Source organism: Coccidioides immitis (genome assembly GCF_000149335.2).
Source record: "Coccidioides immitis RS genomic scaffold supercont3.2, whole genome shotgun sequence".
Lineage (NCBI taxonomy): Eukaryota > Fungi > Ascomycota > Eurotiomycetes > Onygenales > Onygenaceae > Coccidioides > Coccidioides immitis.
The window spans coordinates 1,293,899-2,295,989 of NW_004504309.1; the positions used below are offsets into that span (position 1 = coordinate 1,293,899).

Sequence of the window (1,002,091 nt, forward strand, 5' to 3'; positions counted from 1 at the left end):
GTCAAGCTTGAGTAATATAAGATATGCAACTGATAAATCAAACAGTAATCATTTAAACAATTCAATAGATATTTAATCAGGCAGGTGTCTGTAGATACAAGACCTGATGAGAATGAAGAAAATGCAACAAAGATGATGAGTATAAGAATTAATAATAAGGAGGTTGAAGATCAGAAGATTGAAAAGAATAGAGAAGTTGAGAGTGTTAGCAGCAGTACTAGTGTTAATGACTATAATGATAAGAAGAAATATAATTCCAGCAATGGTGAATTCAAAAGCATGCTAAGTCTAATTAAATTAACCAGTGTGCTGGTGAATCAAATGAATCAATCAGAGAACAAGAATAATTTTGTATTAGGAGTTTGAATTTTCTGTTCTCTGCTTCCCAATCCAGACAGTATTACAGCTCACTGCAAACATTATACATATAATATTAATTCCAGCTTAATTCAAAAATCTATTTCATGAAGTGCTCAATTAATTTATGCATCTCTGAACAAAAATTATGATTTTGTCATGAAGAAATTGTGTCAAGTTGATATTTTTAATAGTGGCTGCAACATCAGGCTGTCTTCTTCAGAAGTCTGGAGAGTGTGCACTGCTTATAAGTGGAAAGCTGATAAGATAAGACCATTAGCACCTGGAAAATCTGATGAAAGCAAACTGGAAGACCTAGATAATTAGATGAATGTTTATTTAAATAAGTATTACTCTGAGAAGAAATGTGTTGTGTTTAATTGTAAATTTGATAACCATATTAGGTCTAGAATTGTGTCTTTTCCTGTTAAAGAATAGCTAATAAATAAGAGAATTAAGAAGCTCAAAATTGAATTTGAACTAACAAGTTGGGAGAAGAAATTTTTCATATCAGTTCTTTATAAATGTGAAGAGGTGTTGATGTAGTTATTCAAAGATTTATATGGTGTTCATTCTGAATACTTGCCTTTGCAGATTATTAAGACAGAGTCTCATGAAGCTTGGCAGACTAAGACTTACTGAATTTCTCATACTCTACATGATAAGCTAATTAAAATCATTCAGAACAGATTAGAAGCTAAAATATTAGAGTCTTGCCATGATTTATATATTAATTTCTATTTTCTGGTCACAAAGAAACAGAAAGATGAATATTGTTTAGTTAATGCAGCACATATGTATAATAAAGTTACTATTTGAGATGCTTTTATTCCTTCTAATATTAATGAATATGCTGAAGACTTCAGCAGACTTGTTATGGCTAGCTTATGTAACTTGTTCTCTAGATATGATAATTTTTCATTAGCTGAAGAGAGCAGAAATATGACAGCCATTGCAACTTCTATTGAGCTCTTTTGCCATATAACTTTAGTTCAAGGGGCAATGAATTCACCAGCTCAAGTCTAATGCAGGATAATGAAGATTATATGAGAAGTTTTTCTAGAGATTGCTCAAGTCTTTATGGATAATCTTGAAGTAAAGAAATTATGTATTAAAGATGAAACTGAAGTCCTTCCAGAAATAAGAAGATTTATTTATAATCATCTGCAGAATCTGAACTATATTCTATAGCTTGTTGAAATCTCTGAAACTAGAATCTCTAATGTCAAATCTCAATTCTGCATATCTGAAGTCAATGTTGTTGGATGGATCTGCAACTATAATAAATGATAATCTGAGAAAACTAAGATGACTAAAATTGCAAATTGGCCTACTTCTATAAGTGTTACAGAATTATGAGAATTTCTAGAGCTTGCTAGATATTTCCAAATACTTATAGAGTATTATAGTTAGATAACTGAATCTTTACATTATCTGCTTCAACAAAATATTATATAATTATGAACTGAAGAGCAAAATGATATCTTTATGCTTTTGAAGAAAAAGTTATATTCATTCTCTATCATTCTTTTAATTAATTATGGACAAGATTCTTTGCTTATTACTGTGACTGTTGATGCCAGTAAATTAGAATGAGGAGAATGCATTATTCAGAAGTAATGAAAGGCTCAACATTCTGTATAATATGAATCCAGAGTATAGAATGATTCAGAGAAAATATATAATGCTGGCAAATGAAAATGCAGAGCTGTTTTGAAAGTCTTCAAGAAAGTTCAACATCATATCTATAGAGTATCCTTTATCTTGGAAATCAATGCAAAAACTTTTGTCACCCAACTTAATAGAACTGCTACAGATGTTCCAGAAGCTTTAGTTACTAATTGAATAGCTTGGATATGTCTCTTTGACTTTACTGTTAAACATGTTCCTGGAATGAAATATACAGCTGCTGATGGACTGTCTTGCTGAGAACTAGATACTGAAGAACAATCTGAATCTGAAGAAGATAAAGATCTGTTTGTCTTTATAAATTCTATAAGAGTTTTAGCTGGCTGAGCTCTTAATAGTGAAGATCTTAGAATACTGGACTTCACATATTCAGAAGAATTGGAGAAAATTACATGATATCTAATCACTCTATCAAAACTATTGAGTATGAAAGGAAAAGAGTACACAAGATTCTGAAAAAAAGCAATTAAATATGTGGTGGAGGCTGATCAATTATTTAGATAAGTGGAATCTGGTGTGTCTTTAAGATGTATTATGGACAATAAAGAACAATATAAACAAATTTTACATATAATGTACAACAAATTTGATTATAAAGAGTGAGAGAGAACATACTCTACCTTACAAGCTCAATACTGATAGTCAGAAATATATAAAGATGTGTCTGCTTATGTAAAGTACTGTTCTTAATATTAATAAAAAGATTCACAAAGATTAAGTGAAGAGCTTTATTCTACCTGGACTTCTATCTGTTGAAAGAAAGTTGAAATAAATATCAAACACATGTCTTTCTGTTGAGAATGAAATTATTTGATTGTTGTAAGATGTGACTTTACTGAATGAATAAAAGCTAGAGTATTGAAGAAAGCAACAGCTGAAGCTGTGGCCAAATTTCTTTATGAGAATATCATCTGTTGATGGGGCCTGTCTGCCAAATTTGTTATAGATGGAGAACCAGAGAATAAGAATATTGTGAAGACCTTACTGAAGAAATTTAACATCAAATGCATTGTTATTTTACTCTATAATTCTTCTGTAAATGATATAGTAGAAGTTGATTATAAGTCTTTGACTGATGAATTAGCTAAAGCCACTAATAGTACTGAAAGAGATTGAATTAAACATCTTTCTGTAATTCTGATGGTGAATTAAATGATAACTAAGGCTAGTACTGGTATCTCCTCTTATAGATTGCTAATGGGCCAGGAGGCAGTTCTTTCAGTTGAACTTGAGATTTTCACTTGACAAATAATTTTATAGTAAAATATCTGAATGACTGAAGATCTTCTTCTGATATGTGCACACCAAATCAAATAATGAGATGAGAATGTTCTGGAAGCAGCATATCATCAGCTCTGAATGCATACTAAGAATAAGAAATACTTTAATAATACTTATAATATTTGAATCAACTCTCTTCAATCTGGAGATCTTGTCTTGCTTTACAATATCAAAAAAGAACAGAATATGTCTAGAAACAATACTCTGTACTTTTAATGACTAGAACTCTATAGAGTTAAGTCTGTTAATCAAGAACTAGGTTTCTATCATCTTGAAAAGTTAGATGGCACTGAAATCAAAGAATCTATTGCAGAAAGCAGATTAAAGAAGTATCTTATAAGATCTGAAATAAAGCAGCTCAGTGATAGTTCAGCAGATTCAGATAAAGAGATGGAGAATGTTTCTTAAAGATATGCTACAAGAAGCCAGTCTAATAATTTCTCTAGCAGTTTCTTGAATGTTAGCTTCTTAAATAGAGGAAATGACTAAGATCAGAGTGAGAGCAAAAATGAAAATGATCAAGAAGAAATGAAGCAAACACAATTATTAACTGTTATACCAGATGACTGGAGCTTTGCTGTTATTATATCTTTACAAGATGTTTAATTTGTTGTATTTTATTTGCAAAAATGAAGTTTTTGCTTGCTTTTTTGAAAGATTTCTTTTATTTATCTGTAAAGTGAAGTTTTTGCTTGCTTATTTGAAAAGTTTCTCTTTCTTTATTATTTGCAGAAGTCTTCACTTTTTCTGAATTTTTTAAAAGATATTTAAAGACTGATTTTTCTTTTCTGAAACTTCTACTGTCTTTTACATTCAAGCTTGATTCTTTTTACAGATTCAACATTTTTAATACTTCTTCTTGTCTTCTATTTTGTTATTCTGACATTTGCAATTCTTTTTAGATTACTGATATTCTTTAAAATGGCTGGATGAAGCAACTTGCCTTCTCTAGCTCCTGCACCTGAAAACCAAGGCCTGGTTGTTATCAGAGATAGTGAAGTTAATCTGGATGGCCATTTCTTCAATAATCTAACAGCAGCTATGAAATACATTGATAATCAAGCTCTGCACTATTGCTACAGCCTACAGATCAAGCTAATGAATACACTGATGCAAGTAACTGATATGATTACTGACTTAATGGCTTATTTCTATTAATATGTTGAAAGATCCAGAGCTTGATAACATGTTACACATGCCAATTTCAAAGCTAATTTTCATGATGTCTGAAAGATTACCCTGAATGTTGAATGATATTGCATTAATATGCAAAAGATCAAGAATAAACTTGTTGCTATATGGAGTATTGACAGAATTGATACTATATAATTAAAAGTAGAAAGTCTGTAGGCAGCACAAAAGTTTTGCCATACTTTAAATGTCTACAAGAATTGGGATAAGTTTGCTAATAATATTAACAGCACTGTACTCTGAAGACTAGATACTACAGAAGCTGGATATTGCTGGAGCTTAGCTATATTGCCAGACAATTATACTACAGCTGATAAAGAAGTTAACTGTATATGTGAACTTTCTTCAAGAGATGCTTTATGCTGATGAGATCTTACTATTGGTAACTATGATTTTCTACAGCTGCTGGCTCTTCTACAGTTATCTAGCTTCTAATATTCAATTCAGAATATTGCTAGAAGTTCTTCTACTGCAAGCAGTCTCTGAGATCTACTGAAAGAACTGCAGTCTTCAAGATTATTAAGAGATATTCCAATGAGTGGAATGCCTATGCCACATAGCTGTAATGTGTTGAGAGCCTCTATATATAGCATAATGTTAATTAGATTGTGTGAATTTGAAACTGGCCAATTACAGTCATCATTTGGATTTACCAGTGTGCTGGCCAATTTATTCAGCTAATCAGAAGCTCTGAAGTGCTGCAGTGAAAGAATTGCAGTCATGTTAGTACACCAAACTCTTCAAGACTTAGATGATAATGATGAGTCTGTTATTTCTTCTGAAAGTGATGAAGAGATATCTTGACATGAGCATAAAGAATCTGTCATGATAGTATGCTCTGATACTTGCTGTTACTGTAGATTTGAACAGCAACTTCTGCAAAAGATAAAGAGTATTAAAATATGTTCAGAATTGGAGCTTATTTGCATTCTGAAGCAATTAGAAAAGGTATTTAGTGATAAGAAAGCTGATATCTATCTATACTATAATTATGCAAAACTAATAGCTTCAAAACTCAGATTACAGACTCACATACTTAATAGAGAGAAGCTTCTCAACCATTTGGCTCACATTTATAGAAATTGTTGCAATATTAGCTCAGTCAAGATCAATAACAGCATCTACCTCTGGTTCCATTTGATAAATAGACTGGCTAGAGCTGAAGATGCTTTAGATATTTACAAATTCAAACATTAGTTAATTATCTCTCTGGTCACAAACATGAGAATGTTTGACTTTAACTGATACACACAGATTACTGAAGTTAACAAGTTCACCACCAGCAATCTTCAGAAGAAATGGGAGATCACTAGATCTGTTATTATTCTTCAGCTAATATACTGGTGGAATGATAAGTTATAAGATGCCACCACTACAGTACTCACTTGAATCAATAATGAATACAATATGTACTACTATCATCAGTAAATAATGGAAGATCACAACAATTACAGATGATTGAGAACAATGTATTACAGTATTGGCTAATAACTCATGCACCAGAACCCTGTGTACTATTTATATTATATGCTGACAAGATCTGACCATGCTTGGAAATTAATCTCCTATCCATATTATGTCAAGTATGCTAAGCCAGGGGATAAAACTGGATTTTGCCATATTGATGTCAATATTTCAGATGCTATTACTACTAGAAGAGGTATTAACATAATACAAGAATTCTTGATCTTAATGGCAGAAAAGCTTGATGACTGCACAGAAATCTTGCCAGAAATGCATAATTATCTAGAGAATTAGTAAGAACTAGTTGAAGAATGAGGCTTATTTACTGATAGCTATATTCACTGCATTAAGAATACAATGTATATTAAAGATGATAAAAGAAAATTTAGTATTAGATAAACTGATATTATTTGCAAATCTGACAATATTCAAATTACAAGCCCTCTGCTGCTCCATGAAGCTTACAGTTCATGCAAAAAGATTCAGTATATTATACTATTCTAGTATATGGTAATTCAGAAGAATCATGAACATCTTGAAGTTAATAAAGCTAGTATCTGATTACAGCTCTCCACCATATATAGAGATCTAGTTTCAGAGCCATCATCATCTTCTGGCCATTGAAACTGTTATACATCAGTTCCATATCAATTTCCTACTGCTATTCAATTGCAAGACTTAGAAGCTATATTGAATGTCTTGATAGACTAAATTAGGTGGAACAACTTTATAGTAATTAAGAAGCTTGATACTCTCTTTAGATCAGAAGAGAAGAAGACTCAGGACTTTATTAATAACTAGTATCTAAAGGCCACATGAATTGCTTTGAATGCTATTGTCAAGATATATCAAATTGAAAAGAAAGCTTTTGGTAACAAATTCTATTAATATTATATGCACAATAATATTAATCCAGTATCAGTTTAGCCTTCTTCTTCTTCTGAGAACTTGATGGAAGAAGAGAATTATGATAATCACTATTAGAAATTACTGCTGTCACTCTCTTTATTCTTATTTTCTATCTCTTTTCTTACCAAATTGTTACTAATTCTTAGTCTCTTATTTTCTTTACTAAATTGTCTTTGTTTTGTTTCAGATGTTGCCTGTTGTCAGGGGATACCAATATTGAAAGCTAGAAGAAAATGTAGTAAAGATTCTGATACTATATTAGAACAAAGATTGTTCTGGTCCAAGACACAAAATCTCTCCAGCTACTATCTCTAAGCTATATAAATTATCTATAGCTTCTGCATCTTACTCAATATCTTTGTGCATCTTTGTACTTTTCTACACACTTATTCTTTATTGCTAGTCTGGTTATTAGTTAGAGAATATGAAGATCTCTTGTTTATAAAGCTTGCTACTGTTTCTTATTAGAGCTGCCTGTATTAGTACAGGCTCTTTAGTACTATTATTTCTTATAAGCTTAGGTGTCTGTTAAGGCATGCTTCTCTGTTCTTACTACTCAGCCATTACCATTCTTACTATGTTGTGATTTTTCATCCTTCTTGCGCTCTCACCATCTCAACCAACTCGCCTACTTTGACGAGGCATCCCATCGTACCCCGCTTCATTGGCACTCATATACTTCTTATTCTGGATGGGCACAGCAGTCATCTTACTCCAGAATTTGATTATATCTGCAAAGAGAATAAGATTATTCCTCTGTGCATGCCAGCACATTCATCACACCTCTTGCAGCCTCTTGATGTGAGTGTTTTTGCAGTTTTGAAGCGGGCATATGACAGTCTAGTTGAACAGTGAATGCAGCTTGGAATCAACACTATTAAGAAGACAGATTTTCTGGATGCCTATTCTTATAGAGGCCTTCAAGGCTCAGAACATTCAAAGTGGCTTCATGGCTACTGGAATAGCCTCATTTGACCTAGATCAGGTTCTTCAGCAGCTGGATATTCAACTCTGAACCCCTACTCCCCCAGCTAGCCAATCTAGCAACTTGATGTCATCCTGGATCCTACAAACACCTCACAACCCCCAGCAATTGCATAGGCAGGTGGATAAGGTCGAATCTTATGGAGCAGGGGCTTGAGAGCTCACCCCAGGGCTTAACAGAAGGATTTGACCAAATTATCAAGGCCTGCAAATATGGAATGGTCAATGCCACTATTATGAAGAAGCAATATCAGAATATATTTGCTGCAAATGAGAAAGAGAAGCAAAAACATACAAGATCTAAGCACTGAATTCAATGTGGAGGAGGTCTAACTAGAGAAGAGATTGCTGAGCTTGCCATTCCACCTGCTTAACCTGTTGAACAGTCAGTTGCTCAACTCTCTGAGCCCACAGCCTCAGAGCCTGCATCATGTTTGCAGGCACCACCAAGGTGTACAAACTGCCATATTTTAGGCCATACAAGAAGAAGCTGCCGCAGTCCTATTGCAATGTAATTTAATCTATTTAGGGGTTGTTGAGTGTAGATATTTCAGGTTAAATTCTAGTTAGTTGGGATGCCTTAATTTAATCTTTCGCTCGCTTGCGGATTTCGCTCGCTTGTGGATTACATTAATAGTTAACATAGTAAAAGTTATTTTATTATCTTTTTACTGACATGTAAGTAAAAAATCTTCTGGCGAGTTTTGGCCTGCAGCCATGCATATCCTAATCCGGCTTAGCGCAATTCCCCAAATGTTTGTGCATCATAAGATCACCCGCCACTGTTGTGTTTCCCATTTTCACGTCACTCACACTTGACATCCTGCTGTCAGCGACGCCCGTATCATTGCACCTTCATTGCTCAGGTCTTCTGCATACAGGTGTTTTCTGCCGAGCTCCCCGTTTCTCTTGAAGCAAAACACTACCTTGCCTCCTTGGTGTGACAACCCGTCGTCCACCCTGATGGATCTACCCGCCACCTCTGTTGGACCACAGGTTGAATTTCAGGATGAGAAACGTCAGATGCTGCTGGGTAAATTGAAAGACACTCTGGATTGTACCGTGTCTCCAACGGCCTGGGCTTGTCTATGGCTTTCCGATATCTCGACTCTGGAAGAAAAAGTGGCGCCAGTTAACCCTTCCCAGCTCGAGATCAACCGGTCCTTCCTCGAGAACTTTGACCTTGGCGTAATAGTCCGCCAGTGTGTGTTTCCAATAACCTTTTCTAGGAACTTTCTCAGCTAATATCTCTTCATTTTCAGGGTCTCAACGGCACCGCTCGAAATCGACCACGTCAAGTCCTCGATCCACTCCCTCAGTACGATCCAAAGCCTCTTTGCCATCGACCCCACTGCAACAGTTGGCGAGAAGCGACCAACCAGAGGCGCAGGAATCTGAATTGCAGCCCGCAACATCAGTAACAATGATCACCACTCCAACTCGCGGTGTGAAGTGTAAAGTGGGGGACGTCGAGACCAAACCGACAATGTCGAAAAGAATGCAGGGGGATAATGAGCCTCGATCGATCATCGCCAAAGAAGAAGTGAGCACTTCTCTGACTGATGATAAAATTCCCACTAACAATATCATAGTGCCGCAGAAGAGATGGGGCCTTGTGCATTCTGACAAAGTATCCGGACCCCATTGATGTCGCCCATATCTTTCCCTTCTCTATGGGCAGTGACAAGCAGGATAAGAGCTTTTGGAACTTACTCAAAATTTTCTGGTCCCAAGAACGTGTCGATGCATGGTACAATGCGGTTTTCCAGCGAGGAACCGAAGTTTTAGAAAACCTGATGTGTTTCGCTCCACACGTGCATCGCTGGCATACAAAAGGACTCTTCGCTCTACAGCCTGTGAAAATGTCTGAAGACGGTAAATGCCTGACACTGAAATTTTACTGGCTCCCAAGGCGTTCAACTTCGGTTGAAATGGACATCATGGACACCCCTTCCATTCCCGAGGATCTCACTGGACTGCCCCGGAACCTCAAAGCCTGGAATGTGATCACCGAACGCAAAATCTGTTCAGGCGACGAAATACACCTCGAAACACCCGATCCGGATAATCTCCCTTTGCCAGATGTGCGGATACTAGACATGCAGTGGGTGTTGCAGCGTCTCATGGCATTAAGTGGAGCCGCTGAGCCTTGTGACAATTACCTCAACGATGACGACGATGAGGAGGGAGACCCTGTGAGCGTTGAGGGCTCACAAATCGACGAGGACGATTATGGATGGGTAAGCGGCTGGGTTCACAATCAGTCTGAGATATCTGTCCGTTGATAGATGGTGAGCTCCAAGCTCTGTATCGGGTGCTTGAGCAAGATGACCGAAGGTTGAGGATAAAATGGTCTCATTGTCTATCAATATGTTCATTTATATTGATAACTCTCTCCAACATCAGCAATGATGGAAGACTAAGCTACAAAGACTTCCCTCCATGTTATCAATGCCAACTCTATCAGGTACACTTTCACTCTCTTTGACACAATCCAGCGTCGACGGATATACAGACAGCCGCATTATACTCACAGGGTGTTTTTCTAAACCAAAGTAACCAGAAGGGATGTTTTTTCACCGCGGTAAAAGAACATAGTTTTGGCGGCGCGGTAGGCGCTTTCAGACTCTGCTGAGACTGCGGAACCGATCACTTGGCTAACTCAGCCCGCTTCTGGCAAACAGACTTTGAGGAGCTTCTTAGGGAAGCACGGATATTCTTGTTGACTGGAGATTGCTTCCCTGTACCATGTTGTCTGGTGTTCTCTTCGCGGTTGGGCTTGGGGTATCAAGACACGGCCTCTCTGACCTGCGGGAGCCTGCTTATATACTAGAAAGAGGTAAGTATTGCCTTGGGTCGAACTCAGTGAGTTAAAAGCGGCCTCGTTTGGCCGTCGGCTCGGCGTAAGACTGAGAAAGAGAAAATGGCACCAAGAGTAACCATTTGAGGCACCAGACTCGCCGTGTGATCAGTAAATTGAGTAAATTTACAAATAAGAGAGTTAAAATAAATAAAATTGATAAGACTGTTTATTAAGTGTCTATATACTCTACATATAAATTCTAAAGTCTATATTCAACAATGTTGTTGAGATATGAGAACAAAAAAGTTGAGATTTGTATGATGGTATGGTAATATGGATGTACCAGTGACCTTGGGAGTTGGAACCCTGACTAGATTAGGCTCGTGAAGGGCCTGGACCGTTTATGTTCCCTTCTTCTCTCGTAAGTGTGTCTTTCCCGGGTTTTGAGCAACGCCCTCGGCGTCAGTAACAGTGATAGCCCGCGAACGGAGGCACGCTGAAAGGACATCACACTGCACGCTTCGGTGGTAAACTTGATTCTTTATCGAAGCAAGCAGCTGGGCCGCATTCAAGGACTGCAGAAACGAAGCGCGCCTTGCCCCCGGGTTCAACCATGTCTTGAGCTGCTGTCGCCGAACCTGGGTCGCCCCTTTCCGCTGCACATGAGGGCGCTTCTTGGAGCCTCAGACGGAGCGTGACCTTGTGGCATAGCTAACGGAGTTCGGGAGCTTTATCCTTCAAAGTCTGCAAGCAAAAACACGGGTCATGCAGAAATTTAAAGTTCAGGTCTTTTACACTTTGACAAGCGGTCAGCGCGAAAGAATTGATTTTAAGCGTATTCAAGCGAAGCCTCGAGTATGATATAGAAATTAGCTGCCAGAATAGATCTGTAAAACCCCTTATCTGAGGTCGAAAGACGGAAACAGCACACGGTGTTGCCCCATCGTTGATTGCCGAAGCTGCTTGCATACGCGGTGAAAAGTGGCAGAATAGTCTCGCTGTGAGACCTCTGGGCGTCGCCAGGAAGGTTATTTTGTTGGGAGCTCGCATTCTCGCTCAAATCAAACGGTTGATAGGATTAACCATACATGAAATGACAATGTCGGAAGGAGGCGATGATGCACCTCCAAGACTAGAGTCCCTTCAACGAGCCAGGTCATGGATTCCCTCAGTCCCTGCACCCATCAAGCGCGTTTTCGACAAGTTTCCTCTTAAAACATACCCGGCGAACGCGATTCCTTCACGATCACTACCGGACTCCAGCGAACATCGTTTATATGTGTTCTCAAATGCGCGGGGCTGCAAACAGTCCGCTCCCTCGCATAATCCCCAGTGTCTTAAATGGCAGGTCAGTTCTTCGAACCCAATTCCGCTATGATAGCTGAAAATTCGGCAATGGTGTAGGCCTACCTAAAATTCTCTGGGATAAGATTTCGGATAATTTCCTCAAATAATCATGCCTCTCCTACCGGATCTCTTCCTTTCCTTCTCCCCGGCGCCCAATCGAGTGGGTCGAGTGAAGCGTTAAACCCCATACCATCTAACAAGCTGCAAAGATGGACAGTTGAGCAATTAGGCATTAAGGAAGAGGAACCGACTGACATGCGCTTTGACGCATACTCTTCACTTCTGGACCATCGCCTACGAAATGCCTGGGTTAGTCCAGATTTTGCCTCAAATTGTTTCGACTGAATTCTAACACGGAACGGCAGCTTTACACCTTGTATCTAGATCCCTTGAATTTCAGCTCCGTCGCGCGCAAGCTTTATGTCAACCCCTTCACTGCGAATTTCCTTGTACGAATGGCCATAGCCACAGAATTACAGGATGCTGCGAGAAAAGAGCTTCTAAAACGTTCGCCTTATATTGATGTCGATGACTTAATGGCAGAGGCCAACAATGCGTTCGAATCCCTATCTATCCTGCTGGGAAGTAACTTGTTTTTTTTCAACAGAGAAACTCCTGGTTTATTCGACGCGAGTGTTTTCGCATATACCCATTTGATATTGGATGAAAAGCTCGGGTGGAAACATAATCCCCTGGAAATGCACTTGAGGCGATACGACAACCTTGTGAAGCATCGACAACGACTACTAGAAGCATACTTCTAGGGTATTTTTGAGCGTGGCATCTTACGGCGATGATAGAATTATCGGTTATTATAGACGAGTGGGAAATATACTTTGTACGATACATGGAGAGATACGGGCACCTGTATACGATATCTGCTGAATGATTCTAAACATGATATTCTTCATTTCTTCCTAAAGCAGCCACCATACCAGACCCGCACTCCAATCCATTTTTTCGCGCGTGGTCCCAGCTTCTCCGCCAACTCTTCGTCTATGCTGCTTTCCTTCAATTCTCCAACCAATTCAAATCCAGCTATATTCGCCTCTTCGAGGGTTTCTGCTACCGTATGCGAATAACTTGTTGGCCTGATTTTAACCCCAGTTTCTGGATGCACAAACCCGGCCTGACTTATCCCTCCCATCTCAGAGTGCATATTCGTCAACAATAAAACTCCTCCCGGCCTCAGCATGGCAGCAACGGCCTTGAAGAATTCTTTGAGGGGGACATGTTCCAACACCAAAGTCGAGATGACACCATTGGCCCCAAACGCCGACAGTGGCGGAATGGGTTCCTTCAAGAGATTATATGTCTCAAACGAAACTCTATCCTTCGCCTCGTTAGGATCGAAACGAAGTGCCTCTGCGAAATATTCGGCGGTCTTCTTACGAGCGACGTCCAGCATCTTATTTGACGGTTCGAGTCCTATAATTCTCAGATTCTCCGCACCAGCACGGATGAGTGAAAGAGTATTTCTCCCCGTCCCGCAACCTAAGTCGATGATTTTCGGTGGAGATTCAGCGCTATTAACTTGGGAAAGAAAGAAATGGAGTAGAGTTTGCAGTTCCAACGTGTCAAGACGCTGGAGAAAGTTTCCATCTGTGTCGTAAACCTGTACGAGAAGGGACATTTAGCGAGGGTGTTGTGTATGGTGGTAAAGGCCATGTAGCTACCTCTGCCCATTGGTCATATGCCTCGATTGTGTCAAGGTATTTGATTTCTCGGGGAGGAGAAGGCGATGCAGGCAAGGCAGAATTGGAAATCATGGATACCATTTTCGTATCAGATAGGGTTTATTCAACTTGGACGAGGCGCAATCAGGCTATTACAAGTAGAAAATGCTCTTTTATCGTCGTTATCTCGTCTTCGTTTTAGGGCTCTCAGCAGCTTATATCTGAAATGGACAGAATATCCGGGTGGGAATCTTGCCATTCGGCCCTCGAGTCTTAGACTCTTGATGATTTGTAACCTATATATCCACCAGCCATGAATACGATCGACAAGAGCCCACCCGGCTCTGAGTCATGGTTATGCTCACATGGATGTCCTGCATCTAAAACGGAGCCAAAGCAGGGGCCAAATCGAAAAGGTGGCGGTCCATACGGAGTATCCCATCCTCCTTTGGTAGAGAAAAAAAAGTATGAGAGTCTTCACCTCCACGCAGACCTTTACCATACCTGGCGTCAAGTAAAGAATTTATCAGATCAAACAAAAAAAATGAAGGCGGCGTCCTCCGACAGGCTAAAAAAAGTTAACTTCGCTGTTCAGGTCCTACCCGGAATCGAACCGGGGTCAACGGAAGACTCCGAAATCAATCAGAATCCGCTATGCTAACCGCTACACCATAGAACCGCTTAGTAACCATCACCCAATATATAACATCATGTACCTCATGAGTTCTTCGAGGAAGAAACAAGAGAGGAAACTCTTCCGTGCTCAGTCTTCAGCAATTACCTTGATATTGAAACAGATCTCTTTCCGGCGACACGTCAAGTCATATCATACATTCAACCCCCATACTCCTCAAAACGCCATCGCAGGCTCGCAGCAGCATCCAAAACCATCAAAGAACCGCAAATGGTACTAACAGCTTAAGTATTCACCCACGAAAATCAACCCGAAAAAATATGGGCATCCACCTAGTACACCGTCCCGCCAAACGGTGCAGTTTCTTTCAAATCTTCCACGAGATCTTCAACGTTGCTTAGATATTTCCCCAGTAGCGCTTGCTTTTCCTCCGTGGTTTTCGTGTCTTGGGCGGCGCCGTCGCGTCCAGTATCCCCAGCTCCATTTGTACTCCTCGAGAACTTACCCCCGCCCTTTGGTGGAGCCAGGATTCCCGCATTTGACCCTGCCGAAGGGCTCGAGGGTGCTTCGGGCATAAGGTAAAAATATAGAAACTCAACGAGTTTCAGCTTAACCTCACGCGACGTAGAGCGCAGTTTGAACAGCGATGTAATAGTCAAAAGGCCATCAAGCTCTTCAAACGTCCGTGTGTTCGCGGGGTTGTCAAGGAGAGCGGTGACGAGTGTAAGGAGGGTACATGACTGAATTGCGGGGCAGTTGGCGGGCTCGAGGAGGTCGAGGAGAAGATTCATGTAAACTTCCCTGGCGAATAGAGCACGAGATGGTGGGTGAAGGAGCAAGACACCTTGTATTAAATCCAGAGCAGCAATAATCAAGAGGTCATTAGCACCATTGCTCCCGCGACCTAGGAGGTGTTCAAGGCACGAAATCAATCGTAATGCAACTATCCCGGTGTATCCGACAAGTCAGTCTCGGAGATTATTTTCCAACTGAAACAATAAATAAATAAACTAAAGAAAGAGAAAAATATATATATATATATATATACCATTCCACTGAAACCCTTCCTGCAGCTTATAAAACTCCCTAAACGCCGGGTCGTCGCAGAGTTCACTCAAGGATTTGGGCAGAGGGGGCGCGGCTCCTAGGGTAATCATCGACCGTCGCTTTTCCGATGCTGATACTTTTGATCTTGATAAACATATTTGCGCAAGTAGGCCTTCGACTTGACGCAGCCCTTTGCGAATCTTAGTCTGATCATACGATGATAGATAGTCAAAAGAATGCGCTAGAAGTGCCTCCATTGGAATGTCCGTGTCGCGACTAAGTGACGCCTATGAGTATTGTCGGTAAAACCTATTTCTCCAAAAGAAACAATATAAAAAATTAAGAATTGACAGGGAAAGGAAATGAAAATAAAAGACGCGATGGTTATTCCATTTGGATGCCTGGCATCCCGACTCGAGAGATATGCTCGGGACGTTGAGCGGCTTACAGAGTACTCCGTACTCCGTACTTGAATCAGCTAAACGTAAATAGGCCGGGTTGCTGGCACGGCAACTGCTTATGTAAACTCTGCAGCGGCTCACATCCCGCGGGCGCTGGACGGCGATCCACAGTCTACAGCGGAAACTCAGCTTCCTTGAGCCAACCGATGAGATCTTCTCCATATGCCCCGAGGGACGCGATGAGAGCGGACGCAGTGATGATGGGCGGGATTTTTTAAAGTGTGGCAGTTAACGGATATTGCAAATTTTAACGTTACGGGATCTGCGCCATCTCGTCTGGCCCGATTCAGCCACTGCGGGTTCTTTTCCAAGTATTGGATGAATTATCATAGCTTGTGTCGATGAGTTCTCCAAACCCATTTGCATGAAATGTTACGGTGATTGAAAGCAGAATGGTTTGTTTGAGAATGAAGCACAGGACGACATCGCGCAGGATCATTTCCTAAAACATAAACTTGACAACCGGCCAATTGTCCAATAACGGTAGAAAGTTGGAGGCTTGAACACCACAAGCAACGGACAGACATCACAGTTAAGACTTGAATTTTGTGGCCCAAACCTTGTGCCCATTAGGATATGCAAGGTACAAAGGCAAAATTGTCTCGACTTGACAGTCCAGAACGGAAAGCGCCTTTTACTTGCTGGTTAGCGATTTGGGTGCTCCAAGACTCCGTCAATGGAAAATAATGACAAAACTCTCCTCACATAACTAGTTAGTGCCTTCTCCGGCGTGCTTACATGGCCTGCCATGCATTATGATTAACTAGATGGGCTTTTTCCCCCCCCGTGCTTCTAATCGCCTGTCAGACCGCCAGCCCCGTCAATACTATCCACCCGACACCACTCGCTTGTTTCATGTATACAAAGGCATTGTTTTCAGGAACATGAGGCCAATAATCCACGGTTACATGTCCCTCTGTGGGAAGTGCTCCATACTGTATGTACGGAGTACATATGTACTGCACAAATTGCATCTTCGCCGCCCGCACCTCTTCTCCAATCCATCTATTGGTACCCCAATGCCGCCCTCAGATTCAATCGATCGGGCAGATCCAATATATGTCAAAAGGAACAGACCTTTCGTCAACAATTCTGTTGGCGTAAAGTACCGTTGAATCCCGCGATCCACAAAGGGGCGATACGAAATATCCATAGTCGTATGTGCCGCGACAGATGATCGCTGACCAGTGCTGCTTCAAGTGAGGGACAGAACTTTAAATCGGGTTCAAGAACAGCTCTGGAAGGCATCTGGAGCAGGTTTCTCGGTTGAACTGAAGCTCGTTCCCTCTACGATAGGGATTTGAGAGAATTTGTAAATACATAGGATTGAGCAACCAATGCTGGAGTACGCACACGTACTCACTACATGCTCCGTAGTTGCCCTCAGCCTTCGACCAAAAAAAAAGTAGCATAGAGAGGTTTGTTAGTTCGAATTCCGAGTAGTAGAGCAAGGTAAGTTGAGAACCGAGAGAACTCCATCTGATTGCGGCATTGAGATCCGAGAAAACCGCCTTGCCGCAGCATGGCTCGTATCGCATTGGTCTACAGGACTTTGTCGCTACATTGTTGCAAGATTCGCTCCGAATAATGTCATTGTTCTAGCATCGGTGGCGGCTCCAAAAAACTGCGCAATGTCTACGGACTATCTGCTTCAATGTAAATCTTCACGGCCGCCATGCACAAACTAGGCTGAGCGAACTTCATGTGATTATGATACTTTACCAGGGGGTTAGCTTGCTTGCGGTTTGATGTTTCCAAGACACTTGGTTTCTGCTGAGTGGAAGCTACTCCGCGTGCTGAACCAAAACCGTCATCCATGTACTCCCCACGTAGTACACATGCCAGTGTGTGCCATCTCGCACGGACGGAGGAGCCCCGAAGGGTTGCATTTCTGAGCAACACTTGGACCAATTCCCGGGCATCCAGATCCGTCTCGGGTGATAAGAAGTAACGAATCTCAGCGACATCGAAATACGCAGGGCATGCATTACCAACAGATAAAGACAAAAAACTAAACTTCAAAGACACCCAGAACACGGGGCGGAGACTTAGCCCCATAACATGCATGTCCATATGTATAAAGTCGGGTCGCCTGACAGGACTTTATCCCCTCGGTGTTCCGGGGCCATGGCCTCACCACAGCCAAGTTCCCAGTTTCTCTTCCAGTTCAGCCCAACCACCAGGGTAATGACTCCATACAACTGTTAATATTCACCCCACGCAAGAAATACTCTGAAGAAGCCTCGTCGAAGGTTTCATTTTTGCGCGCCCTTTTCCCCATGAAAGGTAGAGGTCTCGTGTGGTTGAGGGATATTTCGGCATTTGCTCCTCTGCGATCCGCTAGTACTCCACAGTAATATTATACCTTTCAGAAAAGGATCCAAGCATGAAAGAGACGAAGCTTGCCAGAGACCGGTGATAATAGTCCATTCAGCCAAACAAAGAAGAGAAGTGGGCCATAGCTCGCGCTAAGCCTACCTAGAGCTTATCACCCGTCACTCCACGCCGGGAACGGCGATCGTTTCCGTTTCGGTGTGTTCCCCGGCCAAGCTTAATTTCTTAGCGTCAGTCTCTCGCGTTCAAATATGTACATACATTTGATTTGTGACGGGGCGCCAAATTGCCTAAAAGAAAGTAAAAGGACAAAAGACCAATGATTACGGAGTACGGAGTACTCCGTACTGGTGCTCGAAATAGAAATTATTCCGAACATGGCGAATTAAATCCGCCAAGCGACAAAGCGCCAGAAAAAGGAATCTGGAAGGCTGAAAAGTTACGCTTGTCCCTTGCATGCGAGGTCAAAAAGTTTCGGTGAAAGTTCTCGTGCGGAGTTCTGAACCTCCTATGTTCCATGTACGAATCTCAGTCAGTTCCAAGCGTGCGACTTTTAACCATTCAGGGATGTTGCGAGGCGTGGACTCGAAATCTGCCTTATGGCTGTCATTAGCAGTTTAACCCTTGCCTTGAGGAAGTGGAGCAGTCATTCGGCGCGATCCGTGCGGGGGTTGTTGGGCTGTGACTTTGTAACGACATCACAGATGCTGTACTGTATTGTTAGTACCAAAAAAAAAAGGCATCCCTTCGACAGCAATATGCTATATGTCTGATCGCCCAAAAACGGCCAGCGACAAGATTCTGCAAATGCCGGCCACTATGAAAATCTGACCGGAGACAGATGGGGACAAGAAGCTTCTCTTCACGCAAACCAACCGTCACGCCACCCCCCTGTGCCTTGGCGTTAGCCATGAGCCGCCACACCGAAACCCGTATAGCGTTGCGGCTCACAAATAAACGATGTTCTTTGTGGGCTGTACTCCGTATGGAGCAGTCTCCAGCAGTTATGGAAAGGTTCCCTGTACAGAGACATCATTAGGAAGCAGATTCGAAGGGATAGAAGGCGAAAACATTCCCATATCTTTCAGGGCCGTTTAGGGTTTTGTCCCTCTCCATGAGCCGCCGTGCGTTCGACATGTAAATCCTTACAGAGAACGGTACATCCCGAGTTGTTTCCATGGTGCGCTTGTCCAGAGCTCTCAGCCCTGGCCCCCAACCGGTCTGGTGCTGTAATGACACCCACAACCTGGAAGAAATTCTCCAGAAGGCGCGGGAAGCGTTAATTTCTATTCGCGGACCATGGTTGGGTAACCTGTGTCCTCCATACTCCGTATACAGTGTATGTAACAATCCCGCCTTCTTTCATTTATCCATCCTCTTCGGTTCAGCTTTAAACCCGACAGGGATCAGTGCGGCAGAAAGGCTGCTTTTAGCCCAGAACCACAGAATATATGTACTGTACGTACGGAGTACGTACAAATGTAAATACATACATATAGCTTGCTCCAGCCGCGTTGTTTTTTTTCTTTTTTTTCCCGTCTTTCTTGTTCCTGGAGCTTCAACTGCTTTGGTTGCCGTTGACGCCGGTGGTCGCCCTACCCTTTTCCTTTCTGTTTTCTATCTTGCTCCCACCAGTCGTCAGCAACCTGGCTCTTCTTGATTAAAATGGCTGACAAGGAAGCTATTCGGTGCGTCGAACCCGTCCGCAATGGCGTTAGGACCCAGCAGCTAACCTCCGTAACAGCCATGACTCCGTCAGCGGCTTCGACCGCCGGGAGAGCGTTGCAGCAATGTCTCAAAACCTTACTGGGGAGTGCGTAACTGGATAGATCAAATCTCCATCAAAAGATGAGTAACTTCGCGAGGAATACAAATCTGATAATGTATCCACAGGATTCGAAATCCCTTGAGCGACATCCCAAAGGACCAATTGCTCAGAGATGTTGAAAATTTTGCAAGCAAAAAGAACATGACCGATATCCTGCCACTCCTCCAAAAGGGAGCATTGGTAGCCCAAAATCCGGCCGACTTCGAGAACATCCCCGAGCTTGATGAGTCCGATCGGGAGGCTCTGCGCAATGAAGTGACCCATCGCTGGAGACACCCATGGGCTCTGTACTACACCATCGGCCTTAACTCCATCGCAGCAGCTATTCAAGGCTGGGATCAGACAGGTAAATAGTTAGCTTGTGGATTTGAGGGCCAAGTATACTTTGCGCCACTTTGCTGATACATGCGCAACAGGCTCCAACGGTGCCAATCTCTCCTTCCCGGTTGAATTTAATATCCCCGACTCAGGATGTTCCGATGAGGCACTCTGCGATCGGAATGCATGGATTGTGGGATTTGTCAACTCGATTCCCTACATTTCTATCGCTCTGTTGTGAGTATAATTGTGTTATTGGGATCACCACCGTTTTGAGGCTCATTCTGACGATCGATAGCGCTGGCTGGCTTTCGGATCCCATCAATGACTGGATCGGCCGTCGAGGCACTATCTTTATCGCCGCGATTTTCAGTCTTCTCGCTCCAATCGGATCTGCTGTCACGCAGAATTGGCCGCAACTTGTTGTCTGCCGTATTATGCTGGGGATCGGTATGGGTCTGAAAGAGGTCACTGTTCCAGTCTTCTCCGCAGAGAATACGCCTGCCAATGTTCGTGGTGGTCTTGTCATGTCGTGGCAAGTATGGACGGCGTTCGGAATTTTCCTAGGAACTTGCGCAAACCTGGCTGTTGTCAACGTTGGAGCAATCACCTGGCGACTGCAGTTGGGCTCTGCGTTCATTCCAGCTGTGCCTCTCGTGCTAGGTATCTATTTCTGCCCAGAATCACCTCGTTGGCTCCTCAAGAAAGACAAGTATGCACAAGCATACGCGTCCCTTCTTCGACTCCGTAATACCCCCCTGCAAGCCGCCAGAGATCTTTATTATGTTCATGCTCAGCTCGTTCATGAAGAAGTCGTTCTTGAAGAATCTGGCCTTTCAAAGAGAAACAATATGCTCACGCGGTTCATTGAACTGTTTACTATCCCCCGCATCCGACGTGCAACTCAGGCTTCGGGTATTGTCATGATCGCCCAACAAATGTGTGGAAGTAAGTCGATTGCCCTGATAAAGTTAGTAGAGAATGGCCTGACAGAGGTCCTGTTGAATAGTCAATATCATCGCTTTTTATTCCGCTTCCATTTTTGAACAAGCCGGGGCTTCCAACATCGAAGCTCTTCTTGCTTCGTTCGGATATGGCCTGATAAATTTCCTCTTCGCCTGGCCGGCAGTGTGGACTATCGACACATTTGGCCGTCGAGGACTCCTCCTATTCACCTTCCCTCAAATGTTCTGGACACTACTGGCTGCCGGAATGTGTTTCTTCATCCCAGAAAGCAGCAAGGCCCATCTCGGCCTCATCGCCTTCTTCATTTACCTCTTTGCAGCCTTCTACTCCCCGGGTGAAGGTCCAGTTCCCTTCACCTACTCTGCTGAAGTCTTCCCGCTGTCCCATCGTGAAATCGGTATGTCTTGGGCTGTGGCAACGAATAACTTTTGGGCGTCCGTGCTCGCACTTACCTTTAAACGTTTGATCCGAGCGTTCACACCGCCTGGTGCATTCGGTTTCTACGCTGGTCTGAACATTGTAGCGCTAATCCTCATCTTCCTCTTCCTGCCTGAGACAAAGCAGCGTACCCTCGAAGAACTTGATTACGTCTTTGCCGTGCCGACGCGAACCCACGCCAAGTACCAGCTCACCAAGGTGCTTCCATGGTGGTTCAAGAGGTATATCTTGATGAGAAAGCACGCTGTTTGTCCTGAGTTGTACCACTTGGATGCGCCTGGACATGTGAACCAGCGTAGAGAGGAGCATGCAGGTGTATCCAAGGCCTGAACAGGATTTTCATCGTCCAAATTCCAGAACACCAATTGATGTTTTGGTGTCAAGGAGAATACGGTCGTGGCACAAAGCTCAAATTTCTTTGCGCCTAAATCTTTGATGACTGGTCGCATTTTCCCTAAACCTAAAATCCTTACCCAGTTCGCTTCATATGTTTATTTTTCATATACCCTCTTCCTGTCTATCATATTAGCAAGAGGCGAGTTTTGAGATGCGTGTGGCTGGCTTTTTTACCATTAGTAATCCATTTTCTATTAATTCCTTCAGAGAATGATAATGTACTCGAATGCAAATGCCTCAAAATTTGTTCTTCAACCTGTCCTTGTCAAAATGGAAGTCTGAGCCGAGCAAGTGGCCAAATCCCGCTGCCTCCCAATAGGATCCAAAGGAACAAAGGGACAAGGGGCCTGGAGAACAGGAAAGGATGATGCAAAACTTTGACAGGGCAGGGATTGTCCTGGTCAGCCGTGCGAGTTGAAATCATACTCCATACTCCGCGCAGAGTCTGCCATACGCGCAATGATGAAAACAATCTCACTACATTGTGCCAAACATGAGCACAAGGTGCTTGTTGTTAGATGCCACCGATATGATACGTTAACGGAATCCGTAGATGGTTTAAAGAGATGGGAGTCGAACCCGTCGGCTGTCTGGAACGAAAGGAAAAGTTATTGTTGTGGGGTAGAATCCACCCATGGCATGTGTTGATGGGTGGCTCGGGCCGTCAATCAGAATTCTCGCCTGTTGGACTGCCCAATTTGTTCGACGCAACAGTGCAGCTAAATAATTATTACGGTTTCCCGACACCTCATCAATGAGGATCTGCCGCTTAACTCTATAGTTAAAAAGCATCTACGAATCTGCATCTGAGCCGGCCGGCTTGTTGTAACCATGGAGGCTCCTGTGCCTCTTCGAATACTTCATGGATCTGATCTTTACGCTGGCGGAGCTTGGTTAATTACTGCTAGGACTATGTTCCTTCGAATACCACGGTCACCACCTGCCCACAATCTATCGCCGAACGGACACATCTTCAGAGCTTTCTTTTTCCGATGCCCTTTTCGAGCTTCCCAAGACAACTACAATCCTATTAACAGTAGTCACAGGGAACCAGTACCAAACGTTTCTAAGGATACCTTTCGCTTGGGGGGTGGAAGAAATATCCTGCATATCCCAGTTCTACACAACCCTTGGAAGCATTCTTCGAATACATTGAAGAGGACTGTTGTTCAACCTATGAAGGAGAAGATGCATTACTCATCCTGGCCTTGATGTCTCAACATCTCAAGCCACAGCACCTTGTTCGATCCAGAAACTGTCGGCCAATGGCGAAGACGGAGATCGCGCGCTGAAGAAGGTGGGCTGGGGATTCTCGGGAAGTTTCCATAAGCTGTTGTGCTCTGCTGATGATATCGAGTATATGATAATCCAATGCAAATGCTGGTCATATGGAAGGCTCAGAATGGGTAATGTTCCGCTGGCCAGTGCTAGAACAATGGCTTTTCACTTCTGCCCTAGAGGCATCCTATATGTTCATGACGTATGGAGCACTGAGTAGCGCAGATCCCCACAGCTCTCTGGCCGACGAACTGCCTCCGGAATTCTAGAGCGGTATACGGAGTAGAGTACAGGAAGTCCTGATGTCCAGCCTCACTGGTAATCCTAGTTTTGGCTGGACCAGCCGCCAAGAATAATATAAAGTTTAAGATGGTGAGTGCTCCTGATAATCACCACCTGAGAAATCAAAAGGTATTGTCTTTTGAGACACGGGACACATGACTGCATTTGAAATGCCCAAGGTGCCTTGTTCTGAAGATAAGTCGGAGTCTCGTCCAGCCTGCCGTGAGGACTCAGAGCTTCCTAGGATGGAGCAAAGGCTGCGGGGTACAAGACTGCCTGTTACTGTGAAGATCATATCTATGTAAACTATCTCATGAGACCAGCAGGAGATAGAAATCTGGGAGATAAGATTCCAGACCTTGCCTGGACTGCCTACCTCCATGAGCATACACACAATCGGTTATGCCGCTGCTAAGCTGTGTAAATTGAAGATCTCTCCATGACATTGTTATTTCCAAGTTTTCACTTATCTAGTTGTTCTTGTGATGACACTGGAGCTGGGTGGAATAACTAGCCTGTACTCCGTAGAGCTGAGCAAGTTCGTTGAATGTTGTGGCCCAAGCTCTTAGCATCATCGTCATCATCTGTTTGGGGGGGGGGTGGGTGGCATGTGATGCCAGTAGGGTTGAGACCACTTCTGCTTCCACCCTATTTTTCCCTGGTTGACACCCCTCTTCCTGCACATCATCTTTTGCGCCCTGATTCCGTCCGTGCTGCATTCTTAATTGTTGCCGTGTTATTTAAACCCCGATGCCCGCTTGAAGCAGCCCGCATCCAGGCAAAGCACGTTTCTCCGCAGTTGATACGAACTCCACCAAAACAGGCAGCTCTCAAAGGGCTCGATTCTCAGAGCATACGCGCCCGCAGCCCAGCGCGTTCGGTTCAAGAGTTCACTCTGTACCAGGCCTTATTTCCTCTGCTAAGGGACTCTCGAAACGATCGCCGGCATGCCTGAACCACTCTCGTCCCCGAACCCGATCCCTCCCCGCACTAGCTCAACCGGTGTCACAAATGGAGCAACCTACTCGCCTCCCGCACAAAATATAATACTGAAACCTGTCTCCGAGGAAGAATGGATCGCATCTTCGTCTAGAAAGTCGCACAACCGCACCTTATCTCCCAGCTCGACCAACGGCTGCGGCGCCCCCGGTGAAGCGAAGATCTGTACCAAAACGGTGATCAGCAATATCGACGGAATGTGGTCCGCGGAGAAGGAGAGGATCCTGCTGGGTCCTTATGAATATATGGTACACCAGCCGGGCAAGGACATACGCAGACAGCTCATCGCGGCGTTTAATCGCTGGCTACAAGTCCCCGAGGAGAGCCTGGCTGTTATCACCAAGGTCGTGTTGATGCTTCATACAGCTTCTCTGCTGTAGGTGTACGCTATTTTTCTGTTGCTCTCACGGCCCAGAGACACATTGAATGATAATGAATAGAGCTAATAGTCCGGTTTTGATGTGCAGTGTAGATGATGTCGAAGATTCTTCGGTCCTGCGACGAGGTGTACCGGTAGCGCACAATATTTTCGGGACCGCGCAAACGATTAATTCAGCAAATTATATATACTTCTTAGCATTGGATGAGATCCAGAAGCTGCGAAATGCCGATGCAATCGGAATATTTACTACGGAACTATTAAATCTACATCGAGGCCAGGGAATGGATTTGTTTTGGAGAGACACGCTCACATGTCCGACCGAAGAGGACTACCTAGAGATGGTGGGAAACAAGACGGGAGGATTGTTCAGATTGGCTATCAAGCTCATGCAGGCTGAGAGCGAAGTCTCCGTGTAAGCTCTGACATTATACCAGCTCAGACCCATGTTTTCTAACAACTGCTCGACAGTGACTGCATCCCCCTCGTGAACTTGATGGGCCTCATCTTTCAGATCTGCGATGACTATCTCAACCTCTCCAACCCAACCTACAGCAAAAATAAAGGCCTTTGCGAAGACCTAACAGAGGGAAAGTTCTCCTTCCCCATTATCCACTCGATCCGCTCCCAGCCAGATAACCTACAACTTATTAATATCCTAAAACAAAAAACGAAAGACGACGAGGTCAAGCGGTACGCGATTAATTATATGGAGAGCACCGGCAGTTTTGCGTATACGAGAAAAGTGGTCTCACAGCTGCGTGATAATGCTTTAGTGGTGATTGACGAACTTGAAACTACCTTAGAGCAAGCGCAAGATGGCCAGAGTTCCAAAGCTGAAGGGAGCGGGGAGATGGTGCGGTCGATTCTGAACAGAATCGTTGAGCCAACCCTGAAGCCATGATTGGAGGTCTAAAGTTCTTTTCTCTTATGCATAGCTCATATTTTTCGGTGGTCATACGTCCCGGTGTTTTCCTGTATGGGTCAGGGCTCGGGGGAGGGTGTTTTCATATGATATCAAATGGTGCGGGAAGGATATTTGGTTTGGAGAGCCCCTTTGAATCAAGGTTGTTTTCCTTATGGTATGGGCAATGGTGTTTCGCGTAAAATTGTCATTAGGCGGGGGCAACTCACTCATTTGCGTACATATCCGATATTGAGATTTCCGGATAGAAGCAAGCGAGTTCGAGGATATTGTTTCCTAGGCTGATCGCCTTTAAGCTGGTGTTTGGTATATATTTCTAAGCGACCCGCAAACCTAACTAAGGGTATCAACAAAATAAAATCCCTAAAGCAAATATGAAAATAAAATCCCGAGAATTCACCCCCGCTATCCACTTATCGAAATTCCTAAGAAGTCTAGATTGCAAAAGCAATTCCAAAACAAAAGCCCCGACACATCGACGTAGGTCTCACATAACGATGCAGCAAGCCTTCTCCAACTTTCGTAAAAGTGTAGGCACGGCCCTACGAACGGCCTCTTCAACAAAAGTATTTCCTTGCTGCTGCTGCTGCTGCTCATGGGCTTGGGGAGCATGTTGCGGGTAGTGATGCTGTGGCTGCTGATGTGGAGGAGGATGATGAGATTCATAGGGCGGCATCTGCGCCGGTCCACCGGTCAAATTGACGTATATCCTTCCCGCGTTTTCTTCCGTACAATATTGCAAGCCGAGATCTCGGCATACTTGCTCCACGCGCGGTTTCAGCTTCTGGACGTGGTTGGCTGAGTGGTTTCCCTTGCCAACAATCCTGCATTTTATCTCGTAAGTTTCCCTCCCTCGTGTTATTCGCTCTTCAACGCGTGCAACGCTCGAGCGGCACCAAACTTACACGTGAAGATGCGTCTGCCCATGCGCCTGCGCATACTTGATCCGCTCTTCTAAAATATCTTCCGCTTCCTCCATGAATTGACCATGCAAATCGATCGTGTCGTCCGGCACCCGGCCGTTGGCGTTGTTCTCGCGGAATATAAACTGGGACGCTTGTCGGTTGTATTCTTCCATCTTTCGACCGTGGGCCTTTCCTTGCTCGGAAAGTTCTTTGGCGAGGGCGCCATCGCCGGCGGCGTAGGCTTGTTGGGACTGTTAAGGGGCCTGTCAGCTTTCATGCTGATCAGGGTACGCATATACGGGGTACTGGGGCGAGAGTGAAGGGGAGTTGGGTAGGAGAAACGAACGCGCTCAAAGCATGAGGAGCGCTTTGCTGCCTCTTGTCTGGCTAAGTCGCGGAGGCGGTCATATTCGGCTTCAGCGTCGCTGCTCTGTTCATGGTTGAAGGCTGGGGTTCGAGGACAATGGTTAGTATTTTGGGATTGGGCAGGTGGCCTTTTATCGATATCGGGGAGACTCGGTGTATTGCTCACCTCTTGGGCCGAGGTACGACATATTATGCGACATAGTATAAATTGGAGTAGATGGGGTGAAATGGCTTGTGAGTATTCCGTACCTCAGCCTTCGATTGACGGTCGTGTCCGCTTCAATTAAACCGCAGCCCTACGAAAGTCCGGGGATGCGCAGGAGGAACACATTCCCGACCATCATGGGTCCAAGTGCGTGAGCGATGCTACAAACCTTAATTTCCGGTGGATAAAGATCTGGCCCGTATTTTGCAGTTCGTAAACAAGCCCTAGCGTGGGGTGAGTTCCCCGGGCTCGCTTCCTCTCGTTCCCATACAATTCCATGATCTTCTTGAGGTTCATACTATTATTTTAGCAGTCCTCATACGCAATGAAAGAGCACAGTACCCACAGAGACTGTGAGAGAATGGACCTTGAGGATACTGACGTGTCGAATGAGATACCGCACGAAATTCCTCGGCTGTTTGGGTGCATAGGCAGTAAGGGGAACGCCATCGGTAAACATATCCCAGGTGCTATGGGCATCTACGACATTCCCAGGATATTAAGGGAAAATAAGGGCCTAACTACCCCATTCCACGGGCGTCAAATTCGTCGTCGAGCCGAAGGCTCGTTTGAAGTGGCTATATGAGTCCAAACTAAAAGCAGCCGTCCATTTTATCGAAAAGCTTCTACTCCGCTTTTCCCTCCCAAGCGAATGAATCCTCGAAAGAGATGAGAGACATGGTCAGCGGCGCCTTTAGTACGGTAAAGTAACCACTACTTGGTTGATACTATATTTTATATCGTTTCGGAGGGCCACCTCAATGTTGATGTGGTGATAGGGGGTGGCCGCTGGTAGCTCATCTTTTTAACCATTAACCCAGCTGAGGGCTTCACTAATTTGACTCTCGTTCGTGCCTACGTGGAGGAAAAGGGCGCTGCTTCGAGACCCTCTGGGCATTCTGCGGCCCCTTGTAAGATATCGCTTGAAATGCCAAGCAGGGCACAAACTCTGCAATGTGTTGTTGGCAGCTCTCCCTTCCACAAGCTGTTTGAACTCCTATCGGAGGGATATCACGAGATGCCTCTGCATGTCTGAGCCACAAAATCAGAAGTTTGGAAGCCTGATCTTGATGGCGTTGTTTGATAGGTGCGCATGAAGCGAAGCTGCAATAGCTCATGCAGTAGTTCTGGAGTCTCAACGGGATAAACTATGTTTGGAGCATGAGCCTGGAACTCTGAGGACTCTCGCCTTTCCTTTTCTGGAGTGAAGGCTGCTGTGTGCCTCGTCTCGACAACTGATAGAGCTTGCTCGGAAGCTTCTTTACTCATGTTAAATCCCCATATATCCGGTCACCTGGAGTCCCGGAGAATAATCGGTATGAACAAAGTCATAGAAGCACCTGGGAAATGGCCCGTCTCGACGATAATTCCGCAACCTCCGACGTTGTCTATACTGGCTTTTGGATCGACTATGATGGCAGTGCCGTTGGCAAATATCGACTAACTTTGAAAACAAACCAGGCCCTCATGCTGTTGGCTGCACTTACAGTTCTAGTCACCCTCTCTGCCGGTCGCAGCTGGAAACTGTGGTGTTCAGCAGTCCACTATGTACTCCAGTATTGCCAGGCCAAGCCTTCTTCTCGCACATCCTCTATCCGACAACAACAGGTTGTTCTGCGAAATTCAGAGACCGCAGGTGGTAGTCTCTTTGCTCTCTTGGGCCTTGCGATGCAGAAGCGCGATCCCGCCAAACGAGGAAAACTAGTTCTGATCTCCTTATCTCTTTTACACTGGGGTATATTTGTCGTTCTCGGAATCCTGACGTCGCAGATCGCCACTGGGAGGACTGTAAGGTCGATAACAACGAATCACTGCGGGAGCTGGTTGGCAAAGGCTATTCCGCCACTGAATGCATCGTCGATGGAACAACGGGAAGCGTCTGCTACGCTCAACGAGCTCGACCTGAACTCAACGTTAGAAGCCGATGATTATGTCCGACGCTGCTACACCTCCAAAGTCGACGGTGCTGTCGGATGCAACTTGTTATTTAAACGATTTCTCCCTCATAAAATCGAGAACAACAAATGCATATTCTCCAAGGATGTCTGCGCAGAGGCTGATGGGATTGCAGTGTCATTCGACTCTGGGAATATCTCGTTCTCTGACCTTGGATTGAACTCCGCTTTGTCAGATCAGCTTTTCGTTCGCCGTCGGTCGATCTGCTCACCCCTACCTGCAGAACCTTTCATGTACACCAATGAGCAGGCGATCCAGTCACTGGGGCTGCTCAAGAGTGTCCTCGATGATCCAGAAGAGATCCGGGCGTTTTCGCATGTTAAATTAGACAAGCACACGAACTGGACCACCCATTACCGCAACGCCCTTTCTCAGACGTACGAAGTCTACACCGAACTAGCGGTGGATGCTAGCTTAGCATCTCCGCTCCTGCAACCGGAGAGACCCTCCATGCAAGTATCAGTGATCACGGTGATGGGAGAGGCAGTTGTGTTCTATGCACCCTTCTCCGACGCATTCTTTAACTTCGATCGTCGAATAGACACGATCGATACCAGGGGGAACAATTATACGTATTACAGAATCGGACGGGCCATAAACAGCGTCGCTTGCCAGGAAATGGTAATGTATTGCAGCAAGTATACAAACTTCTGCACGTCGTGGGAAGGTGTCTATACGGTCAGCAATTCGTATCATATCTTGGCCGGCGATCGCTTTTCAGACACTGTAATTGAAACTGCGTTCGCCGCTGTTAATCTGGCGATGGTACATTCGACCCTGTTCAAATCGATTAGCAACCGCGGAGCTTCTGCACTGCTCGCCACCCGCTTCCTCTCCAACTCAAACCAACTTCGTCTTGTCCCAGGGCAATGGAAAGTCGAAGTGGAGCGCTGGTTCCAAGTGGCACTTGCACGGATTCAGTTGGCAGTGCTAAGATTCGTGAAGACTCCGGGACTGGATAGGACGCGTGTCGACAACACCTGGGACTTGTTACCGGTGCTAAAGGGCGTGTGCTCGATTATTAAATTCAACTCTGCCGACCACACCACTCTGAGCAGTCTTGGAGTTCTGATAGTCGTGGCGTTCAGCGTATTGCTCACCATGCTGAGTATGTGGGACGTGATTTTCACATCACTAGTGTCTAAGAGAGTCCTCACTGCATGGAATAAGGACCATGCCCTTGAGCTCCTTGCAGCTCTAAATAAGGCGGTAAGTTGTACACCTATGCCCGGAGACAGGATAGGGGGTTTCCCATATCTAAACAGGACCACGCTCTAGGACGCAGAACAGACTTTGGAGCGTAACGAAGGAAGTGGCACGTTGGAGGACAAGAAGCCGCACGATATGGAGGGAACTGCGACAACGAATCTCCTGAGTCCATCCGAATCATTGAAGTCTGGCTTCTCTATACCACGGAAGCCAGTTCCCTCGTCATTGGTACCTTGTGCGGAAAAAGAAGATCACCGCCGTGCCCGCAGGTACTGTGTGCAATGATTGGAATGGAAGAAAATGGGAGTTAGAAACTTGCATTTTCGAGGTTTCTATGGAATAACCAGCACTCAGCATCGTAGTACGTCACGACATTTTCATCTTTAGCTACGGTCTTCACAGAGCATCCCATGCCAAACATCTGGCGCGCCGCCCACGGCAAGGAGCTGGAAAACGTCTTTTGTGTAGAGGCTTGGCGCCACATCTCATTGGCTGTCTGTTGAATTCAAAGTTGCAAAAAATGGATCCAATTGCGTCATATCTTGGCACAAATGCCAAGAGTTTTTAGCGTCCGTGTTTAGCGCATACACATGGAACGCGAAGGAACGCGGTATCATTGGCCAATTGCCGTGCTGGTTCATGGTATTGATGGTCATTCGCATATGCGAAATACGGAGAACTCTGGAGGATATTGATGAGGACCTTTGGCACGGAGAAGCATTCAGTTAACTGCAGCGAGAAGGCTGTATGTAGCCGATAGTGGAGAAATCAAACCGGAAAGCTGCCGGCATAGTGGGCAAGACCCCCCGACTCAAAAATACAGTCTCGTAACATACTCCGTAAAACTCTCCTCGCAGTTATTTTATTACCAAAGTGTTGAAGGGGATTTCAAAAGGATTGCCCCACCATTTGCTGCACGAGAACGGACCAATTTTGCACTGTTTGCTTCCATTGTAATCGCTGGGCAAAATTGCGTGATATCATTTCGTCCTACTTCATCACCTCCTAATAAAGGGAAATAGCTCAGCTTCAAGATATTGAAGCAGCACAATATCTACAGAGTCACACGTATCTCCTGCTGAAGAATAAGTCGTCCATACCCGAATTACCCAGCGTTGCCTGACCCTTCGACCACCCGAAATCAAGTCACCGCCAAGCTGCCCCACCGAAACTGCTCGACAAGTTGCATCGAGGGAAAGCCAAAGCGAAAGGGGGGCAGGCATCATATCAATTTCACCGTATCAAGGTTTTGAATCCCTGGTTGAACGAAAGCCGGCAGGACAAGGATATCTCGGGAGCTTTCATCGAGACGTTAATCACAAGATCAACGTGCCGACCGATCAATCCCAGCCATGGCTCCTCCGGTCCCCAAACCCCTTGTGATCACAGACGTCCTCCCACTCCCTAACTCATCGGTGAAAATACCTCGCCTGGGCTTCGGCGTCTACAAGTCTCCAAAACACTTATGCGAGAAATCCTGCATCACCGCGCTCCAAGTCGGATACCGCCACATTGACACTGCTCAATTCTACGGGAATGAGGCGGAGGTCGGGAACGCGATTCGCGACTCTGGGCTGGATAGGAGAGACATTTTCGTAACTACAAAGATAATATCAACGGCAGGATCTCCGGAGGCGACGTATGAGAAAGTACTGGACAGTGTACGAAAGATTGGTGGAAACGACGGATATGTCGACTTGTTTCTGATCCATTCAGCAAGCGCGGGGCCGGCTGGTAGAAAAGAAATGTGGCTTGCTCTTGAAAGGTTACTGGAAGAAGGAAAAACAAGAAGCATTGGCGTGAGTAACTATGGCGTGAAGCACATCGAGGAAATGAAGGCCTATGCGAAAACATGGCCGCCGCATGTCAATCAAATAGAGGTACGCTGCAATCCATCATCCCATTCTTACAAGGAAGAGAATTTTTTTTGGTTAACAGGACGCTTCCTTCGTTAAGCTTCATCCGTGGTGCCAACAAAAGACCATCGATGCCTATTGCAAACAGCATGGAATTGTTGTCCAAGCGTACTCGCCGCTGGTCCGGAACTATAAAGCCAATGAACCAACCCTAGTAGCATTAGCGCAGAAATATGGAAAGACCACGGCCCAGATTCTCTTGAGATATGCGTTGCAGAAGGAATGGGTTCCCCTTCCCAAGAGCGATAATCCAGAGAATATTAAAAGTAACGCTGATTTGTATGACTTTGCGCTCGCCGAGGAGGATATGGCAACCCTCAACGGCCTGGACCAGGGTGCGGATGGCGCAATTGTTCAAGCCGTTGAAAACAAGTAAAAAGTACATTCTATATTTTGATTGGTTATAGACGCTTTAATCTCTAATTTTATGAAAGCTGGATCTTAGTTTCTGGCCCGGGAATTCGCCCGCTATTTTCTCAGTCGTGTCTTTCCATGAGGTACCAATTGATAGATTGCAGCGTGGTCCGCGACGGGTTAACATCATGTTTTGATGACACTATCCATGCCAACCGCTGACGGATATATTGCTTGTTAATGGGTTTGCCGGATTGCAATCGTATGTAGGACCCTAGTTGGTGAGCCCAGCCCCCTGAGATGTGATGGCAGATGGAGAGAGCACCTACCATCGTCGTCGAAGAACAGACAGATTATCATAAGAGCTGTTCCAACAGATAAATCTTTCCCTGTATCGCATACTATGACCAGAGACTGGGACAAATCTTCTTCTAGGTTGCGGGATACGAATTTCTCAACCTTGTCTAGAACCTTTCGTAAATTGCGGCTCCCAAGTTTACCTGCGACGCAGCCCAGATTTAATATTGGACCCTGTGACAGGTTGGGGTCGCCATGACAATCAATGATCAAGTCGAAGGGGATATCCGGGACGTTGAGCGATTCGCTTTTTCCAACAAAGATGTTTTTGGTTGGTTTGATCAATGTTGCCTGCTCAGTTGAAGAAGTTTGACGTTCCTTCTCAACCAAGCCTCCAATCAATTCCGGTAGCGTCTCCTCCCTGGATTTGAGGAGAAGTTCTCGATTGTTCCAAAATATATCCGGCGTGAGACCACATGCCCACCCTTCACTGTCATCGCCTGCGCCCTGGATATACCCACCTTCTGACATTTCAGCACCTCGCACGCGTTTTGAGGCGGAACACAAAACCATTAGATGAAAATTCCTATTTTGGGGGTATTCAGGATAAAAATAATCCCTTGTTGCCCACGATAAGCGGACGGGTTTTCCCATCCTATTCTTCAGCGATTCCAGGTCCAGTCCCAGGGCCTTGATAACATATGATCAGATCGGCGCGACTCGGCCACGCTCTGTCAGAAAGAAGATGCTTACCTTGAATGCAGCCACAAACCCGTCAATTCGGCCTTCAATTTGTGACTCTTCGGAGGCGCCAAGGAAGTCTGGCGGGAACTGAACATTATGGTATGCAGGCTCATCGGGAAACAGAGTTTTGTTCATCACTGCAGCCCAGATAGGAGCAGTTTTCGAGAGGGCATCAGGGATTGCTAGAAGATGATTTAACAACAATGTCAGGGATATATATATATGAAGAAACAAATATTCCTACCCTTGCCCCTTCTTGTCGAGTCCACAACGATGCATCTGGGGCAGATTTTAGCTTTGTTGAGCTTCCATATACTCTATATGCCAGAAGGATTTCTTACCCTCCGTATTGACTAAGAACGTCGAGAACCTGTAGGTTGAGCCGACGGAGACTGAAGTCCCATTGACCGGCATGGCCATCGGTACTTTTGAAATACGCGCTTCCTACTTTTCTCTCGGGTTGAATATACCAACTGCCACACCGTTCGTTTGCTATTAATGGTAGACGATAGTGCTCGGAGACTCCCTGGGCAAACTGCGAATCACTTTCGATAGATTTCAGCCTATTGGTTATAGACAACGCTGCTCTCTTGAGATCCGAAAGGATATGCGACAGACTCTGAGCCTGGGAGGGAAACTCAATTTCGGAAATCGAGACCGGGTAGGCGGTCGATCCCGCCATGCCTTGGGGGCGCACGGCAATGGCTGGAGATGGGTGGGTTCAAGGCCGAAACGCTCCGAAATTTAACTCAGTATTCTCCGGATGTGGACTGCAACTGACACACTGGTTCGACACGTGCTGGGAATCTGCGAGCGCAGCCAGTACAAGGGAGTGAGAGTACGGAGGATTGCGAGTTTTTCTCTAATCTCCTACTCCATCTCAAAGAATCTCCTCCAGACGACACGATTAACCAAATTAGGCATATCCAGGCAAGGCGTTGGGGTAGTTAATTATCCTGTGAGCATCTAACATGCCCCCTCTTCAAAACGTCAGTGCCTCTTCCAACCTTTTTTTTTTTTTTTTTCCCTGGGACGTTTGGCTTTGAATTCTACCCGAGGAGGGGTTTCTCCACCTCCCGCCGGCTGGGGCGAGTGTGCGGCTAGAATTGCGCGGTATGGATCTCAATTTCGACGCCGTGGATCAGGCTGGGTCGGCGAATGACGACAATTGGGCTGTTCAGAAATTCAAATCAAATTCAAAGTCAACATCATGTTGTCATCCTTGCATTCAAAATGCGAGTATTGTTGCCTGCATTCCCGTTACTAGAGCAAAATCCACACCATACATATAACCCGGTGACGGTCGCATCCATGTTGCTTTGCGATCTAATGTAGCGCTGCCCCTCCCCCTCCAAAGGCACTTTATCTCGCACGCGGCGCCACCAGCCCCTCCGAACGGAACTTTCCCAGTTGTTTGCTGTTTATTCTCACGCATTCGAAGCTTGTAGGGAAAACCTTTTTAATCTTCACTCACCTGCCTAGAAATATTCCTCACTTCTCTTTTTTTCTTTTCTCTGCCAACTCCTCACCTGTCAAGCACTTCTCCAGCCTGCCCTTCGCGCTTAGCCCTGGTGTTCCTCTATACTTGTCCCAATTGTCCTCAATATCCATCAATCTTATATCGATCAACGGAATACGAAGACCAGCGGTCTAAACAAAGACTTCCACCATGCCGAAGGTTAGTTCTCCATCTCCCGCACCTGATTGCCAGGGAATGATCGTGGTTCCATGTCCACTCACTGCATGCCGGCGTGTGGGTGTGGAGACCTCTAGTGGGTTCATGCTGCTGACTTTGTTTCTTCCTTTACCTGTAGATCACTGAGATTCTCTTCGACTGCGACAATACCCTTGTCCTCTCCGAAGAACTCGCTTTCGAAGCATGCGCCGATATCGCCAATGAGATCCTCGAAAAGAACAACATCGACCATCGCTACACCGGCGACCAGCTCATCGTCGACTTCGTCGGCCAAAACTTCCGTGGGATGATGGTCTCGCTGCAGGCCAAATTCAACTTTACTCTGACCCCAGAGGAACTCGAGGCCTATGTGAAGGAGGAAGAAAACCGTGTAATCGCCAAGCTCGTTGCCAAGGCAAAGCCCTGCGTTGGCGCCAACGAAGAGCTCGAGAAGCTCGCAAAGTCCGGAAAGTATGGCCTCGCCGTCGTCTCTTCCTCGGCTCTTCGCCGTGTCAGGGCATCGATCGAGAAAGTCGACCAGGATAAATACTTCCCCAAGGATCACATCTTCAGCGCTGCCACCTCGCTCGAGAAGCCCACCACCAAGCCGGACCCAGCCATCTACCTGCACACCCTCAAAGTTCTCAACAAGGAGCCTACCGAATGCGTTGCCATTGAGGACAGCAAGAGTGGTGCATTGAGTGCCATTCGTGCTGGAATCCCGGTCATCGCTTATGTCGGCAGCTATAACGGCACCACGAAACAGACTGAAATGGCCAAGACTCTTCTTGATTTGGGTTGCAAGGTCGTTATGAAGGACTGGGCCGAATTCGAAAAATGCCTTGCTGAAATCGAGGCCGCCTAAAGAAACAAAGAGGTTTTATGGGGACGCCTCTTCATAGCGCTCTACCCTCGCTTTTCGCCTCACGACGGTAACACCTTGAAACGATGGAAAAAGAAAAAAAGAAAAAAAAGGATGAAAAGTTAATAAATAAACGCAATGCCTGCCGATGCACATGTTGCGATACACGCGATACAGCTCCTAGCATTTTTATTTTCTGATCGCTCTAGGAACATCGATCAACAATCGCCAAGGAAAGGCGTACTGGAATGTAATTTCATTCTACTTGCATTAGACAGGAAGCATAACGAGCAAATCAAATAAAAACATAGATGCCGCACCACCAATTCATTCCAAATACGCAGTACGGAGTACTTCCGTACTCATTCCGTATTCATACTATTAATATGTGTGTGTCGCTAAAAAGGGCCTTCAGCCTTGTTAGCGATGGAGCTATTAACTATGTACACCCGCACTCCGCATTCCGGAAAAAAATTCGTCTCGCAGTTCGGGGGAAAAAACAAAAAAAAAAGACGAATCTAGATCTATCAGTCAGCTGCATCTCACTGGGCGAGCCTTTCTGCCCGAAGCAAACAACTGCGCCGCACTCTGCCGATGTGGTCATCCCAACAGACGCGAAGTACTCCGTACATAGTTCCTCAAAAAAAAAAAAAAAAAAAAAAAAGAAAAAAGAGAGAGAGAGGAAGAATAGCATGACACTGAATCAGCAGGATCAAAGCGCAATAGCGATAAATGCCGTGTGCTCCGTACTCCGTAAGACTTTCGCCTTTTTTTCAAGAATGAAGCCTGGGATGCGGTGGGAAGCTCTATGGAGTAGTATTAAATTCGTCCGTGCGACGGGAAAGGGGGGAAATTGAGTTTTGCGCTCAGTCGAGTCGGCAAGCGGAGATAAGGTTGGCGGAGTTGAAACGAAATCCCGTCCCACACAACGTTAATACATAGTCCCTCAAACCAACGCATTCCCTCCCAAGTAAATGGTACGGATACGTTGAAAGAGATAGGATTGGACCTTTTGGAAAGAGTGCATTGAATTTGGAGCTATTATGAATGCGAATGGAAGCAAGAAATCCTTGTTAAACCCTCAACGCCTTGGCCAGAGTCGCCCGCCTGCAATTCCAAAAAGCGCCTAACGTCGAGTTATATCTACATCAAAATGATCCCCAGTGCAGAGGTGAGGCAGGAAAAAAGGATAGTCCAATAGTGGGACAATGCCTTTGAGGCCGCCGAGGTTGGAGTTGCCGGATGGGAAGAACTTTCTGCCTGCCTTTGAAAGCCGTTAGCTACGTCAATTCTCCAATCGCTGAGAAATAACATACCTTACAGCCTTCCCACCTTCAAAATACGTTATGGTCTTGCTCAAAAATCGGGTAGTCGGCTCCACTGCCAAGGGAAGCGGGTAGCGTTTGAGGGAGCAGGTCTGCAGAGCACCCTCGTCAGGAAAGGCTTCCACATATGCTCCCGCTCCCAAATCTATTGACGTGGGCTTGAAGAGGAGACCTTTTGGATCCGGTCCGGACGGATGAGTTGGCATCGATATCGAAGTTGGCTGTGGGAAGGACTCAAACGGGACAAATGAGGGTATGATCGCGGTCACGCAGGCTGTCTCGTCATCTTTTTCGGTTTGTAGCCTCCCTTGCCAGGTGTATCCATCAGCCCAGGAGGTGAAACTGGTCGGAAAAGCCCTGCTGATATCTTAGCTGAGTACCCCAATCTATGAGAACCGTTGTACTAACAGGACGGTGGTCTTTGTCGTGCCTTGCTGACTATATGTAACTGTTGTCACTTGGGTCCCATCGTCATTCGTCGCGGGAGGAGTGTATCCGCTTGGGAGATCGTTGGATATTGTGGAAGTTCTGGTTGTCCCCGCCAGTGTGTTTACAATTTCAATTACGGTAGCGGCCACGACCGTCGTGGAAAATTCCATTGGATACCACGTAAACGTATATACGGGTTTAACCTCAACCTTGCAATACGGTGTGCAGTTTTCAAGTTGTTGTCGCGCTGCGATGGCTTTGGCCGCTCCTTCTCCATGACTAGGATATTTTGCTGAGAGCAAGGCTTTAGCCAAGTCATACAGAGAAATCGCGTCAAAAACAGAAGAAGACTTACTCTGACCTGAAAGGGCGCCGAGAATAAAGGTAGCGTAGAGAATGAGCCGAAACATGTTGAACCAGTACGGAGGACATGCACTTCAACCCGTTTCTACATTGACGATGCCAGGGAGATTCTCTAGGTAGTTATACCATGGAGGAATGACACCCTGGGCGAGTGAGCGAGATTTGGACAGAGAGATTCATTACAGATCCTCCCCCGAGCTCGCAAAAAGAAATAACGACGGATCCACACACGCGGTTTTTTGGGGTGATGCCCTCCTCAAACTGATTGGTGAAGAGGTTGGTGGCTGGCTATAGCCTCGTGCATTGCGCATCTCAAGGCCTGGACACGCCGTCCTCCGCGGAAGATGATGATCTGGGGCCAAAAATATCTATATTCGAGAGCATTCAGGCTCTTTCTCCCGCCTCCCAGCTCATTACTGGAAACGGTGATCACCAGCTTGGTGCTCTTCTCCAGATAAGGACGAATAGGGCTTGGAAGCATCAGCAAATTCGCCACTAGTAACCTGATTCGCTAACCGTCCTGGGCTGTGTCTCTTTGAGGAGGGCGATGTCGGGCCAAAAAAAAAGACTGTCTTCACCACGAGTGTGGAGAATTGTCTTGACGCCCTTGGCTGGCACGATATCATAGGGCAGAGAGGATGCTGTGGCGCCCCGTGTCAGCCAAGGATTTCCGATTCTGTGTTAAGAGTGAACGGGCCATGGGCCCACAACGGCACACGGAGACAATCTTATCTTATTTGAGCCGCGTTCGATTCCCAGGCACCCTCTCCAGTGCTCACGCGAGAGCCTTGTCGCGCAGAATGGCGGTGATCAGTTGGTTGCATCCCAAATTCCACGGAAGAACTCCACGGTGCTCACATATTTTCCCGAGTTTCTGCGGTGAAACGTGGAGACGGGGATGGGTGATCATTGATTCGTTCCTGAGTTGAGTCGTGACCCTAAAATGCTGCATCGTAGAGTCGCTGCAGAATCCATATATATCATTGGAACTGGGCCAGAAAACCCCGTGTGCGCAGTGGAACCGGCGATCCCACTGCGTCGTGGTGAACAAAGCTCTTTTCACCAGGCCATATTATTAACTCCAGTCTGATCCTCTCGTAAGAAGCTGAGGCCGTTGATAATTGCCCACCACAGGATTCTGCTGAACCATGTCGCACTATTCACCCATGGAGACTGCGGACCTGAGGACCATGAGCGTGTCTTCTGTTGCAAATGCCGACTTCGAAGCCAAATCGAGGTCTCGTACTCGTCGTTTGCAGAAAACGTTATCAAGTTCTTCTCTCCCTAACTTGTTGTTATGGGCAATTCTAGGAACTGTGCTCTTTGCCGTCACTGCTTGGATCTCCCAAGCTAAACTCTCCACCAGTCGAACTCTTACGCTCCTTCGAGCCTCCCAAAGTCTCTTATCGGCCTGTTCTGCGCTGGCACTCGCAAACGTGTTCGAGCTGGTTCAATGGGCCTTTGCAGGGAGGGATGGCGGACTAAATTTCCTGAGCCTTCTTGGGTTGACTCCGACCACGGGGTTCTTGGGATCTGCAAAAGTCATCTTCGCGAAGACCGCTACATTTACTGATAGGCTTTGGCCTTTGTTAAAGTGCGTTATCGATTTCAATTTCGTATGACCTAACTTGAGGATTATTTAACTGTAATGTCCAATGCAGGATCTCACTTGCTTGCGCCGTTTGGTTATCCGGGGTCCTCCTCTTTGGTGAGCTATTTGCGACCCCTCACGAGCGCACGAAAACCTATCTTGCTAAAAGTCAAACTTAGCAAACACCTCACTGATGACCGGTTATGATTCTGTGTATACGTATAATGCGACCGCCGGTGTTGGCCAGTTCAACGGCTCGTTTGTACAGCCCTATCTACAAAAGCTGCAGAATCTATCCCCTCAATACCCATATCGTGTCGTGCCATATACAGCACTGTCCATGCTCTATGACTTTGTCGTCAATCCGATGCATTCGGTAGTTGGCGACCCCATTGCCTGTCATGACAAAGACTGCGATTCATATTTGCTCACTGGAGGGCTCATCATGACAACTCCATGGCCACCTTTGAGTCACCCCTCGGAGTCTGTCATTAAAATATACGACGTGCCTTCAACCCAAATTGAATTCAAGCGTCGTATATCTGAGAGAGATATCTTCATGGATAAGGATTGCATGGTTTTTGGTGACGACCAGACACTGATCGGGCTGAGATTTTGTTTAGCAAATAACCCGAAAGCCAACGGATCAATTACGGCCGGTATGTATATAACTCGGTTACCCTGAAGGAAGTCACTAATGTTACTCAAGGCTTATATGTGTGTCCAAACGGCACCCAAGCGGGTAAATGTGAGGGCACAGGTATTTTTCCAAATCTCACGACGACATTTTCTGTTTACAGTCGCAAAGCGAATGTTGTCGCATCCCGGTCAAATTATAGCGTTGTCGCGATCTCAGAGATTGGGGAGCCCACCAAAAACACCGATATTGATCTTGTCGGCTTTAAAGAGGCTATAACCTGGCTCCTAGACTATAAAGCCGCCCAAATTCCTGCTACGTCTTCAATCGCAGAACATTTCTGGAGCGGTCAAGACCAGCTCAGCAACAAGTATTGGTCCAGAGAGCTATATCAGACGTTTCAGAGTATTCTTGCGTTTCCACTCTGGAAATTCAATCCCAACAACTTTGGCAATGTGGAGCTGTCGGCGCAAGAAATCACTACATCGCTCCCTCCAGAATTTCACACAAAGGCAGCGATTGCTACGCCGTATACGAGGATAGTTCTCAACAAGTCGATGTTTATCCTTTTCCTCCTGTTACATATTCTGGTGCTTACGTTCGTCTGGGCAATGCTCTTATGGTTGGTGATTACTCGGCCAGATTTGCCAAAAATTTCATCCTACCCCCTTTTCGATTTTGCGTTTAAGACAAGGTACACAATGCCATCCGATCCTCCGCCTCGGCACCAGAAGTCAGAAAATCCTCCGAAACATATAGTGAGAATTGGCGATAAGGAAATACTTTCGGATCTAAGTCAGCTAGAAGTATTTTTGCGTGGGAGGGGAGCTGGGTTAGATTCGCGGCAGACGCCTGAAACTCTCTACAGTGTGCTTTTCAACCTACCAGCACAAGCACAGATTCTGACGGATAGTTCCCATGAGGCCCTTGTATCAGAAGCTGGAGAGGACGAGAGGAAGAAGTTTCTTTCCCAGGCTCACCCGGCAAATATTTCCTAAAAATTATGGTCTATAGAGGACGCAGTTATGCCGTCTGGAAAGAGGTAATCAGAGCCGTCTCTTGAGCGTCAGGATGTCGGGATGAAATGAATGCAGAGAGAGCAGTCCGTGTTTCTCGACCAACCATCTTACGTAACTAAACCACTCAATCCTGATATTTGATCAGCCCGCGAACTATTCATTTACCCAACATCTAACGAGGTACTGACTCCCAAGATTCATACATACATCTCTATTGTTTATGCAGCTTACACAGTAAACACAGCTGTTGGGTCTATATAAACCCTTTGAAATTCTTCGTTTATCGCTAGCATTTCTAGCAAATAAGTATTTAGTTACTGCTTGGAAACTTCGTTAAGATCTTGCCCCTCGCTAACCGTCGCTGCCCAACATCCATCAGCATGGAGAAAGAGAAACTTCTCTCGATAGAGCCATTGGTATGATACTTACATCCGAATTATTCTTCAATCTTATCGGGCAAGAAGAAGTTCAATACAAATCCTTATTTTTCCTGTTCAATTACCTTATTGCGATCTTTCGCTCGCTTTCTTCCTAAGCCCCGCTACGGCTGTATTCGCCGTACACCGGGAATATATCCAAACCCTATCTCCTTATCCCTCATTTTCCCTTTCGAATCACGATGCCTGTCATTTAGCCCTGTAAGTTATTCATGCAACTGGGGCTGATTTTGTCCCAATCCTCGGGCGTATGGCTCCGAATAGGATCCCGCCCAGGCGCGATGGATTCGGCTTTCGAAATGTACCTATACGGATCCAAGGGGAACTGTGCGAACTTGGGAGAGTGCTGAGAGACAGGTAGGTACAGTATATGTTGTTCATTTCCCCCTCCTAAAAAACAAAAGGCCCCGCTCATTGCTGAATACATTAAGATCAATATGCTTTGTGGGTTCCATGGCAAACATTTGGGAATGGGGTTGTATATGAACACCTGTACATATGTACTATTGTATGTGTATTTGATATGAAGCTAGAAACTAACCGTTCATCGACAGACCCGCCCTAAGGACTGCTTAATCGATGGCGTAGGCATTGTGGCAATATTAGAAAAGCCATCGGGACCAGAACTCTTACTCCAAAAGCAGTACCGCCCGCCAATCGACAAAATTGTCATTGAAGTTCCAGCGGGGCTCATAGATGCGGGTGAGACGCCAGAAGAATGTGCGATCAGAGAGTTAAAAGAAGAGACGGGATATGTTGGGGTTCCTGAGCAAACTAGTCCGGTTATGTGGAATGGTATGTATTCCGTATAGGCTCCTTGGATTGGCGTGGGGCGGGAAACCGGGGCAGAGCTTACATTTTTCACATCACAGATCCCGGGTTTTGCAATACAAACCTCCACATGGTGCATGTCCGTGTGGATATGTCTCTCCCTGAGAACCAAAACCCGAAACCTCAGCTGGAAGATAACGAATTCATTGAATGTTTCACCTTACCACTCAAAACACTGTTTGCTGAGACGCAGCGACTGGAGGCAGAAGGATATGCGATCGATGCTAGGGTTGGAACTCTAGCAGAGGGGATTGAGATCGCGAAGAAGTGGAGTTTGGTTGGATAGATACCTTGGAGGACACGTGCCGCACGTACGCCCCAGATCCGACTGTTCATAGATGATAGATAGATTCGATAGAATGATGACACCAATCAGGCTTCTTTTGGCATGCATTAGTCTTCGAGATGCCTCTGACCTTTTATATCTTCCCCTCAGATTTCAAACCGTTGTAGAGGGCCCAAGCAGCCAACGACTTGCCGTCCCGCGCACCCTCTTTCCACAGCTGTTCCAGCGGTACCAATTTCAGCGTAATTTTCTCGCCTTCCTTTCTCAGTCCCGTCAACTGGCCCTGCAGTTGGTCTATTTCAACCCTTTTCATGCGCTTCTGGCATAAAAATAGGGGAATGAACTCATCGCTTCCTCCAGGTGATGGGTACACACCAACCTGCAGCTTTTCCTTGACTTCATTCTCCGGAATTGTAGGTTCTCGAGTCGTGGGACCGAGAGTGAGGGCGGTCATGTCGAGCAGCTCGTCTTGTTGAATGGAGAGGCCCGTTTCTTCTTGGATCTCCTTTGCCGCTCCGCCAGAGAATGTCCCGCTATCATCGAGCATACCGGCGGGGATTTCTGGGAAGGCAAGCGATCCAGCGGGAATGCGGGGTTGGATGGTCAATATCACGCGTTTCTCGGGGTCGGAGTCGGGTGGAATGTCGTCAGGTTGGAGGATAAGCTGAGAGAGAGCAAAACGGCATTAGTCGTGGTATATATGAACGGGAGCAGTTTGGAGCATATTCTACCAGTATCCCTACACTCCCGCCTCTGAGGAACACGCTCCCGGGGAGCTTCTCCCCACTGTCATTCGAGACGTCAGCTCGTAGCTTCACGAAACCTAAACGGCCCCGACCAAAGAAGTCGACCGCTTGTACTTCAATTTTCCGAAGTGCATATGGCGCAGAATTGAATTCATGCTTCGCGCTCCCCTGCAGGAAGAGTGAGTGTTGCAGAGTCGAGAGCCAGATCTTGAATGCAGGAAAGGAAAGAAGTTGGCTCTCAGTTACATCCGGAGCCAACTGGACGGTCACAGGAGGTTTGGTATTAGGAAGAGTAAAGGTTGACATCCTACAACGAGGATGCTGAAAATGGCGGTAAAGGAGGTGAGTTCTCAGCCGCATGAGGGAGAGAAATGTGGTTGATGAAAGGATGCAGATTGCATCATGCCATCGTTGCTGGAACGGGGAGGGTAGTTTTGACTGGGAGGTTCACCAGTTGGGCTACTTATATCATCCAGGTTCTATCTCGAACGCGTCGAGGACGACTCGGCGCCAATATAACAAGCCTTTTCTTTATTTGGACATAGAATATCTCCGTTGCGTAAGCACACCCCGTACGCGGTACTCGGTAATGGCTGCGGAAGCTTTGGCTCTCGATGATCTTCTCCCGCATGCGCGTCCGTCGACTGCTCAAAGGGGCGGCGGGCGAGATGAGCAGCGCAAGTGCTGACATAAGCAGTGATGTTCGGGAGGGTTAACTGACTAGTTAGTAACTTCGCTCTTTTAACGTTACAACTGTTGAGCGATTTGCTGTTCGCCGGTGATGCATCAAGCAGACACTCCTTGTCCAACAAGATAAATCCAGTCCACTGAGCACTCGAAATCCGTTCTGGTTTGGACAAACATGGCTATTGATTGGCTGATTTCTCAAGCAATTTGCCATCGGCCGCTGCATGCGTGTGATCATCCGCCGTAAACAACCTGAAAACATCCCCAGACTTGTTCATTGTCTTGCTCAAGCCGGCTACGCATTTGTCATTGGTTCCTTGCCGGTCGATGCTTAAGGCTGGAATTGACCGAATTCACACAGCCTGTTGCATTCTCCCAAGCTCTGACATGGTTAAGAACATTGACCGGCGAGAAGCATGAGCGACGAAATCCAGGACCGTGCCATCGCCGACCCCCACATCTTTCGAGTCTCCAAAGGCAGGCCAGTTCGTCTCCGCGCGCTCGGCTCACCTTTCCAGGCGATCCGTCACAGTCGCGAGGTCAGGTGGAAAGGCTGTTTAAATACGGATGTGGGACCGTTTTGTTCTTGATATTTTATCATCATCATCATCATTATCGTCATCATCATCATTATTTCCCAACCTACGTTGCTCCACGCCACACAGTTTCTGCATCATTTATTTGATGAGACGCTGTAGTGTTGTTTCATTTTCTCTCTGAGCTTCCCATCGTCTAAACTATCGATACCCATATCGAGTTTTTAAGCGATGTCCATTCTTTTGCGTCCGAAAATTCGATAAATAGAGGATTTTCGGATTTTCTGTCATCATTATCCTTACTCCTTTGCGTAACCGTTCAACTAAACCAGAATATTTGATGATTATTTCCTTTTTTTTTCTTTTCCTCTTTCCCTTCCTAAGGTTCCTAGGGATGGTATTTTATCCATTCGCTGAATCCCTCTGAAAGAATTTCAGTCATAGATCGGGTGGAGGAATGGTGGCGCAGATATAGAATCACAATATACCCGAAACTGGAGCCCTCATTAGCAGACACAGAAGAGGAGAGGCCTTGAAAGTGCTACTCCCGAGAACAGTCACACTCGGGCCAGATAGTGGTGTGTTAGGCTACTCTTTCTTCAAGATTCGGATGGATGCTAAGATGGGCCGATAGGATAATGTCTTTGCTTGCGGTAGGACTGGATGGGAGCATAGAAGACCACAACGTGCAAGAGACAACACAGACGAGAAGCCCAAATTCTAGAACCATAGATAAATGTGTCAACGGACCTGACCCTCCCGCCACGCGACATTCCCCGCGTCGCGGAATCGCTTGTCCGGAGCCTCCGCCTTCAAGTCGTCGACCCGGCCATCGAGCTGCAACCCGGTCTTCTGAGCCCGCCTCGTCCTCTCCATTATATTGTGGTAGGTATGCCGCTGTGGTTGCTGGCCCACGCCATTTTGCTACGATGATTCATACTCGGCTTCTTCCGTAGAAAGATCGGATGCTCTCTGAACTCGCTGACTTATTTGTGCGTAATAGGTCGCGCTTACTCCAAGGACAACCATCAACCTCGCCCTCATCCTCATACTCATCCCCATACTCTCCCACATACTCATCCTTGTCCTCCTTCTTCCTCTCCGCTAAGCCACTCCCCGTCTCCGAATCGCAGTTCCCACGGAGATCCGTTCGTGGCCCGATCCCAATCTCATTCAGGCACGTCCTTCCCGCTTTCTCACCAGCCCAGCCGCTTCCGTGAGCAACAACCGCCCGTGTGTCCACTTGTTTCTCCGGGAGACGATGCCCTAGAGAGGGCTAATTCTGGGCTCCGACCGTCCTCATCGAGTGAAGCCAACGTAGAAGTGCAAAGTTCTCCGCCCCACTCGCCTTCGAACTTTCCTGAAGGATCTAGTGCTGTCCGGCCTGAATCGAGCCTTGACGGCATGGCCGAATTTCCACACGGGCAGCCTAATGGCCAGTTAATTTCCACTGTTAGACAGAATCACAGTCACAACGAAGCCGAACAAGAGCGTGCCGAAACATTTAGACAAGTCCATGTCGCAGAATCGCCTGCTCTGCTTAACGCTCAAGGCAAGTCTCTGTGCTTGATGCTGATCGCGTGGAATTATACTCATATGTGACTCTAGGCGAAATATCGGGAGGCCAAATCTCTACAGCATCCTCCAACAACTGGAATATACCGACAACGGCTCTCGAGGCCGGGGCAACAGATAGAACTGCCCTGCATCCTTTTAGTGCTGTCCAGTCCAACCCGGAACCGCAGCTGGGCGACAGCACAACTTCCAATGGCGCTTCCCGTGAAACTGTTCCCGAAAATAACAATCCCCAAGCTTCTCAACCTCGCCTAGATCATTCATTTCAAAATTCATGGGATGCATTTATTGCACAAGAACTAGAGCGTCGCGCTGCATTTGCGCAGGCTAATCATGTGCCAGTCATGGCAACCATGAACCCAAATCTGTACCATGGTCAATACTTCTATCCTGGACCTATGACGACAGCTACGGATGTTCAACTTCTTAACCAGACCCAGGTGCCCGGAACCGCGGATAACGGGGCCGCTTCTGCTAACGTGTCCCCGGCAACGAGAGACCCCCATATTCCTCAGGGTAGTCCCTCCCGCACACATGGCGTAGCGCAACCAGAGCAAGTCTCAGGACCACGACGTAGCCATATGGAAGCGTTTACAATGGACAACAGACACAACACGGGTCCGTCGGAATATCGGAATACTCGTCCTCGCCTTCTACCAGGATCGCAAGAGGCTTCTTTCGCAGCGCAGCACGCAGCATTACAGCGTCAGCTCGCCGCAAACGGAACGAACCGACCTTTATCGAGTAACCAACAAAGGGCCACTTCCCGCTATGTGAATGCAGCTCTGCGACATTTCACGTTCCAACATCGCGGACAGTCTGTTGAGCAAGTAAATATAGATCTTAACCGATACGCCGCAGATTACTCAGGAGCTTCAACGGTGAAAAAGGGACTCGATAACCAAAACGATGGGCGACCGAAGCCTAAAGAGAGCTCTGAAATGAAGATTGATTTCGATTGCCAGATCTGCCGGAGTCAGACGGTTGACACTGTTATCATTCCATGCGGCCATGCTATTCTTTGTCAATGGTGTGCAGAGCAGCATATCCCCACGTTCCCTGCATATCCCACCAGACCTCGTGAGCATGCGAATTGTCCACTTTGCCGGAAACCGGTTCGTGAGAGGGTGCGGTTATTCCTACATGCTCTGGAAATCTTCTCAGCAATAATACTAATGGTCTTATAGTACCGGATCTTTACTCCCTGAATGGCCTGTACCTTCATGATCCGCCTTTTTCAGTTCCTTCTCATACTTTCCTGTGATATTATGGACCAATGATGATATATTTGCCGTTATACCCTGCATATACCAATATTGCGGTTGATGGCCGTTTGCTTTGTTTTGTTTTCCTTCCCCCCACATCGTCAAAATCATGAAGTGGCGTTTTAAATTTGTTTTTCGGTATTTCTGTGCTTGCAACCATTTCTTTTGGTATTTCCTTTCCCCAAGCAAGACCTGTAAGAATGTTTTCTGAACTCACATGGAAGTACGGAGTAAAATGGGTCCGTATTTACTCAGTCCCTGGCATGTATGATTTCACTCCCCCCCACCTTGCTGGCCTGATCACTTGTCTGTCGCCTTGATTGAGATTTCCAGGATTAGTCTTGTCAATAATAATGACCGGAGGCCGTCTAAGTTGTTGCAATCCTGTTGGTGGTTCAGAGTTGCCATCCAGCTTTTCCTTTCAGCAGCGGGTGGGTGGGAGGGCAACACCCACTTTTGACTCAGCTGGCAGACATGGATCTGATTTGCTCTCTATTGAGTTTATGATACGACATCTCGGATCCTTGAATCCCAAATACATACTGGTGATCTTATTCATTCCATGTGTTCCGAGAGTTTTAATTTAATTTATTTTGTTTTTTTTTATTATTTCTTTATTTTTTGCGGGTTTGCAAGGGAGTCCATTGTACCCTGTACATAGCAGGAAGGGGGAGAATCTCAGCCGTCGCCTCAAAAGCGCGTGCCAGTGGAATTGAAGAACGTATTCGCTTGTCTCAGTGATTAGCATTGCCTTGCTGTAGGAGGCTAAACATGGCTGGTATTTGGAAATATAACTAACAATAATCCCTAAAGAGAAAATTGTAAGAGCAATTGGGCGGATGGATAGGGGGTGCGGGTGGAGGCTTATACCATTCAAGGGAACGAACAGCCTTTGAATGCTGCCAGGTTGTTTACAGGTCATAGCTACCGGGCGTGGGGCGCGGGCAGCGTGATTGAGGCTGGGTGACTCTGACAGGTTTGAATTTGCAAAGTTGCAAACGGTCATTCGCTACTCTGTAGTCTGTAAAGTTGGATTGCAAATATGATGTATCAAATGGGGTGCGAGTACACTCTTCCGTGCTGAAAAATGCGTTAAGGTTGTCACTCCATATTCTGTCCTCTGTATGTGTTCTTATCTCTGTCTCTGTCCAGAATGAACCCAGACTAGTGGTGAGTCCACCGTTCTCTTTAGAGGGAAAGATCTTCTCGCAAGAGAAGGATGCCTTGCATTTTGTTGTTGAGACGCTACAGTCGCCACAGGAGTTTCTAAGCAATGCACACGAATCAAAGCTCCCTTCGCCACCAAAGATGGATTGGAGTGGCATACACAAAATATTCTTCGTCGATGATGAGCAATGATAGACTTTGGCGGTGGGCCTGGACTGATTGGGGTGCCTATCCAGGCGGCGGAGACATTTTTCTTGCCTGATACTGAAAATCTCTTGAGCAGGCTCGCTTCACCCTCTCCAGCAGCAAACTTTTGGATGCGCCATGCGAAAGCTTCCCTCCCAGATTGGCTGCCATGATATGGATATAGGTATCATGTGCCTCTGGAAACTTGTGTGAACGCCAGAGCCGAATATCTCAGACATGGACAAAGGAGCAGAGCAGCCTCTTATGTCGCAGATGATTAGGAGTGGCTTGCTATGGCCCATGGTTCATTGGATATCTCAAAAAACTCGCAGTGCGATGGTGCATAGAGGCTAGAGCACGGCCTAATAAGTTAGCCCTTCACAGCATAAACAGGCCACACCGAGATTACATTTCGAGACTCTGACTAGCAACCATTGCATTGGTTTAGGCTTTTGGTCTCGGTTGAAGCCCTGTTTTCCTTGCCTACCTAGAATCGAAAAAGGGATATTTCTTTGAGCTGCATGCGCCAGATGCGCCGCATGCTGTGTTACGAATTCTGTTTGGCACCGTTTTTGGTTATCAAGACGGACGAGGAGTCACCGCAGTTTCTTCAGATTTCAAAACAACCTAAATATGGCGCTATTAGCCGATCCAAACGGGCGCCATCTTTGACTGCGGCCTGGGGAGACCTGGCCGACTGGGCTGAAAGAATTTTGTCCTCCTTCTGGAGTCTGCATGCCACAGCACCTTGAACCGATACCAGCGTTCCCATCTGCCTGCCTTTTCCGTATTCTTTGCGACGATCGATGCAGACTCCCTAGCGTTGTGCCTCGTTACCCTTGAAATACGATAAAAAGGCAGCCAGATCCGCCTTTGACAAGCGGTGGGCTTCCGGCAGCGGAAGAAGCTCCGAACATCCCACAGTCCAGCGTACGGAGTACCCACGTAATTAACTCAATTCGGAAGCTGCTCCGATTGATGTCTCTGGAGAACTTCATACTAAGTTCGAATAGCCTACGAGCCTAGTGGGTCCTTAATACATAGGGAGCTCACAACAAAACAACGCTTGGGATAATCGTCAACAAAGTGATAACACGCCATAGCGGAAGATATGGAGACCTCTTGGCTCTGTAACCATCCTAATACTCTCCCTCAGACAAAAAATTGGTGCAACACAGATTCTTCGGGTGTAAGGTATGGTTCCCCCTGCTGCCTCAGAAATGATGCTTAGGATCCTTGTGCTTCCTGCGTCTTATACCGCCTATTTAGATCCCCCAGCTTAGCTGTGTTCGATGCTGCAACGTTCAGCTGCATAGGAATCCCGGTATGCTGTACTTGGAGCCTTGTCTGTCCGTAGGGACACTATATCCTGAAACATATGTCATGACTAGCAAATTTATGCACACCATCAATTCTGTTGTGGTGCTCAGACAATGACTCTTCTGCCTGGCAAACCCCATTAGCTCATCCTATGCAAATATCGCGGCCGGCAATTCCTGGGTCTTCCATTCGCTGGGCCTTTGAACAACCATTCGAATGTTGTTGTTTTACTCTACTACACATATCAGCCTGCACAGAGGGGTGGGGGATGGTTGCGTGGACAGCGCTTGGGCCCTCAAGCTCAGTGCTGCGAAACGCCCTCAGTCACATCAGAGTTAGGTAGCCTCTCTCCTCGAGGTAAGGGGGACAGAAGAATTGTTGCAGCTTTTAAATCGAATAAAATCGCGGAACATTTCGTTTGTTAGCGATTCAAGGGGGACAACATAACCTTAGCTTTGGACTAAGCTTAGGAGTTTTCCAAGAAGCAACTCTGTATTGAGATAGGAATGAATCCCAGAGCTGTATTTTTGAAGCAGCCAATGGCCTGAGGTCTTCAAATGAGAGTTGGAGAGTGCCATTAGGATTTCTTGCCAGATGAAGTTTGATGCCGAACGATTGTTGGAAAGTAATTGATATTCTTTAAGTACCTCCTGGTGAAGGAGATTCCAAGCTAATAAGTAGCCCAGAAACGAAGCGAAACGGCGCACACATACTTCGGTCTAGAGAAGTCGTGGCCTGTGTCTCGATCCAATACTCGTTCCCAGAAATTTCAACCACTTGATGCCCAGCACAAGCTGCACTGCAGGCGCTTCTCTAATGGGCCATAGGCTCGCGTCTTGGTGAGGGGGGGTGCCCCAACCCTCCGTCCATCTGCTCTCGATCACTACTTAGAGATGCCCGTTTCCTTTTTTGATTCGGCATACGATGGGCTGAAGTTTCGAAATACTATCTAGTATCATTAAAGAGAAGATATGCATTCAATCAACTGGGAGTCACTCACTGGTGCCTACAAGGGTGTCTAGAGGGCTGCATTCATCAAATGTGATGGCATTCGATACAAGACATCACGCCAGGGCATTCTTGATCCATTGTTGAGGACAATCGTGCAGACAACTTAAGGCATTATTCGAATCCAAAGACTAAGGGTGTATAAGTCGTAACTAATTCTTGCGCTGATTGTCAACAGTATCTCTGTAGGCACGGAGCCTTCCTCTGTACTCTGTACTCTGTAGTGTTCGAAAGTTAAGCCACTCCACGGGACTCCCAGCTAATTACGGAGTACGGAGTACATAGATAACTATGTATGTACATAGAACGGAGTGGGGCTAAGTTTTAGGGCTACCTGCTGCGGTACACTCTGCTCGCCATGGAGCGCTCGTGACCCTTGGAGACACTGGTGGTGGTGAATTGTCAAGGAACTGAGAACCGTGTCGATTCAAGTAAGGCTCTGGAGGGCTAGCAAGGCTCAATACCTTTTGACTACAAATTGGAATGACCAAGGCGATTTCGAATTTTGCGGCTCAAAAAAAAATAAAGCTCTCTTCCTTGAGAGAAGACAAGTTGAAGGTGGGAAGTAGGCGATTGGTCCCTTTTGTTTTGAAGAGAACCTCAGAGGGAAAGCCGGATGCGACGATTGAGGAAACCGATCTACAGTACTCCGTACAGTACGGAGTACGTTGAAGAAATCTGGGGTAAAGTACGGAGTACTCCAAGTTTTTAACTACATACAAACCTCATTAAGTGCGGGAGACTCAATATACGCATATTTAGTGGGCCGGATTGTAATTGCTTCTTTGTACTCCGTATTCTTTAGGCTGAACTCCACCCCTTGGGGATTGTATTCCTAATTTCTAGGTGATCGTTGGATAAGGCTGCTTTTGGTTCCTGACCAACCCACGGTGTGCCGAGCTTATTATATCATGTGACTAAGCAAAGTTCATTGACCGTAGTTTAGTTAACATTTCTGGTCCTTACTGGTAATATTACAGGATTGTGTAATATGACTAGGTTGACAACCGGTCAACAACCAGTTGTAACTAGTTATGTAGATATAGAGGGGATTATCAAGGAAGGTTAGGGTAGTTATTAGGTGGGCAAAAGTACGGAGTACTCCGTAGTAGGTATGGATTAGGGATTAGGGTAGCTTAGGGAATGATTAGGGAGTATGGAAATGAAGTTTTAGGTGACTGAGGAGTAAATTTCAAAAGTCACTCTGTAAGTTTGGTTTTGAACTTTATATTTCATTACAAACAGTTGTATCGTGGCTCAGGACACTGTGAGTTGAACTGTATCCTGCCGCATACCAATTTGCTTGCCAGCAGGGCTGCGCTGGCTGCCGGTTCGCTGGTAGTGCGCCCCGATGATCAGGCGGCAGCCAAGATTCTTAAAATCTTGAGCACCAAAATTTCATATATAAATTCAGAAATTCAGGTTTGACTGGCGACCTCGAATTATCGAACTTATCGTTAACTCAAGATTGCAAAGCAGCGGCGCGCTCTCAGTGTCCTCTCCTACGCTGCCCTTTTTCCCTTGGTGCCATCACCGTCGCGGCCAAAATGTCGTCCCCAGCGACGACCGCAGCCGCCCTCTGTACCGAATCACGTAAATCCCACGTGGCCCCGGAGGCGGACTATCTGAGCGCCGACGCCACTAGCAGCGCTTCTCCAGAGCAACGGTGAGAAACGCCCCTCTCTCCGCTCTGCTGCCCTACCGCAGTTGCAGGCAGTCCTCCTGACATGTCAATTAGAAGCATTGTCAACCACACGGCTGAGCCCTATTCCTCCGCAAGTCCTCCTGAAACCCCGCGCTTGGAAGACCTCCAGCTCCGCGACAGGTCTCTCACCCCAGGAAAGTCGCGCAAACGCCAATTGCCCCAGGAATCAGCTGCTGCTGCCAGCGCTCCCATTCGTCCACGGCCGCAGCCCAATGTCTTCACTCCAAATTATGATGATGGAACCCACAGGGTCTTTGCTGGTGCCAGGAAGCACACAGCTTATGACTTTGACTCACCTGTTGCCTCAATGTCAGTGTTGGAGAAGAGATCACAGCCCACAAATGAGATACCTGTCAACAAATTGACCCTGCAGCCTGAGACCCGTCAGATCACAGAAGAGCAGTTGATCAATGAAGTTCGCACCATCTATGCTGGCCTTGTCCTTGTGGAAAGAAAATGTGTTGAGATTGACCGCCAACAAGCCAACAATCCTTCAACCCTGACCAATGAACAATGGCAGGCTCTCACGGCCTTGCATAGGACCCTTCTACACGAGCACCATGATTTTTTTTTGGCATCCCAGCATCCGTCAGCAAGCCCTGCCCTCCAGAGGTTAGCCAGTCGCTATGCTATGCCTGCAAGGATGTGGAGACATGCGATTCATTCATTCCTGGAACTTTTGCGCCACAGGCTCCCTGAGGTGCTGGACCACATGCTTGCCTTCATATATACCGCCTATTCCATGATGGCCCTGCTCCTTGAGAGCGTTCCCAGCTTTGAGGATACATGGATTGAATGTTTGGGGGATTTGGCCCGGTATAAAATGGCTGTGGAAGAGTCAGATCTTCGTGACAGGGAGGTCTGGGCTGGGGTGGCAAGGTATTGGTACAACAAGGCAGCTGACAAGTCTCCCATGGTTGGGAGAATTCAGCATCATCTTGCTGTTCTTGCCAGACCCAACATTCTTCTTCAGCTGTTCTTCTACTCCAAATCCCTCATTTGCGTCCACCCATTCCCAAACACCAAGGATTCTATCCTTCTTCTTTTCAGCCCCTGTCTGGAACAAAAGGAACCACTTCACCACCCTCCTCTGATGTTATCATTTGTGCGAGCTCACGGAGTTCTTTTCAACAAGCAGTCAATACTTTCATTTCTTGAGTACGGGTATGAATTCATATCCTTCCTGGAAACACAGATTGGCCGTGTGGGGTCAAAATGGAGGGAACAGGGAATCTACTTTGCTTCTGCAAATTTTGTCTCTCTTTTTGAGTATGATCTTGGCTCTTTTATTGGCAAGGCATTTGTTGAGACCACCAACTCCCCTGTCAACATCTCTGAAATTAAAGATTCCTACTACACCCAGCATAGTACTCCTGCTTCTAAACTATCCTTGCACCCTGTGTCTCATTCTGGTCATTTCCAAACCTCTGTTGAAGTTATTTCTTATGCCTCTTGTTTTGCATTCCACACTCTTGCATTGGTGCTAAAACATATTGGTGATAAAAATGTTCTCCCCCATGTACATGTCTCTTTGGCATTTCTGTGGTCTTTGGCATTGGTTCCTGAGGGTATGTCATATGCTCAGTCTGAAATACCATGGCAGGCGTTGGTGACATTCCTAAATACACTAAACACACAGGGCTTGAATGAATCTCGTTTGAAGAGTCAAAGTTTTCCCATGCCAGAAAGTGGAATGAAGTGCCATCTTCCAGAAGATTTCTCTATGCGTGGATTGATTTGGAGCCAACTATATTATCCTTCCGGGTTTTTCAACTTTTCCACTTTGGAAGATGACGAGGAGCGGTCTTTGGAACCCCCCAGCATTACAGCACCAAGAACTGAAAGGTGTCTCTGGATTGGCCATCGTCTTGCATCTGTGAGTTGGGAACTAGTATTCTAAGTATTCTCACCATGCTGACTATTGATTTTACCTATTTCCTTAGCTTGATATCTGGATCTCCTTTAATGAACAACAGAAGAAGTTTATTGTTAAAGATTTCGCTCTGGAGCTTGAAAATTATGCACAAGGCCCGGCACTTTTTGATGAAGCAGGTCGATTCTTTAGCGAAAGAGAGCGTGTGGAGACAAAATGTGAAAAGAAGGACAATGACATGCACATGATGGATATAGGGCCTGTACAAATGGCTGACCATGATCCTCGATCTGTTGACGGCACTTAACACCGGTTGGATATTACAGGATCAAGTCACAAAGCATACACGATGACGGTAAAACACAAGACAAGTACACCGCCGACAGCCGGACGAACCTAGTACAACAATGCCGGAAGAAATGCACTACATGGCTCATGCAAGCATCGCATCGGCTACTTAGTTTTGCTCAATGCCGGTTTAGGACAGAGGGCGCTTGGATGACAGTGCGGCTGGGTCGGTGCTTACAGACCGAGGTGGTTTTGGATACGACTTGTTCAGGAAGACACTCTACATACATGCCATTTATTATTCTTATTATGGGATTGGATATTACATGGCGTTCGAACTTTAGGCCGCTAAAGGAATGGAGTGGAGGGGAGTTTGCTTCTGGGGAGAGAGGAGAAGAAGGTTGAGCAATATTGGCTTGGATTGATGGGGTTTGGGTTGTGTGGTGTATTGTAGTGCAAGCTGGTTTTCTTTTTTTGAAAAAAGAGTTGGAATAAAAAAAGAAGGGAAAAAAAAGAAAAATAGTAACCAGGTCTAATAATTTTAGCACAGTAGTATATATTTTTGTTTCGGGCTCACAGTAATTGGACTTGAGAACACCATATCCATCTCCTGTCTCATATTCCTTCTCGGTTGGATCAATATGCTTTCATCCCAGGCGTGGACTGAAAACGTATCCATCGCCAGATCCCCTACAACCTGTTTCTGGTGCGCCAAAAAAAAAGGAACCTTGTGGCACGCACAAATGTAGTTTTGTGCCTACAATAGTATTTTATTTTACAGACACCCAACCCCCCCCTCTCTTTTTCCGGCGGCGGAATTTCCATATCCCAATGTCCCTGGTGAGACAAGGCTGCGCAAAAACAAACTAAATGCGATTCTCGGGCGATGACTCCTTTTGAGAAAGGAGTATTAGATCTCGTTGATTGGAAGCGGGATGTTTTTCCGGCATCGAAGAATTGAAATAGGCGGGATGATATGTATGTTTTTTAATACTTCCTTCCCCACCCCCCAATACCCCCGCTTTAGTGGTGTCATGCAAAGGTATACCTATTCTGTGCCCTTTGGCTCTGAGAATCGCGGAGGAGGATCGCGAATGGTAGCTTTGAGGATTTTATCGGTCGGGGTTTAAATCATTTCTTTAGTTAATTTTGAGGTGTTATGGCATTGCTAACCGGAAGATCCCTGTGGTTCCACATAAGATATGTTTGTGGTAAGGCAACCGAGGGAGGGGAGCCATACATGGGCAAGTAGTACAAAAGAAACCATGTTAATCGGTGAGTGAACCATAATATTGATAGAATATGACGTGTTAGAAAGGGGCGGAAGAAGGCCGGACTTCTGGGTTAGGATATGGGCTGACAATCCGGAAAAGGCGTCAATATGTGTATGCACAGTGTGACCGGACGAATTCTCGAATTGTATGTGGAGGGACAACTGGGGGTCACAGATTGACAAGCCGTAGAATGAATAGGGCTTCATTGGCGTGGAGGTCACTTCCGCACCTGCTGCCGGACAATCTCAGATAGAGGCGATAATATTTCAACCAAAGGTCTGATCATAGGCCCAACAAAGATGGAGGTCTCTTAAGTATCAGCATACATAACCCCACCCTTGTGCAACATAACGCACTCAACCATCGCTTGCGGGAGAGAAAATTGGATAAGGCATCTGAAATTGAATCAACTTCGGGACGCAGCTATCCCGGCAGGGTATGACGGACATGGGCGACGGAGCGCATCAGGCTGTGTATTTTTCCTAGTCATGCGCGAGGTCCCAATATCAGGAGATAAGATACGGACATTAATCAGTCCGTCGGGTGTCTGAGCTGAACCCTAGGCGCGGGTCTGGTGGCAAGGGAGCGTATTGTTGTAGCCCTTCATGTTGGGAATACCGTTCAGGGCACCGCCACCGACTCGAGGTGACAGCCAGAAGGGACTCAGGTTAGCTGAGCTGGGAGCCAACCTTTGCTGATTCCTGATTACTTGTACAGAATTCAAGTGGTTTGTACTCCGTACTCCGTAGTAGAATAGAGGAGAATGACCAAAGGAGCGAAATATATTGAACTATTAGGAAAAGACCATCAGCTATCATCAAAACAGATGATACGCAACTTCACTGCAATAGCTAGCTTCGAAGGGTCGAGTAGTAACTAGTTCATGCAAAGGGTGTAGTGGACTAAACTACTAGACAAAGAGCGGTAGTGCCAGATGATAATTTGAACAGGATGTATCTGATATAACGTATGGAGCAGTGAAGTCGAAATGGCTGCTTCACGAGGACCGAAGCCTCCACAGCTTGCCGCTTTGGCTGGATGGTGCGCTGCTTTAAGAACCGAGAGGTCGCGTCCAAAACGCTCGCGATCGAGGCCATTTTTCCATGTCGCTGAGCTAGAAAATTGAGGGACGATTTAAACCCTCATCTTCGAGATAACATGTCCTCGTCTATGCCCGCATTGGGCATTCTTTCCAATTCCCTTGCAACACCCACGCAACTCGCAACTTCGTCCTCTTCCCTTGACGGGATTCCCGCCGACCTTGAGACGTCGATTCGTTATGCTGGTGTGAGATTGACTCAAGCCGCTGGCGTGCTGCTTCGACTCCCGCAAGACATTATTTCTCAGGCGATTGTTTTCTTTACAAGGTTCTGGATTGGTCCAGAGGGAGGGAGTCTGGCCATACATGGTGCGAAGGTACGGGATACGGGTACCAGCCCCCGGCGGCAGAGTTGAAAACTAACAGTGCATTGAATGTCTCTAGGACATCTCCGCCGCGTCCATCTACATCGCTGGAAAGCTTTCTTTAACTCCCGTGTCTCCCCGTTCTGTAATCAATGTCTACACCTTCCTTCTTTCCCCAAAGTCCTCACCATTGCGCTTTGTCAATCCCGCAGGGCCACCGCCCAGGGCAGACCCAGAAAACTACTATGTTTCTGAAGGAACATACCAGTCTGAACGTGTTGCGCTCATGAAAATGGAATCCGCTATCCTCCGCACGCTTGGTTTTGACACCCATGTCGCCATCCCGCACCCTATCGCTTTCACATATCTCCAGACTCTTGGCTCATCGACCCCCGCTGCTGTGAAGCGTACAATCGAGCACCTTAATACTGCCTTACTTTCTCCACAACTACTATATGTAACACATCAGCCAAATGCAATCGCCGTGGCGGCAATATACCTAGCTGCAAGGGAGACTGGGGTGAAACTGCTAGACTGTGAGTGGTGGGAAGTATTCGACGTTGATAGAGAGGAGCTGGGTTTCCTGGTCGTCGCGATGAGAAGCATGGAAGCATTCGCGCAAGCGGAAGAAGAGAAGTGGAATGGAAGACCGCTGCCGCTGACTGTGGCGGATGTGCAGAGGGAAATTGAGAGAAGGAAAATAATGGAAGAAGAGGGATGAAATGCGCCCATGGGGACTTCCTACTTCTCAGATCTCACGATTAGGATAGGCTCGGTGGGTATGCTGATCTATGGATACTTATGAAAGGAGCCATCCTCGGTCTTGACGTTTCCCCCCACCTATGATAAAGATGCTACATTTAGGCGATCGTGTTCCCCCAACGGCTCCTTCGCGGACTAGTTTGGACCTTGAATGGTAGCATGGGCGCCGTATCCCGGTAACTACTCGGTAGCCCAGATGGAGGAAAATCGGTTGCGCTAGGTCAGTTGGCCAATAATCTACCGCTTCCCACAAAGATACCGGAGCCCATACCGTATGCACTTCGGTGACCGACCTCGACCGCGGCCACGCCTGGCAAGGCTAAACAGTAGCCTAGAATCCAGGATACGACAAGTAGCGTACTGCAGCGCGCCTTGTCCACCGGAAAGGGATTGCTCAGCGGATGTTGGCATATTCATTTTGATGTCAGTCGGCCCACTGCCAGGTACACTGTGAAAAAGGGCTCTGTTTTAGTATTTTTGTGTTTCTAGTCACGGGAGACAGTTTTCATCATTCACTGGCAACACCTGACCTATTCACCCTAGTGTATTGAGGTCCCGGGGAATGTACATATGAATATATAATACATTTCTGATGAAAGTAGACCTGCCTGGTGGCTTATGCGATCTCTCATTTGGTAGAATCTCAAAGCTTTTGAGTTTGATAACAAAAAGGCGGTTTGCAGGTTTGGATCCGTGATATTATGATCACGTGGATGGCATCATCATTGAACCTCACTTTCATGCTCCAAAGGTGCCTGGCTGCCTATCTGCATGATATGAGGGGCATCATCCTTTTGCACAATGCCAGACAAACAAACCGTTAACATCGGGTTCTAAGGTTAAATTGCTCCGCTTTGCAACTGTTAACACATTTTATACAGAGCAGCATCATTCCGAACGTCTTCTCAGACACCTGGAACCGACAGTACGCTTCCCCACATTATGAATTACATCCGTACCTGGCGTGATAAGCTCGCGCCGATCTCTCACACTTCCACATTTCGCTCCACCGGCCAGATAACCCCAGAAGAATTCGTGCTCGCAGGAGACTATCTCGTATACAAGTTTCCCACCTGGTCCTGGGCCGATGCCCCGCCCGCCAAACGAGTCCCTTATCTACCGGAGGGAAAGCAGTTTTTGGTTACCCGCGGCGTGCCGTGCCATAGACGACTAGATGAAAATTTTGCGGGAGATGCTGGTAAAGAGGATGTTATGATTAAAGATGGACTGGGGTCTGGTGATGGAAAGGAAGGTGAGGATGAAGATTATGGGTGGCTGAATACCGGCGGCGGCGGCGGCGGTGGTGGTGGCAGCGAACCCGTCACAATGGGAAGCGAGGCGAGAATAAAGGATGTCAGGACGGTAGATGAGGCCGGAAATGTAGGGGAGAAGGAAGAGGAGGAGGAGGAGGAGGAGATTCCTGACATGGAGGACGAGGAAGATGATGAAGAAGCGATAATCAGAGAACCGCTCGGGAAGTCGACAAAGGCGTGAGTCTCCTGGGTTCTCACCATCTCGAATCTTTCTTTCTGATCAGATGGCAGGCCGCTACGCACTTACTCCCTCTACATAACCTATACACCTTGGTATAGAACCCCTCGCCTATATCTGTCCGGTTATCTATCCCCGTCCGAACCCCTTACACCTCAACTCATGATGGAAGATATTGTCGGCGACTACAAAGACAAGACAGTAACCCTCGAAGACTTCCCTTTTTACGACGGTGGTGTGAAAATGGCTAGCGTCCACCCTTGCAAGCACGCCAGCGTCATGAAGATCCTCCTCGATCGCGCCGACGCGGCATTGAAGATCCGGAGGCAAAAGCTGAAACGTGCAAATGCTGCCGGTGAGCCGGCAAAGGTGGAGAGTGGACTGAAAGGACTAGTGGATGACACTGCGCAGCTGAATATCTCCGGAGGAGGAAATAGGGCCGGAAATCCACCTTCTGGTCAGAATGCCGGTGATGAGTGGGAGGTCTTGCAGCCTGAGGGAAGCGAAGAGGACGAGGATGATCAGCAAGTCGCTATCCGTGTCGACCAATATTTGGTTGTGTTTTTGAAGTTTATTGCGAGTGTTACCCCAGGGATTGAGCATGACTTTACTATGGGCGTTTAAGCCTATGTCTCACCCTTCTCTCATGAGCAGATAGGTGGCTCACCCTTACTTTTCGAATTGGCTGGTACATGTAATTTCTGCTTTGGCTGGTTTGTATGATAATTCAATATGCTCCTGGGCAGTACCTGCATTAGAAATGGAGATCATATTTCTGACCCAGGGCTCTGGCCTCTGTATTCAACATGAATGTAATACACGGAATTAGATGATTTTACTTTTTGAATCCGAGAGAGATTCAAACTTCTCACTTGTACGGGATTTAAACCCATTGGTATGAATAGACAACCATAATCAAGAAATAGTACAAGCTAGTGCCGCTTAGATTTTCCAGAGCAGAGACATTTCAGCTTATGCGGATTCCAGAGGTAAAATATTTTCTCTAACCGAATGGCACCAGCATAAATGGATGCTCGAAAGATTTTAAAGAGGGAATTAAAATGACCTTCAAGAATCAGGCAAAATTGCAAACAAAACGAAAGGAGATCTCAAATAGATATGAAGCTATGTTTCAAAAATATAGGTCAAGAGCGTGATCCAAGTTTCTTCTGAAAACCAAGAACTTGCCGCCAGGTGCAGAAGCAATACCCGCAAATTCGTCGGCGAAATATGTTATAAAAAAAAAAGGTCCGTATATATAGCTATCTGATCCAGCAGATGCGCAAACGCTATGAACCAAGTTGCGTTGATCCAAAGGCACTCCCAAAGTTCGTACTGCGCTTGAACCTTATTTCTGGCTCCGGTTCGGGCGGCTCTCCATCATCTTCTCCATCTTCCTCGTCCGATGAGAGAGAGGGTCGAGATAGAGCTCTTTGAGCTTCCTTTAAGAGTTTCTCGTCTAGCTCTTCGAGGAATTCCAAATCCTGCTCGATGTCATTCTGTAAACCCAGTGTGCCTTGGAGAGCGGGATCGTCATCCAGCTCTTTGTGGTAGTGAGCTGTGTCGAGGCTCGCGACTGGAAAGAGTGATGGGAATGGAGCATGAGGCGATTCGTTAGGCATTGACTCGGCGATAGGGAAAGGAAACATAGTTTCCACTGCTTGATCGAGAGGTACCATTGGAGTGCGATATGTGTCGCTTGGGATGCCGCCGTGAGGGGACGCTAAGCAGGGTGGTTCCTGTGATGGCAAGCCGGGTTTGAGCTCTGTGTCCACTGGCTTATGGAAAGGCGCGGGATCACGAGACCCGAAACTTGTCAAGATCGGCGGGGAGACTCTGGCAGCGATATCGGGTGGTAGTGCTGTAGATTTCAGTGTTATACCATCCAATGAGCTGTCTACGAGCTCAACTGGAACGGGTACGTGGCCAGATCGGTCAATCGGACGAGATCTAGGGGACAGTGCATCGTCTAATGACGGGGATAACCCGGGCCCTTCTGATTCGGGTTCCGCCTGCGGCACATCTCCTGGGAATACTCGTGAGGGTCTAGCTGTCGGACTGGAGCCTTCCCATACGTGATGCTGCTCTTCCGCCTGGGGTCCTTTGAAAAGGTTGACCTTTGGCCCTGTTGCTGCTGCAGTGCCGGCTTTGCCACCTGGCCCTTCAAGCTCCGCGATTCTTTGCTGCATGATACAGCGCTCCTTTTCCCACAGCTTACGCTCCTCTGCAAAAGCTGCTCTTTCACATTCGAAACTTATTCGCAGGCTTTCGAGGGCCAAACCACCTTGTTCAATATACCCCTCTAAGTCAAATGCGCTTCTGGTTGGGATAGGGTGGGATCTTGGGGGAGCGTGTTCGGGATTCGACCTGGGGGGACTCATGTGTAATTCGGAGGTACTCTCCGCTTAAGAAAGTGGAACAAGGGGCTATGAGATCAACTGACGCGGTGGAGGGAAAGATCAGATGGTCGCATTCATATTGTCCACTCACCCCAGACATGGAATCCCGCTGATGTTTTTTTTTTTTAAGCTGGGTTTATAATGATGCCAAGGCAAGGTTTGACCCAGCTTTCCTCTTCAAGAGAGTGGGGAGTGAGATTTAAGGTGTCTCCAGAAGATCATAATAGCAGCCTGAACCCACAGGGACCATCTTCAACGCAATATCATGACTTGCTGTTCTGAAGTGAAGACTAGAGCTGTTTTTCTGGTGTGAAGGATGCCACAAAGTTCAGCCAAGACCAAACTGCTGCTAGTGCCGATCTGGAATAGTAGGTAACTTGTTTACAAAATTACCTTACCCACTGGAGGGATTTGCAGCCGCAGAGGGCCCACACGATGTATGAAATGTGTATTAACTAATAACTCAAATTGCAGGCTAGTTAACCCTGGCTCACCTTAGCCCTATCCAACCTTGTCCTTTCACCAACCTCGTCTACCGCTTTGAGCTTCCAATGTTCTCCTTCTCGATGAGTTTCGATCACTGATTGATGCTGAGGATGATCAAAATAGCAGCTTGCTTGCTGGATGCTTTGCCCTGGTTCAATCAGTGTCTTGAGTACCTTTCTTTAGAAGTTCCAAGCATGATACCGAAATCATTCTGTTTTCCGGTTGCAATGGTGACATTGCTGTGATCTTCTTGGAATATGTTGCAGCCTGTCTGCTGTTTGCACTTCTGGGTAGTTCTGACTGAGTGAAGTTGCGTTGCAGCCTGTTGGCGGCTTGGAGTGTGCATTTATTGGGCATGCTGTCTCTGAAGAAACACATCGCCTTGCACTATGGATAAGCTTATGATTTGTCATGTTGGCCATAAAGCTTCCTAGCTAGAAGTCTGATTCTCAGAAAAAGCTTCTTGTAAAGTCTTTACGTCACCGCCCAGGAACTCCTCGGAGCTGATTCTGCCGCAACTCTTTCCTCCATGATCTCAATATTCCAGGTTCCATGATGGTCCTAGAGCGATAGGGTATCGCCATGGATTCTTCAAGGCCCAGTTTTATATTCCCTCGTTGAAGGCGATGCTCGTTTCGTGGCCCGATTGCCAATTTACTGGCATAAGAGCCCGTGTCAATGGACACCTCCGCGGTCCAAGTCCCCCGAAACAATTTGACTGCGGCGCAACTCCATTCAATAGATATTGCCGTCCGAACTTGTGCCTCTGTTTCAGTTCTGGCCTGTATCCTTGTCATTGGATGTTATATGTTTAGTCGTCGCTTTCACACTCCACTTAATCGCCTCATTTTCTACGCGACATGGGGAAACATTTTAGCACATCTTGCTGAGCTGATCGCACGCTCGGGACCCAGGGCTGGTGAAACTAGTTCGCTCTGCAGATTTCAGGCTTTTTTTATTCAATGGTGTGTTGTGAACCGAATGTTTTGCGGCTTTTCTTGCCCTACCCATGGGCCTACTAAAATGAAACTAGGTTTACATCTGCAGATGCTCTCTGGAACTTGTGTATTGCTTGGAATGTCTACTTGATTCTATTCCGCCATTATGGCTTGCCAGAATTGAGGAGGTTGGAGTGGAGATATTTTATACTTTGCTATGGGCTGGAGTTCGTTCCTGCAATAGTCTTTCTCTTTATTGAAACTGAATCTAAAGGGAGGGTCTATGGTGATGCAATTGTATGTTATCGCTGGTCACTTTTGGTAAGAATCCCTACTGATTCCTTCTTTTCGTCAGTTGTGGTGCTGGATTAGCCGTCCTTGGGGCTCACTCCGTCTTGGTGTGTACTACGGCATCGTTTGGTTCGCGTTTATTGTGACACTATCAATTTATACCGCCGCTGGAATTAAGATGTTCTTGCATGAACGGGGGATTCAGAGTATTACCGCCACTGATCGGCTGGTCCTGAGTGCCCCATCGCCGCGACTCTCGGACGAAATTCAGCCCTCTGAAACTCCCCAGCTAGAAGATGGTCAACTTCCTGCAAACGGCCAAGTGATATTGGAAAACCCGTCTATGTCAAGAGACCAACAGACATCTGAGCCCCAATCCTCTTTCGACCCTGCATCGATTCAAGGGAGTCGGTTAATGTCTGGCAGTCGGGCTCCAGCGGCGAACTCCTCATACGATACTTCGGCATCCACACCCCAAGAGGGACAGATATCTGACCATATATCGGCTTCCCAAAATAATTCAATGTCCAGTAACCAAGAAGCCTCCCAAAAATTTTCAAATGCCGCTAGCATCGAACCCCCGGCCCAGGCCCACATCCCAGAGCAGCCTGGCGATGAAAGCTACAGTAGCCTGGAGACCCTCCCTGAACTAGCAGATTTGAGACGCCGTCAAAGTCTCGCAAATATTATCGACTTTGAAAGACGACTGAGGGCCTCGACTGAGGGCCAAGAGAAAAAAGCGAGAAGATTATCACTGGAAAGGCACAATGCTGCTAGAGCTTATGCAAAATTTGCATCCATATATTTCGTCTCTTTGATAATCACCTGGGTATGGGTTGCCGAACCTCTCCTCTGAGAAGTTCCCCATCTATTTTGCTGCAAGGCTAACGAATCATCTTAACGCTAGGTCCCTGCTACGTCAAACCGGATATACATATTCATACACCCACTAACACCAAACTTCGGGCTACTCCTTGCAGCAGCGATTGGTCTGCCGTTACAAGGCTTTTGGAACGCCATCATCTTTTTCACCACCTCATGGAGTGCTGTCAAAGCCGTCTCTAAGATATTGATGTCGCCCAAAGACTGGACTCTGCGAACAACATTTAGGCGGCCCTTGGTGTTCTTTCAATTTTTGAAATCTTTAAGGGGACAAAAAAAAATCCAAATCCAACTACCAAGGAAGTGATCGAGGCTCAAGTCTTTTTGACTAGTTGCGAAACCGTTGAATGCTGTATTGGGTCTTTTTGTTGGTTCCACCGAAGGAACTTCAGCCTTGAAGGCTATTGACAACGGCATCGTCTTCATTTGAAACGCAAAAGCGAAAAAGGTAATTGTGCATTACGAAAATGATCTGAGGGGAGTGCACTCGAAATCTGAAACTGAATTTGTTTTACAGGCCATTTGTCTTGTTTATTTTACGTTTAATCCTGCTGATGTCGAATAATTTGGAAAGTTTCATCATGTTCCTAACTTTTGTGGGAGGGTCCCGGCGCTTTGGATGTTAGTTTTGGTGGGAATATTCTGATTGCTGATACCCCAGTGCTTCTTCTATATGGAAGGTAACGGGAATTCCTTGATGGTGGTGATTTTGGACATGGTAGTTTGGTATAAGATTATAACGACATAATAAAATTTGATTGCTTGCAGATTAAGGTTATATAAAGAATGATATCTGTCCGCTCCCTGAGATAAAGTGTACGACATATCTAAATGTAGATGGATCCCTGCGTATTATGTGACATCTATCAGTACACGCCCCGTCAACCGACAAAAAATATGATAACAGGGATAATGGTATATAGATCCAACTCGCGCTCCAGACTCCCTGAAATGAAATAACTAGAAAAAGGCCCAGGTCTTTCTACCAAAAACCGAGTCCAAAGGCAAAATCAAGTGATCATACACGCCTTCTATAGACCCCGGATCCCCAGGCCGCTCTCAACATCGCTAATCCCCATGCCATCCCCAGACTATCCCAAACAACATTCAACTTGCTGCCCTTGACTTCTCTCCATCCTACTGGGACCTCGACAACGGGAATGTTCGCGAATTCCGCCAGCATAAGCATTTCAACGTCGAATATCCAACCTTCGGAATGCATATAAGGAACTATGTATGGTAAGCTGGCGCGGGAGAAGAGCTTGAATCCACACTGGGTGTCTTTAATTTGCGCGGTACGTGGAGGGGTAAGAAGACGGATTGTAATATGGAAGGCATGCATTAGAAAGTTGCGGAGTTTGGAGCGCTGATTGGAGTAGCATATTAGCAAGAGAAGTCTTTCTAGGGAGAGGGAAATATATGATGTACCTTGACCACAGCGTCGCTTCCGACTAGATGTGCTCTAGACCCTACAGCCACACCCCGCAGTTCGGAATCTTCGGCCTGTTGACAAGCCTGAACTAGTTTACCGAGATCGTCAAAATTGCTTGCGCCATCGGCATCGGCGAAAACGACATATTGGCCTCTAACATGCCGCATTCCATGTGTGACGGCGCCTCCTTTGCCCCGGTTTTGTTTTAATGTAACTACCCGGATCGTGCCCGGTGGGATGTGGACACCTTCTCTCAACTTTGAAGTCCACGGTCCAGCATGGCCTTTTGGATGGAGGGATAGCTGGTGATCTCTCGCAAAGGATAGTGCAGTATCGATAGTTTTATCCGTTGATCCATCGGACACTATTATTATCTCCCAGCCCTTCAATAAACCTTCCGATGTACCAACGTTGTTCGTTTTGCGTTTGCGCGTGGTTCCGATTCTGTCCTGCTTGGGATTTTCCCGCTTCCCTAAGCCGTTTATGTGAGGCGTCAGGGTTCCATATGCTCGCTCAAGATAGTTTACTGCTTCTTCTAACATCCCAGGCAAACGTTCTTGTTCATTGTACGCGGGGACTACGACGGACATAAACAATTCGGCATCCTCTAGGCTATCACTTCTGTTACCATCGGATGGTTGGGCTCCTATGCGGTCATACCAGCATGGCAGTGCTTTGGGTGGCGTGATAGAGCCATCTTCTGCAATTGTCTGGTACGTCTTTTCCTCAGGGAACGGAGGTCTCGGGACAGGTGCGAGTAGGAAGATGAGGGTGTATCCCTATAACGTAGCACGATATGATTAATTACCGAAGCAAAGTATCGGCACAGGAAGGTCATTAACGTACAAGAAAAGTAAGCCCAATAAGAGTCGAGACGACGAAGCCAATCAAGTATGGAAGTGGGATATCAATGATGGCCTGCGCACAAGAGAGACACACATCCCGAAAGCCGGGTACGTCCATGACTTTTCGGGGCTCCCGCAGCGCTTGTTCTGGTCAATTGACCAGAACTCAGGTTGGAAGTCCTACCAACAAATGTGACATTAAGTAATAGCCTTGGATCGTGAACTGAACTGCAGAAGAAGCCGGAGCGATGCTGTGCTCAGAGATAGTACTGTATGACGCTTGGGCGGGCGGGCGCCACAGTGTCCTTTAGCGCGTTGGAATGTCAGGGGAACCGGTCAGAACTTAGTTAGTCATCGCCATCCACGTGATTTCTTTCAGGGGAAAGGTCCATTGCGCTGACTCTGCCAGGCGCAGGGATCATATTGCAACATCCACCTGTTCAGGTTTGACGTTACCCCCCGCGGGGTCTCGTCTTATACATAGCTCGCTGGGGGGTATCTAGCTTGGTGCAGTGGGTTGGTTTGGGTTGGTTAGGGCCCCGAACACTCTAGTTTGATTCCTACTTAACTACGGAGTGCCATTGGTGGCGAATCGCCGATGACTTTTCCCCTGGATTCAATGCGCACCACTCCCTAGCTTCCCAAATTCATGTTCTATGATGGTGGCATATCGGCTTCAAAGACAAGTTTATTGCTTTGAAGAACCTATCTGCCGTGAGGATGTTCCGATCCCAAAGTCTCTTTGGCGCTTGGATGTGCTGCTGAAAGACGGTGTGGGGTACGGAGTACTCCACAGTTAGTTAGCTTTGCCCGCAAATAAATTTTCTGGGGAAAGCTTTGCCTCAGGGCAATTGGATCTATGGACCTGACCAAGGCCAATGCATCTTGAGTCCGGGGAAGAGCCAACCCATGCATCTGGTCATGCTCGAGGCTCATCGTTGTGCAGTTTCCCACAATATTATGCATGCTCTATTCCGTATGAGAGCATGGGAGAACTCTTCCATCCTCTTGGGGTTTGGATTTTCAAGTAGTTGCTGGGATTGGGTTCTCCGCTTCATTCTTTCAAAGCCATTCTATCTAATGAAATAGAATGCCAGTTTCATTTTGAATATAAATACACTCGCGCAACCCATAGCTGTGTTGGAGAAAGCCACACTTCTCTTAAATTCCCATACCCTTGTGGAGGCTTCCATCGTGCATCTCAAGAAGGCTGTTATTGGTACTTTTCTTTTGACCTCAACATGTGCATTTCCAAACCACGATGGAAACGATGCGCAAGGATTGCCATATCTACACCCGCGATTGAGAACCATCAGGTCGAACACAGGCGCTAGTATCAGTTTTACTGAGCCCGGCAAAGCTGGAATCTGCGAAACAACTCCCGGCCTGAAAAGCTACTCCGGCTACATTAACCTTAGCTGTGCCGCTCATATGTTTTTCATGTTCTTTGAAGCCCGGCAGGATCCTCATAACGCCCCGACTACCTTGTGGCTTGGTGGTGGTCCTGGAAGTGACTCTCTGAACGCAGCATCCAAAGGCAAGCCTACTGAAAATCTAACTGAATATTGTTGTACTGACTTGGCCTGAGTCTCCAGGCCTCGGGCCATGTGGCGTCACCGAAGAACTGGCTACGTATATAAATCATCATCCATGGACGGAGGTGTCAAATCTACTTGTTCTATGGCAACCTATCGGAGTTGGTATGAGAGTATTGCATGTTTGTAACCGCTTCTCACTCATATCGATTACCAGGCTTCTCTCATTCGTCGATTGAGCCAGGATCTTTGAATCCCTTAACACGGATATTCGAGAATGCATCGTTTGCTGGAGTCACTGGCAGATACCCTGTCATCAATGACGCAAATAAGGTTGGTGGGAAATTGACGGACCCGACAAAATTAATTTCGAATGTGTGCTTATATCTGTACAGGGATTACTCAAGCGGCTGCGAAAGTAGCTTGGGATGCCGTGCAAGCGTTCTATGGTGCTCTACCCAAGTTAAACCCTAGGTTGAAGTCAAGACATTTCAACTTATGGACAGTTAGTAACGGCGGGTAAGGCTGTCAATTTTTCGCTATTGGTCCAAGCTGACGGCATTTGCAGGCACTACGGGCCTACTGTGAGTCTGCATCGAAGTTGTTATATTTCTGAATTGCTACTTGTATCTTTATAGTTCTTCAGGTACTTTTACCACCAGAACACTAAGATCATAAACGGAAAACTCCGTGGTCAGCCCTTGGTATTTGATGCTCTGGGCATAATAAATGGTGCTATTGACACAGGGATCGAGGTAAGTGATTCTTCAACTTTAAGTCACGATCGGCCTGCTTACCGGATCTTATTAGGCGCCTTATTTCCCTGAGATTGTGAACCACAATACCTACAACACCAAAGGAGTTGGTTTCCCTTAGGCGTCCGTAGCCTTGATGCTACGACCGATAAAGAGCTGACCGTTAACTTTCTCAGGTAAACCAACCAGTGTATGATTATATGAAGTTTGCAAATTCAATGCCAGGTGGATGTCAGGATAAAATCAAAGCCTGCAGAGCGACAAACTATTCCTCTATAGCCGATTTTACCCTCTGCGTTCAAGCTGTGCATATGTGTAATGACAACGTCGGTCCGTAACCAAGAAGCATTGTGCAGGGTTGGAACGCCTAATGATTTATAGGATCTCCTTATCTGAACGCAAATCCTCGAAACATGTATGATATTCGCATAACTGCTGACGTGAGTACATATTTCGAATCTTTGATTACTCTATTTTGACCTCATCGCAGACTCCTCCTGAACCGGACTACCTAGCGCCCTTTTTTAACAAAGCCTCTACTCGGAAGGCACTAGGGGTAGCGCTCAACTGGGCCAGTATGAGCTACGACGTCTATTATGCGTTTTAGCAAACTGGTGATCTTGCATACGCCAGATCTCTTGAGGACGTGGAATATATACTCGATCTGCCTGTTCGGGTCACACTCATGTATGGTGACGCAGATTTCGTTTGTAATTGGCTAGGTGGCGAGGCAGTTTCGCTTGCAGCAAATTATTCTAATTCTGCGGCTTTCTGACGTTCGGGCTATGTTCCGATGACTGTTGATGGGAAGCAATATGGGGAGGTCGGTCAGGCGGGCAATTACTCTTTTGTAAGAGGTTACGAGGCTGGGCATGTGGTACAATGTATGGCTGATATCCTCCTACTTTCATTCCCAGATAGCGTCATGGATTGTTATGCTGACGGCTTGTCTCAGCTTACCAACCTCTTGCATCGCTCCAGATCTTTAACCGAACACTCCTTGGATTGGACATTGGGAGCGGACTCGCAGAGGCCACACTAGATTTTGAAACGAATGGGTCTCCACATGCAACACATATAAATAGAGGGCCATCACCTACACCATCTTAAAGTCATTTTTGCTTTAACCATGCCAAAAGCTGATTGGCCCATGTAACTTTCTTCCTGGCTGCATGCTCCGAAACACACCCAGGTCTTAGCTACCTCTTTGCCTTTTACAAAGGGGTGAGTTGTGAAATAGTACTACAAATATATGTACTATACACACATACAATAGGACTACAGGAATTGATGAGCCATACTCCGTAGCAGCGTCAGCTTCGAGTCTCCTGTGTGATTTGATTTTGCCAGCAGGGTCCATTCCTTATCGTTCAAGATCACACTCAACCGTGCATCATCCAATTCTATTCCACTTGCTATACGTACGGGATACGTAGCTGATCCATTTGCTTTTTAATGGCGAGCACAGAGTAATCAGGAACATATATTTCATATAGAATACTCCGGACTCCGTACAGACCCTGACTAAGAGTCATAATTTGTGGGTGGCTTTCCATGAAACTGATTGTCTCGTCATAAGCCAGCCTCATAATATGTCGGTTGCGTTAGTCAAAGGAGCGTGCTTATTGACAGGTTGGTTGTTAGCAAGAACGACCCTGAAGAAACCATAGCGTCCTCCATGCCCTCAGCTCTGTAGAAGCGAGCGGGAAATATAACGATGTATGGAGTAAAAGAGACGAAAAGCTGAGGAGCAGTGAGACGATGACTAATTTCACTCTGTGGTGGCTGGTTTAGTTAGTTAACTCTTTGGTTGTCCGAGTTGGTGATCCCAGCCACATATTTACCCGGACAATGGACATGGGTGCCCCGGCGACAAACCTGCATGCGCGGTGCTTCTTTAGCGTCCAGCATCAGCACACCGGATAGGCTTCGAGAGAGACGCAGCACTCGTTTTGAAACTCAGACGCATCTGCTGCTCATTCAAAACACGCAATTAACCTAGGAATCCGGTTTCCACTACAAATCCTATTCCCGGACCTGGATGGCTCAGCCACTTTTCACCCATCGAAAGCCAGCTTGCGCACGGTCAATTATTAGGTCGGCATTGCCATCTGGTGAAGTGGTGGTTCCCAATTGACCCTGTACACCAAATGGCTACGTGGAGTGAAAATGTTGGCGATCTAGCTGCCAAATCTTCCGCGAGACCAACGCCTACGGAACCGCCACGAGCTCTCCTTAGCGGCCCAACGACTGAGTCAACAATCATGCCTATCGACCCTTCTGACGATTTGTCGTGCCTGCGGCCTTCCCTCGAAACGAAACACCCATTCAAAGAGAACTCCATAGGTGAACCTGAACTCTCGAGGCCAGCGTTGGTGACAAGACAGTCTCCCAGACAGCTTCAATACCCCAGGTCTGAACAACGTACATCGTCACTCCAACCCACACATCGACGAGCGAGGACAGATCTATTTTTGCCTAATAGACATAGCATCGCTTCGACATATGCATTGGAGGATGTTGTGCTTAGTACGGATCAAGAAACGCCCAAGTTGAAATCAGGCAACGGAAACGGACTGTTTGGTGGGTTATTTCAAGGGGAATCGACACCTATTAGGCTTGGAATAGTTCCCTCGCCTACTACAGAACAAGATCAGCGATCTCGCGGATCCTCTCCGACACTTCATAGCCACTCTTCGTCTCCGAATAAGAAGATGAACGTGCCATCCCCGTTAAAGAACATCACATATTCGAGCCCGTTTTCATTTTTTGGCGCGAAGCAACAGAAGGAACAATTGCCCAAGATGCCGGAGCCCGCGGACGATGAATATTTGAACCTTGATATTGACGCTATTCTTTTCCGTACCGATATGCCCAACCTACCACCGGAAGAGGCGCTCGTGAATTTCCAACGAAATGCAGAAAACTTGGTTCGCCAATTACAAAAAGCCTACAAGCAACGTACATTCGCCCTGCACCAAGCACTCGCTGAGAAAATTGAGCAAAAAGAGGAGCTCGAGGAGACCCAGTCAAGATTTCAAAATATGAAATCCCAGCTAGATGGGATGGCCGCCAAAGTATTCGAGCAAGAAAATGAAATGAAAGCTCTGGTTGAAGAGCTAAATATAGAGCGACAGAAGCGGAAACAGGAAGATGAAGCGCGACGGCGAAGCATTGTGCCTGTTAGAAAGCTCGATGAGGTTCCTGACCCGGCCGGAATACAAATTAGCCCTACCAAGAAACACTCTAAATCCTCGAGCGGTGCTTCGATTATGATTGATTCTGGATTCGAATCCGCAGACGAAAGTATTTCGGAGAGTATTTTCTCTAAAGGAACGGACGATACCGCTCCGACAAGACCAGCCTCCATCATATCCACAACTCTTGACGTGCCGTCTCCTTCGACCTATCAGCCATCTCCGCTAAAACCTCGACCTCTTTCCCCATCGAGGCCCTCAGCCTATGATAGGGTCCTCAAGGGCATATCCGCAGCCGGCTCTTCTCTCAGCACCCTGACTTCTTCCCGGTGTCCCAACTGCCAAGGAGGTAGATCGTCGGATCCTGGTCATGTTGCTACTATACTGCAAGAGGAGAACCGCGTCCTAAAGTCACGAATCACCGAACTTGAGACTGCTATTGAAGAGTGTATTACTCTTGTTGGGGGATGACCGGTTTAGATAATTGTGTTGTGAAATTACTCGGATGGTATGCTCCGATGTTTGGAAATATTTTGTTCATGGATACTTGCCCTGTTGGACTTATGACTTGCCATTCCGACCATGGCTATACGACCTTTTTGCCAATACGATGTTTTCTTTGGCTCAGGATAATTATGATTTCTACGTTCAATTGTATGGTGTGGCGGTTCTGTGATATTTTTTTTTTTTGCCCCTGAAATTTCCTTTATTTGCAGTATAGACAGCTCTCCCTCTTGGAGCACATGCAAAATGACATTCCCTTCTTTTAACATCATAATGTCTTAAATGTTAGGCTCTTCTCAGAGCTAGGTGCTTAGTGGAAGGCGAAAGAGCCAGCTCATGTCTACAATACTTTAAGCTCCATTTCGAAAAATCGACACTCCATGGTCCCTAACTTCTTCAATGCTTGTGGAATAATACGAAACCATAACTATAACTCAATCATTACCGCCAATCCCATACTCCCTTTGCACGTCTACACATCTGACTCCTCTACCTTCCGCAATCAGTCCGAGCAGACCCTGGCCGATGTCTTTGATTTCGTTGTATTCGTGGAGAAGGCGAATGTGGCGTTTCACTATGAATGCTGGGTCGGGTGGAGGATCATTTGCGGGATGAGTTGCCCTTAAGAAGTTATTAGGATACGATTCATACGCAAAGTATTAAACCAACCGCATTTTCCCAGATCTGCCAGGCCATCGGGAGGGGTTTGTAGGAGTGTATTTACTTGTATTTCTCCTGAGCCTCTGAAAGAAGCTTTTCTGTTTGGGTTATTTGACATTGAAGCCTGGATATGCTTGCTTCAAGGGATCTCTGAAAATGTAATTTTCGGCATGTTAGCAGGTCCCTAGACCTTTCCATGCTTTTGGGGTGAGTATATGACACTTCACAAACAATCTAGCAGCATGAAAGAAAGATCCATTGGGACTAACAATTTTTCTCTCCTGTTGCGGAGTGAGCTCAGCAACTGGCATTGGGGTATTTGATTGGGGTGATGTGATGATGCCATTGCTTACTGCGGCCAGCTCAGACGATGGTCGCCCTTTTTTTGGAGGGTTCGACTGCAGTTGTGCGGGCATTTTGGAGTATGTGTACGGAGTAGTTGAGGCAAAATAAGTTGCTCGACTTGATACTTTTATTCCGGAGTGCTTAAGGGGACCCTCGGCTTGATACGGGTAAGGAGGCGTGCCGGGAACCGGTGTGGGCTGGTGTCCGCTGTGACCAACCGCTCAGTTCGTTTTACCAACGCTTGGGGATCTCCCGTCTCGATGCCTTGGCGGTGGCTTATTCAGCACCGAATTGTCTTCGTTATCCACCTTCTTCCGTCGGAACTTTGGGCTCACGATCTCTCATCTCCTTCTCATGGCCGACGACATAATCATCCTGGTAGTGGTCATGTTACGCGGTTTTAGGCAGCCTTGTTGTTGGCTGTGGAAACCAGATACATATTAGATTTTCTTTGTCTATCCCTCCTGATGTGTTCATTCTTTTCCCGAGCACAATTGACATCCGCAGTTCCCCTTTCCTCTTGAGATTTGTCTCTCAACCCTCTTCAACCCTCATTTCAGCTCAGATTCTTCAGGTTTCACTTATACTGTGAATACAGGCTTTGTTGATGAAGAAGATGGGCGGCCTCGGTGCTTCAGCAGCTCTTGTTGTGCTGTCACTGGCAGCAACTGTTCATGGCCATGATCATCATGATAGCTTGCCTGAAGGCCAGGTTATTTCTGCTGAGCCACTTGTGAGTTATCTCAGTTTTTTCAATTATTCTGGTTAATTTACTACAAACTTTTGGCTGACAGGTGTATGCCCTTAGGATTCGATTTTATGGACCCATATCCTGTTGATGGTATTGGCCTTCGGCGTCATTTTTCCTACTGGAATGGTCCTCGGTGTGAGTAACTTCAAGCCCAATTTTATGAATGCTTTCGCATATAATATTTCGGTTTTATTTTAGCTCGTTAGATCCCGTTGGCATGTCCCTGTTCAGATCGTCGGTGCCGTCGTTGCATTCCTCGCTTACTTCCTTGGCCATCTACACAAAGGCCGTCAATTCTCTACCAATATCCATGCCGCTTTTGCAAGTTCCTTGATGCTTATGCTTATAATCCAACTTGTTTTGGGGGCATATTTGAAGCTACATCTATCCAAAGGAATTCATGCTAAATTTCGATGCTATGTTGTCACCCTACACGGACTCATGGGCAAAATGATGCCTCTTGTTAGCTGGATTCAAATGTTATTTGGTGGCATAACTGCCTTGGGTTTCTGTCATGATGATCACCTTGGACAGTGCCTTGCTCATTTTATTATGGGAAGTGCATTCATTGCCTATGCGATCATCCTTACGATTCTTCTTTTGGTCGGGCAAGTTTGGCTCCGCAGAACGGGGCGCAGCCAGGAATTCTTCGACTCACTCGTCATTACCCTTTGGGGCTGCATTAATACATTTACAGAGCATCGTTGGGGCCAGCCATGGAGACACAATGATATGCAACACACATCCATGGGAATCATCTGGTGGTGTGCAGGTCTTTTGGGTCTCTGGCTCAGCAGAAGACGCAACGGAAGACCACGACGCAATATTTTCCCGGCAATTGTCATTCTTCTTACGGGCTATGCGATGTCTTCCCATCCACAGCACCTGCCACTAAGTGCGATGGTTCACTCTGTTTTCGGATATACGTTGATGGCAGCTGGAGCAGCTCGAATTGTCGAGATATGTTTTGTGTTGAAGGATCGAAGTGCTGTTAGCGATGATGGAACTGAAGCAAGCAGTTTTCAGTACCTTACCCCATTCGTAAGTCGAGACCATCGTTTCTTTGGCCGAATTTGTGACTCACAACATTTTTCAGTTACTCTACGCTTCAGGTTTCCTCTTCATGGGAGCAACTGAAGAGCAGATGGAACTCCTCTCAAATGCAGGAATCGATCATGTCTCTTACATTTTAGTCCTCTACAGCGTTGCATGCATAATGTTTTTATGTAAGAAAATCTTGCTCCTTGTTAAACCCCTAGTTGGTACTAACGTATCCTGCAGTTATCAACATCCTCCTGCACATCTACGGTGTTCACGCATTCCCTGAGACCGCTAAGTACAACCGGGGCGCCCGAATGGCACGGAACGGGTCACGCCAACGACCGCCTCAATATCGTTCTTCGACTTCCTTTGCCTTGGAGCGATTTCAGCTCGAGTCTCCACAAGTCAATGGGCTTATCCGCACTCCATCTCAGACCGAGCAAATTAGGGATGCACAGGAGTTTGAGCTCGAGGGATTAATTGGAGCTGCTGATAAGGATCGTGATGAGGAAGATAGCCCGGTTACACCCACCCCTCCTCCTGTTCCTCCCAAACCGGAGGTTTAGGCACTTCAACACCGGGAATGTAAAGGGATATTCTGACCCTGGGGGCAATTTTAAATTAGGACGGACAATATATCAGCGCTTTCCAGGGTTCGGTCGGGTTTTCTTTGCTGCACGACTTATCGATTCTTCTTCTACTGTGTACATCATTTCACTTTCATAAAATACACTTATACTGTTTTTAATTCTCCATCAGGTTCCTTGTTGCAAATATCGGCCGTTACAGCGTGAATTGAAACAGTATTCAGTACAGAGTACATTTCGCACATATTCGCGCGTGACTTTCAGCTCAATGTGGACAGAGTATCGCATTTGACTGGGGTCATGGCCTATGAAGAAGGCTCCTTACAGAGCACCCTGTGTTATCTGATTGTCTAGGGACAATACGGAGTATGAGCCGTTCTTTTGCAGCCCTAGCACGGAAGATTTGCGCTACTCTTCCGCCCTTTGGCGCCCTTTTCGGCAAAAGAACCCGTGAGATGAAGTGACGTCATACACAGCCTTGAGCCATTGAGCTAACGCCCAGCCACGGGTGAGACAGCCTTGGCATGGGAAGTTACCAAAACTCTGGAAAGGGGCAACGAAATGGCGCACGAGCATAAACACGCCTCTCAAACTATGTATGATTCTATTCTTTCAACAAGCTTTCCCCCACCCGCCGCCCCCAGGGGTCATGACGACAATCCTATCATTGGTCTTCTTCATCACTGTGTTCTTCCCTCCAATGTTTACAACCCTCTCAGTCCCGCTTTCAGTGTCCTTTGTAATCCATAAATTCAGCCCTGTCTGTCCATCTTCGCCGCCCTCAAGACCATATGGTCTATAGACTCTCCTCTCAGAAAGAATGGAGCATTGCAGAGGGCTCAAAAATTCAATTTCCCTGACCACACCTTCCCCGCCTGAGTGTAAACCCTTGCCGCCGGAGTTCTCACGAAGAGAGAATTGACGCAGGAGAACCGGATAGCGCTTCTCAAATATTTCGGGGTCTGTGATGCGCGTATTAGTCATGTGGACATGAACGCCGGACTCCCCGTGCCAAGTTGGGCCAGCACCGCTTCCGCCTGCGATGGTCTCGTAGTAGCCGAACCCGGGAATGGTTTTACCTGTTTCCGGATCAATTTTGGGGTCTCTGCCGAAAGTAAGGTTGTTGACACAGGCTTGAGAGGCAGCACATGCGCGAAGGGCCTTGAAGACGACATCAGTAATACACTGAGAGGTTATGACATTCCCACCCACAACTGCAGCTGTCTTTGTTGGAGAAAGGATGCTCCTCTCCGGAATGCGGATGTCGATCGCGGCCAGGCACCCTTGGTTCAGAGGAATGTCCAAATTGATCATGCAGCGGAGGCAATAGATAGTCGAGGAATGAGTAATGGCAACTGGTGCGTTCCAGTTGCCGTACACCTCGGGACCGGTATCTGACTGCATGAATTCGAAACGACAATCTTCCTATCCGTCGAGACCACCATCGAAGTTGTCGGAAATTGAATCGATATACGCTTTTATAACGGGGGTCAGATAAGCATCCGCAGCGGCAGACATGGCTCGAGGAACGATCTTAATCATTGGCTGCAATTTCGAAGATAGAGCGACGGAGAACCCCATGGACTCTGCAATTTCACCAATCTGCATTTCATGCTTCGGATAGGCATAAGAACTTGTCGTCTACTTACTTTTGGAAACAGAAATATACCGGAAAAAAACCAAGATCACGGATGAGTCTCCTGACATCCGTGCAGGGAATCATGAACGAACTGTCCGCCTGGTTACGCGGAATCCCCGACCGACTGAAAATCGACTTTTCTACATTGGAGGCACGCGTAAACAGAGAAGCTGTATCGGTATTTCTTCATCTCTATTCGTGCATCAACATGACAACACGGCTACTCTTTTTTACATTATCCAAAGGCGGCTCGACGCTGAATCACGAGGCTCTGCGACACGCAGCCGGCAGGATGGCCTCTCCAGAAATATTGTTGCTGTCATCGATTTTTCGATCAATGCCGCTCGTGCATGCGTTCATATGATGAATGCAGCTGCAAACCATAACCTTATGTGTAAGCTCGCGTTCCCATGCTTATTGAAATCCATCTAAAGGACTGGAAAAGCTACATACGGCTATCTCGACGGGGAATATGTTGATGTATTCAAAAGCCGGGTAAGGCTAGAGAAAACCCCGGCTTCCTACTATCCATGCGCAAGCTAGTGAGGTAACTCTGGTTTTTATGTATGGCCCACAGTATGTAGAAAACTTGCAGATGATTAACAGGGAAGGCATTGCCTGGTTCAAGCAGAAAGTCATATTTAACTTGATAAATATTCTCTATGACATGATAATAATATCCTTTCCTCGTATCTCTACTCAACTTAACTACCCATGCATTCCAGCATATCCACAAAACATATTCATAGACAAATTTTAGTTGGTCGATTAAATATTAAAATATCGGTGTCCATTGAGGTCATTGAGGGGTATAAACTTTTATTTTGGTTTCCGAAATAAAGAATTCTCAAATTGCGCCAGTATCTCCTAGATAGTGTCTCGATGTTAGAGCTTTGAGGCCAAAGGATGAGGAAAATCGCCAGTCTTGCTTACCATATCGTAAATGTAAGTTATAACTAGTCAATCCATTCTATCCACAACACAGTTTTCACGCTCCGTCTTCTTTATCGTTGGAGCATCGAGAAATAAACGGCGCGGCTCTCGCTAATGGCTGCATTTTTCAAAGCTTTCTTCTCCTTCTTTGCCTGGGACTGAGATACCTGAGAGAAGTCCGAGGTGCTTGTGCGTCTGCTGGTATTGGCTGAGGTAATTGGAGTGCTGTTGACAGACTCGGGGTTAAGATAAGAATGGAAGAGCTTGATATCGGTAGCGTGAGCAGACATGTTTGAAGTTCGGTGGCTGTGTTTGCTAGATTATGCTTTGCGATAGCGAATGGTAGTTTAGTTATTAGTTGTTGGTGTTATTAGATCTGCATCTCAGTTAGTCTATGCAAAACAACTATCCCTCGTGTTTGGAAGACTCACAACTAGCTTTTAGGATCGCAATTGATTTGCCCTTAATCTTGCAATTGTCTCTTTGTTTTTCGTCGGTCGAGGAATCTGATCAGAGCATATCAATCCTGTTCACTTGGGCATATTTATATCCGACTGCTCAGCCTTTTGACTACGGAATGAAGGCTCTGGAACCACGCAATCCATGCGTCCAGACCACCAAAACCCCTGGCATTAAAATTTTAATGCCAGCAACTTTGACTCAGAAACTGACAGACGCGATCCAATCAATGCGTCTGTCGGCGGCGGCTGTTTCTCAGTGAAATGTGTGGCTACGCGAGTGACGTCATTTTCGCGTTTAGACTTCCCGTCGGATTAAAAATGGCGAACTCCGACGCCAAGCGCAGGGCGGAACAAGCCCAGTGCTCCTCGGAATTGGCGTCTCGATCTCCTAACGACATGGATGGTGAGGATCGCCTCCAGAGACCGTCCAAATGACTAATGCAAGCCTTGTGGGCCGGCAAGGAAGATTTTGTGAGGCGATGCTTCTGGACATGGGATATTTTCCATCCACCCAAAGCATGCACAAGAACTGGTGGCTGATTGAAGTCATAGCCGAGTAGTTAGGGAGTACAATGCCACGCAGCTATTTTAAACCCAACGAGCCTTCCTCCTCTATCCGCCGTCTTCTGGAATTGATTTTCTTTGGAGTGGCAAAAAGAAAATCTAGACTCGTGTTATAGCCTGGTTCTTGCTCTATATTACTACAGTCCTACCAGAAACCCATGCCTGGTTTGCCTAGAAACAGTAGCCGCCCTTCTAGATTCAACATTCCCTAATGATATCCGCCCGTGCAACATGCCGTGGCCTATGCTCCATTATTATTCGCACTCGCATCGGGAAAGAAAGGGTGAAGGGAGTAGATGGGGGAAACGTTCCGCTCGCCGTCAAAGAGAAGAAAATTCTGAAGCGGTTGTTCACGGCCGCTTAATACATTAATTGCATCTTGCGCTAGATGCCCACCCAGGAATGCCGCCACTGGATTGATTTCGCTCCCGATGTTCTGCAAGAAACTGCGTAGAAATTCAGCTGTCAAAATGGAAGGGTCAAGCTTTAGCTCTAAATGACGTTCATTCGACAAGACGGTAAAGCGTTCCAAATCCGATCTCGAAAAGGACGGATAGACTCCGCCATTCTGGCGTTGAAATTCCCATAAAGCTCTAAGGCAGGTAAGGAGAGGAGTGACCTGCTTTCGTTTCCGGGGAACTTTTGTAAATTCCTCCGGTAAGGGAGATGTGTTTGCTAGAATCAAGGGCGTGTAGATCTCGCGCTTGGTTACCATCTCGATGACCTTTTCATTTTCTACCTTCGTGGTTATATGAAGAATTTTTCTTGTTCTCGTCTCGTTTGTGCGTGATGGGACGTTTGACTTTTCGCGCTCGATTACGAAATCGTGGCTAACTAGATCTGCAAAGATAAAACCGTAAAAGCCATGCAAACCAGCCATATACGACGGCCGGTTAGCAACCCGACATGCAGCATTGACAGTTGCAAATGTGTCAAAGTCGAGGTCAGTAGCAATCGTGATATCGAATGTAGCAAAAAATTCGGGAGGTTTGGATTTGACATCTTCAGTATCAACGTGGAGCTGTACTCGCGGGTTCATCTGTCTGATGCGCGGTGCTGCGGCTTCCGCCCGCTGTAGCAAGTATCAGTCCTGATTGCAACACGGAAACATAGAGTCCATACGTTTTGTCCGATGTTATCTTCAGAGATGAAGAACTGTGCTCCAAGATCTTCTTCGCGGACTGTCTCATTGTCAAGGATAGTAAGGGACCCAATTCCTGCAAGCACCAGATTTTTGGCTATTTCGTTGCCCAGTGCTTTAAGTGACACCAAAAGGATCTTAGCTGTTCGTATTCTTTGCAATGAAGTGTATTAGAAACCCTAAGTTGCTATCCTCAAAAAAAGGCTAAAGGTATATGTACTTTTCTTGGGCTTTTACACCCCATAGCCTAATCTGACGGTCGTACAGAGCAATTTCATCTGGGTTTGGTTGTTAGAAAAAGTCAAATCAGATCTTGGCTTCAAGCCTCACCTGCACTAATTTTGCTACTCTCAGTTTGTGCCATTGGCCTAAATCTGTATAAGGAGCTCGAATGAGGTCGTGGAAATGCTGTGTTGGAATACCAAGATATGATGTTATTGATCAAATGAAAGAGTAAGTTAGTTGGCAGAAGATATAAGGAGAAGTGCAATAAAGAGTGCAATTAATACTTCAGTTGTATTTGTCTCATTGGTGCCTTTGTTGGCTGAGTTACTCTTCCTTGTTGCTGCTTTCAACAATCTGGCGCGAGCGCTTTCAGATCGCGCTTGATAATGGAGCGTCACTGGCGGCTTGGCGCAATGATTAGATAACCTTCCGAGGCAGTAAATCACGTGCCTAAGTGTGGCTTAAGAGTGGGTCAGCCTTAAATTGATTATGTAATTAGGCAGCATGGATTTAGAGTTCGACACTAGTTAAAAGCGCCCTTTCCGATGACATAAGCCCCCCCGTCCGCGCTCTAACCGGCCGCTCTTGACGACACTCCATCCCCCGTCCTCTTTTTCGATAACTCTCCCTCCTCATTCTATGATATCTCCTTCTATTCCTCGTCATCATTTATGGTTTTGGACCCCTATCCGAAATCTTGTGGTTAGAGTAAAAGATACCCTGGAAAGCTAGAACGTTTTCGTGTTGTCCTCGCATCCACCCGCCGTCCTCACCTCTCCCACCTTGCACATGTTAGGCGACACCTCTGGCGTTGCATTTGACTGCCATCCTTTCATATCCTGGGTTGCGGTGAAGTGACGGCTTTTCTTTTTGTTAAGATGGTATTTACTGTGCACTCTTTGCTTTGAAATGATGCCACAATTCGTATTTGCGGAGTCCATAGCCTTTTGGTGGTAAGGCTAATGTTGTGTTGACACGTGCAGTCTGACAATTTTGACTACCCTCCGGCATCAAACGATCACCCCCCAAGACCCCAATTATCGCAGGCCACCCACGCCCGTTTAAATCTAGCAAGTCAACTACGACACCTTCGAGAGCTCATTGAATTTCATGACGGGGATGGAACACAAAGAGACCGTGCGTTGGACACCCTTAACCGTGAAGTAGAGGAGTCGTACCCTGCCACTGCGGCGTCTCGATTGTCAGATTACCGTCTTAATAATAGGCCGTCAGGGGATCACGCTGAACGCCGTGATCGTCTGCGACGTGCTATGCAAGATGCTTCAGATGCCGTTGAAACTCACCTGATTAGTACCGGGTCAAGAAGACCAAGAGCAGGATGGGAGGACGATTTATCGATGATGGTAGGAGCACGTAGACTTGCCGATATTAATGGACTGAGCGGCATTCAGTCGGCCCAGGAGCGATTGAGGGCAGCGAGTTCAACAATTCGAACCTTGTTGGATGATAGTAATGCGACCCCTGACCCTGCTTCCCGCGAACATCCTTCCGAGAGACAATCAAGCCGTCGACGGAATAAGCGGATCAAACTTGATTCCGATGATAAACGCGAAGGCATACGGGGTTTAAGCTACGGACACTACGGTCAGGTTGTGCCTGGGGCGCTGGAGATGGAAATTCTCAGCTGCGATGGAGGGGCTTATGGATTAAACGGTCGAACCTCGTGGCCACAGAATATCCTGGAGAATGACAATTCAGTGTTTAGTGCCAAGAACGAACGATGCAACATTATACTAAAGCACCACGGCCAAACCCCATTTTGTTTGAGAAGATTGGTTATTAAAGCTCCAAACTCTGGATATGATGGACCGTGAGTCTCGGGCTAGATATCTATGCAATACTAATCAGAGGATACGCTGACTCGTTCGGCTGATTCAGGGCTGGTATTCGTGAGGGGATGGTCTTTGTGACTATGGCATCGGATGAGCTACTCAGTCGTACGGCCCGGTATCATATAATCTATTCTTGTCGACCTTTGCGGCCACCGCCTCGCCGACATTCTTGGCAGACTACTTCACAACGATATCTTAGCGCTCTTCGAGCCTCGCTACAGTCACCACAACGCACAGTTCTAGTACACCCAGAACAATTATCTTCCCACGCAGATAATTCGACTGACCCCGAAGACCGTAGCCAGCCCCAAACGACTAGCCGACAGTTGTCGCCAGACCGTCGTACGGAATTTCATGTCACTCTAGAACAAGACGATAGGTCTGACGATGGATCTATACCCGATCAACCCTCAGAGGAGTTGACAGCTAATGCTGAAGGAGCATATGAGGATATGTCCGAGTATCTATATCCGGTGGAGTGTAGCACCGATAGTAGTGATGATGAAGTGAGTGACACGTCTGATCGTCTCCTCGACGAAATTCGACGTCAGGTGCGACAATCAATGGGTGTCGATTCGAGCAGTATTGGACTCAGGAGCCGATTACTACCGAATATCATCGCGCCTCCAGCAGGGCCGTACTCTGGCAACGCGGAGGCTACTGAGCCAGTCCCACCTGCAGAGGAGGTCCTCTCCCCACATGCAAGGTTTTTTATCAGAAGAGACAAGAGCTCCGTCAGTATCAAGTTCGATCCGCCTGTGTAAGTTGCCTTTTCCCCTCACGTTTACCCTTTAGCCTTTACACGTCCATCCCATTTTTGTTGTATCTAACCGGGAGAGTGGTAGGTCTGGGCGGTTTGTCCTCGTCAAAATGTGGAGTCCGTTCGGAAATGGCACAGTCGATATTCAAAACATCACTGCGTACGGTTATGCAGGTCCTCGGTTCTTCCCTTCATTGCAGTTCAGGTAGACCCTGCTGGACTTTACTGCCAGCTGGACTTCTCATTCAACATGTATGCTTAAGTTTTTATTCACTTATGCCCTGACAATTCTATGACGATGCGATGATGGAATTCATTGGCGCCTGTCTTTGGTATTCGTTTCAGCAATGCGGATCCGACGGCGTTGGCGAAAGGCTGTTGCATATCCCTATTGTTAAGTATCGCCTTTTTATCGAATTTGTAACCCAGGGTGATTGTCAGAGGGGCTCTGCTGTCAACAAGGACCATAGCATAAATGTAAAGTATTAGAATTATTCTAGTATGTACTCTATCTCATCACGTTCGCTATGCCATGGTAGCATCCAAACCCCGAAAGGAGAACTACCGCACATAGTTAAATAGATGACATATGCAGCACATATCCACCCAACACAAAACTGTGTATCACAATACCGCAGTTTATTTCCTTTTCTCTTTTTTTCCTTTTTTTTTTCCCCTTTTGTTAAATGATTGTCCACCCAGAAAATACATTTTTTTTTCTTACATTTGTTTTATAACTGGTATCTGTAGCTTGGGTTCAAGTCTCCCAGCAATTCTTTCTCTCTCAACTGCTCGGGGGTGAGGTCGCTGTCATCAACCACTTCTGCACCGGCAGCGGCAGCCTTGTCACGGCTCTTGTTACGATAGACAAGGAGGACGAAGTAGACGCAGCACATGGCTGCGGCGAGGGCAAGGAATCCAAGACAGATCGAGTGGCCGGGGATGTAGTTTGGTTTATCCTTTTCAAGGAAGGAATATGTTGCGATGATGCCGCCAACTAAAGAGGTTTGAGAAAGTTAGGGGATAATTCGACACTGTGTACAGGGATATGCCTGTTTTCTTTGTTGTGACGAAGGATGGGTGGGGCGCGCTTTGACTTACTGTTGCCGAACCCGATTTGCCAACCTGTTCCGATGCTGCGACGCTTGTGCCCACTTAGGTTCATCGCGAACCAGCATACGATGATTGGCATGGCGCTGTAGGCGCCCATGGTAATGAGGAATAGAGCACCGTATTGAGTGTGACGAGTTGTTTCACCGTGAATCGTTCGGACCATCGCAAAACCTGCGATTGCCATGCAGATGGGAATGACAGCGCAGAGGAAGCGATGTCTGACGCGGTCGGAGATATAGGCAAGAGTCATAGCGAAGCCAAATGCCGCAGCCCATGGAGGAATGGAGTAAAGCTGGGTTTTGATTGCTGCGGGGAGTTAGCGTAATGAGAAGCCAAAGGCGGGACATGGGACGGGAGGCATACGGCTGTATCCATATGTCTTGATGATCGTGGGAGCAAAGTAGGCATAGCTGTAGGCGGGAACGATCATGCCAAAGTACATCAATCCACCGACGAAGACCTTGTCTGCAAAAGAGGGTTAGTCCCTTGGAAGTCTAGGCTGGAGATCACAGCGACTCACAATCTTTCAACACGTCGAGCACATCCTTCCAGGTCAGAGAGATGTGATGGCCAGCACTTCCGACATCCTTGCTCAGCTTAGCACGGATGAAAGATCGCTCCTCCTCGTTCATCCATTTAACATCTTCGGGGAAGTCTGGAATCAAGAAGAACCACGCGACGGCGACGACGCAGGTGAGAAGACCTTCAAGGATGAAAATCCATCGCCATCCACGGTAGCCGGACAGCCCATCCATTTTGCCAATGGCACTAGCCAGGAGACCTCCGAAAGCACCGGCCAAAGTTGTGGAGCTAAAGAAGAAAGAGAAGCGCTTCTGGGCTTCACTTCGCTTGTACCACATTCCCATAAGGTAGAAACCTGTTTAAAAGCGTTTAGCTTCATAGATGTGGGAGTAACGACCGGAGAAAGGCGAGCTTACATCCTGGAAACATGCCAGTCTCGAAGAGACCCAAGAAGAAGCGCGTCACTAACAGGCCAGCATAATTTTTGACAAGGCCCTGGCAGAGCGTGACGAGGCCAAAGAGGAACATGCAAACAGACACTAAATATGAAATATGAGCGCCAATATTCTTCGAGCGTGGCCAGCAAGGGATCACCTACACCACACATGTGGCCGAAGTTTCTTGAGGAGGATGTTTGATGGGATCTGCCAAGTCAGTGAGCAAAACTGGAAAACAGTCTAGAAACGGAAATTTTAATACCTCAAAAAGAATATATGGTACGAAGAAGATTGTCAAGGCGGTGTTGTACTGTGTGCCAGAAACGATATTAAGATCCTCGCGTAGGCCAAAGATGACAGCATTGCTGATGTTGACACTGGAGGAGACATTAGGATCTCAAATCAACAGGATGCATTGCGATGGCGTACCGATCCAAGAAGGCAAGAAGGTAGAGCACGCAAAGGACGGGAAGAAGCCGAAGGTCAATCTTAGCCATCAATCTACGTTCCGTTGTGCTGGTGAGCTTTGGGACATCGCTGCCATTCTCGATGGAAGTATCCGAGGGCGCCTCAGCGTCCAAGACTATAGTGAAACTCAAGAGTTAAAAAAGGCATATACAAAGGCGTGAAACAGACAGAGGTAAGTAGATATCAGAGCAAAACACTCACCTTCTTTGCCCATTTTGATGGGTTTGTGACGCGAAGCTGGGCAAGCTACTGTCTGCGTGCGCTGAGAGTGGAAGTTAAAAAGGTTAAAAAAAAAAAAAATTGAACTTGTACCCAGTGATCAAACAATCAATGACAACAGCAAGTCACAATGAGTACAGATGGAGTACAATGGGCCAGAAAAAAAAAAAAAGAAATCAAATAAAAAAATTACTACGGAGTACAGGATAGTAAGAGCTGAAGGGCAAGAAAAAGAAAAACGCGGGGATCGACCAAGGCGAGAGAACCCGGGGTAACCAAGGGGAGGTTGCTTGTTTAATAAGAACAGCCACCTAGCACCAGAGTTTTCGCAGGACGCCGCCGATCGTACCTTTATTCAGTTACGAGCACGAGAAGCGCAGAGGGATCGCGAGAGGCACGCGGCGGGGCCGGATGGCGAGGAAATTCCAGAAGCCGGCTTTGCAATCTCCACAAGTCACTCCCTGGTCCCCGACTCGATCCCTGGTTGAGTAGTTAGCTCGTCGACGGCGAGAAGAGCGAGGAGAGCTATCCGCCACTGCTACATATGTAGTACTCCGTTCATAAGTTTAACTTGACTGCATTGACAGCACGGTCCATTGCGGGGGGTGGGAAGACTCCAGTTGGTCAGGTTGGGATCTGTTCTGGGGTTTGAGTGGGACAGGGCAACGCAGACCAGGTAAACCAGATTTGGATCCACCAGAACTCTCACACCACGTTTTACGCAGTCAACTTCCCGACCAAACAGCCGAGCGTACCTCTTGAGCAGTGGGATCGGGTCTTTTATCTGGCTGCCGGTGATGCGACGAGCGACGAGCGACGAGCTGTGCTGCCGCGGGTGTTGGCGTGTGTGTGCGTAACTGCCGGTCGTACAGGCGACAACTGCGTGAGACACGCCAAAAGCCCGCACGCTGATTGGCCAGCAGCCCCTTCCGGATCGGATGTTTCGACGGCGGACGGTGGAAATGCCAAGCCACCCGGCCGACCAGTAGCGGCGCTCGGACGCGGATCGAAGGTTTGCCAAGAGCGGACTGGTTGCAACTGTGGCCCGCCGCTAGCAAACTCTCCCAAGGCTTAACTGCTCTCGCACCAGCGGCGTCAACCCCAAGCACGAGGAAAGGCGGCGGCGGCCAGGAACAGGAAATGGATTATGGGACTGCAGTCCTGAAGGACCGGCAGCGGCTCCGATCTGCTGTTCTTTCCTCCCCCCCTTCCGGCGTTTGCAGGGGAAGCAAGGTCTCATCGGCCAGACGAGACGCAAATTACGTTTTGGTTGGCCCGTTTGCAAACCTTCTAGAAACACAGGAGGTCCGCTCTCGGAAGTAATTTTCGGGTTTTTCCTCCCGCAGGAAATCTTAAACTACAGTAAGTCACCAATAAACTTTTTAAGGTTAAAATAGTCGCTTTTCGGGGCTTTTTGGCGTCCTGCTGTGAAATCCTGCCGAGGGGGACAGCATTCTCGAATTCAAATTTCAGTCGCCAAGGTATCTTCGCGGGATTCTTCAAGAGCGAAGGAGGCTTCTGAGTCCACGTAATCCAAAAGCGCGCCTCTTTGCATCGATCTTCACTCTCCCTCAGACGAAAGATTTGCGCTCCTTGCCAAGCTCCCTTCTGAGCTTGCTTCCGCATGCCCGATGAGGGATAAACCTTTCCCCCACGCCCCCCACAGCTTTTGCCGCTCTTCTCTTTTCACTGTGCATATGTATATGTACATGCATATGAGCCTTATCTCCATCATCCGGCGAGTGGCCAAAAAAAAAAAAAAAAAAAAAAAAAAATCATTTTGAAAGTAAAATGGTCCTGTGGGATTTCGGTTGTGAGCGAAACACGGTTGGCCCGTTCCAGCTCCGACTCGAAGTGAGCTGGCCCTTGGCACGCTCCTGATGGATCCAGATTCCGAGCAGCTGAAATCCTCGCTGTCCGCAACTCCAGAAGATCCACCTTTCAAACCCCAGCCTTGGTACGGATCACTCTACTAGGCTTCGACCTATGTACCTCGTACAGAGGTACTCGCCCCATTCGCTGTGCCCACATCTCTGATATCTCCAACATCTCTATCTCAATCTATTGGAGTAGCGCACGTCCTCCACGACGTAAAGACTTTACGGTGAGCGCGACCGACGATTTGTCGTTTCGAGCGAAGTTTCGCTAAGCAAATGCGACAAAACAAACCTGCTAAGTGGCTCACATGTCCTGTGATCTTGGTGCGGAACTTACTCCGTAGGTTGGTTGTTGAGAGGACCGCCGTGGTGGTGGTGGTTTTTGGAAATTATAATTGAGTTTCTGTACGGGGGACTCCGTACGGAGAAACTAACTAAAAACTACTTTTAAAGACTCCCCCACCCCCACTGCGAAAGCGCCGTTCTGAAGGGTGCTTTGCAGGCCTGGAAACAACAGCTTTGCCTCCCAATTGTGGGGCCGACAGTTGCGAGCTTTTGCCACCGCAGACTCAATTTCGGTGATAAAACGGCGCCCGCGAACGTGGGCGCCGACGGCCGTCATATGAATTTGACCGAAGAGGCGATCTATCAAATATGCCCCATTTCTCCGTGCTGTGTGAACCCACATGTAAAATCTGACAGCCCGTCATCGGAGTCCAAGCTATCTAATTCTCTTCGACTCGCGGCCAGAACACTGCCAGAGTTACTCTTTTCGGTAAGATCTTGAAACTCAAGTGCCGACGGCCTCCGTGAATCCACGACGGACCGGTTGCTTGGGTGTGCTAAATGCATACATACTCCTAGTTAGCTACCCGGAGGTCATAGCTGCGATGTGACACGGGCGGCAGAGCTAAGAATCCCTTTCGGTACGCGTTTCTCAGAGCGACCTCTCACGAAGTGTTAGCCTGGCCGAAAAGCACATATTTGGCGTTCCTCTGGAGTGCTCCGCAACAAAGACCTGTTTTGCTTGTTGGGTTCAACCGAGGAACTGAGGAAAACAATCCCATCAAACCCAATGAACGAAACCAAACAGAACAGCGAGAGGAACGTCATCTTAAACTTGTTGGACATCATGCAATGCTTCGTTTCTCTACCTGCCTGGACAAAACGCAATACATTTGATACCCCGAAAGATGATCATCTTGCTATTATACCGACGGCATCTTTGGCTCTTGGAGCGCCTTGGACATGCGAGCCCAAGTAGTCTCGGGAAATTCTTTAGTTCCAAGGAACAACAACGGCCTTTTTTTTTTTTTTTTTTTTTTTTTTTTTTTTTTTGGTTTGTTCTTCCTTTAATGGCGCGATGGCTAGTGTGTACTTCGTTCCCGTGTTTCTCTGATGGTGCAGAACTTAGACGCGGGTGTGCACGGGTATTTTGGAAAGAAGCCTTCGGTGGGAGAAAACCGTTCGACGAATTACTTTTCTAGTCTCGCCTATTTGTATGACTAGCGGGTTGTTCCTCTCACCTGGAGGCGGTGATTACGTGTTGGTAGTCAAGACAGGAGCGGACACCTTGTGGGATCCCACCATTTCTGTTTTCTAGCCGGCACAGTGCTGCAAAGGTAGCGACCAGCTTTTGGAAATCTATTGGTTCAAATTATATCAAATAATACTTTTGCTTCTGAGTATGTATGCTGCGAGGAGCGGGGATTTGGGCGGGGTGGTGTAGTCGTTCACAGTGCGGCTGACTCGTCCAGAAGCATCCGTTGTCCCCCTTCAGCTGACGCATGAACCTACCAGGGTACATTCTACATTCAAGTGCACAGGGGGCCTCCGGGCTTTACAGATGCGCTTGATGATCTGTCGGTTCGGCAGGTGTCGTTGCAACGTCTTCGTAGGATTCTAACAACATACCGCCTCCAAACCCCTGAGTTATGTGTAATTGTGCAATGCTCGGTATAACAAATCTAGATGATAACCTTGTGTGACACCCGCGAACACGCAGCCCTCCAAGGAATAATTGCAACCACATAGTTAGGATTTAAACATTCATACTGGCCTATATACGCTCTCGATATATATATGAAACGTCACCGCCTTCAATAAGACCCAGCACACCCTCCCCCCTCCGTTGTAAATCAAGAGGCACTGGAAATCGCTGTAATGGGAATTCAGCCTTCTTTACCCGCCTGAACCACGAGCACGCTAGCCTTCACGTCATTCGCGTTCGTAGCCATTGATTCACCAAGGACACCTAGCGCCTTTCGAGCTTCCGAGCCAATCTCCCCAGACTGCGCAGACGTGGCAAGGCCGAAACTCGAACCGGTACCGTGCACGACACTGTTCCTGCCGACTATGACAATATCACCCCGATTTTGGTTCGATTTACCCACATCTAACTTGGCTGTCTGCAAGGTGGCACTGATCAGGTCGGTGGTCGTGACATGAATTGTCTGGAAGATGACTCGGGGAGCAAGCTCGGAAGGAAGAGAATCGCGAATGGTGTTGAAAAACGCACTGTCGGCTTCCTTTTCTTCTGGTGCCATGGTAAGGCCATAGAATACTGCCGGGTTTTTGGACGAAGAGGCAGGAGTGTCGGTGTCATCAAGAACGACATGTGCTATGGTGGCTGTGATTGTTGCATTTTTGGCAAGTTGGAGAACCAAGCGAAGAGCGACTTGGTCGTCATCGCCTCCAAAATAAGGGAAGAATATATGATGCCCATCTTCCATCGAGGGCATCATTGCCAAGTCATTTGTTCGATAAAGGCTTCGTCCGCTGATAGTGCGCTTCAGGTAACCTGGTTTTGGCTGGGTTAAGGCGGGTCCTCCAAAGCCGTTGTTCACCAGGATGCCAACATGGCTTTTCGAATTCTTCAGGATGTTGGAGATGAATGTACTGTGTGGGCCGGTGGCAAACTTCTCGCTGTTGACATCGAGGAAAGGAATCTGACGTTCGCTCCATGGAATGAGCATGAAGTCTGAAGAGAAGTCCCGAGCTTTGTTGACCAATGTTTCCGCGTATGCATGTTCCGGTGCAATAACGACTGCACCGGAAACGGCAACTCTATTCAGTTGCGCAAAGGTACGGAATGTGTTTAGAATAGGGTCGCTAAAGCTGTAGTCGTGAACCTCCGACACCTTCATGACACTAGAGTCACGATCAGTGAGCTCGATGAGTCGAATTCCATGAACTTCGACGGGTTTGTTTCTCTTTGCACTGGTGGATCGGTCAACCCCGTTGCTGTCGTGGCTATGATGAGTTTTCGAAACTTCAACAGTTGTCATATCATCGGCTCCCAACAAAGAAATAAACGTGAAAAGGCCTGGAAGATTGTCGAGGCGGAGGTAAACCATCAGCTTTCTGATGGACAAGGAACGGGCCTTCTGCTGAGCGAGATCTGAGCTGCCACCGCTGTGATCGCTCTCAGAATCGAGTACATTTCCATCCCAGTCGATTTCTCCACGCCTCCACCGATCCACCTTGGTTTGATACCATTCAGGGTATAACCACAGGGTAAGAGGCGTAGTAGCAAAGGTTGTAATCAGGGCCATTACTATAAAGATAGTAAACGTACGACTACTGAGGATCTTCGCCTGAAGGCCGATATTCTAGGTAGAAGTTAGTCGAGGTCAAGTGCACTCATATCATGGCCAATTGCCAACATACCAAGACAATAAGTTCGACTAAACCTTTGCAACTCATCAGCACTCCGATAGTTGCACTCTCCCTCCAAAGCAAGCCGTGAAACCGAGAGGCCAACATTCCACCAGTGACCTTAGCGATAAAAGCAATAAAAACAACAGCAAATACATAACCCCACACTATACCAGAGTTGAGCAAGCCGACATTGGTATTAAGCCCAGAAAGTGCAAAATAGAGCGGAAGGAAGAGGGCACCAATTACATCTTCAATCTTTTCAGTGAGTTTGATAGCAAATCCTCCGTCATGGGGACAGATAATTCCAACCAAAAAGCCGCCAAAGATTGCATGCACACCAATTACCTGGGTGAAAAAGGCAGCTGCCAGGGCTAAAAGGAGTGTTAAGGCAACGACGGACTGATTAGGACCATCGTGCAGACTGCCAGTTCGCTTCAAAAACCAGTGGAACACGGGGCGAACCGCATATATCAGGAACAGAGTAAAGCCAATGCAAGCCAGCAGCACCCAGAGTGCAGTTATACCCGTGTTTGCGTTGACGAGAGCAACGCAAAGAGCGAGAAGGACCCAGCCGACGACATCGTTTCCAACACCAGCCGAAAGAACAATAACTCCAACATTCGTGTTTAGCAGTTCCAGTTCAGTTAGTATACGGCAAAGCACGGGGAATGCCTAGATATAAGAGGTAAGGACGGGATTGGCTAGATGGAACTTTTGGAAGAAACACACAGTAATAGCCATTGCAATACCGATGAAAAGCATATAGGTACCAAAGCTAATTGGAGCCAGTCCGGGATCATTGCGGAACTCGTGGTACAACCCATATGCGATGCCGCAGCCCAGTCCAAACGGGAGAATCATACCGGCTGCGGATACGCCAACGGCAACTTTCCAATTGCTCGTGAGGGTTTTAATATTAGTTTCAACACCGATCATGAAAAGGAACAACACCAATCCAAGGTTAGCCACCAGGTTGAGATTTGGCAGCGACTCTTCTGGAAAAATGGCATCTCGAAATCCGGGGATCCTGCCCATCACAGACGGACCGAGCAGGATCCCACCGATCACCTCTGATATCACACGAGGCTGCCGAATCTTAGACAGTGGGAAATGTAAAAGACGGCAGAAAATGACGATAATGCTAGCCTGGAGAGATGAGCACGTTCAGTTAGTAGAAGGCCAGCATATAACCACCTCCACCAGTCCTCGCCTGTCGGTTGCATTTTACCTGGATGATGAACAAGGTAAGCGGGTTCTTTGGATCATACTGAGACGGGTTCAGATGATCGAATATACCACCCTGCGGAGTTGCTCTGTTTGTAGGTGCCGCAGGAGCTGCAGAGCCACCCACAGTGCCTGTCTGTGCTACCACCGACGCCATGTTGAACGGTCAGAGAGGACGGACAGGCAGGCGGCCTTCCCCAACAAAGTAAGAAAGACGTCGAGGGCAAACTCCAACTCTGCTCTCTCCGGGGAGGTGAAGGAGAGGGGAACGAGAAAATGTTTTGAGAAAATGGAGGGACGCAGGGCAGCTTCACACATTCTTCCCTTGCTGAGGCCAGGAGGCAGGCCGCTTGGACGGGAGGCCGAACGTGCGTTACGTACAGTACCCTGGGATCAGCCTGGCTGCTGCTGGATGCGGCGTGCTGGTCCCGTGGCCCGGTGGAACCCGCTCGCGGCCTAAATCGCAAACTGGCCAATCACCGCACGGGCCCAACACTGAAAGCCACCTCCGCACCCCACCCAACCGACCTACATAAGTAGAGCGCGTCCGCCTGGACGTGAAGCCGCCGCGCCATGTGCGATCAAGCTCACACAACCTTCGTCCCCGCCTAGGAACGTGAGCAGGCTGAACGTCCATGGTGGAGGGTCATGGATTCACGAGCCATTTCCCGCAAATCCGCACCAGCACACCGTCAGCTGTCAAATAAAATGAAATTATATGCAAGGATGACGTTTGAAGCTCGCACTGCCAACCATAAAATTGGTACTGTTGAGCTGCATAACTACGGGACGGAAGTGGGTCTATTGTCCGTACTCCGTACGGAGTACGGAGTACTCTATGCTCCGTATACTCTGCGCTTAATACCGTCGTTTCAGCCAGCTGAAACGAGCAACGTCAAAGCCGGGCGGAAATTCATTCCACAGTTATTGCGATCCCAACGCCTCGTCTATCAACCAATTGACCTAAAAAAGTAGAAGAAATAATGGCGCCGGCAATTGCGGAATCATGCTTATTGCAAGGTATATACATATATATCGTGAACTCATTGAGTAAATCCAAGACTCCATACAGCCCGCTCAAGACTGCTCAACAGCTTTACCCCACGCCTTTTCAAACCCAAAATCTCGCCCAGCTTCATTTGGCTCCGCGTTGGCAACACTGGCAGTTTCCGCCGAAGGTATTGGAAGCTCGATTATGCTGGCTTCGCCGCCAGGTGCATCCTCCACAGCTGTAGATGGACCTTCAGGCCCTATCTTGGTGCCGAGCATGGACATCGACGGGTTCAAGTCAAAATTGCTGCTATATATGACCGCCGCAAAGGCTTCCAACTCGCGGACTTCTCGCTCCATGATCGATAAATACTCATTGGGCGGATTGGTACCATTTCCTATCACATGAGACTGGCGGGAAATTACCGCTAATATGGAAGCAAGCTTCGTTTTTGGTGCTGAGGGCTCCGCGACGGGTACCATAGTGGCTGTGGATGAGAACGGTGGAGACTGATCTTTCTTTTGTGCCTGGGACAGCCCCTTAAAAGCCTCCGTTGCACATTTGGTGTCAATTAGATGGGAGAAAGCTTCGTTGTTCAAGAGAGAGAAAACATGGGTGAATGACGGCGAATCGATAAGGTCGGACGTTTCATCCAACAGATGCCTGAGGGTTGCAGCGCTCTGGGGACTTGCCTCCGTGGCAGAGAGGACGCCCGACTCCTGAAGGACAAAGTCTTCTTGTTCCCGGGGAGGTAACAGATAGGGGAGCCACTTCCGCACTCTGTAAAATGGTAGATTAGAATAGGCATCGCATAGTCCGAAATTGAGAGAAATAGACGACATACCGTCTCTCCCCACTTGTAGCTCCTTCAACCCTTTTCCGGACGGCAAGCGTTAACTCTGAAAGCTTTTCATGGGTTATATCCTCTCTCGGATTCACCTCTCCGAAGACATCTTTGACTGCGGCCTCGACTTCGGCCATTAAGTCTTTCCATCCCCGGTGCAATAGCCACCAACTGAAGGTTAGGTACCGCCTATTGGTTTCAAAGTCATTTCCAAATGAATGCTCGGGATTATCATCGTCTTCAAGGCTGATTGTAGACGGATTTTGCGGAGGCGATGCCAGTGCCACAACGCTCGAAAGATAATTTCGCCGACCAAGAAGATTCAGCTGAATACGCGTTAGGAGGGTGAGGAGCGAGAGTGTGTATAAGAGCGTAAACGATCGTGTGAGGGCTAAAGCAAATGAGAACCTAATTTAAAAGAACACTCTGGGACAAAGAGCACCTACAATTGATCTTCAAATCGTTCCACAGCTGTGTCCGCGACTTTGCCCTTTGCGCTTGCTCCCCCGTTGTAGAGTCAACCACTTGACTTGCATGCACGTAGTTGTCGCTTCTTAAGCTAGAAACATCGTCTTCTGTCATACTAGGTGGTCCAGAGCTCATTTCTGACCCTTGCATCTCGCTCGCAGTAAGCTTGGCCAGTCTGGCCGCTCGCTTTTGTTGAAGCTCGTTAGTTAGCTCCTCGACAGGAAGAGCTGCAAGGATATTTTCTGTAGCCGTTGGAAGAAGGGCGAGAACGGTAAAGGTGCAATCACTTTGATTCTGTTCGAATCGGCGACGGAGACTATGTGCCGATCACGTCGTTAGTACCATTACTCTGGTTCCACGGTCGATTTGCTTGGGCCACTACGCACTTCTCTCGGGCTATCCTCTCACTGCTCATCCGTTCGCTTGCTTCTGAGATCTTAGAAAAGACATATTGCGTGGCCAAATACCCAATGCCCACAACACCTGCTCCGATGGCAAGGCCTTTGCGATGCTGTCGCAGCCAGCGCCTCGTTGCGCTGATCATTTTCAAGGGGTGTGACTTGGGAGCTTGGCTGGTGACGCTATGATAACGGGACTACCATAATCAACTGAGAAAAGCAAAAACCGAAACGAAAAGTCGATAAGAAGCGTCTTCAATGCGGATGTCACGAGTTTGTTTCAGACGACTGAGGTTGGGCGCTGTGGAGGTTGATCTTCAGATGGAATCGCTCTGGCAGGAGCTCATTCCCCAACAGACGACCTCGGTTATCTTTGTCAGCAGTGGCTAGTGAGCCATGATGTAACTAACCACCTCCCAACGAAGGAGCTCACTAGCCACACATCTCCTTGTCCTTGCGCTGAGCTGGAGATTAGCAGATGCGGAGTCCTGATGCGCCGCCACTCCGAGCCTCCGTCATGACCTCAGCTTCGCGAGGAAACCCCCCCCAAGCTGTATTCGAGTAAAGAGCCGGCGAACTCCGCTGGAAATAGCCAGGTGACTGTACTCCAGACACAGGTATTCTCCATCTTTGATACCGATGATCTTTTCATCTGCCCAATCGCAGTGGACCTATGTACTCTCAGATGTCGGCAAAGGCCTTTGTCCTGCTTATCCCGTAGTTTACTCTGACATCGTAACCTCTTTGATCTAAACAGCAGACCCTGTGATGCGTGCCCTCCTCAAGCATGAAACTGAAGAAAGTCTAAAATGCAGCTAAATGGAGGGGCGGAAAGTCTTACTCAGCCCGGAGCTAAGGCACATACAGCTAATCCCCACCAAAAAATTATCCATCCAAGCAAAAGTCGTGGTGTGAAACGCTGGCCAGGCCGGAAGAGTCGACCACGACCCTGGACTTCACGACCTTGCCACCCCGCGTACACCAAGTATAATTAAAACCAACCCAATCTTCCGACCCAGCTGGTCTCCTACGCCGCTGGGTCACATATTTCCTCTATACCTTACCCTTTCTAGCATTGCAAAAAAATTTCTCCGCCGCCCAAATGGACCCGCGAAAACCCCCGGAACACGTAATCGACGTGTTCGCCGACCCCGCGTCTGTGAAAGATGTCCTCAAAGGTGGGCGCATAACCCCGGATTCTGCGCTCGACATGATTTTGTGCGCCGCAAAACCGCAGATATGGCATCTGCTACGGGCTAGTGGGCTCTGCAAGAAAACCGCAGGCATCCATGCTTTTGAAGGAAAGAAAATATATATATATTATTGCGAAACGAGCTAACCACCCGGTCGCCCCGTGTCTCAGGCATCCTCCACACCATCTTCTTCCACCGATATTTTCCCTGCGTTCGCCCCGACACCTTCGACGTTCTAGACTTAACCCTCCCCGCTGTCGACGACGTGGAAGTCGAAACCCTAATCGATTCTCGCATAAACACCCTTATTCGGCAACATCTTTCCCCCGCCTCGAACTCTCCCAACGGTGGTGTCCGCGGGCGCATAGCTGTGCAGTTCTTCGAAAAGAAGCGACGAAAAGGTGGACTCTGGTTCGGAGCGCTTGCTGGAAAGAATGAAGAAGCAGTGTGCTGGGAGATATGGACCGTTGATGTGACAATCGCTACACCGAGAACCGAGTCAGGTCAGTAGTCTATTGGTGGAAGCATAGCCCATCATAACGTTTTAGCTATAATAATCCTGGACATGAGCTCATCTAACTGAGCTTTACAGATCGGGCGAAGGTACGAAAAGCTATGGAGAAAACGTTGCAGAAGGCCGCCTTCAAAATTCTTGCCATTGCCAATCAAAGCAAGGACCATATCCCGCCCATTACGACAAGTGACGCGAATCCATTTCCATTCCAAATCATTTTAAATCCCAAATTGGACAATTGGGGCAACAAACTTGGGTTTTATTGACTGATACCCCTTTTTGTTGTTTGCTGTGATGTTTGGCATTTGAGACAAATACATGCCCACGACTGTACATGAGCCACGCTCAACTGAAAACCGAAATAGGGAAAGAATTTCCACCCTGAGCTACGCTATCATCCAGAGACGCAGATAATGTCCTATCGATTTGCACGATAAACAAGAAACCCGACAACAAAAAAAAAAAAACAGGAATGATACAAAACAACCGAACCAGCCTCAACAGCCGCCCCTTCTAATACAAATCCCGTCAAGGTTCGAGGCACTCAACCCCATCGAACACTTGTATATAAGCAGCTACTGCGTTCCCTCGATCTCTCTCATAAAGTTGTGCGTCTCCACGGCGCTGATCGAGCATTTGGACCTCTTAAGAACGGAGGAATCTTAGGACAAGCCAAAATTGGTTTTTTGCGGGCTTCAACGTCCTCAATCACTGATTCCTACCATCTACCAAGAGGCTCTTAGGTAGAGTGCTCCTTGGTGGCCTTATCGGCTTGCGAACGCAAGTTGGAGGAGGTGGAGCCGCTCTGGAAGTAGCGGGAGAACACCGGCTGAATGAAGGATCCGAAAACGATTTGGGCACCGCTATTACAGTGATCAGAGAATAGGTCTATTCCAAAGGCATGGGGCCATATGCTTACTGAGTCTGTGGAAGGGCCATCCACAAAATAAGCACAAACTTGAAAAGGTAGTAGAAGGCTAGGTATCTGTTAGCACCAATTTCAAAATGATACTTTGGCACATTTAGTGACATACGGAACCAGTAAGCAGCACTAATAGCGCTCTCGATGACAGTTAGGAAGGCATAGACCACCCAGTACTATTTCACATGTGATCAGCTTCAGGGTCGAAGGACAATTGACAATTCGAGACAGGAACGAGGTTACTAACAGTGAGCCACTGGAACCATTTGTCAGCGTCTGCCATACATAACAAGGGGAGTTTAAAGTGGGAAGACTTACCTGGGTATCATCGGTCTTGGTTGCCGTAAACAACGCGTTGAGTGAGTAGTATCCAGGAATCAAGAACCCAGCGAAGTTGACCAACAATTCCCCTGCGATATTAAAGAAAACCAAAAAGAAGTAAATTCCAACGAGGCCCAAGAAAGCATACACCTTCGGGACTGAGGTTTGCCTCTCAAGGTTGTTGAGGACAGGATACTTCGAGAGCTACAATAGCAGACGTCAGCTGCTGCGGGCAAAAGGGAGAAAGTTGGAACCTCAGCCAGCATAGAGTTTATTGCCTTCGACAAGAGCTCGAATGTCTCAAGCAGCTGTTGTTCAAGGGTGAGGAGAAGGTGGGACTTTCCGATATACTGACCTCCTTGTCAATCTGAGCAATCTGGTGCAGCGCACGGTCCTGGAACGACATGTTTGCTAAGATTCGGGATTGCGGACGAGTCCCGGCGAAAAAGGAGGGATCCAAAAAGGGAGTTGTGTCAGATGTAAGATGGCAATTATCAGCTTGTATGACGATCAACCGAGCAAAGGGCGTTGACCTGGGATGAGCTGGTGAGCTGGGAGGTTGGTGGAGGGAAGTTGGTGTTTTGGAGAGAGCAAGGAGGATCAAGACGTAATAGCCAAATTTCGCCAATAGTTATATTGCCCCGGTCCCGTGTGTGCCGTGGTCTGCTGTACCGTAATTTACACGTGAGGGTATCATGTGGCGCGGTCGTATGACAGCCAATCAGATGTAGTAGACTCGATCGATCTGTGGCTTGTCCACAATTATATGACTAAGCGACTACTGCCGGTGCTCACCGCTCCGCCAGCCACAGGTCCCGTGACTCCACCCCCAAAACCGAAAACGGCTGCGGCGTTTCCCCATCAACAAACAGTTGTTTACAGACTGCGAAGAGGCTGCATCGCAACGTCAGTCAGTCGACATCGGAACGGCGACATCGAGGACTGGAAGCTAACTGTCGAGCTCTATGGTATCTTTTATCGACTCGTCGCTCTCTGACGTAATTATTTTTACCTCAGCGCCTCGGCGCGTGCAGTGGGTGTCGAATCACATCGGAAAGACTTTGGATACAAACAACACATCGCCTTTGGAAAGCGACGCCTACACAGCGGATATTTTGGATAGTTAGCACAAACAGCCGTCATTCGCTTATTTGAAAATGCCACCTGACACGGGTAAGGTTCAAGATAGCGGCTGAATCAGTCGCGGCTTACTGCTACAACTCGTCTGATTGTTTAGCTGACCACAATCGGTATGTAGGAAGAGACCCCTTCCCTGCCCAGAGAGGCCAAAAGCGAACACGAAGCCGCCAGAGCACAGTAGAGCCAGGAAGGTCGCGCTCAAATACCGCAGCCTCCAAATTTAGTCGTCCGCCCAGATCCCGTGGTTCCACTGCAAGCATTCAGTCATGTAGCACACAATACATGCCTGAGCAACAAGTACCTGAAGGATACGAACCTTACATGCGTTCTCAGTTTGGGCCGTCGCAGTCGGTTTACCATGGCAATCCTGAAGAAATGCTAATGCGATTTGGTGACCAGCTTGCCAATTCCAACCCTGGGACCCTACTTGATCCTGCCCTGCAGGAAAACCACAACTCTGTTAAGCCTCGTATGGACGTCCACTATCAGGGCCACGATATCCATGTGCATAATGTCGCAGCACATGGGCTGCCTCCAGAGCTATCCCAACATGGCATGACGGGAGAGATGCATCCAACTCATTATCCGAATCTGTTTGACGGTGTAGAAAATCAAATTCCCGATCATATCATAGAAGATCATGAAGGCTCCGAGCAAGGTCCCCGCAAGAAGAGAGGAACAAGTTCGTCAATTGCAAATGACAACGAGCTGAGAAGACTTCTTCGACAATATGACGGGTATACCCTACGCCAAATGGCCGCAGAAGTGCAGAAGCATGAAGGAGCGGGTGGCAAATCAGAGAAGGTCAAGCAGGTATTCGCTATGATCTGGTATGTGAACTCCAGACAAAGTTGGAGCCTACCCGCTGATATTCATCCAGGTTGCGAGAAAACTGTCGTAAAAGCACTGGATCAGTCCGCAGGGATAGGGTATATTGCTGCTATGCTGATAAATGTGGGACGGAACGTGTCTCGGTTCTCAATCCAGCATCCTTTGGCAAGCTAGTTCGTATCATATTTCCTAACGTACAGACTCGACGTCTTGGTGTTCGAGGAGAATCAAAGTACCATTATGTGGATTTATCGATCATAGAATCTGAGCCAAAACCTGATGTGAACGGGAAAGACGTTGTGGACCAGACTACGGCAACTACCGGCGAAAACACTCAGGAGAGTCACAGGATGAGGTATGAGATTTTTGTTTCTGTGAAGAGTTTGCGTCTGATCCTAACATCGAATGTTCTAGCACAAGCTCTACTCAGAGTCATTTGGAGACAACAAAGACGCGACTTGCCAACGTGTCTCACTCACCACATCCTCAGGCGCGTTCACACTCTCATCAAAACTGTGGATGTCATTCATCTTATGCTTCTCATCCTGGCTCTATTTCAGATGTTGATTTCTCAGCCATGTCAGCCCAGGAGAAGCTCCATCTGATTCTTCACTTTGAGTCTGCAGAGGAATCCCCTGCTGGCGATAATGAAACCTTGCAGCTACCAAGCATTCATAGCTACCTGCCGCCAGGGTCTGATTCGGATGTTGCTGGTGCCCTCATGGCTCTCTATAGATCACATTGCATTTCTGTGATCGATAGCTTCAGGTTCTGCAAAGAGAAGAATCTTTTTCGACACATTTCCGCATTTCAAGGCACCCTTACCGTCCCCGTTCATAAGCTTCTCATTCATCCCGATATGGCTCCATGGATTGAGGAATGCGACTGGCTCATGTACCAGAAGATGGTAGCATTCATTGCTCCTTTGACTACGCAAGTCGTCCCAGAACCCGTCGTAAAGGCCTTCACTTCAATTTCACGGCGTCTTGTCCCACACATTGAGGATACATTTAAGTCACAGCCCGAGCACGTATCCACTGCGCGCCTCGTCCCTGCTCGTCTCTTCTGTCACCTTGTGAAGCGGATGTTGGAAGTGAATCAGTCTGCGAATTCCGCAGCGGCCTGGCTCTGCCATATTGAAAACCGAACAAAAATGTGGGAGGAATTCCATTCATTCTTGAATATAACGGACATGATTTGCAAAGCAAGAATTCCACGTTGTTCGTTACAAGGAATCGTTGATATCTTCAAGGAACATGTCAAAACGTTACTGAGTCCTCTCGATGCACCCCCACCCGAAGTTGAGCTCTATGATCAAGAGTTGGGATTCCAGAAGTTTACTTACACCACTACGGAAGGCCGCGACTATACGAATTTCCCAGATCGCTGGATCGCGTTTATTCTAGGACTTCCAAAAATGTTCCCAGGCCATGCTCCTCAATGCATAATCGACAGGGCAGATGCCATGTGGACGGCTATTCTTCACCGATTCACCCTCGAAGGTGCTGAAAGTTTTAGTGCTTGGTGGATGACAAAGGTTTTCTTTATGGAAATGATACAATGGCAAGCGGAAAAGGGAGGATTTATGCACTATTCTCCAAAAGCATTACGCCAGTTTTTACTAAACTCGGAATCGGCCACGAGTCAGCCCCCGGCGATCCTTGAGCAGACGAACGGTACAGCGGACTCTTCAATTGCCCCAAACCCTGAGAATGCGGTGACAGCTACGGGTGAATCGGAGGTGGTAGTCGGACGAGGTAGCTTGAATAATGATGATAGCGCTATCGCTTTGGATGACGATTCCATGCTCCTTTCCGGAAGCAAATACGCCGACATGACAATTTCAGACCCGGCTGATGCTGAAGGTGATGTGGTGGTTGTTTGACGTGACCTACGCCCGAATGATCCATGATTGAGTACGTGTGCTGCTTGGTTTTTCTCGTGTGTTTTATTGCTGCTTTACGGATTTGTCGTGTGGTTATGGTTATGTTCTTTGGAATCTTGGCCAAAAATGTGCCACGGAGTTACGCGACACGACTCAGCCTCTCGTCAACACGCCCATCTTACATCTTTCCCTTTCGCCACCTTTACCTCGAGGTTTGCATTACCTTTGTTTGTGAAACCTGCTCGTCTATGAGGCCCGATTACGCTGCAACACTGTTGAATTCCTCAATTTTTGATGTTTTCAGTTGGACAGTCATGTTTTGGCTTATCAAAATTGGAGGAACCCGGCATAAACTGGATATACATCCCTATGAATATCTGCGCACATTTAAACAGCACGCCAGCATGGTTGGTCATGGCCAGGGCGCTCGTCTGCATTTAGCGCAACAGTTTTAATCCAAGCCGGGCGGGGCTTCGGCTTGCAGTGTTTTGACAATACCCTCCATATTAGTACCTTGTATCATTTCCGAACCACATACGTACCTTTTTATTCTTTGTTTATGTTCCTATCTCTCTCGCTAGCACATTTTCCTCTTTTCCCCAATAGCCGCTGAGCTTTTACCGCCCTCAACACTTCTCAACTGTGAGCCTCTGGCTCCCTTCATTGTGGGATCATATGGTTACCGAGTTTAATGTATGAGTGTCATGGAATGCGCCTTGTTATGTATGGGTGTTACTGGCGAGGGTTCGATTGCTTATTTTTCTTGTTTCTTTGGGATGCATTCGCACTGTCACCCTTTCCTTTTCTTTCTTTATGCTCCTTTTTCTTTTTCCCTTGATTCTTTTCCCCGCTTTTTACATTTTGCACTGATAAAAAATTTTGCGAAAAAAAACAACACGGAGTTTCTTACCATTGGGTTTGCTTCCTCAACTTTGGCCGTCTGTTTTTGGGGCTCTTTTTCAGATTGCTTTTTTTGATTAATATTGCATGATAATCGCCATGTTTTCTATGAAGCTTATGTTAGAGTAATTACGGGCCACACGCAGTTACCAATGATATCTGAGTTATCATCTAACTTCTATGTCCCATCTAAACCTCAAGTTCGGGTAGAGGGTAACGACGTCCCATATCGCTGAGAAACAAACGAAAAAAATTATATAAAATTTACGACCTATATTCTTCCATCCATTATTAGGCTTAATATAGGAGATTGTTATTGAGTCTTCTTCTCAGTTTCTCGAGTTCTCTGGCCACGGTTGGCTCCAATCCCTGAGATTTTGAAAACGGCACCCAGCCTCCACAATATCCATAGAAATCCTGCTACAACAACGACAACAGTGCCGAGTTCGATCTGCTTAGCTTGATTAGTGGTCGACTGGTTATCCTCGTCCACTTGTAACACGGGGACTCGAATAGTTTCGACTAGTTTCAACTCTTCACGCGTTGCATCACCCGTTACCGGTCGAGGAGAGGGGTGAAATTGATAGAAAAATGTTTTCGGGCCAAAGAAATCATCCCAGCTCAAGTTCACCCGATCGAATGGGTTAACATCCATTTTACCCTGATCCTCGGACTCGCATGCCCAGAAGACAATGGGCCAGGGAAGAGAGACGTTGTGGTAGCCAGATTTGGAAGGATGGAGATAGCGAAGATGCAATGGAATGGTACTTGTCCAGTCACTAGCATCATCTGAATTTGATGTGGCTAGCTCCACGAGAAGATGTGAACCCCAGCGACGAGTTGTCCAGTCCGGCGCTTCCAGATCAGTTTCTCCAGCAACCTGATGGAGACCGCGGATGTTGTGTGATTGGAGGAAAAGAGGATCAGTGGTGGACAGTTGGTATTCGTCTGGGAAGATATACGACGGGAGAGTGATGTACGTGTACAATCTACACGTAGTTTCAGGCGGAGATGGAGGTGGTGAGAGCGCAGATCGAGAAATGGAGAGACGCAGTGTTGGATGGAGGCCGGTGGGTGAAGCTAATTGAGCCTTATATGTCGAAGAGTTTGGTAGAGAATGATGACGGGAAGGAAAGGAAAAGAGAGTTGGCTCTGTTTTAGCCGTCAGTACCTCGTTGTCCGAATGTATTCTGGAAAGACATACTGAATTCTTTATCCCGCCCAACCACAGCCAAAAGTCCACCAATTCGAATCTCGTCTGGATCTAAAGGTTGTTGCGGCGCTAGGATACCTACATCTATTTTGTCTTTGCTCGAATTATTACTGTGAATTGTATCTTTCCACCCTCCGTTCGCGACTGATTTGGACCAATATACCGTGACAACAAACGAATTTAACACACGATCGTAATCTATATCAAGGGTATCTGCGAAACGAATTATAGCAGCGCTATCTCGACATTCAGTGCTTTGATTCGAGCATATTGCTTCCTGGATATACGTAGCCAGCTGATCGAGCGAGGGGAGGAGCTGATAAAACTGGAGGGAGGACAATGCGCCTGACTTTGTTACACTGCTTGGAGCTATAAAAGAAGTCTAGGAAGAGGAGCAGGTAAAAAAAATTATATCAGTTTGGCTCTCAGATCCTATGGGTTTGAGGACCTTACCTCCGGGATGGTGCAATTCAGGCTAGTGTCGAAGGCCTTCTGTAACAAGGGGCACAGGTGTTTACTAAATACAAGCAGGTTAGATCATGAATAGGTGCCATAGAAGTTAATAAGCAACGTACGATCGATTAGAAGTCAAGGCTGAGAGAATAATATGTAGACCCGTAGGTAGCCTACTTGTGAAAGGTGTGATGGCTGAGTATGGGTACTCCGATACCCACCGGATATGCAATTCAACGCATTGGCTTAGAACTTGCTGGAACTGTTTATATTATTAGTAGTTTACCAATCATCACAAGGCAAGCTCCCATACCTCATTTGGGAGCTCCTCGAAGCCAAACGTTAACCTCTCTTGCCGGGCTCCGCGTAAGGATCGTAATGTCAGGGAGGTGGAATCGAGATGGGCCTGTTGCGGGTCAAACTCTCCCTCTCCTTCATGGATAAAAGTGACTCTTCTTTTCATTTTGCATCAACTGTGCTCTGGGAATCCCAAATGGCGAAGCAGCGGTGATGGTGATCATGCAGCCAGCTCTGCCAGGGCGTCGAAAGTCGCGCACCAACATGCAAACACGGCAAACATGATGCGCCGAAGCAAACAGGGCAAACAATAAACTAACATCCATCAACTAGTTATTATATGACGTCAGCTAAGAGCAGAATGGGCCGCTTGACGGAAGAGATTAAAAGCCAGAGGGGTGAGGGCGCAGGGACACAGCTTTCAGGCGCTGCATCTGTGATAGAAATAGCATTATGTTTCCATTTACCAGTGACAAGTGCTTGCTTCTCAAGTTTTCAACTTTGTGGTTCATCGGAGGAAGAACTTCATTTAGTAGTAGCTATGTACAAGTTCTTACAGAGTATCTACTGGGTAACGCTGACTATGAAGTCTTGGAAATATCTTCAATCTGGATCCAAAACAGGGCCATTTGTACGGAGTACGGAGTACATGTCAGGTAGAATTGAAACTAAAAGGAACATAGAACAACTGTCAACATAACAAGTCCGCCAAGAAACTCTCAAATCCTCGCCATAAACACCATAGCATGCATCCCTTCATGTTCACTTTCATTATAATATGCAAAATAGAATAAATAGGTATATCTGGAGTTGTGGGCTTTTCAAAGAATTTCTTTGAGTTTCGCCTTTTGCGCTGACGTTAGGCTAGTCGGGAATTTCACCTTGATTTGAACAATAAAGTTGCCTCGCTGGGCAGGATCTTTTGGTTTCGGCATGCCCTGATGTGGGAATACTTCTTCATAGCCCGGTTGTGTAGGTCCGCTCCCAGAAACCCGCAGCTGCTTTCCATCAATGGTGGTCACGGTATGGCTCCAGCCGGTCAATGCTTCTTTAAGGCTGATTTCGACGGTGGTAACCAGGTCGTCTCCAACACGTTTCAGCCAGGGATGCTCTTTCTAAATAGCAAAAACGTTAGTGTTAGCCTGTATTCAAAGAATATCATTCTAGTTTCAAGTAAACTTACCTCCTGGATGATGAAATGGAGGTCCTGTGTTCCTCCTTCTTCCTGGTCTCCTACGCCCTTGAACTTGATCTTACTACCCGCTTTTAAGCCGGGCTTAATGTCGAATTCCAAGATCTTGTCCTCCACGCTTCTCTTCCCTGTTCTTTCATCAAAGGTCTTTCTTTTAATTTTCATCTTCTTGTGTACGCCTTTAAAGATATCCTCCAGAGCAACCGGAAGCTGTTTCTCGACAGTGGTGACTTCAGGCGTGGGCGGCCGTCTCGCCTCAGCTGAAGGTCTAAATCGAGGCTGTCCACCACCCGCGGCTCGGAATGCTCCACCACCACCCCCTCCTCCTCCCATACCTCCACCTAGGCCATTAAAAATCGAGAATATATCGGGGCCTTCGCCGCCAAAGCCACCCGAGCGAGCAAATCCGGAAAATATGTCCTCTGGGTCGCTGAACTTAAATCCTCCGGGTCCACCTGAAGTTGAAAAGTGGAATGTCCGTGTTCCACCAGGCATTCCGCCAAACCCTTGGAATCCGCCGGGCATGCCTCCTTCGAAAGGCATTCCGCCAGGGCCTCCGGGCGGAGCTTCGGCGCCGCCGCGAAGTAAGAATTCTAAGCCATATTGATCGTAGACTTTGCGTTTCTCGGGATCAGAAAGGACTTCGTAGGCTTGGGAGACCTCTATCCTGCTGGTTAGCAAAGGGTTGAGAATCTCAGCTTAGCTACTCCACCCACAGGATGGAATAGTCACTCACCTTTAAATTTCTCAGACGCTTGAGGGCTGTCTCTGTTCTTGTCTGGGTGCCATTTCAATGCTTGTTTTCTAAAAAGACAAATATATTAGTAAAATAGCAATTGTGAAAAAATACATTGCTGAGAAGCTGTGCATACTTGTAGGCTTTCTTGATCTCATCTTGTGAAGCACTTGGCTGAACCCCAAGAGAATCATAGAGCTTGGTTTCAGCAACCATGGCTGCTGAATTGTGTTGATATTAATATTTGGGACGAGAGTAGTCTGTTTTAGAGGAAAAGAACTAAATCTGCTGCTCGAAATTGGACGAGAGCAAGGTGTTGAACTTGGTCACAAGTGTCACCAAAGTCAATGGTTCCAGCCGGTGAGGGGAGATTTAAGGTTTGGTGATGTCAGAGCCCTGGGAGTAAAAAGCAAACAATTTTCTATTTTATCTCACGGGAAATTAGCAAGAAGATACATCCAAGATGTAGGGATGCTATTTGTTGAAGGGCAAGCAAGAGGATGGTTCATTGCTTTTGAGAAGACATGGTAATGTGACACCGGCAGCGAAGCCATCGAACCTTCGCGAAGGTTCTATCAAAATATGGGTGATAACAGAACTTCGTATTCTGTGTTGAAATGGTGCGTTGAACTCGATGTGAATCATTGTTTATTCGACGGTGTATTTCGCTATTTTCTCTACAGTACTACGGAATTGAATGGCTTATGGGGGAATTGGCTGTGTTTGCCAGCAGATGAGCCTTGGAGACTGACAGGCGTGGATGAAGCCCGCAGTCTATCATCAACTAAAATATATTGTATAAGGATTTCTTGTCATCAGAGCAAACCGTTGATGCCGCTGCAAATTATAACAACTATTTAGTAACAATCGACACAACGTCCTCGTCTGCAACAGCATGACTCAGTCCGACTCTCTGGGGCACATGCATCGCGCTTTGTCCCCACACGAGCGCATACTTGAATGTTTCTTTGAGTGAGCGATGGATTTGGTCACAGACATCTTCGAGGGTTGAATTATTCCTAACAATGAGCGCCTCGCTGAAGTCAGGCTCAACTCCCTTTCTGGAATCATCCCGTTAGCCATGGCACAGCCCGGAGCTGGTGTAGGTAGCGAGGTTACGTACCGCTTGGTATATATTCGAATCAACCGCAACTCCTCCCAGCATCTATCGATGACATCCTGGACTCCTAGGTCTAACTCACAGCTCATCACGCACGTATTAGGTTCTCGAGCTAGTTTATCAAGGAAGTCAACGCTGACACTGTCTATCTTGTTATAAACATATAAGCTATGGAGATGTTAGCCCTTTACCATCGCCAGTGTCAAACAAATCTTACCACTTGATGTACTTCCTGTGGTCTTTCATGATAACGTCTATAAAATCATCAACCGTAGCTTATGGATTATTAGCTAATTACCAATTGGGGTGTGAAGGGGTCCGAGACAAACCGTTTTCATCCCGAACTAGGACTTCGCAATTCAAAATCTTATAATCTCGAAGGATATTGTAGAGCATCTTTTCATCCAAAATTTTGGGGGGATTCTGGAAAGTAATTTTCATTCCACCGGCTTTCTTCACCTTCAAGTAGATATTTCTATCCAATATTGTCAGTCCTTTATGTAGGAGAGATATTAGCCAAACGTCGGTCCAAACTTACGGTGGTTCACGATTCAACCGGATCCCAACAGCCTCCAATTCAGCTTCCAAGAGCGCTCTTTGCTCAGCACGTTTTGTCGCGTCAAGAACCATTAAAATCAGGTCACTAGTCTGTGTACTTATCTTAGTGATCCCGCCTAAAACGATTATCAACTTTTGAAGGACTTACTTTTGCAGCGGATATGACCTGTCTTCCTCTTCCTTTCCCCTCAGAGGCGCCCTCAATAATTCCAGGAAGATCAAGTACTTGAATCTCTGCTCCTCCGTATTCAAGTACGCCCGGGATAGCCGTTAAGGTTGTGAAAGAGTATGCAGCGACTTCACTTTTCGTTTTTGTAATCTTCGATAAGAATGTCGATTTTCCAACAGATGGAAATCCCACCAGTGAAATTCTTGCATCGCCGCTCTTGCTGACATCGAAGCCCGTTCCGCCGCTGGACCCAGAACCAGCTGTGGGCTCGAGCAGCTGTGCACGTAGTCGAGCGAGCTTCCTGTATCATCGTGGCAATCCGTCAGATCGGTTTAAACACTGAACTAAGGCATCCCCCATATCCACGGGCAGATATGTTAAGGCAGGTATCCGTGGCTGCTTTGGTAGAGATTTTCAATTCAATTCATCCAGGTGACTAGCAGTCATCCGGCTTGGCCTGATCCCATGCATGGAAAGGTCGACTTAATGACAAAAAGTAAGCAGCTCTGCAGTACGCACCCCTTCAAAAGACCAAGATGGTATTCTGCGAAAGGTCAATATGCTAATCTGCGGCAAGACTGGATGCTCATCATAACGCACCAGTCGCCTTGTTCTCTATGGCTTCGGTTAGCATATATTACTTTGTAAGATAATATAACACGTACTTTGCGTCCTCCGCATCTCATCCTCAATCCTAATGTCAAGTAATCTATTAGAATCCTTGGAGTTTGCCATATCTCTAGCGCAGGGCAGGTCTCACTCCTTGATCCTATCCGTGATGTTCACCATTTTGACGGTCCACTGTCAGTTACCACAGCCACCCTAGGATCAACAATACAACAGGAAAATGACCTTCAATGACTGTTGCAAATAACTTGGAATAAATATCATTCAAGCGATAGGCCACCCCTCGATCGAATTTCTAATGTCATCTTGATCTCAACCCCAGTCCAAGGCCCGCATTGGCGGAGTTTGCTTATGTAAGCTGAGCTTCGATCGCTCATCTTGGAGCTGTAGCTGCGCAGGGCTCGTCTGGAGAATTCAGACACCTCAGATTCAAGCACGGCTTGTCGACACAGAAATGGCATCTACAGACTCGATACCTTCTGTTTCAGCCACTCTCCCTGCGAACTCCGCCGGTGTTGTTGCTGACCCTGAAAATGACGCACCAACGACTTCCGCCCTGACCAAGCAATCCGACACCGCCCTAACCAGTACAGCAGCCTCCGAAGACCCAGAGAAGAAAACAAAGCGGATAATCCGCCGCAAGAGACGGCCTGCTCGCGTGCAAATCGACCCGGCCACAATCAAATCGGAGCCACCTCCTCAAACCGGTACGATCTACAACATTTGGTATAACAAATGGTCTGGTGGCGATCGCGAAGACAAGTATCTCTCGAAACACAAAGCGCCTTCGCGATGCTCTATAGCTACGGATAGTGGGTATACACGTGCAGATAAAGTGACCGGGTCATTTTTCTGTTTATACTTCGCGCGAGGGGTTTGTCCGAAGGGCCATGAGTGCGAATACCTACACCGATTGCCGGGCATACATGATCTATTCAATCCAAACGTCGACTGCTTTGGTCGAGACAAGTTCAGTGATTACCGCGATGACATGGGTGGCGTGGGAAGCTTTATGAGACAGAATAGAACGCTATATGTGGGAAGGATACATGTTACAGACGACATTGAAGAAGTCGTCGCGAGACATTTCTCAGAATGGGGTCAGATCGATCGAATCCGAGTTCTTAACAACAGAGGTGTTGCATTCGTTACGTATAGTAACGAAGCAAATTCGCAATTTGCCAAGGAGGCTATGGCGCACCAGAGTCTGGATCATAATGAGATTTTGAACGTTCGCTGGGCTACTGTGGATCCGAATCCAGCAGCTCAGAAGCGGGAGGCCCAACGAATCGATGAACAAGCAGCAGAGGCCATCCGAAGAGCTCTGCCGGCTGATTTTGTGGCAGAAATAGAAGGAAGAGACCCGGAAGCTAGGAAGAGGAAAAAAATTGAAGGAGGGTTCGGCTTGCAGGGCTACGAACCTCCCGATGAGGTTTGGTACGCTCGGAGTAGAGAACTCGAAGAAGCTGCAGAAACTCGACAACTTGAAGCCCCCGAACAGCCATATATGATCGAGGATGCCGGTGCTACTCAGCACACGTTTACTACAGCTGCTTCTACGGCAGACCGAGGCGGAGGGATTCTTTCAGGCGCAACGCTAGCAGCGTTGCATGGATATGGTGGTTCAAATATAATACAAGCTTCTACCCCACAAAATACTGGCCCTCTGGTAGCCTACGGCAGCGATGATGAAAGCGATTGATGTTTCGAAGCACTGTATGATAGACACCGACAACTAGCTATGCTAATTGAGCCTGGATGCGAAATGCATATTGTCATAGTCTTGAACCCTTTATTTCATCTAAAGCATGAAAATTCATCAAATTCATCAAATACATGATTATCCATCATTTCCCAAGCGTCAAATCATAATAGACACAATTACCATTACGATAATTGTAGATAAAGGCGTTTCGGTATCGTTCGGTTCCGTCCTGCTCCTTGCTCTCGCTGGCAAGCTCATACAGTAAGTTGAGCAGATCGGTCAGGTACTTCCTTTCCACCAATGGAACGCTTTGAATGACAACACGCCATGCGTCCGCATCAGCAAGGCGGGTGTTGCGAATGGCCTCGAGAACATCATCACGTATGTCGATAGCTGCGATAGGACCATCCAGTGCCTTGTCGGCCGTCTCGCGAGCTCGAAGTATTGCTAAACGGAAGATGACGGTTGTCAGGACACTTAACTTGACATCAGACATAACAGCTTAACATACCGGACTCAACCATATTCTGCCGATTTGTCTTTTTGCCTTTGTGCATTGGTGCAATAATTCGAACGTCCATGTCTCTCTCCCTACTCAAAGGATTAGGGTCCTGCGTTCCCTGTTTGGTGGATTTTAAAGTCTCTGCTTTCTCTTTCTGGTTTCGATGACGAATCTCAGCTCGAATCCAAGCAACGAGATCGCCACATCTGACATCGAATTCTTCCTTTCTAGCGAGACTCTTAATTTTCAATCCCCGATCTAAACTGTCCTGTTTAACAATAACCACCCAGCTGTGGTTATCGTCTCGATAACGAGTAAGAAGTTCTTCCAAGGACGAGGCATCGATAGCCAACTCGGCACTAATATCATGTGTCCATAGCTCTGATAAAATATCGAGAGCCAGTGTTCGGAGGACATTGCTATCAAAGCTTGCCACCAGGACGTCACACTGAAAGGTGATTAGCGCTGGCCACTGACAAAGGTGGTCACTATTTACCTTGCGTTTCCGCCAAATATCACCGATATCCGAGATGTGTTTTGAGGAACCTTTAGTTCTTCCTTTAACGAGATTCGCCATCGATGCCGTCAATTTATCGAAGCTGAGATAAAATCCAACCGCGTGGCATTGAGGTCGCGACGACATTATCTTCGGACGGAATTCTTGGATCAAACTATCATACCGACCACCGGCTGCGAAAACGTCCTTTCTCCTCGTATCGAAGATGCACTGGAACAAGATACTACCTCCGTAGAATTTGTTATTGACACTGCTTAGAGGACTAATATAAATCTTGCGTCGAACACGAAACCTCTTCAGGTAGGAGATAACAGCATTCAAGCGAGCGAAGATAGGGGTTAGCTTGTCGACAAATTCGGTATCTTCCATGATCAAACGAAGTCTCTTCAAAGCTTTTTCGGGAGAATCTGCACACTAATTAGTAGATAATACAAAACAAAAAAGGCATGAATTCCTTACCTCTGAAGTCAAACCGTGCCAAGTCATCAATTGATGTAGACGCTACTCCGATAGTAGGAGCGCGCAATTCAGTTCGAATCTTTTGCATAGTGTAATGTCCAACATTGAGCTTGCTGATCACCTCTTTCACAAGCGGTCTCTGCTTTGAACTGATGCGGCAAAACGCGATGATAGTATCGAGAAGGTCTGAATGATTGAGGTGGTAACACATCTGTGCCGTTCTCAGAGACGGAAACTCATCAAGGATTTCATCCAAAACCTTGATTGCTTCTGCCTCCTTCAAAGCAAGATCGAGGGTATTGTGGGAGACAATATCGAAGTCAACTTCATTGTGTGCACGTGGCTGTCCTCCATGGAGTGCTTCCCTGAAAACAGTTCCGAACGAGAACATCTTATCGATTGACGGATGTTGACGGGAGACGGACCGTGCATTTGGAAGTGTTAGGTCAAACGGCAGCTGAACTTGGTTCCCATCGGGGTCCAACAGTCTGACAACTCCAGGCCCATAATGGTTAGAGCGAGGAAATACTGTCTGCCTTGTGGTTTCAACTGCTCCATGTTTCCGGAATATCGCTATTAGCTGATCCTTCACTGCACCTTGCAGTACCATTTCGTTAGCAGGCGGCGACTCTCGCGAATCAATTTCCCATGCCAAATCTTCGAATTTGTTGGATGGCTGTGAGAATATTGCAGAGAGGATCTTTTTGTAGTCTGCAGAATTTGGATCCGATAGTAAACCCATTACGGCTTTTCTAAACATTTCTTCTTCAACCTGTAGTGGAATCTTTCCGCTTTGAAGGATCTCTATCGCTGCTGGCCGCTCCCCTGGGCGGTGGCTAATGAGTGACTCGATAATCTGCCCCTGGACAACCTTTTCCGGTAGTTCAAAAGTTTCAGGGAGCACATGGTCTTTCTTTCTAATTTCCTGAAGGGTATGGTCCCGCTCCATGGCAGTGTTGAGAGGGTGACACATTTCAAAGAATATGATCCCGAGAGAGTACATCTGTTTAAATTAGCAAAATGGTTGGGAAATGCTAAAATGGAGAGCTGAAGGCAATGACTCACGTCCACCTTTTCATTGTACTGGCCATCTGCAGCAGATTTCATCTCCGGGGCCACATAATACGTTGTACCAATACTCCGCGTGAAGCTCTCACCAATATCCGGGACAAAGGAGGACTGGATAGCCGTTGAAAACTGACCACGAGTTGCAAGACCAAAGTCTCCGATACGAGGATTATTGGTGACATCCAAGAAGATGTTATCCGGTTTCAAATCCCTGTGAATGATTCCATGCGTATGAATATGATTTAAGCCATCCAGGATCTGCCGAAAGAGTCTCCAAGAAGCATCAACGTTTTCATGGAGTCCGTCCCGAATCAAGTCGCGAAGAGTCTGAGGAGAACTGTCAAAAGCCATAGGAGAGGAGATAGAAAAATGACCTTTACTTACGTGCTTTTCACAATATTCCATTTGGATATATAGCGTCGAAGTCACCTGGTGTGAACTTCCGGAGTTAACTAATTGAAGTTCATCCCCTTCCTCACCTGTAATTGATTGCGTTGGCTCGTCCTCATTATCGTCATAATCATCATCGTCTTCACGAATGGTTCCATTGGAAGTGGTCCGACCCTCCCCATTTTCATCACCGTCGGGAGGTTGTTCGTCGCTGTCATAACCAAATTCAATTTTCGGATATCCTTTCGAACTCATAAAGTCGAGTCCGCTGGTGCTATAGCCAAATTCGATGTTTGGATGGGAATGTTCTTGGTCAGTCGACTCCACGGCATCATCTTCGACGCCAAAATAATCCTCTTCAAGCCAAGCAGTATAGTACCGCACGACATAGGGGTGGTTTAGTCTGGAGAGCAACATAATTTCTGAAAGAGTGTCTTTCAACGCCGCAGAAGACTTATGAGATATCTTTTTGACAGCATAAAACCGACCGTCGAGTTTGTTTCTCGCCTTAACAACCTGGCCAAATCCGCCTCGACCTAAACGGCCCACCTCGTCAAAATCATGCTCATAGCGTGAAAAAATTGGCAGCATCCCTTGGGAATCACTTCTCGCACGCCTTGGGTGAGGTGCTGAACTCGGCGTGGCTGTTGGCATTATTAAGGGCGAGTCAACCCGGAAAAACTCGAAAGGATGGATTTGAAAAGCGGTTGGTCGCTTTTTAGGGTCCACTTGGAAGAGTTCGCGCAACATATCCTGAAGAGGTTGGGAGAGATCCAGAGAAGTAATAAGTGAATTTGCCGACGTATATCGTTGCAGGACATCTTTTCCAAAACCCATTTGAAGGAAGACGATGCCCAAATCCCATACATCAGACTTAATACTTGGTTTCGCATCGTCCTGCATCAGCTCCGGAGGTTGCCAGAAAGTAGATTTTGAGGTATCCAAAGCCCTCTTCGCGCTGGAAGGCAATGGCAACGCTTCTTCAATGCTTCCAAGTAACTTTACTACAGTGCTACCGGTTGAGCTCCGAAAGAGCAGGACACGCGCAGAATGAATATTCCCGTGAACAAGTCTATGGCGGTGATAAAATTCGAGGCCCTCGACGAGCTGAATCATCCAGGCTTTCACATTCTCTGCCGGCAAAGTACCAACCATGTCGAGGAGTTCGGAAAGCGACCCCTTATTCGCATACTCGAACAGTGCAGAGACATGCCAGGTATTGTCATGGGAAGCGTACGGGTCGAGCGGGCTATATATTTTGTAGCCGACGAAATCGACCAAATTTGGATGGCGAAGAGACTTGAGAATCTCCAGTTTGTCCTCACTTGATCCTATCCTCTGTCTAACGTCCGAGATCTTTGTCTCCTTCTCGCGGATGAAAATTTCCTTGAGTACCAGGAGCGGAACACGGTGCGTAGCTCCTAGCACAACCGGTTTCACGGTAAATGTCTCTTTGTGGTGGGTATGGTTGATCAAAGTTCTCCCATAAACAGCCCTGAAAGTTAGCTGCCGCCCTTCGTTATCAATGACTGTCATAGGGCTATCAAAAGTTACAGCCCCAGGGGTATCGTCGCTCGGGTCTAGATGCTCAACGTCTTCGAATGTGGACCTGCTCTTCCGACGGTAATTCTGCTCTTTCTCACGCTGTCTGATCTTGATCTGGTTCTTGAATGCCGCCTCGTATTCCTTTTCTTCCTCCTTTGTAGCTTCTTGCTGCTTCCTCAGCTCTTCCTGCTTCAACCGTTCAGCCTTTTGGAGCGCCGCCGCCTCTTGAGCTCTTCGTTCCTCTTCTAGGCTTCGACCTGCGTCAGATCGTGCGCGCATAAGAGCCGCATCTTCCAGAATGTCTTGTATCGAGACGGCTAACTCATAGATCATTTCATTGCCGAGCAGCTCGGCAGGTTTTGTGACGACTACATTCTGGATGCGAGATTTAGCGTCACCACGCAAATCGTCAATACACTCCAAAGTCAGCTTCGGGGTAGTTTTCGGGTACGTCGCTGGCAGTTCAACAAGCAGGTCTACACCCACTTCACAGTTGGACGATGCCTTTAAGTGCAGCTTAAACGCAATATCGGAAGATTGCTGATCCGCGGCGAAACACACATAATTAGCGGGGAATCCCGGAATTGGTGAGACAGGTAGAGTGAACACAAAGAGTACAGGTGCAGAGACATACCTTCCAAGCAGACTGCCGAGTTTCTACATATTCAAAGCCATCAGCATAGATTGAACGCAAGGCCTCAGCCTCGTTCACATGGATTTCTCGGTAATTTGTAATGATGGCGGACGGAGAAGCTGCAGGGCCCGCATCTGAAGATAGTTGCGGTTTTTTCTTTTCCGCTGCTAGGTGCCCGTTCTTCCTGGTGCCTTTCTTCTGTTTGGCCGGCATGGTGAAAGTTGACTCGTGGAAGAGGTAGGCACGGAAATTGAGGAAGATTGAAACTGTTGCCCCGGATGAAGGAAGCAACAGAAAGGGCAGCCGAAGCTGCAGCCCTCTACCTTAGCATGATGTGATGACAGTTGACCAGGAGATAGAACAGGAGACAGTGGACGACAATATTTCACAGTGCAAGTTGGAGCTCAGACAGCGCCTGGTAACCTCTTTGGAGCTTGATGGCAGAACTGATAAGGCGGTGGGGCATCCGGTTGCGGAGGGACTCGGAACAACATTTCGCCGGTGAATCGCCTTGGAAAACCGCCCGCTCGTCTGTTTCCTGCAGAGATTATCCACCCCCAAGGGACAGCTGTCGACCCGCCTTGCTTGGCTCCATAAAAGGGCACAGTTCACATATCTACTGTCTACTCTGTACATGCATGCATCATCAGAAACTGGATACCATGTTTCCCGAAAAGACTGGTGGTCAATATGGCAGAGCGTGTCTCTACCCCCGTAGTGGAGGTGATGATCAGGTCCAGAACTGCCTCACTTTGGTCGGATCCCCGTCCGCTCAAAACAGTCACTGCTTGTCTCATTTTCCAAGGCCATGTGTCTGTACCATGTGAGAATTGCTGTTAGGCATCAAATCAAGGCCTTGCCGAGGGAACAACAAGAACACGTATCTCTACAAAAGATTTTGTTTTTATCTCCATATGAGTTTTCCATGCCAGCCTTGGAACACTTTCACCCCGCTGAAGTGAGATTAGGCGCAGGGCAATATTACATAACCAGGCTGCCATGGATATCCTGGCATCAGGCCATGTAGTAGGAATGTACGGAGTATGTATGGACATCCATCCGGCCCTGGTCTCGCTCGGACTATCATGGATGATCAAGCAAGGTCGTACCAAATCTTCAGGTGAGAGACACACCAGGTGCCAGGAAAACTACCAACGCGACTTTAAACCAGACAATATTACCATCAGTACCGAGTACTCCGTTCCCCATACTCCGTACGGAGTACAACCCATGCTTATCAATAGATTAATGCCTCTGTAACGACCCATCGACTCCCCTTCTTCTTCATCCTGCGCCCTCTTGACGTGCCCCTCCGCCATCCAATGCGGCTTTTGGGCGCCCATTCAGTATCACGTGACACACCACAGGGGGCCAGAAATTGGGCAGAGTTGCTTGGCGCCAGAAGCGGTTTAGCGCTGTGAAGCTGCCAATTGCCAAAGCTCAGACGGGCATCGAAACCGTGCAGCGTAAACAAACGTGGTTCCCTTCGCCGATGATGACGGCGGCACCACCACAATTGCATCCCGTCAATAAATAGCCGTCATACAGACGCGTCTTTACTTACCCTGCTAAATTTAAAACTGGTTTAGTGGCAAATGAACCCTTGTAGGAGTTGAGAACCGCAAATATGTTGGGATGGTTGGCAGGTGCCGGGCGCGGGGAAGGCGTCGGTAGGTTCTGAGAACAGCCAATCCACCTATCCACTATCAAAACCCGATTTCACTGTTACTGATTACCCCGAAGATGCACCTGAGACTCCAGCTCCTGCGTTCGCCTACAAAGCTTTCAAAAACGCTCTCCTCGGCACTCCCGCCGAGATCGACGAGGACCGCGAGCTTACCATTCCACTAAAACCACTAGAGAACACTTACCAGCGAAGCGATAATCTTATTAAAAAACTTGAGAAAGCCAGATCCGAGGCGAAGGATAAATCCCAACCGCGAGAGCCCTTGCCGCCACCGAAAGAGGCAGCCCAACCCATGGCTTCTCCGGCAAAAAGTATTCTGGTTACACCCGGAACAGCGGCGGGGCGGAGAAAGACTGTATCATTTGGTGAAGGCGTCATTGATAACGAGCGCAAACGATCTACCCTTGGCCTAAGCCCAAAGAAGGACCTACTCTCCGGAAACATCAGTCGACAATGGCCCGCTCCAACCTCGGACCTGTCAAGGAAAAATCGAAGCAAATCTTCCCAATCTTCCCTAAATGCGCAAGAGCACAAGCCCTGCGAAGAAGACGATCTTTTTAACATCACAGAGAAAAAGAAAACTACCCCTACCGAAAAGCCTGCCACACCTACTCCACAAATTTCCCAGGATCCTGTCGAAGAGACTGATGATGATCCTACCACAAATCTAAATGAGCCTCACTCGCAATCAGGGAAATTTTGGAAGGCTGAATATGAGAGCTATAGAACGAAATCTGATCGCGAAATCAAAAAGCTGCTCGAGTACCGGGCACTAACAAAGTCGTTTGCAAGGAAAAAAGATGAGCAAGTCAGCCGTCTAACGGATAAACTGAGGCAGGAGGAGGAGAAGCTCCAAGTTATGGAGCATCATCTTGCCGAAATTGCTGCCAAAATGGCTGACAACATCAATACTGGAGAACCCAAGGATGAAGCCATGGTTAAGGAGCTTTCTCAACAAACCGCATTGACATTGAAACATAAGCACAAGGCAGCCAGTCTACGACGAACACTCGAACGACATGGGGTCTTGGACAGTGATGAAAGCTCTCATGACGATGACCCAAAACAGGATGCTGTGATGCGGAAGCTTCGTGAAGTACAGGCAGAGTTAGACCTAGCCAACGCTCGGTTAAAATCTCAGGGTCGGTCGGATGGCCTTAAAAGGCTGCAAACACTTGTTGAAAGCTCAGAAAAGAAAGCTCGTGAGCTTGACAACGAGAACTTGTCTCTCAAACAAGATCTTGCAAAGATCAAAAAGGAAATCTCAACTTACGAAGGGAGACGGGTGTCTAAAGAGGCAAGATTAAAGCGGAAACAAGAAGATCTTGAGCGTCGAGTTAAAGAATATAGCGAGCGACTCAGGGATTCTTCAAAGGCTCATTGGGAAGCACAAGATGCACTAAAAAAGACATTTGAAGCCGAGAAGAGAGAAATGCAAGACATTATTGATTCATTAAGAAGCGAGCTAGCCGCAGTCGAAAAACGAGCTTCCACAAATAACTGCACTCTTCCCGACCCAGGCAGGACTTCAGGTCGACAGTCATCCCCAAGCAAACAGGAAGGTGATGCTACACAACATCGGGAACACAGATCATCCCACCAGAACGGACAAAGCCGGGCCAACCCAACAACGAACAACACTGAAAGAGAAAGAGAAAGAGAAAGAGAAAGAGAAAGAGAAAGAAGCGTACCGCGGCATTCATCCAGACCAAGCAATGCGGACCTCCGGCCGCAACGTCCTAGAGATAATATTCAGATATCTCCATTGCGCGACTTAAATAGCCGCGACGATGCGGCCATGCTAACAGATTTAGGCGGCGACGACCTCCCGCCTAATATACTCAAGCGCCGCCAGAACAACCTGGATCTTCTAGCAGCTGCTAAATTACTGCCTCCCCAACGCTGTCGTTCAGCGTCCCCGAAAAAGTCTACCACTCAAGAGGACTACGTGAGGACTACTCTCTCGCCCAGACCCTCCATGGTTTACATGGAACTTGATGAAAGGAAAAAAAGCGCCAACTTTCGTCCTCGCCCGGCAAAAAATACAGACGATAAAACTCCACGACAAAAAGCCAGCAAAACGTCTGGTTTAAATCGACAAATGTCCCTAGTGCCAGACTTCCATTTGCCCGCCAGTACTGCAGCCGAAGCTTTTGCACTCGCGCACCCTGAGCGGTCCGCGAGTGCGAAAGCGCGGCTTCAACGTAGCAGCGACGATGCAAAGAAAGCTCGGGCTCAAGGGAAAGAGAACGTATACACGGCAGTTTGAGGTTAATGTGGCTTTAATTGGCTATTGATTTGCATTCCATGTGGGGATCTCGGCGTCGCGTTTAATCTCACATCTCCTTCAACATATTCCAGATGCGCTTGTTTTGTCGATTTGTTAGTCTTGCGATGATACCAATTTGTGCATTGTAGTTTTTCATTGCATTCCTGTTGGCCAAGGAGAGGGGGTGTTTGAAGGTGTTCATGTCCCTGTTTCTCTGACTATCACTGGTTAATTTTATAGTATATCCTGGTTGATAGGCCTACTCTTCGTTTGCTTTCTCATAGGTGCTTATGTCCTTTTTAATTTTTTTTTTTTTTTTTTTTTTTTTTTTTTTTTAACTAGTTAGTTATTATTTTTGGCTTTATCGAGTTGAGCTCAGAATAGAGAGAGCAACTGCGCCCATAGAAAATAGAATATCCTTGGGCATAACAGTGCCAACTCTCCAGGTTAGATGCTCCACTATCTATGGCTCCTCTGTTAATGTGGCATTGTTGTACCCAAGTTTCATGTTCAGGCTCCATATCCATATTATTTTATCAATCTCCATGCTGCGCATCTATAGCTAAAGGGTATTCGTTCTTCGCGCTACATTTAGAAGCAAAGTCCCGGAAAATACCATTAACTCAAGCCTTTCCGTCGCAAAACTGCACAACGGCCCATTTTCCGCCCCATGCCCATTTCCGAGCCCCTGAATCTGCTCCGCCCCCTGGAGTCTGACGGATGCGCTCATCTTCGCCTTCAGGAAGTCCAACCACCACATCAGCCTTACAGGTGCGAAGGGCAAGAGTGCGGATTCCTGATCCGGGTCCCAGAGGGCCGATTGCATTAGAGAATGGCGTTGTTGGGTCCCAGTGTGCCTATATACAAGTACTTGCGTTAGTCGACTTGAAGGCGTAAAAAAAAAAAAAGGGGGGTGGGGTATAGCAAAGTTCTGTAAGGGAAGTGGTGATATTTACATCTCCGGTCAACTTTCTATAATTCAAGTCTCCTTTAAATAAAACTAGTTCACTCTCTTTCAGGTCATTGCACAAATCTGGCTCTTCGCTTGGGATTCGCCAGTAACTTCCTGCTGTAGTCCAGAACCGATTCGGCCGGATGATCAACTTCCCGTCCGCATGGAATTGGCTCCATTGGCTAAATAAAAACTGTAGCTCAGCAACTTCGTTTTCTGTGAGCGGCGGGGCAGGTTTATCGTTGCTCTTCGGATCGTGCTTGTCTTCTGGAGCTGTGAAGAAGGCTTGAGGGTCGGCGAGGACGGAAACTAGATCTCCGAAGTCCTTGGGTACCACATCGGAAACAAACCAAGGGATAGACTTGGGATGAAGGACCACCGTCGTGGCAAGGTCAGAGAGGAGAAGATATCCAGCGAGAATCAGGTCAACGAATAGTTCAAAGCCGGCGTTGTCGAGAACGATGTCCACGCGGCGCTCTTGGTTGTTTTTGGTCTTCCGGGCGTTATTCAAGACAGCAAATGCCGCGGGAAGATCATTGACTATGATATTCTCTTCAGCTGCTTTGCGCGCTTTCGCACCTTGGAGCTTCTGTATATCTTCGTACGTGAGTGATGTGAGAAGGGATAGATCAGTTGCATTTCCCCAGAGACAAATCTCGCACATTTCCGCGAAGAGTAATTCATCTGCTTTTTCTATCTGTTCGCCGGAATGATTTGCCTTGATCTCCTTGTCTAGATGTCTATATCTCGCACCAAGCTCGAGAACTGCGGGGCGTGACGACTTAAATGTAGACATTTTCTGACGCGCGAAAATATCATAGTCCTTCCAGTACTCTGCGCGCGAGAATAGGACGTTTATCCGCCTGTCTATGTTCCAAACAGTCAGAGATCATGGCAAAGGAACAGTATTGATGTTCGATACGCACAGAGATAGCATTCTGTGAAGAGCCATGGCGCATTGAACCAGGTCAATTCTCCTCTTTCCTCTAGCTCCTTATTGTATGTCTCGATATCGCCTTCGCCATCATCCTCTAAAGGCCTATATTCTCGTCAACGCGGGAACATCGAAAGAGCTTCCAGCTTCGCTGGTACGTAGTAGACAGGGCTTCCTCACGTCAATTTCCTATTGTGTAACAGTTCGTATTTCAACGCCGCGAGTTGCGAGACAATGTCCTTTCCCTCTTTGCGCTTGTCCTCTTCATGATCAGGAAGTTTGATGAGAGAGCGATGGAGGTCGTCAATGGCGCCCGTCTGTCTCCAAGAGTACCAATTAGCGGAATATATTTCATGCGCGAAGGGAATTGAGAGTCCCAACCAGAATAACAGGCCATCTCTCAAGCGCAGAAATATATGCGAACGTTTGTCGTTCCGATGTGAGAATCGGAGCTGGTTGTTTGGTGGGGTTAGCTTGTGCCCCTCACGGTGCGACAGGGCAATGACCAGCATACGGATTTTGGGATCGAATTCCATGATTTAGACAAGTGTTCAACTTAGTATCCTGCATGGAGGTTCTTGGATGACGCGGTTGTTTGAGGGATTAAATTGGATGCGTACAAGAACCTGTCACCATAGCGGGTGGAGCCGATGGACGAGGGAGCAATACAGCAGCAATAAAATCAGCGCGGAGCGCCATTTACGAAAAGCTACGCTTTACTTCTACGCAAGTAAATAGGAGCTTGCAAACTTTTATAGGAATAGGATACTACCCATCTTCTAGTATTGACGTACTTGAAAGCCCTGGAAACAAATGCAGAAGAGTACGAGTCTTCAACACAAATATCGATTGTTTATATCAACGGCGAACCACGATAGCTCGATTGTATATGCAACGCTTGAAAACAATCAAAAGCCACAGTCTGATATATCAAAAAAGGAACAAATCCCAATTGATACATAATTGCTCTATGCCAACCGACTCCGCGCTAGACACGATCATTAGGGCTCTCAAATCATATATCCACCAGATTCGTGATACATGGGCTCTGGTTTGTCTTAAGACACAATAGATTGATATAGTGTTTATCGTTAAGCTCTCACATCAGCGACATGATGGAATTTTGAGCGTACGCCTGGTGTTTAGAAGTCCAGTTAGCTCAAAGTGAACTGAAGGAGCAGAGACACAATATAAACATGACAAGCATACCATTGGTTTAATATCAGGATGAGGAACAGCATCAAACTTGTGAAATTCGAGCTCCAATTTTGGGTCAACATTGATATATGCGCCCTTGTTCTCGGTGTTGTCGCAATATTTAGGTGCGGAGAAGACTAAGTTTCGTCAGTGAATGCTTTCTCGGCATAATCAATCAGGCACAGGAAACAAACCTGTAATACACCGGCCATCGTGCTCAACCTCATAACCCTCCATTCTCACTTCGTGACTTCTGATGACGGCCTTCAAGCCGTTCTTGTCACAGAACCGTTTTGTCACGTCGGGACCAAACTGCAATCCCACACCTCGTTTACTTGGGCCGCGACCTGGGTCGGTTTGCGGATCGGTCCATAGCATCTCCATCATCAATCCAGACTGGCCGGGTTGTCTCTGGTTATGTCTGTTGAGCTTTCTGATATCGTCAAGAGTAATGTCGTCATCTGAGAAGAGACCTCCATGGAGAACCAGGTATTTTTCTCCGATCAACGTGGCGAGTGGAAGCGCGGAGAATGACTCGGAAAAGACTTTGAAGAGGCGCTCGGTGTATTTGGCCTTGCATTCGCCCTCGAATCCGTAGACGCGATTCATATCATCCGTCTCATGGTTTCCACGGTTTAGGAAGAATTTGTTGGGCCGCAGCCATTTGTATGCGAAAAGAAGAAGAGCGATCTCCGTTGACCAAGATCCTCTGTCGACAAAGTCACCGTTGAACAGGTATGCGTGAGTATCCGAAGGGAAACCGTTGAGTCTAAAGATTTCCAGGAGATCAAAATATTGACCTAAAGAGATAACAGTTAGACGAATTCCTAGGTTCGGTGGTCCCGTGAACATCTTCCTTACCATGTGTATCTCCGCAGACAGTCAGTTTTGTTCCCTCTTCAACACCAATTTCCACCATAGTCGGCTCGTCATAGACAAGATCCTTCACCGCCTTCACGATCTTATACGCGTATTTCTTATGGATCTTCTTCCCGTTCTTAAACCGCTCGATCATATCATCTATGAATTCTTGCGTCATTTCATCTCCGAGGTGCACGCCATCGTAGGACTCCTCCACTTTTATCGCCTCGATATCAAGCCCCTCAAATGCAGACGGCGGCTCCGCGACCTCGATGGCCTTCTCGAACTCAATCCTTCGCACCAGCTTCTCACATTCCGCCAGTTTAAGTTTCGCATCGCGATCGTTCGGGGCCTTTCTGACAACGGTTTTAAAGTCTTTCAGGGCTTCTCTGGAATTGAGGATGGCGGTATTCGCAACGGCTCGTCTCCAGTACGCCTGGCAAACCAAGATGTTAGACATGCGTCGATGTCACCAAGCTAGGGAGCATGCGCCAGACCTTGACATATGAGGGATCCAACTCGATCGCCTTGGTCGCATCCGCGATAGCATAGCCATACGCTTCCAGTTTGATGTTCGCCTGCCCAGAGAAGAAAGCCGCAATTAGCCCACATAGAACCATCCATCCTATCTCCCTTCTCTCACCACCTTTGCTTTTCTTTTGTTTTTTTGCAAGCGGAATCCACAAAAAAGTTCAAACTCGCGCATTTATTTCGTCCCTGAGACTACAAGGTCCCAGGGCGCGTTGCGTGACAAAACATACCTGCGCTCTATTGCACCAAAATGAAGGGTCTCGATCATATTTCTCGATGGCTTTTGTGTAGAATCCCAGCGCTTCCGGCCAGTCATGTTTAGCAAAGGCTTTGTTCCCCGCTACCTTTAGAGCCGTAGCGGCTTCGATTTCTGCTTGAGCCATGGGGAGGTAACGGAACAGCGGTGTTACGAGGTCACGAGCGGCGTGTGGGCGGGGAAGTTATTGATATGACGAGTACAAGCCAAGAGGGAGTGTGAACGAACGAGGAGGATAATAGGTAGATGAGATGAAAAACAGTATGAATAACTGCCGGTAGCAATTGATAACTAAGGAAATGTTATGGTGGGGAAAATAAGGGAAAAATAAAAATATTAAAATATTAAAATATTAAAAAAAATGGACGACGCAGTGCTACCTTTGCGCTTGTTGTCTCCGGTCTGGAGTCCGGCTCAGACACACCAGAGGCGGCTTTGGAACAATTCTTTTTTTAACTCTCGCCTTAAAGTTCACCAGTTAAAGTTCGTTCGTGCCCCTGGACCAACCACACGCGTGATCCTCATCAGATACTCGGCCCGACATGCCTCCGGAGTGCACGCTTTCGGGTGTGTTTGTAAAAATAGAATTTGGGCCATCAAGATACTCTGTACTCAGTACTGAGGACTTCACTTCAGAAAGATATAGATTTTTTCATTACATTTGACTTATGCCAGTCAGATAACCTTATAAAACACATGCCATCATTATTTTGAATCACTAAGATGAAAACCAATCGCAAATTCGCCCGGAAAATAACAAGTTTGTGAGGAACGCTAGACAATCAAATGAAACCCCTAAGACTTCACAATCTTCTCCAGAGATTCGAGGAGGATGTCGGCTAGAGCACTATTAGCAGGGTCCTTGAAGTTGGAAATCGGGTTAATTGTCTACTCACCGTGGTGTTTCTGGAAGATCAACATTGGTCGCAATCTGACAGCAGCCTCTCCGCAGCCTCCGATGTTGATTCCAACCTGCTTACCCTTCTTCAGGACAGCATCTCGCTGTGGGCTGTCCCAGGCGATGAATGTACCTTGTCCCTTGCCGCGGAGGTTCTGGAATTGGCCAGGGTATTGCTGAGCGAGGCGCTCCAATCCAGAGAAAAGATAATCGCCGGTGACAGCAGTGTTCTGAACGAGATTAAGCCGCTCAATCTCCTGAACGATAGCTCGGAAGATAAGAGCGCGAGCGGGATCACCCATCCAGGTGTTGAATTGGCGGAATGGCTTGTTGGGTCTTAGAGCTGGGTTACCATAAAAGTATCCCGCAGCTTGAGCTTTCTTCGAGAAGGTGACAATGTCCGGAGGAGTCTGAAGGTTCCAGTGGTCATGAGCCCAGAACTTTCCGGTGGCGCCAAGACCGGTTTGCACCTCGTCAACAATGAGAAGCACGTTGTTTCGCTTTGTAATTTCACGAAGGCCCTGGAAGAAGGCCGGAGAAGCGTGGTTGTCGCCGCCCTCGGATTGGACTGGTTCGACTACAACGGCAGCCACGGGGTTGTGGAACTCTTTGATGATCCTCTCAGCTTCCTGGAGGCAGCGCTGTTCCTCCTGTGCGTTCTCAGCGGCGAAATCCTCAAGAGGATATTTCAAGGTAGGGAAAGGCGCCTTGGGCCAGTCAAAGGCAGGGATATCAAGCTTGTGGATGGCCTTGCTTCGAGTAGTGGAAAGACTGCCGAAGAGACGTCCATGGAAGGCAGACTGGAAGGACATGATAGAGTAGTTTGGCGAACCGGGGGCCTGGTTGACCATAGTGGACGAGATTTCATCGTTGGTGAACTCGACTTCTGGTCCTCCACGTTTTTGCTGCGCATGATACATGAAGGCGGCCTTGTATGCGGTCTCGTTTGCGTCAGAGCCGGTGGTGGAGGTGAACACTTGATTCATGCCCTTGGGGGCGACACGGAGAAGACCAGTTTCCAGGATGTGAGCCCAGTCTTGCGAAGGGAAATTGCCCAAGGCCGGCCGATTGATCAAGGCACTGGCCATCTCTGGCGATTTTGTAGCTTCGAGGAGATTGGGGTTATTGTAGCCAACGGGGATCGAAGCAATCTGGGAGTACCTGGGGATTGTGCGTTAGCAAATTGAGCCTAATTCTGTACAATTCGCACTGGAAGTATGGAAACTTACACATCCAGCAGAACATTTCCATCGGGATCAGCGATACTAGGTGGTGAAAGCGACTCAATTAGCTTGCGTAACTTCCCAAGCGTGCTTCTTAAGAGTGTCGGGGTCCAACGCACTAGTTTCCGACCGAAGAGCTGTAGTCCACCAGCATATTCAGAGCTCTAGTATCAAAAACGCGATCGAGCTCCGCAATCTTCTGCTGGCTTTTGGGGCCAGGGATAGCTGTCTTGACGGTAGGCCCAGCGGGCTCATTGGGGAAAAATGGCTTCTCTGCGGATGTCCCAGCCTTGACAGACGCCGCTGCGCTAGCGCGGAGTGCATGATGTGCAGAGAAAGCTCGATTGCCTGTGCGGGCAGCAGCTCTAATTTGAGCGGATGAGCGGAAAATTGAGGCCATCTTCAAGTGTGCTAAAAACAAAAAAAAAAAAAAAAAAAAAAAAGACAAGGAAATGAGGAAAAAAGCAAGCTACGCTCTCAATTCCGGTGGGAAAACGCGAGCCGGGTAGATGATGATGTCACCGGGAAAGCAGCTCGCGCGGTGGGAGGAAAACGAGGAAAGCCAGCGAGGAGAGAGATTGAGATTGAGCGGGTTCAGAGGAAGGAAAAGTGGAAGAAGAGGGCGTCGGGGCACGAGGCGGTTCCTTTTTAAAGGTGCCAGAGTTGAGGATGTCGCCAGCATTTTCCCCTCTCTGCACCTTCGCTCGCAGCTCCGTCCATCGAAGCTCTTGTGCAATCTGGGGAAGCCACTTGTATCTGCAGCCAATCAAGCCACGGTCTCCACCTCGCGCCCAGTCTGGAGGACGGCAATCGGTGAGGCTGGCCAATCATGAGCTGCTGTGGCTGCCGAGGAAACAGCCTGCAGGAACCGCGCTAAGCCCGATTGAGGAAGTTTATGCCAGTGCCGACCCGGATCAACGATGTTCCCTGCCACTTCGGCAAAGAAAGATGGAAAGAACCGCCTTATCGATAAGAAGCAGACGAGGCCAGAAACAGCGGCTGCTGCTTGTCCGGTTCGAAGCGCCGTGCGTGTGTCACTGGAGTCTCGGTCTCGTGGGAAAATCTCGTCTCGGCTTCCTTGCCGGACGGAGCTCGTCACGATAGTCTCCTGAACGCCGATGCGAGAGAAAGTCCCGGATAGTTTGGCCGTTATCTTCAGGAACCCAAGTCGTTTCTGAGTGCTGCGCAGTTTGCAGACACTGCACAAGGTGCTGTCAGCGCTGCATGATGGCTTCCTGAGGCCGGAACACCGGCTCTCGAAAAGTAGAGGGTGGGAGCTATGACCTTTTAATCAGATCACAGGGCTGATCAGTGGCTGATTAAAAATATATGATTAATTTTGTAACCAGCACCGCGATAGATGAGCAGGTACGGGATACAGACAGGATGTGATGTCCCCTGTTATTTCCTTCGCTTTGAAGCCTAGTTCGTTGCTTTTTCTTTCACCTCCCCGCTAATAATCCCAAAATCTCAATGCCGGCAGCATACAGTCTCCATGATAGGCACAGTAAAATCGCCCAAGGATTAACATAAAATCTTTTTTTTTTCTTTTTACCATTTCAGTTAGGCATGCCTACGATTTCTCCAGGCCCCAATCTCAGAGGGCGGCCGACTTGACACGTGTTTGTTTTAATCCTCCGTCCCCTAATCGACTTAGCAGAAGTCGGTCTAAATAAAAAGTTCGCCGAATACGATGGGATTTTATCATTGCATTCACTTCGGATCGAACTCCTACGATATGCCACGATGCTGCTCTGGCAATCCGCTTAAAAGATCGCAGTTAACCAACTAATTATATATAACTGATAGATCGGATGCGAAACCTGGTGATCGTTTCTCAACGAGAATTCACGGCGACGGAGACACACACGGAGAACTCCGAATATAACCACACAAGGCTCTTCAACTCCCTCAATCACTACGCTAAAAATCGACTAAGGATCGTGGCCGGCCCGCTGTGCGTCTTCGCTTCGGGGTGCCATTGCGGCTGAACGTCCCTCTCCTGATTAGTAATGACCGAAGTACGTCTCTCGTAAGTAACTAATTAAGTGTGGCGGGATCTTTCCGTGAATGAAGAGCTCTCGGGCTTCCATCAGTGGCGGCGCCATAGCATGACAGACTGACAGCTGGGCCATACTGTACCGCCTTTTATGTCAAATAGAGGCTGTCAAGCATTTTACTTGCCGGGGACTGAAGCTGCAGGTGCCAGCCTTGTGAGGTTCCTGAGTCTCAGCCTCCCCCCTTTTTCTTTTTTGGCCGCATCCCGCGATTCGTGTCGCTTGCGGACGTTGGGGTCCACGAGGTAAAAGACAACGGCGAGAGTCTAGACTTTTTCGACTCTTCAGCGCCGTTCCATTTCCGGTGTCCTGTGTCCCGCTGCTTCAACCATGCCAACGCTCAACAGAAACACCAGGTTGTCTTGTGTTTCCCAAGACAATCTGTCATTTCTATGGCGGGTTTGATTCCACCATCTGACAAAAGGGATGAGAAAGCATGTCAAAATACACTGCCTTCGCAAGAACGCAACCGAAGCTTGTGGCACTGTGCTGTTTGACCCAAGCCCAACATGGGAGGAATAATTTGCTTTTCTACCAATAATGACGGTGGATGCTTCGGTTCAGCCCCTGCTCCTCCACTGTGAGCGAGGGCTAGCCCATGCATCCTGTGTTTCACCTTTCCCTGTTTGGATGGGAAAGGAATCAGAGGGGGCCAAAGCAGCTTTGGACATATTTTGACGACTCTTTCCTCCGCGCCAGCCGCTAAGTCGTCTTTTTTTCTCCATTCTGTTCTATTTCTGCATTCATCTTTCTTTTGTGCAAGATGTTGTGAGGGCAATACGTTTGCCTCGGTATCAGTATATATTCATCACTCCTTTGATCTTGTTTATATCCCGACAATCCTTTTCTGGGATTTTTCTCTCATTCATCCCCCCCTTTTTGAAGGAGAACGGAGATTTAATTTCCAAGCCCAGACACTGAATCTCAAAGCATCCGTTCCAATATCCTTGTTTTACTATCCCTTCATTTCATCATATTTCTCCATAGCACCCACCCTCAACCCGGTTCCTGTGCGCTGACATCCGAGAGAAGCCTTGATCATGGCTGATATGGCTATACATCATACAGAGCCGGCCCCAGCTCACCACCCACCTGCGAAGAGTGGTCAACAGGCCGACGCCGCATCGTCTACTAGCACGACATTCGATCACAAGGGTGCATCGCGTATGCCAACTTATATAAGCAGTGGCTCTGAAGAACGAGAAAGCAAGCTCCCTCAACAACTACTTTCCAGGAGATCAAGCATTGATATTGATGATTATTTTGTACGCATGACCTGCTCATTCTAACGGATGAATGTGACCCCCAATTGCTCGCCTTTAACCCGGGTTAACCATGACTGCTGAGTAGGTTGGACCACGAAACCTCGATCGACACTCAAAATGGCCTACTTTCCTTCGATTGCACGGCAGTGTTATGCCGCGTATGATCATTCCTTTGATTTTAATGTCCGGTTGGGCCACCTTGATCACTGTCATTACAAAATTTGTCCATAAGCGTATGTCTTGCATTCTATGGTGTTCTGAAAAGAAGGCGAGCAAGATATGCTGATCCTATGGCTTAGTGGGAGTGTCGTCCATTTTACTTACTGTTCTCGGTTTTGTCGTCGGTCTTTCTCTTTCTCTTCGAAGTTCAACAGCATATGAAAGGTCGGGCCTCCAAAACTAATCTCCGCATTTTTACCGTCACTGACATCCGTCAAGATATGCTGAAGGTCGAAAGTACTGGGCCCTATTGATGCAATCATCTCGAACATTGGCTCGCATCATCTGGATCCATAACGAAGAACGAGAGGGAGAAGAAGGAAAAGAAGATATATTGGCCAAATTGTACGTCTGATCGTGTGCGGTTTTGTTGGCTCAACGAGTCCCTCCTAACTCAGTTCTCAACTAGAACTGGGATTAACCTTATCGTCGCGTTTGCGGTTGCGTTGAAACATAAACTACGGTTTGAGCCTAATATCGCATACGATGACCTTGCCGACCTCGTAGGCCACTTGGATACATTTGCTAAGGAAGCCCATGACCCTAACGACTGCGGAACCCGAAGCGTTGGTGGCCTAAAGGCCATCGGACAATATCTTAGCGTCCCAATGGCAATTTCGAACCCGCGAAAAGCAATTAAGAAATCGAAGAAGCCTCTTGGAAACTTGCCAGTGGAGATCCTGTCATATTTATCTGCTTACGTAGATGAACTGATGAACGAAGGCAAGATTAGGCTGCCGGTTTACCAGTCTCAGGCCGGTAAGGATAAATATAGAGCTTCGAGGAGAGGTCTGGTGTTGACATGAAGAATCTAGGTACTGCTTTGTACGCTATGGAGGAGGTCATGACTGGCACGGAACGTGTTCTCAACACCCCACTGCCCCTTGCGTACACGATCCTTATCTCGCAGATCACATGGATCTACGTGCTCATTTTGCCATTCCAACTTGTTGAGGACTTGGGATGGATCACCATCCCAGGCTGTGTCGGTAAGGTTCATGTTCGCCAGTATTCCTAGCTTAGGAATGCACATCTTGCTCACATTTCCAATTTAGTCGCTACATACATTATCCAGGGTATCGCTGCCATCTGCGCCGAAATTGAGAATCCATTCGGCAATGATGTCAATGACCTGCCTCTCGACATCTTCTGTGAGCAGTTAGCGGCTGACCTCGATGTCATCACTTCCTCACCACCCCCGAAACCTCAAGATTTTATCTCCCGGCGCAACAATCTCGTCCTTCAGCCTCTAAGTAAGAGTGGTGTGGATGCCTGGAGACAGCGCAGCATCGAGGACCTCCGTGCTGCATTGAAGGCAAAAGCTACGGTCGCGCCAGCAACTATGGCCATTTCAGGTTCGAGAGGGCAAGTATTGGGTGCAAATCGTATCAGTTCCGATGTGCCGTAAAACCATCCACAAATTAAACCACCCGACCCAACAAAACAAACAAAAAAAAAAAAAAAAAAGGAAAGATAAAAGTTCCAAAAGCCTTTAGATTTTAATTCCGTTACTGAAACTGACAATTCTTTTGGAATGAAGTGTTCATATATTTATTTGAGTGTCTGGATATATGACTGAGGGTCTATATCCCTTGACCTTGTGTCATTTTGTTGGCTGAGGCTGATATCGAGCGTGGAGTTTGAGACGGGAGTTTTCGACCAGTGGACCGAAACATACATATAGCCGCATAGCGTTTCTTTTGAACATAATTTAATTTCTTCGCAGTTATTCTGGTCTTCATATCAAAAGAAGTTTCTTGTTATACCCCGAATATCAATGTAACCCCTCCCTCGCCTCATTGTATACTCTTGAGCTCCGGATACCTTGTTAATATCAACGCGTTATATAAAAGCCCTTGCGACACCTAGGGTTCTCGGGTAAACTTAGGAAGTCGGGTTTCTTTCCTAGTTGTCACGACGATGCGCCGCAAACGGAGAATAGGGTGAAGTGACCACTCAGATTATCTTCTAGGCCCTATAGCCAAAAAATGGACAGGTCTTGCTGGGAGAGTGTTGTTCCGTACGCATTAGGGTGTTACTCTTCCGAATGTAGCTCCTTGCTTCTGGGCGCTTTATGGAAGAGCAGCCTAGTAATGTGGGTTAATTGGACGGCTTGCTTATTTTTAGGGGGGGGAAGAAGGCAAAAAAGGTGTTCTCAAATGGGGCTAATACCTTTGTTATGTTCTCAAGTCATGGCCATCATTCAGAGAATTACTGTGCAAAAAGCTCTCTTCCCGTGCCTCCCACCAAGGCACCTAACCAGCTTCCCTTTGCCCTAATCTTCCACGCCACGCTTGAGCCTCCGTCTCCGCTTGAACCGCCCACCCACGAGCTCACGGCTGCAATTAGAGCTGCAGCATCGCCGTGAGGGACTCTGATCCATAGGGTATTCCGCGTCTTCCTTCTTGCCGATGCTGCACCAACGGGTAGGCTTTCGGCCTGGAGTTTTAATATATCAAAGGGTATGGCGGTACCCGAGAGGCCAAGGAACTGGGATAAGGCGGAGGTCAAATATGTTTTAGCGGTAAGGAGGTCAAGGGGTTCTGGATTGGAGCTGGGAGGTTGAGTTACCCTGAGATTTGATGAGAATGGGTTAGATATGAATTGCGGGTCGAGGTTCGTGCGAATGCTACATACAGCTCGAGATGTATATACGCCCATTCTGGTTTACGGGAGATGAACGTGATCGTTGTGTCGGGTGTTTTCTTTTGACCAGCCCCCTCGGCTGTACTGTTTCTCTTCCTCTTCGCCATGTCTATGCTGTCGCTCGTCAATTTTGATATTGGCTTTATTATCGTGTTCAGATGAGGCTTTTCAGTGGGCGCAAATATGCCGTTTGTAAAGTATCGGGCTATCGCAGCCCTTATAGCCTGCTGGGCATTTGAGTGTGGTGCCCTCGGCGTCACCAGAGCGATATGCTCGGTTCAATGGGCTTCGCTGCAATCCCCGACCAAAGGAGCGGTGCCGCCGGAAAGGTTGGGACGCGACACAAGCTTTCCAGCAGCAGAGAAACCAGAGAATCACGTGCCTATTATCTGAGCTTATTCTTAGGCTAGTCTGAATAAGGCTAGCGGAGTGGCTTGGGAAGCTGCAAGCGGGTGGCTTCCGTTAGCCGAACTCAATTCCAAAACTCTGATCAACGACTCATCAACACCCACGAACTCCGTACGGAGTACTCCGTACACAGCGCGGAATGCTAGGAAAATAGACAGCCAAACTGGACCACACGAGTCATTCTGAAAAGCCTTTTTTCTTTGTTCTTATGGAGAATTTTCCGTTTGAAAATTCCGCGAGTGATTCGATTTATTTTTCTCGTTGGTCTTTATCGATTCTGTCGACCTCCAACGCGGAACTCGATGTTGCCGCAAAAAGCATCAATATACTCCGTACCGTGTATAATATATACCTACCCCCGGGAAGGTGTTTCTACAAAAAAGCCTACACCATTTCTCCAGGGTAATGCCCTGCCTCGTCTCCAGATCCCTGATTTGTGTTGTCCGCGGAATGTAAGCCGTGTGGCTAGCTGGCTAGCCATTCTGTCCCTGAGCTATATGGGGGCTTTTAGCGGAATAAAGAAAGGCTGCCTCGTGGCATTTTACAACTTCTATGACTTTCTTCCTAAATTTATATGGATCTACCTGTCAATGCCATTCAACCAAAACATACAATGGCATCAAGACGAGGTAGCAGGGTAGATTCTATTACGGCCCCCCAATCACTTGTATATCAATGGACAGTGGATTGCTTAGCCAACGCATTTTAGCTGGTATTTGCCTCAATGAATGGGAATGAAAGGACTCTATTCCCCTATTGCTAAGCCATTGAAGGCAAGACAGGACTTAACGGTTTCCAGCCATCTCGGATCCTTTTTCCTCTTTCCTTCTTACCTTCTTGTCCTCGTTCGCTTTTTTTCTTTTCTCTTCTCCGTATCGCTTCGTCTGCTTTTACTACTCAGTAAAATTATATCTTTTGTGATAACCCATTTTTAGTTCTTCTAGTGTACATTACCTTGTTAAACGCTTGAGCAGGACTCAAAACTTTTGCACTTCTTTCTATTACGTCTTAAAAGACAATCCACCAGTGGCAGGGTTCGAAATTCACTGCCAGAATGGAGACTCCAACACCCACAGCGCCTGTGGCTCCCGTGGTCCGTAAATCGCTTCAAAACTCTACAAACAGTACTTCAAAGGACAAGAATGGAGATCAGCCAGAGCAAACTCGTAGGTGACAAAGGAAAATTCAAGGTTTTGATGAACGCTAATCTATAATTATAGAGAAAAAAGCCCCAAGGAAAAATAGTCAGGACGCGCAGAGCGCAGACAATATTACATTACCGGTGCCATCACAATGCCATTGGTCGTTGCATAATCTGCCGGATATCTTGTATCAGCTGAACCCGACAGACGGAGCTGCTCGAAAAAGTGATCCGGTACAATTAAAGCCATCTCCCTATTACGGTCAAGCACCAATCCGAGTCTTCGATATCCTGCCAGATAGAATCTCGTCAAACGTTGAGGATTGGCGTGTCGAAGCGTGGCTACGTCTAGATAGACGCATACGCCTTAAGGATATTACTGCTAGAATGGCTCCGGATTTCGCGATGACAACCAATGCCTTGCAGCAGAGGAACGTACGATTCCGCCAACTATTCAACATTGTCTCCTGGGGCAAGGGTAACAAGCTTACAGAAAATCATAGAGAAAAAATCCATAAAATGTTAGAAGAGCGAGGCATTGACCTTAGCCTTAATACAACCCGGGGTATAACCCCGGGCCTCATTGATCCCAATGACCCTGGCAAAGGGAGGATTCCCTTTGATAAAAATTACTTAAAAAATATCAAAGACCAGGAGGAGAGAGCCAGGAAAAGGGCAGCAGATAATGCGAAGAAGTCCGCAGCAAGCTTCGAGGTCAAGACGACGCCAACTTCAAGCCCGATCACGAGCCGCGTCGATTATACTGCTGGCCAAAACGGATATGCTGCGAATTCTCCTTCGGGTTACCCCGAATTCTCGGCTGCTGCGCAAGAAAACAAGGGCCATAACGAACAATGCGATGAAGATACTGAGGGCTCCAACAACGCTTATGCCGATGATATCAATGAAGATGGAGGCAACGAATATAAAGGCGACGAAGCCAATAGAGCCGATAGAGATCGCAGGTATGGCGCCAACAGTGAGGGAAGCGATGGCGGAGACGCCAGCCAATATAATGAAAATGAAGGGGGTGATGAGGACGGCGATAGTCACGACGACAACCCTAAAACCAATGGCGACGAGCCTGAAGAGTCGTCTGGGGATGAGAGCGATAGCAGCGATGACAGCGATTACGCTCCGGACGATGACGACTCCTCGAACAAAGCGAAGGCGGGCAACAACCACCACGTGGCAGGAAAGCACCTACTTTCCACGGGCGGCAAAAGACTTCCTGGACAAACAGATAATAAACAGATAGTCATCAAACGCAAGGCACGGGATGAGCATTATACGGGGGCTGGTCCTTCGAATAGCGCGAAACCGGCTCGAAAGAAGCAAAAGTTGACATTGCTTGAAGAACAACAACAAGCAGCTCATCAGATTGTATCCTGCCCACAGTGCGATCGGCAACTGAAACTTAAAGATGTTGAATTTCACATCCAGCGTTGTCGAGGAAGCTTCCAGGGGCCCAAGAAACTGCAGCCACCACGAAGTCTGCCAACTCCGTTACCGGCACCGAGGAAGCCGCCAACTAATTCTCAGATGCCCGGACACGCGCAGCTACCACAGGTCCGGCCAATTCATTTCCCAGCACCCAGCCGAGTAAGACATCTACAAAGTCAACCAGCTGCAGAAACGCCAAGGGCACAAATGTTTGCTAGAAGGGGATTTAAAATTCTTAAACCCCATGGTCAATCAATACAGTCAGCTCAGCCAAAACGGAAGCGTGAGGAACCACACGAACCGGATGCAGAGAGATGCAAGCGCCAGCGACAGAATGTTCAAAATCCCGAAAAGCCACCCTCTCCAAAGAAACCTGCAAACGAGATTCCGAATCGCCCAGAGCCACAAAATCTCACAAGGGCCAGAGACCTCACCGAAGCCGAAGAAACTGAAGAAACTGTTTGGGGCACCTTCGTATGGAAACACACAGGTATCAATACTCTGAATCCGCCAACAGAGATGCCCCCGCTGGTGCCTGATGAACCTTACATCTCGGCCTCTCCCTACGCCAACTATGTTCTCGAGGAACGAATGAGGTGCCTACTACCAGTCGCGGGAGCTCTTGAACGTGTGCTTGGAACTGCTATACAAATCAATTGGTCAGAGTGGTTGAATCTGCGAACTACCTACGATCCTCGTCGCCAAGAGAACATCCTCCACGAAGATCAGGAAATGTTAAAAGCGATCCTTACGGAAAAGGAATATTTGACCTTGATGTCTTTGTTCGGGAAATCAAAAGATATACCTTGGCCTGACGAAGTTGGGAAACCAAAGGATGCATCTTGGCTAGACAAGGAATTAGAAGATAGCCTTGGGCAAGATGAGTTCGGGAAATCAGAAGAAGGGCCTTGGCCAGACGAGTCCTGACGATGCTATACAACATCACTGCTTCATTACTTTACTAACAGGGCTGGTCCCTACTGTGTCGATGGTGCTAACGAATTTTCTCATCTGCGTGGATTCAATTTTGAGTCGAACGATCGAATTGTTTCCTCGATAAAAAGTCCTTTGAGTGCTTGTGCTGTTTTCCGACTTCTGTTCCTTGATTGACACTTTTTTTTTTTTTTTTTTTTTTTTTTTTCAATTCTTCCAGCTGTTTTCTTTTTTTTTTCTTAACTTTGCCTTGCTGTGTTATGCTATGTTACATTTGGTTTGGTGATTGGTTGCTGCTGTTGATATGCAGGAAGTCGATTTAAGGTTAACTAACTACTTACGGGACCGAAGCGTTGCGGGGACTGGAGACGTGGCGACCAATGTTTTTTGAGATATTTGAACTTCTTCTCTTCGACATCTTCATTCTTCGAGTTTGCATGTGTTTCTATCCCTATTATTCTTATCATTTACTAACTGAAAAGAAAACCCCCCAAAAAAGGACACTGTTTTTATTTATTTACAGGAATCTTAAACCGATATCATGCTGCCAGTGATTTTGTCAAAGAATGGCCTTGTTCCGCAGCACCGTGTGCTTGGTGGCTCTCACATTGCTATATCAATCCATCGCGGGTTTAACATAATAGCTTTGGGGTTGAAGGGAATTACCTGCTTCCTGTCTATAGCTTAATCAATTGAGATTAAGTGTTCCTCTATTCAGGACGGTGAAGGGTTCCATCTACCAAAGGACCATAGATAACTCAGGTCTGTTGAGTACCGTGCAATATGCCTATGCGGACCGGAAAGCATCCCAATGTTCAGTGCAAAAATGGATTATATAGATGTAATCTTCAATTGCTGCTCAATACCTTCCATTATTGAGCTAGTATCTTTGGTTTCACTGGATAATTGGATATACCCCCGGACCCAAGTTCATCCACTTCACTTAACGAAGATGTTTTGAGTGAATTATCTCAGCAACTCCCCAGTACGTATGATATCAAGCGAGGAACATTCCTCAATGCCCCAGCCTTATAATTTTTAAGGGGCTGCTTGATATCCACCCCTCTCTTCCATATCTTGCCTCCGACCTAATCCCATTACCACTAACCAGCTCCCTTCCACACATAACCTGCCACTTAGTCTTCTTCCCAACCGCTTTCTTTCTCTCACTTTCACAGCATACCGTCATTCTCTACCTTTCCTCCATACCTCACTCTTTGAGCCAACCATTTTTTATCTTGCTAGAAAGATTTCATCATTGTGATAAGTCTGTTGCTTTCCATTTTTTGCGAAAAGATCCCATTGCGTCAGCGATTATCTCAGCTATAATACAGCGCGACATGGCAATCGAACTGAGGTATGAGAGTGAAGCGTCTCCTTCTGCCTCAGAATATGGAGCGTCCCTCTTCAGCATTGATTCCATTGGGAAGAGACCTGCATATTCTGGCTTTACAACCCCTGGATCTACCAGGGATGTGAACCAGCAAGCCGACATAACGTCAAATCTGGCTGCAAAAAACTTGGCTCTGTTGTGTAGGACTCCTCCCCTCAACTCTTGCATTTATCCCCACTAATCGAACTTCACAAGCTTTTGGGCCCTATTTTGACGCAAATCTCTTTGGATTGAACCATCGATGTCACCGTAAGTAGTGTCATTGCCCCCTCAATCATCTCTCCCTGAGATAAAGGCTGATTCCTCCCTTTAGATGATATCCTTCCGGATAAGTTTCATACTTGTTCGCATCCATACCACTCGTCATACAATGAAGGCAACCTCCCTCTCCTTCTCTTTAGACTGGAGGCCCCAAAAGAAAGCCAGTCAGAGCCGATCGGATACTTGGTGGAGAATGGCAAAGTTGTTTTGGATTACCAAGGTAATCCTGTGCGAAACTTCCCCTTTCTACCGCGATACATCTCCGTTAAACCGTCCGGGTGGCTCGTCGAGTTTTGGATGCGATCGGACACCCGTCTCACTTACCGAGACATCAAAGCGAGAATGACGGCCGAGAATGAAGAGCTTCCTTCAGATAACGTTTTGAACATGAGGCGTGAACGTGATGCTCGCAAGCCGCTAGGTTTGTCTTGCTGGACAGCTCGTCGTGGGGGCATTACCAAGGCCGAACTCGAGCGTGTTGAGCGGTTATCGTCAGAAAACGTCAAGTATAACACCTCTCTAAAAGTGCGTTTCGACCTCCAACCTGCGGCACTTGAATCAAGGTCCTTCGACCCAAATGCGATGCCACAGTATTATCCGTTGGACATCTTCTTGGACCACCCTAATGACCTTCATAATGCGGGTCATCGTTTGGAAGATAGCATCGAGCTCCTATTTAGATTGCAAGTCTTAGCGTCAGATCTTGGTCTGAACGATTGGAAAGACCTACCAGAAAATGAATTGCCCCAGTGGTGGCCCAAAGCGAAGGGCAAGGCCAATGCAGACCTGACAAGTGTAAATCAGGGCCAACTGTCTTCCGCGTCTGGGTCAGTCCTTTCTACACCCAGATCAGTATCCAAGCGACGCATGAGCTGGAAGACGCCCCCGAAATCCGGATTGTCAGTTGCTTTCACCGCTGAGAACCCCGAATGCCCAACGCAGTCCGCAAGCCCTTTTGTGAACGCCATTTCTCCATCGGCCGACTTCTTCACTGGCGATACCGTGGGAGCGACCGGTTATACAGATCAATTCGACACCATTGCTCATCGTACGGACATAGACAATGCACTGGCTGCCAACTATTCCGAACTCGGTATGCATCAACCTCTGCAAGGACTTGGGGTCCATCAGCTGTGGACGTCTCCGATCAGCGGGCTGAACGGCCAAAACGTCGAAATAGCCACGGAATATAATGAGTCCACTGTCGTATCCAGACAAGCCAAATTTTTCCCTGCACCTTTTCAAGGCTGCCTGGACGACTATCATCTCTTCGATGGACCATACATCCCTGGCTATTCGACCCCGTACAACCAAGCTGCTTCCACTGAGCATCTCGCCAATATCACGATGCAAATCGACCAGCGCTGTCGGGCCTCGAACTATCCCCAGGGCATCAACAGATTTAGCCCTTCACCTTCGCGACTTCGGGCCCCCTCAAGCCTCTCCATTCGCCGCAACCATGCTCACAAGGTGAACACGAGCACTGGCGAGATCATGACTCGCAACTATCCGTTCCCATGGAGAGGACACCAGCGAAACATGTCTTCACAGCGCTCCTTCGAAAACTTCCTTAGGGATAACCTTCCCTACTAGGAATATTCGAGATTCGAATGTTTAAAGGAATCCCCAGATTTCGAAAAGACTTCTGCGCAATCATGTTCCACCGGAGAGGCGTATAAGCTGCATGAAAAGAAAAGAAAAAAAGAGGAAGAAAGATTTTTTTCTCCACAGGACCTGCTTGGCTTTTCTACCTTTTGCTTATGGTTCCATTTGTTTCCATGTTGATATTTTTTGACCTTTTTGCCTTCACATTTATGTTTGAGGGCGGTTACTCCCGGCCCTTCTTGCTGGGTTCTATCCCTGGTTCTACCTCTTGGCTGCGGTCCTTCCCGTGGTTCTTCATTTCTCATTGCTTATTGGGTGCTGATCCCAGCCCTAGAAGAGACACGGAACTTTCAGTAACTTTCACCTGGCATCACAGCGCTCTTTTCCCTGTATTCATGCCCTTGATGACTTGACTTGACGCGCTCTAAGCCTTTTTCTGCTTCTTTATCTTCTGCTTATCCCACTGGATTTTCTTTTCTTTTTTTTTTAAATAAAAAAAGAAACACCTAGATTGATACTTTATCCCCTGTATTCGGGTTCCCATGGACCTCACTTTCATTCTGAGATTCATATATGTATTCTTCTCTAGATTCAATGCCAGTAGGTCTTCAAATGTTCTGATTTCTAGTCAGCGACCACAATTTCTATGTACGCCGGTATTGCTAAATGAGTAATATACTATCGAGTGAAGAGAAACCCGCGGCAACACCACCTTCGTCACTGTCATCGGCCTTGGTTCTCATCAGCCACCCTCCCTGCTCATTGCGCATAACCTTCCCAGTCTCATTATTCCACAATATTGTGCCAAAAATACCCAATTCACCGACAACATTACCAGTCAGTACTTCACCATCACTACGAAGTGCAACGTTCTTAGCTGCGCTCGGTGGCTGGATGAGTTCCATCAGAATCCACCCCTTCCAGTCCTTCTCAGGCATGGCGCGTAGAAATCCCGGGATTGCCTCGCGGTAAATGTTGTTCCCACCGCCTTCGCGCTGGGGTTTGAGAACGTGCTTTGCGGCAGTGGATGGGTTGAGGGCGAGATCTTGCCCCTGCCCGGAGATAGAGATATCATATTGTGGAGCGAAAGTATCGCGTATTTGCTTGATGGTTTGAGGATCGGCGTTGGGGAGGAATCGGGCCAAGTGATCGGGTCCGGTCGGCTGAGCGAGGACCTGTTGGACCTTCTTGCATCCCGATAGTTGGTTGAGGACTGTGGGGCATTTGATTGCTGCTGAGCGTTCGAGGTGAGTACGCGCCTCCCATGCGCTTCCATCTTGGTAGTCTCTAGGTCCGTAGAAACCCCGGAGGTAGATAGTGGTGACCTCAAAGGAGACTGATGGGGCATATGGTGGGGCATATACCAGCGGGCGAGATGGGTTGTCTTGGGGGACAGACGTCAACCGTAGGACATCTGTAGTGATAACGCGGAAAACGGGTATCTTATGGAATTGTGTGAGACGAGTTGAGAGCTCATGCTGGTCAAATATATTCCGCTCCCCATCTTGAACCACAAAAAGAATGCACAGAGGCAGCGACGGTGATGATTTGGAGCATCCGTAAGCTTCGTGAGCGGCGGCAAGTCCTGCAGTCAGAGTCGCAACCGCCTTATTCTCTGGAATGGAATTCTCTTTCAATAATTGGTGTGGTGGGTATGCAATCGGAGTTCCCGGTGGGCAAGAGAGAAGATCCGAATGCATCTTGCTCACAAGGCATGAAAGCCCGCCAAAGGATGATGAGATGGTATTGAATTCCACTTGCTTTAGAGATGGTTCAGTGCTTCCTTCTGGGATGTGAAGCATATAGTCTGACCTGAAAAGGCCCAATGATAATGGCTGGACATAACCTTCTTGTTTAACGGCCTTGTGGACTTTCCATAGATTGGCAACAAAATCATCGACATCGACGAGGCTAAAACATGGATTTGGTAAGTAACATCTAAGTTATCCAGAAAAGGGCGGTATTCTCACTCTTCGATAATTTCCCCTAGCCATGCTTCATCTGCAGTGATCGCAGCATACAGCTCGTTATATGCGGTTTGAACGGAAACCGCTGACTGATAGCAGGATCTTGGGAAGAGGCTCGGGAACAATGTCACCGGCGCATTTGTTGCCAACACAGCATTGGAATCAGATGCCTTTGATACTAAGTCTGGAGATGGTCGGACAGTCAGTCCGTGATGTATCGTCCAGTCTTTCACTGTGGCTACTAAATACCGCCTTTGCTCTGGAGAGAGCTCCGGCGGATAGGTCGCATATACCGATTGGTCCATATTTTCTTTTTTTCTTTTTTTTTTTCTTTTTGGCTTAAGCGGACAGGATCGCCTACTTGCGTCTAAGGAGAGTCAGAATTTAAAAAATACAAGTTTATACTTGATCAAGAAGAGAAGAGACAGAGACAGATATCTACATCACTGATCAAGTGAAGATTCGGCGCAACCGTGAAAGAATATTAAGACCCAGGATCGAGGGGAAGAACTGGGACGATTATTCAGCGCCCCGCTTGGTCAAGCCCCGAGGATTGCTAAGCCAACTCCGTCTCGACAACAACGCCCGGCGGGTTGGAGAATTTCAACACGAGGTTCTCATGCTTTTCAAAATATCTAAAATGGACCTCATTGTTGCAGCATATTCCAGGGTGAGACCTACTGAGATTCTCTTACACTCAACTAACATTGCCCTCCTGCAAGGAATGACGATCGGTTATTGCAGAAAACTTAATTATGTAGGACTGGGCTGAGGACAGCCTGACAGGGCCTGGAAAGGGAGCGTGTGAAATTGGTACTTTGTCTTTCCTAGAGATGATGGATTTGAACAAGCCACGCGTATATAAACTGGATAGTACACTGTACTGCGCTGATGTATATGTAAACAACCTCTCCGTACTCTGACTAGCAAAGTAATGGAGTGAAGATGCTTTCCAGCACGCGTATCGTGAGTATAACTTCAAGTCAGCATCCCAGTCATGAAGACAGGATAATGCTGGGCTCAGACCAAAAAAGGTGACAACTACTGGTTACGAGTTAACTATGGAGATGTTAGGAGGTTAACACCATCTAACTGCTCTAGAGCCTGTTTCCCAAGCGATGTCAACGTGATTTTTCCAGGCCAAAAATAGGGCATCATTTTTCTGTGATTTCTCCGCAGTGATATTGCGCGCCAAATTGAAGCCTTTCCACATACCTACAGTCAACTGCTTAACCCGTTAACGAGTTGGCTAGCAGTGACTTTGTTAGCTTCTTCCTCGATAGATATTTCTTTTTCCAGTCTAGCCTCCTATCATTTCACACACAGTCTTACAAGCGCACCCCGCCTGTTCACTGCTGTTGCTGGCAGGGATTGTGCTTCCCCGTGTGGGCTTTGAAGTCCAATTCTGACACGTTCCAAGCCAACTAACTAACTGGGCCACAAAGCAAGCAGCGTGCTTCCCACGTGCTACATCACAGGTACCTAAACTATCTTATCTCACGTGAAAGGCGGTGGACTTCGTTATTCTGCTGGCGCTTACAGTCCAAGATCAGCAAAGGGAGGGAGATATAGTAGGTCTCTGACACTCTGTGCCCATCTTACTCCTGCCAACAGATCCTTACTGGAAATATCTTTTCCGGCTCATTCAAATGAGTACTGACAAGCCTACGCGAATTAGACAGCCTTCTCGTCTCCCTCCAGAAACCCGCAATTCCCACGTGTTTGCGCCCACTCGATTGACGAGGTGTCGGCTTGCAATGTCTTCAGTTTAGCGATCAGTCCCTTGACAAGGCCTCACCGATGGGTTTCGTAATGGAAAAGAATCCACTGGAGAATAAAGACCCTTTCGATTGGTCAATCGACGAGGTGGTTGCATATCTCTGTCGCGCCTCATTTGACTCTTGGAGCCATTCCAAGGTTCCCCCGCCTCGGCCCGCGCCTGAAATTTTAGAAAAAGCTCTACGCGAGAATGATGTCACCGGCTATGTTCTACTGACAGAGATAAACAAACAAACCCTCTCTGAAGAGTTTGGGCTGAAGTCTCTTGGCCAGCGAGCCACGATCGTTCGAGCAGTCAAGTATCTCCAGGGAACATCCCCAAAGTATAACGAATATGTTGGCCAGTTGAGCTCAGCAGATATTATTCCAGATCCTCACGCCTCGAGTGGAAATCCTACGCAATTATGTCCTTCTAAATATGATCAGCAAACCCCAAGCGTTGCACGTCCGACGACCCACCCTCAAAGACATTCGCTGCCAGCCGCTCCTTCGACCCTTACCTCTCTTCAACCCAGCACCTCTGTCTTTGTTGAAGCGTCAACGAACAACGCTGAGAACGCTTTATTCCAACCAGTTAGTTATGAAGTAGCAGATCACATTCCAATTTCAAAAGAGAGCCACCCTCCTTCGAGGTCGAAAGTGCGATCGCTTTCAACCCTAAATGATTCCGAAGCAAATACACGCCATGACGAGCATTATATTATAGATAAAAATGGGAGGAAACGGCGCAAATTAAACCTCAGCGCTCTGACAACTCAACAAAGTGAGCCCCAGCAGCTCCAGAGACGCTATTTGGACCACAGAAAAATGTCAATTTCAGGGGTATTTTACCCAGACAACACTATCAATGAGGATGAGAGCGGGGAAGATACATTTTGCATCATGGCGCCTGATTCCTTACCCACTGGCCACCGGCTTTTTGTAAACCAAAAAATGCAATACTACCTTCGACAAAGACCTCAATACCTAAAAACTAAGACAGGAAAACCCGCGATTGCCGTATTTCCCTACCGCGGCTCATCGGCGGTACAAGGTGATTCCCAATTCTTTTCCTTGTTTGTCAAAAATGGGAAAAAGGTCAACGTCACCAGAGAGAACATGTTTGACTGGCCAGAATTCGACCTAGGAAGTGACAGATTGCATTATTTACTTGCCAAATATCCGCCCCGAGGGGAACAGGATGCATTACCAGCCTATGGCGATTCCGCGTCTGAAGGCGACTACGATTCTGAAACTTGGAACGAGATTCAGGAGGAAATCGAGCAAAAAAAAGATAGCTCAAAGCGGTCAACGGATCTGTCTCCAGCAGCCGTTGACGCTATTATTGATGTTTGTATTGCCGACTATATTAGCAAGTGGCACCTTAAAAAGCGGCCAATCGAGGAAAGAAAGGCGAGGCGATTGTGGCGCCGCGCAAGGGCGAAACGAACTAGACTAGCAGGCATTAAAGCTGCTTCTAGTGAAATTGCACACCTGGACCACCGTCTAAAGGAAATCAGAAAGGCGATTAAAATGTCCCCCTGGTCTCAGGCTAAAGACGTACAACTCCAGTGCCAAGCTATGGAACAGACCGTTTTTCAACGAGAATTTCAAAAATGGACTATTACTGTGTTGGAAACTGAAAAATGCCCACCAAAGATAGCCAGCAATTCCAAAGCTTCCCGGCCAAGGCCCCCGCGGCATATTCAGCTGCCAGATGATGAGGAGTCATTAGGTTCTGACACTGAGGATAGTGGCAATGATACCGATGATTTCGTTGTTCCGGATGATGAGCCACCTGGTCATGGTCAAAGACCTGCTGATGCACTATTATCATCGTCACCCTGTCCTACTATTGAACCATCTGACGACCAAGACACTGTTTCTCCCAGGAAGCAAGTGAGATTTCGAGGGGACGGTAGGGGGCACGCCGGCAATACTGTCGCAGGCCGTGTTGAAGGTTCCTCCTCACTCCCAAGCTCACGTAACCTTGTCGGGGTTGAAATCGTGGATCTTACACGAAGTGACAATGAGAACGGAAGCAATATCAAGACCAGTCGAGAAAGGATTGCTATTCACGTGCGTACACCACCGATGAGCAGTCATAGGCGAGACGCTTCGTCATCACGCCTCCTTGATGACTCTGAAGGTTCGACGAGTGCATCAATCTCATCTACAGCTTCAACACTAGTTGCTGATCTGGATTTGGATCACATCATGAGCCTCACCACTGAACAGCTCCAATTACACCGAACACATTTGATGGCTTGGTATGCTCATTACATGGGTGAAGAGGACAGAATAGGTTTAACCCGTATTTTCAACACTAAATCTTTCAGATATTTGAAAAGCATCGTGTACAAGGGCCTGCAAAACTTGCTGGAACATCGTACTACAATTCCTGGCACCAGCGCCAAAGATTCTAAGCTGTATCTGAGAATGACTGTGATGTATATCTCTTGGATCGTGCGCAGGAAAATAATCGCAGAAAAGGGCATAAAAAAGCAGGATATTGAGCACTCAATGCGCAAGAAGAAAACCCGCCACTTTCTTTCTCTTGTCGCTGATATTCTACGGACTTATCCTTTTAAGAAGTCGAAGGGGCAGGAAGAAAAGGATTCTTCTACAGAAGCTAGCGCTGAGATGAAGACTAACTTGGACGATGAGCCTGACGGCTCTCCTAGGGACGAAGATGGTTTACCCAACTCTACTCATACACCACATCGGAAAAGAAAGCGTGCCGTGAAGCAAAGCCAGGAGGCATTGGATACTCAGAAGAGCGCGCAACGCCGAGTTAAGCTTCAAGAGCAACAACAACAGCGTCTCCTTCAACGACTTGGGAGCTCAGGCGTGGCCAACAGCGATCCTGAACGGCAGGCTGTCAGTTTCGATGAACCGGTTATCTACCTAGATCCGCACATCGGTCGCCTTGTCAAGCCTCATCAGCTACATGGAATGCAGTTTATGTGGAGAGAATTGATCAAGGATGATAAACGACAAGGCTGTCTTCTAGCCCATACTATGGGGTTAGGCAAAACAATGCAAGTGTAAGTAGTTGTGATCTGTAGCAGGGTCAACATGCCCTACATTTGCTGACTCGGCTTAGTATCTCGTTTCTTGTCACGATTGCAAAGGCTGCGAATTCTCCAGATCCGGAGATTAGAAAACAAATTCCGGACTGCTTTCGCGAATCTCGCACTTTAATTCTGTGTCCACCATCCTTGATTGAAAATTGGTCGGAGGAGTTCATGAGGTGGCTACCACAAGACCCTGCAACAAAGCGGAGCCTCGGTCCTGTGAGGAAGGTTTTATCAAATATTCAGTCCCGGGAACGATTGCAGGAAATCGCCGCATGGTATACGGAAGGTGGTATTCTTCTGATCAGCTACGATATTTTCAGAAGTTTAGTGCATAATGCTTCGACAAAACGCCGACCCCGCCCACTCGAGCCAAACCAACACGAAAGTGTGAAAAAACAACTGCTTAATGGGCCAAACATCATCATCGCCGACGAAGCGCACAAGATGAAAAATAGAACCACCGGAATCGCCGCCGCCGCTTGCGGTTTTAAATCCAAAAGTCGGATTGCCCTCACAGGTTCTCCCCTTGCAAATCACCTCGAAGAGTACTATGCGATGATTAACTGGATTGCACCTGGATACCTCGGCGATTTCGTACAGTTCAAAGCCAAATACATTGAACCCATCGAAGCGGGTCTATATGTCGACAGTACCCGCGCCGAGCGCCGGGAATCTTTGAAGAAACTCCAAGTGCTGAAAAAGGACCTGGATCCTAAAATCAATCGTGCCGATATCTCAGTCTTGGCAGGCGACCTTCCACCAAAAGTGGAATTTGTCATAACTGTTCCCTTAACTGCCCTCCAGGAAGAGGCGTATAAACTATACGTGGAGACCCTGATGGATACCGGAGACGATGTAGCGAGCACGCGTGTATGGGCCTGGCTCGCTATCCTCTCTCTTCTATGTAATCATCCGTCGTGTTTTATGGAAAAATTGCTGGGGAAGAATATCGACAAAAGGGCTAAGGCATTGATTCAAGATTCAGAATATGAAAGCTTCCCCGAAGACACTCCTGCCACCCAGGATTCGAGCCCTGAAGATACCCCCGTTACTCAAGTTTTGGCTCCCGAAACCATCAGTAAACTTAAACGTGTTTTCGACGGAATTAACGATCTCAAGTCCACTGCACATTCTCATCGTGCGGCGATGCTAGATCAAATTATTAAACAATCAGTTAATGCCGGCGATAAAGTGCTTATATTTTCTCACAGCATACCAACTCTTAATTATATTGAGGATGTTTTAAAGGTAAACCGCTGGAGATACTGCCGCCTGGACGGCACTACACCTATTACTAGCCGTCAATCTGCCACAAAATCCTTCAACAAAATTGATTCACCAATGCAGGTATATCTGATATCGACAAAAGCGGGCGGTCTTGGTCTGAATATTCCTGGCGCTAATCGGGTCGTTATTTTCGATTTTGCATTCAATCCAACTTGGGAGGAGCAAGCTGTTGGACGTGCATATCGCTTCGGACAAAGGAAGCCGGTGTTTGTTTATCGCTTCATTGCTGGAGGCACGTATGAAGACATTATGTACAACAAGACTGTCTTCAAGACCCAACTGTCTTTCCGAGTGGTCGATAAGAAGAACCCCATACGATATGCGACTAGGTCTAAGAAGGCATACCTCTTCCCGCCAAAGGAAGTCAAACAGCAAAGCCTTACTGAATTCATAGGCAAAGATCCAAAGGTCCTCGATAAGATTTTGGAACAGCCTAACTTTGTTCGAAAGATCACTCTCACTGAAACTTTCCAGCGTGAGGATAATGACAATTTGACTCCGGAGGAGGAACAAGCCGTTCAGGCAGAAGTGGATGACGAAAGGCTTAAACGTAATGACCCTGCCGCATGGGCACGAAAACAGAGTGAAAGACTGAGGCAAGCCGAGGCCACGCTGCCGATGGAGCAACCATACATGTTTAACAACAATGCTCCCTCCTCTCAGCTACCTCCCAGGATGACAATACAGAGGCCTATCATGTTGTCCATGGGATTTTCTGGCCCAGCTCCCCGTCCTCCCTCAGGTTATGTGAACCCCAATATCCTTTTCACTGCTCCTAGTTCCTCAGCCCCTCAATATGGTCCCCCAAACCCGGGCTCTGGGCCTCCTCCTTTACAGCCTGATACCAGTTTGTTTGCAACTCCTTCTTCACAGCCGCCTAATTCACGACTTGCAACTTTCACATCGTTATCAACCAATTTTCCTATTCCAGTACGGCATAGCGCGCCTCCGAGGTCTCCTACCAACACGACCCCCGTACCACCGGATGCCAACCTTTCCAACCCTGTGCACCAAAATCCCTTGATAAGTCCAACTAGTGCACCTAGCACTGCGCCCCCTACCCCATCGGTGGCCAATATTCCAGGTTCCAATCTACCTAATCCTTTGATCCACCCGGCTGGCGCATCTAAAGTTGCGACGCTCCCGCTGTCGACAGCAAGCATTGCTAATTCTTCGCACTCTAATGCACCGCAGCTTATGCGCCCACCTGTCAATGAGCCAAATGCGCAAACGAGAACATCGACACTAGCTTCAACCAACGAAGCCAGCACGGAAAGTCGACCTCCTGCCAATTTTGCGGCAGCCACGTCGAATGTGCCAGTGACGCCCAATCAGCCACCCAGCAAAGCTGCTACATTCGCCAAAACGAGTACTCCCTTGAGACCTGCCAACCGCCCAGCAGTTACACCGACCACGCAATCGGCAAGCAATACTTCTACTTCTAGCATGCCTGGTATCCCTTCCAAGCCTACCAATCCCTCGACTGATTCACCAAGCATGCCGGCATTGAGTTGCTCGCAGTCCCCCATTAATGTTGGTATTTCTGCTAAACCCATCGCTCACCCGGCCAAGCCACCGAACACGCCAGCAACAACATCCACACAGTCACCCAGCAATGTTGCTACACCTACCAGGGCGAATGCCCCATTAGAATCCTCCACCGACTCACCAGCAAATTTACGGAACGCACCAGCAGCTACACCAAGTAATGATCCTGACTTTGCCAAATCTGATGTTCCAAGCAATCCGTCTTCTCATTCACCCAAGAAAAGTCGCCCCGTTGGTTTTGACGGTGCGGATGAAAGAGAGCGGGAAAGTGGAGATGACTCTGACTTGGTTGATAACTCCCCAAAAACACCCACTATGGAGGAAGAATCTACTCGCTGTGCAACACAGTAAATTGCGAACTTTTCTCAAATCCGAAAAAGTTCGTCCTATTTCGCTGTGATTTTGTCTTCTTCAGATCGCCTTAACGGGAAGCTTTTCCCAAATTTCTCTTGCCGGATCTGCGATGGCCATTTTGCGCAATAATTGCAAAGGAAGCGAGTGGCATCACTTAGGTGTTTGTCTCGTGTAGGGCTAGTTACCAGTGCCTTGTCGTTTCCGTCTTATTTCTTTAGTTCGTACTGATCTGAGATGGATAGGTATGAGAATTGGAAAATGGGAAAGGGGGAAGGGAAAAGAAATTGATTCAAATTTAGAATTCCTCCATTTTTATTCTCTCTCCTTTGGCGTACATGGCATGCTGAGCTTGATTCGATACCCCTATCCCCCAAACTTGATATGGCATGGAGTTTCACAGCGTGCAGGTTATCGGTTGATCGGGATAACGCTTGAATTAGGCACGCTCAGACATTGTAACTTGTTATTTAACTATTGCGACCAAGAGGTTTGCTTTTAAGTTCGGTTGTTCCTGTTGCGCTGGGGACACCGTACTACATGTGTAGGCACTGGGCTACTCGCTGGTCTCGAGACAGTAGCTATTGCACAAAAAAGCAAAAAAGGTCATTTAACGATTCCCTAGATGCATCTCATATTCCCAACAAGCCGGCAGCATGCATGAAACCCCTAGCATTCCTACAGACGCTGCCTACATATGCTAAACTTTCTCCTTCAAAAACTTCTCTAAAAATTCCAATATCTCTTCAGTTCCCGGCACTAATCCCGGTGGGCACATAATGTATCCATGTGGTGCACCGGGCACAATTTTCACTATTGCTTCGCCACCAGCCATCTGCCATTTTGCACTCATGAAAATAGTATCGTCAAGAAGGACATCTTCAGTTCCGCAGGTGAATACTGCAGGAGGGAGTGAATTTCCCGAGGCGGTAAGGGATAGAAAATCGAAATATAATGGAGAAATCTTAGGGTCTTTGGGATCGGAAGCGGGACTCTGAAGGAACGCGTTCTGTAAATGGACGTAGTTAGTGTGGAGAAGCTGCGATTGGTGGGGAAATCAAACAGAGGAACATACGGTAGAATGGGTCATGGATTCGCGGTCGATAACGAGTGCTGGGCTACGCTTGAAAGTATATGTTGTCGGTGTGGATGAGAGGTCGAATACACCAAAATGGAGGAGCAAGCCTTTGAATTTGAAATCAGAGTATTTCGGGTTTTCATGAGAAAGGAGGTGTAATGCCGTCAACGCTGACAGATGGCCTCCAGCAGACTGAAGTAGCAAAGGTTAGATGCATTCACCCCATGGTCGTTGTCAGCGGAATCAAAGACGGGGGATCTCGCAGTTACCTCTCCGCCCATAAACTTCAGAGGCGCGCCAAATTCTTTTTCAGCATTCTCTACGAGCCACTCCGCAACATCGTAGCAGTCTTCCGGCCCGGCAGGGTAGGGGTGTTCGGGTGCAAGGCGGTAGCCCACTGATATAGAGACGAGGTTGGCAGCATCCGTATAATGCTTCAGCAGGGCATCTTGGCTGAAAGGGCTTTGTTAGCCGACGGAGCAGGTAGAATGTTTAAGGTATTCGTGTAGCCTTACGATTCCTCGTCCATCAAAACCCACCCACCGCCGTGAATATGCAAGAATACTCCTGACGGCGCAGAGCTGCCCTCCGGTTTAATTATTCTGCATGGAATATTTCGTCCGGGTTCGCGAGAAGGAATTGAGAATGACTGAGCGCAATCTAACAGAGCTGACGGGGGCATTGCAGTCTCGCCCCTAGCTCTCATTTCACGGAATGTTTGTGCGCCGACCTTGAGATCAGGAGAGAAAGAGGCAGCAAAGTCACGGTCAGCGCAATTGGCAGGAAACAATCTTGAAAACAAAAAGACTAAGAAGACGAAGCTCCGTCATACCTCCCACCATCTCGGCTTGCCATCCGCCATGCTCATTATGTGTTGGTTGACTGCATGGCTGGCTGGAGGAATCGCGCTGGGCTGGAACTTGGAGACATTAAGAGAGACGTCGCTTTTAAATACCATGGTGACAAGGGAGAAGTAGAACAGGGTAGTTATATGTTAAAAGTTTTGTTTGATTCTTGCTATAAAGCTCAGGCCGACAATCTTCACATAAAAGTCCAATCCGTCCAGCGACAGGGAATCCAAGACAACACATGAGGAAATCCAGGAGAAATATTCATTCTCCTTATATAGTGGGCTGTGCGGAGGGCGGGTTGCTCATGGTGCCGCCCGATCCCGCCATTTCCTCTCGATATCTGGGCTCAGTCATTCACATTGCAGCCCTATCTCTATGCAGAAAGGGGTCATCGGTACGTTGGATCCGAAGCTCCAACATGCACCATCACCATCAATACGGATCCACCGGGTTCCAACATTGAAAAAAAAAAAGAAAAAAAAAATTTATATATATATATAAAATTGCAGAACCGGCTATTGATTGTTGGCTCCAAGGGAACCTCAGCCTCGGCTGTGGGTTGTCAGCCCTGGATGCGAAGAAAAAGGTGAAGTGGTTTTTATTTCACACTCAGAATGACTCTCTCTCTCACTTAAATCTTAAGATGAGCGCCAAGGCTGTGAGCAGTGTGTGTGACAATTCATGTCGACATTCAGATGAAGGACTAGCATCAGTAAATATTATAGAAGATACATTACAAAATATTAAATCAAAGGGCCAGAACGCACTGTTAGCCATGTGTTCCACCAACCGAAAACGAATCTAGAAGAAGATCTGAAGGATAAAGAAGCAGAAAATCCACTCTTGCCAGAGAAATAAATGATCATTGGCAACAGTTCAATGAATCTAAAATGAAAAGGCAAATGGAAAGAAAAGGCTACCCGGCGAAGACCCCTAGAGGCCAAGAAGCATTTTGAGGGAATCGGAAAGGAGGAGGAGGAAAAGAACAAGAATCATAGAAGAACAAAAGGTGGAAGAGGTACTTAGATCTCTGGCTCGCAATGAAGCTGAACCGCCTACTGCAGCAGCTTTTCCAAATCCGCCAATCTCGCTCTTTGTTGCTCGCCCGTTTTTGAATTCTTCTCCCTAAAAGCGGTGGTCATCAGATCACGCTTGCGTTTCTGTATATCCAGTACTCGATCTTCAATGCTCCCCTCCATCACAAGCCGCCATACCGTAGTAGGTCGTTTCTGGCCCAGTCGATAGACGCGATCCACTGCCTGGTCTTCGATGGCAGGCGCCCACCAGCTATCTGTAAGAATAACTTGGTTGGCGGCCACAAGATTGAGGCCAACGCTGCAGACATTTAAACTCGCGAGCATGACAGTGCAGTTCGGATCATTGGTCAAAGTCGCCATGGCCACATCCCGTTTGGTGGAGCTCATCTTACCGTCGATCCGGGTAAAAGTGATATTGTGTTTTACAAGCTGCGGCTCAATCAGGTCAAGAAACGATGTCCATTGACTGAAAACAACTGTCTTGCTTCCCGGAGCCTGACCATGTGCCGTTAGAATTTTAATCAAAGCTTGAATTTTGCTGCTGCTTTCCTCAGGGTCGACATCCACCTTGCTGTCGTCTTCACCGAGAGCAACAGCGGGATGAACAAGATTCGACGTATCTGCGAGTTCTGCGCGGCAAAGGGGACATTTGTGTTGTCTTTCAATGACCTGCTCTATGCAAGAATAATCGAAGGTATGAGCACAAGCCGTGATCACTGGCTGATCCAAAGAATCGAGGCATATAGGGCACGTTTCTTGACTCTCAATGTTCAGTTGGAGGAGCGCCTGGAGCGCTTTTACATTTTCTGGTGTCAAAGATACAATTTTTTCCTTCTCCAACAGATCCATGAGGCTATTTATGCGGCTTTGGCACAATTTCCAATGGTTACAGACTTGTCGAAGGCGCAGGATAACCTCAAGTAAGTGTGAATAGGTAACATTCGACTTTTTCCCGTTAGAATATTCCATAAGGACACCCTTCGCCTCGGCCCTGGTAGTCATTTCGTTAGTTTGGGACAAGGGGTAGGGTAGAAGTTCACCTAGAGCTTACTGAAACATATCGTATTTCTCTTTCTCATGCTGGGAAAACTTGACATGAAGGATATTGCATGGGCGGAAGGCGAAGGTTGATGAATCCCATTTCCTTCTTCCGGCGTAGACAAATTGTCGCCATTAGAGCCTGGAGAACGAGATTGGCGTTGGGGTCTTCGTCTTTGAGCGGTCGGATTAGTGCACTGTTAAAGACAGAAAAATCTTCCAATCCACCAGATATACGGAGGTATCTAAGCTGTGAGTATAGGTCTTTCAGGTTATTAATGATAGGTGTCCCCGTCAGTGACCATCGAGAGTCGGCCTCCAGAGCGCAAGCTGCTCTTGCTCCCTTGGTCCGTGGAGATCGAATAGTATGCCCTTCATCTAGGACAACTCGGCGCCAGCGCATAGAGAAAAGGCCCTGCTTTGGTTTCAGGGCCTTAGGGCTTTTGCCATCAACTTGCCCAAATTCCATGGCAAGTGCACCATAAGTGGTGATTACTACATCGTATTGGTCGAGCTTTTCGGCCTCTTTCTTACCTGTCCCATGGTATACGAGAACTTTAAGCGCATTCTCCTGCTTGACATGGGTAGCAATCTGTCTCTCCAATTGCTCATCACTCCAAGCGGAGAGATAATCAGTGTGGTCCTCGAAGATTGAGCGGATGCCACCTTTAGGTCCGCTAGAATAAGGGAAATAGTCTGTATAGTCTTCCCAAGACCCATATCATCCGCAAGGATTCCACCGCTGGCAAGTGGAGGTGCCTGGTTTGTGACATAACCAGTTGCGATATTTTTATACGCCTGGGCCTGCCGCTTCCACAACTGCACCACATCCTCACGTCCAATCCCTGGTAGCTGTGGTGATTCCTTATCTAACATCCACGCGAGTCCTTGACGTTGATATGGTAACAATTCCGTCGAAAGCGAGGCCGGACACTCCGCCATCGGCATTGCTGCAAGTTCTTTCTCATCAGCGCCAAACTTTTCAACGACCTGGCTCATCTCCCTGGGGTTGAAGACAACGCTTTGGCCGATAATGTCGTCAATAGACTCTTGATTCTTATTCTTTTCGTCCGAATGCCCTCCGGGAGGAGCCATATTAACGCCAAAGGCATTGTCCGATTTGTTCCATTCCTCACCCCTTCCAATGTTTTTGCGTGCCCTGGAGCTATTGGCGGCGGCGGCTTTCAATTCCTGCAGCTGACGCTTCTTCCTGTCGCTGTTTTTCATGAGCAGCTCTGCAACCGGCAGCCCCTGCCTTTTCATTCTCGCTACGAGCTCTAGTTGCTGTCTGGGCTCACTGGTTCCATATAGTCTTAGGCTGATTGGACATTCGTAGACACCCTTGTTTCCCGCTAGAACACCCTCTACTAGTAAGTCCGCAGAATCCTGTATAATTGATTTTTACCCTTTAGTTTCCGCAACCCCAATGCGCAACCGACGGACTTACTATGTAGGGAGCCAATTTGCTAGCCAGCTGGCGAGGTAAGTGGCCGATTTGGTCGCCCATGACATTGTCGATCCGGATTGCATTGGAATCATAGGGGTTGCCAGGCTCGCGTCTAATGTTCACATATTCTCCTTTGGTCGCCTGCCCATTATAATATCTAACCCCGACTATTTTGTGGAGTAAAGTACCTTATATCTAGTGAGCAGAGTAAAGATTCCAAGGTGTTCAGAGAAATATGCTAGCCATAAAGCTCAAAGTCCGAGTAGGCGGAGTCATCTAACTCCTGGGAGGATTCAACAACTGCTGCAGCGTTTGCTTCTTCCTCCAGCTCGGCCTGGGTGTCTGGAAGCCTCTGGCTGAGTGAAAGAAAATTTTCGGGAGGAAGAGCAGGTTGGCTGAGGGTTTGGCTGGGAACATATTGCCTTGGCGCACTACGAGCCTGCGAGCTCAATGCCACCTCGTCGTCATCGTCTGCGGTCAGGTCAATAAGAGCAGGAGCTTTGCGTTTGCCTCCTCTGGACGCCCCTGACGATGAACCACCCGTTGCACGGATGTCGGGGTTTTTGAAGTTCTTCGGGGTGGCATTACTACTGAGAGACACCTCGTTTAACCCGAGAGACAACACACTGCATCGATGTGCAGTGCTACGGCGTGAAACGTATTGAATCTGCAGGATTCAAGAGCTGCACTTCGGATCTGCTCAAAGAAACGGCGCCAACGCGCTGCAGCCCCCTGGTCGTGACGCGACCCAAGCTGCTGGGCCGATCAAAACAACGCCAAGACCGCGCTTTCAGACTAAAGTCTCCACACACACCGATAACCTTAAATCCAACCAGGAAAACGGCTTGCAGTTCCGGCGTCGCGTCACAAGCGGTGCAACCGTCTGAATGCTCTGTTTCCTGCAGATGGCCAGCGCAGTCACAGGAAACAGGCCTCAAGGGCTCGTGTGTTTAAAAATGCATTGTTATCCTATTTGCTGTCACCAGGCTTGACTCAAGCCTCTGCCAATCAGCCAGCCACCCTGTGCATTTTCCTGCGCAATTTTTTTTTTTTTTTTTTTATTTATTTAATTTTTTTAATTTTGTCGTATAAAAGATGCCAGAGACGCCTCGTCTTTCACGACGGGAGTAATGTGGCCAGTCGACTCTGTCCCTTCGGGCCAACAATGGAAGGCTTCCCAGTCAGTCCTGGATACCGTGCCATTTTGGCATTGCGGGAAGTTGAATTTGCTGATCGCATGAAAAAGGGAGAAATTCTTCCACTCATCTTTCCTCACAATTTCATCTCTATTTTCATCGTCGTTGCAGTGTTACTTGTTCCATGGCCCCGCCATAATGCTTTTCGATTTGCTAGGCACTTTGCTTTTTGCGTGGTTTTATACTTGAATACGTTGACAATTGTCAATTGTCGTACCCTGGGTATGGCAAATAGCTACGGTGTCGGTATGGGCTTTATATGGCATACGATTTGGAGTGCAACTCTACTTGTGTTTAGGGACGTTCAAGGAGAGTTCAAGAGGATAGAGCGGACTCGTGAAGTTCGCGGGAGAAGGTCCAATGGTGTCAATGCTGAGGCAAACGGGCACAAGGACCTACAGTTCTGGGAAAGTGAGATATCCTCGCCTGGGAACGGCGGTCTGTCGAAAACCTCGGGCGAAAAATCAACGAACAGTCTTCAATGCCGAGCAAAATATAGATGGCAATCTTATCCTGAGAAGTTCTCGCATCGCTTCACCTGGGTCCTCGACGTCTCGATGTTTTCTTTTAGAGGAACTGGTTGGAATTGGGGTAACCCGACACTTCCACCCTCCGTGGCGGATCCTCCAACAAAATATGTGCTCATGTCGGTTTTAAAGAAAACATTTATTCACTATCTGCGCCTAGATCTTGTCAAAATCCTCATGGTGAGGGACTCCTATTTCTGGGGGCTTGTTGACTCGCCCCATCCGCCTTTCCTTGCGCCGCTCGGCCACTTCGCTGCCTTTTTCGCCCATATATATCGTCACTTCCTTATATATCTCGGTATTGTCTCGTCGCTTACGACTCTCCACGGTTACCTGTGCATAGCTTACTTACTCTTATCTCTCTTCTACGGCTCCTCTACCCGGATTACCGTCCCAATCGAGGCACCGTGGTTGTACCGTGGGCTCTTTGGTCCATTCTCTAGTGTATTCGACTATGGTTTGGCTGGTGGATGGGGCAAATGGTGGCATCAAATCTTCCGGTATGGCTTTGTGTCGCCAAGTGATTGGATGTTCCAATATCTTCCGCGTTCTCTCCAAAAGAAACCTATCTTTTTGTTCCTACGGGCAATGATTGCCTTTATGCTCAGTGGGCTCATCCACGCCTGTGGAAGCTACACCCAATTTGCACCTACACACCCCCTGTCGGGTCCGTTTCTGTTCTTCATTCTCCAATTTCTGGGAATTGTAGCCCAGGACCTCACATCACATCTCTTGTCGCATCTACCCTTCCCGCTGCCCAAATGGTTGAAACAATGGGGTAATGTTGCGTTCACAATCACCTGGATTTTGTTAACAGGGCCACTTGTTGCCAATGATTTTTCAAGAGGTGGGATTTGGCTATTTGAACCTGTTCCAATTAGTCCACTGCGGGGTTTTGGATTTGGAACCCCCGACGAAGGCTGGTGGTGTTGGCACGGAAAGTGGTTTAGGATGTGGAAAGGAGAGAAGTGGTGGCAGCGCGGAATTCAGATATTATAGACAAAATGTCCTGAGGCGCAAGCAATGTTGCCTCGGACCTTTTTGGCAGATAAAGTTCATTTGGCGATGTGTCATGAGCGCATGCTTATAGAACCATTTTAGTATTATACTTATGCCACGTAATTTAGACGGATTAGATTTTTATTTTAAGTCGTACACATATAACCACCTCGGCCAAACAGAATTGTTCCGCGAGTGCTTTTCGTTAAGGACAAGTCTACTATACAAGTTTCGTAAGCGAGGGTTGCTGACTCGACTCTGATGCTATTGCATAGAGACATCATCATCCTCATCGGTGTCTGGGTCGAGATTAAGTTGCGGAATTTCATCGTCAGACGCCATTTCCTCGTCATCTTTGGTGACAGTGCCCTGCTGCATCGTCGAGCATATCCTACTTTGAAAAGCATTGTGGTCGCGTGTTTGCTCCGGTAGTTCTAATGTCACCTCAGCGCGTGAAAGCGCTGTGCTGGTTAGCGACGATTCCAGAGCGAGTGGCTTATTATCCAATGGCTCCCTTAGAATAGGAGTTTCACTTGACGTATCTTTCTGTTCCGGGGCCTCTATAGATTGCAAAGGAGCGGCCATCGGTGAACTCGTCTCTGTGCGAGGCTTTTTATCTGGAGAAACGATCACAGGCTGTGTTTCTAAGGATGGTGCCGATATTTGAGCTCCGCTGTCGGTTTCATGACCTCGCTTGGTACCCCTGCTCTCAAGATCCGTGTCAATGTCCATTGGCTTAGGGATCGATTCCGTTAGCACACTATTTTCAGCCAGCAAAGTCGATTGTTTGTAAATATCACGGTCCATGGTGCCTAAGTCTTCGCGCTCCATCCTGATGTCTTCTTCTTGGGTCGTGAGTTTTCTTTTCCCAGTACCAGTCATGAGAACCGGCATCCGTGGCCGCAATAATCCTTCAACTTGCAGGTCGTCTATATTACTCCTCGCGAGGAATGGCATGATACTGGCATGACCTCGTTGATTGCTTGTGGGTGGAATAGGATTAAGCACGCTAGCCATCATAAGTTTCACGGCCCCCGTAAGGATCGCAGTTCGATCAATTTCCGCACGTAGGGACAAAGGGATCAAATCTGTCGGAATGCACGTGAGAAAGTTCGCCAACAGCTCGAGGCCAGGGAGTTGAATCTCCTTGGAGTTTGACAGTTTGGGATCTATGGCTTCAGACGCAGCATTCGTGCCCAAGAATGCGTCTGCATTAATTGCAGTTTGGCTTCCTTTGGTCTTAGGTGCCTTTTCGATCAACTGTGTGGGGTTATGTTGGGGTAGTAAATCGGCACATGCGAGTCGTATCGCTGGGGCCAGCAAACCAATTCCTGCTTTTGTAAATGTATACCCAATAATGGGCAATGTAGTTTCTATACACCCGTAGGCGGCTATCCGAACGGCTTTCTTACCGTTTGCCGCGTCGAAGATCCAGAGAGCCTGGTCAAGACAAGTTTGAGCGATCGAAGTACTCCCAGCTCCAATTGTTTTCACGACTGTAGAGAGCAAATTCAATACGGAAACATGGATACTTGGGAGTTCGCTGAATAAACTTTCCCGTTCATCCCGGCTGATTTCGCGGTTGATTAAATTTGATCTATCGTCGTCATTTTCCAAGACGGGAATACTGAGGGAGGCTAGCCGGGCTGTTAGGTCGAGAGTATAACCAATAGGAATGGACACGCTCGAATGTGTATGAGTCGATAGAAACTGTGACAGTAACCGCAACAAGCTAACCAGCCGACCACTGCCTTCTTGAACGCCATCCCAACCCTGAAGCCCGAGTGGATCAGGACCATCATCACCAACTGGGCTATTGTAGTCTCTAGATCTTCCGGGTCTGCGTTTTTCAACATCAACGGATTCCCATTGCTCTATGACTGCCCTGAAAAGATGATCTCCCACGCGATGAGCAGATGATATCGTTGACCGGTATGCTTTGACCCATTCGTCTCCAGACGTATTTTTTGGAGCACAGTGATGGAGAGACACGAACAGGCGTTGAGCCAGATATATAAGGGGTTCAGAAATAAAATCATTGGAGCCGAGGGAACCGATCAGAGGTACGAGCAAATCATGCAGCTGGGCAGAGAAAGGCCGGAATATTGTAGGGTGGTTAGGTAGAAGCTCCAAGAAAGAGCTAAATACTGGAATAATCAGCAGGTTATTCTGCTTCAATTTTCTGCTTCCATCGGATGCTGATTTGACGGATATAAGATTCAGGCACGAAGTTACAAACGACGGCAAACACGGGGTTGTTATTTCCCGTGTCAAAGTCGGATACTGGTGGGTAAGTCGAAAGATTCGAGTCAAGGTAATGAGAGCCAACTTTTTCGAAGATGATGGATCTGGTTTCTACAGGTAAAATTCTCCGTTAGCATTTCCAGACTTGGATGTCATATCCAGGAAAGACTTACAGCCAGGATAGCCAAAAGCGCTCGAACCCAAGGCTCACAGCCACGGAGTATTTCCCATTGACCAGCTTCAATCGCAGCTTTAGCCAATATAATTGCTGTCCACCGGCCTTCAATGCTTCGGTCTTGAAGTAGACTGGTAATTCGAGCTTTTAGCTTAGTTACCAGTAGCGCAGTATCCGGTGCGCCCGCTGCCTTTCTCTGGTGCTCTGGAGTGGACAATATGGCGCTACTTTCTCCTAGGGTCGACGCGAGATACGCTGCCATAGACGGCAGCTCCTCAACTGGGGTTATTGTTAGCCGGTGGGTAGCTGCTCGGAGAGCCATCGTCGAGGCCATTATAGCAAACAAGAACGCTGCCGGGCCTTTTTGTTCTTAGGGCCCAATTTGAGGAGAGCAGGAGTGTCAAGGACGGTGGATATATTTCCTGAGAATAGCTGCAGCCATGGATTGTTTGCGCCTTGGAGATTGGATGAATGAATTTGGTGCGGAAATTATTTATTCAGCTAATTTTCAAGGTTTAGCGCACCCGAAGATCACCACCGTCCACAGCTGCAGCAAGCGTTCTCTGAGGAACAACAAAGATGGCTCGAACATGGACTCATAATGACTCCTTTTAAGAGACCCTCCTTTTACTAATCTCTTCCCTTTGGCCCGAAAATGATTGCTACATTACACTTCCAATCCTGTGTTGTATTATATGAGAAACCATGACGGTGCGTACTCCGTATTCTCACGATCCAACACTCCGTGCAACTCCGGCTCTCCGCCCTTGCTCTAACTATAATTTTCTATAAGAATAGGTCATCACCAAAGCCCGTCGCTATATAGAGCTACTGGATACGGCAAGGTGCAATGGAAATTGGCATGAAGTCCCCGATATCCTTCGAAAGATATCGAAACATGCCCCTACGGAGAAGGGTATTGAGTCCCACCGACCCTAAACATTTGGACTCGGAGGCTAATATCGGATCCCTTCAACGCAGCTCTACTCCTAGTGGCGGAAACCGAGTTGCAAATCGTTAACCATGTGAAGAAGCGATCTGAAAGTACCACTTCTTCCGCTGCGCAGGATTCAGAACACCTCCTCGGACGGATATCCCCTGTGTTATCCGTAATAGAAGAAGGGGCGGATGTCACACAGAATACCTTTCAGGCCCAGGTGTGTCTTAGTTGGCTGCATTGGGAATTATCTGAACCGGAGTCAGCCGCCAGTTATCTGCCTCAGGATCTTCATAATGTCGTCAGTTTGCTCTCGGGAAACGGGGAGGTGTTGTCACCATGGACCGAAGTCTGTATTGTGAAGGCTGGCTATTTGAAAGGTATGAACTCTCCCTACCTGAGAAGTAGGATGGCATACTCATGTAGTTATTGTTAAGGTGCTGCCCTGGAATCATTGTCTGGCGTCGAAGTCGCGGTGGAAGCAATGAAACCCCTAGCCGCCCGAGTTTCCATTCCTACGTCGAATGCCCTGTTAACCCCGCAATATCTGTTCTGGTCCGAGCGTCTTTTAGCAAAGACAGCAGGATGTACTGGGAAGATTGTTACAGCTCAGGGTTCGCAAGTGACGGAATCTACTATCGAGTTCGCATTGCAATCATTTCGTGCGTGGGCATCCCACTGTGAGGTGAAGCAAGGTGACCCGGCGTCAACGACAGATTCTAGTGATGCCTCCGCCAAGTCAGGCCCCAAGGCTTCAACATGGCGCGCATACTACGATCTCCTTTCCCACATCCTACAGAAAAGACTCCCTTATATCCCTTCCTCGGAAGGTCCAAAGCAAGCCCAGCTTGTTTCCGAGTTTAGGCGCGTGGAAACGATATGCGAGAATGCTCTGCTCAGAAACGCGAAATTCCCGAAAGCCAGTTCCTCAAATCATGAGGTTGAACTCTGGGTGGAGCAGGTTGTCCGGAATTGGCAGATCTTGTGCGGTCCGGAATGGCAAGACGCAGATTTCGGGAAAGGTGGACGGGACGCGTTATCTCGTAATGTGCTTGATGTAAGTTGTGCCTCTCGGGCTGATTGCCTGTTTCCTCACTAACAATCATTGATCGCATTTTCAGATCCTTTACCGTGCAGCGACGAAGACGTTCCACTCAACCTTGATATTACGGCGCCTTTTCCAAGTGCACTCGGCATTGGCCGAATTCGACCTTGCTATGAGGGCCCTGGAAACATATATTCACCTTGTTGACACTGCCAAAGCTCGAGCGAAACAAGCTGGTAAACCGACTAAGGAAATTGAAGATGTGAATACCTTCGTCCGTACCTTGTCAGATGGGATCCTATTGGTGTGCTGTTTTGGTACCTACCAGAGAGCCGAAAAGGCTAAGCAGTTAACAAATCTACTCGAACACGCCTTAACAAGTGAAGGCGATGATAAATGCCCCTCTCCACAACTGAACGGCATGAGCTCGCCCAAGAATAATGAATTATTACCGGTGACGCTCGCCGGCGCATACCGAGCTATTGGTATTGGATTGGCAAATTGGTCAAGATGGACTGCGGAAACGGAAACCCGACGTGACTTACAGAATTCAGCCATATCGTCGCTGGAGGCATCTTTGGCGGAGGAATTGGGCCAGGACATGAACCCGGCTTCTATCTTTGCATTGAGTTTGATGCTTGCAGAGACCAGAGATCTAGGTGGTGCAATTGATCGGGTACGACTTGCTCTAAGCTCCGCGGACGTGATGGGGCATGGGCTTCTGAATTCAGATCAAATATCATACACCGGCGAGAGAGACCTCGTTCCGTTATGGCATCTTCTTGCTCTTCTCTTAACCGCGCGCGAAGAGTTCGAAACCGCTAATCATATTTGTGAAGCGGTTCTTGATACGGTGATGGCAGGTGATACCCACGACGGAAAAACACACTCAGGCGAGCAGCACCACGAGAAATATTCCCATCCTTCAACGGATGCCGGCGGCAAGCACAACGACACAGTATTTGAAGATACAGAGCTCCGGAAGAAGGAAAGTATGCTTGAACTGCGAATGACTCAGCTCTCCCTGATTGAGGTTCTGCATGGACCTGAGGCTGCCATTAACCATGCCGAAGAACTGCTAGGACATTTTGGTCGCGTTTTCGCAAACATAGGTTTTTTGGAGCCAGATCAAAAGCAAAAAGCCGAGCATCTTGCCCCTCCGAGAAGTTCAGGTGGGGTTCGCAGTATTCGAGGTAGCCTTTTCGGCCGAAAAAGGGTCCAAAGGGATTTTGATCACGAATCTGGCTTTGGTATGGATGGCAGCTCTCCGCCAAGGGATCGTTCCGTTTCTGATTGTTCGGTGGATGGTTCTAAGCCACCCATTCAAGTAACCGATGAAAACATGATTGGTTTTAAAGAAAGACCACAAACTGCCATGACTAGGTCGAGCTCTTTTCGTCTCAAGGACGGCCGCCAACCACAAAAGTTACACCGGAGGGAAGGTAGTATCGGCAAGGCCATCCGCCATCGAAGCTTGGAAAGACATTCAAAATCACAACTCCATCCACATAAACCACAGCCAGATCCAACGGAAGCCAAGGTTCAGGACGTGTCAACTTCGCCTCCCTATATGCAATCGCCAACCGCCAAGCACAATGGTTCGGTGTCCGCGAGGCAGAGCTTGCCGCCCGTTGCTCACAACACGAAATACACCAAGGAGCCTCCTCCAATTGGCCACCGGCAACAGCCACCTCTTCAGGATATCCGGCTACCGACCGCTGGTCGTCATGGTATTCAAGCGAAAACTTCAACGAGGTTTTCCAAGGATCACATTCAAAGGCAGGCGCTCGGTCTCCTTACTAAAATATGGCTTTTTGTGGCAGGTCTTTATAGGCGCGCTGGTTTATTTGAGGATGCTCTTGGGTCCTGGAATGAGGCTAAGCAGCAGGCGCAACGTGTTGAGGAGCTTGTTGCTAAACAAGAGTCATCCGCAAAAGCGTTTGCCGATCCAGGTTGGGGAGGAGCCAAGTCGTCTGATGAGCTCTGGGCGGATGTCTATGCTGAACGTGGATACATCTCTCAAGCCCAGTCTCAACCCTTTGAAGCTATGGAGCAATTTGAGGAGGCATTAATATACTTTCCAGATCATATCCGAGCGACAGTGGGACTGGCAAATCTCCTACTTGACATATGGGAGCAAAAGCTGCCCACTGAAAAGCCAGAGGTGTCGAGTCTACCTGATGTTTCCAGTCTCTCACTCTCAACCCTGGACGTTTCATTGCATGGAAACGGTATGGCGAAGGGAACATCTAAGCCCGCTCCACCACCATTAGACGATAAGGATTCCCCGGAGTATCTCGACCGCCTTGCTGCGCGAGATCGAGCCTATGGTCTGTTGTCTGCGTTGACAAAGCTGGGAACTGCCTGGGATGATTCCGAGGCATGGTTTGCCCTGGCGAGAGCTTACGAACATTCGGGCCAGATCCAAAAGGCCAAGGACGTCCTTTGGTGGTGTATCGATCTTGAAGACCGGCGACCAGTTCGACATTGGTGGAACGTTGGATCCGGTGGATACGTTCTGTAACAGTGTTTTGCATTCTTCTCGAAAATGATTTTTAAGTTTTCAGTATTAATTACCATCTAGATTATCTATCAGTGCACCTCTGTTTTCATCCGATACCCATGACTGCGGTATGTCTTTATTATGCGTTTGAGAGGCTCCCTTACGGCCTAATTAGCGAGATTTACCTAGTTCGCAATGGAATCACTTGTACAGAGATTGATCAGCTACCTTAAGAGGGCCCATGGCGCGGTTATATACAGTAATTTAATGGAGTATTTCCTGATGGATTGCTGCTTTGCTGTGTTACAAGTGAGCTATATCACAATTTTAAAATCTATCTCGGTTTCGCAACCGGGTCCCAAGCAGAGTACTTTGGTTTGGTCCTAAATATAAATCATCAGTAAAAGCTAAAGTTTCCGAGTGCCACTATCATCGTAGATAGACATACGTCGAATATGTTTTGAATGCGGCGCGGGATAGTGTCAGGTTCGGTCTGTGTTCGGGGGTTTCCCATGTCCGCACGCCTGTCTGCATGATTTTGTCTTCGGTTGGCGGTTTGTTGACCATGTAAGCCAGCCATCCGTGCCTTTAAATAAGGTGAGCCTCCGACTTATCCAAGTAGCGGGGGGAACCAAGACTCGTACCATCCGGGCTCGACATGAGAGGCATCAAGTTCCTTTTGCTTGTAGTCCACCCATCGTGTTCGGACTGGGTTCGCGAAAGGGGAAGCGGAAACAGTTAGCTAGAGCGTCCATTTCTTCTGTGACCCTTGCTCATGGACACATACGTGGTAACTCGGCATTGTTTTCATAGTACTTGTTTCCGTATCGGTCGATGGCGACTAGGGTCCCGGCTTTCGTATCGCCTGCATGGAACAAATTAGATCTGCCAGTCCATTAATCCGGTATAGCACAGTATAATAGAGACATACCCATGTACTATTAATCCAAAACAGCACGGTACGTAAGCGCTCTATCCAATTCGCTCGGTTGGCTCGGATGGGGTTCAACTTCTTCATACCTGCATTTGGTGGCCATATTCCTATTTTCAAACCGTCAGTCAAGTTTCTGAGGATTCGGAGAGAATAGCATACCTTAAATCCTATTCTCCAGAGGTTCCGGAGTGTACGAGTGATTGTCGACATCTTTGCGGCGAAAGGTGCCCTGAATTGACTGCGAGTGACTTTGCAATCGTTGATGTCGGCGTCGGTGATGAGCGAAGTACTTACAAGTCTCGAAAGAGTTTAGCGCAGGCCGATCGGAGATCTGATAAGATAAGAGCAATAAAATTGACGAGCAAGCTTCCGGCATTATCAAGACATGGACGGAATCAATTGAAGAAATAGAGACACGGGTCTAGCCAATTGATAGTTCCCTTGCACTCAATGCTTGCGCCCAGCTCCTAGGAATACCATGTTTAGTCGCATTGGAGGCCGATGCCTCCCATGCTGTCGCCGGCGAGCTCTCCAGGTCTCCGTCCGAGTCCGCAAATTCACATCCAACCCAGGTGCCGCCGCTGCTGCTTCTGCGAATCATGCTGCTTCTACATCCCCTCTCGGTGCTTTAACAGTTGAATTGGATCGAATTTCTCCGCGGTTCGAAATTCACGCGTCGCATATCAGGATTATCGAGTCTCCAGAGTCATTCTACAAAACCCTCAAGGTCTGTATTTACAGAGCCTTCACGAAAGCTTGCTCTTTTTGCTAATGCTAATTTGCCTTAAGCATAAAATAAGACATGCGAAACGTCGAATCTACCTCTCTACTCTCTACATTGGCAAAACCGAACATGAACTCATAACTGTGATTAGCGAAAGTCTACGCCAAAACCCTGATCTTACAGTTTCCATCCTCACCGACTGCCTAAGAGGCACCCGCGAATCGCCCAATCCATCATGCGCTTCCCTCCTAGCTTCGCTAGTAGCCGAACATGGGCCTGATCGAGTTGAAATTAGAATGTTTCATACCCCCAATTTGATCGGCTTGAGAAAACGATACGTCCCAAGAAGAATTAATGAAGGATGGGGACTACAGCACATGAAACTATACGGCATTGATGATGAAATAATACTTTCTGGGTGTGAGACCTCTATCCTAAACGGCTTTTATTATGGTGGTATGCTAACGCCCCATTCGCAATTAGAGCAAACCTCTCCAGCGACTACTTCACAAACCGCCTGGATAGATATCATCTTTTCAGCTCGAAACAATTGTCTGATTATTATGGCCGTATACATACGGCTATTTGCAACTTGAGCTTTCTCGTAATTCCCAGTGAAAAGCAGAAATCCGGCTACACCTTGGAATGGCCATCGGGAAATACAGGCCCGTCTCCCCTGGAGCGCCCGGAGGACTTTATTTCCAGCGCTTCAGCAATACTTCCGAAATTGATAACCCCAACTACTTCCACACTTTCAGTCTCTTCGTTTTCGGAAGATAAGACCTACGTATATCCAGTCGCGCAGTTCACTCCTCTTCTGAAGCCAGACGAATCAACAGAGTTTCCCGCCGTCATCAGCATTCTTGGTGCTCTTTCTACCAACCCTGCGTTAGAAAACTCCAAGTGGCTTTTCACGGCTGGGTATTTTAACATCCACCCTGCTTTGTCCTCTCTTCTTATCGCCAGCACATCATATTCCACATCCCCACATACACAGGGCGTCGTGCTCACAGCCTCGCCTTGGGCCAATGGCTTCTATGGTTCTCCTGGCGTCTCAGGCATGTTGCCAGCAGGATACACGTACCTCTCAGCCCGATTTCTTGATCGTGTTGCAGAAGCACAAAAGACAAATTCAATCCAGTTAAAGGAATGGCGGCGCGGCACTGTAGGTGAACCGGGTGGCTGGACCTACCACGCAAAAGGCCTTTGGATCACGCTTCCAAACGAGAAAACTCCTAGCTTGACGTTTGTGGGAAGCAGCAACTATACGAAACGCAGCTACAGTCTTGATCTGGAGGTTGGCGCAGTGGTGGTGACGACGAATGAACAGTTGAAGCAAAGACTGGGAGAGGAGGCGGCGTGGCTTCAAGAGGATGCCAAGGCGGTATCCAGAGAGGATTTTAGAAAAGTAGAGAGACGTGTCGGGTGGCATGTGAGATTGGCAATGTGGATTGTTAACATTGTTGGTGGAGCGATGTGACACATCAGCACTAGACAAAGCGACAAATAATCAAAATAGTATGTACTCTACTATTGTAATATATCACCATTTTAAAGTGGAAGGACACAGGAATTATGCAGGAATTTATTGGTGAATCAAATTTGCGGGTGACTTCGCCCATTCGCCGCTATGCAAAATCTGGTATAAAATGCTCATCGAAAATACTTTTTCAACCATCGACATGTAGAAACGGCACTTCAAGAATTATCGCAAGGACATCTCAAACCCTCCCTGAAACCTTCGCAGGTCCAAGTCCTTGCCGAATTTCATCTAACATTCTCATGCCCGCGACTTCATTGCCATTCTTTCCTCTCTTTCCCTTTGCCCCTTTTCTTTTCGCTTGCTTTCCGCGATCCTGCCACCCGCCCAGGAACTCGTCCATCACTGAATCGAAATCTTCCCTCATCGGAACATTGCCGCTCTGCGAAACCATGCTCGGTGTCTGCGAATACTTGGACATACCACTCATGATAGACACGTCATCCGCCATACTCGAGCCTTCATATTCCTCGCCTTCATCCAACGCATATAAAGCCTCCACCCTCTCGAAGCGATCGTCCAGGAGGCGAAGACCTTCAGTACGGGCAAGAGAGGATGAAGTCATGGAGTATGCGGATGGGTTAGTAAGTGCGCCTTTGCGCTTCTTTTTCCGAATGGGCGTTCCGCCAACTGTGAACAAAGTCGAGGCTGTGGTACGAAGCTCGGAAGCATTTTCTGAAGCATCAGTTGGCGAAGGTCTGGATTTCATATCCTTTTTGTATTTCGCGAAATTCTTAAGCCAATCTCCATCATCATTCGTGGCGTCCGGAATAGGTGCGTCGTGCGAAGGGAGCTCAGACTCCGTTTGAGAAGTGGTATATGCTTTCGAGTCGTCCTTCTTGTGTGATGTCGAGGATGACATCGGTTGGACCGGTGCCTTTTCTGTAGCATCTGAGTCCCATCCTTCATCATCATCTTCAATATACGTATCCCTCCACTCGTCCGGGTCGACCTCTGCATCGATTCCACCTTCCACAAGGGCATCAAATACATCCTCTTCACCTTCCTCGTCTACAAACGCCTCATCTTCAAGAGCCTCTAGAACCTCTCTTAACCTTGGATCCATATCTGGTTGAAATCCGGCTATCGCATCGGGAACATCTTGTTGATCCTGATAGGTGGGTTTTCTAACGTACGATGAAGCCGTTGACAGCATGTCATCTCCACCATAGGTCGAAGAGGCGTCCCTCAGAGAAAGTCCATCGAAATCGCCTTCAAGGCCACTCTCTGCTAGTGCATCTTCCAGCTTCTTCATTTTGCCTTTGCCCTTCCTGGCTGAAGCTTCGATAAAATGTGCCTCCCCACCTCCCTTGCCCAATTCCCGAAGGTGCTGCATGTAATCATACTCGGAATCATCGTAGAAGATACCGTAGTTCGCCGCCTCTCCTTCGTTTTTACGGGCTCCAGACTGGGCAAACTCCCTCTCCAAATCGCCCAAATGTCTTGTAGCTCTTGGACCGTTGGGTGGGTGGGATGGTCCGGAGACCTGGTGAAGAACCCGGTCATCCGCCTCAGGGTCGTGGATCAAAGGATCATTCTGGGATCTGTGAAAAAGCTGGTATGTTGTCGCGGTCTTCTTGTCTCTACAGGAAGCAACGGCTTTATCAGTGCATATTCACAGGAAATGAAAGGTGAGCGTAAACCAACATCCATCCTCGCTTCGGAGGCATCTTGGCTAGGAATTACGGGCACAAGTTTCTCTTAATGAAGTGGGTCCACAATAATAAATAATCTTGAAAGAAATGTCTGCATATGCTCTCCTTGTCTGCTCTTCCTCTGCGACTTTTTCGTTCCCAGAACTAATATCTGAGAAATTATCGTGTTATCGTGTGGAGATCACGTGAATTTAAGGTTATCGATAAGCCGATTGATAAGATCAGGTCAACCACCACAAAGCGTAAGTATGAAGTACTTATATATATCTAACCCACCAAGCGATTCAACCAAGGATATGCCCAGTGTTAAAGCAAAACAAGTTACAACCAAAACTCCATCTATGCGTGGGCAAGAAAGAAAGGTTTAACATCCACGTAACATCAAGCAAGGTGCATATATCATTAGGGAATAGTTTAACTCAAAAATCATCGGCATCTTTGGTATTGCCTTTCGCTTTTGCTTTCCTTTTTCCTCCTTTGAAGTGTTTCTTGCCAGAGGTCTGTACCTCTGAGACATCAACTCCCTTCTCCAGTGCTATCATCGTTCTTACCTTCCGTCCGGAAAGCTCCTTATGCCTCTGCTTGGCCCCCTGCTCGGTGTATACGTGATTGAACGGCATCTTGAGGTGACCGGCAGAACCACTCCCACCAGCGGTAAAAAATCCAGCATCAACGTTTCGGGACCGAGCGCCCTCAAATGGTGGCTGGGCTGAAGAGAGCGACATGACATCTGAATTCGTATCCACGTCGTTGCTGTCCGTAAACCCAGACACAGATGCGCTGGAAGATTGGTTAAGCAATGCTGCTTGTCTTTTAGGAGGAAGGTGCGCAAGGTCATATAAACCTTGATTGAACTGCGTCGGATCTAAAGGCACACTGTCTGCAATTGGCGGAGGAGGGTGGCAATAGAGCAGCTTTCCATTTACGTAATCTTTTAGAATATACCTAGCTGCGCGAGACTCATCAGGTTGCCCTTGCCCGGTAGTTGCAAAGCCCCTTGCGCGCGCATATCCTCGGAGAACTTCAGAAGAAGTTGGGATTCCTGTTCCTCCTTCTTCGATGGGGCGTGTGTGGATCTTCATGCCATATATAGCTTCGAGAAAGTGTTTTGGGATCCTCTGAGCAACGAGTCCTGCTGGGCCAGTATACTCTCTCAGTTGGTCGATGGGCAGAACGCCATTGATAACAAGCTCGGCCTTGGTGGTGGCAAAGTTTGGAAACACGAGACCAGGACAATCACATAGGACAAGAGTAGGGGAGAGGTGAAGGGTCTGAAAATGCTTTGTTTTGCCTGGGGTTGCTGACACAGAGACCTTCTTTGCCCCGAGTAAAGCGTTGATTGTGCTTGACTTCCCGACGTTCGGATACCCAACAAGCCCAATGGTGGTGACCTTCTTTGAGGATTCAGAGCCGTCAATTTGAGGGTCAGGGGTAGGTGCGGCTTCAAGGAACAAGGATTCGAGTTCGTCAACTGAGAGAATCCGAATTCTCGACTCACTCGGATCAGCCGGCAGAGGAATGCCACCGCTTTCGTCGGTTTCGGAATCGTCATCTTCAGAATTTCCCTCGGAATCGTCTAGAGCGGCCTTACTCGTACGCTTCACTAAATTAGCAATTACCGAAGCGTCGTCTTCCACCTCTTCGTCTAACTTCGCTTCATTTTGCTCTTTCGCTAATGCTGCTGAGAAGAATTTGTAGCTGATGCCCTGGGACTCAAAAAAGTCCGCCCAAAGTTCCCTTTGGTGTGGCGTCATCATATCCGCTTTATTGACTAACAGTAAATTTCTCTTCTTTGGGTCAACTTCCTTCACATATTTTTCCAAGTCTTCTGATCGGAAGAGTAGAGGGTTGCGGGCATCGACAATCTGTACGATCAAATCCGATCGCTCAATGACTCTCCATAATTGCCTCCATACCTCGATGTTTCGCTCGAAAGGCGTCATCAAAAGATCTTGATTTTCCTGCAACTCAGCCAGGCCTCTCCTCCATTCAATAAAATTTTCTCTTTCCATTATATCTAGTTGCTGTCGTGTTGTTTTCGAGTTCCATTTCGGTCGTCGCGGCACCGTCAGCCGATTTTTATTCCGCTGATGCTTGCTTACAGCTGTTCTTTCATCTGCAGCGGAAAGCAGGTAGGGATTTTTCTGGTCGGGGTGGATAATCTTGACGTTATTCATCTTCTCAGCAGTGAAATCCGTTCCTGCAAGCTCCGCCGTGCTGAGGAATTCATCTAGTGCAGCCTGCTCCGTAATGCTTCGCATTTTAACCCATGATGCTTCTTCTGTGGGATTCGTGATGTATGTTTCTCCTCCCGGGCCCGTTCGTCGAATTGCAGCAGCGTTGTATGAGACCTTTTTCCGATCTGAAGCTTTGCCTTTGCCGAAACGGTCATTCATCAGGCTGTTCCCCAGCCCAACGGCATTTCTGGATTTTGGGAGCACCATGATGATCACGTTAAGCTCTCCAGGCAATCTCTCTCGTCTTTGGGTGCTCTGCTATGAAACAGACGAGATTTGAAGTCCCAAGCACAAGGCGAATATTTCGCCCTTATCCCACTTTGCTTATTAATACCAGTGGAGCCTCTTATCTTATCGGTTTTTAGCGCCGAGTTTAATTTATCAACATTCAACTACCGACGGCTTCATGCAGCTTTGCTTGAGAACCAACGACGATCCGTTGTTTGAAATCCAACTTTGAACTTGCCACTTGTGATTTCACCCGGTGGATTGAAGCCCTAACTTATTATCACACCAGTACGGAGTACCTACTCCGTACACCTATTCCCAAAAAGACCAAATCCCATACCAAGACAAGGAGACTCAGCTAGGCAGGCTTCGTTAAAGAAGCAAAGAAATAGGGAATATGGCCTAGTTGCGAATTTTTAACCACTTAGGGTAAACAATCCTTCTATTTCTTTCTCCCAAATTTGATCCTCGTCAACCCTCAAGATTCGACATGGCCAAACGCTCACGTAAGGACTCTGCACCTGAGCCATCCGAGCTCGCGCCTACTTTTGCAATCGAGTCGGAACCTTTGGCTCTCGCCAGCCATTTGCCTCAACGCAAGCATGTGCACTTGGATGCGTCCGTGCAATCTCCAGAATTGATACGCTGTGCTTTCCCTCCACACCGGAAGCCCGTATCTTTTTCGACGTATGAAGAATATGAGATTCACTACAAGCAGTCTCATGTCAATCGGTGTTCGGAATGTGGAAAGAACTTCCCGTCCGAGTTGTTTCTTGCTCGCCATATTGAAGAGAATCATGATCCGCTTACTGCTGCGAGAAGAGAGCGGGGAGAGAAAACGGTGATGCTTTTTATCCTTTTTCACTTAGTTCCTCTAATGTGGAGATCCTCGCATGACTATGAGTTACTGACTAGTTTTATTGTGCAGTTCGGTTGTTTTGTGGAAGGCTGCGAACGGAGATGCTCTACACCTCAGAAGCGGAGAATGCATTTGATAGACAAGCACTCCTTCCCGAGAGTGAGTGCAATTTCTACGGCATCTCTTAATGAGAAACACCGTCAACTGTTTCGCTAACTATCACGGCACAGACCTATAATTTTTACATCATAAACGACGGTATAGATAAGCATAAATCACTTCTCAAGTCCAGTTTGCCACAACATAGACGAGTCTCGATACCGGCGTCTACGCAGCATGAAGCCCCTCGACGAAGGCTTCAGCCGTTCGAATCTATGAAAACCTCCACTCAGGCCACCCCAGCTCCCGCTGAACCTCCATACGTTCAGGTACCCAATAGCAAAACACCGAATCCCTTTACGTCAAACCATACATCGCCTAGGGATCAAAGTGAAACCGTACATATATGTACCTCCGACCATGATGTTACTGAACTCACAAACTCAATGTCAGCGCTAAAATTTATCCCGACAAGCGTTCTACTACGGCAAGATAGGGAAAAATCAAGTGCATCTTCGACAACGACCTGAAGACCACGATTATTCCTTTGGGATTCGTTTTGGGATTCTCGCTCAAAACACTACCTAAAGGGAGAGTTGAAATATTGAAATTGAATTATTCACTACTTGGGATACAAACATCAATGGGAAGTCTGCTCTCGCTAGGTTAAATAGTACGAATACTTTGTCAACTGTCCTACACAAGTGAACCAAATATCGTACTATCGAGAACATAAACGAATTCCCAGGCTATATCCATCTATGGAACCTCGAAGATTTCCTCTCCATATTGACCAGAACGACATACCAAAACGGGTTATAAAGATTTTGTGTACAAAAATAAACGCCAAAACACAACGGATATCATGAATTACCCAAGCCATGAATATCAAGTATAACTTACGCGTGACTCGCTTTAATGTATAAGGCTAAGTGGAAAGCACTTCTGACTTGTCTTCTATAAAGAGATGCTCTATGCGGGAAGAAAATCGGATCAGGAAAGCGGCCCCATTTCCAACAAATCAGCATAAATCTCCAAACTCGAACCAATCAAGTCAACAATCGGCCAGCTTGTATTCCCCTTGAAAGTTCTAGACCAGACGCGTACGACGGTGAGACTCAATTGCTTGACCTTTACCGGATCATTTAAAAAGTCCAACTCAGACGTGGCCTCCATTTCGACAGACATGTCCGTCTCGTCCATCATACTTTTGACCCAAAGCACTAGTTTCCTCTCGTGGTCCGAAAGCGGCTGCTCCGACTGCGTTGCGGGAATAGAAAGAAGCCATCGACTTAGCAAAAAAGCACATTCAAGGCTACATATAGAATGCTGGATACTCCAAAAGAACGAATGTGTTTTAGCGACGAAGTTTATGCCCAAGCGAACCGGGATTGAGAGCGCGTGAGCGGAATGTAGCAGCGCCATTATGAGCCGAGGATGGCGGCCAACCGGCGGGGAGTTTTTCAGTGCCTGAGCTATCTGCAACGGATCTTGGGTTACAAGACGGCGGCAAGGCCCGAGATTCACGTGAAGCCTAATATATGCTAATCCAAGAAGGGCGGTGGAGGTGAATGCAATCGGGCCAGCAGGATTTTGAGGATCGATGCTTGACTCAGGAGTTCGTCTCCACCCGGCTTTCCACGCACTTAGCGAAGCTTCTAAAACGCCAAGATCTTCTGGTCTGATGCTCGTTCCCGGCATCAGAGGCGCCGACAAGCATAATTGTCTTGCGAAAAATATCTGTTGGATAATGGCATGGATCAAGACATAATTCCCTAATGGCGAAATTGGGGTATAACCATTCGATTGAGGCGACTTGATAAAGAGCCTTGCAAATGCCTCCTGGAATGATATTTCGGTGCCAGCCCGAGAGCGGTGCAGCCGGCGCCAGTGAGAAGCCGTGGCTGCTTTCCATTCATCAGCCGGCGATGGCATGATGAGCTTCAATTCGGAGTTCAAGATTAACGGCGGAATATTATACATTATAGAATGAAGGTTGAAGAAGCAATAGACAATTAGTTTGGTTCGACGATCCGCTTCTTGACGAGCCCAGTCTTCCCAAGGCGCCGTTTCAGGAAGAGGACCAAGGTCGGTAAGTCCATGGTCGCGAACAAGTCGAGCAAGCGTGCTTTGCAAAGCTAGAATCTCTCTTAACAATTCCGGGTGGCGCTCCCACGAAGCAAAGACTGTAAGAAGCAGAAACGTGCGTATGATTTCCATCTGTGCCTCGGAATCCTCGCCGGGATGTACCACATTATCTGTCATTGGGATGAATGGTGGCTGAAAAGGACTGGTGCTTGGGTTAGATATGGAAGAAGACCCGCGGGACGTGTGCACGGCAGAATTCGACGTCGGAGTGACAAACCATTGAGGTGGGAGTTTTCTAATATCGCGACGTCTGATTCGCTCCAGGAGAATTGCTTTTGCAGCATGGAAGAGCTCGATACCGCGGGTATTTTCAAAGCGATAATGTGAGCCTGCTGCTGCCAGAGCAAGGCTGAGTTCTGGAGGAGAACGTGAAATCGAAAGTGTGGGGATATGCATAAATGGAAGATGCTCGTTGAGTCCATTAACATAACCGGCAAAATATCGAGACAAGGCATGCCTTGAAGGGGGTGTAAAGCCTTTTGGGAGGACATGAGAGAAGTCCTCTAATCGGGACACCAAAAGCTGGCGGTCTTGCGTTGACACATCCCAGGGCGCCCTCGTGGATAGCTCTTCAGGAAGGCCTCCTCGTTCTTCTGGCTCCTGTGGTTCAGGTTGCAAAGAAGGTAGTCGCGATCCAAAATTTGAAAATGATGTCGCCTCCTCAGTGTTGTGACGGTGCTCTACCCCAAGGTCCCTATTAAATCTCGGTGGACTAGCAGGCTGTAAGGGTATCACCGGCGGTTGCAGAAGTGGCTCCGCTTCAACTGCTGTGAACATTCCAGAATCCCAGTCTGAGGCCAAACCGACGCTTTCCAGGAACGTTGTGAAGTCCTGAACAGGGTCGCCTAAGTCTGCCAAGTCAAGAATGGAAGGTTCAACGCCATAATTATCTGTCATTGGCCTATCATGCGCATTCGATGCTGGTTTTCGAACCTGGACCATTTGCTCTTGCTGACCCTCGAGTGCGACATGGCTAGCAGCATGAGAGAGTAAATTCAGATCGTATCCCCACGACGGATTATATTGAGATTGATCTATTATCTGCGGAGTGGCTTCTGGTATATCCGATCGAGACACCGCAGGAGGTTGGATGTTCAAACGATCCGACAGGTCTAGAAGGCGGTGGTCATGGGAAGGGGCCGGGGGCGGTCCCGCAGATAGAGGGGCGGAAGCAGGCGTCGCAGGGATCTCAATTGCGGTTGCGGCGGGCCGGCTCTGGCCCCTGGCAGCTGCAGCTTCGGCCGGATGAACCAAGCGTTCGTGGCGCACCAGGAGGTCACTGGAGGACAATATGAGCTCTCATCCAAGCGAAAGAAGCTGCCGACAAACCTTCTAGCAAAGCTCTTGGAGCATATTTCACAGGAAAAGGGCTTTTCCTTTGTATCTACAGTTGGGGAGCAGGTCAGCTTATAGTCGCGGAACAATATTGCATGAGCTATCAGGTTTGGGGTGAAACGGGTAACTCAACGTGTGCGGAGATGTCGTTGGAGATGTTCCAGGCGCGCAAACGGCCTGCTGCAGTATTCGCAAGTCAGATTTTTGCGATTGGCCGTTGTACGTTTCTTCTTAACTTTCCCCGAAGCGGTGCGAGTCTCGTCCATTTTCTTATCTCGATTTGCTGAATCCTTCTCCCCAGCTTCCCCTGCAGTTGAGCGGAGAAGCTGCGATAAAGGTGAGGGGTTGGGGCGGAGTCCACGCGCCACTGTCACGTGCTCGGCCGTCCTTGGGGCGTCGAAGTGCGGGGAATCAACGCAGCCGCCGCCGCCCAGACAGCACAGGAACGGCGCTCTGCTCTTTTGGCTGGTGGTCTGGAAAATCAATCGAAGGTGTCCATGTCCACCGTCGGTGATCCAGGCACGGAAGGCTACCATGTTTCCCGACTCTTGGAATGACCTTTTGATCCCTGGAGAATCAAGTTTCTATTTTTAATAAAGGTTCCCTCAAAACCCCACTTCTCCGTTCCCTTACTCTTTTTGCTCTGAGAGCTTATGTCTCTTAAAAAGGCATCCAAATCCCGTAGCGCGCACCCGGTGAATTGTGTCATCTAATAGAGGTCTCTCAAAGGCTTCGTTGAGAATTACTCTGTACTGTATTTTGGGGCATGTCCCTGTGTCGTTCTGCATTTCACAATACCGCAAATAGCCACGGAGCTTGAGTCAATTCTTTTGCTGTACTTCGCTGCTCTAGCCTCTACTTGATTGTTCTCTTGATACTTCTCAATTGGTGTAAAATTTGGCTCTTTGAGACCCGCCCCGCGCATGGACAGCATCGACAAGAATATGCAACCTTACGGCTTATTGCAGTATTTGCTGCTGTTATCAAAAAAGTTGCCCATCGCCTTTTTTTCGAAGACTATCCTTTAGGCAAGACCTCAAGCAAGGTGGCGATATACGCGAGATGCTTTTTGTCGCCGTACCTACCATCAAGACAAGGTACCAGATCGAAAAGGCGCTTTCGTTTGGGATCCCATAATTGCGCAACTCAACAAAATCTGGGATCTGCCTTTTCCGTGTTTAGAATTTTGGTTTGCCCACTGCATACCCTCGGAAAAAGTGCGCGCGCACAATGATCATGGTTGCCGTTGGTGTAGCCTCCAAGGATGAGTGGATGTAGTTTAGAGGAGGCATTGGATACGACATCAACATCGAAAGTAAATACGTAGTGAACAGTTTCACTATTTTCATCTTTTAATCTAAGATACGAGCAGTTGCGAAGCCCCAGGAGGTGGCCCTCAGAAGCCGGTAGGCAAGGCTGGCGAAGGGAATCAGAGACTGAGAGCTTGACTCACATGGAGATATACTTCGCAAGGGCCTATGGATCCTCAATAGATGCGCCTGTTAAGGTATCCTACAAAGGAGACCGACGCGAGAGAAAGCACTTGCTGGCCAGCCGGTGCCACCTGCAATCACTTTCAATCAGGGTCAATGCTATTTGAGTCATATTGTGGGTTCATGGGCTAGGAAAGAAAGGACAAAATATACCGACCCCCCGCAAAGGTTGAAGTCCCTCGCTAGTATGCCCATCCCGCCGCAGCGGCCGGCTAAGGTTGATAAAGGTCCAACAATACACCTCTCCCGAGGCGACGTGCAGTCAGCGAGGGGAGCATGTGATAGTCGTTCGCTGCTCTCCGCCATGTATAACCCTTCTGGGAATCGCAGGAAGAGCATTATCAAACAGCCTCGTGTTTGAATGCCTCCCTTGACTAGGGTGACAAGCCCGTCCTAAGAGGCCCGGCAAATGGAATTTTTTGCGGGGGGAACCTTCAATGGATGTATAGTCTAGACCACCGAAGAGCAACGAAGTCCGGTCACCAGATATGATACACGGGGTGTATCCCACCGCGGTGTTCCAAATGAACTTTGTAGTGAACAGATTTTCGGTGAGATGCAATTCTCCCTTCACAACCATGCCATTCGCCAGACTTAAAAGGAGATATCCAGGCATCAGATGGCACTTCTATGGTCAGAATTGCCCAAACAGCGGAAGAAGGTCCACATGAAGGATGAGGAAGCTGCACACCTGATGAGCCACCTGCGAATCAAGGGGTTTTATACAAAGTATGCTATTAGAGAACATCCATATGTCTTTCTTCCATAGTAACGTTCAGCATTTGCTTGTGTCGCTGGTAATGAGAGAGACACACTGTGGATGTTAGGTACCTTGAGCATGCTGCACACGCATAAACTCTTTCAGCAAGCAGAAGCAGTTACTGCTTCATGGTAACCAAGCCTGAGACATCAACATGGTAAAATTCATGCACGCTTCCACTTGCAGTCATGAGCAAACACAGGCCAGGGTCGGATGAGACTCCCTTGGCCTTCTTCTTCTTGTTTTTTTGAAAAGTTCAACCGTTCTTTTCCTTTTCTTTCAGGTTCAAGGCCCTGGGTTGTATCTCCTCGGAGAGGCCATGGCAGTGTCAAACATCTCTAATCCTATTTCGTTCAATGCAGAAGAGGAGCAGAGCGCTCACGCATAATGGTTTATGCCCAGGGCGACCCCACTGTACCAGAATTAAATCCCCTGTTGATGGAGGGCATCTGGTTAACAAACAGAGCAGAACATGGAACAGCCACGGTACTCCGCGTTAGATGGGGCATTTTGTAAGGGCCAGAAATAGACAGATTGCTCATTCCCATAAAAATTTCTGGTTGAAGGATCGAAGTTGCTTTGAGCCAATGATGCCTGGTATAGTCATAACAGTTCCAGCGCTTAATTTTGGTCTTTGAGCGTGGATGCGGAGGAGAAAACTGAAAATGTAACTTGTACCCTGACTCTGGAACGGCGTTGCATGACGATCGCTGCAGCAAGATTCGTTTCAAGGCCTGGGCCTTGGGGGAACAACTCAGCGTTGCACTTTGCCATTGCGAGTCAGGCTGACTGTGGACAAATGGGCAGAAACATTGTACTCACCAACTTGTTAACTGTTAGTTAGTGGTTGGATACATATGTAGCGTCGAGGGAGGGCGTCCATTGAGCGGTGCCTCACGACAGGCAGTCCAGCCAGTCGCCGGCAGAGAGCCGACGGCTGATGGCCGAGGTCAGCGGCAATACCGTCCATTCTTGGGCCACGGTCGCCGTTTGCTCGCTTTCGGAAAATATCAGCGCTCGTCGCCAGAGAACGGATTTCAGGGTCAAGATCACGGTTGTTTTAAGGCGAGACCCAGGGGCTCACGGCCAATCACACTGCGGATTCTGTAACAAGCTAGGGCGTGGTTGAGTTTCGGAACCGCCCAACTTGGCCTAACAAAGCTATTCTTATCGCCAGGGCTCCTCCATTCCACCACCCACCGGCGAGGCTCCTCCAGCGATCCTAAGGGAGGTGACATCTGAGCATTCGTTCTCTCTTCTCTCGTTGTCACTCATTTATCCGACGCATCCTATCCTACACTGCTAGGGTTGAGCTGAGAGCTGGCCTGAGGTGCTGAAACTCTGTGGAACGTCAGCCCTCGCTCGTCTTTTTCCTCCCCCCCCGAGAACTCTTGTCTCATCCAAGGTTCACATGAAACACGATCGCGCTCCGACCTCAGCAAGTTCCCCAGTTTTTACGTTGTGAAGTATAAAAATTATAAAAAAAAATATATAATTAATTAAAAAAACGAAGAAAAAAGAAAAAAGCGCGCGTTGCCCCGCCGGGTTCTTTTGCCTTTCGTTTCTCGTCAGACGGATTTGTTTCGTACAAAAGTCCAAGTAGGTCTCGGCAAGAAAGCGGCCGTTCGCCTTTCGACCTTTTAGTAAGGACAAGAGGCACATCCGAGTGTTCTGAATTTCTCGAGAGTCCTTCTCACCTGTAAGCTCTTCCATGTATCTGCCGTTTTTGTCATGAAAGCAACCACAGCTAAGGTGTTATGTCTAAAAACAGCTCCTTCAAACATTTCTTCTCCATCAAATGACAAAATGAAAGTATTTCGTTCGAGATCCCAATCTCTCTGAAACTCCAGGAGCCAACAATTGCCCTATAATCCCCCAATTTCCTGGTCTGCCATTCCGGTCAGATCGAAACGGTCGTTCGTAGCGTCATCTTCATGATGCTAGGAACTCAAAACCCCTACACTGCCGTCCTGCCTTCCATACCATCAGCAATCTCGAGTACATATATGACCCTGCCGGGTAAAGGCCAAGCTGGCTCAATGTTGAATCGGGAGGGTGTGTTCTCCAGCCCAACGGAGTCTGAATTCTCCGAAGGCTGTGATGGATTCGACTCGGTTCGGTACGACGCCATGCCCTCGTTCTGTGACCATACTCCCTTTTGACAATCGACTGATATATGTTCACGTAGGTTATGGGACGAGAAAAAGGTAGCCGACTGGCTGCATAGCATACGCTGCGGACAGTATGAGGCTATATTCAAAGGTACTTGTCTAGGATAAGATGCCTCTATTATACGAATTTGTGCCGCTAACAATGCAAATGACTTTAATAGCGAATCACTTCAATGGCGATAACCTTTTAGACTGTGATCAGAAAATATTGCAGGAGATGGGAATCAAGAAGGTTGGCGATCGGGTCCGCATCTCTGTAGCCGTTAAGCAACTAAGGACCAAAAGTGTTTCGAGCCGAAAAAAGAAAAATAGAGTGAGTTGGTATTGGCAGATCAGCAATTCTTGTATATATATGCTGACGGATTAAGGACTCTTTTGTTGCCTTGGATTCGTCGAGATTCACCCCTCCCTCTGCCGAATCGCCACGCCCCTCTACGGCCCGTCAACAACCGTCCAACAGCCGCCAATGGCCTCGTCATGAAAACGGTAAAGGCTCGCCGAGAGCCGCATCGCCTCTCACTGAGCATGATCGGGGATTGCGGCCTTACCGATACGCTGGCGCAAGCCCCGTCGAAAGTGCTCGTCGAGAACAAGGCGGAAGCTACTTCTCCCGCCCCTCAGATCCTTCACAGAGCTCAAGGGCAGCTGCGCACATGAGACAAGCCCCAAGTATCGATGGACTTACCATGGGCGCTCTACCTCCAAACTCTCCGGTCATTAGAGTCATATACACTGGTGGACAGACAAAAGTGCTTAATGTAAAACATTGCAAGACCGCGGAGGAGGTGATGTTGGCCGTCCTCAGGAAGCTGCTGTTACCCGAGAGCCACTTCAGAAATTATTGCTTTTACGTTTTAGACGGTTTGGATCCCGATCCAGCAAACTGCAGGCGAATATCAGATTCGGAGTTGCTCCAGATATGTGACGGGTCTGGTCGATCCGAGCGCGGGCGTTTAATACTAAGGAAGCTCCATGCTGGCGAGCCTGAGGCTGAGGAGCTTCAGCGCGCTGCTCAACTTGCAATGGATGAGAACCAAGTAGCCCACATGAATGCGCTCAGCACTACCAACGTGAGGAACCAGATTAAGCTTCAAAAACTAACTGGTGAATCATGGCATAACATACGGCAGCCGCGGTCACCGTTAACAGCCACCGATCGCCACAGGGACGATTATCCAAAGATAGCTACAGCCAAAGCCGGTGATCGTCAGCAGAGCACGAAATTACGGTCCTTCTTTGGTGCTCGCCCGCCAAGTGAAATGATTATTCACGAATTAACGTCTTATTTCCCAAGTCACCAGAAGGAAGATATCGAAAAGACAATGCGCCTATCAGTGAGACGGTCTCAACGGCTTAGCCGCGCTGCCAGCCGCCTGAGTGTGGTGAGCAACATCAGCTTGGCATCAAGCTTAAAAGACGCACCGCCTATTCCGAGCATTGCTGATACGTGGTTGACGGGTGCCGGGCAACAACCGACACGCGGCTCGAGGCCCCTTTCAGTATCCAGATTCAATCTTCCTCAGGCTTCATTCCGTGATTCTATAGCCTCATCCAATTTGCAACCGTTACAAGAAGAGTCTCCGGTAGAACCCAATCGCAAATCCTATGTCTCCTTCGACAGTGCATCTGAAATTGCAGGTGGAGAATCGAGGCAAGGTTTCCTTGATGAGTCTATCTGCCTCAATGCTCCGGATACCGGGGGTTCGCTCAACGAACGCCTCAGTATAATTGTCGCCGAAGATGGTGAGGAAGATGATGATGGCTTAGCCGATTTCCTTGCCGGGAATAACTTCAGCAACAAGAATTGGATGAAAGGTTCTTTGATCGGTGAAGGATCCTTTGGCAGCGTCTTTCTTGCCCTCCATGCGATTACGGGGGAGCTCATGGCTGTGAAGCAAGTCGAACTTCCGTCAGCCACAAAGGGAACGGAATTTGACAACAAGAAAACGACCATGGTCAACGCCCTGAAGCACGAAATTAGTCTTCTTCAAGGCCTGCAACATCCGAACATCGTGCAATACCTTGGTACATCCACTGACGACCAGTACCTGAATATTTTCTTGGAATATGTTCCAGGAGGTTCCATTGCGACCATGCTTAAGCAATATAACACTTTCCAGGAACCTTTGATCAGGAATTTTGTCCGGCAAATCCTAACGGGTCTTTCATACCTTCATAGTCGTGACATTATCCATCGAGATATCAAAGGTGCAAATGTCCTTGTTGACAACAAAGGCCAAATCAAAATCTCAGATTTCGGTATATCCAAACGTGTCGAAGCTTCGAATATGCTAAGCGCGGGAGGCTCAGCTCGTCATCTGCACCGCCCGTCCCTTCAGGGAAGCGTGTACTGGATGGCTCCCGAAGTCGTGCGCCAAACAGCACACACTAAGAAGGCAGATATCTGGAGTCTTGGCTGCCTTGTTGTCGAAATGTTTATTGGTGCCCATCCTTTCCCAGATTGCAGCCAGCTCCAGGCAATATTTGCCATTGGAAATAACAAGGCCCGACCACCACCGCCGGAGAATGCCAGCAAGGAGGCCACAGCGTTTCTGGATATGACGTTTGAGATTGACCATGAGAAGAGACCCAGCGCAGACGATTTGTTGAATGACCCATTCTTGGAGACGATGATTGGCTGACGGGCCAAGCTGGCGCTGGCTATGTCTACTACCTCCTCTATACCCTCTACATGCACCTAATCTTGCGGTTATTTTTTCGTGATAATGTTTTGAATGAGCTATGTCTTGCATTTTAAGCCTCAATTTTTCACTTCATGACGACTTCACGGACAACAGTCAAACACACATGTGCTGGAACTTTATTGTTTCCCTCCCTTCTTAGACACATGAGGCATTCAGTGAAATTCTTGCAGCTTGCTAGGAGCAGATTTCAATGTTGCTCTGTTGGCCTGTATGTATGAGTAATCTCTTTATTGTAATTGCTGCTTTTCTTGATACAGAGATAAGTATACGCTCATTTGGCGTAAGAGCATTGTTCCGGAGAAATGACAAGAAGTGAATGTCAACTAATCTATTTTGACTAATATTGTACATAGACATGCATGGAGGCTATGATGTTGCTAGAATACATAAAGTACGTAAACTCAAACCCAGGTTTCCTATATAACACACGTTCCGACAAACATTTGGATCAGATACAGGCCATTTAAGGCTCGGAACAAAATATGGTTTATAACTGTGGTTGCCGCCAAGAAAATGAGGGAAGTGCCCGAGTAAGCTACGCTTGGGCCTTCTTAATCGACATATTTGCCATAAAACGGAATTCCCATGGCGTTGAGGAGTAGTCTGGCATCTTTATCCATCCGAGCACTAGTCTGGATGGTGACATGACAACCTGGAATCATTTTGGGTGGGTACCTTGAAGAAAAATGAGTAAGTTCCGTGGGCAATAATCCACAATTGGAACAAAAGACGATGGGAGGTTTGGTACTCACATATCATAGTTCACCTCAACTTCAGGGAATAGGGCTACCATATGCGGCTCAAACCCAAGGGTGATGTTACCACTGCTATCACCGCTGCTTCCCTTGACACCCTTCCAGTCCTTGATTCTCGGCATTACAATATCCACGAGTTTCCCAAAGAAGTGATACATGTCCTCCCCACGGAGTTCGACTGTGGCGGCGACATGAGATCTTCCAGGAGCAATACCCCATTTCGGTACACTGGTCCTGGACTTGTGCGTCTGTGCCCTTACATTGGTGATGGCCTGAAGCACCATGCCAGCAACGTGCAAATAAGCCGACCCGTCAGTCGCAGCTTGTTTTACATAACTGTGGACGGTGATCTTTTCGAGTTTCGGGATATTTCTGAAAGTAATCGGTTTGCGGAGCAGGCGGAGGACATCACCACCTCTAGGGCCACGGAGAGATCTGTTCTCGTGATATGGAGAGCTATCATCCCAAGATCGAAGACGTTCGGGCTTTGGTGGTGGCTTGAAACCCGGTGGGTTGTGGACGTAACAAAGGGTGAGAATGTCTGGAGCTATGGTCGATTCGTAAGTTTGTTCGACACGCGAATTGGTGAAGGGGCCTGGGACAAAGAGGCGGGATGAAGGGTCCCATTCTGGGGGAGGTCTGTGAGGATGAAGAGGGCCTTTATCGTATTTCGGGGAGCGATATTGGTACCTGAGTTCGAAATGTAAGGATCCCGTAGGAGAATGCCGCTAGAAGGAGGAACGGGTCAAAATCACATACCGGCTTCGAGGTAGCTGCTGTCGCCGCGTTCTGCTTCTCGAAATGGGGTCGAATTTCTTGACTGTCTCACCGTCTATCGTTGAGCTTTCAAAAAAGGAGTCACTGCCCAACTCGTCCAAGTCATTCGCAGCGGGAGGAGTGGTCGGTGCGTTTGAGGAGGCATTACGGCGCAAGGGGGGTAAGGGGGAACAGATTGATGGCGTGACACGACGGGCCAAAGCCCTCGATAGCTGACTTAATGGCTCATGGAGCGCCATTGCTGCAATTGTTGTGACTGCGGGCACTGCTGCTCTCCAGCTTTTCATCTTAGAAAGGAAATTTTGCAGTCCAACTTCAATATCACGTGGCTGCACCAGTTGCATTTTTCTGACATAAGCAGCCACTGATTAGTCAGTAGCCTTATGCGGGTCTCGTGTGGATCCTTCCCGGCCAAGAAAAGCTAAAGCATCGAGCGGCGGGCTGGTTATGTAAGAGGGGCAACGCTGGCGGGCGTTTGACGCGATCATGAGTGCACCAAGAGACCTGCTGGCACAAGGCAAGCCGGTTGTTAAGTTGTTACCTAAACTGCTGGACGGTAATACTGATATATTTTGCTTAGTTTCTTCTCCCATTCTCGTCTTTGTGACAGAAACAAAATTCGTTCAGCTGCCGGGACGCGGCTTGAAATTCAATGCAACTCCGGGGTGTTTGACCGTCGTATACGGCGGTCGCTAGATTATATCTCTTTTGACAACGGGCCCTCCACGAAGTATCAACCCTTTTGAAATTGATATCTGCATCGTGCGAGAATTTGTCAGCCTTTTATTTTAGGCATCTGACTTCGCCCTGCTGAGAAACGATCCGCTGACCTAGCTACCGTTGTGACCAGGCAGCATCCGTTTGGCTTCGACTTGATTGATCAATAAGAACACAGCGCCAGCCACCGTTTTACAATAATTTATATTATAATCTGAACAATTTGAAACAGTATTACAGTATGAGCGGTAGCATCCATCGATTCCTTTCAAAAAGGGAGAGGCTTCGTCGACGCAAGGATCTCCCTGGTTGGAGATCAAAAGCTTCCTCTATGGTTCGTAACCCGGTTACATCCTCCTACATATGTGAACGGAATACTGTGCCCTAATATTTATCTTGCGGTGAATATATAACAAAATGTTGGATTTATGGCTGAATATCTTTGTCATGCATTAGGCATCCTCGACTGATGTTTCTATGATGCAACCTTGGAGACTGTTCTCAGTCAGCCAAAAGGAAGCAGAGGGCAGTGGAAACCAAACTAAAATCACAAAGCAATTGGTAGGCTCTCCATCCCTCCTAATGTCCAATGTCGTACTAATTTTAATGCTAGGTTTCCAGACTAGAACAGCGCGTCTCAGCTTACGGCCTACCAAACCTAGGGAAGCAGCAATTTCAATATGCACTCCAATCCAAACATGCGAACGGAGATGTGGACAAAGCGTTTGAGCTTATAGTTATCATTGAAGATTCTATTGAAGGCATTCTTAGAACGTACAGACCGAGTACGAAACTGCTGGGGGCCGAAAACAGAGAAGGGGTGACCTGCTATCTCGATGCCCTTCTTTTTGCAATGTTTGCTCGTCTTGATTTTTTCGAAGGAGTTCTATACAACACTTTCGATGATGATCCCAGAAGGAATCTTGTGGTTTTACTGCGGCTTTGGGTAAACATGCTACGATCAGGGAAATTGATCACCACCGACATAGTAAGTATAGCTAAGTCTTCATGCCATGCCCCGTTACCTCGAATATTATAATCCCTTGATTCTAACGACCGGCGTCTCCGGCCCTCTAGACAAAACAACTTCAAGAAGCACTAGCTGCATGCGGCTGGACCGATGCAGCACTACTGCGGCAGCAAGATGCATCGGAAGCATTCACCTTCATCACTGAGAAGTTAGAGCTACCATTAATAACATTAAAGATGGATATCTTTCACAACGGCAGGGAAGAGGCGGGTGATGATCACAGATTTATAAACGAACGCCTTCTAGAAGTTGCCATTCCTCCACCAATGGATGACAACCCCGTCACTTTAGAAGAGTGTCTGGAAGCGTATTTCAATAATCGAGTTGAGGTCAAAAGATTCCTTGAACGCCAAAATACATTGAAATCCATCTCCTCGATGGATTCCATGTCAAAGGGATATGCTTCTCACGTGGAAAGCGTCGAAATTGACTGCTCTACAAATTCCTCTCCTCAACTGCTTGACTCCAATCTAGCTCCCTTCCCTGAACTTACTGAAGAACCGTCTCCACTACCCAACTCCGTAAGCTCTCCTATACGTCCTCCAAGAGCACACCGAACCCCCAGCATCGTTAGGGAGCGCTTTTTCCCCGATGTTGATGGTATCAGTAGCGATATTGAAGAAACCAGCTCCAGGAGGCTGGTCAATAGGCATAGAAAGGGAAGCGTTCGAAAAGAAGTATTGATGCCTGCATGGCAAATATTTAGCTTGATTCGTAAGCAACCCGTCTTTTGCATATAAGCCGGCTGCTCTAACCTATTCGATAGCTTGGTATACGGATAGCATTCCTACAAATGTCGCCGAGACAGCAGCTCACTTCTCAACGAGACGGCCCATATTAGGCATGTGCCTTAAAAGATATTCAGTATTGCCTGACGGCAGGGCCATTCGGTTGGATACTCATGTCGACGTTCCTACTGAGATCGGTCTTCCTCACTTTATTAAAGACGATAATCTGGAGGACGGTGCCCCTCTGTACGGGAATTTCAAGCTTTCTCTGCAGGCAGTAGTTTGCCATCGGGGAAACTCGGTCGATTCGGGCCATTATATTTCCCTAGTCAGGGGAACCTCCCTGACCGATTTGGGTTCGTCATCGAGTAGCTTTTCGCTAAGAGATGATTTATTTTTGGATCATAGCAATTACTGGTTGCGGTTTGATGATATTGCTCAAGAGCGTATCACACTCATTGATATCGACAAAGCATTGAGGGAAGAATCTCCATATCTCCTATTCTACCAAATCCTTCCGATCGATGCCGACCCCGCTGAATTAATTCCGCCGCCGTACGAAGAAACCGATAGATACAGCGGTTTACTGTTCGAGAAGGGCATATGTGAAACTTTAGATTCGAGTTCGGACAAAGATCCACAAGAGCAAAGTTCGCGGAATCCATTCGCTACTCTCACCAACCGGGTGTCGGAGGAGACACACGTAACCGCAGCGTCCTATAGCCCCCAGGATGCTTCCAAAGATTCCCGGAAGAAAGATCGATCTTCTTCCTCAGAGAAGAAACTCAGCGCTGCATTCTCATATCTCTCACGCCGGAAGAGCACTGAGCCCCTTTCGTCAGCGCAAAGCTTGGAACGTGTGAGTATTGTGCAGCATAGGCACTCGGAAGATATACCAAGGGATGTTGAAAGGATCATAGGTCCATCAGCGTTGAAGAAGGTGACTCAGCCTGATAGGGAGTGTGTGGTTATGTGATGAAAGATACATTGACTTCAGCGATACCCAGCTAACTTGGATAACTTACAGAGCTTTGGAGATTTTTATTGGTGTTATTTATCTGCATCACAGGCATAGCGTATATTAGCAATAGAATTTAGAACATGCGTTATACCTACACAGGGCCTTTTACACCTATTAAACATCCCTCACTGCATTGAGGATATGCTTTGGTGTGCCTCCCCCAACCAGGCTCGATCAAGGGATTGTTTACCAAGTTGGTTAGGTCGGCATTTTAGGAAACAAATGCCCTATCTTTCCCAAACACAGCCCCAAAGGTCATTGATTATGTAAGGATAGTTAAGCTGCAAGAACATCGTCATCAGGCGATGCCCAGAGCCCACGAGATATACAGCCACCGCTGCACCTCGCAATGCTATAGTGACTCCTTATTTCAGCGCATCAATGGCGCTGGATGGATCTAGCGGCTATGCTGCGTCCGGGAATTTGGCGAAGCTGACTGAGGCGTCTCTACCGATGTTCAACGTCGAACAAGTTCAGCTCGCGTTCTCGGTTGCGGCGGATTTCGTCGCTGCTCAGGTTGCCAACAATGTCATAATCCTTGCCCTTGCTACCGGGAGGATACTAAGAATCGACTTGAATAGCCCAAAGGATATAGATGGTAAGGTGGCATGCCCCGATCTTTAACCCCAATCTTGGACCGATGGCTCATGTCAACTACCTCTAGATATCGATCTGCCTAAGAAGTCCTCCGAGGTTGGTGTCATCCGTCGCATGTTCCTTGATCCTTCAGCGTCACATTTGATCATCACCACCACACTTGGGGAGAATTATTATCTTCATACCCAATCCCGACAACCAAAGCCCCTGCCACGGCTGAAAGGCGTCTCTATTGAAAGTGTAGCATGGAACCCTGCGCAACCAACAGCATCCACCCGAGAGATTCTAGTTGGCGCGGCAGATGGAAATATCTATGAGGTGTATATCGAACCAGCGTCAGAGTTCTACCGCCGAGATGAGAAGTACATGCACGGGGTATACAAACTTACCGGAATGGCGGTGACGGGGATCTGGGTAGATTTCGTTGCTGGTAAACAAGATCTCCGGCACGTTGTCTTGTCTTCAAATGGAAGAATACTTTACTTTAGAGGAAAGGTCGGCAGGCATGGGAGAGAAGGAGGCGGCTCGTTATACGCAGATTTGTTCCAGCGGGAAACGCCACTCGTCCATGAGCTATCCTCAGCATCTTTGTCCGCACCGTCTCTTTTAGCTGTCTTGCCTGAACCTCTTGATTGTACCCATGGCGAAGAACCGTTTGGTGAAAAGCATTTCGCTTGGCTCTCCAGTCAGGGCGTCTTCCATGGACCCATTCCTAATTTATGCGCTGACCCACAAGTTGGAAACCGTGTATTTGATAATGCGAAAATGATTTCTCGCTCAATTTTACCCGCCACGGAATCCGCCAGGGGCGGGAAAAAGCTCATTCAAGACCCAATAAAGGGAATGGTCATGACGCAATGGCATATCCTCGCCCTAGTCGAAGGCCGCATCGTCGCCATCAACCGGCTAAGTGGCGAAATAGTATACGACCAGGCCGTACTTGAACCAGGCGAAAGCTCCCTGGGACTGGTTTCGGATTCGAAGAAAAGCACTTATTGGCTTTTCACTGCGAAAGAAATATTCGAAATCGCTGCCAACAACGAAGACAGGGATATATGGAAAACATTCCTCAAAGAGCAGAAATTTGATGCTGCCTTACGATATGCCCACGACGCAGCTCAGAAGGATGCTGTTGCTACTGCTTCTGGTAACTATCTAGCTAGCAAGGGCCAGTTCCTTGACGCTGCTCAGGTTTGGGGCAAAAGCAGTAAACCTTTCGAGGAAGTTTGTTTAACGTTTATTGACAAAGGAGAGATGGACGCATTACGAAAGTACCTGTTGACTCAAATGTCCGTATATAAGAGGTCCTCAGCGATGCAACGGACAATGATAGCTAGCTGGCTCATCGAGGTTTTCATTTCAAAAATGGATTCCCTAGACGATGCAGTCTTAACACGGGCCGAACTATCAGAGGGATCCAATTCTGTGGAAGCGAAGAACCAGCTACAGAAAATCAAATCCGAATTTCAAGCTTTTGTATCAAAATACAAAGCCGATCTGGACTCTAAAACTGTCTATGATATTATCGGGAGCCATGGTCGCGAAGAGGAATTGCTGTACTTTGCAATCACGATCAACGACCACAACTTCGTGTTATCCTATTGGGTCCAGCGCGAGAAATGGGCTGAAGCCCTAGATGTGCTGAAGAAGCAGACTGACCCGGAAGTCTTCTATAAGTACAGCAGCGTCTTGATGACGCACGTTGCTACAGATCTCGTCGATATTTTAATGCGGCAGACGAACCTTGACCCATCCAAACTCATTCCGGCCCTTCTAAGCTACAATAAAGACACAAAGGTTTCTCTTTTGCAAAACCAGGCCGTTAGATACCTTAATTTCATTATCAACAACCACCCCGACCCTTCGGCAGCCGTGCATAATACCTTAATCTCCATATACGCCTCTCATCCTTCCAAATCGGAGGCCGGCCTTCTTACCTACCTTGAGTCTCAACCTATATCTCCGCCTCCATATGATGCAGATTTTGCGCTGCGATTATGTATCCAGCATGGTCGCGTTCAGTCCTGTGTCCATATTTATAGCATGATGGGTCAATATCTCGAGGCTGTGCAGCTAGCTCTGAAGCACGATGACATTGAACTAGCAGCACTTGTTGCTGATCGGCCGGAAGGAAATAACAAACTACGGAAGAAGCTCTGGCTCCTTGTTGCGGAAAAAAAGATCCACCAACCGGGGACTGGAATCAAAGACGCGATTGAATTTCTTCGTCGGTGTGAACTCCTTCGCATTGAAGATCTCATACCGTTCTTCCCGGATTTTGTCGTGATTGATGATTTCAAAGACGAAATTTGTACCGCTTTGGAAGATTATTCTCGCCATATCGATTCTCTGCGGCAGGAAATGGACAATTCAGCCCATGTTGCCGATGAAATTAGAAGAGAAATTGCATCTTTGGGCACCCGGTATGCAATCGTCGAACCGGGAGAGAAGTGCTGGATATGTTCGCTGCCAGTGCTCAGCAGGCAGTTTTTCGTGTTCCCGTGTCAGCACGCGTTCCATAGCGATTGTTTGGGGAGGAAAGTGATGGCTGCTGCAGGTGCAGGGAAGAGAAGACACATCAAGGATTTGCAGGCCGAAATGAGTAAGACGACAAACACCGCTGCGAGAAGGGAGCAGGTTATTCGGGAGTTGGATGGCTTGGTCGCCGAAGCTTGGTGAGACTCTTCTCTTTTCCACTTGCTGCTAAAATGCTAACTTATATCAATAGTATTTTGTGTGGTGATTATGCTATTAAACAAATTGATGAGCCGTTTATCACCGCATCGGATGATAAAACTGAATGGTCACTTTGAACAAGTGCCTGGATGGAGTGATTCTATGCACCCTTTGGATACTGATACGTTTACTCCGTACATATACCACATTAGACTCAAAATTTGTGGAATGTATAATAACATGATAATGGAAATCTGTGTTTCCATCTCATAACAAATTCAAACCTCATGCTCAATATCAGCTACACGAGGTACCTTATCAACCCTCACCCTCGCAAACTCCGCAACAAGCTCAATCTATACTGTCCATCAGCAAACTCCGCACGCCCCTGGGGGGAAGGATTCGAAGACTTCGGGAACAACTGACACACTGATGCACCTTCTCCACATCCTCCATACTCACACCCACCCTCCTCGTCCCTCTCAGATGCCAATGCGTCTCACTTCTCAGGTTCTGAATCATAATACCCGACAAGACGACCAATTCGGTCTCTACGTCATCGATGACGGAGTGGTCGGAGAGGTAGAGGCCGTAGGTGATTTCGTACGAGATCCATGCGAAATCCTTATGGGAGGCAAGCGCGTCGTTGATGGAGAGGATGTTGTGCTTGTAGATGCGGTCGAGCCAGGCTTTGCCGCGGGCGTGGTTGGCGGGCCCGGATTGCCAGTGTTCCCTGGTTGATATGCGGGTTAATTGTAGGTCTCTTTTGTTTTCTTCTTGCAGGGTGGAGAATATCGAATAAGCAACGCAAGACGGATATCTGGAGGGAAAGAGAGAGATAGACAGAGGGCGCACACGTAGACTTAGTACGAACCTGGAGAATGAGTAGTCCTTATCCTCCGGCCTTTCAATCTTTGATATGCCGAAGATTACTTCTAACGGGCGACACACCCCGATGATGGAGACGCATTTCACCAGCGCTTCTCTTAGGCGTCGGACCAGCTTCTGACGGGCCTCGGGTGTAGAATACTCAGGCTTCGAGGTGAGATATGTGTATAGCTGTATGGCGAATTCCGGCTGGCCGGAGCCAGGAAGAGCAGCAATCTAATGGAACCAGGAAAAGCATGGGTGCAAGACGCGCTTTAGCAAATGGCGCGTGGTAGTTCAACAATCTACAAAGTATTACTGGGTGTGGTTCATACAGGAATGAGGTACCATCGATCGTCTCCGAGCGTGGCAGAGGGGAATTTGTCCTCGATGACTTTGAAGAGGGCTACTGCGTCTTCGGGAGTTCGTTCGGGTGGGTGCGGAGTTTTTGCCGTGAGCTGGGACATTGTGGGCTGCGAAATGTATGAGCTGTTGGGAGGTGATAAACCCAAAGAAAGAAACGAGATACGAGCAATAGTGGCTATGGTTAGACTTGGGGGAAGTTGGATGGTGTGACTGATGCCGACCTCTTGGGATCGTTGGTTTCGGTCCAGACTGGTGTAACGACAACACGTCGCGGGGGAATTATGAAATCGACAAACTCAGGTTCATGACTGGGAACTAGCTCCCGGATCATGCAAAGTTACCCGTCTGGTTTTCGAAGTACGGCGGGTTCCGATTGTCACGGTTCCAGCACTGCACTCATTGTTTGGGGAGGGTGATGCTGTTCGTCGCGACAGCCATTGATCCTACGTGACCCCGACCCAGTATGACGAGGAGATTCCTATTATAGTTGAGTGTCCGCTTCAGTCTCGGGGTATGGGAGCACGATCCCGCCGAAAATGGGTCTTTCTCGGGCCATTGTGGCGGCCGGTGAGTGCTCTGCTGCCACCCTTCGTCTAGTAATACCCTTCCAGCAAGGATAAGAAAATACGTATATCCCATCGAGGCCTTTGGCGATCTGGGCTCTGCACCGGAGCAGTTAACGCCGCTGTACAGACTCACACCAACGGTTCCCGTTTAACTCGTTCTTGGAGCATGTGGTTGATCAACCCATGAACTTTGGCCAAGTTTCAATACAATAGACAAACACGGTGTTGAAAAAAAAAAAAAAAAAGAAAGAAAGAAAAATTAATTTGATATCAAGCTAATAGCCCGGTGAATATTCCTATCAAAGGCCGCATGCACGGCTCGAGAGTCCAATGCAAAGTTCACAGAGACGGGAGACATGGTGTGATCAGATGGCAAAACTGCACAAGATGATTTTGCATCACTCTGGGACAATGCCCAATGGGGGTGGGACAGTATGCATAATTTTTGCTCGCCTTTCCATTAGCAGCAGAAAAGTTCCAGCCACTGGGTCAGAAGATGGTGAGGTCTTTGGGTCGGTGATCGATAGTCCAACCCCGCTTGGTAGATCAGAAAATTGTTTGGCAGGTATGATGCACTGTCGCGCAAGCCTTCTTGAGTTCACGGGTCAACATCCAATTGAGTTCTACCCGCGGTGGTTGCGGTAGTGATGGTGGGTGGGTATCTTGTTTGTTGTGCAGTATGGAGTACTCCAAACAAAGAGAGGATAATGAATATGCTTTCCGGGACCCTTTGCCGGAAATCTCAATGAGAGAGTAATATCCAACCATGTGTTTCTTTCCAATCACTTGAGCATCAAGCATGCAATGGCCTGCATATCCCAAGGCCCCGAGGATGGGTGGTCCACCACGATTATTGGCTTCGCTGCGCGGAGGAGAGCAAGGAGTGATCATTATGCCAGAGAGATCCTGAAAAGTGAGCTACAGGCGCCGAAAGGAGGGTGAGGACACGAGCAGCGCATTCGGAGACCGGGCTGAAATGTCTTGCATACGTCCAGATGGCGGTGAGGTTGGAAAAAGGGAGTCGAAGCAATGAGATCCTACCATGCGCTAACAATTCCCGCATAGACATGCAGAGGTGTGCATATTAACTACGACGTACAAACACGCACAGCACGCCATGGTGCGCACCGATGCAACTGAAATTGGGGGACAGGTGTTTTTTATTGGACAAAAAGGAGGGAAATTTCGGGGAATCCAAGCCCCCTGCGCCATCAATTTTGGACAAGTGAATGAGGGGAAATGATACTTTTTCCCACAATCGAGGGCATGACCCTCTATTTTTCCTTTTTACAGAAGAGTTACCGCGGGTCAAAATCAATGGAAGAGTACCCGGACGGTTACGCTGAGAGGGTTGATTCAGAAGAGTACTGTTCTCGGTACAGAGGGCGCTCAGCTCGTGGCCAGAAAGTTGGAAAATGGACGGTCCGGCCCGGTCTGCTCTCCAAGAAAAAGACTGGGACTTGGGAACGATTGATTGAATTCTGAGACTGCGGAAGTATCAGCGTGCCCCCGAAGGATTGGATGTGAGCGCTTAAACGACCGGGAGGAGGGCTGCCAACGAATGATAGCTGCATCACAGTCCCAGAGACTGCGATCGAGACGACTCTTCTCTGGATTTCCTGGCAGGCATCAGCAGCGCGGAGTTGGCTGGCTCGAGATGGGTTTCAAGATTTCTTGGGTTGATCGGTGGTGGTCGTTGTGGATGGGAACCTCGCCGTTGCAACTGTCAAACCTGATTGCCTGAGGCTTCAAAAAAAAACTCCCCCCTCCCTTCTTCTCAACGAACGACGCGGCCCATCTGCCTAGACGGTCGATCGCCTGTCAGGTCGGACAGCGAGCTCCATTACATCATGTGGTACCTGAGAGACGCACTCTAAATGGGCGATAGCGCCAGGTACCACCTGATTTTGCGGAGAAAGCAACTCCATCGCAGAGTGACGAATGAGGCTGCGCATGTGGCGGCGTGGTCACCGGTGCGCTGACTCAGCGAGCTAGACCGGCTCCGGTTAGCGCGGGTGTAGGAAAAAGCCGGGCATGCCACAAAGTCCGGTTTTGGCGTTTTTCGTCTCGATGAAGTTTCCAGGCCATTCTCCCGCCCAGCTTGCCGCCGCTCGTCATGCGCCTCCAGCCATCAGCTCGCACGACAAATCCGTTTCAAGTACTCCGTACCGTGTATCATGGATGGATTGGATGGGTGGATGTATGTACATATGTATGTTTACTCCGTTCTCCGTGGGGTATATTATTATTATTATTACGACGGAGTAAAATTATTATTTTCATGGCTTTTCTTTACCCTGGCTTCAATGGCTGCGAATGGTCACAGCGCCGGCGACGGTTCCTCTCCTGGTTCCCCCAAGGAGCTTAAACTGCAGCCAGCGTGCGTAGAACCCCGCCAAGCCGAATTGACGGCCATGCACGAATTAGAGACTGAGCTGGGCGACGGGTTTCAAAACGTCGGTCGAATAGCGAGTCACCAGCAGGGATCACCTGGCACCCCCGACCCGAGTTTTGACCTCCGTGGTATGTCCCGAAACAGCTGTATCTCCGTATTACCGGTACCGGCACTTTTCGAGGTGGGAAGCTTTTTGCTGGTGATCCTGCTCAGAGTTTCGAATCCAATCACCTGCTCAAGCCAACTTGGCCGAAACAGAGGTGCAGATAATATTGATTGTTGTGAAAATGCGGGGTCGCGGCAAGAATGAACCTTGGGAAAATCAAAGACGATCAATGATCATGGGATGCCTTTTTCCATGACGATGGCGGTGCCCTTTTTTTTTGGTTCTGGGAGAGAAAGGGAAAAAGGAAGGTTAACGGAATTCAAAAAAAAAAAAAAAAAAAATTAAATTGAAGATACCTCTGGAGCGTTCATGGACAAGGTCAGATGCAGGGAGCGAAAAGGGTGGTTGTTGGCCATGTCAACCAGGCTGCGTTTCGAGAAATCCTGCATGACCCGACCAGGCTCAGTTTCCTTGGGGACACGTAAGTGGTATGCGGTAAGTGACCGTATTGATACGCCTCAGCAAGGTTAGAGCGGCATATTCGCCCGCAGCTAGCGGTATTACGTGCTGTCCTGCCACGTTGACCTTGCCGTTCTCGGCCAAGTGCGGGGCGTGGAAACAAGTAGATCCACGCACTTCTCCGTCCTTCTAGCGCCTTCCTTTGAGTAGACGTCACCAGCAAGCGGTACCTTTGGGGTACTGCTGCGGTGCCCAAAATGACGCGCCTGGTGTTCGTCTTTCATAGGGCAGGCCGGGTATCCGTCAGGTATTCCTGGGCCCGTCACTCCCGCCTCCCATTCGACCACGGGGGGGTTTTCTGCACACCGCCCATCAAGCGTGCACTACAGTAGCAGGCTTTACGCCGTACCAGCAACCAAAACAGTCATCCATCATCGTCCTGCTTTTCGCCCCCCCTTCACAACCTCACCTCAACCACTCACTCTCCCTCTCCTCACCTCGCTACTAGTCGCTGCACGCCCCATCTGCCGTCCTTCTTTCTCCTTCTTCGCTACCTCTACTTCTTTCCTCCTCTCTTCGTCTCCCCTTGTCCTCCACGCCTTCCCACATCCTTCCGTTCACGTAATCCAGCTTCTTTCGCCGTCCCATCCTCTCTCTCATTCTCCCGTCTTCTCTTCTTCCTCCCCCCCTTTTTTCTTGTCACTTCTCTTCGTCTGCTCTCCCCGTTCACGGTCCCAATCCTCCCGCCACCCGCCTCCTAAATCCCAGGATGACAGTGTGTTGGTAGAAAGACTAGAAAGCCGTCAATTCTACAGCTCTGATCTGTTCGCTCGCAAGCTCCTTTCTTCTCCTCTCCAACGCGTTTATCCTCTCCTCTTCCCTCGATCGATCAACCGAGCCGCTTAGCTCTCCTGGGACCTCGTCCTAATAACGAAACGGTCTCGATCACCATCACAACCCCTTTCCACCACCTGTCTCAATCCCCCCGGAGCCCTCGTCTGCGAGCCATTGCTCCTGTCTCGTCATCTTGTTCAACCACTGCCGCCTTTCCCCAGCGATTGAGCGGATAAGTGGATCTGGACAGTTGGCGGACAGTCATTGCTCCACTGCTCGAACCAGTTTCATAAAAGGCCAGCCCTTCCCTTTCCACTACATCGGCACGTCCCGCCAAGCTAGCTCCAGACCTGCCAAAAGAAACAATCTTACGATAGCTGTTGATTTGACACGTTGACGCTTCGTTTTGTTGCCCCGACGAAAAGGGCATTTGATGGCCTTTGCCACTTGGAAGTCGTGACTCATCCTCCAAAGCTCTCCTGAAATTTCGGAGGTCCACCTCTCTTCCGCCCTCCTATTTCACCAGTCCCGCCGTCCAAGAAGGCCTGCTATCTCTAACAGCTCTGAACCCCGTCAACATCACCAGAGCGCCCATCCACCTTGTGGACTTCACGACCTGTAACGAAGCGATATCCTTTTCCTGTTTTGCTCGATCTCATCCAACCTTCTGGTCCTTCTTGTTTATATATATATATATATATATTGTCTCTCTCCTCTTTTAACTCATACTTTGGCCAATCGAGGCTCCTTTTCTTTTACAAAGTCCAAATGCAATTATAACGATCATTAATTCCGTCCTTTTTCTTCGGTTGATTTCCGAGGGTGTCGTTCCTCCCTCTCACCACACGGTCCGGACGGCGGTATTTCTTTTGTATTCCTTCTGACATATTCCGAACGGTTTTCGAAACTTGCATTCTATGAGCATCTAAATCGACAATACGGTGTTTTTTTTCCTTTTCTCTTTTTGTGCTTTTCGCGTTTAGCTTTGGGTTTGGGGTTGCTTTTTCCTCTCTCTGTCTCTCATACGCACCAAGAACACACACAGTACTCGGCCAGCGGCGGAGGTCACACGTCCTTTAATCTCTCTCCTCGATTTTCTTTTCTTTGTTGGAACTGACTCGCTCCTTGATCGCCCTTACACTTTGCCGAATATGGATTGCTTGCGGGACAAGTTTGTTCAAGGACAGTTGTTGGATGGTCGATTCCTCACGGTCACCCCGCTCAACCATGGTTCCTTTGGAATGGTCTTCCTCGCCAAGGACACCTTGACCGGAGAACAAGTTGCTATCAAATGCTTGACCAAACAGGCTTCATCAGATTCTTCCGATCTGACCGTCGACGAACGTTCCGAGGAGATGGAGTGCCATGCTCGTCTCGGCTTCCACCCGAACATTGTCAATATGACCCACTCCTTTGAAACCAGGTCACATATTTTCTTGGTACTTGAGTACTGTTCGATGGGTGATTTGTACGAAGCTATCAGGGTTGATCGTGGTCCCTTGGAAACCGAACATGTCCGTGACTTTATGCTACAACTCATTGGCGCTGTGGAGTACATGCATTCCAAGGGATTGTATCACCGTGATATTAAGCCCGAGAATATCTTCCTGTGCCAGGATGGCTCAATGAAGCTGGGTGACTTTGGACTTGCGACGCGTGCCAATTGGTCTTTTGAGGCGTGCGTGGGAAGTGATCGGTATATGGCTCCTGAACAATACGAGCCAACTGCAGCCGGGTATTCCCCTGGTCAGGCCGACATTTGGGCCATCGGAATTTGCCTTTTGAACATTTTGTTCTCGAGGAACCCTTTTGTTACGCCAACTGAGTCCGACGTTCTCTTCGCCGACTATGCTCGTGATCGCCAGTCGCTCTTTGATGTCTTCCCCAATATGTCTCAGGATACTTTTGAGATTTTGACTCATTCTTTGGCCATTGATCCGAAAAAGCGATCTCTTTCTGCGATGCGCGAGGCCATTGTTCGTGCTGTCTCCTTCACAATCGACGACGAGACTCTGGACGACTATTGCACCGAAGACCGGAATGTTGTCCCCGCAAGCGGCTATCGTGAACCCCTTCGCACGCCATCAATCCAGAGTCCTCAGATCAACCAAGGCGATTCTTTTCCATGGGCAAAAGCTCTTCAGTCCACTCCCCAACAAGCTGTTCGTCAGTTGTCCGCAATTCCCGACTCTGAAGTCTACACGGAAGACCTTTTTGCAACATCGGCAGGCGAAGGCATGTCATGGTACACGGGCAATCACGGCTCGGCGTCTATGGTATCCACCTTTGATTCGAACTTTGGACCATCATTCAAATCTATGGCATTGCCCAAGGATCGCTATAGACAGTTCGACAAAGCTCCTATCAGTGGCTCTTTGCCGGAACCTGTTGGTGTTCCCATTCCTTCCATGTCCATCGTGTTTGGTAAGGGTAATGACGAGCAAGTATCCAAGAGTTGGAGTGATCTCTGGGATGAAGATCAAATGGAGAATGAGGCCCTTGAACTTCACAACCGTCAGGCTCACAATGCGCGTACTTGGAGTCAGGAGAGCAAGGAAGATGAGCTTGGAAAATCTGGGTTGACAGAGATCGACCCTACTTCTTCCGCTCTCAACTCGCGTTCGATGATCCCGAACGGTCAAGCCAAGAGCGTTCCAATCCCCAGGAAGGCCGAAAATTTCCGTGGCAACGATTCTCCTTGCCCTGGCAGTTTCACTCCTTCTAAGTACGCTCCAAAGCAAACGATCATGGACAAGTGGGCAGCCTTGGGCCAGAAGAGACGCAACTACCACCCGAAAGAGCAGCAACCTCTCCAGTGGAAGGCGAAGCAGATTGTCAACCGCAACTGGCGCAAGGATGCGGGACGCAACTCGTTCGGATCCGAGAATGAGCCTTGGATTCGCAAGGGAAGCAGCCCGAAACACAACCGAATCCGTCAAAACCAGCATCCACAGTCGCATTTGCTGAGCAAAGACTGGCGCCACGACCCCTTCCAGACGATCAAGCCGAAAAAGGACTCCTGCCCATTTTCACTTCATGATAGCTATCCCGATGATGAATTTGATTTTATTGGTGGATGGCAGGATCTTCATATATAAGTTTTCCGATTCCTGGTCTCTCCTTGTTTCTTTTCGTCGTCAATCGACCTTTTTCCGATTCCTCTCCTGACACATCGACTGCTGCAGCCTGGTTTCTTTTTCTTTTCCTCCTTTCTTTTTGTTCTATATCATAACCAACTTTGGAAGCATTCTCTCCTCATATATCTCTACCGCATAACCCCCCGCCCAAGCTTGGTGCACCGCTGACCATGTGGATTTCTTTTGAGAAAACAAAAATACAAAAACCCACTGTTTGTTCTAGACTGGAGAAAACTGCGGGTGTGGTGTCGTCTACATTGAAGTTTTGTTTGTACTATATGTGGCTGTCATTATCAAGATACACGGGACGGCACGGCACGGCGAAGTTGGGAGGCATCAACGGAGATTTGACAATTGGGTACCTTGTGGTGGCGTTTTCCTTTTTTATTTTCAATTCCTTTTTCATCGCACAGCGTGTTTGAAGTTATATACCTTTGTTTTCCTATGATTATTATTATTATTATCATAACACCAGCAGGCATTGCACAGTCTTCGAGTCGTGGAGGAATTCATCTCCCCTTTTTTGTTGATGCTAAGAGGCGGATATGCAGCCCGGGGAAAAGGGAGTCTGGAAAAGAAGCTTGTGCCAGCGAAGGCTTTTGCAGCCCTCATATGGCAGCCACCTTTATCACCGCTGAGAAAGGTGGAAGGAGAGAAACACTAGGACGGAGCTCTGGGTGAAGGTGTTTTTGTGTTCTGGCATTCGTTCCTCGCCCTCTTTTGTTGTTTGTTCACTCGCTACACGGTAGCGCTTTCAGATCTAAACGTTGGGAAAAAAAAAAAAGGAAAAGAAAAGGGAAAAAAAATGTGTACTCTGGGATCAAGCAGCCTTGGGGACTATCGTTTTGAGAGGCTGCTCATGTACTTTAGTAACATTGTGAGAGTTAGATCTGAAGCAAGAGAAAGGGAAAGGAGTAGGAAAAAAGAATATAAGGCATTATTCTACTCGGCCTTTTTTTTTTTTTTTATTTTCTTTTTTCGTTTTTCTGGCCCATTTCGCATCACGGCAGTTCGTAAGGAGCAAAGGCACTACCTTGCAGTGACACTCGTTTCATGTCCCCCAGTCTCAGTCTGCGGCCGTGCGATCCGGAAGCGTTGTAAGTCCGCAACGGTTGTTAATATTATCCCAGCCAATAGCTCTCGTGTCTCGATCCAATGCGAGACCCTGCGAAAAGGTTGGGCGAAGCTTTAATAATTCCGCGGGTGAGTCTTCCAAATTTAGGGATCTGGACAGCTTGGTCTTTTTGTCCTTTTCGGCGGCCCTTGATTTTTTTTTTTTTTTTTGCTTTTTTTTCTTTTTTTCTTCTAACCCGTCTTCCCTCATGGCTTTCTTTTTGCGGGCTGACCCCCAACCGTTTCCACGAACGCAGGAGAGAGCAGAACAAACCGTTTGCATCTGAATTCATTATATCTCTGCTAGTTAGTTGATAACCATTGATTACTATTACTTGATCGTGCTTTTGTAAAATATTCTTTTATTCTCCCTATTCTCCAAGCTCTGTACTTTGTACTCCCGTAGGCCTCTTTATCTCCTTTGCCTTGTTTCTGTGTGGAGACGCTGTTCCCAGCCTCTTCGCATCGGCATAACGGTCGCCGTTTGATATCTCCGACGCTGTTCTTTTCGGCTCTCTCAGACTTGACTTCTGGACTTGAGCCGTCCCATGATTTGCGCGCGCTGTTAGGCTTTTCTATATATGGCCTTGTGAAAAGCGTGGAAGCGAGAATTTCGATTAACGCAGTTTTGGCAAATGAAGCGCCACACCGGCTCAACGTGAAAGGGCTTGAGCGGAGTTTTTGGCGGAGGACCATTTTTCTTTTTCTTCTTTCTTTTCTTTTTTTCTCTCTCTCCGTGAAGGAAGTGCTGAGTGCCTGGAACTGGGTTGGTAAACCCCATTTTATTGATGATTTTTCTCTCCTTTTTTTCCTTTAATGATTATGATTGAAATGTGAGTCTTCTTGGATGCGTGCCCCGATGACCGGGATGCCGGCTCCCCCCCTCAACATATGACAAGTACAGATTCTGATCGCTATGGCTACTCTACAGGACCGAGTGACGTCGTCCTCCGCGAGTTTGATCTCTCACTCTCACATTCCTTCCTCCCCTTTCGTCACTCTATGATCGTCGCGCTATAGACCACCCATTTTCCCAGACGATACGCCTCGAGATGCGCGGGCGCTGGTCGTTTGTCTGTTTCGATATCGATTTTAGCGTGCTGAATGTTCTGATCTTACTATTCCTTCTTCCCCTGCTCGTTGCGGAAAATGGAGATTTTCAAGGACGGCGGCATCAGCCGCAGCCTGGGGGGGACGTTTGGTCGATGGACCACGGATACGCTGCGAGTTGCCCTGTGAGAGACTTTGTGGACGTTCAGGCAGAATACGTGCGGTATCCGGTGTGCTTGGGCTCGAGGCGGGCTAGTAGTTCTGCCCCGGATGGGATGACTGAAAGTGCGAGCGTGGCTACGGAACGAACGTCAGAGGCGCCAACGGCTTCTTCAGCGGAGACGGTAAGTACGCCTAAGGTGGAGTCGGAGTTGGACACCGAGAGTCCGTTGGATAATGAGAAGTTTTTATCATTCGAAGAATGGAAGAAGAAGAATCTGGCTAAGATTGGCCAGTCGGTGGATAACGTGCGCGGGAACAGACAGGCTGTTGGATCGACGGAGATGCGAAAACGGTCTCGGCCGGGCGAGATCAGCAATGCGTTGGATTCTCTCGGAGAAGAGGGAGAGATTGAATTGGGATTTGGTGGGTTTGGCCCAGGTGATTCAGATATCCCGCCAGTGGAGACGAAGGATGCCAAGTCCACCTCCTCGTCTGTTAATGGTGAAAAGCACGTCACCAAAGGCACTGAAGGTGAGAGCCAGTCGGACGGGGTTCCTCGTCGGGGAATTGCTCGCCGGAAAGATGCCGGAGTTACTTGCAAAGAGCGATTTAATTATGCCTCCTTCGATTGTGCAGCTACTGTGCTGAAGACTAATCGAGAATGTACCGGGTCTTCGTCCATCCTAATTGAAAATAAAGACAGCTACATGCTTAACGAGTGTCGAGCCAAGGACAAGTTTATTATCCTAGAACTCTGTGATGATATTCTTGTGGATACTGTCGTGCTCGCCAACTATGAGTTCTTTAGCTCCATATTCCGCACGTTCAGGGTGAGCGTAGCGGATCGTTACCCTGCAAAGCCCGATAAGTGGAAGGAATTGGGAACGTACGAGGCGGCAAATACCCGGGAAATCCAGGCGTTTGCCGTTGAGAATCCGCTTATATGGGCAAGATATTTGAAAATCGAGTTCTTTTCTCATTATGGGAATGAATTCTATTGCCCGTTGAGTCTTGTTAGAGTGCATGGCACAACGATGATGGAAGAGTACAAAAATTATGGAGACTCCGCCAGGGCAGAGGAGGAAGCAGTTGAAGCGGTTGTGCAGGCCCAACAGAACCCTGGCTCGGTTCCTACCATGAAAAATTCTAATCAAACACAAAGCGAGATTAGAGATCAAAATGTGAACATCTCTATTACCCAGACGGGTTCTGGAACCCTACCGGATGAGGAGGCCCTTGGCGCTTCCTGTTTCCCTCAGATAAACGAAATCGAGAGACTTCTACTGGGGATGAGTTCGGACAATATGAGTTCGATCTATGATATGGCTTTAGATCCTGATTATCAATCCGAGGCTCACGAATCTGCAGAGAGCGAAACCTGGGCAAGTAATGCAACAGGGTCAACCAGCTTGGAAGATACCTCGGTCTCGGACACGCCACCTACTATGGTAGGTGGAAGCGACCATCAGAGAGCGACTCCTGGGTCACGGATGGTCTCTACATCCGGCTCCTCGAGGTCGGAAAACGAAACGACTGCAGACAACCAGAGAACACCGGTGGTATCTCAGCCACCTCCACCGAATCCCGCAACCCAGGAATCTTTCTTCAAGTCTGTTCACAAGCGGCTGCAGATGCTCGAGACAAACTCAACTCTATCACTTTTGTATATTGAGGAGCAGTCGCGGATCCTTCGGGATGCATTCAACAAGGTTGAGAAGCGCCAATTGGCCAAAACTTCTAGTTTTCTCGAGAATTTAAACTCCACTGTACTCCACGAATTAAGAGAATTCAGGCAGCAGTATGACCATATTTGGCACTCTGTTGTTATCGAGTTTGAACAGCAGCGACAGCAATACCACCACGAACTTTTTGCTGTTACGTCGCAGCTCGCCATCCTTGCAGACGAGGTCGTTTTCCAAAAGCGGGTTTCTATAATCCAAAGCGTATTTGTCCTCCTTTCCTTTGGATTGGTGCTATTCTCACGGAGTGCCGTGGGATCATATCTCGAGTTCCCTAAAATGCAGAGCATGGTATCTCGATCCCATAGCTTCCGATCAGCATCACCCCCGTATGAAACGCCTTCTCCGAGCCCAAATTCACCCATGCAGAGCCCACCGTATCAAGAAGGCAGCCTGCATCGACGCAACCCGTCTGACGGCCAGACGGATTGTGAGATATGCAATCATACATTTCCATATTCCCCTCCTCCGTCGTCAGATACATTGAGTCCGTCGGAAGAAGAGGAAAAGGGATTGCATGATGTGCATTTGGAGTATTCTCGGTCAACGGCCAGTAATCTTGTGCCGGAAGAAAATCCTGCAGGTATAAAGCGACAGAGAAGCAGTCCGGCGGATTTGTGTGGGCATGATGAAGGGGATAGTGCTGAATTCAAGCTTCCCCAAGCCCCGTCTTAAAAATGTTTATCGTTGATCTGATCGAGGGGCCAAAACCCCCGACCATCACGGCGATTTAGTCTTATCACGCTGCATTGGCGGGTTTCTGCCACAATCGCAGACGGTGACAACATACCATAGCCGAAGGCCTAAGCGATATTACCCTGCGGAAGAAGCATTTCCCTGCGTGGGTAACTATCTTCCGCCTTCTAATACTCCTTTGGGTGCCAGCAAGGCGCTCGAACATCGGAATCGTGACGCTGCAAAAGAGTGGCCACGCTCCGCCTTATCTCGGGTAACACATAGGCACTAATAATCTACGCGTGCTATTTATGTGGCCTACAGTGACATATCTAGGCATATTATCGGGTGAGACGATGTCTTGTAATATTATCCCCGTTATCGTGTTTCTACTGTACATATTTGCATGAGCGACGCCCTGCATGAGGTGTGATCATTCTCTACCTTCCTTTCTACATAATAGCAATACACAATGATCTAGATTCGTGCTTCAGGACCTATGCCTCCGTAGCCTACTGCACTGTATGTAGGGAGTTCCACCCGCCACGGCACTCTCCTTCCGAGGCCTAGTGCTCGTAGGCCTATCATGGCTTAACGGGCTTGATAAATAGACGTTGCTCTAAGGAATTCGTTTACATTTAACGAGACAGGGTACACACCCGAGTCTTGCGTTTGAGAAAGTGGCAATGCTTTGTTGCTTCTGTTTACCTGGAATGATAGCCCATTTGGTGACATCATCGGCTCACACTCCATTCAAGCTCTCTAGACGGCGCTGCATAATTCAGTCCTTTTTTCCGTAGCCTGCGGACTAACGTCCCCAATACCTTTTGGGATGATGTCCCTATTTAATGATCACTATGCTTGCGTACCGCTTAAAATGGCGGAGGATTCTTGCGGCCCATCGCCTGGGTTCTCCTTTTCCTGTTGCTACGCTCCCCTTGTTCGGCAGAAACAAGACCAGGGAGAGCCATGTTTCAACAAATGTTCTGCGGAACGGACTACATAAACAAGCTCCTAAACATATAGAGTTACGGGGTCAATCAGGCCGGCATTATTTAATCAAGAAGGTCTTGCAGGAAAAGGAGCTTACCAGGCTGCGGGTGTATCTTGCTGTGTATGTTAAGCCAATATGGTCCTTTAGCTCTGTGCTCCGTACATGCACAAAAGATCAGGCACAGAAAGGGTGCTAATATCTCTCATTAGCTCCGATGAGCAGCAGTTCGTTTTGAAAGAAGTCTTCCAGAATGACTTTCACTACTACCGGAATATGCACAAGGATTTGGGGAGCCCGTATCTTCGGACATTGAGCGATACGATCCCAGAAGAGTCATTGTTCGTATATAAATATTTCACGGACCATCTACTAAGAATGGCACCACAAACTAATTTGCCCCTTGATATCACGAAACGTATTTTGAGAGATGCATTGCGTGGGATTGCGGCCTTACATGAACGGGACATTGTTCACACAGGTATACTCGTTGATCCCAATAGGACAGAGGAAAGGCTCACACGCCACAGATATTAAAGCAAACAACATTCTAATCAACTGGAGGATTGAGAAAGAAGACCCGAGGAAGATAGTCGTAGATCAGGTGCAGCTTTCTGACGTTGAAGATGCTGTGCACCTACACCCTGGTCGCTCCATAATAGGCAAACAACTAGGTAATTATATGTGGAGGAGCCCTGAAGCGCATGCGCGCGGCCCGATTAACAAGGCGTCTGATATATTTTCATTTGGCGTCGTGGTAAGCCGAGATCATGTTCATAATATGTTTCAAAATATGCTAAATTTTTGTCAGTGCATTTACGCCATGCTTAAGGAAGCCATCTTCTCCATGGACGAGAGCCAGCTTCCGGAAGGTGTTGAGCCTCTATCAGTCATTCTCGAGCGCCAATTGTCATATTTCGCGAACGCGGAAAGCTTGAATGGTTTTCTGGCGTACTTGGGAGACGAAAACCCGTGGTGCAATGCTTTCAAAACCCTTTGGGAAGGATTCAATGAGAGAAACCCGCGGAAACCATTCTCTATGTGCCAGGATATCGATAAAGACTTTAGAGATCTTGTTTGTGCCCTGATGCATTTTGATCCGCCCAAGAGGATCACGGCAGAGACGGCTTTGAAACATTCCTGGTTCACGAGGTGAGGAGCTGGCATACTATTAGTCGACGGGACACACCTTGGACAGAGAGAGTGCCCGCCCGTACCGAGTACTGGGAATGCCGCCGGAATGTGGTCCAGTATAGAGAAATTCTCCAATGCAAGCCGCGATCTCAGAGTCTCTCAGAGTACTCCATACTAGGGACCATGGCCAGAGGGACCACCACTGTCCACATCTCTTGAGAGAAACTGACAAGCACCGCCGAGACGTGTGATATTTCTCGCAGAGTCTACCGAAAAGCAGGGTTGTCATCGACGTATGCCGGAAAAGAAAGTCGCGCTAACTGCCCTGGGTCTCCGCTGCCAGGATCAGGGTAGTTACGTTGCCACGGCAACTATCACCTTGTCAACATGGATATTCAACGCAAAATTTCTTGATTTCCGAGCTCAAGCGCATAACTTCTCTGTCTGCATCCACAACTTAAATTGGAATTGGGATCCTGGATAGAACGCACCATTGCTCAGAAGTGGTTTGTTTACACCAACAATCTTCCGTTGTCTGTTTTTGGCCCGTATAAAGGCAAGCTCATCGCTAACACTTATCAGCCGCTGAAGCTATCATAAGACCATTCTCCGCGAATACCTGTGCGATTTCCACGGGCCCATCATACAATACCGAAAAACCCATACACTCCTCGATTCCCATCATGACAACCAACGCCACCAGCCCTTCTAGACCCTTTCCTCTTTCTGACCGCTCAACAAACACTTTTCTTCCTTCGCCTTCAAAAGATACTACCAAGGTCAGCGGTGACTGTGAAGCGGATACTAAAGCCGCGGCTACCAAATCCATGGAATATCACCGTCAAGTTTTAAAAGAAAAACTTGAAGGGGGGGCTCTGAAGTATGACTCCGATCTTGGATTATCTCGCCCGTATGTAGAGTTACACGCTGACTTAGGATTCGAACAGGGCTCCAGAGTACTATGTGTCTCCATCCGATGATATTATGAGTCCATGCACCAAGAAGATATGCGATTTGAAAGGAAAGAAATTCAAAAAGTATGTTCCGTTACTTTTAGTTGGCCATGAAAACAACCTCTTAAGACAAGATACTGACGATGGCTGCAGCGCAAAGCCTCAAGTCCTATTTGCAAAGGCCATTGCAAAGAAATCTTACGAGAAGATGAGCTCAGAGAAACCTGGAAATGACGGCGCTGATGCTTAAGGATTTCTGGCTTCGAGCTCGACAAATGCTCTAGGCTACCGTTCTCATTTGCTATGAATTTCCTTGTGTTATCATGACAGGCTTCACGACCACCACTTTATTTTCACTATTTGTATTTTTCCTTCCAATTTTTCTGGCGGTGCCTTATGGACCAGGTATGGCGTTTTTAGCGGCGCGGAGGGCCCATAGGATGGAATCAGAGCGGTGCATAGGGCACCTACAAAACGGGACTTGGGACATCAGGATATTAATGGCTGGTTGTGGGGGGTTGATATGGTGTTGCCAGGTTCTGTTACATTGCTAAGAATTGTCGAGAATCCTATTAATGACACAGAATTTGTCTACATCCCCCATGATGAAGAGCTTTGTTCCGGCGACTCCATTTTAGAACCTGTATCAATTCGCACTCTGACCTGGCGATGGCTTCTCCGACGGTGTTGGGCATGGCACAAGGAGTTTGTCGAATCTATGACGCCTAGCAAGGTGAGATGTAGTGCGGTTCAGGCCTCGACGATGTGGATTAGCTTCAGCTCACCCGCAGGAGCGGGTCTGAGTAGCGTGAAGCTTTACTTTCTTTGCGTAAACGGGGAAGCTAGCCAATTACCAAGGCCTCTGCCGGTTCTCCATGTCTGGTGAGGAACGATGGCCGAAGCCGTGAGGGAAACCCCCGTGCAGGCGGCGGTTAATTAACTCTTGGGCCTGGGGTAACAGTGCAATCGGTGCCGACCTACTCTCGCAAGCCGACGAGGATATAGCTGATATCTCGGTGCGGTTGGTGATCCCGTGCCGGGAACCCCGTGCAGTCATCTAGATAGTCTATCTTGAGCCAAATAGTATAGCGAGCCAGCTCAACTCCTCATTTATCCATCTTGATCCTGTACTTAACTCAGCCTGAGGGAAGCAATGAAGCCCAGCACAGTCCCCCAGGCTGCTGTCTACTGGCGGGTTCTGGGCTGAGTAATGCGCCGAGCTGGCACCGTCCGCCTCGCCAACAGCCGAGGTCCAAGTGCCGGCAAACCCATCAGCATCGCTTCGAGAGGGCGGTTCTAGGTTCTGCTTTTCCCGTCGTATGATTTTTGAACCCTTATTCTCTCTTTGGAGCTCGTAATACTTAAAGACATTGCATCCCATCTGGATTTTGTGCTGATCTTCTGTGGTTTATCCTCAAAGTACTCCGTTGGGCTGCGTTAAGAGTTCACTATATCTCCACACTTGGCAGCTCTTCTAAATTTCACATCTCCCCCAGCTCTGTCCACCATGTCTGCCTCTACCAGAATCCCGCCAATCGTTGCTCCGTTCGTCAGTGAACGGGCTAGAAAGACCCTCGATCTTGTAAGTTGACCCATCCCAAGACCTCCTAAGCGAGTCACCCAGGCCCAGCTGGACATGAAAGGGCGAGATTGGAGCTAACTATTTTCCCTTATCCTTAGGTCGAGGAGTTCGTCGAAAAGGAATGTATCCCCGCAGATGCTCTCTTCCAAGCACAGCTCGGCCAGGGCGAGCAAAGATGGAAGCGGACACCTGCGATTCTTGAGGAGCTCAAGGTCAAGGCGAAGAAACTCGGCCTGTGGAACATGTTCTTGCCAAAGAACCACTTCAAGGAAGGTGCTGGCTTCAGCAATGTTGAATACGGATTGATGGCTGAGATCCTTGGAAAGAGTCGTGTTGCCAGCGAGGTATGTTATGCGCTGGACCTGCATTTCTTGCCTGACATGCCGTGGCTGACAGTCTCCATGTAATCTATTAGGCCACCAACAACGCTGCTCCGGATACTGGCAACATGGAGGTGCTCGCTAAATACGGAAATGAGGCCCAGAAGAAGCAATGGCTCGAACCCCTATTGGATGGAAAGATTCGTTCCGCTTTTCTCATGACTGAGCCTGAGATTGCTTCAAGCGATGCCACAAACATCCAACTTAACATCAGACGGGAGGGTAATGAATACGTGCTCAATGGACAGGTATATTTGTTGTCTCAACCTTCATTGAGAGGCAATCTGCTAATATTTTACTCCTCTTATAGAAATGGTGGTCTTCCGGTGCTGGAGACCCCCGATGCAGTATCTACATTGTCATGGGCAAGACCGATCCCAACAACCCAGACACATACAAGCAGCAATCTGTCATCCTTGTTCCGGCCAATACCCCCGGAATCACCGTTCACCGCATGTTGAGCGTTTACGGATATGACGACGCTCCTCACGGCCACGGCCAAATCACCTTCAAGAACGTCCGTGTCCCTGCTTCTAACATGGTTTTGGGTGAAGGCCGTGGTTTCGAGATTATCCAAGGCCGTCTCGGCCCAGGACGTATTCACCACGCTATGCGTGCCATCGGTTCCGCCGAAAGGGCTCTCGAATGGTTGATTGTTCGTGCCAACGACGAGAACAAGAAGCCATTCGGTGCTAAGCTCTCTTCACACGGTGTCGTCCTCGAGTGGATCGCTCGCTCCCGCATGGAGATTGACGCTGCCCGTCTCGTCGTCCTCAATGCTGCTGTTGCCATTGACAATGCCAACGCCAAGGCTGCCCTTAAGGAAATCGCTGAGGCTAAGGTTCTCGTTCCTAAGGTTGCCCTGGATGTCATTGACCGTGCAATCCAGGCCTATGGTGGTATGGGTGTGTGCCAGGATACACCTTTGGCAGCCATGTGGGCCCATACCCGCACATTGAGACTCGCTGACGGACCCGATGAGGTTCATTTGAGCCAGATGGGTAGACGGGAGAATAAGCAACGCGAGCAGTCCGCGACCGCCAAGGTGACATGGCAAAAGCAAGAGGCTGAGAGGCTATTGATGGCAAATGGCTTTGGTAACCAATCTCACTTGTAAAATTGTGCATTTTAATGTTCCTCTCAGCTTTCCGGGTTTGGCTTTTTTTCCCTCGAATAGTGAACTGATATACGAGTGACTATTTCCACTCTCATTTGTTTCCATTTTATGATGCTGCATTTTTATTGGCTCTTGACGCCATTGCCGTTGCAGTGAATCCGAGTTTGTAAGAGGCGTCCAGTCTCTGATCAACTTAGACAACTCCATGACGATACAAATAAAGCATTTCATATCTTTTGGTAAAAAGAAAAAGAAAATCTGGACCATATGTCAACCGACGCCAATGCTCACGCGCGTTAAACATGATCTAAAACGAGTCCGTGATAAATTCGTTTCAAAACGCCGACTCCTGCTAAAGCATCCGAATCGAAAAAAAATAAAGAGAACAGCTAACCCTCCTCATCAACAGCACTTCCATCTCTCCTATTTTGATATTAGCAAGGTTCGTGTAACGGGAAGAAAGTGATGTGGCGATACATACGGGAAGTACTTGACACCAGCATCCTCAAGAGTTGCAAGGACTTCCGGCGGTAGCTACACAATCCACTCGTCAGCACTTCCAATCCCTCTTCTTGTCAAATGTATGGTTGAAGCAACACACCGTTCCAACAACTTTGACCGCATATGTCCCGCTCACGTAGCCATCTAACCTTTGCCATCGCGCAACCCACGACAACCGCTCGTTTGCTAGGGCGATCAAACCTTCGAACACTTGTGATGTGCATTCTTGAATGCTGTCGGCGTTGTTGCGGAGGTTCAGAAAGGGTTCGCAGTTGGGACAGCCGTCGCGCATGAATTTCTGGAGGGGTGGAAACGGATGTTAGTCCGCTGAAGGGAACCTGATGGCACGAGGAAAGGAGGGAGGCGTACACTGTGGAGTTGAACGATTGAGCAGACCATGCATGCGCGGAGAGTGCGCTGCTGGCCAGATGAGACATAAAAGGACATGACTGGAGCTCGAGGTGTGGTGGTTGTGGGTAAGGCCTTCGAGCTAGAAGATTTGAAGAGACAAGAGCTATCTATGCGACAGGACGATTGATGAAATAGCTAAAACCAGAATTTGATTGAGGCAAACAACACCAAACTGAGCAGTTGAACAAAGAGAAGAGCTAGAAAGGGCTTTGAAATCTTGCTCGCCAGTTAGCTGAGCTCGAACCTTGATCCTGTACAGCGTATCGCGTTGTTCTTCACCTCGTCTTCGCGTCGGTTTTATGCTGATGGGCGGCCTGCACGGAGCACTTGCAGCCGCCGATAAGTTATCACGTGATCCGATGGCATGCCAAACCGAAGTCATATTGGCATCACCATGAGAACGAAGTGACAACTCCACGGCATCGCGCGCTGCGATCCTAGGGAGTCACTGAATCCGTGATAATTACTATATAATTGAAATGCTCCATGGATTCCAGTCTCCCGCCTGTCTCTTCCAGTCATCGCTTGGATAACCACCCCGGCAAGCGCGAGCCCGTCAATCCCCGTCGCAAACGGTTGAAAAGCACGCAGTTTACCCCTGTTTTCCAACGAAGTACTGGCCGCGCCCAAGTCTACAATCGTCGCGGGACCTTTGAAGCATGGCATCAGGGTCTCAGGGGCGCGAACAGATGTGAGTTGATTGCTCGATGCTGTGCGAATTGTAAGAGAATGTAGGAGTCTGAGCTAACCGCGAACTTTCGTCCCGTGCTTTGAAAGAATCGATCTTCAAGGCGAGAAGGAGCTTCTTGAGGAACTTTCAGCAAGAGAACCTACCTTTCGGGAGGTCAATCGTTTTCTAGCACAGTGAGTATACTCATTTTTTTTAATTTGCCCCCCAAACGGCTTTCCCTCCTTTTCATCAGTTGCGATGATATGCTGACGCTCCTATCTAGATTCCAGCATTCCTGCCATGCCACCTGTAGGAACCTTGAGGCGGGAGCGGGCCCTGCTCCTCCCGAGGTCGAAAGCCGGATATGGGATTCGCATATGAGAATCAATTCTCGCTTTCGGAAACTTCTTCTTCATTTCCGTGACGAGCAGGCCCGGAAGAAACGCCCGGTTGAGGAACGAAAACTCAAGCATCAATATCTAAAGTTCATCAGTGGTGCCCAGCAGTTCTATGAAAAATATCTCAAGTTCATCCTCCTGCGATCGAAGGTGGCGCCGGAGCTTGCAGAAGCTGCAGCGGAGCTGCAGATCGTGCCAGTCGATGTTCCAACTCCGGCCAACATCGCACAGGAGTTGCGGAATACTCTAATTGAGTCGTGTTATTCCACTTTTATTAGACTGGGAGATCTCTCCCGGTACTATCAAACGGAATTGGTTGCTGATCCCAAAAGACGGGAGTGGAACCACGTGGTTAACTATTACGCTCTAGCGGGTTCCATCAAGCCCACCTCGGGGATATTCCACAATCAACTCGCTATCATTGCTCGTGCCGAAGCTGACCATCTGCAAGCGACTTACTATCTTTATCGTGCTCTATGTGCGACGGAGTCTCACCCAACCGCGCCCGGAAATCTTGAAATCGAATTCAGAAAGATTCTGAATGCTCGGTCAAATGGAAAGTTGGCCCAGTCAAAAGATGAGAAGGAGTCATTGATTTCTTCTTTTACCTTTCTTCATGCAATGTGTTATAAGGGTGTTGATTTCGCAGAACGCGATGATATTGAGAATGAAGTGCTTGACCAAATGGCTATCCAACTGATAGAGGGCTCTCTGGACGGTGACCTCCTTCAAAAATTCTGCTTGGTCAATATTGCTGCTGAAGCACATGCGCGAACTAAGCCAGATACCAACGGAAATGCACCCACTTTCTTCCTGCAGCTTAATGTGAAGACATTCTTCACACTCTTGCGGGTTCTACTAGCCGAAGTGGAGAAGCTCTCCAAACCTATTTGCCAAATCTTGCCAGCACTACGAAATTATAGCTCTTGGCTAGTGGTCAACAGTTTCATTCTCGTTTCTAAAGCTCGTGATTCGGCCGTTGGTGTGCAAATCAAGGAGTTCTGGAAGATCTATGCGAACACATTGACATTGCTTACCTCTAGCTTCAGTGTTCCAGATATACCTTACCTGGATTATCTCCTGCAGGAGGATCGCGACACGCTAGGATTTTCTCCATTGATGCAAGATGGCAAATCCCCACGCTATGTCGATGAACAGGGAAACATCAAACCCAGGTCAATAGGACCCGCTAGTGTTGACCGTGTGAAAGCGGAAATGCTATTTCGTGTGCGGGAACTGGTTACTGATGGTCTTGACTTGGTAGTCCGTAAAGTATGTCGTTCTCCCGATTTCGTGACGTTATTTCTTTTTATCTCGAAATACTTACCCAGCAATAGAAAATTCCGATCAGCCTAGCAAGCGGCTATGACAAGAATATATTCCTTTACGAAGAAGAGGGCTTTGCACAGTTTTCTACTACGACTAACTTTTCTTCGGAGACCGCTGAACAAGAAGTGACTACCCCGAAACAGTGCGATAATCATGTGGAAAATGAGGAGTCGGCCATGGAATCTGTTTCGCCATTTGACGATATGGATAAGATGGTTGATGCGCTTGTAAACTCTGAAGCCGATCCCGGAGAAAGCTGTGCATCCAAGAACGGAGCAGCAACATTCCAACCGTGGCCACGTCTATCGATTGATACCAATGGAGCGTCAATGGATTATCCATTTCCTGGGGATAATGTGCTGCGAAGCCCCTACAGTCCAACAATGCCGCCTGAGGCTGTAACATCGTATTCACCAGGCCCCCCGCTCCCAAGTATAACGAAGACGCCGTTTACGCCGCAACCAGGGGAAGTTTCCCCGAGAACGAGGCCATCAACGGCGACTCATAGTGGATTGCGTCGGTCTTCGGGATATGATGTGAACCCTATGTCGCCCTTGAATTACCCGCCTCTCCAATCCAATCCCGTAATCTCGGCACAGCATCGATCTTCTACTCCCGTAATGAGCCAGAACAGCAATGGCTTTACGCCAACGGGGAGTTCAATGATTAACTACCAGAATTGGCAGACTGTCCACCGATCATTCACTGAACGCGTTCCATGCATTGGTGTTCCTAATGCCAATGATCCACGCCTACTTTCTTCCCCCTTTAACCCGTCCGGTCATCCTCCCGGAAGCTATGCAACCTCGTCCGCGAGAGCCGCGGGCATTATTGGCCAAACACCTCCAAGCGGACAGGGTGGGTGAAAAGTGGATTTGATCAGGTTCCGCTGCCATAGCCTATCTCTTTATAGTCGTTGAACGTGAAGAGTTAAGTTTAGAATAGTCATGCCGGTAGCACCGTTTGAACACTTACCCACTTGTGGCAGAATCTGACGTAACGAGACTTACGTCCGAAGCCGCGCTATATGGCTTTCCTGGGATTATGGCCTAGATAACTAGAGGTCACCACATTTATTCTAGGCGAATCGCTGTTCACTGACTGGCGCCGGCTGTATTTAACAGCTGTCGAATTCTGGGCGGAAATAGAGATATTCCCCGGAGATATACAACAGCATTCCTAGCGCTGATAACCCGTCGTCCACCAGCCTGTCATTGTCATCCTCGGTGCTGCCGGTCTCCGAGTATGTCGGGAACTCCGTCTGACAACCGAAAATTTTTCGAATATTCTTAGCGGCATGAGCACCGTCAATTTTATCCCTAGAATCTAGATTGATACTACATTTATTTGACATGTACTATTGTTGTTCTGTTTGACGATTTAACTAATGGATTGATGCTTTATTTCTTGGAGCTGCTCTTGCAACTTTGCTGTCATTTCAGAACAGCGAAATTCCTAAGTTCCCTTAAGCGTGGACTTTATCAAAGTGATTTTTATAAATTGGCTTAATAATATTTAGACTCCGTAAGGTCGCATTAAATGCCTTTTTTATATATATATAATAATAATAATAATAATTTATTCATTATGGCTATCTATTTTGCTCTATCCATTTGTCCGTTCATCAGCTCGAGAGTTTTGGCGTTGTTGAAAACGTTCATCGCTTTGAGTATGTCCAATTCTCCCCATTGAGCCGGCGTTATGTGGGACATAAGTTTATATGAATTCCAATGTTACGCCGCCTGGCATTCGAATCAATATTCGGCCTGCGGCCATCAAAATGTAATGTATGTAATCGTTGAATTTCGGATCTCAGGAAAGAGGAAGGATAGTCGTGAGAGTTGACAGAACGGAAATACGAATGAGATCTTTGGGCCACTGGTGAGGTTGAAATCTTCTACAGGTTGCCTCTTCGGTTTATGATGTGTAAGTCTTCTTCGGGAAGGGGAATCTAGTAAAAAGGTTTATCGTGTGAGCCCAGGCTTCAGGAAAGAATGCTGCTCGAGAGGAAACTTACTGTGGACCCAATTCTCTGATGCTAAGGTTCGCCAGCCAGTGGCCCATATCAAGACATTCGTCAAGGGTCTTTCCTTGAACCACGCCAGCACAGAATCCTCCAGCAAATGCATCCCTGTTGGAAAAGTTAGCCTGCATCTTTCTCGCTGAAATCGAAAACATTAATTGCTATCAGCTCACCCAGCGCCGTTAGTATCATAAATCTCATCCTGGGAGATCTTCCGGATGGCGGTTGTTTTTACTTCAGCACCGCCGTTCCCGTCAGAGACAGCGGAGATAGTTGGCTCCGTGCCATGAGTGATGATAACGGTTCTAGGGCGCTGAGAGTTCTTCTTTGGAAGATTGGCCATCTTCTTGGCGATCTCAGTAAGATCGCTGATGCCCCATCCGTGGGCTTCGGAAAAGGCGAGTGCTTCCGATTCATTTCCAACGATGTAATCAGTGTATGGGAAAACTTGGTCAAGGGGATCCTTAAAGACAGCCGGAATGAATGGTGCGGAAAGAGAGAGAATAAAAGTCTGATAGTTTCTCCAGTTTTAGCACTTATTTTAGTGACTTAGCAACTCCATCGAAGTGCCCAGCATGAGTGTTGCAGCGCAATCTTCGAAATATAACCCAAGAAGCGAACATACACACCTTATTCTTCTCAGCTGCTTCTTCAGCCAGAGCCATTATAGCTGGTACACAGACAGTCAAGTGGAATCCACCAACGAAGAAGTATTTAGCCTTCTCGACTAGGGACCAGATCTCAGGTTGTTTGAGATGATCTAGCTTGTATTCATTGGCAGCAGCGAGGTGAGTCACAAGAGAGCGGTTGTGGCCAGTGATTATTACACCGCAGCGACCGGTTGGCTGAACATCATCCACTCTGTATTCTGTGCGGATGCCAGCCTTGCTTCCGGCATCTCTGAGAATGTCTGCGTACTTGTCCTTGCCAACGCAGCCCATGTACACAACGGAATTATCGGGAAGCATGTACTAATCGAGCAGTGAGCATTTATCCAAAGGGATGATCTGCCCAACTATAAATCTTGACAGAATTTCCGGGAAAATAGTACCTGAGCTCCACGGGCAGTATTTTGAGCAGCCCCTCCCGCAATCAGTTTCGCACCGCAATTTTGCAGGAGATCCTCGTAGAGACCCATATGTTTCTCTTCGGCAAGAATGGCATCGTTGGCCTTGACGCCATACTTCTCTAGCATCGCTTCATTTCTGCGTTAAGGGTGCATTAGCAATTGGCCACTGAACGAAATGTCGGAACTAGGTATTACCCCACGCCCTGGATATCTGCAAATGACGAGTTAGCCCTTGTATAGTTGGCAGAGGATTCAGTATACTATACCCAGGAGAGGATTCTCTAAGCAGAGAAGAGGATATCCTTCTGGGGCAGCCATTTTATCCGGAATGATTGTCAATTTGTTGTTCTGTTGACTCTGCGGGGAGATGGACGGAGAGAAACAGAGAAGGGAATTTTGGTGGGGGAAAGTTCAGGGCGCAACGAAATCCGGCCAAGCTGCCGACGTCGACTGATCAACTCCGAACAAGCTTCCTCCGCCCTCGCACTCCGACGCCCTTTCATCCTTTCCACCCTGCTGTAGACGCAAAGAAAACTTACGCAAAATGTCCGACCGTATGCGGCAGGTCGCTGAATCGTTTCAGACATCGTCTATAAACCAGCACTCTCCGTCCTCGCACCACGAGACGACCTCGCCCTTCTCTGCTTCCCACCGACGACACCATGAGAACACACTGGAACGCGTCCCGTCTGATGCGGAAAGTCTGTCAACGGGGATTGTCGACCCTAGCCGGATGGTGAAAAGCAACCACCATCGGGCAACTCTGCCTCCCTTGCCAGAATTACGATTTGAGCAGAGCTATCTCGCGAGCATCAGCGGAGCAGAGAGTTGGGGCCGGATTGCTTGGATCACCGTTCGAGACCAGGTACGGATCACATATAAGATCTATCTTATAGGGAAATGCTGGCCTGAAAACCGTCTTCATCTTGTTGAAATCTAATGTTGCTAATACTTGGGTTACTACTTTAGGTCCTGTTGCCTCTGATGCAAGGCACGCTTTGGACGCTTGCCCTCTGTGGCTGGAAATACTGGCACCGCGAAGCCCAATCCAGTGGCAGGACAGTCGGATTCACAATTCGGCGGTGGTGGTGGAAGTTGAACGGCTGGGATATGTCAAGGCTCTGAGCCGGATCGAGCTCTACTCCTTCACGTACAGCGCCTTATGATGGCTATACCGCACCGTCTGATAAATGAGAGCATGGGAGCACAGTGAAAAGCGGACGCGCGTCCTCCCAGCCTGACACTGGCACTGTCCGTCCACAAACTAGCCGCGCCAGGATACGGTATGGGTTACTCGGTAACAGGAGGTGCAAAAATGCAATACATATAGCCTGGCAAATATCCCCAAGGGCTGGGTACAGCAGTGTGGCTGAGAGAAACCAATTGCGGGTTGTTAACTACGCAATCATGCTACTTGGCCTAATCGGCCGGGATTCGAATCTTTTTTGGCTCAAGAAGTGCGTTCAGAGTCCGGAACGGCGCTTTATCCGCTTCCCTTCCAGTATTCCACATAGATCTTCTTTCCGCTCTATGCTGAAGCGGCCTGCTTGATATCTTTAATCGGAAAGCATATGAACTTGGGTGCATTGCGCACTGTTCAGCGTTCCATTGATATTGCTGTACTGTACATATAAGACGGAGGATAATATTGAAACCTAATCCTTCGATATATGATATTAGATTCTTTCAATATACCCACACCCATAATATACCCATGTAATCCCCTGTAGATCAATGGTCCATAATCACATGCTATGGGCTCCCTTTTCCAAATTAATGAGTAACTTCAACATGCATCAACACTGTAATCAGGACAAGCTTTTCGTCCCCTCAGATTGGTGGCTGCTGAACACCGTTTTGACCAGGCGGCATGTCATTCCCCTGAATAACGGTGGTTTGAGCTGGTGGTGATTGGACTTTGGTAGCTACACCCTCCATGTCCTTAGTAGGGAGGGGATGGGCCAACGGAGTCTGGTTTCCAAGTTGCACAACTGAAGTATTTGGTGAAATAATAGCGCCCACATGGGGTGATTTCACTTCAGGTGCCTTGTCACTGGCGAAATTCGTTGGATCAGGATTCGCTGGTTTCTGGTCCTCATTTCCTTTACCATACCTCAGCTGGACAACTAGACTCGGTCGAACTGTATCCTCTTCATCCAGAGACCCCACATCGCTCATATCCTCGTCTTCATCGACGGTGTTTTCATCTCCTCCTTCCCATTCTTGTCCACTTGAGACGGTTTCCGGCTCATCATCTTCATCCATTGCATCCACGGAATTATAACTCTCGGTCTGATAGCTTTGTGTTAATCCATTAGATCTTGTGCTTCGTTGCGGTCTACCGTTGATAAGACCAGCGGTTTGAGCCGAATCTGTTCGTTGTCGGGCTGTTATTGTTTCACCATATATACCCCCAACTCGAGCCTTGACTTGCCGGCCACTGGCGGTGAAGGTTGGGCCGGGCGGCTCCGCTGGAGTAGACCCGCGGGTTTGTTGCCGCGTGGATCTCCTTGAAGTAAGTCCTTCTGAAAAGTCTTCTTCATCAGAAAATGTATACTTGATCCTCTTTCCACGAGTCCGGCCTTCGTAAAGGGAAAATCCTGGTTCAGGACGGGCAAATGCTGCTTTTCGTGCTAGACGGTAGTCGCGACGTTTTCGTTTCTATCATACGGTTAATCGTCCATGTGGCTCAATGCTCGTCATAGTAGGAACATACCTCTTCAGACGCCTCAAAACGTGGTATACTGTTGCGGATCCTTTCGCTAAGCTCTTTAGCAGCGCGAGACTTCTCACTTCCAAGGGATTCCGCAACAGATTTTAACTCGTCAATGCTGCCCGCTACGCTCCACCACGTATTGGTTTTAAGCGCAGGATTACTCTCCCTATAAAGTCTGAAATGTGTGTCATCACGGCCTTCGATAAGCCAATATCGCCTTTTGTAGCTGTCGCTTCCCCATGGCTGAACAGAAAGCGGCTGATTACGGTCCCCCTCTTGTCTTGTTTGCTTATAGCTTTCCTTGAGCTTCGCTTGGACGGCGTCGGAGGAGGAAAGGGCCCATAGGATCAATGTTCGAAGGAACGAAAGCTGGAGAGAATAATTTAGCGACTAACTCCCACAGCACGAATACAGGATGCTCACGCGCTCTTCCGGCGACATAGTTGCGAATGTGCGCCCGCCATGGAGCGGATTCTTGCCCTCCCATGCCTTGGGCCACTGGCTATAATGTGTCTGCACAGCTTCCTCGAGAGCACGTTGATAGTGACCTCTTCTACACGCAGGGATCGCAAGGGTCAGCGCACAAATTCAGATTGAGTAGAAACAGCATTCTTGGGGGAATTGGAGCCGAGTCCGCGCTGTTCGAGTCAACGTTGGTTCCGGAGGTAAACGCACTCAACATCTTTCTTCCGATTCAGGATCAGGCCAATTAAGGCACATAACAACTTCTCAATGTGATCACCGGGTACAATATCCGTAACTCCTCTCTCAATATCTTGTGGGCCGTAATTGGGGACCGACTTGGGGAATACATCGCTAAATCTCGCGCGGAACATCACGATGAACTGGGGAAGAAAAAAATGTCAGGCGTTAGCAGCGCGTTCAACACGCAACCGACGCGTCTTAAGAAGACACATATCAAAGCCGGGAAAATGGAAATATGTCCGGGAGATTACTGACTGCAATATTTGGATTGTCAGCCAGCACATATTCGTGTGGCGGTGACGGGGCACGTTTCGGGGGCGGCGACTCGGTTTGTTTCTCGCGCTTGAAATATTTCTCGATGCCAACCGTGCGATTTATAGAAGCCGCCACGGCCTCATCTTCTATTGACACAGCAGATGACAACGAAGACGTGTCCGAGTCTGAGTGAGACATGGTGTTGTTGATGGTGTGGAGAAGTTGAAAGTTGGAGGTTGGCGAGAGGTGTTTGGGTTAAGTCTGGCAAGGACACAAGATTCTAGAGTGACTGGGAAAGCTACAACAGCAAGCGTGGGTGGAGCGCGCTTTGCCCGTTTTAAAGCGGCCATTCAGGAGGACGTATCAATTGCGATTAAAGCCACAGTATCAGCTAAAGCTATCTAAATCGAGTAATTCACTCTGCACCCCGAACATCATCCGTACAAACCCATCAGGCTGGCAGTTTCGATTTTCGAGAGGGTCTCAGCAAAGAATCCAATGACGTGGACCAAAGACACGGCTCGAATTCCGTTATCGCATCTGCAACAGCCCCGGACTGATCTTTGCTGCATGGAGATTGCTACAGCGACAGCTGGCATTCTCTCGTGATGCGTTAGAATCTGACCATCCGTAGTCCTGAGAAATATCGACGACGTGTGTCCGGACTAAGTCCCGAGACCACTTAAACTTATAATTTGCCATGTTGTTAAGCGCCGCCGGGGAAAAATGGCTCGGACCAGAATGGGTATCCTATGTTGAACCCTCAGCGGAGACAAAGCGGATCTGCGAATATCTTCGTTTAAGGTCTTCGCCAGGGCTGACATGAAAGGGAAAAGGGTCTCAATGGCGATGCCCTGGAAAACAAAGAAGACCATGGATAAGCCACCAGTGGCAAGTAAAACGCAAAGTTGCAACTTGCAACGATCTCTGAGGAAGGACAATATTGAATTTGCCAGCCGAGCAAGACAATCAATTTCATCCATCATAAGAAAGTAAACCTTCAGGTTAAGCTTTCGACTCCGCCAGGAGTGAATGGCGGGGTGAATGACGAAAAGAAACAAAATTATCAAATAGCGTTCAACAGAGGACTTTCTTACGATTTAGCATGAAGAAGAATAAATGCGTCCAAACAATTGCGATGCAGATGCTTTGGGGCAACAACACCGATAATGAAATGGGAAGAGTCTCCAAGACCGGGGTTGGCTATAGCGGTTAATGAAGGCAGCAGCATTTGCATCCCATGCTATGCCGGGTACAAAGCACCATCAAAAATCCGCCCGCAACCAGACACAATGCGCATCATAGGTATCTTCAGCAAAAATAGACCTGACGATTTCATGGCTTCCACGTCTAGAACCTAGCAAAAGCCATGGATGGCATGTAGAGATTCGAGGAGAAACTTGTGTCTCCTTTTTGGAGAGCGCGAACGATGCCGGACCTTTCAGTTCAAAGACCCAGACCACGGTGCTTTTCTCTGCGAGGTCTAATCATGAAATGGAGATTCGGCGACTCAGAGGGTTGCTGATCGTGATCGCTCGCGTCGAGGAGCTGGAGTTGAGGAGTGGCAACCGCGCTAGTACAAACTCGGCTAGATTAGCGACCACACACCCTACACAAACGACCACACAATTTTGGTTTGCATTTTGAGCGTGAATTCGCAACCTCACCGACCAGACGACAATTTTGCGAAGAGGTATGAAGCCACTTTCGACTCGACATTCCACGAAGTAACATCGCCTTTGCTGACCTTGATTTGCTATACAGTCAGACGCCATGGGTCGCGTGATCCGCAATCAGAGAAAGGGTCGTGGATCCATCTTCAGTACGTGATAAACCTGTTTTGCATCAAGAAGAGTCCGAGTTTGTCGATGGAAGGGAATTTGAAGATGGTGATTAATTGACTTATCTTTACCTCTTTAAACAGCGGCCCACACCCGTCTCAATAAGGCACCAGCTCAGTTCAGAACCCTCGACTATGCCGAGAGACACGGATACATTCGCGGAGTGGTGAAGAAGATCATTCACGACCCTGGCCGAGGCGCTCCCCTCGCTCAAGTTTCCTTCCGCCACCCGTACAAGTTCAAGGATATCACCGAGACGTTTATTGCCAACGAGGGCATGTACACCGGCCAGTTCATCTACGCTGGAAAGAACGCTGCTTTGACTGTCGGAAACGTCCTTCCTTTGGGCTCCGTCCCCGAAGGTACCGTTGTCACCAACGTCGAGGAGAAGGTTGGAGACAGAGGTGCACTTGGCCGAACATCCGGAAACTACGTCACGGTCATCGGCCACAACCCCGAGGAGGGCAAGACTCGCATCAAGCTCCCCTCTGGTGCTAAGAAGGTCGTGAAGAGCCGTTCCCGAGGAATGGTTGGTATTGTTGCCGGTGGTGGACGTACAGACAAGCCATTGTTGAGTACGTGGCCAAATACAACACGATTGCAATTTTTAATTTTTTTTTTTTCCCTGGGAATTTCGCTAACGTATGCTACAGAGGCTTCCCGAGCCAAGCACAAGTTCGCTGTCAAGCGCAACTCCTGGCCCAAGACTCGTGGTGTTGCCATGAACCCTGTCGACCATGTAAGTTTTTTTCGTCCCCTTACGGAGAACAGGTGGATTTTGACTATTTTTTCTCTATAGCCTCACGGTGGTGGTAACCATCAACACATTGGTAAAGCCTCCACCATTTCCAGATACGCTGCACAAGGTCAAAAGGCCGGTCTCATTGCTGCCCGGAGAACCGGTTTGCTTCGTGGTACTCAAAAGACAAAGGAGTAAACTTAATTGGATGGCGTATTTCATTCGGTTCGATTATGATAGGATGCGCGGGAATGCTTTTCTTTTTTTCCAATGGCATACATGTGTATTTGATGGGTAGCTGCCATAGTGCAGGAAATGAGCAAATCCATCATGTGGCCGAACCAGTAGAAATTTATTATGATTTCGCAATTACGCATCTCTTCTGCGGAAATTTAGGGCCTTCACTAATCGCCGGAGTAAATATCTCGCGGTCTAGTTCCCCGATGATGGGCCGTTGAGAATACGGGGATCATCTACAGTGACTCTAGGCAGCCTTGTGGAATGCACGATGTATGGAGCCATGACGAGACACGACCTTTTGTTCCGGTGTGTGGACTTTGCTGTTTGGCTAAGATGTGTAGGTGTCTCAATTGAATGGGGCTAAACTTACCCAAAGAGGGCCTAAGCACACAAGGGCGAGTGATCCCACCACAAGGAGGGTAGAGCGCAGCGGACTGGCCGGTGGAGGACCGTTTTATGACGTCGTGTCTTTAGCCGCAGTGTGGGGAGTTCCAGACCTCGGAGCGCCATCACCAATTCTGCTTCGCAGGAGACGTTTCCGCGGACACGAAACCAGCGTGCCCCCCGTAAATAATCCGATGTAACTCCGCGCGCTGACGAGCCGGGCAAAGCGGGGAGGGCTACAATAAGGTTCCGCCCTTCGCCAAGCGGGAGCGTGGAAATCCTTGCCCTTTCAAGACATGCTCCTCCTGCGGCTGGAACGCCAAGTGACCTCATGGTCAAGCCTCCCAAGAGATTCCTCCCCTCCCTCCCAAGCCGCCAAGTCAGAGCGGAAGACACGCGCTGCGTGCTACGGGAAGGGCAGACGGCGGTCTCGCGTGGGTGTGGGCGTGGCCCCGCCAATCACGAAGAGCCAGACCGCTGACATAAGGTCATCAGCCACAGGACACCCACCGCAAGCCGTGCCAAGGCGCGGTCGAGACCATTCCGCTTTGGTCTCGGCGAGACATGTGACCTCGACCCAAAGGGCTCTAGCGCGCGTCCTCGGCAGGCGAACATGACTAAGCCGCCACCTGCCGCACACAGCGTCTTTTGCGCGGCCCCGGTCTTGCTCCCAAACTGGCCAATCACGCACCCGCCTCGCTGCAGGCCGGGCCATTTCATCATCTCGCCGCGACGACGGGCTCTGCGCTGTCCGCCGGCAAGGGAGGCTGCTCGGCGCCCTATATATCTTGCCTGGCTGCCCTATATCTTCCACCTGTGGCTTCTCATTTTCTCATCCACACCCCCCTCCCCCCAGACCACCCTTATCCTCTTCAAGATCTAGCGATCCGCGCGGAAGTCTTGGAAGATATATCTCTCTTTGGCACCTTTTCTTTTTTGCCTTGGGATCCTTATCCACCCCTTTTATCTCCAATCCCACATCCTCCAACATACCTATACTTGAACTGCTCCTACTTCTCCTCCTCCCCCTTTATTGTGTGATATAAAAAAGCACATCCTCAGAAGGGTCAAAACAAACCTTCCTTTGAACGTCCACATGGACTCTTTTTCTCTACCTTCCTATCTAGATCCCAATATCAAGCAGTAGACACATCCTTTTTTGGCGCTTCTCCCCCCCAAAACGAGTGGTGAGCACAAGCAAGAAAGCGAAGGAGAAAAGACACGGTTCCTTTTTCCCTCTTTTTTTTTTACACCTTTCTTGCTTCCGGATGGACTTAAGAAGACAAATCTGTCAACGATATAAGCCGACCTCCTACGTACTTCCTCCTGTATACTCGTCTCTATAGACCACCTAGACCTACCCAATTGGGGAGCATAGAGTTAGCAAAAGATACTCATTCCTCCCCTAGCCACCTCACCCGCCACTCCTCCCGAACGATCCACATCCCGCTCCGCGATCTCTCCCTCGATTTCAGAAAAGTTTCCGCTCTCCTATCCCTCCCTTCTACCAAAAAAAAAAAAAAAAAGAAAAAGAAAAAGAAAAAGAAAAAAGATGACTACTCAGGCAGCTGACAACAAGATGGCATACGCCACACCCTCGGCCCGATGGCGCGCAATCGTCAACCGAGACGCTGCAGCTACATGCTTCGTGTACGGTGTGCGCACCACAAAGATATACTGTCGTCCACGATGTCCTGCCCGCCTGGCGCGCCGTGCGAATGTCATATTCTACGACACTCCCGCCCAGGCAGAGAAGGCGGGTTATCGACCCTGCAAGCGGTGCAAGCCTGAGGATCTACGTGCGCCCACGGATCCCCACGTCCGTCTGGCGCAGAAGGCATGTGAGACGATGACGCTGGCTGCCTTGGCAGGTGGGGAGAAACAACGGCCGACGCTGCAGGATCTGGCTTCGGAGGCGGGTTTGACCCCGAGCCATTTCCATCGGGTGTTCAAGAAGGTCGTTGGAGTGACACCCGGAAAATACGCAAGGGATTTGCTGGAAGGGAAGACGTTCCAGAAGAAATTGCCTGACGGGACCATCATCGGATGGCCTCCGGTGGGGCCCATCGGGACAACCACCTCAGCGCAGCTGCAGCCACAAACGCAGGCGCAAACACCACCGTCCATCCCAGTCCCCACGACGGTACCAGCCGCCGTGCAGGGGATAGGACTAGACCTGTCGAACCAATCAACGGGCCACGACCCAGCCGCCGTCGGAATTGATTGGAACGAGTTCGACCTCATGTTGGCCGCGACGACGGGAGGCGCGAGGCCGCAGATGGATTACATTGGCAACGGTGGGTTTTGCATATCTGCAACAGATCACCACCATCTTGACCCTAGTACTGTGATTGATGGATCCATGTTCTCTGCAAACCCGCAGTCGGGCAGCCACCACCACCTTGGCTTTCCGGAGTATGTCAACGATACGGTTGACTTCTCGCTGGGCACGCCGCTGTTTGACTCTCCCGCCCTGACCACGCGGCCGACTTCAGTGCCTTCTTCGCAGCAGTCTCTATCACCCACAGACTCGCCGCCTCTTTTCGACTCTTGTGACTCGCCGTTGCTATTTGAGGATGTTGATTGGATGGATAATCCTGGTTTACCCCTGACGTGGAAAGTTTAGCCGCTGGGATCGAGCTCGAGCGCGAGCGCTCTTCAGGAATGAATTATGTAAATATATATATATATAACTATATCCTCCGTATATGTTAATTATTTCGCTGATACTTCATTTTTCGATCATCCGGCGAGCCGGCGTCCAAAACGGGCCAGTTCTGGAGCCGCTTTCGGCCCTCAACTCGCCAAAGCCTTTCTCCACGCACTCTCTCAGGTACCATCCACGCACCACACCTCGCACCACACCTCGCGCACCACGAACCTAACAACCTCTTTGATCACTCGAGTGCTGCACCGGTCACCCTGCTTCACCCTGGGCACTCTCTCAACATCGTACTTTCCACAAGCTGGAAATGGCGTTGCATCTCTTTCTGCCCACCTGGCCATGGCCACAGCCATGATCTGCTGTGGCCTGTACACTCATCCGCTCACCCAGCAGTACATCATGATACACCCTGGCTTGTAAGCAAAATGTGAGCAAAGGGGGGCAACAAAAATGATGCCCTTTTGCTTATCTGTCAGGCCCCGCCATTGTCTGCTGGTGGCCATTTCTTTTCTTCTCTTACTGAGATATTTTATCCTGTCCTCACTGTTTTCTTTGGATGATAGCCACCAGCTATCCCCTCGTCCGGCTGCCAGGCAAAATTAGCATAGAAATTAGCGTGTACAGTAGCGTATTTAATACTGGAATTCTATTGGAAACTGGTGTATTTGGCGGTAATCTGTAATTTATTCCCTCTAAGCCTATTTTGATTATATTACGGAGTACGGAGTACAATTCCATAGAATGGAACTCTTCCCAGCAATGCCCCTTGAGACAGAGAGCTACTATACAAGCTGAGCAACCATGCAGTGATCTAGAGATCTGGCATTTCTTCATTTGACTCTGTTGCTTTTTAGACTGACACCAGGCACAAACTGCCATAGCTGATAATGTAGTTTGTGAATGAATAAGATCTGTATTTGATTGTTGTGGTGGTAGGGGATCAGTGGATTTGAAGAGAGCCTTATAGAGTTGTTTCTGGAATGCCATATGCCCAATTGGCCTAGTAGTACGGAGTAGAGCAAGAACAAGATAGCTGGTAAAGCATATAAGCATTGATTATCGCATGGTCAAGCAGCCACCAGAGAATTGGGTGAAAACATGTTTTTGAACATCAACACGAAAACCAGCTATGAACGTGTTTTGCTTAACCAATAGATTCCCATATATTTTAGTGTGTGAACCTATTGGTCAGAAAAACACCATTAATACAGAGTACTCCGTACGGAGTACGGAGTACTGTAGTTTGTAATCTGGTGCCAAGGCGCTAATTTTGCTGGCGGCCGGACGAGGGGATTACTTTTCAACCAAGCCATCAGTTCTCACTCTGTCATTGATCTCTCTCTCTCTTCCATGCTTTCTCCATCTTTCCCGAGGCAGCTGACAGAATGGCCATCTCTGGCACAGAGGACAATCCTCTTGCTTCAATCAGTGGTGTGCATATTGGTTCAGGTGATGAATGCTTCTCCAATGCTCGGTTGGTCTTGGCAGGGAAATTCTGGGAGGCTCGGCTCCCAGAGTAAGAGAAAGAATGTCACTGACCACCCCTACAGAAGATGTCTTCAACCTTCATGGATAACCTGATTGGAAGCTATAAAGATGCCGATATTGTGCGCTACATTACAGATTCGCCTCGCCTGTCATCTTGTTCTTCGGTATCTTTATTATCCGCCAACCTTGTCTCTAAGGAGTGCCAACCTGGTTTGATTGAAGATACGCTCCAGGCTATGGAAGTAGCCCGTCAGCTTGGCATACGCGTCCCTAGTGTCAAGAGGGTTGTCTATTTCGAGGGCATGGTGTATCTGATTATGGAGCGTGTTGATGGAGTCAGCCTGGAGAAAGCATGGAACAAGCTAGGCTGGATCAAGTCACTAAGACTGGCCCTGGAGCTTCGTGGATATATTCGCTCCTTACGATCGATGATCTCGTCAACCGCAGGGTCTCTAAAGACCGGCGAATGTAGGTCATTCTGGCTCGATGACCTCTATCGATTACCACTACGGTCCAGCTCAGCAAACCTGACATCGTTCCTTTCGTTTTGGGTCAACCTTTCCAATCCGCGGGCCGCTATAAAAGTCACTGAAGACCAGCTTCTGGCTACATCCTTAAAGAATTATATACCTTCGACAGCGGAACCATTCGTCTTCACTCATCATGATCTCGCACCTCGAAACATTCTCCTTGACAAATCCGGGCATCTTTGGTTGATGGACTGGGACATAGCGGGCTGGTATCCTTGCTTTTTTGAGTATGCAGCGATGCATAACTTCATCCCTGAAGGCTGGACCAGGCTTGCGCGGATGCGGTGGAACCTGCTTACTTGGATCGCAGCTGGGCGTTGGGAGAGGGAAAGGCGCGTGCTGGAACAGATCAGATCCAAATTCACTCGCTTCCGTGCTGGCCGTCGTTTTTATTTGTTAAAGCACAGAGGAATTACTCGCCAGCTCTTTTTACTCTTGACACCAACCTCTCTCGTTTTAACTCGCCATCATGGTCTATAAAATGATGATATATGTGGATGGAGCATGTCGACGAAATGGCTCTGACAACGCAATTGGTGCCGCTGCCGCCGTTCATAAAAAGCGCCATGGAACAAAGCCTCATTGTTGGGCCCGGCGGCTTGAAGCATATGAGAGTCCCACAAACCAGCGAGCCGAGATCATTGCCATTATTCTGGGCCTAGAGATGGCACTGGACAAACACCAACAACTGCGCTCGAACCCGGTGCTTGACATTACAATCCATTCGGACTCGAGATATGCTGTCAACTGCATGAACATTTGGGTTGAAAAGTGGATCCAAAATAATTGGATCAATGCTGAGGGAAACGAAGTGGCCAATCGGGATTTGATTGAGGAGGCCTCAGATCTTGACGACAAGCTCCAGGACCTAGGAGATGTTACATACACCTGGATTCCGCGATCGCGAAATACGGATGCTGACCGTCACTGCAATGAGGTATTGGACGACATGGAGAAAGCCAAAGATTACCAGTGAGCAGGGTATGGTGGCGAAATAGTGAACAAGAAGCAGTGGTTGAGGAGCGCTTTGACAAGGCGCTTCTCGAAGCTTACAACATGCCTGTGTCAACTCGTCCGACCCTGAACGACACCACCAGGATACAATGGGTACGATAGTTAAGACGAAGAACATGTATATGACGGCAGTCTTTCTCAAGGAGCACTTGCAGTTCTTCATATATACATCCCTTTCGATATTATTGCATGAATAATCGCCAACATCATGCTATGTATCTTCCATCTCTACCATAGCTGATACCGTGGGAATGAATGCTCCTTTTCACCGTGCATGGCCTCTTCCCAGAAGCGCACCCCGCGGAGTCGCCCGTGTAGTTGCAGCTTAATTGGGATATGGTCACGTAGAGTCAGCATTGTGTCAATTTTCTGGCTAACTTCATTATCAATGGGATCACAGATCTGGGGAGTGCTCGCAAGTTTGTCCAGGTCCATGAGGATGTCAGCGGGGATCACTGATGAAGCCTCATCAGTTGTAGTGTCAAAGCCAGCATCTTCATTTGTAACCACTTTGGTATGCTCATCATCAAGTTCCTGTATCATGATTACATCGTTTATCGCCGGCAAGCAGATGTATATGAACAGGAGATACAGGGTCTGGCGTTCCTTTAAGATGCGGTCATGCTCCACCGACCGTTGGTATATTGGTATAGGACTGAATATGACCACTGCTTCATGGCATGGACCTTCTGGGACCGGACTTGGAGCAACTGTTCAACTATTGCAAGCGCCGCTTCACCCTCAAGACACCCCCATCAGGTGTTCCCTGAGGACGACAAGCTTCCTGAGGACGAGGAGCTCCCTGTGTGAGATTCGGAAAGACCGACCCTACACTTTCATCCAGCACATATACAGCCGTGATCGGCCTGCTGCTCAACGCCCAACTTCATTTTGCTGTTATAAGGGAGGTGATGTTCTCTTTCTTTGGAAAAGAGCCGTTCTATACGTTCTTTCAGGCGCATGTTGTGCCCGTAAACGACCCTTCATCGCCTTCGTCGCCAGTTACTCTAGATCCCCATCCTTCAGGCACCCCTATGGAATCTGTCGAGTTAACACCCCCTCTGGCTCCAGGTTTCGAGGATACTGTCAGCGCGCCGTTTGGGAAGGAGATGCAAATCACAATCCACCGCAGTGCCAAAGATATCCTGCAGGAGTGGTACAATGTTGTCCCACCGCTTGTCATCTTCTTTCTGTTCACCTCTCGTTCCTACTATAAATTTGATCTAGGGAGACCAGATGTGATTGATTCCGCAATCAAACGGCTCTGCGAAACCCATTACTTCTTGGATTTGGATCAGGATAAGATCCATGCCCTGGAGCCTGATAAAATATTGGAAAAAGCATTTGATAAGCCACATTAACTATATAAATATATAAAATTAGAAGAAAGAATTTTGATTCAATTTATTCCTTTTTTGGTAAATTGTGATTCAAAGCATACGGAGCACAACGTATGTATGTACTTACCGTACATGATCCGTATATGCGTGTAAAACAGGTTTTTGGAGGATAAAGTGGCTGTACACCGCAAGCTGTCACGATCTAGACCGCCAGAACGAAATCCCCGGGGGGGGAGGATGAAAGCGTTCATCCTAGTGGTTGGACAATGCTCAGCCTGTGTATGTTTCACCAGTCTTAATGGAGAAATATTCTGTCCTCCGCATCCCTTCGAACGCGAATTGTTCCTTGAGGATTCGCAAGCGCCCGGAGCTGGATGACCCACATGGAATATCTGGATGTGCTCCGTATGTGCGTAATATGTATATGTCTGGCGCAGGGCGGCATTGGCTGCTGGTTGGCTCCAGCCCTACTAGTTAGCCCTATGTAGCAAGCTCCAAGAAGCGAAAAAGAAACCAAGAAAAAGCAAAAGAAAAAGGGTTAAAAAAGTAGAAAAAGCAAAGAAAAAGGCAGCGACAAGCCTTTCTCCCCCCCAGCAAGCGGGTGGAGTTTTTAACCAAACCCTGACGTGCGCGAAGGGTGCTGTTTCATCTGGGCTGGGCAGGCCAGTGCTCCACCGCCAACCAGCCTGCAGCGACACCGACGGTGCTTGACCAGGGGACGGGTTCTCGATCGGCGCTTCGATGGAACAAGAGAAGAACCACCTTGACGAGACACCGCAATCAAACCCACGGATCTCAAACGTCAGTGCAACACGGCCACCGCCCCAACCCCTACGGCCAGGACTCAAGCTGGCGGGAAACGATGGCGAATAGGGACGAGCAGAGCCGGGGGTGGAAGGGCGTTGTGACTTTTCATTTCCCTTGCTCGTTCGATTTGGCTTTTTACCGGAGACACCCCATGCCTGTCTTATGCTCTCCATGTTGATCACGGGCGGGTAGAGAAGAGATGCGCATTGCAGGAATAGAACACTTGGTACTTTGATTGACGGTCGCGTGTCCCTCATTCCAAGGTTCTTCAGTTACTCTCTCTCCCCTTTTTTGGCTCGGAGTATTTTTTATTTTTGTTGCTTGTTATTAATATCTGAATAAGGGCCCAACATCTGGCCTTCTCTCTCCCTTCCCTCTCTTTTTTTCTAAATCCTCCTGCTTACTTGGTGGTTTACTTGTTGCGTTCTGCTTTCTTCGCCCTTCGTTCAGGTCATTTCGTTATCTAGTCTTGTTTCCCGCTCCAGGGGCTCTTCCATCCCGTGCTGTTTGATGGAATTGTAAATCCCATCAAATAAAGCTAATCCGATCGAATATCATTTAATATACACTTGTGCATCCGTTCCCAATCCGCTTCACTATAGCTCCATCGTCATCATCTAAAGCTAATCAAGATTCGACGATTCCATCCCCGCACGGCGTCATGAACGTGAACAAGAAGCTCGGTCGCTTCAAGCAGTGGGCCGGAGAGCGTATGGGTGGCGAGGTGAAGACAAATGTATCGGACGACTTTAAGGCGATGGAAGCAGAGATGGCCCTGAGACATGATGGTATGCTCACCAGGTACCCCGCATCAGCCAGCCCGATAAACCCATTCCTGACACGGCTATAGGGTTGGAGCGCCTTCACAAAGCTATGACGGCCTACATACGGGCGATATCTAAACGTAACGAAGGGGATGGCGGAAAGCTCTTCTCTATAGGGTACCTTGGAGGAGCGATGGTAAACCATGGGCAGGATTTTGAAAGCAATTCCGAGTTTGGGCAATGCCTTATCAGTTCGTACTGCCCCAATGACGTTCGGTCTCATGGCGCGGAGAATGTTCTTTTCGGCTAACTTGATTGATTGATCATCAGGTTTTGGAAGAACCAATGAGCGTTGTGCTCGGATTCAGGAGCAGTACGTTGCTGATGCGACGTCGAGCTGGCTGGAGTCGCTGGATAGGTCGCTTGCTCAGATGAAGGAATATCAGGTACGAACTGGCTGGCTGTGCCGCAAGAGGTTCTCCGAGTATGTCTAACGATGGTTTCAGGCTGCTAGGAAGAAGCTCGAAAGTCGCCGTTTAGCATACGACACTTCGCTCGCAAAGATGCAAAAAGCAAAGCGAGAAGATTTCCGCGTTGAAGAGGAGCTAAGACTACAGAAGGTGAAATATGAGGAGGCTAATGAGGATGTTTACCGACGGATGCAGGATATCAGGGAGTCGGAAGCAGACAATATCTCCGATCTTCGAGCATTTTTCAATGCTCAACTTAATTACCATGACCAGTGCCGAGAGGTGCTGCTACAGCTGAGAGATGAATGGCCAACTGGGTAAGAAGTTGTCCTTGCAATCTCTTTTTATTTTTCCAGCTAACTTGTTATTTTATAGTCAAAGTCCCGTCCGTCGACCAAATCTATCCCGCAACACAACTGCACATTCCTTCCACGAGCGATTCGAGCCCGAAGATCAGCCGCTAGATGCCCGCCCCCCTATACGACCGACCCGCACAGCTTCCTCCTGTCTCGACTCTCCATTATACAAGCCCCCTCTTAGCCGTACGTCCACCTTCGAAGGACCCACCCAGCTTCGAGGTCGGGTATCCCCTCCACACTCAGGCCGGGTCGTCAGCGACAGCGCCTCTATAAACAGCACATCTTCCCATGCCCGCACGGCCAACGGCCGGAACTACGACGGCCATTACGGGTATCCCGACGACGGCATATCGTCACCGCATGGGAAAGTGAGCCCAGACCGCTTCACGTCTAGTTCTCTATCCGGTTCTTCCAGTAATCCGCTTCAAAGTCGGCCTGTGAGTATGGGGCTGTATAGTAATGGTAACAGAGTATCCTCCTCTCAATCGTCTATTCGAGCGAAGAAACCTCCACCGCCACCGCCTCCGAAGAGAAATGCACTTAGAGCGGTGGATATGTAGATGGTTCTTGGCTCGCTCCTTATTTATATGTATGAGTTGATGGGTAATGGCATGTTTTATTTTTAAAAAGGGGTCTCATTTAATCTCTACTACCTTTTTTTCTTTCTTTTTCCAGGTCGGAAAGCTGGGACCGAAAGCAGGTCAATGGAAACAGGCAAAAGAAAAAGACCAGTCTCTTTTGCTTTTCTTTCTTTTTTTCTGACGCAAGAAGCCGAAATAAACTCTTCTTTCTCTTGTTACTTTATCCCACAGTGTGGATGAAGAAACGGAGGTTGCCAACCTGTCTGGCTCAAGTAGTCCCGTGAATGAGAGGGCAGAAAGGCAACTTCAAAAACTATTTAAAACCTAACCCCCCTTTTTCTTCCCTGCGGCTAGCGTTCAAGTTGACTTTTTTTTACAACAATAACCGACAACAGCAACATCTCTACTCTCAAAGTTATGCTGCCTACATATAACTTTCTCCTGTATGTAGGTATGGTTCCTTAGCAATGCAGATAGGCACAAGGTTCCCATACAGGCGCCTCTTAAGCCTGGAAGGTATGTGAACTGAAGATAATGGAATTCCCTTAGCTAGAAGATAACTAACATACACTTTGCAAATGCAACAAAAGAAGACCACCAGAGCATAAATGGGATCCATAGAGTTAAGGATGCTTTAAGGCCACGTCATAGGCCACGGCTTACTGCTTGGCTTCTTTGAGAGTTCCGGGCATAGAGAACCTTAGGATCATGGGGAGAGAGCCAGTCTCGTTAAGGATCTGCCCCACGGCAAGGTGTAGGCGGCAGAGATCTGGAGAAGGGGGAGGGACGGACAAGCTCGCTTCGTTATCCCCGAGCACAACGGGCGAGTTTGGCGGTAGGGATGCGATCTCGGGGACCTGAAGGGCGGCAAGTCGTTCGACGGCGAGGTTGGATCTTGTGGTTCTGGGGGCTGTTGTTGCTGCTGGTTTAAGGGACCAGTAGAATTCTCGAAAGCTGTCTGTGATGGCTTCGGACATGAAGATTGCGTTTTCGGGCTTGTCGATTATCGATCGGATTGAGTGGATCCGTCCTCCGGTAAAGACTTGGACGAGGTGCTGGGCTTTGTCGTCGCTGCGTAGGCATTCGGGAAGGATTCGCATGGGGACTACCTTTCCAGGCGCTCTGTTGTTGAATCCAAATGCTTCGACGCTGTATATTCCGGTAATCGCACAGCGGTCCATCTCTCTAGTTGATACCTGTGCCCGGAAAGGTCAGCCGCAGGTTTAGGAGACGAATTGCTCCCCTGCCCGGGGGGCCGCTCACATTTAAGTCCAGCCTATACTCGCTGTCGGAGTCCGTGGACGAGAACGATTGCATATCTTTATCCATTACTACCAAGAGTCCTCAATAAGGATCCGGGTAGACTCGAAAAGGACCAGAAGAGCAGCAAAACTCACGCGGCAATACAAACTTAATCACCCAGAGATATACAAAGTTGATTATTGCGCGTTGGAAGTCCTTGTTGGCCTTGATTTGATGGGTAAGGGATTCGACTGTCCAAGGGGTTCTCTTGAAGCCTACAGCCTGCAGTTTCACCAGAAGTTCATCGCTGACAGCTGTGGGACAGATGCAGCGCTTAAGAAGGCTGAGCATGAACGAGCGAGTGTTAATCCAGGACCCAATCTGTGCATTGAGCTCTGTGTTCGGGAGATCTTGGGGCTGCAACAGTGTGAAAACCTGTGTCAGATGTTCAGCTTCTAGCACAAGGTTGTGAGCCATTATGGATGTCCTGCTGATGACTTGATATCTTGGTTTAAATGTACGGTTGAGAGAAAAGTCTTAATATTCAAAGGAGCAAAACAACTCATAAAATCTGGCAATATGAAGTCCTAGAGAAAGTGCAGGCAAGATATAATGAAGCATCCTGAGTTCAAGGTGACGGAACAGAGATGATGGATCAGGGTGAACAGACTGAGGGAGGATGACGCTTCCGAACCAAACTTTGCAACAGACTCCAAGTGAAGCAGAAAGAAATGAGGAAGGGAAATGAACACAGCCTAAGAGAGGAAGAGGATTGTATCACAGACTGTGCTTAGTCGTCGTTCACAGAACAGAGGAGCGGTTGTGGTCACCTGCAGCTCGGCGCTCTGCTCTGACATCCTGTTCGGGAAGGCAGAGCAGACAGACGGGAGAATGGGAAAAGGGAGATGCACAGAGAACATATATGCTGTGTGCCTCCTGGTTCGCGAACGGAGCTCTGGGTATTTGGAAAATGATCATTATCCCTGTTCAAGGGGTCCTTTGTAGCCATGGCCCGGGAGGGAAAACGTGGCATAGCAATATCTGTTTCTACTATAGTTTTCCTTGAGAGCTTTTGACAATATGTCTGTAACATCTTTCTCTCCATTAAAGTGACTGGGTTCCAGGTTAATAAAAGACTCTTGAGAATTGAAGAAAGAAAGGGGTCGGCTTCACCGACGAGTTATCCCCTACTAGATAGATTAAAATCGTAGTCCGGGTTCGATTCTCCTTTGAATCTGCCTCCACAGACCGCAGATTTTGGGCACGGAGGTCCTCAGCCCTTACTCCTGCCAGGCCCAATTCAGCCTCAGGTCTCCAGGCGCAGGGCGTGCGGCCAGCCAGATAAAATCAATACATACATACCATTTAAAGTCGAGGACATGCTTCAGGGGGGTGACCTGCGCTGACTCAGCAGCTGGTTGAGACCAACGCATCTTTCCCGTTCGGGCGATCGTGGCTGGCGAGTGGCGGTTGCGCTGACTCAGCACTTCTGCCACGTGACACCCCAAATCTTTGACAGGATTTGTTGCTGTTTCCCTTCTCCCATCACGGCTCAGCCCAGGTTCACAGTCCTCCACGGGAGTTTTCGCGACAGCTGATTCCCTCCATCCCCATTTCATCGACCAGAGGCCTGGACATACTACCCTTACGCGTTTCCACCCATTCACCGCCCCTGAGTGCGCGCCAGCGCCCGCAACCTTCCCTTGGCAACACCTTGCATGTATTTTCTATTTTGCCTCCTGTTGGTTCGGTGTCGCTCCGCCATAGCTTAGAGGAAATCTTATCTGCCAAGCATCAAAGAACATCGGATCTTAGTCCCGCGCCGCGCTTCAAGCCCGTACTGTCGCGTTCCGCCCGATAATCTCCGGATTCCTGTACAATAGTAGCCTTCGCGACCGACCCCCTCCTCCCGCTACGCACCCAGCGCCAAAACCGGATACCGGATTTCCCCCCCTTCCCTTGGGGCGACCGCCAATTGTTCATGAATACTCTCCGCCGATAGGCAATGGCTTCCCTTCAGGCAGGCCCCAATATGGCGGCCATACAGTCTGGTCTTCCTCCCAACCTTACTCAACAACATATCCAAGAAGTCTATCAGGTAAGCATGGACCGCATTCCTTTCATTCACCCTTGGATTCTTCCTTCATCTATGCTTCCCCCCAACCTCAACCATTAAACCTACCTAGATTTACTCCCAAATATCGTGCTAATTTTTGAAAAATAGAAATATCGGCATATGCAAGAGCAAGGCGTACGCCCGGATGATCCCGAGTTCCTCAAAGCGCACCACCTTCTTTCCGCCGTCCAGCGCCAACAGGCCATTCATAAGCAACGACAGCTACAGCAGTTGCAAGCGCAACGATTACAACAAACCCAACAGCAGCAGCAGCCACAGGCGCAACAGCACGTCCCACAGGCAAATGGAGTTTCGCCCGATGGCGTTCCCAATGGGATTGATGGTAATATTATTCGAGTTCCAATATGAGCATAAAACCATGGGATCCAGATGTCGCTAACATTCTTTTTCCTTGGTTTTCAATAGGTCGAAATGGATCCGCCAGCGGAAACGGCTCTGCAGCCCCAGACTCTGCGCCTGGGCAATCCGGATCGGCGACCACTGCGGCAGCTAGTCAAAAGAATGCGACCGCAGGGATGACTAGCTTTACACCGGAACAGTTGACCATTCTTAAAAACCAGATCCTTGCATTCAAGATGCTTTCCAAAAATTTACCCATTCCTCCCAGAGTACAACAGCAGCTCTTCGCAAATAAGAAGAGTATGCCCATTGGAGGCACCGATGGAGCTGTTTCACTTGACGGTGCGTCGGATGGCGCTAGCCAGGCCCGCGAAACTGGGCCTAAAGCGGATGACGCCTCGGCAAACATACCAAAAACTATGTACCAGTCCTTCCAATCTCCCTACGAGGCACTTCTAGCTCGCATCAGCTACGGCAGCCATTCAATGCGCAAATACAGACTTAGGATCCCGAGCCTTATGCCTCTTGGCATAGATTTAGATAGGTTTCGGGAAGAGAGAGAGATCATATTGTATAATCGTATTTCTGCACGAAAAGCCGAATTGGCTAAGCTACCAGCTAACCTCAGTGTGTGGGATACCAGCAAGGGAGACTCGCCAGAAATGGTTGATGACTCTCTCAAAGTGAGAGCATTGATCGAGCACAAGATGTTGAACCTTCTCCCGAAACAGAGAATTCTGCGCAACAAGCTACAGTATGAAATGATTCACTATGACAATTTAATTATGTCGGCCAACCGCAGTAGCCACCGGCGCATGAAGAAGCAATCGCTCCGCGAAGCGCGAGTCACTGAGAAACTCGAGAAACAGCAACGTGATGCGCGTGAGACCAAGGAGAAGAAGAAACAGTATGATCAACTGCAGGCGATCCTCAATCATGGTCGCGAAGTTATCAATGCTGGAATTCAGCAGCGAGCGCGATCTCAGAAGCTCGGCCAGATGATGCTTCGACACCACCATGACATGGAGCGTGAAGAACAGAGACGTGTTGAAAGAACCGCCAAGCAGCGTCTCCAGGCCTTGAAGGCGAACGATGAAGAAACGTACATGAAATTGCTTGGTCAAGCCAAGGATTCGCGTATCTCTCATCTTCTCAAGCAAACGGATGGCTTCCTCAAGCAGTTGGCTCGCTCGGTAAAAGAACAGCAAAGGACTCACGCAGAAAGGTATGGAGGAGATGAGCATCTGTACGAAGATTCTGAAATTGAGTCCGATGAGGAAGACGAGGAAGGAGAGAGCCGTAAAGTTGATTACTACGCTGTGGCCCATCGGATCAAGGAAGATATTACCGTGCAGCCGTCTATCCTTGTTGGTGGTACTCTCAAAGAATACCAACTCCGAGGTCTTCAGTGGATGATCTCACTTTACAACAACAATCTTAACGGTATCTTGGCCGACGAAATGGGTCTCGGCAAAACCATCCAGACTATCAGTTTAATCACATATCTGATCGAGATGAAGAAGCAAAACGGGCCTTTCTTGGTTATTGTTCCTCTCAGTACGCTAACCAACTGGACGCTCGAATTTGAGAAATGGGCGCCGTCGGTTTCTCGGATTGTCTACAAGGGACCGCCCAACAGTCGCAAAGCACAACAGCAAGCTATTCGGTGGGGACAATTCCAAGTCTTGTTGACAACCTACGAATACATCATCAAAGATCGGCCGATTCTGAGCAAGGTAAAATGGGTTCATATGATTGTCGATGAAGGCCACAGAATGAAGAATACTCAATCGAAGTTGACGCAGACTCTCACCCAATACTACACCTCGCGTTACAGACTTATTCTCACTGGTACTCCACTCCAAAACAACCTTCCTGAGCTCTGGGCGCTTCTCAACTTCGTCCTTCCAAATATTTTTAAGTCTGTTAAGTCCTTCGATGAATGGTTCAATACCCCATTTGCGAACACAGGTGGTCAGGATCGTATGGATCTCACCGAAGAAGAGAAGCTACTCGTTATTCGTCGCTTGCACAAGGTGCTTCGGCCGTTCCTACTTCGTCGATTGAAGAAGGATGTCGAGAAGGATCTTCCTGATAAACAGGAGCGTGTTATCAAATGTCGCTTCTCCGCATTGCAGGCCAAGCTGTATAAACAACTGGTCACTCATAACAAGATGGTGGTCAGCGACGGTAAAGGCGGTAAGACAGGCATGCGTGGTTTGAGCAACATGCTTATGCAGCTACGAAAGTTGTGTAATCATCCATTCGTGTTTGAATCGGTTGAGGAAGAAATGAATCCAGGAAAGGGTACGAATGATCTCATTTGGCGTACGGCTGGTAAATTCGAACTGCTCGATCGAATTCTGCCAAAATTCAAGGCGTCTGGGCATCGTGTCTTGATGTTCTTCCAGATGACTCAGATCATGAACATCATGGAAGATTTCTTGCGCTTCCGCGGTCTTAAATACCTGCGTCTCGACGGTTCTACGAAGTCGGATGATCGATCCGAATTGTTGAGACGCTTTAATGACCCTGGATCAGAGTACTTCTGCTTCCTTCTCTCCACACGAGCTGGTGGTCTTGGTTTGAACCTGCAGACCGCCGACACTGTCATTATTTATGACTCAGACTGGAATCCTCATCAGGATCTTCAAGCTCAAGATCGTGCACATCGTATCGGTCAGAAAAACGAGGTCCGGATTCTCCGATTGATTAGCTCCAACTCCGTTGAAGAGAGGATCCTTGAACGAGCGCAGTTCAAGTTGGACATGGACGGAAAGGTTATCCAGGCCGGAAAGTTCGACAATAAATCGACAAACGAAGAGCGTGATGCTTTGCTTCGTACCTTGTTGGAAACCGCCGACTCCGCAGACCAGGCGGGCAAAGAGGACGAGATGGATGATGACGATCTAAACGATATCATGGCGCGGTCTGATGAAGAACTCACTCTTTTCCAAAAGATCGACGAAGAGCGAATGAAAACCGATCATTACGGCCCCGGACATCGACATCCCCGCCTGATGGGTGAAGATGAGCTTCCTGATATCTATTTAGCAGAAGACAACCCTGTTGCCGAAGAACCCGAGGAAATTACTGGACGAGGTGCCCGAGAGCGAAAGGTCATGAGATATGACGATGGTCTCACTGAGGAGCAGTGGGCCATGGCAGTAGACGCCGAAGATGATACTATCGAGGAGGCCATCGCTAGAAATGAGGCTAAAATGGAGCGAAGACGACTCAATAAAGAAAAACGAATAAGAAAGGCTCAAGGTATAGATTCCTCACCGGAACCTTCTAGGGAACCGTCTGCCACGCCGCAACGGGCCAAAGGACGACGTAAAGGCCCCGTGTCCAAGCGGAAGGCCGATGAGGTAATAGAGGAGGCCCCTGCCAAGCGTCGAAGAGGCAGACAGAGCAAAGCTGCGATAGCAGCCGCTGCTGCTGCGACAGAGACGCTGAATAACGCAGATCGTGAGGTCTTGCAAACCATTCTCAATAAGGTTTACAAGATCCTCATGGGACTCCAAGCGGAAGTCCCTGCTGATTCTTCAGATACTGATGACGAGCCGAGCACGCGCCCGATCATCGATCCATTCCTAAAGCCACCACCGAAGAGCCAGTATCCGGATTACTACGTTATCATTCAAAATCCCATTGCCATGGATACAATCAAGAGGAGGATCAATCGAGATGAATATCAAAGTCTGAGAGAGTTCCTAGATGATATTCGCCTATTATGCAATAATGCCAGGACCTATAATGAAGATGGCAGCATTCTTTTCCAGGATGCGAACCAGATTGAGGTAAGCTAGGGAGAGCACTCGTTTTAATAATTTAAAATGCATTTCTGACGACCTCCCCCCATTAGGCCGCTTGCATCGCAGCTTTGAAGAAGGAATCTGAAAAGCACCCCGATTTTGCCGACTTTGACGAGTCCGTAGATGGGTCGACGGCCGCTGTTTCAAGTGCTGGAACTCCTCTTGCGTCTGGTGCCACGCCGTCACAGAAACTCAAATTGACGTTCAATAGCTCGAGAGCAAACGGAACTGACAGCGCTGCTGTAAGTGATGAGGAGTGATCGTGGGGTCTCAAAATTCTTCTACTCCGCTCCATCTCCCTTCCAAATGCGGTTCGAAATTGGAAAGTGCGTTGCGGGCCGTCTTTGGCGCCTTTTTCTACCGTCATGATCGCTGCCTTTGAACATCCTAATGGGCCACTCTACCATATCCTTCACGAATCTGCACCTCCTTGACTTAAAACTATGTTCTAGTGTATCTTCACTACAATTTTTTGGGACTTTATTCTTATTCTGATACCTCGTCGTGGTCCCCCACCCCATGCGAGGCCGGCGTTGGGCCTATCATCGAAATGGTTTCTTTGTATTCTGGCGAGAGGGTCACGGTTGGCAAACATTGCGGATGGCGGAACGAAATGAATATCAAGTTTTGTTACATATGGGGTGGAAAGAAATGCTTCTGAAATTCCTTATCCCTTTAGTGCCCTTTTTTTTTTTTTTTTTTTTACCTTCAGCGTTGCTCCCTGTGCAATTCTAGGTCTTCTTTTTCTTCTTTTCTTCTTCGATTTCTTTTCTCGGTCAAAATCGTGCTACATTTCTTCTTGTAGCCAGTACCCAATTAAGTCTTTGATATTTTCGTGTGGCTGGAATTGGCATCCGACTTTCTTTGTCCCCCAGTTTGTGATGTCTTTTAGATTTACTACGAATTGAGACAGGTGGGAAACGAAGAGAGAACCTTTGAGGATTAGGTTATCTATTAATGCATGATGTATTTTATGGATTGATTTGGGGATTCGAAAATTGATATAGTATGAGATCGTAGCACACCTCGCTGTCCACCACCCAACAAAAAGGAGCAATCCAGAGGCTCTATCAAAGCCTCGAGGGATGGAAGGATTTATTTCTTTCGACAAGACGTCTAGCCTGTTAATAACACAACTTTAGTACTCTCCGATTCACAAAGGCCCTTTTGAGCCGTGACTGCCGTTATGTCCACACAATGGTATCCATCGCACAAAGAGCTCCTTGCAGGAGATCCTCGCTAGAAACGGAAACATTCGACTATTATCTCACCGGGGCTGCTGATACGACACCTCAGCCGACAACATATCATACCGGACGCCGGCCACTGAACCGAACAGCACGGCTTCAACGGTACACCTTTGTCCATAGGCTCCGTCGAGTGCCCCCGTCGCATCAACAGGCAGGATGACCGAGCGGTTAAGGTGGTAGGTTCAAGTTCACGTGATCCCATGTGGCTTCGCCTCGTGAAGTGGCGGAAAATTCTACTGGGGGCAACCCCGCCAGGGTTCGAATCCCTGTCCTGTCATGGTCTTTTTGGCTCTTTGCGTTTGCTCAGCGCGAGGGTGTTGAGGGGAGCTCTATTTCTTTTAATATTTTTAACCCCCCTCTCTCTCTTTGGAATGGGTGGGCGGGTTCGCGAAAGAGCTTTTTGAGTTTCCTGTAGCGAGTTGTGCTCGATGCCACATTCTGGGGATGGGCCAGGTGGACAAGTCAAAACAAAACCCATCCAGACAGAAAATACACAGAATGAGAAAAAAAAAAAAAAAAAGAGAAGCTCTCTCTCCAAAAAAGAGACTGACCAAGCTGAGACTCGAACTCAGGACCTTTTCGGTGTTAACGAAACGTGATAACCAACTACACCACTCGGCCGGCTTGATGGTATATTTGCAGAGCATTGAACCCAAGACCAACCGCGGATACGAGAGGCCGGAAAAGGTTAATAGCGGCTTTTGCCATCCGGGATATCCAGCCGTGCTTTGCTGAGCAGAATGGATCCTCCCGCAAATTGCAATAGTTGTCCGGGAACATTGTTGTTCGGCTCTCTAACCGTCAATACCGGGTTTGATACAGAGTAGACTGGCGAGCTTGGCTGCGCGATTTCGCTGCTGAAACCTCTGGCGAAAAGAAGTCAGACAAGCAGCCTGCTGGCTGGCGTATCCTCCGTTGTCCTCGCCCGCGGTTTCGCTTTTCAAAACCTAAAGTGACACAGACTTATGATAAGGTTTTGCTTAGAAAGGGATAAAGTCTAATAAGCCAGAGATAATGGCAGGCTGTATAAAAGTACGCATCTCAATATATGTCACAGTGGTAATGCAATCAGGGAATCAAATGGGACTCTGGGAAGATAACACAAGTAAAAAATACATATGCTGTGAGCAGGAAAGTGGCGGCAATAAAGACCCAAAGCCGTCAACCTTAGATCAAGTCTCTCTTCACAAATTCGGCATGTAGAGTCTTTCCAAGAGACGCTGGGCTTCGCTCGACAATCACACCCGCTGATTCAAGGGCAGCAATCTTCGAGTCTGCTCCACCTTTACCTCCGCTAACGATAGCACCTGCGTGACCCATGCGGCGGCCTGGGGGGGCGCTGATACCGGCAATGAACCCGACAGCTGGCTTGTTTGCCTTGTTTTCAGATCTAAGGAACTCCGCGGCATCTTCTTCAGCGCTACCTCCAATTTCACCAATCATGATGATACCGTCGGTCTCTTCGTCCTCAAGGAAGACGCGAAGGCAGTCGATGAAGTTGGTACCAGAGAAAGGATCACCGCCGATACCAACGACGAGGGACTGACCAAGGCCAGCTTGGGTGGTTTGATTCACAGCCTCGTACGTAAGGGTTCCTGATCTGGAGACAATGCCAATACGTCCTCTCTTGTGGATAAATCCGGGCATAATACCGATTTTGCATTGGCCCTGGGGGGTTAAAGACCAGCAGTTAGCTGGTGTTCAATTCAGTAAACCCGTTCAAGAATGGATGCAACATACAGGGGCAATTATTCCGGGACAGTTAGGACCGACTAATCTGGTCTTGCTTTGGGTCTTCAAAATATCCGTAATGCGAACCATATCTAATATCAATTAGTAAATTTTTTCGCTGGATATCACAGTAATACACCGTACCATGCTGAGGGATTCCTTCTGTAATGCTGTGTCCAAAGTTAGTGTGTGTTGAATAATCACGGGGACACGAGGGTAACAAACCAGACAACAAGGGGCATTTCAGCCTCAATTGCTTCTTCTATACTTCTAGCCGCCACTGGGGGACTGAATTCTTGTCAGAAAAGAGGAAGGAGGCCTTAGAGGGCGAGAGGAAGCTCACGGAACGAAGATCGCAGAGGCATTGGCGCCGGTTTCCTTCATGGCATCTCTCACCGTAGCAAACACGGGGCGATCAAGGTGCATCTCTCCAGCCTTCTTGGGATTGGTACCGCCAACGACATTGGTGCCTAGAGTATATCAGATGCTGGCTCTCTTTCAAGTGTGGCAGAACGACGCTACCATAGTCAATCGCCTGTTGGGCATGGAATCTAGCATTGAGGACACATATCAGTATCAACGTCTCTTCTCAACCGCCTGAGGACATTGCCACACTTACGTTCCTTGCTTTCCAGTGAATCCCTGGTAGAGAACTTTTGTTTCGCTGTTGATCCGAAGATTATCGATCGTGGAAGCGTAGCCAGACGTAGGCTTAGAATATCCGCGCTGCTGGACGCGGACGGCGCTCCGCAGGGCAGACAGTGTGCTGCGTCTGAAGGACTGCATTTTTTTTAAAAGAAAAACTCAGAGCGTGAAAGAAACAAAAAGAGAGAAGGAAAAGAGAAACCAAAAGCAGAGAGAGCTCGAGTCGGCCCTTGGGAGTATTTTTTTGACGACGTTCGTGTTGACGACGGGATGGCTTCCCGACCAATCTTTGACGGTTCTTGGCTTCTACTGGGGGTGGAAGTGTGTTTTTGCGGTTCCTCCCACCTGAACCTTGTCGCGGAGTATCACGAAAATTATGACAGATCTTTGACGCTTCTCCGCCGTGCTCCACCGCCACCTATTTCCGCTCCTTTAATCGGCTCTTCGTGGTATCACTAAATCATAGACCGGGCCTCCTTTGTTTATTGTGTGAAGTTCTAGTTTTACGCTGCGTCCATAACCGTCAATATGGCGACGGAGACTCTGACTCTACGTCCCGCCACCCAGCAGCGCAAATTGCCCAAGGCTGCGAAGCTACCTCCCGAAAATGAGCGCTATATGAGAGCCTGTTCGGACATAGCGAATGCGCTGATTCAGGACTATGAGGCTCAGAGGGACTCAACGAAGCCCAAAAAAGATATCAACCTGAACAAGCTGCGGGGTCAAATTTCGAAGAAGCACAGCTTGAGCACTCAGCCTCCTCTAACAGCAATCATTGCAGCAGTCCCGGAGCATTATAAGAAGTATATTTTGCCGAAGCTGATCGCAAAGCCGATAAGTAAGTGTGGTTCGCTGTTGACGTCTCTATCATGCACTGATTATTGATTTTCTCCAGGGACATCTTCCGGTATTGCGGTTGTTGCTGTTATGTGCAAGCCCCATCGATGTCCTCATATTGCATACACTGGAAACATTTGCGTGTATTGTCCAGGCGGTCCTGATTCCGACTTTGAATACTCCACCCAGTCCTATACCGGATACGAGCCGACGTCAATGCGAGCTATCCGCGCCCGCTATGACCCTTTCGAGCAAGCGCGAGGGCGGGTGGACCAGATCAAATCCCTTGGCCACAGCGTGGATAAGGTGGAGTATATTATCATGGGTGGCACGTTTATGTCTTTGCCAGAGGACTACAGAGAAGAATTCATAGCCCAGCTCCATAACGCGCTCAGTGGATATCAAACAAACAATGTTGATGAAGCGGTCCAAGCCGGGGAGATGAGCAATATCAAATGTGTCGGAATCACGATAGAGACACGTCCAGATTATTGTTTGGACACTCATCTCAGTGCTATGCTCAGGTACGGCTGTACGAGATTGGAGATCGGTGTGCAGAGTCTTTACGAAGATGTCGCGAGAGATACGAACCGAGGACACACCGTGGCGGCTGTGGCGGAGACGTTTAAACTGGCGAAGGATGCTGGTTTCAAGGTCGTCAGCCACATGATGCCAGATCTACCTAACGTGGGGATGGAAAGAGATTTGTTCCAGTTCCAAGAATACTTTGAGAACCCAGCCTTCCGAACGGACGGTCTGAAAATCTACCCAACACTAGTTATCAGAGGTACCGGTCTCTATGAGCTTTGGCGGACTGGTCGCTACAAGAACTATACCCCAAATGCTTTGATTGACATTGTCGCTCGCATCCTTGCCCTGGTGCCCCCATGGACTCGTATCTATCGTGTGCAGCGTGATATTCCAATGCCTCTTGTCACATCCGGCGTTGAGAACGGTAACCTTCGCGAACTCGCTCTTGGTCGAATGAAAGATTTCGGCACCACTTGCAGAGACGTGCGGACTCGAGAAGTTGGAATTAACGAAGTCAAGAATAAGATCCGACCAAGCCAGATTGAGCTAATACGGCGTGATTACGTCGCCAATGACGGATGGGAGACATTCCTTGCCTATGAAGACCCGAAACAGGATATTCTCATTGGCCTTCTCCGTCTACGAAAGTGCAGTGCAAAGTATACCTTCCGCCCAGAGCTTACCGGTCAACAGACTAGTTTGGTCCGTGAGCTGCATGTATACGGTTCAGCTGTTCCCGTTCACGGTCGTGATCCTCGGAAGTTCCAACATCGCGGATTTGGAACCCTGTTGATGGAAGAGGCCGAGAGGATAGCAAGAGAGGAGCATGGAAGTGGAAAGATTAGCGTCATCTCTGGGGTCGGTGTCAGAAGTTATTACGCAAAGCTTGGGTATTGGCTCGATGGACCATACATGAGCAAGATGCTCGATCCAGTGGAGCCGGAAGATGCTGAAGAATAAGGTACTATACAACCAAAATCTATGGTCATGCTTTTTGATTGTCGCTGTGTATCAATCTATTAACGCCCAGATGGGCGCTTGTTTCCTCACTGGCGTTGGTTTGCTCCTTTATCTTTCGAAAAAGAGTAGGAAGAATTTGTCTGGTTATTGGGTTCACTGGTTTTAAAGGCGTTATCAAAACAAGGTGCCGTATGATGCTATCCAAATGGTCCATTTCTTCGGCGTTTTGGGTCACGAACAACGACAAAAGCTTATGTATATATGATGAATACCTGTTAAGGTTCGCTCCAAGTTTTGAATATAAATATTGCCTCCTGCTGTTGTTTGCACAGACAATACAGAATACTCTGCAATGGCATGTAGCTGAATCTCTATTGCACCACATGGATTGTGCATTACACTGAAGTAAGCTGCCGTCTGAGACCTCTCCATTGATCACAGGTCAACAAAGGTGAAGACAAGATATCTGTCGGTATAAACTTGTGTTGATCTATTAACTCGTCCATCAACCGAAGGGACGAAACCACCCTAGCATCATTAGTTGGGTAGATATCATATAATGTAAAACTTCCCATCAACCAAAAGCCTGGTTTCTGTAGATATACACATATAGTATGGAATATGACAAAACAAGATAAGAACCGAACAAGCCACGTTTATCACACGCCTATCAACTCGCAAAGGTTCTACCAGCTCTGCGAGGAGCAAAAGAATTGTAAAACTTAGAATCCTAGACAAGAAACAGCCGTATACTCCGCGATCCGTTTTGAAAACAAATATATCAAGGAAATCGTATTAGAATCGATGCAAGTGCATCTCATCACTGTTCATTTTCGAGTCACTTAGGACAAGGTTATCGCTCCTCTTCGACTTGATCGAACGTGGAGGTATGCTTGTAGACCGCAAAACACAGCAAATGCCTAGATGGATTTGGTCCATAGTTAGAATTCGATGTTCTCAGAAGGATTTTATCGAGATACATGGCAACGAGAGCGTATCACGTAGATAGGCAGTTTGGGATGGGGGGAAACATCGGAACTCCTGTGACGTACGGCATATACTATAACAGCAGTGAAAATGGACCCTGCGACTGCGGTACCATCTTTAGGGTCGTCTCTCGAGCCCATAAGCGAGTGGTGGTTGCGCTGGAAGTTGGATTGTTAGCCGATGATATGACTCCCGGGAGGTAAACAGCAGGCGCGCATCTGCGGAACGTAGCCGGAGGGTGGGAAACGTACTTTATACAGCGAACCAATGACGGAGAGAATAATGACGGCGAAGATGGAGATGATGAAACTGGAATCGTCCATGTTAGCCCTGGCTTCACGTTTTGTGCTGGATGGAGGGACGTCTTACCAACTCCACGCATTGAGCGCGGAGACGACGGGCTTCATGGTGGTTGAGAGGAAAGAATTTAAGAAACAGTTAAGGAAAATATAAATTTTGATATGTCACCAGGGAAATGATTGTTAGAGGAAATGAGAGTGCCCGTAGGGGTGGTACTGGTGGTTGGCTGGTGAAGGTCGAGAGAAGAGAGGTGGTGATGCTTGGGGCTTCGACTTAAGCTTGTTGCGTAATTATATTTTAGCTCCAAGGTTACGATGGATTTATATAAAACAACCTTGGAAAACACGAGAAGTTTGTGGATTTGTTTGAAGATATGTAATTAAAAATATGAAGAAACATATTTATCAAAATTCGTAATAGTCGCTTGTGAAAATCGTCAGAGCATAGAATCCTCTCTATATTGTGCTGCCTAATGCCCCCAGAGGGCAACTATATCGAGAGGGCTATGACACCGACATTGGCCTTGTACCAATGCTTCAGAATCCCAAGGATATCCTGGCAAGCCGATCGCTAAAGATATAGCATGGCAATTCACCTATCTATATAAGGCATATCTGTCTGATATTATACTAGTCTCCGTTGGCCTTATTCCATTGCACACACTCTGCAAATGTCACGCCACTCCCTCCAAAAATATCCAGCGCGCTGCCAATGGTCAGGTCGACCTTTCCCTTACTGCTTGTCTTAACACGGTCGAGGTCTGCTAGACCTCGTCCGCCTCCAGCGTATGTCACTGGGATGGAGCACCATGCCGCCAATTTTGATACCAGTTCGTCGTCGATTCCTTGCTGCAACCCCTCGACATCAGCGGCATGGATCAGAAACTCAGAGCAGTAGGGCTCGAGCATTCTAATCGTTTCTAGGACAAAAAGTTAGTCTTCATTTAGTCCCATATCCGGGTATCGAGGACGTTGTGCATCCATACCCTTATTAATTTCCATTTCCGTAATCGTCTGCCATCTATTCATAGCAACAAACCAAGTATTCTCTCTCCTTCGGCAGCTTAAATCCAGTACTAATTTGGACTTGTCATTCCCAAGCGCCGTAAGGATTGCTTGGAGTCGCTGCATTGAAAATTTACCCTCGGGAAATAGGAAAGATGTGATGACGACCTACTATTTTCACGTCAGCCGCCAGTACACGCCAACGCGATAGTTGTGATTGCAGGGGCGCATGGATGAGAGCCCACCTTTTCAGCTCCAGCATCTATCCAGTACTGTGCGTTTTTATCTGTGATACCCCCGGCGACATGTAGCCCTCCCGGCCACGCAGCTAGCGCTTCCCTCGCCGCATCATCATTCCCAGGCCCCAGCATGACCACATGCCCGCCCGTTAAGCCATGGTCCTTGTAGAGCTTTGCGAAGTGCCCCGCCGGAAGCGCAGAAACGTAATTCGTTTTTAGCTCCCCAAGCTCGGCGGTCAGAGTGCCGCCAACAATTTGTTTTACCTGACCTGCATGGAGGTCAATGCAGGGACGAAACCGTGTCATCCTTCAACGGGTGAAGCAATGTTCATTTAATCCGGCCCATCAAGGACGCTGGTAATTCGACCACTACCATCCGCCGCCGCGCATTATAGTCACGTGATATATTTCAATGACATAAGCGCAAGTCTGAATTTTTGCCTATCAGGATGGGAGCGGAAGCTGATCTCGAGATACCTGCATCAGAGAAAGGTGAAGGAAGCTGAAGATGCTGGGGAAACGGAAACGGGAGGCTACAGTGGTCTCCCGACCTGCTGAGCAAGAAGGTGATCCTCTCGCCGTTCCGCCCAACTCCCACGACCTTCTCCGAAAGTATTTTGAAGATCAGTTCGAGCCATTGGACGTGCCGCAGAAAGGAAAGGCTTCTGTCGCGAATCCTCCAGATACGGAATCTGATGATGACAAGGAAGATTCTGAATGGAGTGGCATCTCCGACGATGACGGGGACGATACTTCCCCTTCCGACACGGCTCCGGAGGTGGTCGATCATAGCACTTCTCACAGAATAAGTAAAGATGGTTTTGAAAAAGAGCTTCGGAAACAGTTCATGGTACGTCTCACGAGTACGGGTGGCAGGCGGATTAACACATTTGGCTTATTCTGACCATGTTTACGTTTCTTTTAGTCGGCAAAGCCGCCGTCCTCGTCTCAGATGAAATCTAAAACCACAGCAAGGCGGAATACGAATGCATCCGACGGCGACGAAGGAGCTGATGATGCGATGAATTTGAAAAACGACCTTGCCTTACAACGCTTGCTAAAGGAGTCTCATCTCCTTGAGTCTGCCGACGACCTCAATCCTACCGGGAAAAATCGTCACCGTGCACTTGATATTCGTATGCAAACTATCGGAGCAAATGATTCGATCTATATGCAGAAAAAGATGCCAATGTCTCACAGAAAGGGGATAGAAGCTAAAGTAGCAAAGAAAGACGCGACAAGACGACGGGAAGCAAAAGAAAATGGAATTATTCTTGAGAAGCCTACGCCGAAACGGAAGGTCAGCAGTGCGAGAAGGGAACGGGGCGTTGGCGGACCATCCGTTGGAAAATTTTCTGGAGGCACACTAAGATTGAGCAAGCGGGATCTCGCGGATATCCAGGGCCCACGAACAATGAGCAAAGGCAAGAAAAGGGGTCGCAGGTGACCAGCTTAGCGGCTAAAGAACAGATCGCCGCTGTATCCTCCTGCCACAAATTTTGAGTTAATGTCAAAATGATTTGATAGGAGCAGCATTCTATCACAATCTGCGCCCTTACTTGACTATTCCTGAGGTTAAAATCCACGTGTTGGACGAGCTATCTTCGCCCATCAGCGGACCCGTATCAGAAACTTCAAGCCACCGCTTCGAATCAAGACATGCATGAAGCGTGTGAGGCGGAAAAATGGCTGGTTTCAGGCGCTCGTTCCTGGCTACTGCGTGTCAGAGATTTGCAGAAATGCTGTTGAAGTGGTGCTAGTCATGGCGCCGTCGACCACGCTAGATTGGATTTCCCCGCAGATATTCAGCAGCGCGTGGCGCACTAACTCCGTCTGGATTCCGGAAAAGTTGACGAGACAAGAAAAAGAAGAAAGTTTCTTCCGCTTTGGAAGTTGGGACCTTTTTTATTTTATTTTATTTTATTTTATTTTTTTTTTTTTTGACTACTAGTTAGCGCAAACAAGCCGGATCAAGCGGCTACTATGATGAACCCGTCCTTTCACACCCTGAATGTTGGCTCTTCTCGGCAGCCTGGTCTCCCCGGTGACGAATTTGCCTTCTTTTGCTTGTAGAGGGGTGATCTTGGTAGGAGGTGTTGAAATGGGTCCAATTCGAGACAAGAGCTTGTATTTCTGGAGCGTCGCGGCCGGTCCTCCCGACTTGGTACTATTTTCGACATTGTCAGAGAGTTGTATGAGAAGCAGGCGATGATCGGCACACGGTATCGGACTGAAGTCAGCTTTGTAGTTAAAAGTTGTATTCCATTTGACAGCTATCAGTCATCTCTGCTATCTGGAGCTAACTTCTGTGCTAAAAAAGTGCTCAAATTCTAACCCCACAATGTCAATGTGAAGATGTGCATCATCAAGTGATCTGATTGAGGTCCACACGTTCTCTTTTAGCTTACTGAGATTACGAGGAGAATGTTTGATTGATCATATGAGGCGAAGCTCGCTAGAAGGACGGTCGAACTACTAAAGTATTGACCACTAAGCTCTGCACTATGTTCTCTATGAGCTGGTTCGTCACTTGGGCAAATCGCAAGCTTTTTGGGAGAAGTCCTGCGAAGTGGCACACAGGATTTGCAATCTTTATCTAGTAAGCTTCCCCATCGACATGCTTGTTACGGCATGTGGATTCCTCCGTTCTTCTTACTTCGGCACTCAAATCGCAAAACCGGACGTTATGTAGGACGAGATTTAGCGGCTTGACGCAGGTACGCAAGCTAAAATGTGTTGACTTTTTCACGCTGAAATTTGTCAACGGACTACTCTGTACTCTGTAGGGTGGTTATTATTCTCACCCTGTGTCGACTCCCATCGGACCCAAAGCCCCAACGAACATCAATTGAAATGTCGTGAATTCTCCTCTACATGTAGGGCGGATACCGAGTGCAAAGGCCATGTTCACACCCCTGGTATTCGGCTTCCCGTCATCGAGTCAGCCAGTCATCGACCCAGCAGGCCGAGTCGCGTCCGTCCTCGGGTGTGCCTGACAACCCCGACCCCTGGTTAGCGCTCCAGGGCACACACGAAGCCCCGGGCTCGCTCGTTGGGGACCACCCGTTGAGCCGTTGTTCCAGAATGGCAGTTGGCCTTTGGAAGCGCTATTCATCCCAGCCGAGATGCCTGAAAGATGCATGCGGACGATGATGTGATGTCAATGAGGGTTTGGGTTAGGCTCCTGTTGGCAGGTGGAGAGGGAGAGGAAGTGGGCTGCGAGCGTTGTCTCAGGGCGATGATCATGCAAGCGCTGAGTGTGGATATGATGTGCGGTGGTGTTTCAGATTAAATGCCAAACTTTCTTTCTGAGGAGGCTGGGTGATTCCTGTCTGGACGCTGATTTGTTTGAATTTTCCGCTGGGTCTGCACTTTGATCACGTCAAGGGCGCTTTTGCGCTTCGACGCCTGCATTGAAGAAAGTGGTCAAGCCTCCCAACTTCCTTGGAGGCCAGATGCATGAAGACAATGGCTATGACCGAAAATTGTATTCTTCTTGCATACTCCGTAGTTAACTGCATATTCAATGGTTTTATGTACTCCGTATGTACGGAGTAACTGTACATACATATTCGAAAGATATGCGACCCGACCGATGGGCCACAAAAGTCCAACAATGGGAGACGTTGCAGCAAACCCGCATGTTGTTGAACAATGAAGAGATACATCCTCCGTAGTTCACGACGGAGTTGATGGGCAGTGGACGATCAGGAATGCGCATTTCGCGTTCCTTGAACATCCCAACTCCGCTGCAGTGCCTCTTATCCCGCGCGCACACACTCTCTCGCAGCGGTCCCGTGTCGTAACTATGCTCAAAATTACGCAAAGTGCTGGCGACGGCCGCTGGCTGGGGCCAACGCAGGCTAAACCATTTTCTGCGCTAAAAGTCCGGAGCGCGAATCTGAAACAGCGATAAGCCCCCCTCTCACCCATCCCCCTCTCGTTTGAGATGACCCCCAAAACAGCCGACAAAAATAAATGCATGCATGCACTCGCCGCCAATCAGACCGCATGGAGCTCTTCTAGCGTGGCCATTGGCTGATCAGTGACTCGCCCAACACAAGAGCCCAAACCCGCCGCCCAAAAGAAGTGACGCGAGGGAGAATTGACGTCGGGATTGGAGAGGGGATGCGGAGGACGGCATCTCCCCACAGGCTGTCGGCCGTCTGATCCCAATTTTGACGGCTTGTGCAATGAGCTTCGAGTAACTAACTCCCCCGTAGTTAACTGGGCGAAGACCTCAAATGGGATGAAGTCGAACTACGTGTCCACAGGGATCATTGTTGATAGATATGACAGCGAGGTGGACGGAGGACTCTTTAACTCTGTATGGATGAATATGCAGGAAATAATACCAGACTCCATCACCGCCTCTTGACTGCCCTCCCCCACGAGCGCCTCTTGCGCACTAAAACGATATACCTCCTAGTAGATTTCGCTTGCGCGATAGTGAGTTCGTATTGCCGTTGATGGCTCTTCCTGTCATTCCCTCTGCCCTTTTTTTCTTTTCCTTCTTTTTTTTATTTATTTTTTGGGGAACCATCGAACGGCGTCCAGGTCGGTGGCCACCACTCGTAAGATAGGCTCGAGACCTTGGAAGCTGGGGGACCGAGATCCTAGTGACTGATGGCATTATCCCTGAAGCCGCCATCGAGGACGGAGGACCGATGAGAAGATTAACATGGGAAAGTTAATCCGACACGGGTCTCACAGTGGGTGTGACTCGCGCATCTCCGACAGGGCAGGCCAGCGAGTTTATTCCGCCTCTATCGCGGTTCTAGAAGCAGATCAGCTTCGGCGCTGAGGTGGAGTTTAGCAGGATGGGGAACCTTTTTCCCGCCGTCTATTCTTCTTGCGATGGCGACCGCCCTTTTTTTTTTTTTTTTTTTTTTTAAATTATTCTTTTTTTTTCTTTCTTTGAATAGCACTAAAATTTGCGCCCGGGTCTCCGAGCAGGGATGCGAGAAGAGGAGCGACTGCAGGAAAAAGGCCTTGTATTACAGGAGGATACCCAGATTACCGTAGCCCAATTCTCGTGACTTGGCGCAGGGGCCCAGCCATCAGCGTGGGTACCGAAAGTACCGTATTGGCGCCGTACGTATTATAACGCCATCGTCCCCTTCCCAGCGGTAACGAAAACCCAGCCGGGGAGTTAAATCAACCTTCGCCTGCCCGTTCCCAAGACGGCCTGCATCGAAACCCAGCGTTATCACACCCCCTCCCTCCCTTCAATCCTCCCTCTCTTCCCCCCTCCCCCATTCCATGCCATATCTGATTCTTCTCTGACACATCCCTTCTAAGGAACCTCTCTCGCTCATCTGTCTCTCTCTCTCCCACCCTCACTCTCTCTCTCCCCCCATTTTCAGTCTGTTTCCCGCCATCCCATCATTCTGTTACTCTTTCGTGTCTCTTTCTCACCTTCGTTTCGATCGTCTCCCAGGACCGAACACTTAGGGTAGTAATACACCGGGCAGGCCCAATTCTTTCTTTTGCTCTCCTTTCTCTCGACGGCAGTCGCATCACCTGTGTCTGGTCATCGTTGAGGCTGGTCCTTTCTCAGACATCTCCCGTACCGGTTTCTGAACCTCCACGATCGTTTACGCTCTGCCGGTGTACACCTCTTTTCGCCATTCTTTTTGGCCCTTTCGTTTTTCTGCTACATCGCTCCGAACTTACTCGCCGTCGCACCTCTTCTTTTTTTGATCTAATAATTTTCACATCCTTTTCCCTGGCCCTGACAGGTTCGTACCTCACCCGTACCTCTCCTTCTCCTTCTCCTTCTCATCCTCATCCTCCTCATCGTCGTCGTCGTCGTCGTCGTCGTGGCGTTGACTTCTTGCTTGTGTCACGTCAGACCGCGATTTCAATGAAACTTTCATTGTTGGTTCCTGCTTCTAACGCCTGTCTCAGAATCGGTTGCTTGTGTCCGTGATGTATTCTCAACATGGTGCTTCAATGGCACCGCCGCAGAAACCCGAAACTTTTATGCTTTCCAATGAGGCCCAGCAAAGTCTTCCACAGGATGCACAGGTTGCGCTCCAGCAGGTCGACAATTGTAAGTTCCTTTCTTCGTCTCATCTCTCTGGAAGCATCAGTCTTTGCGCCTCATATCAGACACCTTCGGAGATGTTTGATAGGTCATTGTTTAACCCTCTTTTGATCTCCTATTTAGTAAAATACTTCCTAATTTCGGCCCCCGTTGACTGGGCGCCGGATCAACTCATCAGACGTTTCCTCCTTCCTACAGGTGACTATGTCTCTTGCGTTCTCTGGTATGTGTAATCCACGCCGGTTGAATCGTGTAATTCGGTCTAACCTGGGGACAGGAACAATCTCTTTCACATCTCGGGGACTGATATCGTGAGATGTCTTTCTTTCCGCTTCCAGGCATTTGGCCGACCTGTCAAGAACACGAAGAAGTTCGAAGAGGGTATCTTCTCAGACCTCAGAAACCTTAAAGCTGGAACAGATGCTTCACTCGAGGAGCCGAAAAGTCCCTTTCTCGACTTCTTGTATAAGAACAACTGTATCCGTACGCAGAAGAAGCAAAAGGTTTTCTACTGGTACAGCGTGCCGCATGACCGGCTCTTCCTTGACGCTCTGGAAAGGGATCTCAAAAGGGAGAAAATGGGCCAGGAAGCCACTACAGTGGCCGTGAACGAGCCCGCTTTATCGTTCCAGTTCGATTCATCCCAATCTCTGTACGAGCAGTTGACAAAAGCACAGCAGGCGAACTCCTCTTCGTTCTCTGCCCACGCTAGCACAGCGTACCACTCTGCGTCCCCGATGATTCGAACCACCGATTCCATGCCTCCTCCCCAGCTCCCTCCAGCGATGCCTATTGTGCCTGAAGAAACACATGATCAAGGTATCTATAATTCAGTAGGCCTTACCAGTGCAACTACTACCATGGGAACTGGCGGTATCAAGGCTGAACAAGACTTTGGTCAGGTTCAGTACGATCGTAACGGCGTTCCTGTACCGAGAATCCACCAGCGCCACACGTCGATGCCGACTTACATGGAATACTCCCCTGCTCCGTCCTTTGTGTCGTCCCACTATGATGATTATGGCCATCGCGGCATCAGCTTTGAACCCATCACTCCACCCCAACACAACGTTCAACTTGGTTCAGAGCCTGCATATATTGCAAATGAAGATACTGGTCTTTACACCGCCATTCCTGATATTGGTACTACGGCAGCATTCAACGCCATGATGCAGTTGCCTCCTTCGAATTTCGCTGCTCCTCAGTTTTCCACTGCCTCACGCACTTTTCCATCGACGAATGTTTATTCTGTGATTGAAGGGTCGCCCACATATAAGCAACGAAGAAGGCGGTCTTCAATTCCTCCTGGAATCACTAATGCCATCGCTGCTGCTACTGGTAACGGGCAGACTCATTCAAATCCCCATGCTGCGCATCGGCCAAGCGACCTCCACCATTCAATTTCGGTCCAGGACGGAGATGAATCGAACCCGGAGTCTCCACCCGGCCTTACTCATAGCTACAAGGCGGAGGAAACCCAAAAGATGCATTCCCATGAGAACTCAAGATTGGGGACTCCGCTACCAACTTTGGACGAAACACAGGCCGATGACCATCTGTCTCTGATCAATCCCCAACCCGAGATGCCCATGTTAACCAGTGGCGAGGCTCTCGAAAGTTCGGGTTCTTCTAACAGTCGGTCAAATGTCCCTGGACCAGTTCGTCGGGCCAGGAGTGCAACTATGATGGAGCTCGGGCCATACCCGCAGAAATCCCATTCGTGCCCGATTCCATCATGCGGACGGCTGTTCAAGCGCTTAGAACACTTAAAACGGTATGTTCTATTTCCTGTTTTCCTCTAATCACCAGTTTCTCACCCCGATTTCCCTATTGGCGCGCTTCGAATTCGTTCCTATATCCATAGCCGCTGACGCTTTCTTGGCATCTAGGCATGTTAGGACTCATACTCAAGAGCGACCATACCCCTGCCCTTATTGTAACAGAGCGTTTTCACGATCAGACAACCTTGCACAGTATGTGTTTATTCTGCATCTTACAAGACCCTGCATGGTACCCTTTACTAACGCTCGCTTTCCACGGATTAGGCACCGTCGTACCCATGGTGCTCAAGCTGGCCAGCAGCCATCTGCCAACTCCAACGAAGAGGACCGCGAACAGCAGGAACCCGAACATGAGGCCACGGATCAGGAGCATACCACTCCTGATACCAGCTACCTGCCCACTACCGTGAATATGGCTAGTGTTAGCATGCCTTCGATGTCTATCCCTAACTTACCGTCTATGGTTGCTCCACAGATGATCAGCCCTCAGCTCCTGCAACAGCAGATTTAAGTACATTCCCCATTGTGGGGCATGTGGCAGGGTAGAGCGATACAATGCATCTGAGTGAATGGAGACTGTCTTATTTGAGGGGCATTAAAACAAATGTGTTGCTTCCCCCCCTTTTATTTTGCTCCCATGATACCCCCCTCCCCTTACCCCCCCCCAACACAAAGATCATCCCAATTTCCTTCTGCATTCCCTGCAATTTATGGCGCCAGAAGTCTTTCCATAAATCCCTCCATGGTTCGAGATATGGTTTTTGGTACACTTGTTTAACTCACTGCAATGTTTTCTGGATCTATCTGTTGTTCATCTGCAACAAAGATATGAGCCATCAATCATGTTATGCTGCATCTGAAGAAGACACGGTCTCTTCAGTGGTTATCTCTGAAATTTTCCTTAGGCTCGTGAGCCATGCTTCTTGTTCTTGAACACTCTTCAGAGTCTTTTCCGGTCACGCTGCCGAGGCATATTCATGATCCAGCGGGTCTCAATCTTTTGTATCAATTCCCAAGGCATGCATTCTCACTTCTCACCCCAATATTACATTTTTAATACACTTCCCCTCAGCTTGCTGTTTCTCTTTTACATTCTGCCATGGAGTTCCTACCCTTTTATGAGGCTACCGCCTTTCCTTAGCGCTAGAAGTCGCTACACCACTGCGACATGCTTTTTCTTTTTTAACGCGAGTATGGCTTGACATGATGTGTCGTGCTTACGATTCTGATGGTGCGATTATGGGTTCCTCGAAAAGAGGCAGGGTGGAATGACGAAAAAGGAAGCACGATGTGGGTTTTGGTTTTCTATTCTGTACGGTTTAGATATCATGTCTTGGGCATTGAGCTCCAATCTTCATATAGATATCAACACACCACTTGGTTTATTATTCAAAGTTTCTTTATTTTCTTTTCTAGGTGTATACTCAGGAAGGGCTTTTCATGGAATTGTTTGGGTCTTATTTTTCTATTCTGCCTGTGTTACCTTTTTCTCCTCGTGTAATTTGCATGCTACTTTTGTTGTCCTTCCCATGTTCCTGGTTGATGAGTGTGACGTTGGGCTAGCTATATAGACTTGTGTGAAACGTGTCGATGTTATGAGTGATGGGGCTCCTGGCCTAAAGAGGAGGAAATGTCAAAAAGTTGACTGAGCATTCCTTGTTCCGGATCCCAACGCTCTTTGGTATTCCCTCGAATTCGCTGAGTGCCAACCATTTTGGCCAGCAGAGCATTGCGTCACACGGATGGGATTATGTAACTAAATAACCTTCCGCCGAGACTTTCGAGAGCCAGACACCAAGCTTGATGGGCTCGAGAGGCAAAAACTGGCTCTGCTCGTGGCTGGTAGAAGGGCCTCGTGACAAGGCTCTGTCCGGGCTACTTATTGCCGAGCGCCATCTTCTTTAGAGGGTCCTCTTTTGTGTCCTAAAGCTATGGGGAACCGGGACGAGAAAGGCCAAGCTATATCGCTGTCTCACAGGAAACAGCAGCATCAAGCCCGCAGCGGCGTTTAGTTAGGAGACCGCTTAACTACCACAGCCCAAGCAAAATAATATTGTTATTGAATCTATCCATTCAAAACCGGGTGGCTATCCCCGATTTGAAAGCTATTTCCTTGGGCCGACTTTCCCCCAAGCTTTTTTCTTTTTCTTTCTTCTTTTTCCTTTTTTTTTCTCCTCCTTTTCTGGCCTTCCCGACGACATCTTTTCATCCTTTCTGCTTATGCGTAGGGATGGCATATCCACCTATTCTGCGGCGACAACCTGCGTAAAGCTTACCCGAACCTGAACTCTCTCTCACTCACACACACACTCTCTCTCTCTTTTGCTGTTTTTCTCTCGGAGGGAGATCTTTCCCTTCGTTTCTTGCCACAAACCGGGCCGGAGATGGGCGATCCCGCTTTTGAGGATCAGATAAACTTTGTCATTTTAAACCCATACATTCGACTTGTTCGGGCTTTGCTTATATATCTATAACTGGAGAAGGTCTATTGACCTCTTTTTCGTCTATACTGCCCTTCGTTCGTTCTATTCTTCCTTGACCGTGGTGGGGAGCTATATGATAAGATCGGCGTCTTTATTTCATCTGATAATCCCGACCGTGGATACCGTATCTGGGCTATAGGTTCCTGTGTCTTAGTGACCTTTTTGTTACTTCTGGCCGGGAGTCTGTCGATATCTGCCTTCTCTCTCTGTTGTGATCTTGTCGGGGACGAGTCTAGAAAGAAAAAGAGTCTTCACTTTTGTTGCCCCATTAGATGCCGTCGTCAGTGCCAGCTAGAGAGGACGTTAGGTCTCCTCTCCTTACGGAGAACTCAAGGCGATCTGGGGAGGTTTGGGAAGATGCAACTGCTATTGCAAGACAGTCCGATAAAGAGGGCGAGTCGAAGAGTAGCTGGTATTTGTTCTTGCTGACTTTAAGTATTGGCGGGTACGTCTTTCCTTCTTGTTCCGAAATTTCTGGTTTTCGGGGTGCTAATATCCCGTCTTTCTTGCAATAGGCTGCAGATTGTCTGGTCTGTTGAACTATCAAATGGATCGGTGAGTTATTGCCGTCCCACAAGTTGGAACCCCTGCCACTTTTTTTTTTTTTTTTTTTTTTTTTTTTTTTGGCTGATTTTCGTTCTAGCCCTATCTACTTTCCCTGGGAATGAGTAAATCCTTACTTGCATTTGTATGGATTGCTGGACCCTTGACTGGGACACTTGTTCAACCCTACGTGGGGATTCGCAGTGACAACTGTCGGGTTCCATGGGGAAAGCGAAAGCCTTTTATGATTGGAGGTGGGATTGCTACGGTAATATCTCTGATGGCACTCGCCTGGGTTCGTGAGATGGTCGGGGGAGTGTTGGGGATATTTGGGGCCGGCGCTCAATCTCAAGGCGTCAAAGTGACCACGATCGTGGTGGCAACTCTCTTCATGTTTTGTCTCGATTTTGCTATAAACACAGGTCGGTAAAGCCCATCCTACGTCCGGTAAAGAGATGTTTTCTGATATGCAAATTGTGTAGTTCAAGCAGCAATACGTGCTTTTATTGTTGACAATGCGCCTGCGCACCAGCAAGAATCAGCGAATGCCTGGGCTAGTCGGCTCACGGGCATTGGCAACATTCTAGGTTATATTTCAGGTTATCTGGATTTACCTAAAGTCCTTCCCTTCTTCGGGAATACGCAATTTAAAGTGCTTTGCGTGATCGCCTCTCTCGCATTGGGAACCACTCTTCTCATTAGTTGTTTATATATTCAAGAACGAGATCCTCGACTAGAAGGCCCACCTCGCAGCAAGAATCCAGGGGTTATATGTTTCTTCAAACAGGTTTTCGCGTCCATTAAACGGTTACCACCGCAAATTCGCAAAGTATGCGAGGTCCAGCTTTGCGCCTGGGTGGGGTGGTTTCCATTCTTGTTTTACTCAACTACTTATATCGGACAGCTCTATGTCAATCCGATTTTTGACCAGCATCCGGATCTCCCTGAAGACGCCATATCAGCTATCTGGGAGGAGGCCACGCGGGTAGGCACCTTTGCTCTCTTGGCCTATGCGGTCACGTCGTTTGTTGCGAGTATGGTCCTTCCGCTACTTGTCGTTCCCACTTATCGTCCGGCTTTAGCGCAGGATTCCGATACCGACACCACGTCTAGTGATCGGCCCTATCTGAGTCGCCATCCATCAACTTCGACTCTCTCGTTCACCGCCTCGGCGGGTGCGGCAATCGAAACGAGCCATGAAGCTGTACAGCCCTCCGAAAAATACAACGTTCTCTCTAAGCTCCAAATACCGGGTCTTACACTCCGAAGATTGTGGTTTCTTTCCCATGTCTTGTTTTCTTTGTGCATGTTTAGTACGTTTCTCATATACTCCCCCCAGGCTGGAACTGTGGTAATCGCCATTGTTGGGATATCCTGGGCCCTCACCCTTTGGGCTCCATTTGCGTTTATTTCGGCAGAGGTTGCAAAGAGTGATGCGGAGAACCGGGAGCGAAGACATCAGCTTAGGCAGGGTATTCCCGACCTCAGTCACGGTCATCCAGGCTCAGAATGCGACGAGAACGGGAGCAGCGAGGAAAAGGTCGATCAAGCTGGAGTAATTTTGGGGATTCATAATGTCGCCATCTCGTTTCCACAGATTGCCTCGACGCTGATTAGCAGTGCAATTTTCAAGGCGCTGCAAAAACCTAGAGGAGAGCCGTGGGACGACAGTGTTGGCTGGGTCTTGCGTTTTGGTGGCTGCGCAGCTCTGGGTGCTGCATACATTACAACACGGCTAGGCGAAGGGGCTGGTGGCAAGACTTCTGGAGAGAACGGGGATATGGCGTAGCTGAGCTCTTGACGATTTATATATGGACCTGGACATCTGGGTATGTATGGAGTAATTGTTTTAGTGATTTTTTTGAGTTCACACTGTATGGAATCCGCAATATATATATACATATCTACTTTTGTAGGCAGCGTGTATTTCAGCGTCCGAAGACACTACTCTCCCTGTCAACGTCGCTTATGCTGTGTTACCCGCGTTTATCCCCCAAACGGCCAACGAACGGGTTCGGGCCCAAGATACGGACCACGTGACACGGGGCGGTCTCTCTGGCCATCATCGTCACGGACGCGGAGATCCTCCCCAGGGCTCCTGTGATGATTCGCACAGGTGAGCACGGTCGCATTGTGGTAGCAAAACGAGTCGTTACTCCTTGTTTTAACCCCGGTCTACACTCTGGTATTATGAGCGCAGTCTTCTGCCCAAACCGACTCGCCATTTGTGCTTGTCCCATATCATCCGCACCGCGCCATCCTGCCAACCCGCCATGATGGCATCCGTCTTACAAGATCTAGCGTGGGGATCGCTCCGTATGTATATCGGCTTTTCCTGCCCCTTCGGTCAAAGCCCATCTTCCCTTCTCGTCTGAAGTTTCGTTTTGTTGTCCTGCAAAAGCCCAATACTAATCAAACGTCGTTGTCAACAGGCAAGAGAATGGAGGAAGAAACCGACCCCGATGGTTCGATTGCGGCCCTGCGAATATCTACTAGGCTTGTTCGGATTTACTGACCTAGACGCCTTGCAGAATCTCCCGAAGCCGGAGAGCAAGAGTTTTGGACCTCTTGGGCGCTGTTTATACTCATCCTGCTGTTGATCGCGGCGCTGTTCACAAGCTATATGCTGAAGCAGAAGCGTGTTCAGGCTGTACATGAGACGGTTCTGTCGATATTTTCTGGTGCGCGCGCAGTCTTCTCCGTGGTGATACTCACGCCGTTGGCTTTCTCGAATTCTTTACTGACTTGTTGGCGGAGCCGGACAGGCATGGTCGTTGGGCTGATTATTCGAGTGAGCCCTGGGACATTGATTCAAAAATCTGTCAGCTTCAATTATCAGTTTTTCTTCAACCTTCTCCTTCCTCCGATTATATTGGCGTCGGGATACGAGTTGCATCAGGTCAGTCACTCAACAGCAGCGCTTTTTCGGTGTCTCCTGCCTAGGCTTGGGGTATGCGGCTATTTTCGAAGAGGACCCTACTGACCCGGTATGGATTTAGGCCAATTTCTTTAGAAACATAGGGGCCATCCTCACCTTCGCGTTTGCGGGGACATTTATTTCGGCGTTAGTACTGGGATTGATTTTATATCTGTGGACGCGAATTCCCCTGGATGGCCTCAACATCTCGTTTGTGGAGGCAATATCAGTGGGCGCCACCCTTTCAGCGACGGATCCGGTGACTATTTTAGCGATTTTCAACGTCTACAAGGTTGAGCCGAAGCTTTACACCGTGATATTTGGAGAATCTATCTTGAACGACGCTATCGCTATTGTCCTCTTCGAAACCGCACAGAGATACAAACCGGGCAGTACAGCCGGGTCGTTGACTGTACTCAGCTTATTTGAGGCTATCGGCATATTTTTGCTCGTGTTCTTTGGCAGTTTACTCATTGGGGTCGTCGTTGGGGTTGTAACCGCACTGGGCCTAAAGTACACTCATGTACGCCGCGAACCAAAAATTGAGAGCTGTCTGATCGTGCTCGTTGCGTACGCAAGTTATTTCTTCTCAAATGGGGTTCATATGTCAGGTATACGTTTTACTTCCATCAATGCTTTATAACGGAAGACTAATAGCACGCAGGAATCGTGTCCCTCCTATTCTGCGGCATTACGCTCAAGCACTACGCATATTACAATATGTCCCGAAGGACCCAGCTCACGACCAAATTCATTTTCCAGATCCTAGCTCAGCTTTCGGAGAACTTCATTTTTATCTACCTTGGCTTAGACCTGTTCACTGAGGAGAATTTGCAGTTCAAGCCTCTGTTTATCCTGGTGACAGTGGTTGGTATTTGCGTCGCGAGATACATGTCAGTTTTCCCGCTATCCAAGGCGATTAACTGGTTTATTCGATATCGGGCGAGACGGCGTGGCAAGGACGTTGCCGACGAACTTCCCTTTTCTTACCAAGCCATGCTCTATTGGGCTGGCTTACGTGGTGCAGTCGGTGTGGCGTTGGCTGCTGGCTTAGAGGGCACCAATGCTCCGGCATTAAGAGCTACAGTCCTTGTTGTCGTTGTGTTGACTGTGATAATATTTGGCGGTACCACTGCGCGAATGTTGGAGATCCTTGACATCCGCACCGGAGTGGCGGAGGAAGTTGACTCAGATGACGAATTCGATATCGAGATGACCGACGGAGGTACGTACTACAAGAGATCCGGGACCGGAATCGGCCATACCCCGCGCCGTAGCGACTTCACAATCCCACTGGACTCTGTGCACATAACAAATGGCCTTGATTCGAGTCCTCACGCAGGCGAAAGTTACGCGACTAGCAGACATAGCGGTCCTTCACCCCAACCAGGAGACGGAAGGGGCAATCTCGCCTCAAGGAAGCCCGCAGGGTACAACCAGCGAGACCGCAACCCACGTTCCCGCGATGCAGCCTCATCACAGGCTCTGCTTGGAAGTCGCAGCGTCAGCCAAAATGGCAGCGCGAGCGGTAGCAGTGCAGATGAAGCAGCGATGCACAGCAGGAACCGCGCCACGTCTCGAGCAGCATCGAAGGCCCTAGCGGACACAGACCCGGATCTGGAGGACTTCGATTTGGAACTTGATTCCATATCTGATGACGATCATCTCCCCCCGGCGGCTCCTTCGCACAGAGCTTCGCGCACGCCTTCCCGCTTGTCAACTCGCGCTCCCCATGAGCCGAGCCCAGTATCAGGCCAGGCCGCTTCTTCATCGTCACCGGCACCGGCGGTGACAGCGGGACAAGCGCAAAGTCAACAAGGACGGCCTATTTTCTCCGGTGCCACAAGTGCGTTTCGAGATCTACTGTCCGGTGCGGGATCCAGGGACCATGCAGAGTGGTTCAAGCAGCTAGATGAGGAGTATATCAAACCGAAGTTGCTGCTTGATCAAGGATCTGGGCACAAGGAGCCTGGAGCGGCGTGAGCATGTTTTGTATATTCCACTTGGAGGCTTTTTTAGGTCCGCTGCCTCTCTTTACTTTTCTATTTTTAGGTTGTTTTACATTTATCTTGATGGAGACGGCGGAATATGTAATTTCATGGTTTGATTCATGTAATGCTGTTAGACCAGGGCCACATACCCTATCGAACTGTTTTGCAGGAATTTGCTTTAAAGTTAGTTTTGCTTTTCTCCCTAGAATCAGGTTACTGTAGTCACTTTCTATTTATGGCATTTTGAATCCTGAATTCATAAATTGAAGTTGTACATACACATCCACCAATGGTTCTTTAGAAGAAGCAGATCGCAGCACTGACAGCATCGCTTTCACATGGCTCGACGGATTGTTTACTGACTTGAGATTGGATATCCAGTACTCCGTACAACATATCGTATTGGAGATTGTTCTCAGTGAAACTCAAAATGCGCCAACAAGACACTCACCCCACTCTAGGTATCGTTCATCACACATGACTTACATACAATATACAGAATATATACAACTACCAACATCACAAATTTACTCCGGCATCTTGAGCACGTAACGACCGGTGACCTTTCCTTGGCCTAATTTATAGGAATAAATCCGTTAGCCGAATATACGCCGTATAAAATAAGAGGGTACGATGGTATTTTATCTCTTTTTTCGGTACTTACGCATCAAATCATACACCTGCGGCAGCTCTTCAAGTGGTACAACTTTGTACGGGAACTTGATCTTGCCCCTGGAGAAGAAATCAACTGCCTCTTTGCCATCACGTCGGTTGCCAACGTAGCTGCCCTTGATCGTGATCATTTTGACCACTGTCTCGAAGACGGGGGCTTTCAAGAATGCGTGCGCCGGGAGGCCGATGGCTACGACGGTGCCGCGTGATCGGACGTAGCTGGCCGCTTGCTGGAATGGGACTTCAGACACGGCGACGAGGAGGACTGCGTGCGGGCCCAGGCCGTCCGGCGACGCGGCTTTAACATCACTGACGAGGTCCTTTGACTTGGTGTAGTCGATGAATTTCTATTTGGGAAAGGTTTTAGATTGCGATACGTTGATGATAATAGGGGAAGGTAACCCGCAAGGACCCAAAAAAAAAAAAAAAAAAAAAAAAAAAAAAAAAAAAAAAAAGAAGAAAAGAGAAGAAAAGAAAAGAAAAGGAGAAAGAAAACACATACCTCGCATCCTAGCTTCTCACAAGCCATTCTCTTCTCATCACCGCCATCGATGGCAATGACTCTCAAACCCATGGCCTGGGCATACTGAATGGCTATAGTACCAAGACCACCACCAGCGCCAACAATTGCAACAGCTTGTCCAGGACGAGCCTCTGATTCTTTCAAGCCCTTGTACACCGTGATACCGGCGCACAAAATGGGCGCCACCTCTTCTAGGGACACAGATTTAGGAATAGGGGTCAAATGGGCAGCCTGGGCAAGACAGTATTGCTGGAACGTGCCATCGACGGTGTATCCCGAGAGCGAGGCGTTTGCACAGAGCGGCTCGTCACTGTTCTCGCAGAAATCACACGCCAGGCACGATCCGTTGATCCATTTGACTCCGACACGGTCGCCCAGCTCGACGTCTTTGACCAGTTCGCCCTTGGCGACGACGACACCGGCCCCTTCGTGGCCTCCGACCAGGGGCATCTTGACCGGAAGGGGCCAGTCGCCTTGCATGGCGTGGAGGTCGGTATGGCAGACGCCTGAGTACTTGATATTGACCAGGGCCTGGGTTGGCCCCGGTTTGGGGACGGGGATCTTCTTGTATTCAAGGGGGCCGCCCACCTTAGGACAGACCTGCGCCCATTGTTCCTTAGGGAGATCTGGGATTGAGGTAGCCATGGCTGTTCAGTGAGTTGGATGGATTGATTTGTCAGATTTATCTGAGTTGTCCTTTATATAACAATATGGGAAATTGAGAATCCTGTTTTGCATAGAATGCAAAATGAGATGAAAGAAGAGAGTATGATGTCAACGATCCCTCGGGGACCGCCTGTTATTTTATACTCCAGCGGCACATCCTCAATGGCGAAAGTGCCATTGCAGTTTAATCCGGCCTGGAAGGGAACGCACGAACGCATCCGAGGGCACGCACCCGGCAGTAGACCCTTTACACCGGGCGGGGTATGCCTGTCAAAATATCCCACGGCGGGGAGCTTCAAAAAAAAGCTCTCCTCACAGCAGAAGTGGCTGAGATAGGACGAAAGGACTCAGAATTGTCTCATTTTGCGAGATGTTGGAACCCATGACGGAGACATGGACTTGAGCTGCCGGGATGGAACCACCGGACGAAAACGCTGTGGCGATGATGCGGGGTAGCAGTCTTAGCAGTGGCAGAACACTGGAAAAGAAATACCCAGTACTCTGTAGGTGTTGATGGCTTTTTGATCGTATGGGCCCGGGGACAGGATTTTGGAAGCTTGGGTCCCGCTCTTCCTTTGCGCATTACATCAGAGTTCGCCTTAAAGCATCAGCAAGATTTGTCTTTCTGTGACCCCCCCATCCCAAAGCTGTTATGGCTGAAGGAGCTTGGGTACGGAAGAGAGCAGCTCCCGTGGGATCAAACGATGGAAAGGTCTCGTCCAGAATCCAGAGTTGGTTCATTATTTATAAGCGGATGGGGAGACGTATGGAAGTAGACGCGACGAGAATTTTCTTTTTCCACGCATCTTAACTAGCTTTTTTTGTTCCTTTCCTTCCCCCTTTTCCTTTTCCTTTTTTCTTTTTCTTTTTTTATATTACCTTTTTTTTTTAATTCCTGACAGCTCTGGAGCGACGGCTGGGGGATATTTCTTTCGGCGGCGGATGGCCGTGCGTTTGTTGAGGCGGTGGCGGGGAGAAGACCCCATTCGGCCTAGTCCCGTCGTGGGCGTGATGACTTCATGGCCTCAGCTACATGCTTAGCGATTACACGGTTTGGTTGAGGTGAATGTCTAGGTCACATGGATGTTTCGGATAAGAGACGAGCCAGCGTTGAACGGAAAATGGATCGATGTGCTCTCCCACGCCGTATGCATGGGCCTCTCTCTCTCTGGAACGCCCGGGCCATGCGAGAAGGGAAATAAATGCCCACAATGGCGAGACCTGCCGCCGTCCTACACGGGAACGCGAGCTCGATCTGTGGGGTTGTTGGGACAGGGAACTGTCAATTGGCAGTCCTTCCCATGCCCGAACGCAACGGTGTCCCCTCCATGGAATTGGGGGCTCTGGTGTCGTATATCCTGCCGGTCTTGGGAGATGCAGGCTGGATGTTCAAGATTCGAACAGCTGGCAACCATTGCTGCAGGCGAGCAAGCACTAAAATAAATAAATCAATGCCGGGACCACAGCCTTCTTGAAATTCAATTTTTCTGTGCCATGCTCTTGATAGGGTGTTTTATTTATATACAACATATATATGTACAGTACATGATGGGAGGGGATTTGTCACTGAGTGAGTAGCTCGCTCCTCCGTCCCACAGCTATACATGCGTCTTTTGACGTGCGACAGAAGTTCGCCAGCGCATCTCAACCCCCTTTTCTCTCAGTTCCATTGATCGGCTGTGGATGGGATATACGGGGACAGGCAGAGAGCACACCCTTCTGTCGGGCTGGCGTCCATTTGCATGCGTCGTGGCTCTCGCACTCTCGCTGTGGAGGAATGGCCCGCCCCGTTGTCGCGCATCCGTGAATACAAAGTTTTTCTCCCTCCAACGAAGCGCATCTGAAGCCGGCGTTGGAAGCTCGACAGGCTGGGCGATGAGGTAATCGAAGGGTGGCGAGCCTGATTGGCTGGAGGGATGTAATTTATTTAAAGATCGCCTTGTAATTTATTTTGTCTGGGGTTTGCTGGCACGTTTAGCTTCGCACAGCTGTCAGGGCCATACAGTAGATTACTAGTGCACCCGGAGCATGCAGGTCAGCGCGAGCAGCAGGGCGCACGTTTATTGGCTGCAGCCGGCAGACGGCGATCAGGTGCTGTAACAGAATACCGTCATGGCAGCCCCGGAGGCCAGAAAAGGGCGCGTGTTGAAAGTTACAGAGTTACGCGGTTTTCCCTGCGCCAGACTCCACCGTTACGCTGGAACCAGAACTTTCACGGGGTTGCTTTTGGTTGAGCGGGAAAAAGGCGAAGTTGCAGCAGAAGGAGGAACAAGCAGAAGCGCAAGGGAAAAAAAAAAAAAAAAAAAAAAGGGAACGAACAAAACCCCCCAAGCAAAGGAGCAAAAACATAAAAATAAAAACTAAAGTATGAGGCCCAGCACACCTCATCATCATCATCATCATCATCATCTGGCCATGATTCCATCCTCCTTCCATCCACAACCACCCCATCTCCATCTGCACCACGCCTGCGACCATCTCTGCCATCTCCCCATCTCACAATTGTAGTCCCAGACCAGCTCTTCCTCCTTACTCAGCTTGGTCCGTGGCCTGTACCCTCTCCCTCAGCCAGGCATGGTGGTTCACCTGTGAGGGTTTCTACTCTCTTCTCATCCAACCTGTTTTCGCTGTGGAGCCCTTTTTTTTTTTTTGTTTTGTGAAAGCAAAACTAGGGAAGCGGTAGAAACTGTGAGAAACCCTTTTTTCCCACCCAGTGCCGAACTCCAGCCCAGAGCACAGTGGCCACATCACTCCTGATTTGCCCTTCAATTCCCTTTCCCAACTTTTGCTTCAGTCCTCCTCACCCTTCGCTCGCCGTGCCACCTCTAAACCACATCCACCGCCGGCCTGCTTTTCCTGCTGCTAATATATGGACCTGTATCGCAGGAAACCCTTTTGCGGTCCTCTCTACTCTTCTCTCTCCACCTGGCTGCCATTCCCCTATATATTTCACTACATTAATGGCAGCTGCTTGAAAGCCCTTGCAGGACAGCATATTAATAGCGTTGATACAGCATAACACCTGAGAATCACTTTTCTTGGGGGGTGGGGGAAGCAAATCGGACCGAAAGTGACGAGACACCCTCTTTTGTTGAACATAGTCGTGAACGCGTCGCGATGGCGGGAGTTCCGCCGTATGGCATGCACTCCCCCACACAGCAGCCTCGCTACCCATCCTACTCTCCCTCAACGAGGGATCGGCAGCCCTATTCCGGCAATGATCCCTATCAGCATCCTCCCCGTACTCCGCCAAGCTTCGCGCCTCCATCCTCCCTCTCCCGGAGTCCGCACTTCGCTCGTCCTCCATCTCCGATGAATACAACCCTACCCCCGTTGAACGGGACAGTCGTCAACGCGGACGGCTCCCCGCCATACCACGGCCATTCCGGCTCAGCGACGTCAGGGTACACCCTGCCCAGGCCGTTTGGCGGATCTCTGATGTCGGCCACCTCTCATTCGCCTCCGCCGTCCTACAGCCACGCGTCTGGCTCCCATTCCCATCCTTCAAACATCCCCGATTCATTTTCACAGTCACCGAAGCGCGAATCGGAGCCCTACGATGTGAGGTCTGATCGCACCGGCCCCGTATCCCAGACTCCGGCGAGGCCCGCTTCTCCGAAGGAATCGGTACGCGTCTGTCCCTTCCTTTGTATGAACTTTTGGGGGTCGTTGCTTACTGTTTTTATGCAATTTTCAGAAATCCGCACGCTCAAACCCAATGTCCTTCGCCAACATCCTCTCCGGACCAGCAGACGAACCGCCTCCCCGCAGGTCGTCACCACCGCCCCAAACGTATAAATCCAGCACTCTGCCTCCCATCGCGCCCACCCCGAAAGTCGACAAGGAGCCGTTGTCCGAGCCGGAGAAGCGTCGCGGAAGCAGCCATTACGAAACTGCTTACAACGAGATGCCTCATCGCCCGGCGATGAACGGCTTCACGCCCGCAAAATCACCCCTAGCCGCGATGCCATCTCCACTCTCAAAATCGCGAAAGCTGGTTGACGAGGAAGAGATCGATAAAATTTCTAGAGAAAATATCGCCAGGGCGCTGGAGCAGATTGATGCACTGGATAATAGCGACGTCGAGGCACCTGGTTTCGAACAGGAATGGGAGCGATACATGGCGAAAAGTAGGAAACGGGCTCGAGAATTAGATGCTATCGAAGGACGAAAGCGTAAGGTAGGTCTCTCCTCCGCCCCAACCTCCCCCCTCCCTCCCTTCAGTTGATAGATTTATGGGGTGACTGACATTCTTCTCCTCTCCCTCTATATATAGCGCCGCCGAACTGAATTTCTGGGGAAACTTGCAAAAATGTTTGAAAAGCAAGCACTTCAAGGGATCGAGCGATTCAACCGCATCCACGAAGCTGAAGTGCAAATGGAGGTGCAACAGAAAGAAATACAAGAAGAGAAAGAGAGGAAGAAGGACATGCAGAGGAAACGACGGCGCGAGAATACTGTCCGCCATGAGATGGAGAAATTGAACGCAGCGCAGAAGAAGGCCAATAAGATCGAGGATGAGGCAGAGAAGCAGAAGCTGGCGAAGGAAATTGCCAGGTCAAAGAAAAAGATCAAAGATACCACGCTTGCGCTGGAACGAGGTGAGGCCTCTCAGGAGATCTCCGAAGTCAACCCCCTCGCTCCAAATCTTGAAGGTGGCACCACAAGTTCGTTTCATATTCGCACAAAATCCCCTCCTCCTCCAAAGAAAAGGGCCGCCAAGGGTACTTCTTCCAGACCCAGAAAGTCAAAGGAGAAGAAACAGGCTGAGAAGGACGCCGCAGAGGCGGCTTACGCTGCTATGGAGAACGAAGACCTGGTTCCTCTGGCGCCAAAGGAAGACCCCCGCAAGACATCCTTGAAAAAGGAATCGAAAGCTGCACGTTCCAAAGAACCCAGTCCCGTCCCTGCTACTCCATACGACTCTAAGGGTTACAACCAGTTTTACGAACAGCTCTGGCGAGATATTGCCAGAAAGGATATCCCAAAAGTTTACCGGATCAAGGTTGTATCTCTCAGCACTCGCCAGGAGAACCTACGAAAGACCGCGCAACTGGCCGCTAAACAGGCTCGGAAATGGCAGGAAAAGACAAACAGGAGCATGAAGGACACTCAGGCGAGGGCGAAACGAACTATGCGCGAGATGATGACCTTCTGGAGGCGAAACGAGCGCGAAGAACGTGATATGCGCCGCTTGGCCCAGCGACAAGAGCTCGAGTTGGCCAAGAAGGCAGAGGCGGATCGCGAAGCGAACAGACAACGACGCAAGCTCAACTTCCTTATCTCCCAGACCGAACTGTACTCTCACTTTATTGGCCGAAAGATCAAGACGGATAAAGCGCAAGACAGTGGAGATGCCACCACTACTGCTGCTATCGAAGGAAACGGGGAAGGAAAGGTCCCTGATAGTTTAGTCCCTCTCCCAGACGGTGGCGCGAAAGTCACCAGCTTCGATGATCTTGACTTTGACGCGGAAGACGAGACGGCTCTGAGGCAGGCCGCTATGGCCAATGCTCAAAGCGCTGTGCAGGAAGCCCAAGATCGTGCCAGAGCTTTCAACGGCGAGGAAAATAAGATGGCCGATTTCGATGAGGGAGAGATGAATTTCCAGAATCCTACCAGTCTCGGTGATGTGGAAGTGTCCCAGCCAAAGATGTTGACCTGCCAGCTGAAGGAGTATCAGCTCAAGGGACTTAACTGGCTAGTCAATCTTTACGAACAGGGCATTAATGGTATCCTTGCCGATGAAATGGGTCTCGGTAAGACCGTGCAGTCAATTTCAGTGATGGCTTACCTCGCTGAAGTGCACGATATCTGGGGTCCATTCCTCGTCGTTGCACCCTCTTCGACCTTGCACAATTGGCAACAGGAAATCGTAAAATTCGTACCTGACCTGAAGGTGTTACCGTACTGGGGATCAGCAAAGGATCGGAAAGTTTTACGAAAGTTCTGGGATCGCAGAAACATCACATACCGCAAGCAGTCGGAATTCCATGTCCTTGTGACGTCTTACCAATTGGTCGTTGGCGATGCTCAGTACTTCCAGAAGATCAAATGGCAATATATGATTCTGGACGAAGCCCAGGCCATCAAGTCTTCTCAGAGCTCGCGATGGAAGAGCCTTCTCGGAATGCACTGCAGAAACAGACTTCTCCTCACTGGTACCCCGATCCAGAACAACATGCAGGAACTCTGGGCGTTACTTCACTTCATCATGCCGACCCTGTTTGATTCTCACGACGAATTCAGTGAATGGTTCTCTAAGGATATTGAGAGCCATGCCCAGAGTAACACGAAGCTCAATGAGGATCAACTTAAGCGGTTGCATATGATTCTGAAGCCGTTCATGCTTCGTCGTATCAAGAAGCACGTGCAGAAGGAACTCGGTGATAAGGTCGAAAAAGATGTGTTCTGTGACCTTACCTATCGCCAGCGGGCGTATTATACGAGTTTGCGAAACCGAGTTAGCATCATGGACCTCATTGAGAAGGCCGCTATTGGCGATGACACGGATAGCACCACTTTGATGAACTTGGTGATGCAGTTCAGGAAGGTATGCAACCATCCTGACCTGTTTGAGCGTGCTGAGACGACGTCCCCGTTCTCTGTGTGCTACTTCGCGGAAACTGCGTCCTTCGTCCGCGAGGGTCCGTTTGTTGATGTTGGATATTCTACTCGTAACCTGGTTGAGTACGACCTGCCGCGTCTGCTCTGTAGCCCGGAGGGTCGCTTGGATGTTGCTGGGCCCGGGAATAACAAGGCTGGTTTCGAAGGAAGGTATCTTTCTCACTTGATGAATATCTGGACTCCTGAAAATATCCGGGAGAGCATGAGTCATAACGACGCCTTCTCCTGGCTGCGCTTTGCGGACACGTCGGTTGGCGAGGCGTACGAAGTGTCGCACAAGGGTGTCTTCGAACGCGCGGTGAGAAGGCGCGATTATTCGACCCGTCTTTCGTTGTTGGATGTCGCCTATGATGCCGAGGATGGCGTCAATATCAATTCGGTTCACGTCCACTCGCTTTTCAATATCGTTGAGCGTAACGACCGGCGAGCATTGGCGGATATCACTGCCACTGGCTATATGCGTGAACTGCTCAATGTTGCCAGCAATGTCGCTGAAAGGGGCGGTATTCGCACTATCGAGCCCTGCGCTAAGCCTGGCGCTTCTGCACCCCCGATTACAATCTCCTGTTCGGGACAAGCTGCAATTGCAGAGGCGCGGGCAACTTTCTTCAATACGGCCGTTCGCCATGCGCTTTTCGCGGCTCCAACTAAGGCTATGGAGGAAGAGATTCTATCCAACAAGTTAGATCCGGCGCCGTACTCTTTGCGCCCGTTGCTCCCGCAACCTGGCTCGATGAAAGGACGGTACACGAATATCACTGTGCCTTCCATGAGACGCTTCGTCACCGATTCTGGAAAACTCGCCAAGTTGGACGAGCTCCTGCGTGAACTCAAGAATGGAGGACACCGTGTACTGTTATATTTCCAGATGACCCGCATGATTGACCTGATGGAAGAGTACCTCACGTATCGCAACTACAAGTATTGCCGGCTTGATGGGAGCACCAAGTTGGAGGATCGTCGTGACACCGTCTCCGACTTCCAGCAGCGTCCGGAGATCTTTGTATTCCTGCTGTCGACGCGTGCCGGTGGTCTTGGTATCAATCTGACGGCGGCTGATACCGTCATTTTCTACGACTCCGATTGGAATCCGACGATTGACTCGCAGGCCATGGATCGAGCGCATCGTCTGGGTCAGACGAAGCAAGTCACGGTCTACCGTCTCATCACCCGAGGCACCATCGAAGAACGCATACGTAAACGGGCGTTGCAGAAGGAAGAAGTGCAGCGCGTCGTTATCTCCGGTGGAGCCGCCGGCGGAGTGGACTTCAACGCTCGTAGCCGCGAGAACCGGACGAAGGACATTGCTATGTGGCTCGCGGACGATGAGCAGGCCGAGATACTGGAGCAGAAGGAGAAAGAGGCGCTTGAGAAAGGAGAAGAGCTTGGTGCGAAGAAAGGGAGGAAGGCTGCGGGGAAGAGGAAGAGAGATATTACGTTGGATGATATGTATCATGAAGGTATGTACCTTTTTTTGGTTTTCTCTACCTTTTTTTTTGAGGATGATACGGAGCCAGTTGCTGACGACAGATGTGCAGGGGAGGGACACTTTGAAGATAATAGCACCAAACCTTCTGGCGCGGCGACTCCCGTATCCGGAGATGTGTCTGGCGTACCGGGAGTCAAAGGTCGTCGCGGCCGCGGCGGTGGTGGTGTAGGCCGTTCGAAGAAAGCCAAGACGATGAAAGAGAGACTGAGGCTGGTGGACGGCGAGGTCGATTGAGGCGTGATCGATACCTTTTTTCTTTTTGACACGTTTTTCCTTTTCCCCTTGACCTGGAGTTGGAGAGAAGGGGGTCCCTTCCGGAATACAATCCATTCATACATATTTCATGGGTATTTAGGCATGTTGATTGTTCAGAGTTGCTTCTCGGCTAATTATGTTTTTGTCCTATTTATTCCTTTTGAGTTCTCATTTTCATATCAACACCAAAAAAAATATATATATATAAAAAAAAAAAAAAAAAAAGAAAGAGAGAAGTGGATGAGTTGGGTGGGATACGGAGTAGTGGCTGCATCGTTGCATCTGTCCTTTGGACTGTTTATTTCCGCACTGCCGTCCGTGTCATTTTTTTTTTTTTTGTGCTGTTGGGGTGACGCATTGTGCAGGTTCGACTACATGCATTTTTTTTTTTTTTTTCCCCTTGTTCGCTTTTTCTTTTCTGCTTGAATAATAAAACCATAGCATGTAACAATAGAGATACAACATGTGCATCAGGACAGGAGAAAAAAAAAAAAAGGGTGATATGCAAACTGATCAGGATGATTTTCTTGTATATACTCTTTGAGTGTTTATATAGTACTCCATGCAGTAACAGTACCTTCCTGTATTGGCATCTCTAACTGACAGACTGCGACCCTCAGGTGCCTGCCGTATTCGGCGACTTCCCCCCAAGGAACGGACCAGAAATTGCCGCAGTGGGAAAGAAGATCCGGTGGCTGGGCTTGTTTCTACTTTCGGCAGGCAAGCCCCATGGAAAACGCCGACTTTGGGGAAAGGGCGATCTCGGATGTACTCTTCCGCGGTTTTTTCCCCGCGCGGTACATCGGCTTGCACGTGATCGGGATCTGACTGTGGGGGTTTGGCGCTTTACCCGAATAGGCAATGGGTTTTACCTCTGCCAGGCAGAGCTGACCAATCAGCGCGTGCTTATTTATAACTGCGCCTGCAAAATCTCTCCGGCTGGCAAAATCCTGGCTGCCAGGAGCAAAAACGGCCCCTGCAGGTTATTCCGGCGTCATCCATTTATTTCCATCCCAGCTTGGTCTTCTTCGCTCTCCTTTTTTTTTTTTTCCCTTTTCCCTCCCTCTTCAATTTGTGAAAAAAGTACATTAAAAAAAAAAAAAAAAAGAAAGGGAGTATTAAGCCAGAGTAGGGCTTTTTTTCTTCGAAGTCTTGTCGCTCACGAAACCTAATTCATACCGTTCTACGCTTCAAACCATGGAGGCCCTCCTGCAGCAGTCTCGGTCCCTGTGTCCATTCCTGAGCAAGACGTCCCCGTCTACCCTGCGCTCGCTGTCCACCAGCACCCGTCCTCATGCCTCCAGCCCCGGGGGTGGCACCATCTCCAATCTCCAGGTCATTGCCAAGCGATGCCCCGTCATGAGCAAGGCCCTGGCCGTGCAGAGCTCGAGGATGGCTGCCGGATGCCCCATCAAGGGACTCGGCGCCGCCATGAGGGTCTCTGTTCATGGGAAGAGGGCAATGCATACCAGCGCAGTGAGGCATGCCAACGTTAGAGATGAGGTGAATAAGAAGGCACAGCGAGGTGAGAGCATTTTCTTTTTTTTCTTTTTTTTTCTTTTCCTTTTTTCCCTTTTTTTTTTTTCCTTTTTTTTTTCAACTGCTGACTATGTATGGGTGTTTGCAGTGCCTCCTGTTCTCTTGAGCAACAAGCCTTCTGATGCTTTGAAACGTGACACTGTCTGTCCTGGCCCCAAGCCGGCGGTTCCACCGGCTGGGAAGTTCAACTACGAAGCGTTTTATGCGGCTGAGCTTGAGAAGAAGCACAAGGACAAGACTTATCGCTACTTCAACAATATCAATCGGCTTGCCCGTGAGTTCCCCAAGGCCCACATGGCAACTTCTGGGGATAGAGTCACCGTCTGGTGTGCCAACGACTACCTTGGCATGGGGCGCAACCCGTACGTTCTTCGCACCATGCATGAGACGCTGGACAACTATGGTGCCGGTGCCGGCGGGACGAGAAATATTTCCGGCCATAACCAGCACGCCGTTGCTCTGGAGGACGCCCTTGCGAGACTCCACAGGAAAGAGTCTGCCTTGGTGTTCAGCTCTTGCTATGTCGCCAATGATGCTACTTTGGCCACCCTGGGATCCAAGTTACCGGACTGTGTCATCCTTTCTGACAGCCTGAACCATGCCTCGATGATCCAGGGCATTCGCCATTCTGGAGCTAAGAAGATGGTGTTCAAACACAATGATCTTCAGGATCTGGAGAACAAGCTGGCTTCTTTGCCTCCGTCTACACCGAAGATCATTGCTTTCGAGTCTGTCTACAGTATGTGTGGGTCGATTGCTCCTATCGAAGAAATCTGTGACCTCGCCGAGAAGTACGGTGCGATCACTTTCCTCGACGAGGTTCACGCCGTGGGCATGTATGGGCCGCACGGTGCTGGTGTCGCTGAGCACTTGGACTACGATGTGCATGCTTCCGCCCCTGAGAACATCAAGGGTACCGTAATGGACCGGATTGATATCATTACCGGTACTCTTGGTAAAGCGTATGGTTGCGTTGGTGGTTATATCGCAGGATCGGCCCGGTTTGTCGATACAATCCGCTCCCTCGCTCCCGGTTTCATCTTCACAACCTCTCTCCCTCCTGCCACGATGGCTGGTGCAGCTACCTCGATCAAGTACCAAGCTGGATATGGTCGCGACCGCACCCTCCAGCAGCTCCATACCCGCGCCGTCAAAGCTGAACTCAACGCAAGCGATATTCCTGTCATACCTAATCCCTCTCACATTATCCCTATCCTCGTCGGTGATGCAGAAGTTGCCAAGCGCGCCTCTGACATGCTCTTGGAGGATTATGGCATCTACGTCCAAGCTATCAATTACCCCACCGTCCCTCGTGGCGAAGAGAGGCTGAGAGTCACGCCTACTCCAGGCCACATCAAACCTCTCCGGGACCATCTTGTCGCTTCACTCAAGCAAGTCTGGGAACGCTTGGGTATTCGCAAGACTAGCGATTGGAAGAAAGTTGGTGGATTTTTGGGCGTTGGGGACGAAGCTGCCGTAAAGGACGCCAAAAATCAACCCATGTGGACTGATGAGCAGCTTGGTCTCGCCCAGGGCGAGGACGTCGAAGCTGCTTTGCGGCGAGAGCTTCAGGCCGAGACTATCGATAAGCAGCATATGCTCAACGAGTTGGCTGAGCCGGTTGGTATGTCCACCCCTGTAGCTCCAGCCGTGAAGGTGACTGCCTAAAGAGAATTTCGGGAATTCAACTGTTCTTTGACTTTGATTTGGCGGACGGGTAATACCTTGGGTTTCATCTATACATTCCTTTACACAATTTCAGATGTGACAATTTACCCACATATTCCAACAAATCCGGTCAAATATCAGATATCTTTTATTTTTGCAGCTTCTCCCTGTGAAGTATTGGCCTATTTTTCCCTTTGGCTTGTATTCACGCGCCTTTCTTTTATTGTTCACAACGTGGATTTAATCCACCTGGGAATTCTCCACATATGGCCCTCCAAAATTCTCATTGTCTTGGAGATTTTGAAGGCATCCTTTTTGGAATAACTAATGTAAATAATGCACAAGTGCTCTTTGATAGGGCCAAATAAACATTATTCGATCTTTTGATATAAGTTTTACTCTTTCTTTGGGTACTCATCGACGTAGTTAACACAGTAAAGACAAGCTCTTAATTTGGGTGCGTATACTCCATACATCCAGGCTGTAAATCCTAAATCTCGCTCTCACAAAAATATGCTATCCCCATCGCGATTTCACCTTCTGCCACCACGGCTCACTTTGGGAAACTCCACCGGTATCCTCAGTCTCGCAATTCGCTTCATTGCAGCCTCCGTCTTTCCTTTCTTAATACCCCATTTCGCATATTCACTCTCCCGTGGCTTGTCGATCCGACAGCCCAATTCCTTAAAATACTGCAACGCAGTCTGGTTCTCCAGACTCAAATCATCGCGCAGATCCGCAGGATCAGTGGCCAACTCATTCGGAGCATGCGGCGCCCCCGACGCCGGCGGGATGTGCAGGGTCAGAGCACAGATCGTGGTGAGCAGGAAGGTGATATCGTTCCGCGCCAAGATCGCACCCTGGGGCACGAACTTCCTGCGCAGCGAATCGATCAGCGAATCCGTGACGAACTGCGGCGCCGTGCTGTTCTTCGGATTGGTCGCCTCGGAGAGCTTGCGGCGCAGGTCTTCGCGGAGAGGGAGCTTCTTGCTGCCGGGGCTAGCCTTGTCGGCGCCGCGGGTGGGCTTGAGGCTGCCGGCGAATTCGATAAGGAGGAGGATGAATCGGAGGAGTTGTAGCTGCGTTTTGTCGCCGGATTTGCCCACCGCCTCGACGCGACGGGAGACGAAGCGGGATCTGGTGAGGATTGCTTCGGATTTCGCGAGTGAGTTCTGCCAGTCGCGGATTGGCATGGAGTGCAGTGTCGAGAGGCCGCCGGGGATTAAAGAGTCGAGAGAGTATACGTCTGATGGATGCTGTGCGGACAGGTTCGGTTGTGGAAGCGGTTTGGCGGCTTGGATTTCTTGCTGAGCTGTCTTTTCGGCGGGGACGGTGGATATTTCGTCCTTTGGCATCGAGGAGAGCAAGGCGGATTCTGCGGCGTTGGGCGCTCCGCCCGGCGCGTTGGAGAGTAGGGCATTTTCGGCGATCGATTGTATGGCCTTGCGGGATTGCTTAGTGCCAAAGGCTTCTGCCAGGGCAGATCGTTTGGAGAATGCGGTTTTCTAGAGCGGAAAAGATTTCCCCTGTTAGCGATCCTGGTCTGGAGATGAGAGGTGGATAGGAAACTTGAAAAAAAAAAAAAAAAAAAAAAAAAAGGACTTACGACTTCTTCATCAGATTCCTCTTCTTCGTCAGGAACCGCCTCGCGCAGAGAGCTTCTCACAGTGACCTTTCTGGCCTCAACCAATTGCAACGCATTTCGTTTGGGATCGTAGATGGCCACATAATGATTCCACAACGAATCCAATTGATCCACACCTTCCCTCGCAGTAAAATCCAGCTTCGGATGCGAAGACGAATGCAGGAGTAATTCGGAAGAAATGACATCAGAATTGGTAGTAGCCGTGGTGGAAGCACGCTTTGCACGCGGTTTGGTGTAGGCCTGGAGAGAAAGAGACTCAGGGAGACGAATTCCCGGCGTAGAAGCTAGAAATGGCATTTAGCATCAAGTCTTCTTCTTTCTATCCTTAAGATACCTCTGGTTTAAGCTGCAAGGAAACATATTCGACATACCAATCACTGGAACCGGTCCAGCGTCGTTCTCAATGAACTTGACCTTTAGAGGAGGCATGACGGACTCGATAGCCGGTTTTTTGCTAGGCCGGTCATGTTTTTCTGAGGCGCGCTTTCTTTTCTTTTCGGGGGTTCCGGAGCCCATTTTTTCAGATACTACAAAGAGGAATTAACTGCTATGGTTGCGCAGGATTGGAGTTCTATCAGACTCGCAATTGCGCTGCAGCTTGAACTAGAAATTGGAGAAGTTTTTCGGAAGATTAGATTTCCCGGCGTCGCGCTCCACTGCCGACCTTTTTCAACACAACCGAAACCAAGAACGAAAATAAGAGAAATAACAAGAATTAAATGATTGCTGAAGGTTTCTTTTGATTTACTGAAGGAATGATATCAAACGACACAAAGAAATAGTACTCCGTAGTGAGTTTTCGGTTTTGCTTTTGAAGACTGTCCACTTTCATTCCGAGGTCAATCCGCCCTTATCGGCAAGCTATTTTGTAAATACATAAAAGCCATCGCACAGAAAGACACCAGATCCAGCAGGACAATTAGTAAACTCTTCAAGGTACAGCCCCGTAGTTCGGATATTTCGCCTTTTTTTTGACTAGTCTCCCATGATAATAAAAAGTCTCGAAGTAAACTCCTTTCCCCTGTTTCCCTCAAAAACCGCAGCCTCGAATAGTTAACACACAAAGAGAATCGTCATATTACCGATCGTTTTCGTAGCACGTTGTAGAGCTCATGACAGGACGCAAGAGTCGTCAATACAATTAGAAAGGGGCGCTCCGAATCCGACCGAAAGAAAAATTTTCTTCTTCGAGAATGCAACTTTAGGCAGTCCAAACCGTCGTGGTTAATTCTTTTCTTTTTTTTTCCTTGTTGATTTAGTCCGCGAGGGATTGAGAGAGAAGGATGCTAGAAAGCCATGACGGATGCATCGCGTGACTCGATAGTCATTGAAGAACAGGCATTGTTTTCAGCGTTCGAGGTCTTCGTCACGGAACGACTAAGACAGAGCCGTGAAGATGTTTACTTGCTGCAGGAAGCAGTCAGTATAAGGCCTCTCATTCTAGACGAGGTGATGGTGATTGATATTTGAGAAAAACTAACCTTCTAGCCCGGACCTTTCTTCTCTTACGCTTCAAGCGTCGAACGCGCTTCTTTCTCCACTTAGCTCTCATCTTCGTAAAGTATCAGAGACTGTGAAGTAGAGCAGGTTAGATACAATCAATGAAGCCACATGCTGAGGGGGGAACAGGATGCTGCTAACTTACACTTCGTCGATGAGGGGATGGTTGGAAGAAGGAAGAAGTTGAGAGCAGTGGAGAGAAGCTTTGTAGCCGGCCGTGTTGTGGGATGCTGACTAAGGCCGCAAGCGCGCTAAGGGCTAGGCAAGTCGGAAGCGAAAATTTACACCATCGAATTATGTAACGCACTTGGCGGGACTGACTCACGACTCGGGCGTCACTTTGTCGAAAGCAACAGGTAAGGAGCCCGCTGTTTTGTGATAACAGTTCCGACACTTCTTGTGAAAGAAGCATACAAATTTTATGTGTTTGGGAACAAGTGCATATGATTACAGTTTTGGAAAAGGATCGTTTGAATGGTGTTCTTGATTTAAAATCTCTCTTGTATTGTCTTAACTTGATATCATAAGGCGCCGAACGAACATCTGTGGAAATACTTCAACTCCACCCCGAAATTGTTAAAAAAAAAAAGCATTCATCATGAGAACGCAAAAAACAAAGAAACATAGCACCAATTCAAGAAAAAAAATCATTAAGCTGCAGCTGCCATCGTGGGAGAAATAGGAGTCTCGAGAACTGGAGCAACTGATTCAGGGGTGGACTGAGTTCCAATGGTGGTTTGGACGCCAACACGTTCATTGCCCAAGAGATCAGCAAGGAGCGGGCTCGGGCGGCTATCCCGTCCAGGTTGGAACGCAGCCTGGCTTTGCTTGTACTTCTGAACGCTGTCAAGATAGATATCAAACAGATAGGAAGAATCCAGAGGTCCTCCCTTCGCCTCGGGATGGAACTGGGTGCTAAAGATTGGACGAGTCTTGTGGATCATGCCTATTTCAACGTTAGAACAATCTCTTATTTTTCTTAAAGTTAAAGCGGGACTTAATAACGTACCCTCGTTGCTAGAATCGTTAAGATTGACAAAGTACGGTTTCCAGTCGCTAGGGAGGGTGGAAGCGTCAACAGCGTAGCCGTGATTCTGGCTGGTGATGTGGCAGCGGCCAGTGGTCAGATCCAAAGCCGGGATGTTGTGTGCCCGATTTCCGTACTTCAACTTAATCGTCCGAGCACCAGCAGCAAGTGCGAGGAGCTGATGACCGAGACAGATACCCATGATTGGCAGCTGAGACACTTCCATCAACTTGCGAAGATTGTGGACTGTCTTCTGGCAGTGGGTTGGGTCGCCAGGGCCGTTGGAGATGAAAACACCATCGAAATGATGTGCGACTTTTTGGATCGGGAAGTCATATGGGAAAACGGTGATACTTGCACCCCTGTGGACAAGGCTACGAAGAATATTCTCCTTGACTCCGCAATCAATGACAGCGACATGTGCGTTGCTGTTTCCAGGGTTGATATGGAACGGAGCCTTGGTGCTAACTTTGGCGACTAAGTTGATCTGCTCAGGATCAACAAATGCTTCGTCCTGATCGGCATCGTACTCTTCGCCAACGGAAATTTTAGCAAGAGAAGAACCCTGCTCTCGAAGATAGGTCACAATGGCGCGGGTGTCAACACCGGAAATAGCAGGAACGCCTTCTCTGATACACCATTCGCTCAAGCTCTCGACGGCGGTCCAATGACTGTACTTTTCAGCGACATCTGCGACAACAACGCCAACTGCCTGAAGGCTGGGGGACTCAAAATATTTCAGCAAGCCGTTCTCATCCTTCTCCGCAGACGGGACACCGTAGTTCCCGATCAGAGGCTGTGTGAAAACGAGAATCTGACCGCGGTAAGAAGGGTCACTAAGAGATTCGGGGTAGCCGACCAGCGAGGTGGTAAAGACGGCCTCGCCAGAGATGTTCTTTTTCGCTCCAAAGGACTTTCCGTGGAATACAGGACCATCTCGGATCGTGAAAGTGGCACGTTCAGGAGCAAAAATTGCACTGTTAGGCTTTGGGGTGCCCTTTGCAACTGAGGCCATGAATCGAGCCTGGAGGACCTGGGGCTTCATGGCCCAGTTGGCCCGTGGTGGAAATGATTTCAAAGCTTTTGAAAACATGATTGTGTGAGGATTGTTGTGAAAAATATGGATGTAAAAGTTGGCTCGATGAAAGATGACTCAGTTCACAGAGGCTTTCCAAAGATGATCTAGTTTGGGTTAGCACATGCCGAGAGAGGTAGCGGCAGGAGAGATCCAGTCATACCCGAGATGTAGTCCTAGAGTGAAGAGCAAGTGTTAGCCAACGAATGTTCCATTAAGCTCGCCATCAAAGAAGTAGTGAGCCCCTTAAAGACAAAGGAAGTGCTATCTCACCTGGGAAGTGAATTCAGAGGGTATCACGCGCATAAGCACCAACAGTGCTGTTCAGCACTGAATCAGTAATCTATTAAATGGAGGATATGGGTAAATTTGAAGCTGCTGGGACTGATTGTGAGGCTAGGGCGGCTGGTCGGCTGGTTTTGACTATGAGTGAACAGAGGAGAGGAGAAGAAAGGGACGGTGAAGGCGAGAAAATCCGAATTAAAGACCCAAAAAACTAAACAAATTTTTCCGGTTGATATTCCGATTGACCAATCACAGCTCAAATATTTCACAAAACATTATGTATTGCTTTTGTAAATACAACATCATGTCCGACACTTAACACGAATATGACTTGTAACGTATTGAAAACCCGTTTGACAGGAATGCCCTGGATCGGCGGAGCAAGCCAGCCACGTCCTTGATTTTCGAGGGCGAAAACCGGCGGCACCATTGACTCCACTAGACCGCTTCTCAGGTGAAAAGGAGGCGGCATGATTGTGACAACAGGTGCATATACTCCGTAAATGGGGTTGGCTCTAGGACGAATTTCAATCAACTTCCGTTAATACCGCGGGGTCAAGATCGATATCGGCACGTATCCCTGTCGAAGCTCCAAGCTGGCTGGTCCAAGCTGGCGTGCAAGACAGGGACCCTTGACAGACACACACAAACGGCCATTGCTTCTCTTGCCATCAGTCCTCCAACGCCTGTCAACCATCAGCACGAAAGCGATGCGCTGAGGTCGGCCACCCCATGGATTTTCCCTCAGGGGACGGATGGGCGCGCTATATCCACAGATATAGTTGCGGTTTATTTCTTTTTTCCTATGTCATCCATTATTGATCATCAACCAGGGGTTGTGCTATGTGATTTCCAAGGTTTGATGCATCTATGTTGTAAAGCCCTATTAGCAGAACCCTCTATTAGAGTGGTCAGGGTGTGTCTGCAAAGACTATGTTGCCATAGCCTTGCTGAGCTCTCTTGCAGGCGGAGCACTCCTGTCCTGGTGGTGGCTGGGCCCCAGCTCAAGTCACAAGGATTTCCTCACAGAGCTGGGCGCGAACAGCCAACTGGTTTGGATTATCCAAACCAGCAATAAGCACGGGCCTTTGGATAGGCTCGCAACACCATGCCCTTTCACGGGCGGACAATGCTTGTGGCTCTGTGTGGGGTGGAAGGCCTGGGAGGACCACTGGATTGGCCCGCGAAGACCCAGTGAAGAAGGCAGCCAGGAGTAACTGGTTGAAGGTGGTCTGGGACCACCATTGTTGATCTCGCGCGGGGGGGCGCGGGGGGCGCTGGGCGGTCCCAAGCACCCCGTGGGACCATGGCACCCACAAATCCTGCCGGGGCAGGGGGAACAGCAACCACAGCCTAGAGAGGTTAACCATGAACTGAAATATGATAGAGGATACTCACATTACTGGCTGGGGCCGGCGCAACAACAACCGCCCCCGGCGGGGGGGGGCGGGCAGCAATGCCCTAGAACTGTCAGTCGCGAGCACTTCCCAACTTCTCAAGACTACTCACCGAAGGCCCAAACATCTCTACCGCGAAGGGGTGGGGGGTAGGCGTCCTCCCGAGGGAGGAAAGAGGAGACGAGTCGCGAGAGGGGGGTGAAGGGGACCGCGAACTGGCATGAACTACTAGCAAGCATCAGTCTCATCCGCGAACCAAACCCCACGCGAAGGCAAAACCCTATGACCACGCGAAGCAAAGGCACAATCATGGGTGAACTCACCAACTTGTGGCCTTGTGGTCAAGCGAGCAGAATGATGGGGAGTAGCCATATTGATTCTTCCAAATCATCAGACACCTCCCGCGAGCCTGCCTCCCACACGAAGCAGTGCTTAAATGGTTCACTTACCTAGTGTAAAGGTGATATAGACTAGAGAAGGAAGAGAAGAAAAAAGAAGAGAAAGAGAAAGTGAGAGAAAGCTCTCTCTTAAGCTAGTGCTCATTATCTAATAGTGACACGGGGCTAGTGAGAACAATAGAGGCACTCTACACATTGTTGTGTTATTGAACTCTGTTGTGTTGTTGAACTAGAGTTGTGTTGATATCACATCTCTAGTGAGGCTGTACGCTTTTCCTTATGAGGAAATTTTTATTTTTCCCAAGAGGTTTTTTGTTTTCTACTCATGAAGGTTTTTAATGAGACAGCCGCCTTGAGGGACCAAGGAGCAATGCCAATGTTATTTTCATGGATGGGATGTTGGCTGTGTTGTAACACATCCGTTCTGGCTAACTATGCTGGCTGAGTACCGGACATCGCTTTGTCATCTGCTCACTACCCACACCTTCTACTATGAACGTGGACATTGCGAGTGATAGCGACCCTGAGCGCCGTCCCTGATCTTCACGCGCCGTTATTGTCTTGCGGCTCGAATCCAAAAGATCAGAGTAGCGGACTCTGCTCGCTCCAGGGTCGTGCGCATCCGGTGCGCCCTGCTCTCCCGGTCGTTGCACGATCAGAAGTGCACTTCGAAGCGACTATCAGCGGCGATGAGGTCGATCGCGTCGCACACGTGCCTTGCCAATCGAGCAGCAAGAAAGGGTGATCTGGGGGCACTTCCCCCTTCGAGCCTAGCGCCAGATTGGGGTATATAAAGCTCCCTTCTGCCCGCTGCCTCGTCTCTTCTCTTCTCTTCTTTTCTTTCTCTCCTCATCCTTCTTTTTCTTTTTTCTGCGTTCGGGTCAACAGACTCTGCTTTTTGCCTGTCTCTTCACCTTTCCTTGCTTGTTCTGTTTGAACAAGCTTCACTGCTCACTTTCTCATCTCCTCTCTTCACTTTGTTCCTCATGTGAACAAGCTCCTCTTCTTACATTTTCTCTCCCCATCTTGTTCCCTTTGAACAAACTCCTTCTAGCTCTTCTCTCTCTCTCTCTCTCTCTCTCTCTCTCCCCCCCTCCCCCCCTCTCTCTCTTTTTCTCTTTCTTTCTTTCTTTCTTTCCCTTCTCTCTTTTTGCTTAACTTGTCCATGACACCATGAACAAGTTTGTTGTTTTCCTTCTGTTCCGAGCTTGCTCGTTGCATTGTGAGCAAGCCTTTTTTTTTTTCCTTTTCATTGCCTTTCTCTCCTTTCTTTTTTCCTCTTTCCCTCCTGGGTTGTTCATGGGGCAACATGAACAACCCAGGAGGGAAATTGAGTCTGCATGGGGACCTCTGCATAAATCACACAGGCTCTCCCATGTAACCCCAGTAGCACTCCTTACTGAAAGGAACTGCCAAGAAGATCAGAGCTTCATGTTACGTACTGTACAATAGGTGTTCAACTCTTAAGTAGTTACAGCTAATGGAAATTCCTATCGATCATTCAATCTTGCCTGAAGAGACTGTAAACAACACACAGCTATGCTTCTTGAGGCTGCATCGGACATAAGAATTCGGTTAGCTGCCCCTCTCCCCTTCATATACATCTTAGAGCTCAAGAATCTAACTTGTTATATATGTATATATATATACACTTGCATTGCCATTTTTTGAAAATTGAATTCTCCCGAAAAGAAATCCGACGACTTCCGCAGTTTCTTATACCTAGTCAACGAATCTCCGTCGACAGGGATCTCAATACGTTTTTATCGTATTATCAAGGATTCGGTAGGTCCAGCGATTCCCACACAAGGTTTCCTCTTAAGACTATATCTTCTATTCGAAGGCCTTTCTAATAATATTTTACTTTCTGCTTTTAGATACCTTTGAATACATGTGTCCTATGCACTTGGCTGCCTTGACGGAATTGTTCATGCGCCACCAGGCCAGTCTCCGAGACCTGCGCCTCCCTGAAGGATGGGGTATATTCAAGGATGGGCTCCCATTTATGGGTGTTCTGAAAGCGTCTTCCTGATCACCTAGGCGGGTCACGCCTTTGCCTAGCCAAATGTCGACTTGATGGTCTGATTGAGAAAATGTGGATATAGCGAACTTGTGTTGCCGAGCTGGAACCATTCTCGCATGATGAAGGCTATTTCCTAATTGATTTGGGAGGTTCCACTTAGGATGGAATAGTTTTAACTTTACAAGTGAATCAATTAAATTTATTTAGAAACCATCCCTCTCGCTAGATGACCATGTCATCGTTTCATTTCGCTGCAATTTCATCCCGCACCCTTTTGACTCTGCCTTTCAGGCGTCCGGCTTCGTTGCTCCTTGCCTCTTCCGTGGAGAAGACCGGGTCCCAGAAGATCCATGGTTCGCAATTTGATGGCCTAGGCTGTCGCAAGTCTCGTAGTATGGAGACCTGGCCGATAAGCGAAGGTAGACACATTGTCGTTCTGGGTTTCACGCGCGCCAGAATGTAGATGGATGGGTATACGTGGCCATAGCCAACCTTTGGGCGGCTGATAGTGCAGTAGATGGAAAAAAATAATATGGTCAAAGCTTTCATTAGCAAAGACAATTCACCTCCAAGCCCATCGTAGAAAGGCTCCAACATAGTGTTGTTGTTGCTGTTGCTCTCGTAGGTAAGTGCTCGTCTAAAACCATCAAGGATTTCGCGATGTTGCAAGTTGGCGCCAGGATTCCACAGGGGCCGTGGAAGGGAAAATAATCAGTAATCAACTGGTCTATGTCAGGCAATATCGGTGTACGCGTTAGTTATCAGCATTGCATTTTCGCGGCGTGGCGGTTAGAGAGATACCAACGGATCGGAAATAAGCATTGATGGAAGAAATCAAGGCATGCATTCGAGTTCGATAATCCTTGTCACGAACATTTTTACAAGAGACAGAAAGTCGCTGCATAGCAGCAATCGTGTGGCGAAGAGCCAGTGGAGTCAATTCGCACGTCTTATCATTTTTCTGGCAGCGCGAACATTTCGCCCATTTATTGGGCTTCGTACAAACAATAGAAGGCTCGTCGCCGTTTGGTAATTCTGACCGTAGTACTGGGTTGATAATTCCGATAGCTTCATAGGAACAATTTTATATGCTGGTAAAGTAATATCCTGAGAAATCCTGAGGTGTATATAAAACCAAGCAAACCACGAAAGCACCAGGTGACTCGAGAGTCATGACTTGATGGATTATAGTCCCACTTGCCCGACGTTGGTATGCTCAATGAATTGCAATATTGATTATGGGTTCACAATTCTTTGTCTTGCATTAGGTTGTTCCTGAAACCTCATTTTTTTCATGGTTGCAGTGGCCTGATTATTGCATCTCCAAAGGCATAGTCTGTGTATCTTGAAAGAATCATAACAAAATGTCATTGGCCTGAGATTCTTGCATATGGCCTGGCTGGTGTTGTTGCTGTTGAGATATGTATTTATGAAAAGATTAAGAATCTCAGAGCAGCTGGCTCCCTGAAAATTGAGCAATGTATATGACATTCTTAGAGAAAGAAGAGTAAAAAGGGAGGTGAGAAAGCAGAGTGCTTATATAGCCATCCACAGTATCGCTTCTCACCTAAGCGGCCTAAGTAATGTAGTGAATTCACTGCTATAAAGTAGATCACTAGATGCTATAGTGAAAAGCATTAGCATGCCGAGCCTGATGCTGCCATTAAGGACCGGAAGGCATTCACTGGGCTATCAGCTTTTAACTTATGGCAGTCGACAGTCATTAAGCCTGAGTAATTGAATTCAAACCACCACATACGGAAGAGGCTTTATAACCACAACTAACTGGGGGAAGTTGAATAAGAATGACAGACGAAAATGTCCAAGAATTTGAAATTATTAACTAATTGAAGCCGAATATGTATAAAGAAATAGCGAAAGGTAACCAAGCATCATCCTCATGTAAAAGAGATACCAAGAACCATAGTCACAAAGCTGAGCAAGCCCACCGAGAAACCAGCTCTGGCACCTGCACCAGTAGCAGTAGCTGACGGTGCTGTACCGGTCCCAGTTGGAGTTGCACCATCTTCAATCAAAATGTAATTCCTGATCAGGGCATCTCCGCTTCTAATCTTCTCGACCTGCTCTCTGGTACATGTGGAAAGTTCGAGGATATAACACTGAGGGGCGGGATCCGGAGGTGGATTATTCTTTATATGGAAGGTTGACTCTGTGCCGGAGGTACCATAGTCTCTTCTCTGGGCCGTATCAATTGTGCCAGTTGCAATGTCTTTATTGAATTGGATACGCTGGAACACCTGGTACGATGCTTCTGGCTGATAAGCGGGGACCTCGTGGCCAGCTTGGTAAATTCTCGAAAACGAGAAATTGCCATACTGCCGAACTTGTCCTCCAACGAAGGAAGAATTTACCTGGATATCTGTATACCCAGCGGACCTGAACATGTCCGATTCAGAATAGTCAATCGCAAGACTGACCTCCTCGCCTCCGATCCAATTGCATATATAGTCTCGATCTCCATAGACCAAAGCAACCTTGACCCCTGAATCTAGAAGATAAGCAATATCTTCAAGATAACCACGGACATCGTTTCTTGGATAGTCTCCAGTCGCAGAGAACCCGCTGTAAACAGCAGTGGATGATACTGTAAAATTAACGGGAATACCCATGGCAGCTTGCACATGCGCCTGGCTCAGGTATCCCAGGTAATAATTTGGCGGGAAGGGATCGGCACTGGGGTGACCGATGTCGTAAACTCCTCTATCGCCATATAGAATATATAGCAGCTCGACGTGCTCACCGCAGTATTGTTCTGTTCTCATACAGGCCTCGTTAACCGTTTGGTTATTTCCGTACATATATGGGTCGCCTTCAGCAGAGAGTTGTCGACAGTTATTGATCATATCGCGACAGCCTCCGGGTTTCTCCCAATCTTCAAGCCCAGTATTGAAAACAGTTTCGTTGATAGCTTGGATTCCATAGGTATTGTTGTAGGCGTAATGGAGGTAGGACGGCGCTTGGATAAGCAGATCGACACAGCCGTTGATAATGCCGAGAGTGTCCAGATTAATGAGGTGCATTTCTCCATCTCTTGTGATAGTCCCATTCCTAATCTTCTCATTTTGCTCTTGGAAGAAGGCAGCAAAAGATGGACCGTACCGACCTCCATAGGACTCAGTCCAGATACTCACCCTGTCGTCATTCGGCCTATACTCTGGGAATTCCTGGAACCACACCTGGGCAAAATGCCACAGAGAACGAGCAGCGTTCATGGTAGAGTTTGCAGAGTTACGCGAGTTTTGAGAACTCGTGGTGCCAACGAAGAATGTATTGTTCTGCTCAGGCACTCCCTGAGAAAAATCTGCAACTTGCCATTCACTCTCCTCAGCGACGGTATTGCGGGTGACGTTTGTTAACGTGTCATAGCTGAAACCAACTTGATTCGGCTGATCAATGTACAGCATATTCACCTCGTTATTCCACGACCAAGGATTCAAATAAGTCGAATTAGAATCATCATTGACGAAGCATGGGCCGTTCTCTTGGAACAGGCCGATCATGGAAGACGAACCAGGGCCGCCGTTCATCCATATCGACAATGGGGCGTTTGCCGGATCTTTGCGGGACTCGAAGAACCAGAAAAAAGTATTGATAGCGTAGTCTTGGTCGACATTGACGTCGTCCAATGTATGGGGTGGTAGGTGGACATATCCGGTATAAGACCTGACTCCCTCAGTCGTCTCACAGATATCGTTCTAAATTCGCTTTGGTCAGAATTGGACGGTAAATCGCTCCAATAAGAGCAGTGGGATGCTAGACATACTTCTTTATAGGATATCTTAATATCTTCATCGTACCTGGAGTTCACCACCCTGACACCTTCTGGCGTTGGTGGGAAATACTTCCCAGCAACAGTCCGAACGAGCAGGATAGGAAGCGAAAGGCGCGTCGACACGCGCATTCTGGCCGGTCTTTGGGCCCTTCTTCGAACAAAATCTCCTTTCAGACGATGTAACACGAAAGCGCCAATATATAGCACACTTAAAAAATAAAGAAGTGTTGGGGGGAAAGACACAATCGATCGAAACAACTAAACTCCTGGGGAATGAAGACTTATATTTAAGTCGCGGGAAACGCATACTTCTGCTGCTGCTCGGTGCGGAACAGACTTGCCGATCCATGGGACATATAACCCCAGGGATACGGAGTAATCCGCTTTTTACATTCCATACGGAATACAGGGCTTGCATACCGATGCGGACGAAGAACACAAACAAGCTCAAGTAGCACAAGTGTGGAGGTAGCCCTGCACCAGCCACTATGCCTTCATATGAAGGGCAATGAGAATTGATAGATCATGAGGGTAAACAAGTTGCCATTCCCGTCTAGGAAAAGCTTCATAAAGCTTGACCCCGCCTTAGGGTGGCATTCAGCTTCTGATATGGAGAATAAGACATTAAACTCTATCTTGCACCCCTGTGCGACGGTGTTGGACAACAGGGATTCGAGATGCGTCCATGGAAATTTTGCGGGTGTGTTCAATCCCGTGTTGAGGAGGCGGGCTGACATACACTTTTTGCTCTTTAGCGAGTAAGAAACAAGGTGGAATATCGGTTTCCCAATCCATGTATCAACGTGAATGCCTATTTGCTTTGAATTTTTTTAACGGCTTCCCAGTGTCGCGCATATTCGTATACCCCTGCCTGCGGGGAACTTTACCCCGGTTGGTTGATGGCAAGGGTTTGACCTGTTAGAATTGATTTGGACGGGAATGGGGGCAAAGGGTTACCCGGTCGCAAGGACGCAACATAAACAAGGGATCCAAAGGAAAATCGGAATCCCAGAGACAATTGTCTCGTAAGTCCGCCCAGAGAAAGCTCGGGCTGTGCTCTTGGTACGGGGTATCGTGGAAAATATTTTGAAACGCATCAAATTTAACTAACACCAGAAACAAAGTTGAGACACCAGCTCCATGCTTAATAGCGGATCCAAGAGTCGGGGTTGAAAATAATTCTAATGACTTTCCAATCACGACATACCAACGCAAAATAAATACTTAATCCTGATCTGAGCCACATCATAAACAATGTACTCGTTGTAATACAAACTCCGATTCTGACCATCATCGCATGAGCGAGGAGCTTCCGTCGTATCTGGCATCAGCACTCCAGCAAGGTCCTCATGCACGGAACCAGCATCTCTCCAGCCATATGGAACAGTGCGACCCATGCCTAGTGTTGCCAATTTATTTTCATCCTTTGCACGGTCGCCCGCGTGGTAATCGGAGTGTGTCAGTTCCAACATCGGATCACCAAGTTCCACGTCACAGAGAAGTAGGAGACCTGTATTGCCACTGTTGTGATGGCAGCAGTAGTTGGCCGATTTACTGGAAATATCTGCAAAGTAAACGCCTTTGCCGAACATATAGCCTGTGACCGGCGCCTCCGGAGGAGCAATGCGCAGCCCTTGGCTCAAGATACCACCATAGTTGGTTGTACGTGAGCCATGCCACAAGAGCCGCCGATTGCTGTTTTTGATATTAGCATAGGGTGAATTCAGGAAACGATCATTCTCGTCCTTGCGTTCAATCCGGAAAATGTATTTTAGCTGCGTAAATTAGCCTTCTACCCGAATAGGATCCCAAGGGACGCGCAGCGATGGGTGTCTTACGTTGTACTTAATGTAGTGAGTATCACCGTGTGTCTTAATCAGATAATCCTCGAGCTGTCTGTATTCTGTTCCCTCAGGATCCACTAATTTCGTCAAAGTTAGCATTTCAAGCATGCTTAGCGAAAGGAGCTGCAAATCTTACAAGGTGTCATTTCCTGCAGGCCCAACCCAGCAAATTGTTGATCAAGCGGATGAATAGGGTCGGCCGCGTCGCTCTTCTTCGAGCCTTTCAGGATTTCGTTTGCAATCTCCATATCTGTCAATGCCTCAAGAAGTGCAATCTCCTTTTTGATCATCCGCTCGTTGTTGATTAATGGAATACGGCCGCGGCCAAGAGCGTGCGGTATGACGGTAAAGTACTGGTTATTGATGATTTCGAGCGCCGTTCCATGAAACTGTCCGTTATTCACCATATCTGACAGGTCCTTCAGGAGCTCGAATCCCTTTTGGAGCGTCCGTTTGCTGAGTTTTCCAAGAGGGAGTTTGTTGGCATCGTAATCCAAGGTAGCCATAGCGTTCGCCCAATACGACTGATTGAAGATAAGGGAGACAACGTGCTGTATCGGCTCTGACAACGTGCACTCTGCCATCTTCACTTCGACCTCTTCCTCTTCTTCGTCTTCCTTCTTAACCTTTTCCTCTTTCTCATCCTCGGACTCGACCTCATAATCACGCTCAAGGAACATGTATTTACCAGCCTTTGGGCTATCGAATCTATTTTTCCAAGAAAGGCCGGACTTATCTTTGAACTTTTTCCCAAAGGTCGATATGGCTGCTTCCAAGCTCTGGTCTTTGTAAAAAGACGACTGACCAAACTCTCCCACTCTTCCCCAGCGCATCCATGTCGTATATTGGCCACTCATATCGTTTGGCTCAAGGATCTGAATAAAGTAGAACTTGTTGTTGTTGTTCATGCGGTTTGTCTGATTCAGCGCTGCGTCGTATATAAGACCGTCCGGATCAACGTAAACATGATAGTTCTCTGTTAGTCGCTCGTCAGTTCAATATCCCATTCCATATGGGTCAAGTGCAAATCATACGTCTATTTGAGAAACCAGAATCAACAGGGATATCTATCTTCCTCTGAGTCTCTGCTTTTGTCTCTTTTTTCTTCTTTGCCGGAGGTTCTGTGTCGGCCTGTGCAGTGTCTGTGATAGTACCACCAGTAGTGGAGTCTAAGGCGCGCTTGTTATTCTTCTTTGGCGCTTTTGCTTGGGATTTTGTCTGATGCTGAGGCTGAGGCTGAGACTGAGGTTGTGGTTGAGTTTGTGATTGAGCTTGGGCCTGCGAATTGCGGGCGGAACGCCTCGGATTAGTGGCAGCCGTGGCATCAGCGGTACCATTTGGTGCGGAAGTCGCAGCAGCCTGGGTCTTATTCAGCGTGGACCAGAGATATTCGGATTCCTTTTTGCATTTTTTGGACGAAACCGACTCGAATAGCCAGGCCGATGAAACGATGCTGATTCCAGTGATGGAGGAGGCCTGTTTATCTAATTTTGGTTTTTCATTAGCTACTTGCTGGCTCTTAATTGCAATAGTCTGTATGGGGCAAACTGCTGTAGATATGCGCGCATCTAAAAATGGAGCAGCAGCTTCCTTTTCGTTGCTTGACATTTTTTTCTTTTTTTTTTTTTGGGGGGGGGGGGGGGGGCCTGGTCGGGAACCTACTTTTGGTGCCATTGTTTTCGAACTCCTTCTGGGTGCAGACAAGATGAGTGCAGTCGTCCGTCACCTTCGCGCTAAATGTTCCGCCATTGGTCTCAATTAAATTCTTTAGGTCGGCTATATCGACGCCATCAAGAGATTTAGCAATTCGAACACCAAGCAGCTCCGGTTCGAAGCAATCCGCCGGTACTGACCCTGCTTATAACCTGGAAAGGTGCCGCTCAGGACCACGGTTTTATTCTTGAAGACCGCAGGCATGACGTGACGTCAACTCAGAACAACTGCAGATTGAATTGTAAGATAGCTCGCGTAAGAAGGCTGGAAAGATGCAATGCGTTTAATAACCAAAACACAACTCAATTGGGGGGAATAGAGGCAGCGAAGGGGCATGGCAAACGACTGAAGAGGTGCTGGGAAGACGAAGAGCACGAAGCGAGGGGAGGGCGGTCGTCTCTGTCTTTTTAAACCCGTTGCGCAGCGCACAGTTGGAGCTCGTTTCCCGAACGGTCAACAGCAGGCTGCCACGGGCGATGATTGGCTGGCTGGGACGGATGGCTGGCTGCGACCCACACTTACATAAGCTGCCCCTGGATGCCAAGATGCCGAGGCTCCGTTGGTCTTATGTCAGCTACCGTATCAGGACTAGCGCAAGCGTGGCGTTCCCCGCAGTTCAGGCAGCGCCAGGCAGAGCCGCATCCACCGTGTCACCGCCGCCAGGCAGACGCACGCCAGCACGGACAGTCCAGCTCTGGCGGGAGTCGAGGGCTGCTGGGCGACAGCCACATCATCCCAAACAACATCGCGGCGTCAATGGTGCCAGACCAAGTGGCAGAGCAGGACAGCTCAAGCCAGACTAGCAGCCAAAAAGGGAGAAGTGCATCTTGTGGTCAAACTGTTGGAATCCCGGCTTCTGTGATTGCGCCAGCCAATGGGTTACAAAGTCTGGCCAATCCTTCTTCCGCGTGGATCTCAACAGAGAAAGCCTGGTATCTGCCAACAGAGACATTCCCTCTGAGCATTTTGTCCAGAATGGAGATCTTCTGGATCAACTCCAGCCATCGTGGACATCGCTGCGTCAGCCGCAATTATATCGGGCCGGCCAAAACCTTAAAATCGGGGCCGTGTACATACCCAGGGCGCGCTGGAAAGCTCAAGGGGCGCTGCTGTGTCTCTGAGCTTTTTCAAGCTCTAGTTCCATCACATGAGCGGAAAGCGCTTCTCTATCCTCAGTTCTCAGACTAGGGCCGACCTGATCAGGTCCTCCCATGAGCACTGGTTTCGCTGCACATCTGTCCGCTGGTTATCCGACGAGCTGCTCCAACTCGAAAGGTGGTATGTCAAGTTCAGTGTTGAGGTACTTCAGAATACTGCCAGCCATACTCCGTATACTTAGCGCTTCATGATTTCGCGTGACGAAGCTACTCGAAAGGTTTTATAACAAGGTCTTCTCTATTAAGACGGAGCAGAGTGATGAGGAGCTTCTTGCCAGGATTCTAAATCCTATGTCGCTAGCGAAGTTGCTACATTTGACTTTGTATGTTGTGTCTTGTCTTCTGCTTGGTTATACTAGTTTTCTGAGCTTCGCAATGTCCTTGATATACCTGTTCCTGAGGTTGTAGCTTGGAGCTCACCGTCGTTGCGTCATATGTTTTTAGGTGCTGCGAGTATTATCATCACTAGGCTACAGATCAGTTTCTGCTCGGTCCCGGCGCATCGTGGGATAGAGGCGAGCGACTTCTCTCACAAGCTTCACTGGCGAGAGATAGTACGCGATAGATACGGCAGAGAAATAGAGATTGACAGTGATAACACACCACTGAACTCCCTCCTTTTTTCAAACCTCTCAAGTTGACACGTTTAGCGAGAGCAACCACTAGGTATAGCGGGGGTGGCCGTATGAATTGGCGACCGAGACAAACCACTTTGTTTAGGATACAAAGTTAGGAAGTAAGAAAAGCTAATAAAACAGAAGCACCACGTAACCTCCCATTATGGTGAGATCCTATCTTCACCTCGTCACAACGGCCTGTGCCCGCCAGTGGTCTTAATATCCTGGAAAGCCTTGCATCTATCTTTGGCATTCGGTAGCATAAATCTCCGCTCCTACGTGCATCAGATCATGGGATACTGCAAATAAGGCAAACAGGTTCCGTGCTACGCATAAATACTGCATAGCTATCAGTAAACGTTAATCAATAGATGCTGGTTTCTTGCCTCTGTAAGCTTAATAACTTTGGAGGCTATCGCTGGTATAACTTGACGGAATTCACCGCAGAATGAAATAAATCTCAATTCCTCAGCAGTGGCCGATCGCGCTAGCCTGTTGGTTAGGAATATATCTGAGTTGGTGGAAAAGGCGAACATCATTTCTGGATGTTTCGCATTCCTAGTATCTTCCTAGCATGGAGTATATAACAACCAAAAAAGGGTAGAGGTAAGCTCTTCTTTCAAAGACATGAACTGATAATTAGTTAACTAGCTGTACAAATCACCAAACAACCCGCAAAGCCGCGCCACCATCATCCGGTTCCGATAGATCCTGCAAATCCCAACTTCCATATTTAATGCAAACATTGAAGAAAAGAAAAAGAAAAAGCACAAACCACAGAGCTTTTGCACACGAAGAATCGTTAAGAAAGGAAAAAGAGGCAAAAATGGCCTAAATAACCGTAAATGCTGGGACGACCGAAAGCTGGCTGCGATCGCGTATCCGAGAATCGAAGGAGCATTAAAAATCTTTCAAATATAAAGTGAAGAAGGTAGAATACACGACGCTTATTAATGCGCCTTTTCTAGCGTTGAGTCTTGGACCAGCTCTTCAGTCCTGGACGGCGACGCAGGTGCAGAATGGAAATCATCACGTTCTGTTGACCGACCACGGTCGTCCTCCGCGGGTGATTGCGATTCGCCGGACCGAAGCTGCCTTAATCGGTTTTGAATATCGGCAATGCTTGTCTCCTCGTCGACCGGAGAAATGGATGACAGCGTGGCAGAGTCATCGATCTCTGAGCGACTCGAAACTGGAGAGACGACACGTTCAGGGTTGCGCGGGGGTAGAATAGGAGGGACACGCTTAGGTATAGTGACGAGCCGCGCCTTTGCGAACGACGCTGGTGCTGATGCGCTAACAATGGGCACGTTGTGGTCGGATAAATTGACTCGCCGTACCGGAACATGCTTGACATCTTCGTGTTTGAAATGTGTGGTTTCATAGTCGAGCTCCTCCGCTTCGGCAGCCTTGACGGCTCGAGGAAAGGTATAGCTTGTGACGCTCCGAGGAGGACTTGTACTCGTAGGGGAGTAGCCGCTCTGTTCGAAATAAGAATCGTCGGTCTGAGTCCCTCGATCAGCGCTTCCAAAGCTCCCTAGGCTGTTGCGGACGCTGGATCTTCTTGAACCTGAAGCGCTGAATCTCGCAGATTTCGGGCTGAGAGAAATTGGCCGGTAGTCAAAGGCGTCCAATTTCGGGATTTGACGAGTACCAGCTTCTCTGATAAGGATGCCTTCTCTCTCCAAGGCTTTGACGCCATAGGGGTCTGGGTCATCGGCATCTGGGATACCGAACGTTCCTGTTAAATCAATATCACCAGGAGTGTCACCAGAAGGCAGCATATCTTCGTTGACGTCACCATCGCCCTGGGCCGCTTTCAGTGTCTGCATCAACGTTTTAATTGACGACGGGGGCCTTTTAGTTTTGCCTGCCAATATATCGCTGACGGATATTCTCTCGCCGTAAAATCGCTCGTTTTCGTCACATCGATCAATCACAATGGTTCCTTCTATTTGGACACCGGCATAAAACCCCCGACCTTTTATATACGTCCAAACTGGAGCTTGTCGTTTGTGGACCTCAGTCTCCAGATTACCACCTGCGCCAATCGGACCAGCTGAGGCAGCCACCTCGCCACCGAGTGTGCAGCGGACGGCTTTGAAGGCTTCCAGGGCCTCATAGGTATTTATTACCACTACGCAATCGTAGATATCCACTCCGGCAAGGAACCCTAGCCCAGCTGTATGCGTCATAATTCCGGACGGGGGACTCCATTCTCCCGTCTCTTTGATTCTTCCGAGTAGAACGCCGCTGCCTCCAGATCCACTAACCCAGAGACCCGTTCTCATGGTTGTAAAGATAGCCAATCCCTTTGCTTGCTTGATGACCGACGCCGGGATCTTTTTCACTACCCTTTGTTTCCCTCGCGGGATCCCCTCGGTGGGTTTTGTACCATTTCCACTGTCTATTTCCGCATAGAAACCATCTTTGCAGAAACTTCGCAGGATCCGCGCGGCCTTCTCGCTCTCTAGATCTAGAGTCGTCGGCCAGAAGGCTTCGGCGCCCAGTTTATTCGACAAGCGGTTTATCGGACGTCCAAGTTTGTCAAGAGTGTGCCATGCCTTATCGAATCCTCGTTTGGAGTAGACTTTGGCCTTTTCCCATTTTCGTTGCGTCGGCGGCGCCATTCTGTGATGGTTATATCCTTTATCGATATCTCATCGAGCTCTTGGTAGGGCCATAGGTCGCGAAGAGGCAATCAGACATCTCAAAATGTGTCAACAGAGCGAAAGAAGTGCAGAATCCGCAAGAAGTTCGCCCAATCAATGATTTGATCCGTGCTTTGCGACATGCATTATTCTTGAAGCGATCGACAAAAAAGCAAGTTTGGAGGCTTGACGAGAGAGGCAAAGAAGGTAAAAGAAAAGTATTGAAGGAAAAACAAAAAGATGGATCCCGATGGCTTGGACTTTTCTAGACGAGGAGTCCTTTCGAAATAAACCGCCTGGCGGCTTTCTCCCTGCAAACTGGACGCTATCTATGTACTACCGACTGGATGCAGAGCGTGGCCAGGATGATGATAGACCAAAGCACCATGTGCCAGGGGCCCTTCATTGTTCCAACCCATGCTACTACCCTCCCCCAATTGCCTCCTATTAAACCTAGTAAATGGCACACAGGATTTTCCGGGCACGGAGGTTATGCGTCATTGCTTCCACTGCCGAAAGTATGTACATGTGTGGACGCATGTATCTAATACATCATCAGCGGGCAGAACCACGGGCAGGGATGGGGGTATCGAATACCGCGTCGGCTGATTCGGTCGAAGCGCGGTCGATCCGCTCTCGAACGTTGGTGGCGTCGGCGCATGAGGGAAACAAGCATTCAAAGGGTTGGTCATGCAGGACCAGATGTCGAGGCGGATGTCCCGTGCCAATTGAAGCCTATCAGCAGTAGTTTCATTTCTGTCGAAGATATGTTTGACAGGTCCGAAGTACATACCCTAAGAGAAACACGCTGGTCAATTTCCCCGCGACGCAGCCCTGGTCAACTGTGAAACATACTTGGACCCCAATATTGCGCTGGCATGTCACAGATGTTGGCATTAGGGCCGGCTGGCGATCATCTTGGCAGTCCGGTCCTTGGGTGCTTGTTTTCATGTGTTCAGCCCAGTGACTTCTTTTCCCTTTCTTTTCTTTTCTTTTTCTTTTTCTTTTTCTTTTTGGTTTTCTCCTATGGATGGCCTTCTTTGTCTTCATGCGCCCATGGCTTTCGACAGCACGCAAACACTGTGCCACTCGGTTCCAAGCACTCCTTAAATCTCACGCTGCATGAATATTTATGTAGGTCTCTGCTCACGGAGGAAACATTAGTTGTTTGCAATTGATATAGGCCCTTGGTGTTCCACATAGTGCAACAGAGAAAATACTATCCATACATCTTACAAAAGATTTTCACATGCTCTTCTCTCTTTTATCAATGTTTTTGGGGGATTTGGCACTTGGGTTATTGTGTTGTAGAGGTATCTATATTTTGTGCCATGTTAAACAGTCTCAAGGGAAAAGCAAAGCAAAACGAGAACGCTTCTACAGTGTCTTCCCATATATCACATACAGAAAAAAAAGAAAATTTCCCTCCAGAAAACTAAAAACCAAAAGGCTGTAAAATCACAGTGGCGCTTGAGGACTTTACAGAGCACCAAGCTCCTTCAGACGGCCGATAAGACCATCGACATCTTCGACCTTTCCGCCGCCTTGTCTCGCCGGGGGTTCTACCAAACGCATAAGCCTTTTGATGATCTGCAGAAAATGAGATATGGCGTGTATAGTCGCCAGAGGTTGGAGGATAGGGGGACCTATGAATCTTACCTGTAACCTTTAGCGTCTTCAATCTCTTGGTGTTTTCGACACCAAAGTCAGCCAAGGTCTTCTTTTCCAATGGCTTCTTCTTGGCCTTCATAATGTTTGGCAAGCTGGCGTATCTCGGCTCGTTCAGTCTCAAGTCTGTCGTGATGATCATGGGCAATTTCGCCTTTAATGTTTCCACACCACCGTCCACTTCTCTTGTAACCTCAATCGAGCCCTCAGCGTCCTTCACGGTGACTTTGCTCGCTTGCGTGGCTTGAGGCCAACCCAACAGCCCGGCGAGCATCTGGCCAGTCTGGCCTTGGTCTCCATCAATGGCTTGTTTCCCCAAGAAGACCAGATTGATGTTTTCCTTCTCAACAACGCTCTTCAGCAGCTTTGCAACTGTCAATGGCTCCAAGCCACCTTCGTCACCTTTGCCCTCCGGAACGTCTACCAAGAGACCTCGATCGGCACCCATGGCCATTGCGGTGCGGAGAGTATCTTGACATTTCGGCCCACCAGCGGAGAGAGCGAGGATATCTGCAACGTTCATAGGACCCTTGCGTTCGCGCAGGCGGACGGCCTCTTCTACCGAAAGTTCATCGAAAGGATTAAGGGAGTGCTTGACGCCGGCGGTTTCCACACCGGTTTGGGTTTTGTTAATGCGGGGTTTGATCTAGGGACGTGAAAGGGGAAGATCAGCCTTTGGAAGACGGAAAAAAAGATCATAAACGGTCCATTGGTCGAACTGCAGCTGCAGCCGTTCTGGATGCCAACAAATAAGGACAGTAAGCGGGCATGGCACAGGCGAATGTCCCAATGGCGTCCATCCAAGGTGCGAAAGTCACAATGAAGAAATTGAAGCCGGGAAACCCACCGCAAAATCGATCACCCTCTTAATAGGCACTAATATCCGTAGTCCACTGGCCATTGTGAAAGTGCGTAACTCGATCCTCCAGCGTACAATGGGCTGGCCTTTACGTTCCTTGAGGAGATGTCTCTGTGTTTGTCCAGCCTCTCGAGTCGATTCCTACCGACAACCCTTCGGATCGGAAAGCCGTCGCCAAGCTATGACCGTAATGGAGCAATGAAATTCCTTTGCCAAGCCTCAACGGCACCTCTCCGACTCTACCCACACGTGCACCTAAGCTCGGTTGCCGAAGCTTTCCGAAAAGCCGACAGTCGGACCCGAGCTTCCTGTCAGCTCCAAACAGTATCAGATGGGTGATTTTGAGATGGTTGACGGATGGGACGAATACAAATGAGCATGATATCCAAACGATGTGCTTGACAATGATCGTTCGCATGGTCGCTGGTCAGGCCTATCTCTTTCGCGCTGTAACTACGCGCCGCGATGACCGGTGAGCCTGACTGCTGATTTGGACTGTTCGATATATCCTTTGGCCCGAAGCTTGGGACTATGGGACTATTTCATGCAAAAAGGCGCTTTCACTATAGAGTATCCTCCATTCACCATGTTTCTTGTTTATACCGTCCAACCCTCTCCATATCTATAAGATACTTTTCCGCCTCCTCTCGACTGCTCCCACGCGTCTCAAAAGTCTCAATTAGTGCTTCTCTCACCGCCTGCGGCATCCGGCCAGACGACCCACAGATGAAGACCGCCCCTTGCATATCATGCAACACCCTGAAGAACGCATCTTTGTTTTGCCGGATGGCATCCTGAACATAGAACTTGTGCTTTTGATCCCTAGAAAACGCCGTGAAAACGGTAAGGTCAAGCGTTTCCTTCAGTTTGTTCCACTCTTCTTGGAAAAAGAAGTCAGCAGCTCGGTTGCGGCCGCCGTAGAGAAGGATAACTGGCCCAACTGGTGAAGGAACGTTTGGACCGTGCTTGTTGCGATATGCCTCCACGAGAGCAGCCTTTTCCCAAAGGAGTGATCGAATAGGAGCCACACCCGTTCCCGGTCCTATTACCACTGAAGGCTCTAGGAGTTGTTCCACGGATGGACTTAGACCACCTCTATGGAGCTGAACCTTCATGGTGCTACCTGGCTGAAGTACGGCAAGATATCTTGTACATACACCCTCACGGATCTTTTTTATAACCGTCTGGTACTTGACTATGGCCACCAATAGCTCGAATTTTGTTTTCCCCTCTACTGTTTTCTTTAATCTACCACCGCTAGCAATGCTGAACTGGCGCCCGCGTAGAATGGGAAAAACGTTGCATACCTGCTGCCAAGGTACTTTGACGGTGTCGAATTCATACAGCACTTCCAAAATGCTCCGTCTCGACCGCGTCGCATAATCATAATATTCGTCAATATACTCCGGGTTAGTGAATTCTAGAAGGCGTTCTTTCTGCATTGTATCGTCTGTGAAATGGGATATCTGCGAGAAAAATGATCGACGTGGAATTGCCATGATATCTAAATAGTTTGTCAATAGCTCGCGAAGTGTAAACCCAGGTGAGTTTTGCAAGAACGATATAGGAGGAGACGATGACGGAAGCGAGGACTTGCTTGCCGGGGTGAAACACAGTGGAATGTCGGCGTCGGCTTCCCATCCCATAAGGGATAGGAGAGTGTTAACATCCTTAGCAAAATTCTTGGGAGTTATGTGGAGAATGTCGCCTGGAATGTATTGCATCGACTCGGGGACCGTTAGGGTCAAATGTCGAACATCTTGCCAGTGGCTTTCTGGAGTAACCCGGATATTGTCAATTAACGTTGCAGTGATGGAATTGGGAATCGGTCGTGTATCATGATCCCGCGGTTGTAGAGCAGGATATTGGACTATCTGTTCCTTTCCGGTTCCGTTATTTTTCTCGGGTTGAGAAGAATTGCCATTGGTCATTTGGTGTTCCTTGCCAGTACCTTGGCCCCAAGGAGCCAGAGCCCATTTCGGCGGTAATCGAACATCATCAGGTATAGGATGCTGTCCGGGCTTCAAAGGAAATTTATCCAACAAAAACTTTTTCAGGCTCTGGGCCCAAGGAACAAAAGTGCCATCAATGCTAGAAGAGAGCGACTGGTTAGCATATGCCGCGAGATGATGATTAACAAACGGGAGTCATACCCTTCGGGATGCTGCTCATCTGCTTCACCGCTTGGAAATATCTCGTTTGCCCCTAGCTGCAGGAGCCTCTTATGCATTTTTCTGGCCGCCCAATTGAACCTGTCCCTCTGGTCAGATACTGAGGGTTCACTCTGGTTCATTCTGTGGAAAGCATACTTCGGGTAGGAGCTGTCTCCAAGCCCGAAGAGGGCAAAATTGACATGCTGCAGGTACGTTGGCAAGAGCCTTTTCAGCAGCAAAGACCGCCAGAACGTCTTTCCATTGGCGGGGACATCACCTTGTCCTGTTGTCGAGACGGCAAAAATAGTCAAAGAGTGCCCATTCAGGGATTCCTAGTACTACTATAAGCATATATCCATGTTTATAGTCGCAAATGCACAGCTTGTTAGCTTACTGCTTCAATTGCATCCAGTTCTGACACATGTGTCTCAAAATGCAGACGCTCCGTTAAGCGGCCCAGCTCTTCTGCTATCTCTTGCGAATTTCCCGTTTCGGAGGCGTAGACAACCAAAGCAGTCCTTGGAACGCTATTTTTACTGCTGGCCATCTCATCAATTTCGTCTGTGAAGGCCCCCTTTTGAGTTCTAATGCCCCGCAATACATGAATCGACTCTCCATTTTGCGACAGAAGTTTGAGCGGGACCGATCTCGGACGATGACATCATCAGGTGCCAAGACACAGCAATAATGCAAACTGTGCAAATCCCCCCAAAATAGCTTCTCAAGGAGTGGAAAAATGCCATTACGTGCTTCTACTTAGGTGTGCTTCGATAGCGTCTGGCCTTCAATACATTGTCAATTAATAACCATGGCATTTTAATGATCATAAATAATGTATATATAGTTTATCACAGCTACTGTGAGAATTCGTGATAAGGGTATCAAATATTGTTAGTACACATCACCATCACCTCCATCGCCGTCACCATAGTCATCCACTTCATCGCCAGCATCGAAGTACTGCTCTGCGTTGTAATCCCCGCCCATATCCTCCTCATCTTCTTCAAAGTCATCGTCCACGATCTCTTCTTCGCCTTCGCCCTCGTCTTCTAACACAGCCTCATCATCCGTATCTCCTCGCCTATCAACATCCGATCCTTCATCACCCTCTTCATCAACAGCCCGCCGCTTACGGGCCGCGTCCACAGCCTCCTCTTCCTCGTCATCTTCAAATCCCCGTTTCTGACCTACCCGTGAAAGCGCCCCGAAGCCGCTGCCCATTCCCCCAGGCAAGCCGACAAATTTCGGATCAAGCGTGGACCACAATTCTTTTGGGAAGAGATTCATTTCTGCAAAGAAGCCCGCCATCAGTATTTAGTCAACCAACAAAGTAGTGATCAAGTACCTACCAAATGGTACCGCACTGAGTTTGGGCAGCGTCCGCGCTTTTTTCAGATACCGCTGCCCATATGTTGCCATCCCCTGAAAAGGGTCAAACTGTGCCCGTTGAGGCTGGCCTCCCTTTCCATATGAGGGAGGGCCGCTGAGCACTACATAAAAGGGTCCATCGTGAATAGCCTCTCGTAGTTTTCGGTAGTAATCGACTTGTGAGTCTTCTAATGGCGTTAGAGGTTTTGCGCGGGGTACTTTGTATTTCTAGGGTGGGAGAGTCAGCAAGAGACGGGAAAAAAGGCGAGTGAAAGGTTGCGTTTGATTACAGGGAACAATGGCGTGGGCGCGGTATCCGCCTCCGCTCCAGGTTCGGATTGCCATGAAAACTCTGCTCCAGGCAATCTTCTGCCTCGAGCTCCTCCACCGCCGCGACGGGACATGCCAGCTAGCTGCACAGATAAAAGAAATTTAACGGGCCGGAGTTAAGCGCGCAGAGATGGGCTAGGAAGCCAGGATTACTTCATTATCACAGATTCCCTAGGAACATCAGCAAAGGTTCGGGAAGGCTGGCATTGATGATATGGCATTCAAAGCATTTTTCAAGATGCTTTTGGAAAAAAGATCATGGCTCGCTCGGGATAATTGCTCTGCGGTCATCACGCTGACTAAGCCGGAGGAGGGAGAACTTTATGGCCGACATAAGCCAAGCCGAGGTCCATGCCGCGCGACTGCTCGCACACAGGAAAGAGTATGGAAAGAGTATGGAGGTAGGCTTGCTTGTGCTCATTACGGAGTACCTGTCATGCAATGTAGGGCTTTAAAAAAGAAATATATACATAGGCTATTAAAGCGATTAATACTATCACTTTAATTCAGCGCCAGAGTTTCCCATCCGAGCATTGCGTAAAACTATCATTCATATCCTCGTTATAGTTCCAGTGCATCAACCCGGCTGCCAATCTGGCTTGTATTACCCCATGGTCCCTGGGCTACACGCCGCTTCATAGTTCGTATAACATCCTCAACACCATTGGTACTTCCGCCGATTCGTTCAATAGACGACTCGAGCGCAACGAGTGCATCATACTTGGCAGTAGCGATTCTCCACACAGCACTCTCCGTGTCTCCTCTTCCCCCGGCAACAAAGTTCGCATGCGTCTGCGGGTCTTTAAAAAGGTAAGGTAGAACAACAGTTAAAGCTGGAGGAACGAGTAGCGCCCAAGCTCCATGCAACGGAAGATTTCCTTGGGACGCTGGCCCAAGCCGCTCGACCTCGTCTTCAGTTGGAATAGCAAACCGAGCAGTAGTGATGCCTTCCGAGGTCGAGCCTTGTTTGATCACGTCCCAGTTCGCTGTTGCGACTGCTTTTATGAATGCGATTGCAGCCAAAGCTGTGTCAGTCATCGCCACTGTCTCGGCGGCCGCCACGACGTTGTTCCAGATGGCCGTGTGCTGATTTAGGTATTGGAAATAGAGCGTCCTTGCAGCCGCTGCCTCTGCACGGGAACTGGTTGGATTGTGGCTTAAATCCTCTTGTTGCTCTGCATCGCTATCAACCTTGCGACCTAACGGTCCGTGAAATATTCTTCCCAGTGCACCCAGGGTGTCCTTATGTAGTGGCTTTGAAGGAATGGAAAATAGTGGGTTTAAAGATCGTTTCCCAGCCTCCAGTAACATAACTCGGGGCAGTGACGCTAGAATATTAAGTTCACCGCTTGGAACTGCTCCGTGGGCCCATTGAACTGATGGCATATCAAAAGATTGGAGTGTTCGGGTAAGGATTTTATCCAGAAAGCTTTGTTGATTTTGCAACAAGTGATTCGGGTAGAGTTGGGCATACTGGGAAACGTACGCCATTATTGGACCAGAAAGATAAGCAGCTTCTGCGGGATCCAGGGTAGAGGGCTCCACAAAGTATTTCATGATTCTGTCATGTAGGCCAGAGCTGACCAGGAAATCCAGGGATGGAGAAGAGAATATTGGGTGAGACACTTGAGCGGTGCTGCAACGCTGTTGGAAACCAGGAGCGTCGATTTTTAGGAGATCCTCGAGGAAATGGATGAGCGTCATGTGCAGCAGAACATCTTCGGTGTCCACCATTTGGCAGGCTGCAAAATCTAACAAATTCTTGCATTTAAACCCAAGCTCAACATCTGGGAAATGTGATGCCGTAACCGCCTGCCAATCCAGCGACCCTACTCTAGTCACAAAATCCATCAATCTTCCCTGAGCCACTGACTTTTGCCGCTTGCTCGGCTGCCCGGGTTGTCCGTCATTATCAAGACAGCATATTGAGAAGAGTAGGTTGTACACGTTTCTGTCTCCAAATAGTCTTCTCCACACCAGGCCCAGGCCACCAGAATTACTACTTTCCATGTTTCCATTTATCCACGGCTGATTTGGGTGATCGATCCGGAGGAGACACCATAGAACATCGAAGGCCGCCTCCGCAACAGCAGTGGTGGTGCTTGTGAGCCATATCTCCACTAAGGATGTCACTAGAGCTGAATCGCCTGCAACAACTGCCGCATCGCTAACGGACTCGCTAGCTTTGCGGAGGAGCGATAAAGCAAGGAGGTTAACCGGGTGTGAAGGTGCCTTGATACCGGCAAGAATATCGAGGGGAGGTTCGATGGACCGGATCTGTGAATAGTTTAGGTACGTCGCTGCTTTCGTGGCCAAATTGGTTAGCGGAGTCGGATCTTCTTGAATATTGGGGAGGAGGTTGGAGATCTGGACCAGGAGTGCCGCTGACACTTTTGGATCAGTGCTAGCGAACAGCTCCGCTTGAAGCTTCTCGATTAAACGGACATCTAGGCGAGTAGAGGGATCCGAATATATCTGATCGAGGTGATCCCTGAGCTGATCGTACGTCATGGGAGTACCCATTTTTTTTTTTTCCCTTGTTCGGGCTCGAAATGAGCCTATGGAAGAAGACAAATCCGACGTGGATGAGAGTGAGAGCAAAACAAGACCGGGTTCCATGATGATGACGAGGTGGAGGAGCTTGGTTGCCCCACGAGCAAACAAGACAAACAACCTACGCAGTCAATTGCTCCCTTGCAAAGTGACCTTCAGCGGAGCGCTTGACGATGATCATTGTTTTGAGCGTTTCTCATCTGCTATGACTGGCAAAGTTTACAATGGAGAGAATCCCTAATCCTCTCATTTCCCAAAAGTCTTCGGATTCGGGACTCCACGCCTATCTTCATCCCCTCGTTCTCCTCAACATCTCAGACCATATCACCCGCCATGCAGTCAGACAACAGCGCGGTCCAATTGTGGGAGCTCTTCTCGGTCAACAAAAGGGTCGATCGATTAGCTTAGAACATGTTTTTGAATGCAACACTGTGATAGAGCCAAACGGAGATGTATTTTTGCATCAGGCCTGGTTCTCAGAGCGCCTTCAACAATGTACGTAATTGGAATTCCCCCGAGGTCTCTTGAAAGCATACTGGAACTAATGGCGATATTGATTGTTAGTTAAGGATGTTCATAAGTCTCCTGCATTGGATTTAGTTGGATGGTTTACGATAACGCTGCCGACGGGTCCAACACCGGCGCAATTACCACTTCACCATCAGATCCTCGAACAATACAATGAAGCAGCGATACTATTAGCATTCCATGCCTCGGAGTTACAAGACACGTCCTCTACCATAGGAAAACTGCCACTTACAATATACGAGTCCGTCTACGAAGAAGAGACCATGAGCGATGGCGATAGGTCGATGGAAATTGACGGTCAGGCCCGCCAGCTAGCACTTCGATTTAGAGAGCTCCCGTATTCGATTGAAACCGAAGAAGCTGAAATGATCAGCGTTGATTTTGTTGCCAGCGGTGGCGGTAACGCCGCTGCCATTGATTCAGAGGTGCCGAGTGAAACCAAGGCCAAGATGAAAGATGAGAGGAAAGAAAGGCAGCCAAAAAAGGAGGCACCGGAAGTATCCCCGCTCTCACGCGAGGATGAAGACCGTATGCGCAATTCCAATGTGGAAATAATTTATCTTATTTTCCAGCTGACCAAAGTTATAGTAATTGCGAACCTCACCGTCCGTTTGGGAGCTGTTAGAACACTCGAATCCCGTCTCCGTCTGATCAAAGCATACCTTCAATCCGCACAGTCTTCAACTTCTAGCGTGATCCCTTCCCCTTCCTCTCCTCCACTTTCCAATTCTATCCTTCGAAGTATCTATTCACTCATATCCCACCTGACTCTCCTAAATCCACAAGATTCAGACTCTATCTCTGTTGAGTCCCTCGCCCAGGCCAATGATGTCGCACTGGTTGCTTTATTATGTTCTATGGGTGAAAGCATCCGGGGATTACGTGAAGTTGGCAAAAAGTTTGCTGTTGCGCGCGCTATGAAACATAGTATGGCTGCACAACATGGTATGGAATCACAGATGAGAGGTGCTATGTGGTGAATTAGGTTAATTTGTGCTTATACTTTACCTCCATATTGGTTATTGATTTGGATTGCTAGTGGAGAATGGCGTTTATTCTCCTCTAGCCAGGCGCATGAAGGATATAAGTGAAGCGATGCTTCGGGAATGAACCCGCTAATGAAAATTTACGAATCTTAGAGAGGTTGGTTAGACATGAATAAAAAAATTGACAAGTCCCGAGCCAGTCAGGTTTATTTGTGTATCTACCGAGTTTTCTCTGCAACCCTGAGAGCATATCTGTAAATAAATATTATCGGGTCACAATATACATAAAGACAATGGTATCATTAAGAAGGGATAAAAAGTTGCTCCCGCCCTAGAATCTTCGCAGTCAAATTAACCTGAGCACATGTACCAACGTATTTAAACATAGCATTGTGTTCTGCTTTTTTCCGGTGTATCACTCATTGTGATCCAGTACGTTTCAATGTGTGTGGTGGATAATCCGTAACAGGGTTATCCTGAGCATTCGCGAGTAACTCGTCCCTTTCACCGCCATAAGAGTCATACTGTCGACTCGCCGGTTGCATCATCATCATCTCATCGCCCGATTGCGCTCCCAGGTACGCTGTACCTTGCTCCTGCATCCTTACTGCCGGTGTCTTGACGGTGAACGAACTTCCTGGTTGGCCCTGATAGCTCGGATCAAACTGTCGATGTTTTCTCCCCACGAAGAGCCATCGAGCACTTCTTCCGATTGCTTTGATAAGATCCCAAGGGTTAAATGCATCTATAAGTGCTTTGATCCCGAGGAACCCACCTTGGTAGGATTCCATGCGTGGTGCATCGAAGTCGTCCTCAGGAGCGTTCGTATGTTTTGAATTGATGAGACTGTATTGCTTCCAAGGGAAGGCCCAGAGATGGAGAATAGCGAATGCAGCCATTTCAACACAAAGTAGGGTAGAAGGGATACCAAGTTTGATGTCTGGCAATCCCATTTGACTCGAAGTCTTGATTGCGCCGGACGAGGTGAGGAAGGATATTGTAATCTGAAATGGAAAGGTCAGACAACTTTATTCGAAGACCACAGGGTCAGCTGCCCGTCAAAACCCACCTCCTGCCAGAATGAAAGAAAAATGACGAGTTTAATGGCAAGGATCTTCATAAAAGGAGAATGTGGTGTAAGGTCCTCCTTCAGTTGAATGTAAAACTGGATCAGACAGTACATGGCAACTGTGACACAGATAACTTCGATGACCATGACCTAACATACGAATTAGCATCATTTTTCTTGTAGACCTCAATAAAAACAAACCCATAAATGCGCAAAAGCAGGGCTTAACGACTCTGCACAGTAAACATGGAACTTTTGCGTCACAACAGCGACGATAGTCATAGCCACTCGTATAAAGCAATACTGGAATACTCCTGTCCAGATAATCTGTCGTAAAAACCGTATCAGCTTTCGTAGGAGATTGCAGCATTCAACGGTGTCCACTCTACATTGAACCATGTCAACCCACTCCTGGGAGTCCTCCAAATGCCTCTTTCACCGCCGCAGCATTTCTGAAACCAGTCCAATGGCCAGTACCACGGCTTTGGAACGATACCTCGAAAATATTCTTTCTGCTTGTGCAGGTCGTCGGCGATATAGTGGCACATAAGAGAGAAAAAAGCAGAGATGGCAAAGGCCTCGTAGCAATCTCGGAGAACCTGAAAGTATACGGTGTGCCGGTAGTGGTAGAAAGAGAGGAAGGATACTACGGCGTAAATAGGAACCATAAACAGAATTCGAATGATGCTGGGAAGAGGTGAACGTTATTAGCAATCCGATCTATAAAATCTTCAGTCCACAATCGAAACCAAACGCACTGTCTTTGTTCTTGAGGCCGGAGGTAGTGTACGGCATGTTGGAAGACGAGGTAAACGGATACAAGCACGGCGATCAGGGAGAACGTGGCAGATATTATGAGGCCAAGCTGATGGAAAGTGATGCCCCCATCCCAAAGAGGGACCTCGGAGACTGTAAGATCATTAGCAATGGTAGAATGTGCTCTAGGGGAATTACAATCCACCTCGCTCCGCCTGCAGCGTCTCGTTGCACACCGGCCACCCCATTGATGCATATGTTTCATCAAGTACCCGTCTTCGCCAGTGACCAAAATGACGGTGCTGGACACGCTCGGTCAGGACAAAGCAATTCAATATTGCTGTTAAAATCTGATACCCAAGCAGCCCGTATTGAATTTCGAGCCTGACTTTCAGCAATCCTCTCTCCGTACTGGGTATTCCGTAGCTGGCGCTGAGTCGAGGCTATTGGGTGTGGATCTCAATTTTCGCTCAAGCGCCCTCTACGTCAGTGCACAGACGCCGTTGAAACACAGCTTGTTTGCCCTGCAAAAAGTAACCCTAAATATAAATAGAAAACAGTTATTTCTTGCTTCTGGAATAGCAGGGGCTGTGCTATTCTTTGTCTTCACACCATCTCTGCTTCAGAGAGACCATGAGACCACTTCCCCAGGTCCTCAGCCGGGGGGATCCATTTGTGTGGTAAGGGTATGAAGGTTGATTCGCCCTCATCTAACTGCTCTGCAACGCTCCTCCTGCAAAGTGAGCTTAGTTATTCTAATGTGTACATACAAAGTAATTATTTAGTGCCCAACTTCAATTTTAAATAGTTAGTTCTGCTATCCGCTACCAAACTATGACCAGACGGCTATCAGAGCATCTTCCGGTGAGGACCAGAAACCAAGCACGACAAGCTTTTTTTGCTAAGAAATTTCCAGGGTGTTTTGACTTGGCACGGTTTTGGCCATCCACCGCCTACAACAGAGAAAGCTGGTATTTGACTTTGGTAAGCGGATATCAAAATCAAACGCAGGCCTAGGTACTCGTGAATTTGAAACATTTAGGTTGATCAGCAGGTTGCGCTTGCGCCTACGTTGGACGTGCGCCGCTTTGCTCTGCGTAGATGGCTTGAGATGAACTGAATAAGCCGATCCAGATAGCTTGAATGTAAAGAGCAGCCATGCACGATATGCCCACCATGGGGCCTTCAATTTGGACGTAGCAAAGCTCTAGAGACCTTCGTAGTTGCTGTGATGCCTTCAAGCAACAACAGAGCTTTCCAAATTGCAACATCTGCTGTTATCCATCCTTGATCAAGAACCGTGTAAGGTCCATCCCACACGCGTTAATATCTATTATTGAACCTCATTGGCAAACGCCCATTCGCCATATAACAATAACTCGACTGATGAAAAGCGGACCCATTGGTATTGACCGGTATACCCCCAGGGAACGTTTAAAGCGTAGACGGAATTTATACTGAGGGAAAATTGTTGTTGAAAGGCGTCCAAGAACGATGGTAGCATGACCTTGAAAAAGATCAAAGAATGATAAATGGAAGAGTAGTTTACCTTCTACCACGCCAGCTGCCTCCCCATTCAGCGAATGCACCGCCTCCTCGCCCCCTTGGGGCGCGGCCTCGACGGGAGCCATATTCGGGGCCTTGGTCAACGAAGAAGTCATCATCTTCAAACGTAAATCGACGCATCTCATCACCACCCGGTCGGCGAGTAGGCCCTGCACGAGCAAGATCGTCAAATTTGTCCAAACGCTTATCTGACGCCTCCCTGGAGACCGGAAGGTAATATAGTTTAGGCTTGGCTGACGTGGATAGGAATCGATCGTCGAGGGCTTTGAAGCCACTGGCGGGGAGGTTGGATGGTGGTCCAGCTTGCAGACTGCCTCGACCGAAGGGTCTCTCAGCTCGTGGTCCCGTGGGTGGTTCTCTCCCAAGGTTAAACGACTGATTACGGTTGCGAGCCGTGTTTGAAACTGCCTCCTGAAGGACAGCAATGGTCCCATCTTCCCGGTCTTCATATATCACTTCCCAGCGGTGAGCGTCACGTCGGTTATTCCCGGCTTGTTCGATCTCAATCCATTCTTTCACCTTCTCCTCCGGAACGAAATCAACCCACAATGGCTTCCGTGTTCGCTCCTCGGGCCAAATGGTGGCATGCAGTGCTGTTCGAACGCGGGAAGCAGCGGCGACATTGGCAAAGGTAACGAAGCAGTGAGTTTTAATCGAGTCAAGGAAAAAATCAAGGATAATGTCTGGATTAGGAGTCGAATCAGGCGGTGTGGCCAAAGCGGCGAGATGTCTCTTGAGATTTGCAGGTTGCAGGGGACGCATAAAATCGCGAATGTACAAAGAAGTCGTGGCCGGATGGAGCGCTGGAGCGACAACGCGCTCTTCATCTTCGGCAGGTGGTGGGGACTCGCGACGACCCGGAAGTCCGTTCGCAGAGAACAAACCCTTAAAACGAGCGTCACCAGCAGGCTTTTTCGTTGCGGCTATTTCTTCGTCTTGCTTTTGCAATGGCCCATGCTCCTGAGGTACAGGCTCCTCTTTCCGTTCTGCCTTCTTGCTCTCTTCATCATCTTCCTTAGTACTGGAGTCCTCGGGAACTGAATGGCTATCGTCTTTCGGGGGCTCCGGTTTAGGACTCTCTCTTGATTCTTGGCCTATTTTTGGTTGCGCTTGTAGGTCGTCGACCTTGGTAGCATCCTCCTTGGTTGAAGTCTCCCTATGCGTCTCTAAAGTATCAATTTCCATTGCTTCTGGCGCCGCTGGGCGCTGTGTAGCGGTTATGAGCTCATCCGGGCTTTCATTTTTCTCAACCGAAGACAGGTCTTCCTGCAGGATAACGCGAGGATGGCCATCTTCTGCTCTAGCTCTCTTCTGGGCGGCGCTTCTCGGAGATGGGGGTGGGCTTTGGCTGCGACGCTTTCTTTTTTTCGAATCATCTATCTCTTCTTTTTGAATGTCCTTTTCGGTCGAAGGGGCTTGGGATGGACGTTCATCGGAGGGTTGAGTAGACTCTGTCTCGGGGGGCTCCGGCAGTTTCGCTGGTTCTTTCTCAAGACCAGACACTTCCTCTCGGTCCTTTACTGCCACCGGCTCCCGGGAAGCAGGTTCAAGATCTGGCTGGTCGTTTAAGGGCGGAGCGACCTCTCCCATGGTCACATCTTGGGGCTGCTCCTGGGGCTCCTCTTGGGGTGGCTGCGATGGTTCTGGAATGGGTGCACACGCGGCATCACCGGAGTCGGAAGGCACAGGCTCAGCTGCCGGTCGAGTCTGTTCCGGGGACGGCTCTTTTTGTTTTGTGGCTTCTTTTGGGGATGATGTTACGGTCACTTCATTTTCGGCCTCAGGAACACCTTCACTTGCCACTTTTTCAGCGACATTCTCGTTTTGTCCAGATGCGTCGGACTCCAGTAATCTGTCAATAATCTGTTGTTTCAATCGGAGGCGAGTCTGAGGAATACCGCGTCGTTTCAATTCCGCTTTCAGATCAGCGACCTTCCAACTATTGTAGTCGGCCATGATGGCGAATTGAGCGCGACGCGCGTGACCGAGAATCGGACTCTTCCCCCTAAAGACGGTTGAGGGTATTGTGTATCAATGCGATGTAAGAATAGCCCCACTAGTTTCTCGGTATATCGATAGAATACTAGAAAGAAGCATATATTTAGATAGGGCTGATGAACGAATGGAGGAAAATATGCACGAACTTCATTTCCTTCAAGCGAAGAGCTTCAAAAGACTTGACAAGCTTGCGGACGGGGTCTCGTGCATGGCGACGCTAGTCCCAACTAGGCCCAGCCGGTCTTGGCGATATTGCCCGACGACCCAACATCCACGTGACCAGGGAAGGCCTCGGAGGAATATCGGCCCGATTGAGCCGCCAAGATTCCAATTTGGGTGATGCACCGCTAGACCGTGAACGGACTAGCGTGATTTACAGTCATTTCCTTCGAGAAACTTTCTGAAACGCGCGCATTTGATTGGCCAGGGGTGGTGTCATCGCCGGCCAAACAGATCGCAGCCTGACTTTCCCGCCGAAAAGTCAGTTCCCGACAAATTTTCCTTTAAAGTGAACCGGATCTCCCATCTGGCTCGGTTATGACTGGTTGAATTGCCCTCCTCTCTCTTCCTTCTCCTGCGAAATCCATACTCCGGCCAAGCAAGAGGTTACTGAACTCCCCTCGTTGACCCTGGAACACCGATTCCCTGATCTACATACATATATTCGGAGTTCATTCGCTTTGATCGAAGCGTTGCAATCCGCAAGATGGGGAGCGACGCACTGAGCGTCGCACAGGGAGGACCGAAACTCCGTCAGTATTCCCTTTATCTTTGTTTTTTTCTTTTTTTTTTTTTCTTTTGCCCCTGCGCGGGCCAACCTAGGCTCCCCTTGTCCCTCGCATGAGCACCTGTTGGACAGCTACTAAATCCCGTAGAGAGAGTCGTGTCGCAACCTGAGAATCCCTTCGCGAGCCTCATCTCCGACCAGTCTATCGCAATCGTCCCTTCTTTCACTCTCGAATCTGGAGTTGTCTTGTATAACGTCCCTGTCGCCTACACGACTAGAGGAAAGTTAAATGCCGCCAGAGATAATGCTTTGGTTGTGTGCCATGCCCTGAGCGGCAGCGCAGATGTCAGTGACTGGTGGGGTCCACTGCTGGGTGGTCCCGGTCAGGCATTCGACACCACGAAATTTTTCGTGGTATGCCTCAACAGTCTGGGAAGTCCCTATGGCAGTGCTAGCGCTGTCACGTACAAGGATGGCGACTCGAGAAAAGGTCTCTATGGACCAGAGTTTCCGTTGACCACGATAAGGGATGATGTAAAGTATGGCATTCCGATATCCGTATTCGACACTGGGAACCAGTCTGACATGGCTTTAGTATCCACAAAATTGTTTTGGACGATCTAGGAGTTCGACAGATCGCAGCCGTTGTTGGCGGTTCGATGGGTGGCATGTTAACTTTGGAATACGCGTTCCTTGGAAAAGATTATGTTCGTAGCATTGTACCAATCGCAACCTCCAGTCGCCATTCTGCATGGGGAATAAGCTGGGGTGAAGCTCAAAGGCAGAGCATCTACAGCGACCCCAAATACGAAGACGGTTACTATTCGTTCGATGACCCACCGGCCACGGGACTTGGTGCGGCGCGAATGGCAGCGTTGCTGACGTACCGAAGTCGAAATTCATTCGAAGCGAGGTTTGGCAGAAACGTCCCAGACGCCTCCAAACGCCAGAACATTAATAGCACCGCTCGTCTTCCCACACCTCCAAATGATCATTGGGCTGTTCATAACGACGGACACAAGTCAACCCGGACGGCCCCAGTGCAAACTTCGACTGAGATTCTTGCTCCAGTTCCCCAGTCCGAGATTAAATTTACCGATCCACAGTTCAGTGGTGCCACCCTGTTCAACGCTCCTCCTTCACCCGCGCTTGATCCTTCCAAGCGTCCGGCTACATATTTCTCCGCCCAATCATATCTACGATATCAAGGCCAAAAGTTTGTGAAACGTTTCGACAGCAACTGCTACATTGCAATCACGCGAAAACTCGACACACATGATGTTTCGCGCCACCGGGTAGATGCATCTTCGCTCACGCCGGTAAAAGATGCACTTGCGCAAATTCAACAGCCGGCTTTAGTCATTGGAATTGAGAGTGACGGCCTTTTCACCTTTGCCGAACAGCAAGAAATTGCAGAGGGCATTCCAAATGCACAACTGAGAACAATCGACAGTCCAGAAGGCCACGATGCATTCCTGCTGCAGTTTGAGCAGGTTAACCGTCACATTCTTGAATTTTTCAGGGGAGTCCTACCTGAGATCATGGCCGCTGATGGTGATACCGATTCCAGCAAGGACCATGTTGCTCAACTGACGAAAAGCAGTACCTTCGGCGAAGCTGAGGTTGAAGATATCACTGCTTGGTGAAACCCGACATTCCGCTTCCACCCGTCAGAAAGGCCTCGCAAGTCCCACTTTTTCCCGTTCCCTCCCGATCCTTTTGTGTTTAGACCTAAGCTAGATTGAGCATCCAACTGCTCTTCTTTGATATCCAGAGATGTGTCTCATGTTCTTATGCATGTTATGAGTGGTGGCGTTTTCATCGTGCATCCAACTGCACTTGGATTTTCTTTTTTTCCCTTTTTTCTTTTTTTGTTCTTTTTTTCTTTTTATTTCCTTGATATCCACCTGCTTTCTCTTGTATACGAGAAGAAATAGCCTCTTTTCAAGGCGCATACTTGCCGCCTAAGACTTTTTGCAGCACTGTTATGATGTTCAAGAGTAGAACTGCCCTGAGAACTGCCTATATAATGTATGTATTGTACATGTGTGAAAGTCGAGAGACCCAATGGATAAACCCGTCGGGTGTACGCATCATCCGTGCAATTATTCCCTAGCTTCTACCTTAGTATCCCGCCCAAGCGTTTAGTTTAAAGCTGATTTACACTTCTCGCCTGAAGCCTCCCAACCCCGCCTAACACAAAATCATAAGGTGGGGACGGCTCCTCGTACCTGGTCACCGAGCTGGAAAGCTCCAGGATTCCACATCGTAGCCCAAAATTGTCCGGAGCCCCAAGTTTAGCTCTTCGGTCCATCGCTTCCATTTGCCCGGAGCACGGGGTACTCCGGGGTGGCGCGACCGAAGAAACATCGTTATTAGTAGCTATTTTGAAGCGCGCTTTGGAAGTTAAACCCCGCATAAACTCGTTAGGTTGCCCAACTACATGACGGCCGGGCTCGGCAGGCTAGGCGCGATTGTTAATCCTTAATTTGTTGCTTATTTCAACGGAAGAAGGAAAAAAGTGACGATCAAGAGAGAGAGAGAGAGTGTGTGTGTGTGTGTAGGAGGTTTCCCAACCCAATTTTTTTCTAAACAGTTCTGCACAGTCTCCAATTTTGGTTACCGGGATGCATCCCTTAAGGGCTCTGAGGCGCATTCTCCCAAGCATGCTCCGTATGTCCATGGTTCGGGGATCATCCCGTATCACCGCCCCTTTTAGCCTGAGGAAGATCGCCGTCTTCCCTATGCCCTGGAGGATGGAAGACCAACAGTGCATTGACCAAGGTTATTCATTGGCTGGGCCTGATCCATTCTGCCGGCCATGTGCCTCCAGAATGTTACCTCTGTGACCTTGGTATGTGGGGATTCTGGGCCTTACAACCATGGACCTGACGTGGTGATCCCATGTTTAAGACCAGTTGACTTGAGTGATCTTTGGAGTTTACATCGCTGCGCAGCAGGTTAGCCTAAACCTTGCTTTTTGCCATGTCAATTGCCGTGACTTCGAAATCCCTCATCGCAGTCTTAGCCTACTTTTTGATGGAGTCTATGGCTCATCAACCTCCTGCAGAACTCAATGCTCTGGCCCATGGGGTTCCCGCCACGGGGTGGTGGTTTTACTTTCTCTTATTCCGCAGAAGTGCGGAATGGCCGAATGGAGAGCGCCTGGACCAGGTCTTCTCTTTGAAGATCATAATCTCTACGGAGGCGTTGGAGGGTGGCTGCATGCCAATGCAATGGCCAAGCAATTGAACCAGCCCAGAAACGGCTGCCCATGACCATTCCGGGGCCTCTTATTAGAGAAGCATGTATCCCCGCGATTACACATGGAGAAATCTCAGCTTATGTTCCACTCGGACTGTACTCTGTACAATGGTGGTTGCCCCAGCCCTGTTACATACAGCGGCATATATACCCAAAATACCTACATTCCTACGCACGTATACATACATACATACCTCGCGACGTTGCACCCTTTCTCGCACAAAGCGAAATTAACCCCTTGCATTAAAAAAAGATACATCCCCCTGCAACCGAAGAATATTTTATAGCCTAGGACTGCTTTTATCTTATCTCTTTGGACAGTCAGGATGGTGTTCACTGAGCAGCTTCATCCTAAAGGTTTGGGAGATGTTGTTGATCATATCAACACTCCCACAGAAAAAGATGAAGGCTCAATCAAAGTTCAGGACATCCAGCTGGAGGATGACTTTAGCGATGTCGATGAGAAGAAGGTCCTGCGAAAGATGGACCTTCGCCTGATTCCCCAGCTGGCGTTGCTTTATCTACTTTCCTTCCTGGATCGAGGAAACATTGGAAATGCAAAGATTGAGGGCCTGGATAAAGACCTGAATTTGCAGGGCTCGCAATACAACTGGACCTGTAAGTTTTGACGAAACTCTTCTTATCAACTTTGTCATTTCTGTGTACTTTTTTGGGGAAGAAGCTGATTCTGATTTTGTAATTCACAGTGACCGTCTTCTTCTTCACTTACGCTACTTTTGAGATTCCCGCCAATATTCTCCTGAAGAAGCTTCGCCCATCAATATGTACGGTGTCCCGGGTATGCCTCATTTTTGGTTTCCGGAAATGCTAATTCTGATTGCAAAGTCCTACCCTCAATTATGCTTGCTTGGGGAACCGTGATGGTAAGTAATAGTGTTCGGCAGAGTACCAAAGAGCCAGCTAATTTTATTTTCTTTATTCTAGACATTGATGGGACTCGTGAAGAACTACCATGGTCTTCTAATTTCACGCCTTTTCCTCGGAGTCACAGGTACTAGATCCCATGTGCATTGCACTTTTGGTTAACTGGGCTAACGAAAGGCAGAGGCTGGATTGTACCCTGGCTGTGCATATTATATCACTATGTGGTACTGTGCGAAGGAGGGCCAGTTCAGACAAGCACTGTTCTTCAGCGCTGCTAGCATTGCGGGGGCGTTCTCAGGGTTACTAGCTTTTGGAATTGCCGTGCGTCCCTCCTCCTTCTCCTCCTCCTCCTCCTCCTCCTCCTGCGGATATCCTTAAGATTTAGCTGCCCTAACTGGTGAATAGAAGATGCACGGAGTCGGTGGATACGAGGGGTGGCGATGGATTTTTATTCTAGAGGGCCTTGCCACGGTCGTCGTCGCGGTGGTATCATTTTTTACCATCTACGATTTTCCTGAGACCGCACCCTTTTTCACCGAGCGGGAGCGCGCATTCGTTATCCACCGGTTGAAGTACCAAAATTCGAAACCTGGTTCTAAAGTTGCACAGGACGATGAATTCCGATGGAAATACGTCATCGACGCATTCAAAGACTGGCAGGTCTATGTCGCTATCATCAGTAAGTGTCCCTGGTGATCACTGTTCTGGACTGGTTTTTGCTGATAACCTTTCCAGTGTTCTGGGGTATTGTTTGCCCACTGTATGGCCTTTCACTTTTCTTGCCATCCATTATCAGAGATTTGGGTTTCACGTCCTCTACTGCCCAGCTGTTAACAGTAAGTCTCACACGTTTATATATATATATATATATCCCTCTCTCAGGTGATTTTGCATTTTTCTGACATTGGACCCTAGGTCCCTGTTTACTGCACAGCTGCTACTATCGCAATTATTTCAGCATGGGTGGCAGATAAAAAGGGGTCTCGTTCACCTTTTATCCTTTTCTACATGTGCATCATGGCTATTGGATTCATCATCTGTATAGCAAGCGCCGGAAGGGGTGTGCCTGGTCTTGTGTATGCTGGTGTTTTTATCGCCGTGTGTGGTAAGTAATGCGCAATGATGCTCCCCCTTTTTCGCCTAGTATCTTGCCCGGAAAATTGAACTGACACTGCGAATAGGTCTTTACCCTGCTTTCCCAGGGAACGTCACGTGGCTTAGCGGCAACCTGTCCGGCAGCTACAAACGCGCAACGGGCATGGCCATTCAAATCGGGGTTGGAAACCTGTCAGGCACTATGGCGTCCAACTTCTATAGAGCCAGCGATGCTCCGAAATACTACATGGGGCACGGGATAGAGCTCGGATTCGTCATCGCCGGTATCATTGCTGTGCTGGTTCTGCGATTCTCTTATCAGCACATCAATAAGAAGAGGGATCTAGAGGGAACCGGGAACTTAACCGAGGAAGAGATGGCCGCAATGGGCGACAAGTCTCCTGCATTCAGATACTCGCTGTAATCTTGTTGCAGGAGAAAATGTGCACACTGAAGATCGGACTTCTGAGTTAGACTTGAATTTCTGCACAAATCTACTACGGAAACGGGTAAAAAAGTGTTGAATTTGTATGGCCAATGGTGCTCGACCTTGGCTTAAAAAAAAGGGTTACATAAATTCCGAATCTTAAGAAGGTAGTTAACTAGTTACGCGTTAACAGGACAATTCGTATTTACCAGGAGGCCGCCGTTTTTTCGGCAACCCCCCCGTGTTGGGTTTAGCGCCCGCCCGTCGCAGGCCCGGTCCAGTTTAGCATCATCCCAATCAGGGATGGCTTCCCGCGCTAGCCCGCAACGAGCAATTTGTCTGACGGAAGCCCAAGAAATTTTGAGCATAGCGGGCTGGCGAAGTCAAACAACCCTGGCCTCTCGAACTCTATCTAGGAGCCACCAATGAGCATATCGTTTTGGCGAAATGCAATCGGGCAGAAACAGATACCAATCATCCTCCTCGTATGGAGCTAAGCAGTTAGTGCACTTGAAAGCTTCGCAGTATTCTGGGTAGAATCCACTGTATTCCCAATCAAGAAGCCCAGTGACAATCCATTGGTTGCAGTCGGCCATGTCTACCGTAATGTTGTCCGGTCGAAGGTCACCGTGCGTGAAAACAATCTTCATCTCCGTGGGTTGAGTCGGGTAAAAGTTGACGAAGCAGCTCAGTGAAGACTTGACCGCCAGGATGAGGGCTCGAGAACAAGAATTCTTCAAATTCGACAAGGCTCCGAATCGGCTTCTCACTCTTTCGTAGATGTCTTCTGATGTCTTTGCAACCTTCACCGGCCACACCTCCAAGTGCGGAACCATCAGTGTAAGGTATAGACCTCAGATTTGACATAATCGCGCCCAGCTGATCTCTGATGGAAGCTTTCTGGTCGTTGTCCATTTGAGGCCACACTGTCGCAAGAGTCGTCGATGGCTTGTAGGTCTGAAAAATGAGAGTTATGCCACTCATTCGCACATACCCTAGAGGCCTTGGAGCAGGGATGTCAGGTTTGTGGCATTCGAGATATTGCAGTGTCGTATATTCAGTGTCGTCATCCACACGCCGTATCGCCTTCACAACGACATCGGTGTCACACTTGAAAACCATCATTTGGTCCGGGACCGGGGACTTCCAGATAACCTCGCTTGTTCGCACGAGGTCAAGCATCCGTTGAGGCAGACCATCTGGTAGAGGTTCTGCAATTTGCGACGTCTCTTCGAGTAGTCCCAATACGGTTGAAGATACGAGGCCATACAATGTCAACGGGGTCCGAAGGTCGAAGGCAATCACGGATGTCACCTTCACGTCTTTTTGTGGTCTCGGACTTCTCTGCCGAAGAACATCTATCAGCCTTGCATAGGTATTGGCCTCCCATCCGGTCATACCGATTATTTCCTTGCTTTCTTCTCGACACTCGCCTTGAAATTCGACCAGGCGGATAGAATAGTCCAGGGGCATTTGCGTTATCAAGTTGATCTCCGGGTCATTATCGACGGCGGCTTGTAATTTCCTCAACATATGAGTGTTAAATTTCGCGGCCTTTGATTTCAGAGGTGTTGAGGTAATCGAAGCATCGTGTCCTTTGTTTAGGGTTTGTGTCGATGGTTGTGTGCTGCGACATTTCCGATTTTCCAACTTAGTTCCCAATCTTGCGGCCCTAAGTTTGGAGGTTGACATGACACCCGAGTCGTCTATGCTTCTTTTCCGGGTCATGAGTCGAGATGAACAATGTCGATAACCGCGGCCAGCCCTAGTAGGAGAATAAGCAAATCCTTCGTATCTAACGGTTGCTCTTAAGCTTTGTCCGTGGCTTCTTTTGCTGCAAATATGTCGTGCATACACGAGAGAGACTGGCCCCGTCGAACCTTGCCACTCACTAAGTTAACTGCATAGCTAATAACTGTGGGCTCAGTGCGGGAGTGCCCGTCTGGGGTTGACCCTGCTTGGCCTCCTTGACGATTGGCCGTGGGAGCCGCCTGACGGAATGCGTCGGGCCGAGGATTTTGCCACGTGACCATTCGAAGGTTCCAACCAACCAAGAGGCAAACTCAAATTCGACGTGGCTTTCGTGGGTTGCAGCTCTGCGGGGATTCTACAGAGTAAACCAAGACACTCAAAACTCAGCCTCCACTATTGCCCGCTATCCTGCCTACGGGATGGACCAACAATCGGAGTATATGAAACAATAAAATTCCAATGCCACCACCAAGTGCACAGCTAGAGACGTTTAGCTTAGCGAGAGTATCGAATTTCTGGCTTTCTTATGAGGCTGAATCGGCTAGTTACCGAGGCAGTGGCTTGATAACGCTATTATACAGAGGTTGATCCTGCAACTTTGGGGGTATCCGTTCCGTTACGGTGTCCTTCGGCCTGGTGTTAGATTTCAGAATCATATCGAAATGTAGATGAATTGGTCATGAATATATTTACGGTTTCCTATCCTTGAGAACGGTTGCAACTTTCAGCCTTTCTCCGAGTGGTTTTCGAGGCCTGTTATACGTGCTTTTTATCACTGCATTTACATTTCCAAAGCGATCTGGCGCTTTGCATGGGGATGTCTGGCAATCATCCACAGCAGATATAGTAAGGTTTGATAATATACGTAGAAAATCAGATGAGAAATATAGGAAAAAAAGAAGTAAGATTTGATGCAGCTGGAAGATTTTAACTATCCAAAATAAAAAGTAAATAAAAAATAAATAATCGGCGGCTTATTTACAGTCATTGGGAACTTCCTTGCTGCCGGTGCGATTGTTGCGATTGTATCTGGCACCCGTGCCCAATTCACGTTTGGCAAATGCCGTCCAGATCTCACACTTGTTTGCACCGCCAGTAAGAGCCTTGTCAGCATCAAGGATCGCGTCACGAGCCTGGACGAAGTTTGGATTGCAGGGTTGGCTGAATTTTCACCACGTCAGTAACTGCTTCGCAATTTACAAGGTAAACGAGAGTAGAAAATTAGGGCTCTTCCAACGCACATTTTCATGCCATCAAGGACAATCTTCATCGCGAGATATTTGCCATCGGTGGGAACACCGTCCCGGAAGACAGGCTTCGGGCCATCATTCTTGCCATGCTTGTCGATCAGGTTCCACAGCAATTCATAGAGCATTGTCGCCCACACGGTGCCGACGGCGTGGACTTCATTCAGCTGATTGACAGACGTGTAAGTGAGCGGGTTGATTTCGAAATCAGTTGAGTAGGGATACGCCCGGACACCCCCAGGGTTGTTGGAAGCCCATGCGCTCTTTGCGTAAACCGTGTTACGGGTGTCATTACGCTTGAGGCGAACGGCGGTGGCATAGAAATCCCCCCAGCCTTCTCCCATGCCGCCGGATTCTAGGCCGTTCAGACAGCGTGTGTTGTCCGGCCCGCCTGTAAGTCGGTTCGAGACTAAATAAAACGAGTGTTTAGATCAAAAATGCTTTGGCTTTTAAAGATGACTTCGTTCGTCCTGCAAGAAAACTGAAAAAGCAGCGGAAAGACTTACGGCCATGTGTGTATTCATGAATAACAATGCCTGCCTCGAAACAGCCGTCACGAGGAGGGTTAGCTCTGGTCCAGATATACATGCGCATGCGGCCCGGTCTGCCATCAGGAGGTGTAGCAAAATTGGCATTGTTGGTGCCGGAGCCATCTTGAGCATTCAAGATCACATAGTCATTACCCTTACCACCCCGATTGCCATTGCTGACCTGAAAGTTTCCAGCTTCTTCGGTGAATCCTAATGTGTATAAAAGGTCATGGTATGTGTTTGCGGAATAGAACAACTGAGTAATTGATGCATTGGTGTAAGATTTGGGGGGTTTCATAGATGGCGAGTATGGATATTCAAACCTAAGGTTACGGCTGTTCGGCCGGTAATTGTTGAGATACTCAGTTCCACCATCGGGGTTATTCTGCGCAATTCCATTATTACCCCGGGTTGTGGTATAGTTTTGTCTTCCATCGCTAATCCAAGTGAATGGAGATGCAGGAAGCTCCCATGGATCCTTAAAGACCTGACGAGAACCCTCAGTGGGATCATTAATTCCCCAAGGACTGTGAATGCAAATTAGCCTTCGCGACTTTATGCTCCCCAAATTCAAGCTTCGGCCTCAGGGCACATACTAAACTTGGTAGGTTGCATGGGCCACATAGTCGACAACGTTGTGAACTTTGTCGGAGTCCTTTGCATCAATATATGAAAGAAGCCAGTTGTCACCGATGTCAGTTTCCACTCTCCAGGTCAGGGCCAAGCTTCCATCGTCCTTTACAATGTAGACAAGTTTGGCTGTAGGTTCAGAGAGAGCTCCAGAAGTTCCTTTGAACACATACTCTCCACGATTCGTGGCACGAGCGGTCGCCTTTTCAGTCTTAACAGGAAGCTTGAGCGCCTTGCGAGCACCGTTGAGTGCTTGGATGGGGTCAGAGTGGTCTCGTGTCAAAGAAGCACTGGGAACCTTTCCTGTGTAGAAGGAATTGCCAAAGGAGAAGATCTTGCCGTCCTTGCCAACCTATTACGATCGTCAGCTGTGGTGGTGGTGGAGGAACGGTAGATTATAGATTGGAACTCACGTTAACATTGAAATCGGCGTTGTCAACGTCAAGGCCATTGATTGTTTGGCGGAAGTAGACATGACCGAGACCAGTATCGCTGATGTAATGATCATCAACGACGCGGAAGGTCGCTGATGGTATAGTCTGCTTCACAAGCTTGGTGGCCACATCAACATAGCTACCGGCATTGAGAGACAGGATAGCAGAGTTCTCCTGGACATCATTTGTGTTTGTATAACTGGACTTTTCAGGCAAACGGTAGGCGTCTAAATCAACCCCTCGGCGGGAGAGTGCACCAGATGGCTGGGTATGCGCGATAGTATAAAGAGGCAGGCTAAGAAGCCCGGCGGCAAGCAGAAGGCCGTGCATGATAACCCGAAGATTATCCAAAACAGTGAAGGACCGATCACTTCAGAGATAGGAAGCTTATCGGATAGAGCCTATCACTCAAGCCTTCCCAGGCTCTCCAGGAGAGAGTTCTCGACTTTATATTGGGTGGATGAACCCCCCTGCTGTGCAGAATTCAATCAATGCCCTGCATCCAGGTTTGGATGGGAGCCGAGGGCCCTTCATCATGCCGTCTGGGGCACCGTTGAATTGAGACCAGCCCGCATGCTTCCTTGATAGTTGACCCCACGCCGATTTGATCCCCGGCTTGAGTTCACCGGCGAGCATTGCAAGTGGGGAAAGGCGGGAATTCTCCAGGGATCTCATCACGCGAAGCGAAGCCGACTACAACCAAGAGCTAGGGTATACATTTTGCACAGTCAAGCCGAGGAGACTAGAACAAGTAGATGTGTAATATAATGCTGGATTCGGGCTAAAGCTTTGACAAAAAGCAATGGCTTATGGGCGGGACATGGCTGGCCCTGGAGAATAGTTACTAAAGGGCTTGCAGCCAAGGAAGCCAAGTGTAACCTTCTAACTTAGCACGTTGACAAAAGCTAGATCAAGTATAGCCGAAGAATAAAAAGGATGTGACGTTCAGCTATTCTAGTATCTCTACTAGAACAACGGTTGAAAGGAACAGTCTTGGGAGAAGTGCTTCTTCTCGCATCTGCAGACCAGCAGCGACTTTGTTGGCCAAAGGCCAACATGACGAAAAGAGAATCCCTCTACAATCGTCTTGCCAACGGAATAGGAGTACGTGAGTATATGCCCTGCCAATGGACCGGCAGTGACAGGGGGCCATCCTGTACGGTAGGATGAGGGAGGTGAGCGGGAAGGGGTTCTGACGGCAGAGTCGGGAAGATGAAGATGGGCCATAGACGAAAATTTCGGTTCCAGGGGTGACTGAGCTGCTAGAACGGAGGATAGTTAGCTCCATGATCCCGAACCCCATCAGTTCAGATCGGAGATCACCTGTTATCTCTGTTCTCCCGACCAGGCTCCCTGCAAAAGCCAGCCGATGCGGTCCGTTGAGGTATGTCGATCTTGTCACGTGGATCGCTCTACATACCGTGCTTTTAGTCATCAGGCCTACTTTCGGATTATATATTATCCGGATAAAACCGAGGTAGCGTCTTGGCATCGACCTGCACCAAAAGAGGCAGAACCCGAAGTCTTCAAAAAACATCGAGGTTGAATCGGTGATCGAGGGTGAAGAGAGGACCATCCCCAAAGCTTGGCAACTAGCAGGCTGCTCAGGCGCCCGGGAACAATACCAACAATGCCTCTAGACTCCTGGGGCCGGAGATCAGAGAATCCGAAATTGCAAGTCATATCCGCTGCGTGACTGCAGATGCTTCGAGGAGGTTTGCCCAGTCTTTTGAACGGCACGGGAGAGCCCAGATTGGAGCTTTTTTATTCCTCCCGTACGAGCACTTAGGCCTTTCACCTCACGGTCCTAAAACTCCTCGGCCAGAGGCCAAGCGCTCTGAGGGATCTCGCGTTCCGGACCTCGCTTTTGAGGCTCATCTCAACGAGCCCTAGTGGTAAACGCTCCTTGTGGGCTTGAACGAACCTTGGTGGTACGGAGTACGGAGTAGTTAGTGGAGATATGCGCGCTATCGCTACATCAATGTCGGCTACAGCGCCGAACATGATGCATCTCCAATGTGACACGGAAGATCTTCACTCCCAAGGGCTTTATTTGTCATATTTATTGCTCATTCATTGTTCTTCGGCGGACGCCTTCGTAAAATCTTAATTCTTGACCCTGGTTCTTGGTCTTTCGATCCCTTTTCCCATTGGCATTCACAATATGAATGACATCTTCTCGTCCCGACAAAACACGAAGCGCAGCATCCCGGTGTGTATCAACGCGATTTTTTATTTTATTTTATTTTTATTTTTTTTCAATTAATTAATTAATTTATTTTTTGGGAAGGGGATGTCAGTCCCGTGTCGAGAGCATGAGGTGAAGAGGATCACTCTGCGGCACGAATGCTGGTGGTCGATGAAGGTTGTTGGCAATCTTGTGGTGAAACACGCTAGGATGCCGAGCTAAAACAATGAGCACAGCTCATTAGTGAGTGAATCGTTGGGGGAAGAATAGCTTCTCGATCAGCAAGGCCAAAATTCGGTCATCCGAAACTTCTTTGAGCCTCGCGTTTATTCTTGCTGGGGCTGCTGAATTCCCACCGTCAGCTAGCAGGATGAAACAGGATCTCAGACCTCCACGGGATCCTCCCGCAAGCTTCTTGATCTAGAACCCTTCAGGTTTGCTTGGCCTGGAGAAATCACACTGTCATTGGACACCCTATGTCTATTTTTGCGCTCACGGAAGTCTCCAATAGACTGCAGCAGGAATGGAGAGCTGCAAACTTGACAACTAACTACAGTAATAAACAACACATTCGGATCTTCACGTGCCTTGCTACTTGTTACTGGGCTCAATGAACAGGCCACAATTCTTCCTGGCCTGCTCTGAAACTCTCGCACCTTCAATCACATCACTCAGCAAGCTACATCCTTGTTGAGCCAAGTTTGCATTATTAACGGGCTCAGCTACCCCAGACCCAAGTTGACTGTTCCTCTTCTTCCGACATCCAGAGAGTACCTCTAATCTTTTCAGCTCGTGGGCCTGCACCAGTTCTCTTCCTGTAAAGGAACAAGCTTCTCTAAGCTTTGTTGTGGGGTTTAAATAAGCTTGGTCGCGCAGCTTTTCGGCGTGCCGTGATGAAGGGCATTCTAAATTTCCAGCGGCGACGACGTCGTTCTAATGTGAGTTCATCTCTAAGTGCTTTTAAGTGAATATTATGCATAGGTATCACGAGTCTAATACTTTGCCTAATAATAAATAGTTTAAACCACCTCGCAGCCTCGAAGAAGCGGCAAATAATCCGAATAGAAGCTTCAACATCATAGACCCATACGCTCACACTACGCCCGACTCTCCTAACAGTGAAAGACCCTACATCGATCCTCTTACTTCACTATGCCTTCGAAACTCATGCTCGCTCCTTGTTCAGAATGTTAAATGCGGCAGAGGCAGCCAGAATGAAACTAATTCCGTGAACAATACTTTATCGAGCTCTATCGAGTCGCGCCAACCTCAGCGCCATTATCACAGCACACCTCCTATTTCTACAACATATCCAAAAAATATGTCCTCAATATCCTCTATGGCTACCGAAAACGCCAATATAGCACACATCAATCGTCTATCTACTTTGGCCGAAGAACCCACTATTTATAGAGAAGAAAGGAACGATTCTGGGGTGACCATGAGTGTCGGTAGCAATGCTCATGAGCAAAAGGATACTCAGTACCGGCCAGCCACAGCCAGCGCCCTGAACCCAACCAGCCCAGTGAACTGGGAGCACTTTTCGCTTTCTAGATCCAAAAACGCAAACAACATCGACCCCTGGAACAAGTCCACTTCATCTACAGAGGTTTCAGCAATCACCGCACTTGGTCATAGATTAGGAGCTGAGCAGGCCACTGGACCATCGCACGCGAACCCGGACGAGCCTCTCACAAACTTCAGGGACTCCCTCGAACAGCAGTTTGCCATAGATACTTCCATTCCGTTCAACTTTAACAGCGATGACTGCTCACCCCATGATGAGACTTGGTTCACACATCACAGCACCTCCTCTTTTACCAACCCATACGAAGCCCAAAACCGCGCCAGGCAGTCTCGTCTTTCGCTTTTCACCCTGTTCGGCGAACCAACCGAAGACACTCACTCGGCTGTGCCCAACAAACGTCAAAATCTATCCTTTGCTAAACGGTTTTCAGCGCACTTTTCCTGGAAAAGGTATCCAAGAGGCTAGGGAACAAGGGAATCAAGGGAGTTTCTGTGATCGCTTCTCGTCAGTTTTTCGTATTCCCTGGGGTCGGTTCTATGGGTGACTATAATTATTTTTTGTAACCTTCCCGCAGGACAGGCCTTTTCAATTCGTCCTCAATATTTCTTCTTCCTTAGCACATGTAATTCTCTGGGTAATTCTCTTCTGTTTTAAATTTTAAAAGGTTGTCTTTTCTTTCAGTATTTGCATGTATGTGTCCCAAGAGTACACAAGACCTTGCTTTGATTGTAATATTGTTTGCAAAGCCTTGACATGCACACCATTTTCCTTATACCCTCTTAACATTTGCTTCTATACGTGACTGTAAAATAAGGATAATGCTCAGTTAAACACAGTTAATTCCTCATCGATAAATGGGTATTGGCTATGCTTCATAGAAAACCATTACATTTTAGAGTGCGTGGGCTCAATAAACCAGTTAACCAGGAGTTTTCTCTTTCAAAAAGGTCGATGCAAAAAGCACAAGGGCATATGTAGAATGGGGTCAACATACAAGAAGTCAACGCCTAACTCCTGGCACACAAACAAACAAAAACAAATGAAATATCAAAAATGCAGTCTGTTATATTAAAAATTCCCATGTTTCTTTTCATCATTTCCATGCCCAACCTTTCCCTAAATTGTAGAAAAGAGACAAAGGAACTCCATCCCATATCTTCGCACACAGGTGTAAAAGGAGGTAGGCAGAGTAGGCAGTTATAAATCAATTTCACAACGCATAATAAAACAGTGTAAATAATTGAAGAAAGAACCTCAGAGTTAATCCCGGCATGTCTGCTGTGTTTCATTTTAAAATACGGAAAATCACGATAAAGTGAGTGTAGGCGCCTTTTCACCTTCGCTGCCTTTTACTTTCGCTAGGGACTCTCATCGATCCGCTCTGCTCATTTCCATCGTCGCCACTCCCGGCAGCACCACGTCCACGTTTCCGCGGCCAACTGACAGCAGGACTGCCGGTTTCGACTTCTCTCCCACCGGCGGTCCCTCGAGCAGTATTGCCAGTTTCTCTACGGCTTCTATCGCGATCTCTCTCGCGATCTCGGTCTCTTTCACGGTCGCGTGTGTCACGGTCACGATCTCTATTTCGATCATCCCCTCTGGTCCATCTGCGGTCGTCAGATCCCGGAGGCGGTGGCGGCGGAGGCGGAGGCGGTGCAGGATGTGGAGCACCTTTACTTGGTGCAGCACGGACAGAAGACTCGAACGAGCCGCCACTTTGCGAACTAGGACCGTCGTAGCGATCACGTTTGTCCCTTCTTGATCTGCCAAGAGGCTGGGTTTGTGAGCTATCCACGATTTGACCAGCTCTTCTTGGCTCTTGCGGATTGCGCAAGTCATCTCTGTTGTCTGATGGTTCATTAGCACGGCCGCGGTCACGATCGCGGTTGCGTTCGCGGTCTCGATCTCGATCTCGATCACGTTCTCTGTCGCGCTCTCTATCTCTATCCCGAGGCTCCCGCTCTCTGTCGCGGTCACGATCACGCTCTCTTTCCCTTGGGCGTTCTCTATATTCTTCCCTCTTGGTATCACCTCGCCTCATATCTTCATCACCACGCCGGCTTCGCTCACGGTCTCTATCTCGATCGTTTGTACGGTCTGAAATCTGATCTGCGCTACGATCTGGTGTATGAGTGCCGCTGGAACTATGACGAGGTGAAGCTCGGGTCTGAGACGCAGCTTCTTCAATGATTTCACTCCTGCGACCTGTTCGTCCCGCTCTGCGCGTCTCCTCTTCAAGTTCTTGACGATGGGACTCTTGTCGAGGCGTACCGTTCGCTCGAGGAGGGAATAAATCTGGCTTTCCTCCAGCCTGGCTTGCGCTGCTTGGAACCTCGGCGGGAGTTTGCGGCCTAGTTGTTTGCGGTGATAGAGCAGTTGCGGCGCTACTCTGGCGACCAGTAGCGCCTCGACCCCTAATCGTAGTGCCTTGACTAGCTCTATCTGGAGGCCCGGAACCTTGCTGCAACATGTTATTCAAGCCAGCAAACCTCTTGTCACCCCGACCTCGCTCACTGGGGAATCCAGATCCTGGTGCTGAAGTTCGTGTAGGCGACGGGCCGGCTGGTGCTCCACCACGAGGGCCAGAAGGTGCTGAAATGGGTGCAGGGGAGGGTGGCTGCCCACTTGTCCCAAACGAACGATCCGGGGCTTGAAGGGCACGTAGTCGATCTGGATGGATACCAGAAGTGTCAAGTGGTAAGGGGCCACTGGGACCAGAAGTAGGAGGGCCTTGATCTTGGTGTTGTCCATGTCTTCCACCGGTCCAGCTGGACGGCCCAGTGGGAGGTTGGCGATCAGAGTGCAATGGAGGACCAGTCTGTAAGGGTGCTGGTGCCGTAGTATTTCTCGCCCCGCGTCCGGATATTGTTCGTCTTGGGCCGGATGGAATGTCGGTAGAACGGTCAAAACCCTCCTGCGAACGAATATACCTTATTTCTTGATTCAGGCGCCCATAGTTAGGGTCGGATGGCGGGCGCAACTCTCGTGAATCCCGTGGGAAATCTGGCTGAGAACGAATGTCGGGGCCACTGGGTTGAGCTCTGTCACCCCTTGGCCCAAGGGGTACATCGTCACGGCGAGACATTTGCGGAGGAAAAGTCTTTCTATCGTCGCGGTCGTCAACTTTGTCTTGTCTGCCACGATTTTCCTCTGATCGTGGAGTAGGAGGTCGGGAAGCGTGCGGCCTTCTGTCATCTCTCTGGAGCCTTCCGGGCTCCTGACGCTGGGTGTGATCACGGTTCGTGTCAGCTTTACCGTCGTGGAACGGCTGAAAGTTTGGCATTCGAGAGGTATGCATCTCATCGCGAGGTTGCCGATAAGAATCTTGTCTTGGTTGCAAACTATCCGCTTGATTTCCTCTGCTCCTGTTTAATCGATCCGGGCGTTCTTGATCACGTGGAGGCCCCAAATCACGACCGCCAAGTCGACCAAGATGATCTTCCGTGGGTACGCGGCGCGAGAAATCTCTATCCATGCGCCCAGGCTCTCTTCGCTCCCGATCATCGTTAGCACGACCGTGGATCCTTGTGTCACTTGGGTGCGAATGGTCGCTGACCATCTCCTGACGACCATGGTGTGGCTGTCGCGAATAGTCTTGGTATCTCGTTTCACGACCATCGCCTCGAGCATCTCGCCTCTCGGGAGCCTCTAAAGGTTTCACTGACATCCGTCCATCCCTATAAGAACGGGGGGGCTCAGGTTTGTTGGGTAGGTTTGGAGGCGGCTGACGCATTGCTGGCCCCGATTGCCAATCAACTTCCGGTCGTTTGGGAATGTTCGCCGGCTGAGACGCCTCTGATCGTGGTCTTCTTTCTGGCCGAAGCTCCAGCGTTGTATTCCTTGGAGGAATCGGAGATTGAGTTTCTCGAGGTAACTCAGCCGAAGACTCCGGTGGCGCTTTGTTGACTAGCTGTTCATTGGCATTGGCTCCTTGCCTGTCTACTTCAATGGGATTTTGCTCGTCCACGGTGGGCTCCGTGCCACTCGTTTGCTGACTAGGAGAGGGTTGAGCAAGAGGTGTAGCTGAATTTTGAGCCTGAGCAGCTTTCTTCGCGTTCGCAGCCCTTGCATCATCAACCTCTCCCTCCTCTACCTCCGATTTACTTACACCATTTGCGCTGGAACTTGTCAGCGAAAACGGAACAATTTGATGGGAAAAGAATGGATCAGATCTACGTACTTTGCAGGAGCGCTGGTGGGCTTGAACTCGGGAGCTGCTGCGTTAAGACCAGCTTTAGGTGTCGCCGAGCGAGATTGCGGTGTGGCTGATTTGGCGCCAGCGGTCTTTTCAGCTGCCACAGACTGGTTCTATTTCGGGTTAGAGTGCTCGTGTGTAAGATTTATTCGAGGGACTTACAAGCATGAACGCTTGAGGAAGAAGCCACTTCTTCTCCCTTCTTTGTAGGTCACCGATTAACGAAGCTGCTGGAATTTTGACGTCATCACGAGAATCTGTCGTCTTCAGATTATTGACAATGGTGAGCATATCGGTCCCTATCCAATTAAGAGCAGGGAAATGCTGAACAACCGCTTTCAGGACGCTAATTGCGTTCCTGATATGCATATATTCGCCGCAGGTCAAGCATGTCTTCAGTGCCGCGCCAAAAAGTCGATGCCATTTGTATAAAATTCGTCGAAAATCTTCATAATCTAAAAAGACACTGGGTTTTCCCTCTGAGTCAACGGCGGTCGCAAATCCGGGGAGGTCTCGCTTGGCTCCATATGCTTCCTTCTCATAAACCGTTTTATCAGCATGCCATCTAGCTAGATCGCGGAAAACTTCGTTCAGAAAACGACCTAGATTATCAGCTTCCTTCGAGGTGCACTGGAAAATAATACTTGTTAATCGTTGATCACGGAAGAACTGATCCAGAAGTCCAACGGTCCTGAAATTCGGGGTGCCAGAGAAGTGGAGATATTTTAGAATTTTGAAACAGTAGAGAGCGTCAACAGGGGATAACAGAAGGCGAGGAAGCAAGCATTGTTGGATAATGGCGAGATTTAGAGCGTCGTGTTTCCCCCTCATTCCCGCAAACCATTTGTCCCGTTCTTTCTGAAGCCTTGCACGGGTCTGAGTAAATCCCTTGACATGCCGTTTATGTTCAAGGAGAATACGTTCATGTAATTCGTTGACTTGTTTCTTTTCTCGTTCTTTCCTTTGTGTTCCAGCTATGCTTAAATCAGAGCGGTCACTGGAAATGGCGATAACTCTCTTCTTTTGTCGCTCAAGCTCATCCTCGTATGATTTCTGAGGTACATAAATGTCGTTGAGCGATAACTGCCAAAAAGTAGCGTAGAATGGCAGGCCAACAACTTCCCATAAATCATGCGGTAGCTTGGATTTCATCTTTTCCATCATTTCATCAAGAACAGGATGCCAAGGTGTAGTTTCTTCATTGGTTCCAGATGGCGTTGGCGGATTAGCAGAACTTTCTTGGCTGTCTTTTTGCGCCTCCTGGGGGGTGGAGTCAACCGTCATGAAATCGCCAGGTCCAATTTCCTCAGGACTCTGCCCGGCGTCTCCAGATTCCCCCATTTCCACATCGGCATCGAGAGTTTTGGATGGGGTAGCCGCTTCCGATTCTGCTTTCTTCGACTCGGCTTCACGCTGTCTCTTGTCGTGCTCAAGCACGCGATGCGCAATACTGGGGCGAGAAATCCAAAATGCTACTTCTGTCTGAATCCCAAACTCGCCAATAAGGGATGAGACGTCTGGAACAAAGGAATCGAACTCTTCAACGGTAAAATTAGCTCGAAGGAGGTCTAAGTACTGTGTTAATACGCGATGGATCTCGTCAAAGATATTGCCCAGTAACTTGAGTTCGATATCAGCCTCTGATTCCTTGAACACGCAAGTGACACGTTCTTGGGCGATAGCTATTAGAAGCTGACCGGCGAGTTTCGAATCAGTAAGGGCTCTCATAAGACGCTTGGATGTAGTCTTTGATTCGTGGCGTTTGTCCAGGAGCTGTAACATGGTCTGCGACTGTAGAACTTCACCTCCAGCCATCGCCTGAACTTGGGCATCGTTGAAGTTGGTATCGGTGACAATTCCGGCCATAGAGCTAATCAGCTGCTCTAAAACGATAAGATCGGTTGAGTTATTTTGGCGAAGCTGTTCCGCGACATACTGGAGAACAGGGACCGGGTTGACGATGCTCGAATATCTTTTGAAAACCCTGCCGGCGAAAGAAGCTAGAGAGTTCAGCCACCTACTCGTTAGCAAGCCGCTCTCTTGCATTCGACTGCGACCCTTCTGCCCCAAAGAGTTGATCAAAGACCACGTCAAAATGTCGTAGCCCAAGAATGTGAAATATCGTGCGCACTCGACGACAACCTCAATTAAATTCTCATAGGATTCGATTTGGCCTACGGCCACGTTGATAACGATTCCAGGATTAGCGTATGCGATTTTTGCCAGGGTTCGCGCCATCGGACGAACATTTGTCTTGCTCAACCGCTTCAACGCATCCTTCGTCTCGAATCTAGCTTGATCAAAAGCAGATTTAATATCCGGCAAACGGGATGTCTGTCCAAAATACCATTCGGCATATATAGAAAACCGAACATGCTGAGGGAAGTAATTGAGTAATTCGAATACTTCGTTAACCACTCCAGGGTTGTTCTTCGTCAAGCTCAGTGCAGGAACTAATAACCGCCTGCACAAATCCATCCATCGTGTGCGGTTTGATTCTGATGCGTCTTCCTTCAAGCTGTGTTTGCCGATTCTGGCCAATTTCGTTAAGAGGCTGGGATCTTGACCGATCTTCACACCCGATAAGTTTAAGAACGAACTGCAGAGCGCAAAGACGTCATCAATTGACTGACACACTGGAATACTGTCGGTCCAATCATCCCAGTAGAATCGATAGTCGGTTCCGTCATTATCTTGTTTGTCCAGTAACGCCCAGCGAAGTACACGTTGTGGAGCAGCGTCTGACAGCCGTACACGACCTTGTGATACCGCACCTTGTTCCGAACCAACAATTTTCTTGCGGTCCCTCAGTTCGGAACGCGAGGGTAGCGGTTGGACCGATTGATAGACCTTATGCAGGCAGTAATGGAGGATTCGGTGAATGTACTCGGGTAGTTCGGGATAGCCATCAAGAAGCCAAGGGAAACGACCAAGAATATACAGAGATTCTGGAAGAGCACCAATGGCGAGCAAACTTTTTAATAACAGAACCTTCTGGTCGGCCGGTTCTGGGAGCTGTTCTTTCTCTTCGGTCTTTTGGGGAGCTGCTTTGTCCTTATCTTGTTCCTGTTCCTTGGCTGGCGTTGCGGACCTCGTCTCTAATCCACGAGATCTCGCGGGAAGGGTAAGAGTATCATCAGCCAGCGCTCCAGCTGTCATCAATGCATTCATCATGCCAGCACCACGGCGCCCAGCCTTTTCTCTTTCTGCCTTTTCCTTCATTTTTTCCTCCTTGAGTACTTCCATTTCTTCATCTGGTCGCCAAAGATGTGGATATAGGTCACGAAGTGATATAAAGCCAACTTTTATGAGAAGAGCGGCAAGATATATCAAATTGTCCGGCAGAACATCGGTGGCATTCCGTGCATCGGATGAGTAAAATCGGAGCTTGAAACCAAGTAGCTGCGCCGCAACCCTGTTTCCTTTGGGTGGTAACGTGCCAGTTTGTTCAATCCATTTTTGCGTCTCGTCCCTCGTTTCGACGTCGATATCGGAGACAAGCATGTGGTTATCGGAATCAGATGCCAAAGAGCGTCCAATTTCAAAGAATGCTTTGATGCCAACTTGTTTCGCTCTATCCCAGAATAGGCGATCTCTATGTTCATTCAGGCGGAGAGCTTCCTCCCGTTCTTCGTCCGTCGTAGACCAACCAGGGGAGCCCGGTAAAGCCCATTTTGGTAACCCCAGTCCGATTCCACCCTCCGGAGCGTTATCCTCTTTCGGCCACCATGAGCTTGCGCGGAGAAACTTCACACAAAATCTGTACTGTTTGACGAGTACGGCGGCGAAGACATCTAGAGTTACGTCGAGCACCCTCCCGACATCCATGTCGAAGGCGCCAATCATTGCTTTCACCCTTTCAAACGTATCCTCCACAACCTCACTCGACGGTGGTTCGTTATTGCTAGTCGTGAAAAGTTCAGTAAGGAGTTTAGAATAACCCTCTGACTCTTCACGCAGTAGATTATAATTCGATTGACGGTAAAGGATATTTGTCTGTTTCCGAATACCCATGCGGCCGAAGGTATCACGGATTAGGCCCAATGCTTGTAACAGAGGGGTATCGAGTTGGAGACGCATAAGAGATGGAGATATTCCTGTGGCAAAGGCGAGAGGTCGTAGATTTTCGCGGGAGGAGTCGGCATCTGTGAGGATTGATAGGGTGTCGAGGAAAATTGAATGGCTGTCGAAAGCAAGGTATGGTGCCGTTCGGTCTCCATCATTGGAGTCGGATCTTTCGCCAATTATCTGCTTGACGACTGCTCCGCCTTCCACAGGTGGTATTCGGCATTCGAATGCAGACTGGATAACTTCCTGAAAGAGGGACGCTAAAGTGATTGTGTCCAAGTTTGAACAAGCCTCTTTTCCTACTTCGACGACCTGCTGTTTTCCGGTCGAGGACCAATTTTTGATGCGGTCGTCAGTAAGGTAATCATAGGCGTAGGAAGATGGTTCGACCTTTTTCGAAACCTGGGGTTGCGGGGTCGGAGACTCTGTAATTGCGGGTGCTGGCAATCCATTCGTTTGGGAAAGCTTGGGCTCGTCTGCAGTTAAAGGCGAAGCTACCCTTGAGCTTTCTCGCAGCTGGAAACTAGATCCATCACTTCCTCTGCGGTTATTGCGATTGCCTCTACTGGCTCTTCTACCGCCCCTCCCGCGAGTGTCTCCCCCATCCCTGGACTGGTTATAGTATTGGCTCTGCTGCTGCTGGGCAAGGTTGAGATTTGCAGGCCGGTGAGGAGATGGCCGGGAGCCATCATTGTTCCAGTCGCCAGACCACGACCGATCGCCTCGCTTACGTTTGTTGCCGGTGCCTGGCGGCATGGCCGGCGATATAAATCAAAGGGCTCCTCTGGATAGGCAAAGTTTGCTAGGATTGATTCATAAACAGACCTGCGAAGCTGGAGTCAGAACGTTTGCTAGCGGGGAAAAAAGATACAAAGGAGAGGAGCACTACCATCTGCGCGAGCTAGACGAGAGGCATTAGAGTCGCGAGTGAATCGTCAGGTCGTCTGCTGTCGCCTGTGTTGCCGCCAGAGGCCTTTGCCAGATGGTCCTGCTCGGTGCTCCCTGCCAGCCCAGGAATGGCCGCCGCCTCCATCGACTTGCATGCCGCGCTAGTCCTGAAACGGAATAAAGCTTTACTGAAATCACGTGATTGATAAAGAACGCCAAGCCCACGTGGCTCTCAAGTGGATTATTAAGCAGTCCTTGGCAGATCGCCTCACTTTGCATTGTCCATAAAAAAAAAAAGGCGCGCAGCCGTTTACCAAATGACAGAATGGGCGCCGAAATCAGGAATTGTGGTTTTCTTTCAAGGGAAACGAATGATTCAAAGAAATTCTCTTCGGGCTTGAGCCCTCTACTGCTGGAAGAGTTTCCAAGACATTACGCGCGGGATCCTTAGGATCTGTCCTCACCAGCAGCCACGGCTTCACCGAAGAACCAGGACGACAACGGCGCTAGGGCTATGAACGCAGTTTTCCTGGTAGATATTTCCGCCTAATTGAACTAAGACGCCCTCATTTTCTCCAATAACATGCTATAGCCAAATTATACATCTGAAGGCCTTAACTCATTCCAAGCTCTCATCCACTGCCATCATCAGTTAAGGGACAGAAAATCGCCCGTCTTGAACGTATTCTAGGCTGCCCCCCATCGAGGACCCTTTCTTTTCTTTCTTTCTTTCTTTCTTTCTTTTCTTTTCTTTTCCTTTTTTTTTTTTTTTTTTTTATTTATTTTTTTTTCATTCACACCACGGTGACGAACGCCGTCGAGGAGATATGCCAGTTCCCAAAACACCATCCAGTCCTGAGGTTCTTTGTTTTGAAGATCTAATCCAGGGCTTCAAAAGTCAACTTCACGTTTGGGAGCTGCCTTTGAACTTGCTTCCATTTTTATCCCAAAATAATGCTCACATCCCCCCAATCCAGGTGCGTTTGAGTCATCAAAGAGCACCTCCGCTGTCTTCGTCGTGACACTGGCATCAGTGGTCGATCAGCGGAGATTCAATGGGCTTTGATATATAGTAAGTGAAGTGCATTCAACTTATCAGAGGCCCGTTCGGCGCCAGTTCTCGGAGGAGTGGATGTCCTCTCCCCGAGTTCAAGATCTTCTGTAGGTATTGTTTTTAGGATCATCATCTCACAATGGAGCAGAGGAGTTGCCTGAAGCCAACGATTCTCGCTCGCCTTCCCTAGCTAGCGAGCTCTTCCTTTCTCGATTAATAATACCATCCAAGGAAAGGCGGGGCTGCTTCCCAGAGATGTAACCCTTGCTTCCGCCATGCAGGCTTGAGTTGCTGATGCTCTGCCGTGCCGTTCTTCGTGGCGTCCCCTCGTGCGCTCCGCTACTGGGCATGACGTCATAGCTGTCACCTTCGCTCGCGACACGAAACGCGCTCCCCGCCTGGCATGGATACCAAAGCTATCACATTGAGAAATCACTTGCCTGGCTCCCAAGGACAGCAATGCAAACTGTGTGCGCGATCCGAGTGTCTCCATCAAAAATTTCTTTCCCTCAAGTCTAGATCAGCTCGTCAGGGTACTAAATGCAAATGAATTGAGCACTCCGCAAGCTAAGCGCATCTTGGCCGCCTCTAGCAGCCATTCGTATCCCAAGGATCAAAAACCCAAAGTTCCGCTTTCGTATTTTCTGGGGAAGGCTGTGCCTCGTGCAAAGGTTGCAGCCTGGCACAGATCCTTCCAAAAAGGAAGATGTCGTGTTTTCCGAGATTGATAAATTCCCAGCTGATTCCCCCATGAAGATTCCGAGAACGCAGAGGTTCCTCATTTCTACATATACTCGTCATATTTATATCCCTGATCTGCCATTCTAAACAACGATGACAAGCCCCATCGCCTTCAAAGGCGGCTGTGCCTGCTCCAAAGTTCGCTACACCAGCACCGTCTTCCCCGAATGGATAGGCCACTGCCTCTGCACAACCTGCCGCAAATGCGCCGGTGCTCCCTATCAAACCTTCGCCGGTTTCCCCCGCAGCGCCATAACTTGGACTACCGAACCACCCAAATACTTCCGGGCAAGCGACTTTGCCAAACGCGGGTTCTGTGACCAGTGCGGTTCGAGTCTGACCTTCGAGGTTGACTCTACCCCGGACAAAATCTCGCTTTCACCAGGCAGTTTTGACGATTGGGACGTGCAAGGCGGGAAAGACGCCTTTGTGAAGCCGGAGGGTTATATCTTTGCGGCAGAGAAGGCCGTGTGGTATGAGTTACCGAATGATGGGTTGCCGAGACATGAAAAGCTACCCCCTGCGGAGGCTGAGAAAGATAAGGAGGCTGCAGAAAGCAAATGAATCCATATAAATTGGTCATGGTTTAAATGATGTTATCGTTTCCTTTGAATACATAACGGCCAGATGAAGGTGGCGTTTCCTGGTTAGGTGGTTTGTGGAGTTATGTCATATAGTGAGAGAACCTTTGTTGAATGAGAAAAGAAAACAGGCTTAACGCAAGCAATTTACCCGCAGTAACATACAAGTTCTAAAATGAAAGAACTGACCGTCGATGTAACTATACATTCGTACACTATCGACACACTTTAGAAGGCAGCCCTAAAACAGAACATTTTCGCATCACCACAGATTTCATAAAAAGTGCTTGCTCAAGGCACGTCATATCGCTGCAAATGCCGGGTGGGAAATCAATCTTGTATGAGAGCAGCATCGCATCGAGTACACATTAAACAGATTAGAATGTGCTTGTCGCCAAACGACTTGCCGCATTTTTCGCATCAACACGATCCTCATCGTCTTCAATTGTTCCACTTCGGGATCTGACGATACCCGTTCTTGACCCACTGCCATTCACTTCCGCATCCTCTTCGGGCAAGGGAGCAATAAGACTTCCAGTAATGCTTCGATTCAAACTATCACCTCGTCGAGGGACACCGCTCCACGCATCACCCTTGGGGCCTTGGCTGGAAGCCAAACTCGCCCGGCGAGCTGCAGGATGCGACTCACGGCCCAAACGGCTGAGTCCGCCGGAAGAGTCAATCGCACGGACATCAGCACGCACGCTCTCGAGTGTACTGAGGGTGCGGCGTTCAAACTCAATTTGACGAAGTGTGTACTCTTTTATGCTAAGCAAAAGATCGTCTGCCGTACGGTTGAACCAGCGGCGCTTTTCTTGGAGCAGATTGTTGGTGACTCGTTGGGTCTTTTTCGTCAGGTATTCCTCGTGTTGGATAGCTTCATCCAAGGCGGTGATAGCCTCATCAACCTTGTCAGCTCGAACGGATGAGCTAGCCTTCAGTCGGTCAGCGGCAGCACGTTTGCTTCTTGATGCTTGCTGCGCTTGGATCAATTCACGCAAAAGGATATGGCGGTTTGTCAGAGTTTCCTTGACTATGAAAGCATCTGAAGAGTGGTAATTCAAAGGATCACTAAGTGTCGTGGCTTCGGCTGTTCCTTGTGCTGCGTGATAATCGCCGACAGTTTGAATAATCTTGCCAAGCTTCCGGTAAGCGTTTGCCAATCCAGGATGAGTCTCCTGCACATGCATTTGTCCCAACTTGACACCTAAGTCGGATTCGGCGAGCGCAAGCCCTGTAGACCCTGTTTAGCCATGACTCTAGCAGAAGACAACACACATAGACCTACCTCTCCTAGCTTTTACAATGCGATCAACTTTCTGGGCTGTTTCCATGGTTCCAAGGTAAAATCGTTTAACGATGGGTCGCGCATCTAAAAGCTCTGGAGTATCGTCTGGCGGCGGAGCAAACTGCTTCAAATATTTCCTTCGAACACCGGTAGCAGGTTGTTTCATTCTAATCATGGGACTGTAGCCCGCATCGCTTTCCACAAAGAGAACAACCTCTTCATCGTGCATAAGTACATCGTTGCTACAGACATAATTGAGCCACCTCTGCATCGAAGCTTTCACGCGCATCTCATCTTCATCCGTTCCGGCACCAGCCGGTGTGAGCGGCGGAGGAACAGCAGGGACAATCGCCTCGGGGTTGGATGATATTAGGTGGTCGGCCAATTTAATGAACTCGGAATGGGTACGTCGTACATCGCGGAATTGAGTGGTTCTGAACCTGGGTATATTGGTCTAAGTTGAGGAGGCATCGTTAGTAAATCATGTAACGTCTTCTGCCAGATCTGGACACAGGACATGTGACATACGTGCACATCAAAGCGTAGGATTGGATCTTTCTTCCCAACTCTTTCCAGACCAGTGATCTTCGCTTGCAGCTTGTATTGAGAAGCATTCTGTCGCGATTGCTGTCTGGCTCCGGTTTGGTATCTTGCGGGCGCGTGAGCGCGGCCGGGAGTTTGGGGGTGAGGCTGGTGTGGGTGGGCCTGTTCGGCGTGGCCCTCGTCATAATTGGTACCGTCTGTCTGAGAATTCTGAAGGCGATCTGACAAGCCAGAGGAGTTTGTGGCCCCCGTTGTTGGAGGCTGCATATGCTCCGATGCGTCTGTGTAAGGAGAGTCGTGCTGCGGGGGCGGCAAAGGGGACGGCGGAAAGTCAGCCGCAGGAGGGATGGTCCTATCAACTCGCGGAGACGAAGAACCCCATGGTGATGTGCCAGCCGGATGATCTGGATCGTTGGATATAGATGAATAATCCATGGTTAGTGATTCTCGAAATGGTGAGTCTGTGATGCCTGTGGATGGATATGCGACAGGCAGCGAAGGCTAACAAGACAGCCAAGCGATCATCGGACGCGGCAAGCTGCCCTTCGATGTGGTCTGTTAGAGGCAAAGGAGGACGAAAAGAAATGCCTAAAAGAAAGAAATCAATTCGTTAATCATAAAAAAGTAGAGGAGCGAGTTCATGAGACGCCTAAGGATTCCGAAAACCAGCAGCTTTGACCCGGTTTGGATGGCGGTTTGGGTCTTGCGGTCCAGACACCGCCGCCGCACCCAAACGGTTTCTGCCCCCCCAGTCCAACCGAAATCTCTACATTCTCAGCAGCTCCAAACTCAATCTATGAACCAGCATTTTGAACGATATCACTCCCGCCTGTAGCCATTGATAAATACAGCTGTCGTTCTGGCCTCTATAATCGCTCAATAATTAAAAAAAAATTCTGAACATGCTATGATCCTTTCAGCCACCTGTCGGCATGTTCGTTGCTACTCCCTATCCCATCAGATGGGTGTGCTCAAGGTGCCACCGAGGCCTAGGCCGTCGATTGAGGACGTCATTGAGGCCCTTAAGGCTTCCAGTCCGCGGATATTCAACGTCTCCTAATCCAAATGCAATTGAAGATCTGAATCTTACTCGAAATATCGGGATCATCGCCCACATCGATGCGGGAAAGACGACCACAACAGAGCGTATGCTCTACTACAGCGGATTCACTAGAAGGCTCGGCGACGTTGACGATGGATCAACTGTAACGGATTTCCTCCCTGCTGAAAGAGCCCGGGGAATAACTATACAGTCCGCCGCAATTACTTTTCATTGGCCTCCAGTTAACCAGAGCACAGCGAGCTCCGAAGATGCGAAGGCAAAAGGACTTCCAAGGTCCGTTCTACCGCACACTATCAACCTCATAGATACTCCCGGACATGCCGACTTCACATTTGAAGTTTTACGGTCTTTGCGTATCCTGGACGGAGCCGTATGCATTTTGGACGGGGTTGCTGGGGTTGAAGCCCAAACAGAACAAGTATGGCATCAGGCCTCTACGTACAGCATACCCCGTATCGCCTATGTTAACAAACTCGATCGTGAAGGTGCTGCATTCGGTAGAACCGTGAAAGAGATCGGATCAAGGCTTGGTGCATGGCCGGCTGTATGCCAAATCCCATGGTTTGAAGGCGGCGACGGCAAATTCAGAGGTGTTGGTGATATCATTTCACTACAAGGTCTGTACTGGGAAGCTGGCGGAGATGGCAAGCAAATCATTGCATCAGGCTTGAAGGATTTGGAGCAACAAGATGGCCAGTTCGCCCAGGAGATGAAGAATGCACGAATTGCCCTCGTCGAACTCTTGAGTGAGCACGATGATACCATGGTGGAATGTTTCCTAGAGCACGATGAAGACCATCTAGCAGTTAAGCCAATTGAGATCTGGGAGAGTCTGCGACGCTGCCTGTTACGAGACGGTAGCAGGGTCATTCCGACCTTTGCGGGCGCGAGCTTCAGAAACATTGGCGTGCAGCCACTCCTTGACGCCGTCGTTAACTTGCTTCCAAGTCCGACTGAGCGGCCTGATCCAGAAGTTAGCATTGGATCAGTCAAGACCGGCTTGCAGAATCTTCTTGCAGGAAAGGTTTCTCTGGAAAGCACAAATAATCCAACGAAGCATAAGCATAAAAAGAAACACGCATCGCTGCACTCGGACACTACTACTGCCCTTCAGAAATTAGAATGTTGTGCTCTCGCCTTTAAGGTGGTGAGCGATGCAAGGAAAGGCGTTCTGGTATACGCCCGTGTCTACTCCGGGACCCTCAACCGAAATGCACTATTATTCAACACAAACCTTGACATTTCGGAGAGAGCGCCTCGAATTTTTAAGATGTATGCGAACGAGGCTGTTGAGGTGCAGTCCATTCCAGCTGGACATATCGGCGTTATTGCCGGGTTGAAGTTTGCCAGGACTGGCGATACATTGCTATCCTTCACCGGAAACAAGCAAAGTGCACCGGAACCATTGAACACGTTGCAACTTCGCCCTATCGATGTTCCTCCGCCTGTGTTCTTTACCAGCGTTGAACCATATAGTCTTAGCGAGGAAAAGAATATGCAAGACTCTCTGGCATTGTTGCTCCGTGAAGACCCCAGCCTTCACGTCTCTGTTGACGAAGATTCGGGCCAGACTCTGCTGAGTGGCATGGGCGAACTTCATCTAGAGATAGCCAGCGATCGACTTGTTAAAGATTTCAAAGCAAAGGTGTCCACCGGACACATTGAGATCGGATATCGAGAGTGTATCTCGGAGGCTTCATCTTCAACAACACGGATCTTTGATAAAGAAATCGCAGGCCGGAAAGGTAAAGCAGGATGTGCAGCTGTTGTGCAACCCCTTTATGAAGGACAGGAAAACGAACATACGGAAGATCCGAGCATCCTCTTCTCGAAAGAAAAAGATGGCAACCGAATCACAATCAAAGCTCCGGGGCTTATTTCGACGGAGAAGACGAAGCTACCCGGGGACCTTCTTCCGCATCACCTGTCTCTGCCAGTAATTCAGAGTTCTATATATAATGGTTGCCTCGCTGGACTTACACGCGGGCCAAAGTATTCTTTCCCAGTACACAGCGTGGATGTCACCCTGACCTTCGACATAACAGAGCATCTCTTCGGCAGCGATACCACACCGTCCGCGCTTTCAGCCGCAGCTCGTCTCGCAACCCAATCCGCACTCAAAGAAGTCTCGTCAAATGCATCTCTCATGGAGCCCGTCATGAACGTCTCAATCAGCGTCCAGGAATCAAGCCTCGGTGCGGTGGTACACGACATTTCTTCCTCGCGGGGTGGTCATATCGTTTCCCTAGATGATGATACGTCTTCATCAGCAGAAGCTACACCCGACCTGCCTCAGATCGATGTATCTAAGATATACGCCCCACGCGACCCATTCGGGCCATCATCACCAGATGCTGGATTGTCCAATGCGACGGCCAACCAGTCACGTACGATAACGGCCAAGGTCCCCCTGAAGGAGATGGTTGGGTACTTGAAGCATCTGCGTAGTTTGACGGGTGGCAGGGGAACCTTTGTGATGAGTGTTGACCGATTCGAGAAGATGAATAACCAGAGGGAGAAGGCTGTTTTAACGGAAATGAGAGGGTTGTAACCGCAACTTTCAGCGCCGATTATATTTTATTTTATTTTTTTTCTTTTCGCTTTGGACAACGTCATCGAGACTTTTTCAAAGCTTGGGTCCACGGCCAGTGTGCTTCCATTTCTTTTTTGTATTATTATGAAAGTAAAACTAGACAAAAAAAAACGCTGGGCTGTTCACGTCGATGCTCTGTTCTTTACGTCGGTGAGCGCTGAAAAGCACGCCTTCCTACTCTTCTTCGCCGGCGTCTCCGACCCTTTCCGTTGGGGGTGTCGAGTCTCGCTTCCACGAAGACCTCAAGCTGCTGTCTTTGCTCGTTTTGTTCCCTCAGAAATAGGTTTCTCGGACGCAGTTCGTCCATCTGCATCATAACCCAAGGCATAGTTCTTCTGAACCTGGTCGGAAAGGGGCCCCCAAACACGCCCTGCGCCTGATCTTAGCAGCGACACCAAAATATGGATTCCCAAGCACCTGTTACCAACGAATCCACCGCATCCGGTAAAATGCACGGCGAGCCATCACTCATGTCGGTTCTTGCCTCTTCATGCTGGAACTGTGAAGCGCGTACTCGCACAGAGATTGTCTACCTGATTCCTCATCACGATCCGGCTGTAAGTCTCGCCGGAACCCCTGTTTTCGCTGCATGATGGAAAAGCTAATCTAGCCGCAAGCTGGGCCTTCTCTCGAGACTGGGGTTCATCCAGGAACCGCTCCAATCGCCATCCAACATGGTTCCCCTGTGCCCGACTTGCCGTGCAAATTTTGACAGCACCGTGGACCCTGGCTTTGTTTTCCTGCCTGTCGACTTGAAGTATTTCATGCAATATGAAGAAAATGATTACCAGAACAGATGCCAACAGTTACTCTCTGGGAGAAAAATTGAGCCTAGAACATTCCCGACGGCACGGAATTATTTGGATCACCAAATCAAGCAGGGTGTGGTTCGTCCGACCGCGACAGGTGGGCTATACCGCCGAGTCTTCTTTAAGAACTTTCTCCCTCCTGCAACTAATATGAAGCATCTGGAGTTACCCAAGACCTTTAATGGCTCGCCCATCGCAACCATTCGCCGTGCCTTCCAGGCTCTGGGGAGTCTTCGTTGCGGAGCCTGGTCTGAAGTGAGAGACGACCTCTTTAAACTACAGGGTTTATATTCTCGATGCTTACCGGAGACGCCGGATCTTCAAGATCCTGCAAAACCGAAACGATCCGTTAATGGCACTCGTGCTATGGTTCTAAAGGCCTGCCGCAATCGAATAAACAATTTGCCGAACTAAGAAGTTCGAAGGAACCATTTTCTTTTGTCTTTTCTTTTCTTTTCTTTTTTTTTTTTTGAGTGGATGTCTCTTAATCTTTGTGGTCTGCACTTTTTATCTCGTTAATTTCGCCTCCACTGTGGTCGCTTATTCTTATGTTTGGTCGATATATCTGTTAGCCGAAGGTCAAGTTGGATATTGAAGCGAAGGCTCTATAATATTAGCCTATGCAATGACATAAGCGTTGAATTCATCTTAACGTGAAAGAGAGCTGTAATAGAAAAGCAGGCGGAAAGAGGATATTTATATATACGAGAAAGCTGGTATGAGCCCCATCACCAAAAGAAACGCCACCAGAGAGTAATCCAACAATGTGGCCGGGTAAGTCTCAACAATGTCAATATAAGCGTTCGCTGGGCGTGTATATCATGGTTCTATTTTTTTTTTTTTTTTCACCAATTTTCATCCCAATCATCTTTTCCCTTTGGTGCCGAAATTCCGCCAGTGCTTGACCCCGTCGTTGTCGTTGTCGTCGTCGGGGTGTTCTTCTTCATCGCTGCAGTCCCGATTGCCCCGGATTTACTCAGCGGTGGGCTTCTCGATTCCCCAAGGGCAGCAAAATCGTCCCAAAAGTCTTTTCTTTCCGGCTCAAAGCGCCTCGATGCAGATGTTGACCTGTTGCTGGATCCATCTGAGGGACCCTCGACGAAACGATTGAATGAGTCTGAAGCGCCGCGGGCGCCGGATTGGATATTGCGAGATACTTCCGCTGCTGCTATACGGGCCTGAGCTGCAAGATCAGATTCGGCGAGCTGTGAAGCGAAGAATAGGTATTAGCCACACTGTCAGGTATTACATATCTCTTGGAAAAATTGGGATGAACGTTACGCACAGACTTCGCAGCCGGTTGTAGGTAGCTATCATTTACCGTCTTCGCACTCTTCCCGATTGTACTTGTGAACCAGCCGAATCCCTTCGTCAAGGCGGCAACGGGGTCGTTTTGGAAGTCGTTAATTCCTGGTATACTGTCACCTTGAGATGTCTGTCTTGATGCTGGCATTCCGCCTCCAAATCCAGTGTACTTCCCACCCTGCGAGGGAGGCAGGCTTTCGGATCGAGCAGCATTCTCTCCACCCAACTTCGCGAAATAGTCTTCATTCTGCTCTTTCCGACTCCTCATCCTGCCTATGTCCCCAGGAGATACTGCCCTGGATTGATCTGGGCTGATACTCCCCAGCGTACCTGGAGTATTTGTCCGCGAAGTAGCATTCTTCTTCTCCTCACCAGGCACATACTCCCTGCCTTCTACCTTGGCCGTCAATCTCGCCTTCCATTCCTCTCCGACGTCACCGCTATATCTCTCCTTTATCGTAGCATCGTCAAACGTCGTTCCCTCTGCCATGGTTGTAGAGTGACCGTCGAAGAATTGTTTCCACGACTCATTGCCTCCATGCTCCATCCGCTGTATCTCTGCCATCTTAAACGCGTCCATTGTTATGCTCCGGATAAAGGATATATGCACACCGAGTCCCCTGTGTATGCCTGCACAATTGAGACAGATGAACGTACCGAACTTGGGCGAAGCCTACATCACAAAATCCATCGCACCAACACAACCTGTCAGTCATAATCCATTAAGAGAACGAGAAGAAAATAAACCAAAACCACTGTACACTCCATATGAGAAAACAGAGAGAAACATACCCATTGCGGCGACGGCGCACCGCAGTCGCAGCATCGATCGTTCCCCTTGGACTTCTGGATAAGAGCCAGCTAACAAACCCCGGGAATGTCAGCCCACGTATCCAAAAATCTACCTCCCTGCTCCCTTTCCACTCCCAGCTTCAATTATCAGACTTACTTTACTCTTCGTCTCGGGATCGACCTCCCATAGCTTCGACATAGTGTCCGACTCTAGGTAGGCAAAACGCACAGGCACACTCCTGCAGCAACAGTCAGCAATGTACGAATGGAGGCCAACGCACCACCCAGGCGAGAAAGGAGGGTACAGTCAGCTCAACAAAGTAGTTCAAATAGTACCAAACAACTCCCTGCGTATCTCTCCGGGGAAAAAAATAAAAATAAAATAAAATAAAACAAAATAAAAGAGTCTGATGGAAATTGCGGGGGATACTACCAAAAAAACATAAAAAAAAGCTTCCCCCTTAAAATCGCGGTCGATCAGCGGTAAGCCCGCCCCGCTTAGAACCAAGCCGTTCTGCACCAATCAGTTGACAGACTTGATGCGAGGAGGTAACATGGTGGAAGGGAAATTGATAGATGCTGAGAGCTGCAGAAGGACTGGGGGGCTTCTCTCGTGAGGGTCGAGAAATACAAGCAAGTATGGAGTATATGTCTCTACAGAAAGGTTCCACTGGGTGAATGACAACGTGAACGGTTCTCCGTCGACTACTCCATACTCCAACTTCGGCAGCGCTCGCCGGGGCCCGGAAAGCGGCTTGTAGCAATGCAATATGACATGTTCAGGTCTACAGAGGACATGGGTCAAGTCTACATGGTGTTGGCTGAATGGCCAGAAATTTTTGGAAATCATCATCATTTCATCAGAGAATTTTGTCCTAAAGTCATTAACTGACAAAGGAGCACAAGGAAAGCCCCATTTGACTAGTTTTTAGTTAGGCATGCTGATTTCACAACCAGAGGGTCTGCAGGCATCGGATGACACCCAGAGCAATAAGAAATGTCGATCACTCAATGTAAGATATGTTCACGATAAACCCATTTCAGATGGCTCTTCACACCCCACCAACTGATCCATCAACCATCTGTAAGACTGCTGGCTTGTACGGAAGATAAACCGATTTAAGCAGTAGCTGGAGCGGCTTCCTGAGTAGCAGGTTCAGTGGTTTCAGTCGCAACAGCAGGCTCGTCTTCCTTGCCAGGGCTATCAATGGCGACCTTGACCGCGATCTCACGACCATCGATATTCTTGCCATGCATCTCTTCGACTGCCTTCTTCTGAAGGTCTTCAGAACCAAGAGTGACAAAGCCAAATCCACGACCCTTGCGAGCTTCACCGCGTGCCTGGAGTTTCTTGACCATGAAGCGTGGGATAGGGCGGAGAGCAATTTTGGCGGAAACTGGCTCGTAGGCGGCGAAAAGTTCCTTAAGCTGTTATGACAACGGGGTTAGGGCGGTTTTGAAGTAAATCACGGGAGTATGCTAATCTTACCTTGTCCTCGCTCAGATCGTAGGGCAAGTTTGCCACCATGACCTTGGTCTTGGAGGGAATGCCATCTTCAGGTGGACCACGTTGCTTACGGGGACGGCCTTGAGGCTTAGCAGCTGCGTCCTTGCCTTCGCTGCCTGCTTCAGCGGCCTCAGTGGCACCCTCAGCGGTATTCGTGACTTCAACGATAGGAGCCGCTTCTTCACCAGTAGCTTCAGCCTTGACTCCGTTCTGCTTCTTGGTTAATATGGGCTAACTTTGATCGCGTCGATCAAAACAAAAGAGCGCGGCGGAAGACCTACAGCACGGCCTCCACGACCAAATCTACCACCACGACCGCGGCCGCGGCCGCGGCCTCGTCCACCGCCTCTCTTGCGTCCTTGACCTCCAGCAGTGCCTTCAGCACCACTTTCGGCCTTCCCCTCGGCGGGCTCTGGCTTGCGAGCAATCTGCACAGAAACTCTGCGCTCAAGGATGTCCTTGCCGGTCAATGCAGCGATGGCGGCCTGAGCCTCCTGCGCGGTGGCAAGATCAACAAAGGCATAGCCAACAGGACGGTTGGTTCTAGGGTTAACAGGAATGGAAACGCTCTCACTAGGAATGCGTCAAAAGATGAATCAGCAAACACAAGGTAGGGCGGAAAAAAAAAAAGGAAAGGAAAAAAAAAAAAAAAAAGAGAAAAAGAGAGAGAGTGTGTATGTGAGCGTGTGACAGGAAAAGAAAAAAAAAAGAGATTTCCTGCAACAGGACAACCGGAAAAAAGCATGGGGACGTGTTGAAAGCATGAACAGACGCCGAGAAAGACGTGCAGAGAGCGAGAAGCAAGAGAAACATCAGACCGAAGAAGCAGCACTTACACGTTATACCCTTTGAAGAACTCCTTGAGCTCCCCCTCAGTGGTCGCGTACGCGAGGTTCCCAATATACAACCGACGACCTTCGTCGGCACTAGCTGCAGTAGCACCAATTTCGGCGGTGGCGGCGGGAGTACCGTTGGTTGGTTCGTTGAGGCTAGTGTTGGCCATGGTATCGGCAAGTTCGTTGACAGCAGAAGACATGTTGAAGAAGCTGAGTTTTCTTTATCGGACACGGGAAAGAAGAGATTGAGAAGTGACTTGACCGGTGTGTTGATAATTCAACCAGACTCAGAAAAGCTGAGCTGCCTCTGGGACTTGAGAGGGGGGATGGAAGGGTCGCTTGGTGCCCTAGATACTAGAGAGGGGGGGGAAGTTGAAGTGAGACAGTCTGTCTTTGATCAGTGTTTGCAGCGACTCGGTGATGGATGCTGAAGGGGAAGGGAAGGGAAGGGAAGGCGAGAGCGAAAAAGCGAGCAATTAAGGGGGCAACTGCCACAACTGCTGCTTGGCTGGGGCGGTCTGCTTACCTAAGGCACCCGGCAGATCCCCAATGCGGCTAGTGAAGCCCGGGCGGTCTGGAGGGCGGCGCCTACCGCCTTCGTCACGCTAGCACCCAATGCGGCATTAGCGCCTGCTGCTGCCAGTTCCACAGCAACCTTTGCATCATCAACTTCGAAAACACACGCAACTCATAACTAATTCGCATTTTACCAGGTTCAGTGTTTCCCTCTTTGCTGTCTGCCAGGCAGCATTCACGGTCAGAGAACTCACCAAAAGTCAGTTCACTCCTCCTCCAGGTTCTTGCTTGTTGTGTGGGATTGCGTGGATGTGAACTATTTTCTTGGATGGTCATAATAAAGCTGGGTGCTGCGCTTCACACCCTGGGCCAAGAAAAAAACAACAGCATCCAGGTCATCGGCAGCCTAAACTCCATCCAGGCACCTGTTGAGCAAACAGCTTCAGAGGAGGCACTCGATCGGCTTCCAAATCTGGGTCCGAACCCGCACTGACTCACTGAGTACTCCGTACGGTGTGCGGAGTCCCATGCCAGCAAAAACGCAATCATGCCTCTCACCATCCTCCACGTGTCCAAGCCCAACAAAGGACTGAGCTCGGTTCATTCCCGCTGCTTCGAATTTTCTACTATTACCGGCTTGATGCTACTCCGTACGTTCACTTTCTTTCTCTCTCTTTTTTTTTTTTTTTTTTTTTTTTTTTTTCAAATCAGGATTTTACTCTGTATTTTATAATAGCTTCATACGGAGTCCTCTGCAACGTATGCGGAGTACTTCAGGCAAAGAGAGCCTAAGTTCATGGATGCCACCAACTAGTTAAACCGAAATGGCTATAATGGCACCACTTTCGCCGCACCCCGGGGTTGGGAATAAGTACTCTGGCTCCGGCTTTCGCGTGCAATTTTCGAGGTCACGGATCTTCATACCCATAACCAGGCACAACAACCCCCGGTCACTTCGTTTCGCGGGAAATGCGCAAGTTGAGAGAGACAATAAATTTGCCGACATGTGGGATATTACATAACACGTATGTAGGCAACTAACTTTACTCCTCCGTAACTACTATATCTCAACCGTTCCTGCTTCCTCGAGGCACCGCTGGAGAGTAGTGTGTGTGTGCTCCTTCCACTTTCGGGGCTCTGCTTTTATTTTTGGATGTTGTTTTTCTCTGATTTGTGTGGTCTGGATCGCTCTTTCTCTGAGCACTTCGTTATGTTGGGAAATGATTGGTCAAAGCTTCCTTGTTGGCCAAACAGAGCAAAAAACAGTTTAAGGCAGGTACGGAGCACGATGACGTAACATTTTACCAATCAGCATTGGGCTTGGCGGTATTCCGTGCAAGCGACCGATGATTGGACGTCCTCGAAGTGTAGGACCGCCATCCCAACGTCCAGACCAGAGCACGTAAATCTCTCGAGAGCATAGGCTGGCCAGCCTGAGCGGATGATACGAGGCTTGCGGCTTTCGAGGCTTCAAATGGGACGGTAAACGGGATGGAGATGCCTCTCAATTTCGAAACAAAACACTTGTCCTCCTTCTTGGAAATCTAGAATATATCGATTGGGACAGCACAAGCAAAAGCCTAGGAGCATCCGTTGATGGCCTCCGGAATCATGATGCTAGTCTGTGCCCCCTGGTGCAGCGGTCCGTACATCGTCTGCCAGATGAGTGGGATTGCATGATCACGGGAGGGTATGTCTGTATGGGACGGGGTGCATACATAAGTTCCCAAATCACACAATTCATTTCTTTTCCATCAAGCCATCAGCTTGATTCAAAGTAGCATTCTGTGGAAGTCTACTTCAATTTCCTACTATCCTAGCAAAGCCATTCTCCGTTATTCATATTACACGAGGTCTACCGTGTGAACATCACACGGCTTTCCCGATTTTGCAAGGAACAACCCCTTCCACTAATTGGGTATCCTCAGGATTTCTCATGCAAGGCTTCTCGGAAAAGCCCACACGTATCTCTGATTCTCTGTGGGATATTCCTGTTGTTCATCTTTGGATGAACAATCGTACAAAGGGCTGTGTTATTAACACATCCAGCTATCATCATCACTTAATCAGAATCTAAATGACTCGACAGTTTTTCATTAAGCCCATTCCTATGTGATGAATCTGGAGACCTGAATGCTTATATGCCTAGAAAGTGCCCTTCAACAATCATTGCATTCTTGTGTCGGTGTGTACACACCTCTTGCATACTCTGGCATTGTCCTCCATTGACAATTATGGCCCATCCACCACCAGGTTCATTCTACATTGGCATTTCAGCCATCATTAAGCTGAAAGAAGACATCTTTGAATAATCAAAAGCTTTCTATTCTCTCCATTGTTCCCGGCTTCCCCTGAGTCATTCCAATTAGCCATTCTGCCATTTTGTACTATCCTCTCCAAAAAAATTCTTGGCCATGGAGGGACCTACTTTTTCCACCTGCCAGTTCTTGATAGCTTTCTCTACGCCACTTCAGTCAGCTTCGTGAATATCCATCTGAGCTCCGATATCTATATTCCTCCTCAAACTTTGCTCTTCTTTCTTCAGTCAAAGCATCCATACATATTTCTACATACCTGTTTTCAATTCCTTCAGATCTATTGACATGGCACCACGCGAGACAGAACACTTCACAGAGGACTATTTTATCTACATCACGGATAGTTCTTCTGATGAGTGTGCTCCCGAAGATGAGGGTATTTCTTCTGCCTCCTCCGGATACGAGCCTACGGATGACGGCAATATTCATGTAAAACCAGCGAAATTGGAGCTCGAACGTGAGGTTTCATTCTATTCCCCATCTTGCTTTGTCTGTAAGGTACAGGATGGTATGAACGATGACCTGGAGACTGATATCTTAAAAATAGCTATGATCGAACCACCTAGCTCGAATAGAGATAAAGAATCCAAGAGCCAGAGCACGGCAGACTCGCCCAAAGTTGACCACCGTACTCCTACAGGCGATAACGACACAGGTATCAACCAGCCATCGAGCCCAGCCGTTTCCCTGTCATCTCACTTTGACGCGCAATTTTTCTTCGACCTCGCCAGTTCCATCTCTCAGAGTTTTCCTTACCAGCAGTTTGCTGAAGAGCATGGCTGTACCGTTGATGATGTTAACGATGTGTTGGTGGCCAACGTCGTCATCCCGCTGATAAGCATGGCGCCGCAAGAGCAGGCAAAAACTATCGGGGCCGGACCATCGACGACTCCAGCGATGGGAGAAACATCAGACCAGAGCTTCTCGAAAAGAGAAGATGATGCAAACAACAAAAGTGCCAAACCGACCAAGCCGACTGACCTAGAGCAGGAAATTGAAAGTGGTGAGAATGTCGAAAACGGCCAGACCGAGGCTGAAAATCGCACCGACGATGGTAAAGACAGAAGCACACCTGCGTCTGCCGCTGAAAACTGCGAGAAACCGACTCAGCCCGCTGAACCAGCTACACCATCGCCGTCCAGACTCCGCAAACGGGCTCACGAAGAGGACGAAGAATCGACCGATTGGCCAGAAACCAATCAGAAGAACAGATTCACAGCCCAGTCTGCTCTGCTCGACTCGCCATCTCCACAGAAAAGGCTCAAATGCTTTTTCCCTGAACAATCAGCACCCAAGATTTCCCTCAATCGCCCAAAGAAGTGCATGCCCTCCAAGCCGGTCATCCTTCCAGACTTGGACCCCTTGCTTATATATGAGTTGACGGGCGAAGCACCTCCGCCAGCATGCAAGCCGGGACGGCGCCGGGTCTACCGCGATTTTGCAGGTAGTTATCAAGATGTTGTTCCCCAGGAAGGGCCGGCCATCGCTGGGTATGCTGGTATTTTCGGAAAGATGCTCGAGTCGGGGGAGATCCAGGTTGTGGCGGAACCCAACCGTAGGAGGAAGTTCATATTTACGAAGGACATGCAGAGCCAGGAGGGCAGGGATGAGGGAGAAATGGACTCCAATGAGAAGGAAAGTTGCCCCGAGGACCTTTTCGAGGGTGAAGATGAAGAATCCAGTGTGCCAGATGAGCTTTGGTATTAAGAGTGGACGGTAGAATTGAGTGGCCTCGTTGTCGATGACTTTCGTGTTTACCCGGGTTGCTTTTCTTCATTCGAGTTGTAGTTGAAATTGGGTTTGAGGCAAGAGGGCTTTTTATTGTTCGTTATTTCAAAGTGATTGTTGAAGTTTATATGTGGCTTTTATATTCGTTTTTCTCCTATGCCATATAAATTTTTTAAAAAATGATACCGACTTTTTCATATCTGAGGTCCTCACAGCGATGCGTCGTGTGCGATCTTCTAAGAATGTGGGCTGTAGACGGGACTCGGGGCGAACGGTAGAGGATCCAATTGGAGCGGAAATTTAATGGCTTGTGCGGGAAGATAGCTGTAACTTGTCCTGTGGACTTGTTTTTCTTCAGATCTGATGTGGAATTAGTGTTCCTTTTCTCTGGTGGTTGATTACCTATTTAGCTCGAAACACCTGCGACAGGGACAGTTTTGGAGGGCTGTGAGGGACATCTTCACCTGCTTCCAGATAAATTAGTACTTTGAACTTGATAAATCAGTCGCAACATGTGTAATTGATATCAAATGTGACAAGTTTATACACCCCGGCTTCTATGAGCATCTTTGGGGCGAGCGCGAGCCTTTGTTGAAATGCCACATTCATTCAAGCGAATGGTTGGTGATTGTTTGCCCGTAAAAGGGATATAAGAAATGACCACCAGTTCCATGGGTATCAGATAAGAACGCCTTCGCTTCCATTTTTCCTCATGGGTATATGGCATAAAAATGCACAATTGGAATTGAGCAATAAATTAAGTCAGAACTGCACCTCTTGAAGTGTTACCAAGCCACATGATTTCCTCAACGCGACAATATGATACTAAACAGCCATGAGCAACTTTTAAGACATTCAAGAAAGGTGTAGGAAAAACATTAACACATTCCAATTGAAAGAACCAAAGGTGCGATCAAAGACCAACTTGCCCAATGTAAAACAAATGCCCCTAAGAACAGAAGTACAAAACAAAGTACAGTGCCCAACTGATGAATTCCTAAAGGTTTTAGGAAGAGGAAAATGTTGAACGAGGATCTTTGCCTATTTGTGAAACTTAACAAGCAGCACCAGACAGCAGGGGCGTCTGCTTTTCTCGACTCATCGATTGTCCTGTCCACTCCCATAGTCGGCGGATGGCTGGGATGTATGGCCATATGGGCCTCCATAACTTGTGTCGTAGTCATGCATTATGCCGCTACCCATTGGAGCTGGGGAACGTCGAGGCCCAGTGTCTGTGGGGGCTGTCGGATCATAGGCAGACGGAGGCGGGCGGTGGGGACTGGTGTCTTCGATCTCATGTTGTTGCAGAAGAGCATACTCATCCCCGTCGTCATGAGTGCCCAAATGCGATCCCCCAGGACGACCGGTTCTAAATTCTGTATCTCCATCTTCCTCATCGAGCTCGTGGGGGTTAGAAGAGAATGCGGCCTTCGATTGAGCGGCGAATGTGGGGTCAGATCCATCATATGGCATCATGCCGGTACGACGGTAGTCCATCACGTCCTTTATTGACATGAAGCTCGTAATAATGAAAAGGAGACTTGTGTCGATGATAATCAGTAAATTGGCCCGATATAAAATCCAAGGCAAGCCGGTAGATCTCGCTCGCTTTGGGGGGAACGCTTACAAAACAAAAGCACCGAGGACAGCCGTCCCAGTGCTCAGCGTGCATTTCGCCGGGCTCCCATATGCAAATGCATCGCATCCTGTCTTTCCATCTTTCTTGTTGTCCTCGTCATTCGATCCCGCTGCCTTCCCGCTCCCCACATATGTTGCAATCGCGACCCAGGCGGTGAACCACAAGAAGGTATAGAGGCCATCGACGGTCGCGAAGGCGTAGGGATTACCGAAACGGCGAGCTCGAGGCCATATCGGAACAGCGGTCAGATATATCAACCCGGGAATCGAAAACCAACACTTTGATCAACGAAGAAAACAGATTAGTAACAGCGTTCTCGGGTGGAAAAGTTCTTTGGGAAAAGGTTGCTGGGTCGATAAATAAACGAGTTCAACGTACCAACGCGAAATACCACGCGGTGCGGCCGTCAGTTTTCCCATCCCTTGTGAAGACGGCGATGGTCATCGCCCATGCCAGGAATATAATGAAGGCCTGGAAGGCATGAATGATGTTTTTTGTCCGAGAGGTATTGATATGAGGCAATCTCATTCTTCTCGGGATGAAAGAGGTCACGTTGATCCAACCAGTTTCCGGTCACTTCGTGTTGTTGTCTCTGTTTCCAGATCGGTTTGCCTCCGGATCCCCTCAGTCAACTCTGAAATCCCCGTGATAGATCTTCCGCAAATGCACGGAGAGCGATCGGCGTGTCAAGCTCCTCTCAGGGATCCCAAAAATTTACAAAAGCGCTTGGCAAACGAAGGTTTGAGCACTGCTGTACGGAGTATCAGAAGAACAATAGACAGAAAAAGGAAGAAGTGCAGGAGGTCATGCCAGCATCATGGTCGGGTCTCTTTGAGCCGGTGCAAAGAAGATGGATGGCATACAACTAACAAATAGCAATACGAAGGCTGCTCGCCGCAGCAGCAAGGGTGGGTTTGTTTACAAGGCTGAGCCGGGGGGAGGTTTGGTGGTCTGCGTCAGCTCTCGGCGGCCCGTGTCGCTGCTTGGCATAACTACCTCACGGCGATGAACGAACAACCTGCTGTTGTTGAGATGGATCACAGAGCGCAACATGCAGCCGGAGCAGTGCGATGGAAACATGCTGCTCTCTCACAATTCAGGTTTGGTGTCGCCAGAGTCTACATAGCTAACACATATGACCCCACCCAACAACTTATAACTAGTTATATGTGACGAGCTAGCTGAGAGTTACAGCTGGGCCGCCGGAGCCCTACGGATTGCAGCAGATATGACACATATGAGATGTTGAGACCTATGTTTGTTTGGGGTCAATCACTTGGATCCTAACAGAGAAGGTAAGCAATTAAGCTACAAATTTATAAAGATTGAATCTATATACATATAATTCATCTATACTGTTGAGCTTCCTACAAATTAGCTGCAGGATGAGTGCTTGTCTACCAGCATACGTTCTTTGCTACATGGGAGGACATTAAAACAAATCTTTTCTAAAAAGGCCTGCTGGCTGTTTTTATGGATCTTGTGACACCAAAATGGAGATACCATACTAACAGTCTGCAAAGAACAGGATGGGAATGAGATTGTGCACTGTGGAATGGGTTCAGAGCTGTTAGGAAATCCCATCCTGTCCTGAACCCAACAGTCAGTCTAAGCAATACTTGCTTAGTGGAAACTCTACGCAATACGCCTATCCGACAAGGCCAACCAGGATGGAATTGTGTCTCCTGGGTAAGGGTGATACGAAGGCCTTAAGGACGAGCGCCATGGAATGGACATCCTCCGGGCTAGCTATCCGGCTGCCTAACATACCTACAAGCTTCATTATTTTTGGTATCCTCTTGAGAGAAGGCGATGGAAAGGTAGGCTGATGGTCATTATTCAAAGTTAACATCGACAAGCGAGGCCAATGGCGTGAATGAAGAATTGCAAGGGTGTGTGTGTGTATGTGCGCGCGTTTAGTTACATCACAAAGCTGGATCAATCTTTAGAAGCCATTCATGTTGCCAAAATATGGTGTAAATGCCCCTGGGATTGATCACAACTAGCCATTGAATTCTTCAACTATTATTGCTCAGCTGTTTGACATGGATACCCTAAGCTGTGCGACTGCAAGAGATTGATGGATGATAAGACGAGCATCCTAAAAGGTAAAATGTTAGGGCGCAACTACGAGACATGATCTCCGCTAGATCACCAGCCAGGACAGGCAGTATAAGAGCCGGCAAGCTGGCACTGGAGATTGACATCGATATGGCTTCGATCGCACCTTATCAAGCATGACATCTCTGATAGATCTGCCCCTTGATATTCTCCACGAGCTTGCTGCGGTTTGTGCTCCCCCCAGGCCAAAAGTAAATAAAACGACACGTTTATGTCTATACTTTGCTAAACTCTGCGGCAGTTCTGCGGCAAAGCAGAGCTCTTATCCCTGCGGCTCGTCTCTCGACCGCTAGCTTCCTTTTTCCTCCCGTATGCGGACCGACAGCTTGCCCTCGAGATCCGCCGTAGGGCCCATTACCACTTGCACAGAGCTGCGGGAATTTCAGGCTCTCATGAGAAGGCAATGGTACGGAGGTTATTAGATGCTGGGGCACCTGTCAACCAATACGACGCGGCCGGCGAGACTGCTTTACATGTCGCAACTCGTCATGGCAACCTGGACGCAGCACATGTCTTGCTAAGGGCTGGTGCGGAGGTTGATGCAATCACTGCCCACGCATGGACGCCGTTGCATCTTGCCTGTCGATACGGATATGTGGATATCGCGCGAGAGTTAGTAGTCTTTGGAGCTGATGTTAACAAACCCGGTTTCCATGGCTGGACGGCTTTGCATTATGCCGTTCGGGGCAGACACGTTAATTGTGCGCGGGTACTCCTGGAATTCGGCGTTGAGGTTGATATATGTGATAGTGACGGGCGATCAGCACTGAAAGAGGCGAAACACCAAGGATGGGGTGTGTACAGATGCTATTATGTCAAGTCATAGCTTTACGTGCATAGCGTTAACGCTCTTAAGATCTTGACTTCAGATAAACGGCTCTCTATACCGAATTACGACTTTTTAATATACACACTTAACATATCCGTTCCCCTTCCATTCTCATATGACCGCGTCGGCTTTATATATAGCGCCCGCGAAAACGCCCCCTTCTTATCCCCCTGAGCGGCTCCAGCTTCACCAACAATACCGTCACCTCCGTCCACCATCAAGTTCCAATGCACGCCAGTCAATCCCCATGGTGGCCCTGGTAGACTTGGATCCTTCCAAAGGGGGAACTCGAGGCACACAACTTGACCGGTTGGAGATAAAAGATCGACCATCCGCGAAGCCCACTGCCTTCGCATGCTTGGGTGGAGGGCACACAGGAACTGCACATATCAATATCGGGCCCCTCAAAGTAAACTCTCAAACCAGACTAACTAGAGAACCCACCGTATAGTCATAGATAACATCAAATTTGATCATACCTTCCCAGCCCGACTTGAAAAAGTCTGCATGGATAATGGTTACTTCACCGGCCTCCTGCCACTCTTCCCATGAAGACCCAAAGTTATACGACTGAGGGTTTGCAAGTTCATTCTTCGCATACTCTTGTGCAACGGATACCCCCGTCGCAGAGACTTCAAGGCCATACACGTCGTAACCGTGCAGGGCGAGCATTACGACGTCGTAGCCTTTCCCACAGCCCTACAGCCACACACTTAATTTTGACCTGAACATGAGTGGTGCATAGCCATGAGTGTGGAAAATACCGGTACTAGGGCTTTCTTTCTCTTCCCGTCTATTGTAAAGGGGCTGAAGAGATCGCGCCTCTCCTCGATGAGGTCGATCAATGCGGGCGATGGTTTACCTCTATCCCAGAGATCACTATTATCTGTGTCCCAGAGGAGAGACCATCCGTCGCCATGATTCTCTACTGCCCTAAACGTCTATATTAGTCGAGATTGTATGTAAACTAAGACATATAGGGTGAATAACATACCGTGTCTCAAAGTGTTTGATGAGGCGTGTTTGCCCATGAGGGCACTGAATACTTTCAGATCCAGCCATTGACGCTCTTCTAAACTTGTCCAAATGTTTCACCTCACATAATAAATTCACAGTTACTCGTACATCCCATCTTTATATGGTGTTGGGAGTGGCGAATTTCCAGGACAACGGCTCAATTGATCTAGACAGAGAAAGCGTTCCGGCGATGAGGCTGGGTCTCGGGAGCTTCGCCGGCCCAGTGGGTGGCGAGAGCCTTCGGAGAGACGCCTTTTGCATATCCGGTTCGGGTAGGAAATGGGCGCGGGAGAAGCTTGGCAGAGATCAGATCACATCACATCACATCACATCACTTACAAAATAGAGTAATATAAAGGGCGCGATCTTACAAATTTTGGGCAGCACGGTAGTTGGATTCACCCATATTCAGATGTAGGTGGGTGTTAGACCAGCCGCACATGGTTTTCTTCGATTTACCTAGTTAGGTGACTTTCACTTCTCTCGAGATAAACATTTACAGTACTTCTATATTGTTATTTGCTTCCTCTATGAATGCCTGGCAACATTCAGGAATCAACAGCCATGACCCAATATCTCGGCCAGCCCCTCAGTGAATCTATCACAGAGCACATCGGCGCCACACCGCTTGTACGATTAAACCGTCTCCCTGCTTCATTCGGAATCAAAGCCAAGGTATGCGCAAAACTCGAATACTTCAATGCTGGAGGATCGGTCAAGGACCGTATTGCAAAGCGCATGGTGGAACAAGCTGAGCAGGATGGGTTGATTAAACCGGGTGACACGCTGATAGAAGCGTCAAGTGGAAATACGTGCGTGAATCCCAATATACTGCAAAAAGTATCACACAGTCTATTGACATTTGGTGAAGTGGCATAGCGATAGCCCTTATGGCAGCGATAAAAGGTTATAAATGCATCATCACCCTCTCAGAGAAGATGTCATTGGAGAAAGAACAGATCCTCCATGCACTAGGCGCCAGAGTCGTACGCACGCCGGCCGGTGTCCCAATTGAACATCCAGAGTCTATACTAAGTGTTGCCAAACGGTTAAAAGAAGAGATACCAAATTCGTGGATCTTAGATCAATACAACAACCCGGAAAATCCCCGTGCCCATGAATTTGGAACCGCAGAAGAGATATGGCACCAGACACAAGGAAAGGTGAATGCTGTGGTCGCGGGAGCCGGAACAGGGGGCACTATCACTGGCATGGCAAGGGCATTCAAAAAGAAGAATCGAGGCGTGTTTGTCGTTGGGGTGGACCCTGTTGGATCCGTCCTTGCCCAGCCAGCAGCCCTAAATGGGAAGAAAAGCGAGTATAAAATCGAAGGAATTGGGTATGATTTTGTGCCTGGAGTGCTCGACCAGGCGGCTCCCGATCTTTGGGTCAAGACAACGGACAAAGAATCGTTCCAGATGGCGAGACAACTGGTGAGCCAGGAGGGGATACTCTGCGGCGGTTCATCTGGTGCAGCTTTCGCAGGTTTGCGCCAGTTTCTTGAGATCCACCCAGAGTTCAACGTCGAAGACAAAACGATCGTGCTGGTGTTGGCAGATAACCTTAGGAACTACCTAACCAAGTTTGGCGACGATGCGTGGATGGAGAGTAATGGATATGGATTAGATGTAAGTGATAGGTGAGTCGCATCACAAGTAGCACACGCAGACTGTAAATAGATAGTTTTGGCTGAAATACCATATTGATCAAGTTGACTCCATAATTGGAATAAATCAACATATTTGACCAGCCCAAAATGTCGCCGGAGAGTCTAACTCCCTTTTTTCCCAGTCGGCCTAGAGGAGCCCGCCGCCATATTACTTTGTCTATATTCGACGAGGCACTCTGGGCTATGCCATGCCCAACTCATCCATTCGTTCAACATCGGTTCTGAAGAATCTTGAGAAATTGGATTGGTAGTGGCATTAAACGGCTCCCATTGGCCGGCTGACCATGGGAGACAAAAGCTGTAGTCTTCACTGCCAAGGGACTGTGGTGGACCTGATGCCGCACAAAGTCCCATTCCCTCTTTGAATAGCTTCAGCCATTCAGGGTTATCTGCTGCCGTTTGATTCCACGGGTCGTCGTCTCCGTACATGATACAGCGGGCCTCCTTTTGTAGCAATTCATCACTGACAGTGCCCCCTGCGGCCTGGATCCCATTTACGAATCCAGTAAGGCGTGCGGTGAGATATTCAAACGGCGTTGGCTTGGATGCCGTTGATGTGCGCTGGTCCGTTGGTTCTGCTCCCCGAGCGTCTTTGGCAGCTAACCAAGAAGCGCTGAAGGGCTCTATCCCGGTGCACTCAATACCAATCAAATAAGGCGGCATCGCATTTCCCACTGCTAAAGCCACAGATGGATCGAGGCCTCGACAGCCTCGCCAGTCCTTCATTAGTGCCCCTTTCCGGAAGTGCCGGGCAATATGGTCATTTCTTTCAGACCATAACGTGAATGTTTCGCCGCAGAACCCGCATCGCGAATTGATATTTGTCACTTGGGACTTCCAGGTGTCCATCGACGGTATAAGATTGTTGACGCCATGCACCAGGCGCAAATGCTGGACCAAATGGTCCTTGCGGTAAAACGTTCGCAACGCGACAGGTTTCTGCTGGCATAGGCTAAACCGATGGGACTCGATATGGCTTTCCGATGGTTGGGGGCAGTCACAGAAGGTACACATCCTGGTACCGCCTGACGGATCGTTGTAGGTCGAACCGAACGGGGCACAGGTGAAGGTCTCCAGGGATAAGTGCAATGTATTTTCATGCCGCGTCCAGTCATGCTTCGTGCGAAATGTGTCCGTACAGAACGTACATTGATACGGTCTTTTGCCCACTGACCTTTTTGTTGAGGGCGTAGGTAGGGTAGAAGCAGGTCTTGTTTGCCGTCTATGACGGCGCCGAGGGACTTTCTCCAGGTAAAAGCGACCGAAAGATCCATGAGAATGGTTAGAGTCGAAGCTGTAGGCGGATGATCTGGAGCTACTTGATACAGCTGATCCGGACGCTTTGGAAGATACCAGGGATCGAGCATCATTATCCTCCGGCGGTGATTGGTGCTGTAAGTCTCCGGTGGGCAGGTAGCTCGTTCCACTGCGAGCCACTGCACTCCTAATAGCTTCTAAGGATGCAGCTTCGACTTCTGGAGGCGAGTTTCTCCATCGGTCAAGTGGACTGAAAGACGGCCATTGCTCGTCCGAAACTTTGCGGGGTTTATCGGGGCAGCTGAGAGACGTGGACGTCAGGCACCGGTCTGCAGACGCATGTCTACCCCGTCTGCGAGCGTTTGCAAACCAGGTTGACACTTGAGTGACAGTCAGCTCGGTTTGCTCAGCCAACTCCGCTTTTTCCTGCTTTGTCGGATAAGGATGGCGGCAGTTCTGTTTAAGCCATTTCTTTAGAACTTCCACCGCATCCTTAGACCAGTTTGACAATTTGCCTATTGACTCGGGCTCCTGAGGCTGTTCATAACCTATGGTAGGATTGGAGAAGACATGCTGATGGACGGATTGGTCCGTGTCGTACAGAATCGCCTCCGTACTGTGCGTTGACGATGCCTCGGAATATGGGAAGATGGAGTTAAGGTCAAAGGACATGGAGTCGGATGGATTCATATTACCCATCGACTCCTGGATTTCGGTAAATTCGGCGCCCGAGAGCACGTCGAGGCCCGTGCGCTTGGGAATATGCTGCTGTGATTCATTGGACATCTTCATCTATCAGCAGGCTACATATGCTGAACATCCAACACAGCGAGAGCCCTCCAGACGTGTAGCTCTTCCCGGTGGTTGCTTGCTTGAGGGATGGGACGTGCGTTCAGAGTCGCCACCAGGTATCTCGGGTGAGACTGATCAGGGCGCGCCCTATCCATTTCCTCTTTCGGCGCTACTTGACAGCAATCTGGAGTGTCTGTGCATACTTAACCATCTAGCACCCTTTTCCTTTGCTCAGCCCACCGGATCTCTACCACATCATGCTCAGCAAAGCGACATCATTCACGGCTTTGAACCAATCCGCTCAATTTACCCTTCGTGTTGCTGCTACGTGTAAAAAATCTTCATGTCTTAAGCCATAACTAACTACTCCGTAGTTGTGGAACCCTTTGATTAGTCAGATTTTAACCAACGTGTTCAAGGGGGCCAGAGGCAGAGGCAGAGGCATGAGCATCAGCGACAAGCACACACAGTGATGAATAATAGGATTCGATAGTTATACGGAGTGTAGTTAGTGGTATTAGGTGGGTGGGTTGATGTAAATTTTCAACGGGTTCCGGTAGAAGATAAAGCAAAACTGCGCATGGCCGAGAAGCAGCTTCGAATAATCCTCATGTGAGCCGACACCTGCGGAAAACGGTCGGGTGTGAAAATTGCACTCGAGAGGTTTCCCAATCTGCTCAATCCTCTTGATCTCCCTACTAGCAAAGCAGTAGAGACATCAGCACGGACACGAAGGCCGGCTAGGTGTATGGCAGAAAAGACTATTCTCCAGTAAGCCCGCCGAAGATGTCCAGTAATGGGGACGAACGGAACCAGGACCAGCCATGGACTAGCCATCCGGCCTGTGTATCTTCATGCACCAGATTGCGGGAAACAAGGTTAAAACTGTTGAAGGGTTAAATACATTTTTAATTATCTCTGGACACAGTTTTTGAAGGCGCAAGTTTCCCGAAGTTCCGAAATTCGCACAGAGGCTCCGTTCGCAGCTCGAAAAACCGATGAAGGGTGGCAGCAAAGGCTTGGCCCGAGAGAAACTTGGTGGACCAGCGTTCATCCCCCCTGGCCGATTCGGAGGAAGCTGGGATCGTCGACCGGATTTACCTCTTACGCGTGGCTCCTCATGTTTCTCTCGCAAGGACGACAACGAGCTGCCCCTCACACAAGAAAAGAGAGCTTCATCGTCCTCTTTAGGACCTGGAGACGGCCACGGGACATCAATGCGAGGCGTCGTTAACCATCAGGTCAAGAATCGCCGAGTTGGTTAACTCTTGCAGGGTTTTCGTCCCGACACAAGCTTTGCCCCTTCTGTTAATGTCTCTGATTTCGAGCATCACGTTGACGAAACGAACGCTTCGATCTCGAGATTCGGAATCGGGGTTTTACCGATCGATACCCCTCAACACGACGATTGCTAGGGTTATCGCGCACCAGCGGAGCGTTGACCATTGCACGGCTTTGTCCGTGGAAGGTTTAGCTTCAGCACAACCCTTACCAACCAAGCGGCTGGCGACTTAAAAAGTAGCCGCCGTCGCTTACCCATGTTTGACAAATGACCGGTTAGCTGCAGGGCCACTCCGTCGTGTTCGAGCATTTGACCTTGTTGGAGAGAATCGAGCCGGTAAGAATGGCCTCATGCGCCTCTCGTCACAACTAGCCGAATTCTCGGAATCTGTGCGCCTCTAGATCTTTAAGATTTTCGCGGGAATCCTTGCTGAGCAGAAGGTTCCTTGTGCTGTGCGGGGGGTGCTGAACCTCGTATGGATTCCGCGTAGATCAAAAAGGTGGCAAACCCCATGGGATGCGGCTCGATGGAGCGCATATGGCGGCCGCTTGTCCTCCATAGTCCGCACCAACCCTGAACGTGCAGAGCATCTCGGGACAACATGTTGACACCGGGGAAGAAGTTCCATTCTCCGTCGCAGCACGTAGATGTTTTTGACGCCCTAGTCCCGCTGGTAGCGCATCTCGGAGGCAAGATGCATCTTTCCGTCGGACAGCCAGGATGTTGGCAAGGGAATTCAACCCGTTGGATGCTCTCCTTGAACCTAGCAATAGCTGGCTGGTCCCTGGCGCCCTTTCAAGGGTGGCTTCTTGTCCCGTCTCCATTTTTGACTTTCTTATCCGTATTAGCATCCTTCTATGTGGAAATTATCTTACATTGCTGCAGATGCGGCTGCATTTATAATAAGCTGGGGCTCTCGGCTGACGCGCATCCTGCTGGGGAGGGGGGTGTTTTCCCCTCCTCCATAGTCACATTCTCCTTTCAGATTCCCTGAACTATGCGCACATAACTAATGATTCCGTGGGCGTCCGACAAAAGTTTGTTATGTTGGCGGAGTAGATATAGTACCTTATCTGGTTTGGTATTTCTCGCGTCGGCAAACTCCCAGGAGAACTCAGTCTTCCGTTCCCCTTCATTCAGCCACATTATTCCATCAACAAACAATGATGGAAAACGGACCCCCTAGTGAGGAGTATTACCTTCCTCGAGACTCGAGGCAAAGGAGACCTGTAGGCTTTGCTCGTGACTTTTTGACGAGAGGCACCTGAAGGCAAGCTAACAGCGCGTTATTATAGGACGACCGACGCGAGATCGAATTGCTCCACTATGTCTATAGCCGGCCAAATCTTGAGGAATTAAGAGGCTGTCCAGAGAAGGTTCTGGGGGCGATTGATGAGTTTGGCAAGAAAAAAGCATACTTGATGAATGTAGGCCAACGCAAGGGGAAAATTGTTACCAGCCTCATCGAGGAGGTTAAACCACAGGTGATGATCGAGCTTGGGTCTTATGTCGGGTACTCTGCCATTCTGTTTGGGGATGCTCTGCGTCGTGTGGGCGGCAAGAAGTACTACACCTTGGAGAAGAGTCCTGAATATGCTGCCGTCGCCAATATGCTGCTTGATCTTGCCGGCTTGCGAGACTTTGTTAAGGTCTTGGTCGGGAGTAGCGACGTTTTGCTGCATAAATTATGCACCACCGGCGAGATTATCACAATCGAACTCATGTTCCTCGACCATTTCAAGCCTGCCTATACCACTGATTTGAAACTCTGTGAGCAACTCGGCATGGTTGCAGCTGGGACCGTCCTTGCCGCTGATAACATGATCATGCCTGGTAACCCGGTATATTTGGATTACGTGCGAAGCAGCGTTGAAACCAAGAGGAGCAAGGCGAAAACGTCTCCTAGTGGATATGAGATATTCTCTCAGAACATCATGTCTTGGTATGTCGACAAAGATGCGAAACCAGCGTTCGATGCCGTCGGTAATCCGAATTTGATTTACGAAAGCCGGTTGGTCGAGAGCTTTGAACCATCTGGAGAGCCCGTATGTTAGCCCTGGCTATATTCCGTTTGTAATATTTCTTTGTGTCTATGCTGATTGTTGTTACACCAGGATGGAATTGAAATCACCCGTTGTGTTGGCGCCCAAGAACCGAATCACTTATAAGTATTCCGTACCGGAAATAACACTGATGTTCCACCGGCAACCAGCTATGCCCTCGATGCTTCACCTGCGTTAAACCACTTTCGAACAAAATTGCAACCGTGGAATGCGATAAGACCATCGAATTGCGTGGTAGAGTGATAAACCTCGACAGGTTGTATGCTATTGATTAAGAGACGGAAGCAACCCGGGTCTATCATGCCCTGCCGCCCTGCGTATTGAATCCATGTGACATTCCAAATATTGCCTTTTACGTCTAAGCGAAGTATCCTCCAAATCACAGTGTTGCGTTAACGGCCTGGCCTGGTGTACACATCATCATAGAAGCATTTAGTTCATGTAAACCAACACGCAAACACTAAAAGCCTAATCCGCTTCAAAGCAGGAGACAGCGCCGGTGAAGTTTTTTCAAGTTAAAACCCCTAATCGCAGCTGGTTACTCTTAACGTACTTACAGTTCTTGATAGAAAATGGACTACTTTACGTGTAAGCATTTCATCGAGACTTAAGAGAAGTCGGATCTTTGAGAGCCGCCCTTGTTGCCAACCGCTATCAGGATTCGAATGCTTTTCGTCGGGGAGAGTTAACTAGTTAACCTAGTATCCTTGGCCCTAAGGTAACTATGGACTCGAAATCGTACATGGCCCGGGACTCGTGGACCGTGGCGGTCTTCATATTTAGCCCCTTCAGAAACCATGACCGCGCGCATTAAGCAACAACTTGATAGCCTTAGGAGAAAGCGGAATCGAATGCTTACTCCTGAGTAAGGTGAATTGTGTCGGCTGCTCTTTGGTGCCATTGCTAACTTGGCTTGTGTACAGCTAGACGACGGGACGCCGACTTTGCTGCCTTTTTGCAGCTGGCGAAGCCCAGTTAGCGTGTTCGGGTGGTTGAGTTTTGAAACCTCAAGCCGGTCCTGATCCCAAAAGGATAACTGGCGGGCTAAACAGGTCTCGTTATGTGATCTTGAATCCCATCCTATCAACTAAGCTGCCCTTTTGCTGGCGTTCCCAAAATTGCCGGCTCCTGAAGAGGAATACAGCTGGATACAAGGCTGTTTTTGTTCTTCACAGAAACGGAGAAAATGCAATTAAGTGATGCAGTACATTATGTCATGCCGTCTTCCTCAACGCTATGACTACATGACTCGAGGGGTGGAGTTAGCTGTACTCCGTACTTCGTGCTATGGGCGGAATAAGATCTCGACATTTCGGAGCGCGCTCCCGCGACCTGGTGATCTTGGCTATGCTGTGGAACCACCTATGGGCTCTCTTCTCCCTCACTATGACGCAAACTTTCGATAGCACGGCACGGTCGTTCGTGGAGCCGTCCCAACGGTAAATGCTCAGACATCACCAGGATTCTTTTCTGCAACATCCCTCCCACCAAGCTTTGCGATAGCAAGGGGGTGTATCGGCGATTTGACTGGGACAGGATCTGTTATTCAACATTTAGAACTTGCAAGAGAGCCCTTGAAGCATCTTCATCCGATAGTTCTGCCGCTTTTCATTTAGGACTTCCCTCAAGTTCGCGGCTCGAATACTTTTGTTCTAGACCCTATTATCCTTTCGAATTCAATGTTTAAGGCGGATCTGAGAAACCCATTGAAGATCCGGTCATTTCCAAAGAGCAAAGTTTGATCTGTCTCAGAGAAAATCGAAATAGTTTAGCGTGGGGATCGCCAGCCTTGTCCGAAGATCTCATTGCCTCTCCCCGTTGTTGGTGCAAGCTCTCGTGGCACGAGAGTTGCGTGACGAGCGAACCTCCCGCGTCACACATACATCGACCTCCAGAACTCCTCCAAACGGAGGACATGTGGAGTCTTTCTCTCAGGTTGTGCAACGTGTTGACGCCACATGAAGTAGTGTATCCTCCAAGTTTGCAACACCCGAACTCCGTACGTAGTATGGAGCACAAGTCTCCCGTTCGGGTCAAGAGTTTATCTGGCTGGAAACCCGGCATGTGTTGCAGAAAAGCTGCATCTGGATACGGAGGAGAAAATGAGAAAATAGCCTTCCCCTTTCCAAAGTCTGCGCACCGCGGTTGGTTCCTTTGTCATTCTCCCGGTTGCTTTGGGAAGTCCTACCGTTGATCCGGCGCTTGAGCCAATAAATGAAGTCTGTGGCTTGAGTTCGACTTCCTTCTTGGGCGGTCAAAGCTTACTCGCGAGTCGCCCTGTCTCTGGTTTTCTGTTTCACGAATTTCTCGCTCTGCATTGTTGCCCGAAGCCCATTGCCACCGCCGCGAGCTCCACGTGGTGGGAGTGGTCAGCCTTCATATCTTCGAGGATCCCCAGAGTCCAGAGAGCCTGCCATGCGTACAAACGTTAACTGCGCGGACTCTCTCTCCTTGTGGGCAGGGCCTGCTTTCGGCCACCCATTCCTTGGATGCAACACGCATGCGATAACTGCAGTATAAGCCACGTTTGCGCGCCCAGCGATGCAGAATCCAAAGAGCAGGAACAATGCACTGTGAACACGGAAGATGGCCCAGGCTTGGGCTGCAGCGATTGGTTGCTGTCGAGCCAGAAGAAAAAAAGAATGTTAAAAAAAATGCGTGACTAGCAAAAGTGATCTGCAAATAGGACAAAGGGCCCGCTTGGGAACAAGGTGAACGGCACAGCCTGCAGATTGGTACTTCTAGACCTTCTGCACCCTCCCCGCCTTTTTTCAAGTGGCGGATCTCGAGCGCTCCTGGATGTCTCCCGCGACCTGCAATTCCTTGGGTAGGTACTCCGTACGGAGTACAGTATTATTATTCTCAGCTTGGCTTGAACCGGCTTCATTTCTAGAGGTCCGTTTGTTGATGCTCTTTGTCACTTCTATTCTCAGGATAATTCTCTCCTTTACACCCTTTATACACATTGCGGACAATGAAGAGCGTGGGGTCTGGCCTAAATACTGGCAGACTGGCATCAGTCCAGCATGTCATCGATGGCATTGTTGGGGGATTTCTCGCTCCTATTGCATCGGAGGAATGAACCAGAGTTCGACCCCAGCCTATCCGACACCTCGAAGGCCCCTATGATATTAAGCATCTCTGGATTTTTCTCCGGCGTTGCCCTCCTCGTTGTTCTCGTGAGGCTTTATGTTCGCATATTCGTTGTGAAACGCTTTTCGCTCGATGATTTTTTCATAACACTTGCATCGGTGCATCCAACTCCTCGTTGACCGACTGATAATGCTTCTATATCCTCTCAACTAACGCTGCCGGTATAGGTCTGCGCCTCTCTCATTATCGGGTATTTAATTTTTGAATCGAAACATGGACTTGGGCGATATACCCAGTTCCTAACAAGATCTGACCTTTCTGCGCTTGTAAAACTCGCGTACTTTCATTTCATGATCCTTGGACTTGGAATCTACTCTGTGAAGATATCATTCGGCCTCTTTCTTCTGCGAGTTCTTGGAAGAGGAAAAAGACGTGTCTTCGTGAAATGTATCCTTGGTATGCTTGCGATTCACCCGTACCATACCCTATATTTGGAAAAGCTGCTTATACTTTAACGCCGGAAGCTGCTCTATTTGTTCTTTTGTTGGCCCATCTCGGGCTTCAAATCTTCCGCTGCATTCCCGTGTCTGCTGGGTGGTCACTCACTGAGAGAGACACGGCGCAATGTTTGTCGAGAGCGGGGTTTATGGTGTTTAATATGATAATCTGTGGTGAGTCCATTTTGTGTATCTCCTCACGAGATGATAAGCTAACTGGAAACTAGGTATCGATGCTGCTATTGATGGTTGTTTTGTAACTTTCTGCGTTGTTTTATTTCATAATCTTCAGAATACCCGACGGTTTCGGTTGGCATTTATAGTGATGGTGGCATTCGGTTATCTGTCAGTTTGAGAACTATGGCCCTGGCTTGACCGAAGTGCATACTAAACTTGGCTTTCTAGGACATGCTTCGCTGCAATAATTAAAACTTCAATGTCGGTGTACGCTTTGAAAGTGAAGGTGAAATACCGGTATGTTTGCCTCGTGTCCATGGAGCAGATCATTCTCAATTCTAACAAGGTTAACATCTTAGTGGTGATGACTACGGTTTATGGTCTCTGTATGTTAGCAATTCCCTGTCCGCGATATATCACATAACTCTTTCATCATTCATGAGACGTTAAGCTTATTTTCCGCCGCTTAGTCTGGAACTCCATCTAGCTTTAATCTCGACATCTCTTCCGACCCTAGGACCCATGTTTAAACGATTTTTCTCCTCCCAAGCCGAGTCAGCCCACCAGCTTACCACCGGCCGCTACACCCGTCGCCGCCCCGAGCGACTCAACCTTTCACGGCTTTCTAGCGCAAAAAGTTTCCCTCAAGGGATTCCCCGCCCCAGCACCATTCACAGCGAGTCAAACGACTTCGAAAAAAACCCGGGAAATCGGCCCGGAATATGCAACTACAAGGTCGAGGTCACCGGCCCGGCTATGCCCAAAAAGATCAGAACCAGCTCATTTGGCGGGTATCGCCCTTCTATTAATAATATTAACGAGAATTGCGAGACTGGAGAGATCATTTCGTGTCCTCCCAGTGCATTCACAGCGAAATTCCGGTCATCCAGAGAAGAAAGTGAAGCGTGCCCAAGCTCACCCACGAGTGGTATTGTACGAAGGACAGATGTTTATGTATGCATGGACGATGCGGTGGATGAAACCTGTGAGATTGAAGGTGAAGGGACAGGGCCAAGGGGATCAAAATGGAAATTACGAATGTTAAAGCAGTGATTGAGTTTAGCTAGTAGGGGTCGGCATTCGGACTTTTGAGTACAACTGTTTGTTTGGGTATCCTTTGTTGGATATGTTGTACTTAGCATGATCATATGCAGGATTTTGCAGTATTGATGAATCAAGGATCCTGAAGGAACTGATCTCCCAGTCCTCGTTGTAATTGCTGTTGATTTTTCAATGGAATGAGAGAAACATTTATAGAGACATAGACCCTTGTTTCTGACTCCTGAGCGACGAAAACTCAGCAAAACCTCTTTGGATTGAATTAAGACACACTGGTCATTGCTCAAACTCTTGTCTCTCTAGATAACTTGTCTTTTCCTTGGGTAAAGCAAGCAGTTCAGGAGCAGGCTTGTAGTTCTCCTGAATGCGAAATGAGACATGCTTGTAAGGTTTTATGCTCTGGCTTCGCAACTGAAATGGCCTTGATGCACAAACTCTATAGTCAAGACTTTGGCCAAGAAATCACGAAGCAAATCTTACATTGCTAGCTTGATTTCTTGTTTTGCATTGAGAATGTTAAGAAGCGGCGTATCCAGAGAATATATCGGACAGACAGGCCAGGTATATCCGTCCACATTCAAAGAGCTATACACAAATAGGGGAAATACAATTGGAGTTCTCTCGTCTCAGCACCAAACTGCTTGATGTGGGGGGAAGTGGAAATTTGGTTGGGCCAATGCGGGGTATATTTGATGCCTCCCCTCACCAAGAAGGGAGTTGAAAGAGTGCTGCTCTTATCCTAGTAAAGGGGATGGTAAGCAATGTTCAGATTCCTCTGCACGGGGGAGGCAGAGACATATTATCACAATATTCTGTCGATAGGTGTTGGTAGCACTCGGTGTGAAAGAGACGGCGTCATGGACGTATCTACCCCGTATGATGTACTCCGTACGAGTACTGAAACGGGGAAAGGAAAAGTACATGTTCAATACGGAGTACACAGTACGAAGTACGGAGTAACGTACGTCGGATAGCTAGAGCCTTGTATCAACCCCAACCGAATTCTGACGCGGAGTTTGTGTTCTTGAAGCCCGATTGGTGGTGATGAGCGATATTACATACGCTGTGGACCCGTTCCCCTTTTACAACAAAAGTGACAAAAAACAAGGAGTAAAACATACCATTACCTCCTCCCTAACCGCCACTCAAGCACAGCAAAAGAACCTCAAATCCGCGGAAAAACCTCATGGCAAGCGAAACTTTTGGAGTTGTTTCGTATCTGTATTACCGTTTCAAGACAAAGACTTCACAGCAGAATGGTCGCGATAATTCCCCCCCAATCAGTTACTCTGGTCGCATACGGAGTAGTTCTGACTCTTTTTTGGAGCTAAGCCTGGCGTGTTGGTGGCAGCAAGTTCTGCTTTGATAGTTAGTACAGTGTCCATGCGGGCAGATGGCGAGCCTAGGGAGGATATTGCTGTTTTCGTTACTCTAGATTCTCGTTCCCTTCTGCTCGTTGTTGCTCTCAAAACCAGACGCTATTCTCTTTGTTTCTCTGTATCTCCATCTCTTCATAGAGAGTATTCTCGAAGATGCCGATCGCAAAAGTTCCCACCATAGAAAATTTTCGCAAGTTCCATACCTTAGAGGTAGATATCGACCGTTTCCTGAACCGATATGTCCCGCACCCAAGATGGCATCTCCTCCCTAGGCCGGTAGCCCATTTTCTTGGGCATCGGCTTCATCCTCCCAAGAAAGTTGGGAATGTCCTGGTGATGCTTTGGTCCTTGATCGGCGTGTTCACCGGGCTGTTGATCGTCACAGCAGTGTCGACCCATATCCCTTCATTCCGGCAGCATGGCGCCCCGATCATTGTTGGAAGCTTCGTGAGTTGATCCTGCCAGCCAAGACCCTGTCCAGCGGCAGCTCCCTTTCATGATAGATGTTTTTATTGACATGTTATAGGGCGCAGCAGCGGTCCTGGAATATTGTGCGATAGAGTCTCCGCTGGCTCAACCTCGAAATGCACTCTTTGGCCAATTTTTCTCGGCGCTCGTTGGCATATGCATCGCAAAGCTCTTTTCGTTGAACCCAAACCACGAGACCTTATACTGGATCGCCGGACCGATTGCATGTGCGGCAGCCACATTGGTGATGATTATCACCAAGACGATCCATCCGCCAGCCGGTGCCACTGGTTTACTTGCAGTCGTAGATCCAACAACAAGACGCTTGGGGTGGTTTTTGCTCCCTATTGTGCTGCTCAGCTCCGTGCTGATATTGGCGTCGGCCCTACTCTTCAACAATATTCAAAGACGATTCCCTCTTCACTGGTGGACACCCGAGAGCCTTCTGCCCACGGTTCGCGAAAAGGACGACGGCTCGACCACCGACGCCAACGAAGAGAATCCATCAAGTCTTACTCTCAATGAAGACAAGGCTTCAGACGACGTTCAAATAATGATCAAGGCCGGCCAAATTTCCGTGACTGACTCGATCATCCTTACACCAGATGAAAAAGAGTTTTTAGAGCGACTGAGTAGACGAATATAGATTGTCTGTCTCTTTTTTCCTGTTTTATCGTTTCATGCATGATGATAGTCCGATAGACGGCACAGCGATGTATAATGAGCGACAATAGACAGAATCATTCATTATACAGTCCAACAGCTATCATTCGCCGTTACGCGCGGAGGGGTAGCCTTTTATATTCCACCACACTCAACATCCATGTGACGGTTGTGCCACAGGGCCTCTGTATGGCTCTTTGCCGGCGAGAGTTTTGCGCCTGGGCCTCTCAAGCCTCTACTCTCGACTCTTCCAATTGAGGCTGCCGGCGCCGAGAGAAAGGCAGTTTATTACTAAGCCTTTCGGCCAATAGTTTTGCCGTCTTGGCAGTGGCGTGCAGCTATGCTTATCTAATCAGCCCCCCACAAGGATTTTTCAAATTCAGACTCAGCGCCAGCAAAGAAAAGACATCATCAAACTCTGACAATCTTCCCTCTCTGCACTCACAGGAGGAGATTTCTTTTTTCCTTTACTTCTTTTTGCCTGTCTATTTCCTGTCTTGTTCTTAATTCATCCAATCCTATTGGAAAAAGCTGAGAGTTACGACTTAATAGACAGCAGTGTTTTTCTTGTTCCCTTGTTCCAACCCACTTTCTTAGGGCTTCTTCTATCGATAAGACCCCCAAGACCCCACCTAACACAGGATATCGTGCAAACCTTTCAGATTGCTTTATATTTTTTTTCTCTCTTCGTATTTGCATATATACATAGACCTCTTGTACTCGAGCCTCTCCCACGGCGATTTCCACATTTTTGACTCGGTCGCCATCTGTTCCTATCCAGACGATACATATTAGACTCCCCCAGCACAAAGGAAACACCACACAGTCAAGATGGTTTCTGCATCCAAGGCTGCCCGCCAGGCAAAGCGTGCCGCTGAGGGCAAAGAGAAGAAGACACCCGCTTCGCGCCTGTCGTCGAAGGTCAACTCGAAGAATGCTTCTCGAGCTTCGTCCGTTAATGGCGATCAGGTAGAGGATGCCAACCTCATCGAGGAACCCGCCACCAGCGCCTCCAAGATGTCCGACATCAAAAGATTGACAGAGCAGATGGACAAACATGGCTTGTCTGATCGTGTTACGACGGGAGTGTTGGCATCTCTTCCCTCGAGTCAAGACGTTAAGATTACTTCAGCGTCTCTCGTTTTCCACGGCCGAGTCCTCATCACCGACTCCACACTCGAGCTCAACTATGGCCGGCGATACGGCTTGCTTGGTGAGAACGGATGTGGCAAATCTACATTCCTCAAGGCCATCGACAAGCGGGAGTTCCCTATCCCAGAGCATATTGACATCTATCTGCTGAATGAGGGAGCACCCCCCAGTGAACTCGGTGCTTTGGAGTGGGTTGTTAAAGAAGCAGAAAACGAGATGGAAAGGCTAGACAAACTTGCTGAAGAAATTTTGGAGAAGGATGGACCAGAGAGTCCCATTCTAGAGGATTTGTATGAGGTAAGTCGGAGCTGTACTCTTCCCCGTTTTGCAGCTCATGTAACAAGACTAATTGTGATATAGCGCATGGAAACCATGGACCCTTCGACCTTCCACACCAGAGCCTCTTTGATCCTTACTGGTTTGGGATTCAACAAGAAAACTATTACTAAGAAGACGAAGGACATGTCCGGTGGCTGGAGAATGCGTGTTGCTCTTGCAAAAGCCCTATTCGTCAAGCCATCCTTGCTTCTTCTCGACGATCCAACTGCCCATCTTGACTTGGAAGCTTGCGTGTGGCTTGAAGAATATCTAAAAAAATGGGATCGCACTCTTATCCTTGTCTCGCACAGTATGGATTTCCTCAACGGTGTCTGTACGAACATGATCGACATGCGTCAGAAGTCGCTGATGTACTATGGTGGTAATTACGACTCTTACCATAAGACTCGCTCCGAAAACGAGACCAACCAGATGAAGGCCTATCACAAGCAACAAGAAGAAATCGCTCATATCAAGAAATTCATCGCATCTGCTGGTACATATGCCAACCTTGTCCGACAAGCCAAGTCACGTCAAAAAATTCTTGACAAGATGGAAGCCGATGGCTTCATTCAGCCAGTGATTCCAGATAAGATTTTTACATTCCGTTTCGCCGACGTTGAGAAGCTACCTCCCCCTGTTCTTTCGTTCGACGACGTCACGTTCTCCTACAGTGGAGATGCGAAAGACAACCTCTACGAGCACCTCGATTTTGGTGTGGACATGGACTCCAGAACTGCATTGGTCGGTCCTAATGGTGTTGGCAAATCCACCCTTCTTCGTCTCATGACCGGTAAACTGAGCCCAACATCTGGAAGCGTCACACGCCACACACACTTGAAGCTAGGATTGTACAGTCAGCACTCCGCAGAACAGCTTGATCTTACCAAATCGGCGCTCGACTTCGTCCGAGACAAGTATAAGGAGAAGTCCCAGGATTACCAATACTGGCGCCAGCAGCTTGGCCGATATGGTCTTACAGGTGATGCTCAGACGGCCTTGATGGGTACCCTGTCCGAGGGCCAGAAGAGCAGAATTGTCTTTGCTCTCCTTGCGATCGACGGACCCAACATGCTCTTGCTCGACGAACCTACCAACGGTCTTGATATTCCTACTATCGACAGTTTGGCAGATGCCATTAATGCATTCAGTGGAGGTGTCGTCGTTGTTTCTCATGACTTCAGGTTTGTATTGCTGTCTATTTTTGCCCTATCGTAGTCTAGAATATTAGATATGCTAACGTGCCTCCTTGTATAGATTGCTTGACAAGATCGCTAAAGACATCATGGTTTGCGAGCACAAGACTGTTCGACGATGGGATGGTTCCATTGGCGAATATAAGAATTACTTGAGGAAGAAGATGATTTCCGCTGGTCAGGTTTAATCTTTCTTTTCCCTCCTTACATCTTTTTGAAAGGTTGCTTTCCCTTTATAATACCATACTATGCAACTTGTGCTCGTTTTTCTTTCCCTCCTTGCAATGATAAAAAGGGACGGCTTTTTACTTTTTTGTTTTTTGCTCTGGGCCGGTTTTTGGCTTACATAATAATAAGCCTCAAAAATGGCAAATAGGTTATTTACATGAATAAATTGATCGCGCATGCCTTCTGGGCCCATGAGCAAAAGTATATGGCTGCGGTTGATATGGCTGGTAAGCTGCCTGTGTTAAGCATTGTGATTTTGCCTTTGTGTAGAGCTGGATGATCGAATGAAAGAAAAGCCATCGTTCATTTTCATAATAATATCTGTAGACTTTATGGTATATGATGCATCCGAGTTCCCAAACCTGCTAAATGAAGCCCACCATCTATCGAATATCAAATCCGGAGAAGAAACCCTCCAAAGCATTCCAGATCCCATGCCGTTATCGTATATGTGCCAATCATTTATTACCACCATTACCAGCCTCCTCCGCCTCCTTCTCCAACTTCCTCTTTTTGATAGCAGGACCCTCAGTCTCATCCACATCGCCTCCGCCAGCGGTAGGTAGTAGGGCTGGCGTGGTGCTCCCTGAACCCTCCCTCCTCTGGGTCCTACCCGCGCTTAGCTCAGAGAACTTCTCGGGGTTTTGGCAGTGGTAAAGTTTTTTGCCAATGCGTTTTAGGTTCTTCATGCGGGCCGGATCTGGAGGGGCATTGGGGTCATGGGTGTTTAGATACGTGCCCAGGAGCGTGGAGCAAGACTCCAGGACACCCGTGAGCTTTGCACGGAGGGCAAAAAGCATGGCTAGAGCGGATTCTGGAGCGCTGGCTGGCGGGGAAGAACCAGACGGCGCGGGGCCGAGTTTTGTATCGAGGTAAAATTCTAGGAGGGGCTGGTCCACGAGGAGGAGGGCAGAAAGCCAGATCTGTGAGGGTGTGTAAAGGAAGTAGGCATCTGTCATTTGTGCGGCGGTTTTGAGGATTTGTCTTGTTTTCCCATGGGCGGAGGCGATACGGTCCGTTATGGAGGCTGACGGTGCCGCTCCCTCTGCGGGAGGAATGGCCTGGATGGCTTCTTGGAGCTTTGCGGCCGTTTGCTCTGGGTGATGGGGACCAGGCGCACCTTCGCCTTTTGCTATGGCGGTGAGTTCCATGACTCCGCCTTCCAGGCCCCGAAAGGGGTGGCGGATGTCAAACGCGAATCGTAGGCCCTGAGTAAGCAGGAATTCTGGAGCTATAATATCCTCTGCAGTCGTATTAGGGATCTTTTCCGCAAATGAACGCAGGGACATGTAGTAATTGTCCGTTTTCGTGGCAAGAAAAAGGGCACAGGGCATTATTGATTTCGGGTGATAGGTCATAGGCGAGTTGGTGACATAGAAACGGCGCAGATATTGAATAGCGGTGGCCTACATCCCATGTATAGGTCAGTATCCATTCACTGTACGAGCTCTATAGAGATGCCCAGGGTGGGAAGAGTCCTTCTTACCCTCACCGTCGTCGGCAGCGGAGGCTTGTATTCATCCCCCAGCTCCAGCGTTTTCTCACAATAATATTGCACCAATTCCAATTCGTCTTCCGGCGTCAAACACTCAATCTCACTCTCAGGCCCTGCGGGTGTATTGGTCTTTGAATCCGGTTCATCGCTGCCTCCAGGCGTCGAAGTCGCCCGGCGAGCTTCTTGCGCCCGACGGATCGCATCTCGAACACGAACGCTCGCAAGGGAATTGGTGTTTTCTCGAATAGAATTTAAGGATTCCTTGGTGAACGACCAGAGCCGGTACTGGGTGGACGTCCGATAGATGTCGTCTTCGAGCATTGTGTGAATGGAGTTGGCGTTGGGGAGAAAGGAGGTTTGGAACGGATGAGCGAGCTCATGTGGGTCGTGGCAGCTTCAGATTTTGAGCTACGTACGAAGTGCGGAGATATCGAATACACATGTCAACAGTTATTATATTTTGGGATGAGGTACTCTGCAATCTGGATGACTTAAGTAGCGAATCCAGTCTTCATGGTTGATCAAGTTATATTTACTCTGCTCCATCGACCCGAACCGCGAAATCCTGCCCCCACGCGAGCTGTTTTGTGAAGTGATATGAGAACAGTATTCCGCATTAAACCCAACTAACGAACCTAATCTGAGATAGAGAAAGGCTTGAAGAATAACATATTGCACATGGTGACAATAACACCTCCCATTCCTGCTGCTGAAACGCCAGAAATTTGTTCGCCAGACACCTTTCGCTATCCACCACCTTCATCGATCTGTTTCATGGTCATTGACACGTAAAAGGGGTACAAGGTTCGTGCGGATAATGGAGTTCACACTGGAGGTCCTTGCAAAAAGAAAACACGACGCAGGCGAGGGGAGAAACGTAATGTTGCTCCCCAGAACACCTTTCATGGCTCTCCCAGAAGACGAGCGGTTACATCTCCCATGTAAGCCTCCTCCAGTTCGTAATCTTCTCCGTCCATCCGGTCGATGCCAACATATTTGAAAGCTGCAACGACTCTTGGGACATCGAAGCCCATGCTGCAGAAACGGTCGATGAGATCCTTGTTATATCCCTCATACCTGTGGATCGATTGGTTAGCGAAGGGGAAAACGATGGTTTTCGACTCGGGAAGTGGATAAAACATACGCGGCAAGCTCTTCTTGCTCTTGCTCCTGCTTCGACTTGATCTCTTTCTCGCGGATGGACGCCGCTGTAGCTCCGCCGCTGCCTTCGCCAATCTGCTTTTTTGGCGCGCCGGCATGCATGACGGCCCATTCCCTTGCAACTCGTTCGAATTCCTTTGGATTCCGAAGTAGCATGTTGGCAACTTCGGCATCTTGGGGATCTTTTGGCTCAGGAGTGCTGAGCAGAGACTGCAGGGAGAGCAGCGCAGACTTGATGGTAAGGACGGGGGACCAGGCCGTGCCCAATGTGTCAAGGCAAATAGCTCCCTGTGGTTAGAGCTGCATTAGCGGTTCTGTTTCCAGATGGCGATGAATTGCGGCTCCCGACTCACAGTTTGACTGCTGACATTTGGATGCCACAATTTGGTATCAAACCTCATAACTGGAGGGCGGAAGGGGTACTCGTTGGGGATCCTGATGTCGACGCGATAGGTTCCACCTTCGTATGGGGTCCCCGGAGGACCCTGAAAAGTTCCCTTCAAATGTGTGAGGTCGTCCCCACCACCAATGGGCTCGACAGCAACCTGGGAGTGACTGTCATCATGAATGTCTGCGAGTTCTTTGGCGATGCGGCGAGCGCGATTTGAAGCCATGATGGACAATTGAAAGTTGGTCGAGTCGGCCGACGTAGGGAAATTATAAAGAATTCACCGAAGAATATGTGCAAGAAGTGAATCTAGAGGCAATCTATCTAAAGGTCCTTCCGGGTATTCTGAGTGCTAACAATGACTAGAACTCGAAGTTAGCTTCTTTTTCTGGCTAATTTCTCAGCCATGTTTGCCGGGCAAATCCAGAAAAAAAGTGTGTCATGCGACATGCCGGCGCAAGATGTGGAAAGGCAAGATGCAAATACCTTTTCAGATGGATGCTGAAGAAATGCAACAAAAAGGAATAGAAAGGCAATGGAAATTAACAAAAAAAAGATTAATAAATGAAAAAACAAAACAGAATAAATCAGGCCTTCCTTGAAAAGTCTTAAGGCTGGGTCAGACAACCAGTGAATGAGTCAAGGATTGACCGGTCGGACGGTGAGGACACAGAAAGGTTACTGGAGGCTTAATGAGAGGCAGCTGGTTGCACAAGTGAAGTCCAGAAGAGTCAGAGTGGTGGTGGAAAAGTAGTAGACGGAGCCGTGAACAAGATTGAGAAGTCAAGCAGAGGAGCAAAAAGGGAAAAAAAGGTTGAGTGCCAGGCTTAAAAGAGCATGTACTCCGTAGGTGGGTGAGAATGTGACGATGCTATCCGTCAGCGGTGTCTATGATTGCTAAGAGTTGGATTAGGCTGCGCAGGAAACGCCTAGGCAGATACAGCGGCTTGCAGGGTTTGGGGTGGAGAAGATGGGGGGAATGGCGGATGTTACGAACCAACCAGAACCGCACAGGTGCAGGCGTCGAAGTGGCTATTTTGTGGTCCAGTCAGGGAATGGAGAGTGAGGTGGCAGCGGGTGGACGGGCTTCAGTGAGTGGAAGAACAGGAAGAGACAAGTAGCCGATGTCTTTTGTAGCCAATGCTGAACGCGATGCTTGAGCACTGACCGGGGAGTCTGAGGTCGGTATGGGCGGTTTTGTTCACCAACTGCACCGGCACCCGGGGCTGGATTGGGCTCCAGTTCTAAATTCAACAATAAGGATAACAAATTCAGTGGCTGTTGTGGATGGTGAAAAGCTGTCTCCAGTGCAAGATGGGATCACCAACCAACTCTTCTTCTTCTTCGTCTTCTTCTTCGTCTTCATCAACGCTCTCTCCTTGCGATCGCGTTTCGTCCGGTCTCGTCGCGGAAGGGCACTGCTGACATAAGCATCGACGAGTTTGACTGACTAAGCCACAGCTTGTTGTCGCCTCTTCCAGCCAGCTTGGGCGAAACGACGCTCGACTGCCAGAAGACAACAGCTTCATTGCACCGATCCTACAGCCTTGCCCTGTCTCTCCTGACCCTCGACTGTCTATAGCTGCAAGTCTCTGTTCGTAGCCATTTATCTATATCCAAAGCCACTCATACATTTAAAGCTTCGCGAAAGCCTAGTCATTTAATACAATGGTCAGCTTCTCTCCCTTTCCTTCCTGGCTTGCTGTTTTCGAATATACTAAATTGGATTTACTGTAGGGAAATCAACCATCCCAGATGGGCGGTGGCCCCCCGGGGGGCGACGGGAAAGACGAGAAGGACAAGAAAGTATGGATCAGGGCTTAAACCCCCGTGACGGTCAACCACGTTATGAGCTTGGTTTTTCCGCTGCTAACCTGGGATTCTCGCAGAAGGAAAAGCCAAAGTACGAACCTCCTCCACAGCCCACGACTAGAATCGGGCGTAAGAAACGTAAGGCTGCTGGCCCCAATGCCGCTGCCAAACTCCCTACGATATTCCCGACTTCACGGTGCAAACTGCGATACCTCCGAATGCAGCGGGTCCACGATCATTTGATATTGGAAGAGGAGTATGTCGAGAATCAGGAACGTCTCCGCAAGACGAAGGCTCAAGCGTCGGCGGCGCCCTCGGCCAGTGATGACTTTGATGCTTTGGATCGAAATGCGGATGAGAGGAGCCGCGTCGATGATATGAGAGGGAGCCCGATGAGCGTTGGCAATCTCGAGGAGATGATCGATGACGATCATGCAATCATCTCTAGCGCCACGGGTCCCGAGTACTACGTGTCTATCATGTCTTTCGTGGACAAGGACCTACTTGAGCCTGGCGCCAGCATCCTCCTACATCACAAATCGGTATCGGTTGTTGGCGTGTTGACCGATGACGCGGATCCTCTGGTGTCTGTTATGAAATTGGACAAAGCACCCACAGAATCGTACGCAGATATTGGAGGGTTGGAGTCGCAGATTCAAGAGGTTCGAGAAGCCGTTGAGTTACCGTTACTACACCCAGAGCTATACGAGGAGATGGGTATCAAGCCCCCGAAAGGTGTCATTCTCTATGGAGGACCAGGCACAGGAAAGACCCTACTTGCCAAAGCTGTCGCCAACCAAACCAGTGCTACCTTCCTTCGTATTGTTGGTAGCGAGTTGATTCAGAAATACCTTGGTGATGGTCCACGGTTAGTCCGTCAAATTTTCCAGGTTGCTGCAGAGCACGCCCCGTCTATCGTGTTCATTGATGAAATCGATGCCATCGGAACAAAGCGTTACGAATCCACTTCCGGTGGCGAGCGGGAAGTTCAACGTACCATGTTAGAACTTCTTAATCAGCTTGATGGGTTCGATGACCGTGGCGATGTAAAGGTCATCATGGCCACCAATAAAATCGAGACTTTAGACCCGGCCTTGATTCGACCTGGCCGTATCGACCGCAAGATTCTTTTCGAAAACCCAGATCGTGAGTTTGCCTTTAGAAACCGAAGCTGCTGTATTTTCCTGCTGACAATGCTCCCTAGAAAACACCAAAAAGAAGATTTTTGCTCTCCATACGTCCAAAATGTCTCTCAGCGACGACGTAGATCTGGATGAGTTCATTAGTCAAAAGGACGACCTTTCTGGCGCGGATATCAAAGCTATCTGCTCTGAGGCAGGGTTGATGGCTCTCCGAGAGCGGCGAATGCGAGTTCAAATGGCGGACTTTAGAGCTGCTAGGGAGCGCGTGATGAAGACGAAGAGTGAGAACGAGCCTGAGGGCCTCTACTTGTAGAAGGGGCTTGCGACTTGTGCATATTCGCGGTGTACACTAGTGCATTTAGCTGCTTCTGATGCTTAGCGACATCCACATAGTTATTAAATCCTGAATTCTGCTCAGTAAACCCCGTATAATACCGCCGTATTATGTTGAAAATATATCAGCGTTCCCCCTTACCGGGCAACCTGAGGTACAGTACGTCTCCCGCGAAAATAAAGGTGCAAACACCGCAAACTTTGCCACAGCTTGCCTCATCAACGGAGCTTGAAGAGCTGCCATACACTGACGTCCAGCACACGCGGAGTTTCAAAGGTCTAGTGAAATCATGGACGGATTCGATGAGGAAGCGTTCAAAAAGTTCTTCCCGAGTACCTTTGGGAAGCAGAGCAGAGAAGCCGACGTTGGGGCGCAAATCAACAGGACGAAGCGAACAGAAGCGGCAGCAAAACCACAGCAGCTCGCGGGAAAGCCCGACGTCCAGACGCAACAGGAGGTTGATTCGAAGGCTCCGGCAGCTCAGCAGCCAGCCTCCGCGTCCGCGTCCGGCTCTGATTCTGATTCCGACGATTCAGAAGACGACGACGATGAGTTCCCGGTGTCGCATGATCTCGTGTTTAAGACGCACGAGCGGGCAATCACGACCGTTACCGTTGATCCCTCTGGCGCTCGAATGATAACTGGTTCGACAGACTGCACAATCAAATTCCACGATTTCGCATCCCTCACCCCGACCACTCTGCGCGCTTTCAAATCCGTCGAACCCTCTGCGAAGAAACATTCCGCTGCTTCGGAAACGCACCCCGTTCACGTTGCGAAATTCAACCCTTTGTCTCCGGGCTATGTGCTGGCTATTGCTGCGACGCCGCAGCCGAAGATCTTGTCCCGAGATGGGGATACGTTGACAGAGTTTGTCAAGGGGGATATGTATCTGCGTGACATGCGTAATACGAAGGGTCATATTTCGGAGGTTACGAGTGGGACGTGGAGCCCGACGGACTGCAATCTATGTGCTACGGCGGCGACGGATAGTACAGTTCGAATATGGGATGCCAACATTGGGAGAAGTCAGAAAGAGGTTATTGTGCATAAGTCGAAGGCGGCGGGCTCGGCGGGGAGGACGAGAATAACTGCTGTCGCGTGGGGGTCCCCGGCGCAGGGAGGGAACAATGTGCTGGTGGCTGCTGCACTGGATGGGAGTCTTGTAATGTGGGGTGGAGATGGACCGTTCACAAGACCGAGTGGTGAGATTAGAGACGCGCATACTCGGGATACCTGGACGAGCGGTTTGGACATAAGCCCAGACGGGAGGTTGATTGTGACGAAGGGAGGAGATGACACCATCAAGCTGTGGGACACGAGGAAATTTAAACAACCTATCACGACCGTGTCGCATATCTCTAATTCCAATATCTACCCTACGTCGAATATACAGTTCTCTCCCACGGGTGCCAATATCATCACGGGCTCGCAAACGGGAGATCTGTATATCCTGAATCCTGCAACTCTGAAACCCGAGCTTAAAACACCCATCACCCCCGATTCGCCGATAATCACCGTTCTCTGGCACGAGAAGTTGAACCAAATACTCGCCGGCTCTGCAAACGGAGAATCACATCTTCTATACAATCCGAATCTTTCTCGCAACGGCGCGCTTACTATTATGTCCAAGGCCCCGAAGCGTCGCCACATCGACGATGACCCCAATCTCACTACGGATCTGTCTCTCGGTTTCTCCGGTGAAGGTATTATCAGCGGCAGTGGCATCGCATCCGCTACTAGCTTCTCTAGTAGGCACCCTACAATTGGCCTGACCGCGTCTGGCCGCTCCCGCGATCCGCGTCGACCGCATCTCCCTGCACAGACGCCTTTTGCTAAAAGTCAACCCGACGAGAAGCATATCAAGGAGAACATCCCTCTTAGTTCCATGAGAGATGAAGACCCGAGAGAGGCATTGCTAAAGTATGCGGAAAAAGCGGAGAAGGACCCGATATTTACAAGTGCATGGAAACATACGCAGCCGAAGCCGATATTCGCTGAACTCAGTGACGACGAAGAGGAAGAGAAGAAGCAGGGGCATTTGGGTCCAGATAGAAAGAGGATCAAGAGATAGGGAGGCGCATCCGAAGGTGCACCTTTCTTTGCCTTATTTTTCGTGATACTCTGCCGTTGAGTCTTTTATGTATGGCTTCATTTTCAATGGGACCTCTGGCGTTGCTAGGGTGTTGGGGGATGGTGGCGGACCAGCCTGATGGAGGGAAATTGGTTATTTATACTACCCATTTGTACTCTCTAGACACGATTCTTCTCTATCGAGGGCTATCTCCAACAATGTTACGGCGTGTACTCCGTAGACAACACCAACTCAACAGGTAAAAGCCCTGACGTCACGCGCTGCTTAGATAATCCGACCGAGCTTTCGCCAGCCACCTCAGCTGCGCCTCTGTCTCCGCTGACTAACTCGGCTTAGTTCGTAAGGGAAGAACCTTAAATCCCGGGTGCTTCGAAACTCTCCGCGATGCACTTGGAGCTTTTGGCTTAGCTGAAATCCAGGAGAAGCGTCTGCAGGTCAATACATTATTGATGAAGGCAACGTAACGGTTGATTCGCGGAGGTAGTTATGTCCTCCCTGTCACCCTGGGCGAATCGCGGGATCGACAGCGACCCATCAAGCTTACCACTCCTTGTCGGCAGCGGGGGCCCTCGCGAACCCGGGACGAGAGGTTCGGCGGATGTCAAGCGTGTAACAACTGCTTCCGTATCGTTCCAGCAAGATTGGGAAGAGGCGGGCTTGCCGCCTGTCGGGTCTACTGTGGGCTACAACTTTTACGGTTCCTTGCGTATTTAACCTCTGATAGCCTCGACGACGGTCCGATCGTGACACCAGCAGGATGCTGCACACGTTCTTTCTATCCTTTTTTGTTGACAGCGTCGTATCGAATTCCCCCCTCTCTTCGTCCTTACACAATGGTACTCCTGGCAATGGAGGGGATGATGGGGGAGGAAGGCCGATAAGCGAATGGTCGTCCACGATCGGAATCGTTACCGCGATTGTTGGAAACGTGCTCATATCGTTTGCGCTGAATATCCAGCGTTACGCTCATATTCGAATTGCACGTGAATTGGAGCGGAAACGGATTCAAGATGGCTGGAAACAGAGGAGCTCTGCGGTCGGGGGCCCATCGGGCGGCACCTACGGGACCGTTTCTGGAATCAATGAAGATACCAGGCAACAATTGGGTATAGATACGCAAGCGGAAGGTCAGAACAATACATCTCGGGCGAGTTGTGGCCAGGAAGGAGTGCTTCAGACGCCTGGTGTTCGTCCTGGCGCCGACGGGCCAGCACACAGGGACCACTCTATAGAGGTCGATGATACTAGCGACGACGGAGCTGACCGCTTGAAACAGTCGTTTCTTTCGGAGCGGACAGTGACTTCATTGGAAAAGACGTCCCGCAGAGAGCGAAAGTCCTACCTCAGATCACCCTATTGGTGGACAGGTATCATACTCATGACAATAGGAGAGGCCGGAAACTTTCTGGCTTATGGTTTTGCACCTGCATCCATTGTCTCTCCTCTTGGTGTCGTCGCTCTTATATCGAACTGTGTTATTGCTCCAATTATGCTGAAGGAGAAGTTTCGTCAGCGAGACTTCTGGGGCGTGCTTGTTGCCGTGGGTGGAGCGGTAACCGTTGTATTGAGTGCCAATACTTCCGAAGGAAAGATAGGTCCTGGTGACATTATGGGGATGATCACACGATGGGAATTCGAACTCTATCTCGGCCTGACCGTTGGCATGATTCTTTTTCTGATGTGGATGAGCAAAAAGCATGGACGGAAGACGATTTTAGTTGATGTAGGGTTGGTGGGGCTATTTGGTGAGTCTATTACCTTGAATTAACCCACTTCTGTCACTAATGGGTATAGGTGGTTATACGGCCCTGTCCACCAAAGGTGTCTCATCGTTGCTTTCCTATACGCTATGGCACGTTATTACCTTTCCCATCACTTATGCACTTGTTGCAATCCTCATATTTAGCGCGATGATGCAAATCCGTTACATCAATCGAGCACTACAGCGATTTGATTCGACTCAGGTTATCCCTACTCAATTCGTTCTATTTACGATATCGGTGATCGTTGGTAGCGCCATCCTATATCGTGACTTTGAGAGTGCTACCTTAAAGCAGGGCCTGCAATTTATTGGAGGCTGTGCACTGACTTTCCTTGGTGTCTATCTGATCACGAGCGGCAGATCTCGAAGTGAGGAGGATCGAGAGTCAGATCAAGATGAGGAGGAAGCTATTGGTCTATTACATGGCACACGATATCGAGACTCGGTCGATTGGCAGCACCGAGGTGCTTCTGAAATCAGTGGGGAAACCGACCCAGCCGGACCTGTAGAACAGGACAGGCAGTCCCGCCGCGGGTCTCTTCTAAGTGAGCATGACGTCCGGGATGAAGATGAAGAAACACTTCGCACTCCGCGTGCACCGCTATCTAGTTCTCCTGACTCTCTACGGCCTTCCATTTCTGATACGTCTATATTGGAGCCATCAGAGGCTAGTCCCGAATTACACATCACAAACCCATGGATTCAACGTCGAGAAGATCCAAATCGACCTCCGGCATCAGAAGCGCATCCCGGTACACCGCCGCCGCGTTCTAGTGTCATTCTTCAATTTCCCACCGCCCCAGGGGTGATCGACTCCCCTCGACAGGCTCAATTAATGCAAACTCCGAAACCTCACACAAGCCGCGCCCATTCGCGTCGACATACAATCTCGAGACCTCCTACTCCTTCGTCACGATCTCGCCTTTCTTTACGATTCTCTCCAGGACCACTTCTCCCGCCGCTCTCAAGCGGATTGAGTGCTGTCGTGGCGGAATCTTTGCGGCGCGGCGAGGGTTCACCCGAAAAACGTCGCCGAAGAAAACCAATCAAAACAACTCTAGATGGAAGAAATCCCGGGTCGGGAGAACATGCAGAACAAAATGTGGACTATGAAACCGACACGAGCCTTTTTGGTGAGGTCGACATTGACCAACGCCCCCGAGGTGGTGCATCCAGCCGCGCGCGCAGTTTAGGACCACCCCTGTCTTTTAGACCACCACTCACACCGAACGATCAGGAGCATGCTGTGTCCCCAGCCAATGGGGGGACCCCATCCCGCCGCAATCGTGAAAGGAAGGACTCTTGGACGGAAAACTTTGCACGCTTTGGCGCCAGTCTACGCCAAAGCGGTCGACGATGGGGACTTATATTCAAGGACCATGATGATGATGATGGTGGTGGTCTCAATCCTCAATCCTCCCTCGAGTGAAGCAAATTCACAAGACCCAAGCCACGGGTCGAACCTACAAAGAGCCTCGCATTGATACTTGCCTGCATCGTGAGATTACTGGCTATTCTCCGTGCACATTATATCTATCTCCTTTTTTGGTTTGCTATTGTGGATTCTTGCTGATCGGTCGCGATTAAGCAACATTTACAATTTTCCTACTCCATTATATGGTCGCTCTTTTTGACAGTAATTAATAATATGATACACAGACGCCCCTTAGGTGGTCGCCTCCGTCTATACCATATCAATTTGCTTTTGGCGTTATCGGGTGGACAGGTTGGCTTTTTCTTTCCTGGTCTGCGAAAGGATTTTCGGACTAGGGTTTCTAATACTTAACTTCTTGCAACACGTTCTCTCCTGGGTTTCAACGTCTAGTACACATTTCTCTCCTATCTCATCCAATGATGCCCATGTCTAGCATTTTAATAGCAAGTGAATCAAGGCAGACTATCAGATGTACAGTACATTGGATAACTTCTTCAAGTGCTCCCTAGCTGACTACTATTCCTTCAGCGGATGCTAGCATATGTACAGATGATCAGGAAGGTAGGCTAACGTGGATCGCTAAGATTTGTATGGAATAGCGGATAGAATACAAAGTATTGTATCCAGCTTTCTATTCCTCTAACAGTTGAATATCCTCGCCTTTTCCAGAGTTGACATCCGTGTCCGTTGAAGGAATCACTGGAGAACGCACTGCCTCAGGGTCGGCTCCACCAGTCGGTCTACTTCCAGCACCCGTTGTATTCGCACCGGAAGCAGCAGCAGGACTACTTCCATTGCCCTCTCGTCGGTTTCTCGCTCCTTCTTTCAACTTCTCCCACCGATCTCTATATCGACCCAACACAGTTTTCAGTTTCTCATTTTCTTTCCCAACCCTCTCGAGCTCTTTCTCATGATTCTTCACCAAGTTCTCCAGATCCTTGATTTTATCGATGTCCACCGCCTCCTGCCTTGCTGGCGGAGGTCTTGACGCAGAGGCAGACGGGGAAGCCTGCCTTGACGCCACGGCTTGATTTTGGATAGCTTTTAGTGATTGCTGCAAAGCGAATGAGGAAGACTGCGCGTTCACCTCCCACATATGCAGGCGTTTAGCTAGAGTATCCGAGAGATGTCTCAAAGCCTGGTTCTCCATTTGAAGCTCTTCTAGAGTCTTGGTGTCTCTGGCAGCTGTGGTTCCAGACGATGATGCCTTTGGAGTGGAACGACCGTTTCGCCTGGCTCCCTTAGTCTTGTCTCGGTTCATGCTCCCTCGTGCTTCTGGGGACGGGGGATTCTCGCGGGCGTCAACAAAGGTGTCTTCGTCCTCTTCAAGGCTATTTCTCCGCGCTTCTTTCTCTGCACGGGAAAGGATACCTGCGTATGATATCATCCCACCAGAAGTAGGAACAACGTAAAATGATTCTGAGGTATTACTGCCGAAGTAACCATCTTTGTCTTTAATGGCTCGGAGAGCTGCGCTGGACACAAGGTTCTTGACATCGGGTTCCCTGTGGGAATACTGTGTAAGATCTGCTGCTGCAGAGAACTTGTCCACTTTTGTGTCCGCCGGGGATTTTGTAGCAGTAGGGGATCGTTGACCAGCTGCATCGGGTCCTAGAGGAAGACTGGCAAAAGCGAGAGGCGCTGAGAGTTTCGAAATAAGGCCACCGAATGTGGAGTAGAATCGTCGAAATGGTTCATCACCAGCAAGAGACCTAAATGGCGCGGAAATCTCGTTTCCACTATCCGGCAGTACGACCTGCTGCTGTGTGATTTCTGTCGGGCTGATAGCCGGAGACCAAGACGGTTTCCAACCTGATGCCCGAGTGTCGGTATGATTGCTAGCAGTGCTCCTTATCTTATGGGGGGACTCTGCCATTTTCGCGCCTCCATTTTGGGTGGACAAGGTGGGAGGAACAGGGCTTCCGCGACGGGGATAGGCAGGTATACCACGTGCTGAAGCTAGATTGCTTGCAAGGGAAGTCGTTTCGCGATGACCGGGCCGATTTGTCGCTTGCAGACGCGGTGGCTGCTGCAAGGGCTGGGATGACCGGTGCGTTGTAAAGGGCGCAGGCTTGGAGGGGCTGTTTGGAGTGGCCGTCGGGGCTACGGTCGAGGGGGAAAGGGCAGATTCGGGTTCTGGTGACGAGACATTGGGTGGATTCTCATGTTGAAATCTGATAATTTTCGCGAGCCGTTTATGATGTTGTTCCAGTAGGAGAAGGGTTCGTAACGCCTGGTGTCCAAGATGCAGTGTCAGAATAACAAGTAGTTCATCTTCTCCATGGACGGATCTCACATCTTTGTCAGCTGTGTTTTGCGCAGCTATGGCAAACTCCCCCGCTGCGAGGTCATGTTCCTCGCTCGCTGCTACAGGGTTTGCTTTGCGTGTTTCGAGAAGGGCGTTGCGCGCATGGGTGTGCGCCTGCAGAGAGAGCAAGACGTCAGTTGCCGTTCACATGCGACGGAGCATCAGCGCGGTTGAGTGGGGCCTATCGTTACCAAAGTTAGGGGAGATGATTCCATGACTTGTGGTTCTTGTTCCCCCTAGCTCTCCGAGAAGTTCATATCAAATTAAACTGCCAGAAACACCCCATAACTGTCTGATCCGCATCCACATCCGCAAGAGCGATCCCAAGCACACGCGCCAGCTCGGAGATCAGCCCGACACGCGATTAGTCATCGTTGGGCACCGCTTTGTGATCATGTGACTTATTCGCTTCGGGCGGCATGCAGAGAGCTATCTATCACCAGGGTGTCTTTGCGGTGTCCTAAGTAGCTTTTTGGACTACATTTCCGCTGGAAACTTACGCATCCTGAGAGCGGGCATCTCCTTTAGGTGGAGCTTTGCATTTACATTTTTTGATTATGTTGTGGTTGAGACAACGTGGCTCATCCGTGTGTGGGCTAGTTACCCGTTGTCTACAAAGGTCAACACTTTGAGCGATGCCGTTTGCGTTACACAGGCCTGCACCGGTTTGCATTATCCGAAGAACCCAAGCTTTCACTCCATCCCTTGAGTAGCCGAACGGAATCCGATGGACGAATGCGTAGAAGTTGAGCGAATCACTGTCCAAGTACTCCGCTACCCATCCATTGTTGTCCAGAGAATCGAATCATATAATCACTCAACTATCGCTCAGCTGGTTTCACTCCTTCAGCGAGGTTTGAAAGAATGTATCGCTGGAAATATTTCCAAAGTGCTCCACGGAATAGAATTCAGGAGTTTCGGGGTAAGTCAGCGTTGTCAACTCAATCTTCCCTTCTATTTCCCCTCCAAGACAGTCCTTAGAAACAAATAGGAAGCCAGAGTGAATGAGAAGGGCTCAGTTTTATGTTTGAAGGAAAAAAAGAAAAAAAGGAGAAAAGAAAGAAGAAAAGAAAGAAAGGAGAGAAGGGGAATAAGAATCCGAAGAAAATTGCGATGGAATGTTGGTGGCCGGCACTAGGCTATATTTGGACTAGCGTGTTAATTATTCCGGTCTGTGCTTATCGATAAGCCTCCTTGACATCATTGCGGCTCAGCCGGACGACATTCGCTGCTTCAAGACGGCCAGCGCTGGACGAGGAGACGACGCCGGGCCTGCTAGACATGGAGCGTGTGCCTTCAAGTAATATACCTCCTTCTGTAAGGGCTCCCAGACTGCTGGGATTGCATGGTGCGACCTGGCTATACCCTCTCAAGGTAAGGAGACAAGACTCCGCTGTGAATGAACTTGGTCGGGTGGTGTTGATGGTATAGCCTCCAGGGCATCGTCTACTTTCTTCGTCATCGCTTTCTCTGGCCGCTATTCCATGCTCGCATGCTGCCAATAGCTCTGCTCTCCGCCTTTATTTACGCCCTTCTCTTCTTCTTCACATACCTCCCGCAGGTTGCATTTCTGGCGATCTTTCATGGATGGGCTGGTGCCTGGATTAACGGGGCCTTCCTCGTCCTCGGTGAAGGTGCTGCCATTGTGGCCCTTTTATTCGAAGCATTCTTCGTCGACGAGACCCAGGTCGATATCTTCGATGCGGTCCTCATTAAAACGGGGAACAAGGACCTTGTGGGCACAGCAAGACTCTTGCACCCCGAAGCTCCCGATCCAGTGAACATGCTGGGTAAGCTTAGCGTGGGCGCAGTGTATGCACCGTTTTCGTTCCGGCAGATTGTGGAGTTCATCGTACTCTTGCCGTTGACCTTGGTCCCGGTGATTGGAGCGCCGCTGTTTCTCGTCCTCACGGGCTATAGGGGCGGGCCGTTTCATCATTGGAGATATTTCCAACTTAGAGATTTTACCAAGTCTGAGCGGAAGGAATTTATCGCGAGGAGGAAGATAAGGTATACAATGTAAGCCAAGATTCCTTGAGAGTTGCTTCGATGTGCTTGAGCTGGAAATTTTTGGCTAAATCCAGGGGTCCAGGTTTGGCACTACTGCTCTTATACTGCAGTTGATTCCATTCTTCTCAATGTTCTTCCTTGTCACTACGGCGGCGGGCTCAGCGCTCTGGGCTGCCGACATGGAACGGCGGAGAAAGCTTTTGAGCGAGCGAGTGGTTCACGTTGAAGAGGAATATCACGACAACCCAGTTTAGGCCCGATTCGCGTTTGGTTTGCAAAAGTCACTGCCCTTCAATCTCAGCGGCTATCTATTTATCCCCTTTCTGGGTGTTTTTGCGTGCATCGTGGGAGATCTTTCAGTGTTCGTCCGAAATTTTCGCAGCATTAATCTGTGCAATGTGTGCCGGATGCTTAGCTCTTCTGGGTTCGTCTGTGTTTACTACTCCATAGATCATCTCGGTATTCCTATCATGCGTCTGCTTTTCAAATGATATTCAAGCCTATCACGGATCTTGTTGGATGCTTTACACTTGCGGGCAGACCAGATATCTGTATTTGTCACCTAGAAGGAAGCTTTCTTTTATTCTCTTAAGGTCGTCTATGGTCTCTGGCAACGAGATACCGGTTACCTCGTAGGCAGATACGCGAGCGAAAAACGAGCCGAGGACGCGATCGCCGTCCCTCCGCAGAAGCTCTCCGCGAGTACCCCGTAGAGTCTGGCATAATTTATAAACAGGATAGATGTAACAAAAGTTGTAAAAACGAAGATAAACCAATAATCCAGAAGCCATCGAACCATACACAGTCGGTTGGCTTCCGAAAAGGCATCAGCCTTGTTCCCGCAACCGGCGACCGTTAGTTGGCTCCCAAAAATAGCTTATGCTTTCCCGGTCACTCCTCGGATCAGCTCCCGGTTCTGGCCATCTCAATCACCCTTGACGAGGCGACAGGAGGCAGAGAGGGAAACCGAGTTGTTTTTTTTTTTTTTCGAATTCCTAGAAGGCTATCCAATTGTCTGATCTGGACGATTGTTTCAAGTTGGACTGAACCTTGGAATCCGTCAGCCAGGCGTTTCGTCCGTAACTAACTGGGCGAGTTAAGGTTCACGGCTCCAGCGCGAGAGTGTTGACTAAATCCGGAGCTTCTCAGCCACGACCGTTTGCTCAGCCATGTTCATCTGAATACACCTTTCAGCGACGATGATAACACTGCACGACGCTGGACTCGACTAAGATCCTCACTTTTATGAAATTCTACATAGAGACCATTGCGGAGACACCGCTTGTCAGAGGTCTCCCATTTGTTCCGGTAACAGATGGAGAGCAATGCGAGTGAATCCCCTTCCGCATCCTCCCCCAATGGTCTCAAGATCTTCACCAGGCCCAAGCGAAGCCGGACCACCCTGAACGAAATAGACCACCCATACGCGTCCGATCAAAGCTCGAGGACCCCCTCTCTCGACATCCGCCCCTCGACGAGCCATGGCAGCAGCGTGGCACCAACTGGGCTCGCGAAGTTCATCCCTGGAGCGAAGAGGCGACAGCGGAGGAAGACAAAGGGGGCCAATAATGAAAGTTTGATTGACTTGAATAGCGAGATTTCGGGGGAATCTCGAGTCTCTCTGCCGGCTCTAGAGGTAAATGGGGAACGTCACAGGCCGATTACCGACCCCAGCCCTCTCATGGATGACCCGGAGTTTGGAGCGTACGTTACAAGCTCAGTCTTCTCCTTTGATGCACCTATAACAAACTCTAGATGGCATTTACCATGGATTACTTTGTACTTCGCTGTCGGACATGCTTATTGTGGTGGATAGGGACTGACATACTGGTACTGCTCTTAGAGGTCCTCCTACCGCTCCACATAAACTACATGCCGATGGGCCTCGAACATCGCCGCTTATTACAGTATCCGACCCATCAATTCGTGAAGAACACCACGATACACAAGGCGGAAGTTCGGCTGCGAATTCTGAGACGGCCTCTGACAATTTGAACTTAGCCATACTGCGTTCGACCGCCGTTGGAGTCCCGGCGCATTCACCCACAAAAGAAAGTGTGGGTTCGTCGACAGGGCGGAAGCTGAGAAGTGCCTTCAACCCTCGTTCTCCGAATAGAAGCTCGAATACTAGCCCGGACCGGGAGTCTTCAAAATCGTCGGGAAGCAATGCCGGAAAGGGGTTTCTGGGCTCTGCGGTTAGGACGACAAGCTTTTCTTCAAAGAAAAACAAGAAGAGCCCAGAAGATATCCCGCCGCTGCCAGCTCCTCCTAAGCTTCCTGAAGATACTGTCTCTAAAAACAACCGACATTTACCTCCCCTCGACACGACGCCCAGCACGCCGCCTCTTGGCCATAAGCCTCTACCGGTCAAGACAACCGTCACTCCTCCAACTCCAACAAACCCCCGATTGCAGGAAAACAATGCCGAGCTTGTCCATTCTCCCGAGTCCATGACAAACCCTTCCTCACTCCCACCCAATGCTGTTCTCAGCCCCTCTGGAAATATGATATCTCACCGGCGTGTGCGATCAGCATCCGCGGCCCATCCTCCAAGTAAACTATCCAGCTCAATGACAATACCTTCAACACCTTCTATAGACGAAAAGAGTACAACCCCAGGCTCGCGGAATGGCCAGGGCAATTCTGCCGGGGGTGGTTTCTTTTCCTCGATGTTCTCCGCCGCGCAAAATGCAGCCTCAACTCTTTCCATTGGCTTGAATCAGGGACGAGCCCGTAACGCGTCGGATCCCGGGGAGGCTGAAAAGCAACCCACGCCAGACCAGCCCGAGAATAGGTCACGGTCGTCGTCAGTCCGTGATACCGAGGTTGAAGAGAAGAAAGAACAGGCGATAGATACCCTTGGCATGGGTAATTTGGATTTCAGCCACCTTGGGATAGACCCATCAGCGGGCAATCAGGTAACCACACCCGATGGTGTAGTTTTCACAAAGGCCGATCAGGGTCACCGTTCACGGGGAAGTACAGTGTCGGAGCGGGATGAGCTAGCAGCGAGGATAGAGGATCTGAGGGCTGCTCGAGCCGTATCGATGGCGTATGAGAAAACTCCTCATAGCGCAAGCTTCCCGGCTTCCATCGCTGAAGATAATCAACTAGATAGTCGTGCCAGTGCGCCATTTTCTGGTCTCGGTAAAGGAGGAAGTGGTGGTGAGCGCACGCCACCCACGGCGAGTATCGTTGATGGCGACATTTCTGAACGCGTTATGCGGAGTGGGAGTTTGCGAAGCCGTCGTGGTATTCGTAGGAAACGTGGATCTTCCGCGGCTACCTCCACGACCATTGGGACAATTGGGGCCGCGTTAGGTATGCCAGGAGCCCACTTAAGCACTCCTCGCTTAACAGGCTTTGCTGTGGCTAGCAAGAAGAGAAATCGAGACTTTCATCAACTGTTCAGGAGTGTCCCGGAAGATGACTATTTGATTGAAGACTACAGCTGCGCGCTTCAACGAGAAATCATCTTGGCTGGCCGGATCTACATATCAGAGGGTCATATTTGTTTCTCTAGCAATATTCTCGGCTGGGTTACTACATTGGTGATTGGATTCGACGAGATAGTGGCCATTGAAAAGGAGTCGACGGCTATGGTGTTTCCTAACGCTATTGCTATCCAAACCCTTCACGCGCGTCACATTTTTCGCAGCCTGCTCAGCAGGGACTCAACATATGATCTTATGGTAAACATCTGGAGAATCAACCATCCCACGCTCAAAAGTTCTGTCAATGGAGCACAGATTGAACAAGGAACCGGTGATAAGACCGAAAAGGCTGAACTTAGTGACGATGATAACGCTTCTATCTCCGACGGCGAAGAGGTTTATGATGAAGATGAAGAGGGTGGAGTGGCTGGCATCATGGAAAATGTTGACAGCTTGGCTACTAGTGACATTTCGGAGCCGAGAAAACGCGTGGCTCGAAAACCGTCGACAATGCTGGTATCTACGGGTATTTCATCCCAGGCAGTCTCCGTAGCGGCTGGTGATGAATCCAAAACTGGAACTAAGTCTGGGACTTCGACGGATGTGTCCGCGCAATTTCCCGGTCCGAAGACTCATGCGCCCACTGAATTCACGGACCCTTCCGGACGTTACGATAAAGTCGTCAAAGACGAAACAATTCCAGCCCCCTTGGGTCAAGTTTATTCTCTAGTATTCGGAGCAGCTTCTACTTCATTCATTTCGAAGTTCCTCGTTGAATACGAGAAAGTGCTGGATCTGCAGTTCGAAGGCGACAAGAAAGGTCTGACAGAAGAGAACAAAACCAGATCGTACACCTACATCAAACCCCTGAATTCGTCCATAGGCCCAAAACAGACGAAATGTATCAGTGTCGAGCAGTTGGACTTCTTTGATTTGGAGAAAGCCGTGCTAGTAACCCTTACAACCCAAACTCCAGATGTCCCGAACGGCAACGTGTTTTCCGTTAAGACGAAGTACCTCTTTACCTGGGCACCAGGAAATTCAACTCGTTTTCTCATGTCTTGTGTTGTGGAATGGACGGGGAGAAGTTGGATCAAAGGTATGTTTGGTAAACTATTGATATCAAGGTGGTACTAAATTCGTGATAGGACCTATTGAAAAAGGCGCTAATGACGGTCAACTCGGCTACGGGACTAATTTAATAAAAGCTCTCAAGGCCGGAATCGCTCCTAAGGCTCGCAAATTAACTCCTAAAGGTACTACTAAGAGTAAAATCAAACGCACGAAAACAACTACTTCTGAATTGGATGCGAGCAATGGCGGAGCCTACAAAGCCGATAGGGCCGGAGCTACCAGTTGGGGCCTGTTTGAACCATTCCGAGGTCCGCTTTCTCCAATCGTTGATATATTCAAACCGTTTTGGAGCTCCAATGTGGCTGCTGTACTCCTTTGCAGCCTTCTACTCATGATGTGGTTACGTACCCCACCGACTTCTTCCATAAGGCCACACGGCATTGCTCCCCACCATCTCTCTGTGCCTGAGAGACTACTTGCCTACGACGAATTGTGGGCTAAAGAAGAAAGCGATTTGTGGGATTGGTTAGAGGACCGTGTTGGGATGGACGGTTTGGCTATACCGGCAGCTGGTATAGAAAATGGCAATTCAAAACAGCGGCGCAAACGAGTTCACAAGGACGCAGAAGCTCGCCTGCGAGACGAAAGAATGTCAGAACGTGAGATTGTAGATGCTATTCGTGTGACGCAGAAACGGCTAGAGACTCTTCAACAAGTCATTGACAGACGGAAACTTGACCGACAGCGAGGCGAAAGTGAAGATCGTGCGGCTAAAAACTAAAGGCCATTAAAAGTTTGTGACCGCGGTCGTTTTTCACCGGCCAGTGACTCTTGTTGACATGGGACAACCATGTCTGTGTTGATATATTTCCCTGGAAGCGAGCCCTTACTCTTCTACCAAGATTGGTAGGAGTTTCGTTTTCTTTTCCTCTTCAAAAACAAGCATTCCCTTGAATTTTGTTTCTTTTCCATTTGTCCTCTTTACTTACGAGGCGTCTCGGGTAACAGAAGGCGTTCCAAGTCTACGTGAGCGTTTCCTTATTCTCTTCATCAGCTGTACGTATACGAAACGACATGCCAGCTGCATTTTCCAACTTTCATATGTTTCTACACCACCACGGGCTGTTTCCTTTCTGCTGCTCCTCCAAACAACCCTGGACCAAGTTGCTCCGTGTGACAGGTCCTTGATACTCTCGTTTGTGCGTCTTTCTATTAGTCACATGCTGACGCCATCTCCTTTTTGTACTCTATCCTTTGCCTTTGCCTTCTAGCGTGTTTCTCGTATATAAACTTGGCGGTATATAGTCTCTGCGGAAATTAGATTCATCGTGTTTGTGACTTTTCCATCATCTCGGTGGCTCATCCGCTCTTCCTAGCCGCTCTGTGTTACGTCAGCGCCCACTAGCTGGTCCTAAACATCCCCCATCACATCTGACGTCGCATTATATATATCGAAACCTTGACAGTTCAGTCACACGAGGAATGAAAACCAAATAGGATCATTCACGATGGTTTCTTTATCGGAAGTGCGAGCTGCGAATGCCCAGCTCGTCAAATGCTCACCGGGAGGAGTTTATGTCTTCGTCGGAGCAACGAGCGGAATCGGGGAGAATGCTTTGCGCAAGTTTGCCCGCCTTGCTGCAAAGCCGCGGGTGTATATTGTAGGGCGAAATCTCGTCGTGGGAGAGTCTCTTTTGCGAGACCTGCGCGAGTCCAACCCAGATGGCGAGTTTATCTTCATTCACAAGGACATCTCTCTTGTGAAGGATGCGGAAGACGTTTGCGCAGAGATCGCTAGCAAAGAAACCAGATTGGACTTGCTATTTCTATCAGCGGGTTATTTCCCCTGGGATGGTCGACAAGGTTGTTTTTGAGAGTTTTCTTCACGTCGTTCTAAACATTCTCTAGGCTCATGCTCTGACATAAACTCGACAGACACCGTTGAAGGGTTGGACGCCGCTATGGCTACCCGTTATTACACGCGGATCCTTCTGGCCAAACGTCTTGCCCCGCTTCTTGAAGCATCTCCAGCAGGAAGAGTTGTGAGCGTCCTTTACGCAACCGGTTCCACTCGTCTTGTGGAAACAGACTTGGGGCTCGAAAGCCCAGAAAATTACAGCATGATGAAGGCTGGAGTTGGAACGGCGACGATGAACTCTCTTGCACTGCACCATTTAGCTATATTACATCCTCGGGTTTCGTTCGTACATACCTACCCGGGCGTTGTTCGGACGAAAGGATGGGCGAACGGTGGTCGTAGTTTCGTTGGTCTGGTTGTGAAATATGTTCTAGCTCCGCTGACATGGCCTTTTGCGTTAAGCGTAGATGAAGCTGGAGACAGGGCTTTATATACCACTACCTCTGAGCAGAACAGAGTGGACGGGTCTGGTGCCAGTCAAGTAATTCTAGTCAACTGGAATAATGATACAGTCCAGCCCGATAGACTGACCAGGGAGTACATGACGAGCGAAATGCTTGGGAAGGTTTGGGACCACACAGAAGCAACTTGGAAATCGATTTTAGGAAAATAATACCGTTTGATTGCCATTATGATCTGGTGCCAGAGCCCGGTTGAATATCGAGACGTTCAGTGTTATTTGTCGTTGTGAACGCCTGCACAGATTATATAGTAGCACAAGTCAGTCATCATTGTATGATGAATGCTGCTATTTGGTTAATCATTTAGTTAACATAGAAAATGAATGGAATTTCTGTTTGATGTCGAGACCCATGCCCCTTTGTCGTGCTTGAGCCCTTGTTAGGAGAGGGCAACCATGTCCAATACTTAGTTGCATATCCCTTTTTTGCTGAAACTCGCAGCGATAATGTTTTCATACTGGATGCATTATCAATTCATTAACCAATGTAAATCTCATCCAAAACACACATATATACAGTCATAGATTAATCATTAGACATTTCAGCAAGCCAAAAAAGAGATTGAGGTCAATTTCCGTCGATTCAGCCTACACCGCCCGGCTCGACCCATCTCCACACTTTCCCCCGCACCCGTTAACCGCTTTGAGCACCTGGCTCGGAGTCCGGGCGTAGCTTGGTGGGACATCAAGCACCGGGTTCCTGTCAAAGAAGTTTCTGGGACGGAGCAATAAGGTCATAGGCTCAGCAGGCATGATTGGGAAGTCTTCGGGAGAGGGGAAGTGCGTGATGCCGAACGTATGCCAGAGAACGATATCAGTATTCTCAATGGATTCGTTTTCGGTTTCGGATATCCACATTGGAAGGCCGTGAGAAGGTTCGCCTGATGTTTGAGGAACGTGTCGGCCTGCTGGGTGGATTTGGTCGTCGCGGTCTAAGATCAAGGTTAGCCCTATATTAACAACAATCAAACAAAACTTGAGGGGTAGTCTGCTTACATTTGGTAACATGAACGGCATGTCTGGCAAACCCTGCACGTTTCCAAACCAGTCCTCCTTCCTTAGGAAGCAGAGGCGGGACTTCTCTGCTCACGAGCTTATAGCTGACAGGCTTCTTGCTGAAGGGGTTCAATTTATTCGTGTTAGCCATCTCCCACGTGCGGCTGGTAAAGCCATCATAGTCTGACATGGCTTCCTTGGGAGTCGTGAACTTCGTTTTCTTTGCGTAAAATGCGTTTCCATGCTTGTTAATTAGGCCTCCGACTTCGCCCGGGCCTCGAACCGCATCAACCTGGAAGACGGTATTGTTCGATCCGTCAATATTAGGATCAACACGGAGACAGAAAAGGTGCTGGTGGTTATGAGCGTTGACGCCCGGGTACACCTCAGTTCCCCAACCGTGTGTATCTTCATTAGGGTTCATAGCATAGGTGTTGAGAATACCGGTCAGCTTGATATCAAGCTGGACAGTTCCGTCCTGGTGGAAGATCCAGTAGACACAGTATTCGTAGTTGGCCGCGGTGAAAATATGAGAAATGATCAATTTACGGCCGCGAGTCACGATGACAGAATCATCACGGAAATCGGTATGCTTGAACAGGATTCCAGCGTCTTCCTCGTGGATACAGATCGCGTTCTTAATAATCGTGCTTGCACCGGCTGCGTTGACAAAAGCGGCATCCATATAATGGATGGCGCCCTTGCAGTCGCATCCGAGAGTCAAGCTATTGGTCATGTATCCGCCGCCGTATTCGCCTAAATCAAACGCGTGCTTGCGCTGATGTGGGTGTTCGGGATTTCCATATGGAACGACCATCTCGGCGAGTGAAAGTCGGTAAAAGACGGGGCGGACTGTACCTTTATCGTTATATGTGATGTTATTCAAGACAATACCTTCTCGATAGTTGAAACCAACGTGGATATTCCAATTTTGCCAATTGATGGTTCTGCCGTCAACTTTGAAAGAAACTCCTTCAGGCTGTGTAATGTTAATTGGCGTAACATCTTTGCGGTATCCGCCTTCCTTCTCAATAGCTTCAACATGGTAGTTGTTTGGAGGAGCTCTACTGATCGGTCTCCGAACGGGAGGAATGTCGATGTGAATGAACTCCTTGGTCTCTGCATTATAGATCGGGCAGAAGTCCAGTGGGAACGCATATTGGCAATCGTCGATGTTTGGGCGGTAGTACATTAGTGCTTGCTGTAAACGGACGTTGTTTCCAAAGCGTTCATCATATCCAATGGTCCAGGCTGCATAGATACGATCAGCTCCTCGCTTACGACGTTACAGATATGACGAGAGTGGCACTTACGATCACAATAGACTTTGTGCATATCCTCCCTTGGGATACCGAGGATCTCGCATTGTTCAATGATCTTGGGGTCTTTCCTCATCAAACCTTCGACAGCTTGCAGATCCTCCATCGTGATCAATGGCTGCACTCCGGGCGTGTGCTTCCACTGTACGACCTTCTTCTCTGTCAGGTCCACGACTCCATCGTAGATTTTGCCACCGGGAGCAATGACAACGGCATCAGCCATTCGATGCGGACGAGGGGCATTGTTTGGATCGGCCAGCCAGGCCATCATTTCCGCTTTCCGTGGCTCCCACAGCGTAATCGCGTTGAACCTGACGGAGCCATGTTCAGCACGAATGATTGCCACAGCAGCATCAATTTCCACCGTAGTGAGAGGGTCTAAGGGATGTGGAATGGGAGATGTCCCGTCCACTTGGAGGGATAGCTGCTTCAAACGATCTAATACCATTGTTAAGGGATGTGATTTGGAAACCAAACAGCACGGATGAAGATGGTCAACGAGTGCGATGAAAAGAAAAGAAATAAAGGGAAATGAAGGCAAGAGGGGGTTCGATCACAGCTATATGTAGCAGGACGGAATCCGTGAGGGGGTGTAGCTATACGCGCATAGTATAGGCAAAGCTTGAGCATGGACAGTGTCCCCGCAGAGCGGCAACCGGCAACCCATTAGAGCCCAGGCACAAGATCACAGCTAGGTACGAGTTCTAGGATAAGAGCGCAAAGCTCCTCATGCAGCTAAGCACTTTCAGGCCGTGTCATTGAGAGCAGTCCTGATTATCCGTATCACCAGCTTCCATCTCCGTTGTCGGTGATAGCGAGATGAGAAATTTTCGGATAGTCCCTCAGAACGGGACCTCTTACAGTGATCCATCATTGACTGGCCTTGCAACCCGTCGCGACCAATTCGCCCCGGGGTCTCTCTCTGGCCATCTCCGTCAATCTCGAGGGTGTCACAGCAGACGCTGGACATTGCTGGCACACGCCACCGACAACTCCGCTGTGATAGGGGATTGTTTTTCCTGATTCGGACTAGCGCCCCCTCCCTCGCAAAGAAGCTCTCTTATCGGTTCTGGAAATTAGATCCGACCAGGCCAGCTGTATCAGTGACACGACGCCACTCACGAAATTACGTTATGCCACATGTATCTGGTACTTTCCGGGTGTTTCTCTATCTCCCCCACTGGATGCCCTCGCGACGGGGAATCGGAGACACGGTGCAACGGATGAGCTGGCGGGGCGCGGACGTAAACGCCCTCGTGTCAGGGTCTGCCGTCGGTCTGTGCATGCCAGCCTCCAACAACACCGGCTATAGTTGACTGTTCAGGTCATTAAAGCCAGCGAGGGAGCGCAGCTAAGTTATAATATACGGTGATTTATGCTGTCACGAGTAACCGCAGAGTGTACTCTGGACGAAGTACGGAGAATTGCACGGCAAGTGACAAGCTCCAAATACCTTGAGGCTTGAAGCTCCCCCCACACTGCACCAGGATCCCCTCACACCGTTGTAGCCAGAAGCCAGCATCTCGCATCTCTCCCCACACACCCCTTTCCCCGCATCGGGATGCAAGGGTGAGACCGAGATGGGGAACTCTGATTTCATGAAAGATGCCGATCCCTTGTACACACATCCCCGGGGAACAATGTACGGCGGAAAACATATGTCAAATTTTTGACGAATATAGCTGAAGACTGGAAGAAATCGCAACCAAGAAAGAATATTTTAGCGCCGAGAAACACCACCGTGAATAGAGCACACCCGCGCCGAATGAATTGAGAACAACACTCGACTCAGCGCCAGGACGCACAGCACGCAAAAGTAAAAGAGAGGAAACAACTCCAAAAGCAAACTTTCCACACGAATACATGAAAAGAGCGCAATAAGATAGAATAGAGACAGAAGCAGCACACCCCCCCCCGCAACCGCAACCGCAACAACGTATACAAACCAGGGAAAGAAACCTGGTACCATGGACAGGAACAAAAAAAGAAGATCGAAGCGAATAAATAGCTACGGTTGCAATTGGCGCCTGCTCCAGCATGCTGGCATGAAAAATCAAGGAAGAAAGTATGAGACCCAATACCCGCTTCAAACGTTTCCTTCATTTAAATGCCATTCCCCAAAAATTGTTTATGTCCTTCCGAGCTGAAATGCCCCGAAAACGCCGCCGCCTCCACCAGGGGTCAAACTTGGATTCCCGCTGACGTGGGACTGTGGCGCTGGAGTCTGGTTGCTATTCGGCGCAGCATGACCGGTGTTTGGAGTGCTCGGAGTTGCCGTGTTCGAATAAACCATCGCCCCGTTCAGATTCGGAGTCTGCTGGGGTTGATTGCCCGTATGATAAGGCATAGCGGGAATCTGTCCGTTCAGACCCCATATTTGACCAGAGTATTTAGCTTGATCAATGGTCCCATTGAACACCAGTTGGCGCATCTTCCAGAATATTTCACCTGTTACAAGCGAGTCGGACCCTGCTTGATGTGCGATCCCTACCCGCTTAACGCCTAGTTCATCCGCGATATCCTGCAGCCCCGATTTCTGCCCAAGGTTGGCCAGTATTTGCACAGCGCCTTGAGTGAGGGGGGATCCATTCACCGATTGATTCCGGCTCGCATGCTTCATGAGAAATTTGATGTCATAAAGTGAAGGGAAGAATATAGAAAGGAGCTTGTGGAACTCCTCTTCGTCATCAGGAAGAGGCTTGCAGAGCATGATCTTCATTAGATAGCCAAAGTCATACCCAGAGTGGAACGAGATCCAGTGTACGTCATCCAGCAGAACCAGTCCGGAGGTCATCAGCAAAGCGCCAAATTCCAGCGGATCGATTCCATTCTTTTCGTGCATCGTGAAATCGATTCCGGCCTTTGCTAGCATGCTTGTAGACTCCTGTGCGTACATGTCATTCTCCAAAGAGAAATGGAAGTTGAACTGCCAGGTACATGGCGCCGGAACGAGATGATTGCCGTTCGCGTGTAGAGTGCCATTGGTAGGATACGCAGGCGGAACCTCGCCCTCTTCCGAAAATAGGGTAACCCCGAGCTGTATCATCTTCAATAGATCCACGTTACACCGTAGCGTCTGATAGTGGTAGTCTGCTTTTGTCGTAAAAGTGCCCATTGGCCGTGCAACGATTCCGGGAAATTCTGTGTCCTAGACAGTATAAAACATGGCTATAAGCACATTCACACCGGGAAAACCCTAGGCCTTCAGGTAAAAACTGTCCGCAATGCTTACCATGCTGATATATGGGTATTTCTCCACCAACGCACGAAGGGACTCCATTTCCTGCGCCAGGTTATGCTTCCATACATCCCTTATCCTCGATTTATCCGCCTTGCCATCCATAACCAACCGACCGTCATGCACCAGATGCGATTGCTGCTGCTGAGCTTGTTGCTGCTGCTGCTGCTGCTGTTGTTGCATCTGAGCACCACGCAGAAAACCCATCTGAGCAGCATGGCTCGCGAGGCCTGTCCCGCCTCCATCTGGGATACCACTTCCAGCGGCTCCGGTTGCAGGGAATCCAGTTACGGTCATTCCATTGGCGCCGGGGAGCGTAAACGGGTTAATATTAGAGCCAGAGGTGCCGAGGCCGAATCCTGGGTGCCCACCAAGTGAAGAGGGGGGTATTCCGGTGCTGGCGGTCTGGGGGTGTGCGCTATGATGCTGTTGGGACTGCTGTTGTTGCTGGAGGTGTGCTTGTTGAAGATGGGGAAATGGGCCTGCAATGCCCGACGGCCCGTATCGACCGGCAGGCGGTGGCATCGTGGTTATATGCTTCGAAACCTCGTAGAGCGCGGTGGGAATGCCGAAGTGGGATGGGGCATGAAGAAGTTTTAGCCAGAGAGAGACGGCAACAAGTAGAAATGGCAGCCAGCCAATGCCCAGAGATAAGATATAACGCGTTTGATGTAAAGTTGTTAAGTGTTCATATACTCTGAACAGCGATGGCAGTGAGTGGGAATCAGCTTCTTTGACAATTGAGATTGATGTTACTGCTTGCTCGCTGGCAGCTTGCGCCGGCGCCTCTCCCTTCGCCCCAAGCGCCCAATCGCGAGCTTAGCCAAATCGGGCCTAGCCTAGAAAGCGCCATCTCCAGAAACCTGCTTACCTCATCACCCGAAGCAACAACCTCGAGATCACGATTCACCTGGTGGATGCGCCAGCAGCCGTGCCAATTGTGGTGGAAGAGCCGCTACAAATTACTGCGTCGCTCTTCGAATATCATCAATTACATTCCATCTATTCCGACAATTTCCCTATCGTGTCCTCGTTGTCCCCACGCCAGCGACAATGGCTCCCCCAAACCCCACCGGGTTTGACATGAAGACTTTCAAAGCCGCAGCTAATCCGAAATCCATATGGGCCCAGAAGGATCCATGGAAGCGAAAGTAGGCACCATTCTCTTTATGTTCCGTCTTTACTGCATCCATGCTCGTTTTCCATGTACCTGCTGTCGGAACTATACATCTAACATCATCTGCAGCGAAGCATGGCGATACAGCGGCCCCTTCTCCCGGATGAACCGACTCAGAAACAGTTTCCCCGGTCTAGGAATAGCAACTGTTGCCTTTGCGATATATTGCGGGTACGAGTGGGCGTTTTTAAAGGATGACCACCACGGTGAAGGGCATCACTAGAGACTTCATTTGCTGTATGACCCGGGACTGTTGTGGATAGATTAGAAGTTGGCGCCGACGACGATCGGTTTTAAAAATGGGTGGGACATTTAAAATCCTATACGCATACGAGTTCGTTTGGATGGAATGATGGGGAAATCCTGGAAGTCCGATGCTAGGCATAAGCGTGGGGAAGGTCCCTATTTTCACATAGATTTTGAAGGCGCACTGACTATGTTTCCCATTCTCCTTCTGACATCTCTGTACATATTACGCCTTCCGTGCACACTACGATTGTTATAAAACAAGCTTCTTTGTTTCCAGATTCAAAAGGTGACTTTTGTCTTTCCGAGATAGCGGGCATCAATGCCGTGCATGCATTCTATTTAGTCACCCAAATTTTATGCTTCCAATTTTTACTCCTCAAAAACTAACGCAACTCCATCATCGCCAGCTGTTACTATTCTTTTCCCTCCTTGATCCCCATGCACGAATCCTAGAATGCCCCCGGATTGTTCGCCGTCCTCGTTCTCACTGATCCCCGCGTGACCTCTCCATTCTTTGAGAAGACCATATCCAGCTGCAGCAGTTCCACCACGGGTATCCCATCGTCGTACCACACCGTCCATGCCCACCGAAGTCAGTAACCACGGTCTACCCGACGTTGTGGATGCCGGGCCAGTAGGTCTCTGTGTTGAAGCTTCACCGTCGCGAACAAAGTCGACCTTAACAACCGCCGACTCTCCGTGAGCACCTCGAATATGACGTCTAATAGCGAATCGATGCGCCACATCAAACAGAACTATCGAGCCGTCCACGGAACCGGCAGCAAGTAAGTTAAGGGGAGGCGAGGAAAATGAGACGGTTTCGATACCATCGGATTGCGCTTGGAGAGACGCTAGAAGTGTCCCTGCGCCACCACCAGCCGAGGGAGCTGCTCCACCAGCTTTAGATTTCGATTTTTGTCTTGAAGTCTGATTGGAATCTGATGACACACGCGGAAGTCCGACAACTTTGATATGTCCTTCAGCCCCACCAACGACGGCAAATGTACCAGAAGGAGCTATAGCGACAGAGTATAATCCACCGTCAACGGCAAATCTCTGGTCTTGCGCTGTCAAACCCACCACAGTCTGTGTACCTGCAGATGAAGCGATGCCAGCAGCAGCGGCCGCACCAAAGACATCATACACATAGAAGCTTGCATCTTCCGAAACTGTAGCCAGTAGATTCCCGTCAGGCGACCACGCACCAGCAGTACAAGAAGCTGTATGCTGAAAAAACGACGCCAGCATATAAAGTGGCGCTTCTCGATCCTGCTTATCGACCCGATATACCCATACACTGCCGTCATTCGCGCCCAACGCTACCACATTCCGTTTCTCCTCGTTCTCGCTTTGCGACACGGGGCAGACCGCCAGCCAATTGATCTCTTCCACCTCTTGGACCTCTGCCAGGAATTCCCACGACTTTCCTGTTAACGAAGCGCTCGTATCCCTCCAGGCTCTCAGTTTCCCATCCAGCCCCGCCGTAAGCATGTACTCGCCTGCAGGTTCCGTAAAACAAACTGCATTTACAGAATCAGTATGCCCATCCAGCCGCAAAATTGGCTCAAGTGACTCTCTTTCCTTCCTAGGCTGCGGTGTCGTCTCATAGCTTGTGGGTAATAAAGGTCTATCATCCGTAGGCGTCGAATCGAACATGTATGCCGTATCATCACCAGAACCTGTAACCACGATGGACGTATGTACGGGGTGCTGCGCGATGCAGAAGATAGAGTCGGTGTGCTTGTCGAAGTGGGCAGTGGAATCGTTTTGGAGAGTTATTTCTAAATCCTCGTCTTCGTCGGAGGCGTCCTCCATGTGTTGATCTTCATCGGGGATGATTTCTTCGGCGGCGTCTGCGGCGTCAAGGAAGACGTCTTCGCCTTCCTCGTCACGGTGATGATCGCTTTCGCGCGGTTGCTCTGGCATTGTGAATCGCGATGTATAAGATAAGGTAGGCGGGAATCCGGGAGAGAAATTTTGGACGAGGAGGGGCAGTGCGGGGTGGGGAAGTTGAATAGATATCCCAAAAATTCGGTCTCAAAGCAGAGACTACTGCTCTGTAAAATGGAGCTGACTGTAATTGACACTCATTAAACCTGCAGGTTATGCCACTATATAGTAAAATCTCTGGATGCTGATCGATGAATGTAGAAAGTTGGATTATAAATCCAAAATTTTGGCAGCGTCCGCCAGCAGGGCCGTCACTCCTATTCGAAAGGAAGCAAGCAAAACACGACCAACAAGATGACAGATAACTAAACTTAGAACTACTTTCAATCTTAACTTGGTAACCAATTCAGGATAAGTAAAAAGAATTAATTGCTCCAAAAATTCTCCTTTGGACCTTTACTAGGGCCTGTACTACAATGATTCCCGAATGTTCAACCGGGGAACGTGTAGAATGTGGAATCAAGCTCCCCTATCATATGTGGGACTGCTATCCTTAGACTTAGCGTGAATCACACAGTAGACCTCATTCCTCCTCAAGTTGCTCTCATCTACAAGCTGCCCGTTGCAAAGATGTCAATGATTGACCGTTTGGAAGATAGCGGCCCGGCTCACCGGGATATATTTCTTCCGGTCATCTCGGGTTTATCTAATTCTTATCTCCAGCTCAAATGGCGCCCTTTTACAACACCGCAGACCAGGGTGCTCGAGAGTCATCTTGCAAGCTGTTGGCGGACAAAACCCGCTGGTGTCTGCAGGTAGCAGAGGTGTTAGTATCTATTCACCCTTTCTGATCTCGTTAACTTCAGCTTCGACTTAGCCCGCTTCAGCTAAAACAATGGGTTCAGAATTGAATACTTCGACGCGCTTGCTCCCTCCGCCGGGACCCAAGATCCGACGGCCTGTGCCCTCAGACCCTTATCCGCCATGCAACCCCCCCTTATTCAACGATGCTATGAGCGTTCGTACCACGGTCTTTATCGATGAACAAGGATGCTCGCCCGAAAGCGAACTTGATGAAGACGACCAGCGCAGTTACCACTGGGTCATGTACGACACCCAAGCGGACAAGCAAGAACCTATTGGGGTAATAAGATTAGTTCCACCACCACACCCACCGCATGAAGTCCACTTGAGTAATGGAGGGCCGAATCACAGCAAGTCAGGTTCGGAGGGCCATGCTCAACACGAGGAGCCATGCGTGAAATTGACGAGAGTTGCCGTGTTGCCGGCCTATCGGGGATTGGGTTTGAGCCGCAAATTGGTCGATACGACCCTGAATTGGGCGGCGGGACACAAGGAGGACATCAGCTCTGCCCTCGGACCCAAGGAGTCCTGGAACGGACTTGTTCTGGTCCACGCTCAGGTGCAAGTGGAGGCATTGTACGCTCGAATGGGATTCGTGACGGATGAGAGTATGGGAAAGTGGGAGGAAGAGGGCATTTTGCACGTTGGAATGTGGAAAAGGATTGAATTAACTACCACAAGCCACTAAAGCCCTTGGATTTGGGTGGTGCTGTATATGATACATCATGAACCGCCGTGATCGAAATTCGGCGGGTTAGACCTTTGGCATTTGCACATAGCTTTTGGACGTTAAGTACGGAGTAATTGGAACAGAAATAAATATCGCTCCAGCGGGTTGGCGGGTTTTCGATAAGGTGTATCAAATCTACCATGGTCGCAGTCTGGATTGATACCTTTGAGGTTGATGCTTCCAGATTGCCTGTGAAGAGCCATGGTACTCCAAGAACGTCAAACTCAGGACTGGTCTCGGAAGGTTGAGCTCCTCCCAAGCGCTTTTTGGCTTTTGCGCCGCCGAACGAATCCATCAAATTGTTGGGTTGGATGAGGGGGAGCGCCCAATCACCGTCTCCCGTTATCATTACCCAAACCTTCAGCCCCCGCAGAACGAAAACACGGGCACCAATCACGCCTGCACTTAGCGTGGTGGTCGCCCCGAATTAGGTGTGCAGCAAGGCCCCGGGGGATACTGAATGCCGAACCGATCATCCATGTTTGCTTGGACCTCGGGTGAGCTTGGAGCAATGGGGACAAGTTGTTTTCGCGATGGCAGATCTTCCGCTGTTTCAGTCGAGCTGCTGGCTCTGTCTCTCACTATTTTTCGCTCCCTTCCTTTGTACAGATTATCATCTTGGACTACTTCAACCCGCTGTAAATCGTTTGAACCAAGCCTCTTCACGAGATGGTTTTCCGTGCTCCTGCTTGGGTCGGCGAGCTGCCCCCAATTCCTGATGACGTTGCCATCTGCGACTTCATGCTGGATGACAAGTATGGCCGATATCCGCTGGCCTCGTCGAAGGACCCTTTTACATGTGGAATGACAGGCCGCACGTACTCGGCTGCAAAAGTAGCTGAACGCGTTGATGTTCTTGCCCGGGCTTTAGCGAAGGAGTTTGGTTGGCACCCGAACAAGGGAACAGAATGGGAGAAGGTCGTTGGTATCTACAGCTTCAACACGGTAAGGCAGTCATCTACCGATCTCTTCATCAGGGGCTGGGTGGTTGATGTCATCTGTTTAGATCGACTTTTTGGTGCTTTGCTGGGCCATCCACCGGTGTGGAGGCATCGCTTCTCCCGCCAATGCCGTGTACTCTGGCCCTGAGCTCACTTACCAATTGAAAGACTCTGGAGCCCAAAGCCTCTTCACCTGTGTCCCCTCTCTGCCCATCGCTCTCGAGGCAGCGGCTAAAGCTGGCATTCCCAGAAACCGAATTTACATCCTCGATCTTCCTACCGAGTTTACGGGGTCTACCGAAGCTCCACAGGGCATGCGGACTTTGGAGCAGTTTATTACCGAAGGCTATTCATTACCAAAGCTGGAGAAATTGAACTTTGGGCCCGGACAGGGAGCTAGGCAGACTGCATTCTTGTGTTACTCGAGTGGAACATCAGGTCTACCGGTACGTTGAACTTGGATACTTAGTCCATCTAGTGGTGTATGGGGTACTAATTTCGCGCTAGAAAGGGGTCAAAATTGCCCATAGGAACGTTATCGCCAATACTCTTCAGATGATGGTGTATGAGGCGCCTCACAGGAACTCTCTGAAACCTGCCGGTCAGAGTGCCTTCAACGATGTCGCCCTCGGCTTACTCCCTCAAAGCCATATCTATTCTTTAGTAGTTATGTGCCATTGTGGACCGTATCGCGGTGATCAGGTTATTGTCCTACCCAAGTTCGAGCTTAACCACTACCTTCAAACGGTCGAGAAATACAAAATAGGCACGCTCTATTTGGTATGTTCTGTTCCTACCCTGCTTAGCTCTCTTTGTGCCCTTGCCCTTTGCTGATCAAAACCATAGGTGCCTCCGATTATTATTGCGATGTTAAGAAATAAAGAGCTATGCGATAAGCGAGATCTGAGCGCAGTCAGAGCCATTTTCACCGGAGCTGCTCCCTTAGGCAAGGAGACAGCTGATGAGTTACAACAATGGAAACCATCCTGGTTGATCAAACAAGGATACGGTATGATTCTCGCTGATGGGGTCCAAAATACTGAAGTGTCTAATGACCAACTTTAGGTATGACTGAAACCTGCACCGTCGTGTGTACTACAAGCTCCCATGATGTTTGGCTTGGTTCCTCGGGCTCCATCCTTCCTGGAATCGAGTGTAAGATAATATCTCCCGAAGGCGTTGAACTCACGGGCTACGATGAACCCGGGGAACTGGTCGTGAAGTCTCCATCTGTTGTTCTAGGATACCTGAATAATGAGAAGGCGACGGAAGAGACGTTTATTGATGGCTGGATGCGCACTGGAGATGAGGCTGTTGTTCGCGTTGCACCCAGCGGCAATGAACATATCTTCATCGTTGACCGGATAAAAGAATTGATCAAGGTCAAAGTAAGTCTGTCTTTTCGCTTGTAGGTAGACTCGATCCGATGCTCATAAAAGTTTAGGGTCTACAAGTCGCCCCAGCAGAACTCGAAGCCCATATTCTCTCCCACCCGGATGTTGCCGACTGCGCCGTTATTCCTGTCCCGGATGATTCCGCTGGCGAGCTACCGAAGGCCTTTGTTGTTAAGAGTTCCTCGGCAGGATCGGACGATGCAGCAACCATCAGAGCAATTATGAAGCATGTGGAAGACCACAAAGCGCGGCACAAGTGGTTGAAAGGAGGTGTTGAGTTCCTTGATGTTATTCCGAAGAGTCCGAGCGGCAAGATCTTAAGGCGCTTGTTGCGGGATAAGGAGCGAGAAGCAAGACGCAAGGCCGGCGCAAAGATTTAATGCGGCGGCCAATGATTGGTACATGCATATATAGAGATGGGCTGGATTCGAAGGCATGGCGGTATGGAGTCGAGCGAAAGCCAAGCACATTAACATTGATATATATTGCTTTTTCCTGTGGACATGTATATATATAGAGACCTGAATACACAGTTAGCTATGAATAGTACACCAAATGGGCCATCCGTGTCCCAATTCTACTGTTTAGGTTTTTTTCCTCGCATCTCTCACACTTGATTGCTGGAATCTTTCACTTTTGCCTTTGATGCTTTGCAGTTTTTCATTCATTCATTTCGCTCTTAGTTTCGTCTCACTTGGAAATAAATGCTGGTTACTGTTTGTCGCATCTTTCACTTTCAAAGCTTCGGTTACCAATCAGTCACTGATTGCAGGAGATCTTTTCGATGAATCTTTCATTTGGTGTATTGGACTGCTCTTTGGATCATGCCCACTAGATTTTGAGTGACTAGACTGTCAAAATTCAAGCTTGCTGCCTCAAGTAAAAGTGTTGAGAGAGCTGGACATCACTGACTGCTTTAACTCTTTGCTACCATTGGCTACCATTCTCACAGCATTCACCCAGTCCTGCAAACCTTCCGTCGCATCTTCACTTTTCGTCGTAATTTATTCAATATTCCGTCTTATCTTCACTTCACCACAGAGCAACCGGCAATATTATTGGCCCTTCTTTATTCATCGCATGACACTGTGGTAAGTTAGTGATCAGACGGCAAGATATGTTACTAGATTCTCAGTGCAGCAGATAGGGCCCCAGAGAGGGTATAAATATCCCCTCCTCCTCCAGTCCTTTTTCTCTTTCTTTTTCTTCAACCTCTATCAAGAGTCGAAGATATCAATACCCTTGAGATTCAACGGTTTTCTTCTACCGCATAGCATACAATGTTCCGCCTTTAATTATCATATCATTTCTAGCAGCTCGATATCCTTAAAGCGTCATTGCAAAAAGGCCTTCAAATCTGCCCACATTCAAAACCATTTGTTCCCTTATTTTCTATTGTCAGAAGAACAGATTATATACTCACTAAAGCCCGGCTCCATAAGGGCCAGCCAAGGACGAAATGGTCAATCGCTGCTCAGGGCGGAAAAAAAATTCGCTTTTTAAGGCCATAATTTAGGCCATACCCAAGAACATAGAGACCCTTTGCCTTCCATGCTGCGAAGGCTGTGTGTTTAAGGGCCGCTAGCAAAGCATAAACGGTCGCCGTTCCAAAGACGCCAGCTCCCCCCTGCCAAGACCTTTGACGTCGGTTGAAGCAAACGTCAATCCAAACGGCTTGCCGGCCAATCTCTTAGGCTAAAAACAACGCCGTCGCGAAGGAGCTTTATGGGCGTGTACGGAGTATTAACTGCCGGTTAAAAATCGACTAACAAGCCTTTTCAATTGCCCGGATTACGGGAAAATGTTCAGGTCCATATCATAAGGAAACCTACGAGACGTCTTTGCCATCCAGGCTGTGGAGAAGCCTCTAAGCATCAAGCATGCAATATTTTAACATATTGGGTTCATACTTGCCCTTTATATTTGCGATCTATTATTTTATATTTCAATCAGACATAGGCATGAGATCTATGTCTTCAGATTCTAAAGTTTTAAGAATTATGCCGGTTGGAGTTTAACTGATCCAAACACACCCAATTTTTCGGTAGAAGAGACGTCACGATGATACCTACTCCCAACCTTCATCCCTGAGCCATGGATGTCTCGACAAGCAAATATCTCGTCATTCTGATGGCGTCCATCTGGCGGGACCTTAAAACGGTCTCGGTGATGTTTAATTCGATCCCCCTACAAACATAACAGCAGCTTATCGCATCATAATACCGGTTACTTCGATTATCCTGTTAAAAGATAGATCCTATAAACATCCGCGCCATACAATCTTGACTTTGGCTAGAAGCTATTGCTATAGGTGCCGAGGCTATACCAAGTCGCCAAAGTGGTCGGGGGGAATCCCAGCATCGTGCGGTACAAGTCTATGAGCGCCGTTGCTGGTACTATATATAATATAGTGAGTGAAATGAGCTCTTTTTCGGGACTTTTCTACGTTGTCCTATCTTCAGTTTTACGGCAAGATATACGATACTTTGTATTCTCTGCAGATGTATTCTACGATGTTACGAGCTGTCGTAACACTGCGAGTCCTGCTTGAGTGACTGATGCCCCCTTCATTTCACGCCCCTTTGTTTGCTCGCGTGCCCTATGTTATTATGAAGATTTTCCCTGTATCTGTTACATTTTAATACATATTTCTCCTTGTGTTCTTTTCTTCTTGTCACTCAGCATCCTGCTTATCACTTCATATTCCAGTGAATCCTTTTGCCCCAGTTGTGCTTAGCGCGTCGTGTCTTCTCTCACAATGTCTATAAAAGTCCTCTGGGCCCCTGGGGCCGTTCTTTTTCCCTCGCAGTCTACCGCACAGTCCTCAAATTCCTCGAGTCTTCGCCCTCATTTCGCTCTTGACTCTAACGCCGTTGATATCCAGATATCAAAGCCTATCAACTCGACGTACCACGTCGCTAGACAACTGGAAGGGACGTTCCTGTTCTTTTCGATTATCAAAGCTGTCCGATATAACACTAGCTACAGCGCTTGCTAATAGGAGAAGACCATTGGCTTTATAGACCATGGCTAAGTCACGGAAGCCTGTCTCTCGCGGCAGTGACAAGAGGCTAGTTCAGAATGGCGCAATTAAAAAGACCCAGAAATCAAGGGGTGAGTTGGGCTTCATTTCGAGTTATGGCATATAAGACCACTAATGCTTTCTTTAGGTAATAAAATAAATAAGATCACTTCGTATCTGGGGAGATCTCAAGATTCCTCAGAAGAGGTTCCTAACATCCCGCCGAACGAAGCGCGGCCAGAGCCAGTCGGTACTCCACCAGCGTGGGCAGTTGATCGCCCCGAGTTGTGCGATGCGCTACCCTGGTTTCGTTCAACTCAAGGAGGCTGCTATTTCAAAGACGGCATCGCATTTGGCGTGCTGATTGATGGAGACGCCGGTGACAGGGCACATCTAGACCACGAAGTGGTAATTACTCGGGTGTAGGTTTTCTATTGCTATTACGATATTAATTGATCTGACATATTCCTAGTGGCGGAGGCTGCATAAAAGTTGGGGGCAAACTTCAGCTTACTGAAGATATCGATATCAAGAATCCCGCATTTAGAGCCCTCATATTCAACCTGGAGCATGATATCCCCGTTGGTTTGGTTGTCGGTATGCTTCTTCTCACTGGGATAGCACATATGAAAGAAATACTAACTCTGTATAGGAGATAGAAATGTAATTTGCACAACCAGGGTCCCGCATCGGTACAACGTGATGAGCTTCTTCCGAGTCACGGATATCTGGTACGAAAAGTCCGGACCATTTACCGGAGCAAAAGTTCGTTTCGAAAAGCTAGATCTGGAGTCTCAGAGTTGGTGGGCCGCCAAAAACGTTGACGTGCCAATTCCTGTTAGTGAACGCAGCGATGCCAAAGCACCAGTACTCCCAACTTGCCCAGAGTGCCTCCAGTTAAGTCATCAAGTATACGCCCAAGGCTGGATGTGTTTGAAACGCGAATGCAAGAAGTTCTGGACAATGAACAATCGAAGCCCGCCGACGGAACTAACATTCGCCCCGCACTTCTTGAAGATGAGACGTCAAGCTCCATGTCCGATGCGACCCCAGCATAGCTTGGTACCGGATCTCCTCGCCACGTTGCCTCAAGATAGCAGGATCTCTATTACTGCACGAGTGATGTGGAAAGGGATTGTTTGCCCAAGATGCAACAGATGCGTCGCAAGAACTCTCTGGAATGGCTGGAGCTGCGCTAAAGAAGATGGCGGGTGCGGATTCAAGCACATCAATCTCCCAGTCTCTGTCGACCTACGATCAATTATTTCCGACTTCGAGATGGGCGCCACAGGTCATCGATATCTGGTTGGAAACGAACTGGTGTGCAGGTCTCGTGTTCAGTACCTAAAAAACTACCGATTGGACATGTTCGACCTAGGAATGGGCAATATCATGACCCATTTCGCAGCAAATACCACGATTAACAAGCGTGAGGGTGGTCCAAACGATCTGTTCAGGAAATTATGCACGGAAGATATCGGGCTGAAACGACATAAGCTTCAAGCTAGCGTCGGTGAGTTGTATTGAATAGTGCATTTTTTCGATGGCATATATCGACTAACAAGTCGAATCCTACAGTTCAAGGTACTCTAACGTCGCACTTCGCGGTAAACTTTGTAGGTGACACTATATTTCAGTCTTGGTTGTTTGATGGCTGATTACCGTTTCTAGGGGATGCCGTACAAGTATATAGTGGCTGTTGATTCAAGGCCGTTTAGCGAGACACCGTCATTCCTCCTTCGAGCCCTGGGCCGTCTTAGCTGGGCTGTCATGAAGACGGTGCCGCCGACAGAGTTCCAACAACCCAATGAACTCCTTACGCTGGGGTACTTTGAGAAAATGGCAATCAATGTAAGTCAATTATTAGCCTTTTTTTTTTTTTTTTTTGGCCCCTTTTCCCCAGGGTGTCTAACGGAAAATAGTACCATGACGACGGAGAAGATACGCTGGGGCCCACGGTTGCGACCTTATCTATCGGTGCTCCCGCTACGATGCTCATCCGCATGAAGGGCAAATACTTCAGAGTCCCAGAGCCCAAGAAGAAAAACATAGCACCTAACGACCTTGTTCTGCCGGGCTGCGCTATGGAAAAAGAGCGGCGCGAGTTAAAGATGCTTTACGAGAACGAGGGGATCACCTGCGCCGAATATTGGGACGCCCTAGCGCGACTGAAGAGCAGCAGAAAGGAGGCAAAACCTATGTGCTCGCTCGACCTCCATCACGGTGACATGGTTGTTATGCACGGCGCGAACCTACAGAAGTACTTTGAGGTAAGCGCACAGTCCGGCATTTGCAAGTATTTTACTAATAGCCGACCGTTACTAGCACTCTGTAACACCGAACGGCGACCTTCGATTTGCATTGACGGCCAGATATGTCATGCCGGAATTGGTCGAACCAGAGCACCACTGGAAGGGCAATCTTGAGCCTGGGCTGGATTACAAGTACGACGGCGACGAGTAATAATGACCCATGTACTCCGTATACGGCGTGTTTTTTGAAATTGCCGCTAGTATATGGCACAATTCGATCATCCCGAGGTTTATACACGCTTTGATTTTTTTGGTGTTTAAAATGGTCGGTTTCCTGGCATTTTGCTTGCATGGGCGCGTTGGCATCATTATGGGTGGCCAGTTCTTTGCACTTTGATACGGTGGAGCGCTGGGGTGTGGCAATTTTCTTCTTTACCACGACCAGGGTATCGTTATTAGAGAGAATCTCGAATGCTGTAGAAATACTTTCGCTGGGTTTCGAACGTGAGAAGGCTTCGTCATGTCCTAGACTTCCAGGATACTAATTAACTATCTCCTACCTAAGGACAACAAAGTTTCATGCGGGTCCCTAAACTAGACTACGGAAGTAGAGCTGCTGCGTTTAAACCGTGCCGTGGACTCCTCCATAGAGACACATGCATACATGCGACCAATGCACAAGCTGCTCTTTCTCGCCGTCTCCCCTCGCTCTCGATCCCACCGGTGTCCTTTGTATTAAAATGCCCTGCTGGACTTGCTGCGTTGTCGCACAAGTGGGCGCGATTAAGTAAGCAAGAATGGGCGCGGGGACGCTGATGCTGACTAAGGCACACGTGCTAGTTAGCTAACTAAGCCCGCTTTGGATGAGGCTCTAAGACACCGCCCTGCGCTGCGATCGTAACAACCCGTCATCTCAGGCGTGCCTTTCGCCCCTTGTCGCTGGCTGCGAGCTTCTCCACGTCGTTCGTTTCTCTCTGTTCCCTCTCTCTAACTATTAATTTAACAGTACATCGGTTTTAATCGCCTGCGACAGCTCTCCGTCTGACGGGACACCGAGCAGGTGCCCCCTCGAACTCCTCTCCGTCGGCGTCTCCGTCCGTTTCCCGCTGGCTCGTTTGGTCGCTTGGCATGGTCCCATCGATGCCGAACCCTCGCACACCCTCCACGTTCCCCGGAAAATTCGACAGGGCTCGCTCGTCTGTTGGATTTTCAGCTCGCTCTCAACACTCACATGCGTCTGTAAATTTGGCTTATCGCTAGATGCGCAATGGCGTACCAAGATAACGTCCCGCAGCGCTTCACCAGCTCTGCCTCTCAGACGCCGTCGGTGTCGCAGTCGCAGATGCAGTACTCATCCGGTTCCCAGTTGGGAACCCAGCAGAACCAGATCCCTTTGCGACGCAGTCCCAGTTATCAGTCTGGTGACGACGCGAGTTACTGCCAGCCGACATCCCTCGGAAACGGCGCATACCAAGACCAATCCGGCCGCGCCGGAGACTCTACAAACTACAACCGTGGGGGCTCGCAGAGCACTCACGGTTCTCGACACTCTCAGTTCTCCGTGGGCAGTTCTCAACACTCTGTGATGAGCCAGGCCTCGTCGCACGGCTCAGCCATGTCTGGATACCAGCACCAGTATCAGCCTCCGTCTTCGACCTCCCCAAGTCAACCCGTCTACAACCCTCAGCAATTCGCGCAGCCATCGTCCCCTGTGTCGTCGCAATCGAGATATAATCCTCAGGCCTTCTCTGCGACCACTGTTCCGCAATACGCAAATTACTCGTATCAGTATAACCCTGCAGCATACCAGTCTCCCACCGGCTCATACCACTCCTCCCAACCATCCCCTAACCTGCAATGGCAGAGTCCTCAGACCCCCCATCCGTATAGCCACCCTTCACCGTACCAATCTTCCCAGCCCCAACCCACCAGCCAACAACCTCCTCCTCCTCCTTCCTTGGCCCCTAGAACCCACGAGTCGTATGGTTCTTATTCTTCGCCTGAAACACCGAACCCTCCTCTGCATACCGCCCTAGGTTATTCTCCAAGTGTCTCCCACCATTTAGTATCGTCCCCCGTATCTACTATTCCGTCTGGATACTCTACATTGCCACCTCCTTCATCTACGGTTCCGCCTTCGTCTTATATACAGAATGATAATTTCCCTCTGCCGCAGCTACATACCTCTTACTCAGGCTCTACAACATATCAGCATAATTTGCCCCATCCTCCTCCGCATGCCCCAAGCCCCCATGATTCTGCGGCCCAATCCCATTCTCATCAGCCAAGCAATGAATCGGCATACTATGCCCGGCCGGCGTCGTTTTCAGTTTCCTCCCAAGTTCCCATAACAGATTTCGTGCCTACGCCCCCGCCGCATCAGGAACAGCCATCTTCTCCGCGTCGTGCGGACACCCTAAACCGCCATCCACAGTCACGTCCATTACCCGGTCCGCCCATCGAGCCGGAAATGGACCATGGCAACGGACGTGTAGGCTACAATGGTCGGGTCGAAAATGATCTGAGCTATGACGATATCATGAAAGAGGTGGAAGCTGCCGTAATGGAAGGAAGACCGGCGAGTGCTCGGCGTCATAATTCACGTACCAATCACGCCATCCAACAGCAGCCTCCAATCCAGGAAGCAGATGAAGTTTCTGGTGCCTCGCAAACCCAGTTGCGAGTGTCTCCTGATGTTACGCCCAGTCATATGAATGGCCACGAAAACATCAGTTCCACTGGTACCGGACAATATGTGAATTACAATGCCTATAGCGATGATAGCGAAGCCGAAGCGGCTGCTGGATTGGCCGCGTTACAGATGGCCGAAGAAGAAGAAGCCGCTATGCGCGCGAGACGGAGTACTCAGTCATCACTGCCTGCTGCATATTCATCGCACCAGGACCGTCCACCGAGCTCTGCGACCCCCGCTGAATCGAGCAGTGACAGTGATTACCGACGTCATGACATGGAGCTGTACGGTGGAGGTTATGATGCTCAGATGCACTACGGCTATGATTTCGGTGCAGTCTCTGGTAACAATCGCCTTGAGCCGACGTCGGGATCACATCGAAGTTCAACCAAGTCAGCGGAAGGTAAATCCAATGTCTCTGACTACGAGTACCCAAATATTGACGATGAGTCAATTCATCCTTTTCCTTCTTTGGCTCCAATTGCTCGAGTGGATACCTTCGGAACTGGCGGTCTATCCGACCCGTCGTTTAACCCAAGGAGATTAAGTTTTGATGATGGCGACGAAACCCTTCATTCGGGTAGGGCTGCCCAACAAAATTCATTTACTGCTACGCCAGAGGAAGGGGAACCTCAAGAGCTCTTTTTCCATCCCGGAATGACCTCTCGCCCCTTACCACCACCGCCTGTAAGCACGAGTTTGGCGACACATCTCATGCCTGCTGGGACTTATCGAAGTCAAGACCAAATAAGCCAGGATGTGTATGAACAGTATTCCCGGCCTCAGTACCCAACTACCCCTGAAGGATTTACTCAGGCCCATGCTGCGTCTTCGGCTGTACCTCGGTCGACGTCTTTCACTGGCCACACCACCACACCCCGCACTGATCCAATTATTCGCTCTAAGACTGATGCAGATAAGGTTAAAGTTAAGCAGAGCTATGAATCATCATTATCAACCCCGTCAGTCCCAATAGATCTCCCGACCATTCCTGCCGGAAAAAGAAAGAAATTTAACCCGGCGAAACTGTCAACGGAGCAGTTCAGAAGATGCACTGAACCATGGGCCCTCAGTGCTATCGTGGCTTGGGTGAAAGACCTGAGCGAGGATGAGACGGACTTGAAGCGGCAAGCCATCGTGGACGCGATTGTGGCATTGTTTACGCACAAAGTGCCTACAATGAATATTGCTGATGCCGAAACTCTCGGTGCACGCGTCGTAAAGGACATGTTTGATGCCGGCGCTCTGCTCCATGATGAAGAATGGGTCAAATTTGGAACAGAATCACTATCGGGAATCCTATGGCAAATCACTGGTCAAGGTTGCTATTCCTCTCGTCTTCACGCCGTGGAAACCGAGTCATTTGGCCGATGTTATTCATACCATTGTATGAGGACGTTGAAGAAGATTAACTTGCAAGCACAAATGATGGAACCCGAGAAGAAAGCCGAGGACTGGGCTACTTTTTACAAAATTGGTAAAGAAGTTTTTGAGACCCATTCGAAGAAGGAAATTGAGCGTCAAAACAATTTGCATGAAATCGTCACCACGGAAGATGCATTCATCTCTCAGCTCGACGTTGTACGGACGCTCTATCGCGATCAGCTTGCTGCTTCTCAACCGTCTATCATCAGCCCTAAACGACGCGACAGGTTCTTAAACGATGTTTTCGGCAAAGTCGACGAGATTAAGAGAGTCAATGAGAATTACTTGCTTGCTCAGCTTAAGTATCGTCAAAAGGAACAAGGTCCATTTATCGCCGGTTTCAGCGATATTTTCCGAGAATGGATCAGAAAGGCCAAAACTGCATATATTGAATATGCAGCTACCTTCCCCAACGCGAATTATCTTGTTAGGCGTGAAGCAGAGACCAATTTACTTTTCAGGCAATTCTTAAACCAGGCGAGAGAAAATAAGATGTCGAATAGGTTGAATTGGGACACCTACTTAAAGGCTCCTATCACACGCATTCAACGATATACCCTCCTCTTGTCTACTGTTCAAAAGAATATGGTCAAAGACTGTGAAGAAAAGACGAACCTGGGGCAAGCGATTGAAGAGATAAGATTGGTGGCAATGGAATGCGATAATAAAGTAGGTGAGATGACCAAGAAGGTAAATCTCAGAGAACTCGGTGCAAAGCTGCAATTACGACCAGAAATGAAACGACTCGTGGAGCTCAATCTGGAGCACCTCGGGCGCGAAATTATCTATCAAGGTGACTTGCAACGGCCAAGAACGAAGAGATTCAATTGGGTCGATACCCGCGCCATTCTGTTCGACCACTATCTGGTGTTAGCGAAGATTGTGACCAACAGGGACGTTAGCAAGTCTGTGAAATATGAGACATATGATGTCTCTAAACTACCGATTCCCATGGATCTGCTCATCCTTGAAAGCTCGAATGATGATCCTGTGATGAAATCATCTGTCAAGGGAATAACCGCGATTACCCCACCTGTCAAGCCAGGCACAGCACCTGGACAGTTGAGCCATACCGGCACGAGCAGCTCTACAAGCTCCGGGGTCTCCGTTGCGTCCAATAAGACGGTGGTTCCGAACACCGTTCTTGACGGTTCAAAGGATGATAAGATTTTGTATCCTTTCAAGATTAGACACCTTGGCAAATCGGAAGTCTACATCTTGTACGCAAACACGGCTAAAAGCCGACGTGAATGGTGCGAAAAAATCATTGAAGCGAAGACAAAGCACGCTGCATCTCTATATGCGCAGAATGCAGAACCGTTTAGGCTACGGGTTTTGTCAGACTCCGCTTTCGCCTACTCGGACTTTGCTATTGGGTCAAAGAGTGTTGTGATCAAGGGCACTCCGCTGGATCGGGCAATCGAAGAGGTAGAGAAGAGATACGTCAATAACTTGTCACGTCCTTTACCCATTTGTCGGGCGTCAGTGAATTGTGCTACAGTGTTCCAACAGCAGAACGGACATAAGATGTGTGCTGTTGGAACAGATTATGGTGTCTATATCTCGCATTACGACGATCCTCGAGGATGGACCAGGGTAAATTTTTCTTGTTCTTTTCTCTAGTCGATGGTTCTGACATTGTGCTATTAGGTAATTGGCATGTTACGGGTGACTCAAATTGCTGTGTTTGAAGAGTTCAACCTGTTCCTGTTGATCGCTGATAAATCTTTGATCGCGTGCCATCTCGACACTGTCTGTCCAGAGAAAGGCGCAGCAGCGGCCCAGAATGACTCGCAACGGCGTGCCCCCCAGAAGTTATCTGGTAATAGGGAAGTTGGTTTCTTCGCCGCAGGGCGGATGAAGGATCGTGCTCTTGTGTTTTACAAGAAGCGCGACGGAATCTCTTCGACATTCAAGGTGCGTGGGTCTTCGGCTTTCTCCTGTTATATGTACGCTTACTAACCGGATTATCAGGTGCTAGAACCAGTCGTCCAAAAGACATCTTCGTCGAAGACTCGCTTTCTGCGTAGAGGTCACACGGATTTTTTCCGTGAATACGATGAGTTCTATATCCCTGCAGATAGTTATAGCATCAATCTATTCCATACTTCTCTCGCTATCTCAACGTCTCGTGGAGTTGAGGTTTTAACTCTGGACAAGAAGCAGCCGTGGTCGGTGCCAATCCTGCGTTCGGAGCAAGTAGATGCTCAGGCACATCTTACACGTATCGCCAACAGAATAAAAGACCTTCGCCCACTAGGGATGTTTCGTCTAAGCGACAGTGAATTCTTAGTTGCCTTTGAAGAATGCGCAGTTTATGTTAACAAGCACGGCGACGTGAGCCGCAGCGTGGTTATGGAATTCGTCGGAAAAGCTCATTCAGCGTGTCTCTATGGGAAATTCCTCATCCTGTTCCATGAGGATTTTGTTGAAATCCGCAACGCTATGAACGGCCGTTTGAGACAGGTCGTTGCGGGAAAGAACGTGACGCTCCTCGATGACGGTGGCAATTGTAGCAATGGAGTCGGGAACTTAGGCAGCGCGCCGATATCGTCGATAATTGGGAACTTTAACGATGCTGCATCTGGTACTCTTGGCGGAGGTACGAACGGCCTTGGCTTGTCGAGTGGCTTCAGTACCGTCCCGCGCACGGTGAAGATCTGCATGACACACCCTGAATATGAGAGAAGTCAGATTGTGATCGAGTTAGTGGAGAATGAGGGACAGGAAGATTAAATCAAATTCTGAAGGTTTATATTATAATTACTTTTGAGGGCCTTCAGAAAGCCCCTGCAGGCCATGGGAATTGGGGATGGATGGATAAAATCTTTTTCGGCTATCAAACTTTTTGACCTCCTTTCGTGGAATTCTGGATTGTGGGACCATTCAGAAGATCTTTAATGACTTGGATTTTCATTGTCCTCTTCTTCATGACGATGGGTCTATTTTATTCGATTCTTGTTATGTGATGTGGATGCCATGTATAGAAGCCGACAAGAAGGGGATATGCTATGGCTTTTATATTTTTGTTCCCCATTTCTTGTGCGGATTTGGATTTCTTCTTTTATATGGATTCTTTTACGACGCTTTTGATGGCTGACTGGAACTTGATTAGCACTATTTTTGTTTCTTTGCGGGCCTTTTTTTTTTTTTTTTTTTTTCAGTCTGTTGGTTTCGTCACGAAATACATTTGCTTTTATTGATACCTTCATCTTCCTTTTAATTCTTCTTCCTTAATACCGCCATTTGTTATATTCTGGTCACTAGCTTTGCCTTCCTATTTGTTTTCATGATGCGTTTGTTTGAGCTCAGGAACTGGTATTGGATTTTCATTGCGTGCCCAGTGAGGTCATCTTGCATTCTAAGAGAAAACTAAACAGTTCATATTGATAGTGCCTAGACAAGATGCTTTTCATAGATATGAATGGGATTGTCATTTCAAATATGATGTTTCAAAATTCTAGTCCTATCCTATATGGTCTTAAGACCTACATATTTGTAGATACCTGTTCATAAATGTCATCACCGATTATCAGTACTTGATACGTACACTGGGGGTTCCAGATGTACAGCTCCCCAAGATCAACCGGCACCCCGAAGCAGTGAGACGCCCTGCAAAGGCAACCAAAACCCCAACATACAATACAGCCAATCACGCGATAGGTATCTCTCTAGGATTCAAACTCAACCTTGCCCACGGTTCCGGTTGTCCCTATTTTCCCAGTATCCCCGGCGGCTGGCGATAAGGAGGACGACAGCAGCCTTTCCTTCTCATATTTGCTCCCTTCGTCTCTCTCCCTCACGCTCATAACCTCCGCACCTTCGAGAAGATCTCTATCTCTCTCCCTCGCCACCTGCGCAGATCTATTATCCCTTCTTCGCTCGTCATACCCCACACCATCCTCATCCTCCTCGTCCTCGTCATCTTCTGTGCTTCGATTGAGCGCATTTCGCTCCATTTCACGCTGCGCTTCGTCCATCCGCTTCTTCACTTCGGCGGCCACGCGCATTCCGTCTGAGACAATATTATCTAGAACACCACGCAGTCCTTTGTGGCCTGGTGGTACAATGCCGCCGGAGGCGCCTGCGACAGTGGCGGCACTGGCAGGCTGAGAGGCTGCAGCGCGTGGCGAGCCTAGATTGGCGAAGGTGGTGAGGTTCGAAGAGAGGGATGCTGAGCGGGGTGCTGTTGCTGGGCGGTCGGAGAGGTGGAATGAACGAGGGAAGAAGTTTTCGAAGAATTGTTCCAGGAGTTCATCTGCAAGAATTACCATGCGGAACGTCGGGAGGGTGATGTGGAGTGGATGGGCCGGGTCAAGGGCGATGTTCGCTGCCTCTGAGGCGCGTTTTGAGGGAGAAGTTGGGGTGTTCTGAGAAGCAACGGCAGGCTTTGGCGGAGGAGATGTATCGCCTGAGGTGGCCGGAGCGGGAGATTCGTCTTTATTGTCGTCATTAAGATCTAGTAAATCATCGTCGTCATCATCACCGATGGCAAAAGAATCAAGTTGGTTTGCCGTTTCCGCGACGCTGTCGTTGATGAGGTTATCTTTGTTGTGAGGATGACTTGGGTCGGCGTATTCAAAGCACCTCTGGATAAAATCACTGACGCTTCCCAAAAACCTTTCTTCAGGGGTCAAGTTTGTTTTCATTCGAATCGGCAATTGATCTGAGTCCTCAGCCTGGGTAGGGTTCACGGTGCCTTCAAAACCCCGCCGAGAGAGGAACAAAAGTGCCTCTGACATCCGTAGAATGCCCTCTCTATCTACCTGTCCAGTGCCATCGTCATCATAAAGATCGAAAAAGTAATTGATCGTGCTCAAAATATCCCGAGTCCCCTTTATGCGAGCCAAGCCATTCACAACATTTTGTAGGCTTAGCCCTTCGTTTTTATCCACTTGCCACTTACGATAAAGACGTTGAATAAAGTCGTGATCGGTAGGTTCAGGATAGTTTCCGTCAAGGGACTTGCTGCCTCGTATGCTAGAACTGCGATATGAATCCGAGGTCGATTCCCTCATTGATGACCGCGGCGAGTCCGCAACCGCCCATCTCGCCGTAGTAGCCAAAAATTCCCGGAAACCATCATAATCCATGTGAGTAGGGCTTGGTCCAAGTCCAACGCGGCCGACCTGAGCTTCCACAGTCGTTGCTAAGACTGAATAACGAGCGGCGCTTTTCCTGTGTTCTCGGTCTTTACGTTTTTTCTCCTCTTCTATAAGCCTCATTCGCTGCTGTCTATCGTATAAAACTTCGTAAAAGCGATCGTAGATGGCGCCAAGGTCGTCAACGCTCAGCTTCTTGCTTTCTGGACCAAGATTTCGAATTGAAGTTCTCTTCGCAAAGCCTTCGATGCTGTCGAGAACTGCATTTTTGTGTCTCGCTCGTTCTTCGACGATGGTCGAGTGAGTAATTGCAGAGAACTCCTTAAAAGCCACTACCATAAGCTCTTGGAAGCGAGTGATGGCGCGCAGCTTCGGATTTTCGGATCGTGGGTGAGCAGATTCGTCTAAACGAGAAAAGTAGGATTTAAGGATAGAGATAAATGTCCCATCGTCGGTGACATCGAGCAGCTCCTCTCCGTTGATGCGTAGGATGGCAAGGCCAACCTGGAACAAAACCTTTGGGCCTTCGAGGAAAAAGACATCCAATACACGAAATGCAAATACAAGGGGCATCGAATTGATATACAAGGATAGAAACCATGGAAGAGACACGACAGAGAGCTGAACATCTGACCGCACCAAATGCTCCCAAAGAATCGGCATTGTCTTTTCAACAAGAGACTCGAACACTTTCTGGTCCAATAATGTTCCGTACATAGTCGTAGAATAATAACCTGGTAGTAGGCGATCACATAACACCGACAAAAGGAAAAACGCCTGTGCCTCGGACATATAGCTATGGAAGTTAATACAAGAAGCCAACTACAAAAAGGAACCGTTACTCACATTAACAGGGCTGCAACGACGATATTCATGGCCTGACAATATCCGACTTCTTCATTTATCCAACTGTATGCGGTCAAAACCCGTCGTAACCTCCCGATGCCTTCTTCGCTCTGGAACCCAGGATATTCAGGCAAACTTCGGTTTAGATCTTTCTCGATCTCATCAATTGCGAGAGATTCGCGCCCAGAAAACTTGGAAAGGGTCTCTTCGTATAGATTTGGTGACCTGAGTCGCATATAGAACGAACCGGAAGTAATTTCCCAGATCTCGCCGCGAAGTCGATTCGGGAGGCCCACGCGAATAAGCTTGTGGAAGGTAGGTTGTCGTATTATTGTCGCATTGCGACCGTTTTCTTAACGATTTAAACCTCAGCAAGAAAGCGGATCTAGCGCTAGGCATTCCGACATACCTCTAAAGTACTCTCCCCATAACCTCATCTTACTTCTATCTCTTAATTTTCGAGCATCACCGGGGTATCTAAACACCAACCCCAGCCCCGTATCAGGAGGCTCTCTCGGTGGAACGTCGGGATCGGCCTCGTCCCTGTGCTTTCCTGTTCTTCCAGCCAAAAAAATATATTCAGAATGACATTCTGAAACGACATTTCGGAGACTATCGACTTCCTTCATACTCTCTCTCAATCCCTTTTTCAGCCCGTTGCAAAACCGTTCGCAAGCCTGCCGACTACCAACAAGGTGGAGCGTGAACCTCTGTGGTGTCGCCTGCGCGTCTTTACCACTCCCTTTGACCAACGCACCATTCCACGTCGTCAACGCCAGGGAAAACACATGACTAAGGCTATTCAGCCGCTCTACTCTCCGGATCGAACAGAGCGGCAGAGTAAACCCACTCCCCGACGGACCAGTCCCGTGTGTTTGTCCTGTAAACGCCGACGACGCGCCAAAACTTGCAGATGGCAAGAAACTCGTAGGCTGCGTAGAGAAGCACAAGAATCGTTCGCTCAGGTGTAGGTTACCCGGGTACGTATTTCCCACTCGCCCCACGTCTCGGGGCCGTTCGCCCTGCGTAGCGCTAGAAATGGACGACGCGGAGGAGGAGGAGTAGGGCACGGGTAGGACGAGTTCGGCCGTGATCTCCTGCAGCGGGTTCTGGGAGTCTGGAAGACGGAACTGCTGGCGGAACAGGGATCCCTTTGAGGGATTGCGGTCAGAACTGCCAGTCGAGGCAAAGCCGAAGTTTGCAGCGTCTACGAGCGACTGGGCCTTCTGAACGAGGGAGGAGAGCTGGAACATTGTGGCTAAGGATCATGTACGGCGCATATGAAACGGAGAGGAACGTGTTGTTTGCCGGCTCGGAGAGGATTCGCGGATCGTGGAGGCAAGGCGGTCGCCGCGATGCGAACTAGAGGGAGGCTCCGTCACAGGCAGAGAAGGTCCAACAGCATCGTAAGAAGTGCTGTTGGGCGAAGGACCAGCGAGCCAAAGAAAACCAAAAAAGGACAGCAGCTCAAGACCTGCAGCTCATGCTCTGCAGATGCGTACAGAGTATTGGGAGAGTATTGTCTGCGTCGACGCGCTGCTCCTGATATGCAACTTCAGCCAGCTGCAGCTAGCCTCGGCGCTACGATGTTCCTCCCCGGGGCTGCTCAACGGCGCATGGATCGTATTCAGGCGGAGATCATCATCAAACGGTTCAGCTGCCGTTTGGCTACGGGCTAATAATTCATTTCCAGGATAAAATTCACAAATTTACCTAAAGGCAGAAAGATACATAACTAATAGACAAGCAGACAAACTGTAGTAGGAAAGCCAAGTCCGAAATTCATATCTACCAAGGCGGACAAAACAAAACGGTTCAAAATCAAAAGTAGAGATTCAAGAGTTAGAATCGAAAAGAAAAAAAAAGAAAGGAAAAAAAGGTCGATGCAGTCTCCGTCGAACCCCCCGTTGTCTGGTAAATAGTAAGTACTCCGTACGTGTGGCCTTTTCATGTATTTCCCCAAAAAAAAAGAGCATGATGACACGTAGGTTCAGTTTTCAAAATCGGAAATCAAGTTTACTCCTTTTCAGCAGGAATGACAATTTTGCCGTAATCACTTTCGTCATAGTGAGGTGGCAGATCGTGTTGCTCTTCCGCCATAAGGGCTTCTTTCTCAGGAGCAACTCCTTGCTCCTGATCGACAACGCGCTTGTTGCTGTGTCGGCGGAAGAAAGCTCGGGCTGCAACAAGACCACAGGTAAGTTGAATTGCAATGATAGCAATGCTGGTAACGGCGACAACGCCGATGAGACCAGGAAGGAAAACGGTTTTCAAGATGTGGCAGAATCGGTGAGCGAAAGTCTTAGATTTGTGTTGCTGATGAGTATGATGATGGCCGCCATGTTGCATCATATCGTGGCCTGGGCGCTGGTGCTGCGAGCTACCAACTTTGTGTGGTCTGCGATGGCATCCTTTGACCTTGGCCGAGACCTTTTTAGCAATGGCGAGAGCACGGAGTTTCGCCGAAATAACAAAGGCACGAATGCGAGCAAGGATAAGGTGCTTCAGGCATCTACGATCCCTTCGGCACTGTCGCCACGATTTCTTTGGCATCGGAAGGACACCGGCCTTGGATGTGACGATCGTAAGATCTCCATTTGGAGATTTAATGGTGGGTAAGTAGACAGTAGAAACTGGGACCGGGAAGCCGCCAAGGTCAAGAACGGTGAAGTGGAATAAAGTCAGCTTCGAGTCTGAGTCAGGGACGTCAACAACCTGGAATTCTAGGCCATATCCAACGGGAACAGGAGTGGATGCTTTCATGTCCGACTGGCGGTGGAGGACTGTTTCAAGGGAAACCGGTCGGTTCTCTAGCGGGAAGACTTGACGGCCGTTCACGGAGAGGGCGTTACCCTCGGTGGTGAAGTTAAGAGGCTGCCAACAACATCAGGGTCAGTAAAAGTTCGCCTGAAAATGGTATTGCCAACCATCGGATTACTTACCAGCCAGCTATCCCATGCATCGTTCAAAACAAGCTTGGAATCCTCGGAAAGAGAGGGAAAGGGACATTCAGGGCACTGGAGCCGTAAACCCAACTCATGGGAGCCGCCATGGTGAGCGTTGAGATTTGTCTCTGGGACAACCAGGAAGGCAGCGGACTGGAGCGCCAGCAGACTTGCGGTAAGGAACTTTGACAGCATCTTTGCTGGCTGTGGATTTAGAGGGATTCGATCATCAAAGGGAGGAGCTGCGGGAAACGGAGGTTGTCGGGATTATATGACAGGGGGCGTGCTTAAAGAGAGGTTGATCGACTCCTCGTGGGCTGGTTTCGCAGGTGAGGCTGAGGCGGCGATAATGAAACTTCGTCGGAGCAGACTCGGAGGGGGGCGGCCAGGTCTGGGGATTGCTCCGTCCCACCACCGACAGGGTTGTCGAGCTAGCCGGCACCTCGCGCTTGGTTGGTTCTATTTTCAGAACTCGCATGATCCGCCTCTGGGATCGTCAAACAAAACACAACAGGGGGTCGACGGAGACTGCAATCGTGAAGTGACTCGAGGTCACTGAACATCTTCAAAAAACGTCCCTCTCGGGACACCAACAACCGACGCAATAACCAGGTCAATCGTGTGCCCAGCCAACCTCCTCCCAAAAAAGAAAAAAAAGGAAAAGAAAAAGAGGTAGGTTAGTTACATGAACAGTATCGGGCCTCAGCACCAATCCCAAAGGAGGGCCAACAGCCACGAATACATGCAAGGAAAGATACATGACTTCTGGTTGACCATCATCCCAGCCCTGAAGGCGGGACGACTGGTCGTACATGAATAACCATATTAAACCAGAATCAAACCCCCTCCACCCTATTTACACACCGAAATGGAAGAGGCCGGCTGAGCACACGATGTCAAGTTAGTATATAATCCGGAACCCACCCAGGATCATCGGGCAGAGCATGCTGCACCCTACCCAAGCATAACCCGGTCAATCTGCAGCCAGTCGCTGAGATCGAATCTCAACTCCTGGAGCCAGAACGGCCAAGCAGACATGCCTCCCACTTCGGAAACGACGGTATTGGCTTCGAGCCATATCTGCTGGTCACCGCTGCGGCCCCAGAGCGTGATGAATGCCCAGAGCAGCATCAGGAAGACGAGGAGCAAGCCTCTCCCCCATCTGCCCTCCGAGATTATCACCGGCTCTGTCTGCACCAGGCTGTCACTCGTTTCCGGAGGCACATCGGCCTCAGTCTGAGTCAAAGCCTCCAAGACGGCGACTTCAACCTTGACTGTCTGCATCGAAGTGTCTACCACCTCCACACTCGCGGCCGGAGCCGTTTGTGTAGAAGCCTCGACGAACTCCGACACAGGAGCCTCTGTGATAGTGGACGCGTCGACCACGCCCTCACTCTCCAGCGAAACGAGGAGATTCCGTTCCACGGCTTGGTCAGCTTCCAGATCTCCAAGGTTCTTGTCATCCTCGCTGGGAACCTGGGCAGCAGCGTCTCGTAGACACTCGACGTGCTTTCCGGCGGTGGTGATTTCCTTGGCTGCCTCAATCGCCTGAGTCAACGCCTCGTCACCGATTTCCAGCTCGGACTTGGTTGGGACCTGTTGCTCCAAGCCGTTTTCACCGACCTCGGTGTTGTCCTCCGCGACCTCTCCTCCCGCGATCGCCGCCCAATCAGCAGCCTTGACAGCGTTAGACTCGGCGGACTGCTCCTCCTTGGACTCAAGTTGAGCCTTGAGCTCGAGGTTTTCCTCAAGCAGGAATCGGCAACGCGTCTCCGCCTTGTCTAGTTGCTGAAGGATTTCATTCTCACGCTGATTTGCCAAAGACAGCATTATCTCTTTTTCCTCCTCCCACAGTTCTCTGCGTGGAAAGAGGCGGGCATAGTCCTCCTTCAGAGCGCGGATTGTTTGGTTCCGACCCTCACAAATCCGGCCCAAAGCCAGGACCACTTCCTTGAGTTTCTGGAGCTTCTCTTCTCCGCTGCGAGAGCTGTCAGCCAGCATCTTTTCGAGTGCAGCGGAGTCGAGGCCCTTGCCACCCTGCACGTAGAGATCGGACATCTCATCGTGTGCAGAGATCTGCCCCATATACGTCGCCCACGCGCCCGGCGCTGGGCACACAGGTGTGCGCACAGCAGGGCGTTCTGGACGACGCGCTGTCTTCTGTCGGTGGACGACGGCTGCGTTCGTCGGATTGGCCACATTGGTTCCACTCTGAACTCCAGCTTTTCCTAGGCCGCTCTCCCGAGCTGGAGTTCCTTTCGCAACCGATCCCTCTCTCATCGCCGCCAATCGGGAATCAAATTGTCGGCTTGACGGGTCCACCGCGCCCGAAGGAAGCTTTGAGGCCGGTGGACCCGCCAAAGGGGTTGTCGGACCCGATGGCTGTTGTTGCTGTCGTCCCTTTCCGGTGTTGCTTGGCTTGGGGGACTGTGATGACGAAGGCCCGCTGGAGGATTGGGTTGGCTGCCCAGCGGGGTTGTGAGGAGATTGGCTGGGCTTGGTCACTCTCAGGTGAAGAGGAACTTGGTTACCAGCCGGGGCTGGTTTTTTCTTGCCGTTCCTTCTTCTGGCGCCCTGAGAGCTTTGCGGCGTGGCAGGCTGCTTGCCCTTGCTGTTGCCACCCGAGCCTTGGGATTGGTTGGGAGTAGTCGAGGTCGGATTCTGTCCTTGGTTTCCGGCCGCCCGCTTTCCCTTGCCTTTTGACGCGTTAGATTGGCTTTTTGGCGCCATTTCGTCGAAAAGAGCCAACTGCTGCTTGTTCGACGAAGTGAAGTTGTCAAATCGCGATGGGACCCGAAGTCCTCTCGAGCGACTTTAGGCGAAACGCTTGAGCTGAGAAAGCTAAGGGAAAACTAGGCATAATATGTTAGCTGAGGCTCGATGTGCATGTTTATATGTGAAAGATATGGGAACCTACCGTGGGTACTACCAGGGACAGGCGGTGATCCGCGAGTCCACGCGTTCGAGAGTCGATATGGACACGAGGTCGCGAGAGATATCACCTAGCCCGGTGCTAGGTAATGACGAACCACGTGTGGTTAAGCTCAAACTTGATGGTCGAAACTCGAGCGAGGGTAACAACGTGAACTCGAGAGAAAAAGGAGGCAGTTCGCTGTAAAGCGAGAGTGAAGAGCGAAGCTTTAAAAATGGTTAAAGAAAAAAAAGGGGTGAAGCGGAGAGAGCTTGCTCTTGGTGAAGTGGTCAAGTGAAGTCAACAGGAACCGCAAGGAAGAGAAGAAAGAAAGGAAGAGGGAGAGGAAAAGAGAGAGAGAGAGAGAATCTTATATAGTGGCGTCAGATCACGCCCTCGCTTAGCTCAACCCGTGATCTTGTTTACCTGGAGATGTGTTCCTATAGGTTGCTAGGCGGCGCGTTACGGGAGTTCCCGTGCATCAAAATTGATAGACTCGAGGGTCTGCATAGCAACAGCTCGTCTGTTGTTCTGCTTGTGGGCTACCAGGGTCTCCTGATGTGTTCCTCGGGGGGGGAAATTCACTGCTCATGCGTTGTAACCCACAGAGGCCCCTTATACCTGGGGGATTGCAGCGTCTCTAATAAGTGATCGCAAACAAGGGCTTCAGAAGCCCGTCAATCCGTCGACTGGAAGACTGTAGAAGCCGCTATCTGCTCCCTTCTACAGGCGAGTTCAATGGTCTTTTACAGCGGACTCGCTTAGGCCTGACAGCTTGTTTTATGCCCCTGATACTCTTAGGGGGTAGTACTACTTTGTTGCCGCCCTCAGCCATTGTTTTTGCATGTTTTAATGGTTAAAAAAGAGAGCTCTTTTTGACCACCTTTCCATTGTGCTGCTCGCCTTGTTGCGCTCGACGAAGTCAGAATTTCCGCATCGGGAAACTCATATCACGTGATTATCACCTTCTCAGGGGCAGCGGGCGGCTGGAGGAAGCTCTGAGCGTCTGTTCGATGCGAGTAGCCCATTGAGAGATTCGAGTGCAGCTGATCGAAGTGGTAAGAGCAAATGGAATTGTCCCAAATAGTAGCTTTCGAGAGTATTTCAAAACTCTGTATGCGTTCCAATACACACGTGTGTCAAAGCGGTGCCAGGCGCAGCAATTTCTAGCCCATACAAAATGGATAGCAGTCAAATAAACATTCTTAAAACCTCTTTATAAATCACACCCTGTCTCAAAGCCTCCCCGAGAACATATTCAGTAAAGATTCGCTCATCAAAGCTTTGAATTCTTCATCCCCGAAACGCCAGTTATTCCCTCCCCAGAAAGAAGGAAGTCAGGGTATTTGAATCCGAGGCCTGATCGGCCAGACTGTGTTCTCCAGGCACCTCCATCAACTGTTCATTGCGTTGTCAGAATAGCTTTAAACGTGAAGCAAGGAAGGAAATTCAGGACACGTACCGACTATAGTAGAACCAGTCACGTAGTTTCCAGAATCAGAGAAGAGATACACCGTGGCGTCTGCAATCTCTTTGACGGTGCCGTACCGTCCCAGTGGGATGGCAGATTGGTCGGCTCCCTTCTTGGCGAGACGTCGCATGCCCTGGATTTGCCATGTTAGCCCAAAGTAAAGTTGGCATTTGGTTGGTTCCGCCATACCTCAGTGTCTCCGATGGGTCCTGGAGCAATGATATTGGAAGTCACACCAAATGGACCATACTCGATGGCAACACTGTTTGAAAGGCCATCCACGCCGGCCTTGGCCACTGTAACGTGTGCCTGTAGGGGTAAACCGGTGTAGTGGATGGTTGCACTGACGAAGATGATCCTTCCTCCGGTCCCAGTAGGAGATGCTGGATGGAAACACAATAATTGCTCAGTGGTGAACAGCAATAAGCAGACGGTCAGTGGAACCGAGAATACTTACGAGTCGCTCCATCGGATTTGTGTTTTGCGGCGGATTTCAAGAGATAAGGAACGGTGGCTTTCAGCGTGTTGTACGAACCAAGAACGTCGATATCTATGACTGACTTGAAAGCATTGACTGACAACTGTTCGATCGAGGCCAGAAAGTTCCCCGCAGCGCCAGCACTGTTCGTTTTGAAATGTTAGTTGAAATTAAGTCTGATAGCAAAAATTCGCAGCATCGTCGTACATGACAAAGTCAATTCCGCCCAGCTCCTTCACACATCGGTCAACGGCATTCTTCAGGCTGTCGATGCTTCTGACATCAACAGCCCCGATGCCGATTACTTTGGCGCCTGGACGGGCAGTAGCAATGTCTCTTGCCATTTGCTCTGTCTTCTCAACATTGCGTCCCACGATGCAGGCATTTGCGCCTAGATGGACCATGGCCCGAACTTGAGCGCTGCATACTGTGCCAGAGCCACCGGTGCAGAAGAGGACTTTGTTGTCTGCAGGGAAGAAAGTAAGAAACCAGAATCATCAGCGTTCTCAGGGATGGGCGATGAGATGTACCAAAAATGCCATCCCTCCACACATCACTCAGGTATGCAGATTTGGGCAACGACATTTTGGGGACAAGGTAGAATGTAAAATCTTTTAAAATATAGTCTATTGGTTCAAGAAACTACATAAGACTTGGGTGGAGGATGACAGACGATCACTTTTATAGACTTTCAAAGCATATCTTAATGCTGGAGTTCCCTGTCAAACTGCGAAAGTAACGAACCTCGGCAGGGCAGAAGCCAGCCAGATGGTCAAAGAATTAATTACGAAGTGACTAAGCTTCAAGCTCCCCCCACAGGGTCTTTCAACGTATACCGTGCACACAGTACGGAGTACTGAGTACCGGGGTTTGTATGTTCCTCGCCGTTTTGTCTCCGTAGTGACCTAACTACGCCTTTAGCGATGACTTCTCATGATGTAGCTGCTGCGGCCCGTTCGAACGGTGAAGCCCAAGCCCGACTGGACCTCGGCGCGGTCCAAGAAGCTGGGTGGAAACTATCCCTCAAGGAATGCAGGGCGGTTTCAGCGCTTATTCCAGCGATGCGATGGATAGCGTTCCTCGAGTAGCATTCCCATTCGCATACTCTCAGCTTTTCAAAGATAGAAACCAATCCCGCCTCAGAATCGCTTTTTCTCCCTTCGTTCCGCCCTGCGCTGCCAACCCGGGGATCCGATTACATAAGCCAAGACCGCTGGCTGGCGCCGGCCGTTCCATGACGACGATGATATAAAAAAAAGCCACGAACAGACAGCAGAGACGGCAGCTTGGGGCTGGTCCTGTGTCGTGGGCAGTGAGCAGCTATTATCCACAGCATTGCTTATGCATTGTATGACTAGACGACTTCACTGTTGAGAATTGTAATTCCCCCAGTGTGTTTTGTACCAGCGAAAATTTCTTGTTCGACATATCGATCTGCTATCTGTGGCGAATGGGAATAGGATTGGCTACGCTACGAAAGAAAATAATATTCACTTAGGCTGCGTGCAATAGCTCGTCTCGCCATGGCTTGTCCCATCACAGTCGCGAAGTTCGTCGGAACGATTTCCCTCGGCCTGTTGACCGTACGTTATTCATATTCCGCCCGTTACTCCACGAAGGCTTCCACCACTATCACCAGACGAACCGCTTTGCTAACCAGCTCTCTTCTTGTAGGGTCTATCATACTCCGTTTCAACCGTTACAATCCCCGCTCTCCAGCTTCTCCCTAGCGCGAACACCGCCGCCGAGACTCTCAATGACATCCAACTCCGTACCCGCAGACGGGTGCTCACTCTTTCGAACCTTGCCGCTATCTCTCTCATCTCAGCCTTCACACTCTCGTCTCCCCGCAGAAAACATCCGTATCTCATCTGGACCAGCCTTTTCGCTCTGATCGGAGGCACGGGTCTCGAATTCTGGTACAATCGCAAGGCCATGTCCTGGGGCTGTCCCCTCCCAAGGTCGTTGTGCCGTAGCCCCTCCTCCGCCTCCGCATCCGGACCGTGTCCCCTTAGCTTCTGCTCCTGGATCACAACCCATCTCGGCTGTCGCAGGACCCAGGTGCGGAATGATCGAAGACGCGAAGAGGAAGAGTCGAACGGCAACGTAAGTGAGATCGAGATCGTGGAGGAATCTGACGCCCTGCCCACGCCTGCCAGAACCACCAGGGAGCAGTCCACAACTCCGGTCGAGCAGGCAGAGATGAATGGCGAGAGTGTGAAAGAAAGTATGGAGCGGGAGCGAAATATCCAAAGGATCAGATCTTGGATCGTCGGAGTGGCTTTCTCTATGGGCGTTGTGGGTATCTGGGGAGACAGCGCTTAAGGATGTCGATATCGCGTTTCATCCACTGACGCCGGGCTACCACCAACCCACTGTATCTCTCACCTGGATCCGAGTGAATCAGCTGATCACTCGATTTCTCGAGGCCTTTTCTTCTTTTTTATGAGAAAAACTCTTACCATTGATTTGCATATATATTTCGAGAGGCGAAGGCTAGGTGGTTGGATGATAGGCGTATTTTGCTTGTTCCCGAATCGTCTACACTTCATCTCCTTCTCTACTCTTTTCTTTTCCATTTATGGGATCATCCATCTTTCGCTTGATATGCAACAGGAGGAACCAGATGGTCGCAGATAGTTAGAAAGATCGAATGTAAATTTAGGAGCTAACCGGATAAAAGGCGACGGGCCGGTATTCTACGAATCTTTTGTGCAAATATGTATTTTATTTATGGTATATTATCAATTTGCACTGCTTTCCAAAGCACTACTATCAGCCAGGATGAGTGATTTGGGACATGAAGAAATATCCTTTCATGTTGTTAATGCTCCAGAAAAATGAAATATCACTCTCTGATTTTCTTATTGCTGTTCTGATGACTCTACTATTACAGGATAATGATGGAAAATCATCAAAGAAGTTGACCTCGTTGCAGCAACAGGCCAGGCAGTTGTCTCACATCTCTGCAAATGCAGGAATCAATGCAGAAAATCAATAACCTATCTTCACCTTTTTCCTCCCGCAAATTTTCATTGTCTCAATAACCCTACGCTTCTTCGTCGGGCTTTGCATTTCCACATGCATATCACTTCCACGCATCTTTCTTTTCAAGGGAGACTCCAGATGCCTGTCAAGCAGCTCATCTTCAAGGAATGCATGGCGCACATATACATCAATGGGCGGCCGCAAAGGGTGTGTATCCATGATCCAGTGCTCATCAGAAAACAGTCGACGGATCCAGCTCTCATTCACCTTCATCATTTCAAAGTTCCAAGCGCTGCTGTTAATGCAGATGCCACGAATTTGAAGTAAAGAATTTTCTGCTTTGCAGACCGGATAGATTCGACCTCCGAATGCACGCGTTTCCCAACCAGTACCAGCTTCGCGACATGTGATTCCAGGAGGAGTTTCGAACGGCTTGCCGTCAGGGCGTAGTCTGCCTTCGTGAATACATTGGAATTCCAGTACATGGGCTAATTCATGGCATAGCAATACTGCTAGGAAGAAGAGAGCGGCGAGTTTTTGACTGTCTCTCGGCCCACAATCCTTGAGAAGACGAATGAGATTGTAGTCTAAGACAATCAAATCTGATGCAACATTGGGGCGGAGAGTTGTTTGCGCGAAAGAGCAGGAATTTGGTTCCATGTCAGGATCAAAGTCAATGTCAGGCATCACATTTTTGACCTGACTGATAACTTCATCCTTTGATAGTTCAAGCTCTCCACCTGAATCAAGCCACCCTTCTATAGGGCTATGGTGCTGACGCCGGACAAATATTCGGAGTGACTCCCAACGTTGGATTATAATTCGCGAGGCGAGGAGGAGGGCTGGTTCAATTAGTGTGTATGCGTTATCAGTGACAGGAGTTTCTTTGCGGAGCATTGGGAATCTAGCTCGTGGGAATAGATTTTCAATTTGAAGGCTGCAGAAGCCATGAGGGTAATCACTGTAGTCTTCAAGGATAAAGTCTTCATCGCGGAAAGCAAATGCCGTGTCCTCAGTATGTGTGTTTGCCATATTTGCCATATAGACCTATTCTTGAGACTTCAAGTGCACTTCAGGTTAACTGTCAAAGGTTGACTTAGGTCAGGTGTGATTCGGCACTTTCTTGACTCACATTTCAGTCGTGATGTGGCGATGAACAAATAATGATTCTCGGATTCGTCGGCTTTGGGGTGACTCACGTTGAATCACGTGAGTTGAATTTCCTGTTATGGCTGGAAAGTGAGAGGGGCAAGAGCAAATCAAAATTAAAAAAAAAAAAAAGCTTCTTGGGTCGTAATATGCTTCTAGACGTATTATACTCCTACGGAGAGGAATGCTTCTATACATTCAGGAGCTGGCTCACCGCGTATACTTACCAGCTGCTTGACTTGGTCTATGTAGCGATATTCTAACATCGATCCGTAGAGGTAAACAGGCACCTCCCAAAACAATAAAATAAAGTTGAAGGAAAAGAGAAGGGGGGACTGAAAAAAAAAAAAAATGAGAGAACAGGCAAGATAGAAATTATAGTTTCGGAACCACCAGTCCCTGCTTAATCTCCTCCTTCGCCTGCTCCCTCAGCAATCTCTTCAAAATCTTCCCACTCGCATTCTTCGGGATCGAATCCACAAATTTCACTCCACCCGTTAAGCTCTTATACTTGGCTAACCTGGCGGCCGCAAATCTCTTCACCTCCTCTTCACTCAAGCTCTGCGCCTCTGGCACCGGCTGCCTCACCACAATGGCCCGCGGGTGCTCGACCTTCTCTTCCCCTGGCAAAGTCACCCCAATGACGGCAGCATCCATGATCAAAGGATGAGAAAGCAGCACGGCTTCGATCTCCGGCGGTGCTACCTGGAATCCACGCACCTTGATAAGTTCCTTCTTACGATCGACGATATACCACTTCTTGGTCTTGCTGTCGCAGTAGCCGATGTCTCCCGTCTTGAAGAAGCCGTCAGAGTCAAACGATTCAGCGTTCGCGTGCGGATTCTCAAAGTAGCCCGAGATGATAGTTGGACCACGAACGCAAATCTCGCCGCGGGTGTCATAGGCAGAAATGTTGTTGCCGGAATCGTCTATGAGCCTGGTGAAGTTATTTAGTTTGTGTGGACATAGGGATATAGCCAGTTCATTGGGAAATGGACAGTTTTGAGAAGGTAATAAAGGTTAAAGCTCAAATACTCACTTCATCTCAAGGCAAGGGATAGGCCGCCCAACAGAGCCTGTAGTGTCATCTTCCGGCCAAGGGAACCTTGTCGCAACGCAGGAAGTTTCAGTCATGCCCCATACCTGGGTGTATCTCCCTCGTTCGCTCAACAAAGCACGAAACTGCGCTTGAACGCCTTTATCGAGAGGAGCAGCGCCCACTGCTCCGCTCCGTACACTTTTCAAAAAAGGTTGTTTGGACAATGGCGATTTAACGATAGCAACGGCCATTGGTGGAACGGTAGAGGCCTCAGTGACTTTGTATTTCTGAGAGACCTTTAGAAACGCTTCAAGATCGAAACGGCGCATGACGTAGACGACATGTCCGGCTTTGAGTGCACTGGTATGTGTCGACGGCACAGCGGATGCATGAAACATTGGAACTGCCACGATGCGCGAAATCTGCACAAAGATAGGATCAGGACCCAGGCCCTAGTTGTTTGACTAGACCTATCGAAGCACAAACCTCATACGGTAAGGAAATCACCCCAAAAACCAGCTCATGCTGGGCGATAAGATTATAATGACTGATCACAGCCGCTTTGGGGAGCCCAGTGGTTCCACTGCTGAATAGCCTCGCTGCTGTGGTATTCTTACATGTGTCTAGGTCATTGAACCGTACCCAATCCTCTTCGCCGTAGTTCATGAGGTCGGTCCATGAACTGCAACCAGGTGGCAGAGGTCGTCCATTAGTGTTAAAAACCCAAACTCTCGAAGAGGGGATATTATTATCCTTGGCCGCTAAGAGGACATTTTCCAAAATTTCGGGCTCCGAAATCAGGAAATTGACCCGAGCGGTTTTGATATGGTGTGACAGCTCAAATTGGGTGTAACTTGGATTCGTCCCCGCGAAGACACCGCCAGCACCAATCACTGCAAGGAAGAGTATTGGGTAGTAGATCTAGTTCACATTCAATTAGCATTGTGCGTGAGTTTTCAGTATGGCATTTAACCCGTACGTCATTGAACGAGTGGACATTTAGGCAATCGCCGTTTTTGAAGCCGTTTGCCCTCAGGCCGGCAATAAGTTTCCGAACCAACACTCGAGCCTGATTACACGAAATTGATTCCGAGGCATTGTGCGGATTAATATAGATCTGGATATAATTAAGCAACGTTGAAATCACCCAGCAGGTCGATGGAAAGGGGGGGGAGAGAGTTTCATTTACTGGCTTGTCTTGATCATACTGGGGATCGTCAAAGATCCAAGAGAGGATATCCTTGGTCGGCAAAGGCAGATATTCATCTGGCCTAAAGAAATCCATAGTTGCAGAAGACATCCTCATAGATACCTCCTTAGGATCGATGGGTACTTCAGGCTCTTCGTGATCAGTTTTGAATTAGTATAGAATGAGAATGAGAGGAGTGTCGACAAAAACGCTAATATGGAAAACACATCTTTCGGGAATAGAATGCATATTCCGACGACTTCGGCCATTTTCTGACAGCAAGTTATATGGCACATAGCTACCTACTAGTTACGTTGGAGAAAGGGCTGGATCGATGCCGTGCTGTCGCCGACCCCGCAGACACTACCGGCACCAACGAGGTACGAGGCCCAGCAATCTGCCGGGCCTGAAGAGCACCTGAGGGATTTCCACCCCCTCAAAAAAAAAAAAAAAAAAAAAGGGAAAGTCAAGGGGATTTTTCTTTGTCTTTTTTCATCTCTTTGACTTCTGGCTCCATGGCGCTTGGCCACGATAAATGCCGGCCCTTTCACGATAATTCCCTACATGCGGGAAGTCAGATAGTTAAGCAGCAAAGGAGCATTGTGTGCCTCCCCCATGGCATTCAGGCGTGTTTCTCGACAGAGCTGGCCGGACCGCCGTCGCCTTGGGCTGTGAAAGCTCCAAAGATAGCGCAGCCGCTGGGCGGGGAAGGCAGCCGGCAAATTTTGGCAGAAGGCGGCCAAGACAAGGTAGAGAGATACATAGCGAGAGACAAAAGACGCCCAGAGACTCTCATGACAAGACAGCGCGAAGAGCGAGGTAAAAAAGGAGGGGGGCTTTTTCGAGACTAGAATTTGACCAATAAGAGGGCAAGGAAATACTTATTTGGTGATATTTCATTGGCTAGAGTTGTTAAAAATGACTCCTTAAATCGACCAATGGGATCGGACGGCTGGGCAACCTTAAATCAACCACTTCGACGGCTCGACTTGGCAGGACGACAAAACCATCGAAGCGAGGCGGCCGCCAGCATAAAAGAAGCAAAGTGGTGGCATCGCCCGCTCTGTTTTGGACTATTTTCCCACCCATTATGATAACTCCAGTTGACAGGTCGTGAAGTCAGGATCTTAAGCTAGTTCTTGTGACGCCACTGGGCGGATATCACGGGAGGACGGTTGTGCACCACGCGGCCACTGGGGAGATCGGACAGGCTGCCCAGCATGTCTTGCAGATACAGGGGGAAAAAGCAAAAAGAGGGCCCAAAAAAAGGAAAAAAAGAAAATAAAAGCAAGGAGAAAAATGTGAAATATTCATTTGTTTCATTCTCCGGGTGGACTTCGGCGTCAATGAAAGACCAAGCTGTGGCATGCCTGATTTGGCGCTTCATTGTCTTTCAAATGTGAATCACTCTACTCCGTACTCTGTACTAACACGCAATTCCCTGCAGCAATCTAACATGTCCACTGCACACTGCGTCTCTTCCCGCCGGATATCCACCTTTTGGGGGGCCTTGACTTAGCGGACCAGACCTGTCACCTTCCCCCCGGGACCTACATTCCGCTGGCTGGCGCGCGTGTGGGCTCGGAAGGACGCACCAGCTTATATGCTTTTTGTCTGCCGTTGACCGGGACGCCAGCAGCCAATTCAACATGCACACCGCTTAGTGTCCCAACGTGACGGCGTAAGACCAAGGACCCATTGGCTAATGACTTGTGTCGCCGCGCTTCTACGGCTGCCAAGCTGTCGTTTGCGGCATCCCACGCTCAAGCTGCCCATCATGCAGGAACTAGACCAAGTTTATAAAGGGTTCACGGCTACCTGCATGCATCCGTCGCGCCTCCTTTCCCTCGGTTTTAACGTCCGATCCGCAGCGTTGGGAGGATCCGCTGCCCTCACTCAGCATTAGTCTCGAGAGCAGAGTGATGTGAAGTTTCTCACACATAAGCCTACCTGACTAGCTGCATCCTCACCGCTTCCAACAGGTACCCTTTTCTCGATTTTGGACCAGTATCAAGATTAGCAATCCGGACCGCTACACCCATGCAGCCGGGGCTTCAACCAACAATGAGCCCCAGTGTAAGCATATCCTACTCCCTTCCCCCAACGGTGAGTCTGCGCCTTATGCTGCGTTTGTGCTTTGGACTGGGGTTTTAGAATGGTGCGATTGGCCTTCTGGAAGCTCTCATTTTCTCTCTCCATTCGAAAGACTAGCCTCTCATGGGTAGCCACAGCCCAACTGCCAATGGTTCCAGGTCTGGCCGCATGGAACACTGTTACATCACACTCAAAAGCAATTTCGGCACCAAAAAAAGCAAACTATCCTTCCATATCGAGTGTTGCAAGATTCGGAAAGTGGTTACGGTCGTGGAGGAGCATCCCGACCTTGCCGTCTCTGCCTCCCTCCAGTAATATCCCCGGATCAGCCGTTTTCTGCCAGATCTACTATTCCAGGCGCTATGCAGGATGGATCCTCGAAGTCTATCTTTATCCTTTTCAACAAACTGAAAAAATGTGGAGTTAAAAATTTCGCCTGGCAAGCGTTATCCACTTTAGTGCAGCTGCAGCGCCAGCTTTCTTTCTTTTGCATTTTATACCATACATTAGTATGTGCAGTTTTGGTCAATATATATACATTGCTCCTGCTTCGTCTATTGGTTGGCCTATGCTTTTCAAATATGTCATCATATGAAAAGCTAATCTCAGTTCAAAGTCATGGCAACACAGACAATGCTGTCCTTTCCATGATCCTTGAAACCGTTAAAATTGATCTGTGGCCTGCGCTGCAGCAAAGCGTCTGTAAGACAAGCGAGCCAAAGTTGGCCCCTCTTTCCGTTGAGATTTGACATTGGTTTACACAATTTTGTGAGAAGCCACTCTGTACTTGTCAAAAGCCGGCTTCCTCCCGGTCATGTCCTAACAACCCTCGCGCGCTCATATTTAACGAGCTTCCTTCTTCCAAGAGTCCACTTCAAACAATATTAATCAATTGAAGGCTGCCCAATTCTCTGCTTTCTCTTCCTATCTCCTTGCCTCTACAACGTGACTTTTACATCCTCACTATCGTGATACAGTGTATTCCATTTTATTAGACTGTTTTGAAATTCAGCAGTATCACAAATACACTCATCGACTCACATATCTTTCCTTTTCTCTCTCCTTTCTTTACTTTCCTCGTTCAAGATGGCCCCAGAACTTCTACTAGAAACAAACCTGGTCCCCACTGGCCACCAGCTGGAGAATGTGTCAGACAATATTGATACTGTGAACGAGCTCAAAGCCTCACTCAAGCAAACCGATGGTCCATCACAGCAATTCGGCGACAACAAAGACAAATCCAAATTCCGTCAATATGAAGAGGCCTGCGATCGGGTGAAGTCCTTTTACGAAGAGCAACATACCAAGCAGACTGTCGCCTATAACATCCAAGCACGACACGATTTTCATTCCAAAATAAGGGCCGAGATGAGTGTATGGGACGCGATTGTCAAATTGGACACATTGATCGATGAGTCCGACCCGGATACGTCACTGTCCCAGATACATCACCTTTTCCAATCTGCAGAGGCCATCCGCCGAGATGGAAAGCCAAGATGGATGCAGCTTGTCGGTTTGATACACGATCTCGGCAAGCTCCTCCACTTCTTCGGCGCTAAAGGCCAGTGGGATATCGTTGGCGACACATTCCCAGTCGGCTGTGCATTCGACGAAACAATCATCTATCCGGATACCTTCGTCAACAACCCGGACTACAAGCATGATGTGTACAGCACCAAATACGGTATATACAAGCCAAATTGTGGACTCGATAAAGTTATGTTATCCTGGGGTCATGACGAATACCTCTACACGGTGGTCAAGTCCCAGTCCACGCTACCGGAGGAGGGACTTGCCATGATTCGGTACCATTCATTTTACCCGTGGCATACGGCTGGTGCCTATCGACACCTGATGAACGGCCGAGATTATGAGATGTTAGAGGCTGTAAAGGCCTTTAACCCTTATGATCTTTACAGCAAATCAGATGAAGTGCCTGACGTCGAAAAGCTAAAGGTAAGCCTCCGCCTTACGTCCCTGTTTACTTTGGGTTTTGTTTTCTAATCCAGCCGTTTTGAGTAAGCCTTACTACCTCGGACTTATCGATGAATTTTTCCCTCAGAAAATTATTAGGTGGTGATCTGACAACTTTTTATCCCTTGATTGGTGCTGTTAGCTTTCTCAATTGCTTCCCGCATTCTGTTTCTCCCGCTCACTTCTTAAAGATTTGGGCTCCCATATCTGTTGTTAATAGTCGCCTAGCCTGCTTTTCCTGAGCTATTTTGCCCCTAGCGCCCATGTTTATCGCCTGTACTCTCTAGATCAGTGACGCAGTTTATTTATGCCTCATTACATCTCTGGGCTGTCATTTCTTGCGACTTTTATTTGGATTTCTTTTCATTATAGACATTTCTTCTAACACCCACTGTCCTCTCGGTTTTCGATTTTGCTCCTTCATCCCAATCCAATTATTCTATCAGCCTGTCCCGCTTTATCGAGTATCCTATATCACATGCGGGACAGTTCAGTCCCCAGACCTCAATTTGCCTATAAAACATCATGAAGAAAGTAATTTGGGAATCTGCTTCCTTTTACAATATCATAGATTTGTCGGGTCCGTTACTGCACCTTTGTTGGCCAAAAAAAAAAAAAAAAGAAAAGAAAAGAAAAAAGAAAAAAAATTCATCTCACATAGACCTTTATTCTCCTTGGGTGAATGTAGCTTGGTTTCTCTATTTGATCCACTCTGTCAGATATTTTTACCACCTGTCCCCGCTAGAAAACAAAGCTCTTGCTTGTTAGATATGCAAGAATGAAGCATATGGTTTGTTGAGTGGATATACGTGTCTCGAAGCTCCTGTATTCCTTTGAATAAGAGTAGTCAGCGGGATATCTAAAACGCTAGAACAAAGAAATAAAAAAAATCCGATCTATGTTCGTTAAGGTGTCTATTTACTTCACCAATTTCTAAAAGTTGCTGTGCAATTGCGCCGTATAGTCTTCTTTTTTGACGCCTAAGCACCCTGTCCTGTAAACCCAGGGCCCAAACCAAGAGCAAACGCCAACAAGAAAAGGTCATCGGAGAGCATATCATCATTTCTTCCCAAAAGCCTCCTCTCCTTTCAAACTCGATCCAGTCTCACATCGTCCATATAGCGAGTCTCAAAATCCTCACTCCGCTCCACGGGATTCAAGCTGTCCGTCTCCGTCTCCGTCTCCGTCTCATTCTCCATCTCCGCCTCCAACTTCCCACTCTTCATCCCCTGACTAACATCATTATCATACCCGTCCTTAAAGCAGATCGCCGGATTAAACGCATTCAGCACCACAACAGCGATAACAATCATCACGCCCTCCAGCACAATAAACAACGGCTCATCTCTCATCAGCGGACCATCCCAACCCTCCGATAGCTCCGCAACGCGATACACGCACCGCGTGAAGATAGTCAGCGTCGACACCGCCAGCGCCACGAGGAATGCGCGGAACCCAAAGGACGCGCGCAGACGAGTGTGGCGCGGGTCCAGCGCCGCATCGCCGCCCATGCTGCGCATGCGTCGGTAGGCGCGAATCGAGAAGTCCACGGCGAGCAGGATGAAGGCGCTCAGCGTGACGACTTGCGCCACGAGCCCGGCGATCATGATGTTCTTGCCTAGGTCGGCGCCGTCGGGGTCCTCGCTGGAGCTGGCGATGCCGCCGCCCGCGCCCTGCAGGGAGAGAGCGATGATATCGCAGGGGATGAAGATGCGTGGGTACCACAAGGGCCGGATGCGGGAGTTGTCGGCGCCGAAAGTGGTGACGATGCGCGAGAGGGTGAAGTAGATGCCTGCGGCGAGGAAGGCAGGGGCGATGGTGAGACAGCAGATTTGGATCATGAATGGGACCTAAGGGGTGGGATTGTGAGTTGGCTATGGGGGATATTTTTTTTTTTTTTTTTTTTTTTGGGGGGGGGGGGGGGGAGGACTGTAATGGTATGATATCGACTTACCTGCTTCCATGGATTATCCCACATAAGGATGCGACCGACATAGCCTACAGCTTCTGCGACCGTGCCCAGGACCATTGCTATGGTGAAGCCGACAAATCTCCTCGTCACTATTCCCTGGATCAAGAAGATGATCGCGGAGAGACCAAAAATAGCCGTCAGGGTAGCATTGGCTTCGAGTGATGGGCGATATTTGTACCACGAGAGTTCAATATCGCAGGTTTCGAAAGTGCAGCTTTCAGTGTCGAGTTCACGCCGAAAAAGCGTTGTGAGTAAGGCTGTCGTAGCAGACATAATTTGAAGTCAATTTGAATTGCCTCAAAATATTAAAGGATATGTTTGAAAGTAGGGAAAAAAAGAAATATCAAAATATTCTATACAACTTTCCAAAAAAAAAAAAAAAAAAAAAAAAAAAAGGCTAATGATATTGCTCTGCTGCTTTGGACAATATCTCAGGATTTCCTGAAATGTATCGATTACTTTTATATCCTTTTCTTCCCTCAAGGACTCCGTACTCCTTACATCAAGAATAGATCTCAATCCCGACTGGATCTCCAAGCCGAGCTGAAATTGTAACCAATGCCACAGGTCTCGACCAGAACGAAAACGACAGTTAACCCCAGCTGAATTGCGCAGATAGGGCTACATACGTAACCCCCTTTTTTCCGAAGGAACCATCAACACCGACTAGAAAAGCAGACCTCGTCCCGTGTTGATGCTTAGCATAGGGCAGGGGGCCCAAGATGCTCAAGCCACAGCAAGACGATAGTTTACAGGGCGAACGACTGCGCGTGGCATTGTCAAGGAATGGAACAATGTTAACATGCTATTTCGCAAGGCTGAAGCAATTGGCTCTCCGCGCAAACTTTCAAGTCTATCATTAAGGGAGGGGAAAAAGAAATGGGCATCCATAGAGATTTGGGAAACTCAATCGGGGAAATCGAGCTTAGCGGAAAGAAGGCAGCACAGACAAGCTGCGAGACGTGGCTCGACAGCAGTGCATTCTTCATCCACTCAGAGATGAACTAAGGGAAGCTTCGAGTGTTAGCGATCAATCCCGGATCGCTAGATCATCGACCCGAAACGAGAGAAAGAGAGGGAGAACCAAAAAAAAAAAAAAAAAAAAAAAAGGCGTTGCCTGCTCAAGCAGCCAAACGGCCGTAAGAGAAAGTGTATAAGCACGATTGACAGCAAAAAATAGAAGCATCGAAGAGTCAAGCCAGTTTCTCATTGGGTTTTGAGTTCAGAGACCCTTGCGCGTCCTCCGTATCGAAGCGTGCTCCGCCCTTCGCGAGCTGGAACCAAAGCCCCCTTGGTTGCTCGCACGACGGGGGGCCAGCCAGTGAACGGGCTCTGGCTGCGACGACCAACGTGTTGGGGCGGTACAGTATTGTACTCTGCTTCGTCGACTTTCGTCCTGACGCTGCCGGAGCTCGTCGCGAAAGGCCAAAAAAGAGGCTGGTGCGGGCCGGTGGAGCCTCACCGCAACACGTGAAGCTGGGCTGTGCTGTGGCTGGAATGATGAGTAAGTAAGTAAAGGCCCAAGCCCCATCGACAAGCAAACACCGCAAACAACGCAAACCGGACAAACAAGCCCCGGAATCCACTTCGTTCGGTCAAATCATTATTTGTTATTAAAGTTGAATGCTCGCTTGCTGAGATAGATCTCACCGCGGTGATCGATTCCGTCCACCCATCCACCGTGCCCACCGCTCTGGCGTGAGCTCCACGTGGAGAACCACCTCGCGCTTCTGACGTCCGAGCTTGCCCACTGCCGTTTTGCCACCCAGCCCTTCTCTATTATGTCCGAATACCTTCAACCCCCTCTCGCGCTGGCGCTGTCGCTGTCTTGTTCCAGCGACTTCACCTCTTGGCATCCCAAACCCCGGATCAACCCGTGGGGCCCCTTGAACAGAGGAGCCAGTCACAGGACGGCTCATGTCCTTGCGATCGTGACAAGTTACTTGTTGTTCGGCGGGTAAAAATTGCCCGGCCAATGACTATCGTGAAGATGTCTGCTGGGGAGGCCACTTTCTGTAGATCCCATTTTTTTTTCACGACCAACTCCCTTCCCCTCGACGGAGACAGCTGCTCAGTCAACTCACAGGGCAGTATTTACCCGTGCATACACTGCAAGAGACGGGGACGGACGGGGACGGACGGCACTTGCAGTCCTAGACACTGTCTCTCCCGAGCCCCAGCCGAATCCACTTCGTAAGATGTCAAAAAAAAAAAAAAAAAAAAAAAAAAAAAGGAAAAACGGTTGTCCGACGATATCCTTTCTCATCAAGCGCAAACGCCCACTGTACATTCCGTCATCATGGCTGGATCTGGTTTTCTGTAGACACGTATTAAAAGAATGAAAAAGAAGAACCCCAGTTCTTTTCCTGTGGTGTCTTTTCTCTTTTTTTTTTTTTTTCCTGCATTTTAAAACGACCTGGGGATAAAATATCATATCATTCTCATCGGCTCACTTCCACAACCTCGGGATAAGGCAGGCCTCCCCCAACTGTCGAGGTCGCACAGCCCCCCGCGTGTCTGAAACCTGCCTCAGCTTTTTTTTCTGTGGGGCCAGATACATAACATACGTCGGCCACTGTGACCGGATCACCAAGGAGGTCCTGGTCGGCGAGCCTTTGTATTCACCGAGCGATACAGAGCAACCACCAAAGAAAATCATTGTTCATAGAGCGGCTGTTCGTAAAAACAAAAAAGCATATTGTGACTGTGCTAGCCCACGTGGCGGTCGAAAAGAAAGAAAAAAGAAGAAGAAAGAAAAAGAAGAATAGTAATATAAAAAAGGGCAAGGGAGAAAGCGACAGTGGTGTGGGAGGGATGGAGCATGACACGACCTTGATGGCAGGAATGGATGTAACCGCAGTGGCGGACTCCATCGCTGCCTGAAGCTCAATCGCTGACGCCGGTTAGTTCATCTGACGAAAAGGAGCAACGGCGGTGTAGTCGCCTCTACAATTACGCCACAGACGGGCACATGGTCATCAGACGATTCAGTAGCAAAGCCGGAGAGCGGGAGCGATATTCCCTCCCCATTTTCTCCCCCCAAAAAGCAACACTCCATGGCAAGCATCCGCGCATGCATATGCCTTCTCCGTATCCCGATATTGTTTATCCGAGATCATGCTATCCCTACCCACAAGGGCGGGGGGCAAAAAATAAATAAGGGTTAAAAAAAAATGAGAGAAGCGAGAGAGATGTCCATTGCCTTTCTGCGGGGGGGAACCTTGTTTCATCAGTGATCAGCCAAGGACCCTCGAAGATAACGTTGGACCGTAAAATAGGGGGTTTGGGTTGGGTTGGAGGGAAATTTGAACCTCGTGAAGAAGAGCCGGAGGGCTCCTCAGCAAGCTCTTCCGCCAGTGACTGGTCGTGTTCAAGCCGGGATTCGACTTAATCCCACACGAAAGAGACAAAATAAAATCCAGTAAAACACCAAACACAAGAGAGAAAATAAAATCAAGTAAAACACCAAAACACAGAGGAGAGTTGAAGATTGCTCTCGTCCACGGAGGGCGGAGGAGGTTCCTCACACGCCCGAGTACTCCGTAGTAGGCTGCATATTCTCGCAGCAGCCCAACGGCGCCTTCGACGTAATCGTACATATCGTATCCTTACCGGCACGCTTTCTTTTTCGCCGTTGTTCTTCGCCCGCCTCCACCCAAGTCCAGCGAACCAGCTCGTAGCCAGCTCGTCGGAGTTTCGAGTACATACAGGATGTTCCATACCACCCTTTTCATTTTGGTTTGTTGATGAATTTTTTTTTTTTTTCTTTTTTTTTTCCTTTTTTTTTACCTACTTTCTTTTTGCTTTGCGCTCTGCTCCCTAGGCGGAATGCATCGGTTGTTTGGCCAAGCCTGGGAGGGGATTGTCTGGCGGATGTGATTGGTGGAATTGGGGTATATCCTTTTTTATTTATTTATTTACTTTTCCTTCTTTGATCCCTTTTTATGCTTTTTTGGAGAAATCACGATGGTGGGGGTGGAAAGGGGAGATTGGCAGGGCGTCGGCTGTTTCATCAGGTCTGAGAATTTTTTTTTTGAAAGCAGGCACGCACACGCATGAAGTCACAGGTGCACACCACAGAGGGGGAAAGTGCACACTCCCAAAATGTTGTGTTGATGTTGGCTGGCTGGCTGGGTGGGCAGGAACTAATGAACCCAGCAAGCACAACCTTCTTGTTCCTTCAGTATCTTTCTCCATCTGGGCTGTTCTGTTGGACGGGGTTTTTGCTCCTTCTCTCTGTCAGACAAGTTTACTGTAATCTCCTCCTCGGCCGTGGCTGCCCAACGGAGCACTAAAAAGTACTCTGTACCTACCTAAACCCTTACCACTCACCCACACTAACGTAACTCAAAAAAACTCGCAGCTTCCCTTTTGCTTCTACTGCAAGGCAAAAAAAAAAAAAGAAGGGCAAGTGGGGCGCAATCTGAAACCAAAGAGCCGGCTGCATGGTGGGGCGGTGGGGGAAAAAGGGAAAAAAAAGGGAAGGGGGCAACGAGAGAGAGAGGGGGGGAAAAACAACCAGATGATGTCATCGCCAACCTTCCACGCGACCGCCAGAACAACAAACCACCACTGTTTTTCCACACACTCCTTCTCTCTCTCTCTATAATCGCTTCACTGCCTTCTGCTACTTTGGACTTTGTTTCCCGGGAAGTCCATGCACGTGCCTATGCAATGCAGAGGATCATATGACTTCTTCAAGGTTTCCCCCTTCTTCACACCCTGGCGGCGGAAACTTGCCCGGGATCATCGCTCTCTCTTCCTCGTCACTGTCACTATCACTGTCACCGTGATACCTAGTGGGGAAAGAAAAAAAAAAAAAAAAAAAAAAAAAAAAAAAGAAAAGAGAGAGAGAGAGGAAGAGAGGGAGAGAGAGGGGGGAAGACATGGGCATCCGCCGCGGGGCCCCAGCGGGGCAAGCAGATAAAAATAAGACAGTAGCAAAAGTAAGATATGTATTAGCAAAATTAAGATATGGGATGGGATAGGATGGGATGGGGGCTTGTTGGCCAGGCACCGCTGCTGTGCTCTGTATGTGGGATGTATGTACGAGGATGTAATATGTGCTCTGCCCCTTATCGCGGGTCATATGTATGTATGTATGCATATCTACTGTGAGAAAGTAGCAAATGGGTGGAATAACCAGAATGATGAGGAGAGAGGGGGAGAGTGTGTGTGAAAGGATGATGAGAAAAATGTCATTATGATGAACAGCGGATTTCGATTACTCAATTTCAAGCACATGTTTATAACAAAACAAAAAGAAAAGCGAGCGACAGATAGCCTCCCAACCACATGGATGCACCCAAAGCAAGTAGAAGTATCCTTGTCATAAAGTTCCAAGTCCTGCGAAGGGGGGAAAAAAAAAAAATGACCGCATCACAAAATATTCCGAATCAAAAAGAAGAAAAAAGAAAAAAAGAAAAATTGAGGGGGTTTGAGGAGAAGCGAACAAGGAGAAGGGCCTCCAGGACCACCAGCGGAAGCGAAAGACCGAAAACGAAGAAAAGAAAAGAAAAGAAAATTGAAAATCAAGTCGAAAGAATAGGAGCGGAACGATCAATCTTGAAAGCGACCAAACAGGTGGCGCCAGGAGGGAGGGAGCAGCAGCAGCGGCACCGGTGGCTAGCGAGCTGAAACAAACAAGCAGCATCCACCGATCCGCACTTCGATCGGCTCTCTCCCTCGCTTTCGCTCTCGAGCCGCATGTCCCTGCTGATCACCCATTCTCGTTTCTTTTTCCGTTTTGCCCTTTTTTTTTTTTTTTGTTTCTTTTCTCCTCGATTAACGGAGGAATAGCACAGCGAACCGGGGAAAAGTCAGGAATCACCGAACAAGATAACTGCTCCCCGTTCGTTTGCCACCCCCTGAAATCTTCGCCGGAGGGGAAAGAAGTAAGAAAAGAAAAAAGAAAAAAGGGTTGTGGGAAAAAGGAAGGGTTTCCTCATATTCTCATTGGCCCAGCCGGCCTGTGACATGCCTGTGTGACCCTGGGCCTGTCGCGGGAGCCAAGTGATCCGATCCTGTTTTCCTTCCGAGAGTGTTTTTCCTGCAAAGTGACGAATTGAAACCTCGCGTTGGACGGGACCGCGCGGGGGTAGGAGGGATCTGCGCAGGGAAAGGAAAAGAATAGCGAAAAGAAAAAGAAACGAAAAGAGAGCAGAGAAACGCCGGTGCTGGTGCTTGGGGTGGCGGGGGGGGGAGGGAAAGAAAATGGGCTAATAACAGATATCCTCCAAATGCAAAGGCGTCAAAAAGTATGGGTAACTAGAGAACAAGAGACATAGTAAGAAGACTGAACAGAATAGAACAAGAAAAGGAGAAGGAAAAAGGGTATTGTGCAAGCCCGTATGCCAGCGGGACAACTCCTAGAAGTAGTAAAAGAAATGAAGGGGGGAGAAAATCTATAACAGTGAATGCCGAAAACCTGAAGAGGAATTCGAGAGAATGTAAAAAGAGAATTGGGGTTCCAATGAATTCTGAACTTTTTTCTTTTTCTTTTTCTTTTTCTTTTTTTTAGTCAATTTGTCTGTCTTATCTGGCTCTTTTCTCGCAATGTATCCTGCCTTTTTGCCCTTGTCTTGCCTTGCCATATTTTGCTTTTGTGGTTGCTTTTGTGTCCTTTTGTGTCATTTCTCTCCTGGGAGATAGTTTTAAATGATAGGGTAAACCGGCGGATTCCAGTCCAAGAAAGTAGAGTAGTAGCACCTTTTTTTTGCTGATAAGGTCGGGGGTAATTCGGCATCGAGCGCTAGGGGTTCCACCAAACTCTTCCCTTTTCTTTTGTTTTCTTTTTTTTCTTTTTTTTCCTTTTTTTTTTTTTTTTTTTGTTTTTGGGATGGTTTCTTTCTTTCTCCTTACTACCATCCCACATACACACGCGCACACACTACCTTTTTACATCATGCGCCTAGTTCTCCTTGCTGGTCGTGCGCTAGTGGCCCTATTTGGACTCCTGCACATCCCAGGATCTCTTGTATGTCTTGTGTGAGCGCAGCGCAGAAGAGAATGGCGATGAAGAACCTGGGCGCCGGAGATTGGAGGCCTAGATGGTGGAGGTTAACAAAAAAAAGAAAAAAAAAAAAAAAAGGCTGTGCCAATATAGTCTGCGAGGGAGGGGGGGAGCGCAGTAGAGTAGATATAACGTACGATGCAGGTGGAGCACTTGGCTCCTTGGACATTGACACGGCCGCGGCATCCGCGCGGGTAGTTGACGCAGGAGTACATCTTCGCAAGCAAAGAAAGAAGGGAAAGAAAAGGAGAGGAAGAGGAGGAGAGACGCGACAGGGGGGCCTTGAGAGCGGGATGTCGCGCAGAGTTGAAGAGGTAAGAATTGAGTGTTGTCAGACGCAGGGTGGTCTGTCGTTGGGAGAAAAGAAGCAGCTGAAAGTAGGAGCTCAGCCCGGAGAGGAAGTAGTAGAAGTAGTAGTAGTAGTAGTAGTAGTAGTAGTTGAAGAAGAGATTGATAACGGCTTGCGCCCCGGACGGGTTATTATAAAGAGATAAGCTGGGATTGGAAAGGATTGTAAAAGGCCCAAGATAGAAGAAGGCAAAGGGAGTGGGTGCTCGCCCAGGAGGAAGAAGAAGAAGAAGAAGAAGAAGAAGAGGAGCAGGAGGAGAGTAGTCGAGCAGCAAGGCGTAAGAAAGTCAGCAGGATTATGATTAGGTTGACAGCGGGAGGGAGGGAGCAGGAAAGGGAGGGCGGGCGAGGCCTTATATTTCGGAGCCCGACAAGGGAATCAAACCTAAACCCGGCCTTTGTTTTCCAGGAGTCAGAAGTGGGTAACGCTGGAGTTTAGCGATTGACTTGCAGCTCCGGTCCTGATATCTTTCGGGGGGCCCATGGCTTGGGTTGCTTATCCAGCCTGACAGCCTTTTTCTTATTTTTATTTTTTTTATTTTCTTTACTTTTTATTTTATTTTATTTTATTTCTTCTTTATTTTGCATTCTTGCTTTTCTGTATTCTGTATTTTTCGCCTTTTTACGGAGTACACTGCAATAATCCCTAAACTACGCCTGTCTGTCTTTTCCTTCTTCTCTCTCTTTTCTCTCTCTTTTTCTTTTTTATTTTTTTTGATTATTAGTATTCTTTAATTATTTTTCCCCCCTTTCTGTATTTATCTATTTCAGCCTGTTACCACATTAACCCTCATGCCTGACATTTACCAGGCAGAGCAGTCCTTCTGTAACGCGGTTAAGCCTTTTCCATCTCCTTCGTTTTCCTTTTGACTTTTCTCGACCCTCCTTTCTTGTCTTACCACCGCCAAATCCACGCCGCCCCCCAAGTCTGCATCATATTCTTCTGGCCGGGCGTCAAGATAACACATAATAGTTACATACAGCCAAAAGCCGCAGCCGACAACACCGAAGCCCTGTTGTTGGGCAGTACGGTGTGCAGATAATTAATGATATACGGGAAGCATAATATGTACTCTCGTAATAATATCCAGCGAGGTGGAAGGGCGAAGCGCACCGTCGTACCGCATATCGCTCATTCACTCACTCACTCGCGCACTCTCACTCACACACAAGGTTCTTAATATAGTTCACAACGTCCCTGATGCACCGTCCACACATAAATGCTATGTACATGCACACTCTGATTCGAGCAGACTCTCGGCCAATGACGAGCGCCCGGCCCTTGTCCACCTTTTGCAGAATGATCTCCACCGAGAAAGAAAATAAAAAAAAAAAAAAAAATCCAAACAGGGGCTTGGCCGTGGTCCTGCATTCGGAGGGGCGTGTTGCTGAGCTGAACGTGCAGGCTGGCTATGCATGAATGCCTGGATGCTAATGCTGTATGATGTAGTTAATGTATTTCCGCTACGGCGGTGCAAGGGCAATCAACAACAAGAAAAAAAAAAAAAAAAAGGAAATAAGGTGAAAAATGAAAAAGCGAAAGGAAGGACAAGACCAGTTGCTCCGCACTCCGTACGAAGGATGTATGTGTGTGGACGACGATCTGCATCTCTCGCGATTAGGCGGGAATTTTTCTATGTCTGTTCCTCAACCGCCGGTTTGGGGTCCTGATTTCGGAGGCTGCCGTGAAGGGAGAGAGAGAGAGGGGGAGGGGGGCGCCCAGGTGGACAGTTCACGAGCAAGCGAGGGTATCGACAAGGGGAATTCGAGGACAAAACCCTTCTCCTCCTCGTTGTCGTCGTTGTCCGCTATCTCTCGCTCACCGCTCAGCAGCATCCATGGGGTGAGACCAACCGGGCCATCGTCAACCCCATCGCTTCAATCTAACTGGCCGTCAAATCACATCACGCAGATACATACATATATGTAGTTAGTATGTAGTTAGTACACACACACACACACACACACACACAAAATCAAGGCAAATTCGATGACATGAGACGGTCAGGCCTCAGTTCCATTCCACTTGGCCAGAAAGTGATAATTATCATTGCGATCAAAATGAGATGTTCGCCTTCCATGATCCCTGCCGGGCTTCGAGTTTCATTTTCAGGTTTGACACTTCTGACAGCCACGGTCACTGCTAGGCCGGCGATGCGTTTAGGCTTTAACTTAGTCAGTTAACAGATAATAAGAAGTCGGGCTGAAGCTAGTTAGGTATGTAGTGGATGCGATGATTTGCCCTGGTTCGACCCAGCACTCTGGTTCGATCAAAACGCCTCAGGAAATCAAAAGGAAAATCGACAAGCCAAAAAAAAAGAAAAGAAAAGAAAAGCAAAATCAAAAAAAGGCAGAAAGAAAAAAAGAAAAAAAAAAAAAAAAAAAAAAAAAAAAAAAATTGAACGAAACAGAACAGGCATCAAGCTAAGAAGGGCTGGCACTTTTTGAAACGCGCTGGGCTTTGTTCGGATCCATCGGCAGAGCGAAAGGCCAGACCAGACCGGCAACACGCGCTCGACGAGATGCGATGGATGGATGGATGGCTGCTGACTCGACACGGCTTCACGATTTGCTTCGAGAAAAATGATAATCCAAGAGAAACTCCCGTCACCGACTCAGCCCACGTTTTTCACACCGTACCGTCGGAGCTAGCCGACATCCTTCGAAGCCGTGATGGGTTATCGTGAACCCTTCTCCGAGGCGGTGACTTGCACCTTGACTTCTTCCCCACGCACTCGTCAGCCACTGACAGTTTAACGCGGTCTTTACGAGGGGAAGACGTACTAATCTGCTCCCCTAGATAAATTCTCCGGGATTTTGGCTGCGAATTCAAGTGAGAGCTACGGGAGTAGTTACGGAGTACGGAGTACAGCCCTTTGTTTCTCTTCTCCCCCCCTCTTTTTTTTTTTTTTCGGGTTGCCTTTTGAGCCGCTGGCATGGCTGGAACGAAGTAGCATCGCATGCGGGCGGCTCGTTCCACTGTGAACTATGGAGAACAAGAGTATCCGTCCTTCAGCCCTCACGAGACAGCCCAATGGTCTCGATCTCGCAAAGGTGAATCACCACCGATCAATCGATCAATCACGTTGTCTCTCAAGTTAATCTCCACCCGTCGATTCACCGACAATCCCCTGCTCCCTCTTCGGTTTTAAGCTCGTCCTTAGCGAGCCCGGCCTAGAAATGTCTCTGGAATCTTCTCGCGGACGGACCATCACGCCCAAAGCCGTGGCCCAGGTGTATGCATGTATCCATCCCGCCCCCCAGAAACGCCCCCTCAGCCATCAGCTAGTTTTTTTTTTTATTTTTTTTTTTTTTTTAAAAGAAAATATTTCTGTATAGCGTTTTTTATTCTCCCCTTTTTGCCCCTGCGCCCCTTCGCTTTGATTCTGGCCGGCTGGGTCTAGAACTTCTACGCCGAAGAAAGAGAACACAGAAAGCAAAGAGCAACAGCAATAACAAAAAAAAAAAAGAAAAGAAAAGAAAAAAAGTCAATTCATGCGCCGTCTCCATCACAGCAGCTTGCATCTAGACACAGCTCCCTTCCTGGTGCAACTTGACTCATAGGACAAGTGTTTTTTTGTACGGAGTATTTTTTTTATTTTTCCGTTGGATTTCTCAGACCTTCCCGCGTGTTCCGTGCTCTACGGAGTAGTTTTCTTTCTCTCAACCATTGCGCATGAGGACAAGGGGAAAAAGTAAAATGGTCCAGCCCGGAGAAGGCTGCATATCGACTTCTACAAAGAGTATGTCCATCCATCCAGGCGTCCAACCGCCCCGGCCCCCTCCGGCAAGGCAACCGTTGGCCTGCACATGCCCTTATTGTTATCGTGCGTCTTGCCAGCGAGCTGAACCGGAAGCCCGCTAGGAGCATCCCAAAACCCGCAGCGTCGGGGCGGCGCACCACATCCTGCAGGTAACTCTTTGTAGGGAGAAGGTAGCGTACTTACGAAGGGCGCGCGCCGTACTGAGTGACTGTCTATACATGCATGGATATATTTCGAAGCTGAAGGGATGCGCCTCCAAAGACACGTTGTCCATTTTGATGTGAACGGAGCTGAAAAGTGAAGCGCTCCTTTGATTGTCAACATGGATCAGGGACTCAAAACGGTTTTTTTTTTCTTTCTTCTTTCTTTCCTTTTTTTTATTTTCATTTTTCATTTCATTTCATTTCACCTTTTTTTTTTTTTTTTTTTTTTTTTTTTTTTCCCACAAACAAAGTTGATGTGTATATCCGTTGGGTTAACTGGCAACTCTAAGCATAACTATCGTCGATCTCGAGTTTGATACCGTTGTTTTTGCTACCATGTGCACGAGAATATGTACTTCAATCTTCAATCCACCAACGACCTTTCGAGACGTTGGCTGACAAGGCTCTGAAGAAAGGTTAGCCCTCGAAACCAGCACGCCTTTTCAGACGGTTGGAACTAACTAGTTGGTAGTTCTAGACCACGTCCCGCCTGAAAATAAAGGGCCCGCTATCGCCCCAAAACACGCATCCATGCTTTTTTTTGTTTTTTCTTTTTTGTTTTTTCTTTTTTGTTTTTTCTTTTTTTTTTTTCTTTTTTTTCTTTTTTTTTTAAAACAAAGCGATGCAAAATGCGGCAGGCCGATCCAGCCGAAGCAAGGCTCCTTGGATCTTCCCTTTCGTGCATGCATGCATAGGGGTATGTATTCGCCAGCTCCGTACGCCGTACATATGTAGTTACATACGGCGAAGTTAGTGCCTTTTTCCTTTTTTTTTTTTGTCATGCAGCCTGTCCCATTTATGCCGGACATCAAACGTCCCGCCAGAACCACCGCTTCGGTGTCATTAGTTAGTTTGAGGCTGGTAGATCGTCTGGAGTGGGCTCAAGACGTAGTTACTCCGTATTTGATCGGCATTTTACTCTGTATTTGTTTTCCTTTTTCAAGTCTTTTCATCTCTCCCAACGAAATCTGCAGTGGCTGGTAAATGTTCTTTTATTTTTTTATTTTTATTTTATTCAAGCTGTTATTGTAGGCATTCGAGACAACTGGATAATAATCATGGGAGAGAAATCCTCATGTAAATTTCCCTGTAGGCCACGGATGAACTGTATGTATGTACTCCGTACGCACGTCATATACTTGTATCTGAAAGAAACATCCTCCCTGTGTGTGCGTGAGTCATTCCTGGCGATAGCCTTGTCGTCCCACCGCTTCTCAAAAGGGTCCAGGAATGCTTCACAGCCCTAACTGATCGTCTCACGCAACAAGTACAGAACCGGCTGGTATGAAAGGGGAGGGGGAGGATTCAGGGAAATTGTTGAAGAATTCAAGGAAAAAGCCCTGCAACGGCGTTCGTCGAGCCAAACTCCTCTAGATCCTTGCGAAGTCAAGGGTCCAGACGTCAGCCTTTGCTAGTTCAGTTGGTGTCGGCCTCCATCCGTACGTCTATGTCCACTTTCTTTTGCCCTGTTTCCCGAGATCAAAACAACGCATGTGAGTGCCGTGATGCAAAAATCATCCCACGGCACGCAAAACTTGCGACGAATCATTAGGGTCTCGGCAACTTATTCTCCTTTCCTTTAATATTAATATTAAGGATCGGGCAATCTTGTCAGTGACAACCCTGCCAATTGCAAGCATCACTGGCATCACTCCCCCTGGACAGAAAATCCAATTTCTCGGGATTTAGCTTGGCTACGATCTTCTTCAAGTTTATCGAAACAGTTTGCCACCTTCGCAACCAGGGATTATTGAACGAAGGGAAAAAAAAAAAAAAAAAAAAAAAAAAAAAAAAAAAAAAAAGGGAAAACGAGAACGAAAAATGGTTGAAGAGGGGAAAACACAGGGAAAAAAGAAAAATCCAAAACCTCAAGTGTGTACGACCGGCATGCGCTCCTTCGGGGTGGGGGGAAATAATATTGACTTTCTGCGCCAGATTGAAGGCGTAAGAAGAGAAAGAGTTGCCAGAATAGGCATTATTGACGTTCTATGTTTCATGCCGCTTTGGCCATCTGGCAACCTGACAGCAGACGCATCCGATATGCACGTAATGTGTGCGCGGGGTGGGTGATCTCAAGGTTGAAACGAGCCCCCTTGCCCATTTCCCAGAGGAGTTTGGGATCGAGAGATCATCTCATATACCCCACAGAGTGTTCCGGGTGTACGTATGCATGCCCGAAACGAGGCCCGTCCGGCATATAAGCTTCATGTGCGGAGTACGTTTCATGGATGGCATCTCATGCGATATATTGCGGTATCAAATGTCCAATTTATCCTGAACTTGGGGATCAACCCGCGAGGAACGTCCGGAAGCCATAATACGCGGCCGCGACTGCTAGAAAGGCTGCGAGCATCAAACCATTTCCCTCCCAGGTGAGGCCAAGGTAAGCCGCAGCACCAATGGCCAGCTCTTTGCGTCTGGCAGCTGCACGCTTGGTGTCCCAGTGCGGATCAACTTCGAAAGGAGACAGGTAAGTTCCAGGTTCCGGATGAGCTTTTAGAGGCACCGAGATGAATAGAACCACCGCACGATGATCCGAGGTTGAGAATAATGGAAGCACGGTATACATGTGAACTTTGATGCCCGCGGACTCAGTCACAACGGAGGGATGGCTGCGATAGAGGATCCGATCGCACCAGCTTGGCCAACGGTTCTTTGCCCACTTCCAATTACCGTTGGGGTCAGCGAGTGCGGCATCCCGAGCCTCCAGTGAGTACTTGTAAGTCGGTGGGAATGTAATCTTAGCTTCTTGGAGCTCGTCGAAAACCCTCCCCGCTTCGCGCTCACGAGTTAGTTGATCTTGCATGAATAAATCCGCAAAGTGGACAAAGTCATTCGGATCATCCCTTGGTCGAGGAAACCGTCTACAATCGTCCGGCCCGGGACCGGTATCTGATGTGCGGTAGTTGAAATCACCAGCGACCAGCAGATACGATTTTGGTGAATACAACGCTGATGGTGTGCTCAAGGATGATGGTGCCCGGAGAAGCGGCACCCCTTCCTCATCTTCTTGCGGATGCGTGCGATCAGAAGAATTCTCTGCTTCCTCGGGGTGGAAAACGAGCCGTTGTGCAATGCTTTTCCAGTCTTCATTCCTTCTCTTCCACTCACGCTCACCAGGAGCCAAGTGTGCACTGACAAAAGTCATCTCCACAATGTCATCCTCACCATCATCATTGCTATCTTCTTCGCTTCCTGCCAGATATCCAATCCGTGCTCCAACGGCACCTTTGTTCCCTGTCTCTTGAACCCCTACACCAACTTCGGCCACCTCAACGTAACGTATCCTCCCAGAAACGTCATTTCTCGCAAACACCATCAACGCGGTCAAGCCAACATTTTTCGAAAGCAGGTTGACATAATGCACACCCCCATTATCATCATACCCGGCTCCCCCTTTTACTGCAGTCGCTCTATCCACCACGCTTCTGACAGAAGCGTAATACTGATCCAGATATGAACCGCCCAGAAAGGCATAAGCAATCGGCGCAATTTCCTGAAGTGCGAGGATCAGGATATCGGGGAGGTTTGCGTCCGCTTGTGGAGATTCTGGTTGTGATGTGTTCAGCCCGTCGAATAAGTGGGAAGCGAACTGTTCTGGTTCAACAACGTTACGAGCGCAGTTGAACGTTAGGATGTAAGCACTAAGGGATTCCATAATGGGCGGCCAAAAAAAAGTAAAATATAAAAGAAGAGGCCGAGGCTAGTAAATGTAAAGGCCTCCCTCAAGAGGCCCTGGCGGACCTGCGTCCAGCTTGCGAGAGATGGAGCACGTTCGTCAGGCCGTCCGGGCACGAAGCTCTTGTGTCACGTGGTTTTCTGCAGCCAGCAAGACAACCCAACTTCTCTCTACGGAGTACAGAGTGTGCGAATACTAAGAAGCTCTATACGTGCCTAAAACTTTACTCCCAGCATCTGCTCACAAACCCACATGGCTGTCCTTGTGTGCAAACTCAGATCCCTCTCCTCATCTTGGTTCAATGGCATGTCTGCATCACCTGCCCCAAGTTTCCCCAGGGCCTGGAACACCACAACCTGGTCACGCATGAATGAATCCAGGAACCGGTTCGAAAAGCCGTCTCCTAATATTTTCTTGAGGTCCCGCGTGCCACTTCCATCCGCGAGCTCATACATTAAGTCCTCGACACATTGGTCAACCAAATCCCCGATCATGCGTTCCAAGTCCGTTCCCGTCTTGTGATCTGCATTTGTCCGTGATTTGCCTTTTCTTTTTGACTTTCGTGGGCCTTTGTGGCCAGACTTCTTGTTTGATTCAAGACTACTGGGTGAACCAAGTAGTGCGTCTCGCCCCAGGCGGAAGCCTGTCGACGTATGCGCGACAAGGAGAACATAAATTCGAGAGCGGTGGTGTGTGGACTCCGACCAGTGTAATTCGATCTTCGGCGGCTGAAAGCTGGAGTTCCCCTTTCTCTTCGCGCCGAATTCGTGGGAGACTTTCTCAAAAGTGTAGTTTTCGATGAACTCGCGAACGGAATTAGGGGCAAACCGTTTCCCGGGTTGTTGCATCTCAGGAGAGCCATCGGAGTCGGAGTCGAGCCCTAAATCTTCTTCCTGGCTCCTGTCTTTGCTATCGGTGATATGACTCTGTTTACTATTAGGGTGGTGGTATTTATTTCCTCGTTTCGAGCGGCGGGCCGATCCTGCTTCATCTAAAGACATGTCTGGCGCCAAAACCGTGATATCGATCTGCGTGATTCTGCCCCGCCTCAACACGTGGAGATCTATTCTAGGGAAAATCGGAGAGAAGGCACCAGAATCAGACATAGATTCATGATTATCCCCTGACGCCGCTCCCTCATTCGATTCTTCCCTCGTTTCTCGAAGTTTCAGAGGGGTGATCAAAAAAGATACAGACCCCAGATTCGTCTGACCCGCGCTCCAACCGCGGTGCTTCAAGTTCACGCTGAGCTGAGGTAGCCCCAGTTTTGCAAAATTTGGGATAAGGACCTGTGAGAAGTAATCGTGAGAGAGAGAAAAGGAGACATTCGTCCCGCCTGTCACACTCAGTTTTATACTGGATTCGCGGAGGTTTGCGTTCCTTTCGGTAACCCGAGCATTGTGGCATGCGCCAGCATACAATAAGTATGGATATAATGCTTGAAATATAAGGAATGCGGAGCCTGGGGTCTTTAGGCGGATGTTGTACTCTGACTGGATCGGAAGTACATCGTTCATCGATTCCAGTTTTATCATCGCTTCCAATGGCGCAGCGAGGCCCTCATCCCCGTCGTTGGCTTCCTCTTCCGATGCAACATCGCCATCTTCCCTAAGTTGGCCTCGAGGGTAGAAGGTGATTTCGGAAGATCCCACTGTCGCATTGACAGCGGTGCCACCACAGACATCACGTAGGCACTGGATTGCCACTGCATGCGATGGCCTCAGGCCGGGTCCTTGTCTATTGGCTCGAATGCGGGTTATTTTGACCGGTCGAGATGTCAGAGCAGACAGAGCAACTGCGTTCCGCAGAAGTTGGCCGCCTCCTTCGAGGGTGCTGCCGTCGAGATGTATCATTGGTGGCAGGTAGTCAACCGGAAGGGAATTCTAGATAAGTTGAGTAGAAGTATAGATGGCTCTCTACCTTGCAAAGCGAGGCTCTCATGCAGTAATTTCGCGGAAGATCCAGCAGGTGTGATGCTTTATATACGGGTCTACGACGGAATAAATAAGTATGGATTGTTCAAGGGCCAACATACATGTTTTCTTCCATTGCTATTGGTGGTGGTTTTGCTGCATCTGGATGGAGCGAAAACAAGAATGACTCTCCATCCTGACTCACACAGAGACCAGGCAGACGTTTGTGATTTGGCTTACGTCCCCTTATTGGCCGTATAGCCGCCCTTGACATCTATCTTTCTTTCTCGGCGTGATTTGCAGGGGGTCAGGTTTTGGAGGCATGGTCTCAACCTTTGGAAGGGCCTTGTGTGGGAATCTCAATGTGAGAAACCGAACGGCCTGACGACGGATCTGATTGTAGCACTCATTCACGATGCTCGGAGTCCAAACATTCCTTGGACCTCAACCTTGATCGGGGCTCCGGGGCAACGTTGTTCCGTAAAGGCTGTAACTTACACTTACAGTACTGTGAAATTAAGTTACGGGAGCTCCGTAACTTACCGTCCCGTGACTTTGAGCCGCATTCCGTGGCTTGGTTTGTCTTGGCTAGTTATATTACCTAAGCAAAACCCGCTGGTTAGTTAACTAACGTTATTTAACTAGTCAACCAGCTGACTTAAAGCTCTGCTCGCCAAGCCTGGCGGTTCGTTGTCGCTACATTTGACATCAGCCGCTAACAGAGCACTCCGTGTACAGATGAAATGATGCTGCCCGTCTGAGAGTCATGGATAGTTTCGGTGCCCAGGTTGTGCTTTCCAGCGTATTCCGGCTGCCGGGCATGGGTGTGTGTGCAGCCCGGGCCTGCCGTGTTATCGACGGTTTCCCGCTCTCCTATTCTCGCCGCCGGGGTTGAACCTGCCCTCATATTTTGTGTTATGGCCGTTGTCCTGACGGCCGGCTTGAGTCTGGGATCATGCCACTGTTGAGCGTCTGCGGCGCGTGTCGTCCTAATAGAATGCCTACTCCCAGCTGTTAGCCGCTTATCAGACTTTAGATATATTTAAACCGGCCACAGTATATACAAATCTACTCTTTCAATACATACTTTGGGACAGCCAAGCCCTGCGACAATGCTTTCCAGAGGCTCCAGTGCCAACTCCAGGCTCAAAAGAAGCAAGTCTCTTGCTTCAACCAACGGCAGACGCCGTGACCGTTCCTTTGCTCAACCCATCGACGATGAGAGAGCTCAAAGACACGCCTTGACTGCGGCGTCACTTGCAATGCAGCGAGCCACGAGGTCATCCTTTGATGACTCAAACGATAGCGAAGCTGGAGCTCATCGCCCTCCTGTCCAAGTACCTAGGTCTCAGAGCATCCGCTTCAGCGACGGTACAAATGCCGGCGTGAGAAAGATGGGTTCTATCCGCTCCTCCCCGGCGGCAGCACATCTTACGGCCGACGATACTGTACAAGAGAAGGAAGACGGATCACGAGCTCAGACCATTGATAACTTCAAAGAATTTGGCATGCTCGACGACGACATACCCTCCGTGCCTTCGATACCGTCGTCCTACCGAAAGCTTCGCAAATCAAAGTCGATGTTCTCCGCGCGTTTGCGCACTGGCTGGTTAACCAATGGTTCCCGCTCTCCAAGACGAAGTCGCCGTCAATCACAAGACACCAGCAAGCATCACTTTGCTCGCACTCCGCTGCGTCGATCGATGTCTTTCTTCAAGGGGGGGGACAGTGTGCCCCCCACAAAGAGACATAGTTCCACGAATAGCCATAGCCCTGCGATAAAACTTGGGGGAGAACAGTTTTTGCGCGATCTTAGCCGAACATCCAAATCTGACACTCTTGGACCGAACATCGCAGGAGAAGGGCGACGCGAACAGAAATCGTTGAGGAGAACCCTTCGAACCAGCACCTCCATGACAAACGATGACGACCCCAGATGCTCGACCCGATATGCGGAGGAACGGTATAGAGATGGTCATCGTAGCATGCGGGCGAGGCTTCTCTCTCAATCGATTAAGAATGGGTTCCGCAAGATCTTTGGGCGGCATGGAGCCCTGCGAGGGAGCGTGTCTCCGCAGCAAACGGACACATACCGGCCCCATGTTCGAGCCTCTATCGACCCCGAATTCCAGCCCGATCTAAATCCCAGTCACATGTCGACGCCCACATCCCATTCTAATCACCCAGACGCGAGTGTCTTCAACGTGTATCGTGGATTCTCGGGCCATCGACCTGCGAGCATCCGCTCGATGAAAAGCATAGATAGCGTCTCCACATCAAATTCTCGAGCTACGACTTGGACAAATTCTACAATGACAAATTCTATCAACACGACACGACCGGTTGAAACACGTCTATCCATTATCGAAGAACATGGTGATCCCAATAAGCCCATTCATATTCAGCCTCGTTATCACGATGGCTATTCTCCATTCAGACAGCCTCTTTGTCTCGATCCCATGGCCAATTCCATTGACAGCCAGCGAGTCTATTCCGCTCTAATGCGAAAAATAGACGGATCGAATACGCTCAAGAAGCAGAGTGATACTACAAACCAATGGCTCGAAGGGGCTGAAGCCGGCCGAGATAACACCCAGCCGCCTTCTAGCTCACAGCGCCCGAGCCAGGGGACAGGGCAAGCGCCTGGCGAAGCGCTCATGCGCTATAGTCAAGTTGTTTCCATCCCCCCGCGAAACTCCCCAAGTGTTCGCAGCTACATGTCAACGCAGCCTACTTATATTGTAGAATACCCTGGACGCACCCCTCAACAGATCGCTCAACGCAATGAGAGCATTCTCCAGCATCGTTCACGACGGCCTTTAGGCCGTTTCAATTCTAATGCGTCTCATTCAAGTCCTTATCGACATTCGGCACAATACGCAGGTGATACTATAACTACGCCAACAAGGAGCCGTTATTCTGATGACGATTCGCGTACCGTGGTGGTGCTGAATTCGCCCCCTTCGGATAGCTTCGTTGTATCGCCTAGCGTCTATTCAAGAACAACAAATACTCCGGGTGGCCATCAGAATAACATCGATTTTGCCTTTTCTGAACTTGATGAAGACCGAGGGACAGCTACCATCATAGGTAGAGAGACGCTCCCTAGCACACCTCGTGGCCGTGATCGAATATTTAGAGGTAGCGCTGAATGGAAATCTTGGATGAATTCTCAAATGGAACTTATTGATCGACCGAGCCTTTCAAATGAGCTTGACATTAAATTCTCCGCTAGTGATAGAATGCACTACAGAGAAGATGCTGATATTCATGGCGAGATCTCAGATGACGAACCGAGCTGTGGATTCCGAAAGGTCAATCGCAATAAAATCTGTGTAAAATCTCCTCGCTGTGAGGACAGAGTCTCCAACAATGAAGGTCACGCCTTGACAGAATTGAGTACTATCTCCCAGAACAACTTTTCTCGGCCTCTCCATCGCTCACCGAGTGGGCCAGTATCAATTGGTGCCACAAACGCGAGGAAACCGTCTCTAGTAACACACCAGCATACTCCTCCATGTAGCGCCCCGGTCGTTGTCGATATGAACGTGCCTTCCACTGGCTCCAGTCGATCCAGAAGCAAGTCGAAAGCTCCTAATCAGTCTCCATTGATCTATAACAAAACTCGCCAGCCTGAATCACGTAAATCGTTGACGGTGTCCCCACTTGATGGCCGGAACCCCCGTACCTCCTTGTCGACTCGAAGCCGACATGACGGGAATGTTCCACCCCCCTTTTACGGAGCTGACATCACGAGGCGGATGCCGAGTGTTCAATACAGCTCGACACGTTCAAGGGGAGGTGATGGTTTAATGGCCAAGGAAAATAGAGAAGGGAACGAGAATAACCCACCTGATAGGAACGAGTTTGCGGAGGGATTTTCCAAGATCAGGGATCTCCACTCTACCATTAGCAGCAAGCGCATGGTTGATTTATTCTTGAGCGATCGGAGACGACTCATGGGAGGCGCTGATAGCCCCACTGAATCAGCCTTCATTTGAATTCCTCGAGGAGGGACATCATCGCGGGAAACATTTCGATCCCAGCAGATAGGCAGAGCATTATGTTCCAATACCTGAAGCTGCAACGTTGAATGGCTTGAGACTTTCGAGCACAGTTAAAACAGATATCCATAAGCTCTAATATTAGTATACTTTAGGAGTATATGTGAGACACTTTAAATATTCTTCTTAGATCTTTATTAAACTTCCTGGGGGGACATGTAGCATTATGGCTTGAGGGAAAAGGGAAATATGTGAGGAATTAGCTCGCCCGCTTGCTTGAACTGGGGCACAAACGGTCTCCGCTCTATTCCCGGAGTATATTCTGATAACAATTCGTTCGTATCAGAAATTTATTCCATACTCACCGTACGATTTCTCAATTGAATCATAAAATACCTTGTCTTATACAATCGAAATGAAATAGATTTTCCACCATTCGGGTTTGAGTTTTGGTTTGAGCATTGTGTGTTCATCGCACCGTCATTCCGAGGTGTCCATGTCGCTTCCTGCAAGATAGCTGCGACTGACTCTAGAGTCTTTCGAGTTGGCGTGATTGTCACTGCTCCGTATACAATTCCAGCATCGAATGACGATTTTGACCAACATTAGCCGCTGCCGATTCAGCTCAGAAGGGTGTGTCGACGACTTTGGGCCGAAGGAAAAAAGGGACTGTCCCGTTGTTGTAGAGATGAAGGCTGACTCATTCCATGAAAAATAGACATTATAGTTCCGCGTATCGATAGGAGGCTTTAAGGCTCGAGTATCTCAACGTCTCGAGGCTGTTTTGCTTGTATGACGGGCTTTAAGATTCTCTGTACCAAGGGTCGCCCAGGGCGGATGATTGAACAACCCCCTTTTGCCCCTCACGCTGCCAGGACGCATACCATTGGATTTGCTCCGGATGACAACAATGAAGAATCATCGTGATGTAGGAGCTCTGTCAATCAGGGTATATATATAAATAAGCCGTGGTTTTCTCCCTCGATCATATTTCTCTTTTTACCATTTTGTCCGAGTCCTTCGTTTCTCTGTGTTATCTCTTATGCCAAACAGGTGCACCCATCCGTTTTATATAAAATCGACGTTCCTTAATTCCTCTTGTTTTGTTAGTGCCATAGCTATAACCTTTTGTGTTTGATAACAAAAACACTACAAGGATGGTCATGGAAATTGATCCAGCCATTGTCTGGGGATGGCGGGAGAGCAGAGGTTTCTTTATAAACAGCTGTGTCTTCTTGTGCCTTCTTATCTTGACTTTTGCCCTTCGACGAAGAATCCGGTCCCAAAACATACTCCTCACTTATTCCACCCGGATAAGCCTCCTGGCGATAAACATAATAGCCCTGGCTATCATCTCCGCTCAGTGGGTCAGATACGACAAGGCGTTCCGCTACCTAGACGACAAATACCCGGATATTATCAGGAAGCAAGTTGTGTCGATGCAGTGGATCAACATCATCTTCGTCGTCGTCACTATATTGGGATCTGTATCCTGGATTGGCACCTGCCTCGGTGGACGACGAGGACCGGAGTCGAGTATCCCGAAAAACATGATGGCCCATTTCGCGGCGGCTTATGCATGGCTGCAAACGTTGCCTTCAGCGCAGGCCATGCTGCCTAATGCGTCGTATTCGAATATGCCTGGCGCAGAGCTGTACAAGCCAACGAATTCCGAACTGAATCTCGTTGACCTCGCAAATGCCTGGTGCTACGGCGGCTTGGCTGCGCGGAGTGCTGTGCTCTTTGCTTCTATTATTGTCGCCAATACGATCTCCAGACTCATCGAGAGAGCAAAATTTGACATCGACGAGCATCGGATTCTTCGTCAAGTCCAAGCTACTAGGGCTTATCTTTCGAATATAGAACGTGACTCACCAGAACGTCATCCGTCACATCCATACGATGTCGAGAGTGAGCTGCAAGTCCTTCCACCCGTGGCTCGATCCTGGTCGTCGATGTCTCGGGATTCAACACTTTGCGATTACAGATAAACGTGCCGGCTTCTCGTGTACGGAGGTAAGATCGATGAATAAAGCAGCCATCGCTGGGGTTTCGATGTCGAAGTGAAAAGCGTTTCCCCAAGAGAGCGGCTAAGTTTCCCACAATACGATACCGGTTTGAAATATCCGCGCCGAATGGACCACTTCTAGAGATAGATGTATCATTTCTCCGCTGTGCAACCTTGTTGCTCTTGTCCTCATCATGTCCGTTTCCACTTTTTGGTTGCTTTCACGAAAAAAGGGGGTTAGTCCGCGCATAAGTCCTGTGAAAGAAAGTTTGTAACCAGTAATTAGCATACTGTCATTTTGCTGGCCTTTTTGGTTGCTCTTTGGTTGAGTGCTTCATATTAATCAACCTCATCTTGCTTCTTGTGTATATATATCTCCAGCAGATTGCAACGTTTTGAAAGAGAGGGACATGTGGTGGAACATAACTAATATGTCATGTTGTATTCTTTTCTTCTTTTCCATGTGAGTGTATGTGCAAATTCGACAAGAAGAATAAAGAGACTTAGGCACACATTATTACTTAGAAATGAGGGTTGTGCGGAGTCATTTGAAAGGCTGTTTAAACAAACATCAAATGAATCAAGCAAAATAGAACAATAGGCAAGGGAAATAGACTTCAGAGATGAACACCGATGGAATTTGCCTCCCCACGAGCATGTACTGATAAGAAAAGGCTGGATCAGAGATACACCTGAAGGGAACCGAGCGGAAAGGAGATGGAAGTCCAGGCCACACCAGACACGATAAATGTGTCGCGCTTCCATGATACACGGGGAGAAAAAGAAAAAAAAAAAAAAAAGGGCTGACAATCGTTATCCATCCTATATTCTAGTAGGTCAGTATTAAAAGGAAAAAGCAAGCATAATTTTCCCATCCCTTTTCCTTTTGTTTTCCCACCAGCCCTTCTCCCCTTTCCCCCAGCTATCGCCGAATTTGAGAAGAGATGAAAAACAACCTTGACCATGCAAAATGAAAGTAGGAACTGTTTGTAGAGACAGCGAGTCCTCCATTACGCACAATAGTTAGCAGGAAAACTGCCCTTGACGCCTCGCAGTTCTCCTTCCCACCAATCGTCAGTGCTCTCGGTCTTTTTGATGACACGAATGCGGTCGCCTTCTCTAAACACGAGGTCGCCAGCACCTTGACCGCCGAAGTCGTATAGTGCGGTCACGAACTGTATCTGGGATGATGCCGATCGTGGTGGGGGAGGAGGGGGAGGGGGCTTTTTCTTCGCGGCGGCTGCAGCCATTGAGGCAATTGCAGCGGTAGGTGCGGATGTTTGCCTTTGTGTGTTTCGTGAGACGGGGGGTGTATAGGCCTGTTGTGGTGGAGTAGTATGGTAGGGAGAGGGATCTAATGATTCGGAGGGGGTTGGGCTTATCCTTGGGGGAGAGCATTGCTTGGCTGTGTTTGCTGCCATTAGATTGCCAGACGGGGCGGTGTTGAAGCCATTTATCCGTGGCCGTGTGTCAGCTGGGATAGATGGTGGTGCATGCATGGCGCGAACCGGGGAGACAGACGGTTTACGAATTGCAGACGTGTTGCTGGTATGGCGTGCACCCAATCCATTCCGCAGTCCGCCATTTCTGAATTCATCGGAAGCCTTGCGTTGGCGACCTAGTTTACCATGAGAAATGCAGGCGATTGATTCCGCCTGTCGCTGGATAGGGAGGAAATCCTGCTCCCAGGTGTGAATCACCACGTCCATCGGAGGTGGTGGAGACGGGAAGTTCTGCTCCGAGGAATAATTGTGTAGCGAAGTGTAGTATAGAGCAAGAAGGGTGTTCTGGATCTCGATCTGAGCGGCGAGAATGTGTGGAAGAATGGAGAATGTGGCAGTTATCAAACCAGGCAAATGGTTGCGAAGATGATCATCTGCCGCGTTATATTCCTGCAAACCAACACCAGTTAATCGAGGGACAATCGGCACGTCCAGTTCGACAAAGCATGCACAGGCACCCACCTCTATGGCTTTGGCCAGGTCAAGTTCAGCTTTAGCAAGGGCCGCATTCTCTCTATCTGACCGCCTCGATTTCTTCCGCGCGGTGTCCACTCTACCTTGATACCGTTCATAATCGAGCTATACGTCCACCAAAGTTAGCCTCGATCATAAACCACCTCTTGAAGCCAATACTCAATTGCCCAAAATAAATCAATAAATAACAATTACCCAGCGATGAACCTTTTCATGTCCATGCGCGCATTCGGGCATAATTGGGAGTGTGGTCCAAAAACATGCGCAGGTAGGGATTTCGGACCTTTTTATCTTCGCGTTTCTTCATGACCTTCTTCATCGGCTGTAGATAATCCTTTGCTTCCATCGCAGGCTTGATCATGCGGTCGTCTACCGACTGTATCTCCGCCAAAAGGTCAACGCGGAGGGACTCGTATTCCTCCTTCAATCGAGACGTCCTTTCCAAGGTGGATTCTGGTGTTATTGCGGGAGGGTGAGCGGTAGGTTCGGACGAGCCGATAATGGGCTGGTAGAGCGTCTCGAATTCCTGGAGCAGTCTCGCCTGGTAGGTGAGGATGGAGGACCAGGCATCGCGCCATGCTTTGCTCGAGTCGATGATCTACTCGCAGCGGGCGAAATGGACTAGTTTAGCCAGGACATTTCGCAGGAAGGTTAACGCCGGATCAAAAAGTTTGCCGGGGCATACCTTGGTCAGCAGTTTATCGGCATTGTCAAAGTCCTTGAGGAGCACGGAGACTTGGCTCTCGTCGGCGGATCTTTTCATCAGCTTGCCGAACTGCCTGTGCATGGTCAGCATGGCGGGCAACGACGGGTTCAGAGGAGTCTGTCCAGACCCCTCGACTGGAATTGTGTTAGCTGCAATTGTAAGATCGATAAGTGAACAATAGATCGATTGCGGAAAGGTGGGGAGACGGCGTGGTTTTCGAGCTCGGAGGAAAGGCGGAGAGGGAGCCGCCTGAAAGTCTGTCAACGGGAGAGCAAGGCAGTTGTGAAGGGAACGACAGGCCAGACGGCTGCAGGAAAAAAAAGTATGTGGGACAAAATTGCGAGCAGATGCGTCACCGGGATGGCGATCCCTCCGCAGAGTTGGCTGTTTCACCTCTGCGCAAAGGCGTGGATGGCGGGCCAACCAGCCAACTACGGCCTCAAGCAGCGGGACATCCTCTTTTTCTTTTCCCTTTTCCCAACCCGTGTTAACTACTAATACAGAGAAAGAAAACGAACAAACGAGGGTGCTACCAACGAAGAGAAAAGCGGTTTTCTGCTGAACAATGAACGAACCATCTCCAGGACCTCCCAGAAGCTTGGATGAAGGCTAAATCGGTTGACTTGCAGCCCAGCACCCGATTGGGCCGCGAGCTTCGCCGTTCTCAGCTTGCGTAATTGCTGCCCACACACAGTCCACCGCCAGTCGCTGCGCCAGACGGCGACGAGAGGGCGTGCAGTATCGCGTTCTTTGTCGGTGACGGCCGGTCCATGGCCCTGCCCCGCTGCTCTCTGAATTGAAACAAGCCCATTTCCAGAGAGATTGATCTTGTATCAACTCCCAGGATCGAGCAAGGATATGCGAGAGATAAAATCAGGCGACAAACTCATCCAGTGAGCTCTGTAGCTGAGGTAGTTCCGCCAACGGCGTAACATTGGCACAATGAACCCAAAACGGCTGCAGCACTCGCGAGCTTCTTCTAGCTCGTTAGTTAGTTAGTTACATGATCAATCAATACCCAGTGATCGTCTTTTGGGGATGAGTTCTGCTCCGAACTACGGAGTACTGTGATTTGGGGCTGGACATTTAGCTACGGCATCAAGTTATTGGGCCACCATTCTTCCTCTAGATCTAGCAAGTAGGTAGATAGCCATGTTTTCCACCATAGCTACGTATTATCTATTCTCGCCTTCATCCCCTTCAAACAAGCTCATCGTCGACGGCGCAATTGAAATCTGCCGCGGGACGGAATGAATGCTGACTAAGCGTGTTTTTCTTGACGCGTCGGATGCACGCGACAGGCATTTAAGCCGGCGACGAGCAACGATCAATGATCAACAGCCGTCCGCACGGGGCTGGGGAGTCGGCTGCTGGAACGTAGGGAGCTGGACCGAGCTCGACAATGGACTGCACCCCCTCCGCCAGGACGACACGCCCCGTCGCGGCTGGCCCAAGCCAGACCACCGCGGCCGTCATCAGGTTCTCGTGCCTCTTTACATACGACATCAAACGAAAAGCGAAGCGATGGCAGGACGGGTTTCTTCGCTTTCACACGTTTAATCGGCGGGTGATGGTCTACGGCACGTCCGGAGATTTTGTCGGGGACCTACACATGCGGGAGAGCAGTACCGTCCGGGATGGTGACCAGCTGGAACTGGAGCGGGGTGTTCTCGTCGAGGTTGGCGAGTGCCTGGAGAAAACGGAGACCGATCTAACTGAACTGCTGGAGAAGAGGAAGACAAACTCGACTGCATCGCCTGCGAGGACGATGATTCAGCAAACTCCTGCCGCCGCCGCCGCTGCTGCTGGGGTGGTCGCGAACCCTGCTAGACCCAAGTCGTTGAATGAGCTGCTGGGGAAGAATCGCGGTCCACTGGGGAGAGCCGTGCTCCCCAGAAAGTCGCCATTTCAGCTGCAGCGTGAGAATGATCAAGACCAGCATGACCATGCCGCGGAGCGGCCGACCAAGAGAAGAAAGCTATCCCCGGTGGTTGAGAGACAGCGGGAAGGCGACGCCAGCATTGCCTCGAAAAATCTTGAACGAATCTCCGCGCGTAAAATAAATGACGGGGGAAGTACCGGAATAAACCTCGCATCTACTACGAAGCCAAACCAGAATGACACATCCGGTGGTTTCCAGCCAGCCAGCGCGCTCAAGATCACTTCTTCAAGCCGTGCAGAGCATGGTCGCAAAGGATCCAAGAAAGCCCTGTTGGGCAACCAGAAAGCGATCACCGCCATGTTTCATGGAGATAAGCGCAACATAACCTTTCCATCGCCAGTGGAAAACCCACGCAAGAAGCTCATGTGTTTAGAGATATCGAAGAAACCCAAGACGGGAAAGAAACCAGCCCAGAGGGAATCCACTGGCAGTTCCTGGAACACATCTATTCCGGGAGGTGGAATCGAGCCTTCCTCTAGTAGCTCCGTAACTCCCTTGGGAGGGCTGTCCAGGTCTGAGGGCGAGAAGATGGCGGTCTTGACCCCAACAGGCGGAAACTCTCCTATGGATTACATTCCATCCACCTCTACGATGCGCGTTCTCGAAGAATCTTTTCATGTATCTGAAGCTCCTCCGAGTCCCCAGAAGGCTACAAGGTCGATATCAGATTTCTTCAAACCTAACCCACCGCCTCCAGCAATACAAGAAGAAAAGGAAAATACCGGGCCATCACCGAAACCACCATCGCTGTTACGGAGTCATTCAGATATTGAAGCTCTTGCACAGCCAACTGAATCCACTACCCTTCTATCAAATCCCGCCCCTCCACATAGACACAGAACCGCGGCCAACGGCCTCCAGAAATCCCTATCAGATACCTCTGCGCTAAGATGCAGGTCGAGTCGCCCTAGTCGCAGCCTACAGACTCGGCTGATGACAGTTAGTGGCAGTTGTACGCCTGATAGTTCGAGGAATGACGAAGAGCAAGGGCCATGGACGAGTGAGGCTCTTGATTTATTCGATTGGTGGCCACCCAATCGACCGAAGCCTGGAGAACGAGGACAAGAATTATAGCAACAGCAAGCTATGTTTCAGACCTGAGAAGGCTATATATGCCGTCTCGAATACTGAATCAAGACCACCAAAACATTACGCAATGCAACCCATAATAGCGTGGGTTATTACGATATGGATTATGCAAGGGACCCTGAGCTCAGCTGACGATGTAAATAATGAAGTATACCGACGTCTTAATTGAACAACTTTCAGACTCCAGTTGCTCGAGAAGACAAGTATTCACACCATAAGATAGAGAACGCCAAAAGCTGGGAACAAAAAAAAAAAAAAGAAAAGAAAAAATCCATCCAAAAACACAAACCAAAGCATTCTAGCAGGCACGAATATAAGAAGCCATCAACAAAACATAACAAGCGGGGAATCAGCACCGGGTATCTCCTAACCTATCATGAACTAATGCTCCCCCGACACAACATCCTCTCTAGCTCCTCTTCACCAAAATCCCACTGACATAAGGCATTGGTCCCCACGCAAAAGACGTCTTTAGGGTATCACTCGCCCATCCGCCATCTCTTTCAGCGGCTTTCCTCAACATCTTCCCCGTATCCCTATTCATGTCACAGCTTCCCATGAAGAACGGCCAACCGAGTAGCGTGTAAAACAGCTGCGCCAACCGTCCCACAATACTCCCCTGTCTCGTGCACCACGGGTTAACCACGTGTTCCGCAATGAGCAATTTACCGCCGGGTTTCAGCAAGCGGTACAAGCCCTGAATCGTCTCCTCGGGTCTGGGCACCGAACAAAGCACTCGCACACATATAATGGTATCAAAGACGCCGCTGCCCAGCTCCTTGAAGCCCGCCTTGTCCAAGGCTGGGATGAGGGATTGCGGCTCGGCGCCGCAATGGAGGATCTGGTACTTTGACGATAGGCCGCAGGAGTCGATCTTGGCGAGAAGGTCGGTGTGAAGGCCATCGGTGGGTTCGGCGCCGTAGATGGCTTTGATGTCCGGGCTGGTCAGGAGAGGCATCTGCGTTCCTGTCCCTGGGCCGATGTCGAGGATTACGCCGCTAGCGGTGGAGAGGAGGGCTGGCATCAGAGCGCTGGAGCCGACGCGTTCTGCTGGTATGGAAGATGCGGGGTCCCGAGCTCCTAAATGTGGGAGGGGAGGGTTTAGTTTTCGAGGATGGGACATTGTAAGATGAATATAATCGAGGGTTGAAGTAAGACAGAAACGGCGGCTGTCGAACACATTTGCACCTCGCAAGACAGCATGATTGCTGCCGGACTCCCATCAAATGCAGTTTGCACGAGTTGCAAATGCAAGCAATCTACATACCTGAGAACTTGATCCAGAACCTCGAAAAGCCTTCGGCTCTGATCTGGGACATCCTGAGAACCGGAGCAAGCAGTTCTCCCCGTCTAAACACCGTGTCCAAGAAGACTACCGTAAAATCTAAAACAAAAGCAGAATTGGAAGGACTGTCAATAAAGAAGAATCACGGCGACCTCGAAGATTCCTTCGCAGTGGGATGAATTTACTGACTCCATGCACTGCCGAGCAACAGCGGCGCTGGCTCTGCAAGGTCATTGACCCGTTGGCAGAAGGTAGGTGGCACCATCATGTCGGACATGTTATCTCGAGGTGCCGTGCTTTGTTTTGTGCCTTGGTTGGAGATGGGAGCCAGGAAGACGTGCTGCTGCTCTTGGGTCACAGGAGACAGTTGAGAGAGTTACAGCGGCAGTTTGGGTATGGATGCTCGCTCGATAAGCTCGGTGCGAGATGTGCGGCGCGCGAGTCGAGAACCTTGGCTCTCAGATCGGCACGGCAAACCTTGCTGCTCGGCCGCCGGTCGGGATTCGCCCGCCCAAACCAAACCAAACGCCGGCGCGCCTTTCCCCGCATATTACGTAATAGGTCAACTAATTTCTCACGTGATATAAATGCTTGATGCTTGGAAGGCGCGATGTTTACGGGTAGGAAGTGGAAACTACGGAGTCTCGGAGGAAGAATAATCCGTCGACCCATTCGACCCATTTTTAACAGAATCCCAACGCTAACCTTGTTGCTAATGGTGCTGCTTGCAGAGAGACACAATCAAGACTTCCAGGCTCACTTCGGTTGCCGGGTACGCAGTTGAAGAGACTTAACACTGCGGTAACCTATGCATACCCCTAAGCATTTCCAAAAAAAAAAAAAAAGGTGGTATTCGGAGACGCCAGCTATGCTTTGGACTCTGGTTTTCGCCCATAGACGACCGTCCTAAAAAAAGAGAATTCGAAAAGTCAGTGACTAGCTTGTCCAACTCTCATCTCCAGCACAAACAAAAGATTCTCAGGGTATCGGAGAGACCGTACACTTCTTGATAGGCGTGAATCTTCGAGTTGCGAAGCCCACGCCTCACCTCCGCCAGATAAAGTTCTACCTCATCGCGGGTCCACTACAGACCGATTAGCGATTTGTATGGACGGTGTAGTTGAAGGGTTCGAAAGAGGGAGCTCGTACCCCCAAAAAGTTGGTCAAGAGCAGCATTGTCCAGCCTTCTATTCCTTCCTGCCACTGCAAACGGTTATACTTGCCCAGCTCCTTGAGGTGAGGATCCTTCGGCCACGGCCCCAGGGGCACCTTGAAACGATTCTCAACGACGTCCACAAAGCCGGCGTCGATCATTCCCTGACGGGATTCGTCGACGATTCGTAGCGTCTTTCCAAACGCATCGCCAGCTTCAAGGGATACTTGGCCCCATTTTTCAAATATTGTCTTCTCGACAGTGCCATCATCGGACTTGAGGTATACCGACTGCTCCAGCTGTTCGATGTAGCCACCCGGTTTGAGGTTTCTGCACGTAGGTTAAAGAAACAGGGAAACAAGTTAGAAACCTCGCTGGCTACCCCAGTGTGCACGCAGGCAGTCATCCGCATACCTGTACGCTTCCTTGTAGAACTTGTCCCAGTCGGCGACGCATCCGTACAGTCCTCGCACGTGGATGAAGTCGAACGGGTTTTTGTAAACCCATTCGTCGCAGCAGTCGTCGATTTCAAATGCCACATTTGGCGGGACGAACCTTGGCTGAATTGGCGACAGATCGGTCCCTATGACTGAAGCGGACGGATGAAGGTCGGCGAATTCGCTGGTATCCAAAGTTGAGTAAATTCCTCAGCCCATAATGACGGAGTTACGCAAGCCGGGGGAAAAAGAAAGGGGGAGGGGGTTTGGACTAACATTGCCCATATCCCAGTTCCAGTTCCCACATCAAGGACGCGCTGGTTAAAATTAAGAATGTTTTAGCACAAACCGGCATCATCGCAGCCTCCATAGAAAGCCCGGAATGGGGGCTTACTTGAGGATTCTCTGGAATAGGAGCTAAATAGAGCTTTCCATGCAGCATAACCGAAAAGACATGATGCCTGCAAAGAGTCAGCATGTCCCGGGTTAGTGAATCTGTAACAAAAGTAAAGAACGCACCCGATATCTAAGTGGTCTATTGCCTTTTCGTCATTAGGACCCCTACAAGTCGGTTCGAAAGCAGTCCCTCTGGCATTAGGCGGAGCACTGTCAGGAGGCAAAATGCGGCACCTTACCAGTAGGCCCCAGCATGAAACGCATGGTAACGTCTACCATTTTCATAACGGTAATTGGTAATGCTGCTCTTCAGCGATGTGTACTCTCTGGAGGCAAAATGGACACGAGTTAACAACGCGGATCGTCGAGAGATAAGGTGGCAGAGGTAGGGACATGTTTGACACTCACGACCCAGAGTCATCTCCATAAGCGGAGTCGGAGTCTTGGACGGAATCCTTAGTATCGCGGTTAGAGGTAAGCAATGTCCCTCGGTTCTCACCCAAAAAAAAAAAAAAAAAAGGGGTGACCTACCACAGCGATATCCGAGTGATTCCCGTCCATTTCTGTTTCCGAAAACGTGAACTCTTTGGCTCGAGTTCCGACAGACGATATACGGCGAGGTGACTGAATATTGATATTTCAATGCATCGCAATGTTTGAGAAAATATTTGGGACCGGGCGTTGGAACCTTCCGTGCCACAGCTTGATGGTCTTGATATGGGGCAATATTGGTTGCTTTTTGTGCTCCGCCCAAACCATCACACATGTTGCCCCCGAACTTAAAACGGCGAGCGGCGTTGCCCCATTGCCAGGAATCCTAAAATGCCGCCAACATCCCTGCTTAGTCCAGAATTCTTGTTGCTGGTTTTTCGAAAGAATCCAAACCTTCTCCGCACCCTTCAAAGCCAAAGCGGTGCGATCCGGGCAGGGACATGTGTTTGCATCCCCGAAGGGCATCCCTTGCCGCCACAAGCACTTTTGAGCTGGCGAAAACGAGCCAACCATTTCGCCAGGCCCCCGAGTCAAGAAGTCTAATATGCGGACCGCCCATGCCGCTTTTGCTCCGGATGCGGTCCCTCTGCATTGGGTGGAGCATGGAGTGACCGCGGCGCCCGCTTCAACCTTCTCTGCCTGCCAATGTCGGGCTTCCCCGGCCAATCCGCCGGTCGTTCGTGGTCTCTCCCCACTGGCGCCTCGCGCTATGGCTTTCCTTTCCCGCCAATACAAACTTAAACCTTTCTGGCTCAATTTTGAGGAGCTGCAAGGAAATGCTCGCATGAACGGGGTATTAGAGGAGACCCATGCTCCTGACCTTTTAAATCATGTTTCCGGCTGGCCCCAGCTCCAGCTGCTGGGTTTGTGTTCCGGAATATTGGGGAATACCTGAATGATATTCTTCCGACATGAAACCCTTTGTTCTCACGGAGTTCGGTTTCCAAAGCCATTGGATCCTGCTAGCAGCCCTATATCTAGCGGGATGGGCTGTTTACCAAGGGATTAAAACCTTATACTGGCATCCGCTGGCCAAATTCCCGGGCCCTCGAATTGGAGCTCTCACTCGTCTTTACAAAACATATGTGGAATGTGTCGCCCAAGGTTCTTTTGTGCACTTGCTAGAAGAGCATCATGCTCGCTATGGTGAGTCGATACACTGAGCATGATGGTGTATAATAACTGATTCATGTCCGTTTTCTTTAAAGGCGACATCGTGCGTGTCGGGCCAAACGAGGTATAGCTGTCATTTATCGTCTCCCTGATCATAGTAAAGAAGCCATGCTGAATACTTCAACCCTCAGCTACACTTCAGTAATCCTGCAACCTATCTCGAAATCTACAACCCATCCAATCGATGGGATAAAGAGGAAAGCCTCTATCATAGCTTTGGAGAGGACCGGTCGTCGTTTGGCTTCTTGACATACAAAGAAGCAAAGGAACGCAAGGATGTTCTGAATCGCATGCTCTCCAGGAAAGCTATCCTTGGCTCCCAGGGAATCGTCCAGGAGAAAGTAGGTGCTTCTCCTTTATTCTGTATGAAAAGCTCCTCAAAAGTTTTGGTCTAACTCTTGGAAGGTTGTGGAACTATGTAAATCTTTCGAACGGAAGAAAAACTCAACAGTAAACCTCTTTTACGCTTTCCGATGCATGTCGATTGATGTCATTACCTGTAAGTAGAATTTACTGTTGGCAGCAGCATACCATACTTACTCTGGACTAGATCTCTGCTTTGGCAGCTCAGTTGATGCTATTAATGCGCCAGATCATCAGGCACCAATTATCATAGCGATGGATGCGTCATTGCCTGTGTTTGTTCGCTTCAAACATTCTGCGTTCTATAAGTCCATGATCGTCAACTGTCCGCCGGCTATTTCTAAGATTGTGAGCCCGTTAACAGCAGGCTTGGTAGATCTCCAGCAGGTAAATTCCAAACACATCCTAGCGCAAAGCCTCTGGCTAACCCGAATAACTAGCTTTTAAAAGGCCAAATTAAGGAAATGACAGAGGACCCTAGCACATTGGAGAAGCTTCCGCACTCCCGGACAGTTTTTCACGAGCTGTTGCGACCAGAGGCGTACAAGAGCCGGACCGTACCATGTGCAGACAGCCTCTATGAAGAAGCGCAAGCCCTTATGTTTGGCGGCGCAGATACAACCGGCACAACCCTCATGCATGGTACTTTTTACATATTGAAACAACCTGAAGTGTATCGAAGATTGAAAGAAGAGATTCATGCTGTCTGGCCGAACCTGAACACGCTCCCTGATTTGACTGACCTGGAGAAACTGCCTTATCTTGTAAGACAGCAAGTTGCCCAATTCTGATATACCTGGACTCATTTAGTTTTCCTTTTCTAGACTGCTGCTCTCAAAGAGTCATTGCGCATGAGTCCGGGTGTCGCATCTGCGCTTCCAAGGATTGTGCCACCCTCGGGCGCTAAAATATCAGGACAATTCATTCCCGGTGGAGTAAGTGCATATAATAATTCCCCCACCGATGATGTGGCCCTAGGCCATACTAATAAGAGCCTCCTTCAAAGACCGTGGTAGGGATGAGCAGCCACTTTGTGCACCGCAGCGAAACCGTTTTTGAGAAGCCAAACGAGTTTATCCCTGATCGCTGGCTCGGAGACAAGGGATCGCAACTCGATAAATGGCTCTTTAGCTTCTCTCATGGTCCTAGAAGTTGCCTAGGTCAAAAGTAAGGAAACCCCCTGATCATTTATTTGTTTCATTCCTACCTAACTGCGATTCCGTTACTCCAGCCTTGCATGGGCAGAACTATACTTCTGTTTTGCGCACCTTTACCGGAAATTTGACATTGAAATGGATCCGTCAAGGTAAGGGAGCTTTTTCTTAGGAAGGCTCGATTCTTCCTCCCGTGTTCAACGCTAACGTCTTTTCGTTTATAGCCCCCGCGATCTTCAGTGGCGTGACCGCTTTTTGCCTGAGTATATAGGGCCTCATTTGAAAGCCAAGATCACTCCTGTTGCCAGCTAAAGGTTGTGCCCTTACTGTTGAGAACAGGTTCAATCATACCTGTGGCTGCTGTGCAGATGGAAATGGGAGATAGCTCAAGTTTATTTCTGCACAACTTTCTCTAGTTAATACTTAATCAACTCTGTAGATATGCCAGACAATATAATTATTCAATGGAACAGGTTCCTCAAAAATGGTACCAAACTAACGTGTAGAATTTCGCATGTTTTAGGAGATCTTGTCATATTTAGCGATCTAATTTTTAAGCACTTAGGCACCGCCAATGCCTCCTGAGTGTCACCTGAATTTCAGGGCTATACATCAGTATCATGTATGATCCTTGTTCTCCAGCGCGCTACGTAAACAGATAGAAGGATTTTCATTATCCACGGCCATTGGCTTCGCACATGCTGGGCACATATCCTTGGATATTCTGGGGGTTTTACAGGCGGTACGGAGTACCAGAGGAGCAAAATACCAATGGGAGAGAGGCCATTACTCAACCAAAACCACACGAATGGCGGTTGAAACGTCTTCTCTTCTTTGATAGGTGGTGTGCACGGAGTCTAAAGTAGCTGGCCGTCGTAAGCACTCTTGTAGGACAAGCTGAGCGCAGACGGGCATTTGATGTCTTTGTCAGTCGGCGGGATCACGGAGTAATTGCTCGGAATTGTAAGCCGATGTCCGAGTGACGTCACAGATTAAGTTACATAACTAGTTAGATGCCACGTGACCTGGCGTTTCGGCGCGTCGCCCGCATTACCTCATCGCGCGTGGATTTGGCTAGGCTGCAGTGTCGACGGCAGTCAAGCCAGCGACAAAACGAGCGGCGCAGGACTTCACCATGAATCGCACTTTTCGATTGCCCAATATCTGAGAATTTGCCTTCAATTTTCAAAGAGGACTCTGGGGTTTGTTTTGGTTTATACTCAGTGACAATGGCCGAATCTGAGTACAATCGAGAGGATGATAGCTTTGAGGAGGAGGAAGAGGTTGATGACAGTGTGAGGGACACCCAAGTTGCCTGGGCTGGATTGCGCCCGTTAACTAGAGCAGGGCTACAAATCCGTCAAAGATGCTGTTTTGTTTGCTATCGAAGTCAGCGAATCCATGTTGACAGCCGCCCCGAACCCTACCTCGAAGAAAGCCCGACCGGAATCTCCAGCCACCGCGGCCCTGAAGTGTGCATATCACTTGATGCAACAACGTATCATATCAAACCCAAAGGATATGATCGGTGTCTTGCTATATGGGACAGAGTCCTCCAAATTCTACGATGATGATGAAGACGGAAGAGGAAGCCTTCCTTATCCTCATTGTTATCTCTTCACAGATCTTGATGTCCCGGCAGCATCCGACGTCAAGGAGTTGCACGCCTTGGTAGAAGACGAGGATAGAGCCGCTGAAATATTGGTTCCGTCTAAAGAACCCGTATCAATGGCAAACGTGCTGTTCTGCGCTAACCAGATTTTTACGACGAAAGCACCAAATTTCTCGTCCAGACGGTTGTTCATCGTCACAGATAATGATAACCCGCATTCAAAGGATAAAGTATTGAAATCCGCCGCCACAGTGCGTGCAAAAGATTTGTATGATTTGGGTGTGGTTATTGAGCTCTTTCCCATTTCCACTCCGGATCATGATTTCGATACGTCCAAATTTTACGATGTAAGTCTTTGTTGATACTGCTCTCGCCGATTAGCGCTGATAAAGAACTGTCCAGGATATGATATACAGAGCTTCCCCCACAGACCCAGAAGCACCAAATTACTCTTGCACTTCCACAAAAACTAGCGGCGCAGATGGGATATCGATCTTGAACAGTCTTTTGTCTTCGATCAACTCAAAATCTGTCCCTCGACGTGCATTATTTTCCAACTTGCCATTGGAGCTCGGGCCAGAATTTAGGATATCCGTCAGTGGGTTTCTTATATTCAAGCGGCAAGCACCTGCAAGAAGCTGTTACGTGTGGCTCGGAGGAGAACAGCCGCAGATTGTGAAGGGTGTGACCACCCTCGTTGCGGATGATTCTGCCCGGGAAGTAGAGAAATGGGAAATCCGAAAAGCTTACAAATTTGGCGGAGAACATGTTGCATTCACGCAAGAAGAGCAGAGTGCTTTAAGAAATTTCGGCGACCCGGTCATTCGCATTATCGGGTTTAAGCCAATGTCGTCGCTTCCGATCTGGGCGTCAACCAAGCACTCAACATTTATATACCCTTCCGAAGCAGGGTTCGTCGGCTCTACTCGTGTGTTTTCGGCCTTGCAGCAGACACTTCTGAAGCAGAAAAAGTTCGCCCTTGTTTGGTTTGTCGCTCGGAAAAATGCAGCTCCTGTGATGGCAGCGTTGATCCCCGGTGAGGAAAAGCTGGATGATAATGATGCCCAGGTTATTCCTCCAGGCATGTGGATTCAGCCTCTGCCCTTTGCAGATGACATCCGCCAGAACCCTGAGACTCATAATATTGTTGCACCCGAACCTTTGATCGACAAGATGAGGGAAATCATCCAAGTATTACAACTTCCCAAGGGGCGGTATGATCCGCAGAGATACCCAAATCCATGTAAGTCACTTACCACCATTCCCATCCACGGACTCTAACTGTTAGACAGCACTACAATGGCACTACCGCATTCTTCAAGCTCTGGCTCTTGATGAGGACTTACCAGACCAGGCTGAGGATAAAACTATCCCCAAATATAAACAAATTGATAAGGTTTGTGTGACTTTTTTCAATATGTGTTGACAGGCTGAGCATTGGATCTTATGGTATCAATTATCCTCGCTAACTCTGCAATAAGCGTGCTGGCGAGCATGTTCTCGAATGGGGCGAAGAACTGGAAACCCAGAACAGACTACTCGAAAACTCGAAGCCGATTACTTCCACCTTAGCCAAACGGCCGGCACCTAGCAGAAAGGCAGAAGGCGACGAACGAGCCACTAAACGAGTGAGAGCAGAAAGCACAGGAGACGCGGAAGTAAAGATGCACTATGAGAAAGGGAGTTTGAATAAGGTTTGAAATTGATTTTTGTTTTTCATTGCCATTTGTGGTGTCGGACATTTGGGTTAACTTAATACCATAGCTTACAGTGACGATTCTGAAAGACTTTTTATTAAGCCATAACCTTTCAGGGACTGGCAAAAAGGCTGATCTAATTGATCGGGTTGAGGAGTTTTTTGACAGGAAGTGAATAATTTATGTCTAGAGGCGGCCAGCTATCCCTCCTTTGGGTATTTGATACCGGTTTTTCGCTTGAGTGCCTGCTTAAACTGTTTAGGCTTCGAATTATGTGTTGATAACCTTTCCTTTGGGCCGCTTTCTTGGTTAAAACGCGTCACCTAATACGAGATGAATTAAGTATGACCGTCCGCTTGCTGCGTTACTGCTCTGAATGGCCGAATTCCCATACATTGGATCAAGTCGCGGCGCATCAGGTTCTACCCTGGGTCTTCATGTAGTTAAAGGTGCGGGCGCTGGGCTGTAGGGTGGAAATGACAAACCCGTGGATTGATGGTCTTGCCCTATTGCTTCCGCTCGTTCGCTGGGCTTTCTTCCACGTTGTTCCGTCCATCAGCACTTTGCACACGGCCTCCGCGCATTCATCAACCAAGACAGACGACCGAGTACATACTTCACGTGACCTTTTTGTTGGCTCAACGAGATAGTTAGCTTTAACAGGGATCGTCGATCAACATTCCGTGCGCCGGCTCGTCGAGGAAGATGTGGCGTGATATCCGTCGAATGCTCTCAATTCAGCCCGTGGGCCTTCAGTTCCCCTGAGCTTCCAACACCACCGACGGTATCTTGCAAATCATCCCTCGAGAAGAGTCCTGTCCAACGCTAGACAGGGGCATTGGCTCCGATAATGTTGGATTGATCAGCTTCTCTGAAAGTAGGAGCAAATCCCGAAAGTCGATCTAGGGTGCTGGAAATGGAGATGCCTGATTTTTTTTGAGTATCAAGTTCTTAGAGATAGGTGATACCAAATTATCTCGTTGGGATATAAATACGGCCGCCATCCAGGCGGGATATGGGAAATGTAGCTTGCTTCCACAGCAAAACTCTGCTACCCCCAGGTCCGGCAATCAATCATGCCTTCGCTACCTTCCCAGGACCGTGAGGAAGATCGCTTCACGCCAGCTGTTGAACCAATGCATGCGAAATCGGCGGAGGAGCGGAATGCGTTCCTGTCCATGTTGAGGAAGGATAGCAAATCACACCGTGAAATCACGGATGGCTATCTGAACTTCTGGCAAGCCGATGGTGGGAAAGCAAGAGACGATACCGAGGATGAGCGAGACGGAAGGATGAGCAAATACATGTCTCTTGTGAACAGGTAGACCTGCCGCTTCTGTCTGTTAAGATCATCGATATGATTATGGTTGCTAACGGATGTGTGGCAGCTACTACGATCTAGCCACAGATATCTACGAGGAAGCATGGGCACAATCTTTCCATCTCTGCCGCTTTGCGATTGGCGAACCGCTGCAGCAGGCTCTTGCACGACATGAGCATTACTTAGCTTATAGGATTAATTTGAGCCCAGATATGCATGTGTTGGATGTGGGTTGTGGAGTTGGACGCCCGGCCAGGGAGATGGCAACCTTCACGGGGTGCAATGTTGTGGGCTTGAATAATAATGGATATCAGATCCAGCGCGCAAAAGCGCATGCAGAAAGGGAGCGCCTGAGTCACAAGGTCTCCTTCGTCAAGGGGGATTTCATGGTATGTTGTCGAGTATACAAATTCACAGATAAACAGATTGACAGATTGACAAAATATTGTAAAGCACCTGGAATTTCCCGAAAATTCGTTCGACGCCGCGTACGCTATTGAGGCCACAGTGCACGCCCCTTCTCTCCAAGGTGTCTACGAACAGATCTACCGGGTTCTTAAACCTGGAGGAACATTTGGTGTCTACGAATGGGTCATGACGGACAAATACGACGATTCCGATTCTCGCCACCGCGCTATCCGTCTGGGAATCGAACGCGGAAATGGTATTGTGAGTATGAAGACGCGAAAGCATGCTGTGGACGCTATCAGATCAGTGGGGTTCGTCCTGGACTACGAGGAAGATCTAGCTGTTTACCCGGATGAAATCCCTTGGTATGCACCCCTTGCAGGAGAGTTCCGATCTGGTGGTACGCTTTGGGAGCGCTTGACCGCACTGAGGTTAACTTGGATGGGGAGGATGGCGATGAGCAGGCTTCTCGGAGTACTAGAGGGAATCAGGTTGGCTCCGCCAGGGACTGTGGAGACTATGAATGAGCTCTCCCAGGGGGCCGAAGCACTGGTAAGTGGGGGAAGAGAAGGCTTGTTTACCCCAATGTACTTAATGGTTGCGAAAAAACCCCTGCAAGGGAAGACGTGAAGAAGTACTATGGAAATTTGTTAGGGATGAACTTGAAGCGACAATGACACACATAATCCACCCAATCACTATTTTCGAGCTATATTTATGAAGACAAGGCCACAGAGGGGCCCTTAAGGGCTCCTAAAGATGAAGCCTCAGCCTGAAAGGGAGAATAAAGCCCGAAAGCCACCCATAACCAATACCCTTCCTTCGATGCTTATTTCCCCTTTCCCTGCCCTAGACATAAGCTGAAGGATATCCTCAGCGTCCTGGTATTCCAAACCCAAAGCTTCATGCATCACCTTTCTCATGCTATGGACACGGGTGATGGAATCCGTAGCCCCGAGAAAAACGGCACCGAAGATCTGCAATTTCCGTGAAAACTTTTGAGTCCACCGTTTGTAAAACCTCCTCCATTTTCCTGCGATAAAATTCCTGGTAGTGACCTAGTCGCTCGAGAGAGTGCTCCAAGAGCGGGTAGGTGCTAAGGCGGTACAAGGCCGGATTCCAGTCCGTAGCGATCCATCGAGGAATAGTCGAGTACCAAAGACGTCCAGTCTTGGTTTGGACGTTGTCCCAGTCCACTATGCTAGTAACATTTCCGGCATCGTCGGTCATAATGTTTTGCCAATTGAAATCTGGGAGGCCGACGACGAACGTCGCATCGGCGGATTCGTCAGTTGTAAAGTGTGGCAGGCACGAAATTGCCATATCTAGGATCTTTTGAGCGCCTGCGTTGATACTAGGGTTGCGATAGATCTCTCCATCTGGGCGGGATGCTAAGCAATACTGGAGATACGCTTGCGAGGAGGTAAAGGATCCGAACTCTTCGACCTTAAGGACCCTCCATAATCCTTTGTTCCAAAGGTCCCATAATCCAAGCGATAACAAGGCCCCCTTATCAGAGCATTGCCCGTAGGGAATAGGGAACCAACGTGGTTGAATTCGAGCTCTTGAAGCTGTGACATTGCCCCCGCAAGGCTCTCCAAGATCTTAACTCGCCACTCTTCCAAAGTGTCGAGTCCCGATGGTTCAAACCATGTTAAATCCGCAGGGCAGCCATGTACAAAGCTCATGACCATGAATAGGGCGCCGAGAGTGTTGCAGCTGTTATAGAAGGCGAATATCCCGGGAATAGGGATGCTCGTTACGGCTCGGATATATATTGCATGGTGTGAGCCAGAGCTATAAATGCACGCCTCGGCAAGGCTGCCTCCCCGGCTCGTTGCTGAGACGCGAATCACATACTTTTCTCCATCATCGAACTCGACAACGTAAACAAGATTGTTAGAGCCATGAAGGAAGTCAATGACGCGGCAAAAGGGGCTGAAGCTTTTTTTACACACCCATTGAATCCTCATGGCCACTTCTAAGAAAGCAACCTCTAGGATGCTCGGAGGGGGGCCAAAGCGGATCTCCAGGGTGTCAGATCATGTAGATCCAGCATTTTGCTGAACAGGCATTGCTAGTGTGTTCATAAAGAGGCAAAAGAAGTGAATGATCTGGTGATGTGAAGGTGATTATTGGGCAACCAGTGAAGGAGACAGTGAGAATAACAAATGTTTGCGGAGATGTGCAGCTCATGGAGATTCTGTTTTTAGGGGGCAAAGGAGGAGCCGTAGTCAGGTGGTACGGCTATCGCCACGGCGATGGATCAAGAAGGATGGCATGCGAGCAAATTCTCTTGGTTTGTAATTCCTATCTCTATCTGATTTGAGAGAAGCTGATGAGCTTTATTTCGGGGAAGAATACTGGAAGATATTAGACAGGTATATTGAAGCCACTCCCAGGTGGTTTGGGATCACCAGATAGAGCTGGTAAACCGTGTAGAGAGGACAGCAAGACAGGTAAACATGTCTTACTTGAGCCTCTTTGATCGTTTTTATACCAGTGGGAAACTGAAAGGGTTTCATGGTACCTTTCAACCAGCTAATGGGTCTAGGGAGGATCTTATGGAGAAGTTATACTGTTGTGACAGCAGTCTTATACACTGGGGCCTAGGGGTTTGTCCCTCCATACTTTGTAGACTTTAGCTGGCATGTTCACTTCACACTTCCCAGTCTGTTTGGGGGTTGTTGTGCGCAGTTGTTGATGTAAATCTGGCGGTATTCACCCTTCACTCTCCTCTTCGCTCACTTCTTCTCCGGCTTCAATGGCCATTTCCCGCTTTCTCTGCGCTCGCTCCCGTTTCCTTTCGAGGAGTTTGGTTAACTTCTTGGCAACATTGAAGACACCTCCCGTTCCTGAACCACAGGCTGCACAGGAGGGATTCTTCCGATACCGTTGCAAAGCACATGACTCGCAGAAGTAGTGGCCGCATTTTGTTGTCACAGGGTTCTTGTAGGGCTGCTTGCAGATGATGCAGGCAAAAGGAATGGACTCCAGCATCTCTTCTTCGTCGTCGCTCCCATCCTCGTCGAGCCTCTTATCTCTGTTTGCAGAAGCCACCGTGCGGCCGACAATTTTCTTGCCTTTTGTTTGGATGTCCCAGTCACGGTCGAGCTCCCAGCCTTGTTTGTAGTCTTCTCGGGCATGAAGGAACTTGCAGGTGTCGCCGAACCCACAGAATCCTGTCTGCTTGTAGTCCTTGCACACATCGGGAGCGAAGTCGGTAAAGGTGACCGTGCGGATATTGGTTGGTGCTTTTATCGGGCCGAACTGCTTTGAGGGAGCGTCGGGATTTTTCTGAATGAACGATTGGTACTTTGAGGATCCTCGATAGACTCCGTCGTGTCCTCCTTCAGGGGCACCTGGGCGGCTTCGCGTCTTCCCGAGGAGGTTCTTCGCGCTGAGCTCATCGTTGCCAGCCTCTTCATCGTACCAATTTGAGTGTTTAGTGGCGTCGTTTCCGGCAGGGAGCGGACGAGCTGCAGACGGTTCGTCAGACTCTTGTCGATTCGCCGGGGCAGATGTGGAAGACGCTGTTATGACGGCATTCTTGCGCCGGCGCTTGACGGCGCGGCCCTCATCCTCGTCTTCGAAGGAGCTCAGATCAGAATCCGAATCGGCAGCGGGTGGTGGCGACGGAGCTTTCTTGCGCACACTAGACTTGGCCTTTGCAGAGCGCTTTTTAAATGCAATGGGGGCTATGGGTTGTTCCGAGGAGGCTTCGTCCATCTTTGCGGTCGCTGAGGACAAGCCGGGTTTGGTGCTGCGAACGGCGATGGATTCGCCCGCGATGGTGCTGTTTTTGGTTTCGTGAACCAGTTAACTAATTATCAGATGAGATATGGCTTAGTCATCTATGCATGAAACAAAATTTTAGCGTGGTACGGTAATTACCAACAGGTTGGGGGGCAAAATCAGGATTCAGGATGCACAGCACGCTCAAAAGAGCATGCGAGTATGCAGTAAAGAAAAACAAGGGACATCTCAACCATAGCTGTTGGAGTGTCAGGGTAAGGGTCATGCATCCATCCTCTGTAACTACAACTCTGCGATTTGGGATGGAGAACTGCTGCTGTAGTTGTGCAGTCAGACCACTGTAACGATGACCATCCTGATACGCTTCCAGAATAAGGCTAAAACGAGCAATTTCCGGCTTTTCGCTGGCTTAGTTAAGGTTTGCTCTCCTTTCTCTCACTCGCCTCTCTCTCTCTCTCTCTCTCTCTTTGTCTCTTCCCCATCCCCGCCCCGGCTGCCACTGTCGCCGTGTTGTGTGTTCTCCGTGAAATACAATTCGTTGCTTTTTTGGCATGCAGTGACAGTGTGGGAGATCAGTCATTCATTTATCTTTTTTTTTTTTTTTTTCCCATTATTTTCCTTGTTTCTTTTTTGTTATTGATGCTTTGCACCTGGAAGTCCACAAATTGTGTGTTGGCAACCTACATCATCCTCGCGGCAGCCACCCAATAACGCGTCGTGAATCTGGACAACTCAGACATTCAATCAACCAGCCTGTCACCTTACTGTCAGTAGTACTCCCTACTGCCTACCAACTCAACAGGGGGCTATGTATGGAATGCTGTGGCGATAAACTGGTGAGAAGGACCCTCGAGTTAAGCTCAACTCTTCCAGGTTAGCGTTCGCCTCGTTCCAGGGTTTCTCGCCGACGGTTACCGCAAGAAGTCGCTGGGCTACAAACAATGGTATTATCCGCATAGCTCGCTTCCCGGCCATTGAAGATCTCATCGCGAATCATGGCCGATTCTCTTCCTATGTATGCTGCTGGGGCCGTTGGTGACAATGGGGTGGACTTGGACGACCCGTTTATCTCCAGTACGCCGGCTGGAAACCATACGCAACGCGAACCGCACCGTTATTCCTCCTTTGACGCGCAGCTTTTCACCCTCAACACGTCGTCGCCTGCGCAAGCGAAACGTGCTCTCGAGGCGCATTTGGCTGAAACAGAACGCAGATTGGAGGAAACGTCAAATCTTGGCACCGCCCTCATAGAGCAGCAGAGAGAGCTCATGGACAAGTTAAAGGAGGTCGAACAACAACATACAGACGGTGAGATCGGACCCGATTTACGGCGGAAACTCAATGATCTGGAGAGGGAGTACAACGAGATTGGTCGTGAGACCGCTCGAGTTGCGCTCGGTCCAAAAGTCAGGCTAACGGGCCAGGAAGATGGTCTGGCCACCCCGTCGTTGGATTCTCGTGTAAGCTCTTCAATACTAAGGCCTGCTGATCGCAATGTCTAACCCCCCTTTGACAGCATCATGCAAGTCCATCCGTGTTCTCCAGTCAAGCTACCAATTCACCCTCCAAGGTCACTGTGCCTTCTCGAAAGCAGCGCAACCAGCCCTCGAGCCGCGTACATGACATCGAATTCGCAACCGAAATCAGTACTTCTCTGCTCGCTCAAGTCCGTCAACTGCAGGCGCTGCTTGCAGAAAGAGAAGAAGCGATCAAAGCCCTCACACTTGAAAAGTCTCACCTTGAACTTGAAGCCGAAGGCTTTACACAACGACTTCGGGCACTGGATGAGAGCGAACAGCGGTACAAGGATGAAAACTGGAGCTTAGAAACCCAAACACATGATCTCCTCGCTGCCGCCAAAGAAGCTTCTGACCGTGAAAGCCGTTTGACAAGTAATCTGAATGCGCTCACGGTGGAAAAAAACAACATCCAACGGGAACTGGACGAGCTGAAACAAGCCAATGGCAGACTTGTTGAGGAGAATATGGCTACCCAGAAGGCTCTCGATTCCGAACTTCATATTCTCAGACGGAACATAACTCTTGGGGAATCTGAGCGCAATGCTCTTCAGCAAAAGGTTGATGAGTTAGCAGGGCAAAACCAGGAACTAGCTAAAGCCGTCGCCGCAAAACTACGTCAACACGAAGCGGACTCAGCGAAAGACCCCAACCCGGAGGATAATAGGAAGGCATCGGATGACCTAACCCCTGAGAACTCTCCACCTCCTTCGCCAAACAAACCAACGCCCCGCCATGGTCTTTTGGAGTCCGAGACCTTGAAAAGTTCTCTGCACCATGCACACCGTATGATTCAAACCTTAAAGGGCACGATTCATAGAGAGAAGACCGAAAAAATAGAGCTGAAGCGCATGTTGCAAGACGCCAGGGACGAGCTGGAACAGCGCCGCGCAGAGCCAGTCCGCCCAATTAGCTCACATAATAGGCGCCAAAAACCCAAAGGGGACAACTTCAAGAAGCCGGCACGCCCTGAGATGCTTGGAGCTGGAAGAAAAGGTATCACACAGATCGAAGTTGCGGAGCCAGAATGGGAAGACGAAGGTGAACCAAGTCCAACTCGTGTCGCTCGACCAAATAAACGGGCTGTATCATATGGCAACTCCGGAATTGAATCTAGCACAACCAGCGATGCCTATCAGACAGCCAATGAAACTGAGGCCTTCGAGACCGCTAACGAGCGTGAGGTCACTACTGAGAGCGAAGCTTTCCAAACCGGCACTGAGAATTTCATTGATGAAAGCAGCGATGACCTCACGGAGACTGAATCCCGCACTATGCATACGGGTACCATTCGGCCTCGACGATCGGGGCAACTCAATTCTACCAGGCCCATGTCTTTTGCCAGCACTGCCTCGACGTCTGGAGATGAGGACGAATATATTGAAGTGCGAACTCCTGTTCAACACCAGCCACCACGCTATCGGATTAAAATGAGTCGTGGAAGACGAGGGCGTGTGTCACAGGAGTCACATATACGGCAAGGAAGCGTCCCGCTAAGTCCTCGTGATTCTCCGGCAAGTTTAAACAGCCCCCCACAGAGCCCCCGACAAAGGGAAATCTCTGGGGGTCAAAGCCTCTTTGCCGAACTCAGTGGTTTAGCTGGAGCTGGAAGTGACAGCGAGTTTGGGGCGCCTCTCCGTTCAAGCACCATGTCTGAGATGTCTACTCCAAGCCGCCGTCAAAGTTTCGCGACGCTTGCGGATTCAAGCCGACCGGTAACAGCAAGGGAAATAGTCATGGTTGATTCTTGTACTATGACTGAACCCCTTCCGCCAGCAGTCCCTGCACAATTCGAAATTGTTTCCCCACCCGAATCTACCTCCGATTATAAGGACGCAGAGACGTCGACAGCGCCGCGCGAAGGAGTAGACGCGTTCACCACCTTTGAAAGAATCGTTGTCATTGACTCTGCCACCCAGTGTATGCCCATAGAAACTCCCCTCCTGGCTAAAAGCGAGCCTGCTGTTACCATTGATATCGCGCCAGAAATACCGGACACAGATGCCAATCATGAATCGCTTCATGCTACCATCGAGACATTGCCCTCCCCGGTTATGCTCCCAATGGAACCGACCATCCTAGACATTTCCCCAATTTACTCCGAGCAGACTGCCCCGATCTCGCCAATGCCAATTGATCTTCAATCTCGGCGACCCTCTGTGCGCATGGATATGTCGGTCATTGCTTTTGAGGATAGTCGCCCTTCTCTTCCTGCTGTTACACCATCAAAATCTTCGTTGGATCTGGCTATGTCATCAATTCAATCCACATCCACGAACCCCCTTGCAGTTCCCGTCTCCCTACCCGAATCAAAACGTGCCCAGGTCCTTGAGTTCTCAACTATCTTTGAGGTTGGAACCTCCCCGAAGGAGGCGATTTTCCCTACTGTGCCTCCTATGACTCTAGAAGTATCCAATATTCAATGCGTGGAATCCCTGCCCGTGAAACCTGTACCCACGATCCTAAGTGTAGAGCCACCCACGGATACCTTGAAATTGAACGGTATAGAAGCTCAGCCCTGCCCGCCTCAAGTGACCGATCGCGCCACTCAGTCTCAGATTTCGACTATGGATAGAGGAATCAGTACTTCGCCTTTACCTAAAATTGAGACAGAAAGCCAGGGTAGTCAGACTGCCCTGACTGAGGTACTGGAAACGGGTGAACGATCTTCTCAAGTTCAAATCAGCACTGCGGAAATATCCTCTCAGACCATCTTGACCGGCTTCCAGATTGATAAACTTCTAATGGAACGTCAAGCCAGTCGCCCAGTGACTGCCATCGAAAGTAGCCAAGCACAAGCTGCTATAATAAGCACGCAAAGCTCTCCCTTGACTACGCCGAAAGCGAAACAGCTATCCTCTGCCCAGACAGGCTTGCTCCACCCGAACAATGCGACTAGACGACCTGGTAGTTCAGGCAGTCAACGCCTGGGCAACAGCCTTTCCGTTCCACCCCTTCCCGTTGATCATAAACAGACCATCGCTGCAGCATCGCAGAGACTATCTTCAGAGGCGTCTCCAAGCGTGATGGGACCACCCATTGCTCCAGCTTCATCGTACCGCAGTTCCAGCCAAATCAGACCGCGTACGCCAAGCGAGCAGCCCAGCCGTAATTCAGCCCGAAATCAAAGCACTCCACAGACGAAGTTTCGCCGTACGAGTACCAGCATGGCGTCTCGCCGGTCCTCCATATCGTCTTTTGCCTCGGAGCTGGATGAAAGGTTTAACATCGCGAAAGCGACATATCCTTTTGAATCCGGTGCCGATCCTCGCATGATTCAAGCCATCACGCAGACAATGATTGGGGAATTTTTGTGGAAGTACACCCGCAAGCTTGGTAGATCGGATATGTCGAACACTAGACATCAACGATACTTCTGGGTTAACCCGTACACTCGGACATTATACTGGGGTCCCCACGATCCTCAAGTGCTTGCAAAGTCCCAGCAAAGGTCCAAGAGCGTTGCCATTGAAGCTGTTCGTGTTGTCAATGACGATAACCCCTATCCACCCGGCCTTCATCGGAAGAGTTTGGAGATCATTACGCCTGGTCGAACACTCAAGTTTACGGCGGCAACAAGCCAACGCCATGAGACATGGTTCAATGCTCTCTCATATTTGCTCCTTCGAACTGCCGATGATGAAACTGAGGAGCAGGATGTGGTGTGGGAAGCTGGTAGTGATTACAACGCAACAAATGGACGGAACTCCCGGCAAGCGGAATCGAGAAGATCAATCTCTTCCCATAATAGTCGGGCTGCTCGTACAATTTCCAAACAGTTTGTTGAGACGGTTCCCACGCTTCGTCGGCCAGTGACTCCGAACCAGCCATCGCCGTCTCCGTCTAGTCGCCCGGGTTCATCCTTGCGACCCGACCAGACAAGACCTGGCTCTGTGACCCGGATCAGCAATGTGTTCAGGTCTTCAGGGATTAAATCGACGTTCTCAAGTCGTAGGAGCAGATACGGCAATGCTAGTGGAAGCATTGACAGTACGAGTGCTGCTAGCAATGACAGTGCTGAGGAGCTGAGGCGTGTGATTGAGAGACAAGACCGGGAGGCTGATCGGCTGGAGAATGTGCGGGCTTGCTGTGATGGTGAGTTGCTCAAGTTTATGTTCACTTGTGGCCAAGCCCATCCCAGCATACTAATTATTTCCCAGGGAAACATGATGTTAGCGCCCTCTCGAGGACAAGCCGATACAGCGCCAGAATCAGCCCCCTATCCCACCATGTTCACAGCTGAGTTCTTCAACTGCTGCAGTGTCGTCTGTTCCCGACCATTTACTCGAAAGCTTCGGCAACGTATTTTATAGAAAAGCATATTGGCAAGCCGTATGTTGTGGACGAATTTCCTTGCGTTTTTTTGACTTGAATGTTTGCTTTCCCTATTTCGGTGCTCTTTTAATGATTACTCGGTGCATTACATAAAACCCAATATTCCTTGTCAGGTCTAATATCTCTGTTCGTCTTTTGGTTTTGCTTTGGAGGATGAGCCGCCAATTTGTCGTTGAAGTTCTCCGCTCCATCCGCAATCATAAATCGTGAATCCTGCTTCACTTCTGAGATTTTGTTGTTGCAGAGCAACTGGTCATGTCGCTTCTTCCTTTAATATGTTTTGACTGTTTTTCTTGTGGTTGGCGCAATTATAATGTCGATTCAGCGTCCTCCGACTTTCACTCTCTTGCCTGCTTACGCCGTCGTAATCCCTTTCCTTTCTACGGTGCTCATCCATAATTCGAACTATCTTTTGGTTCTTTTTTCTTTTTTTTTTTTCTGCCTTTCCTTTTTCTTTTCCTTCTCTTTTTTCTGAAGTATCTCCTTATAGTGTGAAAACAGCCTTTCTCTTCCTCTTAGGGCGACATGTATGCTCCAACTTCCTCGACCTTTCGTGTTAAAAGGCCGTACATGTGCGAATATGAATGAAACTAGTTCCCCAGCGGGCTGATTGGCCGTTTAGCAACTTGCTTCGCTAGTATAGAGTTGCCGCTGTATGACGGAGCTGACTTCAAGGGTGTGAGGCGGCAGCAGATTTACCACGATTTCACAATTTGAATGCCCAGCTACCTAGTCAAGAAGGGTTTATTTTCACCGACCAGCATTTCAACAATCCTAGCGTCTACACCCCGCCATGGTAAGTGAAGCCAGGTGGTTTTGAAATGCTATCATAGGCGTACATATAGCAAGTATATAACCGTCGATGCAATATATCCATGAAAGGTATACCAAAGCCGGGGATGAATATCTCATAATAACATCCTCCTCTGAGGATCTCAGAGGTTCAGGCACAGTGCTATGAGGAGACATGAATGCATCAGAGTGTCCCCGAGGGCATGTGAGGGAACCGGAAGCAGTCACGACCAAAAAAAAAAGAAAAATGGTGAGCAAAAAATATACAACCAAATGTTTTTGCTCTCAGTTGATCCTTTCAGTTATTTTTACATTTTTCCTCCAAAAAAGATTACCTCCCCAAACAAACAAATAGCAATACATTCACAAATCTCTCAAGTGCAAATCTTGGTGGAGTGTTATCGTACTTTATTTGTTACATCACGATATACATGAGCGAAACTAATACAGCGGCATTTGCCACATGCCCTATCGTTTTCAATTGATCCCGGATTCTGTTCACTCCCTGCCCACCACTGGCTCAATTGATGAATATAAACATCCTTTTATCTGTCCATGGACATGTATCCATTTGTCTCCCCAGAGCTCATCATCACAAAATAGTGAAGAGACCCTCTGCACTTGCAAATATCTATCTATCTTGTCCTACATGCTGTTCTCAAGATATTCGGAAAGATGAGCGAATTTTCCACCGCGCCATCCTCGACGGCCTCAGAGAAATTCAAGTCAGATTTTACACCCGCACCAAAAGGGCTAGGAGAGAGAAAAAGCTCTCGAAATCAAGAAGGCCGCAGGCTTGACTGCTCATAGTAAATAAAATACACACTAAGCGTACCACACCCAGCTTGTCTTCTTACATCCCTATGTATGCGTGGACAGTCAATAGATTCACCGCGATGTCAGCATCCAGCTCCTCAAGGCATTGATCCACTCCCATCCACATAGCCACTTGATACCACCAACTATTCCGTCCAAATCTCTTCGCTGTAGTAAACTCCCAATGTTCACGGTACCAGCCTGCTGACTCCCAGTCAAGAAAACTGGACAAATGCCGGTTGTAATCGACAAGGATATTGTGCTTTGAAATCCCCATGAGTGAAGGTGACTTGATGTGGGACTTGCTCAATTCGCTTTGCGCGCATGAATGTTTCGTCGTATTCAGCTCTCGACTTGAAACTATAAGTGAAAGCTGGAGCCAGAAGATACTGTGTTAACTCCCTTTCGCTGGTAAATAGACCCATGATGTGGTTAGGGACTCGAGTGCTCCGGATGGGTGTTCCAAGCACAGAACAGATATGATTCTGGTCAAAAAGTATTTGCCATAGGTGTATTGAATCCGGGCACAACTTCAGCTTGTGAATCCACAGATCTTCATTGTTGTGTTCAAAGAGATCACTGGAGTACTCAAGGAATATCCCAGGCAGCCTTGTCATCAGAATCAAAAATACCTGATTGTATGAATCTCCGACATGTTCTCCACAGCTCAGGAGCTTGGGAACATGTATTCCGGCAGCACGCGCCATTTGCATTGTGACTACTTCCTCAAGACTTGTTTGATCAGTCCACTTCATAATGAGCCCAAAGTGCAATTCCGCAACGTTACTGAATTGGTGACCAAACCAAGAGCAATATTGTTTAGAGAAATGGAACAGAGCTTTATAAACAATGGCCCATAACCAGCATGTATTTCTGCTTGGTGCAGCAGGTATCAGAGGAGTAGTTTCAGAGATGGTGGATGGCATCGGTCGCGGCCATGTATAGTCAGGCTTCAAGATGCGTGGCATCCACGCTGCGCCCATTTCTGAGGCAATATACGATCACAAGGGTACCTTTTCAAAGTAAACCTGGAGAGTTCAGTGTTCTGAAGGATGCCACTGATGCACCCTTTCCTTATATTTCTGAAGGACATGCTCGTTCGGCCGCTCACAAGTGATAGACCAGACTGATTTCTTGCATTGGAGGCCCAGCACTTGCTAACGTAATTCACCCCCGAGCGGCTCACACCACCGAGCGGCTCACCAAATTCAATATATTTCTACAACTAGATTTTAACCCGAATTATCTATGGTCAGCAGCAAATAATTAAATTAAATTAAATTACACTAGATTCTGCATATCTTAGTCTTGTATGCCTGAGCGTACCACAATTGCTGCACTTTGGTGGAGCTCGTGACCGTGGCATACGCTCTGGGGTGTGAGATGGGGGGATTGAATAACCGGCTGTTCAACAGACTAAGCAGGAGGAATAATAAGATTCTGAGCTTCTTCCCTAGTTAGACCTCCTTCATGTTGAATCCTGTGGGTAGACCTCTTGCATTTTTGCTTCTCTTTCTCATTTGCAGCAAATATATCCTGATATTGCTTCTTCATAATAGTGGCGTTGACCATGCTGTATTCACAGGCCTCAATAATTTGATCCAGGCCTTTCTCTAGACCATCAGGAAGACTCGCAAGCCTCTGTCCCATAAGATGCTTGACCTTCTTCTCCTGTCAGTGCAATTGGCGGGGATTGCTAGGTGTTTGTAGGACCGAGAATGACTGAGAATTGCTAGATTGACTAGCTGGGGGGCTAGGCGTATGAAGCTGAATATCAAGCTGCTGAAGAATTATAGCACCTAGAATAGCGGCACTGGAGCTCCGTACGGCGTTTAATCAGCTTTGACACCCAGTTTTTGCCAACACAGGGGGGATTGTGGAATGCCGTAGAGTAAGAAGATGATTAGCCATATCCTCAACAAATGCCGGCCCGGGGGGCAATCCTTGTTTAGCGAGATCTAGAATCCACTGAACTAGCAGGTTCTCTTCAGCCTTTGTCAACTTGGTTGAATTTGCGCGTAGGCTGGTTCTTGCGGGCCCGCCATTGAGTTGATAGTGTAGAGTGGAATATGGGACTTCAAATAAGCGAGCAGCTTCACGAATTGAGGGAACTTCTTGCTTTTTAATAGCAGATATCGCGAGTTCAAGTCTTCCCTCTATCTTTATAGAGTTTCTTGCATTTTTACTGCGAATTGGTGGCATTTTCACGCGTTGAAATGGGCTAATTAGAAAATTGAAGATATTTTGATTTTGGAGAGCCGCTCGGGGGTGAATTACGTTATGTAATTATATGTAAACATTGAGATGAATTGAATTTAATTTCTGCACTGTTATTGGTCATAGCCAGTATGACGCACCCAAAATTCCAAAAACCTTAGTCCTGATTAGCTAGAAATTAAGCTTATAGTAGACTTTTATTGGTGGCGCCCAAAAAAAAAAAAAAAAGCGTTACACACGTCATACTCAAACAAATGGCACAAAAGAAAAGCTTCAGCACGGATAAGTAGTGAAGCAAGAGCACGAGAGTTAATAAGCTACAAGCATTAATGCTCCGCAAAGATAGGTGTCACAAAGAGACAGAGAAATGGAGAACCTTAAATCATCAGTTGGTCCGACGCCCAGTGCCAATATCCCCCGTTCCCCATGCATTGTTTAGGTCCCAAGCATTTTGAACGGCAAGTCCACTTCCTCTCAAAAGGTGCTGTGGTCGAATCAGATTAAGTTCTATTCACATCAGTTAGTCTCCTGTAAAACGTAGGCACTGGTTAAGGACTGTTCACCTTTTGATTTCGCGTGAATTAAGCTCAACTGGTGGATGCTGGACAAGCTCGGGCTGTGAGCTGTAACCTGTCATAGCAGGAGGCGGAGGCGGAGGCATTGGGTGTTCAGCGAACCTCAGTTGTTCTGGGGGGATATTACATCTGCGTCGCTGTCTCCGCTCATACAATGCCCATGCGATGGACACCAAGGCAATAACTCCGAGCGGAACGCCAACTCCTGCACCGATGGCGATGTTCGTGGAATTGCTGGAGGATGATCCATGAGATGGAGCGTTGCCTCCAGGTGTAGAAGAAGCTGATGGGCTGTTCGTCGCAGTAGGTGCTGAGCTGGTTCCAGTCGGCGCGGTCGCACGCACAACGCCAGAAAGGGCAGCATAGCCGATTACCACTTCCCCATCATTGAGGGTGAAAGGCTCTGCATCGTTGACACAAGTTGTCTCAGATCCTCTCACGACACTACCAAGGCAGCAGTATCTCGGCTCTCGCCCACTCGAAATGGGGACAATCACGGCGCCTCCGCTGGGGTTATCGTCGGGCCCGTGACAGACAGGCGGGCATCTGGCAGAGTCCCAGTTGCGATCGGTACAGCTTCCCCGCGATATGACAAACGGTTGATCGCCGACCTGCATGCAAAGACCATTGCTCAGGCAAACATGGTTGTGTCGACAGCAGGCGGTGAATTCGTCCGATGAGCAAGGCACATCTCGGTTCGACTCGCCGCCGTCGGGAAAGTAGCACGTCGCCGTAAATGCCACTGCTGCAAGGAACGATTGAAGGTAGAGCGGCAACCAACGCTGCGATAGCCGCGCCATCGTTGACGGCTTAGCGTATGTCTATCTGGGCGATGTCGACAGGAACGAACGGACGACAGAACAGAGGTTGATGGCCTGGCAGGGCTTTCACGAAGTTCGACTTGCAGGTCCAGGGGTGAATTGACGGGTTCACACTGCTAACTGAGCCACCCGAACGGGACACCCGGGGGCCGATCAGCGGAGAAGTGCACCCATACCCCAGGTCCCATGGATCGTCAGCTCACTGGCCTATGGATGGTCGTTTTGGTACTGCCGTCGTTACGGACTTGTTAATCTTGCAGGGATAGAACTTTGTGAAGTGGGTTGTTCACAGCAAAAGCCTGGAATCTGTCGACTTTGACAGGGCATCCTAGAAAGCTTGTCGGTGATATGGCCAACTACGGAGTCATTCAGGGGACAAATGCCAATAAGAAAAGCAGAAACGCTCTCTTTTTCTCTTAAGCGAAGAAAAGAGGATGTGCATACTCGCTCATGCAGCGTTCAACTAGGAGTATCCACCAGGACATCGAGGGTGGCCCGTTATTGGCGACGACCGCCGATCTTGACGGGACACTCTCGGGTCCTGGGATGACTAGTTGGCAGCGGAATCTAGTGCGTATCTGAAGGATGGCTAAGGATCAAATCCATAGTCTAGTGAGCAGTATTCCGTACGGGGCCACTCAAGGTATGGCGAATTTTTTTTTTTTTTTGCATGTTGCTCGGAGCAGGTACCATTATTCCCGGCTTTTTTCGTCTTTGCCGCACCCCCACGTTTTCAGTAACTGTGCAAAACACTCATCTTGCGGAAAAGAAGCATTCGGGAACAAATTCCCGAGTGTCAACTTGCTAACAAAGTCATGATCCGAGGCTAAAGACCGATTCCTTCAACACCAGTTCGCGTGTCTGATCCTCGTACTGGCTTGGCTGCCAGAACGTGGCCGCGCGAGCGGCATCATGGCAACCGGATCATTAATAGTCCCTGCAGCAACACCTGCAGATGCCAACAAGTGGCGGCTACATAGTGAGAAGCGAGCATAACACGCGCGAAATTAATTGCTGCAGCTGCTCAGTTACCCTGCTTCAGAAGTTCAATCCCGGAGATTGAGCCCAAAACGTACATCGGCCTGACTGCCTCTTCTTTCTTCCTTTCTTCCACCAGAGTTGCATCGCTTGGTCTGATGGGCTGTATATTCAAACAGAGGTTCAAAAGCATTGTTGTCCCTTAAGACATTAAGCTTATTGTTTAACAGAATAGTGTTTCGGTCTTCACAATTCCCATGTTATTCTTTCTTTTGAATCTAAAGTCTTGATCCTATTTTTCTGTTTTGTTGTTGATGGAAAAGACACTAAGCATTTTTAACGTGCGACTCCAACTTGTTTCTGCAGCTCATATTTTGTACACCTTGATTTTACGCTCCTGCTGACCTTTGAGTAGCCATGGCTCTGCAGGTTTCTATTTCTTACCTCTCCCTAGAAGTAGATTCATCCAAACCAAAGCCCGCATCGCAGACAACCATCAATATATCCAGAAGCACAATGCCACCCTAGTGATTAATTACAAAACTACAGATTGGTTAAATATGACAACTTTCCGCAGAGCACACAGAGCGGCGAAATGCAGCAGCCAAGCCGTGATCGATGCAGCTGAACCCAAGACGGATCAAGGGCCGGACAACGAGAATCCATATTCCAGGTCTGAAATTAGCTAAATCCCCAGTTGATTCGATGCAGCTTCAACGATATTATAGCGGTGGAGCTCATCCACACACATGTCGGTAGACTTTTGCTTAAGTTGAAAGTCACACCTTGCGAGTGAGAGGAGTGGAAAATCTCCAAAATGAGGAAGTCAATGAGTGTTGAATATGCCGCTCAGCGGCAATATATTCCTTTTTCCCTAGAAGCAGCCGCGGAAACATGTCTAGTGATACAGATGCTCACTTGATTAACAAGAAAGAAAGTGGTTGACAAGTGTCCTCAAATGCTACACCAAAACTATGGATCTTCTGCAGGATTTGGGCGAGTCGCTCAGCGTTCAGTCATTTGTTGAATTGAAGGCTGTGTTGGTCAAACGGAACAGGGACGGAGAACCTTTGTGATTCAACTGCGACTACAGAGTAGCTACTTACTCTACAGTCATTGTGCGGCGCCACATTCATTCCTGCTGGCAAACCAGAACTTGATGTTTTGAATATAGAATAATTGCTGTGACAATCAGCGGCCTAGGATCAAGCACTCAAGAAATGCAAATCAAGACAGATGCCTCGAGACAAATATCAAACGGACCTTATCCAACGTGCTTTCAGACTGTTGCCTGTGGAGAGAACAAATATCACCAATCTCTATCATGAAGCAGATTCTACAACTGAACACCAATAGGAAATGCATGGGCATCGAAACTCTCATCAATGATCAGAAGGGTCGAGGCCCTCCTTGCGCTAATTTGGTCTGTATTTCGGACTTTCGTGCAAAATTAAACCCGATCAAAGGGGAAAAAATTAATAATTCCAATGATGCTTAGCAATCGTCCATCCGAACAACAAAAGCTTCGTGTCGTCATCATAGTCTTGCCTGTTGGCCCAGTGTTGAGAAAGATTGATCAAATAGCCACCCACCCACATGCGTTCTATATTTGTAAAAGCCAACATATGTACGGAGTATGAGAATTGATATGGCTGGGGTATTATACATCCCTCTAAGCATAAGGTATATACTTCAGTCAATTAAGGTAGATGTGACAAGGTTATGTGGAAATTGAGTTGTAGGAGGGATATATGCAAAAGGAAGCCGGGCGCTATGGTATCGAAATATGATCAAGATCCTGACGATATATACAAGGTAAATAGTAACCACAGAGGACAACGTCTTAGCCGGGGAGGAATTCGGTCGTACTTATGCGTGGGGTGAAACGTATCTGTTCCAGCCTTTTTTCAGTCAAAGACGGCAGGTCGAGCGTAAGCGACGGATAATATTTTGTGAGAAAAGGTAGGGTATAACCGTAATTATGTGCGCGGACAAAGTTAGACCACATTGGTAACATCTTCGAGATCTTCCGGCTCTGCTTCATTGCTTCCAGGGAGCGATTCTGGTACGTATACTATGATATAAAGTCAGCGGTGTCATAGCAGATTGACCCAAAAAAAATAAAAAATAAAAGAAACTGACCATGGGGCATTATGAACCAAGAGGCTAAGAATGCAATGAAAATCAACCCCGCCAAACATATAAAGACGGTTTGGGGAACGGTCGCAACCGTCATGCTGTATATCAAATTGAATATCGTAGGGGCAACCACTCGAGCAAGCGCGTGCAGGAGACCAATGGCTCCGAGAAGCTGCCCGGTCCGATCCGCAGGGACATGTTTGGTGAGAGACGATTGCAAAGTTGGTGATGCCATCGCGCCCATTGCTGCCGTTGCTCCTGACAGCATTAGTAGCGGACCAGAGCGAACGATACAATACCCCACATAGCCCAGCATATCGAATAGCACGGAAATCCGTATCACGACAATATCCAACATATCCGAGCCGGTGGCATGACTCCTTTTTGAAGCAGGTCCCCGAACGAATCGAGTCGCGGTGGGAAGGACGACCAGCAACAGGAGTACCCGCACAGAGCTGGTGAGCGAGACAAGCATGCTGGACTCAAAGTTGCCCCAGCCAAACATATATTCTGCGTAGATAATCAAAACACTCATAGTTCCCATGGCCACTCCGAATATCGAAGTGTCAATAGCGGAAAGGATGATCAGATTCCTCCGTAATTTGCGTAGATTCTTCTTCTCCGGTAACAATGCAGTTGATTTCGTTTCCGGCGGAAAGAGGATAGATAGCGGTTTCAAAAGTCCCAATGGATTGAAGTCCTTCCATGACGGGCGGATTCCATTGGCGCCGAGGAGCTGAATTTTCCGCTTTCGCCGATTGTATTCCTGATTCTCCTTAGGAACCGACTCGGGAACGATGAAGGTGATACAAAATAGGAAGAGCGCCTGGCACCCTAGAACGGAATAGAATACTACGAGGACGTTGTTCGTAAATCTGATGAGATAGCCAGCGATCAGCGGACCCAGCGCAATTCCGCTGAACAAAACTCCATGAAAATAGCCAAAGGCAACGTTTCGTCTCTCTGGCGGTATACAATCGGCTGCATAGGACTGCGTCAGGGCGACAGCCGTTGTAAAGGATCCAAATAGACCATCAAAGGTGGCGCCAAGTAAAAGGAAGTTCAAAGAGAAAGTATCGGGGCGCGCCGCCACGAGAACTGTTATCACTTCACCGAGAAATGCGCCTAACGTCGCCAATGCAATGACTTTCGTTCTCCCGTAACCATCAGAGAGAACGCCTAGCTTTGGGCTTGCGATAGCGGCGAGCCCTCCCGCGATCAGATTCAGCATAAGCTGAAATCTCGACACCAGTGCCTGGACCTCGGGAATGCGACATTGAATGTTGTCTTCGCCAAATATGACAGGCAGATACGTGAACGAGGGATCCTTGAGGGCACGACCAGCAAGATAATCTCGACAAATTAGGGTCAAGATTAAGTTGATTTTCGGCACAGCTACACCGCCGAAGGCGACTGTAAATGGGAGGAAAGGCGGAATGATCCAAAAAATCTATACATACAATGGAAGTTGTCAGCGTAGAAACTCGTTTTAAGAGAAATCAGTAAAGCTAACTCACGGACGGCCGTTTCCACCAGGGTAAACCTTTAAATCCCGTCGCCGGTGAGTAGTATTCATTCGGCTCGTCATCTTTGATCGATCCACCCGAGGTATCCGACTCCCTGGACGAGAGCAACGCGGTGCGTTCGTCCGCAGTTGCTGTTCCCATTTTTTGGGTATTTGGGCCATCAGACGCACTCTGTAAGATGCTACTGAGAAGTCCGGACGCACTCCTATGCCCTCGTGGGGACGCATGGGGAGATCTAGCTCCCATTTGTGCAGGAGAAGCTTTCTGCTGAACCGGGATTTATATGGGGGGGTGTTTGCTACCAAAGTTCATCGAAGAGCATCGACTAAAAACGAAAAACTTCGAGTCACAGAATAATGGGAATAACACCAGGGCAATGACTTGGAACCCGCTTCCAAGCCATTATTAATGCTGTCGCAGATTCAGGTCTAAAACTTGGACATTTCGTGGGAGCGAGTTAGCCGGGATGCTTCGCTTTTGTCGGCGTTGGGTGATTTTTGATTTCGGCAAATCCGTTTGGCGGCAATTCGAGGCCGTCCCACAATGTTGGGCTTTTGACACTCCCCTGAGGCTTGACAGCTCATCAATACTCCGTACTCATGGCCAGAATTGGGCTTTTTTATTTTTGCTACAAACCAGGCGCAGGCCCTGACCACACATGGCTTACCACGAGGCTGCGGCATTCCGTGCTTCGCCCTGACTGCATAACTAGCAGGGCTGACCGTATCACCAAGGGATCGTCAACCAATGAGTGACGTAGTTGGCGAAATTGAAGCCTCAAATTTCTATTTATTCCCCCTGTCGCAATCAGGCACTGAATGGCGGCTGACTGCCCCTGTCTGAAAACGACTGCATGCTTTCCCAGGTTCGTGGAAGCCTGCATCGGGCCGTTGCAGGCCTACATTCGTCAAACACTATGGCAAAAGCTCATGAAATCAAAACATTCTTCGTTTTGTTGGAAGAAGTATTGAATACAATAGTCATTGTATGGAGTACATACAATATATATATATATATATATAGATATAAGCGTTAAAAATATCAAGCCAAGATTCATATATTAATACCCAAAAGAAGCCATCAAACTCCTAATACCGAATGATCATACATAGAACCCACCAATTATTGTACAAGATTCCCATACTGAGAACCAGCGAAGAATTTCTTTTGGTATAGACATCTATCACTGGTACATCCCTGACATCTCAAAGTCATTTGTCGCGAACAATTGTCACCACTTCGTAAATGCTCAGCAGCAAGGTCCGCAAGACCCTGTATGAACACCGGATGACCGTTCAAGCTTTCAACCCGCTTCACACCAGGGCTTGCTGCATCTTTTATTACCTCTCTGTCAAGCTCGAATAAAGTTTCAATGTGATCGCTGGTGAAAGCGATGGGAACAAGCAAGAGATCAGTTTGTCCGCGGCTGACATAGTTCTCGACTGTGTGGCTGGTTTGGGCTCCGAGCCAGGCGGACGGACCGACTTGAGATTGCCAACAGAGTCGGTATGGATTCGAGAAATTCAGCCGTTGCATCACCGCATATACTGTGGCCGCGACTTCGGAGGGGTAGGGATCGCCTTGAGGGTGCATGTGTTAGTAGATATCACTCCAAAGCGGATCAGATTTGACGTGGCAATACCTCGGTTGACGACGCTCATAGGCAAACTGTGAGCTGAAAAGAGTAGCACGACACTGTTTCTCCGATCCTCAGGATACGTCTTCAACTGTGCTTCTATATTCTGGGCGAACGCCTCCACCAATCCATGATGCGTTGGCCATCGGTCAATCACGCTCCATTGTATGGCGCCAGTCGGCTCTGTTCCTCCATTCGAGCGTCTCCCTTCTAGCCGATTCCTCCATTTCCACAATTCATTAAGCGAACTTCCTGTCGTAGAGCATGAATATTGTGGATATTGCGTGAACGCCACTGCCCTTCCCCCCTTCCCTCTTCCAAATCCATCATCAAGGAGCTTAGCGTACATTTCTTCTGTCAAGGGAGCGGCATATCGGAAGGCGACGTATGGCTTGTGAGGTGCGGTCTCTGGCGATATCTTGTCTAATATTTTACACATCTCTTCACATTGATATTCTGACCATTTGCGGATCGGTGAGCCTCCGCCAATTTCCGCGTATTGCTTCTCAATTTTCGGGGTTCTCCGGCGAGAAATTAGGGGCCCGAGGTAGGACTGGAGTCGACCGAGAGGAATCAAGTCACCATCTGCCTGTATGATCCAAGTAAGCATGAAGCCGAACGTCAGAAGTGAAGAGGCGACGTACGAATAATCTGCTTAAGTAGTCGCCAACATCGTTCGTGGTCGAGGGTCCGCCCATGTTTAGAAACACCATTGCCGTAGGACCCTTGGCCCCCGTTGAATCCTGTGTGACTGGCGGCACCACCGTAGCCATTCCGCATCCTCGCGATGGTCTCCACGTTCGCCCCAGCTCCCGCCGGCCCAACCTGGTCATGGATCTCTGCAAAGCCATGCTGACTTACAGTCTCTCGTTTCCGGGAACTTATGGTAATTTCATCCAGCTGGCCGGTAGCACAGGTCTGAGAAAAGCAGTATTGCTTCGCAGAGGTGGCGGACAATGCCTTCGCCGGGAGCGGATTTCCATGCGCCGTGTTCCTGATATTTAATATATGTCTGAAGCCCCGGATAACCCAGCGAGCGGGCTTGGCAACGATGGGCCATGACTAATTCGAGTCCACCCAATGGCCAAGCTGCGTTACAAGGTTACGGAGCATTTTTGTATGGTAACTTTCTTACCGGTTTTGTTAAGGCAGTTGTAAATAATTACACAAAAATTACTATCGGAATAACTATTCACCGCAACGCCCCGTTGCAGCCAATCTCCGACCGCGCCGAAAGTCGCATCACAAATTTACGTAATCCGCAACGCCGAAAAGAAAATCACCACAGCTGACGACCTGAACGACTGGGTTCAATCTCATCGAATTGACTCAGCGGTGCCCCCCGATTGCCCCTCTATACAGAGCACCACGGAGTGCCTGTTATATCTCGTTGATGTCTCCGCAATTATGCGCGCTTGAACGATCCTCCGCCGCCAATTCACGACGATGATCCCGAAACCAACCACCGGTGCTACGCTCCCCTCGCGAGGCGCTCTCCATGTACTCCGACGGCTAGCATTAGCCGGTTCAACGGTGGGAGCGATTGGAAGTGCCTGTACGGTCGCTACTATCAGCTACGAGGTCAATCGCCGAGTTCAGTTAGCGGAAAACCTCGTCGAGAATAAGCGCAGCCTTAAGACAACATGTCCGAACTACGATTCAACGGCGAGGGGGGCAATGGTCGCCAAAATGATGGAAGCAGCCGAAGCCGGAGAGTTTGTAGGCATGGATTCGTTTCGGCAGAAAGGAGTCAGTGAAGTTAACCGGGACCAGTCGGATAAGAGGACATTGGGCGAGCTGAACATGAGAAATTCATCTGAGTTGAATGACCCTGAGAGCAAAGGAACTAGACGTCGAAGGGGAGAGGAAGCGTTGGCTTGGATGCAATCTTTACACGAGCCTTGGAATACTCGACTTTACGGTCCCCGTCCTACCACTCGCAGGTCAAACAGCAACGTAGACGACGCGAGTTTCACCAACCTATTGGCGGAGCTGCAATCGAAGAATGCAGCCCAGAATCGACCTGAGCACGGTGCAGAAGATATCCCCGCTTCTCTACCTCTATATAACCTACGATATCACGACAACGCAGCCGACAACGCCATTCTTGCCGAAAAACTGCTGCTACAAGGCAAGCCGGTTGAAGCGGCGCAACGATTCTTACGTGCATACCCGACAGCATCTCCTAACTTGCCCGAGGAAGCAAAACAACTCTGTGTTCGACTCTTCAATGGAAATCTTGATGCAGAGAATGTACATCTGGCGCATCGCCTCTTCCGCTGGATGGATCCTGCCCACGTGATATCTCAAGAGGCCTGGGAGTCCCTTATTGCGGCTCTAGCGAAGAAATGGAATCTAGAATCTATAGCAACTCTTTATACGGACCATGCTGACCAGTTTGAACTCTCGAAACCACTCCGATATTCGGTCCTACGGTCACTTACAGATTCTTTCCGATTGGAGGAGGCTAGGACGATGATTTTCAGGTTTTTAAAGGACGACTCCGAATGTACCCTATGTGCCGTCTATCTTGGCAAATTATGGAAGAAAACGCGCAACGCTGAACTCGTGGAGGCGCAGTTCAAGGCGATATTGTCATCATTCGAAGAAAACAACATGCAAGTGTCGAAAATATTGTTCAACGCTCTCCTGGAGGCGTATGTTGAGTCCGGAAAAGACGAACATGCCGATGAGCTGGTTGAAAATATGAAATCAAAGTACAACTTCTCTCTTCCGGCCAGAACTCTGGGGCTGTTGGCATATGGGCGTGCCTTAAAGAGCGACTGGGATGGAGTGGAGAGTTATTTTGAAGAAATCCACAAACTTGACGGACACCCTGACGGAAAATGGTTCGCGAAGATTTTTGACCGAGTATTTCTGGAATACTTTTTGGGAAATTCTGCATCCAACATTCGGGACTTTGTCTTGCGTGCCATTGAAAAGTACGACCTCGTCCCAGATAAAGTTTTGTTTGAGCACATTGTCCAAGCCTACATCCAGAAAGGAAGTCCAAAAATGGTCCTTGAACTTATCGATGTCGCAGAAAGTCGGTCCTGGCCAGTCATGATGAAACGGGACCGCTTCATTGATCTGCTTCGAATTCAACGGCAAAATTGTGGTAAAGCCAATGTCGGACTGTGGCAGATGTTCCGTAGGTTTGGACGCTTCTCCACCTCGCAACGCATCCTCGGCTATAACAAAGACTATTTTCCCACTGGAAAATCCTTCGATTCTCTTGGAAAGACTGCGCCAACTGTGTGGTCGCGAAAACTCAACTCGAAACTTCCGTCGAGGGACTTTAATCATTTTCCTGCTCTATATCAACAAATGATTCATTGTATGCACGTTGGTTCGATGGACAAAGCCATTGAACTCTACAATGAGGCAAAAATGCTGGGTAAAGTCATGGGCGAACTTGATATTGACCTAGCTTTGACCGCGACAATTGTTCATCACGGATCCTTCGAGCAGGCGAAATCCATATTAGCCGAGGAGAAAGATTCCTTCCCCTGGATCGACAAATCTTCGATGCCCCCTTTTTTCCAAAAGCTATTGACCGCCGGTAGCACGTCGGAGGCTGAAGCATTGACGATGGCCATTTTGAATTTCTATAGAATTCTCGAACGCCAGGTCCTCCCGATCAAGCATCATGTGACTGTCTCGACATGTAGCAACTTGATTCGACGTAGGAGGACCAAAAATGCCCTGCGGCTTATCCGAGCTGTTAACCGATCCAAGTTTGGAGGGACATCGCCGTTCGACTCGGTCGCGGTGCTGATGATTGCGAAAGCATCTTCTATTATAGGGAACCTCGCGGGAATCCGCTGGGCTATTCTCACAGCGCTGAAACGTGATTCGGCCCTGAGCAAAGACCTTGTGGCTGAGATACATCAGACTATTGAACGCTTTAAAAGCCGCTCGCCAGTTGCTTCGCTTTCGGGCGACTACGGTCAAGAAGTTAAGTATCTTGAAGACCTAGCGGAAATTCTTAACCAAAAGGAGCTCTATATTGCCGCACGCAATTCACGTCGAGCTCCTCCACCGCCGGGTCCAGATCCTTATACTCCAGATCCTAACCAATCCCAAAGCGCTGGTTTTGTCATCCCAGAACTTACTGACCCAAATGGGCACCTCTTGTCGGACACGCTTGGAACCTGGTTAGAGAGAGTACAACTAGAACATGCACTCACAGCTAATAACCTCACTTTTTCGAAATAACGATTATAATTATCTCATCTTTTTTTTTTGATACTCCCGCCAGATTTTGGATGGAGGTACTGATGCATCTGACCCTATGCGAGGTGGTGAGAAATTTCTTTTTTCTTTTTTTATTCATATGCTCTGTTGAAGGACCAAGCAAACTGTGGGCTATTATTTACGCAAGTGCTTTGAAGATCCAAAAGAAGTTTTATCTGTGGCGGTTTTTACATCTTTTCACCTTAGACTTCTCCCCCTTTTGTTGATCGGCGGTGCTAGTGTGGAACGGGCAAATCCTAGGAAAAGGACTTGGAGTTATCTTATCCTCATCTCATTGATTTATATGCCCCAGGCTACACTACTGTACAGTATGTATATAACCATATTCTGTTTATGTCTTTGTTTTCCAAAGATTTGTTGGTCAAAATAGTGAATGAACAAAGATCACAGGATCCACACAGCCAGTAACCCTATGTATTAGATTACATTCTCGCAAATTCTGAGCTTTGATAGTCTCATATACATGCATAATCTCATCATCCCATGTAGTCCAGCAGACTTCTTCCGGTGTACTAAAATACTTTATACCATTCACAGGTACTGTTCCTATCCAACAATCCAAAACCTCAAACCACTTGACTCAAGGCCTCCTTTTAAAACACACAATCCGTTAAGAGTACTCCTTTGACCCCCTCTAAGGCTTCAACAATATCTGACAGGATAGTGTGACTTAAAACTGTTCTTGATGTACCTCCGAAGACTCCCTAGGCTGTATTTACCCTTCAGATGCATGTCACATCCGCGGACGGTCTCCGCGTGTTGATACAGGCTGGACAGCTTCGGGAACGTTTTATCACAGTGGGGACAGCAAAAGGGACGCGGTCCGTACCAGGGTGTAGTGTAACACGGATGTGCCCAGGACGTAAAAGCAAGGCGGTTAACATGACCCTCGTCCACGCCTGGGAGGCAGTGGGTGCCTGCCTCCATGTGGATGAGCATTGCGGAGAAGAATGCAAATTTACGCTTCTTGCAGGCATAGCAGGCCAGGTCTTTTGCCCGATGCGTTTGTTTGTGCTAGTAAGACTGTGAGCAAAATCAAAACCCTATCTATAAAACAAGATTCCCTTACCATTCGGAGGTTATTGGGAGTTTCAAAATAGCGATAGCAATGCAAGCACCAATTATGCGATATTATTTTATGTTGGACCAGGCGGTGCGAAGAATGGAAACACCAGGTACAATAGTCACACAGGTGGTGGAATTCCTCTTTATGTTCCCTGAGATCAGATTTGGTGGCCAGATACTCATTGCAGAGTTGACATTTGTAATGTTGGATGCTCTTATGCTTGTCAAGATCATCACTAGTTGCAAAGAATTCAGCGCACCATCTGCATGACCAGTGTTCAAGCACTAGGTGCTGGTTGAGCGCATGTTTGTTTTCACAGCGCTTTAAGCAGAATTCACACTCAAAATGCTCCTCATGACAGGGTTGCCTGAGACCATCCACTGTTTTGAACTGGTCGCAGCATACGTTAGAACGGGCTTTCTGAAGTTTCAACAATCCACAACGAAAGCCAGAGTACGCATCACAATCATATCTCCGGATGTGCTCCTGGGATATCGAACTGTCTATAAAAGTAATAGTGTGGGAGTCACATTTAGTTTCAGGGTCCCCAAAGAGATAGTAGTAGGAATGTTTACCCATTTTCAGAGAAAGAGACAGGAATTAACAATCACGATAGCAAAGCTGGCTGGGTAGGAGGGCACCCAGATGAGAATGAGTGGAGAGGGTGGGGAAAAAATATCTCTCTGTTAAAATAACAATGCAATTGCCATGTTACAACAATTTGAACGCACACAGAGCACAACAAAGGCTTTAAGAAACTGAGCATATTCCTCTCAACAAAATATGAAAAGGGAGCATATCCAGTTCACTGCCGGAAATTGACTCAATGCTTGGGCCAGGGTTTTCCTAAACTCTGGGAGAAGTCACAGGGTGTGTTCTAGGCCGGGTTGATCAGCTGGTGAGCTACCTTAGAGCTAACTATGCAGTGTTGAACAAGCAAAGCGAAAGAATCTTCGGCTGCATTTGAAAGGTGGCTGGACATCACTGAATATAGGTGCCGGTTCGCAATAGAAAGCTCAGTTAAGATTTGGTTCGTGCAACCTGCTCACTTTGTTTCGGGTTTACTTTGGGCCAAGCCTGCATTGCCCTTTCAATGTGTCTGTATAATCTTGGAACAAAATATTGTCAAACTTAGGATCAGATGGCAAGTTAACAAAACTGCGCTGTTAACTGCTACTTCACCTCTCTGATCACCATTCTGAATGGACCCGGCCAAGATTTATCGAATATTCACTGTATAATTGTATCGTTGCCGATTCGTCATGGAGCTTTCGCGACCACAGTTTTTCTTTTTAGCGCTCTATCAAGCATGGGAAGACCAGAATGCTACTTCAACCTCCCTTTGGTATCTTGGTCAAAGCTGTGGAAAAAGAAGCAAGGCTGGTCAAAGTGTCTTAAATAAAAAAAAGTATAAAAAATAAATACGGAGTACTCCGTACTCGGACGGGGTTGAAGCAAGCCATCATCGCGCGCTGTCAGTGACGCCGTGGCTGATTTGCGGCTCAAGCGCTAGGGAGCCGACCCTGTAAAATACCCGTAAACACAGCCACAGCGCGTTACTAGCGGTAAACCGATGACACGGGACTTTCACATGTTCGCTGGTCATGCCACCTGCTTCCAGACCGCGCCAAGACATTTTTTTTGACCCTGAGAAATCAGACCATCTCGAGCTTCCAACCACCGGCCGCCTGTCCTCCTCTAGAACCCATTTAATCTCGGAGAATATGCAGTGACTGGCCTTCTGGCTCTGCTTCTCAGCTTCTCCAGTGCCGCCCGTCTTCTCTACTACCAATGGCCTCGCAACCCCTGACAAATGGCCTGACAAACGGCTCCGCGCACCCCAAGAAGCAGTACCGCGATGCCGCCGAAGAACGACGATGCGAACAGCACCAAGCGGATATAGTGATCATTGGCGCCGGAATCGCGGGCTGTTCTCTCGCTGTCGCGCTCGGAAACCAAGGGAGAAGTGTCCTCCTGCTTGAGAAATCGCTCAAGGAACCCGATCGCATCGTCGGCGAACTCCTCCAGCCGGGTGGCGTCCTGGCCCTGGAAAAACTTGGATTGAGGCATTGCCTGGAGGATATTGATGCTGTCAAGGTGCTGGGATATAACGTGATTTATCATGGAGCGCCGGTGCGGATTGATTTCCCGATGGATTCGAACGAGAAGCTGTTTGAGGGGAGAAGTTTCCATCACGGCAGATTTATCATGAAGCTACGTGAAGCAGCGATGTCCACTCCGAATGTCACCGTGGTGGAGACCAAGGCTGTTTCGTTGGTCAAATCGACTCATGGAGAGGGTGTGCTGGGCGTTGAATGCCTAACGAACGGGAAGAAGGATTTCTTTTTCGCTCCCCTGACTGTCGTTGCGGACGGATACAATTCGGCTTTTAGGAAAGAGTTCCTCCCGCACGCTCCTCGAGTAAAGTCAAAGTTCTGGGGACTTGAGCTTATCGATGCCGACCTCCCCATGCCTTGCTATGGCCATGTCGTCCTGAGTGACAGCCCACCCATCCTCCTATACCAGATCGGAACCCACGAGACACGGGCTTTGGTGGACATACCAGAAAATCTGCCATCAGCATCTGTAAAGAATGGTGGAGTTAAAGGTCACTTGCGAAACACGGTTCTACCGTCATTACCCAAGAGCATTCAGCCGTCCTTTGCCGCAGCGATTGATCGAGGCGGTCTCAGATCCATGCCTAACTCTTTTCTTCCTCCTGCAACCAACAAGACACCAGGCCTTATGTTCTTGGGAGACTCGCTCAATATGCGTCACCCATTGACTGGCGGTGGCATGACAGTTGCGTTCAACGACATAGTCGCCCTGCGAGAGCTACTCAGCCCGGAGGCTGTTCCCAACTTTTCCGATACGAACCTAGTTCTGAAGCAATTGTCGAAATTCCACTGGAAGCGAAAGGACTCGTCTTCTGCAATAAACATTCTAGCACAATCATTATACGCCCTCTTCGCTGCTGGTAGTACGTTGATGTTCCCCTTCTCCATAACATCTGCTTGAAACCATAAATCTCGTACAAAGCTAACACCGCATCCCTTAGACTCTGACCTGAAAGTCCTTCAACGCGGCTGCTTCCGCTACTTTCAGCTGGGCATCCTCGATGGCCCCATTGGTCTATTGTCAGGACTGGTTCACCGGCCCCTTGTTCTCTTCCGCCACTTCTACTCCGTCGCGTTTCTCTCTATATGGCTCCTGCTGCGCAGCGCACCGCCATACATGCTTCCCTTAACGATTTTCCAATGCATTTCGGTATTCATTACGGCGTGCAGAGTGATTCTCCCATTCATTTTTGCGGAGTTAAAGAATTAAGACGTATACACTGGGTATGATTTACGTGGGGAACCTGTTACCGGAGTTTCGTAAACCCCCCTCCCCAATATCTCCGTTCTTGTGTTTCGACTTTCAGCGTCTATCTCCTTTATTAATATGCCTTCTATATGTTGTTCTTTATTCTTTATTCTTTGTTCTCTTTTCTTTTTTTCCCTTTTTTTTTTTTTTTAAGGGGAGGAAGGAATATTTACATCCACTCTGGGTATTCTTTATTTTTTGACACGTTGACCCGATTAAACACTTATCTAATGACCCAATGCTTCGAATTTTCTGCCACATGTGTTATATTATGCTTTTAGTCGCATCTGTACCCCTCTTGAACGTACCGAATAGCATCAGGGTTACTGTTGTAATAGCTACTGATCTTTTTTATTTTCTCATCATCCTATTTTTTATATTTCTATACTAGTATAGATTTTTGAACTAGAATCTAATTCATTAGACATGACGTCCCAGTTGCATCGTCATCTGTATTCATACCTATTTACATACAAGATAAATATCCCTTATCCCCAAATATTATTTTTTCGCCCACTGTGATGTGATCATTTCAGATACACATGGAAATATCTAATACGAGATCAGGCCCATTGTTGAAAAAACAAATAAAAGAAAAAAAAAGGCAAGTCAAGAGAGACCGGGGCGACGCACCGATCAATAGACGGCTCCCATGATTAACCAGAGTAGAACAAAGCTAAGGAAAGAGAAAATTCTTAATGCCCAGCCGGTATTTTGTATTCAAATCATGGAGCAAAGGACAAAAAAAAACCCCCAAAACTATGCCACAAAGTCCCTCCGGACACAAATTTTACCCTCAAAAAGCTGAAGGAAGAACCTGTAAAACGAGAGCCATCCGGGGACGAGTAAGCAAGCAACTAAGCAAGACAACAGAGTAACTTAGCGCTCCCGCCCCCGCGACCCCAGTTTAAACAAAGTCCCGCTCGTGATAAACCACCAAACAAGGCTGCAGGTGTAGCAAGAAAAGCCAAAAAGAGAAACGCCACCTGATGTAAATCTTTATACTTGCACATTTTGAGAATGAAAAATTTAAACAAGAAGCAAACACTCATGGGGGAATAGAAAGCCATGCAATTCTTTATACCATCAATCAGAATGAACCCCAAGCCAAACATAACAAAAAGGCAGTAAAAAAAGACATTTAAAGAGGCACAGACTGGGGTACAGGTGGGTATTCAACATAATATGAAAATTTTCCACATACAACGCAGGACCCAAAGCAAGAACAACAAGGCACTCATGAAACAGAAACAGTAACTGGCACACAACATCATCAAGACATCCATTGGTCTGGATTTCAGAGGACCATGGAAAAAGGCAAAGACTGAGGCAGGCGTGAACACATTCCCAACGTAATAAACATCATCGAAAGGTAAGGCAGAAGTTAGGATGTCGAGATTGGAGCTCTCTCGAAACTGTGTAACGGAGTCAAAATCCCGAAGCTTTTCAAACATCAAATATAGGAACTTCTCCACCTAAAAAGCAGCTTGAATGACTTAAAGCGTCGGGTGGGCTCAAGAGTGGCTCTCCACCTTGCTCTAGCAGCCCGTAGCATGCATGGAAGGACACATGGTCCGTCACCTAGCAGCCCTGAGAACTTGGGGAATTAAATGCCATCTTTTGACAACTCCTGTACCGAATACCTTATCATTTCAAACTGTCAAAACAGGATTCACTTCCACGATTCAGTAGATCACCTATCCGGCTTTGTGTGGATTGCATGGCGCATATTGAAGTTGCATACGGCGTACTTGGCGTGTAACTTCGGCATCACTGTGGCCTCCCTCGCAATACTACGCTTTTGCGGATACTCTCGTCTTTCAGCCCCCCTTTCTCTCAGATTCATCGATAGGAATGGGTTCCGGCCGAGCCGTGCCGTCGTTTTGTTCCGCTGAAAGCTTTGGTCCTTTCTTGTTTCTCCGTTTTGTGGTTTGCCAGCCATTTGAAGTCGAATGATGACCGTTGGCATTTGAATGCAAGTGGTGGCCACCATTGGATTTTCGGTAATGATCGCCTTGTTTCTCTTTATGGTCACTGACGGGGAAAGAATTGGAATTTTCGTAGCGACCCTTGGCCTTGGGCTTATGAGGCATGCCGTTGACCTTCTCGAAGTCGAAGCCGTTTACACAATGTTTCGTGGTGGGCGACATCATACGCGAATCTTTGGCCGGCGATTGAGCCGAATTGAATAGCTGTGGGTGATTGTCCTCGGGGGATCCCTTAGTATGGAGACAATTCAGCTGATCGTCGATTGGATAAAGGTATTGTGTGCTACGATAATGGTTTGCATCAGTGTTTCTGGAAGTATCCAGCGAAAAATTCGGATCAGACAACTGAAACCTCTGCAGCCGTTCGGACAGGGTTTCGACTCTGCCCATATGACCAGTGGCAGTGACATCAGTGTGGTTTAAACCTGGCTCCCAGCCACTCATATGGCCAGCGCCCTGAGAACCATGGTGAGTCTCGAAACTGCTGCCAAATAAGTCGTCGTAGGATTCTTGCTCATGGAGGCCCTGAGAGAGCGTGTCTGGGGTTGTTCGGGGCGTATCGTACATTCTATCAGCTGATGACGAGGTGCTGAAGTCCGTCATGAACTGTTCACTTGAATGATTGGCAATGGAGTGTCGGTGTTCACTGGGGGGAACCGACCCATCAATAATCAATGGTCCACGATCGGGCAAAGTCTGAGACCGCGTCAGCCGCTGTGGCTGCATGAAATGCGAGCCAATCTTCGGTGGGCTAAGATGCCCGGAAGAGCCATTGGATTGATCAGCCATCGTAACATAAGTGCGATACTCAGGTGAACTATGAAGGTAAGCAGGAACTTCACAGCCGTGAATAGCGAGTCCCGGTAAAGATGAGGCCAGATGACCTCGGTATGACCCATGTGGTTGTGTAGAATCTCCAACATAATAGCCAACATACTCTGAAGGTAGATTCTCATCACCAAATGTCGGTTTTGGAATAGCGACACCATTGGGTAAATATGATTCTCCTTCTGTTACGGATCTCGGAGGACATTCAGGCGACCTCCGTGAATTCATGTCTTGCTGGACAGCAGGAAAGTTGGGTAGCATGACGGACGGGACGGGGCGAGCAGGCTGGGACTGAGCTCGTAATCCGCGCGGTGAGTCATTTGCAACCGACGATCGACGATGACTACGCCGTACATCCGGGACTGCAGATGGCAAAGAAGGCGAGGGAGGATTGGTGTTCGTGCCTTGAACTCCGGGCAACGTCACAGGGACATAGGAAGTGTTGAAAAACACGTTTTGCCGTATAGGTGCTGTGAGAGGAGGTTGATTCACTGAGCTGGCCCGCACTCTTGGGTTCTCTTCGGGAGATATGTTCTCGTGTTGCGGTAGAGTGAACTGTAAATATGGCTGCCTTAGCAAAGTTGGAGGCGCTCTGCCGGTCATCAGTGCTTGGTTTTGTAGCTGCATCCGCAACTCCTGTTCCTGCGCCTGAAGGATTTGAATTCGCTGATAGAGATGGTCATGGAGAATGCTTTGAGCCTGCTGTGCTTGGAATGCAATGTCCGCAGTAAAGCTAGGATTGGCAGATCGAATATTATTCCTGTTGGCAGTGTTGGACGCCCGACGGCCCATATTATTGGGGCCACGATGGTAATGGTTTGTATGTCTACCACCTCGACCGCCACCTCTACCACCACGCGACGGCAAAGCGGGCATTGGAGTTAAGATGGCTCGTGGCTGTGGAGCCGGGCGTTCCCAAGTCCGTTCTTCTTCAGGAGGATACTCGTATCGTTCACAACATTTTCCCAGGTCTCCGATCGCAACAGCTTCAAAGGCTCGACGGAGCTCAAGGTGGAGGCCGCGAAACGACGTATCGTCTGCAGTATTTCCCAGATTTCTTGATGTGTTGAAGGGCTCTTCCACACACAAACGATTGTTTTGCAAAAGATGCCAACCCTTTCCTTCCTTGGATACTAGTTTTCCTTCCCTTACGGACATGACGTTCTTCTCGTAATCAACTTCATGTCCATAATATCGAAAAAACTGGAAAAGGAGCTCTCCCAATGTCGATTTGTTCTTGTGTCCGAAGCTAGCGAGTTCTTCGAGATTATCGTCAAAGGAAGATGAGGATTGTCCATTCCCTTGTTGCTTGCGCCGGCTAATGGCGCGTTTTTGTAGACTGGGAACGATGGGTGGCGAGCGGGTTTGAAGGAAATTTATAATCAAGCATATCCATGTGTACGAGCTTAACGTCCCTCCAAGAGCTATGACGAGATGAGTAAACGACAACTTCCCAGTTCCAGGCATCGATACATACCAGCGTCATTTAATATCCGCTGCTTTGTCCAGTGTTTAACAATCATTGCCAGTGGTCTAACACGTTCATCGACTTCGACATAAGTTCGAATCATTCGAGTGTTTTCCAGAGCCATGGTGTTATTGACGTTCATGTCGCATGCAACTTGGAGTTCTGGGTCCCATATTTTGACAATTGGTACTTTTGCATGAGAAACACACACAACGCGTTCCATCCCATCTACTCGTGTTAGGTTGCGAGACGCCAAGGATAGGGGCAAATGATGCACGTACTCTTCGCAAGGAAGTCTGCCAGCAGGCACACATGTTCAAGTTCTTTAAACGGTGTTGTTATGCAAATATCCACTGAAAGAGGAGTTAGATTGATCCAGGTACTGGCACAGGGTAAGGATACATCGTCAACCTACCATCAGAATCACTTGAGCAGAGTTTGTTCCCTGATGATCCAAAGACATGTACCTTGATGTCATTGCCAGGCCACTGTGTGTTGAGGAGGTTCTCAAGTTTCTTGACAAATTTTATTCTCCGCTGCTCGCTCTCTGCGGAGGGCAACAACTTTTTGTACAGCTCTTTCATGTGGGATGTGAGTCTCTCCTCATCTTCCGGTGCCAATTTGTCCTTCAGCGGGCCCTGTTCCTCCGGCAGTAAATCGGCGCCCAGAGAATATGGCATCCTCCTCCGGAAGTGAGCCATCGCAGTTTCATATTTGCAGCCTCCATATTGCTTCCGCAGGGGCAGAATGTGGTTTAATTCGGAATGAGCGGAGCGAGGAGAACTGCTGCGGCGATTAGGCGAGGGAGACCTGGAGTGGGACCGAGATGGAAACCGGAGGCCACGGGGGTGATGGAACGGGGTTGCGGGGACAGAACTCGATTGCTGGGTGGTAAGGGCTGGGCGGGGAGGGAGTTGAGAGTGAGCGTCGGCGGGTATGGGCCACGACATATTTGTCGACGTCTCGGATGCTATCGGTGAGCTGTCACCTTCGGTGTGAGAAGATGCGGCATCCCCATACACCTCCGCTCCCATGAGGCACCCCCCAACGATGCTCGATAGTGCAGAAGGAGCGTCCGAGTTGTCAAGATTCAGAACAGGAGCCGAGCGGCGCAGATCTTAAGGCAAATGTCCGTTGCGTATATACTCCGGCTACCAAGGGAGTTCGTGCAATGTAGTAAGAGGCAAAGGAGTATGACCACCAAGCCCGAGGCCCCTCGGGGGAATAGGAGATCTCCGGAGATGTGGGTGAGGTCAGGGTCGAGGCACTGATAACGTGGAAAGAGTAAGCAAAAAGTCCGCCAAGTGAGCGATTGTCAATTCGAAAGCAATTCAATATGGGTGTTTTTTTTTTCTTTTAAAAAAAAAAAGAAATGGAAAGAAAAGAAAAGACAAAAAAAATATATCTATCTTGTAGAGGTAGCAATGCGGTCCTTCGTCGCCTGGTTTCGGAAGCGCCGTGCTGTCGACATTCCGGGGGGGTGGGAAAGGAATTTCGAAGACGGCCAGGGGTAGGAGAGATTTACCTTGATGTCCTCGAGAGGAATTTTTAGGGAAAGAAGGGTTGGTGAAAGTACGGGGTGGTCGCGTCGTCCCAGAGAACGCCGTGGGAGTGAATGATGGTCTTCCGCACAATAGGGTCAGGTCATTGATGTTACATCCAGACAAGCAGAAACATAAAGCTGAAGCGATGGAAGGTCGATCCGATCAGAGTTGCCAATGCACGGCAGAGGAACACACAATCATGAAATGAGACGATTGTCAATCAAGACAAATAGGGGGATGAAGGATGGTCGGACTCTATGTTGGGGGAAGAGAGAGAGGGAGGGAGGGAGGGGAGACAGGGAGGCAGAGTCGGAGAGGTTCTGACGGGTCGTCGACAAGCAGCAGGTGTTGAAAACCAAGATGGCTTGCTGGGTGGAGGGAGATAGCGAGCTTGCTTACCTACGACTTCTGCTGCTGGCCGCCGGGAGGGGAAGAAGCCCTACGTACGGAGTGCTCGGTATTCTATACTGTATTTTTACGTGGCTCTTACGCGCGTGTGTACCGTGCATCCCGCCGCAGAAGTGCTGTGCGCGCAAGTCACGGCCCGTACGGATCCGCGTGAGCTTACACAGGAGTTACCTGGATGGAAACTCTGCACCACCACCACATCAGGCCCTGTCCTACTGAAGGATCCCTTTGTTCAAGCATCGCCGGGACTGGCTTTTCTCCCGCCCTCTGCCATTGTCTAAGGCTGCTTGCGGGTTGCTGGGCGAATAGTCTGTTTCCCCTTCCCAGGTGACAATTCCTGGCGGCTACACTAACTAAACACCATCCTATCACCATCATCTTCTCCCATGTATGATCCAGCTGGGTATAGACGTTTACTTGCGGGGGATGCGCACATGCAGACATATGACGGGGGGAACTGTTAAGCGGACCAGCCAGGCTGCATATTGTGGGAGAGTTATCCGCACCTCATCATGGCCCGATGTTTCCCTTGCATGGGATTCGCCTTCAATCACATTTGGCATCTTCCAACACGGACGCCAGAGAGAGAAAAAGAAAAGAAAGGAAGGGCAAAAAAAAAAAAAAAGAAAAAGAAAAAGAAATGCATATAGTAAAAAAAAAAAAAAAAAAAAAAAAAAGCAAGCAAATAACCAAAGCAAGGGAAAAAGAAAAGAAGCCCTATCGCAACCGTTTCCATCAATCGAATGGCATGGAAGCTCTGGCCGGGATGGATGTCGTCTTCCTCGTCATTCGCTGCTTGGGAATCCGCCCATCGTGGAGGGTCAAGTCGTCCTTTGTCGTGCACGAACCCTAGTCTACTAAATAGTTCATATCCTATCCCATTGATTTCGCCAAACCGCATTTGTCCATCGCCGGTCCCGTCATCATTGCTTCTTTCGTTCCCCGCATCCCGTATGCCTGATCCCTTCGGAGTTGCATGCACAGGCGCCGGTTCCTCTGTGAGAATGCCGACCGAGTCGGGCCCGGGTGCATCGCCTCTTTTCAGCAGACCAGCCAGCCATGCCCCTCCCCCAGGGCGTCAAGAGGCTACCTGCAAATTATAAACAAACTAATAACAAGACGTCGAAAGTTATGCCTTGCCATTCAGCTTTTTCCTTTTTTTTACCTTCTCTCTCTCTCTCTTTTTTTTTTTTTTTTTTTTTTTTTTTTTTTCCTCCCTTTTCTTTTTTTTCCTTTTCTTTTCTTTCCTTTTCTTTTTAACTCCTCATCCTTTCTTGTTCTCCCCGTTCGGAGGTGTCGGACCCTGGACGTGCATGAAGAAAAGGGTGCAGGACATCAGAACCTTTTTGTTCGAAGCGCTGGGGCTGTTTTGGCTTGTCCACGGGATGCACATTCACAGTGACTTTCCGTCGGACATGTGGCAGAGCGTGGCTGTAACCGCAAGCAACGACTGCTTTTCAACTTTCTTCTTAGCCTCTTGAGCTCGTCAAGACATACTAGCATTGACAAATCACTCGGGCTCTTTTTCTTTTTCTTTTTCCCTCATTCGATCACAAACTCGACGGACGTTTGCAGCCATGTCACATGCTCTGAACCTTACTAATAACTCGGTTGTCTCGCAAAACCCGGGGCCAGTTTAACAAGACACTTGTTCCCGCCATTAACTAACTTCCGAGCTTCCAGAATTCCTCATCAACTTTAGTTTGATAGTATCGGCAAGAGCTTTGAGTTCCGTGCCTGTCTGCATCGTTACCCCCCAACATTTGGTAACTGCATGGCTGGTTTCAGTTTCAGACCGACAAAGCCAGTCCGCTCTAGGGTCGCTATCATACCGATGTCGGTGGCTTGCGATGGTTTTACTTGCGAGGTCCTCAACATGTCGGGGGACATACTACAGGAGACTACCTCAACTAAACGTGTCTTTGATTGTCAGAGGACCACTGCTGTTTCATCTTGGAATTCCGACTACTTGACTGCCGGCTAGGTTTGTCTGTTGATGGGATTGGCTAAATGACCGACTGCGGCAAGCATAGGGCTGAGTTGCAGCTAATCCATGCGAACACCCCCCTTTCCCCCTTCCTTTTTTTTTTTAATACACGTCTCTCCCCTCTGCACCTTTGGAGTTCCGACATAGCGGAGCCGACCCATTACTGGAAGGCCATATTCATGCAGGAACGAATAAACTGCGCCGCATCTGAAATACATTTTCTTGTCGACACCTGGAACGTGCTCTCACCCACCTTACAAGCTCACAGAAGAAGGGACGACGTTGCGCTGATCCAAGACTCCCACAACGCCATCAACTTGTCAAAACACCCAATAATATCCTCGATTCTAGAAACCGAAGAGGCGCTGCAACCTTGACGTAATATTTCTCAATTCCCCACCCACTAAAAAAAGAAACAACAAAATTGCTACATAACAACATCCGTCACTACGTTTGTCGATACTTCGATTGGCTCCTTTTATAATTCCCCAGCAACCTCATCCACACGGCATTGCCACCTTTATATCGTCTTCGAGTCCGTACTCTCCTGGGTTTTCCAAATCTCGTGTCTTCCTGGGTATCCATACAGATGTCGCATGGCCCTTCTACATCTTCTTCGATGCTGCCCCTGGCTTCAGGATTACAATAACGCTTGAGCTCCACTGCTTCTGGACAAACAAATAGCTCTATCATGTCAACACATTCGCACCCAAATCTGGCAAGAATTTGGATGCACATCGCTATGTGGTATGTACTTTTGGCAAAAAGTGTAAAGCAATGAGGTTTATGTGTAGTAAGATCTACAGCTCATCGGAGGTGTTTGCTATATTCTCTGAGGGGAGATGCGGCGTTGGCGATAAGCTTTGGATAAAGATGACTCCTGATGGATATGGATATTGTGGATGGTTTTGATTAAGATTTTTAAAATGACTGGTGGAAGGGCAATGCTCTGTGTGTGTGTGTGTGTGTGTGTGTGTTGAGTTTTCTGAAGAGAGTCAGAAAATACCTCCTTTTGGTTTAAAAGCCAAAGAGAGTAGGCAGTTTCAGGACTCCAGCAAATGAAGAGGCAAGTGCTGAGGATCATGACTCCCAAGAAAGCTGACATCATGATAACACATGAAAGGGACTATGTGTGTGGTTTTTTGGTGAATTGATCTTGAAAATGTCTTTGTTGTTGTTGTGAAAAAGTGTCAGCAGTCAATATAATTGTTTTGACGAGGCTCTGGATTCAAAGAATAGATGAAAGGGGCAAGCAGTCTTGTGTTCTACAAAAGTGTATAAATCCACCTGGTTGAAAATCAACAAAAAAGGCCTTGAAGGCCAATTTTCCCTGAGAAAAAGCAAGTAAATAGCCTGTCTCCTGTTACATTTCTTGTAGAGATCCTTTCGCTTCACGGGAAGAGGAAGAGGAAAGGTGTATGTATGTCTACTGCCGCAGCGCATGTAGTACCCATTTCTTCGAAGCAAAAATATCCGTGCATGCTGGTCCCTATACAGTGGGTGTCTACCTTGGGAGCCATGCAGCAGGGTTTCCCTGCCCAGGGCAATCAAGAGTCTTGCTTTCATTGCATGTAGCCGGCATACCACCCGAACGAAACTCTGGATGACGATCTGCGCGAGGGGACCCTGCAAGGTGCAAGGCCGTAAAATGCAAGGGCAAATGGAGTACTCTGGACGAAGTTTCCATTGTTTGTTCTGGAATGCGCGTAGAATGTGAGGCTATGCCAAGATGGTGTTGAAAATAGTAAGTTGAGGCAACACTGCGGATAGTGAGTCAGCAATGGGAAATCAGGATATTTGGCGTCGCTCGGACGGATATTAGACCGAGAATGGTGTGAAGAAGGATTTCGGTTAACCTGTCATCCTCCCTCGAAATGCGGGGGAACAGCGAAAAGGCCAAGATTGTGGTTGAACTCTCGGGGCGTCAACTGGGGGGGGGGGGGGGGGGGGGTAACTGCCGCATTCTTTTCCTGAAGGTCAACCTTCTGCTCTTAATAGTGGTCATACCACAAACATGGGTGTGCTTCTCGGATGATTGGCTGGGAGTAGTGAAGAAGAAAGACTGCGGGATGAGATACGAGCCGCCATGGGGTTTTGGCGGTTCGTTGTCCAGAGAAGCAATCGTGATGCGAATCTTCCGTTTGAGAGGGCTTTGTTTTCCTGTGCGATAGCTATCGTACATATGGCTCTATGTTATACACAAGTTTGCGCGTTCTGAGATCGCGGATCGCGTCTCTAAAGCACCCGTTTGATCACAGTTCGACACATTGCATTTTTGAGGTCGAGCTGCGTAACATGGGTTGATCCCCGTTGGCCACACTTGCCGAACGACCCTTGTGGCTGGCTCCATTGACAAGATTCGTTCTTTTGGTGAAAGCTACCAGGGATGGAATCCGATCCTTGATTATTTGCACCGTGGAGAGATCAATATAAAATTAATGAAATTGCAACACAAGACAAACGCTAAGGAATGTCCTGCAAGTGTAGCGACTCATGTTCTCGAGACCTCGCTGTGTAACCGCTTTCGAGGTAGTCATCAGTTAGTTGATTAGCTTGGAGGGGAGCAAACAGGCTATTGCGAGGCACTCCGCTGGACTGAGATTATCTTAGGCAGCCAGTGATCTCAAGATGTTTTACGGAGTCGTCCGAGCGCGTCATATCGGGTGCTCCGGGGTTTGCAAGTAACTTGTTGGTTGCCCTGCGAGCCTCTCACGTCATTCTCATTTTTTTTTTTTTTTTGATCAGCCTGCAGACAAGGCGGGAGTCGGCCTTTATCGTGCTGGGTTTTATGATTCGACAAGAGGGCCATCCTTCCCCGTAGTTAGCGGACAAGAGCTGTCCGGAGATAAGATTTCTCGAGTTGTCTGGACAAGCGCTGGAGCATGGACGGACGGAAGAAGTGACAAGCTCCATGGAATCCTGCTTTACGTAACGGGAGTGCCGGTGACAAGCAGACGTGAGGCCTTAGCGGTTAATTTCTGATAATCGCCTGACCCACTGGCTGCGACGCTATTTTTGCCTTGACAAGCGGAGTGACATGGCTCTGCGTAGAGTGTAGGAGGCGGTTAGCTATGTCTGGGTGGGAGTAAGAACCGGGCTGAGGATGACGGCCAATCTAGTAACCAATTAATAAAGGCTGCGCACATTTTGCGTCGTCGACTGGGCCGGAGCGTTGGCTGCTTGGTGGTGGTTCTGCTCGGGTGCGTGTTGGAGATCTGACGAGGATGTAAAATTACGGGACGAGCGACGTAAGATCCTGTGTAATTGTCCGCCGAATACAGAGGACAATCTGTTTGTAACGAGACTGCCCCGGCCACAGCTCAAAAACATCCGTAAGCGGGGGGAGGATTTTGATAAAAAAGATCAAGGAAAAAAAAAAGAATAAAATAGAACAGTGACCCTGATGTGTGGTTGGCTATGAGAATCCAGAAAGAAAAAGGCCAGTTTCAATAATCCGATCTTATGGAGATCAGTGACTGCGTGCGCTGGGCGGAGGGCGGCTGTGACAGCGGTCCCTGTCAGGTAATGTTACGGTAACTACAGTACGGTATGTCTCCATCCCGACCGGCGCCGTTGCCGCTCCATTTCCTCCTCCCTTGCTGCTCAATTTTTTTTTTTCCCTCTCTCCTGGCCTGAACGAACGTCTTCTCTCGCTCATCCATCCGGCTCCCATCTCCATCGCCCTCCCTCGTTCTTCTCCTCGCCCTCCTTTTCTCACATTCCTACTCCTCAGGGACGGCTACGCCTCGAGTACACTCCCCCGTCGATTCGTGGGTCTGTCGAGAGAGATTCAACTTTTTTCCGTGCGAAGTTCTAAGGGCCTTTCTTTTTTATACTTTGTGAGTGTTATTCCATTTCTCAAGCACAAGCGTGCAGTTTGCTTGCCCACCGCCAATGAGAGTCCGCTAGCATGCCCTGCTCTGCATGTCGATCGCTTCGATTCGATTCACTCGAGGCCAAAATTCAGCTCCTTTCGCCCTGCTTCACTTCATCTCTTCACCCTCGCTCTCTTCCCTTCATGCCTCCCCTTCGATAATATCCCAATTGTCTGTGTGACATCTTGAGTCTTTAACGTACTTTTTATTAATAAATTTTTACTGTCTAGAACGGTCACGAATCTGCTTGTCCAAAGTCCATTCCTTTTTTTTTTTTGTTTTTTTTCTTCTTTACGGCTGGGAATTCGGCGTCTTCCCTGCTGAGAAAAAGTGTTTTGGGTTTTTACGGGAAGTTTTTGGATTTGGGTTTCTTGAACAGATTTCTTTGGACCTGCAATTATGGCGTACTACGAACCCCAAGGCTGGCAAGCTCCCGTCCGCCAGGGCTCCTGGGAGCAACCTGCTCCCCCTTCACGATCAGGTACGTCGAGATTTCATTGCCAAGTCTAAATGGGAGAATGTCTCGGCTAATACTCCTGACAACCATAGGCACAAGCTCTACCGCTCAGCGCGATGATTCACCTGCCTTTGCCTCTCAGTTCGATGGTATGAAACATCTCTTTGATGCCGTATCAGCCTTGTCCAGCGGGAAAACACCAAACACACTTGGGTTATGATAGCTGAGTCTGTCCACATGGCTACCACCTATCATAGCATTCATGTGTCTCGGTTAAGGGGATCCATTATTGAAGGTGAAACTGACTTTTTTTTTTTTTTTTGAAGAGGTTGATCGGGCCATCGATAACCTGGTGAAAAGCGGGAAATTGTTCAACTCAATGCCACGGAGAGAATCAGTACCCCTTATGATGGGACGCCCCTACGACTATGGTAAAGCCCCCAGCGCAAGGCAAAGTTATATTTTACCACCAAGCTTACGAATCGAAATGTAGATGGAAGAATGATAGGTGGCATGGGCCCTCCACGTCATCACTCTATCAGCGATTACGATAATCTTCGCCCACATTCTGCCTCCAACCTGCAAGGATTTTACGCCGCGCAGCGATTCCAGGGCCGTCCCAGCGAAGCGGAACAGATGATGCAAGCGAAACGCCGATTGGCAGCGCAACGAGAGAGGGATCTCCGCAATTATCATCAGGAGCAACAATATAACCGAAGTACGTGATGAGTATTGTTATTCCAATCGTTTTAATTCATTTCTACCTTAATCCTGTGTGGAGACGCGATATTATTTCTCCCCGTCACCAAATTTGTTCCTCTCGTCACTTCCTGCTTGAATCGTTTGAGTGATGGTCTGGTTTGTACTTATATCTTAACTCGTTATGAACTGGGAAAAGGCCTTCTTGCCGAAATGTCTGGAAACAAATCCGATCGTTCCATGAGTCCTGCTGCGATGAGCGAAGAAAGCCGACGCGAATTGATTGCACGTCAGCACCGTGCCCTGTATGGCAATGAATCATCCTCCTTCTTCCCCAATGGAAGCCTCGGAGACGACGGCCAGCCATCTGGCACTGCGAATACGACTGCAAGCGGCGCGCGAGGCCCCTCTCCAAGGGGTGTGGATCCCTTCGGCGGTCTTGGTCAGGCCCATGCCCAACCTGGCTCGGAGAATTCCGGCCAAACCCCCGCCGGGGCCCCTGCCGCTCAATCGACCGTCGCGCAGCAACCCCGGTCACGTGCCAACAGCACTTCGTCCCCAAGCTCCAACGCGAACCAGGCCTCCTATGGCATCTTCGACTCGAACCAGCAATCTAACTCGACCTCGTCGGCAACAGGTGCCAGCACCGACATCTCAACATCGCACCCTGATAACAACAAGCCGGCCACCGGCGCTGTCGGGCCGATTGGTTCCCGTCCTGTTCCTGTAACCAGCCAGGCTCCCAATCCAGCTCTGAACAAGCGTTCGACAACCCCTCTGCCCTCTCCGTTGAGCTATGGATTCTCCCCTAGTGAGGTTGTGGGTTCCACGGGTCCAAATACCACTTCTAATGGAAACGAGAAAGTTGCGCCCAATGCGGCACCCTCTACGCACACTGGCACCGCCGGAGCCTCAAGCACTGGAAAGAAGGAGCCCGGCAATGTTGGTCTTCCCTGGGGCAACGGCAGTGGTGTGTGGAGGTCCAAAGGCTCTCTTGGCGTCCAAGCTTCTGTCTGGGGCTAAAAGATGATGACTTCTCGTGATATTGGCTGTTCCTTTTACTTGCAGGTTCCCCCCACTGTTCTTCCTTCTTCTTCTTACATGGAAGCGAAGTATGGCGTTTTTATTTTAAGGAGGGTTGCCAGCTATATTTCCAATTTTCGTACGGACATGCATTGGGGAATGGATTTTGGGACAATTTGATGAGATCGTTTCCCATTTGCAAAAGGAGGTCAAAGCATTTGCTTGGCGCCTGGTTATATTGAAGCTCAGGGTGGCCTCGATTGTACGCGCGCGCAGCAGATCTTTGACGACGTATATTTCATTTGGTTTTGCCGGTGATGTGTTTGGCTTTAGCTGGCATAGCAGCTTCATTGAACTGGTTCTATTATTGGTTGGGAGTTCGTTATGACGCTGTTTGTTTTGTTATCTCTGTGCTTCTTCTGTTGATGAAGTTCATATTGTCCTGAATTTGGTTTTGGCTTTGGCTCTTTTTTTTTTTTGGGGGGGGGGGGGCCTAGACAGGCGCAATTCGGTGTCCTGTCACATGGTTTTTGGCCGGTATTTAGGATATATTCCCTTTTCTATGGCTGCCTCCTGGTTTCCCATTTTTCGGAGATGTAGTTGTCTGCTTTCTTTTGTCTAAGTTTGGATCGGTCTGGATTTGGGGGATGTTTACGGCGCCGCTGAGCTAACTAACTTCTGCTGGGCTATTATCTACCCTATGGACTTAATGTTTGGATGTCAAAAGGGGTTACATGTGTTGGATGCACAGGGTACTCGGGGCGATATTTTGGATGTTGTTGGTGTTTGCTCCTTGCTCTTTTTTTTTAGAGTACCTTGTGGGATGTTTTGGTTTATGAATGCTTTTCCAACGTGTACTGATAGGCTTGAAGTGAATTTTTGGTTTTTCTTTCTTTTTTTTCCTTCATTTTGGACTACCCTTCCTTATCATGCACCGACTATATCATTCTCGTCCACTGTACTATTATGCCAGGCTAAATTGCGATGTATTCGAGTCAGTATGACAAGATGATTCATGGGCAATGAAGCAACGCTAATATGGTCGAAGCGGAATGATACGCTTGGGAGCTTGTAGTAGGCGTCTAACCACGAAATGCTATTAACACACGGAGTACTCCGTAGATGATACATACATCGGGAAATTAGCCTAGAGAGTACGTTTCATAACACTTAAGACATCCATCTCATTGTTGCGCACATTGAAGATTAGTTACATCAGTTATTGCGGAATTGATACAAGATTCGGGTGGATATGTTCGAGGAGCACCTATATTTTCCATCATACCGACCAGTTATGCCTAACGGGAAGAAAACCCTCTCCGGGACAGACCAGCGTCCTTATGTTTCGTCAGCAGAACAGTCAAGCAAAATAAAAGAAACACTGCCATCACCGTACGGAGTAGACTGCAGGATTTCAAACCACATTGGCAACCCCTCCCGCATTCGAATTAATCTTCTTCTTAGCCGTGCCAACGCCCGCAACGCCCTTTTCTTGATTCCTTCCCAGCCAAGGCTTCGTTGCCTCCCCCAGAACCCTGCGACCCAAGTAATAAATACACTGTCCAATAACAATAAGCACGAACGCGATGGGATACATCCAGTGTATGGTATATTGGAACACCTTAACGCCAATAACTACACCCCAGAAGTTACTTGTAAGAAGACTGATATTGAAAAACGCCGCCGACGCGAGGCGAAACAGAATCGGCGCGAGAGAGTAGAATATGAAGAGGCAGATCGTGTAGCCGGTGAGGTACCCGCCGACCTCGCCGGTCCAGTTAGCCGTTTGGAAAGAACCGCGATCGAATATCGCGGCCTGAACGCCCATTATCACCGTCGCGTAGAGGCCGAGCTGGCCTAGGACCTCGTAGAGAGGGCGCTTGCTGACGAGGTATTCTTCCGTGACGTTGGCGAAGCCGTAGCACGTGGCGCCGAGGAGGGCGAAGAGATCACCTTTTATTTGGTCGCCGCGGGATTTCTGCTCGCCGGCGGTGGAGCCGGTGATGTGGTCGGAGCCGAAGAGGACGCCCATGCCACCGATGCAGACGATGATACCAATGTATTGGGCCCAGTGGTAGCGCACGCGAAGGAGCAAGAAGGATACCGCGACAACGATGACGATGGCCCAGAAATTGATGAGTTGGGCGCTGAGGATGGTGGTGTATTGGTATGCTTTGACAACGAAGTAGTTGCCCTCGACGTCGAAGAAGGCGAAGATCATGTCTGCGAAGCAACCAGTAAGCAATCGTAATTTATTTGTCATGTATATTTCGTTCTTGGGAGAGTATAATTCTCTGAACTAACATTTCCATCCGCTTTTGTAGATAAGTCGGCACCAGTCCTTGAACCCATAACGGTATATAGTATAGCTCGTATAGACCAGGTTGAGAAGAATGTAATTAAAGAGAGTCTGAAAAGAAGGAATGGATGTTCCAGCCACAGATAAAAGATTCGTGAAGGTGTTCGTTGCAGTGATGCAAAGCGCCAGGACCTGTCTACACGATATCAAGAGAAGGCCGTTAGTCCTAACCAGCCGCCAACTAGGGGATTCGATCGGGGGCCGTGAAGCGACTCACCCAAGAAGCAAAACAACGTAGAATTCGCGGGTATGGAAGTACGCAAAGTATCCCTTTTTACTCTCGTCCAAAGCTTCCGCAACGGTCACATCCTGGTGAGAACCATTGCCCTCATGCTCATCGCCATTGGGGCGGTCATTGCGAGGAGATGTGCGCCCGCTGGTCACGGGAGACTCGACGATATCGGCTCCCTTGTTGTTCGTATCAGCCATGATATCGGAATCGAAGCTACCCTGCGGGGTAGATGGCAGCAGCTCGGGAGTAGACGGGACTGAGTAGACCGAGAGTTCTTTTTTTAGTTGGAGCTTTATGAATGTCAAGCAAGCGCAAAACTCCAGAAGTCGCTTGCTGTAGAGAAGAGGAAAATTCCCTTCGTTGGAGTGAACGGGGAAGAGAGAGGAGAGAGAAAAAAGAAAAAAGGAAAAAAAAAAAAAGCAAAATGTCATCCCATTCCCCCCCCCACAAAATTCCCTGCTTATCGCCGGAATATTTTCTCGCCCGCCAGAAAAAGCAAAATAAGCTTCTTAACCCCAATTGCTAAGGCGCCGAACCTATTTTTGGGACTTGCGCTTAGCAACACGCCCCCGTTCCCGCGTGGCAGGGGCAGCCGATCTTGTCACTTTCGGGGCAAAAAGAGACGTTTTGGACCGTTGTGGTCAGATGTGCCCAGCAGCAGACGCCGTGACCGGGCTGTGAGATCCTCCGCGGCTAGAGAGACGTTACACGGAGTGTTTAGGCGATGCCGATGCGGACGGGCCGATATGGTTTTCCTGTCCGTGCGGAGCCCTGAGACTGGCAAGCTGTTTCCCGTCATGCAGTTCGCTAGTCGCGGTGGGATGCTTGTCACTGTCCGTGATGGCGTGCATATCGGTTTCCGCCAATTTCCGGGCGATTGTCACCGGGAGCAAATGAATAGCCAGTCACTCCGTACTGCTATTCGTTTATTTTCCAACCCGAGACTTTCTCGCTGCCGAACATCGTGTTTGAAGCCGTTGCTTTGCATATTGTATTGAAGCGAAGCAGAACAAACGACCAGCATATAATTAACTAGTTATATCACTGCTTCTTGGGACAACTATACCGCCAATCCTGAATATCCACGCGGCACGGTTTGTTCTATGTCTACAATGTGAACTGACGTCGAGTTGTCCGCTGTGAGACCTTGAGGAAGAGGCATGTCCGATACACGCTAAATAATGAAGCTCTAGAGTATGCAACCATAGTCTGATTTCTCGTCTGCTTCAAATCAAACGCTGGCTTGGGATTCTAGATTCCCAAAAGGGACGTCAAGGCGAGCAGGGGCTGATATTGCGAATCTGGCGTTGCCGTTTTGGACAGGTCAATGAAGCGACTGGCTCTTCCTGGCTCAAGTGCTTGGATGTTATCCCTCATCCCTTACCTCGTGAAATACGAGGTCATGATTGAGGACACGGACCTTGGTAACTGTCGGGAAATTCCCTTTTCTAGTGAGGCCTCCCTCCCATATGCCACTGGATCGGTATCTTGCTCTGTGGTCAATGAGCCTTGCAGCCTTATTGGATGAAAAGCTGAACACTATCATCGAGGCTTACCTTTACTGACGGCATAGCACATGTAGAGGCTCAATGAACCCGCATTAGAGCTGTTGGTCTTCTGTCTTGTGCAATCTCGAGGCTTTCTTGTTGGCAATTGGTAGAGCTTTGCCTGGAGTATTGTCAAGGAGAAATTTGGTATCGGAGGGGCAACAGTTTTGTCCAGTATCCTGCAAGAATGTCATTTGTCAAATCCTGAAAAAAGGATCAGTAGCTTGATCTTTATTATTTGTGCCTGTCTTTGCCTGTGTACTTTGCTGAGAGAGCACCGTACTCTGAGTGTAGCTACGCATATGTATTGTACCCATAGCTCACATTCACACCAATCTAACTGTGCTCTTCAACAGACTCCTTTTCTGTGTTAATCAGTTTTTGGGTGATTTGATGTTGACAGTCCTGCATTGTTCGATCCCATAACATTTATCTCTGGCCCTGGTGCAGTTTGCAGCTCGGTCTCAGGCATCCAGTCGAGGGCTCCGAAAGCGTCACTCTTTGGGCTGCAAAGGAGAATTTAGCTTTGTGGAGGAGTTGAAGATCTGCAGCAAAAACCACACTCTCACTTCACATGACATGACATCGTCAGTCTTCACGCTCTGCCCGCCTCATCTTACTGGGAACAACGAGAAAAAACAACTGTTCCTCATCTTCACCTTGGTTCTGTCAATGGCTGCTGCTATTCTTCTGTGAGCTCGACTTGCTTGACCAGGCAGCCCTGCTCGGGCCCCCACATGACCGTTTGCCATCCCTCCACCGCCCGTCGCGTGCGTTAAGCCTGCAAGCAAATTTCTTCCGTGCTTCCTCCGTCGTCCGTGCCATTCCGCTCATCCGCATCGCGAGAGATCTCCATTGTGTTCGCGTCGCGCAGGCATCCCTCCCACATCCCATCCTACCTGCTGCTGCATCCTGCCTGAAAAACGCCCTGGAAGTCTCCGCGTCTTGGCACATCCGCTCTTGTCGAGGCAACCCGAGGTGTCATCGGCGTGACAAAAACGCCCGCCGCGCCAGATGATGGCCCCGGCGATCCCGCCGCCCAACGATCGAAAGCGGGTCAAAGTTTACGAGTTAAAGGATAATGACTGGTTTGATAGAGGCACCGGCTTCTGCACCGGCCAGATATTCGATGTATGCTCTGCTCTTCGCGCGACTGATGTCTGGCCTTTTCTCCCCCTTCAAACATGCGCAGCGGACGGGCCGGCCCGTGTTCTTGCGCGTGGTTGTTGACTATATTTCACTACACTCAAATGAAATGACGCGACTGTGATGGAAGCGATTGACTGACAATTCCTGACAGGATGAGCCTAAAATACTGGTCGAGTCGGAGGATCAGCCGGACCGCATGCTACTGGAAACAAAGATATCGAGGGATGATGGATATCAGAAACAGCAAGGTTGGATCGCCATCAAACGCATTTTGCCTGGGAAGCTTGCTAAACTGATGGCTTTGGGATAGAAACCTTGATCGTGTGGACGGAGCCGAACGGCACGGATATGGCTCTCAGTTTTCAAGAGGCTGAGGGCTGCGCTGTGATATGGTGCGTATACTCTTCTTGGCTGCGAGCCGCAGGGGTCCACTGATGTGTTGATGCTTAGGGATTTCGTACGGCATGTTCAGCAGCAATTCATGGGATTAGGTCCTGGTTTGTCCATCTTCCCCCCCCCCCCCAATTCCTGGTCCCTCTAACATGTCTATTAGACGACTCGCTTTCTGACGACGCGCTTGATTCCTTAAGCAATCCGATAATGCTCCCTCCGCCGGAACTTGGAAATCTCGCTGAGATAGAGAACGCGATGCGCGCATCCACCACCACGCAAACAGGCCGAGATGCCATCTCCAAGTTCGTCATCCGCGACGAATATATCCTAAAGCTCCTCCCTTTAGTATCAGTCGCCGAGGATCTTGAGAGCCTCCCCGATCTACACAGGCTATGTAACATAATGAAGTCCTTGATTCTATTGAACGATAACACAATCATTGAGCTAGTCGTGAGCGATCACGTCATTAGCGGGGTTGTGGGTGCTCTAGAATGTGCGTAATGAAATCCCCATAGTGTTGGGGAACGGGCCGATACTGATATCTGCATAGATGATCCGGAGTTTCCCACCCACAAGGCGAACCACCGACAATACCTCAACGATCGCAGTCGCTACAAGGAAGTCGTGCCTATCAAGGATCCGATAATCCTACGGAAGATCCGGCATACCTGGCGCCTCCAATATTTGAAAGATGTTGTGCTCGCTAGAATCCTCGACGATCCGACGTTTTCGGTTCTGAATTCCCTCATATTCTTCAATCAAGTCGACATAGTTCAACATCTCCAGGCTAACACCCCGTTCTTGAACGAACTTTTTGCCCTGTTTAACCCAAGGAACACAGACAACAAGCGCAAAGAAGATGCAGTGCAATTCATCCACCAATGCGCGTTGATTGCGAAGAACCTGCAAGCCGCGGCCCGCGGGAGCCTCTTTGGCAGCTTTATCAACCATGGCCTATTTCCAGTTATCGCGTACGCTGTGAAACACCCGAAACCTGCTCTCAGGACTACCGGTGTGGACATACTAGTTGCTCTTCTAGATCATGACCCTATAATGATGCGAGGATATATGTTAAAGGCGGTTAATGAGAAGAAAGTCCCTCTCACGGACACTTTGATTGAGCTATTACACACAGAGACAGACCTAGGAGTTAAAAACCAATTGGCAGATGCAATCAAGGTCCTTCTAGATCCCCAGACGCCAGTCCCCGAAGTCTTGAGCAGGATGGGTGCCGATTTCTTACCAAAGTTGCGGTCACAAAATGTATTTCCTGATACATTTGTGCAGAATCACTTCGACGAGTCAGCGAAGCGGCTATTTCTGCCTCTAAAGAGGTTAGAGGCAAGATCTGACCGTAAGACAATAGCTCCAGTCTCATTTAAGTGCAGCTGAGTACTGACTCGTCCACTTCTAGTTGGCAATTTAACCTTCCAAGAGGTAGCATTATTCTCGCACTTAGTTGATATTCTCACCTTTTTCGTTCGCCAACATCTGTTTCGGAGCCGTAATCTCATGCATGCAGAGTCCCTCGCGCCTCGAATAGCGCAGCTCCTCACAGTACCACAGAAACACCTCAAACTGAGTATGTTCCCTCTATAAAACTTATCAATCGGCTGCTGCTGACACACTTCCCCAGCTGCACTAAAGTTTTTCCGGACTTTGATCAGCTTGCAGGACACATTCTATTATTCCCAAATGACGCACAATAATACGTTTGAACTCATTCTCAATATAGTATATGAAACGATGCCGCGCGATAATTTGCTCAATTCTGCGTGTTTAGAGTTGTTTGAGTATGTCAAACGTGAAAACATCAAGCCGATTATCATCCACGTTGTCGAGAACTATCGCGAGAAGATAAAGGATATCACCTATGTTGACACGTTTCAGAATTTAATGATTCGCTACGATCAGATGCAAGGATATGGCGCCCAACCAGACGCCACACTATTTAGCCAAGATGAATCTACAACTCCTACCCGGAATCTCATCAACGGTGGTCACCGCTGGCAGGGTGTCCGAGAGATGGATGCAGCAGAAGAGGAATATTTCGATGCATCGGATGATGAGGAAGACGAGGTAGGATTCTTCTCATCAAGTGAAATGATGAGGCAAAGTATGTTAGAGAGTAGAGCCCAACTCATGGCTTCGTGTCAGCAGGGTAAACCCGCCGCCGAATCCAGTGCAGCTCTTAATGGCTCAGCCTCTCCTGCGGCTAAACCCTTGGTCGACTACCCTGACGATGACGATGACGCCATGGAAGTGACCGAACACGGACAAGCCCCTACTGGATCGGAAGTAGTGTCAGATCCGCAAATTGGCGGACAGCCCCTGTCTACGGCCTCAAGTGACACGCTATCACAAATATCGTTCAGTGGCGAGCGATTCTTAGAACGGTTTTCTGAGAAGCGGCGTCGTGAAGAGGACGACGACGACGATGAATTGATCAAATTATCTTCTGCATCAAAACGCCGTGGCTCGAGTGCTAGTGTTAGCAGTGCCGGTTCTTCAACGCTTGGTGGTTTATCAATGAAGAGGAGCATTTCTGGGCAGTCATCTACCTTGTCACCTACGCACAGTAATGCTGGCGATAAATCTTCTTCCACTACTCCTGCTGGAACGGGAGGCAAGAAGATATCCTTTAATCTAAGCATGAGCTCGGCAACACAAGCCGTCTTGAAGACCCTCGATCAAGCCTCTAGTCACGGCCCGCAGGACAGTCAAGATGGGACAATGAAAGGAAATGCTGCTGAGAGTGACAGTGGAGGCGATAGCAACCACGGTGGAATAGGTTCATAGGTGTCTAGCATTTCCAGTTTCTGCCTTTATGCGCCGTTCTTCATCGATGTTCCATTCTCGCAGTTCGGGCTTCGCGTTATTGTTTTGTCGTTTTTCATGCCAGGATACGGCAGGGCACCAAAAAGAAAAACATAATATGTTACTCAACGAGAACTAATCAAACGACACCAAGGAAGCAACGGCGTATTTGCATGTGTATTCCGAATATCCAGGGGTGCTATGTGGGCTTTTTGTTTGATTGAGATCTTCCAGCTTATTTCTGAAGTGTTGGCGGCGTTTACCGTGCAGCTTTTTTTCTCTTTTCTCTCACCGTGTGTGGTGTTTCGCATTTCTACCGTGTGTTACTTATATCTTTTACCATCCTGCTCTGTTCTATTACTGGTTTTGGTGACGGATCAAGACTTAGTCGTACATTAGATACCACTGGAATGGATGATTTTTTTTTTTTCTTTTTTTTTTTTTAATTAAAAAAAAGGTCGCAAGTCAGGTCCCGACGTCAGTTTAACTCTGGTAGCTTTCTCTTGCCACTCGGTTTCGTCGGCAGTGGCGGCGATGGCTCGGTGGTACATAGCAGCTCTAAACAAAATAGTTGGTGCAATAAGTAACTACATCTGCTAATTGAGTTTATCATTTGTTCGGTTTTGTTGAGATAAAAACGGGGAAAAAATGGTGGAGATTCCGCGTGAAAGCCGAGCTGTTGATTTGAAATCCCCATTCCTCTCCCCATATTCCGTTGCCGTTGAAGAACTATAAAGAAGCATTGACGTCGATAATTTTCCCATGAGAGAAATTTTTGTTTAGTTCTCTGCCAAACACCCCCCATTTTCCTCTGCTCTCTCGAAATAAGCAACATACTGGCGCTCTTCTCTTCTGGAAAAGCACGAGCAAATCGTGATTTATTTCTATATTCACCTTCACCACTCAAACCCACAAGTTTGACGGCGCCCAACGCCCGAATCCTCTTTGCAGGATGAACCCGTCTAAGACGCGAATCACCCCGAACTCTTTTCTCACCAAGGTTGGCAGCTCGAAGGATGGGGATCCGGTCTTAGTGTACTTCATACCCGGCAATCCGGGCGTTGTCTCGTATTATCATTATTTTCTGTCTCTTGTCGCGTCAAATCTTTCCTCTTCCTCCCCTTCAGATGCCTTTGCGTCTCTGGCATCTGCGCAGCTAGAAAAGCGAACCGGATCGCACGAAGGGGACGGAGACAGCACTCTACGGAGCAGCGGCAGCAGCACGCGCAGCGGGCATAATAGTAGCGACGAGAGCCCCATTCGTAAACTCAAGATCGCGGGCCGCAAGAAGAGCAAAAAGGGCACCGGCAGCGATAGTGAGAAATCCGATCATGAATCTCTAAGCTCGAGGAAGCGTGAGCTGTGGAACTATCCTAATACTAATTCCGATGAATCATTTATAATTACGGGCAGGTCTCTGGCGGGGTTTGAGATTGAGGATGCCTCTTCTTATATTTCTTCGTATTTGACTACGTTTTCGTCAACGGACACTATTCACTCGCTGTCATCCCAGGTGGAGTACGTGGAGAGCAATCTAGCAAAGTTTGTCCGCAAGTATCAGGACAAGATCACGACCGCTGCGACTGCCGTCGCTCTGGCTGCCGGACAGGAGAAAGATGCGGTTAAGGTGCGAAAGCCACGGCCAAAAGTCATCCTTCTAGGCCATTCAATGGGCGCATATATCTCTATGGAATTATTAAGGAGGAGAAGAGAAAGGGAGAAAGCAAGGGCTACTCGAGAAAAAGAAAGAAACGGGCCGCTTTCAGATCATAGTAATAGCGAGGGCGAGGAGGATGTCGAGATGGATATCATTGGAGCTCTCATGCTGTTTCCCGCAGTGGTTGACATTGCGAAGTCACCATCAGGAAAGAGAATGACTGTACGTTCAATCTATCTCTTGCCTTGGCCGGGCTTGAAAATGGTTGATTCGTTAACATTTGTGCTGATTGTTTCTATAGACACTTGGATACATTCCATGGCTGGATGTTATTACCAGTCTAGCAGTCAAAAGTCTGATTTCCGTGACACCTGCTCCAGTAATACGTCGCTGGGTCCGTCATACTATGAAGGATCCTCCAGAGGATGCTCTTGATACCACTATTGCGTTCCTGAAAAGTAGAACAGGAATCAGGCAAGCCCTGTAAGTGTTTAATCACCCTTCCTGCCCCACGGTTGTCGTGGCCTAGAATCCTAGCGTAGAATAGAAGTTAATGGGGTTTAGGCGCCTTGCTGTAGAGGAAATGGAGCAGATTGGTCCCGACAAGTGGAGTGACGAAATCTGGGGAATATCCGAGCAAAATAAACCGTCGGATGATGTCGAGTCACACCTTACAAAGCTGGTCTTTTATTTCGGTCGTAACGACCATTGGGTGGCCGAGAAGACGAGAGATGAGATTATTCAAGCACGATCCTCTAAGGGTGGCTGTGGGCCGAAGATGATCGTCTGCGACGATGGTATTGAGCATGGGTTTTGCATTCGTAAGTGTCGACCGCCTTGTACCGATCGTTATTTGCGAAAATTTGGTGCTAACGTCCGTGTTCAGGCCATAATGAGATCATGGCGGATAAAGTCTCTGGGTTCATAAGAGACATCATAAACGATTATAGGGCAAGGAAATAATTCCTGGAGAGTTAGAAAATTCTGTACTTGTAGTCCGCATCAAGCATCAGGTATGTCTATAGAGTAATGTAATATGATCCGATATCAGTCTTGAAAGGCAAATCCCGCATGATTTGTGTCGACAGCTAGGATCTGAATAGGATACTAGGCGTTGAATATAGTACCTAGGAATATCCTTGGTGTCCAATGCCCGCTTTTCGGAATAAGTCGCCCAACACGTCATTTCCGTTTGGCGCTCCTGGAAGTAGTCCTGGCGGGACTCCTTGAGGTGCAGGCCAGCCAACTGGTTGATTGGTGGGCCCTTGGGGCTGAGCTTGAGGATTGAATTCAGCCACCGGGCTGTGAACTTTGACGCTCCACGCATCGTCCTGCGCTCTCTGCTGACCGAAAAGCTCCTTCAAAGAGATCTGCCGGTTCATTGGTGTGGCGGACGGAGCCTCCTCAACGAGCATGTTCTGGTTGCGTTCAGCGGCCAGCCTCTCCTCGGCAAGTTTCCTACTTTCCCCGCCATGCACTGCGCATTCTTTAATCATCTGCGCATTCAGCGTCCTTGTCTCAGCTGTCGAGCTCGGTGCAGGTTCAGAAAAGATCCATAATCCATATATCATAGACGTCCGCCCATTTGCTGCGCGGATGGCGCCTTCGCGGCCTTTGTCATCGTCCGCCTTCAAGATAACATATTCATCAGTGATTTCAACGTCGTCCCCATTTTCTAGTCTGGCCTCAAAGTTGTCCATTCCACGCCTGTTGAGAACCATGACGCTGTACCTTTCCTCGCCCAGATCTCCTTTCGTGCGCTGGCACACGAACAAAGTGCCCTCGATTCCTAACTTCTCCCATGTCTGAGTAGTCGCACTGAAGATGTATACCACGGCAAACTGAGCAAGCGACAGGATTGTGGATATCGAGGGATTGTATCGGCGCACAACGGTGATGTTGAGCTCCTCATTGGATCGGGTGGGCGGCGAAACAGCCAGGGAATTAGTAGCCATGGGCGGATAATTGATTCCCTTGAAGACGTTAGTTTTTTGTATATCTAATTTGTAATCCGAAGGTTGGAGGTTGTTTACCGAGGGGGTAGAGAAGTTTGCTGATGTCAGGCCTGTTGCTGCGGGTTGCGATGCGCAAAAGTACTCAACGGTGAATTGGAGCTCAAAGACGAATCATCTCCAGGCGATCTCATTAAAAATCCACAATATTTCTCGATATCTTCTGCTTCAACCAAAGAGAAGCATAGATGAAGGGAACCGTTCTATACTCCGTACTTTGATCGTGTTGATGATGTGAGATTACCAGTGTTACCCAACTAACTACGGAGTACTTACTTACTTAACCACGCGCCTGGCCCACGGACGTCAGCGTCATCGTTCCCCCTCAACATCGACAAGGAGGATCAACACACAGCCATGAATACCGGTGCGTTCCAACACAGATCTAATTGATGGCCAAGCCAATGGAACCTGGTCTGTCCATCCCATTTGGTGGAATGTCCAATGTCTACAAATTCCCCATACGATACCTTTTGACTCTCGCCATCGCTGGAGCCTTGCAGCAGAACAGAGCTGCGCCGCGACCACCTGACCGGCCAGACACCCGTTGAAAACACCTTATAAGTTAACACTCGCACAATGCTACAAATAGAGCACGCTTCCATTCGCGACGCTATACTCCAGTGAAATATGTCGATCCACGAGTCCTCCACGCCCACCCCCCTTCGCGAAGCTCCAGGTGCATTCCCGGACCAGCCGGACGACGGAGACGGTGCTCAAGGAGCGTCTAACCTCAACACATTGTCCCGAGCAGTACACGCCAGAAGAGCGGAATATATCCGCCAACGAACGGTCAAGGTGAGAATAGGATCATGGAACGTTGCGGCACTGCCGGGAACGGAGGAAGATCTTGGGAGGTGGTTTGCGGGGCCTCTCGAAAGGACGGACAAGTCCGTTGGCGAGGACGCACCTCAGAATGTTGAGCTGGGACATGCCGATGGAGCCTCCCTTGCTAACGATGAGAATAGAAGTAATGAACGGTGCGCAGGAAAGCCACCTTCACTGCAAGGACCCAGCCGGAACGCGACTGTTAACGATCGAGCTGCTCAACCTGCCGATGAAGACATGGATATTTTTGTGCTAGGATTGCAGGAAATTGTTGATCTTTCGTCTCCGGCCGAGACGCTGAGACCATACGTGGATCCAGCCCCAGCAAATAAGTGGAAAGAAGCGATCCACAAGGCGCTCCCTTCCGGTTATACCCTCATATCCTCACAGCAGCTCACTGGCTTGCTCCTGTTGGTTTATGCCTCTCAATCAATAGCTCCAAGTATCTCTTCCGTTAGTTCTACAAGTGTTGGAACCGGATTGATGGGGTACATGGGCAACAAAGGAGCGGTTGCAACGCGTATAGTTCTCGGTGGAGCAACACGTATTGTTCTCATAAACTGTCACCTCTCCGCCGGGGCTGACAAAGCGAGCTTGGACAGGAGGAACTGGGACGCCTCGCAGATTGTGATGCGGACGAAGTTTGATCCTATCGAAGGTGACGATGATGTAGATTTTACATCAAGCCAAACCTTGGGAGATGAGGAATTTGCTTTCTGGTTTGGTGACTTGAATTATCGTTTGGAAGACATTCCAGGCGAGGATGTGCGACGACTCCTCCATTTGCATACCGAAAATGACTTCGGTCCGTTGCCCAAACGTGACACGGATAGCGCCAAATCTAGATGTTCCCAGGAATTCAGTCGCTCGGAAGGAAATTTTTCCTCTGAAGCTATTTCAATGGCGGATAATGACGTCGAAACATGTCAGGATCCTGCTTCCCTAGAGACTACTCTTGCGTCCCTTCTCCCACACGACCAACTACGCGCCCAACAAAAGAACCGGAAAGCATTTTATGAGGCATGGAGAGAAGGTGACATAAAATTTTTGCCCACTTACAAATACGATATTGGTCGTATTGGGCAGTTCGATTCGGGCGAGAAGCAACGGAGCCCAAGTTGGTGTGATCGAATATTGTATCGAACAAAGGAAGACTATCTGAAATACCAGAGACGGATGAAAGAAGACGAAGATGCGAGGAAAAGGGATGAAGAGATGAAGTATCTTGGATTGGATCAAGAGGCGGAAGATGACAACGTGCTTTTTGACTATGATCCTGAGTTTGATGGAGCGGAGTATGATGAGAATGAAGACACAGTTGAGGATATAGTCGCAGATACCGACCAAGGAAATGGCTCTGGGGGCTCACTGAATATGACCTGCTATAGGTCACATCAGGATATTGTTTCTTCGGACCATAAACCCATACATGCCGATTTTATTCTGACATACGATGCCGTCATTCAAGATTTAAAGGCAAAGGTGCACCAAGAGGTTGCTAGAGAGCTAGATAAGGCTGAGAACGAGGCGCGCCCAGATATTACAGTTGTCGTTGATCAACCCGCCAACATATCCGAAGACCACAAACTCGCCCCGAACGGGATTGCCGATCGAGACACCGTCAGTTTTGGACAAGTTCGTTACGATGTCCCGATATCGCGGAGCGTAACACTTGCGAATACCGGTAGTGTCCCAGCCACTCTCTCATTCCAGTATAGGCCTGTGGCTGCTGATGAAGACTCTCGTGTTTCTCCCCCCTGGCTCCATCTCAAGGTAGATTGGCCTGCGGATGCCCATGCGCAGACGTCAAGTTCCCAGAAGGAGTATACATTGCCTCCTGGCGAATCAGCACACGTACAACTTGTTCTTTGTGTCTTTGACGTGAACTTCGTTCGGCAGCTGAACACTGGTGAAGCTGAACTTGAAGACATACTAGTCTTACGTGTTTCTAGTGGCCGAGATCATTTCATTTCGGTTCGTGGGAAGTGGTTACTGTCATGCTTTGGCCTATCACTGGAGGAGCTCACTCGAATTCCTGAAGGAGGCATTAGGAGTTTAGACGTTGCCAGTCTCTCGCCCTATTTGTCCGGAAATAACCAGATCGATAACATCCGAACATCTGCTCCCCGCGAACTTTTCCGGTTGACTGAAGCAGTAGCCGAACTCACGGAACGTTCCATAGCAGAATGGGGTATGATTGGTAATGGTGATGATACAGAGAATAACGCACGTCCCTGGGGTTGTCAGCGGGCTGGTTGGCCGTTTGAACCCGAAACATGGTCACTGAGGAACAGCCGTGAGCGATACAAGCTTCTAGGCTTGATCCGCGAGGGACTAGATACTGGTGCCCCGTTTTTCGCTCAGTTCCCTGCTGAGGTTCCATCACGTTATCGAGCAGAGCTTCTTGCTGAAACCCTCCTTGCATTCTTACGGTCTCTATATGACGGGCTTATTACTCGGGCGCTATGGAGCGAGGTAGAAAGTCAAGTTTTTTCTTACGAAAAGTCGATGTCTGCTTCTTTATCACCGGAACAGTCCCAGTCCCAAGTCCTCGAAGCCCTCGCTTCATCACCGGCCCACAGCGTCTCTTTTACATTCCTTACGTTCATGCTTAACCGCATTTCCAGTGAAATTGCGCCATTAGTACCGCCTCCCATTTCAACACCCGTGTCACCAATTACTCCAACAACACCCTCTATATCTTCTCTCGACCGTCGTTCCACAGACCTCACAGAACCTTTGAGCCCCTCAATATCAATGGCTGCGCCCATTCTACCTCGTCCATCCATTACATTCTCATTCCCATTCAGATCGCGCAGCCGCACGCTGTCGAGTAGTGATGACAACAATGTCCCTGTCTCTCATTCAAGGCCTCCCACCAGTAGTGCGACGATTAACATAGCTACCTCTTCAATTGCGAGACGTCAAGCAGTGAATAAGGCATTTGTGGCAATATTCGCAGACGTCATATATTCGAAGGACATTCCAGTACCCGAGAAAGACAAAGAGAGGCGAGTGTTAGCAGAGAGAAAGAGATCTGTTATAGAGCCATTCTTGAGAAGCGAGGCGGACAGCTGATGGAACCAATCGCTTTTGCTTTTGGAACGATGGACGTGGACATCCTGAATATTAGTTGTTTGTTTTGAGTTTCGACTGGTAGCAACCATGATGTTGGCATTGCATATAACTTAAAGCCATAATGTTGTTGTTCCCGTATACACAGGGGACTTGTTGGCTATGTATATTTGCTTCTCACTGCTTGTAAAGCTATTGAATACATTAAGATTATCATCATTAGAATGAATTTCATGAATATACAAATGCTTTCAAAACCTAGAGGACTCCATATGCCAGCTTGAAATATGCATAGAACACATGATAAGGCAAAACCCGAGATCTTAGTTAGTTTCTTGGTGATTTGGGAGAACATTGGTCTCGTTCCGTATAGATTTTCATACTTGTCGTTACCAGAACTATATGTCAATTGTGTGAATATTATACCAATAATTCCTCGACTGTCGTCATAACTCAATGCCAATTTTGACGGCGGATCCGTTTCAGCCGAATAGAATCCTTCGCATTTGCGTTCTCTGGATATCCACCCCAGCCCAGGACTCTCGTCAGTATAGAAAACCACCATGCTGTAACCGAAATTGGAAGCATGACTACTCTCCTTAAGACATGCCATGGCAAAAGGAGGATTAGCTGAATGCACTTGGCCAATACCCGTATCCAGCGTAAGAGAAGGTTGCCTTGAGATTTAGGGCTAGGAGATTTTTTAAACATAATGTTGCGGATCTGGGACTCGATGTTGTCGAATCGCGTATCGGTATCCAATGCTGATGTCGTGAGTCGCTTCTCGTATTTGCGAACAGCACGATTCAAAGCAGCAATATCTACCTGCATAGCTTTCTGCACCTGGGCTTCGATCTCGCATAGTTTCTGTTCAAGTTCACTCGAGGACTCTTGTGCTGTCTGATCCTCACATTTGTGAGTCAACAGCTCTTCAACTTGTGCTTCCAATTCATCGAGACGCCTAGAAATGTCGGCGATTTTTGTAGCATCCATCATATCAGGGTTTGGAGACGTTGACTCTACTGCTCGCCGTAGGTGGAGAGTTCTGGCTTGCACTAGCTTTAGGAGGTGAGACAAAGGTCGGATTTCAGCAGCGAGCAAAAAGATTGTAAGATTGTAATTCGAAATAAGACCTTCAGACGGCCGTGACAGTTTCGATCTAATAGCATGAAGAAGCAAGGTTCCAAAGGCAGGGAAGATAAAACATGATGCAAGAGCAATCATTTCATGAATATGAAGCTCCCGGCTTGCTTTAGAGCCCATGCCAGCTCCGTGGGGTTGCTTCTGAGAATGGTCCGTCTGAGTGTCTTTCGCCAATGCGGTTTCTTGATCGCTTCGGCTAGCTTCGCCATTTGGCCTGTCTTCCGAATCAAAGACCTCGTTTGGTGGAGGTCTACGCGTAGATTCCTGCGCAGCATGATACCAATCCCTACGGCCAAGTTAGCTACTACGAGAGAATGAGATTGTCGGTCAGTTGGTTATTCTTACCATGGTAGACGCACAGACCAGTTGAGGAATACACCGGCAAGACATATCAGCGTTACGTCTGTAAGGACTGCACTCCCGTTCTGGAAGAAAATGCCGCCGATGGCAGGCACTAGGGCCAGCGCCAAGGGAGCGGACTGCCAATAGGATCCATCGGTTTCAACGGATGCCCGTGGTCTAATAAAGTCATCCGTCGATGATTTGATGGATTGACGGGCCTCGCAGAGTGTGTCAGAGAAGGATACGGCTCGCCGGGAACCGCGGAGTACCGGAGAGGTTCCACTTGACTTTAGCGGATCATGGTAATGACGATGACGAAGTTGGGTTAAAGGTGAGGAGCCCCGTCGACACTCCGCAGACGTCTGTCTCACAACGGGCACGGTGCTCGACCCTTCGGCCATCTCGCAACTCGGGGCAGTGAAGGATTGGAGGGTGGGATTCTCCAGGGAGAGCTGTTGCACGGAGGAAGCGAGCAGGGAAGCATTTCCCGCCGGGAAAGATGCTCTTCTCTCCTTCTTGGGTGGAGGAGAACGCGTTGCCCACCAAGTGAATTCATATACATACACGTTCTGGGCCTTGATGCCCTGCGCGGTGCTCAATGTCGCCTGGTGAGGGTGTGTATAGACTATGTAAAGGCGGGAGGGCGCGCGACCGATGACGCCCATTGGTCATGTGGTGCCAAGCCTTTCCATTTTTAGACCACGGCGCGACCCACTTCCGCGGCCAACCAAAACAAGCTTAAATTCAACCTCCATCGACCCCGGCCCTTGACGTGATGCGAACACCAGGACGAGGATGGCGAGGTAATTTTAAGCGCCCACGCCCGGACTGTCGGGTCCTGAATAGCTGCCGCTGTCCCTGCGCCTGACGACGACGGCAATTTATCGGATCTCAGGCCTTGATCAGGGCCCCGAACTGCTTCAACCTTTTTTTGGGGCCCTACTTGCACGGCCTATTTATCACAATGGAGAAAAGGGTTGAATATCAGCAGAAAGAACCGCTATTTGTAGCCGTTTAGGCCGACGAATGCGCTCCGTATGTCTACAAGCTGGTGATTGACCAGCTACACCTGTCAGACGCAAATGAATCCGACCTTCATAGAGTTCTCTATATGCTCTGTGTCTCTGATTTTCCTCTAGGCGAGAAAGCTTCTGTGCTTGCTGAATGAAGTGACTTGGCTTTCTTATTGCAATGCCTTTGTTTGCTTGGGCTTTTCTTTTTCTTGTGCGATGTATCGGATGGCCCTGAACTGCTTCAACCTTTTTGACTCCCCAAATCTCGTGGAAAATGCGTCCTACGTCTGGGTCTTTCACCCGTCTAGAATTTATTTTAACTAATGTGTCTTGTTGATTGCCAATAGCAAACAACTTACATGTCTTGGTGCAATCCCTAGGCAAGCCTTGGTGGGCGCCGTGGACATGCTGCATATCAAACAGCCAATTCTTGCCAGGCTCTCCTGACTTCGGGTGTCAGCGATGATGGCTGGTGCGTTTCTCAACATTATTAACCTTGTCCGTTTTGCTTCACAGAAGCCGAAAAAAGCATTGTATTCAAATTGTTTGCTGGGGGTGCGGGTTTTCCCCCAAGCGCCAGCCAGAGTGCACTGATCAGATAATGGCGAATGAGAATTCTATTCTGCAGCTCTGTTCACAGCATGAGCGTCCGGGTTTGCTTCCTTGCTGCTGATCTACGAGGCAAGATGTGAAGTTCGCTGACTGTCATTTGCTCCTTATTGATACCCAAATCGGGTTAGACTCCGCCCACCACCCGTAGTGGGCCTCCAACACCACTTGGCGTGTGCATCCCTCGCAGCGTCATTCTATTCATTTTGCTTGCTGGTTTATTTTTATTTCTGCATTCTCGTTATTGAGGCCCTGTATAGGAAGCTGCCGCCTCAATTCACCTATTGGAAACATGCCTGCCCCAACCGTGTTGCATATAGAGCTGATTGCTGCCCCGAGGCTTACCAGCATGGCCCATGCAGCCGTTCTCTCTTCTCTCTTCCTCTCTAGATTCAGGTTTTGGAGTAGATCTCCTGTCTTTCATTGTCACTGCGCCTGGGCGATTGACGCTTCTGCTTTTGTTGTCTCTGCACGTTGATGATCTTTGCTTAACAGGCACGCTGCCATCGATCTATAAGACTGCTGGCATCCCAGCTTGCAGAAATCATCTTTTTCCGCAGCCCCAAGTCAGTCGGATATCATTCTTCTGAACTCTAGAGGCCTACTTGTCATATGTCCCGGGCCTTCTCTTCGTTCATTGTCATTTATCCCCATCTCTCTTCGCCCACATAACGTCCTCGCACAATGTCGGAAATTCAGCTTTCCCTCGAGAGATCTCTGGAAGGGGTTGCCCTTTCAGTATTCGCATTCCTCTCTATCCTCGTTTGCTTTCCGCCTTTGCTCTGGCACTCGAGGAATAAGAACTTCCCCGCAGTATGTTTGACGGTCTGGCTTATCGTTCAAAATATCTTCAACTTTATTAATCCACTGGTCTGGCCTACCGATGATATACCTTCGTGGTGGGACGGCCGAGGATATTGCGATATCCAAGCCAAACTCATAACTGGAGCAGGCGTCGGAATTGCGGGCCCATTGGCATGTATATTTCGATCACTGGCAAAGGTCCTGGACACCGAGCATGCTACCATCATGCCAAGCAAAGGAGAGAAAAGACGAGCTCTTGCGTTCGATATTTCCTTCTGCGTGATAATTCCAGCATTCGTCATGGCGATTCACTATATCGTCCAAGAAAGGCGATATTTCATTTATGCTATTGTCGGCTGCATGCCTTCCTACATCAGCAGTTGGCCTAGTATTGTCGTCAATCACATGTGGGCGCCGCTTGTACTTACAGTTGCTGTGGTATATGCAGGTAAGCCAAGGAAGCCCTAGCACAGACGAGTGTAGCTAACCTTGCTCCCAGTGATTGTTGTATATCGCCTTATCAGGTACAAGCGTGAATTCAATTACATTATCTCAGTCAGCAGCTCCACAAATAAGTCAAGGTTCATGAGGCTCTTTATACTTTCTATGGTCCTGCTTCTCGGAAGTTATCCCGTCCAGATTTACGTTCTCTTCTTTAATATCACCGGATTCGGGCCTTTGCTGCCATTCTCATGGGCTGAAGTGCACGGGCCAGAATGGCAAGTTATAGAAAAGTATCCAATGGGGGGTAAAGTATTCTTCGATCGTTGGATTCATGTTACTGCTGGATTTTTGTTGTTCGCTTTCTTTGGCTTTGGAAAAGATGCCACTCTCATGTATCGATCGTTTCTCCTCAAACTTGGCCTTGGACGATTCTTTCTTGGTCTTCAACATCCTCATATTATGGGCTCTGGGCACGGCTCTTCTAGGAGCAAAGGCGGATCCTTTGGAAGCCGGACAAGAATGATTTTTAGAGGGAAGTCCGAAGACACCACGACTATGTCTACTGTTTCAAAGCCAGATGAATCGTTCGTATTATCCCTATGAGACCCCACCGTTAAGTATCTCGTCTCTGACAATTTCCCCCTGTTTAGGAGTTCTATGACTATCGGGCCATTTATATCTAGCGACTCTGGACGCCGAAGCCCATCGTTTTCACTGAACAAGCCTGCTTCATCACATCTTGCGCGAACGACCCCAAATGAAAACCACTCTACTGAACCTTATCTATCTGATATCGGAAACATCTTGCAAGTTTCACCTCCTAGGCCTAGCCCACAACCGGGAACTGTTGACGTACGAACATCCTTCCCCGTCTCACCTAGGAGAGGAGACGATATGGTGTGATCGAAGTGGAGCGCTTAATAACGGACGCTCATCGTTTACATCATCAAAACTTCTACAAGATGGTGCAGGCGCCGTTTGATAATACGAAGATTTCATCAAAGGAGGGGATGATTTCTCTAATTTATTCATGACGCCGGGAATGTTTCCACTTTCTTCCCCGGCTTACACCCATTTTCGCTACATACATTTGAGATGTACCAGTTTTCCACGTCCTGAACTTTCTCCTGATACCTCGACACCCCATTTTATAAGATAGCTGTTTCTGCTCCTGTTGTTGTCCAAATAAGGCATCGTGTCTATGGACTGTTGTCCGTCCTGGCTCGAAATGATATTTGAGCTGATGATAAATGTGGCTGATGCGATATGTACATACATAGTTCCCGGCTAAATACATAGTCCCAGGTATATGAATAAAGAAATAAATCTCAGAGTTGTCCATCTGGATATGTTTCCCCCTTCTACACTTTTCTTTGTTAACATGGAAACATACCTACCCATCAGTGAACATTGAACACATCAGATGCTCCCAACAGGACGATGGTTCTCTGGGAAAGTGGTGGACGATATATGAAAGATTGGGCTGCACCTTATCCAATTATCTGATGGGGTGTGAGGTGTACATTGTTTCTTGTCCGTATGCTCTGCACATACCTCCACTGCTGGATTAAAGATACCTAGCTAGGTTAAGCTGGGCCGGAGACGTGGCAGGTATTCATTTGCTAGATTGTTGCCTACACATAGCTCCCTCAAGAGCAAGTTGATTCTTCCACTCGGAGTGAAAGTTGATACCGGACCACTAGGGCCCTACGAGCTACTCCGTACCTCGCACGGAGTAAAGGAGGGGGGTCGATTACTGAGAGAAATAACTAAGCCAGCAGGAATGATTCAACTAGAATACACGATGGACTAATGAGCTCGAGAATATAAATAGATGTTGTAACCGACCATCATCCACGAAGAAAGCCGATAACTCCCAAGGACAATATACCCGCGATTCCCAAAGAGAAAAAAGCCTAGCGTCTGAAAATACATGCGAAGAAAGGAACTCGACCTGGGCTGGTGAGGATGGGTGGGTGCTTTCAAACATTCCTCCGAAAACAATACATTAGAAGCAGTACTCTGCAACAGCCTGCTCAGAGGAATATCCAATACATATGAGATAAGGCTCCAAATGGCATATTGCGATTCAGTATTCTCGATCTAATGAGCCTCTTGTTTCGGGGATTGGTCATGTTCGGTGGGCTGCTCTGCGGATTGGCCCTGTTCAGTGGACTGATCTTGTTCGGCATCTTTGAACTGTCGCTGTCTGGGACGGCTAAGGACCGTATGTCTCCCTGCAAAAATCGAAAAAAAATATGTTAGACATAGAGCAATGGTAAAAATATTAGGTCAAGACCGGACGTACGCTGCACAACGTTAAAGTTGTACTTCTTCTGGCCCTCGGGGGTCTCAAGGCTGGTAATGCTCGGTTCTCCCTCAACATGCATTATAGTCCTAAAGTTCCCTATTAGCCTCATAACAACGCTCTGGCCTCGTGCATCACAGGAACGCCATTCGCAGTGACGGTTTGTGTTCAAAACTCACCCCTTCTCCAGCCCGAGCAAATAGTTCTGGCTCTTTTCAGCCTCCGTAAAGCTTAGAACCCGGAACCATGTCATTTCTTGGGTCATTGAGTTCTTGGAACCAACGATATATCTTATGTATTGGCGTCCATTCTGGGAAGTTTTGAGCTCCGGAGCCGCGCCGAGAGGTCCGGCAATAGTTATGGTCGCATGGCTTCGGGAAGTAGAGGCGCTGAAAGCGCGGCGCAGGGACGCGGTGCGGAGGGTAGGAGCGAAGCGGCTAAGACCGAACATTATTCCGTTCAAGAAATGTATAGACGGGGAAACAATTGAGTATTGAATAAACTAAACAAAGCGCAGAGGGTTCAAATCAGGTGTTATTGCGTGTGGAGGAACGTTGTACAGTTCCCGCGTCGAGGGAGAAAAAACACCGCGACATTAGCTCCAGCTCTGTGTTGATCACGTGATCAAATTGCTGTTCCAATTGGGACGCCCAGCCTTGGCTTCGTCTGCGAACTTCGTGCACGCGTCATACGAGCTTAGTCGTACCTTGCAAGGTCAACGGCGTTGTCGCGGGCTTGTCTTTACCGGCACACGCAGAACCGAGAGATCGTCTCTTCAATTCTCTCTCTTTCTCTCTCTTTCTCTCTCTTTCTCTCTCTTTCTCTCTCTTTCTCTCTCTTTTTCAGTTGATTCGATCGTTGCCTGTTGCTGTTAATGTTTGGAGGCTACTTTCACGGACCGCTGTGCTCTGTACATCGCCGGTAAACCGGGGGTCGAGCCTGGCTTCACTTGCTAACAGCTGCTGAGGACTAGGCTCATGGTGGGCAGGAGGCTGGCGGCGTCGTCGCCTGCTGTATGGCCCGCGTGCTTATCTCAGTTCTGGCAATCGGACCTGGGAATCCTTCTCAATAGGAAACACTGCACTCATCACGCTGACCGGTGCCCTCCGATCTAAAGAAAGGGATAAGCTGTGGCTACCTGATCAGGGCTGTGGAGTAGCCCAACTACGCCCAGGCATTGAAAAACGTCCTTGGCCGCGAGACGATTGGAATAGCCAAGTCCTTGCTTTATTTCATTCCGGGTTAGGATAGGGGAGTAGGTTCAACCGAAGAGTGGCCCTCTTCTATGAACTCTTCCTTGATGTTTAGCACCGTTCCCTTGCACCTAATTTCCCACATATATATAAGTGACCTTTTACTCCGTAGAGACTTTCAACTTTTTAGAGATCCATGTTTGAGAATGGCTTGTGCTGGGTGGACAAAATTGATATGATGGTGACACTTCAGATAAGTCATGCATCTCAGATGATGTTAACGGGTGGTGTTCTCACAAATAGTCAATGATGTCGCAAGGCTGACATCTAGCACTTTCAACACCGCATGACTGACGATCTGACTACAGTGTTAGCATCAATGCAGAGCAACCTGCAGTTGGAAGCTGGGCAGGGGAGGCTGGTCAAGGAAACAGAATCATATTCAAAGTGTATGAGTGCAGAAAATTGGTGATTTTTTCTATTGAACTCTATTGAACTCCAACCCCTATACTCCATACCTTGTGCGGCATTCAAGAACCAATCATCCCCCTTCTGCACTTGAGAATCTTGAAGAGGTATCCTATGGTGCCTTCAGGGATGTGACATGTGAAGAGAGATTTTGTTCTTTAAAACTTTTGGCATCTAGCTATTTGGCCAACACATGTCCCTGCATCCTGTAATGCCATTCAACCTCTGCCTCAGATAAGTGTATCAGGACAGCAGGGCCGTGCATGGCATATTGAGTACTGAAACAGATGTGCACGGCTCGGCCAATAGAAAGCCAGTTCAGCTCGCGGAGGAGATGCCTTCGACTAACAATAGGTAGGACCTTGATACCACGTATACTTCGTCGTAGTTATCAAGCATGCACAAAGATGCTGTACATATGCATTTAGAGACAGAAGTGCCAGAAAGAAAGCTCTGCTGGGTTGACTTTCCTAGGGCTCCTGGCAGTGTTATGTGTTGGGTTGTGGCGCAGATCTTGGATTCTGTTATTCCTCCAAATCCTGCTTTCGTTCCTCATGTTGATGCTGAAACATGGGGAGCCCCTGCTAGCGCATCACAAGCCTGGTGCTGTTCCTGCATTCAGCACCAGCTGGCCCGTCGCGAAGCGTCGATGAATTGCCCATCAGATCGGAATTAAGCTGATCGCCGAGGTCAGGTATCCACTTCCGGCCGCCTCGCGTATTCAATTTTCAGCGAGCCTATCCACACAGCAAGGTGCGGCAACGCGGCGAGTCGTCCGCTTTCGCGCAGGCGAAATCAACGAAGGTATATGAGTACGGGGGATGTCCTCCGTATGTATGTACGCGTTCTCAGCCGCGAGGCGTGAAATCTAACGGCCGCTTAAATCTGACGGATCCAAGACCGTTTGGATGGCGCCCACGACTACTGCCTTGTTGGCACGAGCCGGGCAGTTTCGGACGCTGGTACTGGAGCTGAAGACGGCCGGACACTAAGACAAATAGTGCCACGCCAACGAGCTCCAGAACCAGCGAGCCGGGATGACGGAACGTGCCTTGGGCTCCGCGGTTCCAGTAGCCATTGGTGTTTGGCCGTCCGGTGTGGACTGGGGCGATCGTGGCCAAGCGTGGAGGAGCTTTTCCCAAAACGGTTTTTTTGCCCTGGCCGTTCGAGACGGGATTGAATTTGACGTCGCAAGAAAAAAGGTTTTCCCTCGCCCTGGGGCGAAGTAATCCTAGAAGACGTTTGAGCTGGCCTGACCATCCCAGGACAAGGCTATGAGATCCTGTCACATCAGCGTGCAACCGAGCACACACCCTTTTGCCAGAACAAGGGAAGCCGAGTAATAATACGCAAGAAAAGAGATTATTGCCCTGAACATCCAGGTTACTTTAGCAGGAAATTTTATTTTGCTCGACCCCGGATGTGGGCTCTTTCAGTAGTATATTTAGGGCTGGACCTGGCCTCGTAGGCTTCGAACGGAGTATTTAAATCGCACCCAGTGATTCCTTTCGTCACATCCCATATGGAGTAAAACTTCCCGATGGATCTTCTCGTCTCCGTGACAGCCGGATAAAGAGAGACTGCCTGCCGTTGCCCTACACCCAGCGGAAATACCTGCCAATTCCCTGTCATACATGGCTCGCCACAGCGTTCGTCGCACAACCTACCTGCTTCAATGTCCTGCCACTCAGTGAAATCAGATCAATATGATGAGCTAATTCGCGGGCAATTGGGTATGCAGTGTGTGAGAATTCCCGACACAAATCTCTGACTCCAGATTCGCCCGTTTTGCAGTCCCCCAATTCCACTTTTGCTACTTTCGTTACAAAGCCTTCCCTTCCTCTACTTCTCTCAACCCTTCTCTCCCTTACTCTCTCTCCTTCCCCCGCTGCCTTTTTTTCTTTTTTTCCTTTTTTTTTTTTTTTTTTTCCTTTTCTTCCTTTTTTTTATTTTTTTTTTTTTTCTAAAAACATCCTTCAGCCTTTTTTTAACCCTTTCGTTGGCATTGCAATTGCCGCACAGAAGCCCAGTGCTTGTTGTGGCCGGGCATGGTTGCGCCTGGTGATATTGACCGTGCCGTTAGCTGTCGACGCCGTGTGCCAATCACGGTTTCCAGGCTCACCAAGAACTCTACCACAAAATCAACAATCCCTAATCCACAACCATTACGGCGTCTTCGAGCCCTCATTGTCCACAACCCTTATCACCGCGGGCGGCCGAAGAAGGACCGTACGAAGACATCCCTCTTGTCCCAATAATATCCGCAAATCCGCCCATCTCTTCCCCGATTCCTGCTCCCGAACTTTCATATCAATCTCCTCTTCAGCTTCGTGGCTCCCGGCCACCACGTTCACGATCGCGAAATCGCGGTCCTCTGCTATCGATACGAACGAATATTCGCCAGCCGGCTGTTTCGTCCCTTTGGAATCCCATTAACCACGTTCCGCGCACCAACCCCGTCCCATCTGCCCGATTCACTCCCATCACCTTCGCCGAATCCTCGCGGGACGCTCATCCGTTGTTAACGGTTCCAGAACGACGCCAGAGTCGCCAACAGAATAGCCCAACGAGCTTATTTGTTGAACGCAGCGCTGGCGAGACTGATAGCGGCCGTACTAGTGTAGCCATTCCTCGCCAACACCGATCGAGCGGCACTTGGGAGAGCCTAGATATGGGAGAACATAGAGAGAGCGCTGGAGGCAATCAATTTGACACTTTAGGTCCTGGTCGGAGATATCTCTCGGATACATACCGTGAGACACCTCGTCATGTAAATTCTCGGCAGTCCACCCGATCACAGACTTTCGCTTCATTCCCTTCGGTAAACGGCAATACGTCGGCTCACGGCGAAACGGGCGACGATGGTGATGGCGAGGCCGCTGAAGACTTACCTTGGGGCCCTGCGCATCCTTGTTTCCCTCATATGAACCCTCATGTGCCACTCCATTCTTCGGAATATCAGCATACGCGTGTGATTCGCATACGGCGTGACTGGATGATCAAGGGCGACATGGCACCGACATTCTCGAATCTGTACCCGGAGGTTCTCGATCCTCTTCTACCCGAGCCAGAGTTTCGAAAAATAATAGCAAAGATAAACGGGGAACTGACCGCTGTGTATAATCCCTACAGCCTTCAGAACTGGGTTGATGCCACAATAGGTTTTTTAACTGGGTGGATATGGGACGACATTGGAGCCAGCCGTATCAAATCACGGCTGAGAACCATTGAAACATGGATAGACCACTGGAACAGGGACGTGGGTGCTGCAGAAGGCGTGAAAATCTGGCCTCTTCGATCAACTGGGTACATGTCCCTTGATATACAAATCCCCGACCCTAAGGTTGGCATTGTTGAAAGCGAAGCCGCATCCATACGCAACCCAGTGCCGAATATACATGGTGCGAGGATAGAAGAACCGGGAATGGTAGAAACTACTGGACCGGAAGGCTGAAATCGGTTGTACTATGCATGTCCACTCGCTTTTATTCTCTTCATATGTTTACGTCTCTCTGCGTCGAATGATATCCCAACCGCTTACTTTTAGACACGACTTTGCACAGCATCATATTCCCTTCCCTTTTCCTCTCTTTTTTTTTTTTTTTTTTTTTTTTTTCCTGCTCTTGTTGTGCATTGCTATGGTGGCCCTTTCTGGTGCCCGCCAGCGAATACTGATCAGTGCTCTTTTTACAGAGTATCTAATTTTATGTACATGTGCCTGCTCCGACACGGGATGCAATGTATGTACGACCATTTTTGGACTGGATTGGTGGGCGGTGGAAGGATAGCTGATTCTTTGTACTATCTGATGCCTGTTTGCGGCAGCATACATAGGGATCAGTAACGCTCTTTGTCGATAAATACAAGAATCGACGAAAATAATAGAAAATTACTCCGTACCTTGTGAATCATCCCAAATCCTCTTACTTCTTCATTAGGAGGATCCGTTGTCGCAGCGCTCTGATCGATCACCTCACGATGCCCTTTTTTCTCGGCGCTGGCTGGGCGCAGGCGTGGCGGACCCGACTCAGGGGTAAACCTCCAGATTAGGAATAGCGTGGTGCGTGTCGATAACTAGTGTCGGGATGTCAATAACTAATTATCCGGCACCAATACGACTCGTTACCGTTTCTCCCTTGGACGGTACGATGACGGCAAGCTAAGGTTGAGGTAGTGCTGGAACTCCATCCGTCGCGGTAAACCAGATGATGCTTGCTTCCTAACACTCGACCCATTGGTCTATTGTCCGGCATGCTCTCCGGGATCCTTATATTCAACCAAAAGGGTGAGAACCTCATCTTTCGCGCCTTTCGCAATGACTGCCGTCCGCGTCTCGCCGACATATTCCGCATCCAGGTGATATCGAATGCACAGGTTCGCTCGCCCATCCTGACGCTGGGATCGACGACGTTCAGCCATGTCAAGCATGAGAATATATATTTGGTGGCCGTGACGAAAAGCAATGCGAATGCTGCCCTGGTATTCGAGTTCTTGTACCGACTGGTGCTGCTGGGGAAGGGATATTTTGGCAAGTTTGACGAGGAAGCCGTGAAGAATAATTTTGTCTTAATATATGAGCTGTTGGACGGTCAGTCGGGTTTCCATCCTTGCCTGCCGTGAAGTGCATTCGAATCCTGGAAAACGCGTTAGCTAACTATGTGCCTCTCCTAGAAATCCTTGATTTTGGCTATCCCCAGAACACCGAAACTGATACCCTGAAAATGTATATCACCACCGAAGGCGTTAAGTCCTCACTCACAAAATCCCCTACCGACTCCTCCCGCATTACCATGCAAGCCACCGGAGCACTTTCCTGGCGTCGCTCGGACATCAAGTACCGCAAGAATGAAGCCTTCGTCGATGTTATCGAGGACGTTAACCTGCTAATGTCTGCAACGGGTACCGTGCTCCGCGCAGACGTTAATGGCCAGATTATTATGCGGGCATATCTATCTGGTACACCAGAATGTAAATTCGGGCTCAACGATCGGTTATTACTCGACGGGGATGAGGCCAGCGGCCGGGCAAGAGCTACGCGCGCAGCTGCGGGAAGCGTAACGCTCGAAGATTGTCAATTTCATCAATGTGTGAGGCTAGGACGATTCGACGCTGATCGGATAATATCCTTCGTCCCTCCAGATGGAGAATTTGAATTGATGCGTTATCGCGCAACGGAAAACGTTAACTTGCCGTTCAAGGTCCATCCTATCGTTAGGGAAATTGGTACTACGAAGGTTGAGTATAGCATTGCTATAAAAGCGAACTACGGGAACAAATTATTTGCTACAAACGTCGTTATCCGGATTCCCACGCCGCTCAACGCGGCAAAAGTCAGTGAACGGACGACCCAAGGCCGCGCAAAATACGAACCGGAGCATAATAATATTGTTTGGAAAATTGCGCGATTTTCCGGACAGAGTGAATATGTGCTTACCGCCGAAGCAACGCTGACGAGCACGACGTCACAGAAAGCGTGGAGTCGGCCTCCCCTAAGTCTAAGCTTTAATTTGCTTATGTTTACAAGTAGTGGTTTGCTTGTTAGATATTTGAAGGTATTTGAGAAGAACAATTATAGCAGTGTGAAATGGGTGCGATATATGACGAGGGCAGGCAGTTACGAAATAAGGTATGCATTAAATCGATATCTCCAATTGATTCCGCTGTTTCTCGGGACTAACTCCGTTTTCTATTCTAGATTTTAACACGGCTTTTTCTTTTCCCTTGTACCGCAGCATACCTTGCCACATTATGTGCGTTTATTTGGTAGCATTTGCCCTTGGACATATTGCAATAGCCGGCATAATGAGCACAAATATCCAGATTGTTCGCTGATACCTGTTCACTTCCTCCGTTAGGATTCTTGATCGATATCCGCTCTTCGGGAGTCTGCTTGATGTAAATACCTTTCCTACTATTTTATCCCTTATTGAGAAATTAAGACGAGGATCTCAAATATCGGGTCCCACGATATCCTTCCACCCCATGCTTGTTCGAGGGGCGTTCGGTAAATCTACACGCTTTATTGAAGAAATTGTTGGATTTCGTCCAATGATGTTTGATGGCCACGAGATCCACTGCTGACAGGGTACGGGGTACTATCCTGGCACATTCTAGGCATGATCACATTACCCTAAAAATAGGCGAATAGAAGAACCAGTCGCGCTGCTGACGAGGCTGGGGTGGAAGCCGAACGTTCGGCTACACATCTTGGAAATGATATCGTTATAACATGGCCTTGTTATTAACGATGAGGATTAGAGCGGACCAAGCCTCTATCACACTCTCACACTATCACATGCTCGTCGGTGCATTCGGAGTCACACCGGAAAGTGACCAGGGATCAGAAGTACGTATTTAGCAACAATTCAGGATGAGTTGGGGTTGTCCACCGACAAACCGCAGTTGACACCACAATTCGGTATCCGTGCACCAAAACCAACCAGTTAATCTCTTGGTCACCGGTGGCTTGCCAATTCCAAAGGCCAAATGTTGTTTTGTGGATAGCATCTTCCCGCTTCGCAAGCGTTTCGCGTGCAGGTTGGGCTTCAAAGATATTGCCCTGCCTTACCGGAATTATTTGAAATCATGCTCTTTACGAAGGAGACGAAAAGTGAATATGGATTTTAACCTACTACCGATTATCTAGAGGTACATACCCGTCATGGTGCTCCGTGATGAGCGCCTTTATCACATGATCTCGGGAAATGTGTATGATTGCCTATTTCGGCTGGATAGCTTAATTTGACCTCACCCAAAGAGCCACAGCGCTCCAACAGTTGTTCACCTCGAGATTTTGATACCCTGTACAGATGAATGTTGGTCTGGGTTCAAATTGGGCCCCGGGAGATTAAATTCCCTTTAGGCCACGGGCTTTGAGCTTATGTTTCAATAGTCTAGATAATAGCCCCTCTCTCAATGACTTCATTTGTTGGAGACATCTGCTCTTCCGTTGCTCAAAGGGAAAAGCATGTCGGCACAGTCTATGAATGGAGCGAGAAAGAAAAAATCGCGAGGGGTGAGTGAGCTGGCCGCAGGTTAATGGCCGAATTCCTCCCACTGATTATTTCTCGCTGCATCGCCAAATAGCAATTGACATACTCGCGGGAAACCCATTGCTTATTGGTCGTAGTCCCAAGTTATGGTGAGCCTGTGGAAACCTAGGTTCTGGTTCAATATACATATATACTTACCGCATATAGCCAGGTTGTGGTCAATGATCCACGGGTATCAAAGAAGCATCTTCGTATCTACGCTATCGTATTTGATCAGGACAACCCTGATCATATTGCACCGCTAGTCTACGCACAAGATATTTCATTGAATGGAACACTCTGGAATGGTCGCCGGATTAGTAGGAGAACTGGTAGCGTGCTGCTAAGGGACGGTGATACCTTTGAGCTGTGCGAACACGTAATTTTTACCTTTACAGCAACTAAGCAGGGGCAGGATGTATTATCAACAGCACAATTAAAGGAAGCAAAGGTGAGGTATTCGATGTGTCAACTGATTGATGTTTATGCTGATATGTCAAAGGAGTTTCGGCATGAGTATTCGATCACAGACCGCATGCTTGGCTCCGGAGCGTATGGACAAGTCTGCATGGCGATCAACCAACGGGATGGAACGCAATTAGCTTGTAAGGTTGTTGACCTGAGCGCTATTAAGGCTCAGCTTCGGGCGCCGGGGAATGCAAGAGCCGGCAACTCTCCCCTCCCAGCCGCAAATATTGATCCATATCAGCAAATTCTTGAGGTGAAGAAATGTGTAGCGCGACAGCAACTGACAAGAAAAATAGAGTCAAGGCTCAAAGTCTATGACAGGGAGGTAGAAATTTTGCAGAAACTTCGACATGTGCGGACTTCCACCTTTTCTATGGAGTAGTAATCTAACTAACCACGATCTTATAGCCCAACATTATTGGCATTGAGCGAGTCTTCAAGACTGAAAATACACTGTATACCTCACTCCCATTATTTGGAGAAATAGATCTGACAATATACGCAGATATATATTCCAAGACCTAATTCCCGCTGGGGACCTATTTTCGTTTCTTGAGTTTAAAGGATGGAGGATCCATGACACTGAAGCAGCAGTGATAGTGCGACAAATTGTGATCGCACTTGACTACCTGCACAACAATAACATTGTGCACCGGGACTTGAAACCTGACAATATTCTCATGACATCACTGAGAAGTGATTGTCGTGTAGTGCTCACGGATTTCGGTTGCGCTCGGTACATTCCTCGAGAAGCCAGTCGGATGGTCTCAATAATGGGGACGTTTGAATACACAGCTCCGTAAGTCCCGAGTCTCGTGAACAAAAAGATCAAATGCTGACCAATAGTAGCGAAATCGACCGGTCAAAGCCATGTGCAACAAAGGGCTATACAAAGTCTGTTGACCTGTGGTCCCTTGGATGCGTTACAGTTGTACTACTTACCGGAGGATCGCCATTCCAGCATCCCGATACCCAGCTGTACTCACGAAAATTGGCCCAAGAATGTAATCTTGATAGCCTAGAGAGAATTGAAGAATGGTCTCACGTCGGACGACGAGCAAAGAATTTTGTAAAGCGACTTCTTATCCTTGACGAAAACATGAGGATGACGACTAAGGATGCACTAACACATGAATGGTTCACAAATCCGTCGCACAAGCAAGCTTTCGAGGAAATTTATAAGAAAGCTGTTTCTGATTGGAAGCCACGGCCAAATGGCGAGTACCCACTTCATGATTTCCATCATGTTGATGGCCAGTCCCAAACGGAACGGGGCCCAGATAAACGACTTAGCCCACGCAATACTCTTAACCCTGAGATACACCTGTCATTAGGACGAACGGGCTATGCCCACCCCAGGGCCGATGAATCCGAATCCCAGAAAGCCTCCAAAAGCCTCCGCGGACGGTGTATTTCTATCACACTTTCTGACCCCGGGTACAAGAGCATACATTCACTTCAGCACCTCGGGTCCGCATCCGACGATGAAGGTCCGGGTGATGGAGAGGAACCAAAGCATCATATAGTGCGGCAGGGCAGGAAAGCAAGTTCCGATCAAAAGTTCAATAGCGATATCCATCTCTCCAAGGATGCTGTTGATATATCTCCAGCCCCGCGTCACGATGACACAGCGACGTACACTCCAAAGCAGTCTGTTTCTTTCGTACGACTTCCTTTCAGTCCAGCGGCGTGGAGCAAAGCCGCTGATAGCTCCGATTTAACTCAGCTGCGACAAACAATGGCGCTGACAAACAAGATCCGCGCTGTCAAGTTCGGCGACACCTGTAGCGCGCCCCGGCGATCGATATTGAAGCCGGTTCCCCCAATCAAGGGGCTTCTGAGAGGAAGCGTGGGCCAGCCAAGCCTAAGAAGTTCAACCGGTAAAAAGAAACGCCACGCCCACATTTTTGATTTGGAAGACGATGAAGACATTAACCATCCACCCTCCAAAAAGGCGAGGTGAGGGCGACATAGCAATTCTTACTCCTCATAGGCACCTAGGAAAAAAAAAAAAAAAAGGGGGTTCCTAGACTCCACATAGCAGGTGCAATGGCATTGCGCAATATGAAATAACAAGATTGTTTCAGAGTTCACAAAGAAATCTGGGGGGATCTAGACCCTGGGCAACTGAGTCACTCCACCAACTTTGTTAAAATTGTATCACAAGAAGCAACAAGGCGCGTTTTCTTATGTGGTGATGTCCTCTCCATGTACTCTGCACTGTGTAGTTATTCATCTGGGATCATTCTCTATGGATGTAGTTTGAGAGCAAGCCACACTCGGAACAAAAAAAAGAGAAAAGAAAAGAAAAAAGGGAAAAAAGAAAAAAGAAACAAGGTGCAGATGACTACATATATACGGAGTACTCCGTAGTCTGAACACCAAACAGAGTCCGAGGGAAGCTTGCCACAAAAAGCCTCTTCATTGCCTAGCTTACTTGCTTTTTTTCATTAGCTGCACTACTCCGGAGTTAAAGCAGTCAAAATCGAAATCATTCACGGAAAAGCGAAAAAAAGAAAAGAAAAGAAAAAAAAAAAAAGGAGAAAAAAAAGTAAATGTGCGATGGGGCATCATCCAGGCATGCGGATTTGGGCTAACATAGCTCCCCCCAGAGTTTCGGGGGGAATGGGGGACCCACAGACGCGGTCGGCGGCTGGGAAACGCGAAAAGGGAACGCTGCGGCGCGTCGCCGAGACGCGTGGAGGCGCCTTGGGTTTAATGAGTTTTGGTGGGCCCCCATCGTGCCAGACACCAGAATCTCGAGGAAAAAAAAAATGAAAAAAGGGAATGAAGGACTTCCTTGCCACGGAGATATCGAGAGAGGCAAAATTGGTTACCTATGTGTCTCCTTTAATCATACTCTGTGGCTTTGGAAAGATAGTGCTGGGATGGGTGGGAATGTGTTGGTTTTCGGGCTCAGAGGGGTGTTGAGGAACTTCGTCGCGAATTCTGCTCAGTCTTGGGTCAGCTGATGGGCGGTCTGATATTGTATGTAGCTCAATTTTTATTTTGGAATGGAAAGTGACAGTTCTGCAAGCGTGCCCACCCTTGGAGTAGGCTTACATTGACGCTCGTATGCATCGACCTATTTTTTTACCTCCGTGGGCAATTTTCTGCATTAAGTACGGAGTATGTCCTATCCGAATTTCGGGGTGCGATGTCCATGTCGATTGGAGCTAATTATGCCGCAAAGAGAAAGGCGCTCGAACCTCTCCGGCGGGTTCAAAGAAAACAAAAGAAATGTGAAGATTTTCATCGCAGGGGAAGCTGTAACCTGGTAACCGTTGTATGATGATCTGCGACTTAACGTCACAAACACGCAGGGGCATTCGAGACAGAAGAGTTGAAAAACAAAAAAATTTCAAAAGAATTCATTTTCGATTGGATGAGTTGCTGCAATTACATGGAAAAGATCTGTCTCTCTTCCGGCGCAAGTCCTGTGTGGCTGGACGGTGCTTGTTCGAGCAGCGAGTGCTCCATGGCTGGCGAGAAGATACAGGCTTCGTGAGGGCCACGGCGTCCGGGTAGCGGGCAATTCAAGTCTAAAATGTCTCTGGTCTTAGCATTCTTTGCACCCCAAGTACGCGCATTTCGGATTGCTACACAGAACCTCCAGGGCTCTCCCATCGGCTAGCTACCTACCATGTATGCTTGACCGTCGCCGATTGGCCTGATGTATGTACGGCAGATCAAGGCTCTAGGGGCGCTAGAAATCGGTACCGGCACATCTCAGATTATGGATAGCGCGACTAAGAAAGGCCGAGACAATTCATAGCTTTGCAGGAAAGGATATGGGCCCGTGAATGTCAAGCAATCAAGTTGATTGGCACGTACGGGGTCTTCAGGACCTCCCGCTGCTCTTTGCGCTCAGTTCCAAGCAAACCGCCTCTTCAGCCACAGAGAGAAAAAGCGCGAGCACATTGGCTGAGTATGCTGCAAGGCGGACTCTCGAGGCTTTTTCCCTTGAAGCAATTGGGTTCGGTGTGCTCCACTGGTTCAGATTACGCGGCGCGTTCCCTCAAGGTTACGCTCTGTTTTGGAGTGCTGGCCATGCGCCGACGACGGAGGGAGGATGCAATAACTAACTACTCCGTAATTAATCCAGAGACACACACGTTTTAAGAATAACCGGACGCTTGTCTCGGGAGTGTGTGACGGGAGAGGGCCGATGGGAAGCCGAAGCTGGCTGAAGAATCTCTTGCAGCAGGCGGGGCCCCTGCAGATTCCCCGGCAGTGGTTTCATGGTTGCTTCCTTCCTGCGGCCCCGTCCATTTGTTTGGTTGTTTTGGCTTGTTGCTGGGGGGAAGGCGCAGAGGAAAAAAAAAGAAAAAGGGGGGGAAGAGGGGGGAAATGGGAAGGAGCCGGGCACAAGCAAAAGAAGGTTGCCAAGCCCACTTTGACACTAACGCGGATCCACCCTAGCAGTCCACTAACCTTTTTCTGGGCCATCTGCGCGTGGTGATTGGCTGCAGCGCCCACTTCGCCGCCCACGCTAGAGTCACCTCTGCACGGACAGGGATTCGCCCGGTTCCCTTTTTTTTGCCCTTTTGTCTTTTTTCCCCCCCGTTCCTTCCCTTTCCCTGACTCCCGTCCCTCCTTTCTTTTCCTTCCCCCCCCCCCCCCCCCCCCCATCTCTTCTTTTTCCCTCCCAACCTCCTTCCCTCATCCCAACGTCGCTGCCCCAGAACGGTCTCTTCGCCTTTTTTTTCCACAACACACAACTGTCGCAACACCAGTCGCAGCTGCTCAATCGGAGCGCAACTTCCTGCTCTACACGCCCCTGCGGTTTTATTTTTGTTTTTCCGTCGTTAGTCATCGGAAATCGCATCCGGCGCATTCTGGCCTTCCCGCTCGCCGGCCGTCGCAAACCCACAACACGCGCGCCTCCTCCCCGTGTCACACCCTCGCCGGACGCCCGCCCACCGCGCGCATCGTCCTCTGGCGTGCCGGACATGCTCCTCCCGTCTGCATTGTCGTGTGAGTCACGGCAGCCGCCTGCGCGCTCCAGATTCCCCTCAACCCGCCTGTTCCCCGCAACTCCTCCCCCTTGCGATGACGGATTCATCGCCGGCAACGGCCTTCTGGGGACGTGTCGCTCCCTACAGTCCCTCCTCAATGTCTCACCCGCTTCATCTCCTCGTCGATCCAAACCAGACCGGCTCCAGAGCCCGCTGCAGATCCGCGCAAACACCATGACCCGCGTCGCAAAGCCCATCGCCAAACCACCGCGTGGAGTAAATAAAAGAAGAAGAGATGTATATGAGGATGACAGCGATGATGATGATGGTGATGACGATGATCAAGTGAGCGGCGGAAGAATAACATCTGGTGACCGATTCTCAACGCCAAAGAGACGGCGTCGCGCACCTCCAGAGATACCCCTGGGCTTGGACTCGTCGGATTTCAAGGCACTGGACTCGCTGAGTGATTCCAGTGCCACGCTAAGCTTATCGCCTCGGCAGCTGAAAGATCGCCTTGGGGGTGAATCGCGACACTTCGACTCCGATTCAGCGACGCCCAGTTCGAGAGAGGATGCCAGCAAACTCTCCGTCGACTCGAGTTCAGATTGGACAAGTGAAGATGATGGTCGCCTGGTGGAGCTGGTGCTCGAGAAGTTAAAGCTTTCGAAACGGGACTGGACCGATTGCGCGCGAAGAATGGGCAAGGATAACGATAGTGTTGGCAGACGCTGGAAAGCGCTCATTGGCGAAGGCAACGTTGGTTTACGTCGCGGCAAGCGCATGGTCAGAGCCCGAATACACGAGAGCTGGAGATGACTCTGCGCTCACTACTAATTTCCTTTTCACTCATCTAATTGGGAGTCGTCTCTTTGGGTTTGTGTCCGCTGAAATTTAGCGTTTGGGTGGCCCGGACTGGGATTTTGCACTGGGTGGCTGGCGTGTCTATGGGCTGTTCATCTATCCGGATCTTGTGGCTTTCTTTCTTTCTTTCCTCTTCTTTTTCTTTTTCTTTTCTTTTCTTTTCTTTTCTTTTTTTTTTTTTTTCCCTCGGTATTTATATCATTTCCTATCATTTCCTTTTTTTTTTTTTTTAATCTTCTAATATCTTGATGCCTTAATGTCTCGCAGTGGCTGACTTCGCTCGTTTCACGTTCTCCCCTGTGCAGTGTCAATTTGGTTGACAATTGGGCTTTTCTCCTCCGTCTTCCCCTCGAACAAAGGGATAGTTCTTTGTCTTGTAAATTAGGTCCTTTACTGACTTCGATAGAGTCATTGTCCATGAGCACATTGTATTATTACACTGATTCTATTATCTCAACGCGCGAGCACGCTTCCCCAACATTAGACAGGCTCCAGCAATATATTATCTTCATGCCACATTTTCACCTTCACTTGCTATGACCAAGTCTGTTGCGCCAAAGCCGATATTTCGTCACCTCTGCTACACCATAACCTCACGGACCGCGGTGGAAGCACTAGCCTCTCTTTACTAATCCGAGCAGGCTGTCCCCTATAAAATGTTTTTTTTCTGCTCCTCTCTTCTTTCTCTTCCTTTCTCTCTACTTTGCTGTCCCTACAAGCGGTTTGTTAGTGAGCCCTTCTTGCCCTACCTACCTTTCAGGGTGAAATGCATGCTCAGATCTTCCCCCCAGCCTGGGTCTTCTTGGCCTCACTTCTTCTTTACTTTCTTATCGCCGGGCAATTTAATACGGCTCAGACCGGTCATATACAGTTTTACTAGGCACCACTTTCATCATACATGCATACAAACACTTCGAAGCAATGGTACCCAACTTGTGAATCTGATATGCGCTGTGCCGCACCAGCCCAGGTTGATAATACCAAAATAATGTCGATCAATTTTGGTTATTGAGCATCGAAGCTATTTGTTCTGCCTGCAAAAAGTGCAAGCCAGAGGCTGAGAGCTTCATATTTCTCAAAGACACCATAGAAGCTTTACCCTTTCATTGTTTTTCTTCCATTGCATCATCACTGCAGGATGCAGAATATGAAAGCTCTGTTTACTGGATTCGAAACTCTTGCGACCAGCAAGGCCGAGCTATGAGTGTGGAAAACAAATTCTTTGTGACCCAAGATCACTTCGCTAGCACCTTTCTGGCTTTTTTTCAGCAATGCATGGATTAGCGACGACTTGAAACCCATTGTCATAGTTGATTTCTGACACATCTATAACTGATCCTAAACACCTTCAGTTATAACTCTCCTGATTATTCTTAGATTGATCTTCCAACAAAAGATATCCAATAAACAGCTTACCTTTGTGAGTTATACGAAATACATCGTCAGGAAGAGAAATAAATCAATCTACCGAGGCAATCGAGTAGAAGTTGCTCCCGCCAGGTTCTTCAGTCATCTGCCACTGCCTGAATAGGCTGACATTTGTGAAGACATACAGTGAATCTTGATGGACATACCCATATCATATCGCTTTTTGCCAGGTTAAATCTTCGGCATATCTGCAGAAGCAGTCACTTTATCACTACAGTACTACCAGTAGTAATACTAACCCAATCACTCCAAGAAAGGTTTAAACTACATATCGCCAAAATGCAAATGATACATTTTATTAATCATAACACATGCCTGCTCCTCGGCAGAGCGCATCTCCCAAAAACCTGCTGGTTACCATATAAATTCATTCTCAATCACTTATATATAGCACTAATAAGTTGCTTCATATCTGGGAATGCTCCAAGTGGACAGAGACTCCTGGACATCACCGGCCGATAATCCACAAGTGATTTATGAATGGAGCACTTTCATTTATGAATGATAATATCAACAAGGGCAACCATGATCACAGCATAAATACATTGGTCGAAGCTTTTGGGCGTCATTGGAGATTTTTATCGGAATGTAACGACTAAAATAGAGCTTTGAATAGCTAGAAATCCTGCTTGAGAGCACATAAAATTATGCTCTGCAGGGCGAATCATACCTGGGGCATTCAGTACCCTCTGCACCTGGGAATTTGCGCGGCCGCTGAAGGCGTTCGGAAGATCTCAACCAATTGGCTGACCTTGAAAGAAATGCAATCCGTATGGAAGGGCTTTGCGAGTTCTTTCAAACGACATGGTGGCACCTAGTAGACTTGTCCCGTTCGCTGAACTGGCCTCTAGGTCCATGAAAAGCAGATCTTACGGTGAGATTTCTACAACAAAACAGCAGGTTCCAGCGTTCCCATTTTAGGAGCCTGTCAGCATAATTTAGTATCATTCACGGTCGCTGCAGTGAAGCGCTTCAACGGCAACAGCTGGGATATGCAGCCACATAAATATCCATGGGCTGGGGTCTTGCCCTATTTTATGGCATGGCCTATTAACCTCCCAGCATCTATAGAATGATAAATTTTGTCAAATCAACCAAATATCTTTTCTGAGAAGCTGAGCCCGACTCAGCTTGTGATGCTCGTCGTAAGGCTCACGATCTTTAGCATCTGGTGCCTTGTGTTTTCGACCGCGTCTAGTCCTGAAAAACTGGATGGCGTACGGGCACATGAGCAAATGGTGATCAAGTTAGGTTAACTAACACCATAAAAGCTTCATTGAGCTAAAGCAACGGATTTGAGCTGAAACAGAGAACAATAACAGGCCAGCAAGAAACACGTTGCAGGAATAGAAAAAAATATTGTTCCATTCAGCTAGCAGTCCGATTCGGGGGTTAGCGAACACGATTTCGAGACAGGCTCCCTTCCCCAGCTTGCTGACTCCGTGCAGGTACATATGTGAGTCTCCTGTGCAATGGCTTGACTGGAGGTAGCATGGGGATGTTGATCAATATGACGACGGGGTAGATTGCCGTGAAGACGATCCACCTTGTGTATTCGGAAGAGAGCTGTAGAATTTTGAACCAATTTTTGGAGAACCTTGATATGAATCAACAAGCAGGAAAAAGAGGCCCTCACTCCTGTACTGTCAAGCCGTACTAGGCACTTGGTGGTGGTCCGCGTGGAAATCGTTTGTGGGACAGAGAGTGCCCGTTTTGTTCTCTCCATAATTTGGTGCTTATTTTCTCAGAAGACAGCTTGGGATATAATTTTGCATGTCTACTGTGGACAATGCCGTTCCTCGAATTTTTGCCCCATTGACCTTGGCCGGTTCAACCCCTTTTTTGGGGACATTATCTCTGAGACAGAAAAGAGAAAGGATACCAAACAAATGTTTCCGTGTACGATTAACTACGATTGCATTTGAATTTTTGTGGGGCCCCCATTTGCTTCCAGCCCGTCAACTACCGGAAGCCAGGAGAAGTTCATGCAGGAGAATGGGTGAAGCCAACCGACATAGCCATTGGCTTTTATACGTAGGTAGATTCTTAATGGATGCTGTAGCTTTGATGGAGTTGAGATACTGTGGTTAGAACGTATGGAGGTAATTTTTGTGTTTTAGAAATTAGAATGAGAACTAACCCACCATAAGAACTCTTGCTTTGAATTCAGCATTATATTCCCACCAGGTCGTCCCGGGATTTCCATGAATCAATGTCCAAGGTGGAAATCCCTCAAGGTACGGAGTGTAGGCTGGTTCGTTATCTGAGGCACGCGCGACGGTCGTGACTAGCGCGAGGCCTTTTTTGACTCCAAAAATAGCGGAGCCGACCTCACTCAGGAGATACGAAATGAAGCCCGCGACCGAGTGGTAAGCCTCCTATCATGGAGGTATGAAGCAATTACTTCCTATTGCTACGGCAGAGAATGAACGTCGATAAGACGCATCGCAATTGATCACCTCGCGCTCTAAAAGATCCCTAGATTTGGTTGGTTTGGTCAAGAGCCCTGCTAAAAACGAATAACTACGAAGTACGGAGTACGGAATACCTATTTAATAACTGTCGCAAAGCACCAAAAATAGGAATTCCTGAATCGCGCACACCTCACCGCGATGTCTGCGAGCGCGTCCGACATCATCACCTACATCGGTGTACCCCTCGCCGTACTCGGCGTCATGCCGATCATATACACCTGCATCCGCGCACTTCTCGTTCTGCGATCCATCCGTCTCGCCCTGGCGCGAAACGGTCACTCTGACTCTGCCGTCACCAGAGGCAGCATGATGTCCGGCGTCGTCGAGGTAGAGCTACCCCGATGCACAATAACTCCTCTGGACCGCGACCTTGATCCCGAGTACTGGCAGCTCAACCCAGCCCGATCGTCCCTCAAGGGCGGCACCTGGTCGTTTTTCCACTGGAATCGCCTGGTCACGGGTAAAAGGTTGTATCGGATTCAATACAAGGATGAGCTGCGCGTTCCCCAGGCGGAGATTGAGTTTCATGAATTGGTTTCGTTCTTGTTGGATCGCGGGGCGGTACCGGATGAGAATGGTTGGAGTATGCTAAGGACGAGTGGGCTGTGGACGCCGACAGGGACGGTTTTGATGCGCCCGCCGCAGGGTAAATTCGGGGGTGTGCTACGCGTTGGGGTGCCGGACGATTCCGACGGGGTGTTGAGTTTGAAAGTGCATTGGAGCAGTGACTGGGATACGCGAAGTAAAGAATGTTTGCCGCCCTTCTGGATGAGGATTCATCAGCCGGGTTTGGCCTCTACTACATGTGCGAATCTGGATAAGGAGAGTTACAAATCTAGTGACTGCATTATCAAGATAGACGAAGAATCCTCGAGTGAACCCGATGATAGCAAACGAAAAGCTACGGACGAAAAGCCCGCCTCAACGGGGGAGAAAGGGCAAATTGAAAGCACAGAGCCAACAGAAGGTGAAGGCAAGGATACAGATGCTGTCTCAACAACGCCATCCCTTCTCGTTCTGATTGAAGAAAAGCGGGTTGCGCTGCATGGTGAAGCAAACCGCAGCGATAGCATCAGATTCTGTCTAGAAGGGGACACAATTGACCGTGTTTTCTTTGAGCACTCCAACATCCATACCGGTAGGGTTCGAGAGATCAGTAATTTGGGCGAAATGGTCGTACAGTGGTTCGTCTACATCGCCTCGTCCTTAGCACATGTCGAGAAAACCGGCGCGTGGAACTTCGCCTTGCCCTCTGACGTTCTTCAGTCCACGCAACGAGACGCTGTGCCATGTGGTGTCATGGAGATACTGGGAATCATGCAGGAACACGAGGTCCCTCATTGGCCGAGGCCAAAGCCAAACTTTAACGATCCGTGGAAGACGCACCGACGATTCATGGAGAACCATCATCAAATGCAACTTGAGAGATCAATGCCACCGGCGCAAGCCGAAGCGTCGCGGAGGGCGAGAGAGCAGGCTACAATGTGGAATATGCAGGATGATTATCGAGAGAGTCAAAGGCTAAAACGAGAGTATGAGGAGAAGCGCGTGACGGAGGTTGTGAATTCACCTAGGCTCAGCAATAAAATTGTTGCAAAGGCCTGTGTATCATGGCTGATCGCTCAGAAGGATATTCCGAACAGTTACAAAATAACGGACGTAGTCCGCGCTGCTTTGTATCTTATGGCCTTGGATGTGACCCGAGCGAGATTAATCGCGAATATCTGTGATCGGTGGATAACATGGGGTAGAAGCGGTCTGAATACCTCGGATATCACAGAGCTGCAGCAGAATAAGATATGCTTCTGCTACGCAGCCACAATGGTGTACACTATGCAAGTTGCTGCACAGTCGGATGGCAAGGTCTCCACACACATGCAAGAATGCTTGGGACTATGGAAAAAAGTTCGGCTAGGTTGAAATCCCTATAATAAGCGCCAAACATCGTCCGGGCTCACGGTCCCTGACCAGCTTGCATTCTTCGCATACGATCCTCTGCAGCTCTCGCTCGACGCTCCCTCTCCAGTCTCATCCTCATTTCTGGGGTCATTCCTCGCATCTCTTCTTCTCTCTTTTCGGACGCAGTTTTTTCGCGAGGCGCAAGCGTTCTCGCCGCCCTTTTTCGTTGCGTTGTGCCTTTCGCATCCTCCTGTTTTATGCGCTCCAATGCTTCCTCCCTCCTCTGCGCTTCAGCTTTCTCAGCGGCCCTCCTGTCACGATCTGCTTGGCAATCTACCTCCTCCTTCGAGATTGGGGGCGGCACATGAGCAGCTTCCCAGTCCCAGGATGCTTCACCAATTTCATGTCGGGCGATGCGGAAGGCATCACGTGTTGGTCTATCGCCCGCAAGGTCAAACGCAGGGCGTTCTTCTCCGTTGAGTATGGTGGGATCAGCCCCTGCTTTGGTGAGCAGCGCTATCACAATCGCCGGTGCACTAGAACTTGCAGCAAGGTGCAATGGAGTAGGACAGCGGTGGATTGGTTGAGAGGCCGAAGAATGGAATTTGAACGATGCAGGAATAGTATTATTCGCAAGGTATGACAATAACGCGGGAACTTTTGACCGCCGAATAAGCACTTGTATCTGTGACGTATGAAGAATAGCTGCTTCTTCCTCTTTTGAGATCTTTGGTTTTTGCTTTTGGGCAGCTGGTTTCGGTGATACCACCTCTCGATGCTTTTCTTGCTCCTTCGCTAGGGTAGCCTCATCAAGATGGCTGATTTTTACCCGCGTCAGCTCAGTGTAAGCCCTCAAGAGCTCCGCTTGCGTGGCCCGACGAGTGCTAAATGGAAATCCACGCAATCTCGGGTCTGATGGTTTCAATACCTGCCCGTCATAAGGGCCAAACAATACCCTTCGATTGGTGGGTCCCGCCGCACGCACGAATAGAAGCTCCGACTTATCGATCATATGTTTCCAGTCTTTTAGCAGATCCCTAATCTCCTTCTCCAACGCAGCTTCATTGTACCGTCTCAATGTAGAGCCGGCAGAATGTGCAGCGCCTTTTGCAGCATCACTGGCAGATTGTGAACCTCCTTGTTTCCTTCTTGTAGTGTAGCGGTGGAATGATTTATGGGCTATGATGACTGGCTTTCGATTCTCGATACCGCCGGCCCCCTTATTAATTTCAGAGGCAGCTGATGCGATCATTGCAGCGAAATGACCTCCTCCCATCATACATAGAAAATAATGCCGGGTAGATTTGCTTTGAGCCTGATCTGGGGCAGCTTTCTGGGAATCTTGGTTCGAATTTCGTATTATGGAATTGGTTTGTTTCTTTTGCAGTGACGAAACCAACTGATCTTGCGAGTCTTGTTCCAAATCTGTGAATAGCGCTCGATAAACTCCCAAAAATACTGTTGGAGGAAGAAGGGGACTTTTGAACCATAGTAATGGCTGTTTTCCAGTACGCTTATTCTGAGAAGTTTCGGTAGGATCAGTCTCAGGTGATGCCAGTTTAGCTTGTCTCTTCAGGAGTGCGACAAGGTTGTTATCCGGGGTTCTGTGGCAATCTTCCTCTTCATCGGTTGGCTCCGATTCTGAACCGGATATTGATTCATCGAGCTCTCCAATGGCTTGATTGAAATCCAATTCGTTCAGTGCTTTATTGCCCCGCAGTCTAGCTTTTAGGTTGTATCTATGGTGGTCTGATCGTACATGCACTCGTTGCTCATTGACACTATTAAAGGATACCTGGCACAAAGAGCAGGTAGTAGAAGTTGCAATTCCGATTTCTCCATGTTCGTCGGTGGTTTGAGGACTGTCTTGGTCTGGCTGGATGGCGGGGTGGCTGCTGGTCTTTTTGGTTGCTAGGGTTGCCAAGAGCTCTCTGGGAAGATCAAAGACTGAAAAGCCGCTGGTGAGCTCATGGTCCACAGAGAGTAACTAATTAAATACACTTACCATAGAGAGGCTGCTTTAGAAGCTCTTCAGGGTTCTGTCTGTGTGTCGACATGGTGTAGCGGCAGCCCTCCACCGTCGCTGCTTCGTATTGTGCAACTGCCATAGCCAAGCGATGACGATGGAATAACCTTCAATTATATAAGTCAAAATAGAGTTAGCCAAGAGCGGCTCAAGGAGAGCCCGCGCTATTCCGTAATAAGAACCCGCCCGAAAAACTGTACCGAGCTTTGGAGGCGCTAAAAGTGATGGTATCGTTTGATACTGCACTGCAGCTGGTTCGCAGCAGCTATTCCGGAGTCAACGGGAAGCCGTCTTCGTATTGGGCCGTATTCCGCGGAGTAACGCTCTGGAGCTCCGAGTGTTTCGTCCGACAACTCCGCTTGAATTAGTCATCCATGTGGCTCCACTCGCTTGGCGCACGTTCTAGCGGCTGTCTTGGCCGTCCACCCAGCTAACTGCAACGAGCCGACCGACAGCTTTGTAAGCTCGGCTGCTCGTCTGGCTCGCTTCATAAGGATGTGAAAATGACCTCAGCTCTTCACCGTTTCTGCGACTAGACATCATCAACCGATTGTCCATTCCGGCTAACGGCTCTTGCTGCAAAGCACTCATCTTCTGGTCGTCAATTCCATGATCAGAACATGGCCGATAATGCCTACTCCCAGGTGATCCTGGGGGACTTCTCCGCCGATAGTGAACCGTTCTCCAACCGCCACCAGCCCCTTTGCCGTGATCCTGAAGGATGGGGCCCGATCAGTTCTGGTAGATATGACTTCACACCGTGCTTTATGGACACTTGGATTCTCTTCGTCTCGGTATGGGGTCTTCTAATGGGTGCGGGGGCTTTATGGCTCCTCTTGCGACGGCGCACCGCCCAGCCTGTCCAGAAGAATTGGCATTTCTATGCGAAACTGGTACGTATATGGTTCTTCAATGGCGATACGCGGCAGACAGGCTAATCGAGGGACAGTCTCTTATCTGGGTCATCTTCTTCCTCGTCGCTCTTCAAGCTTCTCTTCAAGTTGAGTCGTTCCCCGGAGTTTGGTTCCAAGATTTCAGATTCTGGTCCACGATCCTCCTGCTCGCTTCTTTGGTGGTGATATACATGGCTCAGTATTATGAACACTGGCGAAGTCGACAGCCGAATGGAGTCGTCCTCTTCTACTGGGTTTTCTACATCATTGCTCACGCCGTGAAGCTTCGGTCGCTCATTTCACGGAAAGCCTACCAAGATCGCCTGCCTTATTTTGTTATTTTTAACGTGAACCTCGGCGTTGCAATTCTGGAGTTTGTCTTGGAATATATGGTTCCCAAGAAACAAAGCGCTTACGATGCATTAGGGGATGAAGACGAGTGTCCCTATGAGTATGCCGACATTTTCTCGGTACTGACATTCTCATGGATGACTCCCTTGATGAAATATGGCTATAAAAACTTTCTTACGCAAGATGACCTGTGGAATCTGCGTAAAAGAGATACCACTCGTGTAACCGGCGATCAGCTTGAAAAGGTTTGGGACGCGGAGTTAAAAAAGAAGGGACCATCACTCTGGCGTGCTCTATTCAAGGCGTTCGGCGGACCCTACTTCCGAGGGGCTCTAGTCAAGACTTGGAGCGATATCTTTGCATTTGCCCAGCCCCAATTGCTTCGCTTTCTGATATTATTCATAGATTCATATCGTGGTGAAAATCCTCAGCCTGTTGTAAGGGGTCTCGCCATTGCCCTTGGCATGTTCGGCGTATCAGTGGTCCAGACCATTTGCCTTCATCAATATTTCCAACGAGCTTTTGAGACTGGAATGCGAGTGAAATCCTCTCTAACGGCAATGATTTACACCAAATCTTTGAAGCTGTCAAACGAAGGTCGTGCTTCCAAATCTACCGGTGATATCGTGAATTATATGGCAGTTGATCAACAGCGCCTTTCTGACTTGGCACAGTTTGGCATGCAATTATGGTCTGCACCATTCCAGATTGTGCTTTGCATGGTGTCTCTTTACCAGCTTGTTGGCCTGAGTATGCTTGCTGGTATTGGAGCAATGATCTTAATGATTCCTCTTAATGGATTAATTGCGAAGGTGATGAAAAATCTCCAGATCAAGCAAATGAGAAACAAGGATCGAAGGACGCGATTGATGACAGAAATTTTAAATAATATGAAGAGCATCAAGCTCTATGCATGGAATGCGGCCTTTATGAACATGCTCAATCACGTTCGCAATGACCTTGAATTGAACACCCTGCGGAAAATCGGGGCAACACAATCCGTTGCCAACTTTACGTGGTCGTCGACTCCGTTCTTGGTGTCTTGTTCGACTTTCGCCGTTTTCGTTTTGACGAATGATAAACCGCTAACAACGGAGATCGTCTTTCCAGCCCTAACCCTTTTCAACCTCCTAACGTTCCCGTTATCCATTCTTCCCATGGTCATCACATCGATAATAGAAGCGTCCGTTGCTGTGAATCGATTGAAGACATTTTTTACTGCCGATGAGCTTCAGACTGACGCTGTGTTGCGCCAAGATCCCGTTTCACATGGTGGTGATGAATCTGTACGCATTAGAGATGCAACCTTTACGTGGGATAGGCATGAAGGCCGACGTGTTCTCGAGAACATCGATTTCAGCGCTAGAAAAGGGGAGTTAAGCTGCATTGTCGGCCGCGTTGGTGCAGGAAAATCGTCATTACTTCAGGCGTTACTGGGTGACCTCTGGAAAATTAATGGCGAAGTCATTATGCGGGGGCGTGTTGCCTACGTTGCGCAACAGGCATGGGTTATGAATGCAAGCGTCAGAGAGAACATTGTTTTCGGTCATCGTTGGGATCCTCACTTTTACAACTTGACAGTTGAAGCATGTGCGCTCTTGGACGATTTCCAAATTCTTCCAGATGGGGACCAAACTGAAGTTGGAGAGCGAGGAATTTCACTTTCTGGTGGTCAAAAGGCTCGCTTGACTTTAGCTCGTGCGGTGTATGCTCGTGCTGATATCTATCTACTTGATGATGTTCTGTCTGCGGTTGACCAGCATGTGGGAAGGCATATTATCAACCGAGTCTTAGGCCGAACTGGAATTCTGTGCGGTAAAACAAGAATCCTTGCGACAAATTCAATCCCGGTTCTCAAAGAAGCTGATTTTATCGGACTCCTGAGGAGTGGCACCATTATTGAAAAAGGGACCTACGAGCAGCTACTCGCTATGAAAGGGGAGGTAGCAGGTTTAGTTCGCTCTGCGGTTAGTGAGGATGGTTCAGCATCAAGTGAGAGCACTCGAGAAGACGATAGCCCTCGAACCTCGGAGGCCCTCACCGCTATCGAGACAAGCGACGACGAAAATCTGTCTGAAGTTGAAGAAGCTCAGGAACGCTTAGCTCCACTCGCTCCAATGAGAAGCGGTGGCGGCACTATCCGACGAGGAAGCATGGCAACTCTCAGGCGAGCTAGCACAGCAAGTCCCGAGAATCCTCGGACGAAGTTTATCGACGAGGAGACTGGCATCAAAACGAAGCAAACCAAGGAGGTTGCAGAGCAGGGCAAGGTAAAATGGAGCGTATATGGCGAATACGCCAAAACCAGTAATCTATACGCTGTTGCTCTCTACCTTGTCGCCTTGCTCGCAGCCCATTCAATGCAAGTCGCCGGTAGCTTTTGGTTGAAGAAATGGTCTGAAATCAACGAGATCGAAGGGCGAAACCCGAGCATTGGAAAATATATTGGTATTTACTTTGCATTTGGTATTGGTTCTTCGGCTTTAGTTATTCTGCAGACGTTGATTCTTTGGATATTCTGCTCTATTGAGGTATGGTTCCTGTTACCCAAGTCTCCTTTTTATATGTGTACTAACAAAATGATGGGCAGGCGTCTCGAAAACTCCATGAAAGGATGGCTTTTGCGATATTCAGATCTCCAATGAGTTTCTTCGAGACGACCCCAGCTGGTCGAATCCTTAACCGCTTTTCAAGGTATGTCGATCCATTTTCCTAGTCATTGAGTTTCAAGTTATGCTAGCATTTCGAGGCCAACTGGTTGCTAATATTATGTACGTAGTGATATATATCGTGTCGACGAGATTCTCGCTCGCACGTTTAACATGGTAAGTTTACGAGCAAACATACGCGGATTTTGAGCTAACGAATTGATTGTAGCTTTTCACGAACAGTGCTCGTGCTATGTTTACCATGATCGTCATCGCAATATCCACACCTCTGTTCCTCGTCCTCATCGTCCCCCTTGGTTTCGTATATTTCAGCTATCAAAGTTACTATCTACGGACCTCTCGAGAACTCAAACGCCTCGACAGCATCACCAAGAGTCCTATTTTTGCTCATTTTCAAGAGACCCTCGGTGGCATTTCAACGATCCGGGCGTTTAGGCAGCAAAAGCGATTCGCATTGGAAAACGAATGGCGAACGGATGCAAACCTCCGTGCATATTTCCCTTCGATAAACGCAAACAGGTGGCTGGCAGTTCGTCTAGAGTTCATTGGTTCTGTGGTCATCCTTGGGGCCGCGTCGCTGTCCATTATCTCTGTGGCAACTGGTAGCAAGCTTACGGCTGGTATGGTTGGTCTTGCAATGTCCTACGCACTTAACATCACGCAATCATTGAACTGGATCGTCCGTCAAACGGTGGAGGTCGAGACAAACATCGTTTCTGTGGAAAGAGTGCTCGAGTATGCAAATTTGCCGAGTGAAGCACCTGACGTGATCTTCAAACATCGCCCGGCGCTCAGCTGGCCTTCTCAAGGAGGTGTAACGTTTGACCACTATAGCACTCGATACCGAGAGGGCTTGGATCTCGTCCTCAAGGATGTTTGCTTGGAAATTAAGCCTCACGAAAAAATAGGAGTTGTAGGGCGAACAGGAGCTGGAAAGAGTTCATTGACGCTCGCACTATTCCGAATCATTGAGGCAGCCGAAGGGCGAATATGGTAAGGATTTAACCCGTATCTCTCTTTATGCGCAGCCCCGAACGAGTTACTAATGCGACATCGTATCCAATAGTATCGATGGTCTCAATATTAGTTCGATCGGGTTGTTTGACCTTCGTGGCCGTCTAGCAATCATTCCTCAGGACGCGGCTCTGTTTGAAGGCACTGTTCGAGACAACCTTGACCCCCGACACGTTCATGATGATACCGAACTATGGAGTGTTTTGGGTGAGTCAAACATGGATTTAAGAGTCCCGGCTTATAGCCTTTCAACGGATCCTGGCTGACCAAATCAAGAACATGCACGATTAAGAGATCATGTTGCGGGTATGCCTGGTCAATTGGACGCTCAAGTCCACGAAGGAGGTTAGTATCCATTTGTCTTTGACGCCTTTTCATTGATCTGAAGCTGAAACTGTGGCGTCTTAGGGTCAAACCTTAGTCAAGGACAAAGACAACTTGTTTCTCTCGCCAGAGCTCTCCTCACACCAAGCAATATCCTTGTTTTGGATGAAGCTACTGTAAGCATCGTCTGTTCCTGAACGACGTCTGATCACGCATTCTAACCCAACATCTCGCCGCAGGCCGCTGTTGATGTGGAAACCGATGCCCTCCTTCAACAAATGTTACGAAGCAGCATCTTCCAAAACCGGACAATAATCACCATCGCCCACCGCATCAATACTATCCTCGACAGCGATCGAATCGTTGTTCTAGACCGTGGTAGGGTGGTGGAATTCGATTCACCAGCGGAGCTTATCAAACGCGGCGGACAGTTTTACACACTAGTCAAAGAGGCAGGCCTGTTGGACGGTGGCGAATCTGCCACTCTATCATCAACCTCGTAACGGAGGAGGCCGTTCTTTGAAGGGAAAATCCATTCTGAAAGGGATTAACGGATTATTTGTGAGAGGTCAGTTGAGTGTATACGGAAGACGGATACGGGAGAGTGGTTGGGACCCGCTATTGGGGAATCTCGACTAGCGCGGCACCTTGTCGTTTTTCTTTTTTTTTTCTTTTTTAAAATTGGTGCATTCGGGGCATTTGACCTGTACCACAGTGTGGGATCCGTCCCAAATGATGAGGAATACAACCCGGCCATGGCGGGAAGTGTCAGCAAGTGGATGTGATACAGGAGATGATTCACGATGTCGGGTAGTGAGTGGGGAAGGTCCATGTATGCTGTATATATCCAACTTGCAATCTGATAAAACAAAAAAAAGTACCAATCATAGAGCTCTGATTTTATTTTCACATGCTTCTAATCCCGAAAAGGAGCTTCTTCAGCCTTGTCAGGGGCTTGTTTAAAGCCAACGGCATTCCGTTATTAGCACGGACGGGTGCACAAAGCAGGTCATGGAAGCATACGTAAAATGCCTCATTGTGCGTCAAATTCACCCCTTTTCCCAAAGAATAGAGACGAACCACGCTCGCGATAGCATAACGGTCCAACCACGGGAATATGGGGCTCCAGCAGCTTGGCTGTCACATTGTCCATATCACCCATACCGCCGGTAAGGCATAGTTTTGGTTTGACAGCACTAACATGCAAGCGATTTCGTTGGCCGAGTCGTTTTGCTTCAGCTGATGTTTCTAATTAACACTTCAAAGGTCAATAGTTATCCATATCTTATTGGCGTAGCGATTCGTAAGGATAAGGGGCAAATTTAGGGTGTACTTCATACAAAGCGAGAGACTTTTGCCTAAAAGCCAGACACCCATCAGCTGTGTCCCCTAGATGATGGGGGGGAGTCCCAGTGTTTCCTAAAAATGAACAGCTTAGCATTCCGTACAGGAGGCAGTAAGCCTAGGTCCACAATTGTGCTACTAGAAAACGCCATGAACCACAGCGGCTTATGAGCCATCTGTGTCGCCCGGAGAATGATAGAAAAGCTTCATTTTGCAATTAAAAAAAAGCATGTAGGGGGTAAGGAGGAAAGGGGAAATCTGTTTCCCAGGACTTCATTACTCACAGGGTGGATGGCTGCATAGGATTCTGGGGTCCGCGCTGCTCGATATGGAGTATCCTTCAGAATTGAAGTGCTATATCTATCACGTATGAAAATTCATAGTTGTTTTGAATGAAGCAGGATTTTCCCAATACAGCAGTGAGAACATGACATAATTCAAAGAGGATCGCTCCAGTCAATGATAGCTGCATTGGAACGGCAAAGCATAGAATATAAGAGACTACACTGCCATCGTGCCTTTTGGTGGCACTGATAGTAACAGGGGTGAGCTCTGTTACTCAAAAATCAGATAGCCCTGCAAGAATTTTTGTTCGAACATGATATAGCTCCCAATATGAAAATTCGAGCAAGACGAATGATTGATTGACAGATTGATATTCTTGCAGTATGGAAAGTGTGGATTTGAGAATCGAGGCCTCCAATTCATGGCTGCTTCATGGAATTGATTGCTCTGCTTCACATCGCGGCCGAAGAAGGCATCGGCTGCAGCAATGACGTCGCAGTTAGGGCATTAACACCCCGGATGGCATTCCTATAAATCTAAACAAGTGTGCAACAAACGGCTTGATGCATCATCTGGGTCTGACTACCCGCGGGTTTCTGCAGACCAAAATCAAATGAAAGGTGCCAGCTGGCACGGGTTCCAAACCAACCAGAGAAATTCAAAAAGAAACAATTGCAGTTGCCAAGTCACTCAAAATTCTGGGAAATCGGGGCCTAGGGTCTACCCTCAGTGTTCGATGCAGAGCAAGCGAACGATTGCAATCTGTATTCCCCCGTTTGAGAAGTGAGTGCTTGATTGACTTTTGAGAGTTACTTCCGGGACCCTTGAGCCGGTCGACAGGAAGTGTTTCAATAATTTCTCCACGATTGAGCTGAGGTTTCGGTCCCGGTTTTTGAAAGTCGAGACCGGCGAGATAGTTTGTCGTGGTGAGCAAATAACCAATTAACACCACGACAAAGACTGCAAAGGTGACTCCCCTCTAACTCACGGAGCCACTCGTGACCGGAGAAAGGAGATGGATGGTTGCTTTGACTACGAGAAGACTCCCACGGCTGCTCCCCAGGCGTTCCCGCCTTCTCATCTGCCTGTAGTTCGCGCGCAGAAGACGGGACAGTGATCAGCTCGCTAGGAGGGCCTGTGCTCGACGGGTCTGTGCGGTGAATCGATGATACGGCCCTGGGTGTTGGGGATAATTGAACTCACTCCCCAGGCGATTGGCCCTTTTGCCTAGGTGCCCGTCGATTACTGGGCTTCCTGAGACCTGGTGCAAGTTTCTGGGATCGGGGCTTTTCTCGTGGCCTTTGACGCCGCTGCCTGCGTGATTGTGCGTCTGTGGCCCTTTAAAGCCCACATGCCCCAACCTTTTCCACCGCATCGCCGAATCTTCATGATTGATGCACGGCTTGCTTCTTCCCGTCGACGCCAGGCTACCCCACATGCCCCTGGTACTTCCAATTGGTGGCAAGCAGCCCGGCTGAAAAGGCCTCGACGAGTGATCGCCACCAGAGTTTGCCATGTCGCGATAGAGTAGTGGGGGGTTGATAGGACAATGAAGCTGGTGAGCTCCTGTTGCAGCTTTGAACAACCCTGGGAGGAAGCACGTACGCATGGAGATCGAACGTGGGAGTTTGGAGATACATTCATCCGATTGTATTTCCATCGAGATGCAGTCCAGCAAGTGTTCTATTTACGGTATCTCGTACTTATACTCTGGGAATGCGCACATAGATGATGGACATTCTGCGGAACTCCGCCTCGACCCTGCGGATGATTCTGGCCGGAGTCTTTTCTGCGCGCGCTCCTACCGTTACTCTTTTGGAGTGGAGAATATTGAACAAGCTGATCGGGCCCAGACCCAATTATTCTAGAGGCAAGGATCTGCTGAATTCCCACCGATCCGGTGCACTCGGATCACTATCCAGAATCGGGGAACAAGGACATAGTCCCCGATCCTAAACACTGTGCCGCCTGTCATTGCTTGGCACGGTGGAAAGAGCCTCGTGGAGGATGAATGTTTGTCTTGTACGTGGCTCCTGCGCACAGGGGCGATGCGATCGAGGAAACTCATCTGTGGTGGCGAGCAATGGGTGTTAACCGCAGAGGCAGCTCTTGAGTTTTGTCCGTTTCCTTACCAAAGAAACCCCCACGCTTGAAGCCTATCGAGCCCAGACACAGTATGTATGAACATACATACTCCATACTTACATACGGAGGGTAGAGGTATGTTCCTGTCCATGCAATGTCTTGCATCATATACTCGAGACCCAAGTTCATCGAAATAAACTTTCAGATTTGGTCGTGGAGACCAATTCACGAGTGACTTCAGATCCTGTACTTCGAGCGCAAGTCACCGATGGATTGGTGTTTTTACAAGAGCAACATTGAGCCCTCCCACCTTCACATTAAAAAGGTCTTTGCAGAGAAAACATTACTATTTGTGACCAAGGGCGAATTATCATCCCCCGTACGTTTGATTCCCGACAGCATCATCATTACTTGACGAATTTTCTCCAACAAGAGTATATTTTTTATCAATGCAATGCAGATAGTTAGAGACAAATTAAGCTTATTCAGACTGATAACCGTATTTCAACCGCAGTCCCATCTCTCTTTCTTTTTCGCAGAAACAACAGAAAACTCGGAGATTTACGGAATACGTGCATTGACTCAATCATGATCGTCTCAACCCCGTGGGTCGAATAGAACATCCGTATTATCAATTCAAGGTTTTGGGGAGAAGAGAGAAAAATCGAACTGAAGACACCTAATACCGGCCCAAACCCCTCAACAACCTTGGACACGTCCCGTGGAACATTCAAGGATTGCTCATTGGTTGGATAGTCCTAGCTTTTGGTTTCCTCAAGCATTGCTCTGCAGGAGCGCACTTGACTTCTGCAGTCGACTATGAAATGTAGCAAAACGGATAGCTGAAGGTTGCGAATGCTGAGTCTCAACGACGGTTGTGACTGCTTTAGTCGTGCATCTCGGCCAGGCTAGCACTACATGTAGAGGTACGGTACAAATTTCCGCAGGTCTCGACAACCCCCAGCTTCATGTTCTGCTGGCCGGAGTAATACATATTATGTCCATCCAATGCCTGGGGAACTGCTGGAACCCGTGGTATTCATCGGCCCAAACTGAGCCACAAAAAGCTTAGCTGGAGATCCCGTTCCAATAAGAAAATCTCGGGAGATTGGCATTTGAGTACAACATGGGTTGGGAAGAAAAAGGCAAGATCCATCGATAAAAGGAGCTCTAGCGGCGTGGTGAGCGTTCCCACCGCAACCCTTTGCCACAAGTAGGGACCAGGCTTGCGAGGTCAATTGGGTGGACGCAACTGGGGCAATTTAACGTCGCATTTTCGAATCGGCGTCGAGTCCCCATAAATAATAGTATTCCATTACGACGACACCTCAGGCCAGTAGGAATGGCTGGAAGTCTTTGGGCAAGGCGCAAGAACTTTCGTCGTAAAGTGGTGGCTCAGTCCACATACTGCTATTTTTCTCATTTCTTTTTTCCAGACGCTCACACAACAGGACCCCATGCGGTCTTTTCCTCCTCGCCTCCTCCGCTCGCTGGGACGTCTGTGCACTTCCAGATACGGAGGACGGGGGGAACCCATCCAGAGCACGGAGTGCTCCGTTTCCATCGTTCACGAGGCGACCAAGGAAGGCTTGAGCGCGACACTCTGCTGGCCTTTAAGGGTGAATCGGATTAACGCTGACGCCCGAAGCCACTTCATTTCCATGTGGCTGCAGATCTCACTCGAGGGCCTTATCTTATCATGCCACACAACTCGAGATCACCGGGGACGTCGAGTCTCGAGAACGTAGGCATGAGGAATCATTTGAACTGATCGGACGAAGATCTCAATGGCGGGAGAATCTGAAGCTGCAGGAAACCGCATGAACTAACACTGAAAGTCAAATCTAGAATGGTTGAACTAAACCGCTTGGCAGGATCTTCAAGCGCCCCATCTCGATGAATACGAAGGTTCTGCGAAGAGGTATTATTTTAGCCGCGTCACGTTGGATTGGGTCCTGGGCGGCGGCCCGGAGCTGGTTTCCGCCCACTTCAAGACATGATTTCCTTCCAAACAAAATGGAATAACAAACTACTTGGTACGGCGGGCCCTCTCATCGAAGAAATTCTCGCGAATATAATCAGTTGAGTTGGCCTGTTTTCTTGTATTCGTGACGCCAGAGTCAACGGGAGGAGCGGGCCCGGGGCGCCTATACGAGATCTTCATAATAAAAACTGAAGCATGGCCCTGTCAAAAAAAGGCCCGGGTGAGGACGCCATTTTGAGTTCCGGATTCCTGGGATGCCTGTCAAGGATGAATGAAGGCTTAGAGCTTGGGCCAGATTTCCGCCTGGTTTCGCAAGGAACCCGTAGCACCGAACCCGTCCCGGTTCCGTCTTAACCCCCCTGGAAAACTAGCAAGGCCGAAAAATGTACTTAAATTCCCGAAATTTGACCGCACCCGAGCTCCTCGAGGCAAATGTCCCCCGTTTGCAAGGCACTTCTGAGCCTGTGGGCAATGAATTCTGCACTGAGAATGCCTGTTAGTTCTGCGGGCTGGAGCTCCGTCAAGCGTTTTCTTTTGTCCATGCAAAACTCCTCTGAGCCACTGATGCCCTTACCGGCCCCAACATGGTTGTGATTGGCCTTTTCAGGAGGGATGGACGTTTTGTTTGGAACCGCACAGCTAGCGCGCGCCACTCAACAGAAGAGTGAGCCAGTTATTGACCCGGCGGCCCCATAACCCCAGATCCCGCGATCTGAACCTTGCATCTCCAGTTGGTGCGATCCCTTTTCCATCAATGTGTGGCCCTCCACCCTTGAATGTGCCAGTGGGCGTTTCCGCAATGCTCCCCGTTGCCCTGCGCCTGGAGGGAAAATCTCGATTCCCAAAGCAGCAAAGCACAGGGTCCATTTTGGGAAATCAACGTCTAGGGTCCTCCAAATGTGGTGTTGGGCTCGATCGAGAACCGGCCAAGCGAGCAAATGCATCACTGATCCAGGCGGACGGTACTCCGTACGGTGTTCCAATTTGAGCCTGTCGCCAGCCGGTCCCACAGGCCCCTATCATGATTGCGGCTCTCCATTCGTTCCCTTTCTCAATCTATTTCAACTTGGGGCCTTTGGACGTCAAAGAGGCGATATGCAGGTATGTAACCATAATCCTATTGGTGAATTTTAATCTTTTTGTATGCCTCCTGGAGTACTTTGATACGGAGGGCGACAGAGTGTGAATTGCTGACCCAGGTGGGCTCTGTTGCAAGATACCTGGTCGGCCCTAGTCTCGCACGGCCCCCGCGTAGCCACGTCCAGTCCAAGTCAACAGCGACGACTCACTAGCACCGCGATGCGTAGGCTGTCTTCAAGGGACCCTTGTTCCGAGTGAACGGCCCTATGCAGTGCAAAAGAATGCTCATAATATGTAGGGCGGTGGTCGGAACCCTTTAAGATGCCTTCTTTCTCTTCCCCTCATTCTTCACTCCGCCTCTGAACCCATGACAGTTCTTGATCGGAGTGTTTTTTTTTGGCTCGTTAGGATCAAATGGTCTATTCAGGTTTACTCACATACTCGAACCCTTCCATTTATCTGCTTTTTCTTGATATTGTGTCTCGTTCTTGGTGGTATCATCTGCTATCTTTTTACTTGTTGTCGAGCTCCCGGACCGTTTCGCAGCCCAGTCATGGTTGTCCTTCTGACAGAAGCAAGCCGCTTGCGAAGTAAGCATCCAGATATCTGTCCCTCAGAGTCGAAAGAGATAGAATCTCTTGCAGACGGCTACTTCTCATGGGTTACCCCTTCAGTATGTGACGCTCCAAACATGGCTACATCTTGTGGCTGACGTTATGACAGCCTATCTCCAGGAATCCAGAACTTCCTTCAATTCCATATACCCATTTTGCATTGATAGCGATTGACGGGAGAGGATGTGTGAGATATCATACGTCACAGTCTCTTGAGAGACATTGCCGCTATATCTTCACCCCGGACCTTAAAGAGCGATTTATCCAGGCCACAGGAACATACGCGAGACCCCAAAGGATAGAGGCTCAACCAAAAAGACGCCGCCTTGATTTGGAAGAAATACCTGATGCCAGCTTTGAAACCGTGGACCGAATTCCGCTTAAGATTGGGGAAGAAGACAAGATCCTTGACTACTATGAATCAGCTTTCCGCGCATTCCAGCAGATTAACTGCCGCCAAATTGCAAAGGCATTTATCAAAATCATCGAACCAAGAAAACAAGTTAAGCACCCTTACAATGGAGGTAGAGGTGCGTCAGGAGAAAAAGGAGATCCAGAAAAAACTAAGCCCGATTGGTGGCCTGCGGGAGTGATCCATAGAGAGCCGGATCACTTAAAGAAGCCCGGTAAGCTCTCACGCATGTCTTTGGATCGAACTCCAAGGCTAATTTAATCGCTGTGTATAGAACGTATTCGGCTTTTAGTCCATATCATCCGAAACCTTCGCAAATCTCATAACATTACGGCTGATAAGCTTGAGGAAGCCGGTAGAGACGTCAAACGCCAAATCAAGCCCCGTGAGCGGTGGGATATTCTTGAAGAGATATATGCCGTTAGGAGGATGGAGGAGAGCTATGAAAGAGACGAAATTGGTGAGCCATCAGATGGGAATTCGTATATGAATAGACGATGGTTAACATTGACGTCAGGCGCCGATGCTGTCGTGTATGTTATCAATCGAGATTCCACCGCCAGAAGTGAACGGGATTCCGAATGTCTATCCGACTCCGGCCATGTTTCACACAAGGAGAGTTACCTGGATAATTTTAATGGATATGCCAGAATGGAAGATACCAAACCAGGGATTAAGTACCCAGTCCAGGAATTTGTTCCCTCCCCCGTGGAACAGATTGGTAACCCCGTTACAACAGATCCCTGGTCGATCCCACAGTCGTCATTCTATCCAGTTGGTTATGAAGCTGCGCCGGCATCAATTGGCGTTCAGCAACAACAGGCCCTTCCACAGCCTTTGACACCAACAACTACAACTCCAGACATGCATATGCGAATGCAGTCCAATTTTGATTTTATGCCACTAGGAGCCCCTTCGTTCCAGCCTGGATCCTTAGGCCATCCTCATCTCCTTCACCATGAGGCCGATGAATCGATTACACACTACAAATAATTTCCTGGACCCTTTCCATCTGGACCTTTGTTCATTCATTTCTTGAAAAGTTTATACTGGGCGGAATTTGTCTACCGAAAATTCAAAGCGCTACAATACCCTGGGCAAGCTAAATATAGGTTGGAGCAGGTGGCGGCTGTCTTGTTTTCGTTTTAGTATTTTCCCTGAGGCTTCTTTTGAAGCCCCGTTGTATTTCTTTAACTCCTTGTATGGACAGTTCGGCCTTCTGTTTGCTTTTACAGATCAGGGTTTTCCAGACCCCAGCATGCATGTTACATGCCCAGCACCTTTTTGAAACCATCTTACAACCACATAATAGGGCATCTCCTTTGAGCCTTTGGCTAAAGCCTCTTAATATGCTTTTCTCTCAACTGCCGTTGATTTATCCCAAAATTACTGTATTTTCACCCTCTCACCGCGCAATACTCTGGAACGAGTGCTGGAACTCGATGCCTGAACAAGTCATGGTGAACCCGGATGTATAGGTCCAAACTTGGAAAGGATTAGTGCTGTTAATTGTTATTAGCACTGAACACGATCCCTTCGAATATCACTGTCCAAAATGTTTGTAACTTGCTTGGTGTGTGATTTGCGTCCGAGTTGGCCGCAATTTTGATCCTTCCACTTCTCGGTTCATTCATTTATTGGCAGCGAATCGGTCGAGGATATCTGTGGCGCCCAGAAGCCTCTAATAAGCCTGGTTTGGTTGTCCGTTTGTTAGGCGGCGGTTGATTGACCTCCCGTTAATCGCTCGTCCGAGATCGAGATTTCAAGCTATTGGCAGGAATCGGCCTTTGGTGATCCTTGTTTCCCGTCGATATCCATGCACTCCTGCCTCTACTCCAAACGCGAGGTTTGTTAAATGTGATCATCGGGCCCATGCGGAAATACCATTAAAACCTCGAGAAGAATGGCCCTGCCTGGGTAAGGAAAAAGGGAGCTTCCCCCCTCCCAGAGGCATTCGGTCCAGTCATCAATCGGATCCGAAATATTTCCTTGTATACGGGAATTTCTTCATAGTATGGGTCCGCACATCTATCTTTCAAGTCGTAGACAGCGGTGTGGGGTGTCCTATGATTTACCTGGAGCTCCGGATTCAGCACTTCATCGTAGGAAGATGAGTCTTGATTGGAAGCGTCATGTTATGTTTCGCCGCAAGATCTCTTCGATAGGTTTTTTTGGGTCGGATAAGATTGAGTCTAACCCCATGAAGCCATGAGATCAAGCAGGTGGTGTGAGTGTGGAACACCCTGGTACTACTGTGGATATACTTAGAGCACTCTTCTTCGAAACCTCTCTGTCTCTCTCTATCAATGAGCTTCCGAAACCCCGGAGTTAGGCGAAGAAGCGGTGCGACATTGGGCATATAGGCACTCCGACAAAATGTCCTTGATACCCTGTTCCTACTATGCTCGGCTGCAAGGGATTTATCGGTCAAGATGCATCCTATTTTTCTATCATGATGAGAAGCCGACAGCATAGATTAATCTGCTGGTTAGATACCTGTCCTTCAAATTCATTTTAAACAGTTACTCTTTCCGTTTCAATATTGGCAAAGCACGGCACTAGCGATTCACTCCTCCATGGAGCCGCGATCTAGTCAAGTAGGACCTACATCCCTGAAGGGCAAAATATAATGATCCATTTCTCGGGGCATCAAAATCATTAGCTATCACTGCACGTAAGCAACGGTTTATTAAGCATTTATATATTTCTCACTCAGAACCGAGGAGAAAATTGTAACCTGCGGAAACACTCCCAACGAATCCGATGTGGCCAGCGGATGGACTGGGATATATCCCACTCACGAAGCATCCAAGGTAGACTCGGCCAATTGTGGTATATAATAGGTACGCATTCTCTTGTAGATGGCTGGAGACTTTCACTAGTCAACCTGTATCCAGCGATAAGGGTGGCAATTACTCCGTACATGAAATGGGCTTGCTCCCGTCTTCCTGCGGTGGTCTTCGCTGATGAGATGAGGTCGAAGGTCGAGGGCATCCTGGTGAGCTTAGCTAATCAGGATTATCAGGTGACCTTTAACTAGTTCCAAACTAACTAACGTAACTTAGCGCCGGCAGCTGAGCTAAGCGTATCTTGTCGCTCGAGCTCGACGTCGCTGCTCGCGAGCAACTCTCCGCCGCGTCCACGACATAGCTACTTGCAAAGGAAATGAGACCCGAGGATTTACTCTGAATAAACTGTTCATATCTCGCAGGCCGGGCCTGTATTTTCCTTTCATTGTAATTTGATATTTTTATGACATCCTTTTCCTCATTCTGTAACCGTCATCCAACTCCATCCTCAACCGGAGCAGGGCTTATCTTCACACTTCGCCCGCACTTAACTAGTGATAAAATGACGAATGTTATCTTTCTATGACTTTCAGGTTTGTTAGATTACGCCCCTATGACTGTTTAATTCTGGATCTTTTGTTGCGTTTTTTTTTTTCCAGCTCCAGTGGTGTAGTACCGCCTTTGAAGTCCTAGCTGAATCCAATTCCCAATCAACAGGTTAGTCGGAGACGGAAGGTATGGTGCAGAGATCCACCGAGCGATGCACTATGCGACATCTGACGACGGATTCATCGAATAGCCCAATCGTTTCTACCTCTGAAACTCTAGCGGTACTCCTTGGTGACCGTTCTCTCGATTCGCCGAGCCTTTCGATAAGATCTTTGATTCAAAGGTCACGCGGGTTGGGACACTGAACCTGCCTGAACTCCAAGTACGAGATTTTCCGTACCGAAAGCGAAGCAATGTCGACGTTTCCTACGGGCACGAAGCGTGGCCTTGGTGCTTCGTCAAGTCGGGGTCGCATGTCTCGCGGCAGCCGGGCGTCATCCAGACAAAGCAATCCCATTCGAGATTCAAATGCCCATGAAGAGCCTAGCATGAAAGCTGGACGCGGGAGAGGAAGCGGCACAACGTCAAGCATGAGGGGGCAACGAGCATCTAGTGCGGTGAGAATGGAGAATGGCAGGTCTTCAGGTGGTCTCTCTAGAGGTACTATTCCCTGGCATTTATCGTTGGGACCTGACACTTTAACCACTAACTGATACCATCCTAGGTATGCTAATTATTCCATTTCCGTAACATCTCCACCTTGAGCAATGTCCCAGCTTAAGAACAACAGGCCTTCGAGGAACCAAATCACAATCATCGTCACCTTTCGGATCTGCGCCAACCAATAGTATATTTTCTATTGATCGCGCAAGGGATCCACGACGCAAACAGGGTTCAGTTCCGCCTTTTAAGCCGCAGAAAAAGGACAAGAATCAGGACTATATGAGTCGTTTCGAAGAGGTATCCCCTCAGCCACTTAGAACCTGCATGCTGCTGATTAGATCTTTCGTTTCAGATACTAACGCTGCGTCAATCCCAGTTAAAACGTGAACGTACCAAGCAACGTACCAAGGCCATTAATGAAGGACTTATGGCAGACCCCAGCCAACCAACGTCCCTAAATCGAGCCATTACTCCTACTGGCGCCTGCACGGATATGTGCCCTGAGTACGAGCGAGTAGAACGAATTGTTCAAAAAATGGTAGATAAAAGTGAAAAGGTTGGGACTTGCCGGTTTTCCCATCGCAGATGATTCTAACTTTAGGTCATTAGTTACTGAACCTAGACACCGGAGAGCTTGACATTGCGGAGACTAGGATGATTAAGAGGTTTCGAAGATCAGCGGCCGGCTATGATGAGCAATTGCCCTCTGATATCAGGACGCCGAACGCCCTCTTGCAGACGCTAAATTACATCCTTCGATACGTGATTAGTGACGATGATACTCTTGGAGGTATCCATAAATTTGTCTGGGACCGAACTCGGTCAATCCGCAATGACTTGTCTATCCAGCAACTCACGCAGCAACAAGACGTGGAAATTGCAGTTAAATGCCTCGAGCGGATAGCTCGTTTCCATATTCTATCCCTCCATTTATTATCAAGTCCCACAAATACGGAACAGTTTGACCACCACCAAGAGCGGGAACAACTTAACAACACTCTTCTCTCGTTATTGTACTACTATGATGATTTTCGAGGGCGTATGGTATTTCCGAACGAAGATGAATTTCGTGCTTACTACATTCTCTTTTCGATCCACGATCAGCGCCCTGATTTGGAAGCACGTGTTCAAAAGTGGCCCCGTGAATTACTACATTCTCCACGAATAAAAGTCGCCTTGGAACTCTTTGCTGCTGCCGGGAATACCTGGGAATATCAAGGAACTCTTGATGCGCGCAGGCCTAATGCTATCGCTCAGGGACTCTATTCACGATTCTTCAACCTGGTCCGTTCAAAAAGTGTTTCATACCTTATGGCATGTATTGCGGAGATTTATTTTAGCCAAGTGCGTCAAACTGCGATTCGATCAATATGGAAAGCCTACTGCCGACAGCCGCTCTCCCAGCAGCACAAAAACCAAGAGTGGACAATAGATAGGCTCACAACAGCGCTATGGCTCGATGACGAAGACCAAACCATTAAATTCTGTGAAGATCAGGACCTCGAACTCGCAACCGATTCTGAAGGACGGCTTTACCTCGATTGGGGGAGTCGTTCAGTTGACTCTGTCGGTGCGTATTCCTAGAAGCCCAACACGCGATACCGACTTTCCACTCCGAGTCTTTCTTCGACCTCAATCTAACATTGAATTGATAGCCTTCCAACCGTCTTCTCAACAGATTTTCTCGGAACGCTTAGTCGAGTCGAAACGTTACGGAAGGACTCAACAAGCTATTATTCTTGGCATGAGCGTTTCACAGGCACTTAAGCATGGGATGATAGATAAAATGCTGCTTCACACAGAATCAGAATCTGCAGCCGTGTCCGCTAAAGGAGACGGAGAACACGGGGGTCTTTTTGTTAGCGATGACGAAGGCGAAAAAGAATTACAAAAGAATCACGACAACATTCCTAATATTGAGGTCCAGGCAGAGATGCCGTCAACGTCTCCCTCGATATTTTCTCGGCCTTTGGAAAGTGGAAATAGCCAGACCTCCACGAACCCATTCATAAACCATTTGACGGGCACATTCCCTGCCGGCTCATCATCTACATCTTCATTATCAGCTAGCGCTCCTCCTTTTGTCCCTCAGGGCTTAACAAACTTCACCAAGGTACGGGCGTATTCTCTTTCTCAATCCTTCTGACTATGCCATTCTTGGTGGACCTGGTGTTTGGACGGATCTATTAGATATTCGGTTCCATTCTTGGTGCTGACCTTTTCCAAATGTAGTCTCAACCAGCACAGTCAGTACCTTCATCGATAGAATTGCGCCTAGACGAAGTCAAACCCCCGGTTTCGAGTAGCCCTTTTCCGTCTGTGTCAATGTCTGGGCCCTCAGCGCCTGTATTTTCTCCCTTTGGTTCGAATTTCGGAAACCCGTTTGCATCGAACCTTACTTCAGCGAAAGACGCCAGTGCTCCCCAACTATCACCATTCCCTGCCAAGAAAGGATTGTTTGGAACCCCTTCCGCACCCGAAACTGTCTCTTTCGGAAGACCAAGTTCATCACCGGTCGTAGCCACGGTTGAAAGCGTTGAAAGCCCTAAGACGCCCCCTTTTGGACCATTCACAAGTAATTCGTCAACAATAGCCACTGATCAGCCCGACATCCAGAAAACAACAAGCAAAGGTCAGGGCTCGAAAATAGCATCTACTACGCTTTTCCAAGGCACCTGGGGCGGTGCTTCACCTGCGGCGGATACGGTTAGCAAACCATCGAATTGTAAGCAGTTTTCTAAGCTCTCTATTCTTGCTTAAGAGTTTTAGGACCCTAACAAACTCTCAGCTGCCCATCCCGAGCAGCCACAAAATCCTCTTTTCCCATCCACCTCAGCAGAAATATTCGGCCTCCAGCCCAGTGAGTCTCGTGAATGTAAGTGTGGACAGCTTTTGCTTTGCAATCGTCTAAACACGTGCTGACATTCTTAAAGCCGCACCAAGTCCATTTGGAGTTGTCGAGCAAAAGCAAACATCTTCTCAGGCTAATGCTGGAAAAGTGCCCACGTCGCTCTTCTCTTCGGCGCAGCCTACAGAGTCATCTAAGCCTACGAAGTCCGTACTTTCGACCTCTATAATATCGTCAACACCTTCATCAAATCCATTCTCCGCAACCCCCCCCTTTACCGGGTCCCAGAGCCAGAAGAGCTTGGATGTTAAAGGTAAGGAACCCGCTTACCAAGACGCAATTTTCCTTTGTTTATTTCTCCCACCGTTTTGCAAGGGTTCGAGCTAAGATAAAGACATTGCAGCTCCTGAGCCAAAATATCCGCCACCATCACTTGTTGGTCAACCATCAAGTCCAAAAAAGACCCAAGGGGCCCCAGCTCCTGCTGTGCAACCACCAACTTCGAGGCCCTCAGAGAAGCCTGTCGAAGACCAGGATAGGGTAAGACGAGAACTTGAGCAACAAGCCTTGAGAGAGCATGAGAAGAGAAGAATATTGGAAGTAGAGGCTGCCAAGAAAGAAGCAGCGAAGCGAGAACTTGAGCGGCTTAAAGCTGCACGAATTGAAAAAGAGAAGAAAGAGGCGGTAGAACGGGAAGCAGCACGGCGAGAAAAAATGATGAGAGAACAGGAAGAAGAGTTACGAGCTGCACGAAGGGAGATAGAGAAGAGGGAGGCTATTGAGCGAAAAGCAGCAGAGAAGGAAGCGGCTAGAAAAAATGCGATTGAAAAGGAGGTAGCAAAACGCAAAGCTTTGGATGGAGAGAACGAGGAAGAACAATCCCGAGGAAAAGCGAAGATGGCCAAACTTAGCCCTAAACAAACACTCACGGTTGAAGAATTATTGGCCCTCGAACTCTCCAAGCAAAAAGCTGCACCGCCGAAGCAGGCTACGGAACGAAAGTCTTTGATTGATGAGGATGAATTACTCTTCACTGCGGCACGTATGGCTGGTAGGGAACTGTCACGTACCGGTTTATTTGATGGTATTCCACAGCTCCCAGAGTCAGTATCCCGCCCATCAACACCAGCCTCGTCATTTTCGTCATCTGTTATGGGACGGGCAAGCGTTGGTAGTCGGGAGATCAGCGATGGTCAACACGCCATGGTGAACGGGTACAAAGTAGCCTTGGCTCCAGAGACGCCACTAGGATTAGGAAGGAGTCTTTCCAGAACAGAGCAGAGGATTCGGTTAACAGGTGCTCATGGCCTTGCGTATAAGCCGATTGCGAACCTTTTAAGAACGCCTAATGAGAAGGGGAAACAGAGGGCTCCCTGGGGAAACACCACATCTTAAGCAGCTACAATTGCATTGCGCCGTTGCATTTACTGTGAAAATGGAGTTTGGAGCATAACCGCTTGGAGCGATGAGATGGATATTGTATTGTTTGGTATAAATGTAATGGATCCGGAATCCTCTGTCCTTGGTGGTGTTTCAGTTGCATTTGTTCTAGATCATGGTGGCTCTGCGTGTTAATTTGACGAGGTTCACGCTTACTCTGTGCTCTGTACTACGCAGCGTTGATTAAAAGATAACTGCATCTTGTAGACTAGGGAAGTCTTATGTCATATAGACAGGATGTCCGGCCGAGAATTGAAAAATATATGTATATATATATATATCTCTTTATATGTATGTATGTACTATAACCAACACAGGAAATGTTCTACCATCTTATATTCACCTTTAACGGCAACAAGAGCTCCAGAGATGTCAAAATCAGATAGTAAATATCCTGGAAAGAAAAGTGCTATTCCAAGTACGTCACATCTATCATGACGCGGGAGGAGGATAAAGATTGCCGAAGTGAGGCTCGTGGAAAGTCGCATAAAATCTCTGTACTTCAAATACCCCGGAAGTAAAGGCGGAAACATAACCGGAAAGGGGGGGAACAAATCAGGGGAGGTGCCGTAGGAACGAAATAGAACACCATACAGGAACCCTCAGCCGTGGGATGATGTTTAGTCAAGTCACGTTTCCCGACGTGACGTGTCCTCATCAAAATTCCTGGACTAGAGAGTTGACTTTGTCACTTGGGAACTTTTTCATACCTCCTTTGGTTTGTGATTTATTTCTGTGGGGCTCCATAGAACCAAATGTGTCGTATCCAAAAGAAAGGTTCGAATAGTGACGGTGTTCCAGATGTTTTAGCAAGATCTCGCGAGACACAATGTGGTCGCTAGAGCAGAGAAATGCTTTTGAAATTCATCAGCACGGCAAAGAGAGTCGATTTCCCCTTGTTGGGAAACTCATGGAACATAATTGCTCAACCCACTGAACATCCGACAGGCCTAGTATGGAAAGTGGGCGCCCGGGGCCCACAGGTTTGGATGCTGTACATTCCGTCGGGTAGAATGGCAGGATCGCCGAGTAGATTGCCGACGGCGAGGTCAAGAGAGCATCAGAAAATTTGGTAATAATATGGACTAGTTCTGTGACCCGCTCTTTAGCCATTTTCACGTTGCCGTCAAGAGGTGACAGTTCTGTGGCGCACGAATTGACGTATTTCTTGACATTCTTCGCAGTATGTATCAGCAGGATAGGATTCTGATTGTGAGCCATCATGATCTCTACCCAAGGGATGATATTTGACTCCAAAAACTTATTGACGAGAAGTAAGATATCGTGTTCACGAGAGTCGGCTCTAACAAGGTGGTATGAAAAGGCTTCACAAGCATAGACTGAGAAATCGGAGTCCGTGTCATGGACGGCGGAGGTAGATCGACTTCCGCCAGTGCTACGGGGCTTGATGGCCTCTCCGGTGAGATATATGAGGCATATTCTAGCCATTCGGGTGTGAGCCTCGGTCTCACTTACGGCAAATTCGGAGTCCAAACCGTCCTTAAGGAGGAAATTCTTCGCCGTCTCGTGTGCTAATCGTACATTGCTAAATTCGTCAACCGAAATTAGCTGACCGCAGCGTGCCAAAATGGCCTCTTCCAGCTTAGGGAACTCTTCATTAATATCCAGTTTCAAAACTCCAGCAAGCTCCTTCACCGTCAGTGGCCTCATCGCACACGTTGTCCAAGTAAGGATTGCTTGAGAGAAGTTCTTTCCTCGCGTATTAAGAGCCATTTGACCCAGCACTCTCTGGTATAAAGCTTCCATTTCTTGGGGCAGGCCGTCGAGAACTCGGTTGATCTCAGTTCCGCTGTAGCAAATAGGCAGCTCCTTAAGCACCAAGTCCGTCCACAGAAATGATCCGTTAGCTTTTTCTACAATATTTTCAACGAGGGCAGCATGGTCTCCAGCATCCTTCAAGGCTGGAGATTTCGTCTTTACGCCAACCAGAAACTCAACGTCAGAACGAATATCAGACGGTGAGATGATCTCCAAGCGAAATTGATCACGACTAAGCCCAACAATATGCCCCTGCAACTCCGGGGTTTCTCGGCTCGTGATTAAAATCCGGAGCGGTATCGACTCGTCAAGTTGAGGCAGTATTGAGTCGAAGAGAAAGGAGACATTTTCACATTCATCTAGGCCATCGATAACCCAATAATTCGTGGTAGAAGCGGCCTGCAAGATACCAGATAAGAACAGTTTCTTCCAAAGGGAATGTTCATTCTCGTTATCAATATTCACTCCATCCTTTTGCATCTTCGAGAACGTTTCTCGTATCTGGACATCCATGCGCGCCATTTGAAATGCGAGCGACCGGAGACACGAGCTAAGCCGGGCTTTGGACTTGTCCTCGTGCTTAAAGAAGAAGTAGCTGCAGCTTTCATTCGATGCTAGGAGTCGATCGATGGCATATCCGGCAAGAACAGATTTCCCAGATCCAGGTTTCCCCTTAATCCACAGTATCCTCGGCGTGTCCGATGCGAAATCAGACCAATCCAGGTAATTTTGCTTTTTGAAAAACCACTCGCAAGTTCCTGGCATACGATCATCTTGAGCCACTAGGAGGTCATCATCTATTGCACCTGACAAGTCCAAATAATTTTCTAAGAATTTGATCTGTTCGCATGCTGGATTCTCTTCCAATTTCGGCACTATACAAAGTTAGTGGGATTCATGACAAAAGGTAGAGTGCATCTTACCTATCTTAGAGATACTTTCAACAGTCTCTGCAAGGGAATCGCGGAGGATCAGATAACATAGGTCTTTCGGTGAATCAAATTTGCATATTGAACGGTGATCCGCTGGCATTGCTATTTGCTTCTCTCCACGATATCCCAACTTCGCCATATTAGGCCCGACAATGAGCCTACTGAAGAGACCCACTTTAGTTTTACGAGTCTCATAGAACGACCAGAGATGAAGGTTATCGGCGTAATTGCGAAATTCGTCGTTGATAGAGTCAATAGCCGCGGAGCCCACTTTAGGATCTAAGAGATAATCGCGGGACGAATAGGCGATCCTAAGGACATTGTTCAAAAGTCTGGCCGAATCACACCCGCTATGGGGCGTTGCAAGAAAATAGATAGAGTGGATGCGCTTTGCCAGTGTCCTATGCGTTGGATCTTGTACGGCTAGTAGGTATGTTTTCTTGATGACTATGCCGCCCATGCTATGTCCTATGAGCACTATTGGCGTGTCTGTATTACCGAGATACGGCGATGTGTACATTTCGCTCAGTAGAGACCTACAGAAATGATGGGTGTGCAGGACGCTGTCCTTGGTCGCATGCGAATCATATCCAAAGGTATGCACCCGCACGTTTTTAAATGCAGGATCTTTGCGAAGCCATTCCTGCGGCCAGAAGTGACAGACCGAAGATGTATTGCTCCATGTCTCCCTGGAACCGCCACCCAGGCCATGAACGAATATGAAATCCACGAGAGGCTCTGACGGTGAATGGAGGATATTCAGCCCGAGGGGTCCTTTTGGATCAGCAACGCCATCGTCAACAACGGCAGCTGTTCTACCGAAGAGCTTCGTGCGGGAGAAGAGAGTGGTGAACTTAATCTTCACTCTATCATGGAGGGAGTCCGTGGAAGATGAGTCCGTATCCGCTTTCTTGCGCCGAAAACTCTTAATCGGCATGCAACTCAGTCGAGCCTAGGAAAAAACGAATGAGATTCGAACCGTCATTGCTGGTATACGCTGATGTCTGAACTTCATCAACGCGAGTCTCTGGAGGCATGACTCACCATATCTCGTAGATACTAATATTCTCTCTGACATCCTTTGAAGACAGAGTGAGCCCCATTCCGGCGAATTGGCCCGGACATAAAAGGGCTTCAAGAGCCATGGTAATCAGCAAAAGCAAGTGCACTGACATGGCGGCGCCCAATTGCTGACATGCAGCCTCATTCCGGGACTTCAGCCCATTGTGAGATTTCGCAAGCCGAATCATGGCCGGCATTGGTTGACCATGCAGGAGGGGCCAAAGTGGCGATGGTCCTTGGCGACAGTTGGGCGGAGGGGCACGCAACTCTCCGGGCAACCCTACCTAAAACCGCTCCATTCGCTCTCCCAACAGAGCAACATCTCACAAGTTACTGCTAACGTGTTGTTCATTGTTGCCAACGGTTGAACCCTTGATGATACAATTTCCCTATTCCCTTCGCATGGTTAGTGTGCCAGCAACCTCCGAGCCTCTTCCTACCCAAGATGCTCTCCTATTAAGGATGTACAGAATCCGGCTCTCCAATCCCAACATGACAGCTGTGATGCCGCCACTAAACATTGTTCGCTAATGTTTTGAGAAGGAATCTAGATTTTGACTGAATCATATTAAGGCGCCACTGAGGACAAAGTTGGAGGGTTTTCGGCGTTGATTCACCCTCACACTCCTTAAAATGCTACCCAGGTGCCCACTGAGAATCGGAATACGGGCCCACTGAGCCAAAAGAGTGAAAGCTCTCTGGTTAAAAGCCTTGAGCTAACCAGGGAATAGTTTCTGACACCCAGATATTATCCAAGAAATAACACTAAAAATTAAACAAAGGGAAAATTATCTCTGACTTTCATTCTGAAGAGAATGGATCAGTGGTTGGTATTTCTTGGGGAAACAAAATTACCACTCAGGCCATCAAAGGGAAGAAGCACGACACGGTCTCTTGAGCTTAGGTTATTAGCGCCTCCTAAGTCGAAGATGTCGAATGTGCCGGAGGGCATAGATGCTAGACGTCCGTTGACGCCAAGAAGAATACTGTCCCTGCGGCCAATGTTTCAGATAACGTCCATGTAGTTGGAACAACGCCTTTGTCCGAGCCACGAAACCTGAACTTAACATCTGCCAGCTTGTCACTCTTGGCTCCTCAAAACCCCGGCTAAGAATAGTGAGGTTTTCACTGGGATTTTCAGATAATATGCTTTGGCAGCTGTATCTGAGCAGTATCCAAATCTTCTGTAATGTTCGAGAGACGGTCAATCCTCTCTTTTCCAAACGATTATGTCAAATAAATAGTTTGATCCTCTGAGATGTGGATATGGGTAGGCGATATCATTTCATCGAAGCCAATATTTGCTAATGTTGGAGATCTTCCAACTCACTACCTTAACAAAGAAGTCCGCTGATTGAGTTGGAATTCAGCTTCACCTATGCACGGAACACGGATCGTGACATCATACAAACTCCTCCGTTAACTTACAACCGGTGTCCAACGCCTCTCATTCCTGATATAGTTCGTTTGTGATTCTAGCCCCTGTTTAAAAGTAACCGCGGTCGACCCAACAGATTCGACATCCACGAACTCAAAATGCACCTCTCTAATGTATATTAGCTTCCTACATGAATGAATAACGCTCAACATTTCTCTCCAAACTCCGTACTACATACAGAATAGATATGCCTCGGTCGGATATGAATGATGCTTCTGGACGTCTCCAGTGTGGTGGTTAAACTAGCATATGTCGGTGGTTGATGATGAGGCGCGCGAGGCCGTCTTGCTTATTGAATGAAAACCTGGCATGATCCTATCAGCTCTTGAGCACCGGGTCGAGTTGATTCTGAGTAGGAGCATCACTTGTTGATGAGATATGAACCGTGCCACAGGTCAATGAACGCTGACATGGAAAGCGTTTCGCCTGGCGAAGAAGCTGCTGGTGCGGTTTGCATATACTGCGTCGGTTATGTAACCAGCAGCGTATCCCGGGGCGAGAATACGTACTTGAGGTTCCACACGTTGAGAAGTGTTGCCCTTTTTCTCATACAGCCTGGCGTCGAAACTGAGAGATTTGAATCAAAATCATTAACTGCATTAGAGAGCAAGTCATGAACGCTACCAAGCATGGAATTTGTGTTCTGGGTGACGAATTTCAATCATAACGCTTTGGCACAAGTGTTGCACGGCTTCCTTGAGCGCTCGGCTTATCTTGGGGCTTCTGAATCTGACTCGGAGCTGCATGCGTTTGGTTCTTGGACTGCAGCTTGTTTTGCCGCTGTGCCAGGGGTCATCCTTAAGGAACGGGTGTGGACTACATCCCTTTGTGTAAGCCCAGTATGGGTTTCAGCTGCAGAATCTTGCCTTTCTCCGACCAGTGGATCTATGGTGGCGATGTGTTGGAAAGAGGAACCATTATTATATGTACTGTCTTCCATGGTGCCATAGCTAAGATGCAAAGAAAGGACATTTTCTTTTCTGGCGAATTGACCAATATCAAGCTGAAGTAAGAACTGATTCCTCCTGTCAATGAAATAAATTCCATCGCGATATCATGAATGGTGTTATGTTGAAAGAGGTCTCTGACACTGAGGCACTGCTTCAGGTCTTGGCGGCCTTATCAGCCTCCGGAGATAGAATAGAGCCAGGTTGAAAAGATGCTACACGTTTGTTCGGCACACAGTCATTTTTGAACACGCTCTCTGCTCCTTTCCTAATCCTCCTTAACAAATAGATCTTCTTTCCTCAACTTTAGTGGCTGAAAATTTCATTATAACTTGGCACATATTTTGCACTGCTCTTATCCTTCTTATTGCGTCATGCAGACCCATTGTGGCATTTCAAACCTATCCAGCTTTAGGTTAGGGGAATGCTTCCTCTATCACTAGCCTTTGGAAATTTTGGTCCTTGCAGCTCTGCCCATTGAGCATGGTGGTAGGATGCATGTTATTTGTAACAATGATAACAACTTCACTGCCCGCGAATGGATTGCAATTCTTCTTTCTGGAAGTGCAGTGATGGGAGTGAACTTGACCCAATTTATAATCATTGGCAAAATCCCCGCTGTTACAGTGAGTGTGATGACGTCGTGATTTCTCCTTCAATAAAAGCTAGCAGCTTGGAGTAATGTCGCAAGTAATACCAAAACTACTTCACTTTGTGTGACAATCAGATTTTCCAGCCGCAGGATTTAGGTTTGGCCGCCAGATTGGTCCGTTTCGTCCATCATGGCGCTGGTAAGTGGAGTAGAATTCTTTAACATCTTGTATGGCCAGCGTTTCAATTTTGGATGCTTCCTTTAAAACGTGCGGGACATAAATCCAGAAGATGAGTATGCGCGCTAATGTGTACGGTGTACCTTGATGCGCCACGTATGCCGGCACCACAAAGTTCAATGCTGTCGGTGACCACGGAGGAGACGCATATCTGATATTTCGCCATGCCTCGTAGAGAGCCATCAATCTCCCCAAAGGCATAGATCTGCGGATAGAACAAGAGGTGCAGGAACCCTATTCCCCTGTGGACTGATGATAGCATAGCTAGGCCAGGGTTCTCTCATACCTGTGGGCCGCCCGTTATCTAGCCACAGTGGCAGCAACGCACTGGATCCCTGCCTTAAGGACTGACATCCTCAAAGCTCCCGCGACCCAACCCACCAACTTCACCATCTCCTTAGTGACGACCATGGTAAAGAGGTAATTTTCCTTTTTCCTTGTTCCTCTTTTATATATATATATATATATATATTGTTGTTATCCATGAGGGGAGAACAGAAGAGAAGTGAAGAACAGAGAAGAAGAAGAGAGGAAAGAGAGAATATATACTGCGTGAACTGAGAGATAAACTAATGCTTAAAGTGCCCGCCAGCGCTCTGAAGAAGCTTTTTGATGTGGTCAAATTAAGCTCAGCTAGTTAGTCAGCCACTTAGAGTTCGGATTACCGCCAAGACATTTATCTCCTTGAATTATCTGCTTACTAACACAACATAATGCCCTCTTCATGCTTTCCAAAAAGTGATGCACTGGCCGCCAGCAGCGGCAGAACTCCTGATAGGCATCGAAGACCAGGGAATCTTTTGAGATATCGTGCTTGGCGATTTTGCTTGACTTGCCATATCGAGAAGTAAATGCAACATCAAGGATTGTAAAACTGTCAAACAAGTCATTGGATGTGAACCACAGCAATGGGTGCAGATTGTATCGCTGTCACACGATAGGATTCAATTTTATAAATCAAGGATACTTTGTACTCCGTGTGTATGTACTGTGACATATTTTATAGCTGACTCTTACATATAAATGTTTAATTAAATGCTGGTTATAACGGAATTATTTTAACAAATTGGTCAAGTAGTCAATGACGGCCTTGACAACGACACCGTACGTATCCCCGGATATTATTTTTACTATTTATATATTTATTTTATTTTATTTTTTTCTTATTTACATTCGTTGATTTCCTTCACTGTTGCTGTTTAAGCGAAGCACTCCCTAATCTTACAATTATAGAAACTATAAAATATAATGCTGATTTGCCCTAGGCTATTTTAATAACGCTTAAGCCGGGGAATTCTCCAGCAAGTGCGAGGTGGAAAGAATGAGAATCGCCACATTACAGTTCTCACCGCGCCTGAGAGATGTCGACGGTAATATTGAACGCGGCGAGGAGATCCTCAACAAATGGGAGCAAAGTCATGGCGATGAAGCGCGGAAACTAGACCTGCTGGTCTTGCCGGAGATGGCGTTTACTGGTAGGTGTAAAGGCGGCTTGGACACTTGAATACACTGAGATCCTCTCATTTGAATCTTGGCCATAATGACATTTTTATATAGGCTACAATTTCTCTTCTCTGGAGACTATCAAACCTTACCTTGAGCCTACTCGTTCCGGACCAACGGCAAAATGGGCTCGTTCGACTGCACGCCGACTAGGCTGTGTGGTCTGTGTCGGTTATCCGGAGATCCGTGCTACTAAATCGGACCAGACATCGATGCAAGAATCCTCTGAAGCCGAAACATCCAACCTTGAACATGAGAAGCGGTTCAATTCGCTTATTATTGAAGATTCGTCTGGAAATACGTTGCTCAATTACCAGAAATGCTTCCTCTATTACACGGATGAACCCTGGGCATCTGAGGGAGAGAATGGAAAGGGATATTTTCCACTTCCGGTTTCTGTACGATCAAAACCAGGCGAGACACTCAGTAATCGCCCACAATCGACGGTCCACATTCCCACGGCCGTTGGAATATGCATGGACATCAACCCTTACAAGTTCATTGCTCCGTACACTGCATACGAGTTTGCCACGCACGTCCTCGACAGCGGAGCAAAGCTGGTCATCGTCTCAATGGCATGGCTTACTTGGCTTACCTCTGAGGAATTAGCTGGCGAACCACAAACGCCAGACACAGACACGTTCCAGTACTGGATCCAGAGGTTCTGGCCCTTGATCACCAGGGACAGCTGGGACGGTGAGGAGATCATCATTGTGTTTGCCAACCGGACTGGAGAGGAAGAGGGCATGGAGGGGAAGGACACGGCGCGATATGCGGGGACGAGCTGCGTAATTGGGATTCGCAAGGCAAACGCAGATGACGGAGACAACAGCAAAGAAGAGGAGCGGAGGTATTTTGACGTCGACATTGTGGTTTGGGAGAGACTTGGGCGCGCTGAGGAAGGCGTTTGCTTTGTAGATACAGATTTGCCTCCTAAGATGGTTTTCAGGGTTGTCAGGAGGCAGGGAGAGTGATATCAAATGTGGTTTGACTGCTAGGAGGATGTACCGTGTTTGTCAGCGGCTTTTTCATGCTAAATCTGGTTTCTGTCTTAGAACAAAGCATCTGGTAATTTATGATCATGATTCTATTAGATGGCTTTGTAAACAGGGGTTGACAGGTTGTTTATCCCGAGTGCATGACAGTTAATTATTTGGCCCTGCGCTCTTCTGCATAATGATAATGAAGCACACACTTGAGTACAGCCGCATAGCCAGCATGTTCAAAAACGGATTTTTGAGCGGCAGTGCCTAGGGCTACGGCACCCTGCGCCCTGGAATTTTCCAAGATGGATATCCTGATCCCATGATCCCATGTGACCCACGCTGAGACGGTAAACACACATAAAAAGCAGACTTTCCACCCTCTTCTGAATTTTTGTCGCTTTTTCTTCTTCATCCCCACCTCTGTTTTTATTAGTATCCTCGTCAATCCATCGAAACATGGATCGTGGCTGATGAGTTGCGAGTATATGTACGGTACCTCGTACTCTTACAATACTGATAATGATATGAAAAGCTTCCTTGACGTCCTCTCCGGACAGTGAGGGACGAGCTCGACCTTTAGACTGGCATGATGCGGTAGCCAGCCTGACATATATGGCAACGGGGACCGAATTCGTCTTGTCGACAAGACATTGTATACTTCTCTAGTCATTAATAGCCCAGCGGAGTCAAGGAGAGCAAAGGGGAGACTTAGTCCGATGCCCTCTCTGAGCCTTTGGTAATGTTCGTCTCCCATCACCTGTCTTCCTTTCGCTTACATATGGATGAACATCTCCAGTGTGTTTGTTAACTTGATTGCATCCCAATACAGGAAAGCTGGTGAGCGAGTAGCAGTCTATCACAGACGCAAGGGCAGCGCGTTCGCGTTAGAGATCGAGCTTGTTCAAGACTCGGCGTGAACCTACACCGAGGAAACTCCCATCGGAAAGGACCCAAAGCGTTGAAGAAGGGATAACCTTCAGAATAACGCGTAGCAGGCACGCCATTCTTTAAATACACGTGTCTTTCCATAGCGGTCTAACTGAGAGGCAGGTAGAAGTGAATCAAGTATCGATTATAGCTCATGCATCAACTATACAAGCCGGGGTCGGGGAATCACTGACTTGTACTCTCTCCTTGCAGCCGGAACATGGGACAGTTCCTCGAAAGGGTGTGGATGTCTTGCGTTCTTAACACTGTAACGGTGAAAGCCATACAATCAGGGGCAGAAGAGCGTCCGCAGTCCAGCTGCCATGGCCGCATTGCGGAATTGCGGTTGATCTAGCTGGGCGACCGGGCGTAAACACCCGGTCTAGCCCAGTCGGAGGTCCGAAGCGTCTGGGTGGGCTGGAATGGCCAGAAGGAGCCAAGGGTCCTCATGACTGCGGGGTGAGAAGCATCCAATCATAGTGGCTAAGGGAGATCTTCAGAGCAAGGGCTAATTTGTCATCATCGCCAAGAGTGGTCAGTGAGGGCTCGTCAGGCCACGGGACCAAGGCACATGACCTGGCTGGAGGAAGGGAATAAGAGTTGTTGTTGAATGGTGGTGGGTGACGGTGATGGGAGGTGGTGTGGTGCTGACGCCAGACGGAGGACAGTGTCCTGTAAGTGGATAACCCATCTGTGTGCACCGTGTGTACAGAGTAAGGACGGATCGAAGATGCCCTAGCCCAAAAATAGAAAGGCAGGGTCTTATGCTAATATTTGTCTGCGCGCAGCTCCCGTCTCCCGGCAATGCGAAACTGGATGTCGTCTGGATAGACTAAGTGAGTGAGTGCGGGTTCGAGGCTAAAGTCGAATAGATGTCGTCTTCCGGCAGCTAAAAGCCTGCACTTCAGTGTACTCCGTATACGGAACATGCCTAATGTGCGAGTGTTAGTCTGTCTACGGAGTACTGATGACGGCGATGCGGCGCAGGGACCTTTTGCCGGGGCGGCTCTTCGTGCACGAACACCGCCAACGGGGCTAGTCCCGATCGGGAAACGGGGAAGGGCGGCGGGGTGGCTCGCCTGCCCGGCCGTAGGGGCAGCCACCCCGTCACCTGTTCGCCACGTGAGTCCTCCTCTCACTCGCCCTCTCGCTCTCCCTCGCCCAAGCTTCCGCTCCCTCTTATTTCGCGTCCCATCCTCCATTTCCTGCCTCAAAATCCCAGGTTGCCATTCAGGCTCGCTTCTTCTGCATCTGCTCTACTTCCTTCGCCCGGCAATTTTCCATCTTCGCGCCTTTTTTGTCTACTTTCTCGTTGACTCGAGATCTATATCCACTCACATCCACCCTTCCAGGCCAGCGAGCAGGTGACTTCTCGTCACCTGATAAACCATCAAAAGGTAGGCTGGCTTCCATCCCAGCACCATCCCCAGCATACCTCCCCATCCTGCTATCGTCGTCTTCAACACGAATATTGCCTTGTTTCTGCTTCATCATGCTCCATTTCCACCCGGCTGCTCGCCACGAAGGTCCACAGCAAAATGCTGGGAAATCTCAGCGTCCGCAGTCGAGCTCATCGCAACCTCTGACGTCGAGCTAGCCTCCCACATCACTAGAGTCCTACCTTTGCTCCCTAAGACCACTCTACTCTTTTGATGCTCACTGTTTTCTCGCTACAGCAAGGTGTCAGATTCACAGGTACCATCTTTTCTGTTGTTTAGCTTGAAATTGCCCCTCTGTTGTTCTCCCAGCGTTAACTGTTGACGCGTTCACCAACATCACATTCTTCCTTGGATCCACACTCAACCATATCTCCTCTACTACTTTTACTGAACACCTATCAACTTTTGCTTCTTCTTCTTTTATTGCATGGACTTTTTCTAATTGGTTTTGATTCGCAGATTTTATTCCCTCAAATCGAAGGTCGGTAGGGAATTTTTCAAGCCCCCAAAATACACCTTAAGTCTGTCAGGTTTTCCATTTGGAATTCCTGACGCCTCCCCCACCCCTACTCTCGGTGCAGTTGCATCCTTCGCCTTAACATGATTTATTTTTTTTCCGGCAGCCTTGCAACGTATTTGAATTGCCAAGCTGATAGGACAAGCAGCCATGTCTGACAACATCGGCTCGATCTCCACCGCTGACGGAAAGCGCAAACGCGAATCTCTTGACGCTGGTGATAGCCAGCGGTTGGCTCGCTCGCCTCCCATGGCGAACACCAACGCCAATATGCACCCGAACAATGGCAACATCCATGGTGCGCAGTTCCCGCCCGAGTATTACTATGGTTATCAAGAAGCAGCTCCCCCCGCTAAGCGATTTCAATTAGGATACGATACCCATGGATTAAACAACCCCACCGAGCTGAGCCACATTGACCAGCAGCTTCTTCAGCACGTCGGTGGTCAGAATGGCGTCTCCGATGATAACGCGATGACTGCGAAGGCCGCTCTCGCCGCTCACCCCCAGCCTAAATTCTCGGCCCCAGAGTCGGCTTTTGACAACAACGCCCTCGGCCACAATATCGCCGCGTTCGGCGAAGACGTTACGCAAGTTGCCATGCCAGGTGTGCACGGGCACAACTCCACTGCTGCAGCTGTTTACGCTGCCCGCGAAGCTCAGAGTATCAGCCACTCGAAACCTCCCGTGGGTTCTCCTGAGTGGCATACCCAAAGAAAAAATAATCACAAAGAAGGTAAGTTGTCAGGTCTCCGGCTTTCAAACATATTTACCTTTCTTACACATGCCTAGTCGAACGACGTCGTCGCGAGACTATAAACGAAGGAATCAATGAACTCGCAAAGCTGGTTCCTGGCTGCGAAAAGGCAAAAGGCTCTATCCTGCAACGTGCTGTGCAGTACATTTCGAAGTTGCAAGAGGATAATAAAACCATGGTTGATCGTTGGGACACAACCCAAATGACCACCACTCAAGCCATTGCAGAAATCAGCGCCCAAAATGCCAAGCTGAAGGCTGAGGTCAACCGTCGTGGTGTCCTCGCGATGAAGTGGCTGCAGAGATGCCGAGAAGCCGGCCTCGATTTTCCAGACTACGACGACGACAAGGACCTCTCGCAGCTCGAAATCGATGACGTCCAGATCTAAAGGACCCTTTCGTCAGTCGCCTTCAGCTTTCAATGCATTTTTATCGTTTTTTGCTGGTCTTCGTCCTTCCTTGTACCTTTTTTTTCTTTGCTCAGCCTTATGTCGTTCCGGGTGATGATATTTAAAAGGCTCTGTCACCCGGCCGCCGTATCCAGATTGTATTTTACCGATGGATGGAACGTCGACGACCTTACGATACTTGACGCTTTATCTTTTTCAAGTGGCATGCCCTTATCTCCCTTCGATTAATCTCCTTCATGGTGGCGTTACACGGTGATGATGGACTCGGTGCTTGCTTCAAATGTCTCGTTTCGATGTGGCGAAAATCAAGGTTTTAATGTGTTTTCCGATGGACAAATGGTTGGGGAGGGTTCAGACGTTTATGAAGTTTGAAGTTTTATATTTGTTATCGTTTTCTAAAGGTTTAACTGTATTTAAACCCTCTTACATGAGAGGAAGGGCAATCATCAAAGATTAGCCATGTGAATGCAGACGTTACTATCTCTTATCTATAAAAAAAGCAGCTCCGTCAGTAAAAAGCAATGTAGTCCTGCGGCTACATGGGCCTAAATGGTGAATAGTTTGGCCCTGGTGAACTGGGATGTCGACGGTGAACGAGAATCCTACCTACATCCCTGGCACCCAAGATCTGTCAGGTGATATCAGGTGAGATGGTTGGCCCGAACCCGGGAACGTGGAGAAGAAGCGGCGGAGATGCGGCTCGTCGCGTAGATCCCTCTCCCGGTGGCGGAGTTCCCGGGCGCGCGGATCGCGATTTGCCGCTCCTATGCATCTGCAAGCGCTGGTATTCTGGACTGACTTGTTACTCGACAAGGGTATCGGAATTTTTGAATTGTTAACAGCTTTTGAACAAGTAGTTAATTATAAATTGGTTTCTTCTAGTATGATATGATTCTGAACTCGAGAATATCTACTCTGATAAAAACGAAAAAATAGACCAAGCTGGTTTTGAAATGTAGATTTTGGGCCCTGGCTGGGTAAATTATACAGCGATACGAATAGCGCGGCCTATAGAATAAATTGCACGGTAAGATTCTCATTGTGTTGATTGGAAAAAAAAATAAAAAAAAAAAAAAAAAAAAGGAAGGGGGAGGGGAAACTGTACTCTGTAGATCATAGCGGATAAATGCAGCATAACAAGTGAAGCTATTGCTTTCGGCTGTGAAGGAGAGGGGGAAAGGAAATGCAACACATATGTAGCGAGTACGGAGTATCAAAACACCTTTCATCGAGGGGAATCAAAAGAAATGCCTGGGAACAAGCAAAAGAAAAATAACGCGCCTAAATCCTTCGCAGAAACTAAGAATCCCACATAACCTCGCTCAGTCGCAACAATGCATCTCCACTTCCCCTCTTCGCAGCCAAAAAGTCTTCTCGGCTCTCTGTTCCCCTTGGCCCCTTGAGTACTGCAGAAAAGCACAGCTCGACCAGCACCTTTAACTCATCGTACGTAAACGGCTCGCCGTTCCCGGCCTCCATGGCTTGAACATCTCCGCGCCTAAAGGCTTCTTTTTCCTCTTTGGCGTGTTGCACGGATTTATCCGGGCCTTCTAAGAACCAGTCAAGGAACTTAGCGCTACGTGGAAGGGCAACAGTTTCCTGGATGACGGCGTTGATTTTTTGTTCGGAAGACGGCGATCTGGGTGTCGACTTGGCTGCGGGTTGGGGTGGGGGTACGATTATATTTTTAAGATTCTGCTGCAGGACGAGGACGTCCAGTTGAAGTCTCTGGGCACCATTGACGTTCATTGCACCGATGAATCGGGTGCCAGAGACGAATGCTCGGTCTATCAAATTCGCGAGGCCGGAGGTGATGAAGAAATGTTCTCTGGGCCCTAAGTAGGTGGTTATACTGGCGTCGAAAGAAATAAGGTCGTTGTTGAGCTCAAGGATGGCAGGAGATGCAGAAGTCGGCTGCGCCGAGAGAATGTGGGTCCAATTGTTGTCCGTCGAGGATACAGGAGTTGATGGCGTGGCTTCTGCTCGCTGGGAGCTCATGCCGCCTTTTAGACTGCGAGTGACCATGTGAATCGCTCCACATCGGATGTCCAGATGGAGTGTCAAGAGAGCGGTGATTGCCAGACTTTTGATCGATTCAAGAGTTGTATCAAAGCCCTTAACCGATTCTTCGGTCATAGGTAAACGAGGAGATTGGGCCCAGAGTTCAGATCTTGTTTTTGAAAATGTCCATCGACGGCCACCTGAGAGCTGCCTTGAGTGTCCTCGAGAAGAATCAGCCGTATATGGCGTGATATGTCGCAGTTTCGACAGGCTGCTTACAAGCCAATTCTAAAGGGACGCCATTAGTCCCCGAAAAGTTGAGAGAGCATGAAAAGCTTACCATGCTGTTATAGAGCAATGAAACTGAATAAACTGTTTTTGGGTCTGAAACAATATCGTACGGTTCTAAGGATGTATTATTTGTCCGGTTGATCAATAGATCAATTTCCTGGTCGAGATTAGTGCAGGGCGAAAAAAGGGGTAAATGAACACATGCGAGCTTACCTTGTTCATGAGCTCCTGTCGCTCACTCACATGGCTCTCCCAAAGCTGGGTCGCGATGCTGCGGGTGTCCTCAGCCTCTGCATATGCTGCGGAAGCTTTCAATCGGATGCCACCTGGGTGAAGGGAAGACATTCGGCTCACAAGAGCTATTGTTTGCTTATTAGAGAGAAGACCCCAAATTTATGAAGGGAACAAAGAGATATTACCTTTATACCAGCCGCAGCATTTCTCATAGTACGTGACCATTTGGCCGATCAACAATTGTGTGAAAGCTTGATCATGAGGAATACTATCCAAGACCCGGCTAAACCTCCTGATAAGGTGCATGAAGGTGATTGTTCCCTGAAATTATCAGCGACTGTATCCAAAAAGACAAAAGCAAAAAGCCCTAAACAAAAGCCCATACCTTGAATATTGGCTTTGTCGAGTGCAAGCTCCATTGCGGATCCTCCATATATGCGTCCGCTGCAATAAAACACATGGCACATAATTCTGTCACAGCCTCCTCTAGTTGTGGCTGGAAGACATGTGTCATGAAATCGTCCAAAAACGTAGTCAGCTTGTTAACATCAATATCCGAATCAATCGGAACGATGTCTGTGAGGCGTTGGATGAAGGACAGAGCTGGAGGTAGGAGTAGGCTAATGTTAAAGACATTGGGTTCGATAAGTAATTTATGGCCTGTCCCTGAGCTTTCTTGATCGGAACGAGTTGGGCCGCTAGATGAAAGCTTTTGCCGCGATTTGGATACGAGACCGGGCACGGATGATCGCAAGATTTCGTCCAAGTCAGCTTGTTCAGTTTTGATATCGGCTGAGTTCTGGTCGATTTCGGACAACTTGAATAATTTCTAGAACCTTTGTTAGCTTTTTGCTATAGCGGATAAAAGGCCTGGACGACTTGCTTTGGATTTGTCTCGTTGGATGGAGGAATATCGATCCTCTGCCGCGCCGGGAGCAGTTCTGAATGTGGAGGCCCCGTCTGTGGCAAGATAGTCATGTAGCAGAGAGCGTATCTGAGCATAGCATTAGCAGCCAATATATAAGATGGTGCTAAGTGTTTTTCGCACCTCACTCTGGTACAACTTCCATAGCTCCTTGAAGCCATTCTTTAATGCCTCTTTCTGGTTACCTTCCCTCTTGGCAATTCCTACAACGATGTCGTGAACGACACGATGTCCCTCAGCGATCGCCTCAAATTTTGCATACAAACCCCACAAAAATTCGGAAAGGATATGGCCACGCTCCTCAATAGCATCCAGAGGCCTATCAGGGGCATGAGCATCTTTCTGCACCCTGCGAGTAGAATCCTGATACCGGGCGGCTATTTCGGCACTCGTTTTGTCAACGACAGCGTAGAGTTCAACGGGGAGCCTCTGTTCGATACGGTCAACCATAGCTTCCATATTTCCCATCTTGTGGAGAGTTTCGATAATCAAATGGATATAGGAAAATGTATCGGCTTCCGGGTTATTGGATGTATCGTCAACGAGGGGCGTAGTCACATTGAGGTTTGACAAGAACTTATACACTGGCTTATCCCAAGTAGCGATTCCACGCGAAGTACTCGCGCCACCCATTCCATCCTCCGCGGGTGTCTTCCAGCGGTCCTGGCAATACGGGGATTTGAGGTACAGGTGATCGTGTAGCTCCTCAATGAGAATATCCATCAACGATGTCTCTTGGTTGGCAAAATAAGTTCGCAAGTCTCCGAGCCCGCCAATATTCTCGAATTCTGGGCGATGTACTAGGTCCATTGCTTCCTTCAGAACACCCACAGCGGCTATAAATCGTTTCTCTGATATTCGTGCTTCGAGCGTCTCCGGAAGGGATTGTATATGTTCTATTTGGTTCAGCAATTGCAACAAATCATCATAGCTTTGTGCAGCCGTTGCTAGGCCTTGGAGTTCCGGTTTCGTCGTGAGCAATCCCGATCTAGCTTCTGCGAGTGTAGACTTTAACGATCGAAGCCGGCCTTGAGAGTTTTGGATGCTAGATTGAATGCTGTGATAGGTGCCAATCGCGCCGCTAAACCCCTGATGATGTTCTGTTCAAAGTCAAGATGGACCCCAAGAAGCGATCGAAAACAAGGATATATAACCAACCATTGACAATAGCCTTCAAAGCCTTCTTTAAACCCTTATGCGCTCGTACAAAGTCTGGTTCTCTGTCCGCCTGGCCGAGGGTGCTGCTGTCCATCAACTGAAGCCCAATCTGGACTGGTATACAGTCGTCGCTGGACATGACATCCCATTCCTGATGGATAAGACGAATGATATCTGTAGATAGCAAGTGCCTGTTAGCCACGAAGTGGTCCCTCAACCCATGTATTTCGTCAAAGGACAATAAAACAACAGTATAGAAAAAGCCTTCTTCACCAACCATCAACCTGTTGACTCCGCCCCGAACCCACCGGCGTCTGGCCTCTCACTCCTCCATACTGTCCTCCATCATCATGCCGACCGCCCTGCCCTCCACCAAATCGCCCATCATCCCTGGCCCGCGACCTTGCCCGCGAGCGCGACGAGGAGGGCGTCCGGCGCTCCCTCTCCAGCGACTCGGACGGCTGCGTATCGTAGAGCCCTCCGTACCCGCCGGGCCTACGCTCTCGCGAGCCCGAAGGGCCATAGCCATTGTTCGTAACTAGCGGATTGATCGCCGGGTTTTCCAACTTCCTCGAGGACGCATAGTTTCGATCGGAGGGGCTGGGGCCGGAGTTGGGAAAGCCGTTGCGGGAGTTCATGCCAGACTGCGGAGATGGAGATCTCCCTGGGGAATGGTAGCTGTGGTCGGCTTGGATTCGGCGGGGGGTTTGACCATGATGGGTCTGGATGCGGGTGGGTGTGTGTGGTGTGGTTTTTTTGTCAATCGTGTGGTCTGCGGAATGGGTGTGTTGGAAGTTTACTTAGTTAGTTAGCTTGTGACGTCGGAGATGTTGCTCGTTTGCGAAGATGGGGCGTCAAGGATCGTTTCAGTTCGGAGTCGGGAAGCTGATCAAGAGAGCTACAATGAGTGCACCAAATTCAATGGTGCTGATATCCAAGAGACTTTACAAGGGCGATATTAGGTGCCTGAGGTACGGAGTAATTCATTTTAAATATCGTGCATGCCACTCTAAGAACTTCCTTTGATCCCAAGCATTCGTTTTCATCACAAAACTTCACCGCGTGTAGTATGTATCGCAGAGTAAACAATTCAATTGCAATGGAATATAATTATATATTGATTTACATTCAATAACTAATACTAGAATGTTAACTACCCTCATGGTTCAAACATCTATCGACATCATATTGATAGGATTTTTCCTTTTTTTTTTTTTTTTTAAATCGGCTGTGTCTCCCGCTTCAGCCAATTCCTTGTCAACTCATCATTGTCGAAGAATCCCTTCGTCTTCTCCCAGACTTCAGTGTGGTAGTCATTCACCCACTTCTTCTCCTCTGCCGTCAGCAAAGAAGTGTCCATCAAGTTTTGACAGAGAGGTGTCATAGTGACATGCTCGAATCCAATCCATGGCTTATCCCCGAACTTATGCGGGGTTTTGACCTCCTTGGCCACAACGATATCTAAAACCACTGTTAGAGCTGATTTGAAAAAAAAAAAAAAAAAAAAAAAAAAAGGAGGGGGATTAGGTATCATACTTTCAATTCGGATGCCGAAATTGCCATCTTCGTAGTAACCAGGTTCTGCGCGACAGTGAGCCAAACGTAGCATCGAGCCAATACAGAAAAAGGACTTACCATCAGATAAGACGTTGCCCGCGGTGATGGGAGCTTCTGCATACTGGACTCGCGTGCCAATGCCCATTGGTCCCTCATGGACATTCTATCAAATGAGTAAGCATGAAGTTGAAGAAGAGAGTTTTTATGTGTGGGCGCCAAAAATGCTCACCAGGTATGAGCCAACTCCGTGGCCAGTACCGTGCAGATAGTCCAATCCATTCCGCCACAGATGCTGCCTGGCGAAAGCATCTATCGCATATCCGGTGGTGCCCTTGGGGAAAACAGCAGTATCGATGCTGATCAGACCCTTGAGGACGAGCGTATATGCCTTCTTCTCCATCTCCGTTGGCTTGCCGAAGTGAAGAGTGCGGGTGGTGTCAGTTGTCCCATCGAGGTACTGCGCACCTGAATCGCAAAGATAAACAGCATTGGGGTCAATATTTGGGCAATTACCCCTCTCGGCTCGGTAGTGGATGATAGCAGCATTTGGTCCGGTAGAGGAGATGGTGTCAAAGGAGAGGCCGACAAAATCCTTATGCTTGGAGCGGATTTGTGCCAATTTATCAGAGGCATCAACCTCGTTGAGCACAGTCTTTTTGATAATCAGCTCGTTCTCAAGCCAGGCAAAGTACTCCGTCAGAGCGGCTCCATCACGGATATGGCAAGCCCTCGTTCCTTCGAGCTCGACGGCATTCTTGACGGCCTTGGCATCAGCGATGGGACTCCGGACCTCTTCGACCTTCTCCTCCCCTCCCAGAGCCAGGTTAAGAGACCAGGAAGCCTTGTCAGACAGCAGGAATTTCTGGTGGCCGTCATCACCGTTGCTGGCCACTGCCTGGCTGAGCAGTTTTAGGGACTCAAAGATGGATTCGTAAGGTCGCAAAGCGACTTTATCCCCAAGGTGCTCCTTGACCGCTTGAGTCAATTTAGCTTCATCAACAAAGAGCTCGGCCGTGGAATGAGTAACGATTGCGTATGCGAAAAAGACGGGGTTGAATGGGATACTACAAGAGCAGGTTAGAATCGTTCAAGAGACTCAAGAGGACCGGGATGGTCGTACTCAGCGCCTCGCAAGTTGTAAAGCCACGCAACCTCATCAAGCATCGCTGCGAGTGAAAGTTAGTTAGGCCCAACGGTGCTAAGTTGGAATGGTTTTCGCACATATGACCATGCCGGCCCTCTTCTTCTTGGTGAGCTCCTTTCGCAAGTCTGTGATCTTCTCTTCGAATGACTGCCCAGCGAACTCTATAGGATGGACCATGACCTTCTCCCTTGGGCGGGCGGGTCGGTCTCCTCCCCATACAAGATCAACCAAGTTGTCTGGGACACCAACGAGGGATCCACCGGTGTTTTTGATCGTATCAGAAAGCTTGCGTGCCTCGGCTGCAATGGTCAATACTAAACAGTGGCTGAATTCGAGATCGATTCCTCTCCTTACCCGCTGTAATGAGCGACGGGTCAACGCCGACAACTTTGCCTCCTTCTGCCTGTTCAGCGGTCCTAGAGACAGATCAGTTGTCAATTTTACTGTAGGACATAGACATGTAAAGCAGCCATACCATTCTTGCCAGGTGGGGACGTTTTCCATTCCACGCTTTAGCAGGAGCCAATTCTCATCGAGCTGTTTGGCGGCTTGGTTGAAGTATCTCCCATCGGTGGAGAGGGCAGCCTTGGACATGGAGACGATGGCACATCCTGCAGAACCGGTAAAGCCGGAGATGAATGCTGGGACAGGATGTGATGAGCAATTCTGGTATCTTCAAAGAGGGCGAGGGCCGGGTCTAACCTCGACGAGCATCGCAAGGTGCAATGTATTCTGACTGATGGCTGTCTTCGGATGGGATGACTGTTTTTTGAGGATAGAAAAGCGTGAGAAACCGGACTACTCTTTTTTTTTTTTTTTTTTTTTTTTTTTAAACAACAGGGAGATAGATGGAGCGGGGCAACCTCATAGCATACGGTACACATCAACATGCCGCTCCTTCATCAACTCTCTCAGCTTCGCCAAACGCTGCGACGTGTCCACTGGCATCTCGGCGGCGGTAAACAATCGGTGGCTTGCAGAGAAAAGTCGGCTGTGTTTGTGGATTGGAGGTGGAGAGAGGAGTGTGACCGGGAGACGGAGACGCAGAGAGCAACGGAAGAGGGTCATCTACAGATATACGGCGAGGAGTGAGCGGGGAGCAGGACGGTGAGGGACGGTGAGGGGGTTGGCGGCGGGTAGGCAAGGAACCTTCGCGCGCGCCCGGGATGTTTCTGCGTTGGATCGGGTGGAACAGCACAAACCGCGATGACGGGAGGGTGGGAACTGACGGTCTTCCTCCTTCTCCTCCTTGTTTCTCCCTGTTCCTCTCTGTATCTCCTTTGCTCTCCTTTTCTCTCTGTCTGTCTACACTAGCTAACTACAGGGGCGTGAAGGGGCTTCTGGCTTGGCTGCTGAGGTCTTCACCATGACGTTGACATCAACTCGCTTACCAGTTGGGCGAGCGGCCGGAAGTTAACTGCATTTGACGATGACGAATGGGTCACGGGATCACCGCCAAGCCCAGCCCTGAACGCCGCCCGAACGCAAGCCGCCCTCGCTGCAGGCACACACACTCTCTCTCTCGCTCTCTCTCTCTCTCTGTCTCTCTCTGTCTCTCTGTCTTTCTGTGTGTCTCGCGCGCACAGGCACCAACAGCGGCCTGCGAACCATCCAAACCCCCCCCCGCGGTTTGCTGCTTTCTGCTGCTGCCAACCAACGCCCGCCCGCGCGCCATCATGCCGGTCTATGAGAGAAAGTCCATTTTATTCCTTTTTTTATATCTCCACAGTAACGTCAGATTTGTCTGACAGATCTGGAGTTTGGATTGGTTCATGTGATTTGCGTTCTCGCCAAGCAGAAGAAGATCTAGGCCCGATGCTTGCTGGAGTTGGTTTGTGGGATGAAATGAATTGAATGAATGCGCACTTTTTGCCTCCTGTCCCCCACAAGCATCAAGTTTGATATCCTGGATATTCTCACAATAACACCCTATATAGTAAAAAAGGAAAAGAAAAAAAAAAAAAAAGAAAAGAAAAGGAAAGAAAAAGAAAGCCAGACAGGCAAAGCCATCCGCTGGGAAATGGAATCAGTTTGGCCGCTGAAGAAGAACAAAGATTGTACAGTGACTGTTGTCCAGAGGAACCAACATCCTGCCGCTGCTCTACCTTCATCCTTCTTTTGCCGGCCCTGCGCACATTCCCCTGTTCTCCTTGCTGCTTGAATCTTCCAATCTGCCCGCTGGACCCTAGCTCTGGGTGCTCTTTCCTGTGCATTCTCTCTATCAAACTTTGTCAGTACTTGATGTGATAGTACTGCGCCTCTTGCTTTCCTTCTCTTGGCCAGAACCGCGGTTTTGCTGGTGAAGAAGAGTATCGCACGCTAAACTGCTGCATCTCTTGTAACACCCGCTCCAGACCCAATCGTGCAACTACTAAAAAAAAAAAAAGGAAAGGAAAAGAAAAGAAGAAAGAAAAAGAAAAAGAAGAAAATAAAATAAAATAAAAATCCCATTCTCAAGTCTCTGTGCTTGTATCGCGCAGCCATGGAGAAGCAAGGAGATGCCCCGCAGCTTATCCGCGAGGCTACAGAGGTCAGTTTGCAAATTCAGGCTATCCCCTTATCTCTTTCTTTATTGTGCGGACTATTCACTAACATATTCTGCCAGCTTGCTCAAGTTCTGAGTGCCCCTGGGAACGCTAGCTTTGTACAGACTGCCCAAGCTCGTCTGCAGACCCTGCAGAAATCTGCTGCGGGCTGGGCTATTGCGGATAGCCTACTTGGAAGTGAAGATGCAAACGTCCGATTTTATGGCGCTCTTACATTGACCATGAAGATTCACCAGGACTGGTAAGCTTTCAAGCGCGGTATCCTCCTCGCGGAGTCTAACCTGAGGTGCAGGGCCAATCTTGGAGAGCAAATGGTCAGGGATCTGCTCATCCGCCTGGTGGATTGTTTTCTGCTTTTAGTCAACAAGAATGAAACGCCGGTGGTCATGAGAAAATTCATCACAAGCATGACTGCAATGTTCTTCAAGCCCCAAGCTCCATGGACACACTGCATACGACACGTTGCCATTTCATTAGCGAACGGGAAATATTTGCCAGAGGAGCAAGCTGACCTGCAAAGTTTCCAAACCCTCGTCCTACCTTCACTCAATTATGACCGCCTCCTGGCAGTCATGTCCTTTTCAACCACACTCGCCGAAGAATCTGTCCGACATGCTCAAAACAGGTCCGTCTCCATTTCGTCTTTTGTAGATCTGCGTCTTAATTTCTAACGATATTACAGCTCTGGCTATCAGGATCGACTCACGGCAAACATGAATGATGCCTTTTTTCTGATTAATTATTCCTTCCAGCGTGCTATTAATAATGCACAAGCTTCAGCAAACAATGTTTCATCTGATCAGCCAACAAATACGGCGCAAGAGGCCATCTCATCCCTACAGGTAAATTGACAGTGTTCATCTATGCTACTTGCCTCGCTAACCATCAGTAAAAGGCTTGGATTACTGCAATGCGCAGCGTCCGCGTCGACAGAGGGGCTCTCTCTTCCGCAGTCAATGTTCCAATATCCTGTGCGATCCGGTTCCTCTCCGAGCCTCGCCTCGCCCCGAACACAATGGAACTGCTTACTGATATTATTCTAAGTCAACCAAAGTTACTCACGCCGGATCATTTTACCGGTATCATGGATTTCTTAATTGGGTCAGATGGAGAACAATACGCAATGGCCATCTTAAATGGGGAGTTCGAAGATGATCAAATGCGATTTTTGGAATTGCTCCTCAGATTCGCTTCGTCAGAGACTCAGATACGAGTCTTGACTCACTCCCCTGACGAGAAACATGAACGCATACTGTTTTTACTATTTAAACTGTTCCATGCGCCTGGTGTCGGTGCAGTTGAGGACATGGCAAGTAATCTTCTACTTGAATTTTGGACCGAAGCTGCCGATAATATAAGCGAATTAATCATGGAGGGCGCCTTTGACGAACCGACTCTCTCGGTCAAGGAAAACTTTACCCGTGTTATTGCGGAATGTTTTGATAAATTTAGATATCCCAACCCGTCGGTTCTGAGCGAATGGGAGGACGACGATGTCAAAATCTTTAATACTTTTCGACGGGATTTTAGTGACTTTCTGTTGGCTACCTATCCACTTTTGGGCGTTCCCATGATTCAGCAAATCCAAGAGCGAGCTGCTGTGGCGATACGCGACCATGACTGGGAAAGATTTGAAGTTGCTATGTTTTGCCTGGCATCTTTGGCGGATACGATCGCCGAGAATAAGCATGCTGACGATCTGTTGCATGCGCTATTTCACTCCGAGCTTTTTGATGCTATATGCTTTGGTCGAACGGACATTCCGTTGAAAACTCGCCAGACGCTCTCTGATATGATTGCGAAATATACGCCATATTTTGAAAGGAACCACAACCTCCTTGCACCGGTGTTGAATTTCTTGTTTAGTTCACTGGGAATGCCCAGTTCTGAGCAAGCAGCTGCAAAGTCAATTTCGAGTTTATGCGGGACTTGTCGTCAGCCCTTAACGATATATGTCGAAGAATTTATCAGCAAGTTCGCTCAGCTTCATGCCAATCCGTCCACAAACGGCCATACCCTGGAGCGAGTTGTGGAAGGCATCGCTTCGGTGATCCAGGCCGTTGGTTCTGAACTTGGCAAGGCAAACTTGCTCCTGAAGTTGCTCGACCCCCTGTGCCAAGAAGCAAAGCAGGCCAGAGACATCTCGCGGACCGGCCAGCATGAAGCAGGTCTTGCGAGTGGCTTCAGGGTAATGGGTTGTACGGCAAGCATCGGCAAGGGATTGCGAGCTCCGGAAGAGTTTTGTATTAACCTCGATGAGGAGAGCCCAGATCGTTCTGCCGAAAGCGACTTCTGGACAGGTGATCCTCGTGCGACTTCGCTTCAGTCGCTTATTATACAAATTCTGGAGCATCTTGTAAACGAGTTCTGTGCCGATGGAGATATTATTGAAGGTGCATGCGACGTACTAAAAGCGGGTTACACAGAGAAGTCGCCAGGGCCTTACGTACTTCCCCCTGAAGTGACTGTACGCTTTGTGAAAGCAGTTGACATGACCTCTACACGATTTCCTGTTGTTATGGGAACCGCATCTGCTTTTCTAGCCTCAAGGGCGACAAACCCAGCACAAATTCACGACGAAGTTGTTGAGCTCATAGTTCATTGTTACAACCTCATGGTCCGGATGGCGCAGGACCCGGTGCAATATGATCCAGAGGTGGCCCATAGCTGCATTGACTTTCTAACACGGTCTCTTCCAAAATACAGCCGATCGTTCTTCAGCCTTATCGAGGCGCCTCAAGACAAGCCTGAAGTAGTCCAGGCTATTCTGCACTTTACGCTCGTTACACTCAAAGGCCCGGATACGCTTCCTCTGCGTGCAGCATGCTCCTTTTGGACAACATTGCTGGGGTTACACGACCTGCCCCCTGCTTTTACCCCTGACGGCCTTTACAAAGGACAGGAACAAACCGCTACGGCAAAACCATTCGACGCATATCTGGCGCAGCTGGGCGATGTTGTGATAAGCCAGATCGCGGGGAAATGCGCCCGTTCCGAACTTGATCACTTCAGCGAGGTTATCAAGAAATTTGCCTTTCAGCACCCTGGTGCTGCGAAGATGCATCTGGGCAACGCGCTTGTGTCGCTGGATGCGAGCTCGAACGAAGCTGCTGGAGGCCCGGCAGGCCAGCCGGGCAATAACCACAACGCCGATTCTGGTGTATCTAAGTCTGAGCGGGCAAGGTTCCTAGCGTCGATTTTCGCTGTTAGAGGATCGCGCGCAACGAATAATCTGGTTCGGGAATTTTGGGTTTCGTGTCGGGGGAAGGGCTTTGCGTATGCCTGATTTGCTGGGAACATAAAAAGCTCTGTACTTTCCATCCAGGATTGGAGAAGTCCCTTTTCGAGGATATTGCGGAGGGACCCGTAGAGTATTCGGTTTGGGATGGTGCTAGGTGTGAATTGGTAAATGGAGTGACGAGATGTGGGAGGGTTATGTTTCCTTTCTTCTTTCTACTTTTGAATCAGAAAAAAAAAGAAGGGAAAGGAAAGCAAAAGCAGGTGAAAAAAAAAAAAATGAAAAGAATTGTTTTTACGTTGAAAATTCGCTTCGCGTAAAGATTTAACTACTTCCTTCTGTTTCCAATTGGCCATGGCGGGATATCCAAATGAGCTTAACATCTGTACATACATGCACATATTACGCTTGAAAATACATGCCAATAAAATTCCTGCCACTCATAACTATATATATGTCAAGTGAGATCAGAGATCAGAGATGTGGACTGAGCAGACAGGATTTCCTAGCGGGTTTGGGTGGTCGAGAGGCGACCGAGACTCTCACCACCCTCTCTTCGCCAATTTCTCCTTGTCGCTCATCTCCTGCACGCTGATGCCAACCATGGCTTCACCCAGGTTCTCACTGAGCTCCGCAAGCTTCTTGGCATCATTGTAGTGAGTCACGGCCTGCACGATGGCGCGAGCCCTCTTTCTGGGATCACCGGACTTGAAGATACCGGAACCGACAAAGACACCATCACAGCCCAGCTGCATCATGAGGGCGGCGTCGGCGGGGGTAGCAACACCTCCGGCGGCGAAATTCACCACTGGCAAGCGTCCCTTCTCCGCCGTCTCCTTCAGCAGTTCATACGAGCACTCCAGCTCGCGGGCGTACGCGCGCAGCTCGACCTCGGGGTTCGTCGAGGAGGTGAGGATCGACCGAGCGCGGGCGATCTCGCTGTTGACGGTGCGCATGTGCTTGACGGCCTCGACGACGTCGCCGGTTCCGGCCTCACCCTTGGTGCGGATCATGGCGGCGCCTTCTTGGATGCGGCGGAGGGCTTCGCCAAGGTTGCGGCAGCCGCAGACGAAGGGGGCCTTGAACGGGTGCTTGATGACGTGGTAGAGGTGGTCGGCAGGGGTGAGGACTTCGGATTCATCGATGTAGTCGATACCAATTGCCTCGAGGATCTGTGGAGGTCAGTTTTGGTTTGATTCGGTTGCGGGTATATTGGAGAGGGGGGAGGGGGGGAGGGGGTTTTACCTGGCACTCGACGAAGTGGCCTATTCTGGCCTTGGCCATGACGGGGATGGTGACTGCGTTCATGATTTCTTTAATCATGGAGGGGTCGGACATGCGTGCGACGCCGCCTTGGGCGCGGATATCTGCCGGGACACGCTCGAGGGCCATGACGGCGCAGGCACCGGCTTCTTCAGCGATGCGGGCCTGTACGAAGGGATAGTCTCATCAGAACTTGGTCATTCCAGACGAATTGGATCGGGATAGTGTTCTCATTGAGGGAGGATACACACCTGCTCCGCATTGACGACGTCCATGATAACTCCTCCCTTCAACATCTGCGCCAATCCGGCCTTGACGGCGAAGTCGGTCGGGGCGGAGTTGCCATTGGCGGGGACCTGGGGCTGCTCGGAGGCCATTGTGGGGAGAGGTTAGAACGAAATTGGGCTGGGGGATATCTGTCTATCGAAAAGGAGAGCGTCTCTATTATTCCGGAGCGAGGGAACGAGCAAGGCTTGTTCTTCTTTATCTCAAAACTTCCGGCGGGGTAACCGTGCAACGGGGAGAAATAAAATCGAACGATGAGTCACGGGCGGGATACGCAGAACAAAATACTATACACAGTATGTATGATTCCCTGAGGGCAAGATATATATATATATATATATATATATGGTCAAGCGTGCTGTGATCCAGTTCTATCAGAATGCATGTACAGGAGCGAGTGAGTGCGGAGAGGTTGGTTCGGCGAAAGGGCGTGGCGGCGGGGGAAGAAACAAGGAGAGAGACTCTTTGGGCCTTGTCGCCTTTTTCCCGTCGAATTTTTTTTTTCTTTTAAGGTTTGCAGCAGAATTTCCCGACAAGCCACCACCGTAACTCTGCTTGCGAGCACGCGATCCCGACCTTGCTCTCTGCTCTGCCCTGCCCAGACCGGCAGAACAGGCGCTTCTCCGAGGGCGATTCCGCCGAGTGCTTCCCGCCGCGGATATCCGATTGGGCATGGAGCCCATCGGAGGCCTTCCCGGTGCCTGACTGTGGTTGACACCGGAGGGTGGAGAGATGCATCACGGAGTACTTCAAGAGGTGTACGTACGGAGGAGGAGTAGGTGCAGTTACTGAGCAGGGGAAACTCTGTGTGAATGTTCTTCTGCTTCTCCATTGCTAATTTCACGCGCTTGACTAGTTAACAACCTTGCTGGGATTGCCTTTCATCACCAGGGCTTGTCATCCTGTGTCGGTACGCGATGAGTATCGGGATGGTTCTTGATCCAGTTGGAAATCAGCGCAGCCGCTGCACGTGTATCTTCCGAATCTTCGTATGCACTGGCCATGGTGCCGTAGATGAGGCCATCCACTCCCGAATATCCCAGCAGCTTATCAACGTATCTGTCTTGTCCAGCGAGTATCGTCCATCCAAACGCCTTTCCTACCGTGCAACAATCTCGAGCCTCAGAGCTTCGACGGAGATCATCGAAGATATATGGTTTCCAGAATAAAGAGAATAGCCCGTTATCCACCACTCTCTGGGCAACCGGGATGCTTCTACCAACACCGGCATAGATCTTCTTGGCATCACCCGAGTCCATCCACACGCTCACCGATTCATTTGCATTCAAGAAATTGCGAATCTCCTTGAAGCCCCAGCTGTTTCGAGGGTTGGAGAATCCATAGAGCACACGCACCCCAGCAGGCTCTAAATACTCACGAGCGAGTTTTCGGAGATATGCGACCGAGGAGCGGCCGCTGATAGCCCAGTCGGGATTCTTGATGTCCAGCCAGACAAACGACAGGTGTGCACCGTCTTCACGGAGCCGAGCAACCTCGCGAAACATAGCTTTGGCGGTGACATTGCCGCTGGTGGGTAAGCCATCGTGATCTGCCCACCAGCCGGATTTCCAAGCGGTCATGTCGATTTCAATCGCATTGGCGCCATGGGCAATAGCAGCCTGGATGCCTTCCTCTGTTAACACTCGGTGGGCGATGGCGTAGACCGGCTTAGGACTCGTCGGCTTGCATTTGCATTCGTCAACCGTCAATGGAGCCTGGTCGGGCACGTCGATGCAGCTTGCCACATGCAAAAGGCCGGCTAAGGCCGAACATAAGAGCAAAGATAGAGAAACCATGGCAAAGGAGCAATTGCGGGAGGAGGCTGGGTGCCAGTCGAACCACAGAGTGTTCCAACTCGATTTTGAACACGGTATAAATCTGTGTCCGGAGAATGGAGCTCAGTACAGAAGTTCTGCAGGGCGAGCAACGACTTTTATCTTTGAAGACCGCAGCCAAGCGGTGGTCCCGCCCCAGGTGCGCCACTACATTGCCATCCATCATAATGGCATTGATCTACTCCGTACGGGATACCAAGAACTACTCTATTACTCATTGACTCTTGCATAGAGCGATCATCACAAACTTCCAGATACGGAGTACAGAGTACAGAGCACTCCGTACAATACATACTCCGTTTTTCAGTCCGGTCCTGGATATGCACGCTAAGTTAGTTAATTAACTAGTTAACTAGTGAACAAGCCAGGAACGAAAGGACAAGCGGTTAAGGTCCCCACTCGCCTTACTCGGGCCGATCGTATTCACAGAGGATGGAGTATCCGTTCTGAGGGAAGATAAAGTTATATCCCGCAGGCCCCCCTTGGCTCATCCTGCGGAATTTGCAATGCGGATCCGTGGCTTGCGAAGTTGTTATAATTCAATCAAGGATGTGACCGGCTATGCATAAGTAGCATGCCGCTGGAAAAGGAGGTTCGCTGGAATCATACTCCTCACTGATCCTCAAAATACCCAATGATTGATTAACCACCACGGAGTACTCCGTAGCTAGTCTGTAATTCACTCCATATCCGAAAACGCGCAGTTATTTACGGAGTATTTTATCTTTAATTTCCCCTCCCCTTGAAACAAGTCTGTGTACGGAGTAGGTTCATGGCGCATGTCGTCCATCTTATTCTGAGGCCGCGGAGTGTGCAAATTGATGACTGGTAACTGAGAAATATGACGGTGTTCCATAAAGAAAAGGGTCTAGCAATGTGCTTAACATTGTCACTATTATATCTCTGGGCTATATCACCTTCAATAGGACCCCGCCGCAGGGTCGAACGCTGTATGAAAGTAGAAAAACGGCCTTCCGCTGACCTGGCTCAAATCACTGGGATCGCCCTCCTGCAGGCGGAGATATCTCTTCGCTCTTGTGCCGTATGCAAGAATGGCCGTATCGGCTACTCCATGGATAGCCTCGGGAAAGACCCAAAAATGACTCTCTTCCTTCCAATCGTTGTAGTTCTGTAAACGTTCGCCGATAAGACAATGGTATTCATCGCTTCTTCGATGTTTGCCAAAAGAAACAACAGTGGTGCCAAGAACTTGATCAAAATCGTATACCTGGATTTTGAATCTCTGCTTAGCTCCTGAAGCTAAATACTTATCGATTGCTGTGTAGAATCATCACATTAGTGCCAGTTGAATGGCTTAAATGCTGTATGGTACTCACTATCGGTCCAGTTATCATCTGGCTTGGGAATACTCTGAACGATATATATAACTGTCTTGATGGCCTCCTAGGAACGAAATCAGATAAATGTCATTAGTTCTTCTTCGGGGATTCGGCACGAACATAAACTTGGAACCTGAAAGTTTCTGGGCGTGTATGTGTTGGTGGAGCAGTAGCAGTGTCCGGCTTTTTACTAATATCGAGCGCCTGAAGTGGTTGTCAACATTACTGTCGAAGAGATTTTAATCCTGGCTGCATAAGTACCCTCTGTTTAATCTTGTCGACCTCTTCGATTCGTTGACGTTCAAGTTCTTGCTTCTGTAGCAAACCTTGCTTGAATTTTTCAAGAGGAACTATCATCGAAACCCAGATGTAAATAATCCAGTCATTGAACGCATACAGTACTCTGTAGATCAAACATAGGTTGTATTACTTTGTTTGACAATCTTCTCAGTCGCCAAGTACTTTGTGAAATCATCCAAGAGGCTCCAGCTCTAACGATAGCAGTCAGTGCACATCCAACTGGGGGATTGGAAACAAGTTCATACTAGAAGATTCGCTTTCGAGTAATCCAGAGGGACAAACCAAGATTGGTCAAAATCCGGCAGACGGGTGTATTGACTGAGCATCGCACTGTAGCCTTGATGTGAGAACCCCAAGTTGACAATTGCGAAAGACAGCCAAGAGCCATACGCACAAACGTATATGGGTATGCTTTCCAGCGTGAGCATCGTCGTAGAATTTATCTGCTCGGGCCTTCACTGCAAGGAGGTCTGAGCCTGCTGCTTCGGTTTTGGTAGTAGGACCACCCTCAGACTGAGTACCGGTCATCTCATGAATCTTAATGCTGACATGTGAATTCTTTTGTATCTTTTCGACTGCGGACTTGACATCTTCGGTCACTTTCCCTTCTGCACCATAAGCATTGAAGGCAACTTCGGCACTTTACGTAGTAAGTCTCATCACCATTTCCAACAGGGGGAAATCAGTCCCCAGAAGCCACGCCTCGGATATTTCTTTCTTGCTAGATGTATTTTTGACGGTAATTGATACCCTAGCTAGGAATAATCCACCTCGGATAAAATCTACTTAAAAGTTAGCCTATCATTAGCATAACAATAGCACATGCAGATCATCCATACCAGCGATGAATCTGTCTCCATATGTGCTTGCAAGGTTACCACTGTTAAGCTTATTGAAGTTGTAGACGTTATCTACTGAGCCTTGCTGCTGCACACTGACTCTAACCTGGTAGGTCGGAGTACTATTTTCGAACTGTTTACTCCGTACGGAGTACTCCGTATTGAATTAGTCTGTGCAATTGAGACAACCTTAAGGTGCGGAGTCACTCTCAGACCTCAGTACGGTCCAAATATTTAGCATCGACTTTGGCACTCTGGCCCCATCCACTGACAGCAGCACCAGCGCTGATATCTAAGGACTGCACCAATTTTCTGTTCCGGTTAGCCTCAGTCAATCATCTAGTCTGGTCCGCCTTAGGTTGGTACTACGGAGTACATACTCATAGCTTTCAATCAGACTAGACTCATAATCGGCCTTGAATTGTTTGCATTCAAAGCCACTGGAAGTTACTGTGACAGCACCTCTGACACAGGGCTCTTGAAGGAAGGTGTTGAAACTACGGAGTACTCAAAGTGAGAATTAATCAATCTGGCCTTTTGATAATGTGTCCATATTCTGCGTACCCTTGCCCTCGCTGCATATCGGGGGTGAAGGGGACAAGCTGAGGCATGATGAAGTTGTTTCTGGATGAACACATTATAAAATGGAGAATGTTGAAGGCAATGTAAACCAATATTCTTCAGAGTATATTGGATTGAATATTGCTGGCCAAATTTGGGACCCATTGAAGGGAAAACCTTTTATAGTCATCACTAACTTGAGGAAGCTTCAACTTCGCCTTATTGAGACAGACTTACTCCTTGGAGTTCCATAAGGTTATGAAGATGTGCAGGCACTGAAAGCAAGAAGTGTTGCACTGAAGATTTCCATCCGGACTGAACTTGCTTTGGGTTCATGGCTAAAAATAACTAGTATGGCTATCCTGCACATTTTTTCACAGCATTTATCAGGCAGCCCCTGGCTGCATTGAGTCTACCTCATGCCATCAGTAATACTTGTCACAGTGGAGCAATGCATGCTGTGAAGATACCCAATTCTGAAGTGACAATATCGTGTCCCTCAACTACCCTGTTGTTGCTGTCATTATGCCTTGCAGAAAAGTCCACTACTCGGTTTCGAGGACCTCAGCACTTGAGATCAGCCGTTTCGATGGATCCTCTGTATTGCACGGGTGATATTGTCCGTTACTCCATAGCATCTCCCAAGATTTAGGTATCTCGAATCCCACTTTTATGAACGTTGAGATGCGCGGGTCGAATGGGATTAGGTGGATCCAGGTCAGCCAATATCCCGGGCCCAATGGTCTGTGCTTCCGCTACCATCCATGGCAGTCATGTGCATGTACGCATGTTCTCCAATTCGCGAAAAGTTTACGGAGTATTTTCATCTTTAAACTCCGTAGTTGCAGCGCTTCACAAGCATACAAGGTGCTCTCACACTTGCACCACAGACCTGCAGCATAACGCTGCACATTTGAGTGGCCATCCTCGAAAAGTGGCAACCATACCCGCTCAGCACATTTCATAAAAGTCTTCTCTTGCAGACCCGAAACGATATCCCAGCTCCTTTTGCTCAAGCCGTGGGTTCAATGGGAACCAATACGCCCAGTTTGGTGCCCGGTTCAACAACTATGATGTGTTTGATCTAAATAGATCGAGTTGAATAGAGACCCCTCGTAACTCGGTTGGACTCAGACCTGTTAAAAATATGTTCAGGCTTAAATACAGCTCCATCCCCCAGCGATAGCCAGCCTCTTTTTTCCTCAAGACACACAGAAGACAGAAGATTCCTACCAACTGCTTGAATTCGATATCTCATACCAAGGTACGCGGATGATTTCTTGACCCTATACTCATATCAGCCTGTTTGTTTGTGTCTTGTAGCTCATTTGCAACCCAGCCCAAGATCCACAGCAACCATGGGATACCAACAGTGGGTTATCGTCAAGATAACCAACTCCACCAATAAGGCACTTAAGATAGCCAATTTGAGACTTATGTAGTAAGTTAATCGCCAATTCGCACATGAAGCATGCATTTATGCTTATGTCTTCTCTTACCGGCTGCAGCGGAAAGATCCACAGGGAAGGCAACAAAGACGAAGAAATTTCAGCCGACGATGTCGACAGCACTGAGATTGCTCCAAATGCCACCTACACCCTTTGCACCTGTGGTCGATCGGACTCCCCTTCTGGAGCTGAAGTAGCTTTGCAGTTGATGCAGGAGCAGGCGGCAGTTTGCACTCTCTACTGGGACTGCCCCTGGGGATCCAAGACCAACAACTTTGAAGTCCAGGATCGTAACAAGCAGTATGTTGTCTCTGCCGAGGGATGGGTACGTGAAGGAGGTGCCCTCGGAACTGCTGAGGTTGAAGTCTTCAAGAAGGGCTAGATGCCGCGGGATGCATGATATTTTGGTTTCACTGAATTTGTGTGCAAGAAGCTGAGATAGTCACCCCTTATTCGAAGTCAATGGCAAGAGGTTTCACAGGTCAATGCATTGAATGTACTCCGTACTTACTGCCATAATGGATGTAATAGCGGTCCTACAATGTTTTGTCAACCCTGCAATCACAAAATTCCCATCCAGCTGTCGTTTAATCAACATCAAGAAAATTCACCTCAGCACAACTGTGAGATGCTAGAAATGTTGTTATTCACCTGGAGAGCATATTAGGACTTCTCAATGGCACTACCTTTAGATAGACTTCGAGTCTTCGCTTCCCTAGCTATGGAGGACGGAGAGCAGTTGACTCTTGGGAGGCGGCATGCGCCTGCGCGAACCGCCGGCAACCCCGTTTTGAATGGTGACTAACTTAGAGATTATCTCTTCTTGAACGTATGTGTGTGTGTGCGTGGCTTGGTGATTTGTCTTTGAGATGACGCTCTTTAGGTAGCGGTATATGTACTAGGTGGATGGGATCGCCGACCACCACCCCCTCAATATTGCCGTGTCTCGCCCACCCTGCTATTAAGCTGCGTCATGATCTACCAGTGGAATGCGGACGCGGGATGCGCTCCAGGGAAGTTGTGAAAAAAATATATTCCTGGCTGGAACTGAGATCGTGCTGGGCAAAGTTTGTCTCAGAAGCTGGCACCATCGTCAACGGGTGGCATCGAGACCTGCTCACCACGCCTTTCTTTGGAAGCTTTAGTTCCGAGTCCCAGTTCCCGTAAGGAAATGACGCATCACCACTCCCTATCTTCACCCTCCGGCAGGTTGGATATGTATGCATGCATATATGTGCTTACATGCAAGCCAGTCGTGATCGTCGATGGGGGAATGCAGCAGTCTCAGAAATCCCTCAAGCCGCCACTGGTGAGCTCCTCGGACGCAAGGCCAACTCCACTGAGAGCTTCGCAGCCACTCACGCTTGCTATTCCCGCATAGAGTTGACAGTGTTGATGTAATCCCCATCCACATCATGATCCATATGAGACAATATTCCTCTTTTCCATTTTGGGTATGATCTTGGTATCGAGAAGTCGGCTAAAGGGCTGCTACTACATAGGTTTGGACAAGGTCGAAGTCCATAGTAGACCTTGGAACGAGTAAAGCTCTCGGAGAGACAGCGATGATACTTGCAGGTCCCTCCTTTATCATCACTTGTGCCAGAATTTGGTCTAATTGAAAAGGTTAGCATTATCAGGCACGCCTCGCCTTAATCTCTGATAGGTGATGGGCGGTATGGAGCTGGTAAGATCATGTTTATAAACAGCTGTTGGAGTTGGCCCCACTGAAATCCACCTTGACATTACAGTGATACTTGCCATCCAGGATCCCTATGGCTTGTTTGAACATCAGATGGCATGTGTGAAGGTTGGAGTCCGAGCAGGCTACCAGGATAGGCACTGAAATCCTGCTTCAACTTGCTTGACTTGTGTGGTCCATCAAACATTTTCGCTTTCCCCATAGTAAAGGCATGTCTGATGAGCTTTGTTGTCTGTGCGGCTCTTTTCGAAGTTTGGTTGGAAGCCAAGGAAAATCACATGACCTCACAATTTTCGGCGCTGCTTTTTTCCGTCAACTCTGCAGTGGACGGAGCCATAGGCAGTAGATAATTGACCACCAAGGCAAAAAGGCCAATCGCCCAGGGTGAGTTCAAGATCCCTAACACTCTACGTGCAGCGGGTTACCTAATTACTCTCCGGCCAAGTAGCATTGAGCTGGCAAAATCTAGATTTTCGGATCCATACCATGCTAGATCCTTTGTGGCGCCTTTTTTTGCGAGGAGAAATGGACTTTTGATGGCTCAAAAAAAATACATACAACAGCCGGGATTCGCTGGTGGTCACCCACCCAACTACTAGCCGGCCGGCAAGTGGTTTAAGTACGGCTGAGCGGACGGGAAGCCCTGTTTTCCACTTCCTATGGTCGTATGTGCTTATTTACGCTCCTCTCCTCCCTTTATGCAAAATATCTATGTACCGGTCACTCCTCCCGTGAGATAACCTTTTACTGTGGACCGGGAATCTAGCTACATACTTTAAGTTTATACTTTGACGCAAGCCCTTGCGAAATTTCGATGTTATCCGCTGTTTGTTTGGAATATGAATGCTCTCATGGCCGCTTTGTCCCATGAAGGAATTCCACCGCAGCGAAGACATATCACTTGCGGAGTTATTTTGAAAACTCGATGAACGCCTATCCAATGATAAGGTCAGGGCATCAAGTGACAGAATTGAAATGGTGCAATAACAACTTCGAACCCGCAGATGGACCTGGCTTCGTTTTGTCCCTCAGAACACACAAATGCGGCCTAATTTCCCGTTATCTTATGACTTTCCCGGTTTTCTTACTAGGACTTTGTCGAGAAGTCCAAGGACCCTTTTCTTTGAGTGATTTTACCGCAGATGATATCAATAAGCTCAGTTTCCATGGGTATTTGCATTTTATAAGTCACTTGTGGTTTTCAGGACCAAAGCGAATCCATCGCTGCTTCTGAACTTTACAAAATTTGAAACCCTGATGAATTTGCTGGAACTTCCAAGAATCTATCAAGACTTAATGGGCTAGATTCCCGCAACTATCATATCTATATTTGCGATCGGATGCGGTCACAGAATAGCGTTTTTTGTGACCTAACAGCATTGACCTTATTTGCAAGACTTAACACCATCCAGTCCCAGGTTACTGGTGCTTTTGGTTGAATGAATTAAGTCACGCCGGCAACACTAATTTATCAAGGTCGTTATCACCAAGGACGACGACATCCTTGATGTCTTTGTATTGAAGCCAAAGCCCCTCTATGACTCAGGCCCGTGAATTGGATGTACTTAAGACAGCAAGTATCGCATGCCCCCTGGCTCCAACCCTTTTTTCGATCGACTAATAGGCCCTTAGCCAAAAAGCCCGAATTCAAGGGCCTCATCCCTTTAAGACCTTATTAGATCATCAGCAGATAAGATCATCATATTGGTCCGGACGCAACTAGAGAGGCTTGGTTCGATCTTGTTCAGAAATTTGATCCCTTGCCTAGTGGTAAATATACCTTTGTCTCGGAAGGTTACATGACAATTTCGAGAAATAACAGCATAGTTGAGTTAATTGAAGCTGTCGGCTACGAATCCAACACCCCTTACAATCGATATGGATGGAAATGTAGTAACCAAAGCTCTGTTACTACCCGCATTTCCTGTCAATCGAGCTGTGTTTGAGCAATTGATATGCTGGGAAGAACCGGAGATTGTGGAAAAGGCTTCAGCACTCGCGGTTGATTTTGCCAGCAAGACTCGCAAATTAACCTTGGAACGCAATGAAGACCACTTCGATAAACTCTTCCGGATCAAATATTTAAAATACAGGAATTTTGTGGCCCAAAGCTTTTATGACCTGGATCCAAATTGACACCAACACCTCCCAATCTGGAAGGATCAGTAACCGCTGCTTTGATCCTATGTTTCTACTGGAGAATCTTGGATATCCCTCCATGTACTAGTTTGCTACATTTGTCTGCCCAGCTGGCCAGAGGATTATGCTTTGTCCCCTCTTTTACGGCCTTCCACCTGTTGACAAAGAAGGTTGCCCTGCACTCAATCAACCATCACTTCTAAATCACGAAATGGCGCATAATCCATTAAGAGCCTAGCATTCATGCGCAGCGTATGCAAACGACATGAAAGGCATTGTAGGATGGGATAAAAATAAAGCTGCCTACGATGCTGATACTTATGCTCTATGTTAAACTTGGTCATTTCTTCTACACTTGTGAAGGCAACCCATATAACTCTCCACTAATCATGAGTTGTCGCCAACGGCCGAGAGTAAAACACGGAAAGTGACTTACTGGCTTTAGTTTTATCTATTAGTAGGCCTTTTAGTTCTTTTCTCACTTCCTCAGCATGAAAAAGAGCCAAATTGGCCTTCTCCTTTGGGCTCCTAATTGGCTTTTGCGCTGGACTCCATAGTTGATACGACAATGTCAGAATGGGCCTACTCGGTAGAAATTCGCCTATCTGCATCGATCATTCTCATACATGCAGTTCTATATTCGGTTTATCACCAAAATGACCCTGACCAAGTCCACTGTTTCTTCTTTAAATCTCCACAGGGTATTCCGTATATTCCTTCCATTCCAGCAGGAACCTTTTCTTCTTTTTTAAGTTCTACGAACGAGATCAACAGTGGCGCAATGAAATGAGCCACCAATGCTATTAACATGCTGGAAAGGACACATGATAGGTTCCATGCTAAACTTTTCCTTAACCCATGATGCAAAGACTGTGTCTTTGGCCTCCACCATGATCCGGTTTTCGTCCAAACTAAGGGCATTCAGCACAAGCCATGGCGATGTCATGTAGAGCGGCGGTCCATCCTTTTGCTCTGGGGTGAAAGGGTACGCATAGAGTTCCCAGTCTTCGAACACGGCGTGTTGACGTAAGGCCTTCTCGGTGACTCTTTCAGGGTGGTAGACCATGAGCTTGTTTCGAAGAGGAAGGATAGTGGCATCAATGTGCATGGCGTGTGGATCGTCTGTTTGCAAGATTTCAACGGTGTATCCCTCGGGGATCACAGATCTCAGGTATTCAACACCTTTCATGTTGGTGACATTGCTGAGCTGCCCAATGATCACTTTGCCAAACCGCATAAAGTCTGCCGTATCAAAGGAAGGCCTTGTGTTGTTAATAGCCCAGGTGTGGGTTCCATTGCTCGAACAGTTCTCAACACCGTCGTACAGCGTCTCTCTTCCCAGAATCTTCGGAGCTCGGACGACTTTGCTGAGACCGTCTTCAGCAAGGGCCGAAAGAATATCGCTGTATCCAAGTTCCACCTCCTGTTTGCGGCAGCCCCATGCAAATGGTGCTTCAATAACGGTGTTTCCGACAGTCATAAGACTATCCCGTGGCATTGCTCCTGTGTAACCGCCGATTTTAAGCCAGTTGACCTCTTTGGGCCGGTAGACCCGGATTCCCTCCCGTTCGAGGATAGAAGCGAAGTTGTCGAGCTCTTCCTGTGCTTTTTGAAGAATTTCCGGCGGGAATGGGTTCGATGGCTTGAATGATTGCTGATGCTCATCTGGCATCGTTGCTTCGATCATATGGGCGGGTTCAGACGGAAAAGCAGAATGTTCTGCACGGCCCACGATGACGGACTCCAGAGGAGACCACTCATCGTCGGCGGACACCATGGCTAATTTGGCGGACGGCATGATTGCGGACGTTTTTTAAGCTGTTAGCTCTCAAGACGGTGGGTATAGAGATGGTGCAGGAGAATACAAGACAATCGTATCAGAGCGCTTTGGACTCTCTCATGAAAAGCACCTTGCGGCTCCTATTTCTATGGGCCACGGAAGGCGAAGGATGTTTGTATTTCCTTGAAAATCAGTTCCCGATACGGTAACTGCAGCCATTGCGAAGTTGGCTGGCGTCGAGATGCGTCCGTCTCGACGATATCCTTTGCAATCCGCTTTGCTCGCCAGCCATCATCACGTCGCCATGGGCTAGTACCCAAGGGGAGAGCCACACTGGGTGACTGTCACTCAGCTATGACCAGCATTGGCCTGTCTCCATCCCACTAATATTGTGATCAAGGCCAATTTTGCATTTCCGCAAGGTTTCGTCTGTGGCGATATCTGTCGCATTCGCAGCATGCAGGTTAAAAAAGCAAGGAGTAGGGATTGAGTCGATCATGCAAGACGGGGATACTGATTTTACACCGATTGGGAAAAAGACTCGACAAGTATAGGCGAGCACCCCGGTTTGCATCAGCAGGATACTCTTCACCGTGTAGAATAACGACGATTCACTGGTGGATGAGACCGGGTAGTACTTCTATCATCGCGAGATCCCCGCTTTCGGAGTCCTCTGTACGATAAACACAAAGTTTACGTGTCAGAATTGGAGCTGGGCGAAGCCGAAGCGCCCTGAACCTACTTCATAGCGTCATTTTACGGAGTGTAAATGGTTGCTATTCGGCCTAGGGCTAAAATCTGTGAATGCGCCGAGCCCTTGGAGCGTGACAACCGAGAGCCGGGTCGCTGCAGCCCGGACCAGCCACTTCGATCGACAAAGAAAATGGGGATCTTTCACACTCGGAATTATAAATGCAATGGTGATGTCATGATTGAATTACTTCGTCGTCTGTACAGAGTACGGTGCACCGAAAGACACGGACTCTGAGAAAGATTTCCTTGTTGGTCTAGATGCAGCAAATCCCCGGGTCGCAGAAAGGTGTGTATATACTTTTGTAAGGTGCACAAGGAGTAGGTTTGAATCCCGTCATACTTCAGTCCCGTTCCATGTATTTGGTGGAAGAGCGGCTACTCATTGAATGCAATCTGGTGAATACAATTTCTCCCTTCAATCCTATTGGTACCGCTTCTATGGAGCCGCACTGCCACATTGGACCCGTTTTCCCATCTCCCATCTCCGGCGTTGTTTCGATTTCATATCGGAGCAGTAGGAACGCAGCGAGCATCTTCAATTCCATGATCCCGAAAGCTTTTCCCAGACATATCCTTGCTCCATATCCAAACGGGATGAAGCTCTTCTCCATCTGCCTCAGCTTTTCGGCCGTCTGGTGGAGCCATCTCTCAGGGCAGAATTCTTCCGGATCGGGGAAAACCTGCGGGTCATGGTGTAGTGCAATGGTGGAGGCGGTGACACGAGTACGAAGGGGAAGGCGAAAACCTCCATAATACTTCTTCGGGTCTTCAATATACCGCTCCTGTCGTCCGCTGGCACCAGGATTAACTCGCAATACTTCGCGCATAAATGCATCAAGCAAGGGCAGACCATCTATATCCGTCCACCCCGGATAGCCATCCTCTGTAAGGCTGAGACCCGCAAGTTCGTTACGAATTTTAGTTCGCCATACTTTTTGCCTTGCAAGATGAAAGATCAGATAAATAAGGCCAACTGCCACTGTTTCCTGGGCTGCGTTTATGTTGTCATAGAGCTCGGCGGCTATATATGACGTGGTCAAGGTGTTACCGTCCTTAGTTCTGCAAGCAAGCATGCGTCGAAGAAGGGTGTAATCCTCTACAGAGTCCAAATCGGCCAGCGCAGCGTGCAACGACCGCCAATTCCACTCAGCCATTTCGTCCTCGGACTTGAGACAGAGACGCAAGGTCTCTGGAAGAAGTCGATAGGCCACGTTCGCGGGGAGAATGTGCATCATCTTGGAAGCTATCCAGGCAAGTGCTGGAAAATTGAACTTGAATGGGCCCCACATCTGCGCTTGCTTGATCCCCAGAAGGATCTTACGCTCCGGACAGTCATTCTCAATCGTTTTCGCTCCGTACTTTGACCCGAAGAGTACATGCGTGATGTTATCGAAGGCGAAGCAATTGAATAAAGGATACGCATCTATCATGCCCTTAACCATGGTTCCATCGCTGTTCCCCCGGGTTTGGCCAATTTTTTTGTCAATATTTGCCATAAGTTTGTGAATATTCTTTCTCAGCCATTTCTCCATGACTGGTCTTGTAATATTCGTGTTGTGGTAAAAGGAAGAGATCAACATCCTCTTCTTCCTATGCTCCCAATACGACCCGATTGAAAACAAAGGCTTCTGGTCATATACCATGAAATTCTCAAAGAGGTCGCTCTTCGTGTATTTCCCGGCTGTTCCGTATATTTCTCTCATGAGTTCCGGAGAAGCAAAGGAAATTTCTCCAGGCCGAAAGCAGATGATGCTGCCGTACTTCTGGTGCCATTTTGCGATTTTGTCGTTTCGTTGAAGCCAAAAATCATACCATGCAATGTAATACCAAGATATTTTGCCGAGCTTAGGCCCTGGGATATGACTGTATGGCCCAAGGAAGAGAGGGTGGACGACGATGATGTATACAAGGAGGGTTAATATGACAAAGAGAGGAAGGACTCGAAAATTCTCGCTTGGATGTTGCTCAGCAAGGGTCTCCATTTTGAAAATTTTGAAACTCATGAATGAACCAACAAGCAGGCTGTGCTTGACCGGATGATCAGCCGGCAAGTTATTCCGTAAAGTAGTAAGAGAATGCAGTCACTCTAACGAAGAGGAGCACGGATTGAAGCGCCCCCCAATTGATCTTGTACGGAATAGTGTGTACCTTTATATCTCGTACTCCGTATAAAGTACTCCGTACAACACTGACAATCCAGCGCTGCATATCCTATGTGGATAGCACCCTTCGGATTTGCTGTCTTTCTCACCGTATGCTGTTGGACCATGGCTCATTCCGAGCGGCGAAGGTTGAGCCCAGAGTCGGGTATCGGTTGGCCATGTCGGAAACTTGGTTGGCCAACTCCTCTCTCCGAGAAAAACAACCCTGAAATTCTTGCATTAACAGCACCCTGTACTCCGTACTCCGTATATCGTCAGCCATCAATCATCAACGAAGCAAGGCGCTTTCTCTCGGATTATGCGTATGCATCGTGGGCATTGAGCCATTCCAAGTTGACGCGGGATTCGGTGCGTGATTGCACATTTCAGCCAGCCTCTCGGGGACGGAGTCGTTATTGTTATGTTCCCTTGCAGTTGATCAGACAGCCTCATGGAGAAACAACAGCTTTGATTTGTAAAATCATTCGTTGACGGTTGAAGTGGATTTCTCCCCCCCCGGTCCGATTCAAATCTCTCCTGAACCCACCATGATCGTCGGTTACCAGTTTACGGGTTGCTCTGTCACTTGCTGAAGATCAGACGCAGCTACCACAGATCCGAGCTGTGGGTCTCGCTGTGCCAGTAATTTTGAATCCAACTGAGCTTAAATACTGGAGAAATCCCCCCCAATCAGATGCGGGATGGAGTACGGAGTATTGCGTCTGCCGTTCGCCGTACCGGTGTCTCTTCGTGTGAATACCGAATGAATTGTTCTACCTTCCTGGTCGTGTCAGCGAGATAATGCTGGAGACATGGATGGAATTGTGCATCATATGGAGAACGATGTAGAAATAACTTGGTTCCTCAACGAACTTCGCGCAAGCGTTCGTTTCCGATGTCAGAGGAAGGATTTAACGGTCATGTGTATGACAAGATTCGAAACCAGCCCAGGGCGATGCGCAAGCCACTCCAGCTGCAAGTGCTTCGCAGTCGGATAAATGCAACTTGTCAAGCTTCAATCACGAAGCTAGGGCTGGTAGCCAAAATTCAAATCTTCCAGGAACAGTTCTTCATCTTACCCGTGGCTACTAGTTTTCTCATAAGACATGCCATTCCGAGGCTCAATTCCTCTGGATCTTTCGAAAAGAAATAAAGAGCTTGGTTTTGGGGTGAAGCACTTGTTCAACAGGTAATAGACCCCTGGAGTATCCACCATGCTGCTGCTTGCAGGCACCTTGTTTACACTCGCGTTCGTCATATACAAGAAGATTTTATATCCGCTATTCTTTTCTCCCCTGGCGAAAATACCGAGCGCCCACCCACTCGCATCAGTCAGTTCGCTATGGATTCAATGGAAACGCTTGACCAACAAGGAATTCGATGCAGTAGTCTCTGGGTTTCGACAGAAGGGCCCGTATATTCGCCTTGCGCCCAAAGAGGTGGCAGTCAATACCATGGAATGCGGTGTTAAAAACATATATGGCATTGGCAATGACAATTTCGACAAGGCGCCATGGTACAACTTCTTCCAAAATCATGGGTAAGATTCCGGCTCCTACTTGACGAGCTTCTTACTGATTCTCTGGGGAGATTCCGAAATACATTTTGTGCCCTAGGCTCTGAGCATGCTCTGTATAGGCGTAGAATCAGCGGAGTGTATTCGAAGTCGTTTCTCCAATCATCTCCCCATATTCGGGCAATTCTAGATGCCGTGATACAGCAGCGAATCCTTCCCATACTCGCCCGTACAGCTGAGAAAGAGGAGCCAATCGATATTTTGGCGCTGAATCTCGCCTATGGGTTGGACTTTGTTTCTGCATTCATTTTTGGGTTGCCTCGTGGGGTCAGGTTCTTAGAAAACACAGCCTCTCGCGAAGACTGGCTTGATCTATACGACCAAACCCACCCATCCAAGAACATGTTTTGGCTGACAGAACATCCTGTGCTGTCTCAAGTGGCGTCGTTATTCGGCATCCCGTTGATCCCTAGAAATTTCCTTAAGGCGAAACGGGAATTGGAAAACTGGGCTATGAAACGCATTAAACTCTCAGAGGATGTTCTTAGCAACAACCCAACTGACGAGACAATTAGTCCTGGACATATGCCTCTTTTGTATCATGCACTTAAAACAGGAATAGAGCTAGAACAAGGCGAAAAGAGAAATGGAAGGTTTGAACCAAATAACATTCAGAGGCATGAGCTTGCGAGTGAATGCCTCGATCACCTGGGTAAGTTGAGCATCTCCGTCACCCGAAGCAGAGTGTAAAAAAAAAAAAAAAGGATGCCAGCTAATTTCTCCCAGTTGCCACAAGAGATACATTTGGTAAGAGCAACTTATGAGCCAGACTCTTATAGTCGAGGCTAACTTTGCAGGCATAACCTTTTCTTACGTTATCCTGAACCTTTCGCGAAATCTTGAGATCCAGGAGCAATTGCGACAAGAGCTGCTGTCAATCTCGCAGCCATTCCGGTACCATAATGAAAAGAGGACTGAGCTCCCAACTCCCCAAACATTGGAGGCGCTACCTTTCCTGAATGCAGTGATCAAGGAATCTCTCCGCCTCCGAAATACGGCTCCGACCCTCAATCCACGGATAACTCCGACAGGTAGAAAGGTTACAATTGGACCATGTGATAACGTTCCGGCTGGAACCCGGGTGGGTGCCTTTGCCTGGTGCCTTCACAGAAATGAGGAGGGTTACCCCAACCCAAGGACGTGGGATCCAATGCGATGGATTGTTGACTCGAGCGACCCGAAAGCTGGAGCTAGGGAGCGCTGGTGGTGGGCGTTTGGCAGCGGTAGCCGTCAATGCCTGGGCCAAAACCTGGCCTTTGAATGTGAGTGAATTTCACTAAGCAGAGTAAGAAATGAATAGAGTACTGATAGAACATTCTCGGATAGTGATGCGTTTTGCTGTTACTGCCATTTATACCAACTTTAGGACCAGCATTATTGATGATTCAGCTTTCGCTGGTGATGAAACATTCGTGACAGGTGATGGCAGTGAGCAGCTTATTCTCAAGATTGAGCGGGTTGAAACATAGGACAATTTGCTGTGGATATACTTGTGCGCTCGGCTGTGGCTCCAAGCTTCCTATTGTTGACGAACATTGACATGCTCTGTTGTCGTCGTGAGGAATGTGAAAGGGGTTAGATGTTCGTCTTATGTTAACCTGAGTGGTATCTGTCTGGCCACTTGACTTTGAAAGTAGCCCAGATGAGGGAGGCAAAAAATCTACTGGAGTTTCGTCCTCTTTGCAAGGACGAAGAGTTCGACTCGGCATCGCACATACTCCGTATATGTACCGGTTTAGTACATTGGCCTCCAATTGTTCAGGTAAAGGACAGAACTGTTTTCTCTCCGATCTGTCGAACAAAGAATGTGCGAATGTTCGTGTATCTCCGTAAGCTAAGCGTATCCTCTCGCCTGCTGAAGTGCCGTTGACGGAAATCCGTCAGCGTCTTCAGTGAGAATGTTGCGGGAGGTGCTGCAGTTGATGAATTCTCTTCTGTATGTCATTCCTCCTTTTCTCCAGCGCTGTCATTAGAAATCTGTCATTCTCAGCAATTTAGAAGCCCTACTTTCTTCCCTGGGGATGTGGTTTGAGTCTCATACAGACATAAGCGGGCATCTTCTCCCTCTCATGAAAAACGTCGGGATAATTTGCTGCTGCCATGACGATGACAACAATACCTAAAATTTATGCGAGAGACCCTACGCCATAAGGCTATGGTCTAGTAACAGTCCTGGCAATGGGCGAATGCGCCCGAGATGTCGAGTCGTCGACTCGCTGTGCGCTTGCGCCAACCAACCAACCAAATCGGAAACCTTGGCTCACTTAACTAATCTTTCACGTGACTTGCCCTTGGTCAGGTGTTGTTGCTTGGCGTGACATACCTACATAGTTACATAATAATGCCGATCCCACGCCCTGATTAAGTCATAGGCGGGCGGCTGCAACTGCGGAGAAGACAGCGGGCCAAGGTCGACAGATCTCACTCAGTTCAACTGTTCGCATTCCAAGCAGCGGCAACCCCAGTATAAAGTATCGTTCGTACCAATATATATCCAATTGTACAAAACACAACTCCCTCACCACACAATGGCCTCCCAATTCCTCCGGTTCGTTAACCGCCCTCTTCTCCTGTCTATGCCACTTGCCGCTTCATTCCTCTTGTTTCGTCCCAATCCGGCCGTTGTAATCCACTGCGACTACGCCCCGCGGACTCCTGGCCAGCCAGCCTGGTGCTCTCGCCCTTCCCCCCTTGAGGGAGATTGCTCCTTCGGTAGCTTGAATCCACATACTGTCCGCCAGATCAGTCTAGGTAGTGTGCTCGGGTTGATCGCTGGTGTGGGATTAAGAATATTCTCGAGGACCCTGACGTTTACATTGGGTGTTGCCATATTGCTCATCGAGGTTCGTAACTCCTCATTGCTCAGAAGCCTAGAGTCGACTGCTTTCCCAATTGAGCTATGTCGCCCTTATCTGTGCCATGTAAACTAAGGCACGGGCTAAACTATATCCTGTGTAATTTAGTGGGCAGCATCCAAAGGATACAATATCGTCCCCACCAAATTCCTTCAGCGGTATGTCAAGTCCGTCGATGTCCGGCGAGCGGTTACAAAGAACTTGGCTTTTAAAGCAAGTTTCGGGACGACTTTGATGCTCTCTGCGTTTTCGGAGTTTTAATATACGACCATTTGAAACGGCGTTCGATATTAAGATAAAAAATAGACTTTACTCCGTAAATTCTCTAGAAATCACAAGCAGCCACGTGGCGCGTGCTCCAGGTTGTACATTGTGGGTATCAAATATAGGTCAAAGACAGGATAGCACAGGAAAACATACAGAATGACGTATCACTGCTCTATGACAAGATCTTCTAGAATACTCTCCATCTCCTCTTGAGAAAGAGGGACTCCAAGCATTTCCGCGCCACTCGAGTCTGTCCGCGAGATGATCATCTGGTGGTCATAAAATTCTTTAAGTTGCGTCCGGAACATCAGTTCCGAGGAAGAGATGAATTCTTCAGTAGCCTTGTGGAATAACGTGCGCCATTCAATCGCCGTTTCCCTCCGCTCGTTGCCAGTTTTATCACGCGGGTCAGTGGTCGCTTGGTCCACCTCGCCTTCTGAAATATTTTGATCTCCTAGCATAGTGAGAAGCTCTGTAATAAGGAGACGATATAATTTCCGGGTGTTCTCTGGAAGACTTTTGAGAACAAAGCCGACCCCTTGCTTTCCACCTATCCGGCGAACTTTGCGGCCAAGGAGGCTGTGGACTTCATCAACAACGTTGAGCTCCGCATCATATGGAGCAAAGGTCGTGCAATCATGAAAAGCGAAATTAAATTGATCTCGGAGCCCGATATCCCACAAGAGAAGAAAATTAGGTGTATCGGCGGTAGCAACAATATTGATATGAGGAAGGCTGGCAAGGCGTGCTAGAAGAGTCTGATGGGCCTGACGGCGTAACGGGGGCGCATCTATGGAGTTTATGAGGACTGTTATTGGATGCTTTGGCGGTCTCACGTTGAGATTGGACTGCAACACATCCAAGACCTCAGACAGTTGTGTTCCGAGCTTTGTTGGAGCCTCAGGACCCATGACTGCGCTTATTATTGTTGCAAGAATAGATCTGAGAGTAACATTGGTCGCATAACCATTCACCACGACAATAGTAGGAGGGTCGCTATACCGTTCATATAGCCAACCTGCAAATCGCTGTACAAGATTTCGCTTAGAGCCATATCCATATAGGCATATATTAAACCCTTCAATTAATTCAAAATTCCATTGCGGGAATGATCGCTCATGGATGTCGACTAGAGCCTCCTTTTCTTTAGACTGTGGGTCATCCAGTTTCTCCAACTGGTCAAAATATTCCTCATGCGTCAGCAAAGTTAGTTTGGAAAGAGTATTATCCGACGTCAACATTGGCCCAGGGCGGTTTTGGAAGAAGTATCTTTCATGAGACGGAAGGTCACCGTCGGGGGTCGGCGTTCGTCGCCTGGCCCGCGTTCTGGGTTGTCTGTTGCACCCTGGTGCACCGGTGGACTTGTTTAAGCCATCCTTTGCCGCCTCGGGGACCTCGTTTGTATCCAGAATCCCGTTGATCTCGTCTTCACCTTCAGTCTCCTCCTCGATATCCCATATCTCACGCGCCAACTTCTCCCCGCCATTCCACAAGTCGTCTTCATTTGGATTGAAAAGGATTGCCGCACTTTTTTTTTTGGCAGAACGATCGGCATTCTTGATTCTTGAAGGGGTATCACTGGCTATACCGCGAGATTTTGAGGTTTTGTTAGGTGTCGAAAAGACCGGTTTCCTTTTAGGCTTAGGGGTGGGCGAGTCGACCGGAGGGTGGCCATGGTTGGGCTTAGAGCGACTTCGCAACCGAGACAATGGTGTGCTCGTTTGTGGTGTTTCAGGATCATCTGGAGATGCTCTCCGCTTTCGTGGCGTTGACTCTTCGACCTGAAGGGGATCATCGTCGGACGATGCCAGTGACTGTTTACGCTTCATAACTGCTGCGGAAGGGCGATTGAAGCGAATTGGCACAATGGTGGTGGCCAATATACGTTGTCAAGTAACCTCCTGCAGCCCAAAGATACCACCAGGCCTACATCAATCGCGTCGTCTCTCTCTCTCACAGTGCTTCATCGAGTTCTTGAACACGAAAGCACGTGACGAAGCTCGGGGAGAGATTAGATAATCCGATCCTTATCTGATGAGCTAAAGTTAAGGTTCGAAAGCTAGCTCCCGTTATCAGATCGCTAAGCCAGGTCTGGCGAACTCCAGTTGCGAATTTCTTTGCAGTGAACAGAGTGACTGACTCATCACCAGCTTCATCAGCATTGACAGAGCTGGCTGGGAGAGCATCCCTACCTCCTTTATCCTCTGCCTTGATTATTTGGTGAGCAATTGCTGTCATGGTGCCAAATACTCCCTTTTTGGTTGCATTCAGTTACACCCCCAGGGTTCGACCAGGGGCCGTACGAGCTCTCGCAGCACAGGTCCGCCACTACACCACGCCCGTCGATCCCTCGATCCCAGAGTCGAAACGAAAATTCGTTCCATGTTCGGGAGCATACCCACTAGGTTTTCGTGTGTCAGGGACTCATGTGGGAGTTAAAAAGTCCAATATTACCTTCCCAGATCTGGCGATTATATGCTCGGAAGAACCATGTTCAGCGGCGGCAGTGTTCACAACAAATAAATTCCAGGCTGCACCTGTGCAGGTGAGTAAGCAAATAATCAATGCGAGATCAGGACGTGGGATCCGCGCCGTTATTGCAAATTCCGGCTGCGCGAATGCCGTTACGGGGAAAGGCGGTATACAGGACGCGAAATCCATGAGTGCAAAGGTGGATCAGTGCATTGGGCTTAAAGCGACGGGCAATGACGGTGATTCAAGCACATTGGTTATGAGCACTGGCGTTATTGGCCAGCGGTATGTCTTGACTTCTGCCAATAGTCCTAACTGACGTGAGCTTATCCAACTTATTCTTGACAGGTTACCTATAGAAAAGATTATATCCGGAATTCCTACCGGTTACGCAAATCTCTCCTCCACCCACACAGCCTGGCTAAAGACCGCCCGAGCGATCTGCACTACGGATACTTTCCCCAAACTCCTTTCCCGATCCTTCACCCTACCCTCTTCTCCCGACCGCACGTACCATATAGCAGGAATGACCAAAGGCGCCGGGATGATCCATCCCAACATGGCCACCCTCCTGGGTATAATCTGCACAGATGCACCAATCGAGGCCCCGGCCCTCCAATCCCTACTCGCACATTCCGTCTCCCGTTCATTCAACTCCATCTCCGTCGACGGCGACACCAGCACCAATGACACCATAGCCGTCCTAGCCAATGGTGTCGCCGGCGGAAAGCCAATCTCTTCTCCTGAATCCCCAGAATACACCGCCATGCAGTCAATCCTGACCAGCTTCACCCAATCACTCGCACAGCTAGTCGTCCGCGACGGTGAAGGAGCCACCAAATTCGTCACTGTGCGCGTGCGAAACTCTCCTTCCCACTCTGACGCCAAACTCATCGCATCAACCATCGCCAGATCTCCGCTTGTCAAAACAGCGCTTTACGGAAAGGACGCAAATTGGGGTCGGATCCTGTGCGCTGTCGGCTATACCCAGGGCATCAACTCTGGCACCGTCATACCCGAGCGCACGAGCGTTAGCTTCAAGCCTGTCGACGGAAGCCCCGAGCTGAAGTTGCTAGTGAACGGGGAGCCAGAAGCTGTAGATGAGGAGAGGGCATCTGCGATCCTACAAAATGAAGACTTGGAAATCGTTGTGGACCTGGGTGGTGGGGATAAAGGCGAGGCAGGCAAAGGCGGAGAAGATGGTGTATTCTGGTTCTGCGATTTCAGTCACGAATATGTTACTATTAATGGGGATTATCGAACGTAAAAAGCATGAGCACGGAATACCATCCAAAGAATTTCGAACGCCTCTCTCTTTATCCCCTTTTGATTGAGCAAGCTTAAAGTATCCCATGTTGGGCCATTGCATAGACAAGGTCTGTGTAGGTGCGCCTTGTACTTTTTTCTCAAGTCCATCGCTTTCGCACCGGGTCCATGATCATTAGTTTATTTCATCGATTCGAACGGTTTGGCATATATACACAGATAGAAGACCTCGCTTTTAGGGTGCCCGCTCTGGTAGGAAGGAGGAAAAACGCAAAATTTCATAGATATTCGAACATAATTTGCCCCATTTCTAAGTTGCCCCATGGGTCGATGGTTGCAAAGCCGAAACAGGGCCTGTCAAAGAGAGCACCCACTGTGCACTAATACAATCTAGAAGATTTAAGAAAAGATACAGGTTTTATCCTGCATACATAGGACTAAATGTGTCATCTAGTTTCCAGGCACAAGGCCTTTTAAGCCTGCGCCAAAGTCACCTTCGCGGGCTGCGATTTCAAAGTAGCCGTATATGATCCTGGGACCGGATTAGTGACCGCGATAGAGTAAACTGTAGATATCTCAACTTACGTGACGGCCAACAAGATACCAGTTCCACTTCCCAAAGCGCCCAAAAGGTCGCTGGCGACGGAGAGGGCACCAATGCATGCTCCACCAAATGCAGCAGCAGTCGGGATAACACGCTTAAGCTCCTTATACATGCTCTGCTCACGGTGTCCGGCCATAACAAGTCCTTGGTCCTTAAGCTGCTTGGCTACATCTCTGGGGGCTGAACCAGAAACTTCGATCCAAGTCTTGGAGAAGAGAGCACAAGCAACGAGCATGAAAGCGACATAGACAGCGGTGTGAATCGGGTCCAAGAGAGCCTCCTTGAAGTTAAGCGGGGGGGACATGTAGTACGCAATACCGGAAGAAGCATGGAGCTGGGCGGAGCCACCCTCACGAGGTTCCCAGACTCCGAGAAGTCTCACGAGCAGATTGTCAGAGAATCGGGAGTAAAGCATCTGACTAATCAAGAAGATGTTGGAGCAAAGGGCAGACTGAAGCATGATAGGCATGTTGGAGGTATAGAAGAGACGAACGGGATAGGATCCACGCATGCCACGCTGGCGAGAAGATTTGACCGGGATTTCAACGCGGAAGCCTTGGAGATAGATGACGGCGGCGAAAACAATAAGGGTAGCGAGAAGGTTCATGATATTGGGCAAGTTCTGTCGATAGAAAGCTTCGTGCAAAGCTCGCTGCTTGTCTTTCCATGTCAACAAGAGGTGGAACAAAGCAATAACTGCTCCTTCGAATTCGGGGCCACGGCCGGTATTGTAGGTGGTTGGGGAGAAAGCCTTCCACATGATGGACTCGCAGATATTAGTCGCGATGAAAAGCGAGATACCACTTCCGAGACCATATCCCTTTTGCAACAACTCGTCCAGAAGAATGACGACAAGGCCGGCGACGACAAGCTGGACAATCAACAAGACGCAGATTCCAGCACCAAGATCACTGGGCTGGCCATAGAGACCCGTGAGGACGTAAACGCAAGCCTGGCCGAAGGACAGGATGATAGCAAAAAGTTTCTGGGCAGTTTGATAAAGCTCACGGTCGGTTTTGAGGTCGAGGTTGACATCGATGAGGTGGGTTCCTGCAAGAAGCTACCGGCTTATAAACGCATATCCAAAGGAAGCACCAGATTTGAAAGCGCATACCTGGAAGACCATTCCAGACGAAATGATTGGAGTAATACCCAGTTCCATCAGTGTTCCGCGATTACTGGCCAACATCATTCGAAGCCAATAAAGGGGGTCAGAGGTATCTGAAGAGACAATTCCATAAAGTGGCATTTGACTCATCACCAAGAAAATCAACAAGGTCAACTATATCCTCGTGTCAGTTCGAATATTTGCTACGGTAGGGTGATTTTGGAGCTCATACCCCCGTCCACATCAGTTTCTGGTTGAAGGGCACCTTCGTTTCGGGGGCTGCCACCTCCGGAAGGAGGGGCGTAAAGGGTTTGATCAAGTCGAGGAAACGAACTGCAGCAGTTAGCGGACAATCACGACCGACGGCCCATCGGCGGCGCTTCAATGGCTTCGCGACAGGTGCTAAGAACGTTCGACTCACGGCCGCTCATGATGGGTGGCTTGTTCCTCGAGTGACCCGAGAAAGGCAAAGGAATTAAACAATTAGGTTGAAAGAAGCCGGCAGAAGGAGTGATTACGGTCAAGCAACCAAAAGAAGAAGAAGAGAAAGAGAAAAGAAACGGGTGCTGGGAGGCGACGGAGGGTCGGGAGGTGAAGCAAAGGGAGGTGAGTTTTGTGGATGTTGCTCGCTGGCCAGTCGCCCAAGTCGCGCTAGCGCTGTTGAGGCCACTTCGCTGCGCAGAGCTGATCAGGACACTCTGGTCGCAATCCCTCCGCTTATGTCATCCACTCAAGAATCGCCAGTCCAGCCGCCGTGACATTGACGCATTGCAATAACCACCAGTGACTCCTGGGTCGGGGCTCGAGCTACCTACAGTTCCAACCAAGGATTCCAGTTCTGCGCATAAAAGGATCCATCTCGCTGTTGTTGTTGTCATGCACAATACCTCACTCTAGTCTCTGGGCTTCTGCTTGTGGCCACCATAATGCCATAATCCAGAATTACAAAGAACAGGAATCATCTTCATACTCAAGCTTGTGTCACCTGCTCTTTGTGCTATGCCCAAGGCTGGCCCTGAAACTTGCCATAGTAGGTCCTGTCTTTTCTTTGCTTTGAAGAAGACAGCGGTTGCTTTTCCCTTTTGCACAAATACCATTGCTGGATCGATGTATATATCTAAGATTTTGGGCTAGGGTTTTGCAAATCTAGGATACCTGCTTCTATATGACCCCTAGCCGCTTTCATCCCAACTTTAGCCCTCACATATCTGCTATCGCATTGCTTTTATCCTTGATCAAGTCTGACTACTTCTTTGGCAAAGCTGAGCTTTTCGTCCATCTCCCGATATTAAAAGGTTTTCCAAAATGAGTGACCCCAAGGTAAGAGACTTACATCCAGAAGAGACTAATATTGACCAACATAGCGGCGTTGCAACTGAAAATCAACATACAAGGCCCTTCAGTGTCGCTGCGTTCATCCATTCGAACTTCTGCTAAAATACAGACGATCTTCTAATTCCAGGAGAGAAACCCAGAAAAAACAGAAGCGCTCCATAAGTGGTAGGAACCGCATGGGCTTTTCGCAGCCGTTGCCACCAATGGATCTTGCGTCGGCCCGAGATCATGATGCTCCCAAGTCACCGTCATTCACTTGCGTTCAGGCGCAATATAATACTGCTAAACCTGGACGGTACTGTGGGGCATCAAACGAGCCGAAGATAATGGCCACTGGCAGTCAGCTAGGAGCAAGGCGCATGCCAGCGCGCGGTCATCGGTAGCAAGTGGTTTCAACCACTTCTGGAATGGCTAGGGGGCCAGATATAAACCGACTTCGCAGATGCGATGCGGGAACCAACAAAGTAAGAACATGGCAACATTGATGCTTCTGAACCCGACGAGGGCGAAAAGCTAGTCAGCAGGACGTTGGAAAGGGACCCATACTTCCAGACGGAAACTGCACACCCTTTTCCGAATTTGATGCACCAGACTACCACCCTGGATAGTGAGAGAGGGATCATGACCCCATTGCAAGAGCTCCTGTCTAACGCAAGGAAAGACGAGCACACGACCATTGGGAACCGAACTTGGGGCACAGCTTGAGGCGCTGTTGCCTGATGAAAACCGGAAGCCAGTTGACGATCTTCAAATTCGAGGAAGAAATTGGCCAGTCCCAGAGAGAAAAAGATGATATCGCTAGACAATCGAAGAGATGGCAGTCCACAGTAGAGGGAGCGGCCTGTGAAATAGCTCGGCTGCAGGACCGTGGTGACCTTTTCCAAAAACTGAGAATTTGCCACAAATCAGAAAAAGAAGCTCTGAGGGAGGAGATCAAATCCATAAATTCGTTGCTAATGCAATATGGGATTGATAGTGGAGTCAATGCACGGGATTTGGAAGACACAGGGGATGGTCAATCCAACACCCAACGGGACCAAACGTCGAGACAGAGTCTTCTGTCACTGGTAAGGGACGCTTAGGCAATCACAGCGAGTTTAGAGAACCCTGATCAGCACACAATGGAGAAAAATAAAGTTTGAAAAGCAACTTCGACGGCTTTATAGAAAGAATCTGGACCTCGAAGATCAAATTTCATTGTGTAAAAAATCCATATTTAACGCCCACGCCCGAATAAAAGAAGTTGAGAAGCAAAATGACAAGTTGCAGACCACTCTGACCGAGAAAAAGTCAGTGCTAGAGAAAAAACTGTCCCGTTCGAGCAAGTGAAGGAACAGCTTAAAGAGTTATCTGGCATCTCTGCTTCACAGTTCCGCCGTGGCGATCGCTGGATACATGGTCTACCCAGCTTCTTTAAAAAGTGGGATCTGATCAAATCGGTGAGAAGCCTGAGGCCCTTCCTTGCAGCCTAATGCTGCAACCAATAAGATGGCTTCGCGCCTCTACGACCTCAAAGACACTCTGCAGGCACTCGGGCGCGGAGCCCATAAATGGGCGCCTGATATTTAGAAGTTGGAAGTTTTTTTTAGGACGATTCTGGACCGGAAAGTTGTCTAGAGAACGAAACAGAGAACATGACTTTTCGCACGGCTGGCTAAAAGGAGGCGTGATCCGCTGACTATCCTTGAAGAGTAGCTAATACACATACATAGAAGGCGTTCCGCGTTGTCAGATCATATTAGAGGTCGAAAGATAGAAAGACCGCATGAATCGAGCTTGTGAGTTGCTTCATCAGGCCAAGACGAGCGCTCAGCAGTCCTTGAACGAACCCCCCTGACCGAAAGAGTTGGCTCTTATGGCTCCGCCTAAGGAAAGTATTCCCAGGTACACTAGCAGTAAACATTGGAATAGATACCGAAATTATATAAAAGGGTCATGGCCATCCATGCCATGCAAGTATCAGGAATCGATGAGAAGCGAATGTAGCCCGTTTAGGATATCTCGTCGTCTTGATTTAGAAGGATTGCTCCCATAGGCCTTCAATCCATTTTCCTGGTGATCTCCTTGACTGCCCCAATCTCACCATCACTCTTCTCTCTTTTTTCGACTCCCATCTTTGATATATGCCGTTGTTCTAGCAACCCGGTCCAGCCGAGAATATACCATCCCAACAATGCCCAGAACCACACCGTAAGCCCCACGAATGAGGTGACCATCAATATAGGTATCAGCACAAGCAATGCCGGTCCTACACACACGGCAGTAAACAAAAGTGCACATATTGACCCAATGACAATGGCGGTCGCGAAGGAGAAAAAGAGCACGCTGGCGACGTGGAGGAATAGCAAGGAGAGCGGTACTCCACAGAAAACTAGCTGGGAGGCAAGAAAGGATGCCAGTAATGGCCTGCTCCGACTAAAAGCATAAGCCCTTGAAGTAATGTCCTCGCGACGGCATGGAGGTATGATTTGGTCGAGGAGGGAGATCAGGGTGGAAGTGATAGCAGCGAGCATGGCTTGGAGCCTGAGCAATATCGTGGATAGGATTGAGGGCTGCTTAGTAGAGGTAGAATTGACGGTCATGACTAGCGAATGAGTTCAAGAATGCCCTTTTGACTTGATTGTGGTGGTTGACGATTAAGTTGCAGTGAGAATGTGTGGGAGGATTTAATGTTTCTCAAGAACGCAGCTCACCAAGCGGCTCCTAATGTTGGTTTTTTTCAAAGGCGTCATCGTGCTTTCTTGTCCAGCCCTAAACACCAATCAATTCAAGAGAGAGTACGGAGTACTCCGTATGGAGTAGAGAAAACCCAAGAATGCACTGCCTTTAAAATCACATGGATTCAACTGCTCGACGACGAAACATCTGAATTCCTCTCCTTGAACCCCGCGTTATTCCACCCCATATTTATTTAGTTTAGCAGCATGTTGTTCGCATGCTTGTCAACCATGCAGGCCCACAATCCCACAAACGAAGGTTGAGTTACTGCAGAGACCCGCCATCCGGTTCCTCCTCGAACCTTTCCACTCCGTCCGGAATCTCGGTTACCGCTTCTTTACACCAGATATGAACCGCGTCCTTCATGAGCTCTTTACTTAAACCAATCAAGCACCCAGCTTTCACGCTTAATGTCCTGTCGCCCCGAGCCCTATGCATCAGTCTAGATCCGCAATTTTTGCAAAACAAGCATTCAAGCTGCCTGCCGGACAAAGTGGGCCGCGTGTACGAGCCTATCCCCGCTGGCGGAGTGGCATCTGGGCTGTCACTATCTGCTTGAGGCGCCGGAATGTCGAACTGGGGAAAGATGGTAGTCAGACCGTACGAGGACGAAGATTGATGTCGGCATTCTGTGCAGTGGCAGATGTAGATTTGAAGCGGCCTCGGCAGCGGAGTGGTAAAGCGGACCTGGGAGCATTGGCATCGTCCTTCCATAGTGGCTTTTGAAGATGGTTGGTTGGTTCCCTTTTGAATGTCTTTCTCGACTTTGCGTTGAGTTTAATACTGCATAGATAAATGTATCAATGTACCGGACGTAGATCAGGATGTTCCCCAGCCTGTGCTTCGGTCGGTTGGGTCGGACTTGAGACGAACGACCAGCTTTCACCCTTCAAACATCACACCCTTGTGTGTCTATTTAAGCAGAGATGCTGGCAAAGGATTCACTGATGAAGGAGCTGACAAATACTAATACCCCACGAGGAGCACTCGTATAACTCCTCCATAGCTGCGTGTGCAATACGAGAGCCTTATCTGGCCCAGTCACCGTTGACCTGGAGCCTGAAGCAGGAGCTTTGATGCCGCGGCTATCGCGATACATAAGGCAAGAAAAAAGATGCTCAGATGGCTGACGCTTATTTAATTTAACGGGTCTGCCACAGACCAGAAAGGTTTGGAAGCCGATTCTTTTTCTTGGATGAGCTTCGCGGGTTATACCTCTACCTATACAAAAGCTGTTGACATAGCTGGTTAACCACCATGCACAAAAGGAGCACGAGGGCCAAAAAAGCACCATCACAACGAGTTGGCTGCACATGAATCCCCCCCTCTGCAGCTCAAAATTTTAATGGTTATCCATTGTGGCATCTATGTGGTCAACAATGGCGATTACCGCAATGACCCCATCTCTCTACTAAACAAGCTGTATAATCTTTCAAGGATCTGTCGGAATTGGCATCTACCATTCCAAACGTCTTCGCCGTCATGCTAGCTTTAACTTATCTAGTTGCAAGCCACAGCATACTCGCAGCTTGTGATCTTCGTGTTGCTGTTTGACGGAACGTTTCCCGGCTTAAGCTTGAGTTAGCTTGTCATGTCTGGGAAGATACGGCGACGAAGGGGTCGAAAAAAGTGTTAACGGTTATTTGGGGTTCGGGAGGTGAGAGATACCTGAATTTTCCCCGTGTGGCTGTGGCCTTGCAATAAGGTCATCACGTGTGTTGGAGGCCTCCATCGGATATCGGACGGGCGTACCTTTTTATGGCCATTATCTTTTTGATAAGGTATTAAGGATTTGGTGTTACAATCGGGCAGGGGCAAAGGCTTTAGCCAACTGCTCATCACTGAGACTGGACGTCTTAACTTGTACGGAAAGTAACTTTTCAAAGACGGCAAAGAAAAAGGGACGCCTGTTAGAGAAGAAGACATGCGTAGACCCGTCTACGTTGCGAGAGGGCTTCCTCGGTTGTTGATCTACTTATCGACCCTGACTAAAGTCATTCAACAAGTCTGTCAAGGTGAACTGCCAAAAAAGGCCATGAAGCTGTAGTACGTGTGCTTGTGACTGAGAGTACAGTTGATGTTGACGAAATAGACAACTATGGCCAGACAGCATTGCATCTAGCAGTCAATAATGGCCACCAGGAGTCTGCATGCATCCTCATTTCTGAGGGTAAGGCTGAACCTGATGCCCAAAATCACAATGAGCTGACAGCATTACACTTGGCAACGCGCAATGGTTATGATACCATTGCATGCATGCTTGTGACTGACTTTGGGGCTAGTAGTGAGAGTAGAGACAGCAATGGGCGAACTCTACTGCACCTGGCTGCCCAACACGGCCATAATCCAACGATAAAGGTGCTTATTACCAAGGCGATGCTAAAGTTGACCTGAAGGACCATTATGGGCAGGCAGCACTGCACTTGGCTGCTGACAGTGGCTTTGAGTCAACCGCGAACATGCTCCTCTTTGACTTCAAAGCGGATATTGATGCTAAAGGCAACTATGGCCAAACAGCATTACACCTAGCCATTCACAACAGCCACGAGGAAGTTGCTCGCATGCTAATCTCCAAAGGGAACGCCAACGTCGATGCACCAGACCATGAGACGCAAAGGGCGCTTCACATAAGTGCCCGCAACGGACTCGACACAATCGCGCAGATGCTTATTGTTGACTTCAAAGCTAATGTAGAGATCAAAGACCACAATGAACAGACTGCCCTGCACCTAGCAGCCCACAACAATCATGAAATGGCTGCACGAGTGCTAATTGTTGAAGGCAAGGCTGATGTGGAGGCCAAGGATAGTTCCGGCAAACGGCACTACATCTAGCCGCTAGCAATGGGCTTGAAGCTCTCACTCGTATGCTGATCGTAGAAGGCATGGCATCTAAAGATGTCAAAGACGATGATGGCCGAACAGCGTGGGACCTTGCGGTTGAAAACGGCCATAATACCACAGCATCCATGATAAAATCCGCTCCTCGCGGCAATATGGGGTCAATTATATCCGCCACTGCGGAGTGTGGCATAGCATAGAATCTGGGGGCCAACCGAGCTTTTGCAAAAATGTCATCTGCGAAACGGGCGAGTCGAGACGATTCGGTTGGCTAGTTAATCGAGATGATACATCGAGCGGGCTTCCATGGACTACTCAGTCGGATGCGCGATGCATTATCTTGCCCTAAAGGTTTCCTCGATTCTGCATGACAATGCTGGCGCCTCTCAAAGCAGCTTCAGTGGATGAATTTTGCGAGACGGCGGCCGCGCAAATGCAGCCATTCTGGTGTTGACACATATGTTCGAGACTGCTTCCAGGACTTTCTTTATAATTGAGTCCCAAAACTCATAACAAAAGATATTTATAGGCAGTTGAAATACTTAAATCTGAAGTTTATCGGCCCGGTTCAAGTTCTAATATTGCCTCTATCCATGCTCGATGGTCATCTGCCCGGATCTAGCTCACTAAACCGTACCCATCTTCGGACACACTCATCTACCATCCGTAAATGCTCGGTATTTGCCTCGATCTCAAAATACTCCTGATGCCTCTTCCCACAGTGTCCACAGGGATCTTGTAACTTGAACCGCCGATTATTTAGCTCAATATGTGTCAGTCTTTCCAATCTATGAACATTTGGCGCCTTTCGGGGAGGTGGTGAATTTGTTGAAGACGAAGATGGAGAATATGGATAATATCGAACCAAGGTCAGATTTTGTGCGCATTGCTGTGTTAGACGACGAGATACGTTAACTGCGCGCCCTATCTTAAGGGTTATAGTATTCGCCGTGCGGTTGTGCATCTGGGTTCGATTTGGCGAAATTCCTGCTGAGCGCAAGATTTCTGGGGTTGAGGGACAAATCTCTGTACGGTGCGGGATAAGGGAGGGGAGGACATCTGCTGAAGGGACCGTCTTTTGTGGTGTGACACAGTATATATAGATATATCCCCATTCTTCAGATGGAGAAAGCGGTTCAGAAAGCTTCTGAAGAAGTTTCGACGTTGTCTCCGGTGATAAGGTTGTGGGAATCCAGGAGAGTAGAGATTGGGTTTGGGATGAAGAGGTAGTTGGATTTGCTAGCATAGTTGGCCTTTGAGAACTCGGTACATGAGATGGCATACTTTGTCTTTGGCTGCGTTGACGGGATTCGGATTGTCGACTTTGAAGGCTAATGTCAGAGTGACGTCTCGAGGTTTTATTATCGGTAGTCGTAGGCCTTTTCGCATGCTGATACTGGTATCTGGGTGGAGTCCTCACAACCCTGGTTTCTGAATGAGAGGCAGATCTAACGTGTTGAGTTCGTCGACGAACGTTTAATTCCGGAGTGTCACTATCGTCGCCACCTGTAAGGAAGCACACCAATCGCCTTCTGGCGCTCGGCTTCTTCTTAGAAGCAGATGTAGCCGGGATTTGCAGCTCGTTTTCATTTTTCAGCGGTTGTAGCGGGGTGGTTGGCTTCCTTCGATGCTCGGTAGGATTCTGGGTCCTCTTTATTTCTTGATATAAAGTGAATGTATTTTGAGATCCCTTAGGTTGCGAATCTTTAGCCTTTGTAGCACCCCCATCGTTCACAGTCAGTAATCCGACTCTCTCGACGATGGTATCAATGCTCGATCTCTTCCGTAATTCCAGCGCAGCAGGAATAGCAGCAACCTTCGATTTAAACGACGAGGCTTGGTGTTTATGTTGCCAACAAAACAGCTTCTCTGCTTGTATCTCGGTCTTTCCAGCGGTCATAGCACTCGCCTGTGTAGCGGCAGCCTCCTTCTTGGAAACATCCTTCGCAGATATGACTGTTCTGCGACATTTTTGACCGTCGGATCTCACACCTTGGCAGGTCGTGAAAGGATCCTTGGAGTCGGAGCGGCTTAGGCGAAATTCGGGACAATCCCGGATATAAGACATTGAATATGAATGGTAGATGCACAAGGAAAAAGAGAGCAATATAATATATGGTGATGGTACGTATGTACCTTGGGCGCGAGTATGCCGCAATATATATCAGTTTCCCAGCTCAGCTCAGGAAAAACAATGATTTGATAACTTTCCGTGGGTCAGACTTGCATTTGGGAGACCTCAGTGAGGAAACATGAAGTGGTTAAATAGAAGAATCCTTGATGCCAACCAAGGCGGATCCTTCACCCTTTGCAGCCTGAAGTTGACATCACGAGGTGCTGCTTCACGGCATTGGTATGTAACTAGCAACCCATGCGACAAGGGTTGGAGCTCAGCACAGACTCCCGTCCCCGAGCGGAAGAGTCCCGTTTCCCCTCAAATCGGTGTTGGTATCTGCCTTCGCATACCAACACTTTGCCACTCGACTGAACCGAACAGACGAGCGACTTGCACGTCCGCAGCGGCGAGGCTGAATCGAATTGAGGCTGAAAACGGGGTCTCCAGCCACAATCTTCACCAGCCTCAACGGGGAGCCACTTCTTGGCGTAAGGAGTTGTCAAGCCAATCGCATCATGAAGCGGACCAACGGCCATCCTGCTCAGAGAGAAAATAAGGGTTACTTGAGTACTGGTGCTTCCATGACGGGTGATTGGGACTATATCGACAAGGCATAGTCACTACGTACAATCGTAAGTGGGGTAAAAGAGAGGAGGCAAGCCGGGGATAGAAACACCCGGAAATGGTTGACTCGAAAAACCTTTCATGTTCACGGGGCTGTATACAAAGGCCCAGGAGAGGAGATTAAAGAAGGGGAGATCTAGTCTGTCTATTATGCAAATGGGGACCAGTATGAAGTACCAGAGGAGCATTCCTCAAATGTCCACTTATCCAAAAAAAAAAAGAAAAAGAAAAGGAAAAAGAAAAAGAAAAAGAAAAAAGGAAAAGAAGAGAGAAGGAAAAAGAACAAAATCGAAATCAAAAAGTAATTCCAAACTATACACGTGAAGAAAACCGGGTATATATAAAATGTGAGTCGGAGGGTATCGTACGCAAAGAGCACCAAATGTCAAATACCCATCACATAAGAAAGCATGCTGCTCAATGAGTTTTGCCCAGACTCTGCATGTGCACGAGCTCATAATAACGTCCTTTCTTTGCGAGTAATTCCGAATGCGTACCGCTCTCCGTTATACGCCCCTGGTCGAAGACATAAATAACGTCCGCCTTTTGGATTGTGCTCAGTCGATGGGCGACAGCAATGGTGGTACGGCCCTTGGCGGCCGCGTCAAGAGCAACCTGCACAACCTTCTCAGATTCTGAGTCAAGAGCAGACGTCGCTTCGTCAAGAAGCAGGATTTTAGGGTCTCGAATCAGAGCGCGGGCAATGGCGATACGCTGCTTTTGCCCTCCAGAGAGCATGCTGCCTTTGCTTCCTACAAGCGTGGAGAAACCGTCGCTAGCGAAAAAGTTAGTTTGACAAGGGGCCCCGTAGTAAGCAAGCCGGGGAAACTTACGGAAGCGACATGATGAAATCATAAATGTTTGCAGCTTTGCAGGCTTCAATAATGGCTTCTTCAGGCACGTCGTCCTCGGTTATTCCCAGAAGGATGTTATCTCTGATACTACCCTGGTAGAGGGTGGGTTCCTGGCTGACAAGAGCCAAAAAGCTTCTATAGGCACTCACGTTCCACCGTGTGATGTCGGTTCCATCAACATAGACACCCCCAGACAGAGTGTCATAGAACCGTTCAAGCAGGGCAATCGTTGTACTCTTTCCACATCCGCTGGGTCCGACCAGCGCGACATACTGCCCTGGTTTGACGCTAAGATTAAGGCCACGCAACACAGGTTGTTCAGGTCGTGTTGGGTATCTGAAATGCACATCGCGGAACTCAATTGTTCCTTCAATATGTTCCACATCATCGCCCTCTTTAGAGAGAGTATCGATTGGAGGTCTTCGATCAAACAACTTTTTGAAATCTGCTGCAGCACTCTTCGCCTTACCCATATCAGGCGCAAAAGAGAAGACGGTTCCGGCAGATTGAGCACCAAAAATAACTTCTGAAAATGCCAAGAAGAACTGGAACAGCGTATATTCGCCCTTGCCCAACAGCGTCCCACCATACCAGAATCCAAGAGCGAGGACAAAGAACATGAAGGACTGCGAGGCCGCGTAGAGGGTCGAAGACTTCAAAATGGACACTAAACTCTTCTTTCCCTGTACAACCAACTGACCATGATATGTTCCGGAGACGTCGGGTTCACGAGTTAGAGAGGCCACAGTGCGTATGGCAGATGTCGCTTCACAAGCGTAGCTAGCGGAGGCTTCGTACGCCTTTTTAGCTCTCCTCTGAAATGCTGCCAGAATCCAGAACCTATAGAATCCGCAGGCCAGTAAAACTGGGACGCAGGAAATGCAAACAAGGGCAAGTTTCCATCCAATTGCGAGACCCACTACCATAGATGCAGCAAGAGTTGTGGTAACCATCAGGATGGTTCCGAGGGTCACTCCACTAATGCCAGACAAGTGCTTGGTCTCAGTTGATAGGAAGGACGTCAGAGCTCCGGTACTGTTTTCGTCCACGTCAAAGAATGCGATATCTTGTCGAAGCATTGACCTGAAAGCTTTGCTTCTTGCTCTATAAATTAATTTTTCGGAGCAGTATGCGAAAAGAGATCCTTGGATACTGTAGGCGAAGAACATAACGATTCCCAACATCAAGAACATCAGGCACCAAAAGTTTGCATCGCTTCTAAGCTTGTCATAAAGTGGCGGCGGTAGGGCCAGGGCGGAGATGCACTTTGAAAAGAAGACTGCCATAGTCGGCTGTCCAGCTCCACATATAATGGAAACGGCGAGACCGGTAACCATCAATTTCCACTCCGCAGCATTAAAGGAGGAGATGAATTTAATTAATGTTCCAAGGCCATACTCCTTATCCTTTTCGGGCTCGCGCTTGGAAAGGATAACGCTTGACAACGATTTCTTAGTTTCCGTTTTCTGAAGCTCTAAATCCATTTTCTCATCCGCAAATCTTGCCGATGCATTGCTGGCAGCGGTTATCGACTTCTGAAGGCGAAGCGCGTCAGCGTCACTACCCATGGGCGATTCCTCGCCATCGTCGGAATCAGCCATAGCTTGAGCGTCTCGCTCTTCGTTAATCCTTTGCGCTTCCACAAGCCGAAGGTAGGTGCCGTCACGTTCAACCAGCTCGTCATGCGTTCCTTGTTCCACAATGCGACCATCGACGAGAACAACAATATTGTCAGCGGTCTTGATAGTCGATAGGCGATGGGCGATGATGATTGTCGTTCTTCCCTTTGAAGCTTCATCTAATGCCGCTTGCACAACTCCTTCAGATTTGGTATCCAGGGCAGAGGTGGCTTCATCAAGCAACAAAATCTTTGGATCGCTCACAATAGCCCGGGCAATAGCAATTCGCTGTTTCTGGCCACCAGAAAGAAGGAAACCACGTTCGCCGACATGAGTTTCATATTTCTCAGGTAATCCCATAATAAAATCATGTGCGTTTGCCATTTTTGCTGCGTTTTCAATGCGTTGTCGAACGCTTTGGTCGGGTTCCAATTCAAATGGCGAACCGATCAGGCCTTGCTTGATGTTGTTATAGATGGTGGTACCAAAAAGAGTCGGTTCCTGGCTTACAAGAGAGATTTGCTGACGGAGCCACTTGAGGTTTAAGTTCTGTATATCAACACCATCAACCAGAACGGAGCCACCGACAGGATTATAGAATCGCTCCAGAAGACCAATCACAGTGCTTTTACCTGATCCAGATGGTCCAACCAAAGCAGTAGTTTTACCGGCTGGCACGAAAAGATTAACACCTTTCATAACAAGCACCTCCGGACGGGAGGGATAGATATGTCGGATATCACGGAATTCAATATTCCCCTCCACTTTCTCCAGGGTTTCTCCGTCTTCTGACGTGGGGTCGATTGGAGACTTTCGGTCGATCGTGCTAAATATCTTTGCTCCGGCAGCAATAGCAGAGGTGAATGCCTGCGCATTTGGGGTCACATTTCCCAGGCTGAAAGATCCAATGATAATCGCAAGTAAAATGGTGATTATATTGGCCAATTCTGTTTCCCCACTGACGATAAAACGTGAGCCCATCCAAAACCCCAATCCATAGTTTAAGAAGACGATTGACATCATGCCGCCGACCATGATTCCAATTGTCATTTGAAGTTTGGTGCCCCATTTTTGTGCTTCGAGCAGATGCGCGTCGTATTGTTTTGCGAGCTTCTCCTGGGTGCCAAAGGCCGTTGCATTTCGAATCGAGCTCAACACCTCTTCGGCGACAGTGCCACCTTCGCCGTAGCTTTCCACATTTTTCTTGCTGAAGCGGATTATAAATCTAGATGCACCGCCCATGATAGTGACGATGGCGACCACAGTCGAGCAGCAGATCAAGGTCAACTTCCAGTACTTGATGAAGCCTATGACGAATGCTGTGACGAACGTTGCAAGAGCGGTCAGCGTCAAGCCGACTTTCTCCGAAATACCATCTTGAATCAAGTTGGTATCAGCTGTAATCCGGGTGGTGATCTCTCCGGCGCCCAACTTGTCAAAGAAGGCGATATTCTGCCGCAGAACCGCATCGAGATACCTCTCTCTAATCTTCTGCGCGATATGTTCACCAGTGTAGATGAATCCAACCGTACATGTGTAAATCAAGACGAATTCAGCAATTCCTAGATATACAAAGTAGAGAGCATACTTGGACAGGGTGTCATTGAATTCATCATAAGATATAGTACCCAGAATGATACGCTGGAAAGTCCCAGCCATCTGACCGAAAAGAATCTACCGTACATACGTATTGTATTAGTGGACTATATAGGTGGGAAAGGTAGGAAATGCACACGCACTGTGAATAACGGCAGCGCGGCTCCACCTGCGATGGACGCAACGGCGCTGACCAAGAGGATAATGATGTCGTTTGTCGTCGCATATCGATATAGCGTAAAAAATTTCACTTTCGTCTCAGGAATCTCAAGCTGTTGCTTGATAATATCCCGTTCGTGCTCTGGTAGATGAGCCAAGGAGTCATCAAGGTTAGACTCCCGTTTCTCGTTGGCTAGCTTGGAATCTAGCTTCTTGAGGTTATCGCCATCGCCGACCGTTGAGCCGGATGCTGACGACGGCCCGGTCCCGGGAGAGGAGTTGCTTGTTTTCTGCACCGCCAGCTGCGCCGCCGTCTCGCTGGGCTTCTCGGGGTCTCCTGCCATGAGGAGATCACCACCACATACAGCCCAGTGGATGAACAGCCAAGCGGCAGAGAATGGAAAACAATAAACTATATAAGATAACTAGAAGGAGATAAGATGCACTCGGCAGGTAAGTACTCCGTAGATACGAAGTACCGCGATCAAAGATATTAAAAAGTAGAAGAGGTTGATGATATGAAGTAACAGGCAATATTCACAGTGAATTCTCTCGCACCACGAGGAAAGAGGGGTTGATGGATGGTTATTCTCGATATATAAATAGTGCTAAGCATGAATATATTTGCAAGGAAACGAAAAGCTAGTGCATCATGGAGAAAGCTGTCGAAGTCGATGCCCGTCTGGGGAGCTGATTATCAATCGCATTAGGGGCTTAAAACCGGGCTGGTTCTCGCGAGTTATGCAGGAAAAATTGGACATAAAATAATGAGTCAATACGAGTGACAAGGGGCACATCGTGGCGGAGAGCCGAAAGGGAAAATTGTGTTGCCTCCCCAGCTTGCAACCTCGTCCATTCTCGCCATGAGCCAACCGCTTGAGAACCATGAAACCGTAAAACTTGTCGGCACAATTCCATAACAATCACAGGATGGTACCTCCTGTCAACCCGGTGGCTGCTGCTGTCCTATTGGCTTAGCTGCAAGTGACATCCACAAGCTAGGATGAAACATGACTAATACCGACAAACTTACGTGAAAACGTGGGCCTCCGCGGTCACATTTTTGCTGCTTCTCGGAACACTAACTCGGACGGGAAATCGTTGATCTCAGCTGTCACTCGTAGTCCGTCGAACTTAGGCGCAGATGGGTCTCGGCTAGATTGAGCCAGTCGCTGATGATGGTCTGTGCATTCTTGACAGAACTGCTGCCCAGGTCCGTTCGATCAACCATCGCAACCACTACCCGAAAAACTCACAATCCCAGCCGTTTGGAATTTTTATATCAGTACGGAGTACACCGGAAGCATGTAAGACATCCCTGATGGGCTCGGAGATCGGGTGGCTTTCTCTTTCTTAAGTTAATGACAGCGCGCAACAAGTTATGCGCTAAAACGTGTTTCCGACTCCGAAAGGCAGCTGAATTTAACAAGTTCGGCTCCGAACCGGATGATTCACCCGTCTGCATGCTAATGGGACATTCCAAGTGCATCCAACGTGGCAAGCTGTAGAGTATAGGCGCTCTTTTTCTTTTTCTTTTTCCTTTTTTTCCCCCAAGATACGGAGTACAGCGTTGAACAATTCCCAGCATGGAATTGATTGCGCTTCAGGGGAGTGGAGCATTCTCCCGTCCTCCGTACTCTGTCATGCATCGTACATCTGGATGCCTGAACTCAATTAACCACATTGGGAGAAATGACGTTTGGGACACGGGACCTTGTGAGGATGGGCCAACAGAAACTGGTCATTTCCCTATCAAGGGAGAATTTATGGTTCTAGGCAACAGCATTCTCCATCATTCACCTTCAAAGCTCGCATTTTCTCTGGTGTTGCAATTTAGTCATGACAAGGTTGGTGGGACTCCAGCCCGGAGACGCGGCGCTTCAAAGCCTCCGACTCCGTCGCTGCCAAGTATTATAGTCACGTGATGGGCTAGTACCGGAACGGGTAAGCGAACGACTCGGCAGGTCGCCCACACAAAAGATATCGCAACCATCGAGGGCTCCGTTCAACGCCAGACATCGCAAACTCAAGGTCGACGAGCTATTGCGAATCGAATCAGTCAAGATGCCGGTAAGTGCATACCAATGCTTTTTCCCGGCCTCACCTATAATTTCTCGACGGAGGTGCGCTTTTCAGGCTAACCAGCGATTTTTAACCTCCCATCAGAGCCAAAAGTCATTCCGCACCAAGCAAAAGCTTGCCAAAGCGCAGAAGCAGAACCGTCCCATCCCTCAGTGGATTCGGTTGAGAACCGGCAATACCATTAGGTAAAGATCTCCTTTCTTGCGCCTAGTTTAAAGGATGTCTGGATGAAAAGAACGACCGGGGAGATTGGACTTTGGAAATGTGAAACGAACAAACTCTTCCAAATCTACACGATCGCCTTTCTTCCCTTTTAATCAATATCCAAAATATTGAAGAGAGCGGCAATTTGGGAACCCAACACAAACATAGTGGCATAATACACACACACACACACAGAGAAAGAAGCTATTACTAACATCTTCCTCCACCATCAGATACAACGCCAAGAGAAGACACTGGCGCAAGACCCGTCTCGGTATCTAAACGATCAATCTCCCTCAAAAAGCGCCCGAAGGAGCATCTCGAACAGCGCCAAATCGATACAGCCACACGCTCGTCCTTGTCGGAAAGTCACCTCTTCCCTTGTCTATCGCCCCAGTTGTTCGTTTCCAGAGCCATGTTCCTCGCCTTTTTCCCCCTCTTCTCTCTGCCTGTAGCGACTGTATTCTGAGAGCGTGCCAATGAGTTTAGTCGATGAGAACCAGATATGAAGACGGGACTTGAATGATGGGACGGTCCAGGACAGTTTGACTTGATTGTTTGGGACAAATGTTGGCGAGGACGGCGTTCTGTGTAGGAAACAGAATTCATTAATTCATGAACATCTTCTCATGCCTCGATGAAATAGGATTATTCTGCTTTGAAATTATGTGGCACATTTCACCAGCTGGTTCCCAATGCATGGTTCCCAGTACATCTCTTCACCATTTGCCAATCGAAAGTAAGGGATTACTATCTACATTTGGGTGCACAGGTGCAACATGTCATCAATGAAGGTTATTGTGGCTGTATGATATATCTTGCTCAGAGTTATTCAACATCTTACAGGATCTTGTAAGATTGCGTTTCATTTTTACAAGAATTAACCCCTTCCATGGTAGAGCGCAAATACCATCTAAAAGTGAAAGAAAAAGTGGTAATACTAAGTTGATATTTACGATCTTTTTTTGATCATGCCAGCCCGCTCATCTTCGAGAATGAGGTCCGATAAAGAGAGATCAAAGGTACAAAACCAGTATGAGCCTAATGGCCGCACACACCAAACGCCCAGCACGAACCCAAACCATAAATTGAAACACCAGGGTCATCACAATTGAAAAGCCGGTTCGGGTCACCACGAAATGCACATCCTGAAGTTCTTTCAAGACATCGACGTGCTCCGCAACTAATGTAGCCAAGGAGATTTTCGAGGGTCAACCGGCGCTTGATTTAACGGCTGCGACAAATCAAATGGTTAGCAGTAGAAAGTTATCAAAACATGCAAAAGTAAGGCACTTACTCCTCAGCCCACTCGTTCTCGCGGCGGATCTGATCTTCTTCCTCGGGAGTGAAGTCGTTCTGGATGTTGAAGGTCTTTCTAATCTCCTCGGGGGACTTTCCTTTAATCATGTTGGCGACAGTCTTGCAGCCGACATCAAGCAAAGCCTTGATATCAAGGTAGTTTGCTGCCTAGCATGACAGTTAACATCTCGCACCTAAGGTACATCAGAGGCCAAAAGAAGAGAAGCACTCTGCTTTTTGCGCTCTACACGTGGATTGAAGACATGTCACATACCAAGATGATCTCGAAAAGCATCTCCTGGTCAACTTGCATAAACTTCTGGTCCCATTCGTCGATATCGGTAGTCTTGCGGCGCGAGTCGTTGTCATCATCGCCAGTGCTGGGAGGATCGTTTTTGTGGTGTTCGCACCATTCAACAACTTTTCTCAAGACGGATTCATTGACCTTGTAGGATTGAAATCAGTAAAGGGCCAATTTTGAAGCATTCTTCGTGCCCTAGCTCACATTTGGAATTGGAATAGGTTCTCCAGAGTCACCGAGGTCTTCAAGCATGTTCTTGATAAGGACGGATCGCTCAGCAACCTGACGCTCTAGTTGGTGTAAAGTCAGTGAGTCTCCTAGCTGTATGATCGCAGGTTCTGCCAAAGGGCTACTGATAACATACCCATGGACATCTCGACTCCATCGGAGCTGGTAAGAGTAATCTTGCTCGTCGCTGTGGAAGACATGGTGTAATTATTTCGCTCGATAAGTGTCTACTAGAATAAGCTGAACATCAAAATCCCAAGAACATAGTCAGTCAGCTTATATTCTTGACACTCAGAGAGAAGATGCCACCCTTGAAAATACCCACCTTCCACCGGAGTTGCCTCCTGACTGACTGTCACAAACCCCAAAAAGAGCTTGTTTGAAGGACAGAGGTGCTAAACAGTAAGTATGGAGGAGAAGAGATGTGGAAATGAAGGAAAAAGATGGAGACAGAGAAGCAAGAGTCTGGTATTTATGAACAATGGGAAGAGAGTTAACCATAGAAGTAGCTTAGCGGGTAACAACAGGCCACTATGATGTGGGGAGCGGGCAGGCATCACTCAAATTGGTCACGTGATATTGTGTCGCCAGCCAGCCGGCCAAGCAAACTTCCCTGGAAGTCAATCCATGATACACGTATTTCCATTGTCAATCAGACAAGCATCACTACTTTGGAAGGTTTCGTCTTAAGACTCACAAAGCCAGTGATTGCATATCAATGCAGGTCATTGGGGGCCATTTGGTGAATTGTCCCCCACAATATTGGACCTTGCCTTGGGGAAATTCCCCCATTCTATAGCAAGTAATAGAGGAGGTCGCAATGACAATACTGATAGCCAGCTGAGCCTGCGACATATCACTGGAGGAAGGATATGGCTACATCGAGCATTTTTGCATCTAATATGGATTTTATTTGAAAGTTTTCCTTTTGTCTATTGTTCACCATGATGAACCGAAATTGGTGATTTCAAACATTATCTTCTGCAGGCTAAGTCTGCAAAGGGACCAAATGGAATAAAAAAATAACAGTAAACCCACAGGTATCAGTTTTATGAAAATGGAATTACAGCAGGAGCTTAGCCTGAACAGGGGTATCTGCAAATTCATCCGAAAAAAATCATGGATAATGCACCAGTAAAAAATCCCCTCCAAACATATGCATCCGTAAAGAGTAGATAAATTAGATTACCCACATGCTCTGGTAACAAGCCAGACATTCAACCCACGTCGGCCCACCACCCGTTTCAATGTGGGTAAAATCCCATCATCGCCAAAGTCCATATCATCAAGATGCAGATGGCAGTCATACCTCCAAAGAGGGTCTAATTGCAAAGACAACCGATCGTCCTGGCTCTCGTCTTTATTCTCAGATCGCACGTACTGATCAAGGAAAGTAGCAGAGTTCGGAGCAACGAGCAGAGTCGGATTGACCACACGCCGATCATTATTGGATTTAGACCCCGAGAATCTGGGGTATCGAAGAATGGACCCGTCGCTGCACCGCGGTACAGTTTTCCCAAGTTTCTCGAGCATATCACGACCTGGTATTCCCATGAGATCGTGAGTCTTAATGGTAATATTTGCGGCATCCCCTAGCAGCCACAACGGCGGGGAATACGTCTTCCACCAAAACACATTCGCAGTCTCTTGAGAAGCCGGCGCTTTCTCCAGGCCGGGATTCAAATTTGATATGATGGTTGGTATCTGAAGCTGTGCGGGAATGATCCCACCCTGGTGATAAACGCCGAGAAGGAGGCCCATGATGCTATTGAACGCTATCCATGTAACAAGAAATACGCGAGCATTCGGTAATCGGAAGCAGGTGAGTAAGAGCGGAACGCAAGGGATCAAAAAGCGGGATTCCTGGTGTGGGAATACGGACAGGATTAGGGTGCCTGTCAGGGCAGAGAGAGCTCTCATATTCAGAAGCGAGAAATTCGACCGGCTCGAACGGGAGAAAATAGAGGCAATTAGAAGGACATACACGGGGCCAAGCAATTGCGGTGCGTTGATAAGGAAATGTTGATAATGAGGATGGAGACCATGAGATGCAAGGTTGGTTTTGTCGGAGTTGTAAAGGAGATTGTTGAGCGGGGTGATAATCGGTTTCCGGAAAATGTCAGAAATTGAGACTGGAGAAGAGCTGTAAAACCTCGTATCAGCGTATATCGCGACCAGTGAAAAGATGATTCCAGAGAGAGCGAGAGAAACGAATGCAAAAGGCCTGTGGAGCATCGTTAGCCTGTCTGCCATATAGGTGCGATCTCCAAGCATATGTAAGCGTACTTTTTAAAGAAATGGGGAATCAGCTGAACCGCGGGTATCGCAATGAATGCGGGAAATGTAATTCGATTAAACATGCCGGCAACAACTGTAAAAGCAAGAATTGAACAAGCCAGTACGGAGGAATGCTGCTACATCGGATATCAGCAACTTTTCCATACGTTGTCACAACACAGGGGCTATTCTGAGCGCGCATGGAAGTAAAGCCCACTTTATTCTCCAGGATCCTTTGAATAACCACTAAACTCCAAGCTACAAGCAAGGTCTCCAGCGAATTCGAGAAGGTATGCGTCTGATATGTCCACGTAACATAAGAAGAAGCCACCAGAACCACTGCCTCACGACGATGGCGCGGGGAAGTAATCAATTCATGTATAGCCCAATCTTCCAGCACAAAGCTAAGTCCGAACATCGTCCCGCGAAGCACGTAGTATATCAGGTATGGCGGCGTACTTCCGGAGCCGGTTTCGGTCCAGAACCACTTCAAGACGGTCATAGGCAAGCCGTAACTGAGCCATAGCGGGAAGATGCTTCGGATGGGCTTGGACGACGTAAATTCCCAAGTGAGGTGCGCAGGGTACGAATAGACTTGCTCTACAAACTGTGATGTTAGCAGATCAGCTACAGGGTATTCGCCATCATTGCTGAGCAATGGTGACAGAGAGAGCAGCAAGGGGCTAGTGGTGTGCACTTCACGACTAGGCAGATGCTCACCAGCAAAAATCTCGGGACCTTGGAAGTTCTCATCAGGATGAAGGTAGCTCGGCGACAATGCAAAATAAATGCGAATAACCAGCAAGATAAGATAGGTTCGTCTCCACATTGTTCTTGCTGGGATGGTTACGCGACAGGACAAGTGGCCAAGTAAACATGCTCTGGTGATCTCTGGTTGAAGGTACCAGTGCTGCAGAACAGCTTCAGCATTGCTGTTAAATACGATGTTGCTCCAAAGAAAAGAAAAAATCAAGCCACTGAAATGGGTGTTGTGTTGCAACACAATAATAATAGATTTACCCCGTGCTGCAGACGCGAAAGCGAAGGTGAAGCAACAAAAGGAACCCCTGGCCTTGCGAGTTCAACCTGCTCCCACGTTGCTCCCCATCTGCACCAAGGCGAACCCAAACAAGTTCATTCTTGATGTATGCCCGAAAGTACAGTATTACTCCACACAGAGTACAGGTGTGTATAACTACATAATGGCACTTAAACTATATCAAGATTCAGTTGATAAGTGCGAGCAACCCTCAGTTAATTAATGCCCCAGCTAATACCCCTGGGGGCTACCCGAGCATTTTACAATTTTCTCTCCAAACCAGAAAACACAAAATGAAATATGGCACAACTAGCTGTCAAAATTGCTTCATGTTCAACTCATGAGAAACATCAGTCCTTGAGTCAATAAATCACGACCACTAAATAACTGGAATGATGATCTGGTACTCAACAACTAAAGCTAGCAACGGATTAAATGCCACAAAGTCCAGCGGCCGGGGGGCTTCACAATTTCATTTCATAAACTGCTGCTTGCTTTAAAGGCGCAGAGCATACAGGCAGGGATAGAGGGTGCTCATGGAGGTGAGGGGAGGTGAAAGTGGGTCATTAATGGAGGTTTCCTAGAGATATGAGACATAAGACTGTTTTAGTTATCGCCTTCGTCTTCCGGTTGCTCGAAGAGGAAATTAGCCGCAAGTTCTTCGTTTTTATCGCATGCAAAGTAGGCCTGGATAACAGCATCCCGAGAAAATCCCAACCGGCAAAGCTGTAATGAAAGAATTAGAAAACTTGCGCGCCATGAATACACTTGAGATGGTATCTTACCCGTTCAATAGCGTCTCTCTCTTCCTCGGTAACACTAATTGCATGAGCACCTGGTGGAAGCTGTGCATCGTCATCAATATCTTCGCTCAGTAACTGCAAAAATTGTTCCTGGTTTTGACCGATAAGTTGAGCAAGCTGTGGATTGCCTGCACCGACTTGTTGGAGAATCGGTTCAAGCATTTGAGGTTGCTGCTGTACCAACTGTCTCAGTTGTTGGAAGTGGGGGTTGTTTCGCAAGAATTCGAGATTGTTCAAGCCTTCTCCTGTTGTTGCTCCGCCACGGGTTCCACGTGCGCCACCACCTCCTTGGGCAGCCTGAGCCGCAGCCTCAAAAAGATTAACCGGTTCCTCGGATTCGGTATTCGCAGCAGGTTGGGTAGACGCGGGCGCTGCGGCATTGGACGGGGCAGTCGCGCGCGCTTGCTGGCGGGCAGCCTCTTGTTCAGCATGGTCCGGGATGCCCTGACGGAGTTAATAAGAACGGCCCAAGCAATGCTTTAATCCAAAGACAAAACGAAATGACACTTACACTCAATAGATACTCAATAGCACGGTCGGGGTTAAAAAATGCAGCTCTCATGGCTCTTTGGATGTCATCCCTAGCGAATCCCATGGCTTCCATTTGCTGAACAGCTGTTTCGCTCTGAGGACCCATCAAGAGGGCCGACGGGTCATTGAAAGTGGCTCCAGCAGTTGCCGGTGATGGCGTCGCTGGGGGAGCTGAAGGAGCATTTGTAGCGGGGGCGGGGGCAGAAGGCGCAGCTGGCGTAGACGATGGGGCCGCGGGTGTGGCTGGTGTCTGAGAAGGGCCGGCGGGAGTGGACGGGGCAGGCTGCGCTTTGGGCTACAGGGTAGTGGATTAGCAGGTTGTGAAGAAGAAGCGCAACTGGTAATTGGCACCGTATATACCTTGGAAACCATGCAGACTATAAAGCCTTTCTCTTCGATATTATATGATTCAATGGTGTTCACATCTTGAAGGATCTTGCCTAGATTTCAGCGAGAAATAAGAAGCCAGTCAATCAATTAAGATAGTGTTCAAATCATGACCCACCAGAGTAGATAAGCTTCTGTTGCGCAGCATCCCAGCCCTTTTCCTGGGAAATCTTCTCTTTCAGCTGGCCGATCTAGGCAGGCACATCAGTATCACAAGCAGGCAAAGCTGAGATATTGGAACTTACCGTCTCTGATGGCTCAGCTTCTATAGTAAACTTCTGCTGCTTTAAATCCTATGATGCAAAGCAACATATTAGTATGTGGCTGTCCCAGCCCGTGAAATATAAAGACTAGTATCCCACCCTGAATGTGAGCTTCATGATGTGGCGTCGCTTGTGAGGTGGACTTGAAAAGCAAGCGGAGGAGACGGAAGAGTCAAAGAATACAGGAGATGTGGGTAGTATATGGGTAACCAGTGCAGTTCCAGAGGTGAGAAAGAACACCAGGTTGAGGTGTCAGGCACAAAATGAAAGATGAAGGAAGACGGCTGGGCGGGAGGTGGTGGGAAGGTAGGACACTTTTTGAAGAGTTCATGAGGCGGCGTCTGCCTTCTTTCGTCACTTCAGTCTGGTCCACTTAGCGCCCCTCGCTAGCAAGGCCGCCACGCTAAACCTAATCAGAGCTAGATCATCGATAGCTCTTATTATATAAGCAGAACCATTGCGCCAAGACTGAGGGGAACTGACCTGGAGAAGCACGCTCAGGAACTCGCGGCATCCCTTGACCCTCAACAGCCCCGGGAGATTACCCCTCAGTGCCCCGAGCCCGCCCCTAACATGCCCCTAACATGCCCCTAACCTGTGGTATCAAAAGAATTTTTGCATTTGGGCTCATGGAAGCCAAAGCACGATACCCCTTTGCGAATTTTAGCTCTTAGACATAACCTAGATATACGTAACTATGCAAAATTCCTATATACAGAGTACAGAGCCCATATATTGACGATCCAAGAGTCCGTCTATCTGGAGCTTGCCATTTTGAACAGGACGGGCCATCATGCCTCTGGTCAGATATGGCTTCGATCGTCCTCGTCCTCAGTCGCCACCTATTCCGACCCACAAATATACATTGTTCATGCAACCAGGCAACTGCCACATACGGGGTTAGTTGATGTTAGAACATCAAAAATAAAGCGCTCACACTACTCCATACGGAGTACATCATTTTTAACAATAATATGACAGAGACCCAATCTATCGCTTGCTTTGTCAAAATCAGCGGTCAAGGACCACTTTTCATCCGAATATAGTCACTTCGAGACCTTTGACGGATGCGGCCTCTGCTCACAGCAAATCGTGCGCAACAGATTGCTCCAATTCGCGCTGGCACCTGTTCCCGAGTAACATTTAAGAGGTGCACATACATGCCGGAAAACGAGGGGCGGACCCTGTTCATATATAACCATTTCAGAAGCATCGCCATTGGTTGCTCCAAGCCGCCATTATGCCCCGTGGTAATATGCGCCGGGCGAAAATACTACGACCTCAGGAAGTGAATCATAATTATCGATGATAAAGGTAAGATAAGCCGTCATCACACAGCCAAGATTGATAGGCAACGAGGGAAAATAGCCGAGTTCCCTCCGATCGAATAAACAAATGGAATCCATTTGCATCTAGATATCTGAAGCCCCATGTTTACGAACACCACGACGTCGACCAGAGAGTAAGGTTGAAATGTGAACGGCCATCGGGAAGTACTGACTAGTCGTCACCAACGCAAAGACCTCTATATTCAAAGAAATCGGTCGAGTTGGCTCGCTAAATATCATTTGTGACCCTCGGTGAATTTTCTAAGCAGAAAACTTCGCTTCTTGATGGTGATAAAATCGAGGGGCCTCAACCAAGGAAAGAGTATGGAGTTGACGGCTGAATTTTTTTTTTTTTTTTTGGGGGGGGGGATGCTGCAACTCGATACAACTGCATAACAAACTACTTAGGCGGCCTTCCAAGCTGCAAGTCTAAACAACAATGCGTCCAATGCGTCCGATATCCTTGGAGTCACACGCAGCTCTTGTCTGTTGGCCTTCGAATTATAGCATCCATTGGTCGCTAGGCTTTTTGGCAGAGAGTTTCATATTTTATATCCGCCATTCCTGATCGCGCTCGTTAGTCCAACTTTAAAACTCCTTCTCCCTCTGCTCCAAGTTCCGCTTCCCTTCTTCCCGTCACATATGTTAGGATAATCCAGGCAATAAGTCATTGTTGTCGGAGAATTCCTTCACTGCCTCGCTACCCAGAGCAAGAGTTATATTTCACGGCATTAGCCACGGCGAATAGTACCTTTTAATAGGTTCAACGCCACCGAGCGCACGATGCTCCTTGCCCAAATTCTCTTGAACACGGAGAACAAAGCCAGCATGGAGGTTATCAAACACAATCAAGGCCTATCTGAAGGGTTTTGCCCGTCGGATCGCAACTGCAATTCTTCAAGTTTGTCAAAATGCTGTGGTGGGGTTTATAACCAGAGACATTAATATTTACACCCTAATGTGACCATGCTTTCTGTCTTCTTCATCTCATAACCAAGCTGTCCTGCTCCAACTATCTCGTGGTCTGTTCCTTTTCTTTCCTCGCATATGAATACTGCGGATATGCCAGTTATGTCTCGCTTTTCTCTTTTAGACCAACGCCGCCTCTTCCTCGAATTGGCCGAGCAGTGCCTAGTGTCACTGAGAGACACCAACAATGCTAAATCAACGCAACCCCATCTCCTAGGCCTCCCATTAGAGCTCCTCTGGGAAGTTACACGGCATCTTCCGCCCGCCAGTGCGAAAATGCTGGCATATACATGCCATAAGTTTTATCACTTGAGCGACACCTGGCTGAAAAACATCAAATTCTTCCCGGTAGAGCGCTTTGAGACACTTTGCCTGCTTGAGAGAGACCAGATCATCCGTACATTTGCCTGTCGAGGTTGTTTAACGGACCATCCGGAAACTATGTTCCCGCCGGACGAATTGCGACAGCAGCCATTCTTGCGGTGGTGCGTTTCGACAATACCAATATTCCCTCTTTGTCCCAACCACTCTCTGAGCTTCCGGGATGCGCAACAGACGAACAAGATGTTACGCCAATCGCTTCCGTATTCCAATCATGGCTGGACATCCAGAGAGGCGTGCTGTTTCCCACGAGACACTGGTTCCGGTGTAGTCATTGATCATCACTTTGTTGTCTCGCGTGACAGACCCGGCATGGGAATTCTAACCATCGTCAATATCTGCGACGTTATGGAGGGTGAGGGCCTTCCGGATCGAAATCACATTGAAGAGTGCTTGGCTAGCCACAGCGATATCCGGATTTGCCCGCATCTGCCGCTGAACGATCCTAGGATCACCGATATATACAATAGAGATGTGCTTGATTGCAAAGATGCCGAACCTAGAAACTATAACCGTAGTGCCGAATTATTCCAAGATGCGGAGGCCCGCGAGGTTGTCTATTGTGAGGAAGAAAACTGCGAGAGTTTCACGCATTGGTATTATGGCCAGGGTTATCCTTATCAGGATGAAGGCAATGGGTCACTCCAACTTTTGGCATTTCGACATCTTGGAGTTTTGGAGGATCCGTGGGATCCGAGTTGGTTGGCTCATACGCCACTCACAGGATGCAATCAGGAGAGGGGCGGGCTAATGGAAGAATAGCATCCGAACTTCGCATACCTAGCGTCAAGCGTCTGATCTAATCCAATGCTAACTGTTTCTCCCCTTAACCTCACCAAAGCAGCGAGGCCTGAAGGTCCATGAGTGACTTAATCTAAAACTGATTGTAAAAGGCCCAACATTCGATAACGCTCCATTCAATGCTGCCAGGTAGTTGTATCGTGAGAAACTGACAACATTCTATATTTCCCTTGCTTTCGAGATAGCTATTCTAGGCACTAAAAATTCGGAATGGGCTATCCAACTTGTTCCTTTTTATCAGCCGCACGCCCAAGACTTGTCAAAGGCAGGGCGTCGTTTCGACGACCTGACTGACTCGAAAAGGGCATATTTAGATTAACTTCCCAGAAGAAATAAAGGAGAGCTTCCCTGTGACCAACCCATTGAGAGTTCGAGTAGCTACACGAACTACGGAGTAGAAAATATTTAAATAGCTATCCGGACGTTTATGACTTAAAGTTTTGTTCATTTTTGTGACACCCGAACCCGACGCAGACCGCTGATAACTCCCCGCCATCAACTCCCCGCCATCAACTCCCAGCCATCAGATAGCAGCCATGGTCCAAATCATTCCTTTCGCCGTAGAGCAAGTAAGGCCCATTAGACACCCCGATATACTAATAAATACTCATTCCGTTATCATAGTGGATGGACAAATACGAAACATGGGCAAAATACAACATCGCAGAAACATGCAGCGCATCAATCTCCATCGATGATCTCCGTTCATTTTCAGAAGATCCGTCGCGGAATCCGCTCTCGACATCTACAAAGTTAACATACGGGGCGATCCGTGGGTCGGAGGAGCTACGCTCGAATCTGGCTAAACTATACTCTACGGGCAATTCAACGACAACGGTATCGCCTGAGAACATTCTGATTACGTCGGGAGCAATCCAGGCAAATTTCTTACTACTCTATACGCTTGTTCAGCCTGGGGATCATGTTATATGCCACTATCCCACGTATCAGCAGCTGTATTCGGTGCCGGAGTCGCTAGGCGCAGAGGTTAGTCTGTGGAAGACGAGCGGCGATGATGGATGGCAACTTGACCTCAAGGAATTGAAAGACCTAGTTCGGCCTAATACGAAGATGATCATTGTGAAGTTGGTACTCCGTGCTCCCGTTTTATTTCGCTCCATAGGAGGCTACGATTGCTAACCACGGTCAAACATCACAAGCAACCCACAAAACCCAACCGGATCATTGATTTCGAAGGACATCCTCACAGGACTTGTCGATATCGCTAGACAAGGTTCAATGTTTGTCCTCTGCGACGAGGTCTATCGGCCGCTGTTCCACACCTTGGACAAAAGTGAATGGCCGCCTTCCCTGCTCTCTTTGGGCTACGAGCGGTCCATTGTCACGGGATCCATGTCCAAGGCCTTCGCGCTAGCCGGAATTCGGGTTGGATGGATTGCGAGCGTAAGCAAGGCTATCATCGAAGATTGCGCAAGCGCGCGAGACTATACCACAATTTCCGTGAGCCAGGTGGATGACCGGATTGCCGCATTTGCCCTGGAGTCTCCTCATGTAGAGAAGCTTTTGGATCGAAATCTCAATCTAGCAAAGAAAAATCTGGCTATACTGAAAGATTTCATAGATGAGCATCAAGATGTGTGCGAGTGGGTGGTGCCTCGGGCTGGCACTACCGCGTTCGTGAGGTTCTCGAGGGATGGGAAACCAATCGACGACGCCACGTTCTGCCATGTGCTCCAGGAGAAAAAAGGTGTCATGTTCGTGCCGGGCGGTAAATGTTTTGGCGAAGAGTTTAAAGGATATGTTCGGATTGGATATGTGTCAGAAACGGAAGTGCTGCAAGCTGGTCTTTGTGAGCTTCGGGCTTTCTTGAGAACTGAATTCGCGAATGTGCCTTTGGCATAGTTCATCTTTGCTCGAGGAAGCCAACAGCTGGCTCGAAATGTGTGGGGGAATTGACATCTTCACGCAAGCAAGCACGGCTTTTTGTATGCCATAATGAGTACGGAGTACGGAGTAGTGGGTACTCGTTAGTGAGCTTCCGTGCCAGAAACACGAGTTTAAGAAACAAGAGCTCCTTGTGGACGAGCTCTTTGTCAGACGCAGAAGCATTGGTTCGTAGAAAAACTTTGGCTTCGTCTCAGATAACCCCCATCCTTGCAAGCGTTGCGGTTTCAACGATTCGAGAACACGGTGATCCGGCTCAATTGGTTGTCCGTTACGAAGCCAAGAGCCTGCAAACGGCCGGTGTTTGATCTGCAGCTGTTTCCGACCACGCACCGCCCCCAAAACGAACATGTTCGTCCATCACAGCTTTTCAACACTCCTCAAAATTCGAAGTTGCACCAACGCAACCAGCCTAATGCACGCCATGTGGCAGCTGGGTACATCACCGGATCAATCCTCAAACTTGGAGAATCTATGGACATCCTCCGGATTCTGTACCGACAAGACATGAATGAACCCCCTATCAGCAAGGCATAAAGTCGGAAATTAGAGGTTCCCGCCTCCCTGTCGGCGAGCCGAAGCTGGGCGGTGTTCTCGGACGATGTTTCCAGCACCAACCCAGAAATACCATCCAACAATCTGGATCTTTTGATTGTGAATGATGACAATAAGAGTCACAATTGAATTTCCGATATTTCCAGTCAAGGATCCTGACCCTGTGTGGCTCTGCGACACCGCGTGCTCTGGCGCAGCAGTCCGGCTGTTACAGCTTCGGATAGTCAGGGCACGCCGTCTCGACAGGCCGAATTCTCTTCTTGGCTGGCCCAGCTATAATTACTGTGGAGCTGGATACATATAGCTGACAGATGATTCATGGGCCTGACATGGCAATGGGATCCTTACCCTCATTGCCTTTCTTATTCTATCCAATTCCACTGACCTGGTTGTCAGTTGCAGGCGGCTTCTCATTCACATTTGGATATTGCTCCCCTAACACTCTCTTCAACCACTATCTTCTCCATTCGTTTATAAGGCAGGTTCCTTTTTTTCCGTATTTAGCCCGTTTCGTCGAAGTTATCTGCGCGTTTCCAAGTCGCCACGCCACAATAAGGCACACGATTCCTACCGGCATATTGTGCGGCAGTCCGCTTTGAATATTTGCGTATTTTGACATACAATTTCCCGGTGAAATGCATTGTTGAAATTGATTTTCCATACTTGTCTGGCGAGGTCGTTTGGGGGAAGGGTACCCTACATCCTGTCGGATTAGGAGAAATTTAAAAGCGCAACCTCCAAACACATATCTCTGAGCTTCATTCCGTCCCTATAATTTTAGGCCTTTTTCAGATTGCCCACTTCCTCAGATTTCCAGCCGACAATGGCAAGGATAGGACTGATATATGTTACCGGTACCCTATCCACCGTATTCAGTCTTTTATCCACGGTAGCAAATGGCATCTTTGCGAAAGCGATATGTCGAGAACTGCCGGATCTGGGGGGTCTTCAGGTTGCCAGTGTAACGGGCTGCGCGCTGAGCTGCGGGGTTCAAGGAGTTTTGATCATCATATGCCGACAGCGAATCAGGAAGGGTATCCGCCTTAGGAGAAAGCTGGAAGCCCGGTTGTTCATCATACTAGGGCTTATCCTCTTTTTAATGGCTATGGTTGTAGCGATGGCTCTCGGATTTAGCTCGACACGGCTTGGGGATATTGAAAATACAGAGCAGCAAAAAGAAGTTCGAAGGTTATTTTCGCTTTGGTGTCCCCTTTGGGGAGTGACAGCTTTCTTACAGGCTGTGTGCTTTGGGGCTTTGTTATATTTGGACCGAAAAATCAGTCGACAAGAGCCGAATTGGCATTTCCCTTGTACCAATAGGGTGAAAACAAGGGCTCCCGAAAGGTTAGATGACGATAAGACCGAAATTTTGCGCCACTCCACCGAGCAGCGCCAGTCCTTGCACGACCCCCGAATCCATAAGAAGGCGAGCTCAGAATCATCGACGTTATCGAAAGCTAGACTATCTCGCCTATCCGAGGACTTGGAGTCCGGCCCCGAGACGTTAAATGAAAGGGAAAATCGAGCATCTCTCGATTCTCAGACTTGGATCCGAAGATTTTCGCGGCGCGTCCCCGGTCTTCATGACGAGCTGGTGAAGCTTGACTCCACTCATCCGTCGACGACAAGCTTCCACCGTCATTCGCGAAGCCAGTCCCGGAGCCGTTCTCGAGACCAGTCCCCAGACTCCCTTTTCGAACGTCCCATTATATCGGACTGCAGGAGCATCAGAACACCCTCACCGGCCTTGAGTGTCGCGAGCTCTCGGCGCAACACCGACGCAGGCGAACATAATATCCATCCCCTATTCCGCTCCGACAGCCCATCCGCCCCTCCACTGGCCATGCCCGGAACGACGGTTACGGCCTCCCCGCTCGCGGGTCACACGATCTCAATGCATACATTACGCCAGATACGATCACGATCGTCGCTCTCCCGGCCAAGATCGCGAAGTCTACTTGTTCCCTACGAAGAAGACGAGGAAGCGCAAGAGAGGCGGGAGGCTGATTTACACGGAATAAGACGCCCGTCGCCGATCGGACATCCACAGATATATGGATGTGGCCCGGATGGTGGCAGTCGAACTAGCCTCCAGGATTACGGGAGCAGGAGACACCACGGGAGATCGGGAAGGCGTGGAAGCTCCATGCCGCCTTGCCGGTGATGGGGTTTTTTCTCTTTAACTTACTCTCCAAGTTGCTTTTTCCCCTCCGCGTTTTGCTGTATTTGTACGGAGTACTCTGTTGATGCGATCTTTTTGAGGGTTCTTGGATTGTTTTTGTTTCCACTCGGCTCAACTTTCCCGGCAAAAGCGGTTCTGTTTGAGATTTGTTCTCCACGACTCATTTAATCTGTTACCAATTGATACCTAACTATATCCGGAGTACCACGGTCCATCCATGGAGTATGTATAAATATGCACTCACGTATGGAGCACGGAGTTTGAGCACCAGTATCATTAATGCCCCCATAACAATTATAATTTAATTTCTTTTTTTTTAAGGACATGCTACTATGAATAATGATTCCAGATCATATATCCTGTCCACACATGCATGTATACATCCGAACTGAAGCTCAGGCACCGTCACACAGGCTTCATCAGACGGCAGCGGGGAATGTTGCACGCGAACTCCATTTCCAACCGGCCTACCACCCTCGGGGCGTTGTTCCTTTTTCTTTTTCTTTTTTCTTCTTTTCTTTTTTCTTGTTTTCTTTTTCCTTCTTCTTTCTCCCTTGATTCCCGCTTTCTCAAATTTCCACCCGACAGGTAACTCAAAATTAAGACCTGGTTTCGATGATACATTTTCTCCATCAGTTACCAGGGGGTTAACACAATATCTCCGATTGGCCCTCAGCGGCTCAGGACCGGGAAATATGAATTGACTATTAGCAAGCCACTTGGAAGGGGGTAAGAAAAGGGCCAAAAAAAAAAGGACAACGTTCGAGGGGTTTTGTTCATAGATATACTCCGTAGAAGGACCGAGTATTGAACAAAAGATGAAGACGGGGTATCGACGTAATTGATGATAGGAAGCTGATCCTCCGCAGCCAGGTTACATACCTAGTTAATCCTAGTAGTATTATTGATAAAGAGGTGTAATATATAGTTATAGATCTGAAGGAGTCATAGCGCATAGAGTCGATGACCACGCTTCTTACTGTATGGTTGGTTACATATTCCCTGATGTAGTTACATTATACCTAAGCGGATGGAATCTCAGAAGGAATGATATTAACTCTCCAGAGGGAGTTAATCTCCTTGCTACATTGCAATTGGTAACCCCGCGCTATCGCGAGTTGCTATCCCTAAATAATAACGATTGAGCGAGGCTACTAGGGAGTGACAACAACCACAGATATTCAGCGAAGTGAGCAAAAGTCGGTCTGTCAACACACAAACAGAGGGGAGGGGGAAAAGAACGACGACACCACCATCCAGCCCTCCAGCAACTCGATCCCCCCCAACGAACCTGCGAGAACTCCTTTTTGCGGCTGCCCGCCTTTTCTCCACCGCTCACCGTCTGCTTTTTCTACTCCTCTTCTTTCTAGGACACAGATTGGCGAGCGAGATGTGCTTACATCAGCAGGGTTATGAGGTAAGCAGATCAGAGCAAGGTTCAGCCACGTTTTTAGCGCAAAGCCAAAACAATGGGGCTGGCAAACCCTAAACGGATTGCGTGCAGAAGCAGCAGCCACGCGCGTTGTCTCGCTGGAAGAGAGAAGAAGAAGAAGAAGAAGAAGAAGAAGAGGAAGAGGTGGGAAAAAGGGGGAGTAAGGGAAGACAAAAAAGCTCGCCAGATGCTGCGGGATGAAAACTGGAGCCTGAGCCGCCGCGCGGGTGGGAGACATGCCGGCGCAATCCAACCGCGTAAATTAGCGAGTTAACTCTCCTCGCACAACCAACCAACCAACCAACCAAACCAACCACAGCTGTAGCGATGGACGAAGGATGCAGCGTGGGGATGGCAGGCTCAAAGGGACAACACGATCTCGTATCTCCAGGATTCAGACTTATTTTTGGGCATGTCGGATGGAGTTGATATATTGTCTGAGATATTTATCCAAAAAAAAAAAAAAAAAAAAAAAGCGACTTTACTTGTCTATACGGAGTACATATATCCTACATGGCATTCCAGGGGAGTTGAACGCAAGGAGAGAAAATCTTGGTTTGCGGTAACTATAAGTCGCCGTCCAGCTGCCGTCGCCTCTCGCCCGAGCCATCCATCTGCAGCGGTATGTCTCCGAAACCAATTTCTCATCTGACAGTTTTTTTTGGGGGGGGAGGAGGTTTACCTGGTAAGCCCGTAGCGCCATTTGGACCGAGTCGAAGACATCACTACTCTCCAGTCTCGTCGATCATGATCCGCAGAAAGATTGGCTCCATGGCGCTATATTTATTGTTATTATCGTTTTAATTTATTGATTTATTGATATTTTTTATTTTATTTTATTTTATTTTTTTTTTTCCCCTCCCCTCGACAGTGCCACGGAGTACCCCAGAGCCAGTCAATACTTTGTAGTGCCGGGAGATCAACGTATAAAGCTGTCATCGCTATGGATACATTGATAGGTCCGTTTACATGTATCAATGATGTAGATATGCTCTGCCATTGTTTGTCGCCGGGCTCTTTATTTCGACTTCTCTTGTAAGTCCTGGTGCGATAGCAAGCTGAGTTCAAACTGCCAACAAGTTTGTGTCAATATGTAGTTAGCTTGCAGGTACTACAATGCACATAATAACTACAACAACCGACGTGGGGATAGTTTGGTTAACGTCTGGAGCTATGGAGTACAACCGCCCATTGTTGCCCCTGCACAGAGGATGTAACTCACCAACCTACCCAGAATCGCCTCATTCATACTTTCATGCAACGAAACTTGTCCACTCACCGTCGCCTTGTTACTGGCGTTCTCTGTACATATCTGGCGAGTTCTCGTGGGCCGGATTTACACACACGCAGGCCCAAAAACTGGCTTCGAGTGGAGCAAGAGCCACAAAAGCAACCGACAAGACAAGACAGACAGGAGGGAGGGAGAAATTAAACTCGAGAGCTAGTGCCGCGTCGACCCAACGAGCGAGAGAGGGCCAACCTTGCCGCCGCCGCCGCTGGAGCGAGCCGGAGCAAAATTCCAAAACAAGAAAATTCCCTTCCCCATCGTCACGTCACGGGGATCTATGCAAGTCAGTCGACCAGTCAAGGGGACAGAGAGAGAGGGAGACTGCGAAAAAAAAAGAGCGACTTTTTCTTCCTACAACTACAACAACACACGATTATACTCTTCAATCCAATCCATCAACGCTCTGGACGATTCATCGATCTCCAGAGGCAAACCAACTGGAACACATAACTCAATACGTTAAGAAGCTGAACGCTCTTGGTTGTGTTCCTGTTCCTTGCCCGCTTGCTGTCAAAGTGAACCCTCTCTTCCCCCCTTCTCGCGATCTCGCCCTTCCACACACACCGCGCGATCTGCATCCCAATTTACAGTTACAACCAAAGCAACACAGACACACACACACACACACACACACACACACACACAATCTCTCTCTCTCTCTGTCTTTTCTCTCCCCTCAACTAAAACTACACACCACCCGCAAAAGACTTCCCTCTCCCATCCACACTGCTCTCCACTCTCTTCTTCACATCCCGGCCATTCCGCTCGCCGCCTTTTTCCCACTTCTCACCGTGCGTCCATCTACCCCATCTTTCTTCCTCCCTGCAGCAGCATCACCGGCCATACATCGATCATCCCGGTCAGGCAAAGTTTAACACTGGACACACCTTATCTGGGGCCAGCCAATCACAACGGGCTCAAGGTCAGTTCGAATGATTTTTTTTTCCATTCTTCTCTCTTCTGCTTCTTCTTCTGAAGCGGACAGCTAGTTTTAGTTTAAACTGCTGAAACTATTACCTGTCTACTTGCTTGCTTCCAACTCCTCCAATTATTCCTTATGCTTCACCCACCGCATCTTCCCTCTCCCTCTCATCATCGTCGGATTCTTCCCTCCCATCGACTGCGCGACCGTGTCCTTTGAAGTTCGCATCGCCTCCGTCCCTCCACTGTTGCTGTCTTCCCTGCCCGATCAACCCGTCATCCTGTGGAGATCAACTTGCTTGGCCTGGGTTCTTCCGCCAACTCGGCGTTTGTAAACTACTTTGCGCATTCACCACCAACACATCACAATTTTGCACTGATACCCAAGTTGTTCCTTTCTCTCTCTCTTTTTTTTTTTTTTTTTTTTGTTTTCTTTGTCTTCATACTTCAACTTCTTGTTTCTTCAATTTTCTTCTTTCTCCCTCTCTTTCTCCTTCACACTCTCTTCTCAATCTTTTTTTTTTTTTTTTCCCCTTCCCTTTTCTTTCCTGACTCCACTCCCTTTGCTGGCCCTGTCGCTACCTACATACTACCCAACCTACCTACTCCGTACATACATACCATACTTACATTCTTGCCTGCACATTATTACTCACAAGGGTTGAAACTTTTTCCCATATTAACCACCCTACTTTTGCTCTTGCAGGCGGTCAGAATGGCTGGTGTCAAACGAAAGCTAGAAGACGAGCACGAGCCAAATGGCACATCCCAAGAACCCGCAGATGTCAGCCCAGTGAAGACCACCACCCAACAAATGCAGAGTAAGTTCCGTTTCCAGCACCGGAACATACAAAGATCCTCGTCGCTTACAAATCCTGATTAGCTACTTCTCCGTCATCTTCTCCTGTTACTCCTGAGAAGAACACTAGCGCCAAGCCAGCTCAACAGAGCAACGGTCGGCCAGGAGGCCTTGAGGCCAACGGCGACGGCAGCAGTCCCGGTTCTTCTCAGCCCCAAACCCCAGCGAGAAAGAAGAGAAGAACGCAAGAGGAAATCTTACTAGCAGAACAATTTGCCAGAGCCCAGGTTCCCCGCTCTACTCGACAGTCTGCACGCATCCTTTCAAAGCGTCGCGCCACAGATCCGTCGCCGAACGTCGGAAATGCCGCGGAGCAGTTGCCAAAGGCGGCGTCTATGGAGCCCAATCTTCCTCCACTGACATCCTTTGACCATTCCCATGAGTCGCTTCCAGGAGAGCCAGCTATCCCGGAAATCGTGTCCCACGGATTTGCTTCTTTGCGGGGCCATTGGTTAGAAGCAAATGCTGGTTTTAGTGCGGATATCAAGTCAAACGGCGTTGACAGCTATGGGTTCCCAAGAACCAGGCAACCCGGCGACCGAGAAACGAAAGTCCCTGAAGTCTCACAGTCCATCAAAAGTCCTAAGCGGGAACAGTCCGATGAAAATCAAGTACTTGAGACTGCGTCGCATGGTAATGAGGAAGCCGAGCCTCCCAGGTCTGTCCCTGCCTTGACCTTGTCAACAGACCTGCCAACCGGTCAATCCACAGATATCGAGACTCCCGCTGGAAATGAAGTATCCCGATCCGCAATGTCCATGTCTCCGCTAGCAACCCAGTCAGAAGCAGCAGATCTCTCTGCGAGCACTGTCCCGGTTATTACCACCCGAGCTCGTGGAGGCGGCAGGCCGCGCGGTAAAGGCAAAGGAAGAAAAGCGGCCACGGGTCGCAAAGCTGCTGGCGCTGGGAAAGCCGGCCCCAAGTTGCACCTCTACGACCGAAACTTGTCCCCGTCAGCCAGCGCTGCTGTCAAGAAACTTAGAGACCGGCAGAAAGAGCTGCATCACGCCTTCCGGAGAGTCGCATCGGCCCAGCGCGCTGCTCTTGTTGTGCTGGCCAACCGATCGGAGGCTTGCCTCGTCAAAGACCCCAAGGCTCACATGGAAACCCCGTTGTATCAAGAAGTGCTCGACGACCTGCAAGAGAGGCTTGGCAGGAAAAAGGCCATCATCAACCGGGAGTATGAGCTCAAGGTGGAGTGCGAGAAGAATACCCTTGAGGCATACGATCATTGGATCAAGTCAGCGTTCAAGGTACGTTTAAAACCCGTTCCTGCCCTCCCCATTTCGATCTATGGTGCATATTCTAATACTTTCGGGCAGGAGAAGGTCGAGTCGGTCAGAGATGAGCATATTCTCGCTGCACAAGGAAGCTTCCTTCAATACCTCGATCAATGCCGCCAGGAGGGCGATGAAGACCATACAGAGGTAAATATAATCCGATCTAGATAGCGTTGTACTGCCTTCCTGACAGCCTCTGCTTTTATAGACCGAAGAATCCGACGTGGAGTATTCGAAAGTCAATCGTCGCGTCGCCCACCAATCCGTCCGTGGCTTCGACAGCTCTCACATTCGAAATCCCAGTGGAGCAGCGCTCTACGAGCGTGCCGACAGCGGATGGGATGACTTTGTGCAGAGAGCCAGGATCGGTGGAGACATCTTCGCGTTACTGAAAGACATGAACGAGGAAGCCAAGCGGGACAAGGAAGAGCAAAAGCGACGGCGTGAGGAAGCTAAGAAGAAGAACAAGGAAGCCGTGGCCGAGGACGACGAGAATACGGAAGACGAAGCCGCTGAGGGAGATAGCAATCGTCCTCGATTCAGCGATCCAAGGTTCCAACGTCTCATGTCTGCCCTCGCCGATGCGTGTGAGCTTGCGGAAGGTAGGAGTGCAACCAAGGACGAAAGAAAAGAGGGGGAGGAAGAAGAAGAAGAGGCGGAGATGACAACAAAGCCAGAGTCAGCAAATGCATTGAATGCGCTTGCTGAGATCGCCTTGAAGAGCTCCACGGAGGTGTCGAGCGTGGATACTGGTCATCGAGCAGTAGACGCGCAGCTGCCCACAAGCGCCACGGCTGGTCATATCTCTGCTGAGCATCCGGGTGTCCCTACTGAGCGAACTTCTCAGCTGCCTCCACAGCCATACATGGGGCCACAGTATTCCGAACAGCTCCCACCGAGAGCGATGCACCGGGCAATCCTGCCACAGCCAATGCCAACACAGGCTCTGCCCGCCCCTCCGGAACATCAGCCGTACTACGCACCACAGTACCAGGTGCCACCTCCGCCGCAGCAACCGCAGCAGCCACCCGCCGGTGCTCCGTCGAGATCATATCCCGCTCTCCCTCGACCACTGCTCCCTGCCGCAAGGCCAGCACCGCAGGGACTTCCGCCAATTCGCGAGCAACTGAGCGAGCAGCTTAGGCTCCCGGATCCATTTTCCTCAGCACCGCAGCACCTGCCCGCTCCTCCGGGGCTGCGATATCCAGCAGGTCCCGCTCACGCGCCTCCCCCAGCAGGACATCAGACTCATCGACCATCTCAATCGGGTCCCTACCCACCGCCCCTCCTACCGCAGTACATGCCAGGTCCACCGGTGGGTTACGCTCACGCTCCCCCTCCCCCTCCACTTCCTCCACCGGGACCTTACCATCAGCATTCGATGTATCCGACACAGTATTATTCGCCGTATCATCCGCACTCTGCCCCTCCGCCACCCAGACCGCATCAAGCATTACCTCCACAGCCTTTGCACCCGTCACAGGCTCCACAGGGTCCGCATGGGCAGCATGGGTTGCACCAGGGCCTTCCACCTCCGCCGCGCTATTAGAATGCGGGAGGTAATTTGTCGAGTTCTTGGGGTCGGGTTTGATCTGAGGTCGACGGTGCGATGAGAAGAAAACGTTGAAGAAAACGTTGTTTAGGACATGTCTTTGTTTTGCTTCTTATGATGACGGTATAAATTTTGAGGTGCAAAGAATTAACAAACAGCGGGGGGAAAAAAAAAGGCCACTTGGGAGTGCCTGCTTCTGTACAGTATGATATGGTCTTCTTCCTCGTTGTTTTCCCCGATCCCTCATTTTTATTTTCAGGAAAAAGGAATATTCGTTTCTTTCCCCCCTCCTTGGTACTGCTTTGTACTACTATGAGATTGTCTATGGCCTTCCTTGGTTTGATTGGACTGGGGCTTTGAGGTTTCTTCTTTTTCCCTTTCTTAAAAGGCTTGAGAATGCATGTACATGATTGCGATGACTCGTCGATTTCTATTGCATTTGGTTTCGCCTTTCTTTGTGTTTGGCCGAGCGGGACCAAGGCCGGTGGATAACAGAAGGCCGGGTTGCATACAAGGGCTAGTTTGAGGAATGGGACTTTATTTTGCGAATTGGCATGGGTTTGCCGCTAGACTTCTCTCATGTGTATATGTGTGTGTATGTATCTACCTACCTGCTGCGTTTTGAAAATGATTAGTCCGCTGGATAGGAGAAAAGCTTTTCGAAAATGTTAAAAAAAAAAAAAATAAAATAAAAAAGGGTGCAGATAGAAGGGACAGAAAAAAAATACTCGTATTTCAGAGGAATCAGCTTTATCATACCGCCTGAGAGCTTTGGAGCTGCTAAGCATCAGGGATTAATATGATGGGCTAGTAGAAGCTATTTGACGATGTGAAGAGGACCGTCGGCGAGCAGCGAGCTGAACAAGTGTAATCCAGCTACATACCTTATATATGTGACTCGCACGGGGAACGCCAAGTTTTGCTTGCTCACGCTGACTCCCGCTGACTCCTCTTTGACCGCGGCCGGTCTCGTGTCCAGCGCAAAGGGTCGCATTGCTGAGCTGCGTCGAGAGGCCGCAGCGTGGATCGTGAGTGACTCATGATTCAATACAAAGGAGTGAGTTGGGAGCTTCGACCAGAGTCGGTAGTTAAACCGGGCCCGCAGATGGTAGACTTAGACTAGCTGAAGTGCTTTAAATACCCTCTTGAGCGACGAGAGGATATGTAGATTCCCGCTCAACGGATCAGTTTTTTTTCGCAGAGCTTCGACGTTTCGTTTCTGTGGTCGCCCCGCTCCTCCCAGCCAGCTCGCGTCCAACCCACCACTTCTTCTTCTTCTTCATTCTTCTTCCTCTGCTTCTTCGCTTGTCACTCATCTGCATCATTTGGTCCTGTTGACGCATTCGCGTGTACGAAATAAATATAGACAATCAAGCAGTCGCTTTTTTGTTCCACTTAGACTTCAAAAATTACTTCTACACGCGTCCCAGAAAATCATACAAGCCATGGCTGTGCGCGCACAGTTTGAGAATTCGAACGAGTTGAGTTCTTCTTCCCCCGCCGCATGCTTTTTTTTTTTTTTTTTTTTTTTTTTTTTAAATTGCCTTTTTCCTTTCTCTGCTCCCTCTACTACAGATGGTATTCTGGCCTTGAGAGGGGGGGAGAGGAATCTATCTTCTTTCTTTTTCGCCTTGCGTTTTTATTCCGCGGGGAACATGCACGCTGACAGGGTGTCACTCTCTTGCCCCGCAGGGTCGGTGTCTTTGCGACATTGACAAATTCCTACGCTCTCGTAGCGATTGGCGCATCGGAGAATTTTTACAGGTTGGTCCCTCTACGTGCCCTTGTTTCGAGATTTCTTTTCCGTTTTTTTGCTCCTCTTGAAATTTTCCACTTGGGGTTTCTTTGCGGGTGCTGGGTCCGAGGCGATATGGTCACCCGAACGACCGCTGGGCCCTAGTGATATCTAAAAGAGCTCGGAGGCTCTGGTCTGGTTGATCGAAAAGACGGGAGAAGTGACGAGTGGTCAGCGAATGGTTAGTTAGGCATAGGATGGTGCCTGTGAGGTTACGAAGAGCCATGGGGGGAAGACGAATATGACCACCGACTTGATATTTTTGCATCGAGACACCGAAGGTTACCTATGCAACGGCACACCTGTTGAGCGTTTGAAACAATATGTTATCATGGCGATATCTGGATACTTGTCGTGGAGCCCAGTGTAAGGGAGCCTTTTAGAAAACCAGATGGCTAATACGTGAGTTCCGGTTTTACAGTGTGTTCGAGGCCGAATTGCAAGATGTCATCCCCATATGCCATGCCACAATCGCAGGTACAAGGATCGTTGGGAGATTAACAGCTGGGTAAGCACACTCTATTATTCTCAAACCGTCCTTGAATCCGACAAAAAGGAAAAGGGAACGCCGGCTAATTTGACTGTTTCCCGCTCTCTAGAAACCGTAAAGGTCTCCTCGTTCCTACCACGACCACAGATCAAGAACTTCAGCATCTCCGAAATTCGATCCCAGACTCCGTCAAGATACAGCGGGTAGAAGAAAGATTATCGGCCCTCGGTAATGTCATATGTTGTAACGATCACGTTGCCCTTGTGCATCCGGATTTAGAGCGAGAAACTGAAGAAATGTATGCATTCCTCCTCCTCTTCCTCAAAAAAAGAGAAAGAAAGAAAGAAATAAAAGAAAAGAAAAAGAAAAAGGATAAAGGGAAAGTTTTGCTAACGAATAACTTATCAAAAAAAAAGAATATCGGATGTCCTCGGTGTCGAAGTCTTCCGCCAGACCATCGCAGACAACGTCTTAACAGGCTCCTACATGGCCCTCTCCAACCAAGGCGGCATCGTTCACCCCAAAACCCCAATCCAAGATCAAGACGAACTTTCGTCCCTACTCCAGGTACCCTTAGTTGCAGGCAGTGTAAATCGCGGCTCTGCGGTCGTTGGTGCTGGAATGGTGGTTAATGACTGGCTCGCTGTGACTGGACTAGATACAACGGCGACCGAGCTGAGTGTCGTGGAGAGTGTGTTTAGGCTGGGCGAGGCAGCGGGCCAGGGATTAGGAAATGTGACTAAGGAGACTTTGGTGGAGAGCTTTTACTGATAAAGGAGCATCCGGAGGGGTTTGCTTGATATGTTTTGGACGGAAATGACTATTTATGATAGCATTATTTTGATGACTGCAGAAGATCAGGTGTCCCCAGACGGAAGAACACCGAAAATCTGATGTTGAACCTGTCTAAAAACGGCATCTTCGTGTTTTTCTCGGGTTAGAAATTAATAAACGTCGTACAACTGCTCCTCATGAAAGGCTGTTTTCTCTATTATTCCTACTGGAGAGGATTTTTCTTTTTTTTAAAAAAAAGGAGAACCCTCGCGATGGGGTTTAAAATCAAAACGCCTCCCAAACATGGATCGAACCTCCTTGATATGACCCGCTAAAAGGGAAAAAAAGTCCAGGCAAAAAGAAAGCAATTGATATGGGACAAAAAACCGATGATAAGAATGGAAAATGTATTGAAGGAGATGTACATGAGCAAAAATATTATCGACTTGCACGCGAGACACTATTCGAAAAAAAAAAAAAAAGGTGTTAAGAATGAGAATCTGTCTCACGCGCAGTGTTGCTGTGGTTGGATATCGACTGTGCCGGGAATGGTGAATGTGAAGGAGATTGGATGGCAATATTATCCTCTTTGCCCCAATTAGCCTCCTGCACGTCATAGTCTTGTAGTTCTTCCTGGTCCTTGTCATTCTCATTCTCGCTCTCGATGTTCTCGGGAGGAATATCCGCCGGAGGTGGCGGCGGTGGAGGCGGCGGAGGAGTTTCGGATCTTTGCCGCTTCCCAGATGAGATGGTAGAGTCACCATATTCGTCGTCTTCGGCGCCTTCGGTTCGTTGACGTTTGAGGGCTTCTCGAGATCCATCGTCTAGAACGAGGTTACTTGGACTCATTGGAGGCGGAGGGGGTGGAATGATCGGTAGCGAGGCAGATCGTTGTCTCTTAGTAGGGGAAACACCGCCGTTTTCGTGGTCATTCTCAAAGTCTTCGTCGTCTGTACGCTTTCGCTTGAGGCCGCTGTGATGAGAAGATTCTTCTTGGCCGTCTTCATACTCCGCATCGGATAACTGGACGTCACTATCTTCGTCTCCTGTTTCTGCAGCACCGTCAAATTGTGGCGGTGCCTTGGTTGAAGTCGTTTCCGCTTTATCTATCGTAGCAGAAGTTGTCGCTTTAACAGATCCCTTTGACTTCCTTTCTGCCTTCTTTTCTTCGTAGGCCCGGTGTTTGGCGACCGCTTTATCGAAGTATTCTTTGCAGTATTTCTTAACCTGCTTGACCTGCTTGTCGCTGATCTTCGTTGGATCTTCGACGCGATTGTTCTTAAAATCAGAGTTCACTAGTTTTTTGGCGACCTAATCAATATCCATGTTAGTCGATTCCCACGTGCCAGAAGGGGTAAATCTGAGGCATACCTCTTTCGCGTAGCGCTTCAAATCGTCCTTTGGAAGCTTATGCTTGAACTTATCAACAATATACTTCACATGCGGGAAGAGCTACAATCCATTAGTACTGCGAGATAAGTAGCACGGAGAGATGGACGGCATACAGTGTTCTCATATAACTTTTTTTGCTTCTCTTCACTGTAGGATCGCCATTTCTCTTTGTGTTCTTTCTTCTCCGGTATCTTCGCGTCAGCCGGAGTGGCCGGCGTCGCAGATTTATCCTTCGCCTTTGGTGTATTCTCCTTGGCATTCATGATACCATCAATAATATCCTGCAGTGTCTTTTCCTTTGATTCGCGTTTTGGTGGCGGGGGTGGTTGCACCGCCGGCGCAGTTGGCCTTGACCATGTTGTCTCCCCAGTAGCCGAGTAATAATAGGTTCTTCCATTAGATTCTGCAGCAAACCATCCTTTTGGAAGGGGATTGAACGGCCGACGGAATGGCCGCTGGCCTGGACGATAAGAATGCATATGCCCTTTCCCGCCACCTCTTGTAAGAGCAGCAGGGCCACGAGGGGCATTTCGAGTGACATCCACAGACCGTGACCGAGATCGGGACCTTGACCTTGATTTAGACGAATTAGGTTTGCGGTCGTCTTTCGCCGTCTCCCGACGCTCGTAATGGTTGGCAGTAGGTGTGTTATTAACGGCCGCCGGATCTCTTTTCATTCTCGGAATGCGGTAGCCAACTTCGAGCGCAGACCATATTTCAAGCAACGCTTTCGCTTTCTCTGCAACTCGCTCGTCATCACACTCTTGGAGTGGGCTGACAGTTCCCTCGATCTTGGAATCAATGATCTTATTCCGAGTGAGTCTTGGGAACTTATCCAGGATATCGAGGATCTGGAGCACGACATTGAAATCATCTTTCCAGGTGTTTAGTTGGGAATTCAATATTTGGTAACCGTGCATCCGCACTACCCTGTGGCGGACTCGTTCATCCTCACAGCGCTGGATGCGACCAAGCAGCTTGACAGCAATCCATTTCTCCTTGCACTGCATAAGAGCAGCCATGACTTTTGTGACACCATTCTCGTCCAAAGATTTAGGCTGTAAGCTATCCACGTACTCTTCATCGTCTTCTCCAGCCTTCTTCTTTCGAGGTCGTCTTGCAACGGCAGTATCCCATCCGTCTGGATCATCAATTCCCAAAGCTTCGATTGTCGCATGGGACAGTTTAGTTGCGCGCTCAGTCTGAGTCTTCCCGCCGATAAAACCTGTACAGTTGGGCTCGCCGCAATAACATGGTTGTGGGTCAGCACCATAGCGATCAACATTATAGTTAAACACCAGTTCTTCGCCGGCTTTGATATATCGCTCAGCAAATATTCCCATACGAAGCTTTTCTCCGACAACCCATTTGTCCACATAGCAATTTGGATTGCAAGAGTGGTTGCAGAAGCGGCCCAGATTGCCCTTTTTGGTCGCATCAACAAACTCTCCCTTGTTGAGAGACATGAAATAGAAGTGTTTGATACCTTCCTCATCGTACTGAATCATTCGGCGACGAAACTGCGGTTCGTTGATTACTTCACCAATATATTCGAATATGAATTCGTTGGGACGCAAGTCACAATCTGCACGTAGGCCGTAGCCTTTCTTTTCCGTCTTAATGACCGATACCTTGGCGTATTCTCGTCGTTGAAATCGCTGATTCTGGCAGCTGTCACCACATCCACAGTCGCCGAAACATTCCATCTTGGTGGCACGGTTGATACAGTCTGAATCTTCTCCACAGGCTGTATTTCGGCAAGTAGCGGCATCTGAATGGCATCATTAGCACTATTGGCGTAGTGAAGCGTAGATGCATTCTGTAAACGCCTTGACAATGGCTTTAGGGAGAACAGAGGTTGAAGATGAAATAAACAGACGAGACCGAAGTCCGCGGTTGTATCGCCTGTACAGGAATCACCAGACTGGGAAACTTACCCCACTCCTCAGCGCAATCACAGTCCATGGCATGTTCTGTGTAGCCTAGATACTTATTGGCATAAGTGCACACTTCCATCAACTGGAAGGTACTCGTAGCCTCTGTCGTCTTGTCGGGTAGATCAGTGAACAGCGGTGCAGCGCGAGGAGGCAGCTTCTGCGAGGCAGAGCGAGCCAACTTTGGCGGTTGACCGGGTTCTTGTTTGATGGTAATATCACCGCCAACTTTCTCTTCTGGTACTTCATCCTTGGCAAGTGAATTGCTCGATCGGGATCGAGATTTCGGTGGTTTTAGAGATGGAGTGCTGGGTTTGGAAGATAAATGGCCATTGGGCTCGTCCTTTGGAGTGATGGTGTCTAGAATGCCGTTTGGAGCTACACTCTCTGTGGATGACTGGCGTTCAAGCTTCATATCGGTCACTGCATCTTTTACTGTCTCTATCCTGGCTTCCTCATCGTCATGGCCAGCCATAATGGATACCAGCGTCGCAGCTGGATACTAATATGTGGTGGTTACCGGAAAGGCGCAGGTCAGCGAGATAAAGGGAAGTGGTGTGCCGCCAAAATCGTGGATTTATTTGGCGGAGATGAGCTGGGAATCCGTGGGAAAAAAAGCGCCAAGAATCCAAACCTGATGCTTAATGTTTTTCGGCGGCAGATGCGGCTCCGCAGCCCTGAGGGCAGGTTTGGAGACAGGGGCAGTGTAATAGGACACAGGAAGTAATAAGGAATGTAAAATAGGCAAAGATTGGAGTGAAGATGTGTTTGACGACAGAATGGAATGGCCGGGGTGCGGGTGGAGGAAATGAGATGGGGTGAAGAAGGATGGAGAGAGTGTGAATGGAGATGACACGACCAGTCCGTGAATAGGATCAAAACAACAAAAGAACAAAATGTGCCCCTCTCCCACAATAAAGATGCGCTGTGAGAATAGGAGGAGAAACGGAGATAGTGGCAATCGCGTGAGGTCCGATGCCTGAGAGTTGCGGTCGAAAAGCTTTGCCCAGCAGAGGATGCGGACACTGCGTAGGGAACAAAAAGAAAAAGTTTTTTTTTTCTCTCCTCTTCTTTCTTTAGTGTAATTGAATCCGGCTTGCTTGCCTCCCCTCTGCCCTCTTCTTCCTTTGGATATCTCCGAAGCCTGCTACTTCAGACCGCATAGGTAGCCAAATGACCTTGCCCCGAGGAAGCAAAATTGCGGTTACCCAGCGATGAGCGGCTGTTCTCTATCGGTACCAATTCCGAAAAAGAAGAAATGTATGCCATCAAGGGCATCGAGCCAATCTCATTGTCATTTATTCCTATTTCGACTATTCTTTGTCCACAGAAAATCGATGAAATTGCAAAACCAAGGGATGATGGGGTGGAGGTTGGAAAAATGATGGGGCAACTTTGAAAAATGTGAGGTGTGAATGGGGTGGTAGCTTCGCTTGGTGGGTGGAAATAGTGGTGCTCTGCGAACAAGATCGGCTTTTTTTCCTTTGGGTCGCCTGTGAACGCTATGGCTCCGATCTTGATGCGGACAACAAATCCCCCGCGGATTCTCAAGTGTCTCTCGTGGAGACCTGGCCACAATGAGCCAAACACAGATATTCCCCAAACAGCAAAAAAGAAGGGCTCCTTTCCCCCCCAAAAAAAAGACAACATGAAATTCTCTCCCTTTATGCGTCCAGCTCATGCGACACCCACTATAAGTGTCCCAAGAGTTAGTAGCCCCTCCAACAAAGTGGCGATTTTCCGTGATGACTCCGGGACTGAAGCTGAAGCGCTCGCTTCTCAGCTCTAACCGAATAACATGAGAAATCCTGGCGAATCACATATCAAACCGTGTTTGAACTTGGCAGCTGCTGGCGACGTGTTTTAGTCATATAATAAGAGCCACAGACCTATATTACAGAATGAGAAACAGCCGCACGGACAGTTCCGGCAGAACAGAGGCAGCACCTACGCAGAATTAGTATGTCTTTTGAAGCAGCTGGGGCTTTGGAGCATAGAGATCATGAATGGAAACAACGAGAGCATATGCCAGGTCAACTTAAATTGACCATGAAGAGCAGCCCCTATACTGCGTCTGAGATCCTGCGAGCCTGGCATATGTTCCCCGCAATTCTGGGAATGAGAAGCCGGTGGATGTTCCCTAAATGAAGTAGCGATATTGCGGTGACTCCACACAGAGCAAAGCATGGCGCTATATGTAAGCAGCGATCTCGCAATCTGGTGCCAGTGACAAGGAAGCATCGAATGCATAAGGCAAACGACACCTCGGCGGCCTGTTGGAAGCGTGGACAACTATATCTGTGGCAGCAGCGCTGCGGGTTGTGTTGGGATGGCTGAAGCCAAGCTCATACAACGATGTCAGCGGATTACCCCGCCATCGCCGAACCGCACAACCTAACACCCAAAAAAGCATCGAGATGAGAACAGTAAGGAATCTTGAGCAGACTGAAGTTTGGAGAAGGGCATGACAAGACTGCAGACGGATGCCTTTTAGGGTATATATTCAGGATTTTCATGGGTGGCTTAAGATGGATAGCTCGCTGTAGTTCAGAAGTGATCCGGCCGGAGTTTTCCTTGTATTCGTCAGCGAACAAAGGGCCATGGGCACCGATCTCAGAAGATCGAGTGCTTGGGGTGCCATTGAAATCCGATAAAGGGTCGTGGTTTCAATAATGGCCAGTCCTGGAAAATTTGGTTTGAGGACAAGGAACCATAGGCACCGGGGATAAAGTATTTGTGGATACAGGCACAGACCAGGGCCAGTCTGGGCAACGGACTTTTAAGAAAAAAATAATAATAATCTCCTCCATCTTCTCGAAGGTCTCGTTGGTGGGATTTTGGGCAGTTCGTGGGGGCGGTGGTCGGGTAAGGCTGGGAAACGCCGCTGGATCGACCAGACGAATGGCGAATCGGTTTGCAGAAAAGGCCAAGCAGTTAAAAGGAAGAGGAAAGCCTCCTTCCACGATGACATTGGCACCGCGATTAGCTCCTGGCGTTAGTCGGCAATACCATCGTTGCAAGCATGGGGCCGGGAGCCTCACCAAAGGCTCTGGCGGTCCGAGTTCTATGCCCACCCCAAAAAAAAAAAAAAAAAAAAAAAAAAAAAAAAAAAAAAAGAGGTGCAACGGCCTAAACTACTGAAAAAAACTCAGGGCGGGAGAGTAGGGGTGGGTTTGTGTGTGCATGGAATTGCCCCGCGAGACGGGAAAGTTTAGGTAGACGTGCGCGGGACATATTTAGATTGACACTCGCATGCTTAAGATGGTTTTCAGATTGCGGAGGAGAGAGATAGAATCAATGGCTAGCAGAGCTCTGCTTTGTCTGCAGGTACAGCATGAGCGCGTCGGTTTGTGTTTCATCTAGCGGTCGATGCATGTCGAGGTACACAGAAGTAACCAGACTTGTATCGGTCTTACGGTACAATACGCGCCGTATGTCTAAGCGGGCTAATTTACCTTTGAATACAGTATTATTTCGGCTTGGCTGTCACGGCTGGGACATCAGCAAAACAAACCTTACCCAGATAACTCACGCCCAAATGGTCGTCTGGGCTTCCAACACTTGGTCCGATATACATACGTATCTGTCTCAAGGCACGACAGAACCCACTCTTCTTGGGGGTAGAAGAGGGGGGGGGGTTTGTGTGGGATGATTGCCCACTTCGTCTTAAAACACCAGTCCTCTGCACGAACGGCATATTACATTCAACCCAGTGTTGGGCAGGGATGAGGAGATTGAGACTGGCCGCCGAGCATTTTATCCAGAGGGACGGAGTCTGCCTGTGTCTCTCCTCTCTGGAGCAGCGCGCGGTACACGGATATGTTACACCACAGAATTACGACAGCTTCCCGCTCAGACTGGCGCCAATCAAAGCCCGCCGGCATCGACATTCGAGCCAAATGGGAAATTGAGTACATGCCTGGCCTCTCACCTGCCAGAATGGGTGACCTATTTCGACATTGTAACTCTACGCGGAATATCTGCAGCCTGTTACATTCTGTCATCGCCAGTCTTGCCATGTCAGCCAGCCCAGGAAGACAAGAAAAATAAAATAAAAATAAAAAAAAATAAAAAAAAGGGCCCTTTTCTGTTCTGCGTTGACTGGTCGTATGCAGCAACGGAGTCAACCGCGCCCCCATGCCCATCTCCTGCATGAAAGCTACCTTGCCGTGGTCCAATCACAAGCCTTGATCGGTCTCCACTATTTTGTTCTTTGGCTTCTAGCTCGGGTGATCCAACGAGGGAGCGCGTGGAATCTTGATCTCATCGTGTTGTCTCGCGCCCGATGCGTTTTACTCTCTCTTGACATAATAACAATGATCCGAATGGATGCAGTCATATGATAGGGCTATGGCGGTACGTCGTTACTCCCTCGAGAGCACCTTTGTACTGACCTAAGTAGCTGTTGCTAGTTGCTTGAGGTCGAGGTTGAGTCCAAGCCGGCTAAACGGAATCCGGGGATATCGTCTGGAATTGGCCGTCAGTTGACTCATCTTGAATTGGCGGGATTCCAATGGAAGCTGTGTTGGCATGGGCCAACTTCGACTGGGTCCTGATCCCAGAGCCGACAACAAGGAGCTTCTGGCTGACGTTGGTCAGTCCAATTAAAAGGTGACAAATTATTAAAACTGGGAGAAAATACACAAAACATAAACTTTTTTTCAAAAATGGATTGGCAACTGAGCGTTGCCAACGTCGCTGGTTTTTGCTTTTATTTTGTTTTAAATTTTTTCCTTTTTTTTTTTTTAAGGGGATGGGTTCCTATTATGAATACGCAACCCACGAGCATATCGAGCACGGCATGTATTTTATGTATCTGAGACATTCGAACCCCGACGTATGTATACGATCCATAATGTTGGGGCAGATCATGATGAAGCGCTACCAAAGGCCATCGTCGGCAACAATTTACACAGCCTCAATTGAGTACTGATATCTGATACCCGCAAGCGACACCGTCTATCTCTCTCTTCCCTTCCCTCTCTCTGAGAGTCTGATGTGGCCCCCCCAGGAATGCAACTGGACGCTGAGCTATGCCTTGTTCGGCGGTCGAACCTTCAACCCAACTCACATGGTAAACCGGAAAGATATACGTCGTTTCTGCTTCCGGGCGCTCTCCGCTGTGTGATAGTTCTGACCGCTGGTTCTTGCCAGGTTAGGAGGCATCAAGGCCAGAGTCCATAGCGCCGCGCGGCGTGTGTTGAACGAACCTGGAGCGTTTATTATAAGTATGGGAGATCCAAGAGAAGGATCCGGGACGCCCAAAGCAAGGTCACCTCCCATGCTGCCTGCAGCCGTCCTTATCGGATATATCATCTTCGAGCTTTATATATGCTCATGCATTTTAAAGTCCGACGTTTTCTCAATGTGTGTGACAACAATTCATCGCTAAGCAAACATAAGAACAACCGTCCAGGACTTGCCAACCAGGATGTTGCACATCCAGCGAGCATGCATGGGCTCCCGCATACGTGGAGACAAGGGTTCTTAAGGGCTGATAAGTCTCCCTCAGAAACGATATAAGGCTCGTTTCAGAACGGATCTCGCCCTCATCCCACTGACTGCCCATGATTATTCTGGAATGCGCCTAATCATATCGCTCCCTCGCTCTGCAGCCCATCCTGAACTCCCCAAATTACCTAAGCTTGGCCTGGGATCCGCACTAGAACAAAACAAGTTTGGCGCCGTAAGTAGCTTGTGTTTCGTTTTGCTTGGAGGAGGACGTTACATACGTTACCAGTACGTTACCACGCCTTCTTGTGGCTATTTCAGGAGCTGCGTGTGTACTGGAAATCGAATTTCTGCGTTACAAGACGTAGGTACCTCGCAGTACCTTGAGGCTCGCTGCTCTCCCTTTCCTCCTCCCGAAGCGTCTCCTCTCTCTCTCGCCTCTCTCTCTCTCTCTTTTTTTTCACCACCCGCTCAACGACATCGCGACCACGACGGCCTGCCTTCACTCATTCCGCCTTTTCCTTCTTTCCCCCTCCCCTTCCCCTCTCTTTTCACCCTGCCCTTCCGCTTCGTTACACTCGCTCATTTTTCTTCTATCTTCTGTTTTCCAACCTCTCTTTCTTCTGATGTCTGGGGTGACAGAAACATCCTAGTGACTAAACAACCCCCATCGCCCCAGTTGATCCCATTGTTTGCGTTGCCCTTGTTTACTTTGCTCCTCTCCTCCCGCCCCATCCACCGCACGGCCGTGTTTTCTTTGTTGCTTCTCAAAGCACGTTCTCTTTTCCCGCCAGCGACGCGTTTTCAAGACTGAAAAAGGAGACTTTGCTATCTGGCCCGTTCCAATGGCTCAATGTTGACGGCTTCAATCGCAGTCGCCTCCTTCCCGCCTGTTTCACCTTGAAGTGCCACCGCGCGTGTCGCCTTCCCCATCCGTCGCGTTTACGCTTCCGCTCGTTACTTCCCCAAGTCGCAATCGCCCTGCTTGCAGCTACCCGATCCGACTGTTTGGTATTCTTTCCCCCCCTTCTCTCTCTCTTCCTGGTCTGTGGTCTTTCCCTCCGGGCTGCGATCCAACAGCCCTCCTGCCCGGCGAACCATCCTGCCTGCCCCTCTGCGGCTCGCGCGCCCTTTCCGCAGCCCGCCGTGGACGTCTTCATGCCCCACCTCGCTGCCCCAGCGCCACCTGCCTGAACGCCGTCCCCTTCCCCCCCCAACCCCCGCGGCAACCCCTAGGGCGCTCTTGGAGCTCTTCTGATGCGAAGCTGGTCATCGCCCATAGTTTCATGAATTGCTGGATATGTCGAGCCAACCAGACAAACCATGGACCGAGGAGGAGAAGGTAAATCTTCGCCTATGAGAACGAAATTGTGTTGTTGCCTTCGGCCGCGTTGCGACCTTGTTTAGCTTTCCAAGAATATTGACTGAATGTGTTGCAGAACTTTCTCCTCACTGAAATCCTTAAAAAGGCTGGAATATCCTCGTCGTTCCTGTTCAGCATTATAAAAGAGAACCAGATATCCCCCAATTGGATGGAAATTCCCCTACCTGAAGGTATGAGCCTCCCCACCGCTCAGGCATAAACCAACTTTTGGGGGTTAAGAATGCCCCGATGACACCACGGAGGGAAAGGGCTGGATCAGGATTTTGCCGTTGCTAAAAAGCCTGTATAGGGAGATCCCTCCACTCTTGCCAAACAGCGTTTTTTCGCATGGAACACGAGTATACACATGCGTACAGGCGGAGTTTCCCAGGTCCTCCTGCCCCGGCCCAGACGTCCCCTGAAAATAGAAAGAGACCTCTTCCACCACTTGGTCTAGATAAAACATCATCTGCACACCGCGCTATTCAGCCAAAGCCCACTCCACCAGGCGAAACCTTTCAGGCAGCCCAGGCACGAGCTTCTCTTCGGATACCGCGGCTTCCCGACCCAGCAAGGGGGGAACCGCCACGAAAACGAGGCAGACCAAGCAAGGCAGAAATACAAAGACGAACATTAATGGCACAGGCTAGAGGGGAACAATACCCGGCCCCCAAAAGGCCGGTTACGAAGAAGGGTTTCGGCGCTGCATCACCGACGATGAGGGCAGGAGTTGAGCCAGACCCATCTCCTGCCGGCCTCCTTCAGCAATCTTTGCCTGCCCAGCAACAACACAGGCATGGCGACGCCAGCTCTTTCCAAGGCCCACGGGATGAGCCGACATCGCAAACAGAAGATATACAGGTTCGTCGTATGACAGCACCGCATGGCGTAATGAGTGCGCAGGTGTTTGGGAACCCAGGATCGGGGGTACCAGCAAAGGAATCCATGCCAAGAACCTTAGAGGGTCAGATATCGTCTTCTCCAACTACATTTAGCCAATCTTTCAGGGGCATCATCCAATCCCGTTCTGGACTTCCGAGCCCCAGACACGATAGCACCCTTGTTTCAAATGTAACAGAAGCAGAAGCTGGCGTCGATTCTGCGCATTCTATTCTGGATGAGCAGAGAGAGACGTGAAATGCGCTGATGATAACGAAATATCATGAGGAGATAAGCACATGGCGGAAAACAAGTCTGACCTGGCAGCAGAAAAGCTTAGCGCGAGAGACAGACGCAGACTTTGGGTTATAAAAGAGAGCCGTCGAGAGAAATGAGGAGGGAGCGATGTGTTGGCTGTCTCCTTCTGCCCTTGGACCTCTAGCCGAGGGCCGTCACGGCCGTGATTAAATCTTTCTTTTGTCGGGAAAAAAAAAAAGAAGGCGGCGACGATAATGAAGGAATGTGTGTTTGGAAGACTTCCAGGACAAGTCTTATGACCCATGGGAGGCTTTTTGACGAATTTCCCTTTTTTTTTGTATTTTCTGCGTCGACAGCTAAGGCACCAATGCGACAACGCTTTGGTTGTTTCCGGTCTCTTTGATGCCGGATATGGAGCTTCGGACGTCCGATGGACTAGGGCCTTAAAACCCCTTTTAAAAGGATTGTCCGCACAGCTCTAACTGAACTTGGCAAGAGACCATTCCAGTGTGAGGTTTTTACAAGTCCTGAGATATGATTGACAGCCACAGTCTCCAATAGGATCAACAATTGGATTCTATTTGCTCCTGAAACAGAAATCGTACGACGAATTATGTCTCTCACTCATCTTTCCCAACCCGTCACTCTCTCCAGTCTCATATTTTCCTAACCCTTTTCTTTTTCTACCCCCCTGCCCCGAGAGTCAATACTAACTTCTAATGACACGTATGGATATGACATAATTGACTTGTCGCTACCATGATTATATCTTCAATATCTCATTCTATTTCCCATGTTCCTGATCTATTTGGTTGCTACGTTGACCTATGAGGCTTGTTCAAAGTTCAGTCTCTTGTTTGTGTGTGGACAATTGTTGAAGTTACCTCATGCTTCGCACGAATCGCTGATGTCCTACAAGTCAGCTCTCAAAACTGTCCTTTGTCCTTTTTCCTTTTTTTTTCCCCCTCTTGGAACTTCCTACGAAAATTTAGAATTGGTTTTCGGCGCTTATTCACTCTTTCGTTGTCTTTTTTCTTTTTTTCCTTTTTTTTTTTTTGTTGGATGGGAATTTTTGCAAATTTTCTCAAGAAGTGAATCGGCGGTATTGTCGTTTTCTTTTGTTCTCTTCTCCTTTTTTTTGGCTCTTCCCGTTTTTCGTCTTTGCTTTTTTGGTCTTGGGTGGATCGGCGGGTGTATTCTCTTGGAGTTGGTTCCGATGGATATACTATGCATCTAACAAGCTCCGTATCTATAAACATGACCACAGATAGAAGAGGCAGCCTGAGGGCAAATAAACAAAAAAGTATGAATACCGTATTTTCTACACACTGGTCGGTTGTCAGGAAGAAAGGTATGCTGGGGATACGCGCGGGAATTGAAGCATAACGCATGAAAGAATCCGTTGCAGGAGAGAAACTTGATACCACATCTTACAAGTCAATCCAACCCACCGTCTGTCATACACAGGACCTCGGGGGCTTTTTAATAAATATTAAAGAGAAGAAAAAGGAAAAAAGAAAAGAAAAGGGTCCATTCATCATCGAGCTCCGTATGGGCCGTGTGAGCCAAGAAAAAACAGCAACGAAAAAAAAAAGAATCATGTTCATCCCCCGAGCCGGAGTCGAGCCGGCGACCTTTCGGTAGCATGAGAAGTTCCCTTTACAGCCGAACGTGATATCCAACTACACCATCGGGGGTTGCTTGGCTGAACTCAGATTCTATATTAATAAGAGGTTTTGCCCTTTCTCCTTTTTGTTGGGGGACACTCTCGCTCCGACCCATGCACTGACGACGGAGTATGTGCGAAGAACGGAGGATCGGAGTAAATTACCATGAATACCGATCGTATGCATGGAGGACGGAGTACGAGGTCCTCAAGAGGCATCTTGCTATGTAGTTGAATTTAGACCGAGCCAGCCTCCTGTTTTGTCCTGACATGTGGACGGGTGGCTTGCAGAAAAACAATGGTTCCGTGTTTTGAACAACCCGCCCCGTATGGAAGAGTTACTCTATACTCCGTAGAGATGTACGAATTGTGAAAAAGAGCTTTAAAAGATTCCATACTCTCTATGCCCCTGCTTACTTCGAATTTCAAACTTCCCTTGTCAATTAGCTGGCTTAGTTAATCCTGACAGGTTGATTTCAAATCGTGACAGCAGGGTCATGGGGAAAATTTGTCATGCGCTTGAACGTTTTAATGCGGAATCTCTCTCCCAGTCCCCTCCAAAAGCGCAAATCGTCCTTGGTGCGAATCTTTGCAGGCGTAGGCACTGAGGAGGGATTCTGAACGAACTTTATGCGCGACATATGCCAGTCATCGTACTTTGCGGCCGGGGAGGACCTTGTTCCGCACGACGGATTGGGCGTGATGACAGTGCGAGGCGTTCGACGTGAAGCTTTCCTAGCGGCGATCATTTAAATTACTAGTGTGAATACAAAGTGTACCTCGTTGCAGTCAACAGGCCTGAGTGCTACTTAGGTTTTTTTGGTCTTTTTTGTTTTTGGTTTTGTTTTCTTTGTTTTTTTTTACAATACGGAGTACGAAGTACACATTTCCATGTTATTATGGGTCGCTCGCGTACGGAGTACAGTATCAGTACGGAGTACGGCAGAACGACATGCGATGGCTTGTCGGTTTGTATGTATGGAAAAATACGTCTTGTCGGATCTCGTTCTCCAAACTAATCTCCATACATACGACAGTTCGCCTTCTCTATCAATAGAGACCGACGCGCACAGAACTGCATCGGGAGCGGACCGCAAACTGCGTCGTCATCAACTCCCTTCTCCCGTCCAGAACCCTTGCTCACCCATCAACTGGAATCCACCTTCCCACCTGGAATGGCATCTCGGCAAACAGACATCCCTGCAGCATGCGGGTACAAGAAAAGCTGTTTAGTTTATCCCAAAAAAAGGGCTTCAACCGCCGGTCTTCTTATGCGACAAGGACACGACGTACTCTGCATGCGCTTCTTGGATCAGCTCAAACAAGCAAACAAAGCAATCCAAGGGAAAGAAAGCTTGAGAAGTCTGGGTATCCTGGATACTGCGCCCCTTAATCAGCCCAATCAGTTGGAAGGGTAAATATATATATAAGTGAACGGGAGAGTGCGAGAGAGATATCGCTCTACTATTTTTTTTCATGCACACTGAAGTGACATGCTGCTTTGGGAGTAGCTACACTGCTACATACCTCTGCTGCAATGGAGAGGACCATGCTTGAACCACACTCCGGGATTGGCATGTAGTTCAAGGCTTTGAGACGTGCTGCACATAAATACATGCACATACACACAAATGCAAGCATCTGCACTATATTCTATGCAAGGAAGTGATTTTCTTTTTTTCTTTTCTTACCATTCCAGACATGGTTCTGCTTATCTAGGACACCTGAGAGACAGAAACAAGGCTCAAAGCTTTCTGAGGGTGTGCTTCTTCAAATGGAGTAAGCATCTGTTGTTAGCTAATGTACTTGTGCTACCCAAGGGCTTCCACAGGCTTGATTTGAGGTTGTGATATTTTAGATCAACATCTGCAATTGTGCGCTCAAAACGCAGGGAAGTGCAGCAGAAGATAATTGACCCTAAACCCCGTGTTTTTGTGGAGCTACTCTTAATACGTGGTCAGCTGGCGCTCATGGAAATGGGGCCGTCCGCTATTCAATGAGGACAGGTAAATTTTGGTAGAGTCCATGAAATTTTCCTAGCTTGTACAATGGGGGGTATGCGGATCAAACAAAAACACCTATAAAGATAGAGGATGGGAAAGTGGTTCTTCCATCATTGCCATCTGACTGGAACCAGAGTAACAGCATTTCTCCAAAAGGTAAAAGAAAAGAAAAGAAAGCCGAAAGCGAGCAGCCATGCTAACTTAAATTATGTGCTTTAAACCGTTCCAGCAATACTTAGGTCTCTAATTTCTTGCAACACCTGCTCAACCTTGTTGTCGAGGTTTCCAGATGCATATTCTTCTCTCGTATCCGCATCCAAGTACTGTTGTACTTGTGCCATCCGACTGTAGGCCTCCGCACAAAATCTCAATTGGATTTTCACCAGAGCCTCAAAAGAAGGATCCAGGTACGGTACTCGAAGGTCAATTAGTTGAGGAAGTTCGTTGAATAATTGATCGTTCAGCTGGTCGTAAGCCTGCTTAGCCATCTCTGCGTCTTTCTCCGCTCGGGGGAGCTTGGTGGCATCTTTGTCGGGTTTTTCAACGAGTTTCTTTACTTTGGCACGCATTGCGTCGTAGTCTAGGAGTTTGTTGTTTCGTTTCTTGATACACTCGTTGATATCCGGGAAGTATGCGCAAAACCGGGAGATAGGTTCCAAGACCGTCGTTCTAGAATTTTGTACGGATCAGCCTGCGCCTCTTGTATATCGGTGATGATCGATTTTCCCAAGCGTACCTGTATGGACCGTCAAGTGCCTTAATCGTTTCCGCATCAAGATCCTCCACAGCCTGTTTATAGCTTCTGCTCACGCCGTCCTTAGCACCTGCGTCGCCGTAAAACGCATCGATAGTTTCCGCAATGCGCATCTGCGAAGCCGTCATGGCTGAACCACATAACTCAGTCAGCAGAAGCCCATCAACCGCAAAGGTCAAAGAGCAGTGCAGAGATGACTCCACCTCTCAGCGAATCTAAGTAACCCTTTGCCTCCTTTTGTAGTCGATTCGCAGCCGCCTCCATGGTCCGGTAGCGTCTATACAATTAGCTCACGAAGCGCCGAGAAAACGATTTGTATGATCCTCCCATACCGTTCTTCTATCTCATAATCCCGATCATTTGTTTTCTCCACATGTCCTGCCATGCTCACACGTAATCAGTATCGGGTGTCTCCAAATGCTTGCCAATACTGAACTAGCTCGTTCCGTTGCCAATCTCTGGGATCTAAAGACATATCCGATCGAGCCGTTGAATTTGCATACCAGTTTTCATCATAACCTGGGTCGTCGCCCGGTTAACATTCTTCTTGAACCCTGTATGGCGCTCGTTAACTTTCTGTCCGTTCAAGGCGCAAGGTTCTGCATCTGAGAGAAGCCCGCATACCTGCCCAAGACATCGTGCTTTGTTGAACCAGCCTCGAAACTATTGCGCTCGAAAATGGCGGTCCGCTTGTCGTATTTTGGGATAGCCGCGCCGAGTAAATTCAAATAGTAGGAACTTGACTGGTATATCGGACACTCACTCAAATTCAATCAACAGCAGATTAACAAGCAGCAGAAAGGCGGAAAAAGGAACGTCGTCGTGCCTCCAGTCTTGGCTTGGCGGGTGAATGGTGGAAACCGTGGCTGTGGTGCAAACAACTTTGTGGCTGACCTACGTAATACATGTACCAAGATCGGGCTAATTTTATCTCAAAAATGTGGCTGTGATGTCTGATTAGATAACTAATGGGCACTGAGCTGATCAATTGCATTGAGCCCCGGCCTTGCTGCCTCTCGAAAACACTACATTGTCAGCTGATATCCACCACTGTATTTACAATCGTGACGCTATCAGAGATATCGTATTATGGAACGTGGGGGCCACATGCCCGATGTTCGACACTATATGGAGTAGTTTGGTGGACTTTTTATGTTCAGCTTCGCGCCCTTCTCTCCAACCAAGGAAGGCCAGGAATCTGACAGCAGCGATATCTAATGATCAACGACCATCCTTAATCCTATTGAGCAAGTTCCTTAGACCGCTTCGCCTTTGCGCTGAGCTCACTGGGGCTACATTTTCTGTGGCTGTTGCTTCTGTTGTTGTACGGATAGCCGCTGGGTTAGGTCTTGCGGGGGATTTTGGCGCTACAGACCCTTGCAACCGAGTATCCGAGCCTCCAATCATTGATGCCGCCTCCGTATCCTGGGGTGCCTCCCCCTGGGGTGCCTCGAGATGTGCCAGCGTAGACATATTCAGAGAAGAAACAGCCGCAGCAAAAATGTTAGATCCCCGCGCTCGCGAGGTTCGCGAGACACTTTCATCGTCTTCCAATCCCGTTCCGGGCTCACTAGACGTTCGAGGGGTTTGTAATGTCCCTTCCTCCTTGGCTCGCTCTAGTAGCGCTGCCAGGCTGGATTTCTTTCCATCCACTCTTCGAGTCAGGTAGATCTTGGGGGCAGGAGCACGGGAAGTGCGGCTCCTATTCCGAATTCGCTCTATTTCTTCCGTGTATGCTGTCTCGTAAATGTCAATATCAGCAGCGCTTGGAGATTCACTAACGACCGGCGTTGCGTATACATCAATTGGTAGGTCAGCCCCATCATCGATTTCCAATGATGCCTTGTCTCCACCAGGGGCACTCATGTGCGTGGAGAAACTGGAAGGTCCGATGAATAAATATGGATGTTCCTCTTCTAGCGGATCCCGCGCATGTCCTCGGGTCCCTTCGCAAAAGCTACCTTTGCTCGGGGTATCGGTGCGCGAACCTTGACGCGCAGGGCTGTCTGAGGTTTGAGACAAAGTACTGTTTTCCCTTCGAGGATAACCTGCTGCTATGTTCTCAAATGTCGGTGATTCACCTCTATTAGTCGCATCTCGTCCGCGACTGACATCATGAACTCGGGGCGACATAAATGCCTCGCGCCTATATTTTTTTCGGTCTCTCGGTATCTCGTAATAATCTGACTCATCTATGGAAAGAGGTGGCTGGACAAAGTGGGATTCTTCGTCTTCACCTAAAATACTTTTCATGAGTCCCGGACTCGCCGGCTCGATGAGCCTCTTGAACTTCTGTACCGCTTTCACCTACATAAAATGTCAACCGCCTAGCCTATAGTATAATGTAAAGGTCGAAACCACATCAAAAGGACATACCACTGTTATAGCATGGCCCATATTTCTGGTGATAGCAGTGTTCATTTCTTCTTCAGTTGGAGGCTCAATAAGGTTAGATGTATTTTCCTCGGCCGAAAGGAGGGTGTCAGTGCCTCCTCTTGTCACCCAGGGGTGTTCCTAATATTGTTAAAAGTTATTTCGTGTTGCATGGTTGGATTCAAGCCTTACCCTGAGCTCCTCCATCGTTATTCGCTTTTTAGGATCCTTTTCTAGGATTTTGGACATGAGGTCCTTGAAGATGTCATCCGTTTCCCCGGGATAGGCGATCTCATCGTTCCTAATTGCCTCGTATAGCTCAAAAATGCTTTCCTTCTCGAACGGGATTCGCCCGTATCTCAGACAGTAAAGCGTAACTCCCATCGACCATATATCAGCTGCTCTGCCGGAAACATCCCCGTGCTTCACTACACACAACTCTGGTGGAAGGAAGGCAGGTGAACCCGCAGATTTGGCGGTATACATATCCGAATCCTTTTCAAACATTTCTGAAACACCGAAATCGACAATCTTTAGCACATCATCGCTGGTCAATAAGCAGTTATCAGGCTTAATATCTCGATGGACGATGCCCTGGGCGTGGAGATATTCAATTCCTAATATTAAATCACGAAACCAGCAGCGACAACTCTCGTCATTATATGGATCGGATTCTTCGCCCAAGCCAACCTTCATTATTACACCCTTCTTGCACATTTCCATAACCATGTAGAGAGAATCTTCGGTAGGGTCATCCAGCACTTCGAACAACGACACTAGATTAGGGTGGTTCAGCTTCTTCATAATTGCAATTTCCTCCTTGATCAAGTGCAGTGAATTGCCTTCTTCCATGTCATGGCTGGAAGGATTGCGATGGAGGGGCTCATTGAAGCCAGTGCCGGCGGCGCGTGCTTCGGGGCGGCGAAGCCCAGAACGACTGCGCAGGACATGAGACTGTGCACGTTTCCGTAGCCGTGATTTCGAAAATTCTTTCACCGCCTACAACGACGCTCAATGTTCGTGATATTAGTGCCAAAGATTGACCTTCAAAAGGAAAAGAAAAGAAAAGGCGAGCTCCAGTAATTGCCGGATGCTATGGATGGTGCCCAGAGACTACCCACATATTCCTGCCCATACTGATCGACTCCGAGATGGACGGCACCAAACGAGCCTCTTCCAATCTCCTGTTTTATCAAATATTGATTGATACGATGTTCTGCTGTGCCGTCATCCTGGCTATTTGTATATTCCGATCGAGCGTTGAGGGTTTCCTTTTCGGGAGGTTCAGTTAAATTTCTCCGGAAGCATGTCAGTATCCAGAGGGCCAACCAACTTTGACTTTTCGTGGCAGCGTGTGGTTTCGAGTATGATGCCTCAATGGGCTGTTTAATGTATGTACAGAGGACCTGATGAGACAGAATAGGTGTCAGCAACGGAATATCTTCAGAAAGCGTAAGTATCAGATATCAGGCTGAGAATTCCAGGATGCCGACCGCCGGAGCCTGATGCTGCTTAGGTCTCCCGCCACCATCGAAATACGATAACATAACTTTTCGGGTTGGAATCAATCGACAGAGCCGGATTCATACGTACCTATTATCGCTTGTTCGCAGAGGCCGTGGCCTCGTGGCGTCCGTTGCGGCGGTGCTTTCATTTGCGGGGGAAGGGTTCGGGATGTCTACAGGCTCAGGCTTGGGCACGTCGTCTGCCATCTCATGATGGGGCTTGAAGACCACGCTAACGGCGAATCAATAATGTATGGGAAGGACGAAGGAAAGGGAAAGAAGTGCAAAGAGCTGTTGCCGTAGCGTTATATAGAGGTTGAAGCGAACTGTAGTAGGGCTGAGTGGGGTTGGGATGATTTATGCCCAAGACTGCCGTAGCGAGACGGGGTCTACATTATTGCGAGATGCTGCTTGCTGCCCACCCCGTGATCATGGCTTCTTTTTATTGTGGCACTTGCAGTGACTCTTCGTTGACAAAAGTTGCTGGGCGGATTCATTGGCCATTGGATTGACCAGACAGGCTCCATCTGCATGGGAGGCCGGCCATGCCTGGGCGACTACGGCAACGAGGAGCTAGGGCAGCAGGCTAGCCCCGTTCGCTGGTGGGATGATACAGCACAAACCTAACTCTCATCCGCAATTTGGAGATCTCCTTTTCGCCGATCCTACACAATGGAGAACCATCCAATTGTCCTCGGTGGATCCTCGTACTGAGATGCTGGAGACTCGTTCGGTGCCGTAAACAAAAAAGGTGAAGGAAGTGGGTGATTTGCTGGAGCTAGCAAGCATGCCGGAGCCTTGGCATCATAGACCGAACAACATCAACTTCGACGCTCTCCGAAACAGCATTGCAGCTTTTTACGAGGGCCGAGCAACTAACGAGCGAATTGTTGAATTGCACTCTTTTCTTTGCGCATTGTCATTGGCATCGTGCACTTTCTTTAAGAGATGGTCGTCTACTCTTTCTATATCTTTGACCGCCACGGTAAGTCCGACGCAAGGCGTGTTCAGCCCCGGTTTACTCTCAGGGTGTTCTGCGCTGACAAGCTCACGCTGCACAGCGGAGTGTATCTACAAACGTCGTTGGCTGCCTCGTCCAACATCCGTGCCTCCCAAAACTTCCCGTCCCGCCTCCGACACAGCACCCCTGAGTAATGGCGTGTCCAAAAGCGCCCCTGGGGGACCCCTGAGTGCGGAAGACGACGCCAAACTCATATTTGGAACGGTGTTTTCGCTGCGGAATATGGTTCGCAAGCTTGGTGGAGATGATGATAAGTGAGAGAGCGATACCCCGCAACCTTGAGATAGGATTGGCAGACATTCCTTCCGGGAATCAAAACCGTTAACGGAACATGACTGTGCAGCTTTCTCTGCTATCGCACCAGCCAGTACAAACTGCACTATTACGAAACGCCAACAAATATTAAATTCGTTATGCTTACGGATATCAAAGCCAGTAATATGCGCCTGGCCTTGCATCAGATCTATGTCAATCTCTACGTCGAATATGGTTGGTCTATGACCAGATATCCCCGCTCCTCCTCTGTACACATGCTGATCTGGCGTTACAGTCGTCAAGAACCCACTATCTCCCGTTGAACATCCTGGCGGTATAGGAGTGAATAATGAACTTTTTGAGGAATCCCTGGAACAATTCGTGGTATGCTTCGGCTAAGCCCTCCCCACACGACCGGCATTCTCCGGTGTTTGTTGAATTAGACTGACTTTTAAGACTCGTGTTTTATCATAGACTGAGCCTTTCGGCAAGGCCATTATCGCGTGCTGATCGAATCACGATGCCTGTCGGTTCCGTTGTCGCCTCATTGGTACAAGTCAGCCCTACTACGCAATACGATTTCTCGGGCGGGACGCCAAGCTCGCCTTAAAGGAACACCCGGGTGGGTTGCATCTGATATGGCAAGCGTTCTCGGCTGGATTGGGCTGAATTAAAGCCTCGGCGTGCAACCAGAGAATTGACCATAACGGCGATAAGATCTCAGTGCCGCACACTCCCGGGATTCTTCGTTGCAAAGACGTTGCCACAACCTAAACAAAAACAACACCCCCCCATGCGCAAAGCATTCCTTGTCAAATTCTTAGAGGCTAGAAGTCCACAAGACGCCTTTCACCGACGCTTCTCTTGATCCGCTCCCTGTATTCCGTACCACGTCCTCTTGGCCTGGACTCGGATCAATCTGCCGGTTCATGTCCGGGATATAGCCTGGACAGGGCTGCGGGCGTTCGAGAAACATACGACGGACATAAATTAGAGCTGTGGCTGTTCTCTACATGATGATGTGGCACAGAAGTACAAGGTGCAAGGCCAAAGTTTTGTGGACAGGAGTCTGGACGCAAAGCCCGTCAAGCCGCAATTCGGCCCCGTAATCGTAGGGATTGTGTTTCTGTGTGGCTTGACCCATGTCAACGCGGGAGGAATTCGAAAGCAATCATATTCAGCCGTTTTCCGCCCGTTTCTGGGCGAAAATGCTTGAGTCAGGTCATCCTTTTGCTCAATCCCAATAGAGAGCATATAATGACGAAATGTGTGACTTTGGTGGCTGAGCAAGCTCCTCGATTGGATGTTCGCCGTTGTAGGGCAAAATATGTTCGCGTAGGGCAACTGTGGCGTTTGCTGTCAAATCCTCCTTGGCGATCGAAGGAGCAACCTCCAACCGTATCAGCGATGCATTGGCCCATCTGCAGGATTGAGTGGCATGACGTGCGCTTGTATGGCTATTTTTTCTCTCTGACGACGAGATTGCATGCTTGACGCTCAACAGCTAGTTAAATGGGAGCGAGCATTTCTCATTGATACGTAACGTGTATGTAACTATCCAAGGCAACAAGCTTCATACAACCGTGAACACTCTCGAGGATTTCATCACTACGTTAGCATATCCTCTCAAGTCGGGCTTGTGTATCTAAGGCCCTTTGAAAAATTATTTGAACTCTATGCTCTGTCCGGGCCCGGTTTCACTACCAATGCTCTGTCAGAACGGTGACTATGGGGGCACGAAACTATCGGGCCGTATGTCGTCCCATGAATGATGCGGCCTGATAGACCATCACAGAGATCATTCATCAGAACGTCATAATACTGATGACTCCCCCAACGAAGCTAACTCGCTAGTTGCACGTCAGCCCCATGAAGTGCCACGATATTCTGCATCATGCAAAGTTTTGACCATTTCTGGGCAATAATTTTATCTGAGGATTCTGTGGATGCGAGATGCAAACCAAGAGGAGCAGCCAAGTCTGTGGCTCTCTCACACAGCTGGGATTCACGAAAAGACTGCCAGTTTGAGGTATGAACTTGACCGCCCCGACCCAACCTTGTCGACGACGAGCGGAGTGTTGAGGAGCGAAAAAGAGGTCATAAATACGGTATGAAAGGACGGAGCACACGTTAATGCGTAATTTTTGTTCCGTAAAATACAGTTGCGTACATACACCAGAGGTAATAAATCCACATATGCGACGTTTCCCCACGCGCGCTTTTTTTTTTTTTTCCTTTTCGCGCGGCCACCCCAGTGCATGGATGGACGATGCATGGATAAAGCAGTTCGAGCAAATGAGAAAAAGGCAATTCAACCGCGAATGGATCCTGGCCCTGCAGTTGCATCTCCTCTTTTACTCCGTACTTGGACATCAAATGCACAGCCACTGCAGCCGAGATTCAATACATTTGACTTGCTATGGAAGCACTCACCGCATTTGCTTCCGTATGTCGATGAGTCAATGGGGCCTTCCCTTTTTTTTTTTTTTTTCTTTTTTAGTTTTTTTTTGCTTTTCCGGAAAACAAGCCCTGTCAGTTTACCCGGCGGGTTTTGGCTTGCCGTCGTGTGAGCCGGAATTGCAATGAAATGCCGAGAGGATATGAGCGATCGAGTCCGACCGGGTCCAATCAGAAGAGACCAAACATCACCGTGAATATCCTCATGGGATCCGGATGGCTGGACGTGGTCAGCCTGCATGTGTCCTGAAAAAGAAGTCCAACAGCGCAGGAGCAAGGTCTCATTTTTGTTGTATCGAGATCCCGACTTGTTTTCTCGGTACTTGATGATGACATGTATGTATTGTGCGGTCACGCATCAGTTTTGCAGTGATTCTCGGAATCGTAAAGGCTGAATTTTCAAGCCGACTCTGGAGAGGGGGAGAAGAAACAGACTACTGCGGCTAAATGTGAAATTTCAAGATTGCACAGTTGGCCGAGAGGGCGAGGGACAAACCGGATTGGTTCAAGCGGATGGGTTGCTATCCATCCGGGGGTGGCTTTACATATGCTTAGTTAAAGTGGATTTCTGATACTCAACGGGGAATTGTATCGTTACTTGGCTTCGAGGTGAGGGGTCGCTCACGCTGGACCTCCTCGCACACTGCTGTGTCCGGCTGAATCGGCTTGACGCATATTGCACCAAGAGCAGTCAGGCAGGAGTTACGTTTATGGGACATCTGCTACTCCAGCTTGGTGATTCAGAAAAGAGGGGCATTGCATTTTTTTTTTTTTTTTTTTTTTTTTTTTTTTTTTTGAAGGGTCTTTTGGCTTTGCTTCCTCGGCCATAACTGTACGGAGGATCCCTGCAAGTGTATGGATGGTGTATGTCCTCTGTACTAAGAATGGGACTTCTAGCTGGTGAACTAGTGAGTTAATCCTGTGGATAAAAGTATCAGAGAGTGCTCCGTGCTCCCCTCCGGCCTAACTCGCTAGTCGCGCCATCCCTGCCCAATTTTCATGATCTGCTGCAGAACACCATCGTTGGAGCCGGAGCGGGAATTATGGATTTCTAAGCTTCTGGTAACTCCTGTATTGCTTTTTCTCCCTTATTTTCTTTTTCTTTCTTTCTCTCTTTCTTTCCTTTTTTTTTTTTCCCCCCCATTTCTATTTTGACTTGCTGTATGACAATGAACGGTTAGAACGGGAAGCAATGTTGTACGGAGTATTATTTTAGAGAAGGAGAGAATAATCCGTTTTTCTTCTTTGTTGTCGGGTCTGTTACTATTGAGGGCCCTCGTTAAGTTTCCTGTCGCATCTCTTTGACCGTATATTGTATGGCTTCTCAATATCCGTAACTCGCCCAACAGCCGGCCAAGATGCGCGACCAATGCAGCTAAGCCTGACAGGTCCTCCGGCAATTTTTGAGGATCGAAGCGCGAGCTGTCATGCCAGGTTGCTTAATAGGAGACAGCGGTAATTGGAAGATCTTGCTAGAAGTCGAAGTCCTATTTCTTCAGCAGCTCATGGTAGTTTCAAAAAAAGGATTTCTGTTCTGTTATTTTTGTTTGCTTGCTTGTCACTGACCGCAAATCCAGCCCTTGGGGTTCCATGGATCCATATCAGGAACATATGGTGTAACTAGTAAAGAGTTACAGATATCTGGCTCCGAACCGTGCAGTTATTCCATTCGCCACATGATCATGAGGTGGACACTGTCTGATTTCTGTTTCTCTCCCGGGCCAGGTTTGTCCATCGCAAAGACAATACCAGTTAACTAAGAAATTCGCAGCAATTCCATTCTCTGACATCATCAGCTGTCCTTAAACTTGATTGCCTGAGACAGCCATGGAGGATCTTCAGTGCTCTGATGATCCATTCGAGCTCTACTGCAGCAGTGCTTTGGAGCTCAAGTTCACATAACGGAGTGATTATTACTCCCACACCATCGACAAGAGACCGCCTCGAAGTCAGCTTTGTACCACGCTGCAGACGCGCCCTGAACAAAAGGTTTCTTTCCAACGCAGGAATTTATCTTTCGCATTTCTGACGCACCAAGGTAATATAACTGTTTTCTGTAATACCATACACAAACCTTAAATCCCCCTCTTCTTGGTGTCTTTTCAAGCCACCGCAGGCTGCTCCACGGTTCACAGGCCAACAGTTAGAGCTTCGGCCACATTCCTGCACCGCCTTACAAAATTATTTCAGAGCGTCGCCTCCCCGAGTTTTTCTCTCCCACCTGGTGAACTCCTCCCTCTCGCTGATTCTGTCTCTCCATCCTGACCAAAGTAGCTGACGAGATACCCCCGCAATCTCATCGGCTCCCAGAACACCAACCGTTTTGTCGTCGTGACTCTGAATCAGACCCCGGGTTTCGTCCCTTTTGTGGGCATCCCGTGCCTCGCTTGGGGCAGTTACCAAGCCCAACTTGCTCCGTCACCTGCTCATTCCTTGCCGGCGTCGCCAGACCCCATCGGTGCCTATCCACCCGCCCACGATCACCCTCTTCCTTTTTCTCCTTGTCCTTCCTCCACCACTTCGACTGACCGTCAAACTCCATCAATCCCGGCTTTGAATCCGACGAGAGTCCGTCCTGGCTCGATTTGAACGATTGAAGAAATATATCGACGCACATGAATCCACCCACCCCGCTATCGGCCTCATCCACAACATCTACCGCTTCACAGAATTCACAGCCTCCTGATGGCGAGCAGATAACACAAGTGATGGAGGGAATGCACCTCCATGGTTCACAGAAAGCCAATGGTGCTGCGCTCCCTCAGAAGCCCCCAAGGCCCAGAATGACGAATCCCTTCTCCCGAATGTTTTCCCAGACCGGGAGAGCAGCCCACAGGGAAATTGAAAACATGAAAGAAACCGCTTCTGATACTTCGACTCAGAGCAAATCATCGTCCAAATCGGCCGCTGTCGTCGACGGGTCGGAAAAAGCCACCAGCCCCAAGCCTACACCAAAACAGCAGACCGACAAGCGGCCGGAGGATAAGAAGCCCGGAAGGGAGCCCGTCCAACCTATGAAACGTTTCGACATGCTCCCTGATGGCAACCACGTCCACTACCTGAAGAGTGCTAAACGGCAGGAGAAACTTTCGAGTATGCTTCGGGATATGCTTGGTGGAGGCAAAAAGAAAGATGACCACGTTGAAGACCAGCAGCTGTCTCTCATGTCCACATGGGTAGACCAACTGAAAACAGAGAGAGATAAACTTGCTTCAGACAAGAAGGGTGGCCCGAACAATACGGCATCTTTGGTCGATAAGTACGGCAAGTGTCAGGAAATTGTTGGTCGTGGTGCGTTTGGTATTGTCCGAATCTCTCACAAGGTTGATCCGAAGGACTCGAAGACGGAGCAGCTGTACGCCGTCAAGGAGTTTCGCCGTCGTCCCCAGGAAACAGCTAAAAAATACCAAAAACGCCTGACCTCCGAATTTTGTATTTCTTCCTCGCTTCGCCATCCCAATATCATCCATACATTAGATCTAATGCAAGACTCTAAAGGAGATTATTGTGAAGTTATGGAATATTGCGCAGGAGGAGATCTATACACTCTAATTCTTGCAGCTGGGAAGCTAGAAGTTGGGGAGGCGGATTGCTACTTCAAACAGTTGATGCGAGGTGTCGAATACATGCACGAAATGGGAGTCGCCCACCGTGACCTCAAACCAGAAAATCTGTTGTTGACTACGCATGGCGCCTTGAAAATTACCGATTTTGGAAATGGAGAATGTTTCCGTATGGCGTGGGAAAAAGAAGCTCACATGACAGCGGGATTATGTGGCTCTGCTCCGTACATTGCACCTGAAGAATATACCGACAAAGAGTTTGATCCACGGGCGGTTGACGTGTGGGCTACCGGTGTCATATACATGGCCATGCGAACCGGAAGGCACCTTTGGAGAGTAGCACAAAAGGATGAAGACGAGTTTTATGAGCGGTATTTAGAGGGCCGTCGGGATGAGGATGGTTATGCTCCCATTGAAACTCTGCATCGGGCATGTAGACCCCAATTTATCATTCAAGTGATGTCCATGTGAAAATTAGTTGCTGACCGTTACTTTTATACAGGCCCGATGCCGTAACGTTATATACTCCATCCTGGACCCAAACCCCAGTCGCCGTATCACAGCTTCTCAGGTTTTGAAGTCAGAATGGGTCCGCGAGATTAGACTTTGCAAAGCTGGTGAAGAAGGATTTTAATCGCTCTGTCGTTCTGGGTTGCGATTTCGCGCGTAGCGATACGGTGTTGTGCAGCGAATCAACCCTTGAAAGCGTGCTCATTACCAAAAGCAGCCTTGCCCCCCTGGAGTCCAAAAGCCGATCAGCGTCATACGCTTTACCTGGATCCCGTAGACGGAAATCCAGTTCTTTCCGCTTTCACCTTATTTTCGCATTTTCTAGGTTCACCTTTGGGTCAATATCTTTTCGCACTCTTGGCTCTTTGTCGCGACGATATCTTACGACTTTTCTACGTGTTTCATTCTCTTGTGTCTACAGAACCTGGTTACAGTCTCCTGACTGCTGGCGTTCCGTTAACGCCTTGGGCCTTCGATTAACAGGTCATCGCCGGATATGCATCAGTTGGGGCTGGGAGTGGTCTGGGCTGCAGTCGTTCTTTGGTAGTTCGGCTTTGTTAGTTTAGACCTCTTTAGCCTCGATGTAGTTATCCAAGCTTGGAGGACTGCCTGGTACGAAGCGCGCAAAGCCTGCGAGTCTTTCTGGGTTTATTTTGGTTCATCCAATTCTTTTCAGTTGTATATACGGTCCTTCTCGTGACGATCATGAAACGACTTTTCTTAGAGCCCTGGACCCGTTTTCCCTTTCTTATCTTGTAAATCATCCACTTTTGTTTCCGATGATGACACTATTATTTTTCTCTCCTTTCTTTACTGGCCTGGATACGGATATTTTGCTCTACTCTGGATTCAACTTCTTGCCCTCTAGGAATGCGTTCTCCGGAGCAGCATCCGGTCTTTTATCTCTACCTTTTCTATTTCCAGTATACTCAATGCTGCTGCCACATACGTATCCGTGTGATTTACGCTTGCATTTGTGCAGGCTGAATTATTGCATTTCTTGGTGCCAGTTTATGGACCTCGTTTTTCCGTCTTTAAGGCAGCTCTCCTCGATATATACTTGCAGCACCGTTGCCTCAGCATTTGTCCCTGTACTGACATCTTTCTTATGTCTTTCCTTCTTTCCTCCTATCTGTTTCTCTGTTTTAGAATCTGGTCTTGCCTGGAGGCTTTCTCGTTCAACGACAGCATTTTCCCGGAGTTGGCATAGAGCTGTAATCCTTATGGTCATGACTTACGGGCGCATGATGTCTACAATGTGAACTATCTCGATACCTAATTGTTTCGAGGATCCGCGCTTGCTCTTTAAATGAATATTGCAACCTTCTACGGGTTCGATTTTTGTCTTGTTTTATTGACTTTTATTTTTTTATTTTTATTCATCCCCCCACTCCCCAGAAGGAATGAAAGGGTCACAATATGGTGTTATGACTCATACCCTGATGATCTCGTTGTTTCTTGAGTTGGCGATGGCTGTTGTTTCACATTCCTTGACAATATCGGGGAGCCGCTCTTCCGATGGAGCGTACACAAACCACTCAACAATCAAGCACCCGTTCACGCATGGATCGACCCACCCAGTCCAATAGATATCCGTTCGACCGCGCGGCTTTTTATCCCTATGCTGTCTCCCCCAGTCCTGGCGCTTGCTCTCTCGTTCTTGCTGGGCCGCTTTCGCCTCTTCTTTCAGTTTCGCTAGCCTGCGATCCTCCTCATAATGATATTCCTTCCATTCGTCCAACCTTGATTATTCTGCGGGTTTGAACTCCAAGTGACTGCCACCCTCTATGTCTTCACTCCGACGGTAATCGCGCATTTCCTGCAAGAGCTCGGCAAACATCTCCTCGGGCTCACGGCATTCTGCTGAAAGTTCTGAAATCGAAGCTAAAGCCGTATTTGGCGAGAATACTCTACTGGATTTCCCATGAAATCAATAGTTCCAGTGTATTCTTAGTCTTTTTTTGTCCCTCGCTGGAAGCACCGCGACTTCAAAGGGCCCGGCTGGTCTGCTGCGCAACGATGTCAGACTATTGTATCGTTCGGCTGTTATGGGGCGCCAGTTTGCTTTGTAGGCTCCCTATTCTGCTGGTGGGCTGTGCCAGAAGTGCATGACTGGGGTCCTTCATGGAGATAAGTTTGGAGAAGGGCAGTCGAAGTCCCAAATCTATGGGTTTTTCAACGGGCCTTTCTGTATCTCGTTGGTGAGCTTGTACATGTGATGGTATATAAGGGTGTTCTAACCAAGCCCTCTTTTTTTTAGCAGCGCTACATCCAATGAATGCTGCGCATTGTGAAGCTCTCTGAGGAACCATTTAAAGTGATCTTTGAAGGATTGCCAATTCGTCAAAAAGAGATTGACAAGTGCCTCAGCCTTTGAAGAAGGTCCTTGGGATCCAGCTCAGTGTTGGGTTTCATGGTTGTCCTCCTTCGTGCTAGCACTGGATGAGTAATGGAAGAGCATGTTGTGGGCTTACTCCGCACTGCCTGGCTCCAGCTCAGCTGGTATCATCATCTCAATGTTGTCCATTATAGCTTACCGCTCTCTCATGGTGATGAATTGCAAAAAAATATTGTGGACATGTGGAAATTGTATGCAGCTAAATGTCCAGATTAGTCAAAGATGCTGTAATTCTGGCATAGCAATATATAAACCTGCAGCAGATTCGCCGGTTCTTTTGTGATTAGAACGTAAACCTCATAATATGTGGTATATTCCAAGCATTTTGAGGCCATCTTGCTGAAACTTAGTCCATTCATAGAATCAGACTTTAACCTCCCCTAAAACAGAAAGAGCACAAAGCCATTTTAGCAAAGCAGGTGCACCAAGAGAGCGACTCGTTACCATCACTGCATATGACATCTGGATTGTGCATGTCGTGTCTCTGGATGTAGGCAGCCATCATTAACTACACCCCCTAACCGAGGATTTTATTGGTTGATTTAGACGCCAGGCCTTGGTCCATTCGTCTAAATGCTTCCTTTCTCCCTCAGGACTCATCAGCCTAAGGCTTGGAGGCTGGTCTTCAGCTTGTTCACTGATTTCGCCCTATAGCCCAGCAGTTATGTGCAGTTATCGAGTCGCCAAAGGCATCAGAATACAAATGAGCAGGTTTCCAGGCCCAGGGTTATTCAGGGGCATCACAGTCAAATGCCGTGAAGTGAGGTTCACATGCTACGCTAGAATGGGGCACATGGGTTGTAAAGGTTGTTTCCATACCTTCTTGGTAGAAAGTCAGAAGTTTGCACCATTCGGACCTACTTCATCGAAGTTACGCAAATGAATGCCGCAGGGATATATTGATTTCGTGATCCATGATACGGCAATCGCACACAGACATAAAGAAGACAGGATAGTTCGAGGAATTATATAGCTGTGTAATTTGCTGCGGCCAAGGTAATCATTTCAGCCATTGGGAATGGAGCTGATGGATGCCCACAAATCTCCAGTGACGGACCCTCTGTTCAACGCTTTTCCAATGAACTGGACTGTCAGCCGCCAGCGGTGGGATGTTCCTGTAATTCAAGAGAGGACTGATCGCAAAGGGACGTCCTCTCTCGCCTTGCGGTAATATAACACAAAGCCAATAGCCACAGTTTCCATCATGCATAATGTCTCTTCGGGTATTGCTAAAAGCGGCACTGACTGCGTGCAGCTACCACAACTGCACACAGTATGTGATATGTCATGTTTAACTAGTCCTCTGAGATTGTTGCCTTATTTTAACCGAGAGGAAACCTTCTGAAATATCCAAATGAAACAGCTGGCAGCCTGCTGGTCGCCGGGCCAACACATGCATACATGATCAAAAGCGAATCCATCCCACCTGGATGGCAGCCGATAATGCAGTTCAAAAGAGGGAAAGGAAGAGAAAAAATAATAAAAGAAAAAATGTCATTCTTCAAGTCCATCGGTGCAGTGCGGGTGGATAGCCGTGTCGAAGAAGGAGGTATTCTGTAATTGCGAAGAAGCAAATTAAAGCTGCCCCCAGGATAGATCCTCGACTCCATTCATAGTCTGGTGGAAGCATAATCCATAGGACCTTTTTCATTTCTGCTTCCTCCGCTGAAACAGTGAAGAATATCTCCTAGGCATAGTGGAGTCGAGTCTCGGTGCTCGGAGCTCGTATGTAATTGGCGCCGTTGAAATAAATGATGCTAATAATACCCCTTCGCAAAGTCGCCAAAGTCGACAAACACTTTTCCGCGAAAATAAAAGAAAAGGCGAAAGGTAGATGCATAGGTGAAAATAATCAGTTAACCTCTAGAGGTTTTCGAGCAACCACGATCTTCGCTGATCCCATGGCCCCTTCATAGCTCACAACTTCCATTTTTACTTTCTCACATAAATCAATCACATCTTCTGCTTTCCATCCCATGTATTTCGTCAGGAGACGCATACTTATTGCTTCAAGGCCTTCCAGGACCACTATCAGACCCATCTTACCCATTGTCCTCATTTTTGGGTCAGTTGGCCATGTTCCTATGGGCACTTCAATATGATAGGTTTGAATATCCTCAAAGCCAGCAGCTATCAATGCACTGGGACGAAGGTGCCCGTATTCAGGCATATATCCTGCCACATCTGCAGCGGAACGAATGGCGGAGACGAATATGTTAAAATATGAGTTTGGCGGTAGAGATTCTGTCGATAAGTCTCCGTCGACCACTTGGATTGCCCCGCCGGGTTTAAGGTGGTCAAATGCCTGCTGGTAAAGTCGTGGCCAGTTAGAGATGGCTCGGGAAAGCCCTCTGACGTGGATGAAGTCGAAGGGCTCGTGGAATGTCCATTTGCCCTCTGCATCGTCTATTTGAAAATACACGTTCGGCGGAGCAATGCTGACGGACTGGGGATCAAAAAGACTAATGTCTGTGGCGATGACTTCAGTGTCTGGATACTCTTCTCCAATTGTAATTGCCCAGTCAGCCGGTCCGGAACCGAGATCTAGAATACGTGATGGAGAGTCCGGAAGGGGTATCAGTGTCAGTTGACCATCTAGTGCGGTAAGATAGAGTTGGTGCAAGATACTTTGGCGCGTCTGTTCGACCTCGTCGTTAGGCATAGAGTAGATATTGTTGCAGTAGCGGCGGCCATTCTCAAAGACGTATTTAACAGCATGTTCAGTCAATGATTTGGTGGATCTGTACGGAGTATATGCGTTGTAAGCAAAAGAATTTGAATTGTGATGTACCAAAGCCAAAAGTTCGAAAATAGACAGACTGACCCTGTATTTCCAGTATCATTCCCGTTTGATCTATTAGAGGAACCATTGTGAGAGCAGCTAGAACATTGCTGGCGGTGTTGTTGATGGACTACTTCTGCGTTTTCGTCTTTTCTAGCCATATCTGCGACGCGTTCCTGGAGAACGGGACTTTTCGTTGCAACAGAGCTTGCTTCGTCCATGACATGACTGAGAGGGTGCTATAGCCTTTCCTAAAGAAGCCGACTAGTTGGGGCGAGATGTACTTATCAGTGAGCTGGTTCGAACAGAGCAACAGGTTTAATATGCCGTGTAAGACAGAAATGGCCGCATCTATCAAAACATCTGTGCAGCTCATTACGATCCGAGGTACAGTGAGACGAAGTGAGAGGGGAAGGATGGTAGTTGAAAGGACGTTTTTGTGCTTCCGGGGTTTATGGGCCTGACATGTTGGAGGAAAATTCTGCGCAGAAAGAAGTTGTCTAGGACCAGGCAACTCACTCCTTCGATGGTCGATAACCAGCTGTGGGGACAAGCCTTGGAGGGCGAGAATTGGAGGAGCGAAGATGAGCCGGTAGCGGGTTCCGCTGGTCTCACTGATGTCCCATGGCGGGGAGGCAGCCTTCAAATTTGGGGAGATTGGTTAGCTCGTTACTTGGGCAGGCGAGAAAGATGGGACAAAATGAGACGGGAGTTCGCACCGAATCAGGGGTATTCAAGGCAAAAAGCTAGCAGGGCGAGCACATCATACGCTCCTAGACTGAGTTCTGGATGTCCAATTGCTTTTTTATCCCCAAAAAAGCTCGGACGGTCGAAAACTTCCCACCACGGTGAACGAGTCCTGGTGGAGGGTGATCCGACCTAACGCGCCGCGGATATATTCCCTGCATCTTCTTGCGGTGCTAGCTGCTGCAACACCCGACATTAGTTCACTGTGCACTCGAAGTCTAATTCGAACGGGTTCTCCACCGTGCAATCAGCATGTCCGCGTGTGTTAGGCTGAGGCTTATGGGATGGCTTGGATGGCTGGGGTATCGATAATTTCCACGGACGATGCCTGATGGTCAACACCCTTGCCATTAAACTCGGTGATAGCGGGAGAACTCGTTATTGAGAAGGGTCAGGATAACTCGCTCGGCTCGATATTCTTCTGCCCGTGGAGATATTGACTGACCGGCTTGGCTTCCGCGGATAAGATCGTCGTGATTCGTCAAAAAACTCCTCGGCCAAGCTAGCGAGCTCACGAAGGGACGGGCAGCGCCACACTGGGGAGCGAACTAGTGGAAATCTAGCCTTGGGACGGCCTCTTAAAATACAAAATAACAGGCCAAGTGGACTCTCGACAGAGGACGGACTCCTCCATCCAAATACCCCAAGTCCCCAGAGGCCCGTCGCAAGTCGCTGGAGGCCTCCCCCCGAAGCGAAAAGGGCACGGCCGTGTCCGGATCCAGTTTTACGGTGCATGCAGGAACCCATCCACGGTCCATCTGTGCACCGCATTCGCTGGCGCCCGTCCTCCCGTCGCCAAGGGCTGATCCAAGCAGCAATCTGTTTTAGCCATATTCCCGCACTTTCGGGTCAACTTTTCTTCACAAAACAAACACCCTTGATGGTCATCATCTGGGCTGTTTGGAGTCATTGTTTAGTTGCTAGCCAACGGAATCTGCTGAACACCACTCTACCACGTTTATCGGGACCGGAAATTTAGGGAGGATGGAGAATGTAGGGCGCACGGAGCCCTCTCCGTGCGCGAACAAGGCTTGGTGGAGATGAGCCAAGCAGCACATCGCACCGCTGATTCCCTGGGAATTCCGGGAATCTACTCCGTAATTGCTTCTTTGATTCATCCTCCAGAGCACAGCTTGAGAAGCGGCGTATCACTATTGATACGTCCCTTCTGTCCTCCAAACACCCACTGTTCTCCTTTTTTAAGACCCGGATTGGCGCCAGATGTTGGAAGGACTGTTGATCTGTGCTGAATAGCTGCCTAGATTTGAATGCTTCCTGCCCGTGATGGACCTCAACTTATCGAACCAACTATCTTGGATGCGTGATAATATGGATGGACGGGGATGGTAATCATGTACTCCGTACTGTATAAACATACATTCGTCTGTTGCGTGGACAAAGGGGATCCGATCTACTCGCTAGTTATGAACGAACAAACTCAATCTCTGATGATTCCGTCAGCAGAAAAGTACCTCGAGGAGCTCCTCTCCATCTCTATCCCTCGGTGTCATCATGGTAAGTTCCTCTCTAAACGACTCTCGGGACCTCACTTCTCATGAGACGCGAACAGTGTACCTCAAGGATGCATCCAATTCTCCTGAACGAGAAAGATGGTGAGCTAGATTCCAGTGCATGTCGTACCAACGAATTTCATGAACAACTGGGTTACTCGTAGCCCCCAGTGAGTCAAAGCTAAGCTGTTCAGTGATGTCTAAATTCAACTTCGTGGAAAGTCCCATCCGGATCTGGTTCTGATGGTTGCGAATCGCATCAAAGGTGGCCTTCCAACCACCAGAGCGGCTACTATCGAAACAGGTACTGTCCATCCTTAAATATCTTAGGTCCTGTGTTTGGTCAATAAAAGACGCGAAAGAGCACGACACCACCAAAACAAAGCCAATTACAAGGTGCTGAAGCTTTGGGAGTGCAACGAGCTCATTCCATCAGGGCCATTCTATCAAACCTATTTCATTAAGGTACAGCTGAAGGCTCTAAAGGCTTGGTTAGCATATACTAAGGACAATGTCACGGCTCCGAAGCAAACCCTCGAAGAAATCTCGTTTCCTGGGTCTCCCAGACTATTCTAAGCCGTCAAATCACGGTTGTTTTGGCTGGTGCATCTACCTAGTCAAATTCTCCGCTGCATGGGCACTGCATATCCAATTGACGTATCTTACTGCCTGCTGCATGGTAGCTGAGCACGACAATAAAGAGCGTGCTACATATACCTACGGAGTCGTCCTAATAGTCCGCATTTATAATGGCAATGTCAGTACTGTGTACTGTGTACTGTGCGTATACACCGTCGTGAGTCCTCATGGCTGCCATAATCTCTAGGATTAGCGCTTAAAATCCGAAGCCGAATGTATCAGCATTTCGAAAACTTCGTAACGCGGTAGTCGATGCGTGTTCGAAAATGCGACTATCGAAAAGCTTCCCGGTATCGTTAGCGCGCGAGACATATATGTATGAATCAAACCCTTCTCTTGACCTCCTAATCCTTAAATAAAGGGTTCCGTGTCAAGACGCTCCTTCATAGAGAGCTGCTCGAAAGTTCACTTCGTACGTAACAGGAGCACGCGGCCTTTCTGGAAACGTCGAAAGTGTCCCGGCCAATTGCAATGGCCTAATCAAACATGGCTGATTTCCACAAACTACCCAATTTGAGTAAAGTCGACATTTCTGAGGAGCTTCAGATTCTCTGGAGCTGCCCTGAGTCAAATATTGCACGGGGTAAAGCTGCTTGAGGACGGACGAGGTAAGCGAAGTGAGGACACGACAACCACAGAGATTTCAGGTCTGTAACTGGTTTGATGTCCTTGAGCTTATAGCGAAGATCACGTCTGGTTATCTCCGCGAATACCTCAGAAATGCGATAGAAAAATGGCTGGTGATTAAACCGAGTTACAGACCTGTAAATTTCAACGAATTGAAAGGCAGATAGTACCTTTTCTCAGGGCTCTCTGGATGGATTTTTATTCATACTCGAGATTTGAGTATGTTTTGACGGTCGGAGGCCCCCTAAAGGTGCCTAAAGGTCGGGGTGGGACGAGCGCCTATGAGACCGGAGCTTGGTCCCTATGGAGTACGGAGTACGGAGTAGAGAGGCAATCTTTCCTTTGGAGCCTAAAGCCTGATTGAGAGAGAGGCTGGCTTCCAACCAGCTCTGCAGCCAGTCGTTGAAACGGATGTAACGCTAATTATGGGCGCAAGCATGAAACTTGGCCCATGCTTTAAATCATTCTCAAGCCAATCCCAATCTGTCCCGCCTGCCGATGCATTAGGGTCTGCGCATGGCGCCAGTCACGGCGTCCAAAATACCCCTCCCTCAACAGCTTCAGGTATCCCGGGGCTTGCATTCAGGGTGCTTCTGTGTTTCCTTCTTCCCGTCTCCCTGGGTGCGACGCTCTCCCGGGTCCATGGATACCTGAAGGCACCGACACCCAATGATGACGAAGCCCATTTTTGCGCTCAAACCTCGATCTTTGGTCATGTCAAGGATACCCTGCAATGGTGCGAAAAGAAAGAAAAGACACCCCTCCAGGTGCGCTAAAATGCGCTCCACCCCGGAGCCTAGGCTTGCCCTTCCGACGGGCAGGTGATGACGTGCATACGAGAGACGGATTCTAAATGGGGTTGCACGCCCACGCACCCCGTAACAAGGATCCTTCGAGAAGCGGTTTTCTCCAGGCCGACAACTGCAGCTGCAGAACCCCATGATGCGACAATTACGGAGTACGGAATACTGCTGGAAAATTTGAGGAATGACTAAAACTGTAAGTACTCCGTAGTTACGGAGTACTCGTATTTTGACTGGAAATAAGTTCGGTCTGGACGTCCCACCGCAACAAGTCCATCTAAACCCGCCGACGGCCTCCCAATGACGAACGAAGGAAAAGGTACAGTTTTACTAACCAGAAAAAGCCTCACAACCATCATGTTATTCCGTAAGAGCCCCAAGCAAAAACCATGATGAAATACCTCATCCATCCAATGCGTATCCCACGCCCTCTCCAGTTCCCTTTTCAATCAGTCGCTGCCTCATCGCTTCCGCCCTTGGCCCTAACCCGTCGAACTTGGCGTCCTCCCTATTTACCCACTGGCCCACGCCGTGCTGCAAGACCACCGTCGCCCTAAGGTCTTTTTTGCCCTCTTCAACTGGCTGCACTAAACCCACACTGCCGTGGAGAGTCATCCGAATGCCTGCGACTTCTTCATTTTCATGAGCTGGGATCGCTGTACCTTTATACACTCCGCGGTGGAAGATATTGCTATCGTAAAAGACTGCATCTCCAGGCTGTAACGCCACGATTTTTTGGCCTGGCATGTTCTCCTCGTACGGATCTGCATCACGCTCAGCTTGTGTGCGCGCGCGTAGATGAGACCCAGGGATGACGATGAGCGAAGAGTCGGGGTATAGAGCGATATTGTACTGCGCGTGGGACTGGGGCCTTTCAGCGGGAGATTTAGCCTGGAGCTGTTTCAACTCCTCCTCGGGTGTAAGTGTCGGTGGAGTGGGAATGTCATCGCGATGCCAGCGCAGAGCAAAGTCCTTGCATGTTGGAGCGACTAAGAGGTTGAAGAGCTCCATGGTCAGTGGCTCAGCGTCGGAAGCCGGCTTTCCCTTGAGCCCGACAAGCTCCTCAACAACGCTAAGGATGTGTGGAGAGAAGTATAGATTAGCAAATTCGGAGCGTCCTGGCATATCTGGATGTAGTAGATGCTGCACCCCCCATATTCCACCTTCAGACGCAGGCGGCGGTGTGGTTGGAAAAGGAGGGAATTGTTTTGGGACTGTTCGGATATGTGGCCATTGGCCATTACGGGCTAGATTGGTTGCCTTTGCGGCTGCACGGCGAAGCGAAGCCACCTGTTCTAGCGGAATGATGTTGGGAATCAAGACGAAGCCATCTCGCCGCAGAGCTGTAAGATATGGAGCTGCGTCCGAACTAGTCGAAGTGACTCTTTTTGGAACAGACATGACTGTTAACTTTGGCCTGAAATCTGCATCAGCTATAAAATCCCCGCATCATCGTCGAGAGAGAGGTCAAAACCTCTCAACCCTGGATCGTGGCTGCGATGATGGCTACTTAAGTTCCCAGCGCGCACGCCTGGACGGGGAAGACGTGTCTCCCCAGAAACGCAAATTTCCGGTCCAGCTCCACAACCCCCGCAATTCTGTTGCGTACGCCGGGACATCGCCAGTGCGATCACACACCAAAAGAAGCACTATCGTGCTGCAAGAGTAGTAAGCTTGTATGTAACGTGTGGCGGCCCACATACAACCTTTTGCCGCCACCGTCACATATTTAAACCTACTTTGACCTCTATCCAAGCTGTTAACTGCTCTCAACGTCGGCTATAAATACCCGCCGCGGAGAAGTTTCGTCTTGGTATGATATCGATGCATTTGGTTGCTCGATGCGTGCGGAGATCGGACAATTAAGCTCACCATCAGCTAAAGTTATTCTCGGCCAAGTGTTACAGAAGCCTATTCAGAGCTTGAATGCGAACATAAGAGCAGCTCACCTCAAGCTTCAGCTCCTCGATCACGGTCGAGGGGCAACACAAGTCGTCCAAGTGATGTATGAAATTGCAGACTACGTCTGTGTATTACAAAAGCACCTATAACGCTTCTGTTCTTGGAAAACGAAGGACAAGCCACGGGATAATCTGTTAGGCTAGAAGAGGGAAGAAAAGGTAGTTTGGCATCATGAATATCATCGATGGTGGTATCATATAAAAGTCGAAAACGAAAGGAGAAGGGGGAAAAAAAAAAAGGGAGGCCTTTAGAGCTGGAACTTCGTCCGTTGTTTCTCCATGCGACCTTTCCATTCCCATTCTTGTCCGCTCCTCCTCTGGATCCCTTTATCTATGCGTCTCAATTTCAAGGTAAATCGGGGGCCTAACTCCTGTAGGCCCGCCCGGATGCCTTCAACCCCCTTAATCTCGTTACCGTCCGCATCCACCACGCTTTTCTCCGTTTCCCGCTTATCTCTGAAAACGTATCGGTGTCTTCGTACAAAGATGTAATCTCGTTGGTTGTGTAATGTGACAACTTGCCGCCCGATCAGATCTGGCTGTGGAGGGAAAAGAGTTCGGAACAAATGCGCCGTGAGCAAACCCAACGGAGTCCGAAAGTTATTCAGGATCAATTCTGGCCAGTGGCCTGTAGGATTCCCATGTCCTGGAAGCTTCTTTCCTTCAACCCAATTGCTCACGGAAAAGTGGAAAGTCGGCCCGACCGGCAAGTGTACCACTGTCAACCCAGAAACCCGCTTCTGATCCTCCTCAACCACAACTAGCGCAGTGTAATTCCGGTTCGAGGCGAACTTTGAGATTTCCCGGACTGAGAATTTATGGCTGTAACGATGTGCGGAACGGCGGATATAAACGCTATTAGGGAAGAATTCGGTCAAGATACTTGCTTGGTCGTGAAGTGTAGAATTGAGTGATGTCGTGATGAGTATTTTCGGGGTTGGAGGCGCTTCGTTCGGAAAGAGGCTCGGGAATTTGGCAGCTAGAGCATCCGGTGCTAAATCGAGATTTGTACTCCTTGTAGATTGTGTCGGGCTCGTGGCGCGCTCTGTTGCAGAGCGCATTGACTTCTTGGACTCATTCTTCCGGGAGCTCTCCTGATCATGCTCCTCGCCATCACTATCGGAATCAAGCATGCTATCCACTTCATCTTGCTCTTCATCACCCTCCGAACGCATTGGAGCCTGCGTATTGGCGGTATCCTGTTCCTCCTGCTCTTCGTCCTGCTTCCTCCGCTTTATTCTCTCTACATCGAAACTGATACCCAGCCCGTCTTCCACATCGCTGCCCACATCATCCCATACTCTCTTCCTTTCCAGAGTCAAAGGTATATTTCGCTTCAGTCGCTCCGCTTTTAGCCTGGGATCCTTTGCCTCTTCTTTTTTGCGTGCGAACCGTTCCGCTCGTGATAGCTTGTCTTTGGCTTGTTTCCGCTTGATATGAAGCATTTGTCGTTGCAGTTTGTTGGTTGGTTTGTGCTCCAGAGCCCCCAATGGGGTCTGTCTAGATTTCTTCGACGGCATACTTATTGCGCTCAATCTCTCAAAAGCATTGCCGACTTCTGGATTCTCTTCTTAACGTCCTGATCTTTCCCCAGAGAAAAAAAAAAGGGCTGTCGGAAAATCTTTTCGCCGGTAACCAAAGTTTATGACTCAAAAAACCTTGGGGGGTCAATTCGATATAAAACAGCGACCGCATGCAGACCCCGCCATTGCAATCCCCCTGTCCTTCGTTCTCTTGTTTACTTTACCGTCTAATCTCGGCCCTCGTAGCCATCCGAGGCCTTGAATGAACCGTTCTGCGTTTTTACGGCTTTTTTCTTCTACCTCTCGACTCAGACAGGATCAAGTGAGATCTTTCTCGGCCAGTTCAATCCTTAACAAGGCGAAAGCCTCGATTAAACCACCAGCCGTTACAACAATGGCTACTACCAAGGCTGGGCAGCCCCTGGACCGGGCGGCCCTGGATTCTATGCTTAGGCGACGGCTATTCTACACTCCTTCTTTCGAAATCTACGGTGGGGTATCTGGCCTCTTCGACTACGGTCCACCAGGATGCGCTCTCCAGGCGAACATCGTGGACCTTTGGAGAAAGCATTTCGTGCTGGAAGAAGACATGTTAGAGGTGGATTGCACAATGCTTACTCCCCACGAGGTCTTGAAAACAAGTGGGCACGTGGATAAATTCGCCGACTGGATGTGCAAGGACCCTAAGACCGGTGAAATCTTCCGCGCGGATCATCTCGTGGAGGAAGTTTTAGAATCGCGACTAAAGGGCGACAAAGAGGCTCGTGGAGAAAAGGTGCAGGTTGACGAGGAGAAGGAAGCGAAGAAGAAGAAGAAGGCCAAGGAGACCAAGGCAGTCAAACTTGATGATGCTGTGGTCGCGGAATACGAAGAGATCCTTGCGCAGATCGATAACTATAATGGCGAAGAGCTTGGTGCTCTTATTGTCAAACACCATATCAAGAATCCTGTCACTGGCGGTGATGTGCTCCCTCCAGTGTCATTCAATCTCATGTTCCAGACTGCAATTGGGCCGAGCGGGCATATCCCTGGATATCTCAGGCCAGAAACCGCACAGGGACAATTCCTTACTTTCCAAAAATTATTGGACTTTAACCAGCAGTCAATGCCGTTCGCCTCAGCGTCTATTGGAAAATCTTTCCGGAACGAAATCTCACCCCGATCTGGCCTTTTACGAGTCCGCGAATTTTTGATGGCAGAAATTGAGCACTTCGTCGACCCTCAGGGTGGTAAGAAACATCCTCGTTTCCACGAGGTTGAAAATACAGAGCTTTCCTTCCTAAGCAGAGAAATTCAGCTGTCTGGAAGCACGAAACCGCTTCGCATGACGATCGGCAAAGCGGTCGAGACTGGGTTAGTGGATAACGAGACTCTGGGCTACTTCCTCGCTCGCATTTATATGTTCCTCGTGAAGATTGGCATTGATGAGAGCAAAGTCCGCCTGCGACAGCATATGGCAAATGAGATGGCCCACTACGCCACAGACTGTTGGGATGCTGAACTTCTCAGCAGCTATGGCTGGATTGAGTGCGTCGGCTGTGCTGATCGCAGCGCCTATGATCTTTCTGTGCACAAAAACAAGACCGGCGCTCCTTTGGTTGTTAGAGAAACACGAGCGGAACCTCTCCGGATCGAAGAGTGGCAGGTTGATATTGACAGGAAAAAGTTCGGGCCGCGTTTTAAGAAGGACGGAAAGACTGTTGAGGCAGCCATCGATGCACTTTCCCAGGAGCTTCGTGAAAAGCTTGCGTTGGATCTGGACAAAGATGGGAAGATCACGATTGACGTGGAGGGTGTCAACGATGGAAAGGTTGAGATTGGGAAAGATCTCGTTAAGATCGAGAAACGCACTCGAGTGGAAAATATCCGTGAATATACTCCTAACGTCATTGAGCCATCGTTTGGTATCGGACGAATTTTGTATTGCCTGATGGAGCATGTCTACTGGTCAAGAGAAGGAGACGAGGCCCGTGGTGTAAGTATATTCTCCATATTCAACGATTTTCATCCCTTAGGCTCCTCACCTTATATCAGTCAAATTGACCTAACGTATATAATAGGTATTATCATTCCCTCCTCTCGCGGCGCCAACGAAAGTCCTCCTTGTTCCTCTCTCCAGCCATCAATCATTCCAGCCACTTGTGCGGAAACTCACGCTCAAGCTTCGACGCATGGGGGTCTCCAATCGTGTCGATGATAGTTCAGCAAGTATCGGCAAACGATATGCCAGAAATGATGAGCTTGGAACCCCCTTCGGCATCACCGTTGACTTCCAGTCTGTTAAGGACAACACGTTCACCTTACGGGACCGAGACAGCATGAAACAAGTTCGCGCTAGCGAAGATGAAATTTGTAAAGCGGTTAAATCTCTGGTTGAAGGCGAAGAGACTTGGGAAGATGTCAGGAAAAGACTACCCGAGTTCCTGGGACAAGAAGTGGATTAGATGGGGAGATAGGCATAGAGAACGCGATATTAGACCCAATTTCTTCTCTTAGCTAGAAGCAATATAGCCTGCGTTCTGACAACCTGTAAACTGTACATAAAAGATTCAGCAATCAGAACAGCAGCTTAGAAAATGCTATGGCTTTAGGGCGAAATGTTTGATGCTCAGTCACATGCTTAAGGTTAAATGACGTTGGGTTGAGATGCACCAACCATCGTCTGCCAGCCATCTTTTTGGCATCCTTGCTGGCATCGACACGTCCATCCACGATCTTATTTCACAGCATTGGTAATTCTCCTTCACATAGAGGGGACCTGGATTTCTCTACTTTTTCCTCGCTATTCGTCCGATCCCGACCACTCCAATCCATGGCTCCCACTGTTTCCTCCGCGAAGATTACCCTCTCATGTCCGCTTTTCGCCGCAGACTTCGATCCCCGAAACAATGGCCTGCTCCTTGTGGGTGGAGGCGGTGGTGAAGGGCGTAGTGGTGTTGGGAACAAGATTGCATGTTTCCCCAGCTTCCAGAAGATGATTGTCATTTTATGCGACACTTTGCTAACACCGTAATTCGCTATAGTCCCTCCTCAACACCTCACACCCAAACAAAATTGCTGAACTCGTCGAGATCGGCCTATCGCGAGACGAAGATTCCGTAATGTCGCTGGGCATAGCCCAATCGAGCCAGGAGTCCCTCATAGCTTTCGCCGGAATCAACAGCTCCCAAGCACAACAGAAGCAAAACAACAACCAGCATCTACGATCCTTTAAAGTGGATATTCCACACGTAAAATCACGGAGGGCAGGTTCCGCTGTGGATGATGATGATGTATCTAAGCCAGAGAAGCACTTGCAAACTGTACCTTTATCAAAAGCGTCATTATTCAGAACCAGGGCTTCAAAGGACAAAAAGGATCAAGAGGCCTATCAGAGGACTTTAAGATTCTCTCCCTGGAAGGGAGAGAGTTTACCCCGGATTGCCGCGATAGCGAGTGGGCTTGCAGCGCAGGGCGAAATTGTTTTGTTCAACGCGAATACCTCCACTCCACAGCAGTCCGATGTTCTCGGACGGGTGGCGCTTGGGAACCAGGAAGAAGCCGAAGACCTCGATATTTTGGACATTGATGATGAGGGGAGATTTAAGTTTATATATACGAATGGATCCTCGCTATATATGTGTGAGCTGTCGGCGTCAAAAAAGGCGGAATCTCTACAATTCCAATGCATATACACACTCCGGTCTGAGGGTGGAAAGAAGCCGAAAATCCGCGCCATACGGTTCCTTTCGCCGTCTTCTTTCGTTTTACTTCTGAATTCTGCCAACAGATCTGGCTGTGAATTGGCAATTGTGACTATGAAAGGTTCCCAAGGCTTGGTTACAAGGAGACGTCGTCTCCACAAGTCTATGAAAATCGGTTTTGGCTTGGATGTATGCCATCTGTCATCATCGTCCAAGGGCGAACGGCAACATGTGCTTGCTGTGTCTGGTAATGACCAGTCCATCGAGATCTTTACCGTCGACTATTCTCCAGAGCGTGGGTTTGGAAAGGTTTATCATTACCTTACCCTTCGAGATTTACATCCTTTTTCCATGACCAAGATTGCATTCTCCAACTTTATTCCACCTTCTCACCCGGTCACAGCAGAAGTGAAACCTCAATACATCAAACTGGTCACAGTTAGCGTCGGGAATACGGTTGTGGTGCATACCTTGCCCCTTTCTCCATTCCCGGCGGATTCTAGGCGTCCTCGCTATGTGCTTGTAACACCCGGCCCGTCGGAGATATTACAAAACCTGTTCGCCATAATCATGGCCTTGATCGTGGTTGCAGTGGGGGCATTCTTCCTGCAAGCCTTTACCGAAATCCGCGGTGGAGTGCCCCCAGTCTTAGGTGCGAAGGAATGGCTACATCCGCGCCTACGCGATTTAATAGCAAGGCCGTACATGTTTGAAGATGGACGTCGAGGCCAACCCACTATATATTCCCTACGGACGGCAGCATCAACGTCTACTCAGGCCACTGAGACGTCAGTAATACGGACGTCCGCGCTCCCACTACGAGATCTCCTTTCATCAAAGGGCGACTCCCAGACCATGATTGTCCAAGATCACGGGCAAGACGTTAGGATTCATGAGAATGGAGGCGATGGAGACCAACCAGAGGGCAGAAGATGGGAAGACCTACCCCATGAAGAGCAGGAGGCGTGGAAGGTTAAACTGATGGATGCAGGACACTGGGCTGCTGAAGAAGGCGAGGCTATTCTGAGAGGTGTCCTTTTTGGGGAACTGGCTGGTTTTGTTGGGAGAGTTGTGCTTTAAGGATTGCCTGGATGCGCATAATCCTCGTTAATGCATTTGATCCTTTATCCCTGTCTTGTTTTAGGGTTTGACGAGTATTTTGGTTTTTCGTCCCTAATAATGACACCTATGTATATATTTAATCTAACAACGAAGCTGGATTTCAACAAGCGAAGGTGAGAGGGTGGGCATTTTTGCTGATAGAGGACTGACGCATATCTACGGGCTTTCTGGGAGTACCTATGAGCCATCTCTGAAAATAACTTAAAAAAGGTCCTGGAATATTCAAATACCATCGCTGAACGAGGTTGATAAAATTTTGCCTTGGAAAGAAAAGTGTATTTAATCTTTTTGTCATCGATGACCCTCATGCAATGCCACGGATTTGATGGACGCAGGAGACTGAGGGAAAAAAAAAAAAAAAAAAAAAAAAAAGAAAAACCGGTGAAATCGTAAAGAACAAACTAATTAACTTAACCTAGAATCGAGGATCAATTGAATTGTGCAGAAAATCCGAGGAAATCAAGGTATTCGGCATCAAAGGCGTCAGTCATGGGCGAAGAAAATCGAGAACATTGCTCTGAAAGGCTTGCCGCTATCGCCTCAAAATATGTATATAGGGTATTTAAGGCATGGAGCGTAAAAGAAGAAAGGGACTGACTAATGGGCCGTTGATATGCGTCTCTTTTTAATTATAATTGACACCTCATGAATCCAGAAACGCCTGCCAGGTAATACTGTCAGCGCCAGGGGTAATGGGCAACATAACAAGGAGCATTAACAGCGAAAAGAAGTCGCAGGCGGGATATAAGCCGAGAGGAATAGGCAAAAGTGGAGGATTGCGGATAACGACCAAGACGTAGAGAGAGTGTGTGGGGGTACGATGGCTCGAGTGAAGGACGGGGACATGAATAAACCAAGTCGTTAGAAGCAAGAGAGGCTATGCAAATGATTTATCAAGCCGAAAATGCCACCGCGGAAGGGATGGAATTAGCTCCCAATTGGAAAAATTTTTCGGAGTCTGAGACGACTGCATCAATCACCAAAATGTGTAATAGCGATTTGGAATTACTGGGCGGTGTTTTTCTTCCACCGAAGTAACTCTGCAAGGCTAGCCAGACTGCAACCGTTCCGGAGGAACTCATGCTGAAGCAGCTCGTCTGACGACGCACGGCTGCGAACGTCGACGCATAAGCAAACGCTAAGGAAAGACTTGAGCTCTTTACTCAGTTTTTCCGGCTTCTTTAGACGTGGTGTTCCGTTGGTCGCAATCAGATACAGAGCTTTGAGAGGTTCCTCATTCAGATAGGGCGGTTCGGACTCAATCATTTCAATGGCCATGATACCGAGAGACCAGATATCGACTCGTGGCCCGTATTCCTTTTGCTTGACAACCTCTGGAGCCATCCAGTATGGTGTGCCCACCATTGTCGCACGTTTGCTCTTTGATTCAGTAAGCTTTGCGCAGAAACCAAAGTCGGCTAGGCAACTGTTGTTAGCACAGCGACAGCATATTACCAGACTTGAACATACTAATCTTCACATTTCCCACGCGGTCAAGCAAAACATTATCACTTTTGATGTCACGGTGGATGATTGATTGACTATGGAGGTGTGCCAATCCTTTGCAGGTCTGTGATTGTTGTCAGATCAATCAAAATTCAAAAGCAGGACTATGACTTACCTCATAGCAGATAGTTGCAATCTGATCTTCTTGGATGACATGATTGTTTTCAATCACATCAGTCAGAGGACCACCTTCCATGTACTCCATAACAACCCAAAGCTCATTGTTTTGCTCCTGCAGGAATGAATCCAAGAAGTTCACAATGTTCGGGTGTTGACTATCCTTCATCACAATGATCTCGTTAACAATGAGTTCCTTGCGCGGCTGACTCTTGAGATCCATTTGCTTAATGGCAACTTGTGCTCTTGGACCATGCGTGCGGTAAAGTTCACGAGCAATAGGGGACGTGGCAGTTTCCTTAATCCGCGCAACATATACAGAACCAGACGCGCCCTGACCGATTTTACGTTGCTTACTATATGATTCACTTGGATTATCCTTTGATACGACTTGTTTAAGTCTCTCCATAACTTCGCTTTCCGACATAGTCGACATGCGGACATCCTTGTGACGAGGCTCGGCTTTCTTGGTTAGAGCAGCTTCCGCTTGTCGAATGCCATCAGGGACAGCTTTAGTCTGGGCACCAGTTGTTTTATTTGCAATGTTAAGAGGCTTAACAGGCTGTACAGGAGCCGGAAGACGGCTTGGAGGTTGACCTGGTGTATTAAGATTCGGACGCTTCTCTGGAGCGTATCGATCAGATGTTGGTTGACGGGATGGGTCGGGTCGTGGCGCTGAACGGAGAGATCCTTGGCCATTAAGGGGCTCGGCGGCTCGAGATGTCGACGTGCCAGTTTTGGGGGTTGAGGGCGCAGGGCGTTGTGGAGTCATTTGCCGAAGCGACCCTGGAGCCTGTTGGCGACTACGATCAGTAGTAGGGATGTTAGGTGCAGGACGCGATGGGTTAAATCGATTGTTAGGCGTTTCAACTCGACCACCTCCATATCCACCTAATTCTTGCTGTGCAAGAGGTGGACGGGTCTTCGGAAGTGAGGCATTATATGCCTCTTGTTCTCGGCGATTCTGTTCCTCTTCACGCTGGCGTTGCATTTCTCGGATACGTCGAGCTTCCTCGTCCATGCGGCGTCTCTGCTCCGGGTCTGGCATCTCTTTCGAAACCTCCTGCTGATATGATGCATAAGCACGGTCGGCATCTGAGACCTTACGGTGCGAAACCGGAGAAGTATTTGATGACATTTCACCATACTGTCGCTGAGACTGGCTGGTGTCGCTCCGTTGCATGACCAGCCGCTGAGAAGGGGAAGAATGGCCTGATTGCATTGGACGTTGACTTGAAGGGTATCCAGGACCCATACCCTGATAATATTGCGGATTTTGCTCACGCCTTTTGATATCAGAGTAGAACTCAAGGACCTCAATAACAGCCTGAGGGTTCTTCTTGTAATCCTCCTTCGTAATAGCGGATGCCGTCAGAAGTTTCTCCCATTCCGCAGGAAGCCCAACGAACGCTCCAGTGTGAGGGTCAAATCCAACATGGACACGATGACTGAAATTGGTGGGGTTGCTGACACCACCCATACCAGGGCAGCGCTCATAGATCTTGTCAATCCATTCATAGATCTCGTCGTCACTTTTGACTTCGCAAGTAATCGTCTTGGTGGCTACGTCTCGGCTTGTAAGAGCCGCACGGTTATTAGCATCTTTCGGATTGGCAATTCGAGTAATCTCAAATGCCATCCGCGTATCCTCTGAACGAGTAACATTGGTAATGTTGTTCAGTTGGATAGACAGGACCACCTTGCCAGTCTCATTTTTCAAGAATTCGAGTTTAAATTCACGAAGGATTAGATAGCGTTGATTCCAGCTGGCTAAGAATTTATCCTCCTTACAGCGGACGTATCCCTCCTTTATTACAGCAACCCCGCCTTGGCCACTCTTTTGGCTCAAAGACAGTGTGCTAGAATTCGGAAATATGGACAAGGTGGGCGTGGACGGCGAGTTCAAGGACATCTGGCTAAAGCTGGTGGGAACGCTTGATACAGTGGACGCCGTGTTAATGCGGGGTCGGTCTGTGGGCGGGCGAGGAGCAGGACCAGGATTCATGAACTGGTCCCGGGAATAAACACTATAGATTTCAGTTAATCAGCATTGGTATCAGCAATTGACCTGCATGTTCTTTGCAAGGAGACGTAAAAGTCCAGGTAACTTTTGTGACCGGGTCTAAACAGTTTTGAGGGCAGGTTCCTCGGGAAAACAATGCGCAGATAGAGTGCAACTTACTTTTGAGATGCCATTTTCAGCAATAGACCGTGTTACTCATGTGCATGTCCAGAAAGGAGCTGTAGATATGAGTGTATCTAACACAAAGACTTTTCGAAGGAGGGGGTATGGATATTAAGGTAACTATATCGTGGTAGAGAGTCAGTCTACACTGCTTCGGCATTCATAACCAACGCGATACATAGACCCAAAAAGCCCCAGTTACGTAAGGCACACTGTCCAGACAAAGAGAAATAGATGTGCCATGATTAAGTATTCAAAATAAGTCTGACGTGCTGTTAGCTTACCTCAGGAATTCACTGCCTTGCTTGGGACTCAAGAGAGATAAAACAGGAACAAGGGGCAAAACCAGTGCCTGAGAGTTCATCCAAACAGGCAAATGACTAGCTCAAGCAACGCAGACGGTAGTGACTGGTTCAGCAACCAACTGCTTTCGAGGGATAGGCGTGGGGCGGACAAAGTGAGGGTCCAGCCATGAAGTGAGGCCGACAAAGTGAGATGGCAGGACAACAGATGGAGTGTGCGAATGAATTCCGATCAGGATATGAACAAGTGTCTGTGTTGCACAAGAATAAGGGCTGAAAGCTAGTGAGCGAGGGTTTGAAATGACAGAGGAGCAATCGGCGGTGAATTTGCGAATTTGATAAACCCCCTTTGTGGAGGCTGAAGGTGGATGTGGTTGGAGTTGGCTGTTCCTCTCGCGATTGCATGGGGGGGAGGGCGGACTAGTGGCGGCACACCCCGTCTAGCGTCAATCTGGCACTTGATACATCCCCAGCAGCAACATCTCAGTCCATTTATTTCTACTCTGCCGGAGTGCAAGGCAGCGGAGAGATTGTGCTGCATCGCAGGCTGTGCATCGCATCCAGCTGCATCCTATATGCGGTATCTTGTTAGATCCAATTTTTAGTGATCAAGGCCTTTGGAATCCAAGCCCTTTACGGAGTACTCCTGATCCTTTCCATCAACCTCCTGAAACCTAAATTGTTCTGCTCCCTGGACAGGACAAGGGGCTTCGAGATTATTATGTATCATTATTAATCAAGAGGGAAGAAAAAAAAAATCCTACTCGAGAAGAGGTGAAAGGGGGCCCCGAGGTTTGAGAAACCCTATGGGAGAAGTTAGGGGCGGAGATATATTTCCCATATGCTCTCCGAATCAATGCATAGATAAGGGTAGTTGGTAGGCTGAGTGGCGGGATCTATTTTGTTCGCACATCGTCTCCGGAATACGAAAGCCTACGGCCATGGCGGCACGATTTCTGATGGAGCACGCGCAGCTGAAACACAGTTATCCCCCCAAAATAAGCGACTCGGGCGAGTCCAACAAAAAGCCGTTTTTAAATAAATCTGGCAACTTCGAGATCTGGCCCGTTTCGAAATTCTCCAGCTCGAGAAAAATGGCAAAACAATCTGACTAGGTCCGGGGTAAGTTCAGGCTTGGGTATCAATATTACGCCAGCAAACTCGGGCGCACGCAGCCATATTTACAACATTCTGGCTTCAAGTTTCAAAAATAAGGGTCATCATGGCTCCGCGCCAAATGGATAATTGAACTTCAGAAGCCCGTTTAAGCCCCCAACCCACCCGTCAGATGCATCACCATCACCTATCGTCTTGCGCATCACGCATGGAATACCTCCATGCCAGGCGCCGTCGACAACTTTGATATCCTCGCCCCACACACGGATCTTCATCCCAATTCGAAGACCTTGCTTTACCAGAACACCGTCGATGCTAACATCCGCTTCACCGCCGCGATTCTTTTCGCTCAGGCGCAGAGTTACAGGTGTGCTAGAAGGAATCACCAACGGCCGGAAACTTAGGCTTCGCGGGCAGATGGGAGTCAGCAGTAAGGAGGGCACAAGAGGGTGAATGATACTGCCTCCTGAACTAAGACTGTAAGCCGTACTCCCAGTGGGAGTAGATATGATCATTCCGTCCGCAACAGCTTCAGTGAGGAATCGACCACCAACATAAACTTCAACAATCGCAAGATGCGGTTGCTTACCACGATGAATCACTACTTCATTCATCGCGTACACCCCAGCATCATCATCCGCGGGGGATGACATAGTCACACCGTTGTTATACACCGGCTTTCCATCTGGCGTGAATAGGCCAACCCTTATTCTACTTCTCACTAGGATCCGTGCGCTTCTGCTTAATCCCATAGACATGCCACGAAGAGTGGACCAATCTCGCGGCATGTTGTCGGTCGCCTTTTCGTTGTTGTCCTTTGATGGACTCCCAAGCACTGCTGCACGCTCTCCCAAACCAGACCCCGACATGTACACCTCTCGGAAGGCGCTTTTATATTCTGAAAATTCCCACTCCCCGAGGAAACCCAAGGTGCCCATACTAAATGACAGAATCGGAGGAACCGTTTTGGACGTGGCGAAAAAGGACGAAGCCCGCAAAATTGTGCCATCACCGCCTAGAGTAACCATCAAATCCACCTTCTCGGGGAGAATGTCCGTAGATGTTGTGTTGGCATACACTGGGAACGGCAAGGCATCGTGGATTTCGTTGGCAGTGTCTCGCTCTAAGAGGATGGAAGCTGGAGGATAAGTGGACTTGATATAACTGAATCTCAGTTAATATAACTCGCCTGGCAAGCTGGAGGGTGGGGGAATACGGACTTTGCAAACTCAATCACAGATTGAGTCACGGCCGGGGCCCCTTTCTTGCGTACCAGGAGAATATTTCGTGGCGGCACAGGCCATTGCAGTGCAAGGAGGTCGCTTCCTTTGGATTCTATATGATATCGATTAAGTCAGTATGGTTAACAAGCATAGCTCGGATTCTTTCTTAGAATTCTAACGCACACCTTGATAGCGCGGGAATATGCGGTCCGGTAGGGTGCTGATATCTTCGATTTGTCGTAACCGCGGAGTGGAGGAGAATCTGCGATACTTGATGGCTCTCCCCAATAGAGCCACTACCTGCTTTTGAAAATGACCTTTTACCAACAGCATCGTGGCTTTAGCTAAGACCAAAGTAGAAATAATGCAAAATAACAATCAGGTGGTCGAAATCTAGTGGTCAATTCGAGATGAGTCGGTAATATCGATTTTGCTGGAAAAGCAGATCCCACCTACTGATCTTGCTGGCCATCAGCATTCCTGAAACCGTCCTCAAATTGCTTCTGTAAACACCCAGCGGGGTTCAGGTCAAGTACACAGTAACTATCCTGCAGGGTTGCAGATCGAGGCGCTTCCCAGCATAAGGTCAGGAAACCGGTCGGAAGCGGGGGTCAGGGCGCATGGTTACAAATCGGCAAAGCAATCCAAGATCGATTAAACGGCGCTTGCAGCCAGGAAGCAGTCTCTCCGTAGCTAGTATGGGCTTCCCGTCCACACACAGCTTTAAAAATTCGTCGCACACGCACGCGACCCGACCGTGAACTCGATGCCAAGCCGTTGGGATTTGCTCTGTGGACGGGTTCACAATGTGGTCACATGGTCTGACGTATCAGGACCTGAGTGGAACAAAGCTGCATCGCGATTTGCTGAAGCTCCAATGCAGCTTAAGCGACAGAACAAGAATGACGAGCAGCCCCAGGCTCCCACGCAACGTTCCCAATATTACCCCGGTTCTATCCCCGGGCCCATGGAGCTTTCTGTCTCTTGACGCCGGCTGTTCCCTCTGACTAGCCCTTCTGAATCGCTGATCCTCTCCTGCCATCCCCCTCTGGAGATCTTCCTATAGGCAGCACTGTTACACCGCCATACGCACGTCACCTCCGTGTGGAGTGGAAATAAAGGAGACGAGAAAAGCTGTTGAACTCCCAGGTGTGGTTTCACATCTCGATCCTACGTTAGGAGAGCCCAGCCGCTGGTTTCTCTCTGGTGTCAAAAGTTTGACGTTCTCAACAGAGCGGCCTAAGAGCCAGCCGCCTCGGGAAAGGAGGATCACATTGGAACGTGGCATCTGATTCCGGCCTTCGTAAAGCACAAAGTGATCTCATGTCGTCCAACGGTCCGGTACAACGCAAGCCGCCAGCACCAGAGCTGGCGTCTGACTCGACATCATACCGAGGAGACACAGGTCGACACAAATACGCCCGTCCCGAAGGGAATTATGGGTTGTTTCTCCAGATAGTTCGCAGCTTGCTGATCGTAACATGGTTCAATTGCTGCTGCATTTCTATCGTTGCAACTCAAGCTATAGGTCTGCCACTTTACCTCGTCAACAAGCGGTGGTTTTATTCGTACATGGCGATGACGAAGCGATTCTTTGGCATCACAATTACCGCACTCACACAATGGTCGAGTCCGACGCCAGTTCGAATCAGTGGAGATAGCAGCATGCAAGGCCAATTCAGCCTCCGAAATGATGGAACGGTAGTTACAAAATTCCCGGAGCGACTTGTCTTGATCGCGAACCATCAAGTCTACACAGACTGGCTTTACCTATGGTGGGTATCATACACGAGCAATATGCACGGATATATATATATTATCTTGAAAGAATCTCTCAAGTATATCCCCTTTATCGGACAGGGAATGATGCTGTACGGTTTCATTTTCATGGCACGCAAATGGATTGAGGATAAGCCACGATTGCAGCATCGCTTGCAGAAATTGAAAACCAGCCATGGAAAGTCTCCCGATGGCTTACCGGTCTTCGACCCCATGTGGCTGCTTATCTACCCCGAAGGCACGAACCTATCTCGAAACACCAAAAGACGAAGCGATGCATATTGCGAGAAGCAAGGAATTGCTCCGCGTAAACACACGCTGCTCCCCCGTTCCACTGGGTTGTTCTTTTGTCTCCAGAAGCTCAGAGGAACTGTCGATTATGTGTACGACTGCACGGTTGGTTACGAGGGTCCACCGTAAGTAGTGTCTTTGACCCCCCGTGAGTTTAAAGAAAAGATTGTTGACAAAGCAGATAGGAAAGGCAGCTATGCAGAATCCTACTTCACTCTTCGTTCTACGTATCTGCGGGGACGACCTCCGAAGGCTGTGAATTTCTATTGGCGGCGTTTTGCTATTCTAGATATTCCACTCAACGACCAGAAGGAGTTCGAGGATTGGATTTATAAGAGATGGGGAGAGAAGGATCAGCTACTTGAACGGTTTGCCGAAACCGGCCGATTCCCGCCATTCGAACCCGAAACCACCTCCAGTACAGGATTTAAAGAGGAGAGGAACCAGGCGACAGGCAGTGCTAATGATGGCTATATCGAAAGCGAAATTAGGCTCAGACATTGGAGTGAAGCCGGCAGAGTCTTTACAATTCTTATCACATTGGGCTTAGTTCTTAAGTTCCTTCCACAAATTTGGAATTAGGAATTCGGGGGCTTTTGGTTTTTCTGCTTTTTAGGGGCGGCTTGCTTGGTTAGAAATTTTGGAATTTTGACCGACTATTTCGGGTAACTCCTTCGGTGTTGAGCTGCATACTCCGTAGAGCTAATCAATAATTCCTGCATTTAGATGAACTACATGATAGCGAGTGCTAATGGCAGGTTAGATGCCAGAAGTCTACCGCTAGCTATACGAATGACAAATGATTAAGGCACACTCTTCCATGAACAAGGACAAATTCTAGGCTAGCCTACAGGGGGTATAATCCTTTGCAGAGGGATTAGAATCTTATTTCCAAATTGCACACATTTCATACAGTCCGTATTCGGTTGCGACCTCACCCGAAAGAGATTTATCACGTGACCATACTTTCATGGGCCCACCAGCCACAAAGATAGGGCTTGTAAATGTGGCTGGTGTGGCTTAATCAGCCCCGTTGCAAGCATCGCCAATGCTCGATCGGGAGAACCTGACATTTCTCGCACTCGGAGCGTGACGAAGCTCGCCGGTCCCTCTCTTGCGCAAACTCTTTTCTCCCATTCCAGTGGCGTTCTGATTGCCCTACCGCGCCCTATACTAGCAGGCAAATCCCATATTGAATGGTTGCGTGGTGATGGTGATCTGATTTCCGTCGGTGGGTCTTCACCAATTCTCCGTGTTCACAGCTCCCCGGCTTGCGCACCACTATGGCATCTTTTCAAAATGGCTATGTGAACGGCTCTACCGTCGCGCTGGACAATGCAGCTAATGCGCCGCCCGCAAATCTTCGCTTCTCCGACATCCCTTCTGCCATCGATATCCCGGCATCCTCCTTTGACACCGAAGTCGAAATTAGCCTTGAAGAACTCCCCGAAGATCCCACCGAGCTCTGTACTCTCCTTGACAATGAGCAGGCCACAAAGAATTTTTGGGTGATAATCTCTCTTGCTTATGCTAAGCACAATCAACTTGATCTCGCTATCGAGATCCTCAATCGTGGGATTGCGTCTCTATCTCATGGCGCGTCGGTGGAGAAGCTCGGCTTGCTGAACTGGATCTGTTGGTTATACTTGCTCAAGAGCAGGCAGGCTCCGAGAGTCGCTCCGGAAGGACAGTTGCTGTCCGAAGCGAGAACAAAAGATTACTATCTTCAAGCCGCAACCGCTACCCTCAATGAAGCCACTCGGATGAACCCGGCTTTCCCACCGCTCTTCCTCGCGCGAGGTGTCCTTTCTCTCCTCCGTGCATCTTTACAGCCTCCAGCAAAGCCGATCAGACCCGGCACTGTCGACACCTCCGAGAGAGTAGAATCTCTGCGACAAGCGTTGAAATGTTTCGATGAATCCTCCAAGGCTTTCGGGAATAGAAATGTCATGGCTATACTGGGTCGAGCAAGAGCCCAGTACATGTTAGGACGCTATGCTGAAGCTCTGGAAGGGTATCAGGATGTCCTGATGAAAATGCCAAACATGACAGATCCTGATCCGCGAATCGGTATCGGTTGCTGCCTGTGGCAGCTTGATTTTAAGGACCAGGCTAAAGCAGCTTGGAACCGCGCCCTTGCTCTGGTATAACGCTCTCTTCTTCTCCAAGTTAAATTTTATCTAACTTCTTCTAGAATCCCAACTCCAAAGTTGCAAACATCCTCCTCGCTGCGTATTACCTTTACGATAGCTCTCGTCACGCAACAACCGATCCTGCCTTTGGGTCCTTATACAAGCTTGCCATGACTCAATACACCCAAAAAGCGTTCAAACTTGATAAGGAATACCCATTGACTTGCGCTATGTTCGGCGGCTATTTCCTCCTCCGCAGGCATTTTCCGACGGTTGAGGCACTTGCAAGGAAAGCCATTGAGCTCACTGATGTCAATGCCATTGCTAGTGATGGTTGGTATTTGCTCGCACGTAAAGAACATGAAGAGGGCGATCCGTCGAAGGCGCAGGAATACTACAATCGATCCGACCAGGCAAGAGGCGGTTCGGATAAAGGATATCTCCCCGCTAAGTTCGGAGCTGTGCAGATGCAGATCAAGGCACATGACAAAGATGGGGCAAAATTTCGGCTTGAAAAGATATTCCAGCAGAAGAAAAACCCGGAAGCGATGACGCTGCTAGGCTCTCTTTATGCTGAAGAAATATTTGAAGCCCTGGCTAGCGGTAATAAAGAAGATAAATCCACCGAAATTAAGAAGGCCATTGGTCTCCTTGAAGCTGTACGCGCCTCGTGGAAGGATGAGAAGAAGAAAATATCTCCGGATATATCCGTACTGCTCTACCTTGCTCGCTTGTATGAGACCAGCGCTCCGGAGAAGAGCATGCAATGCCTTTCTCAGATTGAACAGATACAACTTGCCCAAATTCCACAAGAGGATAGACCGGATAATGTTGAAGATGAAGAAACGATGACCAACATCCTCCGAGAACGTTTGGCTCCTCAGCTACTCAACAACATGGGCTGCTTCTTCTATCAGGCCGATAAAATTGAACAAGCTCGAAATATGTTCCAAACAGCTCTCAACGCCTGTGTGAAAACACAGGAGAAAGATGATGGAACCGATACGGATGCGCTTGTTACAACGATCAGTTACAATCTCGGGCGTACGTACGAAACTGCGGGAATGCCAGAAGAAGCCGAGAAAGTATACAAAGGACTTTTGGAAAGGCATAGTGACTACACCGAAGCTAATGCCCGTCTCACGTACATGGCACTCCGTCAGAGCCCAACTGATGAAGGGCCAAAGAAGATGGCAAAGCTGTACGAAGCAGAAGCTACCAACTTGGAAGTCCGCGCCCTTTTTGGATGGTATCTCAATAAATCAAAACGTCGAACTGCCAATATCGCGGAAGATCATGAGCAGCGACATCATAAACATACTCTTCAAGGTTATGACAAACACGATCGATACTCCTTGACCGCTATGGGTAACATACACCTAATGGTGGCTCGAGACATGAGACGGGATGGAGAGCAAGATCGAGAAAAGCGTCGGAAGGTATACGAACGAGCCGTTGAATTTTTCGATAAAGCCCTTCAACTAGACCCGAAGAATGCATATGCCGCCCAAGGAATTGCAATTGCATTGGTTGATGACAGAAAAGATTATGCATCAGCGGTTCAAGTATTTTCCAAAGTTCGAGATTCTATACGGGACGCAAGTGTTTACCTGAACTTGGGACACGTCTTTGCAGAACTAAGGCAATTCTCCAAGTCTATTGAAAACGTAAGGATCCGTTCACAAATATCGCGGTGTGGCGCTAGCTAACCTACAAGCAGTATGAGATTGCTCTCTCAAAAGATAGGGCCAAGGATCCACAGATTCTCTCTTGCCTTGGCCGCGTATGGTTCCTGAAAGGCAAACAAGAGCGAAGCATCACTTCGATGAGGACCGCTTTGGAGTATGCGGAACGTGCTCGCGCCGTGGCCCCCGAACAGAAGCATCTTGACTTCAACATTGCTTTCGTCCAAAACGAAATTGCTCATCTCGCCTCGAATCTTCCGGAGACGCAAAAGACGTCCCAGGAGATCGAAGAAGCCCTGAGCGGACTTGACGAAGCCGTGGTGACATTTGAAAAAATTGCAAAGGCACCGAATCCACCTTATCCGCCTATCTCACTTGAACAGCGAGCGAACATGATCAGAAACACAACAATCAATCAACTTCAGCGTGCTTTACAAAGCCAGAAAGAGTATGAAGAAAAGAATGCCGCCAAGTTGCAACAAGCTCGGGAGGCCCGTGACGCTGAACAGAGACGACGAGAAGAAAAACGGCGTAAGGCCGAGGAGGCCGAAGCGGAAAGGAAGCGCCAGATTGCGGAAGAGAGACAGCAGATGGTCGAAGAGGCCCAGCGGCTTGCTGCTATTCGGGCTGAAGAAGAGAAGGCAAGAGAAGCTGCTGAGTACACTACTGACTCCGAGACGGGAGACAGGGTTAAAAGGAAGAAGGCTTCTGGTGGCAAGCGAAAAAAGAAAGGAGAAGATGGAGAACGAGAAACGTCGAGGAAGTCCAGAGCTAAGAGCGCAGCTAGCTCACGCACACCTGCCACTTCCGATGCCGAAGACCAGCCCGCTCCAAGAAAGCGAAGACGTTTGGAAAGAAGAGCGACGGCCAAGTCAAGTAAATACAAGAGCAGCGAGATTGTTGTTGAGTCTGAAAGCGACGAAGAGACAGGCGCTCCAGCTAGCAACGGTAGCCCGCCAACTGCAGACGAACGAGATGAGAGGATGCGTGACACCGGCCACCTCGATGAAGACGACGAAGATACCCTGGTGTCGCGTCGGCGTAAGAAGGTCAATTTACGGATAGAAGATGATGAGGATGAGGACGAGGGAGAGCACGACGACTTATTCGATGAGAAGCCGGGAAGCGAAGGGGAAGAAGCCAAGGCAGGTGATGATATCGGTGTAGATGCCGAAATGAAGGACGCAGAAGACGAGGAATGAGCCTTTCACTTTACTTCAAATGAGGCCATTTCCAGTCCTTCATCGCTATTCGCTGATATCTTTATGTCCACTTTGCGATATTTCTTTTTTTATGAACCTTCGATTTACTCTTGTCTGGACTCTTATTTCCCCCTTTAGCTCTCTCCCGGGTGCAGGACAAAACATGGACAGGCGTTTCATTCTTTGTCTTTTAGCAGCAGTATTTCTTGTATCTGGTCTACATGTAGTGTACACTTATGGCTAATTAAGAAGAATGACATTTACTGCTTTTGCGTAGAACCATTTTGGCCTGTAGCTCCGTACGTATTTAACTCGATGCGTCGCTGATCGTCGGGGGCGTCGATGTTGCCTCGCCTCAATGGGCAGATCCCGATTCTCGTCCCCGCAAGACGTTTAGCCGAAAATTCGGTTCAATATTCCGATAGTATTCGTGCCGAATAGCCCACGCAAACGAGGATGGAAATTTGTGCTAGCCGTGAACGTCACAGAGGGTACAATGTCGCTTTCAAACCCCACGTCACTCGCTGATGAATCCAACTGAACTCATTCCTTCGCAGATCCAACTCCCCGTGGCTAGATTCACAGTCAACTGATCTCCTGGGACCATATAGAAGATGACCCCAGCACCAGCTACGCCAGTCGTCCACGTTGACAAGTCCCACGCGGCCAAGGACGCTCCCTATGCTCTCTCGCTCGCCCGCTCCCCCGTCCCTCGCTTCGTAGCCTTCGATGCCCGCTTCATCCGTGACATCATTGGCCCGGAGACAGACTCACCGCAGCTCACCCTCATCGAGAAGCGCAGCTATCAATTCGCCCACGAAGCAGGTGTCTACATCAAGCCCACAAACTCGGTCTACTTCACCGCCAATTTCCAAACATGCGACCCGATCGAGCTCTACGCAATCAATTGCGACACGCATGAGATCTCCAAGCTCGACTACCCGGACGTCGTCCAGGCCAACGGGGCGTGTAACTTCGATGACAAGGTCCTGTACTGCGCGCAGGGGGATCTCTCGCGTCCATCGGGACTGGTGCTCGTCGATCCCGTGACGGGCCGGGCAGAGATGCTGATCAACAATTTCCAAGGACGGCATTTTAATTCTGTCAATGATGTCGTGGTGCATCATGGCACCGGTGATATCTGGTTCACCGATCCCACGTACGGATATGCGCAGGCCTTTCGGCCATCGCCAGAGTTGCCTGCGCAGGTGTACAGATTCCGTCCCTCAACGGGAGAGTGTGTGGTAGTAGCCGATGGGTTTGAAATGTGCAACGGGCTCTGCTTCAGTCCCGACTACTCGAGGATGTACATTACGGACACCGGTGCTATTCAGGCTCATAATGGGCCCGGTGATGGACATCAACTTTTTGCCGATCCGAGGAAACCTGCAAGTATCTATGTGTATGATGTGGTTGATGACGGGACGCGCTTGGGCCACAGGCGGACATTTGCGTACTGTGACACAGGCGTCCCTGACGGCATTAAGTGTGATGAAAATGGGTATGTTTATTCTGGCTGCGGAGACGGTGTACACGTTTGGGACTCCCAGGGTATACTCCTGGGCAAAATCATTGTAGGTGGGATTACAGCGAATTTCAACTTCGTTAGGGGGGGTATCTGGATGTTTGCCGAAGAGGAGTTGTGGTTCTGTAAGCTAAAAGCAAAAGGGGCGCTTGTGGATATAGAATGCTGAAAGTGCTTCTCATCATATAATTCCTGGTTCTTCCTTTCCCGAGAGAGAGGATCCTGAAAGTTGAAGTTGCTGTGAAACATAGACAGACTACCCACGGATACCTAGCCTCAATAGACTTAAAGTATCGATACTCGTCGCGAATATTTCTTATGGACATAATGTAAGAGTCGCTTTGCAGACAGGGGCCGTATACTGCCGCAAGTCAAAAGGGCAGTACACAAGTCGACTGCAGCGTTGGTCACGACTACATTCCACCTGGTGTAGTCCACGGAAACGCCGTTGTGAAACCTCAGGTCCAGCCGCAGCTATTTAACTAAATATCATTCAGCCCTCGATCTCCACTGAAGTCGATGGAAAATTCGATGAAGTGCCAACACCGGCATATTTACCTAAACGGTGTTGGGTAGATAACAACCTAACAACTCGGTCAGGATGGGACTGGGCAAAAGGTATTTTCTAATTGTCCGGTCGAGTCAACAGCTCAGCCCCGTCGTGTCCACGGCTGATGGCCTATGGTAAGGTCCGCCAGGTAATATTCAAATAACGGACCCTGTGCAACAAGAGCGAAAGTCCTTCCAGATTGCCATCACAGATGCTATCTCACCCAGGTGTACACAGCATTACTCGACGAGTCCCACCCAAGTAATTGGCCAGGCAGCCGTGAATTTGCATTCTACTGGATTGGAATATCCCCTGTCCACCTGAAAATATATTTGGTAACGATGCGATTCGCGAAAGCAACGAGATTTCTGGTAACACCGACTCGGACGGCTAGGGACACTGGTACTCTAGAATGTGACGGAGTCACCGAGCGTTGCGAGGCCGTAATCCTTCGCCCTCATTTTACTTCACTGCTGCTTGTAAAGTGCAAGCTTGCAGAGGAAGGACAGTTACACGGTCATTGATGATTCAACTGAAACGCTCATGGGTGTAATCTGTAAATGGGTTGCAAAAAGGGATAACTATTCGAAATCATCTCGCGCGACCGGAGATTCCTCCAGCACGCTACCTCGTCCTGGGAGGCCATCCACCTTGCAAGGCCACAAGGGCTGGGGAAAAAAAAAAAAAAAAGGAAATCAAACCGGAAATGTACGGAATATTTCTATCGTCATAAGGGCAGCTCTGTCGAATAGCCTCATGCAGCTCCATACTAAGATAAATGCAATGGCCATTGCCAATGAGCCACTCTGACTCAGAGTTGGTCCATCGCTGGGCAGTTTTCGACTTTCAGTTGATGCCGAAGTTTTTGAACAATTCTCTCGACTCACGATGAAACGAGTACAGCTTTTTCTTAGAATTGGGTTCTGATGGCTGTTTACTTCGAATAGGCAGAAAAGGCGCTTCCACTCGCCCTTGCGATTAGCGAGTACATGTGTATTAGATCCCAGGCATTTTACTTGTAGTAGCCCTCTAGGCCTGCTGAAAGTGGATGCTTACTGGAGACTGGCATCTTCCACCGCATCTCATCCAGCAGGCTTGCTTGATACCCTTGCTTATCAATCCATCATGCGAGGATATAAGGCCCGAAAAAAGGGATTATGCCGTACGTCCACATCCCTGTCGGAACGGGCACTTCATTATTCATTATCTAAAGAATTTGATATCATTATTGTATAAGGCGATATCACAAAGGAGAGGAAAATAAAAAAAAAAGGGCGAGATTCTGCCCCCATAAAGGATCAAGGTGCATAGGCTGGATCACAGTTCCAGCTCTTTGGGAAAGGTGAAGAATCGACTTCGTATCCGAAACTTTTGCGAAGGATTCCAATATTCCAAGGATTTCCTGGACTCGTTTCCTTTTCAGGAATTTGAGGTCTAGCCATAGCGAGAACCGTGTCTTTCACCAGCTACAATGCTCAGCGGGTAATCCATCAGGAGCATAGTGCAATACACACACTGGCTAAAAGGTCGATGGTTATGGTCCATTTTCATTGCACGGGTTTCCTGGCGAATCTGTCGGGGAAAATCCATGTTGTACGCGCACAGTGCACACCCTGTTTGCAAATTCGCCGAAGAATTTTTTTTTTTTTTTTTTAAAAAAAAAAGGGGGGGGGGGGGGAAATTAAATAATAAAATAAAATGGAAATAAAACCATCCAATACGGAGTACTCTGTATGGAGTACTGCATTGCTGAATGCGACTTTAATGAAAAATTAAAATGAATTTAGGTCACATATCTCGAAGCCCATGAGAAATCTCCCACCACCGGATGAAGCGAGAAAATCCTGTTCGACACCCTCCCCCCAAAAGCCAGATTCACTGGCAGGGGACTCCGGGGCAGGCGTTTTTGTTGGCCTCAGGCCAAGCAGCCCGTTCGTTTCATGCGCAAAGTCTCCTGAAAGAACTTGTTTCAAGACTATGATCAGCCGAGTCTGCCTTGTTGCATTCGCTTCGATTTCGAAGTGTCTGCAGAACCTGTTTGTAAAATCGAGAACCGTGACTGTGGCGTTTAGCGCTGCTGTCGGCAAAACACATGGCGATTCTGGAAAACTTTCGTCGATTCAGCCACTGACTCGTGTAGAAAAGAGGCTGAAACGATATACAAGGGAGAAAAAAAAAGAGTTCAAGGCGTGATGTTGAGACGGAGTGGAACTGGCCTAGGGGTGGTGAACAGTTCATGCAGGAGTCAATAAGTGACTCTCGCATCCCTCCAGGTTTTCCTGGTGGTTGCATTTATCACTCTCTTGTCCGGGGTAACTCTACAGGGCGCACGCAGCCCAGAATGCACCTCCAAAGCCATACATACATAAATATATGTACGAAGTACGCCATATACATCTGCTCCCTGTATTTCGACGAAAGGAGTGAAGCAATGATTTGCTCCTCTCATGCATAGAAGGTCGATCAGTGTCAGCAAAATCTCGAGGAGCTTTGCGCATAAATTTGATTTTCTTTCCCCCTCGAAAGCCATCGGCTGCAGGGAAGCCGTTTCAAGTTGTTCAGGGACTAGGGCGAAATTCGACCACTTAGGTTGCAGGATTGGTGGGCAGCGAAGGCAAAAGCGGTTCGATCTATGCCGATCGCGGTTCGTGTTGTGCCACTCGATCTCAACGGCGAAAACGCTTTCACGAAGCTGGAAGGTGATTTGGTGCTCGTTTTGAGGGCAGTGGGTTTGCCCACTTACTAGGAGGACACTATGTTATGCACGGGGGAACTCGTTTATAGTTTGTGATAGCCATGGATAGGTGTCTGTTTGGAAAACGCCGATCAGGGCTGGAAAGCTGATGTTTTGATCGACCATGAAATATCGATCTGAAAGGCGGAATTTACGGAGCACGCACTGTGTCGTCCGGCGGGAAGGGAGTGCTGAAGAGAGTTCATGTCTCATGCTGCGCTTTCTACTGGTAGACGGCTGGCCGAGGCTGTGAGCCGTTTTCAAATCCATCTCTTCTGGAGTAGGGAATGATCCGCAGCTGCATCGGTTTGCTGGTATTGAGGGGTTCGAGCAAACTGCGGGATTCTCGTGCGGAGCCTTTCGACACCCAACCGCGTCCTGAAGAGGGGAAAGGGGAATGTGATCATAGCGTCCCTGCGATGAAGGGTCGAACCGTAGGGTTGACGATGGATGGGGGGCTCGATTTTTCCGAAGAAACTTTCATGTGAGTGTCTGCTCGGAACATGTTGAACCGCATACGGTCTGAGCCCTCGTTTTCTCCAATCCTTCGAGATGCAGAAATGGCTTCATGCAGACACATCGACGGATGGGCATGCATCTTTTTACGTTGGACGAGAAGCATGTGGATTGAAAGTTCGGGAACCCTCGTTAAAGCCCAGCAGCGGGCCCCGGGTTGAACTGAAACTGGGGAAGGGAGAGTTTGTCGTCTGGCGATTTCGACGCCCTGGCGAGATCGAAATCCCGAGGATCTTACGACGGTTGTGTTTGTGGACAGTCGCCTGTGGGGCACAACCATCAAACGGCACGAAGGCCAACAGAGCTAAGCTTTCTCGTCTTCGCTCACCGTGGGAGGAATGTCGTTTTCGTGTCCACAGTAGTGTCCGTTTGCTTGTGGCAATCGAGGATGCTCGTGAAAAAGCGATGTACGCCACGGCTCCCGTGGCATTCTTCTCAGGACGGGGACGAAAGGGTAAGGTAGAACGGTTGTGAATTGAATTGTACGTGAGTGTGTGTTTGTACTTCTGGATTGTTCGAAAATTTCCGACCGCGTCCCATCTAGATTGCTCCCCCACTTGGTCTCTGTGGTCTGTATGGAGTACATTTGCGCCGTTCATACGGAGTACATCACCAGCTGTGTACTCTGTATGCAACCCGTACGGGGGTTACGTATGTATGTTTGTATGTACATACATATAAACTGTGTGGAGGATGGAGCTGCAGGAGAGGATAATGCTGGGCGCCCGTCGCTGATTCAATTTTCCCGGTCCTCTCGAGGTCGAGTCCGATCTCGCCGCTTCCAACCCGCTCCTGACAAATTACTGCCGTGGCCATGGCGTAGGGGTGGTTGCGGCCAACCAAGCTCTCTCATGGACGCACGGATAAAAGTTAACAGCGACGTCAATCCTGGTTCCCACGCCCGTGTCTCCCAAGGTCAAAGATCGGACGGGTTTTCATCTCATTTCAAAAGCAGAGGCATTTGCAGGGTGTTCCCGTGTCCGCGTTCACTCATCGCTGAAGTGCCCGTGTGATTGGGGTAGAGATCAGCATAGATGCTTGTCATACATGGCGGTGCAGTTACAATAAGCATAGATAAGTTTCAATAGTCAGTCGATAACTCTATCAGGATCTTCCTGCGAGACACATTAAGTAATTTGTAAACCTTGCCGAAAGAGAGGTGAAGATATAATTTTCCGGGGACGAGCGTATCGAAAGTATGTATTCCATGACTCAAGACTAGATACATGTAAAACCCCTGGCTGAGGCGGGTGAGTAGCCAACCCAACGCTTTTCGAGAAAAGGAGCATATATGTTGCACTGCATGCTGCCAGGGCGCTCCATATGGTGAGAGTACCAGCCTTATACAGTCCATTCAATAATTTTTTCTTTTCTTTTCTTTTTTCTTTGGTATCCCTGGGCCCCGCCAGGAAGGAGTACTCCGTATTATACGGAGTATTTGTCTGTGATCGCTGGAAAAAGACGAAGAGGAAGAATATATTCTTCAGTGTGAATCCGTGCTCATCATCATCCATAAGATTGGCGGGAATTATTCCGGCTTCTTGTTATTTCTTTTTTCTTTTCTTTTCTTTTCTCTTTTCTTTTCTTTTCTTTTCTTTTCTTTTCTTTTTTTTTTTTTTTTTTTTTTTTTTTTTTTTTTGGCTCGTCAACTCCATTTCACCGTCTCACCATGGAATGAGGGATAAGCGGTGCTGCCGAAATCCCCTTCGAGTACGACACCCCGGGTGGGACAGCGGAGGCGGAATTAATGTTGGCGTTGGGTGCACCCAGAGCTGGACGGTTTCGTCATTCTAATGTTACTCCTGGAAGGGATACTGCAAGGAACAGGAACAGATACGTGAAGATACGGGCCACCCCCCTGAGGTTAAGGCTGGTTCTTATGACAGAGGAAGACCGGCCAACCTGGATTCTGCCAGGGAATGAATGTGATAACAGTTCGTGGCGAGAGCTGAACCGTTCGACCCTCTTCGCAAGGTGCGCGCCTCTTCTCTTCACCCACATGTCGATCCTGAAGCCCTTCGTCCAGCACAACTTCACACCGTTGTCGACAAGGCGAGGTAAGATTACCGATAGCGATTACAGAGGTAATTACTGGGAGATACAGGGACACGCAGATATTACCGCTAAGACGGACCTAAATGGGCTGCCCCGGGAACTCTATTCATGCTGCTTGGCCAATGGGATGGTGGCGACACCACCCTCGACCGGTGTGGCCCGTTGGTGTTCCCCTGTTCCGGCATCATGGGCGCTGTTCCGCACTTTTCCTAATTGATCGGCAGCTGGTTGGAAAGCCCCATGCCAACGCCCAATAGGCAGCCTCAGCGCCCCACAGCACGGTGGAACGCATCGGCGATTGGCCGGTTCGCCAGGGGCCATCCAGCATCCCGGGTTCGGTTGAAGCCATGGGCCGTTTCGCCAAGCATCCTGTGTAAGTGCGAAAAGGTATGGGAATTACGAATGAGTCGTATTGACGTGCTGCATTGCCAATCCACATTTCACGGCATTTTGTTTTGTTTCCCTTCGAAAAAGACTGGGTATTTTATTCCTGGCCGATCAGAAGTCCGTAGAACTCAATTCCTCGTAGCCAAGAAGCGCCTTTTTAATCGCGCTTGTACGGAGCACTCTATCCGGTGACTGTCACTGTTGATTGGGAGACGCCATGAAAAATATCCACCCGTTTGTATATGTATGTATGTAAGGCAACGGTCATGGAAATATGCTACGCATAGGGTAATGTATCACGACTCGTTTCACGAATTTTTCAAAGGCCAATTGCCCGCTCTCTGAGAAGTGACGGACCCATTCGAAAGACACCCGCTGTGCAGCGTTCTGATATACCGTATAAGATAATAATGGCTCAGATAATCTGACTGTTGGCCGGGAACGACCTGCGTTTTCAGTTGCATTGGCATGCAGAAATGCATTGTTGCATTTTGGCAAAACCCCCAGTTCTGGCCCGTTGCCATTGGCTGAGCCGTCCAAAATACCTTGGGGGATGGGGAAGGCTTGCAGGGTTATCCGCTTTCAGTCTGACGACGCGGTGGGCTCATGAGAGAAAAATAGAAACCACTCTCCATACCAAGCAGAAGGTTAATTAGTACCTTTGTCAAACTCGTGGGATCGCTGGCTCCCAAGATGGCACGCATGAAATATCTCGAATTGCTAGGGTTTCACCAACCACAACTGAGGAAATAGGCGAAGCGAGCAGACAAGGCACTTGGGCGAATAATAGAGCGCCCCGCGGCTTAGAGCGTTTACCTCTTCTGCTTTTGCCCGCAACTGCTCCTCAGCTCGAAGGCCGGTGGACGCAGACGCGCGCAGCGAGACCGCCGATTGGCCGCGGTGCGAAAACTCTCGTGCTTCGATACCGGCCCATCCATACATACACACATTCCGCATAATAGTTTACATACGGAGTACGGAGTACACAAACATAGTTCCATCCTTTCCCGATACGCCCCCATGTGGAGTTGGCCCAGTGGGCATTCTCAGGCCGGCGGGATGGGCATCTCTCACCTCTTCACAAGCAGGAATCACCACCATAATAATCACAGCTAGGCCAGGCAGACTGTCGTTTCTTTTTTGTCTTCCCGTAAAGAGTAGAGAGTCTGGGTCAAGCAAAAAAAAAGGAAAATATGCCGCTACGGACATATACATAGGAGCGGACTTTAAGGTCAATCCTGAACCATTGCATTTTTTTTTTCCCGTTGAACTCTCACGCTCACTCACTGTGTCATTCTCTGCCTTGTCTCGATCCCACGCTCTCTTTTTTTTTTTTTTTTTTTTAAAAAAGAGATTTGACCGTTAGTCTCTGCTGTCTCTATCACTACTGTCTCTTTTCTCTCTTCTCTTTTCAATTCTCCTATTATTTTAAGCTGCATCCCGTTCGTTATTTTAAAGTCCATCGAGGGGCACTTCTCTGTCATTCAATCCGCACGACAATACATTCCTCTCTCCCTCTTCGCCTTTTTTTGCCCGACTGCAGCCCGCAGGACTAACTCACAATCCCTGCTCCTACTTTTTCCTATTCCTGTTCAATTCCTGTCCCATCCCTTCACGCCCCCGGTTCTCTCACCCTTCGAGCCCGTCTTCACGGTCTTGAACCGCCGTAGATCCAAATTGATCTTCCCTAGCTCCGCCCACACCCCGGCTGGGCCAAAGGATACTACCGGGGCATTTTCCTTTTGGCTTGTGAGGTCGAACGTGTTGCCCTTGTTCCTGGTTGCCCCGAATCTGGTAAACCCGCTATCCATGATCCCGGCTCTCTGCTTGGGGACATGATCCAGGGCTCCTGCTTCCTTTATCCTGGACTTATTCTCGCGTGGTCGAATGCGGAGGAAACCACAGCGCCCCTCACAGATTCCAGTTCCCCTGCACCAGTTATTAGGATCGTGCTACCATGTCGTTCCTGAACGTCGACACCGCATATGGTTCCCCCCGGCCCAACACCGCCTCGTCGCAGATTCTCCTTTCCTCCTCGCTCTATAATGACCAGGTCTGTCGACAACTCCCTCCTATGTCATCATCCTCCACCTTGCCAGACACTTCTGCAGGTATCCGACTACGCTCCAGGGCTCATAGCCCAAAGCGGCTTTCCGTCTTCAAAAACCGCTCTCGCAGCAATACCACCAATTCAACCTCCTCCTCATACCAGTCTCCTGCTTCATCAATGACTTCAATTGATGCCTCACCGCGAAGATCTTCTCAAGACGGACGCACCCTCTCCTCTTTCTTTTTACCTGGCGAAAAAGAAGGCCTCGCGAGGTCATTGATTTCGCGTGGTAGCCGTATCTTGAAGCGTCAAGGAAGCAAAACTAGCCTTTTGGCTCAACAGACAATTGAACCGGAGGAAGACATGGTCAGGATCAGAGGCCGAGAGAGAAGCAAAGACAGACTTGCGAGAGAAAGGGAAAGGCTGGATGGATTGGGTCTCTTCTATCGGAGTCACCGGACCCGACACAGCGACATGCGTATGTGAAATCTTCCATCTTCCTTTTCCAAGATTTGTGGCCTCTCCGCTAACCTGGCCTGCTTTCGGCAGATGAATTCCTGAAAAGAAATATCTCTGAACCATTTGACTTCCAACACGTCACGCATACCCACCAGAGCCAGCTGCCTCCCATCGAGTATACCCATCCACATGATCTGGCTACCGAGTTCTCCATTATTAGGGCTTCCCAGCGGCCAAAAACAGAGCTCAAAGGGATCAGAGCGGAAAGCCTCTTCTATCAAAACCTTTCTTCAGAAGACCTGTCAACATCCAACCTTTCCACATTGGCCCCTGACTCGCAATCTCTATATACTCGAAGCCCTCCTCATTCACCAGTTCGATCAGAGACGCCAAGGTCACCGAACAGTCTGAGCAACAAGCGAGCTTCTCGCTCCGTTGAAAATTTCTCCCGTCCAGTTTCACGGGTGAACAAACCAACCCCGGCACCTTGCATCATTCCGCCACCTCGTCACTCGTCGAAAACTGCATGCTCCCACCGGGCCGATCCAACTTCGCAGACTATCGATGCATTGTTAGGGCACGATTCTCCGCCCCCAGTCGCCGAACAACCATCGCAAGATTACTGGACGTCAACGGAAACACAGGGCTCTTACCATGACGCAATGGAGCATTTCCCCGACGACGTCGTCCACGCATTCACCACGGACGATTACTCCCCAAAGATGCTCAGAGCATCGCCGGTCGACCATGTGTCCGGGCTTGCAAACATCCCGGAAGAAAACGAGTCGTCTTGGCGCAACAGCCACGCGGGTGCTCAGATGGTGGGTCATGTCACGGGACTCGCTGCTGCTCCCGAGCACTTCGGCGAGCCTCTCCATCCGCCCTTCATCGACCGGTCGCCCGGCCCAGAAGACGTGCACTCGCCGATACTTGGACTGTTGGAGGATGCATGTGAAGAACCGTCCGTCACTGATGACAAAGCATGCATCCCGCATCCCTCCGTGAAGGTGCATCACCCCTTGGAAGACTCTTGGGAGGATGACATTGACTACTGCTATGAGCACGCAGCTGAGTCCAATTCGAACTTTGACTGGCAGCGAGTGTCTCTCGAAGAAGTACGTGAGAATCTGGCTGCGGCGTCTCTTAGAGACAATTCTGTGCCAGCTCGTAACCAGGAAAGCCCGCAGAAGCCCAACTTCATCTCGAGACTCGAGCCATCAAAAGACTCCAAATCCGTCCCAACCACGCCAGAGCCACAGGCCGCGTTTTCTTTCCCACGACCTGGCAGTGTCAGCCCAGCTGGGTCGGCTCACTCTTATGACTATTTCACCAGCCCTGGGAAAAAAATAGGCAAATACAGGCCCGAACTTTTTCAAGTCGTAGGACAACCTCTCGAGGGTCGGTTGTCGCCGCTGCCAATGTACGGTGGAGTGATGCCCGATATCCAAGAGAGCGACGAGGAAGTCATTTACGCTCAGCCAGACGATCAAGCGACATCCGTTCGCAGCAGTTGCTCACCTCTTAGCAAGTGCAACTCTCAGGAGAGCATGATTTTATCCCGTGCTGCATCAATTGCTAGAAAGCACCGCTCATCTACATCGACCAATAGTGTGCCGGATTTGGTTCATAGTCCAGGTGGCAGTCGTGATGCTGCTAGTCGCGAGAGCACAAGCCCCTTGGTTGAACAAGCCAAATCCTTTGTATCGCGCTCGCCCGCATTGACTCTCCACGCTCGACCTAATAATACCCTGGCTCTGGAGGCCAATACCGCGACGTCGCCTTTAGAAAGCACGCCAGTTGCCGAGAAACATTCCGTCCCTGCAGCTCCTTTCCATGACCGAGCCAAGTCTGAATCGATTCTGGATACCTTTGACATGGGAGCATCTATAAAAAATGCAGGTGCTGCTGCGAGAAAGCGCTCGTCCACTTTTACTCGTGGGATCAATCATCGCAAGACACGGACTTCGTACTCTTTGTTCCCTTCGGCAGCACCGCCAACTCCCAAACAGAACTCTTTCCCGATGCATTTCGAAGCGCACTAAGTGGATTCAGAACCAACGGAGGAGATATCCAAGTATCGAAGACTGTATCACATTTGCTTGTTTTCGCGTGTTTGGCTGTTTCTGTTTTCCATCCATTCACATTTCTCTTTTTCCTTCTTTTCATTTCATTTGACATGACCCAATTTTTCGATAGACATGCCCATGGAGGCATTTCCCTACCCCCTCACCTCCCAAGTTTTGCCATGCTGTACGACTTGATGATCCACATAGTTTGAAACATATCTTCGCCTGACCTTCTGGTAATGTCTTTGCTTATTGTTTATTTCTATTTTCTCTGGCTATCCTTCCGATCTCCGGAAAGAGAAAAGGCTCAATCACCTGTACTTCACGGCTGCGCTTCGAAAGAGTAGGCCTTGATATTCTGCATCCACACATCTTTACTTTGTACCAAAACCATCTAGACGGTGCTTTCTGCCCTCCTGCGAGGTGCACCAAACGTTCACACGATTTTCCTTTCGTTTCTGTTTCATTTTTTTTCTTTCTCTCTTTTTATTTGATTTTTCCAATGTGGATCTTGTCGAGGCATTTTCCCATTTTACTCTCGTTTACATCTTTTCCCGCTTGCATTGTTGGGCCCTTGAAAATATATATAGACACTGGCTGGTTTTGGAAGCGCTTTTGTTTGGACTTTTGGTGTCTATATTTTGCATTTGTTTCTTGTCTATCGCTTGCATATGTCCTTGCCCTTTTTTTTTTTACCCCATCTCACTGCATTAATCGGTCACACTCGTTTTAGGAGGACAGGTGTCAGGGTCTTTAGCTGCGGAGGGAGGTGTGTGGTGGTCATAAAAATTGGAAGGGAGAGGTACTTTGTGGAGACTTTTTCGTGCATTCGGGTGAGGTGGGCGAGCTGGAGGATGGAGCTGGGGTGATAAATAGCCAATTTGAATTAATCAGTTTGGCTTCGCAGTCTTCGTCTCTTCAATCTTCATGGAACATCCATCAGCACCGTTATTTCATAACGAGGTGTTGACTGTCGCCCGTAACTAGTTAACGTAATCCGCAACCGAGCGGGACAACCAAGCGAGCGGGATACCAAAATACACATACAAATCTCAACTTTTTGCTTTCTTATATCTTAACAAGTTTATGTCTGATCATTATAGAATGAAGAAGATACTATACAGATATAATAAACTTCGTATCTTTTGTGCCGGTTAGCGGGGCGCCCAGCCCGCCGAGCGCTGTTGTCGTTGCCTAAGGTGGTTAGGGTTTAAGCCCTCCCCGAGTGGTTATTGCAATTAAGCTCGTTATCTGCTCTAGAGTCTACATCTATTATTCACCTGCAAGCCACCATCACTTTCGTCTATTCCCAGCTCTTACCATAAACGGGACTCGTATGCAATCCATCTAGGATGAGAAAGCTAGGATATAGAGAGATCGAACAAGAATACTAGAACGAGAAAGCTAGAACAAGAGTACTAGAACAAGAATACCAGAACAAGAAAGCTAGAATGAGAGTACTAGAACAAGAATATTGCCCGGCAAGGGGTTTGAGCAGGGATGGGCAATTGACTTACAAAGAATATGTGCCCTCATTTCGGAGCGTGCTGCAGCAGGCGATGGTCATGTGACTCCGATCCCCTGCAGCTCTCTTTCCCCTTCCTCTCTCTACATCTTCATCTTCAGCTTCATCCGTAGAAACATAGGCAGTTGCGCGGCTGGCATAGATGGTCCCCGCCCGCGCCCATCATCGCCACCATGCATCTCTGGAGAAAATCATCAACTTTTCCGCCCCCGAACCCTTGACAGCAGACCAGCGCTCCCAGGCCCGTGACAGGTTCTATGCTGTCATCAATCATTTCAGTGCCACTGATAGAAGGGTTGGATACAGCCGCCCGCTACTTGTCCGGTATACGTTTGAGTATGCACGCTCTGAGCTGTCGCAGGATATCTTTCTGCGTGCCTTCTTTGAATTTATGAACCTGGGTCTTACCAGTGATGATGATATTGATTTTGATGACGATCAGCTGGACAACGGTTTGACCACTTTTGCAGACTTTCTACTGGATAACATTTTTCTACCCCGTTGGGTCCCCTATCTTCCACTGTCTTGATTCTTTGATGTCTGCTAACTCCGTGCATTAGTTAAGGCTTCTGGTCACCACACCGCCCAGCCCTCACCCGCTCATCTGTCAGTTATTCACCGAGCGCAAGGAGGAATACATGAATTTACTGCCACCCCTGATCGACTCTCAGTCCTTCGAGGTATTTGCCTTATCCGTGACCGGAATCGTTGCGTGATTTCGCGCATATTCGATCAGGACGAAGCAATAAGTCGTCTGGAGCGACATGGGAATAATGCTCGGGACGACGATGGGCAGCTACTCCTTGGAGAGGAATTTCTGACTCTAGAGGTGGCACACATACTTCCACATGCCCTGACTCAGGCAAAGGCAGATTCTCAGTTGGTAAGCCACCTTGCCACGAGGACCAAAAGAAGAAGAATAACAATAATATTTCCATGGGTAGGACGATTCCAAAAAAGCTGCCCTAATGATTCTCAACATGTTCGATTTCAATGTTTCACATCTGATTAATGGTGTTGATATCGATCGGCCATTCAATGCTATAAGTCTTACCCAGAATCTCCATGGCCTATTTGGCAAGTTCAAAATCTTCTTTGAACCGGTTCCTGGCCAGAAACATACCTATCGAATTGATTCCTGCCTCCCCCCGGGTGCCGTACGAGCTGTCCCCGTCACTCGGACCCTCTATCTCACACCTGACCGCTCAATCGAACCCCCGTTGCCCCGGCTCCTTGCGATACACAGTGCCATTTGTCATATTCTCCAGCTCTCTGGTGCTGGGCAATACATTGACAAGATTCTCCAGGATCTGGAGGAGATTGGGACTCGAGAGGACGGGTCAACCGACCTGGGCCGTTTAGTGAACCTGAGATTGGGTGGTTGGCTAGACGGCGCCGTTGATGTCCACTGATGCTTTATCGTTTGAGTTGAGCATAGAGTTGCGGCGCACTTGTATTTCTTTTTTGGCTCCGGTCGCTAGTCGCCTGCTTGGTTTGCTCGTTGAATGTTTTCCGTCTCGATTGTGTGAGGACCGCGACCGCGACTCCCTGCTGACGGAGCAGGCGGAAGGTTGTTCCGAGGCGAAGCCCTAAACCCTAGGTGGAGGATTCACTAAAGGGATAAATGTTTCTGTGACATGGAAGCTTATTGTGTGTATATAGTGAGCCCTTACCCTGAACCCCCTTTCTAGAGCCTGTCTTAGTATTTCATTATTATAGCTACCTAGTTGGCAACAGGGATTCTTCTCCTACAGTGCCTAGCTGAGCTTCTAATATAATACTAAGATCTACAACATCTTTAGCTCTTTGAAGATTCATAGTTAAAGTCTCCAACAAACCAATGAATAAATGAATGAATGAATAGATGAATGAACAGATGTACAGATACTGAATATCAAAATAATAAGCTCAAACTCTAGCAAAAAGATCTGGAGATTGAACTAGAAGTTCATAACATGAAAGCCAGAGAACTTATATACTTCTTATTCTGAATGGGCACAGCAGTCATCTTACCTCAGAATTTAATCATATCTGCAAGAAGAATAAGATTATTTCTCTGTGCATGCCAGTACATTTATTCCACCTCTTGCAGTCTCTCAATGTGAGTATTTTTGCAGTTTTGAAGCAGACATATAGCAGTCTAGTTAAACAGTAAATATAGCTTGGAATTAACACTATTAAGAAGACAGATTTTCTGGATGCCTATTCTACAGCACATACAGAGATCTGGCTTCATGACTACTGGAATAGTCTTATTTAACCCAGATCAGGTTCTTCAGCAGCTGGATATTCAACTCTGAATCTCTACTCTCTCAGCTAGCCAATCTAGTAACTCAGTGTCATTTCGGATCCTACAAACACCTCACAACCCCCAGCAATTGCATAGGCAGGTGGATAAGATCAAGAATCTTATGAAGCAGGGGCTTGAAAGCTCACTCCAGGGCTTAACAGAAGGATTTAATCAAATTATCAAGACCTGCAAATATAGATTATAGAATGATCAACACCACTATTATAAAAAAGCAATATCAAGATATATTTGCTGCAAATGAGAAAGAGAAGCAAAAATATACAAGATCTAAGCACTAAATTCAATATGAAGAAGATCTAACTAGAAAAAAGATTACTGAGCTTGCCATTCCACCTGCTTAACCTGTTAAACAGTCAGTCACTCAACTTTCTAAGTCTGCAGCCTCAGAGCCTGCATCACATTCACAGGCACCATCAAGCTGTATGAACTGCCATATTTTAGGCTATACAAGAAGCTGCCGCAGTCCTATTACAATGTAATTTAATCTATTTAAGGGTTGTTGAGTGTAGTTATTTCAGGTTAAACATAATCCACAAGTGAGCGAAATCTGCAAGCGAGCAAAAGATTAAATTAAGACATCTCAACTAACTAGAATTAGTTAGCTGGGTGGCAGGTTGTGGCAGGTTACTACCCAGGCACCCCATGTAACCTGGTTAGACAGGGGGTTAGTCAGCAAGACTGCAAAAATAACCAGGTTTTCTGGGGGATTGGCATTATACAGTTATCTTGGCAGTTACATACTAGCTAGTATAAAGAATGGTGCTGAGTCAGTTATTTAGATCAGTAAGAGCTCTTTATTATAGAGATCTTTCAGACAGCACTGTACAGCTGGAACAGCAGTATCAGAATACATCCATCAGACAATTAATTAATCATCTGTAATAGCTTAGATCAGCAGCTGAAAATCTTAGAAAAGATTCTATAAAGTAAATAAATATAGATTCTGTAGATAACTAGATATCTATATAGTATGATTATACTATTCTGTATCTTATACAGAATAGAGTATATATATAGCAGTACTGCTTAGCATCAGTATCTAATACAGTTATAATACTGTTCTGATGCTCTATTTATTTATATACATTATATTAATATATTATACAGCAGATAGTATCAGAATTAGTAAATAGTAAATTAAGTATTATCTTGATAATAGATTTTCTTTTTCTTTCTTTTTTTTCTTTTCTTTTTTTTTCTTCTTTTCTCTTTTTCTTTTACTTTAGATCTGTTCATTAAAGTCTTTATTATTATTATTATTTTACTTCTCTTATAAGTCTTTCTGTAGATTATGCATCAGTTATTATTTATTAATTATACAATAGCAAGCTGACTAACTTATAGAATAATTTTATAATTTTATATTACTATAATATTTTTTATTATTAAGATCTCTGCTTATCTCTTTCTTCTTTCTTCTTTATAAATCTAAGAAAGAAAATGTCTGTACAGCTCTGTATATTAGTAAAATACAAGAAGAAAATACTGACTTGTTAATATAAAGTACTTGTTTAATAAACTCTCTTTTATTCTAATTAGATAAAGTAGAATCTTACTAAAGCTACTGTCTAAGCTTAAACTAATAATTAATTACTCTATTTTTTTATTAAATAGAATCAGCTGGCTCTATATATTTACTTCTTTTAGTTACAGTAACTGCTTACTTAATCAGAAAGAAATATAAAGTTTATTCTTGAATAAATTTTTCTCTATCAGATTAATATGCACCATCAGTTATATATTAATATAATTCTGATTCAGTTATGCAGAAGAACTTTGTACTGAAGCAGTATCTATAACAAATATATAAAGATAAAGCTTATAATTTTATTCTTATTATGCTACTATATATACAGTTACTTTAAAGATATATGTGAAAACTATAAATAGTCAGACTATATATTCTGCTACTTTCTGTATGACAGGCCAGAATCTGCAGTAAGATATAATAATAAAGAATTAAGTTTATATAAAGCTGCTGATCATTTACATATATTAGATAGCAAAGCCAGTCTGAAACTATCTTCTGCTTATCTAATTCTTCTTCTTAAGAGTGGAACAGCAAATAATTTTATTTATATTAAAATTAATTTTCTTCTGCTCTGCTCTGGAGATTCACTATTAGTCTTTCTATACAAGATTGAGAAGTCTGAGAAGTTAGAGAATAACTCTTAGAGTAATTCTATTATCTTAAACTAGATATGCATGAACTTTTTTTTCTAGCTTGTCTGCTTTCTTTCTTTTTTTTATGATTTTTCTTAACTGCTCTTGTCTAGTTATACAGACTCTATATATAATATCTGAATATAGTTTGCACTTCTATACAGTATTTAGAACCAGTAACTCTAAAAGATAAAGCTAAGTAAATTACTATTATATATTCAGCATCTCTTCTTCTTTATCTTTCTATTATATAACAGGCTGTACTGAATATAATAAATAAGATTTATTATAATAAAAATCAGAACAGTTTCTTTTTTACTTACAGCATTCTGAATAATCTGTTTAAACTAAGCTTTTTACACTATTATACAAGCTTTAGTTTCTCTACAGTAGTACTGCTACTGATACTTTTCTGTCTCTGTCTGTTAATATAATTAATAATTATCTTTCTTCTGTTATAAAATATTCTCTCTGTATTATCTGGCTGTTATTTTACTTCATACAAGATATCTAGACTCTATACTAAAGAGCCACTTTTCAGATTAACTATCTATTTCTGCTACAGATCTGAAACTATAGTGATTGTACAAGAAAGCTAGTATATAACTGGAACAGAGACACTAGCAAAGACTAAAGCTATCTCTAATAAACAGACTGGAGCTTGTGCTTCTCTAAATACTATAGAATTACTATCTCTCTCTTCATCTTTATTTTTAAAGACAGCAGCTGCTGTCATCATTCTTTAATCAGCAGAAAATACTTATATAAGAAAAGAAATCTGTTTACTAATTAGTACTTCTAACTAGTTATTAATTTTTTGCAGTTCTGTTTTCAGAGCAGTATATAAATAATTACAGACTATATTCAGATTCTGCTGTATAATATGTAGCTGATCTGCTACTATAAATATTATCTGCTACAGTTACATTTTATACAGCTTCTCTTTATAAGTATTAATTATCTAAACTGCCTCTGCAAACTAACAATAGTTCTCTCTTATAAATATAGAACTGGTTTACAGAGAATAACTAAAGAAGAGAGACTAAAGAATGACAGAGTTCTGCAAAAGAATTATATAAAAATAATAAAGCAGATATAGAAATTCTTAAACAGCTAGATTATTCTTATTCAGCTATACAGTAGAAGATTCTCTAAATTAGTCTTAAAAACTACTTTAATCTGAAAATCTTCTTAGCTCTAGCTTCTGAAGACAGAAGTTGAAGTTCTGAATATTATATAACTTAAATTACTATATTTAATTATTAATTCAGAGTCAGATAGTATACTTCAGTAATTTAGATACAGATACTCTGATCTGTAATAAATAGAAGTTTTCAGATATACAAAAGTTAAAGCTAGTCATAAGCCATACAAACTTTCTAGAGATGTTAGTCAGATAATACTGGCTGAAAATATTATTGTTTTATTTTTTAGTACAGCAGATCTAATTTTTACTGATTTTAATCTGCTCTGTATACCTGACTCCAGTAGCTTATCTAGTATAAATCTTCTTCAGACCAGAAAATTTTGTCTCATTATAAATATATTAAATTCAGTTCAGCTGAATCTTGTATAACAGAGGCTTTCTCATATCATTTCTCTTAATCAGATGCAGCTGGTATCAGTTCTGATAATTATAAAACTGGAGTAATGACTCTTGTACAATATCTTATTAATAAAAGAGATAAAAGACTGTCTATATCATAATATAGAGTAAGAGATTATAATAATATATTACTGTAGTATACTCAATTCAGTCTATCTAATTAGTCTTGTCATTTTCTATAATTAAAATCATGAAAAAGCAAGAGATTAAATCTTTATTTGTCAGCTTCAGAGTAAAGAGATTAGCCAGCTGTACTGTATAGCAGAATTCACTGCAAAGAAGTATGCTGTAGCTTATTAAAAAGTTTACTATAGTATAGAGATGTAACTTTACTGACTAATTTTTTTTAAACTCTAATCAGTTCTGCCAGCAGTATTTAACCAGCTATATAATATTCTTCTTATAATATTTATCCAGCAGAGTTTTTGTATTATAATTTATAAACTTTATTTTTTTATATTCATGCTTCTATCTTGAATAAGTTTCAAGCAGGATCCAGACAGTCTGATCAACTGAATAAAAATAAGAATTTGTACAACAGCTCTGTTAATAACTTCAGAGATTAATAATTACAGTCTTGTAGATTTTGATAAATAATTAACTCAGAATTTGCATAACAGACTCTTCATTCTTATTTGTATAATTATAGAAATAATAGAATCTTTTGACTGAACAGTCAATTATATATTCAGACAGAAATCAGAGTAGCTTCTGCTCTGTCATCAGCTCTTTATTCTAGAAGCTCTTTATCTGACAGAAATACTAGCAAGTAGAAGCCAAAGAATATCAGTCAGATTAATATAGATATCTTGTATAATATAAGAACAGAACAGAAGAGAGCAAGAATTAATAAGAAAATATATATAATACAGATATCTATTCTCTACTTCTTCTGACACAACTTATATTATATTCAGATCTTCTTTGACTGGACATTCAGAATATTATTAAGTGCATGCTGTACACATGTCTTCATCTTTATCATTAGGACAGACTGCAGTTAGATGGGGGGGGTTTAGTGTGAGTGATTACTCAGATTGCTGTCTGGTTACTGCCAAGCTGCTAAATAATCTGTTTGAACCAGGGAGAGTGGAAGGTATATTATATAATTAGTACAGCATGATCAAGATCAGTAATTCAGCTTCATCTCAATTTATTCTGTATTGTACAGAAGCTTCTGCTTCTGATAAATCTATATTAATTAACATACTCTCTGCAACACTAGATAATATGGCCACTCCAACTCTGAACAGCCAGTCTGTTCTAATGATGAAGATGAAGGCATGTATACAGCATGCACTTGATAATATTCTGAATGTCCAGTTAAAGAAGATCTGAATACAGTATAAGTTATATCAGAAGAAGTAGAGAATAGATATCTATATTATATATATTCTCTTATTAATTCTTGCTCTCTTCTGTTCTATTCTTATATTATACAAGATATTTATATTGATCTGGCTGACATTCTCTGACTTCTACTTGCTAGCATTTCTGCCAGATAAAGAGCTTTCAGAATGAAGAGCTGATGATAAAGTAGAAGCTACTCTGATTTCTGTCTGAATATATAATTAACTGTTTAATTAAAAGATTCTGTCATTTCTATAACTGTACAAATAAGAATGAAGAGTCTATTATATAAATTCTGAGTCAATTATTTATCAAGATCTATAAGACTGTAATTATTAATCTCTGAAGTTATTAACAGAGCTGTTATTGAAGTGGGGTATGATGGGATGCCTCATCAAAGTAGGCGAGTTGGTTGAGATGGTGAGAGCACAAGAAGGATGAAAAATCACAACATAGTAAGGATGGTAATGGCCGAGTAGTAAGAACAGAGAAGCATGCCTTAACAGACACCTAAGCTCATAAGGAATAATAGTACTAAAGAGCCTGTACTAACACAGACAGCTCTAATGAGAAACAGTGGCAAGCTTCATGAACAAGAGATCTTCATATTCTCTAACTAATAACCAAACTAGCAATAAAGAATGAGTGTGTGGAAAAGTACAAAGATGCACAAAGATATTGAGCAAGATGCAGGGGCTATGGGTAGTTTATATAGCTCAGAGATAGTAGCTGGGGGGGTTTTGTGCCTCAGACCAGAACAACCTTTGTCCTAATATGATACCAGAATCCCCACTACATTTTCTCCTGGCTTTTAATGTTGGCATCCCCTGACAACAGGCAACATATGAAACAAAACAAAGGCAATTTAGTAAAGAAAATAAGAGGCTAAGAATTAGTAACAATCTGGTAAGAAAAGAGATAGGAAATAAGAATAAAGAGAGTGACAGCAGCAATCCCTAATAGTGATCATCATGATTCTCTTCTTCCACCAAGTTCTCAGAAGAAGAAGAAGACTGAACTGACACTGGGTCAATGTTGTTGTGCACACAATGCCAATAGAATTTGTTACCAAAAGCTTTCTTTTCAATTTGGTATATCTTGATAATGGCATCCAAAGCAATTTGTGTGGCCTTTAGACACCAGTTATTAATAAAGTCCTGAGCCTTCTTCTCTTCTGGTCCAAAGAGAGTATCAAGCTCCTCAATCACCATAGAGTTGTCCCATCTAATTCAGCCTACCAAGGCATCTAATATAGCTTCTAAGCCTTGCAATTGAATAGCAGTAGAGAATTAATATGGAACTGATGCATAATGGTTTGAATGGCCAGAAGATGATGATGGCTCTGGAACTAGATTTCTATATGCAGCAGAGAGCTGTGATCAGATACCAGCTTTATTGACTTCAAGATGTTCATGGTCCTTCTGGATTGCCACATATCAGGGTAGTATAGTATGCCAAATCTTTTTGCATGGACCATGAGCTCCATGGGGCAGCAGAGAGCTTGTAATTCAGACATCACCAGATTTGCAAATAATGTCAGTCCACCTAATATTAAATTTTCTTTCATCATCTTTGGTATACATTGTATTCTTAATGCAGTGAACATAGCCATCAGTGGATAAGTCTTGTTCTTTGACTAGTCTCCACTAATTCTCTAGATGGTTATGCATTTCTGGCAAGATTTCTGTGCAGTCACCAGGCTCTTCTGCCATTAAGATCAAGAATCCTTGTATTATGTTAATGCCCCTTCCAGTAGTAATAGCATCTGGAATGTTGACATCAATATGGCAAAATCCAGTTTTATCCCCTGGCTTAGCATACTTGGTGTAATATGGATAGGAGATTAATTTCCAAGCATGGTCAGATCTTGTCAGCATGTATCATAGGTAGTATGCAGGGTTCTGGCACATGAGTTGTTGGCCAATACTGTGGTACATTGTTCTCAACCATCCATAATTGTTGCAACCTTCCATCATTTACTGATGATGGTAGTACATATTATATTCACCATTGACTCAAGTGAGTACTGTAGTGGTGGCACCTTGTAATCTATCATTTCACCAGCACATTAGCTGGAGAATAATAACAGACCCAGTGGTCTCCCATTCCTTCTGAAGATTGCTGGTGGTGAACTTGTTAACTCCAGTGATCTGCACATATCAGTTAAAGTTGAACATTCTCATGTTTGTGACCAGAGGGATAATTGGCTGATGTTTGAATTTGTAAATGTCTAAAGCATCTTCAGCTCTAGCCAGTCTATTTGCTAAACAGAACCAGAGGTAGGTGCTGTTATTGGTCTTGACTGAGCCAATGTTACAACAATTTCTATGGATGTGAGCCAAACAGTTGAGAAGCTCCTCCCTATTAAGTGTGTGAGTCTGCAACCCAAGTTTTGAAGCTATTAGTTTTGCATGGTCATAGCATAGGTAGATATCAGCTTTCTTATTACTAAATGCCTTTTCTAATTGCTCCAGAATGCAAATAAGCTCCAATTCTGAACACATTTTAATACTCTTTATCTTTTACAGGAGTTGCTGTTCAAATCTACAGCAACAGCAAGTACTAGAGCATACTGCCATGACAGATTCTTCACACTCATGTCAAGATATCTCTTCATTACTTTTGGGAGGAATAATGGACTCATCATCATTGTCTAAGTCTTGAAGGGTTTGGTGTGCTGACATGGCTGCAATTCTTTCACTGTAGTGCTTTGAAGCTTCTGATTGGCTGGATGAATTGGCCAGCACACTGGTGAATCCAAATGGCAGCTGTGATTGGCCAGTTTCAAATCCACATAATCTAATCAACATTGTGCTATGTATAGAGGCTCCTGACACATTGCAGCTATATGGTATAGACATTCCACTCATTAGAACATCTCTTGACAATCTTGGAGACTGCAGTCCTTCCAGTAGACCTCAGGGGCTGCTTGCAGTGGGAGAGCTCCTAGCAATATCCTGAATTGAACATTGGGAGCTAGATGACTGTGGAAGAGCCAACAGCTGTAGAAGATTATAGTTGCCAATGGTAAGGCCCTGTTGGCATAGGGCATCTCTTGAAGGAAGTTCACATATACAGTCAACTTCTTTGTCAGCTGTAGTATAATTGCCTGGCAATATAGCTAAGCTCCAGCAATATCCAGCCTCTGTAGCATCTAGTCTTCAGAGCACTGCACTGTTAATATTATTGGTGAACTTATTCCAATTCTTGTAGATATTTAGAGTATGGCAAAGCTTTTGTGCTGCCCACAGACTCTCTACTTTTGACCATATGGCATCAATTCTGTCAATACTCCATGTAGCAACAAGTCTATTCTTGATTCTTTGCATATCAATGTGACATCATTCAACATCCAGGGTAACCTTTCAAGCATCATGGAAATCAGCTTCAAAATTAGTGTGTGTAACATGTTGCCAAGCTCTGGATCTTTCAACATATCAATAGAAATGGGCCACTAAGTCAGTAACCACATCAGTCACTTGCATCAGTGCATTCATTAGCTCAATCTGTAGGCTGTAGCAATGGTGCAGAGCTTGGTTATCAATGTATTCCATAGCTGCTGTTAGGTTATTGAAGAAATGGCTATTCAGGTTGACTCCACTGTCTCTGGTAACAACCAGGCCTTGGTTTTCAGGTGCAGGGGCTAGAGGAGGCAAGTTGCTTCATCCAGCCATTTTGAAGGATATCAGTGATCTAAAAAGAATTGCAAATGTCAGAATAACAGAATAGAAAGCAAGAAGAAGTGTTGAAAATGTTAAATCTGTGAAAAGAATCAAGCTTGAATGTAAAAGACAGTAGAAGCTTCAGGAAAGAAAAATCAGTCTTTAAATATCTTCTGAAAAATTCAGAAAAAGTGAAGGCTTCTGCAAATAACAAAGAAAGAGAAACTTCCCAAATAAGCAAGCAAAAACTTCACTTTGCAGGCAAATAAAAGAAACCTCCCAAAAGAGCAAGCAAAAACTTTACTTTTGCAAACAAAACACAACAAATTAAACATCTTGTGGAGGTATAACAACAGCAAAGCTCCAGTCATCTGGTATAACAGTTGGTAATCATGTTTGCTCTTAAACATCTTGTGGAGGTATAACAACAGCAAAGCTCCAGTCATCTGGTATAACAGTTGGTAATTGCATTTGCTCCATTTCTCCTTGGTCATTTTCATTTTTGCTCTCACTCTGACCTTGGTCATCCCCCCTATCCAAGAAGCTAACATCCAAGGAACTGCTAGAGGGAATATTAGGCTGGCTTCTTGTGGCATATTTTTGAGGAACATTCTCCATCTCTTCATCTGAATCTGCTGGGCTATCACTGAGCTGCTCCATTCCAGGTCTTATAAGATACTTCTTTAATCTGCTTCCTGCAATAGATCCTTTGATTTCAGTGCCATCTAACTCTTCAAGGTGATAGGAACCTAGTTCTTGATTGGCAAACTTAACCCTATAGGGTTCTAGCCATCAAAAGTGCAGGGTGTTGTTCCTAGACATATTCTGTTCTCCTTTGGTATTGTGAAGCAAGACAAGGTCTCTGGTTTGAAGAGGGTTGATCTGAATATTATGAGTATCATCAAAGTATTTCTTATTCTTAGTATGCATTCAGAGCTGATGATGTGCTGCTTCCAGAACATCCTCATCTCATCATTTGATTTGGTGTGCATGCATCAGAAGAAGGTCTTCAGTTGTTTGGACATTTCACCATGGAATTGTTTGCCAAGTGAAAATCTCAAGTTCAACTGGAAGAACTGCCTTCTGGCCCATTAGCAATCTATAAGGAGAGATACCAGTACTAGCCTTAGTTGTCATTCAATCCACCATCAGAATCACAGGAAGATGTTTAATTCAATCCCTTCCAGTACTATTAGTGGCTTTAGCTAATCCATCAGCCAAAGGCTTATGACCAACTTCCACCATACAATTTGCAGGAGGATTATAGGGTGAAATAACAATGCATTTGATGTTGAATTTCTTCAGTAAGGTCTCCACAACATTCTTATTCTCTGGTCCTCCATCCATAACAAATTTGGCAGGCAGGCCCCATCAACAGATGATATTCTCATAAAGAAATTTGGCCACAGCTTCAGCTGTTGCCTTCTTCAATGCTCTAGCTTCCACCCATCCAGTGAAGTCACATCTTGCAACAACCAAATAATTTCATTCTCAACAGGAAGACATGTGTTTGATATTCACCCCAACTTTCTCCCAACAGATAGAAGCTCAGATAGGATGAAGCTCTTCACTTAACCTTTGCAAATCTCTTTGTTGACATTGAGAACAGTGCTTCACATAAGCAGACACATCTTTATACATTCCTGACCACCAGTATCAAGCTTGTAAGATAGAGTATGTTCTCTCTCACTCTTTATGGCCAAATTTGTCATGTATCATGTGTAAAATTTGTTCACATTGTTCTTTGTTGTCCATGACACATCTTAGAGACACACCAGATCCTGCTCATCTAAATAGTTGATTGGCCTCCACCACATATTTAATTGCTTTCTTTCAGAATCTCACATACTCTTTTCCTTCCATGCCCAATAGTTTTGATAGGGTGGTTAGATATCATGCAATTTTCTCTGATTCTTCTGAATATGTGGAGTCCAGTATCCTAAGGTCTTTACTATTGAGAGCTCAGCCAGCTAAAACTCTTATAGAATTCATAAAGGCAAACAGATCTTCATCTTCTTCAGATTCAGATTGTTCTCCAGTATCTAGTTCTCAGCAAGACAGTCCATCAGCAGCTGTGTGTTTCATTCCAGGAACATGTTTAACAGTAAAGTCAAAGAGGCATATCCAAGCTATTCAATTAGTAACCAAAGCTTCTGGAACATCTGTAGCAGTTCTATTAAGTTGGGTGACAAGAGTTTTTGCATTGATTTCCAAGATAAAGAGTACTCCATAGATATAGTGTCAGAATTTCTTGAAGGCTTTCAAAACAGCTCTGCATTCTCATTTGCCAGCATTATATGTTTTCTCTGAATCATTCCATACTCTGGATTCATATCATGCGGGATGTCAAGCCCCTTGTTGCTTCTGAATAATGCATCCTCCCCATTCTAATCCACTGGCATCAACAGCCACAGTAATAAGCAAAGGATCTTGTCCATAATTGATTGGAAGAACAATAGGGAATGAATATAACTTTTCCTTCAAAAGCATAAAGGCATCATTTTGCTCTTCAGTCCATGACCATATAACATTTCATCAAAGCAGATAATGTAAAGGTTCAGTTATCCAACTGTAATGCTCTATAAGTATTCAGAAATATCCAGCAAGCCCTAGAAATTCTCATAATTCTGTAACACTCATAGGAGTAGGCCAATTTGCAATTTTAGCTACCTTAGTTTCCTCAGGTCATCATCCATCATAGTCACAGATCCATTCAACAATATTGACTCCAGACATGCAGAATTGAGATTTGGCACCAGAGATTCTAGCTTCAGAGATTTCAACAAGCCATAGAACATAGTTCAGGTTCTGCAGATGGTTATAAACAAATCTTCTTATTTCTGGGAGAACTTCAGTTTCATCTTTGACATGTGATCCCTTTACTCCAAGGTCATCCATAAAGACTTGAGCAATCTCTGGAAAAACTTCTCATATAATCTTCATTATCTTGTGTTGGGCTTGAGCTGGTGAATTCATTGCCCCTTGGACTAAAGTTGTATGGTGAAAGAGCCTAATAGGGGTTGCAATGGCTGTCATATTTCTGCTCTCTTTGGCTAATGGAAAATTATCATATCCAGAGAACAAGTCACATAGGCTAGCCATAACAAGTCTGCTGAAGTCTTCAGCATATTCATCAACATTAGAAGAAATAAAAGCATCTCAAATAATAACTTTGTTGTACATATGTGCTGCATCAATTAAACAATATTCACCTTTCTGTTTCTTTGCAACCAGAAAATAGGGGTTGGTATATGAACCATGGCAAGACTCCAATGTTTTAGCTTCTAACCTGTCCTGAATGATTTTAATTAGCTTATCATGTAGAGCACAAGGAATTCAGTAAGTCTTAGTCTGTCAAGCTTCATAAGGCTCTGTCTTAATAACCTGCAGAGGCAAGCATTCAGGATGAACACCATATAGGTCTTTGAATGACTACACCAACACCCCTTCACATTTATAAAGGACTGATATGAAAAATTTCTTCTCCCAACTTGTTAGTTCAAATCTAATTTTGAGCTTCTCAATTCTCTCATTTGTTAGCCATTCTCCAACAGGAAAAGATATGATTCTAGACCTAATGTGGTCATCAAATTTACAATTAAACACAACACATTTCTTCTCAGAGTAATACTTATCCAAACAAACATTCACCCAATTATCTAGATCTTCCAGTTTGCTTCCATCAGATTTTCCAGGTGCTAATGGCCTTATCTTATCAGCTTTCTGCTTATAAGCAGTGCACACTCTCCAGACTTCTGAAGAAGGTGGCCTGATATTCCAGCCACTATTGAAAATGTCAACTTGACATGATTTCTTTGTGACAAAATTGTGATTTTTGTTCAGAGATGCATAAATTGATCAAGCACTTTGTGGAATAGGTTTTCAAATTAAGCTGGAATTAATATCGCGTGTGTAATGTTTGCAGTGAGCTGTAATGCTGTCCAGATCAGGAAGCAGAGGATGGAAAATCTGAACTCCTGATGCAAAATTATTCTTGTCCTCTGATTGGTTCATTTGATTCACCAGTGTGCTGGTCAATCCAATTAGGCTTAGCATGCTTTTGGATTCACCATCACCAGAACTATGTTTCTTCTTATTGCTGTAGTCATCAACACCAGTACTGCTGCCAATGCTTCTGACTTCTCTATTCTTTTCAACCTCCTGACCTTCAACCTTCTCATCATTAATTCTTATACCCATCATCTTCATTGCATTTTCTTTATTCTTATCAGGCCTTGTATCCACAGGCATCCACCTGATTAAATACCTGTTGAATCATTTAAATGATCACTGTTTGATTTATCAGTTGCATACCTCATGTTGCTCAAGCTTGACTTAAAGCCTTCAAAAACTAGGCAACACATTCATTTCTCATTATAAATTTCATAGTTCACTCCTCCATCATCTGAGGTGTTGCATCCCCAACAGACAGCAAATTGCCAAGGTCTTCCAAGAATAAGTTGCTGATCCCCTCCCTTGAATATAAGAAAAGGGGTATGAGTAATAATGTCTCTGATCTGAACAGGCACTTCATCACAAAACACATAAAAAGAAGTGACTTCTCCTGTTTGAACAACCATAGTCACTTACAGCTTATTTTCTATCAGCAGATTCAACATTTCAGTGTACTTCTGAGACAATAAATTGATTTCTGAACCAGTATCAATCAATGCCATTAATTCTTGTTGGTTTATAGTGACTGGCACATATAATGAATGCATTCCATATGCTGTTTTGGATTTTGGTACCATGGGCTTCAATGTAAGTCAACTGGAATTGATCTTTAGCTCAGGCTGAACCAGTTCAGAGACTCCAATCTTTGCATGGCTTTTGCTAGTACTGTTATTCCAACCTGATCTGAAGAACACTTGATGAAGCTTTGGTGATACACTTATAAGCTTCTTGACTGACACTTCAACCTTCCCATTGAGAATTTGACCCATTAATTCATTGGCATCTGTTAAATTGCAGATCTGAGAGGATAAATGATCTGTTGCAGAATATCTTGGTCTTTGTTTCTCCATGGTCTTGTTCTGAATTTCAGACTTCTTCTGATTGATTGGTTCAACATCTTCCATGATATTGTCATTGACACTAGCTTGATTATCCCAGTAGGTAATAAATTGTCCAGTACACTGAGTATGGGGTGTTGCAATCTTAGCTTTTTGACTGTTCTTAGCTTCTCCAATAGTTCTAACATTGACTGATGTTCTTTCTTCCAGTGGTTCATATTTCTTATCTGAATCAGATTCTCCATCAGACATTAGATATGCAAGTCATCCTGCTTGGACCTTCACACTGGTTGAATTTGCTGGAGGTGTCTCTTCTTGCTGATTGGTCTTCTTTTTAGGACTTGTCAACTCCAGAATCACTCATTCATCCTCTCTCATAGACCATACAATATACATGTTCAGTATTCCAGGTTTAGAAGTGACAACTTGATAGTTTTGACCAGGGGAACCCATGCACAAGTTCCCTTCATCACCAATATGACAGAACCCATTATTCACATCAGATTGGTATTTGTAATACTGAGATTAACAGTGTCCAGGTTTTCCACAGTAAAAGCATGAGAGACATGTCAAAATTCCTCCAGTTCAAGCTTCTCCTCAGCCACTAGAATGATAGCTTGTCATCAGCAAACCATTTCAAGCCACATAAGAATTAACTAATTGTGGTTGGGTGTTCTCTTGTACTGTTGCAGAATTAGTAGTCACATTTGTTGTATAATTTGGTATGGGTTTCAGAGGCCCTTCTCTCTGCAGCATATAGTACTGATTGGAATTCCCTTGTATCTGATTTGACTGTACTCTCATGGCCAATGCCAAATTTGTAAACTTGTTAGTCATCTTTTCAATTGCAGCTTCAATATTGGTGCTCTCAGAGCTCTTGGCTTTGAATTTCAATTTAGATTCTTCAGTCTTCACAGAACTAGCTGTTTTCTTCAGAGCCTCAACTATAGGAGGTTTGTTAGCTAATTAATATCACTCACCAAGCTTCTCCATTTCCTTCTGCTTCATTTCATCTTCTTCAAAGACCTTCTTATTTCCTTCATACTGGTCAATCAAATCCATGGTCACTTAAACAATCTTCCTAAAATCAATAGATGACATATCATCTGAAAGATTAAGCTTTGTCTTGTCAATAATCTTATTCTGGAGCTTCTCAGGCAGCCCCTGAAGGAATCAAGACACCTTAGTGAATTCATCAAGCCTTCCATTAGCTTGTACTGTACTGGTGATAGTAGTGTATTCTCAAACATAGGCACAAATGTTGCTATCCCAAGCACACAGTTTCTTTGTAATTGCTTGAAGATAATTCCAACAGTGAATCTTGTAAGTAATGTCCTGATCACAAAATTCATGAATAATCTCTTTAGAGAATACTTCCCAATTATCTTTCTTGTAGTCTTCTAAGGTCTTCATCCATTCTCCAATCCATGTAATACAGTACCTAGCCAACCATTCAATAATGTTCTTAGGGTCAATTACCCCATGATCCTTGCACATTTGATAAAACCTTTCAATAAACAAGATAGCATCTCTGCCATCAAACCAAGGTGCATTTGCTGTGCCAGGGGAAGGCATAGAAATGTGGGAGTGAACCACAATTCTCCTGTCCTCATCTTGTAACATAATTGCATATGATCCTGTAGTACCTTCAACCATAGTTGATTCTGATTCTGATTTCTTGATTTCTTGATCTTTGGTCATGTCACACAGTATGTTCTGTTGTTTCTCAATGATTTAATATCTTTTCAAAAAACCTATTTATCAGGCAAGCTTTAGATAAGAGTTATTCAAATCTAAGCTCCCTAACCTTGTTCCTAAACAAAAACCTGATTAGTACTGTATTCCTAGTCCATAAGATCTTATCTTGAAATAGTGTATTGCTTCATGTGTCTCAGAATTTGTTTTTCTTCCTTGGCAGCCACCAAATCACCACATCATCATCTTCAGGTCTCAGCTTGGTCACCAAATGAAGTGGGGTACAATGGAATGCCTTGTCAAAGTAGGCAAGTTGGTTGAGATGGTGAGAGTGCAAGAAGGATGAAAAATCACAACATAGTAAGGATGGTAATGGCCAAGTAGTAAGAACAGAGAAGCATGCCTTAACAGACACCTAAGCTCATAAGAAATAATAGTACTAAAGAGCCTGTACTAACACAGACAGCTCTAATGAGAAACAGTAGCAAGCTTCATGAACAAGAGATCTTCATATTCTCTAACTAATAACCAAACTAGCAATAAAGAATGAGTGTGTGGAAAAGTACAAAGGTGTGTGAATGTATTGAGTGAGATGCAGAAGCTATGGGTGGTTTATATAGCTCAGAGATAGTAGCTGGGGGGGTTTTGCACCTCAGACTGGAACAACCTTTGTCCTAATATGGTACCGGAATCCCCACTATATTATACAAACTCTTATCTTTATTTAGTTGATTAGACTGTCTGAGTCTTACTTAAAACTTATTCAAGATAGAAGCATAAATATAAAAAAATAGAGTTTATAAATTATAATACAGAAACTCTGCTGAATAAATATTATAAGAAAAATATTATACAGCTAGTTAAGTACTGCTGGCAGAACTAATTAGAGTTCAAAAAAGATTAATTAGTAAAATTATATCTCTACACTGCAGTAAACTTTTTAATAAGCTACAGCATGCTTTTTTATAATAAATTCTGCTGTACAGTACAGCTGGCTAATTTTTTTACTCTAAAGCTGACAAATAAAAATTCAATCTCTTGCTTTTTCATAATTTTAATTATAGAAAATAGCAAGACTAATTAGATAGACTGAATTAAGTATACTACAGTAATATATTATTATAATCTCTTGCTCTATATTATGATACAGACAGTCTTTTATCTCTTCTATTAATAAGATATTATACAAGAGTCATCACTCTAGTTCTATAATTATCAGAACTGATACCAGCTGCATCTGATTAAGAGAAATAATATAAGAAAGCTTCTGTTATACAAGATTCAGCTGAACTGAATTTAATATATCTACAGTAGAACAGAACTTTCTAATTTGAAAAAGATTTATACTAGACAAGCTGCTGGAGTCAGACATACAGAGTAGATTAGAATCAGTAAGAATCAGATCTGCTGTACTAGAAGATAAAATAATAATGTTTTCAGCCAGTACTATCTGACTAACATCTCTAGAAAGTTTGTATAAACTATAACTAGCTTTAACTTCTGTATATCTGAAAACTTCTATCTATTACAGATCAGAGTATCTGTATCTAAATTACTGAAGTATGCTATCTAACTCTGAATTAATAACTGAATGCAGTAGTTTAAGTTATATAATATTCAGAACTTTAACTTCTGTCTTCAGAAATCAGAGCTAAGAAGATTTTCAGATTAGAGTAATTTTTGAGATTAGTTCAGAGAATTTTCTGCTGTATAGCTAAATAAGAATAATCTGACTGCTTAAGAATTTCTATATCTGCTTTATTATTTTTATATAATTCTTCTGCAGAATTCTGTTATTCTTCAGTCTCTCTTCTTCAGCTATTCTCTGTAAATCAGTTTTATATTTATAAGAGAGAACTATTATTAGTTTACAGAGACAATTCAGATAATTAATACTTATAAAGAGAAGCTGTATAAAATACAGCTGCAGCAGATAATATTTATAGTAGCAGATCAGCTATATATTATACAGTAGAATCTGAATGTGGCTTGTAATTATTTATATACTGCTCTGGAAACAGAACTGTAAAAAATTAATAATCAGTTAGAAGTACTAATTAGTAAACAGATTTCTTTTCTTATATAAGTATTTTCTGCTAATTAAAGAATGATGACAGCAGCTGCTGTCTTTAAAGATAAAGATGAAGAAAGAGACAGTAATTCTATAGTATTTAGAGAAGTATAAGCTTCAGTCTGTTTATTAAAGATAGCTTCAGTCTTTGCTAGTATCTCTGTTTCAGTCATATACTAGCTTTCTTGTATAATTACTATAGTTTCAGATCTGTAGCAGAAATAGATAGTTAATCTGAAGAGTAGCTCTTCAGTATAGAGTCTAGATATCTTGTATAAAGTAAAATAACAGCCAGATAATATAGAAAGAATATTTTACAGCAGAAGAAAGATAATTATTAATTATATTAACAGACAGAGACAGAAGAATGTCAGTAGCAGTACTACTGTAGAGAAACTAAAGCTTGTATAATAATGTGAAAAGCTTAGCTTAAACAGATTATTCAGAATATTGTAAGTAAAAAAGAAACTGTTCTGATTCTTATTATAATAAATCTTGTTTATTATATTCAGTACAGCCTGTTATATAATAAAAAGATAAAGAAGAAAAGATGCTGAATATATAATAGTAATTTGCTTAGCTTCATCTCTTAAAGCTACTGGTTCTGAATACTATATAAAAGTGCAAACTATATTCAGATATTATATATAGGGTCTGTATAACTAGACAAGAGTAGTTAAGAAAAATTACAAAAAAAAAAAAGAAAGTAGACAAGCCAGAAAAGAAAGTTCATACATATCTAGTTTAAAATAATAAAATTACTCTAAAAGTTATTCTCTAGCTTCTCAGACTTCTCAATCTTATATAAAAAAACTAATAGTAAATCTCCAGAGCAGAGCAGAAGAAAATTAATTTTAATATAAATAAAATTATTTGCTGTCCCACTCTTAAAAAGAAGAATTAGATGAGTAAAAGATAGTTTCAGACTAGCTCTGCTATCTAATATATATAAATGACCAGCAGCTTTATATAAATTTAATTCTCTATTATTATATCTTACTATAGATTCTGGCCTGTCATGCAGAAAGTAACAGAATATATAGTCTGACTATTTATAGTTTTTATATATGTCTTTAAAGTAACTATATATATAATAGCATAATAAGAATGAGATTATAAGCTTCATTTCTGTATATCTATTATAAATACTGCTCCAGTGCAAAGTTCTTCTGCATGACTGAATCAGAATTACATTAATATATGACTGATGATGCATGTTAATCTGATAAAAAAAGATTTATTTAAGAATAAACTTTATATTTCTTTCTGATTAAGTAAGTAGTTACTGTAACTAAAAGAAGTAAATATATAGAGTCAGCTGATTCTGTTCAGTAAAAAAATAAAGTAATTAATTATTAGTTTAAGCTCAGACAGCAGCTTTAGTAAGATTCTGCTTTATCTAATTAAAATAAGAGAAAATTTATTAAATAAGTACTCTATATTAACAAGTCAGTATCTTCTTCTTATATTTTACTAATATATAGAACTGTACAAACATTTTCTTTCTTAGATTTATAAAGAGAAGAGGAGAGAGAAGCAAGCAGAAATCTTAATAATAAAGAATATTATAATAATACAAAATTATAAAATTATTCTGTAAGTTAGTCAGCTTGCTATTATATAATTAATGAATAATAAACTGATGTATAATCTACAGAAAGACTTATAAGAGAAGTAAAGTAATAATAATAATAAAGACTCTAATAAACAGACTTAGAGTAAAAAAAAAAGAGAAAAGAAGAGAAGAAAAGAGAAAAGAAGAAAGAAAGAAAAAAAAAAATCTGTTATTAAGATAATACTTAATCTACTGTTTACTGATTCTGATACTATCTGCTGTATAATATATTGATATAGTGTATATAAATAAATAGAGCATCAGAACAGCATTATAACTATATTAGATGCTGGTGCTAAGCAGTACTGCTACATATACACTCTGTTCTGTATAAGATACAGAATAGTATAATCATACTATATAGATATCTAGTTATCTACAGAATCTATATTTACTTGCTTTACAGAATCTTTTCTGAGATCTCCAGCTGCTGATCTAAGCTATTACAGATAATTAATTAATTATCTGATAAATGTATTCTGATACTGCTGTTCCAGCTGTACAGTGCTGTCTGAAAGATCTCTGTAATAAAGAACTCTTACTAATCTAAATGACTGACTCAGCACCATTCTTTATACCAGCTAGTATGCAACTGCCAAGATAACTGTATGATGCCAACCCTCCAGAAAATCTGGTTATTTTTGCAGTCTTGCTGACTAACCCCCTGTCTAACCAGGTTACATGGGGTGCCTGGGTAGTAATCCACTGCAACCTGCCACCCAGCTAACTAGCAGTTAGTTAATATGATCGGCTTATCTCATCTGATGCTCAGTCGCCGCCTTTCGCTCTCGAGAGGTTCACGTCCAGAAGCCATACCTACATCAAACTTCCTTTAAGAATAACCTACTGGTTGCTAAAAAGAGAAGACCATGGCTTCTTCATCACCATCCAGTGCTCTGGTCAAACGGAGCCTAGATACTGATCTGATGCCACCTCCGCCACCGCCAAAACGGATCAAACGACCACCCAAAGTCCTCGATGAAGACGACTATACCGATGCATTATCCCACATAATCGCAAGGGACTTCTTCCCTGGACTTCTCGAAACCCAGACCCAACAAGACTATCTTGATGCCCTCGAGTCGAAGGATAAAGAATTAATTGCAGCAGCAGGACGCAGATTGACAGAGGTCATGACACCTGGTCGACAAGGGCGGCAAGGCGTGAGCCTGTCCACTCCCAGACGTTCAGCACGCCCCGGAGACACACCCAAGCAATGGGGTGGTGATACTCCAATGTCTGTGGCTTCTTCGATGAGCACTCCTTCGTCAAAGATGCCTATTTCAGGAAGTACGATGAAGGCCGATGCGGTGAAAATGGGCTTAGGCGCTTTTCAGTCTAAATATACGAGCGAGGATAATGAGTCGTTTAATAAGCTGCTGGATCGACAGAATGTTAAGCGGAGAGATAAATATGCATGGATGTGGGGTGGAAATAAGATTCCTACCGCAAGACAGATCGCGCATCGACAACGCGAGGCGAAAAGACTGGAAGACCAGAAGAGTTTGGAGGCGAGTAAGGAGCTTATCACGACAGATCTTGATGCTCGCCCCGCGAGGCCGGATGCTTGGAAGCCGAAAGCGGAGAATTCGTTGATGTTTATACCTTCATCGATCGAAGATACACATGAGACTGTACAGCAAAAAGCTGAAACCACGTCGCGCGCTGGTCCGAAGCGGGTCTTATACCAGAACACTAGAATTCAACCCGAATCACTCAGTGACGGTTCACAAAATGCTCCACCCCCATCGCCTTCGATCTCAGCCATCCGGGATGCCATTTCTGGCCGTCCACGAGTCACAGATTCTGAATCTGGCTTCACAGGCGGCGAGACTCCTCGCGTGAATGGATACGCCTTTGTCGATGAGGACGAACCTGATCCCCAGCCTATCACCGCCAAGCAAACCGCAGACGAAGAAGATTCTCACTTAAAACTCCTAACCATCAGCGCATCATCCACTCCAAATCCCTTCAAACTCCAAGAAACCCGTCGTCGCGAAGCGTTACACCATCGCATGGTTGAACGTGTTGCTAAAACTAAACGTGTTGAAAAGTTTGTCAGTACTACGAAGACGCCGGCGCCGAGATTTCCTAGTAGTCCCATGGTTGGAGCTGGTGGGAGAACCCCTGGCGGAAGTGGGATGAGTAAAGCGGCCTTAACGCCTGCAGGACAAAGATTGTGGGCAAGTGTGGGAAACAGTACCCCCCGCCGGCCGGAACTGGGGAATGTAGCATCTGGGTTGAAGAATATGTGGACGCCAACGCCTAGGAGAGGGAAATAGAATCGTTTAAAAGACTTTATTTTTGGAGAATGGATGTTCTTTAGGATTACATAGAGATACCCTGTATGATATAATATTGTGATTTTACACTCATGATTCTTAAGCCTGAGAGAGAATTATTCTAGACTCTCTGCAAAATCAAGACAAATGCTCATGGAAGCTCTAGCTTCGAATTTTGTGTCCAATATCCTATCTCTCAATATTATAATTAGGCATTCAGGCCATATAAAAAAAGCTCTATACACACGAACCAAGGAGTCGATAACATAGCCTGAACATAGGCAATTGAAGCCGTCCAAAGAACAAAAAAAAGAAAAAAGAAAAAGAAAAAAAAGGAAGGGGTCACACAAGGCCCCAAACGAGACACCAGAAACCCAAACCAAGTAATCCCATACTAGCGCCAGCTTGTGCAATGCTCAGGGCACCATTCCTCATAAAGTATGTCGCCCCCAAATAGCTACACGTAACATCTCCATTATCGCTCATTATCCCGTACGAGTAATTCAGCCACTTGTTTGTCGGACACCCAAAACCCAACGCACTGGGGCAACTCTGTGCCAAATCATAACAAAGTTCCCGGCATGGCAGTACTTCGTTATACGGCCCGGGTTTGATTTCTTCGTCAATCAACGGGTTGCGGGATGAATTTGTGAGGACGTTTTGTCGTAGAGGGTGATCATCGGGTAAAATGCTTCCATTTAAGAAATTTTGGCCCGTATTACGAGGGCGAAGGAATGAGAGGCTGCTGGAGAAATCGTGGCAGCGAGGAATGGTTACGGCGCAGAGCCATTGCTTGTATGCAGATGCACAATCATCACAGTCGCGAGCGAGAGAGTATTTTGAGGAGGAGGAAGCATTGCAGGGGATTTGCTGGAGAGAATATGAGAAATTTTTATATAGTTTGGCGGCATGGTCGTCGTAGAGTTTCATGAGCTGAGAGACATTGAGAGCCGGGTTGGACGGGACCGCGTAGGCGACTTCGGAGCAGAATTTGAGGTCGTATACCACTGCACAATTGTTGTCTAAACACGTCAGATTAAATAAGATTCTGTGTATGTTTAATATAAACTGAAGATTTACCTGACTTAGTGGTAAAATTCATCGTTTTCCAGACTTTACCACCTCCACCGACAACACCATTCCCGGACGCAGTTGAGTTTCCTTCCATGGCCAGAATCCCATAGTACCCCGAGCTGCGATTAAGCCCTGTGATGTAGAATTGTTCCTTAGGCGTCAGGCCACGATTTGTCATCCTGGTTTTGAGGCTACCACCTATTCGGCTCATCTGCGCATTCTTGCTAAGCCCGCAATACGATTTCTGGATTCCAAAGATATCTGAACTGTTCATATTATGCGCAAACATGGTAAATGGCGGCGGATCTAGTTTCATCCACTCTTTATACGATTCATCTCCTGGTTTCGCTGCAGTCGTAGCATTTGTCTGAAGCAAAGCTGCTTGGCTGTCACTGTCGACAAAATATAAGAAGGGTGCATCGGGTTCCACGCTATGGAAAGGAGCATCCACAGATGCTGCAACTTCGTAGTTATACATTCCACGATATCTCGGATGGGTGGGAGCAAAAACTCCGATGTACACATCTCCATCCGCCTGTATCTCTGCAGAAGCGTATCCATCGTCAAAACCAATAGACAGAACTTCAGGAGTATCTGGACCAGGTTCTTTTACTGAACCATCTTCAGAGTAAAAGAGCTGAAGCTGCGGAGGAGAAGAATCGTCCGATCGTTGAGTTGCGTTCAATGAGGGTTGAATACAGGTATTCAACGTAACGTAAACAGTAGTAGATCGACGAGATAATCCCCCATCGCGTTTTCTTTCTCTTTCAAACAGTATGCCATCAGCTTCCGGTTTTTCATTCTTTGGCTGAACGACCGTCGGTAGCCCTGGGGAACGTGGAGACTTTGGGCCGGTCAGCACGTCTTTAGGAATCATCCAGTACTGGGTTTCTCCCATCCTGATATTTTTCAACCTTGGTGCATTGTTCGCCAGCGCGTCCACTCCTTCAGGTGCTCTCCTTACAAGGCTAACATTCTGATGAAGATCCTCCTTAGCCAGCACATCAGGATGCTCCTGAGCTCCAAGTTCCGCAACTCCGAACGGTATATCCAAATCTAGTACGATGGGATGGTTATGGTCTTCGCGTATTATCGAATCAACATCAATTGCGTATGCGAATCGTATGTTCAAGGGAATGAGATAGAGGAAGATGAGAAAAAGAGTGGCCGCGAGGCAGGCAGCAAAGCGGGCCTGAAGAGGAGTGAGCTTTGGGCAAGGCATTCGAAAAAGAGAACGTGTAGGAGAGCAAAAGCTGAAAAAAAGAGCGACGAGTCTAGAAACTAAGTAAGCTAGGTGTGTCCCGCTCGCACATCAATATCCACGTCGGAGATATTTCGACGGAGTTGGTATTATCAGGACAGTTTCAGGTTGCCGACCATTGAGTAACAACAATGCCATCGGCTTACGACCAAGGCGTAAATGCCAAACCCATCATCGCAGTGGAAAATCCATCTCTTCCAACCGAGCCCAACAAAAAATAAAGCTGAGACAGACCTCGACAACGACCGACCTTGTTGCCCCAAAGAACCCCCGGAAAGGCCGCCGCCGTGGCCGGGGAATTGATATCTACACGTGATCGGTTGAGCAGGCAGACTATTTTTAGCGCGTTCACAGCCACAACAAAGGGAGTCCACTAGCCATATGTGGCTGGTTATTAAACCTTCCCTTGCTTAGTAACCAACCGCAGTTGCCATCAAGACGAACAGCGGGCTGGAGCATGTGTTGAGACCTTCAACTCGGTCTTCCGCATCTCGTTCCATTCACATCTCCTGTCGACCGCCGTCATCATGCCGCGCGCAGAGGTTGGGAGTACAAAGTTTATCTCCAATAAGTTGAAGTCGAAAGGGTTGCAGCGCTTACGTTGGTACTGTCAGGTTTGCCAAAGGCAGATGCGCGATGAGAACGGTTTCAAATGCCACACTCAATCCGAATCACACGTCCGCCAGATGCTCCTAGTGGGAGAGGATCCGAAGAAGTACATTCAGGGCTACTCAAATGATTTCCTCCGCGACTTTATCCAGTTGTTACGGACTTCGCATGGCGAGAAACAGGTCCACATCAACCATTTCTATCAAGAGTACATCGCCAACAAGGAGCATATCCACATGAACGCCACGAAGTGGTCGAGCCTGACGGAATTTGCGAAATATTTGGGCCGGGAAGGGATATGTAGGGTTGAAGAGGGAGAGAAGGGCATTTTCATCTCGTGGATCGATAATAGTCCCGAAGCACTGAGAAGGCAGGATGCCATTCGAAAACGTGAAAGGCAGGATCGTGGGGATGAGGAGCGAGAAAAGAAGCTGATCGAGGATCAGATCAAAAGAGCTCAGCGGGATAAAGACGCCACAGGCACTACAGATGGCGATGCCCCGGAGGCGCCTAAGAAATTACAAAGGGTAGAAGGAGAGAAGATTACGCTGAATTTCGCCTCGAAGCTTACCCCCCAAGAGAACTCTGCTTTCTCTTCGGCTTCTGAGAAGCCGGATCAACCTAAGATGGACCATGAGTCTGAAACAGAGAAATCAGAAATCCCTTCCTCAGCGTCGACGCCAGCTCCAGCAGCTCAAGCGCAAAAGGTGCCAATCAAACTTGGACTTGGAAGTTCAGGTTCAAAGTCGAAGAACGTCTTTGCTTCGATGTCCAGAAAGACTGCAGCTACCAAAAAAGCCGATATACCGCCTAGGCCACTAAGCGCTATTGAACGAGTAATGAAAGAGGACATGGAACGAAAACGGGCAAGGGAAAACAGTGGTTTTAAGGGATCTACGATGAAGCGCCAAAAGATATCATGACGCATTGTATTCAAGACAACAGATAAGGCATTTTGGGAGCAAATGGACTGGAAGGCACGGCTCAATGGCATATTTAAGGTTTTGGGTGGTTTCAGTAGGATTTGGACTCCGTTGGATACTGGATAGATTGCTTTTGCATTGCTCTCTCGGCAGTTTATTGGTTGGCATTGTATAGCTGCATCTATGTCGAAGAGCTTGATGAACCAATTAATTACAACATAAACAAGTAAAGTCAATGTCAATAATATAAACACGAAAGACAAGTTTTAGCAGAATTAAAAAGCAAGCAACGGAATTTATCCATGAATGGAGTTGAGGAATGACCTGCACCTGTCAGGGACAACCGCCAGCGGATATGTTAGCTTCACAGCAGTTTATACCGCCGTGCTAACACAACACTAATGACCATGATGGCTCCAATGACACCAAGGATGCCAAAGAACCAGGACAAGCTGCCCCCTTCACCACCAGGCACAGGGACGTTCATTCCAAAAAGACCACAAATCAGGTTCAATGGAACCAAAATACTTCCCAAGAAGGTGATCTTGCTCAAGATCCTATTCACATCATTGCCCAACATGATGTTGGTCACATTCAACTGGGCAAGATAGTTGCTGTGGGCTCGGCTGAGCATTTTTTCGAAATGGCCAAGATTGGACATCATCGTAACAACGTGGTCCTGAATATCACCGAGATATAGACCAATGTCTCCACGCGGAGTAACCGAATATTGCTCATTGCAGCGCTTTGAGAAGCCCCGAATAACATCTGCTTTACCGCCTAGCAGTCGCATCAAACTCATCACTTTTTTCCGGAGACCGCCGATTTGAGGAAGAAAGACATTGAAGTCTTCCACACGGGCAACATATACATGGTCTTCAATTGCTTCAGATTCTCTCTCCACATCACGGATGACTGGTCCAAAGCTGTCAACGATGTCGTCGCTGTGGCGATGTTAGTCTCTGATCATATGTTCACCCAAAAAAAAAAAAAAAAAAAAAAAAAAAAAAAAAAAAAAAAAGAAATTGCAAAGAGTTATGGGAACCTACATCATGGCATAGCAGATCCAGTCACTGCTAAGTGAAACATACTCTCTCAACTTCCCAATTCTCTTGCGGACATTTGCAGCATGAGGGTTATCAATGAACGAGAAAGACAGTACTCCTTCGCGGAACACCACCATATAAAGATTGACAGGCTCCAGGTAGTGTTCACTAGCTTTGTCGATCTGATAGAAGGTCCGGAAGCAGACAAAATAGTACTGCTTGAACAACTCAACCTTCTCACGGGCTTCCTGGGTGATAATGTCCTCTGCTGTCAAAGGATGGATGGAAAATGCACGGCATATTGCCCCAAGCTCATCCTTACTTGGATTAATAACGTCGAGCCACCACACACCTCCTTCCGGGCCAAGCTGGAAAAGGTCTCGGAAGCTGTCGCCTGGAAGGACCAGATCCCCTAGTTCGGCAGCATGGATTGTGCTTTCAAATTCTGAAGAGAAGAAACTGAAGCGTGTGGGGTCATTTTCATTCTGAAGGATTTCAAAGAGCTTTTTCTCGTCAACCGCATCCACAGGAGCTCCGCCAAGTTGTTTTGCAACTCTGTCTGTTTTATCAACAAAATCGGATGATGATTCCAAGGGACTTGCACCCCGCATGATAGGGATTGGATCATCTGTCTTGTGAGCATGAGGGCGCAAATCATGAAAGATTCGTGGTTGCTTGCTTTGTGAGCTCATGCTATGCTTGCGCCGAGTAGGACCATTGGGTGGCGGACTTGCCGTTTTCCCAAGGGCCACGAACTCTTCCAGCTCCTCAAAGTCGATAAGCGATGACTTTCGTGATTCCTCATGGGGCGGGAAGCATACGTCTCCACCCTCTCCCATGTTAACCCGCGGGTCTACGCTGTCTGCCCGAATGACACTTTCATTACTAAAGGTTGGCCGCCGGTGATGTGTACCAGCAGATATGGTGCGATGCAGAAGGGCGTCGAGGTCCGCTGGGCACTGACTTTCGAGGGTATTTGCACGTTCGCGTCGACGAGGCTCTGCGAAAGCGTCAACCGAGTTCGGAGGAGAGGATGACCTGGAGGAAGAAATCGACGATGCGTCTTGATTGGTTCGGGTGCGTCTGTGGGTGCGAACCGCAGCAGGGCTCACAGACATTCGTCTTCCTCCAGCACGTTCAAGATCTTGAATGGAGTGATCGTCATCTACAATAGCGTGTTCAAAATCGCGAACTTTCAAGGAGCCGTCGAGGAGCGCCTCCCTCACATGCTGAAAATCGCGGGGTTCTTCGGGTTGCGTAGTGACCACCTGGGGGATAGGAGGCCTGCCGGCGATGCTCTCGATGGTGTCCGCTCTCGGCAGGGACTCGGCTTGGAAGCGATGGTCATCCAGCTCGGGAACGGGAGTGCTGTACCTTGTCTGGCACTTCTCTGACCTCGGTGATTCACTCATTGTGAATGAAGGATCGTCGACGTCGTACGATAGAACGGGTGGTGTGAGTTTCACAATCGGGGGGAGGGGGGAGAGGAGGGGGAGCGAACGCCCGGAAGCGCTCACTCGTCCGGATTATCCAAAACGGTTAATGGCTGGGAAGCTCGTCGCGAAACTGCGGCCCTGGTCCCTTATCCTTCAGCCTAGCCCTCGGGAAAGGGCCGGCTGTATCTGCTGTGCACCTATTCGGCAGCCAGGTCACATATGACGCTGAAAGCCCAGTTATGGGGGTCGAGTGTCTCCCCCGCCGAAGACCCTGAACTTTGGGCCTAGAAGAGGGTGAATGAAGGAGTACTGGGCGTAGTTAACCCCCGCCAACTTGAATGTCTTGGTCCAATAGGAGCTGGGGAGCTCCGGAGTCGTCGCGGGCGCTAGGAAGTCGGAACGAGATCGTCTGCCGCTGCCCTGTAGTCAGAACAAGGCGATGATTCTCAACCCAACTGAGACAGAGAAGCGATAGAACAAAGGGACGCTGACCGGCGTACTAGCGAGAGGAGCGGTACGCGGGTAAAGTGGCCCCGGCATGGAATGGATGAACAGGCGGAAAAGAAACTCTGCAGCGAGAAAATGGAGTGATGGGCTTGGGCGGGAGAAAGGGGATTTTCTGGAGAGGTGAAGTGAAAGAAAAAAATCTCAACTCGAGGGGCGGGCAGGTTCAAAAGCCCCAACCACGACGAACCTTGCGACGCTGACTAAACCTGGATTGCGGACGGCACCGGCGCCAGGCCAGACACGGTCGACTGCCCACCGAGCCGCTCGCCTATCTAAGCCCATTCGGCAAATTGCTCACGCCGCTCTAACGGCGCCGGCTTTTTTCGTTGGCGCGTTCTAAGACATGGTTCTTCGGTTGCTCCCAAAATGGTTTGTTTTAGGGACTTCCCGTGTCTCTTCGGCGATCCTTCTCACGAAAAGCACAGTCGACGCTCATGAGTGAATCGACGGGCCAATTCGCCTTCGATTGCCATTACAGAATCCTTGGCTGGCTCCACTCGCCACCCCTTTCTTGGACGTTCAGGGATATCTCTGAGAAAAGCTGCCACGCCAAGTCCGGTACTGCTCCATGGATCGGATCAGATGGCCTGAGGGATGGCGGATGTAGGACAAGCATGGAACCCTGGAGATGGCTAAAATTGGCTCTACAAATCGCCCAACCGATGCTCGGTATATCTTCAATTAGTTATCTCTAGGCGACCTTTGAATGTTTCCCTCTTTCGCTACGGAGTACACAACATACGATTACGCTTTGGAGGAGCCGGAAGTGGATTCTTTTTCATATCCTTCCTTGCCACTAAAAGGGTCCTTGAATAGGGAGAGACGCCCCCTTGGAAAGTAAATCGACTTGTGGCTCCTTCAAGAGCTTTGGCCAACAACGTAACAGTCCCTTTCTACTAAGATCTAAGGTCGCACAACCCGCCGTCTCTTGGGCGGTTGAAGTCCGTCCGGCATTTCGGGCTCCAGGCCTTGCAGCCTCCTGCTCCTTCGAAGAGGTCTCTCTGCCGGCCATCGCCGAAGTGAATTATGCACAGATGGGGGTGCCATCACAGGGAAGCGTTGCATGCCGTGCTTTGTGATGCCGCTGTCCTCATTGTCGAGTTGCGAATGACTGTTTCCCACGGAATCATGGGAGATGTGGTGGCCGCCATTTCCACGTCCGCGGAAGCTTGGCCGGCTGGGACAAGCACTTCTGCGCTGTCTCAAGCTCGCGGGCATGGAATTAGGACCCGTGACATTTGCACCGACATCTGCCAGATTCCTGGGGTATGAGATTGTGCTACCATTGAAGCGCGACCTCTGCACACCTGCTGTCTGACATTCTTCATAGCTGATTCCAACATCTCTGCATTCTTCTCTATTCGCACTTTCGCTTCTTACACAGTCTCCTTGGCCGCTACGCTCCGAGCGCGGTTGCATTTCTCCTCTTTGCAGCGGAGATGGTGACTTGCTGGCACTCGGAATAGACCAAATATTGATGGGAGAAGAAGCTGCAGACTCGGAGAATTCTTCGGATACCTCTCCTTTCCGGTTAGCCGGTGGCGGGCTGATGGCTGACCTTCCGCCCCTCGGTCCGTCATTTGTCTCTCTAGCATCCACTTCAGATTTGAGAGAAGGTGTTTTGGGAGAACATGGGATTTTTTCGTTAGATCCCAGTCGCCCAGACTCACCCCAGTCTGGATCATGGTAGTCCCAAATGCCAGAATATGGGACTAAGGCGGGATCTTCGTCCACCTGAACTCGCTTCGCCTTTCTGGCGATGCGAGCAGTAATTCCTGCTGGAAAAGGCAGCGAAGGTTCCAGGAGAAGTGTTCTAACTGCCATGGAATACGATGGCATGTCGTACTCATCGAACATGTCCCACTTCTTTTGACTTAGAATGGATTGGATGTACGACATGGGCATTGAATGCACCGTCGTATATTGCGGGTGTGCCCTTGGATGGCGGCGCTGTTTATACCAGCAACATCCATATTTGAATGAATGGTCGTCTTTGTCATTAGGATCGATGCTAATATTTTCGGGGACCCAACCTTTGAATAGCCAAGCTATTAAACTGGATCCCAGCTCACGCAGCACTTCGTCTTTGACCAGTGGCTCCCCCCTCCAGGGCCGGTTTGAGAAGCATGCGGAGAAGGCTAAATGAGCAATTTCATGGACAAGGGTGACTGCGCACATGAAAACGACCTGCAAATATATCATGCTTGGAGGCTCCATTCCTCCAAACTTCATCAACGCCTCTCCATATTGACTGGCAAGATAAACGGTCATCTTGCGGCAGGGCAATCCATTGGAGATATCTCTTTTGGTCGAGTTTTCCCAAACTTCGACATCCTCGTCATCCCTGGGTTGATCCGGCTCTATCCCTCCGCCGTGGGGAGCTGTGAGCCCATGCCGGCCAATGTTAGGCCACATGACGGAGTTTTCTCTCCATTCTGTGTGCTGTGCAATTACGTCCAATCGCTCAAAGCACCGGTGCAATTGAGACTCTGCTACACTTTCCTTCACCACAATGTATTCTTTTCTTGAATCCATTCTAAGCTTTGGTATCACCGATGCTAGGAACGGGCCGGCCACTTTTAGCAACTTCGTGGCTAGTATGAAACTCGGTCGAAACGAGTCATATCTGGCACGGTCTAGCATTAACTCGGGCCATCTTTCGAGCTGGAACATCGGATGTATGGGACCTTGTAGGTCGGGCTCTGTCGGATTTTCAACATCTAAGGCACTTGTAAGCATGAGTCCTGACCCCTGAAATGTAAGATAGAGCCTCCCAGGGTCTCTCGCCTATGACGCCGAATCGTTCTAATTCTTCGAGAATCCACCCTTCTGGCGGCTTATCGAACGCATTTCCCTGAGAAGTTCCTACTAACTCCTTCCCTGGTGCAAACCGCGGTGCGTAAAGGTCGGGTTCAACCTTGATCCTAGTCGCCATATTTGGCAATGGAATGGATTAGGGGATCTACCAGCGTATAAGTCAGAAGTATGGCTTGTGCCGTGCTCAGTCGCTCCGCTAGAGTTGCATCAGATAAAACACAAAACTTTACCTCGAAAGTGATGATCTCTCCGGAGTTTAGAATCGTTCACGGTATACTTATGGCCCTAGGAACCTACCTTTTTAAATAAAACCGGGGAATTTTCATGGTTAGACGAAATCTCGCAAACAAAGAAGCGATGAAAATGTGGGCAAATTCCGACACTTTTGATGCGTTCGACTCTAAGATTTACTCGAATTGATTGATGTAGACGTCCACAAGCCTTTCTTCACCATACGGATAGTTCATGCTTCATGAGCTGAGGGGTGCATTTCTTTTTCTTTCTTAGGTGATTGCATTACCACATTCAGGAGAGACGTCGAATATAGGGAAGCTCCATACAACAGTATCGTCAAAAACTCGAGAGGGAAAAAAGAACGGATCTTGCTCACTCCTCCATAGAAGATCTCAAAAAAAAAAAAAGCAATAATGAGCGAGGCGTGTGCTGTAGCCTGGCGTTCGCCAGTTCCAGCACTTCCACTCCGCCAAGTTCCCGACGCTTAAGCTTTCAACCCTCCGAGCCAATAACAGGTAACCATAACATGTGATCTCATGCCAGATCTCCAAGCTTCCCGCCGACGCTTCACGCGCAGAGCCCGCGAAATTCAAGATCCATTTCCCAACCGTTCACCGGCTACGCGGAGAGACAAATCGATAGTCATTATTACTTCAAGATGGATGAAATACTCGCCCCCCTCCAGGATATCTTCGAGGCTCAAATAGTGCGTTCATTCAAACACCCCCAATATCCCTACCATCATCCACCAAGAAACATTATCATCAGCGCTAACAGAGATACAGGATTTCCATGGCCAGCGCCTTGCCGAAATACTAAGTACCGTTTTACTCATTCTCTTCGGCGTAAGCCCTACCCTTTCCCCGTCGCTCACTTCTCTCTCTGATTGGCAACAACGTCCGATGCCCAAAGAAACCGGGGCGCCGTTCCTTATTGAACTAACGAAACTTACCGCACCCTTAGGCTATTGGGTTCATCGCCGGTTACATATACCAAGACATCTTCATAACGGTTTTGATCGGGACGGTTGGGCTAATTTCAACGATGCTGGTTGTCGTACCGTCATGGCCGATCTATAACAAACACCCCGAACCCTGGCTGGTGCCGGGTATTGGAGGAGTGCAAGGGGGAGGAATTGTGGTAGGAAACGTTAAAGCGCGCTGAGGACTAGGATTTGGGGAAATACGTATAGAATCACTGTGGGATATAGACCGCTGCGGCTGTCTCAAGGATAGCAAATGCTTCCTTGGACAATCACCTCCCGCAGAGAAGATGCACACAAGCGAATGCATACACTGGGAGGAGTTTGACGAGATGAAATAATTCCAGATGGGGCCTGAATCATGCTTGCTTCAAAGTAAAGATCAAATTTACTGCCCTATTAACCTCTGATGTCGCCATAACACCGACCCATAACCCATAATCAAACCCCATATCGAGTGGTCGGTGGCGCAGCTCGAGGGGCTCCTCCCATTTAGAGAAAATTTTGGATCTGTAAAAAGACTCCGTAATCGGTGTAAAATTTCCGTCGAGTGAATAACCGTCTATCGGCCATACTTTTGGAATTCCCAGTCTCTGTTATCTAGTGGGCAGACTTGTCTCGTCCTCAGCCATCTTGAGATGCAGTGGAAATGGAAAGCGTGCTGTGACAAGAACAACATTCGTTAGTTATGTCCTTTTCGTTGAACTAATCAAAGAAACAGAGCAAATAGTGGATAAAGAGCTACTGACATTGCATATTCCCCACGCAACAGTACATTCTTCTGCCGTCGAGGACCCCTGATTCGCCTGGCACTCGATGCCTGTAGATTTGTCGTGTTAGGCCTTTTGCGCATAAATAATCCAGAATAACTTACACAGGTCCATGATGTGGTTTCGGCAGATGGCACAGTTGTCTACGACAATGTCCCATGCCCAGAGAGCGACGGCATTCCACTTTTGAAACATTAGCACGAGTTCAACACGAGGCGTGACTTCAACAACATACTTTCTTCACCTCAAACCGCTTCTTTCCTTCGGAGCTGGCCTCAGCGGCACCTGATTTGGAGCTCTTAGTCGTAGCCTTGAGTTTTGCTGGCGCTGTTGGGGCATCGGTCATTTCAACGTCGGCCATGTTTCAGAAGGCAGGCACAATCGAATAAATTCGGTCAAGGCGTAGCCAAAATAAGCGAGGGATACGGTAGAAGGGAGGTTATATATCACGACTTGATAGCTGGGCTTTCAACTGAAAGTGATTTGCTTCGGCTGCCTTTCATTGATCACTCTCCGCCAAGTTAGGGCACCGGATGTTAGCTTTTTGACCGTCAGGGGCGCAACATTGTCAGAATAGCTCACCAAAGAAATACTTCCGCCCAACTCTCGTGCTGGCTTAGGCTCCGATGTAAATTACTTTAGGGTGAAGCTGCGATACTGCCCGCGCTTTCTGCCCAGCTTCACGTTGAACCGCTGGACGGAGTATTATGGGGGGTTGCCTTACTGTCGCTGCCCGTCCAATTACGTATCGAGGGCCCAATCACGCACTAGTGTATTTGGGGTTAGTTACGCCCCACAGCTAGTCGACCGGGTTATCCATTTAATCCGTCAAGCACCATGGACGGGACACGGCCTGCTCAAACGGCGCCCTTCTCTCCGAAAAGTGCCCTATGGGTCGTTCTCGTTACCCATTAAGGTCTACTAGATGCACTAGAACTCGGAATCTACACTGGGAGAAGAAAGTATTTGAAGCGTTCCCAGTTCTGATACGCCTTGCGATGAATCAAGTTCCATCATTGCGTATGGAGTACCTTGATAGCCTTGACCATATCATGTGTTAGTCAAATACGGAGTACATTTTCACACCTCCTTTTTGAACGATCTTTACAACTGATAGTTCAGCAGTCACAGTCATTGCTACTTGCATGAACATCTCCAAGCTTGATGGTTGGGATCAAACCCCTGCATATCCACATTATCCTTTTTGATCCCTACAGCACAAGTAATCGTGTGCTGAATTGATTTATGTTCTCTTTTAAAACTTCCTGAGGAATTGGCGGAGAGCTCCTGCATGTTCAGTGCACACTCTAGCCTCATACTTTACCCTAGTTCCCATGCCGGCTGTCCTCATTCGGCTCACAAGTGTGAGAAGGAACATTAATGAAGATGAAATAAGTGCCAGTGTCCATCGCCTTATCCTTGGCGTCGAGTCAGGCTTGGGGACCATCATAATACAAAACGCAAAGAGTCTGCACAAAAATTGGCTGACAGTGCTTGCTGAGGCAGCATGGCATTTGAATTGACCATGATTGAAATTGCAACAGCAATGTCGATATAAACTTGTAACATCTTAGCTTTAGAACTCTGCAAACCATCCATGTATCAAAAGGCCTTCTGGAACGAGTGGTAATTTCTGGCCCCGTTTCTAGTCTAGGTTGATACTAGATATTGCCATACCGGGGGACCAGCATGTGCGGGTTGCACAAGAAGTGATATCAATTTCTGTCAACATCTCCGTAAAATGCTCGATAATCATGCTAATCTCTACTCCGGAGAACGAGCCGAATTATACAAAAAGACTAAAAAAATTTATACTGAATAGTAGCTCCCTAGCTGGGAATCGAACCCAGGGCTGCCGTGTGAAAGACGGCGATGTTAGCCACTACACCACTAGGGATATTATGTAATTTACATTATTTTAAACAAAATTAAAATTAAATGGATTGCGAATTTAATTAACTGTTGATTTGATTACTGATTTCGGATTGGTGGACCCGGCAGGACCTCCCACTTTATCTGGTGGTCATTAGGAATGGAGAATGGAGAGATGTACAAACTACACAGCACATATCTGGTAAACAGTTAGATAGTTGCACTAGTGATTTTACAGTGCAGGCATTTCGTCCTGTTGCTGTGTACTCTATACTCTACCCGTGCGCCGAATACAAAGGAGCTTCACCAGCTGTACACTTCTGACTCTTCACCCAAAGGTCCCGAGCCAGCCGCATTTCTGGCGGTTGGTTCGGCTGGCTGTTGATGTCACCTGCACAACGCTTAACACCTAAGCAGTTAGCGTGGTGTCACCTGAATGGTTCGAATATCCAAACAAACAAAGCAAACACCACGGCAACCTTGCGTCAACTCTCACCTGCTGACACAGCTGGGCGAACTTTCGCCTCCTCCTAGTCATTGTGGTGGTCGTTCTTAACCGCCTCCCGCCTCCCCAAAAGACCCCTCAAAAACACATCTTCACCAACAGCATTCAAAATTTCAACGGCGCTTATGATCCTTGATATCTCTTCTATTCAGAATAAATATGTTTAGGGAATGTCCCTTTTCTTTTCCCGCGCTGACACCTTTCTCATCAGACTCCCCTCGATCTCTAGAATCCTCCGCCAGGACGAAGCGTCCGCTTGAAACAATCCAACAAGGCTCCTCTGCAACGTGACCTCCGCATTGCTTGACTTCTAGCGGGGTGCATTTTGCATTGATCTGCATTTGTTTATTCGAGCGTTACGTTCTTCTACTTTTTGCGAATTTGCTTTCTATTTCTTTATCTATTCAAAGGCTGCTATTTAATAAGCCACTTGATTGGGATGTCGACCCCAACACCTTCCACGCCTAAGGGGCCGCGAAATACGAAGAAACACTCTAAAAGAATTGCCACCCCTATTTCTCATTCGAATACCCTCACGAACGGCCTGTCATCTGTGGTAGGAAAGGGAACCCCTCCCTACTTCAGTCCATCCGCCCAACACAACGATTCGAACTTTGCATACGACTCTTCAAATACTCTATCGGAAGGTGGATCACGAAGCAAGAAAGCACGGCCAACGAAAAAACATTGGGATCCATCGAAACCGTCAAATGGCAGCGGGAATACCGGTCATCGACACACATCCTCGCAACCCTCAGTGAAGTCTCCGTTGGCACTTCGGGGCAGTCCACACTATGCCGGGCCGACATTTCATGCCTCCCCCGCGCCATCTGCCTTGCCGGTACCCTCCTTTGTATCGAAATCCGTTCCTGAGGCTGATTCGCCCCTCCAAACTCAAAAAGTCCATGACTCTGACGATGGAGACTCTTCGCCCACACAAGCCAGAACACTTCCTTTGCTTCAAGAAGAAGACAAAAATACGTCTTCGCCTCTTGAGTTCCTTTTCAGGGCTGCTCGGGAAGCGAATAACGTAAACGGCACAAAGGAACGTGGTCGCACGTCCGGATCCACAACTCCACTGCAAGAAGATGTCAAAAAATTTGAAATACCTCAAGAATCCGAGCCCGTCTCGGGTGCAGTTTTCCCTCTTGAGATGGATGCTTCTGAGAGTAGAGTTAAAACCCCCGACAGCAAAATGATGGCGATCGGTCCGTCCTTTGCTCCTTCCTACAGAGAACGGATTAATGCTCTTCGATCTGCGAGTTCTCCATCGAGTCCAGCGGATACTACTACATTAAACGAAGAAGAAAGAAAAGCGAAGGCAGAAGCGTTGAAAAATTTGCTCTTAAACCCTACCCCTCAACGTTCTGCCTCGTCGTCGCTCGGACCTCGCCATAATTCTGGTCTTTTTAGCCCACAATCCACCACTGCAAGGCCAAACCACTGCCGTATATCACAGCAACCATCTAGCATGACAACCCCTGTGTCATCCGAACAGAACACGGCCAAGGTAAATGCTGGTGATAAAAGCAGCAGCATTCCTTACCAATACTTGACCTCCGTTTGCAATGGAGCCCACAAGTTCCCCAACCAATCCTCTAATACTCAAAAAGAGATGTTTCCTGTCAATCAACACAACCCTACCTTCCAAATGTCACGAAATCATTCTGCCCACACTTACTCGGGGCATTCGACCTTCCATGGAAATTATGTTTCGCCTACGCCCAACCGGACCGTGCCTTCACTAGTCTCCGGGGGGCAGCCTGCTCAAGGGGTTTCTACGCGGTTAGATCCGCTGGAAACGAAGAGAATGGAAGACGACCTCCGACGCATTTTGAAGCTTAATGTCAACGACACACATAATGTTAAAGGCATGAGACAGACCATGGCGTGAGGTATTGCATGGACCCAATCTTCGTTATAATCACACAGACATTCTTCTCCTTGTTTATTTTCATTTTGAGTCTTGTGTTATTTTATATCTGACCATGATACGAGAGTGCGAATATTTATATTGTTTCCATTATGTACTGGATTGAGTTCACCGGTTGTTTATCTCAATCAGCTTTTGGAAGGGAATCGATTGATTCCTTGGGATTTACTGGCACCTATTTGTCTGCCGGTGCTTCCTTTATGTTGATGAGTGTTTATTTCAATGAACAGAGCAGGCTGTGGGGGAGAGGAACGGATGGTTTTGTTTTGGCATCAGGGCATTTCGACGCTGTTTGTCCCTCTCTTTTACATGTTTTAAGCATGGCGTCAGGTCGGGTTCGTTGACGATATCCGTTCTAAAATAGAACTGTGAAATGGTGGGAGCGGAGTTGTGTATATGGACGTGGGATATTCTCGGGCACTTGGTGTGATTTTCTTCCTTTCTTTTTTTCCCCTTTTTCTGGAGTCACAGATGGGTTTCTCCCTCGATTACGACTGATATGGCTTTGGCATTACCGTTTGGTTTCACCCTTGGGCTTTTGCCGTCTAATTTCTAAACCCTTGCACCCGCTGGATGGGTTATACTTTGTGATGGATGGACTTTTAAACACCTCACACAATTCTCGACCGTCATCCCCCTTTTCCATTTCGTCATGCCTTTGGCCCCATCGCAATCAACTCCCCTGATATACGGCTTCTGCCCTTTTTTATTTTACTTTATTTTATTTTATTTTTACATACCTCTCCGATTCGCCCACGACCCGCCATGTTACCTTAAAGTCGTTCTTTTTGTTCCTCTTGATATCATTTCATTTATGCCTATCGTTTATTCTTCCCTGCCTCGTCTGTTGGTTCTCACCTAGATACCCTCTTTTCAGGCCGTGTTTATAGCCACGACATTCATTTTGGGCTTCAGTATAAATATAAAACACGTTCACTACCTTTACTCTATACTAAGTTTTCCGTATTTTGTTGCTTTGGTGTTTCATGTGATGCTTGGGCGCAATTTGGCGGACCGGTTCACCCTGCAGGTGTTTCATGAAGAGCACCAGCCGGCGGAAGAGAGCGAAATAAAAATAACATGGAAGACCCGCTGTCTACATTCCAAGCTCTGAGTGGTGCAGAGAGAATTTTCTGGTTCCATCTCGGAGCCACCAACCACAAAACAGAAAAGGCCAGGTCTTAAACATGAGTGGATGTCCCCTGAATCCGCGCATCTCGGTGGGATTCCAATATACTCGCTGCTTTGTTTCTGACGACTCCAGCCAGCCCAACTGTGCCACGGCAAAGTAAGATTAGGTTGTAGGTTAAGTTGGGAGAGCTAAGCTAACTCCGAGGCTAGTTAGTTAGCTTGGCCTGGTAACTGGCTGTGGTTGAGGTCCCTCTGTGGCTAACGAAGGGGTTAACTGCCGTGTTAAGTGTGGCGCACAGCCCGACCGACCGAATGAAACCAACTTAACTTCGCGCAACGCAACCCCCAGCCCGGCCATTGGCTCCTGTTTCTCCTGCTCGTCCGCCTTCATTTTCTCTTCTGCAACAATGACTCTGTCGACGGTCACATCGCCCTACCTGTCAAGCTGATTTCACCTCAGGATCATTTCCCAGCCCTGCTATATTCCCCATTCTATCATTACACTGGGTCACATATCCTGTGCTTCTTTCCACTGCTTTGTGCGAGTTTCACTTTGCTCTCCGTTGCACTGCCTTCCATTGCTGCACGCCCCTGAAATTCTCCGTGCCAGCATCGCTCCTCTTGGCTTGCAACCGCAGTCAACAAGGCCCTCCCACACTCCTTTTGTGTCACCCACTCCCGCACTGCTTCGCTCAATGACCCAGCGGATTGCTCTCCTCGCCTGACTCTTTCATTTCTCTTGTTTCGACTCGACATCGCACTAATTGGCTTCTGTCAGCCATGACGTCGTAAGTGCACGCTAGTCCAACTCTTTTTCGTATTTCCTTTTGCCGCGTGCAGGAAGCTGATAGTCATAGCTTCGGGTCGGCATGGCGTTCCTTCTGGCACACCATGACATCAAATGACAGGCATGCTTCCCACGACTCTCCCTACCGCACCGGGCAGCATGTGCCCCTCAGCCAGAGCCGCCACGCACCCCTCACCTCCGTAGCGACCAGTGCCATCGAGTCCCGACCAGATCTCAGTTCGTCCTTCGAAGAAGATTCGTCGAAGCGATCCCAGCGTTGGTCGGAGTCCCAAGACACTATCACCTCCCCGACCCGGCCATACTCACCGGGCATGAGGTCCAAACAAAGACGGTCCAATGAGCAGGACGAAGGCGTGCAGATGCAGAGTTTCCATGACGGTGCTCCACCCCCTCCCCCGGTCTCGCATTCTTGGAGGAAAATAGATAAATGGTGCGAGAGAAATTACGAGGAACTTTTTGATCAATTGTGCGAGGGTTGCACGCAGAATGATGTCAACGAGCTGGAGCACGAGCTGGACTGCAGTCTACCACTGGAAGTCCGCGAATCGTTGATGATACATGACGGCCAAGAACGAGGTGGCTTGCCCACCGGTGTCTTATTCGGGTGTATGCTTCTCGACTGTGAGGAAATTGTTCAGGAATGGAGAAACTGGCGAACAGTCAATGAAGAGTTCCTCAGCACGACGACCATATCCGGGCCACAGCCTCCCCTAAAAGCATACGGAGGTTCCTCGACTTCAAGTGCAGCGCAAGCTCAGTCCAACCCTCTCTGGCGACAGGAATTGCTCGACAGGCAAGATTCACAGCCAGTGCGGGCCATTCAGAAGGCATATGCTCACCCAAGCTGGATCCCCGTCGCGCGTGACTGGGGAGGTAACAATATCGCCATTGATCTTGCACCCGGACCAGCTGGAAAATGGGGCCAGGTTATCCTCTTCGGACGCGACTATGATTGTAAATATGTCATTGCCAGGTCCTGGGCAGCTTTCTTAGCCATGGTCGCAGACGACTTCCACTCTGGCAAGGTTATTGTGGATGAAGATTCCAACGAGTTGAGATTGAAACCTTTCAGAAACGCAGATCCTCCGTACCTGGAGATTCTCCGCTGGCGCACTGATCAGAAGCATGGCCGTAGACCTCCAAAGAAGCGGTCAGGAGGCGTTGGTCTTGGTGTCAACACTTCTGTCAATGGAAAAACTACGAGAGATTCCCCATATGGAAGTCCAACTCCAAGCACTGAGGAGAGAGGGCGTTCACCGCATCGATTCCCGTCACGCGGGCCTAACGGTAGCCCGAAGGGTGGCTTAGCATTGTCTAGTCCTTTGGCACGAGTCGCAGAAGAAGCATCATCTCCTGTCAAAGAGAATGAACCGAACGATGCAGACAAGAGCAAGTCGAAGGATGCAGATCTCGTTGATCTCACCTCGCCTGCTGCCTCAATTAGAGCAGAACCCGTCCATACTACCGATTCGAAAAACGACGGGGATGCGGAGCAAGGTACTAGCAAACGCACTTCCAAAGCTGCTGACAAACCGAAGAGCGGCCTGTCCACACCACGCTCATCCACCGGTCTCGACGCGAAAGATTTTGAAGGAATGAAAAGTATTGCGATTTGAGCGCTGCATTGTATGCCCCCCTCTCGCAAATATCGGCCATGAGAGAAGAGCTTCCCACACCAATTCTGCCCCTTTTTGAGCACCAGCATAGGCATGTCTTTTTCTTTACTCTTTGCTCCATGTATTTCTTGTGGGCCTTTTTTGATACTGGGTTTCATTTGATTGGGCTAAACAATCCTCACATCTGTCCAAGCAAAGAAAAAGTCGACCAGCAGGAATTTTTCTGATGCCGAGATGATGTGATGTTCATAACTTCTCTCGATGGCCTTTTCTGCCTTTATTGCTTTTGTTCAGAGTGATTCCCCTGTTTTTCATGCTTTTGCCATGAATTCTTATTTCTTATTTTACCAAACTTGCTTCTTTCACTCTCTGTTTCTATTTCTCTTCCAACTTGTACTATTGGGCGACCCCCTTTCCCTCTCAGAAACTGTTTAATCACCTTCCCATATTGCATCATCTTCTGTTATCCCTTCTGAATAATTACCATTACAACCTCTGATTATGCAGACTTGAACGTGCCCTTTTTTTTTTGGTGGATGCTTTCTACCCAATCCTGTTCACTGAATCATACCTGAGCCCTGGATGCCCTTGCCCTGGACCTTCTCTTGCTCTTTGTTGAAGAGCAGCGCTATTTGTCATGTTAAATGTTGTTGGGTTTCGTAGGAAAGAATGATTCCCACGAGGCAATGAGGATGTGTTGGGAAGTAGGATCCTGAGACTCGGCGCAGTCATCCACAGACCAGATTCTGCTGTATGATAGATATTAGTTTACTGGCAGTGTAGCATAAAAACCGGAATCTTATCTCTGAGGATTGTACACTTAATATTCGTAGCATGGGATAACAGGACCTGATTTAGGGTATCATGGGTATCTTCTTGCTTTTGATCTATGTCTCAGAAGTACTTTTTCATCAGGTCCATATCTAAAATCCAACTGCTCAATTTCAAGGAGATTTCAAGCACCATTTGTATAACGGAGCTCACCCGGTGCTTGAATCAAATCCGCCAGCAGGTTCCCATAAAGCATGCCGGATTTAACCTGTCAGCATCAGTCCCAATCCGAATCATCGTCCTCCACCTTCCTTCTTCCACTTCTAATCGACTTCTTCCCGCGATTTCGTTTCTCCTCCCAATCTTCACTCCCATCGCTTTGCCCATCGTCATCCCTTCCCTTCCGCCCAATCTTCACCCCGCTCAATATTCCCTTCTTGACAAACCTATCCTCCAACACACCTGTGTCAAAATCATCCCCCAACGCGTCCAGTCCCCCTGTTCCCAACCCCTCAAATCCCAATACTCTCTCCCGAACCTCCCCGTCCACAAACCCAATGACACACGGTAACACTCTGATCTTCAACTTCTCAACTATAAAGGGAACATTGCGCACGTCGACGCGCGCGAATCGAGCTCCACTGCTCGAAGAGTGCGCGGTGGATAGGCAGGTGAGATGTTTGTCCATGGTGGCGCAGCGTGCAAAGTCCGGATGGGAAAAGTGCAGGATGCAGTGAGAGAGTTGGGTGGTGAAATCTAGGACTGCTTGGTCGGTAGGGAGGGTCGGGAGCGGGGAGTTGTTGAGGAGGGTCGTTACGGTGCCGGCGGAGGAGGGGGTTGTGTCTGCGATGGGGTTGGATTGTGAGGTTTTTGTGGAAGAGAGTTCGGCTTTTATTTGTGCGATGCGCTGTGAATTGTAGACTGGGTTCGATTCTTCGTGTTCGAGGGCGTCGAGGAGCGCAGCGGTGTCGTCGTCGTTGCTGGCGTTGGATCGGGGCATGGTTGCGGGTGCGGTGGGGTGGCGGTTGGTGGATTTGCACCGTCGATCGTAGGGTCAGTTGTCGTGTTTGAGGGGGCAGCGGCTTCAAGGGCACATGAATTGGATATTAAAAACAGAGCCTTGTAAACTGGAGGGATCAAAAACGCGTGCTGAGTGTATCTGGAGCTCCCGTATGCTCATCCCGCCGCCGTCCCCAAAAGTCGATATGACTAAGCGCTACTCCGCTCTTGGCGCCCATTCCGCTGCTCGGTGCCAAAATACCGCTTTATATCAGGCGATCTAGGTATCCTGTTTGCACACGAATTAAAGGCGATGAACGCATTGTAGTTATTCGAGTACTGCTATGGGTACGGCCGTGCGTTCTTCTGCTCGTGGTAACGGATAGCGTGATATTTCGGAGGACTCAGTACAGACATTGCGTCCATATCCAGTGCGCAGATGAAGCTCAGTCCTCAGTTCATTTAGCTCGACACTTTGATGGCTCTGGGCTCTGCAACACGCATGTTGTTGGCAATGGTTGCGTTTTCAAAATTTGCTTTGATATGTCTGACACCTTGCTGTTCCTCAGTTCCCGGCAACGACCAATTGCTCGTCATTCCTTGCACCCAACACACCACTCTCGACCGGGGCTGGCGAATCGGCAAGTTTTAAATACGAGAATTGATCTAAATTTAACAATCTTTTGAGCCTCGGATCTTCAGTCTAGGCAGCTGTTTACTCACTGCTCGAGTATTCTGACACCAAAGAATTCGTGGGTGAATTGAAAATCATGATGATCCTCTTGATAAATATTCTTTCGAATGATCAATGAATCAATAGATTCACCTGGTTCTAGAGCATGATTTCGTTGCTCAGCTATTTCAGATGCTGACCTTTTGCTCCTGATAAGTTCGCCATGCCAAAGTACACAGGAAAAACAAGCAGTTCACGTTCAAGCTCAGAAGAATCCCACATTGAAAGCCAAAAAAACAGAGGAGAATTATCCAGCGAAGAATTACCTCTATCCCGACGGCGACCGCATCAAAAGTCCCGCTCAGGCTGCACAGTATGCAAACGACGAAGAATTAAGGTAACTCCGTATTATGGCGTGCCCAACCCTTGATATCTCACTGGTCTCCTTTTTCTCCTTCCTTCCATTGCTCGCCTTCCAGTGTCTAGGAATGGCTGGTAATTGTTTTTTTGTTTCCAGTGCGATGAAACAAAGCCCGAATGTCGGCGGTGCCAGCTTCACGGTGTACACTGCATCTACAAGCCGGCTGAACAGCGATACTTTATGAGATGCCGACCCCTGAGACTGACTCTCCAGAACCAGACACCTACTGGTCACAATTTCTCTCTGTCACTGGCTTGCAATGAAGAAAATATCGGCCATGTCCTGCACTCCGCTGGCGGCATGGTGTCGGTGAGCCGTGAGAACCTTGAAGCGGTCACACGATTTGATGTCTTCACGTCGCATACGTTGGGTGCGCCTCTTCCCCGACATATCTTGCGCACGCATGGCGTTTCACTGAGTTTTAAGGTAGTATACGTACAATTTGCAAAATGGGCGCAGCTTATCGGCTTGTTTAGGCACCCCATCTCATGCACGCAGTAATTGCATGTTCAATAAGCCATCTACTTCATGTAGCTCCATCCTATGTTCCCAATGTTCCTGTAGAGTACCACTGGAATCGCTCAATTTCTCTCTTCAATAAAGAGCTCAACGGACCCATCGACTCCACAAACATCGATGCCGTCCTGTGCACCTGCATGCTGCTCACTACCCATGCATTCACAAATGGCGTCGACCCTAATGACACCGAAACTTGGATTTTCTCTCCCCCAGGAAAAAACTCCAATTGGCTCTACGTCGGCGGCGGCCTGTCAGCCATCTGCCAAAGAGCCGAAAGCGACGGCCATCACAGCATCTGGGCTCCAGTCTTCAAACAGAGTGACGAGTTCTACCGCTGAATTTCAAATCGAGGACATCCCGCCTGCATTTCGAGACTTGTGTGGAATTGGCCAAACCTCCGACTCCTCTAACAACCCGTATTATCTTCCTCTGCCCACCCTATTCGTCCTGATGCGTCTTGAACCATCGGCCGCCAATTTGTCCAAGTTGGTCATTTTCGTCGGACAGATGCTGACCGGATACCGCAGTCTCATCCAGAAAAAAGACCCTAGAGCGCTCCTTATATTGGCTTATTGGTTCGGTCTTATGTGCAGTGTGGATCAATGGTGGATACAGGATAGAGTCAGGTCGGAATGTCGAGCCATTTGTAAGCACTTAGAAGGAAACTATGCAGACCCGTGTATAGCTGAATTATTGGCCTTTCCAGCCTTAGCATGTGGGCATGCTACAAGCACTCAAACGCTCTTAGGATTATGAGTGTATAACAATTTTCTAAAAAGGGCCTTTGTCATGGCTGTAAATAGATGTGCAAAAAGGGTACATGAGGCTGGATATTGAGGAGATTAAATGACGATATTTAGACCTCATACACATACATAAATTTCATCCTTATATCTTCGTAAACAAAGCCAGAAGTAAGTATGATTTCCACTTGTCCAATATCCGTCTAAATCAATGTTGCTAAGGCCGTTGGTCATTATGGTACATCCCATAGCCTTCAGCCATATAAGTGTAAGGATGCGCCTGCGAACTCTTTACAGTAAAGAACAGCACGCATGCGACAAGAGGCTTGCTTGCAAGAAACTGGGAACTGATATATATCTGCAAGATACTAAGTTATAATGCAGAATACAGTGGATTTAAAAGTCTCCAATGGTTTTTCGGAACTACAGATTTACGCTACGGAATGGATAGTCATCTCCCAGATCACCCGAAAAATCTATCTTGAGAACACCAACTCTGGAGCAATAAAACTCAAAAAGAAATCAATGCTTGAGGAAGAGATGTGCAAATCCCATGGCTGCTAGTAGCAGTGCGCTGCAACTTAGAAACACCGTATTGCGATACCCCTCTCCTGAATGGGTGTCAGCTTACTTGGTACTTGCAGGTCTGGAAATAGCAACTTACCCTCTTTTGTCAACGCAAGCCCAGCAACAACAAAGATGTTCAAGGGCACCCTAAAAAGCGCATATATGCTTGCTCTGTGCCTGTCATCGACCAGGACGCTTTTCAAAACGCCCATACTGGGGAAATAGACGCCGATTGTCATCTCATATAGGCAAAAAGCCCACAACGTCGATGTTCTCGTGGGACACAAGACACTCCAAGAAAGACAGCTGCTTGCGACTGGAAGAAGAACTTTTAGCAAACAGCTTGATCGTACCAATGCAGGAGGAGGGGAATTGCCCTGCTCCAGGGGTAGTTGAGAAGACGAAGGTCGCATGAGATATGCGAAGACCTGAGAACCAAACATCATGGCTGCCATGAAACTGGCGAATATCAGCCCAAAAGGAGGGTTTTGAGGGACGGACGTGTCCGCTGCCCGCTCAGCCGAGATTATTGCAGGGGACCAGAACACGACAAATAGATACATTGTTCCTTCGAAAATGGTGGAAGCAATTCCTAGGGTCAGAACGCGACCGTCTGCCATCCTTGATATCAGTTGCGAGCGTGACAAGCGAACAGAGTGCAAAGCCCCTCACCTTTTATCACAGCCGAAATACCGTCCATTAAATGAGTAGCGCTGGAGTCGCCTTTCAGAACCTTTTCATCGCCATAGTTTTCACCCTACAGATGGCATTAGCCAATAGCCGAACCGAAATTTAGTGGATTGAAAAACCAACCCATTTCCTAAGAATGGCAAAAAATGCTAGACCCAGGCAGAAAATGCTTGCCAGAAAAGGCGACCGTTTACTTTCAGTCCATCCCACAAGAAGCTCACTCAGCAGCCCCGAAGCAACAGCAACGATGGTATTCAATATAGTCATAGTGCCGAGAAGGTCATTCAATTCTGCGCCTTCTTTCTCCAGTTCCAATCGGTGAAACTCGGCGACTAACCATGTTTCAAACACCGTGAAAAGCAGCGTGGTCCCAATGCCCCCGAGCAGTCTGCCCAAAAACAAAAGGTAAACTGAGCTCGGGGAAACCGTGAGCAGACATGACAGACTGTATATCACACAAAAGAAAAGGCAGGCCTTCCGTCTTCCATAGCGATCAGCAAGACTGCCCACGAATGTGGCGCTAAGTGCTCCTGAAACGAAGCCGGTAGAGAAGAGAGCTGCGACAATGTTCTCGGGGAGCTGGAGCGTTTGTTTATAGAGCGGGTAGAGATACGGACCCTGCCAACCTCGTGCCGTCAGTCACAGTAGATAATACTCGGGTACTTTTCCATGGGCCCGGAAACAACAGACCTGCAACCAGTCCGAAGCAACAACAAGTATATAAACGACAAAATATGTGTACTTGAGGTTTAATTCTGTCTGGTTCGCGGCATTGCGGACCGTATCTGAGATCTTGACATCAGAACGTTTGCCGTCCCATCGCCTGAAGGCGATTGTTGCGTTCGCCAGCACCCATGCTGCCAAGCTCACAAGGTAAAGATCCACCGCCATTGATTTTGCATTTCAGTGAACGAAGCAAGGGACGGAGGAGTTAACTAGCTGAATCGTTTGAGGCAAAGAAATGACTATTAAGGGCGCCAAAAAGGAGACGGGAAACATCAATTGCAAATTATTTTCTGACACATCTCAAGACTTTCACGCCAGAGTGTTAACTAACTACCCCGTCGAGCATGCGAAACGTCGTCAACACCGCACCCTGACGTCTTTGATAAAGCATGGTCGGCTCCCCTGACTGGAGCACAAGCACCAGGGCGGCTGTTGGTGGCAATGGGAAAAAAGGACCTCGAGGATTGAGTTCCTGGTTGATACTTTACATGCATCACCACCCAATCAGCGCTGCTGCACAAACCTCCACCGGTGTTCGTCATCCAGATGGCACCGCCACGAAACAAAGGATATTATTATTATTTGCTGGCTTCCATGTGTCAGAAGTCTGCGTTTCTGTACTCATCTTGAAAAGTTCCTCAGGCCGCAACGAAAAACGCAGACCGGACAGGGTACCACGAGAGGTGACGGTTTGACTACCAGTTTTGTCCTACGACCCCGGAAAACTACATACATGCGGAGCAGTCACTTCCATATACCCGATGAGATGGCGCTGAAATTACCCTGTAGCTTGCTGTTCCCATCCGACATTCAACCCACATCAACTAGGAATGATCTCACAACGCGGAGAAATGTTCCACTCTGGGGGAAGGGGACAAAGTCACAGATACGGAGTCTTTCTTACGTGTTTCAGTCCAGATTTAGAGATTTTGCGCCATGTGTTTGGGCTGCCCATTTTGCCGGAACAAAGTTCAATCAGTGTCGGAAAAGGACCAAAATAGTCTCATCCGGAGAGACAGTCGCAAGCCACCCAAGGTTGGACTACGAGTTTGCTTTTCTTCTTCCTTTTCCTTTTCCTTTTTTTTTTTTTTTTTTTTGGGTGATCAAGGGATCGCGTTTCATCTTCAAGGTTTGGCCGCGAAGCATCTCCACGATCGGCCGGCTCGAGATACGTTTTGAGGCTCAGCGTTCTCAAGATCGACAGACAAGAAATCGTTGATGATGACGCTGCGGCCAAGGCCGTCTGACGCTCATCTGCGCCCAGTTCTGCACGTTCTATGGATGGTCTCCAAACTTATTTCGTATTGAATCGGCTCCTCATGGCGAACTTTGCATAGTTTGTTAGTTAAGCTCTCCCTTGAACCTTCCGAGGAAAATGTTCTTCTTACGGCGTAGACTTCCCATCGTGTCTGAGACAAGTCCAACCGCCTTTTTCCTCCGCAGTCCGCCCCCGAATGACGCAGCATTCGGATGGACAAACGAGGTATTCCGCTCATACTTATCTCCCGTCCACGAAAAATCAGGAGCAGAAAGTTACTTGGGCGAGATCGGCGAATCAAGAGTGATGATAACCTTGATTTACATATGTCCTTGCTATCTGGAGCACCCTCCTGCATCCCCTTTGTCCTCTTTACCCCTTGTTCTATCTCTTCCTTGGGTTGTTTGCAGATGGCTTTAGACCCTTAGTTTCAACGCTGCGGAAATCCTCGCTGTTTCCTCTCCCTCTTTTCTTCTCCGCAAAAACTCGAGGCTTCCTTTTTGTCTAGAGTCTGACGCTATGGCTCGGTCTTGTAGCCCTCTTTTTATCACATTCGCTATTGCATGTGTCATTCTTTTTGCAGCATTTAATTCTGATAATGGGGCATCACTCAAGAAGGCTGCTAGTTCTTTGAGCAAGCAGAGCGCCTTCAATGGTGACTTGGTTGCCAAACTTGGACTATATGAGCGGTTATGGAAAGAGAATATCAACGGTCGGAAGAAGATGAAGGCCTTCTTTGATAATAATAAGGGAAAGGATCGGAAGTAAGCAGCACCGGCCACCCGGTGAAGTTGATGCCCTGAACCGCTGTCCACTGCCCAATGCACACAGTCCGATTATCATCACCATCATCATACCTGCTAACTATTTTTCTCGTGTCCCCCTCCCGCAGATTCCCGAAGGGATACTCTGCCCCATATACACTTTATGATTTTGTCTACCCAGCTTTTAATTGCCCTTACGAACTCGAACGTGTTGGTAGAGAAGGCGATGGCGGAAAGTGGGTTTGCGGCATGAGCCGATACGAAGCAAATAAGAATAGACCCTGCATCGTCTATTCCTTCGGCGTGAACGATGATTCTGCTTTTGAGGATGCCGTCCTGCGTCGTACCAACTGTGAGATATGGGGATACGACTTCTCAGTCGGCTCGTGGGCAAAGAACCTTGATCAGTCAAATGCCTCCCGCGCTCATTTCCTTCAGGCTGGAATCAGCAATGTGACTGACACGGACCGTTCTCCGCCATTTTATTCCGTGAAGGACTTGATGAAAATGAATGGTCACAATTACATTGACATTATGAAAATGGACATCGAGGGATCAGAATTCGGTGCCCTCACTTCATTTTTGACCGATTTCCAGGATCAGGACCTCCCACTCGGACAGCTTCTGGTCGAGACACATGTGTGGGAAGCCACGCCCCAGACCAATTACTTGCTTCCACGGAGTCTTTCGGAATGGATTGGATTTTGGGAACATTTGGAGTCAAGAGGACTCAGGGAGGTTTCGGTTGAGCCGAATCTGCTTGGCAACACTTGGTATGGGAGCCCGGTGTTTGCTGAGGTACGTTTCCCTGGGTTGGCTTTTCGTTGGAATTGAAGCTGACCTTTGCACTAGGTTACCTTGATCAATATCTTCGACAAGAAGAGTTTGCTTGTGAATTAAGCATGAGGCGATTTGTCGTCGCTTTTTCGGTTCCTGGGTGTTTGAAGACATAAACGGCGTCGGTTCAGGTTTCATGTTGGGCCTCAGGTTCAGTCGCCCATCTGGCATTGGGTATGTGTAACATATTGACGGTCATACGTCTTTGTCTTTAACTGTCAATGTCGATTTAACCTAAGGTTGGAGCGTTGCTGAGTTGGGTACAGATGTATCCGTCGGACATCTATCTAGGAATGTTCCTCAACAGATTACATCCATACCATCGCGAGATGTGTCTCTGAGCAGCCCAGCCGTCGTGCTCCAGACTTAAACCCAACTCTTCAGACGAGGATTCGTCGCCCTTTGATTTTGTACGCAGATATAAATGTTAGTCGGAGTATTTCGAAGTAAATCAAAGTTTAATTTGTTCCCAAACACCACCACCCCCTGAAGAAGAAGAAGAGCATATAGCTGCGTTGAATGGCAACAATGAGACTAACCTCACTTTTCCAAATGACATTGTCTTTGCATTATCTTTGAGATTTCCATTTTGCCAGGTCCTAGAGTCAACATGCCAGAAGTGCTCTGCATGTTAGTCTGCTCTTTCACTTTTACTTAGCAGCTGTATATATGGTTTGCATGCAGCATCGGCTTGCTAGCTCGCACTTCTATGCTGGTCGAACGACATTAACACAGGCATGCACCTCTAACCTAAGCAACTCCTCTCGGCGCCAGTTGCTGTCAGCTGTGAAAGGAAAGTTGTGTTGCTCAAATTTCCTACGCAATCACTTTCTCTTCATCTCTTTGGTCTTCAGGCTCTTGCATCTTTCTTCTCTTACGTCTCTTCCCAAGCCTACAAGAGTTAGCCATACTGGTGCTTTTCTTTGCTGATTCCTTTGGACCAAGAAAGGATGCCAGTGGTCTGGACAAAGGATGCCCTCGAGCGGTTGATAGCTGCATTGATAGCATCCCACCCTGGCTTTACTGTGAGCACATATTTTTGTTATGTGGTATATTAATTCTGGCACATGTCTTTAGACGAATCCTGTGGTTTTGTTCCTTACAGTCCCAACAGTACTGACACCTCTATTAGCCGGATTACCGGGCCATGGCTGTTTACTTCGGTCAGGGAGCGACGTACGACTCTCTCCAGCACCGTTTCCGCGAATACCGTCGGATGGCCGAGAGCATGACAGAAAGGACCCCGAGAAGAAACAATAACTGTCGAGCTGGCGGTGTTCCTAGCACCCCGCGAACTGCACGAGCTCCGAACACTGCCACCCCTCGAACCAATAGTCGCGGTGGAGTGGCAAAGCCCGGTTCGGCTGGAAAAGGGGTAAAATCTCCGTACACCACTCTGTCTAAAACCCAGATGATAGGAAAAGGAGCTTCAATTGAACATAGCATTCTGTTGGACGATGACGATGATGATGACGGCTCACATTTCATTAAAAATGAGCGTGGCGCGACTCCGATCAAGGCTGCTCCCAAAGCCGAACCACATGAAACTAGCTCTTGCTTCAACATTGTCGGCCTAAAGCAAGAGGATGACGTATTTACCGAGACTGCAGCTGCCGATTCTTCTAGCACTGCAGAAAAGAGAGCCAGGCAGCCTCGCGCCGAAACTGTTACTGATGATTGGGAACATTCGCGGTATGAGCGAATTGTCGAGGTCTTGGATGAGGAGGTGTGATGGGACACTTCTGGAGAGCTAGAAAGGTTTTTGAATGTTATGTTGGCCACGATTGCTATCGTATTGCTTGTATGTTGCGGTTGTTTCATCATGATGTCTGGAAGAGATTGGACACGAGGAAATACGCATAACTGGTCAATGACACAACATTTAGAGTTGATAGCGCCTCCTGTTCTTCGCCATGTATCTACCCTCATCTTCTAGAAACGATCAACATTCAGGTTTCGATATAGAGACGATTATCCGTTTATTGATGAGCGTCAAAATATCTATTAAAATCCAACCTTAAGGGATATCTAATGGGTTCTTTCAGATTCTTAGAAATTGCAGACACTGTTGAAGGGGTGTATTTTGTGGATTTGCCTCTTTTCTTTCCCTTAACCCATAGCGATCTTCAACAACCTCCCAACAATTCTCCAATACCTCTGGGGATCCGTCCTCATATGACTCACATGGGGCGACTTCTCAAACATCTCCCTTGAAACATTCCACCCTTTGGCACGTGCGTCCTCTGCATGCTCTTCTACATCTCTCCAATGAATCAACTCGTCCTCTTTTGAATAGACATAGCACCTCTCCGCTCCTCCATCAATCAGCTTCGAATCGTTCAACCCTTCCCTTAAGCGGAAGGAAGGATGTTTCTTCCTCAATAATTTCCCCAGAGTAGTCAAAACAAGTAACCAAGTCCAAACAGTCGCAGACAACAGAGCCCTCCACAGGAAGAACTTGGGAAAACTGTACGAAAGCGCTTGGACAGCTTTCGATATGGAGTTTTTTCCGGGAGCGCTGTCAATAAGCAGCGCCTTCACGGGTAACGGTTTACCCGTGGTGGCTCGGTATGAAGCAGCCAGGTGTCGTAGCGTCGTGGATCCACCGTTGGAGAAAGTATGAATATATAGATGTTCACCGGTGCTGTCTGTACCAATTCCTGAGCCACCAGTAGACAAAATCGCATTCAGCACGGGAGCAATCCGGCGTTTCTGCGCAACGTCTGAATTTCGAATGAAGAAGTCCGAAGCGGATGTGAAGATTGAAATGATCCTCGCGGTAGGCGCTATCTGCGTGTACTGGGCTATATATTTGCCTGCAGGGCGGTGTGTCGCATTCATCCAGAAGAAGAGAACGATTGTTAGGGACTTGTCGCGCTTCTCCAAGGTCTGAGGAAAGTCCCTGATGTATACTCCAGGCCCAAGTTGGGCCATTGTGCTGAATATTGGCGGTACGATTTGCTCGATGCTCGAGGCCATTTTTGCATGTGTGTGTACAAGCTCGGAATCTTCGGACCAAAAATAAGAATAGAGAGAAGATATGAATATCACTGGAAATTGGACCAGCTAGATAATGGACGGATGTCTCTTTGATACGTTTTATGTAAGGAAAAAGAAAGTAGATATACGTTCCTTCATCGAGCGTATTTATACAGATTCCAAGAGAGAGAAACCGTCAACCTTGAGCAAGATGGTTAATCTATGCTCCATGTATCCAAGACAGAAAACCGCAAGTAAATTCAACTTAAAAAGGATGGCTTCTGCCTTTAGCTCCCAACAGTTATCGATTGAATAACTACGGACGACGGAGCTCGCTGCAGATGCCCCTGACACGCGAAAAAGTGTTGAGCCTCGGCAGAGCGCGTTGGCGGAGGAATAGTTAGACCGACCGCCGATAACCTTCCAAGGTTGGAAACGTTCCAAGTTAGGGATAATTAAATTCATCCCCTGTGTGGTTGGCCTTTTTGCCTACCTAGGCGATCTATTAAGAAAGAAGCAGAAAAATTATTGTTCCAATAGCCAGTTTATCGACTGCTGGACCGTGACATCCGAAACAGTACTTCATTGGACTTGGTAAGGCTCCCATGCCTACATGGCTCCCCGCTAAACTTCATATCTCATTTTCACTGCTCAGTCGCAATTTGTCCATATATTTCTGGATTACGCCAGGTTCCATCTGGGCCTAATTTCAACGCTTAAATGTTTGTAAGTTCAAAAATCAGCTATTACTTTTTCTTCGACCCTCGCAATGATTGCCCGGCCCCTAAGAAACTCGTATGCTTTTCTCCTTCCTTTTGCCCGTTTTCATTGCTCTTTTGAACGGGCTTTATAGCATAACCGAAAAAGAGCTTCCCTGGTGGTAATCGAAGTGGTTGAGGGCCATTCGTTCGGCGCACAGGGGCGGGGGGCTGCGCGTTTGTGGATACACCTGAGACTGGGGTAGATGCTTTGGGCGTAGGCTGCTTGCTGCCCTTTTTTGCATTGAGACGCTGTCCACCATGTAGGAAGTTAGAGGATACGGCCTTTGCTCCTCGAGCTGCGTCTGTTGACTCCGGTGCGATAGCGGCATAATTGATTGACTGCGCCATCGTACCATGTGGATGAAGCATACCACCGAGTGGTAGACCGGCACTAGTCATGCTAGACGGCGTACTTGTGCCGCTGGGCCGTTTGGGTTCCTCATAGCCAAGCGGGGGCGCAAAATCCACTTCCAGGTCTGTCTCGAGCACCGAGATAGCGTTTTCAGGGTTCTCTGGCTTAGTTTCCAGCACGGCCATCTCGTATGTCTGATCATTGTAGGAAAATGTGAAAACATCACCCTTAGTTAAGCATGAGAAGTTGCGGAATGCGTTTTCGAGGACGGCTTTAGGATCGCTGATATCTAGGAACGAAGTGGATTGAGCTTGCAGTTTTATAAGGCGTCCTAGTGGCAAATCTGTCGACTTTATTTGTAGTAAATCTCCTGGCTCCAGCAGTAGGGTTTGCATCATCTACATCCGGACCACCGGTCAGCCTTCAATAGCTAAGGAGGAGATAGGAGGTCTCCTCATACCCAAAATGGCAAGTAAATTTTTCCTTCTTCTGCAATAAATTCTAACACTCCAGCATGTGTCATTCTCTGCTTCGCGCCGTTATGAACTTCAAAAAGCATAGGATAGGTAATATGGAGTCGTGTAAGTTTATCCAGGGCGCTCGCTGGCATAAATACCTTCCCTCCGTGATTTGCAGCTTCTCGTTCTGGGCCCGGCATCATAGCTACGGGGTAGCATCGATAGTATTCATCAAACCGACGAGCTGCATGCCCAGCGCGCCGCATAAGCCCTGGATGGAACACTCCATCCATGGGGTCATTGTCCTCGTAATAACCGCCTTGAAACTGAGGAAGTCAGTACATGTCAGCTTTAAGCCTTATTGAACGAGTAAAATACTAGTAAAAGAAGCTTACCATAACTGGGTACCGTTAATTCTTATTTCCATTCAAAAGAATCAGTGTACAAGCTGAATGTTGGGAGACAAGCATACAAGGTCGAGTACGTATTAGTCAAGACGAAGTGGGATGCTGGGGGCTGACGAAAAAGGAAAGATAACAGTTCGTGAAAGACGCTGAGAACAAAAGCCTTGGTCTGATATTTGAGGGTGTTAGAACATTATTTAGAGCGGGCTGATAGGTTGTTTGTCTCGTGCATTTTTCCGTGTCTGTTGCCTGACTGTCCGATGTCCCCGTCGAGCTGCTTCGCGGGCTGTGACGCAAGGCTTGGCAGTGACGGTCTTGACGTCTTGGCAATCCCCCCAAGAAGCTCGAAGGCAACATCCATCAAAGACAGGCGGCCCCATGCGCAGGCCAAGTTGACACCCGGAGGAGGGTCTCCAAATCCCAAGGGATAAGATGCTTTCAAACACTATTGCTCGCCCTAAACGCGCCGCCGACGACTACGCGCGTCAGCATCACAACGAATACGACCCCGACGGCCCGTCGTCCACCAAAAAGGCTCGCTTCGATCTCCGCAATCCGTCTACACTAGTCCCTGATGCGACCGAAGAAGATGCCGTCCTCGATGCAGATGAAATCGGACGACGCGGTCAGAGAATAAAGCGCAATGCAGTAAACATCGATGGTTACGACTCAGACAGTGAAAACGAAAACTTTGACGCGCGCGCAGAGGCTAGAGTTAAGTCCAGCAATGCAGAAAACGATGTGGACGAGGACGACATGTTTGCAGAAGTTGAGGAGGAGATGGGAGTTCCAGAGGATGATCTGGGAAAAGCGAAAAAGCAGGTCAGGTTTCTGAATGATGATGAAATAGAGGGACAGGTAAACAATTCTCGAAGCGGTGTTAAGGTCAGGCTGGACAACATAGACCCGAAGGGCAAAGGCAAAGGAAAAGCTGTGGAGGAGGATTCGAGCGAGAGCGATACCGACGAGGAAGGCCGGGCAGATCTTGGAGGCGTTGATAAAGAGCTGGGTGCTGGCGGGAAAAAGACTCATGCGCCACTTCTTGATGCATTTAATATGAGATCAGAGCAGGAAGAGGGGCGTTTTGATGAAGCCGGAAACTATATTCGAAAAGCCGCCGATCCAGATGCAATTCACGATAGCTGGTTGGAAGGACTATCGAAAAAGGACATGAAGAAAGCCAAAGCGGCGGCGGAGAAACGAGAAGAAGAACGTCGACAGAAATCTATCGCCGATGCCAGCATCCTAACTGGCGATGTTCTAAAGACATTGATCGCCAACCTACATCGAGGAGAAACAATTCTGGATGCCCTGGCCCGATTAGGCAAAGGACAGAAACGTCGCCCCAAGTGGCAGAACAAACAAAAAAATAAGCACAAGAAAGCTAACGGCGCCGCAGAAGACGTGGAAATGACGGAGGAAAACCCTGCAGACGCAGCTCGCAAACGTGCCATCGAAGAAATCACAGGTGCCGCAGATATCCTTCTCAGCCGTGGACAAACAGAAATATATGATACAGAGCGAGAAATGCTTACGAGACAATATCGGAGGGAGACCGGCGAAGGGTGGGTTGATCCGCCAAGGACAGAATCAGCAGAGCCAGAAGACAACGAGAATGCGATGTGGGAATTCCGCTGGTCGGATGCTCGCGATGGCGGCGCAACGCACGGTCCATATGAAAAGACAACGATGGAGTCTTGGAATAATGCCGGATATTTTGGAGACGGTGGCGTTGAGTTCCGCAAAGTCGGTTGTACAACCTGGAACAGCGCTGCTGTTTTCTCTCAATGACAGCTATGAAAATATTGATTTGTACTATAATCTGTGGGCTACAAAGAGCAGGAGTTTGCAGCATTCTTGATCATCAATTATTCTATCGCCTCAGCTAAGTAAACAGAAAAGAAAAAGGTCTGCTATTGCCAGTAACCCAAGACCTGTTTTTTGCGCCGTTCATATAATACGCGATTGTGATATTTTTAGCATCCTAGTTGCCGTTTGCGCCATACCCAGTTCAAGAAAAGAAAATCATCAATTAGGAGGTGTCCATGGCATCACCATTGGTGTGAGCAAAATTGACCTGGCCCTCGTCACCAATAAATCGCTTCTCAAATTCAGTCACAAACTTCACACTTCTAGCAGGGTCATAGAAAAGGCGATAACTGCGCTGCACGTCTTCGATTCCCACGTCTTTTGATCTTCGTTTCTGGCTGAGCAGAGTCGACGTTGTGATGATATTGCTGGCGTAACGTAGTCCCGACTCTTGGCCAATTTTGGTTAAAAGAGCCAATGCATCCGGTGTGAGATCGATCTCTTCCTCTTGAGCTCGGATAGCCAGTATCTGTTGGATTTCTTCTCCAGTGTATGGCTGGGTGCTCACAATGACAACCCTGTCCAGAAAATCTAGCGGGAGACCATGAGGAGATCGATAGGTTGTCCCTCTGATTCTGGTATTGCCCCGATTACTTGCCATGATCACGATTGGCGCTAGCTCGGCTTCAAGGGCCCGATTGATGTATGAGAAACATTCAATGTCCAGCATATGAACCTCGTCGATAAACAGAACTCCGGGAATAATCTCAGCCTTTCCTTCTTCTTTCCACTCGCCAACCTTTGTATTAATCTGATCCCGAACTTCGCTTCGTATTTCACCAGTATCGCCAGAAAAAAGGGCGAGGAAACCTTGCGTTCTCGAATTGATAACGTCGATTTCATGCAGGCTAACCGTATGAACAATTTCCTTACGGACCTGAAGTTCACCCTCCGGGCACTGAACAAACTTCGTATCGGCACCCATGGCATCGTAATCTCGGGATCTAGCGAAAGATCTTCCCAGCTTCGTAATCTTGCCAGAGGACTTGTCGATAGAGATAACGTCACCCGCCATAACACGCTCTTTTGTCATTGAATCAATCATTTTAGCTCCCATATCGTAGATTGTTTCCATATCGGTGGTTTTTATCGTCAGTTTGCCTTGTTTATTACCCTATAACGAGTTAGAAGTCTCATCGCAAAAGGTAAAGGATCTCGGGTCCTCCGCTACATACCCCAGTAACGCTGCGGTCGATTTGTATCTCCACCACTTCTCCTTCAATAATTTCACTTTCCTCCTTTATTCTCACTCCAATAGACTTGCGGAATGCTTGGGTAAGGGCCTCCGTCTTCGACATCTCAAGGGAAAAGAGTTCGGACGAAGCGACCATGGTAAACGGTACATCAGGCCCTAGCGACTGCGCCATTCCCATCGCAATGGCGGTCTTTCCGGTACTTGGCGGGCCAGCGATCAAAACGGCGCGTCCAGCAATCTTCCCATCCTTGACCATCTGGAGAATAACAGCAGCAGCTTTTCGCGCCTTTTCTTGGCCAACTAGGCCTTGCGAGGAAGAGCGGGGCTGTAGAGTATCGGGATCAACACCTAGCCCTCTAATATGGGAATGCGCGGCGACAAGATTCAGACCTCTGAGCTCCTTGCTCTCGGCGACTGTAGAAATTGCCTAGTACAAAAGTTAGAGGCTAGGGACACAAGTGGAGGAGAAGCAAACAGCTCATACAGCAGCCATGGTTCTGAAAATTATAAACTCAATTTGGTTCAGGTCAGTTTATTTGCACCTCCTCAGCCAGTGTGTGCAATGAAGGATATCAGGTCGTGAGGGAGGAGAGAGAGGTTGTTTCGTCGCATCTTGAAAGGGAGCTCTCGCAGGCAGGCCGGCCACAGCTGGCTGTCTGATTACATAATTACACGCGACAAGGTTCCATTTATCCCCCATCCGGAGATTCTGTGCAAATTAGCGTGGTTTCGCTAGTGTAATCTATTTATATGAGAATGCTGGTAAATCAATGTAAATAACAATTACATAATATGAAGCTTAAATAAGGTTGGGGTAGAGAAATAAGGTTTGAAGCGGGTATGAATGAGCCAATAGACTTCTTATATATTTTATATGGTAAGCTTATTGGCTGAACCATTCTAATCCTTGTAAATATTGTACACTAAGTGAAACCACGCTAATTTGCACAGAATCTCCGGACGAGGGGATAGCTCAGACGGATAAATATTTCACCATTTCGCTAGCAGTTTTGTCTCATGGGAAGACTAGAGATGAACATCATTCATCTTTAATGGGTGCTTTGTCCTAGATGCTTTAATATTTTCAAAGGCTTAGCTATCTCGCCCTCATTATCTCCTCTGCTCCCCCTACATTCCATGTTTACGCGTGGGCTCACACCGCGTCCATCCTCGAAACCGGTCTTGCGAGCATGGAACCAAATGGAGCACCCCATTCTGCCACGAAAGATCCCCGTCGCAAACCACAAGATCCAGTCCAATTGTTCCTTGATTATGCCACGGAAATTTCAGTATTTGGGCGAGAGATGGGGAAACGAGAACGTTTAGCACAGAAAGTCCGTCAGCAGGAGGCTATGTTGAATCGAGCTGCCGACCGTCAGTTCCAATATCCCTCGTATCTTTCACGGGGCAAGGCAATGCAGAAAGAGCAGATGGACCGTCTAACCAAGATTGACCAGCAGCTTGATCTACACAAGCAGAAACAAGCTGATCTTTCCGAGGTTTTTAGCCACCTCATGGCTAGAAATGACACTTTTCAGCAATTAAAGCTTGACGTCAGCTCCTGTTCCAATTCTATCGAATCAGCTACGCGAGGACTAAAACAAGTAGAGGACATAAGAGAGCGGTTAAATAAGCTCGAACAAAAGTTCCACTCCAAGGTGGAAAAAGAGCTCTCAAGTCTGAGATTGCTCCGTTCGCACTGCCAGAGTATAGTAGACAGAAACCGGAACACGGAAAAGTGGAATTTGACGAGATGTGACCTTCTCGAGCAAAGGCTTTCCGATATCGAAAATAAATCTGCATCAAATACTATACAATCGGAAGTTCAGAGCTTGTCAAGGCGCCTTGACGAAACCGAAGAGTTATCCGCTGCACAACACCAACTTCTTGAAGGCCGAGTCACTGCGATCGAGAACCAAAAAGGGCCAAACCTCAACACGCTGAGAGCTGACATGGAAAATTTGTTCAGCCAACTCGAGAAGCTACGAGAACTTCAGGACCAGAAAGACAAAGAAATCGACAACGAATTGCAAAGGCTGGAATTGGGGCGCAGCAGCTCCATCGAAAAACTCCATAGTGACTATGCTATGGTAAAAGACCAACTCGGGGAGCACTTGAGGACGCAGGATATAAATAATGCAGCACACGGAGCAAGGATCATGGCCCTTGAGAAAAGGGACAATGCTGATGTTGCGCAAATGCATGATGCACTAAAGTATCACTCTGAGCGATTGGCCGGCCATAATGTGGCAATAACATCACTTGAAAGCCGATATAACAGGCTATCAAGTGAACCCCTTGTGCGACAGATGGTCGCCTCCATGCAAGAAATGTATCCTTATGCAAGCACGGCCCAGAAAGAGATCGAAGAATTGAGAAAGGGTCTTAATGATCAAGCCGAGATGTTGAATTCTATATCAGCTCGATTAGAAGCAGTACAGGCTAATCAGGCAGGCGAGAAGACCGAAAGGCTTTCTATGATCAAAGATATGAACTCAGAACGGGCTCGGATAAATGACTCTATTAAGGGCGCTATTGATAGATTAGATGAGGTGGAGAGGGTAACCGCGGAAAAGCTGGCAAAGGTCATATTTGATTCTAGGGAGTTGGCCAAAGTCTGTGAAAAGCCGGAGAGAGCTGCACCCCGGAGTGTATCGCTGGGTGCAAATCCTCCCGATACGAGCAGTAACAGGGAAGAAATATACGTCCGGACTGGACGTGCTCCTTCGCGGCCCTCTTCACAGCCGTCCTCAAGGCCATCTTCAAAACCCCCATTGAATATCAGCACAAATATGCCCCACAGGCCTCCTTCGCCTCACGAAGAAGAGCTGCGCATCCGATCGGGTCCGAGTCCTCCTCCTTTGGCAAGCCGAGCTAGCTTTTCTCGAGATGACTCACCTCGTGATAGCCACAGAGAGGACTTCCGAACCGCGTCCGATTTCAGTCCCCCCCGAGCCCCCATGAGTATGAGAACAACTGGTCCTCCGCCAAATAGCGATTTGCATCGTCGAGTTTCATTTCCATCCCGTCCACCTCCAGAACCCTACCTCGAGCGCGGGGATTCATATAGACCGGGGTCACTTCCAAAAAAAAGACGCAGGGGAAATGGTTACGATGATTTGGATAGCAATTAACACATAGCTTGTGTTCGCAGTTCTTTGATGTTGGGCACACATTCGTCGGCCAATTTCTATGGCGTTAGGTCACAATCGTCCTTTTCAACTGCGGTTCATGGGTGGTATCAGCGTTGCTTTCATATTCTTAATAAATATTTAATAGAAATAAGCCAGTGATGGTACTGGTGCCGAGATTCGCTTCCAAAATGTACATGATTGATGCTGTCAATCCAAGGTGTACATAAGCACCCCAGCTCAGGGTGTTTATTCTGCTCCTATCCCAGCTATCCAACCTGATGTCCTTTTCTGACTGCTAGCCAGTTTTAGAGTTTTTGTTTGTTCCAAAAGCTTCCTAAATCACGCCAGTCTGCCTTGCCAACTCCACAATTCGATTCGCAACAAGCGATACGTCTTTCAAAGCAAGAGGAATCCTGTGGTCGCCATTCCATTCAATCAACCATGCTGTTTGTTCGCCGCAGAATTGGTTTCTTAGCATTCGATGGTAAGGCAAATCGCTGTCCTCTAATGCATGAACGTGGAGTGTCGGAATGCGTAAAATTGGCTGCTGCTGCGGCTGTTTTTCTTGCTGCAGATCATCAACATTATCATGATTGCTGCTTTCTGGCTTCTCAAATGCCACCAGAGGCCCCGGCCCGTTCATGAGCACCGCAAATCGAAAGTTTGAACCAGCGTTCTCCGCACCAAACTTCTCTGTGCGCACCTGTTGCCTGAAGAGCAAGCTGGCGCATAACTTGGCCCCTTGGCTGAAGCCCAGCAAGCCTACCCACTCTCCTGTTGCTCCTTTGTTATCATCCCTACGCATTGCATCCTGTATATTCTTCTCGATATACTTGTATACTTCCTCGTCGGGAATCTGCGAGCTATCATCCATCTTCGCTAGGGGTGGAAGGCCAAGTCGCCAGCGAAGCCAGCGCCGGAAAGGAGCCGATTGTTCATACACTAGGAGGATCCCCGGTCCGGCTTCGCAGATGAATGGGCCATCTACGAAGCAGAGTCTGAAGTGTGGTTGCAACTGGGGAATAAGGGCGCGGCACTGGCTTTGAAATACAGCAGCATTGGAGCCGGCTCCGTGAAAGCAGAGAATCCGGGGAAGATGAAGCGTGGGGTCGGCCATGGTTCACCTTGTTTGAAGAAAAGAGGGCGGAGAACAAGAAGTGTCTATTTGGCGGTCAAAAAAAAAAAAAAAAAAAAGCTGCAGAGGAAGTATTGACATGCAACCGTGCACCAAGTGTGTGACATATGTATGCATACAAACTGATGTATGTTCACATCCGGAGCATTTAACTAGCTGATCCTTTTATCAATTCCGCGAGGTCTGCAGGCATAGGACATCGGAGAGTTACAGGCATCTGGAATTTGTCAACGACTGGAGTCGTTGATTTCCGAGCTGACAACGGATGATTGTCAGTTGATATTGGAATTTGGTCCTCCGTTGTAGAAAAAGAAACAACCACACGTATCAAACCACAAACCAGCTTGCAATTTGGGAAAATCACAGCCTTCGGCTTTTAAAATGGAAAATCTGTAGGCATACATTTCCATTGGAGTCGTTATCATACTCTCTATGATAGCCTTAATATGGACAACAATGGAAGTTCTCTAGGGCGACGTGATTGCTACTCGTGGAGACCAAAGCGCTTCTAATTCGATTCTATCTCTGACAAGATCTAATTCTCGATTCAACGAAAAACTGTTGAGCGTGCAATTCTTCGAGCGAATCCTCGATAAACAGTCCTCCGTTTTGGCCTTTAAATAATAAAGGTTAGATTCGTACTAGCTTCTCAGCATGGTTAAATGTGATAATCTGAATGTCGTCTTTGCGAACTGCCAAGTGCAGTGGGAGGCTGCAGGTTTAAGATTTCCACAGGCCAAATCGCTATCCCCGCTGCTATCGACATGACCCGTATCTATCTACGGTCGATGATATCCCTGGTGAAGTTGCCATCGAGATACTCAAAATCCACGTAGGGACATGGTCACGCTAAACATGCTTCAGAGGAAATATTATATGTCACTAAATGAGTAACTATCTAAGAGCCAGAAAAGCCCCTTCATTCACCATCTGCGAGACGGGTATAAAACCCCCAGCTTTTGCGCCTCGAGCTTTTCAATCCTCTTTCTGTTTTCAACCTACTCAAGACTAAGCTCCCATTATGTGGGCAGTGGGCTCTAACTAACTAGTTTACCTAGTAATTAGGTTAAGTTAACCAGTTACAGGTGAGTCAGCCACCTGGCGGGTCCTTTTTGACGATGCTAATGAAGACTTATAAAGCTAGCACGGGAGTTGACCCCTTCCATCTTCCATTCAATCGTTGCTTGTATCGAATTCAAGATATTACCTATTAAGAGCCTAGGATCTACTCTCGACGTTACTTTGATCTTCCCTTTCACGAGTTTCCATCATCTTTTCGACATTTACGGCATATCTTTTTCATAAATCAGACGACATATCATGCTTTGATAAAACCACATATCGCCCGCGAAAAATTTCCAAGCTTGAACGCCGGATAATAAGCTTCATTTTACAGCTGAGGGTTCTACTCCCAGGGCATTGCCAGTTTTCACCTTTTTCATCTATGCAGTAGGGAAAGAGGTTATAACCTTCCCATTGAGTTGAAAATGCTACTATATAATATCACCTTTTATAAGATCTTTTTGGCCCTTTGACTGACCAAGCTTTTGTTACATGTCACTACCTCACATAAAATGAAAATAAATCTCACTCTGATCTTACTTTATTATCACCTATCTGGAACTTGTGTTAGCCAATTACACTTCACATCTGGGATCTGCTTTTGTTGCATATCACAAACCTGCCATAAAAGTGAGGGATACTGATCTTCAGTCCGACCTCACAAGCTTTTTATGGGGCAACAGCATGGGACATGCTAGTTAATTTAACTAGTTAAAAGCTTCTGCTTACCCTTCGGTTCTAGTGGACCTACTCCATACCTCGCCTTTTATCTTCCGCTTGTGATGACTGTGCATCAGTCGCTCGCCCAACTTCACACATGTTCTCAAGTCTTCATGACTATAATTATTTCTATTCTTCTTGTAATGGTTGACATATCTGATCTTTTCCCCAAAGCCACTTGTTCCCCCTCCTCTTGATCCCGAATTAAGTTTTTGGAGGACTTGCTTGCCCATTCTGAGACACAGGATGATCAGAAAGTAAATCTGAGGCTTGCACTTGAGCTGTGCAAGTCGGGCAAATTTTCACGCAAAGGTGTTGTCTATACTCAATATGGTAAAATAATTCCCTGTGAGAATCTACAGAATCGCCCATGATGGCGAGAGGTATGTACTTTTATTTACTCGTTGACATTTTGAACATCAGCTAATTCTTGAAGGGTATTTTGTATCAACTGGCGTCTAGAATTGGGACTGCGAAGTCATCTGAAATTGTAAGTTAATCTCTAATTCTCACACTGAATTCTCGAGTGCATCTCAGCTCGCGTTTTAAGGCTACGTACAATCAGTTGGGTCTCGGTCAGCACATGGTGGTGTTAATTCTCCTGTGAATGTAGCGGCTATAATTGCTAACTCTTACAAGTGATATAGATATCTGCGCGGATGAGACTGTGCCCTGAGTTCGCGCCTTTTTCAAGGAACTATATTTGCAGATTTTGGGCTGGAGTTTTTTGAGGCCAAGGGCCTAGAGTAGGGAAGATGCGTTTTCTATCTCTGTTTGGTACATTTTTCTTTCTTTCTTTGCCCGCTCCCATAGCCTCTGGCTTCTTCTGCCTTTGAGGTTATGTGCCTTTCCACTACTCAAGTCTGCTGGCCATACCGCTGTGCTGAGCCTCTGCCATCAGAATTCATGTTTTCATATCATCGTCGGTCTGTTAATACCAGATTCATCCAAAGCTAATGTTTCCTATCGATTGGGCAAACCTTCCATCTAACATTCTTCTAGCATGAGTCTTGTTTGTTTTCTTTTTTCTCTTTCAATACTCATTGTTTCTTTCCATCCTGCTCTCTTCCCCCACCTGAATCCTTCTTCCTATGACAACAAGCATCTCAAAACACATCACTGATAACATCTCTTTTTTGCACCACTACTCTGTAACACGGCAGCAACACTCTGCAACCTCTATAACCATTTTTGTGCTCTCCTGTCTTTTGAATCACCTTTATCTTACACTCACCTTTACTCCTCTACAACATTTATCTGTGAGTATAGCAGCCAAAAAATTGCTTTTGAAGTCTGTTGTTTGAGACTGCATTTCCTACATTCTCATACTCTCATAGCCCCTTTTGTTTCCTTCCTAGCTTCTCTCTGGAACTTTCCGTCAGGTCCTCACCTATACTTGATATCTCCCATATCACTTTTTCGGCAAAATTTAATGGCAAGGACCTCTTCTCTGTTCACATCTGTCTTCCAGGTCTTTCAGTGCACAGTTACTTTCCTTTCATCTGCATGACTCCTTTGGAGTACAGGCTGTTCCAAGGCAAGATAATATTAATTTTTTCGCCCTAATCTGCAGTGCACCTGAGTTCTTCCTTTTTACTCTTGTTAACTTTCACTGCAGCCTAACACAAGGCAGCTCCTTTGCACAATACGTTCTTAAGCCACATTAACTGGAAAATGGTTATTCCCTATTATTGCACTGCTTGATATTACTTGTTGATGTTTTGCATACTACCTGTCATTCTGTTCTAGGCCATTCATGCTTCGACTTGACCCAAACCCGTATCCAAGATTCTTAACTTCGTAACAGAACTTCGGCTCTGTTATGTGGTGGAATGCTCTTATTTCTTAGTGCCTTTTTTTTTTTTTTTTTTTTTTTTTTTTTTTTGGTTAAATTCGCGCTCATTTATATCCCGTTTCCTTCTATCTGTTACTAACTCCTGTCAAGGTCACATAACCATACTTACTTGCTGTGTCCGATACTATCCAAAATATCGATCAAACTTGATTCAGCATGCCGATCAAGTGGACTCCAGAAAATGACCAAATTGTAGGTCTAAATTTATTCTAGATGCCTCTGGTATCTTGTCTATTTCTTTTTGCGTTTCTACTGTGCTCATGGTAAACCGCTACCGACGTGCGATATATTTTAACTTTGATCATAGCTTCTGTTGAAGATTCTCGAAACTCACCAATTGAGTGTGGATACTAAAAAGGTGTCGGAAGCATGGCGTAAGTATATGTGTACCCTGTCTGTTTCAAAGAGAATGATTCTAATACACTCATAGCACAGGCGGACCCAAATGCCATTCCAACCCCTCGGGCAATCACGGAGAGGCTCCACAGAATCAAGAAAGCCTCTAAGGAAAACATTGAAAGCCTTGCTGCCACTCCTAAAAAAGCTGCAACCTCGAAGATCAAGACTCCCGACACTGCCCGCTCGCGTAAACGCAACAGCATGGCTTTGGAGAGGCCTGTTCCGAAGCGCGTTAAGAACGAAGCCGAGTTAGACCTCCACGGGTCACCCGTTGCTACTAGCAATAAAAAAATTAAGGAGGAGGAGCATGGCTCTACCAGCGATATTCCTTTGGATGACTCGCCTGCAACTTACCAGTTTCCCCAGCGCGTGAGGACTGCCCGCCGCATGCCTCTAGACTTGGTGGATTATCATGATGAGGATACTGACCGTGATGCCAAGTACGAAACGGACGTTAGTGAGTATCTCGCGGATAACTACATAAAAACCGAAGAGTATGCTTGAATTTCCGAGTTGCCTTTGGTCAACAAGATTAGGTTCTCTGCTTTGTGATACTTCGATCATCTCGTTGGCGGTGGCTACGATCGACATAATTAAGTGAATTGTCTTGATTTGGCATCTGGAACTCAGTAGTTGATGGCAGATTAGTAGGTAGCTAAAATGCAGAGCAAACCTTCAATGCATTTGAGCCTTAATCATTGTTGTTCCAGTCTTTCTTCGCTATGATAGGACGTTAATAGCGAGGAAACGTTGCACTCAGGACGATACAGCCCGATTTATCAACCTATTCAACTATTTTAAAGAAGCTTTATGCATCAGGAAACTAGGGAGTACCAGGCGCGTTAGACTCCGGAATCCATCAGTATTTCCACACTTGTACAACCTGGCGACATTGGAACTAGCATACAGCCAATAAATTCGGCACAAGTGAAATACTTAAAAAGAAAAAGAAAATATATGGCAAAGCCATTGACTTAAGCAAAATCCAAATCTTCGTAATCCTCCTCAACCTTCAGCTTTTTCGTTTCACCCTCTTTCTTTACCTCTGGTTCGTCATCGGTCTTCATGGTAGCTTTGCGCTTCCCCGCTGAAGAGCTATGAGTAGCCCTCAAAACCGGGGCACGGGTTTTGGGGGTCTTGGGAGATTTAGTGGGCGTTGTTGGAGCCGATGTCTCGCCATCACCAGCAGCCAAGCTCTGGAGTCTCCCAATTCTGTGTCTAAGAGCTTTCTCGGTACATTCTAGAGGATAAAGCTGTTAGGCCACTGTTCTTCTGCTGAGGAAAACCAGAAGACATAGATGGCTAAGATACCATCACGAAAAGGAATTGGACGTTAGCCAGCATCGAAACATACCGTTACCCATATGTTTAACAACGGCCTTTAGGTCTATTTTTGGTGAAGTCTTGATAATAGCGAGCAGTAGCTTTTAGGAAATTAGTTAGCTGGATTTCCGAATAGTCCAAAATATTTCCGTTCAGAAGAATAATACAGTGAAGATTAATCGAAAACATACCCGAGCATCGGCCTGCGCGTTCCAAGTCATCGGCATTTTGATAGAGATCCTTGCAATTATAATTATTCGAAAGCTGCTGCTTGGTTTCGAACACACAGTTCAAACAAGCAGTCTGGTCTTTGGACTATCGAGAGGCCTTGCAATGTGTCAAAAGGGGGAAAACAAAGAGAGAACTATCAAGGCTCTGTTGAAAGAGAATGCTGTGTGCTGACTCGCTTGAACGGTCCTGTTGCCAGGTCATCAGATTGTCCAAATGAGGAATAACACTTCGGCGTCCAAAGGAAACACGACCCCGTGGGCCATAGAAAAAAAAATTACAAGGTACGCCCCCTTGTAATGCTTTCTGGTAGGAAGTTGAACGATGTAATGATGAGCATTGATATTGAGGTCTCCATATTAATATCCATGTAGGTTTGCGAAAAGATAGCAATTTTGCTTTGCCATCAGTTTTCTCCCATACTAAATACACTAAGTGATGTCCTATAAGAGTCTGTTAACTGGGAATAATTCGCTTCGGAGATAAAGCATGAAGCCCGAAATTGGTCTGTTTGAACCAGTCTCTAATACTGATTAATTTTGTGAATAGGAAAACAAAATAATGGCGGGAGGCTTGTTCAGAAATTGTGCTAGCAGATGAAGAGTGGGATAAAGAAAAATCATAGTCTAATTAGGTGTCATAGGGGCCAGATCATGCCCAGGTGGCTCCCCGAAGACAATGCATATGAACACAGTGGACATTATTTTGGTGTTGATGAATGAGGGTGCGGGAGCCAAATTGGACACTGCTCACTTCGTCTACTTAGTCAGCAATAAACCGCTAAATTGAATACGAGAGAAACAGACTCGGTTTAAGAGTGTCAATTCCGCATCTGTCACTAGCTATCAACATCGAGCTCTCAGTTGCAACTGACAGAAGGCTGGCTCGATATGAAAATGTATTAATAGCACATCGTCAAGATCAGAGACACTTTAGAACGCCCAATCGACCGTGAGAGTTGTATCAACCGATTGCCACCATGAAGCTATGATATTCAACGACCCTTCCAAATGGACATACGCAAAGAATCGCCAAGATAGAGACACTGAAGGCATATTAGCACTTAGATTTCCAGAGATTCCAGGAGGAGCACGAAGAAATAATGAGTTGTACTGACCTTCAAGATAAACATTGCGGCTAATGAAACAGAGACTAATTTATGCAGTCTCCTTCCCTTCGTCATTGTCGCCATCATCCTGGGCTTTTTTGGCGTTCTTACGAGGGCGCTTGACGGGAGTTTCGCTAGGGGCCTTTGGCTCTCTCGCCTTACGCTTGCGTGGGGTCGGGGTAGCGGGGACGGGGGAACCGGCTCCGCCATTGCCATTGGGATTGGCAGTGCCATCCGACATGGTTTTCTTCAGCTTAGCAAAGTGCTGGCTGCGAGAGGATTAGTCCAAGCATTCCACGAAAAAGCGACCATGCTGGCACCGTAAACTAAAGGTAAGAGGTATAATATTTTGAGGATAAAAGTCAAAGTTTGGCTTGCTTGTTCAGAACCGAGATGAGCAATGAAAGCACAAAAACATTTAACGGCCCGCATCAAACCGAAATCTTGTAGAATATGGGCTCGAATGAGAAAGAAGATATTAAAAGTTTATACATACCGGCATGCTTCAGCAGTAAAACCACCGCCCATGGCGGCAGCAACAGACTCCCAGCTGACCTTGGGATTGCATTGCTCGACCATATGAAAGAGCAGCCTATAATTCGAGCTGACATCCCAGACGGATGGCATTTTCAAAGCTGAAACAGAAGCTGGAATAGCGGCTGTAAAGGAACTGGACGCGATTGATAAAGTCTCGAACGCTTGCAGCGCGGATGATGATGATCTGGAAAAGACTCAAAAGGATAGATTCAAGGGTTGCCGAGGAAAGGAAAAGAGTCTGAGAAAAGAGATGCTCGGCTGTAATTTATAGTCGTGAATTTTTGATTTACGACGGTAATATAGTGGCGCCGTTATTTGTCGCATAAACAATCTGGTTCTGCCTGTATATAGCACGTTATAATGCCACCCTGTTGAGAACAGAACGGAATTGGATTTGATGCCATGTGTGTTCTGCAGTGATCTAGCTCCCTGGGGCCATAATGTAGGATATGACTAACATCATGAACATCGTGGGATTATAATTTTATGAAGAGAAGAAGCAATATTTCTGTGATGGCTTCTTAAGCATGTTTCTAACCTCAGAAGTAAGCAAGAGCACCAGATTAACTCAACTTGAGCACATGAGATGCCATGGTAGCTTGGGATAATGCAGTGGAAATATAATGCTGGTTCCAACTCTATCCCTAATGGATACTGCCCCCTCCTACTGGGGAAAGGGGGCTCGCTTGGGGGATTGCGATACCTGGAGCTTTTGGGTGCCATGAGGCCGACACGATTTGTCACATAATATCAACTGACGGTAAAGACAATAGCATAGTTGGCACTAATGCATGTACAACATTGGGCCGATTTCCCAAACCACTCCCGTTGCTTTGCGAGGCAAAGGTTCATGCCAGTTATGAGCATCCACTCTATGGCTGGTGGTTGCCAAAATGCCGTTCCCAGAAAGCTGTCAAGGAGTTGCTTCCTTGAAAGATTATCTCGTCTTCGTCCGACGAAGCGGGATATGCGCCATTCTCAGAGAATCATGCCGCACGCCTGAAAGCTCCAGGAACGGGTTAAGGTCTCCCTGCTCAGGTCTTTGCCGCAGGCCATAAAGGTCCAAAACGCCTTCCGCGTCCATGACCAGGATATAGAACCATTCACGTCTTCAGCGAGGACGCAAGATAGACGTATAACGGCAGAGAATAATGAGCGTGTTTGCCGGCTTTATCGAACGGCTTGGTAATGGACGTGCTCCCATGACGGAACGATGGATATAGTCCGAATAAGCCTTCTCTCAAAGATCCATTTTCTGCTTTAGTCAAGCAAAATGGCGCTCCATTACCCTATTGGGAGGGAGGAAAAGAATGTCTTCTCTTCAAGATGTTTGGCAATACCCTCAAGGAATACCTCCTTGCCTTATGCTCCAAAGAGTGCTGGAACCCCAGGGAAAATGCTGGATATTCATTGGAAATTATGTGATTGTGGTATAACCATTTATGAATATCCCACACAATCTCCATGCACTGATAGATAAATATGTTCTACCTTCAACGCAACTTTGACAGTCGGGAGAATGGAGTGGTTCGCATGGGTTTGAAGTGTGAAGCGTAGCCTGCCAAGCCTGCCTGAGGCCCCTTTTCCATGACGGGTTTAGCGCGCCCCTTTAGTGCCCTATTATCCTCCTTCATTCTGACCACCTCGCGCTCTCTCTTCAGTGAACAAATTTGGCAGCCCACTCTCATACCTTGCAGTCATAAACCCAAATACATCTTGAAAAAGATGTGGTTTATTCCTCGAAATATTTATGGAAATAGCAAAAGTCCAGAAGAACTGCCAATGGTCATTTGTTTGACAACACATCATTGTCAAGAGCAAATCAGCCCAAAAGCATCAAGGTCCGGTGTTTTCCCATGTCATTATGTCCAGACTTGATCTTTGTTTCGGCTAGTGGAATCTGGCTGGTTGAGGTATATGGCCTTTCCAACAAAGGAGCGGGAGCTGTTTATGCTCTGACAATGCTGAAAATTGATGCATGTGACTAGAGGTTTCTGGTATGCCACGGAAAGGCAGACATGTGTTGAATGGAGATGATCAATAAATTCATCGGATTTAGATCAAATTTATAAGCCCTATACCTCCCTGCACAAGCCTTCATCATAGCGCATCCTCCCTTATGCCCGCAAAGCCTAATCCTGAGAATTGGTGATACAAAGTGTTGATATTTTGAGAACAGTCCATCTGTGTGTGCTATAATTCTCCTTGTGGTTATCTCTTTTAGAATTCACCCGAGGATGACTACTCTTAAAAGGAGCAAAACCCTACCAGCGGATGGGCAAACCACAAAGTTCCTATATACAATTCTGAAGCAGCTAGATCTGAAATCGGTATGTGTACCCTTTGGGTAATCTTCCCATTCTACTCCTAATGCTTTGCTGCTTCAGGTTGATTGGAATTTGGTTGCATCACAGCTGGATATTAGCAATGGCCATGCTGCTAGAATGAGATTTTCCCGCTTTAGGCAGCACATGGAAGGGATAACCAGCACTCCCAGAACCCCTCGGGCTAAGAAACCGAAAACGGAAAAAGCAAAATCAAAGAAGCAGCAGACACTTGATGACTTAAAGGTATGGCCTGAGCCGCCGGTCATCAAGCCTGAGCCGTTTATCAAGCCGGAACCGGTCAATATTAGTCAAATAGATCCCTGTCTCCTTGCAATTCCCCGGGCTTCGGGACCAATACAAGCTCAACCTTTTCCAACCGTCACACCCGCCGATCTTGTCAGGCCCTATCCACCCTCCGAGATACCAGTTGGGTATCGGCGACCACCCGTTGGAGAGAATTGGCCTCAGATTAAAATGGAGCCATGCGATCAGGAAGTTGTTATGACAGATGTATTGGTGAAAATAGAACCTGAGAATTGAGGGTCAGGTCATGGCTGTGGTTAAGTCCTTTGCTGTCCAATATTATGTGATACTTACCTCCTCTGGTCTGTTTTATCATTCTTCCTAAGGAATGGTTATTGCAAAAGTGGGTTCTCCTTAGAACCATTGCAGTCTCGCGTGTCTAAGATTTTTCCATATCTATGGTTAGATCATATGTTATTTCAGCTTTCTTTCTGATGTGACTTTCAGTTGGTAGCCGCTCATGAGGCTCACTAATCTTACATTCTCTGTTGGCTCAACCAGTTTAAGTTTCCTATGGTGATTTAACAACTGCTGACTCGCATATCCCTTCATTCTTGACTACCAAGTTAGAATCTCCCTTCATACCAACAGGACAGAAATAGGTTGCAAGCTAACTGTATGTAACCTAGTGAATTCTCGATAATACTGTTGTCATAACTGTAACATTTGTCATAGTTACAGCCCTTGAACACAACCTTCGTTCTCTTCCTGAACAGCCCTGCCTTATATTTATCACATAATTTTCACTTTTCGCTCCCAGCAACAACCTTCCCTCAAGTTGTTGTTTGCCAGCCAATTCTTCTCAATATACGGAGTACAGTTTCTGATATTTCGATCCCATTTCTGCACCACAAGCGACGTCTTCAGATAAATCATAGGAATATGGCTGACACTACTGTTAACTCAACTGAGACAGTGTCAACAAAGGTCACTGATGAAATGTTCATGATGGAATGTTTCAAACATATCCAGACCCCTGCAGTGGTATGTGATGTCTAATTTTATTGTATATCTTGACCTTGCACGCCTAGTACTAGGTAAAGTAGCTACATATATATTGACATGGAGCCTGCATAGGTCGATGTTAGTGGCGTTGCAAAAGTTTTGAACTATTCTAACCCAGTCTCTGTCTCCAATCGTCTTTCTCGCCTAAAGAAAAAGTTCAATCTTCGTATTAGCACCACCACCGGACCAATGCAGCTTGGCGATGATGGCGACGTAGCTTCTGTCGTGGCTGCTGCCACCGCTACATCAACTCCTCGAAAGGGTGCTCGAGCTACAAAGGGTCCTATCAAGGCCAAAGCAGCAAGTACTGGTGATGAATCGAAGAGTGAGAGCCCCAGCAAACCTGCTCGAAAGGCGGGCGGTGGCCGGAAACGCAAGATAGCTGCAGATCCAACTCCTGCTGTGGTCGAAAAACAAGTTGAAAGCACTGAAGAGGAAGTTAACGGCAGAGACAAGGAAAATGGCGAGAACGAGTCTAAGGCCGACGAATTTACTGTTAAGCCAGAGACGAAGAGCAAAGAAGACTAAGTGCTAAGCTGTAAGTGAACGCATTTCCTAATCTTTTTGAGTACTTCTTTTAACCCGCTTCGACAGACAATTTCGGGTCATCCGTAAGCTGCTTCTGAACAGCGTTTACTCAACGGTTCTATGAGCAGCACCATTTACCTCAGAATCGTCTTCACGTATTCGTCCAGAAGTTTACGCTCAACAAGTTGCAATTTTTCTAGTTTTATGTGCCAGTCTGGTACCGTTCTTCGCCAATGCTATATTCTCTTTAGCGCTATACTTGAGAATTGATCAGATCGGCCCCGTCATGGTCTACTTCCCGGCTTATCTGTTTTGCCTAGTAATTATTCCAATCTTTATCGCTCGGCTCCTCTTGAAAAATTTGGGGACGGGCTTTTCCTTGCACCAGAGGTTTGGAAGCCTAGATACTTTGGGTAATTGCTTGGGACTGTTTACTCTACATAATTTAAGGCGGTGAAGTTAGAGCAATACAAATCATTCCTGGCCACTCTTTCACTGCCTAGTCCTTGAATCCATACTGCACGATGAGAGTTACGGAAACCACGGAGGCATATTGGTCGCCGCTTTTGATGGTGGGCCCATCTTTCTATAGAAACAGAAGAATATGGGCAGGTTCACTGCCTTAGATTAAAAGGTTTGTTTTGGAGTCAAAAGTGATAGGATTTGTTTGCATTGCACCATTGGGGTTGGAATCCTTTGTTTTATTCATAGCATTGAAGGAGTAAGATTCTGAATTAAGGTATTCAAGGTAATATTGGACCATAGGGATGATTTGCCATAAAGATTTCCAAATAACCAAAGCTGAAATTGCAGAGAAACACTTCAGAAGTCAGAGGAGAATCAGGAAACATTCCTCAAGTAAGCTATCAGCCTACCCTCTGTGGGTCCCAACTCTTCCCTTACACATTCTCCTAGTATCCATTTCTATTAGTAGCCAATCTCAGGAGTGATTCATTTCTGTTCTCTTTCAACTTGCCCTCTGCTCACCTCTATCACTTGCTTTCATATCATCATCTTCTTTCATATGAAAAGGTGCTTCCAAACACAAAGCTGACAACATTTCTAACTCATCCCTATCTCAAACAGCTTCCTTTCTACCTAGTGAGGTACCATCACAACGTGCTCTCCATACAGACAATTGTCAACAAATCCTTCACAGCTGTATATCAGAGAGGCATATTCTGACATTGTCAAGGAGGGTGAGGTCACCTTTTAAACCCCAGCAAATCAAGGTAGGAGACTTTCTGTTCAGCTGTCTGACGCTTTGTTTTGGGCTGCTGTGGTGCGCGGCTGCAGAAAGCAATGGATGCTGTTAGAGAACGCGTCTTTTCGGCGCTTCTTGAAGTGAACAAAAATCAGAGACAACTCAAGGCAATTGGCAAAAAAGCATTCCATCCGCCTCCTCCTTTCCTTTCTCTTTCTCCTATTTGTTCACTTTTCTTTAACCATCCTCCCTCTCTCCAACATCTGTGATCTCTTCTGTACCACCCTTTCCCTAGTCACCCAACTCTTCTTCTTGCATAATACACCCAACCAGCATACCAAAAGCTGAATTCAATCTAACACTGAAGGCTTTGTAATCAGGCAAAATGTCTCGCACCAGCAGTGAAGAGCAACTCAACTTCCTTCTGAGTTGTGTCAAGCACTCGAACAATGGAAAGGTATGTGGAACTTTCTTACCCTACTCCCGCGCTTTTTGATCTCCTGTCACTAATGATAAAACAGGTTAACTTCGAAGCAGTGGCAACGGAGTGCGAAATCGTCACCAAAGGCGCTGCGTAAGTCAAACCCACTCTGCTCCCGGATGTGCTGCGAAGCTCGTGGTATTTTGTCCACATACCACATTTTGACCGCCAGCCATCCTGGGACCCAGTCTTCTCAGCTCATTCAGATCGAGTTTCTAAGCAATATACCATAGTGCCAAGCGATATGAACGTCTTTTGAAAGCTAACGGAATCAACCCCAACGGACGTGGCCCAGCTGACGACGAGGCAAGCACCCCAACCGAAAATACTACGCCCAAAAAGCCTCGCAAGACCGCGGCCAGCAAGGCAGGAACTCCGAAAGAAAAGGAGCCGAAATCTGCGAATGCCACTCCACGCAAGCGCAGAGGAGGCAAAGCAGCGACTGCCGCCTCTCCAACAAAGAAAGCCAAATCTGCAGAAAAAATCAAGGAGGAGGATAGCGGTGATGAGGGTGAGGTCAGCGAAACCGCAACCAACGGGGATAATGATGGTGTCAAGCGCAAGCCCAAGGCAGGCCTTCGCACCAACAATGATCCTTTCTTGGCACCTGCTGCGGACAAGGGAAGCGATGAGGATGAGTCTCTCCAGGACTTCATCAACACCGCCAAATCTGCTGCTTTGAAGCGAGAGGATATTGAAACCGAGGTTTAAAACGCAATTATTCGCGAAGTGCCTTCTAGCAGAGGTTGATTTAAACGATAGCATGGGATGGGGTGCTTCTTTTCTTCCTGTCGACGAGAATCTTCACTTCTTTTCGTGTCCAATGTTCTCTCAAGTTATATAACGCCCTGATTCCATTTTGCTATCACGGCGATATGTAGCTGATTGGATAAGAAAGCCTTCGACGTTGTATTTAGAGAAGATCTTGGCATCTCTAGGAAAGATAAATCAAACCGCGCATGATCATGTGACATGAGAAGCGAACCTTTAAAAGAGACAAAAGCATTTCAATCAGTATGTAGAGGTATTGAGAGATGTCACATAAATGCTTGTAAATATACATAGGGGAAAAAGGTGTGCATGGGATCAACATGCAAGACAGAGTCACCGCTTATTCCTCGAATTCTTCCTTCCCAGCTATGAAAGCAGCCTGATAATTAAATGTCATCCATCACAACCTCAAGTATTTTCTTCTTATACTGTCGCAAAGCAGTATCTCGTTTCCGAATCTGTTTTTTCAAGCTCAGGTATCGTTGTTTCCAATCCACACCTGTCTCCATCAGAAGCAAGTCATCCTCAGAGTCGTCAATTGCTACTCGTAAAGTATCCCTTGGGACTTTGTCCGTTTCGTGTATGTCCATGCCGACAGAATCCCCCCCGTCGTGGGTATCTAGCGATGGAACGGAGACATGAATCGTTGTTTTAGTCGTGATCCCAGGAGCTAACATTAAGTCATAGTTGAGAACACATTGCATTCTTGGCTGTCCGTGGGAAATGCCGTCAAGAGCTGTGTAAGGCGTTGGTATAGCAGTGTCTATCTCTCTATTCTCACCTCGCGTGATTTTAATGGTCAACTGGCCAAACCTTTTGCCACCTAAACCAAGTTGTTGGCCTAGGCCCAAATGGACCGCGCAGTAAAGTGCAATCATATGGGATGAGGCATTTGGAGCGCTCTGTGATTTGATCTGCTTGATAATTGCGTTGGTAATTGCGACAGACTCCTTTTCGCTAGGGGCAGACGGACTCCCTAATATTCTAGCATGTTGAACTTCAAGAGCGAACATACGAGAGACTTTGTCGAGGGACAGTGCGGTTGAGTTGTCGCAAGATATGAGGGGATCTGTATGTCCCAAATATGTATTCTGCGTGTTGTTGGTATATCGATGATTGGATTCTCCGGAATCCTGCGTCTCGAAAGACGCAGATGGCCGACGAAACTCCCCATTCACTTGTAGCTGTGGAGTTGCGAGTCGAACAGGCGGCCTGGGCGACCCTTTCGGCACTTGAAGTTGGAGTTTTACGGGTCGGGGACCGGTTGAATTCGGGGGAAGAGTAGAATTGGTTAAATCTTGCACGGTATTACCGGAGGTTTCCACGCCGACCCTTGCCAAAACCGACGGATCAGAGTCTGCTTCTTGAGGAGGACCGCACCTTGCAGCATTTTGAGTGTGAAGTGTGCCCGCTGTTCCAGCGTCCCTTGCACTTTCCAGTGGCTGTTGACTTCCCTCACCACTTGGTTGAATACTACGGGATGCAGCCCACGGAGACAATACAGGTTGATCTCTGCGTCGTTTATAATGCATCCTATTTGCAAAATCTGGTGTGATGGCGGATTTTGGCTCTCTTTCGAAAAAAGCATCCTGGGTGCTACCACGGGGCGTAACAGCTGACTGAGGATATCTGAGGGGAGAAGATCGTTGTGGTCCAGGAAAATCCCATCTTGCACCATCTGCTGGTGTAACATTATGTCGCTGATCTCCAGCTGGATTTCCGGTACCAAAGGCGGAGTTGGCTGTCCAGTGGTCGTGTTGCTCAAAGTCATCCGGAAGAGCACTCCAGGGCAAATAAGGGTCGCTACTATCAATGTTGGGGTTTTGTGTATCTAAACGTGGCCTTTTCGGGTTATTGGTCTCAGCCAGGGCGCGTTTTCGACCCTTTCTAGGCTTCCATTCGGGATATAATGCTCGTAAGGTGAGATCTTCCTCTCTTGGAACGCCGTCCCTGTAGCCTCCATCTTGATCGTGTAGAGCCCCGACGTTGGTATAATAAGGATGTTGATTACCCATACAATAGTCGAAAAATGCGTCCACGTGCATTGCACGCATCCAGCGCTAGTCGGAGATCAGAATCATGGCAGAAGAATCCATATGTAAACTGATAACACAAAAGAAATGGTTCAGACCTTTAAGCGCACAGCGTACTGCTGCACCTTTTGGGTACTTTGCTTTTTTTCCACGGAGGGAGGCTCGACACCCAGTTCAATGGCGAGTTGAATCCAGGTTTTGATCTCCTTCCGGTCGAGTTTCTGTATCAATTCCCAGAGAGTATAAATACTGAAACATTTCCCGTCGCTCCGAGGTGGTAATCGGAACATCCTTCGCAATTCTGACGTATTCGTCGTTGACGGCACTCCGGGGTTACAATAAAAGATGAAATCTACATAGGCATCGTCTATTGTCGCATCAGTGATGTTCCGCGAAGGCAGGGTGCGTGGTTCAATCGACTGTACAAGCTCGCCTTGCCGCACCGGGACCGGGACAGGGGGTGACATGGACGCTGCCGAGTGACTCCTCCGGATAAGCTCTGAACGAGGCAGTCTCGGGGAGGGCTGAAGACTTCCGGGTGTGCTTCTTCGGTATAATGGGGGTGACATCGCGGTGCGAAAAGGCCCTTGGCTCAGAGACCCAGACGGAGGCGTGGTACCCATAAGCCCGGCCGTGCTCTCGGACTGATGCTGTTCCATGGCAAGCAGGCGAATTTGAACTGACACAGATTAAAACCCGGGCGAAAAGATGCGCAGCCTCTGTCATCAGGTCATGAGAGAAGAGAAAATTTTAGAAGGATCAGTTCCGCGCAATCGGAGCTTTGCTGAGATGTGAGAAAAAAGCCCGTAGTGATGATTGACTAGCAAGATAGCGCTCTGGCCAGGGGTTCTTTGAAACTGTTTAACTGAATATCGGGAGCTAATTACATTGAATAATGAGACACTCATAAAAGAAAGATCGTCTCAAAAGCACATTCTGAAATGACAGGCGGGAGGGGGCAGCTCCGAGATGCTTGTCCTTTGGGCTTGACGCGGACAAAAATAGAAACAGAACGCTTGGCCGGTAAAGAAAGTCGAAGATCTGCCCCTTAACCGCTAAGGATCGGCCCCTCCAGGTTGTCTGTATCAGCCATAAATAGCACAGGCTGCGCTGCTGAAAGTCCACCAGCGCACTTCTGTGGAATTTTGCTTGTCCTTTTTTTTTTTTTTTCCGCAGCTTAAAAAGGGCTGTCTCTGCTTCTCGAACCCATTACAGAGAAATACTAGATTGATTTGATACCTGGTGCTGGAATTTGAGGCTTTCCTGTAATCCTGTGTAAAGTAGCTAACGTAATCCACAAGCGAGCGAAAGATTAAATTAAGGTAGTTATCTCAACTAAACTAGAATTTAACCCGAAATGTCTACGCTCAACAACCCCTAAATAGATTAAATTACATTACAATAGGACCAGGGCAGCTTCTTCTTGTATGGCCTAAAATATGGCAGTTCGTACACCTTGGTGGTGCCCGGGAACGTGATGCAGGCTCAGAGAGTTGAGTGACTGACTGTTCAACAGGTTGAGCAGATGAAATAGAGGCCTCAGCAATCTCTTCCCTAGTTAGACCTTCTTCACATTGAATTTGGCGCTTAGATCTTGTACGTTTTTGCTTCTCTTTCTCATTTGCAGCAAATATATCCTGATATTGCTTCTTCACAATAGTGGCGTTGACCATTCCATATTCGCAGGCCTTGATAATTTGGTCAAATCCTTCCATTAAGCCCTGGGGCGAGCTCTCAAGCCCCTGCCCCATAAGATTCTTGATCTTATCCACCTGCCTATGCACCTGCCGGGGGTTGGTTGGTGTTTGTAGGATCCAGGATGACTGGGAGTTGCTAGATTGGCTAGCTGGGAGAGTAGGTGTTTGGAGTTGAATATCCAGCTGCTGAATAACCTTCCTATCCTCACATTTTGCTCGCTCGTAATTATAGCGTCTGGAATAGCGGCATTTGAGCTCCGTACGGTGTTTAATCAGATTTGACACCCAGTTCTTGCCAACACGCGGGGGAGGAGAGGTAGGATCTCGTATGGCAAGAAGATGATTAGCCATATTCTCAACAAATGCCGGTCCCGGGGGGATTCCTCGTTTAGCTAGGTCTAGGATCCATTGAACTACCTGATTCTCTTCAGGCTCAGTCAATTTATGTGAATTTGCGCGTAAATTCACCCGTGCAGGTCTGCCTTTGAGTCGATGGGCAAGAGTAGAGCGTGGCACATCAAATAAGCATGCAGCTTCACGAATTGAGGATATTTCTTCATTTTTAAAAGCAGATATTGCGAGCTCAAGTCTTCCCTCTATCTCCATAGAGTTTCTTGCATTTTTATTGCGAATTGGTGGCATATTTGCGCGTTGAAGTGGCTTGATTAGGGAATTGAAGATATTTTGGATTTGGTGTCCCGCTCGCTTGTGGATTATGTTAATGTAAGTAATTCACCCCCGAGCGGCTCACACCACCGAGCGGCTCACCAAAATACACATACAAATCTCAACTTTTTGCTCTCTTATATCTTAACAAGTCTATGTCTGATCATTATAAAATGAAGAGGATACTATATAGATATAATAAACTTTGTAAATTATAAGAATTATCTAAATATAATAATTATTTCTTAAGGTATAGTATTTTATTATCTTTTTACTAGCATGTATCAAATTATCTTCACAAATAATAGAGTTAAATAAATAAGACTGTTTATTAAGTGTCTATATACGGAGTACTCTACATCTAAATTCTAAAGTCTATATTCAACAATGTTGTTGAGATATAAGAGAGCAAAAAGTTGAGATTTGTATGTGTATTTTGGTGAGCCGCTCGGGGGTGAATTAGTTACGTTAATGTAGGTGACTAAGCAAAAATTATGTAATTGGTTACCTAAGCAGCCATCGATGACTTGCTAATATTTCCCTCCTCTTGACTACTCGCGTTCCTTTTGCTCACTTTTGCTGCTGGTTGAGAGGCCATCACAAACTTTCCTCAGAGACTTGTTCAACCAGTTCTGCTACCTCTACTCTAAGGTCTACTCTTTGGTACTTTGTTCATCTGTGATCGCAGGTGATCCTTGGGTTGTTTCTCCTTGCAACCTCAAGCTCTGTTTCAAACGGTGGCTCCTCTAATTACTTTTGGATGATCCTCAATCTGGATTGTATCCTTCAATCGCCCAAGTCTCTTTCTATGTTTCAAGTGATCTAGTAGATGGTGTTTCTACTTGGTTTTTCTTTTCTTTCGTTTGACTCGACATGGCGCCAGCCCTTCGGTCAATGCGGCCAGCTCGTCAACACCAAGCACAGCGCCCCGTTCGCTCAACGCGTGGGGCAGTGGTCAGTTATAGAGAAATCTCAGACTCGGATCCCTCGGAAGTTGAAGTCTCCGTACCTGAGGATGATGATAATGACGATGATCGTGAAAGACAGATTCAAGCCCTTGTGCGCATCATTGCGAGAGAGGCAAGGCTGGAACATCCCAACCTTCGTCCCTTGTCTAGGATAAAACGTTCGCTCAACTCTACAGTTCCCACCAAGCCGGCGAAAAAGCTCAAATTGGAACCAGAAGGCGTTAAGCCGCCATGGCACACCCTTCCTTACCATGTCCTCTTCAGTATATTTCTCTACCTGTCCCCTTTCATGAGAGACAGCCCCTTGGCCGATACCTCTCAGTCCGTAAAATGCTTGCTGAGGCTCTCTCGTATGTGTCGTGCTTTTTGTGAGCCCGCACTATCGGCTCTATACTTTTTACCGCCGCTACATCCAGCTGGGAAACTGAAGGGCTTGGTGGATCTGTTAAAGATGGACCCGGATTCCATGTCTATCAACTATAGGGACAAAGTGAAACATCTTGAGATGGACATCTACCGCGCGAAGCCGGTATTGTTATACTCCCTTCTTAAGTTCACGCCACGGCTTAGACATTTGCGACTGTATAGTCTGGGGGAATACGACCGCAGTAAAAACATAACAAAGCACATTCCCCGCTGGTTGTTCTGCGATATGCCCCAGCCAGAAGCTCTGCGCGACTTACGCCTTCATAGCTGGGAATGGAATGGAGAAATTAATTTCCCATCCATCAAGTCTGTCCATAGCCACCCGGCGTTTACGTCCCTTCGGAGCGTACGCTTTTACAAACTAGAGCATTGTGACTGCGGAGCCCCACGTGAACTAGATTATAAAAACCCTGCCGTTCAAGCGGAGGAGCTAGTCACCGCTCTCTCTCTCTTGCCTTACCTCGAAAGACTAGAATTCAAGTCTTGTGACTTTGCGGCTGACTTGTTACCATTTCTCTCAATGGCTCTGACTTCACTATCGGTCATCGATTGTGACAATGTGGACTCGTTCATCGTCGAAAAATTCTTATCAAATCACGGGTACCATCTACGTGAGCTGGTTTTGACTCAAAATTATTGCCTCAATATGTCTTTTACCACTCGCTTGGCAGAGTTGTGCCCGTATTTGCAGGTGTTCATCATGGATTTCAACTTATCGAGAGAAAGACGCTTAGCGGGTGATGTTAATCCTTTCGACAATTTATTATTGGATTATGATCCTCCATCATGGCCGCCAACTTTGCAGTATTTGGAATTGCAGCATTTGTGCAGGTGGGAAATACAGACCGCAGAAATTCTTTTCAATTCTCTCGTTGAATCTGCTCATCAGCTTCAAGACTTGAGGACCCTCATAATTACCGCAATTATAAAAATCAGCTGGCGTGACCGGGCAAAGTTTCGCGAACATTGGATGGGGACTCTCGAACGGACGTTCTTAAGAAAGTCCCCTCCGCCGAGCACTTGGCCAACCATCCTAAAGCCAACACGTACCTCTCAGGCTGGAAGCTCTTCTAGCGATAGCAACGACACAAGAAAACAGTCTTTTGAAGCTATTCCGCAAAGACGAAGCAGGCGCATTGCCCAACGGATCGCATTAACTGACGATATGCAAAGCGAATCTGTCTCAGTAGGAAAGGGAAAAGAACCGGCAAATGGAGGTTTCGAGTCTTCAGCGAAGCAGACCCAGGGTGGCCCAGTGCACGGTATGTGTGATGTGGTGAAGGTCCGCATTGACAATCTGCGGCCTGTTTCAATTCCTCAAGCAGCGGAAAATCTTGCCGATGAAGACAGCGGTGATTCTGACTGGAATGGCGTTGACCCAGAGTTTGACACCAGCTATGCCTGGTAGCGCCCAAACAGTGGGTGTAATTTCTCCTGAAAGCTAAAGTCTGCTCTCATGGGCGTTTCCTTTGACTCAAACCTTGGTGATCCTTTCTTTGTTGAGGCCTGTATTTAAATACTTCCACCCTACGTTGTGACTGTTCTCCAAGAGTAGTGAATTCCCTGGAGGACATCAGCGCTTTACTTCATTCTCTGGCGACCTGGTGCATCCAATGGCGTATGGTCAGGCGCTGTCCTACAAGATTTACAAGTTGTAAAGGACTTGCGTGGACGGACAGAGCAATTTGGGAGTTATATGGCATGGTGGAGATGGATGGTATTATGAAACTGGTGCCCCTTCTCCTTGGGCATATTTGCGTTGTAATATTTAAAATCTGGCAATTGATGAATCCAAGCTTTCCGCATCATAACGGCACCTAATGCATAATCTCTTATTTATTCAGCAATTAGTTGTAAATTCTTTGGCTCACCTTTGTGAAAGGGTTGGACGCCATCAATTATCATAGACGTATGTATTCCTATAATTGTCTTCCGTCCCAGCCTCAGTGCAACAAAGCTTTAGTTGGGTTCACCGAGGGCATGTCCAGTAAACTTGGGCATGGATGGCTCCAAAGTCCCTTGGGTCCCCGATTTCATAGGGATACATGGTTACCAGTAGCTTCAAGCAATCTTGGGATGGAAAAGGAGATTCTGAGATCAATCTTGTGATTCCACCCGGGATGGAAGCTGATATGCACATACGTACAATACACTCTGTACGGAGTACTCCGTACACACTTGCATTTCTATCTCCTGTGTCGAGTTGGAGCTGTGTTTGTCCAACTGGATTGAGGTCGGCTAATGTGAATTGCTACATTTTCAGCCAATTACCTCAACCTTTCATTAGGTACTAAGCTTTCATCGGGCACAAGACTTGGGCCTCCTCCATTCCGTGGACGGAGATACAAACTGGGGACAGGGGAACCTTTTGACAGTCTAGGCCCAACCAGTCCCTTGCTCGACAAGCCAGTTGGTGCTACAGTTCGGCGTGATTCGCGTCTTGGTCACGCAGCACCACACATCCTTCCCCCCCCAAATATATTCAACAACCAAACCGACGAGACCCACGATTCTCGAAGTGATTGTGCTTCTCTCGGCCTCGACGCTATTTAAGACGCCCACGCGGAACGTGAAAGAGTGGCTATTTACATCAGATCTCGAATACAAGGCGGACTCGTGGACTAATCACATCGCTCACCACCTTCACGATGCCGCCGTCGCAGTCCTGCTAATTGGCGATCGCTCTTGATCCATCTGGGTGGCCGCCGTCTCATCTGTCCGGCCTTTTCTTCCTTTTTTTTTTTTTTATTTTTGTTTGCTTTTTCACAATCTCGTTCAGCGTCTCCCATCTTCGCTGGTGGTAATTTCACTGTTTGCTCTTCCTGCAGGGAACATCGTCCTCCCTCTCTGCCGGTCCCAGACGACATACAATAATCTTTAATACTATCAAAGGGTTCACGTTTACGAGTGTACGATTATCATCTAAGCAATCGTCTTTCTCGTTGATCACAGCGTCCCGGAAACGGCGTTCATCTCGATCTTCTTTTTTTTTTTTTTTTTTGTTGCAAACATGAATCCGCAATCATCGAGGGTACGAAGCCCAGCAGACGTCGGTGGACCGTCCACATCTCCGCCACCACTGCCAGAAGGATGGTATGCATTTTGCTCACCCGATAGTTCTTTTTGGATTTATTGATAACACTATGGTTTAGGCTCGCACAATGGGAGGGAACTCTTCGAAAATGGTACTTCGTGCAGCCTGCCACAGGAAAGTCACAATGGGAAGTTCCCACTGAGCCTTTTATTCCCACGCCGTCTTCTACCCCTCACTCTATTGCAAGTCCCGGTCCATACCATGCCCCACGCGCGGCAAGCCTGGCGCCCTCCGAGACTGAAGCGGCTTCAAGAGAGTTTCAAGAACTGAGAAGCGGAAAATGGCCGGGTAGCGGCAGCTTCTCTGTACGTGAAAGCTGCGCTGAAATTACTTTTTACGCTTAAAACTGACAACATCTTTGCTAGAACAATTCATTTGGAAGTATGCAGCCTTCACCGTATCAACAGGTTTCAACCCCCGGATCGCAACGCACTCCAACTCTCAGTGGCACACCCACAATGAGTGATCAAATGCAGTCCTCTCGTCCGTCCAGCCAGGGCATCCTCGGACAGGTTGCATCTGATCTAGCCAGCCGAACCAACAATGATGAAATGGTCGATGTTCAACAGACCGTACGTATGACTAATTGTTTTCCTGGAGTTTGTTACGTTTCGAACTGAGCGCCAAAGTCTAACACGTCCGGTACTTTTCTTTGCCCGCAGAATACCCCCAACCAATACACGTGTCCTCCATCGTATAGTCAGGTCCAAGGTACATCAAATCAAGTCCAAGATGTCACCATGGGACAAGAGACATCGCAACTGCAAAATGAAAACACAGGTGCAGGCACATCTTTTACACCCCAGCAGAGTCAAGCCCCAGCTTATGCCACCCCGGATCATGGCCAGATACCCCAAGGAGCGCCCATTCCATCTAGTATTCCTGGTACAGCCCCAATGGCCCAATCCCACGGAGAAAGCCAGCCTGCAATGGTCCAGCCAATAAGTAGTGCCCCAATGGAGCCCGGTGCCCAGTACCAATACTTTCCTGGACAGACACCCCCAGCGCAGCAAGGGATGATGCCTTATCCCACCCAGCCGCATCAGCAGCCGGATCCATATTACCAGAAAGGCCCTATTCCTGTTCCACCAGGCCAGTTTCCGTCTAGGATCGCACCAGGCTCTCAGCCAAAGGACAATGGCATTACCGTAATCCACCCGGATCCAAATGCGGCTCCCCTCTTTCCAACCCGCTATAGCGATGCAGAGCGCCGTCGCCAGCAAGCGGGGATGCAAAGTGGGTACAATAGCCGTACACCCCCAGGCCAGGCCTATCAAGTGCCGGCAGGAGGTGGATATACCCAGAATACGGCACCCAACCAGGGAGGATATTCCCAGTATGACCAGTATGCCCCGAGAAGTGGCCAGAGACAACCCAGCCAGGGAAGTGGTCCTCCATGGGATTATGATAGGAGCCAGCCAGAGCCTCAAGGAGGATACCCGGTTCATGCGCGTTATACGCCGCCTCAGCAGCACCAGCACCAGCCACAGCCCCAGGCGCAGCATTACAGAGCAGATAGTGGAGGATATTCTGGAGGATGGGGCAGATGATTATTGGCATTTTTTATTTAGTTTTCTTTTATATGTGCTGTTTTTTTTATGATAATTATGGTCATGGTGGATGATGTTTATTTGGGGGGTTTCTTATTTCAAGAGTAACTAATATATCACGGCCATTGGGACTTGCAAAGAAGATACGTAGCAATGCATGTGAGCGATGATATCCACGGGCTTAATGAAGATTCGCTTGAGCCTCTACTCCGTAAACCGCATGTAATCTGGAATCCGTACATATGGCGATCGCGCTTGTGATTGGATAGTCGGGTATCAGAACTTTATTATTCATAAATCCTAGAGGGCGGTGAAGTCTGAAGCTTCTCCCAAAAAAGATTCTGCCAGACTAATATTTTTTATGGCCGCCGAGTGAGTCGCAAATATATAACCATTGTTGGAAGACATCCCTGCGCAAGCCAGGCTAACGTGAACAAAAAGAAGGCGGAAATGGCGTCCGTGTATAAGTCCGTCTCGAAGAAACGGAAACCCAGCCTAAAAGAAGATGAACACGATGAGGACGTGGAGATGGAGCTAGAGGAGAGGCTCAGTGACGAGAGTAGCGATGGCGAATCGGACGAGCAGTCAGTTGAGAATCATGATACGAACGGCGAGATAAATACAAATTCCAACGACAGATCAAATTCATCCGGGTATATGCCCAAAACTAGAGTTTTAATGCTCACGTCTAGAGGTGTAACGCATAGGTGAGTGATTTGGAGGGGGGAGGGAGAGAAGATTGCGCACTGCATACGCGCTCCCGAAAATCATTTTTATCAAACGTTCTAACTGTTAAAAACTTTTAGACATCGTCATCTCCTTGCCGATCTCGCGGCTCTCCTTCCACATACCCACAAAGAAAGCAAACTCGATACCAAGAAGAAAACAACCGGATATAACTTCCTCCTCAATTCCCTCGCCGATCTTCACTCGTGCAATGTCATTTTCTTCCTTGAGGCGCGAAAACGCGGACAGGACCTTTATCTGTGGCTCTCACGGCCGCCGAATGGGCCCACGATAAAATTCTCCGTAACCAATTTACATACAATGGGTGAATTAGGCACGGGGTTCGCCGGAAATTGCTTAAAAGGTGGCAGGGGCGTGGTTGTTTTTGATCAATCGTTTGGTGATGAAGAGGTTATGAAGACCGGAAACGAATGGAGAGGGCTTGTTCGGGAAATGCTTAGAGGGGTGTTTTCTGTGCCTAAACGTGGGGTGAAGGGAATGAAGCCGTTTATTGATCGGGTGATCGGTGTTTGCTGGGTTGACGGGAAGATATGGATCCGAGTCTTTGAGATCCGGGAGACGGATGGTAAGACGGAGAAGGATGGTGAAGAGGAAGCTGCCAATAAAAGGAGGTATAGGCGGGGGAAAGATGGGCTACCAAATGTTTCTCTGGTTGAGATTGGTCCGCGATTTGTTCTTACGCCGATTGTGATCCTTGAGGGCAGTTTTGGTGGCCCCGTCATCTACGAGAATCGCGAATATGTGAGCCCGAGCCAGGTACGGCGGGAGATCAGGGTGAAGAAAGCCGCTAGGTATGCTTCGAGACGTGCGGGGCAGATGGATAGGACGGTGAAGAATGCTGGATTGGGATTGGGCGCTGAGGGCGAGGCAAATAGGAAAAAGGATGAGCTTGATCCGCATGTGCTTTTTGCATGAACTCGTTCATGATATTTTCTATTTCCTAGTCTGGTGGTGGGAGTAATGTATTATTCCGGTAGGTGTATTTACGGGCAATTCTTCTTCTATGATATTCAGCCCTCCTAGGGCAAAATTTATTGACCTGGTCTTTGGTCGCCATATCGTATTCTCTGCTTTCCCTTCCATATACCACTTCATCTCTCTCCTCCATGCTTGTCGGTGTTGTTCTGATGCCAAGTCGAATATCCTCCCATACCTGCTTATGTCAGCGACTCGCTGCGATCCCCCCAGATTCGCCCCTTATTCTGCACTCAACTCCAGCTTCTTCTTCCCTTTGCCTCGAGCCAGCAACCATGGAGGCAAGTGACTATCGTCCAGGCCTTTTTTGCCTGTCTTCTCTTCACGACCCCAACTTGACCTCGGTCAGCAAATTGCACAAAGATGTGACTATTTTCTATGAACCCCCCAGCAGCGGGGTCGCTAGCAGCTAATCACATCACCTGTCTGTTTTACGGAGGACTTGCATTCGCGATATTGCCTTGCAACACCTCTGTATTCCTTCCTAAGAACCGTCCGGCGTACCTGCGACTTAATTTGTTGTTATCAAAGAAGCCAACTTCCGATTTGCTCTGCTGTAGAGAGCTATTTAACTGAACGCGATAGAACGAGACCCGCGGAGTTTGTGTATATACAGTAGTGGTATGGGAAGCTTTCGGGCATTGCAGTATCATTCTAGCTAACGGCCTCTATATAGACCTTCCACAATGTTCTTCAAATTCTTAGCCACTGAGCTCGTGCTCCACGTGTTCTACTCCTGCGATTCCATCGCCGATGTTCTCAACTTGTCCCAAACATGCCACCGATTTCATAGAATTTTCATCGGTTCGCAAAAACTACCTGTCCTAGCCAACGCCGCTGAAGCCGAATATGGCCCCTTACACGAAATTGTTCAACTTGTTACGCAAAATGCAAGCCAACCTGCGCATAAAGTCCGTCAAGCACCAATGTCAACTAACTTACTGGAGCAAATTGTCCAAGTTGGAAGGGTAGCAAGACGCTGGGAGGAAATATATCCTATCAAAAAATGGAAAGCCGACTATGAGAATCGGCGACTTTTAACCGATATAGAGCGTTTCCGTCTCCGACGCGCTATATACCGGCTTTGGCTTTACTCGCGGGCGTTTCATAGTCCTTCGTTCCCACGTACTTCGCGGGTTGTTCCGGTCATTGTACGAGAGCGTGCTGAGCTGCTCCACAATTGGTCGACCAGTGAATTGGCGGAAATGGAAGACGTTCGACTGGTCATTCGCGACGTCGTTCAAAATCATATATGTCCGAGTAATGGGACTATCCAGCGCAAGTTTCACAAGCGTTATCCGGACGCTAAAAACTCATTGTTGTTTAATATACATCTCAACTACCCTCCACCTACAACAGACTTTATCACGAGCAGCAGCAACCATAATAGCTTTGATACGTTTTGCTTCAGCTCCCGCTCATCCCATAGCGGTCCTAGTGATGACAACGGACCATTTTGTCACCACACATCTCCACCAAACAAATACACTACTAAATTTCGGTCCGATCTATACCATGAGCCCGGTCTTGAAGGTTGGGGTGATGAAATACCACACTATTACGTGGTTGAGGACATGCTGAAGTTGGATCCAAGTCAGGTCCTGTGGTTACGGGAGAACACATTGTTAAAGGAGCATGTGGAAAGATATATTAAGTCCATGGGGGAGTGGTTTGAAAACAACGGAGAGACATTTGCGCAGACGCTAGAGTGGGTGGTCAATGAGCGTGGAGAGGACATACTCTCATTTCGAGAGGCTATTAGTGACGGGGAATTAGGGATTGCAAGGACTGGGTAAACCTGAGCTTAAGTGTCATTTCGGTTCAGATGAATAAATTCTGGTGATGTCTTTCTTGTTTCCTCCACTTAAAGCGTGCCTATTGCCCGGTTGATTATAGTGACACTGCCTTATGTGCTCATTATACTTCACCATGGCTATCAGTTGTAATTCGGGTGTGTGGACCATTAACGACCGGGATGGCTACCTCGCTGAGAGCCTGGTCGAAGTGGCGGAACTCTTACTCCTATAAATTCCAAGCTTTCTCCGTACACCGTAGATCAGACCGTTCGAGTCATTATGTCATTGTGCAAAAGGGGAATGCTGTATATTATGTATTGGAGAAGCTGCTGAGTAGATGTAAAAGAAGGCACAAAAATAGCACTAGCTAATTATTGGTTTAAAAGGTACGGTGTAACAGTGACCCAGTTCCCAATTCAAAGAAGATAATACGAAGAGAAAAAAAAAGAGTAAACAAGTCAGTGGACAAGAGACTTGAATGGGCAAAGAACAGAGAAAAATGTAAAAAAAAAGGAAAACCGGTCAAAACCCCCCACTCCCAGTCATGAAAAGAGAATCTCTGCCTAAACCACCCTCATTGTTCATAACAACATCAATATCCTTTTCTTGCTTTCATGGACTACCACCTAAATACCGTGCTTGATCATCGCAAGGAAATTGGAGTGGATCAAAGGAAGGATAACATGGGGGCTCAGATATGCATCTACTCATTCAAGCCAAGGAAAAAAGGATGTGCAAAAGAATAAACAGAACTCATTATTTCCCTATCATCAGAAGAGATCGGAACAATTGGGGTGGCCTTGGGAGAGAAAACAGTAGAATGAAATTCTATGCCCGTTGAGTCATTATCGCCATACTTTAAACCTAACAGCACCCCTGCTTAGACTCTGGATCTTGTGTTTTGGTGATTTCGACGACTTTTCGGTCGGAAAGAGGGTTCTGAGCGGAGTCACCGCTATCTAAGGCCTTGCTAGAAACAATGCGGAAGATTTCTACGGTTGTCAGTAGAATCCAGCAGAGACAGTGGGAGAGATGTGTATACCAGTGAGAATGTTTTGGAAAGCAAGCTCGACGTTGCTCGCATCGAGAGCAGAAGTCTCAATGAACGAGAGGTTGTTGTCACCTGGTAGAGTTTAATGTTAGTGGTAGAATACACCGAAGATAGAAAGACGAGGAATATCATACTTGCAAACTGCTTGGCTTCCTCTGTGGGGACCGCCCGCAGATGTCTTAGATCACTCTTGTTGCCAACAAGCATAATGACGATGTTAGAGTCTGCATGATCTCGAAGTTCTTTCAGCCACCGCGTGACATTCTCGTAAGTCTGATGCTTGCTGATATCATAGACAAGAAGTGCACCAACAGCACCACGATAGTAAGCGGAAGTAATAGCTCTGTATCTCTCTTGGCCTGCAGTATCCCAGATCTGGGATTTAATAGTCTTGGAATCCACTTGGATGGATCGGGTCGCGAACTCGACGCCGATAGTAGACTTGGAGTCAAGGTTAAATTCGTTGCGTGTGAAACGGCTTAGTAAATTGGATTTGCCAACACCGGAGTCACCGATCAAGACCACTATTTAAAAGGAAACCAAGGATTAGTCGTTGATAATCTTATTGAACGTGCGCGAAGGATGGGGTTGGACATGGCTGGACGAGGGGTGTAAGACGTACCCTTGAAAAGAAACTACAAGCCGGCAATGTTAGCATCAGCGACACATCACCATACACTGCAAGAAGGCTGTCAGACATACATCATATTCGTCGTTGGCCATGATGGCAGGCTGCGTCTTGTGATCGTGGAGGACGACGGAGGTTGAAAGCGGTAAAGGGAGGAAGTTGTGAAGCGGGAGCTCTGAGTAAGGCGCCTAAAAATTGACACCGGAAGTCGAAATGCAGTTGTAAAAGAGAAACGGAGAACCCTGTGGCCTGACTTGAACAAGGAGATGTGAGTTTGTTGTGAAAAGGCAACAGGATAAAAATAAATTAACCAAGCTGGACCGTGTGTTTGAGATGTCGCTCTCTCGCAGACCGTCTGGCTGGACAGGGGCCGTTTGTAGTGGTACCTCCTTTTCTAGTCTATTTACTAATAACATGAAGTACCGGTACGGTGTACACGCTAAGCAGCAGCTTGGAGCGAGCGTCTTACACTGCGGAGAAATGTTTTATAAGTGCCGAAGTCGAACTGCCCAGACCATGGAAGCCAACCTTCATTTACACAGCTGCGCTCCGAGATAGCCCATAATTATCTACTCCGTACTTTCTCATAGCTGGTTAGCCGCCCGCCTGGAAACTCTCAACTCCCTTAAGCCGCCTGCTTACTCCGCTGTGACTCCCATGGTTTGACGTTGGGGAGCTGGCTGGGGGCTGTCTGTTCAGCGGCCAGCAGGAAAGGCATGTGACCTGGGAGTCCAAAGGGCGCTTGGCGTGGATTCTGCCGGCGATGTCTCGACCGATTGCCAGCTCAACCTGCTCTTAACCGGCTGTCATGAAGCACTGAGATGCCAACTGAATAAGGATGCTCGGGATTTACATGACCTATTTCGCTCTGCTCATCCACTGGCACAGCAGCCTGTTTGAATTTGTAAGGCCTTCCCTGCTGGTCTCTGCCCTTGGAGACAATTTTTTACAGTGCCAGTCAAAGTGATGTTTGATAGAATAGCGCATTGTCGCTGGCTAATTCCTTCATTTAATTTATACCATGACGTTCATGGGTGCTCTAACCATGAACTAAATTTTCCTGCTGCGTTCACCAGTCTCGTCTCATCTCCCTGTCTCTCCCCCCTCTCTCTTTTACCCTTTCGTCGCATCTTCAACTTAACTATATTTCATGCTAACCCTAAAATTAGAAAAAGCCCCCTCTCCACAAGAAGAGTGTTTTGTTTTAATACCCACTTTGTGCTCTTTTGTCCATCATCTTCAAAATGCCAGAAAACACTGATCTCAGTGACGATGAGATTTCACTCACATCCACTGTGCCAAGCGAGCCTCAGGATGAATATGAAGTGGAGTGTATCTTGGCCCAAAGGGTCTACCATGGAAAAGAAATGTACCTTGTCAAATGGGCAGGCTATCCCATGGAAAGGTCCACTTGGGAAACTGAGGATATGTTTCTCAATCCTCAAACTCTTGAAGATTGGGCTGTAAAGCAAGAGGCTATCAGGCGTGGCGAGGACTCGGCATTTGACGTCGAAGCATTGGAACAAAAATGGCTCCTACTTGAAGCCGCTACAGCAAAAAGAAAAGCAAGGCGGAGAGAAAAACGGAAGCGACTTGGGTATTCGGGCAGACGCCCACCTGCGAGCAGTGACCCTGGCCATTCAGATATCTCCGACTTTGTAGTCCCCGATGATCTGGTCGAACATGAACAAAATAGTACCTCTGAGGACGAACCACTCATGAAGAAGAAACGCAAGGCAAGTCCGACCAAAGAAAAGAAGAAATTTAAAACACCTGCTCCGCCTACGCGCTCGGACTCTGCAGGGCAACGATCGTCCTTTCACAACCTGGTGAATCTGCCGTCAGTCACTGAGCCCATAATACCGACCAGACCATCCCATCCAACTCCCTCGTTGCCCCACCATACGAATAGAAGTAGTCAGGACTTCTCCTCGTCGTCATCCAATCGCCAGGACAGGCCCCGACAGCCTAAATTGAGCGTAAATACTTCCTCCACGGCTCCTGCCTTGCCTCCCAGAACGGACCACATTTCACATCTTTTTGGAGGCCAAAAAGTGAGGAAATCCATCCTAGACAGAATTTCTTCGAAACGAAAGGGTGAATTGTTTAGTAAACTTTCCACGCAGAGAAGATGGGAAAAAGCACTCCGGCGCGAAAGGGCTCCAGACGTATCACAGCTGGAGCTTCGAAGACCTCAGGATTGGCTGCATTCGCCGAAAATGTCGAATCCTCAAGAATCGCCTATTTCGAGGGATCATGGAACATCTTACAGTCTGTTCGTGGATCAAGAAGACGCCGACCTGTTGCCTACGAATTCTCGAACTAATCCGCAGAACCCACAAGAGCATTTCGATGATCACCAAACCCGACAGACCTCATCAGACCAGCGTCCTTTGTGGCCAAATTCCACCATCTCTCCTCATGATAAGGAGAAAACCCAGGAGTTCACACCCCGCCTTAGTCATCGCGCATCCACGCGTCGCTTTTGGAATCCCGGTGAAGTTCTTGTGAAACTAAAGTTTGGAGCTGTGGACAAGGTGATTGGTGACGTGCGAATTTGTGGATTGAATCCGACAAGTAAAGGTCAACTTCTCAATTTGAAGTCAGGCACCATCGACATTAATTTTAATGATGTCTGCACCAGCAAAGAGTATGAGATGTTGTGTGATCGTGTACGTGAAGTAGACTTTGGATTTTGTTCCTTGTTTGCCAAATATATTTCTGTCACATACTAATAACTAATCGAGCAGAGAACAAATGTAAAATATGCAAACGCTTGGGTTGTTGGTTATGAAGATACGGCCAAAGAGGTGACAGCAATGGCTAATTACCTACGCCAAAATGATTTAGCAGCCATCTGGCACCATCCAGCTGAGCACGTTCAAACAGCATTCATCGCTTACGCATCCAGCTCTACAAGTTGGAATTTTTTCGATCGAGATATGGAATTTCCCCCCAATTCAAGTCTCAGAATCGTTGCCAGAAGCTATCTTCCTACCGTCAGCACGGTTCGTCGTCAATTAACAAGCCCATCCGTAGCGGAGCCCCAAATGCCCCCTTCTCAAAGCACGGCGACGACTGCCCCTCAGAATCCGATCGTGATTGATGATCCTGTTTCTACAACCTCGAAGAGCGTGGCAGTTCTAGCCTCTATTCCAAAAGACTTGGGCAATAAGGACATTGTGTCTATCTTCCGTGAGCGGTGGAGCATAACTTTCGAAGAACTAAGCCTCGTCAACGCCCCAAAAAAAGATGGCTCGGCTCGCGCATTCTATCTTTATTTTCCACCAGAGGCAGAGGAAGAGTTCCAGCTTGTCCTAAAGTTTTTAAGAAAGTATACAAATGCTATCTTCTCAAATAGGCTCAAGGGAGATTGGGAACGTTTTGCTGAAACAGTAACTTCTGGAACTGTCCTGGTAAGTGGTCATATGAAATGCTTCTCGTCGTCTCGTCTATTAATAGATTTATAGTTCCACCAATCCTATATCTGGTATGAGTTCATGCCTGGCCTCCATAAGCTCTTACGCAGATATGTCAATGTTTTCAACATTAGCCTTGCCAGTCCAGTAAAGCACATTGGATCCACCACCCATCTACAACGACTGTTCCCCCACGGAAGTGTGATTCTCATGACAGAGGACTACATGATTCATGAGACCGAAGCTGCTTTAAATGCTATGAAATGGTTCCGCTCACATTCTGAGAAGAAGTACCCTGGGACTTGGAAGATGTTCTTCCGACCCAACATACTAGGATGGCTGTCGAACATTTTTGATAAATGGCCCGATGATAAGTTGGTTCCCATCATCTCTCTCTATCTCCTCATCAATAAACATGAACCGGTTTCAGCTAACAAGGGTATTGTCCACAGGATGTATCAAATATATTGCATCATCGAGTACATGATTCCCGAATATCCAGAAGGCCATTACAATTGGTACAATGGCGACGGCAGTCCAGACTCCCTCGATGGAGAAACCGATGACGAGGGCCAGCATCATCCGTTTATTTCGCCCAGTTTCATTCCAGACTACGGTTCTCGCAAAGAAGATGCGCATGAAAATATTCCAAAGGGATTGAGTCAAGAAGAACGCAATATGGACCATTTAGTCGAATACTTCGCAGGCTGGGCGATATGCAACTGCGATAAATACAGGAGGTTCATCGTCCTGTCGCACCACAAGCCATTGGCAAAGTGGAAAAAGTGGCAACATGTAAGCTCTCCAGCCGTGTTGTCTTTCATATCCATCAGCAACGTGTACTAACAAAATTGCCATACCCAGCTTGAACACATAGACACTCAAGGATTTTCCCGTCAATATATCAACAATGAGAGCAAAAAACAGTCATCTAAGACTGACCATTCCTCACGTTAGTAAAACTGCCTCTCCCATCCTCTGCTTTGTAACAACATGCCAAATCTATTGCTGGCTTAAAGTGCTTCTTGTGGTTCACTCTCGCGCTATAGGGAGCTTCTATGAATCTGTTTTTGGTTCAGTATTGTATTCTAGTTGTCGCTCGATGGGTTTTTGGAGCTATACGATTGAGTGTATTTTGATGCAACTTCCCCTGACAGCATACCTTTGTGGTTCACCTAGGTCTAAATATTATTACATTTCCCATAAACTGAACCAAACAGGCAACATAGCATGCCATGCTGTCAAAGTGCACTATTCACAGAACTACGAATGGCTAAGTTCTTATGCCTGCTATACAGAAGAAATATATGGCTGCTCGCAGAAAAGAAAATAAAAATATTAGCGCCTGATGCAGCCCTGATGCTGAAACTCCCAACATAACTATCCCTTAAACACTGATAGTACCAAAAAGTAATGCCCATTACACATAAATATCACAAATCAAAACCATGGCAAAAAAAGAGACCCATCATGAGAACCCTCCAACAGCAGAGCTCCGTCTCCATTCCTCAAAGCTATTTGCTTGGTCTTTTCTTTCCCGCTCGAGCTTCTCCTTCTTCGCTTTCTCTTCCCATGCGCTTTCTTCCGCTGCGATCATAGCGTGGAATTTGCCTCCCTGGCCACGGGCGAGATACACAGCTTTCTCCTTCCGGGCAGCGACGGCTTCCGTGACAAGGACAAACTTCACGCTTGACCCCGGAGCTTCGAACATGGCGTCGCCAAGGATTGTCTCCATTTCCGTGCGTAGAGCACGAGCTCCGGTAGATACTGCGAAGGCGTTGGCTGCAATTTTGTGTAGCGCGGCCGTGGTGAAACGCAGCTCGATCCCAGACAGGGCGAATAAAGTAGTGTATTGGTTTACTAGGGAATTCCGTGGCTCTGTGAGGATACGTAGCAGAAGATTTTGGGATAGGGGGGATAGAGCGGTGGTTATAGGAATACGACCGACAAGCTCAGGAATGAAGCCATATGACTGTAAGTCAGGAGGGGTCAGAAGGTCAAGGGGGTTGAAATATTGTGGCTCTTCTTCGGTGCCAGCAACCGAAGGGGTCTGGGAAGGTGTAAAAAAGGGGAGATGCTTCTTGTAGAGAGCTTCTTCCTCGGAACCTGGACGGATAGGTATTGGTGCGTTGTGTGACTGGGACCAGTTATGCGAGCTGAAAGGATTCGCGGAAGAACGAACAGGCTGGCCAAATCCCATTGACCCGCGTGATATACGATCCATAACGATCTTCTGAAGCCCTACAAATGCTCCGGAGAAGATAAAGAGGATATTATCCGTTCGGACATTATAAACCTCAGCTTTTCCAGATGGCCCTTGAGTTGATGAAGAGAACGATGAGCCTCCGAGACTAGTACCAGGAAAGTTGGTCGGGGATCCTCCATGGCGAGGCGCGTTTTTCTCTGGCTTAGCTTGAACCTGAACTGTAGTTCCCTCGATAATCTTCAAGAGAGCTTGTTGCACGCCTTCTCCGCTGACATCTTTACCATGACTGACTTTCGCAGTAGCAATTTTATCCACTTCGTCAAGGCAAATGATGCCATGCTCTGCTTGTGCCACATCATAGTTTGCAGCAGCCAGCAATCGATGCACACAGACATCTGCATCTTCTCCAATATAGCCAGCCTGGGTGAATGGTGTGCAGTCAGACATGCTGAAAGGTACCGAGAGCACACGTGCTAGTGTCTTCGCCATGAGAGTTTTGCCAACCCCTGACGGTCCTAATAACAAGATGTTGGATTTTTCCAGCATGAGAGGAGTTGTATCAACGAGACTATCAGTCCCTGGCGGTGAAAGGTCATCACTATATTCACAAGGCGGGAGAGAAATGGTCCGCTGCTGACCTGGGAATTCAGCTGTAAACCGAAACCCATTAGCACATTAACAGCAATCAAGTGGTACTACAAGACAGGGAAAATAATGGCAGATTAAAACACATGAAACCACGCACACTCCAGAGGGTGGCCTTCTACAGCTTCCCTCCTCGCCTGTCGTGCCAGGAACGCCTCGTGCTCTTCAGCTCTTCTCTGCAGCTCCTGGACTCTTTGGTAATGATTGTAGACGGCGACGCTTAGAACCTTTTTAGCTCTATCCTGGCCAACAACAAACTGATCCAAATGCTGCTTTAGCATCTTGGGGGTCAACCGTGGAGCGCCAAAGGATGGCGCGGAGCCCAGCGGGCCAGAGGTGGGGAGCCCCGTCTCATAGCTGCCGGTAAACGGTTGTCCCGTAAAATCAGAGCGGTGGAACTGAGAGGACCGAGAAGAGCTTGTTGATATCCTGCGTCTGACTGAGTAGAGGGCGAGGTACGAAGAACGGGCTTTGCGGGAAGTTGAGGTGATCGCAGTCAGACTCATGTCCGATGGCGCGAGTGGAGCGTTGAATGGGAAGAGTAACTTCATCAAGTAGAACAAAGAGTCTAGCAAGCAATTAGCGGTGCGCGAGTCTCACGCAGGCCTCTATGGCATTCCAATGAAGAGCAATTGACAATTGCAACCGGCGGCGAGTTGCAGCACCAGACCAGTCAACTCGGAGTTGGGGTAAGTCCCAGCCCGGTGATGCCATTTCCCCGCACTCCAGAGCGGACACGCACGTGATCGGAGCGCTATCACGAAAGCAAGGCAGATCAACCGCGCAGGCTTCGGCACGATCTGAGCATGCAGAATGGCTGGGGGATCGTTAACTACGGGCATGGGGCACGGAGTAGATGGCTGAGAATGGGCCAGCAGGCCGAACTTGGTCACTATTTGAGCTCTTATTGATTAAATGAAGTTATCCGGTCTATTAAAGCAATGCACATTTTCTGAAAGGAAGGGGGCTTGATATGCAAGCCAAAATGACAAAGCCCGCGTTGACATCCAAGTTTAACGCAATCAGGCTGAATGGTTTTACTCTTTCAGTTATGCCCTCGCACCCGGCAAAATCCGTACTTGTCCCAGTCCTCGCTTCCTACACCCGAGCGAACAATGAAAAGACCTTTCGGGTCCCATTTCTTCTTCAGCTCATATAGTCGCGGATAATTCTCGCCCCAGAAGCTCTCCTGGAAATCCTTTTCGTACGGGTCTGCTTCATTGGTGTACGCACCCATGTCTGGTTCTAGTTTCTTGAACATCGGAACTTCGACGTTCGTCACGTTGGATTGAATAGCACGCTGCTCCGCAAAAGTGGTTTTCTTGTCCCAGCCACGGACGAAAATCAGGTGCACAAGCGCCCGCCTCCAGGCAGGATTGAGAGAAACTTTCACGTCTTTGTTCTTAGCAACCTGGCCTCCGGCGACGAAATTGCCGAGTATTTGGGCGCCAGAGTCATGTTTTAGCTTCTTCAGCACAGACACCAGCTCAGAAGGCCCGGTTTGGCCTTCGAGAAACTTGCGAGATACCAGCCTTGATCCGAGGGTGGCTGCAACTCCCGTCTGGTCTGACCCATCGACTAGCCCCTCCAGGACATATTTTGATCCGGGGAGCTGCTCAGATGCATAGCTCACTTCGAGGCCCGGTATATGGCCTAGGGATGACAATAGCGGTGAAAACGCCTCGTCGATTTTGGCGGTATCATCATTATTTGCGAAGAAAAAGATAGCGCCCGCGCCGGCAGCCTGTCCAATCCCGGGGACCTGAACATTCGGGACCATGAAATAATAACCAGAGCCTCCCTCATCGCTCAAAGCAGGGAGGCGAGCATGGAGCCTTTCTATTCCATCCCAATACGAATCATTCGCGTTACCCAACTGAGTTATATTCAAAGTCGCAGAAACAAGGGGTGCATCTGTAAATGTTCTCAGAGTCACGTCGGTCACCACGCCAAAAGTACCGCCTCCTCCACCCCTGAGAGCCCAAAATAAGTCCTGGTTCTGATAGTCGTTGGCTGTGATGTGTTCCCCCTATTCCCATCTCCTAATGTTAGCGAACCGTACCCTAACGCACTGCATCCCGTTTGAGAATTACTTGCCTTTGCTGTCACCACGTTGAATTCAAGCACATTATCCACAGCCATTCCTTTCCACGGCCCCAAAGCTGAATGTCCGCCGCCCTGGATATACCCACCAGCGGCTCCCACAGTGTGAGCGAAGCCCGCAACCACAACTTTGTTTTCCTTTGTTGTCGCCTTATACAATTCCGAAAGCTGCACGCCAGCGCCAATTGTGACTGCAGACCCAACAGCCCGCCGATCCCTTTTGCCCTTGGGCACAAACTCATCCGTGAATTTAATGTCCTTCATCTGGTGGGTAAATATTTGGAGGGACTCGGGTGCCACCGAACGTCCAAGGAAACAATGCCCGGTGTTCTTCACCGCAAGTCGAAGATTATGCGTAGCAGCAAACCGCACGGCGTTCTGAACATGATTGGGCGTCTGGACCACAGCGGAGTACTCTGAGATCTGGCCCTGACCACATGGAGTCTTTCGATCCATGTCAATGTAGCACTTTTCCTCCTTTTCCGGCCATGTCTCCCAGTTTATATACTGTACTGCACCGGGCTCTTGGGATCGCCACCCTGAATCTTGTTGCATTGCCGTTATTTTTGCGCACGCGTTTTCGTCGAAAGTCGGGTCATGGCATACGTTCCCGACGGGCTTGAGCGCAACGAGATTTCCATCAATGGATTCGTTCAGAGCTTGCCATCTCGCTGCCGAGGGCCAGCACCCGTCCGAAGGAGTACAGCGACAGTGGGAGCGACTGGGCACCGCATGCACTGCTCCTAGGAATGAAAGCGAAAATGCAGTAATATGTATAAATGTTTTCATCGTAGGCAGTATCGAGGTTCAACGATAATCAAATCAATGCCACGCAATCAACAAAGATATCGACAGAGCGAGGACTTGCAAACCATCATCCCGATATCAGCCGGCGGGAGCTGCTTTATTACGGCTTTTGAAGGCATCATCTTTTCGGCCTGCTCGCCATGGCATCGACAAAATCGCTATCTCAAGTCGGCAAGATCTCGTATAGCGCGGAGCCCTGCTGAACCCTGCATGGGACTATTTGGCACCTCTGGACGATTCATCTTTGCACATTAAAAAAAAAAAAATTCACGTCCACTCAGGAAAGAGAGAAAAGGAAGCGTCTCACCAGCCTCGTCCATGGCCTTGTGATCTCCACTTTCAGCTCTTCAAAGTTGCTCGAATCAGATGATAGCCCCGAGTAAGGTTCGGGTTCCAGTCAGGAGGCTGTGCCGATCAGATACGGCCCGTTTTTGCGCAACTTCTAAGCCTCTAAAGGATCGACTGCCATGCAGCAGACGGAGTAACCAGAAACGTTCATTTCGGCGAGACTCTGCTTCGAGCTAAAATGCTACTTTATGTACGGAGCATCTCCTCAGCTTTTCTACTTGGACCTACGATAGCAAAACACGTAATCATCTCACCAAGCCATGCTCGAAATTGTCAAAACACTCAACAAGGAGGGAATTCCAAATCTTTTACGTAAAGTTAGGTATGTTCTGAGTATGAAGGCGTGCCTTGATCGTGCGTAAGGCTGACAGCTAAGTTCAGTTCCATTGTACTGTACTCCGTACAGTCCATGTCAATCTCCGGGAATTCACCCTCATCAGCCTCGGAAATGGCAACAAAAGAATACGCCGTGGAGTGGACGAGGAAACATGATCTCTTGATTCGTTTACAAATGAAATGAAAGCGGAGCACCCGGTGTACTGACACATATACAAAAAGGAACAGATGAAGCTCAGATTAAAATAACACGCGGGGACAACCCCAAGAGGCAATGGCACATGATTTTATATCTACATGGTTAGCACTTATGAAGATTTCTCGAGTTCAGCCAAGATCTTCTCTCCCTTCGCGCGAGCAGATTCGAAGTCACCGACCATGTAGAAAGCAGCTGTAAAACATGTCAATACCATCGAAAGCTCAAGGATAAATAGATAATTGGAGTTAACTTACCCTCTGGAAGGTCATCACCCTCGCCGTTTATGATGGCCTTGAAGCTTCGGATGGTATCCTTCAAATCGACGAGCTTACCCTCAATACCAGTGAAGACCTGGGCGACAGCGAAAGGCTGGCTGAGGAAACGCTGGAGTTTACGAGCACGCTCGACAGTGAGCTTATCGGCTTCAGACAATTCGTCCATACCCAAAATAGCAATGATATCCTGGAGGGACTTGTACTCCTGAATCATTTGCTGCACGCGAGTAGCGACCTGGTAGTGCTCATCACCGACGATACGGGGGTCAAGCATGCGGGATTTAGAGTCGAGAGGGTCGACTGCAGGATAGATACCCAATTCAGAGATACCACGAGACAAGACAGTAGTGGCGTCCAAATGGGCGAAGGTAGTGGCAGGAGCAGGATCAGTCAAGTCATCAGCGGGGACATAGACGGCCTGCACTGAAGTAATGGATCCCTTGGTGGTGGTGGTGATACGTTCCTGCATAACACCCATGTCGACGGCGAGAGTAGGTTGGTAACCGACAGCGGAAGGAATACGACCGAGCAAGGCAGACACTTCAGAACCAGCTTGAGTGAAACGGAAAATATTGTCAATAAAGAGAAGCACTAGAAAAGCGATTAGCCTCCTGTATCACACGCCCCTAGCGATAGAAGCATGAAGCCTACCGTCTTGGCCTTCCTCGTCACGGAAGTATTCAGCAATGGTCAAACCAGTAAGGGCAACACGGGCACGGGCACCAGGGGGCTCGTTCATTTGACCGAAGACAAGAGCGACCTTGGACTCTCCGTCGAGTTGAATGACACGGGTCTCTTGCATTTCATGGTACAAATCGTTACCCTCACGGGTACGCTCACCGACACCAGTGAACACGGAGTAACCACCGTGAGCCTTAGCAATGTTGTTCTAGAGCATATTAGCAACCGCTGTCGGCTTTAGTTGATAACAGAACTTACAATCAATTCCTGAATGAACACAGTCTTGCCGACACCAGCACCACCGAAAAGACCAATCTTTCCACCACGGGCATATGGAGCAAGCAAGTCGACGACCTTGATACCAGTGACGAGAATTTCGGCGGTTGTAGATTGCTCGACGAACTCTGGCGCCTCAGCGTGGATGGGAGCCAACTTGACACCCTTGATAGGGCCACGCTCATCAATTGGGTCACCGGTGACGTTCATGATACGACCGAGAGTGCCAGGGCCGACGGGAATTTGGATTGGGGCACCAGTATCGACAGCCTTAGCGCCACGGACGAGACCCTCGGTACCTAAAGTCACATATTAGACACTCCGACGCGGAGGGAAATTGAAGGTCCGGAGTAAAATTTACCGTCCATAGCAATTGTTCTCACGACATTTTCACCCAAATGTTGCTAGATAGTGCTGTCAGCAAGTTGCGTTGCAAGGCTGTCTGAGTTGTTTCGGCCAAGTAACATACCGCGACTTCCAAAACAAGTCTCTGACCACCGTTCTCTGTTTCGAGGGCGTTGAGAATTGCGGGAAGTTGTTCAGTGTCGAATTTCACTATAGATCTCATCAGTGTCCTGAAGGTACAATGCCGCTGACCACATTGCAATGGAAAATGTCCAGAATTTTCCGATCGAGGGTCGCATCGAGATCGATGAAAAGATTTTTTCCACGGCAAAATTGGGGGCATGACGTACCGTCGACGACGGCACCAATGACTTGATGAATCTTGCCAGTCTTGCCGGCTTCAGTGCTGGCATATCTGGCAGAGAGAGCTCTCAGAGCATTGTTGCCAACGGCAGATCTAGTGGATGAAAGGATTGTGGAGGCAGGTCGTGCGAAAGCAGACCTTCCGAAGGTCCGGGCAACGCCGCTAGAGAGAGGAATTGGAATTAGCAAAGAGAATCTATGGCATTATAATGTTCTCCGTAGTCAATTGAGCCTACTGCTTACCTCTTAAACATGATGGCGGTTGTGAAGGAGAAGGGGGATTGTTGAAGGGAAAGGAAGAGGTGAGGTTGAGAGAAAGCGAGAGAAAGCTGTGCTCAATTCGGGTGTTGGTTGCGGTTAAGATACAGCTAAGTGTACTGAACTTGAATTTCACGTATTAATGTGACGTTGTTACCATAACCTGCGCCTTCAAACCTGCTTGTCTGCAGAACTTTGCCGAGGATGTCGCTTATGGCCTGTACGAACCGTGGAAATAACAATACAATGAAATACAGGAAACAGGGCACTAAGAACATCAACCCCAAATTCCAAAGGGTATTCGTGGTCCGAAATTGGGAGACAACAACAGCAACAAAATCCGAGGCGCTCCACCCGAGAAACTGCAATATAATTTTCCTCACACTTCTTGATCGCCCCCCCGGCAACAAACAGCACCTACGACAACAATCACCACTGTGCCCTTCCCTTCCCACCGACCACAAGGCCTGTACTATTTATAAATACTAGAAAATAAAAAAGCTCATAAAATCCCTTTTATTTCAGACCTCGGTCAACACGTCAACGGAGGCTGTGAGGATACGAAAGCTCTGCTCTAAAGAGAGCTTTCAAGTGCAAGGACCTTTAATCGCTCAAATTAGATCATGTTGAAATAAACAGCAAAAATAATATATCAAAATACTTACCACTGCGGTCCGCGAAGGGATGTACACTTGCACATAGTTCTTGCGTCCATTCCACGCCTCGCCAGTGGTGAAGAATCTTGTATCCTTCGCGTTGCGGTTGAACCCGCCAAACTCGCAATCATCGGTGTCGATAACGATCCGATATGTGCCTGGCTGTTCGACCCCGACTCGATAGTCCGCAAAGCTTTTGGTTGGATTGAAGTTGAACACCCATAGCAACCCTGCCCGCTCGAACACAATGACTTTATCCTCCTCGTGTTTGAGGCTAATATATGCTTGCGGTGCATGGAGCCATCCATATTTCTCTTCGGTCAACTGCATCTTGCGATCGAACTCGTTGAGAAATTTGTAACGCAGAAGACTATCCTCGGTCAGGTTCAATAACCTCCGAGCATACCAGAAGCTATTGTTATTTCCAGCACGGGGAAAGTCAAGCCATTCAGGATGGCCAAACTCGTTTCCTTCAAAATTCAGATACCCTTCGCCTCCGAGGCTGTGTGTGAGCAGGCGAATCATTTTGTGAAGACTCATGCCGCGCTCAATTATAGGCGTGTACTCTGTTAATACTGACATATTTGTGTACATTTCCTTGTCGCAAAGCCACATCATCAGCGTCTTATCACCCACCAGCCTATGTATGAAGCGTTAGTCCACAAAGTGCTTCCCCTGTCCGGTAAGGGGCAACTTACGCCTGGTCGTGGCTTTCAGCGTATGCTATTGTTTTTTCTCCGTGGCGGCGATTTGTCAGAGTAAAAGCGAGATTGCCCATATCCCACTCTTCATCTCGTTTCTCCTTCAGAAGCTTGATGTACATGTCAGGAATTGCCATCGCCAGCCGGTAGTCAAACCCAACACCTCCGAGGGAAAATGGCAAACACAGCGCCGGCATTCCTGATACATCCTCTGCCACCGTGATGCAGTTCGGGTAGAGTTGGTGGAGCATTTCGTTTGCCAGCATGAGATATGTTAAGCCGTCTTCGTCGACGGCCGGCCCGAAATATTCATGGTAACCACCAGAGAATCCACTAGGTGCAGTGTCGTTAGACTTTTACAAAACAAGCTAAAGCAATTCGATAGTATCCCTTACGTTCCAATCCCATGATGTGTATAGAGCATACTTGTGACACCGTCAAAGCGGAAGCCATCGAATTGATATTCTTCCATCCAGAAGCGCAAATTGCTTAAGAGGAATCGAAGAACTTCATGATGCCCATAGTTGAAGAGACGGCTGTCCCAAAGATCATGGTTCCCTTTCGGTCCAGAATGAAAATAGAGGTGATCGGTCCCATCAAACATATTCAACCCATCTAGGACATTTTTTGACGCATGGCTGTGAACCACGTCGAGAAGAACGACTAATCCCAGTTCATGGGCAGTATCTATAAGCTCTTTCAAATCTTCGGGATTCCCGTATCGACTACTTGCGGCAAAGAAGTTGTTGACCTGGTATCCAAAGCTAGCATAATATGCATGCTCCATGATTGCCATCAGCTGAATCGCATTATAGCCAAGGTATTTAATACGCGGCAACATCTTCTCCGTGAAGTTCTTGTAGGTTGCAACGGCCGGTTCTGGTGAAGATATACCGACATGAGCCTCATATATTCTCAAGCTCTCCGGTTTCTTAAGCCGGGGATTCTTAAATTGGTATTTGTCTTCATCAGGAGGGTTCCAAAATAGCCCTTCGTAGACAGGTGAGACATCAAGGTCCTGGACGACTCTCTTGATCCATGCTGGGATGCGGTCAATATGCTCCCCGTCAGGGGTCATCATCGTGATCTAGTAGGCGAACCTGTGAATCTGGCTCCATTCTTCAAAACTAAGCCCAACGATACCTTTATCACTTACCTTAATTTTGCTTTCATGTGGTATTGCCGGCACTCCATTGCGCGCGGGGACGGTGACCTCCCACACCCCAAAGGCATCTTTCTTCATCGGCGTCGCCGTACGATTCCAGTTATCTAGGAAACATGAGTTTAATTTGAGACGAAGCATGAGATGCATTTGTCACGTACTGAAATCCCCAATGAGATGAGCATCAGTAGCATTTGGCGCCCATTCCCGGTAGACTATATCACCATTGCTTTGCACATTCAGCCCGAGTCTCTCATATCCCTAGTCCGATGGCATATCAGTAAGCGTTCAAGACAGTATAGAGCGAATTAAGGCGAAAGTCATTCTATACTTTGCTAAACCTATCAAGTCCACCCTCCAGCCTATTTATCTTCTCAATACACTCTGTTGTACGCTTGTACCTGTTCTTTAGCGCGTCTTCATAGGGTCGTAGGTACGGATCTAGATCGATAACCCCTACACCTTGCTATGTAAGTTGACAGCCGACAACCTAAACCACAAACAACAAACAATGAGACAGATTTAGAAATCCAAGTGACATCGCTGACCTGTTCCATCTATGGTCTTGCTTGTTTCATTGGCCATGGCTGATCGATTGACTGACGTTGGACCTAGGTTGCTCGTCGGGGGGTTCGTCTATGTAGCTAGATCTTCAGACCCTCCACAGCATTGAGATAAACTGGATTGAAAATATTGCTCGTAAAACTACAAATTTGATGTAGATATAATTGGGAAAAGTAATGGAAGTCCCATTTGAAGGTTCAACGCAGGTATCGAAGCTCAATTGTTGTTCCCACTGTTTGTTGCACGTCGTGCCGATTCTGGGCCGTGTCACTGGACCTGGACGTCATCGTTGGCCATCATCCCGGAAATATTGATACGTAGAAAAGTCCATTTTTCACGACTATTTATCCACCAACTATATATAACCTCGGGATCATGTATTTCTGCAAATTATTTGCCACCTTTTGAGCTACTTTTTGCACACATACTTTGACCATTGCTCATTGCTCTGGCAGTCTGCACCAAAGTTAACGTATTACCTTTCCACATAGCCCGATAGGCCATCGTGGGATGAAGCTCCTTAAGTTTAAACTCAAATTCAAATGCGATTTTATCCTATTTCATACATGTACAGGTTAAAACCAAAGAAATGAGAGAAAAGGAACCCAAGGCTTTGGTAGGTAAGGGAAATGCGAATCGCAAAGAGGGAAGATTCGGAACCAGGGAAACAACAGGGTCAAGTGTTGCAGAATATGGGGCGACCTCTAAAGGTTGGTCTGGGAGGTCAGCCCGCTGGATGTGGAAATTTCTTAAAAGTACACAATGTTTCCCATTGATTAATACATGGTTCCTGAACTGGACAAAGAAAAGGTCTTGGAGGTTGCATAACAGCAGTAAATACACGCACTGAGAAATTGCATGCAATGATGTGTCCCATCACGCAAATCTTTGACATACATCCTCCACGTCTCTTCCCATCCCTGTCTTCGAGCGATCGTGGAGGCATGCCCTTCACATGCAAGGTTGAGTTCTCTATTGCTTGGAGGCTGGTGGACTCTGAATAAAGCCCTTGCCCTGGTATCCTGCACTGCTAATGCCGGTGATAGGTTCCAATTTCTCTTTCTGTTGGGTGCATCAGGCATTAGTAGCCTAATCAACAAAAACAAGCAAAGAATATTACGTACCAGGGCATATTCGTTAGTAGCTTCCTGCCACTCCTTGCTCATGGTCTTGGGAGCAGGGCCAGCAGCCATGCGAATGGCATAGAAGACACCAAATGAAATAAGCATGTACTTGGCGACTTGAATGAAGACCTTCATTCCCTCGCCCTTGGGGGTTTCGGCACGCGGACCATGGGGTCCGAAAGCGATCCAGTACGCTATTTCAAATATCAGCTATGCCAAAGCCAAAACCAATGCCTCATGCCAACGACGGGCGATTGGGCACGACGGGTGGAAACCGCAGTTGGTCTCAAATGTGCTGTTACTAGGGACGGTAAAAGAAATCCCGGCCAATTCGATAAAGAGCCGGGTGATGTAGAAGCCACATACCCGCCTTCTTCTCTTGCAGAGTCATCTCATGCCAGTCCACCTTCATCCGATCTCTCAATTGCATCCACAACTCTGCCTGTTCCTGTGGAGGCATGGCTTCCCATCGCTTCTCGATTCCGGCAAGGGTAGGGTTGGCAATGGCGTGCTCAGAAGACGAGGCAGCGCGGGTCTGTTGCTGCGTTATGCCGGCGGCTTGGGCGGTCTGAGAAACGCGGGCGTAAAGGCAGGAAGGAGAGGATCGTACGGATCCAGCGCCACGGGCAGAGGCCGCAATGGACCTGGAGGCGGCTCTAAAATACATGTCGACGGAGGACTGGCAGACACGGAGAGGAGAAAGGGAGAATTGGCGCAAATGAAGTTATTTACAGGTGTTGTGCTCCTGGGATCGAAGGACGGTCACCGCATTAGAAGTCAATTGGAAGTTTGGTGGTGTGAGTTCTCTTGTCTTGATGCAGTCTTTCTGTGGAAGGCTTCCGAGATGACTAAGCCCACCAGCTAATACTGGCCCAATGATTGGCCAGTTGGTTTTGTTCCGGAACGCCGCCAACATTGCCAGGCCTGCAACAATACGTACTCCGTACTCCGTACATATATCCATACCTAATGGAATTGCTGACCAGGAATGTGATTTACCAGAGAGCCCGAGTAATGCTAGTGATGTTTGTTCTGAAATGTATGCTAAGATTCCTTCACGGTAAAGCTTGGTTTGTGCCTAGAACCCTAGTGGGTTGGGACGTCGTAATGGGATGCCCTGTTGCGGAATTCTACGGGAGGCCAACCTTGATTTCAGTAGTGCTATGAAAAACGCAACGATTTATTATTGGAGTAATCGATCAGCAGAGAGACCAAAATATTAATTAATAACATTCCACATTCCGACGAATATTGAGAAGTTCTGAGCTATTTGTAAGTCTTCAACTTGGAACTAATATCTGCGGTATGTTTGAAATGTGATTCAGTTGATTCAAATCACAGCCGCTGGCAATGACAACGCCGCTGAAGAGCCCAATCAATCCCAGCACCATCAACCAATTCACGCAATGCTTAAAGCCTTGTCCAGCCGATACGAACAGCAAGCCTATTCCTAATAGTAGTATCTACCTTTCGACACCGGGCTTGCCTATTTGGTAGCCATGCCGCCGCTCGCCTCGGTGAGCACGTTCTTCCATTCAAGCTCGGCCTTGTCGTCTGCGTGGATGCTTGTGTGCGGGTTAAGGGCGTTTTTCAAAGTTTGTCGGCTAGTCGCGTAAAGCATTGACCACTTGATTCTATATCAGCAAGGCGTCCACCAAGTATATTATAGTAGGATATACTTACGAATGTTGGCGTTTCACTGGGCACCCATGAGATGAAGACAATTTTACTTCTAGAGAAAAGAGCCAGTGAGATTAATAGGTAGCGTTCTCAATGTCAAACCGGGAGCGAACATACCGCTTGCCCTCTCCCCCTTCAAGCTCAAATTCTACATCGTAAACAGCGTATCTTGGGGCCGGGTTTCCTTTCGAATCTTTCGCGCCCTCGAGCTTCTCACGGAAAATCTCGTAGTCTGGCTCCTTTGAGGCCTCCTCCACAACAATTTCCCGTCGGTTATCAGCGATCTTAAAGATGATGAACTTTGTCTTTCCTCGACCGAGCCGCAGTTCGTTGAAAGCACTGATGCAATCTGGGTTTATGGAGACACTGTAGGACTCATGCAGCCATGGTCAGCGCAATGCAGCAAGTAATCATTCCTTTTTTCGACTTATTCAGCCGGCGGCAACCGTAAGAATATGTAGAACCTGTAAACTTACCCCGAATCGACCTATAGGAGGATGCATTAGCCGACGAGCGCTTGACACTAGACCCAAAGGAACGCGATTGTATATACTTACCGACATGATGTGTGATAATTCTTAATCGAATTTCTAATGAAACAATACTGAGGAAGCTGCTGAGTCGATGAACCCAGAGGTCAGCACGGAGTCCACTGGATAATATCGGGTGCGGTTCAGGACTTGGGAGGACAGGGGCTGATAATCTTGCGGGTGGCCAAGCTCTTCAGCGGGGTACCGAGCACTCAAGACACCGAGAGGAGAGTATCAGCGACAGATCGACTTACCTGATCAAACGAAGAAAACCGCAGGAGAGGTGATGATGTGCGAAGAGGATCTGTTGTGTTTGATGGAAGATATTGGTCTAAATAAGTTGAAGTACGGAGTAGTTCATGAGGCAACCCAATAAAAAATAGCGGGGCTGAGTCGTAAGGTTTGGTGGGGGGCAACTGGACGTTACGCACTCGGGAGTTTCTCTGCTTGGGAAAGAGAACTTCGGTCGCCGGGACGACGTATGGATGGAATGTACTCCAGATGCACGCCAGACATTCATTGCTGACTATCCGCGGCCTGTCCACGAGTATTCAACCAGGCACCACTTTAATCCAGGCAGCCAACATTTCGACAAGCCTTGGAATCCAAGTGAGGTCATCACCTCCCTTCATACAATTTATGATACTTGGGTGACATTGCGCGGCCAATTTGCTCCCTTATTGCGATACCAGCTTCAAAGAGAAAGCACCTAGAAGGCTACCAAGCCAGCTATTTTGGGCCAAATGCTTCGTATCTCCAAGATTCAAGCTCCTGGCGTCTTTTCTCGCTGTTTATCAGTGTGAGACTTGATCGCGTGGGCATGGGTTTCTCCCAGCCCTGTCTAACGTCCAGCGCTCTCCTAGGGGTCGTAGATTAGAAAATTGAGAAATATATTTCATAACCCGGAGCTGATAATTTACAGTACATTGCTTTATTTCATTCAGAGAGCCCTTCGGAGACCACTACTTCTTCCACTTCCTTCTCCTCCTACGCCGTTCAAAGATATATAAAACAAATCCTCACACTAAACTCCAACGAAGTAGGGTACAAGGTACTTAACGCAGACCTTTCTCGCAGTGGCATCCTTCCTTCCCAAATATTTTGCCTATGCCAGAACTGAGAAAAGGGGAATTTTGGGACACGGAAGTGATGTGGGACTTGTGAATGGTTGGTCATGGAGTGGGGTGGTTCGTTCCACCGGAAATTGCGGTACCCCCGAGCGGTCAGGTCGCTTGAAGGCACGACGAAATTCCGGGGAATAGATTCGGAATTGAGGAAAAAGAACTGGACGCAGAAAAATGATATAGAGATATAAACACATAGGCAAGAAGGGAGGAGCTAAATTAGTATTTTAAAACATCCAATGCGGAAAAAAAAAATGCACGTTTACCGTAAATCTGTGAGCCTCTTAGTACATACCGCCCATTCCTCCCATGCCGCCCATGCCGCCCATACCAGCAGCAGCAGGCGCCTTCTCCTCAGGAGCTTCAACGATTGCGACCTCGGTGGTACCGAGTAGGGATGCAACACCACTGGCATCGACGAGAGCGGTGCGAACAACCTTCAATGGGTCGACAATTCCAGCCCCAATCATATCAACGTACTCTCCCTTGGCGCTATCGAAGCCTCTGTTGAAATCTCCCGCAAATTCATCGGTAAGCTTGCCCACAATGACGCTACCCTCCAACCCAGCATTCTCAACAATAGTACGAGCAGGTCTCTGGATGGCACTCTTAACAATGCTGACACCCAGCTGCTGGTCAAAGTTGGCTGGCTTGACGTCTTTCAAACCATTGGCGGAAGCCTTGAGCAAAGCGGTACCTCCGCCAGGGAGAATACCCTCCTCAACAGCAGCGCGGGTAGCGTTCAGGGCATCAACAACACGGTCCTTCTTCTCTCCAACTTCAACTTCAGAAGCACCGCCGACCTTGATGACAGCAACACCACCAGAGAGTTTAGCTAGACGCTCCTGAAGCTTCTCCTTCTCGTATTCGGAGGTGGCAGGATCAGCAATGATGCTTCTAATTTGCTCGCACCTCTGAGCAATGGCATCCTTGCTGCCCTCACCGTTCAGGATAATAGTGTCCTCCTTGGTGATGGTGATGGAGCCCGTGGAGCCGAGCATATCTGGGGTAGCCTTGTCAAGCTTCATATCAAGCTCATCTGTGAACACGGTAGAGTTGGTCAAGATACCAATGTCACCAAGGATGCTCTTGCGGTTATCACCGAAGCCAGGAGCCTTGACGGCAGCGACTTGAAGTTGGCCACGCAGTTTATTGAGAATGCAGACTGCGAGAGCCTCGCCCTCAATATCCTCAGCAATGATAACTAGCGGTCGGCGGAGGGTGGTAGAGGCCTCAAGGGCGGGGATAATATCCTGGACGGCAGAGATCTTCTTCTCAGAGAGGAGAATAAGAGGCTTTTCAAACTCAACCTTCTGAGTTTTGGTATCGGTGATAAAGTAAGGGGAAACATAGCCGCGGTCAAATCGCATGCCCTCGGTAACCTCAAGCTCGTCTTCAATGGTCTTTCCGTCCTTAACCGTAATCACACCTTCCTTTCCAACTCTTTCCATTGCGTTGGAGATCAACTTTCCGATATGGGTGTCCCCGTTAGCAGAGATCGTAGCCACCTGCGCAATCTCTTCGCTGGTGGTGATCTCTCTCTTATTTGCTTGAAGATATTCGACGACGGAGTCAACGGCGGCCTGAATGCCTCTTCTCAAGTCCATTGGGTTGCAGCCAGCAGCAACATTCTTGACGGTCTCGGAAAAGATAGCACGTGCAAGCACGGTCGCCGTTGTCGTTCCATCACCAGCAATTTCGTTTGTCTTGGAAGCAACGTCTTGGAGAAGACGGGCGCCGAGATTCTCGAATTTGTCTTGCAATGAGATAGCTTTGGCAACCGTGACACCGTCTATATTTGGAAGTTAGCTATCCGCGGTAAGTGAGAGTATCGCGCAAATTGACGGCATACCTTTAGTAATTTTTGGGGAGCCGTATGAAGACTCAATCAAAACATTCCTTCCCTTGGGACCCAATGTGGTGGTAACAGCTTTGGCGAGCGTGTCGACACCCTTGAGGAGGGCTGCACGTCCTTCAACGCCGAATTTGAGTTCCTATAAACAATGATCGGTTAGAGTCAAACCAGTAAGGACTTTTTCCGACGAATGATAAAAACAAAAGCAGGAGCAAAGCTGACCTTGTGAGCATATCTTTGCTGCTGGAGGTTCAGCCCGGAGGACAAGGCAGGTCTGAAATGAGATAGCTGTCCGCGGGTGGAAGCAGCGGAAGAAAGGACCGAAGCCCTTGAGGAAGCTGAGAGAGCTCTATGCATCTTGAATGAGTAACGATTAAGATATGGAAACGACGGAATCAGCCCCAATTGTCCTAAACTCCGATAATATAAGACAATACGAAGCGTGGATAGGATACAATTACAAGAACTGGCGTGGAGAAGGGAGGGAAGAAGAGGTTTTGAGGATTGGCTGCGGGAAAAAAAAAAAAATTGGGGAGAGATTCGAGCAACTTCTCCATGTTCTTGGCGGTTTCGCGCTAACTCGGATAGGCTTAGGTAATCCGCCTTTCCCAGGGTTGGGAGCTTCCAAAATAGGGTGGTCACATGATATCTAATAAGCTCCAGTGTCATGTGACTCTTCTTTCTGGTTTGGGCAAACACGTGTGGGCCAACATCACATCACTCCTCGCCTACATTTGGGGACAACCGGCCTCAGGATGAAGATGAGGACAGGAGAATGAAGGGCGAAAGCTGATTCACAGCTGGGAATACACAATCTATCTAATGTTTGATGTTTTAATTTACTTTGGCTCTGAATCCCTTTTCCAATCGGAGCTTTCGCAGCGAGCTACGAGTTTACATGAACCTGCGGGCAAGCAACTTGAAGACTCTGTGCAGTTGAATTCTAAACCTGGGCATAAAGACAATCGAGACTACAGTCAACTGCAGTGAGACGTGCAAGAGAAACTGAGCTGGACTTTTGCTATGCAATCTTCCTCATGCTAACCAATGCCCTCTGTATGCAACTCTCTTTGTCCGCAACCGTTTAACCAACCCATGCTTTTGATAGATACGCGGTGTAGTAAGAAGCAGAGAGATGATAATAGGGTGATATGTTCCAAAGGCTGCTCATAGCAAATGCTGTCCTAGGTAAACTCACTCCATAACGTGAAAACAGAAAAGAATTTGAAAGACTCGCATAAGAGATACAGGGCTAATTGATACTTTATGAAGGAAGTAGGTTTTTCAAGAACCAAGGGGTTCGCCATCGAAGAATTGCGTTTGTCTCGTCGCCCAATACCTTTCTTCAACTTCTTCTTTTTGGAATTTGAATTTATCTTCCTTTCCATTTGCTACCGGAATCAATGATGACTCATTGGGTCAAGTATTCGGGACTAATGAACTCTGCGACGTCAAAGTTATCTTCCGTTTCTAGGAGTCTATTGTTGGGGGCTGACGAATCCATCAACCAGCTAAACGAATCATTCTGAGGGGACCCCAATCCTGGATTCTGGACCGTCGAGAGCGGCCGGTTAGTCAGACCGGGGAGATACATGTCTGAGAATGCCGTGTTATAATATCCTGAGTTATAGAACTGAAGCAAATCGTCGTTTGTCTGAAGAGGCTGAGTAGATACTCCGACGGAATCCTGGGTGCATGTACATTCCGTAGGGATTTCGAAATGTTGGGCTCCAATCTGCAAGAAACTCTCTGTATCCATTGCATCTGTTTCCATTAGAAGCATTTGCTGGGTACAAGGCATGTCTTGATAAGTTTCATCGCTGTCGGCAACAGTTTCATCTTGTCCTAAAGAGGCTTGAGCTTCCTGTTGCCCAGCCCTGTGCTTGTCAATCACTCTGCTCTCCTTCATGAGAAGTTTTTCTAAACGCCATGGTGAAATGCGGAGTGTAACTATGCTGGAATCCAGAGTCTTTCTTTTCCTTCCAGCTACCACATTATTGGCGCTGCCAGCAGTTTTGTCAATTCCCGCAAACTCCAGAAAACTTGCCCCAGCAGCAATGGAATCATCACTTGGGTGAGGTTGACCAATCTCCCCTACAGAGCTGGGAGAGGAATCCACGCTGTTCCTGGTGGAAGTAACATCGCTTTTCTGGCGCTCCTTGTTTGGATATACTTTCATTTCTGGCTCCTGGGATTTAGTCGCATCATCATCCGGGGAAGTTGCTTTTGTGGTGCTGGCTTTCGAAGAGCCTTTCTTCTTTGCGGCCCCCAAACCTCCTCGACGAAGAGGAGGTGGGACACGGATACCTTCTTCTTCCATGCGTGCGCGCAATTTTGCGAGGTGCTGAACAATAGCTCCTTCGGTAATGTTGTTGCCCATGAGCGTGGCTACGTTCCCCCATGGAATTTTGATTCCAGCTGCATTACAGGCATATTGGATTGAGAGAAGCAATTGCTTATCAAGTTCGTCTAGGAATTTTGTTAGCTTTGTTCGTTGGCGCAAGAGGATTCAGAAAGGGGAAGTTCATACCATTCCAGCGAACAATAGTACGGGTTGCTGGTCGCTGCTTGGGAGTCTTCACTTGTGGTTTGGCTTGTGATCCAGATGAGGATGTGCCATTTTCGGTGGCATTCTTCTTGGAACTTTTTGCCATAGCTTCTTGGTTGGAAAGGGATTTCGAGGTGACAAGAGGTTGCAGATGCAAAATCAACAATTAGGATGAGATCTGATTCGACGAAAAAAGAAGTTTAGTCAACCCCCTATGCCTATATGGTGCAAGGTTCGCAGTGAAAAGAATACCTTTTCCTTGAAAAGGAAGAACGCGTTTCACGCGTCTCAACAGGGCTTTGATGAAGGTATGGATGATGGAAGTTTGTGAGTTACTTCTTGCTTGCTTATCTGAGATTGAGTCAGTAATGAGTTTTGTGTCTTGCTGAAAGCCTTGAGCTGCTCATAAGCAAGATGATAAGGAATGTGGACAAAAAAGCTCTTACTGCTCGTCCCGCACCAAGAGAATCCAGTGGATGCTATGCAAGGGGCTGGTGGAACAAGGCATTCTTATCCTTGCAAGGACAGAAGGTGAACAGCAGGCCCTGGGGTGAATCTATGAGCAAGGAGAATGCATTCACTTACTATGGCTTTTGGTGGCTATAGTGTGGGTTGGAAAAAAATGGCAAGATGGAGAGGGTGGGTGGAGGAGAAAGTGGGTGATATAGTGAATAGGAAAACAATGTATATGCACTAAGGAACCTGTGAATGCTTGGAGCTATAATATTAGCTATGCTCTTGCATCTATGCATTGCTAGTATTGAGGTATCGCTCCGATTGCCCAATATCAAGGATATTGGAAAGCTCTTGTCTTTACTATTGCCACCCATTGTATTTTCTCTCGTATTACAATATTGTATACCACATACTCACCATTCACGGTTATTGCCGTTAATGACTTTATTCCTTGCTTGAATGTGGGCGGACTATTCACCTCGGACTCCCGATGTCCAGCCTTGAGGCCGGGTGACCAAGGCAACTCCTCCACTCCCTAGCTTTGGGGCAAAAAGGCGTAATATATACCTCCTTACGCAGTCCTTGCAGCTTTCCTATGTCTTATCTCGGCCGCTCCCTCGGTGGGCGAACCGAGCACTCGGGAATTTATAGACCCTCCGGTCGTTCTTCGGAATCGGGATCACCTGTTACCTCACTCTCGGACTCCTCCGTTCCGCGTTGTCGGCGGATTCCTGCATGCATGCCCCATTCATGTGCCGCCGTTGAGTACGAAGTAAATCGGGAGGTCACTTAAAAAACTGACCTTTTTTTTTTTTTTTTTTTTTTTTTTTTTTTCGCGATACCACGGCTGTCAATGGTGAGATCCAGTTACGCGACAATTACTAAAGATGGGTCTAGCAGTTACATGCTAGTTGATCCCATTATTATTTGACTTCTTTCCTTTTCTCCTGCTGCCAAATTGTCATAAACCAGCAGAATATGAAAGCTACGAGAGCTGAACCATCTCTAGACGGATATCGATCATGAAATTAGAATCGATGGTCGAAATGATAATTGAAGTAGTCTCGTCGTATGAAGGTCCTTCGGTGTCTGTTGCGCCTAACGAGACTACTAAGCTTGGAACCGTCTTCTCGAGGCTGTCCTCTAGGTCTATGGCGTCTACATCCCTACGATGTCGTCTTCCCTTATACACTTAATGTACACCTTTCATTGGGACATCTAATAACTGGATCCCCTGTGAAAGCATCAACATCTCGAGGTTCACCTAAACTTGATCGGGTCCTAATTGAGAGTTAATGCATATTCTGAGTCAGGACCGTCAGGAAAGTACGCAGTAGGTTCGAAGGCTTTCTACGACTCCGAACTTTGGCACCCACACCTAGTAACTAGAAGTCTAGCCATCAAAGCCTCTTGATTCCTGCTTGCAGATATAGAATATCATTGTAAAACTACTCTTACTTCTAAGACATTATACTATTCCTTAGGAATGTAGTCTCTGCTACAGGGGTAGCATTATTTGTAGTAATTGCCCAAATTTATATATTTATATATAGAAGAATTCCAAAGAATATACCTCACAGCATTCACGATATTATCCATCATCCTAATTCAACTTCCGCTTAGAGAGGTGAAAAAATAAAAATAAAAAAAAGAAACAGTTAAACAGTTAAACGATAGTGGTCCCAGAGGGGGTCGAACCCTCGACTTTGGCGTTATTAGCACCACACTCTAACCAACTGAGTTATGGGACCTTGACGGACGCCAGATATCAATCGATCTGCAGAAATCCCAATTTAGTTTGGGAAGGGAGTTGTGTTGTGGAGAATTCTATCTTTTAAAAAAAATTATTGTGAAAAGCGAAAAAGAATTGAAATGGTCCCAGAGGGGGTCGAACCCTCGACTTTGGCGTTATTAGCACCACACTCTAACCAACTGAGTTATGGGACCTTGACGGGAGCCAAGAGCTCAATCAATCCATTTTGGAGAGCCATTTTTACCTTGGGAAGGTTAGGTGTGGCGAATCCGATCATTAGGGTGTCATACCGACGACGTCTTTATCATTGGTATATCCATCAACGTGCAGCGATGAGGAATCACCCAATCTTCTTTTTCCCTTGCAATCCATGCTCGAGGACCTGAATTGGCTCAACGTCGAGCTCGGGTCATATTGTGGCCGAGACCTTCTTATGATCTTGACCCCAGGGAAAGCTTGACCAACTTCCTTTGTCAACATAGGATCTTCGGGAAGCTCGATTGTTGTTTTGATTTCTTGACTCCATTTCTGCATGTCCCTTTCGTATTCTTTCGAAGAACGCTATGTGTTCGAAGTATTGGACGGCAGAACAAGCACAGCTTAATTTTTGGTCAACTGATGACGGGATCATTCCAATGTTGATTCTGAGACATGAAATGATAAAGGAACCCCCGCAAGGCAACATTAGTTCCTTTGTGGACCAAGGATCAGCTTAAGATCCTCCGTAGCTTCGGCACCAAAGTAGTAAAGCTCCCCAACAGTGCTAGCATTACCACTGAGGTTACATTGCGGGCCACCGTCCACCGCAGACAAGGTAGCAAAAAATTATGGTCCAAGCCTGAGCGTAGAATTGCGGTCGAGACGATGTCTTAAGGAAGTGTTGTAGCAGTTTTACACAATCCTCAGCGATGACCGGCCCAAGTAGCGAGTCAAGAGAGGATTCCTCCCTTCTGCCGTCTGGCGAACTGAATTTCTGACCATTCCTGTGAGCCAGGATACCGACAGGCGCGATCCGCAACGCGTTGGGCTCATTGAGCTTTCCATTTGGCCAGCCGGTTACAAACCAGCGAGAGGGGCTCTGAGCAAATCTATAGATGTAGGGACGTATCAACAATCAGACATGGTCAAAGGATGCAAAATAAATATCACGCGGGTCCAAAACTGCTCCTTCGGAGAGAGAGTCGCTCGTCGGTCAGAAGGTGTGTTCACGTGATTAATTTCTTGGCAAGCACGCCGATCGGCTTTGAAAGACCAAACGAGAGACGAGCGAGCAATCGTGCACGATAAGACCAGTTCGCTCTCCTACAACCGAACAATCGAGACCAAGATGACTTTTGCGTGGAAAACCGCTGGTTTGACGTAAGTTTGGATCCTTGCTGCCGTTGTTGCTCTCCAATTGCTCACCCGATCTGCGTCGACACAGTTACAACCGGTATCTGGCCATCGCCGCCAGAACCGTCCGACGATCGCTCAAGCCGGAATTGAGACTTAAGGCAGAGCGTGGAGCCTCAGAGATGAAGTTCGCCAAGTGGGAGGTCAGTAACCTGCACTTTGGGGTAGAGAGGGAGGATTTCCTTCGGGCCGAGACGATCAATTAGCTGACTGGATGCGTGGAACAGAACGGAAGACAGGGCGAGTTCCAAAATCTGGCCAAGAGCGAGCAAGCTCCCGCAGACGCTACATCGGCGCAAAAATAGATTTAAAACCGAGAAACGCCATGTATTTTCTTACCGGGCGAGCGATGAGAACTGCAGATAAGCGACGGGGCAAGCGCTACTTGTACATTTTGATGGGCGAGACACACGATACCGATTTGTTTCCCAGGTTCATCGACGGTTAAATCAAACATTTCTATAAACCTCCTAAGCCCAAATTAAATAAATATTTCCGGATTAGAGCGATATTCTGGAGTAGTTGACTAGTACTTTGGTCTATGCTGGTTGAGTAAATTTGCATTATAGCGTATCTCCGCAATAGGCCGTTCTCAAGTGTTTGTAACTATCTAGCCCACTATACTTGGTTGCTCTTCCATCAGCACACATCGCAGGTGACAATCACAAATAAAGTATTTGTCCAAGTATCTAATGTTTTTGGATACTTCTTTTTTTCTAGCTTCAATTTACTGAATATGAATTAGAGGGTTGGTGGTCAACTGAGTTACAGGTATAATGCGTCTGAGCAAAGGGCCTCCCCGCATCACGTCGGAAGAGATGCAGACACGAGACATTACGGAAGAGTTCACCAAAGCTGCTTCGAGTGCGTTCTGAATACTTCTAAAATACTGCCTGCTTCCTTGGTGTACAGGAGCTAATACGTTGTTGCAGAACTAGAAACTGGCCAACTCGTTAAAGATGAATTCTTCACCTTGTTTGAGTCCGTCGGGGCCTTGGAGGTGCGCAATCGACCTATATTCTCTCATCCGTTGGTTATCTGCAGCTTTTTTGTCTCTTTTGCTGGATATCTGCCATTGGAAGATGATCACTGACACGTGGACTGGACAATCCGAGATTTTATAGATTATGGACTCCAAGATGGACAGTGGATACCTTGCGCCAGGCGATACATTAGAGGATGATTACGACGTTATGAGGGAACTACTTCCGGAAGAAGTTGTGGGTATTATGGACCAACTTTTATGCCTGGAGGTATGGTGTAGTCGTGTCTTTCCTGTCATTTGGGCGAGACATAGCTGATCGGAAGGGTACAGGTAGCATGGCACATGGGCCATCCGTTATCTCAAACGCTTTTTACATCGATATATTTGGATCGCCTTCTCTGGCCGGTTCCGTCGAGTCTTGAAGATGCCCAATTCCATCGATGCTCTCAAGCGGGCGGGCATGAACCTCAAAGTAATGAAGGGGACCAAGGTGGAGGAGGAGGTAATGGTGCAGACTTGGTCTCTATTGTTCTTAGGGCCTACTGTTTAGCGTTGGTCAAAGCTTGTGACCGTGTTATTGCAAGAGTAAGCTCAGAATATTATTATGAGGTTAGTATACCTATCTTATAGTATTCCCTGGGCTTGAACTCCGTTGACACCCAAAATAGGAAGAAGATTTTGTCACACAGTTATATAACCGGAAACTCCTGTCCAATGTCGAATCCTCCAAAGTCCATGCTCTTATTGAAGACGCCATATCCTGGCTTAACGACCATAATCAGGATATGTATAAGCCGGTCATGGAGGCGCTTGTCAGTCGATTGGTGTTTCGGAGGGAGTTTCTCAATGCCTTAGATCTGGATACTTCTGTGATGCAATGCAGATCAACGGAGAATTCTCAGGCTTGCCTTGACCAGATACGCATTATCGAAAAGTCGATGGCAATTGGGAGACCTGTTGAGGAGTCATTCAGTCGTAAGATCCAGCGGCGTTTGGCTAGCACGGTCCCTCCACGGCCCATGGTCAGAATCGATCCAATAGATGCAATGGCTTTTCTCAAACGCTTATGCCAGGATGCTATTGACGTACAGGAGATTCTTGATTCTCGTAGCCCCTACGACTTGCAGGTAAGTAGGCCTATACCTTCCCCAGATGAACAATATCGCGTTATCTGACGTCTCGTTTAAAGAAATCGGTCTGGACATTGCAATCTCGAAAACCCCAACCGTCAGTTTATATTCGCTCTCTCACGCAAACATTTCTTCTTAACGAAATGCGCGTCCTCGGCACTCAATCCATTAAACAATTCTGTTATAATGATTTAATCGACCTTGTCCTGCCATGGAGTACGCTACTGGACAAGGAGAACGAGGACGTTGAAATACCTTCCGACCCCCGATTTCAAATTGCAAAACACATGGATATTTTCATTAAACGAGTCGCTCAGGTAATTTCATTTGTCGATATGTTTATGCCTTTCTAATGCATAATAGCCATTTATTGATACTTACCGGGCGTCATGCCTCAATCGTTGCCGAATACGCCGCACACTTTGTCATTCGATCATTGATTGGGACCATCTTCAGGCTGAGGTGAGAGAACAGATACTTGAATCGCCCCTTTGTAAAACGATAATTTTAACATATTATTGTTCGTAAGACTGAGGAGATCGACGTTCATCTTCGCAACTTGACTTCCGAACCAGCAGTTAGGATTAATGGAGACGAGCTCACGCACGCTTACCCGCTCAGCAGCTGGGTATATCATCAGAAACTAAGACAGGTCCGGCTCCTTCTACAACTTGGATTCGAGCTTTCTATATATTCCCCGGAGGAGCTTGCCGGTCTGTACTGGTATCTGTCTCATATATGCGGCACACACATTAGTCATTTGGAGCGGATACGTTCCTGCGTCGAAGCGGAGTATCAGAGAGGAATAGTCCAAGCCGGAAACGCTACACAAGCCAACATGGCTGAGCGAAAGCGGGCATTCGAGAGGACGTTCAAAGTCATTCATGGATATTTAACTGAGCTTCTCGCCATAGACGCGTTCGCGGTCGCTCTGCACGCGCTATACACCCTTATCCTACGGCACAACCTCCTTCCTTCAACATATCTAGCTTCTTCTAAACGCTACTCGTCAGAGAAGCTGCGCTACGAACTACGCATGAAGCCATTCTTCTCCGTGTCATTGCCAGAGCCGCTTCCTTTCGAATACTTCGAAAGAGAAGTTACGCTGTCTGGCAGGAATGACGAGCAGGTTTTGAAAATGGGTCTGGCAGCAAGTGCCGAAGCAAGGAAAGTTTTAGAACAGAACTTAGCAGAGGGCCCGTTCTTAGGGTCCGAATCAACGGCAGGGAAAGCACCACAAGATGAGAAAAAGAATTTACAGTCTTCTGGCCTCGAGAAGGACTGGACCAGAGACGTCAAAGATTCTTTAAGAGCTTGTATTGCGACAAGTATTGCCATTGGGTCGTTCAAAAAAGCTCTTTTGGCGAGCCCAGCACCATCATCGACGAAATCAGAGGCTGACACGATCGAACCTGTGGGTCCTTCGCCGAAACGATTGAATCTGTCTGTCGAGATTCCAGAACCCGGTTCCAAAGGTCGTTGGCATGATTGGTGGATTGTGCCAAAGGTGTCGGAGGTTCTTCCTGTTCGGGGTGTTTAGCCGCTAACTACAAAATGCCTCCTGTTGATGTGCGGAGCATCTATATGTGGGTGTGGAAGGATGATGGCAATGCGACATTGGCCACCCTTGTATTAGGAAGGTATATCCATATCTGCCCTTACAACTAGCTATTATTCTTATTGTATAAAATAGGTAGAGGCACATAACTTTCTACAGGCTTTGTCGCCTAGACATGTGCCTAGCTCTAGCAGGGGTGAGAGGGTGAGAAAAATCCATGGTAAACAATTGTTTCATAAGGTGCCAAAAAATTGTATATCCAAAAACCATAAGGAGCTAACCCGTGAGCAAGGAAAACTCCTCCACTCACATTCCTGCAGCAACCAACAACCCCATCACACCAGAAAATGCGACTGGACGCGCCTTACAAGCACCCATTGAGTTATGGGCACCGCCTTGTTCAAATTGTTTCCACCTCTGGCCCCTCAAATCGACAATACGCTGATCGTAGTCCTCTGCTGTCACTGGTACGGCTACCTGGCCTCGTGGACAAGGCCTGCCACCATCGTCTTTTACAGTAATATGGACATTCGAGCCGATATTCCCCTCGCCGCGGTCGTTATTGTCCCGTTTGGAGCCACCCACTGGAACGCAGCAGTGGCCGCTTAGTTTACCGTTTGTAACTTGCATGTTCATGCTTCCTGGGCAGCACCGACGGATGCCGTTGGAGACGGAGCACGATTCAGTGAACTTGGAGGTGAGGCTGTTAGCTTCTGGCGTAGTAGATTAGCAGCGTTTCTCTCAGAGAGCTATGGATGGCTTAGTACGGACCTGCCAGGGTAGAGAGCAGCATGGCGCCTAATGCCAAGAGTGTCATGAGGGTCTTCATGGTTAGTACGATGTCTCTTAAATATTTGTTTATGAGGTTCCAAATAAATGGCCGGTATGGAGTCAGCGGTTCGTAGCATGAGAAACCTGCAAAGTTTAAGAAAGTCATACTGCTTGAAGTACTGAGGGAGCCTAGTCCTAGAGGCACTGTATATATACTGATCATCATCAGGCCATCCTCAGCATACCTATCTTCATGATCTTAGTAGCGCTGTGAAGTGGTATCAAACATGAAGAACATGCTATATGCCATATTGATGACGTCCATATGGAGTATGGACAACCATGGAACTCAGGTGAATGCGTCAACAGCATGGCCGGTCCGAAGTGAATGCAAGACAAAGAAATAGCGCTGAGGAACAAGCTCCAGAGTCACTCAAAATAAAACAACAAAACAAAAAGGCTCAGCACAGGCACACCTAAGTTTTCCACTCTGCCAAGTGTACTTATTTTTGTGCTGGCATCCGACTTGTTTCGCATTCAGCCTGGAGTACCCAAACTCATCGCGCAATGTTCCTCGTGCCCTCCGCTGTCCAGAAACCACTTAACTCTGGGAGAGGGAAGTGGGGGTTGGTGGAAGGCAAGGCCGTGGGACGGCAGGGGAGCACACTGATTTATCAACAAGCCAAGCCAGACAATTGATATTTCAAGACATGCATTCTTCGCTTGCTATCCATCTAAGCATAATATTCGCAGGTAATGGCCAATCAGTCAATCGCCAAATATTCGTCAATGTCGACCCCAATACCCCTGGCCATTTCCACAATCCATCCTTCATTGACCGACGCGCTCGAGCTAACCGTAATATTCACGTTCAAGCACCATTTCTCTCCTCCATCAATTGCACCACCAGATGCAGCGGCTGCAGAAGACGCCGGGACAAGCAATCTCAGTCGCTGCAGCGTAGCTATCTCCGGAGAAATCGCGTCTGCAACGGGTAATGCCACAAGAGATGGATTCGGATCAATGGCGTGATATATTGCGAGGAGGCGTTCCAGAGAGAATGGCCGTGGGGTCAGAAAGTTCGTGATTCCTTTACGAGAGCCGAGGAGCGACGATGACGATGCTGGCGTAGACTTAGTGACTCGGGACTGCGCCCCTGACCTTTTACTGCTTTTGGTTGGTGTTTGAGTTGGGTCATCAAAATATTGATCTTGGCCTTGCAACTGAGATGCAAGGTTGAACCGACCTCGACGACGAATCCGCTTCTTCTTTGAACTTGTGAACTTTGAAAAAAACACTGTATCGAGACGCTGGGGTATATACGCGGCCAGAAACGCCGCTGTGAGGACGAGAGTTGGTAGATAGGGCAATGCTGGCAGTTGAATCGTAGTCTTCGTGAGAGATGACGTACCATTCGTAGTGGATGAAGGGGTTTCGGACACGATATGATGGACGAGAATATGTTCGCCTTGCTGCTGAAACAGAGCACGGTTTTTAACAAGTAATTTAGAGAAATCCCACTCGCCGCCGGGTGGATTCTCTTGATTAACAATTGGAGACACGAACTTCGGCCAGAGCTTTTCAGATGCAGACCGAAAAAAAGGAACTGTACCCGCAGCAGGGCCAACCAAGGAGTCGTACAGCGTTGCTAGGAAGAGAGGGTATAGTTTCGTTGCGATCTCTTCGGGGAGATCGGCTACAGGTGGAGGCAACAACCTTGAAAGTATAGCAAGCATCTCATTTCGAGAATATGGCGGGAAATAGATATGTGGCACGCCTGCAACTTGTAGGAACAGAGGACGGGGCGTAAATCTCGACGCAAATATGACACATAACGAAGAGACCTATAAGTTTGAACCATGTCGTGTTAGTCTATGCAACTGAGAAGCATAAACAAATTCATAAAAGTTAGATATGGATAGTACCATCTCTCCCATTCTTGCTAATGCCGCCAGCAGCATTTGCCCGCCTTCTCGAAGCTCATCCACCCCATCCAACAGAAGCACATACTTCTCGCACCTCGTCTTCCCAAGAATGCCGCTCAAGACAGCAGGTAGTGTGCTAACATGCTCACACCGGACCTTGTCAATGATCTTCAGCCACTCTTTCTCCGCGCCATCAATAAATACCGGCCAGGTCGCATTTTGTATCGCTGCGATCACGCTAGTCACAATCTTCACCAGTAGATGCCGTGCAGTAATACATTCCGCGACTCTAATAGTCGATGAGAGAAAGAGTGCCTTTGTCGAATGGTCACCCGGCTGGTCCTGTACGCCCTTCTGCTTTCTCTTTCTCACGGTATCTTTGGACGAAACGTTCGGTTGAGAACCGCACCCGGCATGCCTCCCATATTCTTCAAGGATAGTGCGCACCACGCTCGACTTCCCAGACCCCTGTGGTCCATGAATAAAAATGGCTGGTGGTGAAGGTAAAGTAGGCTGTGTTGTGACATTTTCATCCGTTAGTTTGATCAGTGCAGGAGGGTGTTTGGGAAGCTTCAATAGGGGCGTAGAAAGGACAGGATGACACGAACGCAGAGCAAATTAATCAGTTGTCTGATTTGCAGGTCTCTACAGTGCCATTGTTGCGAGATCGATGCAATGAGCTCCTCCGGCAACGTCGAGCCCATACTTATTGTCTACGGTTAAAACCGTCGCGCGAGCCTCAAGAGGAGGATCCAAGTCGCGTCGTGACTTCGTTCATACAGCGGTTTGGGGTTTCTTGGATTCTCTGCATTATATTACTTTTTATATATTATATTATTAATAATTCTGATTTATATCAGAATATAATAACTAGTCCTCGATGGTCTAACGGTTATGATTTCCGCTTGTCATTGTTAAACATTAACAAGCGCGGGAGACCAGGGTTCGACTCCCTGTCGGGGAGTACTTCTTTTTTTTTCATCTTTTTACTACCCACCAAAGAAACTTTTGTCGAAATGTCACTCTAGTCAGTCGGCTCTCGAGGGATAGAGACATCCAGTCTACGGAATGCAACATTTACGCTCGACCCGAGCTTTTTGGATTGAGTAATTCCTCTAGGGAAATAGGTTTAACAAAGTTGATGCTTATTGCTCGTGCTATGCTACGCTGATGCGCTAAAGCTCTGCAACTTAGTTTACTGTAACTCGGGGGAATTTGGGGGAAAATTGGGGAATATGGGTACATCTATTCTAGATGAGAGGGCAATAAAAGGGTCATGATACAAGGCTGGTGGGGGTTATTCATCAAGGGGGGGGAAATCATAATCCGGGGAAAGCAATCGTGAATACAAAGCCTCGAAAGTAAAATGAGTAAAAGGAAAGTAAAAGTGTGTGCAGGTCAAACGGAGCATTTAGATGGCAGGCATTGAGATGTCAAGACGAATTCGGGAGACAGAGAGATACAGTCGACATGCGACATCCACCATGAATCTCCGATAAAATCCAAGGAAATCTTATTGTCGTTGTAGGATTTAATCAAGCCCTGGAAACAAAGATAAAAGTACAGCAGAGTCAAAGAAATGAAGGTAAAGAAAAAAAAACCAGGATTGCATATCAAGAAAAGGGAGGTCCGCCAAACCATGCTGATCTTGTCGGATTTCCTGGGTTCTGATCGCGGGATTGTGCGTGCGTATATCCAGAAAAATCAAAATGGTGATATCGACAGGATGGCAAACTGCATTCAAAGCAAGTGAAATGGCGCCAGTATTGCAAAAGGAATGAATTGGATGTTGTAGACAAGCAGCCCGTAATGTTGTGCAAAAGAATGGAGCAAAAGTATGCATATCAATGTTAAAGTGGAAGCGGCACCGTCAAAAACATCGTAAGGGACAGCAGTGTATCCATATGAAAAGCAGCTGAGCTGTTTCTCTCAAGTCATTGCTGGGTACAAAGGCCAAAAAGAGGGCTTGATGCGTATGGGCGAGTTGTACAACAGGGCAGATAGATATACCCTTGTACGAGAAACAAAACAATGCGTCATCAAGATTCAGAGAAGAGATCATGGGCCGAGATTTGCAAATCTGCTATATGGCAAGTCTTTTTTGTCATGATCCTTGCGTTTGCACAGGGAATTTCTTTATCATTCTTCTCTTTCTTTTTTCTCGGGTTGCGGCCGTAATCATCATCAGTCATTTCGTCGTTTCATTTGGTGGTACAATCTGTAATGAGACAATAAAAGGACAGGGTCGACAGCAAAGGGGCCATTAATAAAGGCTAAAACCCTGAGCGCCGCCGTTAATTCCGTTCAAGACATTGGCCCCTTGTTGCGGAATCGGGCAGTAAATGGGGGTACTGGATTCAGATGTTGGGGCGGTGGATCCTCCATTCGACACTGAAGAGTCGCCTGTGATAACGGTCATAGAGGAGCCGGCGCTCATGCTGTCAGAAATGCTGGTATTGAATTGTGGTCCATATTGAGAAATGGTCGGATTGGAAAACGACTTGGACTGGGGATAAGGTCCGTTCTCTTCGCGTCCGTTAGGAGTAAGCTGGCCATTGGCGGCGCCATTAGTACGGCTCTGAGAATCAATGCTCATGATTTTTCCGGCAATGCGACGTCCATGAGGAGTTTGGCGGATAGAAGGAAGAATTGGTCGAACGGCCTCAATGAGAGCCACGCGCGTCTCAGGATCTGCATAGTCCATTGCGGTTTGGACGACATAGTTTGCAAAGGAATCTCGTAGCATTCTTTCAAGCTCGTTCACCGGCAACATCTCCTGAATAAGGAGGCGACGACTCTGAAAATCGGCAGTTCGAAGGCATTTTTCAATGACATTGGAGCTAAATTTCTGCTTTGAAAGCATTGATACCTTTCCGATAAACGTTTGGCAGAGAGGTTCTGTAAAACGAGGTTCCGCGAGGTCCACTGCCAAAATTAGTAACTGACAAACAGCCAGGGAGACAAGTAAACTTACATATATATTGAACAACATAATTTCCAAAAGGATCTTGTACCAAAGTGTAGGAACTGGCTGTAATCTGTGCAATCAACTGTGCGCGCTGATCTCCAGAAGCATGGTCAATGCAACGCTGGAGGACACAGCATCCATGACGATGAGTGCCAACTGCAATACAACTTGCACCAACGGCATCATAAATGAACTAGGCAAACGAGTCGGCAATAGTCCACAATATAAATTGAATAGGGGGATAATACCTGAGCGTCGGCAGCAGACAGTCGATTGAGACATTTTTGAATCACATGATTACCATTGAGATCTTGAACTAGATCTACCACCTTGTCGCGCAAAGCTTTTATTACAGTTTGAGTCTGGAAAATGCTGTGTCAGGGAATTGTCAAGACACCAAGGATGATTAGCATGAACATTACCTGCTCAGGGGTGGAAATAAATTCAATCATTTTCTGGAGTGCACGTGTCCCATGCTGATTCAAGGCAATAGAAACCAGCTGAGGAGCTGCATTGTTAATGAGAGCAGTGCGCTGTTCATCATTCGAGAACTCGAGGAGTTTCTGGCAAAGATAATTGCCAAACGGGTCTGAGAAATTTGAAATCAGCTACGATCTAAAAATCAACGCAATCATGATTGTTGACTAACCAGTCATCAGTTCGACAACATGCACATGTGTCTCCAAGAAGATCATTTGAACATTCTCGGGAATGCGCTCTTCCAATTTTCGCTGCAAATAGCGACAGCCATGTTGGTCCTTGCACAGCCCATACAGCTCACCTCGGTACTGTTCAAGTGGAACATTGGCGAATCGAGAGAAGGCGCCGGCCTCCGTCTCCCCATTTCGGCGGACTTGACCGACTCTTGCTGGATTTTCAAGGAATCGAGAGTAAGCCTGGAAAGGCTGTGCAAATGGGGGTTGAGAAGTAAGAACAAATCCATGATTCCCATTGCTTTGCATTGGGCTGGTAACCCAGGGCTGCATTCCATACCCGTAACTAGAATGTGGATAGCTATTCTTTGTGGGCGTGACGGTGCCGTTAACTTTCGCAGACATCGTGACAGGAGTCTTGATCTGCCCTGAGAAGGGCGCAGCAGTTACTTGGAAACTAGACTGTAAAGATTGCACATTGTGAATAGGCTCGCTGTGCTCCGACTGAGGAGTAGGGGGCGTGTCATTAAGCTGAAGTGGGTTATGAGAGTGTGGAGTGATGACTCCGCTTCCATGGTGATCACTGCTCGATCCGGGAGGGGTAATATTTGTTGGAAAGCCACCATTCCTCATTGTTGGAACATCGCTTGTCGAATAAGACATCTGCAAAGAGGCCGGGCGACTGTTAGATGGTGTGTTGCTTGTGGTAGAGGGAGCGTAGCCTGAAAACCCTCCATCCAGTGAGGGTCGACTGATATGGCGAGTGTGATAGTTTCCATTGGACAATCCTGATGTTGTAACAGGAATGTGAGATTTATCATTTGAACTATCACTATGAAGCCAGCCAAAAGCATTTTGTGGCAAGCTCTGGTGGGATGAATGATGACGCTGATTAGCACGATATGTCTCAGGGACAGGAGTGCGAGAGTTTGCAAGATCCAATGCGGCAGAATTGGCTGAAAGCTACATTTAATTTATTAGAAATGAGGGTGCTCAAGAAGATTGTTCTAGGAGTGCATACCATAGTGGGGTCGTCGTCATGCCTGGTTAAAGTGGGGAATTTATCATCTGGATCAGTCATGCGCAAGTAGCTTTTCACGTCAGGGGTGGACATGCGTTCTTCTTCCTTTGGCTTATCATCATCCTCGTCGACAGAATGCTTGCCAGTATAAAATGCACCAAATCCCAAGGAGGGACCAAAACCACTGGTGCTGGATGCAGAAGATTGAATTGAAGACGGAAATGTAGTTGTTGATAATGAATATCTGCTCCTAAAGGAGAAATGAATAGGTCAGCATCAAGGCAAGTCAGGGGACCTTGTGAGAGGAGAAACTCACATATGGCGGGGGCGATAAGCTGCAAAGCCATTAGAATGGAAATCATGCTCAGAATTGCGTCGCGAATTCATGGTTGAAGTAAAAGGTTCGCTGCCGTTGAGACCAAATGACGAATTTGCCTTGCTTGCTGTTGGAGAAGTGACCTGAGGAGAGAACAGGTTGCTAAATCGATTCGGGGTGGATTGGCCGTTGGAGATAGAGAATCGAGAGGGACGAGAAAAGGCAGTTGGAAATCCTGACTCATGATACTCAGGGGGAGTGGTTGGCTCGCTGGCTGCCCCCCCGAGGTCGGTACGTGCCAAATCTCGAGCGATTTGGTCCATTTCTTGTTCCTCCTTCTCTTGCTGGAGGTTGAGGAGCTTCAAGTCGGCTTCAAATCTCTTCTTCTGCTCTCTCATATACTCAATGTGCTGTCGTTTTCTCTCAAACTACTGTCAAGTTAGATGTGCGAGGTGCAGAGAAAGCATGGGAAGCATATAAAAGAGAAGTGGAAGAAAGAGGATGGAGGATAAAGGTAAGGGAAGTATTGAGGTTGAGTGATAGGAAATAAGGAAAGACAAAGTGAGGAGCTCACAAGCTGTGACTTATGGAGTCGAGTGGCCTAGAACAGTAAGGAAAAGCTGGTCAGTAAAACAAATACGTAAAGGGGGAAAAAAATCAATCAAGAAGACATAGAACACAATCGTATGTGAGCTCGAGTGAAATAACCTCACTTCAGCGCAAATAGAGGAGGAACACAACCACTCAAATCCAATCACGCAATTTTCAGCCAGTAGAAGGGAAATACCCACAGATGACAGTATATCCAACGACTCCGGTAACAAAGGGGGCTGCGGACCGAAGCTCATCCATGGTGAAAACTTGGTGGAGTCTGTGGTGAATCGGCGTTGAATTGTCGAACGGATATCTGAACTGGCCGCGTGATTAAAACTCGATTGGCCGGCCGGAGGCGATGGGAAGTTGGAGAAGGGAGATTCCGAGAGAGAGGATCGAGGAGAGGCAAGACCGAGCTCGTCGAGCCGCTCATTGACACCATTTCTGTACGTCATATCCGCGGACATCTAATATTCCGGTCAATGGGTGAGCATTGTCTGCCTGGCGCACACAATTGAGTCAAGCGGATCGAATGGTTAAAACTGCAAAACGAGTGACCTTAACCAAGCCATAGACCTGGAAAAGCAGAGGAAACGAAAGAATAGAGAGAAAAATAGAGAAAAGAAATGAGCAGAGTGGGAAGCGAAAGATCAGGCGGGGAATAGAGGCATGGAGAAGAGAGAGATGAAGACGTTGGGAGCTTGCAGACGGGGGGGGGGGGTGTTGGGAAGTTTGGGACGGGATGTTTGGCGCTGTTGCGTTAGTCCAACCCAAAGAACGGGGGAGGACTGGTCTTACAAACGCCGTCTTACAAATAAGGCGAGCTCAAAATCACTGGCTCTAGCGAACCCGACAATTGATAAATCAAGACAAAGGAACTTACGGCTTCGCATTCGGATTCTCTCGGCTCTCAAGGATTGGTGGCGCCCGGTGCGTCGTTAAATTGAGCTTTCTTGGGTACTTTGCCCGACTGCTCCGGGGAACCTTGAAAAATCGCGGACGGATTCTTCTTATCTGAAAAACTTGTCGGTCGCTGTATTCCCGTCTACGAGCTATGAGATATGAAGCTTCTCTCTGCGGGACTGTCAAGCTAGACTGAAGAATGGAGAGAGACCAAATAGCGATCTGGCACGGTGGTCTGATGCCGTCTTTCCGGTGAGCCCGTGTTTGTCAAAATATAGGGGGAGGGATCACATTCAAGGGATCTCTCAGTCTGAGTCTGTGAATGATTCCGGCAAAGATGAGTCAACAGGGCTCACAGTCGTATGGCTCATCCTGCGCGGAGGCAAAGAACAAGCAATAGTAGGGGAACAAGGAGAAAACGACGGATTCTGAGGGGAGAAAAGGGACGAGAGGAGACCTGTTGTACAGACCAACCCATCAATGGCTCTGCGCACAAAGCATTGAGGGAAGATGAGAGGAGAAGAGGGAAGAGGAGAGTCTTTTGCGATAGTGACCTGTGTGATCGATGGCGGGGGTTGAATCCAGCACTGCAGACGCAGGCCGGGGAGGGGGGGGGGCGAGGCGACGCCGCGACGGTCTGGACGAATGGCGGAAGGAAGAATGGTTAGCCTGCCGCCTAGCCTCCCGGAATGTCGAATTTCTGCTGCGTCTGATTGGAATGGCGCGGGCGCAAATTCAGCGAAACCGAGCAAATGGCGTTGCGTCAGGCAGAGGTACCCGCTACCTGATTCCACTGAGGGGTCACCGCCTGTTTCATAGCCCAACCAGCCCGAGCGGCAGCTGGACCGCCAACGCCCGCCATGTACCGTGGACTTCCTTGCCCAACGGCCCCAACGCACGGCCTGTCAACCGTTCGCCGTGACACAAAAGCAATTATTATCCCTCTTCGGTCTCTGAACCACGAAGGGTGCTGGTCTCTAAGGCCGTGATCCGGTTGCACTGGACTATCCCATTCTCCCAGATCCAATTTGGCCAGGGAGCCTCGCTTGCGGGTTAACCAGCCATCCGGCCTCTAGATATCCCCATCTCGACGGACAGAGGCAGCTCTGTTCAACTCCGTTTGTACGGAGTATGCAGCTACAGATCACGGAGGACGTACTGCGTACTGTACACCCATACGCACATACATATGTAGGGCGGATGTACCCATAACTCCCTCTGTCTCTGCGTCCTATCATTGAGAGACAACGTGGATAGTGTCGAGTCCACAGTTAGAACAACACAGGTCGAAGTCCCCTGGCATTGCTGGCGCTCACTTGGTCTGTTTCAAGAGGCCCAGAACATGCCACTTCCTGCAGCCTTGGTGTCGGATCACAAGTGGCTACGGATGAGAAACAGTCGACAAGGGTCTTGACGATCCAACTTTCGCCTCACAGTAAGATGTCCATGCTGGGGCTGGGAAGCTCGTCTATCAACCAGAACCACCAGGCAGGATTCCCATCTCCGTTTTTCGTATTAACAACTCGCTACACACTTTGTCGACAAATAAAATAGTTGACTCGCTTGTGGATTCCCTCCACATATCCCAATTGCGACCGTCTTAAACCTGAAACAGCGCCATCCCCAGAGACCAGTCACCATGCAAAATCGTCAACGGAGGAGAGCTCTAGGGCACACGAATTGAACTTCCACCTTACTATTGAAATTCCCCCTCTCTCTCTCTTAGTCGATGTATGTACTATGTAGACTACATGATTCAGGCGTACTGTATATGGAAATAGAAAAAAGCAAATCAACCCTTGAAATTGTCAAATCAACCAATCCATCAAAGCTCCGACAAGGGCACCAGCAAATCCCCTCGAACAGGGAATTGCAAATGGGCTTTTTTTTGCATTTTGCACCCTGACAAGCGTTCCGAACCCGAGCTTGCCACGATTCACCCGCCCACTGCGCAGGCTAACGAACTAACTCCCCTTCCCGCATGCCATGCATATAATACGCGCTGACTGATCCGAAGCTCTGCGAGGGACCAATGATATCATCCATCATATTCACGGAGTTTTCTGGGCTGGTAAAGATTTCCGACCGAATGATCCCCAAGCTTTATCGGGTTGATCTGCACAGGACAGAGCAGGAATTCGGCTAGGAAGGGGGCAGCGGAAGTGAGGAGTAACGACTGATCAGCTCGACAAGGTTAAAATACAGTCACTGGTCGCTGTGCAACGTGCAGGACTTGACATCGTTATGGAGGATGGGGTATCCATGAAGCTACGCGAGACTATTGCTAAGTTAATGCCTTGGGGAGCATGCGACATCGCATCGTTGCGTAGAAAGGCTTGGATGACGAGGGGCCGGTGTGAACTAAACAGATTGTTGATGGATGGATTCCAATATAGCTGATTACATCGATCGTGAGGTACACGGGCCCCATTACACCACCCACAAAAACATCGAAACAGCTGATCTGATCCATCCACGCCGGGGGATCGCCGACTGTTGGAGTATTGGGCGCCCAAGTCAACGAGGCCATGCCTGAATGAAGCAAAGGTACCTGATCTGTGTTCCATTCGCTCTATGTCCAGGTCTCAAAGTTATCTCATTGAATAAATAGGACCACATCCCGCTGCACTACCTTCCCCGACCCCATCCAGTTACCCCACACTCGTGCATTTGAGTTATTGGAGCCGAGCCAATTCATGGAGTCTCCCGTCAACAATGCGAGCTGGATGGAGCGACTTCCATCAGGTGGAAAAGAAGAGATTGCAAGGCGATATGCTTGATAATCGCCTGCTCTCTAGTCTAGGCCGCTGTCCAGGTATCGCTATACGCTCGTTCTCGTAGCCAGCATGCAAAATAGCTGTTCTGATGATTACCGACGAGTTGGGTCGAGGGGCATCGCGATAAAACGCCGATGCGGCACCTCGGAAAATGGCCCAACCTTGAAGAAATCCGATGGCAGTGCATAGTTACTCTTTTCCCCTCTCGGATTGAAGACCGGCCGGGGCCGTGGCTCCACGGTAGCGTCTCAAAAAGTCATCGCGAACTGATATAAAAAGCACTTCTTTTCGGGTTCGGGCATCCCGTTTCGCCATGCCAGATTAAACCCGACAACGCGTGACCTCCAGGGTAATTTGGAGGGACAAGACCGACACTATCCGGGCTCTAGTATTCAAGGGGGAACGGCTCCCGTGATTGCGCACGTTGGGGAGGGGAAGCCGGCATTTTCTGTTCATTGGTGGAAAACTGGAAAACAAGGAAGTATTGCCAGTATTCCTCCAATTGATTTTGCACCAAGTCATTGGGGTCCCAGAAGCTCTTCCTCATGCGGTCTTTCGAAGCCCCTTTTCACAAAGGCATTTCGCTGCGGGTGGGGGCCAGCGCTGCTTCCGGCGCCCGGTATTACTGTTTATCCGTAAGCGTCAACTTAGCGCCGTGCCGCGCGGCTAATTTACGCGGATTAAATATTCCCCGTGTTATCCCCTCCATTTGTTAGTCATTAAAAAGGATATCGGAATGAGTTCCTCGCCAGCGCGGAGCGGTAATGTGGAGCTGCCATTTACCACATTGTGCGCCTTTCCCTTGCTGATGGAAGGCCTATAGTTTGTGAATTAGTTTAACCAATTATGCCCCCGAAAAAACGGCCGCAGGTTGCTGCCCAGCAGAACCCGTCCGCGGATTCTCTAAACGTTTGTACTTCTCGAGTTTGCGCTTTTCTTCGTGCAAAGCGTGATCTTCCTGTAGATTTAATAGAAACGCTAATATACCCGCATAGTCTACTTCAGATCCCTCAGCTCAAAGTAGCACGGGCGCATCAGGTATGCCTGCCGGAAACTCCAAGCGGAAACGGACCGGGGACATAAAGGCTGCGCCAGCCGAAAGCCAGGGCAAGGAGGGTGGTGCTGATGCCAGAAGAAAGAGTGGCCCAGCTGGTGAGCGTAAAGGCAGAGGCCATGATGTGCGTCCAATTAAGCCGCTATTTCTATGCAAGAGAGTGAAGGCATCAGCTCACGGAACATTTTGCGTTTAGGACTTTGAAGACCTTCTTCAACCTTTTTACTATAACAAATCCCTGACCGATCCGATCAACACTGAAAAGGACAAGTGGAATCTGCTTCCTGCATTTTTGAAGGTGAAAGGGCTCGTCAAGCAACATATCGACTCGTACAACTACTTCGTCGAGGTACAGCTGAAAAAGATCGTCCAAGCGAGTGCTGAAATCCGTAGTGATGTGGACCCAAACTTCTACATCAGGTTTGCGCTGCCACTTAATTTAATTGGGAAAATAACGAGGACGTCGAACTAACTAGATTTTCCTATTTTTCAGATTTCACGATATTTATCTCGGCAGCCCCCGCCGAGCAGATGAAGAGCAGTCAGAAGATGCGCGCTTCAAAATCGAATCGACCGTTACCCCAAACGAATGTAGACTACGGGATATGACCTATGCTGCGCCGATCCTGGTTGATTTTGAATACGTCCGTGGACGGCAACGAGTGAAGCGGAATGGAACAGCGATTGGTCGCATGCCGGTCATGCTTCGAAGCTCAAAATGCGTGCTTTCGAAAAAATCACCGCGTGAAATGTACCTATTACACGAATGTCCCTTGGATCCGGGAGGCTACTTCATCGTAAACGGAACGGAAAAGGTGATTCTTGTGCAGGAGCAGCTGAGCAAGAACAGAGTCATCGTGGAAACGGATCCGAAGAAAGAGATTGTTCAGGCCTCTGTCACCAGGTACGGAACTATTTTTTGTTTCCCTTTTCTTTTAAGTATATATATATATTTGATATGACCTTCTGAGTTCTGATAATTCTATAGTTCGTCGAACGAGAGAAAATCCAAGAGTTACGTCATCCTTAAGAAGGATCGGATATATCTAAGACATAACGTTCTTAGTGATGATATACCTGTCGTTATTTTATTAAAGGCCATGGGAATACAGTCTGATAAGGAAATGTTACTTCTCGTGGCTGGAGTAGACAGCGTATACCAGGAAGACTTCGCTATCAATTTCGAAGAGTCTATCAAACTTGGAATATATACGCAACAACAAGCACTGGAATACCTTGGATCACATATTAAAATCACCCGAAAACCTAATGGCTTTGGTGGAGGCCGTCGAAATTATATTCAGGAGGCAGTCGAGGCCATCGCTTCGGTTATCATTTCTCATGTTCAGGTGGAGAACATGAACTTTCGCCCCAAAGCTTTGTACGTGGCTCACATGGCTCGTCGAGTTTTAATGGCAAAGCATGATTCAAGTTTGGTTGATGATCGCGACTATGTCGGTAATAAACGATTGGAATTGGCCGGCCAGCTCCTTGCGTTATTGTTTGAGGACCTGTTTAAGAAGTTTTGCTTCGATATTAAAATGAACATCGATAAGGTGCTGAAGAAGCCTGTACGAACCGAAGCCTTCGACGCGTTCAGCGTGGTTGCAATCCACGGAAATCATATCACGCAGGGCATGAATCGCGCTATATCCACGGGCAACTGGAGTCTCAAGCGGTTTCGCATGGAGCGTGCAGGAGTTACCCATGTGCTCAGTCGATTAAGCTACATTTCTGCACTGGGTATGATGACTCGGATATCCAGTCAGTTCGAAAAGACTCGGAAAGTCAGCGGTCCTCGAGCTCTCCAACCCTCCCAATTTGGCATGCTTTGTCCCTCTGATACCCCTGAGGGTGAAGCCTGCGGTCTCGTCAAGAATCTTGCGCTCATGACACATATCACTACGAATGACGAGGAAGAGCCGGTGAGGAAACTTGTGTTTGCTTTAGGTGCTGAAGATGTGCAGGCGGTGGGAGGACGGGAGTTTTACGGCCAAGGAGCATATATTATATTCTTAAACGGTTCGCCTATTGCTTTGACTCGCCGCCCAAAACATTTCTTAAACTCGTTCCGGAGGTTGAGACGAATGGGCCGGGTCTCGGAGTTTGTGAGCGTATACATTAACCATCACCAAAGTGCCGTCCATATTGCTACTGATGATGGCCGAATTTGTCGTCCACTGATCATTGTCGAGAACCAGAAGTCGAAGGTTACCGATCTCCATCTTGGCATGCTGCGCAATGGAACAATGGAATTCGATGACTTCCTCGCTCAGGGTCTCGTCGAATATCTTGATGTTAACGAAGAAAACGATTCTTACATTGCGGTATACGAGAATGAGATAAATGAAAATACTACCCACCTGGAAATCGAACCTTTCACTATTCTTGGTGCTGTCGCCGGCCTTATTCCTTATCCACACCACAATCAGTCACCCCGAAATACCTACCAATGCGCCATGGGTAAACAAGCCATAGGTGCTATTGCAAATAATCAGTTCTTACGCATTGACTCTTTACTTTACACAATGGTTTATCCTCAGAAACCTATGGTCAAGACGAGGACCATAGAACTTGTAAAATATGACAAATTACCAGCTGGTCAAAGTGCCACGGTCGCTGTTATGAGTTACTCCGGCTACGATATCGAGGACGCATTGGTACTGAACAAAGGGTCAGTAGACCGTGGATTTGGACGCTGCCAGGTCTTCCGTAAGTATTCAGCGAATCTCAAGAGCTATTCAAACGGAACAAAGGATCGATTACTGGGACCCGACCGCCAGGATGGCGTGCCTATTCGTAAGCACGCCCTACTTGATAACGACGGATTGGCAGCTGTGGGAGAGAAGGTGAGTAGCGGCGAGGTTTACATCAATAAAGCAACGCCTGAGAATGCTTTGTCTTCCGGAATTACTGGCTCAGACGCTGGAGGGCCGATTGCATACATTCCATCTCCACAAACCTACAAACTTCCGGATCCAAGCTACATCGATAAAGTCATGATATCTACGACAGAAGGCGAAAATCAACTCCTCAAAGTACAAACACGACAAACCCGTCGCCCAGAGGTTGGCGACAAATTTTCATCCCGCCACGGACAGAAAGGTGTTGTAGGCATCATTGCTGAACAAGCCGATATGCCTTTTACCGACCAGGGCATAGTCCCAGATATCATCATGAACCCACACGGTTTTCCCTCTCGTATGACAGTCGGTAAAATGCTCGAACTTGTCGCCGGCAAAGCCGGCATCCTCTCAGGCCAATTTGGTTACGGCACTGCTTTTGGTGGCAGCCCTGTCGAAGAAATGTCAGCCATACTCATCTCCAAGGGCTTCAACTATGGTGGCAAGGATTATCTCACCTCTGGCATTACGGGCGAAGCCCTCCCCGCCTACGTGTTCACTGGACCTATTTACTACCAGAAACTCAAACATATGGTCCAAGATAAGATGCACTCCCGAGCTCGTGGACCGCGGGCTATCCTCACTCGCCAGCCTACCGAAGGTCGATCACGGGATGGTGGTCTCCGCCTGGGAGAGATGGAGCGTGATTGTCTCATTGCATACGGTACCAGTCAATTGCTTCTGGAGCGATTAATGATTTCCTCTGATCGGCACGAAGTTGATGTGTGCGAAAACTGCGGTTTTATGGGCTACTTGGGCTGGTGTCAGCGCTGCAAGACGTCAAGAGGAGTGGTGAAAATGGTGATTCCGTATGCAGCGAAGTTACTGGTTCAGGAGCTTTTCAGCATGAATGTAGTTGCACGGCTTAAGCTCGCGGATGAGTTCCCCGAAGAGAGAGGAATGTGACAGCGATTTGAGCGACTGTTTGAGTTTAATAAAAATTTCCTGCAACTCCTTCTAGAACTAATTTCATGTTTGTTTACGGACCTTGGGAAAAAAAAGTATTTTACCTGCATAGGGATGGATATGAAGCATGGAGTTAACGGGATGTATCTACAAACCGAATTAGATTTATAGTCGTGCTATGTATAACAGTCAGTTTTAACAGATCATCTTTAGAGGCTGTAACGTTGTCCAAGTGTATTCGTAGGCAGATCGATTGAAATCCAATCCATTTAGGTATTTATTTCCCCGTAAAAAAGACTTTCCAGCAAACTGGGGTATCACTCATACATGTACAGACATATCAAGTAACAACAGTGGTCACCCAAGATCATCCTTCGATCTAAGAGCACCCAAGGCCTGTGCCTAGCCATACTACGCCATGGTTTTATCCTTGTTCATTAGCCCTAAAGTTCCAAGTCAAAACGCCGGCTACACCCAAGAAGAAAAGGCGATACGGAGGTAACAAAATCGAGCATGACCCGCTTCACAAATGCCACTCGTCCACGGCACTCCCAGAAGCAACCAAAAGGCTCGGTATTCCTGCGCCCCCTCCCTTGCTGAAATCCCGTTCATCATCCTCGTAATCTTTAAGTAAATCGAGGCGGTCCGGCAAATTGTCGAATTTCACGAGAGAGATCGGTCCTGGATATTGATATGATGCAAGGTTTTCCGGACAGTTATATCCTAAAAGTGAATGACGGATGGCTCTAGTTGATCTCGAGTCCCGGTCAGGTGTGAGCCTCTTACCCGTGGCAAGCGAGTAGAGCTGGACAGTTCGTTGTTCGGATGCTATGGCCCGTTAATAGGAATGAAATTTCGGGTGGAAGGAGGTGGAAGACGAACAACAAGCGAGAAGACCCAGTTCCGGACAGACATCTATATTATTAAAGATATTGCACTGCACATCGTGAAAGTTCAGATAGGGTGTAGTCGCTTTATGACTCGGGTTATTAGGCCGAGGGCGGTCATCTGTGCGGTGAGACGCGAATCGAAGATCGTACATGCTCAGCTATCCGATATGGGTACCGCATTAGCATTATAGATCTTCTCGTGCGGTAAAGAGACTTGACAAAATGGCATCCGGTGGAATATTTCTCAAGAGGAATTTCATTGACATACTGTAAGATTCGCCCCAGCAACGACAATCCTCCAGTCGTCTAGCTTTCTAAGAGACTGTACGCCATGTGCATGCTGGAGCCTGGCGACTGAGCCTTGACTTCTAACATCGTAAAGCCACACCTTTGAACTAGTCGCACCCGCAATAATCACATTTCGACTGAGCCAGTCGACAGATCGAATAGGCGATGTGAACTTCTTAGCTGTGGCAAGTATCCACTGACTCTCGTTGTTGGAAACAGTAATCAAGTCCATACCACAACCCACTGTGAACGTAGTAGTAGCAGTATCCGGCGAAGGGGCAATGTTGCAGTTCGACCATCCGGGACGGCTAACACAAACCAAAGGTCCTGTATCCGTGTCATTACATAAAGTAAGAGGATGCTGAAGTAGTTTGAAGTCGGGAAGTGTTCCATACCGTCGAACGTCTCCCCTCGGCGAAAGTCAGGATCATTCGTCGTCAGCAGCTTTCCAATTGTCAGATTGACGCTTAAGCCCATAAGGTTATGAGATAGTGCCCTTCAAAGAGTTAATAGGGATATATTCCAGGAGTCTAGAAACCGGGAAAATCATTGAAACTTACATCATATGTCCGGCATGAGAAATTGAAATCGATTCAATCTATGTCTGGTTAGGTCCTAAACAGGAAAACATTTCTAACTCTGTCCCACATACATAGTCATCACGCCTGCCCATAAAATCATGGCAGTGGTCTGTAGGGTCGTATCTCCATGGATATTCTGGAGATCGAGGAGGGAAAGCACTTGTAGCTCATGTCAGCGAGCTTGATATAAATGCACAAGGTGAAGCGTACCAAAATCCAGAAGGACCAGCTACATTTAGAGCTAGATAGAATGTACATCAGCGCCCAAACCAAGATTAATGTTGAGAGACTCAAAGCTGGTGTAAATATAACTTACTTGTAAAAAGCCGTGCTGTACGAGGGTCTCTCTCCACGTTTTTCACTGTCAGCCCGGCATTCCAAGAGCGAACGTCGACGAGGGTGTTGCGCCCAAGAAGACCAACGCAGGCCTCGCTACGGTCGCGGATAGAAGCATTTGCACGTGGTCCATGCTGTCCGATCTCTCGTTGGAGCCCCAAGTTCCCGAAAAGAGGATGATGGAGAATTCTTGAGGGTGTGATCCTCTCCGAGGCCAGACGTTCTTCAAACGACTCAACCTTCTTTCGTTTCTATTAACTTTTGATCAGCATTTTCGAGATGGAGAATCTAAAGCAAAGGATAAGGTAACCCACCGCTACAGACTCTTCCCGCTTGCTAACCTCCCCTCTCGAGTATCTGGAGCCTTGGGGAACTTGGTAATTTTCCTGAAGCTTAAAATATCTTTTCTTATCCGGGTCTAGGGAGAAAGGTCAGGACTATGCCATGAAAAGCAATTTATAAGGCATAAAACCAATAACAGAGAATAATTGCAGCCAGCAGACAGTGTGGTTTCCACACAGTAGTAGCCTCTTTCTAGTCCATGGCTCCCAGTATGTCATGCAGTGCGGGTCGTTTGTCAAAGCCCTTGTTTGTTCAAAAAGATGCAAGATGGAAAAAGGAAGCAGAATAATCGGCTTGACCTGCAAGACAGCGATCAAGCCTAGTAACAACAAGTGTGCTCCTCACGCGTAGGTTCACACCCAAAGAAACCAAAAAGAGAAACATGCAGTCTCTCATCACTCGTCGCCGAGAACAAGACTGACATCATGCTTGTTGAGGCAAAAAGAAAACCTTCCTTACCATAGTAGAACCCAGGAATTTTGCGCACTTCCATCTTCCTGTTCTCTCCAGTCATTTGACACATTGAAGATTGTCTGCAAACGAGAAAAATGGATGGTGAAGAAAGCAATCTCAAGGGATGCAAAACAGGGGACGCTCCCCAGCAGCAGCCCAAGGAGAGTTCATCGCACGTGAGAAGGAACCCAATTATATAATCATAAAAGTTGGCCTTGAGAAAGGCCTGGTATTCTATTATATAAAGTGATGCAGTTGAGCAGGTGAATCTTAGTCCTAACAGTGTGAGGTTGGCATGACTTTGTGGTGTGCCGTCAACTATCTGAATTCTAGGTATGGAAGAAGTTGCACGAATCCCTACTTGGGCTTCTGACATCTAACTCTCTACGCTTAATAAATAACTTCTGGCTAGTTAACTAACTAACCGGTAGCTAGAGGAATACCAAAATCCACTGTCCTATGCACAAGTGCTATGAGCAATAGACACAAAACACAGTTTAGCAAACACGATTGTTTCTTCTTCTGGTCTGATTGTGTGTAAGTAAAACATGCAGCTGACTAAAGATCAAAAATGTATAGTTACAAAAAAAGATCGTGGTCAGGCGCAATTGAGAATATTCAAGATAAAAGCATCCCCAAACTGCATCAGTCCTCCAGAGTACCCGCCGGCTTAACATCAACCTCTCTCTTCAATCTATTTTCGCCGGCTAAGTAAGGCTTGCCAGCTGCCTCTCTAGCCATATCATTTATCCATCGACCATGCGGCTTGCAGGATTTGCCCTTGGTCATTTGACTTGCAAGATACAACCAAGACAAGGCATTACCGACCGTGGACACCTCGTCGCTAACGCTTGTCAGTGCATACTCACTCATCCGATCATACAATTCATCGTCGGTCCAAAGATCGTAGAGGTGCTGCGCCACGGCATCGGTATCTCCTACTTCAACGAGGAAACCATTCTTGCCGTGCTGGACCTGGAGCGGAATACCTCCAGCAAGAGTGGCGATAACCGGTTTGCCTTTATGCAATGCTTCGGAAACCTTGACTTCAAATCCTTCTCGTACAGACAGCTGCAAAGCGATCCTGGCTTTTGAAAGGACCGCATTGAGGATCTGATCGGAGGGAGGGATATGCATCACACAGATGAAAGGCTTGAGGTGGCGCATTTGACATTCGAGGTATTCAATGACGGCATCGTATATCACGGCCCCATCAGGGTCATCGACTGACCCATGCCCACAGATGAGGAGCTTTGGGGGTGTCGTCTCCGATTTTATCTTGTCAAAAAATTTGGCATAGGATTGAATAACATCGAAGATTCCTTTCGAAGGGTCAAATCTCGCGACTTGGACGATGTACTCATCTGAAAAAAATGATTGTATGAGCAACCTGCGCCTTGGGGGAAAAAAAGCTTATATAGCTATCAGTTGTCATAACCTACCCTTCGGATAATCGATGGTTGTCATTCCGATCTCGCGACACTTTGCGTTGAAGACACGGCCGTAAAAGCCAACATCCCAATCTTCCATATTTTTGTTCAATCCGTCCAGCCTAAGAGAGACGTCAGCGTTTAAGTTCCTCGCATTCTGACAACGTGACAGCCGCAGGTGCCAACTCACCAATCTGTTGAAGCAGGCAGGTAGCCCACCGATTCAGGGTTCACGGTTGATGGCACGAACGCACTGACGGGATGGCTTATGAATAAATCGGCCTGTTTGATGCTCTCCCAGAAGTACGCCCAGGCTTCCGCCTGCGGCGTCGAGGGATCATCTACCAGGTCGCTTCGAATCTGAATGTGACTGCGATAGATGACTGGCCGGTTTGGAGTAGCCGCTTTAATCAGCGGTATCAAACCGGGCATTTGTGGATCGTCAATCACAATAATATCGGCACCTCCTTTCTCCGGGGGATCGAGCGGGCCACCTTTTCCAAACCAGTAACGTTTGGCATTCGTCGCGATCCAATCTGTGAGCTGTTTTTTGTTCTCCTCTGTGAGCCTTTCATCAAGTCTGGCTACGCCCTGAAGAATGTTGTGGTTTGTCTTTGTGATGCGGAATACCCCTGGTTTCGGTCGTGGAACATACCTATCAAGAGGTAGATCAATATCTGTTCCTCTCAATCTAAAGTATGTGTATATCCTTACCATTTAATGTCAGTCCCAAGAGCTTCGGAAAATCTCACAAGAGCATGTCTCATGAGAGCGACGCCGCCGCCCTGAGGCGTACTACTAAAAAAAGCAACTTTGACATTTCGTTCCTTCATATCAGCCGCATACTTCTGCACAGCAGCCCAAGTCGTTTCGCGAACGGTCCTCTCATAGTCACGAACTGTAGCTAAAACAGCATGGAACCCTGCATCAACCTCAACAGTTCCTCGATAGCCGACCTGCAGCAAGGGTGCTTTGTTCGGGCCGAAGAATCTGGTACGCAATCAGCTCCCGATTTTATAAATCAAGGATAATTATGAGCCTGCCTCCACACAGAGTATTACTAACGTGATACATTTCCGAGCAATAGACTCAGCCTGTTCGTCCAGCATCTTCGAGTTCCACAATTCTGTATTGATCCAGCCAACACTATGCACGCCTTTCCCATGCAGTACCAAGGGAACAATATCCAGCTCGGCCCATAACCGCGGGCAAAGGCGAGGGCAATGAACAGCAAGGTTGATAGGAAGGGCGATGCCGATAAACTTCTCCAAATGCTCAATTTTATATTTCCGAACCTGATCAATGACAAAATCCGTTATCATTTCGGCGGCATTGCTAGTTTCGTCACGAGGGAAATGCTGCTCGGCAAAATCGAGGAAGTACGTCGTATCCCGAACCGCAAGGGCAATGCCGATGTCATCTTCAGCAGCAGATGCAGAGAGGCCGCCATAGATAGTCTGAGACAGTGAATATTAGGAATTGGTCGTCTCCAGAGCCAGGCTACGTTGGCCCCAACGGGCAAATAGAAGAACGACGGAAGGCTCAAGGGCTAGGTTGGCCATACCTCTGACGGAGGACCACACCACGACTTCTTCTTGATATGCTCCAAAAGATTGTGCTTCTGATATATAGACGTGCGACGCTGAAATCGTTGTTCCTGTGTCTTCTGTGCCATGACAGCCACCACATATTCTTTCAGCCTTCCTTGTCCCACTGCGTCGACCGGAGACCTTTCGAAGGCATGGTTTCTCGACGTTGACGTCATTATCAAGGAGCTTTGCGTGTTAAGTCACAACCCGATATATCGGTATACTCAAATCTGAAAACAAATCAACAAAATGGTATCATTCAATCTCTTTTCTAGTAGTACCAACGCTCTCTCTCTCTCTCTCAGCGCTTTCAAGAGTAGTCCATAAAAATAGGAAACACGGTCATACGACCAGTGGACCATCGAATATAAGTTCTCTCCAAGAAAAACTCAAACAAGAAATTCAAAATTGAATTTCCTAGGGAAGAACAGGCTCTGGTGACCATCGAATGAAAAGGTTCCATAGTTGCCAAAAAAAAATGACACTTCATACGTTTGCCATTCGTCCCTATTACCTGTAACTCTTCCACCCCCCCCTTATCTTCGCTGATGGCCGGATTGAGTTCCCAAGCAATCCATGGCATGACGCTGACATCATTCAAACCATGGAGGCGTGGAAGAGCCCCAAGGCCGGCTAGGCCGTAGAGGAGATCGCTCGATTTGATTGGGGAGGCAGGGAGGCGAAAAAGACAAGCTTATACACGACGGTTCCTCCATTGTCTGCCTGGGTGCTGCCAACTTCTCGAGGTCGGGGAGGGTTGACGTTGGCGCTGATTTGATGAAAGAATTGAGTCCGTCGTTAGTTTCCGCATGACGAGTAAGTTATGTAACTAATACCTCTGTCAACACAATAGGAGAATACATACGCACCAGGCGATGTTACTGTAACTCCAGTACAGAATCTATACTGAGTGCATACATGGCTTGGGGGAGTGTGATTTGGAATCGTGTGCAAAAAAGGACAATTGTCCTTAAAAAGATGAAGTTTATCTAGAGCTTATTATACAAACGACGGTTCTCGACTAGCCATATAGACAAAAGATAGCGCCGAGGAGGAAACGCTCACCAAGGACAAAAATGATATTATAGATTATATAATTCAACGAGGTCAATCGGTGAAGGAACAAGGGGCAGAGTGATCTATCAAGGGGGGATTTATCGATTGGCCGCAAAGAACAAAAGAAAAGAAAAGAAAAGAAAAGAAACGATCAGCTTGAAAAATGCTGTCAGAAGAAAGGATGCTGCAACGACGTCCTGTCCGGCCGTACCCAACCTACACACAAGCTGTAGCACCAAAATTAGCCACAAAACCATGATTGACTGTTGCAAAGGATATCCGTATGAAGGCCTATACAGGGGTACCCATGAAGAAGAGGAGAGTTACCCAAGCTCTCAAAAAATTTCAGCTTTGAACCAGAGTCAGCAGCGACTATGTCCAAGACACACGATGAGCAGAACAAGCCAAGTCAATGCAAAACCAGCAATGAATAATATATGCTGTCAAACTAGTATTCGAGGGGGTTTAATAACAACTGTACAAAATTCAAAAATAGCATCCCAACTTGTATTCAAAACACAATTGAGAACACTCTTTTTCTGGTAGACAAACTGGGCAACTTAAAAGGGTATTGTTTTCCTTCTCGCGTCCAAATACAACCGGGAACATTTTCAATCTTTTTTTATTTCTGGTGACTCTTGCCAAGGTAAGTTATATGGAGGGTGACAGCATCACTATTTTTTTGGGCGCTTCATCGAATGTTGTTGTTGGGGGTGGGGGTAAGGGGATATTAGGGTGCTTGTGACCAAGCTGTGACGATTAAGAAAATGTTGTATTGTTCCCCCCTAACCAAAAGACCCGCACCGCGGTGGAAAAAAAAGAAAAGAGACGAAAATGGTTCTATTCCACTCCACAAATCTATTCCTCAACAAGGCCTTGCTATAAATCCCTCTTTTTTTCCCCTTTACGCGCTCTTCTCGTGTTGAGTAGAGACACGTTGTAATGAAACAACTGTGAAACGGGAACATGTTAGTCAGGGGTCTTAGACCACAACATTTTTCAGAGGGGTTGTACTCACCGAAATCTTCGAGAGAACGTTGCTTTTGAGACTTCTTGGGGCTCTTTCCGTGCATCATGTTGTCGAATCCAGTAGAACCCTGGAGGATATAGTACACACCACCCATCACGCAGAACACACCAAAGGAGAAGATCCAGATACGAACAACAGCGACGATGGAGGTCTGGCCACCAACGAACCAACCGAAGAGAGTGAAGAAGGTGGCGACAATATCGACAACCAAGATAGCACCAGCGAGCTGCCACGAGGGGATAGAAGACCAGAAGGGACCGTTGGCACGGGTGATGAAAATGAGCCAGTTCTCAGTGAGAGAGATTTCAAGGAAGAGAACCTCGTCACGGACACCGAAGTTCTGAACGATACCGCCGTCTTCAGTGCCAACCAACATAGTGGTGAGGGTAATCCAGGTTCCGACAGCAAGGACGATACCAAGGAGAACGGACATACCCCAGAGCTTGGGCAAGTTCCACTTGACAGGGGTCTTGGAGAAGGGAGCGTTGTCGTAAGCGATAGCCAAGGTAGCGATATCGGCAAAGATGGCGATGAAGACAACCAACTCCAAGTTAAGCGAAGTGTTCAAGATGGCAATCCAGAGACCCAAGAAGATCTCGAGATGGAGAGACAAGGCGATACGGTACACGACGTAAGCATACATACGGTGGAAAATCTGGCGAGAAGTCTTGAGGGCGTCGATGATGGCAGAGAGACCAGGAGCAAGGAAAACGATATCGGCAGCAGAACGAGCGGCGTCAGAGGCACCCTCCACAGCGATACCAGTATCAGCCTTCTTGAGAGATGGAGCATCGTTGACACCGTCACCAGTCATGGCAACCAAGTAGCCACGCTGTTGCAAGATTTCGACGACATTGTACTTGTGCTGGGGGAAAACTTCAGCGAAACCATCGGCAGCCTCAACGAAATCATAGATGTCAGATCCAGGCATGGTACCACCACCACCAAGACCGAGGCGCTCAGCGTTGTAGACATTGGTTCCAAGACCGAGTTGGCGGGAGGTTTCACGAGCAATACCGACAGCATCACCAGTCAACATCTTAATCGACAGGCCAAGGGTCTTGGCTTCGTTGATAGTCTTGGCGGTATCGTGGCGAGGAGGATCGGAGCAAGGCATGATACCAAGGATTTCCCAGGAACCTTCACCGCGCTTGCGAGCGACACCGAGAGAACGGAAACCACGGGTGGCGAACTCAGCGACCTTGTTCTTGTAGGCGGCATCGATCTCCTCTGGAATTGGATGGTCTTCTTCGACAGTACGGAGGACGAAAAGTGGAGCACCCTTAACACAGGTGATGCGCTCACCCTGGGGAGATTCGACGATAGCGCTGACCTTCTTGGAGACAGGATCGAATGGGTGGAATTCAAGGACCTTGTACTGGGTAAGGACGGACTTGGCACGAGGATAGTACTTGAGCGACTTCAAGAAAGCCTTGTCGATGGCATCAATACCCTTCTTCTTACGAGATGCAGCCAAGCAGGCAGTCAACATGAGATCCTCTGGGTCAACACCAGCGACAGTGTAGGGCTCGGAGAGGGAGAGCTTGTTCTTGGTCAAAGTACCGGTCTTGTCAGAGCAAAGGATTTCGACACCAGCAAGAGATTCGATGGCAGAGAGCTTTTGAACGATGGCCTTCTTCTTAGCGAGATAGGCAGCACCGACAGCCATGGTAGTGGTGACGACAGCTGGGAGACCGACGGGGACACCGATGATGGTGATGGCCAAGGTGAACTCGAGGATGGTGACGATTCCATTGGATCGGTAGAAGGACGAGACCCAGACAACCAAGAGAGTGACAATGACCAAGACGAGAAGGACAGTACCGATACCGTTAAGAACTTCAGTGAAGTGACCGGTACCAGCGGAGGCAGCGCTGACGAGAGCAGCAGCACGGCCGACGAAAGTGTTATCACCAGTGGCAGTGATCACCATGAAGGCTTCGCCACGCTTGACAGCGGAGGAGGCATAACAGGTATCGCCCTTGTGCTTGTCGACGGCAAGCGACTCTCCAGTAATGGCAGACTGGTCAACTTGAAGGAAAGCGCCTTCAGTGACAATGCGACCGTCGGCGGGAATGATAGTACCCTACAACACGGAATTGTTTAACAATGGTCTCAGATTGGTGGTGGCTGTACCTGACAGGTGCTTACCTCTTCGACCTGAAGGATGTCACCTGGTACGACTTCGGGGGCTTCAATCTCAGACAGACGGCCATTGCGGAGGACAACGGCCTTGAGAGCAAGAGTTTTCTTCAATTCGTCGACAATGGAACCGGCCTGGAATTCTTGAATGAAACCAACGCAGGCGTTAAGCAAAAGGAGACCGCAGATGACACCGAAATCGACCCAGTCCTCGAGACCGGCAGCAAGGACGGCGGCAGCCTGTATTATTAAAATCAGCTACATATTTTCTCCAAAAAAGGAAAAAAAAATAAAAAAGAAATTACCACTGGCCACATCTTGTCCTTGCCTTTCTCTCCCCCGGCTTACATGTAGCGCAGGAAACAAGAGGAAGAGGACGAAGAAACAAAGATGCGACCAAATAGCAATTCAACACAACGCAAGCCGGTAGAAAAACCCACCTCCATGACGAACTGAATAGGACCGACGAAGTAGCTCAAGAACTTGAGAATCATATTCTCCTTCTCCTCCTTCATCTGATTGAGACCGAACTTCTTGCGACGCGTCGTAACCTCCTGGTCCGTGAGACCCATGCGAGTATCCGTCTGCAGCAACTCTTCCGGAACGGGACGAGCACCACCGGGCTCGCCGGTGTCTTCATCCTCTTCATAGATGTGACCATCCTGGGACTCGAGTTCCTCGATGAGCGCATCCATGTCCTCCTCCTCCTCATCATCGTCAGGGATGGGCTTCTTCTCGAAGTGCGCCTCGGAAGCAGGAGCGTGCGCTTTCTCATCGTGGCCCTCGAAGCCTCCACTTGGGACGGTGGTGCCAAGGTGGTTGGGGGGCACACCCTCGCCCTGGGGGCGGGTTGAGCCGGTCGGTTCTGCCATTGTGATCTGGCGGATTGTGAGAGCCTCTTTCAAAGGGATCCGCGGGCCGGGGGAAATCGGACAAAGATCTGATTTAATCCAGTGGACTGGAGTTTGCTAACGCGGGAGAGAAGAAAATAAGGGTGGCCTGGTAGAAAATTTTTTGAATTGTTGAATCTGGGGGGGTTAGTGAAGTTTTCTAAACCGGCGCGGACGATGGGGAGAAGGAGGAGGAGAGGAGAGGGGAGAGGAGGGGAGGGGGAAGAAGAGGGCGGGAAGCTTGAGAGCACAGTCAGAGGGCAGACCGTACGACACAAACTTGGGGGAAGAAAAAAAAAGAAAAAGGGAAGACGGGAACTTGATGACACAAGGGCCGAGGAAGAGGTGTCAAAAAGAGGAAGAGGAGAGAGAGAGGTCAGGACGAGGTGCCGGGAGGGACGAAAGGGAAGATATATGGGAGGAGGGCAGACGCGAAAACTCAAAAGCGAGACGAGGAAAAAGTCAAAGGGAGGAAAAGGCAGGCCTTGTCACCTCATCGACGACAATGGCCGGACGGGAGCTGTTGTGCGCCTTGGGGTATTCGTGGTACTGGTCGTAACAGCCCGAGAGTCTCCTCTGCATATCACCCATGGATCGTCTGCGTGAAAAAAATAAAAAGGTATTTACTGTACGGAGTACGGAGTACTCTGACAGAATGGAACGAAGACGGAGACGAAGAATACGGGAGGGAAAATTACAATCAAGGGCGAGGAAAAAGGGAAAACTGGGTCCTGCACTGGAGCCCTGATTGGTGGAGGGTCCGCAAAGTGGGTCTATCCATCGAGTGAGATCCGTCTGTAATACGGATGGAATATGTAACAATACACCGCTATTACCAAGGAACGCAGTAGTGGGAGCTTGCCTCTGATCAGCACCGGTAAATTCGGCGCGGTGGCCCAAGTGCCCGCACCTCCGTGGAAGCAAGGCGCGGTGAAAACCTTGTCGTTTCTGAGCTCCAAACCACCGAGAGCGCACGTCAGGTACGGTAAGCTCAGGGTACTTCCGTACGGGAAACATACACAGCAGCGGCAACCTGCCCTCGTCGCTGACTTTTTTTTTTTTGCCTGTCGAATCAAATTGCCGCTGGATTCGGTGCTCCGTAACTCTGACAAATTCGACTGGCCCGTCCTCCCCCGGTCTCAGTTTACATCGCCTGGCGTTTTCTGCCTGTATTACTTTGCACGAACCCTTTCATAACCGAAACCGCAGCTAAAACAGAACAGAACAAGATTGACACTCCAGTTCTTTTCTGTCCATCCGTATGGATGTTATTGTATGTAACTTGCTGTCCCGCCGAAAAAAAAAATATCGGCACATCCTCGCCATCCTGATCGGTACGGGCGGGAGGGACTGGAATACTCAAGCAAGACTTTCTGCGACTTGTGTTGGTATATTTAGGATGGGGTGGGACCGTACTGCTCCACACATGCTCGTCGATGGGCGGCATAACGTAAATTAACGGAGCATAAGATATCTGGAGTGCAGATAGCTTCTTTACCTTAGTGCAATCAAGCAATGACAGCAGGGCGAACTGGACTGTCGAAACTCGAACATCGCTTCTCCGTTGGCTGTGTACAGGCACGAAGGCCACGGAGAACGGAGTACTGCTCATGATTATAAGAGTCCCAACAATTCCTGGAGCTCAAAACGACCAGCAAAAGAAGCCTCTTTGCTTTCATTTTTACCACATCGGCTCCAACGGAATTGCCCCAGAACTTACGTTGTAACCCTTTTTACTTATTACCCCGTCATAATTTCCCTCAGAGCTAACCCGCTTGTCGCTGGTGTCATGATAGTCGGTGGCCATTCCCACCAATCCTTTGTTGGGAATTCTCTGCTCTCGGCAAAAGACTGGCCGTGCCCTAAATCCTTTAGCAACAAGACGGACAGGCTTTTGCTTTTTTTTTTTTTTTTGTCGACCTGCAGGCCAAAAAAGAGGCGGCCACACCACCTTGCGCGAACGAGCCCTGCAAGGCATTGTTTCCCCCCCTCCCCATCTAATTTTCTGACATCAGTGGCGGGCTACGTCTTCGATCCTGCTAGCATGATCTCATCATCCTGCTTGAATCGTAAAAGCACCTATTGTTATGTATCCTTCAGCTCCCTTCCCCGCCATCTGTCGTTATCTTCGACAATTTCCAATCTCGCCTGAGTTGAACGTTCTCGCGATCAGGACTCACCGGAGAATGGACATTTGCCGACGCCGGTCACCCAGCTAGTTTGTGGAGCAATGATAAATGGCGCCCCCTTTTTTTTTTTTTCCCCCTCTCATGAAAACGATGGGGAAGCTCCAGAAGAGAGAGCTCCGTTAACGAATACCAGAATGCAGCCTTTTTTTTTTAACTCGCCCCAGTCTGGAATATCCTATATCCTGCCATTCCCGCCCGTTAAAAGTTGCTGTATTATCTCAAAATGTACGGAGAACGGAGTAAGATGATGATAGTAATATTATTTAAGTTCGCTTGGGCTACTCCAGAAACGGCCCTTCAATCATCACGCTCTCTCGTTCCGGGGGAAGATCCATTCATGATTATCGTCGACGGAGAATGTCTTCTCCAGAATGTGACTTAATGCATGTATTACTCGGCCTGAGCGTGGGATTGACATCAATGCCCTTAGCTCTGGGGTATGCGGCGTAGCTTATGGGCTAGTTCACCGCCATAGCGAAGCTAAGACCTTCACCACGCAGCCCAATTGGAATACCCTTCCGGCGAAACTGCGAACACTCGGGGAGGGATTGCAGATGATCGGCCGCGGGGCATCACCCGCGCATTGATCCAAAATAACCATCATCACCGTCGCCGTCATCATCTCCGGAGTACGGAGTATATTGCATTACATATGTGCCATCCGCACTCCATAGTTGCGCATCAAAGAAAGCCCCGCGGCTTTGTTCAAGCGACACACCGTTCGGCAACGCGTTGGATGATCAGTGCGGTCGGCGAAAGATTTGTCAACCCAAGCGCTCCAACGCGTTTTCCGCGATCGCCATCAAGAGCCCAGACGTCCTTCTTCTTAAGCTTCCAAGACCCGAGCGCATACGTAGTTGTCAAGAAAAATTTTTCCCTCCTATAACTTCTCCGTGCACATCCTATTCGGGCGAGGGCAATGGAACCCTGTATCTCAATTTTGTACACAGGGGCCCCGTTGGGAGTGCCTACATACATATGTGTATGCAGGCTCACGGCCAAGCTGCCGAGCAACACGCAGCCCGAATCCTGCATGTCCAACCTCTCGAACTACGCAAACGTGCCAATGCCCGAAAAAAAAAACATCGTTCTGCCCGCCCAGTCTTAGCACGGGCGGAAGACAGCTGGTTGCACGGAGTAACGACTGTGCCTCAATCGAAAAACAGTGGCGCCAAGGTTTTGTCTTCTCTTCCCAAGACTCTTGTGTCTTCGGAGCCGGGGAGGAGGTTGAAAGAAAGCGCGGGAAACCCTCTTCACCCAAGAAAATAGGTCTCATCCGCCGAGAGGAGAACAAGAGTCTCTGTGGGAAATTACAGGGAAACAAGAAAGACATTTTGATTTTACTGATGACGATTTTACGCCACTTCATGACTTATCTTTTCCACGGCCATGTCGAAGACCACAACACTGCCCTGTTCGAAAGACGGTGGCTTTCTTGTCGTCCATTGACACTGCAGCGAATAATGCTGCTTTACTCTGGTCATGAAGAGACGCAGAAGAATTTACAAACTTACTAGCGGGAAAGGAAACTTTTCAGAGACGCAAGAGCATTTTTCAAAAGGAGCGTCAGCAAACGAAAAAAATAATTAAATAAGAATAAAAGCAAACACACTATTTGTCTTGTTCAATCCACCAGCCGATTCTATCCTCCCCGGTAATATTCACCAGCAAGAGCCGCGCTCTTTTCCTCTTTCAACCTCCCCTCCCCCCGCCGCCCAAGAGATCCAGGGTGGGAGAGGCTGGAAGTCAAAAAGCGGAGGGTGATCTTGCAATGTAGCATATTGGCCTTGGCGATGGTGGAACAGGACGACAGCCCGGGGACTTGGCGCTTGTCCATTCCGCCGTGGGATAAACGACTACGACGACATGCACGCCAGCGGCTTTCGAAGGTGGGTTGAACGGAATACGGAGGACACGTAGCTACGAGTGGCCACACAGGAAACCCGGGGTTTGGGCAGCTCGAAGCATGCAGGAAAGGGGGAAAGAAAATCCGAGGACACAATGCTCATAAAGCAGTCAAGATCAACGTATTCTCGGCCTTCTTATTTTTTTTATTTTTTATTTTTTATTTTTTATTTTTTATTTTTATTTTTTTGAGGCATTTGTATGTCGCTGCAGCCAAGATCGTCCATTGGAGCTTGGTTCGCCCAGCGATTCTCACCGAGTATGTATTGAACTTCCAGCAGCGATGGAAAATGGACGTCCGTGTGTGCAATAAAAAGGGTGGATTTTTCAAGTGCATTTTCCTCAGAAGCATGCCGAATCAGATGAACTATTTGGTTACTCTTTCGATTCTCGAATTGGAATGCAACCATTGTTTGTCGCCATGGATAGGTAAAGTTACGTGTGCTCCATGGGAATTACACATTCCAACAGCGGACCACAGAAAGATGCAGACGGGGGATCGATCGAATCGTCAACGATCGATAACCAATGTATGCACGGAAACGTCAGCGGGCCATGGCTCGGCTCGTTTCTGCCTCTTCCAGAAATCGATATAATTACGAAGTTCGCCCAATAAATTTTTCTTTTCGGGTAACCTTCCCGTCCGCCTCAAGTGTGACAGCACGTCAAAACGTCAAAACTCCTGCGAATTTGCCCCTATCTCCCCTCTGCCGCTCTTCGCCTCCCCCTCGAATTATTATTATTATTATTATCTTCTGGCCTTTTCAAGTTTTCTGGCAAATTTCGAGGCAGCCTTATCTCGATATCTCTCTTGACCCACACAGGGAGGCAAAAAAGAAAAAAAAAAGGGAACTCGAAATCCGGCAACTTTCGGCAATGGTTTTGGTCCAGGAACAAATTCGGAACCAAACGATTGAAGCCGGATGACATAAGCCGAAGGGGCGTAGGCGTGAGTTGTGATTGAAGAGTTTCTTGTCCGTCCTGTCAGGCCAGAACCGGAGAGCTTCAGGCAAATTCCGCTGTGGTGGATCAGAGGGCAAAGTAGTATGTAACTATTGCACGCAGTTACAGACTCTGCACTCTGGTTGATGCTCTGGTTGGAGAGTACATCATCGTGTCACGTATACAAAGTTAAAAAAGGAGGCCTAGATATATCAAAATGTTATTTGTGCCTGTCAACATTATGGAGCGATGGAATCAGCTCGGCTCGATTCAACCTCTATGGCGAATAGTCTTTTCAAGAAGTTTATGTTCTCAGGAAATACCGCAGAACAGGGGGTGTGTGTGTGTCTACAGCAATTGAATGATGCTCTCGTTTAGAAAAGGAAAAGAAAAATAAAAAGGCACTGAAACGGCTTCTTTTCAAAGCATTCTGATAAACCGAGCTGAATCCTTCAAACCTTTTTTTTTTTTTTTTTTTTTCCCCGACAAGAAATGATGGACCACATGATTGATGTCTTTAGCTGCTCATCGAAGCAAGTCTTGAGATGTGAAGGGAGAAAAGTAAAATTAGAAAAATAAAATAAAAGAATAAAAAAAAAGAAAAGAAAAGAAAAGAAATTAAGATGCGGGAGACTGTGCCTGGCAGAGTGAGCCTCTCAACCAGCCGTGACAAACGCTCTCGCCCGACGATGCCGCGGCCGAGCGATGCGCGCAATTTGGCCCTGGAGAGCAAATGGTCCTAGTCGGCAGGAAGTCACGAGGCATCATGGTGACTAGCAGGGATTGGAAGCAAGAACCGCCATTCCCCGAAGGAGCTCGTCGGTGCCATCTGATCGATCTGAACGTAAGAGAATGCATGTCATTTGGCGGTAAGAAAGGGATCTCTACAGAAATACACTCCATACATATATATATATATATATATATCCCTACGATCTGGTCCCCCCTGTGGTTAAGGGATATCATCATCGATTGAGAACAGGATATTCCCATGGGCTGCTCGATTTTCGCTGTAACGTATTGAGAGAAAAAGGCAAGATGAAAACATGAATTCGCCTTGCATCCTTTGGGTGACCCCCAGGGTAGGACTGCTTCAAAGTTTTATGAGCGCATGCAGCCGAAGGTTGCGCCATTGGCTGATCCGCACAGGGATACATAGGATCGCGCTTGAAGGGGCTCTCGCAACTAGAGCATTTGAAGTTACTAGCAAGGTGGTTCCAACCACCAAATGTGCGCAGATACGTGAGGTATCCCGTACTTTGACAAAGTCCCTTTGGTAGCCATGACGAGGGAGTGAAACGGTTAAGACCCCGAATCATTGCGCCCTCGGAGCGGAAAGGGGAACTTGTGCTATTACTTTCCAGGCACCGGCCCAGGAACAAGTTTAGGCACACTGGGCTCCGTACTTCATAGTTTAAAACTCTGGCAATCTCGGCTTCTTGAGCTTGCCACTTTTTGCCTTTCCTCCCATTCGTCTCCAAGGTGTATGAAATTGCAGACACTTACATATCTACATAAACGAGGTACCCGTCTCGCACGGACCGTTCCGGCAGTTTATCCTGCCGCCAGACGCCAAACTTCGGATCCCATGTGTCTGGTTCGAACTACCAGGTTCTTCGCAGTTAATTTTTCCCTTTTTCTCATTCCCCATCCTTCCGGCTGTTGAGCGAGGAACACACGCTGATGGCGCTATACGAACTCCGTCTCGAGTCCAGTGAAGGTGGCAAGCCAAAGGGGTTCTGACGTAACCAACGGCTGAAGGAAGAGGCAAACCGAGAAACCGATTCCGGAGTTCCCGAAGAGATCTTGCGGTGAGTACTCCGTATTATTGAAAAGAATACGATTGCCAATAGGGTGCACCGGCTCTTGTGTTGTCGAGAAGGGAGCAATCCTACGAGAATTATCCTTTTCTCTCCCTTCCCTTTTTTTTTTTTTTTTTCCCTCCCCAGCGGACGTTCTACAGGTTACGGTTCGGAGAAGGTTAGGGAAACGCCTGATATCACTAGTGTACCCGAGGCCGCTGTCTTATGCGGGGGAACCGTTTCCCACCCCCCTTTTTCCTTTTTCCTTTTTTTTTTCTCCGGTTCTCAAGGGGTCCTCACCTGCGAGTCTCCGCCCGTGTGCGAAACTTGCGGAATATCATGAAAAACCGGTTCCCCAAGTCCACGTCGGCGATATCCTCGGAAGCGACGCGCCCTTATTAGTTTTACTGCAGGGCAACGGCCGAGCCAATTTTGAGAGCAACAAAACCGAATTCCAGAGCACAGTCCCCGAGCCCACCCACTGCAGCGTGAGGCTGGCGGAATGAAATCCTGACGACAGGCGGTCATGGCTTCTTGCCCGCTGCGACGTTCCAGATGACACATTGGCTGGGTCAGCCACTTCCGCGGCTGGAAGTTCCGTGCCGCCAGAAAGCGTAATTCGCCCAGGAAAGGAAAGGACAGACGGAACGGAAAATGCCTCACATAAAAAAAAAATAAAAAAATAAAAATAAAAAAATAAAAATAAAAATAAAAATCTGACCTGGCCGGAGAAATGAAAAACACTTTCTCCGATGCGCGGTTGTTCGACGTGGCTTCTAGAAGAACCAAAAAAGCCAAACCTGACGGGTCTTGGCTGACATCAGACTTGAGACTGATCTGCCAGCCAACCAATAAGAGAATCTGCATACCGGGTGGTCTGTGTAAATCCCCCAAAAAGCGTCTGAACTGTATGTATGGTAACGTACGGGAGTGTATTGGCGGTATGTAACAGCCGATACCGCAGTACCCTCTGGTGTAATTCCAGAAGCTTAAAGAGAGCTTTCTGGGATCTCCGCGGGCGTGCCCATTGAGTCGAAAAGCGGTGGCATTCGGACTCACGGCAGGGGCTGGGTATTTGAGATACACCACCGTAACGGTATACTTCCGCCTCTGGGAAAAAAGAGAAGGGTTTGGAGATGTGAACATCTCCCCAGAGTTGAATCAAGTCCGCCCCCCTCTTGGATTTCCCCTGATTTACTGCCTGGGCTCGTGGACGTCGGCTTTGATTTAAAGAGAGTAAGGCAGCCACACTCCACTTTGTCGTCAACCGCAATCGGTCCCGACATCGAAGACGCGCGCATTTCTGGCTTTTTGACAAGACGGGAACGTTACCTGACCACCCCGTTCGCAATCTCCAGATCGGGGCAAGGGGATAGTAGCTCTAGCCAGGGGGAGGGGGAGGGAATTTTGTCCAGGAAGAAGGTTTCGCGAGCTTAGGTAACTGAATATGTAGCTCCCGCGCGAGTCACAGGCCCGGTCGGCCTTTAGTGGTAACTTACTGAGGTGCATGGGATGGAACTGTCCGCAGAGCAGACAACACGAAAGAACGGTGTTTCAAGAGCGAAGTCTGGGGCTCGAATTGGCAAAGGTCAAGCATTCAAAAGCAATCATGCTGTCAAAGTTAACCCGCAGTGAATGGACACGACCATGCTTACAGTCGGCAAAACGCCAACAATTAACTCATTCCCGCATAATGGAGCAAACGACGGGCTGATTCGCAAGCAGCGTTCCCTGCTTTCTTTTCCCAAACCGCTGGTTGCGACGCTTCTTGACTCGCGCCGTGCGATTGGACCTTTTCGTCGTTCCGTGTCTTGTGATCTCAATTCTCGAGCCATCCTTACCTGGCTGGAGAAATAGGTCATGGCGGGGGGTTCGTAAAAGACCTTGTGCTTCCTATTTGCTGTGCAAGTCTTGACGGTGTGCGAAGCTGCCACGCTGATCGAGCGCATGCCATGTGGGATCGCAGCGGCTGCTGAGACGGCCCTGTGCGATCCCCGGCCCGGTTCAACCCGTAGTCACTCTGCGCTAGCTCTTCAGTGGACACGAACAAGGTGACGAGGGTCTTCCTTTGCTCTTGCTTGGTGGCTTCGTAGCTCAGATACAGATAGGGGATCAATTGCCTCGCTCTTTGAAAGATTTTTACCAGATAACGATTCTCCGACCGGAAAGTTGAATAGCAACCTGCTTGAAGGAAGAATTCTCCGGGATTAGCACGAAGAACGTGCTACCGAGTTCTTGAGTTCAAGAATCAAATGGCGTGGCGTTTTTTTCCCGCAGACCCTTGTCCTTCCGGGGTTGGATAACAAAATCAATGCAAGACATGCGAGGCTAGCGAAGCAGCAGCAGCCAATCTAAATGCACGGGGCACTTGGGGCATATTACCGCCATCGTATTAAATCAGCAGCAAGAGCTGTTCTGGTTTCTGTGTAACTGACTATCAGAGCAACCGATCGACGCCAAATAATTGACGGGTGAAAGACAAGCTTTGCCAATGTGAATCCTCCACCCTTTTTTTTTTTTTTTTTTGGCTTGAGATGGTGATGCCGCCGTTGTCTCCTTTCGCGAAACGTTTCCGGCCGAACAACTCAGGAGTCGAGACAAATTCGTCATGACAGGGGCTGAAGGGTTTCATTGCCAGGGATAGCTCTGAGCCAGTTTGTCTGTTTGTTTGTTTGTTTTGAATTTACCTTCTCAGCCCCTGAACCTGAACAGCTTTCCATGTCGGGAAGCTTGAAACGAAAAAAGGGGATGAACGGGGACTGGCAGCGATCGCTCTACGCGGTGGGTAGGAACAGCTTCTTCGGGCCGTCACGAGCTTTAGGTGGTTGTGCCGGCCAGCAGCATCTCCTCGGCCGGGATGGCTGTCTTCCTCGCGCGAAGTGCCCTCAAGCAATGACGACAAACTCCCATTCTTCAGCTGATTTCCGAGACTGACCACCGTCTCCTGCTTCTCCCTTTTTTTTTAATTCTGTCTACGGAGTACATTTAGATGAATTCCCTGGAGTCGCCCTGACCGACTGATCGACGGGTACGAAAGCTGCTTACCTCGCCGTTTACTCCGTACGGACCTGGACTTGCAGGAGAGCATTGCTCCCAGCCAGACCTCTTTGAGCTGGATTGAAGTACATCTACGGAGCGTCGTTTCGGCAAATATATAATCATTTACTTCCATGAAACCTGACTCTTTAAGCATTTGCGCAGAACCGCGGCTTGGAAACGGCTTTCGCACACACCAAGGATCTGGCTGTCAAGATTGGCAACGGGAGATAACGTTTCAACTATCGTCCTTCTATGAAAGAGTCTGGATATGGTTGATCTTATTCTGTGCGTTTGAAAAGAAAAGTAAGGGCTATATATTTACAAACAATCAAGACTCTAGGGTAGCTTGTTTTGGTTGGGCATTTTTTTTGAATGAAGTACATACAAACTTCGAGGTGCATCCTCGCTCAGTCGTCGACTATATCATGGCGAGACAGCATCAATTGGGAGCAGTCATCGCCACCTTTTCTCTGTCCCAGCTTTTCCAGGCGCAGTCTCTTGGCCCTGAATCAACCGGCTTGCTGTCCCACTTGCCAACATCCGTCTTTACCAACGTATGAGTACGTGCATTACGGATACATCGAACCCAGTTCGGCAGCAGCCGCTTTCCCGCCCGTTTGTCATTTGCTTGCGAAGTTGGTTTGGACAAAGCTCCTATAAGGCTGGATGACGGAAGAACGTGCATCACTACGTCTTCCGAGGAATCCCCGATGGGCATAAAAACCACTGCAACACTCCGAATTATAACAGAAGACGTTATTAAAAGTACGGTGGATTTCATTTCCCCCTCTTTGTTCCAATAAGGGACCACAATAAAATATAATGAAAGTCTCTGGCAAAGTCATACTTTGTGTGCTTCTCGGATCTGACGGGATAAGACGTCACTGAAAAAAAATATGTTCCTGGATAAATATATGCGCCGACGGACAGACTGGACCATGGGCCGTGGATACCGATGGATCAAACCCTGGGACCCGCAATAGCTTGAATATGAAGAATGACCCATTTCTACTACCTTGAGCATACGGCTGCCGCCTCCCGTATAGCATTATTTTATTTGCCATCTTTTGCAGAGCTCCCCTTTCCCACAAAAAAAGTTTCTATTCGTCCCCAGTTCATAATGGGATTCTGAGCTGGGAAACGTGGGTGGGCCGATTCGGGATCTACATGCCGTCAGGTACTCGGCACGTTGTTTCTTATTGAGCTATTACAGGAGAATTTGTCACATACAATGCCACGGAAATGGTGAGTTTCAGCGCTGCTGGACCTAACGTAGTTCAGTTGTGGTGGAATAATCACGGACCTTCCATGATGGTTCCCGCTCGTCTGACGTGGACAATGAGATTTTAGCAACCATCTAGGCCTTCTCTTCTTGCTAGAGGAATTATAGAGGGAGCCAAGAAACAAATGGATGCTGGGCGCACGAAGCCGTTAAACTACATCTCCTTACATCATACTCCCGGGGACATCACCCCTGCTCTTTCAGCCGCAAGCTCACATGGCCTTGTGGAAATGGACCCGGCCAACAGCTGAACTTGAGACCTTGCACAATTTTGCAGAGGAGGCAGCGTTGTGGGTACTGTTTAAAGCGGATTCGAGAACCTACAGCCGCGTCAGATATTTTGCGCATCTCCACGCGCCCTTTTTGGTGTTGCAACTATGGCATTAAGGTATGATATTCAGGATAATTGTCATCAGATACCTAAACTGCAAGGGCTTTCCATGGTGTTGAGCTGCCAGCAACTGGGATGCTAAAGCCACATCTATCCGCCCATTCTCTACAACTCGATGGTATTGCTTTAATCGTTGTTCAGCTATTGGCATATGGGAGACCAAAAGGGCATGTAAGCTGGCCCAGGATAAAGATAGCCAAGAGGTGATGTACAATATAAAAAAAATATGTATGATATCTGCCTCTCTTTTTCCTCCGGCGAGATGTATGCGGCTTGGAAAGGCCATAAGAAGGAGCTTCTTTGCTGGGGCCTAGCGCTCGCTGTTACAGTATCTGATCTAAACCGCATTGTCTAAATATAGTCATTTCTGGCTTCTTCTGCCTCCTACAAAGAATGAGACCATCACCTTGAATAATGTTAAAAAAGGCGCACAGTTTGGCTGAAATAGCGGTAGCTTTTCACTAGACAAGGTAAGTTGCTAATAATCATACAAGTACAGGGTTGAAGAGAAGACGTTCCAGATAACCCAGCCCCACCGCATCAGGAAAAGAGAACAATCACACGTAAAAATTCTTGAACCTGGAAAAGAATATAAAAAAAAAGGATTCTGAATGGGAAATAAACACACAATGTAGACCCGGAAGAGAAAAAAAGGTAAAGTATTACCAGGAAAGTCTTCCTCAATGAATTTGTGAGTACATGCGAAAAGAAAAGGGAAAAAAAAAAAAAAAAAAAAAAAAGTCAAAAGCCATGAATAAAGAGTCAACGGGCTTTCCTAGATGCCATTTCCCCAGGTACAAATAACTTAACGCCATTTCTCGAAATCGCTATTTGTAGACTTGCAACTTGTAATTTTAGGAGGATTTGGCTTTCATCTAACTGCTTGAACCGGGTGGAGGAGGCTGAGGAGTTGTCGTAGTCGAGGATGGCTGTGCGCCTCCTAGCATGAAGCCTGGAGGGAACATCGGCATGCCGGGGAACTGGAAACCGAATCCAGGGACAGCTGGAGGAACTGCAACATTATTAGCGCTAGAGTTGTCGCGATCACGATCACGATCGTTCGCAGGTCCATCATCCATTCCACGCTCTGGCCGACGGAAGCGGTTTTGATCGTGTGTCGGGCGAGACGACTGAGGACCGCGTTTTCCTCCTTGATCCGTGGCCATTCTTCGACTGATTGCTACTCCGGTCGTCAATTTCAGTGCTCCTCGAACCAAGATGTAAGCACACATACCTTTTGAAGATACTCCTGCGCCAATTTCAATGTCGGGTTCTTCGACAACCATACCACTCTCAATTGGCTTGCCGCCGGTGCCACCGTATTCTGCTGTTAACATCCATTTACGATCGGCCTCAGTTAGCCGTTCGATTGGGATGACACTAATGCCAGTTTGGTAATCACTGCAGTCTCTTGGACCAAATCCAACGCCCCAACGAGTCTACCATCAAGAATTAGTAGCCAAAATAGCGGATCGACGATCAAAAAAAAAAAAAAAAAAAGACTTACTCTAAGTTGCATGTCGCCAGACTTGTACTGTTCCATTCCCTCGCGCGCATTCACTGCGTCGCGTCGGCTGATCATCTTTACAAAAGCATGCCGCTTGTCGATATTGACAATACACGTTTGGACTGCCCCATAACGGCTGAAGAGGGTCCGTAAATGCGACTCTGAGGATCTATTTAGCTAACATTAGCATTGCGATTTGCCTACATAGTGTACGAGGTACAGGCAGAATCGAGGTACTTACGTAACACCACCAACGAACAGGGTACGGCTGAGAACTATAGTTATTAAACATGTTAATAAGAATTCCTACTAGCAAAGACGAAATGAGTGGTCGGCATATGTCTGAGCAGATACCTTTGATATTTCCTTGTCCAATAGAGTAATCCCATTCAACAAATTTGGGGCCGGGAGGAGGCAATGAGTTATCCTTACGAGGCGGGGTCGGGCTGCGGCGACGTCTTCCCGGAGGGCTACGCTGTCGATAGTCATTACCACGGCGGCCTCTCATATCACGGGGATCAGCCCGATTACGACCAGGAGAATCTCCATGGTACTCCCCATAAACAGGGCTATCGCGACGACGGGGAGGAGAAACATCACGCCGCCTATCCCATCCAGGAGAGCGGGAACGCCGACGATACTGGCTAGGCGGGGAGCGCACATAATCATGGTCTCTATCACGGTCTCTATCTCTCTCACGGTCACGGTCACGTGATGATGATGTATCGTGGGCTGGTGCACCCCATGCATTTTGAGCGGCTGGCTGACCAAAGCCAGAGAGAACAGCGGGATTGGGGGCGGGCATGCCAGTAGTTGCGGCGGGGTTAGATAAGCTTAAAATTTGCAGTGCAGTTGCCCATTGCTCCTGGGGAATGCCCTGTGCGGCAAGCAGTTGGATAAGGCCTAGTTGCTGCTGGAGAGATTCAGGCGTAAGAGTGCTAATGGGTTGTTGAGGCTGCTGCTGCTGTTGAGGCGGCGGCGGCGCCGGTTGCTGCTGCTGCTGCAACAGAGCAGCAAGTGGATTCTGCGGAGCAGGAGGAGGGTTCGTAGGCTGAGCCTGCGGTTGGGTTGGAAACATATTTGGGGCGAGATTACTCAAGCCTGCAAACTGAGCGGCAAGATTTCCAGCATACGGGTTTACGCCTTGCCCGTTTGACTGTTGCGCAGTCTGTTCTACAGACGAAGAGACCGGAGCGGGAGCTGCACTCTGCGTATTTAATACATTATTGGGACTAGTTTGTGCGGCTGTTGCGACAGCTGGCGCAGCCGCTGTACTTTGTTTAGCCATATCTGCTAGAGCTTTCAAAATGCTTGAGGTGTCTGGTACTGATTGTGCTGGAGCCGAGCCGCCGGCCAAAGCCCCTTGCTGTGGTTGTTGCTGAGTTAACCCCAAAAGTGGATTGAAACCGGGTGCTGGTGATCCCTCGGGAGTGGTAGATTCCACATCTATGAAGAAGTCATACATTAGAATTCTGGGTTCACATACCCCGAGAAAGCTCCTCCCAGTGGTTCTGACCGATGATATACGTTTCTAAACCACATATTGGGAAGACGCGTTGAGTTCGAAGGGGGAGGGCTTACTCTGAGATACTGGTGCATTTAGCTTTTCCTTGAAAGACGAGAGCATAGCGGCTGGAAAAGTGGCCCCACGCTCCCAGATATCAACCAACTTTCTGATTTTGTCCTAAATGAAGAAAACGCGTATACGTAAGTTGAAACTATCCAGTCACAGCATGAAAAGCGGGCTAGAGAGCAAAAGAGATGACCTATTTTGTGGAAGGGGGAATGAAAATAATAGCAGGGGTATACAGGTTAGAAATTGTCTAGGTCAACACATGACCGGGATGGAGCTCAATGAGGCGATTTAAGGCTCGATATGAAAGGCTCTCTTGATAAATATTGATTTCCATTCCGCATCTAAGAGTACGCGTACCTTCTGATCTTCAGGAGCATTGTTTATAATATCGGCCATGAGCACTGGAAGTAAATCGGTCACTCTCTTGACACCCGCGGCAAAAGTGCCATCTGGGGCATTGCTATCTGCTGATTGACCAGCTCTGCGCGCGGAATCAACCCACTGTCGAGTTACAGAGTCTACGACATAGAGTACGCCAAGCTTGTGTGTTCCTGGTGCTCTTTTGAAGTGGGTATATATTTTTTGGATAAGGACAGACTCGGACTAAGAACCATTGAGGAAAAGGATTAGCCTAGGTTCGAAATACGAGGTGTTTCTCAAAAGCAGCTGCGCATCGCGACATAATTATTCGGTCGTCAAAAAGAAAGGCGCGGCCATACCTGGACATTGGCTGTACACAGAGAGGTAATGCTGTTTATCTTCGAGCCCGATACACCAGGGGGCTTGAGGGCAAGCATGGATTGGAGATAGCCATCCAGCTCTGCTACTGCAGATGACATGCTGGAGCGAAATGAAGTTGATACCAGTTCAAAATGTTATGGAGGCCAGCTGACGCTGAAAATATTCTGGCCAATTTCCCACGCGTCACAACGACAAGAGCAGCAGCTAGGTCTCTTCCCAAAAAAAAAAGGCTCACTTTCGAGGGATCTACTGCACGAAACAGGGCTTCGTTGGCCTCAAACCAGTTGGTAAAGTGTATCTAAGTGATAGAGGCGATAAAATTCAACGTTGATTTGAACCTGAGTGATGGATAAGCGTGGCACTACAGCTCTTCGCAAGATAGACAACGAGCGATGGCCTACAGTCGAACCGAGGCAAACAGCGGACGTTATCGACGTCAAAAAGTCATGTACAGTCACTGATTCACCTATTGGATAAGATTAAAGGACAAGAAGGATGGTTTTACAACAAGAAGAGGTTGAGGAAGAAATGATGTTGGATGAAGAAGAACCAAAAAAGAGAGTTGAAGATCTTGGGAGTTTGGGAGGAAGAAAGGCACTCGCTTGCGCGGCGCTATACCAAATGCAGAACTTTATCCTCACGTGATGGTCCAGGTGGCTGCAAGATCCCATCAAACTTCTTGAGTCGGTTATCGCTGTGCATGCAGCCTGGTTCTGTGAAGTTAAGATCATCTTTTAACAAGTCTTTAAAAATAATTTGGGCGCTTGACCAGTGGCTTTTCATTCAGGCCACAAATGGGCTGGCTATGCCTAGTTATTATGAAAGTACCTCACACAGGAAGACTTTATAGGTTTGTCTAGACTGCCTGAAGTGCAGTCTGACATTGCTTTGTCTATATTGCTTCCTCTGAATGGAGTTCACTGTCTTTGACGCATGATTGCCGAATATATACGGCGAATCGCGGATTCCACTTTTTCCCCTGCCTTCAGCCGTTGAGCGAATTTTCGCCAACATAAACCCGAGATTGGCCCTGAGCAGCCCCTGTCGACAGTTCTACGATTGCTTACTTAGGCCTTGCGCCACTAACCGACTGTGCATGTACGGAGTATTTTGTATATAGCAATGGAATTATCTCTCCATCCGAGTCTTATTCACGTGTGAATGGACCATATACCTAATGGATGCTGGGTCGACGCATACCCAACGACTCCGTTGCTTTAGTCTGGGTTTTCGTCTTGACAAGAATATCATAGATCTTGCCCAGTGAAATTGGGACAGCGCAAATAAGCCTCGGTAGACTTAATCCTCGATATTCCTCGTTTTCGTGGTTGATTTTCATGAGCTCTAGCAACAATTATCTGTGTTACCACCATACCGTGTTCCTTCTCGAACTCTTGGAAATGCATTAAGTAGGTTATTTTACGGCTCTCAAATCTCTCTCCCGAGAATGGCCACTGAAAATCGGTAAAAGGCCATCCATACTGACGTCATGGGTCGGTTCGCAGTAGAGGTTTGTAGAGGATGTATGCAGTAGGGAATACGGAGTACAGTGTACGGAATACATTTTCAGAGAATTCGGCTTGGTTGTCTTAAGTTCTGTGTACGTACAGGGCTGGCTTTGGTTCTCGATCACTTCTTCAACTAGGAATCGGGCTCTAAAGCAGGCACCGGCGCTGCGCCACAGACCGGCCCCCAGATAAGAGCGAATATATTTCTCTGTACCGGACTCCATGCAGGGTACAAAATACGTACATGTTACCCATGCCATTGCTCCGTATGTATGCGCCTGCAAACGAAAACTTGGGCTTGGAGAATGGCAGTAAGAACAAATAAGGGTTGAAAGGTATCAAGGCTTGTACGCCGCACTATCATTGATGGAGGGCCTCGGCATTATGGTTTAACATTTCGTATCTCGTGGGAGGTGATTTCGGTGTCGTCGGGAGCATCGGCTCGGGCGTAAAGAACGCACGGCATGGAAGACTATAAGTAATATTTGGCCAAACGTGTCACATTTTGACGACGCCAGGTTATTTCTTGATGGAAAGAATAGCATTTTTGACAGTGAAAGGGCTTCAAAGTTATAATATGCATAGAAAACCCATCGCCTATGTGTTTAATGCAATGATAACTGGAAAAGGACCGTGCTTCGGGATATCCGTCGTTAAATATTACAAGGGTTACCGTAAAATAACACAGTTCTCTTTATCCGGTCCCAGCGTTGTACGAATAATAGTTAGCTGGTCGCTAGGCCGTACCGTCCCGTAACGGACCAGTTTGCAGCTCCGGAGCCATGCCTGCAAAAAAATTATTCCCTTGTACCCCCAACCACACGGCAAGAATAAGACGGAATCTGTTTTTGCGTTTCTTCTTTTTTTTTCGTCTCATCCACCCTTCATAAATTCCCAATCTCTCCTCCACTCCTACCTTTTCTTTTGAGACAGCCTTATTATTTTGGTTTGTTGGTATTGTTTGTTTCCCGCTATGGCATCCACACTCAGATTGGGGAGCGCTGCGCTCCGTTCCACTTCCATCGCTCAGAAGCCGGTGGTTCAGTCTGCAGCGTTCAATTGCCTTCGCTACTACTCATCTGCGAAGACCAAGGTCAGTGGTTCCGAATTACAATAATATATAGGTACGGAACGCTAACGGGCGCGCGATGCTGGCTCCAGTCCCTTAAAGACACCTTTGCCGACAAGCTTCCCGGCGAGGTTGAGAAAGTGAAGAAGCTCAGAAAGTGAGAGATTAGCGATTAGCGATAAGGGATGGTTATGATGCCCAGTAGCTAATCAATTCACTGCCATTGGTAGGGAATTCGGCTCCAAGGTCATTGGAGAGGTCACCCTTGACCAAGTTTATGGAGGTGCCCGTGGTGTGAAGTCCCTCGTCTGGGAGGTGAGCGGAATAAATTTGAATAAAGAGAACCGTAGATGGATGCTCATTGTATCTAGGGATCGGTTCTTGACTCCGAGGAGGGTATTCGTTTCCGAGGATACACCGTACGTCACCTTGAACTACCATGAAGACCTTCAAAAAAGTGTCTGACCAGCTGTTTAGATCCCTGAATGCCAGAAGCTGCTCCCTAAGGCCCCAGGGGGCGAGGAGCCTCTTCCAGAAGGTCAGCGGAACCCTCTTGTGATGAGAATAAATGTGCTGTAGCTTGGAAAATGGACAAACTGACCCAAAAACACAGGTCTTTTCTGGCTGCTGTTAACCGGAGAAATCCCCAGCGAGCAACAAGTCCGCGCGCTTTCTGCCGAGTGGGCTGCTAGATCCGATGTCCCCAAGTTCGTCGAAGAGCTCCTCGACCGCTGCCCAAGCACCCTGCACCCAATGGCCCAATTCTCCCTCGCCGTGACCGCCCTGGAGCACGAGTCTTCCTTCGCAAAGGCTTATGCCAAGGGTATCAACAAGAAGGACTACTGGCAGTATACATTCGAGGATTCCATGGACTTGATCGCCAAGCTGCCGACAATTGCCTCTAAGATCTACCGCAATGTCTTCAAGGATGGCAAGGTCGCCCCGATCCAGAAGGACAAGGACTATGGCTTTAACTTGGCCAACCAGCTTGGCTACGGAGAAAACAAGGATTTTGTTGAGCTCATGCGTCTCTACCTCACTATTCATTCCGACCACGAGGGTGGTAACGTCAGTGCGCACACCACTCACCTTGTCGGCAGCGCTCTCAGCTCTCCTATGCTCTCTCTTGCTGCCGGTTTGAATGGTCTTGCTGGTCCTCTTCACGGATTGTAAGTCGCCATTGAACCCGGGCACTCTTCAGTAATGAATATACTGACTTTGTATTTTAGGGCCAACCAAGAAGTGCTTGTCTGGCTTCAGAAGATGAAGAAGGCCATTGGCAACGATCTTAGCGACCAGGCCATCAAGGACTATCTCTGGTCTACATTGAATGCCGGCCAAGTTGTCCCAGGCTATGGTCACGCCGTCCTCCGCAAGACCGATCCCCGATATGTGTCCCAGCGCGAGTTTGCTCTCCGCAAACTGCCTGATGACCCCATGTTCAAGCTTGTCAGCCAGGTTTACAAGATTGCTCCAGGCGTTCTTACCGAGCATGGCAAGACTAAGAACCCTTACCCCAATGTGGATGCTGTGAGTTTCCCTTCACTCTTCCTTTCCGCCCTTTGTCGCGCAAAAATTAATATTTCGTTTCTAGCACTCTGGTGTTCTCCTCCAGTACTATGGCTTGACTGAGGCCAGCTACTACACTGTCCTCTTCGGTGTGTCTCGTGCGCTCGGCGTCTTGCCACAGCTGATCATCGACCGTGCTCTCGGTGCTCCAATTGAGCGACCCAAGTCCTTCAGCACCGAAGCTTATGCTAAGTTGGTTGGAGCCCAGTTGTAAAGATCCAAGTCCCTTGGCTTTGCAGCGTTTTCAATATGGCATGAGACTCGCACGATTTATTACTTTTAGGGAGCTCGCTTTCTCCCTTCCAAACTGTCTACCCTCCGCTTTTTACTTTTTCCGTCGAGCACAAATTTCTTTTCTTTCCAGTGGGATTCTCAAGGTTCAAACGGGAGGTGTAGGGTAGAGGTTCTTGGTTATTGATTTATGTATAGTCCAAGTACTGCAAGTTTTCTTTTTTTTTTTTTTTTTAACCAGTGTATTAATATGAGGCCACTTATGTGCTGCTCTGCATCTCGTCTCCTCTCATGGACTCATCTGGCCGTTATAGCTTTGCCTATTACAGGCAGCATCAGTGGCATTGTAATTTTCATGCCTCAGGAAGGATGAGCACACAGCGCCCCCAACCTTCGGATTCCGGCGCGTTCCTTCGCTGTCCGTCGCGGGCGGTGTTTGTTGGGAGCACGGAGCTGGCTGTTGAGTTCAACAAAGCCCAGCTCGCTCTTCCCAAGAGCTTGGGCTGAGAACGCCATGTTATCAGCCACAGCCGGGACACGGCCTCTGATTCGCGGAGGGCCCTGACACTAAAATTCTGTTGGCTGAGTCATCGGGAACCTTTCCTGATAAGGATTAGCACATAAATCACACCATCGTGGATGACACAGGCCGCTAGTCCGTTCTGAGAATGTTTGCTCTGTTTGAGGGAGATTGGCTCGCGTTGGGCGACTTAGTCAGCAGCCATTGGCCCCTAGGGGGAGGTTCGTTGGTCGGAGCGTTTATATCTGCAGTTTCAGCCCAGATCTTCAGCTTCCTTTCCCTTTTTTTTCTTTTTTCTCTTTATTGACGAAATTCTTGTTATTATCAAGGCTCAGAGCGTCGTCGCGGCCCTCCAGAAATTCAAGTGTAAGCATCCCTGCGTTCCATTGCTTTTTTACCTCGGTGAGTTTTATGGATTTCACAAGGGCTTTTTCGGCCGCAGAAAGGGGAACGGGCTTCCCCCGAGCTCGCGGCATCCGGAATTCTTGGCTAAACGATTGAACCCGCCAGATTACGGAGCAAAACGTTCTTTAGTTCCAGAGAGAACACGGAGTAAAGGAAACTCCGCCCGTTTACCACGGTGATCCCGCAAAACTTTCACAAGGAAATACAGATCTGTCTTCGGAGACCAAGTCAGGACTGAATTCACGGTCAGCCGTCGTTGCGCGTTTTGCCCCCATCCATTCGCCCTCAAAACCACCCCATTCGGCTACAACAGCAGTAGAGGCGACGCTTCTGCTCCCAATTCCACAACCAATCTAAAAACCCAGAACAACACCGGCGAAGACGCCCCCTTCATCCCTTGGTCAGGGCCCCTTTCAGCGTCCCAGTGTCAAGAGATGTCCGCCGCTCAGGTTTCCTCCGCCACCAGCGCTCCTCGAACTATCGAGAAGAAACCCGTCAAGTTCAGCAACTTGCTGCGTGAGTATTCTCTTACAACAATTCTGTTATAACTGCTTGGTTCAAGACCAGTTTGCTGATCTATGTTCGTATTGGCTTAGTTGGCGCCGGTTTGAACTTGTTCGAGTAAGTAGTAGTACCACATCAACTGGAGGTCAATTGGATTTTGAGAGCAGCGGTGCTGACACTGTGTTTGCGCAACCGATCAGGGTCACCACGCTGGGACAGGTAACTTTTCCCTCTATTGTATGGTTGGTTAATGGATGGCTAACTGTTTTGATTGAATAGCCGCTGGAAGTGATCAAGACAACCATGGCTGCCAACAGAAACGATAGCTTTGCGGGAGCCATGGGGCGGATTTGGGGTCGTGGCGGTGTTCTCGGCTGTAGGTTTCCTTTTTTTAAGATAGTGAGCCCGCAACCATCGCTAATAAGTTTTGAACGATATAGATTTTCAAGGACTCATTCCGTGGGCCTGGATTGAGGCATCGACCAAAGGTGCTGTCCTCCTCTTCGTGGCATCGGAAGCCGAATATCACGCGAAGACTTTCGGTGCATCTGATTTTATTGCGGGAATCGGCGGAGGTATGGCAGGCGGTGTCGCTCAGGCATACGCAACCATGGGTTTCTGCACTTGCATGAAGACGGTAGAGATCACCAAGCATAAGATGGCTGCGGCTGGCGTAAAGCCTCCCAGCACCTTCGCTACTTTCATGGATATCTATCGCCGTGAAGGTATTCGCGGAATCAACAGGGGAGTCAATGCGGTCGCCATCCGCCAGACTACCAACTGGGGTTCACGATTCGGCCTGTCTCGATTGGCTGAAAGCGCGATCCGCAGAGTTACTGGCAAAGAAGACGGCCAGAAACTCAGCGGTTTCGAAAAGGTTATTGCTAGCGGTCTGGGTGGCGGTCTGTCAGCCTGGAACCAGCCTATCGAGGTTATTCGAGTTGAGATGCAGAGCAAGACCGAAGATCCCAACCGCCCCAAGAACTTGACCGTGGGTAAAACCTTGAAATACATCTATAGCACCAATGGAGTCAAGGGATTGTACCGAGGTGTGACTCCTCGCATCGGTCTCGGTATTTGGCAGACAGTCTGCATGGTCGCTCTCGGTGATATGTATGCTTCCCACCATCAAGTCGTTTAATTGCTGCTAACCACTATATCTGTAGGGCTAAGGAAGCTGTCGAGAAGTTGACCGGTGACAAGGTCACTGCCAAACACTAGGCACGAAGCTATAAACTAATATCTTGGGCCTTGTGCGACGCGTCGCCATTTCAATCCTTGCTTTTACTCGTTAAACACAAGTGTTTGCATAGAATAACCGTGTGTGTTTTATAATCTGACGAAATTCTCTAGATTACATACACCGCCCGTATTGTAGTCTTTTTTTTTAATGACTTGTATCTTACCAAATACAATACTTATACCATATTGGATCAATTGAGCCAGAAAAAAAAAGGTCAAAATGTGCACTCTCATTCTTAATACAAGTACAGTACATGCGGTCTATTCGAACAATCTTTTGAGTCGAGGGTTTCCCTTCTCACGCTCCTCATTACCTCTTTTTCTCCCCTTGGTCCCCCCTTCTACTTAAACTCGCTACGTTTTCTCGTCCCCCTTTCATAGATAGCCCAAAAGGAAAAGAGATGCCACCAAATAAATGAAAAAGCCTTCGAAGTAGACGCTGGACAGGCACAGGGAATGATTCTAAAGGAAAACAGCTGGTCAGGGTGACGAGTGTATGGAAACGGCTCTATGCGCCCTTCCAACAAATATTTTGTCTTATTTTTTTTTTTTTTTTTGGTGTTTGCTTTTAATGTAGGAGATTTTGAAAACGAAGGAGGAAACAGAAATGAGTTTAGCTTCGGGTATGTTAGATATTTGATGGCTTTATATATTTACACAGTTAGACCGAGCTCAGAGGCATAGGGGATGCGGAAGAGGTCGCCGACGCTGGCAACGGAGGCTTTGCCTGCCAAAAGAGACTTAGCGGCCTAAAAAACCGTGAAAAAAATGTCAGTGTTAGTTTGATCATTTTCTTACTCAACTGCTTGAAAGGGGATGAGGGTTATGCGTACCTCCTTAACTTGCTGCTCAGTAACTTTCTCGATGCTCTGGCCGACCCCAGCAATCTGGAATGGCTGGCTGCCATGGACGAGAGCAGAGCCGGTAAGCTCCACACCGGATGTGAGGTTCTGTCCACATTCAAGGGCACGGAATCTAGCCAATGCGATCGCCTTCTTGATATCTTCGCTCGCAATGTTGCCAGAAGCAACTTTCTTGATGGTCTCCACGACGCTCTTGCTGGCTTGGGCAACGGACTCAGCCTGACCAGAGATAGTAATATGGAAAAGCCCAGCATCGGAGTAGGTGGCCTGCTTGGCAGACACAGAGACACCAGAGACCCCCTCGACAGCCTTGGAGAGGAGAGAGGAGCCAGTGGACCACTTAATGGTGGATTGACCTCCAAGAAGGGCAGCCAAGACGTTGAATTCGGGCTTGTAGCCGTTGGTGCCGAAAGAGCTGGATCCAGGGAAAGCGATAACCATAGCGTTTCCGGCTTGGCTGGCGATGCGCTGCTCGCCTCCGAAATATTTGCTGGCTTCGCTAGCGACGGCGCCGGATGCGGGGGAAGCGGGAACACCGGAGAAGAATTGGCCGACCCATTTTGAGACTTCGCTTGCATTGGCGCCGTTTGAAATAACAGCAGTAGTGGCCTTGGTGTATACGTTCTTGCTGAAAGCGGCAACACCGTCGGCATCAACATTCAGAGGAGCCGAAGGAGACGGGATCAGTGGGTTTCCGAGTCCGCGGTGGAAGGCAACGTTGTGAACAGCATCGAGGGCTTGGAGCGAAGGGTTGGCGACCAATTCTTGCTGGGAAAGCTTGACGTGATCAACGACAACTTCGCTGAGTTCATAGGCTAAATACCCAGGTTAGCATCTTTCCCTCTTGATTCATCGAAACGCCTGCCTACCTGAATATTTCGCATTTGAGAGGACTTCCGCCAGCAATTCGGCATAGTAGGGAAGGTCAGCGCTCAGAAATTTCGTCGTGAGGACCACGTTCTCTCTCGAGTGGTAAGCCGAGAACTGCCCTCCAAGCAATTCGGATTCTCGGGTGATCCGTAGCGCCGATCTTTTCGTCGTTGACTGTCAATTGAGAAAATTCTATCAGCTACTGATGTTCCAAACACACTCCGGTCTACATTTCCGGCTGAATACGGGGAAATCGTCCCACCTTGAACGCAAAGTTGGCCAACGCATCGGAGTATCCAGGCAATGGCTGGTATCTCGAGCCGGCTTTGGCGACGACGGTCAATGTTGTGGTCGGGGCTGGGAAGTCCCGGCAAGCGAGCTTCACGCCAGCGGCTTCAGTGGTTTCGTAGTCGTAGCCCTTTGGAGCTGCTGCGGAGGCCATGCCCCGTTGAGAAGTGGACAGGCATTGTTTTCGGAAAGCCTGTACGGCTTGCCGGCCGAAGGAGGTTCGCGACAGCATCATCGCATGTGATGATGAAGGAAGGAGACAGAAGCAAGGAAGAAGAAGAGCAATTGGCGGGGGAGGATGGGGTTGCGCGAGTCGAGAAGACCGGGTGACCTCGTTTGCGTCGGTTCAAAAAGCCTTCCAAACATTCAATCTCAGTTGTTCGGAACACGCCAATTGGGATGAGGTTTGATCACCCTGGCGCTGATTGGCTGCGTTGACGATACTTTTCGCTGGAGTCACGTGCGGTATCTTTTCGTGTATCGCTGGCGTATCGCTGGCCGCAACCACGGTAATTTTGCCAAAAAAGCCGTCGAGCAAGTTGCTTTGAGTTGGCCTCGTCCCTGGCATTCTTGCAGGTACTGTGCGCGTGTTTGTTGCTCTCTCTCGTTCTCCTGGCAGATGAAGGACCGCAGGTGACCCCGACAACATCTTCTAGAGGGGCCGGCATCACTCTAGAAGCTCGCAAAGATGTCTCAGGTGAGTCGGGGCCTTTTCGCTGCTGCTCCAGTCCCCCACACCCCCAGCTATTTGAAAGCGGGATAACTGATGCGATCAACCAGTATGCCGCAGAGCTTTGCAAGCTTCTAATTACGGATAATTTTGGAGAGCTATACGCTGTACGTATTATCCCTACGTCTTCAACGGGATCGAGGCGGAATTAAGCGCCGCCGGGAACTTCAAAACTGATCATCTCCTCATAGCTCATCTTCATCTACCTCCTCAACCATGGCCGGCAACCGCTCCCTAGAATCGTGCAGAACACCCACCTGTCTCCCCGGCAGGTCAGGCATGGACTCGCCGTCCTCGTCCAACAGCATCTCGTCTTCCACTGTACCTCCCTCGACGATGGTATCACATACTACGAATCCAACTGGAGGTCCGCTTATAACTTGGTGAGATCGGGGAAGATTATACAGTTGGTCGAAGAAAGACTGGGTAACCGCGCAGCCAGCATCGTGTCTACCCTCCTGGCACTTGGCCATGCGAAAATCAGCTATCTCGAATCGCTGCCTGAACTCCAACCGGGGCACGAACGTCCTGTGAAAGCAAATGGCATAAATGGTGTCCACGGCGGAGAAGGCGAAGATGTAAATGGCGTGGATAATGACGCGGAAAACCATACGGATCATGCGCACGATTACCAGCAAGACGGACCCGTCCGGGAACCAAATGGTTACCATGACTCCGACCCTGGGCTCCAGGTCCAGACGATATTGCAACAGCTTGCTGCTTTTGGCTTTATTACTCGTGTCCGCAATCAACATTTTCAGAGCCCTGAGGATAATTTCGATGCAGCGCTTAAGGCAGCAAAAAGCAACGGCGACTCCTACGGCCTGAAGGGTAACAAGCTGGAAGCCAAGCTTACAGAGGACGCAGAGAAGCTCGTTAAAGAATGGACTGATGGTAGGATATCTCGGGCACTTCCATCGGCGAGCTTGCTACGAGGTGTAAAACGACGCCTCCGAAAGGATGATTCATCTGCTCCTAGGAAAAGGCTAAAGCTTGATGGGCCTCTAGAGGATGATGTCAAGGACGAGGATGATGGGGATGACTTTTCTGACGATGATTACCATAATGATGAGATGGCCGCATTGGATGTGAGTTGTTTATTCGCTTCTCAGGTTAATGGTAGTGGAATGCTGACCATGAGTAGCCTAACATGGTAATTCGGGTCAATTATGAAAAGTTCAACGTTGCCTTGAGAAACCGACGGCTGATTGAGCTAGCCGACCAGAATGGAAGCGCAGTGACATCTCAAGTATATGAAACACTGCTTTCGCACATCGAAGTTCAAACTCCGACGTGTCGTGAACATGTAGAAGCTATTCCTGAAGGAGAAGAAGCGGAACAATATTCAGTCTCGATTCGCTTGGATACCATTTCTAGAGACCTTGACATTGACTTGGATCTTGCTGGGGTAATTGCCGGAATTATACCCGATAATATCAATGGGATTAAAGAGGATGAGGATGATGAAGACGAGGAAGGCGGCCCTGTCAGCATGAAACGACGCGGTCCGAGCCGCAATTATTTGGTTGATCAGCACCTCTCCTTCCTCGCCGCAGAGCCGAGTTTCTTCTGCACCCGACGAATGCAAGCGGGTATGATTACATGGGCTGTGGAATATCGGCACCTCGCGAAAAAGCTACGGCATCTGGAACTCGAGCGATTAATCGAAGCCCGATTTGGCGGATTTGCTGTCCGTATTGTGAGAGTTCTTGCAGCCAAGGGCAAGTTAGACGAGAAACGCCTACAAGAGATTAGTCTAATGGCTTCGAAGGATCTCCGCCAGATTCTGGGTCAGATGGCCAGCGCAGGCTTTGTGGAGCTGCAGGAAGTACCGCGCGACGCCCAGCGCCAGCCGTCCCGTACAATGTATCTTTGGTTCTACGATCCTGACCGAGTTCGTTTCATGGTAATTGAGGATACGTATAAGAGCATGTCTCGATGCCTTCAACGAATACGCGTTGAACGAGAAAAGTTGAAATTTCTCCTTGAAAAGACAGAACGGTCCGATGTCAAGGGAAATGAGGACCGCTACCTGTCCGCAGCGGAGCTACAAACTCTCAAGGAATGGAGGGATACGGAGAAGTTGCTCTTGGGCGAAGTGGCTAGGTTGGATGAATTAGTTGCCGTGCTTAGGGACTACTGAGATTTCTGTTGCGACTAGCCTTGGTTGGGCCTTTTTTTTTTCGGTCTCACTTATTCCTCTACTGGGCCTTTCACGGTGCAAAATGGCGTGTGTCGGTCTAGCGAAAAAAATAAAAAATTGGGGCATTTAAAAACAGGATGACATTTATTTGGGGGCATTGAATGGATATCTATGTTGAATATCAAATGGAACTTTTGCAACAATAGCAGATTTTTAGTCCATATATTCAGAGTTCGATGCTAGTTTGTGTCTTCAGAGCTGGAAATATTGGTCTGTAACGAATATATTAAGGATATTTTGTAGTTGCAAAATGGATGAGTGTCCATCCATGAGAATTAAGTTGGGTTATTACTTTGATTTCTTCTCTGTATTCGTCTCCATATTCGCGCTGTTAACAATTCCGCTCACGCAGGATTGAACGAAGCGGAAAGCCCACCAAGCAACAACTGTCGCCAAGGCAACATACAGGGCGGTGGGCACTAGGGATTTGGGGAAGATGTTCATGAGATATGGGTCAAGGATAATATCCACAACGACGGGCGGAACGTGATCCATAAGCGTCTCATTAAGTGTGAAATAGTCTGCCGCAGCATCAATGACAAGCAACAATGATGATGTACTTGGCGATGCAGATGACAATCTTGAGGGTGGAGAATGTTCGGTGAGCTTGACGGCGGAATAATCTATTAAAGAAGATGACAAGGAAGGGAAATCGAGGACATCAGATACTGCGAATGTCCTGAGATGGAAAGATGTCGGTTGCTGGAGCTGATGATGAGCCTTTAAGGTAATAGACATATCTATAAATTGGAGGAATTGAGCACTTACGGTTGCAAGCCAGCATATGCGGACTTCATATCGTTGCCCAGGATTCAAGTTAAGGAGACGAACCCAGGATTTCACTCCCATGGGAGCGGTTTCGGATGGAAAAGAAGCGTTGAGATGTCTCCTAATCGACGGTATAGATGGAGAGAGTGCGTCTAATCCGGAGAATTCCTCATTGTATAATAATGATGGCAGCTCAGCGGAGTCTGGTTGGGGTGCGATAAAAATTGTCTTCTCAACGTTTGCCAACACCAGTTGTACAAGGAGAGATAGGAGGAATAGAACAGCCAGCATGGCCTGAGTTCTCAAATTGACCGTGCACATGCTATCCCAGAATGTATGCCCGCAGGACCCTCGTCAAACCATAGACCTAGGCACCTTATAGAGTCCCGTTTAACTTCAGAAGATACATTAGCCATTGTATGCAGCACATGTGTTCCCCGTGTTATAAGAACTCGGGTAAATGGATGATTGCACTCCTGGGAACATACCTCCAGAAGCAAGAAGGAATATACAGCTTTTAACGATGAGTATGTAGACATACCGAACAAATTGTGGTCCTCCAAAGATTCACAGAATGCAGATGATCAAATCCCAAACCAAAACTACCTTTATGACGGCACATCCCCCTGATATCTGGAATCATCCCGGGTGCCGAGATGATGTGTTTGGAAGGTTCGGAGAGTGTTTAGTCATCTGTGGTTAAAAGTTACGTTACGGAAATCAGAACGTGAACCAGCAAATCAGAGGGCATGGCTCGCTCCGAATTGCACGTTGGCGGAACATGATTGGCTCATAAATTGAAAAATCAACAATACCTTACAAAAGGAGGGAAAAGTAAACAACGGCTTGGGAAGAACTACAGCAGGGCATAGCTACACAGATTATAGCTGTCGTTTTGGTTTCGGCAACAATTGTTGGGCTGCTATAGTTACCAGTTACTTTTGGAAAACTTTAGTGTCTCTATCTGCAAGAGAGTATAAAAGACGCTGGTTTCCGTTACTACTAAGTTGAACTTACTTGCTACTTGGTGGGAACAAGGTGCATAGTGCTTGGTTAGGGTGTTTTGGTTGGGCCGAAATATTTCTCCGTGACCTCAGGCTTTCTTTTTCTACGAACCTCCAAAAAAACAACTTTCTCATTTATTCACACCAGAGTCACCTTCATCTTTTGACATACTCCTTAAGTTGGTGGCTTATTGTTTTGGAGTGATCTGTGAACAGATAATTGCTCAGAGTTTTGTTGTTTGCCCATCATGAGAGAAGTTATCAGTTTGAACGGTCTGTGCTCCATTACCCTGCCACCATATTAGCTCTTGAGCTATGAATCCTGGGGGTTCGTTGCTGATGCGAAACTGGTATATAGTTGGCCAAGCTGGCTGTCAGATGGCAAATTCTTGCTGGGAGGTATGTTTCTTCCTAACACTTTCATGAAGCACTCGCAGAAGGTGGAATCTATCAATCCTAACCTTTTGTGGCGTGTGATATAGTTGTATTGTCTTGAACATGGCATTCAGGTGAGTAACTCAGCGTCTATTTCTTGTTCTCTGATATAAAAGTCCTTACAGAGTACTAACATGAATTTCCGGGTAGGCGGATGGATATCTGAATGAAGAACGGAAAGCTGGTGATCGTGATCACGGCTTCGAGACTTTCTTCTCTGAAACAGGTGTGTAAATAGGCCCCGATTTTTCCTATGGTGCTAACTTGCTTGTTATGGATTTAGGACAGGGTAAATACGTCCCGCGAACAATCTACTGCGACCTCGAACCAAATGTCGTCGACGAAGTCCGCACTGGGCCCTACCGTAGTCTTTTCCACCCGGAGCAGATGATCACTGGAAAGGAAGATGCCTCGAACAACTATGCTCGTGGCCATTACACCGTTGGAAAAGAGATGATAGACCAGGTCATGGACAAAGTGAGACGCGTTGCCGATAACTGCAGTGGTTTACAAGGCTTTCTGGTCTTCCATTCCTTCGGTGGTGGAACTGGATCCGGATTCGGCGCCCTCTTGATGGAAAGATTGGCTGTGGACTACGGAAAGAAGACTAAACTTGAATTCTGTGTCTATCCCGCTCCCCAAAATGCCACCGCCATCGTCGAGCCCTACAACTCTATTCTTACCACCCACACGACCTTGGAAAATTCCGACTGCAGTTTTATGGTTGACAATGATGCCATTTACGATATTTGCCGCCGGAGTTTGGGTATCGAACGTCCAAGCTATGAGAATTTGAACCGTTTGATTGCACAAGGTGCGTGAATTCCAAGCTTGAGGCGCCATCTTCAAGATTTTGGTTGTGGACTGGCTTTACCAACACAGATTAAATTTAGTGGTGTCTTCGGTTACTGCGTCCCTCCGTTTTGACGGCTCATTGAACGTTGACCTGGCCGAATTCCAAACCAACCTCGTGCCATATCCTCGTATCCACTTCCCTCTGGTTTCATACGCACCAGTTGTTTCCGCGGCTAAGGCAGCGCACGAAGCCAACTCGGTTCAGGAGATTACCATGGCCTGCTTTGAACCCAGCAGTCAAATGGTCAAATGTGATCCCCGTAGCGGTAAGTACATGGCCACATGTCTGCTTTATCGTGGTGATGTGGTTCCCAAAGATGTGCATGCATCCGTGGCCACTTTGAAGACCAAGCGCACTATCCAATTTGTCGACTGGTGCCCAACTGGCTTCAAGATCGGTATCTGCTACGAGCCACCACAAAGAGTTCCCAATGGAGATCTTGCCAAGGTTGATCGTGCAGTGTAAGTAAATCCCCAGTCAAGTGGAGGGATGCCCTGCTGACGTCTGAAAAAGCTGCATGTTGTCAAACACTACCGCCATCGGCGAAGCATGGTCCGCCCTGTCCCACAAATTCGATCTTATGTTCTCCAAGCGTGCCTTTGTCCACTGGTATGTGGGCGAAGGTATGGAGGAAGGTGAATTCTCCGAAGCTCGTGAGGATCTTGCTGCTCTTGAGCGCGACTATGACGAAGTTGCAAGGGATTCTGTGGAGGATGAGCCTGAAGAGGAATACTAAAACATCGGAAAATATTTTCTCTTATATCCCATTATCTCCGAGTCTCTTCATCCTGCATTTCTGATGCATTCATGGACAATATCATACCACTCCTTTTAATTAATACAATAACTTAATCTGGCCCAGTCAGTATTTCTTCTTTCGATGGATGTGAAGTGGCTTTTTCCAATTCCTTCTCATAGTCTTTCATTTTGAGCTTCCAGCAGCAGTGACAGATATAACCACCTCTCGAATTCCTGTATTGTTTGCCTCTCCTGCAGAAATCACAGATGTATTTGCGCGGGAAAAACCCCCCTTGTACTCTGCATTCTCTGTTTGCTGGTACTGTGTACTGAGTAGGGTGCAATCAAATTCCACTTGCCGGCTTGCTCTGAGCGGATGACGTCGCAGGAATTACATAAGTCATCCTTGGCGGTGAGCCACAGCTTAATTGATTGGCTGTGCGCCAGCATCGCCCTCTGATTGGACGCAGCCACAATTGAGCTTGAGATTTCCCCAGTTTGGACTTGTTACGAAAGCCAGCCCAATCGCTGCCTCCCCTGGCCATCCCGCAAGCCAGCGACATTCGACATTCTCCGACGACGACTGCAGTCGCGCGATATAAGGCAGGCCTCTTTTTTTTCGTTGATTTCTAGCCTTGGCATATTAGATCTGTGCTACTTTTTCTGCTCTGTAAAGCTTTCTTGTCAGTGTTAGTACTTGCCATCTTGCGGTTACGACGTGCATTGCAATCGAACCGTACCTGTCGCTGAGCAAGGGGGAATTAACGGGATTTATATCCCAGGAGGGATCCTAGAGCCATGGCGGAAGGTGAGGCTCTTATCTATTTCTCCCGGGCTTGAATTGTCTTTAGATTCTTGAAACTTCACGCCCACATGGACTAACCCATGATGTTTCTGGGGTGCAAGCTGCAGGACTACATCCAAACCTGAATTTGACACCGGAGGAGAAGCGAGTATTTTATCAACTATTCCAAACCGCGGATAAAACAAATCTGGGCGTTGTTACCGGCGAAGTCGCAGTCTCATTCTTTGAGAAGACCAATCTACCTGCGGAAACGTTGGGTTTGGTAAGACGCCCCGCCGCCCCTTTTACAACGGATTGGGGCGCATGGGAATAAGTCTCGAATTCGCTTTAACAGTTGAGTTCTATATCATAATAGATATGGCAAATTGCAGATAAACAGAACCGCGGCCTTTTAACGCCGTCTGGATTCGGCATCGTCTTGAGACTGATCGGCCATGCTCAAGCAGGTCGTGCTCCGACAGAAGAATTGGCGTATCAGCGTGAGTTTGTCTTCCCGTTATATTGCCTACCTCGACAGCTGACTCTTATCTCGCTGGAATTCGACAGCCGGCCCGCTGCCAAAATTCACTGGCATCACCACAGAGCCACCTCCACCCGCATCAGCAGGCAGTCCTCCCCCAGCGCCTGGTCCTACCAGAGTTCCACCGTTGAATCAAGAAGATATTGCCAAGTTTTCCTCCCTTTTCGAGCGGTCTGATACTCAGAATGGCCTCATCTCAGGTACAGGCTCCAAAACCTGGTAGTCCTAAATTTTAGTTTCCTAATGGGCCTTGAACAGGGGAAACTGCGAAACAAATATTCGAACGCGCGCGGCTCCCAAATGAAATTCTTGGACGCATCTGGAACTTAGCCGATACAAAGCAACGGGGTGCTTTGGATATTACTGAGTTTATCATTGCGATGCACCTTCTGACAGCATTCAAAATGGGGACGATGCGCACTGTTCCACAATCTCTCCCACCGGGACTCTATGATGCGGCTTGTCGGCGAGGGGATGTGCGCACATCAGTTGGCTCACGCTCCTCCGACGTACCTCCCGTACCGGCCATACCAAAGCAATTTACAGGTCCGGCGCCTCATAGAACACAAAGCCCCCTGAACCGACAGCCAATGAGCCCATTATCGGCCCACGGCACCGGTGGCGATTGGCTGATTACCCCTCAAGAGAAGTCGCATTTTGATTCAATATTTAACACTGTGGATAAGCGTAAAGTTGGATTTCTGAGCGGTGACGATGCCGTTGGTTTCTTCGCAAACGCACAATTATCCGAAGAAACTCTAGCACAAATTTGGGATCTCGCCGATATTGATTCCGATGGCCAATTAAGCAAGGATGAGTTCGCAGTAGCAATGTACTTGGTAAGACAACAACGGACTACAAGGGAACCTCTCCCGCAGTCACTACCACCTGCTTTGGTCCCGCCAAGTATGCGACGGCAATCCGCTCCACCTCCACAGCCTATACAGCCACAGACCACTGGTGCTCGATCTGCCGCTGAAGACTTGTTTGGGCTCGATGTGTTTACCGCACCGCTTCAGACGTCCCAGTCAACAGGCGGGTCCAATCCCTCCTTTCAAAGTCCTTCATCTCCCATGCGTCCACCACCTCCAGCTAATGTTTTTAAACCTTTTGTTCCTTCGTCTTCATTTGGCCAAAGTCTCACGCCCCATGCAACTGGATTATCAAGCACGAGTGCGCAGCCACGCTCACCACCTCAACCTTCAGATGACCTGCTTGGAGACGCTGATCCAGAAGAGAGCAAAAAGTTAACTCAAGAGACAACAGAGCTTGCCAACCTTTCAAACCAGGTTAGCACATTGTCAAGAGAGATGGAAAACGTTCAAGCCAAGCGTGGGAATGCAGAGCAGGATTTAGCTCAAACGAACCGACAAAAACGAGACTTTGAGACTCGCCTTGCGCAAGCCAGGGCAATGTACGAGCAAGAAGTCAAGAGTTTCAAAGCGCTCGAAGAACAACTAGCAGCTTCAAAGGCGGAAACGAAAAAGCTACAGCAAGATTTCGCCATGGTTGATGGTAGCCGCCAAGATCTACAAAACCAGTTCAATCAAGTTTCGGCTGCACTGGAGGCAGATCAGCGCGAAAACGCAAATCTGAAAGAGAAGATACGGCTGGTGAATGCTCAAATCAGCCAACTCAAACCTCAGCTCGAAAAAGCGCGATCAGAAGCGCGACAGCAGAAAGGACTGGCTGCGATTAACAAGAAACAGCTTACCACAGTGGAAGGAGAACGAGATCGAATTCAAGAAGAAATAAATTCCATGGGAAAGGAGATTCAAGAGTCCGAACGGCAGACCAGCCCACCACCAGTTACGAGCCCTGCAGCATCCAATGCTAGCCAAGGAACAAATCCATTTTTTAAGCGGACTCCAAGCGCATCAACCGATCAAGCACTGTCTGCGAATCATACTGGTGGCGACGGGCAAAATACTGCTCAAAATATCTTTGATAATATGTTCGGCGCAGCATTTTCCGCCCCTTCAAAAACGTCTCCTCCACCGCCCACTACTTTCAGGACCGAGGCCTCCACCCCGCAACCCCAATCTGCCGATGTTGTGACGGCATCGACTACGCATGAGGGTCAATCCCCGTCCACCACGTTTGATCACGTTCCTGATGCCGTTGAGCCTCCACCTCCTCCACGGTCAAGACAACTAACACCTAACGAACTTCCTATCGAAGGGCATAAAGAATCGCAGTCCACGTCTGTTAAAACTTCTCCGCCAGGAAGCATGTTCGGCGACGATCTACAAGCTGGAGCCGCGGCACCGCCCTCCAACTCAAAAGAGACCTCGCCATTTGAAAGCGGGGACCCTTTCTCTGAAAACGTAAATAAAAAAAATTCCCTAGAAAATGAAGGCTTAGCTCAAAACGAAAAACAGTCTACAATACCGGGCGCATTCCCAGCTGCGACTTCACCGCAAGGACCGGCCAAGAAGGACTTTACCTTCGATGAGCTATTCGCAGGACGCACTCATGAACGCTCCCAGTCACAAAAGGCTCTTGACTTTGAAGAGGCATTTGCAGCAATGAAGAAGGATCCTAAGAAAGATTCTGCCAATGAGGCACAAATGGCAGGCGGTTCTAACGAGTTCCCACCCATCAGGGAGCTAGAGGACGATGACAATAGCACCGATAGTGAAGCTCCAGCTGGTTTTGATGATGACTTTACTCCGGTTTCCCCACCAAGAGGCAATGGTACCAAAGAGATTCAACCGTTCCCTCCAAACGAAGCTACACCACTACCTGGCCCAGACGCTCAACCGTCTCCTCCAGGTTACGATGGAAGCGCATCGAAACAACCAACTGGCACAGCGCCACCTGAGTTTGGAGATCTTCTTCCCGGTAGAACAGACCCAACTGCGCCTGGGGATGCACCCCATTCTATCGATGCGACCACCGGTGCTCCCATCATAGGAGGTGTGTCTAAGGCACCTGCCGACTTTGAAGCAGCCTTTGCGGGTCTGGACCTCACGCCTGCGAAAGAGGCCGAAGATGACGATGACGATGAAGACGATTTCGAGTCACCATTCAACAAGGACCCATCTAATTTCGATATGACTTTCGACTCTCCTGGACCTTCTAAATCGAACGCGGCTGCCGACGCTCCAAATATCAATGAAAGTGCTAACGCAAACTTTTTCAGCTTCAATTCTGCGGGAGGCTCTTCCTCAGGGGATGGAAAACAACCAGTAACCCAGCAGAACGCCTCATCCCTCTCGCAGCAACCCTCTTCGCACGATTGGGATGCATTGTTCTCAGTTCTCGACGAGGCGAAAGGACAAGGGGGTGCAGGAAAGCCAGAAGCGAATTTTTCAACATCTGCACCACCTACGTCCACGGAGCCTTCGCAAGCGACTGTGACGGCAACAGCAAGTCCTACCGGCCAATCCAAGCAACCTGGGTGGGCCTTGAATGCAGATTCGGGCGAAGATGACTTGATATTACAGCGGTTGACTTCCATGGGCTATCCCCGGGACGAGTCGTTAGCGGCGCTCGAAAAGTTTGATTATAATCTTGACAAGGTTAGTTGTCTTATCAGATAGTTTTGATCAATGGAGGTTGCACGGAGCACTAACCTGGTATGATGTAGGCGGCTGATTTCTTGGCGTCAAAGTCGTGACCCCCACCCGTTGCTTGCCCGCCATGAGGCCCTGTAGTCAAACTTGCGAATGATCAATATACTAGAAGCTAGACTCCACTTCAACCACTTTATACCCCCCTGAGTGCGATCTTCAAGCAGGGAGGCATCAATAGAGGATCGTATCCTCTGAGACCTCTTCCCACTCGCACCCCCTTTTTTTCCTCTTTCTATGCATTTAAAGTTGATTTGAGCTATTGAAATCGTTGGAGTGCAAATTTCTTTTTCTTTTGATTATGTGGTATACTCTCATTTGCATATCGATTCCCTTAAGATGACTTGCATGGCTTTAATAATATTTGTATATGTATATAACATAACTCAGCTAATTGAAATTTCTATATCCAATTTTTACTTGTCGTATTATACATGCATACGGCATAGCTGCAAGCGAGAGATATAGAAGAAGTTCGTAAACCATTGGCTGTTGAAAATGGGGGAATGGCACGATAATACGGAGTACTATCCATGCAGTTCAATTTGGCCAGGAAGCCGCTCGTGGTGGCGTCAGCTTCGCCACCTTGGTGGGCATGAATAATTGGACACATGTGTGATGCTGGTCCGGACTCGAGATAGTAGAAGGTACTTTGAGGAAACTTGTTTAACTCATTTCCAAAGGAGGACTCATTAGTTATGCGGTTGTATTAGGGACATACATACAGCGCTCCATAGAAATATTTTTGGGTATAGAGCAATCACAATAAAGCCATAGGAGAAAAAAGGGCAAGAGCAAAGAAATGGTACCGAAGTTAAGTTATTGGATAAAGTAAATGGACGCATTAGGTAGGAGATAGTATTATGTACGTTTGGATATTCATAGCCATCCAAAAAAAAAAAAAAAAAAGTTGAGTTATTCAGAAAATTGGGTGCGGGAGGAACTTAAACTTCGGGTTGAATTCTGATTCGTTCTCTTTTTTCCTTTCTAGATACTCGGCTGCGGTACATTTTCATTCGGCTTTGGTGTTCCACGGTTTCGAACGACGGGAAGAACCGCGAGAGCAAGAGTAGCGACAAACAGAACCCTATTTGAAGAAAGTGCAATCAGTATTGAGAAGCATAGTCGTGGCTAGGATATATGAGCCCGAACGCACCACTCGAAGGAGCCGAAAACAGTTGCGGCCTGGAGAACACGGCACGCGTTGAAAGTGGTGCAGAATCTGGGAGGGGGAAGTTTGGAGCCTAGAGCAATGAAGCCTGCGAACCAGAAAATCATGGTTACGCCATCAACGCCAATTATCGCGAAGGGATGCGCGGCTACGGGAGCGTATGTAGGAGCGAGAAGCATGTAGGGAACAACGATGAAAGCTGTCCATAGACCGCAGAAGAGCAGGAAGTTGGAGGACTCCAAGGACCCTTCGGAAGCAACTGCGTTCGAGAAACTTGTTAGTTCTATAGAGGCTGTTTTCCACATATTGTACACCGTATTGTGTTAACACTTGTTGTCAGAACAGGTTAGACTGACTATATGCAGTGAGACCAAGGACAATGATGCCGAATAAGGCCTGGACGCCGCGAATGGCGAGTGAAATGGGGTTGCGCTCCATGTCTTGTAGAGGAAGGATAGGTTTAGGTGTTGTCGATATACTGGAGTACTCCTTGAGGTATGGAATATGGCTCTGCAGACTCTATTAGTCACTGCACTTATCACATAGAGAGCCAGAACCGACAGATATGTATGAATGGCGTGAAAGAGCAGAAGAGGGGCAAACCAGCGGGGAAGAAGAAAATACGAAAGAACATGTGATCGAGGCCTGATGATATCCCGACTTACCTTTCGAGTGCTACGAGTTAGTTGCTTTCTCGGGTGGCTGATGGGCGAGAAGTAGCAGTATATATTATCCTTGTGGTGGTCTGAGGAGTGTTTGAGAATGACACTCCCAGATATATGCCAATAATGCTGTAAATAACTGCCTCCAGCACAAAGCAGCGGTGGAGGGCGTAAATATATCAACGAAAATTCCTTTTTTTTTTTTTTTTGTTTAATTAGCCGCTTTCTAAATGGCCTAGGTCACTTGACAACAAAAGCAATAGTCTGGAAAAGTTTCGAGCAAGCAACCACAGAAAAATGAGCAGTGCCTGGAACAATGACGTGTGTCGACGTGGATGGTGCCTGTTGGGAGAGCTTGAAGCTTGACAGCGATAATCACCTCCAGACCAGAGCCAGGTCAACGCGGTAGAGTAATATGAATATACAGAATAAAAAAAAATCAACCCCTTCATGGCCTTTTCTCCCTGGAAATACACCAGGAACACCCTCCACCCGTCGCGATCTCTGCTCGTAAAACCGACTTCGACAGCAGAAATTCAGCTGCAGACACGGCACCAGCCCCACTCGCGCTGGCCCATGTGGCGCATGCCTGGAGGGCGTAAGATGGGCTGTCCCTGTCTTACGGGACAGAACAGTGGCGCGTCTTTGCCTTACACGAACGATAATCTCCTTTCTCTGGATCCAGCCAATTGAGAGTGACACCACGATGATACTTCCCCGCAATCGGTACATTAGCGCAAGCCCGATACAGGCATCCCTCCTGCTAAGACAACAGTACCGATACAGGCCTTACGGAGGACTCAGCGACCAGTCCCGCAAACAAGCCACAACGCAGGGCCAGCCTCATGACGTCGCCGTTCGTGGCGCTCGCAGGCCGTCCACTCGAAGCGCGAGAGGTATCGCCGCGTCGGCCGTTTGCCGCTGTGGGTCCCGTTCCAAGAGCGTGAATTATCGTGAACCAGACTTCTCCCGGCTATTATTCACTTGAGATTGGGTTTCATGTCCCGGGTGGGGTTCTCTGGAATCAGCCCTTCGCGAGGCCCCGTGTGGACGCCCAAATTACTCGAAATTTTTCGGTGAGAAATCACTCCAGCGCCAGGCTAAGTTTAGAAATCCTCCAAAAGCTCTCTCGGCTCCTCGTCCTCCCTCATTGGTGTGACCCGGGATTTGGAAAACGCCGTCCTCGTGTTCCCGGCGGCTCTCACAAAAACTGACTGGACTTTACGAAGAGCAAGTGCTGCCACTCATCCATCAGGAGGAAGCGCTGGGAACTCCATACCCCTTGCGCTTTATACCGAGCCAGGCAGGGAACTTCAAAGGGCCCCTTCAGCTCTCGGGTGTCCATCAGGATCTTTTTTCATCCACACAAATCTCTTCCGCCAAGGTATTCAGAAACAAGAAGAGATGAGGATCAGCCAATGATGCTGGTCCTTCTCGTCAAGCTAAGCTTTGTGAACGGCTCCACTCTCGTATTATCAACTCGAGCGTTCCCGGCCTTTTTTTCTTGAGCTGATGAGAAGAGAAAGTTCGTTGAGGCAGCTCCAATAAAGCGTTTCGCGCCGGACAACCACATTCTTCCCTGACTGAAGAGAAATTCGATTCTTACAGGGAACGTTGAAATGAGCAAAAGTTCTTTGACCGGGGATCGTACCTCACAGATTATTCATATGTCCAATTGTGGCTCGAGATTTTTTTGTTTTTATGTATTTTGGTCCGGCAGTCCTCCGTCCTCAGTGCAGAGTGTCTGCAAAGAAATGGATAAAGGACTCGAGCCGAAGTCAGGATTCAGGATCTGATGTCAATGATTGACAACAGACTCTCTTCCCCCCCACAAACAATATATATACGGAGTATATATAAAATAAAAATAAAAATAAAATAACAACATGAGTGCTGACGCTTCTCAAAAAATTCCCAGGAGCCCTAACAGATAATCGAGCTCCGTTCCCGAGCACAAGGAGCCTACATAACCTGCGTACGTCCTTTCTCATTCCCTTATCCACCCTGAACAGGCTCTGGGCAATGAATGAAGAAGGAAGACAAAGGACACTGGATCCATCAAATATATCCCCATAGGACTGGTATTCTCCAAGGCTTGTTAAAATTTCTGAGGTCGAGAAAAGGCAGTCTAGCCAATGGGGAAGGGACTCGATTTCGCTTTCATCTGTATTTCATCAACACCTTGTTGATGCGACGACCATGCTTGTTTCAACATCCGCAAGTCCATATAGCACAGGATTTGGCGGAAACCAGCCTCGGAAGCGGTACACTGCAAGGCCTCTTTTATCATCCGAACAGGCTAGCGCGGCGAGAAGCATTAAATGTGTTGGGCAAAATATCTGATCATCGAAGCACGGGACGAGATTCGGCACAGTCTGCAAGACATCGAAGTCCCAGTGGTCCCGGGCCCCTGCAGCCGTGATAGGCTCCGAGCACGAATGCAACCCCTCTAATATGTATGTCGATCTTGGGATACGAGTGTTTGGCGAACTGCCGTGCAGATGAATTTTTTTTTTAAAGAGCATATGTATGCGAGCGGCCGTTGAACGATGGGTGACTTTTATTGTTTCTCATTCCAGAGCACAACCTAAGCTTGCTTGGTTGAGGGCTACGTCAAAACCCAACGTTGATGGTGCAATACATATAGGTAGTTACATGCGCCATCGCGCAGGGGCCGATTTTACGAATTCGACATCGTGGATCGTTTTTCGCAGCACTTGAACCCCAAAAATACACCAGTTGAATTGCTTATTAGCAGTCTTGTTAGCTCACGGGATTAAAAAAAAAGAAAGAAAGTGTGCAGTGTCACTCGCTGAAGTCGTTCCAGTTTAAAATTAACTTCGATCACGCCATCAGAGCCATATCTTAGGCTCTCTATTTCTCCCCACGATAGTCCGGGTTAACCAGCGTTGATCTAAACCAGGACAATTATATAAGTAACGTGTGCGACCGCTTGCGACTCTTTCTGCAGTAGATTTTTATTTTGTCAATTCCCTGTCTTATTCCCCCTCCCCTCGATTGGCGTCAGCGCAAAAGCCTACCCCGCCAACCTCATTGTGTGCCAGACGGATACCCTCATAGTTTTGACATACTCCCTTAGAGTAAAAATCTTTTGCATTGCAAATTCTTCACAATGGCTTCCGACCAGTCTTCCCACAAATTCGAGACGCTGCAATTGCACGCCGGGTGAGCCTGCATTGCCCCGCGTCCTTCAGAGCCACCCCGCTAAGTCGTTCGCTAGCCAGGAACCCGATCCCACGACGAACGCCCGTGCAGTGCCAATTTATGCCACTACTGTTAGTTTCCTGCGCAATGTTTGAATCAACAGTAGGAGTACCTGAGAGAGTTCTAACAGATGGCTTTTCTTAGTCCTTTACCTTCAATGACTCCGCTCATGGCGCTAGACTCTTCGGTCTTAAAGAATTCGGCAACATCTACAGCCGTATTATGAACGTATGTGAATGCCTTGTTCTTCAATTTGTATCCTTTCAGCGCCCTTTTCCGCAACGTGCAGACGCTAATTGGGCCATTATCTCCCGTAGCCAACTGTCGATGTCTTCGAAAAGCGAATCGCGGCCCTTGAAGGCGGTGTTGCAGCCGTCGCGGCTTCGTCCGGCCAGGCTGCTCAATTCATGGCAATTGCTGCTCTAGCCCACCAGGGTGACAACATCGTTTCTACCACGAATCTCTACGGCGGTACCTATAACCAGTTCAAGGTCATGCTCCCACGCTTGGGAATTCAGACCAAATTCGTAAACGGTGACAAGCCAGAGGACATTTCTGCTGCGATTGACGACCGCACAAAGGCAGTTTATATCGAGACCATCGGTAACCCACGCTACAATGTCCCTGACTTTGAAGCTATTGCCAAAGTTGCCCATGAGAAGGGTGTGCCTTTAATCGTATGTAAACGGCTGTAGCAGCGAGAACATCGCGATGTAACGCCAGTGCTGACTATATGATAGGTTGACAACACATTCGGTGCGGGTGGTTATTTCTGCCAGCCCATCAAGCACGGCGCCGACATCGTCGTTCACAGTGCCACCAAATGGATTGGTGGCCATGGAACCACCATTGCAGGTGTTGTCATTGACAGCGGCAAGTTCGACTGGGGCAAGCATGGCAAGCGATTCCCACAATTTATCGAGCCATCCGAGGGGTACCATGGCCTGAAGTTCTGGGAGACATTCGGCTCGATCGCTTACGCTATTCGTGTGCGTGTTGAGATCCTTAGAGATTTGGGCGCTGCCTTGAACCCATTCGGCGCCCAGCAAATTCTTCTCGGTATAGAGACGTTGAGCTTGAGAGGCGAGCGACATGCTAGTAACGCAATTGCGCTTGCTCGCTGGCTGGAGAAGAACGAGAACGTTGCCTGGGTCTCATATCCTGGTCTCGAAAGCCACCCAAGCCACGAAACTGCGAAGAAGTACCTCAAACGTGGCTTTGGTGGCGTGCTATCATTCGGTGTTAAGGGAGGCGCTGCAGCAGGTAGCGAGGTTGTCGATAACTTTAAGTTGATTTCAAACCTTGCCAAGTGAGTTTACATCCTGTCCAACCCTTGTAAGAGGCGGCTCGAGAATGCTGATAGATCTTCTACGCAGTGTCGGTGATTCCAAGACCCTCGCCATCCACCCGTGGTCAACAACCCACGAGCAGTTGACTGAGGAAGAAAGAATCGCCTCTGGTGTCACCGAAGATGCCATTCGTCTTTCAGTCGGCACTGAGCATATTGACGACATCATCGCTGACTTTGAACAGTCATTTGCCGTGGCTGCCGATTCCAGTAAGAAGGCTCTTCCGGACCGCACCGTTGCTAACAACTGATCGGGGATCAGCTGTTTAAAAGATTCTCGTACATGAAAACGGCGTTCCTAGAACCAACAACCAATTATTTTTTTTCTTCCGCGGAGAATACATAACCGCTGGGCCCTTGGGAAGTCCGATGACAACTTTCCGCGGGAACGGAAGAACCCGTTATGCTACATATCATGAGAAGCGTTAAATTTTTCGGGGAGGATGATACACCTTTAATGTCCTTTTGAATATAAGAATACTCCATGCATAGTGGTGATATAGTTAACAAGTGAAACAGCCAATATGTGGTGAACAATGATTTCTCTGTCTTCTAGCTCACACATTCATGGATTTGCTGATGTTTGAGCATTTCTCTCCCCTAAACAATATCAAAATGCACCAGATACATCCATTAAAGGGCAATATGGGCATTGGATCTGTCTACATTATTGTTCGGCTGCCACAAGTCTTGATGGAAAACTGCTGTGGTAGAGCCCACTGTATAAGCCTTGGGTTAGAAGCAAAGAAGTTTTGTCTTCCAGGTTCCTTCCGCCTGAAGTCACGATGGGCTGAGAGCGTACTGTGGCATGGTTGCGGCGGCATAACTGTTAACCGATCGAGTGCCACAGGCGGATTTCATGGGACATGGAGCTTCCTCTCTGCCTCATCCCTCCAGATTTAATGGTCTATAACCCTTCCAGTGACCGCGCATATATCCCTTTTTGCGTTGGAATATTTCTCGAAAGTGCTTCCATGTCTCTTTTTCGGCCCTCAATAAATGCACCGGAAAATTTTTCCATGAAGGCCCAGGCAATTATCAAGATGCATGATGGGGGCGTCTTTCCAAAGTTTGCACAATTGAGAAGCGTCTCAATGGATGGGAAATGCCTGAATGATACTATAACACCAGACTTCGTATCCGTCTTTCAAGGTTGGGAATAGCGGGTATCTTCTGTGGTATTTCCGAAGTGTGCAGGGGAAAAAGATGCTGCTACAGCGTGTGGACAGACAGATGCTTCGTTCCGGGCACCAATCATTGCGTTCGAGGGACATGGCTACTGGGTTATTCTTCGACTTCTTTTTTCGGGAGAAAGCCGCGATAAGTGCCCATAAGGTAAGGAGTTCTGCCGAGGATGTCTGTCATTCAGTAGGTATCCAGCAGACACTCCATAACTAGCTAGGTATGTATGCCAGTGTATTGTTCACCTGGCGTGCCCTTCTCGCGCATGTAGTGGCGGCGCCGGACGAACCGAGGCACAAAGTCCTATGAAGGTCGTTGGTTTCGGGTTTCCGAACGGACCAATCAGGATGTTGTAAATCGGATTAATCAGCGAAAAAAAGGTATTAGCAGCATGCATTTTAGACTGGCATCACATGCCAGGCAGCCAGCAACACCCAGTACCAGAAGGTATCTTTTCACAGAAGCTCGCGGAAAAGGTACAAAAATGGCGCCTATCGACAGGCGTCGCTGTTTGCTCGGGTGGCTTTGTCGCCCTGGCGCTAAACCCTATCCAACCGGCACCGACCAGTTGCGATGAAAGCTGAACCGAGCATCACGCTCACCACATGTCGAGCAGCCTGGCGCTCCATATTTTCTTCTTTTTTGTCAACCCCCCTCTCCGCCTCCTTTTCCTTCTCTGTAAATAATCTCCCCGATATTCATATGTTTGGTCTTGTCCAGAAAACTTAACCCACACTTTCGTCTTCCCTACAGGGCTTTCTTGCGTTGTTCGCCTATCGGACATTCCTTTCGGCTGCACTGCGCCCGACGCTATCCTATTCACTTTTTTCTTTTCTTTTATTAGAACATTTGCCCGGTGAGCGGGATACTTAATTATCGGGGAAGAAGCGGGAATCGACGACCCCGGAGGTTTTTACATCTAATAGACAGGTAATAGGTGTGTAACTCCGACTTTCCATTCGATCCGCTTCTCCCCGACCATTTCCATTTCGAGCTCCATCATATAATGGCCAGCTGTCTCTAACCTGTCTGCTCATAAGAATCAAAGCCGACCGATTTAACGTGACCATTACATAGAAACTTCCAACAATGTTTTCATCTTCCGACCCGCCGTTTAAGACCCGGGCGATTGAATTCGCCAAACCGGGGCCCAAGGGCACTCCGGACTCCGTCCCCATTCCTGGTTCCGAACAGCCAGGTCGTTCACAGGTTTACAGACATTGGAAGATCGGAAATGGCGAATTGATGAAGACTCTCGACCCGAAGGTACGTCAGACGGGGCAAGGCTGAAATACCTTGAATCGTTCGTTTTGTCGGGCAAGGCTACCGGGGATCGCGCAAAGTAGCATGGATAATAATGGCTGTTTTATGAATGAACGCTAATTGAACGTACCTCTTTAGGTCCGTACCGGCCATGACATGTTCGAAAGCACCGGTACGCACTGACCGTATTCCATGATGCAAACAAACCAGAGTCCCGCGGATTTGGCTAACTTCTGTTTCCAGCCATTCGTCAGCCCAAAAAACCGTGTTTAGGTTGGCGTCCATGGGATCCCGTTAAAAAGAACTTTGGTCCCTATGTGTGGATGGATTATGGAACAGTTCAGACACGACGTGCCGCTATTGGTGTTGGATTGATTGAATTACACCGCCAGATCGGTATCCATGACCGGACCTTCGGTGTTGGCCTTTGGTGCCAGAATAGGCCTGAGTGGCAACTCGTTGGTGAGTGCAACTATTTGGCTGGTAGCCACGAAAGCTCCAAACCTGTGAGACTAACTTGAACAGACTTGGCTTGTATGTCGCAATCGCTATTCTCGGTTTCACTCTATGAGACCCTGGGCCCTGAAGCCACCGAATTTATTGTCAAGAATGCCGAATTGGCCTGTGTTGTCGCTTCGCTTCCGCATCTTCCAACGTTGCTTAGGCTGAAACCCAAACTCGCGTGTTTGAAAATGATCGTCTGTCTCGACCCATTAGATTCGAACGACCAGGCAGGCCATTCAAAACGCGACATTCTTGCACCTATTGCTGCTGAGGTCGGCGTAACAATTTATACCCTGGATGAAGTTGAGAAGCTCGGGGCTTCTCTCAATCGCCCCTACAACCCGCCTTCGCCTGATGATATTATTACTATTAACTACACTTCCGGCACCACCGGTACGCCAAAGGGTGTTGTTCTCACCCATGCAAACGCAGTTGCGGCTGCGACCACGTCTTTGGCAACTGTATTGCAGTCCCCTGATGACGTTGCATGCTCGTATCTTCCCCTAGCCCACATTTACGGAAGAATGGTTGAGCAAACGATGCTTTGGGCTGGTGGTAGGATCGGCTACTTCCATGGTAACATCTTGGAGCTTGTCGATGACTTTAAGCTACTGAGACCTACCGCTCTCGCATCTGTCCCGCGTCTATATGGCCGCTTTGGTGGCGCTATTCGTGCAGCTACAGTGGAACAGCCTGGATTCAAGGGGGCCTTATCCCGCCATGTCGTTTCCGCGAAAACTGCAAATCTGGTTGGAGTAAAACCAGAGAATGCAACTGTGAAGCATGCTCTGTACGATAGGATCTGGAGCAAGAAGGTTGCCGCCGGACTTGGCTTTGACCGTATGAGATATATGGTATCAGGTTCTGCGCCGCTCGATAGCTCACTCCACCAGTTTTTGCGTCTTGCTTTCGCGACTACTATCGTCCAGGGTTACGGATTGACTGAAAGTTTTGCGGTTGCGTTGTGCCAGTCGCCAAATGATTTGTCTGCGGGTCACTGCGGAGGTGTCTCCCCCGTTGTTGAAGCTTGCTTGATGTCGCTTCCAGATATGGATTATTCCGTTGATGACAAGCCATATCCACGTGGCGAGTTGCTTCTTCGTGGTAACTCAATCTTTAGAGAATACTATAAGAATCCCGAAGAAACCGAGAAGGCGATGACAGAGGACGGATGGTTCCGAACTGGTGATGTGTGCATGGTTGACGAGCTCGGCCGCTTCACTATCATCGACCGCCGTAAGAACCTTCTCAAGCTCGCTCAGGGAGAATATGTGTCCCCTGAGCGCATTGAAGGTATCTATCAGAGCGCGTGCCCGTACCTTGGACAAGCCTTTGTTCATGGTGACGGTATTCAGACACATCTTGTTGCTATTTTCGGCATTCAACCCGATATTTTTGCCTCTTTTGCGGGCAAGGTTTTGAAGAAAACCTTCTCTCCTACGGACTTGGACGCTCTTCGTGAAGCTAGCAAAGATCCAAAGGTCGTCGACGCAGTGAGGAGAGATCTCGACCGTGCAGGCAAGAAATATAAACTCGCAGGATTCGAAAGAGTGAAGAATTTGGCACTGTTCCATGAGCCATTCTCGATTGATAATGGCCTGTTGACCCCCACGTACGTATTTTTCTCTTGTCCTGTGAATGATTTGATTTATCGGGCTAACATCTTTTCAGGTTAAAACTCAAGCGTCCTCAAGCCGTCAAGGCCTTTAGAGATGTCCTGGATGAGCTCTATGCTACGGCCCCCGGCAATGGAGTTAACGAGAACGATGTCCTTCGATCCAAATTGTAGGACATCTGTTTTTATTACATTTTTTGCTTCTGTACCTTCACCTTGTGTATATAGTATATCTCGATGTTGGCAATTTCCTTTTTTTTTTTTTCTTTCTTTCTTGCAAAGCATGTTGGATATTTGCTTTGCACCCATGAAACATATATATTTAAGGATACCGCTACTTCTTTTGTTTTGTCTTCAAGTGTGGTTCATCATTTTATTCACACTGGAGTTGGGATACAAATGCCGGTTGTTGAATATAAATGCAAAAGTTCACTCGATAATGTGAATGTGGTGTAATTGGAGTGTACCAGCATATCAGCTGTGCAACCCTCCCTCCGACAAAAAAGTCTGGACAACAGCACACTCATTTGATCATCACAATAAGCTCAACTTATCCTGAATTTCTCTTCCTACCGTTGCTTCCAACAGAAAGCAAGGGGCACGCCGATTACATAAGCAGCTAATATCTCTCCCAGTCGAGTGGCCCTAACTGCCACTCCGAAGGGCTGCAAAAGCAAAGGCGTGCATTGGAACAGGGGAAGCTGCATTCCCTATGCGAAGTCATAATCATGCGTCCTTCAAATCTCTATTCCTATATTCTAGCGCTCTCTTCACTCGTCCTTCCCATTTCCACGGCGTTCAGCCTTACGATCTCAATTCCGTCATCAAACCTCCTCCCGAATCCAAATGCGCTCCCAGCGTCAACCCACGCGACTCTAACCACCCTCGCGCCCAAACAGACGTTACTGAAAGCGCCGTTATCCCGGTCTTCGTCCTTTACCTTCCGTGAACTTCGACCAGACTCTGAATCCTCTTCGCCTTCAGGGGACGTGACCTCATATCTCCTGGACATCCACTGCCGCGATTATATATTTGCACCTTACCGCGTCGATGTTGGAGCTGATGGGAACGTGATTGGAGTGTGGGAGACGTACCGGGGAAATTCATGGGATAACAAGGGAGCGGAAAAGGCTGTAGGGACGGGATCGGGCCCGGTTCACGTGGAAGCCAAAGTGTTAGGCAAACGGGAGTTCTACGAGGAACGGCCAAAGTGTAGGTTACCAGCCTCCATTGTTCGGTTCTACATCGAGGAAACCTATCCGCTAACATAAGAGCGATTGGGGTTTAGTCTCTCCGCTCAGCTTGTTCAAGAATCCAATGATTCTTCTCGCTGTGGTGGCTCTGGCGATTACAGTTGGAATGCCTTATCTTGTCGAGAACAGTAGGTTTTGCTCTTCATTATTCTTCTTCGTAGAAGAACTCGTTGCAGTTGAGGGTTTGGGGAGTGCTAATAATTTTGTCCCGTCTTAGTGGATCCTGAGACGCGCGAAGAGTGGGAGAGACAACGCGCTGCCGGTGTACTACCTGGGAGCGGGTCAAGAAAGGCACCTGCTTCTAACTTTGACCTTGCAGGATGGATGGCAGGAACAAGTCCTGGGCCAATAGAGGCGGCCAAAGCAGCCAGTGCTAGCGCGAGAGAAGGTGACAGTGGTCAGTCGACTGTAAGGAGAAGATGACAAGAGATGGAACATTGTTACTCTCCAGAGTTGGGTTTCTGCTTGATAGTTATGCAGTGCGACATTGGAGCCGATGATACACTATTTTCGGCAAACACATGATACTTCCCTACGTCGTCGGGAGCTTCCACGTTTCCCATTCCGCTGAAATGTTGCTGCGAGGGCCATGCTATGGCTGTTGCCGGCTCCCCCCTTTCGCGTCTAGCCCGGCCAGAACAACCGCCAAGCAATTACACGTGACCACGACTGAAGGCGGCGCGCCACGAATCGGACAGTGGCTGAGCAAGCGCGGCGCAATGAACACTTACATAACGTCACATCCTCGGCCCTCAGCTCGATCTGTGCATCGCATCTCGTCTTCATTGTTATCATCATCATCATCACCTGTCTGTTATATAAAGTCATCTCCAAAGGCGCCTAGTATAGAAAATTACAGATACAAGGCTTCCTACTAAATTTCATTTTTGGCTGTTTTTCTAACAAAGTAGCTACCTCTGCTGATGTCGTTTGCTCCTCCATCTGGTCCTCCTCCGCCCCGCGTTCCTGAGGGCTGGAAGGCAGAGTACCATGATGGGTATAAAGAATGGTAAGCACCTGAGCTATTACTGTTTGTATTTATGTTTGTGGCAGCTTTTTCTAATATTGTCAATATATTTAGGTATTATGTTGATTTGAGCACCGGGATTTCCCAATGGAATCCTCCGCCGACGGAGGCCCTTGCTCCACATCCTTCCCACCCTCCTACCAGTCCATCTTCTCCTCCACCATCATATGAAGCTTCAGGTCCACCTTCGGCGGTGGGCGCGGTTGGTTCTGGTCCAGATCAGAAGATAGGACCACACGCAACGCAATCAGCGCTTGGTTCGAACAATCCGTACAAATCCCAAATTTCCGATAATTCGAGCACAATGCTTCCGGGATCGCCTGTCGTGCCAGATACAAAAGGCCCGGTAAAGTCACCGGATCCAAAAAAGATGATTGATGAGGATGCAAGGCTTGCCGCACAGCTTCAAGAAGAAGAAAATGAGCGAGCCAGGCAACAAGGATATGATTGCGTCCTTGAGGCGAACAACACAGAACCAAACTCAAGGGCTTCGAATCCCTCTGCTAACTATAGCACCATCGCCGCGGCTTCATCAACATTGCCAAGCCAGCTGCAGACTCGTGCAAAAGGAGGCTTCTTCGGAAAATTACTGGACAAAGCCAGGCAGCATGCACCATCTTCATCCCGGCCGCAGCAGCCAAGCTACTACCCTACCCCAGCACAGCAGCAACCACAGTATGGTTACGCACCTCAACAACAGCCATACGGTGGCTACCCGCCCCAAGGTGCAGGGGGTTATCACGCACCTCCATACTCACCGTACCAAAATCCCTATGGACAGCCTGGCATGCAACCTGGCAGGATGGCTGGCGGGCGTGGTGGCAGCGGGATGGGAATGGCAGGTGCTGCGGCTTTGGGTCTGGGCGGTGGATTATTGGGTGGTGCACTGTTGGCCAATGCGTTGGATAAAGACCATGGGGACGGGTACCAGGATGGTTTTGCCGATGGAGGTGATTTCGGCGGGTTTGATTGATCAGTTGCCATATAATTAACTTTGATGCTACGGTGTCGGTGTTCAGGGTCGCATCTCTTGGGAGTTTGGGTGGTTATCCCATAATGCGCGACGCTGATGTCGCGATGCGGAATAAATGATTGCGCTCCAGGAGTCTGGTTAGGCGGGCTAATTAGTGGTGTTCTGCACTAACAACCCTATGTGGTGACTGGGTCTTCACTCCTTGACTTTTTGTTTATTCAACTTGTCTTTCTTGCCTACGTGCGAGGTGTAGCATATTGGTTGTATCTCAACTACTAGTTTTAGATTTTATGCCAATCCGGCTGAGCAGGCTTTATGTTGAGGAAATAGTAGGGCTTAAGACTTCAATATTGATCAATATTTTTGCGATATGGAGCAGGTCAAATAATCAAAATGATAGAGTTATGAATTTCACACTATGTATTATCTACAGAGTACTCCGTACTCTCTACTCTGTATGGACCGTGGCTACTCCGTACTATGATGGTCATCTAGTTGCTACCCCCACCATCCCAGAGTATCATAGTAGCTACCTGAGGAGCCGAGTACGGAGTAACCCATACTTAGTCCAATTTGAACAGCCTATTCAATAAGTAGCCAACTCATTTCTAAGCTTATGTCCTGATATCAGTAGCTATGGCTTTAGGGAAGAAGCCAGGACTTAGGGCTCGCAGTTAGGCTGCCGACTTCTACTCTTTGTGCGGTATGAACCTGTACTTGAAGCTATTGTGGAGCATGATAGGCACCAAGTTAATTAAAGGCGTATTCTGTATTTCCGAGGCCAGCCTAACCACAACCAGTTAGTCGACTTATTAGGCCAACTCCGCGCTAACCATGCTAGGCTAGTAAGTCCTACAGAGCGATATAGAGCGAGGTCTTTTGTTTCCATCCTGTACTCCGTAAAGTTGAGGGGATCCTTCCTTTGGCAGTTAACTAACGCCGCCCACTCTATTCTCTCGTTTCCCACAGAATATATAACCTATCTTTTGCGGCATCTTTAATATTTTTTTGTGTTCTGAACTATGAGCGATTAATTTATATCCAAGCATTTTATAGTCAACATGGCGAACTCCTCCCTTGACGAGACTGTCAAGAAGTATCCAATTGAATATAATTTCCTTCAGCCAATATTGGGTCGCCTTCAGCACGCCGAGCAAGCGTACAGGCCTGGCGGGCCAGGAAATGAAGATTGTCGAATGGGTGTTCTAAAGTTGCTTTATATTTTACAAGGGCAGGATGCAGCATTCAATCTTCACTTGAAAACAAGTGACCAAAGCGTGGCGTCCAAATTGGCTGGCTTATTTCGGCACGTTGAAGCTAACTTCAACTACAATCATTATCGCCCACTTGTCCGACTCATCCTTGAGAAAGCACCTGATACAGATATCTGGAAAGCAGTCCTTGATCTTATCAACACTGTCTCTCATGAAACCCCCCTGTCAAGCATTCCCTTCTTGTTTGATGCTACACCAGTAAGATTCACATCATCATTACAGAAAGGACCTGAGCAGACATGTCTGCTGATAAAAGAGAGAATATTTGAAGAGACTTATAAGTGTATCTTTCAAGACATAAAGAGCTTCTTCATCAAATATTTTGAAGAAAAGAATTGGAGCACCAGAGTGAATGCTATCTGTTAATATATTCTGAAATCCAGCAGTAACAGTGAATGAATCAAGTTTCCTGATCTTTCAGTACAAAGTACTGTTCTTGACTGGTAGCTCTAATTCCAGAATAACTTTCTCTCAGACACATGTGGTGTCTACTTCTCAATAATAAGCAAGAAGAATCTTATTAGCTCAGAGACAGAGCAACAGATTGATCTTTCGCTAAAGACTCAAGTTAATAATAATTTAGAAAAGAAATATAACTGGAAGAATATCTGTATAATAGATAAATTAAAGAAGTCATTAGACAAGATCCAGATAAAGAGCACACTGCTTCAGCTTGCATGCTATATATGGAAAGTGTTTATTACCCCTTCGAGAAATTAGTAGGTGGAAGATTTTGCTGTTTCGCTCGGTGGGTTGTTTCGCTCGGTGGTGGATTACGTTAAAAGAGAGCCACTGCGCGAACCTCTTAATAAAGGCCAGTGGCAATCTTGTCTACCGTCATACACAGTTGCTAGAAGAATATAAGACTTTACCTTCATGTATTTCTTTCCACATACAATTCCTACTAGAGATCCATTGCCACACTGATCTGCGAAGTATGATTCTCACAGAAAGGTGATATCACTCCTATTGTTTAGGCCAAACCTAAACCCTAATATCTGCTGGTTTTGGCCACGCCAAAGGTAAAAGATAGGCTAATCTCACCAACTGCTAAGTTACTCGGAAGTGTTTTTATTTCAACTTGAGAGTCCAGAGCTACTTATGACCTACATAGTAGCAGTTAAGAACTCAAGAATCACCAAAAAAGTCCTGCTATTCAAAGAAGTAACACCATGATGACATCATCCATCTCTCTAGTTAAGAATTTCCTACTAAAGAGAAGGATTTCTGCGTAAGATTTAGAATAAATGGGGATAAACCAAGCAGGACCATCAAGCAATGCAGCAAACATCAATGAAGATTGACGAAATGGCGACTCGAGAACGTAACAGTGAGAAGACGCAGGCTGGGAGCATTCAGCCCATAACCGAAGCACTCTTGAATCATAAACTCGTTATTGTCACAGGTGCAGGGGTTACACTCAATGCCACTCAAGAAAACTCCGGAGAACACTTGGAAAAATTGACTTGGAGTGGATTGATTAGACATGGGCTCAGATACTTGTCCGAATTGCCCTTAATTACTGGCCCAGACAAGGACAGAATCACAAGCGCAAATGCTTTACTGGAAATCAACTCTGCTGGCAGTTCAATGGATGCGATAAATATTTTGAAGGGTCTAATGACTGATTACAATGAGCTAGCCTCATGGCTGACAAATATTTTCTCGGGCTTGAAAGTTCATCAGCACGCGATATTGGATGTGCTGAAAGATTTGCATAAAGAGGGGGCTGTACTCCTCACTACAAATTACGACCATATTTTGGACAATCATGGCGAAAAACTCCGATCGATCTCTCCCTCTGACAATCCCAATGACATCAGCAGATTTAAAAGTGGTCACTTAGATGGCATCTTCCATTTACATGGAAGCTATGACCGGCCACAAGATGTCATCTTAAACACCACCGACTACATTCGCGTTGTGAATTCTGAAGTAAAGTATATGCTTGAAAAGTTCTTGATGTTCGACACGGTTCTCTTCGTCGGCTGCGGGGCTGGCCTTAATGATCCAAATTTTGGACCTCTTCTAAACTGGGTCAGGGAATATCAGAAGAATATCCCTGAAAAACACTTCACATTGGTTAAAAAAGGGGACATCTCCGACTACAGGCCACTAAGGAGTTTGATCTATGGACAAAATTATTCGGATATGGCTGGTTACCTTCAAAAAATTCTGGAGCCTCTTCCGGAATTGCGCAGAAAGTTGAACAAAGACACTGCTAGAGATAATTATGGCTCATCCCCCAGTGTGCAACAAACTGCTCCTGAAGATGCAGTAAACTTAACTTATAAGCGCTCAGTCACACCAATTATTGAAGAGGCTGAAAAAGCAATACAGCTTTTCGATGCGGTCAACAAAGGGGACTTTGCTGATGTGCATCGGCTGCTGATGTCTGGGGCAAATGCCAAGACCAGGATGGAAAATGGGTGGGCGGTGTTTCATGCAGCAGTTAAGGGAAAAAACTGGAAAATTATACAGCATTTGCTGGATACTGATCATACCAGTATCAATACAAGAATGAATAATGGATGGACACCACTGCATGAAGCAGCAAAAGGAGGGGTCAAGCAAATTGTGCAGCAGCTGCTAGAAGAAGGTGCCATTGTTGATGCAAGAATGAATGATAGGACATATAATGGACGGACACCTTTACATGAAGCAGTGAAAAAAAAAGATATTGATATTGTTCAACTGCTGATTGACAAAAGTGCTGATGTTAATGCAAACTTTGATAACAGATGGACACCATTACATGAAGCAGTTAAGAGAAAAAGCAAGGAAATTGTACAACAACTGCTTGATAATGGTGCTGATCTTAGTGCAAGAATGAATAGTGGATGGACACCACTTCATGAAGCAGCTAAGGAGGGCAACATGGAAATTGTTCAGCAACTGCTGGATAATGGTGCGAATATTGATGCAAGAATGGATAATGGATGGACACCACTTCATGAAGCAGCTAAGAAGGGCAGCATGGAAATTGTTCAGCAGCTGCTGAATAATGATGCTAAAGAAAATGCAAGGACAGATAATGGATGGACACCACTACATGAAGCAGCTAATGGGGGGAGCATGGAAATTGTTCGGCAACTGCTGGATAATGATGCCAATAAAAATGCAAGAACAGATAGTGGATGGACACCTTTACATGAAGCAGTGAAGAAAAAGAAGATTGATATTGTTCAACTGCTGATTGAAAAGGATGCTGAGGTGAATGCAAACTTTGATAACAGATGGACACCATTACATGAAGCAGTTAAGAGAAAAAGCAAGAAAATTGTACAACAACTGCTTGATAATGGTGCTGATCTTAGTGCAAAGATGAATAGTGGATGGACACCACTTCATGAAGCAGCTAAGGAGGGCAACATGGAAATTGTTCAGCAACTGCTGGATAAGGGTGCAAATACTGATGCAAGAATGGATAATGGATGGACACCACTGGATGAGGCGATCACAGGGAGAGATATAACAATTGTTCAGCTGATGACAAGGTATAGGGGCAGAGACCAATCATCTATAGCCTCTACTGCCATACCACACGCATCGAGACAGCTGATGATTGCTTGATGCCCCTATATGAATTGTCTGAAGAAAACTTCAAATGGTTTGCCTGTTATTCACAAGACCCATATTTTTAGCTGAGAAAAAAAAGTTGTTTTCCAACTTACAATGTTACAATGGTGCCCAACAAAGTAATTTAGTTGGGAGGCTACAGCTGATTCACAGAGTAAAATGATAGGTATGAGTAATGAGTATTGTTTCTCTGATACTCTGCCATCCTACTTATATTAGAATTGCTACTCCTAAAAATGCTGATTATGAGAGGTGGACACTGAAATTGTTGCATGAAATCTCTAGCAACCTTCTATCCATGGTATTTGTAAGGATTCGCCCGCGAACCCCTTACATGGATGAACAACACTCACAAGGGCTGGGAGCCGCTCGCGAGATGTTCTGTGACACACTAAGTCATGTGCTCCCGAGCACAACCCATAGCAGAAATGGGGAGGATTTGTAAACTGTAGATCCACTAGTCCCAATACATTTACATCAGAATATATGTTTATCTGAATCCACAGTTGTTTGGAAGTTTAAAAATATATATGTTCTGAATTTGGAAACATAGCTTCCAATCCTCAACATAAAAATCAGGAAATGTTCAAACCCCTGATCAACAAATATATCTAGGAACATTTGAGATACCTTTTTGGGTTTATAAATGTTTATAGTATAGAAACCATTATAGTATAGAAACCATTATAGTATAGAAACCATTATAGTATAGAAACCATTATAGTATAGTTACTCCAGCAGACACTGAAGAGATTTCAACTAATGTGCAATACTACATACATCAAACTGCCTGATCCATCTATAAAAAGAAAATGCTCCAAGTGCAGTTGAGAAAGATAATTAGCAGAGCAGAATCTAGTTTGAGCCTTTTGAAATCTTTGCTGACAGGTATTGTGTAAAGGCTTGGTTTGCAGATTGCAGGTAGACTGATTATATGAATCTCATCCTGATTTACCTGCAAAATTGGCAAATCCAGTACCCTCTTGTGCCAAATTTCATAAGCAGAGAACATGGCAAAAAAAACCCTCCAGCAGCTGCCCTGGTTGTGGGTGAATATGCACCTTATTTGCCTGATCTTGGTGCCTGACACATGAGTATACTCAACCAGATTATTGAGTTTCAATATAGTGTGATGCACATCTTTATTGAATATAAAGGTCAGCTTTTGAAATAATTGAATTGGGGTTGAACCTCCACCAAGCATATGTTGATATGCCCAATCACTGCTATATGAAAGTCAGAGCTTTTGCAAAAAGAAATGCATAATTAGTAGTTTGGAAAGCTATATGCTTTGTAAACCAAGCAATTCCATGACTTTGCAGCTAGCTGGTAGTCAGCAGTAGACATTGATTAAGGTATAGAAGAGGGTAGTAGCATATGAATTATTGGCTTTGTTAGCATTCTCATCATCATCTTGTTGCTCATTGTGTTCTGATTACATGAGGTCTTGCATGAGAATTGGACATTCACAATGAAGTTGCTTCATCTGGCTGCTAATATAGAGTTCTGATTCCATAAGAGCCCCATCAAGAATCAAGAATATAGTGTGTTTGAAGCTCTCATGAATCAGTAAAATCTTTTCAACATCATGCTTGTTGGTTTGCTGCACAAATGCTTTGTATTTATAGTGTTTATTCTTCCTGATCAGTACATTGTAGTTATTTGGTACAGCATACTTCTTTGTCTGATTGGCATAGTGCACCCCAATATGCATGTTTGGTTGGTGTTTCAAAGCATGTAACATCTTACCTGCTTTTAGGACAATACTGACAGTATTAATTAAAATGTTCTCTGTCAGAGGTGTCACAATCTGATTGAATACTGATGAATTTTGCTGTGATCTCAGCATTCATACTGCCTGGCTAGCTGACCATGATGCTTCAGCAGCCATGACAGTAGCATCTATCACTTTCTGAAGTATAGTTTGAGTGTTGGCAACCATACTTTTAAGTTCATTGTACTCAACAGATGTCTGAGAAGTCAATAGTGAATTGCTTCTTGCAATAGCATCAAAGATTTTAGCAAGCAACAAACATGGAATGTTGGAATCAATTAACTGTTCACTAAAGAAGTTATAGAGAGCCTGCTGAACAACAGTCTGAATCCAGTCAGACTTTAGAGCAAAGCAGAGTATAATTGGGATTACAATTAAAGCTCAGATGTGTTTCTGGATTTGATAAAACTTCAGATGAGTAATTGAAGACTGCAGTTGGGCTCAGTATTTCTGAAATGAAAATTTCTGTAGAGTTTGGCAGTATTTCTTCTGCCTCTCAGGTGTTAATATATGTGATATCAATAATGTATGTGCAATTTTGGACAGGCCTGAAAATTCACTATAACAGGAGTCAGAGGGGAAAAATGTCACTAGATTCAATACTAGACAGATCTTCAAAACTGGGGGACTTTTCTTGACTAATTCATGGGTCTTCCACAGTGCTTCTCACTTGTGAACAGTCTACTTCACCTCAATTTTGGCCTGCAAATTAAGTAGCTGGTAATGGTATCAGCTGTATTTCATCAAGTCAAAATTCATATTAAACCTCTCTGCATCAGAGACAGTACAGCTCTAACAGGAGACTGTTGCAGTAAAGTGTTTAATTCCAGCATTGTCATTTTGCTGTAGCATGTCATCAAGATAAGCAATACAAGAAGTAATGACTCTGACAGTTTCTTCACCAGTTACCACAATATCAAATCCTCTTTCAACTACTTGTAAACCAGAAGCCAATGCCCCCACAACATCAGGAAAATTTGTAGTATAAGGTCTGAGAGCAATTGTATATACATTGTTTCATCATCTTCTTTCAGAATCATTAAGTTCTGCAGAGATCATATAGAAGCCAGTTATATTTCAGTACATGTTTTAATATAGACTGAATCTGTCAATGAACAGCAGGAAGGGAATAGATATAGTTCTCTTGATAGCATCACCTGGACAGAGTATCTTGATCAGCATATCTCTTCTGTATGCTGCAATTTCCAGTTCACTCTGGAGCAGAGTGCTAAGTCAGAGCTCTTGTACAGATAATGTGTGGTGAATTGTATTCATCACTTGCTGTATAAAGAACCTATTTATTTCTGAGAGTTTGTAGCTACCTAATCTGTTAAAGATGTAGTCAAGATGGACATCCAGTCAGGCTAGAATGTTGTCTTCATGTATGATGTGAGTTTTCTGGTCTTTCAGTAAGAGCAGCTCATTCAGGCAAAGTGGAGATCTTAGCAAATGGATTCTTTTATCAAAGCTGTTAGTAGTAATAGTGTACTGGACAATAAGAACAATTTTACTGGGTTTTGTGCAGGCCAGTCTCTGGTCCTGATCCACAAATTAAATTCTTCCAATATGGATTTCTTGTTCATTTCAAGTGCACTTACATGCAGCATTGTTGCACCTGAAACAAATAAAATTGAAAGAAAAGACTGGTGTTCTGTCAGAATATCATGCAAAGTCACCCAACAAACATCTAATAGAGCTCCCCCAGCTCCATGATTGTCACAATTCAGTTGAGTTGTCAACTAGATCAGCCATACTAATATGTATCTTCTTGTGAAATACAGGAGACCTTGCCAGTAATGACAAAAGAGCCACAGAATCCTGAAAGAATAAATTAGATGTGAGAGATGTCTGTATTAGTTGCTTCTTGGCAGGTGAAAGAGTTGGCATTTTCAATGGAACAGCTGGTATGGATGCCTGTCAGATAGGAAGCATAGAGAATTGAGCTCTGCATTTCTTCTTCAATGTGCTCAGCCCCAATGATAGAGATCTCAGTGCACTGATATCTTTGGGAATCTGTAAGACTTCCTACAGTGCCTTATAGTGTTGGTGAGATATTCCTGATTTTTCACACCATAATTCTAAAGTGAGTGTGAAGTGGTCCAGCATTTCATCAGGCTCCACATGTGCATGGACTAGAACCTCTGATGGGTCATTCATTATAGTTGGGATGTAGGTCTCAGCTGGCTGGTTGCTTAATGAATTCTCTAGTTGTGAATGAAAATCAGAATCTCCATTGCCAACTGGATGCACTGAATATAACATAGTCTGTAACCAGGGTTTGGATTTGGGCTCTTCATACTGTTGTGATTCATTGTTATCAACTGATTCCATGAGTAGAGCTGCCACTGCTTCTTGTATAATCTCCTGCACCCTGATGTCTTCTGGTTCAGAATGAGTGTTGAATAGAGTGTTGGATGGAGCATCAGAGGCATCTGAAAGACTTGCTGCATCCTGTTGTAGTGGGGATTCCGGTACCATATTAGGACAAAGGTTGTTCCGGTCCGAGGTGCAAAACCCCCCCAGCTACTATCTCTGAGCTATATAAACCACCCATAGCCCCTGCATCTCGCTCAATACCTTCGCGCACCTTTGTACTTTTCCACACACTCATTCTTTATTGCTAGTTTGGTTATTAGTTAGAGAATATGAAGATCTCTTGTTCATGAAGCTTGCCACTGTTCCTCATTAGAGCTGCCTGTGTTAGTACAGGCTCTTTAGTACTATTATTCCTTATGAGCTTAGGCATCTGTTAAGGCATGCTTCTCTGTTCTTACTACTCAGCCATTACCATCCTTACTATGTTGTGATTTTTCATCCTTCTTGCACTCTCACCATCTCAACCAACTCGCCTACTTTGACGAGGCATCCCATTGTACCCCGCTTCATTTGGTGACCAAGCTGAGACCTGAAGATGATGATGCAGTGATTTGGTGGCTGCCAAGGAAGAAAAAAAACAAATTCTGAGACACATGAAGCAATACACTATTTCAAGGTAAGATCTTATGGACTAGGAATACAGTACTAATCAGGTTTTTGTTTAGGAACAAGGTTAGGGAGCTTAGATTTGAATGGCTCTTATCTAAAGCTTGCCTGATAAATAGGTTTTTTTGGAAAGATATTGAATCATTGAGAAACAACAGAACATACTGTGTGACATGACCAAAGATCAAGAAATCAAGAAATCAGGATCAGAATCAACTATGGTTGAAGGTACTACAGGATCATACATGACTATGTCACAAGGTGAGGACAGGAGAATTGTGGTTCACTCCCACATTCCTATGCCTTCCCCTGGCATGGCAAATGCACCTTGGTTTGATGGCAGAGATGCTACCTTGTTTATTGAAAGGTTTTATCAAATGTGCAAGGATCATGGGGTAATTGACCCTAAGAACATTATTGAATGGTTGGCTAGGTACTGTGTTACATGGATTGGAGAATGGATGAAGACCTTAGAAGACTACAAGAAAGGTAATTGGGAAGTATTCTCTAAAGAGATTATTCATGAATTTCATGATCAGGACATTACTTACAAGATTCACTGTCAGAATTATCTTCAAGCAATTACAAAGAAACCACATGCTTGGAATAGCAACATTCACACCTATGTTCAAGAATACACTACTATCACCAGTACAGTACAAGCCAATGGAAGGCTTGATGAATTCACTAAGATGTCTTGGTTCCTTCAGGGGCTGCCCAAGAAGCTCCAGAATAAGGTTATTAACAAGGCAAAGCTCAATCTTTCAGACAATATGTCACCTATTGATTTTAGGAAGGTTGTTCAAGTGACCATGGATTTGATTGACCAGTATGAAGGGAATAAGAAGGTCTTTAAAGAAGATAAAATGAAGCAGAAGGAAATGAAGAAGCTTGGTGAGCAATATCAATTAGCTAACAAACCCCCTACAGTTGAGGCTCTGAAGAAAACAGCTAGTTCTGTGAAGACTGAAGAATCTGAATCAAAATCCAAAGCCAAGAGCTCTGAGAGCACCAATATTGAAGCTGTAATTGAAAAGATGACCAACAAGTTTACAAATTTGGCATTGGCCATGAGAGTACAGTCAAATCAGATACAAGGGAATTCCAATCAGTACTATATGCTGCAGAGAGAAGGGCCTCCAAAACCCATACCAAATTATACAACAAATGTGACTACTAATTCTGCAACAGTACAAGAGAACACCCAACCACAATTAGTCAATCCTTATGTGGCTTGAAACAGTTCACCAATGACAAGCTATTGTCCTAGTGGCTGAGGAGAAGCTCAAACTGGAGGAATTTCAACACATCCCTCATGCTTTTACTGTGGAAAACCTGGACACTGTCAATCTCAGTGTTATGAATACCAATCCAATGCAAATAACAGGTTCTGTCATATTGATGATGAAGGGAACTTGTGCATGGGTTCCCCTGGTCAAAACTATCAAGTTGTCACTCCTAAATCTGGAATACCAAACATGTATATTGTACAGTCTATGGGAGAGGATGAATGGGCAATTCCAGAGTTGACAAGCCCTAAAAAGGAGACCAATCAGCAAGAAGAGACACCTCCAGCAAATTCAACCAGTGTGAAGGTCCAAGCAGGACAACTTGCATACCTAATGTCTGATGGAGAATCTGATTCAGATAAGAAATATAAACCACTGGAAGAAAGAACATCAGTCAATATTGAAACTGTTGGAGAAGCTAAGAACAGTCAAAAAGCTAAGATTGCAACACCCCATACTCAGCATACTGGACAATTTATTACCTACCAGAATAATCAAGCTAGTGTTGATGATGATATCATGGAAGATGTTGAACTGATCAATCAGAAGAAGCCTGAAATTCAGAACAAGACTGTGAAGAAACAAAGACCAAGATATTCTGCAACAGATCATTTATCCTCTCAGATTCACAATTCAACAGATGCCAATGAATTAATGGGTTGAATTCTCAATGGGAAGGTCAAAGTGTCAGTCAAGAAGCTTATAGATGTATCACCAAAGCTTCATCAAGTGTTCTTCAGATCAGGTTGGAATAACAGTACTAGCAAAAGCCATGCAAAGATTGGAGTCTCCAAACTGGTTCAGCCTGAGCTAAAGATCAATTTCAGTTGACTTACATTGAAGCCCATGGTACCAAAATCCAAAACAGCATATGGAATGTGTTTGTTATATGCGCCAGTCACTATAAACCAACAAGAATTAATGACATTGATTGATACTGGTTCAGAAATCAATTTGTTGTCTCAGAAGTATGCTGAAATGTTGAATCTGCTGATGGAAAATAAGCTGTGAGTAACCATGGTTGTTCAAACAGGAGAAGTTGCTTCTTTTTATGCATTTTGTGACAAAGTGCCTGTTCAGATCAGAGACATTATTACCCATACCTCTTTCCTTATATTTGAGGGAGGGGATCAGCAACTTATTCTTGGAAGACCTTGGCAATTTGCTGCCTGTTGGGGATGCAACACCTCAGATGACAGAGAAGTGAACTGTGAAATTTATAATGAGGAATGAACACATCATCTAGTTTTTGAAGGCTTTAAGCCAAGCTCAAGCAACATGAGGTATGCAACTGATAAATTGAACAGTGATCATTTAAACAATTCAACAGGTATTTAATTAGACAGGTGCCTGTGGATACAAGGCCTGATGAGAATAAAGAAAATGCAATGAAGATGATGGGTATAAGAATTAATGATGAGAAGGTTGAAGGTCAGGAGGTTGAAAAGAATAGAGAAGTTGGAAGTGTTGGCAGCAGTATCAGCATTGATAACTACAGTGATAAGGAGAAACATAGTTCTGGTGATGGTGAATCCAAAAGCACACTAAGCCTAATTAGATTGACCAGCACACTGGTGAATCAAATGAACCAATCAGAGAACAAGAATAATTTTGCATTGGGAGTTCAGATTTTCCATCCTCCACTTCCCAATCCAGACAGCATTATGGCTCACTGTGAACATTACACACATGATATTAATTCCAGCTTAATTTGAAAACCTATTCCATGAAGTGCTCAATCAATTTACACATCTCTGAACAAAAATCACAATTTTGTCACAAAGAAATCACATCAAGTTGACATTTTCAATAGTGGCTGAGACATTGGGCCACCTTCTTCAGAAGTCTGGAGAGTGTGCACTGCTTATAAGTGGAAAGCTGATAAGATAAGACTGTTAGCACCTGGAAAATCTGATGGAAGCAAACCAGAAGGCCTAGATAATTGGGTGGATGTTTGTTTGGATAAGTATTACCCTGAGAAGAAACACATTGCATTTAATTGTAAATTTGATAACCACATTAGGCCTAGAATCACACCTTTTCCTGTTGGAGAACAGCTAACAAATGAGAGAATTGAGAAGCTCAAAATTGGATTTGAACTAACAAGTCAGAAGAAGGAATTTTTCATATCAGTCCTTTATAAATGTGAAGGGGTGTTGGTGTAGTCATTCAAAGACCTATATGGTGTTCATTCTGAATGCTTGCCTCTGCAGGTTATTAAGACAGAGCCTCATGAAGCTTGGCAGACTAAGACTTACCAAATTCCTCATGCTCTACATGATAAGCTAATTAAAATCATTCAGGACAGATTAGAAGCTAAAACATTGGAGCCTTGCCATGATTCATATACCAACCCCTATTTTCTGGTCACAAAGAAACAGAAAGGCAAATATCATTTAGTTGATGCAGCACATATGTACAACAAAGTTACTATTCAAGATGCTTTTATTTCTCCTAATGTTGACAAATACACTGAAGACTTCAGCAGACTTGTTATGGCTAGCCTATGCAACTTGTTCTCTGGATACAATAATTTTCCATTAGCCAAAGAGAGCAGGAATATGACAGCCATTGCAACCCCTATTGAGCTCTTTCACCATACAACTTTAGTTCAAGGGGCAACAAATTCGCCAGCTCAAGCCCAACACAGAATAATGAAGATTATACAAGAAGTTTTTCCAGAGATTGCTCAAGCCTTTATGGATGACCTTGGAGTAAAGGGATTGCATGTCAAAGATGAAACTGAAGTCCTCCCAGAAATAAGAAGATTTGTTTATGATCATCTGCAGAACCTGAACTATGTTCTATGGCTTGTCAAAATCTCTGGAGCTAGAATCTCCAGCACCAAATCTCAATTCTGCATGTCTGGAGTCAATGTCATTGGATGGATCTGCAACTATAACAGACAACAACCTGAGGAAACTAAGATGGCTAAAATTGCAAATTGGCCTACTCCTACAAGCATTACAGAATTACAAGAATTCCTAGAGCTTGCTGGATATTTCCAAATACTCATAGAGCATTACAGTTGGATAACCAAACCTTTACATTATCTGCTTCAACAAAACATTATATGGTCATGGACTGAAGAGCAAAATGACACCTTTATGCTTTTGAAGGAAAGGTTATGTTCATTCTCTATTGTTCTTCCAATCAATTATGGACAAGATCCTTTGCTTATTACTGTGGCTGTTGATGCCAGTGAATTAGAATGAGGAGAATACATTATTCAGGAGCAACAAGAGACTTGACATCCCGCATGATATGAATCCAGAGTATGGAATGATTCAGAGAAAACATATGATGCTGGCAAACAAGAATGCAGAGCTGTTTTGAAAGCCTTCAAGAAATTCTGACACCATATCTATGGAGTACCCTTTACCTTGGAAATCAATGCAAAAACTCTTGTCACCCAACTTAATAGGACTGCTACAGATGTTCCAGGAGCTTTAATTACTAATTAGATAGCTTGGATACACCTCTTTGACTTTACTGTTAAACATGTTCCTGGGATGAAACACACAGCTGCTGACAGACTGTCTTGCCAAGGACTAGGTACTGGGGAACAACCTGAATCTGAAGAAGACAAAGATCTGTTTGCCTTTATGGATTCTATAAGAGTTTTAGCTGGCCGAGCTCTCAATAGTGAAGACCTTAGGATACTGGACTCCACATATTCAGAAGAATCAGAGAAAATTGCATGATACCTAACCACCCTATCAAAACCATTGGGCATGGAAGGAAAAGAGTACACAAGATTCCAAAAGAAAGCAATTAAATATGTGGTGAAGGCCAATCAACTATTTAGACAAGCAGGATCTGGTGTGCCTCTAAGACATGTCATGGACAACAAAGAACAACACAAACAAATTTTACACATGATGCACAACAAATTTGGCCATAAAGGGCAAGAGGGAACATACTCTACCTTACAAGCTTGATACTGGTGGTCAGGGATGTATAAAGATGTGTCTGCTTATGTGAAGCACTGTTCTCAATGTCAACAAAGAGATTCATAAAGATTAAGTGAAGAGCTTCATCCTACCTGGACTCCTACCTGTTGAAAGAAAGTTGGGGTGAATATCAAACACATGCCTTTCTGTTGAGGACAAAATTATTTGGTTGTTGCAAGATGTGACTTCACTGAATGGGTGGAAGCTAGAGCATTGAAGAAGGCAACAGCTGAAGCTGTGGCCAAATTTCTTTATGAGAATATCATCTGTCAATGGGGCCTGCCTGCCAAATTTGTTATGGATGGAGGACCAGAGAATAAGGATGTTGTGGAAACCTTACTGAAGAAATTCAACATCAAATGCATTGTTATTTCACTCTATAATTCTCCTGCAAATGGTATGGTGGAAGTTGATCATAAGTCTTTGGCTGATGGATTAGCTAAAGCCACCAATGATACTGGAAGGGATTGAATTAAACATCTTCCTGCAATTCTGATAGCAGATTGAATGACAACTAAGGCTAGTACTGGTATCTCCTCTTATAGATTGCTAATGGGTCAGGAGGCAGTTCTTCCAGTTGAACTCAAGATTCCCACTTGGCAAACAATTCCATGGTGAAATGTCTGAATGACTGAAGACCTTCTTTTGATGCATGCACACCAAATTGAATGATGAGATGAGGATGTTCTGGAAGCAGCACATCATCAGCTCCAAATGCACACTAAGAATAAGAAATACTTTAATGATACCCATAATATTCAGACCAACCCTCTTCAACCCAGAGACCTTGTCTTGCTTCACAATACTAAAGGAGAACAGAATATGTCTAGAAACAACATTCTGTGCTTTTGATGGCTAGAACCCTATAGGGTTAAGTCTGCCAATCAAGAACTAGGTTCCTATCATCTTAAAGAGTTAGACAGCACTGAAATCAAAGAATCTATTGCAGGAAGCAGATTAAAGAAGTATCTTATAAGATCTGGAATGAAGCAGCTCAGTGATAGCCCAGCAGATTCAGATGAAGAGATGGAGAATGTTCCTCAAAAATATGCCACAAGAAGCCAGCCTAATATTCTCTCTAGCAGTTCCTTGGATGTTAGCTCCTTGAATAGGGGGGATGACCAAGATCAGAGTGAGAGCAAAAATGAAAATGACCAAGGAGAAATGGAGCAAACATAATTACCAACTGTTATACCAGATGACTGGAGCTTTGCTGTTGTTATACCTCCACAAGATGTTTAATTTGTTGTGTTTTGTTTGCAAAAGTGAAGTTTTTGCTTGCTCTTTTGGGAGGTTTCTTTTATTTGCTTGCAAAGTGAAGTTTTTGCTTGCTTATTTGGGAAGTTTCTCTTTCTTTATTATTTGCAGAAGCCTTCACTTTTTCTGAATTTTTCAGGAGATATTTAAAGACTGATTTTTCTTTCCTGAAGCTTCTACTGTCTTTTACATTCAAGCTTGATTCTTTTCACAGATTCAACATTTTCAACACTTCTTCTTGCCTTCTATTCTGTTATTCTGACATTTGCAATTCTTTTTGGATCACCAATATCCTTCAAAATGGCTGGACAAAGCAACTTGCCTCCTCTAGCCCCTGCACCCGAAAACCAAGGCCTGGTTGTTACCAGAGACAGTGGAGTCAACCTGGATGGCCATTTCTTCAATAACCTAACAGCAGCTATGGAATACATCAATAACCAAGCTCCACACTATTGCTATGGCCTACAGATTGAGCTAATGAACGCACTGATGCAAGTGACTGATGTGATTACTGACTTAGTGGCCCATTTCTATTGATATGTTGAAAGATTCAGAGCTTGGCAACATGTTACACACACTAATTTTGAAGCTGATTTCCATGATGCTTGAAAGGTTACCCTGGATGTTGAATGATGTCACATTGATATGCAAAAGATCAAGAATAGACTTGTCACTACATGGGGTATTAACAGGATTGATGCCATATGGTCAAAAGTGGAGAGCCTGTGGGCAGCACAAAAGCTTCACCATACTCTAAATGTCTACAAGGATTGGGATAAGTTCACCAATAATATTAACAGCACAGTGCTCCAAAGACTAGATGCTACAGGGGCTGGACATTGCCAGAGCTTAGCTATATTGCCAGGCAATTATACTACAGCTGACAAAGAAGTTGACTGTATATGCAAACTTCCTTCAAGAGATGCCCTATACTGATGGGGCCTTACCATTGGCAACTACAGTCTTCTACAGCTGTTGGCTCTTCCACAGTCATCTAGCTCCCAATATTCAATTCAGAATATTGCTAGGAGTCCTCCCACTGCAAGCAGCCCCTGAGATCTACTGGAAGGACTGCAGTCTCCAAGATTATCAAGAGATGTTCCAATGAGTGGAATGTCTATGCCATATAGCCACAATGTGTTGGGAGCCTCTATACATAGCACAATGTCAATTAGATTGTGTGGATTTGAAACTGGCCAATTACAGCTGCCATTTGGATTCACCAGCATGCTGGCCAATCCACCCAGCCAATCAGAAGCTCCAAAGTGCTGCAGTGAAAGAATTGCAGCCATGTTGGCACACCAAACTCTTCAAGACTTAGATGATGATGATGAGTCTGTTATTTCTTCTGAAAGTGATGAAGAGATACCTTGACATGAGTGTGAAGAATCTGTCATGGCAGTATGCTCTGGTACTTGCTGTTGCTGTGGATTTGAACAGCAACTCCTGCAAAAGATAAAGAGTATTAAAATGTGTTCAGAATTGGAGCTTATTCACATCCTGGAGCAATTAGAAAAGGCATTTAGTGATAAGAAAGCTGATATCTACCTATGCTATGATCATGCAAAATTAATGGCTTCAAAACTTGGGTTGCAGACTCACACACTTAATAGAGAGGAGCTTCTCAACTGTTTGGCTCACATCCATAGGAATTGTTGCAACATTAGCTCAGTCAAGACCAATAACAGCACCTACCTCTGGTTCCATTTGGCAAATAGACTGGCTAGAGCTGAAGATGCTTTAGGCATTTACAAATTCAAACATCAGCCAATTATCCCTCTGGTTGCAAACATGAGAATGTTTGACTTTAACTGATACATGCGGATCACTGGAGTTAACAAGTTCACCACCAGCAATCTTCAGAAGAAATGGGAGACCACTGGGTCTGTTGTTATTCTCCAGCTAATATGCTGGTGGAATGATAGGTTACAAGACACCACCACTACAGTACTCACTCAGGTCAATGGTGAATATAATATGTACTACCATCATCAGTGAATGATGGGAGGTCATAACAATTACAGATGATTGAGAACAATGTACCACAGTATTGGCCAACAACTCATGCGCCAGAACCCTGCATACTACCTATGGTATGTGCTGACAAGATCTGATCATGCTTGGAAATTAATCTCCTATCCATATTATGCCAAGTATGCTAAGCCAGGGGATAAAACTGGATTTCACCATATTGATGTCAATGTTCCAGATGCTATTACTACTGGAAGGGGTGTTAACATGATACAAGAATTCTTGACCTTAATGGCAGAAGAGTCTGGCAACTGCACAGAAATCTTGCCAGGAATGCATAACCATCTAGAGAATTGGTGGGGACTAGTTGAAGAATAAGGCTTATCCACTGATGGCTATATTCACCACATTAAGAATACAATGTATACCAAAGATGACAAAAGAAAATTTGGTATTAGGTGGACCAACATCATTTGCAAATCTGGCAATATCTGAATTACAAGCCCTCTGCTGCCCCATGGAGCTCATGGTCCATGCAAAAAGGTCCGGCATACTATGCTACCCTGGTATGTGGTAATCCAGAAGAACCATGAACATCTTGAAGTCAATAAAGCTGGTACCTGGTCACAGCTCTCTGCTGCACATAGAGATCTAGTTCCAGGGCCATTATCACCTTCCAGCCATTCAAACCATTACACATCAGTTCCATATTGATTCCCTACTGCTATTCAATTGCAAGGCTTAGAAGCTATATTGGATGCCTTGGTAGGCCAAATTAGATGGGACAACCCTATGGTGATTGAGAAGCTCAATACCCTCTTTGGACCAGAAGAGAAGAAGGCTCAGGACTTCATTAATAACTGACACCTAAAGGCCACACAAATTGCTTTGGATGCCATTATCAAGACATACCAAATTGAAAAGAAAGCTTTTGGTAACAAATCCTATTGGCATTGCATGCACAACAACATTAATCCAGTGTCAGTTCAGCCTTCTCCTTCTCCTGAGAACTTGATGGAAGAAGAGAATCATGGTGATCACTATTAGAGATTGCTGCTGTCACTCTCTTTATTCTTATTTTCTATCTCTTTTCTTACCAGATTGTTACTAATTCTTAGCCTCTTATTTTCTTTACTAAATTGCCTTTGTTTTGTTTCATATGTTGCCTGTTGTCAGGGGACACCAACATTGAAAGCCAGAAGGAAATGTAGTGGGGATTCCAGTACCATATTAGGACAAAGGTTGTTCCAGTCCAAGGCACAAAACCCCCCCAGCTACTATCTCTGAGCTATATAAACCATCTATAGCCCCTGCATCTCACTCAATACCTTCACACACCTTTGTACTTTTCCACACACTCATTCTTTATTGCTAGTTTGGTTATTAGTTAGAGAATATGAAGATCTCTTGTTTATGAAGCTTGCTACTGTTCCTCATTAGAGCTGCCTGTGTTAGTACAGGCTCTTTAGTACTATTATTTCTTATGAGCTTAGGTGTCTGTTAAGGCATGCTTCTCTGTTCTTACTACTCGGCCATTACCATCCTTACTATATTGTGATTTTTCATCCTTCTTGCGCTCTCACCATCTCAACCAACTCACCTACTTTGACAAGGCATCCCATCATACCCTGCTTCACTGTATATAGTGATTAGAATGATGCAGACTGACAGAGAATTCAAGATCTTACACTTAACTCTGACTTCTCAGTTTGATTGTTCAGCTGAATGTCAGGTTCTACTGAAGATAAAATACAATTGCAATCTTGTGATTCCTGCAACAAATGGGCAGGCTGTCTGCACCTTTGAAACTGTGAGACTGGGAATGACAAATGAAGTTGTCTTCTCCAAAACATATAGTTCTCTATACACCTCAAGTACCTTGAACCTTGCATGTTTGCTTGAGGTTTATATGCTGGTTTCTGCAGTGGTTGAGTTTCAAGTTGCAGAAACAGTAAGAATTGCTGTGAAATTTCTTTGAAATAAAGTATGTAGAAATTAGAAAGAAAATTGCTGTTTGATTGGGGAATTAAATGTATTATAGCAAAGTTGAATGTTAGAGCAGCTGCAAAATGTACCAACTGTGCTGCAGATCAACTGTAATATTCTGATCATCTAGACCTGTAATTAGCTCTAAGGAATGCAAGGTCAGTAATAATCTGTATTCTCCTGGGTGATCAGTCTATTTCAAAGAAATCAATCACTTAGTGATGTTGAATTTTAGAATGTAGGGGAATATGAATACAGATCTGAATAGCAACTTGAGCAGTTGAATGCACTTCAAGTCAACTATATAATAGATAGTGAACCCCTCTGAAATTCAAGCATTCACTCTCATTTATTCTCAACAGCAATCTGATAGCCAAAATGTTGGAGATACAGAGCACACCAGTATCAAAAAGAACAGCTTACACCTTCCCATGGGCCCAATTATACAACATGCCAAAGGCTCAAGAAGCATTATTCAGTTCAAATACAAGTACCTGAACTGAAGCATTCTCTGATCATACAGAGATTGAAAAGCAGGTTCAAGTGATGGAGCATGAGATACAAAATTGGGTGCAATGGGCCTATATATCAACATTAAATACTGATCTGATTCCTGATACTATTCAGGAGGTGCTGAGCCTTGAGAACTGGGAAGCCAGGAATGACTCATATTTTTATGAACTTTTTAGATGCATGTCAGACCTCTGTAAAGATTGGAAATGTAAGATCTTGAGTAGCTTAAAGATTGGAACAATGTCTCTAAACTTCTAGTTATGGTATAAACTGACCTTATTTGTAGAATCATGTCAGAAAATGTATTAAACTCAGCTTGACTGAAAATTCTGATTTCAGACTCCATGAAATAACTAATCAACAAAAGCTGATCAGCTATTTTGCCTGATTGTTCAAGTGAGACCAATTCTGTAAAGTCTTTTACTGGGTCAAGCTGTGTGTTGATTTTGAGAAGTCAGCTCCACAAGGAAAATAATATTTTGAATGTAAGTTAATGGTAAATCTTAATCATCATGATTTCTGCTCTGACAGTTATGGCAATAGAGGTGTATGCAAATTTAGCAGCATACATAAAGCTGTATCTTGATGACAACAGTCTGAAATAGAACACATTCACTCTGTTGATCTACATCTGGAATTCTGTACTCAAGCTCTGGAACTGCTTGACACAGAAACCAGGACTGAGAGATATTAATTTGAATAACTTCACCCAACAGAAGGTCCAATCAAGAAAGTCAAAGATTGTCCATGTTGAGACTTTGCCAGGAATTCTGAATGCAGTCCAGTTGATATCTAGTATGCCATCTAGAAAATCTGATTCATATTCAGCTCAGGCAGTGCAAGCTCTGCAGGAGCCAGAGAATGATAATTCAGACAAGAAGAATTGGAATTCTTTGCAGAACATTACAGAGAATTATTTTGAGACTGCAATAAATTGGTCTGCCTGTTTAAAGAGACCTGCATCAGTCACAACTGATTGCATGTTCTGAAAGAGATGCAGATTCTAGTTGAATACATAAAAAGATGTCTTCTTGAGTCAAAATGAACTGTTAGTTTGTGCTTCAAAATAAATTTCAGGATTTGATATCTAGACTTTAATGCAATGCTCTGTTATATCAATGCTTGCAAGAGCCAAATTTTGCTATATTTAATATATATCTCTTTATTGTTTACTGTAATCAGCTGTAGGAGCTCTAAGCAAAATGAGTTAGCACTTAGTAATGTATAAATAGACACATTCTGATTAGAAAATCCAAAACAATCAAGCAGACACTCTAGATATAATAATCTCTTTCCACACAAAATCTCTCTCTTCTTCTCTTCTTTTCTTTCTTTCCTTCTCTTGAGCTTATTATATTTCTTATTGCTTCTCTCCCCCTATTCCAATATCAAGATAAGTGGTGAATTTCAGAATGAAATAAGGAACTGCAGCAAACTAAAGAATAATATATACAGAAATAGCAAAAAATGGCTCTGCAAACACATAAATTGGCAGCAGCTCAGGATAAGCACTCTCTAATGTTCATAAAGAAGAAGCCAGAGCAAAAGCTCTCAGCTGTCAAAGAAGAGCCTGCTATAATAAGTGATATACTCTGTGGCTGCTGTTTAATGTTTATATATACAGCACACATCAAAAAGTCTTGTTCCTGTAAGCAAGAAACCACAAAGACCTGCACCAATTGTGCAGAAGATAAAAAAGCCTGTGCTTCTGTCTCTTCAGAGCTGCAGAAGAAAGTGGCAGCATTACTGTCTGATCATGACAATTTTCTTAGACTTAAGAACATGACACTCTGAGAGAAATTGAAAGCCAGTATGGTGGAACAGGCTACTGGTTTCAGTAAATTGCTTGCCAAAATGGCACCCCTGTTGATCTGAACTGACAAATTCTCTCCTCTCTCCCCCTTCAATGCTGAAGTTGATGCTGCCACTTTGACAGTATTGAAAAAGCTTGTGTCTATCCAAGCCAAATAAAAAGAGCTTGCAGAGCATACATTCTGCTCTGTCAAGATAGGTTGAACTGATTGGAGATCATACATTCAACTCATGCTAATGTAGTTATATATATAGAATATTGAAAGAATCTTGACTGACATCTGCCAGAACTTAAAGTCCAATTGTTTATCTTCTGTAGTCAGTATACTTGATGTAATGTCAGAATGAATTGAACTGACTTTAATATTTGATGACAGAAAAAGTGAAAGACAGAAGAAACTGTCTGCAAATCAGTAATCAAGATAGATTGATTTACTGCTGCTCTGTCCTCTGCTGTGTCTGCTTCTCCCTCCCCCTCCCCCACTTTAATTATACCTTCTCTCTTTGTTCAGTTACAGCCAAATATATCTGCATCAGGCCTGTCTCCAACTGGAGGCAGTGGAGCTGATTTGCTTGAAAGTATGATCAGACAGCCCAAATGGGCTCACCCTGACAATTCTTCTGCACTGATCTTACATCCTGTCCCCAAACCAGAGACTTCAACCAGTGAGGAGGCTCCCAAAATTTAAAAAAAAAAAAAACTTCATTATGATTCAGGTTGTGTGGGTGGTTGTGTAATACTTAGTTAGTTCCTAGTAATTGAAAAGCTTCTGAATTGAGTTCAAAACCCTCAATTGGTGCATCATATATTCCAAATTCTCTATGTTTCGGACCCTTTATATGTGCATTGTAAATATATGGTTGATCTACAGTTTCAAGCTTGCAACCCATGGTTCAACAGGTTGTGTCAGATAAATGTTTTCTGACGGTTGCCCGAAAAGCTCATTTTTCCGGTATGGACACCTTAAAAGGCAGCCACTGTGCGAACCTCTTAATAAAGCAGTGGCAATCTTGTCTACAGTCATACACAGTTGCTAGAAGAATATAAGACTTTTACCTTGCATATTCCTTTTCCACATACATTTCCTACTAGAGATCCATTGCCACACTGATCCATGAAGTACGATCTTCACATTTTGCCACTCATCCTTTGGTGACGCCCGACAATGGTCTCTACACAAAGAAGCCAACCCTGAGACTCGCGAACCTGGTACGCCAGCAGAGAACCAACCTGAAGAGCCACCTACCCTAGTTCACAAAGAGACTACCAACCCTGATACCTCAACTCTCTCAACTGTTGATGAGACCAAAACCAGCATGGCGACCTCAGAGAGAGAGCCAACCGAAATAGCCCAAGATGGAGAAGAAGTTATAAAACTTCGCGAAAAGATTCAACTACTAGAGAGTGTGATAAGATTGAAGAAGGAGTTGAATGCCCTTGAAGCCAATGACCGAAAGCACTCGCGAAGTGAATCCCTAGATGCAGCCACCTCCAATACAACACCCGCGAAGCGATCGTCAGTCCTAAGACTACCCCAATACGCGAAGCTATACAAGACTGGCAGCTACACTGAATACCGGCGATTTACCTCCAATATTGAATTCATTCGCGATGCCAATGCACTGAACAACGAACAGACCCTCGCGTACGCCCTCATTGGACTTGACTATATTGAGAAAGACCTTTGGGAGGTCCACCGCGAACAGAACCCATCGAAGAACAACTGGAATGGCCTCAAGGAATTCCTACTCGCAAAGTCAGGAGACTCCCTAAGCCGCACGCGAAACGCTTGGCGAAAACTTTTTAGCCTTCGCAAGAGTTCAGATGAAACCGACTATGCCTATCTCCAACGATACCGAGAGGTTGCATCAGAAATTGGCGAAGAATTTGAAGACCCCGTGAAGCTAAAGAAGAACCTCTTTATATGGAGCTTGGATAAGCCCATGCGAACCAAGTTGGACGAGCAACTGGAGATCCCAGATAGTATCGACGAGATAGTAGCACTGGCTACCCGACTCCGACCAGGTGTGCTAGCAGCACACGCGAAGGCAAGACCCTACAACCACGCGAGGCAAAGGCGCAATCGTGGGTGAACTCACCAGTCTGTGGCCTTGCGGCCAAGTGAGTGGAGCGACAGGGTGTAGCCATAGTGATCTTCCAATCACCAGAGACCTCCCATGAATCTGCCTCCTACGCGAAGCAGTGCTTAGAGGGTTCACTTACCTTGGGTAAAGATGATAGAGGCTAGAGAAGGAAGAGAAGAAAAGAAGAGAAAGAGAAAGTGAGAGAA

At 48.0% G+C, this 1,002,091-nt stretch overlaps 368 protein-coding genes and 9 non-coding genes across 377 annotated transcripts in view; 185 read left to right on the forward strand and 192 right to left on the reverse strand.

Annotated features, from left to right (window-relative positions):
* The first annotated feature begins 8,698 nt into the window (after positions 1-8,698).
* CIMG_05945 (uncharacterized protein) lies at positions 8,699-10,959 on the forward strand. The gene is made up of 3 exons (XM_001242048.2): positions 8,699-9,079; positions 9,138-9,418; positions 9,468-10,959. Exons 1-3 carry the CDS (start codon positions 8,839-8,841, stop codon positions 10,158-10,160), a joined length of 1,215 nt encoding a protein of 404 aa, XP_001242049.2. The 5' UTR covers positions 8,699-8,838; the 3' UTR covers positions 10,161-10,959.
* A 634-nt stretch (positions 10,960-11,593) lies between these two features.
* CIMG_11639 (mitochondrial outer membrane protein) lies at positions 11,594-13,559 on the forward strand. Its single transcript, XM_012358625.1, has 3 exons — positions 11,594-12,026; positions 12,083-12,334; positions 12,391-13,559. Exons 1-3 carry the CDS (start codon positions 11,778-11,780, stop codon positions 12,787-12,789), a joined length of 900 nt encoding a protein of 299 aa, XP_012214048.1. The 5' UTR covers positions 11,594-11,777; the 3' UTR covers positions 12,790-13,559.
* On the reverse strand, positions 12,875-14,192 carry CIMG_05946 (methyltransferase small domain-containing protein). The gene is made up of 3 exons (XM_001242049.2): positions 14,067-14,192; positions 13,702-13,997; positions 12,875-13,640 (listed from the first exon to the last, which is right to left on the reverse strand). The coding sequence occupies exons 2-3, from the start codon at positions 13,801-13,803 to the stop codon at positions 12,933-12,935; spliced, it is 810 nt and encodes a 269-aa protein (XP_001242050.2). The 5' UTR covers positions 13,804-13,997; positions 14,067-14,192; the 3' UTR covers positions 12,875-12,932.
* Positions 14,193-14,294: 102 nt separating this feature from the next.
* On the reverse strand, positions 14,295-14,380 carry CIMG_15044. The gene has a single exon. It is a non-coding gene; the product is annotated as a tRNA-Gln (tRNA).
* Positions 14,381-14,437: 57 nt separating this feature from the next.
* Positions 14,438-15,803, reverse strand: CIMG_05947 (cell division control protein 14). The gene is made up of 2 exons (XM_001242050.2): positions 15,384-15,803; positions 14,438-15,278 (listed from the first exon to the last, which is right to left on the reverse strand). Exons 1-2 carry the CDS (start codon positions 15,637-15,639, stop codon positions 14,668-14,670), a joined length of 867 nt encoding a protein of 288 aa, XP_001242051.2. The 5' UTR covers positions 15,640-15,803; the 3' UTR covers positions 14,438-14,667.
* A 1,675-nt stretch (positions 15,804-17,478) lies between these two features.
* CIMG_05948 (uncharacterized protein) lies at positions 17,479-17,916 on the reverse strand (the record flags this gene model as incomplete). Its single annotated transcript, XM_001242051.1, has 1 exon — positions 17,479-17,916. One exon carries the CDS (start codon positions 17,914-17,916, stop codon positions 17,479-17,481), a length of 438 nt encoding a protein of 145 aa, XP_001242052.1.
* A 1,926-nt stretch (positions 17,917-19,842) lies between these two features.
* CIMG_05949 (sugar porter (SP) family MFS transporter) lies at positions 19,843-22,293 on the forward strand (the record flags this gene model as incomplete). The annotated part of the gene is made up of 6 exons (XM_001242052.2): positions 19,843-19,865; positions 19,922-19,990; positions 20,071-20,351; positions 20,422-20,560; positions 20,622-21,271; positions 21,333-22,293. 6 exons carry the CDS (start codon positions 19,843-19,845, stop codon positions 22,055-22,057), a joined length of 1,887 nt encoding a protein of 628 aa, XP_001242053.1. The 3' UTR covers positions 22,058-22,293.
* Positions 22,294-24,493: 2,200 nt separating this feature from the next.
* CIMG_05950 (geranylgeranyl pyrophosphate synthetase) lies at positions 24,494-27,004 on the forward strand. Its single transcript, XM_001242053.2, has 3 exons — positions 24,494-25,058; positions 25,150-25,476; positions 25,533-27,004. Exons 1-3 carry the CDS (start codon positions 24,631-24,633, stop codon positions 25,963-25,965), a joined length of 1,188 nt encoding a protein of 395 aa, XP_001242054.2. The 5' UTR covers positions 24,494-24,630; the 3' UTR covers positions 25,966-27,004.
* CIMG_05951 (smr domain-containing protein) lies at positions 26,292-27,565 on the reverse strand. Its single transcript, XM_001242054.2, has 4 exons — positions 27,424-27,565; positions 27,238-27,338; positions 26,892-27,142; positions 26,292-26,810 (listed from the first exon to the last, which is right to left on the reverse strand). The coding sequence occupies exons 1-4, from the start codon at positions 27,455-27,457 to the stop codon at positions 26,474-26,476; spliced, it is 723 nt and encodes a 240-aa protein (XP_001242055.2). The 5' UTR covers positions 27,458-27,565; the 3' UTR covers positions 26,292-26,473.
* A 1,244-nt stretch (positions 27,566-28,809) lies between these two features.
* CIMG_05952 (uncharacterized protein) lies at positions 28,810-30,912 on the forward strand (the record flags this gene model as incomplete). The annotated part of the gene is made up of 2 exons (XM_001242055.1): positions 28,810-30,627; positions 30,697-30,912. 2 exons carry the CDS (start codon positions 28,810-28,812, stop codon positions 30,910-30,912), a joined length of 2,034 nt encoding a protein of 677 aa, XP_001242056.1.
* Positions 30,913-31,628: 716 nt separating this feature from the next.
* Positions 31,629-33,630, forward strand: CIMG_05953 (aldo-keto reductase). Its single transcript, XM_001242056.2, has 2 exons — positions 31,629-32,507; positions 32,584-33,630. Exons 1-2 carry the CDS (start codon positions 31,980-31,982, stop codon positions 32,917-32,919), a joined length of 864 nt encoding a protein of 287 aa, XP_001242057.1. The 5' UTR covers positions 31,629-31,979; the 3' UTR covers positions 32,920-33,630.
* Positions 33,020-34,932, reverse strand: CIMG_05954 (initiator tRNA phosphoribosyl transferase; the record flags this gene model as incomplete). Its single annotated transcript, XM_001242057.2, has 5 exons — positions 34,280-34,932; positions 34,183-34,217; positions 33,948-34,120; positions 33,227-33,884; positions 33,020-33,171 (listed from the first exon to the last, which is right to left on the reverse strand). The coding sequence occupies exons 1-5, from the start codon at positions 34,618-34,620 to the stop codon at positions 33,020-33,022; spliced, it is 1,359 nt and encodes a 452-aa protein (XP_001242058.2). The 5' UTR covers positions 34,621-34,932.
* Positions 34,933-35,184: 252 nt separating this feature from the next.
* Positions 35,185-36,801, forward strand: CIMG_05955 (HAD hydrolase, family IA). Its single transcript, XM_001242058.2, has 2 exons — positions 35,185-35,616; positions 35,753-36,801. Exons 1-2 carry the CDS (start codon positions 35,608-35,610, stop codon positions 36,476-36,478), a joined length of 735 nt encoding a protein of 244 aa, XP_001242059.1. The 5' UTR covers positions 35,185-35,607; the 3' UTR covers positions 36,479-36,801.
* Positions 36,802-37,596: 795 nt separating this feature from the next.
* CIMG_05956 (uncharacterized protein) lies at positions 37,597-38,706 on the reverse strand. The gene is made up of 4 exons (XM_001242059.2): positions 38,585-38,706; positions 38,209-38,521; positions 37,792-38,157; positions 37,597-37,739 (listed from the first exon to the last, which is right to left on the reverse strand). Exons 1-4 carry the CDS (start codon positions 38,637-38,639, stop codon positions 37,619-37,621), a joined length of 855 nt encoding a protein of 284 aa, XP_001242060.1. The 5' UTR covers positions 38,640-38,706; the 3' UTR covers positions 37,597-37,618.
* A 1,034-nt stretch (positions 38,707-39,740) lies between these two features.
* On the forward strand, positions 39,741-41,818 carry CIMG_05957 (uncharacterized protein; the record flags this gene model as incomplete). Its single annotated transcript, XM_001242060.1, has 4 exons — positions 39,741-40,186; positions 40,254-40,300; positions 40,363-40,842; positions 40,893-41,818. The coding sequence occupies 4 exons, from the start codon at positions 39,741-39,743 to the stop codon at positions 41,816-41,818; spliced, it is 1,899 nt and encodes a 632-aa protein (XP_001242061.1).
* A 401-nt stretch (positions 41,819-42,219) lies between these two features.
* On the forward strand, positions 42,220-43,393 carry CIMG_05958 (MutT/nudix family protein; the record flags this gene model as incomplete). The annotated part of the gene is made up of 4 exons (XM_001242061.2): positions 42,220-42,255; positions 42,541-42,633; positions 42,831-43,071; positions 43,149-43,393. The coding sequence occupies 4 exons, from the start codon at positions 42,220-42,222 to the stop codon at positions 43,391-43,393; spliced, it is 615 nt and encodes a 204-aa protein (XP_001242062.2).
* CIMG_05959 (NUDIX family hydrolase) lies at positions 42,753-44,735 on the reverse strand. Its single transcript, XM_001242062.2, has 2 exons — positions 44,125-44,735; positions 42,753-44,057 (listed from the first exon to the last, which is right to left on the reverse strand). Exons 1-2 carry the CDS (start codon positions 44,497-44,499, stop codon positions 43,527-43,529), a joined length of 906 nt encoding a protein of 301 aa, XP_001242063.2. The 5' UTR covers positions 44,500-44,735; the 3' UTR covers positions 42,753-43,526.
* A 1,046-nt stretch (positions 44,736-45,781) lies between these two features.
* CIMG_05960 (uncharacterized protein) lies at positions 45,782-48,145 on the forward strand (the record flags this gene model as incomplete). The annotated part of the gene is made up of 3 exons (XM_001242063.2): positions 45,782-46,914; positions 46,971-48,064; positions 48,125-48,145. Exons 1-3 carry the CDS (start codon positions 46,767-46,769, stop codon positions 48,143-48,145), a joined length of 1,263 nt encoding a protein of 420 aa, XP_001242064.2. The 5' UTR covers positions 45,782-46,766.
* A 1,295-nt stretch (positions 48,146-49,440) lies between these two features.
* CIMG_05961 (uncharacterized protein) lies at positions 49,441-50,359 on the forward strand. The gene has a single exon (XM_001242064.2). The coding sequence runs from the start codon at positions 50,077-50,079 to the stop codon at positions 50,305-50,307; it is 231 nt and encodes a 76-aa protein (XP_001242065.2). The 5' UTR covers positions 49,441-50,076; the 3' UTR covers positions 50,308-50,359.
* Positions 50,360-53,365: 3,006 nt separating this feature from the next.
* Positions 53,366-56,314, forward strand: CIMG_05962 (uncharacterized protein). Its single transcript, XM_001242065.2, has 3 exons — positions 53,366-53,549; positions 53,622-55,464; positions 55,532-56,314. The coding sequence occupies exons 1-3, from the start codon at positions 53,431-53,433 to the stop codon at positions 55,766-55,768; spliced, it is 2,199 nt and encodes a 732-aa protein (XP_001242066.1). The 5' UTR covers positions 53,366-53,430; the 3' UTR covers positions 55,769-56,314.
* A 370-nt stretch (positions 56,315-56,684) lies between these two features.
* Positions 56,685-57,780, forward strand: CIMG_13005 (uncharacterized protein; the record flags this gene model as incomplete). Its single annotated transcript, XM_004445246.1, has 6 exons — positions 56,685-56,727; positions 56,950-57,024; positions 57,123-57,168; positions 57,312-57,459; positions 57,623-57,690; positions 57,741-57,780. 6 exons carry the CDS (start codon positions 56,685-56,687, stop codon positions 57,778-57,780), a joined length of 420 nt encoding a protein of 139 aa, XP_004445303.1.
* Positions 57,781-58,155: 375 nt separating this feature from the next.
* Positions 58,156-59,784, forward strand: CIMG_11644 (cyclin domain-containing protein). The gene is made up of 2 exons (XM_012358626.1): positions 58,156-58,439; positions 58,507-59,784. The coding sequence occupies exons 1-2, from the start codon at positions 58,182-58,184 to the stop codon at positions 59,146-59,148; spliced, it is 900 nt and encodes a 299-aa protein (XP_012214049.1). The 5' UTR covers positions 58,156-58,181; the 3' UTR covers positions 59,149-59,784.
* A 194-nt stretch (positions 59,785-59,978) lies between these two features.
* Positions 59,979-61,465, forward strand: CIMG_11645 (autophagocytosis protein Aut1). Its single transcript, XM_012358627.1, has 2 exons — positions 59,979-60,679; positions 60,734-61,465. Exons 1-2 carry the CDS (start codon positions 60,132-60,134, stop codon positions 61,302-61,304), a joined length of 1,119 nt encoding a protein of 372 aa, XP_012214050.1. The 5' UTR covers positions 59,979-60,131; the 3' UTR covers positions 61,305-61,465.
* An 80-nt stretch (positions 61,466-61,545) lies between these two features.
* Positions 61,546-63,061, reverse strand: CIMG_05965 (uncharacterized protein; the record flags this gene model as incomplete). Its single annotated transcript, XM_001242068.2, has 1 exon — positions 61,546-63,061. One exon carries the CDS (start codon positions 63,059-63,061, stop codon positions 61,970-61,972), a length of 1,092 nt encoding a protein of 363 aa, XP_001242069.1. The 3' UTR covers positions 61,546-61,969.
* A 346-nt stretch (positions 63,062-63,407) lies between these two features.
* Positions 63,408-64,362, reverse strand: CIMG_05966 (uncharacterized protein; the record flags this gene model as incomplete). Its single annotated transcript, XM_001242069.2, has 4 exons — positions 63,408-63,428; positions 63,574-63,713; positions 63,767-63,804; positions 64,049-64,362. The coding sequence occupies 4 exons, from the start codon at positions 64,360-64,362 to the stop codon at positions 63,408-63,410; spliced, it is 513 nt and encodes a 170-aa protein (XP_001242070.2).
* Positions 64,363-66,503: 2,141 nt separating this feature from the next.
* Positions 66,504-68,193, reverse strand: CIMG_05968 (dolichyl-phosphate beta-glucosyltransferase). The gene is made up of 3 exons (XM_001242071.2): positions 67,955-68,193; positions 67,105-67,887; positions 66,504-67,042 (listed from the first exon to the last, which is right to left on the reverse strand). The coding sequence occupies exons 1-3, from the start codon at positions 68,069-68,071 to the stop codon at positions 66,695-66,697; spliced, it is 1,248 nt and encodes a 415-aa protein (XP_001242072.2). The 5' UTR covers positions 68,072-68,193; the 3' UTR covers positions 66,504-66,694.
* Positions 68,194-68,939: 746 nt separating this feature from the next.
* On the forward strand, positions 68,940-71,353 carry CIMG_13006 (carboxypeptidase 2; the record flags this gene model as incomplete). Its single annotated transcript, XM_004445247.1, has 12 exons — positions 68,940-68,966; positions 69,043-69,463; positions 69,549-69,653; positions 69,706-69,825; positions 69,884-70,007; positions 70,057-70,072; positions 70,127-70,243; positions 70,299-70,349; positions 70,420-70,573; positions 70,625-70,683; positions 70,851-70,953; positions 71,199-71,353. The coding sequence occupies 12 exons, from the start codon at positions 68,940-68,942 to the stop codon at positions 71,351-71,353; spliced, it is 1,452 nt and encodes a 483-aa protein (XP_004445304.1).
* Positions 71,354-72,393: 1,040 nt separating this feature from the next.
* On the forward strand, positions 72,394-73,911 carry CIMG_05972 (uncharacterized protein; the record flags this gene model as incomplete). Its single annotated transcript, XM_001242075.2, has 1 exon — positions 72,394-73,911. The coding sequence occupies one exon, from the start codon at positions 72,394-72,396 to the stop codon at positions 73,909-73,911; it is 1,518 nt and encodes a 505-aa protein (XP_001242076.2).
* Positions 73,912-74,378: 467 nt separating this feature from the next.
* Positions 74,379-75,020, reverse strand: CIMG_05973 (DNA repair protein Swi5/Sae3; the record flags this gene model as incomplete). The annotated part of the gene is made up of 3 exons (XM_001242076.1): positions 74,379-74,565; positions 74,669-74,754; positions 74,874-75,020. 3 exons carry the CDS (start codon positions 75,018-75,020, stop codon positions 74,379-74,381), a joined length of 420 nt encoding a protein of 139 aa, XP_001242077.1.
* A 288-nt stretch (positions 75,021-75,308) lies between these two features.
* On the forward strand, positions 75,309-77,488 carry CIMG_05974 (uncharacterized protein). The gene is made up of 5 exons (XM_001242077.2): positions 75,309-75,682; positions 75,758-75,835; positions 75,899-76,741; positions 76,797-76,926; positions 76,982-77,488. The coding sequence occupies exons 1-5, from the start codon at positions 75,557-75,559 to the stop codon at positions 77,305-77,307; spliced, it is 1,503 nt and encodes a 500-aa protein (XP_001242078.2). The 5' UTR covers positions 75,309-75,556; the 3' UTR covers positions 77,308-77,488.
* Positions 77,489-77,940: 452 nt separating this feature from the next.
* On the reverse strand, positions 77,941-78,936 carry CIMG_05975 (uncharacterized protein; the record flags this gene model as incomplete). Its single annotated transcript, XM_001242078.2, has 2 exons — positions 77,941-78,722; positions 78,771-78,936. 2 exons carry the CDS (start codon positions 78,934-78,936, stop codon positions 77,941-77,943), a joined length of 948 nt encoding a protein of 315 aa, XP_001242079.2.
* A 645-nt stretch (positions 78,937-79,581) lies between these two features.
* Positions 79,582-80,932, reverse strand: CIMG_11648 (uncharacterized protein). The gene is made up of 3 exons (XM_012358628.1): positions 80,332-80,932; positions 79,901-80,276; positions 79,582-79,834 (listed from the first exon to the last, which is right to left on the reverse strand). The coding sequence occupies exon 2, from the start codon at positions 80,188-80,190 to the stop codon at positions 79,972-79,974; it is 219 nt and encodes a 72-aa protein (XP_012214051.1). The 5' UTR covers positions 80,191-80,276; positions 80,332-80,932; the 3' UTR covers positions 79,582-79,834; positions 79,901-79,971.
* Positions 80,933-81,008: 76 nt separating this feature from the next.
* CIMG_05976 (SUMO activating enzyme) lies at positions 81,009-82,615 on the reverse strand. Its single transcript, XM_001242079.2, has 4 exons — positions 82,397-82,615; positions 82,287-82,344; positions 82,048-82,219; positions 81,009-81,997 (listed from the first exon to the last, which is right to left on the reverse strand). Exons 1-4 carry the CDS (start codon positions 82,428-82,430, stop codon positions 81,167-81,169), a joined length of 1,095 nt encoding a protein of 364 aa, XP_001242080.1. The 5' UTR covers positions 82,431-82,615; the 3' UTR covers positions 81,009-81,166.
* Positions 82,616-82,925: 310 nt separating this feature from the next.
* Positions 82,926-85,296, forward strand: CIMG_05977 (uncharacterized protein). Its single transcript, XM_001242080.2, has 4 exons — positions 82,926-83,172; positions 83,275-84,122; positions 84,191-84,904; positions 84,990-85,296. Exons 1-4 carry the CDS (start codon positions 83,170-83,172, stop codon positions 85,111-85,113), a joined length of 1,689 nt encoding a protein of 562 aa, XP_001242081.2. The 5' UTR covers positions 82,926-83,169; the 3' UTR covers positions 85,114-85,296.
* A 293-nt stretch (positions 85,297-85,589) lies between these two features.
* On the reverse strand, positions 85,590-87,819 carry CIMG_05978 (MFS transporter). Its single transcript, XM_001242081.2, has 9 exons — positions 87,646-87,819; positions 87,406-87,559; positions 87,239-87,353; positions 87,138-87,183; positions 86,956-87,078; positions 86,538-86,894; positions 86,381-86,482; positions 86,006-86,323; positions 85,590-85,901 (listed from the first exon to the last, which is right to left on the reverse strand). The coding sequence occupies exons 1-9, from the start codon at positions 87,656-87,658 to the stop codon at positions 85,636-85,638; spliced, it is 1,494 nt and encodes a 497-aa protein (XP_001242082.1). The 5' UTR covers positions 87,659-87,819; the 3' UTR covers positions 85,590-85,635.
* Positions 87,820-88,201: 382 nt separating this feature from the next.
* On the reverse strand, positions 88,202-89,289 carry CIMG_13007 (uncharacterized protein; the record flags this gene model as incomplete). Its single annotated transcript, XM_001242082.2, has 3 exons — positions 88,202-88,714; positions 88,927-88,953; positions 89,035-89,289. The coding sequence occupies 3 exons, from the start codon at positions 89,287-89,289 to the stop codon at positions 88,202-88,204; spliced, it is 795 nt and encodes a 264-aa protein (XP_001242083.2).
* Positions 89,290-89,604: 315 nt separating this feature from the next.
* CIMG_13008 (uncharacterized protein) lies at positions 89,605-90,653 on the reverse strand (the record flags this gene model as incomplete). Its single annotated transcript, XM_004445250.1, has 5 exons — positions 89,605-89,724; positions 89,878-89,943; positions 89,986-90,185; positions 90,227-90,382; positions 90,521-90,653. The coding sequence occupies 5 exons, from the start codon at positions 90,651-90,653 to the stop codon at positions 89,605-89,607; spliced, it is 675 nt and encodes a 224-aa protein (XP_004445307.1).
* A 907-nt stretch (positions 90,654-91,560) lies between these two features.
* On the reverse strand, positions 91,561-94,780 carry CIMG_05981 (K+ homeostasis protein Kha1). Its single transcript, XM_001242084.2, has 4 exons — positions 94,429-94,780; positions 93,930-94,346; positions 93,210-93,872; positions 91,561-93,151 (listed from the first exon to the last, which is right to left on the reverse strand). The coding sequence occupies exons 1-4, from the start codon at positions 94,579-94,581 to the stop codon at positions 91,712-91,714; spliced, it is 2,673 nt and encodes an 890-aa protein (XP_001242085.2). The 5' UTR covers positions 94,582-94,780; the 3' UTR covers positions 91,561-91,711.
* A 584-nt stretch (positions 94,781-95,364) lies between these two features.
* On the reverse strand, positions 95,365-97,418 carry CIMG_05982 (peroxin 3). The gene is made up of 4 exons (XM_001242085.2): positions 97,114-97,418; positions 96,706-97,043; positions 96,260-96,650; positions 95,365-96,195 (listed from the first exon to the last, which is right to left on the reverse strand). Exons 1-4 carry the CDS (start codon positions 97,269-97,271, stop codon positions 95,502-95,504), a joined length of 1,581 nt encoding a protein of 526 aa, XP_001242086.2. The 5' UTR covers positions 97,272-97,418; the 3' UTR covers positions 95,365-95,501.
* An 809-nt stretch (positions 97,419-98,227) lies between these two features.
* On the forward strand, positions 98,228-99,851 carry CIMG_05983 (uncharacterized protein; the record flags this gene model as incomplete). Its single annotated transcript, XM_001242086.2, has 3 exons — positions 98,228-98,303; positions 98,489-98,821; positions 98,911-99,851. 3 exons carry the CDS (start codon positions 98,228-98,230, stop codon positions 99,096-99,098), a joined length of 597 nt encoding a protein of 198 aa, XP_001242087.1. The 3' UTR covers positions 99,099-99,851.
* On the reverse strand, positions 98,948-100,649 carry CIMG_05984 (protein yop1). The gene is made up of 6 exons (XM_001242087.2): positions 100,431-100,649; positions 100,073-100,279; positions 100,002-100,010; positions 99,867-99,930; positions 99,752-99,809; positions 98,948-99,695 (listed from the first exon to the last, which is right to left on the reverse strand). The coding sequence occupies exons 1-6, from the start codon at positions 100,479-100,481 to the stop codon at positions 99,572-99,574; spliced, it is 513 nt and encodes a 170-aa protein (XP_001242088.2). The 5' UTR covers positions 100,482-100,649; the 3' UTR covers positions 98,948-99,571.
* Positions 100,650-100,973: 324 nt separating this feature from the next.
* On the forward strand, positions 100,974-103,931 carry CIMG_05985 (regulatory factor X, other; the record flags this gene model as incomplete). Its single annotated transcript, XM_001242088.2, has 4 exons — positions 100,974-101,248; positions 101,334-102,045; positions 102,096-102,401; positions 102,461-103,931. The coding sequence occupies exons 1-4, from the start codon at positions 101,233-101,235 to the stop codon at positions 103,929-103,931; spliced, it is 2,505 nt and encodes an 834-aa protein (XP_001242089.2). The 5' UTR covers positions 100,974-101,232.
* CIMG_05986 (uncharacterized protein) lies at positions 103,438-106,982 on the reverse strand. The gene is made up of 5 exons (XM_001242089.2): positions 106,811-106,982; positions 106,620-106,759; positions 106,498-106,561; positions 106,036-106,426; positions 103,438-105,983 (listed from the first exon to the last, which is right to left on the reverse strand). The coding sequence occupies exons 1-5, from the start codon at positions 106,958-106,960 to the stop codon at positions 105,145-105,147; spliced, it is 1,584 nt and encodes a 527-aa protein (XP_001242090.2). The 5' UTR covers positions 106,961-106,982; the 3' UTR covers positions 103,438-105,144.
* Positions 106,983-107,305: 323 nt separating this feature from the next.
* CIMG_05987 (DnaJ domain-containing protein Psi) lies at positions 107,306-109,110 on the reverse strand. Its single transcript, XM_001242090.2, has 4 exons — positions 108,859-109,110; positions 108,723-108,790; positions 107,978-108,648; positions 107,306-107,909 (listed from the first exon to the last, which is right to left on the reverse strand). Exons 1-4 carry the CDS (start codon positions 108,936-108,938, stop codon positions 107,616-107,618), a joined length of 1,113 nt encoding a protein of 370 aa, XP_001242091.1. The 5' UTR covers positions 108,939-109,110; the 3' UTR covers positions 107,306-107,615.
* Positions 109,111-109,534: 424 nt separating this feature from the next.
* CIMG_05988 (small GTP-binding protein) lies at positions 109,535-111,473 on the reverse strand. The gene is made up of 10 exons (XM_001242091.2): positions 111,330-111,473; positions 111,235-111,263; positions 111,170-111,184; positions 111,089-111,113; positions 110,549-110,870; positions 110,381-110,490; positions 110,172-110,317; positions 110,060-110,117; positions 109,846-110,010; positions 109,535-109,783 (listed from the first exon to the last, which is right to left on the reverse strand). Exons 1-10 carry the CDS (start codon positions 111,356-111,358, stop codon positions 109,576-109,578), a joined length of 1,107 nt encoding a protein of 368 aa, XP_001242092.2. The 5' UTR covers positions 111,359-111,473; the 3' UTR covers positions 109,535-109,575.
* A 159-nt stretch (positions 111,474-111,632) lies between these two features.
* Positions 111,633-113,030, forward strand: CIMG_05989 (pre-mRNA-splicing factor cwc2). The gene has a single exon (XM_001242092.2). The coding sequence runs from the start codon at positions 111,651-111,653 to the stop codon at positions 112,896-112,898; it is 1,248 nt and encodes a 415-aa protein (XP_001242093.1). The 5' UTR covers positions 111,633-111,650; the 3' UTR covers positions 112,899-113,030.
* Positions 112,916-118,425, reverse strand: CIMG_05990 (PEK/GCN2 protein kinase). Its single transcript, XM_001242093.2, has 7 exons — positions 118,017-118,425; positions 115,832-117,922; positions 115,445-115,774; positions 114,380-115,382; positions 113,900-114,327; positions 113,413-113,851; positions 112,916-113,348 (listed from the first exon to the last, which is right to left on the reverse strand). The coding sequence occupies exons 1-7, from the start codon at positions 118,227-118,229 to the stop codon at positions 113,044-113,046; spliced, it is 4,809 nt and encodes a 1,602-aa protein (XP_001242094.2). The 5' UTR covers positions 118,230-118,425; the 3' UTR covers positions 112,916-113,043.
* A 644-nt stretch (positions 118,426-119,069) lies between these two features.
* On the forward strand, positions 119,070-121,972 carry CIMG_05992 (uncharacterized protein; the record flags this gene model as incomplete). The annotated part of the gene is made up of 2 exons (XM_001242095.2): positions 119,070-119,686; positions 119,760-121,972. The coding sequence occupies exons 1-2, from the start codon at positions 119,644-119,646 to the stop codon at positions 121,970-121,972; spliced, it is 2,256 nt and encodes a 751-aa protein (XP_001242096.2). The 5' UTR covers positions 119,070-119,643.
* Positions 121,973-122,560: 588 nt separating this feature from the next.
* On the reverse strand, positions 122,561-124,442 carry CIMG_05993 (uncharacterized protein). The gene is made up of 6 exons (XM_001242096.2): positions 124,373-124,442; positions 124,240-124,310; positions 124,039-124,175; positions 123,851-123,963; positions 122,929-123,791; positions 122,561-122,829 (listed from the first exon to the last, which is right to left on the reverse strand). The coding sequence occupies exons 1-6, from the start codon at positions 124,392-124,394 to the stop codon at positions 122,596-122,598; spliced, it is 1,440 nt and encodes a 479-aa protein (XP_001242097.2). The 5' UTR covers positions 124,395-124,442; the 3' UTR covers positions 122,561-122,595.
* A 303-nt stretch (positions 124,443-124,745) lies between these two features.
* On the reverse strand, positions 124,746-127,026 carry CIMG_05994 (serine/threonine protein phosphatase PPT1). The gene is made up of 6 exons (XM_001242097.2): positions 126,678-127,026; positions 126,414-126,494; positions 125,917-126,352; positions 125,250-125,855; positions 125,068-125,192; positions 124,746-124,993 (listed from the first exon to the last, which is right to left on the reverse strand). The coding sequence occupies exons 1-6, from the start codon at positions 126,828-126,830 to the stop codon at positions 124,958-124,960; spliced, it is 1,437 nt and encodes a 478-aa protein (XP_001242098.1). The 5' UTR covers positions 126,831-127,026; the 3' UTR covers positions 124,746-124,957.
* Positions 127,027-127,391: 365 nt separating this feature from the next.
* On the reverse strand, positions 127,392-129,224 carry CIMG_05995 (4-aminobutyrate aminotransferase; the record flags this gene model as incomplete). Its single annotated transcript, XM_001242098.2, has 4 exons — positions 127,392-127,542; positions 127,600-128,762; positions 128,831-128,866; positions 128,944-129,224. 4 exons carry the CDS (start codon positions 129,222-129,224, stop codon positions 127,499-127,501), a joined length of 1,524 nt encoding a protein of 507 aa, XP_001242099.1. The 3' UTR covers positions 127,392-127,498.
* A 366-nt stretch (positions 129,225-129,590) lies between these two features.
* On the reverse strand, positions 129,591-130,806 carry CIMG_05996 (uncharacterized protein; the record flags this gene model as incomplete). Its single annotated transcript, XM_001242099.2, has 2 exons — positions 129,591-130,023; positions 130,760-130,806. The coding sequence occupies 2 exons, from the start codon at positions 130,804-130,806 to the stop codon at positions 129,591-129,593; spliced, it is 480 nt and encodes a 159-aa protein (XP_001242100.2).
* Positions 130,807-130,836: 30 nt separating this feature from the next.
* Positions 130,837-131,378, forward strand: CIMG_11650 (uncharacterized protein; the record flags this gene model as incomplete). The annotated part of the gene is made up of 2 exons (XM_012358629.1): positions 130,837-130,856; positions 131,027-131,378. 2 exons carry the CDS (start codon positions 130,837-130,839, stop codon positions 131,376-131,378), a joined length of 372 nt encoding a protein of 123 aa, XP_012214052.1.
* A 237-nt stretch (positions 131,379-131,615) lies between these two features.
* CIMG_05997 (uncharacterized protein) lies at positions 131,616-134,094 on the forward strand. Its single transcript, XM_001242100.2, has 7 exons — positions 131,616-132,146; positions 132,232-132,379; positions 132,446-132,530; positions 132,585-132,710; positions 132,775-133,124; positions 133,181-133,354; positions 133,421-134,094. Exons 1-7 carry the CDS (start codon positions 131,922-131,924, stop codon positions 133,771-133,773), a joined length of 1,461 nt encoding a protein of 486 aa, XP_001242101.2. The 5' UTR covers positions 131,616-131,921; the 3' UTR covers positions 133,774-134,094.
* Positions 134,095-134,576: 482 nt separating this feature from the next.
* CIMG_05998 (ribonuclease P/MRP protein subunit POP8) lies at positions 134,577-135,118 on the reverse strand (the record flags this gene model as incomplete). The annotated part of the gene is made up of 2 exons (XM_001242101.2): positions 134,577-134,937; positions 135,003-135,118. 2 exons carry the CDS (start codon positions 135,116-135,118, stop codon positions 134,577-134,579), a joined length of 477 nt encoding a protein of 158 aa, XP_001242102.2.
* Positions 135,119-136,473: 1,355 nt separating this feature from the next.
* On the forward strand, positions 136,474-138,930 carry CIMG_06000 (uncharacterized protein; the record flags this gene model as incomplete). Its single annotated transcript, XM_001242103.1, has 2 exons — positions 136,474-136,585; positions 136,640-138,930. 2 exons carry the CDS (start codon positions 136,474-136,476, stop codon positions 138,928-138,930), a joined length of 2,403 nt encoding a protein of 800 aa, XP_001242104.1.
* A 1,346-nt stretch (positions 138,931-140,276) lies between these two features.
* On the forward strand, positions 140,277-142,183 carry CIMG_06001 (uncharacterized protein; the record flags this gene model as incomplete). Its single annotated transcript, XM_001242104.2, has 3 exons — positions 140,277-140,469; positions 140,525-140,578; positions 140,643-142,183. 3 exons carry the CDS (start codon positions 140,277-140,279, stop codon positions 142,181-142,183), a joined length of 1,788 nt encoding a protein of 595 aa, XP_001242105.2.
* On the reverse strand, positions 141,227-144,467 carry CIMG_06002 (glutathione synthetase; the record flags this gene model as incomplete). Its single annotated transcript, XM_001242105.2, has 3 exons — positions 141,227-141,262; positions 141,321-144,106; positions 144,166-144,467. The coding sequence occupies 2 exons, from the start codon at positions 144,465-144,467 to the stop codon at positions 142,858-142,860; spliced, it is 1,551 nt and encodes a 516-aa protein (XP_001242106.1). The 3' UTR covers positions 141,227-141,262; positions 141,321-142,857.
* Positions 144,468-145,725: 1,258 nt separating this feature from the next.
* Positions 145,726-152,471, forward strand: CIMG_06003 (SNF2 family helicase/ATPase). Its single transcript, XM_001242106.2, has 2 exons — positions 145,726-148,967; positions 149,027-152,471. The coding sequence occupies exons 1-2, from the start codon at positions 145,963-145,965 to the stop codon at positions 152,184-152,186; spliced, it is 6,165 nt and encodes a 2,054-aa protein (XP_001242107.1). The 5' UTR covers positions 145,726-145,962; the 3' UTR covers positions 152,187-152,471.
* A 415-nt stretch (positions 152,472-152,886) lies between these two features.
* On the reverse strand, positions 152,887-154,222 carry CIMG_06004 (uncharacterized protein; the record flags this gene model as incomplete). The annotated part of the gene is made up of 5 exons (XM_001242107.1): positions 152,887-153,195; positions 153,262-153,456; positions 153,534-153,717; positions 153,780-153,994; positions 154,097-154,222. 5 exons carry the CDS (start codon positions 154,220-154,222, stop codon positions 152,887-152,889), a joined length of 1,029 nt encoding a protein of 342 aa, XP_001242108.1.
* A 562-nt stretch (positions 154,223-154,784) lies between these two features.
* Positions 154,785-158,222, reverse strand: CIMG_06005 (DNA repair and recombination protein RAD5B; the record flags this gene model as incomplete). Its single annotated transcript, XM_001242108.2, has 6 exons — positions 154,785-156,192; positions 156,248-156,856; positions 156,907-157,576; positions 157,638-157,794; positions 157,919-158,108; positions 158,168-158,222. The coding sequence occupies 6 exons, from the start codon at positions 158,220-158,222 to the stop codon at positions 155,171-155,173; spliced, it is 2,703 nt and encodes a 900-aa protein (XP_001242109.2). The 3' UTR covers positions 154,785-155,170.
* A 580-nt stretch (positions 158,223-158,802) lies between these two features.
* Positions 158,803-160,359, forward strand: CIMG_11651 (uncharacterized protein; the record flags this gene model as incomplete). Its single annotated transcript, XM_012358630.1, has 1 exon — positions 158,803-160,359. One exon carries the CDS (start codon positions 158,803-158,805, stop codon positions 160,357-160,359), a length of 1,557 nt encoding a protein of 518 aa, XP_012214053.1.
* CIMG_06006 (uncharacterized protein) lies at positions 159,018-163,152 on the reverse strand. The gene is made up of 2 exons (XM_001242109.2): positions 162,777-163,152; positions 159,018-162,714 (listed from the first exon to the last, which is right to left on the reverse strand). The coding sequence occupies exons 1-2, from the start codon at positions 163,110-163,112 to the stop codon at positions 160,624-160,626; spliced, it is 2,427 nt and encodes an 808-aa protein (XP_001242110.1). The 5' UTR covers positions 163,113-163,152; the 3' UTR covers positions 159,018-160,623.
* A 208-nt stretch (positions 163,153-163,360) lies between these two features.
* Positions 163,361-167,284, forward strand: CIMG_06007 (filamentation protein; the record flags this gene model as incomplete). Its single annotated transcript, XM_001242110.2, has 5 exons — positions 163,361-163,489; positions 163,577-163,694; positions 163,760-164,095; positions 164,153-164,772; positions 164,837-167,284. Exons 1-5 carry the CDS (start codon positions 163,484-163,486, stop codon positions 167,282-167,284), a joined length of 3,528 nt encoding a protein of 1,175 aa, XP_001242111.1. The 5' UTR covers positions 163,361-163,483.
* CIMG_11652 (NADH-ubiquinone oxidoreductase subunit) lies at positions 166,248-168,440 on the reverse strand. The gene is made up of 7 exons (XM_012358631.1): positions 168,357-168,440; positions 168,284-168,304; positions 168,195-168,201; positions 168,051-168,128; positions 167,908-167,971; positions 167,712-167,849; positions 166,248-167,646 (listed from the first exon to the last, which is right to left on the reverse strand). The coding sequence occupies exons 1-7, from the start codon at positions 168,405-168,407 to the stop codon at positions 167,598-167,600; spliced, it is 408 nt and encodes a 135-aa protein (XP_012214054.1). The 5' UTR covers positions 168,408-168,440; the 3' UTR covers positions 166,248-167,597.
* A 167-nt stretch (positions 168,441-168,607) lies between these two features.
* On the forward strand, positions 168,608-171,838 carry CIMG_06008 (CDP-diacylglycerol-glycerol-3-phosphate 3-phosphatidyltransferase). The gene is made up of 3 exons (XM_001242111.2): positions 168,608-168,924; positions 168,987-169,339; positions 169,405-171,838. The coding sequence occupies exons 1-3, from the start codon at positions 168,676-168,678 to the stop codon at positions 170,399-170,401; spliced, it is 1,599 nt and encodes a 532-aa protein (XP_001242112.2). The 5' UTR covers positions 168,608-168,675; the 3' UTR covers positions 170,402-171,838.
* Positions 169,544-172,222, reverse strand: CIMG_06009 (low-temperature viability protein ltv1). The gene is made up of 2 exons (XM_001242112.2): positions 172,109-172,222; positions 169,544-172,044 (listed from the first exon to the last, which is right to left on the reverse strand). Exons 1-2 carry the CDS (start codon positions 172,129-172,131, stop codon positions 170,643-170,645), a joined length of 1,425 nt encoding a protein of 474 aa, XP_001242113.1. The 5' UTR covers positions 172,132-172,222; the 3' UTR covers positions 169,544-170,642.
* Positions 172,223-172,359: 137 nt separating this feature from the next.
* Positions 172,360-174,635, reverse strand: CIMG_06010 (ribosome biogenesis GTPase Lsg1). The gene has a single exon (XM_001242113.2). It carries the CDS (start codon positions 174,558-174,560, stop codon positions 172,536-172,538), a length of 2,025 nt encoding a protein of 674 aa, XP_001242114.1. The 5' UTR covers positions 174,561-174,635; the 3' UTR covers positions 172,360-172,535.
* A 166-nt stretch (positions 174,636-174,801) lies between these two features.
* CIMG_06011 (C2H2 type zinc finger domain-containing protein) lies at positions 174,802-176,607 on the forward strand. Its single transcript, XM_001242114.2, has 4 exons — positions 174,802-175,422; positions 175,510-175,599; positions 175,671-176,431; positions 176,505-176,607. Exons 1-3 carry the CDS (start codon positions 175,072-175,074, stop codon positions 176,067-176,069), a joined length of 840 nt encoding a protein of 279 aa, XP_001242115.2. The 5' UTR covers positions 174,802-175,071; the 3' UTR covers positions 176,070-176,431; positions 176,505-176,607.
* On the reverse strand, positions 175,792-179,790 carry CIMG_06012 (C2H2 transcription factor). The gene is made up of 3 exons (XM_001242115.2): positions 179,156-179,790; positions 179,017-179,071; positions 175,792-178,966 (listed from the first exon to the last, which is right to left on the reverse strand). The coding sequence occupies exons 1-3, from the start codon at positions 179,556-179,558 to the stop codon at positions 176,533-176,535; spliced, it is 2,892 nt and encodes a 963-aa protein (XP_001242116.2). The 5' UTR covers positions 179,559-179,790; the 3' UTR covers positions 175,792-176,532.
* A 2,688-nt stretch (positions 179,791-182,478) lies between these two features.
* On the forward strand, positions 182,479-186,551 carry CIMG_06015 (STE/STE11 protein kinase). The gene is made up of 5 exons (XM_001242118.2): positions 182,479-182,974; positions 183,047-183,394; positions 183,464-183,537; positions 183,608-183,759; positions 183,815-186,551. The coding sequence occupies exons 2-5, from the start codon at positions 183,210-183,212 to the stop codon at positions 186,086-186,088; spliced, it is 2,685 nt and encodes an 894-aa protein (XP_001242119.1). The 5' UTR covers positions 182,479-182,974; positions 183,047-183,209; the 3' UTR covers positions 186,089-186,551.
* A 55-nt stretch (positions 186,552-186,606) lies between these two features.
* On the reverse strand, positions 186,607-187,949 carry CIMG_06016 (mitochondrial 54S ribosomal protein YmL7/YmL5). Its single transcript, XM_001242119.2, has 3 exons — positions 187,666-187,949; positions 186,904-187,596; positions 186,607-186,826 (listed from the first exon to the last, which is right to left on the reverse strand). The coding sequence occupies exons 1-3, from the start codon at positions 187,920-187,922 to the stop codon at positions 186,703-186,705; spliced, it is 1,074 nt and encodes a 357-aa protein (XP_001242120.1). The 5' UTR covers positions 187,923-187,949; the 3' UTR covers positions 186,607-186,702.
* Positions 187,950-188,189: 240 nt separating this feature from the next.
* Positions 188,190-191,274, forward strand: CIMG_11653 (ubiquitin C-terminal hydrolase). The gene is made up of 6 exons (XM_012358632.1): positions 188,190-188,413; positions 188,534-188,734; positions 188,857-188,961; positions 189,014-189,388; positions 189,478-190,144; positions 190,197-191,274. The coding sequence occupies exons 2-6, from the start codon at positions 188,642-188,644 to the stop codon at positions 191,132-191,134; spliced, it is 2,178 nt and encodes a 725-aa protein (XP_012214055.1). The 5' UTR covers positions 188,190-188,413; positions 188,534-188,641; the 3' UTR covers positions 191,135-191,274.
* Positions 191,275-191,522: 248 nt separating this feature from the next.
* CIMG_11654 (vacuolar protein sorting protein DigA) lies at positions 191,523-194,589 on the forward strand (the record flags this gene model as incomplete). Its single annotated transcript, XM_012358633.1, has 3 exons — positions 191,523-191,777; positions 191,844-194,451; positions 194,505-194,589. The coding sequence occupies exons 1-3, from the start codon at positions 191,561-191,563 to the stop codon at positions 194,587-194,589; spliced, it is 2,910 nt and encodes a 969-aa protein (XP_012214056.1). The 5' UTR covers positions 191,523-191,560.
* A 74-nt stretch (positions 194,590-194,663) lies between these two features.
* On the reverse strand, positions 194,664-195,837 carry CIMG_06019 (uncharacterized protein). The gene is made up of 4 exons (XM_001242122.2): positions 195,655-195,837; positions 195,327-195,556; positions 194,879-195,185; positions 194,664-194,808 (listed from the first exon to the last, which is right to left on the reverse strand). The coding sequence occupies exons 1-4, from the start codon at positions 195,784-195,786 to the stop codon at positions 194,731-194,733; spliced, it is 747 nt and encodes a 248-aa protein (XP_001242123.2). The 5' UTR covers positions 195,787-195,837; the 3' UTR covers positions 194,664-194,730.
* A 2,720-nt stretch (positions 195,838-198,557) lies between these two features.
* On the forward strand, positions 198,558-199,237 carry CIMG_06022 (uncharacterized protein; the record flags this gene model as incomplete). Its single annotated transcript, XM_001242125.2, has 3 exons — positions 198,558-198,774; positions 198,860-198,906; positions 199,142-199,237. 3 exons carry the CDS (start codon positions 198,558-198,560, stop codon positions 199,235-199,237), a joined length of 360 nt encoding a protein of 119 aa, XP_001242126.2.
* A 950-nt stretch (positions 199,238-200,187) lies between these two features.
* Positions 200,188-200,640, reverse strand: CIMG_13009 (uncharacterized protein; the record flags this gene model as incomplete). The annotated part of the gene is made up of 2 exons (XM_004445251.1): positions 200,188-200,559; positions 200,605-200,640. The coding sequence occupies 2 exons, from the start codon at positions 200,638-200,640 to the stop codon at positions 200,188-200,190; spliced, it is 408 nt and encodes a 135-aa protein (XP_004445308.1).
* Positions 200,641-201,196: 556 nt separating this feature from the next.
* Positions 201,197-203,143, forward strand: CIMG_13010 (serine/threonine protein kinase; the record flags this gene model as incomplete). The annotated part of the gene is made up of 1 exon (XM_001242126.1): positions 201,197-203,143. One exon carries the CDS (start codon positions 201,197-201,199, stop codon positions 203,141-203,143), a length of 1,947 nt encoding a protein of 648 aa, XP_001242127.1.
* A 1,437-nt stretch (positions 203,144-204,580) lies between these two features.
* On the forward strand, positions 204,581-208,409 carry CIMG_06025 (Sad1/UNC domain-containing protein). The gene is made up of 2 exons (XM_001242128.2): positions 204,581-205,128; positions 205,227-208,409. The coding sequence occupies exon 2, from the start codon at positions 205,348-205,350 to the stop codon at positions 207,919-207,921; it is 2,574 nt and encodes an 857-aa protein (XP_001242129.1). The 5' UTR covers positions 204,581-205,128; positions 205,227-205,347; the 3' UTR covers positions 207,922-208,409.
* A 369-nt stretch (positions 208,410-208,778) lies between these two features.
* On the forward strand, positions 208,779-210,213 carry CIMG_11655 (serine/threonine protein kinase; the record flags this gene model as incomplete). Its single annotated transcript, XM_012358634.1, has 4 exons — positions 208,779-209,035; positions 209,125-209,393; positions 209,443-209,669; positions 209,724-210,213. 4 exons carry the CDS (start codon positions 208,779-208,781, stop codon positions 210,066-210,068), a joined length of 1,098 nt encoding a protein of 365 aa, XP_012214057.1. The 3' UTR covers positions 210,069-210,213.
* A 336-nt stretch (positions 210,214-210,549) lies between these two features.
* Positions 210,550-211,595, forward strand: CIMG_11656 (Spo12 family protein). Its single transcript, XM_012358635.1, has 3 exons — positions 210,550-210,926; positions 210,994-211,083; positions 211,153-211,595. The coding sequence occupies exons 1-3, from the start codon at positions 210,730-210,732 to the stop codon at positions 211,247-211,249; spliced, it is 384 nt and encodes a 127-aa protein (XP_012214058.1). The 5' UTR covers positions 210,550-210,729; the 3' UTR covers positions 211,250-211,595.
* Positions 211,596-212,300: 705 nt separating this feature from the next.
* CIMG_06028 (acyl-CoA dehydrogenase) lies at positions 212,301-214,384 on the forward strand. The gene is made up of 4 exons (XM_001242131.2): positions 212,301-212,581; positions 212,680-212,925; positions 212,997-213,209; positions 213,272-214,384. The coding sequence occupies exons 1-4, from the start codon at positions 212,507-212,509 to the stop codon at positions 214,076-214,078; spliced, it is 1,341 nt and encodes a 446-aa protein (XP_001242132.1). The 5' UTR covers positions 212,301-212,506; the 3' UTR covers positions 214,079-214,384.
* Positions 214,144-215,225, reverse strand: CIMG_06029 (transcription elongation factor spt4). Its single transcript, XM_001242132.2, has 4 exons — positions 214,949-215,225; positions 214,680-214,877; positions 214,560-214,612; positions 214,144-214,501 (listed from the first exon to the last, which is right to left on the reverse strand). The coding sequence occupies exons 1-4, from the start codon at positions 215,024-215,026 to the stop codon at positions 214,468-214,470; spliced, it is 363 nt and encodes a 120-aa protein (XP_001242133.1). The 5' UTR covers positions 215,027-215,225; the 3' UTR covers positions 214,144-214,467.
* Positions 215,226-215,411: 186 nt separating this feature from the next.
* CIMG_06030 (uncharacterized protein) lies at positions 215,412-218,968 on the forward strand. The gene is made up of 4 exons (XM_001242133.2): positions 215,412-215,681; positions 215,768-215,854; positions 215,944-217,330; positions 217,396-218,968. The coding sequence occupies exons 1-4, from the start codon at positions 215,650-215,652 to the stop codon at positions 218,251-218,253; spliced, it is 2,364 nt and encodes a 787-aa protein (XP_001242134.1). The 5' UTR covers positions 215,412-215,649; the 3' UTR covers positions 218,254-218,968.
* Positions 218,876-220,836, reverse strand: CIMG_06031 (adenosine kinase). Its single transcript, XM_001242134.2, has 7 exons — positions 220,746-220,836; positions 220,675-220,690; positions 220,462-220,615; positions 220,040-220,381; positions 219,584-219,921; positions 219,405-219,518; positions 218,876-219,338 (listed from the first exon to the last, which is right to left on the reverse strand). The coding sequence occupies exons 1-7, from the start codon at positions 220,795-220,797 to the stop codon at positions 219,305-219,307; spliced, it is 1,050 nt and encodes a 349-aa protein (XP_001242135.1). The 5' UTR covers positions 220,798-220,836; the 3' UTR covers positions 218,876-219,304.
* Positions 220,837-220,961: 125 nt separating this feature from the next.
* On the forward strand, positions 220,962-222,173 carry CIMG_06032 (uncharacterized protein). Its single transcript, XM_001242135.2, has 2 exons — positions 220,962-221,344; positions 221,449-222,173. Exons 1-2 carry the CDS (start codon positions 221,024-221,026, stop codon positions 221,602-221,604), a joined length of 477 nt encoding a protein of 158 aa, XP_001242136.1. The 5' UTR covers positions 220,962-221,023; the 3' UTR covers positions 221,605-222,173.
* On the reverse strand, positions 221,849-224,389 carry CIMG_06033 (uncharacterized protein). The gene is made up of 5 exons (XM_001242136.2): positions 224,156-224,389; positions 223,871-224,040; positions 223,619-223,748; positions 223,196-223,564; positions 221,849-223,140 (listed from the first exon to the last, which is right to left on the reverse strand). The coding sequence occupies exons 1-5, from the start codon at positions 224,351-224,353 to the stop codon at positions 222,310-222,312; spliced, it is 1,698 nt and encodes a 565-aa protein (XP_001242137.1). The 5' UTR covers positions 224,354-224,389; the 3' UTR covers positions 221,849-222,309.
* Positions 224,390-224,494: 105 nt separating this feature from the next.
* On the reverse strand, positions 224,495-225,660 carry CIMG_11657 (uncharacterized protein). The gene has a single exon (XM_012358636.1). The coding sequence runs from the start codon at positions 225,139-225,141 to the stop codon at positions 224,821-224,823; it is 321 nt and encodes a 106-aa protein (XP_012214059.1). The 5' UTR covers positions 225,142-225,660; the 3' UTR covers positions 224,495-224,820.
* A 158-nt stretch (positions 225,661-225,818) lies between these two features.
* Positions 225,819-227,109, forward strand: CIMG_06034 (60S ribosomal protein L2). The gene is made up of 4 exons (XM_001242137.2): positions 225,819-225,977; positions 226,080-226,571; positions 226,650-226,735; positions 226,796-227,109. The coding sequence occupies exons 1-4, from the start codon at positions 225,929-225,931 to the stop codon at positions 226,931-226,933; spliced, it is 765 nt and encodes a 254-aa protein (XP_001242138.1). The 5' UTR covers positions 225,819-225,928; the 3' UTR covers positions 226,934-227,109.
* A 134-nt stretch (positions 227,110-227,243) lies between these two features.
* Positions 227,244-228,242, forward strand: CIMG_13011 (uncharacterized protein; the record flags this gene model as incomplete). Its single annotated transcript, XM_001242138.1, has 4 exons — positions 227,244-227,281; positions 227,352-227,541; positions 227,577-227,797; positions 227,861-228,242. The coding sequence occupies 4 exons, from the start codon at positions 227,244-227,246 to the stop codon at positions 228,240-228,242; spliced, it is 831 nt and encodes a 276-aa protein (XP_001242139.1).
* Positions 228,243-228,586: 344 nt separating this feature from the next.
* Positions 228,587-230,089, forward strand: CIMG_06036 (DNA repair and transcription factor Ada). The gene has a single exon (XM_001242139.2). It carries the CDS (start codon positions 228,912-228,914, stop codon positions 229,983-229,985), a length of 1,074 nt encoding a protein of 357 aa, XP_001242140.2. The 5' UTR covers positions 228,587-228,911; the 3' UTR covers positions 229,986-230,089.
* A 1,286-nt stretch (positions 230,090-231,375) lies between these two features.
* On the forward strand, positions 231,376-233,329 carry CIMG_13012 (ankyrin repeat protein). The gene is made up of 2 exons (XM_004445255.1): positions 231,376-231,498; positions 231,575-233,329. The coding sequence occupies exons 1-2, from the start codon at positions 231,481-231,483 to the stop codon at positions 232,520-232,522; spliced, it is 966 nt and encodes a 321-aa protein (XP_004445312.1). The 5' UTR covers positions 231,376-231,480; the 3' UTR covers positions 232,523-233,329.
* CIMG_11662 (uncharacterized protein) lies at positions 232,848-234,457 on the forward strand. The gene has a single exon (XM_012358637.1). It carries the CDS (start codon positions 233,331-233,333, stop codon positions 234,270-234,272), a length of 942 nt encoding a protein of 313 aa, XP_012214060.1. The 5' UTR covers positions 232,848-233,330; the 3' UTR covers positions 234,273-234,457.
* Positions 234,458-234,691: 234 nt separating this feature from the next.
* On the reverse strand, positions 234,692-235,376 carry CIMG_06039 (uncharacterized protein; the record flags this gene model as incomplete). The annotated part of the gene is made up of 3 exons (XM_001242142.2): positions 234,692-234,863; positions 235,017-235,082; positions 235,183-235,376. The coding sequence occupies 3 exons, from the start codon at positions 235,374-235,376 to the stop codon at positions 234,692-234,694; spliced, it is 432 nt and encodes a 143-aa protein (XP_001242143.2).
* Positions 235,377-235,396: 20 nt separating this feature from the next.
* CIMG_06040 (BAR domain-containing protein) lies at positions 235,397-237,594 on the forward strand. The gene is made up of 5 exons (XM_001242143.2): positions 235,397-235,991; positions 236,054-236,218; positions 236,298-236,413; positions 236,474-236,754; positions 236,813-237,594. The coding sequence occupies exons 1-5, from the start codon at positions 235,865-235,867 to the stop codon at positions 237,354-237,356; spliced, it is 1,233 nt and encodes a 410-aa protein (XP_001242144.1). The 5' UTR covers positions 235,397-235,864; the 3' UTR covers positions 237,357-237,594.
* Positions 237,595-238,036: 442 nt separating this feature from the next.
* CIMG_06041 (uncharacterized protein) lies at positions 238,037-239,096 on the reverse strand (the record flags this gene model as incomplete). The annotated part of the gene is made up of 3 exons (XM_001242144.1): positions 238,037-238,573; positions 238,641-238,708; positions 238,775-239,096. The coding sequence occupies 3 exons, from the start codon at positions 239,094-239,096 to the stop codon at positions 238,037-238,039; spliced, it is 927 nt and encodes a 308-aa protein (XP_001242145.1).
* A 1,528-nt stretch (positions 239,097-240,624) lies between these two features.
* CIMG_06043 (RSC complex subunit) lies at positions 240,625-245,890 on the forward strand (the record flags this gene model as incomplete). Its single annotated transcript, XM_001242146.2, has 4 exons — positions 240,625-240,717; positions 240,844-241,078; positions 241,162-244,898; positions 244,964-245,890. 4 exons carry the CDS (start codon positions 240,625-240,627, stop codon positions 245,171-245,173), a joined length of 4,275 nt encoding a protein of 1,424 aa, XP_001242147.2. The 3' UTR covers positions 245,174-245,890.
* A 423-nt stretch (positions 245,891-246,313) lies between these two features.
* CIMG_15045 lies at positions 246,314-246,440 on the forward strand. The gene has a single exon. It is a non-coding gene; the product is annotated as a tRNA-Leu (tRNA).
* A 270-nt stretch (positions 246,441-246,710) lies between these two features.
* On the reverse strand, positions 246,711-246,784 carry CIMG_15046. The gene has a single exon. It is a non-coding gene; the product is annotated as a tRNA-Val (tRNA).
* Positions 246,785-247,126: 342 nt separating this feature from the next.
* Positions 247,127-248,841, reverse strand: CIMG_06044 (succinate-CoA ligase, alpha subunit). The gene is made up of 7 exons (XM_001242147.2): positions 248,514-248,841; positions 248,417-248,445; positions 248,238-248,364; positions 248,120-248,182; positions 248,039-248,064; positions 247,904-247,986; positions 247,127-247,831 (listed from the first exon to the last, which is right to left on the reverse strand). Exons 1-7 carry the CDS (start codon positions 248,678-248,680, stop codon positions 247,331-247,333), a joined length of 996 nt encoding a protein of 331 aa, XP_001242148.1. The 5' UTR covers positions 248,681-248,841; the 3' UTR covers positions 247,127-247,330.
* A 186-nt stretch (positions 248,842-249,027) lies between these two features.
* CIMG_06045 (elongator complex protein 3) lies at positions 249,028-251,198 on the forward strand. Its single transcript, XM_001242148.2, has 2 exons — positions 249,028-249,377; positions 249,435-251,198. The coding sequence occupies exons 1-2, from the start codon at positions 249,068-249,070 to the stop codon at positions 250,865-250,867; spliced, it is 1,743 nt and encodes a 580-aa protein (XP_001242149.1). The 5' UTR covers positions 249,028-249,067; the 3' UTR covers positions 250,868-251,198.
* A 123-nt stretch (positions 251,199-251,321) lies between these two features.
* On the reverse strand, positions 251,322-252,381 carry CIMG_06046 (uncharacterized protein). Its single transcript, XM_001242149.2, has 4 exons — positions 252,224-252,381; positions 252,106-252,163; positions 251,920-252,012; positions 251,322-251,787 (listed from the first exon to the last, which is right to left on the reverse strand). Exons 1-4 carry the CDS (start codon positions 252,259-252,261, stop codon positions 251,710-251,712), a joined length of 267 nt encoding a protein of 88 aa, XP_001242150.1. The 5' UTR covers positions 252,262-252,381; the 3' UTR covers positions 251,322-251,709.
* A 340-nt stretch (positions 252,382-252,721) lies between these two features.
* Positions 252,722-253,732, reverse strand: CIMG_06047 (phosphoribosylformimino-5-aminoimidazole carboxamide ribotide isomerase). The gene is made up of 3 exons (XM_001242150.2): positions 253,404-253,732; positions 253,140-253,326; positions 252,722-253,073 (listed from the first exon to the last, which is right to left on the reverse strand). Exons 1-3 carry the CDS (start codon positions 253,701-253,703, stop codon positions 252,784-252,786), a joined length of 777 nt encoding a protein of 258 aa, XP_001242151.1. The 5' UTR covers positions 253,704-253,732; the 3' UTR covers positions 252,722-252,783.
* Positions 253,733-253,878: 146 nt separating this feature from the next.
* CIMG_06048 (uncharacterized protein) lies at positions 253,879-255,669 on the forward strand. The gene is made up of 2 exons (XM_001242151.2): positions 253,879-254,247; positions 254,323-255,669. The coding sequence occupies exons 1-2, from the start codon at positions 253,906-253,908 to the stop codon at positions 254,842-254,844; spliced, it is 864 nt and encodes a 287-aa protein (XP_001242152.1). The 5' UTR covers positions 253,879-253,905; the 3' UTR covers positions 254,845-255,669.
* A 324-nt stretch (positions 255,670-255,993) lies between these two features.
* CIMG_11663 (uncharacterized protein) lies at positions 255,994-256,302 on the reverse strand (the record flags this gene model as incomplete). The annotated part of the gene is made up of 2 exons (XM_012358638.1): positions 255,994-256,147; positions 256,202-256,302. 2 exons carry the CDS (start codon positions 256,300-256,302, stop codon positions 255,994-255,996), a joined length of 255 nt encoding a protein of 84 aa, XP_012214061.1.
* A 383-nt stretch (positions 256,303-256,685) lies between these two features.
* On the reverse strand, positions 256,686-257,385 carry CIMG_13013 (uncharacterized protein; the record flags this gene model as incomplete). The annotated part of the gene is made up of 3 exons (XM_004445256.1): positions 256,686-256,805; positions 256,966-257,260; positions 257,327-257,385. 3 exons carry the CDS (start codon positions 257,383-257,385, stop codon positions 256,686-256,688), a joined length of 474 nt encoding a protein of 157 aa, XP_004445313.1.
* A 1,943-nt stretch (positions 257,386-259,328) lies between these two features.
* On the forward strand, positions 259,329-261,738 carry CIMG_06050 (transcription factor steA; the record flags this gene model as incomplete). Its single annotated transcript, XM_001242153.2, has 5 exons — positions 259,329-259,452; positions 259,570-259,669; positions 259,724-261,220; positions 261,336-261,419; positions 261,492-261,738. 5 exons carry the CDS (start codon positions 259,329-259,331, stop codon positions 261,736-261,738), a joined length of 2,052 nt encoding a protein of 683 aa, XP_001242154.2.
* A 2,244-nt stretch (positions 261,739-263,982) lies between these two features.
* On the forward strand, positions 263,983-266,172 carry CIMG_06051 (sucrose transporter; the record flags this gene model as incomplete). Its single annotated transcript, XM_001242154.2, has 4 exons — positions 263,983-264,155; positions 264,226-264,265; positions 264,354-264,675; positions 264,736-266,172. 4 exons carry the CDS (start codon positions 263,983-263,985, stop codon positions 266,040-266,042), a joined length of 1,842 nt encoding a protein of 613 aa, XP_001242155.2. The 3' UTR covers positions 266,043-266,172.
* Positions 266,173-266,363: 191 nt separating this feature from the next.
* Positions 266,364-269,435, forward strand: CIMG_06052 (sodium/hydrogen exchanger 3). The gene is made up of 6 exons (XM_001242155.2): positions 266,364-266,569; positions 266,686-266,718; positions 266,785-266,934; positions 267,019-267,152; positions 267,253-267,781; positions 267,835-269,435. The coding sequence occupies exons 1-6, from the start codon at positions 266,527-266,529 to the stop codon at positions 269,151-269,153; spliced, it is 2,208 nt and encodes a 735-aa protein (XP_001242156.1). The 5' UTR covers positions 266,364-266,526; the 3' UTR covers positions 269,154-269,435.
* Positions 269,436-269,502: 67 nt separating this feature from the next.
* On the reverse strand, positions 269,503-271,271 carry CIMG_06053 (alcohol dehydrogenase 1). Its single transcript, XM_001242156.2, has 3 exons — positions 270,336-271,271; positions 269,826-270,180; positions 269,503-269,735 (listed from the first exon to the last, which is right to left on the reverse strand). Exons 1-3 carry the CDS (start codon positions 270,999-271,001, stop codon positions 269,689-269,691), a joined length of 1,068 nt encoding a protein of 355 aa, XP_001242157.1. The 5' UTR covers positions 271,002-271,271; the 3' UTR covers positions 269,503-269,688.
* A 490-nt stretch (positions 271,272-271,761) lies between these two features.
* On the forward strand, positions 271,762-273,002 carry CIMG_11664 (uncharacterized protein). Its single transcript, XM_012358639.1, has one exon. The coding sequence runs from the start codon at positions 272,106-272,108 to the stop codon at positions 272,463-272,465; it is 360 nt and encodes a 119-aa protein (XP_012214062.1). The 5' UTR covers positions 271,762-272,105; the 3' UTR covers positions 272,466-273,002.
* Positions 273,003-273,414: 412 nt separating this feature from the next.
* On the forward strand, positions 273,415-279,372 carry CIMG_06054 (SNF2 family helicase/ATPase; the record flags this gene model as incomplete). The annotated part of the gene is made up of 5 exons (XM_001242157.2): positions 273,415-273,710; positions 274,037-274,649; positions 274,720-275,202; positions 275,299-279,109; positions 279,188-279,372. The coding sequence occupies exons 2-5, from the start codon at positions 274,140-274,142 to the stop codon at positions 279,370-279,372; spliced, it is 4,989 nt and encodes a 1,662-aa protein (XP_001242158.1). The 5' UTR covers positions 273,415-273,710; positions 274,037-274,139.
* Positions 279,373-280,483: 1,111 nt separating this feature from the next.
* CIMG_06055 (5-aminolevulinate synthase, mitochondrial) lies at positions 280,484-282,992 on the forward strand. The gene is made up of 2 exons (XM_001242158.2): positions 280,484-280,918; positions 281,021-282,992. The coding sequence occupies exons 1-2, from the start codon at positions 280,591-280,593 to the stop codon at positions 282,598-282,600; spliced, it is 1,908 nt and encodes a 635-aa protein (XP_001242159.1). The 5' UTR covers positions 280,484-280,590; the 3' UTR covers positions 282,601-282,992.
* Positions 282,956-284,761, reverse strand: CIMG_06056 (DNA-directed RNA polymerase I subunit RPA49; the record flags this gene model as incomplete). The annotated part of the gene is made up of 3 exons (XM_001242159.2): positions 282,956-284,105; positions 284,207-284,529; positions 284,617-284,761. The coding sequence occupies 3 exons, from the start codon at positions 284,759-284,761 to the stop codon at positions 283,134-283,136; spliced, it is 1,440 nt and encodes a 479-aa protein (XP_001242160.1). The 3' UTR covers positions 282,956-283,133.
* A 1,461-nt stretch (positions 284,762-286,222) lies between these two features.
* Positions 286,223-288,255, reverse strand: CIMG_06058 (carbamoyl-phosphate synthase arginine-specific small chain). Its single transcript, XM_001242161.2, has 4 exons — positions 288,121-288,255; positions 288,011-288,023; positions 286,755-287,852; positions 286,223-286,691 (listed from the first exon to the last, which is right to left on the reverse strand). Exons 1-4 carry the CDS (start codon positions 288,151-288,153, stop codon positions 286,396-286,398), a joined length of 1,440 nt encoding a protein of 479 aa, XP_001242162.2. The 5' UTR covers positions 288,154-288,255; the 3' UTR covers positions 286,223-286,395.
* An 881-nt stretch (positions 288,256-289,136) lies between these two features.
* On the reverse strand, positions 289,137-289,901 carry CIMG_06059 (uncharacterized protein; the record flags this gene model as incomplete). Its single annotated transcript, XM_001242162.2, has 4 exons — positions 289,137-289,505; positions 289,531-289,593; positions 289,642-289,754; positions 289,853-289,901. The coding sequence occupies 4 exons, from the start codon at positions 289,899-289,901 to the stop codon at positions 289,137-289,139; spliced, it is 594 nt and encodes a 197-aa protein (XP_001242163.2).
* Positions 289,902-292,193: 2,292 nt separating this feature from the next.
* Positions 292,194-292,547, reverse strand: CIMG_13014 (uncharacterized protein; the record flags this gene model as incomplete). The annotated part of the gene is made up of 1 exon (XM_004445259.1): positions 292,194-292,547. The coding sequence occupies one exon, from the start codon at positions 292,545-292,547 to the stop codon at positions 292,194-292,196; it is 354 nt and encodes a 117-aa protein (XP_004445316.1).
* A 977-nt stretch (positions 292,548-293,524) lies between these two features.
* CIMG_11666 (carboxypeptidase S1) lies at positions 293,525-295,950 on the reverse strand. Its single transcript, XM_012358640.1, has 2 exons — positions 295,735-295,950; positions 293,525-295,666 (listed from the first exon to the last, which is right to left on the reverse strand). The coding sequence occupies exons 1-2, from the start codon at positions 295,870-295,872 to the stop codon at positions 293,849-293,851; spliced, it is 1,956 nt and encodes a 651-aa protein (XP_012214063.1). The 5' UTR covers positions 295,873-295,950; the 3' UTR covers positions 293,525-293,848.
* An 875-nt stretch (positions 295,951-296,825) lies between these two features.
* CIMG_11667 (polymerase) lies at positions 296,826-299,648 on the reverse strand. The gene is made up of 6 exons (XM_012358641.1): positions 299,441-299,648; positions 299,250-299,363; positions 298,622-299,071; positions 297,724-298,563; positions 297,582-297,664; positions 296,826-297,518 (listed from the first exon to the last, which is right to left on the reverse strand). Exons 1-6 carry the CDS (start codon positions 299,502-299,504, stop codon positions 296,940-296,942), a joined length of 2,130 nt encoding a protein of 709 aa, XP_012214064.1. The 5' UTR covers positions 299,505-299,648; the 3' UTR covers positions 296,826-296,939.
* Positions 299,649-301,432: 1,784 nt separating this feature from the next.
* CIMG_06062 (uncharacterized protein) lies at positions 301,433-304,120 on the reverse strand. The gene has a single exon (XM_001242165.2). It carries the CDS (start codon positions 303,702-303,704, stop codon positions 302,025-302,027), a length of 1,680 nt encoding a protein of 559 aa, XP_001242166.1. The 5' UTR covers positions 303,705-304,120; the 3' UTR covers positions 301,433-302,024.
* Positions 304,121-305,026: 906 nt separating this feature from the next.
* CIMG_06063 (electron transfer flavoprotein) lies at positions 305,027-306,411 on the reverse strand. The gene is made up of 3 exons (XM_001242166.2): positions 306,241-306,411; positions 305,385-306,039; positions 305,027-305,287 (listed from the first exon to the last, which is right to left on the reverse strand). The coding sequence occupies exons 1-3, from the start codon at positions 306,292-306,294 to the stop codon at positions 305,205-305,207; spliced, it is 792 nt and encodes a 263-aa protein (XP_001242167.1). The 5' UTR covers positions 306,295-306,411; the 3' UTR covers positions 305,027-305,204.
* Positions 306,412-306,833: 422 nt separating this feature from the next.
* CIMG_06064 (NADPH-dependent FMN/FAD containing oxidoreductase) lies at positions 306,834-308,977 on the reverse strand (the record flags this gene model as incomplete). Its single annotated transcript, XM_001242167.2, has 4 exons — positions 308,800-308,977; positions 308,562-308,737; positions 308,406-308,504; positions 306,834-308,343 (listed from the first exon to the last, which is right to left on the reverse strand). Exons 1-4 carry the CDS (start codon positions 308,950-308,952, stop codon positions 306,834-306,836), a joined length of 1,938 nt encoding a protein of 645 aa, XP_001242168.2. The 5' UTR covers positions 308,953-308,977.
* Positions 308,978-309,242: 265 nt separating this feature from the next.
* Positions 309,243-310,321, reverse strand: CIMG_06065 (DNA-directed RNA polymerase III subunit RPC7). Its single transcript, XM_001242168.2, has 3 exons — positions 310,064-310,321; positions 309,755-310,001; positions 309,243-309,694 (listed from the first exon to the last, which is right to left on the reverse strand). The coding sequence occupies exons 1-3, from the start codon at positions 310,175-310,177 to the stop codon at positions 309,297-309,299; spliced, it is 759 nt and encodes a 252-aa protein (XP_001242169.1). The 5' UTR covers positions 310,178-310,321; the 3' UTR covers positions 309,243-309,296.
* A 343-nt stretch (positions 310,322-310,664) lies between these two features.
* CIMG_06066 (uncharacterized protein) lies at positions 310,665-312,668 on the reverse strand (the record flags this gene model as incomplete). The annotated part of the gene is made up of 1 exon (XM_001242169.2): positions 310,665-312,668. Exon 1 carries the CDS (start codon positions 312,624-312,626, stop codon positions 310,665-310,667), a length of 1,962 nt encoding a protein of 653 aa, XP_001242170.1. The 5' UTR covers positions 312,627-312,668.
* Positions 312,669-312,880: 212 nt separating this feature from the next.
* Positions 312,881-314,216, forward strand: CIMG_06067 (COP9 signalosome subunit 6; the record flags this gene model as incomplete). The annotated part of the gene is made up of 3 exons (XM_001242170.2): positions 312,881-313,151; positions 313,221-313,712; positions 313,773-314,216. The coding sequence occupies 3 exons, from the start codon at positions 312,881-312,883 to the stop codon at positions 314,162-314,164; spliced, it is 1,155 nt and encodes a 384-aa protein (XP_001242171.2). The 3' UTR covers positions 314,165-314,216.
* CIMG_06068 (uncharacterized protein) lies at positions 313,707-316,577 on the reverse strand. The gene is made up of 6 exons (XM_001242171.2): positions 316,201-316,577; positions 315,998-316,148; positions 315,629-315,926; positions 315,441-315,566; positions 315,240-315,389; positions 313,707-315,174 (listed from the first exon to the last, which is right to left on the reverse strand). Exons 1-6 carry the CDS (start codon positions 316,241-316,243, stop codon positions 314,590-314,592), a joined length of 1,353 nt encoding a protein of 450 aa, XP_001242172.2. The 5' UTR covers positions 316,244-316,577; the 3' UTR covers positions 313,707-314,589.
* A 655-nt stretch (positions 316,578-317,232) lies between these two features.
* CIMG_06069 (SAP domain-containing protein) lies at positions 317,233-319,655 on the reverse strand (the record flags this gene model as incomplete). The annotated part of the gene is made up of 2 exons (XM_001242172.2): positions 317,545-319,655; positions 317,233-317,266 (listed from the first exon to the last, which is right to left on the reverse strand). Exons 1-2 carry the CDS (start codon positions 319,515-319,517, stop codon positions 317,233-317,235), a joined length of 2,007 nt encoding a protein of 668 aa, XP_001242173.2. The 5' UTR covers positions 319,518-319,655.
* A 471-nt stretch (positions 319,656-320,126) lies between these two features.
* CIMG_06070 (homoserine O-acetyltransferase) lies at positions 320,127-322,408 on the forward strand. The gene is made up of 3 exons (XM_001242173.2): positions 320,127-320,311; positions 320,435-320,825; positions 320,882-322,408. The coding sequence occupies exons 1-3, from the start codon at positions 320,266-320,268 to the stop codon at positions 321,930-321,932; spliced, it is 1,488 nt and encodes a 495-aa protein (XP_001242174.1). The 5' UTR covers positions 320,127-320,265; the 3' UTR covers positions 321,933-322,408.
* A 1,388-nt stretch (positions 322,409-323,796) lies between these two features.
* CIMG_06071 (MFS nicotinic acid transporter Tna1) lies at positions 323,797-325,954 on the forward strand (the record flags this gene model as incomplete). The annotated part of the gene is made up of 9 exons (XM_001242174.2): positions 323,797-324,168; positions 324,258-324,335; positions 324,397-324,434; positions 324,496-324,562; positions 324,617-324,756; positions 324,841-325,114; positions 325,171-325,271; positions 325,351-325,540; positions 325,617-325,954. Exons 1-9 carry the CDS (start codon positions 323,877-323,879, stop codon positions 325,952-325,954), a joined length of 1,518 nt encoding a protein of 505 aa, XP_001242175.1. The 5' UTR covers positions 323,797-323,876.
* A 386-nt stretch (positions 325,955-326,340) lies between these two features.
* CIMG_06072 (uncharacterized protein) lies at positions 326,341-327,685 on the reverse strand (the record flags this gene model as incomplete). The annotated part of the gene is made up of 2 exons (XM_001242175.2): positions 326,341-326,675; positions 326,728-327,685. The coding sequence occupies 2 exons, from the start codon at positions 327,683-327,685 to the stop codon at positions 326,341-326,343; spliced, it is 1,293 nt and encodes a 430-aa protein (XP_001242176.2).
* Positions 327,686-328,683: 998 nt separating this feature from the next.
* On the reverse strand, positions 328,684-330,880 carry CIMG_06073 (extracellular metalloproteinase 10; the record flags this gene model as incomplete). The annotated part of the gene is made up of 5 exons (XM_001242176.1): positions 328,684-328,870; positions 328,951-329,365; positions 329,463-330,013; positions 330,083-330,468; positions 330,530-330,880. 5 exons carry the CDS (start codon positions 330,878-330,880, stop codon positions 328,684-328,686), a joined length of 1,890 nt encoding a protein of 629 aa, XP_001242177.1.
* A 726-nt stretch (positions 330,881-331,606) lies between these two features.
* CIMG_06074 (uncharacterized protein) lies at positions 331,607-332,681 on the forward strand (the record flags this gene model as incomplete). The annotated part of the gene is made up of 3 exons (XM_001242177.2): positions 331,607-331,658; positions 331,829-331,934; positions 332,191-332,681. The coding sequence occupies 3 exons, from the start codon at positions 331,607-331,609 to the stop codon at positions 332,441-332,443; spliced, it is 411 nt and encodes a 136-aa protein (XP_001242178.1). The 3' UTR covers positions 332,444-332,681.
* Positions 332,682-333,040: 359 nt separating this feature from the next.
* CIMG_06075 (uncharacterized protein) lies at positions 333,041-335,118 on the forward strand. The gene is made up of 2 exons (XM_001242178.2): positions 333,041-333,676; positions 333,757-335,118. Exons 1-2 carry the CDS (start codon positions 333,632-333,634, stop codon positions 334,729-334,731), a joined length of 1,020 nt encoding a protein of 339 aa, XP_001242179.2. The 5' UTR covers positions 333,041-333,631; the 3' UTR covers positions 334,732-335,118.
* Positions 335,034-343,481, reverse strand: CIMG_06076 (tho2 protein). The gene is made up of 4 exons (XM_001242179.2): positions 343,419-343,481; positions 338,624-343,354; positions 338,447-338,574; positions 335,034-338,384 (listed from the first exon to the last, which is right to left on the reverse strand). Exons 2-4 carry the CDS (start codon positions 343,283-343,285, stop codon positions 335,600-335,602), a joined length of 7,575 nt encoding a protein of 2,524 aa, XP_001242180.1. The 5' UTR covers positions 343,286-343,354; positions 343,419-343,481; the 3' UTR covers positions 335,034-335,599.
* A 1,449-nt stretch (positions 343,482-344,930) lies between these two features.
* CIMG_06078 (uncharacterized protein) lies at positions 344,931-346,058 on the forward strand. Its single transcript, XM_001242181.2, has one exon. It carries the CDS (start codon positions 345,306-345,308, stop codon positions 345,774-345,776), a length of 471 nt encoding a protein of 156 aa, XP_001242182.1. The 5' UTR covers positions 344,931-345,305; the 3' UTR covers positions 345,777-346,058.
* On the reverse strand, positions 345,917-348,223 carry CIMG_06079 (vacuolar protein sorting-associated protein vps17). Its single transcript, XM_001242182.2, has 3 exons — positions 347,610-348,223; positions 347,082-347,535; positions 345,917-347,027 (listed from the first exon to the last, which is right to left on the reverse strand). The coding sequence occupies exons 1-3, from the start codon at positions 348,057-348,059 to the stop codon at positions 346,171-346,173; spliced, it is 1,761 nt and encodes a 586-aa protein (XP_001242183.1). The 5' UTR covers positions 348,060-348,223; the 3' UTR covers positions 345,917-346,170.
* A 204-nt stretch (positions 348,224-348,427) lies between these two features.
* On the forward strand, positions 348,428-351,411 carry CIMG_06080 (translation elongation factor G). Its single transcript, XM_001242183.2, has one exon. It carries the CDS (start codon positions 348,557-348,559, stop codon positions 351,236-351,238), a length of 2,682 nt encoding a protein of 893 aa, XP_001242184.1. The 5' UTR covers positions 348,428-348,556; the 3' UTR covers positions 351,239-351,411.
* Positions 351,412-351,681: 270 nt separating this feature from the next.
* Positions 351,682-352,503, forward strand: CIMG_06081 (uncharacterized protein; the record flags this gene model as incomplete). The annotated part of the gene is made up of 2 exons (XM_001242184.1): positions 351,682-351,837; positions 351,898-352,503. 2 exons carry the CDS (start codon positions 351,682-351,684, stop codon positions 352,501-352,503), a joined length of 762 nt encoding a protein of 253 aa, XP_001242185.1.
* A 189-nt stretch (positions 352,504-352,692) lies between these two features.
* On the reverse strand, positions 352,693-354,598 carry CIMG_06082 (zinc finger protein gcs1). Its single transcript, XM_001242185.2, has 4 exons — positions 354,344-354,598; positions 354,187-354,255; positions 353,375-354,067; positions 352,693-353,294 (listed from the first exon to the last, which is right to left on the reverse strand). The coding sequence occupies exons 1-4, from the start codon at positions 354,383-354,385 to the stop codon at positions 352,935-352,937; spliced, it is 1,164 nt and encodes a 387-aa protein (XP_001242186.2). The 5' UTR covers positions 354,386-354,598; the 3' UTR covers positions 352,693-352,934.
* Positions 354,599-355,025: 427 nt separating this feature from the next.
* Positions 355,026-356,957, reverse strand: CIMG_06083 (glycine-rich protein). Its single transcript, XM_001242186.2, has 4 exons — positions 356,530-356,957; positions 355,975-356,266; positions 355,676-355,903; positions 355,026-355,614 (listed from the first exon to the last, which is right to left on the reverse strand). Exons 1-4 carry the CDS (start codon positions 356,727-356,729, stop codon positions 355,306-355,308), a joined length of 1,029 nt encoding a protein of 342 aa, XP_001242187.1. The 5' UTR covers positions 356,730-356,957; the 3' UTR covers positions 355,026-355,305.
* A 48-nt stretch (positions 356,958-357,005) lies between these two features.
* On the reverse strand, positions 357,006-357,973 carry CIMG_13015 (uncharacterized protein; the record flags this gene model as incomplete). The annotated part of the gene is made up of 4 exons (XM_004445261.1): positions 357,006-357,134; positions 357,315-357,361; positions 357,544-357,671; positions 357,900-357,973. The coding sequence occupies 4 exons, from the start codon at positions 357,971-357,973 to the stop codon at positions 357,006-357,008; spliced, it is 378 nt and encodes a 125-aa protein (XP_004445318.1).
* Positions 357,974-358,346: 373 nt separating this feature from the next.
* On the reverse strand, positions 358,347-359,251 carry CIMG_11670 (uncharacterized protein; the record flags this gene model as incomplete). Its single annotated transcript, XM_012358642.1, has 5 exons — positions 358,347-358,589; positions 358,764-358,791; positions 358,894-358,955; positions 359,068-359,094; positions 359,243-359,251. The coding sequence occupies 5 exons, from the start codon at positions 359,249-359,251 to the stop codon at positions 358,347-358,349; spliced, it is 369 nt and encodes a 122-aa protein (XP_012214065.1).
* Positions 359,252-359,648: 397 nt separating this feature from the next.
* CIMG_06084 (uncharacterized protein) lies at positions 359,649-361,070 on the forward strand (the record flags this gene model as incomplete). The annotated part of the gene is made up of 1 exon (XM_001242187.2): positions 359,649-361,070. One exon carries the CDS (start codon positions 359,649-359,651, stop codon positions 361,068-361,070), a length of 1,422 nt encoding a protein of 473 aa, XP_001242188.2.
* Positions 361,071-361,438: 368 nt separating this feature from the next.
* Positions 361,439-363,606, reverse strand: CIMG_06085 (uncharacterized protein). The gene is made up of 3 exons (XM_001242188.2): positions 363,109-363,606; positions 362,719-363,008; positions 361,439-362,631 (listed from the first exon to the last, which is right to left on the reverse strand). Exons 1-3 carry the CDS (start codon positions 363,256-363,258, stop codon positions 362,190-362,192), a joined length of 882 nt encoding a protein of 293 aa, XP_001242189.1. The 5' UTR covers positions 363,259-363,606; the 3' UTR covers positions 361,439-362,189.
* Positions 363,607-364,967: 1,361 nt separating this feature from the next.
* Positions 364,968-365,677, forward strand: CIMG_06086 (uncharacterized protein; the record flags this gene model as incomplete). Its single annotated transcript, XM_001242189.2, has 2 exons — positions 364,968-365,018; positions 365,093-365,677. The coding sequence occupies 2 exons, from the start codon at positions 364,968-364,970 to the stop codon at positions 365,675-365,677; spliced, it is 636 nt and encodes a 211-aa protein (XP_001242190.2).
* A 31-nt stretch (positions 365,678-365,708) lies between these two features.
* On the reverse strand, positions 365,709-366,856 carry CIMG_06087 (thiol methyltransferase). The gene is made up of 4 exons (XM_001242190.2): positions 366,675-366,856; positions 366,445-366,613; positions 366,125-366,379; positions 365,709-366,060 (listed from the first exon to the last, which is right to left on the reverse strand). Exons 1-4 carry the CDS (start codon positions 366,740-366,742, stop codon positions 365,743-365,745), a joined length of 810 nt encoding a protein of 269 aa, XP_001242191.2. The 5' UTR covers positions 366,743-366,856; the 3' UTR covers positions 365,709-365,742.
* A 225-nt stretch (positions 366,857-367,081) lies between these two features.
* CIMG_06088 (cystathionine beta-synthase) lies at positions 367,082-368,454 on the forward strand. Its single transcript, XM_001242191.2, has 2 exons — positions 367,082-367,509; positions 367,569-368,454. Exons 1-2 carry the CDS (start codon positions 367,232-367,234, stop codon positions 368,338-368,340), a joined length of 1,050 nt encoding a protein of 349 aa, XP_001242192.2. The 5' UTR covers positions 367,082-367,231; the 3' UTR covers positions 368,341-368,454.
* A 14-nt stretch (positions 368,455-368,468) lies between these two features.
* CIMG_06089 (uncharacterized protein) lies at positions 368,469-370,409 on the reverse strand (the record flags this gene model as incomplete). The annotated part of the gene is made up of 1 exon (XM_001242192.2): positions 368,469-370,409. One exon carries the CDS (start codon positions 370,407-370,409, stop codon positions 368,469-368,471), a length of 1,941 nt encoding a protein of 646 aa, XP_001242193.2.
* Positions 370,410-371,201: 792 nt separating this feature from the next.
* On the forward strand, positions 371,202-371,649 carry CIMG_06090 (uncharacterized protein; the record flags this gene model as incomplete). Its single annotated transcript, XM_001242193.2, has 2 exons — positions 371,202-371,261; positions 371,344-371,649. The coding sequence occupies 2 exons, from the start codon at positions 371,202-371,204 to the stop codon at positions 371,647-371,649; spliced, it is 366 nt and encodes a 121-aa protein (XP_001242194.2).
* Positions 371,650-372,188: 539 nt separating this feature from the next.
* Positions 372,189-372,521, reverse strand: CIMG_06091 (uncharacterized protein; the record flags this gene model as incomplete). The annotated part of the gene is made up of 1 exon (XM_001242194.1): positions 372,189-372,521. The coding sequence occupies one exon, from the start codon at positions 372,519-372,521 to the stop codon at positions 372,189-372,191; it is 333 nt and encodes a 110-aa protein (XP_001242195.1).
* A 339-nt stretch (positions 372,522-372,860) lies between these two features.
* CIMG_06092 (O-methyltransferase) lies at positions 372,861-373,928 on the forward strand (the record flags this gene model as incomplete). Its single annotated transcript, XM_001242195.2, has 3 exons — positions 372,861-372,926; positions 372,993-373,742; positions 373,812-373,928. The coding sequence occupies 3 exons, from the start codon at positions 372,861-372,863 to the stop codon at positions 373,863-373,865; spliced, it is 870 nt and encodes a 289-aa protein (XP_001242196.2). The 3' UTR covers positions 373,866-373,928.
* A 2,742-nt stretch (positions 373,929-376,670) lies between these two features.
* CIMG_06093 (uncharacterized protein) lies at positions 376,671-378,875 on the forward strand. The gene is made up of 7 exons (XM_001242196.2): positions 376,671-377,011; positions 377,081-377,309; positions 377,378-377,524; positions 377,578-377,695; positions 377,756-377,824; positions 377,887-377,913; positions 377,998-378,875. Exons 1-7 carry the CDS (start codon positions 376,787-376,789, stop codon positions 378,578-378,580), a joined length of 1,398 nt encoding a protein of 465 aa, XP_001242197.2. The 5' UTR covers positions 376,671-376,786; the 3' UTR covers positions 378,581-378,875.
* A 1,097-nt stretch (positions 378,876-379,972) lies between these two features.
* Positions 379,973-381,079, forward strand: CIMG_06095 (HPP family protein; the record flags this gene model as incomplete). Its single annotated transcript, XM_001242198.2, has 2 exons — positions 379,973-380,412; positions 380,492-381,079. Exons 1-2 carry the CDS (start codon positions 380,119-380,121, stop codon positions 381,077-381,079), a joined length of 882 nt encoding a protein of 293 aa, XP_001242199.1. The 5' UTR covers positions 379,973-380,118.
* Positions 381,080-381,520: 441 nt separating this feature from the next.
* Positions 381,521-384,206, forward strand: CIMG_06096 (ABC transporter ATP-binding protein ARB1). The gene is made up of 3 exons (XM_001242199.2): positions 381,521-382,545; positions 382,609-383,750; positions 383,824-384,206. Exons 1-3 carry the CDS (start codon positions 381,928-381,930, stop codon positions 383,948-383,950), a joined length of 1,887 nt encoding a protein of 628 aa, XP_001242200.1. The 5' UTR covers positions 381,521-381,927; the 3' UTR covers positions 383,951-384,206.
* Positions 384,207-384,275: 69 nt separating this feature from the next.
* On the reverse strand, positions 384,276-385,806 carry CIMG_06097 (cyclin ccl1; the record flags this gene model as incomplete). The annotated part of the gene is made up of 2 exons (XM_001242200.2): positions 384,276-385,396; positions 385,477-385,806. The coding sequence occupies 2 exons, from the start codon at positions 385,804-385,806 to the stop codon at positions 384,449-384,451; spliced, it is 1,278 nt and encodes a 425-aa protein (XP_001242201.1). The 3' UTR covers positions 384,276-384,448.
* A 346-nt stretch (positions 385,807-386,152) lies between these two features.
* CIMG_06098 (ubiquitin conjugating enzyme) lies at positions 386,153-387,752 on the reverse strand. Its single transcript, XM_001242201.2, has 3 exons — positions 387,000-387,752; positions 386,630-386,934; positions 386,153-386,562 (listed from the first exon to the last, which is right to left on the reverse strand). Exons 1-3 carry the CDS (start codon positions 387,258-387,260, stop codon positions 386,388-386,390), a joined length of 741 nt encoding a protein of 246 aa, XP_001242202.1. The 5' UTR covers positions 387,261-387,752; the 3' UTR covers positions 386,153-386,387.
* A 553-nt stretch (positions 387,753-388,305) lies between these two features.
* CIMG_13016 (uncharacterized protein) lies at positions 388,306-388,563 on the reverse strand (the record flags this gene model as incomplete). Its single annotated transcript, XM_001242202.1, has 1 exon — positions 388,306-388,563. The coding sequence occupies one exon, from the start codon at positions 388,561-388,563 to the stop codon at positions 388,306-388,308; it is 258 nt and encodes an 85-aa protein (XP_001242203.1).
* On the forward strand, positions 388,555-390,396 carry CIMG_06100 (26S proteasome subunit P45 family protein). Its single transcript, XM_001242203.2, has 4 exons — positions 388,555-388,705; positions 388,772-388,840; positions 388,924-389,992; positions 390,051-390,396. Exons 1-4 carry the CDS (start codon positions 388,703-388,705, stop codon positions 390,299-390,301), a joined length of 1,392 nt encoding a protein of 463 aa, XP_001242204.1. The 5' UTR covers positions 388,555-388,702; the 3' UTR covers positions 390,302-390,396.
* A 156-nt stretch (positions 390,397-390,552) lies between these two features.
* On the forward strand, positions 390,553-392,617 carry CIMG_06101 (WD repeat protein). Its single transcript, XM_001242204.2, has one exon. It carries the CDS (start codon positions 390,612-390,614, stop codon positions 392,394-392,396), a length of 1,785 nt encoding a protein of 594 aa, XP_001242205.1. The 5' UTR covers positions 390,553-390,611; the 3' UTR covers positions 392,397-392,617.
* A 286-nt stretch (positions 392,618-392,903) lies between these two features.
* On the forward strand, positions 392,904-395,608 carry CIMG_06102 (uncharacterized protein; the record flags this gene model as incomplete). Its single annotated transcript, XM_001242205.1, has 3 exons — positions 392,904-393,095; positions 393,142-394,162; positions 394,212-395,608. The coding sequence occupies 3 exons, from the start codon at positions 392,904-392,906 to the stop codon at positions 395,606-395,608; spliced, it is 2,610 nt and encodes an 869-aa protein (XP_001242206.1).
* CIMG_06103 (uncharacterized protein) lies at positions 394,738-398,227 on the reverse strand. Its single transcript, XM_001242206.2, has 3 exons — positions 398,114-398,227; positions 397,911-398,036; positions 394,738-397,847 (listed from the first exon to the last, which is right to left on the reverse strand). The coding sequence occupies exons 1-3, from the start codon at positions 398,135-398,137 to the stop codon at positions 396,246-396,248; spliced, it is 1,752 nt and encodes a 583-aa protein (XP_001242207.2). The 5' UTR covers positions 398,138-398,227; the 3' UTR covers positions 394,738-396,245.
* Positions 398,228-399,164: 937 nt separating this feature from the next.
* Positions 399,165-400,441, forward strand: CIMG_06104 (uncharacterized protein). Its single transcript, XM_001242207.2, has 3 exons — positions 399,165-399,296; positions 399,361-399,941; positions 400,015-400,441. Exons 1-3 carry the CDS (start codon positions 399,204-399,206, stop codon positions 400,184-400,186), a joined length of 846 nt encoding a protein of 281 aa, XP_001242208.1. The 5' UTR covers positions 399,165-399,203; the 3' UTR covers positions 400,187-400,441.
* A 419-nt stretch (positions 400,442-400,860) lies between these two features.
* On the forward strand, positions 400,861-405,777 carry CIMG_06105 (GRAM domain-containing protein). Its single transcript, XM_001242208.2, has 3 exons — positions 400,861-401,636; positions 401,776-404,465; positions 404,515-405,777. Exons 1-3 carry the CDS (start codon positions 401,248-401,250, stop codon positions 405,219-405,221), a joined length of 3,786 nt encoding a protein of 1,261 aa, XP_001242209.1. The 5' UTR covers positions 400,861-401,247; the 3' UTR covers positions 405,222-405,777.
* A 128-nt stretch (positions 405,778-405,905) lies between these two features.
* CIMG_06107 (uncharacterized protein) lies at positions 405,906-407,167 on the forward strand. Its single transcript, XM_001242210.2, has 2 exons — positions 405,906-406,303; positions 406,376-407,167. The coding sequence occupies exons 1-2, from the start codon at positions 405,949-405,951 to the stop codon at positions 406,969-406,971; spliced, it is 951 nt and encodes a 316-aa protein (XP_001242211.1). The 5' UTR covers positions 405,906-405,948; the 3' UTR covers positions 406,972-407,167.
* A 104-nt stretch (positions 407,168-407,271) lies between these two features.
* On the reverse strand, positions 407,272-410,029 carry CIMG_06108 (peroxisomal copper amine oxidase). Its single transcript, XM_001242211.2, has 3 exons — positions 409,128-410,029; positions 407,815-409,065; positions 407,272-407,750 (listed from the first exon to the last, which is right to left on the reverse strand). Exons 1-3 carry the CDS (start codon positions 409,579-409,581, stop codon positions 407,407-407,409), a joined length of 2,049 nt encoding a protein of 682 aa, XP_001242212.1. The 5' UTR covers positions 409,582-410,029; the 3' UTR covers positions 407,272-407,406.
* A 745-nt stretch (positions 410,030-410,774) lies between these two features.
* On the reverse strand, positions 410,775-412,896 carry CIMG_06109 (CCR4-NOT transcription complex subunit 7; the record flags this gene model as incomplete). The annotated part of the gene is made up of 2 exons (XM_001242212.2): positions 410,775-412,281; positions 412,366-412,896. The coding sequence occupies 2 exons, from the start codon at positions 412,894-412,896 to the stop codon at positions 411,262-411,264; spliced, it is 1,551 nt and encodes a 516-aa protein (XP_001242213.1). The 3' UTR covers positions 410,775-411,261.
* A 375-nt stretch (positions 412,897-413,271) lies between these two features.
* Positions 413,272-414,084, forward strand: CIMG_06110 (NADH-ubiquinone oxidoreductase B12 subunit). Its single transcript, XM_001242213.2, has 2 exons — positions 413,272-413,522; positions 413,618-414,084. Exons 1-2 carry the CDS (start codon positions 413,425-413,427, stop codon positions 413,769-413,771), a joined length of 252 nt encoding a protein of 83 aa, XP_001242214.1. The 5' UTR covers positions 413,272-413,424; the 3' UTR covers positions 413,772-414,084.
* Positions 414,085-414,108: 24 nt separating this feature from the next.
* On the reverse strand, positions 414,109-415,926 carry CIMG_06111 (60S ribosome biogenesis protein Sqt1). The gene has a single exon (XM_001242214.2). The coding sequence runs from the start codon at positions 415,721-415,723 to the stop codon at positions 414,167-414,169; it is 1,557 nt and encodes a 518-aa protein (XP_001242215.1). The 5' UTR covers positions 415,724-415,926; the 3' UTR covers positions 414,109-414,166.
* A 656-nt stretch (positions 415,927-416,582) lies between these two features.
* CIMG_06112 (acetyltransferase) lies at positions 416,583-417,239 on the forward strand (the record flags this gene model as incomplete). The annotated part of the gene is made up of 1 exon (XM_001242215.1): positions 416,583-417,239. The coding sequence occupies one exon, from the start codon at positions 416,583-416,585 to the stop codon at positions 417,237-417,239; it is 657 nt and encodes a 218-aa protein (XP_001242216.1).
* A 711-nt stretch (positions 417,240-417,950) lies between these two features.
* Positions 417,951-419,996, forward strand: CIMG_06113 (phenylacetyl-CoA ligase; the record flags this gene model as incomplete). Its single annotated transcript, XM_001242216.2, has 6 exons — positions 417,951-418,226; positions 418,288-418,668; positions 418,730-419,002; positions 419,069-419,231; positions 419,288-419,610; positions 419,667-419,996. The coding sequence occupies 6 exons, from the start codon at positions 417,951-417,953 to the stop codon at positions 419,994-419,996; spliced, it is 1,746 nt and encodes a 581-aa protein (XP_001242217.2).
* Positions 419,997-422,642: 2,646 nt separating this feature from the next.
* Positions 422,643-425,202, forward strand: CIMG_11674 (uncharacterized protein; the record flags this gene model as incomplete). The annotated part of the gene is made up of 8 exons (XM_001242217.2): positions 422,643-422,730; positions 422,787-423,060; positions 423,111-423,235; positions 423,291-424,151; positions 424,217-424,254; positions 424,310-424,489; positions 424,561-424,908; positions 424,964-425,202. 8 exons carry the CDS (start codon positions 422,643-422,645, stop codon positions 425,099-425,101), a joined length of 2,052 nt encoding a protein of 683 aa, XP_001242218.2. The 3' UTR covers positions 425,102-425,202.
* Positions 425,203-426,157: 955 nt separating this feature from the next.
* Positions 426,158-432,455, forward strand: CIMG_11675 (CNH domain-containing protein; the record flags this gene model as incomplete). Its single annotated transcript, XM_001242218.2, has 3 exons — positions 426,158-430,603; positions 430,658-430,924; positions 430,982-432,455. The coding sequence occupies 3 exons, from the start codon at positions 426,158-426,160 to the stop codon at positions 431,741-431,743; spliced, it is 5,475 nt and encodes a 1,824-aa protein (XP_001242219.2). The 3' UTR covers positions 431,744-432,455.
* Positions 432,418-436,454, reverse strand: CIMG_06116 (GTPase activating protein). Its single transcript, XM_001242219.2, has 3 exons — positions 435,365-436,454; positions 434,956-435,307; positions 432,418-434,905 (listed from the first exon to the last, which is right to left on the reverse strand). The coding sequence occupies exons 1-3, from the start codon at positions 436,206-436,208 to the stop codon at positions 432,679-432,681; spliced, it is 3,423 nt and encodes a 1,140-aa protein (XP_001242220.1). The 5' UTR covers positions 436,209-436,454; the 3' UTR covers positions 432,418-432,678.
* A 153-nt stretch (positions 436,455-436,607) lies between these two features.
* Positions 436,608-438,238, reverse strand: CIMG_06117 (uncharacterized protein). Its single transcript, XM_001242220.2, has 2 exons — positions 437,898-438,238; positions 436,608-437,829 (listed from the first exon to the last, which is right to left on the reverse strand). Exons 1-2 carry the CDS (start codon positions 438,093-438,095, stop codon positions 436,972-436,974), a joined length of 1,056 nt encoding a protein of 351 aa, XP_001242221.1. The 5' UTR covers positions 438,096-438,238; the 3' UTR covers positions 436,608-436,971.
* Positions 438,239-438,395: 157 nt separating this feature from the next.
* CIMG_06118 (uncharacterized protein) lies at positions 438,396-441,212 on the reverse strand. Its single transcript, XM_001242221.2, has one exon. It carries the CDS (start codon positions 440,628-440,630, stop codon positions 438,855-438,857), a length of 1,776 nt encoding a protein of 591 aa, XP_001242222.1. The 5' UTR covers positions 440,631-441,212; the 3' UTR covers positions 438,396-438,854.
* Positions 441,213-441,861: 649 nt separating this feature from the next.
* Positions 441,862-443,460, reverse strand: CIMG_06119 (sporulation protein SPS19). The gene is made up of 6 exons (XM_001242222.2): positions 443,291-443,460; positions 442,968-443,226; positions 442,740-442,903; positions 442,472-442,665; positions 442,274-442,415; positions 441,862-442,209 (listed from the first exon to the last, which is right to left on the reverse strand). The coding sequence occupies exons 1-6, from the start codon at positions 443,343-443,345 to the stop codon at positions 442,088-442,090; spliced, it is 936 nt and encodes a 311-aa protein (XP_001242223.1). The 5' UTR covers positions 443,346-443,460; the 3' UTR covers positions 441,862-442,087.
* Positions 443,461-443,584: 124 nt separating this feature from the next.
* On the forward strand, positions 443,585-445,588 carry CIMG_06120 (uncharacterized protein). The gene is made up of 3 exons (XM_001242223.2): positions 443,585-443,628; positions 443,682-444,343; positions 444,435-445,588. The coding sequence occupies exons 2-3, from the start codon at positions 444,284-444,286 to the stop codon at positions 445,083-445,085; spliced, it is 711 nt and encodes a 236-aa protein (XP_001242224.1). The 5' UTR covers positions 443,585-443,628; positions 443,682-444,283; the 3' UTR covers positions 445,086-445,588.
* A 166-nt stretch (positions 445,589-445,754) lies between these two features.
* CIMG_06121 (uncharacterized protein) lies at positions 445,755-446,894 on the reverse strand (the record flags this gene model as incomplete). The annotated part of the gene is made up of 1 exon (XM_001242224.2): positions 445,755-446,894. Exon 1 carries the CDS (start codon positions 446,778-446,780, stop codon positions 445,755-445,757), a length of 1,026 nt encoding a protein of 341 aa, XP_001242225.1. The 5' UTR covers positions 446,781-446,894.
* Positions 446,895-447,272: 378 nt separating this feature from the next.
* CIMG_06122 (AMP-binding enzyme) lies at positions 447,273-449,221 on the reverse strand (the record flags this gene model as incomplete). Its single annotated transcript, XM_001242225.2, has 4 exons — positions 447,273-447,834; positions 447,937-448,358; positions 448,423-448,857; positions 448,916-449,221. 4 exons carry the CDS (start codon positions 449,219-449,221, stop codon positions 447,273-447,275), a joined length of 1,725 nt encoding a protein of 574 aa, XP_001242226.2.
* A 1,944-nt stretch (positions 449,222-451,165) lies between these two features.
* Positions 451,166-451,968, forward strand: CIMG_06124 (uncharacterized protein; the record flags this gene model as incomplete). Its single annotated transcript, XM_001242227.2, has 4 exons — positions 451,166-451,231; positions 451,337-451,530; positions 451,679-451,728; positions 451,829-451,968. 4 exons carry the CDS (start codon positions 451,166-451,168, stop codon positions 451,966-451,968), a joined length of 450 nt encoding a protein of 149 aa, XP_001242228.2.
* A 337-nt stretch (positions 451,969-452,305) lies between these two features.
* On the forward strand, positions 452,306-453,299 carry CIMG_06125 (inositol oxygenase 1; the record flags this gene model as incomplete). Its single annotated transcript, XM_001242228.1, has 2 exons — positions 452,306-453,175; positions 453,243-453,299. 2 exons carry the CDS (start codon positions 452,306-452,308, stop codon positions 453,297-453,299), a joined length of 927 nt encoding a protein of 308 aa, XP_001242229.1.
* Positions 453,300-454,281: 982 nt separating this feature from the next.
* CIMG_06126 (parasitic phase-specific protein PSP-1) lies at positions 454,282-455,438 on the reverse strand (the record flags this gene model as incomplete). The annotated part of the gene is made up of 2 exons (XM_001242229.2): positions 454,282-455,043; positions 455,148-455,438. The coding sequence occupies 2 exons, from the start codon at positions 455,436-455,438 to the stop codon at positions 454,282-454,284; spliced, it is 1,053 nt and encodes a 350-aa protein (XP_001242230.2).
* Positions 455,439-456,371: 933 nt separating this feature from the next.
* On the reverse strand, positions 456,372-457,084 carry CIMG_13017 (uncharacterized protein; the record flags this gene model as incomplete). The annotated part of the gene is made up of 2 exons (XM_001242230.2): positions 456,372-456,567; positions 456,816-457,084. 2 exons carry the CDS (start codon positions 457,082-457,084, stop codon positions 456,372-456,374), a joined length of 465 nt encoding a protein of 154 aa, XP_001242231.2.
* Positions 457,085-462,069: 4,985 nt separating this feature from the next.
* On the forward strand, positions 462,070-462,964 carry CIMG_11680 (uncharacterized protein; the record flags this gene model as incomplete). Its single annotated transcript, XM_012358643.1, has 3 exons — positions 462,070-462,141; positions 462,385-462,491; positions 462,709-462,964. 3 exons carry the CDS (start codon positions 462,070-462,072, stop codon positions 462,962-462,964), a joined length of 435 nt encoding a protein of 144 aa, XP_012214066.1.
* Positions 462,965-468,589: 5,625 nt separating this feature from the next.
* Positions 468,590-470,230, reverse strand: CIMG_11682 (inositol 5-phosphatase). Its single transcript, XM_012358644.1, has one exon. It carries the CDS (start codon positions 470,148-470,150, stop codon positions 468,780-468,782), a length of 1,371 nt encoding a protein of 456 aa, XP_012214067.1. The 5' UTR covers positions 470,151-470,230; the 3' UTR covers positions 468,590-468,779.
* Positions 470,231-470,386: 156 nt separating this feature from the next.
* Positions 470,387-472,024, reverse strand: CIMG_11683 (RNA 3'-terminal phosphate cyclase; the record flags this gene model as incomplete). The annotated part of the gene is made up of 1 exon (XM_012358645.1): positions 470,387-472,024. One exon carries the CDS (start codon positions 472,022-472,024, stop codon positions 470,387-470,389), a length of 1,638 nt encoding a protein of 545 aa, XP_012214068.1.
* Positions 472,025-473,196: 1,172 nt separating this feature from the next.
* On the forward strand, positions 473,197-476,195 carry CIMG_06130 (uncharacterized protein; the record flags this gene model as incomplete). Its single annotated transcript, XM_001242233.2, has 1 exon — positions 473,197-476,195. The coding sequence occupies one exon, from the start codon at positions 473,197-473,199 to the stop codon at positions 476,083-476,085; it is 2,889 nt and encodes a 962-aa protein (XP_001242234.1). The 3' UTR covers positions 476,086-476,195.
* A 792-nt stretch (positions 476,196-476,987) lies between these two features.
* CIMG_06131 (uncharacterized protein) lies at positions 476,988-478,540 on the forward strand. The gene has a single exon (XM_001242234.2). The coding sequence runs from the start codon at positions 477,246-477,248 to the stop codon at positions 478,077-478,079; it is 834 nt and encodes a 277-aa protein (XP_001242235.1). The 5' UTR covers positions 476,988-477,245; the 3' UTR covers positions 478,080-478,540.
* CIMG_06132 (SH3 domain signaling protein) lies at positions 478,368-481,286 on the reverse strand. Its single transcript, XM_001242235.2, has 4 exons — positions 480,758-481,286; positions 480,356-480,670; positions 480,061-480,177; positions 478,368-479,988 (listed from the first exon to the last, which is right to left on the reverse strand). Exons 1-4 carry the CDS (start codon positions 480,866-480,868, stop codon positions 479,107-479,109), a joined length of 1,425 nt encoding a protein of 474 aa, XP_001242236.2. The 5' UTR covers positions 480,869-481,286; the 3' UTR covers positions 478,368-479,106.
* An 806-nt stretch (positions 481,287-482,092) lies between these two features.
* Positions 482,093-483,995, forward strand: CIMG_06133 (uncharacterized protein). The gene has a single exon (XM_001242236.2). It carries the CDS (start codon positions 482,181-482,183, stop codon positions 483,792-483,794), a length of 1,614 nt encoding a protein of 537 aa, XP_001242237.1. The 5' UTR covers positions 482,093-482,180; the 3' UTR covers positions 483,795-483,995.
* On the reverse strand, positions 483,951-485,437 carry CIMG_06134 (uncharacterized protein). Its single transcript, XM_001242237.2, has 3 exons — positions 485,284-485,437; positions 485,077-485,193; positions 483,951-484,889 (listed from the first exon to the last, which is right to left on the reverse strand). The coding sequence occupies exons 1-3, from the start codon at positions 485,369-485,371 to the stop codon at positions 484,219-484,221; spliced, it is 876 nt and encodes a 291-aa protein (XP_001242238.2). The 5' UTR covers positions 485,372-485,437; the 3' UTR covers positions 483,951-484,218.
* Positions 485,438-485,753: 316 nt separating this feature from the next.
* Positions 485,754-487,775, reverse strand: CIMG_06135 (methyltransferase). The gene is made up of 10 exons (XM_001242238.2): positions 487,612-487,775; positions 487,489-487,535; positions 487,320-487,406; positions 487,204-487,245; positions 487,079-487,145; positions 486,961-487,001; positions 486,662-486,868; positions 486,244-486,577; positions 486,096-486,178; positions 485,754-486,000 (listed from the first exon to the last, which is right to left on the reverse strand). Exons 1-10 carry the CDS (start codon positions 487,639-487,641, stop codon positions 485,961-485,963), a joined length of 978 nt encoding a protein of 325 aa, XP_001242239.1. The 5' UTR covers positions 487,642-487,775; the 3' UTR covers positions 485,754-485,960.
* A 567-nt stretch (positions 487,776-488,342) lies between these two features.
* Positions 488,343-490,642, forward strand: CIMG_06137 (uncharacterized protein). Its single transcript, XM_001242240.2, has 10 exons — positions 488,343-488,718; positions 488,781-488,809; positions 488,877-489,086; positions 489,151-489,244; positions 489,296-489,495; positions 489,549-489,872; positions 489,933-490,043; positions 490,115-490,275; positions 490,340-490,414; positions 490,487-490,642. The coding sequence occupies exons 1-10, from the start codon at positions 488,484-488,486 to the stop codon at positions 490,572-490,574; spliced, it is 1,527 nt and encodes a 508-aa protein (XP_001242241.2). The 5' UTR covers positions 488,343-488,483; the 3' UTR covers positions 490,575-490,642.
* An 849-nt stretch (positions 490,643-491,491) lies between these two features.
* Positions 491,492-493,746, forward strand: CIMG_06138 (ATP-dependent DNA helicase II subunit 1; the record flags this gene model as incomplete). The annotated part of the gene is made up of 6 exons (XM_001242241.2): positions 491,492-491,557; positions 491,610-492,221; positions 492,277-493,117; positions 493,167-493,270; positions 493,356-493,568; positions 493,639-493,746. The coding sequence occupies 6 exons, from the start codon at positions 491,492-491,494 to the stop codon at positions 493,744-493,746; spliced, it is 1,944 nt and encodes a 647-aa protein (XP_001242242.2).
* Positions 493,747-494,647: 901 nt separating this feature from the next.
* Positions 494,648-495,930, forward strand: CIMG_06139 (sterol 24-C-methyltransferase; the record flags this gene model as incomplete). The annotated part of the gene is made up of 3 exons (XM_001242242.2): positions 494,648-494,892; positions 494,960-495,281; positions 495,346-495,930. The coding sequence occupies 3 exons, from the start codon at positions 494,648-494,650 to the stop codon at positions 495,928-495,930; spliced, it is 1,152 nt and encodes a 383-aa protein (XP_001242243.2).
* A 294-nt stretch (positions 495,931-496,224) lies between these two features.
* Positions 496,225-496,994, reverse strand: CIMG_11685 (uncharacterized protein; the record flags this gene model as incomplete). The annotated part of the gene is made up of 2 exons (XM_012358646.1): positions 496,225-496,809; positions 496,848-496,994. The coding sequence occupies 2 exons, from the start codon at positions 496,992-496,994 to the stop codon at positions 496,225-496,227; spliced, it is 732 nt and encodes a 243-aa protein (XP_012214069.1).
* Positions 496,995-497,574: 580 nt separating this feature from the next.
* Positions 497,575-499,078, reverse strand: CIMG_06140 (pre-mRNA-splicing factor cwc24). The gene has a single exon (XM_001242243.2). It carries the CDS (start codon positions 499,027-499,029, stop codon positions 498,022-498,024), a length of 1,008 nt encoding a protein of 335 aa, XP_001242244.2. The 5' UTR covers positions 499,030-499,078; the 3' UTR covers positions 497,575-498,021.
* A 610-nt stretch (positions 499,079-499,688) lies between these two features.
* CIMG_06141 (anucleate primary sterigmata protein A) lies at positions 499,689-505,521 on the forward strand. The gene is made up of 3 exons (XM_001242244.2): positions 499,689-500,516; positions 500,573-504,668; positions 504,734-505,521. Exons 1-3 carry the CDS (start codon positions 500,052-500,054, stop codon positions 504,814-504,816), a joined length of 4,644 nt encoding a protein of 1,547 aa, XP_001242245.2. The 5' UTR covers positions 499,689-500,051; the 3' UTR covers positions 504,817-505,521.
* A 1,210-nt stretch (positions 505,522-506,731) lies between these two features.
* Positions 506,732-507,499, reverse strand: CIMG_13018 (uncharacterized protein; the record flags this gene model as incomplete). Its single annotated transcript, XM_001242245.1, has 1 exon — positions 506,732-507,499. The coding sequence occupies one exon, from the start codon at positions 507,497-507,499 to the stop codon at positions 506,732-506,734; it is 768 nt and encodes a 255-aa protein (XP_001242246.1).
* A 1,734-nt stretch (positions 507,500-509,233) lies between these two features.
* CIMG_06143 (uncharacterized protein) lies at positions 509,234-510,237 on the reverse strand (the record flags this gene model as incomplete). Its single annotated transcript, XM_001242246.2, has 2 exons — positions 509,297-510,237; positions 509,234-509,240 (listed from the first exon to the last, which is right to left on the reverse strand). Exons 1-2 carry the CDS (start codon positions 510,106-510,108, stop codon positions 509,234-509,236), a joined length of 819 nt encoding a protein of 272 aa, XP_001242247.1. The 5' UTR covers positions 510,109-510,237.
* A 734-nt stretch (positions 510,238-510,971) lies between these two features.
* On the reverse strand, positions 510,972-512,003 carry CIMG_06144 (uncharacterized protein; the record flags this gene model as incomplete). Its single annotated transcript, XM_001242247.2, has 6 exons — positions 510,972-511,101; positions 511,206-511,270; positions 511,358-511,385; positions 511,552-511,631; positions 511,692-511,782; positions 511,891-512,003. The coding sequence occupies 6 exons, from the start codon at positions 512,001-512,003 to the stop codon at positions 510,972-510,974; spliced, it is 507 nt and encodes a 168-aa protein (XP_001242248.2).
* A 964-nt stretch (positions 512,004-512,967) lies between these two features.
* Positions 512,968-515,018, reverse strand: CIMG_06145 (tetracycline-efflux transporter; the record flags this gene model as incomplete). Its single annotated transcript, XM_001242248.2, has 3 exons — positions 512,968-513,181; positions 513,250-514,696; positions 514,764-515,018. 3 exons carry the CDS (start codon positions 515,016-515,018, stop codon positions 513,105-513,107), a joined length of 1,779 nt encoding a protein of 592 aa, XP_001242249.2. The 3' UTR covers positions 512,968-513,104.
* A 711-nt stretch (positions 515,019-515,729) lies between these two features.
* On the reverse strand, positions 515,730-517,390 carry CIMG_06146 (ferrochelatase). The gene is made up of 3 exons (XM_001242249.2): positions 517,053-517,390; positions 516,415-516,997; positions 515,730-516,352 (listed from the first exon to the last, which is right to left on the reverse strand). The coding sequence occupies exons 1-3, from the start codon at positions 517,257-517,259 to the stop codon at positions 515,895-515,897; spliced, it is 1,248 nt and encodes a 415-aa protein (XP_001242250.1). The 5' UTR covers positions 517,260-517,390; the 3' UTR covers positions 515,730-515,894.
* A 305-nt stretch (positions 517,391-517,695) lies between these two features.
* Positions 517,696-521,099, forward strand: CIMG_06147 (uncharacterized protein). Its single transcript, XM_001242250.2, has one exon. The coding sequence runs from the start codon at positions 517,855-517,857 to the stop codon at positions 520,624-520,626; it is 2,772 nt and encodes a 923-aa protein (XP_001242251.1). The 5' UTR covers positions 517,696-517,854; the 3' UTR covers positions 520,627-521,099.
* CIMG_13019 (uncharacterized protein) lies at positions 520,924-522,449 on the reverse strand. The gene is made up of 3 exons (XM_004445266.1): positions 522,307-522,449; positions 521,735-522,234; positions 520,924-521,679 (listed from the first exon to the last, which is right to left on the reverse strand). Exons 1-3 carry the CDS (start codon positions 522,308-522,310, stop codon positions 521,308-521,310), a joined length of 876 nt encoding a protein of 291 aa, XP_004445323.1. The 5' UTR covers positions 522,311-522,449; the 3' UTR covers positions 520,924-521,307.
* A 977-nt stretch (positions 522,450-523,426) lies between these two features.
* CIMG_06149 (squalene epoxidase) lies at positions 523,427-525,703 on the forward strand. The gene is made up of 2 exons (XM_001242252.2): positions 523,427-524,711; positions 524,790-525,703. Exons 1-2 carry the CDS (start codon positions 523,523-523,525, stop codon positions 525,056-525,058), a joined length of 1,458 nt encoding a protein of 485 aa, XP_001242253.1. The 5' UTR covers positions 523,427-523,522; the 3' UTR covers positions 525,059-525,703.
* On the reverse strand, positions 525,495-531,231 carry CIMG_06150 (PAP/25A associated domain family protein). The gene is made up of 6 exons (XM_001242253.2): positions 530,907-531,231; positions 529,797-530,648; positions 529,663-529,734; positions 529,391-529,609; positions 526,741-529,337; positions 525,495-526,678 (listed from the first exon to the last, which is right to left on the reverse strand). The coding sequence occupies exons 2-5, from the start codon at positions 530,413-530,415 to the stop codon at positions 526,918-526,920; spliced, it is 3,330 nt and encodes a 1,109-aa protein (XP_001242254.2). The 5' UTR covers positions 530,416-530,648; positions 530,907-531,231; the 3' UTR covers positions 525,495-526,678; positions 526,741-526,917.
* A 2,108-nt stretch (positions 531,232-533,339) lies between these two features.
* CIMG_13020 (uncharacterized protein) lies at positions 533,340-534,629 on the forward strand. The gene has a single exon (XM_004445267.1). It carries the CDS (start codon positions 533,344-533,346, stop codon positions 533,695-533,697), a length of 354 nt encoding a protein of 117 aa, XP_004445324.1. The 5' UTR covers positions 533,340-533,343; the 3' UTR covers positions 533,698-534,629.
* Positions 534,630-535,406: 777 nt separating this feature from the next.
* Positions 535,407-536,302, forward strand: CIMG_13021 (uncharacterized protein; the record flags this gene model as incomplete). The annotated part of the gene is made up of 4 exons (XM_004445268.1): positions 535,407-535,496; positions 535,705-535,859; positions 535,931-536,001; positions 536,073-536,302. The coding sequence occupies 4 exons, from the start codon at positions 535,407-535,409 to the stop codon at positions 536,300-536,302; spliced, it is 546 nt and encodes a 181-aa protein (XP_004445325.1).
* A 625-nt stretch (positions 536,303-536,927) lies between these two features.
* On the forward strand, positions 536,928-540,374 carry CIMG_06152 (uncharacterized protein). The gene is made up of 6 exons (XM_001242255.2): positions 536,928-537,159; positions 537,426-537,676; positions 537,745-537,801; positions 537,979-538,083; positions 538,146-538,370; positions 538,551-540,374. The coding sequence occupies exons 2-6, from the start codon at positions 537,595-537,597 to the stop codon at positions 539,372-539,374; spliced, it is 1,293 nt and encodes a 430-aa protein (XP_001242256.2). The 5' UTR covers positions 536,928-537,159; positions 537,426-537,594; the 3' UTR covers positions 539,375-540,374.
* A 159-nt stretch (positions 540,375-540,533) lies between these two features.
* CIMG_06153 (solute carrier family 35, member F1/2) lies at positions 540,534-542,162 on the reverse strand (the record flags this gene model as incomplete). The annotated part of the gene is made up of 3 exons (XM_001242256.2): positions 540,534-541,597; positions 541,679-541,869; positions 541,951-542,162. The coding sequence occupies 3 exons, from the start codon at positions 542,160-542,162 to the stop codon at positions 540,789-540,791; spliced, it is 1,212 nt and encodes a 403-aa protein (XP_001242257.1). The 3' UTR covers positions 540,534-540,788.
* Positions 542,163-542,872: 710 nt separating this feature from the next.
* CIMG_13022 (uncharacterized protein) lies at positions 542,873-543,923 on the reverse strand (the record flags this gene model as incomplete). The annotated part of the gene is made up of 3 exons (XM_004445269.1): positions 542,873-543,452; positions 543,522-543,691; positions 543,871-543,923. 3 exons carry the CDS (start codon positions 543,921-543,923, stop codon positions 543,346-543,348), a joined length of 330 nt encoding a protein of 109 aa, XP_004445326.1. The 3' UTR covers positions 542,873-543,345.
* Positions 543,924-544,110: 187 nt separating this feature from the next.
* On the forward strand, positions 544,111-548,302 carry CIMG_06154 (uncharacterized protein). The gene is made up of 9 exons (XM_001242257.2): positions 544,111-544,643; positions 544,813-544,909; positions 544,972-545,053; positions 545,112-545,158; positions 545,215-545,547; positions 545,605-546,408; positions 546,469-546,636; positions 546,691-547,133; positions 547,215-548,302. Exons 1-9 carry the CDS (start codon positions 544,527-544,529, stop codon positions 547,851-547,853), a joined length of 2,730 nt encoding a protein of 909 aa, XP_001242258.2. The 5' UTR covers positions 544,111-544,526; the 3' UTR covers positions 547,854-548,302.
* A 292-nt stretch (positions 548,303-548,594) lies between these two features.
* Positions 548,595-550,587, forward strand: CIMG_06155 (uncharacterized protein). Its single transcript, XM_001242258.2, has 4 exons — positions 548,595-549,750; positions 549,830-550,011; positions 550,093-550,349; positions 550,415-550,587. The coding sequence occupies exons 1-4, from the start codon at positions 548,824-548,826 to the stop codon at positions 550,489-550,491; spliced, it is 1,443 nt and encodes a 480-aa protein (XP_001242259.1). The 5' UTR covers positions 548,595-548,823; the 3' UTR covers positions 550,492-550,587.
* CIMG_06156 (decapping enzyme Dcp1) lies at positions 550,492-551,781 on the reverse strand. The gene is made up of 2 exons (XM_001242259.2): positions 551,562-551,781; positions 550,492-551,501 (listed from the first exon to the last, which is right to left on the reverse strand). Exon 2 carries the CDS (start codon positions 551,481-551,483, stop codon positions 550,656-550,658), a length of 828 nt encoding a protein of 275 aa, XP_001242260.2. The 5' UTR covers positions 551,484-551,501; positions 551,562-551,781; the 3' UTR covers positions 550,492-550,655.
* Positions 551,782-551,888: 107 nt separating this feature from the next.
* CIMG_06157 (phosphatase) lies at positions 551,889-555,666 on the forward strand. The gene has a single exon (XM_001242260.2). The coding sequence runs from the start codon at positions 552,171-552,173 to the stop codon at positions 555,444-555,446; it is 3,276 nt and encodes a 1,091-aa protein (XP_001242261.1). The 5' UTR covers positions 551,889-552,170; the 3' UTR covers positions 555,447-555,666.
* On the reverse strand, positions 555,600-557,593 carry CIMG_06158 (uncharacterized protein; the record flags this gene model as incomplete). Its single annotated transcript, XM_001242261.2, has 2 exons — positions 555,600-556,872; positions 556,932-557,593. The coding sequence occupies 2 exons, from the start codon at positions 557,591-557,593 to the stop codon at positions 555,897-555,899; spliced, it is 1,638 nt and encodes a 545-aa protein (XP_001242262.1). The 3' UTR covers positions 555,600-555,896.
* Positions 557,594-559,234: 1,641 nt separating this feature from the next.
* On the forward strand, positions 559,235-561,135 carry CIMG_06159 (a-pheromone receptor PreA; the record flags this gene model as incomplete). The annotated part of the gene is made up of 3 exons (XM_001242262.2): positions 559,235-559,802; positions 559,854-560,382; positions 560,449-561,135. 3 exons carry the CDS (start codon positions 559,235-559,237, stop codon positions 560,699-560,701), a joined length of 1,350 nt encoding a protein of 449 aa, XP_001242263.2. The 3' UTR covers positions 560,702-561,135.
* Positions 561,136-561,572: 437 nt separating this feature from the next.
* On the reverse strand, positions 561,573-562,653 carry CIMG_06160 (uncharacterized protein). Its single transcript, XM_001242263.2, has 3 exons — positions 562,286-562,653; positions 562,107-562,195; positions 561,573-562,035 (listed from the first exon to the last, which is right to left on the reverse strand). Exons 1-3 carry the CDS (start codon positions 562,555-562,557, stop codon positions 561,902-561,904), a joined length of 495 nt encoding a protein of 164 aa, XP_001242264.1. The 5' UTR covers positions 562,558-562,653; the 3' UTR covers positions 561,573-561,901.
* A 3,162-nt stretch (positions 562,654-565,815) lies between these two features.
* Positions 565,816-567,221, forward strand: CIMG_06162 (uncharacterized protein; the record flags this gene model as incomplete). The annotated part of the gene is made up of 2 exons (XM_001242265.2): positions 565,816-565,939; positions 565,993-567,221. The coding sequence occupies 2 exons, from the start codon at positions 565,816-565,818 to the stop codon at positions 567,219-567,221; spliced, it is 1,353 nt and encodes a 450-aa protein (XP_001242266.2).
* A 695-nt stretch (positions 567,222-567,916) lies between these two features.
* Positions 567,917-569,702, forward strand: CIMG_11689 (AP-2 adaptor complex subunit mu). The gene is made up of 3 exons (XM_012358647.1): positions 567,917-568,355; positions 568,439-569,393; positions 569,463-569,702. The coding sequence occupies exons 1-3, from the start codon at positions 568,019-568,021 to the stop codon at positions 569,467-569,469; spliced, it is 1,299 nt and encodes a 432-aa protein (XP_012214070.1). The 5' UTR covers positions 567,917-568,018; the 3' UTR covers positions 569,470-569,702.
* A 980-nt stretch (positions 569,703-570,682) lies between these two features.
* Positions 570,683-573,229, forward strand: CIMG_11690 (CAMK protein kinase; the record flags this gene model as incomplete). The annotated part of the gene is made up of 7 exons (XM_012358648.1): positions 570,683-570,782; positions 570,854-570,908; positions 570,967-571,249; positions 571,301-571,618; positions 571,675-571,721; positions 571,772-572,065; positions 572,116-573,229. 7 exons carry the CDS (start codon positions 570,683-570,685, stop codon positions 573,227-573,229), a joined length of 2,211 nt encoding a protein of 736 aa, XP_012214071.1.
* A 219-nt stretch (positions 573,230-573,448) lies between these two features.
* Positions 573,449-574,680, reverse strand: CIMG_11691 (uncharacterized protein). The gene is made up of 3 exons (XM_012358649.1): positions 574,330-574,680; positions 573,905-574,215; positions 573,449-573,706 (listed from the first exon to the last, which is right to left on the reverse strand). Exons 1-2 carry the CDS (start codon positions 574,383-574,385, stop codon positions 574,104-574,106), a joined length of 168 nt encoding a protein of 55 aa, XP_012214072.1. The 5' UTR covers positions 574,386-574,680; the 3' UTR covers positions 573,449-573,706; positions 573,905-574,103.
* A 1,294-nt stretch (positions 574,681-575,974) lies between these two features.
* On the forward strand, positions 575,975-577,605 carry CIMG_06164 (uncharacterized protein). Its single transcript, XM_001242267.2, has one exon. It carries the CDS (start codon positions 576,219-576,221, stop codon positions 577,041-577,043), a length of 825 nt encoding a protein of 274 aa, XP_001242268.2. The 5' UTR covers positions 575,975-576,218; the 3' UTR covers positions 577,044-577,605.
* Positions 577,606-580,939: 3,334 nt separating this feature from the next.
* Positions 580,940-583,102, forward strand: CIMG_11693 (uncharacterized protein). Its single transcript, XM_001242268.2, has one exon. The coding sequence runs from the start codon at positions 581,129-581,131 to the stop codon at positions 582,908-582,910; it is 1,782 nt and encodes a 593-aa protein (XP_001242269.2). The 5' UTR covers positions 580,940-581,128; the 3' UTR covers positions 582,911-583,102.
* On the reverse strand, positions 582,869-584,955 carry CIMG_06166 (C2H2 finger and ankyrin domain-containing protein). The gene is made up of 2 exons (XM_001242269.2): positions 584,895-584,955; positions 582,869-584,836 (listed from the first exon to the last, which is right to left on the reverse strand). Exons 1-2 carry the CDS (start codon positions 584,944-584,946, stop codon positions 582,945-582,947), a joined length of 1,944 nt encoding a protein of 647 aa, XP_001242270.1. The 5' UTR covers positions 584,947-584,955; the 3' UTR covers positions 582,869-582,944.
* A 477-nt stretch (positions 584,956-585,432) lies between these two features.
* CIMG_06167 (cadmium factor) lies at positions 585,433-591,058 on the forward strand. Its single transcript, XM_001242270.2, has 9 exons — positions 585,433-585,808; positions 585,865-588,690; positions 588,750-588,853; positions 588,939-588,984; positions 589,037-589,821; positions 589,895-590,049; positions 590,119-590,187; positions 590,251-590,342; positions 590,406-591,058. The coding sequence occupies exons 1-9, from the start codon at positions 585,536-585,538 to the stop codon at positions 590,667-590,669; spliced, it is 4,614 nt and encodes a 1,537-aa protein (XP_001242271.1). The 5' UTR covers positions 585,433-585,535; the 3' UTR covers positions 590,670-591,058.
* Positions 591,059-592,065: 1,007 nt separating this feature from the next.
* CIMG_11694 (uncharacterized protein) lies at positions 592,066-593,311 on the reverse strand (the record flags this gene model as incomplete). The annotated part of the gene is made up of 3 exons (XM_012358650.1): positions 592,066-592,274; positions 592,486-592,755; positions 592,999-593,311. The coding sequence occupies 3 exons, from the start codon at positions 593,309-593,311 to the stop codon at positions 592,066-592,068; spliced, it is 792 nt and encodes a 263-aa protein (XP_012214073.1).
* Positions 593,312-595,579: 2,268 nt separating this feature from the next.
* Positions 595,580-595,880, forward strand: CIMG_13023 (uncharacterized protein; the record flags this gene model as incomplete). Its single annotated transcript, XM_004445271.1, has 2 exons — positions 595,580-595,624; positions 595,755-595,880. The coding sequence occupies 2 exons, from the start codon at positions 595,580-595,582 to the stop codon at positions 595,878-595,880; spliced, it is 171 nt and encodes a 56-aa protein (XP_004445328.1).
* Positions 595,881-595,909: 29 nt separating this feature from the next.
* CIMG_06169 (uncharacterized protein) lies at positions 595,910-596,731 on the reverse strand (the record flags this gene model as incomplete). The annotated part of the gene is made up of 3 exons (XM_001242272.2): positions 595,910-596,065; positions 596,279-596,357; positions 596,583-596,731. The coding sequence occupies 3 exons, from the start codon at positions 596,729-596,731 to the stop codon at positions 595,910-595,912; spliced, it is 384 nt and encodes a 127-aa protein (XP_001242273.2).
* A 451-nt stretch (positions 596,732-597,182) lies between these two features.
* CIMG_06170 (uncharacterized protein) lies at positions 597,183-599,564 on the forward strand. The gene is made up of 4 exons (XM_001242273.2): positions 597,183-597,617; positions 597,668-598,184; positions 598,245-598,430; positions 598,488-599,564. Exons 1-4 carry the CDS (start codon positions 597,312-597,314, stop codon positions 598,961-598,963), a joined length of 1,485 nt encoding a protein of 494 aa, XP_001242274.2. The 5' UTR covers positions 597,183-597,311; the 3' UTR covers positions 598,964-599,564.
* A 1,579-nt stretch (positions 599,565-601,143) lies between these two features.
* On the forward strand, positions 601,144-606,214 carry CIMG_13024 (uncharacterized protein; the record flags this gene model as incomplete). Its single annotated transcript, XM_004445272.1, has 10 exons — positions 601,144-601,352; positions 601,477-601,968; positions 602,099-602,268; positions 602,348-602,527; positions 602,581-603,541; positions 603,627-604,084; positions 604,204-604,696; positions 604,760-604,846; positions 604,905-605,132; positions 605,223-606,214. The coding sequence occupies exons 2-10, from the start codon at positions 601,722-601,724 to the stop codon at positions 606,212-606,214; spliced, it is 3,816 nt and encodes a 1,271-aa protein (XP_004445329.1). The 5' UTR covers positions 601,144-601,352; positions 601,477-601,721.
* A 912-nt stretch (positions 606,215-607,126) lies between these two features.
* Positions 607,127-611,199, reverse strand: CIMG_11696 (NACHT and WD repeat protein; the record flags this gene model as incomplete). The annotated part of the gene is made up of 3 exons (XM_001242277.2): positions 610,015-611,199; positions 608,962-609,922; positions 607,127-608,913 (listed from the first exon to the last, which is right to left on the reverse strand). The coding sequence occupies exons 1-3, from the start codon at positions 610,015-610,017 to the stop codon at positions 607,127-607,129; spliced, it is 2,751 nt and encodes a 916-aa protein (XP_001242278.2). The 5' UTR covers positions 610,018-611,199.
* A 508-nt stretch (positions 611,200-611,707) lies between these two features.
* CIMG_06175 (uncharacterized protein) lies at positions 611,708-612,410 on the reverse strand (the record flags this gene model as incomplete). Its single annotated transcript, XM_001242278.2, has 3 exons — positions 611,708-611,785; positions 611,980-612,037; positions 612,205-612,410. 3 exons carry the CDS (start codon positions 612,408-612,410, stop codon positions 611,708-611,710), a joined length of 342 nt encoding a protein of 113 aa, XP_001242279.2.
* Positions 612,411-613,162: 752 nt separating this feature from the next.
* CIMG_11698 (uncharacterized protein) lies at positions 613,163-613,658 on the reverse strand (the record flags this gene model as incomplete). The annotated part of the gene is made up of 3 exons (XM_012358651.1): positions 613,163-613,268; positions 613,331-613,489; positions 613,576-613,658. The coding sequence occupies 3 exons, from the start codon at positions 613,656-613,658 to the stop codon at positions 613,163-613,165; spliced, it is 348 nt and encodes a 115-aa protein (XP_012214074.1).
* A 357-nt stretch (positions 613,659-614,015) lies between these two features.
* On the forward strand, positions 614,016-617,073 carry CIMG_06176 (N-terminal asparagine amidohydrolase). Its single transcript, XM_001242279.2, has 4 exons — positions 614,016-614,232; positions 614,326-614,351; positions 614,513-614,722; positions 614,805-617,073. Exons 3-4 carry the CDS (start codon positions 614,569-614,571, stop codon positions 615,722-615,724), a joined length of 1,074 nt encoding a protein of 357 aa, XP_001242280.2. The 5' UTR covers positions 614,016-614,232; positions 614,326-614,351; positions 614,513-614,568; the 3' UTR covers positions 615,725-617,073.
* A 357-nt stretch (positions 617,074-617,430) lies between these two features.
* CIMG_11700 (uncharacterized protein) lies at positions 617,431-617,865 on the reverse strand (the record flags this gene model as incomplete). Its single annotated transcript, XM_012358652.1, has 2 exons — positions 617,431-617,594; positions 617,655-617,865. 2 exons carry the CDS (start codon positions 617,863-617,865, stop codon positions 617,431-617,433), a joined length of 375 nt encoding a protein of 124 aa, XP_012214075.1.
* A 3-nt stretch (positions 617,866-617,868) lies between these two features.
* On the forward strand, positions 617,869-620,284 carry CIMG_06177 (HLH DNA binding protein). Its single transcript, XM_001242280.2, has 3 exons — positions 617,869-618,917; positions 618,990-619,355; positions 619,412-620,284. Exons 1-3 carry the CDS (start codon positions 618,770-618,772, stop codon positions 619,762-619,764), a joined length of 867 nt encoding a protein of 288 aa, XP_001242281.2. The 5' UTR covers positions 617,869-618,769; the 3' UTR covers positions 619,765-620,284.
* A 635-nt stretch (positions 620,285-620,919) lies between these two features.
* CIMG_06178 (exocyst complex component Sec8) lies at positions 620,920-625,137 on the reverse strand. Its single transcript, XM_001242281.2, has 9 exons — positions 624,672-625,137; positions 624,395-624,568; positions 623,373-624,336; positions 623,191-623,305; positions 622,697-623,140; positions 622,497-622,632; positions 622,291-622,436; positions 622,127-622,234; positions 620,920-622,074 (listed from the first exon to the last, which is right to left on the reverse strand). The coding sequence occupies exons 1-9, from the start codon at positions 625,030-625,032 to the stop codon at positions 621,085-621,087; spliced, it is 3,438 nt and encodes a 1,145-aa protein (XP_001242282.2). The 5' UTR covers positions 625,033-625,137; the 3' UTR covers positions 620,920-621,084.
* Positions 625,138-625,506: 369 nt separating this feature from the next.
* Positions 625,507-628,357, reverse strand: CIMG_06179 (xaa-Pro aminopeptidase). The gene is made up of 11 exons (XM_001242282.2): positions 628,298-628,357; positions 627,971-628,163; positions 627,798-627,857; positions 627,571-627,736; positions 627,450-627,511; positions 627,173-627,394; positions 627,072-627,117; positions 626,181-627,015; positions 626,030-626,114; positions 625,931-625,975; positions 625,507-625,855 (listed from the first exon to the last, which is right to left on the reverse strand). Exons 2-11 carry the CDS (start codon positions 628,161-628,163, stop codon positions 625,614-625,616), a joined length of 1,956 nt encoding a protein of 651 aa, XP_001242283.2. The 5' UTR covers positions 628,298-628,357; the 3' UTR covers positions 625,507-625,613.
* A 1,220-nt stretch (positions 628,358-629,577) lies between these two features.
* CIMG_06180 (uncharacterized protein) lies at positions 629,578-633,109 on the forward strand (the record flags this gene model as incomplete). Its single annotated transcript, XM_001242283.2, has 5 exons — positions 629,578-629,625; positions 629,701-629,882; positions 629,934-630,266; positions 630,324-630,483; positions 630,537-633,109. 5 exons carry the CDS (start codon positions 629,578-629,580, stop codon positions 632,925-632,927), a joined length of 3,114 nt encoding a protein of 1,037 aa, XP_001242284.1. The 3' UTR covers positions 632,928-633,109.
* A 34-nt stretch (positions 633,110-633,143) lies between these two features.
* On the reverse strand, positions 633,144-635,244 carry CIMG_06181 (pyridoxine biosynthesis protein pyroA). The gene is made up of 3 exons (XM_001242284.2): positions 634,394-635,244; positions 634,125-634,307; positions 633,144-634,051 (listed from the first exon to the last, which is right to left on the reverse strand). Exons 1-3 carry the CDS (start codon positions 634,517-634,519, stop codon positions 633,422-633,424), a joined length of 939 nt encoding a protein of 312 aa, XP_001242285.1. The 5' UTR covers positions 634,520-635,244; the 3' UTR covers positions 633,144-633,421.
* A 67-nt stretch (positions 635,245-635,311) lies between these two features.
* CIMG_06182 (phospholipase D) lies at positions 635,312-636,223 on the reverse strand (the record flags this gene model as incomplete). The annotated part of the gene is made up of 1 exon (XM_001242285.1): positions 635,312-636,223. One exon carries the CDS (start codon positions 636,221-636,223, stop codon positions 635,312-635,314), a length of 912 nt encoding a protein of 303 aa, XP_001242286.1.
* Positions 636,224-637,181: 958 nt separating this feature from the next.
* Positions 637,182-639,352, reverse strand: CIMG_06183 (uncharacterized protein; the record flags this gene model as incomplete). The annotated part of the gene is made up of 12 exons (XM_001242286.2): positions 637,182-637,540; positions 637,600-637,666; positions 637,723-637,806; positions 637,864-637,952; positions 638,033-638,093; positions 638,148-638,232; positions 638,297-638,542; positions 638,603-638,684; positions 638,742-638,874; positions 638,957-639,053; positions 639,122-639,238; positions 639,306-639,352. 12 exons carry the CDS (start codon positions 639,350-639,352, stop codon positions 637,182-637,184), a joined length of 1,467 nt encoding a protein of 488 aa, XP_001242287.2.
* A 1,308-nt stretch (positions 639,353-640,660) lies between these two features.
* On the forward strand, positions 640,661-641,132 carry CIMG_06184 (pleurotolysin A; the record flags this gene model as incomplete). Its single annotated transcript, XM_001242287.2, has 2 exons — positions 640,661-640,743; positions 640,811-641,132. The coding sequence occupies 2 exons, from the start codon at positions 640,661-640,663 to the stop codon at positions 641,130-641,132; spliced, it is 405 nt and encodes a 134-aa protein (XP_001242288.2).
* A 524-nt stretch (positions 641,133-641,656) lies between these two features.
* CIMG_13025 (uncharacterized protein) lies at positions 641,657-642,596 on the forward strand (the record flags this gene model as incomplete). Its single annotated transcript, XM_004445276.1, has 5 exons — positions 641,657-641,913; positions 641,960-642,059; positions 642,253-642,292; positions 642,417-642,437; positions 642,502-642,596. 5 exons carry the CDS (start codon positions 641,657-641,659, stop codon positions 642,594-642,596), a joined length of 513 nt encoding a protein of 170 aa, XP_004445333.1.
* A 407-nt stretch (positions 642,597-643,003) lies between these two features.
* CIMG_15506 lies at positions 643,004-643,119 on the reverse strand. The gene has a single exon (XR_001099893.1). It is a non-coding gene; the product is annotated as a 5S ribosomal RNA (ribosomal RNA).
* Positions 643,120-645,195: 2,076 nt separating this feature from the next.
* CIMG_06186 (lysine amidinotransferase) lies at positions 645,196-646,389 on the reverse strand (the record flags this gene model as incomplete). The annotated part of the gene is made up of 1 exon (XM_001242289.2): positions 645,196-646,389. One exon carries the CDS (start codon positions 646,387-646,389, stop codon positions 645,340-645,342), a length of 1,050 nt encoding a protein of 349 aa, XP_001242290.1. The 3' UTR covers positions 645,196-645,339.
* A 1,012-nt stretch (positions 646,390-647,401) lies between these two features.
* On the reverse strand, positions 647,402-649,106 carry CIMG_06187 (benzoate 4-monooxygenase cytochrome P450; the record flags this gene model as incomplete). The annotated part of the gene is made up of 1 exon (XM_001242290.2): positions 647,402-649,106. The coding sequence occupies one exon, from the start codon at positions 649,104-649,106 to the stop codon at positions 647,466-647,468; it is 1,641 nt and encodes a 546-aa protein (XP_001242291.2). The 3' UTR covers positions 647,402-647,465.
* A 1,373-nt stretch (positions 649,107-650,479) lies between these two features.
* Positions 650,480-652,310, forward strand: CIMG_06188 (cytochrome P450 monooxygenase; the record flags this gene model as incomplete). The annotated part of the gene is made up of 4 exons (XM_001242291.2): positions 650,480-650,805; positions 650,904-651,493; positions 651,639-652,103; positions 652,168-652,310. The coding sequence occupies 4 exons, from the start codon at positions 650,480-650,482 to the stop codon at positions 652,308-652,310; spliced, it is 1,524 nt and encodes a 507-aa protein (XP_001242292.2).
* A 973-nt stretch (positions 652,311-653,283) lies between these two features.
* CIMG_11703 (uncharacterized protein) lies at positions 653,284-655,161 on the forward strand. Its single transcript, XM_004445277.1, has 2 exons — positions 653,284-653,684; positions 653,805-655,161. Exons 1-2 carry the CDS (start codon positions 653,370-653,372, stop codon positions 653,955-653,957), a joined length of 468 nt encoding a protein of 155 aa, XP_004445334.1. The 5' UTR covers positions 653,284-653,369; the 3' UTR covers positions 653,958-655,161.
* On the reverse strand, positions 654,128-655,792 carry CIMG_06189 (origin recognition complex subunit 2; the record flags this gene model as incomplete). The annotated part of the gene is made up of 1 exon (XM_001242292.1): positions 654,128-655,792. One exon carries the CDS (start codon positions 655,790-655,792, stop codon positions 654,128-654,130), a length of 1,665 nt encoding a protein of 554 aa, XP_001242293.1.
* Positions 655,793-656,102: 310 nt separating this feature from the next.
* Positions 656,103-657,999, forward strand: CIMG_06190 (arginine biosynthesis ArgJ, mitochondrial). The gene is made up of 2 exons (XM_001242293.2): positions 656,103-656,720; positions 656,784-657,999. Exons 1-2 carry the CDS (start codon positions 656,200-656,202, stop codon positions 657,700-657,702), a joined length of 1,440 nt encoding a protein of 479 aa, XP_001242294.1. The 5' UTR covers positions 656,103-656,199; the 3' UTR covers positions 657,703-657,999.
* Positions 656,911-660,028, reverse strand: CIMG_06191 (protein transporter SEC61 subunit alpha). The gene is made up of 5 exons (XM_001242294.2): positions 659,835-660,028; positions 659,646-659,746; positions 659,420-659,587; positions 658,287-659,365; positions 656,911-658,233 (listed from the first exon to the last, which is right to left on the reverse strand). The coding sequence occupies exons 1-5, from the start codon at positions 659,842-659,844 to the stop codon at positions 658,152-658,154; spliced, it is 1,440 nt and encodes a 479-aa protein (XP_001242295.1). The 5' UTR covers positions 659,845-660,028; the 3' UTR covers positions 656,911-658,151.
* Positions 660,029-660,969: 941 nt separating this feature from the next.
* Positions 660,970-661,893, forward strand: CIMG_06192 (uncharacterized protein). The gene has a single exon (XM_001242295.2). It carries the CDS (start codon positions 661,468-661,470, stop codon positions 661,828-661,830), a length of 363 nt encoding a protein of 120 aa, XP_001242296.2. The 5' UTR covers positions 660,970-661,467; the 3' UTR covers positions 661,831-661,893.
* An 894-nt stretch (positions 661,894-662,787) lies between these two features.
* On the reverse strand, positions 662,788-663,330 carry CIMG_11704 (uncharacterized protein; the record flags this gene model as incomplete). Its single annotated transcript, XM_012358653.1, has 1 exon — positions 662,788-663,330. The coding sequence occupies one exon, from the start codon at positions 663,328-663,330 to the stop codon at positions 662,788-662,790; it is 543 nt and encodes a 180-aa protein (XP_012214076.1).
* Positions 663,331-663,730: 400 nt separating this feature from the next.
* Positions 663,731-664,180, reverse strand: CIMG_06194 (uncharacterized protein; the record flags this gene model as incomplete). Its single annotated transcript, XM_001242297.2, has 1 exon — positions 663,731-664,180. The coding sequence occupies one exon, from the start codon at positions 664,178-664,180 to the stop codon at positions 663,731-663,733; it is 450 nt and encodes a 149-aa protein (XP_001242298.2).
* A 1,210-nt stretch (positions 664,181-665,390) lies between these two features.
* Positions 665,391-666,506, forward strand: CIMG_06195 (uncharacterized protein; the record flags this gene model as incomplete). Its single annotated transcript, XM_001242298.2, has 4 exons — positions 665,391-665,481; positions 665,541-665,824; positions 665,878-666,274; positions 666,301-666,506. The coding sequence occupies 4 exons, from the start codon at positions 665,391-665,393 to the stop codon at positions 666,504-666,506; spliced, it is 978 nt and encodes a 325-aa protein (XP_001242299.2).
* Positions 666,507-666,910: 404 nt separating this feature from the next.
* Positions 666,911-668,374, reverse strand: CIMG_06196 (uncharacterized protein; the record flags this gene model as incomplete). Its single annotated transcript, XM_001242299.1, has 1 exon — positions 666,911-668,374. The coding sequence occupies one exon, from the start codon at positions 668,372-668,374 to the stop codon at positions 666,911-666,913; it is 1,464 nt and encodes a 487-aa protein (XP_001242300.1).
* Positions 668,375-669,463: 1,089 nt separating this feature from the next.
* CIMG_06197 (multidrug resistance protein MDR) lies at positions 669,464-673,976 on the reverse strand (the record flags this gene model as incomplete). The annotated part of the gene is made up of 3 exons (XM_001242300.2): positions 673,259-673,976; positions 669,880-673,193; positions 669,464-669,821 (listed from the first exon to the last, which is right to left on the reverse strand). The coding sequence occupies exons 1-3, from the start codon at positions 673,616-673,618 to the stop codon at positions 669,464-669,466; spliced, it is 4,032 nt and encodes a 1,343-aa protein (XP_001242301.1). The 5' UTR covers positions 673,619-673,976.
* Positions 673,768-674,813, reverse strand: CIMG_06198 (uncharacterized protein). The gene is made up of 3 exons (XM_001242301.2): positions 674,393-674,813; positions 674,308-674,355; positions 673,768-674,232 (listed from the first exon to the last, which is right to left on the reverse strand). The coding sequence occupies exons 1-3, from the start codon at positions 674,503-674,505 to the stop codon at positions 673,989-673,991; spliced, it is 405 nt and encodes a 134-aa protein (XP_001242302.2). The 5' UTR covers positions 674,506-674,813; the 3' UTR covers positions 673,768-673,988.
* Positions 674,814-675,267: 454 nt separating this feature from the next.
* CIMG_06199 (60S ribosomal protein L39) lies at positions 675,268-676,459 on the forward strand. The gene is made up of 3 exons (XM_001242302.2): positions 675,268-675,344; positions 675,441-675,541; positions 675,794-676,459. The coding sequence occupies exons 1-3, from the start codon at positions 675,339-675,341 to the stop codon at positions 675,840-675,842; spliced, it is 156 nt and encodes a 51-aa protein (XP_001242303.1). The 5' UTR covers positions 675,268-675,338; the 3' UTR covers positions 675,843-676,459.
* Positions 676,460-676,479: 20 nt separating this feature from the next.
* Positions 676,480-677,896, reverse strand: CIMG_06200 (E3 ubiquitin ligase complex SCF subunit sconC). Its single transcript, XM_001242303.2, has 6 exons — positions 677,714-677,896; positions 677,525-677,628; positions 677,365-677,450; positions 677,134-677,304; positions 676,858-677,027; positions 676,480-676,794 (listed from the first exon to the last, which is right to left on the reverse strand). The coding sequence occupies exons 2-6, from the start codon at positions 677,586-677,588 to the stop codon at positions 676,788-676,790; spliced, it is 498 nt and encodes a 165-aa protein (XP_001242304.2). The 5' UTR covers positions 677,589-677,628; positions 677,714-677,896; the 3' UTR covers positions 676,480-676,787.
* Positions 677,897-678,276: 380 nt separating this feature from the next.
* On the reverse strand, positions 678,277-680,494 carry CIMG_06201 (alpha 1,2-mannosyltransferase Smp3; the record flags this gene model as incomplete). The annotated part of the gene is made up of 3 exons (XM_001242304.2): positions 678,277-679,612; positions 679,675-679,802; positions 679,883-680,494. 3 exons carry the CDS (start codon positions 680,492-680,494, stop codon positions 678,574-678,576), a joined length of 1,779 nt encoding a protein of 592 aa, XP_001242305.2. The 3' UTR covers positions 678,277-678,573.
* Positions 680,495-680,810: 316 nt separating this feature from the next.
* Positions 680,811-682,997, reverse strand: CIMG_06202 (UV excision repair protein Rad23). The gene is made up of 7 exons (XM_001242305.2): positions 682,788-682,997; positions 682,671-682,718; positions 682,544-682,616; positions 682,399-682,478; positions 682,019-682,333; positions 681,490-681,951; positions 680,811-681,430 (listed from the first exon to the last, which is right to left on the reverse strand). Exons 1-7 carry the CDS (start codon positions 682,803-682,805, stop codon positions 681,311-681,313), a joined length of 1,116 nt encoding a protein of 371 aa, XP_001242306.2. The 5' UTR covers positions 682,806-682,997; the 3' UTR covers positions 680,811-681,310.
* Positions 682,998-683,481: 484 nt separating this feature from the next.
* CIMG_13026 (uncharacterized protein) lies at positions 683,482-684,272 on the forward strand (the record flags this gene model as incomplete). The annotated part of the gene is made up of 4 exons (XM_004445278.1): positions 683,482-683,587; positions 683,775-683,938; positions 684,105-684,150; positions 684,193-684,272. The coding sequence occupies 4 exons, from the start codon at positions 683,482-683,484 to the stop codon at positions 684,270-684,272; spliced, it is 396 nt and encodes a 131-aa protein (XP_004445335.1).
* Positions 684,273-685,087: 815 nt separating this feature from the next.
* On the forward strand, positions 685,088-686,128 carry CIMG_06203 (uncharacterized protein; the record flags this gene model as incomplete). Its single annotated transcript, XM_001242306.2, has 1 exon — positions 685,088-686,128. The coding sequence occupies one exon, from the start codon at positions 685,088-685,090 to the stop codon at positions 686,126-686,128; it is 1,041 nt and encodes a 346-aa protein (XP_001242307.2).
* A 497-nt stretch (positions 686,129-686,625) lies between these two features.
* Positions 686,626-688,291, forward strand: CIMG_06204 (aminotransferase). Its single transcript, XM_001242307.2, has 3 exons — positions 686,626-686,736; positions 686,792-687,252; positions 687,328-688,291. Exons 1-3 carry the CDS (start codon positions 686,704-686,706, stop codon positions 688,028-688,030), a joined length of 1,197 nt encoding a protein of 398 aa, XP_001242308.2. The 5' UTR covers positions 686,626-686,703; the 3' UTR covers positions 688,031-688,291.
* A 327-nt stretch (positions 688,292-688,618) lies between these two features.
* On the reverse strand, positions 688,619-689,041 carry CIMG_13027 (uncharacterized protein; the record flags this gene model as incomplete). The annotated part of the gene is made up of 2 exons (XM_004445279.1): positions 688,619-688,900; positions 688,976-689,041. 2 exons carry the CDS (start codon positions 689,039-689,041, stop codon positions 688,619-688,621), a joined length of 348 nt encoding a protein of 115 aa, XP_004445336.1.
* A 409-nt stretch (positions 689,042-689,450) lies between these two features.
* CIMG_06205 (uncharacterized protein) lies at positions 689,451-691,124 on the forward strand (the record flags this gene model as incomplete). Its single annotated transcript, XM_001242308.2, has 1 exon — positions 689,451-691,124. The coding sequence occupies one exon, from the start codon at positions 689,451-689,453 to the stop codon at positions 690,789-690,791; it is 1,341 nt and encodes a 446-aa protein (XP_001242309.1). The 3' UTR covers positions 690,792-691,124.
* Positions 691,125-691,841: 717 nt separating this feature from the next.
* On the reverse strand, positions 691,842-692,672 carry CIMG_13028 (uncharacterized protein). The gene has a single exon (XM_004445280.1). It carries the CDS (start codon positions 692,477-692,479, stop codon positions 692,018-692,020), a length of 462 nt encoding a protein of 153 aa, XP_004445337.1. The 5' UTR covers positions 692,480-692,672; the 3' UTR covers positions 691,842-692,017.
* A 1,504-nt stretch (positions 692,673-694,176) lies between these two features.
* On the forward strand, positions 694,177-698,711 carry CIMG_06208 (uncharacterized protein). The gene is made up of 5 exons (XM_001242311.2): positions 694,177-694,451; positions 695,157-695,271; positions 695,334-696,562; positions 696,632-696,736; positions 696,798-698,711. The coding sequence occupies exons 2-5, from the start codon at positions 695,166-695,168 to the stop codon at positions 698,136-698,138; spliced, it is 2,781 nt and encodes a 926-aa protein (XP_001242312.1). The 5' UTR covers positions 694,177-694,451; positions 695,157-695,165; the 3' UTR covers positions 698,139-698,711.
* A 592-nt stretch (positions 698,712-699,303) lies between these two features.
* On the forward strand, positions 699,304-701,394 carry CIMG_06209 (eukaryotic translation initiation factor 6). Its single transcript, XM_001242312.2, has 5 exons — positions 699,304-699,621; positions 699,834-699,905; positions 700,358-700,444; positions 700,536-700,724; positions 700,843-701,394. The coding sequence occupies exons 1-5, from the start codon at positions 699,587-699,589 to the stop codon at positions 701,195-701,197; spliced, it is 738 nt and encodes a 245-aa protein (XP_001242313.1). The 5' UTR covers positions 699,304-699,586; the 3' UTR covers positions 701,198-701,394.
* Positions 701,250-705,894, reverse strand: CIMG_06210 (histone-lysine N-methyltransferase, H3 lysine-36 specific). Its single transcript, XM_001242313.2, has 4 exons — positions 704,530-705,894; positions 702,706-704,363; positions 702,572-702,652; positions 701,250-702,511 (listed from the first exon to the last, which is right to left on the reverse strand). Exons 1-4 carry the CDS (start codon positions 704,999-705,001, stop codon positions 701,687-701,689), a joined length of 3,036 nt encoding a protein of 1,011 aa, XP_001242314.2. The 5' UTR covers positions 705,002-705,894; the 3' UTR covers positions 701,250-701,686.
* Positions 705,895-709,397: 3,503 nt separating this feature from the next.
* Positions 709,398-710,933, forward strand: CIMG_06212 (uncharacterized protein). The gene is made up of 3 exons (XM_001242315.2): positions 709,398-709,600; positions 709,686-710,212; positions 710,853-710,933. The coding sequence occupies exons 1-2, from the start codon at positions 709,540-709,542 to the stop codon at positions 709,916-709,918; spliced, it is 294 nt and encodes a 97-aa protein (XP_001242316.2). The 5' UTR covers positions 709,398-709,539; the 3' UTR covers positions 709,919-710,212; positions 710,853-710,933.
* CIMG_06213 (uncharacterized protein) lies at positions 710,480-713,780 on the forward strand. Its single transcript, XM_001242316.2, has 3 exons — positions 710,480-711,319; positions 711,417-711,531; positions 711,651-713,780. Exons 1-3 carry the CDS (start codon positions 711,278-711,280, stop codon positions 712,475-712,477), a joined length of 984 nt encoding a protein of 327 aa, XP_001242317.1. The 5' UTR covers positions 710,480-711,277; the 3' UTR covers positions 712,478-713,780.
* Positions 713,781-714,083: 303 nt separating this feature from the next.
* Positions 714,084-714,174, reverse strand: CIMG_15047. Its single transcript has one exon. It is a non-coding gene; the product is annotated as a tRNA-Tyr (tRNA).
* Positions 714,175-716,158: 1,984 nt separating this feature from the next.
* CIMG_06215 (protein hob3) lies at positions 716,159-717,719 on the reverse strand. The gene is made up of 6 exons (XM_001242318.2): positions 717,525-717,719; positions 717,404-717,454; positions 717,233-717,278; positions 717,104-717,177; positions 716,883-717,030; positions 716,159-716,815 (listed from the first exon to the last, which is right to left on the reverse strand). The coding sequence occupies exons 1-6, from the start codon at positions 717,535-717,537 to the stop codon at positions 716,362-716,364; spliced, it is 786 nt and encodes a 261-aa protein (XP_001242319.1). The 5' UTR covers positions 717,538-717,719; the 3' UTR covers positions 716,159-716,361.
* A 154-nt stretch (positions 717,720-717,873) lies between these two features.
* CIMG_06216 (CAMKK/CAMKK-META protein kinase) lies at positions 717,874-721,271 on the reverse strand. The gene is made up of 6 exons (XM_001242319.2): positions 720,867-721,271; positions 720,607-720,679; positions 720,395-720,544; positions 719,466-720,272; positions 719,277-719,414; positions 717,874-719,207 (listed from the first exon to the last, which is right to left on the reverse strand). The coding sequence occupies exons 1-6, from the start codon at positions 720,983-720,985 to the stop codon at positions 718,122-718,124; spliced, it is 2,373 nt and encodes a 790-aa protein (XP_001242320.2). The 5' UTR covers positions 720,986-721,271; the 3' UTR covers positions 717,874-718,121.
* A 379-nt stretch (positions 721,272-721,650) lies between these two features.
* CIMG_06217 (TRAPP complex subunit) lies at positions 721,651-723,342 on the forward strand. Its single transcript, XM_001242320.2, has 5 exons — positions 721,651-721,763; positions 721,840-722,053; positions 722,143-722,288; positions 722,350-722,438; positions 722,511-723,342. The coding sequence occupies exons 1-5, from the start codon at positions 721,727-721,729 to the stop codon at positions 722,526-722,528; spliced, it is 504 nt and encodes a 167-aa protein (XP_001242321.2). The 5' UTR covers positions 721,651-721,726; the 3' UTR covers positions 722,529-723,342.
* A 3,437-nt stretch (positions 723,343-726,779) lies between these two features.
* CIMG_06218 (HAL protein kinase) lies at positions 726,780-729,866 on the forward strand. Its single transcript, XM_001242321.2, has 2 exons — positions 726,780-728,503; positions 728,577-729,866. Exons 1-2 carry the CDS (start codon positions 727,127-727,129, stop codon positions 728,706-728,708), a joined length of 1,509 nt encoding a protein of 502 aa, XP_001242322.2. The 5' UTR covers positions 726,780-727,126; the 3' UTR covers positions 728,709-729,866.
* A 61-nt stretch (positions 729,867-729,927) lies between these two features.
* On the forward strand, positions 729,928-731,247 carry CIMG_13029 (uncharacterized protein). Its single transcript, XM_004445282.1, has 2 exons — positions 729,928-730,785; positions 730,845-731,247. Exon 1 carries the CDS (start codon positions 730,103-730,105, stop codon positions 730,346-730,348), a length of 246 nt encoding a protein of 81 aa, XP_004445339.1. The 5' UTR covers positions 729,928-730,102; the 3' UTR covers positions 730,349-730,785; positions 730,845-731,247.
* A 585-nt stretch (positions 731,248-731,832) lies between these two features.
* CIMG_06220 (uncharacterized protein) lies at positions 731,833-735,101 on the reverse strand. The gene is made up of 5 exons (XM_001242323.2): positions 734,752-735,101; positions 734,484-734,691; positions 734,284-734,404; positions 733,807-734,028; positions 731,833-733,723 (listed from the first exon to the last, which is right to left on the reverse strand). The coding sequence occupies exons 4-5, from the start codon at positions 733,983-733,985 to the stop codon at positions 732,835-732,837; spliced, it is 1,068 nt and encodes a 355-aa protein (XP_001242324.2). The 5' UTR covers positions 733,986-734,028; positions 734,284-734,404; positions 734,484-734,691; positions 734,752-735,101; the 3' UTR covers positions 731,833-732,834.
* A 524-nt stretch (positions 735,102-735,625) lies between these two features.
* Positions 735,626-736,700, reverse strand: CIMG_13030 (uncharacterized protein; the record flags this gene model as incomplete). The annotated part of the gene is made up of 5 exons (XM_001242324.2): positions 735,626-735,769; positions 735,984-736,038; positions 736,087-736,314; positions 736,416-736,465; positions 736,689-736,700. 5 exons carry the CDS (start codon positions 736,698-736,700, stop codon positions 735,626-735,628), a joined length of 489 nt encoding a protein of 162 aa, XP_001242325.2.
* A 1,553-nt stretch (positions 736,701-738,253) lies between these two features.
* Positions 738,254-739,578, reverse strand: CIMG_06223 (phytanoyl-CoA dioxygenase). The gene has a single exon (XM_001242326.2). It carries the CDS (start codon positions 739,490-739,492, stop codon positions 738,494-738,496), a length of 999 nt encoding a protein of 332 aa, XP_001242327.1. The 5' UTR covers positions 739,493-739,578; the 3' UTR covers positions 738,254-738,493.
* A 595-nt stretch (positions 739,579-740,173) lies between these two features.
* Positions 740,174-741,572, reverse strand: CIMG_06224 (RNA processing factor 1; the record flags this gene model as incomplete). Its single annotated transcript, XM_001242327.2, has 1 exon — positions 740,174-741,572. One exon carries the CDS (start codon positions 741,570-741,572, stop codon positions 740,301-740,303), a length of 1,272 nt encoding a protein of 423 aa, XP_001242328.1. The 3' UTR covers positions 740,174-740,300.
* CIMG_06225 (glycyl-tRNA synthetase) lies at positions 741,335-744,074 on the forward strand. Its single transcript, XM_001242328.2, has 2 exons — positions 741,335-743,550; positions 743,636-744,074. The coding sequence occupies exons 1-2, from the start codon at positions 741,838-741,840 to the stop codon at positions 744,017-744,019; spliced, it is 2,097 nt and encodes a 698-aa protein (XP_001242329.2). The 5' UTR covers positions 741,335-741,837; the 3' UTR covers positions 744,020-744,074.
* A 195-nt stretch (positions 744,075-744,269) lies between these two features.
* CIMG_06226 (uncharacterized protein) lies at positions 744,270-746,494 on the forward strand. The gene is made up of 2 exons (XM_001242329.2): positions 744,270-744,525; positions 744,599-746,494. The coding sequence occupies exons 1-2, from the start codon at positions 744,388-744,390 to the stop codon at positions 746,336-746,338; spliced, it is 1,878 nt and encodes a 625-aa protein (XP_001242330.2). The 5' UTR covers positions 744,270-744,387; the 3' UTR covers positions 746,339-746,494.
* Positions 746,495-746,538: 44 nt separating this feature from the next.
* CIMG_06227 (STE/STE20/PAKA protein kinase) lies at positions 746,539-750,844 on the reverse strand. Its single transcript, XM_001242330.2, has 5 exons — positions 750,473-750,844; positions 750,186-750,308; positions 748,002-750,030; positions 747,851-747,950; positions 746,539-747,798 (listed from the first exon to the last, which is right to left on the reverse strand). Exons 2-5 carry the CDS (start codon positions 750,197-750,199, stop codon positions 747,386-747,388), a joined length of 2,556 nt encoding a protein of 851 aa, XP_001242331.2. The 5' UTR covers positions 750,200-750,308; positions 750,473-750,844; the 3' UTR covers positions 746,539-747,385.
* Positions 750,845-751,606: 762 nt separating this feature from the next.
* On the reverse strand, positions 751,607-753,563 carry CIMG_06228 (poly(p)/ATP NAD kinase). Its single transcript, XM_001242331.2, has 4 exons — positions 753,366-753,563; positions 753,015-753,284; positions 752,827-752,941; positions 751,607-752,770 (listed from the first exon to the last, which is right to left on the reverse strand). Exons 2-4 carry the CDS (start codon positions 753,160-753,162, stop codon positions 751,711-751,713), a joined length of 1,323 nt encoding a protein of 440 aa, XP_001242332.2. The 5' UTR covers positions 753,163-753,284; positions 753,366-753,563; the 3' UTR covers positions 751,607-751,710.
* Positions 753,564-753,729: 166 nt separating this feature from the next.
* CIMG_06229 (acyltransferase) lies at positions 753,730-755,538 on the forward strand. Its single transcript, XM_001242332.2, has 2 exons — positions 753,730-755,024; positions 755,085-755,538. The coding sequence occupies exons 1-2, from the start codon at positions 754,153-754,155 to the stop codon at positions 755,479-755,481; spliced, it is 1,269 nt and encodes a 422-aa protein (XP_001242333.1). The 5' UTR covers positions 753,730-754,152; the 3' UTR covers positions 755,482-755,538.
* A 454-nt stretch (positions 755,539-755,992) lies between these two features.
* On the forward strand, positions 755,993-760,197 carry CIMG_06230 (RNA polymerase-associated protein CTR9). Its single transcript, XM_001242333.2, has 3 exons — positions 755,993-757,043; positions 757,094-758,698; positions 758,752-760,197. The coding sequence occupies exons 1-3, from the start codon at positions 756,183-756,185 to the stop codon at positions 759,916-759,918; spliced, it is 3,633 nt and encodes a 1,210-aa protein (XP_001242334.1). The 5' UTR covers positions 755,993-756,182; the 3' UTR covers positions 759,919-760,197.
* A 172-nt stretch (positions 760,198-760,369) lies between these two features.
* On the forward strand, positions 760,370-761,745 carry CIMG_06231 (gluconolactonase). The gene has a single exon (XM_001242334.2). It carries the CDS (start codon positions 760,533-760,535, stop codon positions 761,610-761,612), a length of 1,080 nt encoding a protein of 359 aa, XP_001242335.2. The 5' UTR covers positions 760,370-760,532; the 3' UTR covers positions 761,613-761,745.
* A 3,385-nt stretch (positions 761,746-765,130) lies between these two features.
* CIMG_06232 (uncharacterized protein) lies at positions 765,131-766,059 on the reverse strand (the record flags this gene model as incomplete). The annotated part of the gene is made up of 3 exons (XM_001242335.2): positions 765,131-765,405; positions 765,482-765,749; positions 765,919-766,059. The coding sequence occupies 3 exons, from the start codon at positions 766,057-766,059 to the stop codon at positions 765,131-765,133; spliced, it is 684 nt and encodes a 227-aa protein (XP_001242336.2).
* A 2,795-nt stretch (positions 766,060-768,854) lies between these two features.
* Positions 768,855-773,331, forward strand: CIMG_06233 (uncharacterized protein). The gene is made up of 2 exons (XM_001242336.2): positions 768,855-770,213; positions 770,285-773,331. Exons 1-2 carry the CDS (start codon positions 769,643-769,645, stop codon positions 772,234-772,236), a joined length of 2,523 nt encoding a protein of 840 aa, XP_001242337.1. The 5' UTR covers positions 768,855-769,642; the 3' UTR covers positions 772,237-773,331.
* A 563-nt stretch (positions 773,332-773,894) lies between these two features.
* Positions 773,895-775,585, forward strand: CIMG_06234 (uncharacterized protein). The gene is made up of 3 exons (XM_001242337.2): positions 773,895-774,285; positions 774,346-774,668; positions 774,730-775,585. The coding sequence occupies exons 1-3, from the start codon at positions 773,928-773,930 to the stop codon at positions 775,195-775,197; spliced, it is 1,149 nt and encodes a 382-aa protein (XP_001242338.2). The 5' UTR covers positions 773,895-773,927; the 3' UTR covers positions 775,198-775,585.
* A 20,507-nt stretch (positions 775,586-796,092) lies between these two features.
* On the forward strand, positions 796,093-797,678 carry CIMG_06238 (protein DGCR14). Its single transcript, XM_001242341.2, has one exon. It carries the CDS (start codon positions 796,140-796,142, stop codon positions 797,550-797,552), a length of 1,413 nt encoding a protein of 470 aa, XP_001242342.1. The 5' UTR covers positions 796,093-796,139; the 3' UTR covers positions 797,553-797,678.
* A 24-nt stretch (positions 797,679-797,702) lies between these two features.
* CIMG_06239 (calcium channel subunit Mid1) lies at positions 797,703-800,058 on the reverse strand. Its single transcript, XM_001242342.2, has 2 exons — positions 798,633-800,058; positions 797,703-798,574 (listed from the first exon to the last, which is right to left on the reverse strand). Exons 1-2 carry the CDS (start codon positions 799,846-799,848, stop codon positions 797,895-797,897), a joined length of 1,896 nt encoding a protein of 631 aa, XP_001242343.1. The 5' UTR covers positions 799,849-800,058; the 3' UTR covers positions 797,703-797,894.
* A 304-nt stretch (positions 800,059-800,362) lies between these two features.
* CIMG_06240 (C2H2 finger domain-containing protein) lies at positions 800,363-801,714 on the forward strand. Its single transcript, XM_001242343.2, has one exon. It carries the CDS (start codon positions 800,415-800,417, stop codon positions 801,417-801,419), a length of 1,005 nt encoding a protein of 334 aa, XP_001242344.1. The 5' UTR covers positions 800,363-800,414; the 3' UTR covers positions 801,420-801,714.
* CIMG_06241 (CorA family metal ion transporter) lies at positions 801,537-804,514 on the reverse strand. The gene is made up of 2 exons (XM_001242344.2): positions 802,469-804,514; positions 801,537-802,363 (listed from the first exon to the last, which is right to left on the reverse strand). Exons 1-2 carry the CDS (start codon positions 803,875-803,877, stop codon positions 801,784-801,786), a joined length of 1,989 nt encoding a protein of 662 aa, XP_001242345.1. The 5' UTR covers positions 803,878-804,514; the 3' UTR covers positions 801,537-801,783.
* A 797-nt stretch (positions 804,515-805,311) lies between these two features.
* Positions 805,312-807,343, reverse strand: CIMG_06242 (uncharacterized protein; the record flags this gene model as incomplete). The annotated part of the gene is made up of 2 exons (XM_001242345.2): positions 805,312-807,159; positions 807,203-807,343. The coding sequence occupies 2 exons, from the start codon at positions 807,341-807,343 to the stop codon at positions 805,312-805,314; spliced, it is 1,989 nt and encodes a 662-aa protein (XP_001242346.2).
* A 730-nt stretch (positions 807,344-808,073) lies between these two features.
* CIMG_06243 (signal peptidase complex subunit 1) lies at positions 808,074-808,799 on the forward strand. The gene is made up of 3 exons (XM_001242346.2): positions 808,074-808,165; positions 808,245-808,304; positions 808,423-808,799. The coding sequence occupies exons 1-3, from the start codon at positions 808,118-808,120 to the stop codon at positions 808,621-808,623; spliced, it is 309 nt and encodes a 102-aa protein (XP_001242347.1). The 5' UTR covers positions 808,074-808,117; the 3' UTR covers positions 808,624-808,799.
* CIMG_06244 (E3 ubiquitin-protein ligase RBX1) lies at positions 808,790-809,910 on the reverse strand. Its single transcript, XM_001242347.2, has 5 exons — positions 809,794-809,910; positions 809,447-809,707; positions 809,316-809,394; positions 809,191-809,261; positions 808,790-809,102 (listed from the first exon to the last, which is right to left on the reverse strand). Exons 2-5 carry the CDS (start codon positions 809,570-809,572, stop codon positions 809,004-809,006), a joined length of 375 nt encoding a protein of 124 aa, XP_001242348.2. The 5' UTR covers positions 809,573-809,707; positions 809,794-809,910; the 3' UTR covers positions 808,790-809,003.
* Positions 809,911-811,036: 1,126 nt separating this feature from the next.
* Positions 811,037-811,108, reverse strand: CIMG_15048. Its single transcript has one exon. It is a non-coding gene; the product is annotated as a tRNA-Glu (tRNA).
* Positions 811,109-811,682: 574 nt separating this feature from the next.
* CIMG_06245 (uncharacterized protein) lies at positions 811,683-814,592 on the forward strand. Its single transcript, XM_001242348.2, has one exon. The coding sequence runs from the start codon at positions 812,028-812,030 to the stop codon at positions 813,480-813,482; it is 1,455 nt and encodes a 484-aa protein (XP_001242349.1). The 5' UTR covers positions 811,683-812,027; the 3' UTR covers positions 813,483-814,592.
* Positions 814,593-815,432: 840 nt separating this feature from the next.
* CIMG_06246 (1,3-beta-glucan biosynthesis protein) lies at positions 815,433-817,076 on the forward strand (the record flags this gene model as incomplete). Its single annotated transcript, XM_001242349.2, has 2 exons — positions 815,433-815,440; positions 815,510-817,076. 2 exons carry the CDS (start codon positions 815,433-815,435, stop codon positions 817,074-817,076), a joined length of 1,575 nt encoding a protein of 524 aa, XP_001242350.2.
* Positions 817,077-818,124: 1,048 nt separating this feature from the next.
* On the reverse strand, positions 818,125-818,847 carry CIMG_06247 (NTP binding protein; the record flags this gene model as incomplete). The annotated part of the gene is made up of 1 exon (XM_001242350.1): positions 818,125-818,847. The coding sequence occupies one exon, from the start codon at positions 818,845-818,847 to the stop codon at positions 818,125-818,127; it is 723 nt and encodes a 240-aa protein (XP_001242351.1).
* A 755-nt stretch (positions 818,848-819,602) lies between these two features.
* CIMG_11714 (uncharacterized protein) lies at positions 819,603-820,441 on the forward strand (the record flags this gene model as incomplete). Its single annotated transcript, XM_012358654.1, has 1 exon — positions 819,603-820,441. The coding sequence occupies exon 1, from the start codon at positions 820,121-820,123 to the stop codon at positions 820,439-820,441; it is 321 nt and encodes a 106-aa protein (XP_012214077.1). The 5' UTR covers positions 819,603-820,120.
* A 183-nt stretch (positions 820,442-820,624) lies between these two features.
* Positions 820,625-821,215, forward strand: CIMG_06248 (uncharacterized protein; the record flags this gene model as incomplete). The annotated part of the gene is made up of 2 exons (XM_001242351.2): positions 820,625-821,105; positions 821,166-821,215. 2 exons carry the CDS (start codon positions 820,625-820,627, stop codon positions 821,213-821,215), a joined length of 531 nt encoding a protein of 176 aa, XP_001242352.2.
* Positions 821,216-821,601: 386 nt separating this feature from the next.
* CIMG_06249 (uncharacterized protein) lies at positions 821,602-823,567 on the reverse strand. Its single transcript, XM_001242352.2, has 5 exons — positions 823,150-823,567; positions 822,583-823,077; positions 822,442-822,526; positions 821,867-822,382; positions 821,602-821,813 (listed from the first exon to the last, which is right to left on the reverse strand). The coding sequence occupies exons 1-5, from the start codon at positions 823,348-823,350 to the stop codon at positions 821,725-821,727; spliced, it is 1,386 nt and encodes a 461-aa protein (XP_001242353.1). The 5' UTR covers positions 823,351-823,567; the 3' UTR covers positions 821,602-821,724.
* Positions 823,568-824,292: 725 nt separating this feature from the next.
* Positions 824,293-826,594, forward strand: CIMG_06250 (uncharacterized protein). Its single transcript, XM_001242353.2, has 4 exons — positions 824,293-825,207; positions 825,336-826,005; positions 826,060-826,218; positions 826,311-826,594. Exons 1-3 carry the CDS (start codon positions 824,963-824,965, stop codon positions 826,105-826,107), a joined length of 963 nt encoding a protein of 320 aa, XP_001242354.1. The 5' UTR covers positions 824,293-824,962; the 3' UTR covers positions 826,108-826,218; positions 826,311-826,594.
* Positions 826,595-826,994: 400 nt separating this feature from the next.
* On the forward strand, positions 826,995-827,776 carry CIMG_06251 (uncharacterized protein; the record flags this gene model as incomplete). The annotated part of the gene is made up of 2 exons (XM_001242354.1): positions 826,995-827,069; positions 827,177-827,776. The coding sequence occupies 2 exons, from the start codon at positions 826,995-826,997 to the stop codon at positions 827,774-827,776; spliced, it is 675 nt and encodes a 224-aa protein (XP_001242355.1).
* Positions 827,777-828,025: 249 nt separating this feature from the next.
* CIMG_06252 (uncharacterized protein) lies at positions 828,026-829,332 on the reverse strand. Its single transcript, XM_001242355.2, has one exon. The coding sequence runs from the start codon at positions 829,021-829,023 to the stop codon at positions 828,154-828,156; it is 870 nt and encodes a 289-aa protein (XP_001242356.1). The 5' UTR covers positions 829,024-829,332; the 3' UTR covers positions 828,026-828,153.
* Positions 829,333-829,461: 129 nt separating this feature from the next.
* CIMG_06253 (ubiquitin fusion degradation protein Ufd1) lies at positions 829,462-831,215 on the reverse strand. The gene is made up of 3 exons (XM_001242356.2): positions 830,990-831,215; positions 830,597-830,920; positions 829,462-830,534 (listed from the first exon to the last, which is right to left on the reverse strand). The coding sequence occupies exons 1-3, from the start codon at positions 830,990-830,992 to the stop codon at positions 829,770-829,772; spliced, it is 1,092 nt and encodes a 363-aa protein (XP_001242357.1). The 5' UTR covers positions 830,993-831,215; the 3' UTR covers positions 829,462-829,769.
* A 215-nt stretch (positions 831,216-831,430) lies between these two features.
* On the forward strand, positions 831,431-832,789 carry CIMG_06254 (CD2 antigen cytoplasmic tail-binding protein 2; the record flags this gene model as incomplete). The annotated part of the gene is made up of 1 exon (XM_001242357.1): positions 831,431-832,789. The coding sequence occupies one exon, from the start codon at positions 831,431-831,433 to the stop codon at positions 832,787-832,789; it is 1,359 nt and encodes a 452-aa protein (XP_001242358.1).
* On the reverse strand, positions 831,546-834,642 carry CIMG_06255 (RuvB-like helicase 2). Its single transcript, XM_001242358.2, has 3 exons — positions 834,547-834,642; positions 834,043-834,489; positions 831,546-833,981 (listed from the first exon to the last, which is right to left on the reverse strand). The coding sequence occupies exons 1-3, from the start codon at positions 834,553-834,555 to the stop codon at positions 833,031-833,033; spliced, it is 1,407 nt and encodes a 468-aa protein (XP_001242359.1). The 5' UTR covers positions 834,556-834,642; the 3' UTR covers positions 831,546-833,030.
* Positions 834,643-835,199: 557 nt separating this feature from the next.
* Positions 835,200-837,501, forward strand: CIMG_06256 (uncharacterized protein). The gene is made up of 2 exons (XM_001242359.2): positions 835,200-835,436; positions 835,570-837,501. Exon 2 carries the CDS (start codon positions 835,577-835,579, stop codon positions 837,194-837,196), a length of 1,620 nt encoding a protein of 539 aa, XP_001242360.2. The 5' UTR covers positions 835,200-835,436; positions 835,570-835,576; the 3' UTR covers positions 837,197-837,501.
* Positions 837,502-837,530: 29 nt separating this feature from the next.
* Positions 837,531-838,313, reverse strand: CIMG_06257 (citrinin biosynthesis oxidoreductase CtnB; the record flags this gene model as incomplete). The annotated part of the gene is made up of 1 exon (XM_001242360.1): positions 837,531-838,313. The coding sequence occupies one exon, from the start codon at positions 838,311-838,313 to the stop codon at positions 837,531-837,533; it is 783 nt and encodes a 260-aa protein (XP_001242361.1).
* Positions 838,314-839,918: 1,605 nt separating this feature from the next.
* Positions 839,919-841,021, reverse strand: CIMG_13031 (uncharacterized protein; the record flags this gene model as incomplete). The annotated part of the gene is made up of 5 exons (XM_004445285.1): positions 839,919-839,948; positions 840,152-840,347; positions 840,515-840,571; positions 840,697-840,810; positions 840,990-841,021. The coding sequence occupies 5 exons, from the start codon at positions 841,019-841,021 to the stop codon at positions 839,919-839,921; spliced, it is 429 nt and encodes a 142-aa protein (XP_004445342.1).
* Positions 841,022-842,124: 1,103 nt separating this feature from the next.
* On the forward strand, positions 842,125-842,871 carry CIMG_06258 (uncharacterized protein; the record flags this gene model as incomplete). Its single annotated transcript, XM_001242361.1, has 3 exons — positions 842,125-842,160; positions 842,276-842,342; positions 842,399-842,871. 3 exons carry the CDS (start codon positions 842,125-842,127, stop codon positions 842,869-842,871), a joined length of 576 nt encoding a protein of 191 aa, XP_001242362.1.
* Positions 842,872-843,341: 470 nt separating this feature from the next.
* CIMG_06259 (uncharacterized protein) lies at positions 843,342-843,917 on the reverse strand (the record flags this gene model as incomplete). The annotated part of the gene is made up of 3 exons (XM_001242362.1): positions 843,342-843,607; positions 843,722-843,791; positions 843,882-843,917. 3 exons carry the CDS (start codon positions 843,915-843,917, stop codon positions 843,342-843,344), a joined length of 372 nt encoding a protein of 123 aa, XP_001242363.1.
* A 1,158-nt stretch (positions 843,918-845,075) lies between these two features.
* Positions 845,076-845,653, reverse strand: CIMG_06260 (uncharacterized protein; the record flags this gene model as incomplete). The annotated part of the gene is made up of 2 exons (XM_001242363.1): positions 845,076-845,295; positions 845,523-845,653. 2 exons carry the CDS (start codon positions 845,651-845,653, stop codon positions 845,076-845,078), a joined length of 351 nt encoding a protein of 116 aa, XP_001242364.1.
* A 1,641-nt stretch (positions 845,654-847,294) lies between these two features.
* On the forward strand, positions 847,295-848,898 carry CIMG_06261 (uncharacterized protein). Its single transcript, XM_001242364.2, has 2 exons — positions 847,295-847,893; positions 847,951-848,898. Exons 1-2 carry the CDS (start codon positions 847,801-847,803, stop codon positions 848,428-848,430), a joined length of 573 nt encoding a protein of 190 aa, XP_001242365.1. The 5' UTR covers positions 847,295-847,800; the 3' UTR covers positions 848,431-848,898.
* Positions 848,899-849,075: 177 nt separating this feature from the next.
* CIMG_06262 (uncharacterized protein) lies at positions 849,076-849,726 on the forward strand (the record flags this gene model as incomplete). Its single annotated transcript, XM_001242365.1, has 2 exons — positions 849,076-849,177; positions 849,271-849,726. 2 exons carry the CDS (start codon positions 849,076-849,078, stop codon positions 849,724-849,726), a joined length of 558 nt encoding a protein of 185 aa, XP_001242366.1.
* A 1,589-nt stretch (positions 849,727-851,315) lies between these two features.
* Positions 851,316-852,122, forward strand: CIMG_06263 (uncharacterized protein; the record flags this gene model as incomplete). The annotated part of the gene is made up of 3 exons (XM_001242366.2): positions 851,316-851,387; positions 851,452-851,504; positions 851,645-852,122. The coding sequence occupies 3 exons, from the start codon at positions 851,316-851,318 to the stop codon at positions 852,120-852,122; spliced, it is 603 nt and encodes a 200-aa protein (XP_001242367.2).
* A 278-nt stretch (positions 852,123-852,400) lies between these two features.
* Positions 852,401-855,199, reverse strand: CIMG_06264 (ARS binding protein Abp2). Its single transcript, XM_001242367.2, has 2 exons — positions 854,314-855,199; positions 852,401-854,242 (listed from the first exon to the last, which is right to left on the reverse strand). Exons 1-2 carry the CDS (start codon positions 854,872-854,874, stop codon positions 852,569-852,571), a joined length of 2,235 nt encoding a protein of 744 aa, XP_001242368.2. The 5' UTR covers positions 854,875-855,199; the 3' UTR covers positions 852,401-852,568.
* A 2,252-nt stretch (positions 855,200-857,451) lies between these two features.
* Positions 857,452-859,815, forward strand: CIMG_06266 (uncharacterized protein; the record flags this gene model as incomplete). The annotated part of the gene is made up of 1 exon (XM_001242369.2): positions 857,452-859,815. The coding sequence occupies one exon, from the start codon at positions 857,452-857,454 to the stop codon at positions 859,378-859,380; it is 1,929 nt and encodes a 642-aa protein (XP_001242370.1). The 3' UTR covers positions 859,381-859,815.
* Positions 859,816-860,982: 1,167 nt separating this feature from the next.
* CIMG_06267 (uncharacterized protein) lies at positions 860,983-862,801 on the forward strand (the record flags this gene model as incomplete). The annotated part of the gene is made up of 4 exons (XM_001242370.2): positions 860,983-861,065; positions 861,125-861,371; positions 861,432-861,638; positions 861,729-862,801. The coding sequence occupies 4 exons, from the start codon at positions 860,983-860,985 to the stop codon at positions 862,614-862,616; spliced, it is 1,425 nt and encodes a 474-aa protein (XP_001242371.1). The 3' UTR covers positions 862,617-862,801.
* Positions 862,802-862,994: 193 nt separating this feature from the next.
* Positions 862,995-864,425, forward strand: CIMG_06268 (ribosome biogenesis protein BRX1). Its single transcript, XM_001242371.2, has 2 exons — positions 862,995-863,323; positions 863,423-864,425. The coding sequence occupies exons 1-2, from the start codon at positions 863,067-863,069 to the stop codon at positions 864,276-864,278; spliced, it is 1,113 nt and encodes a 370-aa protein (XP_001242372.1). The 5' UTR covers positions 862,995-863,066; the 3' UTR covers positions 864,279-864,425.
* A 188-nt stretch (positions 864,426-864,613) lies between these two features.
* On the forward strand, positions 864,614-866,197 carry CIMG_06269 (F-box domain-containing protein). The gene is made up of 2 exons (XM_001242372.2): positions 864,614-864,959; positions 865,015-866,197. The coding sequence occupies exon 2, from the start codon at positions 865,025-865,027 to the stop codon at positions 866,132-866,134; it is 1,110 nt and encodes a 369-aa protein (XP_001242373.2). The 5' UTR covers positions 864,614-864,959; positions 865,015-865,024; the 3' UTR covers positions 866,135-866,197.
* A 317-nt stretch (positions 866,198-866,514) lies between these two features.
* CIMG_06270 (GTP-binding protein ypt3) lies at positions 866,515-868,130 on the reverse strand. The gene is made up of 5 exons (XM_001242373.2): positions 867,888-868,130; positions 867,808-867,820; positions 867,320-867,709; positions 867,177-867,257; positions 866,515-867,126 (listed from the first exon to the last, which is right to left on the reverse strand). Exons 1-5 carry the CDS (start codon positions 867,906-867,908, stop codon positions 866,999-867,001), a joined length of 633 nt encoding a protein of 210 aa, XP_001242374.2. The 5' UTR covers positions 867,909-868,130; the 3' UTR covers positions 866,515-866,998.
* A 508-nt stretch (positions 868,131-868,638) lies between these two features.
* Positions 868,639-872,585, forward strand: CIMG_06271 (chromo domain-containing protein 1). Its single transcript, XM_001242374.2, has 6 exons — positions 868,639-868,717; positions 868,983-870,485; positions 870,564-871,229; positions 871,284-871,606; positions 871,685-872,027; positions 872,097-872,585. The coding sequence occupies exons 2-6, from the start codon at positions 869,058-869,060 to the stop codon at positions 872,187-872,189; spliced, it is 2,853 nt and encodes a 950-aa protein (XP_001242375.1). The 5' UTR covers positions 868,639-868,717; positions 868,983-869,057; the 3' UTR covers positions 872,190-872,585.
* Positions 872,378-874,690, reverse strand: CIMG_06272 (ATP-dependent Clp protease, ATP-binding subunit ClpX). The gene is made up of 2 exons (XM_001242375.2): positions 874,184-874,690; positions 872,378-874,088 (listed from the first exon to the last, which is right to left on the reverse strand). Exons 1-2 carry the CDS (start codon positions 874,632-874,634, stop codon positions 872,701-872,703), a joined length of 1,839 nt encoding a protein of 612 aa, XP_001242376.1. The 5' UTR covers positions 874,635-874,690; the 3' UTR covers positions 872,378-872,700.
* Positions 874,691-874,915: 225 nt separating this feature from the next.
* Positions 874,916-877,215, reverse strand: CIMG_06273 (FAD binding domain-containing protein). The gene is made up of 2 exons (XM_001242376.2): positions 876,181-877,215; positions 874,916-876,112 (listed from the first exon to the last, which is right to left on the reverse strand). Exons 1-2 carry the CDS (start codon positions 876,973-876,975, stop codon positions 875,129-875,131), a joined length of 1,779 nt encoding a protein of 592 aa, XP_001242377.2. The 5' UTR covers positions 876,976-877,215; the 3' UTR covers positions 874,916-875,128.
* A 602-nt stretch (positions 877,216-877,817) lies between these two features.
* Positions 877,818-880,106, reverse strand: CIMG_06274 (ATP synthase subunit beta, mitochondrial). Its single transcript, XM_001242377.2, has 8 exons — positions 880,060-880,106; positions 879,804-879,979; positions 879,578-879,663; positions 879,470-879,512; positions 879,091-879,407; positions 878,803-879,040; positions 878,131-878,742; positions 877,818-878,068 (listed from the first exon to the last, which is right to left on the reverse strand). The coding sequence occupies exons 1-8, from the start codon at positions 880,068-880,070 to the stop codon at positions 877,986-877,988; spliced, it is 1,566 nt and encodes a 521-aa protein (XP_001242378.1). The 5' UTR covers positions 880,071-880,106; the 3' UTR covers positions 877,818-877,985.
* A 526-nt stretch (positions 880,107-880,632) lies between these two features.
* Positions 880,633-883,178, reverse strand: CIMG_06275 (1,4-alpha-glucan-branching enzyme; the record flags this gene model as incomplete). The annotated part of the gene is made up of 8 exons (XM_001242378.2): positions 880,633-880,675; positions 880,740-881,370; positions 881,429-881,764; positions 881,827-882,518; positions 882,588-882,700; positions 882,755-882,854; positions 882,925-883,049; positions 883,142-883,178. The coding sequence occupies 8 exons, from the start codon at positions 883,176-883,178 to the stop codon at positions 880,649-880,651; spliced, it is 2,061 nt and encodes a 686-aa protein (XP_001242379.2). The 3' UTR covers positions 880,633-880,648.
* A 506-nt stretch (positions 883,179-883,684) lies between these two features.
* Positions 883,685-885,043, reverse strand: CIMG_06276 (cytochrome c oxidase subunit IV). Its single transcript, XM_001242379.2, has 3 exons — positions 884,648-885,043; positions 884,282-884,475; positions 883,685-884,219 (listed from the first exon to the last, which is right to left on the reverse strand). The coding sequence occupies exons 1-3, from the start codon at positions 884,946-884,948 to the stop codon at positions 884,130-884,132; spliced, it is 585 nt and encodes a 194-aa protein (XP_001242380.1). The 5' UTR covers positions 884,949-885,043; the 3' UTR covers positions 883,685-884,129.
* A 447-nt stretch (positions 885,044-885,490) lies between these two features.
* CIMG_13032 (cofilin) lies at positions 885,491-886,805 on the reverse strand. The gene is made up of 5 exons (XM_001242380.2): positions 886,519-886,805; positions 886,438-886,448; positions 886,079-886,327; positions 885,965-886,013; positions 885,491-885,908 (listed from the first exon to the last, which is right to left on the reverse strand). The coding sequence occupies exons 1-5, from the start codon at positions 886,522-886,524 to the stop codon at positions 885,768-885,770; spliced, it is 456 nt and encodes a 151-aa protein (XP_001242381.2). The 5' UTR covers positions 886,525-886,805; the 3' UTR covers positions 885,491-885,767.
* Positions 886,806-887,122: 317 nt separating this feature from the next.
* CIMG_13033 (hsp60-like protein) lies at positions 887,123-889,973 on the reverse strand. Its single transcript, XM_001242381.2, has 3 exons — positions 889,693-889,973; positions 889,468-889,609; positions 887,123-889,407 (listed from the first exon to the last, which is right to left on the reverse strand). The coding sequence occupies exons 1-3, from the start codon at positions 889,825-889,827 to the stop codon at positions 887,900-887,902; spliced, it is 1,785 nt and encodes a 594-aa protein (XP_001242382.1). The 5' UTR covers positions 889,828-889,973; the 3' UTR covers positions 887,123-887,899.
* A 908-nt stretch (positions 889,974-890,881) lies between these two features.
* CIMG_13034 (uncharacterized protein) lies at positions 890,882-892,124 on the reverse strand (the record flags this gene model as incomplete). Its single annotated transcript, XM_001242382.2, has 2 exons — positions 890,882-891,939; positions 892,001-892,124. 2 exons carry the CDS (start codon positions 892,122-892,124, stop codon positions 890,882-890,884), a joined length of 1,182 nt encoding a protein of 393 aa, XP_001242383.2.
* Positions 892,125-893,992: 1,868 nt separating this feature from the next.
* Positions 893,993-895,711, reverse strand: CIMG_13035 (uncharacterized protein). The gene is made up of 2 exons (XM_004445287.1): positions 895,632-895,711; positions 893,993-895,576 (listed from the first exon to the last, which is right to left on the reverse strand). Exon 2 carries the CDS (start codon positions 894,759-894,761, stop codon positions 894,504-894,506), a length of 258 nt encoding a protein of 85 aa, XP_004445344.1. The 5' UTR covers positions 894,762-895,576; positions 895,632-895,711; the 3' UTR covers positions 893,993-894,503.
* Positions 894,152-894,225, reverse strand: CIMG_15049. Its single transcript has one exon. It is a non-coding gene; the product is annotated as a tRNA-Ile (tRNA).
* On the reverse strand, positions 894,348-894,421 carry CIMG_15050. The gene has a single exon. It is a non-coding gene; the product is annotated as a tRNA-Ile (tRNA).
* CIMG_13036 (F-type H+-transporting ATPase subunit epsilon) lies at positions 895,515-896,130 on the forward strand. The gene is made up of 3 exons (XM_001242383.2): positions 895,515-895,586; positions 895,651-895,762; positions 895,847-896,130. Exons 1-3 carry the CDS (start codon positions 895,555-895,557, stop codon positions 895,922-895,924), a joined length of 222 nt encoding a protein of 73 aa, XP_001242384.2. The 5' UTR covers positions 895,515-895,554; the 3' UTR covers positions 895,925-896,130.
* Positions 896,131-896,395: 265 nt separating this feature from the next.
* CIMG_13037 (uncharacterized protein) lies at positions 896,396-899,543 on the forward strand (the record flags this gene model as incomplete). The annotated part of the gene is made up of 8 exons (XM_001242384.2): positions 896,396-896,483; positions 896,552-896,619; positions 896,744-896,872; positions 896,935-897,213; positions 897,273-897,731; positions 897,794-898,051; positions 898,098-898,196; positions 898,264-899,543. 8 exons carry the CDS (start codon positions 896,396-896,398, stop codon positions 899,272-899,274), a joined length of 2,391 nt encoding a protein of 796 aa, XP_001242385.2. The 3' UTR covers positions 899,275-899,543.
* A 55-nt stretch (positions 899,544-899,598) lies between these two features.
* CIMG_13038 (uncharacterized protein) lies at positions 899,599-900,121 on the reverse strand (the record flags this gene model as incomplete). The annotated part of the gene is made up of 2 exons (XM_001242385.2): positions 899,599-900,005; positions 900,064-900,121. The coding sequence occupies 2 exons, from the start codon at positions 900,119-900,121 to the stop codon at positions 899,599-899,601; spliced, it is 465 nt and encodes a 154-aa protein (XP_001242386.2).
* A 119-nt stretch (positions 900,122-900,240) lies between these two features.
* Positions 900,241-902,692, reverse strand: CIMG_13039 (origin recognition complex subunit 5; the record flags this gene model as incomplete). Its single annotated transcript, XM_001242386.2, has 3 exons — positions 900,241-901,907; positions 901,989-902,501; positions 902,597-902,692. 3 exons carry the CDS (start codon positions 902,690-902,692, stop codon positions 900,828-900,830), a joined length of 1,689 nt encoding a protein of 562 aa, XP_001242387.1. The 3' UTR covers positions 900,241-900,827.
* A 170-nt stretch (positions 902,693-902,862) lies between these two features.
* Positions 902,863-902,952, forward strand: CIMG_15051. The gene has a single exon. It is a non-coding gene; the product is annotated as a tRNA-Asp (tRNA).
* Positions 902,953-903,108: 156 nt separating this feature from the next.
* Positions 903,109-908,921, reverse strand: CIMG_11716 (RNA-binding protein). Its single transcript, XM_001242387.2, has 9 exons — positions 907,738-908,921; positions 907,521-907,547; positions 906,947-907,374; positions 906,631-906,880; positions 905,606-906,572; positions 905,379-905,545; positions 905,205-905,318; positions 904,963-905,149; positions 903,109-904,913 (listed from the first exon to the last, which is right to left on the reverse strand). Exons 1-9 carry the CDS (start codon positions 908,005-908,007, stop codon positions 904,252-904,254), a joined length of 3,072 nt encoding a protein of 1,023 aa, XP_001242388.2. The 5' UTR covers positions 908,008-908,921; the 3' UTR covers positions 903,109-904,251.
* CIMG_13040 (uncharacterized protein) lies at positions 908,655-910,248 on the forward strand. Its single transcript, XM_004445288.1, has one exon. It carries the CDS (start codon positions 909,009-909,011, stop codon positions 909,363-909,365), a length of 357 nt encoding a protein of 118 aa, XP_004445345.1. The 5' UTR covers positions 908,655-909,008; the 3' UTR covers positions 909,366-910,248.
* A 1,818-nt stretch (positions 910,249-912,066) lies between these two features.
* Positions 912,067-916,289, forward strand: CIMG_06286 (DNA-directed RNA polymerase III polypeptide; the record flags this gene model as incomplete). The annotated part of the gene is made up of 5 exons (XM_001242389.2): positions 912,067-912,129; positions 912,216-912,398; positions 912,471-912,694; positions 912,768-913,178; positions 913,263-916,289. 5 exons carry the CDS (start codon positions 912,067-912,069, stop codon positions 916,081-916,083), a joined length of 3,702 nt encoding a protein of 1,233 aa, XP_001242390.1. The 3' UTR covers positions 916,084-916,289.
* Positions 916,290-916,322: 33 nt separating this feature from the next.
* Positions 916,323-919,289, reverse strand: CIMG_11718 (uncharacterized protein). Its single transcript, XM_012358655.1, has 10 exons — positions 918,980-919,289; positions 918,493-918,596; positions 918,159-918,429; positions 918,053-918,083; positions 917,914-918,001; positions 917,822-917,859; positions 917,657-917,757; positions 917,242-917,588; positions 916,966-917,131; positions 916,323-916,911 (listed from the first exon to the last, which is right to left on the reverse strand). The coding sequence occupies exons 1-10, from the start codon at positions 919,041-919,043 to the stop codon at positions 916,607-916,609; spliced, it is 1,515 nt and encodes a 504-aa protein (XP_012214078.1). The 5' UTR covers positions 919,044-919,289; the 3' UTR covers positions 916,323-916,606.
* A 175-nt stretch (positions 919,290-919,464) lies between these two features.
* On the reverse strand, positions 919,465-922,295 carry CIMG_11719 (trehalose synthase). The gene is made up of 6 exons (XM_012358656.1): positions 921,968-922,295; positions 921,469-921,860; positions 921,118-921,393; positions 920,594-921,058; positions 920,416-920,525; positions 919,465-920,337 (listed from the first exon to the last, which is right to left on the reverse strand). The coding sequence occupies exons 1-6, from the start codon at positions 922,166-922,168 to the stop codon at positions 919,619-919,621; spliced, it is 2,163 nt and encodes a 720-aa protein (XP_012214079.1). The 5' UTR covers positions 922,169-922,295; the 3' UTR covers positions 919,465-919,618.
* A 662-nt stretch (positions 922,296-922,957) lies between these two features.
* On the reverse strand, positions 922,958-927,401 carry CIMG_06288 (plasma membrane ATPase). Its single transcript, XM_001242391.2, has 4 exons — positions 926,661-927,401; positions 926,230-926,460; positions 924,067-926,164; positions 922,958-923,999 (listed from the first exon to the last, which is right to left on the reverse strand). The coding sequence occupies exons 1-4, from the start codon at positions 927,090-927,092 to the stop codon at positions 923,953-923,955; spliced, it is 2,808 nt and encodes a 935-aa protein (XP_001242392.1). The 5' UTR covers positions 927,093-927,401; the 3' UTR covers positions 922,958-923,952.
* Positions 927,402-929,757: 2,356 nt separating this feature from the next.
* Positions 929,758-930,334, reverse strand: CIMG_06290 (uncharacterized protein; the record flags this gene model as incomplete). Its single annotated transcript, XM_001242393.2, has 3 exons — positions 929,758-929,779; positions 930,018-930,179; positions 930,276-930,334. 3 exons carry the CDS (start codon positions 930,332-930,334, stop codon positions 929,758-929,760), a joined length of 243 nt encoding a protein of 80 aa, XP_001242394.2.
* A 1,137-nt stretch (positions 930,335-931,471) lies between these two features.
* Positions 931,472-932,383, forward strand: CIMG_11720 (uncharacterized protein). The gene has a single exon (XM_012358657.1). It carries the CDS (start codon positions 931,733-931,735, stop codon positions 932,129-932,131), a length of 399 nt encoding a protein of 132 aa, XP_012214080.1. The 5' UTR covers positions 931,472-931,732; the 3' UTR covers positions 932,132-932,383.
* A 728-nt stretch (positions 932,384-933,111) lies between these two features.
* On the reverse strand, positions 933,112-935,094 carry CIMG_13041 (uncharacterized protein; the record flags this gene model as incomplete). The annotated part of the gene is made up of 6 exons (XM_001242394.2): positions 933,112-933,496; positions 933,653-933,750; positions 933,842-934,067; positions 934,249-934,342; positions 934,431-934,489; positions 934,670-935,094. The coding sequence occupies 6 exons, from the start codon at positions 935,092-935,094 to the stop codon at positions 933,112-933,114; spliced, it is 1,287 nt and encodes a 428-aa protein (XP_001242395.2).
* Positions 935,095-936,631: 1,537 nt separating this feature from the next.
* Positions 936,632-937,110, reverse strand: CIMG_13042 (uncharacterized protein; the record flags this gene model as incomplete). The annotated part of the gene is made up of 2 exons (XM_001242395.2): positions 936,632-936,892; positions 936,994-937,110. The coding sequence occupies 2 exons, from the start codon at positions 937,108-937,110 to the stop codon at positions 936,632-936,634; spliced, it is 378 nt and encodes a 125-aa protein (XP_001242396.2).
* A 1,987-nt stretch (positions 937,111-939,097) lies between these two features.
* Positions 939,098-942,955, reverse strand: CIMG_06293 (protein NRD1). Its single transcript, XM_001242396.2, has 8 exons — positions 942,463-942,955; positions 942,101-942,346; positions 941,749-941,851; positions 940,522-941,613; positions 940,409-940,442; positions 940,168-940,336; positions 939,895-940,099; positions 939,098-939,840 (listed from the first exon to the last, which is right to left on the reverse strand). Exons 1-8 carry the CDS (start codon positions 942,580-942,582, stop codon positions 939,536-939,538), a joined length of 2,274 nt encoding a protein of 757 aa, XP_001242397.2. The 5' UTR covers positions 942,583-942,955; the 3' UTR covers positions 939,098-939,535.
* Positions 942,956-944,814: 1,859 nt separating this feature from the next.
* On the forward strand, positions 944,815-947,137 carry CIMG_06294 (citrate synthase, mitochondrial). The gene is made up of 8 exons (XM_001242397.2): positions 944,815-945,085; positions 945,154-945,218; positions 945,292-945,376; positions 945,433-945,480; positions 945,539-945,599; positions 945,675-946,230; positions 946,291-946,591; positions 946,656-947,137. Exons 1-8 carry the CDS (start codon positions 944,966-944,968, stop codon positions 946,842-946,844), a joined length of 1,425 nt encoding a protein of 474 aa, XP_001242398.1. The 5' UTR covers positions 944,815-944,965; the 3' UTR covers positions 946,845-947,137.
* Positions 947,138-947,660: 523 nt separating this feature from the next.
* Positions 947,661-949,736, forward strand: CIMG_06295 (mitochondrial DNA replication protein YHM2). Its single transcript, XM_001242398.2, has 7 exons — positions 947,661-947,783; positions 947,892-948,302; positions 948,383-948,407; positions 948,491-948,509; positions 948,570-948,666; positions 948,731-949,403; positions 949,457-949,736. The coding sequence occupies exons 2-7, from the start codon at positions 948,221-948,223 to the stop codon at positions 949,509-949,511; spliced, it is 951 nt and encodes a 316-aa protein (XP_001242399.1). The 5' UTR covers positions 947,661-947,783; positions 947,892-948,220; the 3' UTR covers positions 949,512-949,736.
* Positions 949,737-949,854: 118 nt separating this feature from the next.
* CIMG_06296 (processing/enhancing protein) lies at positions 949,855-951,929 on the reverse strand. Its single transcript, XM_001242399.2, has 4 exons — positions 951,528-951,929; positions 951,265-951,439; positions 950,366-951,210; positions 949,855-950,281 (listed from the first exon to the last, which is right to left on the reverse strand). Exons 1-4 carry the CDS (start codon positions 951,786-951,788, stop codon positions 950,186-950,188), a joined length of 1,377 nt encoding a protein of 458 aa, XP_001242400.2. The 5' UTR covers positions 951,789-951,929; the 3' UTR covers positions 949,855-950,185.
* A 190-nt stretch (positions 951,930-952,119) lies between these two features.
* Positions 952,120-954,668, forward strand: CIMG_06297 (DNA-directed RNA polymerase III subunit RPC-3). The gene is made up of 4 exons (XM_001242400.2): positions 952,120-952,250; positions 952,334-952,390; positions 952,475-953,371; positions 953,428-954,668. Exons 1-4 carry the CDS (start codon positions 952,242-952,244, stop codon positions 954,424-954,426), a joined length of 1,962 nt encoding a protein of 653 aa, XP_001242401.1. The 5' UTR covers positions 952,120-952,241; the 3' UTR covers positions 954,427-954,668.
* CIMG_06298 (uncharacterized protein) lies at positions 953,434-955,873 on the reverse strand. The gene is made up of 3 exons (XM_001242401.2): positions 955,743-955,873; positions 955,255-955,648; positions 953,434-955,188 (listed from the first exon to the last, which is right to left on the reverse strand). Exons 2-3 carry the CDS (start codon positions 955,573-955,575, stop codon positions 954,775-954,777), a joined length of 735 nt encoding a protein of 244 aa, XP_001242402.2. The 5' UTR covers positions 955,576-955,648; positions 955,743-955,873; the 3' UTR covers positions 953,434-954,774.
* Positions 955,874-956,300: 427 nt separating this feature from the next.
* Positions 956,301-958,285, forward strand: CIMG_06299 (tubulin alpha chain; the record flags this gene model as incomplete). Its single annotated transcript, XM_001242402.2, has 7 exons — positions 956,301-956,531; positions 956,617-956,657; positions 956,741-956,767; positions 956,844-956,919; positions 956,977-957,507; positions 957,587-958,010; positions 958,063-958,285. The coding sequence occupies exons 1-7, from the start codon at positions 956,507-956,509 to the stop codon at positions 958,283-958,285; spliced, it is 1,347 nt and encodes a 448-aa protein (XP_001242403.1). The 5' UTR covers positions 956,301-956,506.
* A 565-nt stretch (positions 958,286-958,850) lies between these two features.
* CIMG_06300 (EF hand domain-containing protein) lies at positions 958,851-963,558 on the forward strand. Its single transcript, XM_001242403.2, has 6 exons — positions 958,851-959,095; positions 959,200-959,354; positions 959,448-959,571; positions 959,639-959,812; positions 959,871-963,136; positions 963,205-963,558. Exons 1-6 carry the CDS (start codon positions 959,086-959,088, stop codon positions 963,232-963,234), a joined length of 3,759 nt encoding a protein of 1,252 aa, XP_001242404.2. The 5' UTR covers positions 958,851-959,085; the 3' UTR covers positions 963,235-963,558.
* Positions 963,559-963,957: 399 nt separating this feature from the next.
* CIMG_06301 (uncharacterized protein) lies at positions 963,958-965,472 on the reverse strand (the record flags this gene model as incomplete). The annotated part of the gene is made up of 5 exons (XM_001242404.2): positions 963,958-964,274; positions 964,344-964,617; positions 964,715-964,868; positions 965,024-965,212; positions 965,446-965,472. 5 exons carry the CDS (start codon positions 965,470-965,472, stop codon positions 964,175-964,177), a joined length of 744 nt encoding a protein of 247 aa, XP_001242405.2. The 3' UTR covers positions 963,958-964,174.
* Positions 965,473-966,379: 907 nt separating this feature from the next.
* CIMG_11723 (uncharacterized protein) lies at positions 966,380-967,442 on the forward strand (the record flags this gene model as incomplete). The annotated part of the gene is made up of 2 exons (XM_012358658.1): positions 966,380-966,797; positions 966,939-967,442. Exon 2 carries the CDS (start codon positions 967,047-967,049, stop codon positions 967,440-967,442), a length of 396 nt encoding a protein of 131 aa, XP_012214081.1. The 5' UTR covers positions 966,380-966,797; positions 966,939-967,046.
* Positions 967,443-967,924: 482 nt separating this feature from the next.
* CIMG_06302 (O-acetylhomoserine (thiol)-lyase) lies at positions 967,925-970,127 on the forward strand. The gene is made up of 7 exons (XM_001242405.2): positions 967,925-968,206; positions 968,262-968,316; positions 968,390-968,473; positions 968,563-968,922; positions 968,986-969,554; positions 969,622-969,803; positions 969,856-970,127. The coding sequence occupies exons 1-7, from the start codon at positions 968,154-968,156 to the stop codon at positions 969,861-969,863; spliced, it is 1,311 nt and encodes a 436-aa protein (XP_001242406.2). The 5' UTR covers positions 967,925-968,153; the 3' UTR covers positions 969,864-970,127.
* Positions 970,128-970,208: 81 nt separating this feature from the next.
* CIMG_06304 (uncharacterized protein) lies at positions 970,209-971,359 on the forward strand (the record flags this gene model as incomplete). The annotated part of the gene is made up of 5 exons (XM_012358610.1): positions 970,209-970,327; positions 970,444-970,662; positions 970,757-970,928; positions 971,047-971,089; positions 971,178-971,359. 5 exons carry the CDS (start codon positions 970,209-970,211, stop codon positions 971,357-971,359), a joined length of 735 nt encoding a protein of 244 aa, XP_012214033.1.
* Positions 971,360-971,419: 60 nt separating this feature from the next.
* CIMG_11724 (AMP-binding enzyme) lies at positions 971,420-974,518 on the forward strand. The gene is made up of 6 exons (XM_012358659.1): positions 971,420-971,712; positions 971,816-972,041; positions 972,177-972,210; positions 972,282-972,500; positions 972,564-974,154; positions 974,214-974,518. Exons 2-6 carry the CDS (start codon positions 971,865-971,867, stop codon positions 974,329-974,331), a joined length of 2,139 nt encoding a protein of 712 aa, XP_012214082.1. The 5' UTR covers positions 971,420-971,712; positions 971,816-971,864; the 3' UTR covers positions 974,332-974,518.
* A 303-nt stretch (positions 974,519-974,821) lies between these two features.
* On the forward strand, positions 974,822-976,294 carry CIMG_13043 (long-chain acyl-CoA synthetase). Its single transcript, XM_004445291.1, has 3 exons — positions 974,822-975,369; positions 975,446-975,538; positions 975,628-976,294. The coding sequence occupies exons 1-3, from the start codon at positions 974,886-974,888 to the stop codon at positions 975,831-975,833; spliced, it is 783 nt and encodes a 260-aa protein (XP_004445348.1). The 5' UTR covers positions 974,822-974,885; the 3' UTR covers positions 975,834-976,294.
* Positions 976,188-977,823, forward strand: CIMG_11725 (long-chain acyl-CoA synthetase). The gene is made up of 2 exons (XM_004445292.1): positions 976,188-976,419; positions 976,492-977,823. The coding sequence occupies exons 1-2, from the start codon at positions 976,334-976,336 to the stop codon at positions 977,408-977,410; spliced, it is 1,005 nt and encodes a 334-aa protein (XP_004445349.1). The 5' UTR covers positions 976,188-976,333; the 3' UTR covers positions 977,411-977,823.
* A 648-nt stretch (positions 977,824-978,471) lies between these two features.
* CIMG_13044 (uncharacterized protein) lies at positions 978,472-979,050 on the forward strand (the record flags this gene model as incomplete). The annotated part of the gene is made up of 2 exons (XM_001242409.2): positions 978,472-978,882; positions 978,907-979,050. 2 exons carry the CDS (start codon positions 978,472-978,474, stop codon positions 979,048-979,050), a joined length of 555 nt encoding a protein of 184 aa, XP_001242410.2.
* A 942-nt stretch (positions 979,051-979,992) lies between these two features.
* CIMG_13045 (ankyrin repeat-containing SOCS box protein 8) lies at positions 979,993-982,257 on the forward strand (the record flags this gene model as incomplete). The annotated part of the gene is made up of 1 exon (XM_001242410.2): positions 979,993-982,257. One exon carries the CDS (start codon positions 979,993-979,995, stop codon positions 982,255-982,257), a length of 2,265 nt encoding a protein of 754 aa, XP_001242411.2.
* Positions 982,258-998,021: 15,764 nt separating this feature from the next.
* CIMG_13046 (uncharacterized protein) lies at positions 998,022-998,977 on the forward strand (the record flags this gene model as incomplete). Its single annotated transcript, XM_004445295.1, has 3 exons — positions 998,022-998,196; positions 998,364-998,473; positions 998,594-998,977. The coding sequence occupies 3 exons, from the start codon at positions 998,022-998,024 to the stop codon at positions 998,975-998,977; spliced, it is 669 nt and encodes a 222-aa protein (XP_004445352.1).
* Positions 998,978-1,000,715: 1,738 nt separating this feature from the next.
* The window catches only part of CIMG_06314 (uncharacterized protein), a gene marked incomplete at its 5' end in the record, with an annotated part of 1,909 nt that continues 533 nt past the window's right edge, over positions 1,000,716-1,002,091 (forward strand). The window contains 2 exons of the mRNA XM_001242417.2: positions 1,000,716-1,000,753; positions 1,000,922-1,002,091. The exon at positions 1,000,922-1,002,091 is cut by the window's right edge and continues 533 nt beyond it. Of these exons, the coding sequence (XP_001242418.1) occupies positions 1,000,716-1,000,753; positions 1,000,922-1,001,894 (1,011 nt within the window). The 3' untranslated portion in view covers positions 1,001,895-1,002,091. The remainder of the gene's footprint in view (positions 1,000,754-1,000,921) is intronic.

Coding starts and splice junctions, on each gene's coding strand:
- CIMG_05945 (XM_001242048.2), top strand. CDS start 8,839: ATGGATCTACCCGCCACCTCTGTTGGACCACAGGTTGAATTTCAGGAT. Junction 9,080..9,137: donor TGGCGTAATAGTCCGCCAGT/GTGTGTTTCCAA, acceptor CTTCATTTTCAG/GGTCTCAACGGCACCGCTCG. Junction 9,419..9,467: donor CGATCATCGCCAAAGAAGAA/GTGAGCACTTCT, acceptor ACAATATCATAG/TGCCGCAGAAGAGATGGGGC.
- CIMG_11639 (XM_012358625.1), top strand. CDS start 11,778: ATGTCGGAAGGAGGCGATGATGCACCTCCAAGACTAGAGTCCCTTCAA. Junction 12,027..12,082: donor CCCAGTGTCTTAAATGGCAG/GTCAGTTCTTCG, acceptor GCAATGGTGTAG/GCCTACCTAAAATTCTCTGG. Junction 12,335..12,390: donor ATCGCCTACGAAATGCCTGG/GTTAGTCCAGAT, acceptor ACGGAACGGCAG/CTTTACACCTTGTATCTAGA.
- CIMG_05946 (XM_001242049.2), bottom strand. CDS start 13,803: ATGGTATCCATGATTTCCAATTCTGCCTTGCCTGCATCGCCTTCTCCT. Junction 13,641..13,701: donor CATATGACCAATGGGCAGAG/GTAGCTACATGG, acceptor CTTCTCGTACAG/GTTTACGACACAGATGGAAA.
- CIMG_05947 (XM_001242050.2), bottom strand. CDS start 15,639: ATGGAGGCACTTCTAGCGCATTCTTTTGACTATCTATCATCGTATGAT. Junction 15,279..15,383: donor GGAAGGGTTTCAGTGGAATG/GTATATATATAT, acceptor ACACCGGGATAG/TTGCATTACGATTGATTTCG.
- CIMG_05950 (XM_001242053.2), top strand. CDS start 24,631: ATGCCTGAACCACTCTCGTCCCCGAACCCGATCCCTCCCCGCACTAGC. Junction 25,059..25,149: donor CTTCATACAGCTTCTCTGCT/GTAGGTGTACGC, acceptor TTTGATGTGCAG/TGTAGATGATGTCGAAGATT. Junction 25,477..25,532: donor GCTGAGAGCGAAGTCTCCGT/GTAAGCTCTGAC, acceptor ACTGCTCGACAG/TGACTGCATCCCCCTCGTGA.
- CIMG_05951 (XM_001242054.2), bottom strand. CDS start 27,457: ATGTCGCATAATATGTCGTACCTCGGCCCAAGAG. Junction 27,143..27,237: donor GCTCCTCATGCTTTGAGCGC/GTTCGTTTCTCC, acceptor GCCCCTTAACAG/TCCCAACAAGCCTACGCCGC. Junction 26,811..26,891: donor GGGCAGACGCATCTTCACGT/GTAAGTTTGGTG, acceptor GATAAAATGCAG/GATTGTTGGCAAGGGAAACC.
- CIMG_05953 (XM_001242056.2), top strand. CDS start 31,980: ATGGCTCCTCCGGTCCCCAAACCCCTTGTGATCACAGACGTCCTCCCA. Junction 32,508..32,583: donor CGCATGTCAATCAAATAGAG/GTACGCTGCAAT, acceptor TCCTTCGTTAAG/CTTCATCCGTGGTGCCAACA.
- CIMG_05956 (XM_001242059.2), bottom strand. CDS start 38,639: ATGTTTCGGCTCATTCTCTACGCTACCTTTATTCTCGGCGCCCTTTCA. Junction 38,158..38,208: donor ACGACAAAGACCACCGTCCT/GTTAGTACAACG, acceptor AGATATCAGCAG/GGCTTTTCCGACCAGTTTCA. Junction 37,740..37,791: donor GAAGGTGGGAAGGCTGTAAG/GTATGTTATTTC, acceptor CGGCTTTCAAAG/GCAGGCAGAAAGTTCTTCCC.
- CIMG_05959 (XM_001242062.2), bottom strand. CDS start 44,499: ATGCGGCTGAGAACTCACCTCCTTTACCGCCATTTTCAGCATCCTCGT. Junction 44,058..44,124: donor GCGGGAGTGTAGGGATACTG/GTAGAATATGCT, acceptor GCTCTCTCTCAG/CTTATCCTCCAACCTGACGA.
- CIMG_05961 (XM_001242064.2), top strand. CDS start 50,077: ATGCGCCAGATGCGCCGCATGCTGTGTTACGAATTCTGTTTGGCACCG.
- CIMG_05962 (XM_001242065.2), top strand. CDS start 53,431: ATGTCGTCCCCAGCGACGACCGCAGCCGCCCTCTGTACCGAATCACGT. Junction 53,550..53,621: donor AGCGCTTCTCCAGAGCAACG/GTGAGAAACGCC, acceptor CATGTCAATTAG/AAGCATTGTCAACCACACGG. Junction 55,465..55,531: donor TTGGCCATCGTCTTGCATCT/GTGAGTTGGGAA, acceptor CTATTTCCTTAG/CTTGATATCTGGATCTCCTT.
- CIMG_11644 (XM_012358626.1), top strand. CDS start 58,182: ATGTCCTCGTCTATGCCCGCATTGGGCATTCTTTCCAATTCCCTTGCA. Junction 58,440..58,506: donor TGGCCATACATGGTGCGAAG/GTACGGGATACG, acceptor GAATGTCTCTAG/GACATCTCCGCCGCGTCCAT.
- CIMG_11645 (XM_012358627.1), top strand. CDS start 60,132: ATGAATTACATCCGTACCTGGCGTGATAAGCTCGCGCCGATCTCTCAC. Junction 60,680..60,733: donor CTCGGGAAGTCGACAAAGGC/GTGAGTCTCCTG, acceptor ATCAGATGGCAG/GCCGCTACGCACTTACTCCC.
- CIMG_05968 (XM_001242071.2), bottom strand. CDS start 68,071: ATGGACGTACCCGGCTTTCGGGATGTGTGTCTCTCTTGTGCGCAGGCC. Junction 67,888..67,954: donor TTATTGGGCTTACTTTTCTT/GTACGTTAATGA, acceptor GCTACGTTATAG/GGATACACCCTCATCTTCCT. Junction 67,043..67,104: donor GAAGCGACGCTGTGGTCAAG/GTACATCATATA, acceptor TACTCCAATCAG/CGCTCCAAACTCCGCAACTT.
- CIMG_05974 (XM_001242077.2), top strand. CDS start 75,557: ATGAAGAAGATGGGCGGCCTCGGTGCTTCAGCAGCTCTTGTTGTGCTG. Junction 75,683..75,757: donor TTATTTCTGCTGAGCCACTT/GTGAGTTATCTC, acceptor GTATGCCCTTAG/GATTCGATTTTATGGACCCA. Junction 76,742..76,796: donor TTCAGTACCTTACCCCATTC/GTAAGTCGAGAC, acceptor AACATTTTTCAG/TTACTCTACGCTTCAGGTTT.
- CIMG_11648 (XM_012358628.1), bottom strand. CDS start 80,190: ATGTCTGCTCACGCTACCGATATCAAGCTCTTCCATTCTTATCTTAAC.
- CIMG_05976 (XM_001242079.2), bottom strand. CDS start 82,430: ATGGCACAAACTGAGAGTAGCAAAATTAGTGCAG. Junction 82,345..82,396: donor GAGTAGCAAAATTAGTGCAG/GTGAGGCTTGAA, acceptor AACCAAACCCAG/ATGAAATTGCTCTGTACGAC. Junction 82,220..82,286: donor GGTGTAAAAGCCCAAGAAAA/GTACATATACCT, acceptor TTCATTGCAAAG/AATACGAACAGCTAAGATCC.
- CIMG_05977 (XM_001242080.2), top strand. Junction 84,123..84,190: donor AACTCTGGATATGATGGACC/GTGAGTCTCGGG, acceptor CGGCTGATTCAG/GGCTGGTATTCGTGAGGGGA. Junction 84,905..84,989: donor ATCAAGTTCGATCCGCCTGT/GTAAGTTGCCTT, acceptor GGAGAGTGGTAG/GTCTGGGCGGTTTGTCCTCG.
- CIMG_05978 (XM_001242081.2), bottom strand. Junction 87,354..87,405: donor CTTCTTGCCTTCTTGGATCG/GTACGCCATCGC, acceptor TGTCTCCTCCAG/TGTCAACATCAGCAATGCTG. Junction 86,895..86,955: donor GACTGGCATGTTTCCAGGAT/GTAAGCTCGCCT, acceptor GCTTTTAAACAG/GTTTCTACCTTATGGGAATG.
- CIMG_05981 (XM_001242084.2), bottom strand. CDS start 94,581: ATGGCGTCGGTGGTAGCACAGACAGGCACTGTGGGTGGCTCTGCAGCT. Junction 93,873..93,929: donor GTATTGCAATGGCTATTACT/GTGTGTTTCTTC, acceptor TCTTATATCTAG/GCATTCCCCGTGCTTTGCCG. Junction 93,152..93,209: donor TAGTCGAACTTATTGTCTTG/GTATGTTGGCAA, acceptor ACTTCTACCTAG/AATATCGGCCTTCAGGCGAA.
- CIMG_05982 (XM_001242085.2), bottom strand. CDS start 97,271: ATGATCAGCGCAACGAGGCGCTGGCTGCGACAGCATCGCAAAGGCCTT. Junction 96,651..96,705: donor GAACGATTTGAAGATCAATT/GTAGGTGCTCTT, acceptor CATTTGCTTTAG/CCCTCACACGATCGTTTACG. Junction 96,196..96,259: donor GCTACAAGTGGGGAGAGACG/GTATGTCGTCTA, acceptor ACCATTTTACAG/AGTGCGGAAGTGGCTCCCCT.
- CIMG_05984 (XM_001242087.2), bottom strand. CDS start 100,481: ATGTCGTTCCAGGACCGTGCGCTGCACCAGATTGCTCAGATTGACAAG. Junction 100,280..100,430: donor TTGCTCAGATTGACAAGGAG/GTCAGTATATCG, acceptor CTGCTATTGTAG/CTCTCGAAGTATCCTGTCCT. Junction 99,696..99,751: donor ATGGCCCTTCCACAGACTCA/GTAAGCATATGG, acceptor TCACTGTAATAG/CGGTGCCCAAATCGTTTTCG.
- CIMG_05986 (XM_001242089.2), bottom strand. CDS start 106,960: ATGAAAAGAAGAGTCACTTTTATCCATGAAGGAGAGGGAGAGTTTGAC. Junction 106,760..106,810: donor TCGAGGAGCTCCCAAATGAG/GTATGGGAGCTT, acceptor TAATATAAACAG/TTCCAGCAAGTTCTAAGCCA. Junction 106,562..106,619: donor GCCTTGACTTCTAATCGATC/GTACGTTGCTTA, acceptor GCTTGTATTTAG/TAAACACCTGTGCCCCTTGT.
- CIMG_05987 (XM_001242090.2), bottom strand. CDS start 108,938: ATGGTTGCTGAAACCAAGCTCTATGATTCTCTTGGGGTTCAGCCAAGT. Junction 108,791..108,858: donor GAGATCAAGAAAGCCTACAA/GTATGCACAGCT, acceptor TTGTCTTTTTAG/AAAACAAGCATTGAAATGGC. Junction 107,910..107,977: donor TCCATTTCATCATCCAGGAG/GTAAGTTTACTT, acceptor TTTGCTATTTAG/AAAGAGCATCCCTGGCTGAA.
- CIMG_05988 (XM_001242091.2), bottom strand. CDS start 111,358: ATGGTGAACATCACGGATAGGATCAAGGA. Junction 111,264..111,329: donor ATCACGGATAGGATCAAGGA/GTGAGACCTGCC, acceptor ACTTGACATTAG/GATTGAGGATGAGATGCGGA. Junction 110,011..110,059: donor CACAGGAAGTACATCAAGTG/GTAAGATTTGTT, acceptor ACATCTCCATAG/CTTATATGTTTATAACAAGA.
- CIMG_05989 (XM_001242092.2), top strand. CDS start 111,651: ATGGCATCTACAGACTCGATACCTTCTGTTTCAGCCACTCTCCCTGCG.
- CIMG_05990 (XM_001242093.2), bottom strand. CDS start 118,229: ATGCCGGCCAAACAGAAGAAAGGCACCAGGAAGAACGGGCACCTAGCA. Junction 114,328..114,379: donor GGCACGGTTTGACTTCAGAG/GTAAGGAATTCA, acceptor ATTAGTGTGCAG/ATTCTCCCGAAAAAGCTTTG. Junction 113,852..113,899: donor ATATTTGGCGGAAACGCAAG/GTAAATAGTGAC, acceptor ATCACCTTTCAG/TGTGACGTCCTGGTGGCAAG.
- CIMG_05993 (XM_001242096.2), bottom strand. CDS start 124,394: ATGGAATTCGATCCCAAAATCC. Junction 124,311..124,372: donor GGAATTCGATCCCAAAATCC/GTATGCTGGTCA, acceptor CCAAACAACCAG/CTCCGATTCTCACATCGGAA. Junction 122,830..122,928: donor ATAGAAAGTTGACCGGAGAT/GTAAATATCACC, acceptor ACTTGTATATAG/GCACACTGGGACCCAACAAC.
- CIMG_05994 (XM_001242097.2), bottom strand. CDS start 126,830: ATGGCTCAAGCAGAAATCGAAGCCGCTACGGCTCTAAAGGTAGCGGGG. Junction 125,856..125,916: donor TGTCTGCGGAGATACACATG/GTAAGGAAGATG, acceptor TTATCTCTTTAG/GTCAATATTTTGATCTCCTG. Junction 124,994..125,067: donor ATCCTGATATTAAACCAATG/GTATGCTTGTCA, acceptor TCTAAACACCAG/GCGTACGCTCAAAATTCCAT.
- CIMG_05997 (XM_001242100.2), top strand. CDS start 131,922: ATGGCTGATATGGCTATACATCATACAGAGCCGGCCCCAGCTCACCAC. Junction 132,531..132,584: donor AGTTCAACAGCATATGAAAG/GTCGGGCCTCCA, acceptor ACATCCGTCAAG/ATATGCTGAAGGTCGAAAGT. Junction 133,355..133,420: donor CACCATCCCAGGCTGTGTCG/GTAAGGTTCATG, acceptor TTTCCAATTTAG/TCGCTACATACATTATCCAG.
- CIMG_06003 (XM_001242106.2), top strand. CDS start 145,963: ATGGGTTTCGTAATGGAAAAGAATCCACTGGAGAATAAAGACCCTTTC. Junction 148,968..149,026: donor TTAGGCAAAACAATGCAAGT/GTAAGTAGTTGT, acceptor GACTCGGCTTAG/TATCTCGTTTCTTGTCACGA.
- CIMG_06006 (XM_001242109.2), bottom strand. CDS start 163,112: ATGGCCTCGACGATGGCTCTCCGAGCAGCTACCCACCGGCTAACAATA. Junction 162,715..162,776: donor CGCTTTTGGCTATCCTGGCT/GTAAGTCTTTCC, acceptor TTTTACCTGTAG/AAACCAGATCCATCATCTTC.
- CIMG_11652 (XM_012358631.1), bottom strand. CDS start 168,407: ATGTCGACAATCACTCGTACACTCCGGAACCTCTGGAGAATAGGATTT. Junction 167,850..167,907: donor TCTCATGTCGAGCCCGGATG/GTACGAGTCTTG, acceptor CCTTATTTAAAG/GCACGGATGGCTGGCTTACA. Junction 167,647..167,711: donor GCATTCAAAACATATTCGAC/GTATGTCTATCT, acceptor ATTTATATTTAG/GACCAAACCAAAGTACTCTG.
- CIMG_06008 (XM_001242111.2), top strand. CDS start 168,676: ATGTTTAGTCGCATTGGAGGCCGATGCCTCCCATGCTGTCGCCGGCGA. Junction 168,925..168,986: donor CATTCTACAAAACCCTCAAG/GTCTGTATTTAC, acceptor ATTTGCCTTAAG/CATAAAATAAGACATGCGAA. Junction 169,340..169,404: donor GATGAAATAATACTTTCTGG/GTGTGAGACCTC, acceptor ATTCGCAATTAG/AGCAAACCTCTCCAGCGACT.
- CIMG_06009 (XM_001242112.2), bottom strand. CDS start 172,131: ATGCCTCCGAAGCGAGGATGGAT. Junction 172,045..172,108: donor CCTCCGAAGCGAGGATGGAT/GTTGGTTTACGC, acceptor TGCTTCCTGTAG/AGACAAGAAGACCGCGACAA.
- CIMG_06010 (XM_001242113.2), bottom strand. CDS start 174,560: ATGGTGCTCCCAAAATCCAGAAATGCCGTTGGGCTGGGGAACAGCCTG.
- CIMG_06011 (XM_001242114.2), top strand. CDS start 175,072: ATGGCCAAACGCTCACGTAAGGACTCTGCACCTGAGCCATCCGAGCTC. Junction 175,423..175,509: donor GAGAGCGGGGAGAGAAAACG/GTGATGCTTTTT, acceptor TTTATTGTGCAG/TTCGGTTGTTTTGTGGAAGG. Junction 175,600..175,670: donor ACAAGCACTCCTTCCCGAGA/GTGAGTGCAATT, acceptor ATCACGGCACAG/ACCTATAATTTTTACATCAT.
- CIMG_06012 (XM_001242115.2), bottom strand. CDS start 179,558: ATGGTAGCCTTCCGTGCCTGGATCACCGACGGTGGACATGGACACCTT. Junction 179,072..179,155: donor CCAACGACATCTCCGCACAC/GTTGAGTTACCC, acceptor CCCCAACTGTAG/ATACAAAGGAAAAGCCCTTT. Junction 178,967..179,016: donor TCCAAGAGCTTTGCTAGAAG/GTTTGTCGGCAG, acceptor ATTGTCCTCCAG/TGACCTCCTGGTGCGCCACG.
- CIMG_06015 (XM_001242118.2), top strand. CDS start 183,210: ATGATGCTAGGAACTCAAAACCCCTACACTGCCGTCCTGCCTTCCATA. Junction 183,395..183,463: donor GATGGATTCGACTCGGTTCG/GTACGACGCCAT, acceptor ATGTTCACGTAG/GTTATGGGACGAGAAAAAGG. Junction 183,760..183,814: donor GCCGAAAAAAGAAAAATAGA/GTGAGTTGGTAT, acceptor TGACGGATTAAG/GACTCTTTTGTTGCCTTGGA.
- CIMG_06016 (XM_001242119.2), bottom strand. CDS start 187,922: ATGGCGCTCCATGAGCCATTAAGTCAGCTATCGAGGGCTTTGGCCCGT. Junction 187,597..187,665: donor CAGCAGCTACCTCGAAGCCG/GTATGTGATTTT, acceptor TTTCGAACTCAG/GTACCAATATCGCTCCCCGA. Junction 186,827..186,903: donor GTTGAGGTGAACTATGATAT/GTGAGTACCAAA, acceptor TTTTTCTTCAAG/GTACCCACCCAAAATGATTC.
- CIMG_11653 (XM_012358632.1), top strand. CDS start 188,642: ATGAGCGGTAGCATCCATCGATTCCTTTCAAAAAGGGAGAGGCTTCGT. Junction 188,735..188,856: donor GATCAAAAGCTTCCTCTATG/GTTCGTAACCCG, acceptor GTCATGCATTAG/GCATCCTCGACTGATGTTTC. Junction 189,389..189,477: donor AATTGATCACCACCGACATA/GTAAGTATAGCT, acceptor CCGGCCCTCTAG/ACAAAACAACTTCAAGAAGC.
- CIMG_06019 (XM_001242122.2), bottom strand. CDS start 195,786: ATGTCCCAGCTCACGGCAAAAACTCCGCACCCACCCGAACGAACTCCC. Junction 195,186..195,326: donor AAGGACTACTCATTCTCCAG/GTTCGTACTAAG, acceptor CATATCAACCAG/GGAACACTGGCAATCCGGGC. Junction 194,809..194,878: donor TGGAGAAGGTGCATCAGTGT/GTCAGTTGTTCC, acceptor TGGACAGTATAG/ATTGAGCTTGTTGCGGAGTT.
- CIMG_06025 (XM_001242128.2), top strand. CDS start 205,348: ATGCGCGGGCGCTGGTCGTTTGTCTGTTTCGATATCGATTTTAGCGTG.
- CIMG_11656 (XM_012358635.1), top strand. CDS start 210,730: ATGACAACCAACGCCACCAGCCCTTCTAGACCCTTTCCTCTTTCTGAC. Junction 210,927..210,993: donor CTTGAAGGGGGGGCTCTGAA/GTATGACTCCGA, acceptor GGATTCGAACAG/GGCTCCAGAGTACTATGTGT. Junction 211,084..211,152: donor AAAGGAAAGAAATTCAAAAA/GTATGTTCCGTT, acceptor CGATGGCTGCAG/CGCAAAGCCTCAAGTCCTAT.
- CIMG_06028 (XM_001242131.2), top strand. CDS start 212,507: ATGTCTGCCTCTACCAGAATCCCGCCAATCGTTGCTCCGTTCGTCAGT. Junction 212,926..212,996: donor AGAGTCGTGTTGCCAGCGAG/GTATGTTATGCG, acceptor GTAATCTATTAG/GCCACCAACAACGCTGCTCC. Junction 213,210..213,271: donor AATACGTGCTCAATGGACAG/GTATATTTGTTG, acceptor CTCCTCTTATAG/AAATGGTGGTCTTCCGGTGC.
- CIMG_06029 (XM_001242132.2), bottom strand. CDS start 215,026: ATGTCCTTTTATGTCTCATCTGGCCAGCAGCGCACTCTCCGCGCATGC. Junction 214,878..214,948: donor CAATCGTTCAACTCCACAGT/GTACGCCTCCCT, acceptor CCACCCCTCCAG/AAATTCATGCGCGACGGCTG. Junction 214,613..214,679: donor CGGTCAAAGTTGTTGGAACG/GTGTGTTGCTTC, acceptor TGGATTGTGTAG/CTACCGCCGGAAGTCCTTGC.
- CIMG_06030 (XM_001242133.2), top strand. CDS start 215,650: ATGGCATCAGGGTCTCAGGGGCGCGAACAGAT. Junction 215,855..215,943: donor GTCAATCGTTTTCTAGCACA/GTGAGTATACTC, acceptor GCTCCTATCTAG/ATTCCAGCATTCCTGCCATG. Junction 217,331..217,395: donor TTGACTTGGTAGTCCGTAAA/GTATGTCGTTCT, acceptor ACCCAGCAATAG/AAAATTCCGATCAGCCTAGC.
- CIMG_06031 (XM_001242134.2), bottom strand. CDS start 220,797: ATGGCTGCCCCAGAAGGATATCCTCTTCTCTGCTTAGAGAATCCTCTC. Junction 220,382..220,461: donor ATACTGCCCGTGGAGCTCAG/GTACTATTTTCC, acceptor CTGCTCGATTAG/TACATGCTTCCCGATAATTC. Junction 219,922..220,039: donor AAGCAGCTGAGAAGAATAAG/GTGTGTATGTTC, acceptor AGAAACTATCAG/ACTTTTATTCTCTCTCTTTC.
- CIMG_06032 (XM_001242135.2), top strand. CDS start 221,024: ATGTCCGACCGTATGCGGCAGGTCGCTGAATCGTTTCAGACATCGTCT. Junction 221,345..221,448: donor GGATCACCGTTCGAGACCAG/GTACGGATCACA, acceptor TTACTACTTTAG/GTCCTGTTGCCTCTGATGCA.
- CIMG_06033 (XM_001242136.2), bottom strand. CDS start 224,353: ATGTCTCACTCAGACTCGGACACGTCTTCGTTGTCATCTGCTGTGTCA. Junction 223,749..223,870: donor AATCGGAAGAAAGATGTTGA/GTGCGTTTACCT, acceptor CCCTGCGTGTAG/AAGAGGTCACTATCAACGTG. Junction 223,565..223,618: donor CTATGTCGCCGGAAGAGCGC/GTGAGCATCCTG, acceptor TATTCTCTCCAG/CTTTCGTTCCTTCGAACATT.
- CIMG_11657 (XM_012358636.1), bottom strand. CDS start 225,141: ATGATGGATGAAATTGATTGTCTTGCTCGGCTGGCAAATTCAATATTG.
- CIMG_06034 (XM_001242137.2), top strand. CDS start 225,929: ATGGGTCGCGTGATCCGCAATCAGAGAAAGGGTCGTGGATCCATCTTC. Junction 225,978..226,079: donor GGGTCGTGGATCCATCTTCA/GTACGTGATAAA, acceptor CTCTTTAAACAG/CGGCCCACACCCGTCTCAAT. Junction 226,572..226,649: donor TACAGACAAGCCATTGTTGA/GTACGTGGCCAA, acceptor CGTATGCTACAG/AGGCTTCCCGAGCCAAGCAC.
- CIMG_06036 (XM_001242139.2), top strand. CDS start 228,912: ATGACTACTCAGGCAGCTGACAACAAGATGGCATACGCCACACCCTCG.
- CIMG_11662 (XM_012358637.1), top strand. CDS start 233,331: ATGGCCTCTTCCCAGAAGCGCACCCCGCGGAGTCGCCCGTGTAGTTGC.
- CIMG_06040 (XM_001242143.2), top strand. CDS start 235,865: ATGAACGTGAACAAGAAGCTCGGTCGCTTCAAGCAGTGGGCCGGAGAG. Junction 236,414..236,473: donor CTCAGATGAAGGAATATCAG/GTACGAACTGGC, acceptor CGATGGTTTCAG/GCTGCTAGGAAGAAGCTCGA. Junction 236,755..236,812: donor AGAGATGAATGGCCAACTGG/GTAAGAAGTTGT, acceptor GTTATTTTATAG/TCAAAGTCCCGTCCGTCGAC.
- CIMG_06044 (XM_001242147.2), bottom strand. CDS start 248,680: ATGCAGTCCTTCAGACGCAGCACACTGTCTGCCCTGCGGAGCGCCGTC. Junction 248,446..248,513: donor TTCACTGGAAAGCAAGGAAC/GTAAGTGTGGCA, acceptor CCTCAATGCTAG/ATTCCATGCCCAACAGGCGA. Junction 248,065..248,119: donor GAAATGCCCCTTGTTGTCTG/GTTTGTTACCCT, acceptor CTTTGGACACAG/CATTACAGAAGGAATCCCTC.
- CIMG_06045 (XM_001242148.2), top strand. CDS start 249,068: ATGGCGACGGAGACTCTGACTCTACGTCCCGCCACCCAGCAGCGCAAA. Junction 249,378..249,434: donor GCTGATCGCAAAGCCGATAA/GTAAGTGTGGTT, acceptor GATTTTCTCCAG/GGACATCTTCCGGTATTGCG.
- CIMG_06046 (XM_001242149.2), bottom strand. CDS start 252,261: ATGAAGCCCGTCGTCTCCGCGCTCAATGCGTGGAGTTG. Junction 252,013..252,105: donor TCATTGGTTCGCTGTATAAA/GTACGTTTCCCA, acceptor TCCAACTTCCAG/CGCAACCACCACTCGCTTAT. Junction 251,788..251,919: donor CTGCTGTTATAGTATATGCC/GTACGTCACAGG, acceptor AAATCCATCTAG/GCATTTGCTGTGTTTTGCGG.
- CIMG_06047 (XM_001242150.2), bottom strand. CDS start 253,703: ATGACACGGTTTCGTCCCTGCATTGACCTCCATGCAGGTCAGGTAAAA. Junction 253,327..253,403: donor TAGATGCTGGAGCTGAAAAG/GTGGGCTCTCAT, acceptor TGAAAATAGTAG/GTCGTCATCACATCTTTCCT. Junction 253,074..253,139: donor GGAAATGGAAATTAATAAGG/GTATGGATGCAC, acceptor TTTTTGTCCTAG/AAACGATTAGAATGCTCGAG.
- CIMG_06048 (XM_001242151.2), top strand. CDS start 253,906: ATGCTGGGGAAACGGAAACGGGAGGCTACAGTGGTCTCCCGACCTGCT. Junction 254,248..254,322: donor AGCTTCGGAAACAGTTCATG/GTACGTCTCACG, acceptor CGTTTCTTTTAG/TCGGCAAAGCCGCCGTCCTC.
- CIMG_06052 (XM_001242155.2), top strand. CDS start 266,527: ATGATGGCATCCGTCTTACAAGATCTAGCGTGGGGATCGCTCC. Junction 266,935..267,018: donor GGTTCTGTCGATATTTTCTG/GTGCGCGCGCAG, acceptor GGAGCCGGACAG/GCATGGTCGTTGGGCTGATT. Junction 267,782..267,834: donor AAATGGGGTTCATATGTCAG/GTATACGTTTTA, acceptor AATAGCACGCAG/GAATCGTGTCCCTCCTATTC.
- CIMG_06053 (XM_001242156.2), bottom strand. CDS start 271,001: ATGGCTACCTCAATCCCAGATCTCCCTAAGGAACAATGGGCGCAGGTC. Junction 270,181..270,335: donor GTGAGAAGCTAGGATGCGAG/GTATGTGTTTTC, acceptor TTTCCCAAATAG/AAATTCATCGACTACACCAA. Junction 269,736..269,825: donor GCAGGTGTATGATTTGATGC/GTAAGTACCGAA, acceptor CCTATAAATTAG/GCCAAGGAAAGGTCACCGGT.
- CIMG_11664 (XM_012358639.1), top strand. CDS start 272,106: ATGTTTCGGATAAGAGACGAGCCAGCGTTGAACGGAAAATGGATCGAT.
- CIMG_06055 (XM_001242158.2), top strand. CDS start 280,591: ATGGAGGCCCTCCTGCAGCAGTCTCGGTCCCTGTGTCCATTCCTGAGC. Junction 280,919..281,020: donor GAATAAGAAGGCACAGCGAG/GTGAGAGCATTT, acceptor GGGTGTTTGCAG/TGCCTCCTGTTCTCTTGAGC.
- CIMG_06058 (XM_001242161.2), bottom strand. CDS start 288,153: ATGCGCGTGATACCCTCTGAATTCACTTCCCAG. Junction 286,692..286,754: donor TAACGATTCTAGCAACGAGG/GTACGTTATTAA, acceptor ACGTTGAAATAG/GCATGATCCACAAGACTCGT.
- CIMG_11666 (XM_012358640.1), bottom strand. CDS start 295,872: ATGCGCGTGTCGACGCGCCTTTCGCTTCCTATCCTGCTCGTTCGGACT. Junction 295,667..295,734: donor TTAAGATATCCTATAAAGAA/GTATGTCTAGCA, acceptor AAGCGAATTTAG/AACGATATCTGTGAGACGAC.
- CIMG_11667 (XM_012358641.1), bottom strand. CDS start 299,504: ATGCCTGCGGTCTTCAAGAATAAAACCGTGGTCCTGAGCGGCACCTTT. Junction 299,364..299,440: donor CTTTCCAGGTTATAAGCAGG/GTCAGTACCGGC, acceptor GCGTCGATATAG/CCGACCTAAAGAATTTAATT. Junction 297,665..297,723: donor CCTGCAGGAAATGACACCTT/GTAAGATTTGCA, acceptor TGACGAAATTAG/TGGATCCTGAGGGAACAGAA.
- CIMG_06062 (XM_001242165.2), bottom strand. CDS start 303,704: ATGGCGCCGCCGACGCAACGAAAATGGGAAAAGGCCAAAGTCTACTCC.
- CIMG_06063 (XM_001242166.2), bottom strand. CDS start 306,294: ATGGCCAGTGGACTACGGATATTAGTGCCTATTAAGAGGGTGATCGAT. Junction 306,040..306,240: donor AGAGGGTGATCGATTTTGCG/GTGGGTTTCCCG, acceptor TCACGTCCCTAG/ATCAAACCCCGCATTAACAA. Junction 305,288..305,384: donor GAAGACGCTAAAGGTTACAG/GTAAGATTCATA, acceptor TGCGTTTGGTAG/AACCCCCGGCGAGACAAGGC.
- CIMG_06065 (XM_001242168.2), bottom strand. CDS start 310,177: ATGTCCCGTCGCGGCGGTGGAGGAGCTCGAGGCAGAAGATTGCCTGGA. Junction 310,002..310,063: donor CGCCCACGCCATTGTTCCCT/GTAATCAAACGC, acceptor CTCCCACCCTAG/AAATACAAAGTACCCCGCGC. Junction 309,695..309,754: donor ACTCAGTGCGGTACCATTTG/GTAGGTACTTGA, acceptor GCTTCTTTGCAG/AAATGAATCTCTTCCCAAAA.
- CIMG_06068 (XM_001242171.2), bottom strand. CDS start 316,243: ATGGGGTGGCCGGTGTGCAACGAGACGCTGCAGGCGGAGCGAG. Junction 316,149..316,200: donor GACGCTGCAGGCGGAGCGAG/GTGGATTGTAAT, acceptor ATGATCTTACAG/TCTCCGAGGTCCCTCTTTGG. Junction 315,390..315,440: donor CTGCTTTTGCGCATTTATGG/GTTTGTTTTTAT, acceptor TTCGTATGTTAG/GTCATGGTCATCGAAGTTAT.
- CIMG_06070 (XM_001242173.2), top strand. CDS start 320,266: ATGGGGAGCGACGCACTGAGCGTCGCACAGGGAGGACCGAAACTCC. Junction 320,312..320,434: donor ACAGGGAGGACCGAAACTCC/GTCAGTATTCCC, acceptor TAAATCCCGTAG/AGAGAGTCGTGTCGCAACCT. Junction 320,826..320,881: donor ACGATAAGGGATGATGTAAA/GTATGGCATTCC, acceptor ACATGGCTTTAG/TATCCACAAAATTGTTTTGG.
- CIMG_06075 (XM_001242178.2), top strand. CDS start 333,632: ATGAAGGGCATTCTAAATTTCCAGCGGCGACGACGTCGTTCTAAT. Junction 333,677..333,756: donor GGCGACGACGTCGTTCTAAT/GTGAGTTCATCT, acceptor AATAATAAATAG/TTTAAACCACCTCGCAGCCT.
- CIMG_06076 (XM_001242179.2), bottom strand. CDS start 343,285: ATGCCGCCAGGCACCGGCAACAAACGTAAGCGAGGCGATCGGTCGTGG. Junction 338,575..338,623: donor TTCCTCAAGCGTTCATGCTT/GTAAGTCCCTCG, acceptor AACCCGAAATAG/AACCAGTCTGTGGCAGCTGA. Junction 338,385..338,446: donor CCCACCAGCGCTCCTGCAAA/GTACGTAGATCT, acceptor GACAAGTTCCAG/CGCAAATGGTGTAAGTAAAT.
- CIMG_06078 (XM_001242181.2), top strand. CDS start 345,306: ATGACAAGCCCCATCGCCTTCAAAGGCGGCTGTGCCTGCTCCAAAGTT.
- CIMG_06079 (XM_001242182.2), bottom strand. CDS start 348,059: ATGGATTATTCATCTATATCCAACGATCCAGATCATCCGGCTGGCACA. Junction 347,536..347,609: donor TCCTACGCTTTGATGTGCAC/GTATGTCACATG, acceptor TCCTCAACTTAG/ACCAATATACCCAGGTTCAG. Junction 347,028..347,081: donor CATTGTAAAAGCTAGGAGAG/GTAGGTCTATGT, acceptor CAGGGTCTACAG/GGCTTGCGCTCGCCGAATCC.
- CIMG_06080 (XM_001242183.2), top strand. CDS start 348,557: ATGTTCGTTGCTACTCCCTATCCCATCAGATGGGTGTGCTCAAGGTGC.
- CIMG_06082 (XM_001242185.2), bottom strand. CDS start 354,385: ATGTCGAAGCTATGGGAGGTCGATCCCGAGACGAAGAGTAAA. Junction 354,256..354,343: donor ATCCCGAGACGAAGAGTAAA/GTAAGTCTGATA, acceptor GGGGTTTGTTAG/CTGGCTCTTATCCAGAAGTC. Junction 353,295..353,374: donor TACAACCGGCTGCGAAGTCT/GTGCGTAACGTT, acceptor TTCGCTTCACAG/CTCGCCGAATCTGATCTTGC.
- CIMG_06083 (XM_001242186.2), bottom strand. CDS start 356,729: ATGTCTTCTGCTGTCAACGAACTTGCCGATACCATGGCCAACACTAGC. Junction 355,904..355,974: donor TTGGTCGTGGAGGCCGTGCT/GTAGGTCTTCCG, acceptor ACCAAGAAGCAG/AACGGAGTCAAGGCTGAAGC. Junction 355,615..355,675: donor ACGATCTGAGCGAGGACAAG/GTAAGATTAGCA, acceptor TTGTCATAACAG/CTTAAGGAACTTTTCGCCGC.
- CIMG_06085 (XM_001242188.2), bottom strand. CDS start 363,258: ATGAGATTGCCTCATATCAATACCTCTCGGACAAAAAACATCATTCAT. Junction 363,009..363,108: donor CCGCGTGGTATTTCGCGTTG/GTACGTTGAACT, acceptor CGTTGATCAAAG/TGTTGGTTTTCGATTCCCGG. Junction 362,632..362,718: donor GTCCTCGGTGCTTTTGTTTT/GTAAGCGTTCCC, acceptor CATCGACACAAG/TCTCCTTTTCATTATTACGA.
- CIMG_06087 (XM_001242190.2), bottom strand. CDS start 366,742: ATGGCTGGATCTGAAAGTATTCAGTGCCCTCATGGGCAAACACGCCTC. Junction 366,614..366,674: donor ATCAAACACTTTGAGACACG/GTATGTTATTCA, acceptor ATAGACGTTTAG/GGCAGTAGAGAATCATGGCG. Junction 366,061..366,124: donor ATGTTATCTATGACTATACG/GTGGGTTCTCTA, acceptor TGATATGTGCAG/TTCCTGTGTGCCCTCCACCC.
- CIMG_06088 (XM_001242191.2), top strand. CDS start 367,232: ATGCCTGGCAACATTCAGGAATCAACAGCCATGACCCAATATCTCGGC. Junction 367,510..367,568: donor GAAGCGTCAAGTGGAAATAC/GTGCGTGAATCC, acceptor CATTTGGTGAAG/TGGCATAGCGATAGCCCTTA.
- CIMG_06093 (XM_001242196.2), top strand. CDS start 376,787: ATGTCATCGATGGCATTGTTGGGGGATTTCTCGCTCCTATTGCATCGG. Junction 377,012..377,080: donor TTTTCATAACACTTGCATCG/GTGCATCCAACT, acceptor CTGCCGGTATAG/GTCTGCGCCTCTCTCATTAT. Junction 377,825..377,886: donor AAAGTGAAGGTGAAATACCG/GTATGTTTGCCT, acceptor TTAACATCTTAG/TGGTGATGACTACGGTTTAT.
- CIMG_06096 (XM_001242199.2), top strand. CDS start 381,928: ATGGTTTCTGCATCCAAGGCTGCCCGCCAGGCAAAGCGTGCCGCTGAG. Junction 382,546..382,608: donor TTCTAGAGGATTTGTATGAG/GTAAGTCGGAGC, acceptor ATTGTGATATAG/CGCATGGAAACCATGGACCC. Junction 383,751..383,823: donor GTTGTTTCTCATGACTTCAG/GTTTGTATTGCT, acceptor CTCCTTGTATAG/ATTGCTTGACAAGATCGCTA.
- CIMG_06098 (XM_001242201.2), bottom strand. CDS start 387,260: ATGGCTTCAAATCGCGCTCGCCGCATCGCCAAAGAACTCGCAGACATT. Junction 386,935..386,999: donor CAAATGTCAGCAGTCAAACT/GTGAGTCGGGAG, acceptor CTCTAACCACAG/GGAGCTATTTGCCTTGACAC. Junction 386,563..386,629: donor GAGCAAGAAGAGCTTGCCGC/GTATGTTTTATC, acceptor ATCGATCCACAG/GTATGAGGGATATAACAAGG.
- CIMG_06100 (XM_001242203.2), top strand. Junction 388,841..388,923: donor AAGACGAGAAGGACAAGAAA/GTATGGATCAGG, acceptor GGATTCTCGCAG/AAGGAAAAGCCAAAGTACGA. Junction 389,993..390,050: donor TCTTTTCGAAAACCCAGATC/GTGAGTTTGCCT, acceptor AATGCTCCCTAG/AAAACACCAAAAAGAAGATT.
- CIMG_06101 (XM_001242204.2), top strand. CDS start 390,612: ATGGACGGATTCGATGAGGAAGCGTTCAAAAAGTTCTTCCCGAGTACC.
- CIMG_06103 (XM_001242206.2), bottom strand. CDS start 398,137: ATGGAATCATCTCCCCTAACTTTG. Junction 398,037..398,113: donor AATCATCTCCCCTAACTTTG/GTAACGATAGGC, acceptor CTCTCTCTGCAG/GCGCACACCCATGCGCGCAA. Junction 397,848..397,910: donor AAAACACAGCTGACAAAGAT/GTGAGATCCGTC, acceptor CTTGGACACCAG/GCGTTACGAACCCTTCTCCT.
- CIMG_06104 (XM_001242207.2), top strand. CDS start 399,204: ATGGAGCGTGTGCCTTCAAGTAATATACCTCCTTCTGTAAGGGCTCCC. Junction 399,297..399,360: donor CCTGGCTATACCCTCTCAAG/GTAAGGAGACAA, acceptor TATAGCCTCCAG/GGCATCGTCTACTTTCTTCG. Junction 399,942..400,014: donor AGGAAGATAAGGTATACAAT/GTAAGCCAAGAT, acceptor CCAGGGGTCCAG/GTTTGGCACTACTGCTCTTA.
- CIMG_06105 (XM_001242208.2), top strand. CDS start 401,248: ATGGAGAGCAATGCGAGTGAATCCCCTTCCGCATCCTCCCCCAATGGT. Junction 401,637..401,775: donor GATGACCCGGAGTTTGGAGC/GTACGTTACAAG, acceptor TACTGCTCTTAG/AGGTCCTCCTACCGCTCCAC. Junction 404,466..404,514: donor GGGGAGAAGTTGGATCAAAG/GTATGTTTGGTA, acceptor AATTCGTGATAG/GACCTATTGAAAAAGGCGCT.
- CIMG_06107 (XM_001242210.2), top strand. CDS start 405,949: ATGGTTTCTTTATCGGAAGTGCGAGCTGCGAATGCCCAGCTCGTCAAA. Junction 406,304..406,375: donor CCCCTGGGATGGTCGACAAG/GTTGTTTTTGAG, acceptor TAAACTCGACAG/ACACCGTTGAAGGGTTGGAC.
- CIMG_06108 (XM_001242211.2), bottom strand. CDS start 409,581: ATGGTATTAGATCGTTTGAAGCAGCTATCCCTCCAAGTGGACGGGACA. Junction 409,066..409,127: donor GCACAAAGTCTATTGTGATC/GTAAGTGCCACT, acceptor GTATCTATGCAG/CCTGGACCATTGGATATGAT. Junction 407,751..407,814: donor TGCCGTTCATGTTACCAAAT/GTAAGCAGACTA, acceptor CCTTGATCTTAG/ACCGCGACGACCAAATCCAC.
- CIMG_06110 (XM_001242213.2), top strand. CDS start 413,425: ATGGCTCCCCCAAACCCCACCGGGTTTGACATGAAGACTTTCAAAGCC. Junction 413,523..413,617: donor AAGGATCCATGGAAGCGAAA/GTAGGCACCATT, acceptor CATCATCTGCAG/CGAAGCATGGCGATACAGCG.
- CIMG_06111 (XM_001242214.2), bottom strand. CDS start 415,723: ATGCCAGAGCAACCGCGCGAAAGCGATCATCACCGTGACGAGGAAGGC.
- CIMG_06116 (XM_001242219.2), bottom strand. CDS start 436,208: ATGTTCCAGCTCTCCTCCCTCGTTCAGAAGGCCCAGTCGCTCGTAGAC. Junction 435,308..435,364: donor ATGGGGAGAGTACTTTAGAG/GTATGTCGGAAT, acceptor TAAATCGTTAAG/AAAACGGTCGCAATGCGACA. Junction 434,906..434,955: donor GTCGTTGCAGCCCTGTTAAT/GTGAGTAACGGT, acceptor TAACTTCCATAG/CTATATGTCCGAGGCACAGG.
- CIMG_06117 (XM_001242220.2), bottom strand. CDS start 438,095: ATGCTGTCAAAGTTCCTTACCGCAAGTCTGCTGGCGCTCCAGTCCGCT. Junction 437,830..437,897: donor ATGCATGGGATAGCTGGCTG/GTAAGTAATCCG, acceptor TGTTGTTGGCAG/CCTCTTAACTTCACCACCGA.
- CIMG_06118 (XM_001242221.2), bottom strand. CDS start 440,630: ATGGCGCCAAAAAGCCAATCTAACGCGTCAAAAGGCAAGGGAAAGCGG.
- CIMG_06119 (XM_001242222.2), bottom strand. CDS start 443,345: ATGTCGTTGCCCAAATCTGCATACCTGAGTGATGTGTGGAGGGATGGC. Junction 442,904..442,967: donor GGCGGAATTGACTTTGTCAT/GTACGACGATGC, acceptor CAAAACGAACAG/TGCTGGCGCTGCGGGGAACT. Junction 442,416..442,471: donor GACCCATCGGAGACACTGAG/GTATGGCGGAAC, acceptor TGGCAAATCCAG/GGCATGCGACGTCTCGCCAA.
- CIMG_06120 (XM_001242223.2), top strand. CDS start 444,284: ATGGCTTGTCCCATCACAGTCGCGAAGTTCGTCGGAACGATTTCCCTC. Junction 444,344..444,434: donor TTTCCCTCGGCCTGTTGACC/GTACGTTATTCA, acceptor CTCTTCTTGTAG/GGTCTATCATACTCCGTTTC.
- CIMG_11682 (XM_012358644.1), bottom strand. CDS start 470,150: ATGGAATCCCTTAGTGCTTACATCCTAACGTTCAACTGCGCTCGTAAC.
- CIMG_06131 (XM_001242234.2), top strand. CDS start 477,246: ATGGTCATGGAAATTGATCCAGCCATTGTCTGGGGATGGCGGGAGAGC.
- CIMG_06132 (XM_001242235.2), bottom strand. CDS start 480,868: ATGCTGACCATGCACAGGCAGTTCGGCAAGCTGATGAAAAGATCCGCC. Junction 480,671..480,757: donor CCGATAAACTGCTGACCAAG/GTATGCCCCGGC, acceptor CGCTGCGAGTAG/ATCATCGACTCGAGCAAAGC. Junction 480,178..480,355: donor AGAAACGCGAAGATAAAAAG/GTCCGAAATCCC, acceptor GTGGACGTATAG/CTCGATTATGAACGGTATCA.
- CIMG_06133 (XM_001242236.2), top strand. CDS start 482,181: ATGGACTGCACCCCCTCCGCCAGGACGACACGCCCCGTCGCGGCTGGC.
- CIMG_06134 (XM_001242237.2), bottom strand. CDS start 485,371: ATGTCCGACATGATGGTGCCACCTACCTTCTGCCAACGGGTCAATGAC. Junction 485,194..485,283: donor GTTGCTCGGCAGTGCATGGA/GTCAGTAAATTC, acceptor CTTTTGTTTTAG/ATTTTACGGTAGTCTTCTTG. Junction 484,890..485,076: donor GTTCTGGATCAAGTTCTCAG/GTATGTAGATTG, acceptor TCCCACATTTAG/GAGCTCGGGACCCCGCATCT.
- CIMG_06135 (XM_001242238.2), bottom strand. CDS start 487,641: ATGGACGGGAATCACTCGGATATCGCTGTG. Junction 487,536..487,611: donor ATCACTCGGATATCGCTGTG/GTAGGTCACCCC, acceptor CGCGATACTAAG/GATTCCGTCCAAGACTCCGA. Junction 487,146..487,203: donor ATAGACCACTTAGATATCGG/GTGCGTTCTTTA, acceptor GACTCTTTGCAG/GCATCATGTCTTTTCGGTTA.
- CIMG_06137 (XM_001242240.2), top strand. CDS start 488,484: ATGAAACCCTTTGTTCTCACGGAGTTCGGTTTCCAAAGCCATTGGATC. Junction 489,245..489,295: donor GTCGATTGATGTCATTACCT/GTAAGTAGAATT, acceptor ACTCTGGACTAG/ATCTCTGCTTTGGCAGCTCA. Junction 490,415..490,486: donor ATTGAAATGGATCCGTCAAG/GTAAGGGAGCTT, acceptor TTTCGTTTATAG/CCCCCGCGATCTTCAGTGGC.
- CIMG_06140 (XM_001242243.2), bottom strand. CDS start 499,029: ATGGACGAAGCCTCCTCGGAACAACCCATAGCCCCCATTGCATTTAAA.
- CIMG_06141 (XM_001242244.2), top strand. CDS start 500,052: ATGGCCGATTCTCTTCCTATGTATGCTGCTGGGGCCGTTGGTGACAAT. Junction 500,517..500,572: donor CCCCGTCGTTGGATTCTCGT/GTAAGCTCTTCA, acceptor CCCCTTTGACAG/CATCATGCAAGTCCATCCGT. Junction 504,669..504,733: donor TGTGCGGGCTTGCTGTGATG/GTGAGTTGCTCA, acceptor ATTATTTCCCAG/GGAAACATGATGTTAGCGCC.
- CIMG_06146 (XM_001242249.2), bottom strand. CDS start 517,259: ATGGCTTTGCAGAGATCCATGACCAGGTTGGGCCGGCGGGAGCTGGGG. Junction 516,998..517,052: donor ACTACTTAAGCAGATTATTC/GTACGTCGCCTC, acceptor TGGATCATACAG/GCAGATGGTGACTTGATTCC. Junction 516,353..516,414: donor TATGAGCGTCGTCAACCGAG/GTATTGCCACGT, acceptor TGCACCCTCAAG/GCGATCCCTACCCCTCCGAA.
- CIMG_06147 (XM_001242250.2), top strand. CDS start 517,855: ATGATCCCGAAACCAACCACCGGTGCTACGCTCCCCTCGCGAGGCGCT.
- CIMG_13019 (XM_004445266.1), bottom strand. Junction 521,680..521,734: donor CTCCCAATAACCTCCGAATG/GTAAGGGAATCT, acceptor CAGTCTTACTAG/CACAAACAAACGCATCGGGC.
- CIMG_06149 (XM_001242252.2), top strand. CDS start 523,523: ATGGCCTCGCAACCCCTGACAAATGGCCTGACAAACGGCTCCGCGCAC. Junction 524,712..524,789: donor CGCCCTCTTCGCTGCTGGTA/GTACGTTGATGT, acceptor CGCATCCCTTAG/ACTCTGACCTGAAAGTCCTT.
- CIMG_06150 (XM_001242253.2), bottom strand. CDS start 530,415: ATGGGAGCGGAGGTGTATGGGGATGCCGCATCTTCTCACACCGAAGGT. Junction 529,610..529,662: donor GGCAGACTTCCTTGCGAAGA/GTACGTGCATCA, acceptor TAACACGAGTAG/ATGGGATGGAACGCGTTGTG. Junction 529,338..529,390: donor GCGGATATTAAATGACGCTG/GTATGTATCGAT, acceptor ATCTCGTCATAG/CTCTTGGAGGGACGTTAAGC.
- CIMG_13020 (XM_004445267.1), top strand. CDS start 533,344: ATGACCGACTGCGGCAAGCATAGGGCTGAGTTGCAGCTAATCCATGCG.
- CIMG_06152 (XM_001242255.2), top strand. CDS start 537,595: ATGGCGTACTACGAACCCCAAGGCTGGCAAGCTCCCGTCCGCCAGGGC. Junction 537,802..537,978: donor CTTTGCCTCTCAGTTCGATG/GTATGAAACATC, acceptor TTTTTTTTGAAG/AGGTTGATCGGGCCATCGAT. Junction 538,371..538,550: donor GGAGCAACAATATAACCGAA/GTACGTGATGAG, acceptor AACTGGGAAAAG/GCCTTCTTGCCGAAATGTCT.
- CIMG_06154 (XM_001242257.2), top strand. CDS start 544,527: ATGATGGCCCCGGCGATCCCGCCGCCCAACGATCGAAAGCGGGTCAAA. Junction 545,548..545,604: donor GGTTGTGGGTGCTCTAGAAT/GTGCGTAATGAA, acceptor ATATCTGCATAG/ATGATCCGGAGTTTCCCACC. Junction 546,637..546,690: donor ACAGAAACACCTCAAACTGA/GTATGTTCCCTC, acceptor ACACTTCCCCAG/CTGCACTAAAGTTTTTCCGG.
- CIMG_06155 (XM_001242258.2), top strand. CDS start 548,824: ATGAACCCGTCTAAGACGCGAATCACCCCGAACTCTTTTCTCACCAAG. Junction 550,012..550,092: donor ACAGGAATCAGGCAAGCCCT/GTAAGTGTTTAA, acceptor AATGGGGTTTAG/GCGCCTTGCTGTAGAGGAAA. Junction 550,350..550,414: donor TGAGCATGGGTTTTGCATTC/GTAAGTGTCGAC, acceptor GTCCGTGTTCAG/GCCATAATGAGATCATGGCG.
- CIMG_06156 (XM_001242259.2), bottom strand. CDS start 551,483: ATGGCTACTAATTCCCTGGCTGTTTCGCCGCCCACCCGATCCAATGAG.
- CIMG_06157 (XM_001242260.2), top strand. CDS start 552,171: ATGTCGATCCACGAGTCCTCCACGCCCACCCCCCTTCGCGAAGCTCCA.
- CIMG_06160 (XM_001242263.2), bottom strand. CDS start 562,557: ATGTTCGGTCTTAGCCGCTTCGCTCCTACCCTCCGCACCGCGTCCCTG. Junction 562,196..562,285: donor TTGCTCGGGCTGGAGAAGGG/GTGAGTTTTGAA, acceptor AGGGAACTTTAG/GACTATAATGCATGTTGAGG. Junction 562,036..562,106: donor CAACTTTAACGTTGTGCAGC/GTACGTCCGGTC, acceptor CGATTTTTGCAG/GGAGACATACGGTCCTTAGC.
- CIMG_11689 (XM_012358647.1), top strand. CDS start 568,019: ATGCTCTCCGGGATCCTTATATTCAACCAAAAGGGTGAGAACCTCATC. Junction 568,356..568,438: donor AATATATGAGCTGTTGGACG/GTCAGTCGGGTT, acceptor TGCCTCTCCTAG/AAATCCTTGATTTTGGCTAT.
- CIMG_11691 (XM_012358649.1), bottom strand. CDS start 574,385: ATGCAGAAAATTGCCCACGGAGGTAAAAAAATAGGTCGATGCATACGA. Junction 574,216..574,329: donor CGATGCATACGAGCGTCAAT/GTAAGCCTACTC, acceptor AAGACTGAGCAG/AATTCGCGACGAAGTTCCTC.
- CIMG_06164 (XM_001242267.2), top strand. CDS start 576,219: ATGCTCCTCCCGTCTGCATTGTCGTGTGAGTCACGGCAGCCGCCTGCG.
- CIMG_11693 (XM_001242268.2), top strand. CDS start 581,129: ATGTCTGCGAGCGCGTCCGACATCATCACCTACATCGGTGTACCCCTC.
- CIMG_06166 (XM_001242269.2), bottom strand. CDS start 584,946: ATGTCGACACACAGACAGAACCCTGAAGAGCTTCTAAAGCAGCCTCTC. Junction 584,837..584,894: donor TCTAAAGCAGCCTCTCTATG/GTAAGTGTATTT, acceptor GCGGCTTTTCAG/TCTTTGATCTTCCCAGAGAG.
- CIMG_06167 (XM_001242270.2), top strand. CDS start 585,536: ATGGCCGATAATGCCTACTCCCAGGTGATCCTGGGGGACTTCTCCGCC. Junction 589,822..589,894: donor GCAGCCGAAGGGCGAATATG/GTAAGGATTTAA, acceptor CGTATCCAATAG/TATCGATGGTCTCAATATTA. Junction 590,050..590,118: donor CGAACTATGGAGTGTTTTGG/GTGAGTCAAACA, acceptor GACCAAATCAAG/AACATGCACGATTAAGAGAT.
- CIMG_06170 (XM_001242273.2), top strand. CDS start 597,312: ATGACAGTTCTTGATCGGAGTGTTTTTTTTTGGCTCGTTAGGATCAAA. Junction 597,618..597,667: donor TCTCATGGGTTACCCCTTCA/GTATGTGACGCT, acceptor ACGTTATGACAG/CCTATCTCCAGGAATCCAGA. Junction 598,431..598,487: donor CTATGAAAGAGACGAAATTG/GTGAGCCATCAG, acceptor CATTGACGTCAG/GCGCCGATGCTGTCGTGTAT.
- CIMG_06176 (XM_001242279.2), top strand. CDS start 614,569: ATGAGAATCGCCACATTACAGTTCTCACCGCGCCTGAGAGATGTCGAC. Junction 614,723..614,804: donor GCCGGAGATGGCGTTTACTG/GTAGGTGTAAAG, acceptor ATTTTTATATAG/GCTACAATTTCTCTTCTCTG.
- CIMG_06177 (XM_001242280.2), top strand. CDS start 618,770: ATGTCTGACAACATCGGCTCGATCTCCACCGCTGACGGAAAGCGCAAA. Junction 618,918..618,989: donor GAACAATGGCAACATCCATG/GTGCGCAGTTCC, acceptor GATTTCAATTAG/GATACGATACCCATGGATTA. Junction 619,356..619,411: donor AAAAAATAATCACAAAGAAG/GTAAGTTGTCAG, acceptor ACACATGCCTAG/TCGAACGACGTCGTCGCGAG.
- CIMG_06178 (XM_001242281.2), bottom strand. CDS start 625,032: ATGAACTCCCGCAACGGCTTTCCCAACTCCGGCCCCAGCCCCTCCGAT. Junction 624,569..624,671: donor GCGGAGTCAACAGGTTGATG/GTTGGTGAAGAA, acceptor TGCTATCTACAG/ATATCATTCGTCTTATCCAT. Junction 623,141..623,190: donor ACGAGACAAATCCAAAGCAA/GTCGTCCAGGCC, acceptor CAAAGGTTCTAG/AAATTATTCAAGTTGTCCGA.
- CIMG_06179 (XM_001242282.2), bottom strand. CDS start 628,163: ATGACCCTCTTCCGTTGCTCTCTGCGTCTCCGTCTCCCGGTCACACTC. Junction 627,737..627,797: donor ACCTTGCGATGCTCGTCGAG/GTTAGACCCGGC, acceptor ATCCTGTCCCAG/CATTCATCTCCGGCTTTACC. Junction 627,118..627,172: donor GAGGGCCGGCATGGTCATAT/GTGCGAAAACCA, acceptor TTTCACTCGCAG/CGATGCTTGATGAGGTTGCG.
- CIMG_06181 (XM_001242284.2), bottom strand. CDS start 634,519: ATGGCCTCCGAGCAGCCCCAGGTCCCCGCCAATGGCAACTCCGCCCCG. Junction 634,308..634,393: donor ACGTCGTCAATGCGGAGCAG/GTGTGTATCCTC, acceptor CCCTTCGTACAG/GCCCGCATCGCTGAAGAAGC. Junction 634,052..634,124: donor GCCACTTCGTCGAGTGCCAG/GTAAAACCCCCT, acceptor TGACCTCCACAG/ATCCTCGAGGCAATTGGTAT.
- CIMG_11703 (XM_004445277.1), top strand. CDS start 653,370: ATGGCCTCCCAATTCCTCCGGTTCGTTAACCGCCCTCTTCTCCTGTCT. Junction 653,685..653,804: donor TTGCCATATTGCTCATCGAG/GTTCGTAACTCC, acceptor TGTGTAATTTAG/TGGGCAGCATCCAAAGGATA.
- CIMG_06190 (XM_001242293.2), top strand. CDS start 656,200: ATGGTGCCAAATACTCCCTTTTTGGTTGCATTCAGTTACACCCCCAGG. Junction 656,721..656,783: donor ACTGGCGTTATTGGCCAGCG/GTATGTCTTGAC, acceptor TATTCTTGACAG/GTTACCTATAGAAAAGATTA.
- CIMG_06191 (XM_001242294.2), bottom strand. Junction 659,588..659,645: donor AGAAACTGATGTGGACGGGG/GTATGAGCTCCA, acceptor ACGAGGATATAG/TTGACCTTGTTGATTTTCTT. Junction 659,366..659,419: donor CGTCTGGAATGGTCTTCCAG/GTATGCGCTTTC, acceptor ATAAGCCGGTAG/CTTCTTGCAGGAACCCACCT.
- CIMG_06192 (XM_001242295.2), top strand. CDS start 661,468: ATGAAAACCGGAAGCCAGTTGACGATCTTCAAATTCGAGGAAGAAATT.
- CIMG_06198 (XM_001242301.2), bottom strand. CDS start 674,505: ATGGTTGATCGAACGGACCTGGGCAGCAGTTCTGTCAAGAATGCACAG. Junction 674,356..674,392: donor CTAAGTTCGACGGACTACGA/GTGACAGCTGAG, acceptor CGTCCGAGTTAG/TGTTCCGAGAAGCAGCAAAA. Junction 674,233..674,307: donor GCGGAGGCCCACGTTTTCAC/GTAAGTTTGTCG, acceptor ATAGGACAGCAG/CAGCCACCGGGTTGACAGGA.
- CIMG_06199 (XM_001242302.2), top strand. Junction 675,542..675,793: donor AGAACCGGCAATACCATTAG/GTAAAGATCTCC, acceptor CTCCACCATCAG/ATACAACGCCAAGAGAAGAC.
- CIMG_06200 (XM_001242303.2), bottom strand. CDS start 677,588: ATGTCTTCCACAGCGACGAGCAAGATTACTCTTACCAGCTCCGATGGA. Junction 677,451..677,524: donor TGGAGTCGAGATGTCCATGG/GTATGTTATCAG, acceptor TACACCAACTAG/AGCGTCAGGTTGCTGAGCGA. Junction 677,305..677,364: donor AACCTATTCCAATTCCAAAT/GTGAGCTAGGGC, acceptor CAATCCTACAAG/GTCAATGAATCCGTCTTGAG.
- CIMG_06202 (XM_001242305.2), bottom strand. Junction 682,334..682,398: donor TAGTCTGCATGGTTTCCAAG/GTATATACGGTG, acceptor ACTACCCTGTAG/CCCAAAGCGCAGCCTGCCCC. Junction 681,431..681,489: donor AGAGAGACGCTATTGAACGG/GTAAGATACCAT, acceptor CTTTCATTACAG/CTTTGCCGGTTGGGATTTTC.
- CIMG_06204 (XM_001242307.2), top strand. CDS start 686,704: ATGGTCCAAATCATTCCTTTCGCCGTAGAGCAA. Junction 686,737..686,791: donor TTCCTTTCGCCGTAGAGCAA/GTAAGGCCCATT, acceptor CCGTTATCATAG/TGGATGGACAAATACGAAAC. Junction 687,253..687,327: donor ACGAAGATGATCATTGTGAA/GTTGGTACTCCG, acceptor AAACATCACAAG/CAACCCACAAAACCCAACCG.
- CIMG_13028 (XM_004445280.1), bottom strand. CDS start 692,479: ATGTCTCCCACCCGCGCGGCGGCTCAGGCTCCAGTTTTCATCCCGCAG.
- CIMG_06208 (XM_001242311.2), top strand. CDS start 695,166: ATGGCTGGTGTCAAACGAAAGCTAGAAGACGAGCACGAGCCAAATGGC. Junction 695,272..695,333: donor CACCACCCAACAAATGCAGA/GTAAGTTCCGTT, acceptor AATCCTGATTAG/CTACTTCTCCGTCATCTTCT. Junction 696,563..696,631: donor GGATCAAGTCAGCGTTCAAG/GTACGTTTAAAA, acceptor ACTTTCGGGCAG/GAGAAGGTCGAGTCGGTCAG.
- CIMG_06209 (XM_001242312.2), top strand. CDS start 699,587: ATGGCTGTGCGCGCACAGTTTGAGAATTCGAACGA. Junction 699,622..699,833: donor CAGTTTGAGAATTCGAACGA/GTTGAGTTCTTC, acceptor CTTGCCCCGCAG/GGTCGGTGTCTTTGCGACAT. Junction 700,445..700,535: donor GTTGGGAGATTAACAGCTGG/GTAAGCACACTC, acceptor CCCGCTCTCTAG/AAACCGTAAAGGTCTCCTCG.
- CIMG_06210 (XM_001242313.2), bottom strand. CDS start 705,001: ATGGCTGGCCATGACGATGAGGAAGCCAGGATAGAGACAGTAAAAGAT. Junction 704,364..704,529: donor TGATTGCGCTGAGGAGTGGG/GTAAGTTTCCCA, acceptor GATGCCATTCAG/ATGCCGCTACTTGCCGAAAT. Junction 702,512..702,571: donor TGAAGCGCTACGCGAAAGAG/GTATGCCTCAGA, acceptor GATATTGATTAG/GTCGCCAAAAAACTAGTGAA.
- CIMG_06212 (XM_001242315.2), top strand. CDS start 709,540: ATGCAACTGGACGCTGAGCTATGCCTTGTTCGGCGGTCGAACCTTCAA. Junction 709,601..709,685: donor CCTTCAACCCAACTCACATG/GTAAACCGGAAA, acceptor TTGCCAGGTTAG/GAGGCATCAAGGCCAGAGTC.
- CIMG_06213 (XM_001242316.2), top strand. CDS start 711,278: ATGTCGAGCCAACCAGACAAACCATGGACCGAGGAGGAGAAG. Junction 711,320..711,416: donor CATGGACCGAGGAGGAGAAG/GTAAATCTTCGC, acceptor AATGTGTTGCAG/AACTTTCTCCTCACTGAAAT. Junction 711,532..711,650: donor GGAAATTCCCCTACCTGAAG/GTATGAGCCTCC, acceptor AAGCCTGTATAG/GGAGATCCCTCCACTCTTGC.
- CIMG_06215 (XM_001242318.2), bottom strand. Junction 717,178..717,232: donor GATTATGAGATAGAAGAACG/GTATGGGAGGAT, acceptor CTAATTGTATAG/ACGCTACCGGACCATGGAGG. Junction 716,816..716,882: donor GCACTTGACGGTCCATACAG/GTACGCTTGGGA, acceptor ACAAAATTCTAG/AACGACGGTCTTGGAACCTA.
- CIMG_06216 (XM_001242319.2), bottom strand. CDS start 720,985: ATGGCAGACGACGTGCCCAAGCCTGAGCCTGTAGACATCCCGAACCCT. Junction 720,680..720,866: donor CTGCGAACAAGCGATAATAG/GTACGTATGAAT, acceptor CTGTCTCATCAG/GTCCTCTGTACATACATTAA. Junction 719,208..719,276: donor TGGGCCATGCTATAACAGTG/GTATGTCCTTTT, acceptor CATTTTATGTAG/GTGAAAGCGGTACAGAAGTT.
- CIMG_06217 (XM_001242320.2), top strand. CDS start 721,727: ATGGTCGTCTACTCTTTCTATATCTTTGACCGCCACG. Junction 721,764..721,839: donor CTATATCTTTGACCGCCACG/GTAAGTCCGACG, acceptor CACGCTGCACAG/CGGAGTGTATCTACAAACGT. Junction 722,289..722,349: donor CAATCTCTACGTCGAATATG/GTTGGTCTATGA, acceptor CTGGCGTTACAG/TCGTCAAGAACCCACTATCT.
- CIMG_06218 (XM_001242321.2), top strand. CDS start 727,127: ATGAATCCACCCACCCCGCTATCGGCCTCATCCACAACATCTACCGCT. Junction 728,504..728,576: donor CCATTGAAACTCTGCATCGG/GCATGTAGACCC, acceptor ACTTTTATACAG/GCCCGATGCCGTAACGTTAT.
- CIMG_13029 (XM_004445282.1), top strand. CDS start 730,103: ATGGAGCGTACACAAACCACTCAACAATCAAGCACCCGTTCACGCATG.
- CIMG_06220 (XM_001242323.2), bottom strand. CDS start 733,985: ATGGACGAAGCAAGCTCTGTTGCAACGAAAAGTCCCGTTCTCCAGGAA. Junction 733,724..733,806: donor AATGATACTGGAAATACAGG/GTCAGTCTGTCT, acceptor TACTCCGTACAG/ATCCACCAAATCATTGACTG.
- CIMG_06223 (XM_001242326.2), bottom strand. CDS start 739,492: ATGTCTGTTCCAAAAAGAGTCACTTCGACTAGTTCGGACGCAGCTCCA.
- CIMG_06225 (XM_001242328.2), top strand. CDS start 741,838: ATGAACCGTTCTGCGTTTTTACGGCTTTTTTCTTCTACCTCTCGACTC. Junction 743,551..743,635: donor AAGGAGACGAGGCCCGTGGT/GTAAGTATATTC, acceptor CGTATATAATAG/GTATTATCATTCCCTCCTCT.
- CIMG_06226 (XM_001242329.2), top strand. CDS start 744,388: ATGGCTCCCACTGTTTCCTCCGCGAAGATTACCCTCTCATGTCCGCTT. Junction 744,526..744,598: donor GTGGTGTTGGGAACAAGATT/GCATGTTTCCCC, acceptor AATTCGCTATAG/TCCCTCCTCAACACCTCACA.
- CIMG_06227 (XM_001242330.2), bottom strand. Junction 747,951..748,001: donor TTGCAACTATCTGCTATGAG/GTAAGTCATAGT, acceptor CAACAATCACAG/ACCTGCAAAGGATTGGCACA. Junction 747,799..747,850: donor CGTGGGAAATGTGAAGATTA/GTATGTTCAAGT, acceptor ACAGTTGCCTAG/CCGACTTTGGTTTCTGCGCA.
- CIMG_06228 (XM_001242331.2), bottom strand. CDS start 753,162: ATGCTGTTGGTAAAAGGTCATTTTCAAAAGCAGGTAGTGGCTCTATTG. Junction 752,942..753,014: donor CATATTCCCGCGCTATCAAG/GTGTGCGTTAGA, acceptor GATATCATATAG/AATCCAAAGGAAGCGACCTC. Junction 752,771..752,826: donor TCTGTGATTGAGTTTGCAAA/GTCCGTATTCCC, acceptor ACTGAGATTCAG/TTATATCAAGTCCACTTATC.
- CIMG_06229 (XM_001242332.2), top strand. CDS start 754,153: ATGTCGTCCAACGGTCCGGTACAACGCAAGCCGCCAGCACCAGAGCTG. Junction 755,025..755,084: donor GTTGGTTACGAGGGTCCACC/GTAAGTAGTGTC, acceptor CAAAGCAGATAG/GAAAGGCAGCTATGCAGAAT.
- CIMG_06230 (XM_001242333.2), top strand. CDS start 756,183: ATGGCATCTTTTCAAAATGGCTATGTGAACGGCTCTACCGTCGCGCTG. Junction 757,044..757,093: donor GGAACCGCGCCCTTGCTCTG/GTATAACGCTCT, acceptor AACTTCTTCTAG/AATCCCAACTCCAAAGTTGC. Junction 758,699..758,751: donor TCTCCAAGTCTATTGAAAAC/GTAAGGATCCGT, acceptor ACCTACAAGCAG/TATGAGATTGCTCTCTCAAA.
- CIMG_06231 (XM_001242334.2), top strand. CDS start 760,533: ATGACCCCAGCACCAGCTACGCCAGTCGTCCACGTTGACAAGTCCCAC.
- CIMG_06233 (XM_001242336.2), top strand. CDS start 769,643: ATGTCGTTCCTGAACGTCGACACCGCATATGGTTCCCCCCGGCCCAAC. Junction 770,214..770,284: donor GACCCGACACAGCGACATGC/GTATGTGAAATC, acceptor TGCTTTCGGCAG/ATGAATTCCTGAAAAGAAAT.
- CIMG_06234 (XM_001242337.2), top strand. CDS start 773,928: ATGGTCCCCGCCCGCGCCCATCATCGCCACCATGCATCTCTGGAGAAA. Junction 774,286..774,345: donor GGATAACATTTTTCTACCCC/GTTGGGTCCCCT, acceptor TCCGTGCATTAG/TTAAGGCTTCTGGTCACCAC. Junction 774,669..774,729: donor CAAAGGCAGATTCTCAGTTG/GTAAGCCACCTT, acceptor TTCCATGGGTAG/GACGATTCCAAAAAAGCTGC.
- CIMG_06238 (XM_001242341.2), top strand. CDS start 796,140: ATGGCTTCTTCATCACCATCCAGTGCTCTGGTCAAACGGAGCCTAGAT.
- CIMG_06239 (XM_001242342.2), bottom strand. CDS start 799,848: ATGCCTTGCCCAAAGCTCACTCCTCTTCAGGCCCGCTTTGCTGCCTGC. Junction 798,575..798,632: donor GAATTTTACCACTAAGTCAG/GTAAATCTTCAG, acceptor TGACGTGTTTAG/ACAACAATTGTGCAGTGGTA.
- CIMG_06240 (XM_001242343.2), top strand. CDS start 800,415: ATGCCGCGCGCAGAGGTTGGGAGTACAAAGTTTATCTCCAATAAGTTG.
- CIMG_06241 (XM_001242344.2), bottom strand. CDS start 803,877: ATGAGTGAATCACCGAGGTCAGAGAAGTGCCAGACAAGGTACAGCACT. Junction 802,364..802,468: donor TGGATCTGCTATGCCATGAT/GTAGGTTCCCAT, acceptor ACATCGCCACAG/CGACGACATCGTTGACAGCT.
- CIMG_06243 (XM_001242346.2), top strand. CDS start 808,118: ATGGATGAAATACTCGCCCCCCTCCAGGATATCTTCGAGGCTCAAATA. Junction 808,166..808,244: donor ATATCTTCGAGGCTCAAATA/GTGCGTTCATTC, acceptor ACAGAGATACAG/GATTTCCATGGCCAGCGCCT. Junction 808,305..808,422: donor TTTTACTCATTCTCTTCGGC/GTAAGCCCTACC, acceptor CCGCACCCTTAG/GCTATTGGGTTCATCGCCGG.
- CIMG_06244 (XM_001242347.2), bottom strand. CDS start 809,572: ATGGCCGACGTTGAAATGACCGATGCCCCAACAGCGCCAGCAAAACTC. Junction 809,395..809,446: donor AGCGGTTTGAGGTGAAGAAA/GTATGTTGTTGA, acceptor ATGTTTCAAAAG/TGGAATGCCGTCGCTCTCTG. Junction 809,103..809,190: donor TTGCGTGGGGAATATGCAAT/GTCAGTAGCTCT, acceptor TTCTTGTCACAG/CACGCTTTCCATTTCCACTG.
- CIMG_06245 (XM_001242348.2), top strand. CDS start 812,028: ATGTCGACCCCAACACCTTCCACGCCTAAGGGGCCGCGAAATACGAAG.
- CIMG_06249 (XM_001242352.2), bottom strand. CDS start 823,350: ATGGCGGTGGATCTTTACCTTGTGAGCTTGGCAGCATGGGTGCTGGCG. Junction 822,383..822,441: donor TATTTCGGCTGTGATAAAAG/GTGAGGGGCTTT, acceptor CAAGGATGGCAG/ACGGTCGCGTTCTGACCCTA. Junction 821,814..821,866: donor GCTTGCGTTGACAAAAGAGG/GTAAGTTGCTAT, acceptor ACACCCATTCAG/GAGAGGGGTATCGCAATACG.
- CIMG_06250 (XM_001242353.2), top strand. CDS start 824,963: ATGGCTCGGTCTTGTAGCCCTCTTTTTATCACATTCGCTATTGCATGT. Junction 825,208..825,335: donor AATAAGGGAAAGGATCGGAA/GTAAGCAGCACC, acceptor CCCCTCCCGCAG/ATTCCCGAAGGGATACTCTG. Junction 826,006..826,059: donor GGAGCCCGGTGTTTGCTGAG/GTACGTTTCCCT, acceptor CCTTTGCACTAG/GTTACCTTGATCAATATCTT.
- CIMG_06252 (XM_001242355.2), bottom strand. CDS start 829,023: ATGGCCTCGAGCATCGAGCAAATCGTACCGCCAATATTCAGCACAATG.
- CIMG_06253 (XM_001242356.2), bottom strand. Junction 830,535..830,596: donor AAATTTACTTGCCATTTTGG/GTATGAGGAGAC, acceptor GTCCGGATGTAG/ATGATGCAAACCCTACTGCT.
- CIMG_06255 (XM_001242358.2), bottom strand. Junction 833,982..834,042: donor TCGACCGCAGCGTTACTGGG/GTATGTAGCGGA, acceptor AACTCGTTATAG/GGTAATAAACAAGGCAAACT.
- CIMG_06256 (XM_001242359.2), top strand. CDS start 835,577: ATGGCTAGAAATGACACTTTTCAGCAATTAAAGCTTGACGTCAGCTCC.
- CIMG_06261 (XM_001242364.2), top strand. CDS start 847,801: ATGACTACTCTTAAAAGGAGCAAAACCCTACCAGCGGATGGGCAAACC. Junction 847,894..847,950: donor AGCAGCTAGATCTGAAATCG/GTATGTGTACCC, acceptor TTGCTGCTTCAG/GTTGATTGGAATTTGGTTGC.
- CIMG_06264 (XM_001242367.2), bottom strand. CDS start 854,874: ATGGAACAGCATCAGTCCGAGAGCACGGCCGGGCTTATGGGTACCACG. Junction 854,243..854,313: donor AGTACGCTGTGCGCTTAAAG/GTCTGAACCATT, acceptor ATCTCCGACTAG/CGCTGGATGCGTGCAATGCA.
- CIMG_06268 (XM_001242371.2), top strand. CDS start 863,067: ATGGCGTCCGTGTATAAGTCCGTCTCGAAGAAACGGAAACCCAGCCTA. Junction 863,324..863,422: donor TCTAGAGGTGTAACGCATAG/GTGAGTGATTTG, acceptor AAAAACTTTTAG/ACATCGTCATCTCCTTGCCG.
- CIMG_06269 (XM_001242372.2), top strand. CDS start 865,025: ATGTTCTTCAAATTCTTAGCCACTGAGCTCGTGCTCCACGTGTTCTAC.
- CIMG_06270 (XM_001242373.2), bottom strand. CDS start 867,908: ATGGCCAACGACGAATATGAT. Junction 867,258..867,319: donor GGAAGCCAAGCAGTTTGCAA/GTATGATATTCC, acceptor AAACTCTACCAG/GTGACAACAACCTCTCGTTC. Junction 867,127..867,176: donor TTTCCAAAACATTCTCACTG/GTATACACATCT, acceptor TGACAACCGTAG/AAATCTTCCGCATTGTTTCT.
- CIMG_06271 (XM_001242374.2), top strand. CDS start 869,058: ATGCCAGAAAACACTGATCTCAGTGACGATGAGATTTCACTCACATCC. Junction 871,607..871,684: donor GATAAATGGCCCGATGATAA/GTTGGTTCCCAT, acceptor TATTGTCCACAG/GATGTATCAAATATATTGCA. Junction 872,028..872,096: donor AGTGGAAAAAGTGGCAACAT/GTAAGCTCTCCA, acceptor TGCCATACCCAG/CTTGAACACATAGACACTCA.
- CIMG_06272 (XM_001242375.2), bottom strand. CDS start 874,634: ATGAAGTTACTCTTCCCATTCAACGCTCCACTCGCGCCATCGGACATG. Junction 874,089..874,183: donor AGAAGGCCACCCTCTGGAGT/GTGCGTGGTTTC, acceptor TTCGGTTTACAG/CTGAATTCCCAGGTCAGCAG.
- CIMG_06273 (XM_001242376.2), bottom strand. CDS start 876,975: ATGAAAACATTTATACATATTACTGCATTTTCGCTTTCATTCCTAGGA. Junction 876,113..876,180: donor TCAACGTGGTGACAGCAAAG/GCAAGTAATTCT, acceptor AGATGGGAATAG/GGGGAACACATCACAGCCAA.
- CIMG_06274 (XM_001242377.2), bottom strand. Junction 879,664..879,803: donor CATTGGTGCCGTCGTCGACG/GTACGTCATGCC, acceptor TGAGATCTATAG/TGAAATTCGACACTGAACAA. Junction 878,069..878,130: donor GGGTGATGACCTTCCAGAGG/GTAAGTTAACTC, acceptor CATGTTTTACAG/CTGCTTTCTACATGGTCGGT.
- CIMG_06276 (XM_001242379.2), bottom strand. CDS start 884,948: ATGTATTTTAGAGCCGCCTCCAGGTCCATTGCGGCCTCTGCCCGTGGC. Junction 884,476..884,647: donor TCTGCAAGAGAAGAAGGCGG/GTATGTGGCTTC, acceptor TATTTGAAATAG/CGTACTGGATCGCTTTCGGA. Junction 884,220..884,281: donor CTACTAACGAATATGCCCTG/GTACGTAATATT, acceptor TGCACCCAACAG/AAAGAGAAATTGGAACCTAT.
- CIMG_13032 (XM_001242380.2), bottom strand. Junction 886,014..886,078: donor GAAGGGGGAGAGGGCAAGCG/GTATGTTCGCTC, acceptor TCTTTTCTCTAG/AAGTAAAATTGTCTTCATCT. Junction 885,909..885,964: donor CCAGTGAAACGCCAACATTC/GTAAGTATATCC, acceptor TATAGAATCAAG/TGGTCAATGCTTTACGCGAC.
- CIMG_13033 (XM_001242381.2), bottom strand. CDS start 889,827: ATGCATAGAGCTCTCTCAGCTTCCTCAAGGGCTTCGGTCCTTTCTTCC. Junction 889,610..889,692: donor AGCAAAGATATGCTCACAAG/GTCAGCTTTGCT, acceptor CATTGTTTATAG/GAACTCAAATTCGGCGTTGA. Junction 889,408..889,467: donor CTCCCCAAAAATTACTAAAG/GTATGCCGTCAA, acceptor TTCCAAATATAG/ACGGTGTCACGGTTGCCAAA.
- CIMG_13035 (XM_004445287.1), bottom strand. CDS start 894,761: ATGCAGAAATGGAGTCAAGAAATCAAAACAACAATCGAGCTTCCCGAA.
- CIMG_13036 (XM_001242383.2), top strand. CDS start 895,555: ATGACTTTTGCGTGGAAAACCGCTGGTTTGAC. Junction 895,587..895,650: donor TGGAAAACCGCTGGTTTGAC/GTAAGTTTGGAT, acceptor GCGTCGACACAG/TTACAACCGGTATCTGGCCA. Junction 895,763..895,846: donor TGAAGTTCGCCAAGTGGGAG/GTCAGTAACCTG, acceptor TGCGTGGAACAG/AACGGAAGACAGGGCGAGTT.
- CIMG_11716 (XM_001242387.2), bottom strand. CDS start 908,007: ATGTCCGCGGATATGACGTACAGAAATGGTGTCAATGAGCGGCTCGAC. Junction 906,881..906,946: donor GCTTATCGCCCCCGCCATAT/GTGAGTTTCTCC, acceptor TTTCTCCTTTAG/GAGCAGATATTCATTATCAA. Junction 905,319..905,378: donor TTATTTCCACCCCTGAGCAG/GTAATGTTCATG, acceptor AGCATTTTCCAG/ACTCAAACTGTAATAAAAGC.
- CIMG_13040 (XM_004445288.1), top strand. CDS start 909,009: ATGGCGGGGGTTGAATCCAGCACTGCAGACGCAGGCCGGGGAGGGGGG.
- CIMG_11718 (XM_012358655.1), bottom strand. CDS start 919,043: ATGTGTCAAATGACTGGAGAGAACAGGAAGATGGAAGTGCGCAAAATT. Junction 918,430..918,492: donor AGCGGGAAGAGTCTGTAGCG/GTGGGTTACCTT, acceptor AAAAGTTAATAG/AAACGAAAGAAGGTTGAGTC. Junction 918,002..918,052: donor GCTGGTCCTTCTGGATTTTG/GTACGCTTCACC, acceptor ATGAGCTACAAG/TGCTTTCCCTCCTCGATCTC.
- CIMG_11719 (XM_012358656.1), bottom strand. CDS start 922,168: ATGACGTCAACGTCGAGAAACCATGCCTTCGAAAGGTCTCCGGTCGAC. Junction 921,861..921,967: donor GGTGTGGTCCTCCGTCAGAG/GTATGGCCAACC, acceptor TCACTGTCTCAG/ACTATCTATGGCGGCCTCTC. Junction 921,059..921,117: donor CTTGGGACTGACATTAAATG/GTAAGGATATAC, acceptor ACCTCTTGATAG/GTATGTTCCACGACCGAAAC.
- CIMG_06288 (XM_001242391.2), bottom strand. CDS start 927,092: ATGGCAGAACCGACCGGCTCAACCCGCCCCCAGGGCGAGGGTGTGCCC. Junction 926,165..926,229: donor ACATCCTTCAGGTCGAAGAG/GTAAGCACCTGT, acceptor TCCGTGTTGTAG/GGTACTATCATTCCCGCCGA. Junction 924,000..924,066: donor ACGTTCTCTCGAAGATTTCG/GTGAGTACAACC, acceptor CCCGTTTCACAG/TTGTTTCATTACAACGTGTC.
- CIMG_11720 (XM_012358657.1), top strand. CDS start 931,733: ATGTATGCACGGAAACGTCAGCGGGCCATGGCTCGGCTCGTTTCTGCC.
- CIMG_06293 (XM_001242396.2), bottom strand. CDS start 942,582: ATGTCATCTGCAGTAGCAGAGCTGGATGGCTATCTCCAATCCATGCTT. Junction 942,347..942,462: donor TGTGTACAGCCAATGTCCAG/GTATGGCCGCGC, acceptor AATGGTTCTTAG/TCCGAGTCTGTCCTTATCCA. Junction 940,337..940,408: donor CTGTTCGTTGGTGGTGTTAC/GTAAGTACCTCG, acceptor TTAGCTAAATAG/ATCCTCAGAGTCGCATTTAC.
- CIMG_06294 (XM_001242397.2), top strand. CDS start 944,966: ATGGCATCCACACTCAGATTGGGGAGCGCTGCGCTCCGTTCCACTTCC. Junction 945,377..945,432: donor TGAAGTCCCTCGTCTGGGAG/GTGAGCGGAATA, acceptor CATTGTATCTAG/GGATCGGTTCTTGACTCCGA. Junction 945,481..945,538: donor TTCGTTTCCGAGGATACACC/GTACGTCACCTT, acceptor CCAGCTGTTTAG/ATCCCTGAATGCCAGAAGCT.
- CIMG_06295 (XM_001242398.2), top strand. CDS start 948,221: ATGTCCGCCGCTCAGGTTTCCTCCGCCACCAGCGCTCCTCGAACTATC. Junction 948,667..948,730: donor TCGTGGCGGTGTTCTCGGCT/GTAGGTTTCCTT, acceptor TGAACGATATAG/ATTTTCAAGGACTCATTCCG. Junction 949,404..949,456: donor ATGGTCGCTCTCGGTGATAT/GTATGCTTCCCA, acceptor CTATATCTGTAG/GGCTAAGGAAGCTGTCGAGA.
- CIMG_06296 (XM_001242399.2), bottom strand. CDS start 951,788: ATGATGCTGTCGCGAACCTCCTTCGGCCGGCAAGCCGTACAGGCTTTC. Junction 951,211..951,264: donor CTCAAATGCGAAATATTCAG/GTAGGCAGGCGT, acceptor CTGGGTATTTAG/CCTATGAACTCAGCGAAGTT. Junction 950,282..950,365: donor CTGAGCAGCAAGTTAAGGAG/GTACGCATAACC, acceptor ACGGTTTTTTAG/GCCGCTAAGTCTCTTTTGGC.
- CIMG_06297 (XM_001242400.2), top strand. Junction 952,391..952,474: donor ATTTTGGAGAGCTATACGCT/GTACGTATTATC, acceptor ATCTCCTCATAG/CTCATCTTCATCTACCTCCT. Junction 953,372..953,427: donor ATGAGATGGCCGCATTGGAT/GTGAGTTGTTTA, acceptor GACCATGAGTAG/CCTAACATGGTAATTCGGGT.
- CIMG_06298 (XM_001242401.2), bottom strand. CDS start 955,575: ATGTGCACGGTCAATTTGAGAACTCAGGCCATGCTGGCTGTTCTATTC. Junction 955,189..955,254: donor GCATATGCTGGCTTGCAACC/GTAAGTGCTCAA, acceptor CATCAGCTCCAG/CAACCGACATCTTTCCATCT.
- CIMG_06300 (XM_001242403.2), top strand. Junction 959,355..959,447: donor CTGCGGAAACGTTGGGTTTG/GTAAGACGCCCC, acceptor ATATCATAATAG/ATATGGCAAATTGCAGATAA. Junction 959,813..959,870: donor TCAGAATGGCCTCATCTCAG/GTACAGGCTCCA, acceptor GGCCTTGAACAG/GGGAAACTGCGAAACAAATA.
- CIMG_06302 (XM_001242405.2), top strand. CDS start 968,154: ATGGCTTCCGACCAGTCTTCCCACAAATTCGAGACGCTGCAATTGCAC. Junction 968,207..968,261: donor ACGCTGCAATTGCACGCCGG/GTGAGCCTGCAT, acceptor GTCGTTCGCTAG/CCAGGAACCCGATCCCACGA. Junction 968,923..968,985: donor AGAAGGGTGTGCCTTTAATC/GTATGTAAACGG, acceptor ACTATATGATAG/GTTGACAACACATTCGGTGC.
- CIMG_11724 (XM_012358659.1), top strand. CDS start 971,865: ATGTTTTCATCTTCCGACCCGCCGTTTAAGACCCGGGCGATTGAATTC. Junction 972,501..972,563: donor GCCTGAGTGGCAACTCGTTG/GTGAGTGCAACT, acceptor TAACTTGAACAG/ACTTGGCTTGTATGTCGCAA. Junction 974,155..974,213: donor AATGGCCTGTTGACCCCCAC/GTACGTATTTTT, acceptor ACATCTTTTCAG/GTTAAAACTCAAGCGTCCTC.
- CIMG_13043 (XM_004445291.1), top strand. CDS start 974,886: ATGCGTCCTTCAAATCTCTATTCCTATATTCTAGCGCTCTCTTCACTC. Junction 975,370..975,445: donor CTACGAGGAACGGCCAAAGT/GTAGGTTACCAG, acceptor ATTGGGGTTTAG/TCTCTCCGCTCAGCTTGTTC. Junction 975,539..975,627: donor GCCTTATCTTGTCGAGAACA/GTAGGTTTTGCT, acceptor GTCCCGTCTTAG/TGGATCCTGAGACGCGCGAA.
- CIMG_11725 (XM_004445292.1), top strand. CDS start 976,334: ATGTCGTTTGCTCCTCCATCTGGTCCTCCTCCGCCCCGCGTTCCTGAG. Junction 976,420..976,491: donor CATGATGGGTATAAAGAATG/GTAAGCACCTGA, acceptor CAATATATTTAG/GTATTATGTTGATTTGAGCA.